General features: G+C 37.8%; 2 protein-coding genes, 1 long non-coding RNA gene, 1 other non-coding gene and 1 pseudogene across 9 annotated transcripts; 1 reads left to right on the plus strand and 4 right to left on the minus strand.

The window, feature by feature from the left end:
- Nucleotides 1-320,513: 320,513 nt before the first annotated feature.
- LOC123461747 lies at nucleotides 320,514-320,704 on the minus strand. The gene has a single exon (XR_006637829.1). It is a non-coding gene; the product is annotated as a U2 spliceosomal RNA (small nuclear RNA).
- A 7,262-nt stretch (nucleotides 320,705-327,966) lies between these two features.
- LOC123461603 lies at nucleotides 327,967-330,941 on the minus strand. Of its 2 annotated transcripts, XR_006637737.1 has the most exons (4): nucleotides 330,850-330,941; nucleotides 330,167-330,252; nucleotides 328,793-328,847; nucleotides 327,967-328,024 (listed from the first exon to the last, which is right to left on the minus strand). It is a non-coding gene; the product is annotated as an uncharacterized LOC123461603 (long non-coding RNA). The 2 variants fall into 2 exon arrangements; XR_006637738.1 differs by lacking the exon at nucleotides 330,167-330,252 and having other exon boundaries at nucleotides 327,969-328,024; nucleotides 328,773-328,847; nucleotides 330,850-330,940.
- A 191-nt stretch (nucleotides 330,942-331,132) lies between these two features.
- Syt1 (synaptotagmin 1) lies at nucleotides 331,133-903,523 on the plus strand. 5 transcript variants are annotated; one of them, XM_045152838.1, is made up of 11 exons: nucleotides 331,181-331,603; nucleotides 437,103-437,203; nucleotides 512,625-512,678; nucleotides 676,499-676,681; nucleotides 738,186-738,370; nucleotides 744,055-744,177; nucleotides 748,413-748,580; nucleotides 751,880-752,047; nucleotides 803,232-803,349; nucleotides 900,124-900,257; nucleotides 902,089-903,523. In XM_045152838.1, the coding sequence occupies exons 4-11, from the start codon at nucleotides 676,516-676,518 to the stop codon at nucleotides 902,293-902,295; spliced, it is 1,269 nt and encodes a 422-aa protein (XP_045008773.1). In that variant the 5' UTR covers nucleotides 331,181-331,603; nucleotides 437,103-437,203; nucleotides 512,625-512,678; nucleotides 676,499-676,515; the 3' UTR covers nucleotides 902,296-903,523. The 5 variants fall into 5 exon arrangements, with proteins under 5 accessions (XP_045008772.1, XP_045008775.1, XP_045008773.1 ...); XM_045152839.1 differs by having other exon boundaries at nucleotides 437,107-437,203; XM_045152837.1 differs by lacking the exons at nucleotides 437,103-437,203; nucleotides 512,625-512,678 and having other exon boundaries at nucleotides 331,133-331,279; nucleotides 331,460-331,603.
- LOC101596760 lies at nucleotides 633,265-636,176 on the minus strand (annotated as a pseudogene).
- A 97,430-nt stretch (nucleotides 903,524-1,000,953) lies between the features above and the next one.
- Nucleotides 1,000,954-1,101,490, minus strand: Pawr (pro-apoptotic WT1 regulator). Its single transcript, XM_045152895.1, has 7 exons — nucleotides 1,101,339-1,101,490; nucleotides 1,100,413-1,100,965; nucleotides 1,035,594-1,035,725; nucleotides 1,024,908-1,024,942; nucleotides 1,006,602-1,006,749; nucleotides 1,004,360-1,004,464; nucleotides 1,000,954-1,002,103 (listed from the first exon to the last, which is right to left on the minus strand). Exons 2-7 carry the CDS (start codon nucleotides 1,100,893-1,100,895, stop codon nucleotides 1,002,017-1,002,019), a joined length of 990 nt encoding a protein of 329 aa, XP_045008830.1. The 5' UTR covers nucleotides 1,100,896-1,100,965; nucleotides 1,101,339-1,101,490; the 3' UTR covers nucleotides 1,000,954-1,002,016.
- Nucleotides 1,101,491-1,153,433: the final 51,943 nt, after the last annotated feature.

Genomic DNA, 1,153,433 nt, shown 5'->3' on the forward strand with positions numbered 1-1,153,433 from the left:
TAAATTTGTTGGAATCATTCTATTGAGTCCAAAACCATGTTTTTTTTTAAATCTGTTATTTGAGCTATCATGTCTGTGGCATTTTTTTGTAGCCACTCAAACTGACTAAAACACAGTCTGTGTATAATTCTGAGGGTGAGAAAAGCCATTCTAGAGCACTGAGGATTTTTAGGACCTAAGATCAAATAGATTGATACTCATTTCTTTTCAAAGAAATTAAGCAGATGTATATACTAAATGAGCTTTGAGTCTCATACTATAGATCTTGTTAATTGCCTTACTAATGGCAGATTCCATGGAATTTTGGCAATGAAAATGATTTTTTGTAACAATTAATATGGCTTCTGCCATTATCTGTTTTTAAGTAGCTATGTCCCTTTATGCCAACTGTGAATAGTTTTGCTTTTCTTTTTGTAAAAATCATTTTATTTATTCACAAATGGAAAGAGAGAGAGAGAGAGAGAGAGAGAGAGAGAGAGAGAGAGAGAGAGAGAGGGCATGCCAGGGCCTCTTGCCATTGCAAATGAACACCAGATATACACAACACTTTGTGCATCTGACTTCATGTGGGTATTGAGGTACTAAACCTACGCTATCATGCTTTGCAAGCAAGTACCTTTAGCTGTTGAGTCATCTCTGCAGCCCATACTTTTGCTTTTCTTCCACAAATTTCTAGAGCTTATACTGTAAGAACAGAGGTTTGGTGAACTTTAATCCTTCAGAAATGTATTCTCCTTTCTGCTCAGCCTGATGTGCAGGTGACTTGTTCACTGTGTAGCTGTCATCCTTTCTGAAACTTTGGCTTAAGTATCATAGCTTTGCCCCATAGGTGTAGTGCTTTTCTTCCTAAGTTCTCAGGCTCACATTTCTGTAGGGAACATGAACACACCTCAAATCATGTAGACTAGAACCAGAATCATTGGACAGAAGGAGTACTAGTCACAGGTGACATCAGACCATCTTCAGCCATCCTGACCTTTAAAAAATATCTGTCATTTCCACAAGCACATTCAAAACAAACTCATCACCAAGTGTCTTGTGTATGCAGCTGGAGAGACTCATGTAGAGATGATGACATCCATATCCAAGAGCTAACAGAGCATGCCAAAAAGTTAGGCAAAGACCAACTGGCAGAAATCTCCAAAGAGCCATCATTTCTTCCTTGATATGCAGCAGGTGTGCACACTGGACAGGAATGAAGTCATCTTCCAATGCCAGAAATGGACCTGTTCTCCACATTACTAAATAGAAGTGCTGCCTTCCCTCAGCTCCCAGGAATATTACTAAACTGGATCTGGGCTGCCACTGTAGCAGATATAGCCCGAGTTATTTGTTGGACATTAATTATCATAGACATACCATGAGGCTTGAGAAAGAAATTATTTGGCTCCTAATGCTGTAAATTTAATTATCCTTCTGAACACCTGCTAAAGGACTAACTGAATCATCTGCCAGTGTGAAATACATCATGCTAAAAGTTTACACTATGTTTATTCTCATGAAAACATCCTCAAGAAGTTCACCTCAGCCTGTAGAGCCAGAGAGGAATTCCATAATAAAGCGTTGACAACCATTGAGTATCTCCTTCTAACAAGAGTTATTGGGTACTTGTAGGTTACATGTGCTAGTCACAGTGATGATGAAAATATGAGCTTTTTGTGGTACCTTCATTTCCCCTTTAATTCCCTAAATTGTGAAGTTAGCAGGTATAACCACACTTCTATCCTTTCACCAAATATAACCCTGATAACATTGTACTGATGGTCTATCCAAATGAGGCTCACCATCAAACAGTAGAAAACTCAAACTGTCCTACCACAGGAGGAGGGCATAATTAATGTAGACACTATTTGTGTAGGAACTTAAGAATTTTTTCTCACTTCTTGAAATAAAAGTATAATTTGTAGTTTGAATCTCTTTATTATGTTCATAAATTAAAACTTAGAGAAATCTGTTATTGAAGAGCAGAACAATGAGTCATTGCATTTAATTTTTCAAGTTGCTTGGAAGAATGGAAAACGCAGAAAGTGATTTATAGTTCTAGTATCATCAGCAGAACAAGTGGATATAGGAAGAAATATATTTTAAAGACATAATGAGAATACCATGTCATGTTAGGTGGTTTGATTCAGGTGCCCCTAATAAACTTTGCTGTTTTGAATGCTAGGTTCCCAGCTGATAGCAATTTGAAAATTAAAGCCTCCTGTAAGTGGTATATTCTTGGGGGGCAGATTTGTGAATGTGACAATCAGCTTCCTCTTGCCAGTGTTTGGCACACTCTCCTATTGCTGTTGTCCATATGATGTGGCCCAAGAGGTGATGTCTACCCTCTGCTCATGTCATCATTTTCCTCTACCATCATAGAGCTTTCCCTCAAGCTGCAAGCCAAAATAAACCTTTATTTTACCCATAAGCTGCTCTTGGTTGGGTGTTTTATGTCATCAATGTGAACATGACTGCAACAGTAAAGTTGGTATAGTGAGTGGGATCATTACTGCTAGATACCTCAGTAGGTGAATTTTGACCTTTTAGAGCTGATTTTTTGAGGAAGGGATATGAAAGAATTTGAAATTTTGGTCTAACAGATGCCTTGCAGTGCTGTAATTACAGCTTGACGGACCTTTCTGGTCAGAGTTGAAAGACCTGAATGCAATAACAGCTATGGACTATGAGGTTTAACTAATGAGAATAGAAAGAGCTTTGCCTGGCCTGGCCTAGAAGCAGCTTATAGGAGAGGCTGGCTGTTATGCCCATGTCCTGAGAACTTGTGCAGGGTTGCATATATAGAAATGAACTGATATATACAGAGGGAAATATTTGGGCCAAAACTGCTGCCCATTCAGCTGCAATTATTTGAGAGATTACAACCATTGAAATTTGGGCCAACTTACATGCATTGAAATAACATAAAAAGTGCAGACTCTTTGTAAGGGTTCTAAATGCTGGATGAATGTCCCATTTTTCAAAGTATGATTTATTCCTCCCTGGAGTAATAAATTGGCACCTTACCTGGAATTATGGAATATAACAAATGCAGGAAAGAGAAGGTTATTGAATTTTCAATATGGTTTTGTATTTTTGTAATGGCAATGGACAATATGAAGCAGACTTATTGAATTATCTACATGGAACCCAATTGAGTCATGAAGAGGAGCCATGGGTTGCAATGAAGACCCAGTGGAATTGCCAAGACTATGGATGGCTGTCAAGGAGAGTTGCCAACACCAGACGACATTTTCCAGGACTGTGAGTAGCCTAGTTGGAGGGACAGAATTGAAATTCCAGAGTCCTGTCACTGGTTAGAAGTGATTTAGTGACATGTCACTGGTTAGAGTTGTTGGAGCTACGGAGTTTATTGTTTGCTCTGTTTGTTTGAAATCTTGTATTGGTTGAATATTTCTTTGCTATGCTCAGTGCCATCTTTTGCAATGTGAATGTTCATTCTGTGCTACTATGTTTTTTTTGGAGGGGGGAGGGCATTGGTATTATGGCTCAGTTAAAAGATCTTGGAAGCCGGGTGTGGTGGTGCATGCCTTTAATCCCAGCACTTGGGAGGCAGAGGTAGGCAGATTGCCATGAGTTCGAGACCACCATGAGACTCCATAGTGAATTCCAGGTCAGCCTGGGCTAGAGTGAGACCCTACCTTGAAAAACAAAACAAAACAAAACAAAAAAGATCTTGGACTATGGGAATATTTGAATATCACTGGAATTGATTAAAATTTATGGGGACTTTTAATGTTGGATGAATGCATTACATTTTATATTGTGTATGATTATCAATTTATGGGGGCCAGGGATGGAATGTGATGATTTGATTAGGAGTCCTCCTTAAACTTAGGTGTTCTGAATAGTAAATCCCAAGCTGATGGCAATTTGAACATTAAAGCGTCCTGTAGGCAGTGTATTGTTGTGGATAGTCTTACTGGTGTTATAAGCAGCTTCCTCTTGCCAGTGTTTGGTACACTTTCCTGTTGCTGTTGTCAATCTGATATTGTCCAGGAGGTGAGGTCCACCCTCTGCTCATGCCATCATTTTCCCCTGCCATCATCCCCTGCTTCCTCTCAAGTCTGTAAGACAAAATGAACCCTTTTCCCCACAGGCTGCTCTTCGCTAGGTGTTATCTGTCAGCAATACGAACCTGACTGCAATAGCATATAAATATTCCAAAGATATATATTAAAGTAATAAATGAAAAATCAACTTGACATTGGACTTAGAGCTTACTTTTTTGGGGATCTTTATAACAATAAAATGTGACATTTCAAATATAAGACAAATAAATATACCTCCAACTTGGAAGTGACATTTGAAGTAGTTATTTGGGGAATATAGACAGTTTGTTGAATATTCTTTTCAGAATACCTACAGATAAGACTCAGAAATAAAATTCAAACTTTATATTTTAGCCACATATTTGGTATTTCAGCTTAGTTATCCAAATTTTGTTATTATGTTAACATAGAATTTGACAAAATAGTGTCTATTGGTTTAAGTAAATCTACTGAACTCCCCTGTAATCTTCCAGTATTGCCTAGTTGTATAACTTAAAAAAAGTTGAATCTTACTTTGCTATGTCTTAATGGAAAACAAAGTTTAAACTCCAAACTACAATGACAACGTCAAATCAAACCTAACAGAAAGCAGAGCTAGGTCACTGTGAACTTTGGATGGTACCATAGAAAGTAGTAAAGGCATAGCCAGAACCTGCAAGGCTGTGTTATCTTAGCCCAGCAAAAGAATATCTGGGAGGCTCTTGTAGGGACCTTATTTGCATTCCTGTACTCACAACTAACTTAGGATCTCTGTCAGACACACATCTTGTTGCACTGAAACACATCTTCCATATAATCTACTACAGTGTCTTGTGTTTAATCATTTTCTTTTTTTTCCTCAATTTTATTAAACATTTTCCATGATTATAAAAAATGTCCCATGGTAATGCCTCCTTTCCCCCTCTTTTCCCCTTTGAAATTCCCTTCTCCGAAACATCCACTCCCCATCTCAATAAGTTTCTCCTCTATTTGGATGCCATGAGCCTTCCCTCCTCTTATGATGGCCTTATATAGGTAGTGTCAGGCATTATGAGGTATGAATATTGAGGCCAATTTTTTTTGTCTGGAGGGAGGACGTTGTAAGGAGTCCAACCCTTCCTTTGGCTCTTACATTCTTTCTGCCACCTCTTCCGCATTAGACCCTGAGCCTTGAAAGGTGTGATCGAGATGTTATTTGGTATTCTAGTTACTTCTTTCCAGCACCATGATACTTCTGAGTTGTCCCAAGGTCACTGCCATCTGAAAAGAGAAGATTCTCTATCCAAAGTGAGAGTAGCATTAATATAAGGGTATGAATATTAAGAGAAGTGCTTACTGGGCAGTTTGATAAGCATAGTGTATACCCTAATCGAGACATCAGCAGATGTTACAACCTGAGGGCTCATGACTACCCCTGTTTTAAGTTTTCAGTACCAGGGATGTATTCCCTCCCTTGGAGTGGGCCTCCAGTCCAATTGGAAAGCAGTTGGTTTCCACCATGACAGACATGCCACTATTGCACCCTTTTGGCTCATTTGGCCTGGCTGGCCAATTGTAAGGCTTGCGGTGTCCACTGTTGAGTATCTTCACTGGTGGTGTATATTTCTCCCATTGAACTGCATATAAAATGGCTTCTTCCAGCTTTCTGTCAGCTGGTCTACATGGAAGAGGTATTCAGCTCAGTTCCAGCAGGATTTCTCAGTGGCCTTGCAGCCCAAGTATGTGGAGTCTTCAGCAGTAGGGTCTTACCATCTATTCCTGGTGGGAAACCAAGGGCCTCAGCAATGGCCTATAATGTTTTGGGGTCATCAGGGACCTCCCTGGCCAACAACTCACTGAGAGGTATCCCAACTCTGGCACTGAAAATTTTCTAGCAACGATCTATGGCTCCTGAGTGTTCCATTGTCTGAAACTGAAGGATTCCATTTGATTTATTTATATCCTCTCAGATTTTGATTAGCCCTCCCTCCACCTTTACTTTACTTAATCTCCTTCCCTGACCTCACTTTGGGCCTTTTCACCCCCATTAATCTATTCTTCTACTTACATATATACAATACTAACCTATTAAGTACCCTCCTCCCTTCCCTTCTCTTCCCTTTGTATCTCATTTTTAGCTTACTGGCATCTGCTACTGAGTTTTTTCCTTCACACACAGAAGCCCAATTATCTGTAGCTAGGATCCACATATGAGAGAGAACATGTGGAGCTTGGCTTTCTGGGCCTGGGTCACCTCACTTACTATAATCCTTTCCAGATACATCCATTTTTCTGCAAATTTCATAACTTCATTTTTCTTTACCACTGAGTAGAACTCCATTGTATAAATGTGCCATATCTTCATTATCCACTCATCAGTTGAGAGACATCTAGGCTTGTTTGATCATTTTCATTTGAAAATTTAGTACATGTGAGAAGATCTGTAGATCGAAAAAACAAAGGCTATAGAAAGAATTGTGGCAAAATCCAGCAACACGTTACAACTGTGTTTACCTAGGCAACCCGAATGAGTCACCATTTTGTTCCTGAATGAGTCGTAGTTTGGTAGGTGTACTTGTTAGTCACAAAGAAAGGGAGCTCTTTGGAGATGCTCTGAGATAGTTGCAGTGTAGTGCTGAAAGCTGCCTTTTCATGTTTGCTAAGGCTGATGTTAGACTGGTCATAAACTGACCACATGCAATATGAAGTACTAAGAAACTGGAAACAAGCAATAGGAATTGCTGAACTGCAGGTTCATATACCAGAGGGAACCCATGCTTCATCTATGGATCTGCTGAAGGCTGGGTTGCTGAGCAACAATTTAGGGCTCCTCCAGAGGTGGGAAGCCACACCTACCTTCATCAAGGTAGAGGATTTTATACCATGAAAGTTGTGTGAAGGTGGGGGTTGAAGCAGCAATTATTTACACGCCTTTCAACTGAAAGTAGAAATTGTTTAAAATGTCCTTGCGGAGGACAAAATAGAAATAACTGGTATAGGGTCAAATGGTGTTGACATCGAAGTAGAACGAGCTCTCTAGTTTTCAAGTGGAGAAAGGTCTTTAAGAAATTAGAGTGAAAAACAACAACAAAAAAGCTACACTCTCCTTCAAGAAGGTCTGCTAATGAAGGGTTGGAATTGTATTTTAATTTATTGCCACTTAACTCCTTGTTGGAACTAGAGAAAAGAATGTGTTCAACATTTAATTTTAACCTCAATGCAATTTATCATCTTCTTTTGATTTGTTCTTATCTTTTAGCCTCCTTCTCTTTTATTTACAAACCCAGCAAAGTTTGTTCCTTTGAAAAGAAAATAGAAAATAGCTGGGCTTATTTCGGTTTTGTTAAGTCTGTTAAAGCAGATTGAAAAATGGATTGTGAAGTGGTTTCTTCAGTAACAACAGAATAGCCCACTCCTTGCTGAAATGACAACTTTAGTTAATTCATTTAATTACATTGCAAGAATTTTTACTCTCTTTGAAGGCACAGCACAATTGCTCATAGCAGCAGCTACAAGAATGCCCTATTCTTGTTAATTGTTATTTTGCCTATGCAAGTTTATAGAGTACAGAATGGTAATTTTGTACATGTACAGTGTTAATACTTATATACTATAGAGGATTGAAACCATTAACATATTTCTTTTGTTGTTGTTGGTTTGTTTGTTTTTTTGAGGTAGGGTCTCACTCTAGCCCAGCCTAACCTGGAATTCACTATGTAGTTTCATGTAGACCTTGAACTCCTGGTGATCCCCCTACCTCTGCATCCCGAGTGCTGGGATTAAAGGCATGTACCACCATACCCTACAATACATTTCTTTTCACTAATAATTGTTTCATGCCTCTTCCTTTTGCTTATACTGCTTTAAAGTCATTACTAGTATAAACTTAAATGTCTATCAGTTTACATCACAAATATCAAATGAAATCCAGCCCTCTGCTAATGTTGTGCTATAAGCTACCATTTTCCATTGTATTGTTGATTATTCTCCTTCAACTCCTGAAAAATTCTTTCACTTTTGTTTAGTTGACAATTCCCCCTGCTTAATCAATCTTTCTCATCTTTTCATACAGCACAACCTACTTTATTAGGAGTGGTGAGTGTAAGATTTGAGCTTTAATTTCCAATTCCATATGTTCTTTGACCATGTCATAAAGAAGTTGTGTGATTTCACTATTCCATTTAGAGCAAGCATCGGTTGTAAATAAGTCTGGCAGATGGCCATAACACCTGGGACAATTAAGCCCTAGGGATGGATGAGTAGTTCCTAAGGCAAGCAGAATTTTCCATCTGCTCAAATGGAACTTGGGGTTTATGCACACTAGTGTTGGCTGCCCTGGTGTGTGTGCCACATGCAAGCTTGCTTTTCTGTTTCCTATGCATTTCTTAGTTCTCATGCTAAAAATTAAAGATAGCAGGGAAAGATCTTTTGACTACATCCTACTTCTGTTTGACTTCTGTACATGGATAGTTTAATGCCACTGTGTTTGTGTTCAAATAAAATCAAATCGTTTTGATGAAATTCCACTCACATCTTAAGTGCAGGACTTATTTTGGTTTGTTCTGTTGTAGAATATTCCAATGCCATAATTAAATGCAAAATAACAAATTAGCCCATTTAAAATATATCCATGCACCATGTAACAGATTGTGGTGACCAACATTCTGAGTCACTCCTTCCCCTCTGCATGCCCTACCTTCCCTTGCACAGATACAATCCACTAATTAATGTTGGGTGATGGAATCTTATCAAATCAGTAAGAAGAAAATATAATTTTTGAGCCTTAGTTATTTTAAAGATTTATGTCTTATTATAAAGCCATTGAAAATCTTTCATGAATTAGGCAGATTTTTATTTATTATTTTGTTTGTTTGTTTTTGTTTGTGAGTTATAGTAAGTTGGCTAGTGCAGGGAAGCACCCACATCCCTGCAAACTTCAGTCACATTGCCACATAAAGGCACTGCCAAGTTTTCAAAAATGAGTCTGGACTGCTATTCCAATTCACCAGTGTTCCGCCTCCATGCCAGATGGTGTTCACTTATGTAGGGGACACAGCTAAAACTGCACACTGGAAGCATCATTCCACTGCTAAGGGTATGGATTTCCTTGCTGTAAAGGACATGAGCCAAAGAACAACAGCTTCTGTATTTTCTTCATTCCCCATGAGGCTCTGCTGTCCATCTTGGCCCTCTGTTTCCTCCACAGTCCCCACCCCAGCATCACTTTACTTCACAGCTCTTCCCCTTGTGAGTTTGCATTTGTTGGCTAGTCATACAGTCTTTAAGTTTTGCTTATAGATCCCAAATGCTGATTTTCATTTCCAAACCCCAATGCCTTTCCTGCTGAAATATCTAGGCAATCTTATGGAAGAACCCCTTCCACACAAAAATGCAACTTCTCAAAATTTTGAGGTACCAAGAACAAGAGGTGATTTGCTCTTCTATTCAGACAAACCAAACTTGACTTTAACTTTTGTGAAGATCATTTGCTTGGGGCATCACTGTAGCTTTGGGGCATATGTTTTTTTGCTATTTATAAAATGAAAACAGTCATTCTTTTTTTAATGTTTTATTTTTATTTACTTATTTATTTATTTGACAGAGAATGAAAGCGAGAGAAAACGAATGGGCCCTCCAGGGCCTCCAGTCACTGCAAACAAACTCCAGACACATGCGCCCCTTTCTGCATCTGGCTAACGTGGGTCCTGGGGAATCGTACCTGATTCCTTTGGCTTTGCAGGCAGATACCTTAACCGCTAAGCAATCCCTCCAGCCCTAAAAAACGTCTTTCTTCAGAAACCTCATAGAACTGGGAGAGTTAAATGACCCTGATTCTGTGTTCCCTGTTAATGATAAGTGACTGTGTATACCTCTGTCACAGTTTTTAATAGTAGTAAGTTTATAACATCAGGATTCTCTCCAAATTCTTCATTGCTGTTCTTTCCAAATCATACTGACCGTCATGTTATTTTATGTACTGCTATATTTTTGTCCAGATTCTATTATATCTTCCCATCCCCTTTAAAGTTATTAAATGTCCTTTCCATTTTGCAGATGTGAATTTATGATTACTATGTTCCCTAGTGATTGTTGGGTCACATCATACAGGGATTTCTAGTTCCTTTGGAATGCACTATGGTTAAGCCTGGGATCCCGGAATCAGCCTCTTTGATTTAAAATATCTTCTGTGCAGTTGATTACCTGTGTAACTTCAGACATGTCCAGGTATCTATTTCCTTCACCTCCTCAATACTGGTAAGTACAATAATGGCATCTTACTTCACAGTGGCTGTTAAAACTATTATGAATAAAGAATTTAATATAAATATGAAACCTATATTATTAACCCGCAGACAGTTTGCTTATTAATTATTAATTATTTTGTTTATTAATTATCCTTATACTTTTTTAGCATTGGCTTCCCATTTTGAACTCCCACAATTATGTTATCTTCATTTTGTTACAAAATGAAGCTTCTGGATTTCTCCATCCAAACTCTTTTAGTCATTTAATACCCAATTTTTCAAATCTGTCTAGACTTCCCCTTCACTGTGTACATGGAAATCATTCACTCCCTCATCTTTGTGACCCTTATGCTTGCAGTCATGAGCATAATTTCAGCATGACGGATCTCTGTCTGGGGAGATCATCATATGTCCTTGTGCATCTTCATTTTGATTGGACATGCCTTGAGACTCTATGTGGTTGTCAAAGTTATATCTCCTGTTTTTGTTATGTTAGTTTTAGAGAATCCCCTCTCTCACTTTTGTATATTCTGAAATCAGAAACTTCTTAGAACTAACTCCTTATAAATATTTTCAAGAATCTCGGTTTCACTGTGTCCCTAACCAAGCTATTCCTCTGTTCCCTCTGTCTTTAACAATGACAATATTCTGTTTGTGCTACATTGAATCTGTTATTTCATCAGCCTGCTTCAGTCTTTCTGACTTAACCACATTGGTCTCTTGTTATTTCTGAAGTGTGTCAGCCATCCATCAATCTTAGAGCCGATGCAGCTGCTTTGCTTGTAAACTGATAGTGATGTGACTCTCGTTATTTGCATGGTTTTTGCTGTCACTGCATTCAGGTCTCTGCTCACATTGCATCACTGCAGAGAATCACTCCAGCCCTCTTAATAGTTTCATTTCTCTTTGTGCCATCAAACATATATGGCTCTTATGTTCTTTTTTTTGCTCTTTGTCTCCTTTGCTACAGAGAACAGCAATAGTATGTTTTGTTCACTATTCTCTCTCCAGCTTCTAGCATAATGCCCTTCACACTGCAGCCTCTCAGTAAAAACTTATTTAATATATTAATGAATACATTGCAACCAAACACTCTATACCACAAATAATTCTAAACACTTAAACTGCAGGAACTATATTTCAATTTTATAACTGATCTTGTGGTATAGAATAAAGCATTCATACTAGGACAAAACTACCCTAAATTCTAAAATTCTTAATTATCATCTGAGCGAATTCCAATAAATTTTCTGAGTCTCATCCTCCTTATATACCTAAGGATAGTAATACCCATCATGATACTTAACCGCATGTGTCAAATGTGTGCTTGGTTGTTTAATCAAACACCAGTGTAGATATTACTATGGAGGTCGTTTTAAGTTTCACTAAACTTAGATTTTGTGTAAAGCAGGTCACCCTCTGCAGTGTAGGTAGATCTCATACAGTCAGGGAAAGGTCTTCAGAGCAGGATTTCCAATGTCCTGAAAGGAAAGCATCTTGGTCTCAAAATTGTAATACAGAACCTCCATCCCAGCTTACTGCTTGCAGAGGTCATATTTAGGACTACAATACTAACTCTTGCCAGAGTTCTAGACTATTTGCAGGCTTTATTGACGCTGTCTTGTCTTGCCACCCCCACAATTGTGTGTTTATATTTTAAACCAATCTTTCTCTCTCTTCCTCTCTTCTTCTCACCCCTTAACCTATGATTCTTTCCTTTTCCCTTTCTCTCTTCATGTGTATGTGTCAATGTGTCTGTGTATTTGTGTCTACACATTCCATAATTAAGTTGATTTTTCTTGGGGAGTCCAATTAACAAATCTCACATTGTAGGAGTCAGGATTAAATGTGACAATATGTTTAAACTTCAGTTATACTAGTAACTATTAATGCACAGTCTGTAAATTGTTTAAACAGCTTAATATTTCTTCTGCATAGCAGTTGCTCAAGGAGAACTTGAAGAATGTATGTTCACTGTTGGATGTCTTCTGAACATATATTATTCCTACTGATAAAAGGCACATGTGATTTGGTTCATACCTATCATTTCTGAATATAAATATATTTTGAAACAGAATGTATAGTACATGTCTATGTGATCCAAGAAAGCTATATGTATATGCAGTATTAGTCACTGAAAAAATGAGCCATAATTTCTCTTAAGGTTTCAAAAGTACTGTTTGTGAGGGAAAGAAAGCTATATGCTAAGTCATTCTATGAATCTTCTAGCAGCTTTGAGATAAGCCTCATCTTAAACATTCAAAAACCAGTCCAAAGGTATTTTGAAAACTAGTTAGGTAATTGGGCCAATATCCTTTAAGGGGAAAGCACATTATACAAATGTTAAGTATTTTAGTTCACATGGAAATGGGATGGCAAAAATACTTGAGCATCAGGAAATTAAGTACTCACAATTTTAGAGCATATAAATTCAGATGATGTTCTAATGAGGATGGAGTCTGCTTCAAAGAACCAAAACAACTGAAAGTCAGTGCTAAATTTTAGCAAATTGACATGCATTTAAAAGGTATGAGTGTGAGTTCAGAGGCTAGGCTTGTCAGATGATCTCGTACTCACGGTTTATTTAAAAATATCATCTGAGCATTAATAGGCAGATCCACATAAGAGGTAAGGCAGAACAAACTCTAGGGCACAGGGAAGGGTTTAGTTCCAGGAAAGCCTGCATATGCAATCTTCAGGGCTATAGAACCATGTATGTGATGGATAGGAGAAAAATGAAGGATTGAAAGGTTAAAACAAAATGCTGGAAACTAAATAGTGTTCCCTCAGCTCTACCTAGTTTCCTTGCTCTGGCCTTTATAAAGAAAACCTTATTTTTTACTCCATTGAAATTTTTCAAATATTCTATGGTCATCCTCCAAACACATACACAATATATTCTGATCATAATCCCCTTCCACAGTCCTAATTAAGCACCCTTCCCAATCCACTTTACTGTATCCCTCACTTACAACTAATGTTTCTTCTATTTTGATGTCTTTTTTTTTTTTTGCCTTTACATTATGCAGGTCTTGTGTATGTAGTGGTGGTCACTGTGAGATCATAAATGTAGCATCTCATTGTATGTGGATGACAACATTGCAAAGCATTCTTCCCCATCCTACAGCTCTTACATTCTTTCTGCCACATCGACAGCAATAGGTCCTGAGACTTGGAGGATGTGAGAGACATATCTCACTTAATTTTGAACACTCAACTATTATTTCTTCTCAGTATTTTGGTGAGGTTTGAGTCTCCTTAGTAGTTATTGGTATCTGGAAAGTTACCTAACCAAAAATGAGAGTAGCTTGTGGGCATTGAAATAAATCTTTAGAGGCAATTTTGTGGGTGGAATGTATGCATTTAGGTAAGCAACAGTAGTACCTTACTCCTTAGGGCTTATGACCTTCCCAGACAGATTTTCTATATCAGGCAAGAATTCCCTCACTTGGAGTGGATCTTAAATTCCAGCAGAGAGGAGTTGGTTATAGCATCACAGGCATGCCACTGTTGTACTAGTGGACATAGCTTATATGGTTGGCCAGTGATGTAATTTTCAGTGTGCACTGCTTATGAAGGCTGGCTATGACTTTTCTCACCCAGAAGCCTGCATAGCATTTTTCAGCATTGTGGAATCTATTCCAGGAATAATCCTAGCTGTTTTTCATCATTCATTTAGGATAAATCACGAACTCTGTTATCTATATGTTTCCAATACCCTAGTTTGGGAATAAATGATGAGAATGAATAATGAGAAATTTTTGTTAATTAAGATTGAATCCTCTGTATATTACAAAAAAAATATCCCATCTACTTTTCAATATGATTATATGATCAACTGACTCATGGGAATATCTACATTTTGTAGCATTTAAAAGTACTTATTTAAAAATTTATTCTTAACACTTTATACAGAGTTTTGTTTATTTCAACAGCTGCTAAATCAAGTCTTCTGGTTTCATGGAAAAATTAAGAACAAAATAGAGGCAATGTCTAGAGTCGAGTTCTTTTCTCAGAGTTTGAATTCAAGCCAACACAGGGATGTCAGCCTGTAGATGTACTCAGGCTGTCATGATGATTCTTTTTAGTTAGTTTTCATGAAGGTTATACACAGTAGAACATCATGCATCAGAATCAGAGACATTTGAGGAAATAAGAGAGAAAAAGTTAAAGGAATGCAAGGGTCCTTATGTGACATTAGGTATCTGGTAGCTGTGTGTGGCCAAGTAAAATGATATTTTGAACACAAATTGAACAAGCTGTCCTTTGAAAGAAGAAAGAATCTTTTTCCTAGGGAAACAGAACTATAATGTAAAATCCACAGTAAATATTTGTGTCCTGTGTCATAGTGTGTTGGTGTGTGTGTGTGTGTGTGTGTGTGTGCGTGTAGGTTAGAGGATGACCCTGGGATCTCAGTCTTTGCCTTTCACCTTGTTTGAAACAATGCCTGTCTTGGTGTTTTGCTGTTGTGAATACTCTGCTAGAGCTGTGATACACTTCTGATTCTGCCTCCCATTGCCATAGGTTTATTGAGATTACAGATGTGTGTGCTACTCTGCACCTACTTTATGTGGGCATTAATGATCTATGCTCCAGTCAGAAGTCTTGCAAGGCAAGCACTTTTTTTTTTTTTTTCTGAGGTAAATTCTCACTCTAGTTCAGGCTAATCTGTAATTCACTATGTAGTCTCAGGGTGGCCTCAAACTGATAGCAATCCTCTTATCTCTGCCTCCCAAAAGCAAGCACTTTTAGCCACTGAACTATCTCTCCAGCCCTGCAAATAATATCTTAAAAAATTGTTTAGCATAAATTAATTGTACATTGGAATGGATTTTATCATATTGTTTCCATATTGCTTATAATGTACTTTGATCATGCTCATTTTCTTCCACAAGCCTTTCTTATCTACCTTCTCTCTTCTTATCCCCACTCTACATCCAACAAATTCCCATTGTATTTTCATTACCTCCCTCATTTTCCACATATGTGAGAAAAAATGCTATGCTGGCTTATGTGAGACTGACTTATTTCATTTAACATAGTGATCTCTAGTTCCATCCAATTTCTTGGAAATGATATGATTTTATTTTGTGGATACAGGAGACATTTTAGAAAAACAAATCCCATCATTTTTTGATAGGCCTCTAGGCTGATTCTACAACTTGAGTGTTTTCAGCTTTAAGCATTCTGGAGTTACCTACCACATTGTCTTGTGACACCATCTGTGCTCATGTGACTTGTAGTGAATCCGTAGTTTGTAAAATACAGTCAGGAGCACACACTTTCATGTAGCACAATTTAGAAAGAGGCTAAGGACTCATTCTTATCTGAGTGATGACCAATTTTAGGGATCCAACCTCTGAATGAAGGCTCTGCTCCATTATCTTCATTTTTTTTTCTCAAAGCAAAATGAAATTTGCTATAAATTACTCTTGTTGATACGTGCAGGTGGAATGTGCCTTCAGTTCAGAAACTCTACTAAATAAACTGTGATGGGTTTCAATATACATATTTCTTTTTAAAAACATTTTTTTTAATTTATTTGCAAGCAAAGAGTGATTAAGGGAAGAGAGACAGAGAGAATGGGCATCCCAGGGCCTCCAGCCATGGCAAACAAACTCAACACATGTGCCACTCTGTGAATCTGGCTTTACATGGGTACTAGGTAATTGAACCTGGTTCACTGGGCTTTATAGCAAGGACCTTAACTGCTGAGCAATCTCTCCAGCCTATATTTCTTAAATATCTAAATGACACAGTTGCTATCAAAGCTTTAAGTAAAAGGGAGGAACCTCCCTTTCCCATCACCATTTTGGATTTCGCATCTTATAGTTGCATCAGTTTACAGGTAGCTGACTCTTGGATCTTTTTAGAAAGTCCTGTCACCAAATATTTTGTTTTTAAGCAGACTGGATTTTGAGAAGAAAAATTCATATCCTTTCTGATTTATCTTCCTTGCTTTTCTTTAATTTTGCTGTCAGGTACATCATTCTCTGTACAAATATTTATTATTTGCATTCAAAAACCTTTCTATCCCAGAAAATTTTATATATATATATATATATATATATATATATATATATATATGTGTGTGTGTGTGTGTGTGTGTGTGTGTGTGTGTGTATGTGTGTGTGTGTGTGTGTGTAGGTAATACATGTATGTGTCATATATTTACCAGCTTAGTGATAACCACAGCACATGTAAAAGCCTATCCTCATGGATTCTTTTATGCGTCAAAATGACAGTTCTGACTTCTAAAAACTGTCACTAAGAGATTTGATAATCTGTAGTGGCTTCAGCCTGGAAGCTGACATGTTGGCCACAGGTTTTATTGTCCAAATCTGCTCAGTGAAACCTCATAGCAACAGCAGTCATTACCAATGACTTTACTAGAAATTGTCAAACCATATACAAACTATCAACTCTGAATGCTTTGTGCATAAACATGCACATGGGATCAAAGGAGGCTTAGCTCCAAGTGAGAGAGCTGAAAGCAGCATTCTCAGGTTGGATCTCATGCCTCCACAACTGAAATTTATAAATAACATATTGTGACATGAGGCTGAGGAAGAGTGGGGTAGAGGCTTTATGTTCTGAGCAAGAAGTAGGAAACAAGGCACAAATGTGTAGAAAACATCTCTATTGTTCTCTTTGGCTCTTTTTGCTAAACACTGAACAAATCTGAAAAAAGTTAATTTTATATGTTTACTCTGGTAGCTACAATTGATAGTTGTGAGTACTAAAGAAATGAACTAGTCTTTCTGACTCTATTTTCTAATTTCATTTCTATCACAGTATCTTTTTTTGTTTGTTTCTTTCTTTTGAGGTAGGGTCTCACTCTTTTCCATGCTGTCCTCAAATTTACTGGGATCCTTCTACCTGACCCTCTAAGTGCTGAGATTATAGAAATGAGCTATCATTTGAAAACAACTCATATCATGTTATGAAAACTTAGAAGGTCCCTGTATGTAACTTCACAAAAACTGATGTATATTCATGGATATGGAAAATAACCAATACTTGTTGCTGATACTTATCTATTTGTGAATTATATGTTAAGTAAGTTTTGGGGGGCTGAAGAAATGGCTTAGCTGTTAAAAGCACTTGCCTGCAAAGCCAAAGGAACCAGGTTTGATTCCCCAGGTCCCACATAAGACAAATGCACAAGGGGGTGTATGCATCTGGAGTTCGTTTGCAGTGGCTGAAGGCTCTGGCAAGCCCATTCTCTCTCTGTCTCTGTCTCTGTCTCTCTCTCCCTCCCTCCCTCTCTCAAATAAATACAGTAAAATATAAGAAAATAATAAGGTTTTTTTTACTCGTACATAAAATTACAAACTCAATCTTATCATTTATGTAGAAAAACAATTTAATATAATCTTAAAACTCACTTCCCACAGATTTTATAAAGATAACCTATGTGGAACTGTTCAATTAGAAGTCTTTAAACAATACTTATTTAAGGCCAGACATATTAAGTGATATTGACATATAATTAATATGGAAAGGCACAAAAATACTCTTAATCACTGGGATAATTTAAAAATACATATTATATTAATAATGTATTTACAGAATATTTGAACCAATAGGGAAGATAAAGATCTAATTATATAGATGGTTATATAGATGATAGATTAGGTTATCAATAGATAGATAGATAGATAGATAGATAGATAGATAGATAGATAGATAAAATAGATTTGTTAGGGGAAATGGCTAGTCACTATGAAGCCTAAGAAAGCCCAGTGCCCATCAGGTGCAAGTTAGAGTATCTGAAAATTGAATGCATAACATAGTCTGAAGCACAGAACATGGGAATTTTACTGGGATAAATCAGAGTCCAAATGCCAGAGAGCAAAGAGCCAGCTATGGAAGACAGAGCAAGTTAGCACTTCCTCTGTCACTTGTTCATCTGAGACCATAGTCAATGGCACAGTGTCTATTAGCATGAGGTGAAGATGGTCCTTCCTTACTTGGTGTACTCTTTCAAACTTTTGGAAACTGCCTCATGTACTGATCATTAATACTTTACCTACTCTCTTGGTATCCCTTAAACTAGTTGACAGAAAAGTTAGTCATCACACATTTCATCAAATTTTCTAAACAGTGACCTATATTCTTTTTATTTTATAATTATATATATTTTAGCTATTCATTTAACACCTCCTTATTGAAAATAAATTATGCATCTTACATTGTGAAAAATGTTTGAGAATATAGTCAGCAACATCCCCATTTTCAAGCTGTTCAAAAACTGTTGTGTTCAAAAGGAACTGTAGAAAGCTTTTAACCAGTTTGTCTAAATATTCCTCACAGCGGTCACCACATATTTCATAGAAAGGTGATTTGACATGATGTCAAAACCCTAAAGGGGAACTGAGTTAGAAGCTTAGTCTCTGATTTTTTTTTTTCTTCTTATTTTTTCTTTTTTTGAGTAGCCTTTGGTGAGCCTGTGAACAGTTCCATGCCTAAACACATTTCCTAGTTTATGAAGCAGATCTGTAATGAGATTGATCACTTGGGGTTAATGTATGAATCAAATGAATTGATGTCATGTCATGTGTCTAATAGATTGACCAAGAGAGAGTCAGCTATAAACTAGCTATTTTCAAGGAATTAGTATTGCAGCCAAATAAGGCAGCTCATTTTGTGTTAAATAGTTCTAATTGTCACCCAGTTCTGAAAGCTGCTTCCCTGCAACTTCCAAGCTTAGGAATTCATTATGGTCACTGGAGCAGATACGCTTAATTCCTTCTTCCACATGAACACCCTTCAGAGATCAGAACACATCTTCTTCTTCTATTCCTCATTAAGCCGAGCATCTACAGTGAGCTTTGGTTGCTCCTTAACACTCTTTTTCTTAGGTATAATGGATATATTATAACCTTCAAAAACCACGGATGCTAGCGTGAGAATAGAATCAGGTAGAACATTTTGTACCTAACTTAAATCTGTTTAGTAATGCAAACTAGAAAATAAATTATCTTCCAAGTTTGACTAAGAAGCTCTAAGAAAATCCCACCAGGCAGCAGTTCCTACATCATGTCTAGCCTGTTTTACTGAGTCTTATTCTTTTAAAAAAAAATTATTTACTTATTTATGAAGGAGGGGAGAGAGGCGGGGAGAGAGAGAAGGGGGAGAGAATGAATGTGCCAGGGCCTCCAGCCACTGCAAATGAACTCCAGATGCATGTGCCCCTTTGTGCATCCAGCTTACATGGGTTCTGGAGAATCTAACGGTGGTCCCTTGGCTTTGCAGGCAAATACCTTAACTTCTAAGCCATCTCTCTAGCCCTACTGAGTTTTATTCTAAGTAAGTATCCATCATTCTGTTTATCACCATAAACAAGACACCATAGCTTCTTAATACACTGTCTTGGGTGCTTTTGTGGACCATTTTTTATGTCCTAAAATTGGATTTTAAAGAGGTTATATAGGTTAAATCTATGTTTTGGTTTTCTTTTTAGTGAACTAGTTGGGAACATGTAGATGTATATTTATTCATTCATCTAACATTAGTCATATTGTAATACAAATGATATATTTTATGAAAAAATATACTTCACAAACAAAATAATAGACTAGTATTAGTTAATATTTCTTTTTGTTTTAAAGGTTTATTTTTATTTATTTATTAGAGAGAGGGGGAGAGAAAGAGAAAGATGAGAGAGAGAGAGGATGGGTGTGCCAGGTCCTCTAGCCATTGAAAATGAACTACAAACACATGTACCACCATGTGCATCTGGCTTACATGGGACCTGGAGAATTGAACCTATGTTCTTAGACTTCACAGACATGTGCCTTAACTGCTAAGTTATCTCTCCAGCCCACTAGTTAATATTCCTGTAAGTCCCATTAATAATTAACAATAAAAATCAACTGAATTCTCTTATGAGCTTCTTTATTTAGGCAGTAGTGACATGCTGTGTTTGCACTATGTGGCAAAAATCATACCTCACAGAGGTCTACTTGGAAATAAAGGAATACATTAGTAGCTATTTTCAGATAATGGGGTTCTTATCTGCTTCTGCACTGAACCTCAAGAAATGATAATCTATTACTGAGTAGTTGGAGTATGTAATCTGAAATTCCAATTTTTTCTGTTAAATTAAAATCCCTTAATCTAACTTGTACTTTAAAAGGAGCTACTCACGTATGATTTTGTAATAATGTGTTTTGGTTATATGGAAAGTACTGGTTTACTGAATTATGAAGCTATTCCAAGTGTAAATGAATCTTATTATATAATATTTTAAAACTACATTCATTGAAATCATTCCAGATCTCCTTGGAAAAGTTTTAAATGTTGAGAAGCTGTCAATCTCACAACAAATGATAAAAAAAATTCAGAAATTCTAATTTTCTTATGAAAGCTTGAATTTTATCTATGGTAATAAATACTGACAGTTGTTTACATTATGATGACAACTTTGCTTTATTTATTTATTTTCAAGAAAATGTCTTCTAAATATGCTTTAGCATTACGTAACTTTTTTTTTTTTTTTTTTACAATGTAGATTGGTTAAAGAATTCTGGGAATGATTTACAGACCTCACTTTGAAATGCTGTTGTCACCCCAAAACCCAGGTCTTGCTCCAAAGGGAATAAGAAAGAGTTTATTCTGGGCTTATTTCAGTGACTACGGGTTGGAAAACATCGGTCCAGTCTATTCTGAGTTCCATGTTCCAGTCTGGAACTTTTTTCAAATTACATGAACTTTTTATATTCACAGCAAAACACAATAAATCAGCACATTTACCAAGCATACTAGTGTGGACATGAGGTAGGTAGCTTAGAACAGAGTAGAGCAACCTTTTTTGTAGGCTTCAGATGTTATAACACCCTTAGATTTTTGAAGCTTAGTAGTCTATTAAGTTCACAATGCAAAAATTTTTAACTGATAGTCAAAAGGATGTCAAATAGGACATAGAGGTTGGTGATAAACAGGTATGTAAGAGATTGAAGATGGCCAAAAATAATTTTGGCTCTTGAATATGAATTCCAGCTCTCCATAATCACAAAGTTCTAGTCAGTACAGGATCTTCAACACAGATATATGCGTGTCTGTTTATTTTTTGAGGGAAAGTCAGTTCATCGTGGCTTAACCTTCAGTAAACCCTATGAAAACTTTCAGCCTGTTTTCTTCCCCTGCTGCATCTCTTACAATGCCTGTTCTCTACAAATCCTGAACTCTCTCACCTTCCTCCTTATCCTAAGCCTTTTTACACATCTTCCATCTGGAATGCCCTGGGCAACTTACACCCCTGCTCTCCCATGTATATTTTGTCCTGCCAAGATCCAGGCAACTTCATATGAGTAATTTCATATTTGATTAAAACATAGCAATGCTTCCATGAGGCATAAACTGCACTTTTGGCATAGGCTTTATAAAATTTTCTTTATTTATTTACCTATCGTTTTCTTTTTGCAAGTTGCTCAAATACTGGGATTCAATCTTGTTAAAAATATATGTGACAAAGAAAATTTAACAATATCAATTATGATCTTGAACAAGTTTCCTAGCCACTGTCTGTGGTTTGATTTTCTGTTCATATGGAGTACTTATGAATTACCTCCAATAAATATTTGGAAGAATTGAGAAAATGCATCTATCTGCTCAAAATATTAAGTTCAATATCAGGTAATCGTGTGTTAAGTCATGATATAAACTATCACCTATTTTTTTAGTCTTTTTTATTTATTTGAGTAAGAGAGAAAGGGAGAGAGAGAGGGGGAAAAAGGGGGGGGCAGATAGAGAGAGAATGGTCATATTAGGGCCTCCAACTGCTGCAAACGAACTCCAGACGCATGTGTCACCTTGTGCATCTGGCTTACATGGTTCCTGGGGCATTGAACCTGAGTCCTTTGGCTTTGCAGGCAAACACCTTAACTACTAAGCCATTTTTCCAGTCAAACCAATTTTAATATTATAATAACCTAAGTTCAACTTTCAAAACAATATATTTTCCTCTAAAACAAAATAAAAATATAAATACCTGTCAGGGATTATTACAATTGTGAGAGAATTTCTAGTTTAATGTCCAAATAAATAGATTTGAGTTCATAAGATTCTATGAGTTTAAAAGGGTTTCTTTTTCTATAGTTTTTATCTTTGGCCCAAATTTCACATGACAGCATATTTAGTTATTATTATTATTTTTTAACCACCCATGAACTCTATGTGTAAAGTGAAGTCACAGCCTATAATCATGAAGTCCTCTCATGGACATGTCTCCCTGAGTTTCTCTGATGATAGCTCCATGTCTCACACTTTGTCATCTCTTTCTCCTAACATCTTTTGCCCAGAAATATTCAACAACATGAGGGAGCTACTCGCAAAGAAGTTCAGTGACTTAGGACTTAAAATGCATGTCAAGAATGGACATTGTTCTAGCAAGCTGACTTGGAGAAAAGAAAAACTTGAGTTTTCTTTGAAGATTTCAAAGAGGACTTTCCCACATGGTCACTGTCATATCCACTCAATTGGTTCCTGCTCTAGAGTATCCTTTTTTGGTTTTTTGTTTATTTTTATTTATTTATTTGAGAGCGACAACAGAGGCAAAAAGGGGCAGAGAGAGAGAGAGAGAGAGAGAGAGAGAGAGAGAGAGAGAATGGGCATACCAGGGCCTCCAGCTACTGCAAACAAACTCCAGACCATGGGCCCCCTTATTCATCTGGCTAACTTGGGTCCTGGGGAATGGAGCCTCAAACCAGGGTCCTTAGGCTTCACAGGCAAGTGTTTAACCACTAAGCCATTTCTCCAGCCCTAGAGTATCCATTTTTATAAACCTACTTTTTTAAAAGTGTAGTTTTATGAATTCCTTAACCTCTGTTCATAGCTTCTGAATGAACCCAACTATACCTTCCTTAGAACATTAGCTCTACCATGAATCCCCACCCTACCTAGATCCTCATTTCCTTTCTAGAAGGTATATCGTTTATCTCTTTGGTTAATATAGATTTCAATAGTATAAGCTTCCCAAGGGTAGGAATGCTTGGCATTGAACTTTCTACAAATCAGGTATTTGTTGGGGTTTTTTTTTTTTAAAGCAAGCAAGCAAACAAAAAAGGTCCACCACACTATTCTTGGGACCTGAATTCTGGATTGTTACCTACTCACTGGGGAACTTAGGAGCCAGATGTTGCTGGAAGGCAATATTTATTCAAAGGTGGTATTTAGTAAGATGGATATGCTTGGTTCCAAGTTTCGACTTCATAGGGTTTTAGGACACAAAGAGGTTTTTTTTTTTAATCTAATTTATTTATCTATTTGAAAGACAGAGTGAGAAAGAAAGAAGCACATAGAAAATGATGGAGAATGAGAATGGGAACACCATGGCCTCTATCCATTGCAAACAAACTATGGATGCATGTGTTACCATATGCCTCTGCCTTACCTGAGATCTGGGTTCATAGGCTCCTCAGGCAAGCGCTTTAACAGCTAAGCCTTCTCTTCAGCCCACAAAGAGCTTTTGTATAAGGCAAAAGTGGGGGAAAATGAGGAGGCGATTAAGAACTTGGCATTGTCTTCATCATCCAGGAGTATGATTTTTTTCCTCCTATCTGGTGTGAACCTCACACTGGACTCTACTCTTGTGGAGCTGGATAACCATAACCAGAGAAAGGATTAAGAAGGAAGAATAAGGAACAAAAGTGGAGAGGGAGGTCAGGGACAGTTTCAAATAACCCCTTGTTACAAATTTGTGGTTTCATCCTCAGAACTGAATCTTCTGATAGTTTAGGAGGCAAAAAAAAAAAAACGTAAGATGCTATGAATATTGGACATAGAATTGTATAATTATCTTTCCTAGAGATAAATAACTGAATTTCAACAGAAACTAATAAAATTGTTTAAAAATACTAATTATTAGTTGGGGTTATCACCACTTCTCAGTTGCTAGAAATCAGGCTTGCCACAAATTCTTTCTTTTTTGTTTGTTTGTTTATTTTTATTTATTTATTTGAGAGTGACAGACAGAGAAAAAGAGGCAGAGAGAGAGAGAGAGGGAAAGAGAATGGGCGTGCCAGGGCTTCCAGCCTCTGCAAACGAACTCCAGACGCGTGCGCCCCTTTGTACATCTGGCTAATGTGGCTCTGGGGGAATTGAGCCTCAAACCGGGGTCCTTAAGCTTCACAGGCAAGTGCTTAACAACTAAGCCATCTCTCCAGCCTCATAAATTCTTTCATAGGTCTAGACCTATAAAGAAAAAAAAAATACATAGTTCAATCTTACTGTTATTTCTTTATATTTTAACTAAATATAGTATCATGTTTTGCTAGAAATCCCAGTTAAAGCTTTGGGAGTAAGAAATCAGTACATATATAATAAACTGATACATTCTTCCTTTTTTGATGACCTCTCTACCCTCTGACATTTTGCAATTCTGACCTTCCTCTCAGGCCCATACTTAAAGCTGAGGAAACTGCTTGTCTTTACCAGTGTTTTCAAAGGAAGAGGTTTCCTCCTCCTTCCTTTCTCATTCTGCATAGTACCACAGTGTCTGCCCCCCCCCCCACACAAGTTAACTTTGATGAACGGTGTGTCAAATCAACAGAAAACAGGATGTTTTTTTTTCTCCTTTCAGAATAAAACATAAGTCTTTCATAGGCTTATATTCCTCTGACAGCCTCTGAAGTAGCAAAAACATATCTAAACTGGATTCACATCCCCCATGCTAATTATTTTAGCAGGTGGATGAATAGAAGATGAATTGTGTGCTCCTGTTTTTAAAAATCTCTTTCAATAGAACAACCTTTTGCATAAAATTTTTCATTATGCCTCCAAGTGAGATGTGAAGAACACATCTGTCCTAACTTTATGGGCTGCTTTAGGATCAGGTCTGAAGGGATGTGAGTGGAATGATTCATAATAAGACCAATAACACAGAATTTGCTTTTTTATTTTCCCTAAGGTTCAAAGGTCAAAGCTCAATTGAGACTCCTAAGGCAATCATCAGCCATAGTGTGTATGAAACAATGCTCTCTACCCAATTCTCAACAGGTTAGACCTGCCCTAGGCTGGCTGCTAAATACAAGCTAGGCAGAGACTAGGCGGAGAGCCAGAGGGCTATGTTGTTTTGTAAAAGGGTCAAATGCATGAGTCAAATCAAAGTCTCAACACACACTGCACACAGCTTTCTTAGAAGGGAGGATACTTACTGAGCAATGAGTGGTCTAGTGGGATGACACCATGTTTTATGTGACCTTTATTATGTAAAGAATTCCAGGAAGATTGGAAACAAAGTACATATACACATCCACATGGATGCATGCACGTACACATTATCATGTAGTCCTGTAACTATTGGCTTTCATTTGGTCAAAGCAGAGCTCCTCAATGCTAAGACCGAATGACTTCTCAGGAGACAAGATTCAGAGCATCATGTATTGGTCAGAGATGCATAAGAGTGCCACATCTTTGATACTCTATGGGATTTTCCTGATCGCCATTCCAGGCTCATTTTTTTAAACTTGTTCTATGTTTTTCCCTTAATTATATTTAACACTTTTCATTACATAGTCACAATTAAGTTAGGCTTGTAACCTGCCAAGACATATTACACCTGACCTTTCCTATTAGAATTTCTTGTGACATTTCAAGTAAACTATGTAGCTGTCTTTTCTACTTTTCAGTTTGGGAAAACAACATAGGAAGGCCAGGTTACTGTGGCTTGATTCAATAAAGAAAAAGTTTGCTAGAACATAAGGTAGCTTAAAACTTCTAATGCCATTTTTTTGTTGTTGTTGTTGTTATTGTTGTTCTTGTTGATGTTGTTTGTTTTGCTTTGTTTTTGGAGACAGAGACTCAATTTCATGGCCCTGGCTGGCCTGGAACTCATGTGTAGATTAGTCTGAATTTGAATTTAAATGAATCATCCTGCTTCTGCCTTCCAAGTGCTGAGATTATAGATGTGCACCACCATGCCTTGCCTAAAATCCTTTATTAATTGTAATGACCTTGAGGGTGAGTTAAATTAAAATGTGATAATTTCTGCTTGTTATTTTTATGAGCTGTACTACCAAGGAATATATGATAAACAGGTATATAATATCAGTTGGCATATTAGAAATTAGTAAGGTGACCTGAGAAAACAGTGAATCTACAGAGACTGAGATGTGGAAATATTCCAGGAACATGTAGATAGAGATTGAGAATATGGAGAAGAATGTAAGTATTTGTATAATATCAAACATTATATATAAAATATTGACATATGATTCATCACAGGGCTTGGTCAAGTTGGTGAAAAAGAAAATTATCTTCTAAGTTTCCTAGTAATATCAAATTTTCCTTGATGATAGAATGATAGGTAGTGGAAGTAACACTTGGCATTATCTGATAGTTCACTGCTGCATTCAATCTCTGCGTAGGTGTTTATTAGAGATCCTATTGTCCACTTAGCGATATAGTATGGCTCAGGATTTACAGTAGAACAAGGCAACTGGACCCAATGGCACTAGCTTATGATCTTACTTACTCTAAAGCTGAAGCAAAAGAGTCACAAGCTCAAGGCCAGCCTGAGCTACAAAGTGAGTTTAATGTAGTCCTAAGCAAGTTAGTGAACTATGTTAATAAATAAATAAATGCTAAAATACTGACCTTGGATGCAGGTTAGTGGTAGAGTACTTGCCTAGCATGTATAATGTGCAAGGCCCTAGGTTCAATGCTAAGTACTACAAAAGTAAACAAAAAAGTCTTTCCAGAAGCCTACTCTGGATAAGTGAGAGAAAGTGGCTTCTACTGTGAAAGTCATACAACAATGTTATGGGTACTGAAACAAGTACAGAATTGGCAAAATTATTAGAGCGCTCTCAAAAATTTGCAAAGCAGTTGGGCGTGGTCGGGCAAGACTTTAATGCCAGCATTTGGGAGGCAGAGGTAGGAGGATCACCATGAGTCTGAGGCCACCCTGAGACTACATAGTGAGTTCCAGGTCAGCCTGAGCTAGAGTGAGAAGGCCCTACCTCGAGAGAAAAAAAAAAAAGTGCAAAGCTTCCTTCATAGTTCACTGATAGCACTGGAGATTGGAGGCCCTTTAGGGTGGCTTTTCTCCACCAGTCTCTCACATTTTTCTTCTGGGATACTTTTCTCTCAATTCAGGGGCTTCCATTGAGTTTCTCAATCATTCTGAGACCATTTTAAACTCCAGGCTCCTCCCTCTTCCTGGGCTACTCCTACCCTGTCCTGGGCATGGCTCCAGCTTCTTGTCTGATGTGGATCCAAGCCAAGCCTCCTGGGAAATTTTCTGATTGTGCAGTCCACCCTGCTCCCCTCCACTTTGACCTTGTCTTTGATCATAAGCCTTATTAGCACAATTGATAATCACACACCTATTTGTAAATATACACACTCTCTTTTCCCCTCCCAAATTGTAAGCATGATGAAATGTATTCTACTGGAGAGGCCCACTAGGTACTTGGAGTCCAATAAATATTTCATATGAATGAAAGCAGATGAAAGGAAATAAAAAATTAGATAAAGATTTTTTATTATTGATCAATTTCATGACCTCCTTTTGGTGTCAGATATCTTTGTTTTAATGCTCCTAGAGTGGAATCTTTAGACTGTTCTTCCAGCCAATGGGAATGGAGCTACAATTGTAGCGTGGCAAGATGCAAAGGTCGAAACATTAGAAAGGAAAGTCTCTGTTGAGGATGTACTTGTAAGGAACTAAATCATAATCATCTCTTTAAAAATTGAGGAATAACAATGTCTGTGAAAGGATTACTTGTATACACACACACAGAGCAGTCTCCACTGAAGATGTACTTGTAATTAAATCATAATCTCTTTAAGTACCGAGGAATGACAAATATCTGTGAAAGGATTACTTGCCACAGGATTGGAGAAAAAGTGCCACCAGGGAAAGAAAAGAAAGTTTAGATTACAAGGGTCATGACACAATATGTGGAAAGGAGATAATACTTCCGCCTGACCTGACTCTTGTGAAAACTCCTCCCATCTTCACTGTGGTGTACATCACTGTAGGATATATAATCCTCAAACTGGAATTTATCTTTTACAGAGTGGAAAAGGGGAAGGAAAGGGTGCGAGAACCCACACTTGTGTTCAGCTACCTTCTTGAGCTTGTAGAAATTCAAGTTGAAAACTATCTGTGGTAGAGCAGGTATATATTCGTGCATTTTGTTTTCAAAGCCCATTAAAATAAAAACAGAACACATTTCACAGTAGAAAAGTTGGGTGTTCCCCAAATACATAAAATGATTTTAAATAATCAAAGGGAAAAAGTATTTGAAAGAGACAAAGTGGTTATTGTAAGGAATTTCTGTACATCTAATGACAGAAGGTACAAAGCACTTACTACTCCTATTTTATACTCAGCAACTAATATTTAAACCTTTTACAGACTAGGAGAGTCAGGGCTAGGGCTAATACTAACAAATCTCACAAAAATGAATTCTAGGCATATATAATCATTCAGTTTCCTGTTTGAAGCCTTTCCATAGGGCAGAAATTCTCCATGCATAGATGCTCCACACTTGATAACAATGGAAATCTCATAGTGCTTGGCATCATGTAGCAAAATACCTCAAATACTGATGTGAAAATAAATAATCTTTTTTTTTAATTTTTTTTTTTACTTTATTAATTAGAAACAGAGAGAGGGAGAGAGAGAGGGAGAATGGGTGCATCAGGGCCTCTAGCCACTGTAAAGGAACTCCCGATGCATGCACCCCCTCATGCATCTGGCTAACGTGGGACCTGGAGAATTGAACCAGGGTTCTTAGGCTTCACAGGTATGTGACTTAACCACTAAGCCATCACTCCAGCCCAATAATCTTTGTATTTAGGCATTAGCCTAAATTTCTTTTAAGTTTTAAAATATTTTTAATTTGCAATGTTTTAAAATCTTTTTGATGAAATAGAAACATATACTCAGAATATTTGTCCACTTTTAAAACTCCTCTGAAATCTGAGAAAATATTAAAGCTTTGAGGTTCACACATTCTGCTTATTGATGATTGCTCTTTGTAGTTTTTGCTACATTTTTAGTCTGTTACTTCAGTGTCCTTTAGCTTTTATTTTGCAAATTTCCATTTCTGTTTCCATATAATCCTGCTTGTTTACCTGATGGTAAATTGTTTCATAGTGCTCCGTACAGTTCCAATAATCTCCTGTCTCTGTAAAGCATTTGCTTTAGAAAAGGTAATTTTCTTTGAGAGCTCACATCACCCCTGAAAAAATGTTCCTCCTCTCCTTCACAGTTAGAGATGCACCATCATATCTCTGAGGAAACACAGCCACTGAAATCTAGACTTTATTTTGAATAACAAGCTCCCAAACTTCTTCCACCTTGCAGAGTAAATCTAGTATGCCTAATTTCATAAGGCACATAGCATCCAGGCTTACTGAAACAAAACATCAAAATTTGGGAAAGAATGCTACACATTGTCCTATAAGGAAGAGAACTAAATTTCAAGCTTCTTTTGCATAAGCATAGGTAAAGAGTAACACATGTAGTGAACTCAGTTTTATAGCTCCTCCTAGGAAAAAAAAAACAAACAATATTTTTCTAGAAATAAAAGTGATCTGATGGCCAATGATTTGGATAGAAACAAAACAGTTGTGGCATTTGGAAATCTGTTTATTTTTGTTTGTTGTGTAAAATTATGATTCTATTTTATAAACAAATTTATAATGGTTTAAAAATGTGGAAACAAAAATTACTATTATTTTTGTGTATTGAAAAAGCATGGGCTAGATTGTACTGAAAACTTCCAGCATGAAATGATAATACATATATACAATGCCGATTATCTATTTAAAATAAAAACCATGGCATCAAGGATTATGCTAAAAGCAGTTGGTTGCCATGGTAGCCAGGCATAAATTCAGATACTAATGGAATAGAATATGTCTTGCATTGATATCAGAAAGGATCAAAGTAGAAGAAGAGAGTTTTATTTTCTTCTTAATTTGGTAAAATAAATTAAAAGTGAGGTGAGCTAGACAAGATCATAATCTAGTTGAATCCAGCCAAACTGTCCGAAGTAGGTGAGGTTTTAGGGAGAGTGTGGAGTAAGATCTGGGACAGATAGTCCTAGTTTAAGCTCCAAGCAAGAGGGAGTTAATTTATTTCTTCATTTTAAAACTATAGATACCAGTAGATAAAGGAGACATCACAATCAAAACTTTTGGAAAGAGATGCTTTTTACTTTTTGAGCACATCTATGTGAGTATGTTGTGCATATATGGTTGTACAAATGTTTCTATGTGTGCGGGCGCAGCTATGTGTGTGGGTGCATGTTTCCCATACAAATAAAGGCAATCAAATGATAATTCAGTTCCCACGTGCAGAGCATTTATACCTTCCTCAGCGCTTTTTCCACATTGGCTCATTATGCCATTTTGATATTCAAAATGAACTTGTGAGACCTCAAATTTCAGAGAGGCGTACAAAGATTCATCCTTCAAAAGAACACCTTTCTATTAACTATAATACCCAGAAAACCCTCTCCATTCCTGCAAGATCAACCCTAGGGCCCCCTTCATGTTTTGCTTTCCCCATGCCCCCAAGTCATGTCACTGAGGTCTAAGATGTTTAGCTTTCAAAACTACCAGTGACTAAAATTCTATGAGAAATCGTAAGCTCAGAAATTATAAATCACTGGAATAGCTGCCCAGGGGGAAAATATTAAAAATGGAATAAGATCAGGAATTTATTCATACATATGTACCTATGTATAAAATTAGTAGTAATACATTATTGTTAGGTGTGGTCACCCTGCTATGCAAGAGAAAATAACACCATTGAACCATGACTCTAGTTGTAGCATTGTACTCAGACATTAATCTCTCCATTCCATCACCTACCTAATGTCACCAGCCTTTTATAACCATCATTCTGTCAGCTTATGCTTGTAGACCAAAAAAATGATAACTAAAAAATTTAAATACAAACAAACAAAGGTAATGGCAAATGAAAACTATACAGTCAAAATGACAAATACAAAAACAAACCAACAAAAATCCTTTTATTGCTTGGTGTGGTGGCACACACCTTTAATCATAGCCCTAAGGAAGCAGAGGTAGGAGAATCACTCTGAGTTCAAGGCCACCCTGAGAATACATAGTAAATTCCATATCAGTACGGACAAGAGCAAGACTGTACCTCAAAAAAAATCCTTTTATTAGGTAAACTTAACTCATTATCCATTTTTCATAAGCCACACCCACACCTACTGCCATATACACAAAACAGAAGAACTGACACAAAATAAAATGTACTATGGGGCTGGAGAGATGTCTTAGCGGTTAAGCGCTTGCCTGTGAAGCCTAAGGACCCCGGTTCAAGGCTCAATTCCCCAGGTCCCACGTTAGCCAGACGCACAAGGGGGCACACGCATCTGGAGTTCGTTTGCAGAGGCTGGAAGCCCTGGAGCGCCCATTCTCTCTCTCTCTCCTTCTATCTGTCTTTCTCTCTGTGTCTGTCGCTCTCAAATAAATAAATAAATAAAAATTTTAAAAAAAATGTACTATGGAGTGGGAGTAAAGTAATTCTAGAGGAGACCAGTTTCTGCACTTGTTTTCTGACCAATATTCTTTTTCTTATCCCAATAAAACATGGACTCAGTTATTGTCATTTAAAATAGCTTAAAATTAGTTTACTTTCCAATTTTACTTTTCCCTTTAAAATTATTTTAATACTTATATATCATTTACTTTTTAAAATAAGGTTTAAAATAAACTTTTCATTTTTAAAGAGTCTCCAGAAATTTCTATAGAGATGACACTGAGAGAAAGAAACAGCTACATATGTCCGTACATATCTGCATATTGATATGTGTATATATACATATATGTTTGCATATACATATACATGGAATATATATGCATTTAAAAATGTGTATATATAGGGTTTGTAGTATTTGGCATACATATACTAATGTGTTAATATATTCCAACCCATATTCATAATATGTCTGTGTTTATTTAATTGCCCTTGTTAATCTTTAATGCATTTCATTATACAAGGTTTGAAAATATTTTATTTGTACATACGAGATATTTGCTACTTACTGGAATTTCTTTTTTATTATTATACTTTGTTGGGACACATTATGTGTTCGTACTATCATTTCCCTCCTTTCTGCCCTTATTCTGCTAAAGGCCCTCCTCGTTAGTGTTGCTGGTATTCCCTCTGTGGTTGTTGGTATGCATTGTGAGAGCAGCAGCCAGTCATTGCTGGGGATGTAGGGCAAGGCCTCTGGATATCCTCCCCCGGTTCCCTGGCAATCTGTGGCTCTTACAATCTTTCTGCCACCTGTTCAGCAAAATTCCCTGAGCCGTGGAGGGTGTGTTTTAACTCTTCTTCAGTAATGAGCTCTCAGGAGCTTCTGGATTTCAGCTTTGGTGACTGTCTCCTTTATCCTAGCACAGATTGTTCAGCTCTCTATGGAAGCAGCACTTTGTTCATCTCCCCAGTTCCTCTGTGATTTCACCTGGTCCTTGGCTGAAGTGTGAAGGGTGGTTTGTTTGTCTCCTCTGGTCTCACTACCTTCTAAAAAGGAAAATCAGATTGTCCAATAGAGAATTAAGTCAGCATAGTTTAAATGGAATAAGCATTATTAATTTAGGGAGATTTTGATGGATGTAGCCTCCCTTTTGGCCAAAGACTAGTGGGGGCTTGTCAATGGAGAGCATAATCTTGTTCTCCATAGGATTAAGACCTGGATCCCAGTTGCAGCTATGGGTTTCTTTCCACTGAGCAGATCTCTTAGCCAATCAGAAAGTCAGGGGTTACTCACCAAGGCTATATGCCACCATTGAACAAGTGTGTACATCATGCCAGGCTGGCTGCTTCTGAGTCACTTACACCCCTGATTGCTCACAACACTGTAGGCCACTTTCCCCCAGTAGCTCAGGCAGTGCTTTCTAACACTATATGGGCTAGCCATCTGGGAACTGTGTCCCTTTCATATCCCAACCTAGTCTCTTCGTGTTCTGTGTCAGCAGCATGAAGTGTCTTCAGCAGTATGGTCTTACCTTTGACCTCAGGTGGGTAATCATTACTGGAATTTATTTATTTTTTTATTGACAACTTCCATAATTGTAAACAATATCCCATGATAATTCCCACCCTCCCCCCACTCTTCCCTTTGAAACTCCACTCTCCATTATATCCCCTTCTCCTCTTAGTCTTTCTTTTATTTTGCTATCATGATCTTTTCTACCTATTTTGATGGTCTTATGTAGGGAGTGTCAGGCACTGGGAGGTCATAGAAATCCAGGCCATTTTCTGTCTGGAGGAGCATGTTGTTAGGAATCCTACCCTTCATTTGGCTCTTACATTATTTCTGCCACCTCTTCCACAATGGACCCAGAGCCATAGAAGGTGTGATTGGGATATTTCAATGCTGAGCACTCCTCTGTCACTTCTTCCAGCACCATAGTGCCTTCTGAGATATCCCAAGTCCACTGCCATCTGAAAAGAGAAGTTCTCTAGCCAAAAGTGAGAGTAGCATTAATATATGAGTATGGAAATTAAGAGAAATGCTTACTGGGCAGTTTGGTGCACATAGTATATATTTAGCCAGACAGCCACAGTCATACACCCCTATGGCTCATGATACCCTGTTGTACGTTTTCAGTATCAGGGATGTATTCCCTCTCATGGAACAGGCCTCCAGTTAGAAGGCGGTTGGTTTCCCTCATAACAGACATGCCAATATTGCACCTGTTGGCTCATAAGATCTTCAGTATCCACTGTTGGGTATCTTCGCTGGTGATTTTTCTCTCTCCCATTGACCTGCCCACAGCATGGCTTTCTCTAGCTTTCTGTCGGATGGTCTACATGGAAGAGGTTTTCAGCTCAGCTCCAGCAGGGTTTCTCAGTGACCTTGCAACCCAAGTATGTGGAATATTTAGCAATAAGGTCTTACCACCTATACCTGGTGGGAACCCAATGGCCTATAATGTTTTGGGGGTATCAGGACCTCCCTGGCCAACAACTCACTAGAAGGTATCCCATCCCTGACACTGAAAATTTTCTACTAACAATCTATGGCTCCTGTGTGTTCCATTGTCCAAAATAAGTCTTTTTTTTACTAGTCATTGGAAATGCAATTGATTTTTGAATGTTGAAATTCTGTCATGTGACCTTATTGATCCAAAACTTTGCCACAAATTTAATAGATGGCATGTGCTTTTCCACAAGCCTGATAATGCTATTTGAAAATTGAGAGCGCTTTCTTTCCTGTGTTCCACTCTGCATGTCTTTCCTCTTCTTTCTTTATTGCACTAGCTAGTACCTTGAGAGCAAGGTTGACTAGAAGTAAAATAAAGACCCTCACCTGTTCCTAATAACAGGATTCAAGGTTTTACATTAAATATATTACTTTTGATTTTTCATTAAGGTACTTTTTACATTGATAACATTTCTTATATTTTAATTTACTGAAAAGTATTTTATTAAGTTTTGAATTTCATCCAATATGATGTTCTTTAGAAAATATTAAAGATTTATACTTTGAATCTTTTTGTGTCAAAGAAATTGATTCATTTTTGAATGATAAGCAATTTTGGACTCCTGGAATAAATCCTATTTTATCAAAATACATTATTCTTTTCATATTTTATTCAGCTTTATTTAATAAAACTTTATTTGTCAATAATTTAAGAATTTTTTGTCTATATTCTGTGGGGATGTATTGATCTTCTGTTTCCTTTTCTTACAATGATTTTTGTCAGAATGCTGTAAACATGAAATTAATTGGAAATCAGCCTATACTCTTCTATTTTCTGTGTCTGATGAGATTTAATTTTTTCTTAAAGTTTTGATAGAAATAAGCAGTGAAGCTATCTTAGCCTGTAGTTCCTCTTTGGGGAAAGATTTATTTTTGATAATGAATCTAATTTATTAAATAATGATATAGTGTTACATATGTTATCTAGCTGTCTACTTATTGAATGAACATTGGAGGTTTGTATCTTTCAAAGGTTATGTCCTTTTCATTTAAACTCTTTAAAATGCCATAAAGTGATGACATTATTTCTCTATTTCCATTTTAATGTATGCCTATGATTTCTGGGAATATTCCCTCTCTCATTTCTAGTTTTCTCACTTATATTCATTTCCCCTTTATAATCTTGCCAAAGGCAACTCAATAATCAATGTAATAGCTCATTTAAAAACTTAGTGTTGGAATTTAGCTTATTTAGTTTTTTTTATGATTTATGTACTACTAATTTTCCTGTTTTCACTTTTCTTTTCTCTTTTCTTTTCCTCCATTTTTCTTTCTTTTTTAATTTTCTGGATGCCTGTCCTTCTATTACTACTTCCCAAGTGCAGAGATTAGAGGACTGTACCACTGTTCCTGGTTATTTCCTTTTCTTTCTCCTTCTGCTTCCTCCTTCTTCTCCTTCTTTTCCTCTTTCTCCTTATTCTTTCATGAACTGAAAAGTCTGTTGATAACAAAAAAGAAAACATACAATAAGCCTTACAATCCAGTGGTGTCAATGAACCCTGGCATCAAAGCCTAAGACATTGATAGCGTTGATGTCTTCTCTACAGTTTTTCATTTGTTCCAACCCAAAGCATCCTTAACTGGAGTAAGTTCCTATGTAAGCTGAATTAGTAGTACTTGATTTAAAAAATCATATTATCAAGAAGATAAATACAAAGTAAAGATTAAGGATGGAGGATATAGCTCAGCAGTTAAAGTGCTGGCTTGCAGAGCCTAATGGCCAAGGTTTAATTCCCCAGTACCAACATAGAGCCAGATCCACAAAGTGGTGCATGCATCTGGAGTTTGTTTGCAGAGGTAGGAAGTCCTGGTGTACCTATTTTTCACCTCTTTCTCTCTGTCTCCCCTTACAAATAAATAACTAAAAATTTAAAAAATAAAGATTAAAGCAAAATAGCAATGTATACCATTGTAACAGTATAAAGATTGACAATTAACATATTTTGATCATAGTTGCCCAATACTTAGCCATAGTTCAAGGAATATAATCAAACATCTATGTCACCCTCTTCAAGGGAACATTACAAAAGAGGAAACAGATATCTAATAGCTGGAGGAAGGGATGGAGTGTGGTATAGTTATTTCCCAAGTTGTATCATTTCCTCTTAGAGTAATGAGGGGTATTCATAAGACTCGGAAAGTAAATAAAACTTACAAGTTTCAAAAATGTGAGACAAGATTTATAAGGCCCCTCCACAAGGTGATACAAGGCAGCAGCAATTGGTAAGAAGAGAAAGAAATTGTCCATCTAAGCTGTCTGCTACTCATGCATTGAGCTCCAGGGATGCAGCTTCTGTAAGTTATCACCCAGCTGGGTAGGACTTTTGAGGGATACAATAGTCTTTGAATTATCCATGTTCCTGTAAATAGTTAAGTTTCACTGATACTCCTGTAAATAACCTACATGACCCTAATAAATTTATTCGTTTACTAGTGGACTTCAGTGGAATTGTACTTTGGTCTGGTTTCAGTGCCCTATCTGGGGTGAATGCATGTTTGTTCACATCTCTCCAGGAAAGTTACACAATATTTTGTGTCTTCTTTGTGTTGTTGTTGTTAGATGAGGCCCTGATAAGTGTTGATTACATGACCTTAGATAAGGAGCATGGACAACTTAACAAGTTGGCTATACTACTAAAAGAAATGAAATGTCTCTCTACACTGTAGCAACTGTTAACTTCTAGTAGCTCCTCAGAGAGTGACAGAGTTTCATGAGCTCTTACCCCACTGTAGCTATTGACTGGCTACAAATCATCTGGACGGAATGCTAAAGGACTCAATTTTTGTACAATTATTATGCAGATAAGAACTTATGCAGATAACAGTTGCTTTGAGATGATGAGTGTAACGACGTCCACCACATTCCTTCCCATCCTTTGGGTACTGGGACATCAAACCCAGGTCTTCAGGCTTTGCAAGCACTTTAACAGCTGAGTCATCTCTCTAGCCCACAATGTGAACATTTAGAAGGCAGATTAATGGGTACAACCTGCATATTTATGAAAACAAACAGTAGTAGCTCCTCCACTAGGACTTATGACCTCCCCAGCTGGGGCTTTTGACCATGCTTACAATACCAGACATGAATTTTCTGTGAAGTGAACCTCAAATACAATCAAGGAGCTTTTATTTAGACTAGTCAATAAATTTGCCATTCTTCTATCATTTTCATTCTTTTGAGTAGGTTTGAATTACTGTCTGTACTTACTGTTCTATGGTCTAAAAAAAAATAAACCATTTTTTTTATTCTTCTAATAAGATTCTATTGAAAATGAATTCACCCAGAATATGTTCATGTGAAAAACATATTACTTTATTTATGAAAGACATATTTCCAGGCATATTTTGTTATTTTATTTTCATTGTATTAATTTTGTACCATTGCCTTGTGGTCCAGTTTCTCTATAAAGTTCTTCCTCTCTTCTTATCATTTATTATCAGACATTTTGGCCCTTTGTAGCTTGCTGCATTTTAGGTTCTGGATTAGTACATTTGTTCTTTCTATAATGCAATAGTTGAGGTGGGGCTATTTTAAAGAAAGGCATTTATTTAGCTTGCAGTACTGGAAATTCAAGGGCATGGTACTGGTATTTGATTATCTCTGTTGACATTAAGACATACCACAATAGTAGAAGAGCTTGCATGATCCAATGAATGCCATCTTTCCAGGGCCAGGGTAGCGGCCTTTTATAACATCTTCATTGCAAGAACAAAGCAGCATCCAGTGAGAAATGCCTGTTTTTCTAAGGACAGGAAGTCTCTGTCCCAAGGACTTCCTGGTAGTTACTCTCCTTAATGTCGCCTTTGAGATCTCTCTGAGTAGGTCACATAAGCTTAAAAGAAACACCACTGTAAATGCCACACCAAGGGCCACACCTCCAGCACAGGCACTTTTGTTCAGGGAATGGGAAGAGTAGAAGCAAATATCCTACACACAGCATTCCTCCCGGGGCCTGGGGATGTCCTTATTCTTCCCACAATGCACCATGCATTCATGCCATTCCCAGTCGTCCCAGAATCTTAACTCCCTACATGGTTGCTCAAAAATCCAAATCCAGTCTCCTCTGAGGTTTAGTACAATCAGCTAGGAGTCTATATAAGTTCAAAACAAGCAAACAAAAAAGGTTGAAAACTTCAGGACAGAAATAGGATAAATGGTCTTGTTACAAATCAAAGAAAGAGTTAAGTCTAAAGGAGGATTTATCACAAAGTAGGGTGAAACATTAAATCTTAACACTCCAGGTCTGCATCTTCAGCACATTGCTGCAAGGACTGGACCCTGAGAAGTGCCAAAGCCCATGAGAAAACTGCAAACTTGGGTACTAGAAAGAGGCACTAGCTCAAATACAGTCAGGTGGAAGAGTAATGGACTAGGCCGCCATAGGCTGGCATACCCAGCCAAAGGTAAGCTCATGTATCACAGCAAGGACACACACGCATATGCGTGCAAAAAGAAATATGTGAGAATAGTAGAGAGTGATTTAACAGTGGCTATGGGGAGTCCTATGGACATGGAACTAAGAAGCAACATGTAGCTTGGACTTCATGGCATTTAATTTGTATTATTTCAGTCAAGAGAATTGAATATTGTTTTTCTACATACATCAGTTTTTATATTATTCATATATCAGAAGAAAATCTAGACATACTTTTGAGAACATTTTCATGCACAGAATATATAAGAAAAGAATAGCTTTGTATCAAATTCATCATGATATACACTGGTTTAAGAAATCAATGAAATTCTTATGTCATGAATATCAACTATTGTATGAATATTTTCTATATCCTTACCTACCCTTTTTCAGTTGATAGCTTTACAATAATGTATATTTTAAAGAACCTAATTGGTAATACATCCTTTACCAAGATTTGAAATGATCATGAGATGGAAGAACATGAGCCTGAGTCATAAAATATTAGTTTTAGAATACTGAATGCACTCTAATTATCTCTGTGTGCACTTCTTTGCTGGAAGCACATTATTCTCCTTACAGAGTCATTAATTTCCAAAAGTATGAATTTAAACCTTCTCAAAATTATTTTCCTTTAGGTATTCTATACTTCCCACCAGCAGGATACCCTAATACCATAATGTTGGAAGAAGAATATGATTTTTTAAATAAATACTACATCAATATATTTGGTTGTTTAAGAAATAAATATCTGCAGCCAGGATGAAAAATATCTTCTACCTATAATGTTAATCCTTTTCATGTGGAATTTATTTCAATTGGGAGGTATCATTACACCAAAATAAATGTGCAATAGATAATTTGTATCATGGAAGGCATGTAGGGAATGATTTCTCTTATAAGTTGGGATTAGCATAAAACTGTCAGACATTTATGTTATGTAAATCTTTATACTTTAATAACTAAAAATTAATTTCCATTTAATAAAAGTTTAAAAGGCTAAAGTTTCCACAAACTACCATATGGCAGGTATCAGAGCTTGCTTATCTCCTTTCCTTCTGTACTTCCCAGCCTCTCCCTTTAAAACTCTATCACTACACAGCCTTCTCAGCTTGTTTTATTTTTGTTTTCCATTTTCCCTCTCCTATCTCCTAATTTCCCTGATACACTCACTGAATTCCTTCTTCTTTCCACTTAATATCTTTTCTATTTTGATGTCATCATTTTTTCTCTCCTGTTTTGCTGGTCTTGTGTAGCTTGTGTCAGCCACTCTGAGATCATGAATATCCAGGCCATTTTGTGTCTGAATGATAGCATTTTAAGCACTCGTCCCTTATTTTGCCTCTTAAATTCTTTTGGCAACGTCTTCTACAATAGTCCCTGAGCCTAGATGGTATGATAGGATTGTATCACTTAGTTTTGAACACTCCATTGCCACTTTATTTTCCTTTTTAGCATTATGATGAGTTTTGACTCACCCCAGTGGTCAATGGCATCTGAAACGGGAAGCTTCGATAAACAAAGTGAGAATAGCATTAATGCATGTGAATAAACATAAGTATTTAGAGGGCTGTTTTATGAGCATAATATATAAATACATTTAGCCATGCAACATTAGTAATTTCCTCCTAGGGCTTATGACAACCTCAGCCATGGGCTTTTGACCAAGTTTCAGTACCTGGCCCAAAATTGCACCCCTGGAGCCCCCAGTTCAATCAAACAGCAGTTAGTTTCCTCCATAACAGGCCTGCCACCATCGTACCCATTGGCACATTTAGCCTGGCTAGCTAGTTGTTTGCAGTGTCCACTGCTGGCAAGATTGTTGATGACTTTTCTCCCACAAAAGGATGTAGGGTGCTTAGCTCCCAGTTAGCAAGGAGGAGATGTCCAGCTCAGCACCAGCTTGATTTTTCAGTAACTTGTAGCCCAACCTGCTTGCTTTACTCTGTAAGCATGGACCACCTTTCTGTCTGTTGCTTAATTCACTTCCTCAGTCAGAATGTAAGTGCTTTTAGGGTAATTGCAGTCTATATTTTTTCACATCTGTATTTCTAGAATAGTGGCTAGTGTTGAATCAATGATCAATAAGTACTTATCCCAGGAATTAATGAATAAGAAAGCAGCATACGCTGGCGTGGTGGTGCACGCCTTTAATCCCAGCACTTGGGAGGCAGAGGTAGGAGGATCACCGAGAGTTCGAGGCCACCCTGAGACTACATAGTTAATTCCAGGTCAGCCTGTACCAGAGTGAGACCCTACCTCGAAAAAAAAAAAAAAACAAAGCAGCATATGAAATATCAAGCACTCTAATAAGAGAGGCTATTATTAAAATAACCAGGTACCCATGTAAAATACTAAGGATACAACTTTTTTTTTCTGTTATACTTTCATTCCATTATTATCATCCTTCTTGGCTAGTTGATTATCAACATTTTGAGAAAAAGGCTGTAAGTCAGACTGTGTCTATAGTACATAGTGATACAGTTTTAGTTTTAGTTTTAACTATGTGCTTCACTGAGCACAGTAACAAAAAATGATATAAAATGAAGTCATTGCTTATAAGAATCAAAATTTAAAGTTATTGCAGATTTTGAGGGAGATATGGATGAGTTTCATTTTTATAATGTAGCTTCTCTTGATACTTTATGAAAACTAAGATTCCCTGGCAAGAAACAGTTCTGGATATGACAGGGAATTTGTGTAGTAATAATGCTATCCAAAGTAAGCATGGCAATACCTATAAACAACACTCTCCTGCTTGATGACTGTTTCTTAGTCACAGGTACTTAATTCTGACCTTATTTTATCAGGTATTCTATGCAGACTTTTAAATATCATAGATGAATACAACAGACCAAGTCTGAGGAACAGGCATATTTTTATATTTACTTAAAAATATTTACTTAAAAAATGAAAAATTGAATATTTTCCTCAAACAGAAGACTATTCTGACATTTGTAAACACAGACTGATAAAAATTACTCTTTTAAGAATGGAGCTTGGATGATCGACACATTTTCTTCATCCCCATGGAAACCACAACAATCTCAGTTTAGATGTTTGATTATACACCTTCCATAGATCATTTAAGATTTGTGTTGGAAAATAAAAATTAGAAGTGATTTTATGCTCCTCTCCCTCTCAATTCTAATGCCTTTCCTCTGTGCTTTGGAAAAAAGATTTGTAGGGCTGGAATATTTTTCCAATGTCTACTCATCATTTTCCTTGATTCAGTTCTAGAACTCTATCGTCTATTTAGTTTATCAGCATGAATTTCCTAAAACATGAATTTGAGCTTGTGTTATGAAAGATGGTGTTGTAGTTACCTTCTTGTTACTAGGACAAAGCACTCAACCAGAAGCAGCTTAGAGAAGAACTGGTTTATTTCAGGCTTATAGTTTCGAGGGGAAGTTTCTTTATGGTAAAGGACACTGGCTCACTCCATCAGCTTCAGAGAAATAAAACCAGCCAGCTTTGAACACACAGTGCTGGACTCAAGGTCTGCCCTTGGTGACACACTTCCTCCACCAGGGCTCCACCTCCCAAAGACTCCAGCTCATGGGGTCTAAGCAGAAAGCTCAACTACAAACACCCGAAGTTATGAGAACATTTGTAATCAAACCACCACAGATAGCACGGTCATTGCTATTGTGAGATCAGAGTTCCTGTGATTTCACACAGGAGACACTCACCCAGGAACATGCCTTTGGAAATTCATAGGTGGGTTCTCTAGTACAGGAGTCAACACAAGATGGCTTCACTATGCAGCCCCTCACAGAGTACTAACTCCTCCTTGAGGGGATATAAATGCTAAAAAATTGCTGGAAAGGGGACTTTTGTTTAATGATGTATTCACCCATGCTTTGCCTACACTACTGCAAGTAACCTTTCACTTAAGTTCCCATAGGTAAGTCAAATAAACTCCGTGGTTTACAGATCTGGATTTTTTTTTTAATTTTTTTTTTTTTTTTTTGAGAGCGACAGACAGAGAGAAAGACAGAGGGAGAGAGAGAGAGAATGGGCGCGCCAGGGCTTCCAGCCTCTGCAAACGAACTCCAGACGCGTGTGCCCCCTTGTGCGTCTGGCTAACGTGGGACCTGGGGAACCGAGCCTCAAACGGGGGTCCTTAGGCTTCACAGGCAAGCGCTTAACCGCTAAGCCATCTCTCCAGCCCGAGATCTGGATTTTTTTTAATTTTTTTTTGTTATTATTTTTGTTTATTTATTTGAGAGAAACAGAGAGGGACAGAAAGAGGCAGATAGAGAGAGGGGGAGAGAATGGGCACGCCAGGGCCTCCAGCCACTGCAAACGAACTCCAGACGCATGTGCCCCTTTGTGCATCTGGCTAATGTGGGTCCTGGGGAGTGGAGCCTCGAACGGGGGCCCTTAAGCTTCACAGGCAAGTGCTTAACAGCTAAGCCATCTCTCCAGCCCCAGATCTGGACTTTGATAGAATCATTCCTTTGCTCTGTTAGTGGTGCACTAGCTGGTGGTTCTTCAGGTCTTTCCAGGATAAATTCATGCCACTGCTTGCTTTCCCAGTGCCCAAACTCTTCAACTATGCTCTACTTATACCAGCAAAGAGGAATACAGCACCTTCCTACCAGGAGAGACTTCTGTCTGAAGGTGATGATGATGAAGTTGAAAATGACAATAATTTTGTCACCTATCTTTTTTTATTTTTAAACAAAGAATAGGTTCTTCACATTCTATGCATGTGTTTTAAACACCTACTTCCTTTTAGCTTTCACAGGAGCCCTACAGGGTAATTATTATTCTCCTCTTTTAACAAATGAGGCTCAGATAAGTTAATTAACATGTTCAAAGCTACTGAGTTACTTTGTGGTAGGTCACTGCTATGAGACCAGGCTTGTCTGACTTCAAAGCCCATGTTTTGTCCTCTATGATCTTAACTTACAGTTTTGCCAAATGCATCTACTTAGCACTCCCTAGATACTTCTGCTCAAGGTATCTGTGTCCCTCTGTCTTTGTGCAGTTTGCTCTTACTGTCTGAAATACTGTCTCCTCTTGATCACCTGGAAAGACATTATTCATCCATCAACAACTAAAGCATATCATTCTCTCTGAAGCCCTCCCTGCTATCTTTCCTGCCTAAAGGCATTTAGGTAATCAACTCCTTCTTATGCCTTTAGTGAATCCTGTGTATAACTCTATTACAACAGCTGAATTATCACATTAATGATTAAGGCTTGCATATTTGACTCAATTTTTCAACTATAATTTCCCTTAGGGAAAGTGTCATGAATTATTCTTCTGTATATTTTCTGCACTTCACAAAAGTAATTTTAAGTCATTCCAAAGCATAATCCAAATATAAGGAAAAGACTTTGGAAACAGCTGTATTTCCCATGTTTTGAGCATTGCACCAGTTGCTCTTGAGAGATACTGATCTCAATTTAGTCATGGGAACACTTATTGCTTCTATAGATGCTTTTGGCATGACTGAATTGCATTCCTCCAAGGTCTATTTTCCTATTGATCTATATTAACCAAAATGGGCTGTGTGTGTGTGTGTGTGTGTGTGTGTGTGTGTGTGTGTGTTCAGTGAAATCTACTTTGCTTGTGTGGCTAACAAATGCCCTCAGGAATATTGGTCTCTGTGAGATACTAATTCTCATGGGTATGTCAGGTTTCACTGGGAAAGGAGAAAGTATAGTAAAAATGAACTGTCCAGTTAACATAGAAATTCTCTCGCAGAGTGAGTAACCATCAGTGCATGTAGTCTATTGCTCATGATGAATGTTACTCATTCTTTTAGACTGTCATGAAAGAACCACATGTTAAATACCTAGACTGGGTTATATCATACTGCCTCCTCCTTAACAAGGTCTGAGATCTTGAACCTGCCTTGGCCTTACATTGTCTGTCCCAGATTATGTGTACATTTTCAGAATTTCCTTCTTCCCTTTCCTTTTTGTCAAAGGAAATCTTTAAATTTCTAATATCAAAGCATAAAAAAAATGAACAAATTGTCCTTCAGGTATGATTTGGAGCAGAAAGGACTAGTAGAGAATGTTACTAGGAGGACCTTTGTTTTAGTGCCCTTGTTCTTGCAGTAACAAAGCCCCCCCCCCCAAAAAAAAACAGCTGATGGGAGAAAACTTTTTTATTTGGCTTATATTCTTAAGGGGAAGCTTCATGATGGCAGGGGAAAGCATCTGAGCAGAAGATGAACATAACCTCTGTCACAACAGATAGAAAACAGTAGAAGGAGAGAGAGCCAAACTCTGGCAAGGAAGAGCTGGCTATAACACCTCAAAGTCTACCTCCACCAACACACCTTCTCCATCAAGGCTCCACCTCCCAAACTTCAACCATCTGGGACCAAACATTCAGAAACATAAGTTTATGGGGGACACCTAATTAAAACCTCCATAAATTCCCTAAATAAATACTAACCTTTAGATTGTAATCACATTTTCTTTCTTTGTATCCCGCATTTGAAAACTGACTCTACCTAGTACTGGGATTGCTAAATAACATGGCAGTTCTATCCGTAATTTTTGAGAATCTTCCATTCTATGTTCCATGGAAAGTATATTAATTTATATTCTTCCATTAACATATAAATGTTCTTTCTCTCCTTCTTTGCCATACCATCTGTTGTCTGTTTGATAGTATCCTTTCTGATTGGAGAGAGATGCTATGTGGTATTGACTTGTTTTTTTCTGATGCTATTTATTAGTAGTAATGTTATTCAACTTTTCAAATATCAATTGCTCAGATGTACATCTTGTTTTTTGGTTTTTATTTGTTTATTTCCTACTACTGTGAGTATATATCAAAAGAAATTTAAATCTGTATGTTACATCTGCAGTCCCACATGTCTTGTGTCATTATTTACAATAACCAGGAAGTAGAGAAAACTTATATTCATTAACTGATGAATGGATAAATAAGGTGTGTTATATGTGCATAATATAATACTATTCATTTATAAGTGGAATCAGATTCTGCCATTTGTGACAATATGTATAGAACTGATGGTCATTATGTTAAATAAAGCAAGACAGGTCTGGAAAGACAAACCTATAATGATCCCATATATAGAATCTAAAATAAGTTGGTCTCTTAGAAGTTGAAAATGAAATACTGATTACCAAAAGAAGCTGGAGAAAATAGATAGCAGAAAGAGATGGGGAAGGTTGGTCTGTGGACAATAAGTGATAGAATATTAGTAAGATCTGCTATGCTACAGTGTAGTAGACTGGATACAGATAATTCCAACGCACTATTTGCTTAAAATCAAAAAATCAGATAGTATTTTGAACGATTTTCCCATAATTAAGGATATATGTGCTGAGTCTAATTTTAGCATACCTGGTATACCATATATATGCACTTTTTATGCATCGGTTATAAAATAAATTAAAATAAAAACAATAGCTGTTGAGTAAAGAATAAAATATTTGCCTCAGGAAATGAAACTCATGTTCTAATTTCTGGTATGTAAAAAGAAGAGAGAGTAATCTGGAATCTTAAATTTAGAAGCTATTTCAAATTATTTGAAGATTTTCTTGACAAATAATTATAGTGTTTTCTATGATACATGAATCTGGGAAATAATTTATAATAGTTTATGAAGATTTACTATGAACCTGCCATAGTGCTGATTTACTTGTTAAAATAAATCTAACTGATGTGGTCCTCCAACAATCTTGGATTCTATTTGATGAGGCTGAAATGCATCTACATAATAATAACACAACATAGAAAAGATATACAATTGTCACCATGGAGATCAGTGCTTCCAAGATAACCTTAAATGACAATAACTATGTTATATTATAGTTTCAAGTACATAAATGTTTTTGGTTTCTGTTTTCCAGTGGATAAGATAAACCATGTCATGAGGCAGGCTTTGAGTCAGACTTGGAATACTTTTCTAAAACTCTCCTTAAGAAGTATTTTAACCCCAGACTTCAGCCAAACAAAATTATTATGCTCACAACACTTTCCCTACGTGTAAATTTGATAACATACAAAATTACTGGGCATTTTCATCATATTGTATATATGTATATAAGGGTATAAATGTGTATAGGATTTTGGTTTACTTCCCAATTAGATCTTAAATGATCAGAAAAACAAAATCTGTTACATGCTTAATATAGATTCATTGTGTATCTTATGCCAATAGATAACAGTGCTAATTATAAAACAAATATTTTATAAAAATTTTGGATGGTGAAGAAAATTAATTAAGGAAGAGGAAGAGCAAAGTTAGAGAAAGGAGGTGAAAGATAAAAGAGAATGGTGTTTGGCTCTAAAATCTGGGATTTTCGACAATGCTGTATGGTGTATATTGCACACTGGCCACTTGTCATCTGCGTGTGTCTACTTAGATTTAACAAATTTATATATATATAATCTCTTTAGCTGAACTAGCCACATTCTAAGTATTTATTATTCACATGTCAATAGTGGCCATATTACTGGAAAGTGTAAAAAATGTTCATTATTACAGAAAATTCTGTTAGACAGCACTGAGATACAAGATGCTAATCAATGTTCCTTTTAAGTAAGGACATGTCCCCAAAGTTTTAGTAACCCTTAGATACTTTAAGAAACAAATGACATTCCAGGCTACCATTTCAAGTAGTGTCTTTGGAGGACTATGTACAGAACAAAAGGTTGTTGTTGAATTAACCCTAAATTGGTCATAATTTCCTACATTCTTGGTTCACTATGGGAAGCTCTACTTTAATAGAGCAAATCTGATAGTTAATCACAACTATGGTTTGTTCACACACATTCTGGTTTGATTGGAGAAAACAGATCCTTGGCTGAAGGAGGGTTGTGAGTTAGTATTAGTCATTAGAATTCTCATTTGTTTATGGACTTGTTTAAAATCTAATTCACATTAAGTATAAAGCGAATATTAGGTTTTGACATATGAATGACTTTTCATATTCATTTAATGAACATAAATTACCATAATGATTTAATTCATCAGAATTCTCTGTGAGCAAATGAGAGGCAGAAAACTGAAAGTCTGTTTAAGGGATGAGAATGATTGTGAATACACTAAGGAAATGAGATATTAAAATTCTATGAGTAACATAGACGTCTAGATAGAGATTAACTAAGCCAGTTTTTTACATTTCATGATGCACTTAAAGCTAGTACATAGCCTCACTAAAAACAGGATTGGGATGTAGCTCAGTGGTTGAATACTTGCTTTGCATGTGTGAGGCCTTAAATTAATCCCTGGCACTGAAAAAAAAAAAAAAAAAAAGAAAGAACAACAACAATAAAAACAATAAACTAAGAAAGAAAAAAATTGTCAAAATAATCTGAGAATTCAGGTGTCTTGGGAAGCAATTGGGCATTTCTTAGGTCTTAGGTGGGCTATTACCTAGGAATTAGAGTACTAGACACTCATGGCCAGACAGAACTTCCACTGAGTCAGTGGCCTTCCAGTTCTTGTCATATGAAATCCACAGACCATAATAGTAAAGTTCAGGGAAAAAAATTATTTTAGAGTTTAAGAGAAGGAAATTATGCAGAGTTCATGCTGTAAGGCAAGAAGGTTTCTGGAAAATTAGAAAGCCACTGGTCACCCTGATTGGGGTCTTAAGGGAATTTACTAGATAGGGAATAAGCTGGTAAGTCAAGTTCTCATGTTAGATGACCAGACAATTTATAATCTTATTCATGTCTTTAGGTCAGAATTTTAGGGAAGGGAAACTCCTTTAAACAACAGGACATATGGGACTAGGCAGAGCCCATTCCATATACTTAGGTGCTTAGTAACCTTACAACCTCCAGTGAGGTTTTAGGGACAAAGATAAGGAAAACATCAAATCTACAGGCCAAAGACAGTTTTTCCTTAGTTTATTTTCAGGGGTTCTGCTACCCCCAAACTACTTTAAAATAAGTCAGCTCTTTTGATAATACTGTTTAATCTTGGATCATAACAAATGACCTAACATTCCAGGATAGTTCTCATCTTACTTGAGAAAACAGCAATATTTAGATATGCTACTGAAATGTCCAGATTTAGACCATTAGATAACCAAGGTTCTCCATTCTTACAGGAAGTTGTAGATCTCTAACCACTGCAAACAAACTGCAGATGCATGTGCCACTCTGTGCATCTGGTATCTGGCTTTATGTGGGTTCTGGAGAATCAAACACAGGTTGTTAGGCCCTGCAGGCAGGCATCATAACTGCTGAGCTATGCCTCCAGTACAACATTGATACTTTTGATGTGGTTCTTGTTTGGCTCTTAAGAAATCATTTGACTTTGATCAATTTTCATCTTAAAAAAAAAAAGAGCTGTTAAAGACCTTGAGCTTTTGATCAGAGAAACCTACAAGGTTTCCTAAAAGAATGACATATTTCTGTCAGAGTACTTGATGACCCACCAAAGGTTAGTGGTAAGACCCCATTGCTGAAGACACCATATGCAGCTGACACGTAAAATGGAGCAGCATGGCTAGAAGCCAGGAGATAGTCAGTCCCCAGACAGTCAGCGTGTCTAGTACCAGAAGACACTACATGGGCAACTGGGGGAAATGACCAATATCTGTCCAAGCAATTCATGGTCTAACCTACTTAGCAACAAATAATCGATTGTGATGACCACACAAGTGCAATAGTGGCACACAGCCATAGTGGGGAACCAACTGCTCTTGATTTGGCTAACTGATCCCCTCACTCAGTGGTACGGGATCCATAACTGGAGCTGGGAAACAAGTCAGAATCATATCCAAACATAAGCCCTCTCTCCAATATCAAGCTACCATCAATCATGGGCTACAAGAAGGCCTACACCTATTTAACTCTCTATTTAAAAAAAGTAAGGGTTATTTCATTTGTCCTGGAGCTAACTTACTCTCTGTATGAGAATCTGCTTCTCTTTATCAGATAGATGCAGATCCTAAGGAGAGAGCCACCCCATCAAACCTCAAAAGGGCCCCAGCTGAAACTAAGGAAAATTGGCGAAACAAGCAAGGGTGCTATTTTCCTAATGAACCAGATACCAGCACAAGGAGTAAGGAGACCAATACACAGAAAAATCAACTCCTACCAAATCAGAGAGCCAGAGCCTCAGAGGCCCCCAACACCTCATCACTGAAGCAGACCAAAAATGAACCCAACATGGCTCAGCGAAATTTTGCAGAAGAGGGGTGGGAAGAATGTCAGAGCCACACGTTGGGTCAGGATATGCAGACATTTATCTTACCAATAACTGTAGGCTAACTCCACAATGCATGACCTATATACCTCAACAAGGAGGGGCCCATGGGGAGAGGTAGGCCACGGATGAACCTAATAATGGTACCAAACTCCCTGTATTTGCTGAATAGAAAACTAATTAAAAAAATAAAAATAAAAAAAGAGGAAAGAAAAAAAAATGGCCTTGCTATGTAACTGAAAGGATTACAAACAAATAAAGTATGCTAATGTACATTCAGAAAAATGGTCAAAAATATACCAAGAGCAAGTGATTCTATCATAAAATTATGAATAGTATAGAAGTTATAGATCTGATCTTTGGTATCTTAAGTTGGAGAAAGTTTCTCTCTTGTCAAATCTTGTACATTAAGATCAAGGAATACATATAGTAAACATCTTTCTTATCTTGAAACTATCTGTGCTCCTTTATCTAATTCCAAAGGTGTTCACATTGTAGCTTTAGAAAACTCAACTGGAATTAAGTTTAGTGTATTTTCAGTTCCAGAATATTCCACTCAATAGGCACAAAAGAGCTTCAAATTCAGGTAGCAGCAAGAACAGCAGGAGGTCAAGCTCAGTGAGGAACTGGGGGGGGAGGGTGGCCCTAGCAGAGAGCACCTTCTGGGTCAGGTGCCATCCGGGTCCACTGTGACATCTGAAGATAGACTAATTTGTTTTTATTCACATAAACTTTTTCCTTGGTTGGCCCTGAAGTGCTACATCTATGTCCCTGAAGCAGCAACAGGGAAATGAACTGTGACAAATAGTGTTTATTTCTGGAGTGAAGCCCCTCAAGTCCTAGGGAGAGGCCTGGGATTAGAACAGTCACTGACATTTTTCACATCTCTAGTCTCTCTACTGAACAAAGTAGCAGAAAGCACCATGGCTGTTAAAAACAGCCATTATGATTTTAATGGAAAATTGTCTCACTGAAGAGATAACATAAATTTTGACTACATATATCCATACAGATAAACATAGTTCTAAAATATTAGTGAAAGCTCCACAAAACAGTTCATCTGCCTCAGATGAAATCCTTAGATCAGAGACTTAATGTCTTCTAATTTATCTTTGAATAGAACCGTGAGGCATAAATACAGTTAAGATTTGCATGAGTGCATGCTTAGAAATCAAACAGATTTACCTTATATTCCATCAGAATCGGAAACCCCTCTGGAATTTTAAAATTGCAGTCTACAGAAATGAACAATATTATATTTAGACAATATGAGCTGCTCAAAATCATCTTGTGATAAGGGCAATTTTCCACATAGAATGCTACTACATTCTACAAAAAATTCATACTACAAATAATCCAGTTAAAATTAAAATTATTTTAAAATTTTCATATGACTATTTCAAACTACTCTCTCACTGGAATTTCTTCTTGTTATTCTACCATGTGGATATAATATCATTAATTTATTGTTGAGGGGATAATGTCTTTAGCAGACCGAGATGAATAAATTTATAGCCCAAAGTGAAGTACCAGGACTAATCCCATCAACCAGAAAATATCTTAACCAGAACCAGGTGTTCAAACTCAGTTTTCTCTTTTCTTCTTTGCCACATATCACCTTGCAAAAAATGAGCCTAGAAGTAATTTCAACCAATTCAATACATTCAGTATATGAATGCAGATTACAGCATCTGAGAAGAGGCCCTTCCTCGTGGGACTAAAGGGATTTCCCACAGCACCATCCTTTTTATATGGTTCAAAATCATTACACTCATTCTAATATTAAGTGGACAGTTATCTGTGAATAACTTATTTTTTCACTTTTTTTTCTTATATTTTAATAGGTTATACTCTTTTATCACCTTGCCCCTAATCCAATTATAGTGAGGACCCTCTTCAGTGGGGTTATGGTAGTCACTGAGAGGTCATGAAGGACTCCTTCATTCCCTATGGAGTAGCTGGGGGATCATGCCTCAGGATATTCCTATGTGGGTAACTTAAATCCATTATTTATGGATTTATAAGTTGGTGCAAATAGATACTCTTCTTCCTTCAAAAAGTAGAAGTTGGCTTTTTTGAGTCCCTCAGCCCCACAAGTAGATACTACCCTTTTTTTTTCTTTCTTTCTTTTTTTTTTTTTTTTTTGTCAAATGGAAATAGTTCTATAAATCACTCATTGTATAGGTGTCAGGAGCCATAAAGCAAAAGCCTGTCCATTTTGCCTGGGCCTGCTCATAAGCTGACTCATTACTCAGAAAGCTGGTCCATCCAGCTTTCTGTTAGGTACTTCTGGAACATCAGTCAGCAGACTGCTTACAGAATCTTATCTTTTGCAAAAGACCAGTTTGTGGTCAGGATGTGAAGCCTGGTATAGTCAGGATGTTAAGCAATTGAGGCAAGATTAGATGAACACCTAATTACATCCCCTCTAGGTTTCCTGACAATTCCAAAACCCTAAATCACGTCAACCAGCTTATTCCCCGCCCTCCTTCTTTCCCCTATATAACCACTGTGTAAATAAAGACTCTGAGGCCTTGACAAACATCTAGCATGGTCTCCTTTTTGTGTCTGTTTGCCTTTTCTCATTCAGGTTAATTTCCCCTTGTGTACTTGTTCAACTCCTTGCTGGCCAGGGCATATAGGGAATGTACTAGATCTTCTGGGAAAGTTTTTGAAATAAACTTAAATGCCTTGAGTTATCCATAGAGTTTTCATGTTGATTCTCACTGATATTTTGTACCAGGAACAATCAGATTAAGTATATTGACTACCTCAAGCAGTTATTTCTACACAGTAAAACTTTTAACATCCTTTATTCTATCTTTTTGAAATGTATACTATATTATTGTTCTTACAGTCACACACCTGTACAATAGCACACCCGAGCTTCCTCTTACCTAATTTTAATTAACATATCAAAGTTTGTTTTCCTATCCCTTCCCCCCTTTTCCTCAGTCTCAATAATGACCATTCTATACTGTACTTCTATGAGATCAATGTTGTAAGATCACACATGTAAGTGAGTGTTTTTCTTTCTGTGCCTATATTGCTTCATTAGTAATTTTTTCCACTTCTACCCATGAAGACGCAAATGAGAAGATCTAACACTTTTTATAGTTGGATATTTGAATATTATGCTTGTGTGTGTCACAGTTTTTATCCATTCATGGACCCATTGTTTTCATAGCTTTGTAGATACTGTGCTATTGTGAATAATGGTCAAATGAATGAGGGAGTGCAAATGACCATTTCACCAGTACTAATGTCATTTCCTAAGGCTATGCAACTAGTTATTGGATTGGTAGATCAAGAGATAGTTCTTTTCTCAATTTGTTGAGGGACCTAAATTCTATTTCCCATATGGCTATACTAATTTACATTCAGGTCAGTATCATCCACTGAGCTAAATTCCCAACCCCAGCACACATTATCATAAATCTTATTTTATATGTTATTTTTATTTATTTGAGAGAGATAGAGGCAGATAGAGACAGAAAGATAGAGAGAGAGATAAGGAAGGAGGGGGAGAGAATGGGCATGCCAGGGCCTTCAGCTACTGCAGGTGAACTCCAGATGCATGTACCACTTTGTATATTTGGCTTACATGGATCCTAGGGATTCAAACCTGGGTCCTTTGGCTTTGCAGGCAAGTGCCATAACCACTAAGCAAACTCTCCAGCCCCATCTTTAATCTTTTTGATAATGGCCCCTTTTTTGAGACATATTTCACTATGTAGCCTAGGTGGATATCTGGTGTTGGTGCTATAGACTTTCTGAGTCAAACTGGAATAATGGGATATCTCATTGTATTTTTAATTTGCATTTCCATGGTGATTGGTGATGTTGAGAACATTTTTATGTACTGTTGGACATTTGTATATCTTCTTTGGAAATTTTTCTATTTAGATCTATTGATCATTTTGTATGGAATTATTTAATTTCTGATATTGAAATTTGAGTTCCTTATATATCTAGTTTTCAATTCTCTTATCATATATTGCGGCGAACCCCCTGACCAGCAGGAGAAGAACGACCAGCAAACGAAGATCCTTCTTGATCACACTTTATTGGAGAGCTTCTTGGTTAACAGGAAAGCTGATGGCGAGGGGCAAGGGGTGCAGGAGTGTAGCTGCTTTTATAGGGCAGAATACTATGGGGCGCCTGCTGATTGGCTGCCATAGGCTCACCCACCCAAACAGGAGCCACGGGATAGGCTCAGGACAAGGTGCTGCCCAAATAAGGAATTGTTTACCTCAAGACTGGCAGGAAGCTAGCGCCATTTTGTAATGGCGTCTGCATTAGCCCCCTGCAGTGAAATTGTTTACCTAAAGACTGGCAGGAAGCCAGCGCCATTTTGTAATGGCGTCTGCATTGGCTCCCTACAATATATAAGGATTATAAAGATTTGTTTCCCATCTGTAGACTCTGCTGTACTCTTGATTACTTCCCCTTTCTGTAGTTTCAGTCTGCTACAGTCACGTTTGTCTCTTTCTGCTTATGTTTCTCATATGTTGGGGGTCATGACCAAAACTCTGCAATTTCAATTTCACAGAAATGTTCCCATTGCTTTATTTTAGTAGTTTTATAGCTTCAGGTCTTATATTTAAATCTGTAATCAATTTAGAGGTGTGTGTGTTTGCATGTGTTAGTGGGTATCAAACCCAGAGCCTCACATGTGCTAGATAAGAGTTATATACTACTGAGATAAATCCCTTGTTTCAATTTTGAGTTTGCATTTTTGACTCATGTGACATTGGGTTCCTTTGCATGTGGATATCCACTACCCCAGCCAATTTATTGAAAAGATTTTTCTTTCTTCAATACATGTTATCTGCACCTTATTTGAAAATTAGTTCTTTTAGGGGCTGGAGAGATGGCTTAGGGGTTGAAACATTTGCTTGCAAATCCACAGGACCCTGGTTTGATTCCTCAGGATCCACATAATCCAGATGCTCAAGGAGGCACACCCATCTGGAGTTCATTTGCAGTGGCTGGAGGCCCTGGTGCACCCATTCTCTCTCTCTCTCTCAAATCAATAAATATATTAAAAATACTTATAAAAATTAGTTGGTTTAGATGCACGAGTTTACTTTTAGGATATCTATTCTGTTCTATCAGTCTATGTGTCTCTTTTTCTGACAGAGAATAACGTTTTGATCACTCCAACTCAGAAGGTAATAATTTTTGCTTCATTCTGTTCACTAAAGATGGCTCTGGCTAGTCAGAAGTTTCTGTGATTCCACTTAAATTTTGATTCTTTTTTTCTAGTTCTGAGAAAACATCATTGGTGTTTTCAACAGGGTTGTACTGTATCTGTAAGCCACTTTGGGCAGCAGGTCCATTTTAACAATACTGATTCTTCCAGTCATGAATACAGACTATCTTTCCATGCTTGTATATCTGTGCTTTAATATCTTTAATTATTTTTCATTATTTATTTCTTTGGCAAAATTTATTCTTATACTTTTCTCTGTGGGAATTATCAATACACAACTTCCTACATTTCTATTTCAGATAACTTACTAATGGCATATAACAATACTTCTGATGTTTGTATTATTAGTTTACAACTTTGCTGCACTTATTTATTATTTTTAATAGTTTAAGTGGAGTTTTATGATACATACCCACAAATGCATTATCTGTGAATAGTGGTAACTTAATTTCTTCTTTAGAATTTTTATAACCAAAATTTCTTTGTCTTGTTTGAATACTGTCTAGGAGTTCATTCCAGGATTCCTACAGTCAAATGATAGTGATTAAAGTGAGCGTTCTTGTTTTGTTTCAGATATTAGAAATCAAACCTTCAATTTTCCTTAATCCAGCATAAGGGTCACTATTTGCTGATTATAAATCATGTTTATTGTATTTATATAATTCCTACTTTATCTCATTTGTCAGCTTGTCTGTAGCATAAAAGAATGATGTATACAATCAAAAGCTTTTGCTGCCTCTATTATGACCATATAGTGGTTGTTCCCTTTTCTTTTACTATGGGCATAGTGCTTATTGACTTCTGTATATTCAACCTCTTTGCATCTCTATAATGATTCCCACTTGGCCATGGTGAATAATCAATTTAATGGCTTGTTAGATTTGTTTGGCTAATATTTTCTTGAGGATTTTATTATCTGTGTTTTTCAAAGATATTGTTCTACTTTTAAAATTTTTATTGTGTTTTTATATGGCTTTGGTATCATGACAATGCTGCTTTTCTTGTACTTGCTTCAAATAATTCTCTCTCTCTTTATTTTTGAGTTGCTGAGTTCAGAAATGGCATTACTATTCTTTGTAAGTTGTGTCAAATATAGCAATGAGGCAATGTGGTGCTAGGCTTTGGCAGGAAACTTTTTGTTATTGATTCAATTTTCTTGCTTGTTCCTGATCTGTTCTTGTAGTCTATATCATGACCCCAATCTTTATAAGGTATTTGTGTCTGTGAATCTGTCTATTTCTTTTAGGTTGAAAAATTATTGGGCAGGGCTGGAGAGATGGCTTAGCGGTTAAGCGCTTGCCTGTGAAGCCTAAGACCCCGGTTCGAGGCTCGGTTCCCCAGGTCCCACGTTAGCCAGATGCACAAGGGGGCGCACGCGTCTGGAGTTCGTTTGCAGAGGCTGGAAGCCCTGGCGTGCCCATTCTCTCTCTCTCCCTCTATCTGTCTTTCTCTCTGTGTCTGTCGCTCTCAAATAAATAAATAAAAAATTTTAAAAAATTATTGGGCATATTAATGGCTCATGAAAATATCTAAAGTGTATGTGTGTTTTTGTTTTTTTTTTTTTTGAGAAAGAGAGAGAGAGAGAATGAATTGGTGAGCTAAGCCCCCAGCCACTGCAATAAAACTCCAGATGCTTGTGCTACCTAGTGGGCATGTGTGACCTATACTTGTCTCACCTTTGTGCATCTGGATTACATGGGATCTGGAGAGAGATCCAATATGCATCCTTCGGCTTTGCAAGCAAATGCTTTAACTGCTAAGCCGTCTCTCCAGCACCCTAATAATATTTTATGTTTCAGTGCTCTCAGATGAAATCTCTTCATTTGCTTCTGTGAATTTATTTATGTGAGTCTTCTATCCTTCTGATTACAAAATATGCACATTTAATTTACCCAAGTAGTACAAATTTGGTCCTACTATTTTTTAAAAGAGCACATATAAATATATATGCATATATACATATATATATGATATTAACGCCTTTGAAGAAAAGTAACAAAAACAACAATGAGAATTAAATAATCAAAATTTAATATTGTTATACAAAAAAATACACACAGGTGATAGTTTCCCTCTCAAAAAATTAGACTTAAAATAATGAAAATGTAAAAATGATGTCTACATAAATACTTTGATTAAGATATGTGGTGTTTAACAGGCATAACTTATTACTTTGCTGATAGTGATGGACAATTGGGAAGTTATATAGTTTGCATGGGGGCATAATGGAAAATAATCAAGATAATGAAATATCAGCTGTACATCTTTTATACTTGCCATTCAATTATTAATCCCATCAGTACAATTTAAAGCAATATACAACATAGTCACAAAACCAATTCATGGTTACCATGGTAAATTCAAGCACTTAGAGAAAACCATTTCTGAAGCAGTATTTCAAACATTCAATTATTAACTCAATCAGCTTCAGTTAAAGACCAACTATTGTATTACATGGACAATTGATAGCTGCTACAAAATAACGAAGTATTTGATTCCTTTCCTATTGCTGTGTCAAAAAAATGATTTGATGATATTGCCCATCAGTATCACCCAGCACAGGGTTATATTCAAACTATAAGGAAACATTAAAGCCATGAAGAATTAACTTGTTTTTTTTTTAATGTATGTTGTATGTTGATTTATGTAGTTGACAAATGACTATTATTTTCTTAGTCACTCTGAGTACCATTATCAATAAACAGATTCATTATTACTGTTGAATAACAGCACTAATTTCAATTTAGTCACAAAAAATCCTTCTATCAATCTACTTAATTAGCAATATAGATGTGATCCAGAGGCCACACTTAAGACTGTGCTGTAGCCATGCATATTCTTGTGTGTGTATGTGTGTATGTGTGTTGGATCAATATAAGAACAGAAGTAGGAATGATATTGTCCATAATTAATATATAAACTCCTTTAAGTAAGAGCATTGTGTATATTTTATCATTGATTTATCACTGGATTAGACATACAAAATATTCATTGACACAATGAAAAGCAAACATAGTTTATAAAAGAAATACACAGCCAGGCATGGAGGCAAATGTGTTTAATCCCAGCACTCGGGAGGCAGAGGTGAGTGAGTCCACCCTGAGACTACATAGTGAATTCCAGGACAGCCTGGGCTACAGCAAGACCCTACCTCTAAAAACCAAAAGAAACACACTTCTACTTTGAAGCCAAATAAGTGAGAATATGTGATGTTTATCTTTCTATAGGTGGCTTATTTCATTTATTGGAAAGTCCTCCAGTTACAGCAATGTTATGAATACCAGAATTTCATTTTGTCACAGGATTTTTTTTTACCAACTTTTCTTTTTCCTTTCCTCAATTGATAGATGTTCAAGTAGACTCTATAACTTAACTAGTGTGAATAGTTCTTCAGTAAACTTGATTGTGAAGGTATCTCTTTGATCATCTTCTCTGGAAATACCCAGAAGTAGAATAGTTATGTCATATAGTAGACCTACTTTTAATTTATTTAAGGGACTGTCATGCTGTTTTCCATAACGGATTTTCTAATTAGTACTCACACCAACAGTAGTGAATGCTCCTTCCTCTCCACATTCTTTTTTTTTTAATATTTTTTTGTTCATTATTTATTTATTTATTTGAGAGTGACAGACACAGAGAGAAAGACAGATAGAGGGAGAGAGAGAGAATGGGCTCGCCAGGGCTTCCAGCCACTGCAAACGAACTCCAGACGCGGGCGCCCCCCTCCCTTTTTAAAAAATATTTATTTGTTCATTTTTTATTTATTTATTTGAGAGCAACAGACACAGAGAGAACCTCTCCACATTCTTGCCAGCATTTTGTTGAGGTAAAAGATATTCTGGGTTTTTTTTTTTCTATTTTTTAAAATTTTTTTGTTCATTTTTATTTATTTATTTGAGAGTGGCAGAGAGAGAGAGGAAGAGAGAGGGAGGGAGAGAGAGAATGGGCATGCCAGGGCTTCTAGCCAATGTAAATGAACTCCAGATGCATGCGCCCCCTTTTGCACTGACTAACGTGGGTCCTGGGGAATGGAGCCTTGAACTGGCATCCTTAGGCTTCACAGGCAAGTGCTTAACTACTAAGCCATCTCTCCAGCCCATTTTTTTTCTATTTTAATTATAGCCATTTTAACACGGTTGGAATGAGATCTCAAATCTGCATTTCCATGATATACTGTGATTTTTAGTGGGTTTTTTTTGTATATTTCTTGGCCATTTGTATTTATACTGAATAATTTCTAATCAGAGCACTTCCATATTTAAATAAGATTTCATTTCTGTGTTATTACTTAAGTTGGTTATATATGCTGGATAAAAATTCCTTGCCAGACACAAGGCTAACCAGCATTGTCTTCCCTTCTCTACATTGTGTTGATCATTTCTTTGCCACACAGAAGCTTACTTCTTGGTTTGAAAAAAAATTTATTCATCTTCATTTGCTCTGATTGCTTATTCATTCAGGGCATTATCCAAAACTCCTAGCCTATCATGAAATCTTCCATTATGTCTCTTATATTGTCTTCTAGTAGTGTGAGAGTTTCAAGTGTTATATTTAGTTCTCTAATACATTTTTATTTTTTATAAAGGATGATCATTTATTGATGTAAGTTCAAACAATTATGAAAGAATTAGGTTCCACATAACAGCTCTATCTTAATTATTTTTCCACAAAGAAAATAGCAAGATAAAATATAAATTGTTGTATAATTTCTAATTGAATTTTAATGCATGAGGAAAACATAGAGGGAAATAAGTGAAAAATATGGAATCAAAGAGTATTTAAAAAGCAAATAAATTAGCAAATGTTTAGTACTTCGTTCTCCTAGGTCTGCTTTGATACCAGAGAATGCAATTTTGAGAGACTGGCTAAAAGAATTATGAGCTGACTATAAATTCCTTATGGCCTAGCAAGCATTTGATTTTTTTTTTTATGGAATGAGAAGTATAAGTATAGTTTTAGGCTTCTTATATTTTCTTGTACCATCTACTAAAAATTACATCCTCTAAATGTTTGTTTTTGGTACCTTTCATTGATATTTTAAGCAAAATATCCTAATGGGGTACTTTGACAGATCAATCTCATTTGTGTAGATTCCTTTAAGTATGCTTTGTAATAAATCGAGTCTCATTAATATTCACACATTCCTTTAGTTATTAAAAGCTACAGTTTAGAAGCTTTATTAAATTGCTTGTGATAGAATTTATTATTTCCTACCAAATTACCTATTCCATGGTTCAAACAGTATCAACTAATCTTTCTGTATTTCTCTGAACAGAAAGCATATACTAAGAAAGCTAATATATAGACTTAAAAGTTGATATGTGAATTGTAGTCAAGAATTTGGTATTTGAAATAGGCATAGTCTCTTACCTGATGCTTTATAAGGCCAAATTGTAAGGTTAATTTCTCAATTTATTATCAACATACAGACACTTCTCAAATTGTTTTACTGTGTAGGTAAGTATTGATTTTGCTATTCCATATAACAATTACCCATTCATTCACTCATTAATTTTACACATAAGTTTATATCACATCTGTGCCTCCAGTAGTTGCATATAAGAAGCAGATACCTCAGGTTCCAGTTGGAGAACTCTGGGATGCCTAATATGATCCTGATTAGAGATAATTGTTACCTGAGAAAGATGTCTGTGAAACTTGAGTGGAAACAGTAAAGTTGAACTTGTTTGCAAGGGAGAAATAATTTTAAACCTCTACCTATTTAGATAATTTTTATCAGGAAACATGTTGCAGAAAATGGCCTGACAAGTAGTTTGAAGGAAAAAAAAAATGAATGTTCTAGAAACAGTGAATATGGAAAGTGCCATGCAAAGAGACTAGAAATATTCTGACAAATTGGAAACATATTTTGATAGAGAAGTCAAAATGATGAAAGCTTCCCTTAAATAGAAGCTGTGGAAATGTAGGAAAGATTACCATGATAAATTATATTTATGTTGATGTAACCAACAGTAGTTGGTCATTATTGAAGGCTGGTGACAAGTAAGAGTTCACAAAGAATATAGAATAATTTGGGAGATGGATTGGTAACAATACCACTGACAAGAAGAGACATTAGGCTTTGGAGAGAAAAAAAATTGATACCATTTTTTGTACCCTAGATTCAAGTTGCCAAATCACATGTAAAAAGAATGAGGAGACAGATCACTGTATAGCTCTAGAATTCTAATAATGGCCTAGTGTAGAGATAAACTTTGAAGTAAGCAAAAAATGAGAACCAAACTGTGAGAGGGATGAGAGTATACTGGAAGAATGATGGCATGTCACTTTGTTCCTTGTTTTTGTAGAGAAATCCAGGAAATATTAAGTAGAGATAAGGTTTTAAGAAAGTTGGGTGCTAAAATCATGACTGTTTAATGAAATAATATTAGGAAGTCTGTATCAATACTAAATGGCTGAGGAATGCAACACATTGTTAGGGATATTTGTTCACAAAATACCATGAAATTACTTTATTCCTTTTTTTCAGATTTCCACCTTATCGCAGTATAATTTTAGGAATACTAACACTACCATTTCTCAATCTTGCCTTAAGTGACATGGATTTAAAAAATCAAGATTTTTGCCAGGCGTGGTGGCACACACCTTTAATGTTAGCACTCGGGAGGCAGGGGTAGGAGGATCACCATGAGTCAAGGGCCATCTGGAGGCTATGTAGTGAATTCTAGGTCAGCCTTGACTAGAGTGAAACACTACCTTGAAAAAACAAAACAAAATTTAAAAAGGCAAGAAATCTAAGAAAATAATTGAATTATGTTTAATATATATGTGGGGGGTGTCTGTGGACATTGGGCATGCCAGAGTCTCTTTCCACTGTAAATGAATGAAAGATATGTGTCACACACACACACACACACACACACACACATATATATGGTTTACAGTCTTTTATTCCCTTACTCCCAGGGTCCCCATTGTCTAAGGCCCTCCTATATAAGGGCATTGGTGCTCATTGTGGCATAAATTAAAGTCTCTGTTAATCTGGAGTGGCAGGGCTGAGTCTCAGGATATTTCTACCTACGCTGTGGTTCTTTCAGTCTTCTTCTTCTTCAACCCCTCTCCAACAACAATCCCTGAGCCTTGACTGGTGTGTTAGCAGTTTGTTGCTATTTCCTTGAAGGTGGTGTCACACTAGCACTGGAGCAATGCTCATGTTGCTTCTTCCTCTGCAATTTCTTCTGGAAATTTCTCAGGAAATATGGTAGTGGTGGCATACTTCATGGTGAGAAGTTAGCTGTCTTTTATTGTGTTTATGGATTTTGAATCTCACCAGTAGTCTCTGCAAATCTATTAATCTATAAAATCAACTACATTCTCCAACCAAGGGTGAGAGAAGCTTTGATTAAAAGAGATATGCTTAGAAGTTTGAGAGACATTTTGATGAGAATACCCATTCACCTTGTCCATAGAAAAATGGGGGCTTTTCTCAATGGAGGTTGCAAATTTCCTGGCTGTGGGGTGCTGATGTGGTTCAGAGTTCCTACTACCTGATATAAGTTCTCTCTCCTGAGTAGTCCTCATGTGCAGTCAGAGGGCAGTTGGTTACTTCTAAAGGCTGTATGCTATTATTACACACATGTTTACTTCTTGTCCAGATGTAGATTGCATAGCTTGCTGGGTCTCCTGCTTATTCATGCTCTTGGTGACCATAGAACTGTCTTGTTGTGCACCATTTTTTACCTCTCGTTTTATGTAGGTGCTAGAGACTTAAACTTGAGCCAGTAGAATTTGCAAGGAAGTATCTTTTCTGCTGAGCCATTGGCCCAGTATGAAACTATGATGGTTATTTTTTTAATATACTTAAAATTGGGAACTCTTAATACAACTCACCCCCATACAGGGTGTATGAATTAGAATTGATCTAGCTGAAGCAGATGCAAAGACAAAATCTGAGTAGCTTATATAAAAAAATAATATATGTACTGATTCTTCCCTGTGGCTTAGTGATGACCTCAAGGACCAAGTGTTCTTGAACTGCCCTCAACATCTTCTCAATGCTAGCTCTACAAATGAATCTTTATAATGATAAAATGACTGCATTCCTAGTGACATGTGCCTATGCTTACATCACGAGTATAAAAGCAAGAGCTTCTGAAATTCTTTCTTCAGAAAGAATTTCTCAATCGAAGTATCACTCTCAGAAGTCTCTACCTACCTCATTTCAAGTATTGTTGGCCAACACTGGATCTTTTGATGGAAACAACTCTTGGCCACACCCTTCTTAGAAGAGGTGTAAAGGACTAGGTCAGCTTCACTAAGACAATTCCTGCTGTAAGTTTCTTAAGTTCTCAAGTGTAAATCATCATAACACTAGTAGTTTTATAATCACTTACAAATTGCCATGTTAAATGATCACTACACCTTTATTTAGGTGACCTGATTTTCTCCATTATGCAGCTGTGGAAATCAAAGTGTTAGAAGATTTTGTACTTTACTTGTAGTTCAACATGGGCAGAATCTCATTCCAGACTCAACTGCTCAAGCTGTTAGCTATGCATTTCACTCAGTCTCAAGGGAAATTCTGTATCTTCCTGCATCATTTCTCTTTTGGTAATGAAAGAAATATTGTTTATTTACAAATCATTGATCCAAGTTCTGCTTTGTGACCTCACATCTTCTGGTGTCGGAAACATCTCCTTCTCATTATGATCTCCTCCCATCACAAAGGGTCGGGGCCTGAGCATCATGTCACTTGATGTGACAGAGCAGTATGGATTTCTAAAATGTAACAGGAGCAGGATATAAGCAGCAGTTATACTGAGAAGCAGCATGCACATGATTCTCTCACAATTCTGGCTTCAGACAAGTCCTCAGAAAGAGGCAGCTGAACTTTCCATTGGAGATATTTTGCTTCATCATTTGGAGCCAGTGGGGTACAGTAGAATGTAAGCAGCTCTCCTTGCATAGCAAAGCTTATAGGAAGTCCGATCATGTAAAGGTCATGAGACTGCAGCAAAATATTATGTTTTTTTTTTTTAAACCTACTGGTTATACATTAAAAAGTGTGAAAATAAAATCCCTTTTATATCTGACCTAGAAAATGTGCATTGAGAGTTTCTTTTGGGAAATGCTTCCCTTCATTATAAAATGTTCATAGTAGATAAAAGGGACTTAAGCAAGAAATGGCCAAAAGTTCTATCAAAGCCTTCATTTAAACATCCTTGTTGTAGTCTAATTTAATAAATGATTGATGTTATTCTTTTTTTTCTTTTTTAAATTTTTTTAAAATTAATTTATTTATTTGAGAGCGACAGACACAGAGAGAAAGACAGATAGAGGGAGAGAGAGAGAATGGGCACGCCAGGGCTTCCAGCCTCTGCAAACGAACTCCAGACTCATGCGCCCCCTTATGCATCTGGCTAACGTGGGACCTGGGGAACCGAGCCTCGAACCGGGATCCTTAGGCTTCACAAGCAAGCGCTTAACCGCTAAGCCATCTCTCCAGCCCCAGATTGATGTTGTTCTTTATAAAGCCTTATCAAACGTCCAGGTATCAAAATTTTTGAATCTTGGTTTTGATTATAATCTTAATTGGAATTATAGATGGGAAAATTTTAATTTCTAATATATACTATTCTTAATTAGGAAGGAAAACACAAGATAAACCAGTTAGGCAGAAATTATCTTTTTTATTCTATTAAAATATATTTAAATAAAATTTATTTTATAATGAAAGTAATGTTTCTGAACTTAGTTTAAAATATAGTTAGTGAGTGCAGTGAGCTATCCCTAGGATAAAATGTGAAGATAGTATCATAGGAAAATAAAACTTAGGTTTAAATAACTAAAAGAATGGAGAAAAACGACTGTCATGTAAATGATATCAACAGAATCAATGGTATTGCCAAGGCCAAAATATAGTTGAGTAGTCTTGGAAAGTTTGATGCTGATTTCAAGTGAGAAAGGATTTGGACATGCAGATTAAAAAATAAAGAATCTTTGCAGGGATAGAAACAAGACAATGATCAAAAAAAGGAAAGCTTGGCAGATGAGCAGCTAAACATTGTGGATCCAGTTGGCTAGAAAATGATTTTGAAGCTTGGAATTCTTACTCCTTCCTAAGGGGAGAAACTGATCCTATCCCAAGTCTAACAGTGAGTCTCAAGTGTGACCTTCTTCCACACACATTCATAAAGTCAGAACATCTGGGAAGCTAAGCTCAGATCAGGCACTAAGAAACTGGGCCCAAAATTTTTCTTTCATAGGTGTTGAGATTGGTAATGGGAGGAGCTCTGGCCATATATTGCCTTTCCTGTAATAGATTCTCTTTGTTCTATCTATATAGTGTATTATAATAATGTTAGATTGAAACATAAAGAACATTTGAAGAAAAAGAAAAAGAGCTTCATGGATGTCCTCAGAAATATTGGAAGCTATGTAAGAAGTCAGTAACTCATTAGCACTTAAAACAAGTGAAACAATATGGTCAGACTTTTGAAAAGATAATTTTTTTGGCCTTTAAATTTTTAGTAACTAAGTATAGCCCTAACCAAACAAACCAGATACTTATTGAGATTTCATTTGCAATTGTTGGATATATTAATGGGCAAAATGAATGGGGAGCAGAAAGGTGGCTTAGAAGAAAATGCATTAGAATAGCAGTGCCCTTGTTGATACCAGGGCAGAAATACTGACAATGGGGAGATTCCAACTCACTAATAAAAAGGGGTCCACACAGGAGTTGAAAACTAAGTGTTTTACAGTGGAAGTAAAGGTAAAAAATGATTGCTTCTTTGGATTCTGAGGCTTATGAATTCGAGTTATAATGGACATAAGAAAGACAAAAAGGAATATTTTAGAGATAGATGAAAACTTCAGGTATGAACATACATTTAGGTACCAAAAGCATATTCATTATATTGAGATTTTTACTAATAAGTAGTTAGCCAATCCTGTATGAGGTAAGGGCTAGAATAAATATTTTGGAGGCATTTACATAATTAAGATTTAGAAAGAAGACAAGACATCTAAGAGAATATTTTACAGAAATCAGTGAGAGAGGATTTAAAAAAATCTGAAAACACAGAGAGGAGTTCTTATTGATGTAAGTTTGATAAGCACTTTCATTTAATGGCTTCTGAGTTATCATCATCATCATCATCATCATCATTATCATTATCTATTGCTTTTGTAGTAAAATGCTATACTCAGTCTCCTTCCCCCCTCCCCATTTCTGCTGAGGGTCTTCTTCAGTGAGATTATTGGTATTCATTGTGGGGAACAAGAGGCCACAGTCGGTCTCTGCAGGGCTGGATGAAACAAAATTCCTCAGGCTATTCCCATGCCCTGTGAGGTTCTTACTATTTTTCTACTTTCTCTTGCACATCATTTCCTGAACCTTGGCAGTAGAACAAGGATACATCAAAAAGAGAGAGCAGAGTGTCTACTATAAAGATGTCTCACTTCCACCTTATCTGTCTGGGTCCAGAAGCCATGAAACAAATACTGGCCTCATGGCTAGCCTGAAACATAGACACTGTGGTCAATCAAACCTCACAAAAACAGAGATAAAGTGTCTATTAAGAAAGCAATAATAAATCAGTTCATTTTCTTGTCCACCAAGGCTCAAAGCTTTGAGGTTTCCTATTGCTTATTTAGTTTATAAGGAGGGTCTCAGTATGTAGATCAGACTGGAGAGAATTGAAAGTTGACTTTTTCTATGCAGTATCTTGAACTTCATTGCTATTCAATTAACATGTAGTATCATAAAGATCTAATGGATGAATAATTAATATCTTATTATTAAATAATCACTTTCCTTACTCTTCTAATTTTTTACTATGTTTTTAGTTGTGAGAGATTTTAATTATAAGTACCAGATTGAATACATGGGACATTATAGAGCTAGTAAAGAATTACTAGATGGGGTTTCAGAAATTAGAAAAAAAAACACAGACATAGTAGGCTAGAATCTGCAAGGAATACACTGAGGAAAAACTACCAGCTTACAGAACTGGATGAAGACAGAAAATCTAGTTTAATAGCAGTATTAAATAGGAAATTTCACAAAACAGATAAGAGAGATGAAAAATAAATTGCATAATGAGACCTCAGGGCCTTAGAAACACAAAAACATGCCTAATCCAAATCAGTAGCTAACAAATAAGATTGGCAAGAAATTCATTAATCTTAAATGAATACAAAGAATCAACAAAATGAAAAGTTAGTTTTGTGAAAAAAAAATAAACAAGATCAAACATTCCTTAGCCACTGTTGCAGTGAGCTTCACATTGCTGGCAGAAAATATTTGATTAACAGGAGCTTATGGGAAAAAAAATAGCAGGTGGTTATTTTGGCTTACAGACTCAAGGGGAAGGTCTATGTTGGCAGGGAAAATGATAGCATGAACAATGGGTGGACATCACCTCCTGGCCAACATTAGATGGACAACAGCAACTGGATAGTTTGCCAAACACTGGCAAGAAGAAGCTGGCTATAATACCTAAAAGCCCACCCCCAATAATATACTGCCTCCACATGATTTAAATCCCAAATGGCCATCAGCTGGATCATGGCATTCAGAACACCTAAGTTTATAGTGGACACCTGAATCATACCACCACATTCCACCTTTGACCTCCATAAACTGATAACTATACATGATATAAAATGCAATGCACTCAGTCCACCTTTAAAAGTCCCCATAGTTTTTATGAATGCCAATGATGTTCATATATCTCCATAGTCCAAGATCTTTTAACTGAACAGTAATACGAAAAGAAAAGAACCAGAAGGTGCTACATGAGCAACTGGGAGAAAATGACCAACCTCTGTCCAAGAAACTTGTGTGCTAAGCTACTCAACAGCAAACAACCTGATGTGATGCCCACACAAGTGCAATAATGGCTCACAGCTATGGTGGGTAACCAGTTGCTCTTGATTTGCCTAACTGATCTGCTCAGTGGAACAGAACCCATACCTGGATCTGGTAAACAAGTCATAACAATATCCAAAAAACAAGCCCACTCTCCATTATCAAGCTCCTACCAATTGTGAGCTACAAGATGGTCTACACCTATTAAATTCTCTCTAAATAAATAATGGTTATCCCATTTATCTCCATTGAAGAATTTGATTCTCTTTGTCAGATGGACACAGATCCTAAGAAGAGAATCATTCCATTGCACCTTACCAGGGCCCCAGCTGAAACCATAGAGTAATTGGGGAAGTGAGCAAGAATGTTGCTTTCTTGGTGAACTAACATAAGGACAAAGGAGATAAACACAGAGAACACTCAACTCCTACCAAACCAGATATCCAAAGACACAGAGGCTCTCAAGTCCTCATCAGTGAAGTATAATAAATTTAGCCCAACATGGTTCAGGAAAATTCATGGAATAGAGGACAGAAAGATTGTTAGAGCCACATGTTTGGACACTATGCATAGTTTAGAGTTATTGTCTCTTATCCATAACTGGTGGCTAACTCCACAATGCATGACCCAATTCCCCAAGGAGGCAGCTCACTGCAGAGGGGAGCAGACAGAGATGAGGCTAACAATGGTACCAATATGGTTATATTCACACTCTTTATATGACTAATAAAAAAAAAAAGAAAAGAACCAAAAGTCATAATGACATAGAATAAACATTCACACTGCATAAGATGTCACTGGACAGAGCAAAGAAATATTCAATCACTAAAAGGTTTTAAAAGAACTCTGTAGCTCTAAGTGTAACAACCCTAGTCAGTGACAAGTCTCCAAGTCCAATAATTCTAACCAGTGACAAGTCGATGGAGTTTCAATTCTGCCTCTCCAGGTAGGCCAGAAAACTTCATCTGGTTCCAGCAGCACTCCTTGGCAGCCATCCCATAATTCTGGCATCTTCACTGGGTCTCCTCTGTAACACATGGTTCATCTTTACTGCTCCATTGTGCGCCAATCAGGTAATTCAATGAGCCTGCTTCACACTGTCCATGGCCATTTTCAAAATACAAAAATGTGTTACAAATTCAGTGACCTTCTCTTTCCTGTATTGTTATACTCCATAATATCAGGAGGGCTACTAACTTGTTAATCCAGGCATGTGTGGTCGGGAATAAAATAGACTTTGAAGATCAAGACACTCCTTCAGCATTCAAACCCCTTCAAAGGAGTCTGAATTCTACCTGTTGTCCCAAAGCAAGTCAGCTGGCCCATTCTCAAAGGTCGTAAACTCTCATACAATTGCAGCTGAATAGACAGAAGTTTCAGCCCAAAGATTTTATTTCTGTGCCACATACCTCTGCTCACACCAAGCCTCTCAAACAAACTGCTTCTAGCACAGTCCAGGCAAAGCTCTCTCTCACCCTCATAAGCTAAATCTCACAGTTCATAGTTCTTAACTGCATTCAGATCTTTTAACTCTGATCATACTGGTGCATCAAGCTATACTTTACAGGACTTCAAGGTGTCTCTTAGGCCAACGTTTCAAATCCTTCTACATCCCTCTCAAAAATCAGCTCCAGGGCTGGAGAGATGGCTTAGCGGTTAAGCGCTTGCCTGTGAAGGACCCTGGTTCGAGGCTCGGTTCCCCAGGTCCCACGTTAGCCAGATGCACAAGGGGGCGCATGCGTCTGGAGTTCGTTTGCAGAGGCTGGAAGCCCTGGCGTGCCCATTCTCTCTCTCTCCCTCTACCTGTCTTTCTCTCTGTGTCTGTCACTCTCAAATAAATAAATAAAAAATTAAAAAAATATATTTAAAAAAAATCAGCTCCAAATGGCCAAAACTCACACAGTCAGGTATATAGCATCAATGACCTCACTTCTGATACCAAATTTGCTGTTGCAGTTAGCTTCATATTTCAGCAGAAAACACTCATCCAAAAACAGCTTGGATGGAAGAAAGGTTTATTTTGGCTTAAAAACTTGAGAGGAAGCTCTATGATGGCAAGGGGAAAATGATGGCATGAGCAGAGTGTGGACATCACATTCTGGCCAACATCAGATGGACAACATCAACAGGACAGTGTGCCAAAGACTGGCAAAAGGAATTGGATATACTACCCATAAGACTACCCCCAACAACACTGCCTCCAGGATGGTTTAATTACGAAATTACCATCAGCTGGGGACATGGCATTTGGAACTACTAAGTTTATGGGGGACGCTGGAATCAATCAAACTACTACAGTATCACTAACCCAAAGAAGGAGAACATTAACATTAAACTAGAGATGAAAAAGGTACTATTCAAACAGATACCACTGTGTCCTCATTATATCAGGCATTTGTGTTTGTGCTTTCTGCCTAGTCCCCCCAATGGGGTCTTTGGCAGGTGGAGTTCTGCTAGAGGGAGTGTGTCACCAGACCTTAGGGTGAGCCCAGCCCTGTGTATTCAGAGCCAGATGGAGTTTCTTCTCTCTCAGTGCTGTGTATGTATGATAAAATGAATGAGCTTCCTCTACCATAATGAACCTTCCCTTCAAGACTGTAAGCCTAAAATAAACCTTTTCTACCCATTCAATGCTTTTGTTCATGTGGCCTTTCCCAGCAACAAAAGGTAACTATAACAGAGGCCAATGACATTCAGAAATTAATTTGTGTATACATTAAAAACCTTATATTACAAATTAGAAAATATATATTAAATTAGAAAATCTAAAAGAAATAGATGAATTGATAGATGCATATGACCTACCAATATTAAACAAAGATGATTTAAACAACTTAAACAGATCTAGAAATAGCAGTAAAAGTGAAGCAGTATTGATGATTATGATAATCATCATCATAATCTCCCAGATAAAAATGTTAACCCAGGTGAATTCATTGTTTAATTATATCATTTCCTTAAATCACTAATACCAAATCTTCTCAAACTATTCTATAAATAGAAAGAGAAGAACACTACCAAACTCTATACAAAGCCTGTTTTACCATGATAACAAAACCAGATAAAGATACAAGCAAAAATAAAAATAAAATTAAAAGGGAAATTACAAACCAATCTTCCTAAAGAAATGCAGTAACTCACAATAAAATATGTGCAAACCAAATCCAGGCACAAATTAAAAAGATCATTCAATATGATCAAGTTGGCTTCACTCCAGAGATTCTGTGATCATTCAACCTATCCAAATTAATAAATGCAATATAACACTTATATGGTTACATGCACTGATGAATTTACATCATCAACTTAATAGATGGAGAAATGATTTCCTTAAAAGAAAATCTAACATCACTTCATGACAAAATCAATGAAGAGATCAGAAATAGAAAGAACTCATCTCAACATAATTTAAACTATATAAAACACATCTACAGCCAACATTATACTAAATCAGAACAAACTCAAAAATTTCCACTAAAATCAGGAATAAATCAAACATGTTTACTTTCTTCACTCTTATCCAATATAGTTCTTGAAGTCTTAGCTAGAGCAATAAGATATGAGAAGGAAATTAATGGGATATAGATAACAAAAGTTAAATAAGTACCTGTATTGGCAGAATATATGATTCTGTATATAAGAAATTCTAAAGATTCCACCAGAAAACTCTAAGAGCTGATAATTAAATTCAACAATGTTTTAGGATACAGAAATACATAAACACACACACACACACACACACACACACACACACACAACATATATATATATATGTTGAGGAAGAAATCAGGGAAATAATTCCATTACCTCTAAAACAAAAGATACTTTAGAATATACTAACCAAAGAGGGGAAAGACCTCTACCATGACAATTTGTAAACACTACATAAATAAATTGAAGAAAACTTTACAAGGTTCAAATCCCCCCTGCCCATGCTCATGGAATGGAACTATAAATATTGTGAAAATATCTCTATTATTAAAAGCAATCTACTGATTCAGTGTAACTGATCAAAATATAGAAATATAACAGCTTTAAATTCATGTGGAAGCAAAGAATTCCCATACTTATAAAACAATCCTGATGAATGACAATAAAGATTCCTTTAACATAGACTCAAAAAAAAAAATCCTGAGCAAAAAATGAATAATGTGAAAGGGATTACCATATCTGGTATTAAATTGTAACTACCGAGCCACAGTAACATATCTTGATCTTGGACAAAAGCAGACATGTAGATAAATGGTATAGAATATAAGGCCCAGACAGAAATCTTACCTGCTGCCTGACATTTGGCATTATGAAAACACTATACATGGTAACGGAAGGATGCTGGGAAAAGCAGACATCCAAATGTAAGAGATTGTAACTAGATCCCTGTCTCTCACATAAACTAACTTCAAATGGATCCAAGATTTTAATATAATAACTCAAAAGCTGAATCTGGTAGAAGAAAAATATAGAGGTAACATATCAAGCTATTGGTACTTTCTAAATAGGACTTCCTTCTCTCAGTGAATAATGCCAACAACGAACAAATGGAAACTCAAGAAACGGAAAAGCTTCTGCATGACAGAGAAAACAGTTTATAGTACATAGAAATCCTTTGCAAGCCATAAATTGACAGCTGACTAATATCTAAAATAATACAAAGAACTCTAATAATCAGAAATCGAACCCAATCAATAAACAAGTCAATGAAATTGACAGTTTCAAAAGATGAAATACAAATGACCAATAAAAATGTAAAAAAAAAAAGGGCTGGAGAGATGGCTTAGCAGTTAAGTGCTTGCCTGAGAAGCCTAAGGACCCCGGTTCGAGGCTCGGTTCCCCAGGTCCCACATTAGCCAGATGCACAAGGGGGCGCACATGTCTGGAGTTCTTTTGCAGAGGCTGGAAGCTTCTCTCTCTCGCCCTCTATCTGTCTTTCTCTTTGTGTCTGATGCTCTCAAATAAATAAATAAATAAAAATTAAAAAAAAATGTAAAAAAAACAAAAATCCACCATGAGAAGATTCCATATTACCCAGTTAGAATAAAGACATCATAAAAACCACAAAAATGCTGGCAATAATGTAGAAAAATGGAATTCATGCATACTGTTGATGAAAATATAAACTAATTCACTGCAGAAATTGGCATTGAGTTTCTCAAAGCACTTGCATGCATCTGACATCTGACCCAGCTATTCTACTCCTGGATACTTACCTAAAGAACAGGTCATAGAGATACATGCAAAGCAGTGTTTACTGCAGCCTTACTCACAATAACAAAGTTGTAGAACCAATATAGATGTCCAACAACAGAGGGGCAAATAAAGAAACTATGGCATATATACACACACTTAATTTTTCATCCAAAGAACTAAGCTATGTCATTTGCATGAAAATGGGTACAATTGGACATGACCATATTAAGCAAATTGAGCCAATCTCATTGAGCCAATGTCATTTGTTTTCTCTCCTTTGTGATTCACATGTATATTTCTAGAGATATTGATTCAACATACATATACTCATATTTAATCTTTCTTTTATATTCCATAGTACATTAAGGTATTTCGTTAAATTATATGTACATCATTTTTTTCAGTAATGATTTATAATATTCCTTAATATTGATTTACAACAATTATTTTTACCATATCACTAATGGTTATTTATTTGTATATTTGTAGTGTCTATAGTCAGCATATTTCTTATCTTGTGATAATTTTACATTTCTTATTCTTAGTAGCTAGCATTTGCACTATTATACCATTTTGCATAAATTCTACAGATGCCTGATCAGGGACTTGAACCCTGAACCCTCAGGTTAAAAGTCTGATGCTTTACCAACTGAACTATCCATGTACCCTGCACATTTTATATTCTCATAAAAAAACAACTCAGTGAGTAAGTGTGGACAATTTTTTAAGAGCTTTTTAGCAATATAATCTATCAGTTGCAAGTTCTGATAGTGCCAAATTTTCTTTCAAACAGGCACAATCAACACTAGTTTGAAATAAATAAGCAAGTAAATGAAACAATGTCACTACAAGTTCTTTGTTCACTGCTATTTGAAAATAAAAATTTAAACCAAAAGCACAATATTAAATATTACAAATTCCTTTTCTTAAGTGAAATCTAAAACAATTAACAAGGACTTTATATAGTAAAATTATGCCAGTTCATTTCTTTTTTATTCTTTGTCTATTGCCTTTACTAAAATTTTTATCTTCTTTGGATGAGCTGGGTTTATTACAGTTGAATTGAGGAGTGAAGCTGTGGTAATTACAATAGGCATAACAAACTCACCTGTATTCAGGACAGTCAGATAATAAGAGTAGGTACAGTAGACTTCACTGCATGCAATTTTTATTCTGAACAGAAGACTAAATGGATCTTATATACCAGTGCATTCAAATATTATCACAGTCATTTTTCTATTAACATTCCAAATTCAGTGCTACTGAAGATATGCCTTTAAGTTATGCACATTAGATAACCCATACTTGGTCATATTCTATGTTATTTTTGACTCAGCTACTAGTCATAGGTTCTGGGGTCCAGGCTGGGATTCCCTAGGTGATTCATGCAGGCCTCTGACTGGGCAACCCCTTGACCACTAGAATAATTGGAAAAACTTCTACGTGTTCCAAAGGATAAAAGGAATCTCCTGTGAAAGCTTATTCCATCCTGTACAGATTATTTTTAAAAGTAAGTTTTCAGTAAAAATGTGTATTTGTTACTCAATATGAATTTTATGGTCTATCAATAAGTTGTTTTTACAATTTCATAGATCAGAAATTGAGGAGGTACAGAAAGTAACTGTCTCACATTTACACCCAAGTAAATGGCAGACAGCTGTTAAGTTTCACTGTGTAACTGATGCTCTCTTTTACACATAAGTTATTCCTCTGAAGGCATGAATTGATTTCTACAGCCAAATACTCCAGAGAAATATCACTGTATCTCAAGATTGTCTGTGTTGCAAGTCTGATCATCAGGAAATTAAAAGGCCTAAGTGGTTCAGGCCCTGTCACCATAGGGCATGTATGACTGACAAATAACCTTTCAGGGTGATTCATTGCCTCAGTATGCACACTGTGGTATTATGCAATGTATCAGCAGGGGGGAAAAAAAGCTACAAATAGCGAGGCCTCAATTCAAAACGTCTATTCCCAGGGAAAGTGAGAAATAAGCAAGTTACTAGGAATACCAAACATGACTTATGTACATCTGAGAATGTCACAGTCTTTTGAAAGAGCAATTATGGGATTTTGTAGAAGCTATATTAAATTATGATTTTTTCATGGGCAATAAAAATCAGATAAATTCAAGCTTGCTCAATAAAGACAAACAAAACACTCTAAAATTGCATTGTAAAAAATAAATATTCATTAACTTTAAACATATGCCTAGCTGCTTATTTATACAGTATCAACAATTGGTCCACTTCTGTTTATTCAAGCTTTACAAACAATTTTAAAGTTATTGATCCCCAAAATCTATAAAGGGAACATTGTTGGTGATTTCATGTATTCATAGCACTCTTTTATTTATTATTATTAATTAGTTTTGTACTCAGTGAATACAGTCAAGTTGGTACCATTGTTAGGCTCATTCATGTCATACCCCTCCCTCTGACCCCTCCTTGTTGAGGTATATGGGTTATGCATTGTGGCTAGCCCACAGTTATGGATAGGAGAAATGTCTCTGCGTATCATGACCCAAGGTGTAGCTCTGACATTCTTTCCAACCCCTTTTCCACAAAATTTCCCTGAGCCATGTTGGGTTCATTTTTGGTCTGCTTCATTGATGAGCTGTTGGGGACATCTGTGTCCGTGGATATCTGATTTGGTAGGAGTTGATTGTTCTCTGTGTCAATCTCCTTCACCCATGTGCTGGTACCCAGTTAACCAAGAAAACATCACCCTTGCTTGTTTTGTCAATTATTCTTAGTTTCAGCTGGGGCCCTTTTGAGGTATAATGGGGTGATTCTCTCCTTGGGACTGCCTCTATCTGAACAAGAGAAGGAGATTCTCCAACGGAGAGTAAGGTTAGCACCAGACAAATGGGATAACCCTTATTTTTTATTGGGAGTTGTAGGTCCTCTTGTAGCCCATGATTGGTGGTAGCTTAATAATGGAGAGTGGGCTCATGTTTGGATATGGTTCTGACTTGTTGCCCAGCTCCAGCTATGGGTCCCATTCCACTGAGAGGATCAATTAACCAAATGAAGAGCAGTTGGTTTCCCACCATGGCTGAGTGCCATAATTGCACTTGTGTGAGCATCACAACAGATTATTTGCTGCTAAGTAGGTTAGACCATGAGTTGCTTCCATAGATATTGGTCATTTTCCCCGAGTTGCCCATGTAGCACCTTCTGGCAATAGACACGCTGACTGTCTGGGGAGTGACTCTCTTCCAGCTTCCAGCCATGTCATTCCATTTTATGTTTCAACTGCATATGATGACTTCAGCACTAGGGCCTTACCACTAACCTTTGGTGGGTCATCAAGTACTCTGACAGAAATCTGTCTTTCTTTTAGGAAAACTTGTAGGTCTCTCTGATCAAAAGCTCATTGTAGATGATAGCCACATGCTGGTACTGGGAGTTACTGGTCAGTGCCCACTAAGAAAAGGAAGAAAAAGATGACTAATATAAAAGAGTTAGAGAGAAGAGAGAGAGAGAGAGAGAGAGAGAGAGAGAGAGAGAGAGAGAGAGAGAAGCTGTAGAAGATTCGGGTCAGTCTTCATCATATCCTTTCCAGTGTATTGTGGCTCAGGTGTTCCCTCTAAGGGCCTGGTGAAGGTTCAACCATTTGGACTGCCTTTTAGGATGTAGAATTTTATGGTACCATTGCCTTTGCGTCTAGACTTGTGTTTCTCACCGTCTCCCTTACCCTTCCCTCCCTCCCCACCCGCCCTATTGTCTCTCTTCCTATCTCTTCCCACACCTCCTTCCTGTCTTCCAGCATTACTGAAATAAGAGGCATGAACACATACATAGAAGAAATGAATTAAAGAACAAAATTAATTTAGTTTTTTAACATAATTTCATTGCTTAAAATCATACTCATTTAATTTTAAAAATATTTTTAATCATTAACTTGTATGGAGAGAAGAGAGAGAGAATGGGCACATTAATGCTTCTTGCCACTGCAAACGGACTCCAGGTGCATGAGTAACTTTGTGCATCTGGCTTTAAGTGGGTACTGGGAAATTGAACCTTGGCCATCAAGATTTGTATGCAAGTGCCTTTAGCCACTGAAGTATCAGTCCAGGCCCTGATTTAAATTTAGTAAGCATGGATGTGTTATGCTTTTATAACTATTATATTGCGATACTAAATAAAATCGCCCCAAAGCAGTGGTTTAATATTTTGTGGGCAATTTTTTAAGCTTTTACCATGCTAGTAAGTTTTTAGGCAGATCTCTTTGTGGTTTATGGTTTTGATTTGCACTTCTTTAATGATTTGAGCATCTGTCTATTTCCATATGTATTTACATATGCATGTTCCTTAACTGATATCTGTATCCATGCCCCATGCCATCCCTTCGTTTTTTAATTGAGTCATCCATTTACATTGTTCTTGGGCTGTATCTCTGCCCTCTTTTGCAGGGGAGATTTCTCAGCACCCTTTAAATGTGTCCTTAGTTCCTTTAGTATTAGTCACAGACTTGCAATCCTCTGAGCTGTCTATTGTTTTTCTCTAAGAATAACACATGGTATCAGATGAATCGCTCTGTCAATCCATTTCATACCTATTTTCCCCCAGAAGTCCTGGTTTCATCCCAGTTCTGCTCCCCATAGTCCAAGCTGGGGGAATTCTGCCTGTAATACTGATTGAACCTATGAGTTACAAACCTAATCCCTCTGACAAAAGTTGTTCCTTTAATCCTTGTCCATATTTATAGATCTCACTGGGTATTCTTCGTTATTATTTTATTTTTAAGAAAATTTTATTTTTATTTATTTGAGAGAGAGAGAATTTGAGAAAGAGAAATATGTGGAGGGAAAGGGGGGAGAGAACAAGTGTCCCAGGGCCTCCAGCCACTGCTAACGAACTCCAGATGTGTGCACCCCCTTGTGCATCTAGTTTATGTGGGTACTGGGGAGTCGAACCTGGGTCCTTTGGTTTGCAAGCAAGTACCTTAACCATTAAGCCATTTCTCCAGCCCCCTCACTGTACATTCTGAGAATATTCTAAGTCACCAAGCTCTGGCACTTTTTATGTTTAATGACTTTTTAAAACATATCTGCCCACTATTGCAATTTACTAAAAGTGGAAGAGAAACCAATAGAAACTATCTCTCAATTATTTACAATTTTATCTTCCATAAAAATACAGAAAATAATTCAATTAAGATTTTTGTCTCTATTTTGTCTTTATATACTCTGTTTGGTCACAATTTTCTCTCTTGATAATGATTGCTGATACACATAAATACATATTTTATTGTTTATATTGTTATTGTAATATATTTGTGTTTATATTCTTTCTGTGTCCTGTAATAACTTTGTGATCTTTGGACAACGTAATTAAATTTCTCTACATTCCAATTTATATATATATACACACACACACACAAATGTTAATAAAGTACCTACTTCATGGGCTAGATGTGAAAATTGAATCATATCTTCTGTGAAGCAGTTAGATTACTAGCTGATAGATGATAAACACTAAAAATTTGTTAAATATTAACTTTGTTGCTTCCAAATCCATGCCAGGTCATATAGTTATAGCCAGAACCTCAGCATGAACAATTCTGCCTTGCCTTTTTAAGAATGCAGCATTCTTTCTTTATATGTCATTGTCACTATGATCTTCTTAAGATGTCACTTGTCCATCACTTTATCCTGTCACCCAATTGATCATAAAATTTACTTGTGGTCATGTGGGAAGGCAATCACATTCTAGATTACATGGTTGTCAGTTTACACTGTGTTACTTACTTCCCTCTTCATCCTCTGCCTGCCAAACCTCACTCCACATGACATCCTCTGAAACTGACAGCATCTGACACACTGCCCAGAAATGTCCTGCTGTGAAGTAGCTATACCACTTCCAGTGTCCCTGATCCTCAATCCTGTGATATGACATCCTAAGATATCTTCATCTTCAAGAAGCAATACTTTTTAAGTTCAAAATAAAATTTTGAACTCATTTAATTTCTTTATCCTAAGGAAGGAGAGATGAAGTTATAGACATGACATGAAATTATAGAATATCAGAGTAGAAAAATTCCCTTTCCCAAATATTCAACCATTACTTAACAAAATAAGATAAAGATTAAAGTTAGTAGACCACATTAATCACAAGGCCCTAGAGAGAGTATGATGAAGACTGACATTAATCTCCTGTTTCTCCCCCCCCCCCTCTCTCTCTCTCTCTCCCTCTTCTCTCTCTTTTATATTACTTATCTTTTCCTTCCTTGTCTTTTTAGGCACTGACCTATAACTGCCAGTATCAGCATGTGGCTAATATCCACAATGAGCTATTTATCAGAGAGACAGACAAGGTTTCCAAAAAAGAAGACAGATTTCTGTCAGAGTACTTGATGACTCACAAAAAGGTTAGTGGTAAGACCCTCCTGCTGAAGACACCGTATGCCATTGTTACATAACATGGAGTGAACTTGTGGAAAAATGGAAAAGAGTCAGTCCCCAGACAGTTAGCTCATCTATTGCCAGAAGGTACTATGTGAGTGACTGGGAGAAAATGACCAACATCTGTCCAAGCAACTTGTGGTCTAAGGTACTCAGCAGCAAACACCCTGATGTGATGCTCACATAAGTGCAATAGTGGCACACAGCCATGGTGAGAAACCAACTGCTCTCTTGATTTGGCTAACTGATCTTCTCAGTGGAACCTAATCCATAGCTGGAGCTGGAAATCCAAATATGAGCCTGTTCTCCATTATGAAGCTCCCACCAATCATGGGCTACAAGAGAGCCTACACCTTTTAAATCTCTCTAAAAAAACAAAGGTTATCCAATTTATCTGGTACTAACTTCACTCTCCATTGGAGAATTTGCTTTACTTTTTCAGATGGACACAGATTCTAAGGAGAAGAATAGCTTATTAACCCTCAAAAGGGCCCCAGCTGAAATTAAGAGTAATTCGGGAAATGAGCAAGAGTGCTGCTTCCTTGGTGAACCTGTTACCAGTTCAAGGGTGAAGGAGATAGACACAAAGAATACTCAACTCTACCAAATCAGATATCCAGAGGCACAGAGGCTCCCAAGACCTCATCACTTAAGCAGGCCTAAAGTGAACCCAACATGGTGGGAAATTTGTGGAAGAAAGAACATTACAGCCACATGTTGGGTCATGATTCACAAAGACATTGCCTCTTCCCCGCAACTGATGGCTACCCCCACAATGCACGACTGATATTCACCAATGAGGAGGGTCCCTGCAGAGCAGGGAGGACAGGGGAGAGACTAACTATGGTACCAACATGACTGTATACACTGTGTACATACTAATAAAAAATTAAAATCGGGGCTGGAGAGATGGCTTAGCGGTTAAGCGCTTGCCTGTGAAGCCTAAGGACCCCGGTTCGAGGCTCGGTTCCCCAGGTCCCACGTTAGCCAGATGCACAATGGGGTGCACGCGTCTGGAGTTCGTTTGCAGAGGCTGAAAGCCCTGGCGTGCCCACTCTCTCTCTCTCTCCCTCTATCTGTCTTTCTCTCTGTGTCTGTCGCTCTCAAATAAATAAATAAAAATTAAAAAAAAATTAAAATCAGTAATAACAAGTTGATTAATGATTAAGTTCACTAGGTTGATTCAACTGACAACCATGTAAGTGTTCAGTGAAGTCAAATTATAGAAGCTTTATTCTTAATTTTATAACCTAATCAATCAATATGTGAATTTCTTAGAACATCACCAGTTCAAATTTACTAAGATTTCATGAAGGAGGCAAGGAATATATTCATCTTTAATCTCTATTCATAAAATCACAATGGTATATCAGTCTGTAACATTAACTTAGAGCTCAAGGCATCTTTGTTGTATTTTTGGTGTGTTTCTATATTAGGTATATGCTTTTAAAGAAAGAAGGACAAATTTTCCTGTACTTTGGGAAGGAGGAACAAATCAATTCGAGGTTAAAGATTCAGTGTGCTCCATGGGTATTGGGAGAATGGTTTTAGAGAAGTTTGCTTCCCAGAAGGTAGCTACACGAACCTGTTGTCCTTGCCCCCCAGCAGCAGTTAAAAATCCATTCAAAGGTTTTAAGCAAAGTTCACTTGATTGTAGGTCAGTATCCAGTGGATAAATCACAAAATTGCTTCAAATAATGTACATGATTTGCTTTCTCCCTGCTGAGAAGAAGCTTTGAACGGAAAGAGCATGAAGTAAGAATTGTTTCCTCACTCCTAAGGTTAATGCCCCTGTCACAGCTTAAGTCACTGTCAAGAAAACACAGAGAAGTAACTTAAAATGCAACCGTTTTCATCAATCTGCCACAGGCAGTAGGAAACAAATGATTGTGGTCCTCATCTTTGCCCGTGGCAGGGCATTTGTTAAAGGATGAAGATAAGAGAAAAGAAAGGGAAACGAAATCCCTTGGCAAGGAGCTTGAATGAAATATGCCACCAAGAGTGTGGGGCCATTCTGCAATAGTTTTTTGTAATCACTGGGGCCTTTTAGGGTGGTAAAGTAGAATGATTCCAGGGAATGTACTAGGTATAAATGCTCCCTTTACTGCATGAGGCGATTGACCCCCTGCTGCACAAATAATCTTTTTCAAGCACCATTTTCATCATGTCATTTCTATTCAAGGACCCTTAGGGAAGAGTGCCCTGGTATCTACTGCATTAAATTCCAAACTCTCCAGCCTGGCCTCCCCATGGTCCTTCTCCTACTCATCCTTGCTCTGTTGCACCAGCAAACAGGCCCCGTTATATCGGTTCAAATGGATTGCCTGGGTTTTCACTGCATGATTTTTTTTTTCCTTCTAAAAACTGGCTTAAAGGCATTGCGTTCTATTTTCCAGCCTTGAATGTGCATTTTATTCCCAAAGTTCAAAGTTGCTTACAAATGTATACCCCTTACATCTTCCTATCTCATGCCCAATCATTCTTCATGAATACTTTTGACATTGACTTTCCTCATTTACTGTTGTCCCAGTTCACTAATTTTGATTTTATGTTCTTTACAACTCATATTTTATATTTTTAAATCTGAGTTTTGTACAGTAAATTTCATTTCCCTAGTATTGGTTCCTTAAAAAGAAGCCAACATATAACACTGGCAGTATGTTTCATGCTTGATTTCCCAGTGATTTGGTAATCACTCCTATAATTACTCAGTACATGCTTTTACCTAATTCTTGAGTGTCAGCAATATTGATAAATTCTGCTATAAAAATGGATGGTAGCTCTTCAAATGGGGAGGATTATTTAAATTCTCTGATTTGAAGGAATCCCAAAGTATAATAATTGTAGAGAAAAGTCAGGATTTCGTAAAAAATAATGAAAAGCAGCCTCATTTAGTTTTGCATTGCCTATGATATATTAGGCTAAGCTAGGAATTTCTTCTAAGGAAAAAGTAAGACAAATATCTTATTAACATAAAAAAATAATTATGGAAACTTAGAATATGAATATGATCTTATAAACCTTGACCCGACTACCATGTTAGTGTAATCATTTTTTTTATCTGTCATACTAGATTAGCTGAATTAAGGCGTAGTTCACTAACATGAGATGTCATGATAGATATTTCACATTATATAATTATTTATAACATACTTGGTAGGATCTGAAACTAAATAAATGTCATGAGCATGTGTGACAAACTCAGTGACTTCTAGTCCATATTCATATTTTTAACCTTCTGGCAATATTCTGGACTACAAATCCCTTTTTTATGAAATAATCATACTCCAAGTTACCTTATTTCTCATCTTCTCTTTTGTCACTGATGGTATCTTTTCCTCTTTTTATTAGCTGTGAATATGAGAAAGTAACATGCTTTAATATTTCCTGTTTTGTTTTCTCCTTATATTCCTATACATGCATGCTATGTCCATGGAGGTACTTAGATTTACTTATGTCATCCTCAAGAAAGGGGAAATTATTGTGTGGTTGAGATGCTGATTGATTGAGTCACACTAACTACACGTTGTAGTCACCTCATATGCTGCTTTACCTCTTGAGTGTCACTGTGGATGCCGTGAGGGACCCTCAGCACATGGCCTGGAAGACAAGTCTATGTGTGTACGCTTCCATCTCTGCCTCCTCTGGGAACACAAACAGGTGGAAAAGTTGACTCCACATCTAATCTTCAGATCTAGTTGCCTTGCTTCTCATTGGCCCTGTGATCCTTGTATGTTCTCTCTTACCTGGATCTAGTATAATGCTACCTGGTTAGCCAGGGTTACCGGGGTACTTTATATTCAGTTGGAAAGATTCTATCTTTGTTGTAAAAGAGGATTTCATTGTTGCACTACTTGTCAGATTCTAGGCTAGCACAGAATTAGATTCCTAGTTCTGATAATCTGTAATAAAATAGTGGAGCTGCTATTATTGTTGTACTTGTGAGGTAACTTATTTTGGAGCAATAAAAAGTTTTGCATTGAAAAATTACAGTTCCAACATGCAATTTTTAACCTGTATGTATGAACATACTTATTGCTTGCCAATATAATTTTATCCTTTTACTTTTTTCTTTTATTACTTTTATCATATTCAGGCCATTTTCAAAAGTAGTTAAGTCTCATATGAGCTAAAGGACAAAAACAGTGGCTTAAATATTAGTGTTAGATATTTAAATTGATGGCTTTATTTTGGAATCAGTATTAGTTAGGATTCTCTAGAGAAATAGGTCCAGTAGTTATATATATGTTTCTGTCTTACTATCTACCTATCCATCTCATTAAATATGTACACAGTATATATAGAATATACACTATGTTATATATTAAATATATGTGTGATAGCATAATATGTAATAAATATATTGCATTTTTTATTAGTGGAGAGAAAAGAAAATGTATGTACACATATATACATATATACACATTTGTGTATATACATATATACACATACATACATACATATATACACATTTATACATAGATATATACACATTTAGAAATAAATATACACATATACATATATATGGAGAGACTGATTGGTTGGTTGCCTCATGCAGTTATGGTGATAGCAAACCCAAAATATGCAGGGTGGAACTACAGGAAGCTTAGAGCAGAGCTGATATAATTGTTCATATCCAAACATGATAGTACATATTCTATTTCTCAGTATCCACATAAGGCCAGATGAACAATGTGGTACATGAATCTGGAGTTTGTTTACAGTGGCAAGATGCCATGTCATAACCATTCTCATTTTCCTTTCCTCTATGTTTAGCTTCTTGCAAATAAGAACATAATCTTTTAAAGTCTGCCAATTTAAATACTGATTTTTTTCTACATAACACCCTCACAGAAACACTAAAAAGTTCTGGTGAATGTAGCCCAATCAAGTTGACACATAAAATTACCTTCCGTGGAAACAAAATACTTTTTTTCTCTTACTTAAAACTTCATTAAAACTTAAAAGGGGGGACTAGAAAGATGGTTTAGTGTTTAAGGTGTTTGCTTGCAGAGCCTAAGAACCCAGGTTCAACTCCCCAGAACCCATGTAAGCCAGACGCACAAGTTCATGCATGCTCACAAGGTCACATATGTACACAAGGTGACACATGGTGTTTTGTTGCAGTGGCTAGAGACACTGGTGTGCCAATTATCTCTCTCTCTCTCATTAAAAAAATAAAAAAAGTTAAAAAGGGGGCTATGACCAGTGCTCATTTTTTGACTCACATGAATGAATACTGACTCATAGGTCACATTTTCCAGCTCTGTCTTCATATCAGAATCATAAGACAGTCACCGCATCCTCAAACATTGGCTTTGTGTGAGTCATGGCAGCTTTCTTAATTCTAGTCATAACAACAGATTATACTATAGCAAGTATTTGCTAAGTGTCAAGTCCTGTTTCAGGTGTTGGCTTTACTATCCTGCTTTTGTGCCACTTAGATCCTACTGGGCATGATAGGAAATAATACAAGAACACGAAGAGGGCTTGGTGGGATAGTTTGGTTGGTAATGTGCATGCATTGCAAACATAAGGAACTGAGTTTTATCCCCAGAACCCAACAGAAATGCCAGATATAATGACACAAGCTTGCAATCACAGTGCAGGGGAGGTGGAGATACAAGAGTTCAGAGGCTCACTGGTCAGCCATTCTTGCCTGCTTGGCCATCTCCAGACCAATGAGAGACCCTTTCACAAGAACAGATGGACATTGTATCTGAGGGTAACACTCAAAGTTGTCCTCTGGTGTCCAAATGTATTCACATGAACAAGAACCTGCACACTTACACACAAACATGCACCCCACATAAAAATATGAGCATAATGAAAGTAACTATGAATAAAGATAAAAGAGTTTAGGGATTGAGCACAGCATATGTTTCTGTTGGATACTGTGGTCAAGGAAGGCTTCTGTTTCAGCATGAACCTGAAATGCTGGTGCAGCTAGGAACCTGGGAAAAGGTGTCCAGTTCAGGAAGTGTGGCACTTGACAGGGCTGGAGGAGAGGCTGCCTTCTTGTGCTCTAGGAACATCAGGAGCCAGGTCCTGGCTGGAGCTATCTATTTAAACAAACCACTATGGTAATTTCAATAATAAAGAGAAGGAAAAGGATTTTGTTTGTGCTGGGTTTTTTTTTTGGGGGGGGGGGGTCGGGTAGGGGATGGGTGGTGACAAAGTTTTTATTTGTCAGTGACTATTTGTATAGCCAGATAAGGAAAGTGTGTATGGCCAGCTGGCCAAAATCTGAAAGGAGAATAAAGATCTTATCCAAAGAGAGTTTCCTGTACAAACTAGAGTTAGTTGTCAACATGGAGCAAGTTCATTTATACACTTTGAATTTGAGACTTCTGATCAAATGGGTTCATGCGCTATGAGTGTTATGGCAAGGAATGGGCATTTTTTTAAAAAAAGTCCTTTCTCTGCTCTTATAGAAGAAGCTTTCACAAATGTTTCTAGTAAATCTTCACCATGAAATATTAGAGTGAAATTTAAAAAATATTTTTAATTCTTTATTCAAGGAGAGAGAGATAGAGAATGTATAGGGGCACCAGAGCCTCTTGCCAATGCAAATTAACTTGAGACAAATAAGCATTTTTTACATCTGGATTTATGTGAGTACTAGGGAGTCAAACCCAGGCCATAAAGCTTTGCAAACAACCTTTAACTACTGAGCCATCTCTCCAGCCCCAACAGTGGATTTTTAAATTTTTATTTATTTATTTAGATTTTATAAAACAAAACAAAACAACAACAACAACAAAAATATGGCCAGGTCAGAGGCAACCCCTACCTCCAGGCTTCAGTAACAGCCATGACTAGAAGGTGGAGTTCTCATTTGACCCAAGTTTTGCCACATGGTCAATTTGCTAAATGGTATATGCTGAAAAGACACTGAGACACTGACAAAGGTTTTATGAGTCCTTACAGGGACATGTGGCTTATTGAGAGAATGATTAATTACTATACATAGATTTCAAAAGTGTTTGCTACAAAGTCATTAAATATACACAAACTCCACAGATATTGCAAGATTATGAAACAATAAAGAGTGAGGTTACTTTTAGAAGAAGGATTTCTCTCTTGTAATCTGTGTCATGGGCTCCACACCCAGAAGAAAAGGGTACTGGAATACTGTTTATCAAAAGAAGCTGAAAATGAAGGTTGATCTGCACAGGACTGACTGAGAGACACTTGCATCTCCTGAATCTCATTTGGAAAATCTCTAAGGGTAGAGATACATTAATTGCTAGAAGCAGTTAAGAAAAATTGTGGCAAACAATACAGATAACTGGGATAGCTATGTAAATAAATTAGTAAGGATTTTATTTGAACCTGTGTCAAGGGGAAAAATGCAACTCAATCTCATTAGATGTCAACTCACTATAGACACTGAAAAGCAAAAAGGCTGGTGGGTCTATCACTTACACCAAAAGAAATACAGATAAAGCCCATAGGTCATATCACCCAAACCAGTACTCTAATCTTGGAAGCTAAGCACGGACAGGCCTGGTTAATACTTGGATGGGAGAAATGCAGATTTAAAAACCAGGATAAAGGAGGATTCCTTGATGAGTATGCCAAAGTGCACTATTATAGTTAAGTCAAACATTATTTGGGCTGACACAAAGCAGCCTCTGACATTAACAGCTAAAGACAAACTGTACTTTTCCTTTTGATCACCTTCTTTGAATTCTTGAAACTGGAAAAAGAAACTTCCTTTAGGAAAATAATGTTGATATATAGAGCACCCTGCTGAATGTTTATTGCCCAAAACACAATGTTAATGATCACTAAATCAGTTTTAAACCTGTATCTTTAAAACATTTAATATTTAACTTGTCTTTGCCTAAAAGTACATGTCTTCCACAACTTTGCAGGCATTCTGTAAGCCAGGAAACTGCAATTTTTTTTTTTTTCTCTAAAGGCCTAGTATTTTACTCTCACAGTTTGTTGTATAACACTTTCTTAGGAAAACAAAACAAAACAAAACATTCCACCTTTATCAGAAGCAGCAGCCACCTTTAAAATTGGGTCTGTTGATGTTCCCCATAGAAGGAGGGGGAAGGGGACAGTCATCAGACCCTTGCCTGAGATCTCAGGTGTGCCCATGCCAGCTGTCTGCAATGATACGCCAGGTCTTGTGATAGAGTATTCAGAAGGCAGAAGTTCAAGAGATAGGGCGCTCTGTCCATCCATGCAGTGATGTGGTGGGAATTCTTTGTCCATTCTGGTATATGGATTTTTCATGCTTATGGGTGCTTTCGAGTCTTCACACTCCTGCAAGTAACCCCTCACTCATACTCTGTAAGGAATCTCAATAATCTCACAGGTTCCTCAGGTCAAATTGCAGAGGAACAAGACTTTAGTTCTGGTGAAAGCAGGTACTCATATCCATCTTCCCTGAAAGAGTTTCATGCCACAATACTAAACCTGTATCTTTCATCTATCAAAGCAGTCCTTAGATTATGCAAATCTTAGATGATATGTAAATGGGTGGGAGTAGCTGTTTTCAGATATGCCTTTATGAAAATCAGACAGCAGGCTACATATTTCCCATGGAAAACAGTTTTCCAATGTGTGCCCTAAGCAACAGAAAGAACTGTAACTCCCTGTTGTACTTACATATTCTGATTACGTTATTGTTGAGATACTGCAAAATTCACTAGTTAAGGCAACCAAAATAATAGCTGTGTGAAATAGCATTGATTAAAATATTGACCTATTTGGCTGATCCACGCTTTGCTTGCCTCATTATTTCAAGTGTAAGGTTGTAAAATTTCTTGTGAATTTTCTATGGTCAGTCTACTCATTTTGTCATTTCCATATAGCATGTTTTTGATCAGCAATGTTTCCTGTGATTTTATTTATTTGATTTTTTTCTGCCAACTTAACTTGATATTCTCCCTCTTTTAATAAAATAGATTTCCATTTCAATCAATACTCCCAGATCAATGTTCATATAGACATATGTTATACTAGCAGTACAAGGTGTAGTCAAATAAAATATCTTCATCTGTCTTTATGGTTAGATGAGCAGGTGAATAGCTCTGAGAGGCCATGGTGTCCAGTAAAATCATTTTCATGTCTGAACATGGGAAGCTTCATTTTAAGTCCTTTGTCACCTGGGCTGTCCTCTGTAAAATGAAGGAAATAAATGACTGGTAAGACTTGTTCTTAAGCTTAAAATGAAATTTATTTCTGTCATTTGTGATATTGCTTGGCTTAATTTTATTAGCTCATTATCAATAAAGAATAAGCATCTAATGAAGTATTTGATTAATTGATTAATAAACTATATTACAGACTAGAACATGTGCACTCATTCTTCTATGTCTGCACATTTCAGATTCAACCATATATTCAAAATATTTTAAATGGCTTATGTATTGAATATGCCAGTTTCAAAGCTAGTTTTTCCACAAGTATTGTATAATATTATCTATTTGCACAACATTGACATTATTAGGCAATATAAGTAATCAACATTATTTAAAATATACAAGAGACTGCTTTGCAGTGGTTCAAATGGTTTAGAATGTTATGTATAATATTCTGCCATTTTTACATAAAAGACTTGAAAATCTGTGGATTTTGTTATCCACTAGGGTCCTAGAACACACTGAAACCCAATGAGAACTATGTAAGTATGTAAGAATAAAACTGTCTTCTGAGAGTGTCACCACACTAAGGGAATCAATCTCTGGCAGAACATTAAACTATTGTTGGAGAATAAGGTTACTTCTTTGGTGGTGATTGTTGCTTTACAAATTTTCAATTTTATATGAATATACATTTGTATACTTTGATAAATTATGTCACACAATACATATTTTTCCACAATTATCTTTCCATTAACAAGGTATCTCAATTTTTCATGTCAAGGAACATAAATGTATTTAAAACTTTTTAAAATTTATTTATTTATCATGGACATATTTAATATGATATATCATATGTTGGTACCATCTTACCCTCATCCCTGCTCCCATTCCATTGGGGGCCCTCCTCAGTGGTGTTGCAGGTTTTCCCCATGGGGTTGTGGGTTATGCATTGTGGGAGCAGCAGTCAGTTTCTGGGGAGAGGTAGTGCCTCTGGGCATGATGTCCCAACTTGTCACTCTAACAATCTTTCCACATCTTCTTTCATAAAATTTCCTGAGCTATGTTGGGTGAGTTTTAAGTCTGTTTCATTGATGGGCTCTTAGGAGCCTCTGGATCTCTGCTTTGGTAGGTGTTCAGTGTCCTCAACATCTGTCTCCTTCACGCTAGGGCTGATTGTCAGGCTCACAATGGAAGCTGCATTCTTGCTTAGCTCCCCAATTCCTCTGTGGTTTAAGCTGGGGCTTGGCTGAAGTACCAGGGATAATTTATCTCCTTGGGTCTCCCTACCATCTGAAAGAGGAGATTCTGTAACAGACAATGAAGTCAGCACAGATTAAATGGGATAAGTGTTATTAATTTAGGAAGAATTTGGTGGATGTAGTGCCTCTTTAGGCCGAGATTAGTGGGGGCTTGACATTAGAGAACATAATCTTTGTCTCCATAGTATTCTGACCTTGTTCCCAGTTCTAGATATGGGTTCCTCTCTAGGGAGGAGATCTTTTAGCCAATCAGAAAACTATTGGTTGGCCACCAAGGCTGTATGGCACTACTGCAGTTGTGTATATTTTCACAGGTTGTTTGCTTCTGAGTAGCTTAGACCTCTGGTTACTCCTACATTTTTTAATCCACTTTCCTGCAGTAGCTCATGTAGCATTTCCCAGAACTAGATGGGCTAACTGTCTGGGGTCTGGCAGTCTTCTGGATTCCAGCCAGGCTTCTCTGTGTTCTGGACTGGCAGACTGGTAATATAGCTTTACATCAGGTATGGTGATATCTCTGGAGCAGAGGTGTTTCTTTTGCTGAGAATATGCTTGTATACCTGATGACTACTGCCATTCCATATGAATTCTGAGATCATTTTTTTCTATCTCTGTGAAGAATGATGTTGGAATATTTTTAGTATTGTATTAAATCTGTATAATGCTTTTGGTAGAATTGCCATTTTCACAATATTCACTCTACCTATCCAGGGGCATGGGACATCTTTCCATCTTCTCAATTTCTTTCTTGAGGGTTTTTATGTTTCCATTATTTAGGCCTTTACATCTTTGTTTAGTGTTCTTCCAAGGTGAGATTTTTTTTTTCTTCTTTTTTTGGCTAATGAAAATAGGACAACTTCACTGATTTCTTTCTCTGTAGTTTTGTTCTTTGCATATAGAAAGGCTACTGGTTTTCATGTGTTGATTTTGTTTCCTGCTACTTTCCTAAAGGAATTAATAAGCTTTAGAAGCTTTGAGATGGTGACTTTTGGGTCACTTATGTATAGGAATATGACATCTGCAAATAGGGATAACTTGATTTCTTCCTTTCCAATTTGTAACCCTTTTGTTTCTTTCTGCTGTCTTATTCCTTGGGCTAGGACTTCTACTACAATGTTGAAGAGCAATGGTGAGAGTGAGCACCCCTGTCTTCTTCCTGATCGCAGTGGTAATTCCTTGAGTCTTTAGCCATTAAGTATTATGTGGGCTTCAGGTGCCTTATGTATAGACTTTATTGTGTCACAATATGAACGATCCATGCCACTTCTCTCCAGCATTTTGATCATGAAGTAATGTTGGAGTCTGCCAAAGGCCTTTTCTGCATCAATTGAGATGATCAAGTGGTTCTTGTGATTAAGTTTATTTATGTGGTACTTCTTTGCTCAAAAAGTAAACATACAATAGGTCAGTAGTAGCTTATCCTTTTTTCCAGAGAGATCCAATTATATTACAAAGAATCTATAAGGTATTTGTGAATTTTCATTTGTAGATTTGTTTAAAGCATATAACCTGTCCAGTTTGAAGATTTATAGCTTTGTTGCTGCTGCTGTGGTGTACTCTTTCTGAGAATTGAGTTATTTATTTCATTTACAGCAATAATGTTAGTTCTATAATCCACATTTTGAGAAGTTTAAATAGTGATATCTTCCTGCCAGAATGATGACAGGCTACTTGTCCAAAAATATGTTCCCTCCATAAAACATTTAAAGATATTCTGATAAATAAAAATAGTTCTCTTACTCAATTATAGTTCACATGTAAGTATAGGACAATATCAAGGGATTATGTTATAGAATAGAAAGAGTGCCATAATAATCTTACAATTGTATCCCTGAAGTAGTATGGTATCATAAATTATCTTGGCTTGAAGTTTGGATGTAATTTGAGTCTTTAGAAAACTCTCTCCAACCCCTAGAAAAAAAAATTGAAATTGCAAAAGCTATTCCATGGGTACAGAATTAATGAGCCCTATTCTGTTAATCAGCCATTAACTGAATTACAAAATGCTCATACAGCATACTCTACCATGTTTTACAGAGGATTGTGAAAATATTCATTAATGCATCATACAGTGAAAACTTGATGGGTGAAGAAATTTGAGAGATTTCTCTAATTTTCTTTTAAAGGGCATATATAAAAATATAAGAATTCACAAATCATAAAAGTAAGAATGAGACAGGCTAAACAATGGAGGTGGGCAGTCTTTTTAAAGTCATATGCAAAGGAAGCTAGTATTATGACACAGGCAAGTTCATTATAAATTACTAGAAAGAAACATCCAAATATGCTAGTGAATCCATTTTTTTTAAATCATCTGGAATTGTGGCTATCTTATTTTTCCAACTTGTCTTATTCTAAATTGTATTGGTTGTTTGTTGGAGTTATTTTTTCTTTCCACTTTCTGAAGAGTTATACTTAGCATTTCACATCAAATCCCAATAGTTTTACAAATTGTATTTTTTTTTTTGTTAAGGTGAAATACAAATGCAAGTAAAATTCTATTTTCTAGACTATTTCCTGAATTATTATAGTACATTTGTATAAAATGATATACTGTTATGATAATTCCTTAGACTCAATCAAGTGCATGTATTTAATGCCCACTGGTATTGCCAATGCATTACTTTAATCATTCTCAACTGATTTTGGATCCCACTCCTACCTCCCCAATCCATTTCTGTCTTCTGTCCCTTTCTGGATCCATTATATATTAAAAACTCTACCAGAGGTATTGCTTTAAAGTTTCTTATAATTTCTTTATGGACCAGTAATTTCTTTTCCCTTGACCATAGAATAAAGTTGAAATTTGTTTCCTGATATTCAAAGTTCTTTTGTAAATTGGGCTAATGTACATTTAGTTTTTAACTTCACATAATCTGCACATGAAGTTTTCCACCTATTTGTTGTCTATATGTTCTGAATCGCATAACCTAAAATAATACTCCCCTTCTCCTTTATCCATTTAGGCAAACCATATGAATTTTTTATATTTTATTTTTTTATTTTGCAGAGAAAGAGGCAGAAGACAGAGAGAGAATGGACACGCCAGTGTCTCCAGCCACTGCAAACCAATTCCAGATGCATGTCCCCTTGTGTATCTTGCTAATGTGGGTCTTGGTGAATTGAAACAGGGTCGATTATCTTTGCAGGCAAATGCCTTAACTGCTAAGACATCCCTCCAGCCCCCTTTTTAAAAATATTTTATTTGGGGCTGGAGAGATTGCTTAGTGGTTAAGCGGTTGCCTGTGAAGCATAAGGACCTCCGGTTCAAGGCTCGGTTCCCCATGTCCCACGTTAGCCAGATGCACAAGGGGGCGCACGCGTCTGGAGTTCGTTTGCAGTGGCTGGAAGCCCTGGCGTGCCCATTCTCTCTCTCTCCCTCTATCTGTCTTTCTCTCTGTCTGTCACTCTCAAATAAATAAATAAAAAATGAACAAAAAATATAAATAAAAATATATATATATATTTTATTTGGCAAATCCATATTATTCATATTTCAAAGCCTATGCTTTAAGGATATTTCAATACCATTATAGTTCACAATTTACATTCCAATTTCAATAATATTAGTTTTCTATGCCATTATTTTGTGAAATATATATGATGTGATTTCCCATATTTGAGAATGTATACATACATATTACAAATGCTGAATTGTGAGCTCCTCAACTCTGCATTTCTACTAACATCAGAAGACTTATAAGCTCATACAACACAATAAAATACATTGACTAATTATGCCATCATGTGAATCATGAATGTTATAATGAAGTTGCTGACAGAACTATTCTTACACCGTCATTCCTTTGGCTTCGTCTACAGCACTTTCTCATTTTTCCCTTAGACCCCAACACTTTATAAAATATACTCTGTATATATTCATTCTCTTTCATTTCGTATATATGCATACATACAAATGTACATGCATGTGCATTTTCTTATACACACATATGTTCACTGGGCAAAAAAGACATGCACCATAAGATATCAAAAATGTATGACACATTTTAGCAAAAATAGCATGCCATTTACTCTTGCAACACACATTATTTATTCTAATTTCTGAGAATTACATTAAAACGAGATGGAAAGTATAACCTATCATCTGTTTTTTTTGTAAGCAAAGTTTTATTACAACACAACACTCATTTGTTTATGTATTGTTTATAATTGCTTTCCCATTAAAGGACCAAGTTAAGTAATTACCACCAAGAGCATATGGTACACTAGTCTAACATGTTTACTATGGCCTTTCAATCACAAGTTTGCTAGAATGTGATATGAAAAAAATTATAGTTTTATTGATTCATCTAATGTTTGAGCCTTGTACATTACAGGTCCATTGATATTATTCTTTTTGAATATTCAATTGAAATGGGAGCAGGACAGAAGTACTCAGTAGGGCATTATTTGTTGATCATCTGTCAATTGACACAGGCATTAGCTTTGAGGTATCATCCTCCTGAAAGTGTTGTAAGATCTCAGAAGGTATAGAAGTTGAGCACAATCCAGAATTACTTTCTTCCAAAGTACCTTTGATTATGGAAGGCTTAATTAGCAAGCTAAATCATAACACGAAGAATGTGTTTGCTTTGCAAAATCAAATCAATTGCACAATTTATGTTCCCTGCAGCTGCTCCTTCCCATTTTTATGGAGGCAGACCCATTCCAGCTGTGGATATGAGCAGCACCATGTCCTGTTTATTGAAAGCCGAGATGCTCAATCTCATCAGTGTAGATGCCAGCAGCCAATGCTTCTATGCAAATTTATTTAAGAAAAATGTGAAAAACTAACATATAACTAAAAGAAAATTGTTATGTGTATTTAATAAATTAGAAAACATAGCATATTACTAATTATTATACTATTATACAAAATATCACTAGGCTTGTTAACTTAGTATTTCAATTATGTGAATATTTTGTACATCCTTAATCTGATAACAAACTGCTAGCTTATATCAGATACTAAATATTCTGTTGAATATATATATTCTTTTATACACCTTTAAGAAATTAAAGTGAAGACATTATGCATTAGGAGATAAAGTGCTTATTTAATAAGAAAAATGAACTCATTATAGAATCTTAATAAATTTGACTTTAAAACTGGGCTTGGTGTCCCATGCCTTTAATCCCAGTGCTCGGGAGTCAGAGGTAGGTGAATCACCGTGAGTTCAAGGCCACTCTGAGAATACAGAGTGAATTCCAGATTATCCTAGACTGTAATGAAACCCTACCTCAAAAAAAAATTGACTTTATTATATTCAAGCATTATATCTATACAATACCTAAATGATTGATGTTAGCATGATCTTTTCATAATTCAAATATCAACTTTGTTTGAAATACGTAAGGCAGTTAATTATGCTATGCCTTTCTAATTCCACTTTTTTGCATTAATAATTGAGTATTGCACAAATGGCATTAAATAATCCCAGAGTGGAAAGAATAAAAAGTTTTTCCAGAATAGCATGCAGTGAATGTAGGTGAAATTGCATAGCCTCTTAGATGTTAAGTATGTGTCCCTACTCACAGAGCATGATTCTGAGGTCAGTCTTATTAAGTTGTCCTGTGTACAAGGAGTTTTCAGGAAAACTGATATTTTTGCAAAAATTATTTTTTATAATTTACCATAGGCACCTTTTGCAATTTAATTGTTATTGTATGTGTGCTAATTTCGCCTTATATTTTAAAATTTCTAGTTTTCTTCTGGCAAGGTGTATATTAAGGATGTAAGAAATTGATTTAGGAAAAGGCAAAGGAATGAAGAAGGATATACAATCAATATAAAAGTATGAGATTATTTCAAAGTCTAATCCATATGGTACTTACACGTCAGAAGGTTTTTATTTGTGCATGATGCAGGAGTAAATTCTGAGCCAATGCATTCATTTAAAACTTAAATAAAACTTAATTTAGAAAGGATATTCATAGACCATGACTTATCATCCTTTCAGCACCAGATGAGCAAAAGGTGCACAGATCTTCTTAGTGTCTGTGTCATGTAGAAAATGGTTGCATGTACAAACAAGGGAACCATTTGGTGAGGGCTTCTATGAGGAGAAATAATTCAATGGCAGTGGTTCATCTTTCCTAAAGTATGTTCCATAAAACACCAGTTTCTAAGGCTGTACTCATAAAGGGTTAAAATGATGCTAAGAGTGTTGGTGCACACCTTTAATCCCCCCCAATACTCAGAAGGCATAGGTAGGAGGCTCACTGTGAGTTCAAGGCTACCCTGAGACTACACAGTGAATTCCAGGTCAGCCGGGGCTAGACAGAGATCCTACCTTGAAAAACAAAACAAAAAGTTAAACAGATAAAAATTCATCAGTTTTTGAAAATATTACAAAGTTCCACTTGTATAGCAGAGGAGCTGAATGCCCTAGTTCAAGAATCCTACAGTTTTGATTATTTTTTTAAATATTTTTTATTTATTTATTTATTTATTTATTTGAGAGCGACAGACAGAGAGAGAAAGACAGATAGAGGGAGAGAGAGAGAATGGGCACGCCAGGGCTTCCAGCCTCTGCAAACAAACTCCAGACGCGTGCGCCCCCTTGTGCATCTGGCTAACGTGGGACCTGGGGAACCGAGCCTCGAACCAGGGTCCTTAGGCTTCACAGGCAAGTGCTTAACCACTAAACCATCTCTCCAGCCCCAGTTTTGATTATTTTCTAATGTTTCATTCATTCTCCAAATTTATTTAGTCATAAAATACTTTATTGCTTTTGCTATTTTTTTTGTGGAATTTTTGTTTGTTGGCTTTGCAAACTGAGGCCTTGCACATGCTAGCCAAGCACCCTACCACAAGGCTACATCCCAAGCCCTATGAAACAGCTTCTTTAAGTAACAACTATTAACATCTTCTGGGATAAAAGTACAAGAAAATATTTTGCAAAAGATGGAAATAGGTTTTTGGAAAAGGGGCAAGAACCCACAAGGTGATGAGGCACACCAAGCCCTTACAGTGTTGCCCAGGTTCCACCTGAGGCTTTTCAGTACATGTCAACTTCTCAGTCCATGCAGGTGTACATGTGCCCTTCAGTACACATCAGAAAGGAATTGAAAGCATGACAATGACTCTGATTCTCCTGCAGGGACTTCTCAAGGAATAGCCAATTGTCCCTTCTGATACTCTTTGGAGTTTTCTATTTTCTAAGAGCTATACAGTTCCAACATTCTTCAACAATAGCTAAGAACCTACAGGTACACCATTTAGCAGTGAACAGCAAGATGATAATGCATTCATTCCTAGAAGTCTTTGGCCCATTGGTGACAATTAAAGAAACATTTGTGAAATCTTTGTCAAGTGCCCATTCTTGTGTGTAGGCTGAAAATAGGAAAATGATGAAAAAAATGCCTCTGCATAGTAAAAAGGTTATTATAAGGTACCATCATATTTAAAAATGTCCTTAAAAGGTATGTAGTACTATAGGGTAGGATAATTCAAGTAAAATTTGAACATTGGGGTGTGGAAGAGTATATTTTGTTGAGAAGACAATGTAGAAGATGGACAGAATGACAGAGTAGATGACTCCAAAACTAGACCCAGGACAAATGTTGCTCTACTAACCTGCGGAAAATGTTATCTAGTCCATACTCAAACCTTAAAATTTGATCACAAAAATGTGTTCACTTCCATGCCACCTATATCTAGCAAAGGACTTGGATAGTGCTGACTACTACCATGGACATTCAGTAAATATTTTTCAGAATTTACTATATTGAAGGAATATTTGTTAGGAGCTGAGCATATTTCTATGTTTCAATCAACTCCAAGTTACTTGGATGGACATCCAAACATACACAGTTATGGGAATAAAGTATTTATTTCAAGCTTACAGATCCAGGAGAAGTTCCATCAATGGTGGAAGAAGCTGTTTATTTTCATAGATCCAAGCAGAGAAAACCTCCAAGCAGCCAGCACCACAAGCAAGTAGGAACACTGTAGCTCAAACTCTTCTTTTCACACCTCTGGGCTGGCTGGATTTCAGATTCATCCAGTGGAATGGAATGCCCACTTGAGCCGGAACCTGCCTACTGAGCATTCACCTTTAAGATCTTTAAACTCATAAATTCACACACACACACACACACACACACACACACACACACACACACACACATACGCGGTTCAATCTAGGGAAAATTGGAAAACCCTTCTTAGAATGAATGCTCTCTTAGACACACAGATAATTTAAAATTAATCTGGTAAATTTGTGACACTCATCTTTGTAAAATTATAACCTATAGAGAATTATTCACCTGTTCTTTGACTCTGAACATGATAAGCTTGCCTTGTTTTATAACTCAAACATTATTTCTCTGCAATTGAAGATCTTACTCTAAAAGGTTAGAGAAATACTTGTAGTGTGGCAAAGTCTGTGTATCACGTAACAGATACATTCAGTACAAATGTTCACAAGTACAGAATAAGATCATACATCATCTCACAGCTAGTTCCTAGTAATAAATATGGGGATACTTTTCTATACACACACAGAGACACACACATAGAGTCTCTCTTTGTGTCTTTCCAATAGCAAGTCAGTGACTTATTTCAGATTTTTGTTTACCTCCTCATAATTTTAAAGAAAATGGAGATTGCTTTTTAGCTAGTAAATAATAGAGAATCCAGATGTAGCAATGGCAGTTAACACCCTCTACCCACTCAAAAAAGAGTCTCTGGATATTCATATCATATGTCTATACTTTAAATTTTCAAAAGGCAATCAAGGTAACATCTAAACTACATTTCAGTGGAAAAACTAGAGTGAAATACAAATGTATTACCAGATTGAATAAAGACATGAGTGGATAGAGTATAGAAAGAGAATTTGTTAAAATATACACCGGACTGTGTACTCACTTAAATGCAGTATAAATGCTGTTGTATTCCACATTATAAAAATTTGTTCTAAATTTGGTGGAACTTCAAAATGGACATACCTGAAAAGTCAAAGTCTGCTTTGTAAGAGCAGAAAACTTGCAATTTCAGAAAGTCTGTTGCAGTAGGGTTTGCATTGCTGGCAGAAATCACCTGACCAAAAGGAGCTTGTAGGAAAGGTTTAATCTGGCTTACAGACTCATGGAGAAGCTCCATGATGGCAGGGGAAAATGATGGCATAAGCACAGGGTAGACATCACCCACTGGTCAATATCAGATGAACAACAGCAGCAGGGTAGTGTGCCAAACACTGGCAAGGAAAAACTGGCTATAATACCCATAAACCAACCCCCATCAATACACTGCCTCCAGGAGGCATTAATTTCCAAAATTTCCATCAGCTAGAAACCTAGCATTCAGGTCACCTAAGTTTTATGGGGGACACCTGAATCAAACCATCACAATTTGCCCATGGCTCCCATATACTGATCATTCATGATATAAAATGCAATGCATTTAGTCCAACCTTAAAAGTCCCCATATTTTTTATCAATCCTAATAATGTTCAAACATTCTCATAATCCAAGATCTTTTAACTGAGCCACAATGCCAAAAATAAACCAAAAAACTCATAATGGCATAAAATACATATTCACACTACAAAAGATGGCATTGGGTGTAGCAAAGAAATATCAACCAATACAAGATTTAAAACAACCAGGGCAAACCTCTAACTCTGTAGCTCCAAGACCACCAACTCTAGTCCATCACAAATCTCCAAGTCTGATAACTCTAACCACCAAAATGTGTCTAGAGTTCCAATTCCGCCCCTCCAGCTAGGCTACTCACAGTCCTAGAAAACTTCATCTGGGTCAGCAGCTCTCCTTGGCAGCCATCTCATGGTGTCAGTATCTCCACTGGGTCTCCACTGAAACCCACTGTCCATCCTCGCTGCTCCATCGAGTCTCCATGCAGGCATCCAGCACACAACCTGTTTCACACTGTCCATGGCCATTTCAAAAACACAAGACTGTGTTGCAAATTCAATGACCCTCTCTTTTCTGCATTTCTATACTTAATAATACCAGATGGGGTACCAATTTGTTAATCCAAGGGGGAATAAAGCAAAGCAATCATTGCAAAATAGGATACTTCTTGAGCATTCAGGATCCTTCAAAAGACTTCATTCTTTCTGTTGTCCCAATGCAGGTCAGCTGGCCAATCTCAATGGTTATAATCTCTCATACAACTGCAGCTGAACAGGCAGCAGTTTTGGCCCACAGATTTCATTTTTTCTGTCCCTTTGCACACATCAGTCTGTTTCTACCCAAAGCAACCTTATAGAGGTTCTCAGGATACAGGCATAACAGCAATCCTCTCACACGAACTGCTTCTAGCCCAGTCCAGGAAAATTTCTTCCTAACTCTCACAAGCCAAACTTCACAATCCATAGTTCTTATTACACTTAGCTCTTTCAACTCTGACCAGAGTAGACCATCAAACTGTATTTACAGCACTGCAAGGCATCTCTTATGCCAAGGTTTCAAATCCTTCAACATTCCTCTTGAAAATCAGCTCCAACAGGCCAATGCCTTCTAGAGTCAGGTGTCTAATAGCAGTCCCACTCCTCTGGTATCAACTTTACTGTTGTAGTCAGGTTTCTATTCCTGGCAGAAATCAACTGACCAAGAGCAGCTTGTGGGAACAAAGGTTTATTTTGGCTTACAGGCTTGAGGGGGAAGCTCCACGATGGCCGGGGAAAATGGTGGCATGGGCAGAGGGTGGACATCACCCTGGCCAACATCAGGTGGACAAAGGGATAGGAGAGTGTGGCTAACACTGGCAAGGGGACACTGGCTACAATACCTATAAGCCTGACCCCAACAATACCCTGCCTCCAAGAGGTATTAATTTCCAAATCTCCAACAGCTGAGAATCTAGCATTCAAAACATCCAAGTTTATGGTGGAACACCTGAATCAAACCACAAGTCTGCCTCATAATTTTTGTGTTCCTTTAATGGCATTAATTTAATTTCATTACTTAATCTACAAAGTACTATCTTATCCAGCTCTCTTTACATTCTTTCAGGTAATAAATATACTTAGAAGATACAAATTCATTGTGAACACATGGAGCCTAGCTCCAGAGAAGCTGTTGCTTTTTATTATTAATTTATTTACTTATTTATTTGCAAGCAGAGATTGATAGAGAGAGAGGAGACAGAAACTGACAAAACAGGCATGCCAGGGCCTCTAGCTACTGCAAATGAACTCCAGACACATGTGCTGTCTTGTGCATTTGGCTTACGTGGGTATTGGGGAATGGAAGCTGGATCCGTTAGTCTTGCTGGCAAGTGCCTTAACTGCTAAGCCATCTCTCCAGCCTCAGTTGTTGCTTTTCAAGTTTCCTCTTGTTACAATTACTATGCTTCAAAATTAAAAGTTGCCTATTTCACTTCTGATCAACATTCCCAGAAATAGTCACCAAAGTGCACCAAGATTTATACACACACACACACACACACACACAAATATATATATATGTATGTATATGTATGTATGTATGTATATATATATATATATATATATATATATATATATATATGTATATTGGTTTTGTATGTTTTTTAATCATTAAGTGTTTTGTGCAAAAAGTGTGTTATTGTATTCGTTCTTTTCATTTGAAAACATCAGGGTATTGGGAAGGGCTGCAAACCAGTAACAAGATTTTTTTATAACATTATTTTCTGTTTAAAAAGAAACAAGATGGGCTGGAGAGATGGCTTAGCGGTTAAGCGCTTGCCTATGAAGCCTAAGGACCCCGGTTCAAGGCCCGGTTCCCCAGGTCCCACGTTAGCCAGATGCACAAGGGGGCGCACGCATCTGGAGTTCGTTTGCAGTGGCTGGAAGCCCTGGCGCGCCCATTCTCTCTCTCTCCCTCTATCTGTCTCTCTCTCTGTGTCTGTCGCTCTCAAATAAATAAATAAAAAATAGACAAAAAAAAATTAAAAAAAAAAGAAACAAGAACATCATAACCATTCATAGTATAGAGAAGTTAAAAAATGAAATAACTTCATATTCTAAGGTAATAAATGGCTCCCTTTGTGTTCTTAACTTGTGTTCAGTGGAGCCATGTTATTTTGTGGCCCAGGAGTTACTATTACAGAAAGATCACCCAGGACTCTAGGCATATAGCCTAAGCAGAAATATTGAAGCATCTGAGGATTAAAACCTTTCCCCACAGAAAAGTGGCAAGAAGACACTTCCCTGAGCCAGCAGAAGGGACAGGCCGAGCAGCACTCCCCACTGATGCAGAGCCTCCCACTTCTGCTTCCATTCCTTTTCCAGAAGATCGGGAGAAAGTAAAAGCAAAAACCACAGGTATAGGAAAGAAGTGCAATTTAGAAATTCCAGCAGAGGGCTACAAGTAAGGACAGCTTTGCTAGCTTCAAACAAGAGGAAAGTCAAGGTTATCCCACCACAAGGCAAACCTACCTAATCTTAACTTACCTTTCCAACCGACTGGACTGCCTGACTAGGTGTTTTGACTACATAGGGACTGATAACATGTCCGCCATCCAGAGCCCAGTTGAAGCTATAAACCCACCCTCAAGACCTACCTGTAAATGTGATAACTAGGAAATTTCACATTTTTTTTTTTCCTGTCCTGATTCCAGAAATGGGAGAATCACCTTATTGGATTGCAAGGGAATCACTGTAAAGTAGTTTGAAGCAGCAAGAAATTACATCCAGATTCTCATGGAGACTAGGATAGAGTAGTAATAGCATGGGAGCAATCAAATGTATAAATAGTCCTTTGCTTTTTAAAAACTAAATCCAGTGTCTCAAACACTCATGGTGTGTAAAACAAGTGACTGTCTTGTCCACTTCAGCTTTTCTACCTATAACGTCTGACAGCAAGACGCAGTCCAGTTGCTTTTTGTGTTATCAATCTGTTCTATTATAGTATCACTCACTGTAGCCTCAAACAGGCTCACTAGAAAGTGGACCATACTCCTGGGTAGTACACTTTCAAAGGAGGAAATTGCTGTGTAATCTATTCTTAAGAATATTTCATAGACTTTAGCAATAAAATAGTTTAATAAAACTATCCTAATTCTCCTAGAATGCCTTATACTCAGCATAACTCAAAAAATATCAGTTGATTCAAAAATGAAAGTTTGACTGTATAACTACAATATTGCTATCATAGAAAATTTGGAGTTTATAAAAACAAACCAAAATAAAAATAAAAATAAATTAAGGTTTTCAGATAAATAGAGGATATGGAAAAACAAGTGAATACATACATACAATATAGAATAGAGGGTAAAATCTGTGAAGGTCAAATTTTCAATTTGAATATGTACTTTTGTACCAGTTGAGTATGGTTCAAATAAGTTGTTTAAACAGACAATATTGTCACAGCTGGAGAGGTGGTTTAATAGTTAAGGCACTGCCTGCAAAGCCAAAGGACCCAGGTTCAATTCCCCAGGACCCACATAAGAGAGGTGCACAAGGTGGCACATGCATCTGGAATTTGTCTGTAGGGGCTGGAGGCCCTGGTGTGCCTATTCTCTCTCTCTCTCTCTCTCTCTCTCTCTCTCTCTCTCTCTCTCTCTCTCTCTCTCTCTCTCCCTGTCTGTCTATCTCGCTCTCTCTCATAGATTTTTTTAGTCCAAATTGAGTGGAGCCTCTCCTTGTCAGGAAGCACAGTTTCCTAGGTGAGATGCACCTTGAATTGCTGTTACCTTAACCAGAAAACATCCAAATTCCTAAGGAAAGAAAGGATGACGAATTATACAAAAACATGCCCTCAATGTTATCACAAAGTTCAACTTCATAACTGTAAGGTTGGGTGGGATATAGAATCCTCCAATATGCTGAGAAACAGAAAATAGTTTGGTGAACAATCCAGGAAATTTTTGACCCATGCACAACACAGATAGCTATTTATGTGCTGTCAAGTACTAAGTGCATGGAATTGCCACTGTGTTATGAACAAAAGTTGTTTGCATGTTCAGTTGGAAAATCAATCATACTTAAATCTTGTTAACTAGAAGTAGTAAAAAAAATGAAGATATGAAGTCAGCAATAGTTTTTCATTCTAGGAAATGGTAAGAACTATAATTTCTTTTAAAAAATGAACATGGAAATTTTCTCTAAAACTTTGGGACAAATGAAGAATTATATGGTTTATGAGCCACCCCCTCCATATACACCGTAATTGGTAGTTACAAAGAGCTAGGAAATTAGTCCTTGTTCTAAGAAGATGAAGATGTAGAGAGACAAGGTAGATCAAATCGCAAAGCTTCAGTTTTGTTTAATTATCAGGGCAGGGAAACAAAACCATTGTCCAAAGTTCATGTGCGAAGGAAACAAGGATCTTGGTAGGCTATAAAGTAAGTCTATAAGGTGAAAGTAGGCTACAGAAGGAAATCTTTCCTGAGACTGAATAGTGGTGATGCAATATTAAATTAAAAAATAATTAGTTGTTTATTTACTCTATTGAAACACTGCAAGACTTATCATGTCAAAATGTGATTCTATTTATTTTTCATACCCAGAGGGAAAATTCTAACTTACTAAAATCAACTTTCTGTTTTAGACCCATGTCTTCTATAATTTCTAGCTACTTAATGACCCCATGATCGATTTGGACAACAATTGGAAACATGGGAGATATTTTCAACTACCTCCCATTTTACCTTCCATATTTTACAGTGTCTCACATATTTTGATTTAGGATTTTTTTTGTTTCTTGTTTATACTTATTATTCTAGAATTATATTTCTCTCTTATCTAAGAGAGAACTTGATACTTCAATAGAAACACTATTTTATTTAACCTAAACACTGTTAGTAATGATACTTCTAAAATGTGTAACCTCATTCTTTTCTTACTTATAGTCATATATGTAGTCTCTGCTCTTCATAGCACAATTTTAAAATTCCTTAAGAAGACATACAAATTATGGCAGTACTGTTCAAATAGCACACTTGGTGGTTGTAAAATAATTTTACTATTTTGTGGCCAGCATTAAAATACAACCAAAATAGATTACAATAAAGCAGAAATATGCATATATATCATACATAACAAAGGACGCAATGATTTTTTAGACTATCAAGCATATAATCTACACACGAATTAATGTTGTAAAGTGCATGTCATTCTCCAGATGTAAATTTTAAGGTACTTTGGAAGCTACACGCATAGTAGGAAAAGCAGAGCACTCCAAACACAGCTTGCAATTTACTAACTTTTGGGTCCTGACTTAGCACCTCTTTCTTATATTTTCATCATTGTAATAAAATTAAGAATAATATCTACTTTTAAGGTTTCTCTAAAGAATATATACTCATATATTCACATTAAAATGCCCTTCATGAATGTTCTAAATATGTAGTAATGATATTATCTCCCTTCTTTGCTGTCAATTTCAGTCATCTTTATTGTAATTCCAGTTACTGAAATTTTCAACTATACCATTAAATATCTATCTTTTAGATTGGATTTTCTTTCCTGTACTTGAAATATTTTCCTAGAAAAGTTCTCCATATCTACACAGATTATTCTTAGAAATGTCCATATCTAAAAGCATTCCCTGGAAGACACAATTAATGGCTATTTCTTTCCAAGAGAATGTTATGATTTCTCTGACAGTAGTTTCCATGTATGTTGTAGAGAACAAAAAGTCTTAGTAAGATGCTTGGAATAATAGGTTGCACTTGTTGAAGTTTAGGAAATGCTTCACACTGTTTCTTCTTTTATATTGAAAACACACAAAATATATTCAAAATTTAAAGGTTTGGAAAAATTGAACAAAGCAAGTAAATTTTAATTTTGTTAAATCTGTGATTTTCCAGAATTTAAGAGTAAACATTGAGCCATTGTATGGTGATAAAAGCTTACTAATGAAATTCTATTGAAAATAATGCATGGTTAATATTTATTTTCCTAAACTGTAACTATTTTCCTTGTGCAGTCATAAATATTCTTGGCATTTTTTCTTTGCTGTCTCTCCATGTGTGTATGTGTATTAATTTTGTTCAGGTATATTTCATGTTGGATATTCTTTCCATTTGGAATTAACAGATATTGGGGAACTAGAAACTCACTCTTTATCATGAAAACAGGAAGAAGGTCATTGATTTTTGTTACCTGATACATAATTACCTGCTTTCTTCTGGGAATCTGATACTTGAGATGCAGAATCATAAAAATATGAGGACATTTGTTGCTAACTGTACCAATAATTATGGTTGTTGGCATCAAATACAGGACTCATTGTTTGCATATGAGGTTCATCTTACGTGAACAATAGCCAGTCACCAAATTCTCATTGGTTTATAATAAATGCATTTGATTTTCACTCATACACAGCAGGTTATCTGAAGTTCAGCTAATCTAGGCTGGACATGGTTGGATTTGGCTCTAGGCTATTCTAAATTTCGGTAATCTCCATTTGGTTCATGCATTCTTGGAGACAGGAGAATACCTGGAGCACACACATCCAAGACCCACTAAAATACCATTGGTCATTGCAAGTCAGACGCCCAATCTGCACATTAAGCAACTTTGATGTTTGATGTTGCTATAGTTACCTTCTTGTTGTTGGGATAAATAAAACACATGAACAAAAAGCAGCTGGCAAAAGGAAAGTTTTTATTTTGCCTTATAGTTTCAAGGGGAAACTTTATGATTGCTCTTCAGGGCATGATCAGGGGCTGGCCATCACCTCTGCCACAGCAGGTGGAAAACAGTAGCAGCAGAGTATGCAGAACTCTATCAATGGGGAGCTGGCTATAACCACCCTAAGCCTGCCCTCAGAAACATAACTCCTCCAGCAAGACTCCACCTCCCAAATTACTACCATTTGTGGTTCAAACACTCAGACAACATGAATTTATGGGAGACATCTGACTAAAATCACTACAGATGTATAGTTGTTTTTTTCTACAGTGTTTGATTGTCAATGCTGTGCAATAACATTATTATGAGGACCTTGAGAATTGGGAAGATGATACCATCGGCCAGCTGAGCTGATGGTGCATTTTTGTAGTTGAATCCTAGTTGAGCTCTAACTCACTTGCCTTCTGCTGAAGAGTGGTTCTTTTATCTTTACATTGATTTCATGAACTATTTGATAACCTCCAACAAACAGACATTCCACGTACTATAAAACCACATTACTATGTACAAAAGAGAATTTAAGTAAAAGATGAGGTAATCAAATCACATCAGGAGTAAACAGTTTATTTTATACTGGAGTATATGCCAATTAATGATAAAATCTCTATGATCTCTTATCACATAATTTGTTGTTGGTAACATTAATCATTATATAAGTTTTCATGAATATAATATAAGAATTTATAAAAATTAATATAATATACTAATTGAACCCATTGATTCTGAATTGATGGTAATTTTCTTTCTTTTGTTTTCATTCTAATTTGATAGTTACTTGTAATTTTATGAAGGTTTTTTAAAAAATGTTATTTTCCCAAAATGAAATTGCAATTGTATGTATGACATTTATTTGCTATTTATGACCTATTCGTAACCAAATTTGAGGAGGGGCTTATTTAATTTATTAGGACATATGAGAACTGACATGAAACAAGTGACTAAAACATTTTGTAATATGCTATTCTTCTGGATAGCATTAAGTACTAACATTAAGTATTATAAAGTATAATAAGTATTATTTATTATTATAAAGTATAATAAGTATTATGAAAAGAAATTCCAGGCTGGTGCGATGGCTTAATAGTTAAGGCTTATGCCTGTGAAGCCTTGATTCTCCAGGTCCCACATAAGCCAGATGTACATGAGGGCACATGTGTCTGGAGTTTACTTGCAGGTGCTAGAGGCCCTGGTATACCGATTCTCTCTCTCTCTCTCCCACCCTCCACTGTCTGTAATAAATAAATAAATAAAAATAAATCTAAAAATAATCCCATATGATGGTTGAGAACATATAGTAGGCATCAGTTGAATGGTAGCTGACAATATGAAATCAAGATGTAAGATGGGGGCTGGAGAGATGGCTTAGCGGTTAAGCGCTTGCCTGTGAAGCCTAAGGCCCCTGGTTCGAGGCTCGGTTCCCCAGGTCCCACGTTAGCCAGATGCACAAGGGGGCGCACACATCTGGAGTTCGTTTGCAGAGGCTGAAAGCCCTGGCGTGCCCATTCTCTCTCTCTCCCTCTATCTGTCTTTCTCTCTGTGTCTGTCACTCTCAAATAAATAAATAAAAAATTTAAAAAAAAACTTATAAAAAAGATGTAAGATGGAGGAGATCTCCATTACTGAATACAAAAAAAAAAATAGAGATGATGATTAATTAGTAAGAATTATTCTCAGTGCTTTGCTTTTATGGGTAAAAGCTATGCATGTACAGGAACACACCTGTGCATTTCTGACTGCTGGGGGATTGAAGGAAAGCACTACTATCTATCTCAAAAGAAAATGACATTCTAAAATAGTTTGTGATAAAAGAAAATGAGATTATATAATTATAAGCTAGCAGGCCTCTTTGTAGTACACAGTGTCACTTTGAGGTCAGTCTAATTCTCCTCACCCTCATCTTCCTCTAACTCTTCTTCCTCTCTTACTGATAACATGTTTGCCTGTGTATATTTAATTTTGTTCTGAAAAATACATATAGCCAAAGTACAAACATACATTAATAGAATTAGCATGATGTTAACAATTATTTTATGTATACATGGTTAGCATTCATACATGTTACTATTTCTATCTGCTGATAGCAAGTTCATCCATGGAGCAATGATGGCATGTCTGTTATGAGGGCAAATAACTGCTCTCTAATTGGACTGGAGGCCCACTCCATGGGAGAGAATTTATTCCTGCTATTGAAACCCTAGTCAAAAGCCTATGCCTGGGGAAGTCATAAGCCCTAGGTGGAAAACCACTATTATTTTCTGGTTAAGTTTACCCAACTGCCCTGTAAACACTTGTGTTTGTGCTCATGCATTAATGCTACTCTCTCCATAGTGCTAAAAAGAAGTGATGGTAGAGTAGTTAGCACTAAGTGAGATATCTCTTTGATACTCTCCAAGACTCAGCACCATTGTGGAAGAGGTGGCAGAAGGAATATAAGAACCAAAAGAAGGGGTCTTTCAAACACAAACTGACCTTGCTATTCATGACCTCACAGTGTCTGACACTACCTAAACAAGAGTGCATAATAGAAGGATCAAATGGATTTAATAGAGGAGGGAATTGGGAGGGGTAAAGGAGAGGTTATTGTAATAGGTAATTAGAAGTATGGTATATTTTCTGTATTTATGGAGGCTTTCAATAAAAACTTAAAAACATAAGAATAACATTTAAAATTAAAAAAAAAAAAGAGTGGGCTGGAGAGATTGCTTAATGGCTAAGGCACTTGCCTGCAATGCCTAAAAGTACATGTTCAAATCTTCAGGTCCCACATAGCCAGACACAAAGTGATACAAGTGTCCAATGTTGCATATATGCATAAGGGGGCACATGTATCTGGAATTCATTCGCAGGGGTTGAAGGCCTGACACACCTATTCTCTTTCTGTCTCTCTCTGCTTCTTTTGCTCTCTCTATCTCTGTCACTCTCTCCAAAATAAAGTAATAAAATTAAATAACTAAAATAATAAATTAACCAGCAAAGATTCTAAACTAAAACTTGTAAAAATTTCTAGGCATTTTTATACATTAAAATGAAATAAATTTTAATGTATATATTTTTTGGTTTTGTTAAGTTTATTTAAAATTTTAAATGTGTTTTAAACTTTAATGCATTTGACTCCAAACTCCATTTATTAAAGAACTGTCCACCTCAGTGGTACAGGACCCATAGCTGGAGCTGGGAAACAGGTCAGAATCATATCCAAACATAAGCCCTCTCTCCGATGTCAAGCTAGCATCAATCATGGGCTACAAGAAGGCCTACACCTATTTAACTCTCTATTAAAAAAGTAAGGGTTATTTCATTTGTCCTGGAGCTAACTTACTCTGTATGAGAATCTGCTTCTCTTTATCAGATCGATGCAGATCCTAAGGAGAGAGCCACCCCATCAAACCTCAAAAGGGCCACGGCTGAAACTAAGGAAAATTGGCGAAACAAGCAAGGGTGCTGTTTTCCTGATGAACCGGATACCCAGCACAAGGGGGAAGGAGACCAACACAGAGAAAAATCAACTCCTACCAAGTCAGAGAGCCAGAGCCTCAGAGGCCCCCAACACCTCAGCACTGAAGCAGACCAAAAATGAACCCAACATGGCTCAGGGAAATTTTGTGGAAGAGGGGGCAGAAAGAATGCCAGACCCACATGTTGGGTCAGGATATGCACAGACATTTTTCCTACCAATAACCATGGGCTAATTCCACAATGCACGACCCATATACCTCAATAAGGAGGGGCCAATGGGGAGGGGGCAGGTCACGGATGAGCCTAATATTGGTACCAAACTGCCTGTATTTGCTGAATAGAAATTTAATTAAAAAAAAAATGAAACATAAAAAAAAGAACTGTCCATACAACCTATTATGTAATGTAATTCAAAACTCTAAAATAAGTTATTGAAAATATCATTATATCATCTGACAAACTGCGTAAAAGAGATACTTCAGAAAACGGGAGCTCATATACAGTCATAAAACATATATTCTATAATATGTATAAACAAATATTTATATGGCCCCTAATGGTGGAAAAATTATATTGAAATTCTATTATCAATGTTTATTAACTCTAGTTTAGTAAAAACAAGAAAGAATTTACAAATGGCTGATTCAAAAAGAACCTAGATTTTGAAAATAAATTTTTCTAACGTGCCTAAAGAGCCTTTAAAAATATCATTTAGGGCTGGGTAGATGGCTTACAGATAACTTCACATGCTTGCAAAGACTTCCAGGATCAATTCCTCAGTAACCACATAAAGCCAGATGCACAAAGTGGTACATGCATCTGGAGTTCATCTTCCACATCAAGAGGCCTTGGTACACCCATACTCTTTCTCATACACATATGCTTCTCACAATTATTTTAATTTTTTTCTAAAGCCAAGTTGGAGAGATGACTTAGTAGTTAAGGTGCTTGCTTGTGAAATCTAAGGACCCATGTTCGAATCTCCAGGTCCCATGTAAGCCAAACATACAAGGTAACACAATCTTGCAAGGTGGCGCATATGTCTGGAGTTCAGTTACAGTGGATGGAGACCCTAGCGGTGTGACAACTCTCTACCTCCCCCTCTCTCTTTCTCTTTCTCTCTGTCTTTCTCTCTCTTACTCTCTCATATATAAAAAAGGACAGTCTGTTGGCTTGCCTCAAAAAAATGTTCTAAAATCCTTTAGATATGACATGATATGAAAATATGGCTGTATCCCCAAATTTATATATTTTAAAACATTTTGTGTCATCTGGGAAACAAAATAAGAAAGAAATCACACTAAGCTTTATACTAATATCAGTATCAATTAGAAATTCAAAAAACTCACTTCTTTATTTTTGAGGCTGAAGAGAAGAAATCTACAGACAACTTACCTGAGTTGATCGAACTTCCTTAGCTGTAGTGGAATTTTCATAACTTCATATGTTTATTTATCCAAACTCAGAAAACTAAACCTAAAATCCTTTCCTTATCTGCAAAGTATAAATCATTTAAATTTATTTTTAAAAGCACAATTTTCTGATGAAGCAATTCAGAGATAATTAAAGTTATCTTGGATTTAGAAAATAATTTAAATGAAAACATCACATATATTAAATCTTCTGGGATTACTACAAAGCTGTTGCCAAGGATAAATTCTGGTCTTCATGCAAAATAAATGAGACAGAAATGAAACTTCGGAGAAGAAGTAAAAAGAACAAATATTAGTAGGCTGTTGAGAGATAGAAGGTGATGGCCATGAATGAGGGTCTGTGGAGAAGACACCTCAAATCCAGGACCTACTTCTAGGTTGCAGGATTATGTGGTTTTTCTTTTCACTTGTAAAAGAAAACTTAAATACAAAGCCTTCTCAACATGTACAAAGCACAATCAACAATGAGAGTACCATTTCATGTAATAGTAATAGTGAAGAATCCAGGTGAGTATGACAGTAGAAATATATAAATTGTAAAGAATAATTGTGCCATGCAAAGTTAAACAGGCAAGGAAGACTTCATTCAAAATAATTGTAAAAGAGAAGATAGATTGAAACCAACCCCACTGAAAATAAATGAGGTAGATTGATTGATTGATTGATTGATTGATTATTTTTCTTTATTTGAGAGAGAAATAGACTGTGGGAGGGGGGAGAATGGTTGCTCCCGGTCCCCCAGCTGTTGCAAACGAACTCCAGATGTGTGCACCCCCTTGTGCATCTGGCTTACATGGGAAAATCAAACCTGGGTCCTTTGGCTTTGTAGGCAAATGCCTTAACCAATAAACCATTTCTCCAGCTCTATTTATTTATTTAACACTGGAATGGATTAGTGGAAATGTGTAGAGTTAGAGGGGAGGCTTGGAATTGAGCTAGGGTAGTGTTTAGTTAATGTGATTCATCCATTGTGATTCATCCACTCATGTTTACTATTTCATGCTCATCAACATTAGACTCCTATTCTCCCACAATGATGGAGGATTGGGATCCTATCTTTTTTGATGACTTAATTTTAAGGAATCCTTGAGAAAGACTTTTGTGGGTTGTAAAGCTAGAAGTCAGCAAGTCAGCAACTAAATAGGAGCTTTTCAAAAACAGAAATGCAAGTGGCCAGTGAAGGTGTAACAAAATGTTCGACACTTTTAGCATTTGAGGAAATGAAAATCATGCCACCATGAAATTTCCTACTGGTCATGAATGTCCTTAAAAAAATGAAAGAAAAAAGGAAAGAGAGAAAGAGAGAGAGAGAAAGAAAGAAAGAAAGAAAGAAAGAAAGAAAGAAAGAAAGAAAGAAAGAAAGAAAGGAGGAAGGAAGGAAGGAAGGAAGGAAGGAAGGAAGGAAGGAAGGAAGGAAGGAAGGAAGGAAGGGAGGAAGGAAGGAAAGAAAAAAAGAAGGAAGAAAAAGAAGAAAGAGAGGGAGGGAGGGAGAGAGGGAGGGAGGGAGGGAGGGAGGGAGGGAGGGAGGGAGGGAGGGAGGGAGGAAGGGAGGAAGGAAGGAAGGAAGGAAGGAAGGAAGGAAGGAAGGAAGGAAGGAAGGAAGGAAGGAAGGAAAGATGCTAGTTGAGTATGTGTGAGAAAAAAGGAACCATTATAGACAGCCAGCTCAGCCACTAGTGAAATCAGCATGGAGTTCCCTCAAACACTAAATATGGAATGGTCATATGATTCCACTAGACGACTTGAGGTCATATACTTGAAGGAAGCAAATGCAGCATAAAAGGTACCTACACTTAAATTTCATTGCAGCACTATTCATAGTAGCCAATGAATGGGATTGCCTTGGGTTTCCATCAACAGATGAATGGATAGAAAATATGAAACATATTTGTATGTCTTTCTGTGTGTATGTGTACAATGAAGTATATTTTGCCATAAGAAATAAAGAAATTGGGGACTGGGGAGGGTATTTGCACTTGCCTGCAAGGCCTGCTAGCCCTGGTTAAGTTCCCCAGTGCCTACATAAAGCCAGATGCAAATAGTGGTGCAAGTGTCTGGCATTCATTTGGGATGGCAAGAGACCCTGACACACAAACACCCTACACATGTGCAAATAAATAATTTTTTAAAAGAACAAGGAAGGCATTCATTGCAATAAAATGGTAGAACTGGAGGATCATTATGTTAAGCAAAATAATCAAGGCTCAAAAAAATAAGTACCTTTCTCTTATATGAGAAATCTAAATAATACAAACACATGAAAGCAAGAAAGGAATGATTAAAGAAGAGTTAGTGGGAGGAAAATATGGGAAAATATCATTTTATATTCATCTATGAAAGTCATAATGTTGCCCATTATGTCATATAACTAATATATGCTACTAAAAAGTAATCAAAACTACAAAGGACATTTTGCTTCTAAGAACATGTGTAAAACCTCCATGCATGTAACAAAACAATGAGTGTGGTGGTTTGATTCAGGTGTCCCTCATAAACTTAGGTGTTCTGAATGCTAGGTTCCTAGCTGATGGATATTTGGGAATTAACGCCTCCTGGAGGGAGTGTATTGTTGGGGGCGGGCTTATGGGCTTTATAGCCAGTTTCCCCATGCCAGTGTTTGGCACACCCTCCTGTTGCTGTGTCCACCTTATGTTGGCCAGGGGGTGATATCCACACTCTGCTCGTGCCATCATTTTCCCCTGCCATTGTGGAGCTTCGCCTCGAGCCTGTAATACAAAATAAACCTCTTTTTCCCAGAAGCTGCTCTTGGTTGGGTGATTTCTACCAGCAATGTGAACCAGACTGCAACAATGAGCACACAGAAATTTCAATGTGCACTGTTTGTAAGTGCTTTTTTTTGTTAACTGTCTTTTGTTACACCAGGGCATTCTAAGATCCTTATGAGAAGGAGGAAAGGTATCCAGCTTCTTGTCACTGCAATGTCACATAGCATTTAATGTGAATAGATTATAGTTAAGTTAGAGTTGGATATGTTGACACAACTAGATCTCAGGAATATAATGTTGAACAAATGAAATCATTTATAGAATGATAGGCATAATGTTGTATATATATGAAAATTGAAAATATGTCAAGTATATCTTGCATTTGAGTGCTTTCATGCATGTGTAAATAGGTATAAATGCTAGAACCATTATTTAAGTTGAGGAAATGTATGTTACTTTTCTTGTTTTTATGGTAATGTACCTGCCACAAGTAGCTTAAGGAAGAAGCATTTGTTTTGGCTTACCACGTGAGGGGGTACAGTCGATCATGGAGGTGATCGTGGTGGCTAAAGCAGCTGGTAACTTTCAGTCAGTGGGGACTCACAAAACTGAGATGAATGCTGATGCTCAGCTCATTTTCTACTTTTTTTTTTTTTGAATTTTCAAAGAGCCAAAGGACATTTTACTTAAATTATTTCTAGATATATTAAGTAGAACTTCAAAATTGGTAAAATTTATAAAATGACTTTTACTTATTTTACTTATATTTTCATCTTCTGATAAAAAATTTTATTAGTTATGGAAATCCACAGTATATATACAGCACATGTTGGCAGACTCTTTCCCTCATCCCTGCCACCCCTCCAAAGGGACCCTCCTTGTTGGGGATGCTGGTAAGCCCTATGGGGATTGTGAGTCATGCAGTGTGGGGGCAGCCATCAGTTAATAGGGAAGAGGCAATATCTCTGTCCATAATGTCCCATCTTGTAGCTCTAACAATAGTTCTACACCCTCTTCTACAAAATTCACTGAACCATGTTGGGTATGTTTTAAGTCTACTTCAGTGATGGGCTCTTAAGAGTCTTTGGGTTTGGTAGGTATTGAGTATCCTTAGTGTCTATCTCTTTCTCCCTTGTGCTGATATCAAGTTCACCAAAAAAAAGCAGCATTCATGCTCATTTCCCCAATTCCTCTGTGGTTTAGCTGGGCCCCTGACTGAGTACAATAGGTTGTTTCCTCAGGTTGCATTTTCGTCTGAAAAAGAGAAGCAGATTCTCCAACAGAGAGTGACATCAGCACAGGCTAAATGGGATAACCATTATTAGTTTAGAGAGAATTTAGTGGGTTCAGGCCCTGTTGTAGCCCATGATTAGTGGGAGGTTGATATTGGAAAGCAAATTCATTATCTGGATAAGATTCCGATTTGTTTGTTTCCCAGTTCCACATATGGGCTCCTTTCCATTGAGCAGATCTGCAAGCCAATCCAAAAGCAGTTGGTTACAAACCATGGCTGTGTGTCACTATTGCACCTATGTGAATATTAGGTCAGATTGTTTGCTTCTGAGTAGCTTAGACCTCAAGTTGATGGGACATATGTTTTAGCCACTTTTACCCAGTAGCTCATGTAGTACCTTCTAGCACTAGATAGGTTACCTTTCTGGGGACTGGCTCTCTTCCAGATTCCAGAAAGGACTCTCTATGTGCCTCATAGACAGCAGATGATGTCTTCAGAAGCATGGTCTTACCATTAACCTGTGGTGGGTAATCAAGTGCTCTGACAGAAGTCTGTCTTGTTTAGGAAAATCTTGTAGTTCTCTTTGATCAACAGCTTATTGTAGATGTTAACTGCTGTTGCAGTCAGGTTCACATTGCTCGTAGAAACCACCTGACCAAGAGCTTGTGGGACAAAAGAGGTTTATTTTTGGCTTGTAGGCTTGAGAGAAAAGCCCCATGATGACAAGAAAAATGATGGCCTGAGCAAAGGGTGGACATCACACCTTGGCCAACATCGGGTGGACAATAGGAACAGGAGAGTGTGCCAAACACTGGCAAGGGGAAACTGGCTATAATACCCATTAGCCCACCCCAAATAACACGCTACCTCTAAGAGGTGTTAATTCTCAAATCCCATCAGCTGGGAACCTAGCATTCAGAACACCTAAGTTTACGGGAGACACCTGAATCAAACCACCACAACTGCATCCTGGTACTGAGAGTTACGGGCCAAGGGAAAAGAAAGAAAGAAAAAGAAAAGAAGCAAGAGAAATTTAAAATTAAATCATTTTCTGTTTTTATACAGGCTAGGTCACCTAACCCAGGGAGTGGTGCTGTCTACAGTTACTATGGGTAATTCCATGTCAATTAACACAATCTAGAAACTCCTCATAGTTTTGTCTAGTGGATTTTCCCTATTTATTCTAAATTGTGCAAAAGTTTGAAGAATATTGTCAATCTTATGAGACGCACTGTGTGCCTTGCAAATGAAATTGTTACAATGTGTGTATGTATAAGTCTACGTCGTACTCACACTGGCGTAGCAACTGCTGTAGCCACTGAGCCATCTTCCCAACCCCTTGATTTTTTGAAGTCTGAACCCCTGGTTGTTTAGAATATGACCTTGTTTGAAACTGGGTCACTGAAAATACAATTAGTTAAAATAAGATGAGGTATTAAATGGACAGAGTGGTCACTTGACACAAGGTAATTGATATCTTAACAAAGGAGAAAATTTGGACACACAAATATACACATACAAGTGGAATGCTAGATGACAATGAAAGGCAAAGAATAAGCAGAAACTAGAAGGTGGGGGACAGGCCTGGACATCGAGCTTCCACAGCAACTTAAGAGAGAGAGTCTGATCTTTGGAACTTCAATTTCATGGCTGGGGCCTCTGGACCTTCCTGTGAGAGGGGGAAAAAAACTCTTTTCTTTTTTAAAGTCACTCTAACTCGAATACATTTTTTAGAAAGCCTTAGTAAACTAATAGAGTCATATTTTAAAAAATATTCTTTAGAAATTATCAGTTATGACAGATTTCAAAATTGATCACCTGCATGATAATCACATGTAGGTTTGCAAAATTGTTCTTTATACACCAAACTAGAAAATTTCATAGTTTTGAACAGGCAAAGTTAAGGAAGTTCTATTCCTAAACTGCATAACCAATCAAATAAGAGTTGAAGTAAAACATTTAAGTAAGGACACTAGAATATTTGTCTTAAAAGTCAACTTTATGAAAGGCAAAAGGAAAGTCCTAAATTTCATAAAGAAGTTATAAATAAATACTGAATTAACAAATAGAAAAGGAGAACAATTAAAAATTAATCCTAGGGCTGGAGAGAAGGCTTAGTGGTTAAGGTGCTTACCTGCAAAGGCAAAGGACCTAGGCTCAATTCCTATGGGCCCATGTAAGCCAGATGTACAAGGTGATACATGGGTCTGGAGTTTGTTTGCTGTGGCTGAAGGCCCTGGCATGTCCATTCTCTCCCACTTTCTCTCTCTTTCTCCTTCCCTCCCTCATGCTTTCTCTCTCTCAAAGAAATAAATAAAAATAAGATAATATAATTAATCCTAAATATTAAGATACTACTGAAAATCCAATTAGCAAGAAAGATTTGCTGGACTCAGGAAGTGGCTCAACTGGTAAGTGCTTGTAGCACAAGCTGCAGCAATGCTAGAGTTCAGATCCCCAGAACCCATCAAAGGTAGATGGTGGAGCATGAGCATCCACACTCCCCGCATGCCTATGGACAGAAAGAAGATAGACTGTACAACCTCCTGTAAACCTGCAGGCCAGCTATCCTGTTGAATACAGTGGTGAAAATGAAAGACTCTGCCTTAAATCAGGTGGAAGGTGAACACCAACCCCAAAGCTGCCCTCTGATCTCCACACATGTGCCTCACCAACACACGAACAGTCATATCACACATTCATATACACACCCACAAAAAGTGTAAATGGTAAGTATATAAAGCAAAGTTGTACTCTGTGAAGATGTGCAGAGATTTCTAAAAAATAACCACATAATTAGCAAAGTTGAATACTAATGTATTTAATTGTCTCCATAAACAGAAGGATCTTTATCAAACTTTGATTCATTTGATACACATTCAAGAGAATACATCCTAAAATCCCACTCCAGAAAAATAGAAACTATATATCATGTAACTTTTTTAAAGGTAAAATAAGTTTATTTTGTTTTTTGTTTTAATTTTTTGGGGTACTGTTATATATGAATATCTGTCCTCCTTTCTTTCCTCCCCCATACCTCTAATCTGCTGAGGACCCTCCTCTTTCAAGGTAGACCTTCTTCTGTTTTGTTGCCTCTTTTTTTTTTTTTTTTTTTTTGGTCTTCCTCTGTCCACCATGTCAAAATGTTGATGGGCTCAGAACAGCTCAGGTTTTGTGGAGGTGTCCTTATTCACTGTGGAGTCATGAATGTACTACTTGGTTCATGTAGGGAATACACTGTCTGATAATAAATATGCCTTTTCATTTTGTGGCTCTTACATTTTGTTTTGTTTTGTTTTGTTTTTAGTTTGTTTTGTTTGCTCCCTCCTCTGCAAAGACTCTTGAATCTTGGAGGATGCATTAGAAACCTCCTTTAGTGTTGAACTCTCAACAGCCTCTTATTTTCTAATTAGATGAGTGCTGGATCTCCTTCGTGTCTACCTTTGTCTCTGCAGAGAAGGTTCTCTGGCAAGCAGCGAGAACAGCACTCATATTCAATCCACCACTTCCAATGCAATGTGTCCTGGGCTCTGCCAAGTGTCATAGAAATGCCACATGTTGGCACTCAGTTTTCTCTTTTGTCATTTTATAAGTTTTTGGGTCTTCCCAGTATTTACCATCATCTTTTTTTGTAAAAATATATATTTTTTTTAAATTTTTAATTTATTTATTTGAGAGCGACAGACACAGAGAGAAAGACAGATAGAGGGAGAGAGAGAGAATGGGCGCGCCAGGGCTTCCAGCCACTGCGAACGAACTCCAGACGTGTGCGCCCCCTTGTGCATCTGGCTAACGTGGGACCTCGAACCAGGGTCCTTAGGCTTCACAGGCAAGCGCTTAACCGCTAAGCCATCTCTCCAGCCCTTGTAAAAATATTTTTTAGAAGTCCTTTTATTTTCTATTTTATTTATTTACTAGAGACAGACAGAGGGAGAGAAAGAGAGAGAGAATGGGTGCACTGGGGCCTCTAGCCACTACAAATGAACTCGACTCATACACCACCATGTGCATCTGGCTTATGTGGGACCTGGAGTATCGAACCTGGGTCCTTAGGCTTTGTATACAAGTGCCTTAACTGCTACGCCATATCTCCAGCCCTTCACCAGCATCTTTAAAAAGCAGTTTTTAAAAATAATTGAAGGAAAATTGTATAATTATGTTACAATAATAAAATTCATCATCACCTACATTTTCTTGCTTTAATGAAACCCAAACATATGTGATCACTGAGACTTTAGATAGAGTGTGTGGGTTGGTCTATAAAACAGAGGGGGTAGTGGAAAAATTTGACATTTGGAAAATGGAAACATCATTTTGAAAGCATCTTCATTACATTGTTTTACAAAGATTTCTCTACCTTCTTCTTATAGCACATCACTTTGAAAATAAAGATTTTGTTACCATTTTTTTTATTTTATCAGATATGTACACAGTGTGTATACAGCCATGTTGGCACCATTGTTACTGTCCTCCCTTCTCCAAAGGGACACTCCTTATTGGGGAATATGGGTCATGCATTGTGGAGTTAGTTGTTGGCATGTTTTGCTCATTACTGTTTTTGTTTTTATTTCTGAGTACTTAAGAATATATACACATAGGTATGAACACATGTATATTTGTGTGCATGCATGCTCATGTATACACATACACACACAATGTATATGTGTGTGTGTATACATATATATATATATATATACATATGTGTATGTATGTATGTGTGTGTGTGTATATATATATATATATATATATATATATATATATATATATATATACACATTACTTGGAATTCAGTCCCAGGAAATAATCATAAATTTAAACAAACCAGTCTGTCAAGTATTATTATCATGATAGTATAAAACTAGAAGCCACCTAAAAGGATTAACTTGAAAGTTACTCTGTAACTCAATCAGGAGCTTTTAATGGTAAAGATGAATGCCTGGGAGACAGCATACTTCAATTTTCAATTGAATGTAGTGAATCATATGAGCTAAATGAGGAACAAGCAGAGAAGGGAAACATGTCACAACATGAAGAATGCATACCTTTAAAATACCAGATGAATATTCCATTTTATTTTCTTCTTGGTAAGAATTTCCTAAGTATTCTTGCTAGAGTCAAGAACAAAACTTTTTGTTGTTGTTTTTGAGGTAGGGTCTCACTCTAGCCCAGGCTGACCTGGAATTTACTATGTAGTCTCAGGTTGGCCTTGAACTCACATCAATACGCCTACCTCTGCCTCCCGAGTGCTGGGATTAAAGGTGTGTACCACCATGCCTGGCAAGAACAAAACATTTAAAGACATATCCTTCAGTAAATAAGTTTTGTCACTAACCTTTTACTCAATCTGAAATGCTTTCATTCAGGCAATATTATCAGATAGCTACACTTTCTTAGATAAGAAGTTTCAGGAAAAACTGTGCGACAAGAACCCCTCAGACAATATGTTTACAGTCTAGTTAGCATAAAGGCACTGAGGCATGAAAGTCATTTGAAGAGCTTATCATGTCTTGTGTGGATTGCTGTCTTGTGCACATTCCTTCCTTCTGCTATAAAACCCTGCAGCTTATTTTCTTCACTGTTGCCAGAATGTTCTAAGTACAAATTTGATCATGCCTTTTGCTTCCTAACTGTATTTGGCTCCCCTCTGCCTGTATCACAGCTTCTTAACCATGACTGCACATTGAAAGTGACCTGGCAAACTCCTTCCTCCCCATTCTCCTTCCAAAAATCTCCATTTAATTAGTCTTGGGTGTTGCCAAGGCATCTATATTTTAGAGCTTCCAGAATTAGGACCCTTGGAATGGCACCTAATGATGTTGATTGCCATTCCAGGCCCATTTCTTTCCTCTAAGTGCTTGAGTGTTAGGTTTTTTGAATATATCACACTCTCATTGTGTTTATGATTTTCCCGCTTGATATGTATTTCCACCTATTGTCCATCATTTAACATCCAATGTGTCCCACACTAAACCAGTTAGCTTCGCAAATAGCCAGACAAGGAGTGATTAGGTCCTGCAGCCAGGTGAGACACAGCAAAGAAGTAGCAGGCTGTGAACATTCCAGAGCAGAGGTATAACTCCAGTGGATCTCTTGGTACCTTGGTCAGTTAGTTGCCCTTATTGCCTTTCTCCTGCACCTGACAGGCTGTACCCTGAAGGTAAGGATTTTATCATGTTGATGTTTATATTTTAGACCTTGGTTCCATGCCAGATAGTTGGTAGATACTCATGAAATTTTACCAAATTAGACTTCCGGTTAAGATGGCGGCGTAGGTACCACGCCAAAGCAGCCTAGGGGGGAAAAAGACCAAAAAAACTCAGCAAAATACACACTTTTACTAAAAAGTGAGGTGTATAGGAAATTGAGGCGGCAGCGGAGAAGTAGAAGAGTTCCAGAGCATCCAGAGCCTGCACAGGCGGGAACAGCGGCTCCGGGGCGGCTCGGCCACCCGCCGCAGCCGCAGAGCGGCAGAAAGCCGCCGGACTCTCGGCTCGAGCCGCAGGACAAGCCAGGTGCGGGATTTTCCCCTAACACCGCGCTCACCGCAACTCAGGAAACGTGAGGGGAGAGCGGCAGCGAGCAACGGAGGGAAGAGCAGACCGCGAGGTAGAAGCACACGTGGAACAGCGATACAACCAGAGCAGCCGTGGCTCCCTCCCCTCCCCCACCACCTGAACCCAGCTCCAGCGAACACAGCAGCGGCCCGGGACCGGCCACGCCAACTTGGGCTGACAGCAGGACCCAAGCAGGAGCAGAGTTCGGCAGCAACTTCAGCGGCTCCAGCACCGGTACCAGTGGCCCCAGCAGCAGCGGACCCAGGAGCGGCAGGGGCGGAGGATCCCGCAGCAGCGGCTTCGGGGTGAACAGTGGCGGTGCACACGGCAGCGGCAGCTTCAGCAGCGGTGGTGGCTCTGGTGGTGGCAGCTACGACAGCAGCAGAGGCAGCAGCAGCGGCTCAGTTTGCCCCGTAGGAAAAGCAAGTGCCCAGCTCCAGAAATCAGAACAGCAGCCCGACGACCCAGGCAGCAACTTGACTGAGACCACAATCACCCAAGGTAACTGGGATTGCACCAGGGAAGGGTCTCATTTGGTCACAAGCTGACTTGGATACCTCAACAGACCAGAAATCTAAACCTCTTTGTTGATAGAGGATCTGGTCATTATAATAACTACTCTTGCATACATACTTGGGGCTGTTTTTGATTGAATGTGTACAGAGTTTAGTTAAATTTTAGAATCTACCAGTATTTTATTCCACTCAGCCTGCTTGAATACTCCTATAGCAGGGAAACTCAACCCCTAAGAACATCTTTGTAGATACTCTGAGAGTCTTAAGAGCCACATCTAATACCTTAAGGTCCTACCCTGAAAATATATTACATCAAATCAATTGATACAGCTAAGAATACACAGCTAGCTAGAAAATCCAAGCATTAACTTAATCCAAGATGCAAAAATATATACATTATAACACAAGAAACACTAAAAAGCAAGATGATATAAATCCACCTAAAAGTATTAATGCATCAGAAATGTCATCCAGTGAGAAAGAGTTAGAGGAAATGCCGAGAAAGCGTTCAAAAGAATAATTATAAATAAGTTCAAAGAGGTCAAAGAACACATGAAAACAATCAAAGAAGAAATCAAAGAGGAAATCAAAGAGGAAATCAAAGGAATCAAAGAAGAGGCAGGACACCAATTTAATGAAATAAAGAAGGCAATACAAGACATAAATAGGGAAATAGAAATAATAAAGAAAAACCAGTCAGAATTACTAGCAATGAAGAACACAGTTAATGAAATAAAAAACTCTGTAGAAAATCTCACCAGTAGGATGGATGAGGGAGAGGACAGAATATCTAAGCTAGAAGATCAGGTGGCAGACCTAATGCAGTCCAACAAAGAGAAAGACAAACTTATAGAAAAGTATGAGTGGGAATTTCAAGATATTCGGGACACTATGAAAAGATCCAATATAAGAATTCAGGGCATAGTAGAAGGAGAAGAACTCCACTCCAGAGGCATAGTAGGCATCTTCAACAAAATCATAGAGGAAAATTTTCCCCAAATTGGGAAAGAGGTGCCAATACAGATACAGGAAGCCTTTAGAACCCCAGCCAGACAAAACCCAGAAAGAAACTCTCCTCGCCACATTATACTCAAACTTCCAAACACACAAACCAAAGAAAAAATATTGAAAGCAGTTAGAGAGAAAAATCAAGTTACCTACAAAAGCAAGCCCATCAGGATTACAGCAGATTATTCAACACAAACTTTTAAAGCCAGAAGGGCTTGGAGTGATATATTCCAAGTTCTGAAAGATAACAACTGTCAACCAAGGTTACTTTATCCTGCAAAGTTATCCATCCAAATAGATGGAGAAATAAAGACATTCCATGACAAAAGCAGGTTAAAGGAGTATCTGAAGACAAAACCAGCTCTACAGAAAATACTTGATAGAATCCTCCATGCTGAACAAAAGGAAAAGCACACATATAAGGAACCTAGAAAAAACCAGCTATACTCAAATACCAGTTAACAGAAGAGAGCACAGGTAGAACAAGTAACACACACACACACACACACAAATGGCAAACATAAATACACACCTTTCAATAATATCTCTTAATATCAACGGTCTCAATGCCCCAACGAAAAGACATAGATTTGCAGACTGGGTTAAAAAGAAGGATCCTACAATTTGTTGTCTCCAAGAAACTCACCTTTCTACAAAGGATAGACATTATCTTAGGGTAAAAGGTTGGAAGACGGTGTTTCAAGCAAATGGGCCTAGAAAACAAGCAGGGGTTGCTATCCTAATATCAGACAGGGTAGACTTTAGTCCGACGTTAGTCAAGATAAGGAAGGTCACTTTATATTGATTAAGGGCACACTCCAACAGGAGGACATTACAATCCTAAACATATATGCACCTAACATGGGGGCTCCCAAATTCGTCAAACAAACACTATTAGAGCTAAGGTCACAGATAACACCAAACACAGTGGTGGTGGGTGACTTTAACACCCCACTCTCATCAATTGACAGGTCTTCCCGGGAAAGAATAAACAGAGAGGCATCTGGACTAAATGAGGTCATAGAAGGAATGGACCTAACAGATATATACAGGACATTTCATCCAAAGGCTGCAGAATATACATTCTTTTCAGCAGCACATGGACAATTCTCTAAAATAGACCATATATTAGGACACAAAGCAAATCTTAACAAATTCAGGAAAATTGAAATAATTCCTTGCATTCTATCTGACCACAATGGAATTAAACTACAAATCAGTAGCAACAAAGGCTATAGAGCATACACAAAATCATGGAAACTAAACAATACACTACTAAATGATGAGTGGGTCAATGAAGAAATCAAAAAGGAAATCAAAAAATTTATAGAGTCAAATGATAATGAGAACACAACATACCAAAATCTCTGGGACACAATGAAGGCAGTTCTAAGAGGTAAATTTATAGCCTTAAGTGCCTATATTAAGAAATTAGAAAGGTCGCAAGTAAACGACCTAATGCTTCGCCTTAAAGCCTTGGAAAAAGAAGAACAAGGCAAACCAAAAAGTAGTAGACGGGAAGAAATAATAAAGATTAGGGCAGAAATTAATGAAATAGAAACAAAAAGAACAATCCAAAGAATTAATGAAACAAAGAGTTGGTTCTTTGAAAGGATAAACAAGATTGATAAACCCTTAGCAAATCTGACCAAAAGAAAGAGAGAAGAGACACAAATTAATAAAATCAGAGATGAACAAGGTAACATCACAACAGATTCCAGAGAAATTCAAAAAATTATAGGGACATTCTATAAAAGCATATACTCCACAAAGTATGAATATCTGAAAGAAATGGATGATTTCCTTGATCTATATGACCTACCTAAATTAAATCAAAATGAGATTAATCACTTAAATAGACCTATAACAAACATGGAGATCCGAGCAGTTATCAATAATCTCCCAACTAAAAAAAGCCCAGGCCAGGATGGATTCACTGCTGAATTATACCAGACTTTTAAGGAAGAGCTAACACCATTGCTTCTTAAGCTTTTCCAGGAAATAGAAAAAGAAGGAATCCTACCAAACTCCTTCTATGAGGCCAGCATCACCCTGATACCAAAACCAGGCAAAGATAGAACAAAAAAAGAAAATTACAGACCAATCTCCCTCATGAACATAGATGCAAAAATTCTCAACAAAATATTGGCAAACAGAATACAAGAGTATATCAAAAAGATCATTCACCCTGACCAAGTAGGCTTTATCCCAGAGATGCAGGGATGGTTCAACATACGCAAATCTATAAATGTAATACATTACATAAACGGGTTGAAGGACAAAAATCACATGATCATCTCATTAGATGCAGAGAAAGCATTTGACAAAATCCAACATCCCTTCATGATAAAAGTCCTACAGAGACTGGGAATAGAAGGAACATATCTCAATATAATAATGGCTATTTATGACAAGCCTACAGCCAACATATTACTACATGGGGAAAAACTGGAAGCTTTTCCACTAAAATCAGGAACAAGACAAGGGTGTCCACTGTCTCCACTTCTATTTAATATACTTTTGGAAGTCTTAGCCATAGCAATAAGGCAAGAGACACACATAAAAGGGATACAAATTGGAAAGGAAGAAATCAAGTTATCATTATTTGCAGATGACATGATTCTATACATAAAGGACCCTAAAGACTCTACTAGCAAGCTGTTAGAGCTGATCAAAACCTACAGCAATGTAGCAGGATACAAAATAAATACACAGAAATCAGTAGCCTTCGTATATGCTAACAACAAACACACAGAGGATGAAATCAGAGAATCACTCCCATTCACAATTGCATCAAAAAAAATAAAATACCTTGGAATAAACCTAACCAAGGAAGTAAAGAATCTATACAATGAGAACTTTAAAACACTCAAGCGAGAAATTGCAGAAGACACTAGAAAGTGGAGAAACATCCCTTGTTCCTGGCTCGGAAGAATCAATATCGTGAAAATGGCAATCTTACCTAAAGCAATCTACACATTTAATGCAATCCCTATCAAAATTCCAAAGGCTTTCTTCATGGAAATAGAAAAAACAATCCAAAAATTCATTTGGAATCACAAAAAACCTCGAATATCTAAAATAATACTGAGCAACAAAAAAGAGGCTGGTGGTATCACCATACCTGATTTTAACCTATACTACAGAGCCATAGTAACAAAAACAGCATGGTACTGGCACAAAAACAGACATGTAGATCAGTGGAACAGAATAGAGGACCCAGATGTAAGCCCAAGTACCTATAGCCACCTGATATTCGATAAAAATGCCAAAAATACTCATTGGAGAAGAGACAGCCTCTTCAGCAAATGGTGTTTTGAAAACTGTATAAATATCTGCAGAAGGATGAAAATAGATTCTTCTCTCTCGCCATGCACAAGAACTAAGTCCAAATGGATTAAAGACCTTAACATCAGACCGGAAACTTTGAAACTGCTAGAGGAAAAAGTAGGGGAAACCCTTCAACATATTGGTCTTGGCAAAGACTTTCTGAATACAACCCCAATTGCTCAGGCAATAAAACCACAGATTAACCACTGGGACCTAATGAAATTACAACGATTTTGCACCGCAAAGGACACAGTGAAAAAAGCAAAGAGGCAACCTACAGAATGGGAAAAAATCTTTGCCAGCTATATATCTGATAGAGGATTAATATCTAGGATATACAAAGAACTCAAAAAGTTAACTAATAAGGAATCAAACAAGCCAATCAAAAAATGGGCTAAGGAGCTAAATAGAGAGTTCTCAAAGGAAGAAATACGAATGGCATATAAGTACCTAAAAAAATGTTCTACGTCACTAGTCATCAGGGAAATGCAGATTAAAACTACATTGAGATTCCATCTCACTCCTGTCAGATTGGCCACCATCATGAAAACAAATGATCATAAATGTTGGCGGGGATGTGGAAAAAAAGGAACCCTTCTGCACTGCTAGTGGGAATGCAATCTGGTCCAGCCATTGTGGAAAACAGTGTGGAGGTTCCTAAAGCAGCTAGAGATTGATCTACCATATGACCCAGCTATAGCACTCCTAGGCATATATCCAAAGGACTCATCTCATTTCCTTAGAAGTACATGCTCAACCATGTTTATTGCTGCTCAATTTATAATAGCTGGGAAATGGAACCAGCCTAGATGTCCCTCAACAGATGAGTGGATAATGAAGATGTGGTACATTTATACAATGGAGTTCTACTCAGCGGTAAAGAAAAATGAAGTTATGAAATTTGCAGAAAAATGGATGGACCTGGAAAGTATTATACTAAGTCAGGTAACCCAGGCCCAGAAAGCCAAGCGCCACATGTTCTCTCTCATATGGGGATCCTAGCTACAGATGACTGGGCTTCTGTGTGAGAATGAAAATACTTAGTAGCAGAGGCCAGTAAGTTAAAAAGGAGACATAAAGGGTGGAGAAAGGAAGGGAGGAGGATACTTAATAGGTTGATATTGTATATATGTAATTACAATGATTGTAATGGGGAGGTAATATGATTGAGAATGGAATTTCAAACGGGAACGTGTGGGGGTGGGGAGGGAGGGAATTACCATGGGATATATTTTATAATCATGGAAAATGTTAATAAAAATTAAAAAAAAATTTTACCAAATTAAATGTAAGAAATATTCAATAATCTTGTGAATGATAAGTGCTAACTATATAGTACCAGAACAAACAAATAGACAAAAGCAAGCAAGAATTTCAGAGAACATTTTTGCTAGGTAGGTTTCCACAAATATGAATACAATGGAAATGACTGGGCTTGCAAAGACTAAGGTACCACTTGTTAATTTATTTTTTTAAATATATTTATTTATTTATGTGAGAGAAGGGAATGAAGATGGGTGCATCAGAGCCTCTTGCTATTGCAAACAAACTTTAGATGCATGTGCATCTGGATTTACATAGATAATGGGGAATTCGAACCCATGTTGTCAGGCTTTGTGAGCAAGTGAAGCAAGTGTCTTTTGCTTCTGAGCCATCTACCCAGCCTGAAAGAAATATTCTTAAAGGTACTCAAACAGAATTCAACAGTTTCTTTTGCATTTTTCCTTCTTAACAATATTAGACATCAGAATCCTACAAAATATAAAAAGGATGTGTGTCTTTTCACTGGCTCCTGAAATCTTGTAGTTTATTTTCCAGAATGACAAACTTTGACCCTTGACCACTGACTTTTTGCATTTTGAGTCAGGGTGTTCATCTACTCTAATCATGATGGCATATCACCTCTGTGACAATTGGCTACAGGACTCATTTTGTCCCACCTTCCAAAATGTCTGCTGAGCAAACTGTTCAGATAGAATCCTACCACTTCTCATTGCTTAAAGTTTTGTCTCTGTGAATTCCTCTCAGTTCTCAAACTCATTGTATACTTTGCATGTTCTCTATGGTATTCTACTAACTTATCATGTAATATTGATTATATATAATTCTATACACTTGCTTCTTATGATTCAATTCTTTTAAGACTGTATGAGATCCACAATAATGTTTCTTTACTGTTCTCTCAATGCTTAACATCTATTTTGTCATGGTTTCCATATCTGTTACTTTTCTCATTGCTATGGCAGAAACACCTTAAAGAAACAAAGAAAGGTATAATTTGGCTTACAGTTGGGATGGCATACAGGCAAGAGCTTGAGGCATGACATTCATGGAACAGAGGGATGAATGCTGGGGCTTGGCAGATTAATTCTCCTCTTCCCCCTCCTCCTTCTTCTCCTCATCCTCCTTTATTCTGTCTAGGAATACAACTCCACTGGAAAATCTGCTTCTCTTTTTCAGATAGATGTAGACCCTAAGGAGAGAGCCACCCCATTATACTTCAAAAGGGCCCCTGCTGTAACTAAGAAAAATTGGCAAAACAAGCAAGGGTACTGTTTTCCTGATGAACCCGATACCAGCACAAGGGTGAAGGAGACCAACACAGAGAAAAATCAACTCCTACCAAATCAGAGAGCCAGAGCCCCAGAGGCCCCCAACACCTCATCACTGAAGCAGACCAAAAATGAACCCAACATGGCTCAGGGAAATTTTGTGGAAGAAGGAGTGGAAAGAATGTCAGAGCCACATGTTGGGTCATGATATGCAGAGACATTTATCTTACCCATAACTGTGGGCTAACTCCACAATGTGTGACCCATATACCCCAACAAGGAGGGGCCAAAGTGTCACGGATGAGTCCAATAATGGTACCAACCTGACTGTATTTGCTGAATACAAAACTAATTAATAAAAAAAGAAAAGCCAAGGAATAAAATATAAAACATAAAACAAACAAAAAATATATTTTAAAAAGAAAAAATATTACTCGTGAAAGATAATTTTATAAATGATTTCTCACTATGTATTTTTGCTCTGAGAATATAGGTCTCAGAGTGGGAGCCACTCATAAGTTGCATCTGCTCTGGTAAATAACCCTGCATAGCTGCATTGCAGGAAGCTACTTAGTAGTACACACTCCCACCCAGGGGAAAAGACACGAAGGTGGAAGATGGACTAATTGGGAAGAAGAAGAGATTCAGTGACAGGGGTTAAAAAGAGGATGTGTGAAGAATTATGATAAAACTGTTATAAACATGTGTAAAATTATCAGTAAGGAAACAAATGAGATAAAAATAAAGAAATGAGAGCAGAATAATATCAAATAAAGGAATTACTTCTATCAATATTACACCATCTTCAAAATGTTAAAGATAGTGTACTTTGAGAAACCAAACATCAAAGATTTTCGAGTCCCCTTGCAAAATCACAGAAAGAACTGAGCACAGACATTAACGATCAAGAACATGCCCTTTGAAGTCACTTGCACAGGGGTTCAAATCATGGTCTATTCCCTCTGCTTAACATAGCTCTTGTTACCCTGCGCTACTGCTTAAATATGGACAATTTCCCCCTGAGCGCCGTGGACCGTACACCCAGAGATGTGCTATTGGGAGGTGCGATGCACTTTCCAAAGCTTGGAACCAAGAAGACAGTAGTTGGGCCATTATGGGTTACCCCTCAATGGGCATTATGGGGACCAGTCTGCTTCTCAGTCTCTTTCTGTATATTATTTCAAGACATGAGCAGCCACTTACCTATAAGCCCCTGACATGATTCAATACCCTCACAAGAGGCCAAAATAAATGGGGCTGCCTGATTTCAGACTTAAACATCCAAAATAAATTTTATTTTATTTTTTTTTAAATATGAGTCTCTGCTATAATTATCCATAACTTATCTCCCTGAAACCACATACAGATTTTTGTTCTATTCTAGTGTGTTAAAGATAATTATGGTGTTTCTAAACTCATCTCCTACAAAATGGTTACAGTTACCTGTAAGTTATTCTAAGAAATAAATAAATAAATACACACACACACACACACACACACACACACACATATATGTGTGTGTGTGTGTGTGTGTATACATGTATCTTAGTAGAGTAGCTTTCATTTTATAATCATTTGATTAAATAGAAGTAGCGTTTCAATTTTTTCAAATATTTTATTTATTTACTTACTTATTCGACAAAGAGAGAGTGAGAGGAGAAAGAAAAAGGCATAGAGGGCCTCCAGCCATTGCAAAGGAATTTCAGACACATGGCATCTGGCTTACATGGATACTGGGGAATTAATTGAACCTCGGTCCTTGGGCTTCACAGGCAAGTGCTTTAACTGCGAAGCTATCTTTCCAGCCCAAAGTCGTATTATTTTAATCTGAAATAATTCTATTTTTTTAATTTTTTGTTTATTATTATTTATTTATTTGAGAGCTACAGACAGAGAGAGAAAGAGGGAGAGGGAGAGAGAATGGGTGCACCAGGGCCTCCAGCCACTACAAACGATCTCCAGAGGCATGCGCCCCCTTGTGCATCTGGCTAACGTGGGTCCTGGGGAATCAAGCCTTGAACTGGGGTCCTTAGGCTTCACAGGCAAGCGCTTAACTGCTAAGCCATCTATTCAGCCCTAATTCTGAATTTTTAAAAACATATTATTTCTGTAGTTTTATCTGTGTCTTTGATTTGAATGAACTGATGAGCATCCTATCTTTTACAAATTAATCTTCAATTAAAACCTGCTCCTGGGAATGTGGGTGCTGATAATTTTAATCGGTAACCATAAAATGGATTATTTCATTTGCTCCTTGAATGTGGAAAAAAATTCATGGACTCTCAAACATAAAACTTTCATATTCAAGCTATCCTAAAACAACTGCCTGTATTCTTTTTAAGTTAGCTCAAATGAAGATATCACTTCTGCACACATTTTCATGTCAGGACTGAAAATTAAATGTCTAGATCATTCTTAGTAGAATACATATTATAGCCTATTATTTTCTAGAGGATTTTATCCTTTTAATATGAAACACACTAAAATTATGTGTAATATTAGAACTTTAAAAAAATAAACAGCAGTGGAAAGTTTCAACTTTATAAATGTAAACATCTCAGATTGGCCTTTAAATTTCTAATAAAAAGAAATACTGTAAGAGAAAAAAAAATCTCTAGCTGGTCCAGTTGTGTGCCTCTCTAGTTGCATGGCAGATTGTTTCATACTGGAAACTGCTTTTGAGAAACACAATAACCCCTGCTTAAATGCCCAAAGGCTGCCAATCTCCCCATGGTTCTACCTCACTCCTTTAGGCAGTTTGTCCCTCAACTTGAACACTTGAAGATACCCAGTGTAAATCATAAGCATTTAGTCACTGGTGAGTCAGTCAATAAATTAACTTCTTCCTTCTAGAGAAAACTAGTAAAAGCATGAAAAAAAGGTTCATTTCAAAAATGTTGGAAATTAGGGTGAAACTAGTAATGATTCCAACCCTCTTGATATATGTTCATTATTGTTAAATGACTAACTGGATAATGACAATAGGGAGAAAATGCTCTTAGAAACACTGTGGCCATGAGCTCACGGAGATTCCCATGAACCCAGCTCTGGGCTATACCTTCTGCATCTCTTCACGGATGGTTCTCGGAGGAATGCCCAATTTAGTTAGTGTTTAATGGGCCTCTACTTAGAAAGAGACTTCACAGGGGAGACAAGGAATCTTTTTACTCACACCTTACCCACAGGGGTTAATAATCTATGCAAAATTCAACTTTTAGTCAAATACAAAGGAAGAGTAGATTCCTCATTCTTTTATTTATTTGTTGATTTATTTACTGATTGATTGATTGATTGATTGATTGATTTTTCGAGGTAGGGTTTCACTCTATTCCCAGCTGACCTGATTATTCACTCTGTATTATAAGGGTGGCCTTGAACTCATGGCAATCCACCACACCTGGCAGAGTCCTTATTCCTTTTTTTTTTAAATTATTTATTTATTTGAGAGCAACAGACACAGAGAGAAAGACAGATAGAGAGAGAGAGAGAGAGAATGGGCGCGCCAGGGCTTCCAGCCTCTGTAAATGAACTCCAGACGTGTGCGCCCCCTTGTGCATCTGGCTAACATGGGACCTGGGGAACCGAGCCTTGAACCGGGGTCCTTAGGCTTCACAGGCAAGCGCTTAACTGCTAAGCCATCTCTCCAGCCCCAGAGTCCTCATTCTTAATGAGAAAGTCATCTGGGCAGAGGATGGAGGGAATTGTGGGGAAAGGTGCTCTTTCTGAACAGCAGTGTTTTGGCATGGCATGGTAAGGGGGTTGGAGCCACTGCACTGAGGCCTGTGTGAGAAGCTTTGATGTGTTTCTGGCCTCCCACGCATCACCAAATGGCATTCTTAAATTGGAAAAGCAGACATCTTTAAGTTCTTTACCCAAAAAGTGAAATTTTAAAGGTTAACTATGTTGGCAAGAATGCAAGGGTCCTTGAGTAGCTGCTCTTAAATAGAAGAAAAAGGATCTAGTATTTTTGTCATTAAAAGCATGTTTACTTTTCTTGCATTTTGCCTTAACCTAGTAAGAGCTAACCTAAATATTGACTATGTGGAAGCACTTCTCCTTGCTCTGTTGTTTAACTGCTGATTTATCAGTTGAATGTCTATGAGAAAAAAATAGCAGAAAGAGAGAATAGATATTGAATCTTGTATAATCCTCTCTATATAATTCTCCATATGGTAAAAGGCATGCGGGTGTATTTCCATTTAATGAATTTTGGAGTGAAACCAAGAGTGGTGGCTCTAACCTATAATATTAGCACTTGTGGGGATAAGGAGGAGGGTCACTGTGAGTTTTAGGCCATCCTGGATTGCATGGCAAGTTCCTGGCCAGTCTGGCCTGATGTGAGACACTGCCTCAAAAAAAAAAAAAAAAAAAAAAAAAAGCATTTTAAAAAATTGGGCTGAGAAGCTGTGGAGATAGCTCAGTTGGTGAAGGGCTTTCTATGCAAACATGAACACCTAAGTTGGATACCCAGAACACATGTCAAAGCTAGTGTAGTGATATGAGCTTGTGGGCCTAGTGATGGAGGCAGAGACAAGCATATCACAGGGACTTTCTGGCCATCCAGTTATCTTTAGTCTCATAAGGAATGGTGGCTGAGAGACAAACACCCAAAGTTGTCCTCTGCATGTGTGCACACTCTCACATACACACACATACACATGTGTACACACCAAAACAATCATATATACACATATGCAATATAATAGAAAGAATTACAATTGAAAATATTAAAGGGCTGGAGAGATGGCTTAGCGGTTAAGCGCTTGCCTGTAAAGCCTAAGGACCCCGGTTCGAGGCTCGGTTCCCCAGGACCCACGTTAGCCAGACACACAAGGGGGCGCACGCGTCTGGAGTTCGTTTGCAGAGGCTGGAAGCCCTGGCGTGTCCGTTCTCTCTCTCTCTCTCACTCTTTCTCTCTCTGTCGCTCTCAAATAAATAAACAACAACAAAAAAATTTAAAAAAGAAAATATTAAAGATTTCAACATAAGCAGAGGCAGCTGTCATGTTATTTCATAACTATGTGAAATAAGATTAAAATATAGTACTAGAGTTGAGTTTGAAGTATTTGAGCCACATCTATGAGATACTATGGAATAATTATCAAATTTCTTATTCTCTGAAAAGGGTAATTTGACTGTTTTCCAAGCAAATGTTGTTTCTAAAGTACCTACTGTATTACTGTGGTGGTTTGATTCAGGTGTCTCCCATAAACTTAGGTGTTCTGAATGCTAGGTTCCCAGATGAAGGATATTTGGAAATTAATGCTTCCTGGAGGGAGTGTATTGGTGGGAGTGAGCCTGTTGGTGTTATAGCCAGTTTCCCCATGCCAATATTTGGCACATTCTCCTGTTGTTATGGTCCACCTTATGTTGGCCAGGGGGTGATGTCCACCCTCTGCTCATGTCATCATTTTCCCTGCCATTGTGGAGCTCCCCCTCAAGCCTGTAAGTCAAAATACACCTCTTTTTTTCCCAGAAGCTGCTCTTACTTGGGTGATTTCTACCAACAATGTGAACCTGACTGCAACAGTAAAGTGATACTGAGGAGTGGGATTGCTGCTAGACACCTGACTGTGTGGCTTTGGCCTTTTGGAACTGATTTTCAAGAGGAATGTGGAAGGATTTGAAACTTTGGCCTAAGGGATGCCTTGCAGTGCTGTAAGTACAGCTTGATGGACTGTTCTGGTCAGAGTTGAAAGACTTGAATGCAGTAGGAACTATGGAGTATGAGGTTTGGCGTTTGAGGGTGAGAAAGAGCTTTGTCTGGACTGGGCTAGCAGTTTGTGTGAGAAGGTTGCTCTTATGCCCATGTCCTGAGAAGTTGTGCAGGGTTGCTTTGCATAGAATGAACTGGTGTGAGCAGAGGGATATGGCACAGAAAGAAAAATTTTTGGATGAACTGTTGCTGTTCAGCTGCAACTGAGAGATTACAACCTTTGAGACTGGGCTAGCTGACCTGCACTGGGGCAACAAGAAGAATGTAGACTATTTTGAAGGGGCCTGAGTGCTCAAGGAGTGTCCTGTTCTTCAAAGTCTTCTTTATTCCACCCTGGATTAACAAACTGGCACCCTACCTGGTATTATGGAGTATAAGAAATGCTGGAAAGAGGGTCACTAAGTTTGTAACACGGTGTTGTGTTTTGGAAATGGCCATGGGCAGTGTGAAGCAGGTTTGCTGGTTGCCTGCATGGAGACCCCGTGGAGCCATGAGGATGAACTGTGGCTTGCAGAGACCCAGTGGACATGCCAGGACCATGAGAAGGCTGCCAAGGAGAGCTGCCGGCCCCCATGAAGTTTTCCAGGACTGTGAGTAGCCTAGTTGGAGTGGTGGAATTGGGATGCCAGAAACTGGTTGCTGGTTAGAGTTATTGGACTTGGTGATTTGTCACTGGCTAGAATTGTTGGACTTGAAGCTACAGAGGTTGATGTTTGCTCGGGTTGTTTAAAATTTTGAATTTATTGAATATTCTTTGCTATGCCCAATGCCATCTTTTGCAGTGTGAATATTTATTCTGTGCCATTATGGGTTTTTTTGAGGTTATTTTTTGGTATTATGGCTCAGTTTAAAGACCTTGGACTATAGAGATGTATGAAAATCATTGGAATTGATAAAAACTATGAGACTTTTAAAGTTAGAAGAATGCATTGAATTTTACATCATATATGGTTATCAATTTATGGGGCCAGGGGCAGAATGTGGTGGTTTGATTCAGGCGTCCCCATAAACTTAGGTGTTCTGAATGCTAAGTTCCCAGCTGATGGATATTTGGAAATTAATGCCTCCTGGAGGGAGTGCATTGGTGGGAGTGGGCTTATGGGTGTTATAACCAGTTTCCCCATGCCAGTGTTTGGCACACTCTCCTGTTGTTATGGTCCACCTTATGTTGGCCAGGGGGTGATGTCCACCCTCTGCTTATGTCATTGTTTTCCCTGCCATCGTGGAGCTTTCCCTCGAGCCTATAAGCCAAAATAAACCTCTTTTTCCCAGAAGCTGTTCTTAGTTGGGTGATTTCTACCAGCAATGTGAACTGGACTGCAACAATTACTAATAAATAGTATAAAAGAAGAAAGTGATATTTATTACCTTTGATATTTGAGAATTTATTTTTTCTATTTATATAATTATGAAAGGTTCTGTGCCTGGAGAGAAAGATAGCTCAATAAGTTATGTGTTTGCTGTGTAAGAAGTGGGACCTGTGTTTAACCTCAGTACCTAAATGAAATCCCATCATAGTGGCACAAATTTGCAGTTCCAACACTTGGAAGGCAGAGGCAGATGAATCACTGGTACTCACTGTAAGCTAGTCTCACCTATCTAAATGAGACCAACAAGATACCCTGTCTCAAAAAATGATGGATGTTCAGTGGTAAGCCCTTGGCTATCTATTCTTCTTGTCACTTTTATGAGTCTTGGGTCTCCCGGGTATTCACCACAATCTGTGAAAAGAAGATTCTCTAACAAAAAGTGAGATCAGGATTAATCAAAGGGCTTAAACATATGCACTTGGAAGGCTATTTAATGGGGATAACATCTCTGTATGGCCAAAAGACAGTATAAGCTTCCCTCTGGGAGTTTATGGCCTTTTAAACCACAGGCTTTTTAAATTTTATTTATTTACAAGCACAAAGAGAACCATGTCCTATAGCCACTATAAATGAACCCCAGATGCATGTCCTGCTTTGTGCATCTGGATTAAAATTTTTTTTAATTTTTTTTTTCATTTTTTGAGGTAGGTTATCACTCTAGTCCAGGCTGACCTGTAATTCACTATGTAGTCTCAGGATGGCCTTGAACTCATGCGATCCTCCTACCTCTGCCTCCCAAGTGCTGGGATTAAAGGCATGCACCACCACACCTGGCTTATTTTATTTATTTATATTTATTTATTTATTTGACAGAGAAAGAGGGAGAGAAAGAGAGAATGGGGATGCCAGGGCCTCCAGCCACTGCAAATGAACTCCAGATGCATGTGCCCCCTTGTGCAGTTGGCTAATGTGGGTCCTAGGGAATCGAACCTGGGTCCTTTGGCCTGCAAATGCCTTAACCACTAAGCCATTCCTCCAGCCAGAAAAAAATATTTATTTATTTGCAAGCAGAGAGAGAGATGGGGGGTAGCTAAACTGTTGTTTTTTGACTCAGTTCTCAATATCAGGCATGAATTTCCTCACCCTAAGCAGGACTTCTCATCCAATCAGAGAGTAGCTGATTCACCCCATGACTTATGTGCCACCATTGTACAGCCTTTAGGCCATAACAAAACCTTTTTTTTTTTTTAATTTGTATTTCAAGATAAGGTTTCACTCTAGTCCAGGCTGACCTGGAATTCACTATATAATCTCAGGGTGGCCTTGAACTCATGGCAATCCTCCTACCTCTGCCTCCTAAGTGCTGGGATTAAAGGCGTGCACCACCATACCCAGCATAAACTTTTTTTTTTTTTTTTCAGTGTGTGGGATTGAACTCGGGTCCCTGAGCATATGAAATAAGAACTCTACCACTGAGCTACATCCCCATCCCTACTGCATGTTTGGGAGGTGGAGGCAGGAGGATTAGAAGTTTGAGGTCAAGCCAGGTGTAGTGACACATGCCTTTAATCCCAGCTCTCAAGGTAGAGGCAGAGGTAGGAGGATTGCCACCCTGAGACTACTAGTGAATTCCAGGTTAGCCTGAGCTAGAGTGAGACCCTACCTCGAAAATCAAAACAAAACAAAAAGAATTTTGAGGTCATCTTCTGCTACATAGAACGTTCAAAACCACCCTGTGATACATGAGGCCCTATCTCAAGAAAAAATAATAATAAAAGAGAAAAATAAAGAAAATAAGATGAGGAACACTGTGGTAGTTTGAATATAGACTTAGGTGCTTTGTCAGCATTGAGTTTGCAGCTTTATCCCATACCAAGCTAACTCCTGCTACAAGGTGCACATCACTGGGGGAAGGTCTGAATTCCAGCCCAAAGGTATGCAGAGAAGGCTGAGCCCTGGGGGTCCTTCAGCTTTCTGTCTTTTGGTGTTTGCTGACTGTTTGGTCATTTATCTCTGCTTGGATCTGTGAATGGGAGCCAACTTCTTCAGCCATTGATGGAACTTCCCCTGGATCTGTGAGCTTGAAATAAAGCTCTTCCTCCCATGAAAAAAAAAAAAAAATGATGCATGTTGCTTGGGGAATGATATCCAAGGTTGTCCTCTGAGCTGCATGTGCATGCACAAACATGTACACACACACTTGTACACACATACACATTTTTAAAAATTCTACCATATAGTGGACTTTAAACAAGGTCTTAATGGGTTAATGGGATGTTGTAAAGCTTGCATTAATAGCTTATTCTTTTTGATGAAAATGTCAGAAGAGAAGCATGACAGTTGAGAAATATGGGCATACTAAGTTCTTAAAATTTTATCTGACAATGGTTTATTCATCCCCTGGTCCTAGGCTAAGCCGACATCCTATCTTACCATTAAAAGAGCCCCCTTCAGGCTGGAGAGATGGCTTAGCACTTAAGCATTTGCCTGGGAAGCCTAAGGACTCTGATTCAAGACTCGATTCCCCAGGACCCACGTTAGCCAGATGCACAAGGGGGCACACGCGTCAGTAGTTTGTTTGCAGTGGCTGGAGGCCCTGGCTACCCATTCTCTCTGTCTGTCTGTCTGTCTGTCTGTCTGTCTGTCTATCTGTCTGTTTGTCTGTCTGTCTCTCTCTCTCTCTCTCTGTCTCTCCCTCTCTGCCTCTTTCTCACTCTGTCTGTGACTCTCAAATAAATAAAAATAAATAATTTTTTAAAAAGAGCTCTCTTCATCTTTAGATACACTTTCATTTAAAACATAATATTATTTTCTTTAATGAACATTACTGTCACTAAAATGGTGACTTCAACATAAAATGACCTGTGCAAACACTCCAGTGGCTCCTTAGTACTGATGGGGCCAAGAAAACAATTTTATTGCTATCCAAGAAGTTGGATATCTGTTGGCATGTCTCTGATTCTGTGTGATGTTATGTTACTCTCCACTTAGGAAGTTAATAATGTATTTTGGATAGAATCTGAAAAGAATTTTAAAGTAGAAAACTAGCCTATACAGATGCAGGATGAGACATTACAGTTGAGTTTATCAGAGGCTATTCAGAAAATAGTAGCAATCATCTAAAAAGCTGAATCATAAGAAAGAATGCTGAATCAGTTTAGAAAAGAGTTATAATCATTGGGTATTTGTATTTGTTGACTGTGTGAAACTTGGAATCTTATCAAGTTGGCCAGAACTCAATTGCAAGGAAATGGAGGTCTGGAAATTCAACACTGATCATTTCCATCATAGCTATGAAAGTGTAAATCATATAAGTTATTAAAGTTGACAAGGAAATTATGTAGAAGCAAACAGGAATCTATGATTGATTGAATATAATGTAGATGGAAGAAATATCCAGAGAAAGAAGCTTATCAGAAAGGATCTTACTATCATTTTTTAAAATTATAATGTTACACACATATGCACATCTGCACACACGAGGCACTACCTCACCAGCACACGGGATACTCCGTTCTCCATTTCTATGCCCTGTCTTACTTCCCTCCATATTCCTAGCATCATCACTGTTTTCTCCTAAGGTGGATGGTATACATTTCCTCTCATGCGAATAGGGATTTTGTTTCATTACCAGAGCTTGGTACCTTCGGGGATTTAATAGATCAGTTTTAATATGTTTGAATTAAATCAAAGCAAAGACATAAACACATGTAATACAGGGAGATATAACAATACTAAGTAAGTCAACACTTAGAAATATATTTCATATATGCTCATGAATAATTCACTCAGGATCTCTAAAGAATCTGGATGGAAAAATTCTTCAGAGGCATTGGAAGCATTGTTGAGAAAAATGGTTCATGAAACTAACTTAAGTGAAGAAGTAAATAAGGCCAGAAGGTAGTGATGGGTTTAGAGGAAAAGGAAATGAAGGACCCGAAAATAGGAGAACAGAGGGGGCATTTTTCAAGCATAAGAACATGAATGATGAGATATTATAGAGATACTAGGGATGAGCAAGAAAGTTAAATTCATGATACAATGCTTCCTTCTCTCACATTTTTCTCTAGTGTTTATATTTATTGTATCCCTGTCTGCCATAATCTTCTAAATTAAAAATGCTAAGTGTCTAGTTCCAAAGTAGAAATCAGTGGATTCTAGCTATTATCTTCTCATTTGTTTATATGCAAAAGTTTCTCTTATAGGTTTTCTTCCCTAGATAGTTCCACATTTATCATTCTAAGGCTGACCTCAAGTATCCCAGATTTAATTTATTCAAAACAGAATTTAACACTTTTCAGCAAAAGATGTATGATTCATTTCCCATGTCACATTAAGTAGCATTATATACCCAGTCACACATGTTAAAAAAGAAAAAAAAGTTTATAAAGTAACCTAAATATTTTATAGTAAAAAGTACTCAAACCCAGAGAAATTCACAGAAAAAAAGGATCATTTTTATTCTTTCTTTTCAGACATAGTCACATCCAGTCATCATATTCCACAAATTCCGAATTAAATTTTAAATTTCCCAAAGCATCCATGCTACTGTATCTTCTGTTTAGTAAAATGCCAGTCATCTCCAAACTATTAGGATCTTTTGTTGCATTCATCAACTGCTTACAAAACTAGACTGTTAACACTTACCACTGATGTTTTTTAAAAAAATGCGTTAATAATCATTCCAACTTAACTTCAGTGGTTTATGTGTAAGTACTGGATTAAAAGCTTCGCTTTAACTCACTATGCAATATTCATTGTGCCTCTTACCTAGGATATAACGAGGAACAAGGCAATGGTGATCGACCAGATCCCCTATGTGTATCTACTGGCACTGTCTTGCATAGACTCTCTTTCCTACATAGATCTTTATTTTTCTATTTATAATTTTTTTCTTAATTAGTTTTTTAGTCAGTGAATACAGTCAAGTTGGTACCATCATTAGGCTCATCCATGTCCTACCCCCTCCCAGCCCTTCCTTGTTGAGGTATATGGGGTCATGCATTGTAGAGTTAGCCCACAGTTATGGGTAGGAGAAATGTCTCTGTGTATCATGACCCAACGTGTGGCTCTGACATTCTTTCCACCCCCTCTTCTGCAAAATTTCCCTGAGCCATGTTGGGTTCATTTTTGGTCTGCTTCAGTGATGAAGTGTTGGGAGCCTCTGTGTCTCTGGATATCTGATTTGGTAGGTGATTGTTCTCCTGCTCTCTATTATCAAGCTGTCACCAATTGTGGGCTACAAAAGGGTCTACACCTATTTTTTTTTCCATTTACCATATTCATGCAAGGAACCCTAACTAAATTAATCAGTGAAACACACATACACACACACAGACACACAAACACACACACAGACACATACACACACACACACACACACACACTCGTCAGAATAGAAGTGAGACTAGGTGAAACAAATGGCTCAGCGGAAGAGAGCAGAGGGCAAGACCAGGTAATGAGGGTGCATGTGACCAAAATATACTATGCACTTATATAAGACTGTTAAAAATAAATCTCAGAATTAGAATTTCTAACTTAGGACACTAAAATTTAAAAGCTACTGACCTATGGGCCCAATTCCTACAACAGCTAAATAGCAAGGAAGAATAAAGTAGTTAAAAAGTTAAAGATACTGGGCTGGAGAGAGGCTCAGCAGTTAAGGCACTTGTCTACAAAGTCTAAGGATCCTGGTTCAATTTCCAAGTACCCATGTAAAGCTAGATGTACAAGGTGGTGTGTGCACTTGGAGTTTGCAGTTGCTACAGGCCCTGGCATGCCCATTATCTCTTTCTCTGTCTCTTATCTCTGTCTTGCTGTCCTTGCAAATAAATAAATACATACATACATACATAAATAATTTAAAATAATATGTTAAAAGATGTAATGAGTATACACAATATGGAAATTATTTGTATCTTGTTTCCAAAAATAAAGCTATGTGCAAAAGTGATGCTTATATAGAGACAATTAGGACAATTGAAATTAACTACATATTTGAAGATATAAAGAAATTAAACTGGGTGTGGTGGCACATGCCTTTAATTCCACTTGGGAGCACTTGGGAGGCAGAGGTAGGAGGATTGCCATGAGTTCGAGGCCACCCTGAGATTACATAGTAAATTCCAGGTCAGCCTGAGCTAGAGTGAAACCCTATCTCAAAAAATAAAAACAAAAAAAGAAAGAAAGAAAGAAATTAAGTAGGTCTGGATGTGTATCTGAGGGGTAGAGTACATATTTAGCATGTGGGTGTCTCGGGCTATGATTAAGCAGGTGTGGCTCTCTGCTTCCACAGGAAGATGAGGGAAATTCTTTTCCATGTAGCCAGAATTCACTCCTCTCTTTTCAGACTGAGGATAGATTTATCAGATACCTAACGCTATTTAGGGGCTGGGAAATGCCTTAGTGTCAAAGGCATGGACCTGCAAAGCCTAGGGAACCAGGTTCAATTCCCCAGTACCACTGTAAGCTAGATGCATAAGGTGGCAAATGTGTCTGAGGTTCATCTGATATGGCTTGTGTCCTAGGTGATTCTGTGATCTCTCTATCTGTCTCTTTCTCTCCTTCTCTCCCTCTCTAAAATAAGTAAACAAACACAATACTATTTATCTTTAAACAATACTATTTGAAACTCTACAAAGTTCCACTAAGCAAAGTAATGTGGCTTTAGCTATTCAGAATAGAGACAAGAGTTTAAAATATGGAGAAAAAAGTTATAAAGGTCCATTTTCCCTGCCATATGTAATTTTAACCAACACAAATTTCTTATCTGATTTCTTTCTGAATGTAGTTTAAATGACATTATTTAAAAAAAAAAACTATGATCATGCAAACGACCCTAACTCAACACAATAGGTTGTAAAAGAGGCATGAAAGAAAGATGGGTATTATGGGGAAGATAGATATTAATGGGAGGGGAGGAGGTTACAAGAAAGTAACTCGGGGAAGGGATCAAAATACATTACATACATGTAAGAAAACAGAAAAAATAAAAAATTTAAACAAAGTATCAATGCTTTACCTCACGAAAGCACAACTAGAAATTTCTGAATAAAATGATTTTACATAATGATATATGATATATTTCCACCATTGAAAAATTGTCGTTAACTTAAATATATTCAAAAAATATTTCCTAGGCTGGAGATATAGCTTAGAGGTACAGCCTTTGACTAACATACATGAAGTTCTGAATTCAATCCCCATTGCCACATAAAAAGGAGATCTTTCTTTGTTTGCAGTTTTTCATAGTTGGGTTAAAGATTTTGATTTGAGTCTGTCTCATAATCAGAGAAGCAATATTTAAGCAAAACAATTTATGTGAATATAACCCACTTGAATATAATAATCAGTTTTGAGTGGGCCTTTTGTTTTTGTAACTTACGGCTGGATTTAAAAACAATAAAACATACAAGGCTTTGAAACATTTGAATAAAGTAGCTCTGATTTTCAAACCCAGAGGTGTAACTATAATGGAAACTGAAAATATTGTCATAAAATAAACTATATGATATGGTTGGCTGGAGGCTAATTTTAATTTTTATTCAGTGGCTACTGTTGACTTACATCCATTATTTTTTAGCATTATATTATAGAATGCTGTGGAGGAGTTGGTATTTAAAGTCTATAGCTGGTAGTATAATTATTATAATTACATTGCACTTTACAAATGACAAAATATGTGTGAGAGTATATGTGCTCAAGGACCCACTCAGAAAATCCTCCATCTCTATACTTCTCTGTGGAGTAGTACACTTTTATTATGATAATTTAAAAAACATTTTTTTATGTATTTAGTTAGAGAGGAAGAGGTAAATAGAGAGAGAGAGAGAGAGAATATGGGTGCACCAGAGCCACCAGCCACTGCAAACTCCAGATGCATGCCCCACCTTGTGCATCTGGCTTATGTGGGTACTGGGGAATTGAACCTGGGTTCTTTGGCTTCACAGACAAGTCTTAACCATTATACCATCTCTCAATTCCTTTGATAATTTTTTAGATTACAATTGAGGTTCATGGAGTCAAAGAATACAGATAAAAACCAATATATAGAAAACCTGAACTTGAGCTTTTTTATTACGAATATTGGTAGGCACATTTTAATACACAGACCAGATTTGAGAAATACATCTGTTTGGGCCTAATTATATCTCTAAGTATGCAAAAAGTACTATCTGATGATATATAATATACAAAATAACTATACATTTAGATAGTATATTTAAGATATAAAGTACCTTTATTACTTTGGAGTCATTGTAACATTCAAATAAATCTGTTGAGTTAATATTTCAGCATCAACTGATAATGAGTTACAGAGGTCTTGAGAATTTATAGAACTCAGACATGATCCCTAATTTATATTACAGCAGAGCAAAAGAAAGATTCTAGTCCTTATGCTTCATCAAAACTACCATTTTCACTAACACCAAGTCATTTACAAATACTACTCTAAAATTTTGCCTCAAAATCAGACTTAGTCACACATACCTGCTTTTCCTTCATGAACATCACACTTCTAAGTATTTTACTACCACAAATTTAGCCTAAAACAGATTTAGTCACATAAACACACAGGACTGAGTGCAAAACTACTTAAATTATAGTAGGAGATTGTATGCTTAAGTAGGTTTTTCTTTAAAACAATTAACTATGCTTGCATTTATAATTGTAGAGATCTGATATATCTGCTGTTTCATATGTCCTGAAACTCTCTTTACTCTCATCAGTGATGAATCCTGCAGCCTAATATTTAACCATAAAGCACGTTATAAAATAAACGTTTGGTACAAATGAACACAGGCATATGCTACTTCTAAGGGTAAGGATGTTGGCCTATTTTCAAATTACCCTCTGAGAAATACCATATATCATTGAGGCTTTGACTGCTATCAACATTATACTCTTAGAATTTTCTATCTCAGATGAATTTTACTCAGAGAAACTGAACATATTGTGCAGTTGAGTCCCCAGGGCTTGGAGAGCCACACAGCTATGAAACCTCTTCTCTTGAAGTGAGTTGATGGAAGTAAAGAAAGGTTTCTTTAGCCGTTGTATGAAATGGCTCAGGAGGGAAATCGTTTCAGTCCAATTCCCACCAGCTCAGTTGGGCAATCTGTCTTGATCCTTCCAAGGAGTATTTGGATACCTGATGCTTAATGGAAATTGGTGAGGAGGACTCTGATATGTAAAAAGCAAAAATTCAACCAAAAAGCACACTAAACTTTTAGGTGCTTCTGAAAGAAGAAAGTAACTCTGTTTCTTATAGTGACACCAAAGACTCAGTGTGAATCAAATATGTTTTGATAATTCTGAAAGCCTGCTAGAAGCTTCAGACAGCCCATCAGCAAGCTAACCATGTGACTAACCAGAGGTAACTTCAGAACTGCCAGTTTCCAACATAGGGAAGCCTTCCAAGAAGACACATGTCAATAGAAATGTGTCAGAATTTGGTATCTGAAACTCATGCTTGCTTCCCAGCTAAAAGAAATAATAAAACCCGAGAGCATGCTACTGAAATTCTTGTGTTGTATTAAATTGTTTTATTTAGTACCCAGAGAATATAATGATTAGGTAAAGATGTAAAAGCAATCATAAAGCAGTAGGAAACAAGGATCCTAAACCTCAAAAAGAAATAATCATTCTGAAACACATGGACAGCATTATAATATATAACATTACCCTAAGCCTGCCTCGCCCCTTCAAGATCTTAATTCCTGAAGAGTGAAACCAGATGCAAGAAAGAGACTGAAAAATCTTGCATACAGGTACAACATAAATATGTCTATGCTCCCAAGGCTGTTTACATGCTAACAGGGACCAAGAAACACCAAGTTAAAATAATGGCACTCTGGGGAATTAACTTCAGGCACCAGTGAACAGGAGGGAGAATATTTCAGGGAACTGCTCCCTGCTCAGCATCTCAGAAATAAATCACATGAACAGATTACTACTCCACCTATGTACAAATTTGGTCCTCAAGTTAGAACTATTTTGGTCCCATTACATACCAGCAAAAAATGTCTCAATAGTAATATGGCAAACATAAAATAATATGCTTACCACTGTATAGTACTACATAGATGCTGTTTTATTTAATGTCTCAGTGAATGTGAATTATGAAACATACTTAGCTTCATTATCATTTTATCCAGCACAGGAAATGGACATTGAAAAGGAGCCTAGATTAATTACTGATACATAAGAGCTTTAGGAATTAGGATTAATTGTTGAAGCTGACAGTTCATTGGTTAAAGGATGGTGTTCTAGAGATGAGCATACTTACCATAATATGAACAACTTCATTCAAGGTGAAATGAGAACAGTAGTTATGCTATCCTGAAAAGTGTTAGAAGCATGGGATGCAGAAACAAAGCAAACACAGAGAGTAGTAAATAGATTACAGTGGAATTAGAACACATTGTGAGGCAGGCTTGGTGGTACAGGTTTGTTATCCCAGCTATTTGGAAGGTTGCAGCAAATGAAAACCTGCAGAATCAATTTAGCTTGACTCTTTCTTGAAATGAATGAGTGAATGAATGAATGGGCTAGGCACATATCTCAGTGGTAGAAGACTTTCCTATCATGTGCATGTCATAGTTTCAATTCCCAATGCTTTGCAAAAGCAATTATGAAAAGAATGAGAATGAAATAAAAGGAAATAATGAAGATATACCTAGTTATTCTGAGTATATTTCTGTTGCTAGAAAGTGAAACATTCTTTAAATATGCACATGTAAAGATATTTTGTGACCCACTCTATGACAAGAGAACCTATATTGTTGACCAAAACACCTTGCAGGTTTCCATAACGTAACTGGAGAAAGAGACATGTGGGGAGACAGAAACAAGAGACAATTTTGGATCACAAAGCAATTTCTGCATACACACAGAACTTTCTGTTTTAGAGTCTAATCTAAGAATATTATTAAACAAACTTCACTTTATAATGCTCTGTCATAGCAATCATCAAAAAGATATATATATATATACATATATGTGTATATACACATATGTACATATATATGTGTGTGTGTATATATGTATATATATATATATGTATGTATGTATATATATGTGTATGTATGTGTGTATGTGTGTGTGTGTGTGTGTGTGTATATAAAATTGGGAAACAAGTGAGTAGGGATGCAGGGGACCTAAACAAATACTTGAAAAAGGGTAAAGGATTAGGTATAGAATATGAAGCAGGATAAATGAGCTGCCTGCACTACTCAGGCATGTTCTACTTTCTGAATTCCATTTCCTCTTTCATCCCTGCCATACTCTTAACAATTATAAAATGATATTAGAATAAATGCTATTTTAAACCTTGATGAAATCATGATATCACTGAGGAAGAGTTAAGATGATTGAAATACTCATTTTATTTTTCTTAAGAGCACAAGAATTCAACACTTAAGAATTGTGGCAATGTGCTTCATGGGGATTAGAAAATGTAAGTAGGAACAGGACCAGATCCATTAGGAAATTGTATCTCATTAGCTAAAGTGAAATCCTCTTGTTTACCTCCACATGCATCTAAGATTTGGGGTAAATTTTAAGCCTGTATTAAGTGACAGCCTAATTGGGTAACGCAGTTATTGACATTGCTCATTTCTGTTGTTCATGCCAGATTCTTAAGGGAATAATAAGATTGGTTTGAGGCATAAGAATAAAAGGATTTTTGAAGGTTAATGAAACAAAAGGTAGCAGAGAAGGAAGATGTTAGTTCTGGCACTCCAGCTGTGTGTTTCAAGGACTGGAGCATCTGTCTCCTGTCTGTGAAACTTATTACTATTAAATTTGTCAAAGCAACAGCACCTAATGGAGTTTCATTTATTTTTTTTTTTTCCAGTGGAAGGACATTTCTTTGCCAAAGGTGAAAGAAGGTTCTTAAATTCATGGAAAACTTATACTTTGAAAATGTAGTTGCCTTTCTACAGTCTGGCCTTAGGCCTTTCATTTCTCACCTTCCGTTCTTACTAGAAAGGCCTAAACAAATCAGAGTATGTATAGATTTCCAGGGCAATCCCATTAAGAGCATCACCTATACAGAATGAACATACAAGAGAGAGATTGGAAAAATATAATGAAAGCCACAACAGAAGAGTATAAGATTAATGATGATAGATTAATTGTGAAAGACATTACCAAAGGATGCATCTGAATGACAGTCAATGGAATACCAAATGTCTTCACAAACATGCAACAGTATTAGACATCAGGTACCTGTGCTATCTGTATGATGCAGATACAAGCCCCCATCAGCACTGGGAGAAATTGTGCCCCTTCCACACTGTGAACGAACTGTTAAAAAAATCACTGTCCTATAGCATTATTCAACTCCATCACTTATTTGCTGATAACAATCCCAGTATACTCTGTACATTTCACATACTAACTACTACATTATTATCAGATGGATCCTAAGTATTAGTTGCTTAACCTAACAGTTACATTAGAATTAGCTGTCAGTCAAAGTAACTGCCTCTTCTTCCTTGGAATAAAGTAGTGCTTTATGAAATTAAGGAGGCAAGGGCATCTGGGTGACTCTTGACTGATAGAAGTGATGTTCATCACTAATGGTCCAATTTCATAAAACAGAAAATACTTCACCCAAGCAAACCTCTCCCTGTATGACTTCACAGACAACTTCTTATCTAGCAGAAGTGGAAACCATTGATTGATTAAGGTAGTAGAAATCCCACTCTAGCCCCTTGAAATATTTGAGTGTTATGAAATTTATAAACTACCAATTCTTGACCAGTAACTTTGTATAATGTTACCTAAATTCATTCTAAGATTCCACTTAAATCTTTCCCAAAACTACAAGCCTGGGTTTGTCTTTCTACCAAATTATTGCAGGTGGTAATTTAATATAGTATTTTGTTACTGATTAATATGGATAGATAACTTTTCAGATCTCAATATTACATTTCTATTGTACATTGCCTAATATGATACAACAAGGCCAATTTCTCTACCAGTAAATAGGCAGCACTTGGTGGGAAACATAAACCCTGCAGTCTTAGACCTAAAAGAACACAATTTCTCACCTAAGTGAAAATGGAAAGTGCTAGGAGCTAAGGAAGGAATTTTACTTCTATGATTTGAGATACCCAGGATGACAAAATCTTTTCTTCCTTCTGAGGGATTGAAGGAAACCTTGAAAGCCAGTATTTAAACTCATTAACAGGATGGTACATAACTGAATGTAGAGGGTATACAGATGTTTTAAAAGGCCAAACCTAAAATTATCATATAACCAATGTGATATCATTGCAAGGAATACTGGTCAGGAAGGGAAGGCTGTCCAATAATTCCTGGCTGGCAACACTTGTAAACAAACAGGAGATTCACAGTCATCCCTGATATGTGTTGTGCCATCACCATGAAAATATCTCTATTTCCTGCAGGCTCCCTATATAGATACCTGGTAATCCTTCAACTAATCTTTTAATATAACTGTAGAGGTTAGAATCAGATATAACCGATAAACTCATGGTTTTTGAATGCTACATCCTCAACTGGTCACAACTTAGAAGGTGAAGCTTTATGAGAGGAAGTATGTTATTAGGGGCTGGCTCATGGGTGTCATAGCCAGCTCTCCCTTCCCCTGGCCAGTGCTCTGCACACACTCCTGCATCTGTTCTCCACCAGGTGTGGAGCAGGAAGTGATGTCTAGCCTTTGCTCATGCCACATTTTCCCCTGCTATCTTTGAGCTTCCTCTTCAGTCTATGAGCTAAAATAAACCATTACTTCCCACAAACTGCTTTGGTGGGGTGCTTTGTGCCAGCATGCAAAGGTAACTATTACAGAACTAATACTAATACCTCTTCAATTTTATAAGCAAAAATCTAGGACTTGGGAACTATTGCAATCTAGTCAGGTATTACTTGCCCTTAGAAACTTAAATTCTAAATTCAACCTTCTCTGACAGAAATCTCTGGCCAGTAGGGTATACTAACACCAAATATATAATATAGAAATAAATATAAATATATAAATGTAGTAAGTATAACTTTGGGAGAGAAAGTGACAAAATTATTTTATTTTCAAGCTGGTTCATTTTTACATACCTAAGTGTGCAATATACAGATAACACATAGGAAATATAACAGCTTGTCTACATCCAGATAGAAAATTTGTAATCTAATTTCCTCACTAGAATATAAATGAAAACATGTAATGTAATTCCTTTGACCTGATAATTCATTTCTAGAAAATTCTCCTCAGCAAGAAACCAACAAGCATAGAAAGTATAGAAAAAGCCTCAAGTATGTGATGTTTATCTAACTTCATTTATAATAGTGAAAGATGAGAGGTAACATAAATATTTAGCAGTACTAAATGGATAAACAACCTCTTTATGTAATTTAACAAAACTGAAAAAAAAATTGATGTTCATATTCATTCTAAGTAATATAATATAGAAAATGCTTATGTTGCTATGGTAACTTCTTAAAGAAGTTTACTGAATTCTTTATAAAATGTTGATATAATTCACTGAAATAAATCAAAAGCAAAATATTAAGCTCATAAAATTAGGACCAACACCAAATATAGTTTTTTCTATTTTTAATGTCATGAAAAATGGCTACTTTTGTCTTTATTACTTTAATTGTCTCTTTTTTCTAATAATTTCTTGCATGGATTAGTTTTATAATGGAAAATATCTGACCCTTTGCTTCAATGAGTAGGGCAGTGAATTATATTTGTAAAAGTAAGTGTGATTAATGCAATTATCATCTGCAATCAGCACTCTATGTATAACATCTTCATGACCTACACAATAAATGTGCAGTAATAAATGTCTAGGTTCTGCTAAGTGACTCCTTAAGCCTGATCAAAGTACATAGCTTACATATATTTCACTTTAAACTGGTTGTGTCATATCTTCATATTTCTATTTAAAATTCTGAATTTTAAAAATTCAAATTATTTTAAATTATTTGGGCAGAACATTATCATCCCCACTTTTACCCTTGTTCTCTCATTTTAGATACTGTATATATATATACATCTGTCTATATATCATGTATCTGTCTGTCTATATATCTATCATCAATTTATCTACTTATCTAGTGTTCCATTCCATTCCACCAACAAATTAAAATATTTATGATGTAATTATATTTGGTAAAATACTCCAGATCATTTGGCTTTGAATATTACACCAAATCATCTTTGTCCAATTTCTTTCACAGTGCAAAGATTCCATCTGTTATAGTAAAATATCTTCCTAACTGAAGGACCCCAATAGCCAACACTCATTTTAAGAATTTTTTCCAATAGTCACTATGTGTTTACATCATTACCATCTCTACCTCCATTCTGGAGAAAACATAGATAAAAGAATCTCATTTCAAAACAACCTGTCAGTTCATTTAGCCTAATTGCTTCCATTTTTACTTCTACCATCTCTTTAAATAAATCATTATAGATCAAGGTCCTTACACCTTGTCTTAGCCAAATACTATTTTTTTGTTAATGGCTGGCATTATCAACAAAAGAACAGTAAGGTTCTTCTTAATAATGGAATTAGCTTGTTTGACATACCAAAGATTAAATTATGATCCCTCTCTTTTGTTAACCAACATACAATGGTATACTTCACTTTACCATGAAAATGTCATTTATTTATTCTTATTTGTTTCCAAACCTAAATCCTACCATCCACAGAACAAATAGTAAAAACTTGGCATAAGACTAATAGCTGGGCCACCAAACATGGCTTCTGTGCAAACCAGTGTTGATCCATGTATGTGTCATCTATACATAAAAATGGTTAGTGCATTAAGTTCATGAAAATTCTAACACCCAACATCATGTCTGTCCATAGGTCCTCTGAAAAATTTTACTGTGACTAAAATCATATAAGAAATTTGTCATGACTCTCCCCATTGGAAAAGAGATAAATCGAGGACCTTTCAGTCATAAATGTCACCAAACTTTGTCAAGCATAACTAACCATCCATACCAAGAGAACCTGAGGTCATATGAATTAAACATGAAAGATACACAAACTGTGCATTTGGGGAACATGGAACAGCTACAATTTCTTATGGTAGCGAAGAGATTAAGACCCCAAGACCAGTTTGATTGATGGATATGTTCTTGGTCATGTTTGGTGAACTTTAGGTCCCTAGTGTATCTGTTCAAAGGAAGAGACAGGGGAAAGGAGAAGGTGCAAAGACCCTCACATTAGACTCAGCTCTAGCTTCCTAGCCTTGAAAAGAAAAAGTCTCAGGGATACAATGGCCAGTGAGAAGAGATAGGCAAATACCATCTAAGCAGTCTCTTGTATTCTTGGAAAATGATAATAAAGTCATAGTCACAACCAAGGGTATATTAGCTGGGATTATTGACCACAACTGTTAATAAAATAACCCTGATATGACCAGTCTGGGCAAAGCTGGTAAGAGTCCTGCAGCATGAAGTGTGTCAGGGAACACAGCACTGCAGTTGTCCTTGTGCTGCTCCTAGGAGACGTTGCGCATGGAGTCCTGCTTCGCTCACAGGGGGGAAGTCAGAGAGCTACGTTTGCCGTCAGCCTCTAACCCACTTAGCACTGGCTCTAGGCCTGGTCTTTTGTTTGTTTCCCTTAACCCTGCTCCTGATTTGGTTAGAAAAGCAACTCCAGACAGATTTTTATCATTCAAAATCTCTTCCCGAGTCTTTTTTATCCATTTATTTTTAATTAATATCATCAGTCAGGTCCTGGCACCTTAGGTAGACTTTTTCAGTTATCTTTCTCATCTATACATATTTAAAATATATCATTTTAAATAATTGACTTTGGATTGAATTTTATGCTGTTTAAATATATTTAAAACTCACATGATAAGTTTTCACTTAAAAAGAAATGGATGAAGAAACATTTTATAAAGTAAAGAAGCCTAAAATAAAACCAGGAGGGATGAGAGTTGGAAGATATAATACCTTGAGGTATTAGTATCTGCTTTGGGTCTAGCGCTCACAACAGCCTTACACTGTTATTTCAAGCTTCTGAATCATTTAACCTTTTAAATTCATTTTTTGTTTGTTTGTTATACCTGAAGTTCTGAATTACATTACACTCATGTTCTGACTAGCACTAAAATTTTATTAGATTATGTTTCCAGTTACCACGTGAATTGTGAACACCCAGCCCTAGCATGGCTTATTAACACAGATGGCCCAATACACCTATGAATTATATTTCTGATCCCATATGCCAAAGTCATAGGCTATTTCTTTGGATACAGACAAATTTTATCTCATGTGATGTAGACATATGATATGAGAAAGGAATGGTGACTTATTTATATATTTATTTACTTATTTATTTATTTATTTATAAGCATGCATGCATGCACACACACCACAAAGAGAGAGAGAGAGGGCATTCCAGGGCCTCTATCCAGTGTAAACAAACTCCAGATATATATACTACTTTGTGCATCCAGCTTTATGTAGGTACTGGGGTATTGAATTTAGGTCATTAGGCTTTGCAGACAAGCACCTTAACTCTGCCATCTCTCCCACCTCTGGAGTGGTGACTTTCACAAGGTAGATGCAGCAGTACTTTGTGATAACATGAATGTGAGGGAAGGTAGGATAGAGTCAAAGTCAATTACCAATGTCAAATGAGAATATCTTCTACTTTCATTATATTAATCCTTTACATTTAGAAGGTGGAATAATTTTTCCTTGATTATGAAGTTTTAAAGATTTAATAAGATAATATGTATTTCTGCACTGGTGCATCAGAGGGGGAAAATGTGTTTGTGTTTTAATATTTAGATGTAATTAGGAATGCCTGTAGATCATTGGCCTTTTTGTTCCAAACATTGAGAAGTAATGAAGTAGATGTAAAGTTGTTAGCAGTAAAAACAAACCTTGGTCTATTTTATTTTCCTCTTTATGTTACACATTCCTAGCAAGACTATCAATTAGTCTGAAGGAGAGCCCATGCCTAGAGCTCAATTCCCTAGCCTATGCTCAAAAGATTGTACAGCTTCCTCTTTGATGGAGTCATGAAAGTTTGGGTACTATCCATGAAGGAATATGGTCAGTAAATTCAGAGAGACCAGTAAAATAATTTGGAGGAAGAGATTCTTGTGATTTATAAGAAAGTATTAGTAGGAAGGATGTTATGGTGTGGATAGTTTTGAGGCATAAGGTAGAATAAACTGTGCTTGGTAACAAAATGAGTGTGAGGGGAGGGGAGAAAGGTTTTAGGACAATTGTTAGGTTTCTAGCTTGTTTTGAGCATGTGGGGGTTCCATCACAGACAGAAACAAGAGTAGAGGTCATGAACACATTAAGTCTGAGATGACTGTGAGCCATTCAGATGTCAAATAGATAGTGAGATAGGAGAGTCTCAAAATCAAAGCAATGTGAGAGGTCTAGAAATACAGCATTCATATTGTATGTTACAACTAAAGTCATGAAAGACTATGTCATTCCCTCAATAAAGAGATGTGTAGAATGAGTGATGAACCTAGAAAAAGATCTTGATACCTTCCCAAGTTAATGGTCTAGTTAAGAAGAAAGAATCAATAATAAGATCAAGGAATAGATTATAAAGATACATGAGCAGAATCTGGGGAGATTTTAATGTGAAAGCCAAGGGAAGAAAGCAGTTCTCATGAAAAAGATGTGATCAGCTGTATTAATTGCAACTGAATCATGAAAATTGTGAAAGCTTAGGGAAAAACATTTCCAATATTTATAGCATTTTTATATTACACCATTATAAATAATTTGCCAACTACAGAATACCAAACAGAATAAAATAAGAAACACTCATACTCCCATATCTCTGACACGACCCCTAATAAGCCTACTAGTACTTTTTGGCATACACATCCCTGATATTTTGAATACCACACTCATAGCAATATGGTTCTTTAAACTATTTTCTTAAACATAATATGGTATATAGCTTTATTTGTTGGAAAATTATGTTACTTATTGAAAGCCTTTTATAGTCTGTAGCCAAAGGAAATACAAATTGCCAATAATTTAAAAATTAGAAAAGGATGGTACTGGTTAAAAATAAGATATGAATAGAAGAATGGTAAAAAAAAAAAAAATTGATTCACTCTGAGAAATAACCCAGAAAAGGGAAAAAAAAAATCTTCTACTTGTCATTAGCATTGATTCTATTTGACCTTGCAACACTTTCATGAAGACACAATATTATTTCTTTAATTTAGTAAATAGAACTGAGAGCAATGATTCATAGTTTACCTTAAGTCAAACAGCAACTATGTAATATAACCTGGAATTAAGTCAGAACAGTGCAATAGAAAACTCATGCTCTGTTGTTGAATGTTTGAAGGTGTATGTGGTATGTGTGTATGTGTACACATATATTTGAGTACATGTGTTTGCACATACATGTGAAGGCCAGAGGTCAATTTTGAATGTCTTCCTAAACTGAATTCCATGTTTTATGAAACAAGGTCTCTCATTGAATGTGGAACTCACTGATTTTGATTGTCTACCTGCCAAGAAACTCTGAGGGTTTCTCTACTTTTCCACTTGCTGGTATGACAAGCATATTTAACAATGCCTGGTGGTGGGCCATCATCTCAATCTGAAACTCATGTTCTTAATCACCATGAGATGCTTATTCCTATCCTGATTGCTTGTGTAGCCTTGGCCATATAGCAGCAATTGAAGAAAATGCAGATCAATGAGACTTCATCTTTTTGTGTCAGATGAATATATATGAGAAATAGAAGGGAATACAAATTATTTAGAAAAAAATAGTTCTGATTAGATGTATATATACATAAAAATAATATATATGGACTTATTTATTTATTTATTTATTTATTTATTTATTTATTTGAGAGCGACAGACATAGAAAGACAGATAGAGGGAGAGAGAGAGAGAGAGAATGGGTGCGCCAGGGCCTCCAGCCTCTGCAAACGAAGTCCAGACACGTGTGCCCCCTTGTGCATCTGGCTAATGTGGGACCTGGGGAACCGAGCCTCAAACCGGGGTCCTTAGGCTTCACAGGCAAGCGCTTAACCGCTAAGCCATCTCTCCAGCCCTATATATGGACTTTTTAACAGTCATTTTTGCAGAAGATTTGCAGAGGCAAGGAGACATCTATCTAGTCAGGAAAGGCTAGATATTTTCAGGAGGAAGAACAGGTGGAGGTTTAAGAGAATTGAAAAGATCAGTTGGGAGAATGAGTTTAGTCAGGTTGTAAAAGCATTTGTAGATATTAGGGCATTTGGACTTTGTCGTAGATAGCTTCACATTGCTGAGATGAACTTTTATACAAGATACAGCTATAAAGGAAAAGATTTATTTAACTTACAGATCCAGGGCAAGTTACATAATGGTAGAAGAAGCTGGCCTACTTTCATAGGTCCAAGCAGAGAGAGAGAAGCCAGAAGTCAAAAATACCCAAAACCATACCACACACAGGCACACTTTAGAATTCCAGGAAGAACTCAGGTACCTTGTATATCTTTAGAATGAAATTCCAAACCCACCACCACATCTTAAGTCTGGACCCTAAGATCTACCCAGTGACATTTCTTCCAGTCAGATAGCTAGAAATTTAAGAAGCTTTAGTAATACTTCTGAATTTATTGGGGGACATTTATTCAAACTACCACAGACTTTATCATATAACTAGTAAGGAGACACTGAAGGGTTTTCAGCATGAGGTTTTGGCATGAGGTTCTGTGAAGACTTTCCATTCAAAATATTTGTATCACTGATCTCAACACAGATATAACTTGGTTACTTTTCAGGGGAAATGATGGCACGAGCAAAGGGTAGACATCACCCCCTGGCATGGGGAAACTGACTATAACACCCATAAGCTTGACCCCAACAATACACCATCTCCAGCAGGGGTTAATTCCCAAATCTCCACCAGCTGGGAACCTAGCATTCAGAACACTTAAGTTTATGGAAGATATCTGAATCAACCACCACACCACAGCATCCTACTTGAAATTGTTTTTAGAGAGAAAGAGGTGACAGCAGCTTAGATAGAATAGGAACCACAAGCCTCACACCAAAGGGAAGTGAATAGACTATTAGGACATTTCCTGTGCACCTTCGTCTGATATGAATGGTATCAGAATTTCTTGGATCTTTTGAAAGGTCAATCCTGCACCTACTTCTTGCAGTTCCCAGGTGGCTTTGGCTATATTGCAGCCACTGAAGAAAATGCAGACCAATGAGACTTCATTTTATGTGTTGGGTGAATATATCTGAGGAATAGGATGGAATATATGTTAATTAATTTTCACTCCCTGAGAAAGGGATAATTACTTTACCAGACTAAATCATAAAATTTAAAATTAAGGATACAACTTCAGATATCAGCTCCCAGCTTTACAAAATATTGTTTATCTACTTGAAAGTCTTCACTTTTCCATTACACAAGATGTCTGATAGAGGAAATGTTTAGGAGGTATCATCATACTCTTACTTTCCAAACATCAGTATTTTACTTTTCCTCAACTTTCTTCAAGGCAATCTTTTCCTAGAATGTTCAAAGGACTTGGTTGAAATTTTGGATCTTGATTTTTCTTTCCATCTGCCAAGTAAAAGTGTCTGGAAAAATCAAAATGAATAAAAAAGTATGACGATTTAAAAAAAAACTAGCACAGAAATTGTGTTCAAAGGATGGGTAAAAGGATTAGTTTATACTCTGTTTTAGCATGTGCAGGGAAGAGACAGACCATGTTTTCCTATTTAGTAAATTAGACCATTTCCTTTTTTAGTTAACTGCAAACATCCAGTCAGATTTTATGAGCGTCCTTTTATTTTGCAGCTGAAATTGGTAGAGCCGTGGACTCTGCTATTCTGCTTCCCAGAGACCACAGGTAATTAGTCATAGTTAGCTAAAACGTAGCCTCACAAGCAGAATATTAAATTAAGGTGAACAAATTTGCCCCACAGTTAGGGAATTTAGCAGCAAAACAAATAAAAAAGGAAAGAAGTTTTGCTCTACTGGGTAGCTAAAAATCTAGGATAGGCTTGAGCTCTGCCATTCCCTTCTTATCTGTGAATGAGTAATTCTGTTTAAGCAAGAAAAGCCACAGGCAAAAATCTCACCTTGTCTCCTCATTTAGTCCTTCCCTGCATCTTGGCTCTGCACACCATCCCCAAACATAATACCATCGGCTTATTTTTCAGTTTAAGCCACACCATATACTGGAAATGTGAGTGGATGATGGTGGGTAATATTTGGAACAAGCCAAGTTGCTTCCTAAGTCTGGAAATCTTGAAGCAATATTGCTGCATCCTTTGGGAGGTAGATGTCTTGAAATGTTCCATGACTCCCTACTGCTGTAGGAACTTTGACCTTCAGAGGTCGCTAGAGCTACACTTCCTGAATTTGTATCTTGAATCCGCATTCAGTACCCTCTGAGGCAAGTGCTGGTCCTTAATGCTAAAATTGCTAGAAAGACTAAAGAGTTATTACATGTAAAGAACTTAAAACTATTTTGGTCATAGCAAGCACACAATAATTGACAGCTGTTATTTCTGATTGATTTTAGAGAGGAAAATGTTTGGCATCCATTTTGTTATCAATCTGTAAAGATAATTATTATGAAATTACAACAAAAATTAGAATCTATAGGTTCAAATATTTAAAATGGTCCCTGCCAACATTATAGGTTTTTCTGATCTTTATTCCTTACAATGACGTTGATGCATGTAGTCAAGGTGTCCACCACATTGCTGAGCCAGCCAGTGACTTAACATTCACTCAAGGTCTCTATTCCTCCCTCTCTCTACTCAGCAGTAAGGAATACTGTCCCTCTCCTAGGACACTTTTGAGTGTCATTCTATATATTGGCCACTAATTCTAAATTTTTTTTTTTTTTTTTTTTTTTTTTCTGTAAGCCCTCTGTTTCAGAATGTACACATATTTCTAGGTATTTACACCTTCATTTATTTTTGGTAGAAACTTAAGAATGGAAATATTTACTCACATGATAAGTATGTGTTTGTGGTTTTTGTCACTTTATTCTGGAGTAATAAGTGAAACAGTTTAATCAAATATATAACACATATTAATATGCATAATGTTTTTCTGAGTCTGTCTTGGATTTTATTTAGAAGTACCTTAGGAAGAGAAGAATTATTTTTTAAAGTTTTCTTTTGTTAATTTTTATTTATTTATTTGAGAGTGACAGACAGAAAAAGAGGCAGAGAGAGGGGGGTGGGGGAGAATAGGTGTGCCAGGGCCTCCAGCCACTGCAAACAAACTCCAGACATTTATGCCCCCTTGTGCATCTGGCTAATGTGGGTCCTGGGCAATCGAGCTTTGAACTGGGGTCCTTAGGCTTCACAGGCAAGCACTTAGCCACTAAGCCATTTCTCCAGCCCAAGAGTAGAATTTTTTAACTTTGATTAAATCCAATTTACTATTATCTACATTATTTCTTTTTCTAAAGATTTATTTCTATTTATATATAGAGAGAGGGTGAGAATGGGCACACCAGGGCCTCTAGCCATTGCAAATAAATTTCAGACACATACACAACCATATGCATCTGGTTTATGTGGGACTTAGAGAATCAAATTTGGGTCCTTAGGCATAACAGACATGTGCTTTAACCACTATGCAATCTCTCCATCCCCATTATTTCTTTTTTGTTCTTAAAAGTCTTTAACCAAGGTCAGAAATTCATTTGCCTTTAAATTCTAAGTTAATAATTTTTTCATGTTTTAAATATGTTTGGAATTTAAGGGTCTTTGTTTTCTATGTGAATATTCAATTGTTACAGATTATTTCTTAAAACTTTATACTTTGCTCCTTGAGCTGCTTTGTAGTTTTGTCAAAAACCTATTGAACATGGACTCTGCTTGATTCTTTTATGGATTTCTTTTAACACCAAACTATACCATGTTGATTGCTTTACAAACTTGTAAAATTTATTATTTCAAGACTTTATTGGCTGTTTGATGCCATTTCTTTTAATAATGCCACATGTATTTAAAATAAAATTATTTCCACCAGTAAAAGGAAGAAAAAAACAAAAAAAAAAAGAAAGAATAGAGAAAGGAAGGAAAAGAAGGAAAAAGAAGAAAAAGGAAGGAATGGAGACAGGGAAGGAGGAAAGGGGAGAAGGAAGGAAGAAAGAAGAGAAGGAAGAAAGGAAGGAAGAAACTAAAGAAGACAGGAAGAAAAAGGGTAAGAAAAGGAGAGATGAAAATAATCTTGGGATTTTTATTGGAATGGATCACTTTTAGTGGAATGAATGAATAACGTAGTGCTGAGTTTTTAAGTTTTCTATAGTTTCTCTTAACAGAATTTTAAAAATTTGGTGTAGATATTTTTAACATTTTATGAAATATATCCCCATATTTCATGGTATTATTAATGACAGAGCTTTCTAAATTCTATTCACCAAAAAGGCCTGGTTGACAAAGATTCAATAGAATTTTATACATCTTTGTGTGAATTAACCTGAGTAATTAGCTGAGAAGTTGTGTTACATCTCTTCTTTCCTTTCCTTTTCTTATTTTTTTATAGATTTTAAAATGCACTATGAACATATAGTAAAGTTGTCTGTGAAAAAAGTTAATTTCCCTTTTCCTTTTCAGAGTATACTATTTTTTACTTGTTTCCTTGCATTGTGGTACCTGTTGTACAATGTTAGAAATGATGACAAAAGAAAATCTTCCTATTCTTTTTTGAAGTAAAGTTTATCTTTAATATAAAGCTAACTATAATTTTAAATAAAAGATCTATATTAGATGAAAATTTTCGCTTAAAATTTTCATCACATTCAATAGAAATTGGAAGAAGCATTAAACTCTGCCATGTCTCAATACAGGTTTCACTCTAGAATTGAGTTTACCAAAGGTTTCTTTGTAAATGCTACTCTTAGTTCTACAGATGTATGAGGGTTTATTGTTATTATTATTACAGAATGTGAATAAAAGCTTCTTGTATAATTCTGTACCTTATCTGGTAGTTCAAGCATATTGAAATCTTCAGAACATGTCTACTGACCTTTATTTGTGTTATACAATATTTGTTTTGTGAAACAGTTATATAGCCTTAGTATCTTTAGAACTGGATAGATCAGTAACTAGAGCATCATTCTTTTAATCGAAGGGTTCAGGGTTCAAGCCCCTGTCAGGAGGAAGCTGGTAGTTTATCCCTTTTTCCTAAATTAATACCAAGTAAAACCTGGGCATGTGAAAAAGTAAATGATCTAATTAAAATACATTAGTTCAGGGCTGGGGAGCCCAATTAGCAGTTATTGTGCTTGCTTGAAAAGCCTACAGACATGGCTTCAATGTTCTGGTAGACATGGAAAGTCTGATACACAAAGTGGTTCATGCATCTGGAGTTTGTCGGCAGTAGGAAGAGATCCTGGCATGCCTATGCTCCCTCCCTCCCTCCCTCCCTCCCTCCCTCCCTCCCTCCCTCCCTCCCTCCCTCCCTCCCTCCCTTTCTCTTTCTCTTCTCAGAAATAAATAAATATGTCTTTAAAATCATTTCTACAATAAAATTATAAATATTAATCTTTTAGCATTTAAAGGAAAGAAACTACTATCATTTACTATTCTCTTCAAATGAGCTTCTCACATTTTTAACTGTTAATCACAGAATCTGTCACTTTTTTTTCTAGTTTTTGATTTAACACTTTTCTTAAGTTAGCAAATGGTCTATGAAATGATTATTAAGTTTAAACTATCTTTTAAAAAGTTAAAGTATGAAGCAACATCTTTTGTACAAGGCTTATTTATCAGACCTTAAGACTTTTTTAGGGAAGGATTTTATGGTGTTTTAAAAACAGTAATAGCTATTCTATTTTAGAACTTGTACACTTTAATATTCATAGAATTTTCCATAGATCCCTAAAGGACCACCTTTACCATTATGGATTAATCATGTTAGACCGCCATACTGAGAGATGTTCAAGCCATGCCTACTTGATGATTTTATTTCAGTAGATTTCATTTTCTTCTGACTGCCACTTTACTCTGGGCGCATTAGAAAAAGGCATGGTTAAAGGAGTCCCATTGTGAAGAGAAACCAGGAGCTTTGCTACAAGGTGAGAGCTAATTCACTATTCTGTAGAGACTGATATTCATCTCTTCTACAATGAAAGGTAATAGCTTTATAGGCCCAATGCACTCAGCTAATCTAGAAAGAAGTTGATGCCTAGGAACTGGGATTCAATCAAGTTCATATATAAGTGTTATTACTAAATATAAAATATACTTATGCCTACTTAACATCAAATGTTATTGTTTTCTTTTTGTCAATTAACCAAATGATGTAAGTGCTATTACTAAATACAAAATACTATTAACCACTGACTTTTGTCAGAATTGCATATGCATTTGAAATTGTGATATTTTTTGGATGCACTACTACTGAATATCAATTGGAATATTGTGACAGCTTTTAATATCTACTAATTAGAAATATAAATAAATAACTCTCTAGCCTAGAAACCAGCCTCACACTCCCAATGTTCTTTAAAGGATTAGAAATACTTAATGGATGCCATTTTTAAATAGCTCAGTGACTTCAGTTTACTATTTAGTATTCAGACATTCTCATAAGAGGAAACAAGCTTTCTCATGAAAGGTATCCTTGTCCAACACTCCCAAGGGTAACAGCCATTTCCTATTTATATGAGTAGCATGTTGCTTAAAGGCATGACAATGATACACACATCAAGTTTTGCAAGCAGAAATTCCTGAACAGAGAAAAAAAGCAAGTGAGGGAAATTAGCATAAAACTCAGAAACAATTTGAAATCTTGTATAGGTAAGGAGCACAGTGGGTTTTTCAAGTTTAATTGTGTCACATGGGGATGATTTTCTCTCAGGGTTAGAAATACATGATGAGTACAAAATTTTAAATTCTTCTAAAATGCCTTCTCATCATGAAATTATATGCGATTTCTTCACATGATTAATTTTAGTTAACACAGAGAAATCATGGCGCTAAATTACTTACAATTGCATGAAGATAACTCAGTTTGAAAGTATGATTTTCAGTTGCCAAATGTCTATAATATGGAAATCATATGCTAATCTATCATCTAAACCACAAAAATATAAGTTTCCAATTTCACTTTTGATTTGGTTCTGTGTCTAAGGACAAAATTTAATTTGCAAAAGTGGTACGCTGTCCCCTATGTGTTAAGTATAGCCATTTTTATGAATAAATACATAGGTTTTACATGTAAAGCTTGTACATTCAATGGGTGTTTATTCACTTGACCACCTACACATTAGTATTTGAGTATTCTTATATATCATTACATACACTGAATTTAATAGTCTACTTAAGCCAAACAGTTTTATTGTTTGTCCAAGCAAGTAGGTAGTGCACTATTTGGAGTTATTTCTTCATAATAGGAATGACATTGAATTAGAAGGATTATATGACATACTGCGTACCCAATAGGAAAATTCTCTCTGAGGGCTTAAACTTGCTCATCACAAAGAGGATGGAGGTGAACAACAAGAGGCCTCTACATCTTTCAAGTGTTAATATGCTGTGACTGAGTGATAGCAACTGTGTTTCATTGCATAGAAATAGGCACAATATCTTTATCCAAGAAAGTTCCTAGGTGGCAACATTCATCTCAAGACAGTTGTGACCTTTGAGAAGTTTGGAAATATCAACAATGGTTGACTTTATGTTGAAGGTTAACATGCATTGCTCATTCTCTGTAAATTTAAAGAATAAGCTGTGCCATGGACATTATGTTCAAGTTTTCCTTATCTGAAAGGGGACTATAGAACCAGGATGGTTTACAGAACAGAAGCACTTTGGCTTTCAGGCACATCTTCATTTGTCTGTGATATAGCAAGGAAAGCAATTAATGTTTAATGTTATCTAATACTGACCACGCATGAAACACATGCCAAGGATTATTCTACATGCTTTACTATATGGATTTATACAACTTTCCATGGTAGATATTTTATTAGCATATCTCTTTTACAGATTATGTTTGCAATAACTTAGTCATAATGAGGTTCATGGTTGGTTTTTTTGTTTTGTTCAGTAACGAAGTTGGAAAACATAGAGCTTTTATTAGTCTATGGCAACTAAGGCCTCCAACTTAAGAGAAATTCCTCTAGACTCAAGCCTTAGGGTTATTTTCTCCCCAATCCCTGATATGCTTAGGCAACTGATGAGTATCTCTCATAAGCTGATTCCTTAGCTTATTCAAATTATCCTTAATAAAATAACACAGACTGGGTGACTTAAGCAATAGACATATTTTTTTTATAGTTCTAGAAGTTAGAAGTCTAATATCAGAGTGGTGGCATGGTGAGGTTCTGGAGTGTGCTCTTTTCCTGGTCTTTCAGACTCTGCCTTCTTACTGTGTCCTTGTGAGGTAGGGAGAGGTAAACCTGATCCCTATAGGGCAGCAATAATTCCATCATGGGGACTAAATTTCATGATCTTGCTTATACCTAATAATTTCTCAATAAGCCTACCTACTAATAACATTATATTGGGTGCTGGGGCTTTAGCACACGAATTTTAACAGGTGCAAAGCCTTACATGTTTATAGTCTGTCAGGGAAGATGATAATCAGAAAAACTGAACAAAAGAAATAGACTATGGAGATATGAAAGTGATCTGTCATTCAATTGATCACCATGGTTGATATTGTTGGTCTGGCTGGCAAGGCTGGTGTCTCCTTCCTCCCTCAACATTCCATGTACAGCTCTCCCAAAGCTGTACATTTTGTAGCAAGGGTGACCTTCCCAGAATAAAAGGGGATCATTCTTTGGCCAAGGATATACTAGTAGCTATGCTCCCTTGTTAGAACCTCCAAACAAATATGGGGATTTGGGGTTGTCTTCTAGTGTTAGAGCCTTATCTATGCTCAGATAGGCAGTAAGTCAGGAACTAGGGTCTGGGAAGATCAATGGCACACAAGTCACAGTCAGTGGGCTCTTGTCTTATGAATTCAATGAATGAATTACACAGGCCACAGGGTAAGATTTAGAAATATTTTATTATTGCCCAGGAAAGGAAAAGCTTAGGTCTAAGGAAATAGCTTAGAAAAGCAAAATCTTAGGAAAAAGAATGAGTACATACTCTTGCCCAAGAAAAAAAGCAAAAGAGAAGTTCTGGGAAAATGGGGATCACCACCCAGAGACTCAGGTTGGGGATTTTAAGTGAAGTCTACTGGATAGGGGTCTGAAATGGCCAACTTATTCCTGATATGATATGTCTATGTGGAATCAAGGATTCTGGGAAAGAGCAATCTTCCCAGGAAGGGGAACTGTTTTCTCTGAAGGGGAACATGAACTCTTCTGGTAAGGAAAGAACTCCTTTAGGAGGAAGAGATAAGGAAAGACCTTTCTGACATTTCTGACTTCTGGCATAATGTGAAGGACATTCTCAGCAGGCAAAGATAAGGATGAATTCTATCTTATAGTCCCAAGGACATTTCACATTTTCAGCCACTTTTAGTTATTTTCAGGGCCTTCTAACCCCTAAACAGCCTTAAAACAAGCTCTCAAGATATAGACAATTGATAGTATTAAGTGCTGAAGAAGATAAAAGTCAGGGAGGAATTTAAGAAATATAGCTTGTAATATATAGGATAAGGTACTCAGGAAAATCTTGTTTAGATGACCTGGTCTCAATGGGCTAGACTTGAAGAAGAACAAATGCAAAGTATTGAGTGAAATATTACTGGCTGTGAAAACAACAAAATAGAATGGCTCAGCTGGTTTGAATTAGAGAGAAAAAGTATAGAAGATTACCTTAGAGAAGTGAAAGAAACTCAAAGACCATGAAGGTCATTACAATTTATAATGTAACTTCGGATTTTATTCTGAGTGAAATTGAAGTTGCTGAAGTGTTGTGAGCAAAGGCCTGACATGATCTGACTTTAATTTTTACAGAATAATTCTGGCCTCTGTACTGAAAATAAGCTGAAAGACAGAGAGTAAGAGCTGGAGCAAAGAGACCAGTTAGGAGGCTAACCTGTCAAATTATTAGAGCAGATTTGGCAAATGGGTGCTAATCATGCCTCAGGTGACTTGGTCAAATATCTTATTTGTTGCACAAAGGAAATCTGAGTGTGATTTTACTGCTAATTGGGAAAGACGTTCAAGGAAGTAAACATGGTGCACAATGCATTAACCTCTAACTCTTTGAAAGAAGGAAACATCAAATTGGATGTAAACAACATAAAAAATAAAACTAAACCATGGCAACTGATGCTTGAAATTCTGAAGGATATCTACTATATAATCTAAAATTTGGACCTAGATCAAGAATGTTACAATGCAGTAAATATAAAATTAAATCTGAAAGAAACATGTTAAAAACAGTTGGGGTAAAAGCCAAAATAATCACAGCCAAAACACACAAAGTGGAGAAATGTTTATTACCTGCCACAGATGAGCTGAGGGAGATATGTAGAGTACATGTCCCAAGCACACCTTTAGGGGGACAAAGGAGCCGGGGGGGGGGGCGCTTATTTAGGAGTACTGTACATATTCATCTAGGTGAGGTCCAATCCCTAAGCATGCTCAGTTGTGGTCATACTTTTAAAGAAAAAGACTGTAGACACATTTGCATGTGGAAAATATTAGAATTATCTCTGAGCATGCTCAATTTGTATTGTAAAGCTTTAGCTGAAAATAAAGGAAAGGATATTTTGAAAATGCACCAACAAAAGGAGTCTTCCCCTAAAAGCACATGCCTTGTGTAGTACTAACAAAGGCAAATGAACAAATTATAGGGTAATTTTTAAAAATATTTTTATTTATTTATTTGAGAGCAACAGAGAAAGAGGTAGATAGAGAGAGGGAGAGAGAATGGGCACGCCAGGGCCTTCAGTCACTGCAAACGAATTCCAGATGCATGAGCCCCCTTGTGCATCTGACTAACGTGGGTCCTGGGGAGTTGAGCCTCGAACCGGAGTCCTTAGGCTTCACAGGCAAGCACTTAACCGCTAAGCCATCTCTCCATCCCTAGGGTAATTCTTTAACCAACAAAGACATTCTATATTTATAAATTCAATGGCAAAGTCATTTGAGCTTATAGGGAACTAGGCAAGCAGTAGTCTTGGAGGCTATTGAAGGACAGACACAACCAGTTTCCTTGGTAACATTAGAAAGGGAAACCACACCTGCGTCTCAGTGGGATTTAAAATACATAAGGAAAAAATAAAATAAAATACATAAGGAAAGGGGAAAACTATTTCCTCCTGACAAGAGGAACAGAGTCCTCCCTCCCTGGTTGAGAATATTGGCTCCCCACTGAAAAGTTAATCCCATGCATGCTGTCATTCACTTGGTCAAGATACCACCCCTCACCTAAGGACACGCTGAAGAACTGAGAATAATAGTCATACCCTCTGTGAAAGACTTTACAAAACTATCTCCAGCTGTAACCTCCCTGATTGCAATTGTTCACATATCTTCACTGCTCAGTCTGTTTTGTTTAGTTTTGTTTTGTTTTGTTTTTTTCCATCCATTCCTTCTTTTCTTTGAAAGCCAACAGAAATCAGAAACCTTAACCTGGGGTTTTTCCATCTTTTGTCACTAAATTTCCTTTTCCTTACACCTTGCCATCTCTGTGTCTAACTTTTTGTTGTTGTGGGACAATGAACTTGACAGTATGAAAATCCATAACAGAATTACAGGTTTTCACATTTTGTAGAACACTTCTTAAGATTAATACTGATTCATTTAAATCTAGAAGTAGAGCACTCATCCTGACCACGAAGCTACTTGATCAAACATGGTGATAGGAGCCGAAATGCAGGAATTTTATAGGAAAAGACAAAGTTGGCTGCCTACTCCTGTGTCACCCTTAGTACTCACTCCTCCAAATAGCTAACAAAAGCAACTGGACGAAGGTTAAGAAAATCCACAATACTGAACAATCAAATTTGAAATACAAAATAGTACTGATGCAGGATTTGGGGGCCTAGGAGGCCCCCCCAAGGCCTATGACTTTTACTATCTTACTCAAGTTAACAAAGAATTGAGAAAACAGACCCTAGGAAAGGGAAATTATTAATTATGAAATTTATTTAGGGAGAATTAGTATGCAATGATAGCATAGAAAGACTTAAGCCAGAATAGAATTTCTCATCCTCCATCTTGCCCTTTTGGAAAGTAGAGAGGGGAGATGGAGAAGTTTTCCTTCATACAGAAATCTCCCTGGAAAATCCTCTGGCACATATGTATGTATACATGGAAAGCAAAATACAAGAGCACAGGCCAAAATACACACACACACACACACACACACACACACACACACACACACAAGAGTGAGAGAAGCAAGCCCTTCCCTTAAGAAAAGTAGAAGTGGGGTTGGTGGTGCACACCTTTTAGTCCCAGCTTTAGGGCGGCAGATAGGAGTATCTCCATGAGTTCAAGGCCACCCTGAGAGTACATGGTGAATTCCAGGTCAGCCTGGGCTAAAGCAAGACCCTAACTCAAAAAAAGAAAAGGAGGGCTGGAGAGATGGCTTAGCGGTTAAGCGCTTGCCTGTGAAGCCTAAGGACCCCGGTTCGAGGCTCGGTTCCCCAGGTCCCACGTTAGCCAGATGCACAAGGGGGCACACGCGTCTGGAGTTCGTTTGCAGAGGCTGGAAGCCCTGGCGCGCCCATTCTCTCTCTCTCCCTCTATCTGTCTTTCTCTCTGTGTCTGTCGCTCTCAAATAAATAAATAAATAAATAAATAAATTTAAAAAAAAAAGAAAAGGAAAATTAAAAAAGTAAAGGTCTCAAGGATTAGGAGAAAATCATATATGTAATAAAATGAAAAAAACACCTGGAAATACAATACATGTAGAAAGCTAACAGGAAAATATACAGGCAGATAATAAATCTTGCACCTTCCTAGTCAGACCAAGAAGGAGGAAAGAATTTATCAAAGGGGGCACTAGGATAATTTAGTGCAAGAGGAATAAGTAACCAAAAGGGAAAACACACAAGTGGAAGTCCCATTTATATGGATCATACATACAGATAGGACGAGCCTTGCCATCAGACTCAAGTGTTTAGGGCAAAGACCCAGGTGGTCTCTAGACTCAAGAGGCTGACTCAGGAGGGACCAGCTAATCCAGGTGTGCTGAGCTGAAGAAGAAACAAGAAGTTACTGCTGAGGGGTGTTGTTTGCAGCCATCTTGGATGAGACTGGACAAAATGTGGTTTCTAGTCCTGCTATTGCAGACAAGGCAGCATCTCCTTGAACCTTGTCTCTTTCTGACTGCTGATATAAAAAGCTATCTTTCTCCTGTTTTTTCTTCAGTACCATAAGGAGAGGAAAAGAAAGTAAGGAGAGGCAGGGGGCAATTAGAGGAGGGGAGAAGAAGAAGAGGAATGGCATAATGGAACCCATCACTTATAGGATAATTTAGACAAACAATAATTCTACAAGGATACCCGAGCTAGTTGATTACCACCTTTAGAATGTATTTTACTGTATATATCAATCAGTCAGTACTGCTAACCAGTTGTATGTCTGATCTTTAGCAGAAAACAGATAATATTGAGAAAGAATATCTTAGTCAATACACATGATAATAATAGGAAATAGAAATTGGTCAGGCAGTCAGGGTAACAAAACTCCAAGAGTAAGTGTGATTATTTATTTCTTGACTAAAAGCAGGAAATGTCACTATGCTTACAGAAACCTGAATGTCACACCCTCCAGGAAACACTTCTAGACTAAGCTTGCATCTTTCCTAGAAGACAGAAACTCTGATCCTTACCTAAGATAAGCTGTAAAATCCCCTCTTTGGCTGTAATAACCTGCTGACCTGATCTTCTTCACATAGCCACTCTCCACAGAAAATCCAGATCCAAGTCTTGCGGTGGGCTTCTCAAACCTCCTCTAGCCTCCCTGGGCTTCCTTCTCTTATATTCTAGGCTTAAGCCCCTTTCTCTTCCTCCTCTTAAAACTTTAAGCTATAATAAAATATTTCCGAACCTTATCCTCTGGTCCATGAAATTCATTCTTTCAATGTATAGGACAAGGATCAGGGAACACCCCAAATTATCAGTGCCTTTCTGTACAAGAAACCCAAAATACCTCTCTCAATAACAGCTGATATGGAGGCTAGACAACAAAGATTCAATCCACTATTAAGTTTAGAAAATATTTTCAAAGATACAAAGACTATTTCCTGAAAACAAATAATACCAGAATCAGAACATCCATGGCACTATTGTTCTAGGGCAACCTGATACTAAGACTTGAACTGATGAAATAACTAAACTGTGAGGCCAGGTGGAGGCAAAAACGTATAATACAGTTTCAAGTAGGGAAAGATATTTAGCCAAGGTGCCTTGAGACCTTAGTGATGAGAAGGTATGCTACAATGTCACATTCAGAAAATGGTCACATTGTAAAGAGTAATAAATACCAAATGAAGAAATTTTGATATAATTCATTTTAGGTCATATTTTTCCAATGGAGATTCAAAATAAATGCATGCTATCTCGATCCATACCAAATTTAAATACTTTTTTCATACATCAGCTATATACACACGTGCACACGCATGCACTTTTAAAGCCAAAGTTCTCTCAATATATTTGACAACAAAAACTGTCTTATTAAATGATTTTAATACTGCCTTTTGCTATAAATGCTAACTTTTGTCACCTAATTAAAACATTAATATAAACACATATTATGATATATGAGAGTTTGGGGGAAAGAAATACTATGTTGTGTAGAATAGATGAGAAGTTAGGTGAGCTCATAAACTGGAAATTCATTGACATAGTTATGGCCATAAGCCAGTGAGGAAGAGCTGATAGCCCAGAATTAGAAAAAAAAACCTGATATAAGTAAGGGATTGCTTAAAGACCATCCTAACTTCTTTTTTATTTATTTTTATTTCTAAGGAGCAAGGGAGGGGAGAGAGAAAGACAGAGAGAGAGAGAGAGAAAGAGAGAGAGAGAGAGAGAGAGAGAGAGAGAGAGAGAGAGAGAGAGAGAGGGAGAGAGAGAGAGAGAGAGAGAAATAAAATATGGGCATGCCAGGGCCTCCAACTGCTGCAAACAAACTACAGATGAATGAATCACTTTATGTTGGTACTGGGGAATTGAAACCAGGTTGGGTTGTTCGGCTTTGTAGGCGAGCACCTTAACTAAGGAGCAATCTCTCCATTTCCTGTTTGTTTAATTTTTTTTTATATGTTTGCAAGCAGAGGAAGACAGAGGGAAAAGAGGCATCACGGCCTCCAGACATTGCACAGGTATCCTGACTTAACAAGTTTTCCATCATTTTCTTTCCAACACGGACTAAAAAATAAAAACAAAATAAATAATAACAACAAAAAAAAATCACAAAGCTGTATTTATTAAATGTCACCTTCTTCTTCACTTTATCCTTCTCCCTTCTTTTTCTTTTCTTTTTTGATGTGGCAAGGTCTCACTCTACTCTAGAAACTTATTCTAGTACAGACTGGTCTAGAATTCACAGTTATCCTCTAATGTCTTTCAATTCATGGTGGAATTGAAAGTGTAAACTATCATGCCTAGCTTCCAACATAGAAGTTAAAGAATTGTCACTTTTAAAAATATAACTACTGGCATTTACTACATAACATGTAATCACCATTTTCTACATAATTCTCATAATCTACATTATTCTCACGTATTTGTGGGGATTGACAGCAAATCATACAATTTAGATGGATATGATAATCTGTCACTGTGAAAAACTAGCATCAATAAGCCCTTCCCAGTATACCACTTCTAAAATATTACTGTTTCTTTTATAACATGAGTCAAATTCCAATTCTTACAAGGGTTCTGGATTGTACTTGCATATTGTCTTGCGTCTGATTGTTTTTGCCTTTATGCTGCTGTAGTAATTTCCCTCAATTTGTGGTGTTTATGTTTGTTTTCCTTCTCCTCCTCCTCCTCTTCCTCTTCATCTGGATGTCAAGATACTCCTTGAAAGGAATCTTTCCTTGTCTTTATCATATACCATCTATGGACTCAATGAACAAGATACAAAACAAGGAAAAGGGGAATTGACTTATGTATTCTACTTCCCTTTACTTACTATCATTTTAAAAAGATGATGTGAATTTTGGAAAAGTGTTCTATGTATATAGGAAATAAATGGGATGGAACACAATATTTTCTATTAGACTGGAAAGTTCTTACCATCTGAAACCATATGATTCAAAGGGAAGAACATATGTACTGATATAACTTAATGAGAAATCATACATTTTAAAATTTTCTATTAGATTCATTATATCTGAATGTCAAGCAAGATAACTAGGCTATATAGGCAAAACTTCTTAATATTAGAGCTTGTCTGTGTAAAATATTTATATTCATTTTGTCTAAACAGAGAAAAGTGGATATGAACTAGCCACTAGCCATTAACATTGTCTTCCTACCTTTTTTCAAAAAGAATCAACTTGTAAAGACAAAGTACAGATAGAGATCATTTTGTATGGGACATATGTTTATGAAAACTGGGAGGTTGAAGTAAAATTTGATGATGTTTTATAGTGAGAAGGGTAAGCACTAGAGCCAAAGGAGTCATTGAAATTTATTTTGAATCACAGCCTTGTTTAGCTAACTAAGTGATCTTTGGCAGATTGCTCTGTATATCTGCCCATCCATATCTTCACATATTAAAAATAATAATTTTCTCCAAGAATTTATAAGAATACCATAACTTAATAGTTGTAAATAGCTATAAACAGTAGAGAAAATAGGTTCTCACTTTTATCTTTATTGCCCATTGTAAGATATTTGGGGGGCTGGAGAGATGGCTGAATGATTAATGTACTTGCCTGCAAAGCCTAATGACCCACATGTAATTCTCCAGTACCTGTGTAAAGCCAGATGCACAAATATGCCCATGCATCTGGAGCTCATTTGCAGTGGCTGGATGCCCTGGCATACCCATTCTCTCTGTCTGTTTCTCTTATATCTCTCAGCTTACAAATAAGTAAATAAATATACATATATTTAAAATGGGCTAGGGAGATGGCTTAGCAGTTAAGGCACATTCCTGTGAAGCCTAAGGACCCAGGTTGAATTCCCCAGTACCCACGTAAGCCAGATGCACATGGTGGCACATGTGTCTGGAGTTTGTTTGCAGTGGTTAGAGGTCCTGGCATGCTCTCTCTCTCTCTCAAATACATAAATAAAAAAGTAATTTTTTTGCCAGTTTTATCCTGTTTTATTTAGTCTGCACTTCCCTAGTTAATGCTATCCAGAGACACCATCACAGTCAAACCCAAAATATGTGCTTCACTAATGCCCTGGTCATTCCTTCCCACATTCCATCCCCCTTTTTGATTTTTGAGATAGGGTCTTACTCGAGCCCAGGCTGACCTGGAATCAACTATGTAATCTCAGGGTAGCCTTGAACTCATGGCAATTCTCCTACCTCTGCCTCCCAACTACTGGTATTAAAGGTGTGCACCACCACATCCATCTCCTTCCCCCTCCTTTTTCTTGACCGCTTCCATACTTAATAGACAATAAACCATCATAGTTCCCTACTGTCCCTCACTTTCTCCTTCACAAATCTATACTCCATCATATCCCCTCCCTCTCTCCATCAGTCTCTCTTTTATTTTGATGTCATCATCTTTTCCTCCTATTATGAGGCTCAGGGTTCATTGCAAAAGAGGTGGCAGAAAGAATATACGAGCTGAAGGAAGGGAAGGACTGCTTACAATACAATCGACCAGACAGAAATTGGCCTTGATATCCATGACCTCACAGTGCCTGCACTATCTTCACACACAAAAAAAATTTTTTAAAGATATTTAGAAAGTAAACAAAAATAACTTGCATATCATTAAATGCATTATCTAAGTTAATTTTAAATCAATGTATTTTGGAGATACTTAGGTCAGTAGAAATTAGATCTCATCAAATCATTTACTGCATGTTATGAGGACATGTCACAGGATCCATCACACTTTCAATTGAATTTTCAAAAGAAAGTTTGCATAATTATTTTCATTTGCTTATTTTCCCCCTAGATATTTGTGGGTTTAAGTTTTACAATTATTTCTATGTTCCATTTTGATTTTTTTTAATATGATGCAAGAAGTGGATTAAAGTTCATCATTTGGCATATGGCTATCCATTTGTTCTAACATGATTTTAAAATTGTGTTTTCTCCACTGAATTGCTTTTGCACATTTGCAGGAGGACTGTGTCTTACATCCCAGACCACATTGCTCTGTTTATTGTAGATTGAACAGATATTCCATTCTGTTACTTTCCTAACTCCTCCAAATGTGGCTAGTATTATAATTCTTCGTTTCTCAATATAATTGCTAGCTCTCCATTTTCTACCAAATTTTCTCCTCAGTTTTGTAGAAGATTATATTGATAGATCAATTTGGAGAGAACTGGAAGCTTAATGTTGACTATGACAGTCCTTTATAAAGGATTTTAATTTATCTCAGCAATATTTTAAAATTCCAAATTCCCATATTTTTTATTAAGGGTTCATATTTCTGAGGCTGTTGTAAATGGTAGTATGTTTGATTTCAACCATTTTGGATAACAGGAAATATCTTTTAAAAAATAAAATAAACTTACACCTGATATAAGATCCAACAATTCCTTTTCTAGGTAATTACCCATGAGAAGGCTACACGCATCAATGCAATGAGAAACTGCCACTTCAAGTATTAGCTAAAACTGTAAGAAATTCCTATTAAAAGATAAATTGTATTTGGAGTGAGGCCTCAGTCAGTAAGAGTGCTTCCCATACAAGCATGTAAGCCTGAGGGAGTCAGAGAGAGCCTGAGTTCCATTTCCCAGCTGGTCATGGACACACACATCTGTGATTTTTGTGGGGTTTTTTTTTTTTTTGCTTTTATATATATATATATATATGGGGGGGGAGGGACAGGGACCTGAGATTCACTGGGACTTGTGAAAACAGCAAGTTCCCGAATCACTCAGTGACTCTTTGTCAAGGAAATGAGCAATATAGGGGGCATTTGGCATTCTCTTCTGTTTCCTGCACAAATCTATGGGCATATGCACCTAGAGATAACACACATTATCCACATACACACCAACACACATACTATGCACACATTCACCACATATACATCAGCTCACATATTATTAACATATGCAAAATTCATTAAAAATTAAAAAGAAAAATGAATACATCATAAAATATTAAATAAAAATAACAAATAGAAAATAATTGATCTCAGGTTTCCATAGTAAAGTACTTTAGGCTGGTTAGCTTAAATTACAGAAAGGTCTAACAACTAGATATTAAAGATCAAGGTGTTGGCAGTAATAATTTCATCTGAGGCTCCAATACTTGGCTTGCAGATGGCAACCACCTGTCCTAAAAGGTGCTTTCATTTTCAGCTCTTTTAAATTCAAAGTATCTCTCATAATGATAGAATTCATGTTCAATTAGTATATACCTCATAATCTCCTTAAAAGCATTATCTCCAATTGTGGTTGGGAGTTGTGACTCTGCTCTCTGGATCCATGGGGGTTTTAGTGTAGTATTTCCCTAGAAGTCACCCCACATCAAGAAACTGGGCAGCAGACCTTGATTCTGAGGCATGCAATTCAATCTATGACAGTTTTTGTTCCTCCAAGTTCTATTTGTAGGCAAAATACACTCATCATTTCCCATTGGCATCAATAGTGTTTGCTAGGTCTGGTGAAATGGCTCATCAATTAAGGAACTTGCTTACAAAGCCTAACCACTGTGGTTTGATTGTCCAGTACCCACATAAATCCAAGATGCACAGGCACATGCATCTGGAGTTTGTATGCATCTGGAGGCCCTGGTGTATCCATCCTCATTCCCAATCTCTCTCTCTCTTTCTCTTTATACTCTCCATGATTTAAAATAAATAAATGCAACAATTTTTAAAAAGTGTTAGCTCATTGCAGTATTAACTCCAAATCCAAAGTTCTTTTTAAATGTACAAAGTAGATATGGGTGAAACCAGAGGTAGAACTTTTCCAGAGGCAAAATTCTTGTGACTTTTGTAAAATCAAACTCTTCTCACAAGGCAACCGGATCTTAAGACTCAGAGCATTTCTGTCTGGTTTGGTGCTCTGCTCTGTGGATCCACTGGGGTTTTAGTGTTTAGTGTTTCCCTAGAAGATCACCCCACCTCAAGACTCTGGACAGCAAACCTTGACTCTGAGGTGCTGATTGGCAGCAACCCAACCAAGTAGGAGACAAACTTGCCTTTTGAAGTGCAGATGCACAGATGCATACATCCGTGTGTACCCTGCGGCCCTACTACTCCAGGTTATACTCTGAAGGTCTTTCTGATTAACTGGTCATCACTCAATCAAACAATTTACCACCCAACAGTTATTGAGCCTATAATTTAGTGTGGAGAGAGTGCTTACATAAATGTTCAGTCTAAATTATATAGTGCAATAATTAATACGTACTGACACTCTTAATGAATCAAATAGTAAATGAAATAAATTTAGATAAAAACATAATTTGAGGAGCTCTATAACTGACTATACATAGATTTTGTCTCAATAGTCTATTTTTAGGTCTAAGCTATTATAAAATTGTTATTTTTTAATTTTTTTTTTTTTGAGAGAAAGAAAAAGGGAGGGAGGGAGAGAGAGAAAATGGGTGCTCCAGGGCCTCCAGCCTTAGCCAATGAACTCCAAACGCAAACACCACCTTGTGTATCTGGCTTTTGTGGGTCCTGGGGAATTGAACCAAGGTCCTTTGGTTTTGCAGGCAAGGGAATTAACTGCTAAAACATCTCTCCAGCCCATAAACTTGTTAATCTTTAAACTTGTTAATCTTTAAGTCATCTACTTACCTTTTTTTTTTTTTTTTTTTCAACGTAGGCTTTTACTCTAGTCCAGGATGATCTGGAATTCATTATGTAGTCTCAGGGTGGCCTAGAACTCACAGTGATCCTCTTAGCTGGGATTAAAGGCATGTGCCACCACACCCAGTTTATAAGGCGCTTTATTAATCAATGTACTACAAGCTGAAAGAGGAGTACATGACAGTTCTCTTTTTTTGTAGAGACTGGCTACTTTGCTTTTAAATGTCATCTGTATTTATCAGACTGCATGGTTCTTGACATTTGGGATTTTCGTTTTTTTTTTTTTTTTAATCAAATTGTAACTGAAGCTTTGACGACAGTAGCTAATTATCAAAGGAATGAAAAGCAACTGTTTTTCTTTTTTTTCATGCATTAGGTTGCAAAAACGTGTGAATTATCAGTCATTTGTGAAATTCTGTAATTGTGTTTTTTACATTATAATGTAGTTAAATCTTTCTCAGAGTACTTGTTCATTCTTTGGACATTCATGGAAAATTTCATGAGCTAAATTTAAATTTCAGGCAAGTTATTGTGTCATTCTATCTTCTTGAGCAATCTGTACATACATTATTGGGGAATTATCTTAAAATTTTTGCACAAAACAAAAGGTCTTCCCTGACAAGATGTAGCTAACGGAGATAATTACTTCTTTGTAAAAAGTGCATTAAAACAAAGGTTAAGTTGGCTGTGTTTGGGCATTCAAATTAATGTGTTAAAAGCCCTATTTCAAAGTGTACACATGACTTGTAAACAATTTATAAACTTTTAATATTTTGACTAGATATCATTGCAAATTATTTAACAGCAGTCACATAAGTGCTTTTTCTCCTTTCAAACTAATTAAGAACAATACATATCATTCAACATATTTTCATGAACTCAGTGGTCACTGGGAAGAAAATTCTACTTGGAAACTTTTAAATAGTATATTTATCAAAAATTGGAAAGTTTGGCAATTTGTATTATTTCAAAATGAAATATTAGCTTGCAAGCTTTATAAGCATGGGTATAAGACAAAAACTCTTGGATCAGAGATTAGAAAGTTTATTTCTCAAAGCAATAGGATTAGATAGAGAAATACTCTTTTGCCTTTGCCTCTGAACCTCAATTCCACATGAATTCAAGCACCACATGAAGAAGAGCAGTGGATATGTTCATACAGATGCAGCGGACTGCCCCATAGGAGAGGAAGCCTGGTGCTGAAGGATCTAAATGGCCTAATTATGCCTGTTTGCTCTGAAAGGAGATATCAACTATTTTTTTTATTTTTATTTTTTTTATTTTATTGTTTAGTTTTCTAAGAAAATAGATGTCATTGCCTCTGATATCAAGACATTCTATTTCTGAATAAAAGTATGAGGCATCTTTAGAGAATTGTCTCTGTAATATTTTGTTATATTTATTTACTCTAGATCGTAGCTCCACTAATGGCTATTGATCAAGTAAATGACATCAAGTTTAATAGACTCAGTGTATTGAAAACTATTTAATAAGATCAATCAATGAACTATTTCTCATACTTTAGAGATGATGTGTAAAAATCTTCATATTCATCCATCAACAAAAGCATTCATTGAGAAGCTGTTGCATCATTGGTTAAGTAATTCTGCCTTCTATTACAAACCCTCTTGCTTAAAAAAATCAAATTTATTTCTTCTTTACTGAAGATGATACTAATGCAATTTTTATGAGAAATGACTAGGACTCTAAGCCTAAAGAGGTCATATGTAATTAAAATAATGGATTAAGGATAAAAGTAATCCAAAACCCAAAACCATTTGTCTATTAGTTGATTAAACATTGTAAAGGATCTGATAAAAATCCTTTACACTGATTAAACTATTGGGAATTTGAATCTTCAATGAAATATTTTATTAATTTTTAAATAAATGTGTGCACTTCTGAGTTATCTGTTGTTAATTTTATTCTAAATTGTCTCAAAGACCAAAGCATGTTTTGTCTCTTCCAGTTTAGTTTTCATAATGTGATAGGTTACCTGTGCATTTGACACAATAAAAAGGTTTGTTGTGTACTATGTAGAACACTATATATCTCTGTGTTTCATATGGCTCTAGGAATATGTTTCACTTCTTTGCAAAATCACTGAAAAAAGTCTATCTTCCTGTAGATCTATAATATATTTTTGCTATTATAAGGAGTGGGAGGCAGAATGTAGAATGGATGTTTTTTCTTTCTTTTTCTGTTCTTTTTTTTTTTTTTTTCTTTTTTTGATTTTTGGAAGTAGGATCTCACTCTAGCTCAGGCTGACCTGGAATTCACTAAGTAGACTCAGGGTGGTCTTAAACTCACGTCAGTCCTCCTACCTCTGTATCCTGAGTGCTAGGATTTAAAGCATGCTCCTGGATGTTTTTTTTTTAATATTTAAATCACTTTTATTTATTTATTTGAGAGCCACAGACAGAGAGCAAAAGAGGCAGAAGAGAGAGAGAGAGAATGAATGGGCACACTAGGGTCTCCAACCATGCAAACGAACTCCAGATGCGTGTGCCCCCTTGTGCATCTGGCTAACATGGGTCCTGGGGAATCAAGCCTCAAACCAGGGTCCTTAGGCTTCACAGGCAAGTGCTTAATCACTAAGTCATCTCTCCCGCCCTCCTGGATGTTTTGATATGGGAGTATGATGGGGAAACAGTCCTCATGTGCAGAAAAGTTCAATTTCTTATATATCATAACTTTATATAATTATTTGAACAATATCTACTAATTTTTATAGAGCTTTTTTGGGCTATAGAATATACATAAATTTAAAACTAGTATAGTATAATCATGTAATAATTAAGGCATAATAGTGATGTATAGATGTCTACACAAAAGGAAAAAAATGTAGGCAAATCTAACAATGATTGGAATTATTATGTTATTTAAGAAAAAATTGAAAGTGTTGATTTGAACATTAGATCTCTAAATAGCTAAGATTTCTAAACCTAGAATAAGCACATATAAATTATTTTCATATTCTCATCCTTTATCTAATTTTCTAATACTTAACTTTTCTAATTATCTCTGTTAAAATTAGAAAGCAAGCTAGGCATTTTGTTGGAAAATGTATAGACTCTGTAATCAGACAAATTGAAAGTAAACACTTGATTCTCCTGTTCATTATGTATGAATATGAGAAAGTAGTCTTTTTCTCTAAGTCTATGTCTTCATCATTAAAGTAGGATTGATGAGCATGGTGGCACACACCTTTAATCCCAGCACTCAGGAGGCAGAGGTAAGAGGATCGCCAGAGTTTGAATCCACCCTGAGACTACATAGTGAATTCCAGGTCCATCTGAGCTAGAGCAAGATCCTGCCTCAAAAAACAAAAAAACAAGAAAAAAGCACTTTAAAGTAGGACTGATAATACCTAGTTTGCAAAAGATTTTGAGGTTATGTGAAAATATATTGTTTATTCAAAACAAGTTCTTAAAAATGAAAAGCAGAATTCACTTTTGATTCAAGAATGGAATTATAGGTAATATCATGTATTGTGATTTTTTTCTTTTGAATTTAGTAATCTAAATCCCTCACTTAAGTATAGAGTCATATTATTATATCTTGTAAAAACACTTTGCCTTTTTCGATTGAAGTTGCTAATTTATCTGTGCTCTAGGTTTTCAAAATAGTTTTCTCTTCTTCTTAGGTGAATCATCTCTTGCATTTAGTAATTTTGCTAAAATGTATTCATTGCTTAATTTAGTTAGCAGAAGGCATTCACAGAAAGAAACACAATTATTTTCTTTTTTTTTTAATTTTTTTAATTTATTTATTTGAGAGCGACAGACACAGAGAGAAAGACAGAGAGAGAGAGAGAAAGAATGGGCGCGCCAGGGCTTCCAGCCAGTGCAAACGAACTCCAGACGCGTGCACCCCCTTGTGCATCTGGCTAACGTGGGACCTGGGTCCGTAGGCTTCACAGGCAAGCGCTTAACCACTAAGCCATCTCTCCAGCCCATTTTTCTTATTTTCTTTTATATCACTACAAAGTTCTGAAAAATTTAAATGTATGGATATTTTAGATTTTCAGATAATTATTATTGGTGGAAATTTTTTACATTAAAATGTATGAATTAGTTAAACTCTAGTTTACTATCAGTAAAATTAAGTTATTACTGTATAGACTTTAAGAATTCTGTTACATTGAGCTCCTTAAATTAATAAAAATCATTTTAGTAGCCACCACTAGTCAGAATATGAATGTAACATTCTTCTACCAACCTCTCCCAGTTTCTATTTTAGAATTACAAGTGAAGAAAGTATGTAATCAAAAAACCATATACTGCCTCTCTTAACACAACATCTATGCATAAACTTCTCCAAGACTGCAAATTGAAATCCTCTTCCTGTGGCTACTAAAACTGAAATTAATCTCTATAAAGACAGGGCACAGAATTAAAGAAATCTAAGGATGATGGGTCATATTGTTACCTTGGTTAGGGGAATCTTCACATTTCATAGAATATATGTGCGTGCGTGTGTGTGTGTGTGTGTGTGTGTGTGTGTGTGTTTCTCCAATTTGCTGGTAGAAACACATCTAATTATCTACACATCCTAAGAAGTAAGAAGAATGTGATGTAAAGAATGCTCAAAGAAGAAAACTTAGCTTTGTGTGTGGGTATTAGATGTTGGGTGGAAGCATGGGTGGCTGATTGGGTGGAACTGCAGGAACAATTCTTTTTTCTTACTATGGACATCCCATCACAAGGTAGCGGATTACACCATTGATCTTTGGGGAATCTAAATCACCAATGTAGCCATCACTTAGAACCTCTTCTTGGAGAAAGTGAGTAAGTGATGCTTGGGAGAGGACTCCAAATTAAAGAGAGAAAATGGGTTATTGTCTAATAAACCATCAGGAAGCAGCCACAGGCCTAAAATGTCATTCTTGCTCTGTCTCCAAATTTTTACTAAATCTACAGGTATTTGACCTGTTTAACATGACCAAAGTTCTTGTCATGGCCAAAGACTAAAATAGATTTGTCATAATGACTATCACATGGTTTGTTGGAATACAGGGATAATGGTTGAGGGAATTTTTGAGGAAATAAGTTTGGGTGGTCACAGAAGTAGTAAAAGTCTTGTCAAGTTGGTAAAAGTCAATGTTTAAGGTAAGCTTGGAAAAAAAAAGCCTCAAGATGCATAAAGTCCCAAATTACTTCTTGATTATGTGAGCATATCTAGTGTGTCAGTACTTTTGACATTGTCCAACCCCATAAATATAGTCAATATGGATCTTACATGACTATTTATTTATATGTCCCCTACCAGCATTAATGATCAAAGGGAACACCATGATGTCAGTTGAGAGGTTTAGCTAAGTGAATGGATTTGAAGTGCTTCAAACTGTTTCTATACCAAGTGAGACTGAATATTTGGTGTGTTGATGCTCCTTTCAAATCTTTCAACATAGGATCTTTCTCTAGCCCAGGCTGACCAGGAATTTACTATGTAGTCTTAAAGTGGCTTCTAATTCACAGCAATCCTCCTACCTCTGTCTCCTAAATGCTGGGATTAAAGGTGTGTGCCACAAGCCCAGCCAATCTATACATTTTAATAAAATATTTTATTCTGTGAATATATAAATGTCTTGACAAAAAAATTTAGGAAGCATTTGATCAAAAAGTTTGTACCATGGGAGATCACTTATTTCTGTCAGGGTAAGAGAAGCATCAACAACATTGAAAATTAACCAGTTAAAATACTCAAAAGTAACAAAAAACCTGATAGATAACTTTGAAATAACTCTTTCAAGTGATACTTTCTTTTTGCAAATGAAGTTTGTGGGACAGATTGTTTAAAAGACTCATTCTTGGCAAGAGCGGCAAAAGGCATACAACTAAATTATCCAGGAAACCTGAGTTCACTATGTCATGTCATGTTGCACAGAGCTTAATTATACATAATGATACTTGTTTCAGAAAGAAAAATTCAGTGAAACAAACAATGAGTAAGGATATTGTTTGTGAAATACTGAACTTGAGGGAAAGGTTCTAGAATTATGGAATTAAGTAATAGCCTTTTCCTGCTTCCCTATACTACTATGAAGTATTGATTTAGTTGGTGCTTGAAAAATAATTGATGATAAATTGGAAGAAATTTGGGTATAGTTCCCTGAGGGTATATATGGATTTATGTGTGCTGTATGCATAAACAAATAAAATATCTGCATAAAAGGCAAAGCAAGTGATAAATATTGCTTTCTCCAGAAATTGCATAGTGATTAGGTAAAAACACAATTATCTTAACATATATAATTTTGTATTACATGTATTTTTAAAATAATGAGTATTTCATGCTAAGTATTAAAATACTATCTAAGCCAGTATGGAATCTTAGTTTTGTCTTTGCTTCTTGATTTCATACACACCACCTTTGTGGTCTATGTAATTTGTCTTTAAAGTCATGTAGGGATATCATCTTTACTCTGGACCCCAAACCTATGTACCATCTTTCTTTCTTAAACCAGGAGAAAACATCATGTTACCTTATCTTTTAAGTTATTATTTTATGCATCTAAATCTATATTAAAACATTTATTTTAAACCTATATCAAGGAAAATTGTTATTAAAAACAGGAAAATAATTCATTCTCCTTAGACTACAATAGGTACTGAAGTTTATCATAGTAGTAACAAGCATTATACAGAAATGATTTTCTTTATTTGGATTGCACGTGGTCATAAACAAAAAATTGATCACATTCAAGCTTCCTTCCATTTCCTATGGGTCCAGAGAGACATTGTAAAGCAGCTATTCTAGTAGAAAAGATTTCAGAAGCAGTGTATCTTTCATAACATATTGCAGTTTTGTGATCTCCAAGGAGCCTTTAAATAATAGATTTTCTTTATGGAAGGCTTACCTATGCAATTCTGTTGTGATTATGGTGTTATTTTTCTCCTCTTTTTCAGCTCTTTCAAAAGCACCAACAACTCAGTTCACAAAACAATGTCACTGTTACTCTATTATGTAAAGTTATTTTATAAACAATGAGCTTTTTATTCTCATATTTTATGACTAAATGATGTATGTTCAAAGGAGGAATGCTATTCAGCCTCTGTGTGCAATTTACAACTGCACCAGCTCTTCTGTGTTCGCATACTGAGATTTCTGAACTGGCAGAAAGCAACCACAGCCCTGAGTGCCCTCCAGATTCCCCTAACATTGTAATGATCTTTCCAAGATTACAGCATGATCTATGGCTTATGAGGTACATTTAAAACTAGGGTTTCTTGGGACTCTGCTTTACCTCCTGTTGATTAGCCCAACCATTTTTTTTTTTAAGTTTTTGAGACAGGGTTTCACACAACCCAGGCTAGTCTCAACCTCACTACATAGCCAAAAACAGGCCTTAATTCTCCTGCCTTCACCTCCAAAAGTCTAGAATTTCAGTCATGTGCCAACATGCCTAATGGTACCATAATCTCTATTACATATGATGACTACTAAGGGATATTGGTTAGAATATAAGTAAATGTACATTATTCATGACTTTGCATATTTCTAAGTAACTAAGATATAGAAGCAAAATTTTCACTTACATAAATCTTGTTGTGAGCCCAAGAAAGTGTATTATGATATTATTCATCTGATATATCAGGTGTGACATTGTTCAGTGATGTTTTATGGAGGTCACACTATCCATTTGATAATCCCTTAGGTGGCCCAACTCAATTTGAGTCAGAAAAATCAGGATTTGAACTTAGACCATCTGATTCAAACCTTTATTTTGTCACCCCAACAACTATGAAATATTGGATAAGCATTTATCATCTCTTGGCCTTACTTGGACAAGTTATATAAAACCCTAATCAAAGTGCATGATGCAGGATGGAGAGATAGCTTAGTGGTTAAGGCACTTGCCAGTAAAGATAAAGGACCCAGGTTCAGTTCCCCAGTACTCATGTAAAGCCAGATACACAAAGTGGCACATACATCTAGAGATCATTTGCAGGGTCTAGAGACTCTGGCATGCCCATTCTTTCTTTCCTTAACTGCCTTTTTCTATTTCTCTCTCTCTCTCTCTTAAATTAATTAATATATAAATGTATTAAAAAGTCCATGATGCATATTCTAAGTGGTAAATACTATTATCTCTGTCATGTAGGTAGTCAATTGGATCATATTGCCATCTTTCAAATGACCAATTTCTAGTGATGCATAAACTTACACCCAATTTTTGGGAAAAATAAATAATATTTGTCTACACTGGCAGTAGCATTCCAAATATAAAAGTTATTCTTCAGTTTCAAAAAAAAATCCTTCTTTGAAGCTGTGCATGGTGGTGTACACCTTTAATAGCAGCACCCAAGAGGCAGAGGTAGGAGGATCACTGTGAGTTTGAGGCCAGCCTGGGACTACAGAGTGAATTCTAGGTCAGCCTCGGCTAGAGTGAGACAAAACTCTTGTCTTGCAAAACAAAACAAAACAACAACAACAAAAAAAGATTCTTTGAAAAAACACTCATTTTCAAGTTATTTTTAATTTAATAGTATCCTAATAATACTGCACTGTAGCAATTGAATTATAACTCAATCCCCATTCTTGTCTCTTTCTCCTTCCCCATAAAAGAAGAGGATATACTTGACCAACTTTTGCATGACAGATACTGAAGACAGAATAGTAATCAGAATTACTATGTATAGTATATTATGCTATATATTTAGGTATATCATTTTTAATTCTTTATAATACTAAAACATTGATGTCATTATTGATTAATACAGATATGGAAGTAGAATAATAGGATAAGTAAATTGACTAAGATTATAGTGCTGGTAGTTTATGTAAGTGTATTCCAAAAATTAATGTTCAGCTAAAATGTAAATGTTTGTAAAAGTATTTATTTATACATTATATTATATGCAATGGTAAATTATATATTAGTTCTCAATTCATAAAAGTATTAGTTATTAGCCTCCATGAGGCAGTGATACTTAAATTCAGAATTATTAATGATGTGTCTAATCTTAAATTATGCTTTTGTAACATATGTATATACATTACAAAAACACACACACACACACATATATATATACATGTTCCCAAATCAACTCTTACATGAAGATGACAAAAATACTAGCTAAGTAAGAAGTTTGTCCATATTAACATACTATATACTTTCAAAATTAATTAATAAAGTATTAATGAGAAAATAAATGAAATTGTTTGGATAAGACAAACTTTTTCACTAAGAACTTGTGAGTATCTCTTGTAGCAGTCAGTTTTGTTATCAAACTTAACATGTTTTTCAGAAATACCAAGAAAATTTTTGTTGTAACCTTTAAAGTTTTGCCTATGGAGATAGTTATCATAATAGATTTTATAACCTCAGGTTATTCTTGGATTAAACTGATTTAAAAGTTTGAAACAAAAACCCAATTATGCTTCTGCCTCAAAGTGAAAATGCTATTTTTATCTAACACAAATGACGTTACTATTTAAATAGTCTTCATATAAGGGAACTAATCATGAGCTAAAAATTCAAATGGATTAAATATCTATTTGATATTACTAACTTACTAATTCAACTAATTCTTCCTGTACCTATAACTGATTCTGACATGTGTAGATTTTATCTTCTCTCCTTTGCTCTGTACTTTGTCTTTCCTCATTCAGACCCCTGGTCGTCTCTCATCTCCACATTTCTCAGCACCTACTAGTGCTGCACTCCACTGGCTACTATCCTCTGCTTAGTGCTCTGTGTTACCTTGTAATAAGTTTGAATACTCAGGGGTTTTGATGATGCTGAATCTAATGCATATCTCTGTGATAAGTGCAACAATTAATTAGAAGCAAGGGATGCCAAAAAAAAAAATGATGGAATGTCAAGTTAAAAATGGTGTTTTCATTCCTGATTCTGAGAATATCATAGGTTTTTATTTACTATGTTCAAAAATTAGACTGCCTGTGCCTCTCCAACAGAAAGCTATTAAATATTTTCTTTTCTAGGATATTTAAAAATATTTTATTTATTTGAGAGAGAGAGAGAGAGAGAGAGAATATGGGCATGCAGTGGCTTTCTGCCACTGCAAACAAACTCCAGATGCATGAGCAACCCTGTGCATCTGGCTTTATGAGGGTACTAAGGAATTGACCTGGGTTGTTAGGCTTTATAGACAAATGCCTTAAACACTAAGCCATGTCTCCAGTCCCTAAATATATAATAAATAAATAAAATAAAAAATATAAATTTTGACTCACTAATGTAGCCTGTGATCAATATCTTGTACCCAGCTACACATGAAGATAAAGTAGAAGATTTCTTCTCCAGTTTAATGTGAATTTTAGCATGGTGATCAAGAATGATCATTATTCAAGAGAAAAGTCCACCTTGTGAAACTAAACAGTTCAGTTTCACAAACTGGCACCATTAATTGTTGCTTCAGAATAACTAATTTCAGGGGAAAAAGTATTAATAGTTCTGCAACTATGTTATTTTCCCAATGAAATGAGATGTTGCCACCTCTAAAATTTAGAATCTTTGCTATTTGAAGATAATCAGTTTCTTAGCTGCCAAAGTTCAGTTTTATGCCAAGACAGTAAAATGTTAAAATTAAATGGCATTCTCATTTTGAACAATTGAAAAGAAAAGCCAGCTCTTGTGTAATTGACTAAATTAAACAAAAGACTAACCTCTGAGCATCACTGAAAAAAATATCCCCAAACAAAAGCAAGTGTAATGTTAGCCAGTAAATCCTTGAAAAGTCTTGACCAGAGGCAAAAACATACTGTAGTATTTTAATATAGTGTGATTTTTTTTTTCAGCTTACATAAAATGAATTAAGATGGCTTTGAACTATGCTTTATTCAATAGCTTGTCTTTGGCAATAACGTATGAAAGACTGAATGCCTGATGTAACACCTTTTCAGAGACCTTTAAGACTGTACAAATCTCAGCTACTTAAACAGATTGTCATTGACAAAGACCTTTGGTTTGGTTTGGCTATAGCTCAAAGGAGGTATTGCTGTCACATAGCTGGTCATCACAGAATTTCTCTTTGCCCTAACAATGTTGTGCCCATGCTGTGCAATTAGCACACAGCCCTCAGAGATCAAGGAGTGAGGAATCAGCAATCTTTGGACTATGCAGTCTTTCTCTGTAATGCCTAGAAATCAGCAGGTAGAACTAAATTATCAAATAGATAGCCTCAAAAAAATTTTCATTCACACCAGAATTCCTGATCAGTCCTGACCACAGCTTAATTAAAAAAGAAAAAAAAAAGCGATTAAGATGTCCCTAAAGTCTCAAAATTTGCTCTCATACAAAGTAATTTATCAGTGTTAATTTCCTTTATTTTGATCTAGGGAGACTCTAAGTATGACTCATTAATACATATTCTTTTCTTTTCTTGCATCTTTTGCAGGTCATCGTTTTCATCTTTGAGAACATTGTTCATTAATTTGTTCACTGTCCTTAGAGGCAGCAATGAATAGCAGGAATTTCAGTGAAATGCATAATAAGAAAATTTACATTCCAGTCCTGGCGGTGATATCTACAAATTCTGTAACCTTTTACAATGCTCTTAATCCCTTTGGGTCTAAATTTTCTTGCTTAAAAAATAAGGAGATTGAAGTAACTATTTTCTACTTTTCCTAGTTACAAGATGCTAACATTAGGTGTTTCTTACTTGAAACCAGAACCCACCTATTCACCTAGTTCAGATTGCCAGCTTGCCTTAGGGGCTTCTTGTCTCCTCCTCTTGTGCTCTGGAATTGCAGCATGGCCACCGTGCCAATTTGACATTTGCATTATTGCTATGGGTACAAACTCCATTGCTCAGGCATATACAGCAAACAGCTTATCCACTGGACCATTCCTAAACCCCAAGAGTAACATTTTGTGTGTACTAAAATGTAATCGGTCTATGGCCATACCACCCTGAATGTGCCTGATCTCATCTAAAATGTAATCATTATTCATCAGATGATATAACTTACGGTTGATTGTCAATTTGTTTTGTTGCATAAAGATGAGTGAAGTCACCAGGAATAACAAAGTGATCATTATAATTGTGAGATGGTTGATATTAGATAATTTTTTGCCTACATCATCATTTTCTGTGTTATTCCAAGTCAGATATATCCAGGACTGAACAGTAGATTCGTTTTATTTTAGCACCTATATTACATCTTGACATGTCAATATTTGTTTGTCAATAAATGCAATATATTACCATTAGTACCCAACTACAGAATATCCTTTGTCTCTGTCTGGTTATAGTTGAGTAATTTTTCATTCATTTGTTTCATTCGTTTGAACATGGTCAAATTTTACAGTGAAGACCTTAGTGGTCTTGTGTTCAAAATAGATCTTTGCAAATTATTAATCCATTCTACCATTTTCTCATATGTAAATAAAGGATGTAATAGTTCTTACCTTCTAGAAGAGGGCTCAAGATCATTACTACATTGAAATTCCTTAGGGTAGTGCCAAGTATGCAGTCTTTATTGGTAATATATCCTGTCATCACAGAAGTACACACATTGAGTAGCTATAGTCTTAATTTGAACTAGACTAAGTGTGGTTTATGGACTTAACAATATGACAAATGTATAACAAATAGCTATTGGGAGCTGATCATATGAAAATGATCCTCATTTGTATTAAACTAGTATTTTATCTGGAGATGGCAATGAGAACCAAAATGTAATTTTAGTAATAACATATTAATCTGAGACCTTGAAGAATATGACATCTCAGTAAAGAAAAATATCAAAAAATATAATTCTTGCCAGGCATGGTGGTGCATGCCTTTAATCCCAGTACTCAGGAGGCAGAGGTAGGAGGATCACTGAGTTCAAAGCCACCCTGAAACTACATAATGTATTCCAGGTCAGCCTGGGCTAGAGTGAAACCCTACCTTGAAAAAAAAAATACCCCCCAAAAATATATAAATATATTTCCCATTTTGCTATAAATTTAAACAAAGGATAGTTATCAGATTGATGCTACAATTCTTTAAACATTCTATGCATCACTCAATCTATCTAATGTAAAAAGTTTTTGGTCAGATGTGGCAACACATGCCTTTTTATTTTTTTCTAATATATATATATATATATATAATATATATATATATTATATAATATATATTATAATATAATATATATATATAATATAATATATTATATAATATATATATATATATATATATATATATATATATATATATATATATATATATGGTGTGTATATAGCCATGATAGTAGCATCATTAGCCTTTTTCCTGTCAACCCCCATGGGAATTGTGGGTCTTGCATTGTAGGAGTTGCCATCAGTTATGGGACAGAGGCAATGTCTCTGTGCAAAATGACCCAAGTTATGGCTCTAACAATCTTTCACCCCCCTCTTCCAGGAAGTTCCCTGAGCCATTTTGGGTTCATTTTAGGTCTATTTTAGTGAGGAGGTCTTTGGACACTCTATGTCTCTGGGTATATGATTTGATAGGAGTTGAGTGTTCTCTGTGTCTATCTTCTTCACCCTTGTGCTGATACCCAGTTCACCAAGAAAGTAGCTCTTGCTCATTTCCCCACTAACTGTATGGCTTGACATGGTGACTTGGTGAAGTGTGATGGGTTGATTCCCTCCTCAGGTTCTATGTTCATCTGAAAAAGAGAAACAAATTCTCCAATGGAGAGTGAGGTTAATTCAAGATACATGGATAACCATTATTATTCTAAAGAGAATTTAATAGGAGTAGGTTGTCTTGTAACCCACTATTGATGGGAGCTGGATATTGGAGAATGGGCTCATTTTTTGATATGGTTCTGACTTGTTTCCCTGTCCCAGGTATGGGTTCCATTCCAATGAGTGGATCCATTAGTAAAATCAAGAGCAGTTGGTTACCCACCATGGCTGTGTGCCACTATTACACTTGTGTGAGCATCACATAAGGTTGATTGCTGCTGAATAGCTTAGACTACACGTTGATTAGACAGATGTTGTTCATTTTTCCCCAGTCACACATGTAACAACTTCTGGCACTAGATGAGCTAACTGTCTGGGGGCTGACTCTCTTCTAGTTTCCAGCCAGGTCACTCCATATTCTGTCCCAACAGCATATGGTGCCTTCAACATTAGGGTCTTACCATTAACCTTTGGTGGGTCATAAAGTACTCTGACAGAATTCTGCCTTCTTTTGGAAAACCTTGTAGGTCTCTCTCTGATCAAAAGCTCATTGTGGATGTTATGCACATGCTGGTACTAAGAATGATCTGTTCCAAGTTGGACCATATTTCTTCAAATTTCATTGTGTCATTTTTCCTTACTGCTGCATAGAATTTCATCATGTAGATATACCACATCTTAGTTAACTATTCATCTACTGATGGACATCTGGGTTGATTGTAGGTCTTTATTGTTAAGGTTTCTGAGTTCTTTATAGTTTCTAGAAATTGGGCATCTGTCCAATGTATATCCAGCAAAAATATTTTCCCATTCTGTGGGTAATCTATTGCTTCTGCTTATTGTATATTTGTCTGTGAAAAACCTTTTCAGCTTTCTGAGATCCCAATGGTTAAGTGATTGTTTAATTTCCTGAGCTACCAGGGTTTTGTTCAGGAAGTCATTTCCCACTCCTATATCAAGGAAAGTTCCTCCTGTTTGAGTTTCTGGTCTTATATTGAGGTCTTTGATCCATTTGCACTTGATTTTTGTGCATGGAAAAATATGTGGATCAAGTTTCATTTTCCTGCATTTGGTTATCCAATTTGTTCAGTACCATTTGTTGAAGATGCTATCTTTTTTCCACTCTATATTATTAGGGCCTTTGTCAAATGTAAAGTAGCTGTAGTTACTTGACACAAAGTCCAGGTCCTCAATTCTGTTCCAGTGGTTTACATTCCTGTTTCTATATCAGTACCATGTTCTTTTTGTTACAACGGCTTTATAATATAGCTTTACATCAGGTATGGTGATGCTTCCAGAAGGGTTTCTTTTGCTGAGAATATGCTTGGATAATTCAAGGCCTGCTAACATTCCATATGAATTTTGAGATAATTTTTTTCTATCTCTGTGAAGAACAATGTTGGGATTTTTGTTGGTAGTGCATTAAATTGATAAATTTGATTTTGGTAAGATTGGAATTTTCACAAGGTTAATTCTGCCTATCCAGGAGCATGGGAGGTCTTTCCATTTTCTCAAGTCCTCTTCAATTTCTTTCTTGAGTGTTTTTATGTTTTCATTATAAAAGTCTTTCACCTCCTTGGTTAATGTTATTCCAAGGGTTTTTTTTTTTTTTTTTAAGCTATTGAGAATGGGATAATGCCACTTATTTCTTTTTCTGTATCTTTGTATTTTGCATATAAAAAGGCTACTGATTTTTGTGCATTGATTTTGTATTGTACTACTTTACTGAAGGAGTTAATCACTTTTGAGAGTTTTGAGATGGAAGTTCTTGGGTCACTTATGTATAGAATTATGTTGTCTGCAAATAGGGCTAACTTAACTTCTTCCTTTCCAATTTGTATCCCTTTTATTTCTTTCTCCTGTCTTATTGCTTGAACTAGTACATTCAGTACTATGTTGAAGAGCAGAGATGAGAGTGGACACCTCTGTCTTGTTCCCGATCTCAATGGGAATTCCTTTAGTCTCTCCCCATGAAGCATTATTTGGGCTTTAGGATCTTTATATACAGCCTTTATTAAATTCAGATATAGACCATCCATGCCTATTCTCTCCCATGTTTTGATTGTGAAGTGATGTTGTATTTTCTCAAAGGCCTTTTCTGCATCTATCAAAATGATCATGTGGTTTTGTGTTTAAGCTTACTTATGTGGTGTATTACATTGACAGATTTCCATATTGAACCACCCTTGCATTCCTGGGATGAATGCTACTTGATCAAAGTGGAAAATGCTTTTGATGTGCTATTGAATTTGGTTTGTGAGTATTTTGTTCAGGATCTTTGCATCTAAGTTCATCAGGAAAATAGGCCTGTAGTTTTCTTTTCTTGTGACATCTCTGTATGGTTTTGGTACTAGGGTGATACTAGCTTCATAGAAAGAGTTGGGGAACTTTCCTTGTTCCCTGGTTTTATGGCAGAATTTGAGAGAAATTTGTTTCAGTTCCTCTGTGAAGGTTTGAAAGAATTAAGCTGAGAAGCCATCTCATCCTGGACTCTTCTTTTTAGGGAGGTTTTTGATTACCATTTCAATCTTGTTGGTTGTGATACGTTTGTTTAGGAGATTAATCTGCTGTGAGTTTAGCTTTGGTAGGTTGTATGTGTCCAGGAATTCATCCACTTCCTCCATATTATCCAGTTTTGTGGATTAGAGGTTTTTGAACTAAGTCCTGATGATTCTCCAAATTTCACTTATTGTGATCTCTGCTTTTTCATTTCTAATTTTGTTGATTAGAGTTGTCTCTTTTTTTCTTTTTATTTATTTATTTTTATTTATTTATTTATTTATTTTTTGGTTTTTCGAGGTAGGGTTTCACTCTAGCCCAGGCTGACCTGGAATTCACTATGGAGTCTCAGGTGGCCTCGAACTCACGGCAATCCTCCTACCACTGCCTTCTGAGTGCTGGGATTAAAGACGTGTGCCACCACACCCGGCACTTTTTTTCTTGATTGATCAAATTGGCCAGGAGCTTATCAATCTTATTTGAACCAGCTGTCTGATAAATTTTCTTAATTGTTTTCTAAGTTTCCAATTCTTTAATTTCTGCTCTGATCTTCATTATTTTTTTTCATATGTAGCTTTGTAGGTTGGATTCTTCTTGTTTTTCCAGTGCCTTCAGGTGGATGGATAGGTCTCTCTGTCTTTGTTATGAAGGCATTTAGCACAATGAATTTTCCCCTGAGTACTGCCTTCATTGTGTCCCATAAGATTTGGTGCATTGTATGCTCCTTGTCATTCACTTCTAGAAATTTTGCAATTTCATTTATTTAATTTCCTCCACTACCCATTTATTGTTTAAGAGTGTGTTGTTCAGTTTCCAGGACTTAGTCACATTACTGGCACTTCTTTTTTGTTAATTTCTAACAATATAGCATTGTGATCTGATATCATGCAGAAAATTATGTCAATCCTCCTAAATATATGAATGCAGGCTTTATGACCCAGTATATGATCTATTTTAAAGAAGATTCTGTGGGCTATTGAGAAGAATATGTAATCTGTGGATTTGAGGTAGGATGTTTTGTAGATGTCTGTTAGGTCTAATTGCTCTATGGTGTTGTTGAGCTCTCTTACTTCCCTGTTAATTTTCTGTTTGTTCAATATATCTATTACTGAGAGTGGAGTATTGAAGTCCCCAATGATAATGGTGTTGGTGATTATTTTTGTTTTATTGTCAAGTAGGTTTTGTTTTATGAATTGTGATGCACCTGTGTTTGTGCATAAAAATTAATGATTGTGATATCCCCTCATTGGATTGTTCCCTTGATAAGTAAGAAGTGGCCTTCTTTGTCTTTTTTGATTATTTTTGGTTTGAAGTCTATTTTATTTGATATAAGTATAGCTACACCTGCTTGATTCTTATTTTCGTTTTCTCGAAATGTCATTTTCCACCCTTTCACCCTGAGGAGGTGTCTGTCTTTAGTGGTGAGGTGGGTTTCTAGAAGACAGCAGATTGAGGGATCTAATTTTCTGAAGCACTCTGTTAGTGTAAGTCTCTTGATGGGTATATTGAAGCCTTTAATATTTAGGGTAATAACTGTGAGGTTTGATTTAATACCTGCCATATTGAGGTGGTTTATGTGGTTTCGTGTTTTCTTGGCCTTTGTAGTTTTTGTGCCCTCTCAAAGTTTGGTTATTGTGATCTGCTTCTTGTGGGCACTTGAGGTTAATTATTTGAATCTTCTGCATGGAGCATTTGAAGTACTTGCTGTCGGTTTGGCTTTGTGTTCATGTAGCTGTAAAGCTGATTTTTATCATGGAAAGTTTTTCTTTCACCGTGTATTATGAGGGATAATTTTGCTAGGTAGAGTAGTTTGGGTTGGAAGCCATAAGTTCTTAGAGTATGCAGTGCTCCATTCCAGGCCCTCTGGCTTTCAACATTTCCATTGAGAAGTCTGAAGTAATTCTAATAGGGTTTCCTTTATATGTAACATGTTGTTTCTTCTTAGCTGCCTTTAGGACTTTCACTTTGTAATCGATGTTAAAGTCATAATGATAATATGTCTTGGAGAATGTCTCCTTTCATCCAGTCTGTTTGGAGTTTTGTTAGCTTCTTGTAACTTGATGGGACTCTCTTTTGAGAGAGCTGGAAAGTTTTCTTCAATAATTCTGTTGAATAAGTTTTCCATGCCTTTCATCTGGGTGTCTTCCCCTTCTGGTATTCCCATGATACAAATGTTGGGATGCTTAAGGGTATCCCACAGTTCCTCATGTTCTGTTCACAAAAAAATTTGAATTTATTGAAACTTTTGGAATTCAAACTGGTTCTTCTGTTCTGTCTTCCAGTTGTGAGAATTTACCCTCCACACACTGATTCTATTCTTGAGAGCTTCTATAGAGTTTTGGGCTTCTTCAATTTGGTTCATATTTTACACTGCTTTTTAATGTGTGGTTTCCAACCCTCTGTTGAGTTCCCTATTCACATTATTTTCTGATTTTCTTAATGCTTCTTGGAGTTCATCCTTGCATTTTGTTTTGTTTTGTTTTCATTGAGCTTAGCCAGCTGGTTATTGAGGTCCTCTTTTTTATGGCTTTCCTTCAGATCATTTAACCTTCCTGATTCTTTTCTAGTAGGTCCATTGGTCCTTTGTTGAGTGTCTGCAAGTTCTGCTATTTGCTTTTCCAGTTTGCATAGTTTGTATCTTCATTTTGGGGTTCTGATTCTACTGTCTCTTCTATGTTTTGATTAGAGACATCCATTGTGGGACTAGGAAATCTAGCAGGATTTACTTTCATCTGATTTTCCATGCCATTCTTTTTTCGCTGTGGTCTGCCCATCACAATGGTTCTGAAAACCTAGGATGTGAGACACTAGCCTGCTGGCCTGGGGTGGTGGTGGGGGCAATGATGAGTGGGATGGTGATCACCTGCAGAATTCAGAAAGGCTAGGGCAGAGACACTAGCCTGGCTCCCTGTTCCAGGCTGGAATGTGGCAGTGTTGAGTGGGATCGCCATGGAACACACAGAGCTCAGAAAGGCTATAATGAAGACCCATGGATGGGTCCCTGTTCAGAGGTAGGAGGGGCCAGTGTTGAGGGGGCTGGTGATCACATGCACAGGCATCAGAAAAGCTATGGCAGGGATACAGGCCTGCTGGCCTAGGTCCCTGTTTGGGTTTGGGAGGGGACGGCATGAGTGGACCAGTGATCACACATGCAGGGATCAGAAAGGCAGGGCAGGATGGGGGACTGGAACAGAGATCATAGGCATGGGGCTCAGAAAGACTGGGGCAGGATCCGAGAGTGGGATGGCAATCGCACATGTGGGAATGAACAAGGCTAGAGCAGGAAGGGCAACTGGAATGGGGAACACACACTGGTGTCAGCAAGGCTAGGGTGGGATCGGTGACTGGGACAGAGATCAGGAGCATGGGTCTCAGCAAGGCTAAGGCAGGAATGGCAAGTAGGATGGCTTTTGCACCCTTGGAGCTCTGCACCATGTTGGGAAAGCCTATGGCAGAGGACCTAGCCTGCTAGCTTGGGTCCACTTGGCCTGCAGTTAGTGCAGGAGAGACCTCCTGCTGGGACTGCATCATCTAGGACAGCTGCTTGAGTGGATTGGGGTACTGGTGGGCAACCTTAGAGCATGGGAATCAATGTATTCCCTGTTTTGCTCCTCTATACCCTCCCACTGGACGGCTACTAGAATCAGCAAACCCCCCAAAAACAAAAACCCTGAGTCTTAAGCCTCTTGACTTTCCTTTCCTTTGAGGTGAGGCAAAGTTATGCAACCACCATCTTGACCAGAAGTCCAGCAGCACATTCCTGTGATCCCAGCACTTGGGAGGCTGAGGTAGGAGGATTCCGATGAGTTGGAGGACACCCTGAGACTACAGTGTGAATTCCAGGTCAGTCTGGGCTAGAACAAGACCCTACATTGAAAAACCAACCCACTGGAAAAAGAAAAAAAAAATGGATGCCTACTAAGTGCCACATTTTTGCCAGTGAACCTAGAGTGTCATGTCATGATACAGTAGCAGACTGTTATTTCTCTTCCCCAGCACACATAATTGGTCTCTAAATATGAAAAAGTGACTAAATATTTCCATTCCACCTTAATCTCTAAATTATTTATTTCTTCATTGCAGGCTGAAATGTGTAAATTCAAAAGTCAGTATGAGTTATCCTTAAATTTTCTTTTTCTTAAGTTATCTATTAGCAAGCAGAGAAAGGAGATAGAGGGAAGAGCAATAAACATAGAGAATGGGTGTGCCAGGGCCTCCAGCCATTGCAAATGAACTCCAGATGCATGCACCACTTTGCACTTCTAGCTTTATATGAGTACTGGGAAATTTAACCCAGGGTGTTAGGCTTTGCAGGCAAACCACCAAGTAATCTCATCAGCCCACACATCAAAATTTCTCAGATCCATGTATTTTAAGTCATATTTTTAGCCATATGAGCTTCATCCTTTGTCTGCATAACACATCCCCTTGCATCTAAAAATCCTTACACTCAGAGGCTCCCAGTACTAGGACTCTTAGAGTTCTCTAGCCAATACTCCCTACCACGTTGCTGAATAACATGATAAGTTCCCTACCTTAAGTTTTAATTTCTACCCAACTATCCCAATGACCCTCTAGGCACAGATCAGATCATGTCATATGTATTTAAGAATTTTTATTAGCTTTTACATCATAATAAGTTTGTTGAATACATTGAATGATGTGGATGTACAATCCTAATTTTGAAAGTATTTGTTTGTAGATTACTGAGAATAAGAAGCTGGGTGTTGTGGTTCACACCCTTAATCCCATCACTAGGGGGATAGAGACAGGAGGATTGCTGCTCAAGGCCAGCCTTGGACTACAGAGTAAGTTCCAGCTCAGCCTGATCTAGAGGGAGACCTTACTTCAAAAAAAAAAAAAAAAAAAAAAAAAAAAAAAAAAAAAAAAAAACCCTGAAAATATATATAAACTCAAAAGAAATGAGTTGAAAACATCAATGAAAGGAAAATTGCAAACTATTTTAAAGAGAATGCAAACCAATAGTGACTATTCCATTACATCTCAAAAGACTCTTCAAGAATCTTTCATAGATGCTTTTAAAAAGATACATATAATTTAATTTATATAGATTATGTTACAGTGATTTTCATATAGATTTGTACCATCTTCCTATTTTTAGAAGTATTGTCACTAGTAAAAACTAGCTTAAAAGGCACAAGATTTGAAAAGGTCGTAGAAAAGAATAAAATGGCAATGTCTTCCAAATCTGTAAGTCTCCATACTCATTCATGTGAAATGTTCAAGACATATTGCATTTGTTTGTCATTTAAAAATTCATGAATCAATCCTAGAAAAATTCTGTAAAATTAGTAAACCCTTCAGACAATAAACTTTCTAATTCCTGAAATACTTAATGTCTTATAAATAAAAATTTGGGGAACTTACTCATTTATCTAGCATTTAATTTTGAGTGCCTATAATATACCAGGTTCAGTGCTTGATTCTAATATTAAAATAAATTGAAGAGGTTATGGAATAATGAAGTTTAGTATTTTATTTTATTTTATACAGGAAATAGTCAAACAAATTCTACTGTGGTGATAAAAATGGTTGCTCAAAGTTCAGGTTATACAAGTGAGGGTTATGGAATTGAAATCTTCCTTGGTTAAGTAAACAGAGGGAAGATTGTAACAAACTTTTGTAGCATATATCAATAAAAAAATATTTCTCTCTTAATACTATCCTCCATTAAAACAGTTATTGAAAAAAATAGAAATTAAGTATAAAGACACTGCCAACAATAAGATACTGGCCTGGCACCCTTTTCTTAATGAATGACAGTATAGAGCAATTATTCCTCTGCAGTTTTCTTGCTGAGCTAAGCACTTCTCCAGAAGCTTAATAATGAGGAAGAATAGAACTGCTCTTTATAGTTATAACTGATTTTGTGAAATGTTCCTATGGTGCCATTCTACTTCTCCACAAAATGTCACAGGAGGTCCTCAGTATTTTCAGTTAAAAATGGAAATTTTATTCTTGGCACAGAACAAGTATGACAAAAGATAATGCTTCAGTTTCTTCATCTGTAAAATAGGGATGCCCAAAACACCATATGACGTTGTAAAGTATTAAATGACCTATGAAATTGCATAAGAGTGATCAACACACAATAAACTCTCAGTGAATGTTCATGAGTACCACCAATCCCAATATTCTAGACACTCATGTGTAGTATTGTTGACTTTAAACCAGACAAAGTTGCTGCAAGTTATCTATGTTGGTCAATAGTTGACCATGAATCAGAAGGCTATGTGTAATGCTGACAATCATTCCTTCACGTGTTCATTTATTCATTGCTTCATTCAAAAAATTTTCAATTATGCTCCAACCAGTGGGTTTTCACTTGCCAAACAGTCTTAAGTAAAATCAGGTACAATTATAACTGATGAGTAATTTACAAAGTAATGAATTGCTTTGGTTACAATGGAGATCTGAAACACTGCAGAAAACAAATTGGAGGACTTGTAGCTAAGTTTGAGCTAGCCAGACCAACTAGATAAGAGGGGGAAACAGCTCTACGGGGAGAAGTAAAAGCAGCAGGTTTGAGCAGGTTCAGACCACAACCTGTGCAACACATGCAAGGGGTACAGGACCCATTGCTCTTGCCCCAAGTAAATTTCTAGACTTCATGTGTTGTTACACCATTACACATATTTTTATATCAGACACATCAAATTGTAACAGACTGAACTATGGTTTAAGGATAGCATCCAATAAAGTCTCCATTCACTCCAGGAAAGTGACCACCCCAGAATGCCTCAAGGTTGGCAAGGGGAGGAGAAATTGTGGAGCAAGATTATCAGCCCAGACATTAGGGGTCGACCTTGTTGTTGCTCCAGGGTAGAGCCCACTCTACTTCTCCTTGCTTTTCCTACTTTTGCCCCATGTGATGTTTCCCCCTTCAGCAGACAGCTGCAGTGAGTAAGTTCAAAGGGAATTGGGAAGTTGCAATCTCCTTATCCATCCTGTTAATCAAAGAATTGCACAAGCTAGGGTCCAGAAACAATGTGAAGGAAAGGAGCCAGTGAGGAGACATTTCTTAGGATGTGCTTACCTGAAGCAGAAAGGGTGGGAAGCAGGCACATTAAGATCATACTGTCCTAATTTAAGAACAGAGGAAGTCATTAAAAGATGGAGATTGGATTTAACAGGGAAACATGGGAATGAGGAAAGAATAATTATAGTTGACAAAGCCACTGGAGATAAGATTAACCATATTAATTTTGAGGGTTAGTATGTTTATGTTGATCTTGGTAGATGGTCCATTCACTAAAGTGCAAAACCAAAAAAGGTGGGCTGTGTGGGAGGAAAAAATGGTGGAGGTAAAGGAAATCACTTTATTGAAACTATTGTTCTAATCCAAAAATCTGATTTCTTTTTTATATTTGTTTGCTTTGGGGTCTTACTTATTTGTTATTGTGATTGCTTTGAGAGAGGGTCTCATTATGTAGCCCAGGCTGGTTACTCATCCCACTGGGATTGCAGGCATGGACCACTGTGCTAGATTCAAGGTCTACTGTTAATAGAGGATTATCCTAAGTCATCAAGTTTCAATTACCTCTAATGACAAATGGCCACAGGCATAAATCATTTAGTAGTGAACAGTATTTCATCATCTTCACAGATAATTCTATCATAGGACCAAGGGAAGTGCAAGAGCAGAGATTACATTTTGTTCTTTAATTAGATGGTTTGTTCTGGCTCATGTAATTGTTAATTTGATAGCATAATGGGAACAGAATATGTAAACATATATGCAAGTACAAAGTTGGCCTTTAAAAGAATCTGTGCTTAATGTGTTTTTCCTTACATGATTCCCAAGTAGCCTTTGGGAAAATGTAGCCAGTTTATTGATCTCCTCTCTGAAAATGATTTCAATCAAGGAAAGAGGTTTTCATTTGACAAAAAAAACACAACAATCTAGGTTGTTTCTATTATCTGTAAACTTGAATAGAACCATGAGAAAAATATCCTTATATATTTATTTTATAAATTCCTATTTTATATAATTTATAAATTATTGTTTATATAAAATTTTTATTTTTTGTAATTTAGGCATACAAAATAAATAAGCTATTTGTTTTTATTCAATATCCAATAATATTTAGCTTCCATAAGCTCATATATTCACAAATGTTTCCATAATATAACTCTGTTATAGTTCCGTAAGTTTCCACATTTGTTTTCATCCTTTAAATATTGATTCTAAGGACAAATATTAAACACATATCAGATATTTTATGTAATCACATCAGTTTCCACTGAACACAATAACTAATGGAATTTTAAATACTCCATTATCTAAGATCTAAAGGAAATTTTTAAAATTTGTTTATTTAAGGAGAGGAAACTAAGGCCCAAAGATGTGAGGTAAGCCTTATACAGTCTAACCATCATGCAGGATGCTCCAGAGCAGGTCACAGTTTAAGTTGTAGCTACCTAGATATACAAGAGGATTATACCCACTTCACCTCATATTCATTCTGCAATAAAAACAGCTCCTAAAATTATTTCACTAAACACTTTGTATCACATAAATGAGTTAATAGTATCTTCAGTGTTTGTATATAGTACTATTCAGGGCTCCATAGAGGAACAGAACTGATAGGATAAGCATGTATTTTAAAGGGGATTTATTAGGTTAGCTTACAGGATACAGGCTGGGCAGTCCAACAGTAGCTGTTTGCAAGTTTGAGTATGGAGGACCTTGTAGTTGCTCAGTCCTGGCACTGAAAGCCTAGAGGATTCCTTGAAAGCTTCTGGGCTTCAGTCTGCATTGAACTCTGATGGTACTGGGCTCCAAAGTCTACAAAGTATGGAAGCAAGAGGGTAGACACCTGTCTAAGAAAGTAGCATGGGCAGCCAGAAAAATGACACTATGCTCTCTTAGAGGCTCTTTACCTAAAGTCTACAGGTAGAAGGGCTGACCACTGGAGGAAGATCTTCTTAACTTCATCAGTCCTTCCTGGATATGTACTCCCAGACCTATCCAAGAGATGTGTCTCTGACGTGTCTCTTACTTGATTGTTAATCTGATCAAATTATCAGTTGAAACCATCACACATCCCTAATATAGGGAAAAAAAATTCCCATGTCAGATGGTCTGATTTCTGCAATGGTGCAGTCACCTAATACACCATTCCACTTTTAGAAAAGCTCTCAAGAGACCACATTTCTGAAACTGCCACCCTTACCTAACATTTTTTGTTAATTTTGTGTAAAAATATAAAAGTCTGCCATTTCCATTAATGTGAATCATTTATTTCAAACATTTTGCAATAACATTTTTGTTACTAAAATGTAAGAAATTCTTATGGAATTTTAGTCAATAATACCCTATAAACTTGATTTAATATATCTACCTTCTCATAGACTAACATTTCATATATTCTATAGAGGAATTCTCATTAATATGGCTATTGAATCAAGTGAAATGTCAGCATAGAATTCCCTAATAGCCTTCAGAAATAGAATAATTTAATTCTATAAAGGTTCCAGTCTAGTTAGTTCCCTTCTTTTTAAAAGTGTAGAATTGACAAAGTAGCTAAATAAGTTCAAAATGCCTTTACTTCCTCATTTCAAGCATACAAAAACTTATTTTCCACAAAATTCTCTCTTTTCTTAAACATTCTTTTTAAACATAAATTTTATTGCTACTGATTCAAATAAGCAGGACTGTTGTGTAAATGACATGCTACACAGTGTAATGGGATTTTTATTCTGCCCCTTCCTAGAGACATTGAAACTGCTCTGGAGAGATGCATTGGTGTACTAGAATGGGAAAAAATTGCTGAAGGAGGCGTGGGTATTTTCACATACAACATTTCATAGGTTACCAAGATGATATATGCTTATACTTTATTTTACTAATAAGAAAACTAAGGGACAAAGGAAAATACTGAACAACAAAACTGAGCCAGTTGTAGGCCAAGTGAGAAACACTATCCAGAGAACTCTAATAGACATTGTTTTTCTGAACTTTTGTTTTTGTTTTGTTTTGTTTGAACAAATAGTCTATAAGAGGTTAAACAGTTTCTAAATGGACTTGGGGAGATGGCTAAGTTACATAAAGCATTTGTTACACAAGGAGGAGAACAGGAGTTTGCATTCCTAGCCCTGGCCTAAAAGCCTGGCATGATAGTGTGAACCTGTCATCCCAACACTGGGAAAGCAGAAACAGGAGGATCTCTAAGGTTTGCTCATCGGTTAGCTAGTAGTTTAATCAGTGAGCTTTGGATCAATGAGGTACCCCATCTTAAAAATGACTATGACCTCTGACCTCCATTCACATACATCCAAGCACATATGAACACACACACACACACACACACACACACACACACAAACTCACCAGACATAACCATACGCACAAAAACAAAGGAGAAAGTAAAAGATAGGAATTTTTTTTAAGGAATCAGACATATTTTATAAAAGGCATGTGGAATGGAAAGATGATGTTTAAAACAGTGCATGTAAGGGAGGAGGGAAGGAAAGAAAAATAAGAGGGAGAGAACAAAGGGAAGAAGACTCTGTGTTGTGGTGAGGTGTAACATATTGTGGTAGCATATGAGAGAGAAAAAGCATTTCCCAGAAATTATGAGTTATATGGAGAGAATACAGTGTTTTATTGCCTTCAAAATTTTCATCTTTATATATTTTAAAAATTTGAACAAAATATTGATTTTTATTCTTCTGATGAAAGTGGCATGGATACTTATTTTAATGCACTTTCATAAAATCAGGGTCGCATGAGCTCTTAATTTAATTAGTGCTACTCATAAATGATCTGTGCTGATACTAAAAGTTGAAGTCCCATTCAGAGCAAGGAATCCATATTACCTACTGTTTTTCCCTCTCTTTTGTTGCACTATGAAGTAAGGGCAGAGAAAAACATAAAAGGCTACTTTAGAGTGAGAAACATGTCAATATATTTGTAAATAAGTACCAACAAAAAATAGAACATATTAGCATGTAAGCATTTGAACTTAATTGTAGAACCTTGAGTTTTATGAAATTTAGAACAGTTTACTTTAAGGCAATTGTAACTGAAAGTAAGATTAAGCTTGTATGGATCCATATTAAAAATCTCTATGTCTCTCATTCCTCAACATCCTTTGCAGACATCCATCTCTATAATCTCTTTTCCTTTACCTTGATTTCACATCATTTATTGGTATTAGATCTAAGTTCCTTGAATTTTGATTTTTCTATCCACTTAATAAAAAATGGTAATAAGGGCTGGAGAGATGGCTTAGCGGTTAAGCGCTTGCCTGTGAAGCCTAAGGACCCCGGTTCGAGGCTTGGTTCCCCAGGTCCCACGTTAGCCAGATGCACAAGGGGGCGCACGAGTCTGGAGTTCGTTTGCAGAGGCTGGAGGCCCTGGCGCGCCCATTCTCTCTCTCTCTCCCTCTATCTGTCTTTCTCTCTGTGTCTGTCACTCTCAAATAAATAAATAATTAATTTTAAAAAAATGGTAATAAGCATTAAGTATCAACATGACTAAGAAGAACTGCATCTCTGTCTCAACTTGCTTACCATGCTCTAGTATAAGTTAGAAATATCCATGCTTCCCTATAGAGTAAAAATAACAACAACAAACTTTATCATGTCTTCCATCTTTTAATGAAAGTTTACCTAGTACATCACTCCAGGGAAATTGTCAATGCTGAGGAATTGGAATCCTATTCTTAAGCTGCAAATATAAAATAGCCATTAAGCCTTTATAAATCCAATTGCCTCCTTACACAAACTTTTGAAGGGAGTTTAGAAATTTGAACAGAGATAGAGACAGTTTACAAATGAAATGTTGAAGGCTAAGAATCCTCAGCAAATTATAAATTATATGTGAAATTAGAAATATTTAGGTCAGAAACTTCCCTTCTCTTGGCTAATTCTTTTTCAATTTTCCTGGGAGCAAAATACATTACCTTCCACATCATCTTTGGGAAGGTACCTCAGGGTCCTAGTAAGAATCATCTCTTATGTGAAATACATTTGAAAATACTGCATGTAACAGTTGTATTGGAAAATGTAATAATTGACTTAAAACAGTGGTAAAGATTTCTATAAATGAATCTTTGAAAAACAGCCAAAATATATATCAAATAAAAATTTTAGCGTAGATAATTACATAGCTAGTTGATATATTTCATGATGATAATATAGGTTAAATCCTTACAGAATTATCTTTCAGGCCAAATGGTTCAAATATACAATATTTAAATGCTAGAAATGGAGATTTTACATTTAAATATATCTTACAGAATGATACAGATTCTGAAAATGTCAGAATTTCATGTACTCAGACAAAATACTGCAAAGTAATTATATTTTTTTCAGACAAGAAAAGAGAGATAATGTTATGAAAATACTTATTAACTGTATTTGTAGAAAAGACATTCAAGTGTAAATCTGAAGCTATAATCAACTCCACTTATTTGATGATATTTAATGTATTTTCCATATTCACAGAAGTACCAATAAAACCAGTGTTTCTTAAAACATGATTGTTTATACAATGTTTTCTGCCATTTTTCTTAGATCACATTTTGTGGTACTATAATGTGAGACTTCATGTGTACCTAAAATTCCTCTATAGTAAATTAAAAATAACATTTACATTATATTGATGAAACACTAGGGACTCCTGAGCCTCTGCCATTGCTATCACCACAAGCAGGAACTCTGGATCTAATCACACTCCAAAGCCCTGGGTACCCCATAAGGTAGGGAGATCAGGTTCTAGGTGACCGCCACCCAATGTGGGGACAAACCTGGCCTCCACTTGCAGTGATTACAGATCAGCCCCACTTGTCTTTACTCTCCCTTCTGGGCATGCATATCAGGGACTCCCTGTAACTGCCACCAGGGTAGGGACTCTGGAACTGATCTCACTTCAAAGCCCTGGGCAGTGATCTGGTTAGGATGGCCCCCAATATATTCAGTTGTTTTATTTTTTAATTAATTAATTTATTTATTTGAGAGTGACAGATACAGAGAGAAAGATAGATAGAGGGAGAGAGAGAGAATGGGTACGCCAGGGCTTCCAGCCTCTGCAAAGGAACTCCAGACACGTGCGCCCCCTTGTGTATCTGGCTAACGTGGGACCTGGGGAACCGAGCCTTGAACCAGGGTCCTTAGGCTTCACAGGCAAGCGCTTAACCACTAAGCTATCTCTCCAGCCCTCAGTTGTTTATTTATTTGTAATTTGCATCTGCAACCACATGGCTGGAGGCAGTGTCACTGGGTGGATCTTAAGGTGTGGTGGTGGGTTTCAGATTTCAACCTAAAGATATGCAAAGTGTGCCTAGCTGAAATTCCTAAAGTGTGCTATGTGGATTCTGGCTTTTTGGCTTGTGCTTTTCTCTCCCTCCCTCCCTCCCTCCCTCCCTCCCTCCCTCCCTCCCTCCCTCCTTCTTCTTCTCTCTCTCTCTCTCTCTCTCTCTCTCTCTCTCTCTCTCTCTTTCTGTGTTTGGTCTTGTAAAGGCAGGCCAGCTTCTTCTGTCATTTATGGAACTTCCCCTGGATCTGTAAGCTTCAATAAATATCCCTTCCTCCATAACTGTGCCTGGTCTGGAAGTTCATCTCAGTGAACCTGAAGCTGTCTGCTACATTCCCAACCCATATGTACCTACAATCTTGGCCAATACTTGTTGGGATTGATGATTAGCTATTCTAGGCTCTGGACTTCTTTGCTGCCACCACCAATAGGAACCTCAGAACCAGCTGCACTCCAAAGCCTCAGTACCCAATGCATAGGCCAACAGGTGATGCTTCCCAGCCCCACAACTCTTCACTTCTTGACCTACATGCCTGTATCTTTTAAGCAGGGTCTACCTAGAAATCACATTCTACATTCTGGGCACTAAGTAGATAGGCCAGGCCTCCCAGGTTCTAGCTAGAACCAGCTGGAGACTGTACACACAAGAAGACAATTGTTCAGATTCAAGTGTACTCAATCTATCCCGGTGGGTAGACTGCTATCCCACTCCTACATTTATCAAGTAATTATGGCAGATCAGGCCACTCAATCCAGATTCCACAAAGGCTGCTATTGCTGCATTCTTAAGGAGACAAAGGGACCATCTCAAAATGGGTAAACTACAACACAAAACAAATACCACAGGAAACCAAGGCAAGATATTCCCATCAAGAATGTTGAGACCCAAGGAAGAAGCCTTTCATGAAAACTTAAGAGAAAACTTCAGACACAGATTTCTACAATTCCACAATGCAATTATTATAAACATAGCAAACAACTTATTCAGGTCATGAACAAATGACTGGATGAGATACAACAGAAACAACAAAAAGAACTCAAAGAATGGCTGAATAAAAAGGAAGTGAATCAACAAAAAGGACCCAAGAGGCAGCTGAATAAATTGGAAAAAAAAATCAAAAAGAATTCATGATATGGGCTGGAGAGATGGCTTAGTGGTTAAGCGCTTGCCTGCGAAGCCTAAGGATCATGGTTCTAGGCTCAATTCCCCAGGACCCACGTTAGCCAGATGCACAAGGGGGTGCACACTTCTGGAGTTCATTTGCAGTGGCTGTAGGCACTGGCATGCCTATTCTCCCTCTCTCTCTCTCTCTCTCTCTCTCTCTCTCTCTCTCTCTCTCTCTCTTTCTTTCTTTCTCTCTCTCTTTCTCTCTCTCTATCTGCCTATTTCTTTGTCTGTCACTCTCAAATAAATAAATTTTAAACAAAATTTTAAAAAAAGAATTCATGATGGATAAATGAAATAGATGAGACTCAACCATCAAAATGAACTCAATGGTCAGTGAATGAACACAATGAAGCTATGATCAAATTCAAGAAGGAATTCCAAGAGACAATAAGAAAGTCAAAGAAATGAAAATGGAGCCACTGGGCATAGTAGTGCATGTCTTTAATCCTAGTGCTTGGAAGGCAGAGGTAGAAGGATTGCCATGAGTTCAATGTTACCCTGAGAGTACATAGGAAATTCCAGGTCAGCCTGGGCTAGAATGAAAATCTATCTCAAGAAAAAAAAACCTGCAGTGAGAAAAAATGACACAATGAAATTTGAAGAAAAATGGTTGAACCTAGAACATATCATTCTCAGTCAACTGACCCAGTCAAAGAAAGATAATCACCACATAGTCTCACTCATCTACAGCACCTAACCTGACATACCCATCAAGTGTCTTGAGGACAGGACAATAGGGTAGGTGTGGAGGGAGGGTAGGGCAAAGGAGGATGTGGGTACACAAATCTGGACCCAAACTGCAATGGTACCATAAAATTCTACATCCTAAAAGGCAGACCAAATGGTTGAACCTTCACCAGGCCCTTACAGGAAACACCTGAGTCACAAGGAACTGGAGAGGGCACTATGAAGACTGACCTTAATATTGCTATTCTCTCTCTCTCTCTCTCTCTCTATCCCTCCTTCTTCTCTCCATCTCTTTTATATTACTTATATATTTCTTCCTTCTCTTAGTGGGCATTGACCTGTAATTCTCAGTACCAGCAAATGGCTATCATCCACAATGAGCTTTCAAAAAATTATTTATTTTTATTTATTTCTTTGAGAGTGACAGACACTGAGAGAAAGAGAGAGGGAGAGAGAGAGGGAGAGAATGGGCACGCCAGGGTCTCCAGCCACTGCAAAGGAACTCCAGATGCGTACACCCCCTGGTGCATCTGGCTAACATGGGTCCTGGGGAATCAAGCCTTAAACCAGGGTTCTTAGGCTTCACAAGCAAGTGCTTAACCACTAAGCCATCTCTCCAGCCCCACAATGAGTTTTTGATCAGAGATGCCTATAAGGTTTCCTAAAAGAATGACAGATTTCTGTCAGAATACTTGATGACCTACCAAATGATAGTGGTAGGACCCTACTGCTGAAGATACCATATGCGGTTGGCACATAACATGGAGTGACATTGCTGGAAGCTAGAAGAGAGTCAGTCCCCAGACAGTCAGTGCATCTAGTGCCAAAAGGTGCTACATGGGCAACTCGGGTAAAATGACCAATATTTTTTCCAAACAACTCATGGTGTAACCTACTTAGCAGCAAACAACCTGTCATGATGTTCACACAAGTGCAATAGTGGTGCATAGTCATGGTGGGAAACCAGGTGCTCTTCATTTGGCTAACTGATTCACTCAGTGGAAAGGAATCCATAGCTGGAGCTTGGAAACAAGTCAAAACCAGATCCAAAAATGAGCCCGCTCTCTATTATTAAGCTCCCACCAATGGTGGGCTACAAGAGGGGCCTACACCTATTAAGTTCTCTATAAAACAATAATGGTTATCCCATTTATCTGGGGCTAACTTTACTTTCCATTAGAGAGTCTGTTTCTCTTTTTCAGATTAGATGCAGATTCTAAGGAGAGAACCACCCCATCATACCTCAAAAGGGCCCCAGATGAAACTAAGAATAATTGGCGAAACAAGCAAGGATACTGTTTTCTTGGTGAATCGGGTACCAGCACAAGGGTGAAGGAAACTGACACAGAATAATCAATTCCTACCAAATCAGATATCCAGAGACAGAGGCTCCCAAGACCTCATCACTGAAGCAGACCTAAAATGAATCCAACATGTATCAGGGAAATTTGCAAAATAGGGGGTGGAAAGAATGTCAGAGACACATGTTGGGTCATAATACATAGAGTCCTTTCCTCCTATCCATGACTGAGAGCTAACCCCAGAATGCATGACCCATATACCTCAACAAGGAGGGGCTGGGGGAGGGGTGAGGACAGCGAGGAGACTAAAAATGGTACCAACTTGACTGTATTCACTGAGTACAAAACTAATAAAAAAATTACAAATAAAAATCCAAAAATAAATTTTTTTTTAAAAAATGGGAATGAATACAGAGATGGAGATAGTACATAAAATCCTCATGGCAAACAAAGCTGAAGTAAATCACTTAAAAGGTTCCCAAGAAAGCCTCACCAGCAGAGTAGATTATGTGGAAGACACTATTGGAGCTCAAGGACAAGACAGAGGAAATAGACAAGGAGTCCAAAATCAATGACAAATTAAAACAAACAAACATACAAACAGAACATAAGGAAAAAGTGGGACACATTAAAATGACTAAACATTCAGATTATGGGCATACAAAAAGGGGAAGAACTACAGGCCAAGGTATTAGAGAATATCTTAAATAAAGTTTTTAGAAGAAAATTATTCTGACTCTTACAAAAGAGAGGCCCATCCATGTACATTCAGGAGGCACATAGAACAGCAAATAGTAACAGAAAAGAAATTCCCCATGTCATGTTATAGTTAAAACACTGCACACAGTAAACAAAGAAATAGTACTAAAATCTGCAAGAGATAAAGTCACTTACAAAGGAAAGAGAAATGCAGGCTGCAAATTTTTTGTCTCCTCTTAAATGTATAAAATATGTAGTAGAAGATGTAAAACCGAAATGGAAGAATTTTCAGTGCCAGAGAAACTTTTCTTATGAAAATTCTTGTTGTTTTTGAAATTATAGTGAATAAAAGTGATTATCTTTTTGCTAGTCAAGGACTAGCTGTGGATAAATTACAAGCAAGAGATCATGCTTCATCTGATAGAACATTTTTATTCTAAATAGAAGTCTATCCATGTAACCCAGTAATCCAACCTTTCACCAAATAAGTGATGTCAACACATAAATGTTATTTCTCAGAAAAGTTCTGTTTATAATGAATCTTTTTGAAGAAATTCCACACTGACTTTGACTGACTCACTATTCCGATCACAGTTCCTGACTGAGCACAGTAAAAAATATGTTGGGAGGGAAACAAATGGAAGATCAAATAGTACTAGGAATACATTTCAACCAATTTTCTCTACAAATCACATGCAAAATTGAAAGAAAAGTATAAAATGCTAAATATTCATTTTAAAAATGTAGTTTAGTATAATGAAGAGAACTTTTTTTTTTAATTTTTATTTATTTATTTATTTGAGAGCGACAGACACAGAGAGAAAGACAGATAGAGGGAGAGAGAAAGAATGGGCGCGCCAGGGCTTCCAGCCTCTGCAAACGAACTCCAGACGCGTGCGCCCCCCTTGTGCATCTGGCTAACGTGGGACCTGGGGAACCGAGCCTCGAACCGGGGTCCTTAGGCTTCACAGGCAAGCGCTTAACCGCTAAGCCATCTCTCCAGCCCAAGAGAACTTTTCATTAGAGTATAAAGTTACTCAAATATTAAAAATGATATTCTATGATCCTTTATAAATTTTCCCTTTCTCTAGATGGCAGGACAAAAGTAAGATATCTTCTGCATTTGATTTTTAGACACTGCATTTCAATTCCTTCTAGAATCAGTTTTGTCTTAAGATTGACATTGTGTAACTTCATAATGCATTTCCTCCTGAGCAATGTACTGAAACAGCACTGCAGTATTGATTCATTCTATGAGGTTGGTAGTGTGATTGTATAATTAGAAGAACTGTGAAGAAAGCTTTCACACTTCTGCCCAGGTTGAAGAAGTAAACAGCTCCATGGGATGAATCTTCAAAACATTAAAGGATTGAAAAATAAGTGTTATGTTTGTGATTCATGCAGCCCATAATAATTTGAGATACATTTATCATTTAGTCATGCAGAATGACACTTGAGTGGGCACTGTTTCTTGTACAATGGCTGGCTCAGATATTCCTGTGCTTACTTAGAGGGAATAGTAAAAATCACTAATGAATGTGTAAGAGTCATTCTCAAAATTTACAGTGCATATGTATCACCTAGGTATCTTAAAAATTCCCATACCATGTTACTGAAATTAACTTTTTACAGGTAGGGTTTTGGCCTAGGAAATCTGCATTCCCATTAAAACTCAGGGTTAGTTTGTTTCATGTTATCTTAAGATCATGTTTTGAGGAACACTGAAGAAGACAGCCTCCAATGTGCCAACTCAAGGAAGAGATATACATGTGTAACTCACTTATTTGGGTCAGGATGTCCAACCTTTTATCACTGTGACATCACCAAATATGTTGGGCCACATTCATAGATATCCTGAGTGATAAGTAGCCCACAGTCTACAAGTTGTACATGCCTAGAATTCTGTCTTGATTTCATCAGAGATAGTTTTATTTTATTGAGAACTTTAATATATGAACATACATTAATATGATCATGACCCTGTCCCTTTATTCTTTCTTAACCCCGTTTCTCTGTTCCCAATACCCTAAGGACCCTCTTTTGTCTTTACTTTCTTGTCTTGTTACTTTTGTCCTCCTTTGTTCTCCATGCCAAAATGCTGATGGGTTCAGTACTGGGCTGATGTTGTGGGAATTTCATTGACCACTGATTATGAATGTACCAGTCCATTCATGTCAGGAACACAGTGCCTCTAAGTGCATCTATGCACTCTTTCGCTCTTACATTCTTTTCACATCCTCTTCAACAACATTCCCTGTGCCGTGGTAGATATGTTAAAAAAATCTCCTCTAGTATTGAGTTCTCAATAGCCTCTTACTATTTTGGTAAGTTATGAGTCTCCTAGGTATATACTACCATTTCCATAGAAACAGTTCTCTGGCTAGCAGAGAGAACAGTGCTCATATTCTCTCTGCAACTCCCTCTGCAATGTTCTCTGAGGCCTGACAGGTATAATAGAGATAACTTATCCAGTGCTAAGTACCTGCCTTCATCTTCTTCTTGCCATATTGATGAGTCTTGGATGTGCTTGGGAGTTTGCTGCCATCTGTAGCATGAGGGCTCTTTAACCTAAAGTGAAATCAGTGTTAATGAAAGGGCTTAGAAATAACCTACACGCTTAGAAGTAATTTTGATGGGCATAACATCTGAGACAAAATTTCAACCCTCCTATAATATACCTGAAAAAATATTTAGTCTGTCATACATGCATGTCAGAGGTAACTTGGTGGCACAGAGATATCTAAGGACACAAAATTTTCTAAGAGAAAAAAGTTAAAGAAAATCAAGAGTACAGTGGTTAGGAAGAATTGTTCCAATTTGCTGCAACTTGTGAAGAGTTTCAATAAGGACTCTGGTTCTCATAACAAACTCAAGGTGGGCATATAAGAAATCAGTGAGTTGCATTGACCCCTCAGAGAAATGACTCTACAAGGTAAGCCATTATCCTGAAATCTGGAGGAGCAGGGGCCCATTGAGAGATTTCTGTTTTATGTTTGTTTAAGAAGGAAACTGGAGCACTTAAGAAGTGGAAATACTTAAGTGGAAATTCCAGTGATTGCTAGAGGCAGACTGCAGACTAGTATGAGAATGAGAGACTCCCTGAAATATAATTTTCTGCTTTTCCATCCCACTGTGGGTTTTACCTCCAGGTACCATACTAGTTCTCATGTAAGAAGCTTGAGAAAGATCCCCCTGCCTTGGGGAAACTGGACATACAAGTGTAACATGTAATTATGAAAGTACTATGCCCTCTCCTCAAGAAAACCTTATTTTCCATGAAACAAAAATTGGGGGGCTTTAGCTCAGTTGAATGAAACCAGTCCTCTTACTGTAGGCCCCTCTGCCCTTTCTATGTTATCCAAGAGACACAGGAACAATTATCAGAAATGATAATGGCTTCATGGAAATAGCCTAGGCAAGCTTCAGCAGGACGTGGGAGCTAGAGTTGGGGAGGTGTGCCCTATACCACAGTAAAAATGCCTGTGAAGAGCACAGTGCATCAAAAAAAGCCAATATAATAACAGTCATAAGATTAAAGCATTCCTCTCTCTCCCATAACTAAACTCTACACCAACAGAGCTCCAGCATAGAAGACAATCATAAATGAAAACTATAAGATATTCAACATCTCTGAAGATAAGATGCTTAAGGAAGGATGAGGTAGAGAAAAAGAAAGAGAGAAAAAGAGAGGAAGAAAGAGAGAATGTCACAATAAAGAAAGAGAATATAATGTCTGAGAAATCTAAAGGCCCCAGCACCTGTACTATATCAGACTGGGAGGGAGTGCCTCCTAAATTAAAATAAGATTACCATAGGTAATTTATTTGAAGGTCTATTTGCCCCAGCTAATGTAACTGAATGAAATATCAATCTCCCAGTCTCTTCCTATTGTCATTATTTATCTAACTTTAATTACCAAATTAAAAGATACTTCAAAGGCCAAAAAAAAAAAAAATGAAGAAACAATCAATCATCTGAATTATGCTCATATATGACATAGATTTTGGAATTATTCAAAGGGAATTTAAAGTGACTTTAATGTTAAGCATTCTAATGAAGAAAGTAGTCACCATGCAAAATCAGATGAATACCATGAACTTATTGATCTGAGCTTTAGGGAAGAATGTAAAGAAAATACCATAAATCAAGACCAGAAAGAGCTGTGTATGATGGTGCATGGCTTTAATCCCAGCACTAGGGAGCAGAGATAGTAGGATCGCCATGAGTTTGAGGCCACCCTGAGATTACATAGTGAATACCTAGAGTGAGACCCATACCTCAAAAAACCGAAAACAAAACAAAACAGCAAAAAAGAACAGAAAGAAGCAGTATACTTAAAGATCTATCAAATTGATAGGTAAATAGGAAAGTAACAATGAAAACAGAAAGCATTCAGGAACTATGGGGACATTGTCCAAAATTATAATATATGCACTATAAGAGTACAAGAAGAAGAAGAAAATGATCATAGAGAAAAAGAAATATATGACTTAAAAATGACCAAGAACTTTCCAAAATTTGGTGAGAAAACACAAACTACAGATCTAGAAAGTTTAGAAAATAATTTTTAAAAAAACATAGCATAGAACCAGTTATGCACATACTTTCAAATAGCAGGAAATGTAACACAAAAGGAAAGTCTTCAGTAAGTGGAAGAAGCACATGCAAGAAAAAGTTGAATCATAGGCCAGAAGGCATGTAAGGAGTGAATATAGTGAAATGTTTGAAAGGACCAAAGAAGAAAGCTCACCTCAAATATAATACACCAAGACCAATTATCCTTCCAAGGCTAAGGAAAAATACTTTCTTATGTAATCAGAGGGAATATATTAACCAGCAGGTTCATTCTGCAATGTATATTAAAATCAGTTCTCTAGGTAGAAGGAAAATGATAGAGGTAAGAAATGTGGATCCATATAAACAGAAAGAGGACCAGAGAAGAGAGAGACACAAAAAATAAAAGGAAAACTTTAATTTTAATTGGTATTTTTAAAACTTTATTATTGGCAACTTCCATAAATAATAACAATAAGCCATGATCATAATCCCCTCCAACCACCCTCTTTTTTCCCCTCCCAAATCTCCTCTCTATTGAATGCCTTCTTCCTAATTAGTCTCTCATTTATTTTGTATTTTTAGTGCCTCTAAAATATAACTCTTTAAGGATCAACAGTAACACTGGTTTGGGGGATTATATCATGTGAATGTCTTGTTGATGGCAGAACCTGAGGATTGGGAACTTGGAACACAGTACTAAGAGGTTTCTATAGTACATGACAAATATAGTGTTATTTGAAGGAAGAATTAGACTATTCAAAATAGAGCTAGTAAATTCTAGGGCACTAACAAGGAAAATATCTTTTTAAAAATAAAACTGTAGTTTTTATGTTAAAGTAAAGAAAGAAATAGAGTTGTATAACATTCTCGATTAAAACAAGGCAAGGGGCTGGAGAAATGGTTCAATGGTTAAGGCAACTGCCTGCAGAGCTTAACGACCTTGATTTGGTTCCCCAGTACCCACATGAAGCCAAATACACAAAGTGGCATATGGGTCTGGAGTTTGCTTGCAGTGGCTGGAGGTCTTGGCATACCCATATCTCTTCTATCTCTTTCTCTGTGCAGATAAATATGTCATTTTTTAAAAAGGCAAAACCAAAACAAAGTAACACACTAAGCAATGGAATGTGGAAACATGGTAAAAATTAAATTCAATCAGCAACCATGTAAAACATGAGTGATCTAGATGAACTAATCATAGGCAGATTTTGTGAATGGTCAAAATACAAAACCCAGCTGTATGCTGTCAGAAATATACATTAAATATAAAGACTTGGGTTAAAAGCATAGGAAAAAAATACATGATTCTAACACTAGTTAGAAGAAAGTTGGAATAACTATAGTAAGTTCACAAAGAAGACTTTAGAACAAATGATGCCATCATGGATGCAGGGTGGTATGACATAATTAAGAAGATGCCAATTATGCAGGAAAATATAAAGAACCTTTACTAAAAATGTGCCCAACAATAAAGTATCAAAATTTGATAGACAAAAATTTATAGAGTGAAGTAAGAGCCTCTAAAATTTCTCTTCCTCACGAAAGTGACAATGATTAAAAAAAAAAAAATGGTCAGAAGCAAAGTATCTACAAGTCTGGAAAAGGAAAAAAAAATAAAGAAAGCAACTGTTGCCAACAATACTAACTTTTATTACATCTTCATTTAACCTCATCTCACTGCTACTCCCCAGCTATGTAGCAGCCAAAAAAAAAAAAAAAGAAAAGAAAAAAAAAAAGTAACTGCTCAGATTCCCAGAGCAGCTTGGAAGTTACCTGAGGGAAAGACTCTCCACAGATATTTCTAAAGTCTTACTACAGAAGAATTGCCATCTTTTAACCTGCCCAGTGGATCTCAAAAATAAACCTAGTTACAAGACTGCTAGTATTTGACATGTCAAGGAACATACCCAGTGAAGAAAGCCTTTCTTTCCAGGGGTGTTGGTTGAAAACATTTATAACCAAGATTTTAACCTCATAGCTGTTTGAAGAGGTAAGTGATGCTTAGTGGAAACAATGCACTGTCTCAAAAGCTTCTCTTTTTAGGATTATCTGGAGAATTGTGACCATAAAGGTTTTTGTTTTTTTTGTTTTTGTTTTTGTTTTTAATTTTCCTACAGATTCCTTAGAATGTATAAATCTGTATGCACCCTGTGTAAATACAAATCATTCTAAGAATGCTCAGAAAAGACCTGAAAAGGACTCTGAGCTCACCTTCATTTGACACTTGGTCAGTTGAAAGCAAGAAGTAAAGGCCAAGGCAGAATATCACCTGTCTGGCTAAAAATGATGGCTTGTCTGGATACACAGTGTCCTCAGCAGAGACTAGGATATTTTTTACTTCTTATCATGTAAGAAAATATCTATTCAGTATGAACCAAGCAGGTAATTGTCAATGACCATTAGCAATGAAGAAGCTTTATAAGATTAGTCTTTCAAAGTCACTAAAACCAACAACTATAATTCACGTGATGTAGACAATGGCTGCTATTGAGTGCAAGGTTTCTTTTTATAGTAATGATAACAGTTCCAGAAGTAAATAGTGGCCATTGGAACAAAAGTTTAAATAAAATAAAAATCCCTGAGTTGTATATTTCAATGATGAGTTTTATGATAAATTGTATTTCCATTTTAAAGGTTTCATAGAACTAAAATTAAAAATAGACAAATTCATTATGGTAATTGGAAATTTCATGTCTCTATATGTAGTTGATAAATATGATAAGCAGACCATCAGTAAGGACATAGATCATTTGGAGTGGTGTATCAATTTGTTTGCTGTAATGAAAGTTTATAACATACTACATAAATCAATAGCAAATAATGCATATCTGAAATGTTCACTGAGATTTGGATCATATGTCTTAATAAATTTAAAATGGTGATCACACAAAATCTAAAATTTAAATCAAAATTTAAAATTTACAATGGTAATCACATATAGTAGAACTAAACTAGGTAACAAAAAGGTAGATGAAAAACCCTCCACTAACTAGGCATTAAACAATATGCTTATTAATACATATATGAAAAAAGAAGCTTTAAGGCAAATGAGGACACAGATATGCAACACCAATATTTGGGGGCAAAAGCAAGGAGATCCCAAATTCAAGACCAGCCAGAAGTACAGAGCAATGTTACCAGGACCTCACTCTGTATGTTCCTCGGCTTCCTGGTCCTTGTGATCTTTCTCAGAAGAATCCAGATAAGAGACACAGAGCACCATGAAGAAGATAGCTGGAGTTATTACGTGTGAACTGGAGACCTTCCGTGGGTGAGAGTGGACTGCACACACAAAGCAGAACAGTCTCATAGAGGAAGAGTGGACAATGGCCAAAGAGACCATGGTCAAAGAAACCACTATGACAAGTTGTTTTTTGGGTTTTTGTTTTTGTTTGGTTTTTCAAGATAGGGTCTCACTCTATCCCAGGCTGACCTGGAATTCACTATATAGTCTCAGGGTGGCCTTGAACCCATGCTGATCCTCCTACCTCTGTCTCTCATATGCTGGGAGTAATGATATATGCCACCACACCCAACCCTACCTGTATTTTTAGGGTGATTTTATACTATTTCTCAAAGTGCCTGGGACAGATATCATTCCTGAGGTGCATTTTCCTGACAAGATGATTGATGGGCCAATTTGGATATTCTTTCTCTGTCTGTCTCAAAGCCCTTTTGTGTCTCCCTACTTATGTTTTTTTCTGCTTTTATGCTATGTGCTTCCTTTTTTTTTCTTGAGGTAGGGTTTCACTCTATCTCAGGGTGACCTGTAATTCACTATGAAGTCTCAGCGTGGCCTCAAACTCATGGTGATCCTCCCACTTCTGCCTCCTGAGTGCTGGGATATTAAAGGCATGCGCCATCACGTCTAGTCCTATGTGCTTCATTTTATTGTCCTCTTTTGTTCTAGTCCCGAGTTTTACAATCTGCTGATTATGAAGGAGAGGATCATTCTCAGTGACCTTTAAGCCTGCTGATATCTGATCAGTGACTTAGAAACATGATCTTATCTCAAAAAGCCACAGTCTGCAGATATAGCTCACAGTGAGTTCTACCCTGTCTACCATGCTCCATGCCTTGGGTTCAATCCCTAGTGCATCCTCTGCCCCACTCAGTCAACATTAATCCATTTTATACTTAAATACATATTGGTGGCACATAAAATGCTACACATAATCTGCTTGAGGATTTAGAAATATCCATTTCCTTATTGAATATTTACTGAGGAGCAACTGCTGGCCCTTCAATAGAGAAATCTTAGGGAGAGAAATACATCAAACACTACTTAAATGCATAGTGTGCACAAAGCATCTTGGAATACAGGGTCTGTCCCATAACCTAGCCTGAGGGGATGAGAAGAATCCTGACAGATGGCTTTTCTAAGCTGTAAGACTAAAAGTCTGAGGGAGTAGGTAGCCTCCAGGATCAGACAGAAAGAATATCTGAGGACATATGCTTACATAAAGGGCACAAACACTAAGAAAGAAACAAAATGGAGCCTCCAGGAAAACACAAGCAATGTAACATCTCCCTAATATTGGGAGACAGAAATGGAGACAGAGAAGCTTGAGGAAGAGGAAGGAAAGATGGTGGGGAGGCTAATGTTGCCTCAAAAAAGGGAGTTTTAGCCTCATAAAGATGTGGTTTTTTTTAAGCTGGAGGACATTACAGCCAGATTTAGTACTGGAAGATTCTTTCTGTTCCTGAGAAACTCACAGCCTCAGAAATCAACTTTGTCTTTATAGGAGATAAAATGTACTTAGTCCCTAAAGAAAGTCAGTTTAGAAATAAATAAGCAAATTGTTGACATCCTAGCACTGCTGAGGAGAGACACTAGGGGATGCAGGGAAAGTGAACACAGAGAAAGTCCTTGTCTCAGTACAATCATTTTCTGCAAGAAAATTTGGTCTCTGAATTCTGAATTCTAAGGCTGATCTTTAGAAATAGTTATTTTGGGGCTTGGAACATTTAAAGAGCACGATATCTCTGTGACAGGTGGGGGTGTGTAGGAGGTCTGCGTTTTGTATACTCTGCATGTTCTAAGCAGGATCACTCAAATGGTCACAAAGAAAGATGATCAGAAGTGGAATTAACCTTTTGGTTCCTCCTTGTTAAGGATATGCCTTTTGGTTGGCATTATCAAATGCTTAACCCAGAACTACATCTTCTTTTGAAGTTGTTGCAGTGTTCATGGGGGGAAAAAAATGTAACTTTTCCCTTAGTGAATTAAATGAAGCAAATTATAGTGAGGGCTACAAAGAAGAAAATTACATGTTGTCATCAATTTAGGCAATAGAGTAATAATTTGAATAAAGAACTTTCCCTATTAGTTTTGTCAGTCATTTTTCTTCCAGGTGCTGCAGTTGGATAATTAAGCACCCCAATGGTCTACACAGGCTCACATATTAAAAGTTTTCTTCCTTAGCAAGAGAATTATAAAAGCTCTCATAATGTGATGATTAATCTTCATCATTAACTTGACTGGATTTGGGATTGTCTTAGAGACACAATTCTTGTGAGCATTTGAGGGCATTACCAGAGAGGTTTAACTAAGGAAGAAAGACTCAAAATGAATATGTGTGCTACCTTCCCATGGTCTGTGGTCTCTGACTGAATAAAAAAAAAAAATTTTAAAGGAAAGATAGCTGAGCCACACTGTCTGTCCCTCGCTGACTCCTGACTGTGGACTCAGAATATCTAACTACCTCATTCTCCAGTCACCATGCCTTCCCCCCCATTCATACCACCTTACAGGACTCCAAATAATCCCCTCCTTCCTTCCATTGCTTTTGTCAGATATTTTGTCAAAGCAATGTGAAAAATAACTAAAACATATAATATTTGATATTTTCGCTCATTACCAAAAGCATAGCAAAATCAATAAACACAAAGTTGTTCAGAAGACAAGTAATTTGGCAAAATACTTTATGGTGTCTTGGACCTTTGACTTCAAATGCCACAAAATCAGCTATAATTATTGCTTAATATACAATCCCCAAATCTCTATCTCTGATGATTTCAAGAGCACAGCATATGTATTTTTAACATAGAAATTTATGTTGTACCCTAAACTTTAATAATCATGGCTAGTAAATTATAACTTTCATATATAACCTTAGGAAACTGACTTTAAAATTTATTGCAAGAAAAAGAATGATTACACATTTTTAAAAGGTGACTGACTTCCTTACTACAGTATGTTTGTCAACTACAAGATATGAACTAACAAAGATTAATACATTTTAACTAAAATATTTGCATGACTAAAAATAAGTTAAAAAGTTTAAAATTATTATAAAGTTCAATGACAATAACACCAATATTTTCTTATGAGGAAAATGAGATTATGCCTATGATAATTTCTTAAAAATAGTAAGTGTGAAAAATCAAATATGTTTGTATTGAAGTAATAAGTCTGGCAACAATGTTAGCAATTATATGGATTTAAAAGTTTTAAAAAATTAGCTGGGGGGCTGGAGAGATGGCTTAGCAGTTAAGCACTCACCTGTGAAGCCTAAGGACCCCGGTTTGAGGCTCAATTCCCCAGGGCACACATTAGCCAGTTGCACAAGGGGACGCATGTGTCTGGAATTTGTTTGCAGTGGCTGGAAGCCCTGGTGCTCCCATTCTCTCTCTCTCTTCCTCTCTCTCTCTACCCCTCTCTCTTACTCCCACTCTCAAATAAATAAAGATAAAAACAAAACAAAAATAAACTTAAAAAAAGAATTAACTGGGTGTGGTGGTGCATGCCTTTAATCCCAGTACTTGGGAGGCAGAGGTAGGAGGATCACCATGTGTTCCAGGTCACCCTAAATTCCAAGTCAGTCTGGGATAGAGTGAGATGCTAACTTAAAAAAAAAAAAAAAAGGTATTTCCTTAATCAGAACCAGTGGTTTTTTTTTTTTTTCACTTATATAACATGACAGAAACAAGAAAACAAATCTACTTCAAGTATGCACACCCTTCATGTTCCTGGATATTTGAATAGAATGTTGAGAAAATTATGTCAATGTGAATACACACACACACACACGCACACACATGATATTATTTTTTTCAGGCTTGCATGTAGTTCAGTGGTAGAACACTTACCTGCCATAAGTAAACCCTGCACAGAATAATGTGTTGGAAAGTTTTCTCAGAATGCTATGAATTCCTATAAATTTTGCCAGAAGTAGCCTGCAAAAGCTAATTATAAATTATAGAATTTTTATGCTAAGTCATGTATGCTTCCATCCAAAACATAGGTCACTTAGCAGTCCCATAAATGCTGTAGTCCTATCACTGTTAACTGATACGTTGTTCATAATCTTACTTTAACCATTGGAGCATTGCCAAATAAAAGAGACAAGAGACTTAAAAAAGCTAGGACTCTGCCGTTAACTCCTTTGCTTGAAAAGTCACTGTCACTCTGTCATCTGTGCCTCCCCATGGCTGTGATAAACTTCTAGCCCCTGCTCTTCCAATACAGTTATGCAACTCTTAAATAGAGTGGATAGCTTTTTGAATTCATGGAAAAAACTATAAAGTATAAAACTTTGCTTAAATGTCAGAATGATTTCCCTGAGGTCTGCAAATCTTATCACTCTCTTGCAGTGAAACGCAGCCAGCTCTGTTGTAATGACACCAAGCCAGTTCTGTATTTATTGAGTGACCAGTAGGAAAATTTACTGGTCTGTGTACTTAAGATAGCTTAGACAGGAAACCAGGTGCAATAGCTAAGAAATTTTGAGCTCAAACTTTCCCTTAATACTCTATGTGTGGCTTTAATTGTTGTCTCTCAGTGGTTTTGCTGCATCTGAAAATAATGATAGTAATATGTAAATCAAAGAACTCTTTTTTTTTTTTTTTTGGTTTTTCAAGGTAGGGTTTCACTCTAGCCCAGGCTGACCTGGAATTCACTATGGAGTCTCAGGGTGGCCTCGAACTCACAGCGATCCTCCTACCTCTGCCTCCCAAGTGCTAGGATTAAAGGCGTGCGCCACCACACCCGGCCAAAGAACTCTTATGACATGTAAATAGTTAATTCACATAAGGCACTGGAGAAGTTTTCCATCATAGAGAGAATATCCAATATGTGTGAGAGTAAAAAAAGCTTCAAAATACATATACTAGCCATTTTGTTTATCTGATGGCTATAGCACATTATAGAAACAGTATTCATTTTTTTTTGCTTTTTTTTAATTTTTATTAACATTTTCCATGATTATAAAATATATCCCATGGTAATTCCCTCCCTCCCCACCCCCACACTTTCCCATTTGAAATTCCATTCTCTATCATATTACCTCCCCGTTACAATCATTGTAATTACATATGTACAATATCAACCTATTAAGTATCCTCCCCCCTTCCTTTCTCTACCCTTTATGTCTCCTTTTTAACTTACTGGCCTCTGCTACTAAGTATTTTCATTCTCACGCAGAAGCCCAGTCATCTGTAGCTAGGATCCACATATGAGAGAGAACATGTGGCGCTTGGCTTTCTGGGTCTGGGTTACCTCACTTAGTATAATACTTTCCAGGTCCATCCATTTTTCTGCAAATTTCATAACTTCATTTTTCTTTACCGCTGAGTAGAACTCCATTATATAAATGTGCCACATCTTCATTATCCACTCATCTGTTGAGGGACATCTAGGCTGGTTCCATTTCCCAGCTATTATAAATTGAGCAGCAATAAACATGGTTGAGCATGTACTTCTAAGGAAATGAGATGAGTCCTTTGGATATATGCCTAGGAGTGCTATAGCTGGGTCATATGGTAGATCAATCTCTAGCTGTTTTAGGAACCTCCACACAGTTTTCCACAATGGCTGGACCAGATTGCATTCCCACCAGCAGTGAAGAAGGGTTCCTTTTTTTCCACATCCCCGCCAACATTTAGGTGATTTTTTCTCAGCTATATTGAGAAGTCTAGAAAGACTAAAGGAAATAGGTTTTTAAAATAATTTATGACCACAGGAATGTTATTGTTTATTACTGGGTTATATTAAAGATGAAAAAGAAACAGTGTCATGGTAGGACAAGAGCCCAGTCCACACCCTAAAAATATACCAAGAAAATGGAAAATTAGTTTAAAATGTGAAGTAAAATCATTAAGAAAAATGCGCAATTTTTGCATGTAATCAGGAATCTGTATGGCTTTACTAAAGAAGAGTGGATAGTCTAATTAAAGAGGTAAGCAACATCAAGAAGAAGCAACATGACTAGAATTTATACACATGGTTAGACGGGAAACATATGTTGGTGGGAAGATTGCATTCCAACCAAAAAATATCAAGGATAGATAAATACTATAATATTATTTCTCACTGTATTCATTGTCTACAGCTGCTATAGTAAATTATAAAGTTGTCAATTGAAATAATAAAATAACTGTCTTACATTTTCTGAGTCTGCACATGTAACTTAGGTCTCACTACAACCAAGATGTGAGCAGAGCAATATATATTTTTTTTTTCTACAGGTGCTACAAGAGCATCCATCTCTTTAGGAACAGCTCCTGGAGGATGCCCATGCTTCTTGACTCCTGTCTCCTTTCCTCCACCATATCTCCCACTTTACCATTGTTACTTCCTGCTGTACCTTTCCTTCTTCAAATGCTAAGGGTCCTTGTAGCTACATTGTACACCCCTGAAAATATAATTTCTCTATTCTAAAGTCAACATGTTAGCCATCATAATTTTACCTAAGGTTTTAATTCACTTTTGCCATATCACACAACACATTCATTTGTTCCAGGAAGTAAGACATGGGTATTCTTGAGATAACTATTCTATCTGCCATATTAGCTTTGATCATAAGGCTTGACATAGTCTTGGTTTTCTTCAAGTAAGTTTACTGTATTTGTCCTTCCTTTGTTTACTGAACTGCCCTAAAGAAAGTCACTATTCACAGCTCACATTTGAAGAGTGTTGCTTGGGTATGAATGTGGGTCTTCCTTTAAAATTTATATGTTTTTTAATAATTAACCAGTCATTAGTATTACAAGGTGAGACCTCCAGCTGGAAAGTGATTACATCACAAATGGTCACCTGCCTGGGTAAGGTTTGTGCCCTTATGGTTTTGAAGGAGCACATTCATGCCATTTTCCCCTTCTGCTTTTTCTATATCATGAGAGTACAGGTAGATGCAGTCTTAAGGATGATGTCCATAATGTAAACTGATTGACAACACCTTGATCTTGGAATTTCTAGCATCGGCACTGCAAGAAATAACATTTTTCTTATTTATAGGTTACCAATCTGATGTGTTTTATTAGAAGCATAAAGGGACTAAACAAGAAATTATACTCTACCCTGAGGGAATAGTAGCTACATAAATTACTTGAAAGTATGTCTATTTTCTCTAATTATTATCCAGCCATTATTTATTTATAGACACATAAATATTTATGCTATTGGGTTTATAGCAAATACTACTAGTTTATCTTATTTCTTTAGCGTTTCTAACTTGGCTACAGGGAGCTCTTTTGGTACATCTTATTATGCCTGTGACATGCCCTAATTATTGTGGGGTTTCATTTTTTTAGCACATTTGTTCAGAAATTGCAAAGTATCCTGAGGTCATTTTCTGTCGTTTCTGCTTCAGTACAAGAATCCATCTTTTGTCTAACTAGTTCATTTTCCTTTATGGAATTCCAAGGTCTGAGTGCCAGAGCTAGTGTCATTGCTTCTTGGTCCTCATGGTTGTCAAAGTAAGGAGATGTGTGTGTGTAATACATTATGCATACATCTCAGATATTTACATGTAAGCACCTGTATCTAGTCTATCTTAAGCTAAGAGTCAAGTAAAACAAATGTCTCCAATTCAAAGTTTTTAGTATATGGATTGTTCTAGCTTCCTCCTTGCCTATAAATAAACTCTCCATCCACCAGAAAATCCTTTCAGCCACTCCCCACTGTTCCCTGAATTGGTGAGTTCTTCTGTATTGTATATTGGTTTTAGAATAGTTAGCCCATATGCCTATGGGAAATAACTCTATCAGTTACAGAGCACTAATTATATACAGCTGATTTCTCTTGTGGCATGACTACTTATTTCCAAAGTTGCTCAGAAAAGCACTTTATTCTCTCACGCTGCTCAGGAAAATTGGTAGACCCTGGATGCTTCTAGGTGCTTGGTGCCTCATACAAATAACTGAAGGAGATGCACACCAAAAGCAAAACAGCGAGAGACATTACTAAGAACAAAGTTCCAAGAGGGAAAGAGGAGCCCTTAAGTATAAGAGCACTCATGTTCCCCAGGTTGTTGCCTGGGGCCTCTTGGAAGACGTCTATGTAAAGGAGAGGTAGTTTGTGAAGGAGTGTAGTTTGGGCGATTCTCTGTTCTGATTGACTTGAGTCATTTAATAATTTCTCTAATGCCCATGTACTTTGATTTTTATCCCTTCCTATCATGTTCTCTTGTTCCCCTTCCCTAATCCTTCCACTGAGCCTGTCTTCTTCCCAAGTAGACACTCTTCTACTTTGATGTCTTCTGCATGTGTGCATATGTGTGTTTTGCTGAAGCAAGTAGAGATGACTACATGGACATGGGTGGGGGACAATTTATCAGAGCACACACAACCTACCAGTGGCTAAACCACTGAAGAAAGTTTCCTCCAGTCTTCCATCATTAACTGCAAATATCTCCTCAGGAAGGGATGCGGCCTTATGCTTTCCTTCACCATCCATGTCTGAATATTGATGGGCCCAAAATTGTTTAGATACTGACAGTCACTATGAGATCATGAATACAACAGCCATGTCCTGTCCAGACAGAGTGTTCCAAAGAAGTGCTCCCTGTTCTCTTGCTCTCACATTGGTTCTGTCCCCTCTTCTGCAATGTTCCCTGAGCCTTCCATGGGTAATGTAGATGTCTCCTTAAGCTCTGAGCATGCAACAGTCACTTATTCTCAGAACTTTGATGAATTCTGAGTCTCCCAAGTAGTCAACACCAAATGAATAAAGAAGCTTTTCTGACTTAAGGGAAGAGCAGCACTAATATGTATACATAAACATAAGTATCTGGGAGGAAATTCAATGAGCACAACGTATCCATTTAGGCAAATAATAGTAGTAACTTCTCATTGTCCTGCAACCAAAGCATCTGGTGGAAGAAAGATATGGGAAGTAAATAATAATACAATTTACATATAAAAATTAGAAAGTTTGATATCTCTCACAATATAGAAGGCATGATTAACAACATAATATCAAGGCTTGGCAGAAGCCACAGTGGTTCAAAGCACTTTCTGCATATGCTTTACAGCCAGAGCTTAAATCTCCAAACCTAGTGTTGTATAGCAACTCCCTCCAAATGGAAACATTCCCTCCTGGGGGAAGAAGGAAGTTCAGGCAACTCAGGAAGAAAAACAGTCTGTGAAAAGTTTGCAAGGCCCCTCCTATATTTAAAAGGCAAATTGCTTGGAGAGGAGAGTCACCTCTTGAGCTGTCTGCAGGTCATGCAGTGTGCTGGAGGCTCCAACCAGCCCAGCTGCCTACATTGTGCAGTATGTTCCACAGACGCAGCTGCCCTGTGTTGTTACCTACGTTGGGATGGGCTCTTCAGAGATGCAGCACCTTTGAGTCATTTAGTGCTTCTGTATGTGTTTGTGTCTTCCCACAGAAAAGTTTCCTGTGACACCATGTAAAACTGGATGCAAGTTGCATGCATATATCTATAATCCTAGTGTGTCTATGGTGATTGAAAGTAAGAGTTAAAATAATCCTGAATCTCATGGGTGCTAGTTACCCTGACATTCACAGTGGCAAAACAGGGGTGGAGACACTCTATCTCACACAAGATGGAGGGTGAAGACCAAAACCCAGGTTGTCTCTAGACTACCACATGTGTACCATGGTAATATAACAATACATACACATACAATAGACACAATCTATGAGAGAGAGTGAGAGAGAGAAATAGGGCTTGAGATGTGGCTCAATTCGTTGAGTCTGCTTAGGAAGGGCTGAATTCTACATCAAAGGTGGTATATGCTTGTAATCACAACATTTAGGAGGTAGAAGCGGGTCAATCAGAAGTTAAAGGCCATCTTTAGGTAAATAGCAATTTTAAAGGCAGTCTGAGCTACATGAGGACCTGTCTCAGAAAAAAAGAAAAAAAATATATAGATGTCCACATGCAAAAGAATAAAAATTAGGTAGGTACACACATACAATGAATATATTGCTTACCTTTTTAGTTACTGGACTTTGCTCATCCCAAGTCACATCATGTCCACATGCCATTTAAACCATGCTGACAGGGGCTGGAGAGATGGCTTAGCAGTTAAGGCGTTTGCCTGCAAAGCCCAAGGATCACAGTTCAACTCTTCAGGACCCACCCCCATTCTCTCCCTCCTTCCCTCCCTCTCTCTCAAATAAATAAATAAAATATATTTTAAAAATGCTGACACAAAATTTCACACACAATATTCAATTTGTTTTGTTTTTAATTCAATATAACATGTAAGTAAAATTCACATTATGAAATCAGAAATATAATTATGTCTTCATCAAAATTCATTGAACTGGTAAGCACTAATTAACTTAATGATTCTTCTAGGATAGGGCATTTAGGTTATTTCTAATATTTTCAGGTTTTTTTCAAATCTTCAACAAGATTCCTTAAGGCTATAATTTTATGTATATTGAATTACTCATGGGTTAATACTACTGAATTTATTTATTTAATTATTTTATAATATCCCTGGAAAGTACTCCACAAACACCTTCTGTTCCACTTTCTCTGCCCTCTTCCCTCTCATTAGTCCCCTTTATTTCCCTAGACAATTTTGCTTCTACATTTTGTCATATATGCATACATGTTTTTATATCCATATAAAATCTAGGATCTACAAATGAAAGTAATGTGATATTTTCCTTTTGGGGGCTGTTAATTTTCTTACTAAGTGATAATTTCCAGTTCCAACAATATTTCCACAAATGACATAGCTTCATCTTTCTTTTTAGTTGAAGGAATTTCAATGTGTATATATATCTCATGTTCATTATATCCATATCTTCACTGGCAGACACTTAATTTGGTTCCATACCTTAGTTGCTGTGAATATTACAACAATAAGCACGGATCTATGAATATCTCTGTGGTATGCTGACTTAGAGTCTTCAGGGTAAATACTTGGGAGTGTTAGAGCTGGGTCACATGGTAGTTCTGCTTTGAGATTTTTGTGGATTCTCCATCATTGTTTCCATAGTGCCTAGACTACTTTACATTGTCATTTATTTCTATGTTGAAGTTCCCAAAAAGTAGAACATAATTTTTGTATTTCATTGACATTAATTTTCATGTGTTTTAGTAAATGTTTTACTTTGGGCATTCTTTACATGGATGGTTTTGCTGTGTTTCATTGCCTTCTTACTATCAATATCTTGCAAATAGTCATTTGGAATGTTCCTGACCTACTTCCTGGCTTACTTGATACCCAGAGACTACAGAGTGATTTTCAGTTGTCTGAGTTTTGTCTGTGACTTGTTTTGAAGTTACTTGTGTACCTCCAAGTAAATCTATCCCCTCTAGTTTGATTCACACTATTATGGATAATGTTTCCTGTTCTTTTTTTTTGTGTGTGTGGGGGGTGGATCTTATTGTTTATACAATCACATTCATTGCATTCAAAGCTATTCAGAAGGGTTCGGAAAACTGTAAACTATAGGTTTATGAGTATCATTATTCTAGTACATCTAAACCAAAATATTTATTACTTACCAATGGCAGTAGCTAAAAGCAAAATAAGTTTCATTTTTAGTACTCTTATCTTAACTTCTAAAGAGGTACATAATTTGAGCATAACCTTTTCTGCTAAATGAAAATAATAGTTATGTTTAATTAAAAGTAATTATTAAAATTTCATTTATTTGTGTGCTTGCATATGTGTGGATGGGGGTATATCAGAGACTCCTGCCACTGCAGATGAACACAGGACTCTGACATTACAAGGATGGCTTTGCAGATATGTGCCTTTAATTGCTGAGTCCTCTCTCTTGCCTATTAAAAATACTTTTAAAATGTTTATTAATTTATTTGCAAGCAGAGATGGAGGTGGAGGAGAGAGAAAGAGAAAATGAGCATACCAGGTCTTCTTGTAACTGCATACAAATTCCAAATGCATGTGGTACTTTTTGCATCAGACTTTACATGGGTACTGGGTAATCATATGCATACTGTCCAAATTTGCAAGGAAGCACCTTTAACTTCTGAGCCATTTCTCTAGCCCTAAAAATACTTGACATATATTGTACATACTCCTGAACTATATATAATGATAAAATTAAAATAATTGGCATTTGTGTTGAGAGATTCAAACTAGTCTTCTACTTCTTGATAAGCTGTATAACAAATTATTTTGAACCACATTCTCTTTACTATGCTCTCACCATAGAAATTATTTTTATAACCTAATTGTACTCTGTTCATTTTTAACTACATCTTCTCTACTCTTCTTAGCCTTGTGACCCCTATCTTTCTCTGAATATCTATAAAATATTTTATCTTCTTACTAAACTCTGGTAGACATTGCCTAATTTGGAATTTTATATGTGTTGTATTGTATAGTTTATATACATTTGTGTCTACTTTACTTAACTCTAATATTATTGTTGACATGCACATGTTGCCATACATTGTATATTTCCACTCTGTATTTTTAACTCTGTATGAGAACTATTATATTAATATAACATGTTGTCTATTCAGTCCCATGAAAAGCCATATTTGAATTGTTCAAAGCTTTTGTTATTAAAATTATTAACAAAGAGAGCTGGCAAATCGTTCCCTACTGTGCTTGTACCCTGTTATGTTTTCATTTGGAATATATGAGTATGCTCTTGCCACATGTCTCTATGGTTTTAATTTTGTGATAAAATGCATATAACATAAGATTTACTATTAAGGATATATAGTGAATTCACCATATTATATAACCATTACCACGACCAATTTACAGAATATCTTCATGACAAACTGGAGCCCCACTCATGTAAGAAATAACCCACAACACAGGAACTGCCCATCGTTCTTCTTTGCATTGGGCAACCATCATCTCTATGGGTTTCTGTCAGTCTTTAATTTAGCTCTTTAATAGTGAAGGGACAACTCAATTTGCTTTAACTGTTTATGTATTTGCTAAATAATGATACTGAATATTTTTCTTCAGATTGACCATTTAGGGATACAAAATGATTAATTCTCTCATATCTTTCCTATTAGGAAATATTATTTCATTTTCAGTTTGGATATTTATACTAGATATAGTATAGGGTTTTTCAATTACTGTTTTTTCTACTTTTATCATTTATTTGTGTGGGTATATATGTGTGTGTATGTATGTTTGTATATGATGCGTATGTGTATGGATGTTGTAGTTACCTTTTGCTGCTCAGATAATGTATCTGATCAAAAGTGCTGATAGGAGGAAAGGATTTATTTTGGCTTACAGTATTGAGAGGAAGCCCCATGATTACAGGGAACATCATGGCACAAACAGAGACTAGACATCACTTCTGCCATAGCAGTAAGAAAACAGCAGCAAGAGAGTCAGCCAAGCTTAACAAGGGGGCACTGGCTATAACACCTCTAAACTAGCCCCCACAATATGCCTCTTTCAGCAAGTCTCCACTTTCTAAAATTGTCATGAGCTAGAAACCAAGCATTCAAAGGATTTATGGGGACATCTGATTGTAACCACCTCAATGGACATATGTTGACTGTGTGGAGGTTATGGGATAATGGAGAGGTCTTTTATCAATCCTTCCATCTTATTTTGAGACAAGAGCTGTCTTACTGCTGCTGTTTGGGAGACTCTGAGTTCTCTTGGCTCTGCCTCCTATTGCCCTAACCACATTGGGATTTCAGTGTGGTGTATCACTATGAGTTCAGCTTCACATGTGTAATGAGGAAGAGCTAACTCTGGTGAGCAGGCTTGCAAGCAAACACCTTTAGCCAACCAGCAAACGGCCCACATTTAAACTAGTATTTTTATTTCAATACTTTCAGTATTTCTCCATAGTGATAATCACATAGAAGATAGCCTTATGCTATTTTAATTAAATATATATTCCTTTCCATGGTAAAGCAATTGGACCATCTTCCTTTAAGATTGCTAATGTGTTTGACAATAGCAGATTCAGTAACCTAACCCAGTCTCAGTGCCTGTAATTTTAACTTGCTTGAGGTTTTCCAGCTTAAAATCTTAAATCTCTCAGTCAATATCTCTAGCCAAGCACATCAGTCCATTACAAATGTAACCTTGATCAGACTCTCTGGGCCTCAGCAGCAGTACACAACCAGCCCTTAGGCCAGTGGCCCAGTTCCAACAAAGTCCTCTGCAGTTTTTCCTTCCCCTTAGAAAGCTCATAAGCCAAGCTTCGAAGTTCAATGCTGTCTGCACTTAGCATTCTCAGACTCTCATCAGAATAGTCCATAAAACTTGGCTTACCAGTCCAGAAGACATCTTTAGTTGCAAGCACCAAGTCCATGCCTATTCCTCCAAAAAAAAAAAAAAAAAGTTTCCAAAAGATCAACATCCACATGGTCAGGTTCATCTCAGTCCACTCGTCAGTACCAAATTCTGTATCAGACAGCTTCAGATTCACTGAGATGAACTTTCAGACCAGACACAGTTATGGAGGAAGGGATATTTATTGAAGCCCACAGATCCAGAGGAATTCCATAAATGGCAGAAGAAGCTGGCCTGCTTTCACAGGATCAGGTGGAGAGAGAGAAATACAAGCCAAAAGTTAAAAGCCACAGCACACTTCAGGAACTCCAGCTAGGCACACTTTGTATATGTTTAGATTGAAATCGGAAACCCACCACCACACCTTAACCCAGTGACACTGTTTTCAGCCAGGTGGCAGCAGATGCAAACTACAAACAATAAAAAAACTGAATATATTGGGGGCCATCTATTCAAACTGCCACAGAGGGTAAATCTGTTAGTTGCATTTTGCATAATGGCTCAGAGAAGTCTTCATTAAGGATATTTTATCATTTGAAAATATTAACACATCATATTATAAAACAATGTCACTTTTAATCACAGTAATACTTTCTCTATTATTGAAAGGTTTTTGTTCCAGGGCAATCAGTATATATCCCAATGATTTGCCTTATTCTCTATTTTTTACATGTTTTCCTATGAAGAACATTATTGGCTTAAAAATCAATTTAGAAAGGCAATTTAGAAATACCATGAAGGTTGTAATTATATTCTGCAGCAATAAAATGTAAAAAGAAATATTACATATTGGATGTGGTATGTTAAAAACAATTACACTGATAACAGGGGAAATAGTGTTAAGGGGGTTGATATAAAGAAAACTTATTGAGGGAAACATTAAATGTGAAGGTTATTGCAAGGTCTAAATAAAACAATGTCATGGGAATAGAGGAAATCAAAGAGTAAGAGATAGAGAGGATCTGCTGGCTCAATATATTTATTTATAACCCACTATAATCCAAAAACCTCTTACATGCTGGTGATGAAAATGTGGATACTAGTATAGAATAAAATATACTGCTAATTCAAGAATAATGAAAGACAAAATTCAACTCTGAAGATTAAAATTGTAGACCGTGTGTGAAAGGAATCAACACATTTGACTATATGATTCCTAGTAAGAGAGGGAAAGATAGAAATTGAACATAGTATGGACAATGCCCATAATAAAAATCTAGATTATGACAGTGACTAAATAGGTAGATCCATCATTAATTGTTGTTCTGATATATGCAAATATAAGGGGGAGAAAAACCCTTTCCTATCAGGTTCTCATAAAGCAACCACATTTCAGTAAGTTTTTGATAGCACTTTTATTTTAATGGCAATGACACAGTGTATAAAAGCCACATGAGATGTTTGGGATAGAATTCATTCCTTTATACTGCTTATCTGTTCTCAGAGAAATATATTCATAAATTACATATTATATTTATTATAAAAAGACAGGATGGCTTGGCCTGATATATTTGATGTATAACATTTTTGTCTTACTCCTGGCTCTTACTCATTTGTCAGCTTAAAAAATATTTTTTCTTTTCAACTATATTCATTCTTTCTTATTTGTGAAAGTCTATATACCATGAAGTTTGAAAACATAATGACAGACTTAATAATTGGCTGGATGAATAAATGGATTAAGAGAAAGAACAATACATAAATTATAAATAACCTCCTAGATTGGAAAGACAAATCCTTTCCATTCAACAGGAAATATTTTCCAATGTGTCAATTATCCAAACAGAAGATTTAGAAGCATTAACCTCCTAGGAAAACTATGAATCAAAGTTTATCACTGACCTTTTTAATACATTCTCCTCCAGTCTTTTGTTATCCTAGCTTTCTTTGAACTCTCAAATGTTGGGCTTATGCTAATTTCAACAGGAACATTCTAGCCTTACCTTTCCCAGAAAGAAGAGATATTTGCATCCTGTGAACTTTATATTTATTCTTAAGTTTTCTCAGACAAATATCATTGATATATTTTAAAATAAATAGAATCCACCTCATGAAACTGACATGGAAACTTCAAGAATAAAATAAAATTTATTAGACTGGATCATTTTTGTTGGAACAAGGCAAAATTTAAGATTTCTGAATCTCAAGTCTCTTTGGTCATATTCCATACATGAATGCTTTTTTATTGAGAATACTAACAAATTAGACTTTAAAAATTATTTTTCACATATTTCCTTCTTTATTTGACTATCATATAATCACACATGAGGTTAAATTACTATAGCTTATGGGCATAGTGAAATGACAGTCTAAGTTACAACCAATTTATAAAGATATCAAGCAAAGGAGATGGAGAAGGTAGGTAAGTTGAAAAAGACTGACATAATTCTTTTATCTGAATATCTTGCATTTTAAAACATGCTTCAAATTGTCTCCTGTTCATGATTTTAGAAAATAAATGAAACCTTTCCCAAAGCATATTAAAAAGCAGTTTGTGTCATGATAAAGTAACTACACAAGAGTTATAATTCAACAGTACAGTTGGTATTGTTCCTGTTTGAATTAGATCGATGAGACTGCTGAACCATTTTCCTCTGTCTTCTTGATAGCATGAGTTATCTGAGTATGCTTCATAAATATAAGCACACTTTCAATGTATGATAAATAAGTCTACCTTGTCAAAGATTTCTTCCACTCTACTGCTAGATCTTTTATTTAGAATTGGATATCTCTAAATGAGATTAGACATAAAATTTGTTTTCATGCCTTGTGATATTTTATACCACTGATAAGTAAGATTCACAATACAAACTAAGAAAGTTATCTGCATTTTCTATTTCCTGAAATATTGTACAATATTTCATTTAAAATGATAAGCTAAAATATTATATGATATCTTCATTTAACATTGTAAGATATTTGGGCTGGAGAGATGGTTTAGCTGTTAAGCGCTTGCCTGTGAAGATGCACAAGGGGGCACACACGTCTGGAGTTCATTTGCCATGGCTGGAAGCCCTGGCACGCCCATTCTCACTCATTCTCTCTCTCTATCTGCCTCTTTCTCTCTCTGTCAATCTCAAATAAATAAATAAATAAATATAAGATATTCATCAAGGATCTTGGAACATTGTCAAATTTTATTTTACTTTAGCAACTGTTAAATGAGTTCAATGCTAACTGAATAATTTTGTTTTGTTTCTTATGTCACTTTTTGTCATTTATGTTTTCCTAGAAAATTACCAGCTTGGGATCAAGTGTGTAGTTCAGTGGTAGTGCCACACATGCTGAACATGCACACGAACCTAGATTCAATCCCTACATACTCCCAGAAAGAATCACCTTTAATAATTCCATGTGTCAAAATGGAGTACCATTCCTAAAAATGGGAATAGATATGGAAATCATTAAGTATACCTTGGTATAATAAATGGGCATGCTATATATAACATAGCAGGAAAATTGTAAATTATATATGTAATATAATATTTATGCATTATATATATATATATATATAATATAGTGAAGGCATATCATAAATTAGAAAGGTTCAGTAATTATTTACTAAATATTGCTAGTCAAAAACTTGACATTTGTTTTATCTGATACTTCTTTAAAAAAAATCATATGAATATATGTTATAGGGAGTGGGGATGCATGCTCCATCGGTGGCTTGTGAAGTGAATCTGAGCCAGCAAGCTTTGAAGTCAAGTGCCTTTAACCACTGAGTAATTCACACAGCTTCTAACCTGGTATTTGTTAAATATATTTGTTATATTTGTTAAATAATATTTGTTAAATATATTTGAACCCTGACACTCCTACACACTAAAATATACTTACAAATGAATACATTATAAAATAATTTTATGGGTCAACTGTTTAGGAACATTAGTATAAAATGTGATATATCATATTTATGTATTTATTTTATATATATTTATACACATAAAGTAACAAAAAGACATTCTACATGTAGATATCCAGGTTTCCCAGCACCACTTGTTGAAGAGGGTATCTTTTCTCCAGTGAATATTTTTAGCATTTTGTCAAAAATCAGATGCCTGTAGCTGTCTGGATTAACATCTGGGTTCTCTATTCTGTTCCATTTATGTACATGCCTGTCTTTGTGCCAATACCATGCTGTTTTTGTTACTATGGCATAGTAATATAGCTTAAAATCATGTATGGTGATATCACCAGCCTTATTTTTATTTTTAAAAATTGTTTTGGCTATTCAAGGATTTTTATACTTCCAAATAAATTTTAGATTTTTTTTTCTATTTCCATGAAGAATTCCATTGGAATTTTAATTGAGATTACGTTAAATGTGTAGATTACTCTTGGCTAGATTGACATTTTCACAATACTTATTCTTCCAATCCAAGAACATGGGATGTCATTCCATTTCCTTCTACATGTAGAAGGATGAAAATAGATCCTTATCTTTCCCATGCCCAAGAATCAAAGCCAAGTGGATCAGGGACCTTAATATCACAAATGAAACTCTAAAGTTGCTAGAAGAAAGGTTGGGGAAACCCTTCAACATATTGGCGTAGGCAATGACTTTCTGAATATAAACCCCAGTTGCTTAGGAAATAAAACCACTAATCAATCACTGGGTTCTCATGAAATTACAAAGATTTTGCACAGCAAAGGACACTGTGAATAGAGCAAAGAGACATCCTACAGAATGGGAGAAAATCTTTGCCAGCTACATATCTGACAGAGGATTAATAACTAGAATACAAAAAGAACTCAAAAACCAGAACAATAAGAAATCAAACTAGCCAATTAAAAAATGGGCTATGGAACTAAATAGAGATTTCTTACTGGAAGAAATACAGATAGCATATAAACATCTAAAAAAGTGTTTTACATCCTTAGCCACCAGGGAAATGTAAATTAAAACTACTTTGAGATTCCATCTCACTCCTGTCAGAATGGCTACCATTAAGAAAACAAATGACAATAAATGTTGGCAAGGATGTGGAAAAAAGAGAACCCTTCTACACTGTTGGTGGGACTGTAATCTGGTACAGTCATTATGAAAATCAGTGTAGAGGGTCTTGAGACAGCTAAAAATACATTTGTCATATGATCTGGCTAGCACTCTTAGGCAATTATCCTAATGACTCTTACTGCCTTAGAGATACTTGCACAACCATGTTTATTACTATTCTATTCACAATAGCTAGGAAGTGGAACCAGCCTAGATGTCCCTCCACAGATGAATGGATAATAAAGATGTAGTACCTTTATACAATGGAGTTCTATTCAGTGGTAAAGAAAATTGCAGTTATGAAATTTGCAGGGAAATGGATGGATCTTGAGAGGATTATACTTAGTGAGGTTACTCAGGCCCAGAAAGCCAAATGTCACATGCTTTCTCTCATGTGTGGATCCTAGCTACAAATGTATATATTTGTGTGTGAGGTGGAACCAAAGATCAGTAGCAAAGACCAGTAAGCTACAAAAAGTCTGTAAGGGAGGGAAGAGGGGGAAGGACTTAAGGGGATGGTATTATATTGTAAGTAGAAGAACATATTACAGGGAGTGGAAAGGCCTAAGCGAGGCCAGGGAAAGAGATTGTGGAAAAGAACGGGGGGGGGGGTAATCAAAATTTAAGAATTCTCAATAAGATATTCAAAAAACAACTTTTTTGAATAATAACACATCCAGAAGCCATAGGTTTTCAGCAGAAAATTTTCAGTGCCAGGGATGGGATACCTTCCAGTGAGTTGTCGGCTGGGGAGGTTATATATATAATATTAATGTAAACTAAGTTAGTGAAAATCTAACTTTTTTCTTCTATTTGGGCTTTATATTATAGAATTGTGAGTTGAATAATTTTCACTTATTGTTAAGTACTTTAGTTATATGAAATATTTCTTGACTATAGATTTTATTTTCATTTATACTTTATTCATGTATTTATAATTTTCTAATTTATTAGTGAATTCATAAAATATTGATAAAAATCACATGATAATGTCAGATTGGTGATGGCCCTAATGAACATATTTTAAATTTTTTTAGGTAAAGGTATTTGCAATAAAATGTAACTTCCTTACTTTAGCTTTCTATCAATTTATCTGTTTCTTTATTAAGTAGAAACTTGTTATGTTAGTACTATCATTTCCCTCCTACCTGCCCACATTCCACTGGGGGCCATCATCAATTAGGAGCCCCAGTGCCTGTCTCCATCACCCTGGCACTGGTGGTCAGGCTCGCCAGTTCTTCTGTGGTTTCACCTTGGCCTTGACTGATGTGTGAAAGGTGATTTATCTCCTCAGTCCTAGGTCACTTCTGAATAAGAAAAAGAGATTTTCCACTGAAAAATGTGGTCAAAGTAGGTTAAATGAGATAAGCGTCATTAATTAAGAGATATTTTGATTGGAGTAGCCTCTCTTTTGTCCAACCACTACTGGGAGGTTGCCATCAGTTGCCTTGGGATTCTGAACCAGTTCCCAATTCCACCTATGTGTTCCTTTCTACTGTGTTGATCTCTTAGCCAGTCAGAGAGCCCATTGGTTACCCACCTATGCTGAGCACCTCTATTGCACAGGTGTGTTCATCACATCAGGCTGGTTGCTTTTGTAGAGCAGTGTCCCCTGCTAGCACAGAAGGTTGTTGGTCATTTTTCCCCAGCAGTTCATGTAGGGATGACCATCTGGGAACAGGTTTCCTTCCAGATTCCACCAGATCTCTTGATGTTCTGTGTTGATAGCATGTAGTGCTTCAACAATAGGGTTTTACCATTTACCTCAGGCAGGTAATCAAGTGTTTTGACAGAAGCCAGTCTTGTTTTGGGGACCCCATAGGTCTCTCCTATCAATGCTCAATGTGCGTTATAACTGATTTCTGGTACTGGGAGTTACAATGCAAATCAAATGATTTGGGGTTAAGCTTCATCCTCAGCTCTTCACCTTTCTTTCTAGACAATCCCTACATACTCCTGTTGAGGTTTGTATCATTTAGTCTGCTATCCAGGAGGAAGGTTTTTATGGTTCTGTGTGTATCTCCTCCTACACTCCCATTCCACTTTCTCCAAATACTTCTACCCCTATTATCTGTCCATTGAGTTGACTGTCAGGTATGGCTACAACTCAAGCTGTTCCAGGTTAGGTAGCACAGATGAGGGAGGACATGCAGCATTTGTCTTTCTGTGCTTTTGTGAGTCCACTTAGTATAATCTGTTCCAAGTCCATCAATTTTCCATACAAATTTCATTATATCAACTTTCCTTACAGCTAAGTATAATTCTATTGTGTATATTTACCACATCTTCATTATCCATTCATTAAATTATGGTCATTTGGGTTGTTTAAAGTTCTTAGCTATTGTGAATTGAGCAGCTATAAACGTGGCTAAACAACTATCTCTGCAGTGAAGAGTGGAGCCTCCGGGATAGATACCCAGTAGAAGAATGCCTGGTTCAGTTGGTAGCTCTATTTTCATCTTTGTCAGGAGTATCTATATTGACTTCCATAGTGGTTGTACAAGTTTGCTCTCCCACCAGCAATGAATGAAGGTTCCTCTTTCCTCACATACTTGCCAGCATTTATTGTCATTTGAGTTTTTAATGATTGCCATCCTGACTGGAATAAGATGGAATCTCATAATTGTTTTAACTTCCATTTCCTTGATGGGGAAGGGTGCTGAACACTTTCTTAAGTGACTATTAGTCATTTATATTTCTTCCATTGAGAATTCACTGCTAACTTTTTTGCCTATTTTTTGAGTGGATTATTTGATGTTTTTGTCACTTAGTTTTTTGAGTTCTTTGTAGATTCTATATATTAGCCTCTGTCAGTGACATAACTGCTGAATTTTTTTTCTCCCATTCTTTGAGTAGTCTGTTGATTCTGTTTATCCTATGCTTGTATAAAAGCTTTAAACTTTGAATGACATTTTCATCCAATTACTTATAGTGAATTATTCTTCAATTTATGTTGAATTTATAATGAACATTTGTTGGAGCATTCATTTATTCAGCAAATGTTCACTGATCACTATTTTTGTGGTATGTTTTTAGGTAATGAGGACATATTAGTTAATAAGAAACACAAAAGTCCCTGTCATCATAGGGTTATCTTTATAGAATTACAATGCTATCATTCCTGCTGTGGTGTTGTCACCAAAAGGTAAGAGACAATATGCCTTAATTTTGACTTGTCATTTTCTGATTTCTCTCCTATGAAAATTAAGAACCTTTAATAATGCACCTATGCTTCCTTAAATGTCTATTTCCCTTATATGATTTCCTCAGTACTTTGGAATTTTCTTTATTTCTTTCTTATCTCTTTACTAAGTACCTCTTTTATAAAGGGCATATCATTCTGATACCTTGTAATTTGTTATTTGCTCAATTTTATATTTATTTCTTACGATCACTTATTATATATTTATATGCAGTCTGAGGCAAGCAGTCATCTAATTACTGCCAACAGAGTGATGTTCAATACAGTCAAGATTTCTCCTTTCCTGCAGTATGCCTTCAAGTGAAAAGACATCAGCTGTATTTTACATCTTTGTTAGTGCTGTTTAGATAATGAAACAGCTGAAAGAGACAAATAAATTGCATGATATTTTAGATGCATAAACAGGGAAGGAGTATGTAAGAGATGACATTTGTTAATTTCTGAATGAAGATCAAGTCATGAAATGATTTAATAGACTGGAGGGTTTTTTTAAATTTTTGTTCATTTTTATTTATTTGAGAGTGACAGAGAGAAAGAGAGAGGGAGGGCGGGAGGGAGGGAGAGAGAGAGAAAGAGAGAGAGAGAGAGAGAGAGAGAGAGAGAGAGAGAGAGAGAGAGAGAGAGAGAATGGGCACATCAGGGCCTCCAGCCACTGAAAATGAAATCCATGTATGTGCCACCTTGTGCATCTGGCTGATGTGGTTCCTGAGGAATCAAGCCTTGAACCGAGGTCCTTAGGCTTTACAGGCAAGTGCTTAACCACTAACCCATCTCTATAGCCCTAGACTAGAGTTTTAGAGAGAGTGAGAAGATGGCTTCAACTTTGGGATTGAGAGAAACACATTGTGGCTTATGTGCATGGATTAAGTGGTAGTGACATAAAGATGCAAAGGTTCCAAGGAAGAGAGGACAATGGAGCTGTAGAGTAGGCTCAACCTGTAACAGAATATTAAAATAAATCAATGGCTATGAAGTCTGGCTTCAAATATGAGATCAACCATGGCATGCAAAGGAGAAAGTTAAAACTATACTTGACCAACTGTTAAGACAGCTGTCACCAAAGTATTGTAAGAGCCAAACTAATGATTTCTTTTTAAAATGTTTTTGCTATTGACAATTTCCATAATTGTAAACATTATCCCATGATAATTCCCTCCCTCACCCCACTTTCCCTTTAGAAACTCCACTCTCCATTATATGCCCTCTCCCTCTCAATCACTCAGTCTCTCTTTTATTTTGGTGTCATGATCTTTTCTTCCTATTTTGATGGTCTTGCATAAGTAGTGTCAGGCACTGTGATATCATGGATATCCAGGCCATTTTGTGTCTAAAGGAGCATGCTGTAAGGAGTCCTACCCTTCCTTTGGCTCTTACATTCTTTCTGCCACCTCTTCTGCAATGGACCCTGAGCCATGAAAGGTATGATTGAGATATTTCAGTGCTGAGCACTCCTCTATCACTTCTTTTCAGCACCCTGGTGCCTTCTAAGTCATCCCAAGGTCACTGCCATCTGAAAAGAAAAGGTTCTCTAACCAAAAGTGAGAGTACCATTAACATATGGGTATGAACATTAAGAAAATTGCTTACTGGGCAGTTTGGTGAGCATAGTATATACATTTAGCCAAACAGCAGCACACATCACATGCCTAGGCCTCATGACTACCCTATTGTAGGTTTTCAGTATCAGGGATGTATTCCTTCCCATGGAGTGGGCCTCCAATCTAATTAGAGGGTGGTTGGTTTCCCCCATAAGAGACATGCCACTATTGCACCTGTTGGCTCATTTGGCCTGGGTGGCCATATTTAAGACTTACAGTGCCCACTGTTGGGTATCTTCACTGGTGATTTCTCCCTGTCCCATTGAACTGCATTCAGCATGGATTTTTTTTTTTTTTTTTTCAGCTTTCTGTCAGCTGGTATACATGGAGGAGGTTTTCAGCTCAGCCCCAGCAGGATTTCTCAGTGACTTTGTAGCCCAAATATGTGGTGTCTTCAGCAGTAGGGTCTTACCATCTATTCCTGGTAGGAAGCCAAGGGCCTTGGCAATGACCTGTAATGTTTTGGAGGCATCAGGGACCTCCCTGGCCAACAACTCACTGGAAAGTATTCCCATCCCTGGTACTGAAAAATTTCTAGTAGAAATCTGAATGAACAATCTAGACTTTCTATGTCTAGAATAAGGACTTCTGTGAAGATAATACTGGGCTTCTTCATGTATCATACAAGCAACACTGGCCCTTCTTCCCAGCCAGCAAGGAAAGGTTCCAAGAGTAAATTTCAATAGATTTACAAGTAATTTTAGAATGAAAGAGGCATAGTAAGTAGTCAAGCTTGGGCTAAACCTGAAAACATATGAAGACCACATGCTGGTTGGAAGAATCTGGTAGGCAGGGTGAAAGTTATTGAAACAGATGGAGGCTTGTTGTGCCATATGAGTGATATGCTTACCTTGTGGAACACATATGGAGTAGGGTTCCAGGTGCACTTGAGCCTTGAGGAGGGAAGCCTCAGATGGTACGTTAGTGTGTATTGGGTGGCCTGAAAGCAGGGTAGAGGAAAGGCAGACCTGGCTCCGATTTAAGTGTTGTGTGTCTACTTCAGGAGGATGCAGGGGAAGTTCTCATGCCAAGGCCAGCCTTGCTTGAAGGGGATGATGCTACAAAACTTGGAGACCATTCATCCTCTTTCTCTTGCTAGGTGAGTTGGGCATCTGTGAGAAATAGGGAAAGCTTTGAAAGTGAAGAGGTCACCTTTTTCTTCAGATAAAACCGGACTCAGTAAATTAGAAAAATAAGCTCTCAGTCACTAGCTAAGAGTGATGAAAAATCTATGAAATCTGGCTGGTGTTCAGAAGCACTGGTACGAAAAAGTCTCTTTTCGGGCTGGAGAGATGGCCTAGTGGTTAAGCGCTTGCCTGTGAAGCCTAAGGACACCAGTTCGAGGCTCGGTTCCCCAGGTCCCACATTAGCCAGATGCACAAGGGGGCGCACGCGTCTGGAGTTCTTTTGCAGAGGCTGGAAGCCCTGGCGCGCCCATTCTCTCTCTCCCTCTATCTCTCTCTCTGTGTCTGTCACTCTCAAATAAATAAATAAATAACTTAAAAAAAAAATAAAAAGTCTCTTTTCATATTTTCATTCCTACAACCTCATTTTATTCAATAAATTGACTGCCCAGACTTTATGTTTAGATTCATGCATATGTCACAGGTGTAGTCTGTCTTTCTTCCAGCTTTTGTTGACATAATCTGAGAACCTCATTTTATTAGTAATATTTTAACTTAATTACCTTTAATCTGTATACCACTTTTAAGCATAGGAATAATTTTTAGATGAGGTTCAATGTCATTATTTTGCCATGCTTTGTAAGTTATCTTTCAACCCGTTAGAATGCATTGGAATGTATTTTTTTAGAAAATGTAGGGCTGGAGAGATGGTTTAGCAGTTAAGCGCTTGCCTGTGAAGCCTAAGGACCCCGGTTCAAGGCTCGACTCTCCAGGACCCACGTTAGCCAGATGCACAAGGGGGTGTATGCATCTGGAGTTCATTTGCAGTGGCTGGAAGCCCTGGCGCGCCCATTCTCTCTCTCTCTCTCTCTCTCTCTCTCTCTCTCTCTCTCTCTCTCTCTCTCTCCCACTTTCTCTCTCTGTCACTCTCAAATAAATAAATTAAAAAAAAAAAAAGAAAATGTATTGTACAGTGGGGTGGAAAGATGGATGAATGGGTAAAAGTACTTGGCAGGCAAGTATGAGGACCAGGATTCGATCTCCAATACCCTTGTGAAAAGCTGTGCATGGTTGCACATGCCTGTAAACCCAGTGGAAACAGTAGCATCATTAAGGCTCCCTAGTCTGCCAGTCTAACCAAATATTAGCAGCTCTAGGTTCAGTGAGAGACCCCATTTAAGGAAATAAGGAAGGAGACAGTGATGAAGGTCACCCAATGTCCTCCTCTTGCCTCTGCACGTACATGTGCATACACCATACATATCACACACACACACACACACACACACACACACACACACACACCACATACCAAAACATTAACAAAAAGTACATTGGCCTCCAATGATGCTGTTTCTTCTGCACAACAATGACACCTCACTTGGATAAATATTTTATGAATCTGAGATCCTTTCATGTTTACTCTTATTCTTTCTACACAGTATTGCATAGATGTTCTGTCAAAACCTGACTTTGGTCAAATAGTACTGGTTTTACTATGGTTTTGTGTGCCCACCATCTAAACTTTGAGTTTAGATCTCCTTTATTTAGGTAACTATTCCATAGAAAATAATTTAAACATTTCTTCTAGGATGTAAATGGTTCATATATATGCTTATTTGAGCCACTTCTAATTCATGTATAATATTTTAATCTGAGAGCTGTATTGCACATGGTTGAAGTCCCTTTTCTTGAAAAGATAGCAAATATGGATTTTACTCTGTTTTTTTTTTTCTTTTCTATTTCTCTTTGCTTTCTTTGCCATTTCTTTGGAAATCTATGTTGTGTTTAGCTGTATTCTGGCACTAGTTCATCCAGACATTCAAAACTATTTATTTTAAACAGTGCTATACTTTCTAGCTTCAATTAGATGTCTTTATCCACATAAGTACATGATACATACATACATACATATACATATATATATATATATGATTTATTATATATAATAGTTTTTATTAGCAGAAATTTGGTTTAAATTATGGCCATTTAAATATATTTTGCACATTGTCAAAACTTCCCAGAAAGCATATCAAATTATAACTCTTTCATCAGGGCAATTTCATTGACCTGTTTTTTGTATTGATAGTCTACGATTCCATCTTCATGTCTAATGATATTTGAACTTTTCACAGTGCCATTGAACATTATATTGTCAACTATCTGTACAGGTTTTTGATCTTCTTGAAAAAGCAAGTGATAAATGGTCATACACACACATGAAGGACTTCTTGTATAGTGAAATTATTGTTACATATGTTAGTTACCATCCTATCATCACCAGGATGAACAGACTCTGCCGGAGAGTTGGAATTCCACCATACACAGATCTTGTTTTATACACCTTATATTTATAAACATGCTTGCCTGATGTCTTGAAAAGCTGAAAAGCTTGAGATATCATATTTTACAAATGAATGTACTGTACTTTAAGGGACATGACTAAGTAACACTGCAGATTAGAGACAAAATCGAGATGTCAACTCTAGTTGTCCATAGCTACTCTCACATCACCATTAAATCACCCACTAAGGGACAGCTTTAACTAGATCCCTCCAATTCCTAGTGAAAGACCACTAAAACACACCTAGAAAAAATGACTTGCTCAGTCATTTAATATGGCTGAAACCACTAACACATTTATGATATACAGAAAGTGTATAAAAATAAGCATTTTTAAAATAAGCAATTCATTCTTGTAATAAAAATTAGTTGTGAAAAAAATAGACTTTTATTCCCATATAGATTTTTTCTTCATGTTGTTAAGATTATTTAAGATATGGCTTTCAAGTGTTCAAAACAGGAGTATATGCAGGTTAAAGAATTCTTCTCTCATTCCTGTTATATTTCTAAAAGTTAAGTTATACTTTGTGGGTCACTAGTAGTTTACTTTTTTTCAGAAACTTTGCATCTAGGCTGGAGAGATGGTTCTGAAGCTAAGGTGCTTTCCTGCAAAGTCTAACAACCCTAGTTTGATTCCCCAGTACTTACGCAAAGCTAGATGTACAAAGTGCTACATGTATCTGGAGTTCATTTACAGTGGATAGAGGCCTTGGTATACCCATTCTCTCTGTCTGTCTCTCTCTTTCTCTGCTTAGAAATAAATATTTTTAAAAATCCTTGCATCTAGTAATTCAGAATATGAACACCCAAGTTCTTTGTCAAGGCTTTTCTTTGTAAAGAGAACAGTTGTTTAGGTTTTCTTTCCATATTTTATTTTCAGGGTTTTAAGGTAAAAATAAACGTGAAATGTAATATTAGGAATATGGTTCAAAATCACTTTCTCATTATAAGAACATAGATATAATCATACAACCTTCTTGAGAAAAATGGAGAAAAGAAACTTAATTCTCAAAGACAAAGACAAAATTATATGAAAAATTTTAAAGTTCCTTTCATTTATTTCAAGCTGTAATTTTTCTATTTTTCTCTACATGTTGCCATGATGAAAAGCTGTCATTTTGGTTTTGATTATTATTTTTTTTCTCAATATTTGGCAAGATTGTTTTTTTTTGTTTGTTTGTTTTCACTATTTATTTGAGAGTAACAGATAGAGAGAGAGAGAGAATGGGTGTGCCAGGGCCTCCAGCCACTACAAACAAACTCCTGATGCATATGCCACCTTGTGCATCTGGCTTTACGTGGGTCCTGGGGAATTGAGCCTTGAACTGAGGTCTTTAGGCTTCACAGGCAAGTGCTTAATCACTAAGATATCTCTCCAGCCCCCTGGTAAGATGCTTGACATACTTGTGATTTTAAATCTTAAATTTTACCTGAATATACATTACATACATGTATTCTCTGGTATATTTAATTATATTATAGGTTGTATATATCCTAAGCCTTTCTATTTGTGGGAATTTTATTGTTTTCTAATGTATGTGAAACTTTGTTTTCTATAAACTTCTTGGATCCTAAACTTAATTGTTAAGCTCTCTCTTCCTATGATTTCACTGTCTTTTGACATTCTAGTATAGGGTTAGAAAATTTTAGATTATTTCATTTAGTCCAAAGTTTATAAGCTAGCAGCCACTTCTCTCTTGGAAAGGTAAAGTTTTAACATGATATATCTTGTTATTGATCTGTTTTGTAGATTTTACAAGGTTATAGAAGTTGTTCCTTCTCACAGAAAATTGGGAAAAATAGAACTAGCCATAATTCAAGGAGACTGGATAAATTATGTCCACAGAATGAGAAAAATCATTTGACTCTTACTCAAATCATTAATATATTTAAGTACCTTAAAATTTACATCTTAATGCACCATAAGCAAAATGAAGTTACCTTCAAGAAATATTTGAGAAATATATAGAGAAGGCTAATTGTTGTAATGTATGCAAAGTTTTTAAAAATTGGGAAGATTAAAAAAACAAAAAATATTTGCAATTATGATACATGAGCAGATAATTCTTAGAAGAAGAAATAAAAATTGCCCTAAAATCACAATTTTGCGTTAAAAATGGACACTGCAAGTATACTCTTTAGTTATTTGATGGGAAAAAGCTGCTAGCTTGACAGCAAAGTGCTGTATGGAAATAGCGATACGATTAAAATTGTAGCAAAATGGATGGACTTACACGGATCATACTCAGCGAACACACACAATCGCAGAAAGATTAAAGCCACATGTTCTCACCTAGCAGTGTTCCTAACCAGGATCCACTTAATTTGCTGGTATACTGGATAGGCAGCTCAAGGCCCAGACAATAAGGATGAAAGGATTTGGGGGGAGAGTGGAAGGGGAGGGTGGGGGAAATAAACACACAAATAAACCCAAAATGAACTGGTACCATAGGAACCTTTCTCCTTGAAGATGGACTAAAAGATATAACCCTCAACAAGAGTACAGGGGGAGTGCCCAAAAAGAAGGGCTTTGGAAAGGGTGGGGTGAAGGCTAACCTTAAAAAAAAAACAAAAAACTGGCTCTTATCTGTAACTTGCAGTGCCAGAAATAGGTGCTACCCACATTGAGCTGTTGATTGGAGAGACTTAGCTGGTCCCCAAAACAAGACAGACTTCTGCCAAAGCACTTGACAACCCACCTGAGGTAGGAGGTAAGATACTATTGCTGAAGACACTCTGTGCTTCTGGCACAGAACCCAGAGAGATCTGGCTGGAATCCAGAAGAGAGGCAGTCCCCAGACAGTTAAGTGCTGGCAAAAGCTACATGAGCTACTCGGGGAAAGTGGCCAACAATGGTGTGAGCAAGCAGGGGTCTAAGCTACTCAGAAGCAACCAGATTGACAAGAAGAACACACCGTTGCAATGAATGATGGCACATAGTCTTGGTGGGTAACCAATGGCTTTCTGATTGGCTAAGAGATCTACTCAGTGGAAAGGAACCCATATCTGGAAATGGAAATCTGGTCTGAATCCTATGGAAACAAAGATTATGACCTCTAATAACAAGGCCCCACTAGTCTTTGGCAAAAAGAGGGACTACATCCATCAAACTCTCTATATATTAATAATGCTCATCCAATTTAACCTAGGCTGACCTTAACCTCTATTGGAGAATCTGTTTTTTCTTTTTCAGAAGATAGAGAGACCCAAGGAGATAAACCACTTCTCGCATCTCAGTCAAGGCCCAACTGAAACCACAGAGGAATTAGGAAGAGAAACAAGAGTGCTGCTTCCATGTTGAGTCTGACACTCCGCACAAGGGAGAAGGACACATATGCTGAAGGTACTCAACACATACCAAAGAAGAAATCCAGAGGCTGCTAAGAACGCATCACTGAAGGGACTTAAAAACATATCCACCAAGTCTTATGGAATTTTGTGGAAGAGGAGACAAAAAGATTTTAAGAGCCACAGGTTGATATGTCATACCCAGAGACACTGCTTCTCCCCAGTAACTACTGCTTCCACAATGCATAACCCACAACCCCATGGGGGAATACCAGCAAATGTCACTGAGGTGGGCCCCCCAGGTAATGGTGGCAGGGAGGAGGGAAAAGATGTACCAACACATGATTACCCATGCAATGTCTGTTCTTATTAAAAAAATAATTATAGTAAAAAGAAGTAGCAACTTGGGGTGGAGAGATGGCCTAGTGGGTAAGGTACTTACCTGCACTGCCAAAGGACCCAGGTTCAATTCTCCAGGACCAAAGTGAACCAGGCACACAAGGTGGCACATGCTCTGGAGTTTGTTTGCAGCAGCTGAAGGCCCTGGCATGCCCATTCTCTCCCTTTTTCTGTCTATCTTCCTGTCACTCAGTCTCCCTTTCTCTGTCTCTCAAATAAAATAAACTTAAAAAAAAAAAAAGGAAACACATGTAGAAACTTGTAGGAAAACTTTGGATACTACAGTTAGGAAGTGGTAAAATAAATAAATAATTAATGCTTGTATTGGGGAGAATCAAAATTCATAGAGGTGCTGAGAATAAGTTACTGTTGAATTCTCAGTGCTAAATAAGATCATGTCTCTCATGCTTTCAGGGCTACAGAACATTGTGGGAGAGTGGGCATAAGAGCTAGAGAATGGGGACAGGTGCTTTCAAACACTGTTCTCTGAACAGGAAGTTACTATTGTGCTCACCTTCTCACAGTGTCATTACTTGCACAAGACCTGAACAGTATTGGGCTCATCAACATTACATCATAGGATGTAGGAGGGGAAAAACTACATCAGTAGTTGGGGGACTTATTAGAAATAAAAAGTGGTTCAGTGGAAAAGGGAGAAAAAAGTAAGGAGACGGTTATTATATTATTATGATGTGTATATGTGTGAAAATTATTGATAAAAGTTAAATTTATTATATAAAAAATAAAGATCTGGCTGGAGGGATTGCTTAGTGGTTAAGGTATTTTCCTGCAAAGCCAAAGGACCCACATTCAATTCCCCAGGACCCACATTAGCCAGATGCACAAGGGGGCGCACACATCTGGAGTTCGTTTGCAGTGGCTGGAGGCCCTGGCACATCCATTTTCTCTCTCTCTCTCCTTCTTTCTCTGTCAAATAAATAAAAATAAAATATTTAAAAAATTAAGATCTCACAAAATAAAACAGACAAATACAGTATTATTTTGTCAGACAATGCACAATTATTTTTGTTACAACTTTAATTTTTCAGGACTAGCAATAACATCATTCTAGATAATATGTGAACATCATGTCTAACATGAAAAGTTCTTACCATTTTTAGGCCACAGTACAATCTAATTTTAGTTGAAAATTTATTGACTTTATTACCATTGGAATTCTTCACAGAATGCCAATAGGTTAAAAATATTCTGGTACTTTGTAGCAGTCTGCTCACAAAAGTTTATACACAAGTCTATGAAATATATATGCTTGGTCTTTTTAAAACTTGCTAGGCTAACATTGCATTAATATTTTATTCAATTGATATTATAAGTCACTCCCAACAAGCATAACACATTTTCCATTTGAGATTTTGCTTAAATTTGCCTACTATTGGAGATGACATTAAAGATTCATTTGTTTCTAAACAAGGTTACAGTAAGCCTCTTCATTCCAATGTTTTTCTTATAGGTTTTCATAATTTCAATAATATAATTTCATCAAATTTAGTGTTCAATGGTTTTTGAATATTTCATAGTTTTCTAGCCCTTGTTCATAGGAAGCTACTTGTGTTGATACATCTGTCTTTGAACATTTGGTTTTCTTTCTTTCTTTTTTTCTTTTTTTTGGTTTTTCAAGGTAGGGTCTCACTCTAGCTCAGGCTGACCTGGCATTCACTATGGAGTCTCAGGGTGGCTTTGAACTCTTGGTGATCCTTCTACCACTGCCTCCCGAGTGCTGGGATTAAAGGCGTGCACCACCACTCCCAGCTCTTTGACTTTTTATTAGTTCTAATGTAGAAGGATGCTGCCTATAAAAAGTGATGACTATAGAGTTAGGTTTCCAAAGTTTTAATCAATATGTCTGATTTAGAGCTTATTGAATTAATAGAATTCCAAGCTGATAATTTTACTTTCCTTATTAGAAATTATGAGAAAGATTTCAGAGGTGAGTGTGTGTGTGTGTGTGTGTGTGTGTGTGTCTGTCTGTGTGTGTTGTGATATGCTCTATGTGGCAGGGATGTGTATGCACTTGTATGCTATAAGTCCTTCTGATACCTCATGCACTCACCTGCTGCAAAGTGTTCTTGCCAGTTTTGGCCTAGAGCAGAATTTCAGTGTCCCACTCTGTTGCTCTTGTGACTATTCTTTCTTGAGCCAGAGTCTCTTACTGATCCTGACGCTTGCCTTTTCTGTGAGCTTGGACAATCCTTGGATCCCACAGGGAACTAGAGTTACAGACACACGTGGCACCCAACTATTTATGTGGGTCCTGGAGACCAAACTTCGGTATCTCCCAGGCCCCATCAGGCAGGCCCACTTACTTGCACATGAAGTGTTCTTAGCCCTCGAGCCATCTTTCCATCCTTAAACTTGCATTTAATTAGAAAACTGCCCCCTTCTCATATTAAAAGACAGCCTCCCTCTTCCTAATTTACTATCAAGGATTTTGTTTTATGCAGGAGTGAGAAAGAAAGAAAGAGAGTGGAGAGAGAGAGAGAGAGAGCGAATTGGCACACCAGGGTGTCCAACCACTGCAAGCAGACTCCAGACATATGCATCCCCTTGTGCGCATGTGCAACCTTGCACACTTGTGTCACTGTGCATCTGGCTTATGTGGGACCTGGAGAGTAGAGCATGAGTCCTTAGGCTTTTCAGGCAAGTGTCTTAATGACTGAGTCATTTTGCCAACCCTTATCAGGGTTGTTTGTTTTAAGTGAGAATTCCAGCATATCTCTTAAGAACACAAGGTAATAATTAGTAATCTTGATGATCAGGAAATAATAGTATTCTTCACTTAAATCTCAAGAGCTTCAGTTCAAATCCACCATCTTTTATAGTATCCTTTATAAGTTCAGGTGGTTCATTATCACCAGGCTTATTCACATCCCACCTGAGCCTTTTCAGCACTTCAATAAAAATAAATAAATAAATAGGCCGGAGAGATGGCTTAGTAGTTAAGGCACTTGCCTGCGAAGCCTACGGACCCATGTTCTATTCTCCAGATTTTACATAAGCCAAATATACAAAGGTGAAGCATGTGCAAGGTCTTACATGAGCACTAGGCGGTGCCAGCATCTGGCATTCGTTTTTCGTGGCTGAGGTCCTGGCACACCAATTCTCTCCCTTTCTCTCTGTCTCTCTCTGTCTCTCCCTTGATCTAAAATAAATAAATAAATTTCTTACACATGGCATTTATGACTCTCTGAGCCGCCTCCAAATTTTTCTTGGATCATTTCAGAGCAAAGTAATTTGTCATGGTTTTCCAAGTGCTTCAATGATTCTGCATGTGAAATGTTACAACTGGGAATTTTCTAAGTGACAAAAATAATGGCAAGCTTGAATAATAAGGAAATACAAGAAAACCTATTCTATTTGGATGGGAACATACATGAATCACTTGTTAATATAACTAAAGAAACTTGTAGTTGCTGAGTATCAGTAGGCTTTGTAATCTCATAAAATATCTTACTTAAAGCAGGGCCTGGATCATTTGTTGGAGTAATTTTAATGTGGATGTGATTAAAATAACATTAAAGAGAACTATGAGTATAATAACTTAAAAATATGTGTAATCATTCATAATGGAAAATTACATATCAAAATTTTATAACTGATACACAATTTGTTTTAAACTTCAAGTGACTAAGGACAGTTGATTTACAAATATGAGGGAAATTTTTATGTTTCATGTTAGAAAGATCCTAGACAAAGATAGTTTTTCTTTGTTATGGCAGGTGGATCAGATTTACATTCTTTTAAAATATCTAATTGAGCTTTTGTAGTTGGCATATTTTTGAACTTAAGCCATTAGGGAATAGAAGATGGAGATGTTACAAAACCCTATTTCCATATCTAAGTCTGACCCTCTGTTGCAGTCCGGTTCGCATTGCTGGTAGAAATCACCCAACCAAGAGTAGCTTCTGGGAAAAAGAGGTTTATTTTAGCTTACAGGCTCGAGGGGAAGCTCCACGATGGCAGGGGAAAACGATGGCATGAGCAGAGGGTGGACATCACCCCCTGGCCAACATAAGATGGACCACAGCAGCAGGAGGGTGTGCCAAACACTGGCATGGGGAAACTGGCTATAAAGCCCATAAGCCCGCCCCCAACAATACACTCCCACCAGGAGGCATTAATTCCCAAATATCCATCAGCTGGGAACTTAGCATTCAGAACACCTAAGTTTATGGGGGACACCTGAATCAAACCACCACATTCCGCCCCTGGCCCCCATAAACTGATATCCATACATGATGTAAAATACAATGCGTTCAGTCTGACTTTAAAAGTCCCCATAGTTTTTATCAATCCCAATGATGTTCATACATCCCCATAGTTCAAGATCTTTTAACTGAGCCATAATACCAAAATATAACCTCAAAAAACCCAGAATGGCACAGAATAAATATTCACACTGCAATAGATGGCATTGGGCATAGCAAAGAAACATTCAACCAATACAAGATTTAAAACAACCGGGGCAAACATCTGTAGCTTCAAGTCCAGCAACTCTAGCCAGTGACAAATCTTCAAGTCCGATAATTCTAACCAGCAACAAGTCTCTGGCATTCCAATTCCGCCCCTCCAGCTAGGCTACTCACAGTCCTGGGAAACTTCATCGGGCCGGCAGCTCCTCGGCAGTCATCTCATGGTCCCGGCATCTCCACTGGGTCTCCACTGCAAGCCACGGTTCATCCTCATGGCCCCATGGGGTCTCTATGCAGGCAACCAGCAAACCCGCTTCACATTTCCCATGGCCATTTCCAAAACACAAGACCGTGTTGCAAACTCAATGACCCTCTTTCCAGAATTTTTTATACTCCACGATACCAGGTAGGTGCCAATTCGTTAATCCAGGGGGGAATAAAGCAGACTTTGAAGATCAGGGCACTCCTTGAGCACTCAGGCCCCTTCAAAAGAGCTGACATTCTTCCTGTTGCCCCAGCGCAGGTCAGCTAGCCCAGTCTCAAAGGTTGTAGTCTCTCAGTTGCAGCTGAACGGGCAACAGTTCACCCAAAGATTTTTCTTTCTGTGCCATATCCCTCTACTCACACCAGTTCATTTCTACACAAAGCAACCCTGCACAACTTCTCAGGGCATGGGCATAAGAGCAAGCTTCTCACACAAACTGCTAGCCCAGTCCAGGAAAAGTTCTTTCTCACCCTCATAAGCCAAACCTCACAGTCCATAGTTCTTACTGCCTTCAGGTCTTTCAGCTCTGACCAGGATAGACCATCAAGCTGTACTTACAGCACTGCAAGGCATCTCTTAGGCCAAGGTTTCAACTCCTCCCACATTCCTCTTGAAAATCAGCTCCAAAAGGCCAAAGCCACAATGTCAGGTGTCTAGCAGCAACCCCACTTCTGGTACCACTTTACTGTTGCAGTCCGGTTCGCATTGCTGGTAGAAATCACCCAACCAAGAGTAGCTTCTGGGAAAAAGAGGTTTATTTTAGCTTACAGGCTCGAGGGGAAGCTCCACGATGGCAGGGGAAAACGATGGCATGAGCAGAGGGTGGACATCACCCCCTGGCCAACATAAGATGGACCACAGCAACAGGAGGGTGTGCCAAACACTGGCATGGGGAAACTGGCTATAAAGCCCATAAGCCCGCCCCCAACAATACACTCCCACCAGGAGGCATTAATTCCCAAATATCCATCAGCTGGGAACTTAGCATTCAGAACACCTAAGTTTATGGGGGACACCTGAATCAAACCACCACACCCTCCTTTTATTTTTAGGTTTCTATAATCATTAATCTTCATATATTAATAGTGACTTGCTTATTTTTCTGTATTATTCACTTAATGTATGCTGATTTGAACAAGTACACCTTGATTAAATTTCAACTTCTGTTTTTACATTTATTTCCCTTACAACCATAATTTTTAGACCTGAAAAAAATTAAGTGGACCCTTCACTTTACCTTACTGTTATAAATTATTTATTTTTAATTATTAACTTTACACACAAAAATTGTTGATCAAAACTGAGTATTCTAATTTTGTATTGAACAACCATTAGGTAAGAAGACAATTCTTGGGGTAAGGCATGTGGATTAAAAGTGAATTTAATTAAAATTAGTCTAGCCATGTAAAATTATTTTTAAGTGTGATGCATTAGAGAGTTTATGTGCCAACTTCTGGTTTCCATGAAGCTCTGATTACTATAAATAATGTTAGAAGATTAGTCAGAGGTGAATATGGGTACTGGAAAGGGTGAGTGAAAGTGGATGTCATTAATAGTATTAGTAATTAAATGCACAGCAAAGAAGTAAAAACACAGGTAATGTAAAAGAGTTGTTTTTATTAATCAATAGATTTAATTATTCTTCTGTGTTTGTATGTGTGTATGTGTGTGTGTGTTGCTGCTACAAAGAAATATTTGTCACATTTTGTGTTTGAGTGATTGGCTATTGAATTCAGGCTGGCAGGTTTTGTAGGCAAACTCCTTTAGCCACTTAGCCATCTCTCCAGCCCCAAAGCTTACTTTCATATACATTTTTTTCCCAGAGGGATGGAAGAAAGGAGGGAGTGAGAGAGAAGAGAGTATGGGCATGCCAGGGTTCCTTGTCATTGTAGATGAACTCCAGGCACATACTCCAATTTGTGCATTGGTACTAGGGAATTGAACCTGAGCTGACAGACATTGTAAGCAAGTGTCCTTTCCCCAATCCCCTAAAAATTACTTTCAGTCCACTTCTGAGACTATATAATGTGAAGTTGTTACTTTAGATAATAGGGTGAAATATCTATTTTCATTTGCAAAGAGTTACTTTTCTGTAGAAAAATGAGAAACAAAAACTTTAAGAAGATGAATAATAATTCTAATTCTAAATAGAAGTTGATTGGATTAGCAAATGAAAGTCTACATTTCTTAAAAATAAGATGACAGTATTTTAATGATATGATATCCTCATACAATGGAAGACTTAGTATATCTTCAAATTACTTATTCTGTTCCTTAAAGAATGACAAACAAGGAGTTCCAGGATCATATCATTTGACTATAACTTTTACTTCAATTCAGTGGTGAAAATGACTTTTACTTCTTGATAATCTTTTAACTATGTATATTTTGCTTTAGTCAAGAATTTCATGAGAATTCTAGAAGAGTAATTCATTTGTAAAGTTTCATTCTGAGCTAAGGACCTGTTATGTCTCAGAATCCACGTCTGATGGACATGTACTCCTTCTTCACATATTGCCAACTGACCCTAACAAGCAGCGAGGGAGTTCCAGCAATCACGTGGAAAAATTGGGTTTTGAACTTCAACACTGAGTCTAGTATGATCACCCATCATGATTAAAATCAGAAACCCTTCAAGTGTAACTAATTTAAATAGGACTTCTGTTGTTTTATAAATTCAATGAACCATTCACAACGACTAAATCAATTCTTTTCCCTCTTGCACTGCACCAGTGATCTAATTCAGCCATTGTAAAGCAATTCCTTCTACTTTTGTATGACCTAAGGAATACTGAGTTGAAATTTGGGCAAAATGGATGCTATCGATGGAGATAAGGGAAAGATGCTTCACTCTACATTTGGGATTTTTTTCTTGTAATAAATTTGGATTTTTCAATGAAGATAAATTAGGGTACATATTTTTGGCAATATAGAGCTAACTCGTGGTTGGCTCTTTTGAAATATGAAAGCTTCACAAATATTATGTGATTTATATTATAATTTTTAAAAAAAATTCATGTGTGTGTGTGTGTGTGTGTGTGTCTGTGTGTCTGTCTGTGTGTGTGTGTGTGTGCATGCACCAGTGTCTCTTGCCTCTGTTCTTGATTTTGACTATTCGAATAACAGTATGAAGTGGAATATCTTCATCATCTAAACACATTTTTGCTAATTTATGATAAAGTTTTTGGTCAAATTGTAAATCAGATTATTTCCTTGTTTTTTCAAGAGCTTCTACTTTAACATTTTACTTATTTTCAGGTGTGTGCATGTGCATATGTGTGTGCATATGTGTGGAACTGCAGCCACCTGGCTGGTAGAAGCATCACTGGGAGGATCTTAAGGTACAGTGGGTTTGAAATTCCAATCTAAATATATGCAAAGTGCCTAGTTCCACCTGAAGTTCCTGAAGTATGCTATGCAGTGTGGCTTTTGGCTTATAGTTTTTCCCTGTCTGTGTGTGTGTGTGTGTGTGTGTGTGTGTGTGTGTGTGTATTCAGACCTGTGAAAGCAGGGACAGCTTCTTTTGCCATTATGGAATTTCCCCTGGATCTGTAAACTTCAACAAATATCTCATCCTCCATAACTGTGCCTGGTCTGGAAGTTCGTCTCAGCGAACCTGAAGCTGTCTGCTCCACGTATAATGTTAGTTGTTGGCTTATCATGAATAATTTTTGTTTTGCTTAAGTATATTAATTCTCTACCTAGTTTGGTAGGGTTGTTAGCATGAAGTTATGCTTAGTATTATCAAATACCATTTGCATACACTGATATGACCATGTAGGTTTTATCCCTTTTATTATTTATGAACACTATAAAGTTTGTGTTAATTTGTTATGAGTACAAAGGTTAAGTTAATATTTATTAAGGCAAGTTTTTGAAGATTCATTTGGATAAATATATATTGGCTTTTCAATATATGATAACTTATAGGGAAATGATGTTCTACTAGAATTTTAATTAGTAGCATTTATTTATTTTTAGACTTTTAAAAATTATTTTAAATGTGTGTGTGTGTGTGTGTGTGTGTGTGTGTGTGCATGTGTGTGCACGCTAGGGCCACTTGGAACTATAAATTAACCCCAGATGTTTCTGCCACATTTTTGTGTCTGCCTTACATGGGTGACTTTGGAATTGAACTTGGACCAGCAGGCTTTAAGCAAGTGTTCGTAACCACTGAGCCATCTTCTCCATCTAATCTTGTATTTTTTAATGCTTTATTTTTTTTAAGTTTTACTTATGTATTTGAGAGAGAGAGGCAGGTGAGAGAGAATGGGTGCAACAGGGCCTCTAAACATTGAAAATGAACTCCAGATTCATGCATCAACTTATGTGTCTGGTTTATGTGGGTACTGGGGAATTGAAAGTGGGCCCAGAGGCTTTGAAGGCAAGTGCCTTAATATCTAAGCCATTTCTCTAGCCCTAAACTAAACATAAATATACACATATATTTAATCTAAGAATTGAAGTCAGAAATTTTGAAGCAACTGGACATCCCATTAAGATATAAGATTGAGAAGCCAGGCGTGGTGCCACACGCCTTTAATCCCAGCACTTGGGAGGCAGAGATAGGAGGATTGCCATGGGTTTGAGGCCACCCTGAGACTACATAGTGAATTCTAGGTCAGCCTGGACCAGAGGGAGACCCTACCTCAAAAAAAAAAAAAAGTAAAAGAAAAGAAAAGAAAAAAGATATAAGGTTGAGAATATTTAAAAGAAGGATACGCAAAATATATGTGTTGCTCAAATGACCAAGGACTTAGGTATGGGAAGGTTCTTCATTGGACAAAGGTGTTTGTTTGCAAATCCTGCCACCAGGGTTTAATTCCCCCATGCCCATGTAAAGCTAGACACAAAAAGTGACACAAGCTTCTGGTGCTCTTGCAGCTTGGAAGAAGAGACACTGGTGTGTGTGTGTGTGTGTGTGTGTGTGTGTGTGTGTGTGTGTGTGTGTCATTGTAAATAAAATAAGTAATTTTTAAAATAACTAAGGATGCATTAAGGTTCATAGAAGCCTCATAGCCAATATACTCTACTTCTTGGTACACTATAAACTTTCTAGTAAATAAGTAGTCCTGCAAAAATCTCACTAAACTCATACTCATGAGTTAGATCTTAGAATCAGAGTCCATTGTTTTTAGACTAATAAAATAAACATTGATTTCACTCAACAATTTTAAAACAAATTCACATTCATTTAGGTAAAGTTTGTTGAATTCTTATGCTCCAGAAAAAGTACTAAACATTTTTACTTTAATTATGTCACTTAATATTCATTAAAAATTTTGAGAGATTAAGCCAGAGTTGAAATTAAGCTCTGCTTGACTAGAGTGCATAGGTTGCCTGACATTGTGTTAAGAAATATTACAAGTGGATTCCCTGGTAGGAAATCATGGGAATATTAAAGGAAGTCCTAGGAAAGAGATAGATAAGACTCTCTTATGTGTCAATATGTATGTACAAAACCCACTATACTTATATTATGAATCCCACTTTATGTATGAGGAGGAGGATTCCCCAGTGATTAAGGTCATAAGAGTTCAAAAAAAAAAAACCCTTTACTTATTAAATAGAGAAACTGAAAGAGGGAGAGAGAGAAAGGAAATGGCAATGGCAGGAAATCTAGCCACTGCAAACTCCAGACACATGCACCAGCTTGTGCATATGGCTGTAGGTGCAAACTGTGGAATCAAACCTGAGTCCTTAGGCCTTGCTGAACCATTCCTCCAGCCCCACTTCACAAGATTTTTAAGTGAAACCAGAGTTCATATTGTTTGCAAATGCTAAAGTGCATGAAATTCTTTGAAATACTCTAATTAAATGAAGATTTCCATTCCTTGAGCCTGAAGTGAGTATGAGAGTCTCCATGTTCACAAACTCCTGTGATATCAAGGCTTCTGGATATGTATGACACTTCAGATATCAAGGCTTATATGAGAGAAGAATGTGGAGAGACTAGAAGGGTGACAAATGCAAGTCACCAGCTTGAACATTTGGAAGCCATGAAAAAATTAAATGCTTACCCACCTTCTCCTGTTGCAGGATGGCACATATTCATAGGTGATAAGTGCATTCTGTTATGTCTCTATGAACACAGAAATCATCACCAACATAGGAGGAAGATGAACACAAACAACTGCATGTTATGTTTCAGATTTCACCAGCAACCCCAGTCAATGTTGGGAAAGCCCTTGGTTTCAGCAAACTTTTGTATGTGATTCCTGTGTCAGTCAAAACTGTGTTTGCCTATCTATTCTCACCCATAGGACAAGATAGCATGTGTGTTACTAGGGAAAAATGTAAAACGTAAATAGACATAAGTTTTACTACAAAAATATAGCATGATTGTGTGGATGGCTTAAATCATTGTATTGAACTGTTTAAAAGTTTTGGCATCTTGGTTAGATACCACTCCTTATTCTAACCCCATCATATATGTACCTAGAAAGTTTTTAAGTACTTGCTCATAGGAAAGACAAAACAAATATGAATTAAAATACCCTCCCTATATATCTGACATAAATCCTTTTAAATTATGCCTTCTTAGTATATTTAGATATTAAATATACTAAGATATACTTAGATATTAACCATGTAACATATTCATAACCTGCTTACTACCTGTAGTTGAGAAATTTCCAATATTGCAAAGAATTTGTTTTCCTTAGAAAGATATCATTTGATAATAGCTGATGCCTTATAGTGCATTCAAGGATAACTTAAATTAATTCTTCAAAGTTGATTTTATGAGAGTCTGCATTACATTGGTATTTCAATATTTTTAAATATTTTTAAAAAGTATGTTCAAACTAGATATGGTGGCTCATGCCTCAAATACAAGCACTAGGGATGGGGGTACAGCCAGGAGGATCTGGAATTTAAGACTAGCAGTTACAGGCCAGTATGGACTATATAAGGCCCTGTCTAAACCTCTCTTCCAAAAAAAAATATTTTCATTTACCTTTAATGATAACTTAGCCATAAACAGAAGCAAGGTTATTAATGGCATATAAATTCAAAAAGCAAAATTATTGTTAAAATAAAAAAGGGGTCAAACAACTTGTTTGAATAGTTTTCAAATTAAAGATTATATTTGTGGTTGCCATATTTGAGTTATTCATGTCACAATTCGCTGAAAAATCAAATTTTGTTTTCCTCCAGTTTTTATTAGTCAAACCTACAATATTATGAGCTTTTTTATTTTTAATTGTGGTCCTTTAAGTGCTTTGCATTACATTTCTTTTCAAGCATATATTGTTTCCTATGTCAGTCTTTACCCAAGTGACAAGTCTCATTTTTTGCAACTTGTAAAAACTCATGAAGCATGCTTCTTTATGAGTCCTTAAAATTTTATTTTCTTTTATCTGCCATGTTACAAGCATTGGAATAAGCATGAAGCCTATTTCCATGAAAATGGTGGATATTAGTCAGTCATGGTAGATGCTGAACAGTTCATGAATGATTTGTTGAAATTCACTAACTCAATTTTGAGTACTTGAATTACAAGATTGTGTTTTTAAGGGGAAAAGAAGGGAAATGCCACCAGTGATGGATCCTATCCATTTGACCTCAAACTAGATCTGAAGCATCTCAGATTTTAAACTCTGCCTGAGTGCTCTCCCTGCGGCAAGAAGGACGAGGTGTGACTACACAGTAATGAAATTCATTTTCTTAGGTTGCTTAGAAAACCAGCGCTCTGAGCACAGTTCAAGAAGAGAAGCTCAAAAAAAATTTTTTGACTATAGCGACATTCTTGTAACCAACAGTCTCCCAGGGCTCTTCCTGAGAAGGTCAACACTCATTGTGGTATTTGTTAATAATTGTTCTTGTTATTCAATTGTTACACTTTGTAAGTTGGTGTAAGGCACTTTGAAACTGAAGGAATGCCTCTTGACAGCCCTTTAAGAGCATGGTGCAAGGAGCCTCCTTCATATCTGAAGAGTGCTGGAAATAAGAAGATCACATCCCTGGTACCATCCGCATCTGTGTGCATCCTTATCCTGCCATGGATATATTTTGAATTTCTATTCTTAAAAGTTTGATCTAAAAACCTTTGAAGTAAACAGCTCTTTACTATTATCCTATTACCAGTGAACAGGCTCTCTATCCTGCCCTGATTTTGAGAGAGAGAGCATTTTTAGTTTCTTCTAACATTTTCCTATGGGTGATCTTACTAGCCTATTAGGCACTGGTAATCACACAGAGCTTAAAACACGGAACTGCAAATGCGTGAGCACAGTGTGTGAGCTCATGGCTCAGAAGGCAGCCAGCATGCAAAGGGAGCTTATTTCCAGAGCTGTAGCTGCGCCAGCTCCCCGGGGACCGAGGATGCCAGTCCAGCCTCCATCTCCCTTGGAGGAGAAGAGGTGCTAGCAACCATCCACATGTGGGCGGAACTGAGGAACTGGAAGACGAAAGTGGAGGAGGGAAGGAGGCCCACGCTCCATAGCCCTGGAATAAATGACATAGCTTGAATTCAGCACTGCTTCTGGTCCTGTCTTGAGACTGTTGAAGTGTGTAGCTCTCCCTCCTCCTTTTCAAATTAGCAAACCTAATCCATACTGAGCACCTGGATGCTTTGCTTCTGCCCTGCATCGCCTCAGTGCCTGTTTCCTTTCATATGTCATTTTAGACAAAATATGAATGCAGTTTTACTGCTTTGTGATATTCACCCGAAGCCTGTCACTTTAAAAAAAGGAAAGAAAGAAAAACAAGTAAAATTTTGCTTAAATATAAATTTTTGTACCAGAATTCTGAGAACTAGAATGATGGAATGGTAATGTTAACAAAAAGCAAATTGCTGAGGAGAGAAGTAAATCCTGCTTACCTGAATAAACACTTTTAAAAATGTTGTTGCTACAAAGTCACAATTAAAGTAATGTATTAGATTATACTGACTTAATCTTATCTTTTCAGCTTTTGTGTTTTTTTCCTCTAAAGGAAGGAAAAAAATATATAAGGGCTATTATGGTTTTCCATGAAAACAAGAAAAGTCCAATTATGCAAACATATTTTACTTGGTTTGATAAATATTGAAAAATTTTTGTCACATCAATGTATCAGTATGCCCTTTTCTTCAGCAACATGAAGTCCATGTTTAAAGCTCTTTTTTAAATATTTTTTTGTTCATTTTTATTTATTTATTTGAAAGTGACAGAGAGAGAGAGGGAGAGAAAGACAGATAGGGAATGGGCGCACCAGGGCTTCCAGCCACTGCAAACGAACTCCAGACGCATGTGCCCCCTTGTGCATCTGGCTAACGTGGGTCCTGGGGAAACGAGCCTCGAACCAGGGTCCTTAGGTTTCACAGGCAAGTGCTTAACCACTAAGCCATCTCTCCAGCCCTTAAAGCTCTTTTGACTGCTCATGTGAACTCAGTCTACCTACCAGACCTGTGTGTTGTTGCAATTAGCTAGAAAAACACAATTCCCAAGGGAGACTGAGATTGGATGGAAAGAATGTCCTTAGTATTTCTTAGATACAGTCAGATAGCTCTGCTCACCTTCCCTCACAGTGATGGTTTCAGGCTCTAGCTACATTATTATTTCTTTAATTTAGTTTATTTATTTGCAAGCAGATAGAGATAGAGATAGAGCAAAGAGACACAGATAGAGAATGGGTATGCCAGAGCCTCCAGCCACTGCAAAGAACTCCAGACACATGTGCCTCTTGTGTATCTGGCTTATGTGGGTCCTGGGAAATCAAACCTGGGTCTTTAGGCTCTGCAGGCATACACCTTAGCAGCTAAGTCATCTCTCCAGACTATATTAGAAAATATATTTTCTAATATGCTGTAGTAGAAAATCACTCATCACTTGAGCTGTTTGTATGCAAAGAAAGATGGAAAAATATGAAAGCTTCAATGTTTCAGCTTCTTTAGGATCCAGAAGACATTTACAGAAGTGGCAGCTCAGCCAGGTCTGGGTCATTGGTCTATGGCTCAGAACCACCAGTTATTTTGATGTGGTCTCTTTGCCTTCAGTGTAGGTAAAACCTTACATGCAAGAAAGGAGCAACTCACTTCTTGCTAGGGAAACTTCTCTTTTCAGGTAACAGTGACTTCTGGGGAGAAAATATCCAATTATGTGGATATTTCACAATGCTACTGGAAATTATCCACTAGTATGGGTAGTAGAACTATTGTAGCTGAGGCTGGTAGACTAGCCTGGGCTACATAGCAATACCCTGTGTCAAAAAAAAAAAAACATAAAAAGAAGTATGGGTATAGATGCTATGTTATTGCTCTTTGATGTGTATTTTTATATGCTACAAATTTCATGTGTATTCTTTTTTTTTGTTTGTTTGTTTGTTTTTTTTTTGAGGTAGGGTCTCACTCTAGCCCAGGCTGACCTGGAATTCACTATGTAGTCTCAGGGTGGCCTTGAACTCACGGTGATCCTCCTACCTCTGCCTCCCAAGTGCTGGGATTAAAGGTGGGCGCCACCACGCCCAGCCCTATCATGTGTATTCTATAATCTGTGTTATAGAACTGATGTGAAAATAGCCCTATTCAAAGTGTATAATCTCATTGCTATTACCGCATATATCTCCTTTTGAAAGTAATTAGACTGCTTAATATTGTGAAAACTTATGAGGACAAATCTCTTGAATTAAATATTCAGCAGGATTGCCATTTGACAATGTGTGAAAACTGGATCATATTGCCACATTTATATTATGAGATTTTAGTCTTGCATTTGATGAATAGTATTCCAAATGCAAACTAAAGATATTTGGTATGTTTTATCATTTTAGCAATGTTGAGCACCACCAAGTCTTCACATATTGAGGTAAAGCTGATTCCATTATATGCCTGGCACTTCATTTGAAGGATTTGATTTTACCTAAGCTTTTAGAAACTCAAAAGACTGCTTTAGGTTCACAGAAAGCTACCTTGCAAAGGCGATCTGAACATCTTTTATAGTTTTAGTCAATTGTGTGTGTGTGTGTGTGTGTGTGTGTGTGTGTGTGTGTGTGTGTACGCAGGTGTGTGTGTGTTCAATAGGCTATGCTGTCATATTATGGGACACAAGTTCAAAGTGACTGTAATTTCACCTTATGGTCTAACACATACTTATTTTATGGCCCAACAAGTCATATAAAATAACAAAATTCATATGGTTTTTGACATAAAATGAGTATCACAAAACTTTCCTCATGAATTATAGGAAGCATTTGAGTAACATTTTATGTAGGGCAGTGCTTGGTATATATAAAATGTTATCACTACACCTCAAAATAATGTTTTGATTAGTATTATAATAGATTATATTACAATCCCTGTGGAGAACATTAAATAGATTGGCAACAGTATAGAACATCAGTGTATAATGTTGAGAATGTATCATGATTCTTAGTAACTTTTGTCCATTTTTTTTTAGAATGGCCAATGTTATTGTTAAAGTGAGTATTAGGGTTAAAATAGCAATGCAGATGGGAATGCAAAGTTAAGAGGACTTGAAGCTTCCCAGGCTGACCATAAAATCATGAAAGACAGAGTTCTGTAAAAAAAAAAAAAAAAAAACAAAGCCGGTCTGGGCAGGCTCCTGACTACTCCTAGGAACAACCCCCCCCCCCCCAAAAAAAAGACATGCACATGACACTCTTGCACTTTAACATGTTCTTATATCCATTTGCAATAGACAAAACTTTAAGAATGGTTTCTAAGAAAGTCTCCACTATCTCAGGAAGCTGACTTCTCCAGAATGCCCTATCTATCTACAGGCTGTTAGGTTATGTGGTCATTAAAGAAAACCTTAGTTTAATCTTGCTAACTGTGCCTCTTAATGGTCCCTTAGTGGTTCAACGTCCTAGCAGCTGCATTACATTTTCTCCACTGTCAGACACGCATATGGGCACTTACGCACATATGCACTGACAAAGGGTTTGCATCCTCAAAACACATGATGCCATTACAATATAACCAACATGGTGGCTCAGACACCCCTCTCCTACATGGAGACCATGGAGGAAATAATGGGAAAAGGAAAATCTGGTCCACCATGATTTGGGATAGAAAATGGGTCACTTTACCACAAAATATACTACCATATTCATAAACATCCAGAAAAGCTTCTTTCAAACCCACGGTGCAGAACCTACTATTCTGCTGTTCTCTGAACCTTGGGGCAGCTCACTCCAATCTCTCTTTGGTGTGCTTGGCTTTGCTTTTGTTGCTTTGCTAAATAAACTTTCTGTGTCTTGACAAAATTCATTCCTTCAGGAAGAAAGAATTGAGAAATCACCTCCCCCAGAAGGGAGACAGATTTCATTCTGGATTTGTACTTGGAAATGTCTGGTTTCTCATATTAACAGTGGTGTTGACCTAAAATCAGTCTGTTTCTATGTTTTCTTGGCTTGCTTGCAGTTCTAGAAATTGAACTCAGGGCTGCTCTCCTGCTAAGCAAATTCTCCACCACTAAGCTACAGTCTCAGTGTAGTTTAAGCAGTTCATGTTCAATGAAATTAAAGACAATCCCTGAAGGAAAATCAAGCTAGTTTTTAAAAAAGTATCTTTTCCTGAAATGGAAAGAACATTTCCAGGGATGTCTAAGAAGTGGAACTACACTCCACCACTGAGGAAGGTCCAGTGAAGGAGAGAAATGGTATGTGTAGGGATTATATGACTCAGCAATTCTTAGTGGAAATTTTTGATCTTCAGGTCAATAGATCAAGTATCATCCCAAGCAGTCAGTGCAGACGACTAGTCTTACCCATTGCTTCTGCAAAGAAAATGACAGAGTGTGATTAAGCTCTCCTTCCACCAAGGTCCACATCGCAGTCTGCTAACCCCGCGATGCGTCACTAGTGGCTCAGATGCTCTGATTGCCCTCGGCTGAGCCAAAGTAGTGATTAAATAACTCAGAGCTTTGGAGCTGGAGGGAACCTCTGAACTAATTCTCCTTCATGCTTAAATGGAAGCTGCTTCTGGAGGGTAGCCAATGATTGCCAGGGATTTAGAAGGATGGTCTTCTGCAAACGACCCACAGGAATCATGCCAACAGGCTCTCCACCTCTCTCCACTGAGCAGATGAAGTGCAGGCTGGGGAGCTCTTGGGCTAATTTGTTTTTCATATATGGCAAATATTGTCAAACATAAATTATCAATTGTACTTTAAAAGTTTACTGTTCACACTGAATTTTCAGTTAACCTACTCTCCATATGGCCTGTAACAAATAGCTAAAATACAAGACATATTTATAAAAAAAATTCAACATATGACTATGTAATTTCTTTTAAATAAAACATTGTTATTCTCCCTCCCATTGGATTCCATGACACTTAACATTGATTTTGTCACATGGAAAGACATTAATGTAATAAATCAAAAATTCCTTTCTAAAGTATTTAAATTACATATTCTAGATTAGTAAATTAGCCCAACATCTTGCATTGGGTGCTGCCTTTTTTTTTTTTTTTTCTTTTTTTGAAGTAGGGTCTCGCTCTAGTCCAGGCTGACCTGGAAATTCCCTATGTACTTCAGGGTGGCCTTGATCTCATGGCAATCCTCCTACTTCTGCCTATCAAATGCTAGGATTAAAGGCGTGTACAACCATGCCGGGCCTGGCTTCTTTGAATAGTTGATCTTTGAGATAATTCTGCCATAGTCACTGGTTTAAATTTCATGTGTTCATGTCCAAGGTATCTATGTATTCATATCCAAGTTGTCCACAGATATCCACATGTTCATGCTCCGGGTTAACCAAAGATGTCCATATTTCATGCCCAGGTAATCCAAAGGTATAATTAGTCTTCTGCACTGACTGCTTGGGATGATACTTGATCTACTGATCTGAAGATCAAAAATTTCCACTATATCTGATGAAAATTCTAACAAAGTTCATTCATGAACAGATTTCCTTCTCTTTTCTGAAGTCAGTTACCATCAGACAATTTCTTTTCCATCACATACAGCACTATTGCAAATCACTTTTATGAATGAATTTGCATGTGTTAAATCAACCACTGTTTCTATCCCCTTATGCTGTTTAACAGAAAGAGCAATCTTAATTGGCAGAAATGTATTAAGTAATTTATTAATCTTTTGCCTAAAAAGTTCACCTTTGTTTGAGAACTTTACAATGAAAAAAGTAAGATTTTTTTCTTTATCACTATGCATCACTAATCAGATATTATAATTCAGATGCAATATTAATTTACATGCCACATCTGGAATGCAATGCAAATTGTAGAACCACATGGAAGATTATCATTTAAATTAGAATACACTAATAAATTAAAATACTGTACTAAGAATTTATAATTTAACATGGCATTTATTATAGGATATAAAAGAATATAAGAAACAAATATTAACTTAGTAACACAATTCAAAAGGAGCATGTTAATATCTTTCATTTAGTACTTTTAAAATGACATTTATAGCTACATTTGGTTTCTTTTTCTATTTTTTTGTATGGTTTTTCTTTGTGTCTAATAATTGATCAGCTTCCTAGTCTTCAAGGAAAAATACATTTTCTTCACTGGTATTCCTCTGTGGCCCATGATATAATAAACAAAAAATGCTTTCTTTTATTTATTTCTATATTTTTTATAGATTTGATAGAGCACAAGATATAATAATGTTTTTTGTTTTCTCTTTTAAACTTTAATTTGGGTCTTACCTCAGTTCACAGAACTTTTCCAAATATTAAATATATTTTTCCTTTGTGAAAGTAATAAATGTTGAAAGGTTCTGTGAAGTACAAATTCTGCTTGATACATTGATAAAACAAAGCTAAAAAGGAGCACATTGCCCAGATGATACACAATTGAGCGTGAGCCTTAGTCGTAATCTTTGCTGACATTTATCTAAAAGTGTCTCCTACTTTGTCATTATGCTATTCCAGATACAGGTTTGAGTGGCCCATAAATCAGAACTTCTCTAATTCATTCTGAAAAATCAAGGCTGATTTATTGAAATTTATCTGAAATCCCAAGGCCCTCAGAGAATGGATTATTAAATGGAGATGCATGGCTCTCTAAGAGATAGCTGACATTACACCATGGTCCATAAAAGCTACTAGACTTCTTCCAGACTTGTAAATGATCAAGGTACTTTATTTCAGAATAGAACATATAAAAAGTCATCATCAAGCTGGGCATGGTGACTCATACTTATAATACTAGCACTCGAGAAGCTGAGGTAGGATGATTGTTTTGAATTCAAGAACAGATTGAACTAGAGTAAACTCCTGTCTCAAAGAAAAACAAAAAAAAAAAAAAACTCTCACTGAGTTTGAAAAGTTTTAACCCATGCCATCTTACTCACATAAAATATCTTTTAAACTGGCCACAAAAAGCTTTATAAGAGAATGGTAACAGATGTTTTTATCTGAAATCTATTCAGGAAGTCTGCCTCTGAGGTTCATTGATAAAACTAACTCTGTGAGCACATGAGATTCTGAATGGTTAGAAATGTTTCCTTGCCCAACTCATGGGTCACTGCCAAGTCCCTGCCTCTTAATTCTCCACTGTAATAGTATTTTTCTCATTCAGCATGCATGGATGAAAGGAAAATGACACATTTTCACATATATTACGTCATGCTTTATTATCTTTATATTTCTAATTGTTATCATTTTAGAAAAAAAAGATTTGGACTTTTAAAAAGGATCGAAGTACCAGCCAGTGATTACAAACCATATTTTTAACTTAAGCCATGCATAAGTATAAGGTTGAATTATTATCTACTTATATGTCTATATGGCTTCTTTGTTGCCTAATTCATTCCTATTTGAATTTTTGATACAAATTTAATATCTCTTCTTACCCAGGATTTATAAAAAGTGTAATGTCAGTAGTTGTGCAATTCATTTAGTATTTCAGTGAAAGAAAAATTCTAACCTGAAAACCTTCAGAAAGCATTTCCCTGCCCCTAATTGTACTTTTATAATATAAAGTTATAAGTTATGAATTTGAAGGAAAATATAATTTAAAACTTAGTTGCCAAATTATCTTATAAACCAAATATATTGATAGAATGAACATATCGTTTTCTAAATATAAATATATCTACAATCTAAAATGACAGATTTTATAAAGATCATCTATATCATGAATTTATTATATAATTTATTCCAATAACTACTAAGTTACGTAAAAAAAAATTAAAAGTCATACTGCATTCTGGAAGCATCTTAAAAATCAGTTGGACTTGAGGCTGAAGAGATGGGTCAGTGGCTAAGGTGCTTGCTGGCAAAGCTAAAAGGACTAGGTCCAATTCCCCAATACCCTGGAAAGCTGTATGCACAAGGTGGAGCATGTGTCTGGAATGTGTTTGCTGTGGCTAGAGGCCCTAGCACGCTCATTCTCTCTATCTGCCTCTTTCTGTCCACTTTCTCTTAAATAACAAACAAACAAACAAATATTAGGTGGACTTAAAGTCTTCACTTTTCAAGAGCCCTATCGGGCCTCAGACAACAATCCTCAGCAAACAAGTCCTCAGTACAGTACTTTTCTCTGCCATCTCTTGCACTCCTTTTTTTCATGCTTCATTCTTCCCCAAGGGAAGTCATAAAAACAAGCATTCATCATTCCCAAGTGTGGTCACAGAATATGAACCCCTTTCCTCAAACCATCCATAAAACCCAAGGTATTCTCCTAATTTCACCTACTTTTCTTGGTAAGAGTTGGTCACAAACCAATCCTTCATATGCTCTGCTTTGAGGCCATAAGACCTTCATTCCACACCAGTGGTAAAGCAACACTGCTCAGAGAAGAAAAAAGGAACCTGGACAGATCACACTGTATCTCCTCCCTCAGACTATAATTACATATGGGGCTGGGGAATATCTCAGTGGTTAAAGGAATGTACTTGCAAAGCCTGCTGATGCAGTTTCAAATCCCTACATTCATATAAATCCAGATGCAAAAAGTGGTGCACAAGAATGTCATCCATTGGTAGTGGGAAGAGAGCCTAGCATGCCATTTTATACATATGTAAGCACACACACACACAATGTTCACACAAATAATTTATTACATAAGGGGAAGCTTTATAAAGTAGTAAGACTAATGTCAAAAGTAAGTTCACCTCTGAGTGAATTTTTACCATTTGATGGAAACTGGCAACACAGTCAGGTTTTCAAAGCATTGAGAACTTACTTAGACTTAAAATTTTAGTATCTTGTCATTCTGTCACTCAACTATGTTGTTGAATTTGAAAACATCTTGTATAACTACTTAAAGAGAAGAAAGGGTAAATCCAAAAGATGCTACAGGAGAAAAATAATGCAAAGTGATAAAATATTATACATATGATTGTTGTCCTAGAGCATTTCAAGACAAAATAATTAAAATCTCCAAACTAAAAGGTGGCAAGTAAATCCAAATGTACTAAAATTCTTATGAAGGGTAGAAGTAGGAGGTAGTATTTTTTAGCCCAAGTGGAATGAAAGAATAAAACAGGAAAGATGATACAAATTGAAATAGCAAATGAAAAGAAACTAATGGACTGAGTGATTATAATAACTCAGTGGGATAAATCACAAAGCAAATAACATGCATTATATTAGTAAAATGAATATAATCTAATATTAAGGTGTGTGTGGTGGCTCACACCTTTAATCCCAAAATTGCAGAGGTTGAGATAGGAGGATCACTTTGAATTCAAGGACAGTCTGAGCTACAGAGTTCCAGGCCAGTGTACTAAAATGAAACTTTACATTGAAAAGACCAAAAACAAACAAACAAAAAAAGAAATAAGTAATATAATATTATCTGATTATAAGGAATAAATCTAATTTATAAAGTACTACAAGAACTGAAGGATGAAGCACAGGTCAAGCAACCTAGGAAACCTGGACTTGCAGGGATGGTAAGGGTACTATATGGTTATGAATGTTCACCAAGTTATGGAACAAACTACATATGTGGTAAAATATTGTCCAGGTCAATATTGCTGACTTATATAAAGAAAGGATTATAAAAGTTTTCCATCACACCTCAAGATGTGAGGCACTCAATTTTTTATCTAATTGACAACTTCCATAATTGTAAAAAATAAACCATGGTAATCCCATCCCCCTATGTTCCCCTTCACAACTACACACTCCATCATATTCCCTCCCCCTAGACTATGCAATTGAGGAAAAATAAAATGCACAATTATAATAAAAGAACTAACACCTAACAACACAACCTAATGGAAAGAGATGCATGTACATGTGTATGTCTTTTTATACACATATGCACATAGATATTTATATATATGATATCCTTAGATAAAAGGTTTAGATCTTTTTCAAATTGATTATTAAAAATAACAAAAATGTATTAACTACTGAACTGAAACAAAGGATATAAGATTTTTTAATGTAAATATAAAGGCCATAACTTCATTCAATAAAGTACTTCAATTAGGAGTTCTCAATAAAAACAAATATCAAAATTCCTACCTATTTGGAGGTTATAACATTGAAAAATAGTTCTTCAAATGATTTTGTATTTATATAACAATATAATAAATGTTCAAAAATGTAGCAAAAGAGATTTAAAAATTGTAATCCCAAACAAGCATGATAAAGAGGACATCTAAGCAAGTGAATGCTAACACACAGACAAACCTGGCAAGCTTTCCCTTGTTTACAGCAGTGGAATTACCTGTGCTTGTTTTTTTTTTTTTTTTAATACTTTGATTATACAAAGAAATAAATGGTAGTGTGCTAAATACTGACAGTGAAGAATGTGTCTAACAAGATGAGGCTTATTATCCATTTGATTTTTGTGTAGCTGGAGCTTTGGAAACCTGTTTTTTCTCTTACAAACTCAAAGAACAATCACCAAATATTGTTTTTAGGGGCTGGGTAGATGGCTCAGCAATTAAAGGCACTTGATTTCAAAGACCATAGGACAGGTTCAACTCCCCAGCGCCAATGTATACTTAGACACAAAAAGAGGCAAAAGCATATGGCATTCATTTATAGCAGCAAAAGAATGTGGCTCACTCTCCTACCCACCCCCCACCACACATCAAGTCATCACTTCTTAAATAGCAAATAGGTAACTGGACTGTGGGTTGGCCATATGTAAGTAATCTGACTAGATCTCAGAGTTTCATTTGCTTTGGCAAATAGCCTTTGATGGGGGAACAGCAGAACTGCCCAAACTACATCTTATTTTTTTTATATGGGGTGACTTATATGCATTCAATTTTCTTTTTTTCCACAATTTTTATTAACATTTTCCATGACTATAAAAAATATCCCATGGTCATACCCTCCCACCCCCACTTTCCACTTTGGAATTCCATTCTCCATCATATACCCCTCCCCATCTCAATCAGTCTCTTTTAATGTCATGATCTTTTCCTCCTCTTATGATGGTCTTGTGTAGGTAGTGTCAGGCACTATGAGGTCATGGATATCCAGGCCATTTTATGTCTGGAGGGAGCACGTTGTAAGGAGTCCAACCCTTCCTTTGGCTCTTACATTCTTTCCACCACCTCTTCCACATTAGACCCTGAGCCTTGGAAGGTGTGATCAAGATGTTACTCGTACTCCACTCACTTCTTTTCAGCACTATGATACCTTCTGAGTCATCCCAAACTCACTGCCATCTGAAAAGAGAAGATTCTCTACCCAAAGTGAGAGTAGCATTAATATAAGGGTATAAATATTAAGGGAAGTGCTTACTGGGCAGTTTGATAAGCATAGTATATACATTTTTCCAGACATCAGCAGATGTTACACCCCTAGGGCTCATGACTTCCCCTGTTTGAAGTTTTCAGCATCAGGGATGTATTTCCCCCCATGGAGCAGGCCTCCAGTCCAATTGGAAGGCAGTTGGTTTCCACCATGACAGACATGCCTCTATTGCACCCAATGGTTCATTTGGCCTGGCTGGCCAATTATAAGGCTTGAAGTGTCCACTGTTGAGTATCTTCACTGATGGTATATCTTTCTACCATTGAACTACATGTAGAATGGCTTCTTCCAGGTTTCTGTCAGCTGGTCTACATGGAGGAGGTTATCAGCTCAGTTCCAGCAGGATTTCTCAGTGGCCTTGCAGCCCAAGTATGTGGAGTCTTCAGCAATAGGGTATTACCATCTATTCATGTTGGGAAACCAAGAGCCTCTGCAATGGCCTATAATGTTTTGGGGGCATCAGGGACTTCTCTGGCTAACAACTCACTGGAGGTATCCCATCCCTGGCACTGAAAATTTTCTAACAAGGATCTATGGTGCCTGAGTTTTCCATTGTCCAAAACTGGAGGATTCCATATTATTTATTACCATCCTCTTAGATTTTGATGAGCCATCCCTCCACTTTTTCTTTACTAAATCTCTTCCCCTGACCTCACTTTGGGCCTTTTCACCCCCATTAATCTATTCTTCTACTTACATATATACAATACGAACCTATTAAGTATCCTTCTCCCTTCCTTTCCCTTCCCTTTATATCCTTTTTTTTTTTTTTTAACTTACTGGCCTCTGCTACTGAGTTTTTTCCTTCTCACACAGAAGCCCAATCATCTGTAGCTAGAATCCACATATAAGGGAGAACATGTAGCACTTGGCTTTCTGGGCCTGGGTTACCTCACTTAGTATATTCTTTTCCAGATCCATCCATTTTCCTGCAATTTTCATAACTTCATTTTTCTTTGCCACTGAGTAGAACTCCATTGTATAAATGTGCCACATCTTCAATATCCACTCATCAGTTGAGGAACATCTAGGCTGGTTCCATTTCCCAGCTATTATGAATTGAGTGGCAATAAACATGGTTGAGCATGTACTTCGAAGGAAATGGGATGAGTCCTTAGTATATATGCCTAGGAGTGCTATAACTGGGTCATATGGTAGATCAATTTTTACCTGTTTTAGGAACCTCAACACTGATTTCCACAATGGCTGGACCAGAATGCATTCCCACGAACAGGGTAGAAGGGTTCCTCTTTTTTCAATTCCCCACCAGTATTTATGATTATTTGTTTTCATGATGGTAGCCAATCTGAAAGGAGTGAGATGGAATCTCAATGAAGTTTTAATCTGCATTTCCCTGATGGCTAGGGATGAAGAGCATTATTTAAGATGCTTATACACCATATGTAATTCTTCTTTTGAGAAGTCTCTATTTAGCTCCATAGCCCATTTTTAATTGGTTTGTTTGATTTCTTATTATTTAACTTTTTGAGTTCTTTGTATATCCTAGATATTAATCCTCTATCAGATAGATAGCTGGCAAAGACTTTTTCCCATTCTGTAGGTTGCCTCTTTGGTTTATTGACAGTGTTCTTTGCAATACAAAATCTTTGTAATTTCATGAGGTCCCAGTGGTTAATCTGTGGTTTTATTGCCTGAGCAATTGGGGTTGTATTCAGAAAGTCTTTGCCAAGACCAATAAGTTGAAAGTTTTCCCCTACTTTTTCCTCTAGCAATTGCAGAGTTTCAGGTCTGGTGTTAATCCATTTGGACTTAATTCTTGTGCATGGGGAGAGGGAAGAATCTATTTTCATCCTACTACAGACACTTATCCTGTTTTCCCAGCACCATTTGCTGAAGAGGCTGTCTTTTGCTGAAGCTGGGCACTGGTGGTGGGGGAGGGGAGGCGGCCAATGCTGCTCTAGTTCTGTCTATGCTCCACGTGTTCTTCTACCTTGTGATCTGCTCCTCCCTTGTTCACTGCCATTCTCTCTTCATGTTTCTTGAGTTTGCAGAGAGCTCGGATATGCAAGATCCCCTCACCTGGCTTTTCCTGTGCCTCAAGCCGAGCCTGGTGGCTTTCTGGCATGCCGCAGCCCCTGCCACCACAGTCTGCGGACCTGCCAGAGGCTCTTCTGCTGGCCTGTGCGGGCTCTGGATGCTCTGGATCTCTCGGATCTCTCCTGCCATTTCAATTTCCTATGCATCTGACTTTTTAGTAAAAGTGTGTATTTTGCTGAGTGTTTTTTTTTTTTTTTTTTTGTTTTTGTTTTTTTTTTTGCTTTTTCCCCCTGCTTTGGCAGTACCTACATTGCCTTCACCGGAAGTCATCTTATTTGTTTTTAAGACAGGTTCTCACATAGCCCAGACTGGACTCTACCTCAAACTCGCTACGTCCTTGAACTCGAGATTCTCCTACCTCTACCTCCCAAGTTTTGGCATTATAAGCATGTGTCACTATGCTCAGCTCCACCCATCTTTTGTCCTTTTCCTACAAAGGGTATATAACACTTCCACTTCCTTTGGTTATATTCCAAAGTTGTTTAAATCCCACTGCAAAGAAGCCTAGGGCTGGTTGTCACATTGTATGCCCCCGAAGTAAATGTCAAGAAATAGCAATCTCATACAGAAATTAATGCTGATTTGTGTTTTAGCATCTCAATACTGTTTAGTGAGGAAATAGAGATCTTTTGGTGAAAAACAAGTAGCATTATGTTTTTGTTTTATTTTTCATTTTTATAAAAAAGAACATGTTTTTTTTTTTTTTAACCTTGTGCTCCACAATTGTGCTCCTGATTGACAACTGAGTGAACAGGAAAAACATTAGTTCCTCAAATTACAATCCGCGGAGTTTTGCAACTGAATCATCTTCCCATTAGCTAGAGCTTAAAAATGCACTTGTTAGATATTTGACAGTTTCTGAGGAGAGAAAAACTTTACCAAACTGATGTGTAATATTTTCCAATCATTTGCATGAGTTTTATTGCCTATCAGATATAATATACTCCTTTTGTAGAAATGAAAGTGAAAGTCAATCAGTATATTATGTACCAGTCATTTTAGCCACAACTCCAAAATTCTCCATCATTGTAACTGTCATAGTTGAACATACATATAGACAATATGATGAAAATTTGATACATGTATATGCTGTATGCACTGATCAAATCAGGATAATTAACATTTCTAATTTCTAAATATTCAGTATTTCCTATGTGAGAAAATGCCAAACTCCTTTCTCCTAGTTCTTTATAAAGTATACAATAAATTGTTGTAAACTAGTCACTCCTTGAATTTTAGGATGCTAAAATTCATTCCTTCTTTCTAAGTATATTTGGCACTCATTATCTGCCCTACTTTTGCTCCCTTCTGTTCACAGTTCCTAGCCTCTCATTCCTATTACTCTACTCCCTGCACCTATGAAACCCATTTTTCCCTCTTATCCATATGAATGAGAATGCAGTATTTATCCTTCTGTGGTTGGCTTATTTCACTTAACACATCCTCTAGTTGCAAGTGAACATATTTTGGAAACATTGTATTCTGACACTGCGCTTACTGGCATACAGCAGGTACTCTATAGATGCATACTGAAAGAATAAATGTATGGATAATAGAAAAATGAATCTTGATTAAAGTTAGCTATGAAGGCCTGACTATATCAAAATATTTTTATCAAGATTTTATTCATTGTTAGATGAAAATAAAAAAAAAAAACAAGAACTTGAAAAGAGTCCTATAAAATGTAATAGTTCTGCTGGAAATTAGCCCAATAGGTAAAATGCTTGCTAGACAAGTATAAGGACTCCAGTTCAGATCCCCAGAACCCATGTAAAGCCAGACTCTGTCTGTAGTGGATGTCTGCAATCCCAGTGTACTGCTACAGAGAGCTAGGGGACCGACATAGGATCCCCTGGAAGCCGACATGCCAGCTCACCTGGAGAATGCTGAGGTGAGCAAGAAAATATGCTTAAAGCAAGGTAGAAGGTGAGGACCAACATCCAATGTTCTCCTTTGACATCACACCCATACATGCACACATAAACATACACAGATTCACACATGCACACATAAAAAATTAGAAAAAAATGATACTTCTAAATCAGTGTTTTGTGAGTCTTCTTTCACCATGAAATTCAGCTTGGATAAATTATTAAGCTACCTCTAATAAAAAAAAAATCTAAAAATGCAATTCCACAAATAGGACTGGTAAAGGCATAGATATGTAATTCAAGTTGTATTTCTCACAATATAGTATAAACCAGAATTGATATTTTTGGAGGAATTTCTTAAGGGAAAGAACCAGAGAAGAAAATACAGTATGTAAATGTTGAACCTATTTTTACCCTTTATTCAATTTAAACGTAAAATTGTAATAGCTACTGAGTGGTACATAAGTAAGATGACCTATATTCTCAGCCCGCAGAAAGTTTCCAGAAAATAACTGACACATAGACACATTTCTTCTTGAGTGTAACTACTGTCCTGCTCCCTAGCCACCATCTCACACCAGACTGACTTCAGTCTTCCTTTCTTTGGCACATATGGGAGAAAAATAATATAAATGAAAGCAATTTCCTCTACAAGTTTATATAACTAAATTTTATACACACCACACACACACACACACACACACACACACACACACATATATATGTATGTATATATATGATTTCTTTATAACTATCCATCAGTACTTACAGTGAGGTAGGCATAGCTTCAAATCTGAGTATATATTAGACTAGTTCTAGATTACAGGCACAATTCAAAGAGTATCTGTGCATTTATCAATTACAAAAAAAAAAACACTAAAAACTAAAACAATATTTAAAGGAGATAATTCTAATAAGGTAATGGGGGATTTAACCCTGTGTTTTAGTATTCATGAGTATATGAAAATTCCAGAAAACATATATTATATATAAAACAATTAAAAATAATTGACTTTGAAAAGTAGACGTTGTGCCTTAACTCCTTTACTCATTCTGCAATATTTATTGAGTTCTTATTCATGGCCAAGTATACAAATGTTTAAAATACAGGCCAAAGGACTGTGAATTGGCAGATCTCCTGTAATATTCACTAGTGTTAAGAATGTTTATGGTGCTGGGTGTGGTGGTGCATGCCTTTAATCCCAGCACTCAGGAGGCAAAGGTAATAGGATCACAGTGAGTTCAAGGCCACCCTGAGACTCCATAGTGAATTCCAGGTCAACCTGGGCCCAAGTTAGACCCTACCTTGAAAAACCAGAAGAAAAAGAATGTTTATGGAATTTTAATTGAGATAAGAGGAGTCATAAATGTTTCAAATAAAGAAAAATATAAATGCCAATGAGCAGTAAAATAACTTGATATCAGATCCTCAGGGAATATTTTATAAAGTCAATAGAATAAAGAAAACAATAGGAAAAAATGAAGCTGAGTAAGTATGTTAGAAGTTTGGTCAGCAAAGACTTGTATGATAAGGAAAGGAAGCACCTATAATCAGATCCACGTTATAGAAATTGTTCTGGTGAAAACTAGATGGTCAACTGAAAATGAAGCAATAATTTACTTAATTTGACTAACAGCAAAGCACTTAACTCATGTATATTCATTACATTTCCCATTTCTATGCAATTACCTGACAAAACCCACTTAAAGGAGAAAAGGTTGGGGCTGAGGAAATGGCACAGTGGTTAAAGATGTTAGCTTGGAAATTCTTCAGTCCTGGGTTAGATTCCCAGTACCCATTGGCAAAATGCCATATGCATCTAGTTCATTTGCAGTGGAAGATTCCCTGGTGAGACTATATTCACTTTCTCTAGATAACTAAATAAATAAGTAAATAAATAAATAGGTTAAAAATGAAAGGGTTTACGTTGGCTCACAGTTCAAAGGAACAACAGTCCATCATGATGACAGAAGCTGGGGTAGCTGGTCACATGGCAGTCACAGGAAGCAGAATGCTAACAGTCAATTCATACTGTTATGTAATCTGGGACCACAACCCATGGAATGGTGCTCCTACATTTAGGATGACTTCCCACCTTAAGTAACACAATGTCCAGAGGCTTATCTTTTTTAAAAAATGTATTTTATTTATTTAATTTAGAGAGGGAGGCAGAGGGAGAAAGAGAGACAGAGACAGAGAGAATTGACATGCCACGGCCTCTTAGCCACTGCAATTAAACTCCAGACACATGTGCCACCTTGTGCATCTGGCTTTATGTGGGTACTGTGGACCAGAACCTGGTTCTTTGGCTTTGCTGACAAGCACCTACTAACTACTAAGCCATCTCTCCAACCTCAGAGGGCTATCTTATAGGGAATTCTAGAACCTATGAAGCTGACAAAAAAAAAAAAAATACTGAACACAGCACAACCATCACTTTGGTACAATACTAGGTGGTAATGATGGATAAATGTACAGACAACCTACCTTTAATACCGAATTAAAACCCTGAACCTTAAAATTAAATGGAAAAGAATGAATAAACTTGAGCAATAGCATTATAAGACTTTTTTGAGTGTAATTGTGAAGAACTTCTGGGCAAGTGCAAGTAAGATATGAGGGCAGAGTGACTTTTGCACTTCAGATGGAAGCTCATAGGGAGCTGGAGAAAGGGCAGCATGATTTCCGAGAAAAGGCTATCCATGTTCAAAGCAGATTTATAATTTTTTAGCTGACATACCAGAGATAAGTGGCCCCTCCACTAGCCATATGCTGGGGTGGAACGGGGAGATTTGAAGTTTAATAATGTGAAGAAATACACATTTTGTGATTTGAAAAGTTTAAGGTATAAATTTATGAGACCTATGACTAAGAGTTTAACTGCTAGATTATACAATGCAATAGTATGCAGATATTTAGAAAGTTAAAATTTTAGAGCTAGAGAGATGGCTTAGCAGCTAAGGTACTTGCCTGCAAAGCCTGAGGACCCATGTTCAACTCTCCAGAGCCCACGTAAACCAGAAACACAAGGTGACTCAAGCATGCAAGGTTGCACATGTGCACAAAGCGGCACACATGTATGGAGGTTGATTATAGTACCTGGAGTCCCTGGAACTCAAATTCTCTCTCTCTCTCTCATGAAAACATTTAAAAGACAAAAAAATAAAAAATTTAAACATCATCACTTTAGTCACAGTGATCATATTTTCAGTATTTGATAACAATATGTGTAGAATGATAACCTAATTAGACAAAAATATATAAAATAGTCTTATCATTTAAATAAATATCAACCAGGTCAGGCTGGCCACTTTCAAATATTAAAGGATAAAGATTACTGTACTGGTAAAAGAAACTTGGAGGAAGAAGGATGTTCCTGGACCTTCTATGGTGGACCTTAAGTATGGAATTTATTTTTCTTTTTTTATTTCTCTTAAAATGTATTTTTTATTTATTCTTATTTTCATTTAGAGAAAGAAAGAATTGGCACATCAGGGCCTCAGCCACTGAAATCAAACTCCAGATGCTTGCAACACCTAGTGGGCATCTGCAACCTTGAACTTTTCCTCATCTTTGTGTATCTGTCTTACATGGAATCTGGAAAGCAGAACATGGGTCCTTAGGCTTCACAGGAAAGTGCCTTAACTATTAATCCATCTCTCCAGCTCAGAAGTATTTTCTATGTGAATGATTATCAAGAGTCTCTCCATGCAAAAGAGAACTTTAGTCAAGAATATCAGTTCACTGAGTATTTATATTTAATTCAGGCTCTTTCCAACCACCTCACTACTCGTGATAGAGTAGTAGTTTACCAGTAAGGAACAATATTTACAACCCATTATTATGATTCTCCATTATGTAGAGACTGATTAAGGTGAATCAGGCATAGGAAACAAATGGCCAAAGAGAGCACCCACCCTGGCTCCAATGAAAAAACACCCACAGAATATCTTATAATAATGACATGGACACCCTCCACAGTGGAAGAGACATACAGTGTGGATGTCTACTTGTTTCCTCTTCATATCATTTTGTTTGTTTGTTTGAGGCAGAGTCTCACTCTAGCCTAGGCTGACCTAGAACTCACTTTGTAGCCCAGGCTAGCTTTGAACTCATGACAAACCTTCTCCTTCTTCTTTCTTCTACCCCACCCTCCCAAGTGCTGGGCTTAAAGGCATGAGACACCCTGCCCATCACCTTATTTGTTACCTGATCACCACAAAGAAGGCATTATGGAAAAATGAATGCATAATTAAAAATTAATTTCCTGAAGCGGGAAAGATAATTTAGTTTTTCAAAGTGCTTGCCTCATAAGCAGGAGGCCCTGAGTTCATTCCATAGTACCCAGAAGAAAAGATTACATAAGGGCATTCCATGGCATGCGCACTGCAAATTGCATATGTTGCGTGTTCAGAACAAGGCTGAGGTAAAGTTAAATGCGTTCCCAAAACACTTCATTTTGTTTTGATTTTGTCTTAATTTTTTTGTGGGTATAAAAGGTTTATTTTGGCTTATGGACTCAAGGGGAAGCTCCATAATGGCAGGGGAAAACAAGGGAAAGAGCAGAATGTGGACATCTCCTCCTGGCCAACATCCTGTGGACAATGAGAACAGGATAGTGTGTCAAACACTGGAAAAGGAAAACTGGCTATAACACCCATAAGTCTACCCCCAACAATACACTCCTACAAGAGGCATTAATTTCTAAATTTCCATCAGCTGAGAACCTAGCATTCAGAACATCGAACTCTATGGGGGATACCTGAATCAAACCACCACAATATGCACCTGGTCCCCATAAACTAATAACCATACATGTTTTAAAATGTAATGCATTCAGTCAAGCTTTAAGAGTCCCTACTGTTTTTATCAGCCCCAGTGATGTTCAATATTCCCATAGTCTGAGAACTTTGACTGAGCCATAAGACCAAAAAATAATCAGAGTCACATGTTGGGTCATGATTTGCAGAGACATTTACCATACCAATAACTGTGAGCTAACTCCACAATGCACGACCCATTTACATCAACAAGGAGGGTCCAATGGGAGGTGGTAGATCATAGATAAGCCTAAACAATGGTACCAAACTGCCTGTATTTGCTGAAAAGAAAACTAATAAATTAAATTAATAAAAAATAAAAAACATAATGGCACAGAAAAGACATTCAGACTGCAAAAGATAGCACTGGGCAAAGCAAAGAAATGTTCAGCCAATACAAGATTTAAATCAGGGCAAACAAACTCTGCCACTCCAAGTCCAACAATTCTAGTCAGTGACAAATCTCCAAGTCCAATAATTCTAACCAGCAACAAGTCTCTGGAGTTCCGATTCCACCCCTCTAGCTCAGCTACTCACAGTCCTGGAAAACTTCATCCAGAGCCAGCAGCTCTCCTCAGCAGCCATCTCATGGTCCTGGCATCTCCACTGGGTCACCACTGCAACCCATGGTCCATCCTCACGGCTCTATCGGGTCTATCATGCAGACATTCAGCAAACCTACTTCACACTGTCCATGTCCATTTCAAAAACACAAGATCGTGTTGCAAATTCAATGACCCTCTCTCTCCTGAATTTCTTATACTCCACAATACCAGATGGGGTGCCAATTTGTTAATCAAGAAGGGAAAAAAGCAGACTTTGAAGAACAGGACACTCCTTGAGCATTCATGCCCCTTAAAAAGACTGCATTTTTTCAATAAAAGTAGGGCATAGGGGCTAGGGAAATGACTCCGTTGTTAAGTGCCCTTACTGCCTAAGGATGAAAACCTGAGGAGGGCCTGAGATGACCAGAGTGGAGCACCCATGTTAATAAACTTGGCATTGTCATGCATGCAACCAAAGTCTGGAGATCAGGTACCGTAAGAGAATTATCATCAAAAGCTGCATCTCCGGGTTCAGAAAGAGACTCTGTCTCAAGTAAATTTAGGGCTGGGTGAAAGGACGCCCAATGTTCCTTTCTGGCCACCACACACTCATGCACAGGATATAAGCATCTGTACACACAGTTTACACCACACACACACACACACACACACACACACACACACACACATTAGCACATCAGGATTGTGAGAAAATATTTTCAGGTTCACAGTGAATTGAGACAAGAAAAGCAAAGAATTAGAAATATTAGAGTAAGTCAGTACAGGGATACTGTGTTCTCATTGTAAAACTAATCTCAAATCAATCCCACATATAATACTTTATCCAATACAAATAATTTGGTTTCTATAATGGTAGATATAGGAAATATACTCTTATAGCCCCACAAAACTATGGTTTTTTTCACTACTTATTTGAAAGTGTTTTCAAAAATACTAGTTAAACATTTAGAACTCAAATTCAAAGGGAACAAAATATTTTTTTTAATTGGTACTGGTTACATCTCTAATCAAACTGCCAATTAATATTTTTCACATTGGAATTTGAAAAAAAAAACTACTTGGGCAGTAAATTGCAAGTTTTTATACCTACAACTGAAATGTAGTATTTTCTGCTTGAATATCTGAGATAGATATATGTACCAATACAGAGGCCTAAGAAAATGTTCATGTAATGATGCAAACTCAGTATGAATCACTGGAAGAAAAGCAACACCTATCAGCCATTCTGTCTTTCACCCCTCTGCCTACTCATGCTATATTATTTAAATATGAAGATAAAATAACTTTTTTAACCCATATGATTGAAAATTGCAGAGAAAATACATTTTAAACCTTCTTAAAGATTTTAGGACTAAACATTATTATACAAAATCAACTATAATTTCTTTCTAGTGTTTAGAGTTCCCAGTATAATAAAAGACTAATAGAACCTGAGGAATTTAATTTTGTTTTTAAGTCATATAAGAGATATAAGCGACAGCAAAATAGTTTATTTTTCTGTTTGCTTCCTTTTTATGGGAGAGTTGGGTGTATTTGTTTCTTCATGCTCCTGATATTTGTCATTCATTGTTGAAGTTTCTTCTTTTATCCAAATTCTAATGATTTCTACCTGTGTGAAGAAAGTATTAGATTTAGGGTTATTGTTCTTGAGTAAGATTTACTAAAAGATCAGTGCATTATTTCCTGTAAAATATATTTACTTCACATAAGGAACAATTAACTTATTCAAGTTGGGTGTCATTTTTATTATTATATCTCTTGCTACCTTATCTTACCATCCTAATCTACTTAAAAGTAATTCTGTCATTTTATTTAAGGCCTAATAATGGTGCTGAGCAAGAACCTTTGGAAGGTAGCTATGCTCACCACTGTACCACCAACACAACAACCTTTGGTTAGTGAGTATTATTGGGGTTAATTTTAGGTATGTTATGAATAAGTTTTTGTCATGACCTGTTTCCAATACTATGCTCTGGAATTTTCTTGCCACATGGCAAAAAAAAAGGAAAGCTAGAAATTGTTTAACCTTTTAGTTGGCCCAAGCATGAACAGGCCTCCGATGCTCATGGCCACTCACGTGTTGAAAGCATCAGCTGAGGGGAGCTGAGCACGAGCTGGTAGTCCTCTTATCAAAATATATATTGGGCACAGCCTGATTCAGAAGTCACTCTTCCCAAACTGGAGAAAACTCTAATACAATGTAACTGTGGCTATTTGAAATCCGGTAAGAAACACCTAAAACATGAGAGATCAAGATGCCTTTTTAAAAATATTTTTTTATTGACATCTTCCATAATTGTAAACAATATTCCATGGAAATTCTCCCCCTCCCCTCACTTTCCCCTTTGAAACTCCACTCTCTATCACATCCCCTCCCCATGCAATCAGTCTCTCTTTTATTTTGATGCCATGACCTTTTCTTTCTATTATGATGGCTTTGTGTAGGGAGTGTCAGGCACTGTGAGGTCATGGATATTCATGCCATGTTGTGCTGGAGGAGAATGCTGTAAGGAGTTCTACCCCTCCTTTGGCTCTTACATTCTTTCTGCCACCTCTTCCACAATGGACCCTGAGCCATGTATGATTGAGATATTTCAGTGCTGAGCACTCCTCTGTCACTTCTTCCAGCACCATGATGCCTCCTGAGTCTTCCCAAGGTCACTGCTACCTGAAAAGAGAAGGTTCTCTAGCCAAAAGTAAAAGTAGCATTAATATATGGGTGTGAATATTAAGAGAAGTGCTTACTGGGCAGTTTGGTGGGCATAGTATATACTTTTAGCCAGACAGCAACAGATGTTACACTCCTAGGTCTCATGACTACCCCTCTTGTAGGTTTTCAGTATCAGGGATGTATTCCCTTCCATGGAACAAGCCTCTAGTCAAATTAGAGGGTGGTTGGTTTCCTCTATAACAGATGTGCCACTATTGCATCTGTTGGCTCATTTGGCCTGCCTGGCCAAATATAAGGCTTGCAGTGCCCACTGTTGCTTATCTTCACTAGTGATTGCTCTCCCATTGAACTGAATGCAGCATGGCTTTTTTCAGCTTTCTGTTCAGCTGGTCTACATGGAAGAGGTTTTCAGATCAGCTCCAGCAGGGTTTCTCTGTGACCTTGCAGCCCTAGTATGTGTAGTCTTCCACAATAGGGTCTTACCATCAATTCCTGGTAGGAAACCAAGGGTCTCAGCAATGGCCTGTAAGGTTTGAGGGGGGAAGGGCATCAGAATCCTCCCTGGCCAACAACTCACTGGAAGGTATCCCATCCTTGGCATTGAAAATTTTCTATTAACACTCTATAGCTCCTAGTGTTCCATTGTCCAAAACAGTAGGTTTCCATATGACTTATTGATATCCTCTTTGATTTTGATTAGCCCTTCCTCCACCTTTCTTATTCAATCTAGTCATCTGAACTCACTTAGGCCTTTTCACCCCCATTAATCTGTTCTTCTTACATATATACAATACCATCCTATTAGGTCCCCCTCCCTCCCTTTCTATTCACTTTATATCTCCTTTCTAGCTTACTGGCCTATGCTACAAGATGCCTTTTATATCTATTTGCACACTGCATTTCTTCACCAAGCTTTTAGTGCTTGCCATTTTGGTGATCTCAGAGTTTTATAAATTTCTTCTTGCTATCTAAATGCTTGCTGGGAGATCATTATATGGAAAATTTACAGTTGCCAGGCATAGTGGTTCACACCTTTAATGTCAGCACTCAGTAGGTGCAGGTAGGAGAATCACCATGAGTTTGAGGCCACCCTAAGACAACATAATGAATTTCTAGGTCAGCCTGAGCTACAGTGAGACCCTACCTTGAAAAACCAAAAAAAAAAAAAAAAAAAAAAAACCTAAGGTTATCTTTAAAGTTTATCAATTCTGTATTTCCTTAGTTCACTATATAACAAAACAAGGTCTAAACATGAGGTTAAAAATCACAAGTGGGATCACAATTGGGAGCTGAGCGTGGTGGCACACACCTTTATTCCCAGCACTTAGGAGGCAGTTGAAGGAGGATTACCATGAGTTCAAGGCCACCTGAGAATATATAATCAGTTCCAGGTCAGCCTGGAGTGAGACCCCCACCTTAAAACCACCCCCTCAAAAAAATCACAATTAGTTGATTTCTTGTGGTGACCTCATAATTCATTATAATTTAATACAAACTGACATTTGGCTAAACTTGTCACAAGGATAAAAGCAAACTTTCACTGGAAGTTAAATAAATAATCTCTGGGGATCCTGGGTTAAGGCTAAATTGTAGGATTTCTGGCTGACAATCTGCTTGTTTCACGGTGTTGTTCCTGCTCTGGATTTTCAACACTGGTGATCCCCAGCTGTTCCTTATATCTTCTCTTTTTGCCCTGTGTGCTTGTTCATCTTCCTTGAAAATGTCCTAGTGACTGGATACATTTTTCTTAACTGGTAATTTTTCAATGACATGTTATTTTGGCTTTGTGGGTATCTTTAGTGACATGTACCAAATGACTCATTTCATCTGTGACCAGAGCCAAATTCAAATTTAATTTTCCAAAGGGGACAAGTTAATGTATAACCTATTGTGCCACCTGGCATCTTAAATTAAATTTTCTGAGCTGTTTACACTGAGAATGACATCAAGTATATTGTCTTGTGAAGGCATTTCCAAGTGTCAGTGGTGAATTCAAGTACATTTGTAGTTATATAATTAACTATATATATATATATATAGATAGATAGATATATAGATATATAGATATATAGATATATATATATATACATATATGTGTTTAAATAATAATAAATAGCAAGATTTTTTCACCCAAAAAATGACAACTGGGGCATTAAGTTTTATGTAGCTAGACTGGCCAATGTCTGAACATCATAGAACTATGAAAGCCTCATTTGAACTTCCATTCTAAATTATATGCATGGATGATGTGTCCCATGAGCACTGTCATAAAGGAAAGTTAATTTGACATTGATTAAAATCCAAACAACTGTAATTCCATTATTTCCAAAGCCCAAGTTGTTTCCATGACATAATGATTAGGTGTTGTGTCAGGTGTTATTAAAATGTGAGTAGCATTAAGTTGAATGTATAAAGAAGAAGTCTAAACCACATCAAAATAGCACATAGACATAAAGCTTAGGTAATCTGATGTATATAGGATCAACACATGAGGTGAGTCAATACGGCTTTCCTATGTAGTTCTGGTTGATTAAGGCCACTTGCTGCCAGAGCAACCTGGCATGTCTCCAGACCACAGTGACAATCTCCAGGATAACATAGACTCCATAACTTACCAATTTGTCCAAAAATATTATTTTTGTATATGTTTTATGAAAACTAAAATGAGATATCCCAAAAAGTCAACAATTCTGTTAACATTACTTTATCTAATGAGGTGAATTAATAAATAAAATGGTAATATTTACATTTTTATTTCAAGAGTAGTTACTCCTTTCCATTTTCTTAATTATAAGTCAAGACGTTGACTGCTAGTCAGACTAGTGTTCCACTTCCAGGTCTGACATTCCTTAGTTAAGAAACTGGGAAGGAGAATGACCTCTCTTTTCTATACCTCTAATATGGAAATCATCATACTAATAATTTTATCAAGCAACTATAAAAAAATCACAATTCTCAATAAAAAGCTCAAAGAATTCTTACATGTGTAAAGTACTCAGAATCATAAAATGTTATTATTATTTAAAGGTTTCTTATTTATGGCATGTTAGTACCATACTCAATCTATTTATTGATACTCAAACACTACCCTACTGTATTACTTTTCTCTTTATTTCCCTTTGTGCTTCATTTCTTTTGACTACAAATGAGAAGTAATAGAAAACAAAATCAATGATGTCATTATCTGAGCTCATGGGTGTTATAAATATCCTGGGTGTGTGGGAGGGAATCTCTTCTGTCTTTGTCTTCTGCCTCAGGTACACAAATCTAAACTTATAATCATATCACAATAGCATTCTATCTCTTGATTTATTTATATGATTTTATAACCACAACAGAAAGTTCTACTTACTAAGAAATATTTAGACATCAATTTTTATATTTCATTGTTTTTGGCTTTTTGAAGTAGGGTCTCACTGTAGCCCAGGCTGACCTGAAATTCACTAAGGAGTCTCAGGGTGGCCTCAAACTCACAGCGATCCTCCTATCTCTAACTCCCGAGTGCTGGGATTAAAGGCATGTGCCACCATGTCCGGCTGGACATCATTTTTTTTTTAAATATCCGCATAAAAGTTAAGTCATGTTTACATACTGTTATTCATCTTCAAATTGAGAATCACTTATCTAAGTCTTTTTGAGTACATTATAGTCAATGTTGTAATGCATTAATTTACTAAGTGATATATTTCTCTTCTTTAACCAGGAAATAAATAGGGAAGGAATAAAGAAGTAAGATACCTGCTTTTTTATTGTGAATGTTCTAGCTGGTGAAGTGGTGATATGCATACAGATAAAATCCTCTATACACATGTGCAGAAATAGATTGCTATAAAGAACACTAAGGCAAGATACATGTATAGAAAGTAAAGTGGGACTTCCGGTTAAGATGGCGGCGTAGGTACCACGCCAAAGCAGCCTAGGGGGGAAAAAGACCAAAAAAACTCAGCAAAATACACGCTTTTACTAAAAAGTGAGGTGTATAGGAAATTGAGGCAGCAGCGGAGAAGTAGAAGAGTTATAGAGCATCCAGAGCCCGCACAGGCGGGAAAAGCGGCTCCAGCAGCTCAGGCAGCTCGGCCAAACACTGCAGCCGCGGCGCAGCAGAAAACCGCCAGACCAGCTCGAGCCGCAGGAAAAGCCAGGTGTGGGATTTTCCCCTCACACTGCGCTCTCCGCAACTCGGGAAACGTGAGGGGAGAGCGGCAGCGAGCAGCGGAGGAGAAGACCACGAGGTAGAACACGTGGAGCAGCGAGACAACCAGAGCAGCCGCGGCTCCCTCCCCTCCCTCACCGCCTGAGCCCTGCTCCAGCAAACACAGCAGCGGCCCGGGACCCAGCCACGCCAACTTGGGCTGACAGCGGGACCCAAGCAGGAGCAGAGTTCGGCAGCAACTTAGCGGCTCCAGCACCGGTACCAGCGGCCCCAGCAGCAGCGGACCCAGGAGCGGCAGCGGCGGCAGATCCCGCAGCAGCGGCTTCGGGGGGAGCAGCGGCGGTGGTCACGGCAGTGGCAGCTTCAGCAGGGGTGGTGGCTCCGGTGGTGGCAGCTATGGGAGCAGCAGAGGCAGCAGCAGCGGCTCGGTTTGCCCCGTAGGAAAAGCAAGTGCCCAGCTCCAGAAATCAGAACAGCAGCCCGACAACCCAGGCAGCAACTTGACTGAGACCAAAATCATCCAAGGTAACTGGGATTGCACCAGGGAAGGGTCTCACTTGGTCACAAACTGAATTGGATCCCTCAACAGACCAGAAATCTAAACCTCTTTGTTGATAGAAGATCTGGTCATTATAATAACTACTCTTGCATACATACTCGGGGCTGTTTTTGATTGAATGTGTACAGTGTTTAGTTAAATTTTAGAACCTACCTGTATTTTATTACACTCAGCCTGCTTGAATACTCCTATAGCAGGGAATCTCAACCCCTAAGAACATCTTTGTAGATACTCTGAGAGTCTTAAGAGCCACACCTAATACCTTAAGGTCCTACCCTGAAAATATATTACATCAAATCAATTGATACAGCTAAGAATACACAGCTAGCTAGAAAATCCAAGCACTAACTTAATCCAAGATGCAAAAATATATACATTATAACACAAGAAACACTAAAAAGCAAGATGATATAAATCCACCGAAAAGTATTAATACATCATAAATGTCCTCCAGAGAGAAAGAGTTAGAGGAAATGCCTGAGAAAGAGTTCAAAAGAATAATTATAAATATGTTCAAAGAGGTCAAAGAACACATGAAAACAATCAAGGAAGAAATCAAAAAGGAAATCAAAGGAATCAAAGAAGAGGCAGGACACCAATTTAATGAAATAAAGAAGGCAATACAAGACATAAATAGGGAAATAGAAATAATAAAGAAAAACCAGTCAGAATTACTAGCAATGAAGAACACAGTTAATGAAATAAAAAACTGTAGAAAATCTCACCAGTAGGATGGATGAGGGAGAGGACAGAATATCTAAGCTAGAAGACCAGGTGGCAGACCTAATGCAGTCCAACAAAGAGAAAGACAAACTTATAGAAAAGTATGAGTGGGAATTTCAAGATATTCGGGACACTATGAAAAGATCCAATATAAGAATTCAGGGCATAGTAGAAGGAGAACTCCACTCCAGAGGCATAGTAGGCATCTTCAACAAAATCATAGAGGAAAATTTCCCCCAAATTGGGAAAGAGGTGCCAATAAAGATACAGGAAGCCTTTAGAACCCCAGCCAGACAAAACCCAGAAAGAACCTCCCCTCGCCATATTATAATCAAACTTCCAAACACACAAACCAAAGAAAAATTATTGAAAGCGGTTAGAGAGAAAAATCAAGTTACCTACAAAAGCAAGCCCATCAGGATTACAGCAGATTATTCAACACAAACTTTTAAAGCCAGAAGGGCTTGGAGTGATATATTCCACGTTCTGAAAGATAACAACTGTCAACCAAGGTTACTTTATCCTGCAAAGTTATCCATTCAAATAGATGGAGAAATAAAGACATTCCATGACAAAAGCAGGTTAAAGGAGTATTTGAAGACAAAACCAGCTCTACAGAAAATACTTGATAGAATCCCCCATGCTGAACAAAAGGAAAAGCACACATATAAGGAACCTAGAAAAAACAAGCTATATTCAAATACCAGTTAACAGAAGAGAGCACAGATAGAACCAGTAACACACACACACACACACACAAATGGCAAACATAAATACACACCTTTCAATAATATCTCTTAATATCAATGGTCTCAATGCCCCAACGAAAAGACATAGATTTGCAGACTGGGTTAAAAAGCAGGATCCTACAATTTGTTGTCTCCAAGAAACTCACCTTTCTACAAAGGATAGACATTATCTTAGGGTGAAAGGTTGGAAGATGGTGTTTCAAGCAAATGGACCTAGAAAACAAGCAGGGGTTGCTATCCTAATATCAGACAGGGTAGACTTTAGTCCGACGTTAGTCAAGAAAGATAAGGAAGGTCACTTTATATTGATTAAGGGCACACTCCAACAGGAGGACATTACAATCCTAAACATATATGCACCTAACATGGGGGCTCCCAAATTCGTCAAAAAAACACTATTAGAACTAATGTCACAGATAACACCAAACACAGTGGTGGTGGGTGACTTTAACACCCCACTCTCATCAATTGACAGGTCATCCAGGGAAAGAATAAACAGAGAGGCATCTGGACTAAATGAGGTCATAGAAGGAATGGACCTAACAGATATATACAGGACATTTCATCCAAAGGCTGCAGAATATACATTCTTTTCAGCAGCACATGGAACATTCTCTAAAATAGACCATATATTAGGACATAAAGCAAATCTTAACAAATTCAGGAAAATTGAAATAATTCCTTGCATTCTATCTGACCACAATGGAATTAAACTACAAATCAGTAGCAAGAAAGGCTATAGAGCATACACAAAATCATGGAAACTAAACAATACACTACTAAATGATGAGTGGGTCAATGAAGAAATCAAAAAGGAAATCAAAAAATTTATAGAGTCAAATGATAATGAGAACACAACATACCAAAATCTCTGGGACACAATGAAGGCAGTTCTAAGAGGTAAATTTATAGCCTTAAGTGCCTATATTAAGAAATTAGAAAGGTCTCAAGTAAGCGACCTAATGCTTCGCCTTAAAGCCTTGGAAAAAGAAGAACAAGGCAAACCAAAAATTAGTAGATGGGAAGAAATAATAAAGATTAGGGCAGAAATTAATGAAATAGAAACAAAAAGAACAATCCAAAGAATTAATGAAACAAAGAGTTGGTTCTTTGAAAGGATAAACAAGATTGATAAACCCTTAGCAAATCTGACCAAAAGAAAGAGAGAAGAGACACAAATTAATAAAATCAGAGATGAACAAGGCAACATCACAACAGATTCCAGAGAAATTCAAAAATTCATAGGGACATACTACAAAAGCATATACTCCACAAAGTATGAAAATCTGAAAGAAATGGATGATTTCCTTGATCTATATGACCTACCTAAATTAAATCAAAATGAGATTAATCACTTAAATAGACCTATAACAAACATGGAGATCCGAACAGTTATCAATCATCTCCCAACTAAAAAAAGCCCAGGCCTGGATGGATTCACTGCTGAATTTTACCAGACTTTTAAGGAAGAGCTAACACCATTGCTTCTTAAGCTTTTCCAGGAAATAGAAAAAGAAGGAATTCTACCAATCTCCTTCTATGAGGCCAGCATCACCCTGATACCAAAACCAGGCAAAGATAGAACAAAAAAAGAAAATTACAGACCAATCTCCCTCATGAACATAGATGCAAAAATTCTCAACAAAATATTGGCAAACAGAATACAAGAGTATATCAAAAAGATCATTCACCCTGACCAAGTAGGCTTTATCCCAGAGATGCAGGGATGGTTCAACACATACAAATCTATAAATGTAATACATTACATAAACGGGTTGAAGGACAAAAATCACATGATCATCTCATTAGATGCAGAGAATGCATTTGACAAAATCCAACATCCCTTCATGATAAAAGTCCTACAGAGACTGGGAATAGAAGGAACATATCTCAATATAATAAAGGCTATTTATGACAAGCCTACAGCCAACATATTACTAAATGGGGAAAAACTGGAAGCTTTTCCACTAAAATCAGGAACAAGACAAGGGTGTCCACTGTCCCCACTTTTATTTAATATAGTTTTGGAAGTCTTAGCCATAGCAATAAGGCAAGAGACACACATAAAAGGGATACAAATTGGAAAGGAAGAAATCAAGTTATCATTATTTGCAGATGACATGATTCTATACATAAAGGACCCTAGAGACTCTACTAGCAAGCTGTTAGAGCTGATCAAAACCTACAGCAATGTAGCAGGATACAAAATAAATACACAGAAATCAGTAGCCTTCATATATGCTAACAACAAACACACAGAGGATGAAATCAGAGAATCACTCCCATTCACAATTGCATCAAAAAAAATAAAATACCTTGGAATAAACCTAACCAAGGAAGTAAAGAATCTATACAATGAGAACTTTAAAACACTCAAGCGAGAAATTGCAGAAGACACTAGAAAGTGGAGAAACATCCCTTGTTCCTGGATTGGAAGAATCAATATCATGAAAATGGCAATCTTACCTAAAGCAATCTACACATTTAATGCAATCCCTATCAAAATTCCAAAGGCTTTCTTCATGGAAATAGAAAAAACAATCCAAAACTTCATTTGGAATCACAAAAAACCTCGAATATCTAAAATAATGCTGAGCAACAAAAAAGAAGCTGGTGGTATCACCATACCTGATTTTACCCTATACTACAGAGCCATAGTAACAAAAACAGCATGGTACTGGCACAAAAACAGACATGTAGATCAGTGGAACAGAATAGAGGACCCAGATGTAAGCCCAAGTAGCTATAGCCACCTGATATTCGATAAAAATGCCAAAAATACTCATTGGAGAAGAGACAGCCTCTTCAGCAAATGGTATTTTGAAAACTGGATAAATATCTGCAGAAGGATGAAAATAGATTCTTCTCTCTCGCCATGCACAAGAATTAAGTCCAAATGGATTAAAGACCTTAACATCAGACCGGAAACTCTGAAACTGCTAGAGGAAAAAGTAGGGGAAACCCTTCAACATATTGGTCTTGGCAAAGACTTTCTGAATACAACCCCAATTGCTCAGGCAATAAAACCACAGATTAACCACTGGGACCTAATGAAATTACAAAGATTTTGCACCGCAAAGGACACAGTGAAAAAAGCAAAGAGGCAACCTACAGAATGGGAAAAAATCTTTGCCAGCTATATATCTGATAGAGGATTAATATCTAGGATATACAAAGAACTCAAAAAGTTAAATAATAAGGAATCAAACAAGCCAATCAAAAAATGGGCTATGGAGCTAAATAGAGAGTTCTCAAAGGAAGAAATACGAATGGCATATAAGCATCTAAAAAAATGTTCTACATCACTAGTCATCAGGGAAATGCAGATTAAAACTACATTGAGATTCCATCTCACTCCTGTCAGATTGGCCACCATCATGAAAACAAATGATCATAAATGTTGGCGGGGATGTGGAAAAAAAGGAACCCTTCTTCACTGCTGGTGGGAATGCAATCTGGTCCAGCCATTGTGGAAAACTGTGTGGAGGTTCCTAAAACAGCTAGAGATTGATCTACCATATGACCCAGCTATAGCACTCCTAGGCATATATCCAAAGGACTCATCTCATTTCCTTAGAAGTACATGCTCAACCATGTTTATTGCTGCTCAATTTATAATAGCTGGGAAATGGAACCAGCCTAGATGTCCCTCAACAGATGAGTGGATAATGAAGATGTGGCACATTTATACAATGGAGTTCTACTCAGCAGTAAAGAAAAATGAAGTTATGAAATTTGTAGAAAAATGGATGGACCTGGAAAGTATTATACTAAGTCAGGTAACCCAGGCCCAGAAAGCCAAGCGCCACATGTTCTCTCTCAGATGTGGATCCTAGCTACAGATGACTGGGCTTCTGCGTGAGAATGAAAATACTTAGTAGCAGAGGCCAGTAAGTTGAAAAGGAGACATAAAGGGTGGAGAAAGGAAGGGAGGAGGATACTTAATAGGTTGATATTGTATATATGTAATTACAATGATTGTAATGGGGAGGTAATATGATGGAGAATGGAATTTCAAACGGGAAAGTGTGGGGGTGGGGAGGGAGGGAATTACCATGGGATCTATTTTATAATCATGAAAAATGTTAATAAAAATTAAAAAAAAAAAAGAAAGTAAAGTGGATATATTTGAAACAAAATGAATTTTGGAAATGTCTCTGATGTAGAGATATTTGAACAGAAGACATCTGAATGAAATGATGATTACATCATTAAAATCATAGTACGAGAGTTTTTATGATAAATCTCTGAATATTTCTATATATTTGCATGTATTAAAAAGAAATAAATGGGGCTGGAGAGATTGCTTAATGGTTAAGGTGCATGTCTGCACAGCCTAAGGACCTAGCTTTGATTATTCAGGTCCAACATAAGCCAGATGCACACATGGTGGCCCTGGTGTGTCCATTATCTCTCTCTCTCTCTTTCTCTCATAAATAAATAAAAATAAATCTTAAAAAAAGAAGAAATTCAAAAATCTCAAATATTTTCATTCTATGTTCTGTAGTCATCTCACCAAGCAATGAGAATGAGAAAATAAATAATATAATATCTTCTGAACAATGACAAAATAAGCATATTCAATCATAGGTTGATAGATGACATGTGCAAAAATATGGCTTAGAGAGTGCCTCAGGCTGAATCTTTTGTCTAATATTTTACAAGTCATTGTCTGAAATGAAAATGTAGCTCCACATTTCCTTGCGAAATCATTATCTGGCAAGGCATGGTGACTCATGCCTGCAACCCCAGGTCTTGCAAGGCTGAGTTAGGAGGATACCAGTGAGTTAGAAGGCAGATTGGCTACATGGTGAGTTACAGGCCAGCCTGACCTATGAATGATACCTTGTCTCCAAAAAAAAAAAAATCTTTATCATATTTTTACCAGAAAAGATTATCAATACTTTTGGTTGTAATTCTAACAAGCCAATCTCTTTGATTCAAACAATTGGCAATGGAATATGTATATATTTTTATACTTATATAGCAATGCTTAGTCTCATGTGAAGTTCTAGCACACAGAAACTTCTTTCAGCCATATGTAAGCTGCAGAGGAGTTCTAACAGTTAGGGAATATAAAGGTGGTTGTCTCTGCTTAGAAGTTTATGTAATCACTTACAGTCAGCCTTCTTGCAAAACGTCCCACGTTCAGCATTGCAGCTCTTTGATCATAATGCAATAGGACAAATGTCAGAAAAAATATTCCTACCAAGTGAAATAAACCTTGTTCTTTAACCCAGAAATGACTATAATCATTACTTTCATGAAAGTTTTATTCCTGTGAATATTTTTAGCTTCTTTAAGGAGAATACTGAATGGCAATGAGTGAGTGGTATTTTTAATTAAGGACAAGATTAAACCTTATCAGATTCTTACATAGTATAAGCTGATAATTTTCCTTTGTATGCCACAGTAAAAACATGACACTTTGACCTCAAGGCATATGAGCCTTGTAAAAGTTGCTTAGACTAAAAGAAAATATGAAAAGGAATATGGTAATTTTCCTTGATGAGAAGAATTCATACCACAGTTACTATATGTTCTCCCAAGTGTATTTAGAAATTGGGATATAGAACCCAGCATCCCCTCTTTACTTTCTTTTTTCACAGTATAGCATATCAGGTTTCCAATTGTAGAGATGGGAAGTTATGGAGCTCAAAAAAACCTAAACAAAGCCATGAGTACATTTCTAAGCCTTAGACTGGAGACAGATTGGATTTAAAAATAGAAAGTGTCACATAGAGGAAGAGCAAGAAAATGAGACTGGGCTCAAAAATTGTAGTGGTACTCTATAATAGGGATGAGCACACAATGGAAAAAGAAAGCAGACAGTAGAAAAAAAGACATAAAAATGAAAAAGCAAAAAAGAAAACCAAAGAAATATCAACAGAAGGAAATACATTAAGCCAGATATAAATTAAAGGAGAAATAAAGACAATGAAAGTTACTGGGAGAAAAGGAGAAACTTTAAAGTCAAAATTATTTTCATTGAAATTTCCAGAATCTCACTATAAGTAGGTTAAAATAGGGAAGGACATGCATGAATATGAGAATATGTCTTAAGGGTGCATAAAATTCAGATGGCACCAACATGGGCGATTTTAGTTTATCATTCTGAGGACTAGTTCAGGTCTTGTATGCTAACAAGGCTCAGCTCCCATAACGCAGCTATCCTTTTTTTGTTGTGTTTACACCAGTCTTCCTTTTCTTGTGTATCAGCTCCTGGCTGGAAGTTTGGTTTTTTCACACATACTAGTTTTGTATCCATTCAGCATAACTAACATCAAAAGCCTAGGATTTTTACATTTCAACACTAAATTTCTAAAGGCTTATTTTATTTGTATTATTTTATTGATCTACTTGCTGTCTAGGGGCAATAATTTAGTACACTGGATTTAGCCTACATTCACCAGGGAATGGTAAATCAACAATTAAATAGGTGTTAGTCTCTAACATGTCCTGGATCAGTTCTCAGGAAAGAGTCATAGACTTTACAAGAAAGCTTAAAGATTCCACTACTTAGTAGCAGAAGTCCTTAATTAAAGGCCAAACAGGAATAGAATGCCTGTAAGTCAGTAATGGAAGCAGTGAGAACTAAATCAGGGAAGAGAATTGGTGTGCGTATACAGGGTAGGAGGGGAGAATAATATGTTAGAGAGCAATTCTCCGAATGATGTCTCATAGGGCTCCATGCTAAAATAGCTGTGTTGTGAGAATTCTTGACATGGCAAAAAATAGCTGCTTTGCCATATATATGGTTCTGGGGAGATTAGAATGTGTGTTTATTAACTCATCTCATATATAGGACATGGCTAAGTATATTTTTACTTGCTTCTGACATTTTCATGCATAGATAGATAGATATTGTTGCAATCCTGTTCACATTGCTGGTAGAAATCACCCAACCAAGAGCAGCTTCTGGGTAAAAGAGATTTATTTTGGCTTATAGGCTCGAGGGGAAGCTCCACGATGGCAGGGGAAAACGATGACATGAGCAGAGGGTGGACATCACCCCCTGGCCAACATAAGGTGGACCATAGCAACAGGAGAGTGTGCCAAACACTGGCATGGGGAAACTGGGTTTAATACCCATAAGCCGGCCCCCAACAATATACTCCCTCCAGGAGGCGTTAATTCCCAAATCTCCATCAGCTGGGAACCTAGCATTCAGAACACCTAAGTTTATGGGGGACACCTGAATCAAACCACCACAGATTATAGATAGATAGATTAGATTTGATCATAAGAACCCTGCATTATTCTCCTCATACACCTTCAGTCCCACTTATCTACTTATCAATTACCAGTGGCTAAGCCACACAAGAGATTGACCTCCCTCCTTAGACACCTTTATCTCAGCATTTTGTAGAGTGTTAGACACTTAACACTTAGTCAAAATAAAAAGGTAAAACAAACCCTAGAGGTGTAGTTGTTTCATAAATATCCATAAAAACTCAATAAGCACAATTTTATCAATAATAGTAAGATTGATTATAGGAAATAATAATTTATTGGGATTTCTGTGTTATCATTTGAATTATATTGTCATTTAAATATTGAATGGTTTTGGCTGACTGAGGAGAGGAATGCCTTTATTGGGAAAGATGAGAGTCAGGTGGCCCAGTATACAGAATGGCCTAGGAAAGTTCAGTGAGAAATATCAATAAAGACTGCTTTCTTGTTGAATAAATTGTGTGACAAGATTGGCAAAGATAAAGATGAGGAGTCAGTGAGAGAATACACACTGCTTTCCAAACTGGACCCAGAGAAATAGATCACCTTACCAAAGAGGCAATTCTGCTTTGAGCCACCCATCCTGCAGAAGAGCTTGTCATCATAGGGGCAAAGAAAAAATGTATCCATAAGCAATCATGGGGGTAAGGGAACAAAAATATTTGACCCCTTCAATACACTGAATTAGTACATTTATATAATAAGTATGAAGAATGAACTAATGGTGATACCATATATCTATAAATTATAAGAAAATATAAATAAAACCCAAAAGTTCTTACTAAATTTTCTGAATTATCAAATATTTTAAGATCCCTCAATTTTGTCATTAATGTCTGTTTGTAATCAATAAATCATCATAGATTTGTTTATTTCTTAATGATGGCAACTAAAGCTTTGGTTATAATTCTCCTACATTAATTTAGTGGAATCTGTCCAATAGCAATTTACCAGACTTTCCCTGTTAAATTAGCATGATGGACTTTTAATGAATCTTAATAAGCAGTACGATGATCAAGAATACTGTGAAATCAAAATAACCCTCAATGACATTTCTCACTTTATGTAGTAGGTTCTCAAATTCATTGATGCTAATCCTTTGAGAAATAACTCAAATGCACTATGAATATATTTCTGTATTGTTAGGAAACAAATGACAGAGTAAATAGACTTATCCATATTTAACAAGTTTTTTTTTCAAAATAACATCTTTAATTAGAATAGTCAAAGTTTTAATTACGAGTTTCAACTTTTATAATCTTCCCCAATAATATATATATAGAAGAGATGAGGTATGACTTCAGCTGGAAAGTGTATAATAGATGGGTTATCTTCTTATAATTATAAGCTTCATGTGTTAGGTGGCCTTATCCAATGACTCAAATCACTCACAAAGGCAAATTGTTTAATTTAACCTAATTTTAAAATGGCATTTCCTCTGGGTTGTGATTCTTAAGTCTTTCATGTACAGCCAGAGGCTATTTCCCTTTGCTTCATTGGAGATATATAACTAGAACTGCTTGAATAGGAGAAAGCAGAAGTGCCTCAATAATTTAACCCGATTTGCATTTTGAGGGAAACTGATAAGCCACATGCTTAGAGTCTACTGGGATATTTTACAGAAAGTTCTGCAGGTTGTTGAGAACTGCCCTTTATATGGCTTCAGTAATAGAATAAAAGAGGCTTACTCTGGGAACAATGACTATACAGTGCTCAAATGGTCTGTGTAAACTGCAACAATTGGTGTTCCTTCCTGACACCAAACAAATTGTATTGTGTTTATATTTTAAATTTTCATTATATTTTTATTACTCCTATAAAATTGTCACTAAACAAAAATGGAATATACATAAGAAGACAAGAAGGAACCTTTCTCCGTAAGCTAACACTTAAATTTAAACCTTGGTGATATTTTAGTTAGTAGTCATTTAGGCATATTTACATGAGTATAGGTCTTTTTTATGTCTTATTAAATGTCAGTGAGTTCACAAGCATTTAAAGAGGCTTCATATCTAAGTGAACACAAAACAAAAACAACTTTTAAAAAAAAATGAGGAAAAGTATAAGTGGAAATTACTAGTGTGGTGTGAGTAGGCCAGAGGTTCCAATTCCTTCCTCGCATCCCAGTTCCCAGGTCCCAGATACCCTCCTGCTGGCTTGGGGCTACCTGGGTCCTGTGAGCATTCTACAGAGTTTGATTACAGTAGATGGAGTCCCTGGTGCACCAATTCTCTCTATCTCTCTTGCTGCCTATCATAAAAAAAAAGAAAGAAAGAAAGAAAGAAAGAAAGAAAGGAAGGAAGGAAGGAAGGAAGGAAGGAAGGAAGGAAGGAAGGAAGGAAGGAGGAAAAAAAAAGATTCCTTGCCTAAGAGGGTGTGAATGTAGACTTAGTAGGCCAGAGCTCCAAGTACCTTCCCCCCTTCTCAGTTCCCTGGTTCCTTCTGGGTTGGGGCTCTCTGGACCCTGGGAACTTGCTACAGAAGTAAGCTCCTTGCTCCACCTTCATGATTAAATGCCCCCTGGGTCCCTTACTCCACGATGCCCTGCTTTGCAGGATGTAAGATGAATAACTAACACAGAGCTCACAGATCATTTCCTTCCTCCAAGTTCCCTGGTCCTGGTACTTCTGCTGCTGGCTTAAGGTACCCTGGTCCCTGCCTACTAGCTGCTGAAGCAGGCCTTTTGCTCAGGTTTCCTGAATGACCATCCTCTGGATCTCCAAATCCATATTTCCCTGAACCTGAGGGTGTATGGGCCACTGTGGGACCTGGCCTCTTGCTCTTGGATCCCCAGCTTCCCAACTCCTTGGTCCCCAACCTCTGGTCCCCTTGTGTTGAAGAGTGCATGCAAGTGGAATGAGCGGGCCACAACTCCCAGTAGCCCATTTTCAGTTCCCTAGGTGCCTTTGAAGTACTTTTAATCTCTACAATCTACACATCTGTGGTTTTAACACAATCATACATCAATCCAATTAACACAACAATCACTGAAGATCCTCCAAAGACAAATGCTTGATTCTCCCTCAAAAGAAATAAAACTTTTCCCTAAGATTGATAGACTACATTACAAAATAATAATAATAATAATAATAATAATAATAATAATAATGTCAGAAAACTGAGAGCTTTCCCCCAAGACTGTCTAGTTCCACAAAAGCCTCCAATTGAAATGAGAAGAAACAACAGGAATTGAATCCCCAACTGAAAATTCAACAAGCAATTTGACCTTGATCAAAAGAATTATTGAGCTAGAAGCAAACTATCAAACAACCAACATTTGCATAAATGAATTTAAGCAGACTCATCTCTTCAAGCACTCAGATTTTGGTAGTAGGCTTAACTTAATTGAAGTAAACCAGAGAAGCCTCAAGAGATATGAATGAATTGAAGGTCAGTCAAGAAATTGCTATCTCAATAACCATATGATTAAGCTTAATGAAGGCATGATCAAATGCAAGAATGAATTCCAGGATGCATCAAGAAAATATGACCTTGAACTGAAATCATACCTCAAAAAGGAGATGGACATGTTGCAAAATAACACAACATGAAACAAAAATCATATAGAGCTTTTAAAAACTTCTCTAGAACCCCTAGTTAAAAGAGTCACTCATGATAAAGACAGAACTTTTTAGCTGGAAGACAAGACAGAAGAAGTTGATCAGGAGTCCAAACACTTTGCTAAGTTCAAAAAATCATGCAAACAGAATAAGAGGAAACTTTGGGATACCCTAAAATGACCAAACATGCAGATCATGGTTATACCAGAAGGAGAGGAAATCTAGGCCAGGGGCATAGAGAACATACTCAACAAAATTATTAAAGATATTTTTTTTCCAATCTCTCAAAAGAGAGACCCATCCAGATACAAGAAGATCACAGACCACCAAACAGACAAGACCAAAGTGGAAACCCTCCATGGCACATCATAGTTAAAACTCTTAATGATTGAAACAAAGAGAGAGAGTACTAAAAGCAGGAAGAGATAAACAACTCACTGCAAACACAGGTAATTCCATCAGAATTACCTCAAATTTGTCAATGGAAATCCTCAAAGCCAGAAGGGCCTCAAAAGCAGCACTTCAAAGATGAAAAATCTATGGTTTGCAACTCAAACTCCTGTACCAGTGAAAGTATCCCTCAAAATAGTTGGTGAGAGGAAAATATTCCATGAAAGAAGCCATCTCTAAGATTACATGAACACAAACCAAACTTACAGAGAATACATCACAAGGAAGAGTCAAACAACCAATCTCAAGAGCCTACAAAAAGAAGATCACAATAATCAAAGCTAGAGTAGGCTCAAAAAAAAAGTACAAAGAACAGGAAAACAGAAAACACCATAAGCAACCCATCTGGCAGGGACTAAATTAAATCTCACAGTTGTAACCATAAATATTAACAGTCAACTCACCCATCAAAAGAAATGTTCATAGGGTGGATCAGAAAACTGGACCCTTCTATGTGCTGGCTTCAAGAAACCCACCTCACCACAAAAAGCAGACAAGTCCTCATGGTGAAAGGATAGAAAATGTCACACCAAGCAAATGGAAATAAGAAACAAGAAAGTGTTGCTATATTAATATCTGATAAAATTACTTTAAACCAAAAATAATCAAAAAGGACAAAGAATTACATGTCTTACTTATCAAGGGAACAATCCAACATGAGAATATTATAATCATAAATCTATATGCACCAACCACAGGTGCACCACAGTTTATAAAAGAAAACCTACTTGACAACAAAGCAGAAATAAACACAAACACCATCATAGTTGATGACTTCAACACTCCACTGTCATCAATAGATCATCCAGACAGAATATCAACAGGGAAATAATAGAGTTCAACAACACCATAAATCAATTAAACCTAATGGACATCTACAGAACTTTCCACCCCAATTCTACAGAATACACATTTTTTCTCAACAGCCCACAGAACCTTCTCCAAAATAGACCATATGTTAGGACATAAAGCATGCCTCCATAAATTCAGTAAAATTGAAGTAGCTTCCTTTATCATATCAGATCACAATGCTTTAAATTTAGAAATTTCCAAAAATGGGCATATCAAGAACTCACCATCTCCTGGAAACTGAGCAATGCACTTTTAAACTATGAATGGTTTATGGAAGAAAATAAAAAAGAAATGGTAAAATTTCTAGATCTGAGTGATAACGAAAATAGAACTTACCAAAACTTATGAGACACAATGAAGGCAGTACTAAGGGGAGAATTGCTAGCACTAAATGTCTTCATAACAAAGACAAAGAGAGAGATCCCAAACTAATAACCTAATTTTCCACACAAAGGCATTGATAAGACAAGAAGAAATCAACCCTAAGAGCTCCAGAGGAAAGAAATAATCAAGATTAGAAAAGAAATTAATGAATCGGAAACTAAGTAAACAAAAATTTGATGAAATCAAGACCTGTTTCTTTAAAAAAAAAAAAAAAAGTAAGCTTGATAAATCCCTGGCCAATTTGATCAGGTGAAAAAAAGAGGAGTCTTAACAAAATCAGAAATGAAAAAAGGAGAGGAGACAACAGACATTATTGAAGTGGGAAGAATCATCAGGACATACTTCCAAAACCTCTGCTCCACAACTGGATAATCAGGATAAAATGGATGAATTCCTAGCCACATTTGCCTACCAAAACTAAACTCAGGATTAATCTCCTAAATAATCCTATAACATTCAATGAGATTGAAAAAATCATCAAAAATCTCCCCATAAAGAAAAGTCCAGGACCAGATGGCTTCTCAACCCAAATCAAGCCCAAATCGATTAACGACTGCAATATAAGACCTAAAACTCTTCTACTGGAAGAAAAAATAGTAGGAACTCTCCATAATATAGGAGTAGAGAAAGACTTCCTGAACAAAACCCTAGGAACCCAAGAAATTAAGCAATCACTCAACCAATGGGATCTCCTGAAGCTAAAAAACTTTTACATAGACAAACATGTCATAATCAGAAACAATAGATTACTCACAGAATGGGAGAAAATTTCACCACCTATACCATTGATAGAAGCCTAGTATCTGTAATCTAAAAAGAACTCAAAAACAAAACAATAATAATAAAACAATCCACTACAAAATTGGGCAGAGAACTGAATAGGAAGTTTTCATAGGAAGAAAAACAAATGGCTAACACACATTAAAGAAAATGTTCAGGGCTGGAAAGATGGCTTAGCAGTTAAGGTGTTTGCTTGCAAAGCCAAAGGATACCGGATTGACTCTTTAGGACCCACATAAGACAGATGCACAAGGGGGCACATGCACCTGAAGCTTGTTTGCAGTGGCTGGAGGCCATGGTATGCCCATTCTATCTCTCTCTCCCTCAAATAAATAAATGAATAAAAATATTTAAAAAAAGAAAATGTTCAACATCCCTAACCATTCAGGAAATAAAATTAAAACATCTTTAAGAGTCCACTGGTAAGTATGACAATCATAAAAAAAAATGAATTGATAACAAATGTTGTCAATGATGTGGAGAAATAGAAGCCCTCATTCACTAAATAAACTTGTACAACCACTATGGATATCTATATGGAGATTCCTGAAAAGGATAAATATAGAGCTACCAACACACTCAGTTACTTCTTTACTGGATTTTTATCCTAAATGCTCCATGCTTCACTACAGAGATATTTGCTCAACCAAGGTTATAGTTGCTCAACTCATAATAGATAAGAACCAGAATCAACCCATGCGTCCATCACTGAATGAATGGACACCAAAGTTGTGTTACATTTACAAAATGGAGTTCTGCTCAGCAGGAAGAAAAAAATGATACAATGAAATTTGTAGAAAATGGAGAGACTTGAAACAGATCACCCTCAGTGACCTCACATGATCACAGAATGACAAATGTGACATGGTGTTACTCATCTGCAATTCTAACCTGGACCATCTTGAGTTGCTGACATATCTGATAGTCAATTCAAGGCTCAGACAATATGGATGGAAGGGGTTGAAGGGTTTAAGGGCAGGGGTAAGGGAGGGTGGAGGTAAACAAACACAAAACTAAATCCAAAATGAACTGGCACCATAGAAACATTTATCTTTGAAGACAGACTAAAAGATACAATCCTCAACAGGAGTAAGGAGGGAGCACCCTAAAGGAGGATCCAGAGAGGGTGGGATTAAATCTAACTCTGATTTATTTATTTATTTATTTTGGTCTTTGGCCTGTAACTCCCAGAACCAGAAACTGTTGATTGGAGACCAATGAGGTTCCCCAATACAAGGTAAGTTTCTGTCCAAGCACTAGATTACCTGAATTAGGCAAAGGTAAGACCCTATTGCTGAAGACACCTTATGTTGTTGACACTAAGCATGTAGAGACCCGGCTGGAATCTGGAAGAAAGCTGGTCCCCAGACAGTTAGCCTGTCTACTACTGGAAAGCATCACATGAGCTACTTGGGGAAAGTGGCCAATAATGGTCTGAGCAACCAGACGTCTAAGTTACTCAGAAGCAAACACCCTGTTAGGATAAAGATGCCAGTGTTCTGATTGGCTAAGAGATCTGCTCAGTGTAAAGGAAACCATATGGGGAATTGGGAACCAGGTCATAATCCTATGAAGACAAAGAATATGCTTTCCAATGTCAAGCTCTCACTACTCTTTGGCATTAGAAAGAACAGCATGTCTCTCTTGATAAGTTGGCTTTGAGTAAGTTTGTGCCATATATGTTATGTCCTTATGTTCTTTACTTTCATGTTCATGAAAATTATGCATAAATATAAACCATGTAAAATACCAATATATCAAAAAATTGTTTAAACATTTTATAAAATTAACTGTTGTTACTTAGAATATGTCTGCCAAAATGAAGCACTGATCTGACCTCTATATTTCTATATTTCTGCAAAGCCCAATAATGACTACTTTCATATTGTCCATAGGTCTGCAATGCATACCCAGTTGTTTCATCTAGTATTGAAAATAACAGCTCATATTGCAAGAAGAATAAAGTCTGCTTTTCTCACAATGCTTGAAAGAGCTACTAAATACTTGGGAGAGATGTTGATTTTTCTCTCTGAAAATGTCAAGTAGATGAGGTGGGTGGGATTTTTGAGGTGAAAACTAGGAAAATCTAGAATAGCACAAATGGAAGAGAATGTGAGTTTAGAGTGAATATCCACATAATTTAAAATTTTTAAATTTTGGATAGAGATGGGAAGAGAACAATAAAATAATTTCTCCAGAATGAGTTTTTTTTTTTTTTTTGAGGGGATGAAAAATTAAGATACTTAAAGGAAATTGGGTAACCCAAGATAGCATGAGTAAAAAAAAAAGAAGTGTGTGTTATGTTTTATTTTATTCAAAATAAGAGGACAACAAATTTTGTGGAAGGCAGTAAAAGGAAAAGTGAAGACTGAAGGTTATTACATAGGTTATGAATAAATCTGAGTTTATTAATGACTTGTTCTCAATGTCAGGGATGGATCCATGGCCTTGTGTATGCTTGCAAGTGTTCTGCCAATAGGATTATCCATAGCCCTTGATTTCTTCAGGCAGGGTTTTGTTGCTGAGGTTGTCCTTGTGTTCACTGCTTACCCTAGATTAGCCTCAAACTCCCAATCCCTCTCCATTCATCCCCCCCCCCCTCAAGTACTGGGATTATAGACATGTAGCCCTTAGCCCCTTTCTATGAAGCCAAATCTTTAGTTAAAAACTATTAAAAATAGAAACATGAAAAGAGGAAAATAAAGAAAATTAAAACAGAGATTATTAAAATAAGGAACAAAGACAGATAAATGACAATTCTGGAAAGGTGGAGCAAAAACATTGCTACTTGCAGAGGAAATAGTTACATGCATAGAAATCACAATCTGTAGGTGAATCCTTGAATTGCTGAGAGTTTACAAAACTGAACATTCCAAAAGTCAACTGTAGCTCTCTGGTAACAAACAGAAAATTGAATTTTAAGAAGAAACATTTTGGGCTGGAGAGATGGCTTAGCGGTTAAGCGCTTGCTGTGAAGCCTAAGGACCCCGGTTCGAGGCTCGGTTCCCCAGGTCCCACGTTAGCCAGATGCACAAGGGGGTGCACGCGTCTGGAGTTCGTTTGCAGAGGCTGGAAGCCCTGGCGCGCCCATTCTCTCTCTCTCCCTCTATCTGTCTTTCTCTCTGTGTCTGTCGCTCTCAAATAAATAAATAAATAAATAAATAAAAGAAGAAACATTTTTACAAGAGTATAAGAGCATGAAACTTTAATCAGTGCCACAGGCAATCAAGGCTTTGGGGTGCGGGATACTGTTATATAGGAGCTTAGTAAAATACTAGTGCAACCTTCATTCATCATTTGTTCCCTGCTGCATCTCTGGTTACAGTCTCCACAACACAGCTGGTCCCATTGATGCACTATTCAGAGGTGGCATTATGGCTCATGAGAGCTGTGACCCCATCAGTGGACTGATGGGTTCATGATTTGATAAGCTATTCAGAAGTGATGGAAACTTGGGAGGTGAAATCCAGTTGAAAGGAATAGGGCCTCAGGACATGTACTTGGGAGCTATACTTTATTCTTTCTTTCCTCTCTCCTTGTTCTCTTTCTGTCTCACATGAAATGAGGCACTTCTGACATAATGATATTCAACCTCACCAAAGCCCAAGGAGCTAAATGACCATGGAGTGAAACAGTGATCAGGAATTAGCCTTTCCTTCATGAACTTGATTTTATCACATATGTTTTCACGATGATGTGCCTGGTTGGTTTCTAGAATTCTGTATTCCATACCTTGTAACATATACTTCATGTCTGGAAGAAAGATGTTCATTAGGTGAAAGGGAACGGTGCATCTTATCACATAAAGAGAAAGAAAAATCAGGTCTTACTATAAATATTTTGTCATTTTTTATAGGTTATGCAATATTTTATTGAAATGTCTAATGTTTTATACTAGAATCATAAAGTTATATTATTTTTTCAGAGAAGTATTTCCTTTATTGCTATTCCTTCTCAAGTGCTTTTTTCCCCTATCCTAACATACCCATTCACCATCCCTTCACAATCTTGCATATTAATTCACCAGCGTTCATTCTCACATTCAAACTAGAATAACATGCATTAAGGCTTATTTAATTTTCAATTTTTTTCAGATTTTACCAATTCCTATAAATTCCTTAAATTTATTTTTATAAGAAATGAAAAAAATTCTACATAAAGACCTAATTCTAAGACCTTGTATTCATTACTCTAGCTATAATTTAAAAATAATTGACAAGCATGAATAACTTCCACATAAGTTACTAAATGACAGAATAAATGAACAAAATACCACTTGGTACTCAGTAAGTTATAATTTTAGACAAGATAATTTAGCTTATTAATGTCATTAACAAATGCTCAAATAAAAACATACAATATTGGCCAGGTGTCATGGTGCACGCCTTTAATCCCAGCACTTGGAAGGTAGAGGTAGGTGAATCACTGTGAGTTCGAGGCCACACTGAGATTACATAGTGAATTCCAGGTCAACCTGGGCAGTGAAAGACATTTATGTAAATGACACATTTAGTGAGGAAACTTTACAATTGTTTGTCACACAAGGTTATTTTCTAATATATCCATAAATATCATGGTTAAGGAAAATGCCTACAGATCTCACAGCACAAAATGCTTTTATAATCACTTTGAATCATAAAACTTCCCATAATCCATTGGAATAAAAGTAACAGGAGTGAACTCCTGTCGTGTTAGATGTTTGAGAGCAATGAAATCTCTTCAGTATGAATATTAGCATGCTTTTCCAAAAACTACACTGTAGCACAGTATGGGCAGGCTTTAATCATGAACTTCTGGGTTCAGAGGAAATTGGTGTATGTACGCATGAGTGTGTGCATGTGATGTTTGTCTGTGTGTATTTACTACATTGCTATATCCCTCCCTAAAAAACACCAAAAACAAAGTACCCCATCTGTATAATCCTTCAGGTGTCTGCAATTTTTTGAGTCAAAAATAACTTCATAAAGACTGGGAAGTGAAGGATTTCCACCCTGACTGACTCAGACCTGAGAGCTGCTGACATAGAGCTGGAGCTCACTCGGGAGCTGGACTGTGAAGTTCTGAAAGCTCACAGAAAGCATAGAGTGCGAGGATGATTGAGGGATTGACAAATGATTTTGAAGAGGAGGCAAAAAGGCAGGGTTATAAAGCAAAGACTAATGGAAGAGAAAATATCTACTAGCTTTTCAGACTTAATTTGACTAATTCTTTAGAGACTGCAGAATATACTGATGCTTTATTGTATAAGGGTATCTCATTGAGGCCCAGAAAGTACATCAGATTTTAATTAGTTGTTCAGACACTATAGATTCATTTAAAAAATAGTAAATGTTCTTTATAATTGCTATGACTGTAACTATTTCCCTTCAAAAAGAAAGTTTGGCCAAGGAACTGCAATTTTCAGTGGGAATATATACTTGGAGAGTCTCAGAAAAAAATCCTTGTTAAAGGATATTCTTAACACATGTATCTCATAATGGCATGCTTCTGTCCTACTCTCTTCTTAAAAACTTACGTGACCTTTCTCTTATTCCCTTCCTTCTCTTCCTTCCTTCCTTCATCTTCCCTGTCTTACTTTTTTCTTTTCTTGAATTTTGTTTTGAGAAAGACTATCAGATAGTGAAGGTGAACTTGAAAACTCTACGTAGCCAAGGCTGACCTTGTACCCTGATTCTTCTGCTTCCACCTCTTGAATATGGAATTATAGGCACATGCTACCATGCCCAGTGTTTTATTTACTGTGAAATTATATACATACATAAAGCATATATATATAAAATATAAATATATATAATAAATATAATATATATATGAATTTGTTAATATATGTGATATAAAACTTCTATCTTAACCACTTTAAAGTGTAGAATTCAGTAGCATTGAATATTTGAAATGCTGTTTAACATTTTCCAATCTTCAGTTCTGTGTTTTTCTCACTTCAGAATTTCAAACATATCCACAGTCACTTTCCACACGTCCTCCCTTCCAAACCTCTAGTAATCATTAATGAGCTTGGTTTCTCATTGTATTTGAGTATCCTGGATATTTCATATACATGGAGTCTGGCTTCTTTCACACGATACATTTTTAGATTCATCCCTGCTGTAGCACATAGCAGCACTCCATTATTTTTTTATAAAAATAATACTCCATAATATGCTTATAATATCTTGTGTTTGCCTATTCTTTTTTTTAAATATTTTATTTATTTATTTATTTTGTTTGTGAGAGATAGAAAAATAGGCCGAGAGAGAGAGAGAGAGAGAGAGAGAGAGAGAGAGAGAGAGAGAGGGAGGGAGAGAATGGGTGCACCAGGGCTTCCTGCCACTGCAAATGAACTCCAGATGCATGTGCCCTCTGTGCATATGGCTTATGTGGGTCCTGAGGAATCAAACCTGGGTCCTTTGTCTTTTCAGGAAAGTGCTTTAACTGCTAAGCCATTTCTCCAGCCTGTGTTTGCCTATTCTTAAGATGAACAATATTTTAGTAATTTCCTCATTTTGGCAACTGTGAATACTGCTGTTTTGCATATCTGTGTTCGCATACTTGCTTTCAATGATTTTGAATATCTGTCTATACACTGAATTACTTGGCCACATGTTAAGTTGACATTTTAATTGGCTGTACTATTTGCTTTTGCCATCAGTAAAAGAAGCAGTTTCTTCATGTCCTCATCAATATATTTCCTGTAGATTATTATTTCCATACTAGTGGGTGTGAAGTAATATATCTTTGTAATCAGGGTTTAATGACCCTGATTTTCAACCATGCTGAATACTTTTCATGTGTTTATTTGCCATTTGTGTATATTGGGGAAAATATTCATTGAAATCCTTTTGTTTATGAATTTTTGAGTCTTTCTCTGTAGCATTGATATATATTCTCAATATTAGACTCAGAGATAGTGTTTGAAAGTATTTTGATCAATCTCTGGGTAGTCTTTAACATTCTTTGTTGTATTTTTTGGTGCACACTTTTTTTCCCTTAATTTATATTTTTGGTTGCTAGTACTTTTGGTCTCATATCTAAAAACTTCAAAAATCACACCATGAATAATTACCTTTGTTTTCTTTGAAAATTGGATAGGTTTATCACTCACTTTTACGTGTTTGATGCATTTTGTGATCTTTTTATTTACAGTACGATCCCAATATGTTTATAATTTTAGCACCATTTATTGGAAAAGCTATTCTTTCCACAAAGAATGGTTTTGTTAACATTGTCAAATTAATTGGCCATAGATATTTAGTTTATTTCTGCATTTTCAAGACTATCTCATTGGTTTATATGTCTATCTTAATCTAGTACCACATTATTCTGTTAATACAGTTGCATATTTAGTTTTACAATGTTTCAATATCATTTGGTTATTTGGTGCCACTTTCAATCTTATATGAACTTAAGCATCTTCTTTTCATTAAATTCCATTGGTTTTTGACAGAGATTTTTTACTAATTCTATAAGTTATTTAAGGCAACGGTGCCATGTTAACAATTTTAAGGGTTCTAATCCATGAACATGGAATGTCTTTCCATTAATTTAACTGATATGTTTTATCCTCAGATTCTTAGGGTTATACACATTTTAAAATTATTTTTTTTAATTTTTTTAAATTTATTTATTTGAGAGTGACAGACACAGAGAGAAAGACAGATAGAGGGAGAGAGAGAGAATGGGCACGCCAGGGCTTCCAGCCTCTGCAAACGAACTCCAGATGCCTGTGCCCCCCCTGTGCATCTGGCTAACATGGGACCTGGGGAACCGAGCCTCGAACCGGGGTCCTTAGGCTTCACAGGCAAGCACTTAAACACTAAGCCATCTCTCCAGCCCTTAAAATTATTTTAACTGAACTTAGATATGGTGATTTGATTCATGTGTACCCCATAAACTTATATGTTCTAAATACTTGATGCCTAACTGGTGGCAAGTTGGGAATTGGATCCTCTTGGAAGCAGTGTATTGTTGGTGGTGGGTTTATGGGTGTTATAACCAGCTTCCTCTTGCCAGTGTTTGGCACATTCTTGTTGCTTTTGTCAACATTATGTTGTCCAGGAAGTGTCAGCCACCTTCTGCTCATGTCATCATTTCCCCTGCCATCATTGAGGTCCTTCTCAAGTCAGTAAGCCAAAATATACAATTTCCTCTCACAAGCTGCTCATTGGCAGGTGTTCTCTGACAGCAATGCAAGAATAGCTGCAACAGTAGAGGTAACTACACTTCTTTTTTTCCTACATGTTTATTTTTAAATTTATTTTTATTAGATATGTACATACCTCATTTATAAACACGTGTTGATACCATCATTTTCCTCACCCCAGCCACTTTTCTGAAGAGGACTTCCTCATTGGGGATGTAGGTCAACCCCATGGGGATTGTGCATCATGCATTATGGGGTGGCATTCAATTATGGGGGAGAGGTAATGTCTCTGTGCATAATGTCCTAACTTGTGGCTCTAATAATCCTTCCAGCCCCTCTTCTGCAAAGTTCCCTGAGCCATGTGGGTGTCCTTTAAGTCTACTTCAGTGATGGGCTCTTAGGAGCCTCTGGATCTCTAGTTTGGCGGATGTAGAGTGTTCTCAGTATCTATCTCCTTCACCCTTGAGCTGGTATCAGGTTCACTGAGAAGGTAACAGTGTTGCTCATTTCCCCAAGTCCTCTGTGGTTGCAGCTGGGGCCTGGGTGAAGTGCACTGGGTCATGTTTCTCCTCAGATCTTGCTCCCATCTGAAAAAAAGAAGCAGTGTCTCCAAGAGAGGGTGAAGTCAGCACCAGTTAAATGGGATAACTATTATTAATTTAGAAAGAATTTAAGGGGTGTAGACACTCTTATGGCCAAAGATTCATGGGATTTTGACATTGGAAAGCAAATTCGCTATCTGGATATGATTCTGACTTGTTTCCCCATTCTAGATATGGTTTTCTTTCCACAGAGCAGATATGTTAGCCAATCCAAGAGCAGTTGGTTTCCCACCTTGGCAGTGTGCCACTATTGCATTTGTGTTACCATCATGTCAGATTGTGTGCTTTTGAATAGCTTAGACCTTGAGTTGCTCAGACAGGTGTTGGACACTCCCTCCCACCTAACTCCCCCCTCCCCCGATAGCTTATGTAGTGCCTTCCAGCACTAGATGGGCTGTCTGAGGAATGGCTGTCTTCTGAATTCCAGCCAGGTGTCTTCATGCTCCCTGCCCACAGCATATGTTGTCTTTAGCAGTAGGGTCTTATCATTAACCTCTGGTTGGTAATCAAGTGCTCTAACAGAAATCTGTATTGCTTGTTTTGGGAGACCCTGATAAACAGCTCATTGTGGATGTTAATCACATCCTGGTACAGGGAGTTACAGGCCAGTGCGAAGGAAAAAAATAAAAAGACAGAAAAAAAGTGAGAAACAGGAGAAATGTAAAGTTAAGCTTCATTTCACCCTCTCTAGGGCCCTTAAGTTCAGGTGTTCCCCCTAAGGTCTTGTTGAGGGTTCAATCTTTTAGTCTAACTTCCAGGATATAGGATTTTATGGTATCCATTCAATTTTGGTTCAGTTTTGTGCCCCCCCCAACCCTTCCTCTTCCTTCATTCCCTACCCTCCCTATTCTCTAATCCTCGAGATGCCATTCAGGCATGCCAGCAACTAGGGCTGATCCAGGTTAGGAACCTCACATAAGTGAGACAATGAGACAATTGTCTTTCTGTGATTGTATGAGTTCATTTACTATGATCTGTTCCAAGTTTGACTATTTTTCTACAACTTTTATTCTGTGATTTTTTTTTTTTTTTTTACTGCTGAGTTAAATTCAATTGTGTAGATATAACACATCTTGGTTATCCATTTATCCAATGATGGGCTCCTGGGTTGATTCCAGATCTTATCTATTATGAATTGAGCAGTTATAAACATGGTTGAGCAAACATCTCTGAACTGAAGTGTGGAACTTGGAGGATAAATGTCCAGTAAGGGAATACTAGGTCTGTTGGTAACTCTGTATTCATCCTTTTCAGGAATCTCCATACTGATTTCCATAGTGGTTGTACCAGCTTATCTTCCCACCAAGAATGAATGAGTGTTTTTATTTCCCCATATCCTCACCAACATTTGTTTTTGTTTGATTTTTATAACGTTTGCTTTCCTTTCTGGGGTAAGGTGGAATCTCATATTTGTTTTAATTTGCATTTCTCTCATGGTGAGGTATGTTTAACATTTTCTTAAGTATTTGTTCACCATTTGTAATTCTTCCTCTGAGAACTCCCTATTCAGTTCTCTGCCCCACTTCTGGAGTGGGTTGTTTGATTTTTTTTTTGTTTGTTTACTTTTTTGAGTTGTTTGTAGATTCTAGATATTAGGTTTCTGTCAGTGGTATAGCTGGTAAAGATTTTCTTCTATTCAGTGGGTAATCTATTGGCTCTGCTTATGGTTTGTTTGTCTATACAAAAGACTTTTTGGTAAATGAAATCTCATTGGTTGAATGCTTGTTTAACTTCCTGGACTACTGGAGTTTTGTTCAGGAAGTCTTTTCATAGTGCTATATTGTAGAGCATGCCTCCTACTTTTTCTTCTGGCAGTTGAAGAGTTTCAGGTCTCATATTGAGGTGTTTAATCTATTTGGACTTGATTTTTGTGTATGGTGGAATGAGTTGGTCTAATTTCATTTTTCTAAATATGGTCATCCAATTTGTCCAACACCATTTGTTGAAGATGCTAAATTTTCTCCAGTCTATATTTTTGGCACCTTTGTCAAAGATCAGGTAGCTGTAGTTACCTGATCTACGGGCTAGGTCTTCAATTACGTTCCTTTGGTCTATAGTTATGTTTTTATTCCAGTGACATACTTTTTTAAATTTTTTTTAATTTATTTTTTACTTATTTGAGAGCGACAGACACAGAGAGAAAGACAGGTAGAGGGAGAGAGAGAGAGAATGGGCGCGCCAGGGCTTCCAGCCTCTGCAAACGAACTCCAGACGCATGCGCCCCCTTGTGCATCTGGCTAACGTGGGACCTGGGGAACCGAGCCTCGAACTGGGGTCCTTAGGCTTCACAGGCAAGCGCTTAACTGCTAAGCCATCTCTCCAGCCTGACATACTTTTTTATGTTACTATGGCTTTATAATATAGCTTTAGATCAGGTATGGTGATACTTCCAGAGCTTGGTCTTCTCTTTCTTTCTTTCATTCTTTCTTTTCTACTGAGGATATGTTTTGATATCTGAGGCCTGCTGTCATTCCACATGAATTTTGAGATCATTCAATTTCAATGAACAATACTAGTATTTTATTATATTGCGTTAAATCTGTATATTGCTTTTGAGAATTGACATCTTCACAATATCAATTTTACCTGTCCGGAAGCATGGGAGGTCATTCCATCTTCTCCAGTCCTCCTCTATTTCTCTCTCGAGTATTTTTATGTTTTCATTATATAGTTCTTTCACATCCTTTGTTAGTATTATTCAAGATATTTAATTTTTTTGTTGTTGCTATTGTGAATAGGACAGCCTCAGTGATTTTTTTCTCTGTATATTTGGCTTTTGCATATAGAAAAGCTACTAATTTATGCATTGATTTTGTATCTGCCACTTTACTGAAGGAATTAATCACCTTTAGAAGTTTTAAGAGGAAGACTTGTGAGTCACTTATGTATAGGATCATGTCATCTGAAAATAGCGCTAACTTGACTTCTTCCTTTCCAATTTGTATGCCTTTCATTTCTCTCTCCTGTCTTATTGCTTGGGCTAGTACTTCTAGTACTAGGCAGAAACGCAGTGGTGACAGTGGGGCACCCAGTCTTGTTCCCTATCTCAGTCTTTCCCTCTTAAGTATTATTTGGACTTTAGGTACTTTATATATAGCCTTTATTGTGTTGAGATATAAATCCTCCATGTCTATTCTTTCTAGTGTCTTTATCATGAAGTGGTGTTGTATTTTGTCAAAGGCTTTCTCTACATCAATTGAGATAATCATGTGGTTCTTATGGTTAATTATACTTCTGAGGTGTATTACATTGAACTATCCCTGGGATGAAGCCTACTTGGTCAAGGTGGATAATGCTTTCGATGCATTGTTTAATTCAGTTTGCAAGGAATTTGTTCAGGATCTTTGCATCTAAGTTCATCAGGGATATAGTCCTATAGGTTTCTTTTCTTATTGCATCTCTGTCTGGTTTTGTTATTAGCATGATACTAGCTTCAGAAAAGGAGTTTGGGGGGATTCCCTGCTCCCTGGTTATGTGACACAGTTTGAGAAAAATTGGTTTCAGTTCTTCAATGAGAGTTTGATAGAATTCAGCTGAGAAGCCAAATGGTCCTGGAGTTTTCTTTTGGGGGAAGCTTGCCTTTCTTTCTTTCTTTCTTTCTTCTTTCTTTCTTTCTTTCTTTCTTTCTTTCTTTCTTTCTTTCTTCTTTCTTTCTTTCTTTCTTTCTTTCTTTCTTTCTTTCTTTCTTTCTTTCTTTCTTTCTATTAGTTAGGTACACAATGTGTATATGGCCATTTTGGTACCGTTGTTAGCCTCTTCCATGTCTTCTCCCCTCTGAAGGGACCCTCCTTGTTGGGGAATGTGGGTCGTGCATTGTAGGGTTAGCCATTACTTATGTGGAGGAGGCAATGACTCTGTGTATAATGTCCCAAAATGTGGCTCTAACAATCTTTCTTCCCCCTCTTCCATGAATTTTCCTGAGCCTTTTGGGTTTGTTTTAGGTCTACTTCAGTGATGAGGTCTAGGGAGCCTCTGTGTCTCAGGCTTGGTAAGAGTTGAGTGTTCTCTCCTTGTGCTGGTACCAGGTTCACCAAGAAAGCAGCACTCTTGGTCATTTTCCCAATTACTCTATGGTTTCATCTGGGACCCTGGTGAGGTGTGATGGGCTCATTCTCTCCTCAGGTTCTGTGTCAATCTGACAAAGAAAAGCAAATTCTCCAGTGGAGAGTCAAGTCAGCACCAATAAATGGCATAACCATTATTATTTTAGAGAGAATTTAACAGTAGCCCATGTTGATTGTTTTCTTTAATGTAGCCCATGCTTGGTGGGAGATTGATAGTGGAGAGCAGGCTCATTTTTTGGATATGGTTCTGACTTGTTTCCCAGAGCCAGCTATGGGCTCCATTCCACTGAGTGGATCCACTAGCCAAATCAAGAGCAGTTGGTTACCAACCATGGCCTTCTGCCACTATTGCACTACAGTGAGCATAATGACAGTCTAAGCTGCTGAGTAGCTTAGACTATGAGTTTCTAGGAAAGATGTTGGTCATTTTTCCCCAGTAGCTCATGTAGCACCTTCTGGCACGAGATGAGCTAACTCTCTGGGGACTGGCTCTCTTCCAGATTCCAGCCATGTCTCTCCACATTCTGTACCAACAGCATATGGTATCTTTGGCAGTACAATCTTACCACTAACCTTTGGTGGGTCATCAAGTGCTATGACAGAAATCTGTCCTCTTTTAGGAAAACTTGTAGGTCTCTCTGATCATCAGCTCATTGTGGATGTTAACCACACCCTGGTACTGGGAGTTATAGGCCAGCACCAAGGGAAAAGAGGGAAGAAAAAGATAGGTAATATACAAGAGAAGGAAAGTAAAAAGAGAGAGGGTGATAGAGAGAGAGAAACAGAAGAAGATTAAGTTTAGTCTTCATCATACCATTTCCAGGGCCCTTTGATTCAGGTGTTCCTGCTAAGGATCTGATGAAGGTTCATTTTAGTCTATCTTTTACAACATAGAATTTTATGGTAAGATTGCCATTTGGGTCCAATTTTGTGTCCCCATCCCTGCCCTTACCCTCCCCTCCCAACCCTCCTTCCGTATTGTCGGATTCCATAGATGTTTATTAGGTATCTCAGCATCTCAGGTAGATTCCTTTTCAATCTCCATGTATGTGATAGGTTTATTTAGCAGATTAATCTGCTCTGGGTTTTTCTTTGGTAGGTAGTATGTGCAGGAATTCATCCAATTCTTCCAGATTATCCAGTTTTGTGGAGTAGAGATTTTGGAAGCATATCCTGATGAGTGTTCCAATTTCATTATGTCTGTTGTGATCTTTCCTTTTTCATTTCTGATTTTGTTAATTTGAGACCTCTCTCTCTCTTTTTGTTTGATCAAAGTGGCCAGGAGCTTGTCAATATTGTTTATATTTTTCAAAGAACAAGCTCTTCATTTCATCAATTTTTCTTATTAGTTTTATACTCAGTGAATACAGTCAAGTTGGTACCTTTGTTAGCCTCCTCGCTGTTCTCCCCCCTCCACAGGGACCCTCCTTGTTGGGGTATATGGGTCATGCATTGTGGGGTTAGCCATCAGTTATGGGTAGGAGGAAATGTCTCTGTGTATCATGACCCAAGATGTAGCACTGACATTCTTTCTGCCTCCTTTTCTGCAAATTTCCCTGAGCCATGTTGGGTTCATTTTAGGTCTGCTTCAGTGATGCAGTCTTGGGAGCCTCTGTATCTCCGGATATCTTGTTTGGTAGGAGTTGATTGTTTTCTGTGTCTATCTCCTTTACCCTGTGCTGGTACCAGGTTCATGAAGAAAACAGTACTTTTGTTTGTTTCCCCAGTTATTCCTAGTTTCAGATGGGGCCCTTTTGATATATGAAGGGGTGATTCCCTCCTTAGGATCTGTGTGTATCTGAAAAAGAGAAGCAGGTTTTCTGACAGAGAGGAATGTTAGCACAAGATAAATGGGGTAACCATTATATTTTAGAGAGAACTTAATAGGTGTAGGCCCTCTTTTAGCCCACAATGTGTGTGAGCTTGAAAATGGAGAGCGGGCTCATTTTTGAATATGGTTCTGACTTGTTTTCCAGCTCCATCTATAGGTTCTGTACCATTGAGCTGATCAGTTAGCCAAATCAAGAGCAGTTGCTTTCCTACCATGGCTGTGCACCACTATTGCATTTGTGTGAGCATCACATCAGGTTGTTTGCTGCTAAGTAGGTTAGACCATAAGTTTCTTGGACAGATATTGGTCATTTTTCCCCAGCTGCCCATGTAGCACATTCTGGCACTAGACATGCTAACTTTCTGGGGACTGACTCTCTTCCAGCTTCCAGCCATGTCGTTCCACATTACATGTCAACTGCGTATGGTATCTTCAGCAGTAGGGTCTTACCATTAATCTTTGGAGGGTCATAAAGTGCTCTGACAGAAATAATACAGTGGCAACCACTCTCACACTGTCCCACAGCCCACCTGACAGAAGAAAGTTGGATCAAGGAGCTGGGAGGAACAGGAAAATGGTTCTGGCCTACTCATTCCATGTTGCCATGCCCACATGCATGGAGGTAGCTATACTTCTATTCTAAGTTGAATGTCATGTATTTACTTATTTACCTAAATGCTTGGACTAGAATTTCCTCTACAATATTGAGTAGAAAAGTACACAAATCGAAGCTTAATCTTTTTTTTTATTGTTGTTATTAACAAGAAGAGAAGTCTTACTTTAGTACAACATGTTAGTTGTCCAAGGGGACAAACCAGCCCCAGAGGTACTACAATACCAGGTTGATGCATGAAGTGGAGGAAGCAAGCTCCTATTCCAACTCCTAGATCTCAAAATCCATCTAACCTATTGTTCTTGGATACAGGATGTATCAGAGATTACACTTGTAAGAACAGATTCTCCACTTTATCTTAGCCTAAAGACTGAGAAGCAATTATCTCATCCTTAAAAGGAAAGCTTTTAGGTGTTTTCAATTTATAGTAATGATAAATATAGGTTTTTTAATAAATTGACTATTTTGTTGAGAAATGTCTGTTTTGTTTCTTATATGTTGGCAAATATAGTCATAAAATGGTGAAGAATCTTTTCTGCATTGGTTGAGGTGAATGATCATAAGGAATTTTGTTGTATGTAGGTTTCTCTCTTTTTTATCTTTTTGTTGTTGTTCATTAGTATGATATACGATGTTTATTTTTGTATGTTCAATCACTCTGACATTCCTTGGATCAACATCACTCAGTAAAGTTTGTTTCTCACTTGCTCATAGTAAATAAGACTTTTAGAATGCTGGTAGGTTGGCTTTGCCAATATATTATCCAGGATTTTTTCATCTATGCTCATAAGGAATATTGGTGAGTTTTCTTGTGATATCTTTGTCTGATTTTTTTTTCAGGTTGATTTAAAAGAATGAATTAGAAAAAGTCCTCTTCCTCTTATTCATGGAAGTGTTTGATAAGGATTGAATTAAACATGTTAAAGCTTTGTTGAAATTACACAGTAAAGCAATCTGTTATTAGACTTTGTGGGAAAGTTTCTTTCATATGAATTTAATTTGCAATTTCTCAAGCATTCATGATTCAAATAACGTTTTAATTTTGTGAAGTGCCTGTTGAAGTCTGTTTCTTTTTCCCCATTTTTAAGTAAGTCAAAAAGGTATGCCAATTGTGGATACTATGTTAAATTGAATTTTTTCCATTTGCTATAATAAATAGCATTCTAAAACTCAAGAATTGTGCAGTATGTTCAGTGTAAGGGTACCATGTAGCACAAACAAAGGAAAAATGGAGAAAACACAAAGATCCACCAGTGATTCAAATGCTGAAATTTATAGATAATTATTTTTAACACAATAATGAGTTACAGCTAAAGAAATAAAATAAAAATGGACCTATATGAAAATATTGGAAGGCTGTTATAAAACTAAAATCTATAAAAAATGATTTCAGCATAATCTCTAAACTTGAAAAATGGTGCAATTAAATGAAGAGTGGAGGAATATTCCTGTAATTCAATCACCTTAGCAACAGGAGGATCAGAATTCAAAGCTAATCCCAGCCATGTTACAAGTTTCAAGGCTAGTCTGGGATAATCTAGCCACTGCTGTCCTGCAATTCCCAAAATACAAAGTACTAGTATATACATATAATCATTGATATGGTACAGCAGGAGAATTATTCCCAAATGAATACCAAAGCAAAACCCCAAAAGAAAACAAATAAAAGTTTAGAAAGTCTATAAGAATACATTAAAGATAATGTAAAGGATGTACATAGAGCATGTAATTAACACAAATGAGGTCCTCACTTGGTCCCGAGTACTGCGTACACACACACAAAGATTAAATAACATTACCAACAAAATTTAGGGGCAGGAGGGTAGAGCTGAAGGATAGAATATGTGTTTAATATTCATGAACTCTTGTATATAATACCCAATGTAAAAATTCCCAAGAAACATTTAACGGGGAACACTGAGGAAGAGTAAGTGAATGAGAAAAAGTACTACATGAAGAGAGCAAGAGCATCCTATATGCAGCCCACATATCTGAACTCAAGGACATAAATCATATGATCATCTCAATAGATGTAGAAGATGCTTTTGACAAAATCCAGCATCCAATCTTGATAGAAGTCTGTAAAAGACTAGGAATATAAGGAACATATCTAAGCATCTAAGCACAGTGAACACTACATACAAAATACCCAGGAATGGACAAAATGAACAAAACCTGAAAGTATTTCTATTAAAATCTAGAATAATACAAGGATGTACACTTCCTCCCCTCTTATTCAATATAGTTAAAGTATTAGTTAGAGAATTGTGTAAAAGAATGCAAGCAAGAAAGGAAAGAATCAAAGTTCTTATTATCAAATGACATGCATATATATGTAAAGAGACTCCACACAAAATCTCTTAGAGCTAATATGCTTTCAAAAAGACAGCAAAATAGCCAGGTGTGGTGGTGCACACCTTTAATCCCAGCATTCGGGAGGCAGAGGTAGGAGGATTGCCGTGAGTTCAAGGCCACCCTGAGACTACAGAGTTTATTCCAGGTCAGCCTGGACCAGAGTGAGACCCTACCTCGAAAAACCAAAAAAAAAAAAAAAAAAAAAAAAAAAAGACAGCAAAATAGAAAATTAACAAACAGAAATCAGTAGCCTTCCTACATACAATAACAAATATGCTAGGAATGAAATCGGGAAAATAATCTCACACATATGCTTCAAAAATACAACAAAATGGATGGAGAGAAGGCTCAGAGGTTAAGACACTTGTGAAAAAAGCCTAATAACTGGGGTTTGATTTCCTGGTGCCCATGTAAAAGCCAAATGCACTGTATGGCACATACATATGGAGTTTGTTGGCAGTGGCTACAGGTCCTGTTGCACCCATTCTCTCCCTTTCTTTCTTTCTTTCTTTCTTTCTTTCTTTTTTCTTTCATTCTTCCCTTCCCTTCCCTTCCTTTCCTTTCTTTTCCTTTCCTTTCCTTTCCTTTCCTTTCCTTTCCTTTCCTTTTCTTTTTTTTATTTTTTTCCTCTTTTTCTGTTTTGGTTTTTCAAGGCAGGGTTTCACTATAGTCTAGGCTGACCTGGAAATCACTCTGTATTCTCAGGGTGGCCTGCAACTCAGGGAGATTCTCTTACCTCTGCCTCCCAAGTGCTGGGATTAAACCATTCTCTCTCTCTCTCTCTTTCTCTTATCTCCTTGCAAACAAATAAATAAAAACAAACAAACAAACAAACAAAAATACTGTGTAATAATGTGGTGGTTTGATTCAGGTGTCCCCCATAAACTTAGGTGTTCTGAATGTTAGGTTCCCAGCTGATGGAGATTTGGGAATTAATGCCTCCTGGGTAGAGTGAATTGTTAGGGGTGGGCTTAGGGGGGTTACAGCCCCTTTCCCCTTGCCAGTGTTTGGCACACTCTCCTGTTCCTGTTATCCACCTGATGCTGACCAGGAGGTGATGTCCATCCCTCTGCTCATGTCATTGTTTATCCCTGCCATTGTGAAGCTTCCCTTCATGTCTGTAAGCCAAAATAAACCTTTATTTTTTTCCCCACAAGTTGCTCTTGGTTGAGTGATTTCTGCCAGCAATGTGAACCTGACTACAACAAATAATAATAACCAAGGAAGTTCAAGATCTCTACAATAAACTATATACCACTGTAGAAATAGGATGAAGATAACATTGGAAGATAAATAAGCAAACAAACAAACAAACAAAAACCTTCCCGGCTCTTGAATTGAGAGAAATAATGTTGGGAAAATGGCTATCTTAACAAAAGAAAGCTAGAGTCAATGCAATCTGTAGTAAATTCTAGCACAAAGAAAAAACATCTTAAAATTCATACGGAAGCACAAAAGACTGCCAATAGCAAAGGAAACCTGTGAAAAAATAATGTTGGAGGTATTATTATAACTAATTTGAAGTTATATTGCATAGCAATAAAAAGAGCATGGTATTTCCATAAAACATACATGATAGTCAATGGAATAGATAACTCAGATAGAAAGAGACCCAGCTCCAGTCATCTTTGAAAAAGATGCCAAAAATGCAAATTAGAGAAAAGGGAGTTTCTTCAACATATGTTGTTGGGAATGCTGGATATTCACAGTAGAACAGTGAAATTTGGCCCCTATATCTCACCTGATAAAAATCAACCCCAAGTTGATCAAATATTTTAATATAAGATTCAAAATTCTGAAACTAATGGTGGAAAAAAATAGGAAAAACACTTCAATATATTAGCATAGGTAAGTAGTTCCTGAATAGGACTCTAGTCACTCAAAAACCACATCAACAGTAGGCAAATGGGCCTTCATGACTTACAAAGTTTCTTTCCAGCAAAGGAAACAGGTGACTAAAAGAAGAGAAAGTGAATGGAATGGAAGAAAGTCTTTGAAGACCAATATCTAGAGTATACAAAGCACCCAAAAAACTTAACAAGAGTCACCCATCCCAGCCCATGAACGGGCTAAGGAAATGACAGTTCTCAAAAGATAAAATGGGAATGACCAATAGATCTATAAAGATGTTAACATCACTAGCCCTCAGAGATATGCATATCAATACTACATTGAAATTCCAGCTTGCTCAGTCATTTATTTTCTTTAAGAAAATAAATATTAATAAATGTTGGTGACTTTGTGGGCACAGGAGAACACTTAGACCCTGCTAGAAAGAATATAAACTAGTCAGGCCATTATGAGAATCAGTATGGAGGTTTCTCACACAACAAAAAGTAGTTCTATCTATACACTATAAAGCTATAACACTATGTCACAGAGATACGTGTGCATCAGTGTTTATTGCATTATCATTCACAATTGATAAGTTATGAAATCAACATAAGTATACAACACCAGAGGAATGGATAAGAATAATATGGTGCATATACACAGTGAAATTATTTTCGGCCACAAAGAACAAAGTCATGTCACCTGCAAGAAAATTGATGCAAGTAAAGATAGTCAAACAAAGCAAATTATGACCAATGTTGCATACTTTCTTGCATATGTAATTCTTAGCCTTGTACAAAACCATAAAGCTGGTGTGTGTGTGTGTGTGTGTGTGTGTGTGTGTGTGTGTGTGTGTGTGTAAACTGAAGACCTGTAAGAGCATGGTAAACATTGTAAACAAGATACTGTTTCTCCTGGGGATGAAGTTCTGAAGGAGAAAATGAGTAAGTACCCATGCAAGTACCTTTGAATACCTGGCCTCTGAATCTGGAAAGCGGTTACACAACTGCCCTTATTATTAATATTTTAATCCATTCATGCAACTTCAAAATGAAAATATTCAAGGGTTTTCAGTTCCACAGCTCACAACTCAGTAACATCATTCATTAAGTAAAGTGACTGGCAAAAGATCCCCATACCAGCTTCTTGCATTTTCTTTGGTGATTATAAGAAAATTATATTAATAAATGTTATCTTTTATTAAATATTCTTGAAGTACACTAGACTAGGACTGACAGTCTTTAAAATTGCCACAGTTATTTTTAGTACATCTTAAGTTTCTTTTATTATAGTGGTTGAGATTTGGAGATTGGAATAGTTGTCTGCCATTGGACTGCAAAAGGACATTTAATATTTCTGCGTCTCAATATTTATGAAAATATATTCTACTTGTTTTGTTTGGGATAAATGTGGGACATACATATAGGATACAGGACAACCATGCTCCAAGAGATGCTATTATCATCAAATCCATATCAGGCTACAACTACCTAGGATGAAAACATGCTCATGAAGCAAGGTACCTAAATTATTACTCAGGACCCTATGACCTGTGTCATGTATTAAAGTCCAAATTCTTGAAATGAAAGTGTACTTAGATCCATCAGTGATTAGTCCATTTTATTATTTTATTTTGTGTGGATTAGAAGAAAGTAGAAAGGCTGCATATAAATAAGAAGTAAATCCACATGATCCATTCTAAAAGCCTTCCAAAATGAATCAGACCTGTATCTTCCCTGGTTTCTTATCAGACTATGAACCACAGTACAACCAAACATTAAAGGGCAGGCCTTGTTTTTTCTGTCATTCTTTCCCCACCATACAAAATCATTAAGGTACTTCAGTTTATTTGAAAGCACACCGTTGTCTCCTGCCCCATGTTTGGGATTCAATAGTTTTGGATAAGTCAATTACTCTCTCTAGACACACTACTCACCTAAGCTGAATAAAGCAATTTAATTATGATTTTATATGTAAAGTTAAATAGAAATCCTTCTCCCAATTACAAAGGGAATGAATATAAACTGTAAGGTTATTCTTGCTTTATTAGCAAACTAGTTCTCACTACAGTATGTTCTTTGAAGGATGGCATATTTGAGAACTATATAAGCTGTTTCCTTTCTCAGGCCTTTTGCTAACATTAGCTCAAACCACTTTTATTTTGCCCTTGAGATAGATTCACCTAAATAATATTTTCCTTGCTAACATCAACAGCCTGACACACTATATTACTTTTTGAGTCACTGTCCTCCTTTTCATTTCCAATATTTTCCTAGTCATATCTTTAAGAAAGGCTTTTGTAAGGCCACATTGAATACTGCCAGCTCTTTATTTTCTTTTCTGTGGAAATTGTAAAGTATTGTAGTTCAATTATGTGGCTTTCACTCTGGAGTGGTGACTTGACTCCCATCTGTATTCATTTTCTGTTTTTTTTTTTTTCTTTCCCCCAGTCTCTGTTTCCTTTCTTAAACACCATGGGTGTTCAGTCTAAAAATCCATGTGGTTAATTTCTTTTTATCTAATTCTAACACTGAGAGCCTTGATTATTTTTTCTTACCAATTGGCTATAAAATCATTAGTAGTAATGCAGGGACCAAATGATCTTGAAAGAGATAACTAGAAAAGAAATCAAAATTGATGGCTAGCATTGTCTTTAAAGACATTTTCTAACAGAAAAAAATGGTGTTCATCAATTTCTAAAGCTTGAAAGGGGTGCTTCTTGATTTTAAAGAACACTCCAAAAATGTTAATAAAAATATTTAAGTATACATTCTGCAAATATTAAATTATTCAAATGCTGGAAGGTTATAGTCTAATGAACAGTGCATGTAAGACAGATGACTATTAATATTGTATTTATTAAAAAGTTCTTAAAGCATTTCAACTGTAAGTGAAGCTTCTGTTTCACTGTTGGCTTAAAAGAATAAAACAATAGGAGATTTAATCTTCCAGAAACCTAGAAAAAAAAATAGTAATAAGAACATTATCATAATAAAATAATTAAAATTGTATGTATTCCTAAATACTTTCCTATATGCTGGGAACTTATTCTCATGGGCATTGGTTTTGTTAATCTTCAAAAAATATCCTTATGTGCATATTAGAAATGAGAAAAAATGAGGCTTGCAATCAATTTGTTCATTTTCCAAAGTTATATAGCCATTTAGTGGTGAGAGGGGGATTTTATTATATTCTCAGACCAGAAACCAAACTCTAAGTCAATATTCTGTTTCGAAAATTTTTTTTTTAAAAATTAAAATTTAAAGGATTTGCCATAGAGAAAAGCCATGGCAGAAAAAATGAAGTAAAAATAGTAAGCTATGACCTTATATAAAGAATGGACAAGGGCTGGATGGATGGATTAGTGGTTAAGGCACTTGCCTACAAGGTGAAAGGACCTAGATTCGATTTTCCAGGACCCATGTTAGCCAGATGAACAAGGGGGCATATCATATGGAGTTCGTTTGCAGTGGCTGGAGGCCCTGGCATGCCCATTCTCTCTCTCCCTCTTTCTCTGTCAAATAAATAAAAAAAATAAAATATTAAAAAAGAATGGACAAAGTTAGAAACACTGGTTATTTTTCATTTTTAATATTTCTTGGTAATGAACTAGTTCTTGCAAGATTATCATGTAGATACTATAGACATAAAATTTAATAATATGTGAGAGTCTGATTAACTGGAAATGTTCAGTACCATTGATCAACTGGTATAGGCCAGCTTTCTGTTACCACTGTTGTATAAGTATCTTCTGTGGTGACAGAAATCCTTGAATAACTATACACTTAATGAGTTTCTAGTTTCTAAAGTCCCTAATTCCCTCTCTTGACATAAGACACCTTTTTTCCTCCAGCCTCTATCCAATTTAGTTTCTATTCTGATCCTGTAACCTAAAATAGATGGCAAGGGAAGAATGGAAATACTAGATGTACTCAGTGAAAACATGAATGAAAAGAAATAAAGAAAATATTGAAAATTTCAAGGAAAATATGAAAAAAAATGATAAGAGTAGGTTTTTTTAACCAAAGAATAAACAAATATTCAAGGTAGAAATAGTGCTGAAAATAGCAAGTAATTGAAAACAAAAAGAAATAAAAAGCAATGCCAGTCAACTAGGAATGAGAGGTTTCAGTACAAAGAGCATAGAGATTCTATATACAAAAGGAAATGGGCTAGTGAAAATGAAAGGAGAGAGATAAGATGATTGACTTAATCTTTCTTTTAATGAAAAGAGCAAGAAAGAAAAAAGACAAGATACACACCCCCTGTAATACAAACGTACAATGTTGTATCAGTGCAGTAGGACCAGACAAATGTCTTCAAAGAATTCCCAAAAGCTGGAGAAAAAGTGTGAAAGGAAAGGAGAATTAAAATTTTAGTTTTGCAGATAAACAAAATTCTACTTCATATCTATAGCCAGTATGTAAATGGTCTTAATATTGGTGAATAGAAATGCTATTAATTCTAAAGTAAGGTACAATGTAAAGCATAGTTCACATTGTCTTGCGTTATGGTCATGGAGAGAGATGGTTGAGTAGGACATAAGTTGGACTGAAAAAGACATGGGCCAAAATGTTGATGCTAGCATTAGGGTCTGGATCAGGAATTTAAAAGCCTGCATTTCTAGTCTATTCACTAACTGCCATAAAGTAAGTGATTCTAGTTTCCACATGCTGCTCTTAGTAAATAGGACAAGCATGTGGTTTTTAATAATCTAGAGTCTAGACTAGCTAACAGTCTAGGTATACTTTTAGAATGAAGATTTCTATTAGGCAGATATCATAATTCCCCAATACAGAGATCTTTATTGAAAAACATAGACAAATTTATTCTTTTTTTTTTCCTCTTCCCTTCTGCATCTTCCTCCTTTTCTTCATCCTCCTTTCTAGGCTAAACATTAAAACCAATTCCAATGTCCATTATTTCTTTTGTCCACCTATGAAACAATTTTTACATAAGAAGAATGTTTACATAGTTACAATTTGGGGCATAATCTTTTCATAGTCCAACTTTTTGTGCTAAACTCATGGTAATCAGACATATTCCAGAATTCCAGCATTCGTTGCTCAGAAAGATAGCATTATATGAAGGCTGTCTTCTGTCACCTATATGTAAAATAAGGACCTTAATCTTAAACATTACATAAATAGGAGAGATTTAATTAAAAGCCTGAAGAAATGTGTTAGTGTTAATTGAGTTCTTGCTACAGTTACCTTTGCACACCAATGTTAATAAAACTCCAGTTCAAAGTGGATGAGTTTGGGGAATTGAGAAAGCTATTTATTTCCTTACCTGAGATGCCAAGATTATCTTCTCAGTAAAATAAAGAGCCCAATTAGGAGGGTTCTTATTTGTAGCTATTGATCAACTTCACACAAACTACTAGGATTTCTAAGCAGAACAAGTAAGAGGTTCAAAGGCCATGGAACGAGGTCAAGTGAATGAGAAAACGAAGCACCTCTTGGCATTTTGAAAGCCTCTCACCTGTGGAGTAAAGGGCTGCTCCCTCCGGAGCTGGGTTCCACTTCCGCCCCCGGGGGCTGGCTGATCCTCCCTCCTCCCAGCCGCCCGAACCTCCCTGTTTGGCATCTCTCGGTATTACCAAGCTATAAATTGCCCGAGAGCTTAGAGACAATCAGGTCACCACGGCTCTCACCGGGGAAAAGCTTCTTACTTCCGAGCAAACGCTTCAGCTGGGAAGGAGGATGGAGGGAGGAGAGCTACGCTGGAGTCGTCACGGCGCTGGCAGAGGGTGGAGAGGGGTGGGGGAAGGGCCCGGCACAAACCCAAGAAGAAGATGGAAAAAGCGTGCCCCACCATGTCGCACTTGACCTGAGTCTACAAACTTATTGGTAGCTGCAGTGGAAACTCCCAGGGCACTCTCGGCTGCCTGGCAGCGGCCGCGGGGTGGAGCCGCGCTCCTCCGCCCCACCCCTGGGACGGAGCTGCCTCCCCAGCATCCCTGGTCCACCGCACCCTTCCCGGGAAGTCTCCCACCAGGCATCCAGCCCCGTTTTCCCACCTCAGCCGCGGCAGAACAATATGACTAGCTTCTCCCAGCCCAGAGGACCACCTTTCTGTGATTCAGTTCGAAAACACTTGTGCGGAATCCTTTTTAGCCTCCGGCCCTCCTTTTGACAACTCCACCGGGTCAAATGGCCAAAGACAAACTTCTGCCTCTCCCTTCCCAGCTCCCACCTTTGCATCTGGGAACCCACACACATCGAAACTCCTAGGGAGCTGTGGTAGTCTGAGCATGCTCAGTATCGGGGCAGGTTTTGATTGAAAGTAAAAAAAAAAAAAAAAAAAAAAAAGCTTTGTATTAAGCCGTCTCCTTACCCTGTGTAGACGGCTTACTGAACAGGTTACGGGCATCTCTGCCTTTGCTCATGGGGCTAGGAATTGCCCTTGAGTCTGTCTCCTTGGGATCTGTTCCCCCCACGTTTAGTTCACCCTCCTCCCCCACCCCTCCTCAGCCCCCTCCCCCCCTTCTCAGGTCCCTGTCCGCTGTGGGGATGGAGAAACACTAACAGAACTGGGCTGGGCGCTGTTGGCTGAGCGGATCCACCTATTATTAGTGCTCCCGGATTGGCTCCTGGATGCAGCGTACCCAGGCTGCAACCAATCAGCAGCCGGGACTGGGAGATGATGGGCGGCCGCCTCCTCACTAGAGGGATTCCTGGAGAAGCTGCAGTGTGGGGATGCTCTAGAAGAACGAGTTCGGCCCCCCAGTGTCTCTTCTCCTCTTCCTGCAGCGGCGGAGGCAGCAGTTAGTAGAGGCAACTTGAGGCTGCCCCCGGGGCAAGCTCCTAAGGGTGGTGCTCCGCTGCGAGGGGGGCCTCAGCGCCCCAAGGGGTGTGTGTAGGGTGGGGGCGGCCAGCTGGGACCAGCTGGTGGCCCTGGAAAACCTCCCACACACCCACACCCACACACCCCTTTTGTGTTGCAGGCTGCCCCTCTGAGAGCAGAGGCAGAGAGAAAGAGAGAGAGAGAAAGAGAGAGAGGAGAGAGAGTAAGCGTGTGGCTCCCACTGGTCCGCGCCAACAGAGCAGTGGGGACAGAGACCGGCACCACCTCCAGGTCCTCCCACCAGGTAAGGCAGCCCAGAGTGGCAGTGCAGCCGCCTTGGCAGTTCCTCTGCGCTTGAATCCTTCTGAAAGATCTTGTTACACTTGCTTGGTGGTGGTCGGAGACCTAGGGAGGGATCCCGGGGTGGCCTATTGTGAGAAATGTGAGACCACATGTGCATCTCCAGGAAGAGCACTTTGTACAGCGCTGGTGATTCACAGCCTGGAGTTGGTGGGCATCCCCCATCTTTTTGCTGCTTCTTCTATTCTCTCCTCTGCCGTCCACCCAATCTCTCCCCTTCATCCTCTCTCTTCTTTCCTCTTTCTTCTTTTTGCTCTCTTCCCATTCCAAGCAAGTACGGGGAGGGTTTCTTTCTCCTGGAAAGAAGCGTGTTTTCTGGCAAGGAAGAGGGGCAGTGAAGAAAAGAGGAAAAAGATTTTTTGTTGGGTGGCAAGGTAGAATGCAACCCCTGTGAAAATATGAGTGCAGGAGGGCATGTAACTGAATAAAGAAAGTAGACAAGGCGCTCAGTGTCTGCTGTCAGAGAGGAAGTGGCAAGTTTGACTCCATCTCACTGCAAGAAGCTGTGTCTCTCTTGATCCTTTCTAATGGAACAAAAATAAACCCACACTCCAACCCACTTTCAAATGCTTAATTGCTGGTGCTTTTTAGTGCCAGCCATCTGACTTTGCTTGTTTGCATCTGTCCTGTGAGGCTGGCAATGAGGGATGGGATTTCACATAAGGGTTACTGCCTGAACTTTAAGGAATTCTTGAGATAAAACAATAATAAAAGCAGCAATTATTTCCCTGAGGTGCTTTGACATGGCCCTTATGTGGAGAGACAACAAAGGAAATGTGAAGTTTCAAAACATTGGTAAGCAATAACAGTTATTGTCAGGAGGGTTAAAAATTTACTTTGAGAGCTAGCCTAGTTACTTTTGTGTACATGCTGATGCTCACAGCCCAAATATTTATCTTTTGATGAAACAAACCAACTTTAAAGCTACTTTCATGTATGGATTTTCTTATTTTACCTTTCTACTTATATTTGCACTTTATTTATTAGATATTAAATTCATATCTTGCTCACTTTTTAAAAAATATGAGGCCATTTAATGGATGTATATGATGTTTTTGCAATTCCGAGACTTTCTTTTAGAAAGCATATGGAGGTTCAGTTGAATCATCTTGGACCATGACGAAGTTTGCAAAGTAGTGGTATATAGGAAGAGTCTCAAATTTAAAAAAAAAATGAAAATCTTAAAGAGGAAAACATTTCTGTTTTCATGTCTTATTACAAGAAAGGTATCAAAACAACAACTTGACACTGGCTACCTGAGTGGGTAGGTCAAGTACACAGCACTTGTTGGACAGAGCCTTGACAATAGCTTCACAATCTCTTATTCAATCATCTGTGATCTAAGCCTTCTTTTCCTGTTATTCATCAGAGACAAATAAGTGGTTACTGTCAGCTGGGAGCAGGTAAAGAGAACTGTTTAGTTAGGTGTAAAAGGACAGCATTCTAAGTGGGACCTGCATGAGCACAGAGAAGCCAGCAGATGTTAGTACCCTGATAAATCTTTTCTTTTGATTTATCAGGGGAAATGCTAAGTCATTTATTTTTTTCTAGATGCACACTTGAGATAAGAAAAGGGAATCTTCTTTGTTAATTCTGCTTGATCTTTCACACTAATCTGTGTGCCCCCAAAAGTATTCTTTCAACCACATATCTTTGAGTAAGTTTTTATGCAAACAGAGAAGAGCTGGGTTCATGTACCATCAATAATGTTGATATTTTATTGGTAGTAGTGTACATTATTTTCAAAACCAATTTCCATTTTAGGTAATTATCTTTCCTACCTAAGCAGAATTACTTAGATGCACATGTACACACACTCACAGAGAGAGAGTTTATTTCTAAAGCTTTGACATCTAAATGACTTCTTGGAAAACATAGTGTCTCTGTTGAAATCTAACTCTTAATATTTCTAGGTGAGACCTTTTGGTTACAAGGACAAAAGGACAACCACTTAATTATCTCATGTATAAGTTCAACTGAATTAACAAGTTTAGACATGAAAAGATGTTCAGTCAGGCAACAAACAGCTTTCCATATGAGCAGAATTAGATTTTGTGTGTGTGTTTCTTCATTGCCTTAGGAAAATGTGAAAGTTTAGGCATGGTTTGTAACATTTTGCATTGTAACATTTTGCATGATTTTTACAAATGTTAATTACAGCACAATATCTATAAAAATGCTGGGGAATATATGGGTTTTCACAGACTTCTGAAAAATTAAGCTTTTATTTATCGGAAGTCAGAAGGAACTAGTTCTAATACCCTAGTGAGTGGATTGAAGACTTTAAATTATATAGAACATTTTTAGAAAACATTGTGCTACCACAGTTTAACACAATCTTCATTTTCATCCATTTAAGATGATACCTTATTCTCATTCACTCCTTAGAGAAAATTGGATAGTTATATTTTAAGGGTATTTTTTTTTAACAGAACTGATGATTACAACTACACAAGTGAAATCTTAAAGTACCAATTTCAAAAAAATACTTCATGATAAAGAGTTATTGAGTAGTTTTGAACCTTGCTTCTTAATGGAAGGCATTAGTTGTTCTATCTGGCCAAATTATTAGGTAATCCTATAAAACTGAAAATAGAAAACATAATGTTTACATTCTAAGATTTGCATATTAGACTTTATGCTAACTGAAAATAAAGCTAGAAAATGGTAGTTTATCTTGATTATGTTTGGAAAGTGAGCTGTGAGATTAATAAATAAAATCCAAAATGTGTTAGAAATTAGAAAGTTAATTTGAACTTCCTGTTAGCCTAGAAATACACTGAAGTAATATCAATTCATCTCTTTTGCTGTTAGTGTATTAAATCAATGTAGAGTGTATTCCCAAAACAGGCTTTTAGAGCAATTGAATCTAAAGGAATTTACACTTACCAGAGACAATTTATATGAACCTGAAATACTTATGGTTCTTGTGACTTCCAGTTTATGCAACAGCCAGGAAGGGTTATCATTATTTCTAATTTGGAGCATGATATTTGTTTCTCTACTGCTAATGATTAAGTGATTTTAGAGTAAAGAAAAACAAAAACAAAACAATTTGGTTATATAATAGTTTTGGTCTAGTATTACAGAAAACCTAGACCAAAGTTAGGCTTTCTGACATAGTAAAATGGTATGACTGTCACAAGCATTTTGCTAAAGGATAATCATTATCATTAAATTTCTGATCTACTTGTGGTAATTTTTTAAACCTAATTTATTTGTCATAAATATGTCTGTACTAAAAGTTTAATAGGTAAGAGATGCTTCCTAGCTAATTTTGTCATCATTAAAATTGGCCAAAACTATAAAACATATGCCACTCTAAATAAATAAATTCAATTTAAATAAGGATATATATGTATATGTGTGTACATTGATATGTATATGTGTATCCTAAAATTTTGTAACTTTTAAAGACAGAAATGTGAAGTTAATGGATGGTGGCATGTAATATGCTGAATCTAATGCTGCTCACGTACAGAGTATCAATTAAAGAAAGATGACAACATCTTAGGCATGCTTTTAGTAGGTCTTTGGTAGAAAGACCAAGAGACAATATTAATGCATGTCTGGATCATAGCTTTTACTAGCAGATAACTTCTATGGTTTGGAGAAGTGATTTTTACCTGTACAATGACTGAAATACCTTTCAGCATAAGATGCATCTCTAAATGCATTTAATTAAATTGGAAGATATATTATTACATGACTTGGACATGTTGGGTGATAATGTCTCTTTCTAAGGTTTTTAGTGGGTGTTTCATTCAGCATTTGCGTTGAGGTGAACTTGTTCTTAATGTTTTACATAATTGAATGACATGATTATCTTTGCTTTTCTTGTGATGGGGAGCATGATTACTTATCTTCACATTTAGTTCTTCAAAGAATGATCAGTATTTTTCAAAATGTTTTTGTAAGCTTGAAGCAAACCTCTTCATTAAGCTTGCCCATTTTCTTAACAAAAAATAATATTTTCAAGCCTAGGAACACAGAAATTTTCCTTTATTTTTGTCAGTAAACTCAGGAGTAGGTACTTTAGCATTTCACAGCAAAGTAAACAATGACAGCCAGCACATGAATGCTACTCTATCTATGTGCTTGTATTAGCAAATAAGAAAATAAACTTAGTTTAAAAGTAAGGCGATGCTATTACAAATAAGAAACATTCCTTCATTTCTTACCTTCATGAACTAAAGTTTATTTTTTTGCTTCGTTAAAAAATTAAATGTTTCCTTTAAAGTATATTACAAATAAATTGGTATTGATATGGAAATAGGAACATTAGAAAAGCTATTTTGCAGTTTTAAATATTTTTCAAGCACTTATTGAAAATCCTCATTTGAAACTGGATTCAATTTTTATTAATTTATAAGCAATATTTATTTCAGTTCTGAAAGAAATTAAAACCTACCTTAGAGTTAAAGCAACACATTTGTGATAGATCCAGCGATAAATTACTTTAGGTCAGCCTGGGCTAGAGTGAGAACCTGCCTCAAAAAAAAAACAAACAAACAATAAAAGTAGTTCGGATTCTCTGTAACTGTATATTGTTCCTCCAAATATACTCAATGCTTGGAGGAGATGTCGCTCTCTGGTTACAATACTGCACTGGTAATGCAAATGAGAGATGGTCAGAGTTCATCTGTTTTGTTTACTATTATTTTTGAAAGACAAAGAGAACATCCTGATCCTTTCTGTAAGTGCCTTACCTGTCATATGGCTCCTGTGTTGACAGTATGAAGAGAGAGCCATGCTGTTAAAAAGGATCTCTAGAGCATTGTAAAGCAGATGAGGATAAAAACTATCTTCCTAGTTTTCAATTGTTGGTACAAGATAAGACTGGAGAATTTTCATGTACAGTAAGATGGTATTTAAGCTAGGACAAGAACCAGGAAAAAATATTTAAGATACAACTTACCAAATTTCCTAGCAGCCCTGTCAGACATCTCATGACATGTATGGGGTGACAACCATGCTACTGAAACCACAAATGTTCTGCATGAAACATGAGATAATTATCTCGGCCAGGAATTAAAGCTGATGGAAATATCAGCAAATCATATCCAGTGTAGCACTGAAATTTGCGCTTCTCTTGTTTCAGTGAATCTCGACTCTGTGTGTGACTGCAGCTTAGTAAATAATTGTAAAATATCTAGAACTTGCATAGTTTTTTTTTTTTTCTAAAGGGTATTAAAAAAGAAGGAAAATGAGTTGTGTGTTATTCCTTGGGATAAATAAACATTTTCTATTCCTTGAAAAATAATTCAACTACTTCTTCCAGGATAAAATGTGCACACCCTAAGACTAATAACTTGAAGAGCTTTAAATGTCAAACATACTTGCAGTGAATTGCTTAAAGGGGGAGTATTCTCTTGTAATCACCCTGACCACAACCATCACATGGGAATACAGGGGAAGCAAGTCAACCCACCCCAGGCCTCTGGTAAAATTCCTTTTGTGTCCCTGAGGCTTATTTCCTTTCAGGGCCAGCTTCCTTGTGTATCATCCCATGCCTACCCTGGACAGGAAGAAGGTAACTCAACTACTAGTTGCTGCTTTGAGATTCCTTCATCAAAAAGAAGACAGACACACATACTCAGAACATTCTCAGATTATGAAACTTTCGTAGGCACTTTTAAGATGAGATGGGGAAGCTTTTATGCATTTTAGGGTCAATAATAAATATAGATGCTTTTTTTTTTTTTTACGAATTTCACAGGTAATGTAAGAAAAAGTTAAGGCTGTTAAAGCATGAGTTAGTATTTCATTTTTTACTTAAATTAAGTCAATAAATCTGAAATAATCCTAAATGAAGAGTTCCAAGTTGGGTGTGCTGGTGCACATCAATAATCCCAGCACTGGGAGGTGGGGGTGTAACAACTAAGGTGTTCAAGGCCACCCTCAGCCACATGGTGATTTCTATGCCAGGCTGGGCTACATGAGACTCTTTTTCAAAAGAAAAAAAAAATAACAATACACCTCCTTTTAAACTAACACACTTTTCATTGTCATGGTGACAGATAATTAAGAATGATTGTAATACTATTGATTCTCTGAGTTTATTTTGAGGCATCACAAAAAAAACAAGCTGTTTTTTAGGATTAATGATGAATAAAGTGCTTTCATATAGAGTTGTATGTGTGAGGAACTGCACAGTAGCGTGGTGGCATGGCATGTCTTAGTATAAGATGCCCTTGAGAAATTGTGGGTTTTTGTCCTGAGAAGGAGAAAGGACCAACTGAGTATCATTTTCCCTGATAACATACTGGTCTCCAATATTCTATAAAATACAGTTAGTTGACAATTAATGGGTAGGACTTTGTTAAGAAATATGGATACTGTCTGCTTTTTATTTTTAAGATTTTTTTTATTTTTGCATGTCTGTGTGTAGAATATGTTTGGTATTGTGCATGCATATGTGTGTGTATGCAGATACACAATGTGCAGGAACATTATATGTCCAAGCAAGTAGAGTCTGGAGGAGAGCTTCTGGTGCCCTTCGCTATTGCTCATTCCCATACTTACTTGAAACCAGCTCTCACCCTTCTCCCAGAGCTGACGTTATTGATCAGTTTCACCCAACATTCCCAATGAAGTTATAGACATGAGATAACCATGCTCAACTTTTTCAAAAGGGATTTTTGGGGGTAGAGGAATTTGGGCTATCTCAGGTAACCCCAGGCCCTCATACTTAAGCAGATAGCATTCTTAGCAAAATTGAGCAACTCCAAAGTCCTTATCTAATTATTTTTGAGAACAGAGGGAAGAAGGAAGTGGGGGGAGGAAGGAAGAAATGAAACACATGTGGAAATACTATTTAGATAAATGGTTTAATGGTCTTTGAAGTAAGAACAGTGGGCTAGCCAGTTATTCAGACACTGGATGTGCGTACTTCTAGCAGTTGAGTTAGCCAAACTATCAGGAAACAAAGCTGACACAGTTTCTCAGGAGAAAGGCATTATATTAAAGCACTGGAATTTCTGTCTGACATGGGGTGTCGGCCAGATCCTAGTTTACCAGGCTGGCTTCCTGCCTAATCCCCAGCATTTACATCAGGTTGGAAGAGTGAATAAAGCAAACCATTGGGCATTTGAGCATATTTCTAGAACATCAGGACCTCATCTATAAATAGAATTACATCACCATCGTGTTTTTGTCCAAATATCAAGACCACAGGTTTTATATTCAAATATGTGTGTTTAAGCAGTAAAATAGTATGCCAGAAAATACTTGGGTTTAAGTTGTATAGTGGAGATTCTTAAGTAACAACATGGCTTTACAAATAACATAGCTGATTCAAGTGCTTTACTTAAATTATCATGTTAAATTTTAGAAAATCCAAGAAATCACCTTGAAATACAGATCAGCCTAATAATTTACTAAAGTTACAAAAAATTTCTAACATACTTTCAAACTGAAGCTTTCCTCCTTTGTAATGTATTTTAATTTATTTTATTTATGGGGAAGAGAATTGGCCCATCATAGTCTCTAACCACTGCAGTCAAAACATGCACGATTTTGTGTGCATGCATCACCTCATGCACCTGGGTCCTTAGGCTTAGCAGCAAGCACCTTAACCATTAAGCCATCTCTCCAGCTCATTATTTTTTTAATTTTTAATTTTTTAAAAAACATTCTGTATACTTGCCACATAACTTTTCAATGATTCTTTTCAAAATTATCCTAGATATTTTCTGAGCTACTTCCTGACAATACAAGATGAATACTGATGATAGGAAAGAGCTAACCCCTTCAGGAAGAAGTGGAGGAAGCAAGATCTGCTATGCCTTTAAGAATCTCTTTCATGATTTACATATTGAACGCACACCACAATTTTATTTCTCTTGACTTCTTGACTTTTAAACCTGTTTTGAAGCATTTTGCTACTTGCAGCCTAAGTAGAGAAGAGTGGTTCAGCTCCCTGGCTATGAGAACAATACAGTAATTGCCAATGCATTCCTTCCCCTGCGTCTACTCCTCTCTCATTGGGTTCCTCTCTACTCTCTCCTTCTTCCTCCTATTTTCATGTCATTTCTCTTCCCTGTTCCACTTCTTGCTTAACTCCCTTTCTTCCTTTTTTCTTTCTTGTCTCCACTGCCCCCCTCAACCTTAACATTATCTTCCTACAGACTCAATAACTAGAGAATTATTCTTGGCCCCATGGACAACTCTACTAGCTGAATTCAGTATTTCTGACAACCAACAAATTTAATTTGTAATTTGTATACATTTTAGATTAGCTTCACAGACATACACATAGTAAATAAAGAAACAAGGCCTTAATTTGTTTATGTAATTGGAACACTTAAATGGAAGGCACCATGACTTGAATGTTTTTAAATCTTGCATGAGCAGGCTTCTTGCAGGTAATTTCTAGAGCCAAACTGATGATAGAAGAAAAAAAATAATAATCATACTTAAAGGACTTGCATATCCTATTTGACAGTTATTTTTCTCTTGGTAATGTGCTATTGTCCTCACTATATGTGTAGAATACTCTTATTCATTTTAAGAAATGTGCAATGTGCTGCTTTATTTTATCTTAATAGATTTTTTTCATTTTACAGGTGAAAGAAAGAAGAGTCAAATGTTAAATTAGTTACCTGCAACTGCCTATGTAGAAAGCCTTTTACATGTTTTATTAGCTCACACTGCCTTAGCACTTGATAAAGAATATTTTGAAATTATCACAGTACATAGAACTAGTTTGGTTTTACTTATCAAAAGAACCTCAGACTGGAGAGATAGCTTAGCAGTTAAGGCACTTGCATGTGAAGCCTAAGGACCCAGGTTTCTTTCTCCAGGTCAAAGCCAAAGGACCCAGATTCAGTTCCTCATGTCCCATGTTAGCCAGATGCACATCGTGGTGCATGCATCCTGAGTTCATTTGCAGTGGCTACAGGCCCTGGCACACCCATTCTCTCTTTCTCTCTCCCTCTGTCCCTGTGTATCTAATAAATAAATAAATAAATAAAATGATTATAAAAAAGGACCTAACATCATAATTAAAAATTATATAAAGTCTATATTTGCTTCTTGAAAAGAAAAAAATTAATATTCTGTTATTTCTTCTGTGACGCTAATGTTTAAGTAAATTAAGTTTGAATTTTACAATTATCCAAGGATAGGGATAGTTTCTTTATTTAAAAAAAACGTCACTAAGCCTGAGTCACTAACTCATTTGGCTTTTAGTCATTTTCTTATCATGGTGATTTCAAATAATTCATCTCATTTTTTTCTTATTTCTAACCTCTAGATTCCTAAGATATTTTATATAGCAAAAAGTGTTTGAAATATTAAGTGTATCTTTACCACAGCTCTGTGAACACCTCCCTCCTTACTCCTATTCTCCTCTTTCATACACAAAGATAGTGTCTCACTCTTCCCTCACCCACCATTAATGGAAGTTATTGAATCTATTGATACTTGTCTTTCTCTATTTCAATATAGAGCAGATTAGCATTCTACTCTAAGGAAACATTTCTACACTCTAACTCTAACTCAGCCCTAGTATGAAATCTATCAGTTGGAAATAGTGGGCTTTACAGTCAAACAAATTGGAAAGGTATAATTAATACTGGTATGTATTTTAATGGGGATTAATATCATTAGTTATATAGTTAATGTCAAGGAAATAGGAGTTTTCTTTGAGAAATGTCTATTAAAAGAATGCTAAAGATTCCTATAACATAGAATAGGTATTTCTGGAAATTTTGGAACAAAGACAAGCTCATCATATAGTTTTTTGTCTTTATATTTCAGGCACTTTTCCATGTGCATTTGATTCTTCATCCCATTTTCTCAACAGCCATATGAGATTAATGTTAACAAACCAATAATCTCAATGAGAAAATTATGAAAAAAAATATTTAAATTTTCCAGGGTCATAGAATTTCATAAGATGTGGGATTAAGTCCAAGCCATCTATTTATGGAAGCAGCACTCAATTCTATTCATTCACATTATGCTTAAACACATCGGTGGAAGAGAGGAAGAGCAGATGATGGCCCATAGCAGTGAACATAGAGACATTGAATAGCCATAGACTGTTATCTACCCTGTAGTTTGGATCAGTATAACCATTATGTCACTGAATAAAAGCAAGAAACTTAAGTCTTGTTCACCTGGAAATGTGAGCTTCAGAAGAATGTTAGACTTCTCATATGTTTACTCATGGATAGAAATATGAATGTTTTATCTGTTGTCTGGAGCTCAGTTACTATATGGTAGATCTGACTGCCTTTGCTATCCTTTCATCATCATTATCATATTTTGACATCAGGAATCATTCTATCAGTAGAAATGTTACTTGAATCAAAGTGGCTTAAGCAAGAAAGGTATTTTGGAGCTCATAGGCCATAAATCCCAGGAATAAAGTAGCTGCTGTTACAAATGGAAACAGGGAATCAAATCCTATGACGGTGTCAAGACTTATAGTCCTTCCCAGGGCTCTCCCATTATCAACCAGTTCTGCTTTTCAATGCTTTTTTTTTTTTTTTCTAAGTCAAGACCTTCTTTTTTTTTTATCTATTTTTTATTTTTAACAGTGGTAAGTCCTAAGACAGAACAGGGTTATATCAGAAACTTCTATGTAAAGAGTCTATCATTTCTTCTGCCCCCAAATTTCTAAGATGAGTTTACTTAGAACAACCCAGAGCCCTTGCCTTGAATCTATTACTGTGGATAGGCTGATGAAATAGGATATTTATTTAAATATTTGCTTTGTGTCTTCCCTGAGTTTGAGGCAGACATCCCCACTTGGCCACATGGATAAAGAATTCTGCTACAAGGGAGATAATTGGATTTAGAGCAGACAACAGCAACCAGTGTCAGCTCATAAGGTTCAGGCACTGGCCCTGCAGAAAAGATTTGCATTGTTCCAGACACTAACATTTAGTTGATAGGCCATGGAAAGTTCTAGAGATAGGTCCATGTATTGAGGGAAATGAGAAGAAATGGTTCTCAAAGAGACTGAAGCTGACATTCACCAGACGGTGAAGGTATTCAGTCCTTTAACAATGAGAGAAACTATATCAGAGTGGAAGTGCTAAATATTAGAAACCAAGGGCTGAGTTCAGTAATATTTGTCAATGGTTGAGTTATTGCTTTATCGTCCTTGGCTTCCTCTTCTTTATTGCACTGTGTAGCTGTTTACAAGGACATGAAGAGTCTTCGTGATGAGATCAGTAGAGCTAAGAGCTGGAAACTGGAGATATATGCCGGGTCACCAGTGCATAAATGGTAGTTTATAATCTCTATTAGTTTATTTTGGAGAGCATTACATGATTTTTTTTTAAAGTTTTACTTTATAATTCCCTTATCTACTGATATGGACTATAGACTGCAATTTGTTTTGTTTTGTTTTGTTTTTCAAGGTAGGGTTTTACTCTAGTCCAGGCTAACCTGGAATTCACTATGGTCACTATGTAGTCTCAGGGTGGCCTCTAACTCATAGTGATCCTCCTACCTCCCTCTGCCTCCGCAGTGCTGGGATTAAAGGCATGTGCCACCATGCCCAGTTCAACTCTGCACAATTTATATAAATGTAATATGCTTTTCCTCTTTGCTATGCCCCAGTGAAGAGGAAATAAATATTTTGTAGTACTATATTTCCTCAGTAAATAAAATGATGTGACAATTATGTGTCATGCCCTGTTTGGATGCTGAGGATATGGGAATAAATATAGGAGACAAATCTTCTGCTTTTATGGAGCTTATAGTCTAGGCAGAAACATAGAAACATGGAAAGATAATAAGATAACAACCACTATAGCTTGTAACTTCAAGCATAAACACTGACATCACAAAACAAACTAGTAAGTAAAATCACAATATTTGTGAGTGTGAGCCAACAAAAATGATGAAGTTGCAACTTAAGAGGAACAGAAGCTAGCCCTGTGAAGAGGGAAAGGCACTGTAGTCAAAGCAAAGATCAATGCAGAAATGAGTGGGAATTAGCTTGATGTACTTACATATCCAGACCCTGGTCCCATGAGTCTTACTCTGTCTTAATGCTTTAATTAGTAACTATATCCAAATGTTTTATTAAAGAAATTTGTAAAGCAAGATATCACAAATAGGGCTAGAGAGATGAATTAGTGGTTAAGTGCTTGCCTGTGAAGCCTCAGGACCCTGGTTCGAGGCTTGATTCCCTAGGACCCACATTAACTAGATGCACAAAGGGGCACACACGTCTAGAGTTCGTTTGCAGTGGCTGGAGGTCCTGGCAGGCGCACTCACTCTCTCTCTCTTTCTCTCTCTCTCTCTCTCTCTCTCTGTTTGCCTTTCTCTCTGTGTCTGTCACTCTCAAATGAATAAAATAATAAAAAATGAACACAAATATTTAAAAGATATCACATATAGCCTTACCATGCTCTGATTATGTGTGTATTTCTGTGTAATCCTACTGCAGTGATTTTTTAAAATATGTTTGCACTATTCTAGAATTGCAGGCATGGAGCAGGTATTATTCTACCTAGACTTACACACATAATTGCACTTTGGGGTGTATATTTTCATATTTGTAAGAAACTCCTTTTCTTTATGGCATATCATCCTTAGAAACATACTGCATACTTTTTATTGAATCTTAGCAACCTTTTTCCTCTTTTCTAAGGGAATTCAGTACATACCTTCATCCCAATTTTATTACTTCTATAAATTTAAGGGAACACCTTGGATTTTTATCACAGTGATGACTTTTTTTCAATATAATTTCCTTTTGGTTATATTTTCATTATATCCTACAAAACTCTAATTTAGATATTGAGGAAAAGGTAAGTAAATACTGAGAACATCATACAACAAATCATTTTGTGTCGATTATCATTTAGACAACAAAGGTCTTGAAGCATTAACCGGAAATTAGTTTTTCTATATCTGGTTTCATATCCTGGCTTCAAAAAGCTAATAACCCAAATCTGCCTAGGTCATTCTATGATAGTAACTCAGATGCTTACAGAGGCATATTATCTTAGGTGAACCACAATACATTGTAATGTTCTGCAGCAGTAATGAAGTAATAATTAAAACATCAATCTTAAGTGCTCTCCTTTTATTCTTTCCAATACTTTTCTATAAGCTTAGTAATAACATAATTTTTTAAATGGAGTTTTCTTTGCTAAACTAATCTTGTCCATAAAGGACCACCAGCTGGTGTGTTTCTTATTTGTGGAGTCAAGCAACTTTTGTATTCTATTTTATACTATACCTGTATTTCTGATATATTTTGTTTGTTAGTTCAATTTGAAATCAATTAAATTTTAGCTTTCTAAGAACTTTTTGTCAGTTTTAAAATTTTGGATTTACAGTATTTCATGATAATATGAAAAATTATGGAAAATTTATTTCATGAATTAATTCACAGAATATTTGGTAATATTTTTGATTGATATTTAAATTCAGTAGACAATCAAAAAATATCAGTAGAGCAATAGTTCTATGAAATATTATGAGCTATCCAGTCTCATACTTGCTGATTTTTACTATTGTATTAAAATCATAATCAACAAAATTCATAATATGCCAGTAGATCACAACCATTAGTTTTAAATAGTCCTTAAAAGTAGAATAAATTTTCAAATAAATCTAATACAATTAGGATACAATTAACATATGATTAAAATGTAGTAGATAAGTAGGAGTTTGCAATACATTTTAAAATATATTTTATTTATTTATTTGAGAGAGAGAGGGTGGGAGAGAATGGGCACGCCAGGGCCTCCAGCCATGGCAAACGAATCCCAGACACAGGTGCCACCTTGTACATCTGGCTTACATGGGTCCTGGAGAATTGAACCAAGATTCTTTGGCTTTGCAGGCAAATGCCTTAACCACTAAGCCACTTCTCCAGCCCCTACAATACATTTTTAATGTTATCAATCTAATAGATGTTCCATGCCAAAATTATAATATCCTTGCTATATTTCCATAGTCATAACTCTGTATGGGTTTGTACAATTTTTCCTTTTGTGAGTACACATTGAATCTCAAAATGTATTGTTATAATTCACTCTTCATTAAACAAAGGTGTGTTGGTTTGCCACCTAATAAAAAATTCATCTAACAACTTTTAAATTGAATTTTTGTTCAAACAGGATCAATGTATTCTACTTTATTTTTCAATTATGGATAGATTTTATTGTATTGTAGAGGAAGATAGATAGGATAACAGATTCTCTTCCTTTAAAGTAATAATTGGAAAATTAATCAATGAAACATTGAAGACTGAATGAAAGTATTTAGTTTTGTATCCTATTTAAAACATGTTTGGCAATGCCCTACATGGTCTGCCAGGCTCCATTATGACCTAATGCATATGGTTCATCACAATATTTATCATCTCAAAAGACTTCCATTCTGGGCTTTCTCCATGAATAATTTCCCCTGCCAACCATATCCACTTTGTATAGTTATCTCCCACCATGTGCAGTTCAGTTTACATTTTTGTTCATCAACAAAATTTCCCTTAGCTCATTTTCTGAGTTCAAACTTTACACAGTACCTTGAATATTTCTAATATTACCTCTATCATATTTTCAGAATTACCAATTTATATGACTTCCTACTTGTCAGTCTTGAGCTCACTAGATTTACAAAGGTTCTGTATTCATCTTTATCTTTATAATAAGAAGTCCTAGTAGAGATGGTCAAGCCTTGTTAAATGAAAGAAATTACATTTTGTCCCTGAGTAAAGCTCCCAAAACAAGCACAAACATGGAAAATGTCTATACATTGTCTAGAGTTGGAGCTCAGTCATTATCTCCAAAAGAACCAAAGAAATGAGGGAAGGAATCAGAAAAAGAGAGGAAAGCAAAATAAATAAATAAATCTGTCTGGCAAACTTATTCTAGGATTCAACTTTGCCAACAGGCAATTTTAAAGTGATTTCTTTTTCATACTCAACTTCACTCACCCCTAAGATACCAACTGAAGTCATAAAGGCTGTTCCTGACCTCAAAGAAAATATTACTTCCTATTATGTTTTCTATCTGTATTCTTTCTTTATGATTCATGCACAACTTTGTCCTTACAATTTATTTATTGGATTTTTTTTTATTAAACACCATAAGAAGCCACAAAGTACATAAACTTCCACAAGTGATGGACCTTGTCCACCCATGGTGGCTTCTTTAGTTCCACTTCTAGTTGTGATAGAAGTTCAAAAATCTTTACTAGGGCTGAAGAGATGGCTTAACAGTTAAGGTATTTGTCTGCAAATCCAAAGGATCCCGGTTCAATTCTCCAGGATCCATGTAAGCCAGAGGCACAAGGGGTTGCATGCATCTAGAGTTCATTTGCAGTGGCTGGAGGCCGTGTATGCTCTTTCTCTCTCTTCCCCTCTCTCATAAATAAATAAATAAATATATTTATAAGTATTTACTGAATGATTGGGAAGATATGTAGCTGCTTGGGGATAGACTGTACTTTGAAATGATGTTTTTTTCTGTCCCATAATCTTTAAGGAAATGTGCTTCTTTTCTGTAATGAATAAGGAAAAGAAAACAGTATTACAGCTTGGTATCTTGGGAGAGCAGGACAGACAAGCACAAAGGTTAATACATAGAGAACTGAGCTGTACTCAGTGAATCTGTCACATCAAATCAAGTTTAAAAGCTCAATGAATTTTACCATTACTAGTAAACACTAAAATGATAACGCCCGAATTGTAATATGACTCTAAAATGATTATTTTAATAAACAACTCTGGTTGAGCATACCTGTAATCATAGCTGCTGAGAAGCATGAGGTAGTAGGATTGCAAGTTCAAGATCTACATGGACAACTTTGAGAAACCTTGTCTGAAAGTAAAAATATTCAGAAAGATGTAATGGATATTGCTCAGTGGTAAAATATAGGTCCTGGACTTAACCCCTAGTACTGCCAAAACAAAGAAAACAACTACAACCGCTTTCATATTTCCTCCTGAAATATCAAAGATTAGTAAACATTGAAAGGTAGATGGTTACAAATAATCATTAAAATTCATATGTCTATCTCTCTATATAATAAATAGATATACATGTATATACATATACACACATATATATATGGAAATTCTAGCTCTTAAGTTTGTAGATGTTGAATGCATAGCTGATTTTAATGAAGTATGTTATAGACTCTTATCTCATAGATGAGGATACTGATGAGACTAAACTTTGCTGGAGGAAATTTTAAGTGGGATGTGAAGAATTATTTTAAATAATGTTAAAATTTTTTAACTTAGGATTTTTCCCATTATTTCATAACATGTGTTCTGTCAAAATCAGCATCACAGGTTTATTTTTTGTCTTGTTTGTGTCTTTTCTTTGTAATGGGAACAGTCTGTGATCTTACATCTTCTGGGTGTGAAGACACAGACTCAGAAAATATCTGCAAAAAATTCAGTGAAAAAAATCTTCTAGCTGAAGATAAAATAGTGAAGTTGTTACATAAATAAAGACCAATATTATTTTAAAGCATCTAGGATTACTTGAATTCTCATTTCAGAATAGCTGTCAAAAGAGGTAGTATGTATAGCTCTTGATTTTTCTTCAACAATGTATTAAAGAATGTATTATAGAATTACCCATGAAGAATTAATTCTTAGTGCTACAACACCAACTCAGATTGAGCAACACTGTTGCAGGAGTACAGAACAGTTTCTGTATTGTTTCTAATTATATCCCCAGTGCCGACCTTGTAGGACATTATAGGCACTTATTAAATCAGCACTTAAAACTCTATGTTGAGTATAGCTGAGAGAATCATCTCTGTTAATACATTTTCCATTTTCCTCACTTCTTTCCATTATCCTTCCAACTCCTCTAATAACTTCACTTGTGATTTTGCTAATAAAAACCTCCATGAACTGGAACTCATTATAGTCAAGACTCATTTTCATCCAAGGTGAGATATGTCTTCTCTTCCTTCATCTGTTCTCAACTTGTACCACTTTAGGGAATGGAAGCAGGATGTATTCTCCAAGAGTATGATCAGAGCAAGACAAAGATGGTACCAGTCTGAAAGTAGGGCCAGAATTACAATAGAGCATGCCTCTTGACTTGCAAAAAATCCAAGAGGCCATGTACTGAACCATTTAGAGTGGGCTGACAAAGTTTGGAAGCTTTACTCAAAGGGGTCACGGAGCCACCAAGGACAGTACAAGTTGACTTTATTCTGACTGAGATGAGAAAATCCTTAGAGAATTGTGAAGATAAAGGTAATACTATCCACTTTAAGGCTTTAGAGGATCATTTGAAAAAAAGATTAGTTTTCACCAAAATAGCACAACTAGAGCAAGAATGTTATACATTTGAAACACGAAAATTACATTTTTTCCCCCTGTGTTTTCTCAAGATTTTACAGCCTCCAAGCAGACTCACAGGGCAGATGAAGGCTACAAAACAGTTACCACAGATTTTTTTCAAAAAACAAAAAAACGGAGTTATATGTCCCTCATATTCACTAGGATTTTTATAACATTGATTCTACTTATTTATGTTGTAGAATGTTATATGTACTTTTCCAGGCCTTCTGTCCAGAAAATTTATTGTCTCCATTCCAGTAGATAAAAGTTGCACCAACTTCAAGGCACCTGGGTGAGTGACCGAAAAAAAAAAATCTTTTGTTCTATGATTGAAAGGGATACTAATGCACTCTCTAACATCAGAGAGAGAAGCATTAGGGTTCATGAATATAGAGTGAGTGCAATTGGTTCTAAAAGCTATCCTCCATGAAACACTTGGCCTGGTATTGCTTTTCAAGAAAATTATATTTAGGAAAATGCTTTTGCTTTTCAGCATTTTCCATTTGGTTTCATTTTAAAGAAAAAAAAAACACCAATATCACCATTCTGAATGATACTGAAGACAGATTTGGAAATTTATAAAACATCTGATGTAATTCTTTAAACTTTATTACCATCTAAATGTTGCTTATTACAACTCAAAGACAGCATAATTTGGAAGTAATAGGTATCTCTAATCCTCATACCCGTGATGATGTATGTTGTAGTTGGTACATCCTCCTGATGTTTCCAATACACAGTCAGGTAGGATTTACCATGTGCCTACCATAAACTCAGCGTTCAGCAATTTTCAAAAGGCATTATTTTATCTTGAGAAAAAATTATAATGTAGTTAAAGTACTAAGAAAGATTCAAACTACTTTCAGAGAAAAGCATAATACTGAGTATTATTTATTGCTACAATAAAGAAAATGAATACTTGTGGTGGGTTAGTAGACACAAGCTGTTTGAGATTAAGCCATTCCAACTTTTATAAATTACATACACTATTTTATGATAGGATCTGGGAGCCTTGGTGAGTAAAGTCTAAACTACCAATAGATGTGTGAGAATTTAAAAGGAAATGTTAGTTTTCTTTGAAAATGAGAAGATAATGCTTCCTATGAAATTTTTTCTACCTTTATTTTTAACGATTTTTTAAAAATTTTTATTTATTTATTTGAGAGCGACAGACACAGAGAGAAAGACAGATAGAGGGAGAGAGAGAGAATGGGCGCGCCAGGGCTTCCAGCCTCTGCAAACGAACTCCAGATGCGTGCGCCCCCTTGTGCATCTGGCTAACGTGGGATCTGGGGAACCAAGCCTCCAACAGGGGTCCTTAGGCTTCACAGGCAAGCGCTTAACCGCTAAGCCATCTCTCCAGCCCTTTTCTACCTTTTCGTACAGTTGTTTGTGTATATCACTTATCTTTGTTACAACATGTGTCAAATATAAAAAAAGATACCTTGGCTGCAGAGATGTCTCTGTGGCTAAAGAAAGTTGCTTCTAAATCTCTTAATAGACCAGTCAAAGGAAGTTATTTTGATAACCTAGTTATTAAAGTAAATGTTAACTTATGCCATTTACAGGAGTAATAAAAAGTTTAACTTAGAAGCTCAGCCACAGTGTATTTATAAATTAATTTTTAGAAATAGGGGTTTTTCACATCCTATGATCACAGGGGCTAAATACTGGCCTTTGTAAAATAAAAATGAACATGTAACTTTAATATTCATAATGAGCTGATCAGTTGTATTTCAGCTCCCAATCTCGCTTCCCTCTCCTCTATATCCTGTGTTTGTATGTGTGTATTCTGTGTCCCATGCTCTTGGTAGTCAGATGGAACCATCTCTACTTTAGAAAGCTAAGTGAAACTATTCAAGGTGCTGAATCACTCAGTCCACTGAGAGACAACACACATAAAGTATGGGCATGGTCCTGAAAAATGCTCCACCAAGATACTTGTTTCTGTGCAATTATCACCTTGACTACTTGTATGAGAGTTATTCTCTTGTTGACCAGTTTTCTAGCTCGCTGCTTCCAGCCACCTTCTGAACTCCTTACTTTTCACAATTCAGCAACTCCCTCGTGATTGAGTAATATTTTGGTAGTTTCTGAGTCATCAGGAACCAAGGGTGTGATTTGCATTCTAGCATGTTGTCCACCTTCCTCCTGCTCACCATCAATTCTGTTTTTACTTTGGAGCACAAGGTTCTATAAGGCATCTTATATTCTGAGGTTCCCTGTATTATGCAATGTACTGCTTGCTTCCCTTTAAGAACCTGTACTTGGTAACAAATCTTTACTGCAGAAACACAGCTGTAGTTAACTCAGTAACTAAAACTGACACTTTGGAGTTTTTCTTGCTTCTATTCTTTCCTAAAATTATTACCAGATTTCTGCCTCTGCTCACCCACAGTGCTTGATTGAATTAAAGTTATTAAACCAATCAGTGGCTCCATTAAATTAATTCATTTTTTGATTGATACATTGGATTCCTACTTTGTCCAGGGATTTTAATTAACAGCACATTTGGAATTTCATATCCTAGAGTCCCCATTACCCCAAAGAATTTTACAATATTTTTTTCTGAAGCTATGTGATACAAAATCTAGTGCATATGTTTGCATGAAAATTTTTCAGGGGTAAAACATATGTTTAATTATATTGTGGGAGATTTAAGACTCCAAGGTACTTAAGGTTTACCAAATAAATGATAACAAAAGGACAACATATTCCAACAGTAGGGGACCTTGCAAGATAAGTGCAACTGATACTATGAAGGATTGTATGAAAATATGCATGAAATATTATATAGCATGTAAAGAGAAGGTTACTGGTAATAATGTAAGAGATGGAAAATTGAAACATGATATGAATTCAGAAATGAGTTATTTATGAAAGTTCTGTGTAACTTTTATCCTATAGGGGTAAGAGTGCCAGGAAAGCCTTGGAATCAGAACTGATTAGTGTTTCAGACCAAAATGAAAGAGCAAAGATGTTTAGTGATACTGCTTTGTAAAGAAGTGAAAATTATTAAGGATAAGAGATATTAATAATTTTCATGATTTGAAATATTAGATAATAAAATAATGCATTATCTTTGGCAGGTTTAAAGAACTGATTTTGAAAATTTTAAGTCATAATGAATTATTTGTAAAATAATTACTAATATCAGTGTACATGATGAGATATATAGTTAAGAAAGACATTCATCTTATCACCAGTGAAAACAAGCACAATTATTTAATAGAAACTTTTGGTATCTCCTACTGATCTATACTGAAGATATTACTGCGTTTTAAGTTTTCTTAAGTATATTCAGTGTATTTTATCTATGATTGGAAGAAATAAAATGTCAAAATTTCATGGATGAATATCCTAGTATAATCTCAAATTAATATGTCTTAAAGTAGACTGCTCAGGATTTCACTTTTTACTTCCTCTCACATAATTTCCTTTCCTGTCTGTATTTCACTGTTTTTATCAACTGACAAGTCTTTCAAATCATTCTTCCCAGTCCTTGCCTGAACTATCTTTCTTGACCTTTTCTTTCTTCATCATTTGCATTCTTACTTCCAAGATTTCTTGCACTCCCATAATCCCACATCTATCAGGACACCTTTCCTCTCCATCAATTTTTAATTTTTGGTTTATTTGAGTATGCATGCAAACATACAGCAAGATCCCTTCCAGCTATAAATTAATGTCCAACTAACTTTATGTGGTTACTTGGGCCCCTCCATCAACTTAAATATTGCACCATCTTCAAGGCTTAACACTAAAGTAGCCATCTTCCAGAAATGGTAACAGTGCGTCTTATGTGAATCTAAGTCAACTTTAGGTTTATAGGTAGTTCAGTATTTTATTTAGAATTACTGATGTTTATTCTTCTTGTATATATAACTTACTTATCTTCCCTCCTTCAACATAATTTTGTGAGCACTACCAAGTGTTTTTCATTGTTAGCTTACTGTTTGTTTGGTTTTCATAAACCAGATTGCTAGGTAGAAAATGGCCATTGATATATACTAATTTCTTATGGCATTGGCATGATTTTTAGGAGTAAATGGCAGATAATAGCAACTACTGGTAAATATTATAATTTACCATATGCAAGACACTTTAATGGATATTTTCTCATTAACTGTAACACATTGTATATCATTATTTCAGTTTGTGAAACTCATTGATTTGGTCTGGAATAGAAAAACTAGATACTGGATGACATTAGCATTGAACCCAGCAAGCATCTTTACATAGCTGTTTCTAAGGTTGTAGTTTACCAAAGAATTACAAAAAAATTTAAAACTACATAGGTTTCAAGATATATTTGATCAAAGGGAAATCTGGAACAAATGGGTCTAGGTAGTTAATAAAATTTCTGGATATGGTGAATTTTAAGTCATCCGGTAAAAAAAAAAATTAATTGGCATTACTTATATACAGAAGTCAAGTTTTGCAGCTTTATGGTATAAAATTTCACACATCATAAAACATGTAGAGTGAAAGGAAATGGGGCCAGAAGTGTCCAAACAATTTATGACAATTTGAAGTGTGCTCCAGAAAGAGATTGCAGATCAGATCTTCAATGATACCCATTAAGTAGTCTTTCCTCAGCCTCCCCTTGAAAGGCTAAGTAGTGGCTACTAAAATAAACTAGTCTAAGGCAGAGAGAGAATCATGGCCTTTCAGGCACATCTTTATCTATCGAGCCAGTCCTGTGAAGTCAGGAGAACTATTCAATTTAACACTTCTATTTATAAAACAGGAGGCACTAAAACATAAAAAAGCTATAAACTATGAATATAGAATAGTCACAAAGTAGTTTTGGATGTTAATATCTATTTACTCTGTTCTTCTGATGTATATTAATTTGCTTAATGCTTGTGAGGTGAGGGTCAAGGTCTGCTTGGTTGTCCTTTAAAGATCTACCTAAACTCTAGATCTGGTAAACTCTTGGTAACCTTTAGCCATTCCTGGTGTTTTAAGCAGGATGGTATTTTATATGGTTTGATAAACAACAGGTAGGTAGATCCACATGTCAATTCCTTCTTGGGTTACTAGTGTGACAACACCATCTTTCAGTGCCTTTAGCTTGAAAACCTACAGTTATGATTTTTTGCAAAATAAATTTTATCATACTTACTTATGTTTGAGTCCCAAACATAAAATTCTTCAGAAATTCATGACACACATCCAGTGAATTTTAAAGGATGAAAAAACATTTCAGACCATTCTTCAATAACAAAATATAGAGGAAGTATTTTACCAGTACAAAAAGAAAGTCATCAAACCAAGCCTATTAATAAATGCCTATAATCCCAGTATTTGGGAGGCTGAAGTTAGTTCAAACTGGGACAAACATCTAATAACTAACAATGAGGGGGGAATAATTTCTGAGAATTTCATGATATTTTTGAGATAAGTAAATGTGAATACTTATTTAAAAGGAGTATCTATGACAAGAATTTGTTAGAAGTCCCATTGTCTGCAGAACTTGAATAAATATTAAACACAGCCATCAAAGCCAATTGTTCCAGACACATTCTCCTCTATCTGTACTTAAGAGGAAAAGTTCAAGGGGGAACAGTCATTGACTATTCAAAAAAATGAAAACTGTGCAAATAGATCATATGAAGTCCAAGCTGCAAGGAGACATGGAACCAATAATATTAACCTTATCTGAATAAAATTTAACATTATGAGTTTAGTGAAAATTGGGTTAATAAATTGTAATATGTTACTGAAAACTTCTCTTAATTGAAAATGCAGTCTAACGTAAACCTACAGATTTAGCACTAGGGTTTACCTCATATTATATAGATAGCCAAAATAAAGAAAGGTGCATTAATCTTAAAAGTTAGAAATGAGCTTAATGTAATTTTACACATATGCTCCTGGAGTTGCCAGGCAATTGCATAAGCAGAGAAAAGGTTGCCTACTCAGTCTGGCTGCAAGTCAGCTTTCAGGATTTCTCATGAACACAATCTTTTCCAGAGACCTGAGTAAACGAGGAAGATAGCAATGGGTACACCATCTGTAGCAAACTTTGCCAAAGTCGAGATTTTGCCCACAGTTGGTGAGGGCACTACATTCTTCCCACTTGTTTGTCACTGATACTGCTGTGGTTATGCCCAGATCTGTATGAGTGTCAGAAACTCTGGCCCCACATCAGTATTGTTTCTCCTTACCTATGTTTCTTTGCCCTCCATTCCTGTGTGTGGACATTTTTCCTGACACTAGAGTCCTAAAACAAATCCTCCTCGTCATGGTAGATGTTCTGATATGTTTATAGGATTTTGTTTATGTGTATTCTGACCATTAATATGAGTTTTGATTTCTATTGTTAAAACATGTAGCACAGGCTGGACTTGAATTTTGGGCTGGAGTGACCTTGAACTCATGATCCTTCTGCCTTTACCCTTCCTGTGCTGGCATTCATTATAACACTTGGTTTCAACTTCTTCTGTCTTTATGAATATAACTGTTTCTGTTACTTTTCACAGTTAGCATCACTAGTAGCAAATGGCCCTGGCTTACAGTTAGGCTGAGAAGAAATTGTTCCCAAGTCTCTTGAGTTCCCAGCTAGGTGATATGAAGGAAGTCCTTTCCCTTTACTTACTTTGAGTTCCTTACTATCAAATGGACATCAAAATAATATTATTGTCCTCATAGATATGTTGTCAAGATTAAATAAGTAACTGCATATCATCAAAGAGTAGACAGTAATAAGAACTAATGAATTGTCAGTTATTAAAATAATGTTATTTATTACAAGACATGGAAAAAATAAGTATTCCATTACCATTATTTCTTCATTTTATTTTATTTTATTTTATTTTATTTTATTTTATTTTATTTTATTTTATTTTATTTTGGTTTTGGTTTTTCGAGGTAGGGTCTCACTCTGGTCCAGGCTGACCTGGAATTAACTATGTAGTCTCAGGTTGGCCTTGAACTCATGGCAATCCTCCTACCTCTGCCTCCTGAGTACTAGGATTAAAGGAGTGTTCTACCACGCCCAGCTTTTTTCTCAGTTTTCTGAGGTAAAGTCTTTTCTAGCCACAGCTAACCTAGAATTGAAATACGCTATGTAGTCTCAGGGTGGCCATGAGCTCATAGCAATCCTCCTACCTGTCTTCCAATGCTGAAATTAAAAGTGTACTCCACCACACCAGGACTTTTCCTTGTCTTTTTTTTTTTTGTTGTTGTTGTTGTTTGCATTATTTCATTTACATGTGATTTGTTTTGGAAATTAAATTTAGAAACAGAGTAAAATGGTAATTTCTAGAAGCTGTGAGGTGGAGACATTAGAAAGATGGTGATCAGTGACACACATTTCCAGTTATAAGAAAGAGTAAATTCTAAAATTCTCTTGTATATTATTGTGACTACATGCTTGAAAATTGCTAAGAGAGGTATGGAGAGATGGCTCGGCAGTTACGGCTCTTGCCTGCCAAGCCTAACAACTCGAGTTCAACTCAACAGGACCTATGTAAGCTAGATGCACCTATGTGACACATGCATTTGGAGTTCTTTTGCAGTGGCTGGAGGCCCTGGTGCGCCCACACTCTTTCTCTCTTTCTCCCCACACCCATATTTCTCTAGCTGCAAATAAATAAATAAAATATATTTAAAAAGACTTTTAAGATGCTAAGGAGTGGCTGGAAAGATGGCTCAATGGTGAAAGGCACTTTCTTGAAAAATCTGAAGGCCTGGCTTTGATTCTCTAGTACTCACCTAAAGCCAGATATACAGAGTAGTGCACACATCTTGAGTTCGTTTCCAATGGAAAGAAATCTTGGTTCTCTCTCTCTCTCTTTTTCTGTCTGTTTGCAAATAAGTATTACATAATTTAAAAAGTAGGCAAGGCATGGTGGCATACACCTTTAATCCCAACACTCAGGAGGCAGAGGTATGAGGATTGTCATGAGTTGAAGACCACCCTGAGACTACATAAGTGAGTTCCAGGTCAGCCTGAGCTAGAATGAGACCCTACCTCAAAAAACCTAAAAAGAAAAAAAAGTAAATAAACTTGCTGATTTTAAGTCTCATCACAGTAAAATAGACATATGAAGAAATGTGTATATTATCTTGATTTATCCATTCTATAATACATTTACATAAAAGCACATAATTTTTGTACTATAAATATACACCACTTTATGTTCCAAGTAATATACATGTTAATTAGTTTGATTTAGGTATCTTCAACTTATTCATATGTAAAACAATTTAAATACCACAAATTATACAATGTCATTTAGAAAATTAGTAAAAGTTAAAAATTTAGTGTTAGAATGAATTAATCCCGAAATTGTGGTGTATTCCCCTTTCATTTTTCCCACAGAAACCCACAAAACAACATAAAATCAACATATTTATTGAAATGAGTTATTCAAAGTAAAATTGATAATTTTGAGATATAAGATCATTGTGAATACAAAATGAGAAAAAAAATAAGGAAAAGCTTCCTGACATTTAGGATTATAGGATTACATAATTGACACATTAATTAATGCAACAAAATTCCTCATCTATAATGTTTATTGTGCCAATGTGTAATATAAAATAATATTTGTTTTAGCACTTACTCAAGAATTATCATTTGTCTGCTTTCCACATGATGAACAAAGCCTAGAAAAACATGTTTGGTGGCTTGAAATATAGTAGTTGGTTGGAGAAATGGAAATGTTGTCATAGAAGCATTTGATTTTTCTGGGATTAAGAATTTTAAATATTTTTGAATTTTGTAAGAGGTAAAAGTACTACAGTTGTTTATCTGTATTACAAATCATTTCAAAGATGTGAAGCTATAGGACCCCAAAATGAATGAAGGTGATGTGTACAAAATCTTTGAATGAGAGCTAAGTTGAATATTTAAGTAATGAGAGCTAATTATAAGTGTGCTACAGACAACAGGTGATGGAAAAGTAACAGATAAAATATCTTTCAGGTTTTAGTCTTTGCTTGGACCTTTGGACATAAATTACATTTCACAAGCTCTAAATCATTGGAGTTTCATCCTGGAGGCAAGTCAGGGTGACTGTTAGACCTAGGACTTCATAAAAATGTTAATATTGTAGAAGAAAGAAAAGGGTTGAAAGAAAGAAAGGACTGGAGGCAAACACAGCTATTTGGTTGCCAAGCAGTGGGTAATTATTGTACCTGGAGTCTTTTTTTCTCAAGTGTAAAGTGTAGATCATCATACCTACTTCAAAGAAAGGTGTTACCTAAAGGAACCAGATCAGCTTCTGACAGGTAGTCTGTGGCTGTACCATGTGAATAAACAAATCAGTTGTGCCTAGAAATCTGACTCCACAGATAGTTAAGTCCCATTATTAATCCTTATTCCCTAAGCATTTAGTGTAATGTTAGAACTATATAATTTGTTTCTGTGCATCTATATAATTTGTTACTTGCCCTATTTGAATAAAGAACTGACGATTTTCACTGTTTAACTTAACAATAAACACGAAGTGGCCTTATTAGAATTATAAGAAAAATACATTAAAAAGGTTAAAATAGAGAAGTCTTGAAAATATATGATAAACAAAATAACCAGGACAGTTGCTTAAGATAAATTGCATAGGAAAAATATTTTGGTTGTCCTTTTCTGTTGAGCAAACAAATAAAACAACAGTGCCAATGAACAAGTATTACTCTCTTATGAAACATTTATGTGAAACTATACAAAATTCCGTCTGAAATTGTTCCTTTAAAAAGAGAACAAGGCAAGGTGCAGTGGGGGCACACACCTTTAATCCCAGCACTCGGGAGGCTGAGATAGATTATGGTGAGTTTGAGGCCAATCTGAGACTACATAGTGACTTCCAGGCCAGCCTGTGCTAGAGTGAAACTCTACCTTGAAAAAGAAAGAAAGAAAGAAAGAAAGAAAGAAAGAAAGAAAGAAAGAAAGAAAGAAAGAAAGAAAGAAAGAAAGAGAGAAAGTGGTGGGGGAACAACACGGTAACAACAAAATATATTCTGAATGATTGAAGTGATAACTTTAACTGGAATTCAATTGAATCATCCACCCCAAGGGAGGAAACATCTTCAGTGTACATATCCTCATATAAATGTAAGACTTAGGAGTTAGTGATATTTCTATTAATTGTTTATAATGAGTACATCAAGGTCATTATTTAAAGTACTATAAGCCAGGTTTGGTGGTGCAAGCCATTAGTCTCAGCACTTGGGAGGCAGAGGTAGGAGGATCACTTTAAATTTGAGGCCATCCTGGGACTACAAAATGAGTTTCTGGTCAGCCTAGATTAGAGTGAAAGCCAGCCTTGAAAAAAAAAAACAAGATAAATTATTATAAATTATGATATACCTTAAGATATTGAAACTTATCTGTCAAGAAGATAGTTGAGTTATATTTATTTCTCCTTAATGAATATGAAGATGAAAAAATCCAGGCAGTACTATGTAGTTGACAATTTTAGTTCTTTTAAAAGAATAATGAGGAAGTTTAACATTCAATCTATCCTTTTTTTCTGCAAAAAAATTCCAATTAATAGAAACCTATAACTGGAAAATATCATCTTCTCTACTCTAAATATCTGAATCACAAAAATGGCCTTTTGCCTGTATGTTATAAATTTATGATACTGCTTTCAATCAACTGAAAAAAATGTTTTCATTTTCATGGAAAATTTCATTCTAAACTTATTATTTTAAAATTTTTAAAATTTATTTTGGTTTTATTTACATTTAACTATATTAGTAGCAGACTATGCCTTTAAATAAGTACATAATGCCATCATGAGGAAATTAACATGTGGCACAATAGCATTTGTACTTTTTGTTCCATAGAGCAGTTGAATAATATTTTGCCCTATATATCCCAAACCAGTGCTGGACACGATATACTAGTAATGATTTTTAATTATATATTTTAACTTTAGTTTTATTACAACTAACATAGAAACATATAATAAGTAAAATTTCCCTAAATCTATATTCCCTTTGTGTGCACACAGACACTTTTTAAACCAAACATATATGGTAGACATATTTTTCTTTCTACTAGAAGGGCTCATGATATATATGTGTGTGTGTGTGTGTGTGTGTGTGTGTGTGTATAAATACATAGATAGACAGACAAACAGACAGACAGACAGACAGACAGACAGACAGACAGATAGATAGATAGATAGATGGATAGATAGATGTTATATACACAGTGTGTATTGTGTATACAGTCATGTTGGTACCATTGTTAGCTTCCTTCTTGTTCCTCCCCCCTCCGAAGGGACCCTCCTTTGTGAGGAATGTGGATCGTGCATTGTGGGGTTAGCCATCAGTTATGGAGAAGAGGCAAGGTCTCTGTGCATAATGTCCCAACATGTAGCTCTGACAATCTTTCCGGCCACTCTTCCATATTTTCCCTGAGCCATGTTGGGTTCGCTTTAGGTCTATCTCAGTCTTGGGAGCCTCTGTGTCTCTGGAGATATGGTTTGTTAGGAGTCGTGTGTTCTCTGTGTCTATCTCCTTCACCCTTGTGCTGACACCAGGTTCACCAAGAAAGCAGCACTCTTGCTCATTTCTCCAATTACTCTATGGTTTCAGCTGTGGCCCTGTGAGGTGTAATGAGCTGATTCTCTCCTCAGGTTCTACATCCATCTTTCCTTCTCCTGGAGGTGAGGCCTTGGTGAGGCAGATGCCATTTTGGCCACCTAGTGATGATTGTTGAATTTACTAGTGACTTTTCATTCTCTATAGTTCAAAAGCATCAACATAAGGATATTACCTAGTAAGTGATAAGGAAAGACCTTTTGGTTCCATATACTGTAGTTTTGTTTTGCGAACATACCAGCCTTGGTTATTGTCCAAACCAAGAAGTAAATCTTGATTTCATAACACACTGTGAGCCTGCAAAATGGCAATGCAAGAGTCTGCTGTAGAGACTGAGGCATAGCTTATCCTGACCTGTTACCATGTATTCATGTGATATCCCATACACTGAGTGGCTCAGGTATACTCACAAAGATCTATAAAACATTAAGTTACATGGGCTGTCCCTGTGTTTAGTCATCTCGCACACTCCTGAACATCATTCCTGAACTATTAATAAGTGTATGCAACATGCTTGAATAATGAGAGCATTAAATTTAAAGCCTGGGAACATCTCCTCTGAGGTCCTCCTAGGTTTCGTTTGATGGAGTCCAGTCCATGGACACAACATGGCCTGGATAGAACTGAAATTCCATAGGTAGGAAATGAAACAATAAAAAGGCCACTCAGAACTCCTGTTTATTCAGTTTTCCTCATCTTAGCACCTCAAGTTGTGGGACATTAAAAACTTACTAATCTTACTAGTCAGTTTTCGTGAGGCATTCATGAAGGCTTGGATGTCAGTGATTATAATTTATAAATCCTTTCCAATGCTGAATGGTGGGCAAAGCATTTTTCCTGGAGTTTTCCCTTATACTACAGTGTTGAGTGGATTACTTAACATGACTGTCTTATTTCTGTTATCTGTAAATTGGAAAGAAGGACTGTAACTACCTCATTGACTGATTGAGAATTGTACTGACTTAATAAGTACCAGTATTCTTGGAACAATGCCTAACAAAATTGTTATTAATAATGCCTTTATTATCATCTCATATATAGGCAATCCCCGTGCTAATATAAATCTATTTGAGGCAGGGAAATAGTGGTAACAATACAGGTTGGTTTCTGAGTGTTTACCTTCTGTTTGGTTGTTTTATCATTGTGTCAAAATTGACAACATAATCCCTATTCTGAAAACTTCCTCAGTTCTTTGATCTTCCCGGAGTCACAGAAAGTAGGATTTGAATGGTTTTAATACATTTTGTCTTAGCAGTAGACCCACAGCCCATCAAGAAACAAATGCCATTCTATGGCTGTAGTTAAACAGAATTCATGATTGTTTTTTCCCCTAGGACCGCATTGCAACCTCAGTCGACAATGGCAGGCAGCCAGAGGGCCCTGCCAGCTGGCTCTCTGCTGTTCTCTGGGTTTTGGAGAACACGAACACAGATATTTTTGATCCTGCAAGTGAATTCAAGCACAATTTACAATGAAGAAGCAAACCTTTGACAGTGATTTCACAAGGAGGGAAGTTATGACTTTAACATAAAAGAGCAAAATTTCTCATTATCCATCCTTTTGGAATGGGCTCAAACAAATTAACAACTAACTATGCTGTAATGGAACATATTCTCTAAGAGTCGATTCCAAATCTAGGAATGAAATGTTACAACTTTAATACTTAAAGAATTCATTCATTCTTTTAACATTCATTTTCAGTAAATCTTATGTGTGGGTCTAGTATGTACTTGGAATTAATTTGACTTTGCTTGGTGAATTCTACAGTGGTAGTATTTCTTATCATAGACTAATATGGGGAACTCTTGCTCATGGAATATCACCACTTTCAAATGAAATGTAAGGTTCAAGAATATTTCCAAATCTCTCATTTAACCCTTAAGTGAGATTACTGATAAATTCCTCTTGAATATCTCCATTATAGAGGACATGATCTTTTATCTAGAACAGCGCCTGGCACACAGTGAGTATAAGAAAATAAATATTAAGCAATGTCAAATGTTACTTTGCAGAATTTAGCTAACAAATCTTGGACTACAATATTTTTAATACTACATGTGATACTATCTATCTACCTATATATTTATATTAATTTTTGTTCATTTTTATTTATTTATTTGAGAGAGAAAGAGGGAGAGAGAGAGAGAGAGAGAGAGAGAGAGAGAGAGAGAGAGAGAGAGAATGGGCGTGTCAGGGCCTCCAGCCACTGCAAACGAACTCCAGACGCATGCGCCCCTTGTGCATCTGACTAAAGTGGAGAATTGAGCCTCAAACCGGGGTCCTTAGGCTTCACAGGCAAACGCTTAACCACTAAACCATCTCTCCAGCCCCTATCTATATATTTTTGATGTTTCAAAAGATATACATGTTAAATGCATATTGTGTTCTAAAGTAAAATGTACAGTCTGAGTCTAAGGATGGTTGGTAATAGAAGCTGTCTTCTGAACAAAAAGCTCTCTATATTTATATGTAAAAGGTTAATATTCTTTACGTTAAAGAGATATTACTGGTTTTTTTTTGTGTGTGTGTGTTTTGTTTTGTTTTTGATTTTTCAAGGTAGGGGCTCACTGTGTTCCAGGCTGACCTGGAATTAACTATGTAGTCTCAGGGTGGCCTCGATCTAATGGTGATCCTTCTACTTCTGTCTCCTGAGTGCTGTGATTAAAGGCATGCACTAACATGCCTGGCTCCTGTTTTGCTTTTATTCATGATGTATTTTCCTACAGCCTTAAGGTATCTCTTAAAATGTTTAGTTCATTGGATTTTAACACATTCTGTGGAAACTTTACTTCTTTTAAATTAATGAAATATGTTTTATAAAGGTTTTTAAGTGACATTCCAAAGCAAAGTCTTTTTGGTGCTGGGAATCAAAACTAGTGATTATTTTTTCAGTGTTTATTATTATTGCTATTATTATTAACAACATATTTTATATGGATACATCATGTGTTAGTACCCTCTTTACTTTCATCCCTGTCTCATTCTGTTTAGGGCCCTCCTCAGTGGGGTTGAAGATATTCCCTGTGGGGTTGTGGTTTATGCATTGTGGGAGCAGTGGTGAGTTATTTTTTTGGAGAGGAAATGCCCCTGGGCATGATATCTCACTGTGGGCTCTTTAAATCTTTCTGTCCCCTCTTCCACAAAATTTCCTGAGCCATGGTGGATGAGTTTTAAATCTACTGAAGTGATGAACTCTTAGGAGTCTCTGGATCTTTGTTTTGGTAAGTGTTGAGTATCCTTAGGGTCTGTCTCCTATACCCTGATGCTGATTATCAAAACACAGGGATGATTGAATGTTAGGTAAGACTCTAACCTATATATTAGTTCTTCCAAAATAATTTTATTTCTAGATTATTTTATAGGTGGGACAGTATACTTTCCAATTTGAAGGCCCTTTGAAGAAAAGTCATTAGTTTTGTTCTAAAATTATCTTGGCTTTAGGGCTGGAGAGATGGCTTAGTGGTTAAGCGCTTGCCTGTGAAGCCTAAGGACCCCAGTTCGAGGCTCAATTCCCCAGGACCTACGTTAGCTAGATGCGTAAGGGGGCACACACATCTGGAGTTCATTTGCAGTGGCTAGAGGCCCTGGAGCACCCATTCTCTCTCTCTCTGCCTCTTGCTCTCAAATAAATAAGTAAAAATAAACAAATTATCTTGGCTTTAAAAAATATCCAAGATAGTTAAGAAACCTGAACTAAGAAAATGGTGTGAAAGGATAGATTCCTAATATAAATTTAAAAAGAGCACCATCTTGCAATGTTATAGAAAGACCAAACACAAGTGTAACAAAACTTAATAGGTAAGTACAAAAAATTGCTAGTGAATACATACATAACTAATAAAACTAGGGTTAAGGATAAATAAAATTTGATAGCTTCTTAGAAACAAACATTTTCAGTGGTGAAAACATTACAAATATATTAATTTACTTATTTCATTTTTTTTCAATTTAATAAATACATTTAAGTTGGCTAATTATTCTTCCAGTACAAAGGATACCCACTGTTGTGGAATTTACATTAAAAAGTGACAGTCATTAACATCTAAGTCAACCAGTGAATCAAAGTGTGAGAAGAAATCAAGGCAGGTTAGAGAATAACCATGAGAAAAAAATCAGTTTAGAGAGTCGTGGGAGTCTCCTTTGCTAAGGCATTACAATTAGAAGAGATCACTTCCTGTTCCCTAGGCAAAGTGAACTAAAGGTTCCAAGAGAGAGAGCTAGTGCTGGTGTTCCTCTGGGTGAGAAGTGAGGCCTGTTTGATTGGAGCTCATGGTACTAGAAGAAAGGGTGGAGGAGAGGGGAGAGTTAGCACATACCAAGTTGTGCTTTGTAGGGCTCACAGACTACACATAAGAGTGAGTACAATGGAGAATTGTAAAATGTCTAGTAACGGGATCTTACATTTTAGAAAACCCAATTGAGTGAAAGAATAATTGTTCTATAGTGCTTACAATAATGTGAATTTGGGTCTCTGTTGATGATACAGTTCTGTTTCTTAATTTAAACACTCAACACTGTCAAATATGCATGTAACTTATAATGAGCTTTGTGAGAACACTAGAAGGCAATTAAAATCACTTGACACAATATTTTTCTCTTAATCCTATTTCATGAATGCATTTTAAGTTCTTGTTATGAAATATTTCTATTAAATAATACCTGATCTATTTATTTCACTATATTCTTCTAACATAAAACTTCACAGACTGTAAAGGACATGTTTTCTATCTGATTACACATTAATGCATTTCTTCCAAACACACTTGTCATCAACAATTTCTTAACTTAAAGCATTTAGTAAGTACATCATGCATGTTTTTTTGCAAGATGGCAAAATTTCTTTAGAAATTTTAAGTCAAATATGGACCTCTTAACAGACTTTTTCTCACAGCAGGAGTATTCATCCATGACTGATGAAGATTAGTAGTGGTTACTGAGCTCGAGATTTTATTTTTTTAATTTTGTTTTATTTTTATTTATTTATTTGAGAGTGGCAGAAAGAGAAAGAGGGAGGGAAGGAGGGAGAGAGAGAGAGAGAGAGAGAGAGAGAGAGAGAGACAGAGACACAGACAGAGACAGAGACAGAGAGAATGGGAGCCCCAGGGCTTCCAGCCACTGCAAATGAACTCCAGACACGTGCGCCCCCTTGTGCATCTGGCTAATGTGGGTCCTGGGGAATTAAGCCTTGAACCAGGGTCCTTAGACTTCACAGGCAAGCACTTAACTGCTAAGCCATCTCTCCAGCCCCAAGATTTTATTTTGGTGTAGTATTGTTTTTTCTTTACCAGATGTGAATATCAGCCAAGTAAACACTATATTTAAACCCCTGAGAAATTCAGAAGGGATTGGAGATAGCAAAGGGAGTTCTTTTATATTTCCATATCCACTGTAATTAACATTTCTGTCTCAGCATTAATAAAAACTAGGCTCTTGCCTAATTTTTATTTCCATCTTAGTGGTTGAGGCCATTATTATATGTGTGAGAAGACAATCTAGCCGTTAAACCTAATAAAAGTGTAACTGGAAGGGCAATTGGAAGAGATAATTTGCTGTTTTGAAAACATGTGCAAATATTTGTTCATGCAGTTGTCAACAAAATGGTGAAGGCAAGACAAACACAGTCCTCCTCAAACACCAATTGTATTGTTGAGTGTTTGGCTTCCTCCTGTGATATGATCACACATATGACCAAACTGCCACATGTCTGAAGCTTCATCTTTTTTGTTGTTGTTTGTTTATCTGAGAGTGACAGAGAGAGAAAGAGGCAGAGAGAGAGGGAGTGAGAGAGAGAGAGAGAGAGGGTGGGTGTGCCAGGGCTTGTAGCCACTCAAATGAACTACAGACGTGTGCACCCCTCCCCCTTGTGCATCTGGCTAACGTGGATACTGGGGAATCAAGCCTCAAACTGGGCTCCTTAGGCTTTACATGCAAGTGCTTAACCACTCGGCCATCTCTCCAGCCCTGAAGCTGCATCTTTGAAAATGAAGACCATAACAGGGGAAGAAATGTGTGTATAATTTGTTTACTATTTCACTCTTAGAAAACATATATACTCTTATTAATTTGTATTAACTTTCACCATATAAAAGTGCTTACTATTAACATTGTAAGTATCATCAATGCTCACAAAGCCTTGAAAAGTAAAAATATGATTGTTTAAATAGATTGTCAAAGGTTTACTTAAAAGAAAGCTCAACATGTGTAGTGATAAAAATGTGGAGTATATTTCAAGGACATCTCTGTACCCTCTGAAGTAGGTAGATAGTTCAAAAACTGTATACACCATCTTCAGGTACAGAACTTCTTTTTTTTTTTTAATGTATTTTTTTAAATTTTTATTTATTTATTTGACAGTGACAGACACAAAGAGAAAGACAGATAGAGGGAGAGAGAGAGAATGGGCGCGCCAGGGCTTCCAGCCTCTGCAAACGAACTCCAGATGCGTGCGCCCCCTTGTGCATCTGGCTAACGTGGGACCTGGTGAACCGAGCCTCGAACTGGGGTCCTTAGGCTTCACAGGCAAGCGCTTAACCGCTACGCCATCTCTCCAGCCCGGTACAGAACTTCTTAATGAACGCTAATGCAAGACTGTGATGTACCTCAGTGCCAGTGTGATTGCACAGCATGAGCAAGGTCCTGAGTTTGGTCCCTCATACTAGAAAAAAATATACATGTAATATAAACATAAAGTCAAGTTTTGGAACAACAAAAATTAACTTATCAGTAGGAGCTGTATCTTACTGAACTGCAGTAATACTATTCATGAATATCAATATCAACTTTTTTTTCTGAGAAAGATCTCTGTATTTTTGTTTTTCTAGAAGGCAAAAGAAGACTGTGAGTTAGTGAAGGACAGCTATGTAGCCCATTTAGCCTGAAATTTGCCGCAGTCCTCTGCATCAGTCTCAAATCTTACCACATTTCCTAAGAAAATGTTTCCTGGGTAAAGAGGTACATATATTGTGACAATTCCAAATGTTACTTAATGAAAATATTTTATAATATTCTGAACACTTATATACACAGTTATATATTTGTATTTGTGCATATGATAACTTCTCATAACCTTAAATTGACAATAGAACCTCATCTCATATGTAGTTTCAGTCCATTAAGAAATTATATCATAAATTAATAAAATTATGTCAAGGATTAAATTCTTAGCTATTTCTTAAGTAAATAATAAATTCTACCCTTTAAATTATGAGTTAAAATTATTACCTTATCCACATTTGATTCTGTCAGAGCAATATGTATTATATTCCTTGAATCTATATTGTATAAAACATTCTTAGATTAAGGGAGCCAAATATATAATAAATTAAACAAAAATGATAGTAATAATATGTAACAATTTATCACAAGAGTATCAGAATGTCAACTAATTTGTAGTTTTAAACTGAGCTTATTAACCTCTATTTTTGTACTAGTATTTTGAAGAACAAGTAGAAATACTATGATATGTGTAATTTTAGTTAACTTTTACATGTTTACTCATAAATGTTTGTCAAATTTTGAATCATTCATATGATTGAACCAGTAAGATATTTTTATGCTAACTTATACATATAATTTATTCATTACAATGGAAGTGCAAAGCTAAGGTACATTGGAGAGAAAAATCGTTTCCTTGTTAAAAATACAAAAATTGAAAGTCTTTTGTATATATTGAATAAGCATTTCCTCTGGTAAAATCATTGCATTGTGTCTATATGTAAATAACATGTATGTACAAAACAACACAACCTCTATGAATCAGTATTTTTCATTATTCCTACATAACTCTGGGAAGGGCTCAAACTCATTAATTCTAGACTAAATCATTATGTGGAAAATCAACACCCAACATGGAGACAATTTCTTAGTATAGAAAGCTTTAAAAGAAAAGGCTGCAAGCTATTTTGTTTGACATTTGAGGGGGAAAGACAAATAATTCCTGTCAATAAAATGGTATGCATTCAGTCTTATTATTTAAATAACAGTATATGAGCTATAATCTATGAAAAGGTAGAAATTCACATACTTGACATTCTATTGACATGCATTATTTATATCTTAGTACATCAGACTGCATAATTATAAGCGTATTACCTTGGTAGCTATGTATAATTGAACTAAGTAATTAGAAGTAATTTTACTTTTTACTAGAAGATAGTTTAATAGAATTAACTTTTTTCCTTTATAAATTCATTTAATGGCTTTTGACCTATCTTACAGCTTTTGAGTCTCAGAGTATCACAGTTTAGAATCCCAGAAATAATTGGAAGGGCAAAGAAGATAAATTAAGCAGTCTCTCAAGTAAGTTGCCTATCATGATTCTAGCAGATTATTTCCCAGTTCTTGCTTGAACAGGTTGAAAAGTAAGAAGTGACTATTTTGTAAAGCAAAGTGTTATTTTAGGGATATTCTAATCACAGAAAGTTATCCTCTTGATTTTCTGTAGGTCAGGAAATTTAACCACCTTTCCTAAACAGTATTTCACCATGGTCAGGTGATTCTTTAAGACAAACCCAGAATTCTTTTTTAGTAGAAATAGCAAAATGTCTACCATTGTAACTATGATGTATCTATATACACTTAGATAACACACAAGGATAAAGTGAGACCCACTGTTATAACTAGCTTTAGCTGGATTTAAGCATAGATGTCCAATGATTTCATGGAGAACGAGACATTGAAACCATCAAAATCACCTATGTTGCATGTTAGTTAAAGAGTTGTAGAGTGATAAGTAAAGGTAACATAACAGGGCTGGAGAGATGGCTTAGCGGTTAAGCGCTTGCCTGTGAAGCCTAAGGACCCCGGTTCGAGGCTCGGTTCCCCAAGTCCCACGTTAGCCAGATGCACAAGGGGGTGCACGCGTCTGGAGTTCGTTTGCAGAGGCTGGAAGCCCTGGCACGCCCATTCTCTCTCTCTCCCTCTATCTGTCTTTCTCTCTGTGTCTGTCGCTCTCAAATAAATAAAAATTTAAAAAAAAAAAAAGGTAACATAACAATATGAGTACTAAATTGTCATGAACACTCACTAATACTAGCATCATTGTGTACAGTGTCTGATTCGGAAGCCACACAAAAACTGCACTAAAAATTCTCAAAGCATGAATGGTTGGAAATAAGATAAAGTACTCATATTTTATTTATTTATTTATTTATTTATTTATTTATTTATTTATTTGAGAGCGACAGACACAGAGAGAAAGACACATAGAGGGAAAGAGAGAGAATGGATGCGCCAGGGCTTCCAGCCACTGCAAACGAACTCCAGACGCGTGCGCCCCCTTGTGCATCTGGCTAACGTGGGACCTGGGGAACCGAGCCTCGAACCGGGGTCCTTAGGCTTCACAGGCAAGCGCTTAACCGCTAAGCCATCTCTCCAGCCCAAGTACTCATATTTTTAACTTGGTCATTCTATGGTATACTATCCTCAATTTATTAGATTTTGTTTTGTCTAGTGTTTTTAACTATAATTTAAGTTTATAAAAATCAACTATGTAAATATGTTAATGTGTAGAAAAGAAATGACCTTGGAAATGGGAATTCACATTCATGGGCCTACTTATTTTAAATTGGAAAGGGCATCATGAGAGGAAAATAGAGAAACAAGAGGGAAATGGGATGCTTGTGATAAGAAGCTGAAGAAGTGACTATAATGGATACTGGGGAATTGAACCTGGGCCATGAGGTTTTACAGGCATGTACCTTTTACCTCTAAGACATCTCTCTGGCACCCTTCTTGCTTGTCCTCATTCTTCATCTGTTTGGACATTCATCTCTTCCTCTTCATCTTGCTCCATGTAATCTGCGGTGTTTTCCAGCTCTTCTCCTTTGTTCCAGGGTCAGCATTTAAACTGAGACAAAGCATTCTTACTACTCTATCTCCATTGCTTTGATAACAGGTGGAAGCTGTCCTGACTAAGAAGTTGCTACAAATGAAACTACAGCAAGACCCAAGACTGTCTTGTCATCTCTGCCTTTCTCAATGGCCACACACTTTGCATGTACCCCATCTCCTCTGTCATTTTAGTTCAGCATCTCAGCATCAAACACATCACTTTTGGAGCTAATCATCCCATAATTAAGACGTGAAAACTGCTCATCAGTATTAAATTCTAGCACTTTCAAAATGCCTAGTGCTATTGAATTTTGATGTAAACTAAAGATGACTTTTTTTTATTAGTCATGTACTCAGTGTGTATGCAGTCATGTTAATACCATCGTTAACCTCCTCCCCCTTCCACAGGGAGTCTCCTCTGAGGGAAATATGGGAATCAGTTATGGTGAAGAGGCAATGTTTCTGTGCATAATGACTCAACATGAATGACAACACATGTGTATGATGAAGAGTGATCACAAAGGGAATGTAACATTGCAGACCTTCTCTGGCTTGAGTTCTGTAGTCTTGTTCCACATATACTACTGCTTAAAGTCAGTACAATAGTCCTATGAGTTGCACGCTGTAGATCCCAATTTACTTTTATTTATTTATGAGAGAGAAAGAGAGAGAGAGAGAGAGAGAGAGAGAGAGAGAGAGAGAGAGAGAGCATGACAGGGCCTTTAGCTGGTGCAAAAAAAACTCCAGACACGTGCACCTCCTTGTGCATCTGTCTTTACATGGGTACTGGGGAACTGAACCTGGGCCCTTAGGCTTTGCAGACAAGATCTTAACTGCTAAGCCACCTCTCTATCTCTGAATTCCATTTTGAGATAAATAAAAATAGGATATCTGAGATCATGTTGGTAATAAGTGGCAGAGCAGACATTTGATTCCCAAGTCTTCTTTTATTTTTTCAATGAAAATGTTATATGTACCAAAAACCACCCCATAGAATAACCTATTCTTGTGTGTCTCAGTGTTTTTTTTTCATTGCAATGTACAAAAAAATCAATGGAACTACATAAAACTGTAAGATAATATGAAATTATATATATATGATTATATACAATATATATTTTATTATCTTAATATATAATACACTGTATTATATATAATATGCTATATATAGTATGCTATATATATTATATATAATATAACATATATATATATGTATGTATGTGTATGTGTGCGTATGTATGTATGTGTATGTATGTATGTGTGTATATATATATATATATATATACACACACACACACACATATATATATCATATTTTATATATATATATAAAATATATGATTTTTCTCTATTGCAGAACCAAGCAGTCAAGTTCCTCTAGCAAACTGCAGTGATGAAGTTCAGGTGCCATTGCCAAGGGACTTTTATCTACAAAGCACTCATTCTTTACAGAAATTGCATAGTTATTAGAGCACTAAATACTAAATTCTCCCTTTATGCATTGATGGAAGTCTCAAAAGATGAGCTGTCTGAAGCCAAAATACAAAATGCCATATGTGGTTAGGTCAAGAACTCTAATCTTCCTCCCAGTTATTACTGTCAGAAAGCTACTTTTTATTTTGTCAAGTGAAATAAAAATGTGAGGTTGCCTGTGTCTTACAGCTAGGAAAACATCATCAAAACCTCAAGTTCTTGGGACTTAATAAAAGCAAAATGATTAGGATGGCTGCTGATACAAAACATAGATCCAATTCTCTGTGTTATGCTTTGAAGGGAATGACTTATTTTAATTATCTGAGGAACAGAGAGCAAAGCTTACTCTGAACCACCTCCTAGCATCTAAAATATCTGCCATTCCTCAGCCAACATCCATGTTGCACAGATCCTATGCAAATTTTATTCCCTGTCAAAAGGTCAAAATAATTAATTGGATTGGTTAGTAAGAAATTCTGACATCACACTAGTCTTCTGTTATTTTTAAAATTCTGTTTTTCTCATCTCCCTGTTTATATGTACAAACACACACATACTTTTGTATTATCAATTCTTATGTTTATAGATGAACATGAATTTATGATGTCCCTGGTAAATGACAGAAATTTGAGAAAAAATAATCAGTCAAGGTTTTTCTGGGCTTAAAAATTAACATTCACTAGCTGGTCATTTAGGAAGGAATTGTTTCATCTTTATTAAAATATTTTCTCATAGCTACAGTCTGTAAATTTTTGTTAAAATGTTTCATGAACTAGAGTTTAGCAGTTGAGGCACTTACTGTGAAACCTAAGGACCTAGGTTCAATTTCCCAGAACCCATGTAAGCCATATGCACATAGTGGTACATGTGTTTGCAGTTCATTTGCAGTGGCTAGAGCCCTGGTGTGCCCACTCTCTCTCTCTCTCACTCACTCTGTCTCTCTATCTGCCTCTCTTTCTCAAATAAATAAAATTAAATTAAAAGTTTAAGATATGTTTACCCATTCAACTATTATAGATATAATTTATACTCTCAAGACAAAGATCTTTCTTATTCCATGATTTAGTAGAAATACTAATTGTAAAAAAGCAGAATTTGAAGATTGATGAGTTTTCTTAGTACTAGTTAACTACAACTTAGTACTTCTAAATAAACATTAAACATTACTTTAAGTGTATATGGTGAAATCTCTGAGAAATGGAAGAAACATACCATATTCTCTGCCAATGTTGATAATTACATTGCTCAAAAATATAAAACTGATAACTTTACAGTTCATTCTAAGACTAGAATTTGTGGCACTGATTCTACTCTACTGTTCAGTACCTAAAGTCAACATTCAGCCAGGTGTGGTAGCACACAGCTATAATCTCACCACTCAGGAGGCTTTCAGGAGGAAGATTGCTATAAGTTTGAGGCCAGCCTGCTTTACAGAGTGAGTTTCAAGTCACCCTGGGCTAAAGTGAGACCCTGCCTCAAAAAAAAAAAAAAAAAAAAATCCACAATTTTTCCTAATAACTAAAACACAGTTATCATACATCAGTGGGCCTTTGATAATATTTCTGATTTACCCTCTATTGTAACTCTTACTGATTCTATGAATAAAACAGGTTAACATTTAAAAAATCCAAAGACAGTTTAGATGATAGTTTAGTGGGCCAAGTGTTTGCCATTCAAGCATGAAGATCTGAGTTCAGACCCCCATCACCCACATACTGCCTGGATGTGGTAGAGCACATCTGTAATCCCAGAGTGGAGGAAGCCAGTGTCAGGAAGATCCCTGGGGCTGGTAAGCTCCAGGTTTAATGTAGATATAACTTCAAGAATAACATGGAGAGCAACCGAGCAAGACACCCAACATTGATCTCTGACCTCCATACATGGGCCCACATCCATATGAATATGCATACACATATGTACACACTACACATACACACAGACACAAATAAATAAAATTAAACCACCATTAACTAAATAAAAATTAGGTAGTCAAAGAGGAGGGGAACTAGTGGACAGCAGTGTCCTATATTTTGACCCCTACAGAGAATCACTATGGTAAATAATTCAGTTTCTTTCCCGTCCTGTCTAGGAAGTCATTTTTGTTATTTTATTTGGAATTGATCAAGCAATTAAGTATTTGGAGCACTTATGTCTATTGTACACTTTCATAAAAAATTGACTTGAAAATATGATCACATTTCACTTATGTAAAATTGAGGTTTTGGTCAACAACAGCAAAAAATTCATAATCCCTACAAGACAAGAACTCAAACTGCAGTTGATGTCACATTTGGTATCACTCCCTGTGGATATGGAATGGCCTTTTCTGTCCAGATATATGTATCTTGCTGGACCAACACTGAATAAATACATGATGATTCTCTATTACATGTTCTTGTTGCCATTTCCAATATCTTACTGTAAATATGGTAATCTGATATTCATGTATGATTAGTTTAGTGACTTTCTCAAAATAGACTATCCCATGTTTGTTTTTCAGCCCTTTTCTTTACAAAATATCCCTCTGGGCTAGTTGTTTCTGTCACTTTTCCATGTCTATTTGTTTCCTTACCTTTTAATTTTTTCAGGTGATACAGTTTCTACTCTTAAGATTGTAATTAAGGGCTGGAGAGAGAGCTCCGCGGTTAAGGTGCTTGCTTAGGGTGAAGCCTAAGGACCCAGGACTGATTGGCCAGAGCCCACATAAGCCAGATGCACCAGGTGGCACATGCATCTGGAGTCTGTTTGCGGTGGCTGGAAGCCCTGATATAATTAATTTCTAGCTGTACTAAAGATAATGAAGACAAGATTAGGGTTTACAAATATAAAAAAGTTCAGGGGCATGTATACTTTCTTTCTGCAGATAAGTGCCATGAAAACCTATCAGACCGATTCACTGATATCTTTTTCTCATCCCCAGGCTGTGCCTTTGGGTAATCTGAGCCTATGAAGCATGTCTAATCTGCAGCCAGTGGGCATGTGCATTCCAGGATGACTATGAATATGACAAATTCTTTCGTACATGACAATAGCCTGTTGCAATATCCAAATGCTGGCCACATGCAGTACCATATATCAATAAATCAGAAACTCTTTCATCACTGTTGGTAGAATGAGAATCATTTATTAATTTGACTGTAATCTTCCTATGGACAGTGGTCTTATATAGATAGCCAAAATGGCTAGCATGGAACAAGGTGAAAATTTGGTGTTTAATGATTGTTCAGGCAGGGGATGAATTGCACAAACATGAGGCTGACCTCTTTCCTAGTACTTTACCGTCTTGTGTCACATATTCAGTGTTTCAATTCCCCAGCACTCCATCTCTGCCCAAAGTCTTACTTTAACCTCATTTAAAGTAATGGCCTGGAGATTTTTCCTGTCCCTCTAATTCATTATCTCAGTTAAAATTCCTAAATATGTGTCTATCCAGATCAGACAGCCATATACATATGGCCATTCATTCTACTGTGTTGATTCATTTCCTATATATGCAGGACTTTTGGAAACAAAGGAGTAGTGACAGGTAAACCCTTGCCTTCATGGAAATTATTGTCTTGAAATAGAAAAAAGTGAATAATTGAAAGATGATCAAAGTAAATAAAAGTGATGACTGAGAAATGATGTAAAAGAGCTTAATCTCTATAGTGTTCTTGAGAGTGCATCATGAGGATTGTGACCTTCACGGGGGTTTCTAATTTTTCTCAGGAAGGGACATGTGATCTGACATCTGAAGGGCAAGCTAGAACTTACCTACGTGATGAGCATAGGGTAGAGAGAACCCAAGCTAAATCTTAAGAGAGATTAGACAAAGCCTGAGAAGGCCATATGTTTGTAAAAGTTTGGGGAACATAGAAAAACATGTTATAAGCAAAGATAAAAGAAGTAAAGGCAGTGTCAAATCACACAGGGCATCTGGGGTCATGTTGATGATTTGTTTAAGAGTGATGGAAGGCCACAGAAATGTGTTGAACAAGGGAAGGAAATGACCAAATTTCATTTTTAAATTATCACCTGAGCTTCAGTGCTGTCAGTAGATGAAAGGGCATGGAGGTGGATGTGGACAGATTAGTTTGTTGTCAGGATGAGTTTTCAGGCTTGTGCAACTAGATGGATGTGGGTGTTATTCATGGTGATAGAAACACACTGGGTGTGTGGGATGACCATGAATTTGATTTTGAACATGAATGTTTGTTTGGAAATAAATCCTAGGAGACATGTCTTATAGGAAATTGAATAGATAGGCTTAGAGCACAGAAGAAATCATTTGTCCTTAGATCATAATTCAATTGGTGGAAAGAGAAGAAAGAATAGAATAAAAAGAAAGTGAGCCTGAGTCTGATCCTGGGGTGTTCCACTATTCAATGTCTGTGTGTATAAGAACAAGCCCCAAAAAACAAAGAAGAGCAGGCACAGAAGAGAGGCAAGCATTTGGGAGATGTTTCTCCCAAGAGGGATCAAAGATACTCTTTTAGAAATATCTGTGAAGCCAACTAAAACTGAACAGTGTCCATTCAATTCAGTGATAAAAGTCCTTAGGAGTATCAGCAAGAGGTATTATAGTGGAGTACTGAGACCAGAAGTCACAGTGGGATGAGGGGGATCAGTGACTGGAAATTAAAATGAAGAAAGTATTGATAACTCTAGATTTTTCTGTTTTGTGATTTTGGGTACTCCTTGGGAAGTGAAGAGACTTAATTCCTATGAAAGTCCCTCATAATTCATATTTTTAAATATATTTATTCATTTGAAATCAGAGAGATATACAGAACAAAGAGAAAGAGAGAGACAGAGAGAGAGAGAGAGAAAGAGAGAGAGAGAGAAAGAGAGAGAGAGGGAGAGAGAGAGAGAGAATTGGTACACCAGGGCCTCCATCCACTACAAATGAATTCCACTGTGTACCTGACTTTATGTGGGTACTGGGGAATCAAATCCAGGTCCATAGGCTTTTCAAGCACATGTCTTAACCTCTAAGCCATCTCTCTAGCCCTTTTCTTATGTTTTTTTGTTTGTTTTGTTTTGTTTTGTTTTGTCTTTACTACACAATAGCTAGTGGTAAAGTCTTAGAGAGTTTACTTCATTAAATGACCTCTCTCTTCTTCCCTTCTTTCCTTCTTCCCTCTCCCTCTCTCGAGACAAGGTAGCTTAGACTGGCTTCCAGCTCTTCACTCTCCTGCTTCCAACACCCCTGTGTTGAGATTATTACAGGCATGTGTAACCATGTTTGACATGAATCATTTAGTATTTATTTATCTATCTCTTATGGTGAGGAGATGAACACTTGGACCACATACATGCTAGGCAAGCCCTTTGTCATTGAGCTACATCTTCACCCTTCATTAAATCACCAGTGATGATGAATATATGTTCACTATATTTCCCAACCTATATTAATAGAATGTTGTTGTCTTGTACAAGGCTTAAGGTACAAGGTAATTGATGTCAACTGTATCTGTGTTCCCCATATTTCTGGGAGAGTGTCTTTTATAGTTTTGCAAGAGAAATATAAATCAAACTGTAGTAGAGAAGAAATAGAATCAAAGGAGTAGACTATATGGATACCAATCATTTCTTATATATCACAAAATGCAAATGTCTTCATTATTACACTTTAATTCCATTTGCTTCTTTCCTTTTTATCCCCCTCACTAATTTCCATATTTCCTTCCATTTCAGAAATACGTTATCTAGTGGTCATTCTGTAGTTTCTAAGGAGCCAGTTAATATAAAGAAAAAATTAAAACTAAAAAACAATGACAAGTATACTGACATTGCTGAAACTAAAGGGCTGTGGATAAAGCTAGGAGGGAATGTGAGTGAGAGGGTGGTTCTTAAAGCCCTCTTTCATGTGAGGTTTAGGTGTGGAGAGTAGGCGCCATGGAAGGGATCCACTTGTAGAAGATCTGTGAAGGTAGAAATGACAAGAGACCCTGCTTGCTATAATCACTGAGACACCAACCTTGGAAAGCAAAGAAAAGGCAAGTGAGAGTGCATTAGTAGAAGTGTCTTAATGATTCATAAACCATGGGGAGAATGTTAACTAAAAGCAATGCATCTAGAGGCCACCAAAACTTTAACAATAAGGCTTTTTTTAAAATGACTTAATTTTTGACAATTTCATATTTGCATACATGTAGTTTGATCCTATTCATCCTCATTACTCTTTATTATCCACCGGGAACAATTTCCTCTTACCAATTATCCTTAATGCAAGGTATTTTAAAAGAAAGATTTAAAAGATAATTAAAATTGTAATTAGTGGATTACTATGTATTATAGAAAGGTAGATAGAAAGATGATAGGTGAGGGCTGGAGAGATGGCTTAGCATTTAAGGAGCTTGCCTGTGAAGCCTAAGGAGCCAGACTCAGTTCCTCAGAACCCATGTAAGCCAGATGGACATGGTGGCACATGCATCTGGAGTTTGTTTTCAAACTCTGGTGTGCCCCCCCCCCACACACACAAATAGATATAAAATATTTTATTTTTTTAAAGAAAGATGATAGATGATAGATAGAGATAGATGATGATGATAGATAATAGATGATGATTGATAGATAGATAGATAGATAGATAGATAGATAGATAGATAGATAGAAGATAGATAAATAAATAGATGATAAGAGATGTTAACATAGGATATTTTGCAGATATGTAACTTCAAGTCTGCACTGGGAAGTACTCCCTGGTCAACATTTTTTAACATATTCCCTATATTGATAGAGAAATGTGGGATGTCCCTCGATGGACGAGGTGGTTCAAACGTGCTTATTTAGATTTGTTTACATGAGACTAGAGGTTAAATTTACTTTTAATCATGCAATAAAAACATTTTAAATTTATTCTTTTCCAGTAGGTATTTCTAAGTATTCTTAGGTGATATCAGTAGAATATTTCAATATTTTTATAAGAAAATATAGGCAGAAAACTTCCCATAAGAAGTGCTAATCAAAAAGGCTTATTTTTTAATATTTTATTTTTATTTATTTGGATGAGAGAGGGAAAGAGGCAGAGATTGAGAGGGGGAGAGAGAGAGAGAGAGAGGGAGAGGGAGAGGGAGAGAGAGAGAGAGAAAGAATGGGTGCACCAGGGCGTTTAGCCACTGTAAATGAACTCCAGATGCATGGGCCACCTTGTGCATCTGGCTCATGTAGGTACTGGGGAATTGAACCAAAGTCCTTTGGCTTTGTAGGCAAGTGCCTTAACTGCTAAGAAGGCTTATTTTTTTTAAATATATTTTATTTATTTATTTATTTTAGAGTAAAAAGGGGAGAGAGAGAGAAAATGGTCACACCAGGGCATCCAGCCACTGCAAATAAATTCTAGATTCATGTGCCCCCTTGTGCATCTGATTAACATGGGTCCTGGAGAATTGAACTTTGGCTTTGTAGGCAAAAGCCTTAACTACTAACCCATCTCTCCAGCCACAAGAAGGCTTTTTTTAAGGAACCAAACTTTAATTGTATATATATTTTCTGGAAAGTTATTTGTGTATTTCTTATGTATCAGTTTACATTCAACTTGATTTCTGACAATGAAAATTGTAATATAATGTTAAGATGGGTCCACTATTTGAAAATAACCTTCAAGCTTGATAAAACAGACCTTAAAATTTACATTCCTGTTTAATATGGTTTTATATAATTTATGTGATAATTGAGGAAATCATGTATTTTCATTGTACATTCATATGCACTTGAAATGTTATCATTATGCTCATTTTATAGAGTATTTGATTCTTTTAGTTCTATTAAGTAAAAAATTATCTTAGTGGCAGTAGCAGTAATTTTTATGAAATGCAAAGTTCCTCCTTGACTTCTCCTATGAAAAACTCTCTAAGTAGATTTTTCTGGTAGGAACTGATTGATTTTTATTGTTGTTTAATTTTGTTTTTCTTCTTTATATTTAAACTCTTTGCAGTATTTATTTGATCTAATAAAATATATAATTTATTTAATGCACAATAGTAGCTGCATAGAATTCCAAACTCAAGGGAATTGAAGTCCATTAACCAGTTATATGAATAATGTGTAAATTAAGCTTATATATCATTAGTCACATACATGGAGAGATTGGAGGACTGTAATGACATTTTCCAATCCTGAATATTGATTGTGTCCATAGGAGTTCTATAAAATTTAAGTATCTTTGAGAAAATCAGGTATACTGCAGAGGATATAGAATTTTATTTGCTTTGGGAAAATCTATTAATATTATTTCATTTAAGTTCCCTCATTTGAAAAATATGTTATGTTTATCTGTTACATAAGATTATTCTGTTAAGATAAACTATTTGAGGTTCTTCAGGTAGAAAAATAAAAATAATTGTCAATGAATTATTCTTTTTCTGATCTGTCAGTCTCATTAGTAAGCAAATTTTGAGGACTTAGATCGGGTAGTAAATTATAGTGGAGTTTTCACACTAGAGAAATGTAATTGTACTGAGAAAACAGAAGAAATTGTTTTTTATGGATGGGAAGAGAAGGGTTGTGCTAAAAATCCACCTAGTGAAGAGAAATTTGTGTTTTCTGGTGTATCCATGGAACCGGTTCTGAACACAGCCCATGAGCTCCACCCCAAATGTTCTTGAGCATTAGCCACAGAGAGTTTAATGAGTTAAGCCTACTTGAATAGCAACAAATTATGCAGTAATCTGTTTTCTTTTATTGATGCACATGGTATATATGCATATACATTTTCACTTTAATGTGTTCATTTACATAAGTTTAAATAGACATTGAATTACAGCTCTGAAGCTAGGTTGACATACCTAATGGGTTCCTATAGCTTTTGATATTCACTTAAGAACATATGCAGATCAAATGAAGTGTTAGAAAGATTCGAGAGCCTGAGGAGTACAATGCGTACTTAGCATTCATGAAGCCCTGGGTCCAATATCCAGCCAAAATGCAAACAAACAAACAAAGAATCACAAAGATCAAAACCAAAGGAACATTTCTTGTTTTATTACTCAAAAACATTTCACATTTAATTTGTGCCTTCTGTCTTTTCATGTATTAGTCTATAAGATTTGATTATTTGTGAAAATATGCAGGGTACAGGGTTGTCATTATTACATAAACAGACAAAAGTAATCTTTGTTAAATGATGTATAGTCATGCAGAATGTGTTGTTCTATGACTTTTAGTAAAATGGGCATCATGGAGAAAGTAGTCTTGGAGCTGTGCCTTGAAAGATGACAGAAAAATATTATATTGGAAATGATTGGGCATTGAATACCAGAGACTGGAGGATTTAGAATTAGGAAAGTGATGCCAGAGATGTATTCTTGGAAGGTTGAAGTGGAGACTGAAGCCAGGAAGATTAGAAGGTAGAAGGTGGTTCTACAGGCAGAAGGGAAGCTAGGGCACTATGATCATAACATATGCATAGAGTTTTTTCAACTGCAATTTTCCAGATTCCTTTTATGCAGCTGATTCATGGCTCTAAGGGATAGCCCCAGCAGTAGTATTCAAAACCTGCAGAGTAATTTGATGCATAGGCTTGGTTTGCAACCACAGGGGAAAGTGTCTGGCTTTATTTACTGAGAAAGACTGGGAGGATGAAAAGAAAATGGGAGCAAAAAGAACCAATTTTTTTTTTTTAAGTTGCAATTAAACAGAAATTGCTGCAGTTGCTGTTAACTGCCTCAGATTCTAAATGACAGTTTTAAGCTGGGTATGGTGATTTTTAACTATGACCCCAGCACTCAGGATGCTGAGATAAGACTACTCTGAGTAAGAGGCGAGCCCGGGCTTATATGAATTCTAGGTTAGACTGGGATACACTGCCACAGAAACAGACAACAACAATAAGAAAAAGGGATAATTTTTACTGACATTTGAATTTATAAAATTCACTAGTGAAAAGTTTTGTTTTACTTTAATACTACATTTATAAATGCATTTAATGCTTATTTTACTGCCTTTTCTCACCTTATGTTGACACCACCACAATTTTTGTCTAACTTAAATCTTTCTCTCTTCTATGCATTTTAGCCCAAACTTGGAAATGATCATTTATAACCACACATGTTTAGAGTGACTTTACTTGCTAAAATGGATATTTTTAGAGAGAAAATTCCATATAAGCAAGAAAATAAATATGTTGGTGACTGTTTTGATGACTCTATGATCTCCTTAGATTTTATATTGAGATTCTGTGCATGCCAAATTTTAAATATTTTTACTAAGTTTCCATGATGATGAAGGGAGAAGCTGTTATTTATTTCTTAAATGTTAATTTAAATATTGGCATTTAATTGGGCTATGTTAATAGGGGTATAATTCTAGACTTTAATCAGGTTTTTCTGTACCTAAATGAAATGGAGTTTTGATTAATTAAATGATAGGACATGCTAAAAAATGCTGGAGAAACTACTAAGAAAACAACCCCAGTGGAAGACTAAGATTTCAGTTGTTGATTTTGTAAATGGTAAGTAGCTCAGTTCTCTTACTAAGCTTGCCAGGCAAGTTCTGAGATCATGGTATAGGGTCTTTCTGTTAAGCTAGGATTTTCTATAATTTAATTTTGGGTCTAGAGACATGACTTCACAGCTAAGGCACTTGCCTGCGAAGCCAAAGGACCCAGCTTCTATTCCCCATGACCCACTTAAAGCCAGATGCACAAAGTAGTGTATGCATCTGGAGTTCTTTGGAGCAGCAGAGGTCCAGGCACATCCATTCTTTCTCTTTCTCTCTCTCTCTCTCTCTCTCTCTCTCTCTCTCTCTCTCTCTCTCTCAAATAAATTAATAAAAATAAGAAATAATTTTGTTAAAATCTCTGAATAAATTACTCAACCAAATGTATAGTTTTCTGTTAAACATGTTAATTTCACAGCAAAAAATAAGTAAAGTTCTCCAATGCATTAAATAAGTCAACTACAAAAAGTCCATTTAAAACATATTTTCATAAAAGAATATCTGAAGAAGTCTCAGCTTTAATTATTATAACCCCCATTTCTTTGATGATTTATTGCATACTTTACCCCAATGTTCAACTTAGTAAATCCACTTATTTATGCTCTATATTCCCCTTTTATTTACTGGCAACTAGAAAGATTTAGTTTACTACTGATTGGTTAACCCAGTTTCTCAAAAAAAAATTATTGTAGGTTGTGCACATATAAAATAGCCAAAGTATTATGTATTTATTCAGACTTTAGCCAGTTTTATCCATCGAAATTATCAAAACCTCTTTGAATTACTTCAGAAACTCTTCTTGGTCCAAAGCTGTGTTTAATATTTAATACAGAAACCTCGGTCTTTACTGCCTAAGTTCCTGAGCTTTCTAAGGCTTTATTTAAAAAAAAAAATTAGCTTCATAGAAAAACTGGAAGTACAGAAATTTCCTCTATAGCCTTTTCTCCTATACATGAATTTTTGTTTAAAAATAAATTTTAAAAACCTTTTCAGTCTCAATATAAATTGGCAAAGCATTTGCTACTACCATTGTGTTTTATTAGAAAGTTCTTTCTTATATTGAGTTGAACTGTTTCTTATATTTCCACATAGAGTTCAATCCCTGGTAGCTATAAAGAACAAATTTTATTCCACAAAATAGCCCTTCATGTATTTGAAGACAGTTACATTCATCCACTGTATCATCTCTGCTTCAGGCAGTGTTTCCCAAATTATGGCTTTGATACTTTATCATTCCATCTCTGAAAACGTCCTAATTATTCCCTGTACCCAAAGGTGGCTACAGGATTCCATACTTCCTTAGAACATCACAGAATGAAGTAAGACCCTTTCTGGTATAACCTTGTTTTTCAATATATTTCAATATATTTTTAGAATACTCCATGCCACTTACCTACACATACCTACATGCTTGACTGATCAGATTAGCTTTTTAAACAGTTGTTTCATAATCCTGGCTCATATTGAATTTAAAGTTGATTGTAATTGGGGGCAGGAATTAGACTCAAGCAGTAGATGTTGGATAAAAGAACAAAAAGTATTTTATTTTTAAGAATTCACTTGTCATATTGAACCAATCTTTTAGGGACTTAATAGCCATCCAATGATAATAAGTTTTTGCTCAGGCTTTTAAGTACTTTCACATCAAATATTATATAAAATAATTAGCTCATAAATTTATAAGTAATATTAACATAGCTTTTGATTTAAATTATGTTAGTTTCTATAACAAAGAATATCTAAAAAATGATGCCAAATTCTTTTTGCCAAGTGTTTTTTTTTTTAATAAGTCAGTTAACAAGCTGAAGAAAAGATTAAACTCATGCCAACTTTGAGTCTTTGTGAAGACAACAGATGACAAATATTTTATTACAAGTAATTGGATAACTTTGATATAGAGGTTGAAGCAAGTCTGGGCACTGTCTCTGCTTTGAGTAGCTCGATTTCCCAGAAGAACAGCAAAGGAATCACTGATGTGCGGAAGCCTTTCCCTGGCCATTCTCTCTCCTCCAGGCAGGTTATCTGCCAAAAGGCTCATCCTTACCTGTACAACTGCCAGGATCAGGCCACTTGGCATGCATGTGTAATTCACTTTCTGGAGAACCAGGGCAGAGTTGACTGACTGAGAGAATTAAAAGTTATAGGCTCTGGGATAGAAGAGCTGCCCTGTGGGTATATGAGCTAGTTACATGTTGTCCCCTTTTCAAGCCAGGGAGCTGACACTCTTGTATGCATGGAAAAGGTTAAACCTCCTAGACATCAAGCACAGCTGAATAGTACAAATAATGAATAGTGTATAGGTACACTATTCATACAGCGCTCATCAGAGCCCTACCAAGACAAAAACCAAAACAAAACAATGGGTACAGAGACCAGTTAGGCTACATTTTATATAAAGAATATTTCTCCTAGCATTATAATGGCTAGAAAAGAGGAGAAATCTGAGCATCAAACATTTATAGTATTAATGACAGTATATCAGGAAATAGTATGCATCAATATATGATGATACTAATGATAGACCTTTAATATCTTTATGAAAAGTGCTTATGAAATTAGGTTTTAATACATTATGCATATTAGTAACTCATTTTAAAGTATATAAGTGATGTTAGCAAGTAAATGATATCAGGTAATAGGGACAAAAAGACAAATGAAAGATTGTAAACCAAACATTTTAAGAATTTGTTATTATATGTTGGAGTTGATGATAACTCAATGGCTTTTAATTTATCTGTGCTCACATATGCTCTATGGGTACTCCATGAGTAATAAAGTTACCATCTTTTGCGATACAAGCTTGTCATTTTGAAAATATCATGAAACAATTATGACACATAGAAAAGTAAAGTTTCGAGATTACAATCAAAATCACCTCTGAGGATTCTGAACTAGAAATTGAGTTTGAAGGAGGCTGTTCAAGAACTCTCAGATTCTGCAGAGCGACATATCCATGACACACAAGAAAGAATGACACACAAGAGAACTGGCAACCAGGATAAGGCTGGCCAAAGCAAGCCCAGAGAAGAGGCTGCCCAGAGTTCTCCCACTGTGCCCATGGGTGGGCCCTGACAGTTAGCCATGCCTCACCTTTCTATCCGCCCACCTCTATCTTCCTCAAGCAATCATGAGCTCCCTCTATTTCTCCTTACTTTACCAAGATTCAAAAGTCCAGTGGAAATTTGTACACATAATTAACCCACTGCTCATGACATGCTCATGTCCAAGCTACCAGAAACTTCCTTAGTGTTCTCGGCAACCTTTGGCTCTTGAAAATTTTGAGATCTCTACTACCAGTGGAATGGTGCTAGACTCTTAGTGATCAATGCTCTGCACTTCCAATGTTGGAATAAAGTAGTAAATTATTCTGTGATAATCCACTAAAGAGCCTTAAAATTTGTAACATAGAACTTTATAAGTCTGATTGTTACATACAGCAATTTCTAAGCTGCTTAATTATTTCAATAATTTCATTGTATGGTTTGGGTAAAATAAAATATGTTCTCTTGGGGACCAGTAATGAACTGATTCATGTTGTCATGGCCAGGTACAAACATTTTTTTTAATTAATTTTTAATTTTTTTTTATTTATTTGAGAGAGACAGACAGATAGAGGGAGAGAGAGAATGGGCGCGCCAGGGCTTCCAGCCTCTGCAAACGAGCTCCAGACGTGTGCGCCCCCTTGTGCATCTGGCTAACGTGGGACCTGGGGAACCGAGCCTCGAACCGGGGTCCTTAGGCTTCACAGGCAAGCGCTTAACCGCTAAGCCATCTCTCCAGCCCACAAACATATTTTTGCATCTACGTTTGGTAGAGTAACACCAGGATATTTTTTTTGTTATTTTTAAAAAAAGCTGGAACACATAGTTTTTTTGTTTTTGTTTTTGTTTTTGTTTTTGTTTTAAATACTAAAGTAGCCAGGCATGGTGGCACATGCCTTTAATCCCAGCACTTGGGAGGCAGAGGTAGGAGGATTGCCACGAGTTCGAGGCCACCCTGAGAATATATAGTGAATTCCAGGTTAGCCTGAGCTAAAGTAAGACCCTCCCTCAGAAAAACAATAGATAATACAAAAGTGAAATTGATGGCTAACTTAATTGACCCACACATTTGTATTTTTGAGTGGTATGTAGGAATCTGCCTTGTTTTTACTAATAGACTTGAAAGAAATGTGTAAACCAAAATTACATCATGGGAATCCATAATTTGTTTAATAGCACAGTCACAATTTCTTCCTAGAAAAGCAATAACATTTAATTGAGAATTGTCTTCACTTTTATGGGATATTTTATAAGCTCACAAAGGCATCAGATATACTGCCTGCTTCTGAGTTGTTCTATGAGCTAATAGAAAATACTCAACAAGCTGGGTGTGGTGGCACATGCCTTTAATCCCAGCACTCGGGAGGCAGAGCTAAAAGAATCACCATGAGTTCAAGGCCACCCTGAGACTACATAGTGAATTCCAGGTCAGCCTGAGCTAGAGTGAAATCCTACCTCAAAGAAAGAGAGAGAGAGAGAAGAGAAGAAAAGAAAAGAAAAGAAAAGAAAAGAAAAGAAAAAGAAAAATACTCAACAAGTGAAAAATCACAAAAAAAAATGTATGTCATAGACAAATTCATGACTATGTGCACTTTGGGTGAACTACAGAATGTATTCATTGCAGTTATTCAAGTGATATCCAAGAAGCAATAGGGTTTTCAATTCATTTATTTTAATGTCACCCATTCAGATGCATTTTTATAAACTTTTAGAACCAAAAGATTTCCCTATAAGTGTTTTTCAACTTTAATATTACTTTGTTTATCCAGTTAAACATGTATATGGCCACACTAAGGATTGTTTTCATTAATAAAGAGAATAAATCTTTAAACATTACTATTAATTCAGTGCATATAAATTAAGTCTCAACTGGCAAATGAAAGCCTATGATCTGCTCTGCTGAAATTAATGCCCTTCTTTTAACATCATGCTTCCACTAAGCCTTTCTGCTCCCTGTATTATCTAAGTTCATATTATTTTATTACTGATAATAATGATCAAAGCTTAAGTACATTGGCTAATTTGTTCCATGTCATAGCTTATAACAAGTATTAAGATTTCATCCTGAGCAGTCTAACCACAGTTTTTTTCTTTTTTGTGTATTTTATTTATTTATTTATTTTTACTTTTATGTTTACTTTTACTTTTTATTCAGTTATGTGCATAGTGTATACAGGCATGTTGGTACCATCATTAGCCTCCTCCCTGTCCTCCCTCCTCTGCAGGGACCAGCTTCATTGGGAATATGGGTCATGCATTGTGCAGTTTTATTCTTTACAACACTTTTGTTATTGAGGTTGAAGAATCCACCTTATTTACTAGTATAACTTTCAAAATAATTATGATTGTAATCACTATGAAATAGATACAATTTAACAGAAATGTACCAAAATGTTTATTTTATAGTATGATTATAAGTAATTATCTCATCCTTTTACTATGTACATATACTTTCCTAATATTCTGAAAAAGTAGATATCATCATAGGGGAAGAATTAACAGTAGGAACGTTAGTCAAATAATGATTGTTTTCAATGATTGTTTTCACCCTTACCTTGTGACTATTACAGGTATCTGATGCTTTAGTACTCTAATGTCTCATGTAAACTACATTCAAGATTCTTGTAACAATTAAAGGTACACTTGTGATGAGTAGATGCTAGCAGTTATTTTTAATTCAAACAACATATTTGAGAGAGCCTTAATCATGTGTTAATAAAAGAAGAGCAAAATTTACCATCATTAAGGATTCATCTTTTTTGAAATATTTTATTTTTATTTCTTTATTTGAGAGAGAGAGAGAGAGAGTCAGACAAACACAGTGAATGGGCATGCCAGGGCTTCCAGCCATTGCAAATGAACACCAGATGCATGTGCCACCTTGTGCATCTGGATTACATGGGTACTGGGGAATCAAACCAGCATTCTTAGGCTTTGCAGGCAAGCACCTTAACCAATAAGCAATCTCTCCAGCCCCCAAGGCTTCAACTTCTACAATAAATTAAGATGAACTATATTGGAATCCCTGAAACTCAGGGAGAGTAAGTTACTTTATTGTGAAGCTCAAAGGGAATAAAGTAAGGGAAATAGAGCTACTTTCAAAGGTATCTCTCTTTGATACACTTCCTTGACATAGTCATTTCTAATGGTGAGCTTTACTGGCACTAATGTGCACTTATGTGTGTGTTAATATGTTCATATAGCACTTTTGAAATTATTACAATGTCATTTACTAATTTTAATTGGTATTCTTTTTTTATTTTTTACCTGGTATTCTTGCTATAGTTTTAAGGATACCATGTTACAGGATTGGAGAATAATAAAAGATATGATAATAAATTAATTTTATGACTAAGCCAAAATAGCTTTAATGTATAAAAGCAGAATTAAACAAATTTAATTTTAAGAGAATGCAATTTATTATATTTAACAATCAAATGCATTTCATTGTTACTATTATAATTCATAATTCATGCATTTATAGAGAGATGGAAAACATATATTTTTAATATTTTATTTTATTCATTTATTTGAGAGAAAGAGAAATAGAGAATGGGCTTGCCAGGTCCTCTAACTACTGCAAATGAACTCCAAATGCATGTACCACCTTGTACACTTGGCTTATGTTAGTACTGAGGAATCACACTTTGGTGGTCCTTAGACTTTTCAGGCAAGCACCTTAACTACTAAATGATCTCTCTAGCCATATATATGCATATATATGTGTGTGTGTATTAAATATCTTATATATATTAAATAATATATGTTAAAATATTTATATGATTAATTAAATCTATTAAATATATATAATTATTTAAATAAATTATTAAATATATATTTAACTAATGACATAAATATTTTAACATGAGGCAAACGAGAAGACGGAGGAACCCAAGTAGCTTTGTGGCTTCATGTCAAACCCTCTTGCCCTTCACCTATGTGCCTGGAGCCAGTCCCACCATGCTCGCATTTCCTCTTGTAGTGCTCATAGGTCCCAGCACCGCTGGCATTCCCTTTGCCGAGTCTGCAGTGGGTCCCTTTTGTGCTTCCTTCCTTTCAGGTAGTCTCTCTCCCTCTGGGCCACTCTGGGGGATGAGGGCGTTTCCCCTTCCTGGTGTTTTATATTCCTGTGGGGCACACCCCAAAGTATTAAAAGTAGCTTTATGGGCTGGAGAGATGGCTTAGCGGTTAAGCGCTTGCCTGTGAAGCCTAAGGACCCTGGTTCGAAGCTCGGTTCCCCAGGTCCCACGTTAGCCAGATGCACAAGGGGGCGCATGCATCTGGAGTTCATTTGCAGAGGCTGGAAGCCCTGGCGCGCCCATTCTCTCTCTCTCCCTCTGTCTTTCCCTCTGTGTCTGTCGCTCTCAAATAAATAAATAAAATTTTTTTTAAAAGTAGCTTTGTAATTCCAAAATTAAATAAATAAATAAATATTTTAACATGAGTTTTCCTAGAGTTTTGAAGCTCAGATGTCTGCAGATTTGCTTCTCTTTTCTCTTTGTAATCTCAAGTTATGGTTTTATGAATTGTCATATTCCATAAATAGTTTAGATGACTTGTACTGAATCACTCTTCATCCTGAACATAATAGGCAGTTCTCTATGATGAATACTATTTTCCCAGTATTTATCAACACATTTAGAATTTAGTACATGCTCAATGCTTAGAACCATTTGGCATGAAAGTCTTGGATTTGTAAGACCTCTTTTTAGCTTTGGGCATTTCCACTTGTTTATTTTTATTTTGACTAATAACTTTTTGAAAATGTAATATGGTTAATTATGAATATCCATTTTATTATTGCAAAAGAAATAAAGTTATTAATGAATACATTATTTAAAGTTTAAGAAAGTAAAATATTTGTTTGTAAAGTTATCTTTTTTTTTCCAACTACATTAAGGAGATATATGTAAATGCCCTTTACCAATTCTAAATGCTAATTGTTCTGAAACCATTTACAAGCTAAAGTGACACTGTCATTGAATTTATGCAACCATAGAATCTCTACTGAAAGGAAAGTTAGAATTCATCAAGTTAATCCATACCTCCCATGCTTAATTATCTTCTTAAGTTGTGATATGGAGGACATAAGTTTTATATTAAATTTTAAACAGAAAGAATTAGCAAGTTGACCCTAATATAGCTCAGAGCATTCTCTTTAAGTAATTAAGGGGATTTTAATACTTCACTCCTTGAATCCTTACAAAATACCATGATGAGGACACTATCCTTTTTAGAGAGATGCAGAAATCTTCATACAACAATTGTGAAATTACTTGCTCAGGGACTCTCAGCTAAAAAATTGTCAGCCCTGGACTTGAACCCACACAATTTCAAGTTCATTCTCATAACCAGCATAGCATACTATCTCCATGAGAATCACGATATAGGAATTCCCTGAGCTTTTTTTTTTTTTTAATTTTTATTTATTTATTTGAGAGTGACAGACACAGAGAGAAAGACAGATAGAGGGAGAGAGAGAGAATGGGTGCGCCAGGGCTTCCAGCCTCTGCAAACGAACTCCAGACGCGTGCGCCCCCTTGTGCATCTGGCTAACGTGGGACCTGGGGAACCGAGCCTCGAACCGGAGTCCTTAGGCTTCACAGGCAAGCGCTTAACCGCTAAGCCATCTCTCCAGCCCCTCCCTGAGCTTTTTGTAAACAACTGTAGATGGATGCAAAGATCATCTTTTCATTTTTATAATAGTTAATCCAGCATCTCAACCCACGTGGTCCAACAGAACTTTGGGGGATGAAGGAAATATACCACATTCATACTCTACAGTTTGAAAACTGTGCAACATATTTTTAATTTTTTATTTATTTATGAGAGAGAGAGAGAGAGTTAGTATAGGCTTGCCTGGGCCTCCTGCCATTGCAAACAAACTACAGATGCATACACCACCAGATATATGCACCAGTTTATGTATCTGGCTTTACATGGGTACTGGAGAATGGAACTGGGGCATCAGGATTTGCAGGCAAGTGCCTTTAACCATGTAGCTATCTTTCCAGCCCAGAATATTTGACTTTTATATATTTGGCAAGTGGCTAGTATAATTGAAGAACCATGTTTTAATGTTAATAATTTAAATAAACATGTACAGCTTTTTCAATGATTATTGAACAATACAATTTTAGGGTCTATATCAAAGCTCTTATTTACATGTGTATCTAGAGTTGATATGGGAGACATGCTTCCATTGATGTAGCGTGGCAATGCAGACCAAAGCAGTAATGAAAAGTTTAGCTGTAAGCAGACTTAACCTCAGATTTGGCTGTAGTGGTTATAGTGAATCTCTGAGCCAGGTGCTGTTTTACTCTTCAACCGTGATGATTGAACTACATAATGAAAAATGTCTTAAAACTTTTAATCTTGACATGATTTTAGACTTACGGAAAAGAGATAAGAATTGTGCAAAACAATAATCTGGGTATACTTTACTCAGAATCCTCAAAGCTTTATTTATCACTGTGTGTCTTCCATTATTTTCTTTGGAAATTTGAGAGTAGGTTATGAGTATGACTTCCCTTTCATTTATTATACTTAAGTGTATGTTTCCTAAAAATAAAGTCATTTTCTTATATAGTTCGGAAAATTAGCATTGACTAGTCATAATACTATTATTCAATCTTATTCATATTCCCTTAGCTGTCCCAATAATGTCTTCATATCCCAAGAAAATACCATGTTATGCCTTGGATTTAGTTTTCATGCTGCTTAAATTTTTTTTTATTCTAAAACAGTTATTCATTATTGGTTTGTTTTGCAATAAATAGAGATTTTTAAAGCAATGACAGCCATTTACTTTGTATTGTCCTGAATTTAAGACAAGGGAGCCCCTTCAAGCTGGATCTTATGGTATTTTTCCATGTCTTCATCCCTTGAATCCTCCAATAATTCATGGCACAAGGAGTATATTTCTCCTACTTTGCCTAATTAGCAATTCAGTCTGTCACTTTTATTTATTTATTTTGTTTTTAACATAATATACTCCTTTTTTCCCCCTCTGCTCTGTTCCCATTTTCCTGGGGCCCATATAGGATTTACTGTGGGGTCATGAAGGCCTCAGTCAGAAAAACAATTGTCTTTTTAGTGGAGAAAAGTCTTGAGAAGGCAGCACCTTGCAGTGATATGTGCTGCTAGTTGTAATATCTGTGATCCTAGGTCCTCTCAGGAGATGAAATGGAACTCACAAGATGTCTATGCATAATGTGAACATAAACGAGTGCATACATATACGACTACGTATGTCATTATATAATAAGTTCCTTTCTGTGTCTGGTTATGTCTTAAATAGCACAAATCAAAGTAACATTTGAAATGCTACAGAGTTAATTCTATCTTCTTCCTTTCTTATATTTACAACTCCCTCCTCTAACAGACTATAACTTAGTTCTCATTAACCAAGATATGCATATTTATTTGCTCATCCTATACTATATAGCAACAGTTTCATTTTTTTCACCCATAAATCTCATGTTAAGAATATACTCAGTAGAGTGAAATACTTGTTTAGAATATACTTATCTTGTAACTGGAGGTATGTAGTGCAAGCATCCAAAATCCAATTAATTCAAAAGTTATCATAGGTTTCCTCTACACAGCTTGGCTAAGTTATGCATTTGAAATATGACTTTGTTCATGATTTTGTTTTAGATTCTTAGAGAGCACCACCATGCTTGTTGATACTGATTTCATTTAAAAGTATCAAAAACATAGAAATATTCTAAAAGTTGGAAATATGTGAATTATATTCATGGAAATGTTATCTTATTTTTTTTTACAGAGCTAAAGAGTAAATGAGATTATTACTATTTAGATTTGACATACTCCTTGGCATATATTTAAGTTGCACAAAGTCTAGCCTAGCTACTTATCTAATAATATTGCTTTATCTGTGTTCAATTATGGACTTGTTAAGTACTATATACAGGTTTCTCACTCCTGTGAAACTAATCATCATGCAAATGTGTGCATTAAACTCTTCTCACACTTTCTTAACTCTTACTAGCAATCATTTTCTTTTTGCAGCCCTCACAATTGTTCATGAAATTATATTGTGTTTAGTTTCCCAGTTAAGGATCAATGGCCTGTTTTATTCCTTAAAAGTAAAATGTTAAGGCATGTGGCATAAGCACAATGTTATTGTAGGAATCATGTGGAAAACATACCAGGGTCAGAATTCAGTGGTGTTTTAAATTAGAACAAAATAGCTATAATTGCGTATAAAGGTTATAATTGTTTGAGTGGAATGAAACAAAGAGTCTTCAGGCATGTCTGAAGAAATGAGCAGATTACATGCTTAACTAATTCTAGAAGATAAAGGTTTCAAAATGAAGTTATGCTCTGCAAGGGAAACAGTAAAAGCGTTAAATCATGAAAATCAGGGCTGGAGGGATGCCTTAGCAGTTAAGACATTTGCCTGCAAAGGCAAAGGACCCAGGTTTCATTCCCCAGGACCCATGTTATCCAGATGCACAACGTGGCACATACATCTGGAGTTCACTTGCAATGGGTGGAGGCCCTGGTGTGCCCGTTTTCTCCCCCCCCCCCAAATATGAGTGCTTTACAACAAATGAATCAGAGAACAGGTATTTCTTCCAAGTTAAATACTTGTGGTAACATTTATGGATCAAACTTGAATTATTTTTCTATTACTGGAGGAATATATTCTTAATAAAAAGTCCTTTTACTTTTTATGACTATGCATAAAAGCACTTGAATTTCATGAAAATTTTAGAACACATTTAATTTTCCTGAGCTCTCATAACTAAGCAATGGAAGACAACTCTGAAATGACAAAAAGAATTACAAATCCCAAGCATCTGTGTGAATCAAACTGAGATGATGTATCAAGGTCAAACTGTAGCAAGCAAATAATCAGCAATGTGACAATATCTGTAACATTACTTTTAATTATGATTTCTATATCTTAATAAGATATATAGAAACATATCTTCTTGCCCATATCTTTTTAAAAGTATTTTTTTTTATTTAAAAGAGAGAGAAAGAGGTAGATTGAAAGAGAGAGAATGGATAAGCCAGGAACTCTAGCCACTGCAAACAAACTCCAGATGCATATACCATTTTGTGCATCTGGCTTTACATTGGTACTGGGGAATCAAACTTGGGTCCTTAGGCTTTGCAGGAAAGTGCATTAACCAATGAGAAATCTCTGCAGCCTAGCTTGCCTATATCTTAATGGCAATATAAATTCAGAGTTAAGTTACAAGTTGTATACATGTGCAATATGAATTTTGATTAATTTTTGGTAAATTCCATATCTCAATTTAAAAGGAGCATTTAAACCTACAGCATAGACTTCTTAGAAAATGTTTATTACTGTCTCAAGCAATTTTCATACCTATCCACTTTCACAAAGACTATTCTAAAAGTCACATGGAGATGCTTACAGATTGCTTAGTATCCAGTTTTCACACTTCTAGAGTCTCATCTTCCAAATATTTGGAAGCCAACCTGAGCAACGTAGCAAGATCCTACTTAGGTGAGTACTGCTGTAGTATTGTGAAGCTCAGAATATGATTCCCAGAACTGAAAAAAAATCTATAAAGATATTTGTGCCGCCAAAGTTATATAATGCTATAAAGCTAATCATTATTTTTAACAATATCCTGTTGTAATAAGCTACCAGTTTTAAATATTTTTATTTGAATTTTATTGAAAAAATTGTTCAAACTAAATATCCTATGGTAAATTTTAGGACCTTGTATGAATATTAATATCACATAGAAATCTATGCACTTTAAATGCAGTCTAGGGTCTCCTGCATTCTGGGCAATTGTTCTGCTATGTCCCTAACCCTATTTATTTATTCATTTATTTATTTTTATTCATTTTTAGACATAGCCTCACTAAGTTGGGCTAGCCTGGCCATGAGCTCATTGTATAGTACAACAAGAAATTAAACTTGAGATCCTCCTGCCTCAGTTTCTCAAGCAACTAGGATTATAGTCCTGTGACACTTGGCCCAACTTAAAGCCATCTTTTTGTTTAATATGACTTTTTGTGATTTTCTTTTTGATTGTCTTGAGGAACCATGCTATATGCAAACTGTTAAAGAACCCATGTAATTTCAATCAATTTTTACCAACAGAAATCAAAGATGATATAACAAGGGGCTGGAGAGATGGCTTAGTGGTTAAGTACTTGCTTGTGAAGCCTAAGGACCCCAAGATTAAGGCTCAATTCCCAGTACCCACATAAACCAGATGCATAAAGTGACGTATGCATCTGGAGTTCATCTGCAGTGGCTGGAAGCCCTGGTGACCCATTTTCTCCCCCCCCCCCCCCCGTTTCTCTGTCTGTTGCTCTCAAATAAATAAAAATAAACAAAAAGTTAAAGATTATATAACAAATGTTTTATTCACTTGGGCAGGAAGAAATACATTCACGTGCTTTAAATCAGTCCTTTCTTTGTGTTAAAATAATTGTTCATTTTGGGTCATCACTTCAATTATAGGCTGTTTATACTCTTTAAACTTTTCTGTATAAAAATCTTAGAAATTATTATTCATATAAAACTCCAAAGTTCTACAAAAAAGAAACACCTCTTTTATATTAAGATGTCCAAAATTATGTTATTTGTCATTATCCTTGGTATCCTTACAAATCATTTATTCAATTTCAATAAAAATATATAGCACACAAGTTGAGTCATATATTTAACATTCTTTTCTACTTTGAAAAAGTGTCTGTAAGGATATATTTAGGTCACAGACATTATCCTTTCTCTCTACAACCTTGCCTGACACACTGCTGGTCTGCTTACATTTAGGTGAATCTGGTGTCTAGTATTAGAGCAATTTTGACCCCAGTTCATCTGCTTCTGTAAACCCGATTGTTCTCCAAAGGGTTTCTGGTTGATTTATAGATTTATAGATTTTCTGTGGATCTCTTACTTGAAGGGAGCTAATGTTGGGTATGGGAATGTAAAGCAGTGCAATTGGTCTGGAACTTACTAAATTATTTTTTTTCATTTATTATCCAAAATCAGAATAACTTGGAATAAAGTATTTTTATGGATCCTTACTTCTTGAATCCAGCAATAAAAAGTAATTTGATTCAGCTTAATATCATATTTCTGAAGGTTTCATTTCTTTCTCATATAAAGCACTTGTCAAGTAAGGTGGGAAATATTAGTGTTACCCAAGTGTATTAATAATACTTCATTTGAAAGAGTGTGCCATAAACTTATATCACAGACATTAGTTTAAAAAATCTAGAAGGCAAGTTTTCTTTATATAGTTTTACTTTACCTCATGAAGAGGAATTTGGTTAAAAAGAGAGAAAAACTGAGGAGATAGAGAGAGGTAAAGTGTCCCATCACATTTGGGTTTAAAGAAAATTACTTGCTATTAGGTTTTGACTTTTTTTTTTTTTTTTTTTTTTGAGAAGCACAGGAAATCCATTAAAGGGAATTTAGTATAACATTTGTATTGAAGGAATACCATTTATATGTGTTATTGGTCAATAATGCATCTTTTTGGTAAATTAATAGTATAAATAAAAAAATTATAATTTGTATGTTCATTACAAAACTAGTGGTTTAATATCTCAATTTCTGCTTATTCAGATGAGTCTTGAGTACTTTACCTGTCACTTGTAATTGGCCATCCTCCTGCCTCTATTTCCACCTCCTGAACTCTGAGTGCTATTACTACAGGCATATTTGAAACACAGTATTTCAAATCTTATTTCTGGGTTAAATTCATTTTGAGAGACTTTTTTTCATTATTTTCATTTTGAGTACATTATATGATAATTTTATATATATAATAAAACAAAATAGTTTATATATAATACAATATTTACATATATAATAAAAATAAAAATTTATTATATGATATTTTATATAATATATATATATATACATACATACATACATACATATATAGGTAAATGCTCTCCAATTTGCCAGTACTATTTATTGAAGGGGAGATTCTTCAATTGCATCTGTAGTTACCTGTGTCAAAGATTAATTGACCTAATAAATGTATGGATTCATTCCTAGGATTTCCTTTCTAGTCCATTGCTTCTTGTATCTATTTTTATGATGGCATCATGATTCCTCAATTACTATTACCTTGTGTGAGGTTTTGAAAATAGATAGTATAATGTCTCTAGCTGTGATATTTTTGCTTATGATTACTTTGACCAGTCAGGGTTTGTGTGTGTGTGTGTGTGTGTGTGTGTGTGTGTAATGTGATATGCATCTTAAGACTATGATGTATATGTGAGATATGGCATTGGAATTTTGATAGACATTGCATTAAATCTGTTTTATACTATTAAGCACATTTTTTACTTCCTTGGTTAAGTTTATTCCTAATTATTTTAATGTCTGTAGTTCCTATTAAAAGGTCTAGTCTCATTTTTTGAAAACTTATCAGTGTATTCAAACAGCATTTTTAAGTTGTCAATTTATAATATTGTAAAAAGTGAATTTAGAGTGAAGAATTAAAAACAATATATTCAAAGCACTCAAAACTGAAAATTGGCATAGTCTAATTTTTATGTATTTGTCTTGATTTCTATGATGACCTTAATGAAAATATTGAGATGAAAATTCACATAGGAAAAGAAAATAAGTCTAAAAGATTTTTTTAATTTTTCTTTTTTTTTTCCGAGGTAGGGTCTCACTCTGGTCCAGGTTGACCTGGAATTAACTTTGTCATTTCAGGGTGGCCTTGAACTCATGGCAATCCTCCTACCTATGCATCCTGAGTGCTGGGATTAAAGGCATGTGCCACCATGCCCGGCTCGAAAAGATTTTTTAATAAAAATGTAAAGTAAGAAAATTTGGTTTTTAGACATATTTTTAAATATGTTATTTTTATTTATTTATTTATTTGATAGAGAAAGAGGGAGAGAGAAAGAATGGGCATGACAGGGCCTCCAGCCACTACAGAGGAACTCCAGATGTGTGTGCCCCTATGTGCATCTTGCCACCGTGGGTCTTAGGGAATTGAACCTGGATCCTTTGACTTTGCAGGCAAACACCTTAAATGCTAATCCATCCCTTAAGCCTAGAATTTTTTTTTTTTACTTTGATAAATTAGTGAGTAAATATAGAAATAGAAAAATGGATTTTATCTTCAGCATAGAACTAAAAGACCTGTATACCACTTAAAAACCTATCAGCAACTATAAATGAAATAACGTTTACTATACCCTAAGTTCTTAAGAACATCATTTGTATTAGTAGAGTCACACTTTTTTTCTAGTTTTTTGTCCCGACCCGCGGGACCTCGTTATTTGTGGGGGCGAGGAGGACCCTAACCTGAAATAAGATGGGCGAGAGAGAGGAAGAGACTCAAGCAAATGTACACTTGTCAAGAGTCCAATTTTATTGAGCCACAGCAGCCTTTTTAAGGGTTAGGGTTAGGGTCTTGGGTGAGGGGGGGGCTGGAGGAGGCAGGTGGTGGAAAGTTACAGAATCTTCTTGGCCTTTGGCCTAGGACAGTTTGCAGTTATTCCAAGAATTCACGGTATAGTTCTCACGTCTCTTCAGTCACCAGGCAGGATGTTAATTAGTTAGGTGTGGCGGGGTGAGGGGATGGAATCAGTTAGGTATGGCAGGGTAGGGGGGATGAGGAAAGGTCGGAAGTTGCTCAGGGCAGAAGTTATCTCAGGGCAGAGGTTATCTCAGGGCAAAGGTCTGTTCAGGGCTCATCTCCTCGTCTCCAACAGTTTTTCCTGTTTGCAATGTTTTGAACAAAGATTTATTTGCTTGATTGTACAAAGCATGGTTTTAAAATCAAAGAAAATGATTGCACATATGAACTAATAATTGGTTTTATTTGCCTGTTTGAGAAAAAGAGAAACTAGGAGTCAAAACAAAAGACCTAAAGAGCAAAATGTGTGCATTAAGATTAAATGGGAGCCCTTTTTGAAAAAGATAAATTGAAATTTGCTATACAATCTGATGACTCTATAAGGACATAGACTATAGCTCCATCTTCAGAGAGCAGAGCAAACACAAGGTGTGGCTACAAGGCCTCCACATGCTCATGTCATCAGTGGATTCTAGATCTTATCTTCTATCCCTAGAGAAAAAAATGAGCTAAGTATATATTTGTAACTGAGGTGTTAATAATTTAGAAAGGTCTAGATACTAGCTTGTACTTCACGGAAATTATAGCTTGCCCCCGAACAAATTTGGTTGGCTGCATTTTCAATGAGTGTAAAATAAGCAAACAGAGAATGTATAAGCTTTAACCTCTCAGTGTAGCACATTCTGGACCTGGAGAATTTTGAAGGTGTCTTATGACAGAAGAACAGCCATGGAGAACAGGGAGGAGCTTATGGTGGCTTTGAGCATTCTTGCATCTCTCAGGAAGGATGCTGTCAAGTACAAAACTGATACTCTGCTGAGAAGGTGCTCAAAGACTGGTTATGGGTCTCATTGACTCACTGAATTATTCATTCAATTAATAAATTTTTGAGCTCCTGCTATGAATCAAGCAGTAGGTTGAGCCCTGCAGCTACAATATAGGCATGGCTCATGTTTTCTAGAACCTAAATTTTATTGCTTTGGTAAAATTAATGTTATTCATCAGAAGGGGGCTAAATACTAAATTATAAAACAGGATGGAAATAGAGTCCCCCAAGATGGGAAAGGAATGTATAAGAACCAAAATTGCAATATAAGTTCAAGTTAAGTCAATGAATTATTGGACTAATTGCTCTTGCTTTGTACTGAGAATTAAGGAATAAATTCTGTCACTTGTGCCTCATTTCTAATAGTCATGGTTTATATGCTGGCTTTAATTTGTCATTGGAAGACTTTTTTAGGTAGCCGTTATGCTACTTCTGTGTAAATTAAAACAAAAAAGAAATCTTTTCTGGGTTACCAAATTGCTAGAACAGAGAACAAATATACACAAATAATGTTGATTTAAATACATTTGAAAAGGAGAGCCTGGGGCGGCTCAGCGGTTAAGGTGCTTGCTTGCAAAACCTAAGAACCCTGGTTTGATTCACCAGTACCCAAGTAGAGCCAGATGCACAAGGTGGGGCATACTTCTGGAGTTCATTTACAACAGCTAGAGGCCCTGGCTTGCCCATTTTCTCTCTCTCTCTCTTGTTTGTCTCAAATAAATAAAATATTTTTTTTTTTAAAAAAGGAGACTGCTTCTATGATTTAGGGCAGAATAAACTCATCTTGATCATATAATGTAGAAACCAGAATTTTAGTGGCCTTCAGAAAATATTTTAAAGTATACAGAGTCAGGCTAGAGAGATGGATTAGCAGTTAAGGCACTTGCCAACAAAGCAAAGGACCCAGGTCAACTCCCCAGTATCCACATAAACCAGATACACAAGGTGGTTCATGCATCTGGAGTTCATTTGCAGTGGCAAGAGGCCCTGACATGCCCATGCCCATATACATACACTGTCCTGACTCTTTCTTTCTCCCCTAGCAAATTAATAAAATAAATTTTAAATAATTTATTGGTACATACAGACCATCCTTTTCTTTGAACTTAATTGACCTTGGCACTTTTGCCTAAACAAAGAAAAAACAAAGAAGATTTTATTCTGAGTTAAAGACATTGCAATGGCAAGAAAGGCTATAACTTAATCGAAGTTTGCTTGACTTTACATTAAGAAAGATTCATAAGATCTGGAATAGGAGAATGTACATATGTTTATCAACTTGTTTTACCAGAAGGAAAAGGGAATTTTCTCATATCATCAAAGTAGTGCTTAATTGTACAACGTGAAGCAAGGTGAGGTAGAAATCAGGCTCCTACTTCTCATGGAGACTGGGGAAGAGGAGTGTGCCATCTTCTTTGGTGATTACCTTTCAAAGGGATGACTCCCAGGTCCTTGAAAAAGGCATTTTTAGTTTATAAAACTGGCAAGGAGCTTTCGAAAAGATTTACATTTCAAAGGAAGAAAGATTTTGCAATTACAAGTTTTCTATAGCAAATGCTCTCAGAAAAGAGAGATCAAGGGCTTAGAATTAGGAAGCAGCCTATCCAAGGTTGAGCCTTAGTAAAGGAGTGTTCATGTCACCTTGGTCAACAGCTAAGTTGTAATTATGTTGTAATTTGGACTTCTTTTCAAGGCCCTGTGTACCTTCTGGGTGTGACTCATTTGGCCATTCAAAAAGAGAGAAAAAAATGTAGATGACTTGGTACTTTCTTTTGTCTCTACTACCCATTATTTTTTCAGAAGCGACCCTCATGGCCTATAAATTTCATTACATTGAGTAGAAATTAATATTTATCCAAGTAACAGCAATGAAAATATATCTTAAATGATGAGGATTGTTCAGATTATCCCTGAAACACAATTAATACTATTTTTAGGATTTCTTAGAACAAAGCCATTATGATGGGTAAAAAAGAAAGGATGTGGTTTTACAAAGATGTTAACTCAAAGGTGAGTCATAATAAACAATGACTTCAATAGAGTACTCATATTCTTCTGCACCTTCTTACCTTTGTACTGGAATTCAAAGACAAGGGATATTTATGTCACATTGTGGTAATTATAAATTCTTCTCATTTGAAATGTACTAAACCATAAGCCACGGTTTTTAGAAAACGCTAAAGCTGTAACTTCTTAAAAATTAGACAAAATAAATATATTCACAAGTGTCAACAAGAACTAGCCAAGCTGTGCAATGAAAGCTTGAGGTCACTTTTATGGATGCTTTAGGTACTGCTGAGGGTAATTAATCAGAGTTTCCAGTTATTTGGGTCAGATTAGATGTGACTAATGCCCTGGTCATAATTTTATGCTGCTGATGTAATCCTGATACAAGAGACTGTGAAAGTGAACTATTTAATATTTCATGTAAAGGTTTTAAAAATATTTTATTTATTTATTTGAAAGCAGACAGATATAGTGAGAGAAACAAAGAGTATGAGTATGCTAGGGCCTTTAGCCAATGTAAATGAACCCCAGATGCATGTGCTCCTCTGTATATCTGACTTACATGGGTACTGGGGAATTGAACCCTGTTGGTTAAGGTTAATAGGCAAGCACCTTAACCACAGACCTTCTCTCATGTAAAGATTTTGAGCTGAGTGAGGTCTTATATTTCAAAGGAGCCAAGTCTAAAAACCATTTTACTTTTGTATTTCTCTTTTTTTCCTATCAGTGTCTCCTTTTACCCTCCAATAATAGCTAAATTCTTGGAATCTCCTCATTCTCTCCACTTCGAACCTTTTTCTTCAATTTTTCTTCCTTCACCTAACATTACTTTTCTCTAGCAAATATAGGGCAAAGTGAGAACATACTATTTCAAACAGCCATCAGGGAATAAGTCCTAATCGTGCCAGTGCTCAGTAAGGCATGTCTGAAGATGCACCCTTCCCTCCGAGTTTAACAGGATAAAGCTGGTCGTGGAATAGAATTGAGAAATGTGGCTGTACTGATAAGAAAACCTCGCCATAAAGTGTGAATTAGCAACCGTGCAGTAGACTTACTTCTGGAGTGTTCCACTGCTTTCACAGTGGCTCTTTGATTCTTCTGCTTCTATGGACATATGATCTGACATAATGACCCTCCATCTATTTGCACAGGTGCAAGGAAAAAAGGGAAAGGGAGGTGGGAAAATGTATACTCATGCTCACATACACATAACCATGCCAGGTATACTAACTTATCGAAAAGAATAATCATCAAATAAAGCAAATGTTACGAAGTCCTGTGACTCACCCTTCATGTTGTACTTTTAACATCAATTAAAATTAATTATGAAATAAATTGACAGATTGGACCAGGGACATACAGCTGAGCTGTCCAGGAAGAGTGGATCGCACAGAAGCACTATGGGAACAGCTGCTGTCTTTGTGCAGCTCACTCATCGGCTGCTTTTACAGACTCTAATGAGAACAAAACTGCTTAGCAGATTAGAAATTGACAGAAATCAGAGATGCACTGCTTAAGAAATGTTAAAAATGAATAGTGTTTTTTGGAGGGGGTGGCTAACACCATACTCTGTTCCTGTGAGGATTTCTAGAATAATAGTCATGTCTGACAGCACTGATTCTTCAACAGAGCATCTCTCCTGCAGTGACCAAGCACCATAGACAGAAGAGCACTTTGCACTCCTAGAAAGCTTTCAAATCTTTGCTTCACTGAGTTTCCTACCCTAGATTAAAACTTCTTAATCAGGTATTTTTCTACAATAAAATAAACCTGGTTTATAAAATGAACCACCATTGAATAGTTTCAAAGAAAGCCTTTCAAAGATATTTCATTTAAATGCAAATGTAGACAATGAGTTATTAAAGAGAGTATGGCTTTTCATATTCTTGTTTTTCAAGACACCTGGGATCAAAGTCACCTTCTGAACTTAGAAAGTAAGCTTCTAACTTAAATCTTACTGTGACAATTTAAGTTCCTTCTTTTCAGTGTGAAAAGGCAAATGCTACCAAAAGCTTTATCGGTGGCACTAAATTTCCTATGCAGACAAGGGAGCTGAATTAACAGGGAAAAGGGTCCATCTCAGCATCATTCAAGTCATGGCTTTGGAATCAGAGCCTTCAACAGCTTCATGCATTGCAGATAATTAAGGTCAATACAAAATAATGATGCAGTTCTAATGATCTCCTGATATTTAATCCAGTCCCTTGTCTCTAAGAGAATTTAGCGCTAGTCCAAGTAACCTCCCCCTAACTAGGCATGTGGATATATGGAAAAACAATAGCCCCATATTCACTTTCTATACTTAACCAAGAATCTTGCAAACTTGATGATTCAGAAATAGGTTATTGGGATGGAGAGATGGCTAAGTGTTTAAAAGTACTTGCTTACAAAGCCTGATGGCCCAGGTTCAATCCCCTTGTACCCACATAAGCCAGATGCACAAAGTGGCACATGTGTCTGGTGTTCATTCACAAAGGCAGAAAGCACTGGCATACCCATACCCACTCTCTTTGTGTCTGCCTCTTTCTCTCTGTATCTCTCACATGCTGATTCTCAAGTAAATAATAATAAATCAAAGTAAATTACAAAACAAAAATAGGTTCTTATTTTCATAAGTGTCATCAGTGTCAGACAATGATCTTCTGCAGTTGTGAGACAAGCAATGTAAGGTAGTGAGATTAAAAGTCACATTAGTTTTCAAATGAATTTTACACAGAATTGGTTTTTAGTATGTCTCACATCTTAGATTGTTTTGTCATAGTCAATATATTTTGGGTCTTACAAATCCATATTAAGTACTACTCCCTCAATGGGTTAGTTTATTTTATTTTAATCTCTTTGTTTATTTATTGTTTTTGTTTTTTTTTTGAGGTAGGGTCTCAGGCTGACCTGGAATTCACTATGTAGTCTTAGAGGGTTCTCAAACTCACAGCAGTCCTTCCACCCCTGCCTCCTGAGTGCTGGAATTAAAGGTGTGTGCCACCATACCTGGATTTACATTGATTACTTTTATATTTTGTCTATTTAGTAAGGCTTGAGGATGTATACATATGTCTCTGGTATTTATGTAGATAAATATATGAGGTAGAATTAGTCACTTCTAACCCCAAATGAGAAGTTCTTGAGGGCTAATCCCCAGATTCTAGCAAAATACTTAGTTAATAACCCAGCAAAGTTGGTTGATGATGTTTATTTCTAGATCTGATTAAAATTACTTTTCTTTGTCATTCTTTAATTATGAGAAATGTTGGGCTTCTTATATAATTTGAATTCTCTATTTTAACATTATGCTTCTCATTATTTCCTTTCAAGGCCCTCCTTTAATTATATAATTTTAATTTTAAACACCACATGACCATACTAAAACAAGTGTTTCAAAGTTCCATTATTGTTTCACCTTAAGTAAAATGCAATATGACAAAATTACTCTACAAAAAAAGATCATGGATGGTACCCAGGTGTTCAGTTTTATATATTGTGCTATTCCTAAAGAAAAGAAATAGCTATGGAAGTATTTTATAAACCAGTGGAATTCAGGCTCCCTAAAGAAATGCATCGAGTACAATAGTACAACAAATAGTTCTTTTCCTTTATGAAAGGTCAATATTCAAAACATGTATGTATCTGCCTTCCTAAATTGAACTGGTGATGTTGAAGTTCTATGTGTGCTATGAGAATCACTGTAGCTATAGTCATACCATTTACAACAATCCTTAATAAAAATCTACAAACACAAAAAAAATCTATAAACACACACATGTACTTTATAAGAAAGTGATACATTATTTTCATTGTGAGAGAAAGTCTTAAGTAAATTTTATATGTTACAAGAATGACCTTCTTTTCAAAGGTAAATAGTAATTTTTAATCAGTGCAACTTCAGCCCACCAAAGGGCACTGCTGTTTGAATAGCCCCTTATTTATCTTAATGCTGCCATTCTTAACTATTGGTCAAGATGAAAGATTCCTGTTAAAGAAAATATTTTCCCAGTGATTGTTACAACCAGTTGCTTTTTGCATCCTCCGACCTACATTCTGCATAACTTCACAAACAGCATCTTCCTTCTTGGACTAATAGAAAAGTGACTAGTTCTGCTGCCGGAAACAGAGGCAATGTGGTAAAGGTCACTTCCTTCATTCCACCAAGGAAGGGTCCAGGGAAGGCTGAAGTAACGAATGCCATTTCTCGTCAAATACTCTCTACAGTCAAGCATCACATGCCTAGAATGACCCCCCCACACACACACAAGGTCTTCTAATCATTAAGGTCACTGGAATATAGATCACCCTCTTCCTTTTCTCTTCAAATACAAGCATGCTTCTGTATAACTTTTCTTTTAGAGAACCCATCAATTTAACCCACCACTTTATTCAGCAAATGTAATCAAAATTCAGGTGAAAACAAGACAACCTTCCTTTAAGTACATTTTGGAATCTGAAGATCTCTGTCTCTCTCTCTGTGCACCACCATGGCCCCTGATGTATCCTTTCTTGTAGTCGGTCACTCCACATAACCATAGATGTTCCTTTAAATGATAGTATATTTTGAACATTGCAATTTAGATTTTCCAGAAGCTTATACAATTTTACTCATACAGTAATAAATAATGTTGAAAGAAAATTTATTTTTCAAAGTCTGAAGAAAATTTAAAGATTTTCCAAAAAGTACATGCTAATAGATGTTTAAGCTTTACTATGTTACAAGTACACTGTCTTCCCAGAGAAGAGCTTTTTTTCTTTAAACATTATAAATGAGTAAACTAGGCAAATACCATCCTTTCCACTGTGTTACATTGAATAGGGAGAATTTTTGTTAGCTATTAAAGAGATTAATTTTATCAGTATTTATGCTAGAGGATAAAACAAGATGAAAATATTTTTGATAACTACAAATAGCCTAATTTCTATTAAAGTGACTTTAAACTGCTAGGCAGTCTGAAGACTTTAATTTTATCTTTGTGCCATCTAACATTTCTAAGTAGACTTTAAGTTTCTTCATCATAGGAGTTTAGAATGCAAATATAATTACAGAATTTCCAGGGAAGAATATATCTGTTGGAAATTCCCATTGACTCTTATTTAAGGATTGGTTATGTTCTTTATTGCAATACATAAAAGAACAAAGTGCTTAACTCATGAGTAGAAAACATATTAATCTATATTAATTAGAAACAAACAAAGAAAGGCTGGGTGAGTGATATAGGAGGACACCCAAAGTTCTCCTACAGCCACTCCAGGAGAGAGCAGAAGGTGCCACATCAACACAGACATGTGCGTACACAGCACACACAAACCACATATGCCACTCATATTATGTACATGCAGAAAGTAAGAACATGTAGCCACAGATATGTCTGGGAGGGAATTGAATATCTAAAAGTCATAGCAGTTCAACCTTTTGTTTCAGAATAAATATGTAAATATGTCATTTTAACGTTTTTATTTATTTATTAGAGACAGAGGAACGGAAGGAGAGAGAATGGGCATACCAGGGCCTCTAGCTGCTGCAAACAAACTCCAGATGCATGTACCACAATGTGCATCTGGCTAATGTGGGACTGGAAAATCTAACCTGGGTCCTTAGGGTTCACAGGCATGTGCCTTAACTGCTAAACCATCTCTCCAGCCTTCATTTTTATAATCCATTTCCTTTTGGAAATGTAAAGGATCTTTGACTTTATTATTATTTTTTCTACCTGTGAGGATTTTTACCTGAGGGTTAATTTCTCAGATAATTTCATGTGTGTTTTACTTTATATAGTATCCACAGTCATAAATATTATATATGTATTACATATATTCACCTATGTATATACATAACTTACATATAATTTTTGTGTATATATATTCATAAATATGACTGAGCAATCTTGGTTTAAGTAATGATATATTTAGGCAAATGGTTACCAAGATAACATAGACTCTGTGGTTCTGGATTAGCAGTGTTTGTGTGACACTCACTGAATCATCAGCTTTTGCTGCTGGTCAAGTCAAATTCAAGCCATACTTCATTCATAAAGCAGGTCTGTGTATATTACTCAGAGATGTGCATCCATGATGTTGGTGGGAAAGCACTTGTCACTGTGTAGAGGGAGGAAATGGGGGATAATTGCGTTCACTTTGCCCTTAGTCCTTTTTGCAGCATGCCTCCCACTCCTACATAAAATGAGGGCAAGGGCTCTTTATTTGTAAAGAATTGGGAAAGGAGTAATACACAACTTGCTTTTGTATGTTGGATATCTGAAAGTCAAAGAAAATTTATCTCTCTTTTTTATAGAAGTAATGCTCAGAAAAATATACTACAATTGGTATATCATAGGAATGATTTCAATTCAAAAATACAAGTAGATATATATTAGAAAATTCTCACAAAACTTTGTTCATTTTTTTCAATAAAGTACTCTTGTTAAAATGTTTAAATTTTGAAATAAAAACTTCCAGGCTGGAGAGATGGCTTAGCCATTAGGGCACGTGCCTGCAAACCCTAAGGACCCAGGTTTGATTCCCCAGTACCCACGTAAGCCAGATGCACAAGGTGGCACATGCATCTGAAGTTCAATTGCAATGGCCAGGAGCCCTGCCATGTCCTCCCTCCCTCTCTCTCTCTCTCTCTCTCTCTCTCTCTCTCTCTCGTGCATGCGTGGTCTCAAATATATAAATAATTAATTTTTAAAAACTTCCAAAAGATCATATGTTACAATGCAGAAACATTTTTTACTGTTTCTGTAAGAATTTTCTAGGTGTCTGATGAATGTCAAGTGTCTCCTAACTGGAGATGCAGCTGGAAACCAGAAAGACACATTTCTGAATCTTGCAGGATTCTTAATAGATGATAACATACACTTGTGACATCTGGAACTATGCGTAACACTATTCTGACAGTACCTACAGAATTTTAATCACTGAGCAAAGTAAGTAGTAAAGAAAATTTTTGATGACACAGTTCACTTATGGAATTTGATGAACAGTGAAGATGTGGTTTGATCTAAGATGTCGCTGCACAGAGGAAACAGTGCAAGCATTTGGATGAGAATGAATTACAGGATATTTGTTTTTGGTCTGCCTCTTCATAAAAGCATATTTATTCTGTTCCTATTTGAACAAAAATTATGTTCTCCAAAAATGTTTAATGATATTTATTTATTGATTGTGAGTACTTTGTTACTACCTTGGGATGGAGTACCACTTAAGATTATTTTGGTTTTGCTTGTGGAGGTCAGAGGACAACTTTCTCAGGTGTTATTTCTTCACCTTTCACCTCCTTTGAGACAGGGTTTCTTCTGGAAGCTTTTGAGGTTCTGAGGAGTTTTCCCATTTTTGCCTCCCATCTTGTCGTCAGCATGTTGGGATTGCAGAAGCCCATCATGGCTTTTGCTTTCTGTGTGGGTTCTGGGGATGGGACTCAGATGCTCAGCTTCAGTGTCAAGTGCTTTTTCCACTAAGCCATCTCCTCAGACTGAGGGGTTATTTTTAAATGGAAAATTTTTGACTGGGTAAATCCTTTTCTTGAAAACACCATTCATATTTAGAATAGATTATATACAAGTCCTGGAAATGAAAACCTAGTGGCTAGAGCATTGGGGCTTTTCTGAGAACTAAGTCCATGGTGGCACATTTTCGAGTCATAGTCTCTTCCTCACAAATGTAACCACATGTAACTGACAGTGTTTTGTTTTGTTTTTTTTATTTTTTAAAGCTCAACTGAGCCTAGGAAAGAAAAACAGACACACTTAAGAGATATTTACTAACATAAGATTAAAAATTGTAAATATTTCTAAGTGCTATTGTTGAGGCAGATAAACTCCCAATACCTCTGGACTGTAGAGAAGCCAGAAATTGAGCTTTGATGACAACAGGGAATTTTATTTGCTTTTTTTTTCTTTAAATTATGTTTGTTTCTGTGTCTTTACAGGCGTACTTAAATTATTTTAATTGCTTTAGAGAAAACTGAGGGGCTGGAGATATAGCTCAGAAGTTAAAGCACTTACCTGTAAAGCCTAACAACCCAAGATTGATTCCCCAGTATGCAAGTAAAGCCCAGTGCTCTAAGTGGTATATACATCTGGAGTTTGTTTGCAGTAGGAGGAAGCTCTGGCACACCCATAATCACTCTCACTGTGTCTGGCTCACTTGCTCTCTCTCTCTCTCTCTCTCTTAAGTAAATAAATAAATATTATTTAAGTAGAAAAAACTGAGCCTTTTTCAAGAGGGAATGTTAAACACTGACAGAGTTTAAAGAAGGTGAGTCTCTACATGGATAAGAGAATAAAATATTAATATATATCTTTTTGTTACAATAATCTCTTTAAAATATTAGTAAGTTATTTTAATCTAATAAAATATCTCCATAGTTCAAGAACATTACAAGCTATCAGCTATATATTTTAAGGTTTATATTTTCAGAGATTGTAAAGGATAATACAAGTATTTCATATTAAAACTGGCAAAAAGTTAACAATGCTATAGAAAAAGATACAAACATGTTTGTTATATGCAATACCCTTCAAACTATTTTAACCATTTAATTAGGCAAGGAGAATGAGTACCATTTCTAAGATAAGTGTTTAAGTCAGTATTACTATTTCTCACTAAAGACTTTCTAAGTGAAAGAATTAGTCATGGAATAACATTTTCTACAATTACTGACTTATTTAATTTTCTTATTTAGTCATGTTACTATCTTTACTTCTAATCAAAATACAATTTAGGAAAGGTATTATTTTATCCACAAATTAACAGCTGGCCTTTAAGAAACACTTAATTCAGGTTAATTGCTGCCTTTTCAAAATTTTACAATATACTGCAACTGAAAGTTAATGATGCTTGCAGCATTTAGAAGAGTTCATAACCTACATTTTAATGAAAATGTATTGTTATTAATGATGCAATTTCACAGATACATGCCAATTGCTGGCCATTTTTTCTTTCCTATACAATATTATAAAATGAAGATAGATTTATTCTGCTTGTTAATTTAAAATTCACAAAATAAAATTTTCATTCATTATATTCATATATATATATGAGACTATATGAATTTAATCAACCTCAGGAATGACAAGTTGTGTTTGACTGACAGAAACACAAGATTCTAATCTGGCCAATAATTCATTTTCCTTTCATCTTATCACAGACACATGAGCATCTTAAATTGCATTGAACATGTTAGCATTTTAAATAGTACCATTCCCTTCATGTGCACTGAACCAAAAATAAGATAAGCCCTTGTGTACTGTCCATAGAAGATGCTTTGAAAACATGCTCCCATATTCAATGCATGTTTCAAAGTTCCTTAAAGAAGACCAAGTAAAATTTTAAGTTTCTCATATAGAATCACTTCTTTCATTATTTTTAGCCCATGAAATTTAGTGGCTAGTTATTGGATAAAGGACTTCTCTAAACAAAAGATTAAAACTATATATATATATATATATATATATATATATACACACAAACATTTGGGATAGTCAGTGCATGTCTTTAAAACCAATACTCAGGAGACTGTAGTAGAGGATTACCATAAGTTCAAGTCCAGTCTGAGCTAGAGGGTGAGTAGATACATGTCAGCCTGTACTAGAATGAGACAGTGCTTTAAATACAAACACACACACACACACACACACACACACACATATCTATATAGTATATCAATAGGAAGTGAGTTTGAAACTACAAACATAAAAATACTAGATGTTATGTGCTTGCATTTACTTTCTGATTGCTGAGACAAACATCTGACCAGAAGCAGCTATAGGAGGATAGGAGGAAAGGGTTTATTTCAGGCTTACAGTTCCCAGGGGGAAACTCCATCATCACAGAAGAAGTTGGCTCCCTCCCATAGATGCATAGCAGAGAGACACCATCAAGCTGTCAGGAAACCTCTAACAGCCAGAGCTCAACCTGAATCTCCACATACCTTAGGGCTAGGGCTGAACTTAAAAACTTGCCTCCAGTGACACCTCCTCCTTTAGGCTACTGGAGATTTAAGTTGCAAGCTTAAACAGAAATACCTCTGGCTGGCTGGGCTGGACAGATGGCTTAGCAGTTAAGGTGCTTGCAAAGCCTGAAGACCCCAGTTCAATTCTAGTGCCCACATAAACCAGATGCATAATATGACACATCCATCTAGAGTTCATTTGCAGTGGCAAGAGGCCCTGATGTACCCATTCTCTCCCTTTCTGTCATTCTCTCTCTCTCTCTCTCTCTCTCTCTCTCTCTCTCTCTCTCTCCTTATTTATCTCTCTCAAATAAGTAAATAAATAAAATATTTAAAATGCCTCAGGCCATAGGGGACCTGCATTCACATTCAAACCTCCACAGCTTGCCATACTAGTTTTACTAGAAATGATAATTTTGAAAACCACAGAATTGATGTGAGACACTTGTATGAAAGATGATAAGTTCATTATATAAATGAGGACAATTTCAATTTTAATGAGTATCATGTAAAGTTTTGCTATTTGTGAGCTAATATTAAACAAATTCTGCACAGGGTAAAGAAATATGAATATCACCACTGCTTTGCTGAGTATTCCAAATGAGCTTAGAAGATATGAGTTCTTACAAAAAATCATATAGCTCAGTTTTTAAAACCTCATTAAAATCCAATTTGAGAGCCATAAACCAAAAGCCCATTTCATTTGTTTTTTCATTTTTTCAAGGTAGGGTACTCTAGCTCAAGCTGACCTGGAATTCACTGTTTAGTATCAGGATGGCCTTGAACTCTTGACGATCCTCTTTGTGCTGGGATGAAAGGCATGTGCCACCAAGCCTGGATGTTTTCATTTTTTAAAAAACTTGTATTGACAATATCCATTCATTTATACAATATGCCATGATCGTAGCCCCCTTGCATGACCCTCCCTTTTTTCTCCTCTTGTATGCCCCTTCTGCTGAATCCCTTCCTTACAGGTAATCCCACTTTCTCCTCTTCTTCTTTTTCTTCTTCTTCTTTTTTTTTTTTTTTTGACAGCTTTTATGCATGGACAACATGTATTTTGATCATAGCTCTCTTACCTACCTCTTCTCCCTACCTCCATACTTCTTCCTTTGCCCTCTTACTCCTTCCAACCACATAAAAAGCAAAAGTAGATGTAAGTGGGTAGTGTAGTCATTATATGGGCAGAATAACCTTTTTTCAAAAATTGCAAAGGTTTTAGCATTTTTCTGTTTAATGACAATTCATTTATTTTTTTCAGAAAGCAAAGCCTCCCTGGAATTATAATCCTAAAATTAACCGAATTTATAAATCTTTTGGGGCTCTTAGTAATACATGTACATGTAATTTTACATTTATGATATTTTTCTCTAGTGCTCTGCAGTAGGCTATCTTTATATTCAGTCACAACATACAACATTGATACATATAATCCTGCTTTATAAATTTTGTTATTTTAATATTTCATTAAATGAATGTATCATTAGATATTAATATTAATTAGATAAAATTGGATTTTAGTGAGGTTTTAAAAACTGAGCTATATGATTTTTTGTAAGAAATCATATCACCTAAGCTCATTTGGAATACTCAGCAAAGCAGTGGTGATATTCATATTTCTTAACTCTGTGCAGAATTTGTTTAATACATAATAATGTCTTTCTGAAGTTAAACTTCATTTTCCTATGATATCATAAAAATGAAACAGAAAAACAGATGATCAGGTCATAAACATACTTCTAGTGGAATTTATACTCTATAAGAGAGTTTCTGATAAGTCTTAGTGATGAGAAAAGATTATTTGGTGGAGTATTCTTCTAAGCACCTTCTCATTTATTATTTCAGCTAATCCCAGGAACATTTGTTTGTAGAAACTGATGTTGGAGGTGGAGAGCCAACAGTGCCTAACTGGGTATTGGATGAGCTTAGAACTTCTTATCCAGAGACAATCAAATCTTGAGTTCTCTTCTATAACTAGCAAGGAATTGGAAAAACATAGACCAAAGAAGACTAAATTATGAAATATTTATTTTTAAGGCAGTATAAATGAGAGTAGGAGCAAAGCAAGAAAACTTCCTAGCCTAGTCTCCTCCCTGCTCAGCTGGGAGGGTTCCCCAAAGAGAAAGCCCAGGGAAAACTCCTGAGTGCTTGGAACAGGCCTTTTTATAAATTAGACATCCAATAGGGGTGAGCTACATTGCCAAGTATGCAGCAAGTAGCAGAGTATATGAAGGGCCTTGATTGGTAGGTGAGACCAGGAGGACAGCACAGGCTCAGAAATCCCCACCAACTGGGGACCAAACCTGGGGAAAGTTCCAGAAGAAGAATCAGAAAGCTGTCTCTGATCATTATCTTGAGTCAGACAGGAGTTCTAGTCTGTTCAGTTCTAGATGGCATCAATGTTCTTATAAGCCTGTGTCCCTAGCTGACTACCTGCAAAAGAAAGCTACCTTGCTTCTAACTGCTGCCACCGAGAGCATCATTTTATAGCAATAGTCAGAGTGTTTTAGAGATTTAAGAGTTATCAAAAGACACATGGCTAATGAATGACAAGGTTGTGTTCCAATGATTCCTACCTCTTTCCATATTTGTGTTACTTGATAAAATTGTGTCATCCTGAATTTTTCTCTATCTTTTACTACTTATTTGAGATATTAGATAGATGATAGATAGATAGATAGATAGATAGATAGATAGATAGATAGATAGATAGATGATAGATAGATAGATAGATAGATAGATAGATAGATAGATAGATAGATAGAGATAGATATAGATAGAGAGTGTGTGGCTGTTTGTGTGAACAAGCACATGTGGAGGTCAGAGGACAACTCAGCATGTTTCCCATCTCCTTCTAACCCTTTGGAGAGAGGGTCTGTCTTGCCAGTGCTGCTTCTAAGCATCCACATTCAACTGGCTCCTCCTCTCTTTGCTATCTAGATACCTTGAGATGATGGACGCATGTGTGAGTCTGTGGCTGACTTTTTCATGTGTGCTGAGGAAAAGTAAACTCAGGAAGGCTTGCAAACATGAGACTTTGACCACTGAGACATCTCCCCAGACTCAGATTTTACATTTTGTTTTGTTTTGTTTTGTTTTTGCTTGTTTTATTGATTGATTGGTTGGTTGGTTGGTTTTGCAAGGTAGGATCTCTCTCTAGCACAGGATGACCTTGGAACTCACTATGTAGTCTCAGCCTATTCTCAAACTCACTACCATCCTCCAACCTTTGTCACCCAAGTACTAGGATTAAAGATGTACAACACCAGAGCCAGCAATTGTGTATTCTTACTCAGATGGTCTGACACAAAATATTCCTTTTAATTTCAGTCCCCTTTTAAAGAACACAAGAATTGTCATGTTCTGTTGTTCACTTAGCATCTCTAAACAAGAACCTGGCTCCTCAGACCAAAATGGAGTAGCCGGGCTCTGATCATCAAAATGTTCCATTTGCAAATATTTTCAAGAGCAATGATGGACTTCTGTAAATTTTGAGTATATAAGTATATCCTCAGTGGCTAAAAAAAAAAAAAAAGCGTATACTTTTGCATTATATTGGAGGGGGATCATTTGGGCTAGAATGAGGTAATACTATATACAGTTGGGAAGATGTAGCTCCCCAGAAATAGTAGTTATCCCAAGACCCTTAGGTGATTTGAGTATTTTTCTTACTTCATCAATCTATTTTCTCTTAGTAAAGCCTCACATCAAGCTTTTCACAGAACAATTTTTTGTCCCCTTGGGGTAAAAACAATTCGCCATCTCCTAATTACCTAATGTCAGTCTGATATAGGACCAGGGGCTGCATTTACTTAAGTTTTAAAGAAAACATACAGAATGGTTATGAATAAATTCATACTAAAATCTAGGACATAAAACAAGTCAATGGATATGTTCATGTCTTCACTACCAAAGCAAGAAAGATACATAAACAAGGGATTGATATAAAATCAGGTTATCAGGGGAAATGAGTTCAGAGACAGAGGTTCTAAAGAAAAGTCAAAGAAAGCAGGTTTTAGTTAGGTTTGTAAGAAAACTGTATGGAATTTAACAATATAAAAGTTGCAAAGTGACTGTGATACCCCAAGGTAAGGATAATCATTTGTTCAATATCATTTCATATGTGATTTCAATTTGTACATGCATAAAGATATGGATAACATTAAAGTATTCTTAATCTTTATTATCATCAGTGCAATAAACAAGATTTCCAACCCATGCCTTGCCATCACCTTAAAATACAGCAATGATCTGATATTTTTGTTCACCTGAGTGGTTGTTTTGCTGTTGTCTAGTCGCAACTGACGTGCAACTCCAAGTGCTTTGGCTGTGAGAGGGCTTATAAGAGCTTATGTGTCATTCAGGGTGTCTCCAGTGTCCTCACTTCTGTCTGTTCTAATGACCGCACTCAGCAAGCCCCAGCTTTGGAAGGAGACTCCACTAATTAGCTTAGTCGATAGAGCATCTGGTAACTGATTGGTGGGATAAACAGGAAAGACTCCTGAAGGGAAGGATAGAAAAATGAATTCTCCAAGGCTACAAACACCAAAATGAAATTACAAGCCTACAACCCAAAGCCATAATAGACTCCATCATTTACATTAGCTGCAACTTTGCCCTCACCGGGCACGAAATCATGGGCCAAAATGCAGATCAGGAGATTACACAACACTCTGTGGTTCAGTTTGGCATTGGGTTTGTAATGTAATAAAACTTATCATTCGTGAGTCTGTCTGCTTTTTTGAAAAACAAAACAAAATCAAACTGAGAACAATTTGATCTATCCTGCTCCTGCAGACACTGATGCAGGTGGTTTGAAAACAAAGCATTTAATCAGGCAGGGTTTTACTTAAACTACTTGGTGATTCATCACCCAGCCTCTGCTCATTGTCAGTTGGACCTCTCCGAGCTATTATTTATAGAATATTTAAAAAGCCTGGACTGTGTGTGCCTCTGTCTTGGGTTCTATTGTACCATAAATTATAGCTCCAATTTGTTTCAGATTCAGCATAGGCTGTCATAGTTCCTGACTCATCCTCTGTTCAGATGAATACTGTATCATGCCTATACCAAAGAGTACATTGTCACTGTTAATTTATTGGCAACTTTAGAATATTCCTAGACTACAGTTTTGTCAGATTTCATCCCTATAAAGTCACCCTATTCCTGCAAACCAGATGGTCACCTCCCATACAAGGTGAATATAAATCAGCGGTTTAATGGGCCCTGTAGATACCACTCTCCTAAAGTGACAACTGCAATACAGATTCAGGGTGTTACATGCTTTCTCTGTCATGCAAAGAGGTCAGTGTTTGTGGTATTTCCTAAGAGGAAATTATGTAGAATGTTTGAATCACATATTTGTACACTGTAAGTTTTGTTGTTTTGTTTTAAGTTGATTATTATAATATCAAAGAAAATCAGGTTGGACTGAAGAAAGAAAAAAATGATTTTAAATGACAAAAACACACAGATGAAACTTATATTTCTAATTTTAGCACTTAGTACTTAAGTAAATATTTAGAGTTCACCCCTAAAAGAAAAATGGTCTTTTTCATTATCACTATACTGTCAGTCTTTAATAGTGGGAATAAAATCAATATGACTGGTGAAGATTCACACCTTAATGAATGCATCTGAAAATCAAATAAATTGTGTAGTTATATAAATGTTAGATTTCAAGTTTTCCATTTTAACAGAATCTTCTTTCTAACTTCTATTTTTTTTTTTTTTTTTTTGAGAGAGAGACAGAGACAGAGAGAGAGATTGGGCATGCCATGGCCTCTAGCCACTGAAACTGAATTCCATATGTATGTGCCACCATATGCATCTGGCTTACATGGGATCTGGGGAATCAAACCTGGGTCCTTAGGCTTCACAGGCAAATGTTTGAACCACTAGGTCTTCTCTCAAGCCAAGATTTCAAGTTTTCTAAAGTGTGAGAATAGAAATGAATGATGCCAGCAAGAGAGAGAAAGGATATGTGTGTACCTAGAATAAGACTCCACCTCACAATAAGCACCCTCCTCAGAGCAGATGCATTGCTCAGGAACACCACTGTTCCCAGAGCTACAAGACTATCATAGCTACAAGGGGAACTTTAGATGCAGTTGATTCATGTTTTTTTTTTTTTTCCCGCACACATGATTTTCTAACTTTTGGAAGTACGTAATAGAAAGATGGACCTATATTGTATGCATAGGATCCTCATCATCCAATACTAAAATCATAGCCAGTTTGAAGAGTGGAAGAATTTTCTTGGCATCAAATATACTGGAGTAATCCATCAGAAGCAATGGCTGAAGAATTTTAGGCATCCATAAAGCACAAAATTGAAACATTTGAAAACTAAAAGCATGGTATGAAGCTGAGGAAACACAAATTTTACTTTGATAGGGGAAAAGGAGTTTTGTAGTTTTTCATAGAAAATGCAGGAAGGAAAGAAGGTGAGACATGGAGAAGTTGTGAAAAAAGTGAGAAACATGGGGAAAGAGAAGGAGAAGACAGTAGATCAGAGCTTTCATTAGCTTGCTTAGCTGGGTTGAATTGGGTGGGCTCCTCCTTAGTGCTGATTTTTAAAGATACAGAAAGCAATCCCTAATGATATTTCTATGTCAACTCATGTCTTCATTAGTTATGTCTTAGCATTAGTGATGTGCAGGAAAAGTATTCAGAATTACATTTCAAGCAAAGGCATTTAATAGCATTCTTGGGCTACTTAGAGAATCACAGAGGTACTTCTTCTAGCGACTAGATCATGCCATTTTTCAGAATGTTTAGCCGAGGTGAAACGTGTAATTAGACATTTTAAGTTGCATGTCCCCTCCACCCGCCGGGTTGGCACGTGTTGTTTACTCTCTGGCACAGTTCTGTATAAGGATTCATTCGATGAATCTGCAAGTTACCTAGGCCATGAAAATAAAGTTGCTGCAAATTATACCTGCAGAACCAACTCAAACGTTATCCCATTATTTATGTTCTTGAACTTAAATGAACATGGGTTTGATAAGTAAGTCCGTTTACTTGCTATCTGGTGATTAATATAAATTTTATACTTGAAATTGTAATAGCTAAATTATCAAAATATTAAGTACATAATGAAGTCCTGACCTAAAGAAGTGTTTGATATGTTTCCTTGACTACCTTACACTATGATAATTATACATAGAAAGTTTAGAGACAAGTAGAAACAGAAAGACAGAGAGTGGAGCAGGGGGAGAACAAGAGGAGAGAGAATGTATGTAAATATCTTAACATTGAACCTATTTAGGTTTCAGCCATTTACTGTGCATGAAGTAATCATAATAAAGGGTTTTTTTTACAGTAACAAAAATATGTGTTACTGCAAATAATGATTACATATTTTATTATTGTTTTGCTAGTATTCTTGAGAGATTATCTCATGTAGTCCAGGCTTGCCTCCAATTTAGTGTACAGCAAGAATCATCCTGAAACCTTATTCTTTTGCCTCTGCCTCTCAAGTGGTGGGAGTAGCAACATGTATCACCATGGCAAGCTTTTTGTCAATAAATTTATTTTTTAAAGTTAGTATTGTGTCACATGGGAGAAAAATAAAATGTGCAAGTCATACATGTTTTAAATACTAAATGTTCACTTGTTAAAATGTACTTAAATGCAGCATTATCTTATTATATTGCCCTTTCTTTACAATGTGAATCAGGAATTTAAATTCTATTTTGGGATATTGGATCATCCTGAGGACTGTGTGAAAAGGAAGTGATTATGGAATTTTTATTTTAGTGTTAACAACAGTTTTCAAGGGAGCTAATTAAAATCTTTATCTGCACCTTGAAGACTGGGAAACTGTGAATACAGACACTCAGTTCATACACCTTTATAAATTGTCTTTTCAGTTTTGTAATTTCACATTTCATGGCCTTTTATTTCATCCTTTCTCATCATTAATGCTGCTTCATTTTGATATGACAGTTAAATAGATTTTCCAATATATTTTGAAATACTTAAAAAAGAAACATAGTATTTCAAGTGTTTAACTATTATTTAGCCTAGGAATTTTGTGTAGTTTTGTCCAACTGCTATGCATCATGGCCTACAGAGGTGACATCTGGAAAATTCATTAGGATCAGAATTCAAGACATAATTTAAGTTTTGTTTAATCTGTATCTGTGATGGTTTGAATAGAATAGATGGCCCCAATATATTCAGATATTTGTAGTTTGCATTCTGCAGCCACCTAGCTGGAGGCAGCATCTCTGTGTGGATCTTAAAGTGTGGTGGTGGGTTTCAGATATCAATCCAAAGATATGCAAAGTGTGCCTAGCTGGAGTTCCTGAAGTGTGCTGTGTGGCTTTTGATCTTTAGGCTTGTACTTCTCTCTCTCTGCTTGGTCCTGTGAAGACAGGCCAGCTTCTTCTGCCATTTGTGGAACTTCCTATGGATCTGTAGGCTTCAATAAATATCCCTTCCTCCCTAACTGTGCCTGGTCTGGAAGTTCATCTCAGCGAACCTGAATCTGTCTGCTACAGTATCCGAACACCCTATTCAGGTTTTATAAGGTTTTGAGTAGCTTCAAATAAATTATGCCTTGGGGAGAAGCATGTTATTATCTGTCATGTAAATTTATACAGATTTTTGATTTATTTGTTGGTCCATTCAAATAATAAAATTCTTATAAACTACAAAACTATCTTGCTTATAATTCTGTAGGTTGAAAGGTCCCATATCAAGGGACCGACACACTCAGTGTGTGCTAAACACCTGTTCCTCATATATGGCATCTCTCCTATGTTTCCCATAATGGTGACAAATCAACTCCCCAGATCTCTTTTATGTGGGCCCTAATCTCAAGTCAGAGGTTAGAGCCTTCATAAACTTACCAGCTCCCAAATGATCAATCTTTTCATTAGATCAGCTTGGGGTTGGGTTTCATCATTTGAATTATAAGGAACATAGTCCTTCCATCCATACTAGTTAGGTAATCACTGGCTCTGGGATCATTTTAATGAGCAGGAAGAAAATAATGGTTCCCTATCCATGTCTAACAGTTTCCAGGGGAAGGGGAAAATATCATAGCACTGTTCTTTGTGCTATGATCAACTTACAGGTTGACTGTATCTTCCTGAATCTTTTGAAATTTTAAGGTCATACTCATCATTTGAGATGAATTTTTTTCCTTGGCTGAAAATAAAGGAGTCTATCTGTGTAAAATGATTTGGTGTTAAGGGGTCATGGTATGTGGACAAGGATACAAACTTGGATGATCAAATAAAATATTACAAAATAAAAATGTTCATTCTTTATTGAACATAGATTTTCTTTTTGAATGGAAATTAGATGTGCAGTGATTTGGGAGAGAGCCCCTTAGTAATAAAAGTGTGTCTATATCAATAAACTAAATGGTATTGTGTGTATCTAATAAATATTTCACAAAATTATGAGAAATAACTATAATATATTAAAATAAGGTATGGTTGATAAATCGATGCCTGAGTCCTGCAGCTCTACTTCCATAACAGACAGTGTATTTAACAGCTTGCAGCCTCAGCGTCTTCCCCATTTATGAGCTAGAAGGATAGACCCCATGAAAATCACTTGAGGACTGATTGATCATGTATCTCTATTATTCCCTCTGCAAAGAAAGGAAAACTTCAGGAGGTTTTTATATCTGTCCAGCATAGAGACCAAACTCTAAAACAGTCCTGGCAAGCATTGTAATCTTAAAATGTCCATCAACAATGAAAAAAAAAAACTTTTCTTCATTATAAAATTAGTGAAGGTAAAGAACCATTGCATGTCGGTTCCGGATTTTAGCAGTAATTTACACTGTGTTGTTTACAGAGGTTTGACCTGTGGTATGACTAGATGGATCCGGAAAGGAAACAGCTGGGAAAATATGGCTTCAACCCAGAAAGTTGTGCCTTTCATAGGGCCTTCCCTTGATTATCATAAGGACAATTTGAGATGCAGATGGAAATGGAACATTTCCCCAGCAGCACAGTTTTCTAATAAAGTTGGAGGGACTTTTCATTTGGTTTCCTTGTTAATGACACATTTTAATGTTTTCTATTATTCAGAAATCATGAGATATGAACGTAACTACATCTGAGTTATACATTTTTCTAAACATTTTTATACATGTTTTGTTTTTAATTTATTAGTTTAGTTAAGGAGACAGACAGAGAAAGAGAGAATGGGCACACCAGGATTTCCAGCCACTGCAAATGAACTCCAGACACGTACACCACCTTATGCATCTGCCTTACATGGGTACTGGAGAATCAAACCTGGGTCCTTAGGCTTTGTTAGCAAGTGTCTTAACTGCTAAACCATCTCTTTAACCCTTTATAAACATTTTATCATATCAAATACATTTTAAGCCTGGGTAGATGTTTTAGTGGTTAAATGCACTTGCTTGGAAGCCTGTTGGTCCAAATTCAACTCCCAACATAAAACTGATATAAAGAGATACATATAACTGTGATATCAAATACAGCTATGGAAATAGACCTGTAGACTCTTGAAAATCGAGAAGCAAAATGACTAAAGCAAAATATCATGATGGAGGAAGATGGCAGTCATGCAAGGTTGTCCTCAGACCTCCACATACATATCATAGCGCACACACACACACACACACACACACACACACACACACACACAGAAGACACATCTATCTACATGTACATACAGATACATAAGTATAATCAAAACAATTCAAAAATATCTTTAACTATTGATTGCCTAACTTTTGAACCACTGCTCTAGTGCTGATACAAATCATTTTTAAAACTCATTTTACATTATTTCTGTTGCCAAAGTTTCAAAACTGTCTTTGCTCTGAGTGTCAGCTACCTAATAGGTCAGAAGGAAGTATCTCTTCATAGCTGGATGTTCATAGCCAAAACCCAGAATGTGCTCAACAAGTGATGGTTGAATGAACAAATGAAAATGTGTCAGCCAAACAGAACTGCATTATTCTGATTGGTTAATTTTGTGTTAATAAAATTAGCATTATGAACTTGAAGTAGAGATATGATGATAGAAAAATCTCCTTATTGACCTGTGGTTGAAGAATTGTATGATCAGAAAACAGATATCAGTGCAGCTCAAATATATGAAAATGACCAGTGGCTACAGAAAGTTATGCCTTATCAACATGAGCATATATTTAACCTTATTTAAAAACGTATCTTCAATCTAGTGTTACTCTCAATGAGTTTATACTCACTGAAAACTTTATTAATTGTCATTAATTAAACAAACCAGTTGAAATAGTTACATTATGGCTTGAGAGATGGCTTACCAGTTTGGCATTTGCCTGCAAAGCCAATGGATCCAGGTTTGATTCCCCAGGACCCACGTTAGGCAGATGCACGGGGGGGGGGGGGGGGGGGCGGGCATGCATCTGGAGTTCATTTGCAGTGACTAGAGGCCCTGGTGTGCCCATTCTCTCTATCTTTCTCTCTTTTTCTCTCTGTCTCCCTCTCTCTTTCTCCCTCTCCTTTCTCTCTTAAATAAAAAAAGTAAAACTAAAATATTTAAAAAGAAATAGCTACATTAACAATAGTTTCAAAATAAAGTTAAATTTGAAAGAAAAATGCATATGAGAGATTTATGGCTCTGAGTAGAGTGCCTGCTGAGCATGCTTGAAGACCTGTGCTCCATTGCCAGTGCTACATGCACCAGGTGTGGTGGTACATGTCTGTAATCCCATCACTGGAGAAGAAGCAGTAGGAGGGTCAAAAGACCAAGGTTGTGCTCAGTTTCCTCTTATTTAACTATTGCATGGCTTTATTTGAGATCATAGGTTCTTATAATACTTGTGATATAGGAATTTGCCGGGGGGGGGGGTTCCTTGTACACCAGTGCACCAATAATTTCGGTGTTCCTGGACCTTGTCTTAAGCACTGGAAGAATGAAATCTGCAGTCCAGGTGATAAAGTTCTGAAAGGTTTTATTGTAGCTCACAGCTTTTTCAGGAGGTGGGGGAGAGAAAAGGTTGTAAACCTAGAACATAAAAGAAGGAAGCAAGGTGAACTCTTGCCCAGGGAGGCAAAAGGGTATTTCAGAAGCCTGATGAGAGAAGGCAAACTCTTACCCAGAAAGACAAGAGGGGGTTTGAAAAGCCCACCTTGAGGCGCAGGTTGTTTATTTTTATGTGGAGTAGCCCAGATAGCTATATGCTAAGGACCAGATTTTCATGGTTTTTATGAGCCCCATGGGAAGGTGGCTGTGTTGGCCAGTTTATGCCTCATGTCAGGAGTCTGGGGTCAGAAATTTTGGAAAGGGGCAATCTTCTCAGAATATTAATTCTCTAGAAATGGAGTGGATAGACTCCCTAAGGGGGCAAGAATGAAAAAAAAGGCTAAATCCTTCTGACATTTCTGATTTGTAATAAAATTCAATGACCTATTTTTTCTTCCTACCCAAGGACAATTCTGCACTTAGTCAAAAGAAAGCTTTTCACTATGGGGTTCAACACCCTTAAGTTGCCTAGCCAATTTCTGTCTCCTATCACTTGCACTGTAACTTATAAGGAAAATAAGTTATTTGGAGTATATTTCAAATCTTTTCTTGTGAAGATAATGGTAAATTGAGCTAAAAGCCTATCTTTTCTTTCCAAATACTCTTTAATAAAAAGATTATGGTAGTGGGGCATGGTGGTGTGCGCCTTTAATCCCAGCACTTATGAGGCAGAGGTAGAAGGATCACCAAGAGTTTGAGACCAAACTGAGACTATATAGTAAATTCCAGGTCAGCCTGAGCTAGAGTGAGACCTATCTCAATAAAACAAAAATTAAAAATGTATTATTTATATAGATTACACTCCTGATACACACATGACTCCAAGCAAAAGAAACACAAGACCATTTTTACAACTCAAGTAATCAACAAATACTTTAGAGTTCCCTTTATTTTGTTTCACAAACCCAAGCAGAGCAGCAGTTTTGTTTTTTGGATCATTTCCTGCCTTTTTAAAAATTATTTTCATTTTGGCTCAAATGAATACCCATTCCCTACCAGATACATTGAAATATATGCCAAAGACAGGGCCACAACATATGCATTAATTCTTTTTATTTGTTTCATTATTTGTTTAATTATTTTTTACTTGTTTGTTTTTTAAGGCAGGGTCTCACTCTATCCCAGGTTTACCTGGAACTCAGTCTATAGCCCAAGCTGACTCCTAGTGATCTTCCTACCTCAGACTCTCAAATGCTGGGATTAAAGGTATACACCACCATTCCCTTGAGTATGCATTGATTCTTACTCTGATTGTATGCTTACTTATAGCTATAATTTTAAAGTACGGGAAGTACTCTATGCTGAAATTAATTTTGTATTATTTGTGCCAGTGTGAAAAGCTTCAAAGATCTTTATAATATTATTTCAGAAGAATATAAGATCTCATTATAGTTTACTTTTAGAATATTTGTGAAATTATTTTATATACATTTATTCTTATGTTACTTATCAACTTCATTTTATCATTTATTTCAGCAATTTATTTAGTCAGTTATGTAGTGCATGTGTGTTTTCTCTAAAGTGATAAAATGGAATCTCAACCATTTTCTTTTTTAAAAAAATATTATATTGATCCATATGAGCAAGAGAGGGAGAGAAGGAAGCAGATAGAGAGAAAGAGATTAAGTGTTCCAGGGCCTCAAGCCACTGCAAAGGAACTCCAGACACACATGCCACCTGTGCTGACATGCTACTGGGGAATTGAACCTGGTTCCTTAGGCTTCACAGGAATCACCTTAAGCACTAAGCCATCTCTCCAGCCATTAGTCTGTACTCTTAAATATTATTTGAATTAGCTGGGGAGAAAAGATGGTTTTATAACATACACATGCTTAAAGCATTTATTAAGTATAAAATTGTATGCAGCAAATTCAAGTGTTTATTTAGAGCCATTGAAATTGTGTTCAGCTTTTACAATCAAAAGGCTCTTTACATAAAATACACTTATTTTGAGCTTCTAGTGATCTTTAATCCTTCCTTGTACGTTTGGCATCACAAAGAAATTGTTTGTGAATTGGTACTGCTACTTTAAAATGTAAATGAAGGCATTTTCCACTGGAGAGGCTTTCCTACAGGAACACAAAAGAGAGAAGTTCATAAACTCAGTATTAAAGTAGATAATACTAACAAGAGACACCTAAAAAGAAACAATAAATCAAACATACAGATTTTAGTTCATAATACAGAATGATAGATATGAGGGCTTCTTAAAAATATGTGTACAGATCACAAAATGCTACTGATGTCTATCTCATTTCAAACTAATAAAAACACAGTGGTACTGCCAGCTATCTAAGCAAGGAACTGACTCAGTGGAAAAATGAGATAAAAGTGGAAGTGTCTTCATGTCTCTAGAACCGTGAGTATATTTGAATGTTACATTGTGATCAGAGAGTTACATGAAGCCATTCTGTGTCTGCAGAAGGTTGTTCCAAAGAGCTTAAAGGACAGGATTCAGGAAACAAAGAAGCACTACTGGTGATTTTGAAAATTAAAAGCCAAGCCACACAAAGAATTGAGCTCCAGAGTAGTGCTGCAAAATTCTCATATTAAGTCAAAGAAATTGCAGTTATACATTTCAAAAAAATTCATTTATTTTACAGTCTAATAGTCAATATGTTAGTAAAGAAATGTAATTAAATGGTGACATTACCACTCACATCCTCTGCTGGAAGTTTTGCTTGCCTTGAAAGAAAATCAAAAGTGAAAGTCAAATACATCTTAAGGACTTGGTATTTTAACCATGTTTGAGTCCATTCCTTTATTCATCTATTAGATAGCTTTGGTTTCTTTAAGTAAGAATTTTAAAGAGTGGAATGAATTTTATGATTTTTTTGGCATATATTCTCCCACTAAGTGCATAGCACCAATAGACAGCATACAATTTGAAAAGCAAAGGCTAATTTCTTAAGCAGTTATATATACACATATATGTGTGTGTGTGTGTGTGTGTGTGTGTGTGTGTGTGTGTGTATAATTTCAAAATGAGAAACACCTTTCTGACTCGGACTTTCAGACTTTCCCACCATGTTTCTTCATTCACCAGGAGAAGTAGAAAAACAGTCATAGGAAGTAAGGGAATAAAAATACAAGTAGAGTTTATCACTGAAGTAGAATTAAAACACACCTACCACAGCTCATGAAATTTTGCAGAAGAGGCAGAAAGGCTGTAAGATTTACAGATTGGGACATCATACCCAAAGGCATCCCCACCCACCCAGATAACTGACTACTGCTCTTGCAGTGTATAACCCACAACCCTATGGGGAATACCAGCAACTCCACTGAGGGCCACCAGCAGAATGGAGGAAGGGACAAGGGAAAAGATGGTACCAACACATAATGTATCCATTCTAAGTGTGCCCATAATAGAAAAATTGTACATATATATGTACAATTATATATATATACATATACATATACATATACATATACATATACATATACATATACACATACACATACACATACACATACACATACACATATACATATACATATACATATATATATACATATACATATACATATACATATACATATACATATACATATGTGTGTGAGACCCCAGGAAGAGGGGAAGAACAGGGAAGAAAAGAGGGAGAAAGAAAGAACAGAGGGAGGAAGAAGAGGGAGAGGAGAAGGAGATTTCCTCAACTAATGAAAACATTTGATGTGCTCGTACAAGTAAGGAACAGACTGATATGGTCCCTGCCACAGGGACACCAGGCTACTGAAAAAGATCAGAAGTTTAAAATATCATTATAGATGGCACTCTCAAGGTCCTATTAAAAGAAGGTCTAGTATACTCTTGGTATGCAGGAAGACTCTTTGAGACCAGTTGGGTTAAATGTGGGAGATGTGAATAACTGTAATGATGGATATGTTCAAAAGGTTTCAAAGAAAAGCTAGGCTAGCTAAAATTGTAAAGAAAAATCTGCTGTGTTTTCTTGTAGAACTAAAAATACTAGTTTATTGTTGCTCCACAAAATTTTCTGTCAGCCCAGGAGTCTGTGGCAACTTAAACTGGCAGTAAAGCATGCGTAAAAGAAGAAAGCAATGAAAAACAATGAAGATTCTTTTTTTAATAGTCCAACATGTATCTGTCACCCAGTAGTAACTTAAACTTTAATATCTTCATTCTACCACTCTAAAGGAGAGTGCTTCTGTAACCTGAAGTCCATTGTTTAGACTATTGAAGATTTCCTTTGTCACAGTGGTTTTAAGTTTGCTACATTAGGGATCATAAGTAACTCTCTTTTTGTAAACTCTAGTGAACCAAGGAAACTAACAAACCAGGATTAGAAATAAATGAAAGCTTTACTCCACATCATTGTGACCCTGAAATTTACTTACTATGCCATATCTAAACATAAAATTATGATAATTTAACAGCAACCAGTTTTCTCTCAGACAACTTAAGTATCCCCATTGACTTTGAATTTTGAAAACTTAACACAGATATATATTATTTTTAAGTGGTATTTAAATTTATGTATTTAATTATGTTTGTATTTGAGATAGAGAGGCAGAGAGTGATAGATGAGAGACAAAGGAACCAAAAGAGAGTGAAGGAGAATATAGACATAGATGTGCCAGGGCTTCTTGCCTTTGCATATGCACTCCAGGCACATGGGCCTCTTTGTGTATCTGGATTTATTTGGATACTAGGGATTGAACCCAGGCTCTGGCTTTTTAAACAAGTGCCTTAACCCCTGAGCCATCTCTCCAGCCCAGTTATATCTTCATAGCAATTTTTGGTGTTTTTTTTTTTTTGGTGTTTTTTGTTGTTGTTGTTGTTTTTGTTGTTGTTTTTTTTTTTTGGTGCTGTAGACTAAAGAGTGAGTTGCAGTCAACCTGGGCTAGAGTGAGACCCTACATCAAAAACAAAACTAAAAACAAATAAATATGATAAAAGGAGTTTGAAAATAGCTTCAAGAAGGTAGAAATAAAGCTCCAGTTAATTCCAAGTAGGAGGATCCCTGTGAATTCAAAGCCAACCTGAGACTACAGAATAAGTTCCAGATCATCAGTCAGCCTGGACTAGAGTGATATCCTATGTCAAAAGCTAAACAAAAAGCAAACAAAGAAAAACAAATATATATGAAAAAGGAGTTTGAAAATAGCCTCAAGTGTTCTAAACTGGTAGCAATAAAGCTCCAGTTAATTCCAAGTCTCTAATTCTAAGGACCCAAAACCTTTCACTTACCCATCATGCTGATTTATTTTACCTAAAATATTATAGAGTATTTTCCTCTTACTCTACATTGTTTTAGCTTTTTATAAGGTGTATATTAAATATTTCTGTCATATCCCTTATGTAAGTTTAGTATAAGTGAAAACATACCAGTGGGGCTGTGGAAATGGCTCAGCAGTTAAAGGTACATGATTGCAAAAACCTTCCAGCTCAGTTTCAATTCCCCAGTACCCATGTATAGTCAGATGCACAAGGTGGCACAGACATCTGGAATTTGTTTGCAGTGGCAAGAGGCCTTGGAATACCATAATTCATTCTAATTCTCTCTCACCCTTCCTCTCTCTCTCTGTCTCTTATTGCAAATAAGTAAATAAAATATTTTTGAAAAAAAACCTACTCACAAAGTAAGTCACATGTGTGCTTACTTATTGAATAATAGCCTAAACTCAGAATTATGAGTTTAATGTTCACATAGGTAAATCTGTCCACCATTATATTTTCAGATATTATTTTGGAGAAAAAAACTACTCCTGTTTCTCATACATATGAAACCTGTAAAAATGACACTCATTAAGAAATAAATAAATTTGGGGCTGGAAGGATTGCTTAGCACTTATGGCATTTGCCTGCAAAGCCATAGGACCCAGTTTTGATTCCCCAGGACCCATGTTAGCCAGATCCACAAGGGGGTGCCTGCATCTGTAGCTTGTTTGCAGTGGATGGAGGCCCTGGTATGCCCATTCTCTGTCTCTGTCTCTCTCTCTTTCTCTTTTTTTACTCTCTCTCCCCCTCTTTCTCTGTCAAGTAAATAAATAAATAAAGATAAAATATAAAAATAAATAAATTTAAGTGAAATCATTATTTTCAACTTACATAACACATCAAACTCTTTATATTTTATTCCATGTTATTAAACAATTCCTTACATAAAACCTAAATATCAATGGAATAAATAAAATATAACTTGATATTTGAGTATGAATTGTTGAGGACAACAATGCCATTTTGTTTTCCTGTGTCAGAGTAGAAGCAGTCACCTTAGAAGCCTGGCAGAGTGATGGCACATTTGCTGAACTGTTTTTTTCTCACACATCGTAAGCTTAGTTTAACAAATATTTATTGAGTTCAAATTGTGGTCAAGGTAACACTGTGGAAGATATGAGAAATACTAAGATATCATCTATGTCCTTGAGGAATTAATAATCTGATGGCAAAATTAGACATGGATGCCATCCACTGAAGTATTTTGGAGGATAAAGTGAGTGCTTTAATAGTGATAGAAAGGGCTCTGTTAGTATAGAGAGTGCAAGGCTAGCAGGCAATGTGGAGCTTACATTAGAAGTGACAGGATATTAAAGGCAAGACATCAGATACAAAGTTAAAGCACATGTTGGTAATAATATGAAATGGTTCTGAATTAGTCAGTGAACATCAATGTTAACACTTTATCAGATGTACAAGTGAAAATGATGAGACATCAAAGATACATGCATGTTTTCTTGTCAGACACTGATATAAAGAAAATGGTGTGGGAAAAGCATGCAACTTCTCATTTGTGGTCTAAGGATATAATATGACAGCAAGATATCTATGAGTAAATCACTACTTGGAAATTTGGGTTGAGTGCAATAGAGTTACTGATGGTAATGGTTATGATATTAGGATAATTGGCATATGAGTACACCAGTAATTTTGTAGATACTTGTTTGAGAGAGAGAGAGAGAGAGAGGGTGTGTGTGTGTGTGTGTGTGTGTGTGTGTGTGTGTGTGTGTGTGTGTATGGGCATGCCAGAGTCTTGTTGCTGCAAACAAACTCTAGAAGCATGTGACACATGATGTCTCCATACAAAGCATATTCTTAATTTAAAAAATTAAAATAATATTATGGAATCTTGAATTGCCTTAGTACTGGAGTAAATTGTAGAACTTTAAATTGATTAAAGAAACAGATAAATTGTAACTGTTCGGTTGAGTTGAGGCTGTTATCTTTTACTCATGTTATGTTGTTATTACTCAACTGATACCTAAAAGATATACCAATGTAAAAAGTAGGTAATGTATGAAGACTACAGTTGAATTTTCTCACAATCCATATTAGTAGAAGCCTTTCTTATTCTTTTGTGTTGTGTCAGATTTCCTCACTTGGGTCTTCTGTTGTTTACTTTGTAAAGTAAAATATCACACCATGGTAAATGTTTGTGCAGAATGAATAGCTGCATAATAGTAAACTTTGAGCATGTTATAACTTTATTTTTCCATTAATATGCTTTTTCAGATTAATGTATACAAACTTTTATGTTAATTAAAATCCTATTTACTGTGACCTTATTGCCAACATCTCCAACCTGGTTTCTCTAAGGTGAATAGATTTAAATGTATTTATTTGAAGACAATCATAGACATTCAACCAAAATTGGTATACATTGACATTTTTTATAAGGTTGATATTTCTAAACTTTTGTTCCTGTTTTATGAAAATTCACATTTAAAAAAAATTTATTGTTTTTATTTTTTTCGAGGTAGTGTCTCACTTCCTATTCTAGGCTGACCTGGAATTCACTATGTAGTCTCAGGATGGCCTTCAAATCACGATGATCCTCCTACCTCTGCCTCCCAAGTGCTGGGATTAAAGGCATGCACCACCACGCCTGGCGAAAATCCATGTTTTAGTTGGGTTAATTTATTCAGTCCTCACAAGAGTGATGTTGGAAATTTGGTATTATAGTGTGTGTGTGTGTGTGTGTGTGTGTGTGTGTGTGTGTGTGTGTGTGTCTGTGATGAAATCACGAATTATAGCTGAAAGATACTAGAGCCAGGAATTTAACTCAAGTTGTATGAAAAAATAAAAAGAATGCCTTAACAGCCAACAATGGAACAAGTCCTAATAAACAAATTAATAAAAAAGAACAGAAAGTTTTTAAAAGATTAGTTCAACCATTTACTTTGAATGTTACTCAGAAGATTTGCTCACTTAAGATTCATGCCATGTTTCTTAAATTACTTATAATAAATATCAATGGAAATAGTCACACTATTTAAAAGTTTAAATATTTAATTCTGGAAGCAAAGTATGCTTTTTGAAAAACTTTTGAGGAGAGTATTTTTGAAATAAGAAACTGAGGAAAGGCTAAGCACATGTTCAATGCTGCCAGCTCTTCCCTTTTGCTTCACTGAATTCTCATCTCAGCTACAAATTATTCTCTCCCTTCCCATCCAGACATAGATGTCATTAAGTCCACAACTTTAGCAGTCGATTGCTATGGAGAGTAAAGTTTTAATCCCTTAGTTTATTCAAATAAGGCTTGTGACTGACTCCTATGGGTTATTGGCATGAAACTAATTACTCTGACTTTAGCTTCCCAAGACAGAGTGGGGGAGAGAAAGAGAGCTGCCATGCTTGTGTGCTTTCCCAGATTTATTTCCTTCACTTTGGATCAGTTTACCTAAATTGACACAATGACCAGCTGTTGCTAGTTGATGTTCTGAGTTTTCTGGTAAAAGTATACTATTCTAAAATTCACTAGATCATGTGTTCCTCCTTTATGGTGGAGAGTTTTAGCAAATATTTAGACTAGATGACTTTGCCAACTAAGTTTATTTTATGAAGAGCTTTCAGCTTTGTTTGAATGATTCAAAACCAAGTTTTATAGTGAATTTACAAAAAATGCATATTTTTCACTAAGAATCACAAACAGTGAAGGCATTCAGCTGAACAAAACCAGCTTTACTTATTTATTTATTTATTGAGGTAGGGTCTCACTCTAGCCCAGGCTGACCTAGAATTCACTATGTAGTCTCAATGTGGCCTTGAACTCACAGCGATCCTAAGTCTGCTTCCCAAATTCTAGGATTAAAGGCATGCACCACCATATCTGGCAAAACCAATTTTAAAACTGCACAGCATAGTCTCTGCTGTTTTCTTGGTGAACCAGATACCAGCACAAGCATGAAGAAGATCAACACAGAAAAATCAACTCCTACCAAATCAGAGAGCCAGAAACACAGAGGCCCCCAACACCTCATCACTGAAACACATTTTAGAATTTTATAAAAACAAAGCATATGCTTTTTTTCAACAGGTAAAGCCAGACAAGAGAATAAAGTTGTTCATACTTCCTTTCTAATAAATTTACAAAGAAAAGTTATATGGAATCTCTCATATCTTAAATCTCACTTTATAAAGTATAACAGATTCTATACATTTATGGTTAAAAAAATCAAACACATCCTAATTTTTATGATAAAACAATCCTTTTCTAAGTATTCTGTGTTAATTCAACTCTGAATTTCTAAATAGAAGAATGTGTTACTCTGGCTGGACTTGGACAATGCATAATAGCAGAAGCAATGTGGAGTCTGTAATGAACAAGGAAGTTCGCACTCCATTAACAAGCAAAAGATAGGAATGAGATTTCATTTATGCCACCAACCAGCTGTGAGTTTTGGCAACTGAATTTCTGTTTATAATCATTTTTCTCAAGGATAGAAATAGTGAAGCTCTTTTGGAGACTCTGGTGAAAACACACAAATAAATAAACACAATTTTTAAAATATATTTTAGAATTTACAAACTTGGAATTTTATGTAGTCTTCACAAATTGTAATGGCACCAAAAAATAAATAATTCCTATGATTGTTTTATTTCTGTAGTACAACTTACAAAATATTTAATTCTAAGTTGTCTGTGTCTGTATGCATGTAGTACATATGCATGAGTGTATGCACATGGTATGCATACATGCATGTATGTATGTGGTATATGTACATGTATGTATCCATTTGGTATGTGTGTATGCATGCAGTATATGTGCATGTACATGTGCATGAACTTTTGGAGTACAGAGATTAACACTGAGTGTCTTCTAATGTCTCTCATGTCTTTTTCAAAAATATTTTTTTATTTTTTATTTGAGAGAGAGAGAGGCAAATAGAGAGAAAGAGAGAATGGGCATGCCAGGGTCTCTAACCACTGCAAACCAACACCTGATATATCTGCCCCCTTGTGCATGTGGCTTACGTGGGTCCTGGGGAATTGAACTGGGGTCCTTGGGCTTTGCAGGCAAATGACTTAACCACTAAGCCATTTCCTCAGTCCCCTGTCATGTCTTTTTATTTTTACTGAAGCAATGTTTTTCACCTGGGCCCAAAGTCCATAAATTCAGCTAGTCCAGCTAATCAACTTGCCAGTTGGATCTCATTCCTTTCTGTATTCTAGGATCTGCAAAGCCCACCCAGAGTTTATGTGGAGGCTGGGGATATGAACTTCAGCCCTTATGCTTGTATGTCCACTTAATCAACTGGTCCATCTCCCCTACCCCAGTTATATCTTCTATTGGGAACAACAAACAGTTTTAAGGCACAATCAAACCCCAGCTCTACCAATTCCTCTCCTACATTTTTCTTTTGCCCGTTGCAGACAAGATTCTTTCATGAAAATGTCTGGTAGAACATTTATTTAAAATTCATATTCAAGTGTAATTATCTTTACATGTTCAAGTTTTAAACAATTTTCTGGCCTATTGTCTCTGATTTGCTTATCAATGAGGCCAGAACCTAAGGTCATGCATGCTAACCTGATCATTTCTATTTGCTTTTCTAAGGTTCACTGAATCTTTTACCCTACATAGAGTACTATAAAGTTAATCTTCCATATTAAAGCATTATACCTTAGCCTTTTTAAAATGATGTGGGGAAAAAATGAACATGTTTCAAAATTAAGGACATCATAAAGAAATAATGTGGACTGTTTTTGTTGGAACGAAACATGTCTCAAATACATTCCTCTAGGATGCTAATGGTATTTGGAATACTAATACAATTCATATGTAATTCATTAAAATTCATGATACATCTGTTTACTAGGTAAACACATTTGATATCTCATTCTGAGTGCAATCAACTGAGTCTCCTGTGCTAGGGTTGGGATGGAAGCAGCTCTTCTTTCCTTTTAGTGTATTGAACCTCACCAGATATAAGCCAGTTCTTTAGAAAAGTGTTCCTGAGAGAATTAGAGTGAATTCTATTAGAAATGTCTTCCATTTACAACACATGGTTTTATTTGGCACATGGCCAAGCAGGTTGAATGGGAACTGGGAATATCCTTTAAACCATGTGACTGTGCAAATGATTCTAGTTTAATCTGTGTTTTGAAATCTATGCTACACACTGTTCCTGCTGCAGACTCTGCTGGAAGTCTACTGCTTGTGTGTAGACCCATAGTCCCAGTGACAGATGGCTTTTAATCTCTGCTGCTTGGCTTCCAGAATGGGTATGCATTGCTTACTCATATATTTTCTCTATCATGGAGATTCTGATTCTAGTGGCAATCCTCTCTGAGAAAGCAAGTGTTTTAGGAGGCCTAAAGCCATGAGAGAAAGGTTTATCATGTATTCTGGAGGGAAAAGCCACTTTGTAATTAGATTTATTGTGGCAAAATGATACAGTTGTGAAGGGTACAATTATGTTAAATAATTCCAGGTAGCAATAGCTCAGAAATTTATTGTGTAGCCACTTCATGTCTAGTTCTAAAGGATATTCATGTGAATGAGCACATATGTGTGCACATACACACCCCCCACACACGTGTGTACCCCAACACACAGTATCACTGGTGATGTTCTATACTTCTCTCAGAGGGAGCAGTTACATATGTCCTTGGGGATGGAAAGAGTGTTCATCTGCCTGTCATACCCCAAATCTCACTGTAACCCTGATCAATTACAGTAATGTTCATATTTCCATATCTGTCGTTTTTCTCAGAAGGAAAAAACAATCATTTATCTTTCTTAAGTCCAAGACCTTTCCATCCCCAAATATAAAGTCCAAAATAGGGAATTTTCACTGGCTAAATCACAGATTTTAAACAAATTCTTGGATGCAACCTAAGCTGGAATCAATGATTTCTTGCCTGTTTCCACCAGTAAAGCATAGCTGGGAATCCACTTGGTGAACAATGCTGACAGCAGCATCAGTGACTTTAAATCAAGGACTATGGCTTTCCCACATCCACTAAACCATCCAATTTCCCTATGGTTTTCCCACATCCACTAAACCATCCAATTTCCCTTTGTGGGTTTATGCCAGGATAGTCCTGGTCCATTAGTTGGCAAATAGAACTGCTTAATAATTGCAGAAAAATTACAAAATTCATTTCAGAATATAATAATAGCTACAGGGAATTACATATTCATTTATCTTGTGCAGGAAAACTTGAACCCTCAATAACAGGGTGTTACCATGTAAGCTTCCTCCAGAGAATTGGAAACCAAACTTTAAAACAAGTAGAACAATCTGCTTAGTATCTGAGCCCAAGATTATTTCCTAAAATATAAATGTATTTTAATTGAAAATTGATATATTCATAAATTTATGGTCTATATTATGTTCCATTCAAATTTCAGCTGAATTCTCAATCCCTATGTTTTTATATTTATTGAATAATTCTATTCCTTTACTGTCATTTACTGAGTTTTTATTTTCTAAAATTATTACTTTAAGTGTTCATACAAAACCATAGATTTGGTGTGTTACAGTATGAGGTATAATTATTTTTGTTTTATATCAAAAATAGATCAATGTGATAGGGAATGTATAAAAAGGGACAAAGAAGAAGTATAAAAAGGGAAAAAAGGAAAAAATGGAAAAGAGAGATGAGATGAATAAAACAACAATGGATAACGAAAGGAAGCAAGGAAGGGAACTATTAAAACATGAGGAAGATCATTCCTCCAATTCTTCTGTCTGTGGATTATTTCAATATCCTTCCTGGGTACATAGTAATGCCTCTCCTTTTTATTAGCATGGCTGCAGCTGCTGCTGTTCACAGAGATTCACAGTTCAAAATAGATTCAGTTAGATTTTTCAATAATTCTACAAAGGTGGGGAAACCCTGGCAGAGAAGCACAGCTCCCCAGCAGCCTAACGTGGAGTCTTGTTAGCAAAACAAAGTGTGAACTGTTAAAGATAATTTCCTGTTGCTGGTAATTCTACCGGGGCCTTTGGTGGCAGCACAGGCCTCCTCTATGGGCCAATGCCACTGAACAGTAGATGTCAGAAGGAATATGAAAAACTTGCTGTTTTGAGACGTTTATTCTTCTAGATCTGTTTATGTCAGCATGATGTATACTCATTGGTTCTTAGCCAGGAGCACCCGGCACAAGTAGGAATTGAGCAGGGAGTGAATAATAAGTGGTAAGCAGAAGTCTATATCCAGTCAATAGTTAAGGCATGTGAAAACTGCAAGTCAGTATTTTCATGGATTCTTTGTATCCTCTCTCCCAAGGAAGACAAGAATTAGAGCTGAGCAACCACCGTCCACATTCTGACCAGAAGATTCGCCTGCTGCTTTGCTCTTGGAAAGTTCCCTTGAGCTGTCTGATTAAGGTATTTGAAATCAGCAGAAATATTGATGGTTTTTTGTTGGTGTTGGTAAACTCACTTCCCGTCCATGCCATGTATGAGGCAACATCTCTGCAGACAGTTGAAATGTATTGGTTAATTTTCTCTCATTGATGGGACAAAATGTCATATATAAACAAGACAGAATAAGATCATTCCTTTGAATCATTAGGGATCTTACAGGATTAAGTCTATTATAGTTGGGGGAGGGGACACAGACCAGAAAGGTTAACTCCACAGCATGGTGGCTAGGAAGCAGAGTAAAGGATGCTGGTGTTCAGCTAGCTTTCTCTTTTTCCCCTTACTCCATCCTGGACTGCTGGCAGCCACCGTGAAATGGTGCCATCCATATTAAGTACGCTGCTCCTCTCCCCAGTTAATCCTCTGTGGAAACACCCTCACAGACACATTTGGATGCAAGTGGTAACAATCTTCTAGGTGATCCTAAATTCAATCAAGTTGACACTGAAGAAACTGTATCACTTTAGTATATTAAGGGGACTTCAGTATTTGTCAGTCTGAAATTCTGACAAGTTTCAATGCATTTGCAATGCTAGTTTGGTTGGTGGGGTGCTGGCCACTTGCATAACATTTTGGATTTTTTCCCCTCTCACTTTGTACTTTGTCAAATCCAAAGTTGTCATGGTTCATTATTTGCAGATGATGTCGAGCAGCCTTGCATTCTAAAAGAATATGCCATCGCATCTGCCTCTGTGCTTTTGTGGTATTCTGCACAGATGACTGGTGGGGGCAGGAGGAGAGAGCAGAATTTACATCAGACTGACATTTCTTTGTGCTATGGTACATCTCCTCTGTCATATATGCCTAGTCCAACAGTGCAGGGCATATATCACATTGTGACTTATACATATGTTAGACTACCTAATTGGGGTTGTAAAGTAGTTGCTTGAATATCTCAGCTAATGAATGCCATCAAATTCAATTACCATTCTCGGACTCTTCATTGACCAATCAAATTAATCCTTTGATCAAGAAATTTCTAACATACTTTCACTAGGCATAAACACAATTCTATGAGGTAAATTGGGGGTGATTGTGATTAGGTTATCTGTCTGATTTGTATTTGGACTCCTGTGTTCCTAGCATTACCTTTGATGTAACTCTTACTGTAAATAGGAAGGATAAAGTTGTGATGCTTTGAGTCAGACAATCCCTATAAACTCATGTGTTCTGAATGTTTGGTCCCCAGCTGATGTTCATTTGGGAGCTGGAGCCTTGCTGGTGGAGGCATATTTCAGGGAGTTGGCTTAGGGGTGTTATACCAAGTTCCCCCTTGCTAGATAGAGTTCTGCTCACTCTACTGCTGCTGTTTACCACCTGCAAACAGATCATGCTGCAATCTCCAGTGCCACCATGAAGTTTCCCCTCAAGCCTGTAGTCCACAAAAAAAAAAAAAAAAAAAAAAAAAAAAAAAGCCTTCCATTAGCTGCTTTTGGATGGGTATTTTGTCCCAACAATAAGAAGGTAACTACATAAACATTAGCAAGTAAACTTTTGTCTTAACTAGTTAATTGCATTACTTTTTTGTTTATTTTTATTTTTATTTATTTGAGAGCAACAGACAGAGAAAGAGACATAGAGAGAGAGAGAGAGAGAGAGAGAGAGAATGGGCGCGCCAGGGCCTCCAGCCACTGCAAATGTACTCCAGATGCGTGTGCCCCATTGTGCATCTAGCTAACTTGGGTCCTGGGGAATCAAGCCTCAAACTGGGGTCCTTAGGCTTCACAGGCCAGCGCTTAACCACTAAGCCATCTCTCCAGCCCTAATTGCACTACTTTTATCTAAGACCCCAGGTAGAAATTTGCTACAGCATTATCTATACTAAAACTATATAAAAATTGGGTGTGATGGCTCATGCCTATAAAGCCAGGACTTGGGAGGCTGAGACCGGGGTATCACCATGAACTCAAAGTTAGCCTTTGCCTCGTAGTGAATTCTGGGTCAGTCTGGGCCACAGAATACCCAGTATATAAGTACGTATATAAACTATAAGAACTCTAGATTCCTATAAGTTCACCTACTTATTAAATAAATATGTTCAGTAGGCCTATATTTTGGAAACAAAGTATTTCAGCACTTTAAGTTTTCCATTTCTCTCTCTTACAATAAAATATTACAGCATATAATCACAGTTATTATGGCCAAAATGTGCACGTTTTTTCCAAAATAGCAATTATTTCTTTGCATGTATTATTCAAACAAACTGGTTTTAAAAATGCTTGATAATGTTTTAATTCTATAGAAAATAATTATTAAAACAGTATTAATGGCAATAGATGTTTTAACCATCCATAATGAAAAATAGGTGCTTGATACTTGTTAGTGTAATTCTTATTATACAGAGCCTAAAATATTTTTATTTTTCTCTCTTCTACTTTGGTATCTTTTTGTTCATGTTTTATTCACAGATTTTTGAAAAATAGCCTGAAACTAATTCATAAAAATAAATGTTCCAAGATTGCATGCCAGACCTCAATGTTTTGGAAGTGGGTTCTGGACACACCATAAAAAATGTTTATCATGTAGTTGCAATTCTTAGTAACCCTTGCCCTGAGGAAGTAATAAAAGAGCTTATAGCAAAGCATAGTAAAACTTGAAATCAAAATCAAAATATTGAAAGTAAATTAAAAATTTGGATTTCAGTTTATTCCCCATCATATCTACTTTTCCTGGGACTGTACAAAACATTTTAGATTGTATATTTTATTTCTGTGTTACTATGGAGCTTAATGACTTGAAGTTATAAATTCAATATTTACTGTTAACTAATAATGTTAAGGACACATATATTAATTAAAAGCTTCTATTGTTATTAAATATACAGTGATCTTTATCATATTTAAAAATCATTCAATTCATAATTTGTAGTATCATTGTTTTCACATTTAAATATTTTTTTACCTTTCTAAATGATCAGCTTATCATTTACAGTTTTATTTATTTTTTTTTAATTTTTATTTATTTATTTGAGAGCGACAGACACAGAGAGAAAGGCAGATAGAGGGAGAGAGAGAGAATGGGCGCGCCAGGGCTTCCAGCCTCTGCAAACGAACTCCAGACGCGTGCGCCCCCTTGTGCATCTGGCTAACGTGGGACCTGGGGAACCAAGCCTCGAACCGGGGTCCTTAGGCTTCACAGGCAAGCGCTTAACCGCTACGCCATCTCTCCAGTCCTCATTTACACTTTTAAATATTTAACAAACATAAGTTCAGATTCCAACATGTCCTTGCTGTGGTTCCCACTGAGACAACTCCTGTGGGCATCCACAAAAATACACCATTGATACCTGTAAGCTAAATCTTTGGGGCTAAAATTCAACATTGTTTCACAAGTGGACCTTTCTAGATTATCTGGAGAAATTTCTCAGGGTTTTATTTTTAGCTCCAATAAGCTAGATAGATTTTTCTAGTTTAATATGCTAAGCTCTAATATAAGTAAATGCTTACCAGCAATTTAGCAGGCAGGGCACTACCCTTTAAACCAGAAGACAAGATGTTATGACACTCTCAGATACTGGAAGACTGCAAAAGCATCTTTAGTTTTACAGAGAATATTTATCCCATAAAATTTATTCTTGCTTCCTACACTGTAAACTCTTTGAGGCAAGGGTCTAAGCAAGAAAAATGGTCAGATTTATATCATTCATATATATATATATATATATATATATATATATATATATATATATATATATATATATATATATGGGCTAACTTACCTTATAGATAAATATGCCATGAAAGAATAGGAATTGTTTAAATTGATTTCAAGAATCCATAACAATCTTTTAAAAAGAATGGAAAGAATTACAGCACCCTTATTTTTAGCTTGTTTGAAAGATTGTACTTAGACTAGTAGAACATAACTTTCAAATTGGTTGTTTTTCAAATGTTTTATTATAACTTAAATATTTGATTTCCAAAACATGTTTCTCATTTAAACAATGTTATAAATGATGTTTGATGCTTGGATTCAATTTTTTAAATCCACCAAATTATAGTCAAATTACATGGCTTGTAATACTAGAGATGTGAAGTAAAGAATAGGATGAAACAATACTATATGATTCTAAAAAAAATCAATTAGACAAAATGATTTAAAATTACTTATTTGCTTTGAATATCAATACTAAAAGAAAGTAGATTTGATTATAAACAAATGAGATGTTGAAAGACAGGGTAAGAACTCTTCTTGAAAGCAGAGTATAATTATAGCATAAGCTGCATTTTCCTGAGGTAAGGAAAAGGACACGATGAGGTAAGGTACAGGCAAAGTCTAAGAAGAGAGGTAGAATGGTCTTGAGAACAGGTAGCCAAGCAGTACCAAGACAGTATTGATAACTGACTATTAAACAGAAAGTATGACATCAGATATGTTGGTCCTATAACCCCAGTATTCAGGAGAGTAGGATTGCAATGAATTCAAACCAAGCCTGGAATACATAGTTTCAGTAGTTCTGGACTAGAGTGTGAGCTACTTTCATTAAAAAAGAAAAAAAAAAAACTTAGAACAAGTGTAATCAATTCTTTTAAAATGAGAAAATGCCACAGTGACACATTCATTTAGACATGAGACGTGCAGACACAGCAAGCTTGAATACTAATGCAGTGAGCATCAGTGGATGCTGTGAGGAGACAACTGCAGAGACCCTGAGCTTTGCCCAAAGGCTTTCTAGGAGTTTCTCAGCATACCACTCAAGGCTTTATTGAACTCCATTTTCTAAAGGATTCCACCCTCTGCACTTAAAAAATACATGAAGCATTTGAGTAAACCAAATTTACCAAGTGCACTAATTTACCAAGCTGCCTATATACACACACATCCATTTGAATTCTCAAATGGTCACAAAATGTTTACTATTTATTAAGTGCTACTAAAAATTTGAATGTTTCCATTTATGAGGACATAAAAACTATTTTGCTGTGTATTAATTTCCATCAGTCCATTATGTCATCATATTTACTAAGTTTGAGTAGTTGGAAGTGGCACCTGAGCTTAGGGAAGAAGGGTAAGGAGTGAGAAAACCTTAAGGAGAACTGCCGCTCTTATTTCTCTCATGTTTGGCCTTCAAGAGGTCTTGGTGATCCTATAGAGAGCCTTTATCACTTCTGTTTAACTTAAGGAACAATCACTTTTTAGAAGTGAAAAGCAATCAGGACTGTTTCCTCATGTCTAAAATTCTCTATTTAAACCAAAGAAGTGTCAATCAACTCAAAATAACATCCTCTTCCATGGCATCTTTTCATTTGACTTTTGCCCCTCTCTCAGGGTAGTCCAAGTTGTGAGAAGCAAGAAGTTCAAAAGTCCATCCTGGGTTGTGCATTAGGCTGAGGCATAACATGTTTCTTATGTAAGATGCTAAAAGTCACTCTAGGTTTTTCAAAACTTCCACTGTAGGAAAAGTCATTCTGTTTTTTTCTACCCATGAAAAAAGACATTCAAGAGGGTTTTTTTTAATATATCCACATCTTATTTCTTTCCTGTGCTCACAAACCTTGAGCAAATGACAGAATGGAACATTGCCAACATCTGAAGAATTTTAGGACAGGCGTGTACAATGTCTGTGCTGTTATCTCAATCTCTTTTTGGTGTCTTCTAAAAATTACTGTACAATCTTGGGCTAAGAGAATAACAGCATCACCTCTCAACCATGTGTACATTTTCCAAATGACTGCATTACCCCAGCCTCTCAAATGATGCTTTATGATTCCATGACTGATATATTAAATTGTCAGATATAATCTCATGTAACTTTTTTGATGTTTCCTATATTCAGTTGCCCAATGAGTCTTTTTTGTTCTTCTCTTCCCCTCTTACCCAGAAAAGCATATCCATGATGGAGCTTGAGTTAGTGTTTGCTCATCCAGCAGGGATACTCTTAAACCTTCCAATGGCAGTCACTCTTCTAGTCCTTTCATATTCTTCCCACTACTCAAGGAGACTGCATACTGTTAGAAATAGACAAATAAGGGAGAAATAGTCAGGCAGGGCTGCAGAGATAGCTTAGTGGCTAAAGCACCAGCCTGCAAAGCCAAAGGACTCATGTCTAGTTCCCCAGAACCCAAGTAAGCCACATGCACAAGGTGGCACCTGTGTCTAGAGTTTGTTTACAGTGGCTAGATGCCCTAGCATGTCCATTCTCTATCTCTTCCTCTCTCTCTCTCTCTCTCTCTCTCTCTCTCTCTCTCTCTCTCTCTCTCTTTCTATCAACTAGATAAATAAAATTAAAATATTAAAAAAGGAACATTTAGGCAATAAGACCCAACAAATATTGTTCATCCACTAATTTTAATCCTATTTTTTTGCCAGACACTATTCCCTCTCTTCATTTTAGCCTCACTGACTAGTTCTGTGTTCAACCTTGCACCAAAACTATCTGATCCACTCACTTTTACACTTCTAAGGCTTTTGGTCTTCTGAAATGGAAAGGATAAGAAAATCACATGTTTGCATTAAAAAGTTTAATTGCCTGAGAAATCTTATTCATAGAGCTAGGTCTGAAAATGCCAGTGGATGCAATGAGAACATTCTAGAGTTAAATACCCCACAGTCCAGGCCTGAAAGCCCTCCTTCAGAATGTTTTTCCTTAATTATATTTTATAGTGACTAAGTGTCCTGTTCTGACACATGAAAATTAATATTCTGCTCTCTGTTGCTTGGCAGACAAAGGAACTTTGGGGTGGATTAAATTAGACTAGCCACATGTAAATCCAATAAGGATTCTATGGATCTACTCAGTATAAAAAGAATAACAGACTTCTGAAAATTCATCCTGGTAATAGGAAGGAAAATTATTGATTTGAGAGTATACTGGCAATGTATCAGAAAGCATCGCCAGGAAGAAATACACAGCAACTGTTAAGAATGTTTACATTCCTTAAGAGAGACAAGCTAGTCATTGGAAAGGGCTATGGAAATTGGACATTAATGTTAGATAATTTCCTTTAAACCAGTTATCACTCCAAATAATTCTTAATCAAGAAGAAGCTAATTGTATTAAAATGCCACATTTAATTAGAGGATGGCCACCTTATGTAAATAATATTTTTTTCATTTCATTGTATTGATACTCATCTTAGTCAAATGTAATATTTTATAGACAAACTAAATGATTTTTCCATAATGTGATAAAAGACAAAGTTTTGTTCTTATTAATTGGGTTATTTATTGTTGGTTCATGTTTATTTGAATATGTTTTGGCAACTGTTACAATAGTCATTGTTTCACTATGCATTGAGTCTCCTTAGGTGGTGTGCAGGGAATCTCACTTTGAACATCCCAGAATGTCTGTAAGTTTTCCATGAACAAGAAGACCTGCTACCATAGTACTATACAGTAGCAGGAACAAGCAAGAGAGATACAAAGTAAATGGAAACCTATTTTCGAAAGGTCAGTAAGAATGCGAGGCAACAAAATATATGTTCAGACACATAAATTTATTGAGTTATTATATTTATGAAGTTTAGAAAACATTATATCTTAGTTTCTTTGAGCTGTTTCAACATAATATCCCACACTGTGCAACTTAAGAACAACAGAGACCATTTCCCACAGTTCTGGAGGCTATGTTGCCTATGATCAAGGTACTAGCAGATTGTCTGATGAGGGCCTGTTTTCTAGAGGACTGCCTTTTTACTGAAATATTACTAAGGAGAAGGGACAAGAAGTTTTTTGGAGGGACCTTTGTATAATAGTATTAATCTGTAAGCATGCAACTATTCAGTCTCCAAATGTTATACCTTCTATTCCCATCCTTTTGGAGTTAATATTTCTGCATGTGAATTTGTGGAAATACATACATTGAAGATATAGAACTACTCTTTTCTTAACATTAATAACTGTAATATTGCCTGATTTCACTATTGCATCTAGAATACTCACTGACTACCAATTTGTTTCATCTGAACAGTTTTGGTATAATCAAATGAGACAATGATCACCTTTCCATTATACATCCATACCTTACTTGTTATATAAGTATACATGTAACTAAACAAATAGTTCAATTAGAAATAAACACACACACATGGAAACTTACAAAGGCAAGAAAAGGAGGAATCAGAGGCAGATTCAAAAGCCTGATGTCATGAACCACACAAGAAAAAGAAGGGCTCTTTATTAAGTCCCTAATAGTAAATGGTTTTGGATCTAAGCAGATTAGAGATCTGGAGCCACAAACATCACATACATATACTCCCCTAGAAGCATTGCTTGTTATTGCTGAAACAAGAAAAATGCCAGGGTGCTGGGGAAATGGCTCAGCGTTAAAGTTCTTGCCTGCAAGGTCTTGCAACCCAAAGGCCAATTCCCCAGTACCCATGTAAAGCCACATGGACAAGGTGGTACATGTGCCTGGAGTTTGTTTTCAGCACTTAGAGACCCTGGCACCCTGTGGTGGTTTGATTCAGGTGCTCCCCCATAAACTTAGGTGTTCTGAATGCTAAGTTTCTAGCTGATGGAGATGGAGATTTGGGAATTAAGACCTCTTAGAAGCACTGTATTGTTGGGGGTGGGCTTATGAATTTTATAGCCAGTTTCCCCTTGCCAGTGTTTGGCACTCTGCTGTTCCTGTTGTCCACCTGATGTTGGCCAAGGGTGATGTCCACTCTGTGCTCAATGCATCTTTTTTCCTGCCATTGTGGAACGTCCCCTTGAGTCTGTAAACCAAAATAATTCTTTGTTCCTATAAGCTGATCTTGGTCAGGTGATTTCTGCCAGCAGTGCAAACCTGAGTATAACACACCACTATTCATGGCTTATGGCTTATGGCTTATGGCTTATTCATATTCTCTCTCTCTCTCTCTCTCTCCCTCTCTCTCTCTCTCTTTCATCCATCCGTCCTTCCCTCTCCCTCCCTTTCTCTGTCTCTTCTTATGCCAGGAAAGTGACCAGAGCTCATATACTTAGAAATCAAGACGGAATAGAGAAGAAGAAAATATAGAACCACTGTGACAAATAGAAATTTCAATATTGGCTTATATCACTGTGAGACTTAATATATCTACTTGGAGTGCATGCATCCTCCATAAACCAGCTTATAGAAACCTACAATTGTGTATCCAAGTATGCCTGAGGCCCAGCACCAGGACCACTTGAGAAGAAAATCAAAACCAAAACCAGGACTAGAGAGATATCTCAGTAGTTAAAGGTGCTTGTTTGTGAAATTTGATGGTCAGGGTTCGATTCTCCAATACCCTTGTAAAAACGAGGTACAAATACTGGTGCATGAGTCTTGAGTTTGTTTGCAATAGCAAGAGACCTTTGCATGCCCATTCTCTCTCTCCCTTTCTCCCTATCTCTCTCTCTCTCTCTCTCTCTCTCTCTCTCTCTCTCTCTCTCTTTCTCTCCTTTCAAAACCTGAATATCAGTAAGTTAAACATGTAAATGGTTTGTGTTCTACATTATTCTCAGAATTACAAAGAATAGGCATGCATCGCAAGAAAATTTGGACTTTTTAAATATGAAAATAGGTTAAAATTTAAAAATATAAACCATTTGATAATACATATAGAGAAAAAAGAGATGAAAATTCTTATAAATAATAGTATACAATGAAAACAAGTTAGCAACTTGAAAAATAATGAAGTTTTATAGAACAGAAAAAAATGTCATTTCCCAACTTACATAGAAACTTTTTTCTAGAAAAGAGAAACAGTTTAGAACGGTTTTGAAGCATAAATTATATCTGAATAACTTTTGGGAATGATGTGGACTAACAGATAGACAAGAAAGAGAAGTTCAGAGCCCAGAAGAAAAGTGTTAGAAAGTCTCCCAGATGTCTACTAGGAATTCTGGAAACACAGGGATATATGGTAAATATCTCTGAGTTTTACAGATGTAAAGAAGAAAATTACTCAATCTGAAAAACCTTTCCCAGCCACAAACTATACGAAAACAGGCATAGACAATATAGAAAGCTCCTGAATTGCTATGACAATGCAATCATCTTAAAATGCAGAGAAAAGCATTAGAGAACACATAGAGAAGACACAAAAATAGGAAATAGGTAACATAATGAGAGAAAAAATAGAGAAGATGACAATGGGAAAAAGTAGCCTCAGGTGTAGAGAAAAAAAACTAGTAAAGAAACTCAAGTTCCATACTTATACAAATGGTTTTATCAAGGAGACAAAAATAAATCTTTCTTTATAAAGATGATTGCAATTATGAATGATTTTAACAGGCTGTCACTCTGTAGCCCAGGCCATCCTAGGTTTTATGGTGGTCCTTCTTCCTCAGCATCCCAAAGTGCTGGAATTACAGGAGTGAGTCACCGCCTCAGCTTCTCACTCCTAAATAATTTTGAGTAACAAAATATGTGCACTATGTATTTTGGTGAAACCCAATTGTGATATTTTGGCATGGAATCTGTTATTCTTAGTGTCATTTCATTAAATAGATGTTATCATTAATGGAATATTGCCAGAGAGCAGCTACATTGCTGTCATATCTTAATGTATCAGATATTTGAAATCCTTGTAAAGTCAAAGAGGATTCTTTAAAATAGCCTGACACTTAGAAACTGTTTTCAATCATGTAAATCCTTGCATGATCATTTTTAATAGCAAGCTCAATGTGATAGCTCATGCTCTCTTATGACCATCCTTCCAGTTTCTGGCACTTTTCAGTGTGTATGTGTGTGTGTGTTTGTATGTGTGTACATATATTCTGAGGTTCATGTGTAGAGGCCAGAGGAAAATATTTGGTTTGGTCTTTACCTTTCCACCTCCTTTTGAAACTGGATTTCTCTCTTTGGATTCTCACTCTGCTATTATTCTTTGCTGAACTTGCCACCAGCTGTTGGGAAATTTCTCCTGTCTGTCTTCCATCTAGCCATCAGCATACTGAGATTACAGAAGCCAACCAAGACATCTGACATTTTTAGTTGGGGTCTGAAGAATTGAGTTCAGGTACTCAGACTTGACTGGCAAGCATATTATCCACTGAGCCATTTCCCAAGCTTTTCCTTCTAGTTACTGAACGATCCTTACATATGACCTATTCTATTTTGATGACATACATCCATACATTTAGATGCATACAAAAGTATGCATCAGTATCATGAAAAACACATAGCAACTTAATGGTTAAATCTGTATACCATAACTGAGCCAAGAATATGTAATCTATACTTAATGGCTGAAGGAAAGATCCTGAAGAAAGATTGTTGGGATTATTGGAGTATGCTAGCTACACATTGTTTATGATCACATCATAAACAACTTCTTCAGGCTTAAAAGTTATTTTATTACAAAGACTGAGGCACAAGACCAGGAGCACTTTTCCATCCAGTTGAACATACCTGCCAATGATAGACTGCCTTATGAAAGTGTGCCTTGGCCTCGCACAAAATGAGAACTCATAGAGACAATCCAGTGAAGATCCATTACCAAGACAACTACTAAAAAATGTTCATACATAGCATTCATTAGTAACTCTTGGAAAATTCACAGAATGATTTCAACCCTTGACATATCTATGATGGTTTCATGACCCTAAAGTAAATATATTAGGATAATTAGAGATTAGGAGTAGTGGCATATAATCATTGTGATATCTCCATTTGGTTTACTTCTTGAGGGTGTATTCTGATAGTTATAAGCAACAAATTATACAGATTGCAATCTAAGAGAAAAAAATATGAAAGGTGTATTATTCATAGAAGAAGGACATTATGCCACAAGTAAAATTTCTCTCACATACACAGAAAACTAGGATTTTGGGATTCATAATATCTGAGAATTTAGCAATATGATACTGTTTACAGCTGCATTCTTGTATGGTATTCAACTACAGCATAAAAAGATTAAGCTTGCAATGACAAGTTCATTAAGGACCAAATGTGAATGTTCAGTCCCATATCTAAGAAAGAAATGTAGAAAGAAAACAACCACATCGATTTATAGGTGGTTGCACAGCCTTATGAGGAAAGAATAAAGAAGTTTCAAGATGTGAAAATAGTAAGAAAAGAAATATCAAACATGGATTTAAAGTAAATGTGTGTCATTAGAAATAAAAAGTAGTACACTGACAACATACAAGAGATGAAAGTGCTTAAATGATACAAAGAACAGTGTACACATGATATTAGGTGCTGCAGAGGAGGGTGCTGAAATTGGTTCCTAACACTTCTTACAAAGAGAAATCTTTTATAAAAGAAGATTCTTAATAGATTTCTGCTTGATAGTAGACAAATGCATTTTGTAATTCCTCTATTGTTCACATATTTATGATAAGAATTAAAACCAAACAGAATGGTAAACTTGAAGATTTTCTGTAACATAAACTATAAATGGCAAACCTGGAAATGTTCTAGAAGATGAGCATTGTATCACAGTTTTCTTTGTGATAAGTTATTTTAGTATCACAGTTTTCTTTGTGATATGTTATTTTTTGATTGATATATCTATATTCTGAACAAAGAAGGGAAAAATAGTGAAACTTAAGGAAAAAAAAATTTTAAATGTGCTTCCCATCAGGAAGTCAGGGCATGATAAGTGAAGGTAATCCTCAGGTATGGTCATTGTTTTGATGTTAGATAAAAGGCAAATTGGTCAGTCTCCCTTGGCAGCTCAAAAGTTCTTCTGCCAAAGCAGAACACTTCTTACAAACAGTTTTGTTTGTTTTTTAATTTCTCCATCTTAGTAGCCATGGTGCAGTGAGAAGACATAGTGATTGATTCTTTAAATTGTTCATAGGCTTATTTTAAAAAAAACAAAAAACTTATTTATGTATTTACATACAGAGAAAGTATGGGCATACCAGGTCCTTTTGTCCTACAAACAAACTCCAGACACATGTGCCATTTTCTGTATCTTGCTCTATGTGTGTGCTGGGGAATAGAACCCAGGCCATCAGGTTTTGAAAGCAAGTGCCTTTAACTGCTGAGTTATCTCCCCAGCCCTGTTGATAGACATTTAACTCTAAAAAGATTGGGTAGTTTATCTGCTGGTCAATTTCAAAGTGTAAAAGTAAGATAATGCTGTAATTTAGAGTATGGACTCTGGCATAAGACTTGATAATCTTTAATGAGTTTCAGAGTCAGTATGGTTCCAATTTATTTTGGTCACCTAATAGTTTCTATGTAAAATCTCCTATAATTAGCAAAACCTATCATCCAAAAGGTGTTCATCCAATGAATATATCTACAGTTAAAAGTTTTTAATATATTTTCACCAGCATATCTCTCTCTCTCTCTCTCTCTCTCTTTAAAAATAAATTGTTTTGGAAGATAAAACTGATAAGAAAACAAGGAAGATAAATGTTGCACAATCTTGAAACCCACACTTTGGCCTGCTTTTCTTGTGTCCCAGCATCCAAGATCTTCTTCATCTTCCTGATCTTATTCTATGCCAGATACACAGAATAATTTCCCTGCTTCTAACAAGACAAAGCAGTCAAACCAAAACTCTAACATTTTATGTTTTTTCTAGTGCAAGAACTATCTTTAGGGAGTAAAGAAGATGATTTATGTGCATAAAGCTGACCTTATAAAAACAATCTCTGTGTTCATCATAAAGCTACATTTATATTGCTAGCAAACATTTGTTCATTTCTTTCTGTTATATCTACAATAACATTTATCTTGTAGATCTCTGATGCCTTAGAACATAGAATAGTTAACAAAGATCATTGCTCTCTCCCAAATTCATTTTTGTCAGTTTTTAAAAAATAAAATACTGATAATTTCTCTTTTAGTTACCACAATGTTCATGGTGTTTTACCTAATGGATTGCACTAACAATTACCATTGATTTTATTGTTCAAAACTGTGACATTAAATATACTTATCAATATTTATATTTATAAATTAGAGTGAAGATTGTATGTTTTGTTTAATGAGCAATTCTTTTTGTATATTGTGAAATTCACTTTCCAACTGAAAGGAAAAATTACATTTTACATTAAGAAAACCTTTCCATTCAAGTCTGAAATCACATTTTTAGCTCATGGAATATAAATTATCTACTTATTTGATATGGATGCTGAAATCTAGTTCATGAAACAGAATATATATCTGTTTATGTGCCTCTCTCTAATAGGATTCTGGACTGTGGTAAGTGATTTTTCCATATATGCATGAAGGACTAAATACACATCTTTCTTCTTTTCAAAATTGCTGTTGGCATTATCAGTCTCAGAAAATAAGTAGAAAACTTCCTCAGTGTTTTTCATATTACTTTTTAAAATACTAACAATGCACAATGTAGGAAGATGTTATATAGCATGACAATAAAATAATCAGAACTTTTAAAAATTACTTAATGAAACATATCTAAATGAGTATTATCCTCGGTCATACTTACTTTGGATGTCCGAGATGCTCTCTATTCAACATATTTTGCCACAATATTCAATGAAATGTCTTTAGAACAGTTCCTGCACCAAGAACCATTCTTCAACACATACCAGAAAGGCATGACATTATTGTACTCAGTGCTATGTGAAGAAGTCACTCTGAGAATTGTGAGCATTTCTTATAATGAATCTGTATCCTCCTCAAACAAGACAGGGGTTTATTATTACAGCATTTATAGAAATGATGCTTTAGTCCTAGATAAAAAAAAAATATGTTTATCACACAGGAGAGGGACTCTGAGGCATATGTACTTATAAGGTCCTTCATTGGGTAGTGGACATCACAGCAATCAGAAAGACTGCTGTGAGTTGAGGCTATCCTAAGACTATATAGTGAATTCCAGGTTAGCAGGGGTAGAGCAACACCTCATTTTTTCTTCTAGTTGGAGAAGAATTTCAGGTCTTATATTAAGGTCTTTAATCTATTTGGACATGATTTTTGTATATAGTGAGATGAGTGGGTCTAGTTTCATTTTTCAACATATGGTTATCCAGTTTGTCCAGTTCCATTTGCTGAAGATGCTCTTTTCTCTACTTTAGGCAATTGCACCTTTGCCAAACATCAAGTAGGTGTAGTTATTTGATCTAAGGTCTGGGTCTTCAATTCTGTTCAATGCATCCATATTTCTGTTGTTATGCCAGTACTATGCTGCTGTTTTTATTAGTATGGCTTTGTAATATAGCTTTAGGTTGGGTATAGTAATACCTCCAGAGATGTTTCTTTTGCTGAGGGTATGTTTGGATATCAGAGGTCTGCTGCCATTCCATGTGAATTTTGGAATCATTTTTTCTTTCTCTGTGAAGAATGATGCTAGAATTTTTATTGGAATTGCATTAAATTTGTATATTGCCTTTGGTAAAATTGCCATTTTCAAAATATTAATTCTACTTGTCGAGGAGTATGAGAGGTCTTACCGTCTTCTCAAGTCCTCCTTTATTTCTTTATTGAGGTTTTTTATTAATGTTTTCATTATATACACCTTTCACATCCTTGGTTAATGTTATTCCAAGGTAGTTAACTTTTTTTGTTGATATTGAAAATGAGACAGGCTTGCTGATTTCTTTCTCTATCTATTTGTCCTTTGCATATAGAAAGGCTACTGAATTTGTATGCTGATATTGTATCCCACCACTTTACTGTAGGAATTAGTCACCTTTAGAAGTTTTTAGATGGAGATGTTCAGGTTATTATGTGCAGGATCTGCAAATAGGGATAACTTGACTTCTTGCTTTCCAATTTGTATACCTTTTATTTCTTTCTCCTATTTTCCCCTTTTTCTCCTGTCTTACTGCTTGGGCTAGGACTGTTAGTAATATGTTGAAGAGCAGTGGTGAGAGTGGGAAGCTCTGCCTTGTTCCTGATCTCAATAGGAGTCCCTTGAGGTCTTTTCCCATTAAGTATTATTTGGGGTTTAGGTGCTTATATATAGCCTTTAGTGTGTTGAGATATAAAACCTACATGCCTATTCTCTGCATTATTTGGGCCATGAAGTGGTGGTGTATTTTGTCACAGCACTTCTCTGCATCAGTTGAGATAATAATGTGGTTCTTGGGATTAAGTATATTTATGTGGTATATTATGTTGACCAATTTCCATATGCTGAACCATCACTGCATCTCTGGGATGAAGCTTACTTGGTCAAGATAGTTAATACTTTTTAGGTGCTGTTACATTGGTTTGTGAGGATTTTGTTCAAGATGTTTGCATCTAAATTCATCGGGTATATAGGCCTTTAGTTTTCTTCTTATTGTATCTCTGTCTGGCTTTCATATTAGGGTGGTGCTAGCTTCATAAACATGTTGGGGAGCATTCCTTGCTCTCTTATTATGTGAAACAGTTTGAGAAAAAAATGTTTCAGCTCTTCAATGAAGGTTTGATAGAATTTGGGTGAGAAGCCATCTGGCTCTATACTTTTCTTTTGGGGAAGGTTTTTGATTACCTTTTCTATCTTGATGAAAGTGATAGGTTTGTTTAGGAGATTAATCTGCTCTGAGGTTAGTTTTGGTAAGTGGTATGTGTATAGAAATTCATCCATTTCTTCCAGATTATCCAGTTTTGTGGGGTAGAAGTTTTAGAACTATGTTCTGATGATTCTTCCAATTTCATTAATGTCTGTTATAACCTCTCCTTTTTCATTTCTAATTTCATTAATTTGAAACTTTTTTTTTACTTGAGTAAATTGGCCAGGGGTTGATAAATCTTGTTTATTTTTTCAAAGAACCAACTCTTCATTTCATTGATTTTCCTTTTGTTTCTTAGTTTCCAATTCATTATTTTCTGCTCTTATCTTGATTATTTCTTTCCTTCTGGAATTCTTCTTGTTTTTCCAACACCTTTAGGTGGAAAATTAGGCTATTAATTTAGGATCTCCCCTTTGTTCTGAAAGCATTTAACACTGAATTTTTCTCTTAAGACTGCATATATTTTGTCCCATAAATTGTGTTACCATTATTCAATTATAGAAAATTTACAATTTCTTTTTTGATTTCTGCCACAACCCATTCATTATGTAATACTCTGTTGTTTGGTCTACAAGAGCTGGTGGAGTTCCTGATGTGACTCTTGTTGTTAATTTCCAGCTTAAAAGAATTGTGATGTATTATGATGCAGGAAGCTACTTCAATTTTCCTGAATTTATGGAAGCATGCTTTATGTCCTTATAGATGGTCTATTTTGGAGACTGTTCCATGGGCTTCTGAGAAGGATGTGTGTTCTGTAGAACTGGGGCAGAAAGTTCTGTAGATGTCCATTTGGCAAGTTGATCTGTGCTGCTGTTAAACTCTGTTGATTTTCTGCCTGGATGATCTTTTGATGATAATGGATTATTGAAGTCCCCAACTGTGATGGCCTTGGTATTTATTTATGTTTTCTTGTTAAGTAGGATTTGTTTTATAAACTGTGGTATATCTGTGTTTGGTGCATATAGATTTATGATTGTGATGTCCTCATGTTGCATCATTCCCTTGATGAGTAAGAAATGACCTTCTTTGTCCCTTTTGATTACATTTGGTTTGAAGTCTATTTTATCAGATATCAATATAGAACTACCTGCTTGTTTCCATTCACTTGGAATATCATTTTCCATCCTTTCACCCTGAGGAGGTATCTGTTTTTAGTGATGAGATGGGTTTCTTGAAGACAGCAGATAGAAGGGTCCATTTATCTGATCTACCCGTTTAACTTCTGTTTCTGATGGGTGAGTTAAGACCCTTAGTATTTAAGGATTTAAGGTTATAACTGTGAGGTTCAATTCAATCCCTGCCTTGATGGGGTGCTTTAGGAGGTTTGGTGCTTTCTTGTGTTTTATATTTTTTTGAGTCCAGTCTAGTTTTGGTTATTGTGCTCTTCTTGTTGTTTCTTAGGATTTGTTGACTGTACTGTGTGAAGTATTCTCTGAAGTATTCTCTGTAGGTTTGGCTTTGTGTTTATATAATCTTAGACTTAATATTTTTCATGGTAAGTTTTTCTTTCACCATCTATTATGAGGCATTCTTTTGCTAGGTACAGCAGTTTGCATTGGAAGCCATAGATTTTAGACTTTTAACTGTTCCATTCCAGGCCCTTCTGACTTTCAGGGTTTTTATTGAAAAAATTGATGTAATTCTGATGGTAATTCCCTTGCTGCTTTTAGCACTCTCTTCATTTTCATTGTTAATGGTTTTAACAATGATGTACCTTGGAGAATATCTTCTTTGGTCCTATCTGGTGTTCTGTGAGCTTCTTGTATCTGGATGGGTCTCTTTTGTGAGACTGGGAATAATTTCTTCAATGGAATCCAATTCAATTTCTTCTGTTTTGTCTTCCAGCTCAGAGGTTCTGTTTTTCACATGAGTGACTCTGTTAGTGAGGGATTCTAGAGACATTTTTAAATTCTCTACTTGATTTTTGTTTCCTGTTGTGTTATTTTAAATTATGTCCATCTCTTTTTTAAAGTACAATTTCAGTTAGAGGTCTAATTTTCTTGATGCTTCCTGGAATTCATTCTTGCATTTGATCATGTTTTCCTTAAGCTTATTCAGCTGCTTATTAAAATCCACTATTTGTTGAATCACTTTCAATTAATTTATATTTCTTTTAAGGTTATTGTTTTCTTCAATTAAGTTAAGCCTATTGATAAAAGCTGAGTGTTCTCAGAGATGATTCTGCTCAATTTCATTTATTCACATAAATTTTTGTGGGTTTTTTTTTTTTTTTTGATATTTGCTTCCAGTTCAGCAATTCTGTTGACAGGGCTCATATCACTTGTTGTGTTTTCATTTTGGGATTCAATTTCTGTTGTTTTCTCTATGATTTCATTGGTGGCTTCGATTGTGGGACTAGGCATCCTTGAGGGAGATTATTTTTTGTTTTGTTTCATTTTGTCTTAGGTTTTATTGCATTCTGGTCTATCCATCTTGGGGAAAAGTTTTATTTTATTGAGGGGGATACACATATGTCCTTGTAGGGTCTTCAGTGAGTGTCCTGTTTTAAATGTGAACCAGATTGGTGTGTGATGAGGTTATAACCACAGATGTGCAGATTGTGAAGACTGCAAGTATTTTAAGGGTACCTGTGAAACTGACAGGTGGGAAACTGGGAGCTCTGGCCTACTCACATACTTGCACATACTCATCAGCACAAGGAGGCTAAGGATTGGAGACCCAGGACTGGTAAGTTGGGGAGCCAGTGGCAATAGGCCAGTTCCCATAGTTGCCTGTGTACTCTCTGGCTCAGGGGAATATGATTTGGGGACCCAAGGGAAGATAGCAATAGGGTTACCAGGATGTGGGAACTGGGAGGTGGGAAATGAACCAATAGCTCTGGTCTACTCACTCTATGCACACGCTCCAGTACAGGAGAGTAGGCATTTGGTGACCCATGGGCCATTCCTTCAGGAAACCAGAGCAAACACCCTGCTTCCATAGCACACATGCACAGACCAGATTGCCCATGCCAGCAGCAAGGGTACCAGTATCAGGCAACTGGGAGGAGGGGGATGAGGCAGGAGCTCTGGGCTATTTCCTCTACACTTGCACTCTCTGGAGCAGGGGATCCGGGAGTTAGGGACCCAGGGACCATTCAAACAGCAAAGCAGAGCAAGGGGTCTGCTTCCACAGCACACTTGCTGGGTCCAGGCATCCCGAAGCCAGGGGAAGCAGGGGAACCTACTGCTCTGGGGAACTGGAAAGTGGGGAAGGAACTGGGAGCTCTGGCCTACTCACTCCTCATACACTCACTGGAGCAGGGGATAAGGAAGTTGGGGACTCCAAGGCTATTCAATCAGAAAGGCAGAGCAAGAGACTGCTTCTGCAGCTAGCTCACAGGGTCCAGGCAGCCCCTAGCCAGCAGCAGAGGAACAGAGACCAGGGAACTGAGATGTGGGGAAGGAACTGGGAGCTCTGGCCTAGTCACTCCATGTGTGCACCCTCAGAGCAGGGGATCTTTATTTATTTATTTTTAAATGAGAGACAGCAAGAGTGAGAGCAAGAGAGAAAAAAAGAGAGAGATAATTGGTTCACCAGGGCCTCCAGCCACTGTAATCAAACTCCAGATGTGTATGTCACCTTAGTGCACATGTGTGGCTTGCATGCTCGTGATCTTGTGTGTCTGGTTGACATGGTATCTGGAGAGTTGAACATGGGTCCTTAGGCTTCACAGACAAGTGCCTTAAAAGCTAAGCAAGCTCACCAGCCCAAATATTACTATTTTGTGTTGTCAGTTTATTCTGTTTATTAAATTCCACTCTAAAAATAATGGGGTTGATCCAGCAAATGATTGATATCAAAACCCTCAACCTCTAAGTGTGTTGGTCTATACCCAGCCAGTTTCAATTCTTGGTCAGCATTGTAAGCTTCATACTCTCATGTGGCAACAAAGAAAGTGAGGGGCTGAAAGAGGAGTGTGTAACAGGAAAGGCCATTTCATTATTGTAACTATTATTTATAGGACTAATAAAATTATGGGTGTTTCCTATGAACAACAGGAATATATGTTGAGATGTATTAGGAAATAATTAAATCTTGTTAATTAAGATGCATGAATTCATATAGTTGTCAGTTTGTACGAGAACCCTTTCTATCCACTTTGTTGACATTTTTCAAGAATGCATGGTGTTGCTAAAATAGCCACCATCCATACAGCCGCAATGTGGCTCTTATTACATTCTTTGACTGACACCCTCCTATCTTTCAAACTTCTCCACATTCCCACATTCTTATAACCACTATTCTACCCACTTTCTCTTTGGGATGACATTTTGGCTTCCACATATGAGTGAGATCATTTGGTATTGTTTTTCTGTGTCTAGCTTTTCTCTTAAAGATCTCTAGCTAATCCTTGGTGGCTGCACATGTTGGGGTTTCCTCCTGAAGGTAGAATACTATTCCATTGTATAAATATATCATATTTTCTTTACTCATCCACTGATAATCACTTAGGTTGTTCCTATTTCTAAAAAGTTATTAGTAGTACTAAATAAACATAAGTGTGCAAACAACAATTTTATTTCCTTTAGAGATTGTGTGTGTGTGTGTGTGTGTGTATACAGTAGTGGGATTTTTGTACATATTTCAGACCTATTTTTAAGATTTTCATACTGTTATCTTTAATAGTTGTGAAATTTTACATTCCTACCAATAATATGTAAAGTTTCATGGAAGACTCTTTTGAATGTTGCCTTGTGTTCTAGTTAGGCATGAAACTTTGATTTAAAAAAAAAAAAACTGTCATCAGATTTTCCTAATGTATTTCAGTCAATCGCTACATCAAATGCTCTGCTATTTCTAATTCTTCATGAAAGGAAAGAGGAGGGTAAAAAAGATAAAAATGGGTCTTCATTGTGACTGAGATCCATCAACCCAAATAATCAGAAGAATTGAGAAGTACCCAAGCATTATGTCTACTAAAGGAAGGATGTCTTTTTTTTTTAATTTTTTTTAATTTTTTTTTTTATTTATTTGAGAGCGACAGACACAGAGAGAAAGACAGATAGAGGGAGAGAGAGAGAATGGGCGCGCCAGGGCTTCCAGCCTCTGCAAACGAACTCCAGATGCATGCGCCCCCTTGTGCATCTGGCTAACGTGGGACCTGGGGAACCGAGCCTCAAACCGGGGTCCTTAGGCTTCACAGGCAAGCGCTTAACCGCTAAGCCATCTCTCCAGCCCAAGGAAGGATGTCTTAAACATGGTATTTAGGATGTGGAAACATTAACAGCCTCTGGGATATAACCACTGTATGTTCAAAATACCTATACTCATTTTTTTTACTAATTTAAGAGCATTACAATTTTTAAGTTTTAAAAATTAAAAACTTTCCAAAAGTGATCACAATCTTATAATGTACTCATCATCTAAACTTTGATCCATCTAGAAAGAATGATTTCATTAAGGTCAATATTTGAGATACATTTATTGATTGATAGGTAATTATGAGATGAATAAAATTGGAAGACACGGGTGTGCCAAGGTTTATTTGTGAACAATACATATTGTGTGAGGTAAAATAAACAGAAATAGAAATAGGAAAAATGCATCCAGAGAAAATAAAACATAGAAGAAGCATACCTATGAGGAAAAAATATATATCTAAACATATCTGACCTGGAGACTGCTAGAAAGTTAAGGAACAGAGATTATATCATCCTGAGAGTACAGAGGAACGATAAACAGGAGAGAAGGTATTGTAAAAGAGCTTAGAAGGTTACAGGCTAGTAGAAGCTGAATTGCAGAAAGTAAGGTTCTGTGTGGGTGCCAGTGACTACAGCCAGTAGGTGAGGTTGATAGGCATTAATTGCTCCTTTGTTTACTAAGAATCTCCAGTAGCTGGGCACGGTGGAGCCTGCCTTTAATTCGTGGGTTTGAGGCCACCCTGAAACAGGACAGTGAATTCCAGGTCAATCTGCACTAGAGCAAACCCTACCACCTCCCCCTCCCACCATAAAAGAAATATATAAATTAGCAATTCATATGTTGTCAGAGTTCAGCAATGATTGGCATGTTTTCTTGATTTTAAAAACTATTCATTGACACAGTCCTTTGTTCTATTATAGAAAAGACCATGTGTATCACTATCTGTATGTGTTTTTAAGTACAAATCCTTATCTGTGTCTGCCATATCTCACTGTATTGTGAGTAGTCCAAAATTTAGATTCCTTCTTAAATTTAATTATCTGCTACTTCCCTACAATAGTCTGTCTCCTATTGATGTATCAAATTTCATTTTGTTCACATATCTTTTACTTGTGTCTCCTTGATATTGATAACAATGGCTCATGTCAGGGCTTATCTCCTTTTTATTCTGAAAATGTAACAAAGAAGGAAAATATGAAGTAATATCCGCATGAACTAGTTATCAAGCATCCCTCCAACTTCAGACTCAAACTAATATTGAATGAAATGTGCCATGCATGCTAGAGCTCCAGCATTATAGAAGCAAAGACCAATAACTAAGGACACTGTGTCCTTTGACAAAATCGGAAAAGAATAAAACAATGAAAATTTAAAAGGATAAGAGGTCTTATCAGAATGTTAGTTTTACTTCAAAGGCACTGTAATTTCTAAAATGTGGCTTGTTTGTTTCATTAATTTTTGTAAACTTCAGATCAATAGTACTTTTACTTTTATCTAAAACTTATGAATGGAAATAACATAGAAATTAGGAGATATTTCATTCTTTCTCTACTATTTTTACTTCCTCCACTTCAATGCAGCTAAGTAGTAATCATTAAATTTAAAAGGAATATTTGAAAGAAAACCATTTCTACTGAAAGGGTCTTTTATAGCTCATAGAAACTCTTATATTTAATTCCATTTCTTTATATTCATATTATTAGGTTTTTTTTTCTGGTATTATCATGTCTTTGGCTTATGGCCAAGGCCCAAGAAAGTTCATAGCTAACTAGTAAAGACATTTATAAATCATGGACCCACTGCTAACTAATTTTTCTTGCATTGAATTTTACAGATGAAAATAAAATACAATCTGTATCCAAATGGAGAGAAGAATTAGTTATTTAAAAATCATTTTATCTAGAAGAGGAAAAGAAATGTGTAACACTATTTTCTTAAAAAACCAGAGATCAGACAACTTTGTTCAAAAAAATTCTAGAGAAATAATTTTGATTTTCCATTGTGATTAAAAAACCCAATCAGCCTTGACCTTTCTCTGAACCCTTTCTTTAACTAGCAAGATTTTTGAATAGATAATTTTTTAATTTTTTTTGTTTTTATTTTTGTTTATTTATTTGAAAGTGACAGAGATAGAAAGATGGAGATAGAAAGAGAGAGAGAGAGAGAATGGGCACGCCAGGGCCTCCAGCCACTGCAAACGAACTCCAGATGAATGTGCCCCCTTGAGCATCTGGCTAACGTGGGTCCTGGGGAATCGAGCCTCAAACTGGGGTCCTTAGGCTTCATAGGCAAGCACTTAACCACTAAGCCATCTCTTCAGCCCTTGAATAGATAATTTTTGATGATAAAATTGATAACGGCATTTCAAGATTTTATAAAATGTGCTCAAATTTCTGTGAGATAGCATAGTTATGACAAGTTAATTTGGCTGTGTGTGGACTAGTATTTGAGAGTAATACCATTTTGTAGTGAGAATTATTACAGGAAGGGCCATTATTTTCTCAAACCATTATTTGGGGGCTTCAGGATATGGGTGGAATACTCATGGCAAGGTGAAGTTCATTTTTCTTCACAGGGCTATTGCCCTGTACATAACCATTGCCCTCTCCTCACCTCAGAGTAAAACTAGCAGTTAGAAATCCATTCACAGAGAAAGAACAAGGATATATGCTTTTATGCTGGGAAGCCACTGACAGCAATATTATCTAGCAGGCATGTGGATGGTTGGAGTATTCAAGAGTTTTATATGTGGATAAGCCCATGCATCAATCATAGCTCTACCAGGCAGCTTTGTGTCACTGGCAATATGATTAAACTCTTCTACATATTATGTCTCCAGTTTTATAGTTTTGAAGTATTCTCAAAACATCACCCCAAGAGCCAGACATAAAGGCAGATATAGCTTTACTAAACTTATTTGACTTTTAGTATATCAGTACCCTGAGGTTCTGTTAAGACTTAAGTTAGAATATTGCTTAGTAAAAAGAAGTTATTGACCTATTCATTAGTCATGAAATATATGTGGTCTTTGAGTACTAATCTGAATGAAATAAAATTTTAAAAATCAATGCTATAATTCACACATACACTATTAACATTGGTTTGTATAACTTCTGTTTTAGTTCTATAGTCCCATTAGTATATACTGAACTTGTACTTCTTACCAAATTTTCCACAAATGTTTAGAAGTTATTACTCTAATAAACTAGATCAGCAATATAAATTAAAGAGGAACATTCAAACAAAAGTCATAACAGAGCACAGACATGAGTCGGGAATACTGGGATAGGTCAAAATGGTGATTGTCTTTGCTATCTATGACTGTCTTTCAAGGTCTCCTTGCTGCCATGCTTTGTGTTAAGTAGAATACTTAAGTTGCTGTCATGCCTATATGACATACAGAAACTCCCATGTGATTTTCATTTGTATGTTCTTGGGAAAAAGTAAAAGGATTAGTATAGCGTTATTTATGTGATAACTGCTTTTAGGCATTTTTTTTCATTGAAATGCATGGTAATATGATGAATACACAGAGAATTCTCCGTTCCCTCCAGGAACTTGTATCATAATTCTCTGACATTTTTTATGTGTGTGTGAAAAGGAAAGGATGGCAACTTTATGCTAATAAAAATCCCTGTGCATCACCCCACAACTCATCCATCATTAAAACTCTGTGGCTAATGATTCAAAGTCCATCTTATATGTCTCTGTTTTCTGAAACCAAATATGAAACTGTTAGGCCTAAGTTATCCAGGACTCCAATCTGTGAAAGGATGCAAAGAGACAGGAAACATATATTCCTTATCAGAAAAAGCAGGTGTGCTCAAATATTGACTGAACTGAATCATTTGGACCCAGTGTATCTTGCAAGGAAGGGAAGTAATGTTCAAATACTTATATTTTTATCTTTTGTGAGTTTTATATTTTCCTTTGAGAATAAGCATTTTTCATGTTCTTGATGAAATCAGGTTGATGTACTGACTTGGCTATTCTTGAGTATTTGAAGGTTTGGGCGTTAGGTCAGGTAATGTCATTTTATATGTTGTTTCCTGGAATAGATCCCTGTCAGAAGTTTATTTTTCTACAAGAATCCTACTTTTTTTTTTCTAGGAGGAGTCACACATACATCTATAATATCTACTCTCTACAAAGAAAAATAGGTATCTTCTAGTTTACTGAGGTTAAGCTTTGAAAAAGACAAATACATGTGAATCATATGAAGTTGCTGATATTTGACTTTTTGTACTGTAATATGATTTCATATAGTTCAGTGTAATATTGCATTCAAGAAGTAGACTGACAAGTCCATTTTCACAACCCTCCTCTTACAAAATTACATGTGGTCTGGTGCATTTGTTCATTTTAGTATCTGACAAATATTTCCTAAGTTCCTATGATGCTTTGAGCACCCATATGTGGTAAAGTCATAGAAAAAGCTATTATAAGCTCTAAAGACTTATATAACTTCTTTATTTCTTTCTGATTGACAGTAGACTGCCAGCAGAACAAAAGGAAGTTGTATGTTCCTTTTGCACACAAAGTAGCACAAAATTTGACAACTCTCTCAAATGCATGTATTTCTTTCTTAAACACTGCCTGAGTTTGGTCCTGCCACTGCCTTTTCTCCCCCTATCCTATCCTTATATTTATTTTCCCCTGAGCAAATTTACCTGACAGTCAGCAGGCTGGGATAATGTAATCTTTTTCAGGTCCTATTACTCAACATTTAGTATGGGTGATCTACTACAAGAATTTAACCACCTGAAATCTCTTGGTACCATGAAACATTAACAAAGCACTAATGTAAGTCTTTAACACTTTAGGTGTACCAGCTACCATCAATAAAATACTAGGTGTTCAGCTGTTATTTTTTCTTCAGTTTTGAAGAGTGACTAACTTGTGGCTATGCCCTCTGCCACTCCTTAAGACAGTCACTAAATGAATGATCTGCCTATGATTCCATCCAGTTCTTTCACTTTTACTTTAGAAGTTGCATCATGCACTGTTTTCTTTTCTAGTCCTGTAGTTGACGGCATTGAAACCACTACTCCTGGCCATCACCACCCAGAGATCCCGTCTTTGTTTCCTTCATGTGCTCTATTATTAGTTCTTCAGGATGGACCATCTGACCTGTTCCTGCCACGCTGGAGCTCACCAGCGCAGGCTGAGTACAGCAGGGAAGTGTATATGAGCCAGCCATGTTCAACCTTCTCAGCACACTACAATTACCAGGGGAGTTCCATTCTTAGATCTGAGTTTCAATACTAAGATTCTGATTATATTGGGCAGAACTGGGCATTGAAACACCTCCCAGGAAGAAGTTAATGTACAGTGAAGTCTGTGTTTGCTCTCCTTGACGCCAAAACCCACACTTTAGGAGTAGACAGAAATCTAGTATGTATACCTACTTTTAGTAACCCATTTTGGAAACTTCCTGGCTGCCATTACAAAGTTTTCGTCATCCATCAGCCCTAAACTCATGAGAGTGGGGCTCAGGGATCAGTAGTGGTGAGAAATAGGATCTACAAAGGCCTTTAGCACTCTCTCCTATCCACAGCAAGGCTATTCTACTCACCTGATCATTTGGGCAGCTTTCTCCTGAGAGTAATTAACATCTGTGTAAAGATGTAATCACCTGAAGCAGCTATGTAAGCAAGAGCAATCTCAAGAGCTTTCGTTTCCAGCAGCAAAGAAATTGTATTACAGCAGCATTTTGCCAGCATATCTTCAGACATCAGTGTAATCAGTATTAGAATGAAGCATTGTGGGACCAAATAACAGAAAGAGATTAATTTCTATTAAATACTTAACAGCTGTTTGTGCTGCAAAATATATCAAGCTAGGGAAGACAAATGAAGGATTTAACTCAGTCTTCTTTGACTCTGTGCCCCATTCTGGCAGAGATTTACCAGGAGGGGAAAAGGAGCAAGAAGTAGCCCAAAACACGAAATCAATCCTGAAGCTATTTGCTGTTTAACAGAAATTTGCTGATATTTAGAAATCTTGGTTTACATTGATAATAACAGCCTTTCATTTATAAACAATCATAGTTTTCTTTCAGTGTAACATTATTCACTTTAAAGACAAAATGTGTCTGAAATTTCTCAAGTCAATTTAATCTATCATCCATTTCACTTACAATCCTGATCTATCTCCATTTATGTTTGTTACATAAAGGTTTAGCAATGTAATTATAGGTATAATTTTACCTTTTTCTACCTCTAGATAATTTTCTTTAAAAGGATTGCAAAATCTTGCCAGCCTTTGCTATAAACTTTTATGTTCTGATTTATCTGTGCATTAGGTAGGCTTTGGAAAAAAAGCCTTACTAGTATTTATTTCAATGAATTTATTTCTCTCCCATATCAAAGTCCATCTGTGTTCATAAGAATCTCTTGATCTCCTCTGAAACTAAGATTTTGGTTTAAAAATATATTACTTAAAACTGGCTTTCACCTAAGTTTTATAGGGAAGTCTTGCAAAGGCATCTTCTTTCTTTTATACAAGCTAGTGGATGCTAATACCAATTTAGAGGAAAATGGGGAATGGGAACTCTGTTAGGCTTTTGCTTTGTTAGGACTTTAATAATAGCCCTCTATAAGGGCTTTAAATGTCTCCTGGTGTTGTTTTTAATAGCTAATAATAATGTTCTTGAAGGCCTTCATAAAAGCTTCTGTGATGGCTTATATTGTCTAACAACTTGACAGGACATGTGTGGTTATATTGAGTATGTTAGCCTCTGTTCATGTTTGTGAGGTATTATCTCGATTTAAGATAGAAAATTTGCCTTACCAAAGGCAATATATAGACTTAACTGTAGATGGCATGGTTTCCATGAGCTGGGATGCTGGACTGAAAAATGAGAGCTGACTAAGCAACAACATTCATAGCTCTTTGCTTCTTCACTATACTAAGTGGGAGCAGCTACCTCAAGCTCTGCCACTAAGATAAACTAACCTGGAACTGTAGGAAGACATAATCCTTTCCTCCTTAAAACTGGCTTTAGTCAGGTATTTGTACTAGCAACAAGAAGTTGCCTGAAACAGCTGCATTTACTCTTCTGGTGGATAATAGAAGGATCACAAGACTAGTCTAAATTGATAGGCTTTAGAGTCCCAGGCTACTCCCTACCACTCCATCTGTCTCCTTTGTCTGCTCAGCTCCAGTTTATTGAACACAGAAAATTTGTCAAAGTAATAAAAAAAAGACAGAAAACAAAGATAAACTCAAGGAGCATTTCTTTGGAAAGCCAAGGCTGAGAAAGAAACCCAGAAACAAAGTTGGGTTTTCTCAAATAACTGATGTAAGTCTGTTCACAGCATCAGGGTTCTGTGAATGGCAAACCAGAAAAACCAATTGAGCTTGCATAAGTCTCAGTAAAGAAAGTATGAAATCCACAGAATTCAAACCAAAATTCAGCTTTTGTATCTCAGAGACAGTGGTATCCATGGCAACTGTAGGGTATTCAATGGCAGGAGTATGTTTACAAGTTTCTAGCAGTTTCCTAAGACCCAACAGCATACCTTTATCTCTCAGTTTAAATTTCTTTGAGAGGAAAACAGTTGAAATTTTTTTCATTTGGGATGATGGGATGAAAGGTATATATGCTATATACCATGCTCAAGAAATTTATAATTGGAACAAAAACATGGACCTTGAGAATCATGTCTATGAGTAATTTGGTCATTTCTCACCTAGCAAGAGCCAGATAGTTTTCCCAATAGAGTTCTATAAGGATCACTTTCACAGAGTCCTGTAGAGAATAGAAATGAGCTATCCAACATAATGCCATTTCCAATGCTTGGGCGTTTCTATTCTGCATATATTGTTTCATAGTATTTATTAGTGAATGAATGTGTGTTAAGTAAGGTAGTAATGGTTTGAATTTTTAACTGGGTGAAAATAGTTCATCACCCATTGTAAAAATAAGGTGGGTTATTTTCTTTTGACTTTCCCAGTCACTATGAGGGTAGGATAGATTGTGCCTCTAGAGAATTGCCTTCAGTTTAAAAACCTTGTCTGCCTTTAATTTGGTTTTCTTTCATTTACTATTCCTCTTTCTCCTCCTTTATTTTAGAAAGATAAATAGAGAAGGGAAGAGTAGTGATATGGTGGCAGGATAGGTGGGAAAGAAGAGAAGGAAAGGTGAAAAATAAGAAAGCTATGAGGAGAGAGAAGAATGCTTTTAGGAAGACATGTTTCAGTGCTCATTCCCTTTCCATGGAGCCCAACAGAAGACCAGTGGGTTCTCTGTTTAGAGGAGCAATGCTATGCAATTGAAACTGGCCTTTTCAGACACTTCTGTCCTCTCAGTGCTCCAATGCCTAAAATGACTTTATAAAATCTCAGAGCCTATAATCCACACTTTTTGAGGAAGGACCAAGTGGGTTTGAATCCACAAGTAGCAAATGGATTCATGTTGAATCTTTGCCCAAGACCAGATTTTTATAGATCTGAAAAAAAAAAACAAAAAAAACCAGAAGAAATATACTACCCTCTAAAAGAAAAAAAAAAAAAAAAGAGTTTACTTTCTTCATACTATACCTGGTACTGTCTTTAATTAAAAGAAATTTTACTGTATTTTTCAAAAAAAATATTGAAATTATCACTACACAAGCAAGTATTTTATAGGTATTGATATTTAAATTACCTGAAGGTACAGTTTGGGCAAGCACAAAACAGGAAGCAAAATTTCACAAAGAAATTCATCCTTCCATTTTGGAAAATATTCCGAGAGTAGGAAGTCTGACTCTGAATTCCAATTTCCAGGGAAAAGCTCTTCTTACTGGGTACAGACTGCTGGACTCTAAGCTGCGTGAAAGCAGCCACCAGTGGCAAGCACTCTGCATGACATTTGCTAACAGGATATGAAATCACAAAGCAGTATTTTAAAAACGTTTTGATGGGTGTGAGATCTTGGAAAAACAGTAAGAGTTAGCTGAGAGTTTGAGTAGAAGCCTTCCAGTTAGACTAAATTAATTCAGAGCATGACTTTGCCATTTTCCAGCCTTGTGATCTCTGCTGATGTGCTTAACGTTCTGAATCTTGCTCTGCAAAACTGGGAGAATGGAATGTGCTTCCTTCCTTGTGGGACTGTTTTGAACAATAAGTCTCCTATGAGATGTAAAACATCTATTATATTCCTGTCACAGAATGAGCACTCAAAAACATTAAGTATCACGGCAGTCAAAAGGGGTATCTGCAATGATCAGAGAATTTCAGAAGTTTCAGAATTGTTAGACAGTTTCCTTTTATTGTATTCATTTATGAAGGAATGAAGATGAGCAATGAGAAAAGATCTTATTCTTAGTAAAAACGAAGTTTTAGGATAGCAACACTGAGTGACAGGATATGGCTTCTTGTCAAAATCTGTTCTGTCAACTAACCAGTAACTAAATTACGAAATATTTCAATTGGAGGCTCTGACATGGCATGTAGTTTCAGAAGTTCATATATACTGTTTTAATTTTCCTGACTGAGTAGGAGAATGTCTTGGCTGTGTCCTTGAATGTATTTCCATCCTCATTTTAATCCCATGGTAGTAAAGTGGCATGTTACTCAGTGGCAAAATGATGGTGTGATTTTCAAAGGAAAAGTGTTTGCTTGTGTGTTTAATTCTGGTCTGTTCTGGGAATAATACCCTAGAAAAGAATTCTTCCATGGAACTTCATCTCTAGTCCAAAGATGAATATTGTTTGATATAACAGTAGTTATACTTTCTAAAGTTATGTTTAAAGTATTTTAAATGTGTATATATATATATATATATATATATATATATATAGATGTATGTATGTATGTATATTTGCTTCATATTATGAGACTAATGGTGCTGATCAAAACCAAGATAACAATGGTATCAACTGCTCTGACAGCCCTCCTAATGACAGGCTAGATTCTGATTGGTATCATCTTACTTCTCTAATCCCTCCTGCCTGGCAGAAATCCTCCATTTAGGATTAAATTTGTGTCTGTCGAAACACAAGTGATTAATAGTAAGTAGAGTAAAATTAATCCCACACTCAGTATTTAAATTCATGTGCTGTGGAGAGAATAGATGTGTGCAGTAGAGGGCCCAGCATGACACTCCTGTCCTCCATATTAGAGATTACTGAGGAATCAGTCATTGTCAGAACTCAGTGTATTCAGTACTGGAGAGAGTGGGGGAAGGGAGCGTTGGTAAAGGGTGGAAGCTGGCTAGTACTCCTACCAAGAATTCATTAGCTTCAACAAGATGTGATATTTGCAAAAAGATTCTAATCAGCACACATTAGAAACAAGCACTTGGGTTTAATAAGTGACAAGGTTTGATTATGTGACTGGGTATTTCCTTCTTCAAGATGCTAGTTAAATGTCTCAGGGAGCTTTGTAGAAATATGCAAAAAGGAAAAGCAAAATAAATGCAAGCATTATTGATAGTTGATGAGATTATATTAAATTGTACCAGGTTGTGTTAAAATATAAGACAGTGCATTTCTGAAGTAATTTGGAACTAATTCACCATTACTAAGCTGTGATTTAGCTGCAAGCAAAAAAGAAAATAGAGTGCTATTTTTTTTTCAGGTATGCAGTAGAAAGATTTAAAATTGTAAATGTACTTCTTAGAAACAAAATCTCCCTCTTGCTTCTGAACATAAGTGACATAAAAATGTAAATAACGCATTTTAGAACTCCATGAACCACTTTTTCTATTTTGCATACCTGAAGCTCTATTTTCTTAAAAAGGAGCCATGCTTTGTTGTTATAGCGCAAGGTGCCATAGCTGAGTTTTGAGTGTCTGATACCAATACATATTATTCTGCAGCTAAGACTCCAGTCTGGGTTTAGTCTTTGACAGAAAGTTTTTGTCATTATTATATATAGGATAGCAATGTACATGTGGTGGAATATATATATATATATATATATATATATATATATATATATATATACACACACACACACACACACATACATACACACATATATATATATACATATACACATATATATATATATATATACACATACATACATATATATGAATTGAATCTTGTATTATACCAAGTAACATAGCCTGTATATCAATGAAAAATTGTTGAAGTATCTATTTACTCAAATACTTCAAGAAATCCCAGTTTAAATGCCCAAAGATATCTTTACCTGAAAGTAACAATAAGCAAAAGTAAGCAAACATTATCTAGCCACATTTTCAAAAGAAGTCATTTCAAACAAAATAGGTAGCTGAACAACATCTTTCCAAGAATTCTGATTGTTCTGTCAATGTAAGCAGATACTCATTATTGATCCCACTTTAATCTTATGCTTGTCTGTAGTAACAATTAGTCTCTGTTAGGGGCTCCAGAACAATTTCAATTTAACCTTTTAATAACTGTAAACATTACTCAATAAGCAGTTTACCTATTTCATATATTTGGTGGATGAAATTGATATTTTATATTCCTTTTCCATTTCAACATGTGAAAACAAAGTGAAAAAGAAGTCCCTACTTTCACTAATGCAATCAATGCCAAAGTAATATGGAATGATCTAGACTTTAATCACACATGGATAATTTAGATGATAGGCATAGAGCCTAAGATTAATAAGATTCAAAATGTGATGTTTATTTTTTTATTTCATGTTAGTACAAATTTTAACTTTGATATATTTTATTTAAAAAATGCAAACATAATATTAGAATCAAGAATGTAATGAGGAGGGCTGGAGAGATGCTTTAGTGTTTAACACACTTGCCTGTAAAGCCAAAGGACCCACGTTTGATTCCCCAGTGACCACATAAGCCAGAAACACAAGGGGGTGCATGCATCTGGAGCTCATTTGCAATGGCTATAAACACTGGCACACCCATTCTCTCTGTGTCTGTCTCTATTCTCTTTCTCTCTCACTCTCCTTGTAAACAAATAAAATAAAATTTTAAAAATTAAAAAAAAAAGAAAAATGTCATAGGGGTTGAGAAGACATTGTGTTGGTTGGAAAGATAGTGTGCTATTAGTGACTATATAAAGACTCCATGAAGTCAATGTACCACCATTATCTGACTAATTGCTTTGTGAAGTAAATGCTTTTAGAAAAATTGGAACTGAAAGGCACTCTATACTACCAACTGATGGTCTATTCTTAGTGTCATTGATGCTGGAGAAAGCAGTACATTGTGGAGTCTGCTTTTGGAATAATACTTTTGTGAAAGTGAGGCAGATTTTAAAGTGCCCTCTTACTGAAAGACACAGACTTATCATCTGCTTTTCCTGATGTGAAGTTTAGCTTCATGATCTGACTGCTGATTTCCACTTCAACTTTCTGCATCCTAATGAATCTGCTTTTTTGTGTTATTATTTTTTTTGGCTTTTGCTTTGAACTTAAGTACATGGATTAACTGAGAGGGTTTTTTTTGTTTTTTTTTTTTTTGCTTTTGTTAATTTCAAGATCTTATAATTCCATTTTAAGCATGTACTCTGCTTTAATCATCTGCATACCAAAAAAAAAGCAACAAAAAAACAACTAAAGCTCTCCTCTCCTTGCAAATAAATAAAATAAAAAATATTTTTAAAAACTGCTTGTTGCAGTGTGCTTTTAAATGTCTACAGATGATATTTAATTAGGTATAAATACATATCTAACCTCTTTCAAAACATTAAATCAGTCGTGTAGATGTGGGGGACGGGTATTACACAGTTGTCACAGTGTGCATGTGAAGGTCAAATGACAACTTCAGAGTGTGGGTCTTCATCTTCCAGCTTACTTGATATGAAGTCTTTCTTGTTTGCCTCAGGCCCAGGAGCTTTGGGGTTCTAGCTCCACTTCCCACTGGTTTATGGATACATGAACTACTTGCTTCCAGCTTTATATGGGTTCTGGAGATTGGAACTTCAGTGGCCATAACTCAGAGCCATCTCTATTAAATCAGTTTTACTGCTTACTACTATATTGTTTAATATTTTGCTTGTTAATTTTTTTTAAAATGTTGGATGACTAGAGAAAGTTCTAGGGATAATGAGGTACAACAATTAACTGGGCTTCCATGCTTCCTCCTCAGCCCATGGCAATCTTCTCACTTTTGTTTATTATAATTTTCCTTTGCAAAGTTGCTCTTTGATAGGAGGAATAAGAATGGACATGCACACAAGTTCACAATGAATCATCCTTTGTGTGGATTTCTCTCCCATTGTTGTGTTGTTCTTATTATGAGGTACAGCTTTACTCAGAATAATGTTGCATCACCTTTAAACGTCTTTTTTCTAATGAATGAAATCTGGCTCTTAGAGCACAATTTCAGTAAGTGGGTAGTGAGCCATACAGACAGTGTTCTCTTGCTGTGTTTACGGAGATGACCTGAACTCTTGCCCTGGAGTTTATTTCATTTATATGCCATGTCTACTCTAACTGGGAATCGAGTTTAACAGCACTAAATGCATTACATTTGCTTAATGACTGTGTAGTCCTTGAATTTCAGATTCACAGAGTCACTCCTTTGGGATCCTTCCATCATTGTTAAACTAGATCAGGGCGTAAAGTAAGGGAGACTGAAGAATAATGACAGACAAAGGGAAAAAACACCCTTTATCACTTATTCAGTTTGCTTTAAAAAATATTTCATTACAAATATATTATTAGGCTTAAAATATAACTGTTACATTGACATAAGGAAGCAGCTTCCTTTTAAAATGGATATGAGGGGGCTCGGGAGATGGCTTAGTGCTTTAGGCACTTGCCTGCCAAGTCAAAGGACCCAGGCTCAATTCTCCAGGATCCACACAGAGCCAAATGCACAAGGTGGCACATATGTCTGGAGTTTATTTGCAGGAGATGGAGGCCTTGATGTATCCATTCTCTCTCCTATCAGCCTCTTTCTCTCTCTCCTCTCTCTCTAAAGTAAATAAATATAAAAATTTTGAAAGATTTAAAAAATGTAAAATGAGTATCATGGTCTTAGATACAAGCAGTACCTTTTACCTGCACTAAGGAGTGTTACAAACTACACAGAGCACAGAAATCCCTTTACCTGGTACTGGAATGGAAGACAGCAGTTGTTTAACAGACCACACAATACTGCAATAATCACTTTAAAAAGGAGCTGAATAAGATACAGCATCCAAAAGAAACTGCAGGGGGATTTACAAAAAGCAGCCTGCAATCTTTTAACTTGGAATTTGGCCAGGTTATTCAAGCCAAAAACTCTAACCCATTTTTTTCCTTTAAAAATCCTAATGTCTTTGACTCACTCACCAGTCAATGTTTTGAAATTTTACAGTTTCTATCATAGAAAATCTCTTGAATCTTATAGTGGGTTTGTTGATACAAAAGAAGACCCAAAAAGGAAAATTCTACTTAATGAATTGCCAGTCTTGAATGCTAACATTGAATTGCATTTGGTTCTATTTTATTTATTTATTTATTTATTTATTTATTTATTTATTTATTTATTTATTTATTTATGTGCTTGAGATTGAATCCAGAGTTTCACATGTGCCAGTCAAGTGCTTTACCACTCACTGAACACCACGACCTCCAGTTCCCTTCTTAAATCTCTTTTGCCAAATGCAAGTCCCAGACAAAGGTGAATAACAATATGATAAATACTTTATTTAACATTCAGTATGACAAGTGGAGATTATAATAGATTTTCTAATTGCCTATAAATAGTCAGAAACCATGTAAAAAGCACACCAGTGCAGATTACAAAGATTTAGAGAGGCTCTATAAAGTAATGTAGTAGTAAGATAGATGTGATATATGCCACTGGTGCATAACTACTGCTTGGTTTCTGTTAGAGAAGAGTCTCACACTGTAGATTTCTCCAAGCAAGAATGACAGTGCTCATTCTCCACCTGAATTTGTATTAAAAGCACGATGTGTGCTTCATGTACTCCTGTGAAGAAATAGAGTGTGATTTCTTGACTATGATGTTTGTTACTATGCCTTTTACCTCAACTTTTAAGTATGTTGGTCAGTCTGTTTAATTTTACATAATTCTATACAAAAGACTACTTCTCCACATAATAATGAAGGTTTTTGCATCCAACTCGCTTATTTTTTGTGGCTTGATATCATTTCCTTTTATAAAATGATAAATGCTTAGTCAAGGCAGCATTATATAGATATAGAAGTTCATTTATGTATTCACTGGTTAAAGGATATTTCCTGTTAGAGGACAGTCTGACTTCCATGTCTATAATCTCTCTATTTTTGATATTTGGGTTTTCTTTTTATAAATTTCATTGCTCCTTATACAAACACCCAATTATTGTTGTTGCAGCCATACCAAAACAATTCTCAGCATCTTGGAAGATATCAGTTATGTGGCAAAACTGCTATGAGCAAGAGTCATAGGAACTTTAGAGATTGTTACCAATATAATCCCAAAAGAATGCTTGCTGCTTTGAAATCTCTGACTCCAGTTTTATATTAGATGCTTTAATTCAGGAAAGAGAAGAACTTGCAGTTAATACACAAACTAGATGCATAATTTTATTATAAGAAATTATTGTGAGAAAATATATTTTATTACTGCTATTAATAGTGAAAGTTTCTAGTTGTTTAAAAGTCTTAAAGTGGAGCTGGAAAGATGGTTCTTCCCTTAAAAGTTCTTGCTTATAAAGCCTGCCAGCCTAGGTTCAATTCCCCAGTACCCATGTAAAGTCAGATGCACCAAATGGTACATGTGTTTGGATTTGATTTGTAGCAACAAAAAGCCCTGGCATGTTGTTTTTCTTGCTCTTTTTTTCTTTCTTTGCTTGCAAATAAATGAATGAATAAATAAAAATATATAAAAATCGAATTTTAAGGAAGCATATTTATATTTTTCAAAATATGATAAAATTTATTGAAAATAAATAAAACTCTAGGGTGTAACTCACTATTAGAAGACTTGCTGGCATATGCAAGGTCCTAAATTAAGTACCCAGTGATGATCAAACAGATATCATAAATATAAAGATTGCAATGGCCATAATTTCTGTCAAGGTATTTATAGCATACAACGCAGCTGATTCTCACTTTTTTAAGTGCCTGATAATGGTTTCAACAGCAAGTACTTAGAACTGAGATAGAAAATACTGAGCTACATTCATATTTTTCCATTATGATATGATTTTAATATTGTTTCATTTGGTTAGCATAAATAATTGTGTTTGACTAAAATTTCAATAATATAATATACATAAGTGATTTTTTTGTTGTTGACCTGGGGCTAAATATAATAGTGTTTTGATATTACTATTGGATTAGATAGTTCATTAGTATAGAAGCGATTATTAATAAATGCAGGATGAAATAATTCAATTCAGATGTATATGTGATAAGATACCAGACTAACATTTTTGAGCATTTGTATGTTCAACTTTCCTTAAGTGTCTTACCTCATTTTGTTTCACAATACTATTATCATAAACATATTATTTCCATATTTAGATGAAACAAATGGAGCAGAGAAAGAGTCCTTCATGCCCTGAGTTTCACAGCTACAAGTAAAAGACAAATGTAACTGGCTCTACAATATTCTTTGCTAAGCAATGATACTGTTTGGTGAATAATATAACTCTGGCTTTTAAAAAACATATAAAACCATGAACATTAACTATTTGTGTATTATTTCCATCAAGCTGTACCTGAAAGCCTGATAGATGACTTCTCTTAATGAATTCCTTACTGTGTCATCATAACAAAAAAAAAAAAAAAAAAAAAAAAAAAAAAAAAAAAAAACCTTCCTGGTAGCCCTCTAAATCCTAGCAAATAGCAAGCCTTTTTTTTTTTTTCTTCTGCGACTGTGCCACTTTTTCTTTCTAGCTTTACATAAATTAGTGTCTTGTTTCAAAGGTCAAAAAAAAACATCATATATTAAAGGCCAGCAATAGATGCTTAAGGTGATACAAATGAACTCATAATAATAAATGGCTATCCAGTTAATAATTTTAATAACAACATTTTATCCTTTCATGAAATCCAATTAAGCAAATGTTTATTCATATAAAGAATGCCCTCATAAATATCAAGAATATGGCCTCTCCTTTTTTAGTGTGTAGTATAAAGCCCAGGGATTCATGAATGCTAACATTCTACTACTGAGTCACACAACCCCAGTTCAAAAACAGGGTCTCATACAAATTTGAATGGCATCCCTAAATTTTCTTTAACTGGGCAGTAAGCTAGAAGAAATCATTTCCACTATTTCATCTCTAGATTCTTAATACGAAAAAAAAATAGAGATTTTAATGGTTTCTGTCTGTGGGTCATAGGAAGTGAATCATGTCTTAAATTAGTACCTGGAGTGCATTTGAGCAACGGGAATCACTTCAGAAACAACCACTATTATTTTTGTCTATATAGTGGCATTCCAGTCAACATGTATCACATCCCACACAAAATCAGCAGGCCTCAATAGACTTGGAGATCAGAGCTGTACATAGGAGCAGTTAAACAAGCCCTACCAGTCTTGTGCTAAAAAAAAGGACTAAAACCATCAGAATGCTCACCTAGTTTAACAATCTATTGAGAACTGAACCCAAATGATACACACATTTTTAATTCCCTTCTAAGATGGAAACGCCTTTGCCCACATGAATTAGAATCAGACGCCTAGGCAGTAGTGCACATTAGACAAGGGTTTGGTTTTTCTTTCTTTTGTCTAATTGGCTTCCATTGAAAAGCTAAGCTACAGCACATTTCAGGATGCTGAGAGACCGGAAATGTTAGCTTCTAATGTGATGTGGGTTAAAATGTCTAAAATGGTTTCTTTTTCAAAGCCTACTTCTAGTAAAGACCAAAATCTGAAACTTGACTGGAAATGCCGGTTTCAAATTTGGAGAGGAAGTGAAATAGTCATTAGTGTGAAGCTTTCTGTCTCACACAAATGACTTGTGACCACACACAAACAACACTTAGATATGGAATTGCATATTAGATTCGGATTCTGTTTTAATGGACCACTTGCTTCACACTTGCCAATTCAGCAGGTTGCCCACAGTTGGCACCTGTTTGACTGAACTTGCCAAAGGTAAAGGTTGTGTATTATGTCAAGAATGTTTCTCTTAAGAAATTAGTTTGTAATTACAGTACACAGTGAGGGAAGAAGGAAGGAGAAATAAAAGTGCCAAAGCCCAAGCATTAGCTCCAAGAATAGATGCTCTATTGGAGAAATCAGTGCCGTTATTAGGAATAGTGGCTCTGCAAGCCTGTGTAGACCTGGCTTTTATTGTCATTTAACAATTAGAGGGATGCATAGTATTTGGTGCCATCTTCTGAGAGTCCCTGGAATGACATCTGCCCCATCTTATTTGTGTATGTGTGTGTTGTATGTTCTTTATTTTTGTCATTTGTAATATACTCTGTTGAAATTATGATATATGAATAGAAACATATTATCTTTCAAAACTAAGTTATTAATATGATGTAGTGATGGCCAAGGGTGGATCAGGTCACACAGGCTTCAATATCTCCTTCAATATCATTTGCTACATCACAGCTCATGGTCAAACATTATAATAAAGATTAATTTTCTTAGAAGCAGTCTGGGACAAGTGGCTAAGGTCTTTTGCAATGATCATTGTGATCAATTAATATAAAGATGCTTAATATATAGCTTTATAGTTGTTGTTTTGTACACTTTTAAAATTACCAGTTCAGGCTGGAGAGATTGCTTAGTGGTTAAGGTGCCTGCCTGCGAAGCCTAAGGATCCAGGTGCATTCTCCAGGTCCCACGTAAACCAGATGCACATGGTGGCACCTGCGTCTGGAGTTCGTTTGCAGTAGCTGGAGCCCTGTCATGCCAATTCTCATTCTTCTCTCTCTCTGTGTGTCTCAAATAAATAAATATAAATAAATCTTTAAAAAAACTTTTAAATTTACCAGGACAATTTGGGAAAAGAAAGTTAAAAGAAGTAAGTTGCATTCAGATAAATGTACTCCTAAGTTCCTATAGTCACTAATATTTCAGCTTGTGGAAAATTTAAATGTTTTAAACTTGAAATTATTCACAGTTGCCTTGTTAGCCATTTTTCAGCAAAAGGGCTCTTGCTGCTGACAGGCATGGCAGCCCGCCAGAAGAAACCAGGCTCCAAGGAGATGTGACACTCCCCTCAAAGTTAGATGAGGGGAAATTGTATGACTAAATATAGCAATGATTTACATCCTATTGCAACTCAAGGACCTTCTTCAGGCCTTCCTCTTTGTGAGGCTGCTCTAATTACTCTGGGCTATACTGACCTCTGTGTCCTCTGAACTTCATGCCTCTTAGTTAATTCAGGTAGGCTTGAAATTAAAATTAAGATGTACTCTGTAAGGTCACATATGAGTTCATTATTGGCTCATGAAAACTATTTTCCTAGTAGGGGAAAATATGTTTTATGTAAAATTGTATTTTTGTTATTATTAGGAGATTGTTGCGTAGATCAACCCACAAAACCTTTGAACCATTGCAAAGAGGTAATAGTAATGTAGAAACCTGATGTTCTTAGTGATATTCATATTCATATATCTAGAATAATTGCTGTTGACAGACCATCTGAACTCAGAAGGTTGTGGGAAGAGAAGGTAACTACTACATAATACTTATACATCATTTGATGCCGTATGTCAGTCGATACAAGAAGTGACAAGAAAAGGCTTCAAAGGATGAGTAAAATGTTTGGGGGCCCAAGTCTTATTAGATAGACTCTTAAGTGTTAGTTCAAAAGGTCATAAAGATAGAAAGTGGGTGAGCATGGAGCTCAGTGGTAGAGCACTTATCTAACCATGCAATGCCCTGAGTTCAATCCTTAGCACCAAAAACTAAATAAACAAAAGAATTGTGGGAGCAGGAGATTGGGAACATACTTAGATGAGAGGAATTGTTAATGGCTCCCTTCATTTATTCATTTAAATGCTTCCTAGCTGCCATGTGCTGGCTTTAGGAAGTGAATGGAAATATACTAATCAATATGTTAATCAGGATCCCTGCCTTAAATTATTTAGACTGTATGTTTTATAGATGAGAGAGAGAGAACATATGAATAAAACCAGTTGCATATAGTGATTACTGTTGTGGGGAAAGATCCATACAGACAAAAATAAAACAATGAATAGTGAATTAAAGGCATAGGGTCTATAGAGAGAAAAGGTCAGAAGAAGAAGGGTCTTGAGTATATCCCAGGATACTGAAACAGTCTAGCATATCTGTCGGAAGAGGAATAAGGCTTCAGGTTTAGCGCATGCCAAGTTCCTGAGTTAGGAATGACTGGTTTGTTCCTGGGACAGACGAGATAGTATACTTAAAGCTCAGCAGAAGGAAGAAGGGGTAAGTGTAAAGACGTGGACAGAGAATAAATGATTGCATCACAGCTATGATAAACAACTATAGTCTAAAGGCAAGAAAAGCCACAGCAGTCTTAAGCACAGAAGTACTAAGACTGTAGTTCAAATTTGGGAACCTTGCACTGGATAGGATGTTGATTTTAACTAATCATCATTGTGCTAAGGATTTGGACCCTAGTAAGATATACAGGAATGGTGAGAGAAGACCCAATTATGTTGTCCATGTAGATGTAGAATAGCAGTACTTTAGTGATGTAGAGAGGGAAGAAGTGCAGGTATTCCCAAGAATCTTGATTTAGGAAATGGGTTACTGCATTAGGTGCCTTCACACTTTCCAGGCCATTTCTTACTGTTATTCTTGGATTTTCTCAGCCTTGTTATCCCAGCTAATGTCCTTCTGAATGAGTGTCCCAATGTATCCTGTCTCGGGACAACAGCAGTAACCCAATAAAAACCCCATCAGCTTGTTTGGTCTACTCCCTGGAAAAGGAAAATACTGTTTAAGAATATTGCAGTGAAATTTTAAGAAACTTCTCCAAACATGTTTATGATTATTTGGAATATTATTTTTCTATTTCAAGACCTTATTTCAAAGTTAAGTTTCACTGTCATTAAAAGCTTTTTAAATAAATTTTAACTTTTTATTTGCAAGCAGAGAGAGAAAGAGAGAACATACACAGAGAGAGAATGGGCACACCAGGATCTCTAGTCACTGCAAATGAACTCCAGACATGTGTGCCCTTTGTATATCTGGCTTATGTGGGTCCTGGGGAATTGAACCTGGGTCCTTTGGATTCACAGGCAAATACTTTAACCCCTAAGCAAGTTCTACAGCCTGAAAAACATTCTCATTTTTTCTTTTTGTCTCTTTTATTTTATTTTTTAAAATTTATTAGTTTTTCATTGACAACTTCCATAATTGTAGACAATAACCCATGGTAATTCCCTTCCTCCTCCCACTTTCCCCTTCTCAACTCCATTCTCCATCATACCTCTTCCCCCTCTCAATCAATCAGTCTTTCATTTGTTGTCATCATCTTTTCCTTCAATTATGATGGTAGTGTCAGGCACTGCGAAGTCATGGATATCCAGTCCATTTTGTGTCTGGAATAGCACATTGTGAGTAGTCCTACCCTTCCTTTGGCTCTAACATTCTTTCTGCCACATATTCTTCAATGGCCCATCAGCCTTGGAAGGTATGATAGAGATATTTCAGATGAGATCGGGCACATTCAGGGTGGTATGGCCATAGGCGATACAGATATTTCAGTGCTGAGCACTCCTCTGTTACTTCTTCTCACCAGCATAGTGTCTTCTGAGTCATCCCAAGGTCACTGCAATCTGAAAAGAGAAGCTTCTCTAACTAAAAGTGAGAGTATCATTAATATATGGGTATGTACATTAAGAGAAGTGCTTACTGGGCAGTTTGGTGAGCATAATATATACATTTAGCCAGACAGCTCAACATTATACTCTAGGGCTCATGACTATCCTATTGTAGATTTTCAGTATCAGGGATGTATTCCCTCCCATGGGACAGGCCTCCAGTCCAATTAGAGAGTGGTTGATTTTCCTCATAACAGACATGCCACTATTGCACCCATTGGCTCTTTTGGCCTGGCTGACCAAATTTAAAGTTTGCAGTATCTACTGTTGAGTATATTCATTGGTGATTTCTCTCTCTCCCATTGAACTTCATGCATCATAGCTTATCCAGCTTTCTGTCAGCTGGTCTACATGGAAGAGGTTTTCAGCTCAGTTCCAGCAGGGTTTCTCAGTGTCCTTGCAGCCCAAGCATGTGGAGTTATCAGCATTAGGGTCTTACCATCTGTTATTCCTAGTGGGAAACCAACAATGTCAGCAATGGCTTGTAATATTTTGAGGGCATCAGTGATCTCCCTGGCCAACAACTCACTGGAAGGGATTCTATCCCTGACACTGAAAATCTTCTAGTAACCATCTATCTTGCAGGTGCTCCATTGTCCAAAAGAGTAGGATTCCAAATGACTTATTTCTACTCTCTTAAATTTTGATTATCCCTCCCTCTACCTTTCTTTTATTCATTCTCTTCCTCTGACCTCACTTAAGCTTTTCCACTCCCATTGCTCTCTTCTTCTACTTACATACACATAAGATCACCCTATTAAGTCCTCTCCCTCCCTTTCTATTCCCTTTTATCCCCTTTCTAGGTTAATGGCCTCCACTACTTAGTTTTATTCCTACTCACATAGAAGTCCAATCATTTGTACCTAGGATCCACATATCTGAGAGAACATGGCTTTCTGGGCCTGGGTTACCTCACTAAGTGTAATCCTGTCCAGAGCCATCCATTTCCCTACAAATTTAATTTTTCTTTACCACTGAGTAGGGCTCCATTGTATAAATGTGCCTTATCTTCATTATCCACTCATCAGTTGAGAGACATCTAGGCTGGTTCCATTTCCTAGTCATTGTGAATAGAGCAGCAATGAACATGGTTGAGCAAGTATCTCTAAGGTAGTGAGACAAGTCCTTAGGATATATGCCTAGGAGTGGTATAGCTAGTCATATGGTAAATCTATTTTTAGCTGTCTCAAGTACCTGCATACTGATTTCCACAATGGCTGTATTCGCTTGCATTCCCTCCAACAGTGTAGAATTCTTATTATCATGTGACGACTACTGTTGTGGCTGTTGTGAACTAATTATAACAGCACAATAAAAGCTGCATAAGCTTTATTATATCCCAAGAGAAAACAAATCTTTATTAATACTCTTTTGTTGTCTTTCCTTTATCAATATTTTCACTCTTAGTGCTGTCATCTTTATTGTGTAGACCAATTTCTCCAGTTTTCCTTCATTTGTTTTGGTTTGGATTTAACAGTTATTATGCAAGGTTATATGCTCTGAAGATTATCTAAAGCAACCAGCAACGTGATTCCATGTATTAAGTTCCTCTCACTTGCTGTCTGGCATTGAGATAAACATTTTAATGCTTTATTTCATTTAATCAAAGTAAATAACAAATGAAGTAAATAGAATAATTTTCCCTATTTTATTGATAAAGACAGAACCTCAGTGAGGTTAAAAGCCATGCCTAAGATCCTCCATGCCTAAGGATGCAATTACTATATCCCCTAGTGCCTCCTAAAACCAACATCTGATACATACACCTCACTGTATAGCCAGCCTTCACATTGATGTGCTCTGAGCTCATGGATTCAAACAACTTCAGAAAGAGAACATTCATGGAAATATGGTTTCTGTACAGAATACGTACCAAATTCCTGGTATCCCTGAATGGTACAGAGTGACAATAAATTACATACCAACATCATTTTATGAGGTACTCTAAACTCTGTGTAAGAAAAACTGAAATCAAATTGTACAACTTAGGGCTGGAGAGATGGCTTAGCAGTTAAGGCATTTGCCTACAAAGGCAATGAACCCAGGTTCGATTCCCCATGACCCACATAAGCCAGATTCACAAGGGGTGCATGCATCTGGAGTTCGTTTGCAGTGACTACAGGCCCTGGCGTGCTCATTCTGTCTCTGTCTGTCTCTCTTCTCCATCTCTCCTCTCTCCCTGCTTGCAAATAAATAAAATTTTAAGAAAATGTATAACTGAAACTTTCATCAATGAGATATATTACAGACTCATATTAATCAAGTCCTCCTGATATATTGTTATGTTTGTTTATATTGCCAACTTTTTGAAATTCCATGTGGCTTTTATCTCTTCTTTGTTTTCTCATTCATATAAAATCTTTGGTTTATCATGTTTTGGCATCCTACTCCCAATTTGGTGCATATTACATAGTCACAAAGAGGAGGTACTTTGTATCTCGTGACCCTTTCCCTTATGGATGTTGCTGGCTTTGCTTCTTGATTCCCATATTGAACTTGAGTATCATTTCCCTGGTTTCTTACACTTCTCTGAGTCTGTGAATTGAATGCTATTCTTTACAGTCTGAGAGGTCTGTGCCATAACTTGTATTTGGTTTTGTTTTATTGGTAGATGAAATCTCTGGCATTCCTATTACTATAGGTTAATGTTTCTTTATCCTGTTCTTTCAATATTTTCCTAGCACAGTGGAGAAAAAGGTTAAAAAAATTAATAGAATTAGGATTGAAATGATACCATGACAAGATGAAAATTGAACAAGAACATTTTGAGTGTTTTTTTGTCTAATTTCCCTAGCTTAAGTTCAAGATTAGACTAAATATTTCTTCCTTCTCTCAGAAAATCAAAGACAAGACTCCCTCACACTTAAGCATCTTGTGCTCTCTCAGAACTCTCTATAGAATCCTCCATTCATTCTGAAGACACTTCAAAATCATGTCTTCTTTGTGTTAATTACCATGATCAAGTGTTTGTAATGACCTATTTCTACCACCTTTGTTCAATACTATACTTTTACCTCTGGACAAAGATCCTTCTGCCTCTCTCTCTCTCTCTCTCTCTCTCTCTCTCTCTCTCTTACATACACACACACACACACACACACACTTATTCAGTCCATTGAATGCCTCTGCATTACAATCAGCCCATCATACTCAAAGATTCCAAAATTATGAATTCAGCCAACTATGATCAAACCCATCAAGGAAAAATATGTCTGTGTACTACTCAGCATGCAAAGATATTTTACTAAATAATACTTGTTCACCTATAAGTAATAGAGAGATGATTTGAAGCTTATGGGTAGATAGGCATGAATTATAAACCATGACTTATGCATCCTCTGATTTTGGTGACTATGGAGAATTCTGGAACCGATACCCCATGGGGATATATGGTATATGTAAAAGCTGTAGCCATTATGGAAATAGAATAAAGGTTCCTCTGGAAACAAACAATAGTTATACCATATGATTTAGGATTTCCACTTCTAGATATATGTCCAAAAAGAAGATATAATTTAAAAAATACACTTCTTAAACCTGGATTCATATCCTGAGTGTCTCCTACAACGTGCACAAAAACATTTTTCTTCTCTCCCATCTGTCTTTTATTTCTGCACAATAATCAAAGTATTCTATTTTTCTGTGAGTTTCTTGAACATTCCTGGGGATGAACACATTTTTTTTCTGAGCTCCACATTACCAATTTTATTATTTTGTTTTTTATTATTAAACATTGAATGAGACAATCTTCTTCTAAATAGAGATTATCCAAATGTTTTCATCATTTATGGCCTACCAATTTCCTGGACAATCATTCTTCAATGAGAATTCATTCATTTTTCAGATACATTTGATTTTTCCCTAAATAGGAAGAAACAATTCTCATCAATTTGTATTAGAGCCTGTTATTAAACAATAAACAAATTAATGTGATTTCATTGATGAAGAGGAGATGAAGGAAGAGATCAGTGTTTAAGAAGTGAAAATATGTCTTCATATTTACTGGATTTCTTATTCTATAAATATATATTGAGGGTAAAGTTATCTGATATATATTAAATACTGTTAAGCATGAAGATGTCCCTGACTTTACATACTAGATTATTAGAATTAATCAGTTCATTACAAAGTTGTAATTATGTAATTTGGAAATTATAGAAAAGTATGTAAATTTATAATATCTATTCTAGAAGTGACATTTCAGTTGAGTCTTGAAGAATAAGGAAAGTGGGCTAGAGAAATGGCTCTGCCAATAAAGGAACTTGCTTTTAAAGCCTGGTGGCCCTAGTTTGATCCCCTAGTACTCACAGAAAGCCAGATGCACAAGGTGATGCATATGTCTGGAGTTCATTTGCAATGGCTAGAGGCCCTGTTGCACCCAATTCTCTCATTTTTTTCTCTCTCTCTCTGTCTGCCTCTTTCAAATAAATAAACAAAATATAAATATATTTTTTAAAAAGAATAAGGGCTGGAGAGATGACTTACTGGTTAATGTACTTGCCTACAAAGCCAAAGGACCCAGGATCAGTTCTCTAGGACTCACATAACCCAGATGCACAAGGTGGCGCATTGTGTCTGGAGATTGTATGCAGTGGCTAGAGACCTTGTTGCATCCATACTCTCCTTCTCTATCTGCCTCTTTATTGCTCTATATAATGAATGAAATAATGAAATAGAAAAATAGGGTAAAGTTAGCTCTACTTTATTCCAACATTAAGAAGACTAAATTGGTAAAGGTAGTGGCCCTGATCCCAAAGAATTTTCATAATGGGGCATATTTGCTTTCAAGGATATCTTGCTATAAATAGTTTAAACCAGTGAGGAAGGCATTTTAAACTAATGGCTTTTAATACTGCTCCCAACTTAAAATATATCCAATCTTTTTGAACCATACTTAGCCTTAATTATTCATTTGTAGCAACCAACTCAATTGTTACTGAGTCAGAGTTACAACCAATAAGGTCATTTTCCTCCTGTGGTTTCTCATCTCCCTTTATGTTATCTCCTGAGTGCAGCTAAAGTCTTCATAAGATGTGACTAATACACCTCCAGATCCAGCCATCTCTCTGCTTTCACACCCCTTTCTGCTATGTCACACCCCTTTCTGCTATGGAGCCTTTCTTCCCAAGCTCTTCTAATTAGAGACTTTTGCTGCCTCTGCATCCCTCATCAGCCTTGCTAAAATTCACCTTCCAGTGTCAGCTCAGGAGTGACTAATGAGAAATCTGCCATGATTCCTGGACAAGGTCAAGGTTAGCTCTATTTCTGTCTTGTAAAGTGCTTTTTCCACTTTGTTTTAGTGTGTTTTTTCATGAGTGTTTTGCCTATTATCTCTGACTGACTGAAAGCAAAGACTAAATGTGTCCTGTGTGTTTGTTCTTAAAATGAAAGATGTTCAATAAATATTGTTGAAGAAGAAATGATCATTAAGTACTCTAATACAGTCAAGTCTGTGATTCAGTCCACTCAGTGAGTTCATCAAATAATTATTCAATACTTGATATGTGTGGCCCGGAGTAACAGATACTGAGAATGTAGAGGTGGATGGAGTGATTATAAGCTGTAACCACAACATGACCCTCAGTTTTAGATAGCTTTCTTGCAAGAGCATGTGATTGAATTATTAATTTGTATAAATGGTACCCTTCCATCACGAAATAATCTCATGTTATTCACAAGTAATGTAGGAATAGTCACACATATAACTTCTTTCATTCCTTTCAATTCCTAAGAAAGCTTAAATACAAATGCCAATCCAGCCCAGTTTTGAACAGCAATTCAAAATATCAGATTGATTATTCATTTACTATATAAAAAGCAAACAATTTATTTTTCTTTTAGAGTTACAGAATTTCAAGTGGTAGGAAAACATATTAGGTGGTTAAGTTTATGAACATTTTCACATAATACTAATATTTCTTCAATTTGTAGATTTGTTTAAAAAATATAGGGTAACTTGACAACTTCTAGTATAAAATCAATGGAATACTTTCATTAGTAGTAGTTCTCATAGCAAGCACAATTATTTTCTTAAATTTGTCCTAAATTCTGTATGCCAGTATTATTATATCTCTGAAAATACTCGACAATCCTGTAGAATAGTATTCCATGTAATCTCAGCCATTAACAATTCCATATTATGACTTTATTTGGTGTACATTTTTTTAACTTCAGTTTATATTAAATAAAATTTTAAAAGTTTAAAGACTAAACATATACTTTGATAGAAGTTTAAAACCAATCTGCTTGTAATAGTGTCCCCTTTATTTTATATAATATTAAGTAGTTAATTTCTTTTTATTTTACTTTCTTTTTTAAATTCAAAATTATATACTATATTTCCTCTTCAGCAAGTTGATGGGGTTAATATTTTTGTTATCTCTATCATGTATTACTATACAAATGGTATGGACTAGAAAATTCAGGTCCCCCGCAAAAAGACCAGATAAATGAAAGTTTATGTATTAAGGGCTGGAGAAATGGCTTAATGGTCAAGGTGTTTGCTTGCAAATCCAAAGGACCATGGATCAATTCCCTAGGACCCACACAAGCCACATGCACAAGATGGCACATGCATCTAGAGTTCATTAGCAATGACTAAAGACCCTGGCATGCCCATTTTCTCTTTCTTTCCCTCTTTCTCTCTCTCTCAAATAAATAAATAAAAATAATAAAATATTTTTGTGTTAAATATACCTACTCACATGAGATTATTGTTATATTCTTCCAGTGTATGCAGCCAGAACATCTGTATCTAATGGAAAAAAAAAACATATAATGGAACCTACTTGATTACCTTTGAATACCTTGCTGTTGAAGTACTTAGTTCCACAGAAAGGCAGTCTGTTCAAAGGATTATGTGAATGACACAGTAATATTCTTTTTTATTTTAATTGTTTTATTGACAACTTTCATACTTGTAAACAATATCCCATGGCAACTCCCTCCCTCCCCCCAACTTGCCCCTTTGAAACTCCACTCTCCATCATATCCCCTCTCCCCCAGTCAATCTCTCTTTTATTTTGATGTCATGATCTTTTTTTCCTATTATGATGGTCTTGTGTAGGTAGTATCAGGCACTATGCAGTCTTGTATATCCAGTACATTTTGTGTCTGGAGGAGCACATTGTAAGGAGTCTTTGGCTCTTACATTCTTTCCATCACCTCTTCAACAATGGACCTTGAGCCTTGGAAGGTTGATAGAGATATTGCAGTGCTGAGAGCACTCCTGTCACTTCTTCCCAGCACCATGTCACCTTCTGAGTTATCCCAAGGCACTGCCATCTGAAAAGAAAAGCTTCTGTAACCAAAGTGAGAATAGCATTAATATATGGATGTGAACATTAAGAGAAGTGCTTACTGGGCAGTTTGGTGAGCATAGTATGCACATTTAGCCAGACACCATCAGACGTTACACCCCTAGGGTTCATGAGTACCCTGTTGTAGATTTTCAGTATCAGGGATGTATTCCCTCCCATGAAGTGGGCCTCCAGTCAAATTAGAGGGTGGTTGGTTTCCCCCATAAGAGACATACACCCATTGGCTCATTTGGCCTGGCTGGCCAAATATAAGGCTTGCAGTGTCCACTGCTTAGTATCTTCACTGATGATTTCTGTCTCTCCCATTGAACTGCATGCAGCATAACTTTTTCCAGCTTTCAGTCAATTGCTCTACATGGTAAAGGTTTTAGCTCAGCTCCAGCAGGATTTCTCAGTGAACTTGCAACCCAAGTATGTGGAGACTTCAGCAGGAGGGTCTTACCATCTATTCCTGGTGGGAAACCAAGGGTCTCAGCAATGGCTTGTAATGTTTTGGGGGCATCAGAGACCTCCCTGGCCAACAACTCACTAGAAAGTATCCTATACCTGGCACTGAAAATTTTCTAGTAACAATCTATGGCTCCTGAGTGTTCCATTGTCAAAAAAAGTAGGTTTCCATATGACTTTTTTATATCCTCTTAGATTTTGATTAGCCCTCCCTCCACCTTTCCTTTACTCAATCTCTTCTCCTGATCTCACTTAGGCCTTTTCACCCCCATTACTCTGTTCTTCTACTTACACATACGCAATACCATCCTATTAAGTCCCCGCCCCTCCTCCCTGCCTTTCTATTCCCTTTATATCTCCTTTCTATCTTAGTGGTCTCTGCTACTGAGTCTTATTCCACAGTAATATTCTTATGCCATCATATTTATCCTTTGAATAAATAATCTCCCATGGTTACCTATTTAACATACTGTGCTCATGTTTATTGTTCCAAGTTAGGTTAGCCAGGATTTGTCTACACATTCCAAATGAAAACCTGGAGTAAAGAGAGGTTAAGCAACTTTGCCAAGGTCATACAGGAAGTCCCCAGTCCATCTAAGATGAAAACAAAGTGCAATGAGCCATGGTACCTCCTTTCCTGGGAAATAATTTATCAGGCACTTATGCCAAATCAAGATTAATTGGGTCAGATGAGAAGCCTTCCTTCTCTAAGCCGCATTCAGCTACTATGTCTGAGTGCTGTGATTCACCAGTGAACATTTGAAATACAGTACTAATGAAACCACAGAGCTAAAAGTGGCCAGTCCTTCTCTGTAACACATCGAATGTTCATCTCCTTCCACAACCACATCATCCATATCAGGTGGGGCAGGCTTAGTGAATTTCCAACACATTTTGTCCAGAGAGAAAAGCTGAAGAGATGGCCATGGTCCTGAGTCTTATGGGCTCTAATCCATACTTGTTTCTAGAATGAAGCAGCATCCATGATTCCTCAGGCATTATGCTTTGCTTTGGAGTCCTCTTGTCCCTATTTTAACAGCTGTCCTCAGTGCAACTGCGGTCATAGTGGTTGTAATTATATTTCAGCAGAAAACTGTTGTTGCATTTTTATGTATAACTTGACAAGGGAGGGCAACCTAAACTATGCAGAGGTCAGTTTTTCAAAACTGAAATCAATTTAAATTATTCACTAAGGGTTCCAGTGTCAGAAATATTATCCTATAATATATTTTTATTTTTAAAGGGAAAAATCTCAATTACACCATCCATGAGTATTAAATGGATATCAGTGTTTTCTGCAATTTAATTTTAAATGGATTTTTTAAAGGAGCAAAAGTTGTTTTAAATGATGTAATGGGATGACAAAGTGATATGGTGCATTCTGGTATATGCCTAGAAGTTAAAATATCTGCATTAGTTATTCTGTTCCACTTGTAGTAGCTTAACAAATGATTCCTAACTAGGCATAAATTTGAGAAAACTGTTACTTTTTGTTAGGAAGATGGGTGACTTATGGAAAAAGGCCAACATAAATCTATTTCACTGCTAGTCATTATCCAGCACCAATAGTTTTAGACATACAAAGAAATGCAGCATTGGTCTCTTTTTATCTACTTCAAGGTACAGAGAAGGAGCTTATTGTATTTACATAAATTCTCTTAATGCTCATCACCTCCTTTTCAAGTTTACCAACTATAAAGATCTGTTGACCTATTTGGAATCCTTGATGAGAATATGGGGGAAGTTTAGTGGATATTTAATCATTCCCAAGAGCCCCTAAAGAGTACAACTGGTCAGAAGCTAGGGATTGCTCCTCTGCTTTACTCTGAAATATTTTTTCATTGAAGGAAAACCTGGATTCAGATAAGAAGACAAGAATATTTGTATGTTTGAAACATAAGTGTGGTGTTGCACTCCTATAATCCCAACACTAGATGCTTAAATAGTTTTCCAGGGAGCTTTCTTCTCTAGCCCTTTATTCCAGGACTTGGAAGGAAGAAGAAGGAAGGATCATGAATTCAAGGCTGGACTCCTCATTGCTTATCTATCAAAAGAACAGCCTGGGCTATATAACACTCTGTCTCAAAAACAAAAAGAGGATTAGAAATGTGTACATTTTATACAAATAGTAAGCCCTTTATTTCACTTCAAGCATCAAGTTCCGTGCTGTGATCTTGAAATCATTTTAGCCTTCATCTTCCATGAACACACAATCTATAAACATTGAGACAGTTAAGTGAAAAAAAAAATAAAAACTGTAATTGTCTCTCATGGAGGCATATGGAGAAAAACTCTTAACTCTATGGTTTGCAAGCTAGCGTTAAATTTCATCAAAAAGGGGTCTTTTTCCCCCAAGTATTTATGATAGAATTAAGTAATGAAGAGGGATTATGAGCAATGGATTGATACTAAGAAAATATAAAGGGCAGGTCCTGTTGTGGGTCAGAAGGGTCACTGAATATGTAAGGACCAGGAGCAACACTAGAAGAAATTAGAAATATAAGATTGGACTGGTGAAAGTCCACTGTGATTCATGAAATTTCAAGAAGAATCTGTTGATAACCTCTTTACCCCAAAAGCAGCACAATTATATTGAACATGGACAAAACATCTCAGACAACAAGGTCATACCTGGATAAGAGGCATAATGTGAGTCATTCAAATCTAATGCAAGCAATCCAGTAAAGAAGCCATGGCAATGGTCCAGGCAGAAGGTGAAGAAGACTCAGTGCACAAAGTCAACAAGCACCTGATTTCAATGAAAGTTGTCAGGTTTTATATTGGCTCATGTTACTTGCATATATTTATATGAACCAGTATGGAAATTTGATGGGTGTGTATGATAAAATCAGGGTAACTAGCATTTCTTCCTCTTCCAAGCACAACTTTTCTATGTCCTGAGAAATTGGACTTTTTGAGTTATCATGAAGCATGTTATAATGTATTACAGACTATAGTTCCCCTACTTTGCTATAGAACAGTAGGATTAATTGCTTCTGAATTTTATTAGAAGGACAGTGCAGCATGAGTGGCTATAGGTAAGGGGAGGAAAAGGTGCCACAGTAGCCCATGCTGGCAGTGGGGAGTTCCAGGTTTGAAACAAAGATGGTAGATTTCAAAAAGTAATAATAGTAATAGCGATTGTAACCAAATCCTTCATTTTTATGTAACAACTTCTGAGCATAAACCAAGTGCCTAGGGAAGAAGGACATATGTGAACTGGATTTTATTTGATTGGACAGACCAAAACTAATTTAAAGAAAGGCCTGGAGAAAAATATATACACACTGGGTGTGAGGAAGGGTCTAGATCCCTGGAGGAAAGGCCATATAAGCAAGAGCCAAGACTGCCTTCCTTGATTAATATGGGGTAGACATGGAGAAATCCAAGCTCCCTGAATCAGTAGGTGATAAATTTTGATATTCAATTATATCTTGCTTAGAATGGAAGACTAAGACTAATATCTAATATCACAGAATGATTTATAAGAAGAAATGTAATATTAGTGTGATATTTTATGTTCTGTTATACACTTACTGTTTATGTTTTAAGCAGAAACCATCAACAAAGTAAACAGAAAGCCTAAAAATGAGTGATAATCTCTGCCACCTATACAAAGAGAGGACTAGTAACCAGAATTTATAAAGGACTACAAAAATAAAACACACACATACACACACACACACACACACACACACACACACACACACACACAATAAATCTACCAATCATCAAATGGGCTAATGAAATCAACAGACATTTCACAAATGAAGAAACACAGCTGGCCAATAATTACTGTAAAAAGTGTCCAACATCCATAGTCAGCAATGCAAATCAAAACAACACTGACATCCCATCTTACCCCACTCAGCATGGCTAACATCAAGAAAACAGACAACAAAACCAATGAAGATACGGAGTATGAGGAACTGTTATCCATTGTTGGGGAGCATTCAAACTAGTATGGTCACTTTGGAAATCAGTATGAAAGTATCTCAAAAAAATTAGGAATAAACCTCCTCATGACCTAAGTAAAGAGCAAAAGGACACAGGTGACATGTAAATAGAAGGGGAGAAGATATGTGGTTGGGAAAAATTTGGGAAAGAAAAGGATTGGAAATAGGAGGAAGGATGGAAATCAGCAAAAACGAATACTATTTGAAAGTGCCAGAAAACATGACACCTAAATTTCTGTATGCTAACTAAAAAAACTTAAAAATAAAATTTATGAAAAATAAAGTACAATGCATGTTATTAGTACAGACAATAAAGATTATACTTCCTTAAATATTAATTTAATATTTCTTTGTGTCATGCTTCCTACCCTTCTGTATTTAACTACTAGCTTTGGATCCCATATTCTTTATCAAGTTAGAGGTAGAGATCCACAGATGTTGGCCTCGGCCTGAAAATCTAATGGGTAGAAAGAAAAGCTGTCCAATAATAGTAATGATATATAGTTATAGAGTATAAATGAATAATATTTACTGAGTATTATGCTAGTGTCATCTTAAAATAATTTTGAAGATTCTTCTTCTAGGAAATTACAGAAATTTGAGCTCAATTATATAAAAGGTAGCCAGTTTACTACAAAAAGTTTCTGAGTAATATTGTAGATCCTGCAAGAACATACATGAATGTATACAATGATGAAGAACAGGATGATTTTAGTAAGCATAATAGAGTTAAAAATGATTGCATATATAACTCAAAGATCTACTTTAGCCAGATGCTATCTATATAGAGGTAGTACTAGAAGTAGCAGACAAGAGAGTCATATTGTCTCTCACTTATCTGCCTAGAACTATGTTAGTTGCTTTAAACTTTTGTAAATGTCACCTATTATTTGCAAATAGAAGGAGAATCAGGATGGGAATACAAGTGCCTAGTCCTGTTGTAAACAAATTTGTGACATTTTGTGCATCTGGCTTTACATGGGTACTAAGGAATTGAGACTAGGCCATCAGGCTTTGCAACCAAGTTCTTTAATCACTGAGCCATCTCTGCAGCCCAGTTGCTTTTAACTTTTTTAAGCAGAGGGGCATTGGGGAAAAGAGGTACTTAAAAGTGGCTTAATAACCAATGACATCAATTTTTCAAACTCCTTTTGTGTCAGCAAAAGAGAAAATTATTGGGCTGGTGAAATGGCTTAGAGGTTAAGGTACTTGCCTGTGAAACCTAAGGACCCTGGTTCAATTCCCCAGACAAACGTAAGCTAGATGCACAAGGGAGTACATGCATCTGGAGAGTTGGTTTGCAGTGGCTAAACTACGTGGAGCACCAATTCTCTCTTTTTCTCCATCTGACCCCCCCTCATAAATAAATAAATTAATTAATGAAATATTTCTTGAAAAAGATAATTGTTGGCTAGACTTACCAAAAATAGAACTTGTAGGTGAACTCAAACAAAATACTGGTAACTTGTTATATGCACTAAAATGAATTAAATGCTCTCATTTTCATAACCCATTTACAAGCAGATTCTTCATGTGATATAATATAGTATTTTTCCACACCTCAACAAATTGCTTTTGTGTGAGGTACTGCACCATAGGACACTTAGCCCCAGAGCTGATGCAAAACTTCAATTTGAGAAACAAAGTGGTGTCAACTTAGATGGCCAGAGAATGAATACTTCATTCCAAGTTGATATAGGTTCTGACACTTCAAACCTAAAATAAATCATTTGGAAGGCCCACTGTCTTTTCCCTTGACCTCTGAATGAATTGCATTTGTGACTTTGAATGCAAATGAACTGCAATGCTAAGGGTGTTCTTCATTAGTCTGAATTAGCAATTTTTAATGTATGGTTCTGTAATCATCACTTTATTTTTCCAGTGTGTAATTTCTGTCTCCCTAAACCAATTTAACCAGCAGCATGTTGCGAATGTGACTCATTTCATCTGTGCCAGTGGTAAGCATTATGTTGCTGCAACAAGACCACCTGACAGATTTCTGAGCCTAAGAAACTGTCCATTTCAATTAACAAGACACCAGGATATTTCCCTGTCAGGATAATAGAAGTGTCCACTGATTTGCTTCTACTCTGAGAAAGGAGAAAATACTGGGCACTATTACTAGGAAGTCAATTTATTTTTTTTTCTTCACAACACAATTTCTTAGCAGGAAAACAACATAAATAATAGAAATGATACATATGTACTGGAACTTAGAGAAGTGAGCTTTTTTATTCTACACATTATAAAGTATATGTTCTAAGAAGGCTCTTTTGAATTCTTCCAAGTCTGCAAAAAAAAAAAAATAGATGAGTGTACCTATGAATTTAAATTGCTGTGTTATCTCTTCTTGCATGTCCACAGTGATCTATCTTAGTTTTCTGTGCTCTATAAACAAAAAATTGAAGAAATCATATAATTCCAACTTTCAAATATAATTTACTGTGTGACTCTAATTCCTAGGCCAGGGCTAAGATAGGCTCATTAATGTTTGGTCAAGTAGAATTACAGTAGGATGAGACTTCAAATGGCTTCATGAAAAACTGATACAGATTTTCAATAATTTGAGAAAATTAGAAACTTTGACATCATTTCATACTTAGTCAACATTAGTACATAATAGACTTATAATATAATTCTACATGTAGAAAAATTATATTTAGCCCTATTCTACTTGGTTTTTCTCGTGTGTGTGTGTGTGTGTGTGTGTGTGTGTGTGTGTGTGTATGGATCTTTCCTAATAGTTTTTGTAAGACTGCCTGTGACAGAAATAAAAATGAAACAAACTGAAGCTCCTTTCAACTCTAAAGCATTCCTGCAAATGTATGTTGGTGCTCTTTAGATAGATTGCTTTGTATGGTTAACTTCACAGACCCATCTCAGCAGCAAGCTGCACATTTAGCTGGGAGACAGCTGAGTTATAAAATTGGTTTTGGACTACTGAGAAAGGAAATGGAGCTAAAGGGTAGAGATTCTATCATAAGCCTCATGAAATAGGAAATATTTCTTCTGGTAAATTCCTCTCTTTAATACTTTTTTTTGTCCTTATATGGAGAAGTGTGATGTGCAACTTACCTCGTCCTGTTCTCTGTACACAGTGGCTCTTGATGGGGAGTATGTGTGTGTCCATATGCAATGATAAGAGGAGTCTAAAACACTGCCAAGACCGCTTGTTAAAAGTCCAGTTAATGGAGCTAGGGATATGGTTCAGCAGGTAAAATGCTTGCTATGCAAGCATGAAGGCCTGAGAGGGTCTGAGACAACCCCAGTTCAATTCCCCAGTCCCACATATGGCCACACTCCACGAATTTGTAACACAAATCCTGTGGGGTACAATGGACAGAAAATCTCTGGGTCTTACTATCTTAAAAAAAAAAAAAAAAAAAGACAGCAAAACCCAGAAGCTCTGGGTTGATAGAAAGATCCTTCTCAAGGGAAGAGCCACTGTGAGGTCATGAACACTATCATCCCCTGTGTCTGGAAGACAGTGTTGCAAAGTATTCCTCCCCTTCTTTTGGCTATTACATTCTCTCAGCTATCTCTTCTGCAATGGTGCCTGGGATAAAGCACTTAAAGTAAAGGAGCTAATGGAAGGAAAATATTGATTTCGGCTTACATTCTTGAGGGAAGCTTCACGATAGGAGAGGAACACATGGCACAAGCACAGGCTGGACATGTCCTCCTCCAAAACAGATGGAAAACAGCAGCGAGAGAGTGAGCCAGGCAAGTTAGAGGCTGAAGAAGCCCACCCCTAGGGGCATAAGTCCTCCAGCAAGGCGCTACTTCCCAAGCTGCCACCAGCTAGGGACCAAGCACTCAAAACACATGAATGTATAGGTGGCATCTGACCCCAACTACCACAATTGGCTTTTTGTTTATTTAAGTGAATGGACAGTATTTTTATATTTCTCACATTTAAATTCTTTTTCTTATTTCTTTTTTTTTCATTTTTCTCTCTATCTTTTTTTTTTTTTCTTAAAATTCTGACTTCCAGGTGTAATAGGTTCTCTAGCTTTAGATGTAGTTCACCTACCCCAAAAGCTCTTATGGATCCTCAAGTTTTAAGAGTAAAATGGAGTTCTGAGAGCAAACCATTGTGAGAATCACTATGCATGTCCAAGTTTTGTCACTAAGTAAAATGAGGAGCTGTGATATGCAGCAGTATATGCCAAGGACTAGCTTTCAGAAGGCAAAAATAGGTAAATATAGTCTAAGTGCCAGGTGTGATCTCTAGAAAAAAATCTTGCTGCTGTGCTGATTTTTATTATTTTTAACTCATCCTAGAAAGCAGCTGGTAATTGCTGTTCTTTCCTTAGAGGTCATAAGTTATGAATTCTCACCTGAGCCAGGTATTAAAATCATACAATGTTTGACTTAGTTGTAGCAAAGGTTAAAAGGGCCGTGAATGAAGGGAATGGCAATAAAACTCATATTGCTTTCACAGGAAATGTTTTAAATTGGTTTGAAAACACCTCTCTTACCTGAATGATGTAAAAGGGTTGAGAAGAATGGGAAGCCAGGTGAAAGGAAATTAAATATTTTCTTTGAATATGGCTGTTAGCTGTGTTCTGCAACTTTCTGGAAGAGAAATGAAGACAGCATCGCCTCCCATCAAACAAGGCTTTAAAGAAACTATCTGAAGATCCCCCTCTGTGGCCTGTAGAACCTCTAAGCCCTGAGATGATGCTCCACTTGCAGCAGGATATCCTGAAAGTAGATTTGGGATTTGGTGGATGGGTCATGGGAGACACCATAGAGCAGGAACTAGAGACTTCCCTGAGGGCATCCTGTTCTTATAGAGGCTTCTTCTATGGCCAGAGACTGAAAAACTAACCTGGAATTCTTTCATTGAATTGTGTGTGTGTGTGTGTGTGTGTGTGTGTGTGTGTGTGTGTGTGTGTGTTACATATTATATAGTTTGAAACTGCATATCATATATATAGTGTATATGATATTTAATACATATATTTTAAATCTGTGGACTATATAGGTAAGGTAAAATTTTTTAGGCAATTAAAAATTGATATGCACATGAGGTCAATTATGATTAAATAATATCACACCCAAATATCTGCAAAATATAAATTGTCTTTAGAAAGAAGTCAAACTATCTCATAATCTGTAGATGTATTAGATAGAAATCATAAAAGCAAACTGTTTAAGACATAAATATCTTGAGATGATAACATTAGCCATTTAAGTATAGCTGGTCAATGATAATATAGTCTTATATTTGGTCTATAACATGCCTGTTTTACTGAACATTATATTATATATATTATAAGTATAATATATCCAGCCAGGCATGGTAGTGCATGCCTCTAATTCCAGCACTTTGAGAGGCAGAGGGAGGAGGGAGGATTGCTGTGAGTTCAAGGCCACCCTGAGACTATATAATGAATTCCAAGTCAGCCTAAGCTGCAGTGAAACCCCAACTCAAAAAAAAAAGTATAATATATCCAGTAAGTAATGAAACAGATAAGTAATGAAATAGATAATCATAATGTTTGTAATTTGGAAGAGAATTTATGCTTTCCCTTAATAAAAAAAATCCATTTTATTACTTATCTCAAGAGCAATAGTGTATTTTAAGTGGGCATAAAAAATAAGAAATACAAGTGGGGAACTGATTTTTGCATTGAAAATTGAATACTTCCAGTATTAATTTTACAACACCATTATTTCAGAAGATACTCCATGTGAACAATAGTCCCACACATTTTTCATTTTTCCCTATTCAGTGGCTTAAACATTACTTTCTTATGCAGGAAGCCATACAAGATATATTTGGCTCTTGAAGTCCTTGTAGTAGGCTACATTCTCATTCCTAGGTAATTTCTACTAATGTAGACATCAATTATGCTTTCAAGCTTTTCAATATCTTGCCCTTGTGTGTTATGGATAGTGCAGATTGCTTTTGTTTTATAGCCTTTGTTAATGCATTTGCAGATAGCATTGAAAGAGCCTGAGAAAATTGCTCCATACATCAGCATCTACAGTGCAAATTGTTTTCTTTCTTTTTCTTCTGTAATCTACACACTGTCCTAGTGTACTATGTTGTGCAAATCAGTAAAAAGAATTAAATGATTAGAGTTTTTCTATAAAGTAATAGTGCTAGAGGAAATATATTTGTAATACTATGCAAAGCTTAGCAGCAGGAATGGTAAATAAAACAGGATATGAAATCAAATATGTACATTCCCTTTTCAAGCCATACTAAAATGCTTGAAGTTTCTGACTCAGTGGTGAATTTAGCCTTGCTTGTGAAATTAGTTTAATTAAATTATTTTCTATTCATGTAATTCTATTCTCTAGCTAATGAACCTTGAATGAAGTTTTATTTATATAGAAGTGCTAAGTATAAACAAAGATACTTACAAAGGAATTGAGTTAATTAATTAGTTACAGCTATAATCAATGTTTAAAAAGTTCTATAATGACAATTTCACAAGCAAGTATAATTTTATAACCAACTGTGTTATCAAGATTGTGACTCTCTTCTTTCATTGTATAAATAATAGTCATCTGGATTTTTTGTTACTAACCACATGGAAGAGCAGAGTAATATTGTCAGCCTAACTTTGTCCAGAAGTGTAGCTGAATTTTTTTAATTACTGGATTAATTTATTTATATTAGTGCCACAATCATTGTTGGGGTCAGCCCCACATTGCTGGAACAAACATCCAACCAGACAGTTCATGGGAGGAAAGGGTTTATTTCAAGTTTACAGATCCAGGGGTAATTATATCAATGATGGAAGAAGCTGGCTCCCTTTCATATATCCAAGTAGAGAGGAACCACCAAAATAGCCACCACCTTGTGTAAGCAGGAGCATGAGAACTCAAACTGTTCTGCACACACCTTTAGGCTGGAATCAGATCCACCCCAAACACACCTTAGGGCTAGACCCCAGTATCCTTCCCAGCCAGGCAGCTGGAGAGCCAAGTTACAAGTTTACATTTTAACAAAATACCTCAGTCTAAGGCATCATACATTTACACCGTCATACTCAAAATATCATAATCATTGATTGCTCCTATGCTAAAGTCTAAATGTCGATAACAATATTTTTTCTAGTTGAGTAAAAGTACCATATTAATTTTATATCTATTTTAAATCATGATTTAAAATTTTAAAAAATATCAAATTGTCAGTTGTAGTAGATATGTTTAATTTATTGATAAGTCTTCCAAGTTAACTTACTTTCTTGGCTATTTCTATTATTAAAGGAACATGAACACTGTTCATTACAGAATCAACCTCTTGTGATCGCAGGCAATCTGTTATACCTTCCAGAAAGTGCAGGAGAATTTTCCACATATGGTTTGCATCCATACATCACTATTTTGTCTGGTCCCATTTCTTGTTAAAGTGACTTTCCTTATTAGTCCCCTATTATGCAACTCTAATATTAAATACATCACAAAATTAATTTTGCCTCTTTCTCATTAAACTTAAAACAAAAAAAAAACAAATTTATAGCTAATGGGCAAGATTTAAGATGTGAAGTGTAGCAATTGTGACTGTGGGAGAGAAAGGGAAAAATGGAATAAGAAATAATATTTTGCTTTTGGAATTACTACCTATGGAAATTGTAAACTATATGTTCACATATAGAAAAGTCTCTCTCATGTCACTTTTCATGTTAGTGGTCACAAAGTATGTTTAATTAGCTTATACATGTAAAATTATACACATATACAACCAAACAAATGCATGTCATGGAATGTAATTGAAATTGTCTCCATATCAAGACAGTTGTGACCAAAAGGAATAAATAAACAGGGCATGGTGGCACACATCTTTAATCCCAGCACTTAGGAGGCAGAGGTAGGAGGATTGCTCCTCAAGGCCACCCTGAAACCACATTGAAACCACATAGTGAATTCCAACTCAGCCTGAGCTGAGAGTGAGACCTACCACAAAACACCAAAATAAATAAATAAACAAATAACCAATCAATTTCGTTTTGACAATGGACAATGAATCACATTGGATACCTAAGTAAAACTTCTGGTTCATAAACTAGTAATATTTTTCATGATCTAGTGTATGGAAGTATCTAGTTGTTAAGTTTATTAAGCATTTTTATAAAATGACTAAAATCTTCATATCCTAATAACTAAGTATTCAAGAGAAGGGAAATCAAGATTATCTGTGCATTAAAATAAGGAGTGCACTAGGATTCATCCTCAGTGCAATGATAGCTCCGCAATCTAGCATACTTCCAAAGAGGAAAAGTACGTTAGAAAATACTACAGAGCAAGGAGACTGACAGGCTCTTTCAAGACTTCAGTCCAATGGGTATGCATTTAAGATGCTATGCCAGGCAACATTCTGGACATGGATAATTGAAGATGAGTTACAGAGATCCTTTAGGGAAGATTGCATTGCCAAAGGATAAAAGAAGAGTTATAACAAAAATGAATATCATTGTATTGCACTAAGTCATAATATGGTAGAGTTTTTAATTTTACAACCAAGGATTATGTCTTCTGCTTCTATCTATTCCACATACTCTGGGAATGGCACCTTGAAAATTTGTTGAGACTTGCCTGTTTAGAGAGATGGGACATCGGCTTGAAGCTACTTCTGATTTTTCACAATAAGATGATGATTTGTGTTCCTTTACAACAAGGTCTGAGCTTTCTATCAACCTCTGCCTACCAAGTTCACTATATTCATATACTTAGCATTTAAATTATTTCATTATCTTAGCATTTTCAAGTTCATGTTACAATTGTTAGTAAAATTAAAAATCCACATGTGGTAGATAGTATTACACAGACTTCATTAAAGTCTTTTAGAGTGAATTATTATATGATTTTTTCCTGCTTGTCCCCTATTTCAAGGATATGGAAATGATTAGATTAAAAAAATCAATTTTGGGCTGGAGAGATGGCTTAGCGGTTAAGCGCTTGCCTGTGAAGCCTAAGGACCCCGGTTCGAGGCTCGATTCCCCAGGTCCCACGTTAGCCAGATGCACAAGGGGGCGCACGCATCTTTAGTTCATTTGCAGTGCTGGAAGCCCTGGCGCGCCCATTCTCTCTCTCTCCCTCTATCTGTCTTTCTCTCTGTGTCTGTCGCTCTCAAATAAATAAATAAAATTTAAAAAAAAAATCAGTTTCTTTTTGAAAACTAAAGAGTAAATGACATTGATAAGTGACTATATGGCAAAGATCACACTGTCAAACACAGCAAAAGCTTCCTTTGGTATGAAGTGTGCAATTCCAAAATAATTTTAATTTCAAGTTCAAGGTTGGTCTCCCATGGAGTTTTATATCAGAGAGCCAAAACCTCAGACTGTTAAAATCCCTGACAACACTCCGAGAAAATTTGCTTGCTCTGAGGAATTAATCTTATATTTTTGGAGCTATATTTCTGTGTCATTGGAAATTAGTTGCCATTCACGTTAGACATGTGAAGGATCAAAGAGAGGAAGTGGGGAAACAGCTCATCCATGTTATTGCCTCACTTGATCAGCTGTTATTCTATTCATCATGTCATTTCATGGGTGAAATGAGAATCTCTTTCAAAGTAAGTAAAATAGTGTCAGTTTTTAAAGTGAAATCATGTTGAACTCTCCCAACAATTCTCCAAGTGCAGAGCATCCAACTGCTGTTGCTAGTGAAAAATTCAGTAAGGTTTACCTGGATTCCCTGACTATAATTTGATAGATGATTTTCATTTGCTTACAACATAGTCAAGTGCTTTCAAAAAAATATAATTTCAACAGAATTAGTACTTGGGTCTGGCAAGAATCTTTCTCAACATGCCTTTAAACATTTTCCCCCTTTTCTTCTATTTTTTTCAGTTTCTATTTAAATATGTTTATTTATATATTTTGGAAGGGGGTAGAAAGAGAGAGAGAAAGAATGAATATGGGTGTACCAGGGTCTCTAGCCACTGCAAACAAATTCAAGAAGCATGTATCACTTCATATATCTGGAGTTATAGCAGTACTGGAGAATCAGACCTGGGCCATCAGGCTTTGCAAGGAAGCATTTTTCATGCTGATCCATCTTTCCAGCATACTTTTTCTTTTCTTTTCTTTTCTTTTTTTTTTCTACAGGGATTGTATAGCATCTGGAATTCAGAAACTGTCTTTCAAACACATTCAGTTTTGAAATAGAAATCTTATCCCATTCTTTGAACTTCTTGCCATTTCAAACTCCTTGCATATAAATCCAAGAAATGATCTTTAAAATGTGATTGATCCAAAGGATACATTTTTACTTCACGGGCTTTAGGAATTGAACTTGTGCTATCAGTTCTAGTGGGAACTTCAAACTTTGCCTCCAAAGGTTTGGTATCTGAATCTACTGAAATAAACAGGCAATGTACAAAGAGGAGAAACTTATACAGATTTATTTGATTATAGTTTTACACAACACAGGACTTTTCAGATGGAAGACCCAAGCTTCTTGAGTATTTGATATTTTTATCCTTGGGAGATGGAGTTCTGTAGAAATATGATTGTATAAGGCCTGGCAAGATTTCTCAGTGCTTAAGGCACTTACCCGCACAGCCTAATGACCTGAGTTTGATGGCCCAGTACCCACATAAAGTCAGATGAACAAAGTGACCCATGGGTGTGGAGTCCCTTTGCAGCACCTGGATGTCCTGGCATACCCACATTCATTCTCTCCTCCCCCCCCCTTTTGCTTCCAAATAAATAAATATGTTTTTAAAAAGGAAATAGGATTGGACAAAAGGTACAAGTGTGATGGTAGTATGCAGAATGAAGAGAACAGACACCAAAGCCTGTGTGTTCACATCCTCCTCGGACTCTGCAGCCGTCCTTCCAGATATGGAACTGTGCTCATTCTGAGATGTGGGTCTTATGTCATAAAGTCAAACAAAGTCACAGGTTGTTTGTGTGATCAAGCTTTGCACAGAAAAGCAAGAGGATGCTATAACAGTGTCATTAGGTTTTGTGGCTGGTTTTACAAAAAGGTCACTGCATTCTATGACCTGCCTAGTGGAAGAGGAACTGGAGTTTCCATGGCTTTCCGTGGAGTGGGCATGAAGGGTGAAGAAAACATTGTTTTTGAGGGCTTCACATTAGGATATCCTTCTATAATTTCCAGCAACTCAAAACAATGGAGAATGGGTTTTGTGGATGAACATGGATTTTTGTGTTTCCTGTTAATCACACAGTATATTTGACATGCCGAGGATTTTGAAACTTACTTCAATTTTCACTCATATTTTGTAGAGTCTAATTATGAAAAAAACAGTATCTTAATTAAGGTCTCTATGGCCATGAAGTTTTATATCCTGCCTAATATAATTTTTCAAAAGTACATAGAAAGAGATAGCTTAGAATTAAAAGTTATATAAAAATGTCTTCTTATAAATAAATATTGTGGGCAATCTGATGATATTAAATCATCATGAATAGAGTAGCATGTTTTATTGACTTGGGAATTGTTTACTATAGAAACTCTGTTAGTTGTAGAAAAGCAATCAACTTAAAGAAGTTAAATTACATATTCCTTGGAAAGCTTTACATTTTAATGTGTTTATTTCTTTAGTATTATGTATTTCAACTTTGAGAAATCAGAGATACCTCAATAAATTCATCCAACTACTCTACTTCCTTCAAGTATAGTGTGGTGGTTTGATTCAGGTGCCCCATAAATTTAGGTGTTCTGAATGCTAGGTTCCCAGTAGATGGAGATTTGGGAATTAACGCCTACTGGAGTCAGTATATTGTTGAGGTGGGCTTATGGGTGTTATAGCCAGTTTCCCCTTGCCAGTGTTTGGCACATTCTCCTGTTGCTACTGTTCACCTTATATTGGCCAGGTTGATGTCCACCCTCTGCTCATGCCTTGGTTTTCCCCTGCAATCTTGGAGCTTCCCTTGAGTCTGTAAGCCAAAATAAACCCCCTTTTCCCCTAAAACTGCTCTTGGTCAGGTGATTTCTGCCAGCAATGCGAACCTGACTACAACACATGCATTATTTATAAGCATTTGACAGATGGGGAAGTAAAGATGAGAAAACTTAAAAATGATGCACCTAAGTGGGAAGGAAAGAGCTAAAAAATAGGTTTCAGCCCATTCTAGCAGGTCAACAATTTTGTTGCTTGGTAAAAAAGGGAGTTTACTTCAGACAGAATTAAATTTAGATCCTGGCTTCACCACTATCAGGAAGTTGTGAAGTGCATTTGCTCTTATGTAAACAGACATATTTAACACCTCCACCACCATGTCCTTGTGAAGATAGAGGTGGTAAACACATACAGACTGTGGACTGTGGCTTATGAAGTAAGATTTATAATTCTTTTTTTTAAAGATTTTTATTTATTTATTTGAGAGTGACAGAGAGAGAAAGAGGCAGAATGAGAGCAAGAGGGAGAATGGGTGCGCCGGGGCCTCCAGCCATTGCAAACGAATTCCAGACGCGTGTGCCCCTTGTGCATCTGGCTAATGTGGGTCCTGGGAAGTCAAGCCTCGAACTGGGGTCCTTTGGCTTCACAGGCAAGCGCTTAACCACTACACCATCTCTCCAGCCCCATTTATAATTCTTAAACTCTGTTGCCTTTTCCAAATTAGGCTTATCATTTCCAGCAATAAGTGTTTGGAGAGGGTAGTTTCTGTGTCAATCAAAATGTCCAGAACACTTATGATAGAATCTGTGTTTTGTTTCCAGTTCACATCCTCTTAATTTACTTGAAAGCCACTATCTTTAAGAAAGACAAAGATAAGGAAGAGAAGTTGCTGTTTTTTGTTTTGTTGTTTTTTTTTTTTTTGTTGTTGTTGTTGTTGTTTTTCCTGCTTTAGTTCTCCAGTTTCTCAGTAGAAATACAACAGTGGTGACCAAAGACCACTTCCTATGGGATCTGCTGTTATCCTGGTTGACTGTGAACTTCTGGTTGGGCACCTTGCTATCATTGCTATCACAAGTCCAGTGATATTGTTGAATTAAAGAGCAAAGCACAAAAAAGGCCTTAGGCAAAGAACTAGAAAGATCCCATGCCATGTTCATATTTCCCCTGGCATAATGCGAGATTTGAATTTACAGCAAACCAAGGCTTACATCAATCATTTTCTCTCCATCATAAATGTGACTAGAGAATTGTGACCCTGTCCTGTCTTCCTGACCCAAACTTCCAGAAACATAGGAAAGCTGAGTTAACATATCCTCACTTCTTTTTACTTCACCAACATCTGCAGTTCTGTCAGGAAATGGAGATAGTTTATAGATGTAAATAGTTTATAAAGCTACCTTGGAAATAAATTTGGTGGGTTTCATCTTTTTCCTGTTTTCATAAGCATCTCTGCAGCAGCTGGAGCTCACCAGCAGAATGGCTGTGTACCTTGCGCAAGGGCCAGTGTTTGAGCCTAGGCCTCACAAAGATAAATTAAGAAGATAGCAACAGTATATATTATATCTAAATATTCTCCAGAGTCTCTAAGAGAACTGAAGTTCATACAAGAAATCAAAGTCCTCCAATTTTGGATTAATGCTGTCAGATTCTGTCTCCCTTGTGCCTCCTCTTCTTTTACAGACCCTCTGCTTAACAAAAACACTCCTTTCCCACAGACATAAATTCTGCCATCATGGCCCTGTCCACCACACGTGTGCTGCTGCATTGATCAGGGTTTGAACATAGACTCATAATGAGATTCTGCTGTGTTCTGGTAAAGTTAGCACTTTTAAGAATATCTATATTTGATCACTAAAAATCTATATACATTTTACTGTCAAGTCAAAGACTGGCCTGAAACACGTAGAGAATATTTTACAATAAGGAACAAGGCAAGGCATAGGCACCACAAACCTCTCAGGCTTGATAGCTGAGAAGTTTATTAGCTGCTAAGCAGCATTCCTGTCCACTTCCTTAACTTATATTCTGGTCCTCTCTATCTACAGCGGAGTGTTTGCTGAACATCATGCTTTAAGTTCCATCTTATTTTAGGAGACATAGATGCACCACCCATGGTCACTTCTAGTTGCAAAGACAAAACTAACGTGGTATAGTTGAAATGAGAAAATGGAGCAGTTACATGTAAGAAGCTGCAGAATGTGTTACAGAACCAAGGTCTTGACAAATTGTAAGAAAGAAAGGAAAGAAGCCAATGTCTTATGTGGAAGATTATGTGGTTGTGTCAGAAGCTCTGTCAGATGGTGCTTGCCCCTTATAACTCTTAACAAACATCTGCTTGTTTGTAATAGTTGTTCATGCGAATGCCACATTATGCATACAAACCATAAAACAGAGGCTGGAGAGGTGGTTCAGTGAACCTTTGCATGCATGAGGGCCTGAAAAGGCCTGAAACAACTGAGTTAAATTCCCCAAAGCCCACATAAGCAGCTGGGAATGTACATGAACATCTGTAGCACTAGTCCTGTAGGAAGCAGAGACCAGAGAATCTCCGGGGCTCATGAAAATGGCAAAACCTTGGAATCAATGAAGCGGGTCCATCTCCAGGAAACAAATGGGTAAGCAATGTGGGGAAGACCAATATTGTTCGCTGGCTTTTCTCTCTGCTTGAGGCTCAGTATTTGCACACACATGTGCTTACACCACACACACACACCCCACATCATGTTTACACCACACACACATGCACCATTCTCTCCTTCTTTATTAGTCTTTCAATATGACTTATTTTCCATTACATAAAATTTCCATTTCTACATTGCTCTTTTATCCATCTGTTCTATGTTTCCCATTTCTCTTCATAGAGAGCTCATATCGGCATATTATCTTCCACAGAGATGTTCCCAGTTGGCTCTTTTAATAAACAGAGCCATAGACATAAATATTTAGAGCTGTAAGTTACTTTGGAGAATCACCTTTTCCCACTTTCATTTCACAGCTGTTGAAATTGAGGTCAGAATAAATGAAGTGATTTGCCTAGAATCAAACACTGTATAGAGGAAAAATCAGATATAATATGAAACTGAAGTTTACATCTGTCAATGTACCATGTTGTTCATTCACTAAACCTTTATTTATGTGATGGGGTCCATTGTAGGAACTGAGGAGCCCACAGAGGCCCCCTGGGGCACAATTCTGCTCCTGCTTCTTGTATTTCTGCAGCAATCTCATTTCTCAGGTATGTGTGCTGTAGCAACTTCCTGCTGCATCATATTTTAGTAGTTTCATTTCTTTATGCTTTGATAGTGTCTTGATCATCACTCGATCTCAATTAACTTTCCCAGGCTTCTCATTTAATTAATTTCCATCCTCCTTTTCATGGTACAGACTGGCTCTCCTGACTTAATGCCACTTGCTTCATTATATCCCCCATTCTAAAATAATTATTTTGAGTATAATGAAAATGTTAAACATGGTTGAAAGTAGTATGTGATTTTTACAACTCTAAATGCCAAAAAAGTCTTAGTATTTGTTGACTTGTATAACAAAGGATCACAACAGTATAATAAATACATCTGTATCTATAGCCTGTTCTCATTTTTACTCCTTGTTGGTAAATTTTTGATTCTATTGTAACTGGGGCAGACTTGAAGACATAAATTACATAAATGGCTAGCAAGGGTTAGACACAAAAGGGAAAAAATGAAAAGTTCCTTTATTCTTAAATCCTATATTTCAAAGAGTCCATATTCTGAATTGTTGCACTCTAATAGAACTTACTAGCAGCACCATGAGGGCCTTGATTCACATAGAACATTTGTTTACTACTTTATATGATAAGTCGTTTTCTTTGCATTGCCTATTATTGTCCATTACTCATGCAAATAAAACTATCCTCAATAATTATACACAGCATGATGCAGTGTTTTGCTGTGATTTTGTGGGGGTTGCATTTCTGTATGTGCAGTGTGTATGTTTACATGTGTATGAGAACACATGTTTGTAGGTTCAGTTGTGTGCATGAGTATGGAGACCTAAGGTTAACTTCAGGTGTCCACATTATTCATTTTCTGCCTTAATTTTTTAGGGTCTCTCACTGAACTTAGAGCTCACCAATTAGGCTAGACTACCTGGCCAGAGAGCCCCTGAGATGTACCTGCCTCTGCCTCCCCAGCATGGGGATTCCTAGCACCTGCTACTACACCCGGCATTCTGTGTGGGATTTGGGGATCCAGGCATAGATCCTCATACTCGTGCAGCAAGCACTTGAAACATTGAACCCTCTCTACAACCCAATCTTGTGTCTAAGGAATTAAATAAAGTTAACCACAGTTCATTATGATAATGGAGTGATAGTGCAAGTGACATTTTTATAAGGCAGTTTTATAGCATGTGTATGCCTCTATAAATTTAAAATGCTAACAAAATGTTACAAATGGCTGAGGAGGTGGCTCACTGGATAAAGCACTTGATGTGCAAGTATAAGTAGTTTAATTCAGACAGCCACACACCATGGAAGAGCCAGAAGCTGTGGTGAGCTTCTGTAATCCCAGTATACCTATAGCAAGATGAAAGACAGGCAAGAAACATTCCCTGAAGCAGATGGACAGCCAGCCAAACAAATGGGCTGATGAACAAGAGACTACCTCACAACAAGAACAAGGTGCAAGGCAAGAACTTACACTCAGAAGTTTTCCTTAGACACACACATACATGAACTGTGGCAAATACATGTACTTGCACATGTGAACATGCACACACATATACACATAAAGTTCACACTCATACACACACATACACATACACAAAAATTGCAAAGATAGTATAAGTATGCATCCTCCTGTGTGTATTCACCAATTATATACACTTTTGCCTTACATCATTCATTTCTCCTCTTCTCATTTTTCCATATGTATGCATATATATATATATGATATGTCTATATATAATTATGTCTTTCCTCAGCTGAAACAATAATGTTCTTAATATCTCATTGTTTCCTGCATACACGTACCCTTGGCTCAGCATCTAACCCAAGCTTGTGGTACATTTAGTTGTTGTGCAGTGTTTTCTTTTTGTAAGTTAAAAGGCTTACATTCAGTCAGTAATGACTTGGATAATGCCCGTTTTTAAAATGATCTGTGCTTGCTGACTGTTGTTCCAAGAATAAGAATGTAAGCCAAAAGATAGCTAACAAAATCCCTTAGGATTGGCGATATCTGTGTGAGGATATTAAAAGCCAGCCTTGCAACTATGTTCAGACTACAAGTTTTGACATTTCTGTAAGAGGTGGTCCAAGAGAGAAAGCTGAGTTTATCACCATTTTACAGGGCTGACATTTAAAACTTTGGAATTGGGTTTTTACTGCCAGCCCACTTTGAAGAGGTAGTGTTTGCAGGGGACCAAGCTGCAAGGATTCACAGTGTACTCTAACACCAAATCTCACGCACCCTGTCAGTGAAGGTTCAATTAAAATCCATATATTTAGCTTGATATGATGGCTCACACTTATAATCCTGGTGCTTAGAAAATCGAAGTAAGAGTCTCACTGTGACTTCAAGGCCAGTCTGGCCTACAGATTGAGTTACAGGTCAGGCTGCACGAGATTGAGACCCTACCCTCAATAAGCACAAACACAAGCAAAAAATTAAGATAGCACAAAAACTTTATGTTCAAAATGAAATGCTTGAAATATTTCAAAACAAACTCCCCATGCAAATGTTAAGTATTTATAACTGCAAATAATCCTTTATTGGAACTTACAGGTGCATGCTTTGAATTCATCAGTATGAACATATTGATGAATTTCCCTTCCCTCAAAAAAATGACCACAAATGGAAAACTATATATGTCTATGACATCAAAGCATGTAACTTTTTCTTAATTCTGTAGATAGCATGATGACAAGGGTATGAGTTATGAATGACTCGTTTTCTGGCTACTTCATGTAATATGATCTGAAGGTTTCAGATAATTTTCCCCATGCCAAGCATGCTTCTAATATTGGATAAAAATCTCATCTGTTTTATTGACTGTGAATGTATATTACATTTTGTGAAAAATCCATAAACCTACTTGAGCTATTTGTAGTATTTTTAAATATTAGGCAAAACTCATAAAAGACCAAGCTTCTATCTGAATAGACAAAATGATAGCAATTGCATTATGGGCATGCAGGTAGATGATGAGAGGTGAGCAGTAATGCAGTGCAGTTGTCATTTTCCCCCTTAAAGTGAAACATAAAAAAAAAAAAAACAGAAACTAGCTACCAGAAAAATGCTACATATGTCTATTCAGATTATGAATAAAATAGTTGCTGTTCCCTACTGTAGAACAAGCTGGCCCAGTCACCCTGGTGATGGATTTGCATGTAAAACCAAAATGAAGCTAAAGCTTTGCAGATAGCCTAAATGACAGAAACTGTCTGATCCTTTCCCAGCATTTCACAGCATCACTTAGGGAAGCCTGACCCTTAGTAATCAATAATATCCAAAATACACTCTCATTTTTAAATAGAAAACAGTTGTTTTTTTCTCTAACAGAGTTTTCCCATATTTATGGCAGAGTGCTATATATCACTGTATTTTAATGTGTATGCCCACAGAATCTTGTTGTGGTTTTTTGTTTTAATAAAAATAGTGATGGGATTCTAAAACTATCTGTAGGCATCATATCTAAAATTGATTGTGGCTCAAAATCATATTTTAAGAGGCAGTCAGGCAAATCTAAGTGCATTTTAACACTGCTGTTCCTAATGGGTTTTGGTAGAAAACAGTTGAGTTCCTAGCAGAAATAAAATGAAAGCGGTCCTTGGAGGCTTAACCACTGAACAGATGCAGTGAACACAGCTTTGGAGGTAGAGCTGTCACTTCACATCTTTCCCACTGAGTACCTCTGTGAGCCAAGAGCCACAGCCACTGCCATTATAATGTTGTAGCTCTGTTGACAATAGATGTTCTGAGAGCTCTTCAAAGCAGCGTAGAGTGCCTACTAGGAATCTATTTTTAACTATTTCATTCTTTCTTGGCTTTCAACTATACTAGGGACTAAAAATGATGAAAACATATATTAAAATGTACTTATGTCTATGTTACGAACATGTACAACCAAATCAAAAGAACTCTTGACATCTTTATTAGATTAAAATATTTTTATTACTTTACTGAACTTTAGTGCGGTAATATTTCACATGTTGGTCATATTCCCTTAGGGTTATATGCTTATATCCCCTCTCCCAGTCTCCATTCTATCAACGATCCTCCTCAGTGGGATGATTGGTATTCACTGTGGGATCATGAATACAGGAATCCCTATGAAGGAATGGGGGAAGTGCCACAGAGTCCTCCTTACCACCCTGTGGTTCTTACAGTCATTCTGCCCCCTCTGCCTCAATGTTCCCTGGGCATTGGTGGGTATGTAGTAAGTCTCCTTTACTGTTAATCCCTCTGGAATCTCTGCATTCCTGTTTTGGTGAGTTTTGGGTATCCACATTATTTACCACCATCTCCCTGTAGCAGGTTATCAGGCTATAAATGAGAGCAACCACTTCCTCTTGTAGGGTTCCCTGGGCCTTGGCAGATGTGATAGAGGTGATGCCTCTTGGACTAGGCAGTAGGCTATCTTTTCTTGTCATGTTGATGGACCTTTGTTCTCTCAAAAAAAAAAAAAAAAAAAAACCAGATTCTTCATCAAGAGTGAGAACAACATTAATTAAAGGGGATATACACAATTACTTAGATGTTTTGATGAGTATACCCATTTTATTAGCCAAAGAATAGTGAGACATCTCTCTGGAGTCTGTGACCTTCCTATCCATAAGATTCTGACTTGTAGTGCTGGAAAGTGCTAAGCTAGTGGCTGGGGTATAATGGCCACCGACAGTATGAACTAGCAGGTGATCCTGCAAGCTACAGAATCAACCAGCCAGGCAAGATATACACACCTGTGCAGTAGTGACACACAGCCTGTGTGAGTAACCACATAGGTTGGATATGAGGTATTCAATAAGAGAAAACTCATACCCGGCACTAAAACAATTTTTGATATTGACTGTTGGAAAGGTTGTTTCTTACTCTCTAAACTGAAAGTTGTACTTTTAATACAATGATCTGAAATTAAGTGTTTCTTAAACCCTGAGAGGTTTTATATATATATATGTAGGTGTTTATAAATGTATCCAATGCACCAGGATAGTATTAGGTAATAAGTAGACCCAGATTCGTGCTAAAGGTAGAGAAACATGTATCATGTTGGTTTTCTAAATCTAAGGATAATATGAAATTTGAAGTAAATGTATAAAGCTGATTGACACTGTCCCTTAATATAATACCAAACATTTAATTGACTGAAGATTGTGATTTATTCCTAGTATAATAATGTAATATTGTCAATGTCTGCCTATTTTACTATTTAAACTGAACCTCTGTGAAACATAATCATAATTGATTTATACAAATTAGTATATAAACTATCCATGCAAGCATTATTTGTAACTCCTCAAACCAATTTTGAAATTCTATCTGCATTATACTGTGTATATTAAATAGTCACAAGCATGACAATAATTTTTATTAGATGGTTATGTTATAAGGCTTTCAGATAGAAATATTTATAATAGAGGTAATATATTTAAGAAAGTTTTAAATGATTCTGAATTGTGTATAGCTAAATGTGAATTTATTGTTTTATTTTAGATTTAAGCAAAGAATTCAGAAAGTAAAAGTAACCCAGAAGTCCCCAGCGGAATAGTAAGTACTTTAATGTTCTATAATTATGCCAGATCTTCTGTAAAATTAGATCCCCCCAGTGCTTTTTACAGAAATATTCACTTTTCTATTTCCTACGATAAGAAATTAGGATAGTAAGCCAGTGGAGTCTCCTAAAACTCAATTTCAATTCACTGGAGTAGACAGGGAATCATTTATCCTATAATCCTCTTAGATAAGAAGGCAGGATAATCTATGTGACAGAGCTCCAGTGCTGAAAATGTTTGTGTTGACTATTTTATTTTTCACATGTGATTTTAAGTTCAAAGGAGGGGAAAAAGTAATAGCAAAGTTGCATCAAAGCTTCTTTCCTTTATGTGATACAAAATGTATTCATTTTAGAAAAAATTTAAATGACTTTAGTATGCTTGGTTTGTTTATACTCATTCAGTTGGACTTATTAAAATGATAACCATCTGCAGACTTACAAGCCATAATTTATTAGTTTTTTCATTTTATCCTATGACTTAACTATGAAATATATTTTCTTATTGTGCTATGATTTAACGTCAGTATTAGTTCTCCTAAATGTGTTTTATCAGGCATATATCAAAGAATTAGTAAGTTGAATGGCAAAAAATAATTTTGTAGAATATATAAAATTACATTCCCATAAAAATAGCCTAGCCCCAAAGACTTTAATGTATGAATCATGTATTAGTTTTGGATGATAAGATATAGGGAATCATGGTCAAAATAATATAAATGAAATTTATATGCAATTTATTTGAGGAATAGGATAGCAACATGTTTATTTTCCTTATGTACCTGATGATTAGTCACTCACAGGCTCACTTTCAGACAGAACTGTGGCCCTTAGTGTTACAGACAATTATACAGTTTAATTTTTTTATATTAATAGTTTTAAAAATAAAAAATTGCCATGGTGGGGGAGTAAAAACTTGTTCTTTGTTTAAAAACCTGAGCTACCACTATGAGATAAGATGCACATAGACATTTACCTCCAGTGCAAGTTTTGAAAGTTTACATGGATCTGATACATGGATGATGGAAGACAGATTTCTATTCATGTATATTAAAAACTATGGTTTAACATCATAATTTAAGAAACTTACTGTAAATTATTGTTTCCCATCTTCTTACTAACCTGAAGAAGTCTTCCATGCCATTCTACTAAAATATAAGTATTTTTTGACACCTAAAAGACCAGATTTTCTTAAAGACTTGTTTAGGTATACAATTTACTTTCTGGATATATTTTCAATTCTCTGTGTTACTCATTAGAGACAGGTTGAATGTTTTAATTGTAGAAGCAAGAGTATTTGTTCTAAGTTCTTTATTAAAGAAGCAAATATCTTCATTACCATCCATTTCTTATCTCTTAATGCAGATTTTTATGAAAATGCATCAGTGACTGTTTATCCGACACCATTGTGCATAAATTGTTAGACTTATTGTTCAGGTACACTAGCATAAGTTCTTTGAATTTTAACACATACATTGAAGTCGGATTTACTGTGGAATACTTGGGAGAGTTCATATTCATGTAATGCAATCTATTCATTTTGAATAATATTGACAATAACAAAATACATGTTTCCCAGGAAAAAAAGAAAACTGTGCATATACCTTCAGTCATATTTGGAGTTTAGGAAAGTTTTTCATCTCAGGTTTTAAGCCTATTCTACTTTACTACAGTCTAATAACTTCTGAGAAATAACCTCACATGCAAAGATAAAAACAACTCTAGTTAAAACCATGATTATAGTTAAATATAGTTTATTTCTTTAAGTTTTTAATAAGATATTTATGAAGAGAAATACTCTGACTTAAAAATACAACTGTAGACAGGTTAGTGTCTTAATATACATCTCACTCTTCAAAGAGGTTATGATGTCAGTGGTTAGTATGTGGATACAGTGTGAGAGAAGGGGAACATTCTGTGTCATGTAGGATTCCTATTTTTTACATTTGCCACATCAAGAGTCATGTATGAGTTTTGAATTAAAACATTATTAGTGAAAGAATTTTAGCATAGGTGAACCATTTTAAAACTCCTGAAATTTTGTCTTCAACCTCATAGTTTAAAAAAATTATAATGAAATGTTACTAAAAAAAACTTTGGAAGACGTGGCATTTATATTTCTCAAAAAAGTTTTGTGCTTGAAATAAGGAGTAAAAGAAAAAGGGACCGTGGAAATTAGGTCTTCAATACTAATTTCTCTCTCAATCGCTGACAAACAGTAATACTTTCAAGAACTACACAGATCTGCTCTCTCTGGACTTTGATTACACTGGATAATGACAGTAACCAAGCATGCATTAAAATATCACTAGATGCTCAGGCACCCTTCCTGACAACTATTCATATTATCCTAGATTTGCTAAATCTCTTTAAATACTACAGGGAGTTGATGTTCTCACACAAAGAACGACTATTATTAACAGCCTAACTTTCCTGAAATAACCAATATTGTATGAAATTTCTATTTCAATAAGAAGGATTCTAAAGAAAGCAGATTTTAGCAAAAAAAAAAAATTTTGCAATTTATTAGAGAATAAATATTATTTAAAATGCCCCTCACGATTTTCCTTGATTTAATTCATTCCTCATTCCAAGTAACAAGTCACTGTAATCAAAATTATAAGCCTGGGTTGGGCATGGTGGCACACACCTTTAGTCCCAATTCTTGGGAAGCAGAAGTGGGAGTATCATTGTGAGTCCAAGGCTGACCTGAGACTACATAGTGACTTCCAGGTCAACCTGGGCTACAGCAAGACCCTACCTCAAAAAAATAAAATAAGAACAAAAACTCCAAATATGACAAAAGGTATATGCACAGTTTCTTCCTTGGAAACATGTATTTTGTTATTGTCAATATTATTCAAAATGAATAGATTGCATTACATGAATATGAACTCTCCCAAGTATTCCACAGTAAATCCTACTTAAATGTATGTATGAAAATTCAAAGAACTTATGTTAGTGTATCTGAACAATAAGTCTAATCATTTATGTACAATAGTGTCAGATAAACAGTCACTGATGAATTTTCACACAAAAAAAAACTATATTAACCATTTGTAGCTTAAGAGATATCTTGTAAAACCCCAAGTTAAATAGGTTAGACCAAATGACTCAGTTGTTAGAATAGTCATTTTTTTATATTTTTATTTTTTATTTATTTGAGAACAACAGACAGAAAAAGAAAGAGGCAGATAGAGAGAGAGAATGGGTGTGCCAGGGCTTCCAGCCACTGCAAACGAACTCCAGATGCTTGCGCCCCCTTGTGCATCTGGCTAACGTGGGTCCTGGGGAATCGAGCCTCAAACCGGGGTCCTTAGGCTTCACAGACAAGCGTTTAACCACTAAGCCATCTCTCCAGCCCAGAATAGCCATTTTTGATCCTTTCTAAGAATGTGATATTTTCACTTCTTTGTGCCTGGGCATGGATTTGGGTTCTATTATTGCCTTTTGTAATTAGGAGAACATGAATACTTTGGAAGTCCCATTTCCACACTTCCTGGCTATGTGTCTCCTTAAGGACTGTGTAAATTCTGCCTCTGCCTCTTTCTGACTATCTTCAAGGCCCTCTAAATAAACCAATCCACAGGCATTATGATGGGAAGTATGCCAAAAGGCACTTTTGGAAACACAGTGGAGCTCATTTTCTCCAGAGAAAATCATCCTGGACAGGGTGTCGGCTAAGCCAGCTTGCAACTGTAACTTGGATGAGATGTGTGCTTGCAGATGTATCAACTCAAAGTGAGGGGCAGTTTGATGCCATTTCATGGCAACTCCCCTTGAAAAACATACAGAACATTTTATTTTGTATGTGATAGCTGAAGTTAAAAATCACAAAATGATCCTTTTACCAAAAGTACATTAGGTACTAAAGTTACATATTTTTATACTCCTCATGAGAAAAAATTTGACTTTTTATTTTGGTACCTAAGTCAATTATGTTATGCTGACACTGTTCATCACCATTTCATTGTGTGTGTGGTGTATGCATGTATGTTCATATGTGTGTTGGTGCACATGCACGTGCAGTTGCCTGTGTGTGTGGAAGTCAGAGGTCAACATCAGGTGATTTTTTTTTTCCTTCCTTATGCTTTAAGACAGGATCTCTTGATAAACTCAGAGCTCATTGGTTAGGATAGACTAGTTAGCCAAGAAGCCCTAAGGATCCTTCTGTGTCTGCTTCCCCATTGTTGGGATTACAGGTACATGTCAATAAGCCCAACTCTTTATATAGATGCTGGAGATCCTATGTCTTCAAAACTTTACTTACAGTCCTTCATCACCATTTTAAGTGGTGTTGATTTTTCAGTCACTCCTTTGTTGATACCATGAAAGTCTCTTTTAATACTATCATGGGATATCAGTACTAATACTAGGCCCCCTTTTAATGTCAAATCACATTATGTCTTTAAAGATAAATACGTTCCAAATTTAAAAATAATTATTCCCACTTTAACAAAAAGTAAATTCATGGTAAATACCATTCTTGTCCTTTCCTTAAAATTTAATCATGGCATAGTCATTGACATTCCTTTATTTCCTTCATATTCAAAAACACAAAAAAACCCAGCTCAACATATGCCCTATTTTACATTTGAACAACTTATATCTCTTGCCCTTCTATTTAATATACATTTCTTAACCCTACTATTATTCTGTTTTCAAATGAATCCAGGCAAAGATTATGTTTATGAATTTGTACAAAATGTTTCAGGCCAAGGGAAAAATGTCTCAAATACTCAAACCACATTTGTTGGTAACTCATATGAGCCCCCAAAGTAATATAATGTGAATTTTCCATAGTTTGAACTATGAGGAATAATTCTTAGCTGAAAACTGCTCACAATTTTTTGCTTATGCATTACATATTTCCATGTAATACTGACACAATTGGTTCTCTTAAGAAATTTTTTATTATCTATTTTATAAGATATTTCAACTGTTAAATACATTCTTTCCCTTTTAAAATGTAAAATACATTTCTGATTTTAGAATATTTCTGTTATAATTTTATCAACTTTATCTTTGAATGTTATATATATATATATCATAGTTTTTATAGTGCCATCTTCTCATGGTACACAGTAAACATATCTGAATAATGTCTATTAACAAAATTTTTGAAAACTGGTTTCACACAATTGTATAATTATTAGTAATCTCATAATAAAGATAAGAGTTGAATAATTATTGATGTGTTTTATAAGAAGCAAAGTCGAAGTTCTTATTGAGGAAAACTGAGGACAGAGGGAAACAGGCAGTTCAAACTTATGAAAGTTATATAACAAAATCCATCTTAAGATGTTTTCTTTCCACTTCATAAAATGGATATTTACCCAGACTGGTTGCACAAACAAACCTATGAAAATCTACAGTTGACACTGAGCCACAATATTTACAGCTTTGGAAATAGGGACAATATGAGTGAGAGAGAGACAAAAAGCAAAGCTGTTCTCCAATTTTTTTTCTTTGCCTAAAATCCCATTTTGAAAAATAACTGCAGCTGGCTTCTTACACGTCCTCTCTGTTGCTAACCTAATATAATTCTCCTTCCCACCTAGACTTCTCTAGCTTTATCTCTTTTTCTACGGTTTGGGCTTCACATTCCATAAACTCATTGTCTGTTAGTCAAAGTACCTCAGTGCGGTTGTTATGGAAAAATTGCTAAGGAAGCCACTGGACCAAGTCTTCCCAACAACTCCTGCATCTTGTGTCACCACTCTTCTTGCCTCCCTCCTTCTTCAATTGTGTACCCAAATAAATTAGTGAGTTCAGAAGTTTTAGGTAGTTTCAGGTGATAAAGCGTAGACTTGGTAGATGAGCAGGCGTGCAGGTGCAGGATAGAAGAGGCTCTGGCCTTCTGTGCATCCCTCCTACATTGTCTTCGATATGTAGCTATACTGTTTTCAACTCCTCTACTAATTTCTTCATCTTAATGTGAATAAATGGTCTCAATGAGTCTTTTAAGGTTTATGATGGAAGTTGTCAATGAGGTGCTCTAAAGATAGATATTATGAGTGATTTGTAGGCAAAATACAAAATTGATGATAAGTATTGTATGTCAAAACTTTAATTTTACATTAAATTCCCACATGTAAAACTATGCTTTCATTATATAAATATGTGAATATCCCTTCTATAAAGTAAAGCTTATTTGTGTCGCCTATAGAATTCTTTGAACTGAAAACTCAGATGAAGAAAATATTGTTTTTTTTTCTTTTTTTATTAATTACTTTTGTACTCAGCAAATACAGTCAATTTGGTACCATTATTAGGCTCATCCATTACCTACCCCCTCCCCTTGGCCCCTCCTTGTTGATCTATGGGTCATGCATGGTATATGTACACAATGGAATTCTATACAACAATAAGAAAAAATGACATAATGAAATTTGAGGAAAATATTGTTTTCAGTGCTCACTTTCTATCATAATTTTGGATGGGTATAAATATAATTAATATAGTTTCTATAAGAACACTGCTGGCAATGATCATGAAAGAGTGCTATGCTCCTTCTGTGCTGGCATCAATAGTTATGGAAGTGGCATCATGAGGCAGGCCAGAGTTTTGCACCTAGTTATGCCAGGCTACTGTGTAGTGGCCCAGCAAGTTCCTATCTCTGCCTGAGGAAGTGCTGCAGCAGTGTTAGATGCCATCAGTTCAGTGCTTATTGCCCACTGAGCCCTTCCTGTGTCGTCACATGCCTGTTATGTGCATATTCACATCTATGTATTATAAATTAGAATGAGATTTCAAGAGGGATAGTAACTTGCTGAAATCAACCCAGTGTGTACAGTTAGAGCCATATATAGACCCAGTTCTGTATAATGCTTAGGCCTGTGTTCCTGGACACTTTATAAACCATTTCATAGGCTTCAAAAATGATAACTTAATGAACTTCTTTCTGTGTTAAGAGGTGAGTTCCCAAGTATGGTGGGCAATCCTCTATAGCTAAGACCCTGGAAGGTTAGGTTTTCAGTGCTAGTAGAACCAAAGAGATGATACTTCAACCCACTTCTGTCATTCTCTCTGCTAATTTCTTCCTCTTGAAAGTTAAATTATTCTATATACCCGGATACTCTATTACAAATGTCTTTTATTTTGAAAAGCTATGTCTTTAGTCTTACACGAACCTATAATTTATTTTAAATATATATTTTTAATTTTTGTTTATTTTTATTTATTTATTTGAGAGATACAGACAAACAGAGAGAAAGAGACAGAAAAAGAGAATGGGCACAGCAGGGCCTCCAGCCACTGCAAATGAACTCAGGCTTGTGTGCTTCCTTGTGTATCTGGCTTACATGGGTCCTGGGGAATTGAACCCTGGTCCTTTGGCTTTGCAGGCAAACCCCTTAACCACTAAGCCATCTTTCCAGCCCCTAAATATTTTAATTTTACTGAAATATCTACAACAGGAAATTCTTCATCCTACATACTTGAAGGTATGCAGCTCAGTGACATCACTTTACATTGTTGAGCAATGACCACTACCATCTCTCTCCTTAGTCTCTTCATTTTCTAAATTGAAACTGCATTCCACAAGGCAATGACAACCCAGGTCCTATTTCCCAAGCTCCCATGAACACCAATGTACTTTCTGCCACCATGAACTTAACTGCTTCCCATCCTCATAAAATTATAATCAGATTGTTCACATTTTGTCATTTGGTATGGAATTTAGCACAATGTCAATATTCATTCATGTAGTAGGATGGGCCAAAATTTATCCTGTAATACTTAGTATTTCTGAGTGTGTACATACAATATTTTGTTAATCCATTTTTGCTATATTTTTGGATAACATCATTGAAACAAGCGTACTTTTTTGCTAGTTCAAAGAAAATAAGATGAAAATGTCAAATCATCATGCATCTGTAATTTGTAAGACATCTCTCTCTCTTTTGCACAAATCCTAAAATTAATTATAGGAAGTAGTTTAGCATAGGCAAGCAACAAAACAGAAAAGATGGATTTAAATAGTTTAGTATTTCTGGGCTATAAATATATCACAATTTAACTGCTTAGACTGGAATTAGCCAGTCATCATTTAATTGTCACCTGTTTTTTTTTAATATTTTATTATTATTTATTTATTTATTTGACAGAGAAAAGGGAGAGAGAAAAAAATGCGCACATCAGGGCCTCCAGCCACTGCAAACGAACTCCAGATACATGCACACCCTTGTGCATCTGGCAACGTGGGTCCTGAGAAATTGAACCTGGGTCCTTTGGCTTTGCAGGCAAATGCCTTAAGCTCTAAGCCATCCCTCCAGCCCTAATTGTCTGTTTGTATACACTGACTATTCCTAGGAAGATGTGTGAAGCTATGTATATTTTTAAATTGTCATTACTCTAAAATTGAAGCATAGTGAGGAGATTGTTAATTCAAAAAAGAAATAAGAATTTATAGCCTATTGTTGTCAACTTGTGATAATGGATTTCTTTTATTTGTTTATTTATTTATATGAGAGAGGGAGAGAGAAAGGAAGATGCACAGAGAAAGAGAGAGAATGGTCACGTCAAGTCATTCAGCCACTACAAACTCCAGATGCATATGCCACACTGTACATCTGGCTCACATGGAGAATCAAATGTGGGTCCTTAGCCTTTGCAGGCAAATGTCTTAACTGCTAAGCCTTTTCTCTAGCCCCTGATAAGAGATTTCTAATCAGTGTACCATGGAATATTCAATATTGTTGGCAAGCAATAAAACGGAAATAATCCATTTAATCCTTCTCTTCATATTTTCAATGTGTATTCCTTCTATAATTACTAATATTTTCATAGCTAGACTTTACTGGATTTGAGATACACACACACATATTGAAAGCTAAATTATTCTATGTACTGGAATACTCTATTGCAAATGTCTCTTATTTTGAAAAGCTATTTTTAGTCTTACACAAATCTATAATTTATTTTAAATGATTTGATATTTTCAGCTTTTTTCTTTGAACTGGCAAAAAGAACACATTTGTTTAAATGATGTTATTCAAAAAATTCAAAAAAAAATTATAGTAAAATAGAATATATAAATCTGATACACACTGTTATCTTTATTTTTCAGGGTAGACATCACATCACCAGTCTATAAATAATGATTTTGAAAGGTTAGGTGACTTTCATAATTAATACCTAGCAGAGTTGGAATTTGGAGACAGGACTTCTAAATACAAGGCTATTTTCCTGTCAACCCACACATCCCTTTCATGCCATGTGTCGTGCATTACAGGGGGATGAAGATAACTTAATTGCTAGTTGATAAACCTCTACATAGAAAGGACAATCATCCTGACCCTATGTGAAATATTTTCCTGATGATGGTCCATTTTATCAGCCGAAGAATTTACAAAAGCACCCATAGACACGTGGCATTAAAGCTCCAATCAGGTCATGAAGGTTGTTGGTAGAAATAAACTCTTTAAGCAGTGGAAAACAAATGTTCTAGTGGTTTTTGTTCTTTTTCATTTTTTTTAATGCTTAATATTTTATCTGTGGAAGCCTTAGTAATTCATTAGTAGTAGGAGGAAGTTAAGGAAAAATGATTCTGTTGTTAATTTATGTCCTTGCATAATAGAATTGATTCAACATTAAATATATGACCCCATGCCTTCTCTAGAGCCACCATGTCTTTGAAATGATTCCCAGTACTAAAACCCATGATAACATTACATTATTATTTTCTGACATGTGGCATGATGAACCCAAGCCTAATCTCTGAGGTCTATGTTGCTTTGAGTAGCTGGAGTAAGGAGATTTCACAGCGCTGTCATGCTTTTGGTTAAAACAGTTTTGTGTTTTGCTTGGGAAAGACAATTCTGATAGTGTCCTATTGATTCAGATGTTTTCTGACAGTAGCTGCCTACCAGGTAGCACCTTCATTGACTTTTCAATGTTCTGTTACAAATAACTTGCATGCACAATGTGGAATTGAAGAGCAGGGAAAGTTTCCTGCTGTGCATGAAGTAGGAGCAGCCCTGAGGCTTGGGGTAGGGAGTGCTTATTATCATTCAGAAAATCACACACTTGTCCTGGGCTGTTGCCATAAAAGATATGTGTTTTCTCTTTTATTGTTTTGTCTTCTTCTTGTTTTCTTCCAGACATTCCAATGTATTTCTTATTCTTTAAAAGTTTACACTTTATCCTTAGAAATTCCCCCATGCTGAAAGAAATTTGAAATATGAAATCATGCTTGTTTTGTTATTTTTTGAACCATGAAATATGTGATAACTTGAATTACAAGTGTATGCTGGGATAGTATGATTCAAAAGAAGTATTTCTGTAGGATTTTTTTCTAAAATCGTGAATGTTTAGAAATGTCTGGAATAGTCATTATATAAATAACTGTGTTTATTGAATAGCTACCATTTTCCAAGTGCTTTTCTTAGCAATTTTCACATGTAGTTATAATTTTGACACCTTTGCATGATAGGCATCATTGCCTGTTTTTATACATGAAAAATATGACACTAAGACTCTAAATGGCTTGCTGAAGATAAGTGTTGTCCCTTCTGTATTGTTAATTATGCTGACTTTGTTATATTTTTTGTTATTAGTTTTCTATTCAGCAAATACAGGAAGTTTGCTACCATTATTAGACTCATCCATGACCTAACCCTTTCCCATTTGCCCCTCCTTATTGATGTATATGGGTCGTGCATTGTGGAGTTAGCCCACAGTTAAGTGGTACGATAAATGTCTCTGCATATCAAGACCCAACATGTGGCTCTGACATTCTTTCCGCCCACTCTTCTGCAAAATTTCCTCAAGCCATGTTGGGTTCATTTTTGGTCTGCTTCAGTGATGAGGTGTTGGGGGCCTCTGAGGCTCTGGCTCTCTGATTTGGTAGGAGTTGATTTTTCTCTGTGTTGGTCCCCTTCCCCCTTGTGCTGGTATCCGGTTCATCAGGAAAACAGCACCCTTGCTTGTTTCACCAATTTTCCTTAGTTTCAGCCATCATACTTTTGAGGTATGATGGGGTGGCTCTCTCTTTAGGATCTGCATCTATCTGAAAAAGAGAAGCAGATTCTCCAACGGAGAGTAAGTTAGCACCAGGACAAATGAGATAACCCTTACTTTTTTTGTAGAGAGTTTAATAGGTGTAGGCCCATTTGTATCCCATGATTGATGATAGCTTAATATTGGAGAGTGGGCTTATGTTTAGATATGATTCTGACTTGTTTCCCAGCTCTAGCTATGGGTCTCGTACCACTGAGGGGATCAGTTAGCCAAGTCAAGAGCAGTTGGTTCCCCACCATGGCTGTGTGCAACTATTGCACTTGTGTGGGCATCACAACATGTTATTTCCTGCTAAGTAGGTTAGACCATAAGTTGCTTGGACAGATATTGGTTATTTCCCCAGTCCCCATGTAGCACCTTCTGGCACTAGACATGCTGACTGTATGGAGACTTGACTCTCTCCGGGCTTCCAGCCATGCCGTTCCATTTTACGTGTCAGCTGCATATGGTGTCTTCAGCAATAGGGTCTTACCACTGACCTTTGGCGGGTCATCAAGTACTCTGACAGAAATCTGTCATTCTTTTAGGAAAACTTGTAGGTTTCTCTGATCAAAAGCTCATTGTGGATGATAGTCCTATGCTGGTACTGGGAGTTACAGGTCAGTGCCCACTAAGAAAATGAGGAGAAGGATAACTAATATACAAGAGTTAGAGAGGGGAGAGAGAGGGAGGGAGACGGGGAAGGAGGGAGGATGTAGAAGATTTAGGTTAGACTTGATCCTACCCTCTCCAGTGTCTTGTGTCTTTTTTTGTTATTGTTGTTTGTTTGCTTTTGTTTTCTGAGGTAGGGTATCACTCTAGTTCAGGTTGACCTGGAATTCACTTTGTAGTCTCAGGGTGGACTCGAACTCACAGTGATCCTCTTACCTCTGCCTCTCAAGTGCTGGGGTTAAAGGCGTGTGCCACCACACCCAGCCAATCATGCTGACTTTTAATGACCTAAAATTATACTAATACTGTTCAGTGCTACAGTCAACCACACAAAACTGATATTTACATTATGCTTTTTATGTTGCTTTTTGTGAAAGTATCTTGAAGCTCTGAATTCAGATATGGAGTAGGTATTAGTTGTGATAATAGCTGTATTTCTATGACTACTCATTCATGTTCATATTGTGTCAGGTCAGAAGACAGCTGGAGAAATTTTTTGTTGATGTCTTTGAAAGGTCAGTGGGATTATACATACTCAGATAATAGTAACATTAAGCAAAATAATATGAATTTTTTTGAGACTAAACTGGTCATAGCCTTACATCTATGTAGGCAGTACAGAGCTACTGTTTTCTCCTATCTCCTAAGAAGATCCAAGCCCATGGCATCTCTGTCTTTTAAAGACATTCCAGCAGATGCCATATTACTCCATATCACCTTATATTCCAAAGAATAGTATTCACTCATATGCAAAAAGAATGCAAGGAAGTCAGAGAGAGGGAGAGATCTAGAGGGGGAGAAAAATCCTTATATTACGTAAAGACTAGGTAACAATGAAAATGTGTGGAAGTGCATAACTGTTGCACCACCAAGTATTTTCAAAATGTAATGTTAGAAAATTATCTGAAATAATTTAAATTATAAGTATCATAATAAAAATATTACAAATATCATTGAGTAACTACTGGAGCAATACGTTTACAAGATTAAATTTAGGAAAATAATAAAATACATGAAGCAACACAGACCAACATAGGCCCTGCCCTTGACCCTTCCACGGGGGCCCTTCTAACCACTACAGAAGGCATTCATGTTCTTTGAAATATCAGAGCCAGGACTGGCCCGAACTTACCTGAGTTAACCTACTCCTGAACAGAGAAAATTACCCCCTCACCTTTCTTCCCAGAATACCTAAGCCATTCTGCATTTCAGTGCCCTTCTGACTTGCTACATGTGGTGAAAAGGAGCTACCTCCCCACTTTTGCCCTCAGGAACCTTGCCCAGCACATTGTACATAAAGCTGAGCACCAGCAGATGATCCTGTCCAGCCAAACAGCAGAATGCAACCCTGGACTGGCACCCTATGCTGCACCTAAGGATTGTCAGAAGGAAGGACAAAAATGAAAGAGAGTTAAGGAGATAGAATAGGGAGGTATATGAGAAAACAAAAGATTGAGAGGAAAGGAGAAGGGGAATAAATAGAAGGGGGCCAAAGTTGTAAATAAAAGTATGAAGGTATTATCTATCACTGTTTCTACTAAATCCTGTATTATCATTCAGCAAAGTATTTTAACAGTGAAGATGAGGGGGATAGTTTCAATATGACACATTATGTTGGGTGCTAAATGTTTCTTTCCACTAATTTAGAAGTTCATTTTTCTTATTAGTACAACATTTCCATTTTCATGTAGATGAGACCTTTGCTCATTCCTTAATTAGCAACTTTTAGAAAAACAAAACTCATACTATTTATAAAAGATGAAGCATGTAGATAAATGTTTAGCTCCCAGTGTACAAAGTACTACATTCCAATATTTCTAAATACATCAAAACTACCATAAACATATGTGTGTGGGGAGTAAGATATATTTGGTGTCTATGAGATTATTTAGGATAATTTATAGTCCTAATAGGTATGATGGTAATAAGATAACTAATTTCTCCACATATACTATTTGCTGTTCATTATCCTGCTCAGTATCCTATTGTTTTTTGTTTTGCTTTGGTTTTTGGTTTTTGGTTTTGTTTTCTGGAGGGGGAATTCTTGGGTCTTAGTTTATTCATATACAAAATGGAGAAAGAAATGCCTTTTAAAAGAGTTACTACAAAGTAAAGATAGATTATGTTAGGAGAAGCACTACATGGGTCAGCAGTATTTTGCTAAGCCACTCCATGAATTGCCCTTTCAGAGTTGATGTGTATTAGAACCACCATTTCTCTCTGCTCTGATCTGTCATTTCTGTAGACTGGTTTCTTCCTATCTTTCATCACATATTGCCCACAGTGGATGTCACTTCTCTATTTTATGGTGATTAGTTCAGCTGTCTTAATGACATAGCTCATTTCTTCAGCTCATATTTTCAAAGACCAGAGGAAAGTGTCTGATTGGCACATAGTCTTTATCAGCCAGAGGTACTAGATGATGCATGAACATTACTTGGCATAGGATCCCAAACATAATGGCTATTGCCAAGAGGGATGGGTAATATAGCACATAGCTTATTGGCCAATCAAAGCAATGGGTGGGGCAGAATCCTGTGCTTCATGTCAGTTCGTACTACCAAAACACACACTCTCTCTCTTTCTCTCTCTATCTCTCTTTTATTTTTTATTAGTTTTGTACTCAGTGTATACAGTCAAGTTGGTGCCATTGTTAGCCTCCTCCCTGTCCTCCCCCCTCCACAGGGACCCTCCTTGTTGGGGAATGTGAGTTGGTCAGGGTTGCATTTATTTTGTTTTTGTTTGTTTGTTTGTCCTCATCTCCTTCACCCATAAGAAAATCCCTAGGAGTCCTTTGAGGGCTTCAAGGATCTGCCTTGCATCCATTGTCCTTCAAGGAAGCATCCATATCAATGGGGATTTCTTGTTTTATTTGATCTCAGTTCTCTGAGGCAGACAAGATATTAAATGACTCCAATACTGATTCTTTATTTTCTTCCTTTGTCTCTGCTAAGTAAAACCAAATATCTCACTATCACTTGTCAAAAGCCATTGTGTGCAACAAGATAAACAGGAAACTAAAAGAAAAATCTTTAGAAAACAAACTATAAGCATGATTTTGAATGTTTATTACATTTCCTTAAAATCCTTCATACTATTTTCCCAATTTGTGCATATAAAATGTAAAATATGTGTTCCTATCTTGTTGAAATCCATAAGACAATATAAATGATGGCCTGGAGAAGGAATGTTTAATAACTTTTATGCATTTATGAGCATAGAAGGTGATGTGTGAGTTCCCTTGAATTTTCCTTTACATTATCATGGTTTAATTGATAATGAACAGAAAATTGAAAAATAAAAAAACTAAAAGGGAAGAAGGGAAACAAAAGGTGAGTGCCCTAGCTAAAGAATGGTAAATTTTAGCAAAGGACAGAGCAGTTATTAGCAAGATAGCAAGAGATATTTCACCTTAATGAATTAGATTAGGAAGAGAGCACATGTGAGCATGCACGCACACAAAGCCAGAGCCATCCCCACCCACGTCACCCTAACAGAACCCACACTTGCACACATGCTCACTAACACAGTCACAGACAAGTCGTGATACAAATTCAGGTAGTAAAAATACAATTCATCAGAAACAAAGTGATCATTCAAGATAGCAAAACTTAGTGGAGCTTCTCTTGATCCCTCAAGTCCTTAGGATGTTACTGCTCCCTCGGAATTAAATGCAATCCCACCTTCAAAGCTGAAGTATGTTTGAAAATCTTCAAATTTTATGACAGATATACAGGACATCCCAGAAAAAAAAAAATTAATTTACAACCTATGTACTACTCAAGAGCCATGAGTGTCATATGTCCTCCTAGTAAATACCACCAATTATAATTTAACTAATAAGAATCTGTAAGATGGTAATACTATTGCCTATTGAGTGAAGTAATATAATATTTAATTTATAAACATGATCTGTAAAGGAATTGGAAAAAGTGAAGCAGGTTTTTACCTCTTTGTTATACATAATCATTTATTTACCTTTTGTCTATTTCCTTAGACACTAAATGACATTTTCCAAATAGATGACCTCAGAAATAGTAATGCAAGAAATTATTTGAACAAAAATATGTCTATGAAATGTAATGAAAGCTTAAAGCTTTCAAAGGCAAAACCATTCCCTTGGTGTGATAGGTGGAGTGTATTTTATCCAAACATTGGGGTGACTAGTTAGTTTTTGTGACTGTACTGTGAGTTTTGCCCCAGATTTATATGGACAACTTTTTTCAAAAGATAGAATTTTTTTGAGCCAGGTGTGGGGGTGCACACCTTTAATCCCAGCACTTGGGAGGCAGAGGTAGGAAGATGGCCATGAGTTTGAGGCCACTCTGAGACTACATAGTGAATTCTAGGTCAGTCTGGACTAGAGCCCAGAACTTAATGCCAAAAGAAAAAGATAGATTTTTTTTAAATTCTTTGAAATGTTTAAAAACGAGTTTACTATTATCTGTCTATTTGGACAAAACAATTAATGAAACCATGCATAGCTACTGCCTATCCATTCTTTCAAATGGGCCTCATCCAAATGTACAGTCCAGGCTATATTATGACCAAGTGGGCACTGATGTAGAATGTTAAGTATTTCCATGTTTCAGGGTTTCTGAACATAGTCATTGGAAATATTGCATTTTTGTATTTCCCCACATACAAACTCATGCAACAAGCCATAAAGGAAACAGAAAACATCCTTAGATCCCCCATGATCCTGTGGACTACAGTCTTAAAAATTTGGTTTCAGTTGCAAAAGTACAGACTAAAAATGACCTTTGATTAGTTAATGAAACCCAAGACACTTGTCAAACCAAGCATGTGAGAAGGGGCAGTGAAGTCAGCATTCACTTGGGTTCTATGACAAATGGAATAAAGTCTCTGGTGAGCTGGACAGATCTATTGCCTCCTTTCAATTTTGGAGAGTCTAATTAGTAAGTCAAACTTTAAAAAGCTGTCTAAAAATAATGAATAATATCAACATTATGGAGAAGCATATATTATAGTGTACTCCAATCTAGCATCTGGTCTAAATGCATGAAAAATGGTATCATTTTTTTTATAGACTAAAATGTACTTTTTATTGTGAAAAAATGGAGAAATATAGGAAAGTGTTAATGCATCAGAAAAATCCCATGTTATATAATATTCTAGATTTTTAAAATGCTATGTTTACAATTTATATAGATCAGATTAGAAGAATTCAAAGTATAACAAAAGATAAGAAAGGGTAGGAGTGGTGGCTCAGTGACAGTGCTTTCCCAGCATGTGTGTGGGGCCATGGGTTCAATCCCTAGTACTGCCAAAAAGAAAAGAAAAAAAAATGAAGATAACAAATAACATGGATGTATCACACAATAATGCATTTATGTTTATAAATTTTTTGATTAAGGAATTAATTATAATTGGGCCTAATCCTTTGGTGGTGGGAGAGGTTGAGACAGAAAGTTCTGGGAACATGCTGTCCACTCACTGCACAAGGTAGATAAATCCTTCCAGAGTTCGAGTAGTACTTGTGCTCTGGACTTATTTTTTTGCTTATAATATATTTCTTCTAAAAACTAAAACATATGGGATGGAAAGATGCCTTAAAGACCCAGGTTTAATTCCTCAGTACCCACCTAAGCCAGATGCACAAAGTGGTACATTCATCTGGAGTTCACTTCCAGTGCCTGTTCTCTCTTTCTCTTTCTCTCTGCCTTTCTGTCTCTCAACTAAATAAATAATTTTTTAAAAAAATACTACGTATATAATCAAACCAATAAATATCTTATAAGACAAAATGGACTTCTGTTTAAATATGCTTATCACACATAGGTAATTCAATAATCAGCATATTGGTTCAAGAAGACGACTTTGATGAGTATATATGACATATCAACTAACTTTACTAACATCATTCCAGTTAATCTAATATAATCTTTGGAAGGATACATTTTTACAAATTGAAGATCAGAGCTTTGGGGAGACTTAATGATTCTCATAGCATTAATAGGAGCAAGACCTAAGAATTAAATTCAGGCCTCTGCAATTCTAAAACTTACCTTATTATTTTTTTTAATGATTTCAGTGCTTGTTATCTTAGGGAGTCCTAGGAAAGAATGTCTTCATAACAGTTCACAAGTTTTTGAGGTCATTTTTAAAAATTCTGTTTTTAAAGGGCGTTGATATATCTCAATCAATACAGTGCTTGTCATGCAAACTGGAAGACCAGAGTTCAATTCCAGAAGCTACAGTTAAAAAAAATAAAAATAGGTATGATGGACTTAACCACTAAGCCATCTCTCCAGCCCCAAGTGGTGTTAATCTCTAAATTTTCTGATTTTTTTTTTAATTAGTTTTCTATTCAGCACATACAGGCAGTTTGGTACCATTAAATTTTCAAATCACTTTTTTTTACAAGCACCAGTAATCATTAAGATTCTATATAATATATAATATCAATAGCACCTAATCATAAACTCAGATTGGCTTAGATAATTTTTATTATGGCAAATATTATTGGCACAGCATCAGGACAGTCATAAATATGTGAAAGAAGAGTGGTTATTTGATCCAATTATTGTTAAAGAAAATAATTCTTGCTATTCTATGTATTTAATATTATCATTATCTAATTTTTAAGCATTGTTTTCCTCAATTTTTTTTTTTATTTATTTGAGAGCGACAGACAGAGAGAGAAAGACAGATAGAGGGGGAGAGAGAGAATGGGCGCGCCAGGGCTTCCAGCCTCTGCAAACGAACTCCAGACGCGTGCGTCCCCTTGTGCATCTGGCTAACGTGGGACCTGGGGAACCGAGCCTCGAACCGGGGTCCTTAGGCTTCACAGGCAAGCGCTTAACCACTAAGCCATCTCTCCAGCCCTTGCTCAATTTTTATTAACATTTTCCATGATTATAAAAAATATCCCATGGTAATACCCTCCCCCCCCCACCACTTTCCCCTTTGAAATTCCATTCTTCATCATATCCCCTCTCCATCTCAATCAGTCTCTCTTTTATTTTGATGTCATGCTCTTTTCCTCCTCTTATGATGGTCTTGTGCAAGTAGTGTCAGGCATTATGAGGTCATGGATATCCAGGCCATTTTATGTCTAGAGGGAGCAAGTTGTAAGGAGTCCTACCCTTCCTTTGGCTCTTACATTCTTTTCGCCACCTCTTCCTCATTAGACCCTGAGCCTTGGAAGGTGTGATCGAGATGTTACTCAGTACTCCAGTCACTTCTTTCCAGCACTATGATCCCTTCTGAGTCATCCCAAGGTCACTGCCATCTGCAAAGAGAAGATTCTCTACCAGAGTGAGAGTAGCATTAATATAAGGGTATAAATATTAAGAGAAGTGCTTACTGGGCAGTTTGATAAGCATAGTATATACATTTTTCCAGACATCAGTAGATGTTACACCCTTAGGGCTCATGACTATACCTGTTTTAAGTTTTCAGTATCAGGAATGTGTCCCCCCCCCCCTCCATGGAGTGGGCCTCCAGTCAAATTGGAGGGCAGTTGGTTTTCACCATGACAGACCTCCCACTATTGCACCCGTTGGCTTATTTTGTCCAGCTGGCCAATTATAAGGCTTGCAGTGTCCACTGTTGAGTATCTTACTGGTGGTATCTCTCTCTCCTATTGAACTACATGTAGAATGGCTTCTTCCAGCTTTCTGTCAGCTGGTCTACATGGAGGAGGTTATCAGCTCAGTTCCACCAGGATTTCTCAGTGGCCTTGTAGCCCAAGTATGTGGAGTCTTCAGTAATAAGGTCTTATGATCTATTTCTGGTGGGAAACCAAGGGCCTCAGCAATGGCCTATAATGTTTTGGGGTCATCAGTGACATTCCTGGCCAACAACTCACTGGAGGTATCCCATCCTTGGCACTGAAAATTTTCTAACAACGATCTATGGCTCCTGAGTGTTCCATTGTCCGAAACTGGAGGAATCCATATGATTTATTTGCATCCTCTTAGATTTTGATTAGACCTCCCTCCACCTTTACTTTACTCAATCTCTTCCCCTGACCTCACTTTGGGCGTTTTCACCCCTGTTAATCTATTCTTCTACTTACATATATACAATACCAACCTATTAAGTACCCTCCTCCCTTCCTTTCTCTTCCCTTTATATCACATTTTATTTTAATTATTTGACAGAGCATGAGGGAGAAAGAGAGAGAGAGAATGGGCACACCAGGGCTTCCAGACACTGCAAACGAAGCCAGATGCATGCACCCCCTTGTGCATCTGGCTAACATGGGTCATAGGGAATAGGACCTGGGTCCTTTGGCTTTGCAGGCAAACACCTTAACCACTAAGCCATCCCTCCAGCCCATCGTTGTCTAATTTTAACAAGACCATTGAATTATCTTTTATATATCATATACTTCATGAAACCTGGGATGATGATGTCTTCCTCTCTTTCATATGCTAGCAAAGTATGCTTTATTTGACAAGTAGCTGTTATCAACTGACATTTTAATGCCACATTTACAAGAAATCAAGTAGGAATTCCGAACACAATTTATTTTGTCAGTGATGTAGGATTTTTAAACAGTTTCTATCAGAAAAGCTATATGAAAGGTAATATGTAAAAACTGGGAAAATACATTTAATCACCTCACAGTGCAATATTTATACAAGACAATACAACTTTCAATCATTTGCAAAAAGAAAAGCATGTCCTTCTTTAAAGACATTACATAATCCTTGAGCTAATTTTCAATTTAATGAAAGTTAAACAATAGATATCCTGTCTACAAATTAACCAACAATGTCTCACTGAGAACAACAGCTGTGTGTGTGTGTGTGTGTGTGTGTGTGTGTGTGTGTGTGTGTGTGTTTTACCATTAAATATGCGTAAATTATGTCAAGGCTAATTCTCTCAATCTCCTGTCTCCTGGACTGTAGGAAAGAATGCCACTGGGAAAAACTTACTGTGTCTTTTTCTTTTCATTTCTTTCTAATGTTTTTATGGTCTAGGAAATCAAATATTAAAATTCAACTTATAAGCATTAATGCCACTTGAGATCTATGTCCATTGATGCCATAAAGAAGAAATTATATAGATGACTTCAGTATTACTGATACATTTTTATACAAACAAAATTATAAGTATGATGATGTTGATAATTTCAGTAAATGAAAGGCAGGTAATAATTATAATTTATGGATAAATTATAAAAATTAATGTTTTTGCAGAAGAAAGAATGAGAATGGCAGATGTTCTTCCTCTATAAATGGCAATGAATAATTTATATCAGGAGAACAGGTAATTCACAACATTATAAGAATCAGAAGCTAAAAAGTCTTATATCTATAAGTAAACAAGTTAATCAAATAATTTGGGGCACTTTTCTTTTACTATTAGGTTCATCAAAATATATTACTTGTACAACCAAGTTCATACTGATACTAAAGTTCAGTTTAGAATATTGTTTGTTGATAATGATTCAGAACTTTTCATCTTACCATGTATTCTTTTAGCATATACCACCCCACATTTCTATGTTTAATAATTTTGGTTGAAATATTGATGATATTCAAGTTTAATTAATCTTTAAGATAAACATTGTTTTCCCTTGTAATATGTTATTTATAAATATTCTAACAGTAATTCAATAGTAATTTAAAGTGTATATAATATGTAAAAGACTTTGACATCCTTGTTATGTTGAATGAAAGCTACTGAATGTCACTGGTATGATACTCTATATTAACACAGAAATATTAAAGTGTGTTTGGCAGTGAACTACAGATATTATCAGATTTTAAAGAATTTTCTGGAACTCAGTCTTTTTGGCAAATATATGTTATTTTTTATATTTCAACTAAATATAAAATAAAATACCTAGGGGAAAGAACAGTTTTTACTCTTATCTCATTCTAAAGGGAGTGCTCTGATTCTGTGAGATGCAAAATGAAAAAAAAAATTCTGAATAGGATTGCTTTAGACACCTCAATGTACCACAGATTCAATAAATAATAAATAAGTATTAAGAATGTTCAAAGGTAAGCTTGAACAGAGTTCATTGCAGGGCTGTAAGACTACCCAAATGCCTCCTGTTTTCATCCTCTTAAACTTTTCAAATGTTTAAGGTGTCATAGAAAAATAACAATGCTTCCACTGCAATCAGAGCCATTCTTTAGAAGGCCATTTATCACCAGTTCCTTCTATTTTAGGTAACTGTCATGGGCTTAGCAATGTTCAGCATGAGTGACATGCTAACTGACCACAACAGCCCCAGTAACCCAGTTACAAGAATGCATCAATGCAAAAGCAGCATTAGACAACATTAGAGGCTTTGCTCTTCAAAATGCTTTAGCAACCTCAAAAACTTAGAGTAACCCTCCAGAGAGATAAATTGCTAATACTGAAAAATTATGGTGAGAAGCTGATGGCTAACTACTATGCTTCAAGACAAAGAAAGTCAGGTTAGGGTGTTCAGCTCCATTTTCTTGATCTAATTGATTATTCATGCTGCATGAGTCATTTTTTACCCCAAAGTTTTTCTATCTAGAATGCAATGTCATTTGTCACTGTGAGTCTTTCCTGTAGCCACTTTTCTACTTGAGATTACACTTCTATTTTTGTCACTAACAGTTTTTCTTTCATTTTAATTTATTCCAGTTTACTCCTAAAAATTAAACGTGAAAGCCATATTAATCCCACCACTCAGGAGGCTGAAGTAGGAGGATTACTATGCACTCAGGGCCAGTTTGGGCTACACAGTGAGTTTCTGGACAGCCTGGAATAAAGTGAGAGCTTCAAAAATGTGTTTTAAATTAGCTAAATTTTGACATAAATAGTAGTTACAGATGAGAAAATTTTTCAAGTGTTGAGTATATAAAATACCAAAAATATACTTTTTACCTACAACATAACTGAATATAAGAAGAGAGCTCTGGCTTTTAAAATTAAAGACATGCCAACTACAGAAACAACTGACTTGAAACCCTGAGCCTCATCTTCTTCCTTTAAATGAACATGTCTTAACTCTTAACTTGAAAAATAGTATATATTTCAGAGAAATTCAGTCTGTTTAACTCATGTTGGTTCTTGAGAGTAACAGTCATTCCCTCTTCTGGAGTTATGGGGCTGAAGTGCAGAGATACCATACATTTTATTAAATGACAAATTGATTACTAACGCCACATTTTATTGACTACCTCGTATGCCAGACATTGAAGCTGTGGTAAAAACATGATACTGGCTTGCCCTCCAAAAGATTATAGTCTAACACAGAAGGAATGAAAAGACAAGAGAGTCCCAATTATCACACACATGCTAATAAAGTCCAAAAGAAAACATAAATTATTTTTGAAGACATTAGATATTTTAGATGGAAAATGAAATTTTGGTAAATGCAGTACATTAAATGGCTGTGGCTCCCTTAATAATTGTCACAAATTTGCTGCCTCAAAACAAAAGAAATAAGGAGCTAGGGTGATGGCCAAGTGGATGAAGGTGCTTGCCACACAAACATCAGTACCAAACTTTGAATCTCCAGAACCCACATAAAGGTGGAGCCATGGTGGATGTCATAAACCAAAAAGGGAGGCAGATTTGAGAATAATCCAGAACCTCTGGGACCAGCTACCCTGATGAAGGGAACAGTAAAAATAGATCATTCCTTAAAAGAGGGGTTAAAGAGATGGCTTAGCAGTTAGGGCACTTGCCTGTGAAGCCTAAGGACCCAGACTCAATTCCCCAGTACCACATAAGCCAGATGTACATGGTAGCCCATACATGTGGAGTTCTTTTCTAGTGGATAGGGCTCCTGACCCAACCATTCTCTATTTCACTCTTTTTCTCTCCTCTTTTTCTGTCGAATCTATAAATAAATTAAATAAAAATATTTTTATAAAGGTTGGAGGTAAGTACCAACTGAAATCTGTCCTGTGACCAGGCAAGTTACCTCCTCTCTTGCTTGGCCTTCTTGTCACTTTGGATTGCATTGAGGACTGATTCTACTCCACCATGGGCTTATTTTAGTTCTATCTGCAAACAGTGTGTCCAAGGAGGTTCACTCTGAGGAAATTAACAACCAGGTGGTTCAAGGCATAAGACTTCAGCCTGCCTTCTATCAGTGGACAACCATTACTGTCCACTAAGTAGTCATCTAACCGCCCTCCTTTCCATCTGAATTTAACATGAAATGATTTAATTAAAACACCACTATAAAATCATTAAGTTGCAGTTTAGAAAGCAATGTATTATTGTATTTCCCATATAACTGTTATCATTGTATTGCTATCTATAGTGCCCATTACTCTGTCTTTATAAAGAAAAAATATCATGTTCTCTGAACAAGGAAAATAAACTAAATTTAACTGCTGAAGACAGGTACAGAGAAGAGCAACAACTCTCTAAAACAGGCTAATCTTAATATGTTTGAATCTTTCTCACAGATTTCTTTCAATATGTAAATGAACAAAATGAAATGAAGAAAAATTGCCCAGAACTAAGGGAAATTATGTAGTTTCTTAGCATATCTTCAATGATTTAAATATAATAAAATTTAAAATAATATGACATAACAGGAATATTTATGTAGGCTTGGCCAATTTTGCTAAAAGAAGTATTTGCATGTATATGCATGTTCAACTTGCAAAATCCCACCTTTTTAATTTTTGAGTTTCCTATGGTCTTTATGGATATATAAACGAAATGCCAAAATATTTTCCAATTCTTCGCTTAGTGTAGCTGAAACTTATTATATTCATCAAATTCTAAATTATATGGTAAATTCTTTCCCCAAGGAGCTTATTATTAGTGTAAGGTGGTGATATATATATATATATATTCTGGCCTTAAGAGATATCACTGAAATGAGAATTGAAGGTTGGGGTAAATATTTCAGGAAAATGAATAAATAAATAATTCACTCAACCAGTATATATTAATACCTCGCTGTATAATGTGTGTGTTTCAAGGTCCTGCTTTTCAATAGATAAAATTGTATGTGGGGGAGTGGGAGGAGGGAGGAGCACTGCTGATAAAATGTAGTATGCTCCACTGAGTAACAAAGAACAAGGTAAATGTTGATATAAGTATGTTCCATGCAATGTTTTGATATTCAACCGACTTGTAGTCAGCTTTCAAAATAGGTAGCATAAGACAAGAGCCAATAATTTAATATAAATAAATCTAGTGTGGTATAAGCCACACTGGAGGTTTTCATTGTTATCTCAGCTCAAATTTTAGTAGGTGCCTTATTTATTTTGGCATTGAGCAATGTAGGAGCTTTAGCTCATGTCTCTCTGCCTGTCTCCCCCTGGGTCTCTGGTCTCTTTCTGCCTCTGCACATGAATCTACAAGTAGTCTTGGATCTACTTAAAGGCTCAATACAAAGTAATATCTGCAGCAAGGAAAAACTACACAGCAACCTAATTATTCTGAGCCCTTTTTACACATGTTGTCAATTTAGACCACTTGCTTATGCAACTAAAATGTTCAGCTTTCATTCCAGTAATTAGCTCCCATCTCTAAATAATATCATATTCATATTCCATAAGTATGTTAGAGTTCCACATATTTTGTATTTTACAGCAAAGATTCAGGAAATATTTTTTTATTTATTGAAACCTCTAATCAAATACTGTGGATATACTAGCAATTCTTTAACCTTCAAAATAACATCACATCTCAGGACTCTAATGGCCAAATTTGTTAATCTCATGCTTTATTTTGAAAATCGCCCTCCATTTAACATTCTGTCACACTGTATACTGCTGTAGCTCTTGCAGCCCTCTTACCCACACAGCTGTGGTCTGCATGGCCCCAACGTGTGGCTTCAGTACAGCCCTCAATTTTAACAGGGATTTGAATAGCTCCAGATGTCAGCGGGACTTGTGCAGCATTTGTGCTGAGTGTTTGCCACCCCCCCCACCTTGGTTGCAGCTCTGATTTGGTGGCTGCCCGATATTGGTAGGCTCCCTGACGCCTGAGACTCTACTTTTCTCTCATTATGAACTGTGCTAAAAATTCACTTGCTCTCTGCTCACTTCTCTGGTTGCTGAGATAATTTTACCTGCTTTAAAAATTCTCTGACAACAGTATCAGCCTATTAATCATTCTTTGTACCCTAGTATGGTTCCTCATTAGCTGTGACATCCCAACTCACACTCTACCTTCTAGTACCTTCTTCCTAGACTGTGTCCAACTATTACTGTGTACACATAAAATTTGCTTGATATGCTGAACTTTGTCAGAGCATTAGCTGATGGATCTGTTCTTAGAGTCTCTTCAGGCCTGATTCATAATGTGGCTTCAGTTCCCTCTCGGCACTCCTTGGGTTAGTTAGTCAAGGTTCTGACATTCAGGGCAAAGAGCAGCTTTGCCTTTGTTCCCAAAATTGAGAATTAATCCTTCCACTTCATGTTCCAGGCAGTGGGAATAAAGCAACAATAGTATGGGTGACGGTTTAGTCTAATTTGTCAACCTGAAAGGGTTTAGAGTCACCATGGGAAACAAATCTCTGGACATGTTTGGGAGGGACTTTCTACAATAGGTTAATTGAGGTAGAAAGATCCATTCTAACTGTGAGCAACACTATCCCAAGTTCTGGACATCACAGACTGTATAAAATGGAGAAAGTGAGCTGAGTTCCAGCATTCATCTTTCTCTTCTTCCCGACCGTGATGGTAATGTGACCAGCTACATCACCATCCTGCCTCTGTGCCTTCCAGCCATGTTGGCCTGTACCTCAAACTGCGTGCCCAATTGAACCTTTCCTTTTTGACATTGCTACTAATATGCTATGTATTTTACCCTGCAGCTTCTTATCTAAAAATGTCATAATAAATGCCTGCATCTAGGGATCTCTGATAATGTACCACACCCATAGTGTTTCATGTTTCCAGGCCCAGGCATTAGATGAGTAAGCACTATATTTACATAAATTAAAAATGTGTCTAAAGTAATTTCTGAGCTATAAGGTTTGTACTCTCTCATCTCATACCTGAGTTTCTCTCTACCTCTCTCTCTCTACCTCTCTCTCTCTCTCTCTCTCTCTCTTCTTCTGATCTCACCCTTCCTGGCCATAATCATCATGGCTTTTGAATTCCTTTCTAGTCAATGGACTCTTACTTCACTTTTGTTATATCTCTTTTTAGTATTTCCCCTTATACTAGCTGTACAATCTCTTCTTTGTTCTGGGTCAAACTGGCCTCTCTGTCTGGCCCTGGCAGACAAAGCCTTTCTTCCCAGCAAGTATCTGTCTAGATATAGTTGCCTCACGACAAAAAAAAAAAAAAAAAAAAAAAAAAAAAAAAGCCCTTTAATGATTGAAGTTTGGGTCTCAAGCTAGAATTTGAAACTGAGATTTTTTACTGTAGGGAAGTATATCTGATGCTTTAATATGTATGTTCTCATCCAGCATTTTGACTATCAGTTGTGTGACTTGACTCCCGAAGTCCTAAGTTGCCTCATTTGCAAAATGAGGATGTTGGCTATTTGACCTAGGTCACTTACATCTCTGCATCCTCTAAGACTGTCATTCTTCATGTTTGGCAGATGCTCTCCTCTGCCTACAAACTCAATCTGTGCTGTGAGATACAGAAAATGAAATGACCACAACCATGATTTTGCCCAATGAGCATTTCTATCTTCATAATCACAGACACAGTTTTTTTCCAAAACCTTAAGAAGAAGCAGTGCAAATGAAAGACAATATATAGATAATGACAAACCATGATTATACTAGCTCTCCATAGGAGAGAAAGACCCCTTTTCTTATTCATAGCTAGTTCTTTGGCTGAAAGCCCATTAAAAATAATAGTTTAACAAAAGAAAAGTCTGTACATGCTGTAGTAGTTTGGATGAATATAATCCAATAGATTCGGGAGTTTATTAAAGCTTGTGACTTAGGTTTCTAGCCACCTGGCTGGAGGAGGCGTAACTGTGGGCAGATCCCATGGTCCATCTCTAAAGGGTAGATCTGTAATTCCAGCCTAAGGTATACAGACAGCAGTATGTTTTGCCTGGGTTCCCTACTATTTGACTGTCAAGATTTTGCTCTTGCTTTTGGTGGCAGGTTTTGCCTTTTTTGCCATTATGGAACTTCGCCTGGATCTGTAGGCGTCAATAAATTCTGTTCCTCTCAAAAACTGTTTCTGGTTTGGAGGTTCATCCCAGCACTGTGAACCTGACAATAAAAATTACATGTGATGTGGGACATCTTCAGAAATGAAGTCCCAAAGAAACAGAACCCTGTCTATTTTATGCTGCTTGAGGAAGGTATGGATAGCTATAGGGGAGTGTGGCTACACAAACAGGAGATAATGCCATGCTCTAAAAATAATACCCTGGGGAAGTTAGCAAGAAGTGACATCTCAGGTTCTTCTCTGTGTCTTTAGTGATGAAAGGGTGAGAGAGGCCCTTGGTGGAAAAAAGAAGGGGAAGCGACCTTGCCTTTGCCATTTCCTCAAATGGTGCATTTGCCATGTTTGCAGAGGTGCATGTCCTGATCCCCACTAACTTTATGAGCAGAGGAAATATAACTAATAGCTACTGACCCAATACTGAATCTTTTATGTGGCATTACTTTTCTACTTTATATTCATTTTTTACCATCTCATTGCTGATGGTATGAAATGTCAGGATTTTTAAAATTTCATATGAAATGTAATTCTAATTTCTGATTTTGCTTTACATAATGGATGTGTAAGTAAAAGGCAATCAGTAGGGGCCTAAAATTTGCATAACCTGTAATAAAACTTGAAAGTAATGCTGCCCTCTCTCTTTTACTCCTTGGCCATTGTGCCACCTTCAAGTCCTCAAGTTTTCTCATCTCTAGATAGTAAGACGGTCAGTGGCATCTTTACTGAAGTGTCATTATGAGAATTTTAAAATATCTGCAAAGTACTTAGCTCACTACCTGACATGTAGTATGAGATTAAAAAGAGAATTATTTAAAATGTCATATGAATTTCATAGCTCTGGAGGAATTGAGGCAGATGTGATAATTAAATGCTTGAATCTATTCTAATTATACTCATGCTTTTTTGAAAAAAAAAGCATTATATTTTCCATTATTTTTTCTAATACTAATAAAATGTCTTTGAAGGGTAGAATTCCTCTTAGTTTTATGAAGTGGCAAACACTTTGTGAGATGTGCACAATGTTTTCTGGCTTGGACATAGAAAGGTCTCATGCATTATGTACCTCTGCATGATACCATAGGAAGCCACATGGTGCCAAGTCATGGGGAGTCAGGAATAATCAGTGGTAAGCTTTGTGTATTCTGTGCTATACTAATGGGTAAAATTTAGAGGGTGCAAGAATAAAAATATAAAGAATACACAAGTTCCACCAGAAATTTTATTCTGCTAGAGCACCATTTACACTATAACATGAAATACCCAGCACTGTTGTTGCTTCTAATGATAGCTATACCCTATCAATGCTCAAAAATAGTTGTTGAATACAAAGTATTTGATTTGCATTCACATTAATATCAAAATAAAAGTAATTTTCAGTCTATTATCACAATCTAGTAAGAATATGAGGAAGATATCTGCACTGTTTTACCTCTTCTAATTGTTTTAATATAAATTAATAATTTTCATTCTGATGTATAATCTGTATTTAAAGACACTGATTTAAATGGGTTCTTTGCCATATAGAGCATTAAGTATATCAATTTCCCTTGAATCCAAACGATACAAGCCTCAGAACTTTGTGAAGTGACTGTCATGTTGTATCTGTGAGATTTGTTTTTGGTTTTTCTTTTGTTTTTATTTGAGGTAAGGTCTCACTCTAGCTCAGTCTGACTTGGAATTCACTATGTAATCTCAGGGTGGCCTTGCATTCATGGCAATCTCCCTACCTCTGCCCCCTGAGTGCTGTGATTAAAGGCATGCACCATCACATCTGGCAAGATTATTTCTTATACAGCAAAATATAAGTCCCTGTTAATTCAGATGAGCATCTCATTTAAGTTATGATCCACACGTTGTAAGTATATCCTATACCTACATATAGAAATTTACATGAAATTAATTTGAGTACACTACTAGAAATGACATTTTCAGGTATTTAAATTGCTTTTCTTTTAATTATAGCAGTCTTATCTGTCAGAGAAACTCTGAAATGTGTATATTACCTTGTTCTTTTGAAAGGCCACAATAATTTCACAGAACTATTTTCAGTTGACATACACTCAAATGACATACATGAGCTGATAAAACAGACTCTAGGTCTTAAGGTTGTAGTGGCTGCTGTTAACATTGAACAAATCCATAAACATGAAAAATAGGCCATCTGTTCTTTTTGCTGACTCAAGAAGAAGACCTTAGAGCAAAATCAGGCCTTCAAAATCCCTCCTGATTTGTTATAGTAAAGAAGAACTTTAAATTCAAAGTATAATGTGTTTTTCTCTCTCACGTGTAAATGATTGTTACAGAAGCAAAATCCTTCCTGTCGTCAAACATAAATCTGTCCTTTTGGTTGAATCAAGCATTTAACTGATGGTCATTGTTTATTTATTTATTTATTTTTACTTGCTTATACTTTTGGTTTGCTAGAAATCACTTGATAGTTAATTGCTTGTTGCAGTCAGGTTCGCATTGCTGGTAGAAATCACCCAACCAAGAGCAGATTCTGGGAAAAAAGGGGTTTTTTTAGGCTTACAGGCTCAAGGGGAAGCTCCACAATGGCAGGGGAAAATGATGGCATGAGCAGAGGGTGGACATCATCCCCTGGCCCATACAAGGTAGACAATAGGAACAAGAGAGTGCCAAACACTGGCATGGGGAAACTGACTATAACCCCCATAAGCCCGCCTTCAACAATACACTCCCTCCAGGAGGCATTAATTCCCAAATCTCCATCAGCTGGGGATCTAGCACTCAGAACACCTAAGTTTATGGGGGACACCTCAATCAAACCACCACAGCGTTGTACCAGTGAACTACATCTTCAGTGCCTACTAATTTTATATATAATATTTAGCTATTTGTGCAAGGGGAAATTGTTTGAGGAATTAGTATGTAGATATATTCCCACTAATATCAATGTATTTGGACTGAAAAGGAAGAATTATGCAAATGATTGCTTTTTACATTACACCAAACACCTGCATTACCTAAGCACATCTGGGTATTTGACATCCACCAACCTCCATATGATTAACTTAGCATTTCATTTTTTCTGTATAAGTGATTTGGCACCAAAATAAAACAAATGTAATGATTATTAATAAGCCTTCGGGTCTATAGAAATTAAGAGAAATTTCTGATGTGAAGTTTCAGAGAAGTCTTTCACTATATTGAAACTATATTGCTTAAATCCAAATCTGAAAAAAATCACAATTTATGCTGGAGGATGTACACATCTAAATACATTTTCTTCAATCTACAAGATAGAAACTAAACACAAAACGATGTTGGTACCAAATATTTATGGTTTATAGGATAAATATGAAAAGTCATATGTGACAGAAATTATTGATTGAGACCCATATAAATTAGCAGTAGGTACATGTCACAGTATTTAGAATACATCTCTATTATCCTAAAGACCTTTAGAATCTGAATTCTTACACAAACTTGGTTACCAAAGCTCTAAAGAGACTACCTTACAGCCACAAGGTTGTTCTGAGAAAGTTGATTATTTCTTCTGTCAATATAATTTCAAAATAATTTAAAATGACAAATGAGGCACTAAATTTAGGAATCTTGATAATGGACATGAGTTTGAACAGTGGTCATAGCCATCTTGTAGCTTTATGATAAAATCTAATAAACGTACATTACTGTGACCAGATGGAGAATTTAGAATGTGCTGCAAAGCTCTCTGGTCTGTATGAAGTAAAACATTAGGGCACAGATGAGACTAAGGATGGTGGGGATGGATGTGTATAAAATGCAGAACTTTCTGTGATAGTTACTCTTCAACTTGACTTAATTTTGAATTGCCTATAATCATGTCTCTTGACATGTCTCTGAGCATGTTTCCAGAGAAGTTTAACTGAGGAGGAAAGCCTTGCCTTTAATTTGAGTGGCACCACCCTGAGGGCTGGGGTCCCAGGATTGAACAAGACAAAGAAAAGGAAACAGTAGAAGGAAAGTGAACAGTACCAGCATTCAAATCTGTCTGTTTCTTGACTGAGGACATAATGTGACCACCTCACACTTGTATTGTAATCCTTTCCCACCATCATGAGCCAAAATAGACCTCTCTTTCACCAAGTTCCTTTTTTCTGCTACTATGTCATAACAATGAGAAAAATACCCAATATAGTTTGGCACAGAAAAGATTTTTTAAATACAGATTAGAAAAGTGATATATGAAAAGCAATTGTATGTATCTGTGGATATGGACATGTGCACGTAACATTTTCTCTTTGACACACTTACTCATTTACTTTCAGAGTAGACCATGTGCCTGTAAGTATTTGAAAACGTGTGTAAAATGCACGAAGGAAAAATAGTGTTACTGTTTCTTTGTCTCTAAATTGGAATATGGGTGTTATAGCTGAAAAATAAATCACATTTGATCCCCGTGTTGTTTGAGGCCTCTTCTATCTCTGGCAATTGGCCCTCACTTCTTTCTGTATTCGTAAGTGTCTTCCTCTTTGATGTTACAAATTCCCTTTCATAATTTGTTTCTTTGTTAATTTAAGAACTCCTGCCCAGCTTTCCTTGAGAGACTCTAAGCCATAAGTGATTGATAAGCTATGAAAATCATCTCACTATAGCCGGGCATGGTGGCACATGCCTTTAATCCCAGCACTCAGAAGGCAGAGGCAGGAGGATTGCCATGAGTTCAAGGCCACCCTGAGATGAAAGAGTTAATTCCAGGTCAGCCTGGACCAGAGTGAGACCCTACCTCGAAAAACCAAAAAACAAAAAAAAAAAAAAAGAAAGAAAGAAAATCATCTCACTATAAAGGAATGTTTTGTTATTAAAGACATGCTATTTCTTACACTATGCCAAGTGATCATGAAACCTTACAATTTTTCGATTCTTTGCATCTCTATTTTTCTGTACAAAATAGAAACAGTATATACATTGACATTAATTTTTTCTAGTAAATTTTTATGGTCAAAGTTGATAATGCAGTGAGTTGGTTCTCAATTGCCTATCCATTGGCAAGTGCAAGTGTTTGGGGTACACATGTTGAGTAGTTCATGAAGGACGTGATATAGGACTTCACTTGGACCTGGGTTTTGTGGCCCATCATGTTTCCAAAGTCTTGTAAGCCCATGTCCTACTCTAAAGTTTTCAAAAAGTCATTCCATTACCATCATATAATACCAAGTCTGAAGGCACTATGGTATTCATTGGGAGTTGATTTATTTGCAATACCTGTGGTCTGTGTATCCCAGGCAGTACCCCAAGCACAGGAGTATAACTTAGCCTCTATCCCAAGAAATAGATAATAAAGCAAACTTTATACACTGCCTAGGTAAAAAAAAAAAAAAAAAATAGAACACAAACACGTGCTGCATAAGAAATTGTATGAAGTAAATAAATTGAGCACTCATAGAGACTGTCAGGGCATTAGGAGTGAATCATTTAAATTCAGCCCTGTGAGAATCTTGCTATTGGATCTGAGCCGAGCAGCTGCCAAGGCTGTGGGCCTTGTTGAGACCTCGAAAGACAAAACGAGTGTAGAAATGGTGGCATCAGAGAGCCAATAGCAGTCGAGGAGAACCCTGAGGAAAGTCTCAGTGAAAGTAATACAGTCTGAAAAAAGCCTGACAGGAGTAGATGAGCCAAGCCTGCCTAATAGAGTGGTCCCTGCCAGGTGGACCATTTCCTCAGGTGTTGGGAAGCTTCCAGGCAAAGGGCTTTTTAATTAAGAAACAAAGCCACAGAAACTGCTTTAAAAACATAAAGTTTTCATGATTCCAGTAGGATTTTAAAAATTCACATGAAAAAGAAACTTTAAAGCAACGTGGGAGAACAATTGATCTAAAAATATATTTAAAAATAGAAACAAAGTGGGGGAGTGGGCCAGTTGGTATTGCACTGGCCACACAACTGTAAGGGCCTGAGTTTGGATCTTCAACACTTAATAAATGCCTGGGAGGCATGATGGCCTGCTTGGGAGACAGACACACAGGATCCCTGGGGGAAGCCAGCTAGAATCAAAGAGCCCTGGATTATTTATTGAGACATAGCAGACTTTGTCTCAATAAATAAGAGGTGATTTCAAATAAAGACACCAGAAATCAACCTCCAGCCTCCAGAATTATCTGCCCACATGAACAAACCTGTATATAGGCACACATATACACATAAATGCACTCCACACATACCCACAGATACATATGAAAAAGTAAAAAGAATCCAGAAGAAAAAGGAATAAAAGATAAGACCAAATATTTCATTGAGAAATTAGAATGGCCAGCAAATACATCAAAAATAATAACTATTTGAGAAGTTGTCAGTGAGCTTTAACTTCAATAAGTTGGCCAACAGATTAAGACATTATGTCCAGAGGCATTCCCTCTCCCCAAGAAAATAACTGACTGCTGCTCCCACAATGCATAAACCACAACCCCATAGGGAATACTTGCAACCCCATTGAGGAATGTCCCCACCAGAATGGGGACAGGGACAAGGAAAAAGATGTACCCACACAAAATATGTTGTAAATAATAAGAATAATAAAATTTAAATAAGTAAAAAAAAAAGGATATTGTCCAAATTTAATCTCATAATACTATGGGGGTAATAAAGATATGGGAAAGTAAAACTTTCACATTACTTATTAAACATAAATTAGTGTCATCACAGAGAAGAGAACTTTTGAAATGACTCCCAAATTTGAACATGTTCATAAACTATGACTCTGCAGTTCTCTTGCTAAAGGATTTTGTTCCCTAAGCAGCTCTAGCACATTTCTGTAAGGAGTTACACTCAATGATGCCTGGGTTAGTTCCATTTGTGATAATGAAGCATTGTAGCACCTAATTATTCTATAGCAGGGAACAAGGTAAACTGTTCACACACTAGGATAACAAACTAGCTACATTTATATATTGGCCTAAACAAATTAGAGGAGATAGTTTAAAGTTGCCCCAAAAATATGTTTTTTTTTTAAAAATTTTCAGACTGTTAAGATAATATTAAAAAATGCATTTCTAACTGTGCATGGTGGTTCAGGCCAAAGGATTGTCACAATTTTGATCTACATAGTGAGCTCTAGGCCAGCAAGGGCTGCATAGTAAAACTCTGTCTCACAAAACTACATTTTTATAACAAACATTAAAGTTAGAAAATAAAATTGTACACATGGTTCATATAAATATTGATTCTTAAAAACTGCATAGCTCTCATAACCAAAACATCAAGAAAGAGATTACATTTGAGAAGGAGTCCTGAGAAATGGTGGAGGTGGGGGGAGGGCTCTTAAGCTGAGAGGTAGCATTTGACTCTTAGAGTACGTCAGCCTGTCAGTGACTGTTTATAGTTGGAAAAAGATGTCTTTGTACCATGATTTTTGTATTAGATGAAGTTGAAATTACAGGGGGAGATTTGACAAATAGGCATCTCTCATACTAAAGCAAGACTCACAGATTACTTAAGAATGGGGAGGGTGGCTTTTGGGTTTCCGCTGTGGTTGAAGTATGGAAACAGGGGATACTGGCACTCTGCTCTGAGAACAGGTATGAAACAGTCCAGAGACCGCCATGTGTCAGAAGAGCCTTTTAGAGAGTAAAATGGCTGGTTGAAGAATCAAGGTTTTCCCCAAAACAGGGGAGATAATAATTGACTATATCTCATAGTATTTTTGTGGAACAAAAGTAGGCATTTTGTCTATATGTTAATAAAACATGCATCGATTTCCACTGTGCAAGGAATAAATTTTCAAGAACACATGTTCATATAATCATCCAGATATAACTACTTCCACATTAAAACATAGTCACCATAAGGATATTATAATGGGGCTGGAGAGATGGCTTAGTGGCTAAGGCACTTGCCTGCAAAGCCAAAGGACCCAGGTTTGATTCTCTAGGACCTATGTAAGCCAGATACACAAGGTGACACATGCATTTGGAGTTTGTTTGCAGGGGCTGAAGACCCTAGCATGCCCATTCCCCCCATATAGCTACATCTCCCTCTCTCTCTCAAATAAATAAATTTTTAAAAATTTAAAAAGAAGAAGAAATAACATAAGTAACAAGGAAGAGAATTTTAAAAATAAAAGATATTTAAGGTAAAGTAGAATGGTATAGTCAAATAGGTTTAATTGAATAGTCACGAGAATATATATGTATATATATAACTTAATTGTTATTTTCCAAATAACCATACAGTAGTGTCTGCCATTTTGTTTTGGAAGGCCTGGGCTTTGTTGTATTCCCTAAATCTACAAACTCACAGGAATCCTTAGAACCAGATTACAACCTATAACCACCACAAAGCCCTTCACTTACAGTGCTATTCTCAATGGCTTTACATAATCTATCACAGCTTGAATTTGAGAACAGTAACTCCATGCTAGCAGATATTCCCTAATGTTCAACAGGTCTTCACCTTGGTATATATTAGTATATGTTTTTGTATGTGGGTTATAACATCGGTACCTATACATTTAAAATATAAACTATGATGCAAATTAGGTGTTTAAATGTCAGAGTCTTTCAATATATAACATATTTTTTAATTATTTCCTAGTGCATGTTATAGAACTTAGTATAGGTAAATTAACTGACAGGATATTATCACTGAGTTAATAAGAACATTATAATAAATAATACAACAATGAATCTTATGCATGAAAGTCTTAGGCCAATTTCTTAGGGGTTTTATGTTATCCAAAAAGCTCATATATGGTGGAAATTTCACCTGAATATAGCACAGAGTAGAAGCTATCTTCATTGGTCAGAGTAGAGGTGTAAAGTCTTATAACATTGTTCTGTTAGTGGTATATCTGTCTTCTTCTGAGGCCTCATGGTGACATATAAATACCTGACTTGGGTCAAAGGAGCTGAGTCCTAACTATAGAGCTGCCAGTAACTAGGAATGAACAGGAATGAATACATCACATGTCACTCTTGGGATGCTGGAGGTGCTCAGGATATTTCTTTCCTCTGTGTGTAAAGGGAAGTGTGGAGCAAGAACAAGAATGGTTCTCAAATCTGCTTTATTCCTATAACCTTTTATTTAGTTGAAGTTTTAAGCAAAAGTCAAAAATTTAAATTTGATCCTGAGAAGGAGACTTTGAGTACTCTCCTCAAGTCCTTAGAGATATCTCAAGGAGCACTTTGGAAAACTCAAGAAATATTTAGGGGGGGGAATGTGGGTAGGATGAACTCTAAAGTAAAATTAATTAAGGGGAAATTGTGAGCCCTAGAATATGATAAGGGCTGAAGCTGAGATCACATTGACTAAATTACTACAAAACCACTTTCCTACAACTCACCTAACAAAATTATAAAAATATTGACTAGGATAATGCTCATGAAATACTTAGACAAGTAATTAGAACTTAAATAAGAAATCAAAGTAGCATGCTCTCTATTATCATCTATTATTATATTAGTCAAATATGTAAAAGAAACCTACTAATTGCCTGATGCAATGTGCCTGTAATTTTTGAACACTCATCAATTTTACTTTCATACCAAAATGTCTACTCTGTGTCAGGTACTGGAAATATAATATAGCTTCTATTAAAAACTAACGAGGAATGAAGTACCAAATCTCAGAACACAGCTATGAGAAATAACTAATTTCTCCAGGTGAGAATGGATATTGAGCTAATGGTATTTCTTCAAGGTACTTTCCTCATGCCCAGCAGTTTAGTGTCTGCATTCCTGGAAGCTTTAATGATTGATTCATTCTCAGTTACACAGACATGTGAAATGGTCATTAAACAAAGCACCACAGTAACTGTCTTGAAAAGATGACCTGGACAGCCTCATATTTTACAAATCACGTGTGTGTTGGTTCACCCTGACTTTGCACAAGTTGGCCACTGAAGCAGAAAAATCACTTCCAGGTTTGTCAAATATCATTCGTGCAGTGTATCATCTATGAGCCTGGCTGAACAGCTGCCAGTGACATCTGACATGGAGTTTTCTCCCAAAGCTGGCTGTGCTGTGTGCAGCAAATCCAGGCTAAAAGACTCCCATGTGGCTGGGTGACTTCGGTAAGCCTACAGGTAGCTCACACTCCTTTATAAGGTTCGTTCTTCCTACATCAAATTATTCTTATGTTCTTCCCAATCACCATGGTAATATTCATTTGTCTTCATATTCTGACAGGCTTGAAATAGCCTGATAGGACTGCACTAAAGTATCAAACTAGAGTTACAACAGTCAGAAACACATGAGAAAGTGAAACTCTTTACAGTTACCTTCACAGCTGTTTTCCTACCCAACCCAACCCTCTGCTATCTTTCTGCTCCTAAAGTACATCTTTGTTCTGAAGTAAGCTGTCGGCACTGGAGTGTTTGCAGAGCAGTGAATCCACCTCCATTGTGTGTAAGGCTCCTGCTTGTTCTCTGACTTGCACTGCTAATGAAACTTCAGTGTCTGGTTTGTGGGATAGCTGTGAAAACAACAGAAGGAGCATTCTTACAAATCCCTTATGGAATTTGTTAGCTTGTGGTAATTAATCTGAATAGGACATTTGTTTTAATTCCATCTAAACAAATTAAATGAATGCTTCCCTTCCTGGGTATATAATTTAATGCCCATTTAGGTTCATACATTACATTCTTTAAATTGTCAATCACAATTTGTGTGGCTGGACTATCCATTTGTTTAGAAAGCACATATTTCATAGCTTCAATGTGTCTGGCTCTCAGAATTCAAAGGTGAATGGGACATTGTCCTTGCCCTCAGAGAGTTCTTAGTCTGGTGGAGGAGGGAGCCATACAAGGAGAAAATGGCGTGAAGTCCAGTAATGGCTACGTGCATTGGGCATATCAGGTTATAGCAGAGAATGTTGGTCACTGAGCTTGGGTATTCAAGGAAAGCTTCCTATGGAAAGAAATGACTAAGCTGGCTAAAAAGTTAATGATTAGAAGAGTCTAATCTTTTGTTTGTCAAAAGGATCCAAGTTAAAAGAATTGAAATCAGTCTCTAGAAAAAAATATATATGTATGCAGTTTAATATTTACATAGCACTTTCTTCCTTCTCCTTAAGTCCTTAAGTCTCTTAAAGTAGTGTATAAACTGTCACTCATTGCTATGACCAAATGCCTCACAAGTAGTTTAAGGATGGGGCAAGTTTGATTTTTGACTTATGGTTCTAGGGAACACAATCCATCAAGGCAGGAAAGGCATGAAGCTGGAGTGGAAGGACAGCTGGTCAGTTGCATCCACAGCTGGGAAGAGAAGGTGAAGAAGTAACAGGGCCAGGCTGTAAAACCTCAGAGCCCCCTCTCAGTGACGCACTTTCTCCTTCAAGTCTCCACCTCCAAAATGTTCAACAACCCTTATTAACAGCACCACAAGTAAGGGCCAAGTGTTGAAACACCTATGGGAAACAGTTCACATCAAAGCACAATAGGTATAGAAGCAGATATTCCACTTCTTTTTCAGGTAGGGAATTAGTTCTCAGAGTGTATCCTAAGGAACTAACTGGTCATTGAATGAGAAAACACAACTTGCCTTGAAGGAACTCCTACTGTCCATGCCTAATGATTGATCTGTAACATAAGTACAATAGTTGTTTATCTTTCTTAGGGTTATTGAGAGGACTAGGTGACATAATATGTGTTAGTAACATATAATAATGTTGAGGTCAAAATTAGTGTTATATAAGCTATTTAATGTTATCGGTAAAGCTATCATACCAGGCACTTTTTTCATGAGAAAAGTGAAAGCTTCCCTTCTTGAAGTTGCTAATATAGAGAGGCTAGAGGAACCCAGGGGAGAGAATGAAAATTGGTAAACTTGAAAGGTTTGCTGCGGAGAAAAAGACACAGATGGTATGGGAATGTACAAACCAAGGTAAGAATTTAGAATTTTAAGCAGAACAGAAGCATGATCTAACTTAATGTTTAAAAGAATTACTGACTCTGAATAGTTTCAAAGAGGCCAGGGATGGAGATGGAAGAACATTAGCTCATTCAAATACTTATGACTCTAGACCAGAACTGAGTGTGTATGTATGGGAAGTCAAGAAAGGTGGACAAAATCTTGATTTTTTTTTTTTTTTTTTTTTTTTGGTTTTTCGAGGTAGGGTCTCACTCCAATCCAGGCTGACCTGGAATTAACTATGTAGTCTCAGGGTGTCCTTGAACTCATGGCCACCCTCCTACCTCTGCCTCCCAAGTGCTGGGATTAAAGGCATGCGTCACCACCCCCAACCTTGATTAGTTCTTTTTTAATGATTTGCTTGACAGAATTTACTAATAGATTTGCTATGTAGTATTGGACAAAGAGCTCTAAAAACTTAAACCAAGAGATTGAAGCTGCCATTTTTTCTTTTTTGTTTTGTTTATTGCAGTAATGTTTTTTAAAAATATATTTATTTATTTATTTAGAAGAGGCAGAGAGAGAGAGAAATGGAATGTCAGGGCCTTCAGCCACTACAAAGGAACCCTAGACATGCACTACCTTGTGCATCTGGCTTGCGTGGGTCCTGGGAAATCAAACCTGGGTTCTTTGGCTTTGCAGGCAATTGCATTAACCACAAAGCTATCTCTCCAGCCTCAAAGCTACCATTTCTGGAGGTGGAGAAATACTTTATGAAGAGAAAAAATTAGTTATACAAATGAAATTTCCATTCTATGTATGTTACCAATAAATAAATAGGTGATGGGCTAGAGAGATGGCTTAGCAGTTAAGCACTTGCCATTGATGCCTAAGTCCCCGGTTCAAGGCTCAGTTCCCCAGGGCCCACATTATCCAGATGCACAAGGGGGCACACGTGTCTAGAGTTCGTTTGCAGTGGCTGGAGGCCCTGGCATGCCCATTCTCTCTCTCTCTCTCTCTCTCTCTCTCTCTCTTTCTCTCTCTTTCTCTCGGTGTGTGTCTCTATCTCTCTCTCTATTGGCCTCATTCTCTCTGTCTGTCACTCTCAAATAAATAAATTAAATTAAATAAAAATTTGAAAAATAAATAAATAGGTAACTAGAATAGGGAATTTGTTTGGGCTAATAAAGATAAATCAACATAAAAGACAAAAGAAGAAACATATAAATTACAATCTGAACATACAAAGTGAGAGGTGGGAGACAGCAAGGCTTGTAAACCAGAAGTATTGTTGATATGTGAGTCAGATATGTCATTGAATAGCAAAATGAAAGTAAGTTATGTGAGTTTAGTTGGCTAGGAGATGTGCAGTTTGATCTAGTTTACAAGTGAATGTTAAACTGCTAAAACAAGTTGAAACGAGTTAACAAATGTCTTATTTATCATATGATGCAGTGATGAGTTATGCGACTGTGTTTTGTACTCAGCCTATACTGTGTTTTGTACTCAGCCTATACTATAAGCTTCTCTGAATTGTATCCATCTTTATACTATGACTGGCTGTTGTGGAACCTGACCGGCAACCATTGTTTGTGGGAGGAAATGGAATAAATGAAAGTATTTGTGCCCAAAAAGGGACCCTGATAATGACTGTAGACTTCTTGGTTCAAGTAACCATGCACACAGAAAGTTCAGCTTGGCTGAGGAGACCCCAGTTACCCATTTTAGCCTGGCAAGAAGGGGTCACACTGTCTCTCATGTTCTGCAACAATTGTTACTGTCCAGCCACTACCTCATTTGGCCTACCAGAGTTGACAATGCCATTTCATTATTTCTCTTTCTTCTACATTTAATTCACTGAACTTTGATTCACATTGAATCCTGGGCTATTTGAAGGAAATAAGGAATGAGTTTCCCCTCCTCTGCTCAAGTTGGTTTATCTGTATACCAGTTCACTCAAAACTCAAAGGAAAACACATCTGTATTAAAACATTTCTACAGTATTGATTGCTTTCCCTGTGCAATTATTCTAACAGCCACCATGTACCAGTGTTAGGGTGAAAGTAATCTCTGTAGTTTGCCTTGTGTGGTTTACATCCTCGTGAGTGGAACAAATAGTCTAAAATACATCTCTGTTTTTCTCAGAGACTTGTCTTTGCAATACAGGTTTATTTACCATACCTCCTACTTGCTTTTAGTGGATGATATGTCTTGAAGATAGAACAAATTCTCCTTTCCACTTAAAAGACCAATTTCATTGCATTGTAGTAAAATTGTCCCATTTTAAAAATGTTCTTCTAAAGATGTGAGAACAGAAATTACTTTAAGTCAGTAGAATCTGTTCAAATTAATCTTGATAGCAATAACTCAAAGATGTAGGGTCCTTTTCTTTCATTCTACTGTCAGCTATAGGCAAGTGCATATCATTCCAAACGATGTGCCTCGGTCCTGGTTTTTGTGTCGCTACCAAAGCACCCTATTCAGCATTAGAGTTTATAAAAACCATAGCTTGCTAGGTGACAATAAGATGGCCTGGTAAAAGAAAGAAAACCTTCTGCTCATAAGGATTTTGTGTTTATTTTATTAAGATAAAAATAAAGTCTATTAAAATTTGTATCACTCTCCTTTGTCCACTCTCCTCCATTTCCCCCAGTGAAACCTTCTTCGTTTTTATTATTCTCTCTTCTATTTTAATGAATATTTTGCCTTCCATTATCTATGACAACCTATTAATGATCCCAGTATTATACAGGTCGTGTGCCAGAAATAATAGCTGCTATGAGATTATGAATTCCACAACCACTTTGTATCTGAAAGACAGCAATTCTAAGCTTTCTTCCCCATCCATTGGCCCTTACACCCTATCCACCACCTCATAAACTATATAGTCTGTGAGCCACTAGAAGGTGTGATAGATATGTCATTTCTCAGCACTTAGAAAAGTTTTAAGCCTACCCAGCAGTCACCATCATCTTACACCAAAAGTAATAGCAACACTAACATATGGGCATAAACTAAGTACTTAGAAGGCAGTAGGTTGGCATAATACATCTGTGTACTCAAACAGCAATAGTAGCTTCTCCCCTAGGATTAATGGCCCACCCACCCCACCCTAGGCTTTTGACTAGGTTTTCAGTATTGGGCTTAAATACCCTCCTGAGAAGCAGGCCTCAAATCCTATCTGTGAGTGCTGGTTCTCTCCATGTCAGATATGCCACTATTGAAACTAGCAAAAGGAACAAACTTCCAATGACTTTTCTCCCTCAGTAGGCTAATAGCATTTTGCAGCACTGCAAAAGCTAGCCAGTAAGGAGGAGCTCTATAGCTCAATTCCAGTGTGATTTCTTAGGATCCAGCAATTGAATCTTTAGGTGCCTTCAGCAATATGGTCTTACCATCTACTACTTGTGGGAAACCAGAAGCATGGGCAATAGCCTAATCTTGTGATTTCCTAAGAGAGCCACATAAACAAACTTTCCTATATTTTATTCTTTAATACCCATATCCAAGAGAGAAAACCCTCAACAATTTTTGAGACTGCCAAAGAATATTTCACTGAAAGGCCATGATTAGTAGAAACTTAAATGAGCTAAGTTTGCCAACAAGAGAAGGCATGTTAGGTGGAGAAAGTGGTATGTTATGGGGATTGAAGGATTACAAAGATACCACTCATTTGAGGAAATGACACTAACTGTAATAGAAGAGATAACAGTGAGAGATCAGGAGCCAGGTGCTGTCTGGGCATCTCTAAAGGGTTTTGAGCACAGGCATGCCATCCTTACACTGGGAGCAATACAGAGAATGTATGAACTTAAGTTCTAAGTTCAGATACAAGTCTATCACTGCATTCACAATTAGGATGTACAAACAGTGGTTCAGTGAGATTAAGAAACTAAGAAAAGCCAAGAGACGTTTTGAAATTATAAACCACATCATTTACTAACAAAGTATCCAGTGGCACGGCATAGGAGAAAAGGAGAGAAAGGAGGCTTCCTAGGTGTCACTCACCAAATTGAGATGGAAGAGATGGTGGCTGGAGGTAGATAGAGGAATTTAAGGAGGCTTTGATTAAAGGTGTGTTACATACTTCAGAATCTTTACACAGGCAGGAACATAAAAGCCACAGGTGTGGATATAATTACTCTTAGGACAATAACTAGAATGAAAGTGGCAGAATTATTTAGAGATAGCATTTAAGATTGTCCCACAAGCCCAAAACTAAACAAACTAGATGAAGGAATAGTAGTTGTTGCAGTTACCCTTTCATTGCTGGGACAAACATCCAACCAGAAGCAACTTATGGGAGGAAATGTTTTGCTTCAGGCTTCCACATTCCAGAAGTTTCACCATGAGTTTCACTCACTTCAGCATCCACAGCAGAGAGAATCAGAGAGAGAGAGAGAGAGAGAGAGAGAGAGAGAGAGAGAGAGAGAGAGAGAGAGAAGCTCACACTAGCAAGCACCAACAGCCAGAGCTCAATCTTGGCTTTTCACATATTCCTTGTAAGGTTGGACTAACAGATCCACCCCCCAGTGAGGCCTCCTCCAGCAGGATGCTAGAGACTTAAATAGGAAGCTTAACCTCCATCAAAATCCCTGAGGCTATGAGGGACATATGTTCACCTTCAAATCACCCCAGTTGTCATATATGTGGGAGATATAAAGCATATATTCCTTTATCAACAAATTAAAATGATGTATTTATATCCTGTCATGACATGAGATTTTTGGCATCATCTGTCCAATAAATAAATAAATGTCTGAGGTTTTGAATAAATAAATGTTTGTAGTTTTGAAGGATCCACTAAAGGAAATGTATAAATTTTTTCATGACTACCCATAGGAACTTGGTTCACTGTAACACACTACATAATATCTGAAAGTCTGTACGAAACACTAACTCATAAAATAGAGTTAGGATATCATCAAATTAACCTTACCCAGTTCGATTCAAGAAGGAGAGTAGGGGCTGGAGAGATGGGTTAGTCATTAAGGCCTTGCCTGCAAAGCCTAAGGACCAATTTTCAGCTCTCCAGATCCCATGTTAGCCAAACTCACAAAGGTGAGTCAAGCACAAGGTCATACATGCCCACTAGGTGGAGCAAGCATCTGGCATTCAATTGAAGTAGCTGAGGCCCTGCCGTGCCAATTCGCTCTCTTTGCCTCTCTCCCTCTCTCTCTCTCTCAAAATAATTTTTAAAAATTAAAAAGTAAAACAGAATTTAAAACAAAAAAGGAAGGAAAGCAGGCCAGGCACAGTAGTGCACACCTTTAATCCCAGAACTCAGGAGACAGAGTGAGTTGGAGGCCAGCCTGAGAGTACAGAGTGAGTTCGAGGTCAGACTGGCCTAGAATGAAAACCTACCTTAAAAAAAAAAAGAACTAGTAAAGCAGTCCTTTCAGCCTATGAAAATGACCTATTTGTCTTCTCCTTTGTGGAATAACTACAAATTTATATATCTAATAACTATAGAAAATTTCACTTTTCAAGTATCCTGTTTAGAAATGGAAAGGCAGAATTTCCAGACCACACTTCTGGTGCTAGACTAAAGAAGACCTTATTTCTCCACCTCTTTCAGTGATAACTTCCCTGAGTTATCATGAGATCACTTAGATGGCTCACATATGTTTGTGTTTACCTGAAATCCCATAGGCATCCCATGGTCTTTTTAAATTTTGGCTGGAAATGTAGCTTGGGGTAGAGGGCTTGCCTAGCAAGCTGAAGCACTGGGTTCAGTCCTCAGTATCATGCAAAACAGATAGATGATTGATTGATAACTTAATAAATAATATATTATACATATGTGCATGCATGCATACATGATTGATTTGGCTTTATTTTCAAAACTATTTTTTTTCTTTTTTTAATCTAGCTTCTCAGGCCTTCTGTTTTCTCTTAGCTACTATTTAACAATCTTCTATGTTGTACTAAATCATAGTTCATGTTTCATATTCTTTATTTCATTCCAGCTTCCAGTCCTTATGCAAATGAGATATTTGTAACAAACCTATTTTATGCATGAATTTCCATGTGTGAAAGATTTCCACAATATTCACAATGTGGTACTCTACAAGAGGTAAAGCCATCATCTGAAATGAAAGTCCCATTTCTCCTGTTACACTGTGAACTCTAAACAAACCTGGGGGAGGAGGTCCCCTGTAATTCTAAGCCATCATGATTCTGCTGCACTTAATAAGACAATTTCTTTGTGTCCATAATAAGAAAAATACCAAAGTTCAGGCAACTAGGGCACAACCAACATGAAGCACCTAGCTACTGTGTCATACATATTTTATGTGTGACGTATTATAATTCCAATTTGAGATGTTTTAGTTCACCTGTCTCAATAATCCTCAAAAGCAAATTATAAAGTGTACAATGGATCACGAAATGGAAACATTTGAGGCTCTGGGTAGCAGTGACTCTTGGAAATGACTTCTATCCTTGATCTCTTGACCCAGTGCCATCTTTAAGGTATTCAACTCCACAGCTCCATGATGGTGCAGCAGGAAAAAGCCAGACATTGGCAGAGACACCTGTCAATGGCTGTGGAAGGTCTGAATCTCTTTATATGCTGCTGGAGAGCTCCTAGCCATGATGTGACTGAAATATAACATGATAACTAAATGTGTCCTCTCCACCACACGTTATTTCACAATCTGTGAACAGCATATTAAGCAGGCTGACTGGTAGCACTTAAGCTGGGCCAGTATATGAGTATTGATTTATTTTTTTTCCATCCTTCAGAGCCTTATTCTATTGAAACTACTCAAAGAAAATTGAGAAAATTATTTCAAAAAAGATACAGTCAATGTTAATTTTCTACTCTAACTACAAACACAAGAAAGAGGAAAATCCAGGTATATTTCTAGTTCTATGCTTAGCAGCTTTGTGCAGATTTTAAAATGACAAAACTATATAAATTCTACCAAATACACAAAGAAAAAAGCTTTATTTCCTTTTCTGTTCTTTCTCTTTTTAAAATTTGTTTATTTGTTGTTTGTTTGCTTATTCATTGGTTGTTTGGTTTTGCACTTCCGAGGTGGGACTCGGGGCCTTTGCATGCCAGACCAGTGTTCTGCCACTGAGCTATGCCCACAGTTCCCTGAGAAAAAATTCAGTTACCCAGTGATGTCATTTAATCCTTCCCACCAATTGAGTATGTGTTAATTTTTAAAATCCAGTTTTCATATAGAAGAAAAGCCTTCTCACAGCAATGTTTTCATTGTCTAACCATTATTTATTTATTGCAGCTGGGAATTTTCAAACAATACAATTTTGAATAAGCATATGCCTAGTTAATGTTAGCCTTTAGAGAGGAATAAAAATTAATATTTTAGAACTATATAGTTGTAAGGCATCTGGCTTCATAGGAATGTACTCCTGAGGTAGGACTGTAAAGAATTATTTTACAAAATCAGAAGTATTGGCAGAATCAGAGTTTCCTAGATGGTTATCTTATGACAATGAAGTAGGATTTCTAACCCATATATCTATTGCAACCCTTAATGTAAAGAAAGATGTTGACTAATATATTTTAAAGAAGGAGACTGTTTTGTAATTCTGTATCTGGTTAAATGACAGGCAATGGTACACTTTGTAATAAAACATCAGTGTGTCCTTGTAATTACATGAAAATGGCTTAGGGATGGGACTAGTCCCTGATAATCATAGTGGCTCGTGCACTAAATCCAAGTGGAGATGCATCTGGCACACATGTTTCAAAGCCCAACACTGTGACTCAGGTCCTATTCCAGATCCTTTGAGTCAGAAACTCAAGTTCCATTCAACATTCTGCTCTTCCTTGTTCATACTGAAGCTATAGAGTCACAGCTGTTCATAGGTCACCTAGAATCTCCTCAAGTTTTATTCAGTCACAGACTTAATTGAATACTTTATATGACCTTCCATCTTTGAGATAATAAGATGTCTTGTCTGTGATATATATGAAATAATTTTTGAAAGATTTAATGATAAAAATAATGAATATTTTGAGAGTGCTTCTGGTACAAACTATTGTTTTACTTAGCCAATTAATATTAATTTATTGAGTGCTCATAGCAACTGTATAAGTGGTTATTTTGCCTACATTTTAAAACAAGGAAATAATGCACAGAGAGTTTGAATGGATGAATCAAAGTCATTCAGCTGGCAAGTGGCAGAGCCACCATTGACTTGCTGCAATCTGGATCCCAACACCTCATTTTCTCCCTCAAGTCATATCAGGACAAAACGTATGGGATTTCCTGTATATGATTTAGCCTGTCAATATCTCATCATAGATTAAGGAAGGGCTCATGAGACCCCACACCTCCCAGAGTAAATAGTACAAACCTATGTTTCCTAATACAGGGCGAGTAATGTACTTCAGGGAAGTAAGCAATGGAAAATTGCCCATTCTCTAGTAAATAAGCTTATATCCAAAATTATCCAAATGACCCAATTTAAATCAATTGATCAAGAAATAAAATAAGGGCTGGAGAGATGGCTGAGCAGATAAGGTGCTTGGCTGTGAAGTCTAATGATCCAGGTTCATTTCCCCAGTACTCACTTAAACCAGATGTACAAGGTGGTACAGGCATCTGGACTTACTTTGCAGTGCTAGTGGCCCTGGCACACCCATTCTCTCTCTTTTCCTTTTTGTCCCCTTCTCTCTAATAAATAAATAAATAATGTTTGACATTTATAACAGACAAATATTGCATAATTGCATGCATATGGGGTAGCTAAGAGAGTCACACACATAGACTTAGAAAGGAGAGTGGTGGGGACAGGTGCTGGAGGAGAAGAATTAGGACACAGTGTAAAATGGCGCAGAGGATCCATTGGGGAAGATGGAAGTGTTTGGAGATGGGGTGGGAAGGGTCTGATGGTCATAGAGTCATGTGAGTAGACTTAATTTTCTATAGTTCATCACTTAAGATTAGTGAAAATGGAATGCAAGTAGATTGTCCCATGGTTAAAGGCCCTTGTTTGCAAAGCCTGCCTGCCCAACTGCCCAAGCTCAGTTCCCCAGTACCTCTCTGAAGCCAGATGCAAGAAGTGGTGTATGCATCTGAAGTTTACTTTTATCAGTAAAGGGCCCGGGTATGTCCATTCTTTCCCTGTCTCTAATAAATAAATAAAAATATTTTAAAACTTTAGTTTGAAAGGCAGTGCATCCCATATAATTTACTAAAATAAATACAAAACATTAAAATAGTATTTGCTCAATTTATTACCTTCAAAAAAGATATTATGAACTCTTTAAAATGGCCCAACTGAGATAAGCTCTCTCTATGTAGTTTAGGATGAGTTTTTGAGTTCACAATCCTCCTGTCTTAGACTCCCAAGTGCTGGGGTTTCAGATAAGTGCCACCATACCTTACTTTAGACATTTTTGCATTTATTTATTCTTGAGTCATTAGTTATATGTGCCTGTTTTTTGGATTACTAGCTTTCATTAGCATTATAAAAAATCTGAATAAATATAAATATAGAAAAGACCCTTCCTCATACATGACTTCAAGTACTCCTGCACTCTCTTCCCATGTTCATCCCCACCTTCATATGCTCCACCTCTGTTTTTGTCTCCTTCATCTGCATGGGCTTCTTGCTATGTATGGAACATCCCTCAGGGTTAAGATGCTCATTGACCCTACCAGCAACCCCTACCAGGCCTTGTGCTGGTCCCCTATCCATATTTGGGCTACTCTAATATCCAATCACCCTCAAGACCTCTGTTCTTTCTCCAGCGTTATTCCATAAGTATAACACCAGGAGCTCTACTCATGTTTCCTTGCTGAACAGTAATATAAACCCCAGGTGCAAAGGGGCCTGACTGACTCATCCTCACAAGCTTTAGAATGGTATGTGTCTCCAGGTCAATGCTTGGTGAATGTTCACTGGGTGATTGGTCTTCATGTACATGCATTCAAATGTCTCATCAGCTACATAGATTGGCAATGTTGACAAAAATTGGTTTAGGACTTAAATTAATAAGGTTCAGCCATTCTCAATCAAACTGTTGAGCAGATAGTCGTCTTTTCTATGAGAACATAACCTCATGGTAGATAATGGAGTTTCATGAAACACTCAGCCTTTGCCTCCATTGAGAAATAATTTGAATATAGAAATTTGTCATGGGCATTTGTAAATGATTTACATTAATAGTAGTACTGACATAAATTGCTATTCCATAGATGTAGAAACCAAGGTACACAGAACAGTTTACCCAAAGTCAAAGTGATATTTAAAATAGACTTCAATATTACCCAATGATGCGTATGAATGGTTTTAAACACGGAATATAACTTTCTCCAGATACATTTAATAATTTTATGCATTGTGCTGCTTATTTTATGACTTGTTAGATTAAAATATTTGCTCATTCACAAAAATAAAGACATAAAAGTTCAAATATAAAAATAAATATGAACCGGGTGTGATGGTGCATGCCTTTAATCCCAGCACTCAGGAGGCAGACATAGAAGGATCGTTTTGCGTTCAAGGCCACCCTGAGACTACATAGTGAGTTCCAAGTCAGCCTGAACTAGAGTGAGACTCTACCCCAAAAAAACAAAATATAAATAAAATAAGTAAATAAATATGAGAAACAGCATTTCTGCTTATAAAATGAATTATACTTACCACTTTGTTTTGCATAGACTATTTAAAATACTCAAAGTAAAAGTAATGCAAAAGGTATATTTAGGAAATTGAAATGTATGCATCTTTGAAAAAATACTGATCTATTTTGTATTTTTGTATAGTACTAAGGATTGATCACAGGACCTTGTGGATGCTAGACAGGTACACTAATGCTGAGCTGTTTCCTCAGCCCTCTTTTTCTTGTTACTTTGAAGCAGAGTCTCACTAAATTTCCCAAGCTATCCTTAAATTCTGTAGATCATGCATCCTTCAACATACAATCCTCCTTCTTACAGTTACAGGCACAAACCACCAGGTATTTAAAAGTTATCTGGCAGAGGGTAGATATATGCTTTAAGTATTTATAGTGCTGAGTTCTTTGAAGTTATAACAAGCATGTAGCCTAATATTTATTCCATAAAATAACTATTTTAGAAAGTTATTAGTGATAAATTCATAATATATTGAACATACTGAATATATTCAATATATATTAAATGAAAAGAAAATATTGTGACCTTTCCACCCAATTCTACTTGTTTGGTTTAAACATATCTGTGGAAAAAAAAAACAGATGGGGTAATACATAGCTATTGTCCTAATACTTAGGACATTAAACCAGGAGGACATGAGGTTGAAGTTAGCCTGGGCTACATAAAGAGGTCCTTGTAGGGGCGTACAGATGGGAAAGAGGAATAGAAGAAGAAGAGGAAGAGGGGGAAAAGGAAAGAAGAAGAAATGTTATCTATGAACACTCAGAACATTTTGAAAGGGTTTTTCTACATTTGGGCATTTTTCAGGTGTGAAATAAACTATTAAGAGTTTTCACAAATACCAAGGAGTAGGCTTCCCTTAAAACAATATACATATCAGCACTAGTAATGTATTCATGCCCAGATCCTTAAATTTAACTTAATAAGTATTCCAATTGCATAAAATAGGAAACTGAAAAAATTTAATGCATAAATCTTCCCACTATGACACATAGTTAAATTATATTTAAAAATATCTGATTATAGATTGTTGTGGAATAGTATTAGGAACTATTATATTTAGAAAATAGGTTCAGTGGGTTTTGTCTTATAATATACAACAATGGTTTATAATAAATTATTATAAATGTATATTGATATTCAGTGGAGTCAAAATAATTCTTTATAACTTGGTCCTAAACAACATTGATCTTCAACTATATTTCAAAATATACCAAATAATTTTAAGCTTAGAAGGATTTACTGAGAAACTATAGAAAATCTATAAGATACTGGGCATGGTGCCATACATCTTTAATCCCAGGACTCAAGAGACTGAGGTAAGAAGTTAGACATGCATTCAAGAGCAGCCTGAGCTACAAACACAGTTCCAGGTCAGCCTGGCCTAGAGTGAGACCCTGCTTTGAAAAAAAAAAAAAGAAGAAGAAATGAGAAAAGGAATCATGGTCATTCTTACAAAGCTGAATAAGAGATCATATGTGCCTTCAGAGTATACAGACTAGCAGAATGTAGGATTTGCAAAATACCATTATCCCTAATAATTGCAATATGCTAAGACACACGTGAGAAAAGAGCACACAACATAAGCATCACTGAAAGATGATAGCAAAGAAGCAGAAACATGTCATGTCTTCCTATTGAGGGCTTTAATTTGCATATTGAAATATTGGTAGTGTACTAATAGATGAGATCCCCCTACTCATTACACAAGGAGTAGTTTTGCATCATGCTATGCATTTGTCCAAGGACTAAACAGGGTGACTGACAAGACCAGCTGGACCCCCCTAGCTTTTACTGCCTTTGAATCAAAGACTAGATGCATTAGGAAAAGGACTAATATAGTGAGTGAGTTGGTTGGAGAGGGTGGCAAGAAATCTTTCTGGGATTCATAAGCTTTTGAAATGGAGCACAGGATTTCAGAAAGAAGAAATAGTAGGCTCAAACATCCTGATGTTGAAACAATGTTGTTCCTGAGTTCGTGTGGCTACAGAAAATGAGAGCTGGTGAAGAACAAGGCAAAGCCAGAGTAGACAAAGAGTGGAGAGTAGTTATCTGCCTAAAGATGCACTCCAGATGGAAAGAACAGCAGTGAAGGGTGGTGTGGTAGTTTGAATGTACTCGGGAGTTTTGTTAAAGCTTGTAACATGGATTTCCAGCTGCCTGGCTGGAAGCAGTGCTACTGGGGGTGATTCCAGGGATCCAGCCGAAAGGTATGTTTGGGATGGATCTGGTTTCTGGCTTAAAGGTTTTCAGAGCAGGGTGCTTGAGCTCTGCTTGGGCCCGTGCTGTTTGGCTGCCTGTTGTGCTCATGCCTGTGATGCTGGCTGAGTGGTTTCACTCTCTGCTTGGATCTGTGAAAGGGTGCCAGCCTCTTTGGTCATTATGAAACTTCCTCTGGATATGTAACCTTCAGATAAATTTCTTCCTCCCATAAACTATCTGGTTTGGAATTTCATCCAAGCAGCATAAGCTGACTACAACAGGTGGGAAAGAATAGGCAACACAGAGAGCACAGTGGCTGATTACCAGTGGACATTTGCATCAATGCCTGGCTTCCATGTTCTACTTGTTGAACATTCATTAATTTACTTACTTCTTCAAGCCTTAGCCCCTTCGTCTGTATGCAAAAATATCAACAGTAATGAACTTGCTATTTGTAATGAGTGCTGATGGGTTTAATGTATGTGAAAGGGTTACCAAAGTATCTAATATTGATAAAAGGGGCAATATTGGAACATAATTTAGTCCAGTTTGGCTTCTACAGAGGGAGACAAGGAATGGAGAGCAGCTACAAATTAACGGCAAGCAGGATAAGCACAGCCTGGAACGTGAGACTCTTCTGTGAGCTGGAAACAATGAGAATTTCTTTAAGTACTAGACTTATATATCAGCATAGAGTTTGGAAAACTTAACATAACAGTTTTTATACAATATTTTCAGTATTAGAGATAGAAAAATAAGCAGCAATGTAATATGCTCTGCAATAGAGACTGAATATAGTAAATGTATAAATTGCAAACATTGTAGAAATCAGGTTGTCAGGAACTTGGGACTAAGTAAATGAAGGCAGGCTTCAATGCTGGAAGCCTGAAAGCAAAACCTTAATGCATGGTAGAACAATTCACGATGGAACAAGTTTGAGTCCAAGAAACTGTGTCTGAGTAGACGTACTGACTTCAGAACACAACAGATATCCAACAGGACAGTAAATAAGGGGGAGGTTTAAAATATAAATTGGAGACTCATGAACATTCTGCTGGTCAGAGATTACCACAGAAAGGATGGAGAGAAAGAGCACAATGGCCAAGGCATATGCCAAAGGTCCACTAATAAGAGTAGAAGAATGAGTTGATGAAATTACCAGGAAAGGCAGGACACAGAACAGATTTAGCATGTTGTACTGCACATAAATAACACCTAAACAATGACTTTAAACACTTTAATCCATACATGTATGGTATAAAGTTCCAAACAAATGACAAAAAAAAAAATGTTACTGTCTTCCTCTCATAATGAGAAATACTGAAACTTTGGTATCTTCTACATTCTCATTTAGAAAGCCACCACCCTTTTTAAAAAATGTTCCACTTTGTGAGTTTAGAATAACATTCTGAGTAAGATATAAAATATTCAAAACCCAGAATAGTTGCCTAGAAAGTAGGTCCCATTAACAATATAAAAATATTTTCTTTGACATAATAGCTAAAGGGGACAAAATTATGTTCTCTTTTAAAACTCTGGTCCTGTGGCTGCATTACGAATGCATATTAAATGAGGTCTTATTACAATTGTTTTCTACTGTAACCTTTTAACCAAAATTAACTGCATGAGCAAAAATTATCAAAATCAACTTAGAAAATATAGAGCATAAATAGCATAATAAATCAGTATGAAATTCCATTATGTCTTAAAGAATTCAAGAGCCAATAAATGTACTAGTTGATAACTTTAACATATAAGTAATATGTTTATCTTTACTGTAATTCAGAAAAATTGAATTGATTATTTATTACTGTTCCTGGTGATTAAAAGTTTACATAACAGGATGACTCTATAGAGTAAAAGAATGCAAATAAAAGTCAGCTACTAATTCAAAAGAGTACTAAAGATAAATGATAACATAGTTGCAAAATAATTTTGTTAAAAGTATTATGAAATGAAACAGATCTGTTCTAGAAATGAAGAAAATGATTAAATCAGCAAATTTGATGAAATTTAATATTCACTTTAAAAGGATTAATATTATAATTAAAACGTCTGCTATTTTCTCCATGACTTTGAAACAGGAAGAGCAGTTCTTTCCACAGCATGTGTCTCTATGAAAAACATTTCAGAGTTGTTTTAAGGTCTATCAGATATTCATAACCTTTAGCTAGAAGAACTTAGAGTCAATGTAAATGCCTAGAAATAGCAACTTTATTTTTTCTCACTGATGATTACTTTAAAAATTGAAACAATTTATTAATTGTTAAGAAAAATGCTAAAGCATATCCAGAGAACATCTTAGCAAACCTGTGAAAACTGTATCTGGAAACTGCAGGGTTTTTTGTTTTTTTTTTACTTAAAGAAGGTGTGTGTGTATGTGTGTGTGTGTGTGTGTATGTGTGTTAATGTGTGTGCTGCATATGTGTGAAGGTGGCCTTTCCTCTCAGAAGTCATTTATATAATCTTGAGACAAGGTCTTACAGTGGCCTGGAGCTTACCTAGTAGACCAGGCTGACAGGCCAGTGAAGCATAGGGATTACCCTGTCTGTATCTCCCTAACACTGACATTATAAAATTGGACACTATGACCAATGGCAGTCTTTATTTTTAAACATGAATTCTGGAGATTAAAGTCAAGTCCTTAGGCTTCGAAGGCAAGTATTTTACCAACTGTCCTATCCTCCCATCCAGAAAATTATGGTTTTCTTTACAAAAAATACTAGAAAAATAATTAGATGGACTCCTGGATAGGTAAAGATGTTGCAAGAACATAAATTCTAAATTTAGGAGCACAATAGACTAAATATTTCTCATAAGGATAATTTGGAAAAACACATAATTCTTAAATTCTTCTGGAGTAATAAAAGTATACTTATAATTAAATGTCATCACTCTTTTGAAAATAAAATATTAATAATCATTTTCTTAAAAGAGCAAATATATTTGCCATGTTGATCAAAATAAGCTGTGAAGATAATTTAGAAGGGTAAATGTAGGATTTAGACTTTCTATCTATGCATTTTCATGTAGGAGTTGGACTTTCTATCTATACTTTTTTTAATGGGAGTCATTTGTGTTAATTCTGACTACTTTCCAATTAATAGTTATTCAAGCAATTAAAATCTGGAAAAATAATTATAACCAATATAGCAAACATTTAGTTTGAATAATTATATTTAAACCAACATTAGTAATATATTTATTCCATGGGAATTTTTTTCAGGTAGTTGATTAAAAAATTAACAGTTCAATATTGTTTGTTGTTGATACAGCATCTACTGTGGCTTAGGCTAGCCTTCAACTCACTAGACACATACAGCTGTCCTTGAACTCCTAATATCGCTGCCTCAGCCTCCAAAATAGAGTATTACAGGCACATTGCACCATGTCTGGGGAAAGATAACTTATAACAAAATAAATTTTTTTAAAAAAGGAGGGATAGTGCATTATATAATTATGGAGCCAGAATCTCCTCAACTCAACTGTACAATGAAAATAATAACACTAAGCAATTCTATAAATCCAAATGGTGTCACACATATATAAGCACTCTGATAGAAGTCCTATAAATTCAAGGTATTGTAGAAACCTAGAGACTAGTTTAAATGTTAGATAAAGATACTTATTTAAAAGCACCATTCTTAATTTTCGCACTAACTTGGAGAAATGTTGATGTACCTCTTTAAAAACATGACAATATATTGTACCAACATTCATGTTCTTTACTCGGCCTCATGGTGAATGAAGCTTATGCTATCTGTTGTTTCTCATTGGTATTTTTTTTTTAAATTACTCCACTTATTTTTTTTTTAATTTTTATTTATTTATTTATTTGAGAGTGACAGACACAGAGAGAAAGACAGATAGAGGGAGAGAGAGAATGGGCGCGCCAGGGCTTCCAGCCTCTGCAAACGAACTCCAGACGCGTGCGCCCCCTTGTGCATCTGGCTAACATGGGACCTGGGGAACCGAGCCTCGAACTGGGGTCCTTAGGCTTCACAGGCAAGCGCTTAACTGCTAAGCCATCTCTCCAGCCCTCTCATTGGTATTTTGTTATGGATGACCTTCTAGTGTCCACTTTGAAAAAATTACAGAGAGTTTTACATAAACTATTACTATTATTAAGGAACTGCAGAGGAGATACAAGACAAGTAAAATTAAACTTATGTGATTAAAATGTAGCAAACATTTCATAAATAAGTATTTTAGCACCTCTGATAAATTTTGGTTGAATTACATTACATTGGTAACACCTCATTTCATGATAAATTCAGTTAGGCAAACTTTTTCTGTTGACTTTCAGTCCATTTAAGAAGAGGTGTACTCCTGAAAAGCCAGGGGGATTTTAAAACTACTTTTGCTTTGCTTTTGTCTTTTATGAACAGACATTGAAGGCAAATTCTGCCATGAGTGTCATGTCCAACACAAGAAAGAGCTACAGACATAGGTCAGTTCTGCACAATAGAAATTTTTAAGCAAGCTTATGTCTAATATTTTCTCAAGTTTACACTGTGCTAAACAACAAGGATTAATCAAAGATGATTTAAGAAAAAGGGCAATATTTTAAGCTCCAAAACAAACTACACTATAAATTTCAGAAACTTCCTTTTTCCCAATATCACATAATGAATATGTAGAATCTAAATCTTATTTTCTGATGAATACTTAGAAACATTTATCTCTTTAAAAACACTGGAAATCATGTCTGGAGAGATGGTTTAGCAATTAAGGCACTTGACTGCAAAGCCTAAGAATCCAGGTTTGATTATCCAGGTCCCACATAAGCCAGATGCACAGGGGGCACATGTGCCTGGGGTTCGTTTACACTGGCTTGAGGTCCTGGTGTGCCCATTCTCCTTCCCTCTCTGTCTCATAGATAAATAAAAACACTAAATTTTTTTTAAAACACTGGAAATCTAGAAAACATCTGATTTCAAATTTATGAATGGTATATTTACATTTTCTTTGTAAAGTTACTTTTTGTCATCATGTTTATATCCTAACTAAATTGAATTTGCTATTAAAATAGACTTTAATAAATTTAATAATTCATCCTACAGTCCAGTTTAACCAATATATTTTAAACATTTACTAACTAATACAAAAATTTAATTAAATCCAGATAAAATAAAGCATAAATAGAAAAATGTACTTGTTATTGGTTCTTAGGAAGTTAACACAGGCTAATATTTGTTGAACTCATGCCAAGTACCCTTTCAGGTGTTCACTTATTTCTATCTTCTTTTATTCTTCACAATAATTTTATAATTTTCATACTATTATTATTTTATAATCACATAATTAAAAGGTATATGGAAAACAACGTTTAATACCATCATGCACTTGCATGCCCTGGTCTAACTCTACACACTGTATTCCTCACTTCTCATCTACAGTGTGTGGATAAATTATGTATTTCCAACTATTCATTATATAAGATGTAGCAATATAAACCAACAACTTTTCCAATTCTAAACTGTCCTCCCTTAAAGCATAGGAAATCTAGCTGGGCTGAAGTGAAACTCTATATGTGTTGCCATCATCTGGAGTGGGATTCCCACCAAAATATGGAGGAAGCTTTGCAGCAAAAGGAAACCCTCAGAGCAATGTCAGAATCAAGTGGATGCTTTAATGCTGTGCTGTGCCACCTTCCATGCCCACAATATGTTTTTTCTCATTCTTTGCATGACCTTTGAAGTATTATTTATCTTCCTGCAATACTCCACTAAGGCCATCATTTTATTCTGCAGGCAATGTTCATGTGTGACCTTCCCTAAGAGGCTTTTCTGGATCCATACATTCTGCTTTTCCTCTTTTCACTCACAAGCACCTATTCTTCTTCCCATCACAGCATTACTACTAATATACTGTATTATAATTCTCTAGTTATTAGTTGGTCTCTTCTAAACTATCAAAACCTTCCAACCATGCTTAATGAATGTTTAATTCATCTTTAAGTAGTAATGAATTAGAATCATGGTAAAAGATAACAAGATACAAAGTAGAAGACTACTATAATGGATACCCCAGTTACAACACACAAGTATTTATGAGTGAAAAATATACTTCAATGGATCTCACAATATAAAAAGCATTTTGCCTTATGTTTCCTCACCTGATTTTCATGACAGGTTCCTATAGTGAGTGTAATGTTCTTATTTTTATATGTAAGAAAGCTGAGACACATAAGAGTTAAGCTTCTCCAAGGTCATAGAAGTTGCAACAAAGAACTGAGCCCCTAATTCATTCCTGAACTCTGTCCCGTGTTGTCTCCCTCACAGTTCAGATAAGGAATTGGTCCCCTAGCAAAGTACCAACTTACCAGATTTCATGCTCTAATAAATTTTACTACACTGAAGTAGGTGCATTCTACAAAAACATTTTAACTTTGAATTTCAAGTTAACTATTTATTACACAGCAGAGTGGTAATAAATAATAGACATAATCTTTACCCTTGAGAAAAGGTGAAAAGCAGCAGCGAGAATCAGAGGAAAACAAAAATAACTGTAACTCAAGGCAAGGAATATATAAAATAGTCAGTAGTTCATGGAGCTAATATTCACTGAATGACTTATTCTATATGCCAATCTCAGTGTATTCCATGACGGTTTTAGCAGAGAGGACTGTGGGATTCCCTTATAAAGAAATGTCACCGAAGAACCAATTAAGAACAACTTTTGGAAGTAGCAGACTCTGAAGAAACGTGAAGAGCTGGTTAACTTTTCAAAGAGTAGGTGTATCTGGGAAGACAATGAGGCATTCAACAAATGTTACAAAGCAGAATGCTTGGGGAATATTTTGAAGAGAACCAGTTTAATTAAAATGATAATGGGGAAAATGGATGAATAAGAGGGAAATGTTAAAATCCTAGATGCCAGGCTAGGGAATTTACTTATCATTTGATAAACAATGCAGGAGCTACTGAGAGTTTTAAGCAGGAAAAATAATACCGTTAGAGCTGAGATTTGAAAAGATTGCCCTACCATATGACTGCAAGCAAGTCACGAGGCTAAGAACAAGGATGATAAGAATGTGTCAGGTAATTACACCATTACATTACAGAAAATATTTAGATATTCTTATGTAAAAAACAGTCTTTTAGTTTATTCCTTGAAACAGATGAAACCATTTTAAAAACAGGTCCCCACTGATGAGCTTTTCATACTAAACAAAATACCTATTACAGTGAAAGATTGCAACTCAGTCCAGTTAAATTAGGTTTGTTATTTCTTGAACTAAAGTCCCTTTGGTATTTGTAGAGAACTTTGATGGCAGATTAAAACAGCAGACGAGTAGGAGGCACTCGGCAATTTTTCATAGTTATTACAGGTGACATCTAAACTGGTCGAGCGCAGTCAAAGCAAGGGAATGTAAATTAGACAAATGAAAGTTTCTTTACGCTGATCCACAAACACCAACAAAAGTATATAAAGAGATAATGAACTTGTCCAGGGTGAATGCTATTGAATGAGAACCTGCAACCTACCTATCCATTCTAAAATGTATGCCACTGAAAAATCACTGATGGTTGATGACTTTATATGGGATCATTTTTAAAGGGATTTGTCGGTCAAAATGTTTTATGCACATGTTGCTTATTAATAGTGTCAAGTCTAAACATGTTTTGTTAGTTATAATGTTTGAAACCTTAATGCTTTACAAAATCAACTTCAATACCTAAGGTTGATGTTTTTAATCAAGTAAAATAGGAAGATTCTTGCCCTAATGCTCACTATTGAATCTGGCACTTATAGATAAATGAATAACTTATAGATAATTGAACAAGTTATCTCTAATTTGTTTATTATTTATATTATTTATTATCTATAATTGTTCAATGCTAAGTATTTTATATGTTATTCTCTTTATGTTTTTTATACTTGCATTTTAAAGGGATTTGGTCAAAATAACTACTTGGCTTATATATCCATAAAATGATCTGTGAAATAATAATTCTACTATCATTAAAGGTTTAGAGAGTTTCATTCTCTTTTGGAGATATGTAGTGCGTAATAGCTTATTAAAGTTTTCTATATCTATTATCTTGCCTAAAAATAAAATTTACTTACCTTTTTTTTGGTTTTTCGAGGCAGGGTCTCACTCTAGCTCAGGCTGATCTGGAATTCACTATGTAGTCTCAGGGTGGTATCAAATTCACTGTGATCCTCTTACCTCTGCCTCTCAAGTGCTGGGGTTAAAGGCAAGTGCCACCACGCCTGGCTACTTACCTTTTTTAAAACCAGGTAATTTCTGAAACCCTTTAGCTATACCCTATTTCTTTTTCCTGGATTTCCATGCTGTCTTTAGGGAACATTGCCAGAGAACCTGGAAGGAATTCATATATACCAAAGAAATGTGAATTCAAAAAAAGTCCTGTCTACTTCTTAAAAATATGTTGTCACATTCTGGTCTGAATCAAGACAGTGGGAACTCAAATTAATACAAATGTTTGAGGAATGTCCAATTTCTACAAAGTTTATCTCAAAAGTATGAAATTTTTTTTGGTTATTTTGTCTCTCCAATGGTGAACAGACCCATAGCCCTCAGCTTCCCTAAATAGGCAGTGTAGCAGGAAAAAAAAAAAAAAAAGACTCAAAAATAGCCTGTTTGCATCTTTGCTGAAGAAAATACACTGCAGTCTAGGAGTCTGCTAGGTGGTCTAGCTGGATTTGGGAATAAACTATGATCTGGGGTATGAAAATGTGAGAGGAAACAAAATGTGGGCCATGCTAGCAGATTGCTGGCTAGGCCTATAGGAACCTGGTTACCTATTTTTACAACATTAATTTGAGGAGAAAGAGCCCACTGGCTTATAAACTAAATATAAGCAATTTATAGGAAAAAATTGAGATTCCACAATTGAAATGACAGCCTTTTCATAGAAATATCAAATTGATAATATAATAAAGTTAAGATTTAAATGTTTAGAAATGAAAAACTAGAAGGTATTATTATATGTAGCATTTCTACATTTTTTAAAAGGAAATAGTTACAAGATTCTATGGACAATTTATCATCCAGACCAGACCTATCTCTCTTCTTTTTAAAGTTAGAACTGGTGCAATTATTCTGTTATGCCTCATAAAATAGCAAATTATCTCCAATTACTATAAATTCATAGTAGTAATAAAATACTTATGTAGAACAACATACTCCCTATAGTCATCTTGAAATTTATTACAATGTCCTAAAATTGTAACTCTGAAAGAAGTTTTAAAACCATGTCTACCCCCTTTTCACTGCCTGTGGACAGTACTGTGCTAGATTCTAGGAAAATGAAAGTAAATATATTGAGCAATTTTTCTTGTCAGCTACAGGGTTTGATTACACTTACACAGTGACAAATATTTTATCCCATATAATATATTTCTTAAATGTTTCCTTGTGTTGATAGTCAGCTAAATTCACAAACCTTCATATCTATCACCTTAACACAAGTGAATGATCTCTGAGCAAGATGAATTAATTACTCTGGTATCAACTTTATACCTTGAATTTTTTTTTTAAATAAACTTTTTTTTTTAATTTTTTTTTTAATTTATTTGAGAGCGACAGACACAGAGAGAAAGGCAGATAGAGGGAAAGAGAGAGAATGGGCGCGCCAGGGCTTCCAGCCTCTGCAAACGAACTCCAGATGCGTGCGCCCCCTTGTGCATCTGGCTAACGTGGGACCTGGGGAACCGAGCCTCGAACTGGGGTCCTTAGGCTTCACAGGCAAGCGCTTAACCGCTAAACCATCTCTCCAGCCCTATACCTTGAATTTTTGAAAAGTCTTCTTTTTTGTAGCTTGAAGCTGCTTTTTTCATCTAAAAGAGACTGTATTTCCCAGACAATTATTTTTTTATCTTTAAGAGCCATAGGATAATCTAGTCCCTCAGCCAAAAAAAAAAAAAATGTATTATTCCCACAGAAACCATAAAGCAAGCACAACTGCTTCTGATGATGCTAGTAAGTATTAGTAATTTTTCAAAATAAATGTAATCACAAAACTTTGCTGGAAATCTGGGAGATTGCAGATAATACATGTGAAGTTTTATGTATTTTTTTTATAAAATGCCCCAGCTAAGGACCCTTCTAAACCTTGTCCTTCTAAAATGTAAGGTGGCCTTACATATTTCTAGAATGATTCTGATATATTATTCAATTAAACAAATATGTGCAAATCTCCTATAAAATTGACCTTAGCAAAATAAGAGTAAATAATACAGATCAGACATTGAATTGCTGAAGTAGAATATGAAAAAGCAGCACAAATGAGCAAGGAAACAAGGAGCTGGTTCTCCCTATGGAGAAAGAAGATTGGCAAATACTTCCCTATATTCTGAAAGATGTAAAGCATTGGGAGAAGAGGAAGAGTCTTAAAGAAACTATAGCATATAGCCTTTGCAATTAGATCTTTGATTGATAACTGAATCGTCCTTTAACAAGTAGATGCAAGTGTATTACCTGGGAAACCTCATTGATCTCTAAATTCCTAATTGTTTTTATTAAAATGAGAATATTCCACCTACCTCATAGTTTAGAGAAAGAATTGAGATAAATTATGAAGACTAATAGCCAAACAGAATCACCCTCAGTCCTTCTTTACAGTCTCTGTTGCCAGTACACTTGTTTTTGTGGTATTATTGTGTGTAGCAAGAGTGCCCAAGAAAGGAGACCAAAGTGCTGGCAAGAAGATTATGGTTGGTCTTAGTACTCAGAAATATTGGGGTTTTATATACATGTTTCAGGGGTGTGCACAGTGTTAAAGATGACAGTTGAGGTGTTTTTCATGTGCTTCGGATGTATATACTTACAATTCAAAGAAAATATATTAAAGCAAAACACTCTCTTACTTGCATATCCCTTTATAAATGGGAATAGGTTACAGCATTAATGTAGCCTGGCAAAGCTGCCTGAACTAGAATCTAAACGTAGTATTTCTGAGTCCAAAGTGAATGCCTTGTCCATTTAGACCCCTCTTTGACCTCTGCTGTTAGAATAGCAGTCCTTCCCATATGTTCCCACACCTTCAACCACCTGCTACTCATTGCCTATTTGAATTTCCATAGTATGGTATAATTATGATGTGTATTCCAGCTCTTTCTTCTTGAATGTGAACTTGTGGGGAGAAAGATAATGTCTTATTCATCTTTGTAGAAGAGGGCACACACCTAATTTTCATTTCACCTCTAAAGGGTTCCATGGAAAAGTTGTTCTCCAACTCCAGTGATCTGATCAGCTAAGGTTCTACATAAAATGTTCTGATATCCACAGGTAATCCTGCCCATAAAGAAAGTATCTATGTAGGGATTGGTGGATAACACATACCATTCATGAAGCCAGAGTATGACATTGTCCAACCTTTTTGTTCTGAACTGAATAGAAACTCTTGAGCTTGGGAGTTACTTCAAAAAGTCATGTTATTGTAGAGATTCATCTACCAGCATTAGAAAGGAAAAATTAGTAAGAAATTCCCAATAAAATAATTCATAAGCAAATAAAATTCCTTCTTCACTCTGTTTTGCTATAATTATAACAGAAAAGGTCTGTTTATGTTTTGATGCCCTTATATGTACTGAGAAATACAATTTTCTTAAGTGGGTTTCCCACTCTACATTTCCCTGCCTTAATATAATGCAGTCATTATCCATGTGGGCCCACAGTGCACCATGTTAAATTCACCAACTGCTGTTCTGCACAATCCCTCAGCCAATTTATTTCAATTTCAGAAGGAGCAACCAACTCCACAGTGGATGACTGCTGACTGCAGTTCCACACCATCACTCTTGGAGAGTAAATTCATATCAAGCAGAAAGCTTCCACGTGTGAGCACGGATGTGATCAATGCCTTGTCAGCAGCAGCAACAGCAGCTCTGGGTCTGGGGACCCCCAGCTTCTGCACATGGCTTCAAAGCTGCACATAGTTTATCTGCCTCTAGCATAGAGCTGGCCTCAGATATATATTACAGAAAATTTCAAGGAAAAGAAATAGGCCCCAGAAAATTTCCTAGTTATTTGTGTGCCATTAGCTGTTGATGGCTGGTTATCATAAATGCTGGTATTTAATTTTGAGTGAAATTATGTGACTCTTTGGATTACAACTAAAACTCATTATTTTCAGTTAGGGAGGAAAGCCTAAGTGGACAGACATTTCCCACAAATGGCTTCTTTCAAATTAAAACTGCTGTAGTTACCAAATAAATTTGTACTTGGTGACATATGGGTTGCAAAATCTGTAGCTTAGCATTAGCAGAGGCTCTTTTCATCCATTTTACATCCTGGCTCTTGTCTCCAATTTTCTCTATAGGCTGATTCCATGAAATGATTTTACCATAGTAGAAAAGCCCTAGGCCACTGTTTGATAGCACTCTTTATTCCTGAGTTACAAGGTACCACATTACCTTGCACTTATAAATGGCAGATTAGTACTAAGTCTTGTTTGTTTAACATGTGCATTTATGAATTATTTGTTTTATGTTATAACCTCCAAATAAGACTATGATTTTAATCTAGAAGCTAAGGCCTCTAGAAATGTGAGGGAGAGTTGCATATGCATGCATGAGCGTGTGTGTGTGTGTGTGTGTGTGTGTGTAGTTTTAAGTATATATTGGAGTCTACCAGGTTTCTTTTTCAGCATTTCTAGGTTTGGGTTGTACATTATCACAAGATAACTATTTTTCAAATGTTATATTAGAGAAAAGTTTTTCATATAATTTAAGTAGAGAAACCGTTTCATTCAATCAAACTATAATTCTATGTACTGGTGTTAAGTAAAATCTCTTCATGCTATATTTCTACTCTTATTTAAAATGATTATAGTCAAGTTTATTATTTTTTTTAATTTTTTTTATTTTTGTTTATTTATTTGAGAGGGACAGAAAGAGGCTGATAGAGAGAGGGAGAGAGAATGGGCAAGCCAGGGCCTCCAGCCACTGCAAACGAACTCCAGACACATGTGCCCCCTTGTGCATCTGGCCAACATGGGTCCTGGGGAGGCGAGCCTCAAACCGGGGTCCTTAGGCTTCACAGGCAAGCACTTAATGGCTAAGCCATCTCTCCAGCCCAAGTTTATTATTTTTGACTACGCAACAGAACAGCAAATAGCACTAGTTTAAAAATTGTGATGACAGAGGAACATTTAGGGAATGGCAATATTGAGCTAGCCTTGTGCATTATCTCTTCCAAGTTCCACAGCACATAAAATGAAATATTATCTGAGTTTTACAGGTATTAATTAATTTCTCAAACATGAAACTACTGCTTTTTTAAATATTTGCCTCCCCCAGGCTCCAGTTACAAGCTTTTTGTTTTTCTATACAATATTATTTACCTAAAAGACCTCATTTCCTGAGTTAATTTTTAATGTCACTTATAACTTATATTTCCAATTCCTTAACTTCCACAGTTATTTTTCTCCCAGACCTCAGATTTCTTTATCCAATGTCCTACTAAATGTGTATCTTTTGTTATTTTTTTCCCTTGGATACTTCAACTTCAGATACCTGCTTTTGAATTTCTTTCTTTCTTCCTTTTTTTTTTTTTGTTAGTTTGGTTTTTTGTTTTGTTTTTCGAGGTAGGGTTTCACTCTAGCCCAGGCTGACCTGGAATTCACTATGTAGTCTCAGGGTGGCCTTAAACTCACAGCAATCCTCCTACCTCTGCCTCTCAAGTGCTGGGATCAAAGGCGTGTGCCACCACACCTGGCTTCTTTCTTTTTTTAAACACTTATTCGTTTGTTTGTTTGTTTGTTTGTTTGTTTGTTTGAGAGAGAGAGAGAAAAAATGGACACACCATGGCTTCCAGCCACTGCAAATGAGTTCCAGACACATGCGCCACCTTGGGCATCTGGCTTATGTAGGTTCTGGGGCGTTGCACCTGGGTTCTTTCACTTGGTAGGCACGTACCTTAACCACTAAGCAATTCCTCAAGCCGTGCTTTTGAATTTCTGTGGTCACTGGTTGCATAGTTTTCTACAGTCTCCCTAATATATTGTCACAAATAGTACTCCTTCATTATTGACCAAGCACTGTTTCATCACTGTTGTTTTGCTCCTTTTCAAACATCTCTCATCAGTCATACCTGGACTCCTTCCTAACAAGTCCTTTTGTTTTCAGCCTGAACCTAAACTTATCCCCTCTATGCTTACTTCTACATAAATCTATATAAACTTATGTAAGTCTATATCAATCATGCAAAATGTCATTCACCTTTTTTTAAATAAAACCTTCAATGAAACTCAATTGTCTGTAGAAAACAAGCTAACTTACCCAATAGGACCCTCTTTGATCTAGTTAATGTTTTCTTCCACAAAACGTCATTCTTTCTCAATCCTTGAACCCCACTTTGTTCTCAGAAACATCAATGCCTTTTTTTCTTACATAATATGAGTTTTTATTAGTCCTCTTATTCCTTCTGCCTGAAGGTCCTTCTTCTGTACATTTGCCCTTTTTCTACCTGCTTCCTCTTCAACCTTTAAGATTCTGTAAATATCACTGTTACCAGAAATCCTTCTCTGATCCAGTCTTACAAAAATTTATAAGGAGTTCATATTCGCAAAGTTGTTAGCTAAGTCTGTAGAGAATTGACATGACGTCAGTGGTGTTTTAGTGAGCAGAGCCATATGCTTGCAAATGAACTTGAAAACCTGAGACTTTCAGAAAAAGACAAAACACTTCAATTCCTTTTGTTAGATTTCTTACTACCTAAATTAATGCATATGTTGTTGTTTTTTGTTGTTGTTTTTCACAAGCTAAAGCATTTAAATAGCTTTACTCTCCCCATGAGAAAGGACAGAAGCTAATTAGACATTCACCAAAGCACAGATGGGAAAAATATCATCTCCCTTCTTTTTCCTTAATCCCAAATATAGCCAGATGTAGTGAAGGTCCCAGCTGCCTCTTAAGGACCTGCTTGCTGCAGTGACAGGATTCAAGTTATTGGGCCAGCCATCAAGCTTAATGCTTGCATCCAAAGGCCTCCCCAGAAGCAATGAATTTAGCTTCTCAACTCCTCACCCATTCTACTTCATGTGGAAAATATCTGCACACAAATAGACCTGTCCTTAGGAGGGAATATTACTCAGGTCACAATATTCTCATGTGATAATGTGAATAGAGTCAATTCAAAATATAGCAATTAATATATTAAAATTACAAAACTGTGAATTGCACAATTGAGATGATTTGCTGCTTGAAGCAGCTTCATGGTTCTTACATTTCTTGGATCCTATTTAGCATGCAGTGTTTTACAATCATGGTACATAAGCTATCAAAATACCAGCTGACAAAAACATAGCATTTGATCAGTAAACCTGGGTCTGCACAACACACTTTTATGCAGTACCGTCCAAGTCACTTTTCATTCCCCATACATATCAACTGAGTGAAATTATATTTACAAAATGTTATATGAGGTTGCTGTAGTTGACTGTAAGTGAATTTTCTACTTTCTGTCCCTACAATTGGGAAATAGTGTAGCCATCTTCTCATGCAAGCAATCAGTTTTACAGTAAAGATCATGTGCATGTAGAAGCCCAAGGCTCTCTCAAAGTGTCACTGCTGATTCAGCCACATCCTAGCACATCAGGAAGTAGCAGTACACCCTGCCTTTTCTTAAGTAGGAAGGAATTAGGAATGTAACTTTATCTAAGCAGAAACCGCCTGTGCATTTTCTCCCAAGGGCTTTTACAGAATTGTGGGGTGTCAATCCAGAACATCACATCACCATGGATACATTTGAAGTGTTAGGATCTGTTTCTTTTTCTTGAAACTACTCCTAGAAATTCAAACCTGTCTTTTTCTTTCCTTCTCCTCAGAAAAGCACATTTCCCAATCATGAGCATCCAACTTTCCATGTACCCCTGTTCATGGCTCTGCCTACCTCCCAGAACAAATGGACTGTGCTTAGCTAAAAGCCACATCTTCAGGCATGCCTGGACATGGCCTTGACTGGTTTTTGTCTGCACAAGTAGGCACATGCCTGTGGAAGTATGCATTGGCTATTAGAAATCTGCAAAATATAATCTTGAATAAGGTATAGAGAAAGCTCAATGGCATCAATTACATCTAAAAAGAAAAAAAGAAAAGAAAAATACTGCTATTTACCAGCCCCTTCTGATTCCATAAGTAGGGCCTTGATGATGAAGTATGCACTTTACAATGGTATCTATCAGCATTCAGCTATTACCTTACCCTAACCCACAAGCTGATCCCATACTGCCTCTGGTTCAGGAACATGCTCTCCTGTTAGAAAGGTCAAGCCACAGTTTGCTGACAGTCAGTGAGCCTGACATTCTGGTGTGCTGAGCTCTTGAGGTACTACTAGAAAGGAAACCAGATGATTTAAATGTTTTTTTTTTCTTTTCAGATTCCCAAGTTAATGCCCCAAGAATAGACCTTATATAGAAAAGTCAAACCTGGTATTAAATATCAACAACCTGGTATATATTCATAATAATGTGCAACATAAAAATATAATTTCAGTCAGCTGACTTTTTCTGCATTACTAATATGTTGAAAGCCATATATAAAGAGATAGAGATTATGTATAGATAGATATAGTTATAGATACAGATATCAATATAGATATATTAAATGAAAATCCCTTCTCCCCTGACAAAGGAGAACTAAAAATAGCTATATTTAACCACACCTATTAATGAAAATGTTCACCTCTTGTCATTGCTTTTAGCACTTTTTGAAGTAGATGCCTTCTGTTTATCATGTTTCTTGGCAAGATTTATATGATCCTTAAAATTGTAGATCTATTACACATGTCTTGAGTTCACCTCATTTCCTTAACTTCATCATCCTTCATATAATTAGATATAAAAGACTGGAAAATGATATGGAATTCCTTTGAAATAAGGTCAATAGATTTATATACCAAATAAGTATGTGAACTTTTAAGTAGTTATTAAAAGCCTTCTATAAATTGAACCAATTCTTAATATGAGTACCTAATTCAGATTTCAGATGTGATTAGTAAAGCCAATCATTATAAATATATATGAATTGCATTTATTTTATTGTCTAAAAATTGAGTCAGACATGAGTGAAACATCTATGAAGCACAGTGATATCTAAGGGAATATTTGATGTCCATGAAACCCTTGATAAATAAGAAAATCTCAATTTTTAAAAAATATTTTGTTTACAATAAAAGAGAGGAGACACACAAAGAGAAAATGGGTGTGCCAACGCCACTGCAAGTGAACTCCACATGCATGCACCCGTGTGCATCTGGCTTTATATGGGTACTGAGGAATCAAACCCAGGTCATTAGGTTTTACAAGTAAAGCCTTAACCACTGAGCAATCTTTTCAGACCAAATCTCGACTATACTTTTCAGAAAGAAGTTTTTCTCTTCTCCGTGTTGTCTGTGCCTCCAGATTATGATACTAGTGGCTAATCCAATTTACTCTTTTGTTTTTAATAAATATGTTACCTTCTAAGTAATGTGATTATTAACATTAAATACTTTATATACTTTTTCTGAAAATAAAGAATTTAGACTAGAGAAGAACCATGATTTTACAAGAGAACCTTTTCCCTTTCTCACAGGGGCAAATTCTGCAGCTGCCCACAAAAACATGTAATTCATTCACTATGATGAAAAAATGGAATTTTCTTTAAGTCTTTCCAATTTGTCATTTTATTTGCATACATCTGGGAGGCTATATCACCATGCCCGGCCGAGGCTACTAGATTCCTAAGCAAAAAGCTTATCTGAAGTCATCATCTGTCTCAAGAGTTCATCTTTTATTGACACACTCAGAATTGTAACTACTACCCATGGATGTAGCCCTTTGAACTACCCTCTTTCTAAAGTATTCTGACAGCACACATTATTCACTTATGTATGTATAGGGAAGAGTTGCAGAAAATAAAAAAGAATAAATGACTCTTTAACAAGTGAGTAGATTTCATATTTAGATTTCTTAGTTACTTTTTTTTTTTCCCCTGGGATAAACATCCCAACATAAGCAGCTTATAGGAGGATAAGGTTTATTTTAGGCTTACAGAATACAAGGGAAGTTCTATAATGGTGGAAGAAGCTGACTCAGTTCCATAGATCAATAGCAAAGAGACAGAACCAACAGCTAGCAAACATGAACAGCCAGAGCTCCAACTGGCTCTTTGCACACCTTAGAGCTAGACTACAAGATCTACTCCTAGTGTAGGAAGCATAACCTTAATCAAAAATCCATGAGGCTATGGCGGCGGGGGTGGGGGGGAGGGCAACATTCACATTCAAACCATCACACCTAGCTATCACTTCAATCCAAGGATAGAATCCTTGAAGAAACAAGATATTTAAGAATATTTTTAAAATAACATTTAGTGTTCCTTTTACTTGATTCTGTACAAGCTAATAATCACCTCCATTCTACAGATATCGAAAATAAATCTTAGAGGATTAAGTGACTTATTCAAGACCACATTCTTAGCAATAGTAATGTAATATTATATCAAAAACATTTAGATACAATTAAGAAACATGTTTACCATGTAAAACCAGTAATTTTGTGCATATGAACTTGGATTTTGCTCCTCTAGCTAAAATATCATCAAAGCATTTTACATTTCCTCAGTTGCTAGCACGTGTCTAGCAGATTATTTTCCCATTTTTTATGTTAGAACAATATGAAACAATGTAAGCTCAAATTAGTGATTCCTATTAAGTCTGAACAAGTAAACAGGAATGGTTTTAAAAGTTATTTCCTATTTATTGATTAGGCAGTCTTCTCTCTCGTTCTCGCGCTCTCTCTCTCTCTCTCTCTCTCTCTCTCTCTCTTTATTTTTTTCTTTTTTTCTCTCTCTTTCTACCTCTCATCACATGCCTGCTCTATAAAGGGATAAGAAGTTAAATATAGAATAATTTCCATATGATTAAAGGACTTGATTCATTTCAAATAAGCCAAATACAAGCAAGAGGTCAGGTAAGACAAAGAAGCTAAGTCAAGATAAAATAAGGGAGAGTAGAAATGATAGAGAGGTGTGTGTATGTGTGTGTGTGAAAATGCCACATGTTGTCTGTTCATTCTCTGTCCTTGTATGATTCCAGTGGGGGCTACATCATCAGCATAATAAATTTACACCTTATTAATTCTGATGAAGTATAATTCATAGATTCCTTGGTATGGGAACTAATGCTTACAAATTGTCCTAACTCAGAAGGATAAACCACTGACCTCTCAAGAAAAAGGGAGGAAAAACATTAAAAACTAAAGTGGAAGACAGCAAACCAACACTTATGTTGTTGTTTTTCATCCTACTTCAGGATTGTGTTCTTCTTTGGCAAACGCTATAATGCAAGCAAAAGTGTTCAGAGTTCTCACTTTATTTATAAAAAATTAAAAGTATAAAAAGGTCCTTCTACTCTCTGAATACTAATAAGACCTTAATAAGGATGTCACGCACATGAATCAGGGACTACGCTAGAACAAGCAGCCCCAGGTTGTTTCTCGCTCAGTACAAAGACTTTCTTATTAGCAGTCTTTTCCTGATCTCTCTATAGGAGGCAAGATTTTCCCTCCTTGCTAGCTTTTTATATATTTCCTCCAATGCACTTGTTGTCCTCTTTCAAGTAGATTATAAGACGTTCCATCAAAACAATGATTCTCTTACTGTATAGCATGCAGGTTAAATTAAGTGATTTATTATTGCAGTGGTAATTTCAAGATTTTAAACTGGGTGAATATTAAAGGCTGTTATCTAGAAAACCAAAAGTCAATTAAATATCAGAGAGAGTGGTAAAAATGAATATTAGCTAGCTTATATCTTCATTAAACATAATGTTACATAAAGTATATATGTGTGTACACTATAGAGATACCCTATTAAAAGTATTTTAATATTCTGCTAGGAATATCTCCAATGAATTAACCACTTCAGAAGATTTACATGTGCATTATCAAACAGTCTCATTCAAAGTGTCTATTTGTATGTCACAAGATGATGTTAGTTAGAATTATTTCAGACCTGCAAGCACACAGAGCACCAGATGTCCAGAATTATCATGTTCATAGAGAAGAAAGGTCACTAGAGAGAAAAATACAGGAACAGTGACCCTTTGACTTGAAATAGTCATTAAGTCAATATCTATCAATTATAGTAACTCTATCTGTCAGCCATATGGTGCCATGGTGAATTCAGTAAAATTCAAACTTTCAATTTGAGAATTAGCACCAATCCTACCTAAGATAATTTTGGGGGTCTCAGACTATGAGAACCTCTTATCCAGAACTACAGCTCACCAGAACATGGTGAGGATTCTGCTGATGCATTTTGGAGCACTCAATTTATTGCCTTGGACAATTAAAATAAGGCCTCAAGGTTTTGTATTTTATTCAGCAAAATGAATTTTCATGAGTTGTCTGATTCTATCATCAATAAGAACAGAGAAATAGCATTTTTGTTTCATTGTTTTCCCTTAGAGCTTCACCCACATCACCTAAGCCAATTGGTAGAGTATCTTCCTTATAGAGGCAAAGCCAAGTCTGGCAAATATAACCATCTCTGCCTTCCTATATTCCTGAGATACACAGTGGTACCCTTCACACTGGCTTTCTGATAAATGTCTCACTAGCTTGACATGACACCTACTTCCAAGAGGTATAAAAGGAAGAGCAATTTTCTTTATGAAGTAAGTAATAGTTGTAATGGTTAATGATGTTTACAAGGAAGAACTTTGAAGCCAAAATGATTTGTACGATATTTGAGTTTGTCACTTAACAGCCATGTAAATGGGAATGGGCTACTTAATATTTTCAGACCTCAGCTTAATATTTATAACTCTCAACTGAAAAAGAAGACCAGTGATAATACTTTCACATGTTGCCAAATCCCTGCACTTGTATGGCTGTTTCAGTTTCTGTCCCCAAGTGTCATTCATCTTTGATACTGATGAAATTTTATGATTCCTATAATTATCAGGTCTTGATTAAAGTAGCAGAAGGAGCTTTTGTTGTTCTTGTTTGTTTGTTTGTTTGTTTGTTGCTAAATACTGTTGGATAATGATGAAAGGGAACATTTATATTTTTTTTAAATTGGTTAAGTTTGGCAATTCAAGTAAAAATTCTAGCCGGATAGTATAACTATCAACACATCAGTAAATAATCAGATTAAACAAAATAGCTGCACATGGCTATCTGGGGAGTCAGGAAGACAGACATATTTTTTTTATTTGGATGGCAGAGATACATGGGCAAATGAGTGAATGGATTGGGAGATGATAGCTCAGTAGATGGATGACAGGGATGTCATGAGGTGAGTAGGACATGAAAACAGCATGACTTCAAGTTGACATCAAGAGGGTTGATATATACGTGCGTGCGTGCGTGCGTGTGTGTGTGTGTGTGTGTGTGTGTGTGTGTGTTTCAAGGTAGGGTCTCATTCTAGCTCAAGCTGACCTAGAATTTACTATGTAGTCTCAGACTGCCCTCAAACTCATGGCGATCCTCCTACCTCTGCCACCCAAGTGTTGGGATTAAAGGCATGTGCCACCATGCCTTGCTTGGAGCTAATATTTTTTTATGTGACCATTGGTTCTTTTTGAAAGCTTTATACAGTTATTGCTAAACTTAATTGTAAAATTCGCCCCCTTTCTTATTGGCCATATTTGAGTTTTTTGTTTATTTGTTTGTTTGTTTGGGTTTTTAGAGGTCTCGCTCTAACCCAGACTGACCTGGATTTACAATGTAGTCCCAGGGTGGCCTCAGACTCACAACAATCCTCCTACCTCTGACCCTCAAGTGCTGGGATTAAAGGTGTATGCCACTATGCCTGGCATATTTGAGTTTTTAACCCTATTAAGCATGAGAGTCAACAGAGATTCAGTACTTCAGTTTGTACAAAGAGTCCAGAATAGTTAAGAATATTAGGGTTAAAATTTGCAATCTAGGGCTGAAGAGACCCACTATGTACACAGAACCTTACCAGCCCATGCCATATCATCTCTACAGGACATGATATATCAAGTGCAACTTGATATATATAAATGAATATTTTATTTCTGTGAATGCTTAAAATTTTATAATAACTTGGAATATGGTTTGTCACACTTTCTTTTATTCCTATTAGAAGTTGTTGTTAATTTCATGATTATATATTCTTTGATTGACATGGCTACCCTTAAATATGAGATGTCCTGAAACTGCTAGGAACCAACAGAATGGAAAAGATAGAGATATATGAAAGAAGAACTTAGAATTCATTGCCTAGCTCAAAGAAAAACACTGGTCTGCATCCCAGTGACTAGAAAAAGATGATGACAACTTTGAATAAAAAATAGAACAGAGAAGCCAGTTTGGAAGGAAAATTATAATTACAATTTTTAAAACATAATTTGACAAAAATAAAATAGCCAGCTGAGCTAGGTATAAGGTGTCCATCCCAATGAACAGAGTAGAATTCAAGAGAAGCCTGGCTACAATTTTGGATTGTGTAGTCATCTGTTCCCTCTCTATATATATTTATGGCTTATATTCAGAAATTATGTGTTATTCTTGAATCTGAAAGTGTCAGACATGCTATCAATATTCTGTACTCTTTCTGGTAAAAAGTCCACCTTCCAATTTAACTGTGACACAGTAAATTGCTTGTAATCTGTATATACTGTTTTTCTTGTTGCAGCATGTAAAACCCAAACCAACCTTCACCTTAAGGGGGAAAGTTATAAAACAACATTGCATATATGCAAACTGAATAATTATATCTTCCTTTACCTGAGATATATGGAAGCATAAAAAATAATATATCCATTTTCTCAATGAATATGAGTAATTCAAGTCTACAAAAGCATATCTGAATTACTGTAAAAGTAAAGGAGACCTGGCAATTTCTGTTTGATTGCATGATATATAGCATCATCAAAATGACAAGGTAAATGCTAGAGGAACATTTTTCTGAACTTTGGAAGAATTGACTGGATATTCAGCACAAGCTAAATGAAAATGTCAGGGTAATGATAAAGATTGTGCATTTTATCACACTCTGATGATTGGTACATGGCAAGATCTGATTGTGGATTGTGGGAAGTAGAAAATCGAACTTTCAAACATGTTTCCTGTACTAGAATGCTACCTAATGTTGCATTCAAAACTTTATTGAATATATAGATTTTAAATGGTATCTTATTCACCTAATGATTATCTTGCATTTGTATCATGTTATCCCTTGAATTAACACTTTTCAAAATGCATTTCTTTATAAGTATAAAATGATTCAATGCTTTTCTCAAATACTCATAAACAAAAGTTCATTGTGTTTGAATCACATATCTCTCATCAAGGAAGACACTTGAGGAGCTGTGAACATCCTACAGGCAATAGGGTGGTGGTTGATAGGCTGGTCGGTGAAAGAAAGGGGAAGATGTTGGTGAAGCCATAAAACTTTTCAATTATAAGATAAATAAGGTTCAGAAATCTAATGAGCAGCCTAGTGACTATATTGTGTATCTGAAATTTACTGAGTATAGACCTCAAAGGTTCTACACACACACACACACACACACCCCTACTATAACACTGTCCAGGTCTCAAGAAATACCGAGGAAGAGGGAGTGGCAACAGTGTGAGAGCCAGATGATGTGGAGAGGGGTTTGGAATAATGGCATGTCTCCTGTCTTCTGGACATGAAGAGGCCATTGCATTCACAGAGGCTGTGGTAACTTGCACAAGACCTCTACAATATTAAGCCCATAAGCTTTCCATCATAGATAGCAGAAGAGGCAAAATAGAAGAAGGGATTCAGTGGAACAGGAACAGGAAATTAGATAAAGAAAGGTAATGATAGCTTATGATTATTATGAAAATGAATTAAATACATATTTGAAGATTTTCAATAAAAAAGACTTTAAAAATAGTAAAATAGTGTGAGTACATGGGTATGTTACTAGCTTGATAATCATTTTACAATATACGTTACTAACTTGATAATCATTTTACAATATATGTATATCAAAGCATGATGCTATGTACCTGAAAATATGTAATTTTATTTGCCAATTATACCTCAGTAAACCTTGGAACAAAATAATCCAGGATTTGTGATGTAATAAGGCATTTGTAAAATATTATTTAATTACTTTGTTCCCATTATAGAGTCAATTTAATGAGTTCATCCATTTGTTATTGGTATACATATCAAGACAAATGTAATATTGGCTTGCACTTTACAACAAAAAAAAACCTGCAAGGAAATTACAACTTCTTGGAAAGAAAATTTGGACACTTTTAAAGTTAATTATTTAGTATTTCACTCTAATAAGGGAGAGTGAGAGTGTTAGGAGAAAATATCCTACTGACTGTCCTGAGTGTTTCCCTTTGGATGGAAAAGGGATCCTGTCAGAACACCAACATGAGAATTGCATGAGTTCACTTTCAGGGCCACAGGGGGCAGAGGACAGACTCTTATTTCCTTAATATATGTAAGTCAACTGAGAAATTCCAGTATCCTCTCAAGTTGGTTGATTTTCTAACAGTAACCTAGCAAGAGTAATTAAAATAAGTGGCTAATTAAAAGCTTTTCTATCTGAACTTGAGGAAGCAAATCAGTATGGCAAGATTTTACCCTAAGGCACACTATTGCTCCAAAGCCCAAAATGATAGCTTTAGACAGCCTTGTCTAAAATTTCTTGAATATCTATGCAGAAGGAGTTAGGTTGAGATCATCTTACACTAAAAGAAATATATTCATATATAATTATGTCTAGAATAAATAGTGAATTTTTCTACTATAGCATTTTGACAGAAAATCCATTTAATTATTTTTTTTTATTTAAGAGTGACAGACAGAGAGAGAAAGAGGCAAAAAGAAACAGAGAGAGAATCGGTACACCAGGGCCTCCAGCCACTGCAAAGGAACTCCCGATGCATGCGCCCCCTTGTGAATCTGGCTAACGTGGATCCTGGGGAATTGAGCCTTGAACCAGGGTCCTTAGGCTTCACAGGCAAGTGCTTAACTGCTGAGCCATCTTTCCAGCCCCCCATTTAATTTTAGATTATCATAAATATACCACTCCAGTTAGAGAAGCAGACATCCTATAAGCTGCTACCTATGGGGAATCTCAAATTCCAGCAAGTGTCTCCTATATGAATTCTTACTTTAATGTTATCTTATGAGTTGTAGAAAGACTTGACCAAGTTAAAGAATCTGTCCAAGTTTTTCCAATCCTAATACTTGAGGCAGGTTTTGAAGACCAAATAGGCCAAGTCCAAAACTATCTTCTTAACTACCCAGTATGCAAACTCTGATCAGGAGTAAATCTCAGGAAATACCTAAGAAAATGGCCAATAATATAGTACCTAACTCAAAATGGTTCCACCTTCCATTGTTTCAAGCTATTATTATAATGCAAATTTCTAATAATACATAATAGTCATTATATATAATATTACTAATATAATATATAGTATATTATTGATATAATATATGTATTAGATGTTATATAATATCTTAATAACATATAATTATTATTATGAAATTTTCTAATAATATATGATAATCTAATGACATTTTCATTACAGTGACTAGCATATCCCTATAATAATCACTTATAACACATTCTCCAAAGCATTTTTTGATTAAATATTTCTTTTGGCCAATAATTTATTGCTTTCATTAAACTATTTTATTTAATTTATTTTTATTTTATTTAATGTACTTACTGTATGCAACTATAAATCCCTTGTATTTAGGAAAAACATAATTCTTATTTTAAGGTTTTTCATTAATTATAATAACAATTGATCAATGTTAAGTATCTCCTCCCTCTGCATATTAAAATTGATTTTCCTCTCTAGTTTTAATACAACAGATATTACATGTCTGGGAAACAAGAAAAAAATCATAACTTGCTTCCACTATTCCATGTCTGAAAAGACTGGGTGATTATTTCTTTAATTCATGTAACAAGTTATTTTTCCCAAAATATCATTCCTTTGCCTTCACTAATCTCAACAATGAGAGGTATAGCATTGATCATGCCCAGGTGTTGTACTTGGAACTAATTTAGACATGCAAATTTATATCCATTATCTCATTAATATAACCATCCCACAAAGTAGCTGTCATTATACATAATTATACAAGGGGCAGTGTGGCTCAGAGAAGTTAAATAATTCTTATGAGTCATAAATTAGCACTGACAAAAGCTCTTTCCACATCCAGGATTGCTTATCTCCTAACACTATTTTTCAACCCTATCACCTTGGTGCTTCCAATATATCTTTGAAAATACTGAAAATTAAAGTACAAATGTAATAATAAGGTCTTGAGTTCAATAAATTTGTACTTCACAAACATTTTAATGCATGTTAAGTCTTTGATTTAGGAGAATAAACATTTAATGCAGTTATAACTATAATGTTTTCTTTATATACTCACTTTTGTAGTAACCCTTTGTTACCATGCTAATCTTTTCCAGCACCAGATATTATGCATAAGATACTGTTTTGGTATTGGTTCTGGATATTTCTGTCTGGTTCCCTGCATAAATCTCTTTGGCATCATGTTCTTAGCAGATATTTATTCCACTCCTGCAAACAGTCACACATAAAAATGTGATTATAGATATGCATGTCCTTTCTCAAGCTCCAACACATACTGCTTTAGCCATCACATCATTCATAGATATTTATTTTACCATGACAAGAGCAACATAAATAATTAATATTGGTTCCTCAGATCTTGCATCTAACACAGCCAGCATTCACAACTACTGACTGACAGAGATATATTTTATCTCTGATGCTCTGATGCTTAAATATTTTCTATGGTTCACAAAATATTAGTGGGATACACAAAAAGGCCTACTGGAATAAAACAGCAATCCGGACTCAAAATGAGGTATCTCAAATGAAACCATTAGTTTCATGCAGAATTTGGGAAAAGGTGCCAGTAGATATTTACATTCTGGGCATCAATTGTATATTTTCACTCTCAATAAAAGATGTATGAAACTTATTGACTAATGAAACTTCTAATTATATTTTATTATACTTCCCCAATGTAATAACTGTAAGTAGTAAACATTCATGACTTATTCTCTTAATTTATAAACAGCTCTCTCCCTCTCTCTCTCTCTCTCTCTCTCTCTCTCTCTCTCTCTCTCTCTCTCTCTCTCTCTCTCTCTCTCTCTCTCCTTCTAATCACTTTTTCCTTTGAACCTCCAGAGTTGGGCAATTCAATTGACTTCTTCAAGGTTTCCTTCTTCATCTGTAAAGTCTAAAATTCACCCACAGGATTAAATAAGAATAGCAAATGTATGTTTCTGGAAACACAAGAAAATCTATTTTGGTTGAGGGAAGAAACATTTAACATTGATAAGCTGCCATTACAACAATGAAGCAAATATATATATTCTAAATACAAGAGGTGTGTGTGTGTGCATGTGTGTGTGTGTCAGCAAAGTAAAAGTTATCACATGCATTTGCTTGAATACACTGTAGTTTGCAAAATTTTCATTTCTGGTAGATCATGGGTAAAGCAAGTGAAGCATAAAATTTAAAATAGTGAAAACTCATTATTCAACACAAAATATTTAAGTAATATATTCATACATCTGACTTAAAAATTCTATGATGCACAAAATCTCCAAATATGAAATATAGGAATGTTAAAATAATTGCTTTCCTCTCAGGCTCCACCATGGCTCAGGCAAGTGGTACTTTCACTAGAAATATATAAATATGCCTCATCATTCCCTAGCTCCTGCACAGAAAACTATCCAAGATGTCTGTGGGCTGAATTCTCAGCCTCATGCATAAGAGGGTAGCTCACAGCCTTTTTCTTTTCTTCCAGTATAGCTGTGGAAGCTTGAACACAGAGAAAGGAAGGAGCCTGAACTAAGAACCCAGAACTTGAGAAAGTAAGAGTAGGACATCTAGAGAGTTGCAAAGATCTAGTGACAAGGGAGCTTTCTTCTGGGACTTGCCAAGGTTGAAAAGGCCATAGATAAAACTTTCTCTTTCTTCAGTCAGCTTCAGTTTCCTCATCAGAAATGATTTTTTTCTAGGATGACTCATAGACACTCGTGTCTCTTTGATAACATCTGAGAACACAAAATAAATGTAAGATTCCTTTTAGACTTACAGACATAATGGAATATTCCATAGCTATTCTTGTTCTATCTGACTTAAAGAACTACTCTGATGATTAAAAGTTACATTCCCTGTCTGTGGTAGTCAATCTTTGGTTATAAGTTTAACATGATATAGGATCTTTAATGGAAGCAAACCTCTGATCACGTCTGTTAGTTGAGGTGGGAGGATGCATCCAAACTGTCAGCAGTACCATGGGATTAGTTCCTCGACTGTGTAAAAAGAGAAGGCTAGCTAAACATTTAGCATTCCTCACTCTGAGTTTCATCACGATGAACTTAAATGTGATCAACTGGCACAAGCTCTGGCCACCGTGCCTTCTCTTCTACAATTGTCCATAACCTGGAGCTATAAGCCGAAATAAACCCTTCCTCCCCTAAATCGATTTTTGCCAGATTTTTCAATCCCAGCAACAAGAAGAAAACTGGCACACTGTCTATAATATTATCCTATTGTTTTATATTGTACATGCTCCCACCTACTTAAGCCACTGTCAATACCAAATCATAGACCAGGTTAATGTGACTGATACTCCTGGGTTGTGATCAGTTCTCTCACTGAGACAGGATACATGATCCTCTTTGGTTTATCCTAATGGAAAGATTTGTCTTCCTACCTGGCAGCCCAGTGAATAGAATACCCAGGACATGGAAAAGAATAAATAACTGACAGTGCTTAATCCTTCCATCATCAAATTATACACAAAGCAATTTTGGTGGATGCATTGACAGAAAACAAAATACAACCCTACAGAAGATTCCAGATTTATTCAATAAGTGTGCTGAAGTGAATGAAAACCTGTTGGTTCCCCACAACAGGAGCTGATGGGCAGCATATGGACCTGGCTTCCCTGAGAATCACACAGCTGCTGGGGACTCAGTATCCAAGGGAGGCCCTGCTCGTGCTAGAAACATAGCCAACTTCTTCCTAAGTCACAGTCTTTTCAAATATTCCAGGCTAACTAAGGGTAATAAAGTAGGTGGTGTCATTAAGGGATTATTTATAAAATTCAGATTTCGTGTGGTCTACAAAATCTATCTGGGAAGTCTACATCCTCCTCTGACACAGAAAGCAAGGTCAGATTTCTGTTTACAGCATCTGTCACTGTGATTCTGGTGTCTGTGTAAACTAACATAAAAGCCCTTGATGTAGATTTACCGGAGTGCTTTCAATATGTAATTTGGTTTAAATATAACAATAGATTCACTTCTCTAAAAAGTATTTAGCCTTCCTGTGTGCAAAATTAAGTGTTTGTTTGGGTCTCAAAACAGATGAGTGATTTTGAACTCAGGTCTACCTAACTGATAGTAGACTTTGTGCTTCCATGCCACCCACCACACTTCAGCCTGCAAGTATTCTGATGACCTGAAATGTTCATGGATGTAGACTTTCAGGAATCTCACAGGTCTTGTCCTGAATCATCGTGTTTAAGGACAACACTCAGGAATATCTACTTGAACCTGGTGTATGCTACAGTTTAGGGATCACTTTCTTAGTGCAATACTGCATCCCAGTTGTATTGTTCTCTGCACAGGTTTAAGTTATGGTTATCTTGTGGGGGAAAAGCCCAGGGTATGTTGCTTCCAATGCTTTCAGAATAAACTGGCTATAGCAGCCACACAATGTCACGGTAGTAAAGTTCCAAAGTGTTCCTCATGAAAACTTCAGGATAGCTCTTTTCCTTTGGCTTTCTTAATTTTTGTTAAAATAAAATGCATTTTGTCTGTGGAAATGAGCATGTATGCCATACTTTTTCTTACACATATCACAGTTAGAGAACACTTTTCATTTCACAACAAATATTTATTTTGCTTTTTCATATGAAATGTATTCATCCTCAGCTCCGAATTTAGTATAATCAGGTTCAGTCTATTCAGTAGCATTTCATCTAGGCCTTACCCTTTACTATATCACTAACATAGGCCTAAGAAATTTTACATTTTTATATTTTGTAATATCTCTGGATTTCTTCTTTTTAAAAAAATGTATGCCATTGGAAGTGCACAAGCAATGCTTATTTGTATATTTGCTATGTCTTAAATTTAGGTTACTTAAATACATGACAAATAGCAGTTAACTAAAATAAGCCACCAGCTTGACTTCTGTTTATACTATTTTTTTAAATATTTTATCTTTATTTATTCATTTATTTGACACAGGGAAAGAGGGAGAGAGAGAGAGAGAGAGAATGGGTGCACCAGGGCTTCTGGCCACTGCAACGAACTCCAGATGCATGTGCCACCATGTACATCTGGCTTATGTGGGCACTGGGAAATCAAACAGAGGTCCTTTGGCTTTATGGGCAAGTGCTTTAACTGCTGAGCCATCTCTCCAGCCCCTGTTTATACTATTATACTTACATAGGAAAACATATTTAAGTTATATAGACAAAGATACTTGAGTTATATAGGATAACATACTTAAGAAATATGGAAGATACATTCCAGTTAAATGATTTTGTATTTCATAGTGAAAAACAAGGGCTACTAAGGATCTTCTAGCATCATTAACAAAAAGAAAGATCACTGAATAACTGGACAAAGAATGAAATAGCTCCTTCTCCAATAATTCTTATGATATGAAAGAAGTGATACTGCCTATTTTAAGAACAAATATAAACTACTAATCAGAAGTATTCTACTTGAAATAATTAAGTTGGGCCCAGGGTATGATATTCATGCTCCTAATGTTTCTAATGTTATCTTATTGAACCCATATTTTCTATAAAACATAATGGAGTTATAAGAACCCAATGCATTAGGATGCATAATTCATTAGGTTAAACAGTGTATGTCATTGACTTGGGTTTCTTTCTTCAGGGTGCTTCCAAAGTGTGTGAGGGCCCAGTTTAGCTTGCAGCAGTTTGAGATACAAAATTAGCATATTGTTTCTCACAGAATGCCCTTGAATGTGCTTTAGTAGCTGTCATGTGGGAGGCGTGAGCAGAATTGCTAAGAGCCAGTGAAGAAACGGGTTCCTGGCAGTATGCAATAGTCATGTTCAGTAGCCTGGTGTGATATCACAGGAAAGCTACTGAAGAAATGTCAGGATCATTGCTGAATGATTAAGGGGCACGCAGTGCAGGCCAGCATTGCACCTGGGGACTCACAGCTCATACACTTTACAGTACACCCATGCAGAAATGCAGAGCAGGGCCTTGTGGAGCCAAGTAAGAGTCTCGCCTTCAGTACTAATGTTATAAAGTCACTGCTTAGACATTATGGAGTGGCTATGACTTTTTGCTACAAAATAAAATTTATATTATTTATCTTTGGGAATACCTTTAATATGTGCATTTTCTGAAGGAGACAAAAAATATAAATGAATATAGAGCTGTTCAGGAAAATAAGCTGAAAAGAAAGCTAGTGTGTAGAAAAAGGAAGAAAAAAGAAACCTTCATGTGGATCATAAGAAACTTAATGGTATGACTTTTTATTAATGTCACCTACTAGGAAACAGTCTATTACTAAGATAAATGGAATAAGAGGTTTTTCCACTTGGCAAAATGCTTTCAGGTAGAGAAAATTTAGTCAATCATATGCAAGCTTTAGTAAAATGAGAAATAAAAAACCACAAGAATGCCAGAATTTCATATGCACTTTCATTTTTCTGTTGAGTAGCATAATAAAATGGTTGTCAGTGTTTTTAATCACTAGAGAACTAGAATTCTTTTCAGAATTATATCACTTAGGTATGAATATACTTAGGTATGTGTCTGGGATTCAGCATTCTGAATCAAAGAGTAGTTTACTTGTGGGATTTATGCAAGCTTCAGAATACATAAAAGACTGATTTTTGTTTATAGAAAACTGAAATCAACATAGGAGGAATCAATTCCTATGTCTCACATATATTTCAAATCAAGAGGTTAGGTTCAAATTGTCATCAAACAAGTAAGAAGTAAGCTTATTAACAAAACTTCAAGCCCTAGGTTGCCTCCTATGAAACTTGCAGAACCATGATTTTGAGGAAATCTTATGTTTTGGGAGAAAAAAAATGAATGATTAGGTGTACAGAGTGATACACAGTTTCTTGTAGTGCTACTCCAAACACAGTACTTAAGAACAGATCCTATTAAGATCTTTTCATGTTGCTAGGAGCAGTTGTTACCATGGGAACAATGAAACTAGTAAGCATCACTTCCACATGCATAACACATAACTCAAAAAGTAATCTCATTAAAATGCCTTTAAAAGTATAAACTATTGTTTTTTGCAGCATATGTATGAGAGAGAGATCACTTTGCCATCTTTTGGGCAGGCATATGTAAATTTCCACACTGGCAACTTTCATTAGTGTACATCCTCCACTTTGTGACACTGTTGTTTTGTCTTTCTGCAGCATGTAAGAAAGAAAGCTTTAGTGTTCTGCCCTGTCATTGTTTTTATAGGGAACATTAAGTCACGACATTGGTGGGTGCTTAGATTTGCCTGATGGGGCTGCCTTAACCAGATCAGATAATCAAAGAAAATGTTGGCAGTGCTGCAGATGTAAGTATTAGGTCTCACATGACACAATCATTTTATCTTGAATATTAGTTTGAAAATACAAATCAGAGCAAGTAGCCATCCTTGGTTTACTTTTTACATGCCCCCTTTAAGTTTCTCACTCAAAGTCACACATACTGATCAAATGAAAAATGGGAAATGCTATTCCCCTTTTCCTCTGAAAGAACAGTTATAGTAGAACTATATTGCATGGAAGCAGGTCTACAGGTCAAAGAATGTGCCAGCTTGGATTACAGAGCCCTCCATGACCAAACGATGGAAGTCTGAGTTCAGGATTTAAAGTGTTAACATACCCAGAAACAAATTCAGAGAAGCATCTGCATACTTCTTGGGTTGTATGTTTGCCCAGTGCTGGTGGAGTTCCTGGAGTCTTGAAGCCACTTTAGCCAGCTACCCTAGAAGACACATTAGACTTCTACTAATGCCACATCCATCAGCACATTCTTAACATCATTTTCTCCAACATTGGCACATTTATTTTACTATGGATCAAATTACTTTTTAATTTCCATTTAAAAAGCATCCCATCTATTAGTGCAGCTCTACAATATTTGGGCAAGGCACTAAACGTATTTCTCTGAATCCCAGAAGCAAACAGGAAAGGCAGAGTCAACAGCAATGTCAGGCACAAATTATATATCTAATAAAATATGTAAAATACTTTCTCCTTGATACAGAGCACAGAGAGATCAATCAATCCTAGATGGCATTCTTCAGTAAGATCCTTCCTCCTTTTCCCATCAGTCAGGCAGCATGGCCTAATAGCCTTCTCTTGCCACACTAGGGTGATGGAAAGAGGTCTCTGTCAAAAAGTATAATGAGTACCCAGATTACAAACTCCCACAGATCAAGCAGCATAATCTTCACTTCAGGAGAACTCTACCAATCAGTACCTTGCAGTGAAACCCTTCACAAAAATGCTGTTGAGTTAGCACTAAGAAAGCTTGAATATATACTTCTCAACTATCTGTGTTACCTTGCTCATTTTGTTGCAAGAAACTCATTTCCCAAGGAGTTACCTACAATCTATGCTTCTAGTACTCTTTCATTTTGAGCTAGCAATAATTCTATATACTTTGTCAGGAGAGAAATAACCATAGATCTATCAACACTACCTAAAACAAAGTGTGTTTCATCTCTGAGCTTCAGTCTAAAGGCACATGTCAGGCTCCATTGCTTTCAGGGCTTGATGCCCTCCCTCAATCATGAAGTCTGTTCTAGTTCTAGACACACATCCATATAACTCAAAGAAAGAATAAGAACTTAGGTATTGGCAATTCTGTAAAGCTCCATTTCCATATATGTATATGAAAGGAAGGATATAATCTTACCTCATAGTATGGGAATTTCAATGAGAATAAGGTGGATTGCTTGTAGAGAGCATATCTGGAATATAGTCACTCTTAAATAGACAATAGCTTCTAGCATTGCATCACCAGAGAACTGGCTAAGGATTGGACCAGTATTCCTAATTACGTGCTTTACAGTGATATATTTAAATTCATTTCTCTTTGTTAACTGTCAGTCATAGAACTTTTACTTTGAAATCTAAAATTAATTGAAATTTCAGGTTGGCATTTTGCAAATTTGATATCAGATGCATCTAGAACCTATTGGGAAAAATATACTTACACATATTGGAGTATTGTAAGGGACAAAGGGGAAATTTGTTTGTGCCCATTCAAGTAAAGCAATGTAGAAAAATCACAAAGAGAGAAACAAAAATAAAAACCCAAGAAGTCATCAGTTTTATTTGTATACTTTACACTCCAAGATTTAGCCTAATTAGCATTGTGCAAAGCCCTAAGAAGAGACCCTGTTCCAATCATACAATCAATAAATTGGGTGGGTGGCCAAAGTTATTTCCTAATTTTCAAGTGGAAATTTTGCCTTTTTATTCATTCTATTTTCTTGTTTCTGGCTATGACCCCATGTTTGCAAGTTTATAATCCTACCTCTCAATATTTGTAGGCTCAGTGGCCAGTTTTAATGGTTCTTAAAGATTTTTCTCTAATTTATCTTTCTGCTTTGATTAAACTATGAAGGCTTCTTTATGTTGTAGTATATTTTAAATTAATTTGTACTATCTATTAATATTAAGTTCTATAATTCCTAGTCTTCATAAGATTACTTGAAAGAGCTAACATAATCTTTTCCATTTTGTTGGCACTTTCATCTTTTACCTATTTCTCATTGTTTTCAGTCTTCCTTGAATTTTTTTTTTTTATCCTCAAATATTTGTAGTAAGTAAGGGCTCCTAGGACACTAATGCACATGCTTATTTCACACTTCTTTTTACTAGAAACCAGTTATAATATGCCTACTGTATGTCACAGGTAGCACAGCAAACCATTCTTCCCTATGACATGGATCAATAAATGTTTTTTGGTATTTTTTTACTTTTTTTTGAGGTAGGGACTCACTCAAGCCCAGGATGACCTGGAATTCACTATGCAGTCATGAAATCTTAGGATGGCCTTGAATTCTTGGTGATCCTCCTATATCTGCCTCCCAAATGCTGGGACTAAAGGTGTATACTAGCACATCTGGCAATAAATGTATTTTTTAAAATATTTTTATTTGCTAGCAAAGGGAAATAGAGAGAAGAGAGACAGAGAGAGAGAATAGGCCTCCAGCTGCTGCAAGCAAACTCCTGACTCATGGGCCACTTGGTGCATCTGGCTTTACGTGGATACTGGGAAATCGAACCTGGGTCATTAGGCTTTGCAGGCACGTACCTTAACCACTAAACAATCTCTCTAGCCCAATAAATGTATTTAAAATGGAATGTTCTTCTTTTGTAAAAATTTTAAATGAACACAGTAACTCATAGACTTGGAAGTAAATTAGCAGTATGAAAATAATAAAGATTTACAGAGGAAATTTCTTTGGTGCATGTGTACGTGTGGTACGTGTAGTGTGAATGTGTGGTGTGCATGCACACGTGTGTGCACATGTTCACAACCTGTATACACATGTGAGAAGACTAAAGTAGACATCTATTGCTCTCACACCTTATTTCTTAGAGACAAGTTCACTCGCTGAACAAGGTGCTCACACCACTTTTTGGTTAGATTGTCTGACCAGCAAGCTTCAGAGGGCCTCCTGTCTCTGCCCCTCCCAACGCTGAGGTTACAGGCATGACAGCCAGGTGAAGCTTTTCAAATGGGAGCTGGGTATTAAACACAGATCTTCATGATTGTGCATCAAAGGCTCTTATTCATGAATCCATCTCCCCAGCCCCAAGAAAAAAACTTGAATTTGAAAATTGTCTGCCAGGCAATTTACAAATAAGAGTCAATTTACCTCAAATTTCAGGTGGTTCTATAAAAATTAGCCAAATGAAACCAATAAAACTACCTGAGCTGGATGTGTTTGTGCATATCTCTTATTCCTGCACTTGGGAGGCAGAGGTAGGAGTATCACAGTGAGTTCAAGGCCAGCCTGAGTGCATAGTGAGTTCCAGGTCAGCCTGAGCTAGAGTAAGACCAGAGTCACTGGAAGCCACAACTGTTTGTATCTCAAAGGACTATTTCCACAAGTCATTATGCAGAAGTTACTCCTTTCATAGTATTATTTCTCCCTGCAGTTACTCTGCTTCTGTTAATCTGTTCCTACTTACAGCTACTTTTCCCATCTACTCTTATATGTGCTTAAGCATTAAGCTGCAATGCCACTTTAATACTTCTCTAGTGAAAGGTCCTTATCAACTCCTGCATGAATAGTTTAGACTTTTAAATTAGACTACTTACTGAGTAGAATAAATTTCATCGTATGGATATCATCTTTTTCATGCTCTAAAATCTTATTCTATGCCTTCAAACAATCAGTTGGAGAGATCAACGTGTGTTAACTATCCATTTTAGTATCTGGTTTTAGTTAAGTTGTAGAGTCCATGAATGGAAGAGTCAAATAGCTATATCTATCTTACTACTATATTTCTGTCTCTACACACTACAATATATGAATACTGAATACTTGTAGCATACGTACAATGAGTGGGTTTAATTGCATTATAATCAGAAGATACTCACTCATTTACACAAATGACTTAGTTGATGTATATCTTCATTTTTGGTAAAATGCTTCAGTGTTCCTTGCTCAGCTGTGCATGACCTAGAAATTTAAAGACAACTTAGCCTTGGTTCGTTATGTATTAAGAATCACTAGTGATATTTCCCATGTTGACCTTAACAAAGATATGGTTGGACATAACCAATTTGATTTCCTGCTGAATCATTTCTCACCATAAGAATTCTATTCTCCTAAAGGAAAAGTATACTGCCGGGAAATAAAAATGCTGGAGTGAATAAAATTGTACCTAAAGATTGGAAAATGTGGACTTTACATTTTAAGAAAGTAAATCTAGATATTTTTCTCTAGAACAACTAAAAAGAGGCCAGTTATAACCTGGAGAGATAACTTAGTGGATAAGGTTCTCACCTGCAAAGCAAAGAACCCAGAGAACCCAGATTCGATTCCCCAGTTCCCATGTAAGCCAGATGTTCAAGGTGGCACATGCTTCTGGGGTTCGTTTGAAGCAGCTGAATGCCCTGCCCTGGCACACCCATTCTCTCTGTCTCTCTCTCTCTCTCCCTCCCTCTCTCTCTCTCTCTCTCTCTCTCTCTCTCTCTCTCTCTCTCTCTCCATGTGTATGTATATATATATATATATATATATATATATATATATATATATATATATATATATATATGTATGTATGTATATATGTGTGTGTGTGTGTGTGGTGTGTGTATGTGTATGTATGTATGTATGAATGAATGAATGAATGTATGTATGTATGTATGTATGTATGTATGCTTGCATGCATATGCCTCTCTCTCTCAAATAAATAAAATAAAATAACTTTTTAAAAAGAGGCCAATTCATTTCTGACAATCATTTTAGTCAAAAATTATTGAAGCTATTGGGCTTGATAGATGGCTTCATGGTTAAGGCATTTGCTTGCGAAGCCAAAGGACCCAGGCTCAATTCCCCAGGACCCATGTAAGCCAGATGCATAAGGAACACATGTGTCTGGAGTTTCCTTCAGTAATGTTTTATCTGATTCTTTAAATACCTTTAGACTAGACTAGTTTGTTTATAACAAGAACTCTTCAGTCACATTAAGCACAAGTCTTGTAACAATCAGCAGTTGTTAATATGCATATGTGCTCACAATATACTTGTCATTGCCATTTTAATTTTTATATATTAAATATTAAAATTTACTCATGATAGGAATAACACAATGCAATAGTATTATCGACAACTTTAATACATAAATGTATAAAATAATGACACAAATGGTTTTGAAGCACCTTTTTTTTAATGAGAGAGAGCAAGAGAGAGGATTGACATAGCAAGGCCTCTAGCCACTGCAATCAAACTCCAAATGCGTGTGCCACCTTGTGTACATGTGTAATATTGTGCATCTGGCTTACATGGGTTCAGAAGTGTTGAACCTGGGTCCTCAGACTTTGGAGGTAGGCACCTTAACAGCTAAGCCATTGCTCCAGCCCACAATTTATTTTTTTAATAATTCTCCTACATCACAAGTCAATGACTCATGCCCAAACAAACCCAGGGCTCAAGCTTTAACAGTAGGTGCTCTGCCCTGCCTGTATGCACATAATGTTCTAGATCCTATTGAGAAAAGGGAAAAGAAGTAAACACAAAGCAAATGAGCACAATAGCAAGATAAAAAGAAACACTTCAGACTTCAGGGATCTTTTAATCATGAGAGAGAGTGTGTAGCTTAACCTGACCAAGCTCTCAACCCTACACACATGCCCATATACAGATAGCACATTTGCACGTTAGTAGCCAACATAACAGTCTATGCCCATATTTATACTTCTTTATAACATACATTTATGTGAAATGAGTTGATAGTATGAGTATGTAAGTTGGCTATTTTGTGTGAGACAAACCAATTAAAAGTACTAGTATTCAATTTCAAGGTTGTCAACTCTATGGCAGACCTTTCTACCATACTAGCTCATGTAATCTTTATTACTATAGAATATAAAAGTTAGGCTTAAGGAAGTTCAGTACTTTTTATGAAGACCACACATCATTATGATTTGCACATGACTATGAAATTGTTGGAATCAAACCAAGTGCTTTGTTCAACATTCATAATGGCACCACAGCACCATATAGAGACCAAACCTTAATTCCTGAGTGAAAAAAACATGTGTAGAAAGAGAGCAATGCTAGTATGCTCTGGAAATTCATGGCCAAAGCCAGCAAGAGACACCTACAATAAGAATGGTATCTCTCCTTCATCAGTTCTGGATGGTAATAAACTGTAACATATAGCATTATGTGAGTCAGTTGGAACTTATGAGGAATATTTTATGAAGGATTTTAGTCCTGACCTGGGCTTGAGGTGAACAACATTGTGAAGTATGTCTACATGGTAAAGGAGAAAAAAAGTCCAATCACACATCTCGAGTCTGAAAAGAAGATAAGTAAATCTCTCAACTCTAAATTTTATTTGCAAATTACGTCTTTGCAATAGTGCCAAGAATTACATTCCAGCTGCCTCTACTTTGTTTTCTCCCCTTGTCCATATGATAACTGACAGTTTTATCTTGTTATTTTCCTTTTTGTTCTCTGACAACATGAAAATATATGCCTTTAGCACACATACTGCAGGTTTCCATGAGAACTAAAAGACAAAGGAATTGAGTCATATATAAATTAAGGTCTATAGTATGTTTTCTTTTTATTTTTCTTTCTTTTATTGAGGTAGGGTCTTACTCTAGCCCAGGCTAACCTGGAATACACTATGTAGCCTCAGGCTCATCTCAAACTCACAGCAATCTTCTCACCTCATCTTCCAAGTGCTGGGATTAAAGGTGTGTGCCACCACACCTGGACTTATTTTTTCTAATCTACACTGATTCTTAATTGCCTTTGTGAACTTTGAAAATAAAGAAAAGAGTTGTTTTGGGTTGCTCATTGCAATGATGATAACACAGAGGTGAGCTTTTTTATATAGGGTTTGTGATATAAACCCATGTTAATATATCTTAAATTCAGAAGCTCATCAACTAATGTCTTTGCTGCAAATACATTATTCAAGGTCATATATTGGTAGCTCCTATGTAACTTGAACCTTTATGCCTACTGAGCACATGAAAGGCCATAGGAAGAAATATGAAATACCAACCCTAGAAACTTTAAGGTTCTAGTATTTGTAAGTCAGGATAAGGGCCAAACATAAAATCTTCCAAGGATCTATAAGGAGATGCTTATTTGTTAAAATAGCAATGAGTTCCAACACTAACATGTAATTGTTTTGAAATAGCATCTTTTGATGCCACATCTGGAGAATAGAATAATATAGGCCACAACAGGTAGTAATTACTGAAGGTAATTGTAATGCAGCTTGAGTGGTAAACATTAATAAAAAAAAAAGATTTCTAGGCAAATAAAATCTCAAGCATCAAAAAGACAAAAAGTTTGTGATAAATGGTTCATTTAGGCGTGCAGTGCTGTGTGGGCAAAATTGGATTGCAATCATAGCCATTTCAAAAACATGAAAACATTAGGAGAAAAGAAAATTGGACAGAAATGGCATGGAAATTACAGCCTTTGATCCATTCTGAAGACCCTTTTTCTGAAGCATCGTCATGAGTGGGTAGCAAACTCCTTCCAATCTCCTTTGAAAACCTTTCTGAAAGCTTGAAGACCAGGAGATAGAATCAATTTGGAACAAACAATGAAAGCATTTCTCTATGATGATCTTTTCTTACCATAAAATTGTACAAGATTAATTCTACTGTTAAATTGCTTGCTATCGGATTTTGAAAATGATACTTTGAATTTCAAGAGAAAATACTTCCTTCACATGCCCAACAAAGATCTGTCACTAGGAACAGGCTTTGTAACTAATAGTGAGAACAATTTCATAACAATAAAGACAACTCCTGCTGTATATCACAGACAATGCCATCAGTCCAAGAATCCTATGAAATGTAATGCAATCCTTGGAACATAAGTGGCTCTATGTTGTGGAAACAGATCTTTGGCTATTGGAAATGATACACTGTGGTTTCCAAAGGCATGTGGTGCTAGATCCTTATTTGCAAAAACTTAAATTAATTCCTACAGCTTTGAAACAATAATGATCATAGATTTGTTTAATAGCTACTTAAATGTCTGTAATTTGATTCTAAAACATTTATATTTGAAATTACCCATTGGCTTTCTTTATTAAATACTTGTAATTAGGTATTTGAAAAGGCTTTCTGACCCATTTTGTTAAATCCAGGTCTTTATATTATCTTCCCAGCAATCATTCAAATTAATTCTTAGGCATAACATTATTTTAGGTTATTAAGTTTGGATGAATGATACATTCTGACATTAAAAAAGAGAATTATTGGCAAATAAATAAGAGAACTTTGCATTACATTGCTTTGTTCTTCTGAGAGGATAGTTCAAATCTGATTTTTAATGCCTACAGGAAAATCTAGATACATTTTCTTATTTTATTTGACTTCAGTACATTCTGTTTTCATTAACATTTTCTTTTCTGACAATTTGAATTATAGACTCCATCTAACTCAAAAGATATTTTATGAAGGAAGACTATGCCTGTTTTGTTTCATAGCTTTGAAAGTGAATATTGCTTTTATTAATATTCATAAATATTACTTAAACTATAGGAGTGTGAAATTTTAAGTAAAATCACTCACACCTTTCCCAAGAGTTTTGATTCACCTATAGATGAAGTAATTTCCTTTCAAAGGTTTGTTCATTGATGAATAGTTCACTGAAGCAAAGCAAACTACTTTTAATATACAGTGCATACTTTTAACCTTGTATTGGCACTTTTCAAAATTGTCTCTAATAATGTTAAGTAGTCTAAAATAATTATATAATTAAACTGTCTTATATGATGACAACATATAACACATTTTACCTGAAAGGAATGAAAATCCTAGCCTTAGCCCTTGAAAAACCTCTAGGTTAATAGAAAAGAATGATGAAAAACAAAGTGAGTACCAGAGTGATGAGTGCTATAGTTAAGCATCAGAACTCTACATAAGGTTGTTCCCTTCTATGAGACACAGCTTGGCACTGAACTTCCCCATCTTATAATACTTTGCATGCTGTATGGAATCCCTTTTCCTAATCTATCTTCATGATGGACATGAACTGAGAGTACCCATAACTTCTTTATGGCTCACTGAATATCTTCACTGCTGTAATTGGATTCTAAAACATTTGTATTTGAATCTATCCATTGGATTTCTTTATTAAATTCTGGTAATTGGTCATTTTATAAGGTATTCTGTCCTATTAGGTGAGCCACCTGAGCTACCTTATGCATACTTGTTAAATGAGAATGAGCAAAAGAGTGGTAGAGAAATACATTCTGTTAGTTAACTCATTTCAGCCCATTTTTAAGATTTTTTAATATTTATTTGCTAAATTATCAATGTACATGTTGTGTGGAATAATACGATGCTTTGACATATTTTTCTTTATGAGATAATTAAGTTCTTTAAGCTATCCATCATAACATATATATACGTTTTGCAGTTGGAGTATCACAATCTACTTTTAGCAATTATGAAATATGCCACATGAACTACAGTCACCAGTGGGTAAATATATAAGAAAATGTGGCATATACATATGGCTATTCATTCTTTAAAAGGAAAGATATTTCGTCATTTGTGACAATATTAATGAACCTAGGTGACATTATCCCAAGTAAAATAAGCCAGGGATAGAAAAATAAATACTGTAAAGTCTCACTTATATGACGAATCTAAAAAAGTCAAATTTATAAAGGCAGAGTAGAATGGCAGCTATCAAAGGCTGTCAGAGAGCAGGACAGAATGAGTTAGGAAGATATCAGTCACTGAGCACACAGGAAAATGACTTTTTGAGATCTTTATCTATAGCTAATAATAATGTATATTGTAGGTTAAACTTTATAATGAAAACTAAAAAAAGTTAAAATGCAAAGTCAGGATGAACTTGGTGAGAGGGGGCATGCCAGACAAGATTCAATGCATATGGAAGTAGAGAGGTGGCAGAGCATAAAGAAAATAATATCAACAGAAAATATCCAAGAATGGCAAGAGCATGAATAGAAGTTATGAGACAATAGTGCCATATAATGTGTGCTTGGATATTTCTTTGCATTTTGATCTGTACTCTCTCAAGCAAATAATGTATTCCTTGCTTAAGAAGATGTTTTATTTTTCCTAAGGAAGAAAGAAAAATTGTCAAAATTGAATATACATTGGTTTTGATGAGTTTCCATATATTGAAAACATACTTAGTGTCCAAACAATGAGTATAAAGGCAGCAAGTTTTATAGGACAATGAGAAAATTACAAGATAAACCCAGTGAGATGATAAAAGGAGCTAGTCTGTCAACATGTTAGCATGGCAATGACTCTGACCTAGGCTCTGAAGAAAGTGTCCTGTGAATATAATGAGATTGAGAAAATAGAGCTGTTTAGTAAGAATCATACCAAAGTGAGCATGCTGGCTGAGACACTGGGCATCTCAGGGGTCACTGATGTCAGCAGATGGACTGGGACCAGAGGAACTCCAATTATTCTTCAGCACTCTGAAAATCCCTGGAAATTTTGTACTACCTTGAAATGGCAAAAGTTATGTATTTACTAAGATTGACATTGCCCCTTGAAACAAAAGTTGAAAGCATAGTTCAAGATGATTTTAAAATAACAAAGACAAAACTCTGATCATTTGTATTGATGACTGTAGATTCTTAAGTGCTACTTTACCTAAAAGTTGGTGTGGTGGTTTGATTCAGGTGTCCCCCATAAACTTATGTATTCTGAATGCTATTCTCCCCAGATGATGGTAAGTAGAAATTAAAGCCTCCTGGAGTCAGACTATTGTTGGGGGAAGGCTTATGGGTTTTATAGCTTGTTTCCCCTTGCCAGTGTTAGGCACACTCTCCTATTACTGTTGTCCACCTGATGTTGGCCAGGGGGTGATGTCCAACCTCTGCTCATGACATCGTTTTCCCTGCTATCATGGAGATTCCCCCTCAAGCCTGTAAGCCAAAATAAACCATAAACTGATGTTGGTTCGGTGATTTCTACCGGCAATGTGAATCTGACTTCAACAGTATAGTTGGTACCAGGAGTGGGGTCATTTGCTGCTGACTGTGCAGCTTTGGCCTTTTGGAACTGATTTTCAAGAGGAATGTGGAAGGATTTGAAACGTTGGCTTAAGAGACATCTTGCAGTGCTATAAGTATGGCTTGATGGACTATTCTGGTCAGAGTTAAAAGACCCGAATGTAGTAAGAACTATGGACTGTGAGGTTTGGCTTATGAGGGTGAGATAGAGCTTTGTTTGGACTAGGCTATAAACAGTTTGTGTGTGAGACTTGCTGTTATGGCCATGTCCTGGGAAGTTGTGCATGGTTGCATTGCATAGAAATGGACTGGTGTGAGCAGAGGGATATGGCACATAAAAAAAAAAAAAAATCCTTGGGTTAACTGCTGCCCATTAAGCTGCAATTGAGAGATTAAAACCTTTCAGATTGGGCCATCTGACCTGCACTGGGGCAACAGGAAGAATGTAGACTCTTTTGAAGGGGCTTGAATGCTCAAAGAGTGTCCTGTTCTTCAAAGTCTGCTTTTTACCGCCCTTGATTATCAAATTAGCACTCTTTCTGGTATTGTGGAGTATAAGAAATGTAGGAAAGAGAGGGTCATTGAGTTTGCAACATGGTCTTGTGTTTTGGAAATGTCCATGGGCAGTGTGAAGCAGGTTTGCTGGATGCCTGCATAGAGATCCCATGGGGCCATAAGGATGAACTATTGGTTGCAATGGAGACCCCATGGAGATGCTGAAACTACAAGATGGCTGCCAAGGAGAGATGCTGGCCCCAAATGAAGTTTTCCAGGACTATGAGAAGCCTACCTTGAGGGGTAGAATTGGAACTCCAGAGACTGGTTGCTGGTTAGAATTATTGGACTTTGAGATTTGTCACTGACTAGAGTTGTTGAACTTGGAGCTACAGAGATTGACATTTGCCCTGTTTAAATCTTGTGTTGGTTGGCTATTTCTTTGCTATGACCAATGCCACCTTTTGCACTGAGTGTTTATTTTGTGCCATTATGGGTATTGGGCTTGTGCGTGTGTGTTATGGCTCAGTTAAAAGACCTTGGACTATGGGAATGTTTGAAAATCATTAGGATTGATAAAAACTATGGGTACTCTTAAAGTCATACTTAATGCATTGTATTTTATATTATGTATGGATAACAGCTTATGAGGGCCAGGGGAAGAATGTGGTGGTTTGATTCAGGTGTCCCCCATAAACTTAGGTCTTCTGAATTCTAGTCTGCCCAGATGATAGCAATTGGAAATTAAAACCTCCTGGTGGCAGAGTATTGTTGGGGGTGGGCTTATGGGTTTTATAGCCAGTTTCCCCTTGCCAGTGTTTAGCATACTCTCCTTTTACTGTTGTCCACCTGATGTTGGCCAGGAAGTGATGTCCACACTGTGCTCATGCCATCATTTTCTCTGCCATCATGGAGCTTCCCCCTCGAGCCTGTAAGCCAAAATAAACTTTTTTTTTCTCACAACCTGCTCTTGGTTGGGTGATTTCTACAATCAATGTGAACATGACTGCAACAGTTGGTTTGGAGCTAATGCATCTGAAATTGACTCTGAAGAGAAATTACAATGATATCTGATCAGAATTACAGGTAGACATTTTATAAACATCTCCTTAATGGCAGCAGAAGTTTGGGTTAGGTAGCAACAAAACTATTGAGAATGTTACCAGGCACTGACAGTAATGGAGTCTACATAATGAGCTGAATTTAAGATTATGAGAACAGGAAGTAGCTAATGACTTAAGAGATGCGTAGATTTAGAATCATACAAGTTGGATGTGCAGGGGGGAGAGAAATACATGTCAGATTATTCCCAGGTGTCTGGTTTGCAGGGAACAGGAATAATGTTATCATGTTATAATTTCAACATAAAAGGGTATGGATGGGATTGCTGCTCAGAGAATGGATAAAATGATCTGATGTTCAGGAAAGGAATTTGGAGTTTATTAAAAGTTAAGGGCTGTAGAGATTGATTAGCAGTTAAGGTACTTGCCTGCAAAGCCAAAGGACCCAAGTTCAATTCCCCAGAACCCACATAAGCCAGATGCATAAGGTATTGCATGTTTCTAGAGGTCATGTGCAGTGGCTGGAGACTCTAGCATACCCATTCTCTCTCTGTGTCTCTCTCTCTCTGTCTCTCTCCTCTCTCTCTCTTCCCTCACTCAAATAAATAAATAAAAATAAAATATTTTTTAAAAAGAAGCTGAATTTCTAGACATGTATAAGACATAGCCCATGAATAAAACTGCTGAGAAATATACTCCATGTTCAGGAAAAGCACAACCCTAGAACAGTAGAGAATGATATTGCAGGAGAATTGAGGGGAGACTTTTTTTAAGCAGAAAAAATGTCCACTGTATCTGATACTGCTGAAAGAAATGCAAGTGAAATAAAATTTTGGAAAACTTGACCACTAAGATCTTAGAAATCTGTTAAAGTATTACAAACTGAGGGGAGGGTGTGGATGTGAAACTAGGAAACTAGTGAGTTAGTAATGGTAGAAATACATTATAGAATTGAACAGGAAAATAGAGATATGAAAGACTCTAGATATCAGGAAGTAAGAAGGTGGTAGCAGAACAAAAGACATATCTCTTTTGTTGTCACAAAGGAAGGATGTTAGAAGTATGATATGATAGAATTAGTTATTACATGAGAAAATGCAAGGAGTATATATTTTCTTGTCTAGTATTCCTCATATAAGCTAAATATTTGTCTTGTCTTTCATGTTATGTGGAATTATATAAAAGCAGTCTGTTCCATGAGAGAACTGACTGCAGAATGTGAGGACAGTTTGAAACACTGAGGCCTCTGAATAAGTGTTATTAACAGTTCCAGTCCAGAAAAAGAATGTTATAAAAAATGACTGTTTCTACAGCTTTCCTTGATGTTGTAATTTGGAAATGTAAACTTGAAGCTAGATCATAGTTACATTCACTGTAACCAAGATGTTGGCTTGCCTGATTTAAGATTTGACAATGATTCCATGCTTCTAGCTAAATCACCAAAATTCTGGGTAAGGAGAGATCCAAGGAACATGCTGGAAAATATCTGTTTCTTTTCACTATCTAAAAGAAAAATTGAGTTCCAATATTTGTGGATTAAAGATAACCCTAATACAATCTCTGTCTTAAAATGATAATCATGAAAATCCCAATTGGTGAATAATGACATGTTAATTAGGACTAGGAAAAAAACATGACCAAGGAAGAGATAGTGCATTTTATATACAAATTATCCTTTCATATGAGAAATTTGAACCAAGCTGTGTATCAGTAGCAATCCTTTGCCTCCCAAGATGTTATAGTCAAATTATTTTACTTCTCAAACTTTATACATGATAATCTCCCAGGCATGAAAAATCATTCAATTTTCATCATCATTTCATGGTAAATTTAGAAGGTCAGAGGTCCTTACTTAAAATGAATCATTAAAATGGTGCTAGTTTTCTTTCTGTGGTCATCTGTCCATGTATTCAGAGATTTTAGGTTCAGAAATAAAGTCAGGCTAAATTTACATCAGCTGGATATTAAAGATGTACCACCTATGATATCCTATGAATAGTAATCTCTTTGCTAGGGTCAGTCCCAGCAATGTCTTCATACAGTCGTCAACTCCCTTGCACGAAACAATAGTGTGTGCAGGTAGGCTCAGATTCACCAGCTGTGTTAATATCCTACTCAGTATTAAATTCATACAGTGTTAAGTTAGAGCTATAATACTCTGAGGTATGTTAAGGAATCACTGAGGAGCTCTCAAGATTTGAAAAATGAAGAAAAGTATAGAAAAAATGCTATTTTAAATTAGCTTAAGGGTATCCTGAAATATTGAATATGTATCACTAAGACTGTATCAAATTCTCTGAATAATCCTGTGGCCTGAGACATTTGTATCCTTTTTGAGAAATGAAAACTGAGCAACAAAGAAGCAGAATTCCTTGACAAGGTCACACTGCTTGTAAATTTGATGGCTGGTGACATATAATTTGGATTCCAGAGTCTATGCTTTATACTTTCTAGAATAGATAGGGGGAAAGAAACAATGATATTTTACCCACTAAATGTTTCTATAGTATACATTATTGAGAAACAGGAAAATCCCTGTGGCATGACGTGTTCAGTAATATGAGTGTTGAGACACATGAGTACACAATCTGAACCATCTTGCAGATACACTGGAAGGGTAATGCATCCTAGCTAATTTTAGAGAGTATGACATTGATTCAGGAGGAAAAGTTCATGAGCTTCACCCATGCAATCAGTATGACATCAACAGCAAGACGAGAAAAGCATTATTTCTTTCCTTGTTCCTGCCTGCATATTGTGCCTTAAGACCCTGTTTTTTTTACTGAATAGGCCTTGAGAAACTGACAAGAAAACAAGGAAATTCTCTCTACTTGCATATAAAACACTCAGATGGCCACAGAACTGCAATTCCACTCCCTGAACTCCTTAGGTCTACATTTGATGCACAAGAAAAAGATAAACATTTAGCAAAATTTATGAACTGTGTTTAAAAACTGAAGGCATACCAACATGAAATTAAAGGGAAAGTGAGATTATCTATTTAAGTATGTGAGCTCTTGCACCAGGACACACTAAAGGACTGTGTCCGTGATCATGGAAGACCAAACAAATGAAGAGGGAGAAAAATAAAGTAACACACTGTGAGGTTACATAAGAAAAGTCATTTTTGCAAGAATATAAGAAAAGATTGGAGTGGTTTGCCAAAAGGAATTAGATAGCATCTGTCGCTGGATGTCAGAAGTGATCTTTTCATTATTAATTAAAACTTCAGGGAAAGTAGTAGCACCCTAGAATCCCACTGTTTACTACAGAAATCAACACTAGTTGTCTCTGATGTGTAAATAATCCAAAAATGCTTAAATCTTTGTCACTATTATCGTCTTATAAAACTTCCTCCTCATCTATGTATCAAATTATCTATGCATACTTTGCATATAATCTGTGAATAATTTAGTAGTGTCCTATAGTATAAGGTGATGGTCTAAATAACAGAAAACATTTAAGTGTACTTTATTTATAAGAAAAGATAACCTATTAGATTAAAATTACATTAATGCACTCATACATAACTAGAAAGCTCAATTTTGCTTTGCAAAGTCAGTCAAATGGAAGAAACATGTTTTCTAGCAAACTTTTAATGGTGACTTCATTTTAGAAGGAAAATATTCACATTAAACTCTTGTGTTGTTCCCCATCTCTTTTGAATACTTCATCTTTAAACTGTAGAGCTTGAGTAGCTTTAAATGACAACCATTAAATGGAGACTAGTAAACAGTTACACAAATTCTTTTGTTTGCCTCACCACCCATTATAAATTGTATGGAACAGTTTATTAAATTATAAACTCTGTCTATAATCTTTCTAAAGGAAACATATATTTATATCCATCTGCATCTAACATTTGACATATTTTCTCCCAGATCAAGTAATGGATACCATGTGTGTTGTAAGTGCATATATAAACTCATACTAAGAACATCCTCTGGCAAGATGGGAACTATTTCTTGGTTCACAAGTGACAAAGTCAAGACTCCATAGATTCTTACAGAAGGAAATTGAAGAACAAGGCGCATCATCTAGGAACCCATGTGACCCCCCAGTTCATTAGGAATGCTCAGGAAACCATGTGACCCCCCCCAGTTCATTAGGAATGCTCACTCACTGGGTGCTCCTTTCAGGAACAGTTTAATGTCTCAAGAAGATTTATCCCTCAGATTATGTGTTTGCACTAAACTGCATAAATGTTGGCTGTACAATTTATTAAATTTGAGCTGCTTATGGCTTATTGCAATGGAAACTTTGCATTGATGAAGCTGGCTGAATCTGTGACACCAGGTTACCTCCTTTGACAATAAAAAGTCTAATGTGAGGTTAAAAAAATACACAGAACCAACCTCACATTAAGCATTAAACAATACCTAAATATGTTAACTCATTTTTATACATAAAACCTGACAAAAAAGACTTTACACATATATAACAGTTATATGCATTAATTCAATTTGGATTTAATGTCAGTATCCATCCATTGTAAATCTACACCATGACAGACATGTATCAGAAACTAAAGTGAGGCTTGAAGACATATAGGACAAAAAAAAAAAAAGAAAAGAAAAGAAAACATTGGCTGGAGACATGGCTTAGCAGTTAAGCCACTTGCCTGCAAAGCCAAAGGACCCAGGTTTGATTTCCCAGGACCTGTATAAGACAGATGTACAAGGGGGCACATGCATTTGGAGTTCGTTTGCAGTGTCTGGAGGCCCTGGCATGCCCATTTTCTCTCTCTCTCTCTCTCTCTCTCTCTCTCTCTCTCTCTCTCTCTCTCTCTCACTATTTCTATATCTCTCTCTCAAATAAATAAATAAATACAGAAAAGGACTTAGTTTGGAGAGGTCGAGTGACTTAGTAATATATTGAGATAGTAAGTGCTGAAACCAGGTCTCAGATTCATACCTCTGGTTCTAGTCCACGTTTTCATCCACATAGACGGCATGGAAATATCATTGAAGACAGGTAGGGAGGTAGCTCAGGCAGTGATGTGTTCACATTGCAGACTTGAAGACCTAAGTTCATTCTCCAGAATCCCCTCTTTTTAAAAAAGCCATATATAGTGACATACCTTCGTTATGCCAGAAGTTAGGAGACAAAAACAGGTGGATCCATGGGTCTCCCTGACTAGTCAGTCCAGCCTATTTGGCAAGTTTGAGCATAGTGAGATACCCTGTGTCAAAAAAAGTTTGATGGCAATTGAGGAACAATACCCAAGATTTTTTTCTGTTTTCCACATGCAGGCACCCTTAGTCACACATATGGACATTTACACACAGACAAAATAAATAATAAATAAAACTAACTTAAAAGAAACACTTTATCTCATGGGGAACCAGGAAATATATCCAAGAGATTACATAAGAACTGATTTCAATAAATATAGTAGAATTTGAGCAGGGAAAAGTCTTCCAAAGCAAATCACATAGCATGTCGTGGGGCCTAACATTTTGTTTAGAAGTCTTTCTGAACATGTGAAAATGTATTAAAATGTGTGAGAGAAATCAAGACAGATTTCATTAGGATTGGATTGGAAAGGGATTTCTATATTCTTGTAAGAAGCTTGGAATCTGATCTTGCAAATTAATAAAGGCAGCAATGTAGGTAAAGAGGGGCAGGCAATAAGAAAGTATCTATTGTAGATACAATATGATGGATGTTCTCTTAATAATGAGAAAAGTAAAGCCTATAAAGAACAAAGATGTAGGAATTACATAAACTTAGACTCAATGTTGTGTTGTATGGATACTGACACAGGAAGCCCTGGGAGATAGAAAACAGAAGTAGAGTTTAATGTATTCAGAAAAGCACTAGCACATTTCATCCCAGTAATCAATGGCATTGATTATAAGATACACTACTGAAGAAACGCTAGGAAAGAAAAATGTTCCCAATTAAGTACCATCTATCACATGACCCACTCTAAATTCGTAAATGTTAAAATGTATCAGAATGCATCTTAGAGCCTGTGAATTATAGTTCCTAACAGGTAAAAGTAGATTCAATCACTGAGTAAATTCAGTCATTAATTAAATTAAAATATAAATTTATTGAAAAAATACTGATAGAGTACAGAGGTGATGTTGAAAATAGATGGCAGTAGTGATTGAGAGAAGAAATTATTATGGATATAATATAGTTAAGAAATAGGATGAATGAAGTTAGTTGTGTTACTGAGTGCTACTGAAAGTAGTTTGTAAGAGAGAGGGAAAGAGCTTTCAAGATGACCAACGATCCTTTTAGTTACCTTTTCCATTGCAGTGAGAAAAATAACCTAACCAAAACAATTTAAAGAAAGGTTTGTTTCCGCTTACAGTGTGAGGTGGTAAGGTCTGTCATGGCAGGGAAGGCATGTCTGCAGAAGCATGAAAGAGCTCTTCACTTCAGTCCAGTCAGGAAGCAGAAAGAGATGATTGCTGCTACTCGTCTAGCTTTTTCCTTTTTACGCAGTCTGGGACCTCAGTCTAAGGATGGACTCTGCCTCGATTTAGGGTGGCTCTTCCCTCTTCAATTCACCTAATCTAGAAATTCCCTCACAGATATTCCCAGAGATGTTTCTCCAAGGTAATTTTGAATCCTGTAAAGTTGACAATTGATATTAGCCCTCAGAAACTGCTAGACCCAAGATTACCTACAAAGGTAATGTCTTTAAGACCAAACATATATACAGAAGTACATAGGTCTCTCACACAAGCTTTGCTTTGAAAGCAATGATGATTGATGATGATGATGGTAATGATGAAGAAGGAGATGGGGAAGAGAGGGAAGAAGGAAGAAGAAGGAGGAGGAGGAAGAGGAGGAAGAAATAAAGCCAGGAACCTCATGTGGGCCTAAAAGATATTGTTCATTTGGGTCAATGGAGGAAATTAGTAATAAGTATAAGAAATGGATTCAAAATATTATTAAGCAATTTCTAAGTCTTAATCATTGAAAATATTCAGAAGTAAAGGACAATATTGTTTCAGTAAAAGATATAGAGGCATTAAGGAGCATAGTTATTACCCCCCCATACATACCCAGGTTTTCAATTTCCACAGTACTCATTAAAACAAATATAGATGATATAAAGTCCTGAAAAATAAAAGGCTGATATAATGCCAGATGGCATTAACAGTGTTAATCATAAAGGAAGTGAACATCCAACCCAATGCTCAAGGATCCGAGAGAAGCTGCATGATAGTGTTTATCTCCAGTTGCCATAGAAAAGCATGGACAAAATGGATTTCACTGAAGCAAGAGTAGGGTCTGTGAAGCAAACAATATAAAGGCTGTGGTAAACTACATGTCAGAAAGGCTACATGGAAACTACTAGAAATCAACAAGAGACAAGCTCTCACTTGTACGCTATTCTGGGTATCGTGATTCAGTCTCATGCCATCCCAACAATATCACTTTGTCCAGAATATCTTCGTTACGGACATGGTTTTGAGATGTTTCTGTTCAAATAACCCTCTAACAGTGTCCTGATGCCAAACACAGTGCCTCCAATACTTACTTTGCTTCATCATATAAGCTTTGCATTTTATAAGTTCACAAGGAAAAGTAGGGAACTACAGAATAATACAGAAAAAGGAAGGGCATACTCATATAGGTTTTATTATTCTTTGTTATTGTCTAGAGCATATGTAACAAACCCAGACACAACCAAGAAATATATTTGAGAGACTTAAGTTACATCAGCCCTAATGGAAACTACAGTCTTATATTTGATGCTGATATATTTCTTTTACCTATAGTGATAAATTCTTCATCTATTCAAAAACTAAAATAGGGTTTCTAAAAACATGACCATTCTACTCTATTATTCTTCTGCTTTTGTATTATAATATGGGAACAAGGAACTATGTGAGGTGAGAGTAAAACCAAGTTACTTCAGCACTATGAACAATACAGTCTATGAAGGACTGTGTTAGCTTGGACTTTAAATCGTAATCAAAATGGTAGCGGTCTCTCAAAGCCCTGTGTTACCAATCATATTTTCTAAAGTAATGTGAAACCTCCAGTTGTTAGGTGAAACCCTGTACAAAACAAAGAGACCGCAAGTAGTACAATGCCCATGATGCTGTACCCGTTTTCCACCATAGCGTGCCAACGCTGGGCAATCTCCAATTGATGGTCATTTCTGCTTAGACCCTCTAGCTTTAGATGACCAGGGTTTTCCCAAGTGTTTTCTGGCTTAATTCATATATCTTTACTGTTTAATAGGTAGAAGCCATGCTAACACTGTTCTCATGGCAACTACAGCTACAACAATCACATGGCTTCTCTGGCCTTTTCAGAGTTAGTGGAACTACTATCGCCCTGTGCAGAGCAACCTGGGGCTGCATTAGATTTTCTCCTTATTAGTATTTGTATGGTTTTTGGTATTTACTAATGTTAAGCCCATATAAACTCTTGGTCATTTTTTCACAATTACTACCCAGGTAAATCATACATAGTTAATATTTATACAGTTGCAACCATCTTGTCTTAACTTTGAATACAAAACTTCACAGATTTTGCTTTAACCTTTATCTTATGTATTTAGACCCATCGCTCTAGATTTTAGACTATTATTGATCTTCTTTTTCCATAACTGCAAAGACAGAGTACTTAGCATTCATTCTGTGGATGCTAAAGAGAATGTTTATAAGAAATTTTATCTTCTGGTATATTTACAGTTTCAAGTGTTCATTACAGAATTTATTCACCATCAGTATGAAAAACCTCTGTGAACACCCACAAATATCCATGGTTTTATTGTCATTTGCCTCAGTTGTTTCTGCACAGAGACACAACACACTCAGTAGCATACCCATTTGTACATAGGGGAGAATACAAGTGGTTTTAGCTTCTTCTGTAATTATGCAAAACTCCAGCAGTTGAGACCTCTTTAATATTCTTTTTCACCATAAAAATCACTTGCTGGAAATTTTATATATGCCTTTGGTCCTAAATCTAAGAACATTCCCTCCCTGTTCCTCCCCTTAAAAGAACTAAACCATGAACATCAATTTGTCTGACTCATGAAGGGCCTTGCTCCCCATGATTGTCTTTCTGGGAACTATGTGAGCTGTGGTATCAGTAATATACTTTCTCAGGGCTCAATATGTGCTGAGCATTCATTATGCCATGGATTTGATGCAAGGCATCTTCTATATTCCTTAGCAGCAGTATTCAGAGAAGAGCTTTTATTATACAAGGAACGAAGACATAAAGAACTTGCATAGCCTGACATAGTCAATAACAGTCAGGGTCAATTTTCCTACAAGTCTATCTACACTGGAAACCCCGCTCTTAGCTATTGTTCTCTTTACCGGGCAGGACAGCTGGCCCTGCCTTGGATTTAGTCAAATAAATTACCTATCAGACAGAGGCACCACAATTATTCAAGAAAGAACTCTGTGTTCTGCAGAAGAATAAGGTATTTGGCAAGGTTGTATTAAACTGTAAAGTAGAATTTCGTCTACCACTAGTCCTATAATTTTAACCTTTTTAAGACAATGGGGAAACTTTCTCAAACATTCTCATATCTTTAGCTCTTCTTTAGATGTGTGCTTTAGTGCCCAGCACATACATACACTGTTTCAATCAGGTACTCTATGACATTCTGGTGTGACTTTTCTACCTTTTTCCACTATGGCCCCACATATATATATGAAATATTCCCTTCTAATTCTTCAACTTTTTCATTAATAATAATGCTGGTACCATTATCACAAAATTTAGTAAGCAGATGTTACCAAAAAGATAATATTAAATCTGTATACCTTTTAAGGAAAAGAATTTACGGTTGTGGAGCAAAGAGCTGCCCACCACCATGGTGCCACTGTATATGACCACTGAGCATGAAGCAATCAGGGACAATTTAGTATGTCATCTTTTCTTTCTTTTATTTCTTCCTTTTTTCTTTCTCTCTTTGTTTTTGATTTTCTGTTGTTATTCAAACTGTGAATTTTATACTATAATCTCAGTTTTCATTTTTCCATTTGGCTTTACAAAAACATCATAAGAAGTTATGTAGATACCCCACCATAATGGTATGTATGTATGTGTGAATAAAGATTCAACAGTTAGTTAATCATCCAGCTCAAGCTTATTCATCAACAGCTACATGTGAATAAAGGAAATGAACCATATCTTTTACCTGCTTGGAAGCCATCCTGAAAAAAACACTCAGAGAGAAACATGTAGTAATTATGTTTCCTTAATAGCTACAATCTCTTTTGAACCCTCTGTTTTGTCTTGGAATCTTAGTATTTAACCATCTTTTAATCCATCAGAATACTTCTCATGAGAGGAGATATGAAATAACAGGCATTTGGAGACAATTGTTTGCTTTTCAAAGAAGATGGATTAGACAAATTTATATTTAAGTATGTCAAGAAATATCACAATTTATATTTAATAAATAAAAATCAGTAAATGTATGAAGGGAAATAAATGGTGAGGTAGACAAACTCTTGACACCTAAATTTCTGTTTAGGAAGGTGTATCCCTTAGTTTGAGATTTTTATGTAAAGAATTGGCAAAGATCTAGAGAAATGACCTTTTGGCTAGCCTTACTCTTCTAAGGTAGTTGGTCACAAACTACGATAGCAGGTAAAATAAGAAGAATCTTGTATTTGAATCCTTGTGGAAACATGAAAAAGAAAAATACAGTTTTTCTTTTCATCACCTTCAAAATTGTTGCTCAAGGACATCCCACTTGCAATTCAAATTATAATTTTCCTTAGCCAAATTTTACCTAGACTCATATAAAGGATGCTTGTTTTGGTTCACATTTTTGATACATTTATAATTTAAAATAATTTCATCTCTGTTTTTCTGTCATGTGTGGCTAAAAATTATAATTGAACAGCTAGAAAATTCTCTGTTGTTTAATTATATAGCTTATATGGTGTTTAAATAGCCATATTTATTATAGATATTTGTAGCATGAGAAGATTCTCCACATATAAAAGACTTTTGTGGGCTGGGCATCATCCCAGCTATGATTTGGAATAGTAAAGGGAAGATTTTATTTGCTAAAATTACTCCAAAATCCCTAATGTTCTTTGAGGAAGATACAGTTACTGATTTTATCTGATGGTGTACTTTGAAGACTGTTTTATTAAAATGTGTTTCGCTGAGAATGAGCCCATGCTTAGAAAATTTGTCTTGATTGCAAGGAAAGATGATAATTGGAAACAATTATTTATCCTTATAATAACTCAAGAGCTTTTTATCATCAAGCACTTGCTATTTGAAGACCTGACCTCCATCACTAAAAAAGTGAATATTAATAAGTTTTTTCCAGTCCTTGAAGCATATCTTCTGCTCCTCTATGAACTAATGAATAAATATCCAGTGGAATTCTAAATGTCTACCTCCATTGTTTATGAAGATATAGATTAAACATACACAAGTTAATTATCCTTACACTGTGTTTTCTTTTAAGGGATAACACTTTAGGAAATTATCTTAGTTAAAATCGAATTATTTACCCATGAAATCCTTATTTTCCATTTCTTTTCTTATTTTGATTATTCACCTTTTCCCCCAAACATTATTATATTTTAAAAATCAGTCTCCTTTATTTTTTAATGAAAGAAATAAGACAAGACCATAAATAAAATTGGGTGTTTAACCAAATTCATCATCTTGAGTTTCCAAGGTTTTATTATACAAAATATGAAAATTTTGAAACAGTTCCTACAGATAATAAATTTTATCTTATATATCCTCTAGAACTGAAAATCATTTAGACCCACTTTCTCAAATCACTATTTTGATAAAATAAATTTTGAAGGCTGGAGAGATGGCTTAGTGGTTAAGCGCTTGCCTGTGAAGACTAAGGACCCCAGTTCGAAGCTCAATTCCCCAGGACCCATGTTAGCCAGATGCACAAGGGGCACATGCATCTGGAGTTTGTTTGCAGTGGCTGGAAGCCCTGGAGTGCCCATTCTCTCTTTCTTTTTCTGTCTGTTGGTCTCAAATAAATAAAAAATAAACAAAAACTATTGTGTTAACAAAATAAATTTTGAGGACTGGAGAGAAGGCTTAGCGGTTAAGCACTTGCCTGTAAAGCCTAAGGACCCCGGTTCAAGGCTCGATTCCCCAGGACCCACGTTAGCCAGATGCACAAGGGGGCACACACGTCTGGAGTTCGTTTGCAGTGGCTAGAAGCCCTGGTGTGCCCACTCTCCTCTCTCTCTCTCTCTCTCTCTCTCTGCCTCTTTTTCTCTCTGTTGCTCTCAAATAAATAAATAAAAATAAAATAAATAAAAATTTTAAAAAATAAATTTTGAGCTGGGCGTGGTGGTGCACACCTTTAATCCCAGCACTTGGGAGGCAGAGGTAGGAGGATTGCCATGAGTTCAAGGCCACCCTGAGACTACAGAGTTAATTCCAGGTCAGCCTGGACCAGAGTGAGACCCTACCTCAAAAAAAAACAAAAAATAAAAATAAAAAAATAAATTTTGAGACTGTAACTTAACATTTTGAAATGCATACCACTTGCCAGAGTATGTAATAAATTCAGCTGGCCATTAATTAAAAAAATAATTCTGTTTGATTCAATCATGATTACTTGCAATAGAATACACTAATAAAATTTAATGTCATATGTTGAACTTAAATCAGTAGCTAATTTAATAGCAATCACTTGATATTCTACCTAAGAAAGGCCAAGCTACATGCTGATATATACACCACAAATACTATCAAGACACAAAGGTTATAATTTAGTGAAAATTTACTTAAGAAATTAGAATTGTTAAATAGACATCTATATCATTTCTTTAAGTCAAAAATTTTAATTTATTTTGGTAATGTAATGCCCCAGTAACTATTCAATGGCACTATAAACAGTTCCCAGGTGATAGATAATTCTCATTTTATTTCAAGAAATGCATTGATATAAAAATAGGTATAAAAAGACCTACCTCCCAGGACCTTGGAAGGATCAATTAAAATAATGCATATTCAACAACTCCAGATACTTCAAAAATGATAGTTTAATTTTAGGAGGAAGCTTTAGAGATGGCTTTGTATGTTTGGGACTTGGTGGTAGAAGAAAATCAGAGTTGTGATAGCTTTGTTCTCCCAGGAAATTTGTTTAATTTAATTTGCATATCACTGTTTCATATATAAATGGGTATGACAATTTACTGTTATATAAATCATATCAAATAAATTGAAATATATAATGGAATTGATCTATAAACCATGAAGCACAAACCTAATATAACATGCTTCAAGTAATGACTTGTTAAATATAGTATGGGTAAAAGGAATTTGTTTACCAAAATTACAATGAAGGGAAGTGTCTCTTTACAAAAGATTGGCTAAAAAAAAAATTGAGTTCTTCTGTTGAGTTCTTACTATATCACATCTGTGTCTCTATCAAGAGAGCAGGGAAGTGGTGAGGGAATTCCTGAAGTTGAGGTTTTTGTACTATCAAGAAGTTAAACCAGAAAGAAAACTGTGTGTGTGCACGCGTGTGTGTGTGTGTGTGTGTGTGTGTGTGTGTGTGTTGTGAGAGAGATGGAGTTGAAATGTATTCTTTTTTAAAATATTTTATCTATTCTATTTAATTATTTGTGAGAAAGAGAAAGAGGCAGATAGAAAGAGAGAGGGGAGGAGAATGAGCATACCAGGACCTCCAAGCACTGCAAACAAACTCCAGCCACATGTGCCACCTTGTGAATCTGGCTTATATGGGTACTAGGGAATTGAACCCGGGTTATTAGGTTTCGTAGGCAAGCATCTTAACCATTAAGCCATGCCTCTAGCCCTGAAATGTATCCTTAATGTAGTAAAATGTTTTCATCTCTCCTCTCAATGAATATACATGTTTATAAAATGTAAAATTCTTTTAAAAAGTAAAAGTGAATATCAAATGATTCATACAAGAATGCATTATTGATTCTAATTTATATTTAGCCTTCTATGTAAAATAGGCAACTTATTTTTCTAAAAATATCAAGAAGATTGAATGTCAGAACCAAATTAGCTATTTCCCCAACATTAATAATTAAAAATAAATTGGACTAGAGAGATGGCTTAGTGATTAAGACACTTACCTGAAAAGCTGAAGGACCCAGGCTCAGCTCCCCAGGACCCACATAAGCCAGATGCCCAAGGCAGTACATGCATCTGGAATTCATTTGTGCAGCTGAAGACCCTGTCACACCCATTCTCTCTCTGTCTCTCTATCTCTCTCAAATTTTTAAAAATTTTAAAAAGGACAGAGGAATAAAACCTTTTAAAAAATAATTTAAAATAAGTTATGTATTAGTCTAACAAATATGTATAACCTTGCCTTCTTGGTCCTACAGACAAAGTCAGCCTTCATTAAATGTCATTTGAGTATCTTGAAAGTTTTCAAATTTTCTCAGCTTCCTCACTGATGAACAAAGTGTTAACTTTTGTTGTTGTGAGAATTTGGCTTCATCATTGATAAATGTGACCAAAACTGTGACAAACAAATTCTTGGAACGCAAAACAGTAAATTGTTAGTCAATTAAATTGTTAATCAATAAACCAATCTTTTCTACATCAAGTGATACTTACATTTAACAAACATCCAGCACCAAACTTTCTCTTTCCCACAGATTACTGATAGATCTTACTGATGAATTACTAGTGTTTACAGGAGAAAGACATCTCTTGTTTTAAATTTTATGTTTTTCTAACAAAGTCACTGAAAACATAGAGGACAACAGAGGTTATGATTAGAAAAATAACACAATCTCTTAAAGACATGTTCATTGAAAAAGAACTATATATTCAGATAGTTTTGCACTTGTATGTGGTAACACTGTTTGAAAATCTCAAGGATGTGTTTTTAAGGTCACAGCCAACTATTGTGTACTAAGTGTATGTAAGATAAAATGAGGTGGAAGGCTAATTATCTATAGGTTTGCTGCCTTAATTATCAGATAACATTTTCTCATTTAAGGAGGCCTGAGTGATAATCATCAACAGTCAAGTTTCCAAATAGCTTTCCCATATCCCTTTGAGCCATTACTTCCCTCATCTTCAAAGTTTTCAATATTCTTTTCAAGGCATCTTGAATACTTGAGCAGCAATTTTCCCTGTTTGCAGCAATCGCTGGTTGAATGCATTTGTGAATGGGAAATTAAATGGGTTTTCAACAATGTAGATACTTTCAAATGAGAGTCCCAATGAAATTATGGATGAATCAAGGGACAGCAGGAAGTCGGTGATTGTCTCCATTTGCAAATGTCTTTCTCAAAAATGTCCTTAGTACTTGTACAGACATTAACCCTTTGATGCCAACGGGTATCTCTGTTTGTTTTGAACAATTACTCTTTTTGATCATTCTAAATTTTTTAGGATATGCTGTATTAGACTTACTTATGGTATTTTCAAGCAAAATTTGTTTTTGTGGAATCTCCTTTACTCCCTCATTCCCCTAACTCCACTTGTTTCCAAACCCCTTCTTGGATTTTCTTTTTCTTTTCATGTCCCTAATGTACTATTGTCCTTCATCACTCTTTCTCAACACCTCTTTTGTTCCTTTCTGTATTCTTCTTTCTAGTTCCATAGCCTGTACTTGCAATTACCCACACTTATACACAAATATAGAAATATTTCAATCTAGCACACATATGAGAGAGAACATGAGATTTTCATCTTTCTGATTCTGAGTTACCTCTCTTCATATAACTCACAGAGGAGTAGTTGGCAAGGCAGCAGTCAACTGTTCTTATCAGATTTTATAGTGAACACTAAGTGTACTTCTGAGCACAGGAGGATTCCCACAAAATATAGATGTCCCTCAATTCCAGAAGTACAAAGTGTGAGTGGCATGACAATATATTAAAATCTGAAGAGCATATAAAAACTTATGCCAGCGAAAATAGATGCCATCCTATTTTGAAGCTTGATTATAATCACATGAACCTGTGCACAGAGGGCTTTGAGTTTCCTGGATGTCATAATGCAGACAGAATTTTAAAGCCCTCTATGGAAGAAGGTGGAATCTGCGAGGTTTCAAATTAATGCACAAATGCTGCAGATAGGTTTGACCTGTGTGACCAGATGTAACTGAGCAAGACTGGAAAGAGCACTAATAAGGATGCGCCATGCGCACTTCTAAAGAAGAATGGAATCAACAGAACAATTTAGATAAGAGATGATTCTTGCTGCTACTGACTAATCATAATAGAGTATTAGTCTCTTAGCTTGCATATTACTTACCTTATTGTACATCAAGTAGGTGACTCAAGTTCACTTACATGCACTGCTTGTCACATATTCCCACCAAAATTCAACTATTCACTTAGCAAAAGTGTGACCAGTCAAAACTAGTACATGATTTTCTGGCAGAGGTGTTGGGTAGAAAAGTGATCAGAATCATAGGTTTTGGAGTTGGACCACCTGGGTTGGGTTGGCTTTTCTAAACTGTGTGACAAAGAGAAACTTAGCTCCCATATAAGATGGGAATAATGATAGTTTCCTTGTTTTGCTCAAAGGGTTAATTGATAGCAGTCTGAGAAAGTTCTTACCATATCTGGCATGTTGTAACTGCTCAGTAAGTGGTAGATATTGTTTGACTTTCTGGATGTGAAGAGATCACTTATTTTTAAGATATCTTAACTTTCAGGCCAGGTATAGTGGGACACTCCTTTAATCCCAGCACTTGGAAGGCAGTGGGAAGAAGGATTGCTATGACTTCAAGGCCACCCTGAGACTACATAGTGAATTCCAGATCAGTGTGCTCTAGAGTGAGACTCTACCTCAAGAAAATACATAGACACTGAAAAATCCAACATGAATTATCCAAGTGTCTAAGTAATTTCTAAATATATGCAAAAATGCTTCTAAGTATAAATCTTGTTTAGTTCATTCAAATATTAAAATTACTGTAAGTAAAATTATTCTAAAGGCTTAACCTTCTCAATGGAAATTTTCTTCCAAACATATGTATTGGATAAATTAACTTTAATCATTTGGGGACCTCACTTTATAAATACTTCTATTTTGTGTACAGATGTGCACTTGGGCATGTATGCATGTTTGTATGTGTCCGGATGCACATGTGTGTACAGAGGCTACAGTAGATGTCTGGTTTCACCCTCCATCTTATATTTAGAGAAAACATCTCTCATTAAACCTGAAGCTCACCGGTTTGTCTAGGCTGAGTTAGCTAGCAAGCCCCAGAGATCCTTTAGTCTGCACCTCCCCAGTGCTGTGATTCTAGCTGCAAACCATTGCTGCTGGCTTCCACGTGGGTGCTGACGACCTGAAATCATTCCTTGCATGTCAAGCACTTTACCCAGCCCCAAATACTTCAGTGCTCAAGTGGGAAGACATTTATTCAAATCAAGAATAAAAATCATTGGTAAATATAAGTGTAATATTTGGGTGCTTGTGTTAAAGTGATTTTAATGTTTATTCAAATGCATACTTAGTACTTGGAAAGTATGGGATCTTTTGGTTGTATTCTTGCTGTTATTACTGTTTGTTTAATTTTATTTGTTTTATTTTTCTCTCCTATCTCAGAACTTCTAAATAATGTAATTAGGTTTGTGGGGAAAAATCTAATATGATGCTATTCTTGATACTCTGAATTACATTTATAAACTAATCAAGTATTCATAATGTTAAACTTTTACGATGAACTATAGTTCTCAATTTGTAGTCATATCAGTTATGGAACTTTAATGGACCATCCCAATATTCTGCCATTTCCTTACCATATTATTTTTATAGTAAAGCCTTGTGGTAGAAGCTCTTTTTTTCTTGAATACTGTCACTATTTGATAACAATAAGGAGTTTAAAGTTCCAGATGCCTTCCTCATATAAGTGTTATAATTCAATTCAGGGGATTTGCATCCTGATACTTTTATGTATAATCCAGAGAATTAAAAGTCCTGCTTTCAAGCTGGGCGTGGTGGCGCACGCCTTTAATCCCAGCACTTGGGAGGCAGAGGTAGGAGGATCACCGTGAGTTCGAGTCCACCCTGAGACTACATAGTGAATTCCAGGTCATCCTGGGCTAGAGTGAGACCCTACCTCAAAAAACCAAAAAAAAAAAAAAAAAAAAAAAAAAAGTCCTGCTTTCAAAGAGGGCAAGGAGGGGGGTTGCATCTGGGAAGAAAGATTTGCACAGAACAAAAGATTGAAGGTAGACAAACTCTTAAGGTCATAGGGAACTGATTAATAACAGCTCTATCTTTTCACTCCAGAGTCCAGAACCAATTGAGAAGTAGACCAAGGAATCCTATTGTGACAGACCGAAACAGTACATTCTCAGAGTTCATTAACTGCATTATTGACTTAAGTGTGTAACCCCAATGAGGTTCTTAGAACTGGGTGCACAATTCAAACCTCCTGTGTTCCCCTGGAAAGACAGTGTCCCTCCTGTAAGCTGGCACATCATCTAGCACATTAGCTTATAGCCTATCTGCTGACTGACAAATGGACAGTAAGAACTCAAATGTCTGAAGCAAGTATACTCAGTTTCTTCTTTCAAACACACTTAACAGTGTAGGCACTCCTTGTCTGCAAAGGACAGGTGGGAAAAAAAAAGCATCCCCCAAAATTGAAGTATCTTTGCCATATGTTTTCCTTTAGGAAGCAGAGTGGAAATTCCCCTTTGCTTGGTTGGATGTGAAGAGCGAAAATAAGTATTCCTAAAATAGACAACATGCCTGCTGTTCAAAGAAAAAAAAATATCCCATATGGTTGGAATAAAAAAGAAATACTTCAAAAAGAAGATGGTACCTGAGAGAGGCTTGAAAGAGGGATACAAGTTAAGTCAGGAGAGATGAAAGGACAGGAGTCATGAGGAGCCTGGTGCAAAGTCCAGGAGAAATAACTACATTTCAGAGCATCAAAGAGGACCCAGCCAGCATGGAAGTGAATTTTTAATGAGCTTAGTATGACCTAAGACATTATTAATATTTAAAAGGCAGGAATGAGGCATGCATGATAAATTGTTTACAAATTTAAAAATGCCACATTCTATGTATGTTGAAGTAGATCTGGAATTCACTGAAGATACAATAAAGGATATGGAATTCCAGCTACTATCTAGTAGTAGAGTAAACCTAGGAAGAATAGGGAAGAACATAATGAACAGATTTATGGGGAGTAGAAGACAGAAGCTAGAGGGTGTAATGTAAAGTGAAGCAATTTTCAGGTTATAACATATAGCAAACAGAGCAAAAACCAGAGAGTAAACCCAAATGATAGTCATAAAAGTCATTACAATCAAAGGCATGAGTGTATCTTAGTGGTCAAATGGTAGAGTCACCAATGGCACTTGAAGGCTATAAGGTGTTGGCAGAATCCATACAGTATGGGTCAGTAGAGGAGGATGGGCACGCATCCTAGCAGCGGATGATCACACTGATGAAGACTAAATAGCATCAGGACAGAAGGGATAAGTGGCTTAAGTAAATGTGGCTGGTTGGTCATCTATAAATCATACTGTTGATCTACGCTTCTGGCCTATGGGGAGATAGGTTAGGCAAGAGCAAAGGGAAATAAGATTAGTTTTTAAAAGATGCAGAATTTTTAAGCAGATGTAAGGATGTGTTAGAAAGTGCAAAAAAAAATGCAAACCATCAATAAGGCAAGCTTTGTGGTAGTAATAAGGCAATGGTCATGTTGGAGGAGGCCTGGGGAACAAGAACAGTCTAGACAGGGAAAAGGAATCTAAGAGGATTTGTAGCAAGGACTCACAGGACAGTGGGTTGCAAAGGAAGTGTGGGAAGTATAGAGAGAGACACAGTGTAATCATCACCAGCCCTCCTGAATGGTATTGCTGTGTCACTGTGGGATGTGAAGAAAATTATATCCTTTCAACACTTTGTAATTAGGAATAGGTATTGGCATCATCCTGTTAGAGCTTTTTGCTCACAATGTGGGAGTTTTTAGAGACAGATACTAGACTTTGCCAGCACATTCTTATGTAGTCACAATGCCATCCAGTGGTGACTTTGGTTATTTCACAGGTGCATTCTACTGCTCTTTAAGATCATACTTACCACAGTGAATATCCATCAAAGTTTCAGTAAGCTCCCATGAAAAGCATTTTATTTTATCTTCAAAAATCACATAAGAGAGATTCGATTTGCTCTCCACATCTAAACTAATGGAGTTATATCCAGCTTGTTTTCTATATGTGTTATGCTCTGAAAAACATGATGTAGCCTGTCTTCTATCGAAATTAATGCAATAAGGAACCATGAAATAATGGGGCTTACACTGTATTCAATTTTAGCACTAATAGAAACACAATGGAAATAACATCTGTGACACAGGCCCGGCTGATCAGTGGAGAGTAATGGGTATTTGCTACCATGATTTTATTGGTGCTCTGGGTTTTATCCTTCATTAGATACTTATCAGTGCAGTAATAATGTAACAAATACTTTTATCTTGACTTATATTTAGTTTCAGGTTCTCTACAAGGTCATATTGGCAAGTGTAGTGGGGAACTTTCATTTTGGTTACTTTAGAAAGCAGGGTAAGCAGAGTGTGGGGGCACATGCCTGTAATTCCAGCACTCGGGAGATAGAGATAGTAGGATTGCCATGAGTTCAAGACCACCCTGAGATACATAGTGAATTCCTGGTCTGTCTCACTAGAGTGAGAGACCTTACCTCAAAAGGGAAGGAAGGAAGGAAGGAAGGAAGGAAGGAAGGAAGGAAGGAAGGAAGGAAGGAAGGAAGGAAGATCAAGCTATCAGCAACAAGGACCTTCAAAATCCATTTAAAGCAGAGTTGGTAGGTTTATTGGATGTCTCTTTAGAAACATGCTTTAAGGTAAATTCAGAGACGGACTATTTGAGATAGGCAAACCTTTGGCAAGGAAACTTTGGACTACAACAGAAATTATTTGAATTGCCCATGGTAAATTTGCCTTATGAGTTAGCTACTTTATTTTACTGTAAAGGAGTAGAGACCATTTCACCATCTGTATCATCATTTGTAGATGAAGTCATTGTACGTTTTACCCATACAAAAGTCAGAAGGACGCTTGGTTAACCCTGTATAAATATGGATAAGCCTAGATACACACAACCTAGAGAAGAATACAATTATCTTACTTCCAAAAAAACTCAGATGGAAACCGTCACCACAGTCACGACACACAGTGGTACTAAACTGTTGAGTATTTAAAATAATTTTTATTTAGCAATGATTGAAGCAATCTCTCATTTGGTTGTTTCCATATCATTCTTTAGCTGTTCAGGTTTGGTTTCAAAACATGTAATTTGAGAGCTGGAAGATTTCTTAGTGGTTAAAGTGCTTGCCCACAGAGTCTAAGATCCCAGGTTCAATTCCACAGGACCCACATAAATCAAATGCACAAGGTGGCACATGCATCTAGAGTTTGTTTGCTTCAGCTAGAGTCTCTGGTATACTCATTCTCACTCTTTCTCTCTCTCTCTCTCTCTCTCTCTCTCTCTCTCTCTCTCTCTCTCTCACTCGCTCTCCCTCTTTCAAATAAATAAATATATAAAACATTTAAAATGAGATTGTATTTGGAAAGAATGGAGTACTAATGTTAATGACATTGTGTGTAAATTTTCAGAGATGTGGGTACTAGAGCTGTGAGGGTGCTGAGAATGAGTCACAAAACTGAGAACGATCATGATGGTTGATGTGCACATGAGTTACTGTATGTGACCTTAACTTGCCATAAAATACTCCAGTCAATATTAATTAATAATTATCAAATTAAAACTGGATGACTGTCACTCTTACCATCTTTTTCTGCAATGCATGATATTGTTTTTGTCTGTTGGACTATTACCTGTTTTTATCTTTTGAACTTTACTTTTGGAAAATTCTAGGGTTACATAAACAGTCGAAAGTATTGTGAAAACATGTATACCTGTACATGATTCCTCCAGATCACCTCTGCAGGGTTTGCTTTGACTCTCATCTATATAGTTTTTGCCAGAATAATAAGAAATAATAAGAATAAGAAATTTGCCTCTCGTGTAGCCAGTGTAGGAAACCGCTTGAGATGAACCACAAGTGGAGGCAGAGACCATAAGTCTAATTTCTTCGTGGCTTGCTGGTGTTCTTTACAATTTGGACAATACCAGGGATCTTCAGCACCTAGCTTTTCTTTTGTTGTAAAAAGTCCAATAAGTCATTTACACGTTTTTCAATATGTGCCTTCTAAGAACAAGAACTCCCTCACACAATTCTAATTCCAATATCACACAACACAAAATGGAACATCAGTTCATTAATATTATCAAATGTTATGTTTAAGCATAAGTTCCTCCAGCAGTCTGAAATTTCCTTGATCACTCCAAGAAAATGTATTTCTACCTTTATAATTCATGCTCCATAACTTTTTGTATTTTTTTTTTTTTGAGGTAGGGTCTCAATCTAGCCCAGGATGACCTGGAATTCACTATGACATCTCAGGGTTGCCTCGAACTCATGTTGATCCTCCTACCTCTGCCTCCTGAAGTGCTGGGATTAAAGGCATGCGTCACCATGCCTGGCTCATGCTCCATAACTTTTACCCAGCCCTCTTAGCATCACTGGGCCCTTGACCCATTCATTTACTATATTGGCTACTATGAAATGGTGACTTTGTAATTTAATTGTCACTTTTTTTTTTCTTTTTCCCATTTAAATACTGATAGCTACTTGAAAAGTCAGGATGGTTTCTTGGATTTCTGGGGTTTTTTTTTTTATTTAAAAGGGATTTATTTGTGATTTCCTATATATTTAGCTTGTAAATAGAAGACTGTAAATGTATTAAGAGACAATTTCTGTTAAAGTTTTTATTGTGTTTCACTTCAAGTACTGCACAAGTTAAAATCTGATAAAGGAATTCCATTTGGTTATCTGAAACTTCCCATCTCAGACTTTTAATGTGGAGGGTGACTTTGTTTCCATAGATACCACCAGCAGGAAAGTCTCTCTTATAGCTCCTAGGACTTCCATTAATTAGTGTGCTTACAGTTTTCATTCTCTAAGTCATTGTCATTGTCATTGTCATTGCTATCTTCATCACTTTCTACGGGGATGCCAGTAGCAGCTGAAGCACCTTTAGTTTCTTGGTCAAGAGGGAAAAAGCCAGTTCCGCTGAAAGTGTCCTGTCTCTGGTAAAAGAGTACATATGCTGCTTTGGACACAATTTGGTCTTCAGATGCAGTGGAGACACTACTGTCATCAAAATAGTACCATTTTCCATTATCTTGATTTTTGGCAAAAGCAGTATAATGTCCTCCTCCCATCCCTCCATAGTGGTTGGAAACAGCAATCACATTGTAGCAGCAAGGACCTACATTTGGATTAATTAGGAATTCTGACATATCCAAGCCATTGATAGGAAAATCAACTAAAGGATCCAACTTGTCTCTCATGTAGCAAGTGTAGGAAACCGCTGGAGATGAACCACAAGTACTGGAGGCAGAGACCATAAGTCTAATTTCTTCGTGGCTTGCTAGTGTTCTTTACAATTTTGACAATACCAGGGATCTTCAGCACCTAGCTTTTCTTTTGTTGTAGAAAGCTCAATGCAGTCTTTTAATTTCACAAAGGGCTTTTTAGGAGGTTTATATTCCTTACTTTCATGTTTTTCAAAATCCTCAGCAGCATTTTCATCAAAGTATCTCTTTTTCAAATCAGGATCCCAATCCAATGCAAGAAAAGTTCTTTCATCTAGCCTAGGTTGCCTATCATCAGATCTTATATGCCTGGTATCATCTTTGATGTAATTGGTGTCAGCATTGCCTAAGTTGTTTAACTGGAATGTAAACAAACATATTTTGTGTACCCTGAGTTGACCTTTACAAGTTTCTTCAGTACACAATCCATTTTCAGAATCTTTATCCCCTCCAACTGAATCTTCAGACTGACTGTTTTCATTTTCTGAGGGAAGTTCTTGATCCTGGCTAGATTCATCATCAGGTTCATCTGTTTCCATTTCACTTGGTGAGCCTTCTTCATGTATGCCATTTGGGCCATTTCCATCCTTCAGTTTCTTCAGTTTCAGTAGATATTTTGATGTACCAGCACATTCTCAAAAGTAGGAGATTATAATTTATCTTCAGTATTGTTTCATGGTACAGTCATAAGAAAAGGCTGACCAAAAAGTGAAGAACCACTATGGTGGGTATAACTTGAATGTCTGATTTTTTTTCTCTTAGGCAAACAGGAATAACCACATGTTCTGTATCTTCTGTCCTATTGATTCAAATTTTAAACACATAAATATCATGCCGTTCCATAATACTACTTAGGTTGTCATCCACAGCAAATATTCTGTGAAATCTATTATTGTAGAGATCAGTAACTATCATCTTATCTGCTGGTACTCCTGACAAGATAGACAATGCTGCACAAAAATCTACTATATTTCCAATTTGGGGCACAATCACTTTGTACTGCATAGGTTTAGTAAGTGGATCCATTCTAACTAAATAAACTTCCAAACTACATTCTTTTTTCATGGGCAATGGAAGTGTCAAATAACAAAATGGATCAAATGTTACTGAAATCTTAGCACACTCAGGACACAATAAAGTTGATTTGAAAAGGCCATGAAATATATCGACAATGAATGAATCATTTCTTTTTAGATGGTTTTCCCAGGATTCTTCAGCAACCATCTACAAGGAAAATAAGTAAGACACAAATTATAAAGAGAAATAAGGAAATTATAATAATGATGATATTAACATCATGAAATTTACCTTATCTGGCCTTCCATCAGCATCCTTTAATTGTATATATATTTTTTCTCCTAATTCTATTCAAATCTTCATGTAGTCCATCTAAGAGGAAAGCTAACAGTTCTTGACAGTCTTGTTGTTGATACCCAGAGAACTGAGGTGCAAAACGTCCTACCTGCATCTTAAATGCTCTTGGAGTGACATAGCTAAACTTCCCAGACCACATCTGCTTGATGAGTTCTGCATATGACTTAGCAATCTCGCCTCTCACTCCTAAAGGACTATCAAAATTCAGCTCTTCTTGGTACTTATCTTTGAGAAAATACTCAGTAACTAGAGGTGCGTTGCTCAAGCACTGAATAGCTGAGTTCATGAAGCAGGTATTTCCCAAGTTACTTAAGCCACAGAGGCCTGGATGTTCATTATTTCTTCCAGGTTCTGAATAATCATAGTTCTTATAAGCAGTATATGATGGGAGACAATAATTTGAGTTTTTCACATTAGAAGAAGTACCCCTTGGCCACATTCCATCTTCATTTTTTTGTTCTATCACTAACACCTGTCCTTGGTACAAGCCAGCATCCTGAATGGTGTTATCTGGTTTACTCAGTGGTTCAAATGTATTACTCATATAATTGTTCCACAATCTGGTCTCTTTTTCATCTGGAATATTGAAGATCTTTCTTATTTCCTTTTCAATTGTATCTATTGTATCGGCTTTGCTAAATCTTTGAGTTATAACATTGTCCATATTTCCAATTTCACAGAGCTTCAGTTCTGTGAGATAAACTTCTATTTTGCAGTGCTTTACAAACATACCCTGTTCAACCACTTTTCTTGCTATTGGCTCTTGACCTTCCATCAATGTGTACCAGCTGACAAGTTTGTTCCATCCCTCAGTTGGCAACAAAATGTAATACAATTCATCAAGAAGATATTCCTTAAGTGACTGGGCATCACCATCTTTGAGAAGTCCAGAGTTATCAATAGGTCCAGGGTATACATTTTGATCTCCCATCTGGTATTTGTCCCAACTGTCAAAGCCAACATACTTTCCACTGTTTGAACCAGTGACTATCAACTAGGTACCAGGTGTCCCCTTTCCAGAGCGAGATTTTGAGCAGCATCACAATGTCAAAACGCTGGGTGTCCAGGTCCGCCACTCTGCCTTCCGCCATCTTCTTCCACTAGCGGAAGCAGTGGTGGCTGTATTGCTGTTTTAATTTTTTTTAATAATTACCTCTGGTCTTTTTCTTGCTTGCTTAGTTCTACATTTGATCTATTGGTATCCCTGAAAACCAGCTATGTCTTTTTTCATATGTTCCCAATATATTCTGGTCATGTCTCTACATCCTAGGAAGTAAGGAAGGAACTCTAGGCCCACCTTGTACAATCTCTACCCCAGACTTGAAAGAAGTCTTGGGCTTAGTATGTGGACAAGGCTGTTTGGAATGTTATTCTTCTAGGCTTTTTTGCAGCCACAGCTAGGCACTTATTTTTAATAATGAGTTCTTAGACTTCCAAGTCAAATTCAGCATCACATTTTCTCCTCACCTCCCCATTCTTTTCATGTATCTTTCCTCTACCACTGTGAGAGCAATGTTTTGTAATGGCACAATACGTGTGTGTGTGTGTGTGTGTGACTGGATGGATGGATGGATAGATAGATAGATAGATAGATAGATAGATAGATAGATAGATAGATAGATAGATAGATATATACACACACACATACATGACAGAAAGAAAGAGGCAGAGCAAGAGCTAGAGAATGGGAGTGCCAGGGCCTCCAGCCACTGCAAATAAACTCAAGTCACATCCGCCACCTTGTCCATCCAGCTTGCATAGGTCATAGGGAATCAAACCTGGGTCCTTTGGCTTTGCAGGCAAGTGCCTTAACCACTAAGCCATCCCTCCAGCCAACAAATGTATTTTTAATATTTATTCTATTCTATAATACACGAAATATGGGTTGAGAATTACTATACCAATAGCAGTACTAACAATCTACCATTCAGTTCGTTTGATAACTGCTCCTCTTGATCTCACACTCTATGTATTTCTCTGTATGTATTTCTCATAATAACGTATCCTGATACTCCATATCAGTTTGTGGCAATAACTAGTATTTCTTTATGTCTTTATAAATCTATATTTTATGGCTTCATCAGAATTTACTCAGTTACCCTCTAATAACTTGGTATCAAGAGTCCTCTGCCACTTAGTATTATGCAATAATAATTTGGCTTGCACTTGTTATTTAATAGTGTTTAAGTTTATTCAGGATACATTTCAGGAAGGTAGATTGCATAGGTAAGGACTACTGAAGGACTATACTTCTGTCAAATATTACACTGTTTCCTTCCATTGAATTATAGCATCTTATCTTTCCAGCCATCCTACATCTTAAAATATTCAAATGTTATTGCTAAAATCTTATCTCAAAAACATTTTTTTAAAAAATGTTGAGCAAGTATGGAAATAATAACTCCTCATACACTCAGCTGATTCTAACCTCAAATATAAGTTGGTCATATGTGGCACTGTAGAAGCAGAAGAGGACTATGAGGCAAGAGAAGCAAGGACACAGGAGGTGCTGTGGAGCTGGAGTATATATGATCGCATTTCTCACATACTTTTTAAAACATAATGTGCACAACAGTTCCTACAATGGGAATTGTAGTGTTGAAATTAGTCTTAGAGATTTATCAGGAAAAATACATTAGCAGAAACTGAAGTACTAGTGATAAAAGTATGGACAAATGTACATTCCATTTTATTTCCCTAAATACAGAACATGGTCTACTCTCTAAACATATTCTCCACTCCTTATTTTCCTTCTAGAGCTGTCTTTGTTTTCTGCTATTTCTATGTCTTTACAGATTTGCATTATATTATATTATATTGTATTATATTATATTATATTGTATTATATTATATTATATTATATTATATTATATTATATTATATTATATTTCTGTATAAATAGATCATATGATCCACAGTTTCCTTCCTTGGTTCCTGCTCTGAGGTAACTGGGTCAAGTGCCCAGAATCACTCCAGACCTCCATCATGTGACACACATTGGTTGTCATTACCAATCACAAGTCCCTGCTCTAGACACAAGGTGACTTTAATTCCCATAGTGTTCCCATTACTTTTTCTCTTTACTGTTGTATTTTTGTTAACTTCACATGAATACTAAAAGCATTCCACATGCATCCTCTCTTGCTCATGGCATCCTTCCTGTTAGCCTTTTGGTTTTTCTCTCTCGAGGCAATCACAGTTTCCATGCCTCTCCCATGCTTCTCCTTGTTATTGTTGTTCATAAATCATCTCCTGTTAAATTTGTACTTTGAAAAACCTTTTCTGGGGCTGGAGAGATGGCTTAGTAATTAAGGCTGTTGCTTGCAAAGCCCAAGGACCTAGGTTTAATTCCCCAGTACCCAAGTAAGTCAGATGTACAAGATGGCACATGTGTCTGGAGTTCATTTGCAGTAGTAGCTAGAGGCCCTAGCATGTCCATTTTCTCTCTATGCCTCAAATAAATAAATAAACAAAAATATTTTTAAAAAATAAAAACCCTTTTTCCAGCAATTTATCTTTGTAAATTTGCAGGTCTCTTTCATAGAGGCTATTTCCTCAACTTAATGTAATGGAATTGTTACTGTGTCTTTGTCCTTCCAACTTCAAGATTCTGATGTGCTATTTTGAAATCACAGCTCTTTTTACTCATCAGACCCTTGTAATCTGACTTCTGCTTTATAAAACTGATTCCTCAAGAATGTCCAGTGATTTCTAATCTCTAATTCCAATAGTCTTCCCAGGTCACCTGTCCCCTGAACTCACTTTAATATTTGGGAGAATTGAATTGTCTTTTCTTTAAACCTTTCTATGGTTTCTTGTATATTATGTTAGCATTGTGTTCTTCCTGAATATTCCTACTTACTCTTCTTGTTTGCTGCAACCTCTAAAATTAGCCATCTCCTGAAACACCTTCATGAGTCCTACATGAAGATGAACAAACTGGAGGTCTATAAGTAAGGATATATCATCTTATTGTGAAAATGACATAACATAGTTTAGGGGCTTGAGATGAAAACTTCAAACTAGTAAGAGACGTTACAGGTACAAATAGTTTCAGATTTGATACATTGTCATTCCAGGTCTTTTTTTTTTTTTCTTTTCTTGAGCCAGAACATAACATATCAGTATGTTTGAACTGATTGAAAACAGATATCTGTACTGCAATCTGAAAAGATAAATGTTGGAGCTGGGAGATGGCTTAACAGTTAAAGTTGCCTGCTTATAGAACCTGACATCCTGGGTTCAATTCCCCTGTACTGATGGAAAGCTACATCACAAAGTAGTGTATGCATCTGGAGTTCATTTGGGTGACTAGAGGCCCTGGGACACCTATTCCATCACTCTCTAATCTGTGCTGGAAAATAGATAAAGAAAAATAATTTTTAAAATAAATGTTAATATTTCTTTTAGTATTTATGCTGAAAATAATTTCTTTTAAACTAATAAATCAAAGGAAATTCCATCACATTTGTAGGTATAACTGCCATTTTAATGACATTAATAATCATCTGTTACTTCTCATTAGAATCCATTCAATTTCTCCATTTTAAGGCCTTAAATTTTTGAATAGTTAAGTATTTTGTACACATTATAATGTTCAAGCTTCATTTGATTTATGTCATTTCTCTATGTAACCTGTTCTTTGCAAATGCAAAACAAGGACCAGACATATAATTTTGTTAATAATTTAGAAAATATAGGACCACACATCCATTGTCTAAGTGAACAAATACTTATTTTGCACTCATCTTGTGCAAATTGCACTTCTAGGAAATGGGGATTCAAGCCGGGAGAACTAACCTTTGCCTCCTACTCTGTGCACAGTTCACCTAAGAGATTTCACTAGATAAGATATGAGAGTAGGTGTGGCATCTATCTGTCTTGTCCAGCACTGGCTGTGGTGGTGTTTAGGTTGCCACTGTTTTAGTGAACACATGAAGTTGGACAGGTAGGAAGATATTTGTCTCCCATGAACAGGAACTAGTTCACACTAGCCATTAGTTCTCATCTCGTGTAATATTGTCCCATGGGACACTGAACGCTATGGAGTCATTGCAAACTACCACAACTCAGGGTACCACTAATCTTTAACTATATTGCTAAGCATCCCATAGAATACAATGGCTACCTCCTAAACAAAAAGATGTAATTCTCTGGGCTAAAGAGTACATTTGGCTGAATTGCCAGTTTTTTGTAAAAGAACATGCTTCTTCCACAGATTCTCCACAACCTCTCACCACTTACTTTTCCCTGTGCTCTTTTGTTGTTGTTGTTCTGAGGATAAACTGTGCAATTGAGATTTGTACCTTCTATTTGTTTTCTGGTCTGTTCTCAAGGGTCAATCAATGCTTACTAAAGTTTCTGAGCAAGCACTAAGGTAGTAAGTTCCATGCCTGCTGGGCATAATTATAGGAAACAACTTCATTTTTAAAATCTCATAACATGAAGTACAAGCCCAGTCCACAAATTACAGTTCCTTCCCTGTATGTTTGTGCCCTCAGTGGCTCACAGCAGGGCCACATCACAGTCTCCAGTAGCCACTGTTTTCTTTCTTGCGTTTTAGTCACCTTCCTGTTCAGAAGCAACAAACCTCCTAAGATGAGAAAATATTCTGCATTTTTTTCCACACGGATTACTATTTTCCCATATAGTTGTAAAGTTGCTATATCATAGACAATTGACTAGAAGTAACCCAATAGCCATATTGGCCGTTATTAGTATTTTATTTAATATGGTATAAAACTCACAGGGATACTGGTATTAGACTAAAATTCTCTCAGGTGTTTCTCTACCTCTTGTTTTTGAATACTAAATTTAAAAAAAAAAAACTAAAATGTAACATCATTGTACTTGTAGGACTGTATAGCCAAAATGGACTTGACAAAGGTACTACCTGCAATGAAATTTATACCCTTACTATATATGTAACATGAGATAATCATTTAAGCTTTCAAAGACTGTATTTAGTAGTTGTTGACTAAATGAGCTGAGGTCGTCCTAGCCATGAGAATCAGGGGTTAAATTGGTCTCACCTGTTTCCAGCTGCGTGGACGTCCTTTAGTTTTTCCCACCTGTTACAGTGATTATAATGGAACTTGATTCATAGGGGCACTAGAATGACATTTGAAATTGATGTTTTGCCAGTTAGCTCAGATATGTCTCCTACAGACACAACTTAAAATCAACCTATAGTTATTAACACATAACAGTCAGTGCTTAGAATTTCAAAACTGGTCAAAATTATGTAGGCATTAACAAGCCTGTTTAAGGACTGAAGAGATGGCTTATAGTTAAGGCACTCGCTTGCAAAGCCAAAGGACCCAGGCTTGATTCCCTAGAACTTGTGTAAGCCAGATGCACAAGGTGATGCATGTGTCTAGAGTTTGTTTACAGCAGCTGCAGACTCTAGCATGCTCTCTCTCTTTCTCTCTCAAATAAATAAAAAATAAATTTAAAAGCCTGTTTTTGTTCTTTGTCCCAATAAAACAATAACCAGGCATAAAGAGGAGTAAAATTGTAGTGTGTACTACAGTGGTGTCTTATATCAACTTTCTTAGCATGCACAATTCTTTCTTAGCATGCACAATTCTAAGTATTTTAGGTTCACAGGGGAAGGACTAATAATTAGAAAAGGAATACTTCTCTGTAATTTGCTAAGGTTAAGCATTTTCTCTGAGAATTCTCTTATCTCAGAACTTGTCATTTTTCCTGATATAAAACTGCCATCAGCTCTTCAATAGTAAACAAAATCTCAGCTCTTCAAGAGGAGACAACAGGAGCTGGTTCACTCAAGCTGTCATCTTGGCCTGTAGCTACTGATCCTTCAAAGCTACTATCTATACCTGGACATAGTATAAAGTATCTTTATGTGAGTTTCTGATTACCCGTGCTCACAGGAAGCCAATGTCCAACACTTATGAAAAGCCTTTTATCTAAATCAGAAGTTATAATGGCCAGGGAAATATTGGAATAAAATTTGAACTAGAGAGATGGCTTAGTAGTTAAGTGTGCTTCTTATGCAAGCATGAGGGCCTGTGGGGGACCTGAGACTGACACATATAAAATAGCTTAGTGTGGCCACTGGCACCTGTAACCCTCGTCCCTCAGGGAGCACAGTCCCAGGTATAACTGCAGCCCTGCAAACTCCAGAATTAGTAAGAGAGGCTCTGGCTCAAAACAAATCCAGGTGGACGAGTGATAAAGTGGCACACAAAACACCACTTATTGCACCACAGACACCTCAGATGAGCCCCACCTCTGCTGCAGGCCAGCATATGAGGCACTTCCCGGCACATACATATGCACATGCCACACCACACACACACACACAGACAGCACATTACACACATAGAGAAACAATTAATTAAATCAAACACCTCTTCATATACTCATCACTTTACTTGCATTTCAAATTATTCTGGCCATTTTTTCTGGGAAATCTTGTGTACATGGTAAGATTTCCACCCCATCATACACTTGTATGGTTGAATGCATATGAGAATTCTAGTGACATGCTTTACATGATAGCCATCCCACCTTTCCAAAATCCCTTCTGTATTCTGTTTCTTCAGAATAGCTAGGTATAAGTAGCCACACCGTGTCCTGTAGCTTTGTATTGAGGTCTTATTCTCCAGTGTGTTGGTGCCTTTAATAGACATAAAAGACAAAGTATGTGAGAACCATTCACCCATTATTTTTTTCATAAATTTAACAAATAGCAATATCAACTGTTTACAAGTAATATGATCTAAAAATGTCCAACAGTAGCAATTGGAATAACTGGTCTTGGGACATCCATGTTTTCTTGTGAGTTCCATCAAACCAAGTAATGTATTATTTAGTGAGTAGATATTGTACAGCAACTCCTGTGCACTCTGTTCAGTAAGCCCTGTTTCTACTAATATCCATTTGAAAATCTGAAAGATGTTCTCACTTTCTAAAATCTTCAACACTTTGACTAACAAAAGCTTAAATGTGATCCTCTGGCATATGAGGATCTATTGTGCTTTACAGCCAACATTCACAGAGGCTCTTTGGACGTTACATCACTTTTACATTATCTTTCTTTATTCAACAAGCCCCTGCCATCATCCTTTCTCTAAAACCACAGAACTGCCTTTGCACACAAGAACCCCTCAGATTCACATTTTCTAAATTTTTCTTCTTGATTTTCTTTGCAGGCAGTTTTATAGAAACCTCTGGATATTTTATTTTTACTTTATATGTGAGATCATATATAATTCAGTTGTCAGTCCTAGACATTCAAATTTCCTTTTACTACTATTTCTACCTCCAACATGTGGTACGTTTAGCTTGCATGTTAATTGTTCCTGTTGCGCATGAACTATTACTCTGAAACAAAGTTCTAACTATATAGTAGACAGAGTTTAGGAAAACTGAGTCCTACTCATTCATTGCTTAAAACTTTCTTTCTTCAAGTACAGATTAAGAAGACCAGAATTGATTGTCCCTTTGCCCATAATATCATTAAGATGTGTGTGGGATTTTTCCCATTGGTGTGCACTTGACTATATTACTAGTCCCAAGAATAGGAAAAAAATTGAACTTCTTAAACTTTGTCTTTGAAAGAAAGGAAGTAATTTTGTGATGTCCATTACAGTGAAAATATCTCTGAGGAGCTAAATGATTTCTCAAGGATTACATGTCCAGTAAGTAGTCAAATTAGATGTGGCCTTACCAGCCTCTGAGTTTGTGTCCCATACAGAAGTTGCAGGGTACACTTCTTCCTACCTATTTCTCCAAAAATAATAATTTGTCATCTAAGCACTAGACAATTAAGAAATGTGATTCGTTTTCCTTAGAAATAATTGGTGAATTTCAATTTCATGGCTTTTTTAGTCTATGCAAAAGATAAAAATAGTTATTCTGAAATACTTAACAGGCACTTTAGCTGTGAGGTTACACAGTTCTGAAGACAATGAACATAAATATTATTACTGTTTTCTTCCCTAAAAGATCATCTAATCTAATCTTATTAAAAAGTTTACTGAACATTTATCTTCTCTGTAGATAACTTCAGGAATGTTTTGTTAATTAGAAACAAGGCAAATAGTTTCCACATCTAAGCATGATTTTGTTTACACTTGGTTTTAGATTTTATTGTTTCACCTTAATCTACACCCTATTACTGAACCCTCAGCAGATCCATCTGGCTTGTTTTACATAACTCTCTAAGCACATTCAAGTGGCAATATACCCGTGAAGAATACAAATAAATATATTGGACAGATCCCAGGAACTTCGCCCAAAATAGCTTTGTAAAAGTCACTGAGCATCACAGTGGGAAAACAGGGAGGTCATAAGCAGCCGCTACTCGCTTGGGAGCCCTGGCAGCAGCCTTCCGTCATGGTTCTCCCAGCCCAGAATGCAAGCTTCAGCCCCTCACCTCTCTCCTTCACCTTTAACCTTGTCTCTCACTTGCAGCTGGACAGCTGACAAGCATGAGATCCAACAATTACTAAATTTCCTAAATTCATATGAATTTTGATAATTTCCTAATTATAGCACTGAAAAATTTCTTCAAGTTGGGCATGCATCTTTCATATTTCATTGCATATTCATGTATCACTTCACATTATTTTTAGTTTCTAATGGAGACAGTAGATGAAACCTCATAAAAGATTACTAAGAGCCCCATGAATAGCTTTCTCATTGTTCTAGTAAATTATTTTCTTTTCCTGAGAGGACAGAAAAAAAGAATTCCTTCAGAGAAGGCAAATTTGGTAAGAAACGAAAGAATCCTTCCCAAGGCCACTGAGAAATATGCCTGATATTTTAAGTAAGTCTAAATTTGTTCTTTTAAAATTTAATAAACAAACAAAGATATGTGTTTATGGCTTATGGTATGGAATTTCAATACATGCATACAATTCACAATGATCAGATCAGGATAATCAAGGTAACAAGTTGTCATTTACTTTGTTTGGGGAAGATTCACAAACCTGCCCATTATGTACTTTGAAAAAGAGTTGAATATTGTCAGCCATATTTACCACCTTATGTTCTCAAATACTACAACTTCTGCTCATATCTTTTTAGTCTTCACTAGCCATCTTCTTTTCTCTCCCTTCTCCCTTCTAACTTTTCTCACCTCTGGAAATTATCTTTTAATCTGCCATACTGAACTGAGAATATGCAGCATCTGTCTTTCTGGGTCTGACTTATTTTATGTAACATAATTTTTTTATTTTTATTATTTTTATTGGATGAGTAATACTCCATCAAAAATGTGTACCAAATTTTCTTTTTTCATTCATCTACTGGACATGCAAGTTCATTTCATGCTTTGGCTGATGTAAAGAACTGGCACAGTAATCGTGGTAATGTAGATAATTCTCTCAAATGGTGACTTCTCTTCCTTTGGATGTGTATCAGATTGTGGGTTTGCTGGATAATATAGTCGTGTTATTTATATACTGTTAAGAAACCTTCATCTGGTTTTTCGTAATGCCATACGAATTTGAATTTGCACTTACAGCATGTTCCCCATTCTCCATATCCTTTACTCCTTGCTACCGTTGTTTGTTGTTGCTGTTGTTATTTTGTGACAGGGTCTCAGGCTATCCCAGGCTGATCTATGCTTGTTCTGCAGCCCAGGGTGACCTTAGACTTATGATAATTCTTCAACCTTAGCCTCCTGAGTACTGGTATTTAGAGATATGAACCACAATGATGCCAGGCTATGAGTAGGGTCTCACTCTAGCTCAGGTTGACCTGGAATTCACTACATAGTCTCAGAGTGACCTTGCTCTCACAGTGCTCCTCCTACCTCTGCCTCGTGAGTGCTGGGATTAAAGATTAAAGATGTGTGCCACCATTCCCAGCTCATTTTGGCTATTTGAGAATAGCCATTCTAAGTGATATGAGCTGATATCTCACTGTGATTTTGACTTGCATTTTCTTAATGATGACACTGAGTATTTACAGGTCATTCATATGGCTTATTCTGAGAAATGTCTAATCAGATCAATTTCCCTTGTCAGGTAGCATTCAGGTTCTTCTGTGGAGCTGTCTGAGTTGTGAATATGTGCAGGATATATAATAATCTGTGTTTATAAAGAGTTTGTAAATATATTCTTCTTGAGACTGTCAAATTTGAGTCTTCTAAGACAACTTGCCACACACCCCTGTCTAGACATCATGAAACTTTGCCTTTGTCTTATTCCCCTAACTCTTCTCATTTGTGTTATTAACAACAATAGCATGGGGCTGGAGAGTTGGCTTAGTGGTTAAGCACTTGCCTGTGAAGGCTAAGGACCCCGGTTCGAGGCTTGATTCCCCAGGACCCACGTTAGCCAGATGCAAAAGGGGGCACACACATCTGGAGTTGGTTTTCAGTGGCTGGAAACCCTGGCACGCCCATTCTCTCTCTATCTATCTGTCTCTCTCTCTCTCTCTCTCTCTCTCTCTCTCTCTCTCTCTCTCTCTGTCACTCTCAAATAAATAAATAAAAATGAACCAAAAAATATTTTTAAAAAAACAATAGCATGTGATGTTATTCTTACATTTCTCTAACTGAGATCAAGGCATGGTTGAAAAGGAAATGTGGCTTTAAAGCACGAACACACAACTTTAATTCCCAACTAATTTATTCAATATTAGCATCTTAAAACCTTTATACATTGTGCTATTTTTAAAAGATATTTTAGTCCCTATTAATCCAGAGATTTTTTTTGAAAGATTGTACAGCAAGCTATGTAGAGAAAAGTCCATACCAGAGTATATTTTTAGAATGGAGACATTCTACAAGTGACAGATTTTTTTTCCATTTTGAGTCGTATGAAAAATGAATTTGGAACTTATAAAAAATGTATCTGGAACATCTGAGTGCAAGAGTTTTGATTGGATTTAGAATTTAGATCTCTGATTTAGAAGCAATTTCTTCCTTTCTGAAAGTGGTCATGCCAAATTGATTTTTTTAAGGCAAAAGAAAGGGTGTAATTTGGATTTTGAACCCTTTTCTTTCAACTTAGATTGTTTTCACTTCTGACTTTCTTTATCCCCGTTGCATCCTAATGGAAGGGGAAATGCATGTAATTTGACAAGTCTTTTACAAGGGTTGATAACAGGCAAAGATATAAATAAGCCTTCATTTTCCTTTGTGCCATTTAACCATTGAAGCTCCACATCTTATTCTTGTACACCCAGTGTGATTTTCTAACTAACACACTCCTTTTAATCTTGAGGGAAGGGTCTTTCTTAAGGGCCTTTTACTTATGACATCACTTCAAGAGGGGATTCACTATTTTTCCCTAAAAAAAAAACTAAAGAGAAGACATATTGTTCCAAATCAATCACTCAATGAAAACCTTCCCATAAAAATATCCAAAAATGTGGAGTGTCTAGGGTATATCACTGAAAAATTTTCAAGCCTGTAAGGAGGTATAGAAGAATATAAGAACCACTCTCATTCTTAGAAAAATTAAAGATTAACTATTAAACCACCAATCAAGAAATACCTCTATGTCTTCAGTAACTGAAGGTAAATGTAAGCAGTATAATCGTTAACTATTGATATAACAGCTGTCATTTATCAAGTAATTACTGCATGCCAAACATCAGGCCTTCATTTGTTTCATTTAATACTTAGAGTAGTATAGCATGTATAATTACAGTTGTTTTACCCATATGAAAGCTACCTAAATGACAAAAATACAATAGTATTGGAGGTGGCATATCAAAATAAGTAGGGTATTTTTTGCCTATCTGCTCTTGCAGTCACTGTTTCTTGCTGCCATCCCCTCTAGAATCTTCTTCTGCAGGTGACACTGTAATGAATCAATTGAATAGAAAATTCAATCCTCATAAAAACCAATCTCACCATCTTTATTGAATTTTTATATGATTCATATTAGTGCATTTCCAAACATACCATAAACTTTAGACCATATGTATGTATGTATAAATGCCAGCAAACTCATAAACTCAAAAACAGCATTTTTGAAACACATCTTAGAACACTCCTATTCCCCATTATTATCAAAATTATACATTAAGTTTTAGGTTTGATGAGAAGCTCAAAAACGTATACAGATTTATCCTGAAAATTGAAAGAATTAGTATGGAAAGTCCTGTAAGAACATCACAGGAAGAAATCACTTCAAAACACACACTGACATGCATCTTCATCTCAAGTGTAAGATCCAGTGCTTTGATTCCATTTCCTTCCATAGCTGGTAAGATGGAGAGCTTCGACACTGGCATTTTTCAGTCTCATAAGATTACCAGGATACTGAGGTGTTGGGGGCATCTGAGGCTCTGGCTCTCTGATTTGGTAGGAGTTGATTTTTCTCTGTGTTGGTCTCCTTCCCCTTTGTGCTGGTATCTGGTTCATCAGGAAAACAGCACCCTTGCTTGTTTCGCCAATTGTCCTTAGTTTCAGTCGGGCCCCTTTTGAGGTTTGTTGGGGCAGCTCTCTCCTTAGGATCAGCATCTATCTGAAAAAGAGAAGCAGATTCTCCAACGGAGAGTAAGTTAGCACCCGGAAAATTGAGATAACACTTACATTTTTGATAGACAGTTTGATAGCTGTAGGCCCTCTTGTAGCCCATGATTGATGGTAGCTTGATATTGGAGAGTGGGCTTATGTTTGGGTATGGTTCTGACTTGTTTCCCAGCTCCAGCTATGGGTCTCATACCACTGAGGGGATCAGTTAGCCAAATCAAGAGCAGTTGGTTCTCCACCATGGCTGTGTGCCACTATTGCACTTGTGTGGACATCATACCAGGTTATTTGTTGCTAATTAGGTTAGACAATGAGTTGCGTGGACAGATATTGGTCATTTTCCCCAGTCGCCCATGTAGCACCTTCTGGCACTAGACAGCTGACTGACTCTCTCCTGGCTTCCAGCCATGCCATTCCATTTTACGTGTCAGCTGCATATGGAGTCTTCAGCAATAGGGTCTTACCACTGGCCTTTAGTGGGTCATCAAGTACTCTGATAGAAGTCTGTCATTGTTTTGAGAAACCTTGTAGGTTTCTCTGATCAAAAGCTCATTGTGGATGGTAGCCCTGAAGCAGACCAAAACTGAACCCAACATGGCTCAGGGAAATTTTGTGGAAGAGGGGGCGGAAAGAATGTCATGTTGGGTCATGATATGCAGAGACATTTATCGTACCAATAACTGTGGGCTAACTCCACAATGCACGACCCATTTATATCAACAAGGAGGGTCCAATGGGAGGGGGTAGATCATGGATGAGCTTAAACAATGGTACCAAACTGCCTGTATTTGATGAAAAGAAAAACTAATAAATTAAATTTAAAAAAAGAGATTGCCAGAATACAGAGCTTCATAACACTAGGGTATTCTTTATATCAATGTCCCTGTTTCAAAAAAAAAAAATGTCATTCAGCTATTTTAGACTATATGCTTCATTTGGAAAGTAATTTATATTCATTCACTTATAGCCATTATTCACTAACCTTGTGGGTTGATGGGCTCTGAAGGCCTAGTTTTTCATTAGTTATGTTTGTGAAGCTAATTTTTATTGCACTTGATCATTTATTTCTAGTGGTCTCTTTCTTCCCAGAACTTTGTGCCCCGTGGTTATTCTTTTGATAGAAAAATCTATTATGTGTTTCTATCTGCAAAGATGTGCCTGTAACCCCTAATTACGAGAGCAGGTGCTTACAAAAGCATAAAGGTTCATGTTCTTTGTGCTAATTATTTACAGAAAGTTCTCCTATAACAATAAGATAATTAAAGTGTTGGTCTTGAATCAGAGAAGATCAAGAGTTTAAGTACTTGCATAACACACCATTTGCTAGAAATTCGCACTGAATATGTCCATGTAAACTCCATTTCTCAAGTATTCTAGTTATTGTTTAAACTTGGAGAGACTATAATTGCTAAAGTTAGATTACTCACTGGGTCTCTCATCACATACTATTATTCATTTATTAAAACACAGTAATGAAAATAAGGAATGTCTTGGTGATAGGTAGTTATGCATATATAGATGTTTCTAATATCTAAGTCTGCATAAACAGTAGTAGTCTTGATATGAAATTTAATTTTACAAGACATATGCAGAAATATATTCTACTATTCTAAGGCAATGCACATGATTTTTTTCATGAATTAGTAGATTCCCATATGATGTATGAGGAATCTTTCAAATAAAGAAGATAAAGTATCTTAGTACTGATTCCTGCTAGTAGAATTATTAGGAATTACATACCATATTTAGTTGCTATGAAGCTGACATTTTACCTTTTCTTCAACTTCTTGATACTCCTAGACACAAAAACAGTAGGGTTTAATTTTATCAGACTTGAGATTTCTAAAATTTTCTCTTTTTCTGAAATAAATGCTAAGTGATTTCTTTCCTGTTGTCAGCAAACTTGTGCTGCACAATAGTATGCTCCATGGACTTAGCAATGCATAACACCTTCTCCTTTACCCATCACAGAATCTTTTGAGGCACTTTTTAATGTAGTTTGAAGAAGCAGACATATGTCTGAAGGACCACTACTTAAGACTCACAATGATTACTGGCATTGCACGATCTAGAGGTAGATAACTATGCTGAAAAAAAACTTATTTATACAAGAAGAATTTATAAAGGCTTCATTAAGGCCATCCTTGAGAAAATCAATGCTTCTAATTTCATTCTAAACCCAACAATATCCTCCCAATTTTAGATGTGCAGTATTGTTCTTGCAGTAGACAAGCAAGATTAGGGTGTGAGACACAAAGTGAAGACACATGCAAGGAAAATGGAAAGACACTGAAAGCCAGAGAGTATCTCAAGTACCTTGCAAGACTAGGGTTGAGAAGGAACAGAGAAGTTTGTCTTGTAAAAAATGCAAAATATAGGGCTGGAGAGATTGCTTAGTGGTTAGGGCCCTTGCCTGCAAAGCCAGAGGATCCAGGCTCCATTTTATAGAACCCACATAAGTCAGATGCACAAGGTGGTGCATGTGTCTGGAGTTTGTTTGCAGTGGCTTGAGGCCCTGGAACACCCATTCTTCTCTCTCTCTCTCTCTCTCTCTCTTTTCTCTCTCTCTCTCTCCCTCTCTCTCCCTCCCTCTCCCTCTCCCTCTTTCTCTCATTCTTTCAGCTAAATAAAAATAAAAATTCATTTTTAAAATAGTAAAAAAAAAAAAAGGAATCAAGATCTAATTCTTTTCTCTTTTTTATATATGGACATGTGTGTGCCATAAACGCATGTGTGAGCAAATGATTGTGTCTGCACATGTGGAGCCCAGAGGTAGACATCAGGTGTCTTCCTCAGTCACTCCACCTTATTCACTAAGGCAGATCCCCCACTTGAGCCCAGAACCTTAAGAATTAAGCTAGCATCACTAGCCGGCTTTCCTAAGGGATCCTCTCTCTCTCTATGTATGCCTCCCAATTTCTGGTATTATAGGCTGGTTACCATGCCCACCTGACATTTAAGTTGGTTCTGGGGATCTGAACGCCAGTCGCCATGCTTGTACAGCAAGCATTTTATACACTGAATCATATCCCACATATTTTTTTTTATTTATTTATTTATTTATTTATTTATTTATTTATTTATTTATTATTTATTTATTTATTTATTTAGATAGTTAGTTAGTTAGTTAGTTAGTTAGTTAGTTAGTTAGTTATTTTAAGGCAGGGTCTTTTTGTAGCTCAAGCCGATCCGGAACTCACTCTATAATTGAGGCTGGTTTCAAACTAACAGCAATCTACTGATCTCAGCCTCCAGAGTACTGGAATTAAAAGTACGAGCCCCCTCCACACACACAAAAAAGTATGTGCCTCCACACTCAGCTATAGGATTTCATTCTTAATGAATTTAAAATAAAAGGGTGTGCAAGTAGAAAAGTCATTTTTCATGACATAATTAACAGTTTGACACCACAAACTTTATCTTGTACACTTGTTTCCTGGGTTGAATTCCCTAGATGTTGGAGCAGATGCTCTGGCTTTAGGACAGGCAACAGTAAGAACACAGAGGAGTTCGTCACAATCGCATTTGAGCCTCAGGTATTCCTTTCTCAGGAAAACCTTTTGAGGATGAAACAGAGTGCGCCATCTACAGAGGACCTGGAAGTTCCGCATATCACATGGGAAATAAAAGCATGTCAGGGGAGAAAGGAGGCACATTTTGAAGGTGATGAAGTTGAATTTTGCCTACAACCACAGAGTGGTCACAGTCACAGGTGAAATGTTTTGTGACATTATTTTGCCTAGCGTTACTAACTGCCAGTCCTCATGAAAAGATACAATGATGCCATCACTAAGAGCCCTGGAGTATGAAAATTTACTGGCTTGCACAAAGTCAAAATTGGTCACATATTCAAGGTTAAGACCAATTAGCCTTAACTTAAAAAAAAAGGACTAATCCTTTGTTTTTCTTATGAATTGGTATCACTAGAAATGAGGTTTCCAAAATCCAGCATACTGGCACATGCCTTTAATACCAGCACAAGGGAAGCAAAGGTGGGAAAATTACTAGAAGTACTGTGAGTTCAAGGCCAGCCTGTAATTTAGAGTGAGACTCTACCTTGAAGGAAAAAATGAAACAAGTATCTCCTTCTAAACTGGGCTCAGAAGCTAACAGGTTGTATCAGAATTAAGGTCAGTTTTACACAAGTGGCCCTACATGCTATTCTACATACTGTCAATGTCTACTGCATAATGACCCCAAAATATATCCTAATGGCCTGAAAAGGTATGGAGAACTTACCAACAAAAGCTGGAATGGCATAAGAAAATAAGCCCATGAAAACCATGTTTTTTTTTTTAAATATATCTTTTAAAATTTTTTATCTATTTATTTGAGAGCAACAGACACAGAGAGAAAGACAGATAGAGGGAGAGAGAATGGGCGCGCCAGGGCTTCCATCCTCTGCAAACGAACTCCAGACGCGTGTGCCCCCTTGTGCATCTGGCTAACGTGGGACCTGGGGAACCGAGCCTCGAACCGGGGTCCTTAGGCTTCACAGGCAAGTGCTTAACCGCTAAGCCATCTCTCCAGCCCCATGAAAACCATGTTTTAAACATCCCTTTTATACCATGGGTGTGCTACAGCTCACAAGATGGGAAATTCTGCTGTGTGGTTCTCAGGAAGTGTCTCACAGAAACTACCTCTTCTTCGCAAATAAGACAATATATGAACCAATATTGAGCAGGAAAAATAAGAGATGAATTATAAAAACCAGTGTGTTTTGTCTGGGTTAGTTCAGAGAAGAAAGCTCCAACAAAATGACACTTGAAACATTGAAAAGATGAGTTAAATGAATAATTTGGTGAGAAAGTGAGGCTCTATATGTATTACTTAATAGGGAAGAAGTACAAGGGCTTCAAGTGGAGAATTTGCTTTCAACTTCCTGCTCATCATCTCTCATTATCACATTTCTTTGGTTTGCTAAGATATATTAAATTATGACCAAGATATCTTTTGTATTCTATATTAAAAAATAAATAAATATAACTTTAAACATCTCTCTCATCTAGTTATCAAACTTCAGAAGGGGGCTAGAGAGAGGGCTCAGCATCTAAAGCACTTCCCTACATAATCACATAAAGCCAGATACACAAAGCAGAGCATGCATCGAGAGTTTGTTTGCCACAGCTGAAAGTCCTGGCATGCCTATTGTCCCCTCTCCTGTCTTTCTCTCATGAGTGCATGTTTGCAAATAAATAAATAAAATATCTTTTAGTTTGGAAATTTGCTTTTTTATTTTGGTTTTTCGAGGTAGAGTCTCACTCTAGTCCTATTTTGCTTTCTTGAAAGTCCCTGATGAGCTCTGACTTGCTTAAATTTATTCAGAAAAATAGGATTTTATGCAGTGTGAACATCCAAAATTAAAATGAACTGTGGGTTACATTTTAAAGATAAAATTACCATTAACTTTAAGTTGATCTTTCCTCTCAGTAAAACATGGAAAGAAATTCTTTGGAATATACATAAAGTAAAGGTCCTGGGTTAGAAGATACATTGAATAAAAATATATGATTATTGCTTCTGCTTTATTTTTCCTGAATAAACAAAGGAGGTGTCGCTTCTGTTAGGTTCTCAAAGGTATTCAGCATCACCTAGAGGCTTAGCCAACATGGAAACCTTCAGTTCTCAGGAGATCTAGAGTATGGCTTGAGAATTGGCATTTCTAACAAGTTACAGTGATGATGACAGGTCCAGAGACCCTACTCTTAAGAAACCATGGGTGTCTCAATACCAGTACATAAGCATAAATGCCTACTTCTGAAAATCAGTCATTGACAGTGAAAGGTATGCTTTTTGCATCATTCAACATACCCCATCTTTCATCCAACAACATTATTTTCTTAGTCATCCAGTACTGACATATCCATTTCTACCCTATAGAGCAATTTTCACTCACAAAGCTGCCCACACCATCTATCAGCTGCAGTGGAGGCTTTAAATTCTGAGGCCAAGTTGTCAGTAGAATCCTGCCTGGATAGATTTAATGCCAGTCAGAAAAATATAGAATTTGTATTTCAATAAACTACTTTGATAAACTTAAAAACACAAATTCTGGTAAGCTGGGCGCCCTCACCAAAACACAAATAAGAAAACCATTATGGTTAACTAGCACCATTTTAAATACTTATTCCTATCCCTTTCCATTTTTAATGGTATGCCACACTGTGTAGCAATGTACCCTATTCTCTTTTTGCTGTCTTTAATATTGCCTATTCTGTGTTATATTAGCTCACCTACATTTGCCAAATGGGTTAAAAAAAAAACTTTGAAAATGTAATGTCTTTATCATTCTTTTGTTTTTCCTAGAGAAGAGGAGAGGGCAGGGGGATAGATTAGGGAGATAGGGGAGAGGGAGAAACAAAACAGAGAAAGAGAATGCAGTGTAATACTATACAAACTGGGTTTAGGGAATAGGAACTACAAATTTTCAGAAATATAAAGACTGCTTTGGTACCTAAGAAGATAATAATGAGTTATCTATAGGCTTTGGGCCTGTTTGTAGGAATAGAAGATACTCATTCAAGGTAAGGGAAGTTTTAAAGATCTACATATAACAGATTATAATGGGCCAAATTCATCATTCTGTCCAATAATCTACCTCCAGCAGCATGAGTAATTTAAAATTACTTGCATTTTTGTGTTCAAAGGCTATAATTTGTCTTCATTCATTCTTTGATTCATTCATTTGACTAATACTCACTATGCAATTTCTATGTGCTACTTGTTAGGTGAGTAAAATATAATGGCTAATAAGAATCCTTGCTCTGGCATACTAAAGCATACTAAGCAAATAATAGCAGTGGAGACTAAGACACAATGTAACCAGGCTCTCCAGTTCTATAATATCTATGTGCTTCTCTCAAACTTACAGAACTCTAATTTAAAATTTAATATAAATTATATGTGAGAAAAAAATTCCATTGCACATATACACCTTTTCCATTAGTAACCACTACCAAGGAGAAATGTGAGTCTTTCACCTGTGGGGAGGCCATTTTCCCTTCCACAAAAGAAACAAAGTGTTAGATGAGAAGAAATTGTTCTATGATTGATTGAGAGATCCCTCCTACTGCAGCATACATCCAGATGACATGCATTATACACACAACAGGAGGTAAGAGAGTCAATCAATTAGGCAAACAATTAGTTCCAGTTTTTACAATTTATTTGAGGTTGTAAATGAAATTGCCTGGAAATATTAAGAATGTTAAAGATCAGTGATGAAACCTAAAGAAATAAATTTACATTAGATTTCAGAGACAGATGCTTAGTTGATTCTGCTCTTCTGCAGACAGGCGATGTTAATGCAGTAACAATTACAGCTTGGCAGCAATTAATAAATAGGCTGTCAAAGCCAGTCAAGTTGTGTTCATGGTTTCAGAAGGCTATGGAGTTTTATTTTTGACATAATGGGGCTGAAGTACTCCTGGAAAAATCAACATGATTAATTACTTTCATGGATGCAATTCTGTGACTCCCCTTTTGTAGATGTGAAGTTAGAATTGGGGAAACCAAACATTCAGTACTACTTAATGCTTTCTGTCTACATTCAACTGGTGCTTGTATTCTGTAAATGCAATTTGTGAAAATATTTTAATATTTGTGATACTGATGAACCTTATGAGTGAACTTGGATTAATTCAATTTGACAGGATCCTCAGGTCACAGAGAATTCTACAAATAGTACCTGGTAAAGTGATTAAAATTTAAAATGAAGGGTGTAGTAGAAATCAAGACAGGTATGGGTGATGGAATCCCTCAAAGTAAGTTAAACGTATGTTTAATACAGAATTATGTGAGCTCCTGAGCCTCACAGGAGACTCATCAACCCCTAGTGCAGAGAGTAAATAAGAAAGCAGAGAGGAAGGAGTAATGATGATATAGAATATTTCTTTTCTAAAATTCATACATATATGCATTTTCCCACATAGGTTATTTAGGTTATTGTCTTGTATCCCCTCACCCTTGGTCCCCATTTCCCTGAGGGCCCTTCCCAATAGGGGTTCTCACTTTAGCACAGGCTGACCTAGAATTTACTATGGAGTCCAAGGCTGGCCTCAAACTCACAGCAATCCCGAGTGCTAAGATTAAAAGCCTATGCTTACTTACTGATGAAGGCTTTCTCCCCTAATATAAGCCCATCATCAACCCCACCTTGTTTTTCATTTGTCCAGACTTCAGTTAAATGATGAATAGGATAATGCTGTTAACATGTATATATGCATCATATTGAAAACACAAACACTCAAAGAGCAATTATCTAGTTACTGGATTTCCCTACCTCAGAAAAAAAATGTTTTGAAAGGTAGCACTGTTAAGTTGATAAATAAAACAAATTTCTTCTTAAAAATAAAACTCTCTGGCAGATACAAATAAGATAACTAAGAAATAAGGAATGCAAAAAAAATCACTACCTCCCAGAAAAGAAGAAGTAAAATATAGAAATTGCTTCTGAATATTAACTCTATTGCTACAGCAAAACAGGCAAAGATTCATCTATCCTTTCATGCATGTTTTCTTATACTCAAATTAAAAATCTTATAGAAACTTGTTATAAAATCCATTTTGTAATTTACTTCTATGAATTAACTAGTAAGAAAAGCAAATTGATATTCTCAGCTCCTTATCTATGGTGCTTTAGTACTTATATCAACTCCCTTCTAATTAATTTTACTAATCCTTTTGGTTAATGAATAAGTAAATCAGTACCACAGGGGGGAAAAATCCATCAGTTGCAAGAATGGTAGAAAATTGTTAATTCAGAAATGACCCACAGCTACCAAAGTGAACTTGTCTACATAGTTTTGCTATATAGTTAATATTCTAATTTCTGTTTTATTGTTCTTCATGAGGGAGAATGTTGCACAGTTAATCTCTATGGTACTTTTGTTTCTAAGCTCTCTGAAAGACTTTGACTTGGCAGTTGCCAAATATTTGAATATAAATTGATTTTATGCAATATAAAGAAAACAAGAATTTTATTGATATAAACTGTTTCTTTATTTGTAGAATTACACTAAAATTATTTGAAACAGCATGAGCCTTCTCTGGACGGTATTAGAATTTCATGCCTAAATCAAGTTGAACATTAATTTTGAGGATTTTTTTTTCTTTGTCTTATGCAGTGGCATAAATGACTATGGCTGGAAGTGTCAGGGGATTATAGATGTAGATAAAAACCTTGAGGAACAAGATATAAGTGAGTGTGAGAGATGACAGAATGATCATACGGAAATTAATACAGTTTTTCTCTCCTTCATTCTTATTCATAAAGAAAATGCTTAAATTTAAGGACTTTAGTCATTTCCTTTCAACTGTGTAGATAATAGCAGAAGACTTAGTAATAAATTATAGATAATATAGAAAATGCCCAGGCATCGAGGAGATAGGGTGCTGAGAGAGATATTAGTTCATATTATATTATCGATTTTCAGATACCCTGATCTGCGAAAGGGATCTTTAACCAAAAAGCTCCAGAAAGAAGTCTCAAGGGCATTAGAGACTCTGGTGGCTACGTTCTTTGTATGTAATTTGATGGTACCCCATCCTTGCCTCCTCCAGCAAGCTGTTTCCTCATTCACAACTGTATGCAGTCTCTGATGCCAGAGTTCTCAACACTGCCATCTTAATCAGACGATTCCCACAGAGACGTCTTTGCTCTCTCACACCTCCTGCAGAATGCTGCCAAGATGCTTTATTTGTAATGAATAACAGCATGATTTTGCAGCTACATGTTGCCTTCTTTCAACATTAAACGCTCTATATCCATTTCCTCTCCAGCAGATGTCCTCTCTCTCTCTTTCTCTCTCTCTCTCTCCCCCTCCTGTCAGCATTTTTTATGAAAAAGATTCAGGAATATTGTATTCACTCTGATTTTGAAGCAGACTACCATCCTCTTTGTTGAAATATCATTTTACCTCTTTAAATACTAATTTTCTCCAAAACTGACCTTGATCACATCTAACTTGCAAAACATAGAAATCCAAAGCATGTCCCTTACACCAGACTATAATGGGAAACCTCACCTAAGTTTGTAACATTTGCTCTATGAGAAAAGAATAATGCAATATTGTTATATGCAAAGAGAAGTATATAGCATAATCACTATCATATTCCTGTCATGTAATGGTGGGAACTGGGACATGTGCTGAGTATTGTAAATACACACCTGAATAAGACTACTCACAAACTCAGGTTGCTTAGAGACTGGCAGACAAAACTAATACCTAAGTATAAAATCAGTATATATACTGTAATTCTAGAAATGCAATAATAATCAATGAAAGTCTTAATCTGTTTCATTTCCATATACAAACCAAAGGGTACTTTTATATGTTAAAGAAGACAGCACAATTTTTTTTAATTAAAATAAGTAGAACTCTGGTATATTACATAAGAGATCATTCTTGTTTCCTTCAAAAAATTATGAAAGTAGTAGAAAAACATGAAAAGGAAAGGACATGAATCTCTAGGAAACCTTTTTATATATAATTGTTATTATTATTTATTTGTGAGTGAGTATGGGTGTGCTTGAGCCACAGTGAGCAAGTCAAAATCAGAGGACAACTTCCAGGTTGATTCTCATGTTCACACTTCATTTGAGACAGGGTCTCTTGCTTGGATTCTTGATCTACTGTTCTATACTCGGTTTGACTTGAGCTTACAGGAAATTCTTTCCAGCTTCCCATATTACCATCATTGTCAGTGTGCTGAGATTATAAAAGCATGCTATGATGTGGGATTTAGGGATCAACTCAGGTACTGCAGTTTGAGCAGCAACTGCTTTATCTACTAAGCCATCTCTCACAATGAAGGTTTAAAAAAAATTAAGAGTTTTGAGATGTTTCAAAAACATAGAAGGTATTTTATAATCATTGATAGTGATACCAGATCTAGGAAAATGACAGCATGCAATTGCATGGGAGAAATACGTTTCAAAGAGAGAGCCCCTTTTTCCCAATGGGTCATTGATACTTTCACAGATTGCCCCATCACAGACTGCCCCATATGAATAGATGTATGCCTGGAGAATAACTGGTAGAGGAATGTGTTAGCAGAGAATTGCAGGTTCACCTCAGGGTGATGGCTGACTCCAGTTTATAAAAAGTTCTGAAAGTCAATAAGAAAGCTCTGTGTTATTGGGAGAGTTAAGACTTAAGAGTTAAGAGTTAAGACAAGCATATTAGAGTACTGTTACTCTCAAAAGTGTATGAAGATTGGAGATACTGTCCTGCCAAAAAGAAAATAAGAGCAGGGGGCTAGAGAAATGGCTTAATGGTTATGAAAATGAGATCAACTGGGCTTGGTGGTGCATGCCTTTAATCCCAGCTCTTGGGAGACAGAGGTAGGAGGATCATTATGAGTTCAAGGCCAGTCAAAGATTAAGAGCTTCGCTGAGTTTGAGGCCAACCTAGGACTACAGAGTGAGTTCTAGGTCAGCGTGGGCCAGAGTAAGGACCTATTTGGAAAATAAGATCAACCTTTAGAGAAACACCTTCCTTAATTCCCAGCCTACTGTCATACACTTACTCATCAAGGTAGTGCCTTAAGTTGAGGCTCAGTACTACTTATTATAAGGAAAAGAGTCTGCACATTAATATGATGGCAGAAAAATATGGCTAACCATAAGCAGATTTTTTTTTAATTTTTTATTTATTTATTTGAGAGCGACAGACACAGAGAGAAAGACAGATAGAGGGAGAGAGAGAGAATGGGCGTGCCAGGGCTTCCAGCCTCTGCAAACGAACTCCAGACGCGTGTGCCCCCTTGTGCATCTGGCTAACGTGGGACCTGGGGAACCGAGCCTCGAACCGGGGTCCTTAGGCTTCACAGGCAGGCGCTTAATTGCTAAGCCATCTCTCCAGCCCCCATAAACAGATTTTGAGCCAAAACATGAAGATATGCTTCATAGTTTGTGACTAGACAGGGGAAAAACTGTGATGGCCTAGAAATCAACAGTCTTGAGGCAGGTGCAGCCTTCCATTGAGAGAAGACACTAACCTGGGATACTTGAGCAATGTCAGTGAAACCCATGCCAGCCATTGACAGTAATCAACATAACATTCAATATAGTCCTTCTAGTTTTAGAGTCCTTGTTTTTATCTAGTACATAGGTAGACTGTTCTATGTAATCCAGTCAGAGAATCTGTCCACCACACACAATATATTTGCCTTTATTAAAGGGTGCTAAAGTAAGCAAAATAAGTATCCAGTTGGTGAACTATCAACATGCACAGAAAACAGAGAGGTCAAAACTCAGAGAATTATATGTAGATATAATCATAGAATTGTCACATGGATTAGCTAGGCATTTCATGTGATCCCAGGTCTTGGGACCAACTCATTCCCTTCACTTCTAAGGCCATAACGCTTCTCAAAGTCTCAGGGTGTTTCTGAATCGTGCTCCTGGCAGCCCTAGTGGGACCACTGGTGCTAGGCAAGGGTGATTCACATGTACACACTATGTGAAAACTGGGGTTTGTAAATACTTAGCTACATCTGAGTGTCCTGCAAAGCCTTGTCAGAGCCCATGAGCTTTAGAAATTTGAGCCAGTTTTATACAGAATCCTGAAAATTTCCTTTAGTAACACTTTATGTTTGACTTTAAAATGATTAGACTGAAAATATATTTAAATATATTCTGTAAAGAAAGAGACTCACTGTCATCAAGAAATTGACCAAAATATTGCCATCTCCTTAGGACCCAACAATGTTACTTGGGGACCAAAGTATACTGAAGTACAGAACTAAATTGAAAAATGTTAACCTTATTTCAGGATCTGGTCTTCAGTGATGGGGTTGGAAAATTGTTTTGAAAGCCATCATTTGGCATGAGTCACATTAATTCAAAAGGGACTAATGTGTAGAGCAGAATGCCAGCAGTTTTTAGGAATTAGACATGGCATCTTCACAACAATATACTCTTTGCTGGTAGAGAAATCTGTGTGGCAGATGAATCTGTGCTGACTTGCACTGGGTCAGAATTGGAGGAGTTCCAGGCACTCCCTCTGCAATAGAAATAGGTCTGCGGCAGGAACATGACATCAGCACTGATAACGTTGCACTAAGGCAATTTGTATTAGGATTTATTGTGCCCGTTATGTGATTATTCAACAATTTAATTCAAAAATAAGTTTATGAGTTGTGAGTTTTTTAGTAAGTTCAGAAATACTAACTCAGAATACCAATGACATGCAGGTTTTTTTTGTTTTGTTTTGTTTTTATTGTTTTTGTCATTGTTTTTGATTTTAGCCACGGAAGAACAAGTGTCAGAATGGAAGCTCCTGTCAGGTTGGCTGTCCTCCTGTGGGCTCACTCAGGAATCCATATTCCACTACTTTCTTATGAAAGGCTCTTCTGCCTTTGATGAGTCTTATAGCATTTTAATACCCTAATTGTTACATTCCATTCATTATCAATCCTTCTTACTCCAGGATGCTGTATTTTTCACTTTTGTAGTTTAAAAGTTTCTAATACAGCAGTATTTTGCATATTATTTCTATGTTAAGCATGGGAAACTCTGACCTTTAATTACCTTTTAAAACTTTAGTATAATTTTGCTTGATTTTTTTAAAAATTTGTGACAGTTGTATCATGAGTACCTTAATAATACTCTTTCTCCCTCTCTCTCTCTCTCTCTCTCTCTCTCTCTCTCTCTCTCTCTCTCTCTTTCTCTATCTACCTCTATCTCTCTTTGCCTCTCTCTCTTTTTTATTTCACTTATAAAACATTAAACTTGGATAGAATTTTTAGATTATTTCCTCCTCTTTCTTGATTTTGTTTTTGATTATAAAAACCTATGAGCATAACTTCTGGTACAGGTAGAATTGTATTAATATCTCCTATCCTGTTCTATAGCCTTTAATTCAAGATGAGTTTTAGTTGATTAAAATCAACATTCATATTTTATTCATAACATCAGCATGTATCATAGTAAAAATGTTAGCTCATCTGAAATACATCATTCAGGCATGAATTTGTAACAGTATGCCCTCACTCAGAAATGTGCCCTCTGCTACCTGGACATTAGTTGAGGTTTAGCTACTTTATTACCTATTATAAGGAAAATATTTACATATTAATGGCATGGAAGAAAAAATCTAGCTAATATATAAATATTTTTCTTTTAGCACAGAGAGACTATGCCACAAATGCATCACAGTTTCTAACCAGACTTAGGACACCTTTGAAGTTCTAGAAATCAGCAACCTTGATAACCAGTGGAAAATGGCACCAATCCTCCCTATATCCATTGACTTGAATATGAAGAGATGACTTCTACCTATATGCATTTAAAACTAATGACATGGCCTTCTGAGAATAAAAATAGCCAAAGTTAACTGTTAAAGAAGATATTTGAGGCTAGAGATATGGCTTAGCAGTTAAGAATCTTGCCTGTAAGGCCAAAGGACCCAGGTTCGATTTCCCAGGACCCACAAAGCCAGATGCCCAAGATGGCACACACACTGGAAGTCATTTGCAGTGGCTGGAAGCCCTAGGGTACACCTTCTCATTCCCTCCTTCTCCTCCTCCTCCTTCTCCTCGTCCTCCTCTTCCTCTTCCTTCTCATTCTTCACATTCTTCTCTCTCCCTCTTTCTTTCATATAAATAAATAAAAATAAAATACTTTTTAAAATAAGAATATATTTGTCACCCTCTACTATAAATCCCATTTTTGTTTTCATTTATATCATATAACATCAAATTATTGATAAATAAGCATGGAAAAATTATCTAACAAGATGAGCAAACCACCTCCAGACTAGCTTCCTGTTGATAAAATTATAGTGCCTATAATTACTAAATGTGAAATGCAAAGTCAATTTTGCATCACATGTTGCTTTTATCAACTGTTATCATAAACAACTTGTCTGCCTGTTTGTAATACACATGAGAAGGTATTTACTGGTCATTCTTCAAACTGGAAACTATGTTCTAAGTTCATTCTTTGAAGACCTAAGAAGCAAAATGTAGCATCTTCATCAATCAAGTGTTTTAGATGGAAATTGAGTCTAGCCATTGCCCTAATGAAAGCAACAATTTACAAACACCACAGATCTTTCATCAAAGTTACTTTTTTTTTTTCAAAATAAAGCTTCAGTATGAGATATGGCACAATAATATTATATAGGAAATTTGTTCTTAAAACCACTTTCTTAAAGTGAGTTCAGTTTGTGAAGAGGAAAGGAAGGCAGGAAAATCTTGATAGACATAACCCACACTTTAAGAAAGCTTGAGTTTTTAGAGAGCTAGAGAACAAATTATGTATTAAAAAAAACAAAAGAAGGGGTTGAGAAGATGGCTCGACCGATGAAGCACTTTATTACCCAAGCTTGATGACTGGCATTCATACCCCTGGAGCCCACATAAATTGTCAGGTAGGCATGGGGCCCACCTACAATTCCAGCATTCAGAGGCAGATGGGAAAGCTAGCTATCTAGACCAGCTGAATTCACAAGCTCTGGCTCAAGTGAGAGAGACCCTGTCTGAGTAAGTAAAAAGGAGGGATCTGGAAAGTGTCCTTCATCTTTGGCCTCCATAGGCACACCTTTGTGCACTGCTACCCATGTACACATGTACACACATTTCATGTACACATCTACACACATGAAAAAGCAAATAAGAAAAAGGAGAAAAAGACAGAGAGAGAGAAAGAAAGAGAGAGAGAGAAATAAAGAAAAAGAAAATGAACCTTCTAAGACACACATGGATATTATAGGACATAATAGTCACAACTTGGCATCTGTCTTTCAGATATTCTTCCCAATTCTTCAGCTCACCAACTTTTCTTCTTTCTTTATTTCTTTCTCTCTCTCTCTCTCTTTCTTTCTTTCTTCCTTCCTTCCTTCCTTCCTTCCTTCCTTCCTTCCTTTATTCCTTCCTTTATTCCTTTATTCCTTTTTATTCTATTTTTATGCAAATGTATGGAGGAAGGCATGCCAGGGTCTCTTGCTGCTGCAAACAAATGGCCATCCAGCTGGACTTGAGTGGCTAGGGAATTGAACCTAGGCCAATAGGCTTTACAAGCAAGCACCTTTAACACTGATCCATCTCACCCACCTTTTTCTGGTTTACTTCTGAATTGTTCCTAGTAGAGCACTTTGATTGAGGATGGCCATATTCAAAGGTAGAACACTGACTCTAACTACTGTGTATCTGAATACTTTTTACAAAAGTGAAACTTTATCTAAATCTTTCAAATTGTTTAAATTAAATTTGCAAAACTAATTTCCTTATATTTAACATCAACTAATTTCATGCTTATGTGACGCTTTGGTCATCAAGCTACTGAGCTTCACCTTAATTTTCAGAGTACAGAAAAGGTATATCCCTATCCTAAATAAGAAGAAATGTGATCAGTATCTCTCACATCTTAGAGAATCAACAGCCAAGATCAAGTATACATAAATAAAGGGCATTAGCAAGAATCCAAGTTCTGAAAGCATAGTACAAAATAAGTTTATAGGAACAAATATGTTTCTGTTGTTGTGGACATCTGATTATTGAGTATTAATTAATTAATACATTTCCTTTGGCTACAAACAACAACCAAGACCACACAAGATGGGCTGAACCACAAGGAAAGTGCATTATCTGCACTTACAAGTTCCATCATAAGTGTTGGTTGATTAGTATAGCAGCTCAACATTACCATGGAAGTCACGGTCACTTCCATGTTTCTACTCTGCCTTGCACAAGGTATCTGCCTTCTCATTCACTGGATCGATCGTCTTATGGTCACAACATAAAATAGGATAAGATGATCTACATAAGACTAGAGTTGTCAAAAAATGAGTTTATCTAAAGTTGTAAGGAAAGAATAGTGTTCAGATAAGTAGCTGTATGATTCTTTACTATTTTAGAGACTGTAGGAGCTGTTTTTTCACATCGCAAGTTCATTCATTGGCACACAATGCAGTAGAATTAGGAGAAAATGAGAAAATCACCATTTTTTAATCTTCATATCTGATCTATTTAAAACTAACTCTTAAACTCTGGTAGAAGTGGTACTCTCGATGGTTTTCTATAAAACTAACTCTTAAACTCTGGTAGAAGTGGTACTCTCGATGGTTTTCTATGTGGTGTGCTCCCTCATTATGGACTGTCATCATTTCTGACAGAGAATATATCACTTTGGGATTTAACCATCTGTGTGCATAGCTGTATTCTCTGGATTCAGATGCTGACCAAGCTGGGCTACTTGCTAACACCCTTCGCTTATGTGTATATCTGACCCTTGGCTTTGGATCCTCAAAAGCTCTATTTACTGCATTTCTCCCTATTTAGAGAAGATGTGAATTATTCAAAGAACTTTATATCCTGTTAGATACATTCTAGGTACACAATGTATTCATTCAGTCAATAAGACAAAAGCCCATGGACTCTGAAACCAACATGCTTCAATTCAAATCTTGGCTTTACCACTTCCTAACTGTGCAGTCTTTGGCCAGTTTTCTCACCCCTAACATAGAAAGGACAATGTTCTCTAACTCACAGGATTTATTTTGCAAGCATTAAGCACACTTAGATGTTTTAAATGCTTATAAAATACCTGACAATTAGGACTTCATAAGTATGAGATCTCTTTATTTATTAATATTCTATTTCTGACAGAAAGACTACAGCATTTTCCACTACCACATTCACCACAATTGGAACTGTGTACGGATCAATTTTAAAGCTTTGCCTCACTGCACGACAAAACAATGACAGTTTGAACACAGTTTGATAAAAGAGGGCTTTGAGTTGCAAGCTAAGGTTTTTTCTCAAGTGCCTGCAACTCAGAAATAGTGAGCATTCAGTGCTGAGCCTCAGAAAAGCAAGGAAGAATGAAATTTTTAAATTATTTTTCTGTGCTTTCTGAAGAAAACATCTTGAGAGCCAATTGGCTTGAGCCAGCTAATCTGTATTTCTCCAGTAACTGCTGAAGGCTTCTGATTTCTTCTAACTACACAAAGTTAATATTGGTAGCTCCAATTAACATTGTCCTATAAAACTATGTCACATTCATCAGTAAAATTCAATTCCATCTCCAGGTTTCTAGTTCTATCTTGTGGCTAGCTTCCTATCAAAAATCAAAGAAAAAATAAAGAGAAAGTTTGACCTTTACCATATCATGTCTATGACAGTACAAAATATTCTTGAAGTCTCTCTAATGCATTTGAAAAGGCTATTCTATTATCTTTCTCTGACCATAACCCTGCCATTCTTACTAAAATCTAGGGGAACCCATAAAAGCTATAAATGTTCTCCAGTATTCAGTGTTCTTTTTAAAAATAAGTGTGATTTCTGAAGCTTTGATGATAAAATATTTCTTTAATCTAGAAATGGATGCAAAAGTGACAATGTTGATTTGTGAATTCATTGCCAAATCCTTTTTTTAAAAAGCTCTAATATTCCATGTTCAACATTTCTATTTTTATTATAAGTGAGAATTTTTTCAAGCTTACATATGATCACTTGAATTTCCTATCAGTAGTATAATAACTAAATATTTGAGTTTTGACTAGGATGCTTTGTTTATTTCCATTTTAATTGTTTATGTTTATCTCCGTGGGAAAGTAATGTAGCAGTGAGTAGAATTTTCACTTGGCTCTTAAGCTCATTTTTATTATAACTAATTCTTATGAAATTTATGTTGACTACAATTGCTAGATATAATCATGGGGATAAGAAATTAGGTCTTTTGATGATGATGAACTAGGTCCACACAAATATTTTGTAAAGTTTACTACTTTAAAAATATACCATTTATAAACAATTCCCATATTTTCATATTTTGCTTAGCTCTAAGAAACCACTAATTGCAAGCATCACTATTTTATATACTCCTAAGAAAAAATATTGCGAAACAAACTCTGCCATTATTTTGTCATGGAATTTGCCTTTTTGATGCTTTTCAAAAGATCATTCATATTTATTTAAACAGATTTTATTTTGTGTACACAGAAGAGGAAAATAAAAGCAAAACTGATCAGTAGGTTTCTAACTCTTGCCTCAACTTGGAAGTAATTAAGACAATACCTTTTGTACACCATTGCTTTTGTATCATCAAGAATACAGAGATAAGGCATTTCTATAAATATTACTTTGCTCTTAACTTCAAAATCTTCCAGCTCCCTGACTCTCATTCTGCTAGTTTTGATAATTCACATAGATACAGGAAAGCTTCTGACAACAAAAGGAATTCATACCCTTGCTTTGGTGGCCTTGAAATGATTTAGGGCCTCGACCATCAGTGGGGATAACAACTATCTTGAACATAGCCAGGCAAGTTGCAACTTAGCCTGGAAGAAAGTAAAAGTAATATGACAGGATTCTAAGACAACTTCCCATTTCAGAGATATAAGTATGTGAAAGAATGTATTACATTGAATGTTTAAACCATCACTCAACTATGGGTCTCATAGCAGGCATTTTTCATGTTTTTATTGTGTTGTAGAGGGTGTTCTTTTGGGGGGGGGTGCATGTCTACCACAGTTCATGTGTGGAGGTCAGAGGAAAACTTCTGGTGTCAGTCCTTACCTTGTTCAAGTCTCTGGTTCACTGCTGTGTCCACAAAGCTAGCCGGTCTGCAAGCCACTGAGGAGTCTCTTGTCTCCACCTCATATCTTGCCATAGGAGTACTCAGATTACAAAAAAAGTCATGCTGCTAAATTATTCTAATATAATAAAAAGAAAAAAATGCACTAAAATATAGCCTGGAAGCTGGTAAATCAGTGACTTCTATCCTCTGTGACTAAGTATAGCTAGTCACTTCAAAAGCTTGACTCCAGGTTTTTAACATAAACATTTCCCTTTTAATATTTGTCCATTTTGAGCCCCTCTTATTGGTCCTTCCCTCTACTTATCCTCTGTGGACCTGCCTTTCCTACGTTCAGGTCTTGTTTCATATCTCTTGGAGCTTGTTTGAAGGTTTTAGTGGGGGAACGCAAATACCCTCTACAAAAACGTGTTCCTCCTCTATTCAGAGAAGGTATGGTCTTGAGCTGAACATGCATCTGCAGGAGGGACACACCTGGAGTGCTGAGGGAGGAAGGGGACAACCGCCTAGCCAACCAGAGCAGCCAGGTCAACCCTGGTGATGAGTGAAATGAGAGATGTCACAGCTGAATCATTTTCACATTTCTGTCTTGTATCTTTTTATAAAAAAAATATTTATTTATTTACAAGCAGAGAGAGAGACAGACAGAAAGAATGGGCAAGCCAGGGCCTTCAGCCACTGTACACAAACTCCAGAAGGTAGGTACCATTTTGTGCACCTGGCTTTTCATGGGTACTGGGAATCACACATGAGTCATGACACTTTGCAGGCAAGTGCCTTAACTACTGAGCCATCTCTTCAGTTTTATATTCATTAATCATGCTTTCCCAAATATTTCTTGAAGATCAATCAGGTTTCCAATTGTTCAACTGTGTCAGGAGGTTCACCATGAGATGTAATCCATCACTACTGCTGTCAAGAGATGTCATTGTAGAGTATATTTGAGTTTGTATAATGGGAAGAAAAGGCAGCAAGGAGAAACTCTCATGCTGTCTGAATGGTGTTAATTGGTGTCTGTGTCTCCTTTTCTTTGACTCCAGGCACACTACAGGACACAGTACCCCCTCATGGCATACATCTAGTCCCCAGTACATGATAAATGAGTGTATAAAAACATGTGGGATTCTAAAAGAAAACAGAGACTGGGACACTTTGATTAGAGCAGGGGAAGACAGGGATGGGGAAAAGGAAAATAGTCTGGCAGTGGAAAGCTAGAGACCCAGATTTGGATGAAGGGAGAAAGAAAATCTGGGACATCAGGGAGATAGTGTTTAAAGTGGATTCCTAGTAAGTCCTGTAGGTGAACCAGTAATATTTTCTTACTCTTACATTCTTCCAAAGACTCCTCATCAGCATAATAAATTTGCACACCTCATTTATATTAATTATAGTATGAGATTCATGGCATTGGGGACAGTACCAATTCTGTTCTCAAAGCAATGCTAAGAAGACCCACTTTTATTCAATTTGCAAAAGCACTTGTAAGAGTGCCTGGAAATGACTCTCATCCAAAATTCTACCTGTACCTATGAGAAGACTTTCATGTGGTGACAATGAGTAAAATCTGGACTTGCCTGGATTCCATTGCCTGTGGATTGTTTAGACCCCCTGCTGTGCTTCCCACTGTCCCAGATCTGAAAAGCCACCTTTTGTCTGCAGCCCTTTCATTGCAATTGCCACCAGCAGCCAGCCTCCCTCCTCCACGACAGAGCCCTGTCATCTCTTGCTTCTCTCTTTCCTGGAAGTAATTTATCCATTTGAACTAAAGAGAAAATAAAGCTGGAGCCTGCCATTTAAGCCCCTGCAAATTTGTAGATGACTTTGATACACTGCTTGGCTCACATACTGCCTAAGGATGCTTGGGCATGGCAAGAATTTAAATGCAATTGTTGAGAGGAGTTTGTTTCCCACCCCAAATCCTTGCGGATTGGGTGTGATTGGTCAGATTGCCTGGGAACCTTCTCTGGATCTAAAGATATGCTTTCCATATAATGGTCTAAAGGAAGATAATTTGAGCAAAGGGGAATAGTTGCTAAACTCAAAGGCAGTTTCAACTGGCTGTGGCTGGTTTTACAGGGTCCTCCAGACGCAAAAACTATAAACCACCATACCAGCATTCATCAGTCAGATGAGGGCTGTGGCTCAGTCAGCTCCAATTGGACGAGGTCATTTCTCTTGAAACAACTCCTAGGGTGTGATCTCTGAGCAGCTAGTACTCCATTACAATAAGACAAAGAAGAATGGGCCTCCTTTATGATATCAGGGTTTAAAATGGAGCCTGCATGATGTAGATAAGTCAAGGGACGCTGATGGAATAAATTCATGTCATTCTGCCATCTGCTTCCAAATACAGTCCAACTCCTTCCATGCTGTCTTCTAAACTTTTAACAATTACTCTAAGAACTATTTCCAACATGGTGATTTTATGCATTCAAATAATTTTAGTAATATTTTTCAATATTCCTTTGCCCTGTTTGCTCTTTAAATCTGCATGCTATTCTTACAAAAAGCAATACTTAAATAGAGGTGGAAATAGTGCTTTTTCTAGCACTCATTATTTTTATGCAGCATAAAATACCTCACTACGTAATCAGAGAAGTCTATACCAATTTTTCGATCTAGAGATGGACATAATTAAAATCCTAAGAAGAATAAATATAAGGGGACAGAGGGAAGTTGTCATAGCAACAGCAATCCTGATTTTCCTAAATTTATACCACAGAAATATTAACCTTTATGATACCTTAGTGGTTTTCTATGGTGTATATTAACCAGTGATCTTTGCACATGTTTTCTTTTTTCTGAAAATGTAGCTGCATTATTCATTCTTGAGAGTTAGCTTCTTTATTATGTTTGAAAATAGGGTGTTTTTTCTTTAATTTAGCATTAGAAACTTTAAGCCCATATTTCTCTTCTTCTAAGAGCAAACAATTTTAGTGAGTATATTTGTAATTTAAAATAATTTAATTTTATAATATGTTGAAAAAATAAACATTTGGGGAGAGTGAAGAGTCTACCATAGATAGATTAACATTTCTGTTTTATTTTTGTTTTTTAAGGTAGGGTCTCCCTCTAGCCCAGTATAGCCTTGAATTCACACCGATCCTCCTACCTCTGTCTCCCAAATACTTGGATTAAAGGCATGCAGCACCACACCTGGCTAAAAAGGTAAAATTTGATTATTTATGAGAGAGAGAATGGGCATGCCACTGCAAATGACTCCAGATGCATGCACCACCATGTGCATGTAGCTTATGTGGGTACTGGAGAACTGAACCTGGGTCCTTAGGCTTCACAGGCAAGTGCCTTAACTACTAAGTCACCTCTCCAGCCCCCTCTCTGGGTAAATATTTTTAATGCATATGTGTGTGTGTGAGAGAGAGAGAGAGTATGGGAGGGGGTACATATGTATATACAGATCTGTGTGCATGTAGGTAAACATTTGTGTAGAGGTTAGAGGACAATTCACCTACTTTCTCTTTCTTTCTTTTTTTTTTTTTTCTGAGCAGGGCCTCACTAACCTGGAGCTCACCAAATAGGCTATATTGGGTGACTAGGGAACCCCAAGGGTCTTCCTGTTTGCACCTCCCTCACATAAGAATATTACAGGTGCACACCATCTCACCAGGCATTTTTGTAAATATTTTACTTATTTATTTATCTATTTGACAGAGGAAGAGAGAGAGAATGGGCAGGCTAGGGTGTCCAGCCACTGCAAACGAACTTCAGATGTATGCGCCCCCTTGTACATCTGGCTAACGGGGCCCTGGAAAATTGAACCTTGATCCTTTGACTTTGCAGGCAAAATGCCTTAACCACTAAACCATCCTTCCAGTCAATCACCAGGCATTGTTATATGGGTACTGGAGCTCAAACTCAGATCTTCATGCTTGCAAGGCAAGCAGTTCAACTTCTGAGCTCTTTCCCCAGCCCAAAGGTTAACATTTTTAATGTCCTTCCAGCTTCTTTCCTACAGAAATTTTTTTTATAAAAGTTGTACACTCTATATAATGCCTCATAATTTATCACTTAATATCCTCATATTATTTCATGTTGGTAGATATTTAAGACAATTTTAGTTAATGTTGTTTCATCGATTACCATATTTTTATTTATTTGACAGAGAAAGAGGGAGAGAGAGAAAGCGTACAAGAGAATGGGCATGCCAGGGCTTCCAGCCACTGGAAACAAACTCCAGACGCTTACACCCCCTTGTACATCTGGCTAACATGGGTCCTGGGGAATTGAACCTAGGTCCTTTGGCTTTGCAGACAAATGCCTTAACCACTAAGCAATCCCTCCAGCCCTTGATTACCATATTTAAGCAGTCTTTCTGTTAGGTAATTTCCCTTTTGAGGTAATTTCTTATATTAAAGTTATAAATATATCAAATTATACATCAGAGATTAGTTCGTTATCATGAATTCATAGAATGAGAATGTACCCTTCTATGGGACTGGAGTAGATAGCTCAGTCAGTAATATACTTGCTACATAAGTATGAGGACCTGAGTTCAGGTCCCCAGAACCCACATAAATTCTGGGAGTGGTGACATACATTGATGATCCTAGTGCTATGGAGGTGGAGACAGGGGACCCTAGCCTCACCTACTCAGTGTACTCTGTGTTCAGTGAGAGGGCCTGTCTCAATAAATAAGGTAGAAACTGATGGAGAAAGACACCCAATGTCAACCTCTGGTCTTCACATGCACACATGCAAACACATGTACATGCATCTTCACATACACATGTGTAAACATGTATACCTGCATGCAGACCACACACACACACACACACACACATATATAAGAACAAGAATAAGCATCATAAAGATTTTCATATGTTCTGCTACTTTGGATCCATAAAATACTTTTCTTAATCTATCCTCCTACCTTGTGTGCTTGCCTTGACGTTAGTCAGCCAATTTTTTAAATAAATACGTCACTATTATTTTAATGTTCAGGAATTTTTATTGCGAAGGAGGAGAGTTGAGACTTCTTCCTCCGTTTTAGAAGAGACTTTGATATTATCCAGTAATGGTTTTTGGTATATCCTAGGATACTAAAATTCTACTCTCACAAATTAAATGCCTATGCTTGCAAAATTAAAGAATCTGTTTCTTATTGGTGAAGTAACTTGCATTTTTCATTCACTGATAAACAGAATAAAAGAATATATCTCAGTACTAATTTGCTTAATACTATTTAGATGCTACTGCTAAATTTGACTAGCAGGAATTTGGCAAAATTCTTGTGGGCAGATAAGTCAACAAGGAAAGCTATATCTCAATTTCTTTCATAAAATAATGTTGCACTACTTTGCGATGTTCTATTGGGAACTAAATATATACTTATACCTTGATGATAGAATTTTGACACAGTAGGGACCTAAAGATTCACCTGTTTCATTACCATGATGCCCCTTTGGTGCCATTATGTCTTGACATGTCCTTATTTTAATGATTTTCCAAAATGTAAGTTTCAAACAATTACTAGATGTTGAAACTACTTTATACAAGTTTAGAGTCCAGCTAGAATTGTTTGGTGAGAAACAGCAGAGTAGAATTGGATCTGTAAGGAAAACTTTTTGTTTGAATTTTGAATTTCTGTTCAGTGTATACCACTAAGTCAAAGGACTTATATATATGGCTTCACATTGTGAAATATCCTTCTTACTATAGGTTGTGTAAAAAAAATAAATAAATAAAATAAAATAAAATAAACTCCTTCTAAAGACATTATTAGAAACGTGTCTCCTTGTGCCAAAGCCTATGGTATCAGTTTTCAAATCCTAACTCTACTACCTAATACTGCACTACTTTGAACAGTCCTAAAAAATAAGTAAGTTATAAGGTAACTGGTAATTCTCACAGAACAGGACCCATCAATTCATTTGGAAATGCATGCATATTAATGTTTTATACATTTTAGTCATTCTGGCTTATATGAAATATAAAAGTTAGAAAATTATCTGTATCAATAGTTTCATCTGTATCGGTAGTGTTAATGGGACTCAAATTCATTGTTTGTTTTTGGTAGGGTAACAGATCTCTAAGCTAACCAATCATAAAAGCTTCTTGGAAGCAAAATATTTCTATGTTTAGGGAAATTTTGTATTAACAAGTGATATTAAAGAGTGAATGCATGGATTGGTTGAAAGGTGGATGGATGGATGAATGGGTGGATAGATGATAGATGGTTACATGGATAAAATTTACATGCCAAACTGTCAAATTCTCAGTACAGACTACTCACCAAATAGGCTATATTGGGTGACTAGTACAGACTACCTCATCATATTCATGAAATCCTTAACTAGTTAGCCTGATAGGAAGAAAGAATTTATTTGGCTTACAGTCTTGAAGGGAAGCTTCATGATAGCAAGAAAAATTATGGCATGAACAGAGGCTGGACATCATCTCTGCCACAGCAGGTAGAAAACTGCAACAAAAGAGTCAGCCAAACTTTGGCAAGATATAACAAACCCAACCCTATCCCCAAAAGACACCTTCTCCAGCAAGGCTCCACCTCTCAAATTATCATCAGCTAGGGATCAAGCATTCAGAACACATGTGTTTACAGGAAGCATCTGCTTCAAACCACCCCATGATCTGTTCATACTCATTTTCTAAATGAAAAAAATAAAAAATAAACCAGAGAAAATATAATCCCACATCTTTCTGATCCTACCTTTTAGGATTATACTGGTAGCTAGAAGTGTAAATTAAAAGTTTAAAAATGGGAACTAATCAACTAATTATAAAAAGAACTCATCTACTAAAAGCAAAATGATATGTATTCACTTCAACCATGATCTTTCTTTGAGAGATTCAAATTCTCTGAATTTTTATGAAAAACTTAAGACCATCCTGCTTTCTTTTTTAAATATATTCATTTATTTATTTAAGAGAGAGAAAGAGGCAGAGAGAGAGAGAGAATGGGCACACCAGGGACTCCAGCCACTGCAAACAAACTCCAGATGCATATGGCCCCTTGTGCATCTGACTTACATGGGTCCTGGAGAATTGAACCAGGATCCTTTGGCTTTGCAGGGAAACACCTTAACTGATAAGCCATCTCTCCAGCCCAGATCATCCTATTGTCTTTTATACTTTAATTAAACATGTAAGTATGCATAATTAATTCACAAAGTTTTGCATTCTATTAAAAACATTTTCATGTTTTCTGGATACCACCACTTCTTTGCAAATTATAAGGTCATTACCTGTTCATTAAATTTACTATCCTAACTGAGAAGATCTCTCAGCCCTGCTTATATTTTTTCCCACACCATGTCTTCTTTCTCATCAGTACAGCCTGAAATATGAATGGACAATGAAATCATATAAAGTCCAATTTATGTTTTGTTTGCTGAATAAGTTTATTTCTCCTCCTTTATAATACCTATTTTCACTTATACAACATTTCCCTTCCTGTGTGCTACACTAAGAAAAATAAATGCTTTACAGAGTTTAGTTCTTCACATTTAAGGAGAGTAAATTAAGAGGACAGATGCCTTGTCAAAATTCATTTAGCTGGTGGGTAGAACTAAAATTGATATATTTGAAATTCAAAGCCAAGATGTTTTCATTTACTACTTGAGAATTAATTGTTTTTGGTAATTTTTAGGTTAACAAATACTTAAAGTGATTGAATAAAAAAATGTAATAAAATAATTCAATAATGAAGCTAGATAAATTTACATAGTTAATTAGGCAAGCCCTGTTTCATAATGAGTACCTTGATATATGTAGACCACCATGCTACATTTACAGTGACCTAAAAATATCACTTAGCATGACAAAGTAAATTATTGACCATAGTATTATCAACTGTAAATGTCAAAAAAATGACTCAGAGGAAAATTTACCATGAATAAATGAGATTCAATTGCCATTTATTGTACAATGCTGATGGTATGTTAGACTATCAATGTTATGCACTTGTTAATAATTTTTTAATTCACTGACATTTTATATGTATACAGTCATTTATCAACATTTCTAGTACAAGTAACTTTCTTTTATTTTAGAAAATACATGATATTTGGATTATAGAATATGGATATTATCAATTTTTTCCTATACATTTTAGTAAGATATTAATAGAAGTTAAACTCACATAACAAAATTTAGCCTGTATCCATAGTTAATTGATCTGACAGCTTCCATAGTATTATTGGAAGACAATGCTATTCAGTTACTGCATCTGGTCTTAACCTTCCAGCAACAAGGCTCCCCACTCAATGCGGTCCCATCAATATTTCACAACCAACATAAAGTAATATGCTAATGACAAGATCTTTACCCAGTGAGCAGGTGCGATTTGTGGTATGGTTTCATCTCTGGTATACCTGTGGAAAACCAGTTTGAGTTGATTGGGTTTCTTTGCTTCTCTTCCCTCCCAGTTTCACCTGAACCTAAAATGGTGAGCGAGAGTCATCACGAGGCCCTGGCGGCCCCACCTGTCACCACTGTTGCAACTGTTCTACCACATAATGCCACAGAGCCAGCCACTCCTGGGGAAGGGAAGGAAGATGCCTTTTCTAAACTGAAGGAGAAGTTTATGAATGAGTTGCATAAAATTCCATGTGAGTATCTGTTGTTGCTTGAGTAAAAAGGAAGGGTAGAAAAGCTCTAGCTTCATTAGGCAAATAGAAGTCAACATTTTATTCTTCATGGTAGTGTTTTTTAGTAGTACTCCCATAATATAATAGAACAATTTTGTAAATGGAATATTCTTCTTACTATCTTTAGCTATATTACATAAACTGAAATAACATTTAGAAATAAAATCAGTATATCATGTTTAATGTAACTAGGTTCATTTTTCTTTTCTTTCTTTCAAACATAATAATGCTTATAAGAGGTGTGTTATATATTTTAGGTTTGCAATCATAAAATTATTGCATTGTAAAAATTATTCCTAAACTATAGCTAATATGTTCTTTCCCACTGTGGTAAATTGTATTTCTCTCAATCATGAATATTTGAAAGATTTTTTCTGACTTTCAAAACTTTATTTTTGGACTGAAGAAATGGTTTATTGGTTATGGTACTTGCCTACAAATCAAAGGGCTGAGGTTCAATTCCCCAGGACCCACGTAAAGCCAGAGGCACAAGGTGGAACATGCATCTAGAGTTCGTTTGCAGGAGCTAGAGACCCTGCCATTCTCTCTCTTTCTTTCTTTCTCTCATAAATCAATTATATATTATCAACAGGAAGCAGGAAACCTATACCCAATTTATTTTTATAGGTATATCACTAAGCCCAATCAGTGGAATTTAAATTTTTTCCTCATTTCTTCTTTTTATATTGATAGATATGATTGTGCTAATTGTATACAACAAAACAATGGCATATACATATATGTATATATCATCATGTTATTTTAAACTATAGCTATTAATGTAATAGATTACATTTATTAATTTATAGATGTTGATCTTCCCTTCCTCCCTAAAATTAAGCCAAATTTGTCATCTTTTCCATATGCAGATGAGTTGAGTTTTCTAGCATTGTTTTCAGGATTTTGCATATGTACTCATCAAAATTATGGGCATATAGTATCATAGTGTCTCTTTTTGGCTTTTGTATCAAGATAATGCTATCCAGGTAAAATTAGTTTAGAAATATTTCCTTCTCCTCATTTTCTGAAGAGTTTGAGATGAACTGGTATGGGTTCATCTTTAAGTGATTGAGAGATTTCAGCAGTGTTGCCCTGGCTGTTCTTGACCTGTATGCTAGTCTATTCATGTATGCTTGTTTCACGTAGGAGGATACTATTTCTATCTCAACAGACTGGCTTTGTCATGCAGTGTTCCATGGAAGGTGTAGTGCTTATATGCAACAAGAGCCCAGGGTAGTTGTGGTTGCCATGGTATTGTCAGAAGCCTAGGGCCCACCCTTGTAGCAAATGTGACCAGCAAGGAACTGGGTTATCCCAAAACCCATGGTACTTAGGCTGAGCAACTGTGGCCAGTAAAGTATTGCCAAAAGCCTGAGGCCCACTATGACAGTGTAGTCCAGGGGCATTTGAAGCTATTGCCACTTAGGGACATCCAATAATACTTTCTGGGAAGTAATGCATGCTAGACACTGAATCTACTAAACAGCCTGAATTATGGTACCATGTGGTCCCTCTAAGTACTGAGGTGAGTCTAAAGTCTCAATCTATAAGTACTAGCCTGACATCCAGGGCAACAAGTGTCTGCCCAGTGGATCTTCCTCTAGTGGAATTCAAATCAAATTCTTTGCTCACTTCTCTTTCACCCATCTAGACAGAATATCTCTATAAACTGTGAAACCTGGAGCTGGAAGGAGGCTGATATACCTGCCTCAGTCTCTCTTACTGACTGTTTCATATCTGTTTCAGCAGATATGAAATCTCTTGCATGACTTCTTTAGCTCTTGTGAAGCTCTTTTCACATCTAAAAAGTTCTTTAAGTTGATGGCTTTATAGATGACCATTAAAGGGCTCTTGTCTACTACCTTGCTGTAGCCTCAATGTCATGGGCATTCAATTTTAATCTTAAACTACAGGCTTATTGTTTTTTAAATAAAATTTAAACAATCTTTTTTAAAAAATTTAAAGTATCTGAATCGTTTAAATACTTTCTCTGCATTAGACACTTTTTCACATGCTGGGATCAAAGGCTTGAGCCTCCGTGGTACATCTATTATATACAGGTTGTACAAGTGTGTGGTGTGTGCTTGCTGTTTATGTTTATACCTGTTTGGTTTGTGGGGCCACATGCGGGAGACATGTGTGGGGATGCTCATTCCTGTATGTGCACAGGCATGTGGAGGCCAGAGGTTGACATCAAGTCTTCCTCAATCACAAGGTTTCTCATGGACCCTTGAGCTCAGCATTCAGCTAGACTATCCAGTGAGGTTCTGTCTCCACCTTTCTTCTGCTTGACTTGTAGGTGTATGCTAACATGTCTAGCATTGCCAGGCAAAGTCCAGAGATCTGAACTCAGGTCTCCATGGGGCAAGCATTTTACCCATTGAGCCGACTCCCTAGCCCAATTTTATATTTTGGGGGTAAAAACAACAAAGTAATGAAGTAGCAAAGTAAATAGTATGTGTTGTTGTCTTCTGGTGATGAGTGACCTATGGAGAGATACAAGAAAGTAGGCTAAGAAAAGGATAAAGGGCTATTATTTTTAGGATCAGGACTCGTTCCCTTCACAAAAATATTTAAAGAAAGCTTTCATAAAAGAATACTCTGGCAAATAAGACAAATAACTCTCTAAGTACCTGGAAGCAAAAACCTGCCTGAACTGTCAAGAAGTCCCATGTTCCTCAAGTAGAACAAGCAAGGTGCAGAGTGACTAAAGATGGCTGTGTGCATAACAGAAGTTGTGCCATACTGCAAGTTAGTCTGAGGAACATGGCACTTATTCAGTGAAATAAAATGCTTTATAAGAGCAGAAACTAAGGCAAGCTATTGGAATTACTCTATAAGGACTTGCATATGCCTCAATGATTAGAAACGTGATTTGCCCATCACTGTTAGCAAATTCAAGCTCATCTGTGGCATGGGCTTGGCAGAGTTGTAAGTAATTACTATGCTCAGTAGCAAGGCCCATAAGAGGAAAGATGGAGATGGTTCAATGGGTTGAGCCCTAGGATAAGAAACATGAGATCTCAGTTCCCTTTTTTGCTCTGTTGCTGAGCTAATGGACCGATATATAAACCTCAAGAATGTTTGATATAATTTTAAGACAATGACTTCCAAACAGTCAACAAATATATATATATTATCAACAAAAATCCTCATGCAAAGAATATTTTCTCAGAATATTTGCTTTAAGAGAAGTGTGTTCTAGTAAATCAGAGAAAACAATAACAAAAAAAATCACATGCATATCCTGCCTGGTAGCCATGTGCTTCTTTATAAAGTACTGGAAATAAGACCATATTAATAACCTCCTCCACTAAAGGGTTAGCTTTTAACTTGAAACCTAAAATACTGGAAACTAGAGGATTTGGTAGCATCTACATAAATACTATATTGCTAGGGTCTTGATATTATAGGAAGAACAAATAAAATATCTAATATGCTAAAATGGCATAATAAGGAGGGTATTTTTAGATTCTATCATAAATACAGCCATGCAATATTATTAAAAATATATAGCTGTACACTTTTTACACCTTCATTTTAACCCATTACATTTTTATTGCCCATGTAATTGAAATTTCTAATGGGATTTTTAGACAGGCAGTAACACTGAGAAAAATAAAATATATCACTAAAAACATATTCCTTTAGGAGCACATTTTATACAAAGGTTATCACTTTTGACTTGGCATAATATTGTGAGATGCTAATGACAGGTAACAAATTAGAATATTAATCGATTTTGGTCTCTGAACTAAATCTTGGCTATCTGACAGATGTGTTTTTTGCAAAATTGATGGCAAACAGCTTTAGACTGTCACTTGAAATTCCCACTTGTAAGAAGAGAAGTGTCACAATGGCACAGAATGTGCATGTCATTAGTTAGGTAATCTGCACAGTCCAGCATGGAGAGTATTCAACCCAAATTGCTTGATGATATCATCCACAACACCATGGAGCTTAAAATAAATAAAAAAGGGGAAAGGAAATGGTAAATGCTGAGCATTTTTATCTTTCAGTTCATTCTGCACACTGTTATCTAAATGAACCAGACAAGGGTTTTCAGAGTGTTGCTTTATTTTGCAACTTTGATTTTAATATGACGAGAGCCATGGTGGGTTTGTAAAGCATGAACTCATGTCATCCAAATAGCTATGATTAAGGTTTTGATATTCATGAGTCTCTTGAAGTAGAGTGTACATTTCCTTAAGCACAGCAAAAAGCCAAATAACCAAACCCCGACTCTTAGCCCAGAATGAAAGTAAATGGACTAAGGATAATTGTAGTATTCCTGCAGACACATTCTGAGATAGACAGTTTGATACAGGAAGTAACACAGTTGTTGACACAGTCACATGAGTTCAAATCCTAGCTCCACAGCACGGTATCTGTGTGACCTTGGGTGTGTTAATACATCTTTCTATGCTTCTGTTTTCTCTTCTATAAAAATAAGAACTTAAACAATTTCCCCATCATTGGCTTGGTGCATAAAAGCATCCGTGTGTGTAAAGTGTAGCAGAGTGTCTGGCACCGAGGCAGCACTTTTTAAATGTTAGTTATTATTAAACCCAAATTGTCATTTTAACAAGCTTCTATTTCTATTTTAGAAAAACCCTCTTTTCAGGTCAGCCTCCAAATTTGTAAAACTTCTAGAAACTTCATACCCAAACATGTGCACATTACGTTCTTTAAATCCACTGCAGGATGCCTGTTCCAGGGAGGGTGAAGGAGTAGGTATCTCTTCATCCTGTTATCTTCTCTAAACTTCCTTTTACTTCTCTCTTATAGTTTCACTTTCTCATTCCCTTTAGTTTATATGAATGCTTGTCTTACATCTCAAAACTCATTTAGCAAAATTACATTCATAATAGGCACCAATGAAAAACCAACTTTCTCTCTACCATCCTGTCTTCTTCCTTCTCACTTTCACTAGAGGCATTAAAAATAACATGGCCTGGACTGTGCCATCTATCTACCCCCACCAGCAATCAAAACTTGTCAGCTCTGGTTTCCATATGTCATTTACTGTTAAAATGTTATCACTAAACTCAATGGATAGTTGCTGATACTCAAATGTGTGCATTATTATCAACCTTAATTTGGTCAAATATTTCTGCATCATTTTCACTAATTATCCACCATAACCAGATGTTATAGCCCAGCACTCAGGAGGCAGAGATAGGAGGATTGCCATGAGTTCTAGGTCACCCTGAGACTCCATAGTGAATTCGAGGTCAATCTGAACTAGAGTGAAACCCTACTTCCAAAAACAAAAAAAGAAAAAGAAAGTGTAGCTCAACTCTCCTCACCTTCCTTCCTTCCTCGCTTCCTCCCTCCTTATTCTCTTCCACCCCCTGGTCCTCCTTTTACATTATCCCTAGTTGGGAAAAGCCCTTATTTCCAGAGTATCATTTTAAACTCCTGTCCATTCTTATTCTGCATTTTCTCAAGGGCAGTCTCTTTCACTATGAACTGTCACTATGACCCTGACCACTCTGAGCTGTTTTACTACCAATTCTCTCCCTCCATTCAAATTCTGTGAATGTTTATCCTAAAACACTTCTCAAACCATGCCAGTTCCAGATACAATTATTTATACATCTTCATCTACCTTGTGCCTCCAAAGTTTATGGCATCAAAGGCTGTAGTCAAATGGAATCTGCAGGGAACTGCCCTGAGCTTATGTACAAGATCAAAGCTTTTGCTCCAATAAATGTAACAAAAGTAGAGGATGATGCTAGTGTATTTGAGGCTACATAACTTTGTGATAGAAGCAAAGTACATACACACCATGTTGCAAAAATTAACATTAGTCTAATCAGCGTGCTCCTTATTTTATGTTTAGAAAAATTGGAATGTAGAACACAAGTTTCAACTTTCTACGCCAAGGATACCTTTCAAGTAGTATAGTTAATACACAAACATTGAATTGTAAAGTAGGGATATAAAGCAAGTCAAAATTACTATTGTAAGTTCAAGATGTCTTCCTTACTCATTCATCCTCCTAAGATGTTTACATCTGTAACTCCAAAGACATCTATCCATATGAAACATAATTTGGAAGAAGTGCCCTTAAAAATTACCACCAGAGTTATTAAATTATTATTTATTCCAACCCTCATAGCAACAACTACTGAAGCTGAACAACTACTATCAACATAATTAAAAATAGTAAAAGCAAATATTCATCAACAAAGAAAAGTGCAATCCAATGATTTTTTGTTTTCCCTCATATGGCTAAAAATTAATGATGATGGTATTGTCATACATCAATGCTATGAACAATAATGTTATATCAAGATGCTAATTGCATGCAATAGACTAGAAGATTCCTGAGAAACAGTGATCTACAGTGGGTAAATAACAATAATTTCTTTAATAATCACCAATGTTTCTAAATAATTTAGCATATATATATATATATATATATATATATATATATATATATATATATTTTTTTTTTTTGGTTTTTTGAGGTAGGGTCTCACTCTAGCCCAGGCTGACCTGGAATTCACTATGGAGTCTCAGGGTGGCCTCGAACTCACAGCAATCCTCCCACCTCTGTCTCCCGAGTGCTGGGATTAAAGGCATGCACCACCACGCCCAGCAAGCATGTATATATTTATTGGGGATTCTGTGACATAAACCTCCATTAAACCTTGTGGAAACACTATATAAGAATAAATTCTATTCTTAGTGTATAAATAAAAAAACTGAAGCTTATTAAGATCAACGATTTGTACAAATAGTTATGAATGATTAAGATTTTAGGTTCAAGGATATGGCCAAGAGACATTTCCAGTTTTCTTATAAAGCCCTATAAGGATAAGAGAAAGGCTGCAAATCACCTTTGCCATTGCTTACTACAAGGAAGACTAGAAGCCATGGTGTTCTGTGTGCCTGTTCAAACTAGTGGCTGTCGGGGCACTGCTGGTGGTAAGCATAGTTGGCTTCCAAATATAATGGCTGATGTTGATAGCATTTTATGATTTATTTTATAAATAAGTGAATACCTGGAATGCAATTTGGATATAGTTCAATTTCTTATAGCATTATGTGGCTTGAAAGGTGAGTGATTTGGTTGTCATCAGCACCATGTTGCTGGGATGAACTTACAACCAGACACAGTTTATGGGAAGAAAGTATTAATTTCAGACTTACAGAGTACAAGGGAATACCATCAGTGGTGAAAGAATCTTGCTCCCTTGCATTAATCTAAGCACAAAGAAACCACCAAACTACCACTACTGCAAGTAAGAAGTAAGCTCTAACCACCACATATCAAGCTTCTCTCTCTAAAACTTTGGGCTGAAATTCGGATCCACCCTTAAACATGCCATAGGACTGGACTCCAGAATATGCCCTCAATGACACTTCTTCAAGCTGGGTGGCTTAAGAGCCAAGTTACAAACTCAATTTTGATAAAACACCTGAGTCTACGGAGCAATAGATTAAAATTATCATAATAAAACTACCACATTTCACCCCTGGTCCCCATAGACTCCTGACATTATCACAATGTAAATTGTATTCAATCCAACTTTAAAGGTCCCCATAAGCATTATCAACTTGAATGTTGTTCCAAAGTCTCAAGTCTTACCTGAGATTTAAGATTGTCTCATATATATATATATATATATATATATATATATATATATATATATACACATATATATATATGTAAATATATATGTAAAATATATATATGCATATATATATACATATATATTTAAATTATTGACAACTTCTATACCTACAAACAACAAACCATGGTCTTTCCCTCCCATCCCCCACTTTCCCCTTCATAACTCTGTTCTCCATCATATCCCCTCCCTCTCCATTAGTCTCTTTAATTTGATGTCATCATCTTTTTCTCCTATTATGAGGATCTTGTGTAGGCATTGCTAGGCACTGTGAGGTCTTGGATGTCGAGGCCAAATTCTGTCCTGACAGTTGCATGTAAGCCTTCCTTTGGCTTTTACATTCTTTGTGCCACCTCTTCTGCAATGGACCCTGAGCCTTGGAGGGTATGAGATATTTCAGTGCTGGACGCTCCTCCATCCCTTCTTCTCAGCACTATGTTGCCTTTTGGGTCATTCCAATGGTCATCACCATCTGAAAGGAGAAGCTTCTCTAACCAGAAGTGAAAGTAGCATTAATATATGAGTATGAACAATAACTGTAGTGCTTTCAGGGCAATTTGGTGAAGTAATATATGCATTTATCCAGACAAGAGCAGACTTTATACCCGTAAGGCTCATCACCTCCTCTACCATTGGCTTTTGATTAGGTTTTCAGTACCAGGTATGTATTCCCTACCATAGAGTCGTCCTTCAGTCCAATGAGAAAGCAGTTGGTTTCTCCCACAGCAGACATGTCACTATTGCACTTGGTCAGTCATTTGGCCCATCTGGCCAAACTTGAGGCTTCCAATGTCCATTGTTTTCACCACTGATGACTTTTGTCTCCCATAAGGCCATATACAGTGCAGCTTATTCCAACTTTCAGTTGGCAGGGCTACAGGGAAATGTTATTCTGCTCAGCTTCAGCTTGAAATCTCAGTGACTCTGCCACTCAGGCATGTGAATTCTTCAGCAATAGGGTCTTACCATCTCTTTCTCAAGGGAAACAAAGGGCCTTTGTAATAGCCTATAATGTTCTGGAGGCAACAGGGACCTCCCTGGCCAACAACTCACTGGAAGGTATCCCATCCCTGGCACTGAAAATTTTTTAGTAACAATGTATGGCTTCTGGGTGTGCCATTATTCAAGAAAGTATATCTTTATGTCTTATTCAGGATATCTTGAATTTTGATTGACCCTCCCCTACCCTTCTTTTATACAATCTCTTCCCCTGACCTTGCTTAGGCCTTTCACTTCCCTGTCTTCTACTTATGTATATATAAGACCATCCCTTTAAGACCTTCCCTCTCCTCCTCCCTTATAGACTTTCTCTATCTTATGGTCCTCTGCTACTGATTTTTGGTTACAGATCACAGACAAGTCCACACATTTGTAGCTAGGATCCACATATGAGAGAGAACATGCAACGTTTGGCTTTCTGGGCCTGGGTTACCTCACTTAGTCTAATCCTTTCAAGATCATCAATTTTCCTGCTAATTTCATAATTTCATTTTTCTTTACTGATAAATAGAATGCCATTGTGTATATGTACCACATCTTTATTATCCACTCATCTGTGGATGGACATCTAGGCTGGTTCCATTTCCTGGCTATTGTGAATAGAGCAGCAATAAGATTGTCTCGTAACAGTAAGTCCTGTAAAATCAAAACAAGCTATATATTTCCAACACATAATGATGCACAGTAAACCTTTCCACTGAAAAAAGACATAATGAAGAAAGACTGGACCAATGTAAGATCAATAACAAGTAGAGAGACATTAAACATATGTAGTATAAATCCAACATTGATAACCAGTGCTTACAATCTCTGGATTTTTTATTTTACCCCTCAAGCTATCCGTGGTAGCTGTTTCACAGTCCTGATACATCCAAAACATCTTCAGGTCTCCACTGTAAACTACGGTCCATCCTTACAGCGCCATACAATAGCCATTTTGTTCTTGAGTGCAGGGACATCACTCTGTTTCATATGCTACATCTCAGCAGTAATTCCTAATTCAAGTTCAGACAATGGCCTTACTGGTTCCAGACAGGGACATCACCCTGCTTCACAGGTTATATCTCATTAGTGGTTCCTGGAACCAAGTACAATATATGAATAATTTCGAGTTTTTCATGTTTCCAAAACAAATACCGCATGTGCAAGTAACTCAGCCAATTTGTTTATCCAGGGAGAAAATAAATCTTGACCTTGAAGAGCAGGATTCTTCCTTCAAGTCATTTCCCTTCCAAAGAATATGCACTCCCACTGAGCCTTTTCTGGGTGGACTTCACCCTCCTGCAGGCACCTTTTCTGTGGTTTCAGTATAAAGCAGTTGGTCAACCCTTAATTGTGGTAGTCTGTTTAACAATCATATTTTTAGTAACCTAATATCAACTACCACAATTACTTTGATTCTGCATTACTTTCTCTTTTTATTGTATACTTATATGTGGTGTGTATGGTACACATGTATTTTCATATGTCTTAGGGTGCACATGTGTTTGCAGATGAACATACATGTGTGTGTGTGTGTGTGTGTGTGTGTGTGTGTGTGTGTGTGTATGTATACTCAAGGTTTACATTATATGTCTTACTCCCTTCATTTTAGAGCTAGGGCACACATACCTTAGAGCTCACCAATTCAACTAGACTACCTAACCAGCAAGCACTAAGAATCCTCCAGTCTCCATCTCCCAAGTGCTGAGATTATAGATATATACAATTGAACCCAGACTTTTTCTGGTTGCTGGGGTTTTATTCAGGTCCTGCTGCTTATGTAGCAAACATTGTGCCACCTGAGCCATCTCCCCAGCCCTGGTTCTGCATTTCTTTGATTGCCCTTCCTTATTTGGATACATTATCAAGTTAATATCTAATTACTACCTATTTAGTTAGATTTAATGTAAAACATTGTGTAATTGAACTCTATATGTGAGGGAGATACAGCTATCGCATGTTGACTCAATTCCTATACTTCAAAAAAGAATTAGCTAAAATGTTAAGTGAAAATATCCTTTGTTAACATGTACTAAGTAGAAGTGAGAAAGAAGTTGTAATCCTGATGAGTTCCATTCTCAGAGCAAATGCTTTGCAATACTGAGTGACTTTGCCAAGACAACGCTGAAAGGGTCTATTGTCGAAGGCAGAGGCATTTAGGAATAAGAATTGCAGTTTTTCACAGCACAAGGCAGACATTCATACTTCCCTTTTAACAAATATATATTTCATTTTAGTTTAGCATATGGCATCATCTTATTTAGCTTATCATTTTAATGTAATTCTGATTCAAAATGTAAGAACTATACATGTATATTTGAATACTGTGTATGTGTGTGTTAATAGCTACAATTTAAAATTTTAATCCTATAGTAGAAACTCTGGTTCACATAAATCAGTAGTTCTTAATAGAGTTGGCACTGCCCCCTAAATGATATACTGGATATCTCTGGGCCATTTTTAGAATACTGGCATTTATAAGATGTGGGCACAGGAGCCTACTAATCCTGCAACACTTGGCACAATCTCTCCTAATAAAGAATTGTCTTGCATCCCACACAAAATTCAAAATGCCCATATGACATGCATATAAAAGAAAATATTTACAAGTCTATTACCTAGAACGATTTATATATGTAAGCATAGTATGTTTTTATGTGTCTTTCATATATACCAAATAATCTAGCTTTTATTACAATATCCACCTACGATCTAAACTTTCATTTTCTTAAAAAAAAAAAAAACCTTCTGATTGCCTTCCCTAAGCCCAAACATCCTTTCTAGAAAATACAAATAATTGATTGTTTAATTTTTTCCAGTAGAGTTGGACCAAAGGATTTAACCATTTTAATTATAATTAAAGAATATTTTATTTTAAATTATCTTTTTATTTCCACTTTATTTTATGCTTGGCATGTTACTGGCATTTTATAATTATATATGTAGGTATTTTGCATTATATGTTTATATTCTGAACTAGGAAAAATAATTTTTCAGATATTTGTTATAAATTATAACATCATCTATAAACCTGATTTTAAACAAATATGCAATATCATTCTATCAACATCCTGAAATTGAGGCGGGAGCCTATCAAAAGGGCATGCTGCTGATCCTGCACTGCTAGATGGTTCTTTATATGTGTCCATGTGATTCCTGTCTGGAAGGCTATTATCCAGACAATTTCCCCAAGAAATTCACTTCTTTAAAAATGAGTCAGTGCTAAAGGATTTCATAAAATTCAAAAGCATAGATGATATGGAGCTATAGTAAGCACATAAAGCCACCAAGTAGATTAAGATGGCAACTAATTTTCTAAAGCTTATCTAGCCAAATTTTCTTAGCATCTTAAGGATATTAAGCACATCTAAGGCAACTAAGGGATATGAATAATGCCTTCTACCTTTATTTAAAAACAGCTCAGGAATTAATTTGCTGAAATACTTTAGAAGTATACAGGTGAATTTTTATACAGATCTAAAGGTCTATTCCTGTAGCATTTACCTTGCAAAGTACAGGCTTCATCGTTGCTAGGGAAAGCCTCACTACTAAAAGAAATGACAAATGAAGTTATAGAAAGAAAGAGAGAGACACTGGGAAGCTGCTGTTTCTGCTCACTTTCATGACTCTGCACGACTTCTGTTTCATGGCTCACCTGTCAGGCTTGTTCCAGATTCTGACAAATCTGATAAAGAATTTAGTAACAGAAACCAGAGGGAAATTATGTGATGCATGACTGTGCTCTCAGCAATGGGTTTTTTTTTTTTTTGTCTTTTTTTCTTGATTTTCACTTAATAGAATACTAAAAGTACTTAAACTTGCTGAGTCCACATGCCCCCCATTCCATCCATCTCTTCAGTGGTTAGATAATGTTGAATTAAGCATTAAGAAAACATTGGTCCATTTCAAGATTTCCTTACCAAGCAGAACTTTCATTGAAACAGCTGCCCCAGAGAAATTTAAAAAGCAATTGAACTCTCTCACTTATCTTTCAGTTTCTTTCTCTCTCTCACAGAGAGAGACAGAGAGAGAGAGAGGAAGAAGGACAGTAATAAATAATAGAAATACTTTTGGCTGATAAATAGTTTTCTGAAAGAAGTGCACACAAAAACTTGGAGAAGATAGTCACAATCTGTTTACTACTATAATTGACTGAGTTAAATTTTTCAATGCCATCAAAGTTAAATTTCATAAGGATTTGGATTAGATCTTTCAATAAAGGAGCTATGATGGTGGATTAAAACCATTTCTGTCATAACCATGTAACTTTCACTCCCCAAAGACTTTGGTATATTTCAGTAGCCAGAAATTGTCTATAATGTTGTTACTCAATCAGAGACTCTGGCCCAATATGAATCACCAGCCCCAGACAGTGGAGCACTGATTGCTCTGAGGAGACAATGTAAAGTAAGAGGGCTTATAGTATGAGCTATCGAGTTGTCTGTAAATGGCTCAAAGCCCTCACTCTTTCATTACTACTGTGTGACAACAAGCCATTTACCGTGTATATAAAATAAGAATAAAATAATGATACTTTGCTGGTACAGTGTAAGCTGCAAAGTATTAATAGCCATAAAGTGCTAAAAGTTGTGTGTGGACTATAATACTGGTCATATTCAGAATGCTTAAGCTACTACTATCTATAGAACACATTACTACACTCCATGCTGCACATGCCATGCCAAGGAACTAAGACTAAGCATGTCACTCGAATGTGTTCCTGGCCTCTGTACATTCTCTACTTAGAAATTTTCAGCCAGAAGGACTTCTAAATAAAAACATCTTAACATCTTAGCTACATCTTTAGCCTGGTCAGATAGGAATGGATACAGCTCCCATATATGCTCCAAGCTTATCTCTGACTAATGACCCTCACAGTGTGCTTCAGCCAGAGAGAAGCCTGGGGGTTTCTGAATTTATCATCCATCATGTTTCACACTTCCTGGTCCTCATACGATCTTTCTTCTCTTCCTGCAACCACAATGTGCCCCTTCTCATCTCTGGGCTTCTTACTTTTTCCTTCTGAATTTTATATTTCTATGTCAAGCTACTCCTGTTTCCTTGCTGCCATCCTCTTGAACTGCTATCAGTCAGCATTACTTCCTACACAAGGACTACATACTTGGCATATGCTTGTCATCCTTACCTTATGCCTTGCTTATCTGCTTATGTATTTGCCTCTTGATGCTCTGTCATCTACTTGAAATCAGGGATGCTGTATTTTCCTGTATGCCCAGTCCCAGATCACATCAGGCTCTGGGTAGGCAGAAATACTATTCTGCCCCAGTGCCAGGAAACCTAATGATTATACTGAGCCATCAAAAAGAAGTTTTCCAAGGACCTGATGGAAAAGATAGACAGAGGCCCAATCAAGAAGGTGACATTCACCATTAACCACAGCCAAAGGTGGGTAGCCTTCCAGAGCCATTTGCTTTGCCCTTGGCCACTCCACACTGTTATAGGTCATTTTCAGTTTTGCTCCCTCTCCTCTTAATTTGTGCTCTCTTTTCTTGACCTTTATTTAACAATGTCATCTTCCATTCTGTTTTCTTTCCCCCTGGCTTATGCTGCCTAAAAAATGTACCTTGTTTGTTTGATTCTCCTGAGCCTGGTGACAGGCCAGTCTAATGCAGAATCACGATGCAAAGCAGTTACCAAATTGGCCCTCTGGGTACACAGTCTTCTCCACATGTCTCGTTATTCAAACAGAGTTCTGGAATGCATTACCAATTTCATCACTGAGTTTTAAAAATAATTTGCAGCATTTGGAATGCCCAGAGAACACGCTAAGCTCATTTCCTATGGTAACAGCAATATATCCCAGCCCAAATGCACATGTATGCACCAGAAGAATTCAGAAGGCAACAGCAACTGTTGTAGTGTGTTTTCCTGCAATGGGCACTTTGGTGAGGTTTGCTTTGCTAGTAGCTGTTTACAGGGGCTTTTAGAGATTTCACAGCCTAACCCTGTCAGACACACAGAGCACAGACTTAAGTGTCTGCCTTTGCTGGTAATGCCACAAAAGTAGACCTCATCTGAAGCATGCTTCAGTTTGGCCTTGCCTGCCATCTCCCACCCACGCTGATTGGAACTGTTCCATGTCACCTCACCTTTCCATGGCTGCTGTCTCCATCCACCTTCCTTTCTGCTAATGTGGCTCTAATGTGATGTAACTGGCTGCCTTCCAAGTCCTCATCAGCCGTGAATGTGTTCTGCTCTGTTGCATTAAGTAGTCCAGCTATGGCACCAATGCTTCTAGTGGAAAGCTGGGTGCCTGCAGAAAAGCTCAGGTTTCGTAGTGTTTCTGACAGGTGAGCACTGCCCAATTTTTCCAGAACTTCCACTTTGGGAAGTGTTAACAGCAGTTCCCATGGTCTGTTTTGCTGCTTGGAGGTTCCCTTGGGGATGACTGCACCTTGCCTTTTTCATGGATGACTTGACAGGGGCATTCAACAAGCCAGGGACAGTGGGTCCCTACATACAGGCACCCTAGCCCATAAACCTCACATGTGGGCTCTGTTAGCTTCTGATACTTTATTCACTAATTCTCTTCTTTCCTTCCTGGGAACACTTTATTGTTGCTTTCTCCAAATATCTAGAAGCAGGTCATTTCTATGGATGTGACTCAGGTTTCTCCTACTTCTATAACTTCAGAGTTTCAGATCTTCCAAGTCTATTTTTAATTTTACATTCTGAAAATGAATATACTACCTTGATACCTCTACCTAACTTATGACTTTCCTTAAATAAATTTTATATAAGAATAGTTTGAAAATGGTAAGTTGCACCCATTACAAATGTATAGTTCTGTGCATTTGACATATGCATACAATGAAGTCCTCACTCCACAAAATTGCACCTAGTCCATTTCTCGTCATTCCTGCCATACCGTCTCTAGCTGTAGGCAATAGTTGATCTTTCTGGCACTGTAAATTAGCTACAATTTCTTCAGTGTTTTGTTCAGGTGGAGTCAGGCAGTGTGTAGCCTTTGTTCCTGGTTTCACGTGGTTTAATGTTTTTGATATTAAATACAATGAAGAGAAACCTCATAGACTGGAACAGAATGTCCAAACTACAAATATCTCTTGCAACAAAAAAAGAAAACTGAGAAAACTATCTGAATAGACATTTAACAAAAGAAACTATGAAAAGGTGATTAGCTCATAGAAAGATGCTCAGGGCTGGAGAGAAGGCTTAGCAATTAAGGTGCTTGCCTGCGAAGCCTAAGAACCCAAGTTCAACTCCCCAGTACCCACATAAGTCAGATGCACATGATGTCAAATGCATCTGGAGTTTGTTTGCAGTGGGTATAGGCCCTGGTATGCCCATAGTCATTCTCCCTTTCTGCCTCTCTCTCTCTCTCGCACACACACACACACACACACACACACACACACACACACAAATAAATGATAAATAAAATATTTAAAATAAAAAATAAAATGTTCAATATTCATAGTAGGAAAATACAAAATTAAAAACTGAAATAATTTTCAGATCTATTCATCTCTATGTCCCATTTCAGCTGGAATTTGGTATGTAAGAAACTAAACACACTTTTTTTTTCTTTTTCTTTTTTTTGTTTTTTGAGGTTGGGTCTCATTCTGGTCCAGGATGACCTGGAATTCACTATGTCATCTCAGGGTGGCCTCAAACTCACAGTGATCCTCCTACCTCTGCCTCCCGAGTGCTGGGATTAAAGGCCTGCACCACCACGCCCAGCTAAACACACTTTCTTTAACTCCAGCAAAGCATATACATATGTGTTTCTCTTTTCTGATGCTCAAAACCATAGCGTCATCTTTCATTCTATCTTGGGTCTCATCATCCCACCAACTAATAAGACATATTGCCACATTCTCTGTTGGCTCTGTCCTCTGTACTGCCAGTGCTACTGTTTTGACTTGGGCCCTTGCATATGTTAGGATTATTAGCATGTACTGAGTGGGCTTCCCACAGGCATATTTCACTAGCTCACTGTACATATGTTTTCCAGATGATTTGTCTTGGTACCAAGTTCAGAGCATGAAAGTTCCTTGTTATGGAACTAAGTATTTTTTCATTTAGCTGAAGTTTCAACCCTACCATTTTGCAAGCTTCTTCATAATCTAGTCTCAATTTACCTTTCCAAAGTTTTTGTAATCTCTTTTTTATGTAGCACATAATTTGAGTAAGCTGAACTCATCAGTGTTCCATGGATACATTCTTCCATTTCCTATGTATTTGCCTTATTTCATGGTATATTAACATCTGAAAGGCCACAAGCCCAAGTCTATATATCCACACCTCCCTAGGTAAAGATTTAAGGTTCATTTTGAACATTTGGTGTTCTACATAGGCTCCTCTGCTTACCAAAATTTTTCATTAGTATACTGAGTCACAGTCTCAGGTTCATATTTTCTCCCTTACTAGATTTCTTAGGAAGATAACTTCAGAGTTTGACCAATTCTTTCATACTTTATATGATATGTTGCTAAATGCTTTGTTTAAAAGTGAGTAGTGTGTGTGTGTGTGTGTGTGTGTGTGTGTGTGTGTGTGTTTGTGTGTGTGTGTGTGTTAGATAAACATCCTATACTGGTATGCAAAACAGAATAACTCATCTAATAATCTAATAGACATAATGTATTCATGGCCACATTAACATTATGAGAATGTGATGGAAGCTGATGCCTAGAAGATGCAAGGAAGAGTCCTTGAAGAGTAATTGAGATTAAAGTTAGAGATAACCAATGATACCAAGATAAGGAGTTTAGCTTTTTCCTATTTAATAATTAAAGAAGAACCAGGAACCATTCGAGATAAATGTGGAAGAAGCTTAATTCACATCTTGTTGGGGTTGATCAGTTTGGCAGCTGTGTGGGGCTAGAACCTGGAGAGAGGGACAGGCAGGAACAAGGCAATTGAAAGGACTCTAAGGAGAGATGATGAAAGCCTGAATTGCTAGGATAAAGAGTATAAATGTGATAGACTCTGTGAATGTGCTGTCGACAAGCAGTGAGACTGGAGCTGAGCTTGTGAAGAGGAGAGAAAATGAAAACTAATTCCAGAGAATCTGGGTAACCCACTTTTACAAAGCCTGGAAAAAAATAAATACAAGAGAGAAGGTAAATTAGTCATTGAGGTTGGAAATTTGGCCACTGGTTGACCACCATAAATTTAGGTTGCATTAAGTAGGATATCATCATTCACAAGACCACCATATAAGGGAATAAAGATGAATAATAAATTCTTAAATTACAAAGTGCAGATGTAAGTAGAGAAGTCATTAACAAAGAGCTGAATGAGCTCTGAGACATGTGGGTAAGGAACAGTGGAGTGGCATGAAAGCTAAATAAACAGAGTTTCTGAGAAATAGTCAATGTGATTCAAAGGAAACTGTTTTGAAAGTACTTGGAAGTTTGTGACAAACAAACAATAAAGCATGTAATATGCCTTTGTGGTACATTTAGTCTAGTGGGGAGAAGGCAGCAGATTTTGTCATCATCATCATCAACATTTTGAGTGTTGAATACAGGCCTTCCCCTACACATTGAAGTATAATTTAACCAGTTATTACTTGTGCATGTGTATTATCCCAATTCTATAAGGGAGTTTTAAAGACAGAAGACAAAATAAACTCTACTATACAGCAAATAAAGGTATGTGCTAGAGAAAGATGAAAAGTGAAATAGATACAAAAGAAGGAGAACTGATAGAAACGAGGACAGGAGATAAGCATTGTGACTTGAAGCAGAAAAGGATAGCATCACCAGAGAATGGTACTACTGAACATGAGAGCCATTGCAGAATATTATGGTTAGTAGTGAGGCTGCTGTAGTTGGAAGAGAAAGGTTCATTCCTCACCCTTATCCCCCCTCCCCAACACACACACACCCTTTTAAGAACCTATAATGCTTTGCTGAACAGGTCATGATTTATTCCGTGAACCATAAGCTTTTGTAAGCTTTTAAGAATAGCATGCTATCCAACTTTTTTTTTCTTTTATGACTATGAGAAAAAGCAATTAAAGATATAAGCATGCTACCATGACAAATGCTGGAAATAGATTGTGGAAGATTATGCCTGAGATAAGTGCAGTGGATGCAGAGCTTTTTAGTGACCTCAGGAAACCTTGTTTCATTAGAGAACTAGAGAAGTTGGCTGGCAAAGTGTGGGATGAGGAGTTAAGAAGTAAGATGTGGAGGGAGAAAGTAAAAGCTGTCAGCAGGAATGTTCTCTTCCATAAGAGTGCAAGCAGAATGATAGCCCACACTTGTAATAAAGGAAAATTAGGTAGCTAGGTAGCATTGAGTGTGAAAGATAACAGAAATTATCATACATAGAGCTAATTTTTCTGACTGCTTCTAAATGATATCATGTATCCTCACCCTGGTATCATTGCCAGTCTCTCACACTTTTGCAACCAAAGTTATTTGTTAACCTGAGACAGAAGAGTTGGTGACAGTCATCAATAACTTGAATGTTAGATAACTTCTCTGATTCATTGTTATGGCATATTTACTTTGAACAGAAAACATTCCTAAAATTGGGCTGGAGGAATGGATTAGCAGTTAAGGCATTTGGCTGCAAACCCAAAAGACCCAGGTTCAATTCCCCACGTTAGCCAGATGCACAAAGTGGAGCATGCATCTGGAATTTGTTTGCAATGGCTAGAGGCCCTGGCTCACCCATTCTCTCTCTCTCTCTACCTCCCTTTCCTTCTCTCTCCCTCTCTCCCTCTCCCTCTTTCTCTCTGTCAAATAAATAAAAATAAAATATTTTTAAAAACAAAATATATCTGAAATCCTATCTTATCATATTTGAATTGTTTTTCTTGCTTCCTTGACAAAAGGCAACCAACCCTTATATTCTCCATTGCCTTATTATATACTACTTGTCAATTTTATTCTTATATTCTAGATGTTTATCTTACTCTTCCAGATTATTTTGCACTCTTTAAAGGCAGACATGGACATTATTATATATGTTACTACTATAGAGTAGATACTTCATAGTTATTGCTTTGATTTGAGCAAAGTTAACATGCGAAGAAATATTAAATGAGTTTCTGTTGCTATATAAAAACTACCACAAACTTGTTGGTTTAAATGAACACAAGTTTCATTCTTTCACAAATTATATGGTTCAAGAACCCAGGCACAGTTTAACTGGACCCTCTGCAGAGGCTGCCACAAGGCAGCACCATATTAACGGAACTATAGAAGAAAAAGTTGGGGATGCTTTCCTAAGCTCTTTCTGACTTTTGCCAGAGCTGAATTTCAGTTCATAAAGGTACCCATTCCAAAGGTAGTTTATAGCAACATGACTGCTTCCTCAAGACCAGCAGACTATCTCTCTCACCTGGGAAACACTCCATCCAGCCTTAAGGGCTTCAGGGTGAGCCCTGTCAATTTGATCTCCCTTTTGTTAACTTCAAATGCAACTGTTGGAGGACCTTTGTTATTCTTCAAGCCCAGTACTCCTTGGCCATATGGCATGCCCATTACAGCCACACTTTTCCAGTACACAAAGAGAGGAGCTTATGAATGGCATGTCCTCAGGGATGGAGTCTAAGGAGCCATCTTAGAATACTTCTTTTCATATATGTGTAGAGAAAGGGAGCATAAGGAAAACAGTCAGTTAAAGACTTTGATTTAGGAAAGGCAATAGAGACTTCCTCTTCTCTGATTATTGTCAATTTGCCCAATATACTTTTACCATTGTATAAAGATAAAAGCATGTGAACATGGATACATGTTTTGTTTATCTTTTGGGTGATGTTCCATAATAGCAGCATGGCTTTAGGGACTGGATGTTCGAGTGCAGGTTCTTTACATGCCAAGCCTTGCTAACAGAGCCTGAAAACATGTCAGTTTACTATTTGTAACTCCAATCCTAGAGAACCCCTCAAAGATTATATTCAGTGATGGTATTTAGTTCATATCTATATATTCCAGAATGTCCAAGACTATGCAAACATGCCATAGATCCTAAGTTGAAGACGAGGAAGTGGACTGTCTCTTCTAAGTTTGCTATCAGATCCATTCCTTGGACTGAGGAGCTACTAAATATGGGATCTGTCTGCTTATCAGAAATTATGGCAATCTTTTGAGGGAGACCGTAACATTTACTTCCAACTACATGTACATCAGGGAGATTCATTAACTAAGATCATTCAATGAATAAGCGGTGCAGGGTACAAAGATAAGCCCACTCTCATCCACCTTAAACTAGTTTCACTGCCTCCCAACTCTCACAGTAAAACTGTATTGAATTTCACATGTAACTTGTGTGTGATTTATAAGTGGTTTCCATTGAATATGTAACTTATGGCTTTTAAAATGAGCTGTAAAATTTGTAGATATCAACTTTCTCACTTTTTTCATTTAATTTTTTTTTCTACAGCTGTTCATATAGAACTTCTTAAATGATGCAAGTATAGCCACCTCATTTCTATCATTAGTGTCAAGCAACACCTTGGGCAAAAGGCATTCTCTTTTACCTTGTGATTTTGATAAGAAGACTCCTTAGGACACTTTTGTAGAAAATGTCATCCCCTTCCCGTATTAAAATTTCCTGAAGTTCTGTGATTGGCAACAGGAGGCCTGTTAAGCCACAGGCTCCCAAGAATGGCAGGTCTCATTAACGATAGTCTACAATGGAAATGTTAATTTCAAACTTATCCTGAAAGGTGCTAAGTATCCTTACATCGGAAATGGTAAACAGTTAATGGGGCTATTAAAGAGAGAAAAGGGCAACATTAAAAATTTAGTTAGCATGAAGGAGAGACTCAGGTGGGTGGGGAGACAGAGAAAGAATAAGAGAATGAGGCAATGCAGGGTAGGAATGGGAGAGGTAAAAAAATTAAAATTAATAAAGCTTAGAGTATGGTATAAATGTTATGACATCAAAGTATAATCTTATATAACTGTATAAAAGAAACTGGGCATGTATTTTACCCAGTTTCAGGAGGTGCTCACACTCACACATCACATGTTTAAATATGTTAAAGCAATTGATCAATTGACCTTGACTTTGTCCTGGGCACGTTAAAAGACTGCAGGGAGGCACTACAGGCTGACAGTTCTCAGTGTTCCCTACACTTTCCATGGCCTAAAGTGCAGGCCTCTTTAACATCTGCAGCATGATTATCTTTACAGTTATACAAAGCTGCACGCTTATCTTTACAGTTGCTAAGGCTTTTTTTCTGTTTGGTAACCTTGATCCTTAAGAACTTTCCACATGATTTCCTTCATACTTCTTTTGCATTTTGTTTTCTTTTATTGTAGAAATTTCATTTTCTCTACCCTGCTGCACAAAACACCTATTTTGGAACAAACAGCTACAGGGATCTCCACTACATTAACCTTTTGCCCTAAGTTCCCGCATATCTCCATGCAGCACTTGAGCTAGTGAGCCTGAGCATCCACTTTTACTTTTCAATAGCTTTTTTTCCCCCTGAAGTAATTTCTCTCTCATTCTTTTTTCTTCTGGGGAAAGAATGGAAGGAGCACTTAAAAAGTTATTTGAAAACTTAGTCTGATGAAGTAGGTGGCAGTTATGGCAAGTAAATGCAATTCCTAGAAATTGTTTCCAGAGGAATGACAGCTATTATGGCTGCAAGATCTAGTGTGAGTGATGAGTTTAACTGTCAAAGAGTGACTCTGAGATAAGTCATATCTCTGTGTAGAAGCCGTGGTTTTAAAAAACATCACCCTGCTTATTACTTGAAAACTTGAATATAAGTAAATAACATCCAACCTTGCTTTGACTTCATAAGAAGAACATGATTTTTTGTGCTGACTTTTATGAACTAACATTTATGAGAAGGAAAATATAGCACAAAAATAATGATCAGAAAATATTTTTCTTTTCAATTTTGTCAAGTCCTGCTAAGACTAAAGCAAAATTTTCTTTAAAAAATAAAAATAACAGAAGAAAAACCCTCAAACTAGTTTTTATCACTCCCTAATTAAATCCCACATGAGTTTTTAATGGCCACATTCAGGAATAGTTTGTAGTGATATACCAAGTAACCAGTGTGGACAGTTATCACAGGAGTGTTCAACAGGATAGATATAGAGGATCTCATGACAAGTAAGAAGGTAGACCAACAGACTAACAAAGATCCCTTTTGCTTCAGGACAAGGAAATAAACTACCAAATTTACATTTTAACCTAGATATGATGAACTGAAAAAAAAAAGAAAGAAAGAAAACTATCAATGTGAGTATAGAAAGACAGTTTGGTACCAAAGTGTAGAATGTGTGTTTAGGATTCAATATAAAATATTTTTTTTTAAAAAGGAATCCTGGGCATGGAGGCACATGCCTTTAATCCCAGCACTGAGGAGGCAGAGATCGGAGGATCACCATGTGTTCAAGGCCAGCCTGAGACTACATAGCAAATTCCATGTCAGCCCAGGCTAGAGTGAGATCCTACCTTGAAAAACCAATATGTGTGTGTAATGTTTTTAATTTCAATTAAAAGTAGACTTTTTTCACAGAAAAAAATTAGAGTGCTAATGCAGATTTTTCTTGGATTTTAATCTTAGGAGAAAAGTAATATTTTATGAAAATTATGTAAAAGCTTAGCAGAAGACAGGATATAAAAACAAAAAGGTATATTAGTGGAAAATTCTAAGAGATAAGGAATTTTAGGTAAAAGATACTAGTCCCTGTTCCAGTCTGGCATTTATTTTTTATCTCCATGCATTTATTTGTGTGGACACTATTGCTCCCATCAGCTCTGAACATATGAATTCTGTACTTCCTTCATGATATCATTTTCTTGAGAACACGATGATTCTTTCCTTCTCTCTCTAAATTTCAAATATTTAAAAAGATCCTTCTCTGTATCTTAGTCTGTCCCTAGAATTGCAACAACAGCCCCCCCAAAAAAGACCCAGATAAGGTGATTTATAGAGAACATTAGTTTATTATTCACATTTTAAAAATGTGGGAAGTTCTAAGCCGGGCATGGTGGCGCACTGATCCCAGCACTCGGGAGGCAGAGGTAGGAGGATTACCATGAGTTTGAGGCCACCTGATACTACATAGTGAGTTACAGGCCAACCTGAGCTAGAGTGAGACCCTACCTCGAAAAAAAAAAAAAAAAATTGGGAAGTTCTAGGTCAAGGCATTTCCAACCTGGTTCTCTGTGGGTTCCCAGTCTTTGTTTCTAAAATGACATCTGAGGACTGTCCTTTGTTTCTAAGAAGGTGTCTGTGCTTATGTGATACAAAGCAGAAGGGCACAGAAGGTGAATGCTGTCTGAAGCTTTTCTGAGGTATTCCTCCCACTTGTGCAGAACTCTCGTGATTAAATAGCCCAAAGGCCTCACTTTTTGCTCAGTATACCACAGTGGAGAATATGTCTTAACATGAATTTTAAGGTACACATTCAAAGTATAATATCCTATGAGGTAATTGTCATTAACCCTATCAGAGATTGTAATCAGTTATCTCTTACCTCAAGTACTATGAGTTCCTAGAAGACTGAGATAATTCCTTAATTGTAATTATCTAGTTCAGTGGCTAGAGGCTGAAGGTTCAGTATAAGAGGGGAAGAGTATTTGTTTCTTGGAGGCATTAGGACAAAGAGGGGCAGTTGCTTGAAGTCTAAGAACGAGAGTTGCAAAGGAGGGTCATTTATTTTTATTTAAAAATATTAAATCTGTGTCTAATTCCAAGTGTCTTAAAAGGTGAGGGAAAGTGGAGATAATTGAGTTAGATGAGTAGTTCATCCCAGTGATCTGCCAGGGTACGATTTTAAAGAAATGAGAATAAGACTTCAGGAAAAGCATTCAAAAGACAAAGGGAATCAGGTGTCTTTGTACAAACTATATGGAATATGCAGTCTTATTTCAACCCACTTAAGAGCACTGTTGATCCACTAATATCAAAAGTTGCAAACCATCCAATAATTACAAATTATGAGACAAAGTAGTCTTTTCTCATAATTGGACTTTATAACATTAAAGAATTCCAACTTAGAAATGCTGAACTACTGCTGGGATAAATGGATTATCTTGGAAAGCAGCACAAGCAAAAATCAATGATTCATGGTTCTTCACTATGACAGAAATAATTTATGGGGAATTACTAAAGACACAAGGGATATTAACATCCCACCAGCAATTGAGAAGAATGAAAACATATATTCCTTTCACATATGAAAGAACATATTGCCACCACCAACTCATTGGTAGTAGATCACTCAACATTTAATGTTGCCTGCTGTGTACTGAACAGTCTTCTGGAATACATGCCACTGAGAGTGGGGCAGAGGCACAGCATAATACATGCTTATGGAACATAGATGGAGACATGTGAAAGGCTCTGAGTTATCCAAAGAAAAAAATCCAAAGAGTTGTAGGATACAGTCTAGAGGGTTCAATTCCCCAGGACCCACGTACGCCAGATGCCTATTCCTTCTCTCTCTCTCACTGTCTCTCCCTGTCCCTCTCTCTCTCAAATAAATAAATACAGAAAAAAAACTACAGAAAATAATAGTAAAACTCAAAGGATATACACAAGGAAGAAGTATGTGCTAGAAAAGTGCTGAGAACCAACTTGGAGGGGAAAATGTTTTGTTTGTTTTGGGGCAAAGACATCTTGAATTGAATGTTAAGAAAATTAATGTTAATTAAGATCTCATTTTTAAATATCTTTATTTTTATTTACATATTTGAGAGAGAGAAAGAGCCAGAGAGAGGATGGGTATGCCAGGGCAGCCAGCCTCTGCTAACAAACTCCAGGTGCATGTGCCACCTTGTGCATCTGGCTTACGTGGGTCCTAGAGAATCAAACCTGGGTCCTTTGGCTTTGCAGGCAAGCGCCTCAATGGATAAACCATCGCTCTAGCCCAAGACCTCATTTTTTAAAGTACAGTCATGGTGGTGAGGTCAAAGTTTTAAACCCCACTGATGCAGGACTATCCCCATTTGATGCCACTTGTCGCTTCAGCCCCTTGTAATCCAACCCAGCACGTGCTGCACTGCAGCTGACGAACAAATCACATGGAGATTAATGAAAACCAACATTCTAAGACAATAGTTAGAGTGGGTCCTCCATTAATGGGAAGGTTTCAGCATTAGTAGTTTTAACATCCAAAAGCCAGGATTTCATAATAAGTTGATAGAGTTAGTTGGAGAATACAAAATTAGATAGCTTTCAAAAGAAGCATTTTATGTTTTCAAATAAAGAATCAATAGAAGGAAAGCTGATGTTGGGCAACGGAAAGGCAGAGACCATTCTTACATTCCTGCTTAGAAATATAGAGATCTCAAGAACTTACATGAATGTGGTGTTTGTAAGAATGAAGGCTTGAGCCTCAAAATTCCAAGGAGAGTAATTTGGCAGTTGGTTGAATATAAAGCATTATAAAAGAATACAAATTAGGGCTGGAGGGGTGACTTAGCAGTTAAGGCATTTGCCTGCAAAGCCAAAGAACCCAGGTTATATTCCCCAGGACCCACGTTAGGCAGATGCACAAGGTGGCCCAAGCATCTGGAGTTCATTTGCAGTGGCTAGAGGCCCTGGAGTTCCCATCCTCCCTCTCTCTCTCTTTCTCTCTCTCTCTCTTTCTCTCTCTCTCTCCCTCCCTCTCTCCCTCATTCTCTCTGTCAAATAAATAAATGAAAATAAAAAATATTTTTTAAAAAAGAATACAAATTACCCCAACTAAAGCTAAAGGAATGGGGAAATGTGACATGTTAACAAAGGAAAGCTGATGGTGCAGATTTATTGAAATAACGGAAAGAGGACTGATTCTAGGAGATCCCAGAACTCAGATATTATTATTGACACAAAAGTTGAAATCAACTGGAGGCCTTTGCCAGGGAGGAAATAATAATAAATATACTTAACAAAGGCAGTAATTGCTGGGATCATTAACCCATAAATGATGGTATAGATATTCTGAGCACAATGCTCATCATGTACATGATATTCATGAACTCCTATTCTTGAGAGGTAAACAATGTTTAGAGGGATAAACAGATTTTTATCTTCCTGTGTGAATTTTAGCTTGTTCCCACCTCTCAACCATGATTCACCTCTCAAGCCCTTGGCTATGGTTGTTGATTCACTCAGGTGTTATGGTTACTGCTTAACTTTCCTTCTTTCCCTCACCTGTTCTTACTTGTGTCACAAAGACTCAATAGGGTAACTTGAGAAAAGAAATCCATCCAGAGTATATAGATCATAGGGGTATACATAACTATAAAAATGTACTATCTGACCAATCTGAAATATGGAGAAAGACCAGTGTGCATTTTATTAAAGCAGATGAGAACAAGACCTTTTGAGACAGAGGTAAATGGTGAGTCCCTCCAAAAAGGAAATAGAAAACAAGGTCTGATAACTGAGAGATGTTGACATGTGGTAGACCATGTAGATGCCCAACTGCAATAACTTTACTCCTTTCGACAGATTGCCAAGTTTAGGTATCCAGTCCTAGAAAAACTGGGTTGAAGGCTTTTCATCCCAACATGAGTTTAGGAAAATAAAGCTGCATTCTAGAAAATGGACTAGAATATTCAAGGCAAGGTTTTATTTTTTTTTTAATTTTTTATTTATTTATTTGAGAGCGACAGACACAGAGAGAAAGACAGATAGATGGAGAGAGAGAGAATGGGTGCGCCAGGGCTTCCAGCCTCTGCAAACGAACTCCAGACGTGTGCGCCCCCTTGTGCATCTGGCTAACGTGGGATCTGGGGAACCGAGCCTTGAACCGGGGTCCTTAGGCTTCACAGGCAAGCGCTTAACCGCTAAGCCATCTCTCCAGCCCAGGTTTTAAAGTCTATTAAGGATGTTTATCTCCATACCAGAATAAGGGAAATTGACCATGTAATCTTCATGAAATCTTATAAAGTAGGCATTGATATTTTTTCTTAGGGAAACTAACTTGCCCAAAGTTACAAAGATTTATATAGCCAGCAGGATACACAGTGTATTAGGGGATGACTAACAGCTACCACTGTATGGATAAAAGGAATACTTAGAACAAGAGCTGCAAGTTGTTCCAGAAAGAATCACTGTTCGTTACATCTGCCTTCTGTGATAATGTATCTCCCAGTATGATAGAGCTCTTGGCCCTTGTTCTCCTAAAAGCCTTCTAGTAATACAGAAAAGAACCCAGGGTTGAATGCACTCTTCATCCTTTCATCAGTCTTCCTTAGTTCACTCACTGCAGTTTGTTTAGTCTCAGATGTTAACTTCCTTGGTTACAAGAAGAGCAGACAATACAAAGCATTTTAAATCAGAAAGTAATCCTCATGCACAGTGTTACTACATCCCTGGTGATGTTTTGTTGCTACAATAGATAATGTACTATAAAAATAATGAAACATTTGTGGATGAAATATTCAAACCATTGAATTTGGGATGATATGACTTTCGTTATTCTATTATAATAACTCAGGGCTAGAAGTGTGTTCAAATAACAAAATGGCTCATCTTGGAATTTATATTCTTCTGGTAAAACTCTGTCCAACATGAATAAGTAAGTTCTAAAGGAAAATGTTTGATTCTTCAAACTGTGGAACATCCACCTCCACTGGCTTCCACATTGCTGGGTCCTAAATCTCAAATGATGTCATCTTTTCTTCCATCTTTTGAGTTAGATTTCTTCAGATTTGACCTGTCTCATAGGCAGGTAAGACTTCTCCCATAATGGTCAAGGTTTACTCCATTGAGCACAGCTGCTCTGCATACTCACTTCCCTTTCATTCACTTTGCAAATACACAGAGTGGTGCTATGTGCCAGAATTGTACACTGTGTGCAGGTTGACCAGTAAAACATAGGAAAATCTCTGTTCTCTGTTGCCTATTCTCTTAAATATTTTATTTATTTATTTGAGAGAGAGAGAGAGAGCTCATGACAGGGCTCCTAGCCACTGCAAATGAACTCCAGATATATGTGCCACCTTGTGCATCTGGCTTACATGGATACTAGGGAATGTAATCTGGGTCCTTAGGCCTCATACTCATAGGCAAGTAGTCTAACCACTAAGCTAGCTCTCCAGCCCCTGTTCCTTGTTCTATATTTTGCATTTGTCTTGGTTATCCCAAATTAGAGTATTATTTCACTGACTTGGGTCATGTTCATGAATGAACCAATCATTATGCTCTGGAGAAATACCATTGTTCAGCAGACCTAAGACTTAAACCCATCCTTCTTAGAAAGGAAACCAAAATCAGTAACACTCAGATTGCCTTAACTAAGAACAAGAAAGCAGTAATTTGCAAATGAACTGAGATATTTTTACCAAACAATGGATGTTTACCTGGAGAAAAGAAAAAAAAAATTCAATTAAAACTCCAAGATCCAAATTAAAGAGGATTGAATGAAGAAATGTCTTTAAGAAATCTCCCCAGCAAGTAGCTCTGGCTTACTCAGATGAGAAAAAAGGTAAGTGAATCCAGTAAGTTTCCGGAGTCACCATGCCTCGGTATGCCCTCACTTAGTCGACATGCACTGGTAGAAAAAATGGTCTTCTAACAAAGAATAAGGCAAATCTGCTCAGAGATACATCTCAGAATAACTGCTTCTGTAATCATTGTTGGATGCACTGTCTATGAGTAGAATTTGAGTACCTAACACATGAGAAGCTCCAAGCTACAGATACTTGTTTCTTTTCATGGGTGGTGACTAGTGTATTCAATCTAATGTCTCACCCAAGTAAGCACAGCTCAAGCTATTTGTGACTAAAGCCTGAGGCTCCATGGTTTATAAAATGTGCTTTGCTCTTCTGTACACTAGAGGATACTATGTTTTTGGAAAATTGATTCAGAATTTGTCTAATATGGTAACTTCAACTAAGTGAAAGGTAAACTTTTAATTTTCCTACAACAGTGTCATGAAATTTGCTTACTTATTTCTAACATGATAAATGTGCCTCTAGTATTTAATGTAGAAAGATTTAAAAAGCAAAATTAAAGATTCATTACATGGTAGTTAATATAGGTTAATCATGACTCAGACATCAAGCTTCCAAATGATCTTGAGGAGAATTCTGAGACCAAGTTAATCAAAGAAATGAGAATAACAGCAGTATTTATTACCTAAGATTATTTTACATATTAAATTCATTAAGATAAGCTGGGCATGGTAGTGTACACCTTTAATCCCAGCACTCAGGAGGCTGAGGTAGGAAGATTGCTGTGAGATCAAGGCCAGCCTGAGACTACATAGTGAATTCCAGGCCAGCGTAGGCTAGAGTGAAGCCCTACATCGAAAAAAAAAAAAAAAATCACTAAGATAGAAAACAGCGCAGCTAATGTTATCCAATAATGTTATCATTACTGATACCATCATTGCTATCATCTCCATCTTTAGGATGCCTTCATTGCAAATACAAGATTTTCATCTTAAACTAATGTAGTCATTCAGCAAATACTTCTGACTATATCTGCTTCAGAGCACACAGCACTGTTGTACTGCTTTATCCTCTGGTCAATCAGGCTTCATCATTAGTTCGAAGAGGTAACTTCTGAGTAGATAAATATCACTACTGGAGTACAGCATTTTCTGTGAGTGTTCTGTCGTCTAGAATTCATTCTTTGGCGATGCTCTCACCCCGTTAAACCAGATCTCTAAAGGACTACAATAGGCAGAAGCTCTGTTGACTCACCATAGGGGTTTGTCAATGATGCATAACCTAGCCAATTCTAAGCAATATATTTACTCTGTGATGTAAAATCTGAGGAAATTCCATTCCCAAGCTACTTTATAGGTTATCCCAGAAATTCTGGATCTTTTCTGCATAATTCAAACATACAGTTATGGCAACTCCAAACATCGAATTCTCACATATAACAATCCAATTAGAAGTATGTCGCAAAAGCAAAATGGATCCTTTTCCCTTGGCCATCTCTTTAATCAATGAAGAAAAGCCTTTGCAAATACCTCCGTGGATTTCTTTTTAACATATTTCTGCAACAGTGGGTCTTCTGACCAACCAGTGGCAAAAATGAAAGTCCATAACTGATTTGACTCAATCAGAATGCACCCCTGCATCTGAGAAAAAAAATATTCTTTACAGTAATTCCTTTGGCACCTGAACAAAATCAGAATCCCTTTAGCAAAGACTAAGAAAGAATGGATATTTAAACAACCAAGAGTATTTTCAAAAGACCAATAGCCTTTTATAAAAAGAATCAAAACTAGGCTTCTTAAAAGAAGGCTCACCTGTACCTAAACACCTTGTCTCAGCAGAGGATGTTAGAGTGGTTATGAAGAGACAAGTATACTGATACATTTCTTTGATTGAATAAAACATCAGGCAATGTGGATTTCTGAATAGATTTGCTCAGCACATTATTGGACAGCTAATAAATTAGTGCACATTAAAGTATGTTAATAAGAAGAATGTGTAATCATTATTAGCTCAGTTATGGTTATCCCATTTAAGCAGTTCCTGAGTTAATATATGCCTAGTGTACAAACTGAATAGGGGTTTCCTTTGTGCTAAGAGATAAGAAGAAAAGATCCTACTAGAGAAGGAAGGTGATCTACTCTGTCACTCTCTCATGACAATGAAAACAGACACAATTTGAATTAAAGAAAGGCCTCAGGATGGACACAGAACCTGAGGAGAGAATCAGTCCATCGCACCTCACCAGAGCCCCAGCTGAAACCATGGAATAACTGGGGAAATGAGCAAGAGTGCTGATTTCTTGGTGAACCTGGTATCAGCACAAGGGTGAAGCAGATAGACACAGAGAACACTCAACTCCTACCAAACCAGAGATCCAGAGAAACAGAGGCTCCCAAGACCTCATCACTGAAGTGGACCTAAAATGAGCCCAACATGACTCAGGAAATTTGCAGAAGAGGGCACAGAAAGATTGTTAGAGCAACAAGTTGGGACATTATGCACAGAGACATTGCATCTTACCCATAACTGATGACTAGCCCCATAATGCATGACCCATATTTCCCAGTGAGGAGGGTCCCTGTGGAGGGGGAGGACAGGGAAGAGGCTAACAATGGTACCAACATGGCTGTTTACAAACTGTGTACATAACTAATGAAGAAAGGTAAAATGACTACCCTAGCTTTTTATAATGTGATCATGTAGACAGAAAAACAGCAAAACAATTTCAACCTGTGTAGCACATACATTTTTTATGAGTATTTGTGATTCCGAAGTTTAATAGCACAGGTGTATTTAGTTGCCTCTAAAGATTGCAATTCAAACCCACTCAGTGTTGAAACTAAATGCCCAGAAAGAAACACACTTTGTTTTACTGCAAAATCTTGTAGCTGCAAAATGGCTTTAATATATCCAAGGGATTTTTTTTTTTTTTTTTCTGATTCTTGGTCATTGTACTTCCTTTAGAATGGTATTTGAGTGAACAAACCAGTACCTTCTCTAGCACAAATGTTCTCCCAATTCTTGTGATTTCTGAGTTACTGGTAACAAATTACAATTTTTCCTAAATGTTTGATTAAATTCAATGATAGAACTTTGTATTTTCTTCACACTATAGTTTCAAGGTCTTTGTACAGATTGGGTCAATAACACTACACTACAGTTGGATCAAAAGATATATATTACTATTGACAAAAGTTTAGGAACAACAGGATCCTAAAAATTTAATGCAAATTTTCTGATACAGGAGAAATATGCCGTCTATATTAATCTATATTTCTCATTTTTTGTCTTTTGTTCACACTTGATTTTTATGTCTGAGTAGCAGTCTGACAAATTTTATTTATGCAATATGATGATACTTAATTTTTCCATCTATTCTATGATTCGTCTTTAAATGAACAGAGAGTTTTAAGTCAAAGCCTGCTAAGGTAAACTTTAGCCTCATTTTCAGTGGCGATCATGTTTCTAACAAAATTGCTTCTAGCCACTTACTAGGAGAATCACTAAATAGTTGTGACCATGATAAATAGCATTGAGAGTTTAGAGCACCAAAGACAATTTTGTAGAATTTAGCTTTGACATAATAACATGTACCAAAATTCAACTCTACCTGAAACTGAAGAAAACATATTAGTCGACTTGCAGTGCACCTTGATTTTGCATTCTCTGTAGACCCTGCCAAAGAAAAATAACTCTCATTTACTTTGATACAAAATTACTGTGACAAAGTTTGATGGCATGATCTTTTGTGATTTTGTTTTGTTCTTCTGACAGCATCCTGCCTGATTTTCAAATATTCCACATGAAATGAAAGTACCTAATAGATAAGGGAAGTTACCCTTTCTCTGATTCATCAACAGTATTTGTAATCTTTGGTGTTTTAATAACAGCTATTCAATCTGGGATGAGATGCCATCTTATTGTAATTTTGATTCATACTTCCCTGATGATGAGTGAGATTGAGCATTTTTATGTACTTGTCATTTACATCAGTTTTTTAAAGTGTCTGTTTAGTTTTTACGTTTACTTTTTAGTTGAGTTATTTGGGGATTGTTAGTGTTAAGCTCTTTGAGACTTTCATTTATTCTGGATATTAGTCCCTTTTCAGAAGAATAGCTTGCAAATATTTTCTCTCCAGCTGCAGGCTAGCTTTTAATCTGGGTTATTTCCTTTGCTGAGCAGCGGCTTCTTACATGTAACAGCATTTTTCTATTTTAATTTTTATTACTCCTGCCTATGGGATCCAATCTTTGAAAAAAAAAAATACCTACATTTGGGGCTGGAGACATAATTTAGCAGTTAAAGTGTTTGCTGGCAAAGCCAAGGGACCCAGGTTCAATTCTCTAGTACCTGTAAAGCCACATGTACAAAGTGGTACATGTGTCTGAAGTTTGTTTGCAGTGACTAGAGACCCTGACATGTCCATTCTTTCTATCTGCCTCTCTCTCTCTCTCTCTCTCTCTCTCTCTCTCTCTCTCTCCTCTCTCTCTCTCTTCTCTCTCTGTCTCTCTCTCTCCTTGCAAATAAATAACTAAAATATTTTTAAATGCCTACAATGTCTATAAGTGAAAAATACTAGCTTTGGTGTAAATTTTATCACTTGTGAAGGAAGAAATGATACAATCAATGCTAAGCACGTGGCCTTTACAGCACCCAAAATCTTTTAGTTCCTCAGCAGCTGTCTATAAATAGATATTTACATTTTTTTCCATTTAACTTGATTTGAATCTTTTCAGTAATTTTGATAGAATTAGAGTCTATGAAATAACGTGCAAAAATTTATGGTAAAAAGCCTAATAAGAAATCTGAATGCAAAATCATATGCTCCTTCAAGGCAACATATAAATGAGGACAAGAGGAGAAAATGGAAAGCAGTAACTCAAGAGAATGATAAGGATTTTGGTGGAAAACTTGGTGAGGGAAATGACTTGAAGTTTTGGTATAAGCAAGAAGCAAGTATATCATCACCAAAGGAAAATTCAGGCTTCACTTTTATTAACCTGAGGAAAAAAAAAATTTGAGAATAGGTTTTTGGTTCTCTTAAAAATCTCATCTAAAATTTAAGTATTCATTTTATGTGTAAATTAATGTCACCAAGTTTAACTCGGGATTTTTCTCCATTCTCATTCATAATGATTTAATCATTTTATATTCTTCTGATTAAAGGAAAACATGTTCTTTGTAACCATGCTTGGAGCAGATAGACATCCAGACTTCTATAAGAAAATATAGCTCATACATTTAATCAGGGTGAAAGTGTATTCACATGGTTTAATTTTACAAGCATAGTACCTGATACTAAAGTGGATTTTTCTATTTATTGCATATTATGAATTTGACATAGGCTAATATTTTTAGGCTTAAACATTAAATTAGATATAAAAAGACAATGGTAAAAGAAAACTCCTTATTATCTCTAATAATTCAGACAGCCATAACACTACAGAATTCTTATGTCAAAGTATTTTTAGCCAGGCATGGTGGCACATGCCTTTAATCCCAACACTTGGGAGGCAGAGGTAGGAGGATCACCATGAGTTCAAAGCCACCTTGAGACTCTATAGTGAATTCCATATCAGTTTGGGCTAGAGTGAAACCCTTCCTCAGAAAAACCAAAACGGAAATTTTACTGGTGGCCACACACACACAGCAAAATGCCTTCTGAAACAAGAATACAAGGTGTTATCTCAGAGAACACTGATACCATGTATGTTCCATGATGGCATTATGCTACTTTAGTAAATTCCAATTTGTGGACTAAAAGTGGCTAATAACAGCTATTTATATGTCTTTCCTAGTACCAAGAATGTGACTGCAAATCCCATGCTTAAGCAGCTCTGAGACAATTAACATAAGCTATAAGACAAAATGCTGCTTATGTCCTCTGCCTTGGGCTACATGGAGGCTCTTCCTGTTCTCATGTTTGAACTTTCTCCGGTGGCCGACCCCACTTTTCTAGCTCCCAAATTTCATCCTATGTTTATCCATTACACATTACTCATCCAGTGATCAAAATCTATTCTAAAGCTGCAGTTCAGAATCCTTCCATATGTGTTAATATTGTCAGAGTACTTTCCAAAGGAATTTTCTTTTCTGTATTTAGAGATAGTCTTTAAGTCATTCTGTTAAAAGTGAAAGAGCTAGTTTTATTTTATTAAAATATTTGAACATATTATGAGGTCAAAGAAGAAATATTTATCTTTAGGATATCAAATGGGACCCTGCACCTAGGAAAATTCTGCTCTGTCACTGTGGCCTACTGACTATGGCCCAAGGGTCTCCTCACTGTTGGAACTTTAGCTATTGAATAGACTTGCTAAGTCCAAACTGTTCCCTACCAACCTATCATTGTCTTTCAGGGTTGTTAAGGGCCTTAACTGCCCAGCAGTCTCATACTATTATGTGGATTTATCATGCAAATGAGATGGTGAAAGCCAGTATACTTAAGAGCCGTAGGCTTAAAACCTACTGGGACAGTGCATCACCACACATGATACGCTCGCAGCTGAAACAGAACCACCAGCTCACTAGCCTTTGTTTCCTACAGCTGAGTGATCTGTGCTAGAAACACTAAACTCCATAAGATAGAAATCCTGAAGGTGAAGTGATATCTACCTCCATATCCCCAATATCTTCAAAGTGCTACACTACGCTATGTTGATTTCCTCTCATTCTCTCTGCTTGGAAATTAGAGCACAGGTTCTTGATTATCTTACAAATCTAGTCTAAGATGTGTTTATTTCATGCTGGATTGACTCCAAATCATCAATATTTCTTCCAATTTGGAGAGATCACATTAAGCCAATTTTCTTTTAACTTTTAAAAGCCCCAAATAAAGTGAAGTTTTTATAAAAAGTCGAGAAGCTTTCATGTGATTTTATTATTTGGATCTAAGCATTTTTAAATGCTACTAAAGAGTACTTTTAGAATAAAGGCTATTAAATTTTAGAACAGAAATTGTTATCTATTTCTAAACATTGAAAATGGGAATGATACCTAATATTTATTAAATTCTATCTGTTTTCTAGGTGTTCACTTGTCATGTCATGTAATTTTCATAATTAATGTGGTATCATCATCCTTATTTTTCATGCCATTAAAGGTTCAAGGAAGGGGCAGCCTTAATGAGTGTTAAGTCCAGGATTCTTTAACTCCATAACTCTCGCACCTCCTAGTAAGTCATAGGAAATTGAAGAAACATTAAGCACTATATTTGGTTTCCTATGGTTTTGTTGCTGTCCTTACTGAATTTCACATTTATTAAAATTTACCCATAATATTCTTTTAACTCACAATCAAATTATGCTGACATGATGCCAAAGTAACTGTTCTATGAGGTCAATTAATCCAAATCAACCCTGCACATTGCTTCCCAATGAAGTCGTCATAAAATCACTCAATCATGTTTCAGACATTTTAAGAACTGAGTTGCCATTGCCATATATTTATCATAATTCTGACAACAGTGAGAAAGAAATCCTTATCTCCTTTATGCCATGTGGTTCTCCAAAGAGCCTGTTTCATTTTATACCATAGTTGGAACATTGCCTAGAAAATTATAAAACATCTCAAAATAAATGTTAGTAGTTAACTTTCTTAAGAAATAGAAACTTCTCTTATCTAACTACAACCTCATGACTCTTCTGTGATATTTTTTCTAGCCGTAGGTGTTAGCATCTGCTGTTGGAAAATCTTTAGTGCTGCTTGGAGGGACTGAGGGGAGGAATAAAGCCAAGATCACTTTTTCCAGTAAATGTTACCCAACTTTCTACCTGTCCAACTCTGGATCATGGGGACATTATGAAAGAATATTCATCTTCAGGTTCATCCCCATCAGTCTCGTGTTTTCACTCTTGAGATAATACCCAAGATTATCACCAAAGAGGGGGAAAAATGCTTAAGAAAAGCTTCTGCTCCTTTACCATAATGTGGAGATAAGAGGTGCCAAATGCTTTCTTTTGCCACCTCCTAAGGACTGTTCCAGTGAAAATAGCTCCTCAGCTCTTTGCTCTTCTCCTAGAAAGGCACTACAACTCCCCATCTACTCACCACCTCCTCTCCTGTTTCACACGTGGTACTCCTCAGAGATGATCAGAAGAAGTGCCAAAGCAAAGTAACTCCAAATAGATTCCTGCATCTCTGGACTGCATGCTTCTTTCTCCTGTCTCTCTTACAAATCACACCAGCCTAAAGCAGTTCAAGGCGGAGGTCCGGTGCATGGTAAAAAGTGTTAGCAAGGCCTGAAGCATCTTTGTGTGCTTTAAGAAGAACCTAGTGTGAGTTAAAGACACGAGATTCAGCATACAGTTACTTACTGTCTCCTTGCAGGTATATGGAATGCATCCCTAAGTGATGGTCTATTTGCCCTAACTGATGATGTCTCTGAATAGGGATGGCTAAAAAAAAAATGAGCCCTGGCCTGGTATGCTGGCACATACCTTTAGTCCCAGTGGTCAGGAGGCAGAGGTAGGAGGATCATCATGAGTTTGATACCAACCTGGGCTAGAAACTAAGTTCCAGGTCAACCTGGGCTACAGTGAGAGTCTACTTTGAAAAAAAAAATTAAAAAAATAAGATACCATCAGTTAACCACTTGTAAGTTAGTGAGCTATCCTTCTGGGTGACAAGTCTTTCTGTAGGAACTACTGTTTTTGATTCATTTCTCGGTCTCTTCCTTCCAGTGGTTTTATAATGTGTTCTGCTATCTTCTTCCTTATGCTTAACAGTGTTTAATTTAAATATACACAGCTTTTTTCAGAGATACTAATTTGACCTTTAGCCACATGATTTACATAAACTATGTCCACTCACTAAATTTCCCATTTTATATCATTTTCTTGAAAAACATTAAGATGAATGTCAAATATAGAATTTTATATTGCTTGAAAGGCATTTGCCCAAGTAATGCATCCAATACAGTTTTTCAATGTTCAGAAGCCACAGATATGTTGAGATAATTATATTTCTTTTAGGCATTAGCTGAACTTAGTGTTCCTATGAGGGTCTCAGAATAATGTCTACATAGTGACTTGGCTCTTGACTTTGATAATTGTATTTAAGTAAAATGCTGAAGAAACTTTAAAAACACAGCTGTCTTTTCTATTATAGCTTTTAGTGCCTCAATAAAATGTTCTGGCTATTTCACCATTTTACTCAATCATACTAAAAAGGTAATTCCAGCAAATATTCCAATTCCAGTTAAAATGACCAAAAGAACCTAACCTTGTTTTCTAGATAATTGTAAGCATAGATAGCAACAGTAATAATAACAATAATAATAATAACAACATTTTGTAAAGAAATATGGTATCCCCATTACAACAATGTAAATAACAAAGGATCAAACACTGTGGTCCTATATGTTAAACTTTATTATTGCTTTGAAAAAAATTATTAGAAAATATATTAATAAAGGAAATGGAATTAATAATGAGCAGCTGAATATTCAAAGAGATTGAGTAATTTTTGAAAACTTACATTGCTTGGTATGCCTTAAATTTTCCATCTATGAATAAAGATAATATTGGCTCAATAAAATAATAAGCCCAGGCTGGAGAGATAATCACAGCAATTAAAGGCATTTGCTTGCTGGCCCAGCATTAGGTTCCCATGTACCCATGTAAAGCCAGATGCACAAAATGGTACATGCACCTGTGTTCATTTGCAGCAACAAGAGGCCTTAGCAGCAATTCTCTCCCCTCTTTCCTGCTCTTTCTCCCTCACTCTGTCTCCCTTTCTCATCTTCTCTCTGTGGCTCACAAAAATATTTTTTTAAGTAATAAGTAATAAGCCCAAGTGATGTATAAGTTATCCAGTGAAAGCAAGTGGTTTCAATCTAAAGTTGGTTCAAAATAAAACAAATCAATTTAATTTGAATACCTGTTTTAAAATATTTTATTTTTACTTATTTATTTATTTGACAGAGAAAGGGGGAAGAGAGAATGACCATGCCAGGACCTACAGCCACTGCAAATGAACTCCAGACACATGCGCCCCCTTGTGCATCTGGCTAACGTGGGTCCTGGAGAATCGAACCTGAATCTCTTGGCTTTGCAGGCAAACACCTTAACTGCTAAGCCATCCCTCCATCCCCAATTTGAATATCTATAAATGATATTTATAGAACTTACTGAATAGTAAATTCTTGTTTCAAGGTAATTATTATTATTAGTAGTAGTAGTATTATTTTGAAATAGGGTTTCACTCTAGCCTCAGGGTGGCCTCAAACTCATGGTGATCCTCCTACTTCTGCCTCCCAAATGCTGGGATTAGAGGCATGTGCCACCATGCCTGGCCTAAGGTAATTTTTTTATTCACTTAAAGCACCAATTTTGAAATAAAAGTGCCCCTCAGCACCCATGTAAATCCAGATGCACAAAGTGGCACATGCATCTGGAGTTCCTTTGCAATGGAAAGACACCATGGTATACCCACCCTCCATCTCTGCTTGCAAATAAATAAACAAAATATTTTTAAAAGAAAAAAAAGAAAGCAAAGTGCCTAAGTCATGGTGCTGTGAGGGTAAATTCACTGTACAATTGGGTTTGTGTTCAAGCAAACTTGTCATTTACCAATAAAAAAAGCAAATTCTTTCCACTAATATTTTTACTGTTGTTTTAAAAAATTGATTTTTAGGAGTCTTATCTAAATTAGCTAATTATTGAAAATACAAAGTAGTGTATATTGTTTCTTCCAATTAGTACAAATATAGTAATTATAATGGACTCGCACTGTTTATATAATGCCCAATTTTTGGCTCCTGTGGCTTCAAAAGACCTTTCTTCATGTTTCCCATAGTTTGATTTATTATTTCTCCCTGAATAGCTTGACTACTATCAAAAAAGGCCTTGCCTTTCAGTTTTGTGGCAGCAATCTTTATTTTAGAATGTTACTCTGACATTCTGATATATCACTCAGCTGACCCATGTTGAATGCACTGGGGTTATAGTACAGATATAAAAGTGCTTGTGTTTCATCTACAAAACCTGGCTGGAAAAAAGACAAACTAAATGTTTTCAACATTTATAAGTTATGAAATTTAATAGGAATTTCGTGGGATAGTGATTGCCATTTTAAACATCCTCCTTCATAATATTCACTATACTACTTTACATATTACAAGGTCATATGTTACAAATCATAGAGTTAGTAACATTCATCCTTCTATCCTCCCATGTGTTATTGTTTAATTTTTTATTGACAACTTTTATACTTACAGACAATAAACCATGATTATTCCCACCCTCCCCCACTTTCCCCTTCACAACTCCACCCTCCGTCACATTCCCTCCCTCTTTTCATTAGTCTCTCTTTTATCTTGATGTCATCATCTTTTCCTCCTATTATAAGGGGCTTATGAAGGTATTTCTAGGCACTATGAGATCATGGATATTGAGGCCAATTTCTGTCTGGACAATAGCATTGTAAGGAGTGGTACCCTTCCTTTTGCTATTATGTTCTTTCTGCCACCTCTTCCTCAATGGACACTGAGCCTTGGAGGGTGTGATAGTGCTAGGTGCACCTCTGTCACTTCTCAGCACTATGTTGCCTTTTGGGTCATCCCAGTGGTCACCACCATCTGAAAAGAGAAACTTCTCTAAACGAAAGTGAGAGTAGCATTAATATATGAATATGAATGTTAAGTGTAGTGCTTTCAGGGCAGTTCGGTGAGAACAATATAAGTATTTAGAGCTGAAGTGATAGCTTTGTGATTAAAGTGCTTGCCTGCAAAGCCAAAGGGTCCAGGTTCAACTTCCCCGGACCCATATAAGTCAGATGCACAAGGGGCGCATGCATCTGGAGTTTGTTTGCCATGGCTAGAGGCCCTGACATGCCCATTCTCTCCCTCCCTCCCTCTCTCCCTCTCTGCCTATTTCTCTCTCTCTCAAATAAATAAATAAAAATGAAATATTTAAAATATGTATATATATACATGTATATATATATATGTATGTATATATATGTAGATAGATAGATAGATAGATAGATAGATAGATAGATAGATAGATAGATAGATAGATAGATAGACAGACAGACAGATAGATAGATAGATAGATAGAGAAAAGAGCGGGCTTTATAGTCCTGAGGCTCATGACTTCCACTTCCATAGGATTTTGATTAGGTTTTCAGTACCAGACATGTATTCCCTCCCATAGAGAGGGCCTCCAGTACAATTAGAGAGCAGTTGGTTTCCCCCAGAGCAGACATGCCAATATTACACTCTTTCAGTCATTTGGCCTGTCTGGCCAAACTTGAGGCTTCCAGTGTCTACTGTTTTCACTGCTGATGACTTCTGTCTCCCATAAGGCTGCATATAGTACAGTTTTTTCCAGCTTTCAGTTGGCTGGGCTACAGGGAGAAGGTTTTCTGCTCATCACAGCTTGATTTCTTGGTGACTCTGCTGCTCAAGCATGTGAATTTTTTAGCAATAGGGTCTTACCATCTCTTTCTCAAGGGAAACTAAGGGCCTTGGCAGTAACCTATAATGTTTTAGAAGCAACAGGGACCTCCCTGGCCAATAACTTACTGGAAAGTATCCCATCCCTGGCACTGAAAATTTTCTAGTAACAATCTATGGCTTTTGGATGTGCCATTATTCAAGAAAGTAGATTTTCATATGTCTTATTCAGAATATATTGAATTTTTTTTAATTTAAGTTATTAGTTTTCTTTTCAGCAAATACAGGCAGTTTGGTACCATTGTTTAGGCTCATCCATGATCTACCCCCTCCCAATGGACCCTCCTTGTTTATGTAAATGGGTCGTGCATTGTGGAGTTAGCCCACAGTTATTGGGTCATGATATGCAGAGACATATATTGAATTTTGATTGACCTTCCCCACCCTTCTTTTATACAATCTCTTCTCCTGAACTCACTCAGGCCTTTCCCTTCCCTGTCTTCTACTTATGTATATACAATACCATCCCCTTAAGACATTCTCTCTCCTCCCTCCCTTATAGCCTTTCTCTAGCTTATGGTCCTCTGATATTGAATTTTGGTTCCAGATCACACACAAGTCTACACATTTGTAGCTAGGATCCACATATGAAAGACAACATGCAACATTTGGCTTTCTGGGCCTGGGTTACCTCACTTAGTATAACCCTTTCCAGATCCATCCATTTCCCTGAAAATTTCATAATTTCATTTTTATTTACTGCTGAGTAGAACTCCATTGTATAAATGTATAACATCTTTATTATCCATTCCTCTATTGTGGGACATCTAGGCAGGTTACATTTCCTACCTATTGTGAATAAAGTAGCAATAAACATGGTTGTGCAAGTATCTCTAAGGTAATGAGAAATGTCATTAGGATATATGCCTAGGAGTGCTACAGCTGGATCATATGGTAAAGCTATTTTTAGCTGTCTCAAGAACATTCACACTGATTTCTACAATGTCTATACCAGATTACATTCCCACCAACAGTGTATAAGGGTATCCCCTTTCTCCTCATCCTTGCCAACATTTATTGTCATTTGTTTTCTTGATGGTAGCCATTCTGACAGGAGGGAGATGGAATCTCAAAGTAGTTTTAATTTGCATTTCCCTGATGGATAAGGATGTAGAACAGGTTTTCAGATGTTTATGTGATCTGTATTTCTTCCTTTGCGAACTCTCTATTTAGTTCCATAGCCCATTTGTAATTGCATTGTTTGATTTATTATTTTGTGTTTTGAGCTCTTTGTATATTCTGGATATTAATCCTCTGTCAGATGTGTAGCTGGCAAAGCATTTTTCCTGTTCTGTAGGTCGTCTGTTTGCTCTATTCAGTGTCCTTTGCTGTACAAAAGCTCTGTAATTTTATGAGCTTCCAATGATTGATTAGTGGTTTTATTTCCTGGGCAATTGGGGTTATATTTAGAAAGTTATTACCTATGCCAGTACGTTCAAGGGTTTTCCCTACCTTTATATCTAGCAATTTCAGAGTTTCAGGGCTGATATTAAGGTCCCTTATCCTCTTGGATTTGATTCTTGTTGCATGGAGAAAGACAAGGATCTATTTTCATTCTTCTACATATAGATATCCAGTTTTCCCAGCACCACTTTTTGAAGTGGTTATCTTTTCTCCAATGAATATTTTTGGCATTTTTGTCAAAAATCAGATGGCTATAGCTGCCTGGATAAACATCTGGATCCTCTATTCTGTTCCATTGATTTACATGTCTCTCTTTGTGTCAATACCATGCGTTTTTGCTGCTATGGCTTTGTAACATAGTTTAAAATCGGGTATGGTGATACCACCAGCCTTATTTTGTTGCTGAAAATTGTTTTGACTATTCGAGGTTTTTTGTGCTTCCAAATGAATTTTAGGATTGTCTTTTCTATTTCTGTGAAGAATGCCATTGGAGGGGCTGGAGAGATGTGTTAGTGGTTAAGCGTTTGCCCATGAAGCCTAAGGACCCCAGTTCAAGGCTCAACTCCTCGAATAAACAAAAAAATTTTGTTAGAAAGAATGCCATAGGAATTTTGATGGTGATAGAATTAAATGTGTAGATTGCTTTTGGTAAGATTGACATTTTCACAATATTGATTCTTCCAATCCAAGAACATTGGCTGTCTTTCTATTTCCTGGTGTCTTCTGCAACTTTTTGCTTCAGTGTTTTAAAGTTCTCATTGCAGAGATCTTTACATTCCTTGGTTAGGTTTATTCCAAGGTACTTTTTTGGAGGAAATTGTGAATGGAAGAGATCCCCTAATTTCACCTTTCACATGTTTGTTATTAGTATGTATGATATCTGTTTATTTTGTATCCTGTCGCTCTCAAATAAATAAATAAATAAAAAACAAGCCGGGCGTGGAGGCACACGCCTTTAATCCCAGCACTCGGGAGGCAGAGGTAGGAGGATGCCATGAGTTCAAGGCCACCCTGAGACTACATAATGAATTTCAAGTCAGCCTGGGCTACAGTGAGCCCCTACCTCAAAAAACCAAAAGAAAAGGATGATGAATTTCCTCAAATGTCTTTTCTGCATCTATTCAGATGATTATGTGATTTTTCCCCTTCAGTCCATTTACATAGTGTATTACATTTGTTGATTTGTGTATGTTGAACCATCCTTGCATCACTAGAATCAAGCCTACTTGGACTTGGATAATTTTTCTGATATATTCTTGTAATCCTTTGCCGGTATTTGTTGAGAAGTTTTGCATCTATGTTCATGAGGGAAATTGGTCTGTAATTTTCTTTATTTATTCTGTCTTTGTCTGGTTTTGAGATCAGGGCACTGCCAGCTTCATAAAAGGAATTTGGTAGAATTCCTTCCTTTTCTATTTTATGAAAAAGTTTTAGAAGCAGTGATGTTAGTTCTTCCAAGAAAGCCTGGTTAAATTCACCAGTGAATCCATCTGGGCCTGGACTTTTTTTAGTTGTGATACTTTTTATAACCGCTTGCATCTCCATACTTGTTATAGGTCTATTTAAATGTTTTTTCTCATCTTGATTTAATTTTGGTAGGTCATATGAAGCAAGCAAATCATCCATTTCTTTCAGATTTTCAAACTTAAAGGCACATATATTCTTAAAGTATATCCTTATAATTTTCTGAATTTCTTTGGTATCTATTGTAATGGTGAACTTTTCATCTCTAATTTTATTAATTTTTGTCTCTTCTCTTTCTTCTGGTCAAGTTTACTAAGGGTTTATCAATCTTGTTTACCCTTTAAAAAAAAACCCCTCTGTTTCATTGATTCTTGGATTTTTCTTTTTTTTTTTTGGTTTCTATTTCATTAATTCCTGCCCTGATCTTTATTATTTCTCCACATCTACTGATTTTTGGTTTGTCTTGCTCATCTTTGTCTAAGGCCTTAAGGTGAAGCATTAAATGGTTTACTTGTGAGCTTTGTAGTTTCTTGATATAAGCACTTACAGCTATAAATTTTCCTCTTAGAACTGCCTTCATTTTGACTCATCATCATTTGATTCTATGAATCTACTGATTTCTTCAATGACCCATTCATCATTCAATAGTGTACTATTTATTCTGCATGAATTTGTGTATGTTCTGTAGATTTTCTTGTTGCTGATCTGTAGTTTAAAACATTGTGGTCAGATAGAGTATAAGGGATTATTTTGATTTTCCTATATTTGTTAAGAATTGCTTTGTGTGTTAATACATGGTCTATTTTGGAGAATGTTCCATATGTTGCTGACGAAAATGTATATTCTGTAGCATTTGGATGGAATGTTCGGAAGCTCTATCTGTTAGGTCCATTTGTTCTATGATATCATTTAATCCAGATGTCTCTCTGTTTAGTTTTTGCAGGGATGACCTGTCAATTGATGATAGTGGGGTATTAAAGTCACCCACTACAATTGTGTTTGGTGTTATCTGTGACCTTAAGTCTAATAGTGTTTGTTTGATGAAATTGGGAATGCCCATGTTAGGTGCATATACATTTGGTATTGCAATGTTCTCCTGTTGGAATGTTCCTTTAATCAGTATAAAGTGGCCTTCTTTATCTTTCCTCACTGATGTTGGTTTGAAGTCTGTTCTGTCAGATATTAGGTTAGCAACTGCTGCCTTTTTGGTAGGCCTGTGTGCATGAAATATCATTTTCCATCCTTTCACTCTAAGACAGTGTCTATCTTTTATTGAGGTATGAGTTTCCTAGAGGCAACAAACAGAAGGATTCTGCCTTTAATACAGTCTGCAAGCCTGTGTCATTTTGTTAGGGCATTGAGGCCATTGATATCAAGTTATTATTGAAAGGTATATATTTATGCTCACCAGTCATCTTGTTTTGTAATGCTTCCTGTTTCCCTTTACTCTCTTATTGTAACTGTTATTTGAGTATGGTTTATTTTTCTCCTGTTTCCTCATGTGTGTGTTTTGCTTTCTCTTTAGCATGAAAGATTCCTTCAAGTATTTTCTGTAGAGCTAGCTTAGTAGTCACAAATTCCTTTAGCCTGCTCCTGTTGTGGAATGTCCTTATTTAGCTTCAATTTGGATAGATAGCTTTGTAGGATAAAGTATTCTTGGTTGACAGTTGTTGTCTTTCAGAACTTGGAATATATCATTACAAGCCCTTCTAGCCTTTAAAGTTTGTGTTGAGTAATCTGCTGTGATTCTAATGAGCTTGCTTTTGTAGGTGACTTGCTTTTTCTCTCTAACTTCTTTCAATATATTTTCTTTGCTTTACCTGTTTAGTAGTTTAGTTACAACATGGTGAGGAGAGGTTCTTTTTGTCTGTTTAGTGTTCTAAAAGCTTCCTGTATCTGCACTGGCATTTCTTTCCCAATTTGGGAAAATTTTTCTTCTATAATTTTGTTGAAAACTCCTACTAAACCTCTGGATTGAAATTCTTCTCCTTCTATTATACTCTGAATTCTTATGTTTGATCTTTTCATAGTGTCCTAGATATCTTGAAATTCCCATTCATACCTTCCTATTAGCTGGTCTGTTTCTTTGTTGGACTGTATTATATCTGCCACCTTGTCTTTTAGTTTAGATATTCTGTTCTCTCCTTTATTCATGCTACTGGTGAGACTTTCCACAGACTTTTTAATTTGGCTGGATGTGTTTTTCAGTGCTAGTATTTCTGCCTAGTTTTTCTTCAGTATTTCTATTTCCTTACTCATGTCTTGTAGTGACCTTATTTCATTAAGCTGGTTTTCTGTATTCTCTTGGAATTCCTTCAGAAGTTTGTTTTATTTTTTAATTCCTTTGTTTTCTTTTTGATTCCTTTGATTTATTCTTTGAGTACAGCTAAAATCACTTTTGTGAAATCTTTATCAGGCATTTCATCTAAAACAGTCTCATTGGGGGCCATTTCTGATGGATTTATAATTTTTAGTGGGATTGTATTGTCTTGATTCTTTGTGTTTCATGTATTATAATGTAGCTATTTTTGCATCCTGAATTGATTTGATGCATGGATTTCCTAATTATCTGTGGTGCTTTTAGATGTGGAAATCTGACTTTATGTCCCTTCATAGTAAGAATTTAAGGTGACTAGTGTAGCTCTTGTACTCAATCCAACCACAGAAGTAACCCTAGATGGTGAGTTTGCCTGCAATTGAAGTATTCTAGTGGGCTTGATAGAGCAATTTATTGGCAAATTCTAAAATTCAACTGAGCAATATACACATTCAATAAAAACAAGCACAGTGTATGCAAGTGTGTGGATTGAAACAAACAGATAACCTTATAACACCAAAATCACTAAGGGTGTGTATTTCTCTACACCCTTAATCCTGTCAGCTGGGAGGTTGACATTGCTGTTCTAAAATGGATCCCAGGTCAGTCTGGGTCTGAATCATACCCTGCCCCCATTAATGACAGAAGAAAAATACAAAGGCCCTATGAATCTGAAAGCTTCAAAGGCAACAAGAGTCAACTACCAAATACAACTTAATTGAGAATGGTAAAGCCAACCAAGAATATGTAACCCATGACCTGTCCTGACATGGGAAGAGAGATTAGCACTTCCAGTGCAGGCCTACATACCTGCTTTTTTTGTCAGTCTACTTCGTTACTTTCTGGTGTGGCTTCCAATCCTCACCAATGCTGAGTGCCCACCTTGATCCCTCTGTGCTGTGCTGTGAATCTGGTGTTCTGATCAGCTGTGCTGGATGCCCTGCCCCTGAGTGCCGAATGCATTTTCTGGAGGCTCACAGTTCTGATGGTTGGGGGATGGGAGTGCTCACGTAGCCTGGGGTTGTACTGGAACTTCTCATCTGGTCCCACCTGTGTCCCCTTCAGCAGCTCTTCAGCTAATCTCTGCTGAGTCCCCTTCAGGTTTCTTGATTTTGCAAGGAAGCTGATTAGGTTGGAAAATCCCCTTGTTTGGTCTCTGCTCTTGCAGCTGGGAGCAGATCTGCACAGATGGGGTCCAGGTCTGCAAGCACCTTGGTGGGATTCTGGCCGGTTTCCTCCTCTATAATAGATCTTAGTCTCTGTGGCCAATAAAAACTTATGCACCTTCACTTTCTGGACAAAGGTGTGTTTTGCTGTATTTTTCTTAAATCCCTCCCTAAGCTGGATTGATGTGACTCCTATGCAACCATCTTACCTGGAAGCCCATGTCATATCTTAAAAATGGTAAAACTGAGGTTCAAAAATTTAGATAATATGATCAAATATACTTGGCAATTTATATGGCAAAACTTAAAGCTAAAATCTTATATTTGATACAGTCCTATTGATTTGATCATTAGTATAATATTTTATGCTATTTTATTGATTTCAAATTAAAAATTTTTAATTATTTTAGCTTCAGGAAGTCTGATAGTAATATATTATCTAATATATTTATAATACTAGAATCTTTGAGTGGGTAATAAAATTAGTGTGGTCAGTTTTCCTTGTGGCACAAAAAAATCTTGGATATATGAAAAGAAAATCAAAGCTGAATCTCAAAGATATAAATTTGATCCCAACTGTACTGAGAACCAAGTCATAAAAACAACATCTCAAATTCAGTGTTCTGTCCTGAAAAGTTGAGATAATTCTATCTACCTTAGCCACTTTACAGTTTGATTTATAAAATCCAAGAAGTTGACATGATTCAAAAGGGTTTAAAAGTTTAAAAAATAAAAACCTTTTGATACGAAGAAGATGAATAGTTAGGCTTGTAACAGTGCAGCTGCTGCCTGCAAAAAGGGAAAATCACACTAACATTCAAATGCAATTTTAATTGAATCTTTTCAAGTTATCTAGAAAAATCTATTCACATTCACTTTTTGGACAAAGTTGTCTAGAAAAAGTAATTGACAGGAAACAATGAACTTTACCACCATTTCATAGTCTGTGTAGAATAAGCTACAAGAAATACTTGCACAAATTTCTTTAAAATCTGAAAAAATTACGATCTCTTAAGTTTAATCTGCTTTTGACTGAAGTAATAAAATAGGGAATACCAGTTAGTTTTAACAAGATGGTCAAAACAGACAGGCCTTCACAGTATTAAAAGGGGCCACTACCTCTAATTATATTCTATAAGCATTTCCTGATGGCTTCATTGAAGCAGAGGTAGCCTGGCCCATGTTGAAGAGATGAGTCACATAGCTGCTAGAAAGCAAGAATTAATACATGACTTTCAAAAGTCAGGAATACATGAATAAAGGCAAATAAGAAACAAAACAAAGGGTTCATGTGTAGTATTACCCAGATAGGCATTTGGCAAAGTATCTAATTTTGGTGAAGAAAAGAAAGCAAAGGGAATCCATTTTCTTAGTGGAGATCTGTGAGAATCTACACAGACAAACAGACAAACCTAGAGGTCATGAGATGAGACACGATTTAGAAGGACAAACTCTAAACAGAAGGCTATAATTTTTAAAAGGAAACAAAAAGTCTTAAGAAACAAGCTACTTTGTACTAGATTGACTAGCATAGGAAAGTTCCTTTGAAAACACAACCAAAAATCAAGAACCATGGGAGCTGTAGAAGAATAAAAATGAAAGTTCATCTCTAGGAGCCAGTAAGCGCAATGAAGAAATAAATGACACTTGAAGTTGGGAAATGGACAGGTGAAATTGCCAAGGAGAGAAACATATTGAGGGGAACAGACAAAACAACAGCTTGGAAAGATGATGAATGTTTGGTCTATAGTGGTCAAAACCCATTGGCTAATCAAAGGAAATTGCCCTGTGCATAGCTGGACTAGCGGGGAGCTTAGTTTTCACCATTGTCTGCCAGCCTGTCACTTGGGGTAGTAGTGAAATTAATGCACCTGATGCTTCCCTTTCTCAACTAGAAAGACAGACATCCTGTCCTCCTCACACACAGCAGCTGCACAAGTCTCATGTCAGCGCCATCAACGCTCTCCAAGTTATGTACATGTGTCCACTTGTTTCTAGAACAATAAGCAGAATGTTCTGGGAAAGGTTTCTTGCAAAGGCTATGTGCGATTTTTGTTCACTTCCTACCATCATAGCCTTAAATTGTAAAACAGAGGTGAACAAATCTAGCCCTTTAGCTGACATGCTTTTATCAAAACTAAAATAAATTTAAATAACATTAAATTGCATAGAAAAGATAAAGATAGACACCAAATATTGAATTACCCAAAAGTTGCCCATAGGAACCATATTTCATTCTTAGGATATATTGTTTTCCTTGGGCATCTTTGCAGAGTAGAAAATAGATTAAAGAAATTTTTAATGAGTTGAAAGCATCAAAACATAACCAATATGAATGGGGTCATAATCTAAGAGCTACACAGTTTGAACATTTCTAATATAAAAGTTTAGAAGAAAGTTAGCTTCCAAAGGGTTTAAAAGTTTTAAAAATAAAAACCTTTTGATAAGAGTTTAAAAAAAAAACTGAATCTTGTTTTTAGTTTGAACTTAGAAATCAAACTCAAGAGAGACATGTTACAAATTTCATAGGATAAATGGATTTCCCTTTAGCCACAAAATTGTGTTGTCCACAGCATGATTGAAACCTGCTGTAAACTTCCAAAGGCTTCAAAACTGATTAGCTGGGGAATCACCTTCAGCGCTGCCACCTTACCTAGAATCCTTTCTGTTTACCAAAGCACTCCTCCCCAGAGTCTGCCACTAGCAAGCTCCTGGGCAAATTGACACCTTATCTAAATCTTCTGGAGGGTTTGCAGGGTTTATCTCTGCCTCAAGAGCCAACAACACTTCGCACATCAAATTCAAACCTTCCAAAACTGTGACAATATGGGTGACTTTGCCTTATCGTGCAGAGCAGACCATTGCTATTATAGACATTGTATAAAAATTAATCATTTAATTAATCCATGTGCAGATAACATGGCCTTCAGTCAAGTAACTTTGATTATCAAGACTAATCATGACATTCGGTGAGATTCATCAGGAACCTTGGTAAGTTACTCACCAGGAGATATGAATTTGTCCAAGAGCACAGTAAACACTGAAATCACTGAAACACTCAAATTACTAAAACACAGTAAACAAATTAAGGGATATAGGTTCTGGTTTACAATATGTATACTAAAGAGTAATTGATGATTATGTTCATATCAAAGCAGTTTATTATGAAGTTTTCATGTGTGAACAATTTTTGAGTTCATAATCAAAGAGAATTTAGAGAATGCAAAGAAGAATTCCTTCTTCTGCAAGCTTAGAAATTATTACTTCTAGGAGGAGACCAGAAAGAGATGGAGGACAATGCAGAATTAAACATGCAGTGTAACAGGTGGACAGTATAGACAGTAGGTTGAGGAACCTGAAATTAAGAGGTTTGGAATTTAAGGGGGGGCTGTATAATTTTTTGAAAATGATTCTAAACTAGTGCTCATTTGGTATGTAAAATAAGGCTGCTGTGACTATGTATAATGAAAATGTAGCAAGAAATCTCATTGAATTTGGCATTTTACATGCTCTGTGGTCTTCTTCATAGTTCCATGTGTATTAGTCAGATCTACCCAAGTGGACTGAAACTAAGTAAATTGTTTCAGATTTGTTTGTGATCACTCAACATCCCAGGCATTAAAATGCTAAGCAGACTTAAATTAATGTATGAATAAGTTCCTCCTACACTGTTATTAGCCAAATCTATCTGCCCTGAAAAGTCACAGATACTGATTCAAGTCAGTGACTTGGATCTCTCCTTAGCACAAGCAGATCTTCCAGTTTATATTTTGTCAGAGAAACAAATGGTAAAGGAAAAGAGCTGTGTGAGAAGAAAATGTGAGATAGTTGCTAATAAAAATCATTCTGAAGGCTGTTTGTAGATGGCTGCATGAGTAGATTCATTACCAGGAAATAGCTTGTGATTTACTAAGAAAAAAATCTAGTGTAGGGCTGTAGGGATGGCTTAGCGGTTAAGGTGCTTGCCTGCAAAGCCAGAGGACTCAAGTTCAATTCCCCAGGACCCACGTTAGCCAGATGCACAAGGGGGTGCACATGTCTGGTGTTAATTTACAGTGGCTAGAAGCCTTGATGTGGCCATTCTTTCTCTCTCTCTCTCTCTCTCTCTCTCTCTCTCTCTCTCTCTCTCTCTTTCTTTCTCCCTCTTTCTCTCTCTAATAAATAAATAAAAATTTTAAAAAATTTAGTGTAGATTTTGATAAGTCCATCTCCTGTTGAGAGCTTTGTTTGACAAGGTCATCTCTAGGTGACCAATTATATTAGAAGGAGTCTAGAAACTGAAGAAAATAAGGTAGAGAACAGAAGGAAGAAAAGATTCAAGAGTTCGTAGAATATTGTTTGCACTGTAGCAAACAGAGCCTCAGAGCACATTTCAAAACCTTCCTCCATACAGCCCCCCCTTAAATTCCAAACCCCTTAATTTCAGATTCCTCAACCTACTGTCTATACTGTCCACCTGCTACACTGCATGTTTAATTCTGCATTGCCCTCCATCTCCTTCTGGTCTCCTCCTAGAAGTAATAATCTCTAAGCTTGCAAAAGAAGGAATCCTTCTTCCCTGCATTCTCTAAACTCTCCTCCCACATCTCAGCACAGTTTAAGATCTCAGCAGATTATCAATGAAAAATAAATGAAAGGTTAAATGACCCATGGGCTTGGTTCATTCCTTCAATGAGTTATCCTTGGTGAATTTCCCCCTAATGCTCTGAGAAAGGTTTCATTTCAGAGCCAAGTACTCTCCTAGATCTGAGAATGATGACCTTGACTGAGATACAATGCATTACCCACTGCAAGAAAAATCTCTCCATCTCTATCTCTCTCTCTCTCTCTCTCTCTCTCTCTCTCTCTCTCTCTCTCTCTCTCTCTCTCTCTCTCTCTCTCTCTCTCTCTCTCTCTCTCTCTCTCACACACACACACACACACACACACACACACATTTCCCATGAAGATTTCACATTTTATCAAGTGAAGGGGACATTTGATTCAAAAGAAGTTTAGAATTCCCATTCTAAAGGGTGACAAGTCTCAAATTGGCTGTCTGTGAAAACATTTTAGCCTATAATGAAGCATTCTTCATTCTGACCTCTGACTGATTATTGGTTCAATCTTAAGTTAGATTCTATATACATTTAATATTCTCTCGCCAGATATAACTAATAGTATATAAATCCACACAGGTATAGAACTCTTTTTTTTCCCATTTTCATTCTGTAATTTAGGAAAAGCTTTAAAATACAAAGCTTGTTTTATTTTGTCTTTATGCCAGTTTGTAAGAAGTAATTTTCTTTGTATGTTTTTGAAAATTATTCATAAGTAGCTTCAAAAGCAGGGCTTTAAAATACAGATTCTTTCCCTACTGGTTAACAGCAAAGTAATTATTTTTATATTATATTCTTCATCTGGGAGCATCATTATAATGATTTAGAAAGATGATAGATTATGTTAGGGAAAAGTAGAAGTTGATAAAATGCTTCAGAAGATGTAAGAATGTAGAAGTCTGGGTGTTATTCATGAAAATCTTTACAGACATGTTAGTGCAATGATGAGGCTTTCATTTGACAAAATAGAGATATGTCAAAGGTACAGAATATCTGAAGTTACTGCTGAGGTTCTGTAGTGGCCATAGCAACAGAACTGCCTGTGTTATCTTGAGATTCGTGGGTGAAATATCTGGGACAGTTGCAAATGCACAAGCTTCTATTTCCCAGGTGGGGAAAAAAAAATCACAGTGGCCCATCTTTGGAAAGAGATCAGAATTTAACGTTTTTTTTTTAACATTACAGATGACAATATAGCTTACATACAATGCAGAGCTGGCTGTTGAAGTGAAATCAAGCCAAAAATCTGAGATTATTTTACCTTAAATTAAACCAAAATCCCAATGAGTATATCCCCAAAATGTTGGCCAACCAGGAAACCATAGCTCACTATTCTCATATTATACTAAAAATCACTCATAAAAATACTTATGCCAACATGCAAGACTATTACAAGTGAATAAGACATAAGTACAGGAGAAATGAATAGGGAGGGGGTAGTAAAAAATATTTTGGAATGATGAGTACAAAAATATGAGAGGGAGGGCTGGAGAGATGGCCTAGCGGTTAAGCGCTTGCCTGTGAAGCCTAAGGACCCCAGTTCGAGGCTCGATTCCCCAGGACCCACGTTAGCCAGATGCACAAGGGGGCGCATGCATCTGGAGTTTGTTTGCAATGGCTGGAGGACCTGGCGCGCCCATTCTCTCTCTCTCTCCCTCTCTCTCTCTCTCTCTCTGTCACTTTCAAACAAATAAATAAAAATAAACAAAAATTTTTAAAAAAAATGAGAGGGAGGGCTGGAGAGATTTCTCAGTGGTTACAGCACTTGCCAGCAAAGCCTAACCCCAGTACCCTCATGAAGCCAGATGCATAAGGTGGTGCACACATATGGAGTTCATTTGCAGCAGCTATAGGCCCTAGTATGCCTATTCTTTCTTGTTCTTCCTCTCTCTCTTTCTCTTGCTCTCTCCACTTGGAAGCACATAAATAACATTTATATATATATTATATATATATGTATGTATGTATATATATGTGTGTGTATATATATATATATATATATATATATATATATATATATATATATATATATATATATATATATATCTGGAGCCAGGCGTGGCGGAGCATGCCTTTAATCCCAGCACTTGGGAGGCAGAGATAGGAGGATCGCCATGAGTTTGAGGCTACCCTGAGACTCCACAGTGAATTACAGGTCAGCCTGAGCAAGAGTGAGATGCTACCTTGAAAATATATGTATATATATGTACATACACACACACACACACACACACACACACACACACACACACACACACACACGAAGGAGAGGAAGGAGGGAACTCAAGCTACAGAACAAGGGTTAGAGACCTAACAGAAAGCTCTGCGATGGTAATGTTAATGCCAAATGTCACTCTCCCTCTTCTAAAGGTCCAGTATTGGGAATGTGCGCTTCTCCAAGCTTCTATTCACTGAGCACTGAGTCAGGCATATGACAGAATGCAAAACAAACAAAAAATTCATTTCAAAATTACAATACAAAACTACCTACAGCAGATCCCTGGGTCACAGAGTACTATATGTAAATTACCTCTGCTATAACTCGGAGATATATTATATTCTGATGAGCAGGCTTTGAATGTGGAGGACAGACTTAAAGAATGCTAAAGGTTTCCCTCTTAAAAATACATACTGTGCTTTCTGGAAATAGTTCAGTCAGTGCTTGCTTTGTGAGCATGAGGACCTAATTTCAATCTCCAGAACCCACACAAAAATGCTAAGGTGGTAGCACATGTTTGTAATCCCAGTGTGGAGAGGCAGAGACTGGCAGATCCATCTGACTCACTAGTCTGCCAATCTAGCCAGTTGGCAAGATTCAGAACAATGACAGACCTTGTCTCAAAACAAAGGTGGACAATACCTGAGATTGTCCGCTGACCTCCATGTGCTTATGCACACATGCAGGCATACACACACTCACACACATAGGCACCCACATAAACATGCATACACACATAATACATACACTGTGCAGTAATCTTGACACTTTTAGATTTGATTTCATAATCTTCTATGAAAGAAAAGGATATTGGAAGACTCTAATTTGAAAAAAAGAAATATGTCAGAACCCCTTATGGAAATAATTTTCTTAAAAGTTTATTTTGTACTAAAATTACCTGAGATAAATGAATGAATGATGCTTTTCAATGTAAGCATTACATTTTTATCATAGAAAAAAATATTTGCTAGTTGATTTCAACAGCTTTGCCCCTGAAGTACTAAATTCATATATAAGAATCTATTAGGCCCTCTAGATTCCATTTTTACAATGTACCATATTATGTTCTAAGAGTTGAGTTTAACAAAATGAGAAAAGTCCTTCTTTCAATAGAGCAAATAAGACCATCCTGTTACTATCACAGAGAAAGATAAGCTGCATGAAATTCAAGATAAACTACCTTGCTTTACTCTGCATCTCAATCCTGAGAAAAAGGCTTTGCATGTAGTAGATAGTAATAAGTTTGATTATGTAATCATTTTTTTTTTTACTATTCAGATTATACCCACTTACATAGAATAGCAACCATTCTTGATAGGGGTAATTACCTGCAATTTATTTTTGAACAAAAGAATGACATCTATTCCCAAATGGCCTGGCATTTTAATTTTGCCTGTATGAAAAGCCAGTGTTAATGTTCCAAATAAAGAGTAAAGACTGAATTTTGAATCAGTAAGAAGTAAATTTCATGCACAAGAAAAGGATATATTTAAACACATTTTATATATTTATACAAATTTAAAATACTAATTACTTCTTTAAAACAATAGTGCATTATTTTATTGCCAGCCCACTGTTTTATACAGTCCACCCAATGAATTATGCCTCATACTTAGTAACCTACTGCATAAGAGATGCCTTTTTGTTTTGTTTTGTTTTTCGAGGTAGGGTCTCACTGTAGCTCAGGCTGACCTGGAGTTCACTATGTAGTATCACAGTGGCTTTGAACTCACCACGATCCTCCTACCTCTGCCTCCCAAGTGCTGGGATAGAAGACATGCACCACCATGCCAGGCCCTAAGATATGGCATCTTAACAAATATAACCAATAATTTGTTTTAAAATTTGTCAAGGTCAAACCTAGTAAGCCTTGAAAAATAAATATTAAATAATTAAAGACAAAAAAAATGATGTATCACAAAAGGAAGTAATACATATTTTTTAAAAGATGGGTGTATAGTGAGTTCCCCAGTTTGATGAGGTTAAATGCAAACATGGGGAGCACAGAGAAGATGGACAAATAGTAGGGAGATCAGATGCTAAAGAACTTTGAATAAATGCTATGTACTAAACTTCTGAGTTATGTATTAGAAAATTTGATGACTAATGAATAAGTAAAATAAAAGAGCTAAAGGGAGATGAAGGGAGATGAGATGGGCTAGAATATCAGGCCTATACCTTACCATCAGATATCCTGCTAGTTATTTGAATTAGGGAATGAAATTAACAACATTGTTTCAATGTTTGAGAAGTTGGAAATGATGGAAGCTGTTTTAGTTGATTGAGAGAATGGTTTATGAGGAGAAGAAAAGGGTTGTAGATGAGGTACTCTGTGGTAGTTGGGAACAAGGTTGTGTAGAAGAGCAGTCAGAGTAACTGGCCTAAATGTGTAAGGCAGGAGAAAGGATGTGTTCAGCAGTGAGTGGACAAGAAAATGAGCAAGTTACCTGGAGTAACAGCCCAATTCAAGATAGCAGTGGGAAAGGAAAGAGGGTGGGGCATAAAGTTCTAAATAGCTCTGCTGCTAAGGGCAAAAATATAAAAACAAAGAAAAAATCCAAAAGGGATTATGTACTCAGAAAATATTTCCCAGATGTAACCAGAAGAAAATCATTGCTAGTTTCTGAGAGTCAGAAGAATGGAGGCAGATTGGTGAAAGGGCTGGAGAAGAGGAGAGAGACTAGATATGAAGAGCTGTATAACCACGTATATGTAACATATATGATGACTTTCTTTGTACATTTTGAGTCCTAGTTGCTACTGTAATGAATCACCATAAGTTTGCAGACATCAAATACAGGTATCAAATAGTGCATGCACAGTTATTAGTTTCCATTGTCAGAGGTCAGAAGCCCACAATGGGGTTCACTGAGCTAGAATCTAGGTGTGGTTTTGACTGGTTCCTTGTTGAAACCAGTGAAACTGTGGGAGAGAATCATGCCCCTTCCTTGTCTGGCTTCTAAGCACCACCAGCATTGCTTACCTCATTCTTTCTTCTCCATCTACAAAACCACAAGCCCAAAATCTTCAAATTTCTTTCTTTGATTCTTAAACGCCTTCCTGCTTCTAATGATTATATTAGAGCCACTCAGATAATACAGAACATTCTATTTCAAGATCTTCAATATATAAGGTAACATATGCACAACTTCTAGGAAATAGAAGTCATTGAAGGATTGTTATTTGATTGTTATTCTACTTACCACAAGGTCTAATTTAAAGAATCAGAAATTGTTTTGAATTGATACTCCTTTGATTTACTTCTCATATATCAGTTTACCTTTTAGTCAAATAATGCATGAGATTCATTAACTACAAAATAAGAAATAATACTTTTAATAATCTTTATACTAGTCTCTTATTTTCTGTTAAAAACATTTAAATTAAATGTTTAAAGTCTTATAAAATTTCATTTAGTGGTAGGTAATCATAATAATATGCTTAAAACTTTATACCTGTAGCAATATTTTAATGGAAGTATAGTTATACTTAGAAAAATCACTCTTGACAGCATTTTATACTCTTATTTATTTGATTCATCATATTTTTCTAATTAAAAATGTTCTACTAAAGGGGCCTAAGAATGAGGTGATTTTCCACTTGTATTCATTGTTAATGTATACATTTATAACCATATAACATAAAGACATTTGAACATCTTACACTATTCCAACTATAGACTGCTTCCTCTGTACAATCAAAATGGTAACAAAAATGCTGTGAAGATTAAAAGAAAACATGTATATAAAACTGTGGCACAGTGATTGGGCCATAAGTAGATTTTCAACAATCCAAAATAGTCCATGAGATTTGCTCACTTATTGAAACATATTTTTACAAATAAAGTATCATCTACAAATAATACCTAAGCCTACCAAATTTTAAATATTCCATTACTCTACATAGTAAAATACAATTTTTAGCATGAACATTCAATTCAAATGATTCCATTTATTAAAAATGGTTGTAGCCCAGTGTGGTGACACATGCCTTTAATACCAGCACTCAAAAGGCAGAGGTAGGAGGATCACCACAAGTTCAAGTCCACCCTGAGACTACATAGCGAATGCCAGGTCAGCATGAGATAGAGGGAAACCCTACCTCGAAAAACAAAAACAAAAACAAAAACACACAAAAAAGCTGTAACTTTATATTATTACTGACTTTTACATGTGTATACAAAATAATTACAATAAGGTTTTTGTATTTAATTCTCCCTAAAGTTGCCAATAAATTGGGAGGAAAAGTCTGTTAATTAGACTGTACCAAATCTGCATGTTCAAGATTAAAATTACTCTGTGCATGAAATGAACTGAAACAAACCTGGAAGCAAACAGGGCTTTCGGAAATAAGTATTTCAAAATAAAAGTTTTCCAGTGGTTTGAAATTGCCTTCAAGTTGCACTATATCAGTGTCTTCCCATGATACCATGTGCCTGTCTCTTTAACTTCTTTTGATTAAATATGTTCCTTTCCTTTTACCTTTGTCTTGCGAACTTGTTAAATTATATTCATCTTGTCTTTTGTAATGTAAGAGATCTTGAACTCTCAAAAATACTGCCATAAAAGTCCAACTGGAAGAATAATTTATGAAGTTCAAAAGGAAGGGCCATTATTAACGTTGTCTTACCTACAATAGATGCATAGGCTCCCATTCACACATGACTGGATTCTAACTAGATCAACAGAAGGGAAAACTTTGAAGTGAAGTATTATGAAGAATTCTGTTGGTCACATGAGCTTACATTGATTTTTTTTTAAGTGCATGATTTATTTAACAAAATTAAAGACTAGCTGGGCATGGTGGCACACGCCTTTAATCCCAGCACTTGGGAGGCAGAGGTAGGAGGATCGCTGTGAGTTCGAGGCCACCCTGAGACTCCATAGTGAATTCCAGGTCAGCCTGGGCTAGAGTGAGACCCTACCTCAAAAAAATAAAAATAAAAAAATTAAAGACTAAAGGAAGCATAATTTTGGGTGTGGGCTTGTCTATGCTGTTCTGACAAGTATGTCTGTGGCTGAACTGCAGTGTAAAAGGTGCAATTGCATAAGGCCTATCTGTCTACTATCTAATATCCAGTCATCTGCTAGACTAATACTCTGAGTGATTCATCTTCTTCATGAAGCTATCTGCAGAGAGAGAGCAAGCAAAGTGGGGTTTCTCAGTTTTGAAGAGAGGTTAATTTTAAGTGTTTTTACTTTATCAAAGTACTCCTGACTTGTGTTCAACAATCATCAATGCTAATGATGTTTATGCGGCTTGAAGAAAATTACACTTATTCTTATCATTTCAGTGCCCAGTGTCTTTTTTTATTACAACAGACAAATCTAATTATTTCTTCTGATTAGTCTCAATAGCTGTGATTTGAATCATGAGTAATTCCTTTTCAGTCAAACAAAATTCTAAATGCTTGCATGAAACTTTATTTTTTATAGGCAAGTTGGATAGGAGATGCTAAATAAGAAACCATATTAACTCTTAGTAGATGGAAACAATACATTTATTGATACATGTTGGATCATTTTAAAAGCATCTTTCAATTCACTGTCTCCTCTATCCAAAGGCCATCCCTTCCTCCTCTCCATTCCCTCAGCATTTTCACTGAACTGGATGTACACATTTCCCTCTCTCTCTCTCTCTCTCTCTCTCTCTCTCTCTCTCGCTCGCTCGCTCTCGTACATGTCATAGTCCCCTCATGTACTCTGAGCATCACCTACATCACTGAGTCCTATGCTTTGGATATAAAGAAATATTTCTTGAGCTTCTGATATATGCTGGATATAATTATAAGCTTTTTAGTACATTAATTTTTAATCAGCAAGATGAAATGAGCATTCTGCTCTTCACTTTGTACAGAAGAAAACAGAAAGTCAAAACAGTTGAGCAATCTGACCACAATAGCACAGCCTCCATGTGGCTAAGCCTGGTTTATGTCCATCCAGACCTGTAGACCCCTACTAGATGTATCTCTCCATGATCAACTTTCAAAGCACCAAGTCCTGCTTGCTCCTTTCTCTAGATGTAAACTGATATTTTAGTTTCTATTTATTAATTCATGTCTGTCCATCCTACTATACCAGAACATATTAACATAACATCTATCACTTGATCCATGAGTCATTTGTAGTTGATATTAGTTAAGCTTTTGTCATGATAGCCACTGCATTCTATGATTTAATCCTCACAAATACTCTCTGAGGTACTACTAATTTTACTTCTATGTACAGATGAGGAAACTGTGGAAGAGAAAAGTTAGATTTACCCAACATCATAGCAATAGCAAGTGGTGGAACCAGCATTTAAACTCAGAGGTCAAGGCCCAGAAGTATGTTCTGAGTAAGTGAGGATTGAGTGGAATTTTAGTTTGGAACATGAAGAAGAGAGGTCATTTGAATTATAGGGAAAGGCAAAATGAGGCTGGAGAGATGGGTTAGTGATCAAGGCACTTGGCTGCAAAGCCTCAGGACCCAGGTTTGATTCCCCAATACCCACATAAGCACAAGGTGGCTCATGTGTCTGGAGTTCATTTGCAGTGGATAGAGGCCCTGGAGCTCCCATCACCCCCCCCCCCCATCTTCCTCTCTTCCTCCCTCTCTCTCTCTCTCTCTCTCTCTCTCTCTCTCTCATAAATTAATTAATTTTTAAAAACGCAATAAAGGCAAAGTGAAAGAGCTAGAAGAACAGTCAAAGCAGAGGCCCCAACGTGGATGAAAGACTGCATGGAAGCACACTTGGAGCACAGCAGCATTCAATAAATTCAGATGGAACAATGGGTATCTTCACAGCCCATGGGGTAAAAGGTTTCACACCTCTCAAGCTTCATTGCTAATGTCTCATGTCTTCTTCTTTCTTTCAGTGCCACCATGGGCCTTAATTGCCATAGCCATAGTTGCAGTCCTTTTAGTCCTCACCTGCTGCTTTTGTATCTGTAAGAAATGTTTGTTCAAAAAGAAAAACAAGAAGAAGGGAAAGGAAAAGGGAGGAAAGAATGCCATTAACATGAAAGATGTGAAAGACTTAGGGAAGACCATGAAAGATCAGGTAATGCACACAATCCCTTATTTACTCATTCATAGATTATTTTGTACAGAATTCACCAATAAGTGGATTATTGTTTTATACCAGATACAGAACAAAATAACTTGGGGGCATATGTCTTTGTTGTAAAGATGCTTGTCATTCCTTTCAGTGATGACTCAATCTCTCTGAGTATAATAGAGGCATTTGCCATGGTTTTCAGTACTCCTGAACACACCCACCGGAAGAGGGACTCCACCACATTCAGGCCTGGTCCTGTGCCATGCATCACGAGATGATGCCTGAACATTGTATTACTTCTCTTTACCCAACCTGGACTGTGCCTGGAGTTTCAAAACAGAAAGCCATGGTGTATGAGCGTGTTCCCTCTCAGACAGCTCTTTCTAACTTTTCAGTGCTCATACTTTCTACGAAATAACTGAGTTGTATATCCTGTCATGCTAAATTAACAATTGCTGCATGTCCTTCCAAGTCAGCAAGTGGTTGCTCAGAATAATGATCTATGTAATGGGAAGGGGAATATGCAGTATGCCTAAAGAATAGGAAAGAGATCAAAGACAAAATTCTTATTTCCTCACTTGAGGACCATAATTACAGTCATAATGCTATCTACAAATCTGTATGCCTGGGTTATCTTCCCAAGCATAGAAAAGTTATTTGGATTTTCTTTATTTTGCTATTCATTTTAACTAAATAATTTAGTTCAAGATGAACTTTATGATTAATAATAATTATTAAGTAATACTTTTTGTTTCTTGATATAATATATTGAATTTCTAAGGAGCATTTAATGCATATAAAATCTAAATCTAAAGTTTTTATACAAATAACTTTGCAGTTATTAATGCTTCACACTAAATAACTCAAAAATGTCATTTCTTCTGAGATATCAACATTTGCAGGCATTTTTATCAATTTATAAACTCATAAATCTCCATAAGAAGAGTTTAATATGGCAGGTGTTAAAATATTCCTTTTGCCGTGGTCAATTTCCTTACCTTCCCTCTCCCTCTTATCCCTGATATTTTTTAATATGTGGTAGTTTAGCAACAAAAATAGAATATTTATTCCTAGCTAGCCACACACTCACACTTCATCCTCTTCCCAGGTTAAATTTTAAACTCTTTTTCTCAAAGACACTGACACACGTATTGCAAACAATCTCCCAGAGGCTCATTTCCCACTCCCTGGAGTTTGGCTTCACTTCAGAGCTGCAGAATAGATGTAATATCTGTTCTCAGGCACACTGAGCTTTAGCCTGAGCTCAGAGTAACAAGGGTTCAATTTCTCTTGGATTCTAAACAGTCATGAAAGCTCACACATACAAGTTCAACAACACATGTCAAGATAGGATGTTACTGTCTAATTTGTTAAGTAGACAATGAAATTTTAAATCATAGTATACTTTATTTCACTAGTTTCCATAACATAATACTGATATTTATAGTTTTTTTTTTAAATTAAGACACAGTCAGAAGTTTTTAATATTTTATACAATATATAAATTTAAATTGTCTCCTAGATAAACATGGACTGAAAACAGTATGTTATTTTAATAAGAGCCTTTAAAATGAGAGTTTGAATAGCTAATACTATCACTTTCATATTTATCATAAAGTTCAAATGTAATTACCTATGGCCTAGAGTTGAAAATTAAAAGCACTGAATACTGTTAAATGATAACTGTGGCATTTCTTTCTAGTACTAACTTGTATTTGCTTTTGTGAATTTGTTCTGTGTAATGTAAGATTATAATTGATAGCACAGTGCCATTATCCCTGATATGCCATGGGTAAATGACCAGTATCTCAAAGATAGAATTGATGGTGGTTACCATTTTCCTCAATCATTTGTTCCTTTGGATGGCATGGCATAGAGAAAAATAAATCAACTAAAGGTATATCAGGAAATGTCAGTGACAGTTCACAGCAGGTTATTGGCACTGCGATGTGTTCAGAATCCCAACACTCTGAAAGCCACTTCGGCTTTAGGTTGGTCTTATTTTTTAAGTTATGAACAACTAAATGTACAGAATGAAAAATAATTTGAGTAAGTAAAAACAGTCCCTAATGATATTGTATAATAGTGGTTTATGCTCCTTCTCAAGTTTGACAAAATAGCTAATAACAGATTCTAATGAGTTATGAATGATACAATACAGAATGTAATATAGAATTTAGGAGAATTACTTGTCCCTTCATGATCATCAGAGAACCCAGAATCAAAACAACATAAACACAAATTCATTCTTAAATAATTAAGGTTTCGAGATAGCTTAAGAAGGATACTTAAGTGACTATGGAGATGATCACTAAGGACTTATTCCGAAGCATGACAGATATGAAGGATTTTTAGATAGGACTTCTAAATTCTACATAGGATCCATTGCAATCAATAAGTTCTTTTATTACTTAAATCCAAATCAATCTCACAGAAATTCAAACTTCAACACTCAACTGCCTATAGAGTAAGGTTTTATTAGCAAGAAAGGGTCTTAGAACATTATGCAGTGGATGCAAAGAGAACTACAGATACCATATTTATAGTACATAAAATAAATATTCAAGGGTTCACTCTTTTGCTTGGGAACACTACATGTAAAAAAGGGAGGTATCACCTCATAAAGTCATAGGTCTGGAAAGGTCATTACTCCATGGTTCTCACTAATGTGTGTGGATATTTTAATTTTTATTTCTTCCTTCTATGTCCTCCTATCTGTGTGTGTCTCATGACTGTTCTGGACTGTCCCCTGCGGTAGGTTTTCTCTGCTACTTAGATATCCCTAGGCAAGGCTGCAGCTGGGCTCCACAGCTGAGGGCTTACCATTCTGACACACATCAAAAGGCTGAATTAAACTGATTTTTTAAGATAAAACATTTTTATTTTAAATTTTGCTACATGGACTCAACAAATCTGTATTAGAAAGCTCAAATTTTAAATCAATGGACAGAAAGGAAATATAGTCCCTCCTTCATGCTACCTTTTCAATATGAGATCAAATCCTAATCTACACATAATAATTTAGAATGAGCATATGTTCCTGCTGATGGCCAAAAACAGTACTTTTGCATGCTAAAGCAAGCTGTCAGCATGTTCTCCTAACCTTAGAGCCATTAAAGCCTGATGTTCCCGACTTGGCTGCTGTTATAGCATCTTATCAGACCTCAGGGTTACTGGGCTTACAGCTTTCTCTCCTGAATTTTCTTCCATGAGGGAATGAAAATATTTCTCATGAGATATTACAATAGCTACTGATTTTATAGGCCTGATTTGATGTTATGGTTAAAAAAAAATGTCTGTGGAAGCTCAGCCTTCAAGATAGGAACAGACTTAATCATTTCAATGATGAACAGTAGCCCTGAAAAATTAGCCAAAAATGTAGCCCTGTTTCATGTAGAATAATTGCAGATATGGTCCTGCACCTTCTACTCCAGCAAAAACTACTTAGGGAAAAGGGAGATTTAGTATCTTGGCTATTTCAGATGCATTGGGCTGAAACAAGATGTATAAATCATAAATTCTAAAATAGAATTTTGAGAACGTGTTTTAATTCATGATTTTTATTGTGACAATACAGTGACATCTAGATATTTTTAATCTGAGTGTGCATCCAGTGGCTTCCCATTCTTCTAAAAAAAAAACTGGAATCATACAAAGAGGCAAATTACCTAATCTTCTATGGGGGTGCTGAAAACTGCTCACAACTAAGCTTCTCAAAGAACATTGGGATTCTGCTGCAGGAAGTTCCCTCACTGAACTCAATGGCCTTCTCCTGCACTAGGTCTTGTTCCCTTAGTGACACCCCCTCACATGTACCACTCAAGGTAAAAACTTATTCAAGCCATGCGTGGTAGTGCCACACCTTTAATCCCAGCACTCAGGAGGCAGAGGTAGGAAGATTGTTTGAGACCCCCTCTGAGACTTCATAGTAAATTCCAGGTCAGCCTGGGCTACAGAAAGACCCTAGCACAAAAAAAGAAGAACTTAATACAATTTGATATGTCTTATTTTCCGTGAGATTCTGAAGTAGCATATTCACATGTGTGCACATACACACACACACACACACACACAGCCAGGAAAATGCTAAACACTAGAGGATAATATTTGCTACATGTAGCAAGGTGTTGACATTACTAAAATACAGAGTTACTCCAAAGAAATAGGGAAAAAAATACAAAAACATAAAAAACTACTAATGAATATGTCTAGACAGTGACCAGAAAATAATAATGAATGACAAACATAAAGATTTTTAATTTTTTTCAACCTCACAAGTGATCAGAGAAACATACCTTTTCATACTTTGGCCTTGATATGGGAGCTGGGGAGATGGCTCCATGGCTAAGAGCAATTGCTGCAAAAACAAGAGGGCCTGAGAAGGCCAAAAATCACCTGAGTTCAATCCCTAACACCTGCAGAAACAGCTGGTGTATACACATAACTGTAACCCCAATACTGTGGGGAACAGAACTAGAAGAATCTCTGAGATTCAATGGTCAGCCAGCCTCGCTGAAAATAGCAGCTCTGGATTTAGTGAGAGACTTTGTCTGAAGGAAACATGCCAACGAATGACAGGGGAGAACACTGGCATTCTCCTCTGGCCTTTGCATGCATGCATATACCACATATATTACACACCTCCAAAAAATAATAATAACTACATAGAGAGTCCTCATTAATTGTTCTAATTTCTTTAAAGCAGTAGTTCTTCATATCCCTGTAAACAAATCTTTTAATATTAATAGTTTTAGTAATTACATTTTTGACAAATTTTTACATATTAGAAAGATATTACATACTTTGACATTTGAAAAACATAAGCATTTTAATGTATTTTATGACATAATGAGCTTTCTAGTATTTCCAGGTATGTTACACTTTTTAGAATATGATGAATATTTAATTGGTTAGACTAGGATTTTAAAGATCCTATTTTCTATGGCAAACGAATATCAACTTGAGGTTTTTCAAAATCGTATACCCATCATTTTATCTCTTGCTACCAAATAGACTGAAATCAGTTTAATTCAGCCCAGCTTTCCGTGGAGCTGTGATGAGAGAGAACACAATGGTAAACTGCAGTGGGGTGTGAAGTAAACTTCTCTCCAAACAGGCATTTGCTGGCAGCATGTCTTCTAATTTTCCCTTAACCGTTATGAATGTACATGCGAGACAGAGAGTTAAATTTTCTGAGGATCACTCAACTATCTGTTTCATAAGAAATGAGATCGCAAAAGGCCATGCATTTCCTGTAAATTTCTCCACTGCATGTAACAGTCATGTTTTACATGAGGCTGAGCATCTCTTTCAGCTACCAGAATGTGAAGCCTGGCCTGGCTAAGAGCATGTTTATCACACTAGAAGGAAAACAGCAGTAGTCCTGGGGCCAGGCGTAACACCAAGTTGACATTTTCCTGGCAACACTTTCACATTTTTGCTTGCAATATTCTGAGGGGCTTCATCATTGCTTCCATGTTGCTTGCTGATGGGGGAGAAAATTCCGTGCACAGTGGAATTTAAAAAGTATGAAAGCATCAAACAAGTATGTGTGTCAGACAAACAGATTTCCAGCATCTTAGTGCTTGCTTCTAACAGCTTGAAGCTGTAACAATACGGCAAGTTTAATTTGCAATTTGATTGAAAATTCATTAGAAGTCATACATGATCCCTTTTCCTACTTATAGGCCCTTAAGGATGATGATGCTGAAACTGGATTGACGGACGGTGAAGAAAAAGAAGAGCCCAAAGAAGAGGAGAAATTAGGGAAGCTTCAATATTCACTGGACTATGATTTCCAGAATAACCAGGTCTGAGGGGAAAATGTCTCCTAATTCCATTACATTTTCTGAAATTATTGGGTAAAAATTGAAGCAAGATACTCCTTCAAACATTTCGTTTGCTGTGAGGGGAAAATGCAATTATCAAAGCTATTGATGAAATAATTTCTAAGTACAGGCAGTCCCCTACTTGCTAATTTAACTTCTGGTAATTAGAATTCACTGTGTTCAACCGATTACATCTACTTATGGCACTTACAGCAGGCAGACAGAATACAAATTAACTCCAATCGCTCTGTCACCAGGAGCTCCCAGACAGTCTTGTCCACACAGGGCCCTCATTGTGAGCTGAAACATCCTTCCTTAGACTTCATAGGTTTCAATCCAATTCCCTAGGGGACACTGAGTTGAGCAGAAATTTTGAAAAGTAATAAGAATTTGATAAGAAATCTAAGATGAAAAGTTGATGATCTATTACTTTTAAAGTCAGGAATGCATTTATAATATCACAACTATAGGTAAAACTGCCAGTATGAAAAAAAATCATGATTTTAAAAATATAGATAAGTAATTTGATTCTTAGACTCCATGAATGCTTTTCAAAAGTTATGAGGAGGGCTGGAAAGATGGCTTAGTGGTTAGGCGCTTGCCTGTGAAGCCTAAGGACCCTGGTTCGAGGCTCAATTCCCCAGGACCCACGTTAGCCAGATGCACAAGGGGGCACACGCATCTGGAGTTCATTTGCAGTGGCTGGAGGCCCTGGCGCGCCCATTCTCTCTCACTCTCTCTCTCTCTTTCTCTCTCTCTCTCTCTCTCTGTGCCTCTTTCTCTGTCTGTCACTTTCAAATAAATAAATAAACATAAAACAAAGAAAAAAGTTATGAGGAACTAAAAACCACAACAGGCAAGCAATCCCACTCTGCTTTCTCAAACAGGCGTGAAGTGCCATTCAGAGGAGTGATAATTTAGCTCCCTTTCACTGACTGTTATCAACATAGCTCCAAGATAACTATTAATCTCCCCAGGAAACCTTCTGGGATTCTAGACACTGATAATGGTGCTACTTTTGAATTGTTAATGGAATCAAAAGGCTCGATAAGAATTAATGGAATCAGCAAAGTTCAAAGGGGGTTCTAGCTTTTCTCCACCTAAAGGAGCCCAGGACTCTCCAACTCATTTTGCTACACTCTTCCTTTGGGGTGAGGAAGGATTGATGACCCTAAGTACAATTATTGTTCAGGTAGCATATACTAGTGAGATCCTATTTGATGAACAATGAAAGATACATGAATCCAACATTAATGCACAGACTTGACAATTGATGGCCAAAGTCGGAGCTTCAAGCAGTCATGGAAATTTTGTGTTGTATTTAGTGACTGACAGTTCAAATAACATCTTTGATTTCTGAAGCTTCACAGTTCACCATGAAGGCTGTACAGTTGTACTCTTTATATTTAAAATGTGTTTATTTCACCAGCTTTATTATAATCCAAGCAAGTTATTTCATAATACATTCTAGAAATCTGCATATTGTTTTATAAGCCTGTATTTATATGGGTTTATAGGTGTAGCATATGTGGTTGTTCAATATAATATTTTGATTAAGTTGAACCACTTCTACAAAAATGTAAGAAATTAAGACTCGTTTAGGAGCACAACATCCTATTATTTGGCATACTTCAGGCAAATGAAGGTTAGTTTACACAACCTTTCCAATCTATTCTACCCCATGTTTTAACCTGCCTTTATATACATCCAGTACTCTCCTGGTCTATTCTCCAACCATGTTTTCCAGTAAAATTTACTATCACCTCATCCTCAATTGTCATTATCTTAAAAATTTTTTGTGAGTGTTATTTATTCAATATTGCTATTTTTAAGAAAAAAGTAACATTGATTTTTTTACTTTAAAATAATAAGTACACTTACTGACTTCATCAAACATTATTAAATCTAGGAGACATTTTGTTATGATGATGTGAAAGATTACTTCTAAATGTTATTGTACATAAAACATTGAATTCTTCCAGATGTTCTTAGCTGATTTGACTTATAACATGAATCCGTAAATTAAGGAAGATAAAGCCTGTTGTCAAATATGCAAATTATTTAACAAAATTAAAAGATGGCCCTAGGGCTGGGGAGATGGCATAGCGGTTGAGCGCTTGCCTGTGAAGCCTATGGACCCCAGTTCGAGGCTCGGTTCCCCAGGTCCCACGTTAGCCAGATGCACAAGGGGGCGCTTGCGTCTGGAGTTCGTTTGCAGTGGCTGGAAGCCCTGGCGTGCCCATTCTCTCTCTCACTCTCTATCTGCCTCTTTCTCTCTCTGTCACTCTCAAATAATCAAATAAATAAATAATCTTAAAAAAAAAAAAAGATGGCCCTAAATCACCCCAAGAAGTTTTCATGGAAGAAAGAAATGTGGTATTTGTCTCCTAGACAAAAGTCATAGCAACATTGGATAAAGTGATCCCATCTTTTATTAGCAAAATATTCAAAAATGTCTTTTAAAAATCTAGTTTTAAAGAATTTCAGCTATATCTTCACTGTCTTCCATGCCCAACAAAAAAAAAGGTTATAAAAAGTAAGAATGAGGACATAAAATATTACTTACCTTGCCATATAAAGGCAAACACCAAGTACAAATTTAGCAACCAGCAGACAGAATGTTTGCTTTACTAATCATGTCTTTATAACTAATGCCTCTGTTAGCTATTCTTGGACCATCTGTCTGGTTTGTGTACCTACCATCCAGCAGTGACTGCCACTGCTGAGAAATGATGGCACAAAATAGATACTGAAGCTTTCAAATATAAACCCCATAGTCCTCAGGGTAGGATCCAGATAAAAAATGGAGCCAACCAGCCACAAGGCACTTTAGATAGAGTGAGTAAGCTTTACAGAAATGGGCATAACTTTTTTGTTGTTGCTGTCTTTGTTTTTTGTTTCTTTTTTTTTTTTATGAGATAGAGTTTCAGTCCATCCCAGGCTGACCTGAAATTCACTGTTATCTATCTCAGGGTAGACCTGGCATTTTCTATGTAATCTATCTCAGGGTGGCCTCGAACTCACAGGGATCTTCCTACCTCTGATTAAAGGCATGCACCACCACACTCAGCTACTTTTTTTTTTTTTTTTTTTAAGGAAGTAAGTTGCTTCACCATTCAGTTGGCTAAAAAGTCAGACTCAAACATTGAGGTCCTAAAATAAAAGCCTGTGGTGTAGCTGTAAATTGAATTTTGTGTACTTGAAGTAGCAATGCCTACTTTGTTGCCAATATAGGTGTAAACCAGTCTCTTGATACAAAATCTCAAATGCCAGGCTATCTGGAATAGTCCACTCACATCTCTCTCTCACTTTTTTTTTCTTTTGTAAAAGTGTTAACTAGTTGGGCATAGTGGCTCTTGCCTAGAATCCTATTACTAGCAGGGCTGAGATAGGAATTTTGCCCTGAGTTTGAGGCCAGCATGGCCTATAGAATATGATCTTGTCTCAACAAACTACTGCTAGATAATAATGCTAATTATTCAAATATTCCCAGTGAAATTTGGAGGTTTCTGAGTAAGAAAGTAGATATTTTTTTTTACAAGTACAGAGTAATTTGCTGTGTTTGGAAAAATCAGAAAGTTACTTACAATTAAATATCCTAGTCCTACTATCCCTTTCCTATCTATGATGCTTAAATTATTTTTAAATAATAATCATTCTATTTCAAGCTATAATAAAAAGTAGTCATCATAGAAGTGTAGGTCAAGTGTAATACAAATGTGAAGATCTTACTTTTTCATCTCAAAATGTCCAATTTCTAAGAAATTTCCATTTCCATTTAGCTGGTCTGAGTCTTTAGAAAAGAATTTTTTAAAATCTTACTTTGTAATTACAGAGCTGTGATTTTTTAACAATTTACTTCCACTTACAAACCATGCAGCAGAAAGAAAAACAATGCACAAGAGCTTTTAACAACTGGAAAGTTGATTGCAATCCTTTTGCAAATATGAATTCCATATTTAACTATAATTAGCAACCTTTTAAAAGCCTGTTTTGTACAAAGAATGAAGCTTCCTAGAATCGGCATCTGTCATAATTGGGTTTCTGAATTCTAGAGAGCCTATTACATTTGCCTTCTGTGTTCAGATTTGTGAGAATAAAAGTTTATTAAAAGCCAAGAGGAAGAGTGAGAAATCACAATCTGCAGCCCTATAAACGAATCAACCTTCCCCTAAATGACCACCAACATGTGTGCTGTTTACTGTCGTTCCTCACAGCTGCTGGTAGGGATCATCCAGGCTGCGGAGCTGCCCGCCTTAGACATGGGCGGCACATCCGATCCTTACGTGAAAGTGTTTCTCCTGCCCGATAAAAAGAAGAAATTTGAGACGAAAGTCCACCGAAAAACCCTTAATCCTGTCTTCAATGAACAATTCACGTTCAAGGTACTCTTTTTGTATTTATTTATAACTTCTTCTATTGTTTTAGACAAAGGGATGGTTTTGCCTAGATACCTACACAAGCATTCATGTGAAAACTTGCTGTAAAACTAAACACAATTTAGTCAGAACACATTACATTTTAATTTTTAGTCTAGTGAAGATTCCACATTGGATGTCCTCAAAGCAGGATTCTGCCGGGTCTTTACAGAATGGAATATTATTTTTGTACATATTGAGAATGGAATAATTGACCTTTCAATATCACACACACACACACACACACACACATCCAAAAACCAAAGTCTGCCTCAAGTATGTGAATTACTTGGACATCCCCCACCCTTGGCCTCCTAAAAACAAAGCCATAGGAAGTCCTTAGTTTCCTGAGCTTCAGAGTTCCTGAAGGCAGGAGAGTCCTGCTGCATTTACAGTGAAGTGGCCGTGTCCCAGTGCTCATGTGGTACCCATGCGACTTAGTGTCTTTGCTTGCAAAGTTCTGCATGTGTGTTGAGCAGTTAGCACACACTAAAGCCCTTGTGCTTGTCAGTGAAGAATTTGTGGGCACATTACCTTTTGCATTTCTCACATCAGGCTCTTCCCTGATCTTCATCTGGTTGACACACCTCACTTGATAAACCATAACCAGTAAATATTCTGGCCACATGATAACTCATCAAAAAGATATGCTCAGTGAGCCTCGGGGATCCTGTAACACTTGGCTTGAAGTCATTCATAAAGACAGTTCTTTTGGATATATGAAATTGTTTCAAAATGCCTTGTTTAGAACAATGCATCTCTGAAACGTGAAATGTCTGTGAATATGCCAGCAGGCTGATTCCAAATCACCCTGTCCTTCAGCCAGGCTTAGCAATGGCATGCGCCTTGTGTTGGCAAACATGCCGACGGGAAATGAATCTGATGGCTGAATCATTGTTTAGGAGCTTGTTTTCAGGCTCAGGAAGGAGCAGTGGTTTTCATTGACTCTGATGTTGCTTTTGGTTTTCAAGACATAAGTCCTTTATAAGGTGTCGGTAGTAGTATTATTTAAGTTATGTAGTGCCTGGATAGTTAGCTTAGAGTAGCAATAATAGTATTCTAGAAATTCTCAGCTTGTGAAGAATAAATCATTATCATCACTACAGAACAGTTTCTTCAGTATTGTAAGTAGCCAATAGATTTGCATTTGGCTATATATTAATCTTTATTTTGTTCAGCAATTTCTAACTAGAATTTAGAATGCAAGATTCTTAAATTATTTAACAAAACATTGTGCAACCTTTTCCTATTTTGAGATATCTGCACATTATTTGTTTTAAAATATAATTGCTAATAATTTTATTCATAATTTTTATGACTTCAAGGAACAATTATTTTTAAAATTTAATTACCTATAAACTTTTATAAGTTCTATTTTATTTTATTTTGGGAAGGTTGATCAAGCCATAAATACATTCAAAGTATAATATATTTTGATATAGTTGAGTAATCTGTCAATTTTTCTATAGAACTGGTTAATTTCTCCAATCTAGATTATAAATTATACATCATGCAATGTCAAGAGGCAATATGATAGATAAATAAAAGCATAAAAACATTGAAAGATTGGCTTTTGAACTGAGTTAAACCTACTTAACATGAACTAAACACGTTCTAAACCAAACTATCTTCCTCGGAAATAAACTCCTCTCTAAAGGTTATATTAATAATAACTATTTTTAAGTTTCTGTGCCTACTATGTGCTACATGCTTTAAATATACTCACCCTTAAAATAGGTCTGTGGAATTAAGGACTATTATCATCACAGCATGAGGGAGGAAGAATCTAGGGTTCATTCAGTTGTCCAGGTTCTTCAGCTAGGAAGTTAGAAAGCCTAGACCCAGGTCTCTTTGAAATCAAAGGCTTCCCACCTAAGCCAGATACAGTGACACAAATGTGCAATGCCACACTCGTGCAAAAGGAGCAAACACATCTGGAGCTTGAGAGCAGTGGCTGGAGGCCCTGGTGCACCAATTCTCTCCCTCTCCCCCCCTCCTCTCTCTCTCTCTGTCTCTCTCTCTCTCTCTCTCTCTCTCTCTCTCTCTCTCACACACACACACACACACACACACACACACACAAACACATATTTTTTAAAGTGCTAACTGAGTTTGCCTCAAAGAAAAAGTTCTAGAAATACAATAAAATTTTCAAGGTTTAATCATCTACCCGTGCCCAAGAATAATAACAATCTATCCCTGCCCCAAAATTTGATACTTCCATCATCCCTTTAAAGTTTCCTTTAGACTCTTCCCCCCCCCCAAAAAAAAATATTGATACCTAGTTTTTTGTCATAATAGTCTAATAAAATAAGGAGATTTCAAACAAATGATTAATACATGATAAAATATACTCTTGGGAAAGCTAAAAGTTCTTATACATATGTGGCCAAACATTCTTCTCTTTCCCTTCTTAATATACAGAGTTAATTTAGAAATGTTTGCTGAAGCATAAGACAGCCATTTACACTGATAAATAAGTGTATGAAAATTGATCAAATCCTAGGACAAGTCTACACAATTTCTTAATTAGGCATTTCTACCCAGTTACTGAAGTGTAGCTACTTGGATTGCAATGCTTTTCCCTGAATATTAAAAATGCCACTAATAAACTTTCCAACCCATAGCATCTGTCACAGATGTATCTGAACAGCTGGAGAATTTCTCGGTTTTGGCCTTTTGCCACAATTCATGCTAAAGAGTGTCATACCTGCCAATGAACTTCAAGATCCATATTATAATGAACCTCTGATATTCAAAACATCAATTTTCTAGTCAGTTCATGTCAATCAGCAAATTATCTTACAGAGTAGGTGAGGCATCTTGTGAATTTCCTTTGAATCTTTGCAGACTATCAGAATGCCTTTCAAAAGTCACTGCTCCGTTAAACTTAGGCATCCACATGGCTTGAAACAGTTAATGGAATGTTAAAAACAAGTTATACCCTGGCAATATACCTTACAACAATAACAAATTAGTATTTCTATTGACAAATGCAACTAGCCTGCTTATTCTTTCATTAATCCTGAGGTATTAGACCATAACTAATAGAAGATCTTTTACTGATACCACCAGCATCTAGGACTATGTGGTAAAGTGATAAATTACTATAGCAGGTTTCCAATTTCTCCAAGTAGTTTAAGCTTCAAGAGACTCAATGTATATAAAAAATTATTCTGTTTATCAAATACTAAATACTATTTTTAAAGGTAGCAGGTTTCAAGCATTTTTATAACCAGATGTCCTCCCCCATTCCTTTTCATTAGGTGCCATACTCAGAATTGGGTGGCAAAACCCTGGTGATGGCTGTCTACGATTTTGATCGTTTCTCCAAGCATGACATCATCGGAGAATTCAAAGTCCCCATGAACACAGTGGATTTCGGTCATGTAACTGAGGAATGGCGTGATCTGCAGAGTGCTGAGAAGGAAGAGGTAGAAAATTCATTAGTATTTCTAACGTAACAAGCTATACTCATGGGTAGATGGCCACATGATAACCTTTGGAAAGATACTTTGTATGAAGGTGATGTAAGACTCCAGAAACATGATGAGATGACTCAGAGGCTAAAGTCTCTGAAACTGAAAAATTTTGAGTGCACTACACAGGGTCAGAGGGAATGTATAACCTTGTTAAAAAAGAATATACAGGCTAGGCATGGTGCAGCACACCTTTAATCCCAGCACTAGGAAGGCAAAGGCGGGATGTTCATTGTGAGCTCAAGGCCAGATGGGACTCCACAGTAAATTCCAGGTCAGCTTGGGCCAGAGTTAGAGTGAAAAACTCAACCTCAAGGGAAAAAAAAAAAAAAAAGGTATACAACTTCTGAGTGCTATTGGAAAGAAAATGAGAGATCCACATGCTAGGTACACAAATAATCTCCCATCATACATATAGGCACACACAACTTCTTTAAAAGGACAATCAAAAATCATTTTATCCTGGTATTTTTCTGCAATCATTTTGTGGTATCTACATAGGCAATGTAGCTACTGCAATAAAACAAAATGGCACTTTTTCCTTGATTATTTCTGTGTATTGCAGACAAGTTTGTTGTTTCTCCTAAAGCTATCACAGAACTGTGGGTAAAAAAAAATCAACTATAATTCACAAAGGCTGATATTAGATCCATTTTTTACATGACTCACATTTTTATAGCACCCTTCACATTGTTTTTCTCCTGGTTTTAATAGTTTAGCCAAGTATTTTTCTGTGATGTAAAAAATAAAGTTCAATATCCTTAGCACATTACACACCACGATAATCAATTCTATTTGATTATGCTGTGCCTGCCTGGCACTGACATTTTTCTCTATGAATGTCTCAGCAGGCCAGTAACAGAAGAGCAAACAACCCTTAGCTACTCCAGATTCCTTAAGCAACTCCTTTCCTAGCCATATTTTAGTATCCTGGAAATAATTACCCAAGGGATTACAAATAGCTCCAATAATTCAAGATCCTTACATCCCTAATATTCAGTAACATGTAGTCACTTTGGGACCACCTGAGAGATCAGAGAGTGAAAATCAACCAAATTCATTACTTTGGAATTCTATCAGCCATCAGCAGCTACTAACTTCATACTCCTAATAAAAAGAAAGGTTTGAGATGAAGGTTGTTGAAATCTATGTAAAATTGAGTTTGTTTGTGTTCTAAAATTATTATTTTGGTGTGCAAAAAGATGGATAATTTCTTAGATTAAGCTCTACATTCTTTTGAAAGAAAATTATATACATATTCAATCTTATCCAAATAGGTCAAATGTGGCATTGTTAAGTATTGACATTAGTGTAAACCCTATTATGAATATTCATCAATTCAGAAAACCACCTGAAAATACTATCTTCATAATGTATGATTTTTACATAGTTCTCTCCTATAAGTAAGCTAATAGTGACATCAAGTCAAGCATTTATCTGATGAGAAAGTTGACCAATCATCATGTTTCTATACCACAAAGTAGCAAGATATTTCACTGGGTTTTCATATTGTATCTAAATGGCACTGTACAAATTCCTTGTATCTGAAGCATAAAGCAAGACCATAACAAATATTTATTAACAGGTTGATATTCCTTGCATAATTCGCTTTGGACTGGCCATTTGGTTGACTATGAGATGACCCACTTTCATCTCAAAAGCCTTCCCATTTAAGGTATATGACCTCCACTACTTGACCTTCAATAGATAACTACTCATGATATTGGATTCCCAGTGATTTGAGGTCTTCTGAAAAGTTAAAAACATTTTGGCATGAACTCAGGAAGAATAGACTACTGAGTAATTTCCCTATCTCAAAAATTCTTTGAGTCAGGTGTGGTGGTATACACCTTTAATCCCAGCACTGGGAAGGCTGAGGTAGGAAGATCACTTTGAGGCCAGCCTGGGGCTACAGAGTGAGTTCCAGGTCAGCCTGGGCCAGAGTGAGACCTTTTCTTGAAATTTTTGAAAAACAAATTGAGTAAGTGCAGTTTGAGACAACACTAAATTCATATATTTTACTCTAGAATTTTGGAGGTTAGGTAGACACCTGACAAGAATCAAATTTCTGCTTTCATTCCCTGATTTCCCCCTCTTTTCTTCTTCTTCTCCCACATGCTCATCATTCATTGTCATTTGAATCAGTCAAGTGTTTGTTATCATAGTCCTTAAAAATGTGCTGTTTAGGGCTGGAGAGATGGCTTAGCGGTTAAGCGCTTGCCTGTGAAGCCTAAGGACCCCGGTTCGAGGCTCGGTTCCCCAGGTCCCATGTTAGCCAGATGCACAAGGGGGCGCACGCGTCTGGAGTTCGTTTGCAGAGGCTGGAAGCCCTAGCTTGCCCATTCTCTCTCTCTCCCTCTGTCTGTCTTTCTCTCTGTGTCTGTCGCTCTCAAATAAATAATAAATAAACAAAAAAATTTTTTTAAATGTGCTGTTTGCCTTAAATGAAAAGAATAGGCACATGGGCCTTTATAACAGTTTTGTAGTACCACCCTTCTTATCTCCTAGCTGACTTTATTATGGACAACTAAACTGGTTTCTGGAAAACAGAATCACATCCTCACTTCAGTGCTAGCTGATCTATTTGACTTTGAGCCAATTACTTAAGCACTCTCTGATTCAGGTTGCTTTCATTTTTAATCTAGAAAGAGGCCCCTTATCTTCTTTATTTATAAGGTAGAATATGGACTGGTAAATGACTTAGTGGTTAAGGCCTTTGCATGAGAAGACTGAGGACCCAGGTTCAATTTCCCAGAACCCACATAAGCCAGATGCACATAGTGGCACATGCATCTGGAGTTCATTTGCAGTGGCTAGAGGCCCTGGCATGCCCATTCTCTCCCTCTCTCTCTCTCTCTCTCTCTCTCTCTCTCTCTCACACACACACACACACACACACACACACACAGAGAGAGAGAGAGAGAGAGAGAGAGAGAGAGAGAGAGAATTTTTTAAAGGTATAAGATAAAACTCTTCATAGTGACTTAAGTAAAATAGAGCTCTTTCCCATTCTTTTTCTTCTGCCTGTCTTCTTTTGTTTTCCTTTTCCTCTTCTATTCTTGTCTATGTGCATTTCCTAGATTCTATTTACTCACCACCATTGTACTTACTGAACATCTCTGAAAGGTGCTAAGGGTCAATAATAAGTCTACTATTACAGGCTTAAAACTCTGAAGACATTTTTTTCATAGCTGCTCAGGAATAGTCATTTTGGTTCCAATGGAGAGGCTATTTCCTTTTATTGTGATGTAGGGAACTTCATAAAACAGATTCCAAGCTTGCAAAGTACCTCTATAAGTCCCAGGTACACAGTTTCTCATAATAAAGGAAATAAATTTCAATTACATTCCACATCTAAAGATTTGCTTGTTCTCAATGATACATGCTGTATCTTTCATGATACTGTCCATTAACTGCAGAAAATTAAAATTGTGTGAATAAATAAGTTTTAGATTGACTTTAGTTCTCATAATTTCTAAGAATTATTTTTCCATTTATATGAGCAATCGTGTTCATGATTTCAGTATTCATCTTTAAATGTCATTTTTAATGCTGTAATGAATTGAAAGATAGCAAAGAAAAAGTGAGAAAATGGGAGCAACTCTGGGATCGAGAATTGCAACCCTTAACTATAGGAAGCTGTTCAGTTAGAGACTTGGATTGAAGCAGGATAAATCATACCAACTGAGCTATTCTGATTTAAGGGGGTGGGGGGAGTAAGGTAAGATGGTTTTGCCAGAAAGTAGACAAATATTTAAGTATTAGGATGATGAAGCAGTTGTATGAGCTGAGGGATTATATGTTATTTTACTGATCCGTTAATGTCTAAATCAATTTAGAAAGGAATGGGAAACTGTGGATAGTGTGAGCTTCCTGTAGAACTTAAAAACAAAGTGAGAAAACCTGCCAGGAAGTGGCACAGGACTGCCCCAGAGTCCAGTGCTGCTGAGAGTTTCCTTTGCTTCGTCACAGTCCTCTAATCAACACACTCTAAGCCACCTGACTAGTTTAGGTCGCTGTCATTTTTCTTTCTTTTTTGTCTGTTTTATGTAACATGATCTACTACTCCCTCTTGCCTTCTCCTGCTAATGATGAAAGTGGAACTTGACCTTGAAGCAAATTCAACTTTTCTTTTAATTTAAACAGAAATGTGTAACCATTGAGTCTCAAAAGGTAGTTACATATGTACAACTGTTAGTTTTGACGAATTTTCCTCTCACTATATGGCCTTAAAATCACCCTGTGTAAAGCCACACATGGGGACTCACATCTTTAATCTCAGCACTGAGGTAGGAGGATGGCTGTGAATTCAAAGCAAGCCTAGGTGGGTGAGACCTTGCCTCAAAAGAAAATCAATGTACACAAGTCTTAATTTGCAAAATGCTTCTCATATGAATAGCATCAGATAGTCTGTTGAATGTAGGTTAGATTTTCCTGTTTTTAATCACTCAGTGATACCCATCCATGTCCCATCCAAGATCAAATCTGACACTAACCACCATCCTTTTAATATTTTATTTTTATTTATTTACTTATTTGACAGAGAATGAGGGAGAAAGAGAAAGAGAGAACAGGCACACCAGGGCCTCCAGCCACTGCAAATGAACTCCAGATGCATGCGTCCCCTTGTGCATCTGGCTAACATGGGTCTTGGGGAATCAAACCAGGGTCCTTTGGTTTTGCAGGCAGACGCCTTAACAGCTAAGCCATCCCTCCAGCCCCCACCATCCTTTTAGAATAATTTGTTCATTTAGCATGTTTACATATTTACTCCAAATAGCACTATCAAGAGCTATGACTACATTTTCCTGAGTTTATAAATTTATGATTAGTTCGCAATTTTCTCATTCCTGAACCCTGCATCAAGGACATCATCAACGAATGTGCATCCTTGTCCAGTAGGCTCCAGACTCTCACATACTTCCCAGTGCTGTTTTCTATCCACTAGAAAGTAAGTCTGTCACCTCTTCTTTGTGTTAACTCATTACAGCTATTTTTCAATGAGATTCTGCGATCCAGTGCAAATGGAAAATAAAATTGATTGCTGAATTAAAACAAGTTGGAACATAATTTAATTAGTACCCAAGCAGAAGGGAAGAGAAGCTACTTTAGTGCCTTAATGGAAAATCAATTTTGCAAGAAAATTTCACATTTTTAAGCCTAATTAGAAAAACATTTGCTGCACAGAAAAATACTCAGAGACTATATATTCAATCAAATGGCAAGTTTTGGGCTTCTAATGGTCAATTACTTGATCCTCTTTTGAAATGGGTTATTCTTTCTTATAGAACCTTTATGGCCATTGATCATTGAAACAATTCATGCTGTTTCCAAGTACATGTAGTTACTAGGTGGCAACTCATGGTCTCAGCACAGTCACACATCCCAATAAATCAATATTCCAATTGGAAATAGTTTTAAGCACAGTGCCAATAAGAACGAACCTGCCTTGTCATTTATACTCCATCACACTTCAGAAAAATAGTGAAGATATAGCAAGTTGTTTATTTTTTTCTATGGTGTTTCTAGAAACCACATTATAAAATACATAGTACTCTTTATGCATTACATTACACTATAGTTAGTGATTGAAATTCCAAAAAGGGCACATCATAACATTTGTGTAGTTAAAAGGGAATCCCATAAAGTGGACACACAATTACTAAATACACTGAAATGTGTTATTCATTTGAGGAAGACATACCTAAAAAGTGCTTTCAGGCAAAAAAAAAAAAAAAAAAAAATCACATCTTGGTTTCCACCAGAAAACAAAATTTGATCACAGAAACAAGCACACAATAGGGGTACAAGTATATGAGCAAATGAAAGGGGAGAGATGTGCATTATCCTTCAAACTCCCTGTTTTAGTCTTTGTAACAATATTGAGTTTTTGTTTCACAAATTAAATCATATTCTGAAAGGCTGTTAAGATGTGCTACCACTTACTTTAGTCCCTCAGGGCCTATTTCCTGTCCTGCAGAGGCAGTTCAGGTGCAGAGCTAGGTCATTGCTGCTGTTGTTTTCATTGACAATTATGAAAATAACAGATTTCCTCTTACTGATTTTTTGTATACTCATATTCAGGCTAACTTTCCTCACCATAGCCCTCTTTTTTTTTTCTTCATCCTGTTCCCATGATGCCTATAGAGTTTATGGACTGGCCTAATTTAACCTTCAAAGTTAAGACTTGGTTAAATCTATGATGCTTACAACATAAAAATTACCCAAAGAAATATGACAATTTGACTCAAGGAGAATTCAAAGAATATGACCTAAATTCAAATTTACCATACCTAAAATATTTGTTGTGAGTCAAATGTATAGTACAATGGGTATAAATTAGAAACAGTCATTTTATTCTGTATTAAGACCATGATACCATTTGGTATGTTCTGTATCTATGTGTCCATTTTATGGGACTTGGAACATACTTTATATGATACAAGTTTTATGACAAGCATTAGTCCATAATTTCAATCACTAACTATAACCATATTTTAGTATATAAAGAATTTTATGTACTTATTAATGTGGCTTCTAGAAGCATGATAGAAAAGTAAACAACTTTATTCATCTCTCTAGTGTACAGCATTGCACTTTCAGATGCAGTAAAGGAAATCCAAATTCTCACTTCACTGAGTGCCTCAACAAAAGTTTAACAGCTTCATTGTGGACTCCCTAGAAAAAGTATGTAAGTCAGACCCATCTGAAACAAAAAATAACCTCAGCTTAGTAGTTAAGGCACTTGCCAGGAATGCCAAAGAACCCAGGTTTGTTTCCCCAGTACCCATATAAAGCCAGATACACAAGGTAAAACATGCATCTGGAGTTCATCTGCAGTGGCTAGAGGCCCTGATGTGCCCATTCCCTTTCTCTCTCTCTCTCTCTCTCTCTCTCTCTCTCTCTCTCTCTCTCTCTCTCTCTCTCCCTCTCTCTCTCTTCTATCTATCTATCTATCTATCTATCTATTCTGCCTCTCTCATAAATATTTTTTAAATTTAAAAAAAAAAGAAATTAGCTGGGCATGGTGGCACACACCTATAATCCCAGCACTCAGGAGGCAAAGATAGGAGGATTGCCATGAGTTCAAGGCCACACTGAGATACATAGTGAATTCCAGATCAGCCAGAGATAGAGTGAGACCCTACCTCCAAAAAACAAAAAACAAAAAAAAAAAAAAAGAAGAAGAAGAAAGAAAGAAAGAAAAATAACCTTGGTGAGAGACCTGAAGTGCCATCAAAATACTTCCTATCCAATTCCATTTGCTCCCCATTATCATTTCTTAAGCACACAGTTCTAACCACAAAGTCTTCTGTTCCCTACCTGGCTCCCTTGTTCCCAAAGCTCATGGAAGTTTTCCTTAACTTCTCTAAGCTGGAAACACAAGTAATAGCACATAGACGATTCTCAAGTTGTGATTAATGAAGATTTATCCTCATAATATTCCTCAAATTTAGCATTATTAAGTCTGTAACACAGAATATAGGAAGGAAAACCTGAGTCCAGCTTCACACAAACAATGCTAGCAGTAAAATTAAAATACAGCTCTGAAGCCCATGTCCTCTGTTTCACCATACCCATGTCTTTAATCTCTTTTGATCTTCTGAGCCTCAAAGTGTAGCTATAAATTACATTTCAGTGTAGAATTCTAGTGCCCCCTAGTTTTTCTCTGCTTTAGCTCCTTTTTTGGAACCTTAACATTTAGTGAGTTTGCTTGGACAGCTTGCAACTGTTTAAAGGGGTGTGTGGGTATTCCCTTTCATATATTATAATACACTGTAAATAAATACAAGATAGAGTCTAGGGTGAGATTCAGTAGATGACAGCACTTATCATACAACTATGAGAGCCTGAGACCCTAGTTCCACTCCCTGGCACCCACATAAAAGCTGGGCATAACCACACACGGTTCTAACACCAGTCCTGCTGGGGGCAGAGACCACAGAAGTGCTAGAGCCAAAAACAGCATCTCTGGGTTGAGTGAGGGACTCCCTCATAGGGAAAATGAAGTTGACTGATTGAGAAAGCTATCAGAGGTTTCCATCTGTCCTCCACAGGCATGTGTACAGGGCAGGCATATCTGCACACTTAACATATGCATAGGCCAATGCACATATCACATTACACAGCACATCATACCACACATACTCTACACACACACTCATGCAAAAAAAAATAAATATATATATACATATATACATATGCATACATATATACATATGCATACATACATATGCATACATACATATATATATAATGCATACATACATATATATATATAATATATATATATAATGGCAAAGACCTAGTAACTAGCTTCAGTATTTTTTGGTGCTTCACAAAGGTATTATTCCATAAATACAAAGCATGAATTTCTATCTAGGTTGTAAAGCCTTACAATTTAAATATTAGCATTAACACAAATTTCTTATTCTCTATACATGGATATTAATTAATTTAATGAAGACAGGGATTTCATGTCCATTAAAATATAAAAATTAAGTTTAAATTCCCTCCCATACATTCAAAATGTATATTGAATATCTATGAAATTAGTTTGTAAAGGACTTATATATATGTATATCATAAAAGATGAAACCAGGCATGGAGGGGCTCACCTTTAGTCCCAGGACTCAAGAGGCTGACGTGCAAAGATGGCTGTGAGTTGGAGGCCAGCCCAGGACTACAAAGTGAGTTCCAGGTCAGCCAAGGCTACAGTGTGACTCTACCTCGAAAAACAAAGAAAAATGAGTACACATGGAAAATGATCAATTACTATTATTATTATTGCTGTTATAACAATAGAAGTAAGGTTTTCTATTGTAAAATAATCTTTTAGCTACACAAAGAATTAAGAGTTAGAAATAAGTACTATGCTTAGATAGGAAAAGAGGCAAACAAGTGAGTCATTAGAAAAATAAATGAGCTAGTCTTCAGAACTCAGAGGGTGGGACTGGGGAGATAGGTCAGTCAGTAAAGCAGAAGGCCCAAGTACGACACCCATGAATCCACATACAAAAACCAGGTGTGGAGGCATACAAGTTTATAGTACCACTTCCAAGGAAGTAAAGACAGGTGGATCCCTGGGGCTCACTGGCCAGCCAGTCTAGCCTACTTTGAGAGTTCCAGGCTAATGAAAGAACTTGTCTCAAAAAAAGTGGATGGTGTTCCTGTGAGTCAACAACTGAGATCTTCCTCTGGCCACCACATTGATGCATACACATGAGAGTGTATATATACACACACACACAAACACAAAGAGAAAGAGAGAGAGAGAAGTTGAATAAGCAGAAACAGCATGCTTCTAGAAGTCAAAGTGATCAGCAAGAGTACATGTACTACCACCACAAATGACAGGTCAAGTAACAGATGAATGAAAAGTACAATGGAGGCCTTGAGAAATAAGATTGAAGAATTTAATGAGTTTGTCCCTTGAAATATCAGACTGGTACATTTAGACTGGAGACATTAACTGAAGCTTTTAGGAAACTGAAATGAAAGCCAGGGCCCCTCTGTACTAAATACTGCTTTTTCACACATCTTATTTAGTCCCCTGAGCAACCCCATAGGGTTAATCTCATCTACATTTCATACTCTAGCATACCCTTTGCCTTGTGACACCCAGAAAATAAACAAATTAGCAAAGATTTAGGCCCAAGGGTCTCTGACTCCAAAACCCATTTTTCTTTACTCTGCATATTGACAACTTGATCTGCTATTATCAGTGAGTTCCAGGAAATGACTGTGTTTCCATTCTTATCACTTTTTTTTTCTTTTTTTTAATTTAATTTATTAGTTTTCTTTTCAGCAAATACAGGCAGTTTGGTACCATTGTTTAGGCTCATCCATGACCTACCCCCTCCCAATGGACCCTCCTTGTTGATATAAATGGGTCGTGCATTGTGGAGTTAACCCACAGTTATTGGTACAATAAATGTCTCTGCATATCATGACCCAACTCTGACATTCTTTCCGCCCCCTCTTCTGCAAAATTTCCCTGAGCCATGTTGGGTTCATTTTTGGTCTGCTTCAGTGCTGAGGTGTTGGGGGCCACTGGGTCTCTGGCTCTCTGATTTGGTAGGAGTTGATTTTTCTCTGTGTTGGTCTCCTTCCCCTTTGTGCTGGTATCCAGTTCATCAGGAAAACAGCACCCTTGCTTGTTTCACCAATTTTCCTTAGTTTCAGCCATCATACTTTTGAGGTATGATGGGGTGGCTCTAACCTTAGGATCTGCATCTATCTGAAAAAGAGAAGCAGATTCTTCAACGGAGAGTAAGTTAGCACCTGGAAAATTGAGATAACACTTACTTTTTTGATAGAGAGTTTAATAGGTGTAGGCCCTCTTGTAGCCCATGATTGATGGTAGCTTGATATTGGAGAGTGGGCTTATGTTTGGATATGGTTCTGACTTGTTTCCCAGCTCCAGCTACAGGTCTCATACCACTGAGGGGATCAGTTAGCCAAATCAAGAGCAGTTGGTTCCCCACCATGGCTGTGTGCCACTATTGCACTTATGTGGGCATCACACCAGGTTATTTGTTGCTAATTAGGTTAGACCATGAGTTGCTTGGACAGATATTGGTCATTTCCCCCAGTCGCCCATGTAGCACCTTCTGGCACTAGACATGCTGACTGTCTGGGGACTGACTCTCTCCTGGCTTCCAGCCATGCCGTTCCATTTTACGTGTCAGCTGCGTATGGAGTCTTCAGCAATAGGGTCTTACCACTGACCTTTGGTGGGTCATCAAGTACTCTTACAGAAGTCTGTCATTGTTTTAGGAAACCTTGTAGGTTTCTCTGATCAAAAGCTCATTGTGGATGATAGCCCCATGCTGGTAGTGGGGGTTACAGGGCAGTGCCCACTAAGAAAATGAGGGAAAACATAACTAATATACACTTTTTATTCACTATTGTACTCCCAAAAATGAGCACAATCCCTGCCCTATAAAACAGAGTGAATAAGCAAAAGAACAAATGCAAAAAAATCAATATGCAGTATTTCAAAGCTCTTGTACATAATTGGAGAGACTTTAGTCATGTTTATAGAAAGTGAATTTGTGCAAGTGTCTCTGGATATTCCCTAACTATTTAAGAAATCCCTAGTACATAGGACTATGCCTGGAACATACAAAGTACCTAAATAAATATTGTCCACCAAATTGGTTGATGAAATTAAAATGAAATGAGTTTTCTTTTGCAAGCTTACATCATCATTTATATCATCTATATCCTTGACAAATGCCTCACTGTTCCAGTCACAATGCTTAGGGCACAGAGTTACATACTTTTGAATTCCAGCCTCTGTCTCTGCCTTTCTCCATGTAGCACTCATTGTTCTGCCCTGCATACCCTTTTCCATGAAGTTTGTCTTTGTCTTGAAACAATAAATTCCATGGAAATGTCTATAAAAGCAACCTGGAGTCAGACACTGAGCAGATGCCTGTGTAGGTAAAATGGTCAGTTTCAGTTGAAAACAATGAGGTAGATAGCCTGTTGAGGCTCATGTCCTGATTTTAACCAGGTGCTGAGAACATTAGCAATGTTCCATGCCTCTCAAATCACTCACTATGGGGAAAAATTTCTCTGAATTTTATGAATTCCTCATAAATTTTGCTGCATGTAATGCCCAGAAAAATCTAGTCATTAAAAATAGAAATAGAGGGCTGGAGAAGATGGGTTAGCAGTTAAAGCGTTTGCCTGTGAAGCCAAAGGACCCTGGTTTGATTCCCCAGGACCCACGTAACCCAGATGCACAAAGAGGCCCATGCATCTGGACTTTGGTTGCAGTGTCTGCAAGCCCTGGTGCACCCTTTCCCTCTCTCTGCCTCTTTCTCTCTCTCATAAATAAATAAATTAAATATTTTAAAAAATAGAAATAAGGGCTGGAGAGATTGCTTAGTGGTTAAGGCACTTGCCTGCAAAGCCAAAGTACCCCGGCTCAATTCCTTAGTACCCATATAAAGCTAGATGCACAAGGTGGCACATGCATCTCGAGTTCGTTTGCAGTGGCTGCAGGCCCTGGCACGCCCATTTTCTCTCTCTCTCTCTAATAAATAAATAAACAAAACAAAATAAAATATAAAAATAGAAACAAATGTGTTAGTTTTTCTCTTTGGCCAAAGGACAAAGAAGGGAGCATTGTTGTCAGTTAAATCTGAATAAAGCCAAGTGGCTGGAAGTATAAATTTCATACACAGAGGCCAGAGTAGCAGAAAGTGAGGAATGGGAAACAAACCAAAGGTGAAAGAGAATAAGAAACATGATCTACACAAGAGCAATCTTGTTGTCTATGTCTGATGTCTCATATTTTTGAAAAAGTTAAGAGGATTTCAAGTGGGCAGCCATGCAAGAGAATGTCTTGTTCTGTTGTTCACATATTTGAATCTTTCAAAATGTAATTTTTTCTGATGAGCTCATCGTGTGTTTGGGAACAATTTTTGTGATTATCTTGTTTGTGACTCTTCAAATTAAATGTTTTTACGTTCTGTCTTACTCCTACCTACCTTTGAGCAGGCCAAATGTTTGTATTATGAAATCTTCAATCCTTTACAATCTGTTACTCCACAATTAGAGAAAACTCCACAATTAGAGAAAATGTTAGCAATCGAGTTGTACCAGTCATACTACAGAATAAAGTAGGAGGAAGAGGGCTTGCTAGCAAATAAGGGCTTACATAATCAGGAGGAGTGGGGGCGAGGGGTAATCCACAGACTCTCATATAAGCTCTCTTGCTATAAACATAACTAATCTCATTCCAATTGTAAACAATAGCTTTGAAATACTGCAAATTAATTTTGTTCTTTTGTTTGTTCAAAATAAATTTATTATTATTTTTATGGGGCAGAGATCATGTAAATTTTGGGAATGTAATAGTGAAGAAAATAGCCCCACTAGATTTAGGCAATTACAAATCAATGGTAAGTCAGAAGTACAAGGCAGACTACAGCTCTGCACTCAACCTTCATGAATGCAATCATGACTCGTGTATTATTGGCAAGCCCTTGGGATTATTACTCAGGTTAATATTGTTTATCTATCTCCATGGGCTAAGTTATATTCTAAATGGACAGTTTATGTAAAACATGTTAGAACAATATTTGGTACCAGATAAACTCTCAATAAATATTAGTTATTCTCATTATTGTGAATACCAATCAGAGCCTATTCACATTCTCCACAGCAAAGAGAGCTTTGCTCTTTCAACCAGGCTTACATCCCTCCTTTTGTGAGAATGAGAATGAGACAAGCCTAAGGGTTCAGAAGGCACTGTCTTATGTTGCCATGAGAATAGAATTTCTGGGCCTAGATCTCACATGCAAGAGTCTCTAGAGTTAAAAAATAAATCTCTAGAGTATGACTTTTTTATGCCAGCCCTAGGTAAAGCTCAGTAGACATGAGTGGAAGATGGGGCTAATACGGTATGGCCCCATGGCTGTGCATCAATGAGCTCCCCTAAGCTCTGCTACCCCACAAAGGTCTCAGACTGTGCCATAAATCAAAACAATAGGTAATAATGAGTGCTGATGCATATTTGGAAAAATTATAAACTTCATCTTTCAGTAATAAAAATGCAAAATAATGCAAGCACTTTGGGAAATACTTAAATTTCCTCAGTATTAAAGTCATGTGACCTAGTACTTTGAGCATTCTGAGTTCTCAGCTTATGGCCTAACACGAGCCTGTCATCATTTAACTCTACTCCCAGATATATACCTAAGAAAAAGGGATATGTGGGTGTATCCTACAAGAGTATTCATAACAGCATTTCTATAATAGACCAAAGCAGAAATAACCTAAATGTCCATCAACTGATAAGCAGATAAAGACAGTGTGTTATACCATCACGATAAATTATTCAGCTACAAAGAAAAATGAAGTACTGAGATATGCAACAAAACTGATGAAACACAGATTGTCAGAACATAGATTAATGGTTTCCTAAAACTGAGAGAGGAAGACAGTTGGACAAGAAGATAGAAAATTATGTTCTTGATGGAGTAATGAAAATATTCTAAAACTGATAGCAACAGTTATAAACTCTGTGAATACACTAAAGTCAATAGAACTGTATACTTTAAAGTCAGGTGAATTTTATGGCATATAAATTATATCTTTTTTGTTTTGTTTTTGTTCTTTGCCTCCAAATGAGATGTATGTATGTATGTATGTATATATACATACATACACACACACATATATACATGTATATGTAGATGATAGATAGATAGATAGATAGATAGATAGATAGATAGATAGATAGATAGGGAGAGAGGCAAGCCCAACAGACTGGTCTTATTTATTTATTTTATGAGAGTGAGAGCAAGAGAGAGACAGCGAAAGAGTGAATTAGTATGTCAAGGCTTCCAGCCACTGAAATCAAACTCCAGACATATGTACCACATTGTGTGCATGTGCAACCTTGCACACACATCACCTTGTGCATTTGGCTTATATGGGATCTGGGGATTCAAACATGGGTCCTTAGGCTTCACAGGCAAGCACCTTAACTGCTAAGCCATCTCTCCAGCCCTAAATTATATCTTAACAAAGCTTCTATATATAAAAGGTTTCAGGCACTAAAAGTGGAAACATGGAAGTGTAAGACTCAAGTCATTGAAATTCCATTTGAAAACACTCAGGCAGGCTGGGAATGAACTGGCTGATACTGTTTCAAAAGTATAGAGATATTCCCTCATGATTTTCCAGTCTCTCTTTAAGCCATGGCATTGAACTCCAAGCTTATGTTCTTTAGTACCAGAGTTCTTGATATAAACCCAGCACTAACATCTCCCTTCCTAGATTACAGACTCAGCTTAAGACCGTAATGCAGAGAACTCAGGACTCAAAGCACCAATTTTTCTGATTCCAAAACTATTTTCTACAAACCTTAGATTCTAGATTTAATTCTCTGAACGTAAAAGCATTGTTTTAAATGCTTTAGCTTTTCAGATATTTCCCAATTGCTCTTTTCGGGACCCTTTCTGACATCAAATGACATACATAATGCATAAAGTTCATCAAGTCCTGACAGTTGTAATCACCACTAAAGCCACTATCACAATGAAGTTATAGACTAGTTCTAACCTAAAAGTACCTCTCCTGCATCTCTGTAATCAATTGCATGAAATGCCCCTAGAGAAGACATCTGCTTTTTATCACAGGCTGTGTTTGAAGCCACTGCATATAAATGGAACCATACTATTCTGTTTCCAGATTTTTTTTTGTATAAACAGTGTTGACAACCTTATTTTATGTATTTGATTTTATTAAATATTATGCAATATATTTTGATGAAATAGGCATATTGTAAATGTATAAATAGTTGAATCCAAATTAAATATAATTTTTAACTTACATTAGCAAACACTTGGACAAAAAATCATATTTTTTCTGAATACTGGCAATGAGTGGTTAAAAGCACACACTATCCGAGACTTCCAACGATGAGAAACTAGAAGTCTGAAAAACAGAAATCATGGAAGATAGTGTGTTACATAGTGACACTGAATGGCAGTTATTTACCTTATACAAGACTCAATGTAATTATGATGTTTCCAGATTTTTACTAAGTATGTTTTTAATATCTCTCCTTCAGTTCTGCACAGTACTATGCCATTCCTTTTTGTTGCTGAGTACTATTCTATTATGGGCATACGTCAAAATGTTGGCTAGCCATTTTCTTCTTGATGGACTTCTCATTTGTTTCTGGTTTAGGATTATTATGGGGGAGGAATCTGTTTAAATACTCTTAATATCCTGCAAGCATGTTTACATCTCTCTTGAAAATGAGTCTATGGGAATGTGTGTGTGTGTCATGCTTTTTGAAAAGCTGACATGGCCAGGATACAGGGTAAGAGTCTGTATAGAAATGCACAGGGACAGATGCTACATAGGATTTAATCATAACTACTCCTCACTCTCTCTTGCCTCTCAGCTATGCTCAACCTCACCTTGATTCTTGACTTGGCAGTATCTTGTTTATCCTAGAACACACACTTGGCACCTCATTACATGCACCTTTATTCTCTGTGAGGCATATAGTTGCACAATGCCACCACATAGAAATGCCTTACTTGTCTACTTTTTTGTCTCTGCAGGTAAGGAATGATCTTTTGCACATCACAGTACTTAGAGTTAAAGTGAAAGTATGTCATACATCAAATGAACAAACAAACCTAAGTCCAAATCCTACAAGCCTCTGAGCCTCATGTTCTGTTGGAAATGTACAATAGATTAAATAAGCAAGGTTTGAAATTTTTAAAAGTTATTTTTCTTACAGCTCTGAATAATGTAAAATAAATGCCAAAAAATTTAGGTATACAGAATAGCTTTGTGCTTTATCTTATGGGATGAAACATGGTATCCAGGACCATGGATTTAAAGGTGTGTGAAGTATTTCTCCTCTCCCTGTGGGGGCCAGTGGCAGCCTCAATATCTTTTGCCAACTACTCCCGTCTTCTGATGCCTGAAGGAAAAATGGAATGACCACATAGCTTTTCAATGGAGCTGATCAGCCAGTTTCATATAACATAGCTTCTGGCCCTCCTGCCAGCTTCATCTCTTCTCTTCCTTTTTATTCTACTTTAGATGTCCCTCAATCATAAATAATATGTTATTGTTTGCTTCCTGAGGCAGGATCCAGACAGCCCATGAACTGGGGTTCTATGATGGTGGCCAGGTATTCCCTGAGGCATCTTGCTACTGGGCTACAGGCACTGGCAGACTTACCTCTTAGAAAACATGGCAGGGGCTGGAAAGATGGATTAGCAGTTAAGCACTTGCTTGTGAAGCCTAAGGACCCTGGTTCAAGGCTCGATTCCCCAGTACCCACGTAAGCCAGATGCACAAGGTGGAGCATGCATCTGGAGTCCGTAGGCAGTGGCTGGAGGCCCTGATGTGTCCATTCTCTCTGTCTCTCTGCCTCTTTCTCTTGCTGTCTGTTGCTCTCAAGTAAGTAAAAATAAACAAAAATAAAATAAGAAAACATGGCAAAAGCCAGCATGTGTGGCTCATGCCTTAATTCCAACATTCAAAAGGCTGAGGTAGGAGGATCACTGTGAGTTCAAGGCCAGCCTGGACGACATGCAGAGTGAGTTCCAGGTCAGAAAAAGAAAACAGCAGAACCTTTATCAGTAGAAGAACCAAGAGCTTAGCAAAAACCCAGCCTAAGCCAATCCACCTACTTACCAAAATGCACTCAGGGCAATGTTGCTAGAGAGGTCACTTTTCATCCTACAACTCAGTTCTAGAAAGCACTTTCCACATCCAGATTTTCCTTTTCATATGGAACATATATATGCAAGAACCAATTTATTCCCAAATAAAACTAGTGCACAGAAATGAGTATTTGTGGAGGAAGTGAAAGGCCTTAACCTGTAATTCTACTGGAGGCCAAAAAGAACAGCTCAAAACTGCTGTGGTCACGGCGCTCTCACTCACTTAGCTGCACAGTCTAGAGCATAGGAAGAAGCCACCGTCTATGAAAGTTAACTGATTCTTGCATTTCTTAGGTTTTTCTACATGAATAAAGTACTTCTTGGGATTTTTACTTTCTGCTACCATATAAAGATAGAAGTGGGGGGGGGGGGGTCTTTCAGGAACCAACAGTGTCGGGAATACTGTGTGCATAATTGTTTTTCATTGTCAAAAATAGAAGCAGAGTGAGATTAGAATATCACGATGGGTAAAGAGTCTGGAATTTTATGTTCTGAGTTTGAACATATTTCTGGATAGCTTATGCCACACACAGGGGGAGAAGAAAACAATATTTGAAATGCCTGCCTGGGGTAAAATCAGCAGCAGGGTGTGACTTACAATCTGAGGAGGAGAGAGATGTGGCTTCTCTTTAAGGTCACCGATGTGCTGCACAGTGTCATACTGATGCTTTGTGTGGATTGAGGCCACATTTGAAGATGACATGAAGGCCATAAATCCTGTGTCACAGTAGGACTGACTAATCTTTGTTTTTCAAAAGGAGATCATTTTGTTTCTTTTGGGTGAACTGATTTCAAAGGTGTGTTACCTAAATCATCAGGGACAATGCTCTTTTACCTTAAAGTCCTATTTACGGAGTGTCTGTGTGAGACAAGCACTGTTCTAAGTGTGTTGTTCCACGATTTCATCCCCATACCACGACTATGGAGAGATACTACAACAAGAGACTAAAAGACAAAAAGTTGGAATTAACTGTGGCCCTGAAGCTCCTAGTAGGAGGGCTGAGTTTCATATTTCAGCTGACTCAGAAGGCACTGGTGCATCAATCTGCCTCTGAGAAAGAGGTCACAGTGACCGTTCTTGACAGATGCCTTAGTTTGCCAACACAGCAGTCTGCACCCAGCCTATAGTTTATCCCCTTAATTCCAGCTCTCCCACCCCAAGGCCACTACCACACAGTGCACAATGAGAAACAGGACAATAGCATGACTGTAGCTCTCCCTAGTCCCAGAACATAGGCACTCCCAAGCTTACTGGGTCACCCTTTGCTGACCAACATGTGTGAAAACCTCCACATAGGATTCAGCCATTTCCCAGTCCTGCTCTTCCTCGTCCTCTGGTTTATTATAATCTATTACACAGCACATTCCTGGTAGAAGAAACAACTACTTCCTTCTATGTCCTCACTCCAGGTTCAATGATAAGCACAGCATAGAACATCCCACCAGGAAATTATGCCACAGATACCAGAGATCAGAAAAATGTTCTCCAATAAAGTTTAACTAGGTACATATAGGAGAAATTCTCTGCAAAACAAAATATTTTGTATGCAGAGAGTTTTCTGGACCTGTATTTGATAACACAGTAGAATTAGCACCAACCAGGAAAGTTAAGATATCGACCTCTGCCAAATTGCTCAATTTTTGTAATTATGAAAATAATAATTTCAAAAAAGCAAGAAAGCTGCCAGAAATGAGCGGCTCCTCTATAAATGACAGTAATTTGAAATGTGGTAGTGGCTATTTTCTTAGATTTTCATTTTAAGACCTACCTTTTCTGAGAGGAAAAAAAGGAGGGAGAAAAAAATGTACTGCATCTTACAAAGCCATATGATGACTAAATCAAATTATTCAGTTGCCAATTCATCCTCTCTTCAAATGCAAAAATGGCCAATATTTTGAAGAATAAATTGCAGTATTCATGCCTTAGATACATTCATTTCATCTTTACTGGAATTATTTTAACCAATCTCTTATAAAACATAGCTGAATTTTTAAACGCTTGTTCCATCAGGTCTGAATTTTACTAGCATAGTCACCTTCATTGAGAGATGCATAGTCATTATCTCTTAGCTAACACTCTCAAGGGCTTCTGCTGCCTGCTGGTGACTCCATTTTCAGTGTCTACAACATCCCTGACAGGTGATTTTCAGACCTTGGATCCTGCCCCACACACATACACCCACCCACACAAACATCCCACCACATACCCCCAAAGCAGCCTTCTCGCCTGTTGGTTGTGTTCCCTCTCCAAAGCTTTCCTAATTTTTTGTCATTCTGTTTGTTGATAAGTCCTTCTGGGGGAAAAAAAACACAGTAAATTTGCCTTAAATCTGAAATATTAAACATATTAATGAAGAAAGCTTACTAAATGGGTTCTGGATAGCCAGTGTACCAATGAGGAAACTGACACTCACAGGAACTAAGAAACATCTAAAAATCACATAAACAGCAAAATAATGGCCAAAATTTTTAAACCAACACTTTACTTAATTCCAGAATCCACATCAATTACAATTTATCTTATTTTAAAGCTTTTTTGCAAAAAGAAAAACAAATATTTTTAAAAAGGGGGGACTGGAAAGATTGCCCAGTGGCTAAAACACTTGCCTACAATGCCTAACAACCTGGTTTTGATTCCCTAGAGCCCATGTAAAGCCTGATGCACAAAGTGCACATGCATCTGGAGTTCATTTGCAGCAGATGGAGGCCCTGCTGCAACCAGAAAAGAAAAAAGAAATTAATTAAATTAAAAATAAACCTCTCTATAGGCTAGCAGTGGCAAAAGAACTCACAGTTACTCCACCACTTCCAGTGTGTGACTCCTGAGCCCTGGCAGATGTGACAGAGGTGGCTCGCCTCATGCTAGGCAGTTGATTTTCGTGTCCTGTCATTCTGTGTCTTGGGTCTCCCCAGGATTTGCCACCATCTGTAAAAAGCAGATTCTCTAGCCAAGAGGGAGAGTAGCATGAGTCAAAGAGGAGACCCATACACTCAGGAAGCAGAGGTAGGAGGATCGCCATGAGTTCAAGGCCACCCTGAGACTCCATAGTGAATTCCAGGTCAGCCTGGGCTACAGTGAGACCCTACCTCGAAAAACCAAAAAAATAAAAAATAAAAAAAAGAGGAGACCCATAGATGCTTAGAAGACCTTTGATGGGCATAACCTCTCCTCTCCAAAGAAAAATGAAAGCTTCCCTCCAGGGTCTATGACCATCCAAGCCATAAGTATCCAACTTGGTTCGCAGTACCAAGTATGAATTCCTTCCCACTGAGTAGATTACCTCCATACCCGATGTCCCAACACTACACCAGTGGGTACCTCATGCCAGGCTGCTTCATTTTATAACTTGCAGAATCCACTGCTGGTTCACTCTGTTGGTGACTTAGCCCTCAGCAGCTCTCATAGTGCTTTCTGGCAGGGTGCTAACTTCCATCTCTGCTCCAGCATGATCTCTCAGTGGCCTGAAGCCTCAGTACACATGGCAGACAACACAGGAGATCCAAAGCTCAACAAAGCAGAAAAGCAGAGGCTGCTGAGAGCTCAATGTTAAAGAAGACTTGTAAGAGTCACAGAGAAGAAAGGTGTCCTCTGAGGCATCGTCCTCCCCATGGACACTAACTGGTGCATTGATGACCCTGCAGTGATTACCAACAACCCCACTGAAGTGGACCCTTAGTGGAATGGGGACAGGGGAGAGGGGCTATAAAAGTCTCCAATGGAAACATCACCAATTTTCAATATGTTCACATATGAAAGTTCTCAATAATAAAAAAAGCTAAATGTGTGTATGACAAAAATTAAGTATAATTATAAAATCAAGAAACTTCCCTTAACTTTTTTAAGCTGGACTGTGTATAGAAAGAATAGTCAGTAATGAAGAAAGAGACAAAAATATAAAAGAATGGGTCCAAATACAATGGAAGCATAATGGAATTGAGGGAAAATAAAGCCAATAAGGAATTCCCCATGATGAAGCAAATTTTATGAACCCTGATAATTGGCTTCAAAATTTAAGCATTCTTTTCTATTGTCTTCATTTCCTCTATAATAAATCTGATACATGAGAAAAAATTATTTTAAATCAGGGACTTGGTCAAACTCCTAATTTTAGTTGCTCACAAAATTTTCAAGGAATAAAATCCCTGGTTAATAACTTACAGAAGAAATGAAACATATAAAAGTGATTTTGTCTTTCATTTAATGGGCTGGGAGTTTTCTTGAAGTAGTAGGATCACCTGGTGCCTACTGAGATAACAGGCCTGCAGTTAGATTTGTGGATCATTGTCTTTTGATGTGGTGGAGGAAAGGAGACTGTCTTTCCTGTTGACTGCTGTCCCTGCTACCTCTAAACAGCTGAGTGGACCAAAGGAGGAACAAGGGTGGCTCACAGCTAAATTGAAACAAGGCCAGAGCTGATGTATAGAGGCCTCAGGTTTGAGTCTAAAATAAGTATTTGCCAAGATGTTTTATACTAGTCACCAGGGGTTAAATTCATGGAAAAACTCAGTATACAATCACAAGTACCTTCTTTTCAAATCCTCTGTTCAGCACATAACGAATTCAGCACCCTAGGTTAGAACTTAAGTAATTGGGAACAGAAACTGGTTCATCATGTGTAATTTCCACAGGCAGATAATGCCAGAGACATCAGGTGATCTCCTTTAAGTGGAGCCCGACACTGCTTGCCCAGCCATTAGTTAGAGTGCCTGGGCAAAAAGCACAAAAAATGAGGCTGGGAGAAAAAAGCCTTGATGGTCTGACTGGCCAGCCCTCTCCTACACATTACACCCATCTCTGCAAAGTTCCCAAAGAAAATGTTTCAGCATGCCTGCTTCCCAGAATACCACCACAATCTCTTCACTTCAGAACTGAAACAGTAACAGCTCTCCCTAATGGGAGTTCTGACAGCACCTGAACAAAGATTTTTGAACACAGTAAACTAAAATCTCCCAAAGATCTCAATCTCAAATATAAGTCATTCAGATATATTCTGAGCTCATGGATCTGAGGACTCATCTGGCCTACATAGAAACTGCTACTGACATCATTTTCCATGCCTCACCCTTCCTATTTAAAACAGATTTCTTACTTCAAATTCTGCATCTGTTTGGGTGGTCTCTCATGCCCCAGATATTACAGTCTTTCTTATGTTACATATTTCTCCATATTGTAGATCAACTTAAAAGTGGTAAGTTTAGGTAAGGTTTATATGATCTTTGTTCAAATCTCAGGGGACATTAATAACACTATCTCATGTTTTTGTAGACTTCCGTGTACTCTAGAATCCACTGAGCCTTTGTCCTAAGTTTCTGAATCAAACTGTCTCCCCCCTCCAGTGTCCTAGTTTTCAGTCTGATTAAAACTTAAAGTAGAAGAAGGAGAATAGCTTTCTTGAAATGGGAGAACTCAGTGGTGACTATGCATTAACTAGGGGTCAGACCTCCATTTAAGGTAGTGTGAAATGACCTTCTGAAAACACCTTAGTCTAAACAGAAAGAAAGGCATGCAAGAAAGAGAAAGAAAAATTAAACCCATGAAGTCCCTCCTGGAAGTGTTAAACACTGAAGCACATATCTAAAAGAGCCTAACCCTCAGGAGGGTTTTTTAAAAATAAGAATCGGGGCATAGATTTGCAGCCCTGCTTCAAGGTAAGGGAACAGACAAGGTGATCTCCCGTGTGATCTAAGAGCCCTGTGATTCATCAAAGAAGAAATTTAAAAAGCAGAGCCATAGGAGAAAAGGAGCTATAGCATCAATCTAAATCAAAGCTTATGTGCACTCCTCTCTCTCTCTCTCTTTTTTTTTTTTCACATCTAATCGCTCCCTGCATTTTCATAAGACCTATCACAGTCGGAAATACCACCTCCAATTACTTTGACAAACAATGATAACAGGAGTTGGGGTTTTATTCTCTTCCAAAGTAATCCATTTATGACAGTGAAAAATAGAGGAAACTGATTCCTGAAGCTGTGGACTACAGTGATGGATTTGGGGAGCTAATTTAGCAGAGTGGGTTTTCATAGATCAGCTTCTGGCTAACTTTCTTGGGCAAGTGCCCAGAGGCAGCAGCTCCCAGTGGACTGTGAGATGAATGTAATAAAAACAAAAGTCCCATCACTTTGACTTTCTTACCATGCAGCACCTAGTAGAAAAGGTGGAAAATTTAAAACAAGCTATCTTTTAATTTATTTTTTTTTATTGACAACTTCCATAATTATAGACAATAACCCAAAATAATTCCCCCTCCTCCCACTTTACCCTTTGAAACTCCACTCTCCATCATACCCCTAGCCCTCTCAATAAGTCTTTTATTTTGATGTCATGATCTTTTCTCCCTATTATGATGGTCTTGTGTAAGTAGTGTCAGGCACTGTGAGGTCATGGATATCCAGGCCATTTTGTGTCTGGAGAAGCACGTTGTAAGGAGTCCTTCCCTTCCTCTTCTATTCTTTCGGCCACCTCTTCTGCAATGGACCTTGAGCCTTGGAAGCTATTTTTTTTTTTAATTTCTATTTATTTATTTGAGAGCGACAGACACAGAGAGAAAGACAGATATATATAGAGAGAGAATGGGCACGCCAGGGCTTCCAGCCTCTGCAAACGAACTCCAGACGCGTGCGCCCCCTTGTGCATCTGGCTAACGTGGGACCTGGGGAACCGAGCCTCGAACCGGGGTCCTTAGGCTTCACAGGCAAGTGTTTAACCGCTAAGCCATCTCTCCAGCCCCTTGGAAGCTATTTTAATGAAGGTTACTAATACCAGTAACCAAAAAGTAATCAGCCCAGAAAGGTGAAACTTCATATTATAAAGAATTCTTGTAGGGCTAGAGAGATGGTTTAGTGATTAAGCACTTGCCTGTGAAGCCTAACGACCCCAGTTCAAGACTCAATTCCTGAGTACCCACATAAGCCAGATGCACAAGTTGGCATATGCATCTGGAATTCATTTGCAGTGGCAGGAGGCCCTGGTGTGCACATTCTCTCTCTCTCTCTGTCTCTCTCTGTCTCTCTCTGTCTCTCTCTCTCTCTCTCACTCTGTGTGTGTGTGTGTGTGTGTGTGTGTGTGTGTGTGTGTGTGTGTCTGTGTCTGTGTCTGTTGTTCTCAAATAAATAAATAAAAATAAAAAAGAAGCCTTCTTAAAGAATTCTTGTAAATAGAATTCCTAACACAGCTGAACCCCACACTGTCATATCTGAACTATATAGATCCCCATTCTTGGATCTACAACTTACAGCTGTGCACATTAAAAAGACCTCATTGGGCAGCAATGACAAAAATAGCTACAGAGTCTATAAGACAATGAAGTTAGGTAGTGATTAGATATAATGAAAGTGAAAATGCTGTAGTATGTTACGCAGGAAAAAATATAAAATTATATATAGACGTATAACTAGTATGGTAGAAGTTTTCTGAAAAGAATGCATATATATATATATATATATATATATATATATATATATATATATGTATATATATATATATATATATATATATATATATATATATGCAAAGATAATGTGGAGATCTATGAATTAAGAATAATTATCTTTGTCCAGGCATGGTAGCACGTGCCTTTAATCCCAACACTAGGGAGGCCAAGGAAAGAGGATTTCTTTGTGAGTTTAAGGCCAGCCTGAGACTACATAGTGAATTCAAGGTCAGCCTAGGCCAGATTGAGATCTTACCTCAGAACAAAACAAAACAAAAGGAAAATTATCTTTGTATACTAAGATTATGGTTTTCAAAGTCACCATTTTTAGTGCACCAATAACCATGTACTATAAAAAATAACATGCGTTATCTAGGACTCCACTTTAACCTGGATCCGTTTAGTGAGTTTCCTCTACAAATTACACAGATTATTTCAGAAAAAGCATTTCATATTTTCCCTCAAGAAATTAGAAAATAACCATGTCAAAATTGATTAACACTTTTAAAATTCTAGTTCATTCCTGTTGTGCTTCTGTGAAATGTGAGATGCATCATACCTGAATTACCTATGTTCCACAAGTGAATGATTCAAAATAAAATTTTACAATTTAGGGCTGAGAAGTTGGTTCAGTGAGTAAGACACATGAAGGCAAGAGAAGATCTCAGTTTGATACCCAACACCCATGTAAAAAACCTGAGAATAGTCATCCATGCCTGTAACCCCAGTCCTGTGACGGTGAGGGGTATTGAAACCAGAGAATTGCTAGAGCTTTCTGCTCAGTCATTTTGACCAATAACAATACCAGGTCCAGGTTCAATGAGGGGCTCTGTCTCAAGCAAGCATTTCAGAAGAGGAATAGAGGAAGACATCAGCATTCTACTCTGGCCTCTCCACGCATGTGCACAAGACACACACACACACACACACACACACACTATACTTACACAAATCATACTGCACACCTATACCACATGCACATACTACACATATATACAAAAGAATTATAATCTGGGTTATTGCACAGAAAACATTGCTAAAAGGATTTCAACCACTTTGAGAAATATCATATAATCATATTGATCCACAATATTTTCTTGAAGTATAGATTATTCTAAGAACTTGCATTTTTAATGGTAGTTCACTCTAAATAGCCATCAAATTTTGGTTCCTTTGTTCTGGCCACTGCAGGAAACTATTTAGTGGTTGGCAAGTTTGCTACAGTGCAATAAAATGGAGCAACCTGTGGATGTTGGGCTGTAATACCTGAATCCCACCCCAGGGAGAGCATGCAGGTTGGGGAGCTGCCAAACCATCCATTTACCTCTATAAGGCTTGTGCCCTGCTTCTGACAGCTAAGGAGATTTGCTTCTGCAACCAGCAGCCAGCCTACCAGAAGCTCCCAGAGTATGAATTCCCAATACTTACTGTGTCATGTTTTAAATTGTAGCCTCATGGGGTGACAAGTCTACCTTTCTAGGCTGGAAAAACAACAATGTTGTGGCTCAAAAGAAGCATATAATCTCATCCTGGGTGGATGTGCATAATTTTGGAATAATTGGACATAATAATATAGGACAATAAACAAGAAAAATACTGTTACACACTTCATTTCATGCACAAATACATAGAACTTATTTTAAAGCTTCCTATGTCTTTTAGATATCAAATTTAGGTCTCTTTTAAAAAGAATTAAGAGTTGGGCATGGTAGTGCATGCCTTTAATCCCAGCACTTTGGAAGCAGAGGTAGGAGAACTGCTGTGAGTTCAAGGCCAGCCTGTGACTATATAGTGAATCCAGGTCAGCCTGGGCTAGAGTGAGGCTCTATCTCAGAAAAAAAAAAAAAAAGGGTTTAGAAATTATATAAATAAAATCACTTTCCTAAAGCCTGCAGTTTACAGAAAACAAAATAGTTGGCTCATCTTATCTGGGGCATAGGATTTCCTGTTTTCTTTTTCTACATGTAAATGTAGTATGGCTGCAGAGAGTTCATGGAAGAAGGAAGGGTCTTTGAGTTAGACAGACCTGGGTTCGCACTGCCGTTGAAAACCTGTGCAACCTGAAGATGTCCGCTAACCTCCATGAGTTTTAATTTCCATATGCACAAGAGGGAGAACACAAAGCTCTTTGCTGGCTCTTGTAAGGACTAAATAAATTCAGTCTGTGAAAATGTCCACAGGTAGGAAATTGCAAAGGTTATTTACTCTCATTTTTTCTTTATCTAGGCCTCATAACTTATCAATTATGCCACTCAAGTTCCTCCCACCTCTACAAAACACAAAGAACAGATTTACCGATGGAAGAAAAAATTAGTTAAAATCATGTCCCATAAAATGTTTTCTTAAGCAGTTTAGCCCCACTATGTGGAGCAGATTTTCCTGCTGCCTACAGAAAGACCAATGATTTTAGTATAATCTAGAACAGCTAGTTCAAGTTCTTAAAATATCTACTGTTCCAAAACATGCTTTTGATCATATTCTTTTCCTCTCAGTGTTGTGCTTGGGAAATGTACTCTGAGAGGACTGTGACAAGCTATAGTTAATAAATTTTCCATGGTGTCAAAAGTAATAACATTAATGTGCTGTTGTGAGTTAAATTAATTTTGTTTTGTGCACTGGGTTGCATAAATGTGAATGACATTTCAAAATATGATCAGGCAGGAGCTGAAAGAAGCCAAGTGGCAAGGCAGAATGAGCCATGGCCATCAGAGCAGAGAAGCCAGCTGCAAGCATTTGTGAGTGCTGGCAAAGAGGGGCAGGCAATTATGACAGCAAACTTAACAGGGTTTGTTGTAGATTCTTTTGCCCTTTAAAAACTTCCCAATTTTGTTTTGAAAGAAATGAGAGAAGTTTGACATCCCAGCTCCATATTTAGAAATGAAAGACCATCTTCTTTCTAGTCTCTATTTCAAGCATCTTTCAACCCACAGATGTGTGTGTATGTATGTAATTCTGCCTGCATGGGGCGTGATGTTTTAACTTAATGACTGAAAAGTGGCATTTTAAAGATCTAAAGGTTGTATTAATTTCAGATGCATCAGATTATACACACACCATACCCATGGCACAGATAAATATGCTGCCTGGAGACTTTTGGAAGACACATTTGTTGAAAGTTGGGCATGATGGCACACATCTGTAATCGCTACACTCAGGAGGCTGAGGCAGGAAGCTCAGAAGGCTATGATCCTTTAAGCCTAGCCTGGACTACATAGCAAAATGTGCCCCCCCAAAAACAGGCTTGGGGATGTAGTTCAATAGTAGAGTGTTTGGCTATTATGCACAAGATCCTGGGTTTGAACCTTAGCACTGGGGAAAAATATAGAATATACATACCCATGTGTGTAAATATGCATGTATGTATATGTGCAGATATGTGTAGCTATAAGTTCATAACAGAAAAAAAATATTAGGATGGCTCAGGGATAAGAAGAACCAAAAGCTATCATGTTTTGTCCATTTTGACTGTAAATAAAATTATGAGCACTTACCATATTCTAGAAAATATTGTAAGACCTTTACATTGGGCTGGAGAGATGGCTTAATGATTAAGGCACTGGCCTATGAAGCCAATGGACCCAGGCTTGATACCCCAGTACTACGTAAGCCAGCTGCACAAGGTGACACATGCATCTGCAGTTCATTTGCAGAGGCTGAAGGCCATTGTGTGCCCATTCTTCTTTCGATCTGCCTTTCCCTCTCTCTTAAGTAAATAAATAATGAAATATTTAAAAAATTAAAGATCTCTGATAGTTAAAAAAGAACTTTATTTTGTCCTCTCTAGTACTCATAACAATGCATTTCAATCACCTCAATTATCATCCCCATTTGATACAGGAGTAAACTAGGAGGAAAGGCAGTCTTCCCAAGGTCACACACCATGCACATAGAAAACCAGGTTTCTAAATTTCCAATTCCTGGCTTAAATAATGCCTCTGTTGCATTTATTTATCCTCTCTGCAACTTCCCTCTACCTATTTCATCTGGCTTGACCTCATTAAATCCCTATGAGGAGAGAGGAATAGATTTTATCATCCCTTCTGATTCAAGGCAATGTAATACATCTCCTTTTAGCTAATCAATTTAACTCAGGCAACCTCAGGAATGTAAAGAAAAATCAGGAGCCTGTGTTCTGACATGTTCTGCTCCTTTGAGAAACTCTTTCACCTCAGACCATCTACAGATTTCCATAGAAGACCTTGAGACAGCCAGTTAGGGATTGTAGCTGGCTGCATCCCTCTGCACTTAGAAAGACATGAAAGCAATTACAAATTGCTTAACAGATGATGCATAATGTTAGAGATGGAAGAATCTGGCTGTGAATAGTTACACCAGGGAAGTCCTGCCATGGGACTTTTTTCTTCCAGTTCAGCACTTTGTGCTAACACTATCTTTCTGGCATATAGTGTTGAATACTATTAAATAATGATCCTGTATAAAAGAAAGGCGAAATTTCAAAAATGTTCACTACAAAGGAAAGCATGGACTTTGGTGCTTGACTCTGAATTCTAATAGCCATATGACCTTTGAAAGTTACTTTCTACAGCTGGAGAAGGATGGTTCAGTGGTTAAAGATGCTTACATACAAAGCCTGCCACCCTGGTTGCACTTCCCCAGTACCCAAGCAGTGCCATATGCACAAAGTAGCACATGTGTCCAGTGTTTGGTTGCAGCAGCAGGTGGTCCTGGTGCCCCCATTATCTATCTCAAATAAATAAATAATATTTTTTAAAAGGAAGTTACTTTCTAGGGTTGAACCTTGATCTTTCCATTCATGGTGATAACTATGATAATGAGAATATAGGAGCTGTTCCTTGGTTGATAAAGAAGGCCAATATTTCTTGAGCACTGACTGTATACCAGGTTATATTGTGAGCAAATCATGTGTTACTTAGGTATAATTGTGATTCTCATTTTACTATGAGGGTATTTTCAGATCACATGGTTGGTAAATGACTAGCCAATATTTGAACTCCATAGGCTAACTGAAATCATAAGTATATCACTAACATACCATAACTTTTGAGAACTCAATCTCTTTTAGGAATACAGACTTAGCCTCCAGTCTGTTTCTCTTTCTTTTAATTTTATTTATATTTTTTGAGAGCAGAGAAATAGAGAATGAGAATGGACATACCAGGGCCTCTAGCCACTGAAAATGAACTCCAGACACATGGGCCACTTTGTGTACCTACCTAGCTTTACATGGGAACTGGGGAATCAAACCCAGACCTTCAGGCTTGCAAGCAAACACCTTTAACCACTTAGCCATCTCCCCAGCCCCATTTTTCTTTCTTGTCATATCTAATTTATTAGCCTAGAAAATCGCTTCCTCGGCCAGCCTAGACACAATTGCCACAGTTTCCCACTGCCACCTGTTTTATTTTTCTCACACATAAAATTGAGGGACATTTTTAATTTATCATGGAAACAGCTTCTTTCACAATGCTTTCCAAACTGATGGCACCATGCCTACCTATAATACAATACTATAAGATTAGTCAAGTCTATACCTTTAATTCCCTCTGGATACATTTAGTGGTGGCTCATGCCTATAATCCCAGAACACAGGAGGCGGAAGTAGAAGGATCACTATGAGTTTGAGACCAGCTTGGGGCTTTACAGAGTGAATTCTGGGTTATTTGGTGCTGGAATGATACCCTGCCTCAAAAAATATATTTTTTAAAAAACAAGAAAAAAAATTATCTGTTTTGGCATCACATATTATCTTTACTTTGTTTTTTTTTAAATATTTCCCATAAACTTAAACCTATGAGACTTCTTTGTGTATTAGCATCTGTATGTGTGATTCATCTCCTTTAACAATGTGTTCTCAAAGATTCAAGGACTCCAACTGCCTCAAGCCTTTTCCCAGTGTCACAATTAGATACACAATCTTTTCATTCAAAATATTATAAATTTGGCTTTTTGTTCTTCTAGTTGAAAATTTTTTGAGACCCTCTGAAATTTATGTAATAATTTTTTTTTAATTTTTATTTATTTATTTGAGAGCGATGGACACAGAGAGAAAGACAGAGAGAGGGAGAGAGAGAGAATGGGCACGCCAGGGCTTCCAGCCTCTGCAAATGAACTCCAGACGCGTGCGCCCCCTTGTGCATCTTGCTAACGTGGGACCTGGGGAACCGAGCCTCGAACCGGGGTCCTTAGGCTTCACAGGCAAGCGCTTAACTGCTAAGCCATCTCTCTAGCCCTTTATGTAATAAATTTAAGCTGTCTACCATTTTCAGTTCATATTCCTTGCCTATATGCCAAAAATTAATATGCATGTGAAAGTATTGGAAATAAGGATTATTTAAAACTTTTAATATCCACAATTCATAGTAAGGTACAGTGCTGGAAAGCATGCTGTTATGAGATATTACTTGTGGAAAAGAGAGTCTAGTAATACATGCTAAAATCAGAGATAGATGATAGACAAGAATAAAATCATTTTAAAAAAAAAAAAAACTATGTTCAGTGAATGAAACTGACCAGAAACTTATGGATCAGTGTTCTCCTTTGCATTTTACTGGAGCTTACTAATTTTCCTTTATCAAATTGTGATGCTCAAAGCTAGAAAAATCAGAATGCCATCATAAATAAAGAGGAAAATTATCATGGCTGAAAATAGTTGGAATTACATAACATATGCTATGTTTTTAAAAATGGTTTCTGGTAGTCATTTCTCATAAAACTCTGTGCGGTTCTCTTACATTGGTAAAAAGTCCCTGGCACCTCAGCAGGTCCCTGCAGCTGGCAGTCTGAATCCTGCAACATGAAGTAAACAGCATGTACCTGTGCCCTGCCACTGTCACTTCCGTGGGAGAAAGGTGTTCACTCAAAATCACATCATACCCATTTGTGGACCAACTCTATTTTCGTACCGTGTGATCTGGTGACATCAAATTTTCATTCTTGAAGCTACTGAATTCCCTGATGACATTCTGATTTTCTTAACAATGAATACCAGTGAACTTTCTCCTAGGCAAACCAGATGGAAACTGAATTGTTTCTGCGAAATGAGCAATTTGTTAAATCTTGGCAAATTGAATTCCAAATGTACTTAGAGGCGAACTTGACTTTCTGTAACTCTGGTAAAATGTGCAATGCATGTAAAACCTACATGGGAAAGACACAAATTAGTGACATAACCCTTGAGCAGAAGTGAACAGAAGCATAAGGTCACTACTAAGGAGATAAAAGTCAACTCTAAAAAGAACCAACATGCAGATGAGACTTCACTAGGAAAAGGGAGATGAATGAAGATGTGGGTGGAAAACGTGTTCACTAATCACCCTTGAGTAGGGTCCCTCACATTGCTTCAAGACAGTTATGTAGCCTACATGAAAACCTGAATTCAAGTTCCTAACCTGCTTATCTCTAACAGCTATATACTCTCATCTATATCCGAAAACTGAATTGAATAGGCCATACATGAGGAAGACTGTGTTTCAGTTGCCCATTGCCTGATTGCATTAGTTTCACAGTGGCACTGTGAAAACTACCCAGTACATGCAAGAAGGCCATCTCACAAAGATGGTCTTTGCTTTCCTCTTTATCTCAGGTGAAGAACCTTTAGAGTTTTCCAGTAGGGCTTAGTAATTCCTCAAGATTTGATTGAAACAAGTATAGTCACTATTGTGTTTTATAGCTTGTTTCAGTCCAGTCGGGCTAGTATAACAAAGTACCATAAGCTGGCTGGCTTTCAAACAAAAGAAGTGTTCCTTCTTTCTTTCTTTTTTTAATTTTTTTTTATTAATTAGTTTTGTATTCAGCAAATACAGGCAGTTTGGTACCATTATTAGGCTCATCCATGATCTACCCCTTCCCCTTGGCCCCTCCTTGTTGAGGTATATGGGTCACGTATTCTGGAGTTAGCCCACAGTTATGGGTAGGATAAATGTCTCTGCATATCATGACCCAACATGTGGCTCTGACATTCTTTCCGCCCCCTTTTCTACAAAATTTCCCTGAGCCATGTTGGGTTCATTTTTGGTCTGCTTCAGTGATGAGGTGTTGGGGGCCTCTGAGGCTCTGGCTCTCTGATTTGGTAGGAGTTGATATTTCTTTGGATTTATCTCCTTCACCCTTGTGCTGGTACTCAATTCACCAGGAAAACAGCACCCTTGCTTGTTTCGCCAATTTCAGACCAAAAGGCTGAATGTTCCTTATTTCTTGGGCCTAGAAAGTAACAAGAAAAGAACACCAGAAATTTCAGTGTTTGGTGAGGGCCTGCTTCCTGGTCCTATTCTCAAATGTGGTAAGTGACAAAGGAGATGTTTGGGCTTCCTTTATGAGAATACTGATCCATTCAAATGGGTTTGGCTCACATGAACCAGTCACATCCCAAAGTCCCCCACATCCTCCCTCATAGGATTTCTTTGAGGAAGATGATGTCAACATAGGAATTGTGTGGGGACTGAAATATTCTGACTATAGCACACCTATTCTCCCTCAGCTAGGATTCATAAGGAGGTTTCTTTAGCACCCTTACAAGGATCAGTCAGGTTTAAGCCAAAAGCATTCCTGTGAATCTTTGTATCACCTAGCCATTAGACGTCTAAAAACCAGCACTGACGCAAAAAACCCAAAATCCTTTCTTGGAGTTATCCTACTGACATTAAATAAGAAATAATTTTTGAATTTTGTTGTTTCCATAATTTTTATACTTTGGTTTCATATTCTTCCTGATGCTTGCTAAAAAAAATATATAAACCTGGTTATATTTTCTCTCCAACCACCAAAAGAGCCAATTTCCCAGCATTGCTTACCTAATACTGTTCCAGCCTCTTCAGTTTTCCCACATCATAATGGTCTCTCTGCCTTGCATTTTTCATCCTGCAAGCTTAGCTCTTCCTTCATGGCTATTATTTCTTATTCAGAGCATTTCTATTCTCACAGAAAGCTTGAGCTCTCAAATCGAGTCACTTTTTTTTTTCACTGCCTTAATAAGAAACTTAACTGAATCCCTAACTCTACAGAAAATTTGTGTATCAGGAGCTTTGGACTAGACAACACTGTTTCACTGTGTCACTGCTGCCCTTGACTTGGTGTTTCTCTGTTTTCCTGATGGTCTTGACCAACTAGCTTCAAACTTTAACTATAGCACCCAAACTCAGAAGTGCCATTGTTTTCTACTTTTCCTACAGCAAGGCACAGTCTTTCTCAACTGGGATCTCTGAGCTGACCTATAGCACCATGTTAGACAAAACTGATTAAATCACAGGCCTGATGTGAGGAAAGCGTCAGACGGGTGAACAGACAGTCATGGTACAATATTGCAAGTGCAATACTGAGAAGGGACGTTGTGCTGAGGGTGATAGGAAGACTCACTGAAGAGATGACAGCTGAGAGGTGACCTGAGGCCAGAGCGGAAACAAAGGGAGGGAGGCGCTCCAGGAGAGGAAGCAGCTGGGCTTGGATGCACAATAGAGCACAGCATAACGCACCACTGGGCAGCTCTTGTTCCATTTCCTGCAACCCCACGTGGATTTGCTTTCATGTTGTAAGGTTTCTACTGCATGTGTACACAGCCTCTCATCCTGCTTTGATAACACCTTCATGTCTGTGGCCTTTATCCTCTACCATCATCTCCCTAGGCTGCCCTTTGTTTGTGCCTTCAAAAATCTTTTCAAGGGAGGCCACCTTTATCAAGAGTCTGCCCAAAGGGCCACCTGGGCCCTCCCATGCCTGCTGTCTTAATTCTCCTTCTGAATAAAGATTAGAAGAGCAAGGGTCATTCATGGAGTTGGTCATCTTCTCTCTGGACACACACATGCACGCACGCACGCCAGTGGTCCTACCCCTACCTGCAGCAGGCAGCTTTCTGTTATTGAGCACTAAGTAGGATCAGGTCACTCCGCACAGGAGGTTCGGCCTCCTCCTTGGCGCTCTGGCAAGTACTTGACCATAAGGCTTTGTTCTGCTGCTCAGCCTTGACACTCTATGTCTATCGCACTACGTCATCATCTTACCACAAGGCGTGTTTTCTGGTGGCTGTGGTTGATTTTATTCATCCCTCCATATCTCCATGGCCTTGGAAACTATCCTTTTTCTTTCTGTGATCCAACCCTTCTTGCCTCACATTTCTTTCATTCCTTTTTCTAAAACTTAGGCAAAATGCCTTTTTTTTTTTTTTTCCTCTTTGCCTTTCTTGTATTTCTGGTGTTTCTTGAGGACTCCTCTTTATTTCCAATTCTTTCTTTATTCCTACATGGACTTCAAACACAAGCCTTTTGATTTTTGGTTGACCATTTTTTCTCTAGAAGTACAATCATCCATGGGCATTTTTATTCTAGTTCTTCCAATTTATCTAAATTCCTGCTGACCTGCAAATTGATTTTGAAATAAACTTCAATAACATCCAATAGTCCTAATATTTTCCTCCAGTCAAAGAAAAACATTCTTCTATGGCTCCCTTTACCCCAAAATATTCAATAGTAACCTTTTTGTAGGGCCACATATCTTCACTTCAGAAAATCCCCCACACTGCCTTTCCACTAAGACTTTTCTCCAAGTCCTTTCTGCCATTGTAATATGTGTCTGTCTACACATGCAAAGGGCATGCATGGCTGTCCCAGCAATACCCAGAGCCTGCACCTAAACATAGATGGACTAAACATAGAATATCCACGTTCATCTCAACAGCTTTCTATATTGTGTATTTACATTTCCCTATCATATACTAAAGCACTCAACTACTATTATTGTTTATCATCATGCAGTTTTCTTTGCCAATAAGATGCCATTTCTTTTCCAGTTCTGAAGTGAACTGACATTCTCTGGCTTCCACTAACTTGGAGAAATAACTATAGCACCCCTGCTTCTTTTTCCAATGTAGTCTGCAAAATATATCCTTTTTCTCTGTCATCTGAGGTCCACATCAGACTCTCTTCCTGTGGATTTGAATGACTGCAAATATGTCCCCTGGGGTCTTCTAAATTGAACTAATAATTACAGTCCCACCACACAGTCCCTAAAGAGGCAGCAGCTCTCCTCCCTTACGAAGAGACTCCACATAGAAAACTCACTGCACAGTCTCCCACAGCTTTGCTCCTGATTCCCAAGCTGTCGCCTCTCCTTATCTGTTTTTCCTTCTGGCTTCTGTTTAATGGAAGATTATAGACAAACCAGCACCTTTTTGTTCCCTTAATTCTTTCTCAAGCACCTTCTTTGCTCTTCTTCTCCCTATAGATCTTCCTAGTACCTTCCTCCCCCAACCCCAATTTGTCACCTCTCCCCATCTTCTCTAGAACTGTCAAGCTCTCATTTGCTATGGATAGACCCCAGCCAAAGTAGAAATGGGAAAGCCAGGTGTGGCCTCCTCTGACCTCCCCAAATCTCCTCTTTCTCTTTACTAGCTGTATGATGACTTGCTTTAGTCTGTACCACATTCTCTTCTCCATATAGGGTCTCCTAGGCTCACTAATGAGCCTTCACCATCCTCAAGTCTAACAAAGCCAGGTGGGATTACCCATCTTAACAGTGGGAGAAGCATTATCTCAGCATGTCCCCATGAGCGGTTGGTGGCAGAACTCTGATCTCCTGGACCTTCACGCTTTTCACTTCCCCATCCCTCCCTGACAAGGAGAGGAAGGGCACCTCAGAATTGGGTGGTCATTGCATTCCCCAACCCACACCCTGCATTTGTCCTTGGTTTCTGTCATACCAGAACTGAAAATGGAAAAGTGTCATTTGGACAGAGCAGCATCACAGCTTCTGAGTTCCTCTATGATGGTCCCTTTCCCCAGTAATCTGTAGGAAATTAGGAGGGTGCACAAATGTGTGCAGTCACAAACTACGGGGCTTCAGAGACAGGGCCATGTGATCAATGTGGTATGAATAGTAAATCTGTCAGCAAGCATGCACATACACCATTTGAACACATATCTCAGCCCCTAGAGCCACACTAAGTTCACGATGATACACCTATACATGCAGTCACAGAACTACGGGGCTTCAGAGACAAATCCATGCTGTCACTGAGGTACAAATAGTAAACCTGACTCTATCAGTAAGCGTGCACATATGCCATGCCTCTGCCACTAGAGAACACTTCTCAGGGTTACAGTGCCTTTCAAGGATTACTTGGCATTGTTTTTCATGAATGTCCCCAGGTCCCTGGTCCACTTTCTGGTATATTTCTTTCAAATGCATCCTCTATGGCTGCTTAGTCAAATCTGCACTGTTATTTACAAAGATGTGTTCTCATATTTCAAAGCTACTTGGTTTCTACATTTCCATTTGAATAGAGTCTAACACTGATTCACATAATCCCCATCACTATTTGGATGAAGATACCTTACCCCTGAGCTTCAAAGTCAGGTTTGAAAAAGAAAATAGAATATTTAAAACTGAGTTAGATTCAGAAAATCAAGGACATGTGATTGACACAGAGAGAATGTCACAGGGACAAATCAACATGGTAAGTGTCTAGAGCACATTCCTCAAGCTGTTCATTATTTCCAGCCCTTTTCAAGATCTATAGGTAACTGCCATCGACTTGAATTCCCACTCCATCTTTTACCAACAAAATTAGCAACCCAAGATATGGAACCACACCTACATTCTTGTCCATTTTTACTCAGCCGGATAAATCTTTCAAAACTCAGAGGACTGTCAACTAAAACTTAATATCACGCTGAGTATCAGTGTCACTCACTAGGAACAAAGGGGTGTTTACTTATTACATTATTGTTAAAAAGAGATCTAGTGCTGGAGAGAAGGGTCAGCAGCTAAAGGTGCTTGCTTGCAAAGCCTTCTTGCCTGGGTTTGATTCTTCAATACCCATGTAAAGCCAGATGCACAAAGTAGTGCATACATCTAGAGTCTGAAGCAGCAGGAAGCCCTAGTATTCACTTCCTCTCCCTCCTCACAAATAAATAATATTAAATACTTTTTATTAAAATAAGAGGATCTAAAGTTTTAGCTAAGGGGAATAAGTGGTAAGATTTTAAGGATCCCAGCATACCACAGCATGAAGAATCTTTTTAAATTTATTTTTCTTAGCTTAAGGTATAATTGAGAAAACTATATGTTTATGATATGTAATGGGATAATTTGAGATATATAAACATTGTGAAGTAATTAAATCAAAATAATATATCTGACGCCTCATATGTTTATCTTTTTATGGTGAGAAAAGACCTACTTTGAACAACTTTTAACAGCTCCTTGTGGATGCTACACCACCAAACTGCACAGTAGATCTCCAAAGTCTATGCATGCCGTCCAAAGCCTTGTACGCTGAGCAACATCTCCCTCTTACATCCCAATCCCTGCTCACCACAGTCCAAGTCCCTGCTTCGATGAGTTCAACATTTTCAGTGAGACCTTGAAGCATTCATCTTCTGTTCCTGGCTTATTTCACTTGATATTATGACCTCCAAGTACACCCATGTTGTTACAAACAATAGGATTCCCCTCTTTTTAAAAGCTGAATAGGATGCCAGTGTGTGTATATGTCCACAAATAGTTACTATTTTCTTTTTTTCTTTTTATCTTTTTTTTTTTTTCAAGGTAGGGTTTCACTCTATTCCAGGCTGATCTGGAATTCACTAAGGAGTCTCAGGGTGGCCTTGAACTCACGGCAATCCTCCTACGTCTGCCTCCCAAGTGCTGGGATTAAAGGCGTGCACCACTGCACCCGGCTCTACTATTTTCTTAAAAATATAAAAATTGCATATTTATGAGGGGCTATGATATTTCAGTCTGTTTAAGTTGTGTTTAAATAAGGATAAGCATATCTAGTTCCTGAAACATTTAGCTTTATTCATGTAAAACTTTCAAAAATCCTTTCTACAAGCTTTAATAAAAAAAAATTATCATTATCTATAAACATCATGCTAGGCAGTATTAATCACACCAGAACTTCTTAGTCCCACCTAACTACAACTTAGTGCCCACTTATATATGGGATCTTTTGATAAGAGTGTTTAAGATTACCCCTGCCCCTCACTTGTGATTTGAACAATAAACATTTCTGCTCTTTCTACAGTGGCCCTTCCTAATACATAAGTCCATGAGGGCTCTTAGGACTGCTAAATTTTTGCTCAGTTGGTTGATCACTCCAACACAGAATAAGAACAAGTACAAGTTCTAATCAACATTTGTCAGTACTTTGCACCATGATGGAACTACAAGAATGGGCTTAGAAGCTAGATTAATGAGACATAAAGACTAAACTTTTACTATTTTTTTAAAATTAAAAGAGTATTTTATTAATTATGAACTTTAATATATGAAAAAATTGCAGTAGTCCCATTCCCCTCATGTTATCTTCTTATACCCACCTCTGCCCCACCCCCATTCCACTGAGGGCCCTCTTCTGTAGGGCTTTTGGTATTGACCATGGGGCTGTGAATGCATCACTTAGCTTCTGGGAGGGGAGGGTCAGTGCCTCAAGATACCCCTTTCCACTCTGTGGCTCTTACAATATTTCTAATACCTCTCCTACAAAGTTCCCTGGGCCTTGGCAGGTGTGTTATAAGTCTACTTTAGTGTTAAGCTCCCTGAAACCTCTATCTCCATCTCTCTGAAGCTGGTTGTCAGGTCAGCAGGGAGAGCAGCACTAATGTTTAAACCACCACTCCCTCTGCAATGCCTTCTGGGCCCTGGCACATGTACCAGAGGTGGCTCATGTCATGCCAGACAGCTTGGTATCTTTTCTGTAGTATTTCTGGATCTTGGTTTGCGCCAGTTTTCACTACCATCTGTATAAATTTTTTTTTATTTCTCCAATCAAGATTTAAAGCAGCACATATTGAAGGAAACAAGCATAGTTGATTAAGAGACATTTTTATGGGTATAGTCACCTTCTTGGCCAAATACTAGTTATTTTTACATGCTAAATGATAAATGAGTCACTAATAATACTTCTGACAACATTTTTTAGAATTCATTCACTTATTGGTATTATGTCTGAGTATCAATTACATAGCATGTTTGAGGGAAGCCTGGGCTACATGATACTCTATCTCAAAAGAGAGACAAAGAGAGAGAGGTTGATCAGGATAGGTACCAGCCATAAATTCACAGTAGACCTAAAAAATATAAAATGGCTCAGCAAAAGACAAAGCTATCTCCTTTTTGTTACAGAGGACATATATGTCCTAAGGTAGGCCAGGCTCTGCTTTATTGAATCTTGGGTTACACCTCACCAGGTAGCTCCCAAGGCCACTTCAGATGTCATTTTCACATATAGAAAAGATACATAGCAGTTCTGAAGGTTGGTTCTATATGAAATGTCCATCATTCCATTCACAGATAGGGTCACAAGACCCTATCTGACTACTAGAAACTCTGTAAGATGTAGTCTAGCTGAGTATCTAAGAAGAAAAGTAGGTTTGATAAACAATAAGCCATCTCTGCCAGAGGTGAGCACTCAACAAACATAACTATCAGTATGTGCAAGTCATCTTCTAAATGTGAATACTATGCATATAGATAAAAGGGTATTCTCTAAAGATGACCAAATACATGGAAGTAAATACCACACAACAATTACACAAATAAACATGTGATTAGAAACTAATTGTATTTTCAAAGAACACAAGAACAGCCAATGTAGTCCAGTGAGTCAGGTAAGGTTTCTCTAAATAAACAAATTTTGAAGTCTGTAAGATGAGCAAAAGCCAAGAGTGGCAAGAGGGCAGAATGTGTCAAGCAAAAGGAACAGTTTATGTGATGACTCCAAGATTACTGGTGACAGGAATATTTAAGGAGATGAGCCAGGCTTCCCCTTGACTGTTACACAGAGGGAGAAGTGACATGAGATGAGATTGGGGAGGAAGCAGGAACTAGAACTTGAGGAATATTATAACTGATGGTCAGGACTTGAGTCTTCAACCCAAGGGAGATGAGACCTGCTTCAGAATTTTAAGTAGACTTGTTATTTAAAAGATGACACTGTCAACTGTATTCCAGCAGTAAATTTACAGGCAACAATTGAGAGAGTGTAAAGGGGTGAAGAGATGTGGGTAGCAATTTAGCAGGTAAAATCAGATCTCAAAAGAAGTCAATGATCAATGATAATGTCCAATTTTCCAACTTGAGCAGATGGGTGTTGGTATGTTCATTGAAATAGAATGAACCAGGTTTTGTGATCTCTAATGCAATGGAAATATCTGATCAAAACTTCAGACATTTGCACTAAATCTAAGATGCTTACAAATATTGAATGACAAGTAGACAGTTGGATATATAAATCTGTGGCTTAGATAAAAGATTTCAACTGCATATATAAGTTTGCACTTTGTTTCATAACTGACAAAATCTGGTTTAAAACTAAGCTTTGAGGAGAGAAAACCAGAACGGCTGGCTAGAGAGACAAGAGAGCATTGCATTACCAAATCCAAGAAATGGAAAGAAGTGTAATTTCTGACAAAAGTTTATGGGTAATGAGACCTGAAAAAAAAATTACCTATGATTCCATGGTTGCTATTTGAAAACTCAGCAGCAGCAATTTGAATAAAAGGATGGAGAAAGAAACCACCGAACATTAAGAAATAGGGATAGTACAGTCAACTCCCTTGAAAACTTTAGCTAGAGAGGCACAGAAATAGACAATGAACATTATCTAGAGAAGAGCCTGGGTAGACTAGACATTATCTAGAGGAGAGCCTGGGTGGACTAGGACGTTTTCTTTCTTTACAGTATTAAGCACTTGGGCTCATGAGGTAGCTCAGTTGGTAAATTACTCATCTTGCAAGTGACAGAACCTGAGTTGGATCCCCAGAACCCACATAAAAAATCCAGGCATGGTGGTGCACACTTGTAATTCCAGTTCTGGAAAGGTGAAGACAAGGTGAGAAACTGGGGCTCACTGGCCATCAATCTTGCCTACTTAGCAAGTTCCACGTTAGGACAACACCTAAAGAATAACATCCAAAGTTGTCCTCTGACCTCCACACATGTGAACACACCTGCACTCACAAAGGGGCCAGGACTCACACATATACAGTAAAATTAAAATTCTATCAAGTGTTCATATTTATGCTCTAGAGACCATTCTAGCTACTTCACACACACTAGCTCACAGAATTACAGTGAAAGAAATGACTATTTTGCCTTTTTAGTTGGGGGAAGTGAGATTAGAAAGGGGTGATTTGCCCAATGCTTAGACATTAAAGCCCTGTAGACATTAAAGACCTGTAAACTGAACCTGTGTTTTCTAACTTCAAAGTCTTGCCAGCCACTGAGGTGTCTTCCAAGCATAGGTTCAAGTGAGAGCAGAGATTTCAAAGTATATTTTGTTCTCTTCTAGTAAAAACTTTGCTGGATATTTACCACATAACTGCACCTACATATAAATGATGTACAGATTATGCTTTGCCAACATATTATGTCTCATAAAACATAACAATCAAATACAATAAATGGTGAGATAAAAGTAAATATTGAGGGGCTGGAAATGTTGCTCAGTGGGTATAAAGTGCTTTCATATAAGAGTGACGACCTGAGTTCAGATCCCTGCAACCTTATAAGGACAGACACAGTAGAACACATCTACAATCACGGTGCACCTCTAGCAAGATGAGAGGTGGAGGCAAGAAAATTCTCTAAAGCCCACGAGCCAGAAAGCAGGAAAGACCCAGCAATAAACAAGACCCTATGTCAAATACAGTGTCTAGAGCAGTGCTGAGAATAGAGGAGAAGCTGATTCAGTGAGTCACAAACTAATGTCCATACTTGCTCTTTCCACTGCTTTCTAGTATACTTACTTTTCGTAGACATTTTGATGATTTTTGTCCATCCTTATTAGAATCACCAAATATCTTTTCTACTATTTCCAATGGGACTAAGTGTACCTCTTAGTCAAAATATAAAGATATTATAAGTAGGGCTGGGGAGATTGCTCAATGGTTAAGCATACTTGCTTGCAGAGCTTGGCAAGCCAAGTTCAATTCCCCAATAACCACATAAAATCAGATGCTCAAAATGATGCATATATCAGGAGTTCATTTGTATTAGTAAAAGGCCCTGCTATGCCCATTCATTCTGTCTCTCTGTCTCTCTCTCCCTCTCCTTACAATTTTTTTTTTTAATAAAGATATCTGGATGGAGAAATGGCTCAGCACTTAAGGCACTTGCATACAAAGCCTGATAACCTGGGTTCAATTCCCTAGTACCCATATAAAGCCAGATGCACAAAGTGGCACATACATCTGGAGTTCAGTTACAGTGACTAGAGGCCCTGACATACCCATTCGTTCTCTCTTCTCTACCTCTCTCTCTCTCTCTCTCTCTCTCTCCCCCTCCCTCCCTCCCTCCCTCTCTCTCTCTCTCTCTCTCTCTCTCTTTTTCTCTCTCTCCGCGTGTGTGTGTATGTGTGTGTGTGTCCCTCTTCTTTCTATCTCTCTCTGCTTGCAAATAAGTAAATATTTTTAAAAGATATCATGAGGAAATCTGTATCATAAAGTACAAATATATTCATAAGTAAATCACATTAATTTCACGCTGCCAGAAACAGCATGTTTTAAACTGCTAAAGGGGCCAAGGACTCTAGATGTGCATCCCTGTGCTTAGAACACTTTTGTCCTATTCTACATGAGGTCATCTTGTCTCTTTCTTACTAAATATTCATATGTTGGCACAGTTAATGGCACTTTTTGGACACTTACATGTCACCATCCTCCCTTCTCCATATATACAAGTTTAGTTAGTTGAAACACCAGAAGATTTGTCTTAAAGCTACATTTGCATGGGAAGCACATTGATTTTCAAAAAACTGCATGCATTTGAGATGGTTTGGATGAACTGATAATGATTTCTCAGGAGGGAAATCTCCAAAGTCTCCTTCTCTCCTTAAAACTGTCACTAGAATCTTTGGTGTTTCAGTGCTTTCTTCCCATAGCATTTCTACTACTTCTGTGGTACAGTTACTCATTCAGGTATCCATAGAGACCAGACTGCAGGTTGGAAGTCTATGGGAAAATTTAATAATTATTTTTAATGAAAAATAAATTGAAATAATACAAATAATTATAATAATGTCACCACAAAATAAGCATTCAAGGGCATAAGAGACTGTCTCACTCACCTGAACAATTTACTGTACATTTATGCACTGGACCATATTTGGTCTTTGTACTGGGTACATTTCATCACAACATTTCACACTGTGACCATCTGGTCCATTAGTTGTAAATACCGATTTGGCAGATACTTCAGGGATATGAGCAAGTTGGGGAAATAACATGAACTTGGAAAAAATACTACCACCCAAAGAATATATTTAAAGCCAGCCATTCTCTCTTATTATCTACCCTCTAATAGTGTCTATTATCTCCATTGTCCTTAAGAGAACACTTTAGGATTTTTACAAATAGATGACATGCAAATGATCTGAATTTCCATTGTGAGCAGTTAGACTTCCATTTGTTTTTCACCTCTAAATACACCTCATCAGAGATTCAATTGCCAATTAAATCACATAGAGAAATGTTCTTACAATTAACAGAAATAGAATATGTCCTTTTAAAATGTCATAGCAGCAAGTCATTTTAGGTACCTTTTTAAAACTCACTCAAAGCCAAAGTGTTTCCAACAAGTGTGTGAACTTAGCCCTATTTGCAAAGGCCCCTTCCTTTCAAATAGAAAATGATGGCTGTTCCTATAGAAAATACCATTTAAAAATTTCACTCTATATTGAGCCTTTTTACCCAGTAGAGATGACCTTTGTTTTAATATCTATAATGCTTCTCAAAAAGGAAAGTCACTAACTTAAAAAAATAAAATATTTTTAAAGGAAAAGTATTGCTGTGGTTGTCTATAGAGTCATTAATTTATGTCTGCTCTATTCAGTGGTAGCTTAAAAAAAATAATGAAATTATCAAGCTGCTCAGAACAAAAGTCCCTTCTGATTGTCAGCTCCATATTCTAAAGGAACAGGTTAGTTTCTCTGAATCTCACAGTTGGAACTTTCTAACACTAACTGCCAGTTTCCACTTAGTGATCAAGGCAATTGACTAAAATAAATTATACATAAAGCTGAAATTTCTAATAGTAATGAGGCCCCTTCATGAGATAATCATACCAGCAAAAGCACTCATCTGTCAGCTGTAACTCTGCAGGGCCTTGAGATTATCTTATAAAAGCTATACTCAGAGAAATGTTTTGTTTCTAGCTTTATGAAAGGATTAATGTGGCAGTGCTCATAGTACAAGGTACAAAGAAGAAGCTCCAAATAAATCCATTTGTGGACTTGTTGATTAAACTGGAGTTGATAAGATAGGAGCATCAGTGCTGTTTAGAAAGCCAGTGACTGACAAAGCTCTCATTTCAATGCAGCCAGCCCATAATTACTTAGAATCACAATTATGTTCCTGGAGCTAGCCATAGAAAGGTAGTAGAAGGAATAAACCCTGCTCTTCTTCGGTGTAAGACAAGCTGAACTCACATATGCACAGTAAATAAGAAAAGAAAAAAAAGCTCTGGCACCATACAACTGGGCAGAAAGAAATGTTTAGCAGATATCCATGTTTAAGGAGGCACTACATTAAAAATATGGAACTTGGACAAGAGTTAATGGTTAGCAGGAATTTCATTAGGCAGAAGAAAAATAAAGGCCTGAGCAAAAGTCTTGAGGGTGGGAAGGAATCAAGTTCTACATAGGTAGTTATTGCTGAAATGAACTCCCAATCTTTGTGCCATTCTGACCAAAGCAGTTATTGTCCCGGATGTTAAGGGTGATTATGGCTCATAACCCATAACCCACCTACCTCTTATTGGCATCACTTTCAGTAGAAACCCTTACCCAACCATGGGGGCAGCCCACATCCAATTCTCAAGAGCTTCTGGATGATAGTCTCATAGCTGTTTCCCCGTATATAATATATCTGAAGAACCATCCTGGCTTGGACTCCCCATAAGATTCACCAAGGCATGTGATATGACTACATCACAGCCTGAGTTTTACTTGTGCACTTTCTCTGCCAGAGAGCTGGTCCAGCAATACACCCCAGTATCCTATGTGCAAATCTCTGCTAGTCAGCTTCTCCAATGAACCGAACTTGTGACAAAAGAAAATACCAATCTGACCACATTCAATTGCAGGAGATGTGCAAATCCATTCAACAGGCCTATAGACAGCTCTTCATAAGACATGATTCTAATGTCAAGAGCACACCAGTGGGAACACACTTTCCTTCTCTTATGGCCCTGCGGTTCTAGTGGAGGAACACTAAAGAAGCATCACAGAATGTCAAGGGAAGACACATGCTAAGACATAAAAGAAGCAGCACAAGAAGATAGGTGGAATGTCTCAGACTAATGCAAGATGGGTTTCCATAGACTAGCTCCCCAAGGAGGTCGCACAGGACCAGAAAGTTGAAGCAACCAGTGGAATGACTCATAACGATATCTGAGAGAAGAGCAGGATGAGGAGTAAGTAAAAAAGTCCCTATTGAGAGCTGAGAGATGGCTCAGCTGTTAGGATACTTGCCTGCAAAGCCTAATGATCCAGGTTCAATTTACCAGCACCCATGTAAAACCAGATGCAAAAAGTGGCATAAGCATCCAGAGTTCATTTTCAATAGCTAAAGGCCCTGCCATGCCCATTCTCCTCCTTTCTCTCTCTCCCACCCTTGCAAATAAATATATTAAAAATCTTTAAATAACTTTAAAAAGTCCCCATTGAGGAAGTACATGTCAAATGTTTGAGGAAAGGAAATGAGGTTAAAATAAATTAGGAGATGGACATGTCCAATCATATAAGGCCTTATACTCTAAAGAACAAATGGCATCCTAAGTGAAATGGAAAGAAGTTCAAGTCCTTTGACAAAAATTGTCCCATGATCACATTCTTATTTAAAAGCTTCATTACATTTGCCATGAGGAAAAGATGGGAAAGGAACAAGGATGCATGCGAAGGACCTATTAGAAGGCTGTTCCAGAGAGTACCCTGAATGCTAACATGGATGTAAGGTTGCAATAATCATGGTTTACCTGTGGTTGAGAGATTCTCCTGGAAGTCTTGAGCAAATGTTTCAGGGTGACATGTTTGTAAATTTGGAGAGGGAGTCATATTCATAATGTATTCTGAACATTTAGAGAGCAATAAATTGGAAGGAAAAGACTTAGAGAGTTAGAGAAGAGGAAAAGTACAGAGATTAAAAGTGAAGAAGAGATTGAACCTTTCAAACATTAGCTTGGTATTTGTATGCATCCTGTGTTGAATTTCAGAAAATCTAAAGGGTCTTTTCATCTAAAAAAATATGACAAACATGGTTAGTGCTTGAGATCTCAAACATGGTGGGACTAATGGTGAGCATAAGGTGCAGGTGAGGAAGGTGGTGGTGGTCATGATCATGGTGTAGGGGGAGGAAGGTGATGTTAGTTGGGGTGATGGCAAATGGCATACTAGAGGTTAAGGCGGTTAAGATCAAGGACATAATGCTGTTGAAAACAATACAATGTGATATACATTTACAGAAAGGAACGATGTCAGGACTCATTAAAGGAATAAAGGAAAACAGAGATGGAGTTGGCCACTAGAAACAGAAAGGAGAATAGTTAAGAAAAGGACTTGTGTTGAACCACAACTTACAGACATAATGAATTGGAAGTGTCTGTGAACTATCCAAGTAGATTGTCAATTGGACTAATGGCTAATATCATCTCACATGGGTGTGTGGTAGTTTAAAAAATGACATTGTATCACTGAGACTACTTACATAACCTCTATAACCCTGACTCATCTTTCCTTATAAAATGGACATAACAGAACTACTTCACAGGTTGTGTAGCAAAAATTAGACATAATTGTGAATAATCTATAAGATGAGATGAGACTTAGGCATTAGTCACTTGTCATTGCTGTGACAAAATACCAGAAAATAAAAATTAAATTTAAAAGAGGAAGGATTTAGTTCAGCTCACAGTTTCAAAGTCTTCAGTCCATAGTGCACCAGCTCCACTAATTTTAAGCTGGAGTAAGGCAGAGCATCGTGGTGGCAGGAGCACATGGCAGAGAAGTTTGCTTACCCCACGGAGGACAAAATGCAGAGAGAGAGGAGGGGATGAAAGACAATCCCCTCAGTGACCTACTTCTTCCAACCAAGCCCTATTTCTAGCTCCTACCACTGTTTAATAATGCCATCAAATTATGAAGCCATCAATAGATGGACCTATTGTGTAGGTCAGAGCCCTCATGATCCATCCACCTCTCCATGGCTGGATCCACCAGCAGGATCAAATCTTTAATGCATGAATGTCAGAGAGTACTTCATATTCAAACCACACAGGGGTCTTCTTTTGTTAGAAGAAACACTTTGTTGCAACCACCATTAACTCAGAGAAACCTTTTGTTATAATTTAGAAAACTTTTGGTTTTAGAACATTGGAGAGGCAAATGTTTAAAGTCAAACACCAGGGCCTCCAGCTACTGCAAACGAACTCCAGACACATGCACCCCCTGGCTTACAAGCATCCTGGAGAATTGAAATGGGGTCCTTTGGCTTTGCAAGCAAATGCCTTAACCACTAAGCCATCTCTCCAGCTCCCAAATAAGCATTTCACCATGTTTATTTTTTCCCAAAATATCCAACTCCATTTTGTTTTAAATACTCAGTCTTCTCTGTCCCATAAATTCAAAATCACAGGTACCCTCACATGTTTCCTCTTCATGAACCAGGGGTTTAAGCTTGCTTTTGAAGCTGAATATTCTATAGGATCTTTAAAGTTCTTTGTATGGCTTAACACTTAAAAATGAAATGATCCTGGAGGGAAAGAGAATGGTGTGAGGTCTCTTGGTTTAAATCAATTGTGATATGTGGAGTCCCCTAAAATTTTGAAGTTATGATATAGAGGGAAAATGTTTAAAAGGAAAAAAGAAATGAGTATTTAAGGAAGTGATTACTTTAGCACCCTAAATTACTCACCATGGGGGGGACTTGGGATGTAGGACAGCTTGGTCACCTTTGGCCTGCCTGAGGAATGGTGACGTGGCCTGGCCCTGAGCACAACGAGCTTCCCAAAGAGATCATGGAGAACAAACAGTGCTCTTCTTATGAGCATTCTTAACAGAAATTTTGTTAATTTACATTTCTCTTGACTCATAAGGTTCAGAAAAATTTGTCCATATTTTGCATTAATTTCCATGATACTAACTCCCACTCTATGTTTTCAGAGACTGTGAAGAGTAATGTATTCCACTAACTCTTCTGATGTGCAAATTAGCTGCTAGGGGTGAATAGGCACATAAGGAGACTGACTCATTGCAAGAAATTCTGGATTAGCAGTAGTAATAGAAGGAGCCATGGCCTCTGTAACTCCAAGCAGGATGTTATATAAAGTGTCCAATTATTTACAGTTTGCAAAGATGAGAAAGGCAATAACGAGGCAAGGATCCTGCCTTCAAGGAGGACACAGTCATGTGGAAGAATTTAGACATGTGCACAATATTACAAAAACAAAGTTCTTAGTAACATAAGGGAGTGTGACAAGATGCTATAGGGGGACTACAGAAATGATAACATTAGATTAGGTGTGGTGGCACAGGCCTTTAATCCCAGTACTCGGGAGGCTGAGGTAGGAGGATTGCTGCAAGGTCAAGGTAAAGGCCAGACTGAGACTACATAATGAATTCCAGGTCAGTCTGAGTTAAAGTGAGATCTTATCTCAAAGAAAAAAAAATGATGGAGTTGGGCCATAAATGTATGTGATGTTCTTTCCAATAGAGGCATTACTTACAGAGAGAGACCCAGTAGTGCTCTTGCCGACCCTCCCTCTTTGCAACTCACCTATACATCAATTCTACCCTTTCTTTTTTGAAAGAATGATATAATGAGTGCTCCTCAAAAGGGAGTTACCTTTCCTTACACTGCTAACTTACATCTAGATAGTTATTTCCACATTGGAGTGTCTCGCTGCTTAAGCACATATGCCAAGCTACCAATTAGGGCAAATACAGTCAAAAGAGTATTCCAGAAGTTTTAGATGAGTTTCTGTACCTCATTCGTATGTTAAAGGACTATTTGCAGAAGCTTGTCACAAACATTGTCCTCTTTAGAATCCAAATTTGGTGCTAGAGATATGGATTAGTGGTTAAGGTATTTGCCTATGAAGCTAAAGGATTCAGGTTCAATTCCCCAGGACCCACATAAGTGAAATGCACAAGGGGCACATTTATCAGGAGTTCATTTGCAGTGTTAGAGGCCCTGGCACGCCCATTCTCTCTGTGTCTGTTTCTCTCTCTCCTCTCTCTCTCTCCTTGCAAATAAATAAATTAAAATTTTTAAAAAAGAATCCAAATTTGCATTTTGTGAAGCAAAACTAAGAAACTAACTTTGATTTGCCAGATCCCTAATTCCCTAGGTCAGATAGGCCATGCAACAGTGGCTCTCCTCCTCCTCTTTCTCATCTTCCTTCTCTTCCTCTCCCTTCTTCATGTTCTCTTCCTCTTCCTCCTTTTTCTTCTTTTTTATCCTTCCCTCCCTCTATCTATTCCCCCCTTCCTCTCTCAAACACACACATATTTATACACACATACACATGCACACATGAGAACAAATTGTACTCATGCTAACAACACGCTTATTTGCTAGCAATCCTACAAAATAGTATTTAATCCTAGACTCTCAGTTAAGACAGGACAGTTGGCAGGAATCCTTTCTGGAAGAGACAAATTTTATGAACTATCATCATTTTATACTCTGGCTTAATTGCTCAAAACTACCACATTACAGAATTCATGAATGGACTTTGGACATAAAAATATGATACTAAAGAAATAGCATAAGGAACTATGAGGCACTCAGCAGTGTATGTTTTAATTGTCCAGCCTGCTATTTTGATTTTTACAAATATTTGGGTAAGTCAGACTTCATTTAAAGTAAATCAGACTAAAAGTACAAAAAGTTATACTTGAGTCCATTTGAGCTATCATAAATTCAGAATTTTTCATCAATAAGTAGAATTTAGCAGGATAAAAATGTAAATCTAGCCAGGTGTGGTACAACATGTCTTTAATCCCAGCATTCGGGAAGCAGAGATAGGAGAATTGCCATGAGTTCAAGGCCACCCTGAGACTTCCTCATGAATTCCAGGTCAGCCTGAACTAGAGTGAGACGACTGTACCTCGAAAAACCAAAAAAAAAAAAAAAGTAAGTCTATTTCCCTAAAACCTTAGATATAGACTATTATACATAATCCTATTTAAAATGGGAAAAGACAAAAATTGAGGTGGGCTGATTCTAACAAAAACAATTATCCAGGGGCTGGAGATGGCTTAGCAATTAAGGTACATGTCTACAAAGCCAACAGACCCAGGTTCAATTCCCCAGGACCCATTTAAACCAGATGCACAGGTGGCACATGCTTCTGGAGTTTGTTTACAATAGCTGAAAGCCCTGGCATGCCCATATTCTCTCTCTCTCTTCAAATATATAAAAAATTAAATACAAATTGCCATAATTTCTTGATGAAACTAGTGTATATTATAAAGTATTCACCTTTATTCAAATCTTACTAATACCTTTGTATTGGCTTTCATAGCAAGAGAAACTGGGTGACATCTGCTTCTCCCTCCGTTATGTTCCGACTGCTGGTAAACTGACCGTTGTCATTCTGGAGGCTAAGAACCTGAAGAAGATGGATGTGGGTGGCTTATCTGGTGAGTCCACACTGATTATTGATTCTTCTAACTGCAGTTTTATCATGGACACCGAATGCATAGCACACACGCTGTGACTCCCCACTCCCTAATTGATCACAGTTCTCTTTCCTACGGAGCTGGAAGTAGTCTCAAAATTCATCCAACTCAGTGCCCCAGGAAGCCACTCTCAGTTTATTGAAATTGGCAGAAAAGATGAACTCTATTTTCCTTCTTCATAGTCAAGTTTCAATTGTCATTTCTATGTCATTGAAAGCTGAAATTTCTGCTTCTTTTTTGAAAGACAATGCTTGTCACTGATGATAGCTTAGAGGAGTTTTTTAATCAAAACTCACCCTTGATATTAAAAATAATGTTCTGTTTTATCTGATATTTATTAGGCAGTTTATAATTTGACATAGTTGTTATGAAAAAATAGCATTTCAAATACATACAAATATCTCTATTTGGGAATAAAACCCAACAGTAATGCATTTAATTCTACAGCTTAGACAGGGGCCTAAGGAAAGGTGACTTGCATTGAAAGTTCTGTACAACCCAAGCATGACCAGATAAAGTATACTCCTAACTAAAAAAAAAAAAAAAAAATCAACAAAAGGACTTGTCACTTCCATAGCTGAAAATATTTTCCCACTAACTGTGATTAAATCAATTACATTTTTAATGTTCTAATAAATCATTACAGAGTGGGGGATTTTCTTGATATGTCAGAAGGTCATCACAGATTGCTATTGTCATTGTCATTCATTTCTAGCTGTGGAATTACAATAACATTACTTATCATTCATTGCATGATGTTGAGAACGTCAGAAGCCGCACTACTGAAGCATGGTGGGTTCATCTTCTGAAACCCAACATCTCAACAAGGCTAAGGATGAGTTCTATTTACTGATGGAAGAATTCATCAGCCAAATTCTCCTAGACCCTAAGATTATTTCTCTTTATAAATAAATGTGACTACATGGAGAAGCTAATTCTTTTGTGTCACTTAGATCCTATTTTGCAATGCCTTGCTTTCATTACTAATAGTATAAGAGAAAATGTAAAGCAATAACCACAGTTTCCTCTAAAAATACATAAGGACTATTTAATGTGCTTATATTTGAACTATATACAGAGAAAATTATTAACTTGACACCTACGGTGTACTCACAGATCACTAATTCATACCCCAGGTAATTTCAGACACCTTTGATCTTTCTCCTTCTTTTGGTTAAATGGCCACATATCGTTAGGAGTAGTTCATCTGCTCATATCCACCCTATCCCAAACTTTTATGTCAATCATCCCCTCACCACATACACCCAATGTTAATTTATCTTGCATCTTTTGGCAGAGACCAAAGCAGCTTTACCAAGAAGCTAGTAAATCTTCCAGGACATTCTCCCTTGTTCTTACTTACAAGGTCCTTTCAAAGTCTTAGAAATGAGTTCCCACCATCACAGATAGCATTTCAACCCCCATTGTTCCTCACAGTTTGCAGTCTCTTTTCACTCTGACTTCTTCACCCTTTCTCATTCAATGGCATCAGACCGGCTGCAGGCATTTTCAGGAAAGAAATTGGGGCTAGCACATCAGAGTGTCTTATAGTCATAGGCATATACAATGTCTTACTGCTAGCTCTCTCAGCAAATAAAGAGCATTTGGGATGACTGCCACCATCCATTATACTAACTCAGCACTGTGACATGAAAGGGACAAGACTAGAGGTCAGATCTAATTGAGTATTCATTTTATAGTCTTTTTTTTCTAAAGAAAAACAACAAAATTATAGTAGCTTTAAAACCCATACCACCAAGGCCCACCCCCACATTTGAATTACCTGGAATGATTATAATCATTAACAAGCTCTAATTTGAAGGGCTCTCTGATGCCTGTGGAATTACATCATGATTACTCTAATCACATAATCTACTTTCAGAGTCTGTTATACCATGTCTGATTTTAGTCAGTGGACCAGCTCATTCTTCTCTATGCAGCTCATACAAATGGCTGCACTCTCTTTGTCTAGGTGATTTCCTTCAGCTGGAATTCCCTTTCTTCCAACAATAGTTTGCTAATTCCTACCTTTTTGTTTGGCCCAACCAAAGTTTCATCCCTTCTATCCACCCAACAAATAGGTAGTATGATCCTACCTTAAGCCAAGCATCATGCTGTGAGTACTGGGTTCACATTAGCGGACAAGAGTCCAAAGACCTTGCCTTCCTGCAGCATGCCTTCTAATATATAGAGAGAAACAGGAAGCCAACAAATGACTAAACCATACAGCACAATGAGATGTCATGAATGCTATGTAGAAATGAAGCAAAGAAGTAAGCTTAGTGATCAGAGAAAACTTTGTGAGTAAGTGGCATCCAGGAAGCAACCTGAAAGAGGTGGAGAAAGCAAGCCATGGGGTGGCATGGTAAAGAAAAGGTTTTAGGTGGTGGCACCTAGATGCCTTTTCTGATCCCAGCAGAGCAAATCTGTGTCTGTCTTAAATGCCACTAGCTGCCCTTTTACATCCCTCTACCACCTTGCTTCTTTCTCAGTAGACTGTTCAGTATTTATGTCTCCCACAATGCTCTCAACTGACTGGTCAGGCTGAACATAGCCTGCTGAATGAATAATGAATTATTTACAAAGGAGCTATGGCCTGAAAAGCAAGTCTTGCATTTCAAATCTGTTTAGCCTACTTACCATTAAGACAACTTTAAGTACTTGGACTGTTTGTTTCAAATTAAGCTGACGTATGTACAAAGAGACCAAATTATGTAAGATCATAAGATCATACCAGGTGATTAAAATGCCAAGCTACATTTACTAGAAATGGCTTGTTAACTGGAACCAAAGTAGGCTGGGTTTTTTGTTGTTTTGTTTTGTTTTTTAACTGGCCAGGGTTGAAGCGAAGCTCTGCCACCATTAGCGTTTTGACATGGTTTGGAGAGTTCTTGTTTGTTTTGATGTCCTGGGCACTGAACGCTCAGTAAGCACTCTACCACACCACTACCCCATGTGACAGTGAATTAGTTATTTACTTGTTTTAAGCCTCAATTGCATTGTCTATAAAGTAATAGAAGGACCTTGTTAATGGGTTAATTATGAGAAATGACTGAGAGCTGAGCACAACTAAGGGCTCACTAAATGTTACTATGGTTGTTTTCATGAGGAACTTTACCAAATCTTGGGTTTCATATGTAGACTATGAAATCAACGACTGGATAATGTAACCACTTACTTGATTCAGTGAGAAAGATTCAGCTGCTTGATAGATGTGGCTGATCAGTACAGGCTTATCAGGAGGCTCCAGCTTTGTAGACTCAATAATGAATTCAAACAATGTAGGGAATTAATCAATAAAACATGGAAGAAAATAAGAAATGGAAACATTTTTAAAGTAATTTTATTACTACTCTGTGGCAGAATTAATCAATTTTCTTCCAACCTACTGTGTTCATTCAAAATCCACCTGAAAGATTTTGCCTGTATTATGTATCCATATAACAAAAAATGAAAACCTCAGTCCTCATACCATACAATGGCAAGTCTGCTTAGACTATTCAGATCTCTGCAGTAGATTCCTCTGTTTGCATGCTTAATATTTCAGCTCCCATGTAATTGTGAGCAACCAAAGGGATACCTAAATGCAGCTATTTGTATGAAAAGCTAGAATCTTACAGGCTGCAAGAGTTGCTTCAGGAGCAAGTTAGTATAATAGACTAGAGTTAGATTTTCTGCCTGGTAATTTGAGGACAACCAAGTCTATTTCCTGGTAAACAATATCCAGTATTGTATTATCATCACTGTCCTTCACACATCTCTGTGTTAAGAATAATTCTCCCTTCACTGTTTTCTGTTTGTCCATATTGCAAAAGAGAATTATTATCTTCCAAAGTTTATTGATTTGTCCCCTACATTTTCTGAATTCACAATTGTGTCTGAAAAACCTGAGCTTTCTGACTAGCCTAAACTGTTCAACCACATTTCATGAAAGCAATGGTATTGGAAAAGCTGAGAAGTCTTGAGATTATCTCTCACCATTTTGAGCTATATTGCAAAGCTTTAACACTCCTATTTGTACTATGCAGACTCTAAAGTCGGAGAGTAACCACTTCATTTCTCATCCCTACTGATATCACAGCAGTTACTTTTCTCAAGGGCATTTTTTTGTGTGTGCATTTGTTTGTTGGTTGACTGGTTTAGTGTAGAAAGGATTTTTTTGCCATCCCAGAAATTTGCAATTTAAAGACTAGAGCTTTTGTTTGTTTGTTTTGTTTTTCGAGGAATGGTCTCACTCTGGTCCAGGCTGACCTGGAATTAACTCTGTAGTCTCAGGGCGGCCTTGAACTCACAGCGATCCTCCTACCTCTGCCTCCTGAGTGCTGGAATTAAAGGCATGCGCCACCACGCCTGGCTTTAAAGAATAGAGCTTTAATGAGGAATGTCAAGACTAAATTTAGCTTGGGCTATCACAGATTAAATAAAATTCTCACTTAAGAACAGTTATTTAAAGAAGAATTAAAATGGAAGTGAGCCGGGCGTGGTGGCGCACGCCTTTAATCCCAGCACTCGGGAGGCAGAGGTAGGAGGATCGCCATGAGTTCGAGGCCACCCTGAGACTCCATAGTGAATTCCAGCTCAGCCTGGGCTAGAGTGAGACCCTACCTCGAAAAATCAAAAAAAAAAAAAAAAAAACATGGAAGTGATTAAATAAAAATTCTATTTTTTTCTTCTGTTTTTTTAATTTTAATTTTTTTCTTTTCACAATTTTTTTTAATTTAATTTATTAGTTTTCTTTTCAGTAAATACAGGCAGTTTGGTACCATTATTTAGGCTCATCTGTGATCTACCCCTTCCCATTAGACCCTCCTTGTTAATGAAAATGGGTCGTGCATTGTGGCTAAAAATTCTATTTTTCAAGTTAAATCTGAGAATTTTTTAAAGATTTTTATTTATTTATTTAATTATTTGAGAGTGACAGAGAGAGAAAGAGACAGATAGAGAGTGAGAGAGAGAATGGGTGCACAAGGGCTTCCAGTCACTGCAAACGAACTCCAGACACGAGCGCCCCTTGTGCATCTTGCTAACGTGGGACCTGGGGAACCAAGCCTCGAACCGGGGTCCATAGGCTTCACAGGCAAGCGTTTAACCACTATGCCATCTCTCCAGCCCCTGAGAATTATTTTTAAATGTTAAAAGCCACATTGTTAGTTGTAGAGTACTTTTAATTTAGAAATCCTTTTTCTAACTCATTTTCATGTGGTTTCTATGGTTATATGATACATTCCTATGAAATAGTATTTTATTCCGATTTTTGTTGGTGTGACAGATACCAGGCGGGGGAGGGGAGGTTGAGAATTCAAAACAGGAATGATGTGTTTTGACTCATGATTTCAGAGGTCTGCAGCCCATGGCCACTAGTCTGCATTGTTTCTAGCTTAGTGGTGAGGTACATCATGGCAGGGAACACTGGGCAGACAAATGGGCCCACTTCAAGGCAAATGGGAAATAGACCTAAAAAGGAGTCAGGGGAAGGTAGAACTTTCCAGGACCTACCCTCATGTCTCCTAGTTAGGCCCCTTTCCAAAGTTCCACAAAGCTTTTAGTAGTCTATCCACATTATGAATCTTCTAGTTAATCCAGATTAATCCTGGATTAATCTGAATGGATTAATTCATTAATGGAAGCAGAATCCCTCATGATCTAATCACTTTCCAAATGTGGCACTCTGCACACTGCTTGTACTGGGAAAATGGTTCCATGCAAAAGCATCTTGGGGAAGACACTTGATATCCAAACTATCATAGGTTATGTCAAAGGTTTCTCAATTTTATCAGTGAGGGTATTGAAACTTAGAGATAATGTGCCAAAACTATTTCCTGTGTCACATAAACCAGAGAAATCAATACTTACAATTGACTCCCTTGTTAATAACATTCAAAGTCACCTGATTTGTAAGACTAAGGTTCAGGCAGCCTGCTTCTGAATGCAGATCATTTCCAGTATACCATTGAGTTTTCCTCACACCACCACTTCCAGAAGGGAGAATCTGAATTCCCAGATCCAATTTATGAGAGTTGCCTCCTCTGTCTGGAGCTGAAACATGAAATTACTTTTTTTTTTAATTTTTTTTTTTTTATTTTTGAGGTAGGGTCTCATGCTAGTCCAGGCTGACCTGGAATTCACTCTGTATTTTCAGGGTGGCCTTGAACTCACGGCAATCCTCCTACCTCTGCCTCCCGAGTGCTGGGATTAAAGGCGTGCACCACCACGCCCAGCTGAAATGAATTTTTAATGTAAGACTGAGTCTGGAGCCTGTGAGGATTGTTGTAAATCAAGGCGTTGTTGGCTGCCGGTGTCGGAGGGGTTTTCATAAGTGTAAATTCCCATTAACAGTCTCACTTAGTTTCAACACCATCCCTTGCCAGATCTTCTAGAATCACAAATTAATTTCCTCTTCACTGTGGCTTCTGGCAAATTTCTCTTTTTTCCTGGCTCAATAAGAAATGGAATGTTGTCTCATAGACCTGCTCTACTTCCCTTACTCCCTGAAATTAGCAGATCACCCTTTATGGATTTTTTTTTTCCTAAATGTTTATACTGCTAGAAACCATGTCCAAATTAACAAGTACAAAAAGATTGTAGTTCTGCCCTCTTGTTATGGCTTGCACTCATCTAAATTTGGTGGGGTGGAGGTGAAGCATGTCCAGTATGGGGATAGACGATGCCAGCAGCCACAAGCAAAGGATTGGTATCAGAATCATCTACACCAACAGACTACTGCACATCAAGGAGCTATTCTAGTGACTGTGAAGAGGGATCAGGTCAGATACCTCAAGGAAAAAGAAACAATGGCAGCTAAGGAAAGTGTGGGTTAAGTGTTCTCTTTCCTCCTCCTCTTCCTCCCCGTCCTCTTTCCCGCCTCCTTCTTTTTTCTCTTTCTCCCTCAGTCTCTCTCTCTTTCTTTTCCCTGTGATGTTCTGTCTTCTTTCTGATCATCCCCAGCCCTGCCTTATCAGTAAGAAATCAGTACTTTGACAAGCAAATAGTAGCTAGGGCTCCATGATCCCACATTTACAAGGATCCCAAGCTTTTACATCAGCCTGGGCCAGATATGAGACCTTGGCTCATAGAAGGAAAGGGAAAGAAAAACTAGGAAACAAGTGAGGGAAAGTGAGAGAGAGACAGAAAGGGAGGGAGGAATATAGCTATAGGAGGAGACCTCTCAATAGGACTTGTGATTCATAAAAGATGGAAGCTACTTGAGGAAGATGATAGGGGGGAAAACTGTGAGTGTGGGTAGCAAAAAGAGTATGTCAGACTACAGCATGTGAATTGAAATCTTGGCCAGTAAGATATATCCTGTTCCCTACTGAGCTACACACACACACTTTTCTATCGGATACATTTTTTTTAATTCCTCATAAATGAATTTTTTCTCAGTCTACTGTTAGCATTTTAGTCATAAAATTTGAGAAATATAGCTACATTTAGACAGTAAGTAGAATTTAGGAAAGAATGACTCTCCCAATCCCAGATAGCCACTAAATTCTACTTAGAAACCGTGAATCTGGGGATGGAGAGATGGCTCAGTGGTTAAGGCACTTGTCTAGAAACCATGAATCAGTAGAGAGAGAGAGATCCTTCATACAAAAGTTACCAAAATGTTACTTACTTACTTTCATTAGAATCACCAAAAGACATGATAAAATTTAAATTTTTGAAAACCACTTCAAATCCAGCTACAGTTCTCATCTAGAATTCAAAACATCCTCCACATTCTTAATGCATGTTAAGTGCTAAAATTACACTTTAGAAGCTTAAATACTATATCATAATTTTAACTGAGGTCAAGATCAACCAAGTCCCAAGTGAGAATTTTGTTGTCAGTGATATAGAAAAGGTACATCCTTTGCCTCAATACTACAATTTTCTCAAAAAGCTCCATTTCTTGTAGCTGTCCAGTATCCTCTTCCCTAAAAAGATACCTTATTCTCACATCTAAACTAGTGGCTTTTTAAAATTTTTCCACTGGAAGAGGAGACAATAGGAGATGTTTCCTTTGCACATTCTGGAGTCCATTTCCCAGTACCCCTCCTTACCTCCCTATTTGTCCTTCTGTTGGGGCTGAAAGTGTAACAAAGAAAACTGCTCCAAATTCAATTGATTTAAACTAAAAGCCACTAGTCTGGGAGCTGGGCCAATAAATAAAATGACAGAATCTTATTTAAGCCAATTAGATAGGGATATGCAAATTAATTGGCCATGATATCAGGGTCAAGCAATAATATGCAAATAAACTGGCATCTTAGTGAGCTAATGGGGTAGGAATATGCATAATAAGTTGGCAGTGATGTCAGAAGCTTCATCATAATTTTAGACTTGAATGTTACAATATAAAATTAATTCTGGGATATTTCAAAATGCTTAATTATAACATTGATAAAAATAATATGAAGCCCTAAGATGAGAATAGATTGCGCTAAGTAGGAAATGACAATTCTTGAAACTTAGATGGTTCTAGAAATTAAAGTATTAAAAAGAGTAATAGCCAAGGCCAATGCAAGTTGAGACCCAGGCACAGTTACTAGTGCAGCAGAATGGACAAAAATGGCATGCCTGAAGGTCAGTCATTGTAAGGAAATGGAAAGAACAGATCCATGGGCTCTGGGACTAGACGGAAAATCAAGAGTGACAGGCTGAAATGTACTTGTTCAGAACAATAAGGACAAAGCTCCTAAGGAAGCCTTTAGCCATCAGGTACATCCCAGCCACTCACCACACACCATGTGAGCTTCCACTCTGTGCCAGGCACCGTGCCAGCCCTGAGGTACATGGGCAAAAATGACAGTAGACACTTGCACAGCACAATGCCAGGCAGACTCTGTTCTAATGCTCTACATATGTTAACCGATTTAATCCCCATTATAGCCTTATGAGGTGCAGACTATTTTTAATACTCTTCAAATGATGGAACAAAACCACAATGAGGTAAACAACTTGCCCAAGGTCAGACCATTTGTATTTGGCAGAGCTTGGATGTCAACCCAAATAGACTGTGTTCAGACTTCATGAATAAATTATGACTTCTAAGTCTTTAGCCCTTCTCAGCAGCTTCAATCTGCAGATCGGGTTGCTAACTGCATGCTACAGCTCGAAAAGATGTCTAAAGCTTCCATCTGATTCTGAACACGCTTTATGCCCAAACGAGATTCCATCATGGCAGCCACTAATATAAATGGCTTGCTTGGTTTCATAGTCACTTACACAGCAAAAATAGGATCAATGAGCCCATCAGAACAGACATGGGGTACTAATAGATTATTTCCATGCTTCTCAATTTCTGCCTTGGGTATAAACTGGAATACTATTTTAATGATTGGTTCTTTGTGCGTGCGCACACACACACGGGGTGCAGTTCAAAACAGTGACTAACTTCTGACTGCACCAATGGCAGAGGGAAGAGATATTGCTAGGCATGATGGGGGAAAGTCCACCTTTAAGGAATCTGAGTGTCTTTCACTTGGAAGAAAGAGCTCAATGGCAATTTTTATCTAATATTTGGTTTTACCCATTATTTTAGGAAGGATTGTGCAGTATGACTAGGAGGGGAAGGTAGTATGACAGGTGCTTCCTGGCCCTGTAAATTGCTATCAAAATCCTACATTTAAATGTTCTGCTTTGTTTTAAGTTGGATGAAAAGCAAACAACAATAAAGGTAACTTACCAGGAAAGTAGAGCTTAGCCAGAAAATATTGGTAATCAAAATCCAGAGATGGAGAAGTGGGAACAAGTGCTAAAATATTCTACCAGTTTCCTTGACACCCCCAGTTTTGAAGGTAACATAACTGTTTCTAGCCATTGAAATGCTAAATTCTGTGAGTGAATGAGAAATGCTTTCAAGCCTCAATTAGCCCAAAATGTGAATGAACTTTACTATATTCTAGGTCTTACAAGTCCCTCAGAGGCCTAGGTGCTGAAGCCTTCATCACCAGCCTGAGGTGCTACTGCGAGATGGCAGAAACTTTGGGAGGTGGGGCCTGGTGGCACCAAGTTAGGACACTAGGGGAAAGCCCTCACATTAGTGGGGCCTAGGGTCCTTTTCTCTTTGCTCACTGGCTTCCATGAGGCAGGCAGCTGAGATATTCTGCCTTAGTCCAGGTCCAAAGTCAATAGAGCCAACTAATCATAGAATGGGATTTCTGAAAATATTTACCAAAATAAGCCTTGTAAAGCTATTTATCTCAAGTATTTTGTCATTGTGAAAAAAAAGTAGTACAAGATTCCTCACCAAAAAAAAAAGTTTATAAAAAAAAATACATTGGCAGGGGAAATACAAATTAAATTAGAATATAGAATCACAGGGTCCATTATTTCCAGGAAATCACATGGAACCATCCACCAAAGACATTCACCAAGTGTTGTAGTCAGCTTCAGATGCTGGGATGAACCTCCAGACCAGACACAGTATTAGGAGGAAGGGAATTTATTGAAGCTTACAGATCCAGGCGAAGTTCCATAATGGCAGAAGAAGCTGGCCCCCTTTTCACTGGCCCACACATAGAGAGAAAAAGCAACCACAACCAAAAGCAAGCATACTCCGGGAACCCCAGGCAGAGCTCAAGCACGTGGCCTATCTTTAGGCTGGAATTCCAAATCGATCCCCACACCTTAGGATCCACCCCCTGTGATATCTCCTCTAGCCAGGCCGCTGGAGATCTAAGAACCTGTAATAAAACTGAATCTATTGAGGGACATCCATTCAAAGTACCACACCAAGTATGCTGTTGCCCGATGTAAGACAGGTGTCATACCAGAAGGTTTTACAAATATAAAATGGGGAAATGTCACAGCTTTGTCCAAGCATAGAGCCCCTGCACATGTGGAGCCCACACAGTCATGGTTGCCCAACTGAAAACAGAGGGCAGTGTTAAACGGCCTGCTGCCAAATGAAGGCAGCCTAAATATAGGGATTGAGGGCATGGTGTGTGAGGACAGTCTCAGAAGACTGGGACTTTGTAGTCTGGAAAAGGAACCCAAAACAGAGACATAATTAAAGTCTGAAAATCATGAAAGGCATTGCAAGAGGAATACCTACCTGTTCTCTGCACCTCACAATACTAGGGACCTTGATGTTTCAAAGAGAATAGATAAAAGGAAGGACCATTCAAGATGATCTCAAAAAATATCTTTCTACTCAAAAATTCTTTGTCAAATTTTCTTTGCGACCTTATAGTTGGGTAGCAAAAAAATGAGTTGCTGTAAGAGCTGAGATAGACAGACATAGAAGGCAGAAAGCAATGGTTGAGTGTGCTGTGTGATAGACTTAAAAGGTGACATCTCTAAATCTTTACATTTTCTCGTAGAAACGACCTCCCCACAGCTGCACACCTCACTATCTAAGCCCTGACAGCTGTTTTTTTAATCTGTCCCTTAACCATTTCCATCCCCTCTCACCCAGGACACAGAAAGGTAATAGGGAGGAATGTTATTTCTAATAAGCAATTGGGTTAATACAAGTAGAGCTCCTAATATTCATGTTTTTAAATTATACTGCATATGTTTGGTTAGCAGGTTTCCCTAATAAAAATATGAAAAATATATAATCTGTGCAATGTTTCTGTCCTTTCATTAAACTATGAGATTATTGATAGCAGTGCCAACAATATCCAAGTGACCAAAACAATACAATGTTTTGAATCCCAAACCCTGAAATATGTGCTCAAATAAATGGGATCATTAAAATCAAACTTTCTTTGAAAATTGTAACCAAGTATGGCAACACATACCTGGTACTTAGAGTAGAGGGAGAGGGTCTGAGGAAGAAGGGACAGGAGTTCCAAGTCAGCTGCCTCAGAAGTCAGCAAACAAAAAAGCATGTACTCTATTATAGCCATCTCTACTCCTGAATGATTATACTGCTTGCACTTGGTCCCTCAATCCCTTATTCCTCATCCCAGTTATCAGTGCATCACTCTTCCCCTCATCTCCAGTCTTGTCACAAAGTAGTGAGCTACTTTGAGAACAGGGATCATTTCTACTCTGTTCACATTCGTGGATTGGCCCCTATATATATGCTGAAAAAACAGATAACACTTCCTGATTGGCCAGTTATGAATATTAAAACTCTCAGGCTGGAGAGATGGCTTAGCAGTTAAGGCACTTGCCTGTGAAGCCTAAGGACCTATGTTTGACTCTCCAGGTCCCACGTAAGCCAGATGCACAAGGTGACACAAGCACGCAAGGTCACATATGCACATGCTCGCATCTGGAGTTCAGTTGCAGTGGCTGGAGGCCCTGGGGCACCACTTTGCGCTCCCTCTCTCTCTCTCTCTCTCTCTCTCTCTCTCTCTCTCTCTCTTTCTTTTTCTCTCTTGCTCTTGCTCTCTCCCATTTAAAAAAAAAAGTTTTTAAAAGAGGCTATGTTGTTGGGCTTTCCTCAAATAAAAAAAGAAATCCCCCATCTGATTATTTTGTCTTCATATAACCGATTTGACCTCATTTTTGCCACTTAATGAAATTCCTTGGCATCACATAGTGCTACACTTATTATATCAGCAGCTGAGAAATAAATAAAGCCAGAGAATATAAATTTGAACTTCATTGGTTATCTTAGCTATCATTTCCAGAAAGTTTTCTTCATTCTTCCTTTATTTTTTTCTCTCCACCAGCTTTAGTACTAAAAAAAAAAAAAAAAAAAAAAAAAAAAAAAAAAAAAAAAAAAAAAAAAAAACATAAGTAACATTATTTTCAAGAGATAAGAGTGGTGCAGAGATGCACACATTACTGCTGTTATTCCTCAATGACAATCATAAAGGCATTTTCCAGGGAAGACGTAAAGACAGGGGATAAGTCCCTGGTCACATCTCTGGCCCAGCATGAACAGATAAGGCAGTGGCTCCACGTCGTGCTTGTACACTGCCTTCCAGACCATCTCCTTAGACAAGGAAGCCAAAAGACCACAGCAGCTGGTTGCCTTTGTCAACTACTAATGGCCTTGCTTTTGGTGCACATTATTCTCACAGGCTTCCAATCCTTTTTCTTCCATAAATAAGTAATTTTAAATGTTTACTGAGAAAAATGACTTTTAACTTGAAAATATGAAATAAATACATTATTGTCTAGAATGTTAAAACTGCCTCTGGCAGGAGAGATGGCTTAGTGGTTAAGTGCTTGCCTGTGAAGCCTAAGGACCCTGGTTTGAGGCTCGATTCCCCAGGACCCAGGGGACACATGCCAGGGGGCGCATGTGTCTGGAGTTCGTTTGCATTCGCTGGAGGCCCTGACATGCCCATTCTCTCTCCATATCTGCCTGTTTCTCTCTCTGTCTGTCACTCTCAAATAAATAAATAAAAACAACAAATAAATTTTTTAAAACTTTATCCAAAACTAAAACTAAAGTAACAGGATTGACTTAAATTCATAGAATTCAAATGACTGATGCCAGTCAACAATATGACAGTGTAATTAATTAATAAGTTTTCCCTATTAATACAAAAAAAGCCTAATGCTCACTTAATGACAATGTACTTCCAGAAGTCAAGTGCATATATTGGAAATGCAAGATTACATATTATCTATTGATAACTGCTATTTGTTCATAATATTAAAGACTTGCCTGTGCTGATTAATTAAGTAGAGAAAGGTTTTCACAAATAGGACTGTTTAAACAGGTCACTAGAATTTCAGTTTAAAAATAACAGTAAAACTCAAGGTATAAATTAAAATAAGTCATAACCTCATCACTTCTTTTCACATGCAAAACAAGAAATGTAGTGTTCAAATCAGCCTTGGTAATCTTTTCCTATTCCTCAAAGGGTATTGTCTTAAGGAAACAACTTAAAATTTCATATACTTTCAAGTTTTCTTTGCTTCCTCTACCAATTAAACACACACATGTGTATTTTACAAAAATGATATCATATCACACTCATTATTCTATTTTGTTCCATTTACTCCATGTGCAAATGAGATCTTTCAGAACAATGTGTATAAAGCATCCATTGTGGGACTGAGGAAATGGATCATGGGTAGAGCATTGCTGTACTAGCATGAAGACCTAAATTCAGTCCCCAGCACCCATGTAAAAAGCTAGGTGTGGCTGCGCATTTCTGTAACTCCAGCACTGAGGTAGAAATAGATAAGTTAACCAGAAGATAATGAGCTCCAGGTTCAGAGAGAGATTGTCGCAAGGAAACAAGGCTGGAAAGCAATAGAGGAAAACACCTGATATCCACCTGCGGCCTCTATGTGTGTGCGTCTGTATACGTGTATATATATGCATACACCACACATGCACATACACACTACACACTATTCACCATACATGCTATACCATATACAAAAAATAATCAATATATTATCTATTATTTATATAGTGTCTCTTTCCCTAAATATGTCATTATATATTCAGTAATTCCCTTATGAATATAATTATTCACCAAAGGATTCCAAAGCAGATGCAGGACTGGAGAGATTGCTCAGTGATTAAGGCACTTGCCCTACAAAACCTAACAATCTGGATTCAATTCCCCCACCCCTACGTAAAGCCAGATGCACAAAGTGGCAAATGCATCTGGAGTTCATCTGCAGAGGATAGAGGCCCTGGCACAACCATACTGTCTGTATTACTTTCTGCCTCTCTCTGCTTACAAATAAGTAAATAAACAAAATATTTTTTTAAAAGATGCAAAGAAGGAAAACAATGTGCTCTTGAAAGATGATGGAAGAGGCCAGTGCCTCTTTTCCTAAACATCTAAGCTGTAGATTCAGTTAAAATACAAGGAACCAGTGGAAGGAAGGCTCTGCTAAAGTCAACATCTCTGTACAAAGAGCTCCTACATAGTAGGCTGGGGAGATGGTTCAGTGGTTAAAGGCACTTGCTTTCAAAGCCTTCCAGCCTGGGTTCATTTCCCCAGTACCCACTTAAAGCTAGATGCACAAAGTGGCACATGCATCTTGAGTTGTTTTGCAGTGGCAAGAGGCACTGGTTTGCCCATAATCATATTCATTCTCATTCTCTCTCTCTGTCTTTTTCTCTATGTGTTTGCAAATAAGTAAATAAAGTATTTGAAAATAAAATTTTTAAAAAGAGCTAGTAACTGTTGACAAAAGATAGAAAGGTGACAAAGGAAAGCCCCCATTTCAAAAAGATTCCTAAAGTTGCTGCTGCTGCTTCTACCACTGGCTCCTATTGCTAAGAAAACGCTACATTTACACAGCCTCATCAAGCATAAATAAGGAGAGATTTTAAAGTAAGATGCAATTACCCTAAGTTCAAAACCTAAAAGTGGGTTGCTTAAAAAGACAACCTGGTGTGATTGCAAAGAGTATCCAAAAAAAAAAAGTAAAAAAGAAAAGAAAATCAGGTCATTAGCTTGTAGATTTCTAGACTGTCATCGACTGTATTTGCAAGAATTTAAATCCATTAAAATGTTCGAGCCAGCAGCATTGCTGTGGTAGCCACTGCAAGTAAAAATACATGACTTTAGAAAAGGAACGTTTTTCAGAGTAGTTTACAATTCCTAGACTTTACCAGACCACCTTCTTATAAACTAATTTTACTCCAGATTACCGTTCAACATGTTTACATAGAAAATATCCCCAGTTTTCTAACAGTCTTTGACACAGGGAAAACACTGTACGTGAACAGCCTCACGGACCATATGACAGTGAAGCTCTGGTTCATCATAACTCAATAACTGTTTCACTCTTCACTGAAATACAGAGCCATGCTTTAGATAAGAATTTTATTGTGATTTTCAAAAAAATAGTGGCAGAAATTTATAAAAGAGGCACTGAAGACTTATGAATTATGCAAGTCTGAACTTTCATTTTAATAACATCATTAAAATATAAACACCTAAAAAGCCTCGCAACAGGAATTTAACTTTATAGAATACTTTATATGGGCCTGACCTTGCCAAGAGTCATGCCTATGGCATGATTTAACAGTTATTTACAGGGCGAGGCCTAATAACAAATGCCCATCTGAAAATGCCAGTATTTGTCCTTGCCTCTGTGGCTTCCAGTAGTGTGGTAACTCAGCCATATACAGACCCTCTCCGGAGAGATGGCAGGGGCAGCAGACCAAGAACAGCCATTGGCAGTGCAGGACCTCAGTCTGAAACCCTTAACCTTTCCATCCTCAGTCTGTTCATCCGTAAAATTGGGATATTAAAAGCAGCTTCACCTCTGAGTTCACAAATGAGATAACATTAGGTAGAATTTCTAAGTAGAAATCATGATATAACTACCAGTATTATTTCTAAGGAAGAGATGCTTCCTGGCTAACTGACTGTCCCACCAGAGTCTGGCTGCAGGAAAGCCTGTGATCTAATAGGCTTCTTCATATCTGTTTGGTTTTTCTTTTCAATGTTTCCAGCAGTCCCATTCACAATATAGTCAACAACTGGAAACAACTTCACTGAATGGACAAAGCAGTGTATACATACAGTGAAATAGTCCTCAGTCCATGCAAAGAGGCAAACTATCCATACACACAACAGCTTGTAGGAATGTCAGACACACTGAACAAAAGGAGCCATGGTGTCCGTGCATGATCCCATTGAGCTGGTGGTCAAAGGCAAGCCAAATGGTCACACAGCAAGCTAGTGATTCTAGGTGTGGCAGGGGAGAGGGGATTAACAGAGTGACACACCGGTCCTTTGGGGGTGATGGTTCCATGTTACATTGGGCTGGACAGAAGTGCAGATTTGTTGGTCTATTATATTCCAATAAACTTATTGAAAAATATATAGAAGTGGCTCACAGCACTGCTTTTTAAAACTCTCTCTGCTAGAGTCACAGGCTGAGTGTACAGATCTTAGAGCATTCGTGCCATTCTTTCTGGCTTCATTCTAGCCATTTCCTTCCTAATGTGCAGTCTTCACATAAGTGCTATAGAGAGGGTAAAGTAGAACATGGTGATAGGCAATAGCATCTTGTATTATTCAACATCTAAAATTAAGCTGTGTGCTGTGAGTGGGAACAGGAGGTATGTGCATGCTTTTAAAGAATTGTCTTATCGGGCTAGAGAGATGGCTTAGCGGTTAAGCGCTTGCCTGTGAAGCCTAAGGATCCCGGTTCGAGGCTCGGTTCCCCAGGTCCCACGTTAGCCAGATGCACAAGGGGGCGCACGCGTCTGGAGTTCGTTTGTAGAGGCTGGAAGCCCTGGCGCGCCCATTCTCTCTCTCTCCCTCTATCTGTCTTTCTCTCTGTGTCTGTCGCTCTCAAATAAATAAATAAAAAATTTAAAAAAAAAAAGAATTGTCTTTTCATTAGTCATGCCAGTCATAAGTGCATGCAAAAGCTAAACCAAACAATTCTCCTTCCCTCTCCTGTCACTATCTGGCCATAATTCCAAGCATGCTGTGTAAAAAAAATACAATGAGTGACCAGTCATTATTTCCTAAGTACATTTTTTTTAATTTTTTGTTATTTATTTATTTATTTGAGAGCGACAGACAGAGAAAGAGGCAGATAGATAGGTAAAGAATGAGTGTGCCAGGGCCTCCAGCCACTGCAAACGAACTCCAGACGCGTGCGCCCCCTTGTGCATGTGGCTAACGTGGGTCCTGGGGAATCAAGCCTCGAACCAGGGTCCTTAGGCTTGACAGGCAAGTGCTAACCACTAAGCCATCTCTCCAGCCCTTCCTAAGTACATTTGTGCCTCAACACTTGTTGGGAATTGGTTCTAGGTCCACCTCACTCCACACTAGATCCATATGTGAACTAGTCTAGTTTTTGCATATAAGCACCAGTCCTTTTACATAGTTTACATCCTCTCCAGATTACTAGTCATATCTAATATAATGTAATGTTTAGATTGTATCTGAGGGAATATTGACAAGAAAACAAAATTTGTCCACAGTCAGTACAGATGCAATTTTTATTAATATCAGTGCAGACAGAAGACTATTTTATTTCCACCCTCAGTTCTTTAGGCTAATAATTTTATTAATGTACCAAAGTTCTCTTCCAAGTGCTTCCTTTATAATAACAAATCCAAGACAAACACACTAAATGAGTCAATAAATAGGAAAAGAGTAAAGTTTGCCATCCTAATTATCAAGTCAGTGCCTGGTTGATGGACCAACTCTTCCCTTCTCCAATGAGCTACCACAAGATGAATTCACAATTCCTATGTTAACTTGACTGAAAGTGGCAAGGCCTAGTCCCAGAGCAAATCCCCACTGTCTTGTCTAATAATTGTGCCCCAGTTAATAAACACCTAATTGGATGCAATGAGTCAGTAGTCATTGCTCATTGCTGATGCCTAATTGAGTGGTCAAGATTTCTACTTTCACTAATCTCTTATAGATTCTTAAATCTCCACAAATAAAACCAATACCAAAACACAAGAAAAGTATCCATATAAACACACCCTTCAAGACTCTGTGACCCTCTTTGACTTGTTTTCTTCTAGCTGAAATTTCATTTTCTATGTTAGCCATGTCTTCAGACTGTGCCCATCCTAGTATTTCAAAAAAATGGAGAAAACTCTGGTTGAATTATGTCTGGCTTCTATAGCCTTCACCTTAAATGAACTGTACAAATTGCTAATTTTTTTTAAACAGCTTGGTTAAAATATTTAGTAAGAATCCATGAATAGACTGTGAGAAATCATTGTGCATTAGCTCTACACCAAAATGATGCCCCATTCCCTTCTGACGGACTCTTTGGCTGGTTGCTAAATTTGCCCATATTGGCAATCCTGAACTTGTGCCTCCCTCCAACAACTAGCCAGCCTGACCAAAGGTTAAACCAATTGCTACAGAAACCTTCTCTGTGAAGCTATAAACCTGACGACTATACTGCAGACTCTAGGTCAAAATATCATGTGAAGGTAAGTATAAATACAAACTACAAGGGCCATTTCTGCCTGATCCTCAAATGAAAAATTCCTCACAATAGGGCCCCTTTTTAAAAAATGAAGATGTCATTAGTATTTTTATACCAGTGTTCAATACAATGCAATTAAAATATTATATAAGTTAATACAGGTACTATTCTTAAGCCAAATTATACAGAAGTATCTTTGAAACTTGCCCCCAACTGCTACTGTATATATAGATTTTGATTCTTACAATTATCACTTGAAATTCCAACAGAACTAGTTACTAAAGCTGCAAAGACTTAATATTTGTTTATAAGCAATATATTAAAAATGGAAGTTGCCAGGTATGGTGGCACACACCTTTAATCCCAGCACTCGGGAGGCAGAGGTAAGAGTATCACTGTGAGTTTGAGGATAGTCTGGGACTACAAAGTGAATGCCAGGTCAGCCTGGGCTGGAGTGAGACCCTACTTGCGCAGGGTGGGGGGATGAGGGGGTACAGATTTTTTTTATCTTGTGTGGGTTAGTGAGAATAAAGTCATTTCTTTTTATTTCTGTTTGCTCTTGGTACACAGTGGTTCTTGACATTGCCTGTCTAGCTTTGTGTTTACATTTCAAAATGATTTAACCTGAAATGTAAAACTATAGCAGAATCTTTTTTATCAACTATGATTATTCATTTCAAGGATGAGACTCCAACAAAGAGCTCCTTGCTCTATACTGAGGGGCCTGGAATGTTGCACACATTTCTGGTAACACATTTAACAAGAGGGACATTAACTTTCTGAATCTAACCCAGCGGGAAATCGGGGTCATGCAGAGGGCAGCTACAGCTTCAGTTAAGAAATGGTTCATGGAGCCTTGAGATGTGCAGGCTGCAAGAGACTTAGAGCAAGCACAGTAACTGCCTGAAAATATATGGGGAAGGAATTGAACTCACTTGTAAATTTTGTGCTTAAGAACTGTAAAGATCTGAACTGGACTCAATGAGAGTAAGCAATGGAGATCCAAACTTGTTCCATTTTAACTGCTAAGCAAAAGCCAGCATCAACCTCATCAAGAGTTGTGAGTTAAGGTCTCCATCCTATCCAGCTGTAATAGGTTAGGAGTACAATCTGTTAAATTGCTACCAAAACATTTTAATTCTATGTGAGAATTAAACTTTTAGTTAACATCAATACATGAAAAAATAAATCTTTTAAAGCAAGTCTACCCCCACAAATAGTGGTTGTTTTTCTTATCTTTAGAATGAGGGGCTAGGGAGATCACCCAGCCCATCAGAGCATTTACTCCCAAAGCATGAGGACCTGAATTTGAATGCCAGTACATGTTGTAATCCCATGCTGACAGGAACAGAAACAGGAGGATAGCTGGGCCTTCCTGGCCAACTAGTCTGACTGAAAAATAGCAGTTCCAGGTTCTCTGGGAAACTCAGTTTAAGGCCAAAGTGTGCTAGGGAAAGATGACCAATGTTCCCCTCTGGTCTTTGCATTCATGTCCATGAGACATACACATCTGCACACACATGTACATATACCACACACATAGGTACATCCCATGTTCGTGCACCACACGAGCTACACACACACCTACCCATCACATCCCACTGTCTGGAAGTCTAGGTCATGCCCACTGTCATTTCAATTGGCCCTAATCTCTAAACCTGGAAACCTCAACCTCAGAAGGTAATAGATGCTTTGGAGCTACAAAATGGTCATCAGTTGACTCACAGTGAATATCCCTATAGGGTATTTTGACAAAGCCATGGTGTCCAACTGTGCCTGCAAATGCCAACACATGCAAGTTCCAGAGCCCTCATCAACAGCAAGTGCCCTAATGAGCAAAACACAACTGCTCTTCATTCAGCTTTCCACGATGTTGCTTATTTCTTCTGGACAGTAATGAGCAGAAGGAATCTGTGTTCTTTTCAATGATGGCAAGACAAAACAAAACAACAGGAGGGTGTTGTTTACAAGTTAATATAATAGAAGAGGAGCAGGTCTGGAACAGTGAGCAGTGACTTCCCAGTGGGAAGATGATCACAGGCAGCAGTGAGATTCTGGGCAGTTTTAATTTACTTTTAATCATTTCAGAAGTCATGCCTCAGAGGTATGAACTAAAGAGTTTTGTATCATCTTGTCTTTTTTCTGCCCTTCCTTTGTTTAGTTTGACAAAAAAAAAAAAATAGAGACAAAAACTTTCTTACTTCTTCCATAAATTTCCCCAGATATGCTAGCCCCGTGCTTTTAGCTGTTCCTTCTCTCTGGTCCATATGTCACTGGATCATTGCTTGCTATATTTCTTGACTATGTCCACAAATGCCTTTTCTCCCTCCAGAGACTGAGCTCTGTAGTCATCAGGATTGCCCAGCACCTACACTACTCCTTTCTCTGTGTTCCCATGGTGCACTGGAGTGTCCCTTTCCATCATTTCTCACACCCCAGGGGTCTGTGGCTGCTGTTCTGTGGACTTTTTTTGACAAAGATGCTGCCTAATTCACTCTTGCATAGCCGCCATCTAGCAATGCCTAGCACATGTAGGTCCCATAAGGAAATTAAAATGCAAACAGTTCATTTGATCCCCAGTATTGAGCACATCCAGAAATGAACTGAAGTAAACTGAACTAGAATCCTAACAAATCAAAATGAACTGAATGGAATATACTAAGGCATTATCTGTGGGATCAACCCTAGAATCACCACAGAAAAGAAAAAATCAAGATACTGAATTGAAGCCATCCAGACCATATTAACTGATACAGTGTAGCTATAATGTCATATCGTTACAGCTTCTGACTGCCTTACCGATCATGTGACCCTAAAAAAGGCAATACCCATCAAATTAATATGGTACTGAAGACTTTAAACCATGCCAACATGATAGACATGCTATAAATCTCCATGCATTTAAAGAATAACTGGGAAACACAAGCTCTAGAAGGCTGACAATAATTCCCCAAAAGCAAATGATGCACAATGTGATATAAACCAACAATGTTGACTATATAAGAGAATCCTCAAAAAAAAAAAAAAATCCTCTCCTGTCCAGGTCTAGGTCACCTTCTTGGTGGTTTATTGTGATCTTGGAGGGAATGACAGATCAGCTGTGACATGGCCCCCTTACCTTTCTCTCCAGTTTCGGAGATTCATGCCATCAATGCACTGGGCTCATCCCATCTGGACCACACCTCGCATTTAGCACCGGAGGTTGTGGCAGTAAAGGAGACACTGATGAGCACAGTGGCACACTTGGAAGGCAGAGGAGAGAGGACGGCAAATGACAGGCCAGCCCAGGGCTTTAGACAGAGACTCTGTCGCAAGGAAAAGAAAACAGTGGGAGAGGGCAAGATGGCAAGGGAGTAGGATGAAGGAAAAAAGAGAAAAGAAAGATGTCTCTCACAGTTGGAGGCTACTGTTGTAACAAGGAGGCCAACAATAACTAGTTCCAAAGGAGGAAAAAAAGGTCACAAATCCTAATAGGAAAAAAAAAAAACTGAACAGGATATGAAAAGGGGAAATGAAGGTTTCTCTCACACAGAGGATGCAGACAATGAGGTTTTCATAGACCATTCTTTTCTTGAGATTTACCTCGCTTTCCTAAACATCACATCCTCTTTCATAATGAAAAAAAAAATCATTTACAACCAGATTAAAGAAATATTTTGTAAAAGGAAAAGTAAATGGGAAAAAGGAACATCTCTTCCTGTAATCTGTGCTTCTATTTCTGGCATGAATTTGTCTAGTTAGGTCAATGACTTTAAATATTCCCCTATCAGTGAAGTTGTAGGGCACATTCCTGAAAACAAGTGCTTGACTTGTAAGATTGTGAGTGTTGAACATTTATTTCTATAGTAGTAGAAAATTGCGGGAGAGGGGGCGGAAAGAATGTCAGAGTCACATGTTGGGTCATGATATGCAGAGACATTTATTATACCAATAACTGTGGGCTAACTCCACAATGCACGACCCATTTACATCAACAAGGCGGGGCCATTGGGAGGGAGTAGGTCATGGATGAGCCTAAACAATGGTACCAAACTGCCTGTATTTGTTGAAAAGAAAACTAATAAATTAAAAATAAAATTATGAAATCTTTAAACTAGAAAAATATAAAGGCTAAAATAGAAATAATGCACTTCATAATTATTTGACTTATTACTGTTGCTCTTTTTAAAAATATTAATAATTAGTACCAAGCTGGAGAGACAGCTTAGTGATTTAGACACTTGCCTGCAAAGCCAAAGGACCCAGGTTTGATTCCTCAGGTCCTACATAATCCAGATGCACAAGATGGCACATGCGTTTGGAGTTTGTTTGTAGTGGCTGAAGGAGCCTAATGTACCCATATTCTCTCTTTGTCTCTCTCTGTGTGTCTGCTTCTTTCTCTCTCTCAAATAAATAAAATAAAATAAAAATTAGTGTTATTCTTATAGATATGCCTCATTATGTTTTAAATTATTTGGTATCTTTGTGATGTGGCAATTCATAGGTATATGAGAGTCCACTTATTTTTACTTAGTTTTAAAGATTGTCACATATAATATATATGTCATAAATGCACAATATTTTTGTTTTGTTTTGTTTTGTTTTTTGAAGTAGGGTCTCACTCTAGCCCAGGCTGACCTGGAATATACTACGTAATCTCAGGCTGGCCTTGAACTCACAGCGATTCTCCTACCTCTGCCTCCCGAGTGCTGGGATTAAAGGCGTGCACCACCATGCCCAGCCTAATGCACAATATTTTAATATGGAGTTAGTGTGAGAATTTAGTAAATATAAGCCAATATACCATATTGACTAAATTTTATTGTCTCAGCCCATTTTTATAACTTGAAAAAGATCACTGCTTTTATCTCTAATCATGACTGGCATAGTTTGGTCAAAGAAGAGAGTACCAGCTTTGCCCTATTCATCATTTTGTTTAGTTTTGACAGTCTCGCTAGGCTGGCCTTGAACTCATGATCTTCCTGTCCCCACCTGCCTTCCAAGTGCAGGTATTTCAGACATGTGCCACAGCACCCAGTTCTTCTATTCTTGTCTGTCTCTAGTGTTTGTATTGTCAAGTGTTCTAATGCTTATTTTTCAGGAATCATTTTAACCTACATGCTCATCTTATAAGGATGATTTTGATTACAAATGCATGATCTAATCCATAAATCAGTTTCACTGGACTTACATAAAGCACAGTTAATAGAAAAATGCCAAAGGCTGGAGAGATAGCTTAGTTTTTAAGGCACTTGCCTGCAAAGCCAAAGGACCTCGGTTCAATGCCCCAGGACCCATATAAGCCAGATGCACAAGGTGGCGCATGCGACTGGAGTTCATTTGCAGTGGCTGAAGGCCCTGTTGCACCCATTCTCTCTCTCTCTCTCTCTCTCTCTCTCTCTCTCTCTCTCTTATATGTAAATAAAAATAAAAACATTTTTTCAATTGTCAAGAGCAAATAATGTGAGGGGCTCCTAGAACCCCACCCTCCAGTGATGCTCTCCTGCCTTCCTCAGAAGTCTTCAGTACTGTTTGTGAACAAGACCCAAAGGAGTAAACACAACAGATTAGATTCAAACCTTAGTTTCTAAGTCTTCCATATTTTTTAGAAGAAAACTAAAGTAAGGATTCTAGTATGTTCTCCCTACAAATTATGGGGTCGCATAGCTCCACATCGAAGATCACAGAAGTCTCAAGGTTTCTAGTTTACAAACTAAAGCTCTGCTGGCAATACCACACATTCCTTTTTTTGTATCTTACCAAAGGCAAAAACTATAACAATGGCCTCAGTTTGTTCCCTTTAAAAATCAATTAATCATTAACCTAGAAGAGAGTAATATCGATGTGATGCCAAATTTTGGGTGAAAATGGTGTACAGGCTAACAAATAGTAATTGCTTCATAAATCTCAGAAGAAAACAGAACTTTTAAAAAACAGAAAGAAAGAAAGCAGTAGGTAAATTAGTTTTAGTTTCAGAATTCCAAAATGTCACCAAAAGACTAATGTTGCAGTCAGGTATACATTGATGGCAGAAATCACCCGACCAAGAACAGTTTATTTTGGCTTACAAACTCGAGGGAAAGCTCTATGATAGCAGGGGAAAATGATGGTATGCACAGAGGGTGGACACCACACCCTGGCCAACACAAGGTGGACAATACCAACAGGAGAGTATGCCAAACACTGGCAAGGGGACACTAGCTATAATACCCATAAGCCCAAATCTCCATCAGCTGAGAACTGTTCATTCAGAATGTCCAGGTTTATGGGGGACACCTGAATCAAATCACCACAACTAGCAACGAGCAACTTCCCTTCCTAGCAAGGGAATACTGGGCAGCAGGAGGGCCACTCGTGAGTATTTGACAAACTGTCCCAGCCTCAGAAATATGGCATCAGTAATCTGACATGTATGAAATACTTGCATACTAAGTGCCACTGTGGGCCAGCAGCTGGAGATGCAGAGCTGAATAAAGGTAGACACCTGCTCCCATAGCAGGGGGAGCTGCATAGAAATACTACCTGTGATACATGAAAAGTTGATGGACTGATTGTGCAGAATACTGGGGAGGAAGGATTTTAGGCTTTGTAGATCACAAGGTTCTGTGCAACCACTCAGCTCTGCTACTTCAACACAAAGACAGCCACAGACAGCCGACAAATGAACATGGCTTTGTTCCCAAAGAACTATTCTTGGATATGTGAACTTCATCTAATGAAATATTAATCTCATTTTGATGATTCTCAACCTTTAAAATATAAAAGCCTTCTTACCTCATGGCCTGCAAAGAGGTGCAAAAGACAAATGTCTTCAGTCACTTGCTGACTAATAGGACTATACAGGAGCTCAGAGGGACAGGAACTAACCCCAACTGGGGGTGCTTTGGATGCTTTCTGGAAAAAGAAAGAACTCAGTTTGAGGGAGTATGCAGGCATGGTAGTTTGAATGTAAAATGCCCCCATAGGCTCATGGGTGTGTAACTAAGCCTCATACATGGTTCCCAGCTGATGGGAATTTGGGAGGTGGAGCATTGCTGAAGGAGGGGTGGTGCTAGGAGAGGACCTTGAGGTTTATTAGCCCAGCTTGCCAGTGCTAGCTTACTCTGGTTGCTACTTCCCAGCTATTGTGGCAAGTGTGATATCCAGCCCCTGCTCTGCCATGCTTTTCCCTGACACAGCAAAGCTTCCGCTCAGAATCGTAAGCCAGCAGAAACCTGTTCTTCCCATATACTGCTTTTAGTCAGGTGTCTTTGCCCAGCAATGAGGATGTAACTGCCACAGCAGATCAAGGGCCAGCATAAGCAGGTCAAAAGAGCAGCGTAAACAAAGACATGGCTGAATGAAACTGGGAGTTCAGAGGGACCCGTGAGAAATGAAGTCAGAGAGACTGACCAAGCCTCACCAAGGAAACTGAATTGTATACTCCAGATACAGGTAGCTTTTATGCAGACAGAGTTGGAACTATAAACAAATGAAGGGATCTATAACATTATACCTGTGGGATGAGCTTCACCTAGGAGAAAAGTCCAGTTCAACCACTCGAAGTACATGACCTCAAAACAGAGTCATATCTTCTCCAATCCTTACCTGTGTCAAAACAAAATAATCAACACTTCACTGTTTGTAACTCTATTACAGCACCTGCCTGCTGCCCTTACTGTAGTATAATGCCACAATTGCATACATGACATCCACTGCTAAATCAGCACCTGTCATGACCCATCTAGATTACGGAACTACATTATCACTGATAGTCACCAAGTACCTAACCCCTAACCAGCCATAAAGCCCACATTTTCCCACCTTATTCTATTGCTATCCATATGTGCTTTGCAAAAATAAATATGAGGCATCATTTGTTTAAAATTCAGAAAAAAATTCATTGAGAGGGAAAAATGATTAATCATTCTCTACACAAATATATTAGCCATAACGAGTTTATTTTCTTGAGTGAGTTCTAATTACATTTCATTTTGATACATGGATTTTTTCCTCTCCCACTGAGATGCATTTCCTTCTAGAAATTTTCTTAATCTAAATGGGTAATTTTCGAGTTTATATTGCATTAAAGTTTAAATGAAATAGAATTTTTCTATCAGGCTAACGTTTGTACTTAAATGCAAAGATGGAGTAAGTGACCCATTTCAGGAATAATCTGCAAAGGTATATGTGCTTCCCTGTATAAATTGCCAAAAGACTTCATACTTCATTCTCCAAGACCATGTCACAGTATAAATTATGCAAATGTGATTTATCTGTTCATTACATTTCCAGAAATCTTTTCGAAGGCAAAGAAACCAAAAAGCAATAAGATCTATGTTGAATTTTAAGACAAAATGTTCCTTATTGTTCAATTTCATTCAATCATACATTCAGTAAATAGCCATTAAGTATCTACTATATGTTTAGGTCATGCTAAATTTTTCTTTTTGATTTTTTTGTTTTTTCAATTTATTTTCTCCTTGGCTTTTGAGACAGGGTCACACTATATAGCTCTGTATAGGCTGACTTGAAACTTACTACATAGCTCAAGCTGGACAGGAACTCATAGAAATCCTCAGTCCCTATCCCAAGTGCTGGGATATAGGTATGAGGCACCATGCCCTGATAAATACCTTAAGCCATAGCCAACAATTTATGGCACATACTATGTCTGGGTAGCACATGCATATAGATAGAAAAGACCTCAGTTTCAAGAATCACCATCATGAGTTTCTGTCATTTTCTCCTTGCAAAAGAACATAAGTGCATCTTGAAATCAACCTCACTTATATACTACAGAGTTCCTTTTTAAAATCCATACTGGAGCCATCTTGTCTTTGTTGCATCAACAACTTAGTCTGAATGTCTCCCTTTTAGTTCTAGAATCCCCTAAGATGACTTACACATTGAAAACATCCAAGATGTTAAAATGATAATTTACTGAGCATACTAGATCTGCTATTTAGGCAACCCTGTTCTTTTGTTATGTTGTCACACATATTTGGTCTTCACCAATCATAGATAAAATTAAACAGGAACTGGTGAGGTGGCTCAGTAGTTAAAGACACTTGGTTTCAAAGCCTAAGGGCCTGGGTTCAATTCCCCAGTACCACATAAAGCTAGATGCACAAAGTGGTACATGTGTCTGGAGTTTGTTTGTGGTGGCAGTAGGCCCTGGCATACCTAGTTTCATCTCTCTCTCTCCTTGCAAATAAATAAATAAAAATTTTAAAAATATTAAACTAAAGGTAACCCATAGGAGAAAACATGTCATTTAAATACATATCTGAAAGTGATACATTTTATTTCCAAGACAACATGGTTCAAATGTGACCAGTTCCTTTGGGGGTTTTCAAATTCTAGTTAAAAAAGCAAAAATATAATTACTGAAGTAGAACAATAGAAACATATGTATCTAATGTCATGTCTATGAATATATATTTCATGTGTACATATATATTTATGTATATTCATGTATATACATGTATATTCTGAGATTGTCCTAAAATTATTTCATTTAAGAACCTAAAGATAGTAACATTTTGGTTAAATATATGCATTATATGTAAGACTTAATATCTAAACATTCACACATTATATATATAAAGTAACTATCAAATTATTCCACTGAGTTAATTCAATTTAGTATTCATTACCCCACTTTTTCTTCCCTAAGAGCTTTATTAGCTCATTAATTCAGAAAGTATTTATTGAGTAATTTGCTATGTATAATAGGTAGTGTAGAGGCTAAGGACAGAGCAGTGCAAAAATTGGGCAAAAATTCTCCCTTGTAAAGATGACAGTCTGCAAGGGCCGAAAAACATAAATTGTTAAGTGCTTCAGGAGAAAAAAAATATAACAGGAACTGTTGCTGAAAACTGATCACTTTCTGAGTGTACTCAGAAGAAATAACCAGCAGGATGAACTTTTCTGAGAGCATAAGAAAGCCAAGCATGAGTATGCTGTTGGCCTGAGCAACTGGAAGACTGAAATTACTGAACCATGGCTCAGCTAGGGATGTGTTAAGGCTGTGATCCCAATAAGAGCAACACATGGAGCTGCCTAGGATGCAGCTAACCACCAAACTTCATTTAAATATTTTTCATTTAAATATTTTAAATTGCCACATAATACTATCTTTTTCTTCATCTTAATTGTGACAAATGTTTCTTATCACTTTCATCACATTTGGAGAGTCTTGGTCAAGGTATCTGTCTTATATATTCTTAATGTCATCTAATTCTTAAAAGCTCGTGGCTATATAAAATATAGTGGAAGACAGGATAGCTCTTTTTTTCCTCACATATAATTCTCACCCTGGATTTACATCCCTTTTTCACACCACACACCATACTTAAAATCCTTGTCTCCCTGATTGTCAAATTCATATTCCTTTCCCTTAGAAATCTTTCCTGCACCAATGAGAAGATGCTAAGCTGATTTATGAAATCCTTCCAATCCAGCCCCAATTTACTTGCTCTTCTCCAGAGCAAATATAAAGCTTTCAGAAATATTACAAGCATAACTTATTTTAGAGGATGTGTCATATATAAATGTGCTTAAACATTCAAAGAATATAGTACATAGGAACATAGCCCTTTTGTCTTTTTACTACCAATCCGGGCACAGTGCTTTGTCTGTTGAACGAATTAACAAAAAATGAGTTTGTAAATAGTAATAATAATAATGTTTTTAAAGAGTTAACTGAAAAGTTAGATGAGCGTCCTATTTGCTCCTTCATTAACAGCAAGTCTGAATCTTGGTTTCGTAGTGAATTGTCACCCTATTCTAATCCAAGAACCCCTTGTAAAGGTCAGGAGCACAATACTATCCTCAGTGGCTATAGATACAAGACACACAGTGAAGTAACACTAGTGTTGCACACTAAGTCATGCCAAGAACATAAATACAAAGATTGGAATCAGGATCAGTAGGAATTAACTCAAGCAAGGATTATGCTGGAATGCCCAGACCCAGACCCAACTCAGTACTGTACTTGGGGAAGCACTAAATATCACAACCAAAAATAGTCATTAAATAAACTTAAAGCCCACACTGGTAAAGATCTTATGTCAGTGAGACTTAGGCCAAAGTGTTCTTTTCAAAGTAGAGATGGGAGTTGGGGGCCTATCACACTCTATCCTTCCATGATAATTTTCTCATGAGGAAAGAAATGCATCTAATTCAAGTGTTCCTGTCGTGTTTCTGACAATTTACATCTTTGTTTCAGTTACGAGATTATGGTTTTGTAAATGGCCCTCAGACCCAATAAGCATATCAGCAGAGAATTTTTTAGTGTGTTAATCAAAATGCAAGGAAGACAATGGGATATGCTTGAAATAACAAATCACTTGATTACTTAATTAGGTTAGCAAGACTACCACAAAATTAAACTGTCATTTAAAAAAAAAAAAAACTCAGCTGAGAATAGTTATGGGTAATGTTTCAAAGAATTTAAGAAATAGGACTTTTTGAAGGTTACCTTAAAGTGCCAGCCACACATCACTCCAAAGAGCCCCCTGAGAAATCTGTAAGTACTGTGGGCTTTGTGAACCATCTGTAGTCTACAGTGATACACTAAACTGACTTAAGGCTTTCTGGTGTTTTGTGAGAAGTCCTGGTTAGACTGAGCTTTTGGGCTTGTTCAATATTTCCAAGCTCAGTAGCAAACCCCTGGAAAGCTGTGATTTCAAATCCATCTTTGTTACATCTTTTACCTCTTAATATAGCAGTAGCAATCAGTTACCCTTTAGTACTAAAATATCATCTAATAGAACTCTACATTTGAGAAACACATTTACTAAAAAACATACAAAAATAACCTTTAAGAGCCGGGTGTGGTGGTGCACCCCTTTAATCCCAGCATTCGGGAGGCAGAGATAGGAGGATTGCCATAAATTTGAGGTCATCCTGAGACTACAGAGTGATTTCCTGGTCAGCCTGAGCTAGATTGAGACCCTACCTCGAAAAAGCAAAAAAATAAAATAAAATAAAAATAAAAATAAAATAACCTTTAAGGGAACATGGCAGTAAGAATGTCAATGGATAGTTCTGAGACTTAGTAATGAGGCTTCTTAGTCGGCTGGACTATCATGCATTATCTCCCACAACAACTTGAGATTGGTATTGAGAAGTTGGGAAAACTGGCCTGAGAGCTTTAAGTAAGTTTTCCAACAGAAAGAAATCACCAAACCATTGACCCAAACCATGTTCCTAATTCCAACTGGACCCTATTTTTTCTTACTTAGAAATCTAAAATTCATTTTTCCAGAAAACAACCTGACAGTTTGATATCTTTTTTAATTTTTCTGTTAGAATTCACCTATTTGTTTAAAATAAATTCAATTTGCTATGCAAATCAACCCAAAAAAATTTTTGTTGTTTATTCAAGATAGGGTCTCACTCTACCCCAGGCTGACCTCTCACTCAGTCTGTAGTCCCAGGCTGGCTCCAAACTCATGGTGATCCTCTTACCTCTATGTCTCTCAAGTGCTGGGTGGGATTAGAGGCATGCAACCTCACACCCAGCTTCAACCAAAAATTTTAATTCTAAACTCAGTCTTCCTTTGAACACTTCCTTAACACACACAGAGAGAGACAGAGAGAGAGAGAGAGGACAGGAAATAACAACACCTGTCACTTAGATCTTTTGAGACAATATTAACAGCAGGAAATAATTAGCATATCCTGAAGATGAGACTTGGAATTGGGAGAGACTCTGGCAATGTTGAGACATACAATGTGTTCCTTCAGTATGCTTATTCACATTTATACCTTATCCAGTAAATGATCAAATTTCTCTCATTCTCTGTCTATGCCCAGGATTGAAAAATTCCTTATGAAGTTTCCATGCAGGACTCAAAATGGGCTTTTCTTTTCTTTTTTTATGTTGGGTCTGGGGATCTGAACTCAAGTATTCATACTTACAAAGTAAATGCTTTCTCTACTAAGCCATCTCCCCTGCCCCAAGTAGACTTAAACGGTCTCCCCCTCAATCCCAATACCTCCTGGAAGTAACTGCTCATACCCCTCCTTTATAAACTCTTGGAAATTTCCAGGGGCCACTTCAGCAATGGCAAGTCAGAAGCTAAACACTTTAACAATCTTCACTCCATTTAATTCCCTTCACAGTTCTAGGTTCACACTGTCATTCTCTACAATTTGCAGTTGAGATAACAATGGCTTAGAGACCTAAGGCATCTAAAGTTCATGCCTTAAGCTATTTCACCATACTTTCTCCTATCATTTAGTCATTTTGACTAGGAACATTTGTTGTAATTAATGGCCAATAGTATGCTTTAATAATGGTACTCTTAATTCCCTGGATTCTGTTTAAAACACAACAGCTTGAAGTTTTTCAAGATTATATGTGCTTCTTTGGATCAACCATAGTACATTTCCTTTTAAGGACAACTGTGCACCTCAACTTTGTGGAACCTCTGTAGCTGAGGCTATTCCTACTAAAATCAGGTAAAGGCTATCAGATCTCCTTGAAGAACCATCATGGTTACAAAGACACACAAAAGCCAAGGTCTGGCTAAGGGCACCTTCTTGAATTATAAGCAGCATCCTGTGTGTTTACTCCCCAGCTGTGCCCTCAGCATGGCAAGGGGGATGAAGGGTTTAAATTCTGAATTTCTGACAGAGTAACATCAGACAAGACCAAGCTGAGAATGTACTACGTGTGCCTGTAGAAAAAAAAAAAAAAAAAAAAGATAAAGGTTATTTTTGTATATTTTTTAGTAAATGTGTTTCTCAAATGTAAAGTTCTATTAGATGATATTTTAGTACTAAAGGGTAACTGATTGCTATTGCTATATTAAGAGGTAAAAGATGTAACAAAGATGGATTTGAAATCACAGCTTTCCAGGGGTTTGCTACTGAGCTTGGAAATATTGAACAAGCCCAAAAGCTCAGTCTAACCAGGACTTCTCACAAAACACCAGAAAGCCTTAAGTCAGTTTAGTGTATCACTGTATCATGCAGGTCTTTGTCAAGATTATACCTACACCTGTTGTCAGGCTAAAGATTTAGAGACTCCTGGATGAAATGCCAGGTCTGCAGTGTGAGGGTTAGAAAATGTGGCTGAGCTACAAATTGCTTAGAAGCAAGCTGATTTTAAGTTGCCATGGCAAAGAAAATGCAGACAATGAAAAGCTCTTATATTAATACTTCCCACCTCTTGTTGTGATAGGATTGTCCAGCTAAGGGGCACTTTTTTTGATACTACTGACATGAACAGATAAAATAATAAACACTAATTACAGAGTATTATAATGATTTCTGGGCTTTGCCTCAGAGGGGCGTACATCTGGCAAGGTAATTACTTCTCTGACAGATAGGTTTTACGTGAGAACGGAGGATGATGAGTCTAGTTTATTGCCTGCTGATGAGTCCACGGGGGAGGAAGGTCATGAGGTATGCTTATTAAGACCATTTTAGTCAATGTGTTTTTCAATCAGTTGTCAAGATACCCATTCCTGGGTAAAGAAATACTGCATATGAAAATGATACAGCAATTCTCAGTCATGGGAGTCTCTTAATTCAGGAAAGTGACTAATGGCAAGAGACTTCTAGGGCTGTAGTGGAAGGCATTTTTTTTTGAAAAATATGATGCCTTAATCTATAATACTTTAAAACTCTACAGTTTATTTTCAGTGTGAAAGAGAGAAAGCCAGGCTCTTTATTACATCTATATTCCCCAAGAGACTTATTTTTCCCTGACTGATTCAGATTCAAGTTCCTACATGATTCCAGATAATGTCTAAGAGATCATGGACTTCAGGGAATATATTTACATAAGTCCAAAAATACAGAAATATGCACTACTCCCTTTCTCTACCCTATAATTGAATCATGATGGAAAAGGGAAGTTTTATTCTTGCTCTTTGCTGATAAATATAAAGAATATAGACTGGGCAGAGGAAGTTACCAAAAAAGGGAGGATTTAGAAGGAGAGAAGTGAGAACAGAGCAAAATAATGGATTAGCAGTCTCCAATGAGAGAGAGAGAAAGAAAGAAATATCAATTTGAACAACTATTCATGTAGGAAAATCTCTGGAGGAGCTGAGGAAATTAGGTGAAGAATCTCAGGACTTGATGGTGGTATAACAAAACAAGAGATACATTGGAGAGGATCAAAAAGAGTTTTGCATTACCCATAGCACATCGCCCCCAAACCCAGAAGCACCACATTGAGAGAGTTGCTGTCCACTTCGGGAAAGGAAAGAGAAACAAGCATAAGACTTTGCATTAGTTCCCAGTACCAGATCCACCAAAAAACAAAACTCAGCATCTAGTACATGCACATGATCCTTGGCCCAAAGCCAGCCTCCAGAGCTGCCCCATTCACAGACAGAAACCAATGGCTTCTGTGGAATGGACATGGAGTTCCAGCCTGCATAGCCACTGGAAAACTTCAGAGACCTTGAACTATGGAGAAACCTCAGCCACCACAGGCCTCAGGTGCCACGAGCATTGTGCCGAGCTTAGCTGCTACAGCATTCCGACCCCATGCTAACCCACCTTTTGAAGGAATGAGATTCCAACCTGCACTTGCCATGGTGGTCCTTAGCTTAGGATGCCCCTAGCACTGCAGTGGTCATAGGCAACTTGCCCTGAATAACTGGATAGGCTTGGTATTGAAGCGTGCTCCAGGGAAAGCTAGACTGCAAAGAATAGAAGGACCTATGTATTCAGCGCACAGATACTGGTGAATGACTACAGAATAAGCATGGAAGATGGAAGTGGTGGCCTATGCCTGTAATCCCAGAACTCAAGGGGCTAAAAAATAGGATGTAGAAGCTGGGTGTGGTGGCGCACACCTTTAATCCCAGCCCTCGGGAGGCAGAGGTAGGAGGATCACCATGAGTTCGAGGCCACCCTGAGACTCCATAGTGAATTCCAGGCCAGCCTGGGTTAGAGTGAGACCCTACCTCGAAAAACCAAAAAAAAAAAAAAAAAAAAAAGGATGTAGAGATGAAGCCTGGCCTAGACCATATGACAAGACCCTTTTTCAAATAATAGTAAATTAACAATAATAATAAATTATCAGGAAAATGACATTTGAAAGACAAAATATAATGCCAGTGATTGCCTATAAGGAGATAAAACATATGTGAACTTGCCCACAAAGGCTCTAAAATTGCCTTCTTAAACTTGCTTAATTATAAAAAATAAAAATCAAATAATAATCGGACATTTACCAGAGAAAGCTAACAAAAAGATTGAAACAATAATTTTGGGAAATCAAACAGTCTTGAAACAGAGAAATATAAGCAATGAAAGTTACCTTGAATCCCAGCACTAGAGAGGCAGATGTAGGAGGAGTGCCATGAGATTGAGGCCACCCTATGACTAATTCCAGGTTTACCTGGACTACAGTGAAACCTATCTCAAAAAAAATAAAAAATAAAAATACAATAGCTTTAATCATGGAATTTACCAGCAAAAGAATCTGAAAGCTCTAAAACAGTTTATTTGAAAACATTCATTCTAGAGTGAAAAAGAAAGAAAAGAAAAAGAAATGAAGACAGTTTTGGAGTTTCTGGGATAACATTTAAAAAGCAAGTGTAGGGCTGGAGGGATGGCTTGGTAGTTAAGGCACTTGCCTGCAAAGCCAAAGGACCCAGATTCAATTCCCTAGGACCCACGTTAGCCAGATGCACAAGGGTGAGCATGTGTCTGGAGTTTGTTTGCAGTGCTAGAAGCCCTGGCACGCCCATTCTCACTCTTGCTCTCCCTCTCTCCCCCGTCTCTGGCTCTAATAAATAAATAAAAATTTTAAAAAGCAAATGTACAAAGTGTTGGTGTATAAGAGAGTAGAGAAAGAAACACATCGAAGGCTTAAAGGAAGCTGTCACAGAAAACATTCCAAATTAGAGGACGATACAAGCATCCAGGTGTGAAAGTCAACATTTCTAATCATACTCAACCCAAATGAGATGAGTCTTCAAAAATTTCTTCATGTTTGCTCTTCACCTACCATTCAAGAAGGTCATCTGCAGAGTCCAGTCTGGCAGCCACTAGCCACATGAGTATTGACATTTGAGTATGGGTAGGCCAGAATGACATGCACCATTAGTGTAAAATGCACCTGGATTTCAAAGACCTAGTGTGAGAAAAATGTAACATGGTGCACCCAGTTTTCATATTGTGTTAAAAATATATTTCAAGTAGATCAGGTTAAATAAGAATTGTTAAAATTGATTTTACAAGGCTGGAGGATGGCTTAGCGGTTAAAGTATTTGCCTGCAAAGCCAAAGGATCCCAGTTTGACTCTCCAGGGCCCCCGTAAGCCAGATGCACAAGGGGGCGCATGTATATGGAGTTCATTTGCAGTAGCTGGAGGCCCTGGCACACCCATTTCATCTCTCTCTCTCTCTTTCTCTCTCTCAAATAACTAACTAATATATATATATTGATTTTACCTATTTAAGAAAGTTATGGGACTGGAGAGATTGCTTAGTGGTTAAGGCACTTGCCTATGAAGTCTACAGACCCAGATTTGATTCCCTAGTACCCATATAAGCCAAATGTCTGGAGTTCATTGGCAGTGGTTAAAAGCCTGGAGTACATTCATTCCCTCTCTTTGTCTGTCTCTTTCTGTGTCTCTAACATAAATAAATAAAATATTTTTAAAGAAAATAATGAACTTTGGGGCATGAGAAGTAGAACTTAGTGGCAGATACTGCCTAGTGTGCATAAGGCCTTAGTCTTGATCCCAAAAACTCAAAGAAATTAAAGAAATAATTAGACTTCTGGCCAAGATGGCTACCTCCTAGCTGCCCTGCAAATCCCATGGAAAGAAAGACAGATGCAGATCCTAAGGAGAGAGCCACCCCATCATACCTCAAAAGGGCCCCAGCTAAAACTAAGGAAAATTAGCAAAACAAGCAAGGGTGCTGTTTTCCTGATGAACCGGATACCAGCACAAGGGGGAAGGAGACCAACACAGAGAAAAATCAACTCCTACCAAATCAGAAAGCCAGAGCCCCAGAGGGGCCCAACATCTCATCACTGAAGCAGACCAAAAATGAACCCAACATGGCTCAGGGAAATTTTGTGGAAGAGGGGGTGGAAAGAATGTCAGAGACACATGTTGGGTCATGATATACAGAGACATTTATCGTACCAATAACTGTGGGCTAACTCCACAATGCACGACCCATATACCTCAACAAGGAGGAGCCAATGGGGAGGGGGTAGGTCACAGATGAGCCTAATAATGGCACCAAACTGCCTGTACTTGCAGAATAGAAAACTAATAAAAAAAAAAAAAGAAAGAAAGAATTAAGAAAAAATTTAACCAAGGATATAAAAGACATGTACCTTGAAATCCTTAAATTTTAATGAAAGAAATTGAAAGAAACATAAGGAACTAGAAAGGTACCCTCTGAACAAAAGCAATAAGTATGCCAGATAGCCATACTTCTCAAAACAATTTAAAGACCCTCCAATCTCTACCAAAATGCCAAGTGCATTCTTCACAGGCATAGGCCACACAATCCCAAACTTCCTATGGAACCACAAATGGACCCCAAATAGCCAAAGCAATCTTAACAAGAAACAAAAAAGAACCAAGCTGGAGGTATCACTCAGATTTGAAAATATACGGCAAAGCTACCATGATGAAAGCTGCACAACACTGTCATAAAAGCAGACAGAGCAGTGACACAGGAACAGACATCTGTAGCCAATGATTGTCACAAAGGTGCCAAAAGCAGACAGTGGGAATGACTTTGCTTTAGTAAATAGTGTCTTCTGGACTAAATATATATCTATAAAAACAATGAAACTAAACCCATATTTTTTGCTATATTTTAAATTTTTTAGCTCAAAATGAACTCAAGATTTAAATGTATGGCTAGAAAGATGGCTCAGCAGTCAAGGTGCTTGCCAGCAAAGCCAAATGACCTAGGTTCAATTCCCCAGCACCCATATAAAGCCAGATGCATAAGGTGGCGCATGCATCTGGAGATCATTTACAGTGACTAGAGGCCCTGGCATGCCCATTTTCTTTATGTCTTCTCTCTCTCTCTCTCTCTCTCTCTCTCTCTCTCTGTCTCTGTCTCTCTCCCTCTCTCTGTCTGTCTCTCTCTCCCTGTCTATCTGTCCCTCTTTCTCTCTCTCTCTCTCTCTCTCTGTCTCTTTCTCTCTCTCAAATAAATAAATAATAAAATAATTTTTTAAAAAAAGACTTCAATGTAAGCCCCTGATGTATAAAGTAGTGAGAAGGAAAGCCCAAGGGCTTTGGTCTATGTAAACACATTCTGGGTAAACTCACAAGAACACACTCAATGAAAACAAGCACAAGCATAGGAAATGACATCAAAGACGCTTCCAAATCAGAGAGACAGAGTCCCAGACACCCCCAATACCTCATCACTGAAGTAGACCAAAAATGAACCCAACATGGCTCAGGGAAATTTTGCAGAAGAGCTGGCAGAAAGAATATCAGAGCCACATGTTGGGTCGGGATATGTAGACATTTATCCTACCCATAACAGTGGGCTAACTCCAGATTGCATGACTCATATATCTCAACAAGGAGGGGAGGAGGTAAGTAATGGATGAGCCTAATAATGGTAACAAATTGACTGTATTCACTGAGTTCAAAACTAATTAATAAAATAAAATAAAAAAATAAAATTTTTTTTAAAAGATGCTTCTCTACAGCAAAGAAAAGTCAACCGAGGGCAGTTACAGCCTGCAAAATAGGAGAAAACATTTGCAAGCCATACATCTATATAAGAGTTTAGTCTTCAAAACCAACTAGTGACTGAAATAACTGGGTAACAAAAAAAGCAACCTGACTCAAGAATAGGCAAAAGGCATTTCTGGGCTCTGCGCTCCAGCGCAGTGACTAGTAATGATGAAGTGCAGTGCCGGCTTCTTGAAAAGTGCGGAGCTGCTGGGTTCTACCACAGAATAACTGGGAGGTAAGATGTTTGTTCATTACTAGCTTTACCTAGATGGACTTCAATATGTGGCATATCTCACAAATGAATACATGTTATCTGTCAGTTTAAAAAGGAAGGAAGGGCTGGAGAGATGGCTTAGCAGTTAAGCGCTTGCCTGTGAAGTCTAAGGACCCCAGTTCGAGGCTCAATTCTCCAGGACCCACATTAGCCAGATGCACAAGGGGGCGCACACGTCTGGAGTTCATTTACAGTGGTTGGAAGCCCTGGCGTGCCCATTCTCTCCCTCTCTCTCTCTCTCCCTCTCTCTCTCTCTCTCTCTCTCTCTCTCTCTCTCTTCTCTGTGTGTGTGTGTGTGTGTGTGTCTCTATCTCTCTCTGTCACTCTCAAATAAATAAATACAAATGAACAAAAAAATTAAAAAAAATAAAAAGTAAGGAATTTTGAAACATAGTTTGCCTTGATAAAAATTTGATAGTGTACACCTATTGCCCTTCTTGAAACAATCCATCTTGTTAAAATGGTACTTTTCACTGCTTTCCTTTAAGTCCTGCTCATGGAGAGTCAGGGAGAAGGCAGTGTTAGCACTTTCAAGCAATGACCAATGACATATTCTCCAAACTCTGAACAGAGACTCTTGATGTTATAGAAGCTATAAAATCATAATACAAGCTCCATTTTGACTTCCTAAACAGCCTATGAAAAAATTTTTTTGAATATTTTGTTTTTATTTATTTATTTGAGAGAGTGAGGCAGATAGAGACAGAGAATGGGTGTGTCAGGGCCTCTAGCCACTGCCAGTGAATGCCAGAAGCTTGCACCACCATGTACATCTGTGGGTACTAAGGAATCAAAGCTGGGTCCTTAAGCTTCATAGACAAGTAACCACTAAGCCATCTCTCCAGCCCCAAAAATTGTTTGTTCAGTTGGAGATTTTTTGTTTGTTTTATTGTGTGTTTGTTTGTTTGTTTGTTGCAGGGTCTCACTCTAGCTCAGGCACCTGGCTCTGAAAATTTGTTTTTAAATGTAGTCACTTTTTGGCAGTAAATGAAATATAACTTTTTCTCCCAAATAATGTGTGATGATCAGGAACATGTATAATAAATTCAAGGTTACTCGCTATGTCTTCCATGAATGTACTATAAGAGGCTTGTCTACACCTCAATACAGCAAATGAAACATTTGTTCATGATATGATGACAGAAACCCTTACACTGCTTTATAGAACAGATGTACATCTTTCCACTCCACTCATATATAATACAACACAAGAGTTAAATAAATTCACACAGTACAGATGATTATTCAAGATAACGTGATTTTAAAAAAAGTGTTCCCCCCAAAAAATAATAATTCCTTTTGCTCCTCTACCTTTTATGTACATTTTGATGTTGTCCCTTACAGAATATAAAATATCAGATGAAACATATAGTGGAATAATCCGAATTTAATTAGATTTATTTGTTGTTGTGAGAGCTTTCAAGCTCTTTTATCTTATAGAAGACTAAATCCCCAGATTACTCAGACACCAGAAAATAAAAACTACAGAGTGAATTTTTACACTGCACTTCTCAGTTCTCAATCATGTGAAGGCCTGCACCATTCTTAAAGATGCAAATCTCTCTCTCTTTGTCTTTTTTATGTCAACATACTATTAACAAGATGAATTCATCTCTAGGACACTGTTGTGAAAGATGGTCCCCACACATCTAACTTGTCCTTGATCATACCTATTTGGAAATTGCCTCTAGAAACTGGGATCTTACAGGGTGTTATTTGCATCTTCATTATTCAGCCAGAGGATTTCTCCTGCTCTATAAAATGTAATATTGAGAGTAGACTGTGAGGTGATCATTTTACTGAAGGAGGTTTCTCAGAAATGAAAGAGAAGGCATTTTAGTAGTTAGGGCAAGTCCTCCACATGTACCAGGTTTTTATACTTCTCTGACTACTGAATTGCACAAGAGATATAGAAACGCAAGGAGAGTTTCCAGCTTTGAAAATACCCAACAGACACATCACTATTTGTTCTCAGTGCCTCTAAACGTATATGCTCATTGTAATGGGGTAGAAAAGCATTTATAGAAACATGTATGTGATATTTCACACACCAAATATGAACCAAATTTTATATGATTAGGTTTTCATGCCAAAAAAAAAAATTAGTTTTTTTTCCATGTCTACAGTTCTCTAATTCTTGGAGATAAAAAAAACAAGACTACTTAAGCAAGTAGCTATATCTGGACAAGGTATAAAGATCGCTTAGAAAGGAGATAACGCAGCCGGGTATGGTGGCGCATGCCTTCAATCCCAGCACTCGGGAAGCAGAGGTAAGAGGATCTCCGTGAGTTCGAGGCCACCCTGACAATACATAGCAAATTCCATGTCAGCCTGGCCTAGGGTGAGACTCTACCTCAATAAAAAAAGAAAGGAGCTAACTCTACCATATAAAATGTGTGTAGCCTACACACATAAAAGATTTGAACAGCTTTACATTTCCTGACTCTGAGTTACAGGCAAATGAGCTCTTTTGACAAACGTCACTAACACTCTGCCCTGGGAAGTAGAGAGTTCCGTACACTTAGAGCTACGGTGATTTTGACTTACAGTGCTATCATTTCCTCTGACATGCTAGCATATCAACAAACAAGGATGAAAGTTGATTCCATGTTGGTGGCAGATGCGACAAAATATCACATTTATTTTATGACAGGTTTAATTGGCTTTCTCCCGAATTCCATAGAAATTGTAACCCTAATCTGTTTATACATATGTGTTTAATACCCAAATCTTTGAGTTATTGTTTAATTGTTTACTTTTTTCTGGTAATAGTTATTGCTACAAAAAAAAATGTGTAGTAAACAGCTACCGCTACTATCAAAATCAACTCCTTTGTCAAAATCTAGTTTCCTGTACTAACTCTTCAAAGATCAGGACTATGTAATCAGTTATTTTTAGGATTGTTACATGATTTGTTTTCTACTTGTGGATGCTCAATCGATACTTATGTTTATTCACTGATTTTTCAAGTTTGATTAATGTCAAAAACAACAGATCTTTAAGCTCACCCCACCAAATGTCCACCCCACCATTAACATTACAGTCATAATACCAAAATTACTGGTGGCAAAATGCTGCTATTTCTAATTCAAAATTGTGTCAGGAAAAATTATAAATTAATCTACACTTATATCTTCAAATAATTATGAATTTCAGAATAAATCAGTGTGTTAGCTGAAGTTGTCAACTGGAGAAACAGTAACAAATTGTGACCATAAGTTCAATACCTTCAACTTTCTTAATTCATGCAAATGTGCTTAAATATGAGCATGCTAAACAAAGAAAATAAAGCCTACACAACAATGTCTCATTGTGTCTTAGGTGAAAACAGATACCAAAATTTGTAAATCTTCAAAGACTGTCCCTATCAGAAGAAGATTAAGTGATTATCATTAAGGGAGTAAGTTAGACAAACTGTGGAGTCAAAAAGAAATCAAGCTTTTCAAAAATGCTTAAGTAGGTAGTGATAGCAAATGTCATTACCAGGGCTCTGCTGCTATTTTCTTGCTACAGAACTGATATTTTAAATCAGCACTGGTTTATCTTTGACCTTTAATTACCCCTTAAGGTTTCAATAGATAATTACCCTGCTATTAGGTAAAAATTATTTTAAACATCATTCCCTAGAAAAGCATCATATTCTTCAGAGAAAAAGTCATTTAATACTTGACAAAAAAAAAACCTTATATAAATATTACCTTGAGAGAAACAGCCATGCTTTTCTCCAAACATGGCTTTAGATACTTTCCTTCCCTTTTTATTGTCTTGCCTTCTGTCACATGGGGTATATTCCACGTCTGTTATGCTGTTGTTAAAATAGTCACTGGTTATTCTTACCATTTCTTAGTGTTTGGGTTTATAAACATCTATAATGATAATTTCTGTAATGTAGTCAATGCTTTGCCAAGATATCCAGTGCCCTGAATTTAGCAGTTTCCAGGAGTCCCCTGTGCCTAGAATCTGGCGTGTCTGTGGTCAGTGGACACCCCTTACAGCAATCTCACAGCTGCTCCAAGTCTCCATCTCCTCCTACCTCTCACCCGTAATCTCGTACCCAGCCAAAGATTTTAGAGTACTCTGCTGGCTCTCTTTCTCAGCATTAACACATGTTCAAGACCATTTAATAAAGTCATTCAGAGTCCATTTTACATAAATATATCTGCCTCATCACCTGCCTGTAGGGGATGAAGGAAATGAATTTGAGATCAGACACATCACTGCAAACCATGATCATGGTGAATATTTTAACCTGTCCTTATCTTAATTTATCTCAATTTTCTACCATTTTCAACACTTCTGCTATCTCTACCCTCTCCTACCCACCTTATAATCTTCAATATGGTATCTAACTGGTATCCCACAGAAAGAAGAATACTTTTGCACATATTATACATTTCTCCTTAAAGAGATGGTAATTCTATGAGACAGCAATGGTCCCCTAAAGAGACTGGAAATGAAGACTTGCCCTTTTGTCATCCACCTTAGTTAAGTTTAATTAGGAAGAAACTAAGAAGTTCTAGTCTCAATTCTAGCATGATTAGAGCCATAACTATGAGCAAGTCACATCTTGTCTGGACAAATAGATTTCTCAATGAAAAGATTAAAGTGACGTTTAAGGCCCCTTTCATATTTAACTAAAAGATTCTATTTTTAAACTAAGTGAGGTTTAGAATAATGGCCTATCAAACAAAGTCATTACCAAGAATAAAAATTATAGTTAGAGGCTATAAAGATGGCTTAGCTGTTAAGGAATGGTTAAGGCCTGCAAAGGCTAATGACCCTAGTTTGAATCCCTAGTACCCACTTAAAGCCAGATGCACAAAGTGGCACATGCATATGGAGATTGTTTGCAGCAGCTGAAATCCCTAGTGCACCCATTCTATCTCTCTGCTTGCAAATAAATAAAAATATTTTTTTAAAAAGTTATAGTTCACTTTTCAAACATGAAACAAGTATCAACCATGTAGATTTCTTTAAATATTTCTAGAAAATCATAACTATTTTCATAATTTTCTATAAGTAGTTGATTTAAGATTTACACAATTCTCTTTTATATACATTCTATTGTAGACAATTAAAATGTTCTTCTTCACTTTAGAAGTTGCTTATAATGTCAACTGTTTGTAAGAAATGCTGTAACAATAGAAGACAGGTTAAAATACTCAGTGAATGTTCTTAAGTTTTCTGTAATATCAACATATGGAGAGGCAGAGACTATTCATCTTTGGCATAAAAATTAATTCAGGGAACTAGGGTGGTTTCACCAATATATGTAATTAATTGCATCTATTTTTTTCTTAGGAAGTTGAGCTTTTATAATTATATCGGCATTTTATATGGTATAGTTAATGCACAATGCTCACAATAACCATCAGTTTGTCATAAACCTAAGTGTCAGTTTGATATGTTAAACAGAAAAGCTCACCAGGCATGATGGTGCCTGCCTGTAATTCTAGCACAGGGAAGTAAAGGCAGAAGGGTTACAGCATCAAGGCTAGTCAGGGATAGAAAGTGAGTCTAAGCTGTGCAACCTTGTTTCAAACAACAACAGCAGAACACCCTGTACATTCCATGCAAATTTACTTTTTCTTCTCATTAACGGTACAAATATTCCAACCTGCTGTATAGCTGTGCAGGTGATAGGCAGAACTAGGTTGGAATAAGTTTGCATGGCCCTTGTGACTTTTCTCTAGTTCCCTGGGCACATCTTACCACAGAGGGCCTATACCCTTTTATACACATACACACACACATACACACACACACATATTTTGTCATGCTTTTTTCCAAATAAACAGAAACAGTACTAAATCAGGAAAAAGATTACATGTTTGAACATGTGACTTTTGTAGTGGTAGAAATGTCTATGGAGGAATTTCTATGACCAACTCATAGGAGAACTTATAGGAGAAGCAGGCACTATAAATCCTGACTTCTAGAGCTAAGCATGTCATGAAAACTGCACAAGGACATGCTCTGAATCACACAGGAGTCTTGCCTTCTTTTTCTAGGATTTTTTCTGTGCCTACATCTTGCATCCTTTCAGTCCAAAGGAACCATTTGTGAGTGTTATAAAGGGGATGTATCTCCATGGCTAGAAATTTTGTCATCCATAATGTTTAGAAAACTACAATCCATGATAGATGCAGTCACTTGTCTGTTATTACCCACGGGTCTTCTTTGTCTCCTTGCAAAGAATGGTATGTCATCCAGTTGTTCTCATTCACATTTATGAACCATGGCAAGAAATAAAAATGTGATACTCTCAGTTCTGACTCAAAGGATTTTTTTTTTTTTTTTTTTTTTTGGTTTTTCGAGGTAGGGTCTCACTCTAGCCCAGGCTGACCTGGAATTCACTATGGAGTCTCAGGGTGGCCTCGAACTCACGGCAATCCTCCTACCTCTGCCTCCCCAGTGCTGGGATTAAAGGCGTGCGCCACCACGCCCGGCTCTCAAAGGATATTTTTAATAAACCATGATATTATTTTATAAATCAAATCTTTCAGCAACCATATATGTTAACCACTTGTATAAACATACTGAGTTAATAGTACATTGTGAAATTTCTAATATGTGCTCTCTATATTTTTCCCAAAATTTTATTTTAACTGATAAGCCCTAAATTAATAAAATAGCTAGTGAAACAATATTTTGTTAAGGAAGCAATTTAAACTGTGTGTAGTGGCCAATGCCTATAATCTCAGCACTTGAGAGGCTGAGACAGGCAGATTGCCATGATTTCACAACCTGCCTTGTCTGCATAGTGAATTTAGGACAGCCTGGAAAACAGGAAGACAGAGAGGGAGGGAAAGAAAAAGAGTGGAAGCACAAAACAGGAGCAAATGAAAGGAAGAAAATAATAAAGGGGATGAAAAAGAAAAGGAAGGGCAGAAAAGAACAGAAATATAAGATGTTGCCATTAGCTAGGTGCTAATATGAACCAAGCATTTTGGAGGCAACCCGTCGGATTTTAATAGCCTGGCCCCATTTCCTTTTTGCTCTCTCCTTCCTGACTATGGATGCAATAATGACTCGCCAGTCTTCTGCTCCTGCTGCCACGTCTTCCCCACTATCATGGAATGTAGCCCCCAGAACTAAAAGCTGAAATTAACCCTTCCTTCCTCAAACTGCTTCTTTATTTTTAAACATACTTTTTTAAATTTATTTATGTATTTATTTATTTATTTATTAGAGGCAGAGAGAGAGAGAGAATGGGCACTCTAGGGTCTCTAGCCACTGTAAATGGACTCCAGATGCATGCGCCACCATGTGCATCTGGCTTATGTGGGACCTGGAGAATCAAACCTGGATCCTTAGGCTTCACAGGCCTTAGCCACTAAGCCATCTCTCCAGCTCCTTAAACTGCTTTTTTCAGGTATTAATCACAGCAACAAGTAAGGTAATTAACACAGAAGTGAATGTACTGGTCAGTAGGTAAGTTGACTATAATTATGGAGAAAGAACTCAAATCTAGTTTGTCTGGATTCTATGATTACTCTATACCACACACTTGCTCCATATTTCACTCATGTACCTTTTGTTATCATGCCACAGAATGCCACCTTATCTAGAGATTGGGGAGATTCAACTCAGTTCAACCACAGCACAGTATTCATTGACAAATGCTACTGTGGAGGTATCCAAGAGTATTTAGTTTAATTTCCCTACTCTTTAAGGTGAATTCAAAGTCTTTAATGTGTCCAGCTACCCAATGCAAATGATATGGCTAGGGCTAAAGTAAAATCATAATTTGTGCGATCAATCACAGTCTCTAGCCCAGAGATGACAGGAGTTATTTCCAGTCAGTGCAAGCATAAGAAATTACTGGAATATGTGTTTAAAATGCAGTGCCCAGGCCCTCCTCTGTGATTCTGATTCTGTATTTCTATGACAATGTATCAAGTATTTGCATATTATGAGCTGCTGATAATTTTGATGCAAAGTACTAGAGTCACCATTTTAGAAACACTCACTGAAAACTACATGACAAAAATAATAAAGGACAACAGTTTTCAAAGCCAACAATAAAAGCAGCTTTCAAAACATCCTCCCCAGTTCCAGAGTTTATACATTTAGGATGGCAGAATCATATTTCTTAAGATTTTTTTAAAAGCTCCTTAGGAATGGAAATTTTTAATTTAATAAAGAACAACACAGCTCATAGGCCATTAACTCCAAAGCATGTATTAGCAAGATGGCCAAGAGCTAGAGTAGCCCATTTTCATTATTCTTTGAATGTGGAAAAGATTTTGCCAAGAGCAGTGACAAAAAAAAAAAAAGAGGCATTATCTTTTGTATTCATTGAAATAGAATCTTCAGTTGATCCTCCAACAGTTTTGAGTAGACAGTAAGAATTACACATGATTATACCACTTAGGAAAGCTATAGAAAGAAATAAATGGATTTATTTTTATTCAGGATGGCTGATTTGTTGTGATCAGAAACCAAAGAATTTTAAAATACCAGGGAGCTCAGACCCGTGTATGAGCTTTGTGAGACAATGGGCAGAATGCTAGATGTCACAACTAAAAATGAGGCTATCACTACAGCAATTTTGCAAGCTGCATGGCAAATATTAATCCTTTGTTGAAAGCTCTCCACATATAGTTTAAATTCCTACTAAAAAATGTACCACATCCACACCACATGAGCAGCACAAATCCCCACAAAATTAATGCTCTTTAAAGAAAGATGTGAGAGCAATGCACCATTGTTTCTGCAAAATACAGTCTGGATCTTCCTTTGTGAGAGCATTTAAATGACTTCTGCATTTCAGTCTTTTAAAAATATGTTTTCAGGCTGTGGGGATGGCTCAGTGGATAAAGCACCTATGGGACCAGCCTGAAGAGAAGAAATCGGGTCTCCAGAGCCCATAGAACTGCTGGCACCCATGGTGGCTCTCCTGCAATCTAACTGCTTGCAAGGTGGAGACAGGGGGTCCTGGGACAAGCTGGCTGGCCAGACTAGCCAAGTGGTGAGCTCTGGGTTCAAGCAAGAAACTCTGCCACAGGAAAAAAATGCGGAGATATAAAAGAAAGACACACAAGATCAACTTTTGACCTCTACACACACACACACACACGTGCATGCACATACGCATACATGTCCACCCCCAAACATACATACTCATGCATAACACTCATAAATATTCATACAGAACATATACACATACATAGACATCTATACATATATTTTTTAGATACTCTTTTTTTTTTTAGAGCAAGACCCTATCTTTTTAGATACTCTTAATTAGGCAAGTCTCTATAGGAATACACTGTGGACAACAATTCAAAGCCAAATTAATCATTCCACACCATTTTTGAAAGAATAGTTTTCAGTTCCTAACATAACAACAAAACCCATGTTCACTTTCACACTGTCATTGTGAAAAACCACATGTGATAATAGTAAGCAATGATATATGTAAATTTTATAATATACTTAAATCAAACTGAACCACATTATAGATACCAATAAAATCACACATACCAATAATAACCACCTGGGAGGTTATTTCCTCTTCCCCATTTCATTGCACACAGGGTGGAGTATAAAGAATAAAGAAAAAGGCTACAGAAAAAGTTTGTCAACTTAAGCTGATGCAAAATGAGAAAAAGGAATATTCATGTCCGCTATCCATAAAATACAAAGTCAGTTTAATCAAGATTAATCTAGTCCAGCTAATTAATTTAAAAATAAAAAGCATTGTGTCTGTTCTGTTCTGAGCAGGTAATCCTGAAAATAGACCTGTGAGCCTCCCTCTTTCTCTTTTCTTACCTTCCTTTCTCTTCTCATCTCATCTCTTCCCTTTCCTTCCCTTCCCTTCCTCTCTCTTTCTCCCTCTCTCTGCCTCCCCCCCACACCTCATTTCTTTTGATCTTTGGGCAGGCAATGGCTACTGAACTTTTCCACTGATGTGTTCCCCTGCCAGTCCTACCATCTCCACACAGTTCAATGCTGAGAGAGCAAGGATCATCACCAACTACCATGCCAGCAGATGCCTTGTTTCTGATCAACTTAGAAGTCATAGTAGGAGGCCATTGAAGGAGTATCGTGTTACAGTGGTTTGGGCTGCAATCTTACTCAGATATCAAGTGAATTATTTAAGATTAGACAAGTACATAAACTGGTCATATAGCCCTTACAGCTCAATGTAAGCAATGGTAAATTGTAAGGTTATGTAGCGAAGCAATAACTTGAATTATGATGGACCCGTGGATAGGAGCATGATTCAGGATCTCATTGAAGCCACCATTGAAATGGAAATGCTTCTTTTACTGGAAAGGAAAAATTGGAAATAGTGAAAAGGCAGCTAGAAAAACAAGTATAGGCAGAAATTCCAGCACTTTATCAGGTTTAACCTGGGCAGACCGTTCACAACCATTGAATGAGAGAGATGGCTATGTCAGTATTTAAACAGATGCAGGGTGATTCCATATCTAGGCATGAGCCCGCCTAAACTCATAAATGTCAATATCAACAAGATGTTATGGTATATAACCCATCCCTTGCTCTTACATCTTATCTTAAAGGTCGACACATACAGAATTCACACATTTATAGGTGCACAAACTATTGGGTCAGGAAATTATTTATGTTAAAAGAAACTTGTTTCCACTCACATCAATAAAATGTGATGCCTAAGTCAGAATTAAATAGACCAGATTTCCCTTGAAACACCTCAAAAAAAAAAAAAGATGACATTTTATTCTGCTTAATGTCTCAGATGTTAAGACATCTACACCATATATTTAATCTTAGCAATGACATACCTGTACAGGAAAGTTCTCATGAGATGGATTAGCCTATCTGCCTCAAATTACCTCCCTAATTACCATTATGAATAAAGTGAAGTAGATGAATATCATTAAACTCTCAATGTTTGAAAACTTTTTATATTCCACACACAATTACATTATTTTTTGTTATATTATTGGACCATGTACATAACCCACATTTAAACATGTTTGTTGCGGGGCTGGAGAGATGCCTTAGTGGTTAAGAACTTGCCTGTGAAGCCTAAGGACCTCAGTTCGAGGCTTGATTCTCCTGTACCCATGTAGGCCAGATGCACAAGGTGGCACATGCATCTAGAGTTTGTTTTCAATGGCTGGAGGCTCTGGTGTGCCCATTCTCTTTCTGCCTCTTTCTCTGTCTGTCTCTCTCAAATAAATAAATAAACAAAATTTTTTTTTAAAAAAAAAAAAGACATGTTTGTCAGGGATGGAGAAATGGCTTAGTGGTTAAGGTGCTTGCCTGCAAAGCCAAAGGACCCAGGTTTGATTCCCCAGGACCCACGTAAGAAGAGGAACAATGGGGCACACACATCTGGAGCTCATTTGCAGTAGCTGGGAGCCCTAGTGTTCTCATTTTCTCTCTCTCTCTCTCTCTCTCTCTCTCTCTCTCTCTCTCTCCCCTACCTATTTCCCTCTCCCTCTCTCCCTCTCAAATAAATAAATAATTTTTAAAAATTATTTAAACATGTTTGTCAAAAATGAGCGAGGACAAAAGGAAAGGTGGAAAGGAGGATTGGTTAAAGAAGAAGTATGATTCATTGATTTCTGCCTTTCAAAAATTCCCCTGGGTAATTCAGTTATAGAGCAGAGAAATAGTTCAAGGCTTTGAGAGTAGTCCAGGTCTACTTGATTTAGAAATCTAGTTCTCCTCCTAGCCTGTGTGTGGCACAGATACTCAAGTAGTACAGTGGATGTGAGTAAGAACATAGTAAGATCAAGGGACAGATAGATACATTTAAGCTGACACATGTTATCAAAAATAACATAACATTAAATTTAGGATGTCATAGGTCTGGGCATGGTGGCGTATGCCTTTAATCCCAGCACTCAGGAGCACAGGTAGGAGGATCACCGTGAGTTTGAGGCCACCCTGAGACTACATAGTGAGTTCCAGGTCAGCCAGGGCCAGAGTGAGACCCTACCTCAAAAAGCAAAAAAAAAATTAGGATATCATACTACACTCAGTGAAAAAAGGAATCCAGGGTTTCACTAACTGGATTTTCCTAAATGGAGAAATTTGTGACTCAAATACATTGCATGGCTTGGATGAAAGATATTTTTCTAAATTAATCCTTAATAAATTTAGAGATATATTCTTAAAGTGCCTAGAACAGTGGTTGAATTGGAAGTGGGGGTCACAGGGCTGGGGATACAAGTCAGTTATGTCCACGTGCTAGGCAAGTGCTCTAGCACTGGGCTATACCTCCAGCCTTGCTGCTTTTGTTACATATTATGGCTATAAAAACTCATAATACTCTGTGTCTTAAACTAGCTACTGTGCCTAGAAATGTAGTTTTTAATTGTTTGGTGCTAGATATGAAGTTCTGTACAACAATTTTAGAAACTTTAAACATGTAGTATGTTTTGTTTTTCAAAATTTTTTATTAACAACTTCCATGATTATAAAAAATATCCTATGGTAATGCCCTCCCTCCTCCCACTGTCCCCTTTGAAACTCCATTCTCCATTATATGCCCTCCCCCTCTCAATCAGTCTCTCTTTTATTTTGATGTCATGATCTTTTCCTCCTATTATGATGGTCTTGTGTAGGTAGTATCAGTCACTGTGAAGTCATGGATATCCAGGCAAGTTTGTGTCTGGGGGGGAGCACGTTGTAAGTAATCCTACCCTTCCTTTGGCTCTTACATCCTTTCTGCCAAAATATGAGAACACCATGAATTCCATAGTGTCTGGTATTTATTGTACTTCAGAAAGGTCAATATACAGGGTGAGACTGATCCACAAAACAAGGGAGCACTGGGGTAGAAGGCCCTTGCTGCAACACAGGCCAGGCTCTTCTGAACCAGTGGGGAAATGTGTTCATTTCATTAAATGAATTTCACACTTTACAGAAAGGAGAATATTTAGGGAGAAGAAGGAAGTGGGAAGGGGAGAGGAGACGTGAGAAAATAATGAGGGAGTGAATATGAGCAAAGTATAATGATATGCATGTGTGAAAACAGGATACAAAAAATGGGCTTCATAATGACAAGTAAAAATACTGTTTGCTACAGCATAGAGTAAGAGTTGCATACTTTAGGGGCTGGCAAGATTGCTTAGTGATTAGGGCGCTTGCCTGCAAAACCTAAGGACCCAGGTTCAATTCCCCAGTACTCATATTAACCAGATGCACAAAGTGGCACATGCATCTGGAATTAATTTGCAATGGTTGGAGGCCCTGGAAGGCCTATTCTCTCTCATTCTCTCTCTCTAATAAATGACTAAATAGTTTTGTTTTTTTTTTTAATCCAGGTGTGGTGGCGCACACCTTTAGTCCCAGCACTCAGGAGGCAGATGTAGGAGGATGGCCATGAGTTCAAGGCCACCCTGAGACTACATAGTGAATTCCAGGTCATTCTGAGCTAAAGTGAGACCCTACCTCAAAAAACAAAATAAATAAATAAGTAAAAATAATTAGTTTGGCTTTTAATTGAGTACTATCTAAAAATAGCATTGAGATTACTGTGCTCAATTATTTTCTTGGCTTTCAGCTGCCAGACACCCAGACCGTAATTTTCCTGATGACAGAGACCAGATATTACATTTTAAGCATGAATCTTAGTACCTCTTGTAGTATAAAATATGTAACAATGGCTGCTGACAAACATATTTGATAAAATATGTACTTCTATTTCAGAAGACAGGAGTACATTTTAAAGTATTAATGTTAATTTATACAAGTAAATTCTGTCAATAATAAGTATCAAAACATTTGCAAAATCCAGGCAATTGAAAAGCAGAGATACGAGGATCACCATGAGGTCAAGGCCAGTCTTGGACTATAGAGTTAGTTTCCAGGTCAGCCTGGGCTAGAGTGACACCCTACTTCAAAAAACAAACAAACAAACAAAAAGCAATAATATAATAATAATAATATGTTGGTAAATACTTTCAGGGAGAAGTCATCGATAGTATTTTGCTTTATTTTTTGAGGCAGAGTTTCACATAGCCCAGGCCTCCAACCCACTATGTAGCCGAGATGAGCTTGAACTTCTGGTCCTCCTATCTCCACCCTCAGAGTGTGAGGAGTTCAGGAAATCATGCATGCTAGGCAAGCACTGTCCTGTCTAAGCCATATACTCAGCCCCATATTGCCATTTTAAAAAGAAAGGTTTAATATATGGAACAAAGAAAGTGAGGAAAACTTTATATTAGAGGATCAAAAATCAATTTTACTGTTTAATATTTTTTCCCAGCTCTGCAGCTGGCTCCTCTCCAAACCTCTCTTTCATGTCTGGTTCGCTGTCTCGTTCACTGTGAAAATCAATAATCAATGACCACCATGTGCTCTCTAAACACCTTCTCCTCCCTGCCTAATTAGCTCAAGTTGACATTAGCACATGGTCCAGTATCACTGTGCTTAGTCTCATTTGAGGCCTTGTAATCTTAGAATCTTACTATTTCAATGTCATTTCTTTTCTTGGGGGAATGAAATAGGGTAGCGACGAGAAGGAATATATGTCCTTTCCTTGTGCTTTTTAAGTTTCATAGGTTTTTGATGTACTTATTCTTAAATGCAGATAGTCATGTGACATAACAAATTGTGGTAATCTGAATATTTTTTTCTGCCTTTTAAAATTTTAGTCATTATCTTCAGGAGGTAGTCGCAAAAAAAATAATATGCTAAGAGAGCAAGTAAAAGTGCAGATGAGGGCTGCAGAGATGGCTTAGCGGTTAAGGCTCTTGTCTGTGAAGCCTAAGAACCCATGTTTAACTCTCCAGATACAACTTTAGATGCTCAAAGTGACTCAAGTGCAAGGTCAAATATGCCCACTAGGTGGCAGAAGCATCTGGAGTTGGATTTTAATGGAGGAGGCTCTACTGCACCAATTCTCTCCCACCCACCCACTTCTCTTGCTCTCTCTAAAACAATTTTTTTAAGTACAGATGCAATGTTCTTATTATTAAGATGTTATAGTTAAGTCAAAATGTTTGCATATATTGGCCAAAAGGAAAAATAAAACTTTCATTGGCTTTATTTATACTAGGAACTATCTGCATCTTAGCTACTTTCTAGTCTATAAGAAGTCAGGAAATAAAGCTACATCTTATGAAGTACATTGGATAATTGTTGTTAAATTTGTTTTTAAAGTTACCTTTTAATGTATAAATGATGAAATAAATTTAAATCCTCATGTGCTCATCTTACAGAGTGAAGTAGTGGTCCTCAGCCTTATGTAGCTTTAGGTCATCTGGTGGTCTTGGAATGATACACATTGCTAATCCCATTTCCACAGATCGGGGTGGTACCGGAATGTTTGCATGTCCCGCACATCCTCCAGCGATCCTGACATGGATGATAAAAGCAAACTTTGAGAACCACCAGTCAGATGTTTTTATCTCTGCTTTTCTTGTAAAAAAATGTTTACAAACTAATTATTGCCATCCACAAGAATAATGTCATTTAAGAAAAGCAGTTATAGCTTTGTAAAAGCATTTCCATGTGCAGTTCTTCGGAACATACCAAAGTAATATGAGTAAATGCAAAAACAATTTTAGGGACCATCATTCACCCTAGTTGTCACATGACTGGAACATGCTGAGTCCCACCTTAACTCCCACCTTTGGATCCCCACTTCATACTCTGTCGAATGCAAAGTCCCCAGCCACTCTCTCACTCCTCTATACCTAAATTACCTTTATTGTTTAGGGACACAGCATGATATCACAGAGATGTCGATGGAAACCTGGGGCAAGTTGTTGAGTTGAGCTACAATTTCTCCAGCAAAACAAAAATAATAACACCTACTCCTACTGGCTACAGTGGAAGATCTAATGAAATGACCCATGTGTAGAACCAAGCATAATGCCACATTTACAGGAAATCTCCTCTCCTACGACCTCCATCTTCCTAAAGCTTCTAGCTTTTGTGTGGTACATTAATCTCCCTGTCAACTGTACTTTGTGACATCTCCCACCAACAGTGAGAGAATGAAGGCAGGGAACTGGGTGATTACTTGCTTACAAGAAAGTAGATCTCCAGAAATCAGAGCTACAAAGTCTATGACTATTCTGATCACCTCTGTTCAAACAGCCTCCAGGTAACCATGGTATCAGAAGAAACACAACACCTAAGACCACACAGCTTGTGAAGTCAGTTGATAACCTAAGGTTATGGCTTGGCAAATGTGACTGCTCACCTCCAAATTCACTGTCTCGGCTATTGCTATGCTTCTAGTACATTACAATCCCATGAAATCCATGCATGAGCTTGAAAGAACCAAAGCAAAATTTTACCCCTTCAAGCAATGCCACAGTAATCTGTAATCAAGTAATGAGCCCTACCAAGAGCCAACACAGTCAGCCCTCAGCATGCATGGGTTCTGTGCTCCTAGATTCAACTAGTCATGAAAAGAATAGTTAGGAGCAAAAACTTTTTTTTTCCGAAGTAGGGTTTCACTCTAGCTCAGGCTAACCAGGAATTCACTATGTAGTCTCAGGGTGGCCTCGAACTCAGCAATCCTCCTACCTCTGCCTCCCAAGTGCTGGGATTAAAGGTGTGCGCCACCAAAGAGCACAAACTTTTGTATCTGTGCTGAGGATATGCAAAGGTGTTTTCCTATCATTACTGCTAGGGTACCCCATGATTCCACCATCCTAACAGCTGAGATGCGAAGTGTTCCTCTATGACCTGCTTCCAGTAAAACTTCTTTTTTAAAAAAATTATTTTATTTATTTATTTATTTATTTATGAGAGAGAGAGAGAGAGAGAGAGAGAAACAGGCAGAGAAAGAGAGAGAATGGGCACACCAGAGCCTTTAGCCACTGCAAATGAACTCCAGATGCATGTGCCACTTTGTGCATCCGGCCTTATGTGGATACTAGGGAATTGAACATGGATCCATTGGCTTTACTGGTAAGTGCCCTAACCACTAAGCAACAATAAGGCCTCTTTTGCGATAGAGATTTCTACCTGCTTCTAACCTTTTTCTAACAATTATTCCCTAAACAACACAGTAATAACTATTCCCATGAAATTTACATTGTGTTTGGTGTTATAGATAGACTTGAAATAATTTAAGGTATGTGGGAGGACTGCAAAGATTGAATACAAATGCCACATCATATTATATAAAGTATAAGATTTTCACATCTGAGGGTGGGGTGCGAATCCTGGAACCAATCTACCACAGATACCAAAAGATGATTTTCCTTGAAGTTTGGGACATCATGTAGGTGCTGGCTCTATCAAATAGTGTGACCTTGAATAAACCTTCACAGTTTCTTGAGGCTTTCATACATATGTAAGACAGATATGATGATTTCTGGATAATCTATCTTCCACTATTTATTATGGATTTCACCAAAAATTCTTTGAAGTAAAAAAGTTAAACAAGAGCCAACAGAATTCTGGTGACAGTGATGAATAATGCTATAGCCTAATATTGAGTGAATCAGCTTTCATATATGCGGGATAACAAGTATGTGCAGAGTACCCATCAGGTTTTATTTAGCATTCGTGATGCTGGGAATCTGAGCTCCTCAATGACAACCTATGACAAAACCAAGGTTTGCTTCTTCAACTTTGGAATAAATGTCTTTTCTCAATTATTTTGATGGCCTATCGATATCTGTCACAAGAATGTTACTTCAATTTATTTAGCTCACCAATAGGAGATTGCCACATGAAAGAAATATATTAAAAATGTTTTTAGAAACTACAAGCTTAGGAAGAGTTTGATTAACAAGACATCCATGCCCTGGGCTTTCCTGATGGAATGCACCATAGCATACTGCAGCCCCTTAAAACCTTGAGCCCTTTTTCACCCTTCTGTCAGCAGACTTGAGTAAAATTCCATCTCCCTGTCAAGGTCAGATAGCAGCAGTTTCTCCCATAAAAAGCTTCCGTCAACCATCACACAAACTTTCAGAAGTAACAGGTCCCCTCTTGCAGGGAGTAGAAGTTACTTTTTTTTTCCTATAGCTGCTATATCACACTTGGCCAGTAGGTGCTGCCCTGTGCACACAGGTCAATTTCGGGGCCTCTACACAAATTCAAGGTTTGAACTTTGGGGACAAGAAATCTGGATATCAAATGTGAAAAAATATATTTCACTGCAATTATCAAGAATTGATCAGTGCTGAGCATTCTGGTTTCTGTTGTTTGAGGCAGCTTGAGGAATACCCTCCTGGATGGGCAGGCTGAAAAAGAAAATAGGAAGAAAAGATCATGACATCAAAATAAAAGAGAAACTGTTTGAGAGGGGGAGGGGATATGATGGAAAGTGGAGTTTCAAAGAGGAAAGTGAGGGAGGGGGGAAATTAACATGAGATATTGTTTACAATTATGGACATTGTCAAGAAAAGAAAAAAAATTAAATAGAAAACCAGAATCACACAGGTGCTGCACATCTCCGCTGGCCCCTAAATTTCACAACAGTGCCCGAGGCAGGGAAAATCCCCGCTGTGAAAGATGAAAAGCGAGACAGCTCGGCAAAGCTCAAGACTCCTCCGGAGCTGGTTGGTTGTGGAGAGAGAGTGTGCTCGGAAAGCTCCTCAAATCCTCCTTTGTGAGGCTGGGTTTAGGGAGAATCAAAATGAAGATAGTAAGACAACCTGCCCATCTGTACTGACATTTGTAAAGCACTCAGTCATCAAAATACACCCAGGAAATACCTCGTGATTCCCAGCATGTTAAAAGCCTGAATTAGCACTTCTGGTTAAACCTCAGTCTGGATTAACAACTACATACTTGAGAATCAATGTGACAAATCTGTTTTAAAAAAAAAAATCAATTTGAGGCTTAGTCCCAGTGACAAGAACCAGTTAGATACTCTTCATGAGGAAAGAGCAGCCCCGCATGCCATATAACTCCGACATATCTAATAAATGGTAATGTAGTCATCCCATAAAAGGTGTGCATGAGGGCCAGACGTGGTGGCACACACCTTTAATCCCAGCTCTGGGGAGGCAGAGGTAGGAAGACCACTGTGAGTTCGAGGCCACCCTGAGAATACAGAGTGAATCCCTGGTCAGCCTGGGCTACAGTGAGAACCTCCCTCAAAAAAAAACAAAAAATGCCAGGCATGGTGGCGCACACCTTTAATCCCAGCACTCGGGAAGCAGAGGTAGGAGGATCGCCCTGAGTTCGAAGCCACCCTGAGGCTACATAGTAAATTCCAGGTCAGCCTGAACTAGAGTGAGACCCTACCTCGAAAAACCAAAAAAAAGGGGGGGTGTATTTGAGGCTGGAAAATATTCACAAGCAAATATGTACTTCAATGGGACTCAAACATTTTACAAGGCAAGATCCTCCCAAGAAACAGAACCAATCGAGTATATGTGAAAGGAAAAACAGGAGATGAAAAAAGGGAGAAAGGAAATGGCTTGATTGTTTTGTGTGGGCTGGCAAGCTCAGAATTCACAGAGCAGTCCAGCAAGTAGGAAACCCCAGGAAGTGTTGAACTAACATTTGGTCTGGAGGCAATGGGCTAGCAGGATTGTTTTTACTGGAGGAAGTTGGTCTTTCTTCTCTTAAGGCCTTAAGCTGATTATATGGGGTCCACCTAAGAATTTCATATTAATGTAATCGCCTGTTTAAAGACTGTCTCCAAAGACAGTCCCATTCTGAGATTCTGAAGGTTAAGATTCAACAAACAGATGGTGGGTAAGGGGAACAATTCAGCCCCAAAGAAAAAGAAAGAGGCGTGGCCGGTTGGGAAACATACTAAATTCTTAGAGTAGTGATTCTGAAAGTGGGCTTCCAGGAGGACTAGCATCAACATCTCCTGAGAAACAATAGAAATGTAAATTCTGCCAGGCATGGTGGTGCATGCCTTTAATCCCAGCTCTAGGGAGGCAGAGGAGGGAGGATCCTGTGAGGTGGAGGCCACCCTGAAACTACATAGTGAATTCCAGGTCAGCCTGGGCTAGAATGAAACCTTACCTGGGGGGGGGGGGGAGAGAAAGAAAGGAAGGAAGGAAGGAAGGAAGGAAGGGAGGGAGGGAGGGAGGGAGGGAGGGAGGGAGGGAGGGAGGGAGGGAGGGACGGAGGGAGGGAGGGAAAGAAAGAGAAAAAGAAAGAGAGGAAGGAAGAAAGAAAGAAAGAAAGAAAGAAAGAAAGAAAGAAAGAAAGAAAGAAAGAAAGAGAAAAGGAAAGAAAGAAAGAAAGAAAGAAAGAAAGAAAGAAAGAAAGAAAGAAAGAAAGAAAGAAAGAAAAAGGAAAGAAAGAGAGGAAGGAAGGAGGGAGGGAGGGAGGGAGGGAGGGAGGGAGGGAGGGAAGGAAGGAAGGAAGGAAGGAAGGAAGGAAGGAAGGAAGGAAGGAAGGAAGGAAGGAAGGAAGGAAGGAAGGAAAGAGAACAACCACCTTAGAAGCTACTAGCTCAAGAGCAAATTTTCCAACAAATGTGTCAATGGTGTTTTCACCAGAAACATTATGCTGAGTTATATCTTATATACGAGCCTTGGCTGCATTCCACTCTATCCGTTAGAAAGGAAGACATAACTCCAAGGTGAGCATCTTAACACCGCAGAAGAACCTGGTTCCCCAATATGCATTTCATAGGCTAAAAGAAAAACTGGGTGCCTGGTATAGCTGGTTTGTTAGAGCAAACAAGTTGCTATCCTTCTGGCTGGAGGCCTCAATTACTTTATGAACTTCACAAGCAGGCACATGAAACTATAATGGCTGAACTTAGTAAAATTCATTTTTCTCTCCTTAAAAGTGAAATGATAGATATAAAACTACTGAGTGATCACTGTGGAGCCAGAATCAAATTCATCCTGTGCTCACAAAATACTTTATAAACCCTCATATTAATCTTTGTACATTCATCTGCCAATAAACACACATCTCCCCCATGCTCTTTGAGATCCACAGTATTGGGAACAAGAAGTTCTTATTTGCTGTCAGTCTTTTCCAAGCCTGGGTCCACAAACAGGGATACCCACTGCCAAGCTAGCTAGAGAGGTGAGCCTGACTCAAGGCTTATGCTATGTGGCAATCTGGTATGTGCTGCTAAACATAGAGCTCGTGTCCATGAAACCTGGGTGACTTGTCTCACCCAGTTCTGAGCACACATGATGCTAAATCACATTGTTTAACACAACTGGAGTTCACACGCATAATTATTGATGGAAATTTTATGTCAAGAGGTTCCCAGGTCTTTAGGATAAACGATGTTTATTTGTAATCCCTAATTTTTATATCAGTCAATAAAAAGATTGTCAAGGAGCCCTTTCAGCTGGACTTGAATCTAAATGTGCCCTTCTTTGTGGCATTCCATCATAAAACGACAACTGTGAGATTAATATATCTGGGCAGGCTCTGTGTGAGTGAGGACATGGAAGTGCTTCCTATAGTATTATTTCACTGAGTCCAGCTGGAACAAACAGCATTCACGTCCTGAGCAATTACATCAGCAGGCCATGGAGGCCAGTGCATTACTACTGTTAACTAAAGGGACAGTCTGTCACAGTTTACTACGGAATTAGAGATCTTGTATCTGAATTTACTTCTCCTCTCCTGTCAAATGGAACCTACAAATGCTCTAAAGGCCCAGTGAGAACAACTGTCTTAAAAGTTGCTTGCTAGCTCAGGGCTGAAGAGATGGCTTAGCGGTTAAGGTGCTTGTCTGTGAAGTCTAAGGACCAAGGTTTGATTCCCCAGTAAGCCAGATGCACAAGGTGGCACAGTGTCTGGAGTTCATTTGCAGTGGCTGGAGGCCCTGGCGTGCCCACTCTATCTGCCTCTTTCTCTGTCTCTGTCTCTCTCTCTCTCTTAAATAATAAATAAAATATTTTTTAAGATGCTAGCTCATGAGAATGATGCCACCTGAGAAGTGGGCACCTTCTTAATAAGACTCATAATTTAAATGCTTAATTTAACTGGAATCATATATGCTCCTAATTCAGGCCTGTCTGTGTGGAATGCAAAATGGATTCATTAAACATATTCTATGATCCCTTGCTATAGCTCAGGTAATATGCAGGGGCTTGACAAGTTCCTAACTAGCACCACAGACTCTGCCTCCCAAGCCTCTCAGTTCAGGGCAAGATGAATGTATATTTTAGAAAAAAATGCACTCAGTGGCAAATAAGAGAGATCCCAACTATAAAGACTGGAATAAAATCCCACAGTCCTACCATAGGCACATCTTTGTTTACAGATGTAATATTAGTTTACATGTAGCCTTTCCAATGCTGCCACATCTGGCCTGATTTCTGCCTCGTTCAAGGCATTCTCTTAAGCATCCAAAGATTCTGGAAATGAGAATGAACTTGAACGAAAAGGAAGTGACAAGGACTCAGAGATAAAGTTAGAACCAGGCATCAATTAATTTCCCATTGCTTCCTTCTGCCATGGCCACATGGTAGAACTTACACGGAACTAATATCTGTCTGATCTCTCATCATTTTCATGACTTAGCACAGACCTCCAAGTCAGAAGCAGGGTTCAAATCTTAGACATACCATTTATTAAGGTGTGACCTTAGGAAAACATTCAAACTCTCTGTGCCCTTTTGGGAGATGTTTACCATAGTACCTTCCTCTCAGAACTGTGAGGAGGAAGAAAGTGAGCTACAGCTGAAGGTGCTTAGAGATGCCAGCACACGTGGGCAGTCATGGAATGTCTGTTCTTTTTATGGTTGTTGTCGTCGTTTTATGCAGAGGCGAACCTCATTGCTTTGGAAGTCAGAAAGACCATGATTCAAATCCTAACATGATCCCTAACCATCACTAAAACCCTGGAAATCCAAATGACTGGTGCTGAGCCTCCTCAGCTGCAGAAATAGTGAATAAGATGGCATGAGGCAGTGCTTAGCACAAGTCCTGACAAATAGGTGATTTATATTCTTTTGTTCCTTCTCCATGACTCACGCACTGTTTTCTCTGGATTTACCATCACTGGAATTCCCCCTTGGGTGATTTTGACTTCTAGTTAATTATATTCTGTGTACTTCCCCCCATTAATATTAAGTAAAGCAAAGTTAAATTTGGCATCATAAGCTGCCTAGAAAGGAAAACAGGTACATGAAAATGTCTTAGTAATTGCTTCGAGAAGCAAAGATGCTGTCCACTAAACATGGAGGAGCCTTGCTGATAGGTGATGCAGTCATAGCCATGGGTTGTGGCTCTTCAGCTGCCCCCACTGTCCCTTTGCCCCATACACAGCCCTGGAAGGCCTAAAAGCAGAGCTTGGATGTTAGAACACAACTGCCATTTGCCAGACCAGAGACAGCTAGAGGGTCGTGTTCTCAGAAACGCAAATCCTGGGCTGGAGAGATGGCTTAGCGGTTAAGCACTTGCCTGTGAAGCCTAAGGACCCCAGTTCGAGGCTCGGTTCCCCAGGTCCCACGTTAGCCAGATGCACAAGGGGGCGCATGCGTCTAGAGTTCGTTTGCAGAGGCTGGAAGCCCTGGCGTGCCCATTCTCTCTCTCTCCCTCTATCTGTCTTTCTCTCTGTGTCTGTCGCTCTCAAATAAATAAATTTAAAAAAAATAAAAATAAATTAAAAAAAAAAAAGAAACACAAATTCTGACCCATGATGAGATTCAGGTCTTGTGTACTACACATCCCAACTCTTGACCTCATGAGAGGTAGGCTTTATCTGTCTACAGCACAGATTTTTAATTCCAAGGCACATCCAACCTCCTCTGATGTCCCCTCCTAACATCAGAAGAGGATACGATTTTCTCTTATCCTCACAACTCCCAAGCTGAGGATGAGCTGAGCTCACTTTCAGAATAGAGGCTGTTGTTCTTCACGGAATATGCCAAGAGCAACATACCACTGCCCTCTGTTCCTATAGCTCAGGTCCCACATCTTATTTACTGTGACCTCTTTGCAAGTCCTTCCTCCTACAAACAATAGTTTTGCCCCCTTGATCCTGTTTGAACTGCCTTCTAACACTGGTCCACCAAACGATGTTGCTTCCAGAGCAGGTTGAATAGGGAACCTGTAATGTATGAGGAGTTTTCTTCCTCTTACCTTGAACTGTTCTAACCCTTGAGGTAAAGCATATGGATGAAAAGGCAGTTCAGGGCTAGTCTCTCTGAACAGTAGAGGCCAGCAGCAAGGATCTGGTTTCCCGCCCCAGCCCTAGGACAAGGAATTCCCCTCCAAATGTTGATCGACTCTGGCCTGCAGTTCTAAAGCCGAGGTGGCTGCACACTTGCCAGAGGTCCCAGTCCTTGCAGAGTCTCACAATGACCGAGGAACCAGAAATTGCACAAACTGCAAGCTGAACAGCCAAAGAAATGAGGTAGGGAGTCATGATTACTCTTCCTGCAAAGGAAAGGAAGAACCCTCCAGAAAAGTCCACATGTGCTGCTTACTGGGTGGACATTAGTGGGTTTATTGGAAAGGAAAGTCCAGTGTGCATTCTTATTGAGACTCTGGGAAGGTTATTCACAAGGTACTTCAGCCTGTGTCCTCGTGTGCACTAAAGGGGTAAAAAAGATGACATGTTATAAAAGAACAAAGATAGTCCTGTATGACTTGTCCCTGCATCTCCAAATTTGGTAGACCACTTTTTTTGTTTTCTTTTTGGTCTCAGTTATAAGGCCAGAAGCAGCTTGACCATGGATCCCTTATTTCTCTGATAATTATAATTTCCCAAAGGATGAAGGCACACAAATTACTTTGTATTGGCTTTGAATTTTTCACTTCATCGTGAGTCTATAATACTGTACTCACTCATGCCCCTGTCACCTGTTGCCTTGATTTATGAAACCTTCAGCTCTGATCTCATTTCTTGCCTCTGCCTCCTTTAAAAGTTACAAAATGTGGCTACAAGGTCAAATTTCTCATCATTACACTCTCAGGTGTAATCATTACAGTCTTAATAAAGCAGGCAGTTAGTTCCACAATAGTCTATTTAATCCACTAGATAATTGCTGGGCCGTCTGTATAACCCTCATTGCTGTCCTTTGCTATGATTCCAGAACCACTATGTTGAAACATCTATTAATTTGGGTCATGTATTAATTAAAGTTTTATTTCTAGCCAAGTTTGTGATAGATCAGGTGCCATGCATGGAAAAGTAAAATATAATTAATCTTAACCATTTCCACCTAGAGCAAAAACAGTGTAACCAGAAAGTTTCCTGAAAAAATACCATATAGTCACCAACTCTCAAAAACTGGGGGCGAGGGGGGGTGATGATCTAAGGACACATGCAAAGTACTTGTTTAGCATGTGTGATGCCCTGGGGTCAATCCATAGCACTATAAAAAAAGTGAAAGAAATCAAAAATATAGTTATTGCAGAATGCTATAATGGGATATTTACGAGGCATGCAACCCCATAAAAGTTTTAATGTAGTTGATAAAGCAAGGATAGTTAATTTCCCTGTGCTCTACTTTTGACCTTGAGTGAACTTGATCCACAGTAAAATTAGACCTAAATTCTTATACCTGAATGGCCAAGAGGTATAGAAATTTCCAGCACATCCTTATTAGAGTGGGATAACAAAACTATAATCTAAAATCAGTACTTGGTTTTATTATTTATTTTGCTGCCTTGATCATTTTTCTTCACTCATTTGGCTTGAAGGCATAGACATTCCCTGTTGATTATCTCGACTTGGCAGTGAGTTTCTGCTACGCATTTTGATTCCTAATATGGTAACAGGAGAGGGTTTTGTATGAGTTCCAGCAAGTTTCTCTGGGCCTGTGGAGTGCAGTGAGGAAGGAACCCCACAGAGATGAAAACATGAACACTTGCATTGATAAAGGAAATAAAAGAAGAAAAAAGTGGATAGCACTCTTAAAAACTTTTTTCCCTTTCCTTTCTCTAGACGCAGTCACGTCTAATAATATATTATGTTGGGAGGTAGGTAGGAGGAATTAATTAACCGCATGAGCATGACAAAATTCATGACTATTTTAACAGAGGGAATTCTAAGAAAAGAAAGTTATCATCATCATCACAGTTTAAATACTTGAGACACCCTTACCATCCTGTCCTGCAAATTACCTACATAATGATGAAATGTGAAAGAAGAAGTTTCAGGTCCCAGAAAGAGAGGAATCACTCATGTTGCCTCCTCTCCAGTACAGATTACACTATGTGTCTTCATTTTGTTTTTGTGTTTTTGATTTTTCGAGGTAGGGTTTCACTGTAGCCCAGGCTGACCTGGAACACACTATGTAGCCTCAGGGTGGCTTCAAACTCATGGCAATCCTCCTATCTCTGCCTCCCGAGTGCTGGGATTAAAGGCATGTGCTGCCACGCCTGGCTTTGTGTCTTCATTTTGTAGCAATATGATCCAAACCTAAAGAAATAATTTCACTGTCCATCTACCGAGTGTTGTACAATTCAGTGCAGTTTTTCTATCATAGTCCTAAATTAATTCACAGAACGATTCACTTGGTAAAAGTTCTTTAAAAAGTTCTGAAAGCTCGGTGGTCAAAATCCAGTCATGATCACCAGTGAGGAAAGCTGAAAATGTTGTCTTTTATTCCTGGAGGACTCCCCACTTCACCACCTAGGGGAAAGGGGCAGAGCGGGTAACACACAGTCGCATTCATGGATTCCCTCCTTCACTTGCTGTCATCTCAGGATCGCATTTACCTTCTCTATGTACATTCGTTTATTTAAATTAGAAGTAGCAGGTTGGGGAGATGGCTCAGCTACTAAAGGTGATTGCTTAAATTAGGATTTTGTTGTTGTTTCACTAACATCAATGCATACATAAGCTGTAAGAACTATGAAAATACAAATAAGCAGGAAAACAATAAAATAAAACTTACCCCATAGGGATAAGTGAGGGTAATTTTTTGACACACATTTTAGGAGGACTTTCATGCACACATGTGTCCTTATATACTTTCCTTAACAAGCTGGAGCACACAGCACATATAAGTTCCTAACAACCCAATACTGGAACCACCTTTATGCCTCAATAATCTTTTCATATTGGTTTAGGTTGCTATAGATCATTTTATGATAGGATCACTCTGAATTGAATCAATTGCTATCCCACTGTTAAACATTTCGAGGTTTTCTATGTTGTAAGCCATACTGCAGTTAATATCTTTGACATTAAAACTTTGCTCAGATCTTCAGTTACCTTCTTCAGAAAGTAGTTCTCTAATCAAAAGTGTGCATAACTTTTTTTAAAGACAGGGTGTCAATAAATAGGCCATGTTGGACTCACACTCAGAACGATCCCCCCTGCCTCAGCCTCCTAAATGCTGAAGTTATAGGTGTGTCACCACCCCATCTAGTATGTATGTCTTAAGGGGTTTTGATGTGCGCAATTCTTCTCCCCAAAATTTAATAATGTATCTATCATCTTCCCATCTGAGTGTATTACTCTACCCTTTGACCAACAGTGAGCAATAGAAAATTTTCTATCCCTTGCTGAGGACAGAAGTCACCACAACCTTGTCTCATGGGTTAAGCTTGAAGGGCTTTGGTTCCTGTGATTTATAAAGTTTTCCCAGCACAGTTACTCCCTTGAGTTGACTGTCAAACACACATCTCAGCAGAGCAGCAAGTAAAACTATTCCAATCGGCTCAAATTTAATTCAGGTAGTCAGTAAACCACCAGATCTGTCTGCTCATCAACTACTTTCATACCAAATAGGATATTTCCCATCTAAATTTATAATGGCTGAAAACAACTCTGCACCTTTAAATGTCTGATGAGATGTCATGTTTCACTACATGGAAGCCAAGGTGATGTACATTAAGCAGCCAGATCACAACATGCCAGTCAAACAACTGTTTGTATCATTTCCTAGCACTTGCTAGGTAGAGAATTTCAAGTACCCAGGCTCCTGTTATCTACAAATGAGATGGATGTATTTGTTTGCTTCCACGTTGTATAAATTACTGTGCAGTAGTTAATTCTTTGCAGTTTTTTAATTCCTTCCCCATCCCCAAGAGCTAAGCACTAAATCAAAATGTAATCTAAGAGATAGTTTGAGTACTATAGGATAATTCCCAATTAGACTATAGTGACGAAACTTCAGATAATTTCAGGCAAGTCTAAATGTACAAATAAAACTAGCAGTACAATAAGCATCTTCTACCTGCAAAACCAAAAATTAAATATAGAACCATAACTATCTACTTTTTGCAAGTCAAATAATTCATATATATGACAAATGTGCATTTTTGTTTGTAACGTAGGCTGGGCCTTTTACAGTGACTCACCAGAAGCACTCCCAAATGAAAATGTAATAGACAAGAACACAGTAACTATAATCTCATAGACTTGTACGGCGTTGCTGGGGTTGCCCCTCCGCCAACTGTCCTGCCAGAATCTCTTCTCCCTCTATAGGAGAAACTAGTTAGAGTCAAATACCGTTACATCAAAATGCAGAAGAAAGAGAAAATGAATGAGTTCATTGCATTTTGAACCACGGTTGGTACAAATTATTGTGGTAGAAGTATGCTTTATGCATGTCAAGATGAGAAAGGATTTAGAGAAGCTGCTGTGCAGCAGTGCACCAGAAAGTGGAAGCTGAGGGGGATTCTCTCTCTCTGTCTGTGTCTTTCTCTCTCTCTCTCTCTCAATCCCTCTGTGTGTGTGTATGTGTGTGTGTGTGGGGGGGGGTGTTTTGGCCAAGTGGCAAGCATGCCAGTCCCTATTTTCCATGCTCTCTGAAGCTGGGAGTCTGCAGCCTTGGTCTCCTAGGAGAGTCGCAAGGTTTGTCCAGGAATGTCCCATTCTAGCAGTCTGACATGCTCTGGATGATCTTCACCCCTTTGCTGCATAAGCGTGTCCTGAACCTACAGTCTTGATGAAGAAGTAAAACCTGTATTCCTTATCAGGGGATCTTCAGGGTAAAAAAGGAGCCCTGTGATAAGGACGTGGAATTCAAGCCAGAGATGAGAAGAAGAAGATAGACACATTTAAATATAAGACAGGAAGGCACCAACTTTAAAGGAACGGATTTTTTTGTAATAAAAATGGAAGGAAGGCAGAGAGCATGGAAGACATTATGAGCTTCAACAGACCTCTGGGAGGAGGTGTTTGTTCATTCCATGCTCAAGGCATAACCTTCAGGACCCTCAAATTCAAGTGTCAGGAGGACTTGGGGACACTGTCCTCTGGTGAGGACAGGGCGGTAGCAACACAGACAAATCTCTGGACTCATGGACCACCAGACCATATTTTTTTGCAGGGTCATTTTAGGCTATCTGTACCAAAAGCATAGGAAAACTTTCCCTTGATAGATTTCCATTTTATTTACTTGTGTGCCTAGAATTATTCACTTATTTAAAATTCATTTTTTTCCAATTCTAAAGGGAATATGTGCTCATGGAAAAGAAGGCTAGAAGGACACAGCCTCTCCCCTCATAGTCAGCCTCCATGTAGAGATAAGTGCTTGTGTGGATCCTTTCCGGAAGCTTATGCACATGTATGCATAATTTATATTATGTGTAAGCATGATCATATTATTTTACTTCTCTCATGAATCTGTTACAGGGATGACCCTATAAGGTAGAAACAAGAGGGGCTTGCTAAGGGCAACCTGGCTGGAAAGAGGATCTTAAAGCTCTTTTTACACTGAGAGTAGAAGATTCCCAAGAGTGAGCCCACTGTCAATGGGGGAAGGGCTCATGAAACCCCACTCCTCCCAGAGTAGATATTGGTTGTTAATGGTTGCTGGGGGTGGGGGAGTCACATTCTTCAGTGCCATAGCCACTAGCAAATTGTCTACATGCCAACAAATGAGCCCCACCTGTACCCATGTAAGCAACCCTAATTTAACTCAGTGGGTCAAGAACAACAAAAAGAAGGGGAGGGGAAGGGGCATGAGAGAGATAGAGTAATGTGTTCAAGTTCAGCTCTCTCCACTGTGCTAGCTCAAAGCATGGTGCGTTATGTTCTGGGATTTTTGTTGTTGTTGTTGTTGGATGGTTAGTTTTGCTTCTTCCAATGATATGACTTATTTGTAAATGGTGCTAAAAGAAACCTGAGTGGTCATGAAGTAATATTTATTCTTCTTCATGCTTCTTCCTGAGCTTCCTTTCTCCTTAAAGTGCTCCCTCCTCTGGCATAGGCAATCCTTTCCCTTTTTCATCCTCCAGATCATTGCCAATAGCATCATCCTAATTAAAAAAAAAAAAACTCACTATGCATGTTCCTATTTCAAATATTTAATTGGCCTCAATCTGCTTTTCCCTGCCTTTATGATGGAATCTAAGTTCCTTAGGATGCTCTGCCAGCCGCTTCGTGACAATACCAGGCGTCCCTTCAGGGACACCACTTATTCCTCACTCACCTTCACTGAAGCTATAATAAAGTGGCACCATGTCACACATGGCTTGTTGTCTCTTGTAGTGTAGCAGTCAGCTTCAGTTGCTGGGGTGAACTTCTAAACTAGGCACAGTTATGGAGCCTTTGTGGAAGTTAGTGCTCTTTCATCCACTCCCACCTAGATCCATGGAACCTGGAGATCCTTAAGCCGTTTTCTAACATTATCTCAGGCCCCCTGTGTACTTGAGTCTCCTGGGGTTCTGGTCAACATGAGGCTGATTCTACTCATCTGTTTTCGTGGGCAAGGTTGGGACCTGAGCATGTCCATGCCTAGTGAGCTCCCCAGTTGTGCTGGGAACTCACACACTGACAGCCAATCTCTAACATTATATTACTGGTGCTCTCTGAGTGTTTCCAGGTTCTTGGAGTCTAGTCCAAAGAAATGGAAAAGGTGCAAACAGAAAGTAAAGCAACAAGAAATTTGTTAAAGAGTAAAGCAAAAGTACACAAAAAGGGAGGGATTACACTGCAAGAGAGCTCCATGAGCTAAACTGTCCAAGAGCAGCAGGTCCCTTAGTGTTCAAGGCTTCTCTTTATGGGATGTAGGAGAAGGCAGCCTCCTATTTCGATTGATAGATTTGAGTTATATAACCTGTTTGTACTGTCCATGTCCCTCCCCATGATGCATCTGATTGTAATCATATGTATGCCTACTTTTGCATAGGCATAAGATAGCAAGTTGGAGACTCTCCCTAAAAGTTCACTTAGAGGACAACTTTTGCCTTACTTCTCATCTTGGGCCCACAACCAGTCCAGGCTGGATGGACTCCACTGTTCCAAACAGACATAGCTAAGGTATTTGAATAGAAACTGACCACAGAGAGAGTGACTAGTGTCACGAGGGGATGGGATACTTATTCCATTGTTTAGACAGGGGGTACACGTAGCTGGATGCAAGTGGGGGAGAGTCTCAGGTTGCCTACAGATTGCTAAGTGCATTGTGAGGAAAGGCTCTGTTAACTGCCCAACCCAAGCAGTGATCTGGGTTGCCAAGTTATTCCCTATGCTTGCTGGTCTCAATTATATCCCTCCCTCTGTGAAAATCTCCAGGACAAAGCAGACCTACACAATGCCTGAGAGACTCGCCGATATGCTCATGTTTAAGCTGCCTGCTAGACTGAAAGGTACACTAAATTCTTAGCTCTCAGATTTGTGGGTTTTTATTTTCCCAAGCTATTGCCAATATCTCCCATGGAATTTAGTGAAGTTATCTAAGGAATTTAGAGAAGTTATCTAGTCATTTTAACCAGCATGAAAATCCAGAGGCTGGCTGAAAGACCCCAGACCTGTTGGACAGTACAGCTATCTTATCTTGTGGCTGGGTGCATTCTTCACCTTACTGCACAGCCTATCTTGGCCCTACCCAAAGGAATGTGCCAAGAGCCAAGCACACAGAGCCATCTTCAGCAGGAGACTTGGGCAAGAAGTGCTACCACAAAGATGTTAGCAGGTCTTAGTAGACAGAGAGAATTAGCAAAAACTAACATCAGTCCAAGATTTCTACCGTGTCACAAATATGACAAGAACAGCCAGTGGTGACTGCCCCAAACATGGTGACTGATGGCCCTGAAACTTGTTTAGTGGTATATTAGTTTTTCAATGGTGAAGACACATCAGAATTACCTGGTAATAAATATTAACAAAATATGAAAACCTTGGGTCCCATTTCTGTCTAACTAATTCAGAATCTCCTGGGACAAGGCCAAGTGGTTCTTAGTTATAAAAACCTCAGGTGGCCCTGGAGAGGTGGCTTAGCCATTAAGGCCCTTACCTGCGAAGCCTATGGACCCATGTTTGACTCTCCAGATCCCAGGTAAGCCAGACCCACAAAGGTGAGGCAAGCGCATAGTCACATACGCCCACTACATGGTGCAAACATCTGGGGTTTGACTGCAGTGGCTGAGGACCTGGCATGCCAATTCTCTCTCTCTCAAACAAACAAAAAATAAAAGTAAATAAATAAAAACTTCAGGGGAAGCCTGAGCTAAGAGCCACAGATGGAGCTATCGCTGGTTCCCAAAGTTCCCTACTGGAGCCTACAAGCCAATATCTTGCCTCACATAAGCACTGACCTCCAGCCTCTGAGTTTCACCCATTCTAAGAATAAACAAAACCAATAGCAAGCTACGTCTTTTCCACATGGATCATGCACTAATAATTGTGTATGTTTGGGGCTGGAACCCCAACTCAGAGCCTTGTATTACTCAAGATTCTTTGACTGTGAGTTTATTTCCACTCACATTACCCCTCACAGAGTTTATGTTGGTAAATTGAAAAGATGAGAATATCCAGTATAAAAGAAGTTTGAATTTGTTTAGAAAAGAGAATTCCAGATCAGCTTAATTGGCTTTCTCTTAAATCCTAATAATCTAGCTTGGTTTTTTGGCTCCTCCCACCTATACCGTCTTTCTAGGAATCCATCAAGGATAGCTGCAAGCACCAGAAACAGGGCAGATGTGTGGTCCGATAGGCTAAAGGATCTGAAAGTTTAATGCAGAAGTTGCTAGATAAAGAGATTCAGTGACGTATACACAGACATCATCAGTATTGACTGTCAGATGCAAAAGTGCTTAGTGCTATCTATGCATCAGGCACTCATAATCTTAGCTGACTCTGACCCAGAGCATCTCCATTTTTTAAACAAATAAAATAGATCATTCAAACAATAATAAGGGCTGGAGAGATGGCTTAGCGGATAAGCACTTGCCTGTGAACCCGAAGGACCCTGGTTCGAGGCTCGATTCTCCAAGACCCACTTTAGTCAGATGCACAAGGGGGGTGGGGCATGCAGCTGGAGTTCGTGTATAGTGATTGTAGGCCCTGGCACACCCATTCTCTCTCTCTTTCTCTCCCTCTCTTCCTCTTTCTCTCTATGTCTGTAGCTCTCAAATAAACAAATAAATAAACAAAAAATTTAAAAAAACAATAATAATTTGTCCAGTGACCATGTGCCCACTACACTAAAGAAGTTATAAACACACATCAAAATATCCCAGATACCTCTCCCTCTCTCTTTACCATTTTCTCCTCACACACTGCCATTGTTTTGAATTTGTTATTTGTTATGGCTATTGTTGCCACGTTTTAAGATTTGTCCTTTCTATGGATGATTGGTGGCATACACATTCACTTTGGGTTTTAGATTTTTCTCTGGGTACATGGTATTGTGACCTATTGTGATTTTTCAAGCTTTAGATAAATGACATCACAGTCTATTCTGCTGTAACTTGCCTCTCCAAATTAAACACTGGAGATGTTGCCATGTTGGTCGCCACAACTCTGTGATTTGTTGTTGTTGTTGCTGTTCCTGTAGAGAATTCTAGGGTGAATGAAAACTCTAGTTGTTTTGCCGGTGGGTACTGAAGCTATTTCCTGTTTCTTGCTGTCAACAGAAAACACAACTAAGAACTAAGAACATTCTTCTGCTTCCTCCGTGTGCAAGGTGGCAGAGGGCACACACCAGCGGGGCGCTGGAACACCGGGGCCCATCATTAGTTCTTCCAGACACAACGAGATAAAAGCCCCTATTCTTGCTGTGTTGGTATTGCTGGATTTTTATTGTTTAGCCTATTTTAAGTGGTGATTTTTCCCCTAAAGCTCCTGAAGAGGGCAGCAAATCCTGCCAACTGCTGCTTGTTAACACTGCATTCTAGCCCATGGCTGCTAACCTCCCTTGCCCCTCGAAATCCGTTGAACTTCTCCAAGTCACTCACTCTGCCACCCACTTGCACCTCAGGCAGCATCTCAGGACAGATAAATATAACTCTTGTGAAATTTTTCATTCCACATTCCTCACACACTTCTGTCTTCTAAACAGGAAGGGAGGGAAATACAGATGAGTCAATCGTGAATTAAAATTCAAGTTCAAAGTAGCATAAGGAGACATGATGGGAGGAGACAGCCATGTCGTCCACCGTTCTGAAGTGGGGATGGCATCTCATTAGCAGGCCCCACACACTGCCACACACGGCTCTCATGTAAATTGGAGAAATGCCAAGGGGCACAGAGAGGTATTGCAAAGGAGTACGGGATTTGTTTTACTGCTGGGAGGGATGGCATTGATTCTGTCTTCTCAGTTACCTTTTTCCGGGTTCCCTAAGAAAAAATAATGGCTCGATTCGGTTTCAGCATGCCTCCTAGAATTTCTCTTCTTTTGTCTAAGCTGAAGTCTTGCCAATGTCCAGGATACCACAGTGGCAACACAGTCTTCAACCGCACATTTCTTTTTTTTTTTAATTTATTTTGTTCATTTTTATTTATTTATTTATTTGAGAGTGACAGAGAGAGAAAGAGGCAGATAGAGAGACAGAGAGAGAATGGGGGCTCCAGGGCTTCCAGCCTCTGCAAACGAACTCCAGACATGTGCGCCCCCTTGTGCATCTGGCTAAGATGGGTCCTGGAGAATCGAGCCTCAAACCAGGGTCTTTAGGCTTCACAGGCAAACGCTTAACCACTAAGCCATCTCTCCAGCCCCCACACATTCCTTTAAACCAAGCAGATGTGAAATGGAGATGTGCTTAAGGACTGGAGTGGCTGCTTGAGGCGGGGACCCATTCTTAATGCATTCAACACTGTCCTACACCACCACTTAGCTAGGAGGACGTTTCCCTTCCTGAACCCAGATTTAAGATTTCATCCCTTTGCAATAAATGAATGAACCAATAACAACATTTTATTGCTATTCTCAACGTGAGGACAGAGGAATAAATACGAAGTGCTTTTGGATTGATTACTATTTTGAGTTATTAAATCTTTTCCCTCTTCCATTATGACACATTACACTTTCTCCAAATGAGATCTGTCACTCTTCAACAAGATATGAATAGGTGTTCTAGGGAGGAAAATTCATTTCAAGAAAAAAAAAACAGTGCCTCAAAGAACGTTTTTAAAAGCAAATCAGGTTTCTATAATTTCCTGGGGTGTTGCATATGCTATATGTTTTATAAAGCTCTCAGGCAGAGCTGAGCAGAGTCTCAATCATGAAAATGTATGGCCACAGACAGTTCTTTCTCTGGGTACAACTCACAGACTTAGGATTCATAAGCTACAGTGGATACACACTTTTGGAAAATGCCAGGATCTATATTCTAAGATTGGCCATAACACTTTCCTTAATTATTGGGATCAGAGATTCATGAGACCCCATTTTATACCATCCTTGTCTAAAGTCCCTTCATGATGGGTTGGTTAGCTGGACATATCGAGCACAGACTGCTCTCATGTTGGATATTGTGGGTACACAAAGACAAACCATTGCCACTTCCTCCTATATGACTTGGTTGTTTTGCTTTTTCTTCTTAAAGGTTAGAGGAACATTTCCCATCAGAGATGTTTGTAGTGTTAAGAACTCTGTTATCAATATTTTCTAAAACATGATCTCCTCTTTCAGTCTATAGATGTGATTACTCATCTTTAGTGAAATCTCCTTCCATGACATTTGCAAATACTTTCCATTCCAGTGATGAGATCCTCGCCAGATAGCAGCTTTCCTCTTAAGAGCTTTGGAACTCAAATCTATTACCTGCTAATTCCTCTGAGTACTTTGTATTTACAGAATATTCCCATGGATCAATCATTTCACTTAGAGCTATGTGGACTTTGCTCACTGCTCTATTAACTTCATTAAATCCAAGCTATGGCCTTGATTTTGTCCTCAGCCTCCTTTGTTTTGCAACCTTTCTCGTGACCTGTCATTTCATGTCTGAGTTCATGGTCTTCAGAGTTTATGTTCTCATTAATTTGATTCATAGTCCGAAGCATTTATGAGGAATGTTGTTTTGTTCTTGGGCATTATGTTTTCTTGAAAAGTGGGGATTTTTTATCATTCTTTCACATATCACGTTCCTGTAAGGATTAATTTTTTGTTTGCTTTTGCTTGGGAACATGTCATGTTCCTATCTGAATGGTCTCCTCAGACCTTCTCTGTTCTAATGACTTCTCCTCACTTCCATTCCCTTGATTGTAACTTGTTTTTCCCCAAGCTGGGGCTTGGAAGCAGGGTACTGGATGTCATCTACTTTACTGTGGTACGAGAGAATGGAGGAGGTAGGTGGAGAGGGAAGGTGACACTGTTAACTTGTTAAATATCTGTAAGAGTTAGAGCCACTTGTCTATCTTTCTCTTCGGTGATTTGTTAATGCTTTGTTTGTTGGTTTGCTCTGCTGCCAATGGAACCTAGGACCTCACACAGACTGGGCAAGTTTACTGCCAATGAGCTACACTTTCATTCCTTAGATGTTGAAGTATGTCTTAATCTTTCCCTTCATTGTAAGGGAAGACCATGAAAGGGAACATTCTAGGATTGTTGTTTTTCTGAAGCTGGGGGTGAGGGGGGTATTTTTCCTTCAGATATTCAATAACTTTTTGTGGACGCTCCTTTCTAAGGAAGGAACTGTTTCACTCTAGGCACTGGAAGTGAGCTGTGTAAGTAAATGAGACAAGTTGCTAGTCCATGTGGGTTCTTTACCAACACATGCAGCATCATGAAGCAGCTCACATCTGCCCAGCTGCCAATCTACCACCTACAGAGCAGAAACAGGAAAAGAGAGAGGATAGTCATACACTTAGCATCCCTCCAGACTTGAGGTCAACAGTGAGATCTTAAGCCTTCACTAATTCAGCTGTGTCTCTAAGGGCAGACAGGCAGGTCTGGGTTAGGAGATGTACTATACCACTTCAAGAACAAGAACTGTTCTTTTCTGGGCCAGCATTCAGGAGACAAAAGGATAGAGTAAGATATATATATATATATTGTTGTTTTGTGGTCCATGTTATTAGGTTGTACTCTATTTCTGGTGGTGGCTGCATGGTTGGAAGAGGGAGAGGTAGTGCTTCTTGCATTCTTTTTACTCGGTTGAGAGGAACAGAGTGAGGTGCTTTCACACTGTGTGCACTATCACTTCACTTGGAGCCACAAGTAGTTCTAACTAAGCACCCCACCTTCTCACCTGAGGCATAAGATGGCTATGAAATAACTCTCTTCTCAAAATTATTCAAGTATTTTAAGACATGGACAGAAAATCCTAAAACTCGGGTATTTTGGTTGGTCTCTGCCTCAGCTTAGCATCATGCACTTGGCTAAAAAATATTTAAGGGCTTGAACTTTGAAGTACTTGTAGGAAGTTGGGTAGCCTTAATTCCAGATATGGTAAAAATAGATTTCCTCTGATCTAAAAACCACATTCGTTGTAAGAGTTATTGAGTTCCATGGTTTCTTGTGTTCAAGATTATTCTTGCATATTTCCTCCAGAATCCAGTCTCTCTCTTTTTGAAAAAAAATATTGTTTATTTATTTGCAAGCAGCAAGATACAGAGAGACAGAGAGAGAATATGGACATGCCAGGGCCTCCAGTCCCTGCAAACTCCAGATGCATGAGCCACTTTGTGCATCTGGTTTTACATGGGTACTGGGGAATCGAACCCAGGTTGTTAGGTTTTGAAGTCAAGCTCCGTAACTGCTGAGCCATCTCTCCAGTCCTGTTTTCTCTCTTAAATCTGTCATCAAACTATGTACACAATGCAAGCCAAGACAGGATAAGAGAATAATAGTTCCCTCACCCTGGACTTCCAACAACATGTGGGCTCTGGGTTCACATTGGAAACCCCAAGCACCTAGATCAGTTTGCTTAACCTGAATGGTAAAGGAAATAGCCAAACATTTGTGCCTTTTATATCATTTAGCAAGAGATGGAGCATAACATATAAATGCCCCTCAAGTAAATCATACTGAATTCAGATAATGAATAGAATGTGTGGTAAGTGCTCTATTCATACAGAGATTCGGGATGCAACTTGCTGCCTGTGTCACCACCATACTTCTGATGTAAGCTCTCCCTCCTAGAAATGGAATCTGCAGCCATTGCCCTGAAAGCTGGTTACTGTGGAGATGATTATCAGTATTATGATGACCTAATTAGAGGAATTTCTGTATCACCAGCAAACAAATAATGGCAGAGAGAGCCTTACAAATGAATCGTGTTCTTTCCCTGAAAATAAGGCCTCTACAAACAAATGTCACAGACATACAGTACTGTGTGTGTGTGTGTGTGTGTGTGTGTGTGTGTGTGTGTGTGTTGGAATGTGGGGTACATGATGTAAATTTGTTCATAATTAGGATTTGCAGAAGTTTCTGTGAAATTCTAGTCTAAGCATTGCAACAGTGAAGATCTTAGAGACCATAGACATCACAACAGTAAGGCTTTTCATCTTTTCCTCAATTCAGCAGCATTAACATTTCTTCCGCTTAGACGGTTTCCCTCTCTTGCTCAGTGTCTGTTTTTAGAGGATTTTGCGGGCATGCCACAGTGTGATTGACAGGTGATGGGTAAAGACTTATTTTCATAAACTGACTACCAATAGTTCAAAAACAAGCTGACTAGTTGGCATGCCGTCAAAATTAGAAAACAAAGTCTACACTCTGGTCTTTACTTGTCCTTCCATTTTTCTACGAGACATGCTCAGGTACACGTATACTGGCCTGGCTTTGTAAACTTCCTGATATTTTCCAGTTGCCATTGTACTGAGCTATAGAGAGACTGGTACTTCAACTGCTGCCATGTTCATTTTGTTTTTCAGAATTTTTCAGGTACTACTTTTCTGTGCATTTATGAAAATTTCCAGTGAGGAAAGTTAAACCTTTTCCACATTTAAAGACACAGTAAATAACAATTTAAACCAAATGTTACTCCCCAAAAGGTCAAGTTGATTGTAGATAAATGTTAACTTCTATCAGAGTTGGGTAGGAATAGTTTTACTTAAAATGCATTAATAATGCTTACTGGATATGGCCTTTTGGAAAATAATATAAATGAGTCAAAGAGGTATTAAAAACATGGGGTACTTTTCCATCTAATTCAAAGTCCATAAATGGTAGTTTCTCTTAGAACATTATGGCTACCTCCTCAATAATTCACCCAATAAAGGTTTTTCACTGTCACTCTATAGTGACGTTCAGCTAAGTAACAAGATGTGACTAGTTTGAAGTCTATCTGCATCTAGCACTGCTTGGTAAGACTTAGCCCTTTCAAAACCAGATTTGGAACCCTAACAACCCAGAGTAGGTCCAGACAAGATTCAAAATCAGACCTCTGCCTCAGCCCTATGGTTCTACTAAATTAACTCACTCTGTACTTCCTTAGATGGATTTTCAAGGCAAGCAGAACTTCCTTTAGAATCCTCCCTCTTTGTGTAGCCTTCACTCCTAGGGGGTGAGTGCTTAGCATTCAGCCCTCGCAACCCTTCCCACCCTGCTGCTAAACTGGAAAGAATGTGAACAGAGTGTTCTAACCTCATGCACACCACAGGCAGTTATTATTTTTTTAAGTCACAGCCTTTCATTAGATAAATTTGCTTTACAAATAAAGGAGGATCTTCTGCAGAATGACATGCAATGATAGCTTTGCTCCAGAAAGACTCTGTGGCATTATTCTTTGTTTAAGAAAACTTGTGTCTTTAACTGCTAGATCCAAGGCACATCTCTGTCTGGAGATGTTATATAATGATGAGGAACTATTGTTGATAACCTGTAAACCTGCTCACTCAAAGAAGCAACTAGAAAATAAGGCATATGAAAATGCCAGAGTCAGTAATGTTTTTTTTTTTTTCTCCAGTTAGAGTTATTAATTGCCTACAATTCTTCCATCTAGAAACTTTTGTCAAGCTCAGTTGAACCAATAGCAGTAGCTGCTAGAGTATTTCTAGTGAGGAGCTCAGGAGGGGACTACTGGGCAAATCAGCTGTTTTCCCCAAGTCCCAGAAGCCATCTTAGCAGTGTCCAGGGACAGTTCTCACTGGGTGATACCCAAGAAATCCCAGCAATATTGAGAGACTTCACACAAAGACATTTATAAACCACACAAATAAACAGGTGCATTGAGGTTTCATGGAGATTATGAAAGAAGAAACTGATATAGGATGAGCAGTGAGAAGAATTCCCTTACGGAAGTAATGTTAGAATTTATCTTAATTAAAGAGGTGCTTGGTAGAGTCAGACACTGGGAGAAATCAGATCCCAAGGAGATGTGTAATCTATCAGAGGGAAGGCTGAGGAATGGCAAATGGAGTTTGGTCATGCAGGAGTAGGTTTCCCCATATGCATATGTGAAACTTGCTACCATGCCCAATGAGCTGTGAGAAAAGTAGAACAGGACAGGCCCAGGAGCAAACTTTACCCATGTCCCAGGTTCCATTGCAAACCTCATACGGTCAGAAAATTCTCAGTTTGAGATTGAGTTCCCTGGACATTAAAAATGTTTATTTGTTAATATATAGGAATGCAAAGTATATAGTTAAATAATTTTTTAATTTATAATTTTTAACCAGTTAGACTTTTAGAGTCTGGGCTTACCTTTGTAGCTTTAGATCTTGTGTTTCATAAAATCCTATATATCAAACTTCTCTTCAGTGAAACCATCTTAAGATGTATGGATTTCCTATTCCTGAAAATCATGTCAAGATAATCATGAATTTCAGTTGTGAACAGGAAGGCTGGAGAGGGCCACAGAAGAAACAAGTCCAAAGGAAGACAGTCAATGTAGTGACCTCGTTTTCTCTCCACAAAACATGAACAAGTGTCCATATACCTCTGTTTATAGAATCTGCACATCTGTAGGAGGTAGCGAGATGACTTGTTTAGACTCCCTACATATATACCTTCAAATTCAAATTAAGCATTTCTATTGAGTGAAAGTGGTCTGTCTACCTGTTCTGAGTTCCCCTCAAAATTATTTCTGTACACCGCATTTAGCAAGAAAACATAGCCTTTGGTATCCTTCCTACCACATAGACAAACTTAGTTTTCCACATTGCCAGTTCTTTGAAGGAAAACTGAACTCTATAGTTTTCTTTATATCATCATTCTCTTTTTTCCTAAGAGCTGCTCAATGGGTTTTATTCTTCACTGATGTATGCACTCATGTAGCAAGTGTTTTCTTGCTCTCACCATGTGCTGAGCCCTGTATTAAGCCTACTAGTAGAAGGCTGAACAACCCACTGGCTAAAAATTGTAGCATCTGGCACATAACAAACACAACAGGGAGAGTGAGAGCCAGAAGGGGTATTCTACACCATAAAATTAAAAGTAAAATGTCAAGAAAAATGCAATAGTCGTTTAAGTTATATAAGTCCAAAAGTCATCAACATAAGAGATGTCAGCCTGATAGCACATCTGAGTTAAGAAAACGGAAAATGTGGAAAAAATTATACCAGCCCCCACATCTGATTTTCTACATCACTGCTGTGGCCATTTGAATTAAACTATTTCATAGGAACCAACTTTTCATAGGACTTTGATTAATAGGATTAAGAGTCAAACCCTCACTTCTCAGAGACTAAGCATCTTTATATAATGTCAGTTTCCAGGATCATCACTGTAGTATTTAGCATGATCTGAAATACTGCATGACGACTGAGTTACAAATTTGTGCCATAAGAAGCAATAAAAGCACCCCAGAATCATATTATTCCATGTTATTTTCCTATATGCAAGATGATATTGAAGCTATGGTGTATGTTTCTTTTCTCCCTGTAATGATGTAAGGAAGCTAGATTACTGCAGTAGAAGCTGATATCTCCTACAAAGCTACTTATCTTTGGGGCAGGCAGAGTGCTAGCTGAATTCAGAGTTTTGTAACTTTCTGAAAGAGAACCATATTTGGACATCCATGGGCCAAATGAAATGTCTCTCTGGAAGGACAAGGGAAATCAGCATTCAAATAAAAAACTTAATAACAAGCCAGCCAAGGTATTCCTATTTGAATGGGGACTTTTCTTTAGAATAGCACATGCATTATTCATACTGTGAATCTCAAACCAAAGGTGAAATATATGAGTTATCAACAATATTATGAATCTTTTTTTTAAAGTTCCCTTTTTGTAGCAATGATATAAAAGGTGCATTGTTCATCCTGTTCTAGGTCCTTGTGCTCAAAACTGTCCCATAGGACACAAAGGACAAGCAGAGGCAAAAACAAGTCCCCTGAAGAGTAAATGCTAAGGAAGAAGCAGTAAGACAAACTCATCCCCTTCCAAGATTTACAAGACCCCCGAGAAGTTCTCCAAACAGCTCAAAATGAGGGGAGGAGAGGCATCCCTCCATTCTTTCTAGAAGTACTTTTAAATCTCTCCCTCAATTATCCCAAGATCATTTCAGTCCATAAACTTCCTAATGTGTAGACAGTGGAATGTTTAGAAGGCATGGAGGTATTTTGAAGCAAGTTCATGCAAGGAATAGGGAGTTAATGAGAATAAAATGGGTGCTGGTTAGACAAATACCAGAACGGGATGCATCTTGGATAAAAGCCTTATTAACAGCATGAACCCCACTTAGGCTGTGACGTGTGAGAACAACTTTGCTCTCAACTGTTTCCACTTTGCACTCATGTCGAATTGCCTGGAAATTGCCTTGATGTGCATACCAGTATCAGCCACTGGTCATACTACATGGGTTTAAAAATCCAAACAGTGTCGGGCTGGAGAGATGGCTTAGCAGTTAAGCGATTGCCTATGAAGCCAAAGGACCCCAGTACGAGGCTCAATTCTCCAGGACCCACATTAGCCCGATGCACAAGGGGCGCACGCGTCTGGAGTTCATTTGCAGTGGATGGAAGCCCTGGCGCGCCCATTCTCTCTCTCTCTCTCTCTCTCTCTCTTTATCTAACTGCCTCTTTCTCTCTGTGTCACTCTCAAATAAATAAATAAAAATGAACAAAAAAAAATTTTTTTTAAATCCAAACAGTGTCACCAAGTAACAACATGCCATGCTGTGTTATCAAGTAGACACGTTTAGGTTTTCTCAGATGCAATATCTCACTAAAGTCCTTGTTTTTGGTATGAAAGACTAAGCCAGACACTCCACAGGGGAAAAGATATCAAGTCAAATTTGCTTTTCGCAATTTTGTTTACTTTATTAAATCATCTGTTTCTGTTTTTGTTTTTGTTAGTCAGCTTATACAAACAGTTTATCCTTGATGTTTCCATCAAACTCTTCATAGTCATCCAGAAAGCATCAAACATAATTACTACTGTGCCTCCTCATGTGTTTCTCTTTTCTAAAGGAATTTTTTCAAAGTACAGGAGAATTAAACTTAAATTATAGATGAAGATTTTTCCTTAAAACCTAGACTGGAAAATAAAATCAGTTCTGCAAACACAATGTACTTCTTCCTTTTCTAAGGGTAGAGCTCAAATACATACAGCAGTATTACCTGCCCATAGCTATGCCCGGCTGTGAAATCTTTCTTTGCTGTCTCCTCATTCTCTAGTTTTTGTATATGCATTCCCACATTGTTACTTGAGAAGCTTACCATCACATAAAAACCATTAGGCAATCCTAGAAATGATGGTTGGAATTTAGTGGTTTCCACCACAATGACCACAAAAAAATGCCTTCCATTTAATCCATAATAACATTTTACATGTATGTTTTCTTCTCTTCAAAGCACTCTGCCACCATTAATAAGCTAAGTCAGCCTTTGCTATTTTAGGATCTGCAGTGTTAAATGGGGTTTATTTTCTCTGTGGGAGTCACTTATGTGATGTTGTTGTCTTCTAGCAAACTCTGCAGTTAACTAATGTAAATTCATTTTAATTTATGTGCTCACATAGAAAATTTTCCCAGAACATATCTTTAATGCCAAAACCTTGCTATAGTATCACAGGGAGCATTTTAATCCTTACAGACATTGGAAACTATAAAGGTACATAAAGCTATTTAATAGACTCTTCTCTAAATATTTATCCATTATGTATAAGTATCCCCTCAAGTAAATGCATTGAAACTGCCAGTGACAGAAATGGAAAATGTTTGTTCTGTGAACTCAATTACTATTTAATTATTTGTATACTATTAAGTGATTGGCTCACTGATAGAACAAGACTGACTCAGCAAGTGCATAGGGGTTAAAAAACAAAAAACCACACTTGGCAAAGAAATGTTGGATCTTAAATCTACCATGTTTTAACTCTATTGCCTCTGCTACTATTTGACTCTTTGAGGCAAGCACTTGGTTTATTCCTAAGAATGTGAATGAACATAGGAAGGAAATGTGTCTTGGAAAGTAAGTTATATATCTATCCAAGTTTAGGCAAAGATGGGGTCCAAGAGACTATAGTTGAAAACTCCACAATCATTGGTTCTCTCCTGTCTTCTAACCTGGCTTCTTTGAATAAGAACTTCCTGGTTTCTGTTGATGACCACCCTACTCTTCTTATCCTAGCCTTAGGCTTTGAATAGAGGTGATCCTACTCCCACCCTCAGAAGTGAGACTCACGGCCCATATTAATTTGAGGGGTCATGTAACTTGGGTCAAAGCCAGCATAGATCATTGGGAATATTTTATCACAGGGAATATTTTACAACATGCATTTCTTCTATGTTAGTTCACTCAGAGTAAAGGTGAGGCTTTCCCTGGGAATTCTGTAAATTTATCTTGGATGGTACAATGAGATGAGGAGAAGAAAGGAAAGGAGAGGAGAGAAGAGGAGAAGACAGGAGATGAGATGAGGAAGCAACAGAAACAGGCAAATGAAAAGCCTAGCTAGTTATTGAATTAGCAGCAGATAGGAAACCTATTGAACTACTGGGAAAAAATGTACCCAAAATACTGAAACTCAAAATCACAGGATTTCTCTTTGAAATTCTCTATCTTCTTCATGTCCATACATAGGAGTGTGACCAGTTCAGATGGGCATTTGTGTTAACTCCTAAGGGTTCAGGAACTTCCTATCTTCCTTTTTTTTTTTTTTTTTTTTTTTTTTTTTTGTTTTGTTTTGTTTTTCAAGGTAGAGTCTCACTCTAGTCCAGGCTGACCTGGAATTCACTATGTAGTCTCAGGCCAGTCTTCTGAGTGCTGCATTAAAGGCGTGCACCACCACGCCCAGCTCCTTCCTATCTTCCTATCACCCTCCCTTCTCCAGACAATAACAGTTGACAATGACAGGTATCTCCAGTCATCATCAGAAGTTTTTCTACTGAGAAGCAATGGTTAGAAATATATGCCATGGTGGTTTGCATATGTCACCTCTAAGACCCAGGAGGGGTCAGAGAGCCATATTGAGTAGTGCAGAGCCTGGGAGAAATAAAGCTAACTGCATCCAGTGGTTCCCACCTAAAAGTTTAGGGGATCTCCTAAAAAATAACTTGGAAATGAATTTTAGGGCACATTCACCATTGCTGCCACACAAGCCACCTTCTAAACTTTTCCACCTTAGATGCCATTAAGTTACCTCTCACTTTAAGCCATTTTGGAATGTGTTGTCAATTACTTGAAGTTCAGAGCCCTACAAGACTAGGTATCACTGTCTTTACCCAACACTGTAAGTTGAACTCAGGAAATGTTAACCAAAAATAAAAGGATGAAAGGAACACTACCTAAAGTTACTCTGAAGTTGGGTGTTGGCTCAGAAGGGGCTGTCAAAACAGCAGCAGTGAGTTTTTTTCTATTCTTTTTTTTAAAATTAGTTATGGACATACTATGTAACAGCACATGTTGATACCATCCTCACCCTCATCCCTGCCCCCCCTCCAAAGGGACCCTCTTCACTGGGGATATCAGTCATCCCCAAGGGAACTGTGGATCATGCATTGTAGGGGCAGCCATCAGTTATGGGGAAGAGGCAATGTCTCTGTGCATAATGTCCCAACTTGTGACTCTAACAATCTTTCCGCCCCCTCTTCCACAAATTTCCCTGAGCCATGTTGGGTTCGTTTTAGGTCTGCTTCAGTGATGGGCTCTTGGGAGCCTCTGTGTCTCTGGATCTCTGGTTTGGTAGGACTTGAATGTCCTCAGTGTCTATCTCCTTCATCCTTGTGCTGATATCAGGCTCACCAAGAAAACAGCACCCTTACTCATTTCCCCAATTACTCTATGGTTTCAGCTGGGGTCCTGGTGAGGTGCAATGAGCTGAATCTCTCATGTCCTGCATCCATCTGAAAAAGAAGCAGATTCTGCAATGGAGAGTGAAGTCAGCACAGGTTAAATGGGATAACCACGATTAGTTTAGACAAAATTTAATAGGTACAGGCCCTCCTGTAGCCCAAGGTTGGTGGGAGCTTGATATTGGGGAGCAAACTCATTATCTGAATAAGATTCTGACTTGTTTCCCAGTTACAGATATGGGTTCCTTTCCACTAAGTGGATCTGTAATCTAGTCCAAGAGCAGTTAGTTACCACCATGACTGTGTGCCACTATTGCACTTGTGAGAGCATCACATCAGGTTGTTTGCTTCTGAGTAGCTTGGACCTCAAGTTGCTTGGACACATGTTGGCCATTTTCCCCCAGTAGCTCATGTACTGCCTTCTGGCACTAGACAGGCTAACTGTCTAGGGACTGGCTCTTTTCCAGGTTCCAGCCAAGTCTCTCCATGTTCTATATTGACAGCATATGGTGTCTTCAGCAGTAGGGTCTTACCATTAACCTCTGCTGGGTAATCGAATGCTCTGACAGAAGTCTGTCTTCTTTTGGGAAACCTTGTGGATCTCTCTGATGAACAGCTTATTGTGGATGATCACCACATCCTGGTACTGGGAGTTATAGGCCAGCACCAAGGGAAAGGAAAGGAAACATAAAAGCAAAAGAAAAAGGCAGAGAGAGAGAGAGAGAGAGAGAGAGAGAGAGAGAGAGAGAGAGAGAAACAGGATTAAAATTAAGGTTAGGCTTCATCTCACCCTCTCCAGTGATATCCTTGGCTAAAATGGAAAGGCCAGGGTTGTCAGAGCCTGCCTCACTGTGGTAGTTAAGAAAGAATACGGTATCATTATGTGAAACTGTCAGCATTAAAACAGCAGGCATCTTGCATCATTCGCCTCTGAACTGTACTGTCTAGCTTCATTGTAAATATAAATCCCTTTACTGTCTCCTTTATATTTCACTTACAGCAAGCTGTTTGGTAATTATATTTCTATGAAGCTAGCATAAATTGACATTAGGACTGCCTAAGGGAAGATGTGAGTAACAGTGTTCTGGGATCCTAAGGTAGACTATAGAATAGTAATGGAGACATTCCCATTTTACACACAATTGGCCTTCCCAAAGTTACTCTCAAAGCCCATTTTCTTAATTCAAGAAACACATTTTCCCATAGGAACATTGTTTTTATGTTATCCTGGTACCTCAGAAGTCCCCCGATAGCAGAATATCAAGATACTACAAAAGAAAGTGCTGCAGGGCAAAGGAAGATTTGTCTGAGGGTGCTGATTGAGGAAACCACCAGTGAAATCCTCAGGGAGAAGGTAGCTTTTACAAGAAGCTTAAGAAGAGGAAAGAAAGGAAGGGCATTGCAGGCTAAAGAACACGTGGTTCAAAAGCACAGCATTCAAAATTCTGTGTGAAGCACATGAGCCACGACCATGAACAGAGCATCAGGTATGAAGAGACAAAACAAATAAGTTAGGATAGGGCTGCGTGTTTCCTCAGGGGTTTGGATGTGAAGACACTAAAGATTTTTATTAAAGTAGATGGCGTGATCAGTTTAAAAAGTTATACAAAGGATGCTTTGAAATTAAGGACAACTGCAAGGCAAGTTGGATTTCTGAACTTGAGAAGTGGCAATAGATTAAAAAGAAGTAGCCAGAGAAAAACATGAAGGGAAACTGGCAGTATGTGGTAGCTGTTCGCAGGAGGAAGAGAAGGAATCCAGGTGGCCCCATATTTTCTACCTTTTGGCTCCAAGAAGCTGGAATCATAGTAAAGAACGGGCTCAAAGGGAAGAAACCCTGTGGTTTCTGTGTGAAGAGTGGGAGATCTGAGGTGGCTGAGACCTACTGTATGGCACATGGCTGTGCTGTGAGTCTGCACAGTTTCCCCTTTGGGTGTATGCCATTGAAAGAAAACCACTTCCATTTTGTAATGAGCTTGAAAATTTTCCTCTACATTTACGTTATATGCCTTCAGGGGCCACAGCTCTGCATGTGGAAACTGAGCCAATGACATCAGTATTGGTAAAGATAGTGCATTCCAGTACCATATCCTACGGTCAGAAACTTTGCGTAGCACAAGCAGCGATGGCACTCGGTACACAGGACTGTTGCATAGTATGGTGGTTTAAATTAAATGTCCCCCATAGGCTCATGTGTTTTGAATGCTTGGTCTCAAGCAATTTGAGAAAGTTGGGCTTTTGGAAGGTAGGGCTATGCTGTAAGAGGTGTGTTGTTGGGAGTTGGCTTTTGGGTAATGTGGTCCAGTTCCAAGCCTAGTACTTAGACTGTTTTCTTCCTGCTGCTATGGAGAAGTGATACCTGGCAAGATCATTATTGTTGCTTCCTTCCAGCTGATATAACAAGATATGCCTCCTTGCTGCCTGCTCTTCAATATTTTCCCCAACATGAAGACACTTCTCCTTTCTCTGGGGACTATAAGCTAAAATAAATGCTTCCTTTCATAAACTGGTCAGGTGTTTTGTTCCAGTAGTGAGAAGATGTTAATTATACTGAAAAAAGGAGTGCATATAAAAATACTACTAAATGTGTTTAAAATAATAGTAGAGCTTATAACCTCATAAAATAAGTCCTTGAAGGTCTTAGGACAGAAGAAAGAAAGGGGGAAAAAAGGTCAAGTCGTGTTCAAAGAGAAAGCAGGAATGAGGGAAAGGTCTCAAGTATTATATGGAAGAGAAAGAACTTCTTAGTTATCTTTTGTGATACTCAATGTAGAGCACCATTCAGTATTATTTACTATACCTATTGTTGTTTCTGAACAGCTAACTCGAGGCAGCTTCAGGAAGAAAAGGGAGGGTTTTTTTGGTTTACAGTTCCAGGGAAATATGTCCCAATACAATGAGAAAAGCAAGAAGGCAGGAGACCAAGCTGGTCACATTTCAGCCAAGGTCAAGAAACAGAGAATGAATAGGAAATAGAGCCAGGCTATATAACTTCAAGGCCTTCTTCTACTCCCTCTTTTCCTGCATCAAGGCTCCACCTCCTAAAAGTTGTACAACCCTCCAAAACAACACTACTTGCTGAGACCATCCCATGAGCCTATGGGGAAAAATTTATATTCAAACCACAGCATTCCACTGCTGGTCACCATGGGCTTATGGTTACCTCATGATACAAAATCTCATTCAGTCCAACTTCAAAAGTCCCCATAATCTTTAACAGTCCCAATACCGTTCAAAATGTAAAGTCCAAAGTCTCTTTTAAGACTTAAGACAAGCCCTTAACTGGAATACCCTGTTAAATACTTTAAAAAAAAAACTGCATACTGCCAGCATATAATAGCATAAAGCAAACACTCCTACTCCAAAAGAGATGAATGGCAGCATAGTGAGGAAAGACTGGATCAAAGCAAAAACAAAATCCAGCAGGACAAAAGACCAAATCCTACAGTTCCACGTTGAGTATCTGGGACGTGTGATGGATAGTGTGGGATCCAAAGGGAATAGGCGCCCCCACCCCTCCAGCTCTGCTACCTGCAGCACATAAAACCTCTCTATTGGGCCTGTTGTACTATAAGCCTCTAGCTGTGTTTGTTTGTTTGTTTGTTTGTTTTTGTTTGTTTGTTTGTTTATTTTCCAGGTAGGGTCTCACTCTAGCTCAGGCTGACATGGAATTCACTATGTAGTCTCAGGATGGCCTCGAACTCATGGCGATCCTCCTGCCTCTGCCTCCCAAGTGCTGGGATCAAAGGTGTGCATCACCACTCTTGGCTCTTTTTTAAAAAATTTCTTTTTATTTTTGGAAAACCTATAGCTTTTCTTGGCAGATGTTCCATGGTCCTGGCATTACCAAAACCCTGGAGTATCCATTGAAATGAGGTTTTATTTAACACTCATGCAATTCCCTCACAGTGCCTCCAATCCTGCTTTATACTGTCAGCCTCAGCAGCATTCTGAAATTGTGGAGCAAGATGCTATGACCCTCTAAGTTTTGCATTTTCATGTCTATTGTATTAGTCAACTTCACATTGCTTCTCTCTCTCTCTCTCAAGTAAATAATAAAAATAAAATATTTAAAATAATAATTGCACCAGATCTTCCAGGCTACCCACCCTATGACTTATTTTCAGAGGGGATGATCAACAAATAGAGCTACAGAATTGCCTTTTCATCCTCAGAGACGCTCATGAATTATAGCTAAGTAATCCATAAAACTGGTCAACCAAGCCAGGTGTGGTGGTGCATACCTTAAATGCCAACATTTTGGAGACAGAGGGATTGCTATGAGTTTGAGAGCACCCCAAGACTACATAGTGAATTTTAGGTCAGCCTGGGATAGAGTGAAACCCTACCTCAACCCCCACCCCCACCCCAAAATAAAAACTTGTCAAACAAGGTCTGCATCTCAATCCTTGAAAACAGTGAATGAAATAGAAACATTCACCTGACCACCATCCTGCCATCCTCTGCTGCCCTCGTACCTGTGGAGTCAAATTTCCAATTGCCATTGCCTTGGTGTCACAGTATACTGACATGATTGGGCAAATCATATCAAGTAGCTTTGATGCAGTGATGTTCTGTCCCTCATTGTGGGTAAGATAGAGGGAAAAGGGAAAAAAATAAATGGAAGGGAAGGGGGGAGTAAGGGAAAGGAAAGAAGGAAGGAAGAAAAAGAAAGAAGGAGGGAGAGAGGGAGGGAGGAGAGAAAGAGGAAGGAAGGAAGGAAGGGAAAAAGAAAAAAGTAGGGAAGGAAAGAGAGAGAGGCAGGAAGAAAGGAAGGGAGGGAAGAAGGGAATAAAGGGGGAGGGAGAGAGGGAGGGAGTGAGGGAAGGAGGAAGGAAGGAAAAGAAGAAAGGAAGAAAGGAACAAGAAGAAAGGAAAGAAGGAAGTCCATAGTTAAGTGGAAACCAGAAAGAAAAAAAAAAAACAAATTATCAAATCTTCCCACAGTAGCACAAAATTAACCAGAAAAGGGTGGGGGGTGCATAGATATGACTATCCCCAGCCACAAGCAGTGCTGATTCCTGACAACAACTGATCTCAAGCCTAGGGATTCTTTTCTCCATTCCCTCAATTTTAGCAGCTCAAACATGTAGACATTGGCTGGCTTCAGAATCAGGGAAGAAGGCTCATTAAATTATAGTTGTAACTTCCACTGTGGAAGAACGTCAGTAACATGAGTCTACGACAACTCTGAAGTCACCTTTCCAGCTGCGTCATGTGATCTACTGACATCCAAGAATGGGAAAAAGTTGAACAGGATATTGAGTTAGTTTCTCATTTCACACTTCAAGATCACCTCATCTAGAAGTGATAGTCTTTCTTTTCTCTCATATACGATTAAATTCTTCATTAATGATCCAGTTGCTGAGAGATGATTCCAGCCTTCTTCCAGAAATAACTTGATATTAGAAGAACTTGTCAGATTTAAGCAACAAATGAGACTTTATCCTGCATGGTAAGGGTGGACGGCCACTAAGGAAGGGAAGTGAGTTAGAGGACAGTATGGTTCACAGATGCAGCCCTGGCTATCACACACACCAAGCTGTCATCCTAATTAATAATTATGTATGTTTCAGACTCACTTTAAAGTACTTTCCATGTGGTTTAATCGTCAAGGCTAGCTGAGCTAGCTATTATCATCTCCACCGCCTTGCAACTGAAGGAGCCATTGCATGAAAAGGTTAAATAACTTCCCCAAGACCACACAGCTTGTGAGAAACAGACCAACATCCAAGTTAGTCTGGCTCTAGTGTCTGCATCTGTAAACACTATTCTAAACTGTCTTCTCAGCATGGACACCACAAAAAGCTGCATGTTTGGAGACAGCAGATCTTGACTTCAGTTCTTAGAAAAAATAAAATAAAATCAGCCTTTCTTAGGCATTTTTCTCTGGAAATTCTAGGATTGTTGGAGGATTAAAAGAGATGGTATAATGTGTTAGATGGACAGATAGTTGGTAGCTAGATAGATTATAGGTAGATAACAAATAGATGTTAGATAAATAGATGATAGATAATAGATGATGGCCAATAGATGGCCCACATAGCATCTTACCAATATAAAGAAGCATTATTATTTTACCATATAAGCTCATTCTTAGCTTATATATTGTCCAATTTCACTAACTTTGACATGGATTGTAAAAAATTTGCATATGTCATTATCTTCAGATAGTATGTCCTATGTTCTTTTCATTTTGTTAAAGGACTCAAAGTCTTTGGATGCTTTTAGCTGAAAGATTAGGATAATCATTTTGAGAAAAATGGAAAGACTATCATTTGTCCAAAAGATAATTTTCCAGCTCTATTAACATTTGATTGCTGGGGATCTCATGCTATGGTACAGCACTTGCCTAGCATACACAAGGCCTTGGATTGAGTCCCCAGCACCACATAGAAAAAGGGCAAAACAAGGTAGGAGGATCACCATGAGTTTAAGGCCACCCTGAGTTTACATAGTGAATTCCAGGTCAGCCTGGGCTAGAGTGAGACTCTACCTAAAAAAAAAAAAAAAAAAGATAAACACCTTGACTCTCACCCTCATGCACTGCTTGATAAACAGCAGACTCCTCCCTTCAAAGCCAATGGCTTTGTTAGTTTTCTATGGCAAATGATCACAAAGTCCATGCCTTAAAATTTATGATCTTGGGCTGGAGAGATGGCTTAGATTGTTAAGGCACTTGCCTGCGAAGCCTAAGGACCCAGGTTCGAGTCTCTAGGTCCCACATAAGCCAGATGCACATGGTGGTGCATACATCTTGAGTCCGTTTGCAGTGGCCAGAGGCCCTGGCACGACCATTCTCCCCCCCCCCTCCTTCTCTCCTTCTCTTTCTCTGTCTCTAATAACTAAACAACAAAATAAAAATAAATTTTAAAAAATTTATGATCTTATAGTTGTGTGAAGACATAGGTTCAAGAATCCTGTGCATAACATAGTGCCTATAGTTAAAAACAGAGTGTTATATTCTTGAAATCACTAAGGAGTGAATATTAAGTATTCTAACCACAAATGAAATATGTGAATATTGCCTGTATTTGTTAGCTCAAGTTAGTGATTCCAAGATGTTGATACAATTTAAATGTCATATTGTAACTCATAAATATATAAAATTTCCATGTGTTAATGGACGATGTCAACTAAGAAGTGTGACACTGGGCTGGAGAGATGGCTTAATGGTTAAGTGCTTGCCTGTGAAGCCTAAGGACCCCGGTTCGAGACTTTATTCCCCAGGACCCACGTTAGCCAGATGCACAAGGGGGCGCACGCGTCTGGAGTTCGTTTGCAGTGGCTGGAGGCCCTGGCGTGCCCATTCTCTCTCTATCTGCCTCTTTCTCTCTCTCTGTCTGTTGCTCTCAAATAAATAAATAAAATAAACAAAAAAAAAAGGAAGTGTGACACAAGTTTGGCTGTCAGCAAAGCTACAGTTCTTTCTGGAGGCTCTAGGAAGACATTTTTCCTTCTAGAGGCTGCCCATCTACCTTGACTTATGGCTTTATTTCTTTTCCTTCCTTCTTTTCTCCCTCTCTCTTTGCATCCTTCCTTCTTTTCTTTCCTTTTTAATCTAGGTATAGTGGCTCATGGCTTTAATGTTAACATTTGGGAGGCTAAGAAATGAAAATTGGCATGCATTCAGGGCCAGCCTGGGCTACAGAGTGACTTCCACACCAATCTGCCCCCCCCAAAATAAAATAATCTAGTAGGGGCTGGGGAGACAGCTCAGTCAGTAAAGTGCTTGTCTTGTAATCATAAAGACCTGAGTTTGATCCCTAGGACCCATGTTAAAAAAAAAAAAATGAAACCCAGGTATGATAGTCTATATTTATTATCCCACACTGATGAGGCAGAGGCAGATGGATCATTGGGTTCTCTGGCTCACCAGTCTAGTCTAATTAGCGAGCTCCAGTTCAATGAGGGACCCTGTCTCAAAAAAGGTAGATTTCTCCTGAGCATCAACACTAGAGATTGTTCTTTAGCCTACACACATGTACACACATGCACATACACCCATATACACATGAACATGCATGCACACATACACACACACTTGTATAAAATATTAACCTTACATTGAAGCATCTCTCTGATCCTTCTCCTATCGATCCTATCAGCTCTTTCTGACCATAGTCAGGAAAGATTCCCTGCTTGTAAGGACTCATGTGATTAGATCAGGCCCTCAAAGTCCTCACCTTAACCACATTTGCAAAGTCCCTTTTGCCATGTAACATGTAATCTCAGGATTAAAGTGGCAACCTTGGTAAAACTATTATCCTGTATACCATCATTGTGAACATTCAGGACAAAACCTCCAATTTGTTTTAAGGCTTGTCAACATATAAGTTTAAGAGCGGTCTCATTAGAGTGTCATGAAAAACCTCCAAGTCAGAAAACTATTATGACAGAAAAGAGATAAAGTCCAGTTAACCAGATTCTATACAAAAAGCAAGACCGGAAGAATGGTGAAAGATAGCAATGTCACATTGATGACAAAAACCAGGAACCTGAAGAAACCCAAGAGCAGTCCATGAAGATTCATCCACTAGAAAATGAACTTCCTGATCCTAGTGCATCAAATTTTTTTTTTTTGAAAAATTGTAGTCAGGCATTGTTAAAAATTAGATATCAGGAAAAAAGAAGACATTCTACTAAAGGGGTTTTTTTTGTAATTTTTTTATGAGAAAGAGAGAGAATTAGCATGCCACTGCAAATGAACTCTAGATGCGTATGCCACCTTCTGCGCATGTGCAACCTTGCATGCTTGTGTCACCGTGCATCTGGCTTACATGGGGTATGGAGAACTAAACATGGGTCCTTAGGCTTCACAGTGCCTTAACCGCTAAACCATCTCTCCAGCCCTCTATTAAAGTTTTAAAAGAAATTGACAAGCATATTTGAAGATAATTAAACAAATGGAAGGGGGAATCACAGTCTTGTGCCTGCTTTGTGGGCAGTAGGGATTATCTAATGGTATTGTAGAGAAGTTGTCAATATTTACATGAGGAAAGTTTTCATGTTCCATGAGAACGTGTTTTGGGGGAATAGAGGGAATCCACAAGCCACAGGGACATGGAGTGCCTGAGGAGAGTAGCCCAGTTCCATAGCTTGTGTAATTCCCCATACTATTAACATGTTTCCAAAACCCTAAGGGACATTCTGATGCCATGCAGAACTTAGGAAAAGCAATAACCATGTTATTGAGTCCTTTTTTTTTTTATTTTTTTGAGGTAGGGTCTCACTCTAGCTCAGGCTGACCTAGAATTCACTATGTAATGTCAGGGTGGCCTTAAACTCATGGTGATCCTCCTACCTCTGCCTTCCAAGTGCTGGGATTAAAGGCGTGCACCGCCACACCCAGCTCATTACTTCCTATTTTATAATTTCCATAAAATTGGATCCTATGACTCAATAACCAGGACTTCTAGGCCAATAAGAAACTATGAGGCAGACAAGGATTGCTTTGCAGAGCAGCCCCCCAAACAGCCAACTTAATGAGACTGAGGCCTGCTTTGCAAGAGAGATGATCTTTGCTTTAAAAAATCTGCACGTCCTCAGAACCTAGGTGTGACTCACAAATGGCTGTCTATTTGGAGGACTTGGACAGCAATTAGGGAACTATAAGCAAGGCCTAAAGCTTATGAAAAGTTACTGATGAGGATGGGGAGATGACTCAACAGTTAAAGGTGTTTTCTGGTAAAGTCTGTCATCCCAGGGTTCAATTCCCCAACAGCCAGATGCACAAAGGGCTGGAGTTTGTTTTCAGAGGTAAGAGACCCTGCTGGGCCAAGCTCTCCCTCTCTTTCACATAAATAGATAAATAAAAATAATTTTAAGTTATTAATGAGCTAAGCACAAGAGTAACAATATCTGTAGCAGGACAAGAATTCAGACTTCAGTACAGAAACAAGCCAGAGGGCCCAGGAAATCAAGCCAGCAAAGGGACACGTCAAGCACAGCAGCAGCAAGCTCAGGCCTCCGATAACCAGTCCAGAAAGTGATTACCTGGACTGCAGGGAACACGGAAAAAATTCTTTTTAAAATTCTCAAAGCACAACAGATAATGAAGGCTTCAAGGCAATGGGAAAAGAACACTAAGCCAAGAAACCTGCATTGAGGGGCCCTAGACATCTTGCGTTGCACTTACTCACTCAACAAAAAATTAATGTAGGATGAAGATGTGCATACATGAAGTCCTGGGTTACTTCTAATATCCCCACCCCCAAACACAGAATACATGTCAGGCATTATTTTAGTGAAGTAAAATAGTAACTATGCAGACAGTTTCTGTCCTTCAGGAATTATATCCCCCCCCCCCTCTCCCTCTTTCTCTCTCTTTCACTCACTCACTTTCCATAAATATGGAGAGAGAATGTAGAGAGGGAAGATAATGCATTGTTTTAAAATCTGTACTTTCCTAAAAATATGTGGGCATTAGATTACCTGTAATATTCCTTCAAACTCCTGATGTTCTGAGAGAAAAAAAGGAAATTTGGAAGGCTCAGCTATGGTTATTTTGGATGGTATTTTTTTTTCTTTTAACATTACCTTCTGATATCTTTCTGTAATGAAATAAAATGAAAAATGCCTAAGAAAAATAGTAAAGAGATTTTCCTTTCAGTCCTGGTTGCAAGTAAAGTGAAAACATGTCATGTATCCATTAATAATGGAGCCGTGATGTTGGTGGCAGCTGCCTCACCCTTCCAGTGACTTGCTTCTTACTTTTCCTTTACCTAATGAGGCTTAAGGGCAAACACTCAGATCACCATTCTTCCCCTTTTCTCTTTACTTCTGTGTATACTAGCCTTTTCCCTTTACCTTGAACACCTGAAGGAAGCTCTTTCCTACATAGGTATTCAGATCTCAATCTCTCTCTCTCTCTCTCTCTCTCTCCCAAAAAAGAGAGCTTCTCATGCCACCCATTGCAGCTGAAATGTTTTCTCCACAGAGAGGCCTTCCCTGAGCAACTTAGCACTATGGTTTGCACCTTATCACTCATTCAACCAGCCCTCCTGTTCTCCATCAGATCTCAATTCTGCTCTTTCTTGCACAGCATTCATTAACTTCCAATTCCATGTAAAACACTCTCTCTCTCTCTCTCTCTCTCTCTCTTTCTCTCTCTATAAGCTCATTGTCAAGTACTCCACAAGTCTGAAGTCCCATCATGAAAACAGAAATGGCCTCTTGTATTCTGCCCACTCGGCTAACATTGGTTGAGTAAACAAATGAATGAAATAGCCTCTTTGTCCTCTCTCTCTCTCACCCCACCCCCATCCTTTTATTCCAATGTGTTAGTGTACTGCAGCCAAGCCCTTTGCCAGCTCACAATACCAATTATTCAATTCAAGGACTCTGCAAGCCAGTTGTTCAACTGTGGCCTGACATGAGTCTTGGTAAGCAAACTATAACCACAGAAATCTGCAAATGCTACATGTTGAGGCTTTCCTCTTTCCCAAAGAACTGGCTTACCAACACACCACTACTCTCGTCTCCAAAATACCACTGAAAAAATTATATAATATTGGAAAAGGGTGTTACCTGGGTTACTTAACATGTTTCAATAAAAGTACTAGGGAAACAGTTATTAAAAGAGATTGGGTGCAAAGTCATCCAACCCCATTCCATTCCCCTACACCCACATAAAGTCAGACACAAAGTGGCACATGTGTCTGGCATTTGTTTCCAAAGGCAAGATACCCTGGTGTGCTCATGCACGTGCCCATGTGCGTGCACACACACATACACATACATGAAAATAAGTAAATAAGGAATGAATATTTTCCAATCAAAGATGCTGGGCAATTAAAAATATACTAAACATATGCTATGTAATTATTCACCTATGGGAAACAGTCCTTTCCTAAGATAAATTATGACCTAAAATGCGTGCCTGTAATCTCTTCTGTCTCTCAGATCCTTATGTGAAGATCCACCTCATGCAGAACGGCAAGAGGCTGAAGAAGAAGAAGACAACCATTAAGAAGAACACACTGAACCCTTACTACAATGAGTCCTTCAGCTTCGAAGTTCCATTTGAGCAAATCCAGGTACCGTCAAAATTACATGTGTCCTTCCGCTCAGCTCCATCCCCTCAGGCCACATCAATGCTCCACACAGACCCTGCAGGTCCTCAGGGGCCAGGCCTTCGTTAGAACTCTCCCACGCATATTTGGTGCCTGATCTACACAGACAGAAACAGAACTTGACAGGGCGGGAGATATTGACTCATCAGCCCCAAACAGCTGGCCTTGTGAGGAGCAGAAATCAAAGAGAAAACAGAAAATCGACAGAACCACTTTGCTAACTTAAAAAGTTCATGTATGGAGTTGGAAAGCGAAGAGATGCTACTGATGCAGACCAGATTTCTCCTCATGACTTTAGGGAGGAAAAAAAGAAAACCTGAAGAGAACCCACCCTTCTTATAGTGGTTTTTGGCTTTCCCCACACGTTTTCACATGCTCACAAATTGTACTTCTTTCTTTTCGACATCCATTATGTAAGTAAATGGCATTGCAAAGGACCCTGGCTCCCGATTCCCAGCCATTTGCTTAGTGCCTGAAACCTATGAATGCACTGCTTCAGACCCACTGGCCAACCCCAGAGATGTCAGTTTTCTCCAATAATTTATTTGCAATATCTGCTCAGTGAACTCTTTCAAATTCTAAGACCTGATTCCTATGGAAACTAACACCTGTCAGCATTTTGCTTTTGAATTTCACAAAGTACAAAACAGGACACTGAGATGAAAATTCCTAGTGTAAACTTTCTCCTTTGGGCTATAATTCTCTATCTATAAAAAATGAATTTCACCTACAAATTTCAGAAAATTCAAATACATTGATAGAGAAGCATATTAAAAACAAAACAAATTTAGAGTTTCTGGGCAGCATTACATGAGCCCCCTGAGCCCACTGTGGAGCACATTAGCCAGGGACACGCTGAGCACCCACAGGCTGTGTCCTGCCTGCTCTGCTGCGAAAAAGTTGGTCTTTTTCTTCTAATCTCCTATGCTACTTTTCTAGTCATTGCATTTTCCTAAAGAATGTAGTGTTTGGGCTGGAGAGACAGATTAGTGGTTAAGGTGCTTGCCTGTGAAGCCTAAGGACCCATGTTCTACTCTCCAGGAATATGACGGCAATATTAATAGAGTTTGTTATGAGAAATAACTGAGTCAGTTCATATGCAAAAGCCTTAAAATATTATGAAATGTGTAATAAAAAAAACTAACATTTAAGTATTAAAATGAAAGTGGGCATGGTGATGCATGCCTATAACCCTACAACTTGGGAAGTGAAGGCATTCAGTTATCATTGACTGAACAGTGATTTTGAGGCTAGTGTGAGCTATATGAAACCCTGTTATAGAAAAAATATATATTAAGGACTGAGGACAAGGCCTTGTGGTTAAAAGTACTTGCTGTGTAAACCTGAGAATGAGGGTTTGAGTCCCCAGGGCCCATGTAAAGGCAGACGCAAGTCACACATGTGGCTGTAATCACAAAGCACCTGCGGCAGTGGTGCCAGTCAGCTAACCTGACATTGGTAGTGGCAAAAACAACAGGAGAGACCCTGGGTCAAACAAGGTGCATAATGAGGCCCAGCACCCCAAGACTAACCTCTGAGCTCCACATATGCACCATGGCATGCTTGAACATATATGAAGTATTACAATAATGATGACAATAATAGTAGTGGCGATTATGATAATGTCTGAGTAATGACTGGACTCAAATCTTCATATTTGAGCATTTCCAGCCTCCCTGTGATGGTTGGGGAGTATCAATCTTTACTACTGATTCCTTAGATTCCCAGGGAAGCTTTGTAGCCAGCCTTTCTCACTAGGGCTAGTTGATCCAAATGCATTTTTGCTCTCTTTCAGAAAGTGCAAGTGGTGGTAACTGTTTTGGACTATGACAAGATTGGCAAGAACGATGCCATCGGCAAAGTCTTTGTGGGCTACAATAGCACCGGCGCAGAGCTGCGGCACTGGTCGGACATGCTGGCCAACCCCAGGCGACCCATCGCCCAGTGGCACACCCTACAGGTGGAGGAGGAGGTGGATGCCATGCTGGCCGTCAAGAAGTAAAGGGAGGAGGAAGCCTTTCTGCGTTTGCCCACATAGTGCTCTTTAGCCAGTATCTGTAAATACCTCAGTAATATGGTCCTTTCATTTCTCCAGCCATGTGTTCCTAACACAATTCAGTGGTACTTCAAATCCTGTTTTACTTTGCACAAATTTAAGCGTAGAGAGCCCCCATGCCCTTCCTAATACCACTGCCCTCCAAATCTACTCTTCTTTTAAGCAATATGATGTGTAGATAGAGCATGACTGAAATTATTTATTGTATCACATCGTTGTATATATCAGTATGCTAAAGATTGATTTCTAGTTTGTGTATTTGTATGTTGTAAGTGTTTCCTAATCTGTGTATATCTAGATGTTTTTAATAAGATGTTCTATTTTAAACTATGTAAATTGACTGAGATATAGGAGAGCTGATAATATATTATATGGTAAATATAGTATCGTCTGCATTCCAGCAAAAATATCAACTTGTAAGGCACTAGTACGGTGAAACTGACATCTTAAAGGACAACTTAAACCTGAGATTTCTATTGAACCATTTGAGTATCAAGATATGCCCACAGCACATCTTTGGTGGGTGAATCCAATTTTATAGATTTCCTTCACAGGCAAGTAGTATGTCCTGAGCGGCTCTAGGCTGACCTCAAGAAAGCATAGCCACAAACTAGAATAGCACCTGTCTATTTTGTCTGCAAAGCTAAAGTCACAGCTTCACTCTGACGCTCAAGGAGGCAACTCGACATAGTAAGTGAATTCATATTACCACATGCAGAGCAGCACACAATGGTGTTCTCTGTGGGTGCACATGTGCAAGTGTGTACGTGTTCGTGTGTGTGTGTATGTGTGTGTGTGTGTGTGTGTGTGTGTGTGGTGCATGCATTTGTTTGGGGTGGGGCGGGGGAGGAGAAGCTGAGAGCAGTCAGAATTTCTGAAATATTGCCTGACTATTTAAACAGAAAACAATAGCTCTCCATTATCACATTCATACAAACATGTGCATCCTCTGAATTCTGACACAGATTTCACACGAATAGAGAGTCCAAAAGGTTTGCACATGAGACTTTGTAACAAAATATTTTATTATACAAAACCAGATTAGAAGGAATGCAGAATATTTTTAACACAGTAATCTGTGATCATTACAAAAAAAATGACTTTATGGTAAGCAGACAGTATTGTAATCCCATCAAAAGATGAAAACAAAAAAAAAAAAAACTTAAACAAATTAGCCATAGTTCTGAATGCACTTCAAGTAAGCCAAAACAGCTAGTGATCTTTTTATATGCTCTTTTTACTTGTATAAGTTTTAATTTGTCCTTTAAACAAAGGTGAAACAAAACCAAGAACAAGTTCTAGCAAACTGAAGCAACCTCTTAGGTACACTAGATGCTGACTTAGAGGAGTTTTTCAATGTTTTCAATGTTATTATGTAGTCAATGGCACTATTATGAAGCTATAGTCATTCCATAAGAGTCTTAAAGGACTGCTCTGTGTAACACTGTGACTGCCGTGTGTGCTTAGACACGTAGTTTCCTCAGTGGATAGCACTCAACTTATTCCGTAGTGATATTGTAACAATACTGCCATTCCCTTCTACTGCACTGCCCAATGTGTGTGTAGCACAAACAGTTCTCATTACAAAGGACCAATTCAGAACTGAACAGCTATGCATAGGACAGAAAGATAAACAGAGCAGGGTGGAACACACAGCATTTTGTCAAGCACCGCGCACTATTCCCTATCTGTCCCACTATGGTCAACATCCACTTCTAGAATGGGAGCTTCTTACCTGGCACTGTTTGTCTTTTCTTCCACTTGTTTCTGTGACCTGTTGTCACTTCCAGGCCACAGATGGTAGGGATGCTCTGAAGTGACCATGTATTTTCACTGGTACCAAAATAAAATGGACAGAAACTGGGCATGGCCTCGTGCCTGCACTTTTGGATATCGCTCCATGTTTTGGACAAAACTCAAGAAAAATATTTTTTAAAAAGGGCTGATGGTAGACTTTAAACATGGGGTTGGCTATTTCCCAATAAAACCCAAATCCCTGCCATTATTCTTTCCTCATAAGAGAAGAGGCAAGCCCTTTTGTCTTTTTGCCTCATCATGGCAAACTCTCTAGAGATGAACAGATACAAAGAACAAAAGAAGAACAGCATTTCCCACTCTTGGTCTGTGTTTCTCAAAAAAAAACCCAGATAACAGAAAGACACAAGTCATAATGGGAGATTAAACATCAGTTTGAACAGAAAATTTAAATGAGACTGTTTCCTATTTAAGGGGCCAAGCCCTACCAAAGAGAGGGAGTTGACTTTTAAGAATTCCTTAAATATCAGAAACTGACATTTACTTTCTCTGTCTTCAGCTTTAAGTTATTCACGATAAAACAACACTTTAAAACAAGCAGGTTCCAGCTGCTAAACAGACATTATTCCTTGCATTAAAATATCAACTAATGCATTGTCCTGCAACACTGCCAACATGGGGTTGTCACCATAGAATCAGTTGGTACTAATCATCTCTAGTGAGCTGGTGACCGAACCTGCTTTATGACCAAGATTCATTCTCTGATAAACCACATGTACCTTTCTGACAAAGCTGTGTAAAATATTAGAATCCGATGCCCTAGAGAGATCCTAGTTGCCTTTGTGTATATTTACTGCCTGCTTGAGTGTTTCTCTTTGTGGGTTCCCTCTGTGTCTTGTAAAAATGTTGGGGTGTTTCCTTCTGCCATATGGCTCGTGGCCCGCGAGCCAACCACTTTAGCTGTACTAACCTTCAGTTTTTGATGAGGTGGTTTAAATTTCGTTTCACTTTGTGTAGTGAATCCCACAGTAGTTTTCTGATTGTTGTTAAAAATGACTTAACATATTACATGGATACTCAATAAAAATGTTTTATTTCCTGTTGATGTTGCTGTCTTTCAATTCTTTTTGTTACCTGAGTGTGATGTTAAGTCTACGGCCTGTCGACTGTGGGGATGGTGGGAACACTGGTAGCTACCGCCCAAATTGTGCTGATTGACAGCCTCTAAGTCACATCAGGGCCAGAAGAATGGCTGCAAGGAAATAAAAACCAGACAGCATCTGTCCCTGGGCAGGGTCACTTTGTCTGTGTGTCTGTTTCTGTCTATGACATACTTCGTGGTTTTCCACTTTGCCCAAAATATGTCCTCTGGGGGATTTTACTGCAGAGGCTAGATTCTCCAGAATGGAACTGAAAACCAAGATTTCTTCGGGAGAATTCTAGAATTCTAGAGGGCAACCTGAACACGAAGCTGAAGTTGAGAAAACCAGCAAGTGAATGCCTTTCCTGCACTGAATTCAACATCTATCAATCAGCTGATCAATCAGTCAGGTGACTATTGGAGGACAGGTTTTGAATGAATGCTGGCTCATGAGCCACTATGACAGGCATATTAAATAAGCCACTGAGGAGCTAAGGAGACAGCTCAGCCAATAACTTGCTTGCCTCACAAGCAAGAGGACCTGAATTCAATTCCCAAACTCCAATAAAATTGCCAGGAGTGTTGGCACATGCTTGTAACCCCAGCAAGGCAAAAACAAGAAGATCCCTGGGGCTCCCTGGCCAGCCAGTCTAGCCTACTTAATGAGAGACCCTTTCTCAAACATAGGCACACAGGGCCTGGCGTGGTGACACACACTTTTAATCCCAGCACTCAGGAAGCAGAAGTAGGAGGATCACCGTGAGTTCAAGGCCACCCTGAGACTACATAGGGAATTCCAGGTCAGCCTGAGCTAGAGCGAGACCCTACCTTGGGAAAAAAAAAAAAAAAAGGAATTATAGGGGGTTGGAGAGATGACTAAGTGGTTAAAGGTGCTTCCTTGAAAAGCCTGATGGCCCAGGTTTGATTCCCCAGTATCTAGCCAGATGTACCAAGTGGGGCATGTGCTTGGAGTTCATTAGCAGTGGCAGGATGCCCTGGCTTGTCTGCAAAGCCTAATGACCCAAGTTCCATGCCCTAGTACCCACGTAAAGCCAAATACACAAAGTGGCTTATGCATCTGGAGTATGTTTGCAGTGTCTAGAGAACCTAGTGTACCTGTTCAGTCTCTTTCTCTCTCCCTCTCTCTCTCTCTCTCTCTCTCTCTCTCTCTCTCTCTCTCCTTGTAAATAAAATTTTAAAATATATTTTTTAATTTTTTGTTTGTTTTTATTTATTTATTTGAGAGTGACAGAGAGAGAAAGAGAGAGAGGTGGGGGGTAAGAGAATGGGTGCACCAGGGCCTCCAGCCACTGAAAACAAACTCCAGATGCATGCACCCCCTTGTGCATCTGGCTAAAGTGGGTCCTGGGGAATTGAGCCTTGAACCTGGGTCCTTAGGTTTCACAGGCAAGCTCTTAACTGCTAAGCCATCCCTCCAGCCCAAAATATATATTTTAAACATAGGCAGACAGGGCTGGAAGGATGGCTCAACAGTTGAAGGTACTTACTTGCTTGTCAAGCCTAAAAGCTTGATGACCTGGGTTCAGTTCCCCAGGAACCACATAAAGCCAGAAGCACAAAGTGGCACATGTGTCCCAAGTTTGTTTGCAGTTGCAGGAGACCCTGGAGCGCCCATACACACTCTCTCTCTCCCTCTCTCTCTCTCTGTCTCTATCTCAGGTAAATAAAATTAAAAATATATTGTAAAAAAAGCAGGCAGCTGGTGTTCCTGAGCAATGACACCAGAGGTTGGCCTCTGGCCTCCACGTGCACTCTCACACACTTGCATATACGCACAGACACATAAACACTCATAAAAGAGAAAGCATCCAGAACTTTGACAGGATTAACAGAGCCCAGCCTCAACCAGTGCCACCCCATTGGCAGAACCTGATCGTCAGCTAGCAAAGGATTCTGGGAAGAGTCACCTTCCAAGGCTGAGGTTCCTTCCCAATCCACAGTAAAGCACAGACAAGAGAAAATGAGGACTAAGAACCACAGCCCATGACCCCTGCACTCACACCTAGGGCCAGCTGCACATATGTCCCAAAGCTTTGAGGTTCTTCCTAAGAGAACCTGTCTGAGCCACCCGCCTCATCCCCACCTGAGGGAGCAGATGCACAGAAATCAGGTCCTCACTCCATATTATGCAGACAGTGTACTCTTCTAGGTTTCAACATTCCAACCAGGATCGCAGAGCACTCCTCCCTGCGGCGTCTTTATTACGTATGCACAGGACTCTTTGATGTTCAGGAACTGACTTAAGCTGTGCACAAATCATGACTATTGAACAGTCAGATGGGGATGTCTGAATACAAAGGTCAAAAAAGCAGGAAAATAAATATGAGAAATAGCCTGGTACTAAATGTACATAGAAGTTCTCCAAAAGCACCCAGAGTAATAATTATTCAGGAACAGGCATCAGAAGGGATCAGTGATAAAAACCTCTGATGATGGGAACCGCTGATGATTTGTGGCTCTGAAGCTGCCTGTACGTCACCAGCATTTTAATATCCACACTTCACCCTCCCGATTTCTTTACTCTTTCCAACCAATGTGAACTTTTCTCAGAAGTTGCCACATTCATCCTTTCTCTTTGCCAGTAACTGCCTTGGCCGCCAAGCCTTTCCCCTGTGCAAACTGCACGTGCCCTTGCTAGGCCTCATGCAATGTTCAAAGTATTTTCCACGGAACATATCAAGACTCACTTCCTCTTCCGCTGTCCGCTCTATCTTTATTGCCTTCCCACTTCCTCTGACAGCACACTGTTGACGCTCTTGGCAAGTAAGATGGCTTGCATTGCAAGAAAGCTAATAAAAGCTAGTTTAACAATATGAGAGGAAGAGAGAAAAAAACTACTGGCTCACTTAACCAGGAAGATCAGCTCATGGTGATTCTGTTCTGATTAGATTCATAGCCTCAATGTCATCATTCTATGCCTCTGTTTCTGTTTCTTTCTTTATTTTCTTTTCTCTCTCTTCACACACACACACATACATACATACACACACACACACACTTCAAACTCTGCTATCCTCAGTATTGACTTCATTGTCAAGCTTCTACAATTCATGTGGCAACATCTGGTGGCCCCAGGACCTCCAAACTTAGATTCTTCCAGTGTAGTATGCTGGCAGAGAATGCCTCTTTCACATCATTGTCATCAAAATTCCCATACCTGGTTTGGACTGCATATTCTGAAAATAAACTCTATGGCCAGGTGATAACAGTATTTGCTTTGGCAAAATCTGGGCCATATTTGTAGATCCAGCTGCATAGAGATAAGGTAATGATAGTTTATGAATGGAAAATGAATGTGATACTAACAAGAAACAAAGTAGAGGGTAAGTGTGGTAGTTTGAGTAAATGTCCCCTAATAGATTCAGGAGTTTGATTAAAGCTTCTTAGATTTCCAGCTACCTGACTGGAGGAGGTGTCACTGTGGGAGGATCCTAGGGTCCCAAACTAAGGTGTGGGGTGGGTTTGGAATTCCAGTCTAAAGATGAGAAGAGTTTTTGAGCTTTGTCTGGGGTTTCTGGAGTGTGCTTGCTTGCTTGCTTGCTTTTTGGTGGTGCATTTGTCTTCTCTGCTTGGACCTGTGAAAGCAGAACAGCTTCTTCTGCCATTATGGAACTCCACCTGGACCTGTAAGCTTCAAATAAACTGCTCCTTCTTCCATTCTTGCATAACTGTGCTTGGTTTGGAAGTTCATCTCAGCAACTAGAGGCTGTCTGCTACAGTGAGGAAACAAAAGCATCAGACCTATTTTCCTGGCTCTGGAGTAATTCAGCCCTAAAGGAGGAATACCAAAGGCATGAGCTTGGGCCACACATTAATGACACATTGTGGTCATTCTTTCTTTTATAAGAACATTGATTAGAAAGGAAATTTAAACTATGCATCACCTTGCAATCATCAAAATTATCTATTTATCTTTCTACTTATTGCCAAGGAAACCAATCATCTGCTATATCTTCTAAATAGATGCTTTCTTAATAAAGTAGTGAGACATAAATATAACTTTAGATTCCTGGGTTCATAAGATAAGTTTATTATTATGGGGCATTAGCAAAGAAAATTACTCCATATATCTCCTAACAATAATTTTTGATTTCACACACTCTTGAATCATAAGATCCACCCTTTACATAGTTTTCTATTCTAGCATTTCCAGAATTTAGTATAAATTTCTTTCATTTGATGTAAAAAAATATTGTCTCTTGTTGCTAGTCATCATAAATTTATTATTATTTTTTATTTATTTTATTTTTTCTCAATTTTAAAAACATTTTCCATGATTATAAGAAATATCCCATGGTAATACCCTCCCCATCTCAATAAGTCTCTCTTTTATTTTGATGTCGTGATCTTTCCCTCCTCTTATGATGGTCTTGTGTAGGTAGTGTCAGGCACTATGAGTAAATTTTTTATTTTTAAATGGCCATCTGACTTTTCTTTGGGTAAAATCTTAACCATTTTCCATCAGTAATTTATTTTTTACATTAATAACATTGTAATAGATGCCTCAGTGGATGGATGGGTAGATAAGTCGGGGCAGAGAGAGAGAGCGAGCATGAGAAAAAGATGATGGATGGGTAGATGACAGATGATAGATCAATCTATTTTTTTAGATTACTTTCAGAATTAAACTAGTCAAGGAAAATTCCAGGACTTCTTAGCCACTGTAGAACTTGTGTGCTGTTTCCAGAAGACTCTGCAGCATTGGGTGTGGTGATTTTGATGCCTGCCACATGTGTGGAGCCATGTGCCAGGTAATAATAGGCCCTGAGCTGGAGCAAGAAGACTCGAGTCTGAACCAATGGTCTTCTTTGCTACTTCAGGTAGCTGTGATTTGATGTCCAAACCCAATGACATGAGTAAAGAATGGCAGAGAGCCTGGAAAGGACCAATGAAGCAGGAGAACAAACTCTCCAGGAAGACACAGTACAAGAGGTAGTCTTTCTTCCACCTCCAGACTCTGCCCTGAAACCCCTTGATCTCTCTTCCACAGCTCTTTATCTCCACCACTTTCAGAGCCTTATCAGATTCCAGACTCCACACCAGCCCTAGCCTCCCTGGTTCTTAGTTTGCACAGTAGAGTGGTAAGAGTTTTCACTTTAGCACCAGCCACTCTGGAGCCAAATCCTGCTTCACAAGGCCACCAAACTCTAACAACTCAAGATTAACTGAGCAGTTACCCTATCATGTCTGGACAAGATATGTGACAAGAAACAACTTATGAAAATAAAGGGTTTATTTTCGCATACATTTGCGAGAAGTTTCAGGAAACACATGGAAGAACAGATAGCCAGGGTGTCATCTTGTCACATCAGCTGGGAGGAAGCAGGACGAATGAGCTGGCTAGCTAGCACAGGCAAGGAGGCTGGACTGTAAAGTTCCAAGGTTCTCCCCCAGTGACACGCCTCCTCCAGCAAGGTTCTTGTAACTGGGGATCAAGGATGGGGCTTTATCACAAACACATGAGGCTCCACAGATATTACTCAGTGGGAAATAAACATTTAATAAATGGTATTGTCATTCTAAAACTAGTCCAAGGGTTAACAAGCATTATTGGCCAAATCCTAAACATTTTGGTCTTCATGGGCAATATATTTGTCTCTTCTCTGTCTGTTTATCTTCTTCTCCTTTCTTTGCATCCCCTTAATACATGTAGAAAAACCTCTGGATGTGATAGTTCCCACTTGTAATCCCAGAAGTCAGCAGGAAGGAAAATTGATACAAGTTCAAAGGCAACATGGGCTACATAGGGAATTCCAGGACAGCTGAGGGCTTGCAAAGTGAGAGCCCCATCTCAAAAAAACACCAACAAAAAAAGCACAACAGCCATTTGTTCTCACACACCTTATAAATAGAGGTCAGTTGGTGGGTGGCAGGCTGTTCCCAGGTATTAGCTGTGCTTTCTGTCTCAAGCACAGTTTTCTGAATGAAGCACATAGGTTGATATCTCTAAGCCTTCTCTACACCATCTACCTGAGGTTTCCTGACAAAATCCAACAGGCTAGTGAGAAAAGTGGTGCGTGTGAAGATGCCAAGGCAATACAGGGAAGGCGAGCAGTACATATTTATGTATAAACTCCCCCTCAGGTCTCGCATTTAGTTCATTGGCATGACCCAGCCCATGAATGGTCCATCCCATCCCCAAAGGCCACATGGTGAGCAATAATGATCTCTAGAGCAACAGTGCTTAGAAAATTGACCACTTCTTTGGCCAGATTAAATAATGTTTCTTTTTTAATTCAAGAAAAAATGAATGCATGTTGGCAGTGCTCCTCCTAGCAAATCTGCAACCGTCCAGTCTGGATGATTTATAATGTAACTGCAGATAGGACCCCAGTTGGTCACTGTCACAATGGCTTCATTTCCTCACATCTCCCTAAAAAATATGTGCTTCCGGGCTTCTCCTAGCAAGGAAGGAGTTTCAGGCACCTCTCATGAGGCAAGCTTGGAACAGTAATTTGTAGTCTGAATGATTGATTGTTAACCTTTACTCTGCCTCTCATCCCAAAGATCATTCCTGCTGACCTATGGCTGACCAGCAGCGGAGTGTGGCCAAGAAAGAGGTGTGGGGTTACTTCATTCTCCTCAAACACCAGAACTGCAGGCTCACCTAGTCCTTTGTGCCCTGAAGACTGTCTGATTTGCCCGCTTAGAGGCATGCCATCTCTTCCTCCTCATTCAGCACTTAGAAATAACAGCTCTTTGCTTGGCAGTCTGAAGCACTTATGAGCTCATTTGATGCTTGTTTCAGATTGATTTGCATCCCTAATTCATGCATTGAAGACCCACTACCTCAGAGAATGACCACATTGGGAGTCAAGGCCTTTATAGAAATGATTAAGATGCTGAGGGTAGGCCCTCATCATGCTGACTAGTGTCCTTATAGCAGGAGAGAATCTGAATATGCAGGCAAGCGCCTTAACCACTACGCCATCTCTCCACCCCAAGAAGCTGAACATGCAAGGAGAAACCAGGGGCACATGTGCACACAGGAAGACCCTGGAATGAGGCAGCAAAAATGACCATCTGCAAGACAGAGGCTTCAAGAGAAAGCATTGATCTTGGGCTTCCAGCCTCCAGAACTATGGGAATGCACTTCGACTGTATAAACCTGTCATATTATGGTATTCTGTTCTGAAATAATAATATAGGGCCTGGGACAGAACTCAGAATGCTTTAGCTCATGTAGGAACAGCTTCCCTGGGAGGGCAGATCTGGTTCAGCATGCTTGAAACAGAGGAGAGTCTTTCTGAAGTCCACAGAAAAGGCACATCCACTAGCATTCCCCAACTCTTGCTCCCTAGATAGCACAGCATCTCTCCTCCTGTCCTGCCTGTCCTTCCCAGTCTGTGCTCTCTAGTGTGATAATAGAGGTTTGGAGTGTCCAAGGTGTGGGGAAGTAGATGAATGGACCATGGAGTACTGCAAGTCAAATGCAAAGACCACCTGTTGGCCAAGTTCTCTCTTACTCAGCGGAGCTTCAGCCTTTGGATGAGGCCTGCCCCACATTATAGGATATTTTCCTTACAGTGCCCTGATTTAAGAGTTAATCTCATCCCAAAACATTTGCACATACAAAAGTTTAGATATATAAGAACACATTTTAATATCTACTGCATGGCAGGGTAGCTATAGTCAATAGTATTGTATAGTATTTCCAAAAATAACTAAAGAAGTAAAATCCAGGTATCATAGCACTAAAGTCATAAGGATCCAAGGTGGTGTATGTGTAACTCACCTGATTTAATCATTCTGCATTGCTTACATATATCAAAACTTCTTACTGTATCCCATAAAAATATATTCATGATGGTAATTATCAAGTAAAAATAATAATGAGCTAAAGTTGTAGCACAGTGGTACAGTACTTGCCTGGGTTAACCCCTAACATAATAACAACAGCAATAATTTGTTTAAAGAAAACCACTTTCAGCTAGGTGTGATGGCACATGTCTTTAATTTCAGCACTTGGGAGGCAGAGGTAGGAAGATAATCTTGAATTTGAAGCCAGCCTGGAGCTACATAGTGAATTCCAGGTCAGTCGGGGCTAGAGCAAGACCCTACCTTGAAAAAACAAAACTTTCACAAAATCATCCAAAATACTAATTTATGAAATATCTAGTCAGTGTGGCCCTGATAAGCTGACAAGTAAGTCCAACTGTTGGAGGTCTTCCTCAGACTAAACTGCTCTGACCTCATGATCAGTGAACCAAGAATAGCAATTGCTAGTACAGTAGCCACTAGCCATGATGGTGGTGGTGGAGGGAACCATTGAGCATTTGAAGTGGGAACAGGCCACATTGAAAGGTACTGTAATCAATCTTGTTTATGTTTTCAAAGAAACAGCTCTTTGTTTCATCAATTTTCTTAATTGTTTTCTTAGTTTCCCAACATAACTCAGGAAACTTTGCACAAGAGGGGGTGGAAAGAATTTAAGAGTCATAGGGTGAGAGGGAATATCCAGAGGCATTGCTCCCCACCCCCACCGACCATACACACAATGCCTGACTGCTGCTCTGCCAACTCATAACCCACAACCCCACGGGGAAAACCTGCAACTCCACTGAGGTGGGTACCCAGTAGAATGGGTACAGGAATGAGAGAAAGGATGGTACCAACACATGATGCATCCACAGTATGTCAATAATTAATTTTAAAAAGAGAAAGGTACTGTGACATACATACCAAGTTTGAAAGATTAAACATATAAAATGACATGAATAATATTACACTGATTTTGCTAGAGAAAGAGAATATGTAAAGTACATTAAGTTTTCTATGTTGGGGGACTTCTGTTCAAGTAAGGCAAGGTTTAGGGGGCTTCAGTACTAGAAGGGACCTATTAGACCCACATTGAGTGGGTCTGGAGGGGCACAATTCAGAATCAAGATTTCTACACTATCTTTGGCACAGCTAGGGTGCTAAAGCAGGAACCCTACTAAAGCAAGTCTCCCACTGGTGCCTACCCAATCCCAACCCAGATCATCTGAGTTTGGGTGGGCAGGGTGGCCTTCCTCCACACCCTGTACCTTAGGCAGTGGGGGGGGGGGGGGGAGACCCATGGAGTGGTGTGGTGGCACCAAGCTTGACACACAGTACAATGTGGGAACTCAGGCTCCCAAGGCTAGTGCTCATGTTAAGTTGGCAAGTAGCCCATCCTCTTTGTTGTACCTCTTTAACTCCTTGGTACAACCTCCATAATTGCACTGCTGACATACAGTGGGGAAGCTTGGCAAGTGATCATGCTTCAGAGTAACTCCTGAGCTCCACAGGCATGGCACTGTTGTGTTCACACAGCAGGAGGTCCAGTCAGCAGGTACCAGGTGCAGAAGTGGCTGGTGGGCACCCTACACGCTGGTAACAAGGCCCATCAGGGATACAGTGAAAGAGCTGGGGCAGAATGGAGGACCTGGGGCCAGCGCCCAGGCTGCAGAGTAGCTCCTGAGCTCTAGAGGTGTGATAGACTGAAGAAGATTCTTCTTAATGCCAACAGGGGTACTTGTGAACTTTAGTACCAGCCAATAACCCAGGGCTGCTGATGTAGTTACAAGCTCCACAACCTGCACACTTGTGGGTATAAAGTCGTCACACTCCAACCTGGTTCAAACCCAAAACAGAACACTCACTAAAGAGCCCAGAAGAGCACTATTTGCTTTCCCCTTAACAAAACAAAACATGTATCCTGAAGTGGGAAAACAGCAATGCAAACACACACACACATACACACAAAACACATACACACAAAACAACAACAATAACAAGCTGAGAGATCTGAACCAAGAATGTGCAGCCACACATGGAAATCATCAAAGAAAAGATAAAGGAGTCAGGTGTTTTGAAACATACCTTTAATCCCAGCACTCGGAAGGCAGAGGTAGGAAGATCCCTGTGAGTTCAAGGCCACCCTGAGAGTACACAGTGAATTCCAGGTCAGCCTGGGCCAGTGTGAAAACCTACCTAAAAAAAAAAAAAAAGATAAAGGATATACCATACACCAGAAATAGAATCCCAAAAGGAAAGCATCACAATCTTTTTACATAAAATTAATGAAAGCCTAACCAAACACATAGCTGAATTGGAAGCTAATCGTCAAAAAATAGCAAGCCAGGGGCTGGAGAGATGGTTCAGCAGTTAAGGCACTGGCCTTCAGAGCCTAAAGGCCTGAACTGATTCCCCAGTATCCATGTAAAACCAGATGCACAAAGTGGTGCATGCATCCAGAGTTTCTGGGCAGCAGCTGAAGGCCCTGGCATGCCCATGCTCTCTGTCTGTTCTCTTCTCTATCTCTCTTTGCTTGCTAATAAATAAAGGAAAGTATTTTTAAAAATCATATAAATGAAATGTAACAGAATCATCTGTTACAATAGACAACTATTATCACTCAGCTTAACATAATTGAAGAAAACCAGAATGATCTTAAAAGAGAGATTAATTGAAGCTGAGTCAACAAATAGAGGATCTCAATAATCAGCTGATTAAGCTTAATGAACACATGATCAAATACAAGAAAGAATTCCAAAGAAAATCAAACCTCAACCTGAAATTTGAACTCAATAAAGAGATGGATATGTTGCAGAAAAAATGCAACAGAAAACAAACATCCAGATCATAGGTATACCAGAAAGGAAAGAAATACAGGCCAAAGGCATAGAGAACATATTCAAAAGGTTATTGAAAAAAAATTCCCACTCTCGCAAAAGACAGACCAGATATAAGAAGCTCACAGAACATCAAACAGACAGGACCAAGGAAGAATCTCTCCACAGCACACCATAATTACAATTCTAAATAATGAAAACAAAAAAAAAGAGTGCTAAAAGCAGCAAGAGAGAAAGAACTCATTACATACAAATGTAATTCCATCAGAATTACCCAAAATTTTTCGAAGGAAACCCTAAAAGCCAAAAGGGCTAGAAATGTAGTATTTCAACATCTAAAAATTTATGGCTTCCAACACAAACTATTGTACCTAATGAAATTATCTCTCATAATAGGAGAAATGAAAAAATTTTCATGAGAGACAGCAGCTCTATGAATATGTTTACACAAAGCCAAACCTATAGAAAATAGTTCAGAGAATAATCCACACAGCAATGTTGAACAACCAACCTCAGGAACATACAAGAGTGAGAACACAATAACCAAAACTAGATCAGGCACAACAATGTAGAAAGCTCAAGAAAATGTCAAACCCAATAAAGTCTTCAGCATGGCAGGGATTGATTCATACTTGACAGTTATAACTTTGTGTTGTTGTTCTTATTGTTGTTGTTTTATTTTTTTGTGGTAAGGTCTCCCTCTAGCCCAGGCTGACCTGGAATTCACTATGTAGTCTCAGAGTGGCCTTGAACTCAAGGCAATCCTCCTGCCTCTGCCTCCCAAGTGCTAAAGGTGTGTGCCACAATACCCGGCATCTGACAGTTATAACTTTAATATTAAAATTAAACTTTAAATCAACTCACCAATCAAAAGACACAGGTTAATAAGGTGGATCAGAAAAATGGATCTATCCATCTGCCTTCTTCAAGAAAACCAACACCTCAGAATGAAAAAGTGGAAGATGATTTTCCAAGCAAATGGAAATAAGAAACAACTGAAGTGTGGCTATACTATTATCTGACAAAATAGACTTCAAACTAAAAGTAATCAAACAGGATAAAGGCCACTTTTTACTAATCAAGGGAGTGATCCAACAAGAGGATATCACAATCATAAATCTATATGCACCAAACACATATGTACCACATTTTACAAAGCAAAACCTGCTTGAAAACAAATCAGAAATAAACCCAATACCATCATAGTAGGGGACTTCAATTCCCACTTCCATCAATAGAATAGATCATCCAAACAGAAAATCGATAGGGAAATAACAGGTCTTAACAACACCATAGATAAATTAGAACTAACTGACATCTATTCCACAGAATACACATTCTTCTCAGCAGCTCATGGAACTTTCTCAAAAACAGATCATATATTAGGGGATAAAGCATGCCTCCACAAATTCAGGAAATTGAATAACTTCCTGCATTATATCTACTACAATGCATTAAAAGTATAAGTCAACAACAGAAACAACAAAAAGTATACCAGATCCTGGAGTCTGAACAACATGCTAATTAAACCATAAATGGGTCATGAAAAAAATCCAAAAGGAAACTGCAAAATTTCTAGAACTGAATAATAATGAAAATGCAACATACCAAAACTTATGGGACACAATGAAGGTAGTCCTAAGGATAAAATTTATAGCACTAAATGCCTTCATAACAAAGACAGAGAGATTTCAAATCCATGACTTAATTATCCATCTAAAGGCATTGTAGCCAGGCATGGTGGCACACGCCTTTAATCCCAGCACTTGGAAGGCAGAGGTAAGAGTATAGTTGTGAGTTCAAGGCCAGCCTGAGACTACATAGTGAATTTTAGGTCAAACTGGGCTAGAGTGTGGCCCTACCTCAAAATAAAAATAAAGGTTTTGGAAAAACAAAAAATATTCCAAGCCTGGGTTCCAGACAGAAAGAAATAATTAAGATGAGAGCAGAAAGTAATGAATTGGAAACTAAGAAAACAATTTTAAAAATTGACAAAATAAAGAGATTTTTTTGAAAAAATAAAGAAGATTGATAAATCACTAGACAATTTGATCAAAAGAAAAGAAATTTCAAATTAGCATTATTAGAAATGATAATTGAGAGATAGCAACAGATATCAATGAAATTGGAAGAATCATCAGGACATATATCTAAAACTGCTACTCCACAAATTTGGACAACCTAAAAGAAATGGATTAATTCCTAGACACCTATCACTTACAAAAATATCCAGAGCAGAGAAATCTCTTAAATAAACCCATTACATCCAATGAGATTGAACATGTAAATTAAAAAGTTCCCAATCAGAAAGAGCCCAGAATGTGATGGATTCTCAGGCAAATTCTACCAAGCCTTCATTGAAGAACTAATACCACTTTTGCTCAATTTCACACAATTAGATAAGAGGGAATGCCCCCAAACTTCTTCTACAAAACCATCATTACTCTAACACCAAAACAAGACAGAGACACAAGAGAGAAAAGCTATAGACCAATATCCCTTATGAACCTAGACATGAAAATTCTCAGTAAAATCCTTGCAAGCCAAATTCAAGAACACATCAAAAGCATTATCAGGCTGGAGAGGTGGCTTAGCAGTTAAGACACTTGACTGCAAAGCCTAAGGACCCATGTTCAATTCTCAAGTACTCATGTGGTATATGAATCTGGAGCTTGTTTACAGTGGCTAAAGGTCCTGGCATGCCCATTCTCTCTCTAGCTGCCTCTTTCTCTGTCTCTGTTTCTCTCTCAAATAAATAAATATTTTATTGCCAGGGCCTCCAGCCATGGCAAATGAACTCCATATGTATGCACCCCCTTTTGCATCTGGCTTATGTGGGTTCTGGGGAGTTGAACCTGGGCCCTTTGGTTTTGCAGGCAAGTGCCTTAATCACTAAGCCATCTCTTCAGCCCTAAATAAATAATTTTTAAAAATCATTATCCACCTCAAGCTAGCAGACTTCATCCCAGGGATGCAGGGATGGTTCACCATATGAAAATCAATAAACATAGTACACCACATAAATAAACTTAAACACAAGAACCACATGATCATTTCAACAGCTGCAGAAAAGGCCTTCAACAAAATGCAGAATCATGTAACAATCAAAATGCCAGAGGAAAAAACTGCTGGAGACTAGGGATGGAGTGATCATATCTCAATAAAGGCACCTAAGGCCTAAATCATAATAAAGGGGGAAAGACTCAAAGAATTCCCATTAAGATCTGGAATGAGAAAAGGGTGTTCTTCAACATAGTTCTAGAAGTCTTAGCCCAAGCAATAAGACAGAAGAAAAATATAAAAATACACAAATTGGAAAGGAAGAAGTCAAACTAGCCCTATTTGCAGATGACATGATCCTATACATAAGTGATCCAAAAGACTCTACCACAAAACTTCTAAAGAGATACTTGCTCAACCATGTTTAGAGCTGCTCTATTCGCAATAGTTAAGACTTGGGGAATCCAAGATGGTGGTGCCCACAGGTGCCAGGAGACGCTGTTTATGTCCACTAATGGAGCAGAGCGATGTGGGAGTACACACAGAGCTGTCTTCACGCCTTCCATGAGTGTCTGGCACCCTACAAAGCAGAGGCAAATGCATGCAGGCCTCCATGCTGGGGTGGCTGCCTGAGGAAGGACCTGTGCCTGCTGCAGCTCACGACCCTGCAGACCTGCTTCACCTCCAAGGCTAAGAAGAACTTGACAGGAGCCTCCTAAGAAGGAATGGTGGTAGAAAAGTAACCAAAAGTTGAACTGATTCACGAACTTACTGCAAGAGTTAATTGCTGAGGGGCTAAACTTATCTTTGTCAGCAGATGGAAAAATCCCAAAGAGAGAACTGTCCAGAAAGGGCCCAAAGGGAAGAAGAAAAGACAATTTAAGCTAAAACAAAATAAAATGGAGTTCACTGTTAGGGTTGCCTGACTACAGAAATGATTGACATGCAAATTGGCACATCTTGTTTGTCCACTTACTCCTCCCCTCGGTTATGAAAACCATAAGGTAAAGATAAAAATCTCTGCTCGGGGTCAGAGCTTCTTTGGAGAGCTTTCTCAAGCTCTTTGGTCACAGGTAAATAAACTCCTCTCCTTTCACTCATACTGGCATTGGAGAGATCTTTTCAGAGAATTTCTGCAACATCTCAAAATCTGGTCCTCACATCTACCACTCACTGCCCATGGGCACAGGCACCTTGTATTGATGGCATAAGTGGGACTCTCAGGACAAAAAGGAGTTGTGAACAGCAAAGTTAAAAAACAATGGTTGAAATCAACCCAGATGCCCCTTTTCTGACATATGGATAATGAATATATGGGCCATATGCACAATAGAATTCTACTCAGCAGTAAAGAAAAATGATGTGATAAAATTAGGAACAAAACGGTCAGACTTGGGACAGATCATACTAAGCAAACTCACACAAGCACAGAAAGACAAATACCTCATGTTCTCTCCTTCATACCTGGTTGCTAATTTGGAACAACTTGACTTGCAGGTATGCCTGGCAGGCAACTAGAGGAACAGATAATAGGGATGGAAGGGTTTAGGGGGAGGTTAAAAGGAAAGGCAGGGGAGATATATACAGAACTAAAGCCAGAATGAATTAATACCATAGAAATCTTGCTCCTGGATAGCATACTAAAAGATACAAGCCTCAGTAGGGACATGGGGGAGGGGATCAACTGAACAAAAGGGCCCTGCTGACACCAAACATCAAGAGATCATGCTGGAATCTGGAAGGAAGCCAATTCCACGCTGGCTAGCTCGTATAGTGCTAGAGGGTGCTGCATGAGCTGTTGGGGAAAATGGCCACCAGTGGTTGACAAGGAGGGGACCCTGATATCAACCAGCTTGACAAGATGTACACAACCTGCACAAATAGTGGCGCCCAGCATAAATGGGTAACCAGTGGCTTCCTGATTAGCTAAGAGACCTGATCAGTATGAAGGAACTTACAGCTGGCACTGGGATCCAAGTCAAAATCCAATGGGGATGATCGTCACAGACTCCAACAAGAAGCTCCCTCTAGTCTTTGGCAAAAAGAGAAGTTACACCCATCACAATCTCTCTTAACTAATTATGCTTATCCTTTAACCTATGACGTTCTCACTCTCCACTGGAGAATCTGTTTTTCTTTTAAAGAAAGCAGCGAAAACTGAGAACAACCAAAATTTATCAAGACAAGAAAATACGGCTGACTCCTGTCTTGACATGAGCCTCCTCTCACACATCAGGCGGGATCCAGGTGACACCACAGAGGGAATGGTGAGGTGAGCAAGAGTGCTGCTCTCAAGGCAAGCCTGACAACCTGAGCCAGGGGGACAGTGGTAGACACTGAGGACACTCAAATCGTATCAAACCAGAATTCCAGAAGCTGCTGAGACCTTAACTCTAAAGTAGACGTAGAACACACCCACCAAGGCTCAGAGAACATTGCAAAAGAGGGATTCAGAAAACTGTAAGAGCCACAGGATGAGAAGGAGTGTCGAGGTTTTGTCCCCTCCACAATCACTGACTTCTGCTCTTACAACTTATAACCCCCAACCCCATGGTGAATACCAACAATCCCACTGAGTGTCCTCAGTGGAATGAGTGCAGGGAAGAGGGAAATGATGGTACAAACACATGATTTGTCCATACAAAGTGCCTAAATAATAGTAAGAACAACAACAACAACAATAAATTCCTGGGCTGAAGAGATGGCTTAGTGGTTAAGGCACTTGTTGGCGAAGCCAAACGACTTAGGTTTGATTCCCTAGTACCCACATACAGCCAGATGTACAAGATAGCACACACATCTAGAATTTGTTTGCAGTGGCTTGAGGCCCTAGCACACCCATTTTCTGTCTGTCTCTCTCTCTCTCTCAAATAAATAAATTAAATTTTTAAAATTCTTTTTCCAGCCAGGCATGGTGGTACACGCCTTTAATCCCAGCACTTGGGAGGCAGAGGTAGGAGGATTGCCATGAGTTCAAGGCCACCCTGAGACTCCATAGTGAATTCCAGGTCAGCCTGGGCTAGAGTGAGACCCTACCTCGTAAAACCAAAAAAATAAAAAATAAATTACAAGTCAGGGGCTGGGAGATGGCTCGGCACTTAAAGGACTTAAGCACTTAAAGGTACTTCCTTGCAAAGCCTGATGACATGGTCTTGGTTCCCCAATACCCACATAAATCCAGATTTACAAAGTAGCACGTGGGTCTGAGTTTGTAGTGGCAAGAGATCTTGACATGTTCATACTCTCTCTCTCTCTCTCTCTCTCTCTCTCTCTCTCTCTCTCTCTCTTTCTCTGCCAAAATAAATAAAAATACTTTTTAAAAAATTACAGGTCAATAATTATGCTGAGAAGTTAAAATGACTTGGAGCACAGAGTTCTTTCCATATACATCCTGGGTGATCTTATTTTGTCTTTGGTTTTAATGCTATTCACATGATAATGGCTCCAAAAAATGTATTTCCAGACTATATTTTGTCCTTGAACTCTTGTCTCATATATCCAGTTTCCTACTTGGTATGTGTACTTGGGTTTGGGAAAATTTCCATTTGTGAAACCTACTGGACATCCAACACTGACTCTTCTCCACCCCTACCATTCTCTACTCTAACCTGTTATTCATATAGTTTGCCCATCACAGTAAGGCTAAAACCTCACAGGCCACTTTGACTAATCTTTTTCTTTCTTGATGCATGTGCAATATATAAGCGAGTTCTGTCAGCCCTACTTGTCAAACATACGTAGTATCCAATTCCTGCTAATATCTCCACCTCTCCCACCTGGTCCAAACCACCACTGTTTTTGACACTGATTATGCAACAACCCCTTACACAGCCTCTATTTCAACCTTCTTCTCCTTGGTTTGTTTTTAATACAATAGCCAAAGTTCTCATGTTAGACATATAGTTCATGTCATTTCTCATGATGAACTTTTCTTTATTTTATTCTATTCTATTTATTTATTTGATAGAGAGATAATGGGTATGCCATGGCCTCTAGCCACTGAAAACAAACTCCAGACACATGTGCCACCATGTGCATCTGGCTTACGTGGATACTGGGGAATTGAACCTGGGTCCTTAGGCTTCACAGGCAAGTGCCTTAACCACTAAGCCTTCTCTCCACCCCTCAACTTGCACTTTTCTAATTTCTGTTCCTCTCATTCAGAGGATAGCCAAATTCCTTGTCCTGTGCTATGAGAGCATGTAATGGTCTGATTTCCTCGTGGACACTTCCTTCCTTCCTGGCTCACTCCTTTCCCATCATTCTTGCTTCCTTGTGTTTCTCAGATGTGCCACGCACGTTCCTACCTCAGGACCTCTACACCTGCTGCTCCTTCTATGTCTCAGCCAGAGAACCCCATAGCTTAGGTCTTTACTTTGTCTATGGACTTGATTAAATACCAAGTTATTTTCATCCCACTCCATCATCATCTATTCCCTACCCTGCTTCTCTCCATGAAATATTATCATCTAACATAATATTTTAATCAATTTTTTGCCTGCTTTTCTTCAAAGAAATATATCCATGGGGCCTGAACCTTTCATCCGTTTGTTTATTGCTGTGTCCCCAACATCTAGAACACTGCCTGCCAACTACCTGCATAATTAACACTCAATAAATACTGATCAACAAATACGTAAACCATTTTACTCAGAAAGGATAGGCAGTATTAAACCAACTAGTAAAGAAGTAAGCTACAGAATGGGGTACTTGGTGTTTTGTTTTGTTTTCCAGAACTGCATTGTTTAACTTTGGCAGAGTATGAAAAGCAGTGTTCAAGACTTATTAACCATCTTAGCCAATTTCCAGAAAATAAATCCTTAGCCATCAAGGAGTTGGTGGTCTCACATCTTACATGCCTTTCACCATTCCAAATCTGTTCGTCTTACATGGATAATTGTTTAAGTCCAGTCATTTAAGCTCGCAGAAGAAAAAAAAAATGCAGACAATTTCTGCTCAATAAATGCAAAAGAAGCAGCAGTGACCAATTTTTTTTAGTTCATTTAATCCCTAATCAACTGTCAAGTAAAACATCCTTCCAGCTGATGGGAAGTTAGCAGAACAAAGGGACAACTTTCCTCAGGTTCCCACCATATAGCATGTCTGCCTCAGAAAGCAAACTAACTGCTGATCACATATGCAGATGAGGAGTACAAGCCCTATTGCTTTAAAAAAAAAAAAAAGATTTATTTTTATTTATTTATTAGAGTCACAAGGAGAAAGAGAGGATGGGCACGCCAGGGCCTCTAGCCACTTCAATCAAACTCCAGATGCATGCACCACTGTGTGCATCTGGCTTATGTGAGACCTAGAGAATCAAACCTGGGTCCTTAGGCTTCATAGCCGTGCACCTTAACCACTAAGCCATCTCTCCAGCCTGCCTTATCATTTTTTACTATACAACTCTGTTTCCTTCCTTGCTTATTCCTTTCAGCCATGGGCCTCAACTTTCAGACTGTATTCCTTTCTCAAACCATAGAGATATCAAATATTTAATCCATTGAGTATGAGTCTTCCTTTGCTTTATTGTTTTCAAGGCACATTGTACTTGTTATTGTTTCTATATGAATAATTATCATGTTTTTGTTTTTTTTTAAATTATTTATTTATTTATTTGAGAGCGACAGACACAGAGAGAAAGACAGATAGAGGGAGAGAGAGAGAATGGGCGCGCCAGGGCTTCCAGCCTCTGCAAACGAACTCCAGACGCGTGCGCCCCCTTGTGCATCTGGCTAACGTGGGACCTGGGGAACCAAGCCTTGAACCGGGGTCCTTAGGCTTCACAGGCAAGCGCTTAACCGCTAAGCCATCTCTCCAGCCCAATTATCATGTTTTAAAGAAACATCCAAACTACCAAAAACTTTTGTTTTCTTCCCAGATTTTCAGCTGATGTCTATATTTTTACCCAATGCTTTAATGACTCCTAAAGACACAAAAAAGCAGGGGAAACAAACCCCCTGAATCATAGGAAATTAGGCCTAGGAAGAGCACTACAAAGTTGAAGAGAAATAGCAGAGCTCATGAATTGAAACAGTACTAGAATATACATGCCCTAATTTATATTAACTATACAGGTACCCAGTGGAATAAAAAAGGAAAATCCAGATGGGACCAAATTATATGTAAGAATTTGGCATATGAGAAAATGCCCGTTTGCATAGATGTTTCTGGAGTGCCCTACTTTATCTTGGAAAACAAAAAAGTTAAATTCTACCTCAATGAAGAAAACTCTGGCTGCAAGTACATCAGCCAATAGAGGCTTGAAATACAATAATGTTGCCTTTTATGTAACATGAAGTTCAAAGTTTCAGGTCCCGGGTTTGCCTCAGTACATAAGGAGATTTTCCAGCACCAAGAATTTCCTTTTCACCACCCTCATTGGGTTGGCATTTGGTCTTTTGTGGTTTGACTATGAAATGTCCTCCATAAGCTGAGTTTCAACACTTTGTCCCCAGCTGGTGACATTGTTTAGGATGATTGTGAAACCTTTAAGGGGCAGAGCCTTGCTGAAAGAAATGGGTCACTGGGGTGGGTCTGGAGGTTTTATTGTTAGCCTCCACTGCTTGTTCCGTCGACTAGTTCTAGCCCACGCTGACTGTGGCTGCAATGTGATCAGCTACCTCCTACTCCCGCCACCACGCCTCCCCACCACGACGGGCTATATTTCCTGGAATTGTCAGCCAAAATAAATCCTTCCTCCCATAAGCTGCTCCTTGTCAGCTATTTGGTAACAGTAATGAGAAAAGTAGTCAACACACTGCCCACAGTCTTGTTGCTTCATGACCCAACATGGTCATCATACAGCTAAAATGTCAAGTCATTGCACACCAAAGGCAAAAAATAAAGGTGGCCATGCTAGGAGGAGGGTTGCATGGCGGGGGCACATGCTTTCTTTTGTAACTTTTTATTGACAACTTCCATATGCATAGGCAATAGATCATGATCACAGTCCCTGCCCACCATCCTCTCTTTTCCTCCACCTGAATTCACCCTCCATGAAATCTCTTCTTCTTTCCAACTAGTCTCTCTTCTATTTTGATGACAGAATTTTTTTCCTCCTATTATGCAGGTCTTTAGTAGGTAGTGTCACCCTCTATGTGTCCATGAATACCAGGGCCATTTAGTCTATGGAAGACAGTATTATAAACACTCCTCCCCTTCCCTTGGCCTGGGGGTGTTTGAACACTAAGAGATGCCTTATTTAGTGTTGAACACTCCAATGTTATTTCTCAGAATTTTGGTGACTTTTGAGTCTCCCAGTAGTCATCACAATCTGAAAAGAGAAACTTCTTTAACCAAAGCTGAAAGTAGAATTGATATATGAGCATATGCAAGCATTTAGGGCTGGAAACGTGGCTTAGCAATTAAGGCACTTGCCTGCAAAGCCTAAGGACCCAGGTTTGATTCTCCAGGTCCCACATTAGCCAGATGCACATGGTGGCGCATACATCTGGACTTCGTTTGCAGTGGCTAGAGGCCCTGGCACTCCCATTCTCTCTCTCTCTCTCCCCATCTCCCTCTCTCTGTCTCAAATAAATAAATAAAAATAAATCAGAAAAAAAGTAAGTATTTAGAGGGTAATTCAGTAAGCATAGTATCACCATTCAGCCAGACAATAGTAGTAGTCATCCCCCCTCCCTCCTAGAGCTTATGACCACTCTAGCCATGGGCTGATGAGTAGGATTTCAGTACCAGGCAGGAATCATTCCCACAGAGTGGGGCTCAATTCCAATCGGAGAGTAGTTGGTTTCCTTACAAAAATAAACCATGCCACCATTGCACCAGTTGGTGTATTTGCCATGGCTGGCCAGCTGTAAAGCTTGCAGAGTCCATTAATAAGATTGTTGATGAATTCTTTCCCAAGGCTACATAAGTGTTTCCAGCATCGTGACATCTAATCAACAAGGAGGAGGCTTCCAGCTCAGCTCCAGCTTGACCTTTCAGGGACCTGAAGCCCAATCATATGGAGTCTTCAGCAGTAGGCTCTTACCATCTACTTCTGGTGGACAACCAAGAGCCTTGGCACTAACCTGTAATATTTTGGGGGGTGAGGGGATAATGGGGTCCTGCTTGGCCAACAACTTGCTAGAAGGTATTCCACATCCTGCACTGAAATTTTTCCATTTACAATCAATGGCTTTTGGGCACGACATTATCTACCTCCACAGAAGACTTTTGCCTAAATTCTCTCTCTTTTTTTTTTAAACATATATATTATTAGTTAGTGAAGAAGTAGGTTTCCATATGGCTTAGTCATAACATCTTAAATTTTAATTAGCTCTCCCCCTACTCCATCTTCTCCTCTATCCCCTCCCCTGACCCCACTTAGGCCATTTCACCCCCAATATTCTGCCCCTCTACTTAAGGTCACACTTGTTTTCATCGGTGGGTAATAGGTCTTTCCAAAAGTTGCTGAGAATTCTTTCTGTGTCTCATTGGCTGCCTATGCCCTGACCTTTACTTGCTACAGAAAATGCAGAGTATACCAGTATCTGACATTTTTAGCCTCTGTTAAAATGTAGATGGAGCCAGGCATGGTGGCTCCTGCCTTTAGTCCCGGCACTCAGGAGGCAGAGGTAGGAGGATCACCAAGAGTTCAAGGCCACCCTGAGACTACATAGTGAATTCCAGGTCAGCCTGTGCTAGAGCAAGACCCTACCTTGAGAAACCAAAAGGGAAAAGAAATGTAGAGGGACAAGAGCGGGGGGCGGGGGCGGGGGTTGAAGTGGAGAATAATGACAATCAGCTCTTCATCAGGTAGATTGAATATACTATTTTATTATCTTGATAGCAAATATCACACTTTCTCTTACCACTCTCTCATGAGTAATAGCCCATTCTTATTTTATTTTATTATATTATAAAAACTCAAGTTTTATTTTTATTTATTTGAGAGAGGGAGAGAGTATGGGTGCACCAGAGCTTCTTGCTGTTGAAAAACGAACTCCAGATACATGCATCACTTTGTTTATCTGGCTTTATGTGCATATTGGGGATTCAAACCCTGGCCAGAAGGCTTTGCAAGCATGTGCCTTTAACTGCTGAGACATCTTCCCTATCCCCTATTCTTATCTATCGAAAAAACAAATAGAGCCAGGTGTGGTGGCGCACACCTTTAATCCCATCACTGGGAGGCAGAGGTAGGAGGAACGCCTGAGGCTGAGGCCACCCTGAGACTACATAGTGAATTCCAGGTCAGCCTGAGCTAGAGTGAGACCCTAACTCGAAAAACAGCTAAACAAAACAAAAACAAATAGGCTGGAGAAACGTGGAGAATACCCACATAATGCTAGAGGCACAAAGGGGCACATGCATCTGGAGTTTATTTGCAGTAACAAAAGGTCCTGGCATGCTCATTCTCTTTTCCTTTCCCTCTCTCTCTCTCTCTCTCTCTCTCTCTCTCTCTCTCTTTCTCTCTGTATCTATCTCCAAATAAATGAGTAAAATATTTAAAAAATAAATAAAATGAACTATAAGCCTTCTGTGGTGGTGCACACCTTTGATCCCAGTACTGTGGAGGCAGAAGTAGGAGGACTGCCTTGAATTTGAGGCTACTCAGAGGCTACATAGTGAATTTCAGGTCACTCTGGGCTAGAGTGAGACTCTACCTCAAAAAATAAAAAAAAGTCAATAAACTGAAGCATAAGCCTATCCAGATAACGAACTTACTCTTAATTTGTTTACAAATTTATCACCTATGTTGGTTTGTTTTCTCTTTGTATAGAACATTGTTGTTTTTGCTATTGTTGCTCTTGTTTCTAAACATTTACTTATTTTTATTTTTATTTTTTTGAGGTTAAGTTTCACTCTAGCTCAGGCTGACCTGGAAGTCACTATGTAGTCTCAGGGTGGCCTTGAACTCACGGCGATCCTCCTACCTTTGCTAAGAGAGACAGAGAGATAGAGAGAGAGAGAGAAAGAATGGGTGCACCAAAGCCTCCAGCCACTGCAAACGAACTCCAGATACATGTGTCCCCTTGTGCATCTGGCTTACATGGGTCTTGTGGAATCAAACCTGGATCCTATGGCTTTGCAGGCAAGTGCTTAACTGCTAAGCCATCTCTCTCCAGCCCTGTTTTTAGTAACGTACATATTAAGCTAGGCATGATGGCTCACTCTAATCCCAGAATTAAAGAAACTGAGAGAAGAGGTTCAACCTAAATTTAAAGCCAGACTGGGCTACAGAGTGGGAACCTACCATAATAATAATAATAATAATAATAATTAATAATGAAGTATTTAAAACATCTCTACTCTTGGCATTTTTGAAAGGAATAAAATTATGAGAACACTTAAAATTTGTATTCAGTTTTGTTATGTTACATGTTGAAATGTTAAAATAAGATTTTTAAATGACACTGTTATTGGAAAGCAAAAGTGAAATTTCACTCAGATGCAAGCCTAGGCATGCTAGTATTTCTATGCTTTTTCCATTTTTTTTCTCCTTGTATTAAAGTTACTTTTGATAGGCTACTCATCTGTAGCTGACTGCATTCCAAGGAAGAGGGACACAGTATGTGAGCTGGGTGTGCTGAGAGAGGGATTCTCTTTTCATTCATTCTTGTAGTTAGGAAAATTAATCATCGAGTGCTTAAAAGTGCCAGGCACAGGTAACACACCAAGTTTATAATGTGAGGAAAGGATGCAGTATGTTTCAAAACCAAGTTTGGGTGAAGGGATTGCATTGTGTTGCTTTGGTAAGGGGCCACGGGTGGGGGAGGTGTGCAGGAGAGCAACTTTGGCTTAACTAACTGCTAATTGCCTTGACCTCCCCAGGTCTCTGAGGTTTTTATCTATTCAAAGGTCCCACCTGTTCCATTAGGCACTTGGGCCTCACCTCCATATTTCCCCGCACCTTCCTCTGCATATAGGACACAAGCCATGTTAATAACTCCTGCAAAGTGGGGAGCAGTGAGGGATGCTTGCCTGGCCTGGGATTGTTCTCTTCAGTTCCAGTCCTTGTATTAATGCCTTGGTAATCTTTATAGCTGAATACATAGAAGTCTTTGGTGAAACTCTTAATGATATGTTAAAAAAATTACATGGAGCACAAAGACTAAAGTTAATATGGCTTTAAAAAAAATCTCTGGCCGGGTGTGGTGGCGCACGCCTTTAATCCCAGCACTTGGGAAGCAGAGGTAAGAGGATCACTGTGAGTTCAAGGCCAGCCTGAGACTACATAGTGAATTCCAGGTCAGCCTGGGCTAGAGTGAGACCCTACCTCAAAAAACAAAACAAAACAAAATTTCTGTTTTGTGTATGTGTGTGCGTGAGAGAGAAGAGATTGAGATCCAGTGATGTTTGTAGTGCTCAAGATATTTTTGGAATTTCTTTTGATAACAGTATTTATAAAAATATATCCTAAAGATGAGTTCAACTTGAATTCTTTAACAAAGCTGAGACTTTCTCTTGGTAAGCCATATGATTAAGTTCTACTGCTCCTCTACCTGCAGGCAGGCTCTTTTATACTGGTCTACGTTCTGAGGCTGAAGAGAGCTCAATGGGTCAAGTGTTTGCCTTACAACCTTGAGGACCCAAGTGAACTCCCTAGTACTCATGTAAAATCCAGATAGGTGGTCCACACCTGATCCCCAGGCTGGGGAAGTAGAGCTAGGAGGATCCCTGGTGCTCACTGGCCAGCTAGTCTAGCCTAATTGGTGAACTCCAGGCCAAGGAAAGACCCTGTCCCAAAAAGAGGTAGGCTGAATCCTTGGCCTCTATATGCATGTGCATTCACGTGTGTGTGTGTGTGTGTGTGTGCACAAAGTTCTCTCCCCACAGCTCTGTGACCAAATAAGTTTAGGAACTCTATCATTCTATTTCCCCCCCTTGGAGATTTCCCAAGCATAACTTTATGAGACTGACAGCTCCTTCAGTTTATCAGTGCTGGCCAGAGCCACTAACTTATTTGACTCATAAGTCTTTTACTTTAAATACCTATTTCTATTTCACAAGATATGCAGCATTTTTCTTTGCAACTTTAATTTCTTTTCCTATAAAAGTGTTCTTTGGCTGGGCGTGGTGGCACACACCTTTAATCCCAGCACTCAGGAGGCAGAGGTAGGAGGATCGCTGTGAGTTCATAGTGAATTTCAGGTCAGCCTAAGCTAGAGTGAAACCCTATCTCGAAACAACAACAACAATGTGTTCTTTGGACATACAGATCTTAGAAGTGTTTGTTTTTAAAATCAGTCATTGTAGCAGGCATTGTCTACCAAGTTTCTGTAAAGTATCCATCTCCCCCTCTACTTTTATAAAAAAAAATCCACCTTTAAAAAATTTATATATATAATTTTTTTACATAGGTTATAGTCTTGTATCCCTTCATGCCTGGTCCCCATTTCTCTGAGCGTCCTCCTCAGTAAGGCCCTTGATGTTCACTGTGGGGTAATTAGGGCCTCTGTTAGTTTCTGGTGGGGGGTGCTGTACCTCAGGATATCTCTCTCCACCCTGTGGCTCTTACAATCTCCTTGCCCCCTCTTAAAACAGAGGCTACAGTGAACTCAACACTAAAAACAATCTGCTAACACCCACCTTTTGTTCGAGGCAGGGATGCGCTCAGTCAGCTGAAAGCACTCATCTCATGCAGATCCCGTTGTTGACATGTGACCACATTCTAACAAATGAGGTCTAGACAGAAATAACTAGGTCATAGCATGCAGAAAAGGTATTTAAGGTCCTAAGTCTACTTGTGCACCCACTTAGCTTCTTAGCTATCTTCCTTTGTCCTACCTGGAGCTTAGTCACAGTGCCAAGGTGCAGCTCGCATGAGACAAAGGCACATTCAGGACAGCAGAGTGGAAAGACGGAAATAGTCAGGACGCCCATGGCATTACTAAAGGGCCAAGCATCCTGAACATCCTTTGTTTATGAAACATAACCGCCTCCTTATTTAAGGCAGTGTCAATTTTTAATTTTATTTCTTTTCTTTTTTTTTGTTTTGCTTTTGCTTTGTTTTTTAGAGATAGTCTCACTCTAGCATGGGCTGACATGGAACTTACTCTGTATCTCCAGACTGGCCTCGAGCTCACGGCAATCCTCCTATCTCAGCCTCCTAAATGTTCAAATTAAAGGTGTGTGCCAACACACCTGCCTCAATTTCTATTTTATTATTTTTTTTAGATGTACCCTTAGGTAACTTAGGCTGGTCTCAAATTTTTAATGATTTATTTTTTATTTTTTATTTTTATTTATTTGAGAGCAACAGACACAGAGAGAAAGACAGATGGAGAGAGAGAGAGAATGGGCGGGCCAGGGCTTTCAGCCTCTGCAAATGAACTCCAGATGCATGCGCCCCCTTGTGCATCTGGCTAATGTGGGACCTGGGGAACTGAGCCTCAAACCGGGGTCCTTAGGCTTCACAGGCAAGCGCTTAACTGCTAAGCCATCTCTCCAGCCCTGGTCTCAAATTTTATTTGTAGGCAAAACTATCATTGAAATCTTGATCCTCCTGCATCTACTTTCTATGCCCTGGGATTAGAGGTGTACATCCATTTTCTTTTAATTGTAATTAACCCTATTCCTACCCAAGAGTCACGTGTATGATCACATTTCACATAATTTTCATCTTGCAATAAGATGATCATTTAGATTTATTATTCTTGACTTTATAATATACATGATTCAGTAAAAATTACCATAATTACAATTATTATAAGCTCAATGCTACATGCTACAAAGTTTGTAAAACAGTAATTAGAACTAAATATATAATTCATAAGGTTTTGTTTAAAACTACATACAGATTGAAAGATCTAAAACTGTCCATTTTGTGTGATTTTGTAACAGTCATCTCCTGTTAATTATGTTGGTAGTAAGTTTTTTTTTTGTTTTGTTTTGTTTTTTTTTAATTTTTATTTATTTATTTGAGAGCAACAGACACAGAGAGAAAGACAGATAGAGGGAGAGAGAGAGAATGGGCGCGCCAGGGCCTCCAGCCTCTGCAAACGAACTCCAGACGCGTGCGCCCCCTTGTGCATCTGGCTAACGTGGGACCTGGGGAACCGAGCCTCGAACCGGGGTCCTTAGGCTTCACAGGCAAGCGCTTAACCGCTAAGCCATCTCTCCAGCCCGGTAGTAAGTTTTTAATACATCACTTAAATCAACGAAAACAATTTGGGGGTAAGAATTTTATTTACTTTTTATAAAAGCTGTAACCACATTTTAGCATCAGAATGTTGGGATAAGATGCCAGGTTCCAGATAAATATCTTCCACTTCTACTTTGCTCAGTTTGCATAGAGAAAATCCAACGTGGACTTGGGAAGGAAGGCTGGGAAAGGAGTAGATCTGAAACGTGTAGCAAAATGAAGGAGACACTTGCTGAGTACATCATTGTTTTCGACTCTTTAGGTACAGACTAGTTGATTGAGAAGAGAGAACTGAATTCTCTAATCCTAGGCAAGAATGGAAAGGCAATAACCCAACCATTTTCAAGGTTCCTTTGAAGATGGCTGCTTTGGCATCATTGCAAATTGACCTACAATTTTCAAAGGTGACTAGAGACATGAAATTTTCAGGTATGGAGAAACAATGAGACATAATCCAGGCTCAGAAGGAAGTGTCACCTGATTGAAAAGGGGCCAAAGAAATCTAACCCAATTCTGTAAACTTCCAAGCAGATTACTTGTTCATAATTACATGTTGAATTGCAAGAAACCTTCAATGTTGCCTATATCTTCTATCAAGAAAAAGAGATCAAGCCCTGGTGTGCCCGTTCTCTCTCTGTGCCTCTTTCTCTCTCTGTTGCTCTCAAATAAATAAATAAGAATAAAGCCGGGCGTGGTGGCGCACGTCTTTAATCCCAGCACTCGGGAGGCAGAGGTAGGAGGATCGCCGTGAGTTCGAGGCCACCCTGAGACTACATAGTGAATTCCAGGTCAGCTTGAGCCAGAGTGAGACCCTACCTCGAAAAACCAAAAAAAAAAAAAAAGAAAGAAAGAAAAAGAGATCAAAGATGGCCAATAGTGATATAAATTCCAATGATGCCTTTTAGCTTTGCATGAAAAAAAGAATTGCTTTTAGGGAGGTAACTGACCTAAAACAGACCCTGAGCAATTATTAAGTTTATGAAACTTCAAGAAACTATTCCTGGTTAGTACTGAGATTCATGCTGAGTATACAAAAATACTTGTAGTAAAAATATATAACTTAGAAAATATTTTTTATTTGAGAGAAAGAGAATGAGTGTAACAGGGCCTTTTCCACTGCAAACAAATTCCAGATGCATGCAATTCTGGCTTTATATATGCATGGGAAAATCAAACCCAGCCAGCAGGCCTTCCAAATGAGTGTCTTTAGCCATCTCACCAGCCCAAAATATATAACCTCTAAGGGTTTACCACAGAATAGAAAAGTCAGTATAGAAAAAAGAAACAATGGTATATATACTCAAGACACCACAACCAAATGACAACCACAAGGATGGGAGGAATGGAAGGAGTAGACAATACTGTGGTTAAAATGATGTAAGTAGGGGCTGGAGAGAAGACTTAGTCATTAAGGCACTTGCTTGCAGTGTCTAAGAACCCAGGTTTGAGTCCCCAGAAGGCACATAAGCCAGATGCACAATGTGGCACATGTGTCTGGAGATCATTTACAGTGGATGGAGGCCCTAACATGCCCATTCTTTCTTTCTCTCTTTCTCTTTCATGCATACACACACATAAGTAAATAAATAACATTTTTTTTAAGATTTATTTTTAAATTTTATTTATTAAAGACAGAGAGAAGGAGGGCAAGAGAGAGTGAGAATGGGCACACCAGGGCCTCTAGCTACTGCAAATGAACTCCAGATGCATTGCCACCATGTGCATCTGGTTTACATGGGACCTAGAGAATTGAACCTGCATCCTTAGGCTTCACAGGCATGTGCCTTAATCACTACACCATCTCTCCAGCCCAATAAATAAAAACTTTAAAACTGTGTAAATGGGCAGAATATGCTTATATTCCCATCCATCCACTCCACCTTTTTAAGTAACCTTTGACTCACTTGTTAAGTGGATTTAAATAATTGTATCAGCAACATGAGGCTATTGTGTGGGAGAAATAGGAACAAGGTATTTCCTTTTTTTATAGGTAGTCAGCTAGGGGAGGGTCCAAAGAGAAAACAAAAAGAGATGTCATCCCACCTGCTTCAACAGAACAGAATTCAGTCTGATACAATCCCATCCCTCAGTGACACCTGTACTTGGCTATGCTGACCTATTTCTGAGCCTGAACCGGTGCCAGCCCTCTGAGTCCAGACCAGTCAGCTCTCTCATGGAACTCACCTGAGCCTGAGAGGGAAATGTACTGGAATAGATCAAAAATAGATGCTCACTGGGTGGGCAAGACCTCTTCTTTGCTGTTTATCTCTCCAAAACACTGAATTTCCAGGTCTCTGCTCTGGTAGGCATTCCCCGTGCCAGCCAGGCTGGGCTGGGATTGCTGAAGGGACCTGTGGTGGGCTGATTCAGATGTACCCATAAACTTAGGTATTCTGAATGCTAGGTTCCCAGCTGATGGCAATTGGAAATTAAAGCCTCCTGGAGGCAGTATATTGTTGGGGGTGGCCTTATGGGTATTATAGCCCGTTTCCCCTTGCCAGTATTTGGCACACTTTCCTGTTACTATTGTCCACCTTATGTTGGCCAGGGGGTGATGTCCACTCTCTGCTCATGCCATTGTTTTCTCCTGCCATCGTGGAGCTTCCCCTCAAGTCTATAAGCCAAAATAAACCCTTTTCCCCCCAAAACTATTCTCGGTCAGGTGATTTCTGCAAACAATGCAAACCTGACTGCAAGAATAAAGTTGGTACTGACAAGTGGTGCCATTTGCTTCTAGACACCTAACTGTGTGGCTTTGGCCTTTTGGAGCTGATTTTCAATAGTAATGTGGAAGAATTTTAAACCTTGTCCTAAGAGATGACTTGCAGTGCTGTAAATACAGCTTGATGGACTATTCTGGTCAGAGTTGGAAGACCTGAATGCAGTAAGAACTATGGACTGTGAGGTTTGGCTTATGAGGGTAAGAAAGAGCTTTGCCTAGACTGTGCTAGAAGCAGTTTATGTGAGAGGCTTGCTGTTGTGCCCTTGTCCAGAGAATTTGTGCAAGGTTGCATTGTGTAGAAATGGACTTGTGTGAGTAGAGAGATATGGCACAGAAAAAAATGAAATCTTTGGGTGAAACTTCTGCCTGTTCAGCTGCAATTGAGACTACAACCATTGAGATTGTCCAGCTGATCTACATTGGGACAACAGAAAGAATGCAGTCTTTTGAAGGGACCAGAATGCAGAATGCTGAAGGGTGTCCTGTTCTTCAAAGTCTGCTTTATTCCCAGCCGCCTTAACAACTTGGCACCCCACCTGGCATGATAGAGTATAGAAATGCAGGAAAGAGATTGTCATTGAATCTGCAACATGGTCTTGTGTTTTAGAAACATGAGCAGAATGGAGCAGCTTTGCTCGATGCCTACATGGAGACCTGATGGAGCCGTGAGGATGGACCGTGGGTTGCAGTGGAGACACAGTGTAGATGCCGGGACCACCAGAATACTGCCAAGGAAAGTTGCCAGCCCCAGATAAAGTTTTCCAGGACTGTGAGTAGCCTAGGTGGAGGGGCAGAATTGGAACTTCAGAGGCTTCTTGCTGCTTAGAATTATCAGAGTTGGAGACTTGTTACTGGCTACAGAGTTTGGTATTTGCCCTACTTAAATCTTGCATTGCTTGAGCATTTCTTTGCTATACCTAATGCCATCTTTTGCAGCATGAATGTTTATTCTATGCCATTGTGGGTTTTGGGGGGGATTTTTTGGTATTGTGCCTCAGTTAAAAGACCTTGGACTATGGGGATATTTGAACATCATTAGAATTGAAAATACTATGGGCACTTTTAAAGTTGGAGTGAATGCACTGCATTTTACATCAAGGATGGTTATCAGCTAATAGGGGTCAGGGGAAGAATGTGGTGGTTTGATTCAGGTGTCTCCCATTAACTTATGCATCCTGAATGCTAGGTTCCCAGTGATGAAGATTTGGGAATTAATGCCTCCTGGAGGCATTGTATTGTTGGGGGCAGACAGCCAGTTTCCCCTTACTAGTGTTTGGCACACTCTCTTGTTCCTGTTGTCCACCTCATGTTGGCCAGTGGGTATTGTCCACCCTCTGCTCATGCCACCGTTTTCTCTTGCCATCATGGAGATTGCCCTCAAGTCTGTAAGCCAAAATAAACCCCTTCCCCCCCCCCAAAAGCTGCTCTTGGTTGGGAGATTTCTGCCAGCAATGTGAACCCTACTGCAAGAGGACCTTTACTATTTGACCTCTTTGTTGTTTTTTTTCCTAATGTGAAAGTGAAAGATTCACCTCCTTTTTTGTTCCACTTCCCATAAATGTGTGTGTGCATGTGCACGTTCGTGTTTGTGTGTATGCATACATTTCTCTAAGCTCTAGCCCTTTTCCAAATTCCCTGGTAAGCTTCCCACATGGGTCCCCTCCACCCACACCTTCTGTACGTGAGAGCTCTCTGTACTTTCCTCTCTCCTGTCCTTTCCTCTCCTCTTCTCTTAAACTAATAAAGTCTCTAAGCCTTACCCTCTCATCTATGGATTTCAATTCTTTGAATTTGTAAGACGAAGGTTTGTAATTCGAGGGTACCCCACATTTATCCATGTGTTGGCATATGTTGTTGTATTGGCAGGGAACCCCCAAATTCCTGTTTCAATTGGAAGAATATGATATTGTATGGAAAAATCCTGCCTGTGGACTCTGCCTAAAGAAGTTGCCAATGCACGTTATCCATGATAAATAATTATTATAGAAATCATCATAGCTGACAGTGGCTTCTGCCATGGCACGGAAGGTCTTTCCACAGCAGTGACAAAGGATCCGACTCCAATGAGTGGAGGGAAAGGAAGAGCTGACACTGTGGCCAACACGAGGATGTACCCCAGACACAAATGCACAGGACACGGTTTAGAATTAATTAACTTGAATATAGCTGAGCAGTAGCTTTTAACTTGTGCAAAATGAGCACTGCAAAGGGCATGAACAGCAAATTCACAAAATGGGGGGAAATTAGTAAAGCAACATATGGGAAAACATTCAGCCTTAGTAAGAACCCAAAAATTGCAAATTTAAACACAATGACAGGAAAATTGTCTCAGGAATGGTAGATTAAGCCACACATTGTAATTATTTTCTTAACCCCAAATCCCAAAATGACTGGAAATATTGTGAAATTCTTGAATTTGAAAAAAAAAAATCATACTAAGAAAGGAAACTCAAAAGAACAGACAGAAAACCCTGTTGCCATGGCATAAAGTACTCTGGAGGTCATCCAGGAAGATGAGGATCTGAATTGTGGGAGAGGGGACAATGACTCAGAGGAATTATTGCTACAGCTTGCGTGTGGAATGCCACTGCCAGGTTCATGTGTTCAATATTTGGTCCCTAGCTGGTGGTGCAACGTCGGGAGGACCCAGAGACTTTAGGAGATGGGGATTAATTGGAAATGAGTCAGTGGGAGCCCCCTTTGAAGGGCATGCCTGTTCCTCCATTTCTCACAAGCTCCTCCCACTATGTTATGCGCACCAATGGATGCAGAGCCAAGTGACCATGGATTGATAATCTCTCTGCGACAAGGAGCCAAGAAAAATCCTTCTCCTTCCCTGGAGTTGTCTACATCAGGACCTTGTCACATGCAAAAGCTAACTAGTGCAGGAATGTGACAGACACATCCTGAAATGTCATTGGTTTAACACAAGAGATGTTGTTCTCCCCCACTTGCCTCCCGTGCATTAAGCTGGGGAATGAAGAGACGAGAAAGGGCCCTGTATGCTGTCTTTCTGAAGGATAGAAGCTCTACCATTATTTACCAGTATTTCCCTGGGACACAAAGGAAGTTGGAAGCACTGGTACCTTGGACTGGGGAAGCGGACTGTGTTCCAGGTTATGCTCCTCAGACATCCTTGCCCTTTGGAGCTCTTCCTGGAAATTTTCTAGACCTGACCTCTGGAACAGCAGTGTCATCCATTTATGGCATTTCAAGCCTGGCACTTGATCTCCACAGTTATGACCACAGAAATCCCACACCAAAGTTTTCTAAGCTTTTCCTATGAGCGAGAACACTAAGGCTGGAAGTGTGGCTAAGGCGGGGCACGTCAGCATGACTCCCCAACCCTGTCTGTCCCCGCGCACAGATACACGTGTGAGCATGTGTCCGGCAGCGTTCACGACTTTTTCTCATTGTCATGGTTTACAGCAGCTTTTAATATGAGTTGGTTGTATTTGCTGTATTTCTAATGCTTCAGATTCTTTTTAGGCTTGTAGTTTCAGCAAATTTGCAAACACTTGGAAGTTCATTTTAAAAATTATTGTTGTCTCTCGTCTGTCTGCTTGTGTGAGAGTCCCTTGCTCACAGTGTGGACTGCCTGCTGTTCATGAGGCCTCTTACTATCTCTGCTTCCTTTTGGATAGTTTGTCTACCTTTTCTCCTTCAATGCTTCCTCTGCTGTTAATAACACACAGTCTGTCTTTCATTACAAAGACAGTGTTTGCATCTTTACAAACTCCTTATGAGTCTTAAGTATATTTGTATAAATATACACACGTGTGTATATACATCTATCTTCCATTACTCTTCTCAACACACTCATTTTCCTCTACCTTCTTGAACATATGGAACATATTTATAATAGATGATTTTCTGCTATTATCATCATCTCATCATCATTCAAGTTCATTCCTAAAATAAGGCTGAAGATTTGTCTGGCTCATTGATATATTACTTACACTCAGATGCTTCCAAGGTTTGCATTTAAACTTTGTTAGGGTATATCTAAAGCAGTCATTGGGCTAATGTAGTCCCAATACTAAGGTAAACACCCTTTGAACATTTGAACATAATGTGTTCACTCTGGCAGGTAGGAACATGAACCATTCCAAGACCTTGTTTTTCTAGCCTCAGAGACACACACACACGTCAGTACTCAGCCAAAGCCTCAAGAGTATCTCTCTCTCTCTCTCAATCTCTCTCTCTCTCCTCTTACCTCCATCTCTCTTGCCTTCTCTCTTTTTCCCTCCCAATTTCTCCTTCCTCCCTTCTTTCCCACCTGTCTTCAGTTCCATTGTTTGTGGTACTCTGACCACAAGTTTTTGCCACCTTTATCTTCCCAAACTGCAGTCTCTGCCTTTTCACTTAACAGAGAGTGCCAGGCTGAGGTTGCCCCTGTTCCACCTCTTGCCCACACTGATTTCCACAATGGTTGGACCAGATTGCATTCCCACCAACAGAGTAGAAGGATTCCTCTTTTTCCACACCCCCGCCAACATTTATGATCATTTGTTTTCATGATGGTAGCCAATCTGACAGGAGTGTGGAGGTTCCTAAAACAGCTAAAGATTGACCTACCATATGACCCAGCTATAGCACTCCTAGACATATATCCTAAGGACTCATCTCATTTCCTTAGAAGTACATGCTCAACCATGTTTATTGCTGCTGAATTTATAATAGCTGGGAAATGGAACAAGCCTAGAAGTCCCTCAACTGATGAGTGGATAATGAAGATGTGGCACATGTATACAATGGAGTTCTACTCAGCGCCACATATTCTCCCTCATATGTGGATACTAGCTACAGATGATTGGGCTTCTGCGTGAGAAGGAAAAACCTCAGTAGCAGAGGCCGGTAAGTTAAAAAGGAAATATAAAGGGAAGAGAAAGGAAGGGAAGAGGGTATTTAATAGGTTGGTATTGTATATATGTAAGTAGACTGATTGAGATGAGGAGGGGATATGATGGAGGGTATTACCATGGGATATTTTTTATAATCATGGAAAATGTTAATAAAAATTGAGAAAAAAATAAAAAATAAAAGGCTCTTTTGGGGTGGGGATATGGCTCAGTTGGTAGAGTACTTGCCTGGCCTGCATGAGGTCCTGGGTTCAATCTCCCACACTGTATAAACTGGGCACTGTGGCACATACCTGTAATCCCAGCACCCCAGAGGGAGAGGCAAGAGGATCAAAAGTTCAATGGCCCCTCCAGACATAAAATGGCCTGGATATCCATGACCTCACAGTGCCTGGCACTACCTACACAAGGCCATCATAAGAGGAGGAAAAGATCATGACATCAAAAGAGAGACTGATTTAGATGGGGAGGGGATATGATGGAGAATGGAATTTCAAAGGGGAAAGTAGAGGGAGGGAGGGTATTACCATGGGATATTTTTTATAATCATGGAATATGTTAATAGAAATTGAGAAAAAAGTTCAGTAGCGGCATGGAAAGATAATTCAGTGGTTAAGGCACTTGCCTGCAAAGCCTAACCACCTGGGTTCAATTCCCCTGTACCCATGTAAATAAAGCCAGACACACAAAGTGGCACATGTGTCTGGAGTTGATTCACAATGGCTAGAAGTCCTTTTGTGCCCATGCTCTCTCTCTATCTGCGACTCTCTCTCTTTCTCTCTCGATATATATATATATATATATATATATATATATATATATATATATATATATCTTTTCTCTGTCAAATAAAATATTTTTTAAAGTTCAATGTCTACAACTACAGTGAGTTGAAGAGCATCCTGTCTCAAAAAATAGTCTTTTTTGAATGAAAAAAAGAAAACACCAGACAATTATCAGTCAGAGAAAATATTGTATTTATAAAACAAAAATAAGATGTTATTTTTTAGTTAAGAAAACAAAAAAATATTTCTGGGCTGGAGAGGTGGCTTAGCAGTTAAAGCACTTGCCTGCAAAATCTAAGGACCCAGGTTCAACTCCCCACAACCCATGTAAGCCAGACACACATGGTGACACATGCACACAAGGCTGTGCATGCCTGTAAGATGGCTCCTGCATCAGGAATTTGATTGCAGTGGCCAAAGGACCTGGTATGCCAATTTTTCTCTCTTTCTTTTTCTCCCTTCCTCTTGCTCTCCCATAACTTGCACATATGCATGCATGTATACATAACAAAGGCATGGAAAATAAGAAATATGAGAGCTAGTCCAGGAAATCCATGCCTTAGTAGTAGGATTCCAAAGGAAAAAAAAAAGATCATTGTCAATAAAATATGTGAAAAAATCTCAAACTGCAAAAATTAAAAGAATCCATTGTCAGCCTGAGCTAGAGTGAGACCCTACCTAGAACCCCCCCCTCCAAAAAATAATCCATTGGATGTTTTAGTATAGTGGGTGAAAACAAACCTAGCATGAGGCCCATGATACTGAAATCTCAAACATTAGGGAAAAGAGGATTCTCCACATTTCCTGAGAGGAGTAACAAGAGGGGAAGGAAGAAAAAGAGAAGGTGGCAGGCATATAAAACAATCTGAACCTGAAATAGCTATGAGCATTTTACTGGCTATGCTAGAAGCAAGAAGGCATGGACGGATGGCATTGCATGGTATCCAACCTAGAATGTTATACCAAACTCTCAGAAGTGAAGATAACCATAGCTGGAACCAATCACCTGGCAGAAACAGCTTGTGGGTTTGTTTCAGGTTTATGATTTCCAGTGGAAGCTTCATCATGATGGAGGAAGCTGGCTTACTTTATCACACATCTGTAGCAAAGGCAGAATGTAGCAAGGTCTAGTGAGTTGTCTCTCAACACACTGTGGGCTGGACCAATCAACCCCAAGGCCTGGCCCCCTCTAGTAAGGCCCCATCTCCCAAAGCCTCCACCTGCTTGGGACTAAGTATAAGGCTTAATCACAAACACTTGAAGCTATGGGGGATATCTTACATTCAAACCACTCCACTAGCATGGAGAAAATTGTGGCATCACAGTAAAAACCTCGATCTACTTATGCTCCATCGAAATACGGAAGTCAAGAAAAAAGGAAGCATGAGACTGAGGAAAACTGGAGAGCCACTACAGAAGAGAAGCAAAGAGAATGCATAGGAGAAAAGTGAAGGAAAAACCAAAGATGAGTTACCCATGTGCAGAGAGAAACCAGTCAAAAGCCTACCATTCTGAGGATGTTACCGTGAGACCTACTTTCCTTTGCACCACCATTACCCTACAGACATTTGACCTATTCTCACTTACACATGGTTTATTGGAACCAACCATGCGCAGAAGCTTCTCTTCCTGCTAGAACCTAACTCCGTGTGTGTGTGTGTGTGTGTGTGTGTGTGTGTGTGTGTGTGTGTGTGGAGAGAGAGAGAGAGAGAGAGAGACAGACTGACAGACAGACAGACAGACAGAGAGGAGAAAGATATAATAGACATGTCAGCACCTTCTGCCCCTGCAAACAAACTCCAGACACATGCACCACTCTGTGCAGCTGGTTTTACATAAGTACTAAAGAACTGAACCTGGGCCAGAAGGCTCTGCAAGCAAGTGACTTTAATTGCTAAGCCATCATCTCCCCAGCCCTAGAACCTGACTGTTGAGTCAGCTGAGAAAATTCATTGTGCTCTGAGAAAATTGTTGCTATGGCCCAAGCCTGAAAGTTTAAGGTGGGCCACAGTGGGTTCATAAGCAGAAAAGACAGTGCAGCCTTTCTCCCTACTTCTGCTGGACATCCAGGGTCTACCCCCACTGAATTTCTACCATATCCCCTGACTGTGTGAAACCCTGTTCCTTTGCATGGCTTACTCATGACTATGCTCCTGGCCACACAAAAGGGGATATTCAAACATTCAGAAAAGGTGAGGGATGCTATGGCTTTGTGACTTAGTTCAAGTTAGGTTTTCTTAGACAGGTTCATGGAATAGTGGCCACATTGCCTTTTCCTTATACACCCAGGTTTGTAATTGCCACCCGACTTTTTAAAATTCAACAAGATTGGGATAAAGATACATGGTCCACCCACACAGAAAAATACCACTGGTTAAAAAAAGAATTTATAACATGTGCTGTTGAAGAGGAAAAACGTAGATATAGTAAGAAAGAGAAATAGCTGTTTCTGAAGGGTTGGTAATATTCTGATCTTGATTGGTGTGTATGAAACTTTTCATTTCCTAATTAGTCTTTAAAATGTACATGTATACACTTTATGTATGCTTGTGGGATAGGCTTAACAATAAAAAGAAGTAACATGGCAACGTGATAATGTTCATAACTAGAAAAGTAGCCCAGAAAATTGAGCAATGCTATAACTATGTGCAATATATGACTTGAAGGAAAAGAATAAAAGGCACTTATATCAAAATGAGAATAGTGAATTATAGTTATTTTTCTCACAAATCCAAATTCCCAAATGGCTGTAAATGCAATATCTTAGTAGCTCTTGCCATTTGGTGAAGCAAAGGTTTTTACCGTCCTCATATTACAAATGGAGACGTAGATGCTCATACAATTTAGTAAAGCAGACACCTTACCTTATACCCAAGAATCGTGGAGCAGGGATTCAAACCTCAGTCTTCTGACCTGCTGACCTGCTCTGCGTGCTTGGGGCCATCCCACCTCTCTCCTCCACGTAGTCGTCTTACCTGGGTCATGCAGTGACCTCACTGAAGTCTCAGCCTCTTCCTCTGCGCAATTTTAATGATGATGGGGTTGCATTCGCAGTTGGCAGGGATTCAGTGCAAAAAAGCATGTAAGGCAATTAGCATAAGACCTCGCACACAGTAAGTGATCAGTGACCGTTACATATCAGTAATAGTGATGTTAATATTATGGATTAATTGAGTTCAAATGCTATTCAGCTAGGCATCAGGCATGCAAGAATGAATCAGAGCTTCGTGTGCAAATGTGTGTGCAATGGAAAAGACAAAGAAACCCAGGAGCCTCTAGGAATGATGAAGGTGTACACAAGATGCTGTGGAGCAGAGAGGGGGCGTACTTCAAATCGTATTGGCTGGGAAAAGACAGCTGAGGAAGGTTTCTGGGAGTTGTGTAGTTGAACTAGAAAGACCATCTGAGATGTGATGCCCCGCCTTAACCCCATGTAATCAAGGAAGAAATGACGGGGGAAGAGGAGGGAAGATAATAAAATATCTAGAATTTAGTGTTACTGTGCTAAAATGGGGTGAAACAAGTCAAAGGAATTAAGAAAATAGACCATTTACACAACTACATGGAAACTAGTAGCCTGGGTGGACAGGTCAGTGGTAGAGCACACATTTAGCACAAGTGAATACCTGGGTTTCATCCCCAGCACCAAAATAAACAAATGATAATAAACAAGTGTTAACAAAAAACTTGAATATGAACCAGGAATTACATGATATCAAAAACTTATTGGTTTTTTACATATATTATGATGATTTTATATATAAACATGTATACATATATAATGCCTTTATTGGAGTTTGGTTTCTATAGTTACCATTCATTTACATAATTGGCTCACAACAAAAATGAAATAGGAGAGTGATGATTTTTAATGTATAATAAGGAGACCACCAGGAATTCAGTGGGAAGAATAATTTTATCTTTACTTTCATTAGTTTTGCTTTTTTATTTTTGTATTTACTTGTAAAGAGCGACAGAGAGGAGGGGAGAGAGAGAGAGAGAGAGAGAGAGAGAGAGAGAATGGGAGTGCCAGGGTTCTCGCCACTGCAAATAAACTCCAGACACATGCACTGCTTTGTGCGTTTGGCTTTATGTGAGTGTCAAACCCAGGCCAACAGGCTTTGTAAGCAAGAACTTTAACTACTGAGCCATCTCTCCAGCCCAACTATTTTTTTTGTGTGTGTGTGGTTTTCCAAGGTAGGGTCTGACCCAGAATTCACTCTGTAGTCTCAGGGTGACTCAAAGTCAAGGTGGTCCTCCTACCTCTGCATCTCAAGATCTGGGATTAAAGGTATGTGTCACCACGCCCAGCTAACTTTCATTATTTTTATATTGCCCACAATAAAAAAATATTTAAGTCACTAGTTGCCTTGAAGGAAGCCATATGCGATCAATGTGGTAGACAGGAAGCAAACTGCAAAAGCTTGACATTGAGCCTATAAAATGATGAATGTGAAGGAAAGGATAGAGAGTCAAGGAGCAGGTACACAGAGCAAGAAGTGTACCACTGAGAGGACCCTGGCACTGGTGTGGTCATGCCCTCCTTCTCTAACGCTGAGTCCTACCTGAGCTGCCGCCTGTACACACCTTGCCCCAGTTCCAGGTCTCCAGTTCAGGAAAAGCAGCCATTCTGACCCAAGTTGTAGTAAATCATCTACAGAGTTAACATGGGCTTAGCCTAAGATAACAAATCTACTGGGTGTGCGGCGGGGCTGGAGGTGTCAATGATTTTACAGAGAAGTCCTACAAGATCCAGATGCAACAAGCCTGAATCTGAAGTCACTCTAAACTCAGCTTGACTTTTTAAAAAATGTATTTTATTTATTTATTTGAGAAATAGAGAATAGGCACACCAGAGTCTCCAGCCACTGCAAACATAATCTAAACCTATCTGTCACCTTGTGCATTTGGTTTACATGGGTACTGGGGGATCAAACCTGAGTCCTTAGGTTTTGCAGGCAAATGCCTGAACAGCTAAGCCATCTCTCCAGGTCAACTCGACTTTTTTTGGCCCAAGACAGCAGAAAGCTGCTTAAGTGGATACTCATGAATAGTACCCGTGTATTAATGCAGGAGCTTTAGCACACCAGTTCTGCATAAATCAACTTCCATGGCTCCTCCTCAATTAGGCCATGGTAGAACAAAATTAGTCCAAAATATTTACCATAAGCAAAAAATAAATTTTCAATGAAAGGAATAAAATCACTCCTCTTCTCTATGTAAAGCCAAAACACACTTTTTACTTTTCCCCTGCCTCCATCCAAAAAGAAAACGAAATCACTGTCCTTTGAGAACCAACAGAAGCCCCAAGAGTTAAAGAACTAGAATTTGACCAGAACGAATCATCTTTTTAACAATGCCAACCAAGGGACTAAGAACTGTTTGTCACACTGTTTAGTTGCCTTAATAGGGCATCATTAAAATTCCATCTCCCATTCACGACATGAGATTCAGAGCCAAGGAAATGGTCTACTGGATGCTGCACAGACCATCCAATTAGTCTCTGTGACCGGAGTTTCTGCTGACCTATAGCTAAATCGTGTGAAATCAGTGAGCAGTGAAACACAATACTGCATGTTTCTGTCCTGTTTTCTTAGTAGAATCCAGAGCCCATCTCTTATAGTAACGACAGGGCAAAGATACCTGAAGCCAAACTCCCTACTTCAGAAGAGACTCCACCCATGCATTGCTTGACTCTCCATTGGAGTCGTTGCACCCACAATTCTCTCAGCAATGTTCCTAGTCCTGTGTCTGTCAGCTTAATTCCCTGGAACACAATCCATTTTCCCTCACCAGGAATTCTCAGTGACAACACCTGGAGAGCACTTATTCTCAGAGAACAGCTAACCCAGTGCCAGGCTTCATTTGTCTTTCCTCGCGGGTCATTTATCACAGGAAGGTGGCTCGTGGAAGTAAATCCTGACTGCAAGCCTGTAGATCTCCTGGGTGTAATCTGATGCCAGCACTGAGCAAGGCAAATTATTTTGCACCCCGCATCAGTATGAGTCAGTAGAGAAAGAGAAGCTATCCCGCCAGAAGACGGCCTGAGCCCTATCATTTCTGTGAAAGAAGTCTTCCTATTCTTAAAGAAGAGTAATTCCATGACATTCTAATTTACATATGTAATCTGCAACATCTTTTATACCAAGGTTTTCTTTCTATAGTAGTTTTAAGTACTTAAGTGTCAGAATGCAATATGAAAGCGTGAGATTCAAATTTAGGCATGTGTCTACATCCATTGCCTTACCCTTCCTCACCCTTTCTCCACCATACTGGACATAACCCTATAGTAAAATCCATTTATAAGTAACTCAGGGATATTTGTTCATTTCCACTTTCAGCAAACATATGGAAGTGCATGTTGTCTATCAGAAACAAAAATAAGCAAATCCTAACCATTCTAAGGCAAATCATTTTGCCTTAGAATTTTTTTTTTTTTAAAACAACCACACGGGCTGAAGAGATGGCTTAGCGGTTAAGCGCTTGCCTGTGAAGCCTAAGGACCCCCGGTTGGAGGCTCGGTTCCCCAGGTCCCACGTTAGCCAGATGCACAAGGGGGTGCACGTGTCTGGAGTTCATTTGCAGTGGCTGGAGGCCCTGGCGTGCCCATTCTCTCTCTCTCTATCTCTCTCTGTCTCTCTCTGCCTGTCACTCTCAAATAAATAAATAAAAATAAATTAAAAAAAAAACAACCATACACCACAATAATACACAATAAGAATTGTTGAATTTTCACTTCTTAGGGCCAAATGTAACAATGCCAAATGCACAAAGCTTGAACTCAATAAAAATGCACAGAGCATTTTATAGACATTAGCAAAGTTGTGTCAGTGCAGATGACAAATGGGAAGTAGTAAGGAGGAAAGACTGCTCATGGGAGGGCTGGGAATGAAAAAACTTTCTAGAGTCAGAGGAGAGTCAATAAAGCACAAACAGATCAGAATTTCAATTAGAGTGGACATTATTCTTGCCTGCCTGTCCCATTGCCTCTTCTTCTTCTCTCTCTCTCTCTCTCTTGAGGTAAGCCCAGTAGATTGACCTTTAAAAAAGAACCTTTTATTTTTGTTTGTTTATTTGAGAGAGGGAAAGGGGGGGGGAGAGAGAATGGGCACACCAGGGCCCCCAGCCACTGCAAACAAACTCCACATGTGTGCACCACCTTGTGCTTACATGGGTAGTGGGAAATCGAGCTGAGGTCCTTTGGCTTTGCAGGAAAGTGCCTTAAATGCTAAGCCATTTTGTTGAGAGAAAGAGAGAGAATTGGTGTGCCAGGGCCTCAGGTCACTGTAACTGAACTCGACACACATGCCATTTTGTGTACCGTGTGCATGCATCACCTTGTACATCTGGCTTATGTGGGATCTGGATTGTCAAACATGTGTCCTTAGGTTTCACAGGCAAGCACCTTAACCACTATGCCATCTCTCCAGCCCCTCTTTGCTTTATTATTGCCATCATGAACTCAGAAAAATCAGGGATTAATCTAAATTGTAGCCATTTCTCCCCTTGCCATGGGTGTTATGTATGGGGCTGGTTTTAGTCAGAGCCAGGAGGATTCTGTGCTGAGTTTCTGGAAGACATGGAAAGGAAGCAATAGCTTCCTGTATACTTAAGACATTACTTGAATTTATTTAGTTTTCTTGGGATATCATATGGTGAGAAAACACATCTTCTTTCCTGTATAGACACTGGAAATGTCTGTGACTAGCAATGCATGCAAGCAAACATACCATAGCCCACTGAAGAATTCCAAAAGGTCATTTAACCAAGGAATGAGTAAGGCAGGGGTGAGGAGCTATGCAAGTGACACAAGCCTCACTGCTAACAGTGGTAGATAACACACACACAATCACTTATGAAAGGAAAGAAGTGGCATCTAAGGATACAATGTACAGGATGGAGGCAGTCATCAGAAGAGGCAGGAGTTCAAAACTGAGACTAGCGCTGAGAGAGGCAGCTTTTCACCATGAGTGCTTTTGTACTATATTGCTTTTAAAATTAGGTACATGTATTATTTTGATAAAAGCCTTAAAGTTTACTTTAAAAAGAAAATAAGTTCAAAACTTGAACAAATTAATCCTTTTCTGGAGGCATTAGAGAGAAAATGGGATTTTTTTTTTCTCTGAGAGAAATCAGCAAGTTAATTGAAGTGCTTTTCATTCAGGAAGGTTCCAAAAGCTTTGGTGCTTTTGCTCATGTTATTACTGTAGCCCTGTTCTCTTTGCAAAGATGTCGATTGGGCTCTTGGCAGGAGAAGTATTTAAAACTGGGGAGATAAGGGAACTTGGAGGAGAAAGAAAGGAAACATCCCCCATCTACACCAGAGTTCTCCTCTCCCTCTAACAACCCAGATTCTCATTGTTAAAACACTTGGTAGTTACATGAGGTAGATAGCCAGGCTGCATTTCTCCCACTAAAATAAGACATCAAGTTCTCCATGTTAAGTGCACTATTAAAAATACCAAAGACCACCTCATTTGTCCGTTATGACAGTCTCTTCATGGGTGTGCGCTAACATCATACTTCAAGCTGAATATTGCCACTGAGCATGAAGAGGTAGTAAGGACCTAGTATGGGACACCAGCTCTGCTTTCAATCAGACAAGGACAGTCCTCATCAATATAGCCCAATGCCTCCAGAAGCCAGAGGTACTGAGCGAGGTCAGGAAGATGGCCCTGTAACTAAGTGCTAGAGATGTTTCCTTTTCAGCCTTATTAATTTAATGATGTCCTATTGCAAACACAGCCAACAGACCTTTTCCTTTACCTGTCTTCCAGTTCCACAAACTAACATCTACCTGTCAGCTATCCATCATCTATTTATCTATCTATCTATCTATCTATCTATCTATCTATCTATCTATCTATCTATCATCTATCTATCTACCTCTCTAAAGAAATTAAGATAAATCCTAATCAGAAATAGTAATGTCTAAAACTAACCTATTATATTAGATATATATTAACATAGCTATATGTGCTAGATTATATGCTACAGAAAAATATACAATGTTATTCATTGCAATTATCTTTTCCTAGGGCAAAATAAATTGAATAAATAATAATGAAATTTAAAAAGGCCTAGAGGGCTGGAAAAATCGTTCAATGGTTAAAGTGGTTAAAGGCACTTGCATGCAATGCCCAAGGGCCTGGGTTTGACTTCCCCATGCCCATATATATGATGAATGAAGTGGCACATGCTTCTGGAGTTTGTAGTGGCAGAAGGCCCTAGAATTTTTACAATCCTTCTCCCTCTCTCTCTCATATAAATAAATAAATAAATAAACAAATAGCCTTGGAAACAACCTAAGAGTAAATAGGAGATGGATTATGCAGTCCTCCTATAGAATATCATTCAGCTACCAAAGCAAAAATAAATATAAAACCTAGATCGAAGTGTATAAGCAGATGTAGAAAGATGTTTGTGATATGCTGTTGTATTTTAAAAGGCAAATTGCAAAAACATGTGTATAATATGGTTCCATTTTTTCAGAAAACCATGATTTTTTAAATATAGCTGGGGAAACATATGATGGGATAGACAACAGACTGCATGGAGATTATCTCAGTGCATAGATTTGCATGCTAATGAATATTCAGAATCATTACCCTACCACCCATTATTGTACATTGAAGGGAAAACTAAAATTTGTTGGAAGTGTGAGGAAAGTTATGAAAATCCTCTTTCTAGGACCACACATAATCTCACAGACTTTTATGATTTTTTTAAATTATTTTTATTTATTTATTTGAGAGAGAAAGAGGTAGGTAGATAGAGTGAGAATGGGTGCACCAGGGTCTCCAACTGCTGCAAATGAGCTTCAGAAATGTACGCCACCTTGTGCATCTTCCTTACGTGGGTCCTGAGAATCAAACTTGAGTCCTTAGGCTTTGCAGGCAAGTGCCTTAGCCGCTAAGCCATCTCTCCAGCCCAACGTTACAGTTTAATGAAAACATGTTCTGTTTTTCAATACCTTTAAAAGGAAAGATTTCCCAACCTTCTTCTATATAACTTTATTGAAAGGATAAGATGACTCTCTCCTCAAGTAATAGCACTGGATTTTTAGGCACATTTCACAGATGAGAAAACAAAGAAACTCAAATAAATAAAATTATATAATACTATTAAGTCATCTAGCCAGGACTTAAAAGCAGACCTGGCTGGAAAGCTTTTTTTTTGTCCTGATAATATACTGTATAATTTATTGCATGAACTAAGTAAAATCCTTAGTTTCATTTCAAGTCCATTTTTATTGTTATCATTATTATTATTATTGTGTGTGTATACATGGATACTGCTGAAGATGTATTCCAGGGCCTCGTGCATGATAAGCTTAAGATAAACCACTAACACCCCCGGCCCTCAATTATTTTCATAAATATATAATGAATAAAGCATATACAATGAACGGCTTTTTGTGAGATAGAGTCTCTTTTATCCTGGTATGGCCTCAAATTCACTATTTAACAAAGGATGACCTTCAACTTCTGATCCTCCTGCCTCTACCTTCAGAGTGCTGGGATTACAAGCATAAACCACCACACTCAGTTTTGTGCAGTGCTGGAGGTGAAGCTCAAATGTTTCTGCCTGCTAGGCAAGCATTAGACAACCCAGCAGTGTGGTTTATGAGTGTCAATTTGAATCACCTGGAGGGATTATGCAACCTAGGTTAGCCTCTGTGCAATGGGTTATCTTGATTGGGTTAATTAAGATGGGAAGACCAACTTTAAGTTTGGGCCACATGACTCCATGGGCAAGGTCTCGGACTATACGAAGAAAGTGGGGATGAACATCGGCATGCATCCTCTCTGCTTCCACATTGTGCTGATTGTGAACAGCTTCCTTAAGTCCTGAAGCCCTGCCTTCCCCACAATGATGGACTGTAACCTGGAACTGTAAACTGAATTAAATCCTTCTTCCACTAAACTGACTTTTAAAAAATGTATTTATTAGCCAGAAGTGGTGGTGCACACCTTAAATCCCAGCATTCGGGAGGCAAGAGGTAGGAGAATTGCTGTGAGTTTGAGGCCACCCTGAGAATACAGACCGAATTCCAGGTCAGCCTGGGCTAGAGTGAGACCCTACCTCAAAAAAAAAAAGTATTTATTTATCACAAAGAAGGGAGAGAGAGAGAGAGAGAATGGGTACACCAGGGCTCCTGCAAACAAACTCCAGACACAGGCACCACATTGTGCATCTGGCTTTAAATAGGTACTGGAGAATTGAACCTGGGACATACAGCTTTGAAAATAAGTGACTTTAACCACTAAGCCATCTCCCAGACTCCTAAATGACTTGTCAGTTGTTTTGAGGGTCTCCTCAGTGAGAACTAGGCAGAGGCAGGAGAGTGTCCCCGGTGAGATGGGAGGCAGAGGCAGGAGAGTCTCCCTGGTGAGGCGGGAGGCAGGGGCAGGAGAATGTCCCCAGTGAGATGGGAGGCAGAGGCAGGAGAGTCTCCCTGGTGAGGCGGGAGGCAGGGGCAGGAGAATGTCCCCAGTGAGACGGGAGGCAGAGGCAGGAGAGTCTCCCAAAGCTTGCGGCAAGTACAGCAAAGACCAACAGCAACACAAGAATCCAGAGAGAGAGAGAGAGAGAGAGAGAGAGAGAGAGAGAGAGAGGGAGCGAGCTTGTACTTCAAATGAGATAGAAAGGCAAGGTCTTACTCAAAAATTGTCCTCTGTGACTTCTACATACACTCCTTGGCATGCATGTACCTGCCCCCACAAGTACATAAATATATGAACATGCACACACAAACAAGTCCACAGACACATACAGAGAAAAAAATAAATTTATATAAAAAGGAATGATAACAAAATGTTACCTTATAGAGTTGTTAAAAGGCAACCAAAGGAGTCAGTTTCTTAGACCTCAAAAACCTCTCTTACTGGATTCACATGAGACTCCTATAGAAAACTTCCCTTCATGAGGCACCATGACCTCTGGTACCCACTTTTCACCTCATCTTCTACCTTCAATCGATGTCTTTAAAAAATGATATATATATTTGAGACATACAGAGAGATAGAGAGTAAGTGCGCCAGGACCTCTAGCTACTGCAAATGAATTCCAGGTGCATGTGCCACCACCCTGTGCATCTGGCTTACGTGGGTCCTGGAGAATCAAACCTGGGTCCTTTGGCTTTGCAGGCAAGTGCCTTAACTGGTAAGCTATTCCTCCAATTAATCTCTTAAAAATTCTTTCAGTGCAATTTGTTCAAAGTCTCTACGCCTTCCCAGACTGAACACCTGAGCAGACGTCCTGTATTCTGAAGAATTCCTGTATGCTCCTCAGAGCTAAGGCCTTATTCACAAATGCCCACCTCTTGAAGATAAAGTGCTAGTGCTGACCTGGAATTCACTCTGTAGTCTCAGGGTGGCCTTGAACTCACAGCGATCCTCCTACTTCTGCCTCCTTAGTGCTGGTATTAAAGGTATGCACCGCCATGCCTGGCTAGTTACACATTAACAAAAACAAAATCACAACAGACTCATGGTTATCCAATTAACTCCTTTTGCAGCTCAACTTGTACAGGATTTGTCATTTCTGGCCTTAAACTTGCCATATTTGTCAGCGACTCTGTGGGAGGGACAGCGGTCAACAACTTTTACAGAGAAAAGCTCATTACAGCCACAGAGGAAAACTCAGCAGGGTTTAGAGAATGCAAAGCGTAGTAAATAAGAAATGGGAAAATACAATAGGCATCAGAAAGGAGGTGACTCTGTCTCCCATTGCGTACCCTGAGAAGACACAGATCGATTACTAATGCTGTATTCTCACTCAGCTTCAGCGACCAGAAATGCTTTTTATCCCATGTGTGGCTGGTCTGCAGATCTCAATCCCCAGGGATCTAGTATTTCATAATAATGATTCATTATTTATTCCAGCCCCAGGACATTTCAAATGAGTGTTTCAAACCACTGCTGGTTATTATATTGGAATTCTCCTGATGCATTTATTGACACTGCAGGAACTACTGATATGCAGTGGTCTCCATAGCACTTGAAAGCTGTGTCTTTACTAGATTTCCTTTCATGAATTCTGAAACAGCCTACAATACCTTTCCTACAATCATTAATTAAAATAAATGTTTGTGAATTAATTAAGAAATATTCCAACAAATAAGAACAAATGAGAAATTTGAGACAAATTAGTATTTGACACTTAACCTGCATCCAAGCCTGTACCAAAATAACCTTGAGGGTAAAACTGACATCTACTACTGCCTGGGGGATTCTAGAAGCAGTGGACAACCACATATTACTAAAATGTGTTATTCCCATTCTTTTTCTTTGTTGTATAACTGTTGTGAAACAAAAATGGGAAGCTTTTGTCTGCTCCTTTATCATCTCCCTTTCTGGTTTTGCCTGAGCTCACTGCTTCCTGAGTCCCAGTGTCTATATTTCTATAAAAATTAGACAAGTAGAGTGAAAGCTCAGTAGGCTGCTTCCAGAACACTGAAACTCTTCAAGACACAGAGAAGACAAGGAGGTCAACAGCATCAAAAAGTGTCCTCTGTTGATGGGACAGGGTTGTTAAACCACACTAGACCTGTTGGAAGTCTCCAGGGTTGCTACCATTTGGTCCCATGAAGAAGGGCTTAGAGGAATGAAAAGACATGGTCAGTGATGTATATGGTCAATCACATACTTCCGTGCTTGCTTTAGAAAAGGACTCAAGTTATATCTGTAATAAAGCGATTAAACTATATGATTCAAAAGTTGGTGTGTGCAGAGTAGGCTAGAGCTCTCAGTCTGTTCCCCAGCTCCCAGTTCCCTGGTCCTAGTATCCCTGCTCCTGCTTTGGAGTGGGGGAGAGGGGTGGACCTTGTGTGCAAGCTGCTGAGTGCTGAGCGATCCATCTTCTTGATTGACCTGCCCTTGGATTCCCAACTCCCTGATCACCTGCCCCTGAGGGTGCACACTCAGAAAGGTAGGGAGACCTGAAGAGACCCCTCCCATCTCCTTCAAGGCCTAGAAGAAACCACAGAGGAAGTGCCGCTTCCATGGTGAGTCTGACATACAGCGCCAGGGTGAAGGAGACAGCCCCTGAGGATACTCAACACTTACCAAAGCACAGATCCAGAGGCTCCTAAGAGCTCACCACTGAAGTAGACTTAAAACTCACCCACCATGGCTCAGGGAATTTTGTGCAAGAGGAGACAGAAAGATTGCAAGAGTCACAGGTTGGGACTTCATGGCCAGAGGCATTGCCTACCCCCAATAACTGACTGCTGCTCCTACAACACATAACCGACAACCCCATGAGGAATACCTGCAACCCCACTGAGGAGGACTCCCTGCGGAATGGGGGGGGGAGGGAGGAGGGGAAAGATGGTACCAACATATGATGTATCCATACAAAGTATGTTCTTAATTAAAAAAAGATTTAAAGTTTATCAATACTAACTGCTGTAGAGAAATTCTTACCAATTGAAACGATCCCTCCTGAGGAAGGAAACTACGGCCACAGGAGCACTCCCAAGATTATAGGAGTGGAAAACTTTTGAGGGGCTGGCTTTGACCAGTGATCTGTAGCAACTGAAACATGATCTGCTGGTAGGAGGAAGGACGCTCAGAAGACTCAGAAGGTCAAGAAGTCTGCGCACAATGGTTGCAAGACCCCATCCCTCAGAAGGCAAGGAAAACAACTGCCTGAGGAGGGTCTCCACCTAGCTGAGCCCACAGCCGATTGTGCAGTGATCTCCACATTGTCACCCAAGCTGGGGTGGTGATACACTTTCAGTGATGCAACTGCCTTGGAGTCACTCATGCTTCTGTAAGCAACCCCTCATCCTGCTCTGTAAATCACCCCAATAAACTCATCTGTTCCTCAAAACAGGTTTTGGCACAACTGTACTTTGGTCTGTCATTTAAGCCCTCTCTGAGGTGAGTAGATGTGTGTTCGCATCTCTTCGGGAAAAAGTTTTCCACTAACAGGATAATTTTCCTACTCTGTTCTAGAAGCATTTGCTTAGAAAATGTTTTAGGAAGCAATAGTCTGTTCTGCCTCCAAAGAGCTGCTGACCACACTCAAGGTGGCCACGTCACAAGCATATGGAGGAGATCAAGGAGAAGGGGCACAGGTGTGGGCAGGCTTAAGGGTACCCCTTCTTACCTGTGTTTACATGTCCATACCATTACCATAGTGATCTTTCAGAAGCCTAGATGGAGTAACTGTAAAACCCTTCAATGGCTCTTACTACCCTCAAGATCATTCCTTTAACATGGTGCTTACAACTGCTTGCATACTTGAGCACAGAGCCTCTCCAACTTGAATCTAGTCAAACCAAACCAATCACTAATCCAAGTTTCTACAATGAGAAGATTTGTTAACGATTTCTAGAAAATTATAATAGAACGTATAGTTCTTTGTACCCCAAAATACTAAGAGTGCTTAAAAACTGTAGATGCAGTGAAATTATGTATCATTCATCTCTCAATGATATATCTATATCTGTCATCTGTCACTCTGAAAAGCCTAGCAAATCAGGCATTATAAGTGTGGCTGGTTTCTTCAGTGGGGGTGGTCTAACCCAAGATGGTGTCTGCTTTCTAATCCTTAAGGCTAATTCCCCCCCCCCATGGTGTAACATTCCAAGAACCCCAGGAGCTAACTAAACGAAATATTTAATTGAAAATAAAATTTTAACCCAGTCATCTACTGACCAGAAAATATATTAGAATCTTTACTCACTTCCTCAGTACCATTCAGTCTTAAGAAATACAAAGAAAACGTATATCATTAGTATTAATAGATTATGGAAGTCACAAATTACATGCACTTAGTACTAAGACACAAACCATCACCTAAGTGTCCCCAACAGGTATCACTAGTGAAAAACCTCATCTTCATGGGCTTACTTGCCAAACACATCCCAGTCTACCTTCCTTGCTTCCGTTGGCTGAGTGCGGACACCTACCTTCTCAAGCTTCTCTGAGGGCTCCTTCCCTAGACTCAAACCTTAATTCAGACAGCACTCCTCCAGCACATTTCTAACACACATGCCTGTTTAGTCTCCTCCAGGAATGCACTTTTACTGTCTGTCTCCTTCCCTAAGGCAGAAGCTCCTTAAAGGCAGGGATCCTTTCATTCATTCTCTGCTCCATCCTCCTGGTCTAGAACTGGTCCTGGCAGAGGATGCATTAGTAAGTCTGTCAAATCACTAAGTGACACCCCACCAAAAAACCAAGGACCTCATTTTCCAAATACTAGAAGCCAGTCCTTTGTGAGGATCACACACCTGGAAGGCACAGTTTTTAAAACAGTGTATCTCTTTGAGAGGAGTATTTCAGACTACTGTGTGATAAGATTGCATTCCAAAATAAAGAAATGACTTGTCATGAGCAGATACCTTAAGGTCATTCATCTTTCATTCCCACTGGATGGAGATCTCAAAGTCTGATTTTAGCCCCCTGAGAGATCAGACTAAGCCTGATGAGTTATTTCCTTGCACAAACAATTGATAAACAGAAACTTCGTGTCAATTCTCAGTGTCATTTGCTCCATATTTCATCCTTGGAAACTTGTCTGCTACATCTAAGTGTGGTTACAGCTCCACTCTGTGGAAAAATGAGGACAGGTTTAGGAATATAATATAGATACGTTTCCTGCATAGCCACCAAGAAAACAACACAAGAGAGAAGATAGCCAATTTTTTTTAAAGCACACAATATCAGAATAATGAAGACAACCTTACACTTACTTAGATTAAATATGATAATCTCTGAAAATTAAAAATGAATCAGGTGCCATTAAGTATCTGAGGATTTAGTTGCGCTCTTTCCTTTTTCCTGAGTCTTATTTCCACAATAGGCTTGAAACTGTTGAAAATGGTCTCATTTTCAACATTCAGGTACTTTAGCTCTGCCAGTTGATACTGTGATATATATATATTAATATATATATATATGATATATATATAGATAGATAGATATAGATATAGATATTAAAAGAAAAATCCACAAAGTTCATTCTGGTCAGACTCAGAAACAAGACAATAAAAAGTTAATGATTTCCTATATCTGGATGCAAAGAGATCCAGCCATGGCAACATGCAGAGGCAGCACCTCTTTTTCTGAGAAGAAAGAGAATATTTTTACTATCATCCCTAGACCCTTGCCCAAGGAAAAGAGCCCATCACGAAGCTGCCAGTAGTTACTAGCAAAATTGAATCAAGACCTCAGCAAGGTCCACCCAGCTCAGTTTCCAGGAGATCAGGTGTAGAAATGAGTTAATGATCTCTCCCAGAGAAAGTTTCCATGCCTTAGGGTGTGACACACTGAAGGAGTGCGTCTCCAGGCTACTGAAGCAGAGTCTCATTTCTGGTAACACAGCAGCACTCAACACAGGGCTACACAGCTTGCACCTCTCTATCACTTAAGACTTTAAAATTATTTTCAGGGCTGAAGAGGTGGCTTTGCAGTTAAGACACTTGCCTGCAAAGCCTAAGGACCCAGGTTCGATCCCCCAGTATCCACATAAACCAGATGCACAAGGTGGCACATGTGTCTGGAATTCATTTGCAGTGGCTAGAGGCCCTGGTGCACCTATATTCTCTCTCTCGCTCTCAAATAGGTAAATAAAATATTTATTTAAAAAATCATTTTCAAACCCAGCTTCACCATATGATTGGTAGAAATAGAGGTATTCTTGTTTTCCCTTGTGCCTATGAACTGAATTTGAGCTTCACCCTACACTCGACTTTCTAGTAGACATACTTATTAGAAGGCTTCAGCCCTTAATAAAACTAGAAACTTAGTGAAGTTTCTCTTTGGTGACCTGAGATAAACCCTTTATGTCCACTCTCCCTCACGTTTCTGACCTTGTTTAGCACTGAAGTTGTTTCCCTATCAAAACAGTCTTAAAACCAGAGATCTGGATTCCATGGCAGTTGGAGCTTCAAAGGTTCCTCCCTCCCTCCCTCCTTCCCTCCCTCCCTCCCTCCCTCCCTTCTCTTTCTTTTTAATGAGCGGAACACTAAAGGATACTTTTCTTAGAAAAGAGCTGAAGGAGCAAATAGGAATCAGAGCTTTGGGAGGCAGTATGTTGTTAAAAAAAAAAAAAAAAAAGCAGGTAGAAACTACAGAGGAATAAATGTTCCCTGAACCTGTGAAACTGCACTGCGCACTTTGCCTACACTGTAGTTATCAATCTATCTGAACATTTCAAAAATAGACTCCTCCCTGAGGTTGTTCACAGTCTGCAGCTATGTAAACAAATAGATTGCCACCATGAAAATAAGCACATGGATATTTAAAGGACAGAGTTAGTGGGAAAAGGAACATATTTTTCCAGAGGAGACAATACCTGGAGTTGGTTTTCATGAATAAATAAGATTTGTCAGCAGATACGGTTAGACCATTTCTAGCAATGGATCCACATGTACAAGGTAAGGTAGAGTGAAAGTCATTTTAATAGTATGGATCCTAGTTTGCCATAGGTATTATGAACTCAGTTCAAAAGTACCACTACTCAGTTCTATAACATGGATATGTAGAGAACAGTACTGATGGGTATTTACTGAGTACCACTGCTCAGTTCTAGAACACGGTTGTGTAGAAAGAATTTTACCAATGGATATTCACAACTGCAAAGCTATTTTCAGTGTAATAGGTTTAGACAGAAATGTGTGCAAGTAATATGAGATCACCCTACATGAAATCCAGGAAGTCCTCCAGTCTGGACTTCTCTTCATGGCTGCCTGCAACTGTCCCTGTCTGGCCCAGCCTTCACACAGCCAACAGCATGGGGGTCAGTTAGAGTCAGGAGAGCTGTGCTGGGGCTGCAGCATTGACCACTGTCCCCCTCCTAAGGCGGCATCGCCCTGCCTATGCCTCCGAGTTGGGAGTTTGAGCTCTCTAGGAAGGCTTGACCTCCCTGGCCAGACATCTAGCTGATCATTTTGGACAAGTATGAGTTGAGTAAAAGCAGCTCAGCGAGTGGCTTTGAATGAACCACAGTTTTCCTTTCAAGAAAATGCTTCTCTTTGCCTTTTAAAGCAGGGTGGGCAAGCTTGGGGTTAGCTATTCCTCCCCCCCACCCCATTTGGTTTGCTTAAGTGTGGATGACCCATGTGAAGGACGGCTGACTTGAGGAGAGTATGTACCATGCAGGTCCAATCTTGAGCCTTCTCACCCTACGAGATTTCCCGGCGAGGACAGGAGCGTCCCTCCCATGCCTGCACAAAATCAAAGGGAGTCTCAGTGAACACTGAGCTTTGCATCTGATAGAAAAGTACGCACAGTACATCTGTTGTTTACAATTACAGATGCGTAGATCCAAAGACACCTCAGAGAACACTTCATCTTAATTTCTTAGCTTAACATTCAGCCACAGGTTGGCTTTCAAATCACTCTGAGCAGGTCTTGGACTTGTGATTCTCTCTGCCTCAGCCTCCCAAATAGCTAGAATTATAGGCCTTGACCACTAGGTCTGGTTTCTTATTTTACGGTTTAAGAAATTCAACCTTTTCTTTAAAAAATTATGTGCGCATGTATGTGTATGTGTGTATGATGCATGTGTACAGGGACACACATGCCATGGAAAGCTTGTAGAGGTCAGAGGACAACGCCAGGGTGCTGGTCTTCTCCTTTGATCCTATTTAAGGCAGAGTCTCTCTATTTGCCACTGCAAAGGCTACACTGGGTGGCCCATGAGCTTAGGTATTTTCCTGAGCCCGCTTCCCAGTGCTCTGGGTGTGCTGGGATTGCAGACAAGTGCACCACTTTGAGTCAGTATTGACACGAGGGGAGATTCAAACACTGACCAGCTGGCTGGTAGAGAAAGTGCCCTTAGCTGCTGAACAATCTGGTCAGCCCCAAGAAATTTCCTGCTATTCTGTTCATTCATCCAAATTAGACAAGATGCACCCCAGTGACTCTTAAACTGTGATTCCAGGTCTAGCAGCACCAGCACCATTTGTAGAAATGAACAGCATTGCACCCCAGCTTCACAACAGCAGGAACTGCGGAAGTCGCACCCCGGCCTGTGCATTTTAAAGTCCTCTAATCATTACGGCACGTCCCTATGCCCTGCTCGCATGCAACGGGAAAGGGAATCTGTTAGCCCATGACAGTGAACTGCTGAGAGTGGTCTATGCTCCAAACTAATCTGAGAAAAACAGCACATTTTTTTCAGTAGGTCCAAATTTCCTTCTCAGTCCAGTATGCACTCCTCTGTTGGAGTTTTAACTGATCTTGATCTACCCTGATTTCCTCTGGCTTCCACGAAACACTGCATCTGGGGTGTTTGTGGTTTTCCATGCTTGAACCACGCTTTGCCCATTTCCTCCATTCTCACCTCATCCATGAGGTTTCCCTCCACCAAAATGTTTTACATTCTCTCAGTTTATCAAAAATCCTGCCCAAGCTGTGAGGACAAGCTCATTTTCTATGACTTGCCTAAAAACCTCTTCTCTGTAAATATGCTTATTAACTCCTACAGCATCTAGGATCTGACCCCTACAGTGTAGCTCCTAACTACATTTCTGTCAGCGGCTGTTTTATTATTGTGGTGGTTTGAATAGAGTAGATGGCCCCCAATATATTCAGTTTTTTATTGTTTGTAGTTTGCATCTGTAGCCACCTGGCTGGAGGCAATGTCACTGGGTGATCTTAAGGTGTGGTGGTTTCAGATTTCAATCTAAAGATATGCAAAGTGTGCCTAGCTGGAGTTCCTGAAGTGTGCTGTGTGGCTTTTGGCTTGTGGTTTGTACTCCTCTCTCTCCACCTAATCCTGTGAAGGCAGGCCAGCTTCTTCTGCCATTTATGGAACTTCCCCTGGATCTGTAAGCTTCAATAAATATCCCTTCCTCCATAACTGTGTCTGGTCTGAAAGTTCATATCAGTGAACCTGAATCTGTCTGCTACAATTATTATTTTGCTTTGTTTTGTTTATTTTGAGGTGGGGTCTCACTCTAGTCCAGGCTGACCTGGAACTCACGAAGCAGTCATAGGTGGGACTTGAACTCACAGCAATCATCCCACTTCTGCCTCCCCAGTGCTGGAATTAAAGCTGTGTGCCACCACACCCAGTGTTGTTTTATTATTTTTTAAATTCATGTTAGTTTCAATAAATGGAGACAGTGGTAAGGATTTAAAGGGTTTTCCTGCAACCCAACGGCAGGATGATTAGCTAAACCTCAAGAGATTTGAAGGATCTTAAGTGTTAGAGGAGAGCACTTACTTCTAATGGTTAATTTGTGTGGCCAAACCTTGATGTCTACCCTAATCTTCAGTCAGTCTTCCTCGTTGTCAACTTGATAGGATTTTAAATCACCATGGAAATAAATCTTTGAGAATATCTGTGAGGGATTTTCTAGATCAGGTTAACTGAGGGAGGAGGACCTACCCTGACTTTGAGCAGAACCTTTCCGTGGACTGGGGCTTTAGACTGAACAAAAAGGAGAAAGCGAGCTGAGCACCAGCATCCACCACTCTCTGCTTCCTCACTGGGCTGAATGTGACCAAGTGCCTGGTGCTTCTGTCACAATGACTTCCCCTGCCATGATGGGCTGTAACCTCAAACCAGAAGCCAAATAAACCCTCCCTGCCTGAAGTGGCTTCTTGTCAGGTAACTGGTGGCAGTGAGCAGAAAGTAAGTAACATGCATGCTTAGTGCAGCTGTTTCTTCTCTGTGGAGGCCTCTGTGAGGAACCTCTAAGAGAGGATGCCCATTGCAGGATAAAATAGAGGTGGGGAGACACTGTGGCAATTTTGCAACTCCATCTTTGAAGAAATGGCTAAATTCCTATCTGGGCTGAAATTACTAAGGCCCATTACTGTAAGGTTGGTTTTCCAAATAGCTGAATCTGTCTGTCAGTTAGTTTGTGGTATTAATGGGTGCCACTAAAATTTGAATAACAAAAGCTAACCTGCCTTTACTGTCTGGAGCTGCCTATGTATGCCCTACTGAGAATCTACTTACATTCTTCCTGCACTGAAATTAACTCCTTTTCTTATTTTTATTTTTTTTTAATATATTTTATTTATTTACTTGAGAGAGAGAAAAAGAGACTGAGAGAGAGAGAGAGAGAGAGAGAGAATGGATAAGTCAGGGTCTCCAGCCAGTGCAAATGAACTCCAGATGCATTCGCCACCTTGTGCATCTGGCTTATGTGGGTCCTGGGGAATGGAAATGGGGTCTTTTGGCTTTGCAGGAAAATGCCTTAATTGCTAAGCCATGTCTCCAGCCCTACCTTTATTTTTTCAATTGGCATCCAGTGATTTGGGTATCATTCATTCTCCCTAATCTCCCTCGCCCTCCCACTTCCCATCATCACCATTATCCTTCTCCCTCCCTCTTCTGTTTACATCACATGAGTCCTCACTAATATAACATTTATATGGAATTGGTATTTCCAATAGTGACCGAGAACATTAATTTTTTTCCCAAAATTTATTTTCTTCTTCTAAAAAAGCAATAGAATGGGGCTGGAGAGATGGCTCAATGGTTAAGGTGCATGCCTATGAAGCCTAAGAACCCAGGTTCAATTTTCCAGGTCCCATGTAATTCAGATGCACATGGTGGCACATTGTCTGGAGTTCATTTGCAGTGGCTAGATGTGGGTTCCTGGGTGCTTGCTCTGGGGGCCAGCTGCGGCCCCCCAAAGGCAACCAGGGTGGGTGAGCACGTGAAAGTAAAAGACTTTCAGGAGGAGTTTCAGTGTGAACAGCTCTCTCGGTTTATTGTCAGGGAAATGGGTTTATAAGCATCTAAGGGTGAGGGAGGGTCCTAAGGGAACTGGACTACCAGGTTCACTTCTGATGCCTAATTAGCATATGGGGACATTCATTCCAGCACGTAGGCAATGGTGGGGGTGGGGGGAGGAGTTGTCAGGTGATCTAGGTTCTCGGGAATGGGCTATGTGAAAGTGCCAGCTGATAAGGAGTTTCCTAGGCAACTGGCCAAAGGTTACAGGGCTATGGGCAGAGCCTAAATTCAGGTGTGCTGGGCTTGGAGCCGGAGAAGTTTCCTGTAGCCTGGGGTCCTGAGCCGTGCCTGGCAGCTCAGGCCCCTCTCCTGAAGGCTCCAACCTGTGCCTGGTAGTGCCCGACAGCTAGAGGCCCTGGCTTGCCCATTCTCTCTTGCTCTCTCTCTCTCTCTCTCTAATAAATAAATAAATAAAAATAAAAATCTTTCAAAAAGTAACAGAATGTTCAAATTCTAAGGACACAACTAGAAGCCCAAATTATATAAAAAAAAACATATTTCTCACCTAGGTATTGTTGCGTGTTGAAAGTGTTTAAGTTCCGGCAAATGAGATTTAAATGAAAGGTCAGCCCACACTGTCTAGCAAACATTAAAAAAAAAGAACAGGGGCTGGAGAGATGGCTTAGTGGTTAAGCGCTTGCCTGTGAAGCCTAAGGCCCCTGGTTCGAGGCTCTATTCCCTAGGACCCATGTTAGCCAGATGCACAAGGGTTCGCATGTGTCTGGAATTCGTCTGCAGTGGCTGGAAGCCCATTCTCTCTGTCTCTGCCTCTTTCTCTATCACTCTGAAGTAAATAAATAAAAGTAAACCAAAAAAATTTTTTTAAAAAAGAACAGGAAGGAGCTGGAGAGATGGTTTAGTGGTTAAGGTATTTGCCTGTAAAGCCAAGGGAGCCAGGTATAATTCTCCAGAACCCACATACATCAGGCACATGTGTCTGGAGTTCATTTACAGTGGCTGAAGACCCTGCCATGTCCACTCTCTTTCTCTTTCTCTCTCTCTCTCTCTCAAATTAGTACAATAAATAAGGAAATAAAAGAAAAATAAAGGGCTGGAGAGATGGCTCAGAGGTTAAAGGTGCTTGCTTGCAAAGCCTGCCAAGATTCAATTCTCTAATACCCACATAAAGCCAGATACTCAAAGTGGCACATGTGTCTGGATTTCATGTACGGTGGAAGGAGGCCCTGTCAAGTCCATACTTGCTCTCTCTGTGCCTCTCTCTCTGAAAAACATATATTTTTTTTTTAAGGAGGGAGTTTAATCTTCACATCCTATTTCTTCCTTTCTACTGATTGAAATGCAATTTAATGTCTGGAGTGAGGGCAGCCCCTCTGAACTGTGTGTGAGGTATGCTAGAACTGGCTCACATGTGCTTGCAACAGCAGACAATTCAACAGTCAGGAATTTCACAGGCTGTAGTGAAAGCACTGTGGCTTGAGAAGGGTCACGGTGGGAAATCCGTCATAGAAATTAGGCAGATCTTCCTCCAGCAAAGCCAGTTTACCAGCATACCACAGTAAGGCCCATGGTGAATCGGCAGAGCTAAGACAGAGGGGGCCTGTGGCCCTGGTGGTCATGAGCTGGCTTGCGAATGAGGCTGGGCTGCTGAGAAACAAAGGAGTGCCCATCTTTCTTAGGCACGGCACTGTTTGCTTTCTGTAGCTCAAAGCCAAAGCAGATTCTCATACCCACACTGAGCACTGGGTCTAACTGAATACTACCTGACTGTAGGTTTAGGGCCGTTAGAAACCTGAGAAGGAAAATACTAGTTTATTTTATGTCAGGAGTTCACATCCTTGGCACAGTCATTAACAGTCAAAGAGTTGGGTTTCACCTCAACCTATAGTTTGAGCAGGGACCCTCAGCTGTATCTGAAAAAAGATGATTTGGTTCACTATATTGCCATGAGCACACAGACACCTTACCTTTCCGGGTAGAACCTGCGCCTCTTAAGCCTGGGAATCTGAATTACTTTCCAAAAACACTTTATATCTATCATTCTTATATGTACTTTTCCCTGAAATTGCTACATACAGATATTCTATCCTATACCAAGCACCGCATTCTGCACTACACGCTTAGCCACTCGGGACTCTATCATGCTGCATTGGTCCTGCGCATATTTCAACATGGTCTCTCTCTGTGTCTGTTTGTTTCTAGCAAACAATTCTGACCAGGAATGTCTGACAAAAAGCTGTTCAAATCATGATGGTGTCTCTGCTGAAAGGTTTAAGAAAGACTATCATAGGCCACCTTCACATGCCCACCTTCCTGCAACTCAGAAGAAAGCAAGAGAAGAATGTTCCCCGGGTACTAAGAGACTGCAGAAGTCCTCTGACCTCAGCGGCCTAGACATCATTGCACCGGGGAGGAGTAACTCGACTGGGGGACGTGGAGGCACATCGTGATTCAAGAGATCTAAAGAGGCTGCAAAGGTCATTGCATCTCCAATCAACTTTGCCATACTGACCTTTTACCCTGCTGATTCTATCAGGGAGCACAAATCCAAGGGTATAAACTCAGCACTAATGTGCACCCATGTGCGGTCTAACTTCATATTCCTAAATGCTGATACATCCCAGGAAATCTGAGAAGAAGGAAAGTAGGACAAGATCCTTGAGAAAACAGGAAAATGAAAAGAACACTGTAAAATGGGGGGGGGGAGTGCTCTGAGGGAAGTAAGTGCAGCAGATGGCCCATGATGCTTGACTCTAGTGTGTCCCACCACAGGAAGGGCCGGCCACTCATGAGCTTCCCCCTCCCCTCACTGATCCCTGTTTGAAAATGAACGTATGACCGGCTCTTGGTCAGTAAGACATAGAAGGAAATGGAAAGACTTCTTCAAATATTTTCTGTCTCCTAAAAAGGAAAAGGAAAAGTCCTCTCTGGACTTTGGGGGTCAACTGTGTCTCTGGAGAGCTTACTGTGAGGCAACAGGGCCTTCTTCAGCAAAGGAAAAGGAGAAAAAACAGAAAAGGGGCATGGAACACACTGAAAGGAGGAAGCAGCATTCCTCTCATAGTTCCAGCAAAGCCTCTTAGAGAAACCAGCCGCTGTTGTAGGATTACTAATTGCAGACCACTTATCTCAACCGCACACAACCTCGTGAAGCTCAGACTATGTAAAGTCAGGCACAGGCTCAGGCCTTCAGCAGACCAACTGATCAACACTGAGAAAAAGTTCAAAAGCAAAACAGCCAGGATTTTTTTTCCCAATGAATGAGATTGAGTATTTGATTATGAAAGAAATAAAGTGATTAGAAGGGGAAATTGGAAGAGAGGTGATCCCCTCCCCATGTTTATTTCTCAAATGACTCACATAGCTTGCTTTCTTCCATTGTACTTCAAGAACCCCATCTTTCCTACTCTCATTTATCTCCCACTTTAAAATTAATGCAAAAACCAGACACTTCAGGTCTCATGCTTTTCTTCATGTAAACTTCTCAACCTTCACTGTACACCACAACCACTAGGGGGTTGTTATTTTCAAAGACAGCTTCCAGCCCCCAGAGCCCAGACTCAGGCCAACTGACTCTCCCTAACATGAACCAAGGCTGAACTACTGCCCTGCGATGGGGACTAGGTTTGAACAGCAACCAAGCTAGGCAATAGCTAAGGATCAACTAAAACTCTACTTCTCAGTCCATGTTTAAAGGTTGTAAGGGACAGATACCTTCCTCATACATGGATTGGAGCCAATCAACACTTCAATAGTCCCACTTCTGTGATGAGAGAAGATTAATTCTCTGTTATCTTCAGGCATGCCTGGCTCCTGATACAGTCTTACCACTACATTGTAACCTCTTCACTCTGCTCCACACTTTCCATAAAAACCACCTTGGAAACACAAGCACATTTCCACTCACATTGAAAAAGACAGGTGACGTACTTTTGCCCAGTGACAGTGATTCCTTCATTTCTTTTTTTCTTTTTCCTTTTCTTCTCTCCTCTCCTCTTCCCTTCCTCTGTCTTTCCCTCCTTGCCTCCCTTCCTTCCTTCTTTTTTTTCTCCCCCTGGGGGGAATTGGACCTGGACTCTGACAGGATAAGGCTGTAACAGATATGTTGCCTCCCACCATCATCACTAAATTGAGGATTGGAGATTGGATCTGGTCTGAAAGCTGCCACACCACTGAAATGACCCAGCAGAGTGGAACGAGGGGTTAGTGGAGAGTAAGGATCAGAGGGCGCACTATACTGTCACTTTTTGGAGTAGAAGGAAGTAAGAGTAAATTCAGCCAGCAAGCTGCTTATTAAGCGGCATATCAGATGTGAAGGACAATGCTGCTCCTGGGAGAGACCCTCACCGGCAGCCTTGTCAGAGGTGATCAGTAAAGCCCACTGAAGAGCCAGCTCAGGAAACTCAAGAGAGACTGTCTCAGACTTTCCATACAAAATCAACAAGAGGAGAGTCAGTGCTGGTCACATAAACAGTCACAACCTAGAGAGAAGGGGTGAGAATAATGTAGCCTCACTAAGGAGGGCAGGAAAGAGGAGGCCCTGAAATTCTGTAGCCAAGGGCAGCCGTGATGGGCATGGAGTAGATCCTCGTTTTGGGGTGAAGGTGGAGGCTTTGAAGAGCAAGTGGTTTTAAATGTTTTAAGTGAATACAACTGAATCTTGAGATTTCAGTGGAAGAGTTTATTTTTTTATTCTTTATTTGCAAGCAGAGAGAGAGGAAGAGACAGAGACAGAGAGACAGACAGACAGATGGGCATGCCAGGACCTGTAGCCACTGCAAATGAATTCCAGATGCCTGTGCCCCCTTATGCATCTGGCTTATGTGGATCTTGGGGAATCAAACCTGGGTCCTTTGGCTTCACAAGCAAATTCCTTAACCACTAAGCCATCTCTCTAGCCCTCAGTAAGAGTGTTTTAATAAACTGTACATGACACAAGTTTTAGAATTGGGCTGACATGCCATAAAGGGAATTTATAATGGACAGCGGACAGAGTTTTCAAGGGGCACAGCAGCAATTACGGGAGAATTAGCTCTTTCATGTGTATGCCCTTAACATAAGGGAAAATGCCCTCTAATCTGGTCTTACGTGCTAATGTTTGCAACTATTCAAATGAGTGGAAATGCACTTGTATTTCCAAGATGGTTTTTATGGAGAGTTGGAGCAGATGAAGAGGTTATAGTGTAGGGGTAAGACTTCATCAGGAGGCAAGCCTGAAGATCACAGAGAATTCATTAAAAACAGCTACCTCACATTCCACACTAAGTCTCAGCCAACAGGTCATGTTCTTCATGTGCCATTCTTTTCATTGTCACAAAGGTCATTAAGAAGATTACTGAAGGCTGGAGAGATGGCTCAGCAGTTAAAGGCCTTTGCTTGCAAAGCCTACCAGCCCAGGTTCAACTGCCCAGTTTCCACGTAAAAGCAGATACACAAAGTGGTGAATGCATCTTGAGTCTGTTTGCAATGGCAGGAAACCCTAACTCACTCTCTGTGTTTGTCTCTTTCTCTCTATCTCAAAAAAACAAAAAACAAAAAACAAAAAAAAAAAACTCTTTTTAAAGAATTTAAAAAGTGAAAGTGTCTTAATATAGACAGGGAATGAGAAAGGTTTGACAATTTGGAGTCAACCCTTACCTATTTTCCTTTCATTTTCTGTAATGAAAACTTACTAGGGCTGGAGAGATTGCTTAGTGGTTAAGGCACTTGCCACGAAGCCTAAGGACCCAGGTGCGGTTCCCCAGAACACACATAAGCCAGATGCACATGGTGGCGCCTGTGTCTGGAATTCATTTGCATTGGCCCATTCTTTCTCTCTCTCTCTCTCATTAATTAATTAATTAAAAAGAAAAATAGCCGGATGTGGTGGTGCATACCTTTAATACCAGCACAGAGGTAGGAGGATCGCTGTGAGTTCAAGGACACCCTGAGACTACAGAGTGAGTTGCAGGTCAGCCTGGGCTAGAGTGAGACCCTACCACGAAAAATAAAAAATAAAAAATAAATAACACTAGGACAAGTCCTAAGAGTTACCAAACTGACATGCAGCGCCCAGGTAGATTACAGTTGTCCCACCTTAAGTATGTTGATTACAACTGAAATCTTACAACAACTAAATATGTAGCCTGACATATTGGAACTATAGAGCTAAATTAATTTCATCTAGTTATAGTTTGGTACAAAACCAACCATCTTTTCCAGAGGTCTCTCTTCCCCGGGTGGAAAGACTTAGGAGGACAGCAAGAACAAACACATGGGCCCCAGGGTTAGGTCTTACAGCTTTAGGCAATTGTAGTCAAGAGGCATTTAAAACAAATTTTTTTAATTAGTTTTCTATTCAGCAAATACAGTCAGTTTGGTACCATTATTAGGCTCATCCGTGACCTACCCCCTCCCCAATGGCCCCTCCTTGTTGATGTATATGGGTCGTGCATTGTGGAGCTAGCCCACAGTTATTGGTACAATAAATGTCTCTGCATATCATGACCCAACATGTGGCTCTGACATTCTTTCCGCCCCCTCTTCCGCAAAATTTCCCTGAGCCATGTTGGGTTCATTTTTAGTCTGCTTCAGTGATGAGGGGTTGGGGGCCTCTAAGGCTCTGGCTCTCTGATTTGGTAGGAGTTGATTTTTCTCTGTGTTGGTCTCCTTCCCCTGTGTGCTGGTATCTGGTTCATCAGGAAAACAGCACCCTTGCTTGTTTTGCCAATTTTCCTTAGTTTCAGTCGGGGCCTTTTTGAGGTATGATGGGGTGGCTAAGAGGCATTTTTTTTTAACTGCCCCTCCTTCCTCTGAACATCATTCTTTCTGGAGGGTCTGAAAAGTAGTGTTAGACATTCTCAACATTCTTCTCATTCCCCAAGGACTGAGGCAGCTCTCCAAACAGTCTTGCTTACACAGGCACCTGAAGAATTGGATTGGGCCACCAGCCCTTCCCTGGGAAGCCAGCTGGAAATTAGGTGCAAAGGCAAGGAATGGCTTGAAGGAAGCATAAAGAAGGGTGGAGGGTGCAAGAAAAGGAGCTTGCACCGGGCGTGGTGGCGCACGCCTTTAATTTCAGTACTCAGGAGGCAAAGATTTGGGGATCGCCATGAGTTCTGGGCCACCCTGAGACTAGAGAGTAAATTCCAGATCAGCCTGGGCTAGAGCGAGACCCTACCTTAGAAAAAAAAGAAAGAAGAAAGAAAGAGAAAGGAGGAGAGAAAAAAAGAAAGAAAGAGGAGCTTGGTCCACCCAGCAGCAGAAGGTTCTACCACAGCCTATAGTGACTCACGGAGGCAAGAATGAGGGCAGGGAACAGAGGCTGGGCAAGTTGTGCAGACAGGCAAGGAGCCCAGTACCACGCCAACGCGCAAATCCTGGATAGAGTCCTTAGCTAGAATAACTTGCTACAAACAGGAGCTGTGGGGAGGAGACATGTCACTAAATCTCAAAAACCCTGTGGAAGACTCCTACTAGAACGTAACAGTTCCATCAGTGAGCAGCCCCAAGTACTCTGCTCCCTTCTCTGCCCTCCCTCCTCTTCCTCCATACACAATCTGGGAGTTTGTTCTGGAAAATTGGAGAACCAGGTGCTGTACCTGCCCTTTATTTATTTTAAGCCACAAACCACTAGAGGGCATGCCATAGCTCAAACTCCAGCTTTCTGGCAAGCCTATCCACACATCCTGTGACAGGATGTTTCGGAACTCTTCCTTCAATTCTCAATTCAATAAACAATCTCTGGGTGGATACATTACCACGCACATCTCAGGGACACTCAGCACAGCTCATGGAGGTCAAAGTTCCTAGTAAACCTACAACTTGCATAATGTGACACTCCAGATCAGAACCCAGAGCTTAAAACCAAATTGTGCCTGAAATTTCTGGAGTTTCTTAGAAATGTTATACCTAAAAGTGAAAAGATGCTCTCAAAGAGTCAATGATCTCACAACCTGTATGTATGAGATTTTGTGTTGTTTCTGTGCTCAAGGTACAAGCGTCTGGTCTGGTCAAAAGCAGTCACTTCCACTGAGCAAAAGCTGCAAGTATAGTCACGCACACAAACATGGGGACCAAGAGCTACGTGTTTCTCTTGGCTTGAGGCACTAGAAGTAGAAAGCAGGGCCTGGTAAGTTTGTTCTAGTTGGTGGATGAAAGCAAAGTTACTAGAAGCCTTGGGCTCAGAGTGTAGACTATTCCTTCTGGGAGTTCAACTTAGACTTGTTTCTCATTTCTCCAAGGTTAGTATTTCAAAAAGTTGAACACTTGGGGGAAAACTGTATATCAGGAAGTGCTAAATAAAACAGAGAAAGAACAAACGGGCTTTTTGTGGACAGGGACTGACGGATTTTTCTGCCCCCGCACTGGTGCTGGACTTCTTCAAACACTGATACTCACTGATACCCAGCTTATCCTCGGTTTCTCAGCACAGGCAGATAAGGTGAGGGACATTATTTGTAGCAAGAGATTTCTGGAATTTCCCTACAGTGCTGGAATAGCAGCTAGAGTTCACAGAGGCCATATTTGGGCAATGATGACTATGTTATTTTTTCTGTCTTTTGTATTTTCACTGCTATATAACAACATTTAACACTCTTTACACAAGGTCAGCACTGTTTTCCCAAGACTGACCCAAAGGTCTTTCTTCTTTTTCCTCTCCTCTCTTCTCCCCTCTCCCATCAAAGAGTCATAAGCAAATATTGTTTCTGATGGGGAAAACGTGATACTGAAGTCAGTGTGGACTTCTCTGTTACACATGTGTATTATTAGGGAGAAGACAGAGCAAAAAACTAGTCCCAAGGTTCGAAGATTACATGTCCACAGAAGACCTCTTGGAGCAGACAACACTGTCTCACCGCAGGCCTAGAGAGAAAATGTACAGACAGAAACCTGGGGCAGTGTCGAGTGGGCCGGTGCACAGTGAACAGAACAGGCTCTGGTAGGCTACTCTTGACCCAGCCAAACCTGACCAGGTGGAACATGGGCAAAGGGCAGGGATGGAATCCAGCTGCAGCCACCTGCAACCTACACTCACCTGCTGGTGACCTTCAGGAGCTGAGCAACAAGGCATCATCAAGACCTTTTCTTCTCCAGGCACTTTGTTTGCAGGATTGTGCAGGGAACTCAGGGAACAAGTGCCCGTTCTCTCCCAGATCACCTTTACAAATTCAAGATTTGGCACACTGGGACAAATGAAAACAAGAGCCCGGGAAGAGAGGATAAACAGGAGATGAGATCCCAGTTGTAAGTTGGCTAAATAGAGTTGTTTCAGGACATGACAACTTGGCCTCGCTCTGTAGTATTCTGAATGTATAATTGATGTGGCCCATCTGTTTCCACTAAAGGAACTTTTGTTTTGCTTTTTCTTTCTCTCTGCTTTCCCCCAGAATGAATGGCTTTCTCATTAGGCGGTGTTCACATGTCCTTGGAAAATGTGCTTGGAATGGAAAGACTTCCCAGAAGCACAGATTCCACCGGCAGAGGTGAGGCTTTCCGGCCAGTTCTGCACTAGTTTTGGTGAGAACTATCCTGGTCTCCATGCAGGGAGCAGCTCAGGACTAGAAACACCACAGAACCTCGTCCTTGTAGCGGCCACTGTGGACATGTGGGACCATGGTGAATATAGTGTAAAGGATCAGCAACCAGAACTTGTGCCTACCCCAGGCCTGGCATTTCCTGGATGTTCAGAATCAAAGCAGCCAGGTGAGCTAGGGAGAGGTTCTCACTCCTCTGCAGCTGTTCCTGAGCCCCTCAAGGTTTGGGACACTGAAGTACAACAGTGATTATGATCTAGCATCAGAAAGAAACACATCCAGTCATGGAGGGAACACACCAGCAAAAAGGCACTTTGAATTTTACACTCAAGAGAGTGGTCATTATTAAACAAAGAAAGAGAAAAAGGAAAAAGAAAAAGAGAAAGAGAAAGAGAAAAAGAAGGAAAGAAAGAAAAGGGCCAAGTAGGTGTCCGTGAACATGAGAAACAATCCCATCCCATTGCTGTGAGTTGGAGGCCGCCCTGAGTGAATTCCAAGTCAGCCTGGCTAGAGTGAGACCCTTCCTCAAGAAAAGAAAAAAAAACAAAAAAAAGAACCTGACACTGTGTTGATGGGAATGTAAAATTGTGCAGCTGCCATAGCAAACAGACAGACAGTTCCTACAAAGATGCAGTTATCATTAACCCAGCAATTTTTAGTTGTATTCCTAAGAGAACTGGAAACACAAACAACTGAATGTAAATATTCACAAAAGTATTATTCATGGGCTAGAGAGATGGCTTAGCGGTCAAGCGCTTTCCTTTGAAGCCTAAGGACCCCAGTTCGAGGCTCGATTCCCCAGGACCCACGTTAGCCGCATGCACAAGGGGGCACACGCATCTGGAGTTTGTTTGCAGCAGCTGGAGGCCCTGGCATGCCCATTCTCTCTCTCTCTCTCTCTCTCTCTCTCTCTCTCTCTCTCTCTCTGCCTCTTTCTGTTGCTCTCAAATAAATAAAAATAAATTTAAACTAAATAAAAAACTTCCATATTTAAAAAAAGTATTATTCATAAGACCTCAAGAGCCCATCAGCTGAAAGATGGACAAATCCAAGAGCAGTACATGCGACAAAATATGATTTGGCCGTAAAAAGGAATCACTGCAGATTTTCATGTCAAGTTCTTTGTCTTGCAGCCATGAAATATAAGCACTCAGACGACAAGTGGTAAGGCAGAAAAGATTTATTGAGAAAAAAGGTAAAAACAAACAAAAACCCTAAGGCATAAGGACAAACATGAGAGATAATACAGTATTTCACTAAGGCGATAACAGCTCCTCTTAGGAGAGGGGACCACAATTCTAATACCTCTCCTCCCTTTCATCCCTGGGAGATAGGAGGTGGGGTCCCTCTTTCAATGACCTCCAAGCCTGCTAATGTCTGCCTACCTACAACAGAAGGAAGTGCTGGTCCGTGTTACAAGATGAATTGACCTTGTAAACATGCTCAGTGGAAGAAGGCAGACAGACAAATAAATAACTATGAAATACCCACACTAGGCAAATCCATAGAGACACAAGTAGATTGGTAGTACTCAGAATTGGAAGAAAAGTAGTGGAGGAGAGCTGTCAATGAACATGCGGTCTTTAAGGGCGAGGTGAGAAATACTCTGAAATTATAGTCTAATTTTAAGTTGAAACTTAAAAAAAATATTTATGAGAAAGAGGTAGAGAGAGAGAAAGAGAGAGAGAGAGAGAGAGAGAGAGAGAGAGGGAGAGTGTGTGTGTGTGTGTGTGTGTGTATGGGCATACCAGGGTGTCCTGCCACTGCAGCTGAACTCCAGACACATGCTTTATGTGGGTACTCGGGAATCCAACCAGGGCTGTGAGGCTTTGTAAACAAGCACCTTTAACCACTGGGCCATCTCTCCAGCCCAGGTTGAAGCCCTTTTTATGTGTTTTAGAGGCAGGGTCTCACTCTAGCCCAGGCTGACCTAGAACTCACTCAGAAGGTCCAGGTGGACCTTAAACTCACAGTGATCATCCTACCTCTGTCTCCCAAGTGCTGGAACTAAAGACATGTGCTACCATACCTAGCTTGAACCTTTTTAAAAATATATTTTTAGCTATTTAGTTGAGAGACAGAACAAGGCAGAGGAAGAAACAGACAGAAAAAAAGAATGAAAGAAAGAATGAAAGAAAGAAAAGAAAGAAAGAGAGAGAAAGAACAAACATGCCAGGGCCTCTAGCCACTGCAAATGAACTCCAGATGCATGTGCTTCCTTGTGTATCTGGCTTTTGTGGGTCCAGGGAAATTGAACCAAGGCCCTTTGGCTTTGCAGGCAAGCACCTTAATCACTAAGCCATCTCTCCAGCCCTGGCTTGAACCTTTTTAATACACTAAATTATGCATTTTAAAAGAGTAATTTAAGCCAGGCATGGTGGTGCACATCTTTAATCCCAACACTCAGGAGGCACAGGTAGGAGGATCACCATGAGTTCGAGGCCACCCTGAGACTACATAGGGAATTCCAGGTCAGCCTGGGCCAGAGTAAACCCTACCTTGAAAAACCAAAAAAAAAAAAAAAAAGAGTAATTTCAAGTATGTAAACTATATCTCAATTAAAAACAAGGTAATTATAAGGGATGAGTGTTACACTAGGACTGAGTACTGTACGCATTTAGGGTCACACTAGAGAAAGTTTATTTATTTGACAGAGAGAAAGAGAGTGGGGGAGAAAGCGCACACCAAGGCCTCCAGCCACTACAAACGAACTCCAGACACATGCGCCCCCTTGTGCATGTGGCTAACTTGGGTCCTGGGAAATTGAACATGGGGGGTCCTCCGGCTTTGCAGGCAAGTGCCTTAACCATTAAGCCATCCCCTCCAGCCCAGGAAACAACTTTTAAGTAGAGACCATAAGAAGAACAGTGGAGGAAAGATGGCACAGTGCTGAAGAAATAGCAGAGCATGCCCAGCGCTGAGGGGCGTGAGGCACATGGTAACCTGGGGTGAGTAATTTGGCCTACTGGGCAAAAACAATGTCTGCAGTGATCTGGAGAAAGAAGCGAGGCTAGGGAGGAAGGAGCTGAGCAGTATGCCGGAGTATGGGCTTCACTTCAATAGTAATCGGAACCCGTTGAAAGGGTGGATGCACGCGACAAGATCTCATCTGCTCTTCAGAAAGGCCGTTCTAAATGCAGCGTGGAGAGTGGGTTGGAGGTGGGGTGGGAACAGAGACTGACAGAGTCGGCTGACAGGCACTGCGCTAATGCAAACCAGAACTGACTTCTCTCAGATAAGGGCAATTGGAAAGTTGGGGAAGGGCTCTCCAGCTCCCTGTGTTTCTCTGCCAACCCTAACAGCACTGGACTCCAACAGGAAGCAAGATGTGGTCTCACTAGGAGGTGGTGCTGATGCAAAGTTGCCAGCATGCCACCCAGCAGGCCCTGCCCCTGGTTTGGCCCAGGGTCTTAATTCAATCCGTCTACACTTAGTTTCCCTGGTCACTTGCTACAAAGACTATGAACTTGACAGTCAGAAACACCTGAGTTCAAATTCCTACCCTTCCACTGCTAAAGTCCACTTTGGTCTCAGTCTCCTCAAATATGAAATGAGAACAATACACAACACAGCTTTGTGCTGAGGATTTTATGGAATAAAATACATGAAAAATCCCAAGTAAACACTGCTTTAGCGTGTGGCACGAACCTTTTGTAATCCCAGCACTTGAGAGGCTGAGGTATGAGGATCACTGAAAGTTTGAGGCCAGCCTACCACTACATAGTGAATTCTAGGTCAGCGTGGACTAGAGAAAGACCCTACCTCGAAAAACCAAAAACTGTTTGGTATCATTCAGGACACCAGGATTATAATTCTATAGTTTAAAATCATAGCACTTCAAACTGGGCATGGTGGTACACGCCTTTAACCCCAGCACTTGGGAGGCAGAGGTAGGAAGATCGCCCTGAGTTCAAGGCCAACCTGAGATGAACACTAGTGAATTCCAGATCAGCCTAAACTAGAGTGAGACCATACTTGGAAAAACCAAAATATAAATAAATAAATAAAATAAAAATCATAGCACCTCAATACAAGCATAATACCAGAGTAGGTGAAACTTTCATTGTTTTAATAGGCTAGGAAAGACCACGTCACCATCCCAGAAAGCACAAATGATTTGCATCCATGGTTCCATACACACCATTTCAAAGTCAAATGTAGTTAAATTAATTCCTTAAAATAAAGGCCTGAGAGCTTCTTAGACAAGTCATGAAATCAAGCTTGTTTACTGTCAAGCCAGGAGGCCAAAGTTCCAGGTACAGGCTCCCCTCCTAGAACTCAGCATAACTTCAAAGCAGCAGACCATATAAATGGTTTGAGGGAATGAGCAAATGGAATGTTGTCTGGAATGATAATGGGGAAAGAGAAAAACAGCTCTTGTAAACACAGAAGGCATTTAATTTGAAGAAACACATTTTAAAATCTACCAAGGCTTTCTAGGTACAATTGTCTTATTGGGGGTGGGGGAGGGTTAATGCAGAAGGAACATTTCAGGGGTAGGCAAGCACAATGTGGTTTAAATTTTTACTTCAGATGCTGGTTGCTATCAATACTGAAGCCTATGCCTCTAGTCTGCTTTACTAGGTCACAATTCCTACTGGTAAAATATAATTTTAATACTGATTTAGTAGAGTAAAAAGAATCATTTAGACTGTTGGAAAGATTTTACACACACACACACACACACACACACACACACACACACACACACGCTTACTTTATCTTTCGTGTATTTGAAAATAGTACCTCCCCCTCCTCGCATACTATGAACTGAAACTGACCACCCCTCCCCCTCCACCTTTGTTGTTAGCAAGCACTGCAGTGGATTTCAGGAAGCACAAGGTGGCAGACGTAGGCTAGAAATGCCACTAGAAATAAACCCAAGGCAGCTGGAACGTTTTAGAAACATCAGCAAGACCTATTTATTTCCTTGTAAAAATAACAGGTCTGTTCCATCATAATAAAAACATGCTTAAAAGCCAGGCGCAGTGGCACATGCCTTTAATAGTAAATTCCATCCAGGTCAGCTAGAGCAAGACCCTACCTTGAAAAAGCATCTACCTACATGTGTTTATATTTTCATAAACTTTAAAAAATATTTTATTTACTTATGAGAGAGAGAGACTGAGGGAAGAAGGGACAGAATGGGCACACCAGGGCCTACAGCCACTGCAAATGAACTCCAGATGCATGTGCCACCATGTGCATCTAGCTTTCATAGGTTTTGGGGAATCAAACCTGGGTCCTTAGGTTTCAAAAGCAAGCACCTTAACTGCTAAGCCATCTCTCCAATCCTTCATAAAAATTTTAGAAAGATCATTGGTTGGAATGTGCCTTATTTTATCTAGACATTTTCCTATTAGAAATGATTACTTTAGGTTAAACATTATCCAGAGCACCTGAAAAACTTTTTTGGTTTTTCAAGATAGGGTTTCTGTCTAGGCCAGGCAAGGCAGGAGAACTTGGAATTCAGTATGTAGTCAACTGAACTTTTTAGTTCTGTGGGGGGGGACTCACGTTTAACCCCAGACTCAGGTGGCAGAGGTAGGAGGGTTGCCCTGAGTTCAAGGCCACTCTGAGACTACAGAGTGAATTCCAGGTCAGCCTGGACTACAGCAAAACCCTACCTCGAATAATAAATAAGTAAATAAATAAAAAGCTATTACATGGCTAAGGAGATAGCTCAACAGTTAAAGATGCAAAGCTTGCAAAGTTTGCTGTCCTGGGTTCATTCCCTAGCATCCATATAAAGCCAGATACAAAAAAAAAAAAAAAAAAAATCACAGGCACCTGGTGTTCTGATGAACCTTGGCATTCATTTGCTTGTGCATGTGTGCATGCGCGCATGCACACACATACACAATTTTTTTTTAATTTTTTTTGTTCATTTTTTATTTATTTATTTAGAGAGTGACAGACACAGGGAGAAAGACAGATAGAGGGAGAGAGAGAGGATTGGCGCGCCAGGGCTTCCAGCCACTGCAAATGAACTCCAGACGTGTGCGCCCCCTTGTGCATCTGGCTAACGTGGAACCTGGGGAACCGAGCCTCGAACCGGGGTCCTTAGTCTTCACAGGCAAGCGCTTAACCGCTAAGCCATCTCTCCAGCCCACACACAATTTTTAAAAATGAAAATTTCTTCCTCTTACCAAAAAAAAAAAAAAAAACCTTACTTCTGAGCCAGCCTGTAAGTACTTGAATTTTCATTTTATTTTTAAAACCAATATCTGCAGCAGGTGTATATAATCATTTTATATGCAGAACTTACAGGAAGTTGTTAAATACTTACGTATTGTTGTTGCAAACCAATAAGGACTTTTTGAAGATTTCTGCTACCAAGATTTGTTCCTGAGGCTGGAGAGATGGTTTGGCAGTAAAGGTACTTGCCTGCGAAGCCTGAAGACCGATGTTCAAGTTTCCAGATCCCATGTAAGCCAGACGCACAAAGGTGATGCAAGCACCAGGTTGCACATGACCAGTAGGTAGTGAAAGCATCTGGAGTTTGAATGCAGTGGCTGAGACTTTGGCATGCCAGTTCCCTCATTCCCTCTCTCTCTGTCTCTCAATACATTAAAAAAAAAAATTGTTCCTGTACAAATCTTGCTAAAATTCACCTGCTACTTTGAAATCAATAACCTAACGCAGAAAAGAATGGTAAGAAATCACTTTATGCTTCCTTTAGATAGGTGAAGATCATTTAGTGAAGACTTCAGTAACACAGGGACTCTGGGTGGGAGGCCAGAGTATCAGAGCCCTGTATCAAATACTGAAAAAAATGACACATTATATCTCCATGGCTTGTGACCTTAATTCATGGTTTTAATCATTGGCCAAAATATGTTGGATTAACTAAAGGGAGAGGATGGAGGAGAAGAGGGGATAGGAAGAGAGTTAATCAAAATTTAAGACTTATGAATAAGCCATATTGAAACCTACTTCTTTGCTAGCTACTAATATCTATGTTTATAAAAAGAGTGCTTGGGAAGAAATACTTTATGGGAGTGGACAATGTTTTGCCCAGAAACCAAATTTCAGTACCAGGGGTGGGACACCTTCTAATGAGTTGTTGGCCAAGGAGACCCCTGATGCTCCCAAAATATTACAGGCTATTATTGCCAAAGCTCTTGGTTGTTAATCAGAATTAGATAGTAAGATCCTATTGCTGAAGACTCCACATGCCTGGGCTGCAGGTCATTGAGACATCAAGTTGGAGCTGAGCTAGAAAGACCTATACAAACTTTGGGGGGATAAAAGTCATGAATGGTGTTGATCAGCAGAGGACTCTGCAAGCTTTTCTGCTGGACAGCCAGGCCAAATGTACCAACTGGTGCAATGGTGGCATGTTTGTCATGGGGAAACCAACTCTCTAATTGGACCTGAGGAAGGAATTCCTGCCTGGCACTGAAAACCTAATCAAAAGCTTATGGCTTAGAAGGTCATAAGCCTTAGAGCGCAAAACTGTTATCTGGCTAAATGGATACAATATGAATATCAAACTGCCCTCTACTTATTCTGATGTGTATACATTAATGTTACTATCACTTTTGGTTAAGAGAAACTTCTCTTTCCAGATGTTAGTGGCCACTGGGTGTGACTCAAAACTCACCATATGGCTGATAAGAAGGGACAATAGAGTTCAACACTAAATGAGACATCTCTATCACACCCTTTGAGGCTTAGGGACCATTGAGGAAGAGGTGACAAACAGAATGTAAGAGCCAATGGAGGAGAGGAATGCTTACAACATTGTATTCCAGATACAAAATGGACATCATGATATTGCATACACAAGACCTGCATAATAGGAGAGGAAGAAAACCTGATGACATCGAAGTAGAAGAGACTATTAAAAGGAAGGGATTCAGTGGAGGGTGGATTTACAAGGGTGAAAAAGGAGGGTGGTGGGATGGGGTTATAATCATAGTACAGTTTTTATTTAAGAAAGTTGTCAATAAATTTTTTTAATATGCTGAATTAAGGGTAAATAAAAGTAATATGAGTATTCTTTTCTCTTTTAAATGAAAACTGGGTTTACTCTATTAAATGAATAAAACACTGACTTCTAGGAGAGGAAATTCAATTGTCAGCAATAAATGTTACTCACATTCCAGACTCCTGAAAGGTTAATGCCTAGTCTCCTTTGTAACAATTTACTAGGCAATCCCAGGGAATTCCCTTCAAAGAACAATGCACCATCAGAACTCTATACAAAGAGGCGCAAAGGGCTTTTTCCTGGCTTCCTCCTTCCCCAGCTGCTCTGCCGTATTTCCCATCTTATTCAAGTGCTCTCAGCCAATTCAGAATGGGGATTTCCTGAGTGCTGTGCTAGGCTCCATCTTCAGTGGGTCATCATATTCCACGTTGCTAATAACTGAAGAGAGGAGCAAGTCACCGTGCTGCTCATTACTGAACATTCTCAAGTTTCTCCTTTGTACTGCCTAACAATTGATACTCTGAGCATAACCTCAGCATTAGAACTCCCAATTGATACGTTTCCCAGAAATGGAGCTTACCCATATCCAGAATCCTGGCAAAGATTTACTAACAAGAACTATATTAAGTAGAATGCCTGGTTGGTGGAGCATCTACTATTTAAACTTGGTAATTCTGGCCTGGGAAAGCTACAAAAAATAAACACCAAAATGTCTGCAGAAATTAACCTAAATTCCTTTGTTTAATCTTGTCCCCAACTTCTAATAAAAATAATTTACGTTTTGGCACTCAGAACCATTCCTTATAAAAAGTACTTATCACTATACAAGAATAGCTTCCTCTATTTTTTGTTTGTTTTCCTCTAGTTCTATTCTTTCCCACATAGATTAAACCAAGTAAGATTAGCCAAACTTAATTTGATTCTAATCCAAGCCACACACCCCATGTATTCTAATTCCAAATCAAGTTTAATTTACTGACTTCCTTGGGTCCCAACTAGATGACCTACTGGAATCCGCAGAAGGGGTCACAGAGTAAGATTAAAGGCCAAGAAAGGAATGTGAAAAATACAAACAAGCCTGAAAACAACTGGACCTAGAAGACATAATTTGGGGAAGAAACTTATTGTAGAAATTAAAGTAAAACTTCAGGTCTTCCACTAGGAAGTACAGGAATAAACAAGCATCTACCACCAGTCAAACTACAGAATATTTCTACCTCACCCCCAGTATTCTTTTCCATGTTGCAAAATCTGTAAGCACAAACTTCACTTAAAAAAAAAATAGACAGACAGACAAACACACACACACACACACACACACACACATAGGCTGGGTGTGGTGGCACACTCCTTTAATCCCAACACTTCGGAGGCAGACGTAGGAGGATTGCCATGAGTTCGAAGCCACCCTGAGACTACATAGGTAATTCCGGTCAGCCTGGACCAGATTAAGACCTCACCTTGAAAAACAAAACAAACAAACAAAAATAAAATTTTGTGTGCATATGTGTATTGTGGTGTGGTGAGTATGTGTACAAATGCATGCACATATGGAAACCAGAGGAGAAAGGCAGGCTCTCTCCCCTCCATTGTTCACTGGCATGCTCTGAGTTGGAGTCTCATGGACTCTGGAGCTTGTCATTTTCACAAGCCTCAACAATTCTCTGGTCTCTGCTCCCCACAAGACTGGGGTTACAGGTATGTGAGGCTGTGCCTAGCTGTTTAATAGGTGCCAGAGAATTGAACGCAAGTGGTCTCAAGCTCTCTCAGGATCTCATGTTTACATGGGGCAGCACTCTACCCACCTTTATCTTTTATTTTTATTATATTTCTTTTAGAGGTAGGGTCTTGCTCTAGCCCAGGTTGACCTGGAATTCACTATGCAGTCTCAGGGTGGCTAAAAACTTACAGTTATCCTCTTACCTCTGCATCCCAAATGCTGGAATTAAAGGCGTGTGCCACCATACCCAGCTCCACCTTTATCTTTTAAAAAATATTTTATTTGAGAGATAAAGATAGAATGCAAATACAGGCCAGGGCCTCTTGCTGCTGCAAACAATCTTCAGATGCATACACCATTTTGTGCATCTGGGTTTTATATGGGTACTGGGGAACTGAACCCGGGGTTGGCAGACTTTGAAAGCAAGCACTTTTAACTGCTGTCATCTCCCCAGCCCCACCTTTATCTTTTGATAAATTAAAAACTTTTAGATTTTAATCCAAAGAGCTTTAGATCTGAGATTAGCTTTTAAATGATAATGAATTTTAGTTGTAAACAAACTGTGTTGATAATGTAATAACTGTATATGGATTTGTAGTAAAGTCATTCAATATTTTTTAATATTATATTTTTAAAATTTGCTTATCTGAGAGAGAAAGAGAAAAAAAAAAAAGACTGAGACAGAAAAAGAAAGAGCAAGAGAGAGAATCAGCCACTGTAAACAAACCTGAGATGCATGTGCCACCTTGTGCATCTGGCTTACATGAGTCTTGGGGAACTGAACTTGGGTCCTTTGACTTTGCAGGCAAGAACCTTAACTGTTAAAGCCATCTCTCCAGCCCAAAAGTCATTCAATATTAATAAACTTCTTACGATAAACTTTTACAACTTGTTTGATTCTCAAAATCACTCTCACTAAATAACAAGAGACATTTCTGTATTCTATATAGGAAGCAAAGGATGGAAAGGGAATGGCACGTGCAAGGTCATGGTAGCAGAGATGCCACATCTTAAATCTGACGAATGCTCTACTCCCCTTTTCTCCAACTTATGCCTAAAGTTTAAGCTATTGTGTGCTCTGTGCCAGGGACTCAAACTGTTGGGCCACACAAATACAAAATTTTTCCTTGTGATTCAAAAGATTGCTTCTTTGTCCTAATCTCTGTGTTTGTTTTTTTCCAAACAAATCATCTGTCTCCTTCAGTTTAAAAATAAAAACTAAACATATAAGGACATAACACCTGACTACAAATACATCAGACTTCCAAAACTAGAACAAACAAACATGTTCACCACTTAAGCATGTCAGTGAACCAATGGGAAATCAGAAAAATGACATTAGCCCCCATTTTAGTGTTAGAAGACAATCCTGAGAAAGTCCTTCCAATTCTGTATGTTTTACGCACTACCATTTGACACATAAAGCTGTCCTATATATTTTGTAGGCAATAAGAAATTAATTATACAATATTTTACATAGTAATAGAGCATAAGAATTTTGAAAAAGGAGAGAAAAAACTTATTTCCGGCTTCATCTCTTGCATCCTTAACAGACAGGCACTTCTTTAAAAAGTTTCCCTATTTAGCAGTTAGAACATTGTCCACATTCAGTGAGTTCCTCAAATTCCTTTTACTGGCATGCCCATGGACCATGAATCCAAAATTATGTAGGTATTTTACCTGTTACACAATAAATCAATTGTTTTGCCCAAGCTTTAGAGTAAGTCAGTAGGATGATGAAAGGTCAAAATCTCTGATCAGTATCTTACACCTCTGCTCACAAGACCTGGCTGTGATGTGTTTCTTGGGACACACACCATTTTCTGAGCCGACCCTTTCTTATGACACGTTTAGTTGCCCTGCTAAATCTCTTCACCAGATCTGACTTTCTCTATTCATGCTTAATAATCCATGAGACAGATAAAAAGCAAAAGGCAAAGCACCTGGATAATTCCCAAGGCAGAAAACTGAATGACTGAACGAAAGTTAATTAAATGAGTTTCTTTTCATTTTAGAAAGTGAAATTCCTTCAATCATATAACAAGCTTCAAGATGTAACTGCAAGGCATGGAACAAACTTTCAACGAAACTTTATTTTCATGAAATATTTTCATATGAGAACTTTTTTAAATTTTTTGTTTTATTTTTATTTATTTATTTGAGTGACAGGGAGAGAAAGAGGTAAAGAGAGAGAGAAAGAATGAGCATGGCAGGGCCTCCAGCCACTGCAAACAAATTCCAGATGCATGTGCCCCCTGTGCATCTGGCTAACGTGGGTCCTGGGGAATTGAACATTGAACCAGGGTTCTTAGGCTTCACAGGCCCAGCACTTAACCACTAAGCCATCTCTCCAGCCCTCATAGAATTTTTAAATGGAAATGATAATATGCAGCAAATGACTTATTAAAAGAGAAGGAAGAGCCAGGCGTGGTGGTGCACACCTTTAATCCCAGCACTCGGGAGGCAGAGGTAGGAGGAGTGCCATGAGTTCAAGGCCACGCTGAGACTCCATAGTGAATTCCAAGTCAGTCTGGTCTAGAGCAAGACCCTACCTTGAAAAACAAAATCAAGGAGAGAGAGAGAGAGAGAGAGAGAGGGAGGGAGGGAGGGAGGGAGGGAGGGAGGGAGGGAAGAAACACCTGTAGAAACTCTATAACTAAGGCAAAAAAAAAAAAATCCAAAAAGAAAATTCCAGTCACCAAAATAAATTCTACTTTACTGATGAAGAAATAGAGGTATGGGTATTTAGAGTAACATGCTAAATGTTGCAAAACCTACAGGAAGAGTCAGGATAGGCAAGCATAGTAAAAGGGTTGCCTGTTACTCCTGGCTGGCCTTGCCTGGTTTATGCAGTGCTGGGGATTGAACCCATCACCTCATGTATACTAGGCAAGCTCTCTACTGACACACACTTCATTCAGTACTCAATGAACAGATGCTTCCTATAGCTTTTCTGTTTTTTTTAAAAAAATATTATTTTCAAGCAGAGAGAGAGACAGAGACATAATATGGGCATGCCAGTGTCTCTTGTTACTGCAGATGAACTCTATACATATGTTCCACTTTGTGCATCTGGCTTTACATGGGAACTGGGGAATTGAACCAGGGGCACCTGGCTTTGATTGTAAGTGCCTTTAACTGCCGAGTCATCTCTCCAGCCCTCCTATATATTTTCAAAAGGAAATGCATTCAGACATAAGCTCCAGTTATTTCCTGTTAGTTTACTGTCCTACCATGCCCCCATCCTTCATCAACACAGTCCCAGAAAAGGTGCAAATTAAGAAAAAGGGCATTCCAGACTTCAATAGCACTTTACTGTTGGAGAGAGAATTTTTCACTGAACTCCACCCCACCCTATAAGAAATCATACCTATGTCTTTTCCTGTGGAAGTGATTTAATTGATTACCTTTTAGATGTTCAAAAAGTACATTAAAGGGCTGGAGAGATGTCTTAGCAGTTAAGTGCTTGTTTGTGAAGCCTAAGGACCCCAGTTTGAGGCTCGATTTCCCCAGGACCCACGTTAGCCAGATGCACAAGGGGGTGCACGCATCTGGAATTGGTTTGCAGTGGCTGGAGGCCCTGGTGTGTGTGCCGTCTCTGTCTCTCTCGCTCACTCGCTCTCAAATAAATAAAAATGAACAAAAAATATACATTAAGAAGCTAAATGTGGGAATGGAAGATGGCTCAGTGGTTAAAAGTGCTTGCTTGCAAAGCCTGACAGCCTAGGCTTGATTCCCAGAAGCACAAAGTGGTACATGCATCTAAAGTTTGTTTGCAGTGGCAAGAGGCCCTGGCGCACCCATATTCTCTCTCTGCTTATAAATAAATAAACACATAAATAGCCAAGTGTGATGGTCACACCTTAAATCCCAGCACTGTACTCAAGAGGCCAGAGGAGGATCACCATAAACTTGAGGCCAGCCTGAGCTGTAGAGTGAGTTCCAACCTGGTCTAGTGAGACCCTGGCTCCCCACCCCTCCCAAAACTTCTTAAAATCTATGTTACTTTTGGTAACTCCCATCAACTTAAATGTAGTCCCAAATGTTTTCAGTTGAAATGATTATATTGCCCAATTTAATTTTCCTTGGGGAGGGATCTCATGCCATTTCTGAACTAAATTTAAATAGAAAAAAACTTATGTTCCACAAATTTCCTAAAATCCCAGAAATTCACCATGTTTACGAGGAACAGAGAGTTACTGTCCTACTAGGGTCTATTCATCAGTTAGGTTAAGAAATGTCTAAAGATGAATGAGTAAAAGATCCAGTGCATTTGAAGAGAAAATCGAGCAGAAGGAAATTAGCCTGTGCATAGGCTTAATAGTATATGTAACTGGACAGGTAAATTATCTACATTCCAGTTAGATTCTTTTTCTAGGTCAGAGAGCAAACACTGCTTTCAAACTTATGCAATTCAGCAAGAAAAATGTTTTCTTCTGGCCTTTAAAGTGCTCTTTTGGTCTTCTGCCACAGTGAAAAACCTTTCCTAGTGTCAAACTCTTCTTGTCACTCTGTCCTGCTGTTTTATGTTATGTTTACACGAGCCAACACAAACTGCTGCCTGCTACACAGGAGCAGGTCACTAACAAGCCACCTGTCCCCTTAATGTGCTTCCTGTTCTCTGCCATCAGGGCATACTGGTCACCAGTAATCAGATTCACTGACAAAACAAGTAAAGTAGAAAAAGAAATTAGATTGCTGTCAGCCCAAGTGAATTCATGTTAATCTATCTACCCTGTTTGGTTCCCTTGCTTACCATCTTGGTTAAAGGCAGTTCCCTGGAGGATGTCTGTATAGTAGACCAGGCAGAAAGATTTCTCCACAGGAAAACAGACCCAGGTTGAGTCTGGGGATCTAGAAGGCATTTCCCCCCCCACTAAAAATTATTTTTCTTTGTTTTGTATTGGTGACACAGGCTGGCCTTAAATTTCTGATACTTCTGCCTCCACCTCTCAAGTACTGGCAGGAGTGTACACTACCTTAACAAGTTTGTGCAGTGCTGGCGACTGAAGCCAGGGCTTCATGTGTGCTAGGCAGGCATCCCACCACTGAGCCACATCCCCAGTCACATTGTTTTGCTTTCTTTTTTAAAACTTTTTTATTTATTTGCAAGGAGGGAGAGAGAGAGAGAATGAGAATGAATGTGGGTGTACCAGGCTTTATATAGGTGCTAGGGAATTGAATCCTGGTCATTAGGCTTTAAAGGCTGAGCTATTTCTTCAGCCCAAGTTGGTTTTTTTTCTGGTGTGTGTGTGTGTGTGTGTGTGTGTGTGTGTGTGTGTGCGCGCGCATGTTGGAGGCAAGCCCAACAGGGCCTTTTTTTTAATAAGTGGGGGGAGAATTGGCACATCAGAGCTTCCGGCCACTGCAATTGAACTCTAGAAGCATGCAGCCCTTGTGCACATGTGCAACATTGTGTGCTTGCATCACTGTGTGTCTGGCTTGCATGGGACCTGGAGATTTGAACAAGAACCCTTGGGTTTCACAGACAAGTGCGTTAACCACCAAGCCATCTCTCCAGCCCACGTTGTTTTTCTTTACCCAAGGCTTGGGGTAGTACGTCTCCAGTAGTGACAATTTACCAGTGGCAACACAGTGTCAACATACACTGCATTCTCTTTTTAGCACAAGTTCTTATTTACTTCAGTTGCATTCTGAGGGCAAGGTCTTCCTAGAAAAGCAGAAATGTAAGATGCTTAGAAATGGCAGCTCCATTATTAACACAGAAGCTACCTCATAACCATTTTTTAAATATTTTTTTTATTTTTTCATTTATTTATTTAAGAGAGAAAGAAAGGGAGAGAAAGAGGCAGACAGAATGGGCACATCGGGGCTTTCGGCCACTGCAAACAAACTCCAGATGCACGCGCTCCTTGTGCATCTGGTTTACGTGGGTCCTTTGGCTTTTCAGGCAAATGTCTTAACCACTAAGCCATTTCTCCAGCCCTCATAGCCATTTTAATTTCAGGAAAAATGGTGGAAATGACACAACGTCTGCTCTTTGTGGTACGATTTGTCCGCATTACTTCATTTCTCACAATGGTCCAACCAAGTGAGGCACTATTTTGTCCTTGTTGCAAATGAGTAAATTATAAAGCAGCTTAGCCAGGGTTGCACAGCTCGTGGTGGTGGAAGTGGGATATGAATTCAAGTGGTTTCACCTGGAAGCTAGTGCTCTTGGCTCCCTTCCTTCATGGGTGGTGTGCAGACACCTTTCATTGAAGCACACCTGTGGAGGGCCAGTGCTTATCAGATGATGAACATTTTCCCAAGTGTTCCCATGACTAACACAAATCCTTCCTCTCTCTCTCTCTCTCAGTTTTTGCCCCAGACACTCTTCCTTCTCTTGGCTCATGTCCATCCTATTTGCTACAAATGTGGTTTTTTGAGAAGGAAGAGAGTATATGCCTGTTAGTCACAGGGACTCTCGCATCTAAAGAAACCCTGTTCCCTACCTGCTGTTTTTAACATCGAATGCAAATCAGGTTCTAAAAGAGCCAAGGGAGAAGAATCTAAGTTAATTAAAAAAAAAAAATATATATATATATACACACACACACACACACACACACACACGTGCGTGCACACACAGAGAGAATGAGAGAGACAGAGAGAAAGACAGTATGAATTAGCATGCCAAAGCCATAGCAAATGAACTGCAGACACATGGGCCACTTTGTACCTCTTGGCTTCACATGGATACTGGAGAACTGAACCTGGGCTTTCAGGCTTTACCAGCAAATGCCTTTAGCAGCTGAGCTATCTCTCCAGCCCTGAGTAAATGTCTAATTTGCTCAATAATAATGTTTACAATATTTTAAAATCAAACTTTCTTTCTCAACAGAAGTGGTTGCAGACGAATCTTCTCAGGTCCTAGCAGATAGGATTCAACTTTATCATCATGTGACCTCAGGTAAACAGAACACCCTACTTCCTCACTGCAAAGAGGTAATCAGCTACTTCCCTTAACCATGAAGACCAGTTTGAAAGCAGTAAGAGACCCTTCCCAAGAATCCTGAATCAAAGGAAAATAGTTCTTAATAACTTCTTCAATTGTTTCTAAGAGGCTTTAAAAACTAGGGTATAGTAGCAGTTTTAAGTATGTAAGTAAACAAGTAAATCCTCCAATCTGCACTTAATTCCCTCAGGTATGTTCTTCCCAAATGAAGTAAATCTTTAGACAAGAATCACAACAAAAAAAAAATAAAAGTATCTGGAACACTCAACTACTAAAAAAAAGAGAGAGAGAAAGAAATGTGAAATGATTTCAACCATACTAAGTGTTTCTCAAGTAACCAAATACAAGAGCTTGTAAATTACTTGTACTTAGTTCAACCTGAAATGCAAAGCTTGGATGTAAAGAAAAACACCAAGAAATTGTTTTACTTAACCATCAGTAGCTTTAGGAATTCTATGAGCCACATGAACAGACATATTTGGAAATCCATCATAAAATTAAGAGCATTCAGAAACTCCCTCGAATGCTGGAGATGATCAGAATGTACTGGAAAATTAGAGGCTCTGACCCCTAATGAGGATTTAAAAACAATAGCATCAAAGACAAGATTTCTGGACAAAAATAAAATTCACATCACTAATTTAATAAATGGAAACATGAATTGGTTCTCCAAATCCCCAATCAATCTCAATTTCTCAAGACCAGAGGCATTTCTGTTTTTTCCCAAACATTAGACCTACCAGCATTCTTATAGCCTATACTGATGTTGATGCTGTCTCAGCAAATGAGTGCAAGTCTTATCTTTTCTGCCTTTCCTTCCCTCCCCCACTCCTTCCTTCCTTCTCTCTCGCTCGCTCTCTCTGTGAGGCAGAGTATCATTTTAGTGCAACTCACAGCAATCCTCCTAGCTCAGCCTCCCAAGTGCCGGGATTAAAGGCATGTGCCAGCACACGCAGGTCTCAAGTCTCATGTTTTAGAAAGAAAAAAGAGCAACCCTTTCTCAACCCTGAGGGAACAATCTCGTTCCTTGGGCCAATAATGAGCTAGGAGTTTTGTTGTTGTTGCTGTTTATGTCTATGTTTCTATTACCTCTAATTGTGCCAGAATAAATATTGGGGAACCAATGTAGGAGAGAAAATACAGGAAGTCTAGGTTACAGCTAGTTTTCAGATTCTGGAAACACTGGTGGTAGCAAAGGAAAACTTTAGTGAGCACATGGTCCCCCATGTTGATGGCTGCTGACAGCTGGGCTTTTTTAATTACAAGCACTGCAGAAACCTTGGTTGCCTGATTACTCATAGGTCAACGTCATAATTTGTTTCCATCCACCATCAAACATTCCTTCCTCACCACCAGCTGTGACAACTTACCATGATACTCAGTCACTTAAATAAGACTAAGATGGGAATGTGGAGTCTCTAGTTCAAGACAAATCTTAATAGGGAATGGTGGGAGCACAATCTTTCCCCCTTCTCCTTATGGCTTCAATTTACATATACCTATAATGTCTTTTCACACCTAACTCAAGCACCTATATACTTCACATAATTATGTGGCTGCATCCTAATTTTAAAACAAGTTTATAAAGTGTTTTTAATTACTCAAAAGAAAGCCTTGGCTTGGACAACACTCTCTTATAGTTCCCAATATGCATAAATCTGTAGCTTTAAGAAAAATTAAGAAACATCTAAGATCTGCCTACTACTTGCACAAAAATTAGAAAATGCAGAAAGGCCCCAAACAAAAACCACCTGCATTTCTGCCCTCTTCTTAAACATTTTCCTTAAAAATACAAGTTAGGAAATGTTTGAGGGTTCTTACAGACAACACAGCTCAGAACAGCATTAATGTCATTTGGTGCTTACATCATCTGGAAACTCAGATAGTTCTCAAGGCTCTAATTCCGTAGCTCAAGGTAGCTCTTGATTCTACATCTTGACAAGGAAATGTACAAGATGAGACTAGGACACCTCATGCCAGAAAACAAGTAAGTCATCAGTAACCAGAAGCCAAGGTGAAGGGCTCCCACTTGCCGAACATCAGATATTTCAGACATAAAACATTGACCGCAGTGGGTTAAATCACATTAAATATATAAAACGATCTCATGACTTACCTTTGGAGGATGCCAGGACTCTTGGCCCATGATGACAAAACTGATAAAAACAAGAATCAGCACAAGCACTGGGGAGGCTGAGATAGAAGGAAGACTGAGTTTGAGGCCAGCCTGGAGTAGACCTTGCCTTAGAAAAAAAAAAAGCATCAACATGAGCTATCATGTCTTTCTTGTATTTTAGGAGACCTAGTAGTTGATAAATATGATTTATCGTTCTTCATTTGCTTCTATTTTTAAAAATATTTTAGTTTTATTTGCTTGACAGTGAGAAAGAGACAGAGAGAATGGGCCTCTAGCCACTGCAAATGAACTCCAGATGTATGTGTCACTATGTGCATCTGGCTTATGTGGGTACTGGGGAATTGAACTAGGGTCCTCAGACTTTGCAGGCAAGCACCTTATTGCTAAGCTATCTTTCTAGCCCCTGCTTTTAAACAGGATTCCAATATGTAGCCCAGGCTGGCCTCAAGCTTAAGATCCTCCTGCCTCAGCTTCTCCAGTGCTGAGGCCACATATGTCAGCACACCTAGCTAAAGAGCTCTTCTTTAAAAAATACTAAATAAATGGAATTAAGGGACACACAGAATAGAAAAAAATCACTTTGCCAGACCTAATTATTGTCAATGATTGCTAAGAACATGAAAGCTGAATGAGACTGGGCCTGGTGATGACGCCTTAACCCAGCTGCTGGGACGGCTGAGGTAGGAGGATTACTAATTCAAGGTCTGCCTGGGATAGAGTGGGTTCCAGGCTATCCTGACCAACTTAATGAGACCTTGTCTCAAAATAAAAATTAAGACAGCTGGGGATAAAGATCAGCAGTAGAGGCCCTAAATTCAATCCCTAGTACTGCAAAAGAAAGGGGAGGGATAGATGGATAAATATCAATGAGAAACTTTAAAATACAGCAAAATCAAACTCATAGCATGTGGACCTAAGCAATCTTACCACCAATGAAGTAAGACAAGTACACCCGATGTGCCTTGTGATATGATTCAGCAGGACCTGGACACTACCTACTGAGCCCAATAAACTACTATCCCCAGTGCATGAGAAAAAATAGTGAATGGCCGAGGGTCCTGCTAGGTAATGCCATGACTATTCCATCAATCAAATCCACAATGTGGGGAATTCCAGCAAATTATTTCACATCTTCATCAAAGAGTGGCATAAAATGGGAGAGACTAACAGTTTAAAAAGCTAACTTAATCTCAGCACCTGGTAGGCAGAAGTAGGAGAATCACCACAAGTTCAAGGCCACCCTGAGAATACATAGTGAATTCCAAGTCAGCCTGGCTCTACATTGAAAAACCAAACAACAAAAGCAAACAAACAAACAAAACCTTTTTAAGTATCCAGATGAAACATAAACACATTAAATAATGGGACAGGCATGAAAATAAGAGTGCTCACATGTCCATGTCCAGCTTGAAGCTGAGTAACTGACTGACCAGCAGCTGCATAGTCTGAATTCACTATGGATCTTAGAGAGCATGCTTCTGTCTAGCTGCTCTCAGGCACCTAGTGCATGAAGGAGCATGAACACCATGGCCCACCCATTTCTGCAAGATGTGAAGCCTCTCAGAGGAGCATGCACCTTTAGCCAGAGGACTCATCAGCTTTGTTGAAAGTGCAAAACTGTGGATTTAGACTTCCTGTCCAACCCATCCTTCTGTCACCTCACCAGTCAACCCTATAATGAATTCTGAAAGCTTTCTCAATCTTCTTTAGCTCCCTCTATAATTTACCACAAAAAAAAAAAAAACCTTTGTGTGCTTCCTTCTCAAATAATCCCAATTAAACACGTATTTAAGAATTAGCACAGGCTAGGAACTGGCTCAGTGGGCAAAGCGCTTGCCAGGCAACGATGAAGCCTTGAGTTCAGAACTTCGGTACTAAAATAAAAGCTGGGCATGGTGGGTGGCATGCACCTGCAACCCCAAAACTGGGGAGGCAGAAAGAGATCCCTAGGGCTTGCTGGTTAGTCTAGCTGAAATGGTGAGACCCCTAGTTCCCATGACAGACCTTGTCACACAGAACAAGGTAGGTAGTGATTGAGGAGGTCATCCCTAGCTACATAATGGATTTGTAGCCAATCTGGGCTACATGAGACCTGGAGTCTGGGTAGGGAGGCAGGAATTAGCATTCATTTTATTAGTATGATAATACTGTGACTGTCTTTCAAATCCTCACTATTAAGAGCTATGTTTAAGAGGTAAATGATAAAATGATGGGATGACTGGAATTTAACTTTAAAATATTCCTATTATAAAAAGGATCTATTCAAAGGGGAAAGTGGGGGGGGGGAATTACCACGAGATTTTTTTTTATAATCATGGAAAAATGCTAATAATTTTTTTAAAAAGGATCTACTATTGGTAAGATATTAAGAATGATTTTTGATAGGTTTGTGGGTATGTGACATGCTCAAGGAAAAATGTGAAAGCACTGTGGGAAACTGCTTAGAACAGCTGAGAAGTTGCAATAGCCAGGAGCTAGAGGAGACATAAAAACTCAGGGTAAAGCAGCAGTCTGGACTGGCTCTTCTAACACAGACAGACAGACAGACAGACACACACACACACACACACACACGCGCGCGCGCGCGCACACACACAGACAAGGAAACAATGGGGAAATTTGAATGGAGAATGTGTCAATTTTAATTATTGTAAAATATGCATTGTTAAATGTAAGATATATGGGCATAAAAGAAATCTCTGTACTACCATCATAAGGATTCGTAAATCTGTTTATTTAGATATGTCATGTGTAAGAAAATGACCTGAATAAAGTCTTTCCACTTAGTGTTACTGATTAGGATGTAAATTGAATTTGTTTGCAATGATCCATTTGTTCAAAGAGTGACTTTTCAGCAGATATGGTGGCACACACCTTTAATTCCAGCAGTTGAGAGGCAGAGGTAGGAGGATCGCTGTGAGTTTCAGGCCACCCTGAGACAACATAGTAAAGTCCAGGTCAGTGTGAACTAGAGTGAAACCCTACCTTGAAAAAAAAAAGTGACTTTTCAGAGCTCACAACGTGTTTCCAATATGCAGATTCCTGGAAACCAACAGTGATACATGCAAAACAAAAAACCAAAATCTGTAACCAAGGTATGTTTCATTTATTTCTTCCAATCAAGTTTTAAAGTTTGACAAAAATGCATTATTATTACCCAAAATCTTCAGATCAAGCTTAATACAGAACAAACAACATTCTACCCCACAATCTCTTGGCCTTGTGAATCCATCTGAGTCCCAGAAATGATAGTAAACTAATGGGGTATGTCAAGCTGCCAATAGCCTTGCTGAGGCTTTTACAGATACAATCTTTTTCAATGAAAGCAACAAAGAAAAAAACACAACCACGCAATACCCAAGGGGGGATGAGAGACAAAGACTTTTGCTGTGCTTGAAAACTAGCCTTGCAGTGGTGTGAAAGCTCTGACCCGCGTCAGGGTCACCTGAAGGCTTCATTACACAGATGGCTGGGTCTGACCAAGCAAGTTTTTAATTCAGGTCAGGCCAAAGTGTTCTGTCTTTCCATAGGGTTTCCAAGTGAAGCAGATCTACTAGTGTGAGAAACACTCTTAGAGCCACAAAGTACTTAGTAAGAGAGTGATGATGGCCCAAGCCTATGTGTCATATCACACAGCACAAAGTTTCATATTCAAGTACCTGAGCTTTGTGATGTGTAACTACCCTCTCCCAATCTCTGTATGGTACAGGGTTTTAAAGAACAAAACAAAATGGAATGTAAGGCACTGTTGGACATTCCCAGTCTACTACTGACTATAAATATACTACTAAAGTTGGCGGTCCAGGTGGTGCTTAAATTGCTATCTCAGTTATTATAAAATAAAGCATATTGATGCTAAAAGGGTTATAAGAAAGAAGGGGCACTCTGATGGCACCTATGATTCTTAGCATTTCCAAGGACTTCATGAAAGCTTGCACCAATTTAAACTGGTGAGGGTAAATGTGGCTGGTACTGGTTTACTTTTCTTTTTTTTTTTTAATTTTATTTATTTATTTATTTATTTATTTATTTATTTGAGAGCGACAGACACAGAGAGAAAGACAGATAGAGGGAGAGAGAGAGAATGGGCATGCCAGGGCTTCCAGCCTCTGCAAACGAACTCCAGACGCCTGCGCCCCCTTGTGCATCTGGCTAACGTGGGACCTGGGGAACCGAGCCTCGAACCGGGGTCCTTAGGCTTCACAGGCAAGCGCTTAACCGCTAAGCCATCTCTCCAGCCCTGGTTTACTTTTCAATACAAGAAGCTGTTCACTGTTCTCCACAGTTCATTCATGAAATTTTGTATGTCCTGTGGAAGCTAATAAATTTTCAGTTTTTCCTAATCCTATCCGATGCATATTTTCTTATCAAAAGCAATGTCCCACTGGACGTGGTGGTGCATGCCTTCAATACTAGCACTTGGGAGGAAGAGGCAGGAGGGTTGCTGTGAGTTCGAGGGAATCCTCAAGCAAGTTCCAGGTTGGCCTGAGCTAGAGTAAGATCCTACCTTGGGCGGGGGGGAAGTAACCCGGACTGTTAAGAACATTGTAACCAGTCCTATACCTATTTTACATATTTTTTCTAATTGACCAAAAGTACAATGCAAAGGTGAAGAAAGGCTGGAGGAATGAGAATAAAAAGTATATGGATATTTTCTGGTTGCTTACAAAAGTGGTCATGTAAACTCACACAGAGTGAATCCAGAATTTAAAAGCTCAGAGTATTTTTTTGTTGCTGTTTTTGAGGTAGAGTTTTACTCTAGTCCAAGGTGACCTGGAATGTACTACGTAGTCCCAGGGTGGCCTTGAACTCAAGGCGATCCTCCGACCTCTACCTCCCGAGTTCTGGAAGGTGTGCACCACCATGCCCGGCTTAAAAAGCTGAGTTTTGATGAAGTTTAAAATAGAAGGTTCTGTAGCTGGGTGTGGTGGCGCATGCCTTTAATCCCAGCACTCAGGAGGCAGAGGTAGGAGGATCGCCGAGAGTTTGATGCCACCCTGAGACTACATAGTGAATTCCAGGTCAGCCTGAGCTAGAGTGACACCCTACCTTAGAAAACCAAAAAATAAAATAAATAAAATAGAAGGTTCCACTTTCAATTAAGATTGAGACTTTGACCAAAAAAAAAAAAAAAAGCCAGTAGGCTTGCTAGTAAAATGTATATTATCAACATAAACTGACAAGGATGCGATGAACTCAAGAGCTCTGACACCCTGTGCAGGTGTGCAAAGAATGACACTCTGATGAAAGCTTACATAAACCATTTATTGTAAAAACAAAGACAAGATTCTTACATTTCAACTACTAAGGATTTTAAATTCTTTGAACACTATCTGACTTCATTTGTAAAAGTTCCAACTCTGAATTAAGAAATCATTTGTGAGCTGGCTCAGAAGTTCAGGCACTTGCCTGCAAAACCTAATGACCTGGGTTCATTTCCCCAGTACCCATGTAAAGCCAGATGCATGAAGTGGTGCAAGTGCCTGGAGTGTGTTTATGGTGGCTAGGGGTCATGGCACCCCCATTCTCATTCATTTTTCCCTCTCTTCCCCCTCTCTGTATGTAAGTAAATAGACCTATGCAATGAAATTTATCAAAACTGTATATAAAATATTATGTCCAATTAATTCAAATTCTCTCTCCCTACAAATATCAGGGTTATCAGAAATAACTGGTTTTAACAAAACAGTCAAGTTTTAGCTTTTATATCATCTTTGCTGGTAGCAAGGGCTACCTGTTTGTTAAATTTAGAAAAATTAACATAACAATAAAATCTCTGAATAGCAAAGCCAAATGTTCTAGATAAATTGACCAAAAAATAACAAAGTATAGGCATATAGTTAATATCCACCAAATGATCATCACTCACATTCTAAGGTGACTGCCAATATATGAACTGAAGAGTAGAGGACATTTAACTACTCAAAACCCCACTACTCAACACTGTATGTACAAATACTAATTTGGAGTAAAATTTAAATATAATCAGCAGTTTAGTGTATGTAACATAGATTGAATTCCTTTTATTACTTCTATAAATTATATTCTTTTCATAATGCATAATTAACTATGCATTATAAAATACCTTCTAATATGCATCAGTTCATTCCCCATGCTATAGAAAGTTAATCAGTACCTATTAACTGGATATGAGACAACATGCTGGATAATTAATACAAAATGCTTTTCAGAGAATTATTCAGATTAGGCAGGCTAGCTAAGACTCACTTTACACTACCAACACAGACTACATGGGGTGTAGTCTGTTAGATGCAAGACTTGGTAGACATCCACATATTGAAAACGTGGGTACAAGCCATGCATGGTGGCACCTTTAATCCCAGCACTTGAGAGGCAGAGATAGGAGGATCACTGTGAGTTTGAGGCCACCCTGAAAGTACATAGTGAATTTCAAGTCAGCCTGAGCTACAGTGAGGATCTACCTCAAAAAAAAAAAAAACAAAAATAAAGAAAACTTGGATACAATCAATACTACATCCAGCTCTCTAAAAAATACTTGCTAAAGTATGTATGTAAGGATAACAGAGTCAGGATGATTGCTGTGAGTTCGAGGCTACCCTGAGAATACAGGTCATCCTATGCCAGAGTGAGACTCTACCTCAAAAACCCAAAACAAGAAAGAAAAGAAAAGATAGCCTCCACAAACATACTCTCACATAGTTACTTTAGTTAGGAGGTGGTGAAGATGCAAATTTAACATGCTATCAAATTTAGCTAAGAAAAATAATAAGGCTGAGGAAGAAGAATCACAAATTTAAGGCCAGCCTGAACTACAAGTGTAAGTCTCAACTTGGCTACATAGGGAGACCTTGGGTTAACAAAGGGCACTTGGGTTACATAGGAACCTTCCATGTCAAAAAACAATGTGGTCTCAAGTTTTCTTACATAATGCTTCAAGACTTTAGAAAGACAATGTCCAGCATGGGGGGAGAGGTGCCTCTGGCAATGTCCTTTAAGGAGCAAACTATGTTACCAGGGTAATGCTTTCAGTTTACTAAGTATCTTAGTGGTTTCAAGTAAGTGGTATAAATTAAAATTCTCATCAATAGGATGTCTTATGACAACACTGTACATGTGAAAAATGTTGGTATCATCATGTCAATTATCCAATCCAAGGCCTCACTGCTTATTCAAGGTTTTTACAATCATATCTTATAGTGGAGAACATATGGATGATTCTGTTACACTGGTCTGTGCTCTTTTCAATGAAGAGTAACCTCACATTTTTACATTTTAATTTCTAATTATAAAAACCCAGATTTCAGAAAACATAGACCATATACAACTGTGGTGGGTTTTGAACCTTAGGAATACATTGTTTCTACCCCAATTTTTTAATTTTTAAATTACTGCATGGGGGCGGGTTACAGTATTTCATGTACCTGATTAAGACTTAATGTTCTACATTTTAAACAATTTGAGTAAGTCTGACAGTGCTAATCTATTATGGTTTCATAAATTTCCCCAATTATTTAAATATGTATATTCCATTATCTTTTTGCTTCCTTTTTAATTACAAGTGTACTATAACAAAACCACCAACAAACCTGGGGAAAATGTAATAATTACTACAGTAATTTTAAATTAATCCCTGTCAGCACTGGGGAAGGCAAGTTATGTTTATTTTAAGGATAACAGACCTTCTATTTTGAAAATGATGTCACAAACACATTGGGCTTCAGCTGTGCTTCACTGTGCCACAACGTCCCAGAAGACATGAGAAATATTTCTTAATAGAATTATTTTTCACAAATAATTGTATATAAGCAAAGCTTTCTCATGTACTTAAGTTATCTGTTAAACATTCCCCTCAACATTTATTAATTTTCTTTAGACTTTTTGAGTCAAGGAATCACTATAGCCCAGGCTTGCCTGTACTGACCATGTAGCTTAAACTGGCCCTGACCTCACCACCTTATTGCCCATGCCTTTCAGGTGTTAAGATTATAGTCCCGAAGTTTCCATACCTGGCTCTAAATTTTAAATTTATTGATAAGCAAAGTGTGAAGTTCATTTATATTATGTTTTAATGCATTTTTGTAAAAATTTAATTTTAAAAATAAATATAAAAAGTAATAAGATCCTACTACATTTTTTGCAGTGTAAAAAAATCTATCATTGAGGGCTGGAGAGATGGCTTAGCGATTAAGCACTTGCCTGTGAAGCCAAAGGACCCCAGTTCGAGGCTCAATCCCCCAGAACCCACGTTAGCCGGATGCACAAGGGGCGCACGCATCTGGAGTTCGTTTGCAGGGCTGAAGCCCTGGCACACCCATTCATTCTCTCTCTCTCTCTCTGCCTCTTTCTTACTCTGTCTGTTGCTCTCAAATAAATAAAAGTAGCAATTTTTTTTTTTTTAAATCTATGGGTGAAGTACACATTTTAAACAAGGGAGGGGCTCCTTTGAAATCGTGTGCCTAATCTGTTCGGCACTCTTGCTATGTTCAAGCCACTCCTGAGCACTGGCAGGCAGAAGGGTGTCAGCACTGGTGCCTGAAGTACATCCAGCAGAAGTAGGGCTGCAGCTCAGTGTCAGTGGTAGAGTGTCTACCCCGCATCCAGTCCCCATCACAGTAAAAAAGTAGAGAGTTCTATCCATCAGCAGAATTTTCTTACTATATAAAGGGACAGTGTTCTTAACATGAAAATGCAATACAAAACACCCTAATACTAAAGATATTTAACAGAGACAAGTTTATTTTGCAATGCTTCAAAAATGATTACTTTAAAATTTTCAGTTAGGAAAAAAAGTTCCTTAAATTTGGGATATAAGAATATTCTCTCATATGAGAAAAAGAGTAGTACAATATTTCTCCAACTTATAAATGAGCCAAAGTATTTCAGCACGACTTCTGCTTACATATGTTAATATCTGTACAACTGTTTTAAGTGTGGAAAAATATTTTGGTTCTGATCTTAAAGCACGTGATAAAAAGTTGGATTTTCTTCAACACTAAAATTGTACATCATTTTGAGGCTTGAAGAATAAACAATTTTTTAAATATTCTATATTTACTAACATATCCTGAAACAATAAAAAAGATAGTACCTACATAAGAAACTATACATTGCTTTTCAGAAGTTAAAGTAATTAAAAATTTTTTAATATTCAAACACCAAATAGTAAATTTTCATTTACTATAGCATAGTTCAAGTATTTTCTTAAGTTTACATTTAGCCAACTAGAATGTAGCAACTCTTTAAAATAGCTTTCCTTTAAGAGATTACTGTCATACAAAATAGTGTCTATTACTATTTCAGATCACTAGAACAACTGAAAAATGACAGTAGACAAAGGTTTCTATGAGGAAGTTTTCAACCTTCAACCCATAAAGGGCTGTACACATTAGTAATAAGCACTGGTAGGTAATCCCCCAAAGTATTTAAGTTCATGTAAACAAAGACTATGTATGTTCCTTTACAGAGAAAATGTTCTAACAGAGATAAACATATTCAACTGGCTGTGATTTTGAACCATATATTATTTGAATATTACAAAACAAAGAAGGCATTACCTATCACTTTAATAACTAAAAGATGTTACTTGTTTGTGAAATACAAGGTTGATGCATTTTTAAACACTAGGAACAAAAAAAAGAGTAATTTCGAAAACAAATATCCACTTTCTAGAAATAAATTACACAATTAGGTTAATGCATTGCAGACAGGATACCGCCTGAGCATGAACTGTAACATTCAATCAGTAGTTTGAAAGTACGCTTCCACACGGAGCCTTGAACTTCTACCTGGTCAGCTGTCCAACAACTTTCAATAGAGTTTTATTTTCCTGCTTTAATTGCTCATTCTCATCTTCGATGTCATCCAGGTCCTAGAAAAAAGAAAAGAAATTAATGTTTTAAAAAATAACTTGGGCTGGAGAGATGGCTTAGCGGTTAAGCGCTTGCCTGTGAAGCCTAAGGACCCCGGTTCGAGGCTCGGTTCCCCAGGTCCCACGTTAGCCAGATGCACAAGGGGGCGCACGCGTCTGGAGTTCGTTTGCAGAGGCTGGAAGCCCTGGCGCGCCCATTCTCTCTCTCTCCCTCTATCTGTCTTTCTCTCTGTGTCTGTCGCTCTCAAATAAATAAATAAATAAATAAATAAAATTTAAAAAAATAACTTAAAATATCCTAAATGAGACTTTTAGAAAAATATATCTGCACTTGTGTGTCTACACTCACACCAGTATCTCTTGCTGCTGCTGCAAATGAATACCCAGCTGCCCAGAGGCTTTGCAAACAAGTGCCTTTGACCCCTGAGAAATCTCCCTAGCTCCAAGCAGACTTAAAACAATACCCTTTTAATAATACACAAAGCTAATTCAATTCATTTAATCAATGATTTCTGAAACAAGTTCTAAAAATAATCTTAAATAGAATGTTCCCCATATCTCAAGTTAAGTATTCATGACCTGAATGTTGTGAGGGCCAATTCTTCCAGAACTTTTAATTTTTCAAGGGAAGCCAGAAATCAGAAGTTCTAAATTATGAATCTTGCAACCTATAATTTTAATTATTTCAAATATATTTTTTCTTTTTGGAGGGTGGAATTATAAAACACTATTCCTTCTACTTGAAATGGAAGGTTTAACAAAATATGCATGCAGGCCACATGTGGTATAAGGTTCTGGGTTACAACCTTGTGTCAAACTGGGCCTATAAAGTACAGATTCTGGCTGAACTCTTAACCACTGTGTGTGGACTACTCAGGAACACATTTGCAGGAGATTATGAAGAGGTGCTAGACCTGAGACATAAAAAGAAGGTTAGCTCTGGGATATATCAGTGTATCTAGTTCAGCTTATATCTGATATACACATAAGGTGGTTTAATCCTTAGGCTAAATTTGTTTGAAGGAAAGCTTTTATGCCTCACAAAAGAGCTGGACAGGGGGTACATACCTTGGATCCCAACACTTGGGAGGCTGAGGTAAGAGCATCATTGTGAATTTAAGGCCAGTCTAGCCTATAGAGCAAGTTATTGGTCAACTAGGCTAGAATGAGACCCTGCCACAAAACAAAACAAAACAAAACAAAACAAAACAAAACAAAACAAAACAAAACAAAACAAAACAAAACAAAACAAAACAAAACAAAACAAAACAAAACAAAACAAAACAGGGGATGGTGGGGAGATAGATGGCTGAAAGATTAAAGTTATTTCCCTCCAAACTTTGCCAGCCTGGTTTCATTTCCCCAGCACCCACCTAAAGCCGATGCAGAAAATGGCTGAAGCACCTGGAGCTCATTTGCAATGGCAAGAAGACCCTGGTGCAGGTGTCATCTCAACTGCCCTCCCACGTGCAAATAAATAAACTAGAAAAAGAAAGCCACTAAAGTCTATGCCTTGAAAGGTTATGATCCAGATCTATGAGGATGGCCCAACATAACTCTGTCAATTTACTTAAATGTTGAGATACTTTTCAGATTTTTCTGTAACTCAATTGTGTGGCTCTCCAGTATGACCTTTACAGGTAGAAATGTCATGTTACAATGTGACAAAGACTCGACACGCATGACAGTGCTAAAACCACTGTAAATCTTAGTCATAATTCATGTTAAGACTTTTTCACCATTAGCAAAGCGAATATGTATAGACTAAAACTTGATGAAATCAATCTGAATCAAGTGTGCTGCAGGATAGCAGCATCCTTGTAAACTTAGTACAGTAATGAAAAATTTACTCAAATCAGAATTTGTATTGACTCTTTGACAAACTAAATGAACGTTAGAAAACTAACTTACTTAAACAACTATAAAAATATGGGATTCTTGGGGCCTGGGGAGATGGCTCAGCAATTAAAGGTGCTTGCTTGCAAAGCCTGCTGACCAGATTCAATTCTCCAGCCACCCACATGAAGCTTGTGCCAGTGCTCTTTCTCATACAGCTGTGCCAACTATCCCTTACTCAGACTTGTAAGAAAACGAAGAACACATTTATGCACCGGTCCATCCCTGCTGCAATGAAACTGAGTCCTAGATCACACAGCAGAAGTGAGATAATATATAAGTAACTGGTTGTATTTATATGCTTTCATATAATCACCAAAGAGAAGGAAACCCTGGAACTGAAACATGTCCTATACGTACTCTATTTAACAAATCGATTTCTTCTTTGAGTTTTCCAATCATTTCTTCTTTATCTTGCATCAGTCTCACAAGTCGGAGGTTTTCTTGCCTTTCTCTTACTACTTCCTGGTGAATATAATTACAGAGCATTAACAAGAAGCTAACTGGTTATGTGTTACCTTTTTAAATGTAATATACCCATTAATAGCAGTTACACATTCTGTCAATTGGCAAAGATTCTTTTATCCATATTCTGGTGCTGAAGCCATGATAGATGCCTGTTTTGTTTTTAAAGAAAAAGACAAGAGTGTTTATTATTATATGACTGTTAAAAGATGTTGATGATTCTCCCTTTTAGAAAGATCCTGTGTGGCTGGGTGTGGTGGCACATGCATTCAATTCCAGCCTGGGACTACAGAGTGAGTTCCAAGCCAGCCTGGGCTATAGTGAGACCATACTTCAAAACAAAAAACAAACAAAAAGTGATGCCGTGTATTGGGCATGTGGAACACACAGTTCAGTTAAGAGGCTGAGGCAGGAAGATCAGCAGGAGCACTTGAGCCCATGAATTCAATCTGAGCAACATAGCAAGACCTGGGGGCAGGGGAATAAAGGAAGGGGGAGAGATTGGGAGGGAAGGAAGAGGGAGAAGAAGGGAGAGAGGGAGAAGAAATAAAGTAGAGGGAACATGAACTTGTGCACACTTGGTAAAGTATTTTAGACACAAATATTTCCAGTGAATTGTTTAAGAGAGTTGGTAAGGGAAGAAAGAACCTATGTCAGTAAGGAATCAAAAGAATGAGAGGAACATAAAAGCTGCTATATGTTCCTAACTAAACCCATGTTTTACAGAGTCGATAAGGCTCACAGGTCTTCTTGTCTTCTTTCTCCAGCTAGTCTGGCCAATCTGTAAGCTCAGGTTTCAGTGAAAGAGTCTTGGTGTTTAAAAATACAGTGGAAAAAAAAAATAAGTTGAAGAACAACTGAGGAGATAACCAAAACTGACCTCTGGCCTCTACACAATGCACGCACACACATGGACCTGCACACACAGGTACATACCACAGGTATATACCACACACACTCACATACCTATCCCCCAACTACCATATGCCCTTTATGCAAAGGAATCTTATTGAGAATTCAGACGGTGAGGTAGGTAGAATGGTTTACACATACAGTCCCAGCACTTAGGAGGTGGAGGCAGGAGGATCAGAAATTCAAGGTCATTCTTAACTACATTGTGAGTTCAAAGCCAAGGCCAGCCTGGGATACATGAGACCCCCCCCTAAAATGAAAATAAATAAAGTTTTTTAAAAAAGAAAGAAAGAAAAAGAAAAGCAGAAAAGAACAATCAGGGCCTTAGAGGCAGGTCTTTGAGAAGTTTTTTTTCCCACCAGCCTTCAGAGAAAGCTGTCTGCTGCCCATATCACTCAGCAGTTGTCAACTGCTAGCAATTCAACCTCAGCTTTTCTGGTCCTTTGGGGGACTTTCTGAAAAAGCCCCTGAAAATTCACTAACATTTTAAAATTTAAATCAGTGAAATAATGACTACAAAACAGAACAAGTGTTCAAGCTTAAATATGATCTAAAATAGTCATAATGTAAACAAAGTTTTTTTTTAAAGAAATTACATGTCAAAGTAATCTTTCTATCACAGGGAATAATTTCATTTCATATTTTCAACCAAATAGTGTAGCATCATGATCAATTTTAGGAGATGAATATCTAGAGAAAAAACATGAGACATGTTGGTTCATAATAATATGCCAATGTTCATTTGAATTGTACCCAACAACTTGAAGAAAAACAATCATCATAGAATTTTAAGGAATATAAGAATTTGCTCCATTTCCAAAGTTTTAGCCTCATCAGACTTGAATTACAAAAAAAAATTACCAAAATTTGGGGAGGTAATATGACGGAGAATGAAATTTCAAAGGGGGGGAGGGAGAGAATTAACATGGGATATTTTTTTATAATCATGGAAAATGCTAATAAAATTTTTTTTTAAATTACCAAAATTGGGAATTACCTATTCATCATGTGTCTGGAAAACAGATGCCTAAGACAGTGAATAAAAGCTGCTACTAGAAACAGAACTGTCTGCTAGCACTGGTGGCTCCTATAGTGCCCTTCTTTCTTTTCCTTAACTGGCACTACTGATCCCTATAAATTTTCATTTATTTTCTCTCTCAGCTGCTATGAGAAAACGAGTCCCAATGACACATTAAATTCATCTTAGGTAACTGATAAGTGATACCTTTTCAAGATCTTCAATTTTCTTTTCCAATGAACTACTTGAGACAAAATTACTTGCCACATTTGTTTCTCTGTTATGTCTACCAAATCCACTTCTGTCTGTCCGGGGATATCTACTTGAGACATCGTCTTCTGAGGCAGAGGTTGTACTATGGAAATAAACACACATATTTTATGAAAATTCTTAGTACTCTACAAAAATTATATAAAAATATTTTTGTTTGACTTAATTAGCAATACTTGAGGACATGGATATAGACTATTTACAAAATCAACCCTCATTGTGACACAATGAAAAAATGTAAAAGTAAAAAATGTAAAGTTAATTCTGTTAAGCAATACCTGAATAGCTTTTAAGTGGCAGACACTGTTCTAGATACTAAAGATGTTGATAGCAAGTACAAATACAGATTGTCCTCTCTAGAGCTTGCAGTTTACCAGGGCATGTAGCCACTTATAACATAGATATGACAATCACAGCAAGACTGATGCAGGGTGTGCTATATGAAGTGAGACTGGTTGACTATCTGTGGTGAAAAAAACATTTTTCATTTTCTTTTTTCCTTTTGAAACTTTCAATCCCTTACGGCTTTGCAAAATAAAATCAAAGTGAATTTGTGGAAAAATTAAATTTAGAAATGTCATTCATGATTTAAATGTGAATGTTTCATTAAATTTCAACACATAAAATAAAAATGTAATTGCAATAGAAAAAATAATTACACCAACTTTCAAGTTTCTCATTTCAAGTCTGCATAGAGGTAACTGCTATTAAAAAGTAATTCTTACACTGGCTATAACACATACTTCTAACCACCACCAATGTTTCAAACCAAACATTAATTTACTACCTCTGGATTAACAGCATACTTAAATTTTTTAATGTAACAAATGAGTTTTACTTTTGCTTGTGGTATTACCTACTACAGCCCAAAAAATTATTGCAAAATTTTGGGCCTTAAAATAACACACATTTATCATCTAAAAGTTACTGTTGGCCAGGAATTCAGAAGCAAATTAGAAGATGTTTATGGTTCAGGGTCTCCGGTAAACTTTTTAAAAACCTTGGAGTGTGGGCCAGGCATGGTAGTGCATGTTAATCCCAGCACTTTGGAGGTGGCAGTAGGGGGAGCTCTGTGAGTTCAAGGCCAGCCTGAGACTACACAGTGAATTGCATGTCACCCTATAGAGTGAGACCCTACTCAAAAAAATAAAAAATAAAAAAAATCTTGGGCCAGAGAGATGGCTTAGCAGTTAAGCGCTTGCCTGTGAAGCCTAAGGACCCCGGTTCGAGGCTCGCCTCCCCAGGACCCATGTTAGCCAGATGCACAAAGGGGCGCACACATCTGGAGTTTGTTTGCAGTGGCTGGAGGCCCTGGCACACCCATTCTCTTTCTCTCTCAAATAAATAAATAAAAATAAATTCAGGGCTGGAGAGATGGCTTAGCGGTTAAGTGCTTGCCTGTGAAGCCTAAAGACCCCGGTTCAAGGCTTGATTCCCCAGGACCCATGTTAGCCAGATGCACAAGGGGGCACATATGTCTGGAGTTTGTTTGCAGAAGCTGGAAGCCCAGGCATGCCCATTCTCTCTCTCTGTCTCTCACTCTTTCTCTGTCACTCTCAAATAAATAAAAATGAACAAAAATAAAATAAATTTAAACTTTTTTTTTTAAATCTTGTTGTGTTTGTGTGTGTGTGTGTGTGTGTGTGTGTGTGTGTGTGTGTGTGTCTAGCATTATGTGCCATGGTGTGTCTGTGGAGATCAAGTGCTAGGTTCTCACCCTTCACTTTTTTTTTTGGTTTTTTGAGGTAGGGTCTCACTGTAGCCCAGGCTGACCTGAAATTCACTAAGGAGTCTCAGGGTGGCCTCGAACTCACAGTGATCCTGCTACCTCTGCCTCCCGAGTGCTGGGATGAAAGGCGTGCGCCACCACGTCCAGCTTTCTCCTTGTTTTTTGAGGCAGCGTCTCTTGCTCCCTGCTGTGTGAATGCCACGCTAGCTGGCATGCAACTTCTGGAATTCTGCTGCCTCCACCTGTCATTTTGGGCTGAGAATAGAGATGCTTGCTTCTGCAATGTGCCTCTTACATGGGTTTTGTAGATCTAAACTCAGCTACTTATGCTTGGTGGTAAGTGCTTTCCACAAAGTGCCATCTCCCCAGGCCCTCTTGTGAGCTTTCAAAGATGAGTTATGTCATCTGAAGGATTAAGCTGAAAAACCTGCTTCTAACCTCACTGGCGAGTCTGAAGGCATAAGAATTCAGTGCTTCCAGGCCTGGGGAAATGGCTTAGTAGTTAAGGCGTTGGCCTGCAAAGCCTGAGGACCCTGGTTCAATTCCCCAGGATGCACATAAGCCAGATGCACAAGGGGGCGCATGCATCTGGAATTTGTTTGCAGTGGCTGGAGGCCCTGGCGCTCTCTTTCTCTCTGCCTCTTCCTCTCTCACTCTCTCAAATACATAAATAAAATATTTAAAAAAAAAAAAAAGAATTCAGTGCTTCCCTGGCTGTTGGCAGAGGCTTCAATTCCACTCTATGCAGGTCTTTCTTTCCATTGGGCTACCTAACCCATGGCAGCTGGCCAGACTTCAGAGAATGTGACAGTGGCTGCTGTACCCAATGTCAAGGTGACATACCATCACATGTGCCATCTACTTTCACTAGCCATGTAAATCAACCCTGGAATGTGAGGGATAATGCAAAGTCTGAACACCAGGAGGGAAGGCCAGCTTGAAGGCTGACTATACTAGTACTTGCTAAATGATATACTCTACATTATACAACGGCCTGTTAAATCCATATCTAAACTACTTTTGAGAACTTTTTGTTTGTTTTTTTCGAGGCAGGGTTTTAATTCTTACTCAGGCTGACCTGGAATTCACTGTGTAGTCCTTGGCTGGACTTGAACTCACAGCAACTCTCCTACTACCCTCTGCCTCTTGAGTGCTGGGATTAAAGGAGTATACTACCACATGCAACACCTGAGTGTTTGCTTCTTAATTTTTATTTTATTTATTTATTTGAGGAGGGGAAGAAGGGGAGGGAGGGGGAGAGAGAGAGAGAGAGAGAGTGTACACGTGCGCCAGGGCCTCTAGGCACTGCAAATAAACTCCACACACATGCGCTACCTTGTGCACCTGGCTTACGTGGGTATTGGGGAATCCAATCTGGGTCATTAGGCTTTGCAGGCAAATGTCTTAACCACCAAGCCATCTCTCCAGGCCCTGAGATTTTTTGTTTTGTTTTGTTTTTTCAAAGTAGGGTCTCATTCTAGCCCAGGCTGACCTGGAATTTACTATGCACTCTCAGGGTGGCCTTTTACCTCTTACCTCTGTTGGGATTAAAGGAGTGCACCACCATGCCCAGCTTCTGAGTTGTTTTATTAACACTCAGAAGTTAATTCTCACAGGATTTATGTTGAAAGAAACAGTAGAGATTTATAGAGCAATGCCAGAGTTCAAGATGCTCATCTTAAAAAAACTTTTATCCAAAAATCCACATATATATTTATAATTTTATTTTGTTTTGTTTTGTTTTTATTTTTCGAGGTAGGGTTTCACTCTAGCTTAGGCTGACCTGGAATTTACTATATAATCTCAGGGTGGCCTCGAACTCATGGCAATCCTCCTACCTCTGCCTCCCAAGTGCTGGAATTAAAGGCATGCACCACCATGCCCGGCTATAATTTTATTTTCAATGCTCCATTAGTTGCCAGCTGAAACATTTTATACAGCAAAATTACAGTGGAATCTAAGAGCTTTTAAAGAAAAAGAATAAATTCCCGATTCATTAATTTCTTACCCAGATACGCTTTCATGAAAAATAAAATTGTGTTTATCAAAATTTAAACTGATTATAACCTTGTAAAGTGCGCAATGCCACAATAACCAGTAGCGGTAACTTCATTAGGAACACAGTATAGAAGGTATAGAAACTTCTCTCCCAAAGAATCTAAATTTTTTTTTATCCTTTGATCTTATCTGCCATTAAAATTATCTGACATTCCTTCCCTGTACACAGGCTAAAAACATTTTAAAAGAGTAAGGGGAAAAATGCTATCAGCCAAGTAAGTCTAACTCACACATTTAAAAAGCTGGCAACCAAACTAGCTTATCTTGCAAAACACTGAGTTCATCCTGAAGTTCAAATATTCTTGACTGAAAATTTCCCCTTGAAAGGCAATGTATAACTACTCTGCACACACTAGCTGATTAGTTCAGCTGATAAGATCAACTCCAAACTAACATTTTCAGGAACTTCAGATTTAAAGCACGGGTGTTTAGTGATTCACTCTCTGCAGACTGTCACAGGCACCGCTGGCTCGGCTGACCGACACAAGTGAGAGCGAAGTGCAGCGGCGGCCGTGCTGTGAGCAGCCTCCAGCGCGCTTGCTTGTTGTGCTCCTGCATCCGCAGAACAGTCTCACCAAAGCACAGCAGAATTCTCCAGACTACACAGAGCCCTAAAAACTGTACACACCAAGAGCAACCAAACACAAAACCAATCAACAAAGTCATTGGAAGCATCAAACTAGAAGAAAACTCCTGATTTGTCTAAAAGTTGGCTTTCTTTATCACTAATCTGCTCCTGTGTCAGCTTGTTGCTGGAGACCGGTACACACGGTCTTGTTTACATGTTGATTGTCTCTCTCTTTTCACTCATGAGCTTGTTTTCCTTTGAGAGGGGTCTCTCACTAAACCTGGAACTGTCATTTTTCACAAACCCCAAGGAGATTACCTGGTCTCTGTTCTCCAGGAGGTTGGTGTTACAAGTGTGCATACCTGCCTATTTATATGGGTGCTAGGAAATTAAACTTGGGGCAAACCAGGCCCTACCAGGCTTACATGCTTGCTTAGCAAATGCTCATCCCCTCTGAGCCACCTCTCTAGCCCCTATTTGTAGCTTTTTAATATTGCTACTCTGAAATGAGACTTTATAAGAAACTCACAAAGTGCTAAATGATGATCATGTGAACTCCTGAACATCTGCTTCGTCAGCTAAAATAATGTTCTTTTAAATAATGAATCTGGTCCTTGAACACATTTATGTCATACATATAAATGTTACATAAATTTTAATATTTTTACTATCTCATTTGCCAATACGGCTTCACAAATAATCCACTATGGTTTTAGTATTTCTCCATCACTTATGATTAAAACCTGAAGCCAGGCCAGGCATGGTGATCCATGCCTTTAATCTTAGTACTCAGGAGTCTGAGGTAGAAGGGTATGTGTTCCAGAACTGCTAGGACTACAGAGTGAATCCAGGATCAGCGTGGACTAGAGTGAGACCTTACTTTAACCCCTGCCCTAAAAGCCAAATAAATAAATAAATGGATCAGTAAAGCTTCCTTTGTCATCAGTAAATTAGTGTTCCAAATAAATAACACAAATTTCACCTATACCATTTAGCAACACTTAAAAAAATTTTTAAAAAGAATTTATTGTTATTTAATGGCATGTCTGTTATGGGAGAAACCAACAGCTCTCTAATTAGACTGGAGGCCCAATCCATGAGAGGGAATACATGCCTGGTACTGAAAACCTAGTCAAATATGTCTATGGCTGGGCTGGAAAGATGGCTTAGTGGTTGAGGTGCTTGCCTGAGAAGCTTAAGGACCCAGGTTAGGTTCTCCAGGCCCCACCTAAGTTAAATGCACAGGGCAGTGCATGCATCTGGAATTTGTTTGCAATGGCTAGAGGCCATGGAGCACCCATTCTTACTCTTTTTTTCTTCCTTTCTGTCTCAAATAAATAAAAAATAAATCTTAAAAATAAATAGGGCTGGAGATATGGCTTAGGGGTTACAGCATTTGCCTGCAAAGCCAAAGGACCTCGGTTCAATTTCCCAGGACCCACGTAAGCCAGATACAAAAGGTGGAACATGCATCTGGAGTTCATTTATAGTGGCTGGAGGCCCTGGCACACCCATTTTCTCTCTGTGTCTCTCTCTGCCTGCCTCTCTCTCACACATAAATAAGATGAAAAATAAAATATTTAAAAAAATTAAAAAAGAAAAAAATAAGTCTATGGCTGAAAAGGCCTCAGGAAGTAACACTTGCTGTTGTCTGGCTAAATGCTAAGTGCTATGCTTACCAAGCTGCCCTTTAAGCACCTTTCTTAATGTTCATACCCATACATTAATGCTACTCTTGCTTTTGGTTAAAGAAGCTTTCTCTTTTCAGATGGCAGTGACCACTGGGGAAACCCAAGTTACCACAATACTGAGAAGAAGTGACATTGGAGTGCTCAGCACTGAGACTTCTCTATCACACCCTCCAAGGCTCAAGGTCCACTGTAGAAGAGGTAAGGACCAAACAAAGGGTAGGACTGCTTACAGTGCAGTCTTTCAGACACAAAATGGCCGGATATTCATGACTTCGTAGTGCTAGAAACTATCTACACAGGACCATAATGGGAGGAAAAGATGATGACTCAAAACAAAAGAGAGACTAACTGGGGAGAGGATTTGATGGAGGGTGGATTTGAGAGAAGGGGAATAGGAGTGGAGGGAAGAAATTATCAATTTTATTGTCTATATTAATGCACAATTTAAAAATGCATAAACTTTTAAAAAAGAAATTATTATTTAATTAAATATTTGCTTTTATTTTATGGAGCAAAAATAAATCTGATTAACATCAACACAAGATTTTAAACATAGTAAGTACTCACATCTTCAAATCTTAATAGGTTTTTGAGTTAAAAATGACTAACATGAAATCATCATATGCTGTGGCCGTCACACAGCAAGTGTGACCATGCCCATGGGGGTAAGAAGCACAACTCATGCTTCTAAAGGCTTTCTCTAGAGAAGTTTTGACTTAGCTTGTCATGGACTGTAACAAACAGCTCAAGGGACACATTTTGAGTAGCAGGATGCTATGGAATGTTTAAACTGAGATTTAAAAGAGGAAAAAGAATGTGCAAATATATGTAACAAAGAATATGTAGCCCATCAAAGAAACAGAAAAGCCCAATATGGCTGAAGCATAGAATGTAAACATAAGAGATAAGATAAGAGGCTAGAAAAACAAGCAGGAAACTTGAAAGTTATTTTATGCAAGAATTTGAACTAATGGTCTTCAAATTTTCTAATTACATGCCCATGTTGGAATGTGTGCTTATATAAACACTTTTTACTAGGATTTACAATTCTCATATAAAAATAATAAGCAGCATGGTGGCATATGCCTCCTGACACTAAGAAGGGAGAGGTAGGAGGACTGTCATGAGTTTGAGGCCACCCTGAGACCATAGAGTGAGTTCCAGGTCAACATGGGCTACAGTGAGACCCAGAGAAAAGCACCTTAACCAACAAGCCATCTCTCCAGTCCTTCAGATTTACTTTTAATCATGCTGAGTTAGCATGCTTCTGAGAGCTCTAAAAGCAGCTATCTACCCTTGATAGTTATATGGATATATAATGAGTTGGAGTCATAAGTGTATGTATAGTTGGTAAGTAAAGTCACTGGGCTCAGTGAAATTTCTAGCACAAATAGACAAAGCACTACCACACCTTTAGGATCCGTCTGCCCAGTGACCCCTCCTTCTAGCCAGGTGGCTACAGATCCATCTATTCAAACTACAACACTGCTGAAGAGCTGAAGACAGAGAGAAGGTAACACTTGCACACTTCAAATGTCAATCTAAGTTAGTATTGCCATTATGGACAACAGTAAGAAAGTCTCTCAAAAACCTAAAAATTAGAACTGCCGTCAAACTATCAGTCACTCTTATTGGGTATGTAGCTAAAGGCAATGGACTCAGTATATCAAACATGTACCTGTACTCCCATGCTTATTGCTGAGCTATTCATCATGATCAAGATATGAAGTCAACAATGTTCATCAGTGGGTGACTGGAGGAAAATATGGCATATGTACACAGCAGTGTATTATATAGCCATGAAGAAACACATCCTTGTCATTTGTAGACACAGAAATATAAAGTAAATCAGAAAAACAAGTACTGCATGCTCTCACTTATTTGTAGCAACTAAGAAGGTTGAGCTCAAAAATGATCATGGTGGGACATGCCTATAATCCCAGCACTCAAGAGTAGAGACAGGAGGATCAAGAATTCAAGGTTGGGCTGAAGAGATGGCTTAGCGGTTAAGCGCTTGCCTGTGAAGCCTAAGGACCCCGGTTCGAGGCTCGGTTCCCCAGGTCCCACGTTAGCCAGATGCACAAGGGGGCGCACGTGTCTGGAGTTCGTTTGCAGGGGCTGGAAGTCCTGGCGCACCCATTCTCTCCCTCTTCCTCTGTCTTTCTCTCTGTGTCTGTCGCTCTCAAATAAATAAATAAAAAATGAACAAAAAAAATTAAAAAAAAAAAAACAAAAAACCTTTAAAAAAAAAAAGAATTCAAGGTCATCCTCAGGTACATATAGAGTTGAAGCCAACCTGGACTACAATGAGATCCTGTCTCAAACAAACAAACAAAAAACATCAACAACAAAAAAGAACAGTCTCTCAAGACAACAGCAGTAATGTTCAATGGAGACTAGAATGTAAGGTGGAAGAGGGGACAAAGGTTATGTAACAAGTATAAAAATATAGTTCATACAGTTACATAATTATTCCTGTGCATGAAGTATAATGCAATAATTAAAATTTTAAAACAAGTGTCAAACTTTATCTTACTATCTTTATCTTTTAAAACCTTTTCAATATTATAATATATTTCAACATATAAATAATTCTATGATATAAATATAAAAGCAAAGAGTTAAGTATTACTGAAAAACTAAATTAGTTCTTTAGCCTCAGTACATATTAGGTTTGAAAAGAACACTGGTTATAATTATGAAGAATGTGTTACTTGCTTTTGTTGCCAAATTTAGCTGTTTATCCTAAAACAGAAATATTTTCAACCTATTTTGTAGGCAGGATATGCACAATGGAAAATATTCAGCATAAAAAATGGTTTCATTAACTCCAAAAAGTTTGTAATGTTCTACTTAGGAATGCTAACATAAATCTCTAACTAAGATCCCAGAAGAAAACTGTCTTTCTTCAGCTACTAAGACATCAACTATAATGTTCAGGAAAAAAAGAAAATAATGAGCAGTTATCATCAAAGATAATACCACCCTTTACTGGAAGATTTTCCACTTCTGGGACTTCTCACATCTTCTGTGGAAAGAGGAGAGGTTGCTGCAGTGTTGGTGAATGGTGAAAACAACACTGTTGTTCTAAAGCTATTACGAGAATGATTTGGCAGCATGAAGAGATTGTAGGTAGAGGAATTTCCCACCTATACAGATATTTTAAAGCTTAACAATGAGATGAAATTTAAAACTCTGGGTAAAATCCTACTTTAATAATGGATACCAAACATTCACAAGTATTGGCTAGATCATGAGCTTTGTTAATAAACTGGTAATTGGTCTGTCAGTGTCTTCAACTACCCTATTCTCTCCCACAACCTGTCTGGTTCCTCCAAAAAGCCTGGGGCTCTCTTTCCATCCTTTAAATATAAACATACACAAGTACTCTCAGACTCTTAATAAAATTCCTAAACAGGGCCTGGAGAGATGGCTTAGAGGGTAAGGGACATGCCTGTGAAGCCTAAAAGCCCCAGTTCAATTCTCCAGGTCCCATGTAAGCCAGATGCACATGGTGGAGCATGTGTCTTGAATTTGTTTGCAGCGGCTAGAGGCCCTGGCATGCCCATTCTCATTCTCTCTGTCTCAAAAAAAAAAAAAAAAAAAAAAAAAAAACCTCCTAAATGGGCTGGAGGGGATAGCTTAATAGTTAAGGTACTTGCCTGCAAAGCCAAAGGACACAGGTTTGATTCCCCAGGACCCACATTAGCCAGATGCACAAGGGGGCACATGTGTCTGGAGTTCGTTTGCAAAAGTGGGAAGCCCTGGAGCGCTCATTCTCTCTCTCTCTCCCTCCCTCCCTCCTTCCCTCTTTCTCTGTCGAATAAATAAATAAAAATTTTAAAAAATATTTAAAAACAACAATAAAAATGCTCCTAAACAGAACATGCAAATAAAAAATCAGCATCAACAATGCTCCAGACAACCTGGAGACAACAACCCTAATGCTGCACAACTTATGATTCCTTTAAACCTTGTTTCTGTGTCACAGATCCCTTGAAAAATCATGAAACATATAGAGGCTTTCCTCGAAAAGTAAATGTCAAGATTCTTTTCCATAGAATTTTAGCAATCCATGACAACAGACCTCGGGTAAAGAACACCCCACGTATGAACAGTCTTTAGGTGACATGAGACAACTTTGTCATTTACATCCCCTCTGTTCCCCACTTAACAAACAGGCAATCATTTCCTTATGTCATTAATAGTTTCTATGGAATAATTTTAGGCTAAAGAGATAACTTAGTAAAGGCACTTGCCTGCAAAGCCAAGAGACCCAGGTTCAATCCCCCAGGACCAACATAAGCCAGATGCACAAGGTGGCACATGCATCTAGAGTTCATTTGCAGCGGCTAGAAGCCCTGGCTTGTCCATTCTTTCCTCCTCCTCTCTCTCAGGTGTGTGTGTGTGTGTGTGTAAAGGTTTTACGAGGTAGGCTCTCACTGTAGCCGAAGCTGCCCTGAAATTCACTATGTAGTGTCAGGGTGGCCTGGAATTCATGACGATCCTCCTACCTCTGCCTCCCATGTGCTGGGATTCAAGGTGTGTACCACCACGCCCAGCTCCTGGTTGTTGTGTTTTTTGGTAGTAAAATTTATAATTTTAACAACTACAATGCAACTGCTTATATCAATGCATAATAGTCCATACCTAGCTCAATGCTAAAAGTTTAAGTTGTTTTGGTTAGGGAACCTCGTATGTACTAATTTCTGGTATGTTAACTATACCTAATTATTACAAAAAGATCAAATGTAATAGGTATTTCATCAAATATACTTGGTTGCTCAAACAGTACCACTGAGAGCTAGACAAAACAAATCCAGAAAAGGAAACATTCTTTCAAATATAGCTCATTATATCTAGTAGGAACAGCTAAAATTATACACTCCCCATCATAATCTTAGCAGAGGTCTCCCAAACAGCCAAGCATAGCACCATGTACCTCATGAACCAATATCTGACATATAATGTCCATTTTGTTTCTTTTGGGGGGGGGGGGAACTTTCAACAAAGTAATATGAAAAAATATCCATATGCTAAGAATAAATAGGGGTTATATAAAAACTTATACACAAATGTTTAAAACATAATTTAGGGCTGGAGAGATGACTTAGCAGTTAAGGCATCTGCCAGCAAAGCCAAAGGACCCAGGTTTAATTCCCCAGTACCCACATAAAGCCCGATGCACAAGGTGGCAAATGCATTCAGAATTCATTTGCAGTGACTAGAGATCCTGATGTGCCCTTCTCTATCTGCCTCTTTTTCTTTCTAAATAAATAGGTAAATTATTAAAAACAAAAACAAAAAAAAACATAGTTTACACTGAGTATTTATTCCTTTTATATGAAATAGAGACAAATCTCAAGAGAGGGAAAAAAAACCCACAAATAACTGGTTGCCTGGAGCTGGGGGAGGAGGAGGACGGGAACTGAATGGACACTGGCTATGGGTTTCCTTTCTGGAAGGAAACACACCACACAATGTAGTAGGGATGGAGAACACTGAGTACATCACAAACTTCTGAGCTGCACCTTAAAGACTGACACTAATGGTATCTGAATCACATCTCAGCAAAGTTCTCTGAACAGGAGAATAAACAGACTGGGGAGATGGTTCTGAGGGTAAAGCGCCTGCAGGGCAAGCCTAATGACCAGAGTTTAGATCCTCCAGGACTCACGTAAAGCTAGATGTGTAGCGCAAACATCTTATGTTCCAGTGCGGCTATGGCAAGGGGAGGGGGTGGAGACAGTAAAATCTTGAAGCTCACAGGACAGCTGGCCTTGCATACACAGTGGCAAACAAGAAACTCTGCCTCATATTGTCCCAAGAATGATTGGATGCCACTGAGGAGGGCCCTCCCTGGAATAGTCATATGGAATCCTCCAGTTCCAGACAATGGAACACTCAGGAGCCATAGATCGTTGTTAGAAAATTTTCAATGCCAGGGATGGGATACCTTCAGTGAGTTGTTGGTCAGAAGTCCCTGATGCCGCCAAAACATTATAGGCCATTGCCAAGGCCCTTGGTTTCCCAAAAGGAATAGATGGTAAGACCCTATTGCTGAAGACTCCACATACTTGGGCTGCAAGGCCACAGAGAAATCCTGCTGGAACTGAGCTGATAACCTCCTCCATGTAGACCAGCTGACAGAAAGCTAGAAGAAGCCATTCTACATGTAGTTCAATGGAAGAAAGAGATATCACCAGTGAAGATACTCAACAGTGGACACTGCAAGCCTTATACTTGGCCAGCCAGGCCAAATGAGCCAATGGGTGCAATAGTGGCAAGTCTGTCATGGTGGAAACCAACTGCCGTCCAATTGGACTGGAGGCCCGCTCCATGGGTGGTGGGGGGGAACACATCCCTGGTACTGAAAACTTCAAACAGGGGTAGTCATGAGCCCTAGGGGTGTAACACCTGCTGATGTCTGGCTAAATGTATATACTATGCTTATCAAACTGCCCAGTAAGCACTTCTCTTAATATTTATACCCTTATATTAATGCTATTCTCACTTTGGGTAGAGAATCTTCTCTTTTCAGATGGCAGTGACCTTGGGATGACTCAGAAGTTATCATAGTGCTGGAAAGAAGTGACTGGAATACTGAGTAACATGTCAATCACACCTTCCAAGGCTCAGGGTCTAATGTGGAAGAGGTAGCAGAAAGAATGTAAGAGCCAAAAGAAGGGTAGGACTCCTTACAACGTGCTCCCTCCAGACATAAAATGGCCTGGATATCCATGACCTCACAGTGCCTGACACTACCTACACAAGACCATCATAAGAGGAGGAAAAGACCATGACATCAAAACAAAAGAGAGACTGACTGAGATGGGGAGGGGATATGATGGAGAATGGAATTTCAAAGTGGAAAGTGGGGGGGGGGGGGAGGTTAGGGAGGGTATTTACCATGGGACATTTTTTATAATCATGAAAAATGTTAATAAAAATTTAGGAAAAAAAATAATCATAGTGGCTGAAGCTGGAGGGAAAAAAATGACATCAAAATAGAAAAAGGGAGGTCAGGCATGGTGGTACACACCTTTATTCCTAGCACTCAAGAAGCAGAGGTAGGAGGATCACCATGAGTTCAAAGCCATCCTGAGACTACGTAGTGAATTCCAGGTCAGCCTGGGCTACAGTGAGACACTACCTCAAAACAACAACCCCCCAATATTGGATGGGGGTGGGGAATTGGAGAGATGGCTCAGTGGTAAAGGTGCTTGCCTACAAAGCTTAATGACCTGGGTCCAATTTCTAAGTGGCACATGGGTCTGGAGTTTACTTACAGGGGCTGGAGGCCTTGGTGCACCACTTCTTTCTGTTTCCTCTCTCTCTCTCTTTCTCTCTCTGCTTGCAAATAAATAAAGTTTAAAAAAATAAATAGAAGAAAGGGTTGGGCATGGTGACACATGCCTTTAATCCCAGCACCTGAGATGCCAAGTTGGGAGGATTGCTGTGAGTTATGAGGCCAGCTTGAGACTACCTAGTGAATTCCAGGTTAGCCTGGGATAGAGCAAGACCCTACTAAAAAGAAAAAGAAAAGAAAAGAGAAGACAAGAGAAGAGAAGAGGAAAAAGAAAGGAAAGGGAAGGGGAAGGGGAAGGGGAAGGGGAAGGGGAAGGGGAAGGGGAAGGGGAAGGGGAAGGGGAAGGGGAAGGGGAAGGGGAAGGGGAAGGGGAAGGGGAAGGGGAAGGAAAGGAAAGGAAAGGAAAGGAAAGGAAAGGAAAGGAAAGGAAAGGAAAGGAAAGGAAAGGAAAGGAAAGGAAAGGAAAGGAAAGGAAAGGAAAGGAAAGGAAAGGAAAGGAAAGGAAAGGAAAGGAAAGGAAAGGAAAGGATCTGGAGTTTGTTTGCAGTGGCTAGAAGCCCTGGCCTGCCCATTCTATGTGTGTGTCTGCCTCTTTCCCTCTCTAGCTATCTAAAATAAATAAATTTTTAAAAAAATTTAAAAAGACAAAAACAAACAAGTACCTAAAACATGTTGAAGAAATACATATGGGATTTTATCTTGAAAAGGTGAGTATGCTTATGGAAGCAGAGTGGCTGTAGCTTGTGGGCTGCAGTGAAATGTGAGGAGGAGGAGGACTGTGTCAGACTGGGAGTTGGCTGCACTATGTGGAAGGCAGCCTGCAGCTCATTCTGAGTTAGCCTGAGATGTGAGCAGCATGTTCCTGTCCTAGTCCTACGCGTGAATAATGACGCACAAAAAAAATGCAAAACCTGTTACAGTCACTTTTTTCCTAATAGAACTGGGACCCACCTGCCCTTTCAAAACATGCCTTGCCCAGAGTGGACTTTGGAAGAGAATTCTGACTCTCGAGAAATTAAAAAACAAAAAGTGGCTCCACTTTATCAAGTAAAGAACAGCTGTGGCTCCACAAGCAGTGGTGGTGAGGGCTTCCAGTAGGTTTGTACATTACATATTATAGGTCTGAGAGCAGAGATCGTCACTTGACAGCAACCATTGTTTATACAAGTGAAAATTAATTTGCAGATTCCCATGTTACAAAGGGAGTTAACCAAAACATGTACTTGTACATCCACTGTGTTCTGGGCAATTTTTAAAAAAAAAATTATTTTAGGGCTGGAGGGATGGCTTAACAGTTAAGGCACTTGCCTGCAAAGCCAAAGGACCCAGGTTCAATTCCCCAGGACCTACGTAAGCCAGATGCACAAAGGGATGCATACGTCAGAAGCTCATTTACAGTGGACAAAGGCCCTGGCACACCCATTCTCTCTCTCCCTCCCTTTCCTCTCTCTCAAATAAATAATTTCTTTAAAAGGTATTTTTAAAAAATTGTTTTAGAAAAACAAAATGAAACATTAAAATAATGTTAGTAGTCTCTATCTTGGATGACAAGATAGGGTTTTTATTGGTTCTAATTTTATTTATCACATCTTCAATAAAGAGTACATGGGCAAAAAAGCAATGAATTCTACTCCAATGTTCCCAGAAGCTTAAAAAAAATGTAAGGGAAGAAAAGTGCTCATAATACAACATGAAACTTGCAGATTTCTCTTATAGCTCAATTTCTTCTCAAAGGTTCACTGAACTAAAGCTTTTTCCTCCCGGTGAGAAGTAACACCGAAAACACCTGCTAGCCGCCTCTGAGGGCTCTGAGGTGCAGGATATGCAGGTGCCCTAGTGTCGAAACTCACTAGGGATACTTGGGATAAGGAGGAGTTCTGAAAAAGCACTTGTTAACTTTGTGTAATAAAAACCCTAATACTGAATAAAACATATTTATGATAACAACCAGGGAGAGAGAGTATAAAACTTTACTATGTGGGCCACAGCGAGACCCTACCTCAAGGGGGCAGGGGGGGGGAACTTTACTATGTTTCTTGCTTCCTGTGTTTTGAACCAGTGCCATTCCTGATACTTGAATTACAGGCTCAAATACAAACAGTAAATGATATCCCTAGCTAATCCTTCCCTTTCCAAGTCCTGAACAATCGTATTACCTTTCCTTTTCTTTCTCTAAATTCTCACCAGTGAACTGCAGACCTAACCAAGTAAACATGCCACTGACAAAATCAGACACCAGACAAACAAAAACCCACAAGCATCTGACATTGACTTGATTGATCTTCCCTACATCTCGAGTCATCAGAAACTTCATAACGTTCACCTCCAAAGAGTACCCTGAATTACTTCAACAGTAATTAAGTGAGAGATTCTAGATAAACAAGTTAACTAACTGCATGTCAAGAACAGAATCAGCATAAGCGCCGCTCAACAGACTCAGCACCAAGAGAGCATTTTTGGCATTTGTTAATATGCAACTAGTCATATGGAAGAATGAACATAACTAGTGTTGGATACTTGGAACCTCTACTAGCTTTTTTGGGCATTATTTCCAGCTGTCTGTGTCTGGATAAGTTATTGGTTGATACCATCTTAACATATGACCCAACACTTTTATTCCATCCTCTCTTTTGTCAGTCCCACTGTCAGAAGAGCCTTCACAAAGACGCACTCCTACTCCCGTCACTCCCACTTGCTGGCAGATGAGAGGGAGTCATGAACTGCTTATGTGAACATAAGACAGTGTTGCAGTCAGGTTCACACTGTTAGTAGAAATCAGCCAACCAAGAGCAGCTTGTGGGGAAAAGAGGTTTATTTTGGTTTACAGACTCGAGAGGAAGCTCCACGATGGCAGGGGGAAAAGATGGTATGAGCAGAAGGTGGACTCCACTCCCTGGCCAACATAAGGTGTACAATAGCAACAGGAGATTATGCCAAATACTGGCAAGGGGAAACTGGCTATAACACCCATAAGCCTGCCCCTCCCCCAACAATACGTGTTAATTTCGAATTCTACATCAGCTGGGATCCTAGCATTCAGAACACCTAAGTTTATGGGGGACACCTAAATCAAACCACCACATTCTGCCCCTGGCCCTCATAAACTGATAACCATACACAATGTGGTTGGTTTTTTTTTTTTTTGGAGGTAGAGTTTCACTCTAGCCCAGGCTAACCGGGAACTCACTATGCAGTCTCAGGGTGGCCTTGAATTCATGGTGATCCTCCTACTTCTGCCTCCTGAGTGCTGGGATTAAAGGTGTCTGCCCAGCCCTCCAAAGCTTATCTTTATTCCCCAAACCAAAAAAAAAAAAAAAAAAAACACTAATACTTTTTTTTTTTTTAGTTTCAAAATAGAGTCTAGGATTCAGCCAAGTTAAAGCTGTTTGTCAGTGATTTCCGTCACAAGAGGATATATTCATTTCAGATTAAACTGTTCATAGTGAAGAAACATTACCAAGCAATATATGAGTATTGGAAACTGAAGGAGCAGGTTTTATTATACCTGTATCAAAACCAGAGTACTCTGAGATGCAAATCCCTAGCAAATGTACTGAGTATGCTCTGTGTGCCGGAATTGTTTCAGATATATCAACAAATCAATATTCAACTGTTAATTTTACACTGGCCTTTATCTCTTTCTGCTGTTCAGTGGCACTATAGACAAATAAATTTTGACATATGAGTAGATGAAAGTCAAGATTTTATAGGTATAAATCTTGGCAGGTGATTTTATGTATTTAGTAAGCATGTGAGTTCTGAAGTCAGGCTATCTGAGTTCAAATCCAGTATCAGCTTTTGACAAGGTTAGTAATCTCAAGAAAATTATTCTATTCTTTAACTCCATATCCATCATGTACAAAATAAATGCAAATATGTTATCTTACTTATCCGACAGCCATGAGAATAGAAACACCTTAACATAAAATCTCCTAAAAGGGGTTGAAGAGATGGCTTAGTGTTTAAGGCATTTGCCTGCAAAGCCAAAGGATCCTAGTTCGATTCTCCAGGACCTACGTAAGCCAGATGCACAAGAAGGCACATGTGTCTAGAGTTGATTTAGAGCAGCTAGATGCCCTGGTGTGCCCATTCTCTCTCTCTCCCTCCCTCCCTCTCTCTCTCTCTCTCTCTCTCTCTCTCTCTCAATAAATAAATAAATAAATAAATAAATAAACTTTTTTTAAAAACTCAGAAAAAATTTCCATTAATATATTATTATTAGCACATGCTTGGGCAGTCTTGTGGCCTCAAGGAAGTTAATCTCTCTGGTACTTGCACCAGGTAGTTTCTCAGAATTACTTCTAACTTGCCTCCCATGCAGGCACACACATAAACACACTTTGACAGAAGCATCATGCATGGCTCAGACATGAGACAATGGACAGAACAGACACGGAAGCCCGAGCTCCCCATGGGATGGCTTTGGAGAGGAAGCCTGTGGATGGAGGTCCTTGAGATGGCCGCAGAAGAACATCAGAGTGCTTGTCACGATATAGAGAGAAGGTGGTCATCTGCAAGCCAGGTCTTTCAGATCCCCATTAAATCTGGGCAGCAAGGCTCTGTGTTCTTGAACTTCGAAACCCCAGAAGCTTGAGAAAATAAAGTTTTGTTGTTCATGGCATTTTATCAATCCAGTTGGTCTGCTTGTACTTTTAATGTTTAAACCCACGAGGTAAAGGCTAGTCTAAGTTGCATTTTGCAAGATTCATCAGACCCATGCACATTCATGGGGCGGTTTCCAAGGACTGCAGGCTATGTGAGGAACAAACATGGCAGACAGACATTACACATCTGCCTGCAAGGTCATTTCTGTGTAAGGTGTTCTAGTTAGGTACCTCATCAATTATACACATGTCTGTAATACAACTTGCAATATAAAGATTCTTACCTCTTGTATTTGCCTGTAATTGTTCTAGATGATTCCTGTAAAGTAAAAATGATAGCAAGTCAGTCATGTGTGCAAGGATACAGTTGCTTATTACAAAAGCAGTTGGCAGAGAATATCAAATTGTGAATGAACTAATTTAGAGCAATTACTGTTACACTTTTTAAATAAGCCATATTTTTGGTCAAACAAAATAAGACTCTGTATAGAACTTTTCAGCCCAAACCAATCATGTTTTAAAATTTGTTTTTAATATTCAAGTATCTTAAAAGCTTTTTAAAAAAGGGACAAGAGACACAGTTTCTTTCATAAATCAGCTTAAATCCTTTGAGAAACCAATGGGCACTTAAAACACATAATCAGGGCTGGAGAGATGGCTTAGCGGTTAAGCACTTGCCTGTGAAGCCCAAGGACCCCGGTTCCAGGCTCGATTCCCCAGGACCCACATTAGCCAGATGCACAAGGGGTCACACCTGGAGTTCGTTTAAAGTGGCTAGAAGCCCTGGCGTGCCCATTCTCTCTCTATCTGTCTTTTTCTCTCCCTCTCTCTCTCTCTCTGTCACTCTCAAATAAATAAATAAAAATGAACAAAAATTTTTTTTAAAAAACCACATAATCATTATGATATATATCTAAGTCAGGTTCTAATGTAGAACTTCTGATCTTCCTGCTTCCACCTTCATCCTGAATGCTGGGATTATAGGCCTGTCCCACAAACTTAATTAACAAAGCTCTGGAAATCCAAACCAAGGAATTGTGAAAGCTAGGCAAGCACTTTACCAGCTGAGCTACATCTCTAGCCCACAATCATAATCTTAACATTAGCTACCTTTTTATGACCTTATTAAAATAAAATAGCTACAATCCACCACACAAATACACTAGTTAATGTTTATTGTTTAAAACTACAGTGAAAAGTGAGGAAAGTATACATCAACGATTGTTGAAAGTTAACTTTAGTTACTGGGGCCAGGAAATTACTGTGCAAACAACTAGGCAGTCATTTTCATAACCTTTCCATATATTTTTGTAGGTTCATCTAAATGGAGATCAACATTAAGTGATAAAGCTGGGTATAGTGGTCCACACCTTTAATCCCAGCACTCAGGAAGCAGATACAGGAGGATCACTAAGAAATGGAGACTCTTGAGACTACATGGTGAATTCCAGGTCTACAGCAGGACCCTTGGGTGGGGGGACATTAAGTGATGAGCCTTTTTTAAAAACTGAAACTAATTTTAAATCAAATTCTATCTCTTAACAGAGATCTTATAATTAAAGAAGTTTCTTAACTGCTTAAAATTGAGAGAATAAGCTTTCTTTACAAGATACTTCTACACTTTACTTCCAAAAAAAATTAAATACTGTCTGCAAAATACAGCAATGCGGGGAAGCAGCCTAGTCAATTGAAGGAAGAGGAATTAAAGCCCCGTTTCAACCAGACAAACCACTCAGGAGCTCCAAGACTATGTGCTTAGGTGTCTTTGGGTCCTGGTCTTACTTCTGAAAGGAAGTCACAGCAATGGCAACTGTGGACTGTGTGACACATGTGAATGGAACCATCGGCCCAGCCCTTTATTCCAGGCCTATAACTGAAAGCTGATAATTGAACATTTAAAAAGGGAAATGGAATAGCCGGGCGTGGTGGCGCACGCCTTTAATCCCAGCACTCGGGAGGCAGAGTTAGGAGGATTGCCATGAGTTCAAGGCCACCCTGAGATGACAGAGTTAATTCCAGGTCAGCCTGGACCAAAGTGAGACCCTACCTCGAAAAACCAAAAAAGAAAAAAAAAAAAAAAAAAAAAGAGAAATGGGATATGGGGGAAAAAGCTTTACCAATTACCAACACTTATCTTTAACAAATTTGTTTTAAGTATTTCAAGTCAATAAATTCCATTAGATAGTGTACACAGAATATTTACTCTCAAATTTTCATTTCTATATCTTATTTTCTAAGTAATATCTAAGCTTCTGAAAGCCAGGGACTATTCTCAGCAATTCTGTTTTTCTTGCTCTAAAACCTAGGGTAACCATTTCATCAGTAATCTACCAGTACAGTTAAACAAAAAAGAAAAAAACACTTGGAAAGTTGATAGATCCAAGATGCTGGGGTGCCTGGGTGGGCCTGAACACACAACCAGAATACAGAAGTATGGCTGGCAATGCCTGCGAGGACAGTTCTGCAAAGAGACTTTGACTCTCCCAGGTATCAGCTGCTCTCACTACAAGGAATGCAGCAAAAACCCTATCACATAAACTTCAATGAAGACTTCTTTTTACCTCTATATTATTAAAAAAGTATCCTCTATCAATCAAAGAGGTCAATAAATCTTTGTAATGTACATATCAGACGAGTAAAATAATGTATTTAGAAAAGTAAGGTATGTTGTTTAGAAAATAACAGCAAAGAATAGACTTGTGAAATCTAGTTCCCCTATGAGCAAGAGAGTTCTTTTATAATTAGATGGTGGAAAATGCTAAAGAACACCCCAAGTAAGAAGAAAATTTTACACAGATATATGAACCTCACCTAAGACTTGGTAACTAGAAGCATCTTCTCCTTTTGTGGTCACAAAAATTCCCAAGCAGAGGAACTAACTATATAATTACTAAGGACTTAGGTGAAGAATTACCGTGAATCATTCATTACCACTGAAGTTGATAATTGCACTCTAAATGTCACATGGTGTTCTAGGGCCTGCATTTACCTGATTTTATTTCACCTACAAGTTTTCAGCTTCTTAACAAGTTCTGAATGCCCACTGCACCTGTACAGACTGAGTGCATGGGATTTCCTTACTGATTACTCCAAGCTTGAATGAAGCAAAGGTCTCATTTAAACACAAAACAGTTAGTTTGTGCTTTACCAAAACTCATTCAGCTCCACAGAGGCATCCTCCCTTCCCTTAGCTATATAAAATATCCCACTCCAAGAAGATTGTTTTAGGTAAAGCACACTTGACATTGGTTGTGTAACAGACTTTGGGGCATTTGAAAAACCAAACTGCATAGTCTTTGAAACTTGTAATACCAGAATCAAGTAGAGTTGTACTTTTTACATGCAGTTGCAGTGCAGGGCGATCTTTCCATTTCTTCTCCATTCAGATTGCCTATAAGTAAACATTATACAACCTTACTTGTTGGACCCATCATCAAGTAATCCGTCAACAGCCTTTCACAGTGGCAGGATTAAAAGAGTTAAGGAAAGCAAAGAGTTACAGATAAAGACGACATGGTACTGTGGATGAGGTCCTTCTGTCACACATTAGGGCCATATTGGAGCAAATGTGGCATTTTAATGAGGTCTGAATATGAGATAGTGAAGTATCCATGTTAATTTCCTGTTTGTAAGCTCTGTGCTGTGGTTATTTTGTAGACTTTGTTTTCCCAGAAAATAAAGTTTTAGAGAAAATGGGGAAATCAAATATAACTTACTGTCATACAATCTATAAAGAAAAAAAAAAAAGATTCTACATAGTCTGCAATTTTTCAGTAAGTTGAGACTGATGTTAAAGTAGAGGTAAAAGATATCTCCTCAGAAAATTCCTCTAATCATACAAATATTTATCTCTCTTTTTACAAGTTCTCGGGCAGCAGTAACAAGGGTATGCCACCCGGAAGTCACACATTGTTACTAGAAAAATTTCAGTGCCAGGGATGGGATACCTTCCAGTGAGTTCTTGGCCAGAGAAGTCCCCAATGTCCCCCAAACATTACAGGCCATTGCCAAGGCTCTTAGTTTCTCACTAGGAATAGATGGTAAGACCCTACTGCTGAAGACTCCACATACTTTGGCAGCAAGGCCACTGAGAACTCTTGGTAGAACTGAACTAAAAACCTCCTCCATGTAGGCTAGCTGACAGAAAGCTGGAAAAAGCTATACTACATGCAGTTCAATGGGAGAGAGAAAAATCACCAGTGGAGACACTCAGCAGTGAACATTGCAAGCCTTAAATTTAGCCAGCCAGACCAAATGAGCCAATGGGTGCAACAGTAGCATGTCTGTTATGGGGGAAACCAACCACTCATTAATTGGACTGAGGCCCGCTCCATGGGAGGAAATAAATGCTTGGTACTGAAAACTTATGACAGGGAAGGTCATGAGCCCTAGGGTGTAAATGCTTGCTGGTATCTGGCTAAATGCATATATTATGCTCACCAAACTGCCCAGTAAGCACTTCTCTTAATGCTCATATTAACTCATATTAACACAACTCTTACTTTTGGAATAGAGAAGCTTCTCTTTTCAGATGGCAATAAAGCCTGGGATGACTCACAAGGCACCACAGTGCTAAGAACTGACAGAGGAGGGCTCAGCACTGAGACATCTCTATGACACCCTCCAAGGCTCAGGGTCCATTGCAGAAGAGGTGGTGAAAAGTACATAAATGCCAAAGGAAGGGTAGGACTGCTTACAATATATTATTCCAGACACACAATGGCCTGGATGTCCATGACCTCTCAGTGCCTGGTACTACCTACACAGAACCCTCATAATAGAAGGAAAAGATGATGACATCAAAATAAGAGAGCGGGGTGTGATGGTGCAATACCTTTAATCCCAGCACTCAGGAGGCAGAGGTAGGAGGATCACTGTGAGTTTGAGGCCATCAAGACTACATAGTCAATTCCAGGTCAGCCTGAGCTAGACTGAGACCCTAAGTCAAAAAACCAAAAAAAAAAGTAAGTAAATTAATATAAAATAAAAGAGAAACTAATTGAGAGGGGGAGGGAATATGACAGAGAGTAGATTTGTAAAGGGGAAAGTAGGGGATGGGAAGAAATCATCATGTCTGTAATTATGGAAGTTGTTGATAAAGTAAAAAAGAGAATGGGTGCACAAGGACCTCTAGCCACCACAAACGAACTCTAGACACATGTGCCACCTTGTGCATCTGGCTTAACATGGGTGCTAGGTAACTGACCCTGGATCTTTTGGCTTTATAAGCAAGCACCTTAACCACTAAGTCATCTCTCCAGCCCGCTTTATCTATTTTAGTTCTAGTAAGTTTCTCTCTGTAATCCTGGTCAAAGAAAACAATTCAAATCCCAAATGGCATATCTATAGAGTCAATTTGAGTATTATTCACAGTGGTAAAAAACTTTAACCATAAAGAATTACCACACATAGGTAATTTGTGGAAAAACAAAACCCTGTGAAAACTCACTATGTAGTATTGCAGTAGTCTATTTACAATGTTAAATGAAGGGTATTTGGCAAAACAGCCTGGTTGAAATAATGTTTGAAAAAAAGCAGACCAGGGCTGGAGAGATGGCTTAGCGGTTAAGCGCTTGCCTGTGAAGCCTAAGGACTCCAGTTCGAGGCTCGGTTCCCCAGGTCCCACGTTAGCCAGATGCACAAGGGGGTGCACGCATCTGGAGTTTGTTTGCAGAGGCTGGAAGCCCTGGCGCGCCCATTCTCTCTCTCTCTCTCTCTCCCTCTCTCTCTCTGTCTCTATCTGTCTTTCTCTCTGTCTGTCGCTCTCAAATTAAAAAAAAAAAAAAAAGCAGACCAAAAAGCACAGACTTTCATCACTATGACAAGAGACCTGACAAAAGCTACTGAAACAGAGGAAGGATTTAACTTGGTTCCAATTTTAGAGGTTTCGGCCCAAGGCCACATCTGAGACCATGGGGAGAATCAAAGGAAGAGGGTGAAGTGGAACAGAGCTGCTCACCTCATGATAGCTGGCAAGCAGAAAGACAGGTGGGAGATAGGAAGGCAGGGGTAGAGGCAAAAATATCCCCTTCCAACATCCTTTGCCTTTTGACCTATTTCCTTCCACCAGCTTCACGCATTCCACCAATGCCAACAAATTATGTCTCTACCAAGAGATGACTCCTCTGATAAGGTGAAAGCCCTCAGAAACCACTTACCTCTAAATACCACTGTGATAACCAAGCCTTTTACACTGGCACCTTTTGGGGAAAGAGTTCATATTTTAAAAAAAATACACACACACCCATATACATACATACATGCATACATATATATATGGATGGAGAGATGGGTCAATGGTTAAGGCAACTGCCTACAAAGCCTAAGGACCTGAGTTTGATTACCCAGTACCCACCTAAAGCCAGATGCTCAAAGAGGCACATGCATCTGGAGTTCGACTGCAGTGGCTAGAAGCCCTTGTTTGCCCATTTTTTAAATTTTGTTTGTCTCTCTTCTATTTCTCTCTCTGCTGGCAAATAAATAAATATTTTTAAAAGAATATAGATCTATAGGTGTAGATACCTTTTATTTCTGGACTAGTCCTATACAGATATGTAAGAACAAAAAATAGTAGTTTCTTCCAGAGATGCTAACTGGATGCTGAAGATTCTTTTACTTAGTAATTAATTAATTTGCAAGCTTTGAGAGATAAAGATTGTGTGCAGACACTGCAAACAAACTCCAGATGCATATGCCACTTTGTGCATCTGGCTTTACATGTAAATCGAACCTGGATTGTTAGGCTTTGCAAGCAAGCACCCTAACTGCCACCTCTCTAGCCCTTTTATCGTATATTTTTAAATGCTTTTTGAATTTGTGTCATGATTTTATCCCTTTTTATTTGTTGTTTTGTTTATTTTTATTTATTTATTTGGGAGTGACAGACAGAGAAAAAGAGGCAGAGAGGGGGGGGGAGAGTGGGCACACCAGGGCCTCTAGCCACTGCAAACGAACTCCAGATGCGTGCGCCCCCTTGTGCAACTGGCTAATATGGGTCCTAGGGAATCAAGCCTCAAACCGGGGTCCTTAAGCTTCACAGGCAAGCACTTAACCACTAAGCCATCTCTCCAGCCTGATTTTATCCCTTTTTAAAATAAAGTTTAAAGGTTGGAGAGATGGCTTACCTAAGGTTAAGGTATTTGCCTGTAAAGCCAAAGGATCCTGGTTCAATTCTCCAGGGCCCACGTAAGGCAGACGCACAAGGGGCACATGCATCTGGAGCTCGTTTGCAGTGGCTAGAGACCCTGGTGTGCCCATTCTTTATCTCCCTCTCTTCCTCTTTCTCCCTCTCTCAAATAAATAAATAAAATATATTTTTTAAAAAATAAAATAAAATAAAGTTTAAAATCTAGCAGTTCATAGAAAACAGAGCACAAAAAAATAGACCAATCAAAATTATTTCCCCCTTTTTTCCATGCTTCACTTTATGTATTTCATTTAATCAGAAATTTAAGTGGTTCCCCTCCCAGGTAGGGTCTCACTCTGGCCCATGCTAACCTGGAATTCACTATGTAGTCTCAGGGTGGCCGTGAACTCATGGCAATCCTACTTCTGCTTCTCAAGTGCTGGGATTAAAGGGGTGCACCACCACTACTGGCTTCTTTTTTAATTCTTCCCCTCCTACCTCTGCTTCCCACGTGCTGGGATTAAAGGGGTGTACCACCACTCCTGGCTTCTTTTCTTTTTAATTCTTCCTTTTTAAATATCCTTTTCACTGAATGATCAAGAATCATAAAACAATGCTAGAAAGTAGGGTCTTTCTCTGTCCTACTAAAATAAGCTTTAAAATATCCAAAGATGTCAATATTCATATTATCCATCCATCCCTCCCTGCCCCTGATTTTGGAGTTGTTAAATACAAACACTCTTGAGTTCCAGAATTTGAATTTAGGCCATAGCTCAGAGAGAAGTCAGCTATGTGGATACAGCATTTCCTGTTCTATGTTCACACTCCTGCATTTGAGGGACTATTAGGGAGGCTCGTGAAAGAACCTTATCTCCTCTCTCATCCTTAGTGAATTGCCTGACAAAGGGCATTTGAAGCCAAGATTACTAATGAATCATTATCCCAATTACTAATAAAACAAACAGCATGTGAAGAACTGAAGAGCAGGCCTGAAAGGAGACAGAACAGCTACAGGAAGACATGCTAGACAAAGCAGAAAGCTCCTGAATGTCCAGAGCTAAGCTAGAGTTCTGTACCCATCTATATGCTGACATACTGGGAAGTAACTAGACTGCAAGTGCATGGAGCCTTTCCTACAAGAAGAAACATACCCCTTCTCTGAAGCCACTGCCTACAACGACCTGAGCATGCCAAAGAACTGTGGCAAGAACTGGTGTTACGTCTAGACTTTTAATGAAAATGCTATGTTCTCTCTATTGCAGGAAGTTAAGCCTTCATCTTGTGGAAATCATCACTGAAACAGGCCCAGGTTTCATTTTAACTTTGTTAACAAATAATACCAATATTTTAGATGGTGATCAAGTCACACAAACAGTAGAGAGAATTATAGCATGTTATAACACAGTAGTACTTTAAGAACTGCGATGGTTATCATCAAGTTAACAGTGATTTGGGGGAATGAAGGCAAACAAGGACCTACATCACTTCATGAATCTTCATGCCAATTAATACTTTGTGTCTCAAGGACAGGAGGGAGGCCAGCAACTCCATTTGCTATACACTTCAATGTATTTTGCCTCCCTTTGCAAAATGCCTTCATAATTTTTCAACATAAGACAGGCCTTGTAGTTCCTTCTTTTTCATCATTAAATGGGGAGATGTGTAAATCTGCTTGAAATTCTTTTTAAAAGGATACCATAACACAATGTACTTAAGAGTCAAGACTGGAACTCTGAAAAGGCACTCATGAACTTAACGCCTCTCAACGTAAGCTGTGCGGTGGCTGCACTTGGCAGGCAAAGGCAGAAGTTGCTAGCATAGCATGCAGAGTTCTAGGCCAGACTGCAGATATGCAGCAACACCTTTCTCAAGAAAGAAAAGGAGCCAGACGGGGTGGCGCACGCCTTTAATCCCAGCACTCAGGAAGCACAGGTAGGAGGATCACCATGAGTTTGAGGCTACTCTGAGACTACACAGTCAATTCCAAGTCAGCCTGAGTTACAGTGAGACCTACCTCAAAAAACAAAATGAAAGAAAGAGAGGGAAAGAGAGAGAAAGGAAGGAAATGAGGGAAGAAGGGAGGGAGGGAGGGAGGGAGGGAGGGAGGGAGGGAAACAAACAAACAAACAAACAAGGGCTGGAGAGATGGCTTAGTGGTTAAGGCACTTGTCTGCAAAGCCAAAAGACCCAGGTTTGATTCCCCAAAACCCACATAAGCAATCAGATGTACAAGGTGGTACCTATATCTGGCATTCAATTTACAGTGGCTGAAGGCCATAGTATATCCATTCTTTCTCTCTCATAAATAAATACTTCATACTCATCTAGACACTGGGAGAGAAAACGGCCTCCACTTCATTCTCAAGTATAATCAACAGAATGCTTTCAAGGTATGTAAAATGTATTTGATAGTATAAAAAGCTTTGAGCATTCAGAAACTAAGCTTATACAACAAATGTTCCATTCAGTAAAACTGAAAACATGGCCAGACGTGGTGGCACACGCCTTTCATCCCAGCACTCGGGAGGCAGAGGTAAGAGGATTGCCATGAGTTCAAGGCCAACCTGAGACTCCTCAGTGAATTGCAGGTCAGCCTGGGCTACCTCAAAAAGAAAAAAGAAACAGAAAACATGGAGCCCTAAGGTGTGGTGGCACATACCTTTAATCCTACCACTTGGGAGACAATGGTAGGAGGATGGCTATGAGTTCAAGGCTACCCTGAGACTACATAGTAAATTCCAGGTCAGCCTGGACTACAGTGAGACTCTACCACACAAAAAAGAAAAAAGAAAAAAGCATGGACTAGATAGATAGGCGGCTTAGCTGTTAAGATACTTGCTTGCAAAGTCAAAGAAGGACCCAGGTTCAATGCCCCAAAAGGCACATAAGCCATTAGATGCACAAGGTGGAACATGCTTCTGGAGTTCGTTTGCAGCGGCTAGAGGCGCTGGTACACCCAGTTTCTCTCTATATATGTATATCTGCGTTATTCTCTCTCTCAAATAAATAAGTAAAAAGAAAATTTTAAAAATAAAACAAGAAAAGCAAAGTTTTAAATTTCACAGACTGTGACATTCATGAAATATTCTGGAGATAAGGACATTGGAAGGTCAGTAGCAGAGCACGTCCTTAGCATGTGAGAGGCCCTATATTCTAGGGTGTACACTACCCAAACCAATTCTGTAGAGTGATTTGTTTCATACTCAGAATAGCAGCTCATTTGAAATGTAATTGTTTTATTTTAAATTATGCAGAAATACAGATGGTTCTGGAGATTCATACTATCGTACTTATCACATTTGAATGCTTAGCTGAAGAAACTTTCACAGAACTTATTTTTGCTATGTAATTTAACTCAAAAGTCAGCCAGTCACTCCATTCAGCTAATTATCACCTTTTTTTGTTTTTATTTTGTTGCCCGCCCCCCTCCCCTAGGTAGGGTCTCACTGACCTGGAATTCACCATGTAGGCTCAGGGTGGCCTTGAACTCATGGCGATCCTCTTACTTCTGTCTCTCATGTGCTGGGATTAAAGGTGTGAGACACCATGCTCGGCTTAATTTTCACCTTTTATCAGCAAGGAGGTCATTATTTTTCTCGGTTATTTTTACATTGACGGTGTTTAAACCTACTAGTCAGTCAGTCGGCAAATATTCATTGTTCAGGAACTGAGCCAAACACTGCTAAGTCAAGAAGTATTTGACTACAAGGAAAATCAGTTGTTAAGTACACAGAAAAGCCTTAAATAAACCTGATAGTACCAAAATGGGACTGGAAAAATTATCAACAGCAACATTAAAAGCTGTCAATTAGCCAATGACATCTTGGTCATTTCTAATCCTCACCTGTGGCAGGTAGGAACCACCTGGATCAAGTAAGCTGGCAGCTTCGTTCTGCATGGTGTTCTGCTGTGTGATCGCATCTTCTCGTTTCCTCTCCTGCTGACCCGCTTCGTCATCTTCATACTCATCTAGACACTGGGAGAGAAAACGGCCTCCACTTCATTCTCAAGTATAATCAACAGAATGCTTTCAAGGTATGTAAAATGTATTTGATAGTATAAAAAGCTTTGAGCATTCAGAAACTAAGCTTATACAACAAATGTTCCATTCAGTAATATGTGCATTTGTTTCCCATACACTAAATTCTCTGCTAAAACCAGTACCTTCCCACTCTAACCTTTGAAAATATTATTTTTTCCCAAAGCTTTAATTATTAGTGACAAGGTTTCTTAAAGAGATGGTTCATTCATCCTTTACCATTCATTCAACAAGGAAACCCATTGTGTTTACTTTCTTTTTGGTTTTTCAAGGTAGGGTCTCATTCTGTCTAGCCCAGGCTGACTTGGAATTCACTGTGTAGTCTCAGAGTGACCTCGAACTCAAGTGATCCTTCTACCTCTGTCTCCTGAATGAAGGCATGTGCCACCATGCTCAGTACCCCACTGTGTTTATTTCCAACACAGGGATTTGCACAAAACGCACACACTTTAATTTATGGTCTAGTAAGAAAGAAATATACATAAATAGATAAGCCAATGATAAAGATCCTTCTCTAGAGAAATGGCTTAGTGGTTAAGACATTTGCCTGCAAAGCCAAAGGACCTATGTCTGATCCCCAGAACTCATGTAAGCCAGATGCACAAGGTGGCACATGTGTCTGGAGTTCACTTACAGAGTCCGGAGACCTTGGCGCAACCACTGTCTCTCTCTCTGAAATAAACATATAAATATATCTTATATACTATAAACTTTATAAAATATATTTTAGCACTGCCTACAAGAATATAAAGAAAGAATATTTTACCTGGGGCAGTAAGGATTACAAAATCTTATCTTATAAAAGACAGGTATAAGTTGGAAGTATATATATGGGCAAAAAATTTTCATATGGTAAAATGTTCATTATGATGAGGAGAATAGAAAAAGACAGTAATGATCAATCTCCAGACTTTCTGTAAGAGAAAACAAATTTTACTACTGGATGGGCTGTCTGTTCTTTAAAACCAATTTCTAAAATCTGTGAAAGGGTTAAATGTAAAATGTACTCCATGGAATCAATTCTGTTTGTGTCGCTGTTTGGGAAGTCTGTAGAGCCTTTAGGAGGTGAAGCCTTGCTGGACAAAGTGTGCTGCTGGGGTGAGCCCTAAGGTATTATATAGTCTATCCCTGCTTGGTACTATTGAGTTTTTCTTTTTTTTTTTTTTTTGTTTTGTTTTTCGAGGCAGGGTCTCACTCTGGCTCAGGCTGACCTGGAATTCACTATGTAGTCTCAGGGTGGCCTCGAACTATTGAGTTTTTCATTCCTCCACACTGCTGATGTGACAATGCTGTCTGCTCCTAGCACGCTTTCTCTAGTAACTGTAAGTTGAAATAAACCCTTTTGTTTCATAGAAGTGCTTCTGGTGCAACAAGAAAGTAAATGATACAGATATCAAAAAATGAAAAAATAAATATTGGCAGACATTGTTCACAAAGACACAAAGTCTATGCTAAGAAAGACTCCAAGAATGCCAAACTAGTCTTGATAGGACAAAACAGAGGTGTCAGAATAACACGCCAGGTGATTGGGGATCTGCAGAGAGCATGGCAGGCAGGCCACGGATGCCAGTTTGAGAAGCAGGAAACACAAGGTCACTATAAGTGATGTGAAAGAATCCATGTCAGGCGAAGAGGAAGTATGGGAACAGAATGGAACAGAAAAGGCAAGCTGAGACTCCAGAGAATGTTCAGAGTATTCCTCTAAAATGTAGCACACTGATTATACAGAAATCACCTGGACCTAGCTTGGCATGTCAGCTGGTCAAAGTTGGGGCAAGAAAAATTATGGTGCTATAACTACTATGACTGCTTGAAGTGTAAACTGCTCTTTTTTTTTTAAATTTTTTATTTATTTGAGAGCGACAGACACAGAGAGAAAGGCAGATAGAGGGAGAGAGAGAGAATGGGCGTGCCAGGGCTTCCAGCCTCTGCAAACGAACTCCAGACGCGTGTGGCCCCTTGTGCATCTGGCTAACGTGGGACCTGGGGAACCGAGCCTCGAACCGGGATCCTTAGGCTTCACAGGCAAGCACTTAACCGCTAAGCCATCTCTCCAGCCCAACTGCTCTTGACTAACACAAGAGGCCCAGGCTTTCTGCCAGGACCAAGAGGATAACGTCAGCTTACACACAGGATTACGTTAGCTTATAGGCAGGGTAACATTAGCCTATGCACGGGGGTATTTTAGACGTCAAAGGTAATTTTAGCCTACACATGGGTATGTTAAGATGTGCAGGGTAACGTTAGCCAACAGGCTCAAAGAATACAGATCATACCTTCTGTATTATCATATATTGTCTCTCTTCCTAATTTACTTTTTAATTCTGCTTAATTTTTCCTTCTGATATTTCCCCTCACTCAATGGTTTTATGTGAGAGGGGAGGTTTTCTTACTTCAAGATCTAATAAACAAATAAATGTAATTTCTAATATCACATTCATAATTTATATATAACTTATTGTGTCAATGTTGGGGTTACTAACTTTTTATTTTACTTTATTGTTATTTATTTGAGAGGGAAAGAGAGAATAGGGGCACCAGGCCCTCCAGCTACTGCAAAAGAACTCCAGACGCATGTGTCCTCTTGTGCATCTGGCTTATGTGGGTCCTGGGAAATTGAACCAAAGTTCTTTGGCTTTGCAGGCAAGTGCCTTAACCGCTAAGCCATCTCTCCAGCCCCTGGCTTTTTTTCAATAATCAACAATTGTGCTTGCCACGCACACAGCATGCAATAGAGGGACAATGCTTACAGTGGGCTATGTGAGCAGTGGCAACCCCAGCAGTACAGTCTCTGAGTTCACCCATGGGGTTTTATATCAAAATGCTGTCTTTGTTATGTATTTTATATGAGCACATTTTTCATTTTCTATTCTGTCGCATTATTAACTATTTTATCACTGTAAGTTAGTACTATCTGCCAGTCCCATTCCTTAGCATTTTTGGTGTTTTGTTTTTTTCCCCATGTAGGGTCTCATTCTAGCTTAGGCTGACCTGAAACTCACTCTGTAGCCCCAGGCTGGTCTCAAACTCACAACAATCCTCATACCTTTGCCTCCTGATTTCTGGGACTAAAGACTTACGCTACCATGCCTGGCTTTTGAAGCAGTCTCACTCTATAGCCCAGGCTGTCCTTGAGCTCAAAGAGCTCTTCCTATCTCAGCCTCCTGAGTGCTGGGAATAAGGGTGTGCAACACCACACCCAGCCCTTACTATTCATTTTAAAACGTTCTTGACCACCAGTAGTCAACATGTTTTCCCACTAGGACACTCTTACTTTAATACCTTCCAATAAATACATAAATTATTCAGAGAAAATTACTGAGAACATGTTAGAAGGTGATCCTACAACAGGGACCACCATCACAGTGCCCACAAAAGAGGGCTGTTGCTCTCTAGGCTAGCAGTGAGTTGAAGCTAAGAAAATGAAAAGTGCATGGGAACAGGAGATACTTAAGGCACATGCAGGCACAATGAGACTGTACAGTGAGTGGCAAAGGCAGAAGGAATGACAGCAGCAACAAGTTGCTCCTACTTGCCATTTGTGGAAGTACAAAGCTTAATTAACAGTGGGAAGTGAGGGGAATATGGTGGAGAGCATCTGAAATGCTGTGGGACACAAGCTGAAACAAAGAACCCAGGGTACACATGAAAGGAAACTTCTGATAGTGAAGCTATAACTCAAATTCTCAAGATTAATCTAAACACAAATTAATTTAGACAACACCAGCCAACAACCTGAGAGAATTCCGACAGCGACTTCTGGATTCTCTGGTATGTAACCATGCCCTTCTGCTGACCATGAGCAGAAACTGGAGAAAGGAAATGGGAATGAGGTAGCTTAGAATGAACAATGGAAAACCCATGATAAATGAATAAAATAAAAGCATGTGAAAGGTTTACTGAGTAAGGACTAAGTTCAGAACAAAGACCTGAAGACTTCAATGGTACAAACCTGTAATCCAAAGTATTAATAATTTATAGTACATTAATGTTATCAGTTCATTGCTACTTTAAAAATGTACTAATATTTTCATTCACTCATTGTCAAGACAGCATTTCAGTGTATTACTATATAGCCCATGCTGGCCTTGAACCTGTAATCCTCCTGCCTCAACCTCCTAAGTACTAATATAGTAGGCATACACTACCAAGCTTGGCCAACTACTGTTGGAATGAATGTGCAGCAAGGTCATCACATCCCCATCTCCTGTTCAGACAGGTTATGCAGAAGCAAGTCTTGACAGGTGGGCATTCAATGTGTAATTCATTTGACCACATCTCTGCTCATGTCCTTTTCCATCATTGTCTGACTTCTCCAATGCATTTCTTTCTCCTTCCAACTTACTAAGTGCAGTAAAGATTCCAGAATCATATTAGTTTTAGGTGAAAATTTTTTCCTTGGTTTTATGTTATACATTTGGTCATTCCTCATCACCCAGTCTGAACAGCTGGGAAGTAGCCTTGGGTATTTACAACACAAATTCCTCACACCAGTGTGAGGAAAGAGACTCTTCAGAAGAAACTGTCAAAACATGCAAATATGTAAAAAAGCATCTTATCTTAAATTTATCAATCAATGATAGCTTTTAAACAAGCACAGTGGAAAATAAACAACTGCCTTTTACCACAACAGATCACAAATAATTGTACTCCTGAAGAGGCAAGAATAAGAATTACCAAGGAAAACTAATGATATATAGGCTTAGCTTTCAACCGTTAACCATTATTTAAACAGTTGGGAATACAGAGCCTTTCGTCAGGAACTCCAATGATGAAATCCAGTCTCCTAATAGTTGCTCTTCAACTTCCTAGTTATCTGGGTAACTTACTAAATTACCTGGTGTTTCTGATTTTTTTTTTTCTCATCATTTAAGTGGAATACTATATTAACAGCTATCCCTTATAAAGTTGTGATCAGTAAAAGATATAGCACACAGTAAATGTTACACTGCCATGATTATTCTAACTCCAATCAAAGAACACTGAAGTTCATATAAACATGTTAAGACTAACAACTTTCTGTTTAACTTTTACTTGACACTGAGTCCTAGGCATTGTCCTAATGCTTAATATTTTTAAATATTTTATTTATTTATGGGGGGGCGGATAGAGGGATAATGGGTGCACCAGGGCCTCCAGACACTGCAAACAAACTCTAGATGCATGTGCCGCCTTGTGCATCTGGCTTACATGAGTAGTGGGGAATCAAACCTGAGTCCTTGGGCTTCACAGGCAAGTGCCTTAACCACTAAGCCATCTTCCAGCCCCTAATGCTTAGTATTTAAGTCTAATATTTCATCCTCACAGGAAGGTACTGTTATTTAGATTTTATAGAGTGCTGTTCCAACTGGATTCACTTTTTTTAAAACTTCTGTTAAGCTAATAAGCCAATTGTGGGGTTAGAGTAGTTTAGCAGTTAAAAGCACTTGTCTGCAAAGCCTGCCAGCCCAGGTTCAATTCCCCAGAACCCATGTAAAGCCAAATGCACAAAATGGCACATGCATCTGGAATTTGTTTGCAGTAGCAAGAGGCCTAGGTGCACATATGTGTACATTTTCTCTCCCCCTCTTTCTCTAATAAATAAACAAATAAATAAATGAATGATTTTTTTGAGGCATGCCCAACAGATTGGCATTTTTTTTTAATGCAAGAGAGCAAGAGTGCACACTCATGTGACAGGGAGGGAGGGAGGGCCGGAAAGAGAATTGGTGCACCAGGGCCTCCAGCAACTGTAATTGAGCTCCAGACACGTGTGCCACCTTGTGCACATGTGACCTTGTGCACTTGCATCATTATGTATGTCTGGCTTATGTGGGACCTGAAGAGTCAAACATGGGTTCTAAGGCTTCACAGGCAAGTGCCTTAACCACTAAGCCAACTCTCCAGCCTTGAATAAATATATTTTTAAATATTTATTTTTATTTATTAGAGACAGAGAGAGGGAGAGAGAAAGATAGAACGGGCATGCTGGGGCTTCTAGCCAGTGCAAACAAGCTCGACACATGTGCCACCATGTGCATCTGGCTAACATGGAGCCTAGAGAAACAAACCTTGGGTCCTTGGGCTTTGCAGGCATGCACCTTAATAGCTAAGCCATCTCTCTAGCCCCTGAATTTTTATTTATTTATTTATTTATTTATTTATTTATTTATGTTTTTTCAAAGTAGGCTCTCACTCTGGCCCAGGCTGACCTGGAAATCACTATGTAGTCTCAGGATGGCCTCAAACTCACAGTGATCCACTTACCTCTGCCTCCCAAGTACTGGAATTGACAGTGTGTGCCACCATGCCCAGCCATAAATATTTTTTTTTAAAGAAGACAGTTCTTCTACCTTAAAATGATTTATTTATTGAGCAGAAATTTGATTATTTCATATGTACATATGAAACTCAATTTTTAATTCTTATCAACATTTTTGTCTTTTAAATTTTTTATTTATTTTAATGTATATTTTATTTGAGGGAAAGAGAGAAAGATGTAGATAGAAAGAGAGAGAGAGAGAAAAAATGGCACACCAGGGCCTTCAGCCACTGTAAATGAACTCCAGATGCATGCGCCACCCTGTGCATTGGGCTTACGTGGGTCTGGAGGAATGGAACCTGAGTCCTTTGGCTTTGCAGACAAGCACCTTTTTGCTAAGCCATCTCTCCAGCCCTATTTATTTATTTTAGAGAGAAGGAGGAAGGGGGCAGGGAATGGGCAACCAGGGCATCCAGCCACTACAAACAAACTCCAGATGCATGCGCCACCTTGTGCTTACATGGGTCCTAGAGAACTGAGCCTGGGTCCTTTGGCTTTGTAGGCAAGTGTCTTGATCACTAAACCATCTCTCCATGCCAACATTTTTGTCTTTGAGACAGTGTTTCACCACGTTATCCAATCTGGCTTTGAAGATTGCCCTGTCTCAGCCTCTGAGTGCAGCACACTTCACACACAGCTCAGTTCTTCCTTTGTGTTTTGTAATTGCAAATCTTGTTTCATCAGACTTCACATTTCTCAAAGCAGGGACCTGATGCAGGATCCTTCAGTCTGTATTCACTAATATGTACAAAAATGGGAACTTAATAAGTATAGATGAATATTCCTTAATTTAGTATATTCTAAGATCTTATGATAAAAATTTTAAAACAAATTCAACAGAAAACTTGCTCATTTATTCCTTCTTTGTTTTTACTTCAAAATATACAAGAATCCAGGTATGATGGTCACACCTTTAATCCTAATACTCTGGGAGGCAGAGGTAGGAGGATCATTTTGAGTTCAAGGCCAGCCTAGGACTACAGAGTGACTTCCAGCTTAGACTGGGCTAGAATGAGACCATGCCTCAAAAAAGAAAAAGAAGGGGAAGGAAGGGAGAGGAGGTAAGAAGAAGGGAGGGGAGAAGAGAGGAAAGGAAAAAGGGAAGGGAAAATACCCAAGGAAACCCCTTCTATACTCAGAAATACCTTTTGAAACTACTATTTTATCTTAATTTCATTAAACATTCTTATAAGAAACAGTATTTTTAAAAATATTTTTTATTTATTTAAAAGAGAGAGAGAGAGGCAGATACATACAGAAAATGGGTGTACCAGGGCTTCTAGCCACTACAAATGAACTACAGATGCTTGTGCCACCTTGTTCACCTGGCTTACATGGGTACTGGGGAATCGAACCTAGATCCTTAGGCTTCACAGGCAAGGGCCTTAACCACTAAGCCATCTCTCTAAGCCCGTGTTAAGTATTTTAAAGAACTCTCATATCTGATATGCCTTAAAGTACACACTACACTGGAGCAGGAACGATGGCTCAGTGTTAAAGGCACTTGCATGGATGCATCACAGCACACATGAAGCCTGACACAAAGCAGCACATATTTCTGTGAGCCCAACACACCTGCAGCAATGGGAGCCAAAGCAGACGAATCTGCCTGCTCACAGACACCAGTGACAGGAGAGTTCCTATCTAAAAAGACAGAAAGAGAGGAAGAACACCCTGAGGCTGTTCTGTGACCTACACCCAGGTGCCATGGCCTGTGTGTGCCCACACACACACAGGTAATCAAAAAGTTAAGAACACTCTATGATGCATTAAAGTCACACTTCTTCATCATCAAAGCAAATCCCACTGTATTTTAAGCAATCAGTATAGATCACTATCACCTCCAAACTAACCCAGGACTAATAAACAGTGATTAAAAAATTCAGAGGATCCAAAGTTAAACTGGGTCTGAAAAAGTTTCAGACAGAAGCACTGAACTTTCTACTAATTTTATACAAGTGTTTATGAAAACATTCAGAATTTCCCATAGTTAAATTGCCAAGTGAGATTTGGGAGACAGAGAAAGTTAAAAGACTAAAAAAGTGAAGGCAATCTATCACATGCTAAGATTTGCTGAGAGTTCAAAACTATTTGGAAAACCCCATCGACAGTATGGTTTGTATACAAACTTGGACAAAAAGAAAGATAGCACTGACTCCTTGGAGCTTAGCGATTATCTTGGAATCATGGGTGCTTTCAGAAACAAAATCAAATGGCTTCTGTTCCATTAGTATTTTCACGAGATCATCATCATTTGAGGAATAGTATCAGAAGAAAAATTACTAGGTAGCCAAAGATTACAGAAAAAGCATTGTAAAGAAGGGGACCAGTCACTGCTAAGTTCCACAGGGACAGCACAAAGCTCTTGGCCCAAGTTTGCCCTGTGACACACCTGTTTGACTCTGGGTCTGAGCAGTTTACATTCTGCTTTTTCCCTCTTCAGGAATATTCATTCTTTACTAGTAATGTGTCCCTAATAAGTTTTCTATTCTTGTGCAATTTCCCTCTCCTCTAGAGTTCTATGCACTTTCTGGCCCTCCATACACACATGTTCAGCTAAAAAATATATTTCAATTTAAAATTATCAAAGAAATATCTCATAGTAATATGTACTTCCTTTGTTTAAAACAAACCCAAACTGGCCTTGAATGTAAGGCTGGTCCCAACCAGTACTTAGGAACTATTAAGTAAATGAATGAACTACTTTATAAGCAAAATAATCTCCTTTAAAGCCTAGCCTGCTCCCTGTGAAGGCAAGAACTCTCCTCATTGTTCCCTGGGGAGGTCAATACCCTAAATCCTGCACTTCTCTCCTACTGCACCACCCTAAGACTCAGGAACTCAGTTCTATTTGCTGTACCTTCACCTTTCCCAGGCTTACAACTAGTTGCACTAAAACCCACAAGCACAAGTCAGTCTTTATGGCCAGACTTGAGCTGCCTCCTACAGCTGGCAAATTTTTGGATACCCACATCAATGACAATGCAGGAGAGACAGGGCCAAGGAGAAGCCTAGTTAGTTAGGAGCAGAGGAATTTCATTCAAGTGGGATCCTGGATGAGAACTGTGTATGTATGCATGGCTGTCAGGGAGTCCAAGGTGATACTAAGCTGCATGTCTTATTACAATGCAGTGGATAGACAGTAAAGGAACTGAAAATAAAACTAAAAACTGCAGCCCCATTATCTCATTATATAACACACTCACCATTTAATGTTGGGTATCCATTTAGCTTTCACTATGTAACTTTTTCTCTCTGTGCCCTTCATTCTTAGTTTTGTTGATTCTACAGAAAGGCAATTAACTGATAATTTTTTAAAAATGAAGAACATTATCTCTACCTCTAATGCCTACAGCCCTGCCAAAACAAGAGCAAAGAAAATCTGAATGAAGTGTCTATCTACCCATAAGCAAGCATGTGAATGATCTGTGAACAGAGGGACATGGACACAATGACAAAGACTTTCTGCAGCTGCCTGGGCCTATATAATTACTTAGAATGTCCACTAAAATAGTTATTTAGTATCTGTTTTGTTTTGCTCTGTTTGTGGGATGCTGAGGATTAAACCAGACCACTGAAATATATATACCCATTCCTAGAACACTGTTCGAAGCTAGCTATTTCTGCTGCTTCTACAAGTCATTAAAAAAAAAAAAAACTTCATAATACACAGCTCTTACATATAATACCCATTCTTAACCCTTGATATTCAGAAACAAACCTCTGAAGGTGGTCCACTCAGAGGGTTTATTTGTATTTGTGGCTCAGTCTACAAAGGGAGAAGTGGAGCCAGAGTAAATGGGACATGGCCATCTGTGGTGGCACACTCATTTAATCCTAGCACCTGGAAGGCAGATGTAAGTAAGAGGACTGCTGTGAGTTTGAGGACAGCCTGGGACTAGAGTGAGTTCCAGGTCAGTCTGGGCTAAAGTGAGACCCTACCTCAGGGGAGAAAAAAATCAACTTTTTACATAGCATAATGAAGCAGTGTACAAATAGTTGGGGTCATATGAAAATTTTTCTGGCAATGGACTGAATAACAGCTACATTAGCAATTCACTTCTGACCTCCCATAAATGTGATTCTGCATGAAACACGTGATAGGCCAGTAACACTACTGTCTTGATTCATGTGTGTCAAGTCAGACGTTAAGACACAAGTTACTTAGGAGGAAAAGCATTCCTCTGCTGTGAACCTGCTTATTATGTGGTCTCTCTTCTTTGTAACTGAAATTTAAGATTTGTGTAAATTGCCAAATTCCCATTTTCCTTGGGTTTTAGTTTGTTTTAAAAGGACCCAAAGTTCTTGATCTCATGTCAGAAGGACAGACTAGGACTTATATAATGAGAAAAGAGAGAAAATAAAATGTTTTCAGAAAGTGAGTCAATTTTGTCTTAATTTTTACATTTACTGAAAAATGCCCTTGCACAGCATTCTTTGCAAAGCCTTTTTAAAGAATGATAATAACATCTTTCCCGTTACAAAGTTCGGATGAAATTTTATGCGTACCAATTACAACCACGAGGTATCATTTACATACCTCCCTTCAGCCTCTAGAACAAGGTTACTGTTGACCAAATCACTTAAATGGAAGATTTAAATAAGACACTAGGTAACTAAAATTCCATGTCTTTACCTCAGTTGCTTTCCTATTCCCTGTATCAAATAACCAGTAGTTAAACAGTGCCTTTGTTCAGAAAGTCCTGTAAAATATCTGTTACTTACGGGTTAACACATTCAAACCCCCCCCCCCCAAAAGAGGCAAAGATCGAACACTGGTGCTTTTGTTTGTTTGTTTTTTGAAGCAAGCCCAGGCTGGCCTGGAGCTCACAGTGATTCTCATACTTCAGCCTTCAGAGTGCTGGGATTAAAGGTGTGCTCTGGCACATCCAGTGAATGCTTTTATTTTACTTTGCTTGCAAAAATATTTTTGCCTTAAAAACTAAAAATCCAAGGACGAAAGAGATGGGTTAGCAGTTAAGGCACTTGCCTACAAAGCATAAGGACCCAGAATCAATTCCCCAGAACATAAGCCAGATGCACAAGGTGGAGCATGCATCTGAAGTTCGTTTGCAGTGGCTGGAGACCCTGGTGTGCCCATTCTTTCTCTCTCTCTCTCTCTGTCTCTTTCCTTCCCTCCTTCCCTCCCTCCTTCCTTCCCTCCCTCTCTCCCTCCCTCTCTCTCTCTCAAATAAATAAAAATAAAATAAAATATTAAGGCCAGGTATGGTGGCAAATGCCTTTAATCCCAGCACTTGGAAGGCAGAGGTAGGAGTATCACCGTAAATTCGAGGCCACTCTGAGACAACATAGTGAAGTCCAGGTCACCCTGGGCTACATTGAGACCCTACCTTGAAAGATCAAAGTTAAGTAAGTAAATAAATAAAAATATTAAAAAGAAAACTAAAAATCTAAGATCAAGCAATGCAGCCGGGCGTGGTGGCACACGCCTTTAATCCCAGCACTTGGGAAGCAGAGGTAGAGATCGCCATGAGTTCGAGGCCACCCTGAGACTACATAGTGAGTTCTAGGTCAGCCTGGGCTAGAGTGAAACCCTACCTCGAAAAACCAAAAAAAAAAAAAAAAGAAAAAAAAAAGAAATGCAACTTTATACTAGGTCTAAACTGAAACCAGGATTTAAAGTTCACTTAATATTCCAAGTAGACGTCAGTCGATTCATCCAGGGCTAGAAATTTTTAAATAAAGGTAGCAGTTTCCAAGCCTCTCACAAAGGTTCGGTAAGCTCTCAGGCTACTTAAAACATAGTTTACATTTCTGAGGAAAATGAAATGATTTAGACCCTGAACCACTAACTTACAGCGGTTCAGATCAGATGCTAATATATTTCTCTCTAAGCCAGTACTGCCTTTCACCAATTCTTTTTAACTTAAAAAAAAAAGTTCCTCCACCATCACTGTGAAATAGGAAATAAAAATAAGAGTCCCCTTGATTCCTAGGCTTAACAAGTTGCTCAGTGACCAAAAGATGCATACAGCCAATCAGACAGAGATTTGGTTATTTAGAAGGTATTAAACATAAGTGTTTTAAAAGAAAAAGGAAAAAAGAGTTGTATATAATATTTGTTCAAATAGTTGGCTACTAAATTGTCAGAACATACTTAGGTTGCTTGAAGCTGACTACTAAATGGAACTTCAGTCAGGCATCACAAATGACCTCAACAACAGGGTGTGGTGACTCAGTCATATAATCCTAGCTGTTTTGAAGGTTGAGGCAGAAGGATCACAAATTCAAGATCTTCTGGACTACAGAGAGAACCGGCATGGTAGTACACGCCTTTAATCCCAGCACTCGGGAGACAGAAGTAGAGTTCAAGGCCAGCATAAAAAAATTACTGAATGACACCTTATCTTGAAATAAAAAGTGAACCAAGTGTTGCGGGCCCTGCTACTGGTACAGTATGAAGCCTCTGCTTACAATGCAGGAGGGCCTATGTTTAATTCCCAGGACCACAACAACCAAAATTAAATGACCTTTCAGTCAAGAATGGACCCAACGGTACAATTTTAACCAAGTTGAAAAGCCTGCCCCTAAGCAATGAAACTGTAGCCGCTGTCCATACGCTCTAGCTGTCCCTGTAACACCGTAAAGCACTGCCTTATTCATGTGGTTGTGGTGGTGGTGGTGGTGTAAGCCGACCTACTGAACTGTGAGTAGCATAAAAGTATGGCAATCAATTCGGTATAAACATAATATTCAATAATGAAAATAAACAGCTGCTACTGGCTGACGTGTCTACTATACTAATGTTGAACTTTAGAATGTGCTTCTACTTACAAAAGCCAGTTTGCTGTCAAATATGCTGTGCTACACAAGCAGCATCTGCTTGTATCAAAAAGCCTTGTGGCTGTGACTGGCATATGCCTTTCCATTGCGTATTCAATGATATTTGAAAAGTACTAGAATTGCCTAATGATGATTCTTTTTTCTTTTTTTAAAATTTTTATTAACATTTTCCATGATTATAAAAAAATATCCCCTCCCCCCCCCACACTTTCCCCTTTGAAATTCCATTCTCCATCATATTACCTCCCCATCTCAATCATTGTACTTACATATATACAATATCAACCTCTTAAGTACCCTCCTCCCTTCTTTTCTCTCCCCTTTATATCTCCTTTTTAACTTACTGGCCTCTGCTACTAAGTATTTTCCTTCTCACTCAGAAGCCCAATCATCTGTAGCTAGGATCCACATATAAGAAAGAACATGCGGCACTTGCCTTTCTGGGCCTGGGTTACCTCACTTAGTATAATCCTTTCCAGGTCCATCCATTTTTCTGCAAGTTTCATAAGTTCATTTTTCTTTACCGCTGAGTAGAACTCCATTGTATAAATGTGCCACATCTTCATTATCCACTCATCAGTTGAGGGACATCTAGGCTGGTTCCATTTCCCAGATATTATAAATTGGGCAGCAATAAGCATGGTTGAGCACATACTTCTAAGGAAATGAGATGATTCCTTTGGATATATGCCTAGGAGTGCTATAGCTGGGTCATATGGTAGATCAATCTCTAGCTGTTTTAGGAACCTCCACACTGATTTCCACAATGGCTGGACCAGATTGCATTCCCACCAGCAGTGTACAGGGTTCATTTATTTCCACATCCCCACCAACATTTATGATCATTTGTTTTCATGACGGTGGCTAATCTGACAGGAGTGAGATGGAATCTCAATGTAGTTTTAATCTGCATTTCCCTGATGACTAGTGACGTAGAACATTTTTTTAGATGCATATATGCCATTCGTATTTCTTCCTTTGAGAATGATCTATTTAGCTCCATAGCCCATTTTTTGATTGGCTTGTTTGATTCCTTATTATTTAACTTTTTGAGTTCTTTGTATATCCTAGATATTAATCCTCTGTCAGATATATAGCTGGCGAAGATTTTTTCCCATTCTGTAGGTTGCCTCTTTGCTTTTTTCACTGTGTCCTTTGCAGTGCAAAATCTTTGTAATTTCATGAGGTCCCACTAATGATGAATTTTTAAGGCAGCATTATTAGTAAAAGAAAAATGTATAGCTGTTCTTCTTTAGATACAAGACATAGTGAAAAACTAGTGGACTACAAAAGCACAAGAATCTTGAATACCACTGGGACTGGAAGACAATGAAACATTGACTACTTGAGCTTATGTTAGGATTAAAGGCTGTTAGAGCTATGTGATGGCTATTGTAAGTCCTGAGCATTCTCTCCTCTTCACCGAACCAAAGCCCAGCTCTGAGCTTAAGAATTAGCCATCTTCAGAGGAAAATGCTCTTTTTTCAAAAAAAAGGAAAAAAATATTATTTTTAGCATGAAACTCTTTGATAAGTTAAAATGGGTTTGGGTAACTATATATAGTCTACCAATGGTAGCATTATTAACAAACTTTTCCAAAATATTTTGAGCCTTACAGTTTGAACACAAAAAGGGTCATTTTTACATAACTACAAGTTTGGTGGTATTTAAATGAAATTATACTTATGAAAGCCATTCATCAAATGTCACTTGCTAAACAGTACAAAAGATACATCCTTTTTTTTTTTTTTTTTTTTTTTTTTTGGTTTTTCGAGGTAGGGTCTCACTCTAGCCCAGGCTGACCTGGAATTCACTATGTAATCTCAGGGTGGGCTCAAACTCACAGTGATCCATCTACCGCTGCCTCCCAAGTGCTGGGATTAAAGGCGTGCACCACCACGCCCAGCTAGATACATCCTTTTTTCAAATAATTTATGCATGAACTATTTTGTTAAGCAATGAAGACAGAGCATAAACCGGCTCTCATGAAACTTAAGATTATGGTGGGAAAATAACTGATACATTTAATAACAACTGCCATTATAATGAATGCCTCACAATGAAGAAGTTTTAAGAACAAAACCTTGTAGGCAACAGAATGAGAGATGAAAGGAACCACATAAACGGCAGATAAACAAATGCTAATTAAGCAAAGCAGAGAATGTGGAATTCAATTTATATTCCAAACAAAAGTGAGGAGAAAACATATGGGGAAGACTCAGGAAATGCTTAGGAATGGAAGTGTCAGGAGCCCTACAGGCCAAGGCCAGGCAAAACCTGGAAAGGTGGTGAACCACCCCCACCTTGGATGCTCTTCAATCACCAACTCACCCCTCCCTGTAGAAACAGTTTGTTGTCTACAAATACTGAAGTGAAGAAGTGCCTGGCTCTGAGACACTGTACCTGTCAAGAGTAAAGAGGAAAGGAACAAGTCTTACAAGAAACAAGAGTGAAAAGTCTACAACCCAAACAGTGTCATTTCCATTCCTTTTCCTATACATGGATACCAAGATTACAGTGAAAAAAGGATAAAATCTATGTGCATAGATTAATGCTGCCCTCTCAGCTTAGGTCAGAGAATCTAGCTTCTTCCTGCAGTGGATAGTGACTACTGGGAAGACTTAAAACTCGACGTGCTCAGAGTAAGTGACTCCGGAGGACAGCACTAAATGAGGTATCTGTGGCATGCCCTCCAGAAAGAACTTAAGAGACAGAGGATGAGCAGAAAGGCTTTGGAATGACTTGTTCCCAACATGATATGGCTGTGGCATTCATGACTTTGCAGTGACTGTAGTTGCCGGCACAAGACCTGCACAATATTGAGTGCATCAATACTCTATCATGGATGACGGAGGAAGAAAAGGAACAAACAGAAAATGGATTAGGGTGACAAAAGAGAAGGGACAAAAGAAAGTAACAGAGGGAATTATGATCAAAATACTTTACAGACATGTATGGAAATTGCCAAATAAAAGGTTTTTAGCTGAGTGGGGTGGCACATACGTTCTATCCCAGCACTGGAGAGGCAGAGGTAGGAAGTCGACTGGGAGGCCAGCTTGGAATTAGAGTGAGTTCCATGTCAGCGTGGGCTACTACAGTGAGACCCTACATCAAAAGACATTTTTTAAAGGGGTAAAAAAAATTAAGGCTTTAAGATTGATCAGATATACTGCATACAGTATTTATGATTCCCATCCATCAAAAAGTCCAACTTGCCGGGTGTGGTGGCGCATGCCTTTAATCCCAGCACTCAGGAGGCAGAAGTAGGAGGATAGCCGTGAGTTCAAGGCCACCCTGAGACGACAGAGTTAATTCCATGTCAGCCTGGACCAGAGTGAGACCCTACCTCGAAAAACAAAAACAAAAAAAAGTCCAATTTCACTATGAAGGAAACAAGAGAAAGAGAACTATGTTCAGAGATTAGATGATAACTTGTCAGAGTTTTACATCATAGTGAGCATGGAGACAACTCAATGCAACTTTAGACAGGATACAAACAAAATGGGTGTACAGTTATATATTAACATAGAATAGAAAGAAAACAGTATAATAAGAATCTGTAATTTCCTAGATACTGTTGTTAGGCTAGGTTTAAAGAAACAGCAAGCAAATAATGTCAACCTAGGCACTTTGTGGAAATGGCAGCAGTTAGGACACACATCACAGAGACAGTACACTGAGCAGTCAAGTTAAAGCTAAAGAAACCTAAATTCCTACATACTTCAGTGACCCCTTCAAATGTGATTCTAGAAACTTTCTCAGTGACCTCTAAGAAGTAAATGCTTTCAGATTTATACTGACATAATAAGTTGACCACAGACATTCCTTCTCAGAGACATTTTCCAAAAACAAGAGTTAACATTTAGAAAAATTAATTACTCAAGCTACAATCATTTAAAGTTCTAATATGTGGGCTGGAGTGATGGCTCAGCTGTTAAAGGTGATTGCTTCTAAAATTCTCAAGAAAATACATTAGAAAAGACGAATAAGAAAGTAACTCAGCAAGGCACAAAAGACGACCAGAAGTTACAATGGAGAATACCACTCATGAAGCTTCTATGGTGTTATTATAGCACCAAGAGAACCTCAACAAGGAAGCACTGCTTATATACAACTGCCTTCTACAAAACAATTCAAAATCCAACACTCAAGCTAAGCAACCTACTTAAAAGTCCTGCTATGGCACAGAGGAGCTAAAAGGGAAAGACGACAGGAGTTCCTTTTGCAGATTGCTACCACAGCTGAATCCCCAACATGGCTTACCTGCATTCCTATTAAGAACATCCTTATAAACCTATAAAACAAATTAAAGACTGACAAACAAATGGCCTACAAATTAAATCTTCTGCTTTTGGTATTCCAAAGAGAAATTGTTGGAGAGGGGCTTGAATTACCTATGACTCTGACCCTCTCTGAGGACTTAACTACATTACTATCAGTCAGTTAAGAGTCACAGCACAAAGAATGCCCAAAACTCTGTATGTAGCCCACAGTTCTACTACTGCAGGATTTGGGAGCTTGGGGGAGGATTATACAGATCACAGACCTAGGAACCCCAACTACAGCAAAGAATTGATAAAACTGACTCCAAGAGAGAAGGGTAAATTATGAATTTTGAGATTTATTTACTTTTTGAAGACTCAACCAGAAGGAAATGTCCTGTTTTGCCCTGCTGGAATGGAAGAGAGAAGGTGAGGAGACTCCTTCACAGAGAAAATCTAGAACCCCTCCCCTCACCAAAACACACAGAGAGAGAGAGAGAGAGAGAGAGAGAGAGGGAGGGAGGGAGGGAGGGAGGGAGGGAGGGAGAGAGAGAGAGAGAGAGAGAGATAGATAAAGAAGGCAGAACATGAGTGCCCAGGCCAAAAGATTCAGAAGAAGCACATGCACGCGCGCGCGTGCACACACACGTTTGGAAAGCATAGGGACACAAGTCCTTCACCTTCTTCACCTTGGGGTTCAGAAAAGGCTATGAGGTTGCATAGTAAAGGGCTCAGAGCTTGGAGAAAAAAAATACAGGCAGTAAAATAGAAAAACACCCTAAAGGCAATCCCAGCACTCAGGAGGCACAGGTAGTTCAAGGCCACCCTGAGGCTACATAGTGAATTCCAGAACAGCCTAAACTAGGAGACCCTGCCTCAATATTTAATAAAAATCATAATGATGAAGAAAGAGGAGGAGGAGGAGGAGGAGGAGGAAGAAGAAGAAAGACGACAACAACAACAGGAAAGTGCTGGAAAAACAGAAAGCCATGATCTTCCCCTTCCCAGCTACACTAGGGGCAGGGAAAAGCTTACCAAAGCAGGGACCAGGACAGCTGTGCTGGGAGAATGAACAACCAGAAAGAGACTACACACATGGTCAATCTCCTTCATGGATGAACCTTGCCATCCGACTCAGGTGTTTAAAGGAGCGGCTTGATTGGCCGATGGATCACAGAAGCTGACTCAGAAGGCACCAGCTCACCAGGTGTGTTGAGCTGAGGCAGAAGTAGGAAGTTGCTGCTAGGAATGTTGCTTACAGCCATCTCGGATGAGACTGGATGATGCAGGTTGTAGTCCTACCAGGGCAGGCAAGGTGACATCTTGTTCTTCTGGGGCCTTTTTCCCTGGCTGACTGCATATAAAAGCTATCATTTTTTTCTCCTTCATTACTTTTGTTGTTGTTGTTTTGAGATAGGGTCTCACTCTAGCTCAGGCTGACCTGGAATTCACTGTGTAGTCTCAAGGTGGCCTCAAACTCACAGCGATCCTCCTACCACTGCCTCCCAGAGTGCAGGGATGGAACCAGGCTCTTCACTACTTTGCAATTTAAACAAAGTCAGAAGTTATTGAAACCCTCAAAAAAAAAAAAAAAGCAGCTATGCACAAACTCCCCTTGGCTGTATGTTTTACATTTCTATGGTCTGTGTCTTTATAATGACAAAAGATGTTCAGCAACTAAAGTGAAATTTTCCACACTTGCATTATCATAAAACTTTGTGAAATTAAAGGAAACCCCTGCTGCTCATGCTTCTTAAATGTGCTTTTAATTTCCCCAGAACTAACAGCTATAATACTATCACTTGGGAAACAGAGGGGAGAGGGAGCATTTGCGGGTAAAAAGGAATGTTTTCACAGGCGTGGTTGGTAAATGCCACCAGTTCTAGCTAATCATCCTTCCTTCACAGAAGCCAATCCGAATTAAACTTTGAAAATATCCATGTCACATAAGAGCTGTGGAGAGCCATACTGTCTAAATTATTCCTTCAAATAAAATTCAAGGCTGGACAGATGGCTTAGAAGTTGAGGCACATGCCTGCACAGCCAAAGGACTCAAGTTCGAGACTCCAAGTCCCACGTTAGTCAGATGCACAAGGGGACACATGCATCTGGAGTTCATTTGCAGTGGCTAGAGGCCCTGATACAACCATTCTCACTCACTCAGTCAGTCTCTCTCTCCCTCCATGTCTCAAATTAAAAAAAAAAATCTTTAAAAAAAACTCAAGGTTTGTACTAATACTTCAAGCATTATTAATAGCCATTCATTTTATTTGTGTTTCCATCTGAATCCATACCAGGAAGTCATATTTAACTGGGCTAACAAAAAAAATTGGCAGTTAATTCTCTTGTTGGGTAGCTCAAGGTAGACTTTTATACTGCAGCATCCATTTTTATATTGCTTTTTATATTATATTCAATTTGCAAATTTCCTTCATTTAAGCAAGGAAAACAATGTGTGTGTTCCAATATAAAACATCCAAACAATCCTTCACTGTATTACACAGCACAGCAGTGTGGATAGTGCCAGTTCAACGAGAAGAAATATTTCTACACAAATGTGTCCAATTATAATAAATCCACAAGTGGAACATTAACTTGGGTCCTAGAATAAATAATCCTGGGCAGGAGAGATGGCATAACAGCTAAGGCATTTGTCTGCAAAGCCAAAGGACCCAAGTTTGATTCCCCAGGACCCACGTAAGCCAGATGCACAAGGTGACTCATGTCTGGAGTTCGTTTAAAGCAGCTGGAGGCCCTGATTGCACTCATTCTCTCCCCCTCCCCCTCTCTCTCTCCCCCCAAATAAATAAATAAATAAATAAATATATGATTTCTTTAAAAAAAGAATAAATAATCCTGACAAGAAAAGAACCAGGTATTTGCAAACACATAAATAAAGCATAATCACATGAAATTTCAGAAACCCTTTTGGGCAGGTATAGTGGCTAATGCCTACATAATTTCAGCACTTAGAAGGCTGTTAACAGGAAGGAAGCCACAAATTTGACACTAGCTAGAGTAAGGTGCTATCTCAAAAGTAAATAAATGTTTTAGGCAAAATATTACATTTCTAAATTCAAAATATTTTGCTTTTACCACACATGAAATTTTATAACTAAGTGGCTGAATTGAAAATATACTACAGGGCTAAGAATATGACTCCATGGTTAAGAGCTATTACCACTAAAGTATGAGGGGCCTGGCATAGCCTAAGGCCACCCCAGTTCAACTTCCCCAGAACCCACTAAAAATCTGGGAATGGTCACACATGTTGTCTGCAACCCCAGGCTGCTAGGGCTTGCTAAGGGACAGGAATGATGGTGTCATAAGATTGGATGGGACAGCAGATACCAGTTGAGGGACAGATGCCCCCCATCTCAAGAAATTACACAGATGAACAGTAGAGAGGGCCCCTGACATTCTCTGGCCTTCACATGTACACAGCACACATGCATATACACATAATATAATACCACACCACACATATGCATATACATATATAATATAGTATATATAATATATTACACTCAAGAAAAAAATACATCCTATAAAAGTAAATTGTACCATCTGAAATAAAAGCAAATTACAACCAAAAATATAAAAAACGGATTAAAGAAATTATGACAAACAACTGTAACTGATGTTTCCGCTTATAAACCCGAATCCAGGTCCCAATTCTTAGTCTCCCAATTCCAGCTCAACCCCTCTGCAGGCTGCCTCATTGAGCATTTCAGTTTAGGTCAGACCAGATGATTAGGTTGTCCTCATACTTTGGCTAGCCATCAAAACAACATCTCTAAGATCAAGAAGAATGGTATAATTCCAGCTCATAATTTCTTTCCATGGTGGCATTTGAAGGCACTAACATAATTGGCACTTAAAGTTTGTGCTATAAAGGGAAAGAAATGGAAGCAACTAGGTGGGTGTTTACCAACACGATGATGATGGAGGAACTGAGATGCACAGTAGAGCATCAATCAGGATTGAGAAGATCCTGACACATGCTACCACTACCTCAGAAGACACTGTGCTAAATGAAACAAGCCAGTCATTGAAGGACAAACATATTATTTCACTGCTATGAAGTACCAAAAGTAATCAAATTGATGGGGACAAATACAAGAGCAAATGGCTGCTAGGAGGTGTGGTGGGAGAAAGAGTTCTTGTTTAATAGCTGCAGAATTTCACTGTGAAAAAATGAACAAGTTCTAGAGCCAGTCAGCATTAGTGGCTATACGAAAGTGTGGAATGTATGTTAACATCAGTGCACTGTGCAACTGAAGTGCTCAATTTTTCATATATTTTTGACATTAGTAAAAAAAAAAAAAGGACCCAAGTTATTAATCTTACAGCTGTAAAGACAATAAAAAGACTTTCTCCACGAGCAGAACTTAACATTAAATTTACTGAGTAATACAAACATAATCATTGGCTAAATGGAGCTTGTATTATAGACTATAACCTGGTGGGTGTGAGGACTGGCGCTGATTAAAGAAAGCTTTCAATGTAAGTCACTTTAAAGCTTTTATAGGAAAAAGCTTCAGATCTGTGATTCTAGAGGGAATGTATCTTTTCAAAAAAAAATTCTTTGGAAAGCGTTCAATCATTAAATAAGGTAAAAACATGATGATCCATGCACTTAATTTCTCAACCTTTGTATTAACCTGTTCCCAAAACGAATTTACCAAGAATGTCATTTGCAACAAAGCTTTCCATCAATCACCATGTGAAACTGTTGGCAGGGATACTGCACATTCCTAAGAGGATTTAAGCTAGTTTGTGAGGGACTGAAACCTGGTTTATAAACGAAGAATAGGATTTAGAATTTGACAAAGAGTTTCCTTCCAAAGAACAGAGAACACTCCATCAGTTTTCATAGGTATGTCCTCCACTGCCAGTGAAGGACTCAGGAATATGCAACTTGAATGAAACTTCTTCCCTAGAGCTTACACAATTTGTGTCAGCTCCATGTGTCCACTACCATAGGGTATTTCAAATCACATTTTTCCTCTCAGTGAAAAGAAAAACATTAACTATTCCAGCTGCAGGAAATCCTGTTTCAACTCATCTAAAAACCTCTTAACTGATCCACCTTCCAGGGAAAGGTCTCTACCAGAAAGCAAGTCACCAGAAAAATCAAACACCACTGGAAATACTATCTGAATGATATGAAGTCCTCCTCATAATCACCAAAGCATCCGGCGGCTGAAGTAGTAAATGAAACGTGTTAAAACAGCTACTGCTGATGAAGAAAATGACAGTAAACAAAAGTGAACTGATGATAGTCCTTGGGAGGATAGGGAAAGACCAAAGTTTGTGCAAAAAATACTCCAGTTCAATCCAATGGTCATGTGACCAAAAGTAACAGCATGACAAAGCAGTACATGTAACCAATATATTTAAAAAACAAAACAAAACAAGAGGAGGATACAATTCCATAGAGCCAAGTTCCACATCAACTCAAGACAATGAGTCAAGACAGCTCTTTTATCCCCTGATTATAATAATAGCGCTGGCAAAAATTGGTTTCATTTCTTAGCATGGAAGAGTCTCAAAAAGCCCAGCTAAGGAAACAGAAGTACAAATTTGTCAAAGTTAAATTGTAACACCTTCCAAGGTTCAGGGTCTAATGAGGAAGAGGTGGTGGAAAGAATGTAAGAGCCAAAGGAAGGGTAGGACTCCTTACAACGTGCTCCCTCCAGACATAAAATGGCCTGGATATCCATGACCTCATAGTGCCTGACACTACCTACACAAGACCATCATAAGAGGAGGAAAAGATCATGACATCAAAATAAAAGAGAAACTGATTGAGAGGGGGAGGGGATATGATGAAGAATGGAATTTCAAAGGGGAAAGTAGGGAGGGGAGAGGGTATTACCACGGGATACTTTTTATAATCATGGAAAATGTTAATAAAAATTGACGGAAAAAAAAGTAAAATTGTAAGCTGAAGATAGGCTGTGTGAAGCACCTGAGTTCAGATCTCAGAATCCATGTAGTCTGACTCAATCTGTCATATAGGAAGAGGAAAGCCAGCAACAGGAGAATCTTGAGGAAGTTCACTGACCAACCAGTCTAGAGAACACAGTGGTGAACAACTGAAGACTCTGTGTCACATATGAAAAAGGTGACGACTGATTCCTTCTGTCCTCCTCTGATCTCCACATGCATCGATGGCACTCACAGAACCACTCATACATCACATACACACAGAGGTTTATTGCTGTTGGTTTTTTAAGTCACATTGCATCTCTATTAGCTGTCTACTGCATTGCCTATGAAAGACTGCTAAAAATGCATTACATCATAACTTAAACCTTTTTCTTTAAGAAAAAAAATCTGTATTTTAACGACACTGAGATACTGGTCTAAAGTGGTCACACCTACCAAATTTACATCCTGAGCAGCAGGACTAAGTAAGCTTATCTCCCCACTTCAGAGACATCCAGACATTAGAGTGGGTGTGTGACAGCAGCTCAGAATCTGATGATGAACTGGTATTTTTTCAAATCCAGGCAAAAGGAAAATAGTAAAGGACTTAAACTTCAACCCACATTCTTAACTCTGGCTCTCCTCAGAATTTCCAACGTTGAATGGAAATACTGCTGCTCAGGACCCACAGCAAAGGAACAAATGAACCCTGAGAGTCAATCCCTGATGAGATCTGAACATGAACTATCAAGGATAAGCAATGAATTAGAGCATGGCCTCTCAAACTGAGGATCGTGCATGTCCGGGATCTGTGACAGAGCTGACGCTGGCTATGCAGGTCTGTACCTGGGCCAGAGATTATTTTTAACACCAGGAAGAGGAATGGCTACATTTCTACCATTGTGATCCAAGAACTCAGGAAAAGAGAATCAAAATCAAACATTTCAAACTCCTGCTGTCAACTAATTTTTCTTCACAATAAATGGGTAAACAGAGTCTCCAATTCAGAAAACTCAAATATATGTCAGCCACTGTTTGAAGCCAAGTGACTATAAACAAGGAAGACATAAAATTTACCTTCATGGACAAAATCTAAAATGTGGAAGAGAAAAGAATTCAAACACAATGCTTATAGAAGGTACGTAACCCAGCTCATGTCTACTAGGACTTTTGAAGTAACATCTGTCTGTGAAAGATAAACCACGGGGGAGGGGGTCTGAAGGGATGACTCAACAGTTAAGGCATAACCCTGCAAAGCTAAAGGACCCAGGTTCAATTCCCCAGGACCCACAGAAGCCAGATGCACAAGGTAACACAAGCATCTGGAGTTCATTTGCAGTGGCTAGAGGCCCTGTCATGCCCATTCTCTCTCGCTCTCTCTAATAAAATGAATAAAAATAAAATTAAAAAAAAGACATGTGGGGTAGAAGTCTTCTAGGAGAAAAGTGATATTGAGATCTGAAAGTGAAAGCTGGGCATGGTGGTTCATGCCTTTAATTCCAGCACTAAGGAGGCAGAGGTAGGAGGATTGCCACGAGTTCAAGGCCACCGTGAGACTCCACAGTGAATTCCAGGTCAGCCTGGGCTACAGTGAAACCCTACCTCGAAAAACCAAAAAAAAAAAAAAGATCTGAAGGTGAGAAAAGGCTTATCACATTTGAAATACTCAATATTCACTGTTTCTAGAGCTAATATATTAAAGACCAAATATCTGAGAAATAAGATTAAAAGGCTTGAGTAGGAAGGGTGAAAGTATGTTAAATTTTATAAAACATCTTAAATATTTTCTCCTTTTCCTAAAGGCACCTGGAACATGCAAGAAACAGCCATATCTTGAAAGCTAGCTATAACTGCAAGACAGGGAACACAGGAAAGGCAGAGAAAGGAATGCAGAGGAACACACTGCTACAGTGGCCCAAGTGAGTGTCAGTGCAATAGTGACAGGATAAGTGGGAACACAGCGATTGATGTAAGCAATATGTACAAGCAAAATATTTATGACAATCTATGATGAGTGAGTGTGGCATGGGGTAGAGCAGAACATAAGGATGTCAACCCAAAGCACTCATGTCAAAGACTTGGAGAAAAGAGTGCAGAGTGGCACTGTTTACAAGCCACAGAGACCAGGAAGAACAACATTAGGTAGCAGAAATTTTCATGGGAAAAATAGCCAATAAGTAAACTGGAACACAGATCTTATGTACAGGAGGAATATATGGGCTAGAAATACAGATTCATAAATTCAGCAAAGATATCGATTTCTACCCAAGATGAAATAATAAGAACCAGCTTTAATACCTTGCCTAAAACATAGATCAGTATATCACACAATTGTCTCCAGATAGTCAACATAAAGCAGTACATGGTACAAATCCATAAGAGGCAAAAAAAAAAAAAAAAAAAAAAAAAAAAGAGGATTCCTGGCATGATAGCACATGCCTGTGATCTCAAGGCAGGAAGACCACAAGTTCAATACCAGCCTTGGGTACACAGTAAGACCATTCATCAAAACAAGAAACACTACCACAAAAACTGAGCAGCTGAGCTCCTCACTTACAGCTGTTTATAGACTGGGGCACATGAGGGTAGATCCCAAATTCTCTGTCTTAAAGAAATGCACAGGGATCCAGGAAGGTCAAGCTAGCTGAGGTCAGGGGATAGCACCGTGAAGAAAGCAACCCATAAGTCTCTCCTTATACTGAGTCTATGTACTGGTCAGCACATGTGAGAACATACCACAACACTGGGAAGAAAACCACTTGTAAGGACAGAGGGAACAAACCTAAGAAAGTTCACAGAGCAACATGGATGAATCTCAAAACAACTATGCTGCATGAAACCAAATATGGAGTGTAATGCATGACATACACAATTGTATTTCTATCAAATTCTAGAAAATGTGATGCAATCTGTTGTAACAGAAGGCAGATCAATAGATGATGGGCTGCAAGAAGGCATGACAAAAAAGAACACCATAACTCTAAGGATCTTGACTGTGGTGAGTTTTATGATTGTATATATGTGCTAAAACTTGTCAAACTATGCATTTCAAATAAATGCAGACTACTGTATGTTGATCATACCTCAATAAAAAAATTTAAGGCACCCATCAGCATATGCACAATGACTAGATTTATGGGGATGTTTGAGGTAACTGAGACATCCTATATGGCCTGAAAAGAGGAAGTGAAAGAGGACCATAGAGCAGCCCACTTTGAAGGAAATAGCAAACAAAGAGATTGGGAAGGAGGGCAAAGAACTGAAAGAGAAACAGGGCATGGCATCTCAGAGAGAAAAATAGAAGAATAACATTCAAAGTCAAACCTAAAACCAGACCTAAGTCCAGACTACAAAGAGAAGGCAGGAGTCTGAAAGAGAAAGAACACTTCGCCCATCCTCATCCCTTACCCAGCTACTGCTGCCACTCCTCTTAGAAACACTAAGACATCTGAGAAAGGGTTTTTTGTTTTTGTTGTTTTGAGTGCTAAGGATTAAGTCTAGGGTCTGGCACAAACAAGGCATTCACTCTCGCTCCAAGCTATATCTCCAGCCCTCCTAGAGGAATTTTTATTTCCTATTTGACAGTTAAGAAAAACTATGAATCATAGATGCCAAAAGATCCTGGCACTGGCACCCTTCTAACCATTATGCTATATTCAACATAAACAATAATTCATTGTCCTTAATTGAGTCTTTAAAAGAAATTAAATCAGAATTAAGCTAAGTTGCTAATGCATGTACTCATTAAGCATGAGGGAAAGTTCAACTTGGACATCTATCTTTCTATCTAACTTCATTTAATAGGAAACTACATACTTGAAATTCTTCCAGTTTTTCTTTTTCTTTTTTAATGAGTAATAGGGTTAGTTATGTGCCTATCAGATAACCAAGCAGAGAAACAAGATTTTTTTTTTTTTTTTTGAGGTAGGGTCTCACTCTAGCCTAGGCTGACCTGGAATTCACTATGAAGTCTCAGGGTGGCCTCAAACTCCCAGTGATCCTCCTACCTCTGCCTCCCGAGTGCTGGGATTAAAGGCATGCACCACCACGCCTGGCTAAAATAAGATTTCTTTTGACTCTTATGTTAAAATAAAGATGAGCTTGCATACAAGTGCATGCCATCAGTACATGTAATCAAGTCAATAAAACAAATACAGTGAACAATCTTCAAAACACAGATTCATGTTATGGAAGACTAAAAAATTAGGCGCACAGACTAGTATGCCTCAAAGCATGAAAAAATAGCAATACTTGTTTACTTTAATCGTTTATAAAGATTCAATTTACTAAATATCTCAAAATGAAACAGAATCGTGTAACAGATTTAGTGTCTCTTGACTCTTTAAAAATCTAAACTCTGGGCTGGAGAGATGGCTTAGCAATTAAGACGTTTGTCTGCAAAGACTAAGGACCCAGGTTCAATTCCCCAGTAACCATGTAAGCCAGCTGCACAAGGTGTAGCATGCACATGTGTCTGGAGTTTGTTTGCAGTGGCTGAGGGCTCTGGTGCACCCATCCTTTCTTTCTCTAAATAAATAAATAAAAATTAGAATTTTTAAAATATATGTATTTTATTTCTAAACTTAACTTAAAGAAACTCATATAGAGGCTGGGAAGGTGGCTTAGCAGTTAAAGGTACTTATTTGCAAAGCCTACAGGTCCAGTATAGATTTCCCCAGTACCCACAGAAGGCCAGCCACACAAAGTGGCACATGCATCTGGAGTTTTGTCTGCAGTGGCAAGAGGCCTGGTTTGTTCATACTCTCTCTTGCAAATAATAAATAAAAATATTTTTTAAAAGAGAAACTCACGAACTAGAGGGATGGCTTAGCATTAGCAGTTAAGGCACTTGCCTACAAAGCCAAAGGACTCAGATTCAGATAACCCAGGACCCACATAAGCCAGATGCACAAGACAAGGCAGGCATCTGGAGTTCACATGTAGTGGCTTGAGACCCTGGCAGGCCCATGCTCTCTCTCTCTTGCTTGCTCACTCGCTATCTCTATCTGCCTCATTGTCTCTCTCATAAATAAATATAGTTGTGTGTATGTGAAAGAAAGAAGAGAAAGAAACATATCTAGGCATGACAGACTGATTATTAGGCCAAATATAACCATATGTAGTCACAAACAATTGGCTTTATTTGTTCATACCCTCTGAAAAACACTCCTCTGTACTTTGGCAGTGGCCTAATCTCCATTTATTCAGAAATTAACACTAGAGAAGCTACATATCCACATATTTTTCAAAATACAGAATCCCTGAATAAGACTCAAGTGTTAACAGAAATTTCCTCAGCAGGCCTGTAGCAGGCAGCTTCATGTTCACTGAAATAAACTCCCAGACCAGGCACAGTTATGGAGGAAGGGATAGTTATTGAAGTTTACAGATCCAGGGGAAGTTCCATAATGGCAGAAGAAGCTGGCCTGCTTTTACAGGACCAAGAAGACAGGGGAGGGGTGGGGGGGGAGAGAGAAGCACAAGCCAAAAGCCAAAAGCCACACAAGCACACTTCAGGAACTCCAGCTAGGCACACTTTGCATATCTTTAGGTTGAAATCTGAAACCCACCACCACATCTCAAGATCCACCCAGTGACACTGCCTCCAGCCAGGTGGCTGCAGATGCAAACTACAAACAAATAAAAAAACTGAATATATTGGGGGCCATCTATTCAAACTACCACATTTCACCCTTCCTGGTAAAGCAGAAAGACCTGCTGAGGTGCTTGCTGAAGATGGAGGAAATACAGAATGGGTAGAAGAAGGCAGTTACAAATACCAGCTAAGGTCATGTGACCAATTACAGAAACAAGGACAGTAACTGCAATGTTTCTGTCCTACCTTGATAACAGAGTATTTGTACATATCGACACCAATATTAAGATTATATCACTAGCTAACTGTTGAACTTATATTAGACCTATTATATTAGACACTAAGCTTTGTGTTGGGGGGAAGATATTGCAGTTCTGTTGTATGTGTGATAGTTATACCATGCTAGGTGGAATTATGAGCTTGTTGTTTTAATATGGAAATATAGTATGATTTAAGGAGATATGATTTGGTGCCAAGTTGACAAAGGGTGGACTTGTAATAGTTAAGGTGCTGTCAACTTGATCTGTTTAGTAATCCACAGAAATCCCTTTTGGGTGGGTCTCGGAGGTTGCTTCCAGGAAGGATCAAATAAAGGAGGAAGTCCTTCCCCCAAAGTGAGCCCTTCCTCCTGAGTGGGCAGATCCACTCAAAGGGGGACTTCATATAAGGAAGCTCTGGGTAAAAAAAAAAACCTCCCTTCCTTCCACTTGCCTGCCAGAGCTGCTCGCTGCCTTCCAGCATGGATTGAAGACCAGCACAGACTAAAGACCAGCATCAACTGAACACCCACGTGGATCGAGACTCGGCAGCTCCTCGGGAAGCCTCCAGGACTCCCAGCGCCATCTGCAGTGCCGGGTTGGGACTGCTGAGGCTTCTGGCCACGTGGACTGAGCAGCTAGGTTCTGTGATTCTCGGGCCTGCAACTACTATTGGACTACCATAAGCTAATCCAATGAATTCCCTTTTCAAAATAATTCAACCTAGCAGTTCTGCTCCTCTAGAGAACCCTGACTAATACAAGGCCCCACTTTACAACCATGCACATTTTTTAAAGTGTTTATTATTTATTTGAGAGCGACAAAAAGAGGCAGACAGAGAGAATGGGCACACCAGGGCTTCCAGCCACTGAAAAAGAACTCCAGATGCATGCACCCCCTTGTGCATCTGGCTAATGTGGGTCCTGGGGAATCGAGCCTCGAACTGAGGTCCTTAGGTTTCACAGGCAAGCACTTAACCACTAAGCCATCTCTCCAGCCCCCATGCACATTTTTATCTGAAATCACTCAGATTATTTATTGCAATCTTATGTAACTAGAGGAAAATAAATTATAGTAGCTTGAGAGTCACATTAATTAAAAATTCTGCAAGCGATATAAAGGAACAATCAAGTTTTAAAAATCATTTTGTGACATTTAGAAAAGATTCTGTCTGGGGTCCATCCTGTTTACATTTACTTCTGACATTTAGCAAAAGAAACTAAGTGGGTTTAAAAGACAACATGTCTTCCAAATTTTTAAAAACTGTTCAAAAGAAGAGATTAAAGAGAGCAGAGTAAGCAGTAAAACCATGTAAAAAGTTCACTCTTTCTAACTATTTTATTACACAAGGATACAAGAAATGATAGTAAAAAGAAAATACTAAAGACAATTTATCTCTTGCAAATAAAGTGCCAGGACCATGTAATAGCTGAGATATACTGGCCACTAAAAGTCATTAATATACCACATACTATGTGGGTTATAAATGTTAGAATTTGGTTCTTTGGAAAAAGAAGAACAAGGCAAACCAAAAATCAGTAGACGGGAAGAAATAATAAAGATTAGGGCAGAAATTAATGAAATAGAAACAAAAAGAACAATCCAAAGAATTAATGAAACAAAGAGTTGGTTCTTTGAAAGGATAAACAAGATTGATAAACCCTTAGCAAATCTGACCAAAAGAAAGAGAGAAGAGACACATATTAATAAAATCAGGGATGAACAAGGTAACATCACAGCAGATTCCAGAGAAATTCAAAAAAATCATAGGGACATACTATAAAAGCATATACTCCACAAAGTATGAAAATCTGAAAGAAATGGATGATTTCCTTGATCTATATGACCTACCTAAATTAAATCAAAATGAGATTAATCACTTAAATAGACATGGAGATCCGAACAGTTATCAATAATCTCCCAACTAAAAAAAGCCCAGGCCCAGATGGATTCACTGCTGAATTTTACCAGACTTTTAAGAAAGAGCTAACACCATTGCTTCTTAAGCTTTTCCAGGAAATAGAAAAAGAAGGAATTCTACCAAACTCCTTCTGTGAGGCCAGCATCACCCTGATACCAAAACCAGGCAAAGATAGAACAAAAAAAGAAAATTACAGACCAATCTCCCTCATGAACATATAGATGCAAAAATTCTCAACAAAGCCGGGCGTGGTGGCGCACGCCTTTAATCCCAGCACTCAGGAGGCAGAGGTAGGAGGATCGCCGTGAGTTCAAGGCCACCCTGAGACTACATAGTGAATTCCAGGTCAGCCTGGACCAGAGTGAGACCCTACCTCGAAAAACCAAAAAAAAAAAAAAAAAGAAAAAAAAAGAAAAGAAAAAAAAATTCTCAGCAAAATATTGGCAAACAGAATACAAGAATATATCAAAAAGATCATTCACCCTGACCAAGTAGGCTTTATCCCAGAGATGCAGGGATGGTTCAACATACGCAAATCTATAAATGTAATACATTACATAAACGGGTTGAAGGACAAAAATCACATGATCATCTCATTAGACGCAGAGAAAGCATTTGACAAAATCCAACATCCCTTCATGATAAAAGTCCTACAGAGACTGGGAATAGAAGGAACATATCTCAATATAATAAAGGCTATTTATGACAAGCCTACAGCCAACATATTACTAAATGGAGAAAAACTGGAAGCTTTTCCACTAAAATCAGGAACAAGACAAGGGTGTCCACTGTCCGCACTTTTATTTAATATAGTTTTGGAAGTCTTAGCCATAGCAACAAGGCAAGAGACATACAAAACAGGGATACAAATTGGAAAGGAAGAGATCAAGTTATCATTATTTGCAGATGACATGATTCTATACATAAAGGACCCTAAAGACTCTACTAGCAAACTGTTAAGAGCTGATCAAAACCTACAGCAATGTAGCAGGATACAAAATAAATACACAGAAATCAGTAGCCTTCATATATGCTAACAACAAAAACACAGAGGATGAAATCAGAGAATCACTCCCGTTCACAATTGCATCAAAAAAAATAAAGTACCTTGGAATAAACCTAACCAAGGAAGTAAAGAATCTCTACAATGAGAACTTTAAAACACTCAAGCGAGAAATTGCAGAAGACACTAGTAAGTGGAGAAACATCCCTTGTTCCTGAATTGGAAGAATCAATATTGTGAAAATGGCAATCTTACCTAAAGCAATCTACACATTTAATGCAATCCCCATCAAAATTCCAAAGGCTTTCTTCATGGAAATAGAAAAAACAATCCAAAAATTCATTTGGAATCACAAAAAACCTCGAATATCTAAAATAATACTGAGCAACAAAAAAGAGGCTGGTGGTATCACCATACCTGATTTTAACCTATACTACAGAGCCATTGTAACAAAAACAGCATGGTACTGGCACAAAAACAGACATGTAGATCAGTGGAACAGAATAGAGGACCCAGATGTAAGCCCAAGTAGCTATAGCCACCTGATATTCGATAAAAATGCCAAAAATACTCAGTGGAAAAGAGACAGCCTCTTCAGCAAATGGTGTTTTGAAAACTGGATATATATCTGCAGAAGGATGAAAATAGATTCTTCTCTCTCGCCATGCACAAGAATTAAGTCCAAATGGATTAAAGACCTTAACATCAGACCGGAAACTCTGAAACTGCTAGAGGAAAAAGTAGGGGAAACCCTTCAACATATTGGTCTTGGCAAAGACTTTCTGAATACAACCCCAATTGCTCAGGCAATAAAACCACAGATTAATCACTGGGACCTCATGAAATTACAAAGATTTTGCACTGCAAAGGACACAGTGAAAAAAGCAAAGAGGCAACCTACAGAATGGGAAAAAAATCTTCGCCAGCTATATATCTGATAGAGGATTAATATCTAGGATATACAAAGAACTCAAAAAGTTAAATAATAAGGAATCCAACAAGCCAATCAAAAAATGGGCTATGGAGCTAAATAGAGTTCTCAAAGGAAGAAATACGAATGGCATATAAGCATCTAAAAAAATGTTCCATGTCACTAGTCATCAGGGAAATGCAGATTAAAACTACACTGAGATTCCATCTCACTCCTGTCAGAATGGCCACCATCATGAAAACAAATGATCATAAATGTTGGCGGGGATGTGGAAAAAAAGGAACCCTTCTGCACTGCTGGTGGGAATGCAATCTGGTCCAGCCATTGTGGAAAACAGTGTGGAGGTTCCTAAAACAGTTAGAGATTGATCTACCATATGACCCAGCTATAGCACTCCTAGGCATATATCCAAAGGACTCATCTCATTTCCTTAGAAGTACATGCTCAACCATGTTTATTGCTGCTCAATTTATAATAGCTGGGAAATGGAACCAGCCTAGATGTCCCTCAACAGATGAGTGGATAATGAAGATGTGGCACATTTATACAATGGAGTTCTACTCAGCGGTAAAGAAAAATGAAGTTATGAAATTTGCAGAAAAATGGATGGACCTGGAAAGTATTATACTAAGTGAGGTCCAAGCCCAGAAAGCCAAGCGCCACATGTTCTCTTTCATATGTGGATCCTAGCTACAGATGATTGGGCTTCTGCGTGAGAATGAAAATATTTAGTAGCAGAGGCCAGTAAGGTAAAAAGGAGACATAAAGGGTAGAGAAAGGAAGGGAGGACAATACTTAATAGGTTGATATTGTATATATGTAATTACAATGATTGTAATGGAGAGGTAATATGATGGAGAATGGAATTTCAAATGGGAAAGTATGGGGAGGGAGGGAATTACCACGGGATATATTTTATAATCATGGAAAGTGTTAATAAAAATTAAAAAAAGAAAAAAGAAAAAAAAAGAATTTGGTTCTGCACTCATCCACAGACAGCCATCTAAAGTCTGACAAACGTACCTCAGGCAAAATGAAATGACAGCATCAAAGGCAAGACCTTTGCAGCTTTTTCTTAGGGGCAAACTTCACTGACAAAACCTATATGGTCCCTCCCTGATAACTGAAAATATGATGAGGCAGAGAATCAAAGAAATTATTAAGTTGCACACAATTAAAGAGGACATAAATAAAAACAACAAACAACTGACATGGTCAGAGGCTGCATCCAGAAAAAGTAAAAGACAGCAGACAAGGAAAGAATATAAAGCTTAAAGATGACTTCTTAGAAGAGTTATACACACACCCCACAGCCATCATGACCAGCAGCACGCCTGTCTTGCTCACCTGACAAGAATTCCTCCCTTCTGTTATAAACTTTCATAACAGCCTATGTCAGAAGTTCTTAACTACAGCATGCATCAACAGTACCTGGAGAGTTTGCTAAAGCAGCTGTTTTGGGATGAGGCCAGAGAATTCACATCTCTCACAGGTTTCTGGGAGATTAAATACAGTGAACCCAAAACACACTGAGAGGCACGGCTCTAAGCCTATCCTTCTGTAACCAATGCCCGATTCATGACCACTGACTTCATGTCAGCTTGCTCAGAGTGGATGGGCTCTATTACACCCACACTGTGTGCACTGCAGCACACTGCCTGACGTAGCACAGAATCTAAATTTACTGAATACAAGACCACTGGGAAACAATGGAAGGTATGCAAAGAACAGAAGAGAAGGCATAGAGTACTAAAAGGGGGGCAGTAGACACATGTAACTGTTTATGCCAAGAAAATCTTAATGCGAATGGCACTAACTTATGGTGAAGTCACAAGTCAGATAAATCACAAAAGAGTTACAGTTCAAGAAAAATGATTGAAGATGTTTGTCATCATTAAAGAAATGTTTTCACAGTGGAAAGTGCATGAGTGCCAGAGAGATATGCTATGCATATGCTATCATTAGCCATCAGGACCCTAATCACCATCATCATTACAATTAACAAAGAATCAGTGAGTTGACCTAATACTACATGAACAAATTTTCAACATTTTGCAAACAAGTCATCTAGACTTGCCAGGTGGTAAAATCATGTGTCTTGTGAGGAAAACCCAAACTTAAATATGTTCTTCTGCTCTGCCTCATGTCTTAATAGAATTTCCTTGGGTGTATCATTTCACCATTTAAATGTTACTTTTTCACTTCTCATTTAACTGTCACCTTTCTATTAAACCCATTTTTGTTCTTACGGGTTTGATTTCCTTTTTAACTGATTGTTTAGTGCATAACTTGCATGCTAAATGACATAGGGTAATCAGGGAGTCTTAGAGTATAAACTCTATGAACACAGTAATACAAAGTTTTAAATTCCAGTCACAATAATTTCTTCATGAATGTATGATGCCAACCATATGAGGCTTAAAAATGTCTAGCAATAATCCTAGCTTCTATTGCCATTGTCACTGCCATTTCCCAATATTGGTACATGGATCAATAATAAGTAAATATGTGCTCCATTTTTCAAGGGAGGAAATCAAAGCTGGGAGACACTAGGATTTGGGATGTAAAATCATTTATGTTTACTTATGTTTATATTTACTGAGTCTAGTTATTTTATCTGTATTCAAAATGCTGTCAATTCAGATTATTTTAACTTTTTCAATAATTTTTATTTTTACTTATATGCAAGAGGACAGAGAGTGAGAGGGAGGGAGAATAGTATACCAGAGCCTCTTGCCACAGCAAAGAAACTCCAGACACATGTCCTAATTTGTAAATCTGACAACTCCAGACACAAGTTCTACTTTGTAAATCTGACTTTATGTGGGTACTGGGAAACCAGGCCAGCAGGCTTTGCAAGGAAATCCCTTTTAACTGCTAAGCCATTTCCCCAGTCCCATCAAATTGTTTTTAAAAGTTACTTTTCAGACATCCGAAAATATTGGGTATCTCACACACAGAGTATGTTTCATGTATGTGAATAGGATGGAGTTATAGGTTAGGGGGAGATAGACCAGTAACAACTGTCAAAGAGGGAGTGTTAGAGACAAATAAAAAGCAAAGCAGGGATAAACATTACATTGCCCCACCTATGTCTAGAATGCCTCATAAGGCCTCCATGATATGCCTCAGCTGACAGGTGGCCACTTTCATAAGCATACTTCTTTGTGTGCACACATGCTTCCTGGAAGCACACTGTGGCACACTACTCTGCGGAGGCACAGTGTCTGTGTGACACAGTCTTAGAGCACTAAAAATATTCAAAAGCTTAGGGAATAGAATTGGAGACATCAAAGATCCAGGCCAGGATGGTACAGCTTGAGTCCTTTGGCATACAGAACTTTATCCTTTTCTACTACTCGTGATACAGTAGCAGTCTGAGAAGCAGTGGACATACATACATACATACATACATACATACATACATACATACATACATACAAGAGTGTGTGTGTATATGACATTTTCTTTTTTAAAAAATATTTGTTTATTTATTTATTTATTTGAGAGAAAGAATGGGCATACCAGGGCCTCTAGCCACTGCAAACAAACTCCAGACACATGTAGCACCTTGTGCATCTGGCTTATTTGGGTCCTGAGGAATCAAACCTGGGTCCTTAGGCTTTGTAGGCAAGAAGTATCTTTTCTGCTGACCCATATCTCCAGCCCATAGTGGTTTTATATAATAATCCCATAAGCATGACACTGAATATTTTTCTACAGTTAGCACAAATAGGTTGACATGATCAAATTATAAGATGAATGTGCATTTCATTTAAGCTGCCAAGCCCCATCTACATAAAATGGTGTCAATGATTATTTTGGTTTTCAAAAGAAGAAAAAAAAAGCTATGACTCACCTCCTTGAGGAAAGAGCTGAAGTAACAAATGGTTGCCAATGGTCATTTTTCTCTTCAAAGAAAGTCACTTTAATAATTAATATTTACATTACATTCTCTAGTATTCTTTAAAATACCTATGCAAATTACTCTTGCCAATCAAGTTAAAGATGAGAGATGTTTGTTTTATAGCATTATAATTCACATCTGGCTTACATTTTTTCCTTCTAAAATAATGTTTTTCATCAATATGTCAGGGTCCGATTATTAAAATTTGGAAGTATGGGCTGGAGAGATGGCTTAATGGTTAAGGTGCTTGCCTGAAAAGCCAAAGGACCTAGGTTCAATTCCCCAGTACCCACATAAACCAGATGTACAAGGTGGTACATGCATCTGGAGTTCATTTGCAATGGCTAGAGAACCTAGCACACCTACTCTCTCCCTCCCTTCTCTCCCTCCCTCTCCTCCTCTCTCTCTCATAAGTAAATAAATAAAACTTACTATAAAAGAGTTTTGAAAAATTGAATGTTTCTATTGTGTCTTTTGTATCCCTGAATCAATGTTGTCTAAAAGAAATAAACTATAAGGGACTAGGATGTTGCTCAGTGGTAAAGCATCTGCTCAGCATGCACCAGGCCCTGGATTCCCAGCACAAGAAAAGGAGGGAGAGATGTAATTTTGAATGGTTTGTTAGCCACATTATAAAGTAAAAATGAAATAAGTAGGCTGTGAAAATGTGGCTCAGTGGTTAAAATGTTTTTGTTTTTGTTTTTTTTAACCAAAAGGGGACCAAATTCAGATTCCCAGAACCCATCTAAAGCCCAACACATACTTGTTTGTAAACTCATACAAGTTTATAATCCCAATGTGCCTACAGTAATGTAGAATCCAAAATCTTGTGACCTAACTAGTCTGGATTCGCAGATACAAAACAAAAGACCCTGTCTCAAACAAGGAGGAAGGCAAGAATCAACACCTCGAGGTTGTCGATTTTCACACATGATATGTACCTATAAACACACACACAATAAATAATAAGTTATGAAGCAAAGTAAAATGGCTTTTAGTGATATGCTTTATTTAATTTAACCCAATACCTAAAATAGCATATTAATCTATAATTAATAAACTATTATGAGTTGTTTAATACTGTAGTATTTTTAATTTTAAAGTTACTATTATTTCATACGGTCTTCAGAATCTAATGTGCATTTTACATTACAGTATATGGAAACTCTAGACTCCTTACACTTCAAATGTTCAAAGGCTATATGTAGCTAAGGAAAATACAAAGGTTTCAGTGAACTGAATGAAGGCTACAAATTCCTCACATTCATGCCTACCTAATCGGCTCCATAGTGAAAGGAGAAAGCTGGCATTCATCTCCTCTCAGGTTGTGTATTCAGAGTAAAACTGAAATTGAATACAAAGGGATGTGATTTTAAAAAGAAAAGTAAATTAGGAAAATTAAAATGATTTAGTGGTGTGCACTCCAAAGCATGTCTTTACCAGCAAAGATTATATGGTGAAAGTGAAAAGTCATTTTTGGAGTGCCTAGTATGTCTAACATTCATTCATAAAAAACATGAATACCTGTATCTGTTAGTGATTACTAAACAATGCTTACTCAAACATAAGCAAACTGACTTCTAAAATTCTTATAAAACAGTTTTAGTAGTATACCATATTCTTTTTTTTTTTAATTTTTATTTATTTACTTGAGAGCAACAGACAGACAAAGAGGCAGATAGAGAGAGAGAATGGGTGCACCACGGCCTCCATCTACTGCAAACGAACTCCAGAATCGTGCGCCATCTTATGCATCTGGCTAACGTGTGTCCTGGGGAACCGAGCCTTGAACCGGGGTTCTTAGGCTTCACAGGCAAGCACTTAATCGCTAAGCCATCTCTCCAGCCCTATACAATATTCTTATCTGTGTGAACTCCCTTTGCCCACATCACCTCCCATGCACATACTTCTTAGCAACCTCAGAGTGCAACTACAATCCCTTCCTCCTGCCCTCCAGGCAGGCAAGTGTAGTATTACTTTAAAGATTTTGTTTTCCTTCCGTAGGAACTTCTCATATCCTTCCGATTATTTAACTCATCTCCTGAAAGTCATTGCAACCCATCACACCCATTTCTAACCACTGCCTCCAACAGTTAACTCAGCCCTCAGACCCTAGCTCTTTTATATCTAAGCTACCTCCCTAAGTGCTCCACAGTGTGATCCCCAGTATAACAGCAGTTTATCAGTTAGAACACTTCAGAAATACAAATTCTCAGACACAACCCCAGGCTTGCTAACAGAAACCACTGGGGCAGACCCCAACAAAGTACTTTGCAACAGACCCCCTCCCCAGTAATGCTGATGTATGTGAGGTTTTGGGAACCTCTGCCACAAAATGACTAACTCAAAATTATTATCCCTAGGCCAGACTTCTTCCCTGTTTATAGACTTGACATATCTAGTAGGATAGTCACAAAACATTTAATTTGTATGTAAGAAGATGGTACCATAACTACAAAATTAAGATGAAAAGGAAATGTGTACTTACAAGCAAAAAGTTGGGAGCTGAGAAGATTGCTCAGTGATTAAAGGTGCTTGCTTATAAAGCTTGCAAGCCTGGGGTTCAATTCCCCAGCACCCATGTAAATCCATGCATTGGGAGTTCAATTTTAACAGAAGAGACTCTGATGCACTCCTATTTCCTAACTCCTCCCTCACAAATAATAAAACTTTTTTGTAATTTAAAAAAATTTTTAAATCTGCCCTAATATTTTACATTTCAAACTCTTTTAAACATATTATTTCTAACCTGCAGAAGAGTTAAAATCCACTATAGGGCTGGAGAGATGGCTTAGTGGTTAAGGCATTTTCCTGCAAGGCCAAAGAACCCAGGTTCTGTTCCCCAGGACCCATGTAAGCCAGATGTACAAGGTGGCACATGCATCTGGAGTTCATTTGTAGCAGCTGAAGGCCCTGGCGCACCCATTCTCTCTCTCCTCCCTCTCTCTCTCTCTCAAATAAATAAAAATAAAATAGTCCATTATGCTATTCTATAAAAGCCTATTTGTCATAAAAGTGGAGAACAGCTGTGAAACTATACTTAAGATGATAACAGGGCTTGGGGTGTATGTCACTCAGAGCGTGCATAGGGTGGGCGGTGGCGAGAAACAAAAAAGAAGGGAAGGAAGGGGAGGAAGGAAGGGGATAACAATGGTTTGCCATTTGAAATTTTATCATGGGCATGTTAACTCTCTTAAGAAATTAATGTACTACACTTAAGGTACTACATTTTGAGCTATAAGATCACTTCCAGGGCTAGGAAGACAGCTCAGCAGGTGAGAGAACCTGCCTGAGGCTCTAAAAGGACCTGAGGTTGGCTTGAGTCCGATCTCCAACACCCATATACAAAACTGGTCATGACCACCCATGCCTGTAACTCTAGTCCTGTGGAGGTAAAGACCAGACAGAGCTGGGGTTGCTGCTCAGCCAATCTGACAGAAAATGGCAGCTCCAGCTGCAGTGACAGACTCCATCTTAAGGAAATAAAAGTGAAAAAATGATAGGGAGGACACTCCAAATTCTCTGGCTTCCACACATAGGTCATACCTTATGAAAAAAGTCTGGTAGCCGGTTATGGTGCACACCTTTAATCCCAGCACTCAGGAGGCAAAGGTAGGAGGATCATCTTGAGTTCAAGGCCACCCTGAGACTACATAGTGAATTCCAGGTCAGCCTGAACTAGAGCAAGACCCTACTTCCAAAAAAAAAGAAAAGAAAAGAAAAAGAAAGAAACTGGAAAAAAACAAAGTTTATACAGCATACCACGAAGCTCTACGGCACACCTGATTGGAGAGATTCAGAGTGCATTAAGTTTGGGTCTTAATCTCAGTACCATTGCTTACCTAGCTTGTTGAGTCGAGCTAGACAGATGGACAGGTTTCCTAGTAAAATGAACATTCACTCACCTATCATTAGATTTAAGGTTAAATAAAAGCACCCAGAATATCTGGCACTTAGGAATTCCCAAATAAGGGAAAGCTATTTTTATTTAAGTAAACATATTATCTGTTCATCATTTCCTTGTGACTAATGATTAGTATTTTAAAAATAGCAAATTCCGTATGCTTCCTTTCTCCATCTTCACATTCCAAGTGCCAAGAGTTTGATAACATTAAGAAATATGAGAAAAAACATGGTCTTAAAAAATGACAAGAAAAAAAATAACAGAAGCTGGACAGATGCCTTCAACTGTATGGGTTCAATTTCCCAACCACCCACATAAAGCTGGATGCAAAACATGGCACACTCATCTGGTATTCCTTTTGCAGTGGCAAAAAATACTAGATGACCACACACACAAATAAATAAGAAAAAAAAAAAAACAGAAGAAACACTCATGATGTCAGACTGTGCAAGAGATTTATGAACAGGGCTCAAAGGCACAGGAAACAAAAGCAAAAATAAACCAGTAGGATATATAGAACAAAAAAGATTTCTAGGGGCTGGAGAAATGGCTCCATGGTTAAAGGTACTTACCTGTAAAGCCGAATGGCTCAGGTTCAGTTCCCCAGGACCCACATAAAGCCATATGCCCAAAGTGGCACATGCAGCTGGAGTGTGTTTACAGTGGCTGGAGGGCCTGATGTGCTCATACTCACTGTCTGCCTCTTTCTCGCTATCAAAAAAAATAAATAAACAAAACTGCACACTAAAGGACACAATTATAAACAAAGACAGACAACCTACAGAATATGAAAAAATATTTGCAAACTGTACTTCTGACTGGGGACTACTACCCAGAGTGTATGAGGCACTCAAATAATGCGAAAGAAAAAAAAATTACTCTGTTAAGAAAGTGAGCAATAAACTGGGTGTGGTAGCACATGCCTTTAATCCCAGCACTTGGGAGGCAGTGGTAGGTGGGTCACCATGAGTTCGAGGCCACCCTGAGACTACATAATGAATTCCAGGTCAGCCTGGGCTAGAGTGAGACCTTACCTCAAAAAAACAGAAAAAAAAAAAAGAAGAAAGAAAGAAAGAAAGAAAGAAAGAAAGAAAGAAAGAAAGAAAGAAAGAAAGAAAGCAAGCAAGCAAGCAAGCAAGCAAGCAAGCAAGCAAGCAAGCAAGCAAGCAAGCAAGCAAGCGAGCAAGACAAATGGACAACCAATATTTTAAAAGACTGAATGAATGGTACTAATCACCAGGAAAATCACAGCATCAACTGGTTTCAAGCAGAATGGTGTTATCATAAAGATAAAAGATAAATACTGCCAAAGATGATGAGAAAAAGGAATTCTCACATATGCTGTTAGTGAGAATGCAAATTAGTACAGTCATTATGGAAAACAGTATGGAGGTTCCTCAAACAATTAAAAACAATTATATGTAATCCAAGCAACCCCAATTCTGAGAATGACCAATGGAAGTCAGTATATGAAAAAGAGAGCTACAGCACTATTCACAGCAACTAAGAAATGGAATCAGCCTACGTATCCACCAAAGGCAGAAAAGAAAACACAGGGTGTATACACACAAAGGAGTACTAGATCCTATCATTTGCAACAGGCATGCCCATTAGCCAGGAAAGGAAAACCAAATACCCCATGCCATCACTCATATGTGGAAGCTAAAAAATTTTCATCTGTAAGGTTTGCTGTATACCCCAAAACTATGAAATGTTAAAACAATGAAAGATTTCATTTCCTCTCTGATTCATATTTCACAGAATGATGATACTACTCAAGTTCTCTGATATCTCCTGTTGCAGTTTGAATGTAAATGTCCCCCTTAAGCTCATAGTATTTGAATATATGGTCCCAAGCTGGCGGCACTGTTTGGAAAGGCAGGGGAAACTTTAAGGCAATGGAGCCTAGCTCAAGGAAGTGGGTCACTGGAGGCCAATCTTGAAGTTTTATATCCTGGTCCAACTTCTTTTTCACTTTCTATTCCTGACTCTAGATGCAATGTGACCAGCTCTGCTTTATGCATGCATGTACGTACATACGTACGTACGTACGTACATACATACATACATATATATATAATGCCTTTTAGGATATTTTAAGGTATTGCACACATATATTATGCCTTCATATATTTAAAAATTTTAAAACAAGGCCTCACAGTCATGGCAATCCTCCTACAGTAGCCTCCCAATTACAAGCTTAGACCACTTCAACCCTGCTTCATTTTTTTTATGAATACAGTAATTTTTCCAAGTTAATTTTCTTTCTTTTGGTATGTCTAGTGTATAGTAGCCTATATACAAGTATGTGTGTGCTGATACACATGCCTTGTGCACACACATGCAGGTCAGAGAACTACAAGTTTTCACTCATCTGCCTTTGTCCTTGAGGAATCTTATCTCTAACCCAGAGTTGCTGTTTTCACTGTTTTGTGTATCACAAACCCCAGATAGGCTTCAGTCTTCACCCCTCAACAAGACTGAGGTTACCAATGTGGGTGTCCACACCCAACTGTTTACATAGGTGCTGGGGAATCAAACTCACAGGATAGCAGCCCTCTCAGATTCTCATGTTTGGACAGCACTGAGCCATCTCCCTAGGCCCTCTTTTTCATTTTCAAAGTTTAAAGATTCATAACTTAGAGAGATCTTCAAATTATAATCATGCCATTAAGTTCTTATCTCTAAAACAATTTTCATCAGGTCCAAAACCAACAGAGATTAAGTCTAACTGGAAAAGATTTATTTTGCTGACAGATTATTCTACTTAGTTCAGCTTCCTTCCATCCTTAACTCACATCCTCCCCACTGCTAACCCATATTCAATGACTACTTAAACTGCCAAATATTTTACGATGTATAGATAGTTGACTCAATAAACTCGTCTCAGCATATTTCTGATTGTACCATAAAAATTCCAGAAGTCAATTAAAGTAAAAATTTTTAAGTCCGGAAAACTGATTTCACATTTCATCTCAAGTATACACAAGTAAGGAATTAAGATGACCTCCTTTCATTTATGTTTAAGAACCAGAATTGAGATTTTATTAAGCCTAATTAATCTACTGCTTATACTACTCTGACAAACATCTCTCCTCTCTCTCAGCTTCATTCCATTCCAAGTGTTAGTCACTGGGTTGTATCATTTATGACAGCTTACAACTCCCTGTCTTTATTCAAGAGTGCTCAAACTTGGGAAGTAGTTCTGGAAGCAGATTAGATAGCTCAGTTTTTTTTAAGTCAAGCTACACCTAAATGCCACATGTGTAACAATGCCTATATTTTTTTTATGAAGATAATAGTAACAGATCACTTAGTAAAAAAGCACTTTAAACTACTTAGACATTATCTTGTTAATCTTTACAGCATTTCTATAAGGAAGTGAAGAGGTGGACACCCCTGATAGCATGAAAGATTTCCCATCTGTTTAGATTCCTTACATCGGTTACTTAAGAGAGATTGCAATGTTATTTGATATACTACCAAAATAAATACCAGTAAGATACACCACATCTGAATAATTCAAGAAGGCAATTCAAATACATCAGTAGAGGCCTTCCTTTCACATGTACACATGTATGTGGAAGTGGCTTCAAGTACAACATGGCTTAAATCCTTTTACTACTTTCTCACAAAATAAAAAACAAATGGAGTAAAGGTCCCATCTCCCTAAAGGGAAAGAATCAAGCATATAGCCTATGTTATTTTTACGAACTGTATCTCAAGGTAACAAATTTGTTGATAACAATAAATGTCTGAATTAAAAGAACTGTAATCAGAATATCTCCATTTTGTAACCATTGATAAAAATGGAATTAACTAACAGCTCTTGGAGCACATGTGTCATACCACAGATTCCTGACACCCTTAGAAGGTCTGCAATGTCAAGAAAATTGTCATAAGAATATCCAAGTTGTTATTTGACCTTTTTACTCTCTTCCTCTCAGGAATGCATGTGAGGGGCCTCCAAAGACAACATAACAGTGATTTCACAAAGCAGAATAGTGAAGCAAACAGGACAGTCTAAGTGTCCTCTTTCAGCTGGACAATAGAGATTTATAGAAATATAGAACAATGCCACTCTTTTAAGATTTGTTATAGGAGGGACTTTCAAGTAAGATGGCTACATAGGAGTCACACCAAACCAGCCTAGGAAAGGATTTAAGCAAAACCACAGCAAAATACAGTTTTGTTCTGAAAAGTGAAGGTGGGTAGGTACTTATCAGCCACAGCAGAGAAGCATGAGAGACCAAGATCTATCAGAAAGGAGGAAACCGGCCAGAAACCCATGGAGGTGCTTGCGGCCGGCACAGATCCACACACATGGCCACCCGGCCCGGTGCCCAGTTGCAATAGCAAAGACCAAACAAGGAGATTATCCAATCTCATCAAACCTGAAGGGGAGACAGTGAAAGAGGTACAGGTGGGACCAGCTGAGCAGCTCCAGTACAACTCCAGGGTTCCAGCACTCTCCTATTCCCCAACAGACAGCACCACGAACCACCGAAGAACACAATCAGCTCCTGGCGGCAGGGCATCCAGCACAGCTGATCAGAGCGCCAGCTCCACGGCACAACACGGAGGGAGAGCGGTGCGCACTCAGTATTGGTGAAATTGGAATCAATGAAACAAGAGTTGGTTCTTTGAAAGGATAAACAAGATTGATAAACCCTTAGTAAATCTGACCAGAAGAAAGAAGAGACAAAAATTAATAAAACTAGAGATGAAAAAGGCACCATTACAACATATAGCAAAGAAATTCAGAAAACCATAAGGATATACTTTAGGAATATATATGCCTCAGGGGCTGGAGAAACTGCTTAGTGGTTAAGGCACTTGTCTGCAAAGCCAAAGGACCTCAGTTCAATTCCCCAGTACTCACGTAAGCCAGACGCACAAGGTGGTGCCTGTATCTGGAGTTCATTTGCAGTGGCTGGAGGCCCTCACACACCCATTCTCTCTCTTATTCGCTCTATGCCTCTTCCCTCTCTCTCAAATAAATAAAACAGAGGGCTGGACTGATAGATGACTTAGGGGTTAAGGCACTTGCCAGCAAAGCTAAAGGACCCAGGTTTGATTACCCAGTATCTATGTAGCCAGATGCACAAGGTGGCACAAGCGTCTGGAGTTAAACTGCAGTGGCTAGAGGTCCTGTGTGCCCATTCTCTCTCTACCTGCCCCTTTCTCTTTCTATCTCTCAAATAATACAGAAACATAGTGATTATCCCTAACAAATATCTTGATAATAGAGCCTTAGTTGAGCGATTCTTAAATATATGTCTCTTTAAAAAATAAAGTCAGGGCTGGAGAGATGGCTTAGCGGTTAAGTGCTTGCCTGTGAAGCCTAAGGACCCCGGTTCGAGGCTCGGTTCCCCAGGTCCCACGTTAGCCAGATGCACAAGGGGGCACACGCGTCTGGAGTTCGTTTGCAGAGGCTGGAAGCCCTGGTGTGCCCATTCTCTCTCTCTCCCTCTATCTGTCTTTCTCTCTGTGTCTGTCGCTCTCAAATAAATAAATAAATAAATAAATATTTAAAAAAATAAAAAATAAAGTCAGGTAGCATATAGAAAAAAAATGAAAGATATATACTGAAACCATTATGATGATAAATAAACAGCAGCTTTGTTCTAATGATCTTCTCAGCCTAAGCAAATGTCAACATTTCTAACGTAAGGGCACACAAAATAATAAATATGAGTATTCATATGAAAGAAAAGAGCTGTTCAAATATTGTTTCATTCCCTGAACCACAGAAACTCTGCAAGTTTAAACAATTAGTTTAAATAACAAGTGTTAAAAGATCTAATAAGTAGTGTATAAGCAAAGTCTAAGATCACAGCCTCAAATTCTGATCTCCCTGGAGAATGGTTCTTTCAGCTCCTTCCCCTAATTTTTACATGACTGGCTCCTTCCCCAAATTCATATCTCAACTAAAAAACCTCAGGAGAGCTTTCCACAGTATCCCTAAAGTGCTACTACCACTCCGAGGCCACAATCACTACTCATACCCGTTTCATCCTCACCACAGATCCTATCACCAGATTTACTACCTGTCTTGGATCATATACATACCCCTTAACCAGAATCAGTTTTGACTTTCAATTGTATTTCACACAAAAAGATATTCATTTTTTTTAATTTTTTTATTTATTTATTTGAGAGCGACAGACACAGAGAGAAAGACGGAGAGAGAGAGAGAGAGAGAGAGAGAGAGAGAGAGAGAATGGGCACGCCACGGCTTCCAGCCTCTGCAAACGAACTACAGATGCGTGCGCCCCCTTGTGCATCTGGCTAACGTGGGACCTGGGGAACCGAGCCTCGAACCAGGGTCCTTAGGCTTCACAGGCAAGCGCTTAACCGCTAAGCCATCTCTCCAGCCCAGATATTCATTTTTTATTCTACAAAATTTCAAATGTGTATTACAGTAGATGAAATAACGTACCCTCATTTGTCCCTCAACAGTTTCAATAATTATTAGATTCATTTATACTTCTATTTACTGAATCATTTATGTTTTTTAGAAGCAAATCCAAGGCACAACTTCTCCATATATCAAAGTATATTATATCCTCACATGTTAATGTATAATCTCTAAATGGATTCCTTTAAACACACACTAAGCAATTATCACAACTAAAATAATGAAGAATAATTCCCTGGTATTATGAAATACGCAGTTAGAGGTCACTATTCTCTCAATGAGCAGTATTACATGACTCCATTTAATCAGGCTCCTATGTGCTGTCATACAGAGCTGGAGGGGAATGGTAAGGCTAGAGTGCCTGCCTCACCTTTGCTTCCTGGGACTTCCAGCCTGCCTCCTCTCTGCTCCTCCCCTCACCTGGCTTCTTCTTCACTGGCATCCACAGAAAGCAGCCTTCGGCACCCTCAGGGACTCCACTAACTGACAGCTGGAACTCCATTCAAAGATCTGGGCTTGGACACCTGTGTAACCCAGGACCAACCAAAGGGTCCTTTTTTCTCAGAAGTCTGGTTCAGCTGCTCAGACCTCTCCACACCCTCCTCATGTTGTTCTTTTACTTTAACTTTGTCCCCAGTAAACTGAAAGAACTTTGCTTCCACTTCTAAAAGTAAACCTAGTTGCCTACTGTGACCTCTTCACGAGGGGCAGTGTATTTTCTTCTGTTGCACAGTTAACAATTCTTCATTTTCAATTCTGTTGATAATGGAGATAGCTTCTATCTCACAATGGAAGACTAACTGCTGACTGAGAATACTGTCTGTTAGCTCAGTCATCATGACCTACACATGGAGCTAGTGAAGTGCAATCACGGATACAGATCTGATCCATGACTACTGAAGCAAGAGCCAGAACTGCGAAAACACTTTATGTTAAAATTTTTGATTTTCATCAAAGCACCTCGAACATGGGTTACATTTCTCAGCTTTAGGTACTGGTTCTGGTGATGTAGCCCAGTGGTAAAGCATATACCTCACACTTTGGAAGTTCTAGGTTCCACCTCAGCAATGCAACAGAATGAAAGGATGGTGTAGTACACAGCTTCACATGGCCAGGATGAGCATCCAACCAAAGAGTTTTATGGGAGGAATGGATTTAGTTCAAGCTTACAGAATCCAGGGGAAGTTCCATCAATGGCAGAAGAAACTGGCTTCCATTCATAAATCCAAATTGAGAGAGAAACTACCAACAGCCAGCAACACCAAACAGCAGTAAGCACAAACCTGCCACAAGTAGAACCTTTGGAGCTCAAACTTCTCTGCACACCTTTGGGCTGGGACTCGGATCCTCCCCAACACACCTTAGAGCTGGACCCCAGTGATACCTCCTCCAGCCAGGCATCTAAAAAGCCAAGTTACAAGCTTTAATGCAACACCTGAGTCTATGGGGGACATACATTCAAACTACCACAGATGGGAAAGGAAAGGAGGGAGAGAGAGGACATTCCAAACAGCAAAGTTACAACTACTAAATGTGGAGAAAAGTAAAAAGAAAGAAAAATATGGAGGGAGAAAGGGAAAAGAAGAAAAAAAAAAGGAGGGAAAACTCTGGACTTTCAGAAACTGAAACACCAAGAAGCAAGGTAATCCAATGGCACCACTGTAGCTTTAGACTGTCACTGCTCTTGTATCAGGCATGCAAGTAACTTCAAGTGTTCTTCAATAGGGGTCATTTCAGGATGACTACATGTGGATTAAGCATGATAAATTATACCTTCACTACTCCCAGGTATTACAAATTACTCCTTTTGGAGACAAAAAAGGCCTCTCTCACATGCACTTTTTACCTCAGAACAAGCAAGAAAGATGCAAAGATTCTTTAAAATCATTAAAAACACAAAAGCAAGCTTAATACAAGGATGCAGGGTTTACTTAAGATAATATTCAAGGTCACAGTGATCCCACTGTGGAGCTGCAAGTACAGGAAAAAGTAGTTGAGTGGAGGCAAGACCAAAGTTGGCAACAACTTCCTCAAAGCTGAAATCAGAACAGCTTACCTTCTCTGGGCCTCTCTTTCCTTGTGAGTAAAAGAGAGGCAGTGGTACTGACGCCCCTTCAGCTCCGGGAAGTGAAATGACCTGACACCTGCAAAGCACACAGAACTGCAGCAGACCTACTGTCAGTATGAACAACAGATACCTTTCTTCATCCACCACCAAGATAAAAAAATGTTCCAAAAACTAGCTTGTACTATACATGATTTCTGGCTTATCTGATACCTGTAAAATTATCAAATCCTATCTTCATGATATGTACATGGCCTACTCAAGCTCTCCTACAGCCTGATGACAGCTCAAGCCTAAAATCTAACTGGGATTTTTAAGATCCTTAGTAACTTCATCTACTATTACTTGTAACATTAACAGTCTCTCCCAGTCAGGTGTGTACCACTCCTCACTGTCTGTGTCAGCCTGAATATGACTCTCTTCTTCATCTGTCCATTCCTTAGCAGTCCTTCATGATCTCACTAAAATCTCATACTACCGCCATGAAACTCCCTGAACTATTTAGCCCTCAAAGGATCTTCCATTTCTCTGAATTCTGCACTTTATTACACACATCTTTTAATGTTTGAAAATTATACAATCTTATTTCTCAAAACTGTGTTACATATTACTCAAAAAAGTCACAAAATTAGTTTGTCCAAATCCTGGTAATACTAGAACAATAACAAGCACAGCAATTCAAATGCTCAAAAAGCCTAGTATCTTATCTAACATGTAACATGCACTAACAAGACAGTAAATGTGCAGTGATTACACTGGAAAAATCTAAATTACAGCATATTCTTCAATTATTTAGAGTAACAATATGGCTACATATACATGTTGATATACAAAAACAATCATATGGTAGTAGTAACAAAAATGTTATAATGGCATTTGCAAATGATTAAATCTCTAGATATAAATATATTCATTTCATTTGCACAGTGAAAAAGTCATAAGAACTGTTCTATAAAATTGTAAAAAAAAAAAAAAGCCTTATATAAAATTATGTTATAGGACTGGAGAGATGACTTAAGCAGTTAAGGTACATGCCTACAAAGCCAAAGGACTCAGGTTCGATCCCCCAGGACCCATGTAAGCCAGATGCACAACATGGCACATGTGTCTGGAATTTGTTTGCAGCAAGTGGAGGCTCTGGTATGCCCATTCTCTCCCTCTCTCTCAAATAAATAAAATATAAAAATTTCTAAAATTGTATGTTATAGGGCTGGAGAGATGGCTTAGCAGTTAAGGCCAAAGGACCCAGATTTGACTCCCCAGGACCCACATGAGCCAGATACACAAAGGGGTGCATGCATCTGGAGTTTGTTTGCAGTAGGTGGAGGCCGTGCATGTACATTCTCTCTCCTCTCCTCTCCTCTCCTCTCCTCTCCCCTCCCCTCCCCTCCCCTCCCCTCCTCCTCTCTCTCTCTCTCTCTCTCTCTCTCTCTCTCTCTCTCTCAAATAAATAAAAATAAACTAGAAAAAAATTTAAATAAAAAATTACATGATATAAAGTAATATAGTTATCACTGGATAATGAAAATAAAGTTTATGAAATAAAAGAATGGCTTACTTTTATTTCCAAATAAAATCCAAAATAATACTCATGATATAATGTCAAGTTCCAAAGGAAGGAAAGTCAAAAAAAAAAAACATACAGGGTTGGGATGACACCTGAGCTTATAAAGCTTGCTGACCTAGGTTCAATTCCCCAATACACATGCAAAGTCAGACACACAAAGTGGCACATACATCTGGAGTTTGCAGCAGCAAGAGTTCCTGAAGCACTATACACATATTCGTCGTACTCTCTCTTCTCCTTTCTCTCCCCTACTCTCTCAAGTAAATAAAAGTATTTTTAAAATATATAGAGAGAAAGCCACCCAGCATGGTGGCACATGCCTTTAATGCCAGCATTCAAGAGGCTGAAAGAAGTAAGGGTAGGAGGATTGCTCTAAATTCAATGTCAGCCTGGTACTGCAGAATTAAGTTCCAGGTCAGCCTAGAATACAGTGAGACCCTACCTAGGTGGGTACAGGTGATAAAGAAATTAGTTCTGATATTAGAAAAAAAAACCTGTCAACTTATAAATGGCAATTTAAAGAGTTAATATTGTACAATCTCCATTTGTTGTTTTATTTCAAATTTTCTACAATAAGAAGCCGTGTGTGTGTGTGTGTGTGTGTGTGTGTGTGTGTGTGTGTGTATGTATATAAACTTAAAGACAACAAACCATGGTATTTCCCTCCCCTCCTGCACTTTCCCCTTCATAACTCTGCTCTGGGTCATATCCCCTCCCTCTCTCTCCATTAGTCTCTCTTTTAATCTGATGTCATCATCCTTTTCTCCTATTATGAGGGTCTTGTGTAGGTATTGCTAGGCACTGAGAGGTATTGGATATCAAGGCCAATTTCTGTCCGGACAGTTGTATGTGAGGAGTGGTACCCTTCCCTTGGCTTTTACATTCTTTCCGTCATTATTTTTATCATCAAAGAAAAATAAACATTATTCCTAATGGTTTGGAAAAGTACTTGAGTCCTTCACATACAGAAAGGAAAACAGAGGGGAAGGAAGGAAAATTTACAGAAGTCACACAAATAACAAAGAGGCTCAAAGGCAATGCTAGTCCTTGTAGAAAGTCCAGAAAGAACTCAAGACTGAAGGAAGTATCGGCATTTCTATCAAGTGCAAGGGAAGAGTCCAAACTCAAGAGAGAACTTAGAACTCTCCACAGCACACACCAGAACCTTAGCACTTCATCTCTACTCCATTCAGCCCACCTCCAAAGAAATTCACAAACTTTTTCATTTTTGCCGTCCAAGAGTCATTTGGTACAACATTTGTTATATCCTATCCACTAAGCTCTTCCTAATTTAGAGCAGTTTAGATTTATTTTATTTTTACTATATATTACTTCTTATACTCTTTTATGTTATTCATTACTCTTTAGCAGATATATCTATCCCTGAACATGAAAGTCCTCTTAAAATGATGATTTCATATAAGGCAATCTACCTTTTTCCTTTCCAGAAACTGTGAGCTATTGTATAAACAGGTATGGACAGAGGCCGGAAGGGCCCAGCCAACAATACTAACAAAGAACGGCAGAACCAAGTCTGCATTCCTTGGCATGCCACTAAGATCCATCTCCAAAGGAGCAAGGCAGTCCTCATGAACTGTCCTCCTTTCACTCCCCACCACAACTGCTCTGCACATCAAAGTTACCTCTGTTATAACACATCCTGCTTATTTCCAACAATGATAACCAATGTATGAGCACTGGCATCCAAACAGATCCAAAGTCAAAGCCAAGTTCTGCCAGGATAGCCCTTGGGCAAAGGCACAGCTTCCTTGTCTTGTGAAACAATTTTTTTAAAGCCTACTTTGTGAGTTAACATGATGATTAGAAGTAACACATGGACAGCCTGCTACTCAATGCTCTGTTCTGTGTCTCTACATATGCTATGTTCAAACTAGATGCCCTCTCCACCTGGAAAACCCTTACTAACTAAAACCCAGGGAGTAACCCATGTCATCTGATAGCCATCCCGACTGACTCCCTTGTGTAATTAGTACTTGTGTAATTTTCTCTGCGCGCACAATCCTTATTATGTCAAATTATAATTACATTTTTTTCCTGAGAGAAAGAAGACTAGTTCCAAAGACTTGTTATCTTTGTGGCACTGAGTCTAGAGCACACAGCAGGCACTCCAGGATTTTTGAATAAGCAACTTAAGATCTAACAAAAAATTCTTCAGCCTACAATAGAGAGGAATGACAAGAGTAAATGTCACAGGGTCAGACAGGATGAAAATAGAAAAGAAGCTATCACCCTTGGCAATTAGGTCACAAGCAACTTCAGCAAGTTCAATGTAAATAAATGGAAGAACTGAGCAATGAAATGGGAGTTAGCAACTGAAGGTGAGGCCATACAGAAACTGAAGGCAGAAAGTAAACTGAACATGAAGCAGAACTTAATGGGTCATTCCTGCATGGCATGATGAACCAAGAGGTAGAGGCTGTTAAGAAATAAAATATACACAATCCCCAATCTCCAATGGGGAGGAAGTTTTGGGGTGCAAGGGACACGCTAGACTCAGAGTAAGAATGAAGTTGAAATGTAACCTAAGTTTTGAAGTAAATGTAGTCTTTTTTGTGGGGGAGACAAAGTGTCTTTATGTAGCTCAGGCTGTCCTGCAACATCTCTGCCTCAGCCTTCACAGTTCTGGGGTTACAGCTGTGCACCACTGCACCCAGCTTTGAGGCCAGGTTACTTCTGAAGACATTGCTAGCACAAAGTAAATGTCAGAATATGTCTCACATCAATCTCTTCCATTTCTTGCCATTTCCCTAGCAATCAAAATCAGTATCTTAAGTAAGTTTTCCCATCACTACTTGTTTTCTGTTCCCAACCCCTTTCTGTCATTGCTCAAACTGATCTTCCTGGGCCTGTTTTCCCTTTTTTAAAGTAACATGTATATATGGTGCTGCAGTTACCTTCTCATTGCTGGGACAGACATCAAACCAACCAGAAGTACCTCATGAGAAGAAAGGGTTTCCAGGGAAGTTCTATCACAGAAGAAACTGGCTCACTTCCACAGACTCTCGGGGGAGGGGGGGGGGAACCAGTCAGAGCTCAAACTGACTCTCACACTTAACTTACTTAACAGGGCTGGAGTGGAGCAGATTCACTCCCAGTGACATACCTCCACCAGCAGTGTTCTGCTCACTGGAGACTTAACCTTACTCGAAAATCCCTGAGGCCATGGAGGACATATATTCAAATCACCACATATTGGACAAATATGGGTATAGATGCATAAACTATATAACATTAGTTTTTAAACTGTGAATTTGTTCCAATGAAATGAACATATTAGGTAATTAAGCTGACCAGACCTTAACCAACCCTGTTCACATGCGCAAACAAAAGAAACACTGGGTAAACAAACAAAAACCTGCAACCAAACCACAAAGAAATGCATATTAACATACTTGGAGCATCCACCAGGTGGCTAGCTTTACTATGTGACATGAGCCACAGCCATTATTCTCCCACTACTTCCCAGTAACCACCAGTAACTTTGACACCCATGTTCCTAACTAAGATCCCATTTCTTTTTTCCAAGGTCAGGTATGGTATTGACTGTAGCATTTATGTACTGAAGATTAGCACAGATAATACTGCTCTAGTCTTTATTGGGGTCTCTCCTTACCAAGCCACCACATTTTTGAGTGGTATGCCCCCTTCCCATTTTCACATGCCTTACACTTGTTATTACTACTTTGCATACCTTGATGAATTGCTGCATACATACATTTGCAGCCACGGCGGCCCTTACACTATTTCCCAGTGAAATCAAAGGTTGAAAGGAAGGGAAACAGCACAACCCAACCTCATGTCTCTCAATCACCTAAGAGCCCAGGCAGACTCTGAAAGACCCTGACTCTTTTCTTAAAGAATGTTTTGGCAAACACAATTTATGAAGGAAAAAAGAAGCAACTAGCTGTTTATCTAAGATAAGATACTTTTGTAAATCTGAAACCCACACAATAGTGCAGACACAGCAGGGTTCTTTCCCAATTAACAACCATTTCTGCATTTTATTATCAAGCATCAAGAAAATATACCTATCTCTATTTTCTTTTTTATTTTACTTTTTTTTTTCAGTGTTTTGAAATAAGGTTTCACTCTAACCCAAACTTACCTAGAATTTACTATGTAGCCTCAGAGTGGCCTCAAACTCATGGTGATCCTCCTATCTCTGCCTCCCAGGTGCTGGGATTAAAGGTGTGCCACCATGCCTAGCTTCTATCTCTATTTTCAAAGAAAACACCGTAAAAACTTCTCAGTGGCTGGTGTGATAGCTCAATCAATAAAATGCTTGCCTCACAAGCATGAGGACTACAGTTCTATCCCCAGCAACCATGTCAAGAAGCCTGGTGTGACGTCATCAGCTTGTAATTGCAGCAATGGCAAGGTCAGACAGGTGACCCCTGGGGCTCACTGGACAGCAGTGTAGCCTGATTGATTTCAAGCCAGTGAGAGACCTAGTCTCATGACAAAGTGGATAGTACATAAGGAATGACACCCAAGGCCGTCCTCTGGCATCCACATGTACGCACAAACATACACATGCACACACACGCACAAATTCTCATCATGAGTTGTTAAAACCACATAAATCAAGCCAGGCATGGTGGCCCACAGCGTAGATCACTGTGAGTTTGAGGCTAGCCTGGGACTATAGAGCAAATTCTACTATAGACCCTTTCTCAAAAATATAAAAACAAGCAAACAGAACATCTGTATTTACAATGTGGTTGCATTTTTTACATAAAAATACAGAAAATAGGGTTAGAAGCATAATATTTTTTATCTTTTTCTTAGCTATCTCTACAAAACTTTAAAAAATATTTATTTTACCAGCAGAGAAAAAAAAAATTTAAGATTATGAAAATTTAGTTTGGATCAACATGTGCTTACACTGTCAAAAATTTAATCCCTAAAAGTAATTTCTGTCACCGTTAACTGAATGTACTAAAATAATTGAACCATCCGTTGATTGTTCTCTGTGGTCTAGGAATCAGCCCAGGGCCTCATGCTTCTTCAGCAAGCGCTGTACCACTGAGCTACTCCCCAAACCAAAATTTTATGACTCCGATTTTAGTCATATCCCTCAGCACCATCTTCTGAATGCTAATTACAATTTTCATTACTGTGATTTACATTCTTTTTTTTTTTCGGGGGGGGGGGTCGAAGTAGGGTCTCACTAGCTCAGGCTGACCTGGAATTCACTATGTAGCCTCAAGGTGGCCTCAAACTCACAGTGATCCTCTTACCTTTGCCTCCCAAGTGCTGCGATTAAAGGCCTGCGTCACCAGGCCCAGCTCTGATTTACATTCTTTTTAAATACTACAAAAAAAACTAAAACTCTAAAAGCAATTAAAATAACAATCTATATGTTATATAGCAAAGTATCATAGAAATATGTATTAGTTGGCTTATAAACTGTATCTTAGGTTACAAAACATGTTTCCACTCTATTTAAAAGTATACTTCATTTCCATTTATCCTATGCACTTAGTCCACTAGTTTAGTGTAGAGTCTAAAAACAAAGTTTCAGGTGTCATGGAGCTGTAATATACAACATACATTTTCTTATCCATCCATTTTAGCAAAACCCAAACAAAATACATTCAAAATCCAATGGCAGGTTGGAGAAATGGCTCAATGTATAGGGTGCTTGCCTGAAAAGCCTAAGGACCCAAGTTTCATTCCCTAGTACCCATGTAAGGCCAGATACACAAGGTGACACATCTGTCTGGAGTTCTTTTGCAGTGGCTAGAGGTCCTGATGTGCCCATTTTCTCTCTATCTGCTGCCTCCTCTTTCTCTCTAATATATAAAATATTTAAAAAATTTTAAAACTCAATGGTCCTGTTTCTTTAAATTGAACACAAAACACTGTTGCTGAAAAAATGTGTTGTGACCCACAAAAATCAGATAAATGATATTCATAACAACCACACCATAGACATTTACTAATAAATTCCACTCTAAGATTTGAACTTGAAGTTATTTCTACCTTTGAAATGTTGCTATGTTCACACATTTCATGTGTGCATGATACAAGATTTATTACATAACCTAAAGATAAAATACCAGGTGGCTGAAGCTAATTCTATGCCAGTAGGCATTATGGCTTGAATAACTGTCCAAAATTTACACTGTACGTTGCCTCCCCAGCTATCCCAGTATGTAAGGAATCAATTACTAGTCCACAATGCCAACAATTTAACACATAGGTAAGAGGGGGAAACAAAACAATTCTGTATGTCATAGTCTAGAAAGCTAACTGCTGAGTTTAAGCTGCTAGCTATCAGAGGTATTTTATGAATGTAATTATATGCTTTTCTTAAAAATACATAAAAAGTGAAAAATGAGTGAATGTTCTGATTACAAATTAAATATTAACAGGTTTTTCTGTAGTCTAAGCTCCTAACAACTGTTGGACAAAAAGCAGGGTAGACAGGATGACTTACATTAAATACATACATTATATAATTATTTTAAGTGCTATGAATTTCCATGTAGCTTGGGTTGTCTCTTAAAATAGCCATAAAATGGGCTGGAGAGATGGCTTAGTGGTTAAGCGCTTGCCTGTGAAGCCTAAGGACCCCAGTTCGAGGCTCGGTTCCCCAGGTCCCACGTTAGCCAGATGCACAAGGGGCCACACGTGTCTGGAGTTCGTTTGCAGTGGCTGGAAGCCCTGGCGCGCCCATTCTCTCTCTCTCCCTCTATCTGTCTTTCTCTCTGTGTCTGTCACTCTCAGATAAATAAATAAAAAAATGAACAAAAAAAAATATTAAAAAAAATAAAATAGCCATAAAATTTTAAGTAGAAGAGCAAAATTGAGAATGTCTGTCATCCTTAAAAAGTTCCACTAGCAACAAGCAGTAGTCACTACAATCCACACATTAAGTTGCCATGTGGGCATTTATGTAACATTTTCACCAACCTTTTTTTTTTTCCGAGGGAGGATCTCACTCTAGCTCAGGCTGACCCGGAATTCACTATGCAGTCTCAGGCTGGCCTCAAACTCACAGCAAACCTCCTACCTCTGCCCCCCAAGTACTGGGATTAAAGGTGTGTTCCACCACGCCTGGCTCAAACTTTTTGTTGTTGTTGTTTTGTTTTTCGAGGTAGGGTCTCACTCTAGCCCAGGCTGACCTGGAATTCACTATGGAGTCTCAATCTTCCTACTTCTGCCTCCCCAGTGCTGGGATTAAAGGCGTGCGCCACCATGCCCAGCAAACTTGTACTTTTTGACACAGGGTCTTGCTGTGTAGCTCACCCAGTCTTGCATCAAATTCCCAATCCTCCTGGCCTTTCCCTCCCAAGTGCAGGGATTATGGGCATGTGCTACCACACCTGTCTTGCAAATACTAATATGATTCATGTTCGCAATTCTGTTTGAAAATTGCTATCTCTATCAGTTTCATTTTCTAAGTCAGTAACTAGTATAGGCCCTTTAAGTCAACTCTTGTCTAACTTTTACCACATATAACATCACTCAAAAACAATGTCACAATACAGTGTGAGGTTACCCCCCCAAAGGTCGATTCCAGAAGTCCACAATGAAAATAACAGGTGAGCTTGATGCAGGTGGCCTGTCCACCCTCCCATTATTAAGACACTGTTTCAGGAATATGACTAAAACTACAGTCTTTTAAAACACCCCCCCTCTTTTTACTATAAATTAATGTTCCCCAATGGTTATGTAATAGAGCTCTGCTATCCTTCATGAAAGACACAGAAAAACTGCATTTTAGATAAAGGTAAAATATTACATTTGGTTAAATTAAATACTTTTAATACCAAACTCCAGTATAACATGGAAGTGGCCCAAGATTTTTAAAAACTTTAAATTGAGGACTCATGTGGGAAAAAAAAAAGATTGGTATTATTTTTTGGTATAACCTTCTCATAGTTTGAATGCCACTGCACTTTACTGAATGGGGAACTAAAACAGAAAAATAATGAAAATTAACATGAAAGTCAAAAGCAGTGAGAACATAACTTTGTATAGCCTAAGGACCCTGGTTCAAGGCTCGATTCCCCAGGACCCACTTTAGCCAGATGCACAAGGGGGCGCACGCATCTGGAGTTCATTTGCAGTGGCTGGAGGCCCTGGCGCGCCCATTCTCCCCCCCCCACTCTCTCTCTGTTGCTCTCAAATAAATAAATAAAATAAACAAACAAAAAAAAAAAGACAAATTTGGGCTGGGGAGATAATTTAGTCAGTAAAGTAGTTGCCTTGCAAGCATGAAACTTGAGTTTGGTCCCCTGCACCCACATAAAAGTGTGGCACATACCTGTAAATCCCAGCCCTGGGAGACAAAGACAGGATCCCTGAGACTTACTGGTCAGATAGTCTAGACAAATTAGTGGGTTCTAGGTTCAGTGATACTGACTCAAAAGGAGGTGGATGGTGTTTCTGATGACAACACTTGAAGTTGTCTAAACTACACGCACGTGCGCGCGAGCTCACAAACACACACATACACAGAGAGAGAGAGAGAGAGAGAGAGAGAGAGAGAGAAGAAAAACTTTATATGACCATTCTAACTGTCAAATTTTCTATTTTTGTTGCATGTATGTGCGTGTGCACGTGTATGTACATGCATAGAGGCGCACCAGCGTCTGCTGCAAACAATGCCTCTCTGGCTTTCCATGGATATCTGGAGAATTGAACTCAGGTGAGTAGGCTTTGCAAGCAAGCACATTTAACCACTGAGCCATCTATCTCCCCAGGGCCTACCCACCAACTTCGACAATTTTTTTGTGTGTGTGTTGCAAGACAGGGTCTCGCTCTAGCCCAAGCTGTATTCACTATGTAGTCTCAGAGTGGCCTCAACCTCATGGCGATCCTCCTACCTCTGCCTCCCAAGCACTGTAATTAGACATGTGCCACCACATCCAGCAGACAATTTTTTTAAAAAGACAAAAAGCATTGTTTAAACTTCAAACCCTAATATGTACCAATAATTTTTAACTTCTGAAACAATTATTATTAAGTAGTACAGGTAAATTAAAAAATGTCTTTTGGTATTCCCATTATGTTCCAGACGGTCTAGCTTTCTATGTGATGAGTCAGAAGAGAAACTTCTCATGACTCAGAGTTGGAGAAAATTTGACTTGTGAGTAACATGCAGCATAAACAATGAGTCTGCTTAGTAAATTGGGTTTAGTATCTTACTAAGCAACATTTCATAATCTACCTGCATTTACAGTTTACCAAATAGAGTATGTCCCATGCAAAGTTAGGTGAATCTGCTGCACTGTGTTCAGGTGAAAATGTTCTCTACATATCAAATACTCCTTTGCCCTCACTTTTCCAATCCTGAGTTCAAATTATGCAGTAGTCACACCATCCTAGCAGGGGGAAAAAAAACCTATCACTTATATAATACTAAAGTACACACTTTTGAACTGCTAAACAAAAATAATTTTACATTTTGCTAATAATAATAAAATGTTCCCAAGCAGATCAAAGTGTCAGGAAGTAACCTCTGAGCCTACCAAATTCACCTTGATTTCTACTCAATTCCATACTTTCTCTGTTTCCTGCATTCATATTTAAATTATATAAATTAAAATGTAAATAATGTAATTAAGTACTGTAAGGAAGTTTGATTCTTTTAAAACCTGCTTCCCTCTCCCTCCATGTGCATGCTATCTTCTTAAATTGATACACCATAATTGTACATTGTAAACTGACTTTGAATATTTAAGCTCTAAGCCTTCACTTTCTCATGTGGAAATGGGGATGAAGAGAGTTGCTACCACATTAAGAATGCATGCACTTTAGACAGTACATTTCAGTAACCATATGGCAAATAAGAGTTTTAAATACGTTAACTTTGGTACTTAAACCAAACTTTAGTGCTCTATGGAGTATTATGTCTTCTGTGGTAACTATTAACTCATTCACTCAGACTTACTCAGTGGCAGTCACTGCACAGACAAATTTGACGCACAACTACCTGGAAGTCCTCTTCAACTCCCTCCTCCTCTGCTGAGTGAGGCAGACAGCTCAGAGACTGAACTACACTCTCCCTGAACTATTTCCTTACTTCACTTGGGTGTACCTTTTGGGCACTGTCAGGGTTCTACCCATTTCTGTAACCCAGTGGTCCTTAACCCTGTCTCACATTAGAACTACTGAGAAGTTAATACAAGTATTCATGCCTGGGATCCATCCCAAAGCCATTAAATCACATGGGAGTGGAGGGTGGGGAGGGCCAGGAATCAGCAGGGTGGGAGGAGTATTTAAGACTTGGACATGATATTAACATGCTGCCACAGTTAAGAAGCACTGAATTATGACACTTTTACATCTGTGCATACATGTGTGTGAAAATATGCACATGTATTTACAGGCACAGACATATATGAGGCAATGCAAGAGTCTCATCAAGTGTGTCCCACTCAGTCATCTCCTCCCTCACACAGCATTCTAACAAATGACCCACTGCATTCTGCATGACGAGGCTCTTACACTGGACACTCAGGTTCATGTAACTACGCCTTATTTTCTTCTCTAGATTATAGCTGTGCTCCTTCAGAAATATACTACTTCATTCTTCTGGTTTTCTCCAGTTTGTTTGAATGATGGTATGAACACAGGCATGAATAAACGATTGTCGGATCTGATAAACATACACCAAAGTTACACACAGAAAGTATGCCATGTCCAAATTAGCCAATTTAAGCTAATTATTACCACACACAAACAGCAAATGTAAAAACTTAAGTAAAAGTAAAAAAAAACATTAAGTTGATAGTAAATGAGAATGCCTAAAGTTGACTTCACTGAAGGACATCTGGATTTGTGGACTTCCAGGTCACTAGCACGGCATCTGCCCTGTACCCTACTCTCTATGAGGCACTTGTAACTTTTCACCTGCTTCCCTGCTAAAGCAATCCTGACGACTGTGTAGCTCGGACTGCAGTATTATTAAGACACAGATGCACTACTACTGCGTAACAGGCTTGTTAGGCTGCAGCAGCATTCAACATTCTCAACTATTCAAATGAGTTAATGAAAGCCACCATGGCTGTGGCACATGGATATATGCTCTGTACTTCTTGGAGGGAAATGTTTATTGACCACTGAAATAGTCTCTCGACATGCAAACTACATGGCAATTTAATATAAACTTGGTTGGGAGTATTATCTTTTTTGGAGGGGTGGGGGGTTTCGAGGTAGGGTCTCACTCTAGTCCATGCTAGCCTTGAACTCACAGTGATCATCCTAACCGCTGCCTCCCACATGCTGGGATTAAAGGCATGGGCCACCAAGTCGGCTAGGGAGTACTATCTTGAAAGAGAACCTCACTGAATATTAGGTAAAATACAAGTCCACTTTTCACCATTCACACATTGGTGGCTTACATTCCTTTACAGTATTTCTAATCCTTAAAAAATATGACTTTTTAAAATTAGTGTCAAACTAAATAAAATAAAGAGAACCTTCAGGAGGTGACATTCTCACTGTTAAACTCTACCTGGAGAAATGACATATAATTCTATTTTTTTTTTAAAGCAACAATTTAAAGAGAAGAAGATGGTTCACCTAACCAGTTTTACATACATTTTACAATTGTTAAAACGACCTAAAGTACTTTTTCAAAAAAATATGGGAAGGAGGCACTGGAGAAGTATGCCTGTTAATTAGCTACTGTGGTAAACTATGACTTTGTTTTGTTGGGTCCTACAGCTTGAACCAGAGCCATGGTTACCACTAAAAGAAAGCAATCCTCAATTCCCTATTCAATAAAAAAGGTTCAAATTCCACAGACCAAAAAAAAAAAAAAAATGGTGCCCTGTGTTGTTTGTTTTTAAGGAAGATTAAATTTAGGAGTTGCCAACACCCAAACGAACAACATTCCAGAGTATTAGAGTCAATTGTAGCAGGGAGTCATGGACATTCTCTGAGCACCATGTCCCCTCACTCAGAAGAGGACTGCTCAGAAAAAAATCAGGAGGTACACCCCACTCACTTCCCCTGGAAACAGTACTGTTGGTTCTTAAAAGTTCTGAAGAAATAACTTTAGCACAAGCAGCCAGACAAAAAGAAAGTGTAACATCTGCCAACGTATTTCCCAGTCATACCCTGTATGATGAACCATTAGGAAAAGATCAACGATGACAAACTCATTTATTTGGACCATATAAGAAAAGAAAACACAGGATTCTAGCTTTTCCAAAGCTTTGTATTCAATTTCCCCTTAAAATATACATATTTTAAGTTAAAAAACTCAAACCTTGTTTTCTACTCTTTGACTCCTTTTGAAAGCAGTTTAATGAGTAGCAGTTATTTTGTGCCAACTAGAGGACAGTTCTAACTGTTAAAAAAAAAAATTCTCTTAAACATTCATATGAAAATACTCCTTACAGGGACATAGGTTGATTATCCACGTATGGAAACATATTAGCACTTTAAATTATAATATTGAGCATACACCCTAACTTATTGTGAAGGGTTTTACTGAAACCACAATTAAAGTTAGTAAGCTCCATTATAGGGGTAGGGGCAGCTAAGATAGGGTCTTAGGAACGTGTACCCCAGGCTCCTCTTGAACTCCCAATCCTCCTACCTCAGTGTCACTGGGCTGGGATGCTGGAATTAGACATGTGCCCCATTTGTGTGTGTGTGTGTGTGTGTGTGTGTGTGTGTGTGTGCGCGCGCGCGCGCGCGCGCGTGTTGTCTGGCAGGGTGTCATCCATGCTAGCAAATCCTCTACCACTAAGGTACAAACAGCAACGTTGTTTAGTGGATAGCAAGGCCAAGAATTAAAAGAGGGGGAGGAGTGAAAACTAAAATGCCATTGAGAAAAAAGGTGTGGCTTTCCTGGTTGAAATATGGTATTCAAACCACTTCGCAATTAATTAAGGTAACCCAAACTTGTTTGGGATTATTTTGTTTTTCGGGCAGATGAAGTTGCAATGACACATTGTGGAAGAAAGAAAGAGAAGGGGGAAGGGAGAGAGGGAGGGAGGAAGAAAGGAAGGAAGGAGGGACTGAGGGAGGGAGGGGAGGGGAGGGAGGGAGGGAGGGAGGGAGGGAAGGAAGACGGACCAGTCATCTAATGGAACATTGTTGCTACCGGCAAAAATGTTTAAAGAGTGATCAAAAATAGCCAAAACAAAAAAGCACACCTGCCTCAAAAATCTTCCAGATACTTAAATTTAGGAAGAGATCTGTAAGCATACAGAAGTGTGTAAATGGTTACAGCAGCCCTATTGTCCTCAACATCACTAAGGAGGGAATAAAAACCACTATAAAAAGTTGGCTTACGCATGATACAGTGCAGATGTTCTTAGGCTACACTCTTGCAGGGTTTATTGCAAGATAAAGCCGGTTTGGACATCGCCGGGGCTACGTTATCCTTACAGGTGCTTGTAAACACGGCTCAGAAGGAAGGGCGAATAAAAAGCACTCTGATAACTGCAGACGGACACGTGGGAAACTCGTCATCGTCACCATTAATTGATTCTCCTAACTGATCTCGCACACACAGAAAGAAGTCTAGAGAGGCGAGCCCTGGAGCCACAAACTGTCCACCGCTCCGAGAGCCGGGAAAGCACGTGTGTCGGTTCGGGTCAGAGGGACCTGCCGGGGAAGCTGGGCTCCACGTACAAAAACTTCACCGCCGGGCCGGGAGAGAGGGGTCGGGAGAGACTCTGGCCCCGGGACGAGGGAGCTCCCTGGTGGAAGAGCCAGGGAAGCTGCAGCCCGGCCCGCCCCGGCCCCGCCCGGCTCACCTCGGCCGCGGGGATGTTGACCACCCCGGTGGAGCGCCGCTTCTCCCGCAGCTTCCTCTTCTCGATCTGCCCTTTGCCTTTCCTGGCACTGGGGCCCGAGCTCCGGCCCTTCTCCGGGGCGCCGTCCGGCTCGTCGTCGTCGGCCCGGGCCGGCGGAGCCCCCGAGGAGGCGACGGCGGAGGCAGGGGGCTCTTCCTCCGGCCGCCGAGGGCCCAGGGCCGCCCGGGTGAGCGCGGCGGGGCCGGGCGCGGGCCCGGGGACGGCAGGTGCGGCCGCGCCGCCCGCGACGCCGCGGCTGAGCTCGGCGGTGGCCGACGTGCCCAGCGGCGCGGCCGGACTCTTGGCGGCCGCGTCGCCGCTGCCCGCGCCCGGGGCGGCGGGGCCCGGGGGGTTCTGCTTGGCGCGCATCTTCTCGCGCTTCGCCTTCCACTCCTCCAGGAAGTCCGTGGTGCTGCCGCCGGTCCGGTAGCCGCCGGTCGCCATGTTCCCAAGGGGAATCGGGGGAGGACGGCCCCGGGCGCGGGGTGGCCGCGCTCCCCGGACGCCCGCGGCTCTGCGGGGCGAACACAAAAGACGACGGGGAGGAGAAGTGTCAGGCCCCGGCTCCGCTCCGCTCCGCCGAGAGCGCCCACGCGCCCCACCCCGCGAGCTTGCCGGGGCGCACCTCCACGGCGAGCCCCGAGATCGCCCGCCCCCGAGGGGAGGGCACGGGGGCGGACCCCGAGCCCCGGCCGCCCGCCCCGTCGTCGCCCCGGCCTCCGCGCCCCGTCCCCGGGCCGCCCGCCACCTGTGCGCCCCGTCTCACTCACGACTATTCCCCGGCCGGTCCGAGCGCCCCGCCACCGACGCCTCCTCTCCCGGGCGAGGCGCGGGGACGGCTGCCCAAACGAAGTCGGGCACCGGCAGCCCGAGCGCCCCTTGCTTACCTTCGCGGAGTGCAGGGGGACGAAGCCCGGGGCCGGGAGAGGGTGCCTAGGTGAGACCGAAGCGCTCCCCGGGACGCGCGCGAGGAGCCGCCGCCAACTCTGCGGGAGCAGCGGGCTGTCGGTGGCCAGAAGGGAGGGAGCGAGAGGCGGAGAGGAGCCGAGCGGTGCCGAAGCGGGGCGGAAAGGGCCGAGTTGGCGCGCCCGGGGCGCCGCGCGGTAGGGGGGGGACGGGGCGTGCCGGCTACGCCCCGCCCCCTGCGCCCAGGTGCGCGGCGCCCCGCCCGCCGCCCGGCACCGCCCCCAGCCCGGGCTGGGCCGCTCGGGGGGCCGCGGGCCCGAGCGCGCATTCCAGAGCCCGCTGGGATGCTGTCTCGCCTGGGCGGCCTCCCGGCGCCGGGGATTCCGGGGCGGGAACGGCCGCTCCACGCCCCTCTTGCTCTCCTTCCCTCTCGGCTCCCTCCGGGCCGCCTCGCTCGTCTCCCACCACTCTTCCTTTTTTGTACAAGATCGCATTATTCCAGGGAAAGCTGGGACTTGCTGAAGGAAAGGACCCGGCTAGCCCGCGTGGGAAAGTCCCCGCGCGCTCCTGCCCTGCCCCTCCGCGCTGCTTCTCCTGTTGCGCTGCGCCGGGATGGCAGGCATTAAAACCAAACCCTGAATCCTCCCAAGAAAAGGGCATTAGTTAAAAGGAGAGGCTTAAGGGCTGGAGAGATGGCTTAACGGATAAACGTTTGCCTGTGAAGCCTAAGGATCCGGGTTCAAGGCTCGATTCCCCAGGTTCCACGTAAGCCAAATGCACAAGGTGGCACATGCATCTGGAGTTCGTCTGTAGTGGCTAGAGGACTGGTACACCCCTTCTCTCTCTCTCTCTCTCTCTCTCTCTCTCTCTCTCTCTCTCTCTCTCTCTACACAACCCCCCTCTTTCTCTGTCTCTCTCAAATAAATAAAAATAAGTAATTTTTTTAAAAGGAGAGGGTTAAAATTTTCCAATGAAGCCGGACGTTGTGGCTCACGCCTTTAATCCCAGCACTCGGGAGACAGAGGTAGGAGGATCGCCATGAGTTCGAGGCCATCGTAAGACTACGTAGTGAATTCCAGGTCAGCCTGGGCCAGGGTGAGACTCTACCCTGAAAAACAAAAACAAAAAATTTCCAATGAGTTATCAAGAGCTTGCTATTTTCTTGGTAAATTCCTTGCCACGATTTATGCCCTGGCGATTCTGGTCTTAAACCTGTGTCTTCAGTTTCTCTTAACAGGGTACACTTAGAAACCTAACTGCTGGCCAACGTGCTAAAGTTGCACTGATCATGGTTGAAATGAGCTGGGGTGGTGATAGTGTCTAATTCTCCATCCTATGACCCAGGGTAGGCCTTATTCTTACTCTTAAGTCACCTGGATCAGGGCTGGGAGATTTGGCTACACTGACAGGAATCAGACAACACTGGACCTAACACATCTGTGTATTGTCAGAGCACAGCATTGTCATGGGCTACACTGTCTAAAAATAAGAGCCCTAAGTCACACACGAACTAAAGAATCTTTCCCCTGTTTTGCCCAAGTAGCTCATGATAGATGACCCAATCATGAGAATAGGAGAAAATGACTCATTTGCTCTACATTTTTTAGAAGCACAGTTCTATTCTTCGGACTATTTGTTGGACTGAACATATGTTTAGCTGGGAAAGAGCTCTAGAAAAAGCCTTCCTTGGGCTTGGAGAGATGGCTTAGCGGCTAAGGGATTTGCCTGCAAAGCCAAAGGACCCATGTAAACCAGATGCACAAGGTCGCGCATACATCTGGAGTTTGCAGGGGCTGGAGGCCCTGGCATGCCCACTAGGTCATACTTCCCTCTCCCTCCCTCCCTCTCCCCCCCCCTCGCAAATAAATAAAAACAAATTAAAAAAGGAAAGAAAGAAAGAAAGAAAGAAAGAAAGAAAGAAAGAAAGAAAGAAAGAAAAGAAACAGCCTTCCTGGGGTTAGGGAAATGTCTCACAGGTTAAAGTAACCACCTAAAGCCAGGTGCACAAAATGGTGCATGTATCTAGAGTGTTTTACAGGGGCCAGAGCTCCTGGTATGCCCATATTCTCATTCTCATATTCATTCCCCCTCTCCTTGCAAATAAAAAAATAATAAAATATATTTTTTAAAACAAAAAGGATTTCCTTAAGAGTAAGTTTAAAACACTGAACATTTGCCTAGGGGATACCAACTTGGGTGCATTACCTGAAATTTCTCAGTGCCATACTTACTGTGTGTTTTCTGAGTTTTTTCAGGGGAGTACTTCCTAACTTGGAGGGGCTGAAGGATGTGATGGAAAGAGGATATATAATGCGCCTACATACAAATACATGTGAAGTAACAGAGCTCTCAAGCTTATGTTTAAAACCTCTGAACCTCAGCAACTTTCTCTACAAAATCAGTAATCACATATATGTTTAAGCTGTTTTGAATTGATTCAAGGGATATTCTTAAAGTAGCCTTTCCTAATAGTAAGGTAGAAAACAGAGCAATAGGTCTCTTAAGTGTCTGAGGAAACAGGAAGTCAAAAAACATGAGGTACTGAATGTACCATATGAACTTGAAAACAATAGACGTTAAATGGACTAGGATACCACGCCATATAAATTTATCACCATGTCTTTCAGACCAGTTCTTAGTATTAATAGACCTGAGTCAGGAGTGTTGGCGACTATTGACTTGCTTGGCTTTGGGCAAGTTGCTTAACGTTTGTGCCTCTGTTTACTTGCATATAAAATTGGATAATGATACTTCCTACATTGTGAGGGTGTTGTGAAAGTGCCTAAGGTCTTTAGATAAAAGGTAATACATGAGAACCAGAGTACTTATTATTATTCTATAAAGTACCCAAGGAACTGTGGATGAAAGAGATTATTGAGGTACAAAGAACTAGATTTTATTGTTGATATCACTTATTATACCTTTTGACTTGACTTTACTCTTCTCAATATTCCCAAAGATAGATTTCAGTCAGGCTACTTCCAACATAACACCAAGATACTTAGCTGAGTCAACCCTAAATTACAAGATGTTTGCATATCATCTTTATGTATAGAATTCTGATGAAATGATCCTCAAAGACTCAGCTTGGCTTCTCAGCCTCTGCACTATTTACATTTGGGGCTGGGTAAGGCTTTGTTCTGGGGATGGCCCAGAACTACTGGAGACATAGCAACATCGTTGACACTGTCTCCTAGATGCCAGTAGCATCCCCCACCCACTTTGTGGCATTGCCAGATGTTCCCTGGGTGGCAGTTAAACCTCTGAGCTGTCCTAACGTAACTATTTTCCAGATCCTCTTGTACTTAATAATAAGGGAAACTATGATCAGACCTACAAAACAAGTAAAAGATTTATTATAAAATGTCAGAGTGAAACTTACTATAAATACTAAGCCTTACTTAATATTTGCCAGACAGATTAACTATGAAATTGAATAGTTTATTTGTATGTATTGAAATAATTAATAGTGTTTTTGGAAATAGCTATTTTGACTTCAATGCAAATATTTTTGGAGCATAAGTAATTCACCCTCAAATCAAAATAATATATAAATGTAGTATAAGAAGTTATATGCCAGGCATGGTGGTGCACACCTTTAAATCCCAGCACTTGGGGATTTAAAGCTAATGTTGGAGGATCACTGTGAGTTCAAGACCAGCCTGAAACTACATAATGATTTTCAGGTCAGCCTGGGCTAGAGTGAGACCCCACCTTAACAAACTGAAAAAAAAAAAAAGTTATATATTTCTGTTGTACAAGGATTGTACCAAAAGACAGCAATCTCTCAGCTTACTATTCCTCAAAAAAAAAAAAAAAATGCCAATATTTTGAACTCTTAACTCTCTTTTAAAATGGACTTTTGTGTTTATTTTTAAATGTGCTTATCTAAGTTTCTTGTCCATGTTTGAAATGTTTTGTATGTGTGATGTGGTACCTGTGGTTATGCACATATGTGTGCAGATCCATGCATATTATGGACATATGCAGAGGCTGGAGAAGGACATCATGAGTCCTTCCTCTGATGCTCATCCCCTTGCTTCCTTGAGATGGAGTCTCTCCCTGACTGGATGAGCAGTGTGCCTCAGTGATTCTCTGGTCTCAGCTCCCCACGCAACAGAAATTACAGGTGTATGTGGCCACACCTGGCTGCTTATTGAGTGCTGGGGAATTAAATTCAGGGTGAATCAGGCCCTCTCAGTCCCTGATGCTTGCAGAGCAAATGCTTTTACCCACTGAGCCTTCTCCCCATCCACAGTTTATGCTAAACAAGGGAAGTTAGCTCTCTTGCACTGGCTATACATACACATTTCTTACTCTTTACTTCCTAGCCGTAAGTATATGATGATTCTTACTGAATAAACACTCATTGTTTATAGTGTCTTGGCTACAGAGCATAGAATCCCTTTTATGTCTTTTATAACTCTTTCCTTCCTGCACAACTATTTCTTGCATTTTAAAACTTGACTCTGTTTATCAATCACTGGGCTATTTTTCTACATACAAGTCACAAGTTTTTATCCAAATTTTCTTCTTCTTAGTTCAGTGTATCACATTGGGTGTGTTGTTATCTGTTTTTCTTTTTCAAGGGGGCATGTCCCTTGAAGCTCAGTGTACCTGGAATGCTGGGTTAGGTACATTTATTGATATCTGTACAATGTGAACTTTTGATCCTTTGCCAGGGTCCTCCAGAGGACACTTTAATTTCAGCTAAAGCTTCTCTTTTCACCCCATCCTTTACCCATTGTCAGAGGTATGTAGTGCCACTTCCAGTCTCTGAACCTTTCTTCAAGGGTCTGCAGGACAGAATTCACTCCTCCTCACTGTCTCCTGTGGGACATTAGAACTCACCTTACTCCACTGACATCTGTGCACTTTCCATCCCTTCTCATTTTTTTGCTCTTCTACCTGCCATTTCTGCTGTTATTACTTTAACATTTTATTTTAGAAAAGTTACTTGAGGTAGTAAAAATAAATCCATGTGTCTAACCTCTTAAGTGGAATAGGAAACCTGATTCATCTACTTTGCAGATTTGCAAGTACTGTGGAGTCTACACTGTAAGTCAAGGTTCTGAAAGACCTTTACCCCTGTCTCCCTCCTGGCTGAATTAGATCATAAGCCCACAGTGAGGAACACTGGAAAGAAGAACTTGACAAAATGTTTTCATTTCTTATATGATTTAGTGGACATTCTTTAGAAAAGAATAGCAGCCTGGCATGGTAGTCATGCCTGTAATTCCAGCACTCTAGAGACAAAGGCAGGTGGATCCTAAGTTACGAAACAGCCTTGATAATATGCATAAGACCTGACTCAATGCCTTTCCTCCATAGCCACATCTCCCTGGGATATTCTCTCTCTCCCTCTATCAATCTCTCTCTGTCTCTGTCTCTCTCTCTCTCTGTCTCTCTCTCTCTCTCTCTCTCTGTGTGTGTGTGTGTGTGTGTCTTCATTCCCTCTCTCCTTCCCTCTTCCATTTTTAAGGATCCTTAAGAACACCAGGACAATTGAATATAATTATATTTTAAGGTCAATTGACTATCAATGCTAATTCTCCTTTGTCATTTATCTGTGTATTTATTTAGTTAGCTCTTTTAGTTTTTTGTTTGTATGTTTTGTTTTGTTTTGTTTTGTTTTGAGGTAGGGTCTCACTCTAGCCCAGGCTGACCTGGAATTCACTTTGTATTCTCAGGGTGGCCTCAAACTCATGGTGATCTTTCTACCTCTGCCCTAATGAATGCTAGGATTAAAGCAGGTATCACCACTCCTGGCTCTATTTTAGTTTTCTGAAGCAGGATTTCACTCTTACCCAGGCTGACTTTGGAACTGACTCTGTAGCCTAAACTAGTCTCTAATTCATGGCAGTCCCCCTACCTCAGCCTCCCAAGTGCTAGGATTAAAGGTGTGTACTACCAGGCCTAGCCATGTCATGTTATTTAATATGATCACAAGGGATGAGGGAAGGGAAGTCTTAGACTGATCATTCGCCCACACAACCCTTGTGAAGATGGAAAGTTCTCTTAACTCCAGAATCCAGTCTAGCCAGTGTTCTGTCTCTCAGTTCACGTTTAGCATTAGCCTTAGTCATTATTGCTACTTCCACTCTTACCATTCTCCCTTTAATAATTTCTAAGTGGTCTTGGGTTATCACCACGCCACATATGACTCACTTGTCCAAATTATCAACAAGCTTTATGTTGACAACATCAGTGCTTATATGATTTGTTGATATTCTTGTTTTAGTTCTTTCTGCATTAGTTGGCACAAAAAATGGATCCTTCATTCTTTAAATCTCCCTTTTCATAATTCTGTTTTAATCATCAAAAGTGTTTTCTTGTTGTCGTCCAACCTCACCCGAATACTTCTTTCTTAGCTGCCTTTACCCAGTCCTCCTCTTGCATTTAGCCTCCTAAAAGCTACAGTCATTTGAGGACATAGCTACTGGTCCCTCTTTACCCCTCAGGCAGCACTCTCTCCCTAGATGATTCCAAGGAATCCCACAGTTTTAGAAATCACTGCCAAATTGTGCCTTGAAGTAACTTTTCTTCCCTAAATTCCAGACTTCCACATCCCTTTGCCCAAGTGACATTTCCATGTGTATGTCTAATGACCCTCTGAAAGTAAATAGAGCCAAACAAGACTCGCCATCCATGTCTCCATCTGCTCCACCCCATTCCTCTCTCCTGTCTTCCCCATGGTGAGAAATGGTGTCAGCTTCTCCCCAGTTGTTCAAGTGAAAACCACGAAGGCTTCCTTGATCCGTATCTTTCCCTTTCCCCATCATGCCATTGCATCATGCTGTCAGCAGCCATTTCAAGATATATTAATCCTCAGAACAATCAGAAGATCTTCTCACAGTATAATCAAGGCCCAGGAGGGATTCCTTTCCCTGCATTTAGCCCCCAAAGTACTACACAGCTTCAGCTATCGTTTAAGCAGCCCCAGGTGTAGCTCATACCCACAGCAGACCTTTGCAGCCTCTATATGGGTGCTTACTTGGCAGGTGGTCACAAAGCAAAATTAGGAGGCAGTCGTGGAAGAAGCCTCCACAAGGTTTCAAAAGAAAGTCTGGGAGGAAGGCAGGAGTTTGCTGCAGAGTTGTAATTCCATGAGAAAGCTCCCAATGAGTGCCTCATGGAGTCCCGGGAGTGGAGCAATAATAAATACCCCAAGACACTAGAATGTTTTAGAAAGCTGCCAATACCAGCCTCAGAGCAACCATGTAGGCAGCAACCAGGTTTTTTGTTGTTTCTTTTTTTTTTTTTCCCATCTCACTGTAGCTCAGGCTGACCTGAAATTCACTATGTAGTCTCAGGGTGGTCTTGAACTCATTGTGATCCTCCTACCGCTGCCTCTTGAGTACTGGGATTATGTCGGGCCAGCAACTAGGTTTTGCACTATCTCCCTCACAGCACTGTTCACAGGGGGCTAAACTTGAAGCTTTCTTATAAAAAAAAAAAAAAAAAATTCTTGTTTTGTTTTTTCAAGGCAGGGTCTCACTCTGGTCCAGGCTGACCTGGAATTAACTTTGTAGTCCCAGTGTGGCCTCAAACTTTTGGCAATCCTCCTACCTCTTCCTCCCAAATGCTGGGATTAAAGGCATCCACCAACACGCCCAACTTTTTAAAAACTACTTTTTATTTACTTATTTGCAAGCCCAGAGAGAGTGAGAAAGAAAGAGAGGGAAAGAGAGAATGGGCATGCCAGAGCCTACAGCTACTGCAAATTCCAGATGCATATGCCACTTTGTGCATCTGGCTTTATGTGGGTACTGGGGAATCAAACTAGGGTCATTAGGTTTTGCGGGCAAGTGCTTAACCACTGAGCAATCTCTCCAACTCCTAAACTTGGAACTTTTGGGAAGTGATGCCTGCCGTGAATCTAGTTCTGAGTTGCTTCCTCCTTGTATTTTTTATAATTATAAAATTATTATATTTATTGAGGGAAGTAGAGCTAAGGAAAGGCACCCACGTGGCTAGAGATCACACATGGAGGGGCTGGGGGAAAAAGCACAGAAAGAAAAGAGAAAAGAAAGTTCAAGGAGCTCCTGTCTTGTGGGGTCTGGAGGGGATAAAGAACCCATGCAGAAAGTAAGGGCTATGGGGCCCTCCACCTGGGTGTGGACCAAGCTAGCCCAGGCCCAGCCAAGGGAAAAGCTCACCCACAATTGGAAGTTCCCAAGTGATCACAGAGCTACTATTTTCCCCTTTGGTACAGAAATGTTTATCCTGGTCCTATCCTGACATGTCTTGTAAGTATGTAACTTTATCATTTTTTTTATTTTTATTTGATAAGTGCTTACAACTGAGTTTACCTTGAGTGTCAGTCAGGTGAGACTTTGAAATTCAATATCCTTTCTTTTTTTTTTTTTTTTTTTTTGTTCTTCAAGGTAGAGTCTCACTCTAGCCTAGACTGACCAGGAATTCACTATGTAGTCTCAGGGTGGCCTTGAACGCATGGTGATCCTCCTACCTTTGCCTCCCCACTGTTAGGGAACACTGGAAAGAACTACTGAGGATAGTCCTTCTACATTGTAAGATGGACATGAACTTTGGGGTTAAGGGGCGGTTTGGATTTGGTTTGATCCCTAGTGATTCATGTGCTGGAGGCTTGGTCCCTAGTGTGCTGATGTGAATGATGATGGAAGCTCTACAGAGAATGTCTTAAGACACTGGGGACATAGTCTTAACAGTGACCGAGAAAGCCCAGCCTCTCTGGATTCCTGTTTAGTGGCATGATCAGCTATCTGCGTTGCACAAATTCCTGCCATGTGCCATGATACTCTCATTGTATGTACATTCATGCCCATGCCATACTCTTGAATCTCCAAAGTTGTAAGCAAAATAAATCACTTTTCTTTATGAAGTTATACTGCTTCTAGTACTTTAAAAATTTTTTTTATTTATTTGAGAGAGATAGGACGGGGTAGATAGATAGATAGATAGATAGATAGATAGATAGATAGATAGATAGAGAATATGGACATGCCAGGGCCTCTAGCTACTGTAAACAAACTCCACATATACTTGCCACCTTGTGCATCGGGCTTTATGTGGAAACTAGGGAATCAAACCTGGGTCCTTTGGCTTTACATGCAAGTGCCTTAACCGCCAAGCCATCTATACAGCCTCTACTTCCAGCATTTCATTAAAATAAAGAAATAAGGAATAGTTCATTATTCATCTAGTTGCAGCTTTTACCACTAGCCTTATTCAAATGATTCTCTTTCTCATTAAGTTTACATTTTTAACTATTTCTAAAATATTCTAACATCATTCCCATTTCAGTGCCTAGAACCTTCTACCTCCAGATTTAGCCATGCTTTCTTGTCATTGAGACAGTTCCAGCTCAAATGTCACCTCCCTCTATAGGCTTTTCCTGATCACTCACTCCAAAAAAGTCAAATTTTCCATCACAATCTTAAACCAACACAGTATTACCCTGTTTTATAGTGTTTATTATACTTATCACTATGGGGACTTATCCATATGTATTTATTAACAGACTCTCTCCTGCTTGAATGTAAACAAACTGAAACATATATCTTGTTTGTTGTCCTTTCAAGTTGTATCCCCAACACCAGTAATTTCCAATAAATGTTTGACATTTGACTAGCCAATAAATATTAGATGTCTGATTCAATTCTGTGAAACATTTGGGAAGATTTACCAATAAAGCAAGAAAATTCCCACTGGTTTCTTAGTAATGGCCTAACATTTGTCTGAGTACAAAGGAAATTATTTAGATGTCAAATTATGACATGATGGAGTTTAATGACATACAATGTTCATATTAGGTTGTCTGTCCAGTATTAGGCATTCAACATATAGTGATAGGCATCTGCCTCTGTTTACATCAAGCCTAGCTTAAGTTGGTTAAGTAGTGAAGAAGAAACTGCCAAGATGAGCAGCAGTGTGGTCGAGCACACAGACCTGACTGAACACTCTCTCACATGCTCAGGTACTTCAACATCATGGGACCTTGAACAAATTACCCAAATTCTCTGTCACGTTATTTGCCTCACAGGATTATTGGGGATATTAAACAAGATTTAGTCTCTGAATTGTGTGTGTGGTTTGTGTCCCTGTGTGTGCATGTTTGTATCTCTCCCTCCCTCCCTCCCTCCCTCCCTCCTTCCCTCCCTCTCTCTCTCTCTCTCTCTCTCTCTCTGTGTGTGTGTGTGTGTGTGTGTGTGTGTGTGTGTGTGTGTGTATTACAGCTACTTGGACACTGTGTCTGGCTCCTGGACACTATAATGGGTTTTTGAGGATCGGAACTTGTACAGCAAGCCTTTTACCCACTGAACCATCTACGCAAGCCTTGGAGTTTGTTGTTGACCTAACTACTGAATATATTGTGGCACAAAAGTCACATTTTTTTTCACGGAAAGATTTTGCCAATAAAAACCCAATTTCAACAAAGCTGAAGACTATCTTCCATCCTGTAATTCCACAGCCAAAAAAGGAAATGCAGAGGAATTCATTGTGGCAGCAGAATAAGGAACAATGTCCTAAGGCACTAAAAGAGCAGGACTAAAGAATTTAACTAGATCACTCATAAAGGAAAGAGACAGCGGGATAGATAGGGGGAAGGACTTCCATGGCATATAGCAAAAAGAAAATTATACAGAATACTGAAGGAGTTATAGCAAATTATTAAGGAAAAAAAGAAAACCATGTTTCAAGAATGTTCTACAAATATGAATACACAATTCATAGCAGAAGAAACTGAATAGCAAGTAAACTCAGGAAAAGATGATAAAAAGAAATGCCAAGATGCATCCAAAAAGGCCTTTTTAAAAAAATTTATTTTCACAATTTTTATTAACATTTTTCATAAAAAAGGCTTTATTTTTTAATGTGCCCAGTGTATTGCCCCAGTTAATGTTTGATAATGCTAAAGATGACAGGAAGTTCAGGAGAAGTGTTTAACGTTGAGCATTAATTGCAAGTGTTTTAGAATAATATTGGCATAATCTAGTTAAGATGAAGATGTCATTTTTTTCGCTAATTCCATATTTGCCTTTCAGGCAAACTGACCTCTGTGTAGAGAACCGTAGATATGCTTTGCAGTACCGTAAAAGAAGCTGAAACACTCACTGGAACTAGTGGTCAAGTTGGTGCACACATAATAGCTTTTTCCTCAACATTTGAGTGACTGAAGCAGGACTGATTTTGAGTTAACCCAGTGACAGCGAGACTCTGTCTCAAAATATAAAACAAAAATATCAGTAAAATAAATTACAGTTCTTTAACATAATGGAACATTTCTAGAAACTCACAAATGTATTCTAAATCAGCTTTTGGGTGGGAAAGATGGCTCAGTGGTTAAAGGCACTTGCTTGCAAAGCCTAATGGCCTGGGTTCAATTCCCCACTGTTCAAATAAAGCCAGATGCACAAAATGGCTCATGCATCTGGAGTGTTTTGTAGTGGTTTAAGGCCCTGGCATGCCCATACTCATTTTCTCCTCTCTCTCTCCAAATAAATAAATAAAAATATTTAAAATTAGTTTTAAATCCCAGTGTCAGCAATGAGATATGATCCAGTGAATTGTTTGTCAGGGAGGTCTGAGAGGCCCCCAAAACCATATTGGCTATGGGCGATGCTCTTGGTTGCCCAGAAGAACTAGATGGTAAGACCCTATTGCTGAACACACCATGTGCTTCTGTTGTAGGACACTGAGAAATTAAGCTGGAACTGATATAGAAGGCTCTTCTGCTGACTAGCTGTCATAGTGCAAATTGGAGTCTATTAAAATGGGTTTTAATATGGATTTAAGCATGAGCATCAAGAGAAAAAGAGGAGGGCTGGCGAGATGGCTTAGTGGTTCAGGTGCTTGCCTGCAAAGCGTAAGGACCTGGGTTCAGTTCCTCAATTCCTCGCACACTTAAGCCAGATGCACAAAGTGGCACATCATCTGGAGTTTGTTTGCAGTAGCTGGAGGCCCTGGTATATCCATTCTCTCCTCTCCCTCTTTTTCTCAAATAAATAAATAAAAATAAAAAGAACTTCCATTATTTAAATTTCTAAAACCCTATAAATAACAAGACATATACTATTGGCAGATAATACTCTTCTAATAAAAATACAAGCACATTAGTTAATTTATACTTCTCAAAACAGATGGAAGGAAAAAATGTAGAAGCTACAGAATTGCTGGGTTTTGTTTGTTTGTTTATTTGAGAGAGAAAGAGAGCAAGATATAGATTATGGGCAACATCAGGGACTCCCACTGCAAACGTAAACTTCAGACATATGCACCACTTTGTGCATCTGGCTCTATGTGATCACTTGGGAATGAAGCCAGGCTGTCAGACTTTGCAAACAAGCACCTTTAACTGTTGAGATACCTATGCAGCTCTGGTTTTTATTTTTGTTTTTGTTTTGCTGTACTGAGGTTCAAATCCAGGGCCTTGCACACACCGGGCAAGCGCTGCGTCACTGAGCTACAGCCCCAGCCCTCCACTACTCTTTTACATCTTATTTGGGACAAAGAAAGATACCTAAGACAAATGTTACCATCTATCAAACGAATCTGACTGTGAACTACTTGCTACATTAACTTCTTTATTTAATGCTTAAAATATACCAGAATTTAAAGGAAAATACCTGAGTTTATATTAATCTTTTCATAAGAAATGTTTGATTTTTTTTTTTTTGTTTGTGTTCTTTTCTTTTCTTTTCTTTTCTTTTTTGAGGTAGGAAACAGTGAAAAACACTGACTCATCAGGGTAAATACAATTGAAGTAAATTACGTCTAACCCTCAGTATTATACACCAGTGCAATCAATCACCTTCAGTGAGGGCCACTGTTTTGTAGGTGTTTTTTTGTAGGCCAAGAAGAATAATGGATTCATGTTTAGTTTTTTGTTTTGTTTGGTTTGGTTTGGTTTTTTGAGGTAGGGTCTCACTCTAGTTCAGGCTGACCTGGAATTTACTATGGAGACTCAGGGGGGCCTTGAACTCATGGTGATCCTCCTACCTCTGCCTCCAGAGTGCTGGGATTAAAGGCGTGTGCCACCACGCCCGGCTTGATTTTTTTTTTTTTTTTTTAAGGTTGCAACTTTCACAAAATTAAACTTGTCCCAACTTGTTATGGGACAACCTTAAAATTGCCCCGCCCCCCTTTTTTTTGAGAGGTTAAAAAACTCCACAGGATTGAAGATAACTTGGTGAAACCACATACCCTGGGAAAACTTGAAATTATTTGTGGTTTTGGAGCACAACAAACAAATGGAAGCCAGGCCAGTTTCAAAGGCACTGTCCCCTTAGCATTACCGAGCTTCCCCCAGTTTCACTGATCTTGCTTCCAATAGCTGGAAACAGATCTCTAAACTCATCCTGAAGCCTTTTTGCCTGTACAAGCCAACAGCTGGCCAGAACTGCCAACACCTTTCATGGCAACAGCCCTCCAGTTTCTTTCTTTATTAGTGCAGTGATGCCCTTGCCACTGAAGAAGCATTCCGAATTTTCTGAGAGTTTTGGGAACTTTGCAAGGCATTGTCACTTTTGCCATGGTTAAAAAGAAAGGGCCCCTGTACAGGTGCATGCTCACTGCGGCACAGAGGGAGCGAGCACACCTTGGATGGCTGGCAATTCTCTGCTCTGGTGCTTATGAGAATTGTGCCTTTTCAACTGCTGTGAAAGGCCTCACCTTTGTCAGAACCTAGGCCTGGCTGCAGCTTTGGAGAGAAATCATGTCCAGAGAAAAGAAAAAATAGAAATCTTTTCCTCTCTATTACAACCATTACACTGTCTTTCCAAGGAACAAATGTTAAAAGTTGGTGATTGAGAGCCAGGCATGCTGGCACACACCTTTAATCCCAGCACTCGGGAGGCAGAGGTAGGAGGATCACCGTGAGTTCAAGGCCACCCTGAGACTACATAGTGAATTCCAGGTCAGCCTGGGCCAGAGTGAGACCCTATCTCAGGGAAAAAGAAAAAAAAGTTGGTGATTGAACTTCATGAGTGATGGGTAGTGCGGAGATGGGGAGAGGGGAGATTCACTCATGATAATGTAAGAGCTGATCTGGGCTTTAGTTATACTGTAGGTAGGTTCTTTGTTTTTTGGGATTATTATTATTTTTTTTTTTTTTTGGTTTTTGGTTTTTCAGGGTAGGGTTTCATTCTAGCCCAGATTGACCTGGAATTTACTATGTAGTCTTAGGGTAGCCTCAAACTCACAGTAATTCTACTTCTGCTTCCCAAGTGCTGGGATTGAAGGCATGCACCACCATGCCCAGCTTTTGACTATAGCTAGTTTTAATCAACAGCTCTACAGTCAACCAATGAGGACTCAGGATCATGCAAACAACATGTTGATGCTGATGAAGGAAACCATACCACCTCCAATGGATGGATCACAGCCTCAAGGTGGAAGAGAGGTGAGAGTTCATGAAGCACACTATATCACCTCCAATGGTTGGATTGCAACCTCAAGGTGGAGGAGAAGTGACAGGTCATGAAGCATACTATACCACTTCCAACAGATGGACCACAACCTCAAGGTGGAGGTGAGGTGAAAATTCTTATGTGGAAGACCCTTCTTCAGTGGTCGAAAACCCATGGGGGAATCTTGCTAGTTTCTCTGCATGAAGAAATCTTCAAAACCTAAAAATACCATCACATTCTATTCAGTCTTCCTTCTGATCAGATATGTTTAAAACTAAACATGAGCCGAGCGTGGTGGTGCACGCCTTTAATCCCAGCACTCGGGAGGCAGAGGTAGGAGGATCACCATGAGTTCAAGGCCACCCTGAGTCTCCATAGTAAATTCCAGGTCAGCCTGAACTAGAGTGAGACCCTACCTCAAAAACAAACAAAAAAAAACCAAAAAAAAAAAAACTAAACATGAGACCATTATTCTTTTTGGCCTCCAAAAAAACACCTACAAAACAGTGGCCCTCACTGAAGGTGATTGATTGCACTGGTGTATAATACTGAGGGTTAGACGTAATTTACTTCAATTGTATTTACACTGATGAGTCAGTGTTATTCACTGTTTCCTGCAATCATAAAACAATGACATCAGCTAGATGGCATAAAGAACCATCTATCCTAATCAAGTCAGTCTTTCATTATCTTACTAGTGAACAAAATTAAGAGATGAATTATTCTATTGACATGCATGGTTTTAAGTAAATTTGCTAATGATAGAGTCAGTAAGACCCTGTTATAGTCAGATCCGCATTTCTTGCAGAAATCACCAGAACAAGAGCAGCTATTAGGAAAAAAGAGCGTATTTTGGCTTACAGACTCAAAGGGAAGCTCCCTGATGGCAGGGGAAAACGATGGCATGAACAGAGGTTGTACATCACTCCCTGGCCAACATAAGGTAGACAACAGCAACAGGAGAGTGTGCCAAACACTGGCAAGGGGAAACTGGCTATAACACCCATAAGCCCGCCCCCAACAATACACTGCCTCCAGGAGGCATCAATTCCCAAATCTCCATCAGCTGGGAACCTAGCATTCAGACCACCTAAGTTCATGAGGGACACCTGAATCAAGCCACCACATTCCACCCTTGGCCCCATAAAATGATATCCATACATGATATAAAATATAATTCCTTCACTCCAACTTTAAAAGTCCCCATAGTTTTTATCAATCCAAATGATGTTCAAACATCCCATAACCCAAGGTCTTTTAACTAGTCATACACCAATAAAAATTCTCCCCAAAGCCATAATGGTATAGAATAAACAATCACACTGCAAAGATGGCATTGGGCATAGCAAAGAAATATTCAACCAATATAAGATTTAAGCAGGGCAAACATCAAACTCTGTAGCTCCAAGTCCAACAACTCTAGCCAGTGATAAATGTCTAAATCTGATCATTCAAACCACAACAAGTCTCTTATCTAATTCCACGCCTCCAGCTAGGCTACTCACAGTCCTGAAAAACTTTATCTGGAACCAGCAGCTTTCCTTAGCAGCCATCTCATGGTTCTGGCATCTCCACTGGGTCTCCACTGCAACCCACACTTCATTCTCATGGCTCCATGGGGTCTCCATCTAGCACATCTGCTTCACACTACCCATGGCCATTTCCAAAACACAAGACCATGTTGCAAACTCAATGACCCTCTCTTTCCTCCTTTTCTTATATTCCATAATACCAGTTAGGGTGCCAATTTGTTAATCCTGGGGGGGAATAAAGCAGACTTTGAAGAACAGGACACTCCTTGAGCCTTCAGACCCCTTGAAAAGCGTCTACATTCTTCCTCTTGCCCCAATCTTAAAGGTTGTAATCTCTCATATAATTGCAGCTGAATAGGCAGCAGTTTCACCTAAAGATTTCATTTTTTCCCTCTGTTCACACCAGCCCATTTCTACACAATACAACCCTGCACAAATTCTCAGGACATGGGCACAACAGCAAGCCTCTCACACAAACTGCTTCTAGCCCAGCCCAGGCAAAGCTTTCTTGCCCTCACAAACCAAACTTCATAGTCCATAGTTCTTACTGCATTCAGGTCTTTCAATTCTGACTAGAATACTCAATCAAGTTGTACTTATAGCACCGCGAGTCATTTCTTAGGCCAAGGTTTCAAACCCTTCCACATTCCTCTTGAAAAATCAGCTCCAAAAAGCCAAAACTACATAGTCAGATGTTTAACAGCAATGCCACTCTCAGTACCAACATTACTGTTGCAGTCAAGTTCACATTGCTGGCAGAAATCACCCAACCAAGATTATTTTGGCTTACAAACTCTAGGGGAAGCTCCCTGATGGCAGGGGAAACTGATGGCATGAGCAGAGGGTGGACATCACCCCCTGACTAACATAAGGTGGACAATAACAACAGGAGAGTGTGCCAAACATTGGCATGGGGCAACTGGCTATAATACCCAGAAGCCCACCTGCAATAATACACTGCCTCAAAGAGGCATTAATTCCCAAATCTCTATCAGGTGGGGACCTAGCATTCAGAACACCTAAGTTTATGGAGGGCACCTGTATCAAACTGCCACAGACACACTATTCCTGAAGACTTCACATGCTTGGGATGCAGGTCACTGAGAAATCAAGCTGGAGCTGAGCTTTAAGCCTCTTTCATATTAGCTAGCTGTCAGAATGCTGGAAAGAGCTATGCAGCCTGTTGTGGGAGAAAAGTCATCAATAATGTTAACCAGCAGTAAACTGTGCAAACTTTACAAGCTAGATAGCCAGGCCAAATATACCAGCTGGTAAAATGATAGCATGTCTGTTATGGGAAAACCAACTGCTTTTTGATTGGATTTGAGGCCTGCTCACAGGAAGAATTGCTGCCTTGTACTGAAAATTTAATCAAAAACCCATGGCTTGAGAGGTCATGAGCCCAAGGGGTGGGGGGAAATAATACTGATGTCTGGCCAAATGGATAAATGCCACCAACTGCCCTCTAAATATTTATATTTATGCTCATATATTATGCTACTCTCACTCTTGGTTAGAGAAGCTTCTCTTTTCAGATGGCAGTGACCAATGGGGTGACTCAAAACTCGACAAAGTGCTTAAAAGAAGTGACAGTTGTGTGTTCAACAGTAAGTGAGACATCTCTAGCACATCTTCCGATGTTCAGGGACCATTGTGTAAGAGGTAATAAAAAGAATATTGCAGCCAAAAGAAGGGGAGGAGGGCTTACAATACTGTCTTCTAGACACAAAGTGACTGTGGCATTATGACCCAACAGTGGCTGATGTTATCTACACAAGACCTGCATAATAGGAGGGGAAAAGTGCTTACATCAAAGTAGAAGAGACACTAGTTGGAAAGAAGAAGGGATTCAGTGGAGGGGAAACTTGGGAGGGGAAAAGAGAGGGTGTTAGGAGGGTGTCTATAGGTATGGAGGTTGTCAATAAAAAAGAAATTTTTTAAAGATAAATGAGCCAGACGTTATGGCATACATCTTTAATCCCACCACCTGGGAGGCAGAGGTAGGGGGATAATTGTGAGTTTGAGGCTAGCCTGAGACTACATAGTGAATTCCAGGTTAGCCTGGGGTAAAGCACGACCCTTCCTTATAAAAAGAGATAAAACGGATAATGATAATCTGTATAATAATTATAGCATGAATTTATTCTTTACTACAAGCTGACCACCATGCTAGCCATTTCATGGATAGTGGTATTTAACCCTTCCAGAGAAGCAACAATATTACTCCCCTTGAAACAATCAAAGGAGGGATAGAAGCTAACAGTGAGTATATGATAATGCCAAATATTTTAGCATGTCTGTTTGAATCCAGAGCCCATCCTTAGTTTTTTTTTATTATTATTATCAACAACATATTTTGTATGGATATATCATGTGTTGGTTCTCTCTTTTCCCTTATCCCTGCCCCCATTCCAAAGGGGACCCTCCTCAGTGGGATTGGGAGTTATGTGTTGTGGAAGCATCAGTCAGGGAGGGAGGGAATGCTTCTGGGCATGATATCTCAACCTGTGGATCTTACAATCTTTCCACCCCCTCTTCTGCTAAATTCCCTGATATGTGGTGGATGAGTTTTAAGTCTACTTCACTGCTTTGGTAAATGGTGAGTGTCTTCAGGGTCTCTCTCCTTCATCCTGGTGCTGATTGTCAGGTTTGCCATGGAAGCAGCATTCTTGCTGGTCTACCTAATTCCTCTGTGGTTTCAGTTGTGGCTTGGCTGAAGTGCAAGGGGTAGTTTATCTCCTTGAGTCTCTCTACATTCTGAAAAAGAAGACAGATTCTCTAATGGAGAACAAAGTCAGCATAATTTAAATGGGATAAGCATTATTAATTTAGGGAGAATTTGATTTTTGTTTTCTATTGTGTTATTTTGCATCATGCCATCTCTTTTTGTTTTTGTTTTTTCGAGGTAGGGTCTCACTCTATTCCAGGCTAACCTGGAATTCATTATGTACTCTCAGAGTGGTCTTGAACTCACAGCAATCCCCCTACCTCTACCTCCCAAGTGCTGGGATTAAAGGTATATGCCACTATGCCCAGCTGTCCATATCGCTTTTAAGGTACAATTTCAGTTTGAGGTCTGATTTTCTTGATGCTTCCTGGAATTTATTCTTGCATTTGATCAGTTCTTCATTAATTTAATCAGCTGGTTATTGAGATCTTCCATTTCTTGACTCACCTTCAATTCAATACATTTATATCTCTTTTGATGCTTCTATGGTTTTCTTCAATTAAGTTAAACCTAGTAACAAAATCTGAGTGCTCTAAGAGATGATTCTACTCAATTTCTTTTATGTCATTGTTGGGTTTTTTGATGGCTTGCTTCCAGTTCTGTAATTCTTTTGGTCAGGATCACATAGCTTGTTATGTTTTCATTTTGTGATTCAATTTCTGTTGATTTGTCTATGATTTCATTGCAGGCTTCCATTGTGGAATGAGGCATCCTTAGTGGATGTAGTAGACAACTCCAGGTTCACTGAAAAGAATTTCTAAACTAGGCACAGTTATGGAAGAAAGGATATTTATTGAAGCTTCAGATACAAGGGAAGTAAGGACCAGAGAGAGAGAGAGAGAGAGAGAGAGAGAGAGAGAGAGAGAGAGAGACGGACTGGCCAAAAGCCAAAACCACACCACAAAACAAGCACACTTCAGAAACTCCAAGCACTTTGCATATCTTTAGATTGGAATGTCAAACCCACCACCACACCTTAGGATCCACCCAGTGATACCTCCTCTAGCCAGGTAGCTGCAGATCCAAACTACAAACTAATAAAACACTGAGTATATTGGGGGCCATCTATTCAAACTACCACATTATGCCCCCCTGGACCCCAATAGATTCAAAATCATCTGACATTGTGAATTATATTCTGTCCAATTTCAAAGGTCCCTATAGTCTTGACCAATTTGAGATAGTTCCAAGGTCCCAAGTATGCCTATATGCTACATATCAGCAGCAGCTCCTGGAATCATGCATAATTCATGAACACTCCGTGCATTTTTCATGCTTCTAAAACTAATACCAGGTGTGTAGGACATAGCCATATTCTTAATTCAGGGAAGAAATAAATGACTTTGAAGAACAGGTTTCTTCTTCAGCCAACTCTTTCCAAAAGAATTTGCATTTCTATCATAGTCTTTCCTCAGGCACCCTCTCCATTGTTTTAATGTAAAGCAGGTGGGCTATTTTCCTTAAGATTGCTAATGTGTTGATAATAGCAGGTTCAGTGACCTAAAACCAGTCTCAGTAGCTGTAATTTTAACTTGCTTGAGGTTTTCCAACTTAAAATCTTAAATCTTTCAGTCCAATATCTTTATGCAAGCACATCAGTCCATTACAAATTTAACTTTGATCAAACTCTCTGGGCCTGGGCAGCAGAACTAAGCCAGCTTCTATGCCAGTAGCCCAGTTCCAACAAAGTTCTCTGCAATCTTTCCTTACCCTTAGAAACCTCATAAACCAAGCCTCCAAGTTCAATCCTCTCTACACTTAGGATTCTCAAACACTCAGAAGAATAGTCCATAAAACTTGGCTTACCACTCCAAAAGTAATCTTCAGTTGCAAGCACCAAGTCCATGTTTGTGCCTCCAAAGCAATGGTTCCAAAAGACCATAATCCACATGGTTACATTCATCTCACCCCACATTCTGGTACCAACTTCTGTAGCAGACAACTTCAGGTTTGCTGAGATGAACTTCCAAATCAGGCACAGTTATGGAGGAAAGGATAGTTATTGAAGCTTAAAGATCCAGGGGAAGTTCCATAATGGTAGAAGAAGTTGGCCCCCTCTTAAAGGACCAGGAAGAAAGAGAGGCCACAAGCCAAATCCCTAAAACCACGCCACAAAACAAGCACACTTCAGAAACTACAGGTACTTTGCATGTCTTTAGATTGGAATGTCAAATCTACTATCACACTTTAAGATCCACCCAGTGATACCTCCTCCAGCTAGGTGGCTGCAGATCCAAATTACAAATTAATTAAACACTGACTATATTGGGGGTCATCTATTCAAACTACCACAGTGGAGATCTCTCAGTTTTCTGATTTTTGTTGGTTTTTTTTTTTGTTTATTTTTACATTGTACTCTACCCATCTTTTTATTTTTATTTATTTATTTGACACAGAAAAAGAGGGAAAGAAAGAGAGAGAGAGAAAGAGAGATAATGGGTGCACCAAGGTCTCCAGCCTCTGCAAACAAACTACAGACACATGTATCACCTTGTGCATCTGGCTTACCTAGATCCTAGGGAATAGAACCTTGGTCCTTTGACTTTGAAGGCAATCTCCTTAACTGCTAAGCCATCCCTCTAGTCCCCACCCTTATTTGTACAGCAAATAAGGTAATTTTCAGTGAAATAAAATAAATATAATGCCAAAAGCTCAATTCCTATACATTTTCTGATTTTACTTTTATTTTATTTTTTGAGGTAGGGTCTCACTGAGTCTCAGGGTGGCCTCAAACTCATGGTGATCCTCCTACCTCTGCCTCCTGCATGCTGGGATTAAAGGCATGTGCCACAATACCGAGTTCTGATTTTTTTTTTCTTTTCTTTTTAAAAATTTTTTAAAACTTTTATTATTTTTTAAATCTTTTCACAATTTTTATTAACATTTTCCATCATTGTGTTTTCTTTTTTTTTGAGGTATGGCCTCACTCTAGCCCAGGCTGACCTGGAACTCATTGTGCAGTCCTAGGCTGGCATCAAACTCATAGTAATCCTTCTACCTCTGCTCCTAAATGCTGGAAATAAAGGATACCTGTCTCATTTTCCAATGTTTTATTTGGATTTCACAAAAATGTTAAGATTTCATAATCAGGCAATGACTTGACTAAACAAAGCAGGGACATTTGTCTCTTGAAGGAGTCTTTGTCTATCTTTGCATAATAGTGCCTGTCACACAGCAGGTATTTTGTGAAGGATATCTCTCCATGACCATTTGAATCAGATGTCCCCCATAAATTCATGTTCTTTGCATGCCTGGTCCCCAGTTGATGGCATCTTGGAAGGCAGAGCCTTACCGAAAGAGGTATGCTGCTGGGCGTGGACCTTGAGGTTTATTAGCCCTAGCTTGTCAGTTTTAGTTTGGCTCACTCTTCTGCTGCTGTTTTCCACTTGCTGTGGCAGAGGTATTATCCAGCTCATACCATGCCTTCCCCTGTCATCCTGAAGCCTTCCCTTGAGACTATAAGCCAAAATAAAAACCTTTCTCCTATCAGCTGCTTTTGGTCAAGTGCTTTGTGCCAGTAAGGAGAAGATAACCACAACACTGCCAGAGGGCACATAAGTAGACTGCACCAAGTGTACCTCAAGAGAAACAAACTCACGGCCTAATAGGCTTTTACTTGGGAACTGAGGATGTTGCAGTTACCTTCAAGTTGCTGGGACAAAACACTTGACAAAAAGCAACAAATAGGAGAGAAGGGTTTATTTAGGCTTATAGTCTCAAGGGGAAGCTTCATGATTGCAGAAAAAGAATGGTAGAACAGGGGCTGGACATCACTTTTTGTCACAGCAAGCGGTAGATAACAGCAAGAGTGATATGAGCCTTGGTAATAGGTAAGCTGGGCTAGCACACCTCAAACCTGGCCCCCCAGCAAGACATCCCCTCCAGAAAGCCTCCCCCTCCCAGACTGCCATCAGCTGGGGACCAAGCATTGAAATCCCATGATTTTATGGGGAACATCTGGTTCAAAACACCATAGGGAAATAGACCTTTTGTCTATACCACTGTGAATGCTTGATCCTCAGTGTTGCAGAATAGCAAACTGATTTTATTAGCTTTTGAAGGACATGTTAATTTCTCAGTGAGAAATTCATCTTCATTATAGCTTATTGCCTGATCTATAAGAGCTAAATTAGCCACTAATTTATGATGAAAACTGACTTCATAAATAGGATTATTAAAATAAACATGATCAGCATGTGATTTAAAAATGTTTATTTATTTAAGAGAGGAGAGAAAGAGGCAGAGAGACTGTATGTGTGTGTGCGTGTGTGAGAGAGAAACAGAGAGAGAGAGAGAGAAAGAGAGAGAGAGAGAGAGAGAGAGAGAGAGAGAAAATGGGCATGCCAGGGCCCTCTGCCACTGCAAACAAACTCCATATGTATGCACCATCTTATGTATCTGGCTTACATGGGTACTGGGAAATCAAACCTGAGTCCTAAGGCTTTGCAGACAAGTGCCTTAACCATTAAGCCATCTTTCCAGTCTAGCATGTGCTTTTGAAGAAGGTGGATTTACATGGGAATGACAATGTAACTGGCATAACTGGTAAGTGAACAAGGAGTTAATGAGATGAATTCAGTGTTTACTGGTCTGTACACAAGTCTCTGAAAATGAAGAGCATCCTGACAAAATGAAGGGAACAGAGTGGTTATGCTCAGGACCTCTGCAACACAGTGCTGTTTGCTGGAGAGGCTGATGAGCCCTGCTATTGGCTGGCATGCTCATCTTTCATAGTCAGCTTATGCCATGTCTGATTTGTCAGTTCTCTTTCAAGTGAGTTTTCCTATCCCTGAAAAAGCAATTTATTTATTTACTTTTACTTTAAAAAGTATTTATTTATTTGTAAGAGAGAGGGGTCAGAGGAGGAAGATAATGGGTGTGTCAGGGCCTCTAGCCATTGTAAATAAACTCCAGATGCATGTACCACCATGTGCATCTGGCTTACACAGGCTCTGAGGAATTGAACTTGGGTTCTTGGGCTTCACAGGCAAGCACTTTAACTGCCAAGCCATTCTCCAGCCTGAAATTATTCCTACTTTTAAGTCAAATATAAACCACATGATGATAAAGATTATAATCCTTTATTCAAGGAACATTTTGGAGATATACTACTGTGTTCCAGACTCCAAATGTTTCAGCATGCTTAGTTATAAATCTAATGTGTGTATGAGAGAGAGAGATTCATGATCAGGCAACTTCTGTGCCACACAATAGAATGGAACTCCCACTGAACAATACAGAAAAGTTTTACAATGTGGGAATGAGGAAACGGAACAATAGGACAATCAGATTGGTTAACACTGGTTTTTATTTTGTAAGGATTAAACCAGAGGATACTTCCGTATTGCGCTGACTCAGGTATACTAGAATCTTTGGTCCAGGAAAAACTGGTCTGCTTTAAATCCTTCTTCCTTAATATTTCAGGTTTTATTTTTCTAATCTGATCTATTGGCACCTATTGCAGGAATTCAATACAAATGATTGATCTCCCAAAATTTTTTGTTGTTGTTATTTTGAGGTAGGGTCTCACTCTAGTGCATGCTGACCTGGAACTCACTCTGTGTTGCAGCCAGGTTCTCATTGCTGGTAGGAATCACCCAACCAAGAGCAGCTGGTGCGAAAAGCTTCCAGGCTCAAGGGGATGCTCCACAATAGCAGGAAAATGATGGCATGAGCTCAGGGTGGACATCACCCCCTGACCCACATAACGAACAAGACAATAGGAACAGGAGAGTGTGCCAAACACTGGTAAGAGGAAACTGGCTACAACACCCATAAGCCCACCCTCAACAATACACGGCCTCTAGAAAGTGTTGATTTCCAATTGCCATCGGCTGGGGAACCTAGCATCCAGAACACCTAAATTTATGGGGGACACCTGACTCAAACCACCACACTCTGACCCCAGGCTGGCCTCAAATGCATGTCAATCCTCCAACTTCAGCCTTCCAAATGCTGGGACTAAAGCCATGTGTTACAACACCCAGCTTCCCATAACTATTGCCTGTTGTACATCATTGCTATAAGCAAGAGGGCACCAAGGTGAACAATACTTCCTTCAAAGTGACTATAGTTGTGTAAACCATTTGAAAATAAAAACAAGTACATAGAAGTACACAAATTAAAAGACATTTAAAACTCATAGAATGTTGGAGAGATGTCTTAGGGCTTAAAGATGCTTGCTTGCAAAGCCTGACAGCCTGAGTTCAATTCCTCAGTACACACTTAAAGCCCGATGCACAAAGTAGCACATGTGTTTGAAGTTCATTTGTAGTGAGTGGCAAGAGGCCCTGGCAGGCCCATTCTCATTTTCTCTCTCCCTCTCTCCTTGTAAATAAATAAAATAAAAAGCTACTGGTGATCCCATTTCTACTTTAAAAAAATAAATAAATTGAAGTGATGGCATCCAGCTCTTAACAGAAATATGAAGACACTGCTGTGGGAAGCCCAGAGAAGTATAATGAAAGGTTTCAAGTAGACAAGATAGATAGAGTTGCAGCACCAACAAGAATTGAGAAGGAATTACCCTGGGAAGGATGGCAGCAAGGACAGGAGGCTGGACAAGAGTGAGATGGAGAGCTCTCAGGCCAGGGCACCAGAGACTCACTTTGCCTCCCTGGAACACTCAGACCTCCTGATTTGCATCTGGTTAATAATTCTCTCTCAGAAGCTATAGTGATCTTAATGATGGAAAGGGACAGAGGGAGGGAAGCAGAGAAGGAGGAAGGAAGGGACAGAGGTAGGGAGGAGGAGAGTCCTATTTTTGTATTGTTTCATAGCATTCTATCAGATACAAACTTTGCTTAAATTGTCCCCTTCTAATTAATATTTTAAAGTTTCTCATATTTTTCTGTTACACTAGTGGAACCCTTGAATTTACATGCCATTTGACATGACTAAGAGTATATGTGCATGTTGAAGTCCTAGAATTAGAATGACTATTCCAGGGGATTGTGCACAGTTTTAACAAATAGAGTCAGTGACTCTCTAAAGAGGGTCAAATTATTCCTTTGGGCAACATATGAAAGAAGGAGATCTGCATCAGCAGTGTGTGGTCAAGAGCTGTAGTGTTTGCCTATCTGGTGGGTAAAATATGACACTTCCATGTAATGCATCTAATTTGCATGTCACTTTTTGTTTGCATGTCCATGTGTAGGTGTGTGAGTGAACACAGGTCCATATATGAGTAAACACATGTGTGTGTACACGTGGTGGCCAGAGGATGACATTGGCTGCTATGATCAGGTATACCATCTGCCTCATAGACTTGGATCCAGCTCACCAGTGAGCTCCAGGATGACAGACACGCGGCACCAAGCCTAGCATTTATGCCAACATTGACGATTGAGTTCAGGTCCTTGTGCCTGCATGGCAATCATTTTAGTGACTGAGTGATCTCCCTAGCCCTGCATTGCACTTTTTATATTTGAAATTGAATGTCTTTTCATATGCTTAGAGGTTTTCTTTTTTAGTTTGCATGTTTATTTATTTACTTACTTATTTATCTCGGTTTTTTGAGGTAGAGTCTCTCTCTAGCCCAGGCTGGCCCTGAGCTCATGGTGATCCTCCTACCTCTTCCTCCAGAGTGCTAGAATTAAAGGCATGTGCCACCACACTCAGCTGTTTTTCTTTTTTTTATATTATATTTTTATTTATTCATTTATACAAGAGAGAAAGAGAGAGAGAGAATTGGTGGGCCAGGGCCTCTAGCCACTGCAAACGAACTCCAGATACATGCACCCCCTCTGTGCATCTGGCTTTATGTGAGTATTGAGGAATCAAACTGGTTGTTAGGTTTTACAGACAAGTGCTTTAACTGCTAAGCCATCTTTCCAGCCTCAAATGAATTTTTTAATGAGTGAATAGCAGGTAATCAGAGTGCCCCATGTGGGCTTGTGTTAGTGACATGTTGCAATGTCTGTGAAACAAGTGAAGTTTTAGTCTGACATATACATCAAAAATTTAAAGAATGAATGTAGATAGTTTCAAATACAAAATGTGCATAGTTACTACCAAAGTAGCAATTTTATAGATTACTAATATTGGATGTATATGGAAATAGTGTCAGCCATTATGGTTAAAATTTATTTTATTCTCTACAATTTTATTTTCCTTCTAAACAATCATTAAAGCAATGTAAGCTTCTCAATTTATTTATCATCAGTACATATGCTAAGAAAAGGACATTTCCTTTATTATTATTATTTTTTTTACATTTATTTATGTATTTGTAAGTAGAGAGAGAAAGAGGCATATAGTTATACAGAGAGAATGTGTGTGCCAGGGCCTCTAGCCACTGCAAAAGAACTCCAGATGCTTGGCCACCTTGTGCATCTGGCTTTATGTGGGTGCTGGGGAATCACACCCAGGCCATCAGGCTTTGTAAGAAGGCATCTTTAACTGCTGAATCATCTCTCCATCCCTTAACTATTTTACTATACAAGTGAGTGCATGTTGATGTACATGTGTGCTACAGTGCACATATGGAGGTCAGAGGATAACTTATGGGTCATAAATTGCCTTTCCAGCTCATTTGAGGCTGAGTTACTGGCTCTGGATTCTCCCTTCCCATGAACTTTCAGGAAAATATGTCTCTGCCTCCCACCCTTCCATCAGGGTCAGTGTTCTGGCATTACAGAAGCCCACCACGGCTTCTGGATTTTCACATGAGGTCAGGGCTAGAACTCAGGTGCTCTAGCTTGAGCTTTAAGCACGTTCTCCACTGAGCTATTCCCAGCCCTCGTTTCAGTTTTTCAGTGATGATTGTGAACCCTCAAAGGACAAGCTTTTCACAGTATCATAGGTTCTGAAGTTCTGTGTTATCACCAAGGTATTTTATCTAGCTGCCTCAAAGTCACATGCTCCCTACCTGCTTGGTCCCCACAGCCATGTGAGAAATTAATCTTAGTCCAGTAATTAGGCTCCGAGTAGCCAAGAAGCTACAACATTCCTACTCATAGTCTACTTCAGCAGCAATTTTTGCAGTAAGGCTTAGATTCCCAGGTCTCCAGGTAATGAGAGGGACTTCTAAATGTACTCAAGACTGCTTCTCGCATTGTTTTGGCATTGGCCAGTGTTCTGGGCTCTTTCAGATTGCCAGGGAGAGCTTTTCATTGAGGGTCTATGTGTCTGTTGATGAGGACTCAGTGAAAGGAAGTGAGATTGTGGGGAGGAAAGGAACCATGGCAGCATTGAAGGGCATCACAGTGTAAGCCACAGGGGCCGATCCAGTGATTTTCCATTCTCATGACCTATGGGCTCCTCCATTTTTCTCTCTGCCTTTCCTTCCTAGTTCACACTACCTGGAATGTATTGCATTAAAAGTCAGAAAAAAGGCGATCTGACTGACGTTTTCATCACACTTCACTATCACCTTCCTGTAGAGGTTAATTTTCACATTCCAGCTACTCTGTGGAGTACTTACAAGTATTTTGATCATAACCCAAGCAATCTTATGCAGGCATGCTATATCATCTCAAGATAATGCTTAAGCTAAGCATGTTTTATACTCTAATTTTTCCATTCCTTTAAAATATTTTTATTTATTTTGACAGAAAGAGAATGAGCATGCCAGGGCCTGTAGCCACTGAAAACAAACTCCAGATGCATTTGCCACCAAGTGCATCTGGCTTATGTGGGTACTGGGCAATTGAACCTGGGTCCTTAGGCTTTGCAGGCAAGTGCCTTAACCAGCCCTCATTTTTCCTTTTTCTTTTTTTTCCCATTCTTAATAAGTCCTATCCTCTCTATGCACACATTAAAAAAAATTATAGTCGCAAGGGGCTGGTAAAATGGCTCAATGGTTAAAGGCGTTAGCTCGCAAAGTCTGCAAGCCGTGGTTCAATCCCCAAGCCAATTATGTAAGGCAGATGCAAAACATGGTACAAGTGTCTGGTGTTTGTTTGCAGCACGAAGAGGTCTTGGTGAACCCATACATGCATGCATATGCTGAATTCTTTTCATCTTCTACAAATCATGAAACACTTGATCAGTGTTTCTCAAACTTTGACCTTTGATGTGCATGTAAATTACCTAGGGACCTTCTTTGATGTGCAGTGTCTGGGCTGGGGTAGCTCAGTAGTAATGCCCATGCTTAGCAAGGACAAGACTTTGGCTTCAATTCCCAATACAAATGAAAACATAGGGATGAAGAGATGGTTCAGCAGTTAAGATGCTTGCCTGAAAAGCATAAAAGTCCAGTGTCAATTCCCAAGTACCTATGTAAAGCCAGCTGCACAAAGTGGAGCATACATCTGGATTCTATTTGCAGTGGCTAAAGGCCCTAGCATACCCATACTCATTATCACATTCTCTATCTCTTGCTTACAAATAAATTCTTGTTTTTTTAAATTTTTTTTGTTTATTTTTATTTATTTATTTGAGAGTGACAGAGAGAGAAAGAGGCAGAGAGAGAGAGAGAGAGAGAGAGAGAGAGAGAGAGAGAGAGAGAGGGAGAGTGGGCATGCCAGGGCTTCCAGCCACTGCAAACGAACTCCAGATGCGTGCGCCCCCTTGTGCATCTGGCTAACGTGGGTCCGGGGTAATTGAGCCTTGAACCGGAGTCCTTAGGCTTCACAAGCAAGCGTTTAGCCACTAAACTATCTCTCCAGCCCTTGTTTTTTTTTTTTTTTAAAGAAAGAAAACACAAAACCACTACTCTCAGCTTTTACAGGTGATGTGCTTTTCCTTCCTGTCCAGATATGACTGTCCTCTTGGACAAGTATTCACATGACTTTTCTCAATATACTAAGATATCACCATTTAGATAATGCATATTAGTTATTAGATCACAAAGAGAGAAAGAAAAAACCAACACTGACCGTAAGGTAGACCAACATAAGATGTTCTCAACTTCATACATGTTATATATACATATATACAGAGAGAGAGAGAGAGAGAGAGAGAATGGACACACTAGGGCCTGTAACCACTGCAAACAAACTCCAGATGCATGTGCTACCTTGTGCATCTGGCTTATGTGGGACCAGGGGAATCAAACCTGGATCCTTAAGCTCTGCAGGCAAAAGCCTTAACCACTAAACCATCTCTCCAGCCTTCTCTCTCTCTCTCTCTGCTTCTTTTTCTGCATCTCCCCAATAACAAAAAATATTTTAAAAATTTAAAATATTTGAATATTAATGTATAAACATATATTATGGAATAACTAATTCTAACCAATTAATATGTATTATCCCACATATCATTTTGGGAGGATGAAAATGCCTAAAATCTACTCTTAGCTATTTGCAAGAACACAATATGGTGTTACAGATTTCTTGAACTTCCTCCAATGTAACTGAAATTTTAGACCTTTTGACTAACATTTTCCCAACCTCCAGGCTCTAGAAAACACCATTCTCTTTCAACTTCTGAGTACAAATTTTTAGATGTTTGTTTTTATTTTCTGGCTTACTAATGTAGGTGCTCCAAGTTCACCCACATTGTCAAAAAAGACAGGATATCCTTCTGTTTTTAAAGCTGCATTTCATTCCATTGTGTGTACGTATGCTCTTTTCATCTTTTGATAGACACTTAAGTTGATTCCATATCTTAGCTCAAGTAAAAAAAATAGTAGAATGAATATGGAAGAACTGATATTTCTTCAACATGCTGTCTTCCTTTCCTTTGAACATGGTTGCTGGATCATATAGTAACATATAATTTAAAAATCAAGCTTCCTTAAATTGAATCTTCCCTATATCACTTAATGTGTGATATTGGCCATGACTTAATTGCTTCAGACTCAATTTTTCCACTTGCAAAAAAAGGAAAATAGCCAGATGTGTTGGTGCATGTTTTTAATCCCAGCACTCAAGAGGCAGAGGTAGGAGGATCCCTGTAAATTCGAGTCCAGTCTGAGATTCCATAGTGAATTCCAGGTCAGCCTGGTCTAAAGCAAGTCCCTACATAAAATAAAATAAAATAAAATAAAATAAAATAAAATAAAATAAAATAAAATAAAATAAAATAAAATAAAACAACAAAAAGAGAGAAAATAATAATACCTCATTCAGTTTTTATCTATCTTAGAAGGAATGTCAGGACCAAATGCATCATTTTTTATCTGATAGCTCCCTTGCATAGTCTGGTTTTAGCACTCTCAGTAAAACAAAGGGGATAGAGCATTCAGGTCTTAGAACTGTGTCTGGCAGGTACCATTTCCAATAAATGAAGGATGGTATTTCTACCAGCTCTCTCCAGTCAAAATGGAAACAATGAAGTTAGCCATCTGCTATGTAGATAAACATAAGATTTTTGGAGTTCTTAGTTTATATTTATAGATTACTATGGAAGATGAGGCTTTTGGGTAAAATATATATGAATTTGTCATTGGGAGAATTTATTTTCCTTTCCTAAGTATCATAGTTTCATCTGTAAACCAGGGAGTGAGGAGGAAATGTACTAACATAAGTTTGTGCTAAAAAGCAAATAAAACTGGCTGTGGTGGCACACACCTTTAATCTTAACACTGGGGAGGCAGAGGTATGAGGATCCCTTTGAGTTAGAGACCACCCTGAGACTATATAGTGAATTCCAGGTCAGCCTGGGCTAGAGTGAGACCCTACCTTGAAAAACCAAAAAAAAAAAAAAAAGAAAGAAAGAAAGAAAGAAAGAAATTACATAAAATCCTCAGCAGAGAACTCATACAGTGCTTAGTAAGTGGCATATGGTACATATTCCTTTTTTTTTTTTTTTGGTAGTTATTACTCCCCACCCCACCCCCCCGGTAGGGTTTTGCTGTAACCCAGGCTGACCTGGAACTCAGTCTGTAGTCCTCGGATGGCCTTAAACTCACAGTGACCCTCTTACCTCTGCCTCTTGAGTGCTGGGATTAAAGGCATGCACCACCAAGCCTGGCTAATATTTAACTACATTGAACAGTGTTACAGATATTCCTGCTCTTAATTTTCTAAAATTACCCAATTCCAAAAGTAGCTTAAACTATTAGTTAATAGCCCATCCTTTAATATTCAGTGCCAGTCATTACCTAGTTAATTTAGAAAAATCTAATTAGACTGTTTAAAAATATATGAATTCCGGTAATACACTCCATTTTATGTCATTCAAATATACAGAAATGAACAATGTTGTAATTTGCAAAAGATGACCATACATAAATATCAAAAATACTTTTTTTTTTTTTTTTTTTGGATTTTCGAGGTAGGGTCTCACTCTGGCTCAGGCTGACCTGGAATTCACTATGTAGTCTCAGGGTGGCCTTGAACTCTCGGAGATCCTCCTACCTCTGCCTCCCGAGTGCTGGGATTAAAGGCGTGTGCCACAACGCCCGGCTAAAAATACTTTTAAAAAATATTTTTATTTATTTATTTGAGAGAGAGAGATTGAATAGTTATGCCAGGGCCTCCAGCTACTGCAAACAAACTCCAGACACATGCGCCCCCTTGTGCATCTGGCTTACGTGGGTCCTGGAGAGTCGAATGGGGATCCTATGGCTTTGTAGGCAAATACCTTAGCCACTAAACCAGTCCCCCAAAATCTCCCCAGCCCCCCAAAATACTTATTAACATATCACAAAATTATAGCTTCTTGCAGTGAGGTTCTATGTAACAAACACTAAAAAAAAAAACAACAGAAACAGAATAACATTTAATCTTTTGGTAAACAAAGACAGCTTTTTAAATAATTACTACAGTGAGGGCAGCCCAAGCAGTAACAGAAACCTAGAGAAGGGATGCCACATATCTGGAGAGATAGTTCATCATCCCTTTCCCTTCCTTGTATTCTATTCTATTTAAAATATATTTTTATTTAATTTTTTGTGAGTGGTGATGGGGGAAGAGAGAAAGAGACAGAGAAGGAATGGGCATGGCACAGAGCCTCTTGCCACTGCAAATGAACTCCAGATGCAGGTGTTACTTTGTGCATCTGGCTTCACATGGTTACTGGAAAATTGAACTCAGGCTGGTAGACTTTGCATGCAAGTGCATTTAACTGCTTAACCATCTCCCAGCCCTTGTTCTTGTACTCCATAGCTGTCATGGGTTTTTGGTTCATAATCTTCTACTCTGAGAAGATATTCTTTCAACCTGAATGTGTTTATCTATAATGTAATTTAAATAGTGAGGATGAAAGACCATGCATGTTTGTTCAAATCCACCTAGAGAAGTACAAAGAATATGAACCACAAAAAGTCAGCTCAGATTGAGTGCTCAAATAATTATGAGATGGATTTGTGGAGAATAAGGCTCTTAGAAATTGAGATGGTCAAAAAGAAGAATGAAGACAAAGATGATGTCATTTCTATGCATGTGACTGATGGAAAAGACATCAGTGGATGTAGGACAAGTGTTTTCATATAACCCGAAATGGTAGAAATTGATATGCAGCCTGCTAACACTTCACTGACCAGGAATGCATTTTCCCCTGGGGCTCAAGAGTGTCAAAGCCACATGAAATATTTCATTGTTCTGTGATTCATTGTGCTGGCACATCTTACATCATACACAATTAAAGAACAGTGCTTGTTCCTACATGTCATACTCCCATGGAAAAACTAGGGGACATGAAAGCAAGTGACACTGCCAGACATGAAATCTTTGGTCCAGATCAAACATCTTTGTTCATGTCTTGCTGGATATCTCTGTACCCAATTTTTAGGTCTTTGCTTCCAGTACTGCTGGGTGCTCACCTGTTAAGTTTTTATCATTTCAATGTGTTTGTTTTTGATTTGAGTTAGGTGATTGTTACCTGGAGGTTCTTTCTATAGGCACTTGTTTTGATTGCAAAAGGAATAAATCAGTATTGCCAAATGACTGATTTCATTATTTAGTTTCACAACTTATTCATACTCAAGACCTAATTTATTTACTTATAGTATCTAAGTCTCAGTTTTCTTATTTGTAAAATAGGTGTATTGTTGATGTTTACTATGTTATTGCCAAAAGAATCACTTTCATCTAAGTCAGTAGAGCATTGGGTACATAGAGAGAAAAGAGGAGGAAGAATAAAATACAAGTTTATCTGGGCAGGGAATGGGCATGGAAAGGGGAAAGGAAAGGCTTTCCAAATTTGACAAAAGACATAAATCTAATTCCTGAAATTGAGAGATTTCAAAGTAAGATGAGCCTAAAGAAGCCCACAAGATACACCCGTTACCTAAACTTATAAAAATAGGAGACAGGAAAAAAAAGTTCTGAGGTTGGGGAGATGGCTCAGTAGCTAAAGGTGCTTGCTTGCAAAGCCTACTGGCCCAGGTTCATTTTCCCAGAACCCGTATAAAGCCAGACAAAGTAGTGCATTTGTCTGGAATTCATTTCAGTGGCAAGAAGCTTTGGCATGCTCATTCTCTTCCCCAGCCAAAATAAAAAATTTCTTGTTTGTTTTATTAAAGGTAGGGTCTCACTCTAGCCCAGGCTGGCCTAGAATTCACTACATAGTCTCAGGGTGGCCTTGAACTCACGACAATCCTCCTACCTCTGCCTCCCAAGTGCTGGTATTAAAGATGTTCACCACCACCACATCTGGCATAAAAATATTTTTTAAAAAACTCTTGAGAGCTCTCTTGGTACCTCAGACGATTTCCACAGAAACACTGCCAACATCAAGCATAGCTGTGCTTTGGCTCACGTCGACCATGGAAAAACTACTCTTGCTGATTGTCTTATATCAAGTAATGGAATCTTCTCCAGCCGCCTGACAGGAGACTTAAGATACCTGGACAGCAGAGAAAACGAGCAGATCTGAGCAATCACTATGAAATCCAGTGTCATGTCAGTACATTATGAAAAAGTCAGAGTCAAGCTGTTCAGGCTCAGATGAAGATGGAAGCCTCTTGCTGGCTGAGGGTAAGAGAACCAGCAGTTCCCAGCTGCCACTCTCCACCAGGTGACTGGACTTCTTCATGAGGAAAGTCAGAGACTCCAGGTCCTGTCTGGATCTTTCTTCTGCTCCGTGGCCTGGATATTAGATTGTAGTCTTACTTAACTGTGGGTTGCTGCCATCAGTAGTAGATTGCTATCACCAAATATGGAGAGCATTTTGATAGTAATACAGGAAATCTCTGAGAGAAATGGTAAAAAAATATGTGTGATGTATATTCACTGATATTTACCAAAACATACATATTAATAAAAATTCCAATAACCTAAATGTTAGAGAATGGCTAAATAATCTGATACATCTATGAAGTGATATAATATGTACCTCATAAATGCTTAATCTGTAGGTCATTATATAGAAAAAATGATGTTGAAAGACAGAAAACCAAGTTGCAGAGTATTTCTGTATGATATGATAATAAAGTCATATATGTGGATAAAGGTTTCTAGAAGGATACATATTAAACCTTCACAGTAGTTGTCTCCAGAGACTGGATTATTATGAAATTTGTACCTTTCAAAATACTTATTATTATACTGTTAAAAAATCTTATACAGGATGTATATTTGTATAATTTATAGAAAACAATAGTGTTATTTCCCTAGAAAAAAATTCTTGCAGCTGCAGAGATGACTCAGCAGTTAAGGCACTTGTTTGCAAAGTCTAATGACCCAGGTTTGATTCCCCAATATGCACAAGAAGCCAGATACAAAATGTGGAACATGCATTTGGAGTGAGCTTGCAGTGGCTAGAGGCTCTGGCACATCCATTCTCTCTCTCTTCATTTCTCTCTCTCTCTATCATCTCTCTGCTTGCAAATAAATAAAAATATTTTTAAAAAACTTAAAAAGATTCGTCAAACTACAATAGAGAAATGGCATATTCCTTTAGGTATAGTGGTCAAACAATTGAATAATAGTGAATTTTTCATTAGAAATTATAGTGGGAAGACAGAAGGAAGGGGTACAATATTTTTAGGTGATGAAGGAACAATGGTTATTGGGTCAGAATTTAGCACAAATATCCTACATGAACGAAGGGGAAACACCAAGAGAATTATTTTTTCTTTTTATTTCTGAGCTTCTTAACAATAATGGCTGCTAGAAATTCTCTAAATAGAAATAAAGTGATGTAAGATGTCTTGGATAAGAAAGGAAGAATCAACAATACAAGAATAAACAAATATGTGGGTAAATGTCATCTCTCTTTTTCTCTCTCTAGTGTGTATGTGTGGTGTGGGCACAGATGTTTGTGCCTTGTGTGCACACATTCAGAGGCCAGAGGAGAACCTCTGGTGACCAACCACCTCTGTCACTCTTTAACTTTATTTCCATGAGATGGGCTCTCTCACTGATCCTGGATCTCACCATGTGTTAGACTGGCTGACCAGGAAGCCCAAGGTGTCCTCCTGTCCCCTCCCCCCCCTCAGTGCTTATGTAGGTGCTGGAGGTTGCACTCAAGTCCGCATGCTTGCAAGGCAGGTGCTCTTACTCCTGAGTCTTTTCTCTAGCCCCTCTTTGTTTTTATTGCTTTTTGCTTCTAAATTTCACTGGGTTATTAAAAAGCTATGGTGCTGCTTAAAATGGCTTGAAATAAATGAGGAGGGAAAATTTAAGATAATATAATAAAATGAGGAAATACTTAAGGGGTTTTCATGCCATTGTAAAATGTGCCTTCTTCGAATCTTGTTACAACTTTTTACATAAAATCCATCTGATGTAAGGAGAAATGGGGAGGTAGAAAAAACACTTCAACTGGTGAAAGATGACAACTGTAAACTTTGATAGGATGTTTGTGTAGTATAAAACAAAACAGATGAATTAAAAAACCTATATAAATTCATTATCAAAAATATTGAAGGTAAACAAAAGTGGAATTCTAAAAATCCACCCAGGACTTGGACATGACAACAAACATTTGTAATTCCAGCTCACAGAGAGATGGAGTGGAGATACAGCGCTGGTGAGTTCAAGGCCAGCTTTGGGTTACATTGCAAATTTAAAACCAGCCTTGGATACATAGTGAAGTCCTATCTAAAATAACATTAATTACTTTAAATGTGAATGGCCTAAGCAGACTAACTAACAGATGGATATTGATGGAATAGAGGGAAAATCATCATCAAAGTATATGCTGTCTACAAGAAATTCACTTCAAGTATAATCGTACGGGGAAACTGTAAGGGAGAAGGTGGGAAAAGATATATTGTGCAAACATTAATATAAAGAAGAAAATAGTTGTATTCAAGAAGATGATTTCATAGCAAAAAAATTACTAAAACAGGCAATTCATCAAGAAGATTTGGCAATAAAAAATATTTACTCACCAAAAACAAGAAAACAAAACAAAATAAAACTCAACTCAACTCAACTGCATTATAAAAGCAAAAACCAGGTTGAACATGCCAGGCATGGTGGCTCACGCCTGTACTGGCAACACTCAGGAGGTGAGTGCCGGAGGAAGCACAGGGGTTCACGGCCACCCTTACCTATACAGTGAGTTCAAGGTCAGTCTAGGCTTTTTATTTTTTTGGCGGGGGGGGGGGAACCCTGTCCCCCAAAAAATCACAAACAGGCAACAAGGATAAATCCAGCAAAAAGACACAGGCAAATCATAGCTGAGGAGAAACCAATACCCTTCTTTTTTCTCTGCTAGGAATTAAAAAGCACCATCGGCCAATGAGATCTAATTAACATCTATAAACCCCCTATCTAAGGTCAACAAAATACTCTTGTAAGAGCCCATGGAACATGATAAACGAAGACACATGGTCAAAGGAAACTCTGCATATACTGGAAAACTAAACAAGATTCTCCAAAATAATCAGTGCATAATTAGGAAATCTCAAGGGAAACACAAAAGTACACTGAACTGAACAAAAATGAAGATTCACAAAATTTGTAAGACATATTTAAAGAGACTTGAGGACTAGACAGATGGCTTAGCGGTTAAACGCTTGACTGTGAAGCCTAAGGACCCCGGTTCGAGGCTCGGTTCCCCAGGATCCACGTTAGCCAGATGCACAAGGGGGACACGCATCTGGAATTTGTTTGCAGTGGCTGGAGGCCCTAAGGTGCCCATTCCGTCTCTAGCTGCCTCTTTCTCTTTCTCTCTGTTCGTCACTTTCAAATAAATAAATAAGAATTCAAAAAGAAAAAAGCTATTCCCAGGCTGGAGAGATGACCTAATGGTTAAAGTCTTTGCCTGCAAAGCTAAAGGACCCTAGTTCAATTCCCCAAGAGCCACATAAAACATATGCCCATATGTACAAAGGGGGCATATGTGTCTCAAATAAATAAATAAATAAATAAATATTTTTTAAAGAGCTATTCCCTTAAAAAGATTGACCAATTCTAGATAAACTAAATATTTAAAAGGCTATTTTATCAAAATGCTTATGTTAAGAATGTCAGAGACCATTTCTGGTCTTAAAGACATGGAAAGATAAGGAAATAATAGGAACAACTATAACAAATCAGTTCATCTACTTAGATGAAACAGAAGACTTTATGAACAAAAAACTATCATAAATTATCACTACAAAAATAATTTGAATAAGTCATATATATTAAGGAAATTGAATATTTATAATTTAAAAACTCTCTTCCTCCCAAAAACTCAAGCCTCAATGATTTCACTGGAAAATTTTATCTTATGTTTTAAGAAGAATTAATATCAGAACACATAAACTCTTACTTGTGCCACAAAGTAGAATGGCTACTTCTTAATTTATTTTATGAGGTTAACATTACCTTAATGTGAAAATAAAGAAAATAAAAAATAAAACAAAACAGATCAAGGGCAGGAGAGAGTGCTCAGTAGTTAAAGGTGCTTGCTTGAAAAGCCTAAAGGTCTGGGTTTGATTCCCCGGTACCCATGTAAAGCCAGATGCATAAAAGTGGCACATATGTCTGGAGTTTGTTTGCAGTGGCAGAAGGCCCTGGCATGCCCATTTTCTCTTTCTTTGCAAATAAATAAAAATATTTTTTAAAAAACCCAGAAGATGGGATGGAGAGATGGCTTCGCGGTTAAGGTGTTCTCCTGCAAAGCCAAAGGACCTTGGTTCAATTCCCCAGGACCTATGTAAGCCAGATGCACAAGGTGGTATATACATCTGGAGTTCATTTGCAGTGGCTAGAGGCCTTGTGCACCCATTCTCTCTCTCTCTCTGCCTTTTTCTCTCTCTCAAATAAATAAATAAATAAATAAATAAATAAAGTAATTTAAAAAAAATCTAGCAGGTAGCCGGGTGTGGTGGCGCACACCTTTAATCCCAGCACTCGGGCAGCAGAGGTAGAAGGCCGTGAGTTCAAGGCCACCCTGAGACTACAGTGAATTCCAGGTCAGCCTGGGCTAGAGTGAGACCCTACCTCAAACAAACAAACAAACAAAGAAATCTAGCAGGTCAAGCCAGGTATGGTGGCTCATGCCTTTAATCTTAGCATTTAGAAGGCTGAAGTAAGAGAATCGTCATAAATGCAAGGGCAATCTGGGCTACAGAGTGAGTTTCAGATCATCCTGGGCTAGAGTGAGACCCTGCCTAAAAAGCAAAAGCACAGAAAAGGAAACTACAGATCATACTTCATGCATATAGATACAAATATCTCTAACAAATACTGGTCAATAGAGCCCATACACACACCCATACTTATATGCATATACATATATATGTACATGTATATGATTATAATAATCATGCATATGATAATCAGATCAGTAGTAAGACAAGGATGTTTGTTTCTATTAAATTTATTCAACATATTGCAAGAAGTGCTAGCTAGAATAATGAGGCAAGAAAAAAAAAATCCAATGAGTATACAAAAACTTCATCAAGGTCACAAGATAGAAAAATAAATGTACAAAACTAAATTATGTTTATAAATACTAGCAATCATATGGACATAAGTATTAAAAATAAAATACCATTTACAGCTGCTCAAAATGGAAGGGCTTGGGGGGAGGGGAAAGGGAGTATGGGGGAGTGTCTGGGAAGAAGGAACCTGGAGAGGGTGAGATGAAGCCTAACCTTAAAACATTTGGCTCCGGGCTGGAGAGATGGCTTAGTGGTTAAGCGCTTGCCTGTGAAGCCTAAGGACCCGGGTTCGAGGCTCGGTTCCCCAGGTCCCACGTTAGCCAGATGCACAAGGGTGCGCATGCGTCTGGAGTTCGTTTACAGTGGCTGGAAGCCCTGGCACACCCATTCTCTCTCTCTCCCTCCATCTGTCTTTCTCTCTATGTCTGTCGCTCTCAAATAAATAAATAAAAAATGAACGAAAAAAAATTAAGGGCTGGAGAGATGGCTTAGCGGTTAAGCGCTTGTCTGAGAAGCCTAAGGACCCCGGTTCGAGGCTCGGTTCCCCAGGTCCCACGTTAGCCAGATGCACAAGGGGGCGCACGCGTCTGGAGTTCGTTTGCAGAGGCTGGAAGCCCTGGCGTGCCCATTCTCTCTCTCTCCCTCTATCTGTCTTTCTGTCTGTGTCTGTCGCTCTCAAATAAATAAGTAAAAATTAAAAAAATAAAATAAAATAAAACATTTGGCTCTGGTCCACCAATACCAGAAATTGGTTGCTACGCACTGTTGATTGGAGAGATCTACAAGTCCCCAAAACAAGATAAGCTTTTGTCAAAGCACTTGATTACCTGCCTAAGGTAAAGGGCAAGACATTATTGCTGAAGACACTATATGCTGCTGACGCAGAATGGAGAGACCTGGCTGGAATCTGGAAGACAGCCAGTCCCGGGACCATCTGCCTAGTCCTAGAAAGTGCTTCATGAGCTACTGGGGGAAAGTGGCCAACAATGGTGTGAACAAGCAGGGCTCTAAGCTACTCAGAAGCAAGGAGCCTGACAAGATGCACGCACCTGTGTGACAGTGGCACACAGCGTTGGTGAATACCAATGGTTTTCTGATTGGCTAAGAAATCCACTTAGGGGAAAGGAACCCTTTGCTGGAACTGGGAACCGGGTCAGGATCTTAGGAAGACCAAGATTATGGTCTCCAAAGACAAGCTACCACTAGTCTTTAGCCAAAAGAGGGGATACATTCATCAGAATCTCTATAAATTAACAATGATTATTCCATTTAACCTATACTGACTTCATTCTCCATTACAGAATCTGTTCTTCTTTTTCAGAAAGTAGGAGGAGATAAACTACCCTTGCACTTCAGCCAATCCCCAGATGAAACCACAGAGCAGAACTGGGGAGACGAGCAAGAGTGCTGCTTCCATGCTGAACCTGATAATCAGTGCCAGGTTGTAGACCCTGAGGATACTCAACACTTACCAAAGCAGAAATCCAGAAGCTCCTAAGAGCTCATCAGTGAAGGAGACTTAAAACACACCCACCAAGGCTCAGTGAATTTTGCTTAAGAGGGCGTGGAAAGATTGTAAGAGCCTCAGGTTGGGACACCATACCCAGAGGCATCGCCCCCTCCTTCCCAATAACTGAATGTTGATCCCACAACGCATAGCCCCTAACCCCATGGGGAATACCAGTAGATCCATTGAGGAGGACCATCAGTGGAATGGGGGCAGGGAGGAGGGAAAAGATGGTATCAACACATGATCCCATACATACAAAGTATATTCTTAATAAAAAAATTGAAATGTTTAAGTATTACTACCAAAAGACATTTACTGGAGTAATCAACTAAACATGACAAAACACAGATGAAAGAATCAAAGGGCTGAATAAATGGAGAGACAACAGATGCCAGCTTCCCCTAATGTCACACACATTCATGGAATGGCAACCAAACTGCCATCAAGCACTTTTGTAGGTAAGAACAAGGTTATTCTCAAGTTTACATAGAAAAACAAAGGAAGTGAGAGGGAACTAGTCAGGTAGCATGTTAATTCGGTAGACAGCCAGGGGAAGGCTCATAAGAGTGATCCAGTCTTGGCCTGCGGCTTTCAGTCCTCTCATCCTGCTTACCTTAGCGCAGAATTGGAGTCCACGCCTCTCACCCAATCAGGTCTCTCTCCAGCACGCACTCCACCTTTGAGCCCAGGCCATTTGGCTTTCACACCTGACATAGGTGTGCTAACCAATCTCTTCCAGAGCCCAGACTAACAAATCTCTTACCTGGGCTCACAAAAGGGACTCCTTCCCCACTTTGGTGCCTCACATGGCTACACTTGGATCCTCTTGTATGTAAGATTATGTTCTTCCCACTCTGGCCAGAATGGGAAGGGGTATTTCTTTGTTACTATTTTTATAGTCTTTAGATTTTTTTGAAAGTGCAAACTTTTTTAGAAAAATCCCTTTCCATATTTTGGTGTCCAGGTCCCATGTTTGTTCACTAACATGGGCCATGCCCTCCATTTGAGAACTTTCCTCTTCCTCTCCCCACCATGTGGGTGTATCCACTTCCCCTTCCTCAGTTCTCAGACTTTCCCACTCACTCCTGCCCCTGATATTTCTGAATAAAATGTAATGGTTTATAAATTATCCTTTCCAGTCTGGTTTATCCAATTCTTTGGATTAAAAACAGACATGAACTCAAGGTTTGGAGTTCAAGGACTTTTCCTGAACTCCTAAAACTTCATTACATATTGAAGTATTCTAGTTAAATTCATTTTGAAAAAGAAGAATGAAGCCAGAGGAAACAATGAAAAATGCTTTTCCAAAAATGTTGGACAGAGCCGGGTGTGGTGGTGCACGCTTTAGTCTCAGCACTCAGAGGCAGAGGTAGGAGGATAACCATGAGTTTGAGGCCACCCTGAGACTACACAGTGAATTCTAGGTCAGCCTGAGCTACAGTGAAACCCTACCTCGAAGAACAAAAAAAAAAACCCAAAAATGTTGAAAAGAGAAAAAAATGTTGGACTGGATTATAGACGTCAAGCAGTCTGGGCTACATTCTGAAGCTTTCATTTCAAAAAATAAAACCAGCCGGGCGTGGTAGCACACACCTTTAATTCCAGCACTTGGGAGGCATTGAGGGTGTATGTGTAAATTAGTCTAGTCAATAAGGAAATTAGAATGGAAGCTCCCTCAAAACAAAAACAAACAAACAAAAAAAAAACCACACAAAACTTAAAAATAGAACTGCCATATGATCTTTCCACCATTCCTGGGGAAACAGAAAAAAGAGAACAATGTCAACATACAATGGAGAGGACTTCATGACCCATGTTTATCATGGTTCTGCTAGTTAGGGAACCAACAAATAAATGGATTAAAAAATGTGGTGCAACTCACCAAAGCTCAGGGAAGTTTGCAGAGGAAGGGGCAGAAAGAATGTATGAGCCACAGGGTGGGAGGGAATATCCACAGGCATTGCCCCACAATGACTGACTGCTGCTCTGACAACTCATAACCCAATAATCCCACTAAGGAGGGCCCTCAGTGGAGTGGGGGTAGGGAAGAGGAAAATTATGGTACCAATGTCTAATGTGTCCATATAAATTTTCACTTAATAAAGAAAAGGGGGTGTGGTGCATATATCCAATGGAGGGTTATGCAACCACAAAGAAGACAGATGGGCCTGCAGATCATCATGTTAAACAAAGTGAGTCATACTTGCAAAGACAACTAGTGCATATTTCCTCTGAAGGGTAGGATCTAGACTTAGAAAAAAAGACATGAAAGTAGAAGGATCATTACTTGGGAGGAGGAAGAGTATCAGCAAGAGAGGGAGGGCAAACAAGAGAGGGTAGCCCTAAGTAATGATGATTAAATACATCACACACATTTATGAATTTGCCATAATGACCCCATTGTTTTATACAATTAATATACAATAATTAAAACAAAAACACAACATGTTGCCCGATGCTTGCTTGCAAAGTCTGATGGCCCAGGTTTGATCCCCCAGTACCCACATGAACCCAGATGAACAAAATGGAACAAATGCCTCTGGAGTTCATTTGCAATGGCAAGAGGCCCTGGCATACCCATACTCACTCTCTCCCTTTCTCTCTCAAATAAATAAATTAGTTAAAAAAATGTTTAAAGTGGTGATGAACCAAGTGTTCATTCATTTGAAAAAGTGACCCTAACCTAAGGTTCATACATTTTCCAAAAATTAGCTCAAAATGGATCATGGGCATAAACATAAAATATATAACTTTCAGAAAATAATAGAAAATGGTTTTTAATTTAACTTTTTTAAATAGCAACTGACCATTATCTCCTGTTTCTGTTTCTCTCTCTCCCTCTCTCACATCTTTCTATCTCTTTTATATCACTTATCCTTTTCTTCCTTCTCTTCTTGGGTGCTGACCTGCAACTCCTGGTACCAGTAGATGATATCATCCACAATGAGCTTTTGATCAGAGAGATCTACAAGGTCTCCCAAAAGAAGAAAGATTTATGTCAGAGCGCTTGAGGACCCACCATAGGTTAGTGGTAAGACCCTACTGCTGAAGACACCATACACGGTTGGCACGGTATCATGGAACAACACAGCTGGAAGCTGGAAGAGAGTCAGTCCCCAGACAGTTAGTGCGTCTAGTGCTGGAAGGTGCTACATGAGCAACTAGGGGAAAATGACCAATATTTCTCCAAGCAACCCATGGTCTAACCTACTTAGCAGCAAACAACCTGACGTGATGCTCACATAAGTGCAATAGTGGTGCACAGCCATGGTGGGAAACCAACTGCTCTCGATTTGGCTAACTGATCTGCTCAGTGGAACAGATCCCATAGCTGGAGCTGGGAAACAAGTCAGAACCATATCTAACAAGGAGCCCACTCTCCACTAAACTCTCTCCAAAAAATAATGGTTATCACATTTACTTGGTGCTACCTTTACTCTCTGTTGAGAATCTGCTTCTCTTTTTCAGACAGACACAGGTCCTAAGGAGAGAACCACCCCATCATACCTCAAAAGAGTGGGCTGGAGAGATGGCTTAGCGGTTAGGCGCTTGCCTGTGAAGCCTAAGGACCCCGGTTCGAGGCTCGGTTCCCCAGGTCCCACGTTAGCCTGATGCACAAGGGGGCGCACGCGTCTGGAGTTCGTTTGCAGAGGCTGAAAGCCCTGGCGCGCCCATTCTCTCTCTCTCTCCCTCTATCTGTCTTTCTCTCTGTGTCTGTCGCTCTCAAATAAAAAAAAAAAAAAAAAAAAAAAGAGCCCCAGATGAAACTAAGAATAATTGGGAAAACATGCAGGGGTGCTGTTTGCTTGGCTAATTGGGATCCAGCACAACAGTAAAGGAGACAGGCACAGAGAACAAGCAACCCCTACCAAATCAGACATCCACAGACACAGAGGTGCCCAAGATCTCAACATGGAAGCAGACCTAAAATGAACTCAACATGGCTCAGGGAAATTTGAGGAAGAGGGGGTGGAAAGAATGTCAGAGCCACACATTGGGTCATGACACACAGAGACATTTCCTCCTACCCAAAACTAAAGGCTAACCCCATAATGTACAACTCATGTACCCCAACAAGGAGGGTCCATGTGGAGGGGAGGAGGACAGGGATGAGGCTAACAATGGTACCAACTTGACTGTATTCACTACTACAAAATAAATTTTTTTTAAAGTATAAAAAAGACAACTTCCATTAATTATACACAATAAATCATTGTAATCCCCTCCCCAGTAATTCCCCTTCACAACTCCACTCTCTATCATACCCCTCTCCTGCTCAATCAATCTCTTTTATTTTTATTTTTGTTTATTTATTTGACAGTGACACACAGAGAGCCTCCAGGCACTTCAAATAAACTCCAGACATGTGTGCCCCCTTGTGCATTTGGCTAACATGGGTCTTGGGGAATCAAGCCTCAAACCAGGGTCCTTAGGCTTTGCAGGCAAGCACTTAACTGCTAAGCCACCTCTCCAGTTCCCCTTTTATTTCTGATGTCATCATCTTTTCCTCCTATTATGATGGTCTTGTGTAGGTAGTGTCAGGCACTATGAGGTCGTGGATATCCAGACCATTGTGTGTCTAGAAGAGTGTATTGTAGAGTCCTACACTTCTTTTACCTCTTACATACATTCTGCCACCTCTTTAGCAATGGACCCTGAGCCTTGGAAAGTGTGATAGAGATATTTCAGTGCTGAGTACTCTTGTCACTTCTCGGCACCATGATGCCTTCTGAGTCATCCCAAGGTCCCTGCCCTCTGAAAAGAAAAGCTTTTCTAATGAAAAGTGAGAGTATTATTAATATAGGGATATGAACATTACAAGAAGTGCTTACCAGGCAGTTTAGTGAGCATAATATATATATCTAGGCAGACGACAGCAGACGTTATACCCCTAGGGCTCATGATTTCCTGTCATAGGTTTTCAGTATCAGGCAGTTGATTTCCCCCATAATAGACATGCCACTATTGCACCTGTTGGCTCATTTGGCCTGGCTGGTCAAATTTAAGGCTTTCAGTGTTCTCTGTTTATCTTAACTGGTGAATTCACTCTCCCATGGAGCGGCATGCAGCATAGTTTTTTCCAGCTTTTTGTCAGCTGGTCCACATGGAGGAGGTTTTCAGCTCAGCTCCAGCAGGATTTCTCAGTGACCTTGCAGCTCAAGCATGTGGAGTCTTCAGCAATAGGGTCTTATCATCTATTCCTGGTGGGAAACCAAGAGCCTTGGCAATGGTCTATAATGTTTTGGGGGGCATTAGGGACCTCCCTGGCCAACAACTCACTGGAAGGTATCCCATCCCTGACACTAAAAATTTTCTAGTAACAATCTATGGCTTCTTTGTGCATGCACCATTGTCCAAAAAGGTAGGTTTCCATATGATTTATTCCTACCCTGTTAGATTTTGAATAACCGTCTCCCCACCCTTTCTTTATTCAATCTATTCCCCTCATCTCACTTAGGCTTTTCCACCCCAGTAATCTGCTGTACTTACATATATACAATACCATCCTCTTAAGTCTCCTCCCCTGCTTCTCCCTCCCTTATAGCCCCTTTCTAGCTTACTGGCCTCTGCTCCTGAGTTTTATTCCAACTCACATACAAGTCCAAACATTTGTAGTTAGAATCCATATGTGAGAGAGAACATGTAGTGCTTATTTGCAGGTGTATATGTACACACCAGAGTCTCTTGCCACTGAAAATGAATGAATGCCAGGTGCTTGCATCACTTTTTGTGTTGGTAGCTTTACCTGGGTGGCTGGGGAACTGAATCCAGGCCTGCAGGCCTTGCAAGCGGATGACTTTAACTGCTGAGCCATCTCCCAAGGCCTGGTAGAAAAATCTTTGAGATGTAGAGATAGACAAAGAGATAGACATGAGAGCATAAGCATGATTTAGAAAAGGAGAACTGATAAGAATTTTGGATGTGGCTCTGTGGTAGAACACTTGCCTAGCAAATAAATACAAAGCAAAAAAAAAAAAAAAAAAAAACCCAAAAAACAAAAACTGAGGCAGAGGTAGGAGGATTGCCATGAGTTTGAGACCATCCTTAGACTACATAGTGAATTCCAGGTCAGCCTGGACTAGAGTGAGAACCTACCTCAAAAAACCAAAACAAACAACAACAACAAAATGGGCTGGAGAGATGGCTTAGTGGTTAAGCGCTTGCCTGTGAAGCCTAAGGACCTCAGTTGAAGGCTCAATTCCCCAGGACCCACATAAGCCAGATGCACAAGGTGGCACATGCATCTGGAGTTCATTTGCAGTGGCTACAGGCCCTGGCACACCCATTCTTTATCTATCTGCCTCTTTCTCTCTCTGTCTGTCACTCTCAAATTACTAAAAATAAACAACAACAAAAACCTATAAAACAAAAAGAAAAACTGATACACTGGACTTTACCAAAATGACAAATGCATGATGGATCAAAGATCCTATGAAGCAGATGAATGGCAAGGACATAAAGAAGTCTTAAAAGTCAACAATTAAAAAAATCTAATTATAGGGGCTGGAGAGATGGATTAGCACTTCAGGTGCTTCCCTGTGAAGCCCAAGGACCTAAGTTTCATTCTGCAGTACCCACCTAAACCAGATACACAAGGTGGTGCATGCATCTGGAGTTTGTTTGCAGTGGCTAGAGGTCCTGGTGTGCCCATTCTCATTCTGTCTTTCTCTCTCTCTCCTTCTTTCTCTTTCTCTCAAATAGATGAAAAGAAACAAATATTTATATCTAATTATAAAATGAATAAAAGGACATTTTACCTAAGATAACATATTCAAGAAAAATAAACATAGAAAAGATGTCTAATATAACTGAAGATAACATATTCATGGCAATATACATATCATTGAAGGTAACATATTCATAGCAAGTAAACAAGAAAAGATGTCTGACACCATTGGCCATTAAGGAAATGACATAATACCACACACCTAACAGGCAGCTAAATTTTAAGGGAAAAAAAGGCTAAAATCACCGAAGTCAGGTGAGGACAGACCCTCTGTTGCAGGTGACAATGTCATATGGTGCATTTGCTTTGGAAAAATTTGGCAATTTATTTAGAAAAAATAAGTATGCAATTGCATAATTACACAATTGTGATCTTTAGTTAGAGAACTGGAGACTTGCAGTCAGAGAAAACCACAGCTATCTATATCAGCTTTGTAGAAGTTCGGAAGAGGAAACAATCCACATGTGCTCCAATGGGTGAGCAGTTAGAAAGCAGCAGTTGCGTATCCATACCCTGGGATACGCCAGCAATAAGAGATTCAATACATGTGACAACCTAGATGCATTTCCAGAAAATTAAAGTGAATAAAGCTGCAAGTCCTGGGGCTGTGGGATGTCCATTGGTTAAAGACACTTGTTGGCAAGCTGGCTGAACCTGGTTTTGATTCCCCAGCACCCACACAAAGCCAGGCGAAAATGTTGCCTGTGTTTGTAACCCCAGTGTAATTATGGCAATGAGAGGCAGTCAGAAGAAACTGGGCACTCACAAACTCATGGTCCTGAAAGCCTAGTCAAAATCCAATGACTGCAGAGGTCATCTGCCCTAGGAAGCAAGGCGCTCTGTTGCTTGGTTAAATGGGTATGTTGTGCTCATCAAGTTGCCCTCTAAATATTTATATTTATGTTTATATTTATATTTATATTTATGCTTGTAGATTAGTGTTGTTTTCACCTTTGGTCAGAGAAGCTTCTTTTCACAGTTGAAGGAAGACTCAATATCAAAGTGTTGAGAGTAAATGACTGTTGAGTGATCTTGTGTCACATGGCTCAGGGAACATTGTAGAAGAGAGGGTGGAAAGAACCAGAGAATGCTGTGGTGCACTGTTTTCCAGATATGAAGTGGTTGTTGCGTTTATGACCACATATCAGCTCTCATTATCTGCACAGACCTGCACAGCATTGGTCCATCAACACTCCATCATAAGTGATGGAGGAGTGCATCAAAATATACGGGGCACTAGTTGGACAAACAATAGCATGAAAGAGGGGTTTCCATGGAAGCAGGATGGGGGCAAAAGAAGGTAACAGGAGGGAGTTATGATGAAAATACATAATGTACATGTGTGGAAATTGTTAACAAAATGTCTTTATAATTTTTTTTAAGTGGAAAGAGGAGAATCACCCCAGGTTAGTCCTCTGATTTACATATGTACATCATGGCACATGCACATTCACACAAATAAATAATAAAAATAGAAAAAAACCCCTTTTAAATCTTGATGTGAGGTTAGCTCAGTGGTAGAGTGTTTGCTGAGTAGTATGCCTGAAGCCCTGGGCACAATGCCCCCAAAAGCAAACCCTGAAAGATCACATACATAGTGGGCTCAGTGGTTAAGGCACTTGCTTGCAAACCCTAACAACCCATGTTTGACTTCCCATTACCCACAAAAAGCCAGATGCACAAAGTAGCACATGCATCTGGAATTTGTCTGCAGCAGCTGGAGCCCTGGCACACCTATCTCTCTCTGCTTGCAAATGAATAAAAAATGTATTTAAATGTACATAATATTCTCGAAATGACAAAGTTATAGAAACATACCAGAGGAGCGACTCTCCAGCGCTAAGGAGGAGTAAGGCGGGTTAGGAGTACTCAGCTCTAAAAGGAGACACAGGCCATCGTGGCCCAGGAGTCACTGCGTTTCTTGACAGCCTTAATACCTATATCCTGTTCTTGACTTAAGTGGTGTCCACATTTGTTTGTGATATGGTAGCATAGGTCTGCAAAGTGTTTCTTTAGGGAAAACTGTTAGGACCTGGGATTCCTGTGTTACTTTTTTACAACTATATGTGACACTACAGTTTTCTGAAAATACAAAATTTAATTATAAAAAGACAAGAAATCCTGGATTCTGAGCCTATGTCTAGGTGGTTCATAGAAAAATATTAATTAGTCTCAACTTACTACTTTGTGGAAGTAATAGCTACAGTATATCCTGGGATTGGGTCTGTAATGTTGGAAAAGGCTTAGGAATTTAGATATAGCACTATACACTGAGAAAGAAAGACTCCTGGGAAGAGAGTGCTTGTTAGTAGCTCTCTTTCACAGGCCTCCACGTTGTTTTCTGGAGTATGGGTTAGGTCTTGAGAGAGCAGTGGGAAACAGGGCAAAAGTTGCCATCAATACCCATCATCCTTTTCCAGCCCCCACCCCTATTTCCCTCCCTGCTTTGCCATGTCTTCATGTGTTTCCCATGTTACAATTCTGGGGGATTATGTAGGGGGGAAAAGGTTTTTATTTAAGTGACTTTCAAACCATTCTTTCATTTATTAGGCAAGAGACTAAAAACCAGGGAGGTTAGCGACCTACAGAATATCCTGAGAGTGGACAGTGGAATCAGAATAGAACAAAAGACCTTCATTCTAGGTCCCTTGAGGTTTTTTTTTTTTTTTTTTCTTTTACTAAATCATGGTGCTTTATATTTCGATTGATTGTTCAACATTTGAAACCATTAAATAGCTCCTTAAGCATCTAGCAATTTCTCAGAGGCATTCTATCTACATTTATCGCATCGTCCCTAGACGGGTAGAATGCGTAGACATGGTGGAATATGATTACAGGTGGAAGCAACTTCAGCGGTTTTAGCTCCTTGGGTTAGTGTGCATACTGGGAGAAGCTTGTTGGTGCCACCTAGTGGTGTTACCAGTAACTACTAGCAGTAATTCAGAAATGATTTTTTAAAAATTTGTTTATTTGAGAGAAAGAGGAAGAGAGAGGGAGGGAGGGAGAGAATGGGCACGCCAGGACCTCTAGCCTCTGCAAACGAACTCCAGACACATGCACCACCTGGTGCATCTGGCCTGTGTGGGTCCTAGGAACTTGAACCTGGGTCCTTTAACTTTGCAGGCAAGCACTTTAACTGCTTAGCCCTTCTCCCAGTCCCAGAAAATGATTTTTAAGCTATTTTTTTGCTAATGCCATTTCAACTTACAGTGAAAAATATCATTGTTAACTCTAAGCTACTTTATTTCTATAATGTTGAAGGTAAAAATGCTTTACATAATACAAAGGAAGGGACTGGTTTTTGATTTAGCAATAATTTTATCTCTGCTCATTAAAATCTTTCTAATTAAAAAACAACAATAAAAGTCTTCTTTGTAGAATAACAGATTGTATTAAAATCCAAATTATTCATCAATTATACCTCACTTTTTCTGTTGGTGTGTGTGTCCAAGTGTGTGAGCAGGCATGTGCATGCCCCGGTGATGTAGGGAGGTGAGAGGTCAGCTTTTGGGTGTGAGTTCTCACCTTCCACCTCACTTGAGGTAGTGGAAACTAGGTTCACCAAACTTCTGGGACATTCCCCTATCTCCACTTTGCATCTTGCTGTAGGGGTGCTGGGATTACAAACGCCAACCACAGCCTCTGGCTTCTGTTTGGAGCCTGGGGATCTGAACTTACGTACTCAGGCTGAAACAGCACGTGCTTGACCTGACTGAGTGTCCACATCTAACTCTTGAGCCAGAATAGCAGGTGTTTAGTTTAGTGTTTAGTTTAGAACTGGATGATCCCTGTAACATTGTTAGGTTTAGTGGCTTAAAAATACTAATACACTAAAAAAATTCTTTGGGGGGGCTGGGGAATCTGTGGTTAAAGGCACTTGCTTGAAAAGCCTTTTGGTCTAGGTTTAATTACCCAGCCATTCATTAGGAGGTTTTAACTGCTTGAAGTTTCTAATGGACACACATTTCTTTCAGTGAAAAGTTATGCTGACTGTATATAAGCCTTGTCCTAACATCAAAGAAATTATCTGTGCAGACCAAATCCATCACTGTAACTATTGGACACTCAAGACACTTAATTATGCCTATATTCTCACCATATGACAATTTTGTTTGTCTTATGAGGGGCCATGAAAGAAATGAATCATAAAATAATTTGTTTGCTCAAGGTGTTATTAACTATAGAAATTGCTGGTCTTCTGAGCTGGGCCACTTATCAAAGCTATTTTCCGAACAATTATGACAGAGATGACTATTCAAGTATACAGAAGAGTGTAGATGAGGAAAAGGGCATTATAACAAGTCTGTGAAAGGAACCGAGATTAACAGGGTACAAAGCGGCCATTTGAGAGAGGTATGGGGTCAGTTAGGGAAAGAAAAGAAACAGGACTTTATTTTTTTTTAATTTATTCATTTATTTTATTTTATTTATTTATTTGAGAGCAACAGACACAGAGAGAAAGACAGATAGAGGGAGAGAGAGAGAATGGGCACGCCAGGGCCTCCAGCCTCTGCAAACGAACTCCAGACGCGTGCG

Source organism: Jaculus jaculus, chromosome 6, assembly GCF_020740685.1.
Source record: "Jaculus jaculus isolate mJacJac1 chromosome 6, mJacJac1.mat.Y.cur, whole genome shotgun sequence".
Classification (NCBI taxonomy): Eukaryota; Metazoa; Chordata; class Mammalia; order Rodentia; family Dipodidae; genus Jaculus; species Jaculus jaculus.

Excerpts from the sequence above, each read along its gene's own strand:
- Syt1 (XM_045152837.1), top strand. The coding sequence starts at position 331,156 with ATGATGGGCGGCCGCCTCCTCACTAGAGGGATTCCTGGAGAAGCTGCA. Across the intron at positions 676,682-738,185 it reads TGAGTTGCATAAAATTCCAT|TGCCACCATGGGCCTTAATT; the intron begins GTGAGTATCTGT and ends TCTTTCTTTCAG. Across the intron at positions 748,581-751,879 it reads ATGAACAATTCACGTTCAAG|GTGCCATACTCAGAATTGGG; the intron begins GTACTCTTTTTG and ends CCTTTTCATTAG.
- Pawr (XM_045152895.1), bottom strand. The coding sequence starts at position 1,100,895 with ATGGCGACCGGCGGCTACCGGACCGGCGGCAGCACCACGGACTTCCTG. Across the intron at positions 1,024,943-1,035,593 it reads GTGGTTCCTACCTGCCACAG|GAATCATCTAGAACAATTAC; the intron begins GTGAGGATTAGA and ends TTTACTTTACAG. Across the intron at positions 1,004,465-1,006,601 it reads AAATTGAAGATCTTGAAAAG|GAAGTAGTAAGAGAAAGGCA; the intron begins GTATCACTTATC and ends TATATTCACCAG.